Below are 1,153,433 nucleotides of genomic sequence, written 5' to 3' on the forward strand. Positions count from 1 at the left end.
ATGAAGCCTTTATTTTCTTGCTGTGTTTGGACCAGATTTTTGGAATCATGGACCTAAGATGGAATCTCCAACAATAAAACAGGATAGGTGAAACTTCTTAGGACAGAGTAGGCAGTATATTGACATGAGCTGTGTAGGAGATTGTCTGTTCCCTATCCTAAAGCTTTCTGAGCTTATAGCTAAAACTGCTGTGTTATAACTATTACAGACTCAGAGCAGACTTTCAATGTGATTGGATATATGGAAACAAATAAACAAGAGAACAGTTCTTTCAAAGCAACTAGCCAGTATATTCATACCCAGAAACTTCTTGATGGACTGATGAAGCTCTTTTTTTTCTACCCAGGCATAGAGTGCTTGCACTTACAGGGCTTTAAGTAAAATATTATGTCTTTGTTAATAACAGGCATTTTCAGCACAGTTAAGTTTGCTCCAGTTTGTACTAGACAATACTGTTTGCTTTTAACAGCCCAGCTCCTAATTTTAGAAGATTAAGATGACCATACTCTGAACCAATAGTACTAGTTTAGGAATTTATTCTAAGATAGTATACAGAATTCAGTTCATAAGTTTATGTATGAGAAAAATTATTTCAATGCAATTCATAATCACAATTTGAAAATAATCTGTATTCCCCAAAATAGGAAAATTTTAGATAATTTATGGTAAATGATATAAGATATTTTGCAGATACTGAAATGATATTTGCAAAGATATGGAAATTCTTCTGATGCACATGACCTGAAAAATACAGAATATAACAGTATTTATTTGAGAATGCAATTGTGTTCAAAAAATGTTTATGGAAACAAAAACATACACAAAATGTAATGCTGCATACCTCAGAGATGACTTGTATTTTATATTATGCTTGTTAATACTTTTATTATGAAAATTTGATACACTAATATTAGAAAAAATGATATCAATAAAAGCCTTGAGGCATATACTCAAAGAGAATGGCAGTCCACTAGCCATTGCAATTGAGAGGCCAAAAGAAATCCAGCAGATATTAAATATTTAACATGCCATTCTCATTTTCATTGACTTCTTTCTGTGACCCATGGCAAGTTTAAATGGTGGGAGTTTTTTCCTCCCACCAGAGTGCATTGTAGTAGCTCTAATTAAAACAATCAGTACTTGACTGTGAAAATCCAGCTGTGTGGTTTTCTACTCCTGTGTAACGTAATGCTGTTACCATTTCTGCGCTTGCATACTCCAACAGGATCTCTGCCTTTGTAATAGTCAAAAGGAAGTTCTGGATTCTGTGGCAGAGACCACTTTCAAGGCCTGTTTGGTGTTGCTGCTATGATCTGCGATTCTGGTGGAAACATTGAAACAGAGATAGAAGGAAGAAGCATCAATATGAAATTGATGTGGTCTTTCTTCTATACTGATGGTTTCTGTGATAGCTCGGATCCTGGAATAAAATCCAAGGAAGCAAGAAATTGAAATTTGGGGAGCAAAGACTTTATTTCCAGGCCTGGCAGCACAGTCTCTCCAGGATCGACCCAAAGACTGTGCACCCCAGAGACTGAAGAAAGGGATTTTAAAAGCAGGAGAGGGAGAAAAAAAAAACCTGCAGAGCTGTTAAGCTGTTGACTCAAGTCTGGAAACTGTAAAGCTGTTCACTTAGTTCTGATAACATGGGGAGCCTTTGGTGCCTTTCAAGTTACTCTCATTCTGCAGATAAGCATTATCTCAGAATAGCACATCTGCAATAACATTCAGAGAAGAAAGTCGAAAGTTAATTACTTTGGGACGGCTTGTTAGCAATAACATGTGGAAGGGGGGGAGGTGGTTAGTTATCTCAGGACAGCTCGTTAGCACTAACATGTGAGAAGGGGTCGAAAGTTACAAGAAGCTGAAACTTAAGTTTTTACAAGGATTTGAAACTTAACCCTTTCAGCGCATACAGAACAAGAGGAGGTGCAGTACAGAACAGAAATACGGCGAGATTCCTTTTTGGGGGGAGTGGGGGACAAGATCAGGTAAGGATTGTGCTAACAAGCAAGTCTTCCTGCATACAAGCAAGTTACCTTTCAAAACAAGTTTAAATTAGGAAAACATCCGAGTTTCCTCAGCAGAGAACAGAGAAATCTAACAGTAAATAACAACCTCTGTTAGCTTATTTTAGTACCACATCTGTTATTTGTAGAAAGCAACAATGGTTAACATATCAATTAGGTAAGATTTTTGTAATTCTTTACAGAAGAGAGCACTGATTAACATATCAGTTAGGTCACCCAGAGGGAGAAGGAAAACGTATATACGGTACGGGCCATGTTACAGGTAATTTGCTATAATACAAATATAATCAACTAGGTAAGATTTTACAATCTTTACAGAGGAGAGCATTTCTTAAAGAACAGCAAATTTTATTACAGATAGCCAGATGAGGAGTAGGGGAGGGGGTTACCAGAAACTGAAACCTAAGGCTTTTATGGCCTTTCAGGAAATTGAAACTTAACCTAGATAGATAGGAAGGGGTAAAGGGGAAGGGGGGGGGCAGTAAGACACAAACAGAACAGAAAATGAGGTGCAATGGTTAAAACTACATTACAACAGTTTCACAGTACATCGAATAGCCTGTTCAGGGCTGTTCTCTAGTCATTCATTATAAATAGCTAGAAAGAAACTTGACTTAACTGATAACTGAAATGAGCTTGATATTTTTCCTGTTACCTAAAAACTCACTATACAGACTTCTGAACTTCCATCTGTGCCCTACCTGCTTCTCTGGGAGCACTGCCTGTTCTTTCTGGGTCCTGTCACTTTCTCCTTTATTGCACTTTACCCCACTTGACCTGGTTTCATAATTCTGTTGCAGTCTTTTACAGATGTATGGAATACTTCATACTTGCAATTGTTCCATAAAAGCAATCTGTTATGGACTTACACATTCTTCAAAACAGGCCTATAAAACAAGGCTTTCTGTTGCTAAAATTAATCACTTCTACTACAATATATCCCTGGAGCAAAGGGAGAAAAATTAGTATAGCACTGGATAGCAAAGGTCTTATAGAGAATCAAAACACTATTCCACTTAAATTGGAACTTTGGCTTCAACAGTCCCCTACCTTTTGAACAAACTGTAATTAATGTTTAATTACTAGATTTTTGAAATTAACTTTCAAGTATGTATATTTCTCCACACATGTTGAAGGTTCGTTTTCTAAAAACAACCCTTGCAAGAAATCCTAATTGGGATGTAGTTGACACATTGGGGGGCACTACGAGAAACAGAATTTACAGCATCTATCCAAAGGTGACTAATCTGACAAGATGTAAGGATTCTTTGTAATATTAATTCCCCAGTTGCACACCTCTGATGAACACTGAGTCAGAGTAATTGTCTGTACTTTAAAGTACTCTAGGCTAATTCAAGGACCCCTCCCCTAAAAGTTCTTATATTATAGTAATGCCTTTAACTACAGTCACTCTATAAGGGTCCCTCTAGAATGTTTCTATTTTATGGTAATTCCCTTAACTACACTCACCTGTAAGGGAACCTCGCCTTGTTCCTCAGGGTTTCTGTATTATGATAAACAATTCCTTTGTTTCAAGGCTAGTCTGCATGTCAATATATGACTCAATGAATTTAACAAATTAGGTAACATTTTGTCACTTGCTTTGTATGTACCATTTCTAAGTTCTATATAAACTAAATTCTTCCTCAACTGAGCACTGTTGCCTTTGAGGAATTATCCCACAAAAGTCTACTGATGTGAAGATCCAACCATCCACTGGTGTAAAGATTAAATGCTACTTTCTTATCTTTTAAAAACAAATTTTGCATATATATTATATATATATATATACACACACACACACGCACACACATTGTCATATAATATTTCATTTGAGACAATTAGTACACAATGTATGCGTGATCTCTTTAGATTGCTCTGTTTACCTATATCTTTTTTGGCTTCAACAATGTTTTACTTAGTAGTATAGCTCTTGGTCTTCTCACTAGATAACAAGTTTTGAAGACCAAAACCGAGACTGTGCCACAGGGCTTAGGCTTGGACTCCACGTGTCTCTTGCATTTATGAACAGCATTTCAATGAAGGAGTGAACAGGTATATGTTCACTGAGTAATAAACACTCTATAGATAGATCTGATTTTTGTCTCCAGAAATTTTGTAATCATTTAGTTGGGCATAACCCTTTATAAACCTCTATGCCTTTCAAAATACATGGGGAAAGTGAAATTCATATAACAATCAGTGTAACAAAGTAAATGTAATTATTTTCACACCCAGATCTATTCTAGCACATGTGAAAATTTGTCTGAACTAGAAAATCAGTCCCTTATTCCAGAAAAGTGGAATCTCTCTGCAGGATATTCCCACTATGACCCAAGAGTACTCTGGATTTCACTCCCATCTACTCAGTTATTTGGCTGATCACAAGCAGAGGGCTGCCTACTTAGTCATACATGTGTCCCTTGATTATTGCTTGCCAGTTTGTAAAGTACCGATCATATCAAAGAGCCAGGACCATAATACTTCCCCCAAGTGTTGCACTATTTTTGACTGGTCATATCTAGTAAACACTGTTAAACTGTATGGGCCTAACTCTTAAACATTTAAGGCAGTTGAAAAGTCTAAATAATTCCATGTAGATAAAATTTTCAAATCACATTAGGAAAATTCTCAGCAGAATTATGTAACCTAACTGTAGGTGCTTTATTATTATTATTATTATCAAATGCCTATGTTATTGAAAATAGTAAGTATAATTCAAGGTTACTTCCTCGTCTTTCAAAGCTCAAAGACACCCTGAGGCCTTGCCATTGGTATCAATTATTATTAAAGAATCTCTCCTTTTAATTCTTCATATTTATATTCCTAACTGCAATATACAGATGATTCCAAACACATCAAGTAAGAAGTTTGCACTGAAAGCATATAACAATCAGCACCCTAATATGTTCTAGCAGAGGGATAGCTTTTTATTATTAAGATAACAAAATAATCAAAAGAAACTGATGTGTTACAAGTGTCAATAATATGGTCTTTAGATTCAGTCCAGCACCTCCACTCCAAGAATAAGACTTTAACTCTGAATGACCTTTCTTCTACACTAATATTTGGTTCATAATTTTATTGATTATAGGTCCCTAAAACACCATTGGAAAACTCTGTTGATAAAGCAAAGCTGGTTTAATTGGAATTCCTGCAATAGAGGTGAAATTGTCTTCATAGAATCTAAGAGGTATCTTCTACTACAATATATAAGAGAGGTCAGGGAAACCTATTTTTGTGGTTTTCCAGTCTTGGTTTAAGAGGTTCCAGGCAGGTCTTTCAAGAAATAGCAATAATCAGGACTGAACCATGAATGTGTCATAATAATTGGAGTTACAGAACACTATAAGGTGAAATTCTGGAATGAGTTTCAATAAGGTATACTCTGGTCTGATAATGAGCAATTTTTCCAAATACTCTATTATTCAGAGAAAGAGCTCTTAGTCTATATGGGTAAACTGTTTGCTAGGAAAATTGAATTACAATGATTTCCTGAAGTATATAGTAAAGTTTTTGTTTATTTAAAGTCTTATCTTGCAGGATAAGAATTCCATCAATCATCAGTGATATTTCTCCTTAAGGAAAAACTAGGTCAACACTATCCACTTTGTATTCTATCAAAGGGTATTTCAAGATAGTTGTTCTAGATTTGGAACATATCTCTATCATCTACATTCTTAGTTTCTCACTGTGTAAAAATGAATATACATATACTTATTAGCATTCTGTGTAACTCACGAAAATTCCAGTTTGTTACTGAATATTCATAACAGGATTAAGAGATGTGCTCAATAATTATTGACATGATCTTATTCACTCTTCACAGTAATTCTATGAAATATTCTAGTAACAATTTTAGTTGATGAAGATTCTGAAGTTCACAAAAGTTAGATATCTTGCCCAGATTTACAAAGCCAGAAACTAAGTCTTCTGATGAGAAACACAAAAAATAGACTTTAACCATTTCATTATATTTCCAAATATCTCATAGACATTTTACATGACTTTATAAATCAAGAGACAGAAACCTGAGTTTATACTAGTAAGAACTTTCTGAATACCAGGCTCAGCAACTGACTTCTCATTAAAGACTTCATATAATGGGGTATACAAGATCGTAAGTGGCAGGCCTCCATGATGACAAAGTTATAAGTTCAGAGATACTATTCTGAGGTGACACTTTCTATCTTGAAATCTCTAACTAGGGCTCTTTGACTTGTTGTTTGTATATGCACAAAATATATTTATACTCTCTCTTGTGTATCCACACATCACAATTTAAAAATCCCATGTTTAAACAACCTCCCTTCTTTCCAATTCTCATTAAAGTTACTCCATCTTTATATTTAAGTATCCCAAGTGTTTTCTATGTGCAATCACTGGATTTGAACACATTTCTGTCATTGTGGGACCTTTCTCTAGGTATGTCTTAAATTATCAAAAATATTATCTACTATTAAACTCCAAACTGGACAAAAATAACACAGATGTTTTTTGCCTGGCCTCAGATGGAAATGATAAAAAATAATTTCTAAATTATGGTTTCTGTTCATTATTCATTTATGACAAGTAATTATGCTGGAGAAGTTGGCTTAATTAGCCTAAGTTCTCAACTATGGAAAAGTTTTATTTTTCCTTTTGGAAGGTATTATCGTCTTATACTTCCCCCTCTCTCAGAGTCAATTCCTAGTCTTTGCATTAAGTATAAAACCAACTCTGATTTAAAATAGGACAGAATTTAAGAATCACGATTTTTGTACACATATATAAATTTAATCCTTGCTTTGAAACTTACCACTTTTATAAACTTGGAGAATTATTTAACCTCCTTGGGCTACCTTATGTATAAATAGGAATTCTAATCCTGTCTAAAGCCCAAAGCATAAATAGAGCAAAATAAAAGATAGATAATAGGAAATAGGAAGACAGATCTTTTGCAAATGGGAAAGGGATCAAAAGATAGCAAGGGGGAGGAGAAAGAAGAGAGGAAAGAAACATAAGAATTAAGATGTGTTACATATTTGAAGCAACTCCCCATAATGAATGTAATCATTACTGTACTATTAAAAGCAATTAAAAAGTAAGTAAAATTTAAGTAAGTAAAATTTCTGTCTCAGTGCTTGATGTGTAGTAAAAAGTAACAGAAATGATAGAGTTTTTTTGATCAAAGTAATTGAATGTTTCAACACCTTTGTATCAGTAAATGGGATTGATATTATATCTGAATATATATAGTTTATAGGGTAATTACCAGTTGCAGGGTCCCCATAAATCTTGCAATTTTACTGCTCGTAAAAATGGCTGAATAATATTTCCCTTATCCTCAAGGCGCTGATAAAGAATTACAAAACAAAGCTCCTGCTGCATCTGCATGTTTGCACTCACGTTTATAATTTGGTTATTGAGTTTTGTATTTTTCAACCTCTTTTTCCCAATTATCTTGTACATTAATCACATAAAAAGTTAATGAGAGAATAATGAAATTTCATTTGTCATTTTCTAAGTTTAGGTCACTGCTATCTCATTCTTGGGCTACAGAAATCATTTTTAAAAATTTATGTAACTGTTACTTACTCTCACTTGCCCCAATTTAGACTGAAAAATACAAAACTTTTTAAAAACTTGATTGCTTATGAGATTAACTCAAATTTTTATATGACATAGCAGATACCTAACTTGTAAGTGTTAAGAGCTTTACTTCCTTTTTCTACAATTATGGGGAACTCGGTAACAGCAATGAGTTTCACTCCTCTGTACCTGCTATAGGTACTGATAATTAGGTGGAACCTGTAAGCTGCAATTTCCCTGATTGATTCCAGAGCTGTGTAGACAATCTCTTCATTCAGGATTCTAAAGACTGATTTTGCATGAAATTAGGAGGATGAGAGCAGAAAGATAATCTTGTCTACATTCCCATCCCTCTGAGAATCAGTTGTGGTATTTGCCTCTCAAGACAGCACACCCTCTGAGTCATTCAGACAGCTTCTGTGACATGACAGAGCAAAATCAGCCAGTTGGGTTCAGTCTTTTAAAATACGTATCACAGACTCATTCATAACAAATGATTTGAACAAGATTAATGATATTCAAGTCCTCACTTAGAAATTAATCTTCACTATTATTTTACTATTAACAAGACACTTTAGTGAAATCATTTGACAGAGCATATTCACATTAAATTGAGAAGAGAGTTTCATATGTCAAAAGATATTTAGTGATGGACAAATTCTATAAAGAATTAGGAATTGAATTTTGTAATTAAACTTTGCTTTTGGAAACCTTTCTTTGAATTGCTTTATCTGGTCCTGGCCAATGTTCTTTTAGGGAGCCCCCCAAGCCCAGGTAAAACATGTTACCTACTTTGTCACTCATCTTTTAAAGAAAGAACTTCAGAATTCAGTTAGAAGCAATAATGATCATCATAAAGAATAACATTTATTGAACAATTACTATGTTACAAGAATTGTGCTTAGAGTTTGATGACACAGTTAAAGAAAATAAGATGTAGAGAGATAATTTGTTTTGAGTCAATTTACTTTGGCAATGACTGGCTTATTACTTCCATAACTAAAACTACATTCCCAGTGCTGCTTCAGCATAGTTTTCTACATTATGTTGTGTTTTATCTTCGAGAAAATCAGCCTCAACTTTCTGAAGTCAAATAAACAGTAATCCAGCAAACTTAAGGAGTGTCAAATTTTCCCCTTGAAATATTGCTTAGTTATAAGATTTTCTGGGGTTTTTTAAAAATCATTTTTCAACTTTCCCCAATTTGAGCATATTTTTCTTGGCTACAGTTAATATTAGTTTCTGTTTAGAAGGAGAGAATATTGATTTGGCTGTTCACATGTATTGTGGACAGGAAGGAAGAACCAAGCACTCATATTTTCCCATCCATGTGTTAGAATAACAAGTAATGAAACCTGCTTGCCTAGTGGACATTGCTTTAGATTTATGTACTTAGGACCAGATAGCCATTACTAATATTTCTAGATATTTGAGGTGCCCGCACAAAGAAGTGATGATATCTACATGCAACTTAAGTTGGGTGTTCCCAGTACAAGTTTCTTGGATATCTCGATGTGGTATCGTTAGCCATCAGAGTAGCTAAAATTAAAGTGGTATCTTGTTTTACTCTGAGCTACTCTTCGTCATATAGAACTATTCCTTGGAAATTCTGGTTCATAATCTGTTGTAATAAAATTCTTCAGGGAAGCCAGTGTTAATAAATTTGAATTAGCTTGGAGGTAAAGCCTATTTTCTGCACTTGCTCTCTGGCCATTCTGCCTAAAGCGTATGTGCTCACAACTTTTACATTAACTTATTGGATATGTATTTATCTCATCTGAATGTAGATTTTCTCCTTGGGCTACTTTGAAGTTACAGGGGGGCAATCCTGGAACATCATTAAACAACTGAGTGGAAAGACTTCAGAAAACTCAGACAGTAAGAAAATGGCAAGGAATCAAAGAAACAACATTCAAAGTGAAATGTACTTTAAATTTACTATCAGCTCTTTAAAAAGCTATTGGTTGTATACATGAGAATGTCTTTGAAATGGATCATATATTACTTCTTTTCTAGTAGCAGACAAGGATGTAGAAAGCATGGACTCATTTTAGAAAATAGTTGAAGACATTTATGTTCATTTAAAGCAAGTAGATCAACAAGAATAAGGCTTAATGAGAAATAAATCACTTATCTGCAGATGAGACAGTAGTGATGTTCATTGAAATTGAGGAAAATTTAACTTCTGAGGACTTAAAATCCAAATACTCTCGTACATGTGACAGCCTTAGTATCAAACATGGAGGTCTTTTATGGTAGTATGTCAGAGTTTCTTAGAATCATTTTCAATTTCTTATGACTGTGGTCTATAAATGGCTTACACATACTTTAAAGTGCTGCTTAAATTGTGAACCACAAATTAAATACACAAGGATCATTAACCAGACATTTGTTGGAAACTACTGTGAAATCTAAGATAAAGATTCAATTTGGTGACTTTGGCATCGCCTCAGGTTTCGGTGGAACACAGTGTGTCTGGGTGAGTCATGGTTCGTCCTATTGCTCTGGCACAAGGGTAAAAAGTTGCCAAAATTGACTTTGGGAAAGAAGTCCCTGTAATTCTTGCTCAAGAAAGGCCAACTAGGGGATTAGTTCCCCAGGACTCATCTCACCATGCGCAGCCATCAGACCTTCACAGGCCATTTAATCTTTGTCTAAATAGGCCTGACTACTGCCCAACCAGCAGGGTGTCATCAACATTATGCTGATTTTACTGGCATGCTGAATAGAAGAGATGTGAGGTCAGGGAGGTTTTCACCAAGATTTCAAAGGAAGGCCAGTAAATGAACCTCTGAGATATCAGTGAATAAAGGCAAAAGTCTAAATCCCAGAAAGCTGGCATGCCAGGAGTGTGGACTAGGCCATGAATTGAGGCATACAGAGGAGCAGACATGGGCTGCAACTGGCAAAACCATTTTTTCTCACCATGCCTTGCATGCCAAATATGGAGCTAAAAGTTTTAATGTTTGCCCTACTGAGTTTTGGCTCAATTCTTTTTTGTCTGACTTTCAAAGTCTCTCCTTTTGAAAAGGTAATATTTCCCACATGCCAATGTACCTTGAGATTATGCAACTTTTTAGATTTTTACAGAAGCTCACAGTGAAGAACTCTGCCTTGAGTCTCAAAAGAGGTTTGATTTTGACTTCTGAGAAACCCTGGAAAAGCTGAGGTATTGGAGAAGGGGCTACTATTGCATCTCCAATTGCATGAAGGAGAGTTGAATTATGTTAAGAAGAATTATTAACTTCCCATTTTCTTTATCTAGGGATTGCATACAATTTAAGGAGATGCATACGGGGACAATGTTGAAAAGCCTTGGGATGTTGGCAGTTAGGCTGCAGTATCAGCTTGATTAACTTTGAGATTTACCCTGGGGACTGGTAGAAAATCTTTCAAGGTATTTCTAATTGGGTGGTGGAGATATAGCTTTCTCTGTCTGGTTCTTCATCCCTACTGCTCTGGTATTCTTCCCTTGTTCATCACAGAAACCATAAATAAGCTAAGAAGCTTTCCTCTGCCAAGCCCTGTGCCATGATGTCTCTGCCACGCAGGCAGCCAAATATGTACTGAAATCATGAACCAGTTGGACTGCGGGCATTGGGTATTGTGTCTCAGCAATGAGAAAGCTGAGTAATGAGTAATACACCTCCTTACTGACCCAAGGCTCTGAATAAAAATCTTCAGATTAGTGCCATGAATGGGAATATGGCAGTTTAAACTATCATAATTGATGGTTCTAAAGGTTACCAACTTTAAGAACAGCTGTTTGGATCTATGCCAAAACTTCTTTTCAGTTTTCTTATACCATACACACTGAGAAAGTTTTGGAGTACAGGTTAATAAGTAAAGTATGAGCTAAGACTCTTGATGTTGTATACAATTGGAATCTAAAGGAAATCAATGTAAGTTTATTTCTCTTACTGTGTTCCCTTAATTCTTATTTTACTAGGTTCAATTTTTGAAAGTCTTTAAAAGCCAAAAGAATGAACTGAAGCAACACAAACATATGCATTAGAACTTAGAAGGGCAAAGAAATTGACGATTTTTATCTTTCATTGTCTAAGGTAAGTAAGTCATGCATTGTTCAAATGTAAGGTTTTGTCTCAATGTAGGATACATATCTGTGGTGTAGCATGCTTGTTTTAATATCAAGTATTATACAAATTGAAGCTTCAAGCAGGCAGAGGATGTACAACATAATCTGCAGAAAGATGAGTATTTAAAATTTGAAGCATCGTATATTCAGGTATTCGTCAATAACATTGTAGTGGTACCGTTGTTCATTGTAATGTTGTTTATTGCAAATATGTTTTAGTGAATACTGCTACAGTTTTTGAAGCTCTAGTGTGACTAATCAACAGAACAAAATGGGACATTACACCATATGATATCAATGTATTTTAATTCTGATGGTGCGTTTCTGAGTACAGCTGTCAAAGAATGAAATAAGAGCCTGGAATTTGAATTTATGATGGCCTTTGTAAATGAAATTGAAATGAGGGAGGGGTTTGGTAATTTTTGGCTAGCACAGGCAAGTGAGAGACATATATAATTTGAGTTCTCAGTAACTAACCTAAGCTTTCTATGTTGATTCAATCCATCATAATCATTACTCAATTTTACTTTTCCAGAGTAGCTGTAGTCTATCATGGGCCTTTTTCAGTGTAATTCTAGTAGATTCACAGCCAGTGATCTGAATTGGATTTTCTGGGCTTCTCATCTTGTGCAGTGACGATTTGGGAGTAGTAAACATCCATTGAACATTTTTGTGCCAATCATAGCTCTAATTACTTTACTGATCATTCATTTTTTATAACAGCTTTGTGAGGTAGATATACATTTCTGTTTTATAAATGAATCAAGACTCAGACAGCTTAAATAACTTCACAGCTAGCAATGAGCAGATTCAACACTCAGAATTGCTCGTTTAATTAAAAAGCAATGCCTTGATCAACTACACTAGGTGAGAGCTGTGAAGAAAAGATTTGATTTAAATGCAACCTTGGTATTAGTTTTGGTTTTCATGATATAGCTTGACAGTAAGTAGAATATAAGAAAAATTATTTAAATAAAACACAACCATACTGTATGTGGGATCTGACTTCTTGCCAGGCCTCAGAGGAGTCAGGTTTTGAAACATGTGAGGATGTTAACCCTGAAGTCTACTCAATGAGAAAAGAAAGGTGCAAAAGACCTGGGCAGACCTGTTCTGCTCCTTTTTCCTCTCATGGATTACCCCAATATGTTAATCTTCATAGTATATGAATCTTCTCTTAGCTCATCTGGAAATGTTGTATCCGGCAAGAAAACCAGTCTACTTAGTTTCTCACAGATCTGTGTAGTTATGCCTGTTGCACAAGCACAGCATTTTCATTTTCCTTTTTGATGTTTTCTTCTTTTTAAAAATCTCTTTTTCAGTACCCAGCTTATACTTCCCTAGTAGAATATCATTACTTTAATGGACTCTTTAGTGGAGTATCACAGATAATGCTTCTTAGAGGTCTTGGGCTAAAACAACACATAGTCAATGTATGCACACTTACATGGGTAACTAAACAAATTTCTTGTGCCAGACCCAATTCTAAATGTTTCTAATGAATAAGTTTATTTAACATTGCCAACAACCCAGTGTTATTTGGTCAAAATTAGCTGCACCAATGTTACTTTTATCATCCCCATTTTATAAATAAGGAAATTGAAGTACATAAAGTACATAAAGGCTAATTCTGCAAGATCCACCAGAAATATAACAAATATTCTGTATGTTTGTTGCTTATGAACAAATAAATGAATCAGTGAATACACTTGCTCAACAGAATAAAATAATAAGGAAATTTTCAATTTGTGAAAATTTCTGGAGGATACCACTTACATTTACATATGGTAAAAAAAACAGAAAAAGTCAACAAGCATATAGCAAAGTGCATTGTACAGAAAAGACACTCATGTATTTGTTAAAATAATGCATATGTTTTCTGATCCAAGTTGATTTTTTAAGAAGGCCTACAAAATTTTTCTTCAAATATTTATAGATGCACAAAAATATAAGAAATTGAACAGCATCATTATAGCTCAAGGAGCTCAGATTATGAAGGGAAATTATACAGGGAAGTCAATTTGGGAAAAACTGGCCACACCTTTGGTTTGCTTAACTGAAATAGAACTTAAATGCTGAAATTCAAATTTTTTACAACATACAGGTGATGCTTACAAGTAGTGTCATCAAAATCAATAAAATGTCCACAAAAGTAGCCAATAAATTAAGATGTTTTTCTGTATGCACTATGAATTTTCATCATCATAAACTGATCCTTTGTTCATGATCTTTGTCTTTTATTTGATGTGATGCTGGTGAAGTACTGGCCCCTGTTCAAGTATTGATAAGAGCTTTGAGAGACTTGATAAATATTAAAAATTTGGTGAAAATGAAACAAATAGCTGTCAAAAATGATACTGTGGTGCCAATCATTAGTTCATAACTCCAAAACTTCTCACTTGGTTGCTATCATTCTCTGAGATATTTTTCCATTTTCTATTGTTTTCAATTATTGCATATTTTTCAAGGAGAATATTGTCTTTTAAATGAATTGATTTTGTATGAAGACTAGAACAGTAGAGTTTGGAATGAAATTTCAATGAAGTCTGACTTATTTTATTATATTATAGATGGTTTCTTAAACTGTATTTACAGCCTCAGAGCAGTTTTTAAAAGTATATTTTTTATTACACAGCCATCATTTACCTATGAGTAAAGGAGAATATAGATGTCTTAATTTTTTCTTTGAGGAACTTCTCCATACATTACTGGGTGCCATTTGAATCTTACAGTAATACAGCTAGAATATGAACATTTATAGGGGGTGATCTATAGTCTTTGAAGGATAAGGATACTCGTCCTCCCTCTTTAGTCCTTTTGAGAGATGTATTTCCTATTTACTGTGCTGATATCACTTGTAACTCTAGAAAAAGGTTCCTTAAATTTTGCCAGAGAAATTGATTATCAAGAGTTTTATCTAGGCTCATGGTGGCTCATGCCTATAGTCCCAGCACTTGGGAAGCTGAGGCAGGAGGATCCTTGTGAGGTCGAGACCAGCCTGGGCTACAAAGTGAACTCAAGTCCTAACCAATTTGCATAGAAAGACCCTGTCTCAAAACGACAAAAAAGAGACTCTTATCTAAATGATTTTATTCTTTCATTGATGTAGTAATTCATCTGGAAATTGATATATGCTATGATTTGTGTCTGAATGTGCCCCCAAACCTCATACTGTTGAGTGTGCTTTCCAGAGGTGACTGAATCTAGAGTTTGTGATTGGGTAACTTTCTAGTGCTGCGATTGGTAATGTGAGTGCCACACACCCACACTAGGGCAAGTATCCTGCATTCAATATAAGGGAGAAAAAGAAGCTCCTTCCACTTTTTGTATACAATCAATGTTTGTGTGCATTTCCTTAAATATTACTTGTTATTGTTGCAAATTTTGCCTTCCATCTGGAATCATTTTCTTTCTGTCTACAGAACACTTTTCTGAATTCCACTGACTGCAACATATGATTTGTTCTGGGCAAAGCGTTAAGTTTTTAGATTTTTCCACTCTGATTCTCGCTATAAATCAGACTAAAAGCAACCAGCAGTACCCATTCTGTAGGCTCAGTTTGGGGCTGCTTGCACATTTCCTTCACCAGATTAATTAATCTCACTCTTAATCTCAGTCTTCCAAAAAGTCTTAGGATATGAGCAAAATGTAGACAAATTTCTACCAGAGTGTAATATATATGTTCTTTAGTCCAACTGCCAACATTCTTTCTTCCTAACTAAAACCACCTGAGCCAGGTCTCTTCTGTCTACATTCTTTTTAGTATTCCGGTCCTCTGAACTCTGACCAGAATCACCCATCAGGCTCTACTTGTAGTATTACAAGGCTTCTCTAGCATGCTACTCCAAAACTTTCTAAACTCCTTGTGTAAACTGGTTACAAAGTCTTCTAAACAACATGATCAGGTACAGTAATAGCCCAAAATCCTCTACTTTGGTAGCAATTTTCTGTATCAGCAGGCGTTCTTATTGCTGGGACACAATATTCTGTATCAAAAATTTAAGGGAGAAAATGTTTAATTTGCTCAAAATTTCAGTCCATGATTGGCTAGCTCCCACACAGAGACATCATGGTGGAAGGGCATGGTGGGGAGCACTGCTTCATTCATGATAGCTGAGAGACAGAACATGAGAAGGCTGCTGTAGAGAAATGTACTGGGTTACATACTGTACACAATACCATGTGTCTATGACCCACACAGACACACCCATGAATATATTTTACTAATCTGTGTATTTCCAAAACAATGATGCTGACAAAAGAGAACTAATGGTCACAGATGAGGTAAAAAATTATCAAAATACATTATATGCATTTATAAATGTGCCAAAATGAAGTCCATTATTATGTGTGGCTAATATGTAGTAATTCAAAAGATACATTTCAATGAGCATATGATTCTAACTAAAGTTAATCACTGTAATTATACTGACTATTTTAATCTTTTGGCTTTCCCAATTGGTCTTGAGTTGTAAGCTGACAATTTATCATTCATTTGAAAGTCTTTCTTCTCTCATTTATTTTTAGACATTCTCTTTGTGTTCTAACCTTTCAATATTATCTATTCAGTTTAAATTATTTTTTCTTATGTCCTCAAGTTCAAATCAGTTTCAGTCTCTCCTTTTGCTTAAGTTTTGGTCTTATTACTATAACTCAGTTTCAACTTGAACTTTTAAAATGTTCATTTAAAAATTTAAAATAAACATTTTGTGTAATACACATCACCTACAAAACTGGAAATGACTCAAATGTCAACCAACAGAGCAATATATATATGTTCACTGTAATGTAATACAACTCTCATAAAAAAACTTTGTATATGAAACAGCCAATACACACAGTAATATAGATGATAGATTAGTTTTATGTTTTTCAGGGAAAATCTAGTGACAAAAGAGTGCATAAGGCATAATTTCCCTTATATAATGTCCTAAAATAGGCACAAGCATGTTATATTTATGAAAGCTACCTTATTGAGTACTCTAAGTTGGGGAGGGAATGTTGGCTGCTGACAAGAGCAAGTATAAGGGCATTTATGGGACTGTGGGAAATTTCCTGCTCTTTTTTTCTCTGGTGATTACAGAAAAATAAAAACAGTTCTGGGTGTATACTCAGGATTAGAACACTGTATATGCTTTATTATGTCTATGTTAAACTTCAATAATGAAAATAATGTCCTCCCATTTTAGTTGGTTTGTACAGGGTACCTCATCTGTGTTACTACTGAAAATAAAAGTTCAAGTGCTCTACAAGTATAAGGCATTTATATTCATTACCTACTTTGTTACTGTGCAGTAAAAGACTAGACAGTTATTTAAAGAAAGTAATAGTAATATAAAACTATCATCTCCACATTTTTAGCAATGGGGTTTTAATTTTTATTGTAGCTTAAACTCCACATTTTGGTTTCTTTTTATAGTTAGCATCTCAGTGAGTAGAAACATTGCATAGTGAGGCTATATTAAAACAGTGTTAAGTAATGTAATTGTGAAAACAATTTATAAAGGTATAGTAAAGCTGTCATGTTTGTAACAAAAGTTTTGAGAATGAATGTACTTTTAATTCTTTAATGCTACCATGAAAACCACAGGCAGATCTGAAGGAGTGCGATTAATTTTTCTAGTGTTTCTTGTTTACAGAAAACTATCTTATTTCTACTACAGCACACTCAGAGCATTTTTTATGCATAAGTACAATTAATGTGTAAACTAATTTTGTGACCAGTAGTTTAGTAAAAGAGAATATTTATTGGCAAAAGGAAAGGAATGGCTAAATACATATGTTTATATATTTAATAGCCATTGTGTACACATTTGCTAACAGGATCATTAATTATCTTTGCAAATAAGGAACCTAAAATAAGTAATAAATTGTAAATGAGACAAAATGCTTGTCTTCAGAATAGTGGTCATTACAATTGTTTACTGGCTGAATGATTCATATAACTTTATATATTTTTTTCTTCAGCAGATTCAGTAAAATAACTAGGATATAACAGACTTTCATTAATGTTTCCCAACTCAACAAATACTAATAATTACATACCCCTTCTTTAAACCATTATTTTAGAAAATAAATTATGCCTCTAATGTTTAATAACTCTCAAGGTTCACAGTAATGTGATAAGAATATTATAACTATTATTTTCCTTGAGTCAAATGTAAGAAAAATGTTCTATTCCTATTTTTTGCTAAAATCAGAAAATGATTCTGGAGTTATAAGATAATATCAGTTCCATTTACATAAGGCAAACCAGTTGTTAACTGTTTACTCCCTAAACATCAAAAATTGTAAGCTGCCAATATTTACAAAGTATAGCATTTGTAAGACATTCAGGTGGATGTCAAGGTCCTGAAACACCTAAAATATTTCCTCAGAATATCTGAGAACTGGGATCTCAAAATTAATTGATCTCAGATAGGTGAAAAACAATGAACACTCTGACTTAACAACTTAAAGACTAAGCCCCCAAGGAACATGGAAAGGTGTTAGTGACACTAGTTACAATTTTATAGCATTTTTGATTTTATTTTGCTATTTCCTCACTTAATTACAAGTAAAAAACCTATGCATTGCGTTGGGCTACATAATTTCTTCCTATTCATTTGATTTTTTCAGAAGCCAAAAATTAATGTGATACCTGCTAGGTAAAAAGTTGAAACACTGCTTCTGCTGTGGTGCAGGGACTCCCTTTAACAAATGAGAGCACATGGAAAAAAGACTTTTCATGTGGCATGTTTTCTATATGCCTTACATTTCACTGGCACTCAGTTGAGGGTAGCAACATGGTTGACCTCACCCAATGTTCTAACTGAATGAGAATTATCTTGATATTATATATTAAGAGCATTGGACCACAAAAATTCCTCAATAATTGTTATCAATATTATTTCCTTCTTCTCCATCATTTATATTTTTAAATAGGGCTAAGTTTAGAGTTTGAAGTCAGAATTTGTGCTGGATTAGTCCCTCAAAAGGTATACAGTATTGAGAATAATTTCATATCTTTTTCCCTCATTTTTTCTATCTTCAAGGAGGGAATAAATATAGCCCTTAAGGCATCCAGTTGCTATAATAATAGAAAGAATACATGTCAACAAATCCTTTGTTATATTCCCTATTATACAGGAAGTGCCTAATTAGTATAAGTCATCATAGTTCCACATCTCGAAAGATGACAAATATCTCAAGATTAGATTATTTTCTTCTATCATGTAGTTCATCTCTGAATTCACAGACCTGGAATGGGGAAGACTTCTATACCTTAAAGCATGTTTTTTTGAAATAAACTACAAAGAAATGAGACACTCCAGAGAGGTACAATGTGAGATACTCTATATGTAGTGGAGTCAGAAGCTTTCAGATCAAGCAATCAGAGGCAGAAGAGGACAGTAACAGTTTGATTTAAGTAAAAGTCATTAGAGAGGATTATTTACTAGAACTTCTTCTAATTAAAAAATGGATGGCAAGGTCTACCCCTGAGGAGTTTCATCAAATCACCATTGTTTAGAAAACATTGGTCATGGAGGAATTTAAATGCAAAAAATTTGTTAGAAAAAATCACACCAAAAGATCAATATATCACAAGTTTATTTCAGGCTCATGACTAACGTAGCTTATATACTTCAGGACTTACCTCAATCTCATTTAAAATCTACATGTTCTCAACGAGAGTCATGTAAATTCACTGAGTGTGCATGTACTTAAAACTGCCAAAATTACTGGTACCAAAGTCTCTGTCAAAAGAGAAGAGGAGAGAGAGAGAGAGAGAGAGAGAGAGAGAGGGAGAGAGACAGAGAGAGAGACAGAGAGAGAGACAGAGGGAGAGAGAGAGAGAGAGACAGAGAGACAGAGAGACAGAGAGAGAGACAGACAGAGACAGATAGAGACAGAGAGAGGGAGAGAGAGGGAGAGAGAGGGAGAGAGAGCCAGAGAGACAGAGAAAGACAGGGAGAGACAGACAGAAAAATGAAAAAGAAAAAACGAAAAGAAATAGTGATTTAAATTTGTAGATGGGTTATCTTATTCTCATTTCCTAGATAGTCATTGTCCCAGTAAAAGCCAGGTTTCATAACTTATTAATTGTCCTTCCCACTTTCCTAGCTTGGAAATATTTTCCAATAATAAGTGCAACTGGGTTCTTGTCTTAGTACAGAAAAGCTTCTTTTTATGGCTTTTATTACCTTTCTGCAGAGTATTTCTTCAAATACTCTCTTATCTTGCCCTCACTTACATTTTTATGGCAGATGGCTTTGAGGATAACTTCAGGTGGTTCATAGGTATCACGTAAGCATCAGCATAATAACAACTATAGGCTACTGAGAAGTAAAGGCAAAAAATTTTGCTATGGGAGGACTGAATTTTCCTTCTCTTGTCAATGTCTTAACCTGACTTACAGAAAATATTCCCTCACTGTTGTCAAGTATAGTTTCTCATGTCAAATCTAAAGCAAAGATAAAAAATTATTAATAGTAAAAGCAAATCTAGAAAAACAGACACTAAATAGGACTTCTTACTGTCCCATGTAATTGATATGATGGAGGAAATGAAATCACTTGGAAAATGAGTTCATGTAAAGTAGTCATTCTGTAAATTCTGAATGTACTATCCATCCTAGGATTTGTTGTGAGACAAAATAGACTGTAAAAATTAAACAAGTAGACAGTAGTTTTCTCTCACTTTATACTTTATGAATGCCTTATAACATTGTCATTTGGATAGAGTGGTTCAACTCCTTTAGTGCCTTAGTTTATCAAACTATATAATTTTGTCTGCTAAAGCCTAGCATCTAATTTTATTTTTCATGCATGTATGCTATACATCATTACAAGAGACCTTTACTTTTCATAGCACTGTTTCTTAGCACTTTCATTTTGTATTTTTTTCTTATCAGTGTTGATCCCAATAATCACTTTAAAAAGGCATCTTCCCTTTGTGATTTGCTTTTACTTCCATAAAACTAATCAATGCAAATGCTATACTGTAAAGATTAGATGCAGAAATTTTGACTGATTTGCTTCTCTCTCTCTTTCTTTCTTTCTTTCTTTCTTTCTTTCTTTCTTTCCTTTCCTTTCCTTTCCTTTCCTTTCTTCTTGCTTTCCCCCTTTCCCACTCTCCCTTCCTGTGCAACTGTTTTACACATACTAAACTTGAGTTAGTGGCTAATATTTTTAAATTGGGGTACATCCCAGGAAGCTGAGTGGAGGTACCTTATTGAGAGTTTGGATGGAATATAATTTTGCCATTGTTTCCATCTTTTCCTAAGGCTCTATGTCACCTTTCTTGATTAAGTCACATTCTGCCAGAACTTTGATCATCTTAGGCTGTGATCGTAACTGTTCAAGAGTTAATAGTTACTATTTCTTTGATTTTGATACAGGTTGATATATACACACACATACTCAAAGGTTTAAACTTAACTGAGGGGTTCTATTTTTTCTTTAAAATCCTGTGATATCAATCCATGAGTCAAATCATTGTTTCAGTGTGCTATGATATAAATAAAGGGTGCATCACTACATAGTTGGGGAAGACAATGTAGTATTTTAGAATCCTACCCTGATGATGTCTAGTCTCTTGGTTCAACTGACATACTCCTACGTATTTAAAACATGATATGAAAAGTAGATATACATAGGAAGAAAAAATCATTTGAAATACAGTCTGTGGCAGCCAGGATTTAAAACAGCCGGGGAAGTTTTAAAATGTTAATTAGGAAGACTGTGTCAAAATATGTAAATAAGTTAGGTGCAAAAAAATGGGTAAAATATACCACTCATTATTACAATAATTAAGTCCACAGAAATACGTGAAAATATAAAGTGACGATGTTAAATATCAGGAAGTCTTGTTTTGTTTTGTGTTTGTTTTAAAGAAATTGTTTTTAATTGTATTGATTCTTTATTTTGTAAATCATCTTAGGGGAACAGATTTCATTGTAGGGAAAATGCATTGTGGAGTAATTTCTATCCTGGAGATGTTGCTTATGTAGCTTATAAGACTATTCAGAGGAAGTCAGACCGTGATCACTTTTGTAAGTCATGGTTAAAGCCTTCTTATCTAGCACACGCTGTCCTTTCCTCCTACTCAGTCTGCTATGCAATTTAGATTTTCATTTCCATTTGTATGTAGTTATCAATATGATCGTTTCCATTAATTATCAGCCTACAAATTTGTCTCCCTGAATTATTTTACTTTAGTACCTTCTGTATTAGGTTTTTAGCACTATGACAAGATACCTGATAAAACCAGTTTAAGGGAAAATGTTATTTTGGCTCATGTTTTCAGTCAACAGTTGTCTAGTTTCATTGCTTTAAACCTATGGTGAAGCAGGACACATGACAGAAGAGGTGTTGGTGCAAAATGTTCACCTCCTGGCAGGAAGAAAGCAAGAGGGCAAAGGATCCAGAACTAGTGAGATTGTTCCTTCTGCTTTTGTTGCATTTAGGACCCCACCTTATCAGATGGTGCCAACCACATTCAGAGCAGGTCATCTTCATCAGATTGATATCCCACATGCTACTCTTCTCCTGAAATACTTTCGTAGGCACACCAAGCATGGTGCCTTACTAATTTCCTGGGTATTTCTCAATTCAGTCAGGTTGATAATCAAAGTTAACCATCATGACCCCTCTGTATAGGGAAATGCAAAAACCTGTCATCCAGAAACATGTCATGAAAGCTAAGAAAAACAAGTTCTCCCATTGAGAATCAGAAATTTTAGCTCTATGAATCTTACTCATCATAGGAAAACAGGCCGATCACTAATTGGGAGCTTTTCCATCCAATAAGTCTTGATGTTCTTGAAGTTATTGTGTGGACTGATACTTCTGAACTGAGAAACATGAAGCCTTTAGACTAACAGAAGTAAAAAAAAATGTGAGGGAAGAATTTTGTTGTGTAAATAAATGCAGCAAATTCTTACTTATTTCTTCTTGTATTCCTTGTAGAGCTATGTTTAATAAATCAGATACTGAAATTCTTACAGACAGAAGTATTTACAGTTCACTTGAATGAAACAAAAACAACACGGTCATCCTCCAGAATGCACAGGGGACTTGTTCAGGACCCCACCACAAAAACACTAAATCAGTGGATTTTCTCATCGCTTATGCCACAATATTTGCATATAGTCTACTCTCTATGTACTTTAACTCACCTCTCCACTACTTATAAAAGCCAATGCAATAAAATGCTATGTTAGTAGTTGCTATATTTTATCCAGAGAATAATTATAAGACTAGTACAAATGCAGTAAAGATGCAATTTTAAAAATATTTAAGGTTGTTTGAATCTGTGCAGTCAGAATTTGTGCATATGGAGCCCTGACCAAGTTATCAATGGTCTTGTAATATTTCTGAGATATGCAAGAAAAAATTTCCACAAAAACATAACCAAGAGTTTTTTCTATTGGTTCTGTATAAAAAATCTATATCATTTTTCAAATCTTCCAGATTCACTCTCCTGAATCTTGTATTAATATTTCCACTTTTTTTGAGGAAGCCGTCATCTACCTGTTATCAATATATGTTTCCTAGTTTGACTGATATATAATAGTAACTTGGCTCATCAGAAAGTCCCAACTTTCTGGCCCCAGTTGATGTGACCACTTCTATCAAAACAAAATTCCAAAATCAATAGGATATTTTGAGGAAATAGGGAATTTCTTTCCGCTGAGACTATGTAATTTAGTGGGAATGCCATCAAATGGGAAAAAGCACACTTGAGATGGAAGAATTTATAGAAGAAAGATGAATCCAGAGATGGGGAAACAGCCTCATATTCCATGCAGGTTTAAAGCCAACCAACCATGGATATTTCAGTTCCATGTTAGGTTAGAGATGATATTTTTATTTTTCCAAATTGAAAAAATCTTGATTAATAATACATAGTGCTACTGAAGAGCACAATGTTTAAATGTTTAAAAATTTATTACAGTAAAAGATGCATTTCCCATTAATTCCCTTCAAAAATACTCTCCCTTCCTTTGAACACTTATCTCATTTGTTCCTGCCACTTTCTAAAGCAGCTCTGGAAGTCCTCTTTCCTAAAAATCTTTAGGTGTGCTGTCATGATTTCCTTGATATCCTTAATTAATATTTACCTTTCATGATCATTTTGACTTTGGGGGAAATTACCTGATCTAATGGATAAGGCAGATGAAGACATACCATAATATTTCTATTGGATAGATGTTGCTGTAAACATTGGATTAGTAAGGCAATAAAATACAATGTACATTTACATTTTTAAGACTATCATAAAAGACAAATTGCTGTGAACGCCTTTCCAAACTCCCTTTCCTTTCCACACACACCTATCATATCAATGTTGGCAATGTCTTTTACTGTAACAAGTTTTCTTAAATTCATACATTCATTGTTTTTTGATCAACTTTTATATACCATTCATAGATTATCTAACTAAAAGAGAGCTCAAAAACGAACCTGTGAATCCAACTTTCTGCTCAGAAAATTTAACTATACTGAACAAAGGGGAGAACATAATTTTCAAAGTAGAAATCGTAACAGTAGAAAAAAGTAGAAATCATAATGTTTGAATCTTCTTTTTACATATCATTTTACTTACCAAGGATGAGGTGAATAACTTGAGGATCAGTTGGCAAATAATTTTTGAGACTCTTAAATATGCCTGTAAGTTCCTTCACTTAATCTCAAAAAGATATAAATAATTTCTTTTAAAACAGTTTACATTTCTAGGTAGTATGTTGTATCTAGTACTTTTAGGGGATTGTTTTAATTATTTGATACTAAAACTAATATGACTGAGATGCTCATATAAGTATGGTAGCAAGTAGAAAGTGGTTTTAAAATTCAATTCTTTAAACATCCCATTTATTTTGATAGTTAAAATTAGTAGTACCTAATGTGAAAAGGCAAAAGGTAAAAATGAGAATGTCTCATAAATTATCTTTGCCAGCTCCTGAGTTTATTAAATTTCTGGACAAAGGAGACAATAAAACTTTATAATTTTTATCTGAGTACCTCAAAGTTATAAGAAGAACTAAATCTGCTGAGGTAAACTAAAGTAGATTCCTAAGAGAGTTGCTTAGGTAATTAAGTTCAAAAGAATTGTGGAAAAGGAAATTCACTTTTCGAATGAATTATATTATCTAAGCAAATTAATTAAATTATTGCTATAATGTTGTTAGTTATTTCTCTCCTACTTGCTAGAAAGAGCTCATTGCTCAATAATTTTCCAACACAGAACCTGATATAGAACACGCAAATTGAATATTATTATTACTGTTGGTTTATTGCTAGAATGCTAAGCAGGTTCAAATATAGATAAAACTATATATGTTTAATTCAGACTGTCCTCACATACACAGACATGTTTATTTCTTTTTTTAATTTATTTTGATTCCCAGCTAAAAGCTACTAGATCACAATTCACAGTTAGGTACAATAATGAAAACTGGAGATGGTAGTAGCGGGATTAAGGAGTATTAGCAGAGATGGAAAATTTGGACCAACTACCATGCACTGTTTTGCTGCTTCCATGTGTATGTACCAGCAAGTGTCAGCATCTTTTCTCTGATACACACAAAGTCTATGCACCGAGGTCTTCCTGCACTCAGGATTCATTACTCAGGCTGACCAATCTCCAAATAATTGGTTGCTTATTTATCATTTGTGCACTTACTTCAAATATCCTTTAAATTCCAGTAAGTCAGTGTCGGACTCTCTTATCCATTTTTATAGTGCTTCAGTAAACTTTCTCTCTGAAACTTATGTATTCAATCCACTGTCAAAGGATACTTTGTCATCTGAAAAACAGCTCATTGGGGTTTTTAGGGGTTAGCAAAAATGACTACTGATTTTCTCACTTCTGATATTTATTAGCATTTTGCTTCTAGGATATGACATTTTCTCTTTTTCTTTTTTCTTTTTCCTACCTCACTTATCTTTTGGTTCTATAATTGTTAACATTGGCGTGGTCTGAGACTGAGAGAACATGGCGGACAGACAACAGCAACTACTGAACGCTCTCTAAAGGCTCGGCTCAGAGGCCAGGAATGATGCGGACTAAGGAGATACGAACCAGTAGAGATATGCTCTGCTGACTCAGGAACGAACTGGGCTGAGAGAATCCAACTTGGAATACAGTCCTGGCGCTAAAATAGGAACAGAAAAATCTCGGTGTGGAGGCTCGACTCCGCGCCATTGGAAACCGCGGTTTGGATTTCCCGCCGCCCGGCGGCCGGCTACTTCCACAGCGGCTCGGCAAGGAGAGACGCGACTGCCGAGCTCTGGGAACGGGAGTCTCCGAACGGAGTCGGAAACGCGACGGATAGGGAGGAAGGCTGACTGGTGGCGAGGTGAGCGAGGAACTGACTCCCTACCGCAGTTTGACTCCAGCGGAGGTTTTTTCTGGGCGCGGGCAGTCCTGTAAGAGCAGGGCGCGGTGGCAACTGCAGCCGCACATTTCCCTCTCGGACGGGATTGGTGAAAGGTGCCTGGCCGGAGGGACGCTGCTCGCGGACTCCCTAGGCTGGCCTAACCCAGATCCCAGAGCCTGATGGTGGCCCGGAGGAGCGACCAACTCCCGCGTAGGCTGCCTCCTCCGCAACTCCCTGGGGCGCAGCGGTGAGCGGGAACAACTAGCCAGCGCAATTTGATCAAGCTGTGGCTGACAGGCAGGGAAGCCGGGCCTCCTGTGTAAGATTACATTTTATAAGGAACAGAAAATATGGGGAAGGGAAGCAACAAAAAAGGCTCCTCGACCCCCAATCCTGAGAATCAGGCAATAGTGGACACTGCACCAATATACATTAAGCGCCATTTAGAGAGCCTCATAGACCAATTCAGGAATGAAGTTATTAATGACCTGAAGCTAGAAGTATGCAGAATAGTTAGAGAAATGCTAAGCACCACCCAGGAAAAAGCAGATGGTGGAATGGAAGAACAGAAAAAGAGGGGAGAATTGCTTGATGGAGAAAACAGAGAAAGCATTGAGTATGTGAAGCAGGTGCAAAGGGACTATCAAGAAATTAAGAAGTCTACCCAAGACTGGCATAACAGCTTGAAAGAAACTAAGGACAGACTATCTGAATTGGAGGGCAGACTTGAAACATGGGAGAATGAAATGAAAAACTTCTTAAAAATAACAAAGAAACACACAGCAATAATACAAAGACAAGAAGATGATAAGAGGAGCCATAACTTAAGGATTAAGAACATAAAAGAAGAAGTAGGGACACAAACAAGTGAACTACAAAAGCTACTCACAGAAATAATCCAGGAGAATTTTCCTAATTTAGCAAAAGGTAAAGACACTCAGATGTATGAGGCATACAGGACCCCAGCTACCTACAACCCTAACAGAGAAACACCCAGGCATATAATAATAAAAATTCCAGAAATTCAATACAAGAACAGAATATTAAAAGCTGTAAGAGACAAGAAACAGATCACTTACAAGGGAAGACCCATCAGAATTACAGCAGATTTCTCTTCACAAACCATCAAATCACAAAGAGCATGGGGAGAAATAATTCAAGCTTTGAAAGATAATAATCTCCAGCCAAGATTGAGATATCCTGCACAACTGTCCCTGGAAATTGATGGAAAAACAAGGTGCTTCCAGGATAAAGAGGAACTGGGGGAATTTGCAACCACCAATTCAACCCTACAGAAAGTATTGCAGGATATTCTAAAAAAAGAAAAATACAAAGAACCCAGAAATAGGGGCGGGGAGGCCACAACGAATGGAGCAGAGAACAAAATGAAGAAGACAAACTGACAGCTACTGACAGAAAAAGAGCTCAACAGAAATGAGACAGAAGATTGGATGATAGGAACAGCTTTTTTTGGAGAAAATGACATCTTAATAGGTAATGCTGATTTAGTACCATCTTGTTTTGAAGTCTCATCTAGCTTTTGTTCTTCTGTCTCCAATGGTCTAAACAGGTTGTATCTTATTGGATTTTGTTATGTACGATAGTATAAGAAAAAACCTTTTAAAGACAAGGAGATTATACAGAGACCATTGTTCATTTTCTGTTAGTCGATTCTAAATACTCTATAATGCTGTCATTCTCTTAAATGGATTTACATTGTTTTGATATACTTAATGCTACAGTATAAGAAGTTGTACTCAAGGACTTCAGGGAGGGAGTCAATATGGTAACTATTTTTGGGTCAGGATTAGCTGGTGGTGAAACACTACTCTGCTTAAATGGTTATGTTTTGATCTGCCCTGTTTCGCTGTTATGCCCTCCTTTTTCTCAATCTCCACTCCATTATTTACTTTTTTAATTTTTATCCATTTAATTAAAGGGAAAAATATAGCAGGATATAATATAGTAACCCACTTTGACTTTCTATTATCTCGATTTGAAGCCCTGTATTACTCTCACCATCTTGTTTTTGACTGAGGTTCCTATATTCTGTTTTGCTGGATAGTATCAGGTTCGAAAGTTTAGGCATCAGCTGAGAAGATAATGAGATTCATTATAACGCCCATTCTCGTTGACTTTTATCTACTTTTGAAGACCTACAATATCTCCAATGTTTTGGTTTTGTCGGTTTTATTCTTTACGGTTTTGTTCAATTGTATTACAACCAATGATATAGGCAATTCTATTAGAAATAGCGGGAGGCATTATGGTAACCATTGTTGATCACCTTGTATTATGTTTTTATATTATCTATTATGTCCACCCTTTTGACTTGACCGATTCTGTTCTGTTATATCACATTTGGTTTTACTCTCTTCCAAAAAAGCAACAAGAACCGTGGGAGCAATGAAACCCAAAATGTGTAATAGTCACTGTACAAAAGAGAGGAAAAGAAAGTGCTCTAAACTATATAACTGCATGTATATTTAAATGTATAAGATAGAAAATGATAGCACAGAGTTTTATTGGATCATTGAACAGAACTGTTTGCAGTATCATTGTTGGAATGTCCACTCTACAAGCTTTAATTTTGTGACTTAAACAATTATTCCTAAGATGGCAATATGTAATCCATTAACTAGTGATTTCCTACTGCGCATTTTTTTTATTCTGTAAATCTGTATAACTTGTACCACTTCACTGTTTTTTTTTTCTTTCTTTTCTTTTCTCCTTAAATAAAAATAAAAATAAAAAAAAAACATTGGCGTGGTCTGTGACTCAGTCTTTGATTTATCCTAATTATCTTGTTGAGAGGATCAGATTTCACAGTTATAATTTTTATGTTTAATCTCAAATTTCTGTGTCTAGCCTTGACTGCTTTCCAACTTGAGATGCAGATGCTTAGTTGATATTGTCCCTTGATTAATATTACAATTATTAATTTCTGTGCCCAGACATCCTCTATCCTTCTCTTCCCTAGACTATGCTGTCTTAGAAAATAACACCACTATACTCAAGATAATATTTCAGTTTGAGTATTATAGTTCGTACATTTGCATGATTTACATCCATCCAAATATTCAGTTGATTCACTTTGCTAAGTACATCCTACTCCTGGAGATTCTCTTCAAAAATGAAGATATCATTCTAAAAGAACCATATTTTGACTAAGGAAATTACTTCCTAACTGATCTCTTTTTTTCTGACTCTTGCACTTGATATTATCCTTTTAACAGTGTTTATGAACATACTACCCGAAACTCTCCATTGGTTTCCTATTACTTTCAGGATAAAATCATGATTCCTTTCCACTTCCAGCAAGGTATACATGTTGTGATTCAATCTTCTTTCCAAATTTCCATCTGCTGTCTCTCTAAACCTCATGTTCTTTGTCTGTCTCAGTCATACCCTGAGCCTTATTTTAGGGCTTTTCCATGTGTTGTTTCTCCCCTTGGGATGATTTCACAGCAGTTCCTCTCATTATTGACCATTATGTACCAATCAGTTAAGACATTTGCTCTGTGACTTTGCCTATAATAAAACACATTGTGTTTTAATAATTTCATATCAACTGAACACCAAGAAGTTACTACTCTTAAAAAATGATTTCTTGTGATTCAAACTAGTACGTTTCAAACATTTTCAATTGTTATGAGACCTTTTGTCATATATCATATGACTCCCAAAACCATGAACAGTGCTTAATACACAATAGGTGCTAAACATTATGTTATCCATAGTGAATGGATGAATGAATGAACCAATAGAGACGGGAAGCTAATAGCAAAGGGATTTTGAATTTGGGAAGTCAGGAGGCCACCCACTGGATGTGGTATTTGAATAGTGATTTGTGGCTTTGTAGGCATAATGTAGTTTTCTATCTGAGAGTGAGTAACTGGAGAGCAGGAAGCTGGGGAAGTAAATTCTTCTGGAAAGAACGATGTCATCAGCAAAAACTCAGAGGCAAGGGGAACTATTTCTTTAATGGCTCAAACACAATGTTGACATGGCAGGAAGCAAGTGGGCAAGGTGGCATAGGAGGTAAATTGTTTCCAGATTGTTTCTCAGTAAAATATTTTTCCTTAAATAAAACTGGAATTCTAATACATTCCTGTTGGGAGCCGTGGCACTGTCAAGTCATCAGACGCGGTGATTGCGAGGCCTGTGGGAAAGTACAAAAGCCTGAGCTAGATTACCCCTCTCATCGAGCCCGCCTGTGTGGCACCTGTTTCTTATCACCCCACTAAGTTCCCGCCTCACAGGGTAGTCTGCCTAGCTATTAATCCTATATATAGCCAGTGCCTCCACCCCCGAGAGAGAGACTGAAGCACGGAAGGAGCCGCGGGGAGCGGACCGGTAGAGGCTTCGGGGGAGACTGAAGCACAAAAGGAGCCGCGGGGAGCGGACCGGTAGAGGCTTCGGGGCAGACTGAAGCACAGAAGGAGCCGCGGAGAGCGGACCGGTAGAGGCTTCGGGGCAGACTGTATAAGGAGAGAATAAAGAAAAGCCTGACCACCGCCAGACCTTGTCGTGTGTCTTTCCTGCCGGCCGGGAGCGACATCGACACATTCCCAAAGTCAGTCATACTTTGTTCCCACAGAAATCAGTATTGCGTACCATTAAAAAATTCCAATTTGGAGAGCATACTTTCCTGCTAGAGTGAAAGAGTTACATGATATGAAGAAAACCTAGACTATGTATTCCTGCTAAGGAAGACTGATTTTCTGGGATTTGTTTAGTATACTGGAGTCTCTGGCAGGCAGAGCACACTTCACATACTGTGGTAAACTCAGCCCTGCCACACCAGGAATTTGGTACGATAATGTGATATTGTTATTGGGTGCTGAGATGGAAGCAACCTGCCTGGATAATAGAATACATAGTACTATTACACCACTTTTGTATGAATTATCAGAGCCCACATCCCTTAATATTAAAATGTACTGAATTCCATAGGTCAATTCTAACTCTGTGGCTTTTTGTATCCTGTTTTTCAACTCTCCAACTTTCTTTAAAAATAAAAAAGAAAAAGAAGAAGAAAGAGGAACAGGAGAAGGAGGAAGAGGAGGAGGAGGAAGAGGAGGAAGAGGAAGGGGAGGAGGAGGAGAAGGAGAAGGAGAAGGATAAGGACAAGAACAAGGAGAAGGAGAAGGAGAAGGAGGAGAAGGAGGAGAGAAAAAAAATCAGTCTAGACCAGAAAATGGATTTCAATCTTCATTTTAATCTCCATCCTATATTACCAGTATGACCATGCATAAATTACCTCACTTGTTTGAGTTGTGATAATTAGTCATGTAAACTTAATATTTAGGCAGTGCTTCATTATAGTAATGAAGTAACAGAAATAATATTACTATTCACCATTATTGTTAGTATTGTTAATGATATCTTTCTGTAAAAATATTTTCTAAACAGAGTAAAACAATTTTGTGGTCATTAAACAACATTGTTTCATATCTATGGATGATTCTGTTCTCCCAAGGAACATTTGAGACAAATTTTCCCTTTATAAGTTGGGGAGGGTTGCAAGTGGCATCATGTAACTAGAAATCAAAAATGTTACTGACATCCAAATATCACAGGGCACCTCTTTTTACCTCCTCCTCCCAACAAAGTATTTCCCCCAGAATGTCAATGGTGCTACAGTTACTTCTGTAACTTCGGTGAGAAAATAAAACTTCAGTATTTATCTTTGCTATCTTACTTTTGCTTACCTTCCCTGACTCCCACTAACCCTAATAATTGTGCTTTTGCCTCGAATATAGTAGGCAGTATTTTGATTAATTGAACATGTGTTTAAAAATGATTTGTCTCCACCTACCTCATTCCACTTAACTTTTGCAAGGAATATTTGGTGAAGTGAGAGTACAACTGTAAGTTCGCACTCACAATGCAAATTTTCAGATTTGAATTATGTTATCCTCTCAGACTCTTTTTTCAATTTATAAATATTTAGAAGCAGGAATAAAATTTTAATAACTAAATTTTCCTAGACAAACATTTCCTCTCTAGAATATATTGTAAATTTATTTGTTGGTGGTTTTACTTTTTGTTTGATGTTCATAACCCTGCAAGAAAGACACTTTTGGGAAATAATTTCTGCTTGAGAGACTGTTACAAAAGTGTCCAATCATATTCTTGAGGAAAACAATGCTGATTTAAGAAAAAAGAAAAGTTCATGCTCTGTACTGGAGGAGGTCTAAGAAATTCATCTGAAGTCAACTGAGAAGCCTATTTTTAAGAGACAAAGGTACTAAGAAGACTATAAAGTGCCCAGAGCTGTGCTTCTCAGCGCTACTTGCATATTAGAGTTACCTGTGAAAATTTAAAATGCACAGATGCCTGAGTTCTTAGCCACACAATTCAATCAGAATCTCCAGGATGAGCCTAGGGAGCAGTATGTAATAATGCTTCTTATGAAGTTTGTATATATTGCCAGATTGAGGGTCCTGAATATAAGTGAAGAAACGGATGACCAGTAGTTGAACCCTTTCGGAAGGGCAAAGTTAGGCAACATTGCAGGGTTAGTATTTTCTAGTGTTAATAATTTCTTAGGTTAGCACTGTGCAGAGAAACAACAAATTTATTCAACATTGTTAATAATAGTACCATACATTTATGTTTTTATTGTCAATTTTCATAGGTATTTTCATATTTAATTCTCAAATCCACCCTGTAATTAGCAAATATATTCATTTTCTTTTTTTCTCTTCTTCTGAATTGTTTTTAGGCCAACAAGGAAGCTTAGGAAGCTTACTTTTCCTAAGTTCAGTTTGGTTTGTTTCTTCCTTCTTTGTTCTATGCATTGTTTTAATAATCTATAGTAAGTGCTTGCTATGTGATGGAGACATATGAGTTATTTGGTTTGGAAATAGTAGGAAAAGAACATAGACCTCTAGGCAGCAGGAGTGGTGGTGAAGTACCAAGTGCAGATTGCAATCCAAGCTCTGTGGAAGATTAAGACAGGAAACTCCCTAGTTGTAAGTCACCTTGTGCAACTTATAAGACCCTGTTTTTATATAAATAAACAGACTAAAGATGTAGCCTAAAGTTGTGGACATGTGAACTCAATACCCAATACTGCTTCTCAAAAATGATAGTGGTAGAAACACAGTTTTACTAAGCAAATGGAAAAATGGGCTTCCTATGAAAAGCTTTCTATTGTACATTGTTGTGACAGGGCTCTGCTTACATAGTTTTGAATTCACAATAGAGATGCCCTCTCCTTATACTCAGTTCCTGTCTTTATTGTCTGTGCTAAATTTCAATTGTTCAATCTCTATTTTCAACATATAAACCTCTTAGATTTCCACTGTAGAATTGGCTATTGCTATGTTTCTGTTTCTTTTATAACTCTAAGCAAAATGTTCTTGTTATGGTTTGTGTCTGGATGTCCCCTAATATCTCATGTGGTCACGAAGGATAGGCTTTCAGGAGGCAGTTGAATCCAGAGTTTGTGACTGATTTATTGTCTAGTGATGAGGTTGGCCACATGAGCACTACACCTGCCCTAGGATGAGCAGCCTGCATATGATATAACAAGGGAAAAGAGATTTTCTCCTCCCCTATTTCTTACTGTTGCTTCTTATATTTTTTGCTGCCATAAGAGTTGCACTTCAACCATGCTGCCCTGCATTGGAGTCAGGTGAGTATGGACTGAGACCTCTGCAAGACCTTCTTTAATATAGGGCATCAAGTGTTTTATATCAGCAATGAAGGAAAAGTAACTAAGAGAACTCTGTTTTTTCCCATTCATGGCAATCATCACCAAGGGCTGGTCAATCTTGGAACTTGTTTCCTCTGTTTGTGGTGTTTGGTCTAAAATGTGGTTATATTTCCAGAATTGCTAACAATGTGTGCTTTTACATGAGGATAGCAAAAGACATTGTGTCACTCTCCCTTGTAACTCAGACTTATCAAATGCCTTCTCTCTTGCCTCTTAAAGACATAGTGGAATATGTCTGAAGGCATTTTTTATTCCACAAAGAAAAGGACAAAGAAGAACTAAACAATGAGAGGGACATTGAGATGCAATCCTTTTCTCTGAATTGAACATCCCAATTCCCTGATTCAATAAATTCCTCTTAGGCATTAAGGAGGATAGATTATAGTTGTCAGTTTGGACAGAAAATAGCCAATCCTCTTAGGATATGGCCTAAAGACTTAGGGCATTTGAAAATACATTTGATTAGCCAGGTTTAGCATATAATAGGATTGGTGCATCACCATACTAATCTGAACCTAGCATTTGGCCTTGGTTACACAGCACATAACTCCAAGCAATATGGAGTAAGAAGCATGTTGTAGTGCAGTGACTCAGTTTAGGGATAAGTTTGGTAGTATCAGCATCCCTGGGGAACTTGTTAGAAATACAAGTTCCTAAACTTTCCCTCAGGCCTATGGAACTGGGGACTATAGGGTGAAACCCAACAATTGTATTTAAACAAACAATTCAGGTGACCTAGATGCATACTAATGTTAAAAAAATCATTATTTTAGAGTTCTTTCATTTTCTCCCCAGTTTTAAAAAGATTACTTGTTAGGAAATATCTTTAATATTTATAGAACATTTATCACACATACATTGTTGTAGTCAGAGGTTGTGAGGAGAACAATTAGAATCAGACCACAGAATTTATATTATTTTATGATGGTCACCAGAGTAAAACACAAGAAAGTGCAGGGAATCTGTCCATAACACTAAAGACCCAGAATATTCAGCCAAAGTTCTGAATCCCACAGCAATGTCCTGTATGAGTCCAGATGAAAACCTAGAGCCCATGACAATGCCTCCCACAAGTCCAACTAGAGGTCTAGAACCCCAAAAAAGGACTCACACAAGTCTGTTTTGCAGATCTGTGCTGAGGAGGCCCAAAGGACAGTGGTGGAAGCTAGAGCATCTATGCCAGCAGGGTGAAGGAGCTATGCTGGTAGGTTGAGGGTTCTGTGTTGGAGCCAAGAGCAGGTCAGGATAAAGGTGACCTTGTTCAAGTTGTAAAATACCCGGTTTATCTTTAGCTAATGTGAGGGATGTCCTAGTGCTGAATGAAGGCCCAGGATCCAAAACTTAAGGGTTGCATAGCACTCTAATGGTTTTGGTTTTTGATAGTGTGCTGAGAAAATAGGAGGAAAACTGTTACTTAAGGGCATTCATAGTGGTTATAATTTAAGATGTTGTTATTTCAAGCTGAATCCCTACAAATCTCCAATATTCATAATAAATGAAAATATGTCCATTATAATAAAAGAAATTTCAATGAGAAAACTTCATGCCAACGGGAAATCTGTACAAGCCAGTTTTTGGAGTAGAGATGACCAAAATGCACATTGGAACCTTAAGGAGATAGCAAATGTTTCCAACCAATCTTTCAGAGGTTCCCAGTAGCCAAACCTGAAACAATTTAAGCAACAAAATAAATTATCATTAAAAAATAAAATGAGGGGCTGGGTATTTAACTCAGCGGCATAAGCACCTGCCTTGTAAGCAGGCGGTTGTGAGTTCGATCCTCCGGTACCAATAAAAAGAGAAAAAAATAAAATAAAACAAAATAAAATAAATATCTATGAATCCATGTAGATCTTGGTCAACATTTTATTAAATATGTAAATAGCAGATCAGATAAGTCTCCCAAATAACAGAATTCCAAATAACATGTATGTATTTCACTCTTAATGAAATGGAGAATATTCCAATGCTTTTTAAGGATGAACTGTACTACAGGGATACTCTGTACTAGGATGACTTACAAGACGAATGGCATAGAGAGTGAGAACAGAATGGAAACTTCACAGAAAATAAGCCCAGCAAACACCACCTCAGGCAAGTGATCAAGGTTACTATCAAAAATGATGTTACATTGATAACATGTATCTTTCATATTGGCACTTTACCTCTGTTACAAATTTAATATACAAAAGTATTTGATTATCAATGCACACACACAGTAGGTGAGAATATACATTGTTTCAGCCAGACTGGCCAAGAACTTAGTATTATTTAATAAAGTTGAAGATAGACAAAACCTATAACAGGGAAATTCAGACCCTGAGATGATTGTAATCTTCTGTCAGGACTCATATCTAAGAGCTGTTGGTGAATGTTAAATAATGAAAATGGAACAGGTGTCCATCAAGAGTAGACTGAATAAACCCTGATTTACTGACTGACTGAGTACTTTACATTAGTAAAAATGAATGAACTATGACTATGCATAAATCTATAGCAAATAGATGACCAGAAAAAAATGAGCAAGGACAATTATACAATATAACTGTATAGGTTTCATTAAGTGAGCTTTAAACCCACAAATACAAATTAATATATTATTGAAGGATAGCAGCATGTGGTAATATTAGAATAACAGAAACTGGCAAAAAGAATAGGATATGGGAGGCACACAAAACAATTCAAAGTAAATGTTAGCATTTTTTTTGACTATACGTTGGGTAACAAATGTGGTTGAGTCAGTATCCTTTCATCCTTAAACATTTGAATAAAAAAATTTTGTGTTCAAGTGTTTTTTATATCTGCTCAGTTATTCTCATATACAATAATGATGTCTTATTCATTCCCAAACTGACATCCCAAGGACATCTCCTTGCATGTCTTTTTCTTCTGTGGGAGTGGAAAATCCATCAAGCGATTTAGCTTTGAGTATACCAAAGAGGCAACTGTAATTATCTCTGTCTGGTGATTACTTCATTTTGGTGCTTTGGAAGAGAGAAAGAGAACATGCTTTGAGTAGTTCACAGAATAGGCTTTGGATAATAATTCTTTTAAGATGATAAAACTACATCCTTTTACTTGTGTCTCAAGATTCTGCCTGTGGCATTAGATTTTCTGTTAATGGCAAGTTTAAAGTCAAATGTAAGTTAGCAGAATTTGTTCTCATAAAACCCACCCATTTGCTCCAGCCATGCATAGTATTTCTGCTTTACTTTGGCCTTCTGTGCCATCTCTGCCTCAGCATCTTGGTAACATTTAATGAGCAACCTGAGACCATTTTCCTCAACGCCTTCCAATCAGGAAGACATACCTATTAAACTCTCCATCTCCGAGCTGCTTTCAAGATATTTTTGCTTTTCTGAAAGGAATTGCCTTTCATGTTCCTGTACTATGAAGCAGAAGCTGAGCCTGACTGGCTGTCCAAGTTCTGATTCTGAAGTTATTATCTGATGCCCTGAGGCAAAGTTGTTGGCAGCCCTTGATGCCAATACTTGCCAAGAGACCCCAGACTGCTATAATTGCCTTTCTCACCTCCTGCTCAACACCTTAATGAGAACAGGCCATGTAGGGTTTCATTCACCAACCAGTTTTCAAGAGGCAGGTTCTCATTCCATATAAAGTTGATCAAACAAAAGCCTCATTACCTTAGTAGAGGAATATTGAAAAAAAATCCATTTCAGTATAGAGTAGGCTTTCCCAGTGCGAAAAGTGGCAACGGTTTGGTCAGCTAGGGGCTCATAAATGTGGGGACCAAAGAACTGTGACCTAAATGATAGATTCAGTCTTCAGATCCTATCCTTGTTATTAAGACCTGAGGTAGCAGGTGATATAATTATACAGCTGTTGCTCTACATTGCACTTAAAGTATAAACTGAGTTCTTGTCTAAAAATGTCACTTTGGTCCAGAGCCATGAAAAAATATACACCAAAATTAACACTAGTTATCTATGGGTGAGTACTGTGCAGGTGGAGCTAGAGTAAGACAGCACAGGAAGAAGTCATGATAAATCATACTGTCAGTATATTTATGCAAAATTATTTATAATTGCATGTATATATGAATAGAGATACATGAGAGTATGGTCAATGAAATGTTGATAATATTTATCATAAAATCATTGAAATTTAGGTGATTTAAATTTTTCTTTATAATGTACTTTTAGTGTTTTTTCAGTTAGAACAGAGTTATTAAAAGAAATGTCAGTTATACATGAGAAAAATGCAATGTTGTTTTAAGTATTTTCCTGTTTAATCAAGTGATGATTTAATAATAGCTTTAATAATATCTCTTTGGTCATCACATGTTCAATAATGCTTTAAAATTATCCCTCAAACACTGGTTAAAAGTTGTATTAAAGTTGAGTGCATTTCTTTACAGACTATGCATAAAATACAGGGATTTATACTGTAAATCTCTAAAAAGGGTAGAGCATATTTAATAGTTGCTAAACTTAATGGACTATAGAATAACCCATGTAAATAATATATATACATATATATGGAATACATTTTACATTTTGGGAAAGTGAGAAAACAATAGCAAAAAATGAAAGAACTACTGAGGTTCAAAGACACATACTTCGTAATCATATTCATGACATACAATGTATTTGATGTATGACTTTGGACTCATCACTTGTCTTCATCTGTCCTCCTTAAATTAAGTATAAAAGTTATACATTCTAAGGTCATTATGAAGGTCACCTGTAATAAATAAGAGACACACTATAATAAATGTGATAACTCGGACCCCGGTATAAAATCCAAGAAAGCAAGAAATTAAAGTTTGGGAAGCAAAGGCTTTATTAGGTAAAATCCAGGCCTGGTGACAAGTCTCCGGGAGCCAATTTGGAGACTGCACACCTCACAGCTAAAAGTCAGGACTTTTTATCTTGTAAATCCACAAAAAGCTGCTGGTCACACAATGTAAGGAGGGGATGGGGGTGTGACACACTACAAAGCAAAAATGGCAATTGCAAGTCTCCCTGCATACTAGCAAGTTTAGATAAGAAGAAATATTGTTTTTCTTAGCAAAGAATAGAAAAGTCTAACAGCAATTAACAACCTTAGTTACCCTACTTGAGCACCACAACTATTCTATTTGTAGAGGGCAACAATGGTTAACGTATCAATTAGGTAAGATTTTACAATTCTTTACAGAGGAGAGCATTGATTAACATATCAATCCTTTGCCCAGAGGGAAAGGAAAACACACATTTACAGTAAGGCCAAGTTACAGGTATTACTATGATACAAACGAAGCTATTTTTGTGAAGAATGTACAATCTAATACAATCTAATGCAATTAACACAATTTGTGATGGGCTACCGGGTTAGGGAAGACCCGGGTTGTCAGGAGCTATTACCTCAGGCCTAAAACTTAACCTAGTTAGATTTGAAGGGAGAAGGGGAGGGGAAGCAGCAGGTGGGGCTTATACAGAACAGACCTTAGTCTGCAATAGTTAGGGGGGGCTTAGGTTATAACAATAAACCTGCATATTTTCAGGTTATATAAATTTTCTTTTGTGATATATTTTTTCCAAAAGTTGAAAATAAGGAAAAAATTTACATGTATATGGTATTATTTTTTTACACCCTTCTTTACTGTGGTTACCAAACGCTAACCCTCCCTCATGTATTCACACTTCTTTCTTTTCTCTCTCTCTCTTGTTTTCTTTTGTGCTTCTTTGTTTTGTTTACTGTTCTGGAGATCAATGTCTGAGCCTCACACATGATAGACAAGTGCTATGTCACTGAAATACATCCTCAGCCCTTCAAAAACATTTATTTTGAGACAAGGTCTTGCTAAGCTGAGTAGGCCAGGCCTCAACTTATTCTCCTTTCTCAGTATTTCTCCTTTCTCCTCATGAATTACAGGCAAAATGTCACCACTATTCTCTTTTGTAAAAGGAGTCATTGGATTTTTTTATGTAGGAACTAAAGCAAAATTTATTCTGACTGAGATTGAGAAGCTAAGAGCTTAAAAATATAGGCATCTTCAAGAACTAGCAGGAGACAAGGAAAAGTGGCATGAACAATGAGCTTCTCTGGGTAACTTGAAATAGCAACTTGCTTAGATTGCTCTGGGGAAAAAAGAGGGGGTGAATTGTGGCAAGGAATTAAGGCTGCTCCAATAGAGCAACACAAGAGAGAGGATGGTTCCATTGTCGGTCAGGAAGAAGAAACAGGGGCTTGGGGGCAAAAGGTTGATTTCTTTCCAATTCTCTGCACCGCATCTCTATCCTGCTGTTCATCCTTCCTTCTCAGAAGTGCTTTTGTTATTTTCCTCCACTCAGGCAGCTGATGGATATCCACAGTGCCTGTTGTTGTGTTTCTTTAATTCATCTTCCCAGAAAAGATTTATAATGGCCAGCTATAATAAAGGATTTCTAGAAAGTGTCCACTCCCGATCCAGTGTCTGTTTCAGTCAGCATCTACATTTGACTCATTCAGACACAGTCAGCATCAGGAAACATAAATCCTTAAGCTTCACAGATGCCTCCACCTCTCTATATGCCAAGGGTTAACAAAAAACTCAGAAAAAGCTCAGTGTTTGTATCCTGGTGCTTTTCTCTAAAAGTAGCTTCCTAATCCTAACCTGTCTCTCACATTCACTGCTCCCTTATCCGAATGCAACTACTAGTTACTGATCTCTCTGCACCCTACTAGATCTGTGAGCGCTTGTCAGAATGGGGGCATGCTATAGCACTGAGCTGCGTCTTTGCCCTCAGGGTCAAATGTGCCTGAATATCTATTGAAATGTGGGTATTATCAATTTCCTATGGGAGTTGATGGGTACGGTTACCAGTTAATAAAATAAGGATTATTCTAGAATCCACTTTCTTTTATTTTAAATGCATTTTATGACTACCATTTTGGCAATAGTATTAATAGCTTATACCAGTGATGGTATAACCCTTTAGAGCTTATACCAGTGATGGTATAACCCTTTAGAGCTTACAATGATACAAACAGCTCACTGTAGCATGTACACCATAGGTTTGCCACCATTGCCTTACATAATTCAAGTTAATTTGTATTTGTTAATCTTTAAGTACATAATATCTCATACATTTGGAGTAAAAGAAATACAGCATTGTGATTGTACAAAATACGTCACATAAAATCTAAAGAGTTCATTGATTATGCACACTCTGAAATAAGCATAGATTTATTGGATATTAAATATGTGCCAATCATGTTGATAAATATGTTAACATGCATTGCCACATTTATTCTTCATAAAAATCTTCTGAGTCAAGTACCATTTATATTCCCACTCTATCAATAATGAAGCTTGAGGTGTTCACATGTAGTTCTTATGGCTTCAAAGCCAGATTGCTTTGAGACTAGGCCAAATCTTGAGTGCTATATTGGTTCCCAAGTGGAAAGTTCATTTTCAAATGATTGAGAAAACATTGAGATCTGACTGCTATTAGCAATATTGCCTTTAATATTGACCTCTTAAAAAATGAGAATGTATTCCACCTCAACTGAGACCATTTTTGAACTTCTTACAAATTCATTTATATCCGTAGTCACTCCTACTTCTGCTTTGGCAGAAGTTAGGCAAAGCCAAGCTTATCACCTTAGAAACCTGAACATTTATTTCCCTCATTGCTACTGAGTGGCTACCAAAACGTCGTTGTGGTTTGCATAAAGAAGCCTCAATCCAAATAAGCCTATTTCAGAATTAGGTAACAGTGTAATTTAAAAATAGAGGAACAGTGCCAAATATAATAGTTCTGAGGAGCAACACAGGAAATGTGACTTAGAGTTAAAGCTAGATTAATTGAATGAAGTTAAAATATAATGAAAGAAAGCTCTGAGATGCTATGGGAAGCATCCCTTAAAGACACATTAATGTTTATATGAGCATGTTGTTTCTTTAGTGCACTCTTAAAGCAGTCATTTCAACACAACTCACTTTAAGTCCTTTGTTCTATATAAACAATTGGTCTGTTCACAGTGAATAATATAAAATGTTAATAAACCTTTCAAGCTTCAGAACTAGAAGTATATTCAAATAACACATTTTGTAGCCTATGGTATATAGAAGACTAAATCTTATGATCATTATTTGTATTTCATTCTGACCTGCAGCATTGTAAAACTTTAAATTCTATTTAGATGGATATTCAATTATATATTTAAATAACTTTAAATTCCCACTATGTGATTCTTTTTTGATGAAATTTTTTCAGTGTTTTAAATTAAATGAATTTAACACATTTTACAACCACAAAGAAAATTAGTATTATACTTTTATTTTGCCTAAAAACTATTGTGTTTAGACTCACATACTTTAAACTTTTCTTCTTAACTGGGCATATATTAGATTTTTAAAAAGAGCTTGTATTTAATCTTCTGATGTGCTAAATAATGTATAAAATTTCCTCCTGATTTTCTATAAGTAGATTATATACTAAGTAGAAACCTTACTACTAATTTCCAGTGGAAGATGATTTTAATTCTTCATTGTTTTCCTGAGCTAAGAAAGTATAGGTAGTAGGATAAAGTAGTCATCATATTCACTTTAAGAAACAATGAGTAGAAGCATAAATTGCTTTTATATAGTGTACTATTTGAATCAGAGTACCAGAGTACTATTTGAATCAGAATTACCAATATTTATGTAATTGAATGACAATTTGCATTTTTCTCTATCATCAAAGACTATTTAGATTTTTTCCAAATATAAATTTTCTTGAATTTACCATATTAATGAATTGCCTTATTTTTGATTCCTATGGGTTGACTGGAATAGCATATTGGTTGGTCACACACACACACGCACACACACACACACACACCTTACTAGACAAAGATGTATTAACATTGAAACTCAAAATCAGTTGAATAATTCAAACCGTGATCAAAGGCTCTGGTTTATGGTTTCCAGGAAATGTCATCCAGCCCTTTCATAATTTGCTTTTGATGCAGTCATTTTGAAATGAGCAATTATAGATTAATTAGAGTCTCCTAGAAACTTGTATATAGCAGTGAGGATATATCTGAGCAGAACTTATGTCTCTGTGCACAATGGCATTATTTTGACACTGCACCCTTTGGAGAATACAGAATAATTCCTCAGTCATAAATATAAGATCCTGTTGCCCTAACAGCTGTGAAGATAGTGGGATTCATTATGACACCCATTCTGGTTGACTATAATCTACTTTTGAAGACCTATAATGTCTCCAATGTTTTGTTTTTGTTGGTTTTGCTCTTTACTGTTTTGTTCAATTTTATTATAACTGATGATATAGGCAATTCTATTAGAGATAGCAGGAGGCATTATGGTAACCATTGTTGATCACCTTGTATTATGCTTTTACATTATCTATTATGTCCACCCTTTTGATTCGACTGACTCTGTTCTGTTATGTCACATCTGGTTCTACTCTCTTCCAAAAAAGTAATAAGAACTGTGGGAGCAACAAAACCCAAAATGTGTAATTGTCATTGTACAAAAGAGAGGAAAAGAAAGTGCTCTAAATGATATAACTGCATGTATATTTAAGTGTATAGGATAGATAATGATATTACTGAGTTTTGTTGGATCATTGAACAGAACTGTTTGCACTCTCACTGTTGGAATGTCCACTTTATAAGCTTTAATTTTGTAACTTGAACAATTATTTCTAAGATGACAATACGTAATCCATTAACTAGTGATTTCCTACTGTTTATTTTTTCTGTAAATCTGTATAACTTGTACCCTTTCTCTGCTTTTTTTTCTTTTTCTCCTTAAATAAAATTTTTAAAAAATGTGAGCCCAAGGCCAGCTTGAACAGCATAGTGGGACTCTGTCTCCAAAAGACAAATAAATAAACAAATAGAATCATAAATGTACAAGAAAAAAAAAGATCTGTTGCCCAGATCGTCATGACTGGTAGACCGTTGCTATCTCTTTTCACACACACTATCCAGAAATCTAGGTGAAATACAGGGTGACTTTTTATTTTCTTTCAGAAAAGCTAAAGCAAATAACATTGCCTTCTGCCCTCCTGCTACACAGAGGTATCATGAGGCTTGTCTCAACTCAACTCAGAAATTGACAGTTTCTATGGTATTGTCAGTGGAACTTTCTGAAATAAAAGTTGCTGCTGAAAGATACTATCTAAGAAAATCTTGTGTTTCCTAACATGGTGTGTGAGAAACAAGATATGTTTAATATCTGAAAACCATGAATATCATATTTGTACACTAGCTGGTATCTGAACAGTGAATATTTCCATATTTTTTGTGGATTCAATTTAACAAATGTCCCCAGCTCAATCTGTTCCCAGGACTCTCTCTGGACCACCAACTAAAAAACACATACTTACACATACTCCTCTATTGGACTTTCTTTAATGTATATGACTTTTCTAAAAACAACTACAGAGTACCTTCAGTCTTGGTAAGAGAATCAGCACAAAAGATCAGCTAGAGAATTAGAAAATGGATCCACTGATGAAGTCTGCCATCATACTTTGCTTCAAATGCTAAGAATTTCTTTTTTAAATTTTTATTTAAAGAACGAATAAACAAAACAGAAAAAGGGTAGAAATAATACATAATTTCAAAGAAAAAATAAACAGAAAGAAATCACTAGTTGATAATCACATACTGTCCTCTTACAAATAGTTGTTCAAGTTACAAAAGTAAAGAATACAAAGTAGACATTCAAACAGCAAGACTGCAAATAATTCTATTCCACTATCCAACAAAAACTTAGTACTATGGTTAAAAATCCTGTACACTTAAACATACATGGAGTTATCCATATCTTCATGTATGTTAAGATTAAATAAATGAAAGCAAGCTAACATCACTCTGAACAAAGAATAACAGTATTGCTGGATTTTATATCATGACACTATGGGATTAGCACTGGGTACTGTAGTGTCTTTCTCTTCAAAGTATTTGTTCATATGATCATGCATTATAAGATCAGTTCTCATAAACTGTTTATAGGTTCTACGCATGCATGAGTCTCTACATGTCTTTCTATCCTTTCTCTGTAAGAGGGAGAAACAAAGCAAAAGCAAGACAAAACCAAACATATTCCTATAAACAAAGGAAATGAAAAAGTCATATAAAACCACAGTACAAGGTGTTCTACGATGGTTACTGTGTTGTCTCTTGTTATCTTCAATAGAATTATCTATTGTTGGGAGCCGCCGACACCGGTCGCCTTACTTGGCGGACGTAGGGCCTGTGGGTGGGAGCGGAGCCTGAGCTAGATTGCCCCTCCCATCGAGTGAGTCAAGTTGGCGCCTGCTTCCTGCCCCCTGATTGCGCTGGCAACTTAAACAACCCGCTCTGTAAGATAGTCTGCCTAGCAACAACTGATGTTAGCCAATCAGCCCGCATCGCGCGCTTTGAACTGATTGGCCACTGTCACCCTATAAAAGTGAATGCCTCTCCCACCACGAGACAGGAAGCACAGAGAGAGATAGAGAAAGTCCACCGGCGAGAAAGGGCTGGTGGCAGAGAGGAGGCCTCGCGGGGCCCACGCGGAGACAAATAAAGGCAAGGTTGCACACTGCCAGACTTTGTCTTGTGTCTTTCCTGCCGGCCGGGAGCGACCCCGACATTTGGTGACCCGCACGGGGACTGATCAACCCCGAGACACGGCGGTGGTGTGCAACGCTCCAGCGTGGTGCTGCCGGACAGGTGAGTTGGGGATAAGCCTGGGCTCTGGGTGGCGCACACCTACAGGGCTTTTAGACTCCCCTCAGGCTCACGCGTAGGTGACGGGTTCTTTAAGTCACACGCGGTGAGTTACAGCCATTAGAGGTTAGAGATGGGTAATTTACCGAGTGCGGAGGCGCGGCCCTTGGTAAAGGCCCTTAGGAAGCTTTTAAAAGCTAGAGACCTCAGGGTAGGTCAAAAAACACTAGAACTATTCATAGCAGAGATAGATAGGGTGGCTCCCTGGTTTTTACCCACAGGGCATTTAAACCTGCCGTCATGGGAGAAGTTAGGCGGGGACCTCGCTTCGGCGGAATTGGAAGGGGATATTTCGCCAGCTATTCGCCCCCTGTGGGAAATGATACATGCGTGCCTTGACTCCTATGCTGAGTTGCGCCGCGAATTGTGTGCGTGCGCCGCTCGAAAAAAGCAGAGAGAGGAAAAAGGGCCCCCGAGCGCTCTCTGGCGGGGAGGAGATAGAGAGCCATCCGCTCCGCCCTGGAGCTCTTCTCCAGAAGCGGCTCCCCGCCGAGAGGCCGCTACAGGGAACCCTCCCTTCTCTCAGCCGGCACAGGAAGTGACGCCCCGTTCCACTCTGTCGCGACCGCCGTCCTATGACGTTGCGCTGCGGGGCGGACGGTATTTTCATGGGCGGCTACTCTGCCGAGCAGGCTGAGAAAAACGCCGGTTGAGGAAACGGGGGCTGGGGATTTAGCTTAGCGGCATAAGCGTCTGCCTTGTAAGCAGGCAATCGCGAGTTCGATCCCTGGCACCGATAAAAAAAAAAAAAAAAAAAAACCGAAAAAGACCAAAAATAAAAAAAAAATAAAAAATAAAAAATAAAAAACAAAAAGGGGGAGTAAGCCAAGGCCTGCCTCCAAAGGCGCGGTTATCTATGGCATGACAATGGATGGGCCCGGATCCGGTGGTTAGCTGGAACCGAGGCGCGGTTTGTGTTTTTCTGCAGGAATCGGGACGAGAACCACTGTGGGTCCCAGAGAGGTTGCGACAAGTCCCTCGACTGAAGATCAGGCCTGTTCCACCAGAGGCCAACCGCAGACCCAACAACAAGATGAGCCCTAAAAGAACTGCAGGACAATCCCTTTTTGGGGAGCCTGGAATGGCTTGCTCCCCTATGTTTTACCATTGTTAGGTCCCCTGTGCTCCTTGCTTCTGCTCTTACTTGTAGGACCATTCTTGCTCCGATGGGTTACATCATTTATTAATGGGCGCCTTGCGGTGGCCTGGCGTCAAGTACGCCTGGTTGCCCATGCGGCCCTGGCAGCAGTCCGTGATGGGCACAATGACCCCCAGGCTTACGCATGGCTCGCTCGACTGGCCTACGACTGGGTCTAGGTGTGGCGGGTCTTCCGCATTCCTTCCCTAATGACACCACACAGCAGGGTAGGTGAGTCAATGACGGGTAAGAGCGTGCCTCCCCAGCATGACTCGACCTAAGCCAGGCCCTACCCCATGGCGCACGAAAGCCGCTGGATTACTAGAATCTGCCCAGATCTAGATGCCTCTCCGAGGGGATCACACGGAGGGGCATGAGTGCATGCCTATGTGCATCCAGGTTCCGTCCAGTTCACTCCTGGCCCTGGAAAAAGGACGAGGGTCTCAAGGCCTTGGCAGACCCGGGGGCGGCCGACCAGGGTCCAAGCCAAGGGCCTACGGTGGGCCTCAACACAGGGCATAAGCCTCTGCACTCGATCCAGGGCGGGCTGCGATGCATACATTCATTCAAAGTAAATAAAATAGGGGGAGATGTTGGGAGCCGCCGACACCGGTCGCCTTACTTGGCGGACGTAGGGCCTGTGGGTGGGAGCGGAGCCTGAGCTAGATTGCCCCTCCCATCGAGTGAGTCAAGTTGGCGCCTGCTTCCTGCCCCCTGATTGCGCTGGCGACTTAAACAACCCGCTCTGTAAGATAGTCTGCCTAGCAACAACTGATGTTAGCCAATCAGCCCGCATCGCGCGCTTTGAACTGATTGGCCACTGTCACCCTATAAAAGTGAATGCCTCTCCCGCCACGAGACAGGAAGCACAGAGAGAGATAGAGAAAGTCCACCGGCGAGAAAGGGCTGGTGGCAGAGAGGAGGCCTCGCGGGGCCCACGCGGAGACAAATAAAGGCAAGGTTGCACACCGCCAGACTTTGTCGTGTGTCTTTCCTGCCGGCCGGGAGCGACCCCGACAATCTATATCATGAGGCATAGTATAATTGAATATGGCAGTACATAACAATATTAATAAAAACAAAATATTTAGATAGTGTAAAACTTCAAAAGCAGGTAATAATCAAACCAGAATGGGCACTGTAGTGAATCTTGTCATCTTCAGTGGAGTTGCCTATACTCTCAGACATGATACTGTCAATCATAACTGTTTGGAATAAAATCCATTGACGCCAAACAGCAATCTAACAAACTAGATTCAACTAAGATCAGTCATGATAAAACAGTATAAGTTATACAGGGCTTCAGATTAAGTTAATAGGGAATCAAGGATGATTACTGTACTATATCCTGCTATTTTTGGGATAGCTTTCTGTGCCCTCAGATCTAGTGCAAGTAGACAATCTAGGACAGAATGTAATCTATCTAAACAGAGCAGTGTGAGTGATGTGGATTTTAAATTCTGATACACTATTAACAATATCCTCCACCTTCTTTTTTAGATTATTCCTCCCCTTTCACTTCCCCAGAGTGCACTGTGCATTTTTAGGTCCCACTAACTCTATCAGTTGTTAGGTTGAGGGGGCAACCTGCTATTTACCTAAGTGGTTCCAAACCTTCTCACTCCTGGACATGATCTCAAGTTGTAATCCTTTACCTACAAATCTGTCTTTCCAACCTATCTGCAGGTGCTTGTATATTTTCCCCTATTACTATCTGGTTCCCTGTCACATAGAACATTGTTTTCTCATATTTGATTTTTGGTCTGTAAACTCTTTTTCAGAGTCTGTAAACTCTATTTCAGGTTAATTGTATTTCCTATATAGAACATCTTGGTGGACCCTGCCTCCTGGTCTACTCTGCCTGTATTTCTTTTTTTCATTTCTTTTTTTTTTAGTATATCAAGGCCATCTATGTTAGAGATTATAGCCAGCCTTCTCTGCCTCATTTATGCTATGCTATTTTTCTGCCTTGGTTGTCTACTTTTCTCCTTCATTTCACTGTCTGCCCCATTCATTGAGGCCTCTCTGCCACTGTTCCTGATATCCTGATATTGTTTTTCTCTCTCTCTCTAGAATATCCTTTAGTATTCTCTGTAGGGTTAGATTGGTGGTCACAAATTCCCACAGTTCCTTTTTGTCATAGAAGCACCATGTTTCTTCATTAATTTCTAGAGACAGTTTTTCAGGGTACATCAGTCTGGGCTGGATGTTATTTTCTTTAGGGCTTGGAATACTTTGCTGCAAGCTCTTCTTGATTTGATGGTCTATGTTGAGATGTCTGCCACGATTTTAATGGGTTTTCCTTTATAGGTGCTCTGTTTCTTTTCTCTGACGGCTTTTAATATTCTGTTCTTATATTGAATTTCTGAGATCTTGATTATTATATGTCTAGGTGTATCTCTGTTTTGGTTATAATTGGCTGGAGTTCTATATGCCTCAGACATCTGAATATCATTTCCTTTTCCTATGCTTGGGAAGTTTTCCTTGATTGTTTCTGTGAATAGCCTTTGTATTTCCTTTGTTTTTACTCCTGCTTCTTCATTCACATTCTTTATTCTTAAGTTACAGATCTTCTTCTTGTCTTCTAGCCTTTGTATTGTTACTGCCTGTTTCCTTGTTATTTTTAAGAGATCTTTCCTTTCATGATCACATATTGCAAACCTCTCTTGATGTTTTGATAGTCTATCCTTAGTTTCTTTTAAGCAGTTTTACCAATTTTCCATGGAGATTTTTATTTCCTGGTAATCTGTTTGAACCTGCTTCATATATTCTAGGGTTTCTTTATATTCTTCATTGAATGTTTCTCTTTTTTGTGTTCCTCCATTCTTCCATCTATGTCTTCTTGAGAGGTGCTTAGCATTTCTTTTATTAATATACTTATATCTTGCTTTACTTGATTAAATATTTCACTTTTGAGCTTGTCTATGAGGTCCAAAAGATATCTCTTTATGTCCACTGATGTTGTATCTGATATTGCATGTTTGCTGCCCTCAGTTTCTTTTGTATTTACCTCTCTTGGATCAATGTTCTCAGAGCTTGAGGATGGGGACTTTTTCTTGTTTCTTTCTCTTGTTGTGTTTCTGTTTTCTCCCAAACAGGTGTATAGAGGAGGTCCCAGCTCCTTTCCTTGTTGGTCATGGTTCTTCTGAAGTGCACTGGCTAGTGCTTTCTGCCCTCTCTTGTCATTCAGGTGCAAACAGGGTTGGCATATGCAGGCCCTTCCCTCTGGGTCAGTCAACTTGCTGGGGCCTTCACTGCATTAGTGTGCACCTCACATAAGGAATTGGTGTGGGGTGACTTATTGGGTCCCAGCCAGGGGCGTGACCCAGGCCCAGCACATTCCACCAATCTGGTCTGGGAAGGGAACAACAGACTGAAGTCACTGCTGTTACGTTTTCCTGCCCACCCTGCTTGATTCCAACATGTCTTCCAGTTGGTTGCTCCTTTCCTGTGGGAGCGTCTGATTCCCAGCACTCACTGCAAGTAATGCAGGTCCCTTGCCAGCTCCATGCTCCATTGGATGTGCCAAATTCTGACTTTAGCAGGACCGCAGTTCCAGTGAGTCACAGTGGCAGAAGTTCAGTCAGCTCAGTCAAAGCAGCAGGAGTTTGGGCAGTTTGGCAAGTCACAGCCATGTGAGTTTGGGCACTGCAGCAAGAGCACCTAATCTGGCTGCTCCAATGGTAGCCCTGGGACTTCATGTTTGACCAGTTTTTTTTTCCCTTTAGTTTCTTCCTGTGTCGAGAGGATACATCTCCCTTTGTCCAGACCTCCCCACAATGTATTATTCCAGAATCTGAGTTGTCTGTCTCAGGGAGCCTCTGTATTCTGCTGCTTATCTATCTGCCATCTTTTTCAAATGCTAAGAATTTCAAATATAACTTCCAACATCAAGAATACCAGTGGTGGGGCTGGGGATTTAGCTCAGTGGCATAAGTGCCTGCCTTGCAAGTGTGTGGTCATGAGTTCGATCCCTGGTACCAAAAAAAAAAAAAAAAAAAAGAAAAAGACAAAAAAAATTTTAAAAAGAATACCAGTGTCTTACTGTGTGGGAATTTAACCATGGATGATCCACTGTCTACTCTGAGAAGACTTGGAAACTTAAAAAGTTTTAGTTTAGTTTTAAACATAAAATTTTACGATGAGTTAAATATTCTTAAAAAATTAAAAGAGGACCAGGGTACATGAAATTATCTAAATGGTGGTAGTTGAAAGCAAAAACTTCCTACATACTCAGTCAGAACACCAAACACCAAAACCACATCCCTTTGCCTTTGTTAGCATGCTTATTTACTTTTGACAACTTTTATGCACATGAAGGATGTTTGAGGAATTCAAGGAAAACTTTTGACAAAACAGATTGAACAGAAAATAGAACCATCTCATAGAAATTGTGAGATGCCCTGAGTGATAAGAGGAAAGAGCTGGAAGTCAGAGTTATGACCAGACATGTTAGGACAAAACAGATTGCTTTATAAGGACAGTTCAAAGTGCTCGGGCGAGGTGCTAACATCAGCTACCCCATGATAGGTAAATAATTTGTAGTTATTAGGAAACTAAAGCGAATACAGGTGTGCTTAATTTGATGGATTTTATCTCTTTCCTGTACTCCTAAGGGGTAGTGTGTCTCTAATAGTCATTTGTTGTGAAAAGATATGAGTGCAATGAATATAAGTAATGGACATCAAGGGACATTAATACTTTGCAAAACATTTCTTCAGATTATTTTCCATCTACATATTTGATTATTGTTTAGGAAACTGTCACAATAAGGAAATAGAGGGATATGAACTAGCATTGACATTCACTTGCCGAGTTTTTAGTACTGTGATTCAAAGGGGAAAAATCATCTGGAAAAAATGGCAAAAGGCAAGGAACAAAATAAAGGATAACAAGCCAGTTGGATTCTTAGCCCATGTATTGGATAGTAGCTGAACCAGAAAAAACACAGAATCCTCTCAATTATATCAGACAGCTTCCTGTAATAGGTGATTGAAAGAAATGTTAATTTATATAACAAAATAAAGCAAAACAAACAAACTAAAAGCAATCACAAAGCAAAAACTAATGTGACCTAACATGGGCTGAGTAGCTACATCATAGATTTGGCACACTGGACAATTACCAATTTTCTGTTTCACTAGTGAACTAGAGAGAGATCAATTCTGCTCAGTTATATCAGATAAATTGCTAATCCAAAGCAAATTACTGAGCCTGTTTGGTACTTCCACACATAGTCATCAGTGTGCAGAGTAGGGGCTGGGCGGATCTGGGGCGCCTGCATCAGCCTCCCCGTGTGTCGGGAGGACTGTGGATGTCTCAGCGGGCAGTGGAGCATCACAGGTTCCAGAAGCCCTGCAGCCTGTGGTGAGTGCTCAGCGCACTTTGCCCAAAGCCCAGACTGTTCGGGTCCCTCCAGGCTTCTGGGTGCAGTGAAATGGAGAGGGGGGTTTGAGGCATCTACATCCACCTCCACATTCAGGCTGCACTTGGAGAGCTGTGGAGCTTCCATCGGGCAGGTGGGCAGACAGTGTCCCTGAGGCCGAGCTTATCTGGAACTGCAGAGTTTTGAACACGCAGAGGAGGGTCATTGGTTCTGCAGGCCCAGTGGCTTGGGGTAACACGGTGCCAGAGTATCAGTAGCTGCAAACATAGAAGGGGATTTCCAACAGATCCTGAGGAAGCTTTAAAACAGCACTTGAAACACAGAAATATAGGAAAATGACAAAACGAAAGACTAAATTACATCCTCAAACAGCCAGCCCATCTCAAGAAACCCTAGGAGCAATGTATATAGAAGAAAATATATGCCATTCACCTCAAATATCAGACACAATAGTACTGAAATTAACAAGCAACTCCAGGAAGCTTTAAAGAAACTCAAACTCGAAATAATCTCCCAGGTAAAAGAAGAAATGATAAAAGAAATGAAAGAGATTCTGAATATCTCTAAAGAAAACACAGATAAAAAATTGGAGGAACTAAAAAAAAAGATAGAATGCCTAGACGAGCAATATAAGAAACAAACAGAATACATAATGCAGATGCACAGAGATATACAGAAAATTAAAAAAAACTCCACTAAAATTTGTAAAAACCACTTTAATGAAAGTTAAGATAGAATTTCAGACATTGAAGACAGGATTGCAGCTAGTGAACAGGAAAGGAAAGATCTTTTAAAAATAACAAGGAATAAGGAAACAACAATTCAACAACTGCAAGACGATGCAAAGAAAAATAACATAAGAATGATAGCGATTAATGAAAAAGGAGAGAACATAAAGGATGTCAACAGGATATTTAGAGAAGTAATAGCTGAAAATTTCCCAAGCATGAGATCAGAAAGCGACATCAGGATCAGTGAAGCACATAGAACTCCAAATAGTCATAACCAAAATAAAACTACACCCAGACATATAATAATCACCATCCCAGAAATCCAACACAAGAATAGATTATTAAAAGTTGTCAGAGAGAAAAGACAGATCACTTATAAAGGAAAACCTATCAGAATCACAGCAGACTTCTCAGCACAAACAATAAAGTCAAGAAGAGCATGGAGTGAAGTATTCCAGATCCTAAAGCAAAATGATTTCCAACCTAGACTGATGTATCCTGCAAACTTATCATTCAAAATTGATGGTCAAATACGATACTTCCATGAAAAAGAACAGCTAAAGAACTTCATGAACACCAAACCAACCCTGCAAAAAATATTGAAAGATAGTTTAGATACACAAAGGAAAAAAACCACTAAGCAAAGCAGATAATTAAACAGAACAGAAAGATAAAGATGCAACAGCAGAGAGATAACATGTCAACAATAAACCAGCATTTAACAGTAATAGCCATTAATGTAAATGGTCTCAATGCACCAATCAAAATAAACAGACTAGCAGAATGGATCAAGAAACAAAATCCAACCATATGCTGTTTACAGGAAACCCATACTCACAGACTGAAAGTCAAAGGATGGAAAACAATACTTCATGCAGCAGGAATCCAAAAAAAGGCAGGAGTAGCCATTCTGTTTGCAGACAACGTGAACTTTAAACCAACAATGACCATAAAGGGCAAAGAAGGTCACTACATACTCGTAAGGGGAAAACTCCAGAGGAAGAGGTAACTATCTTAAATATATATGCACCAAAATCCAGAGCACCCAGTTATATAAAACAACTATTAACAGAAATGAAAACTCAAATTATCAGTAACACAATTGTAACAGGAGACCTTAATATGCCATTGACACCAAGGGACAGATCAACCAGACAGAATATGAGCAAAGAAATAACAGAACTGAATCACACCTGCAAACAAATGGATTTGATAGACATATACAGAATGTTCCACCCAACAGCATCAGAATAAACTTTCTTCTCAGCAGTACATGGATCATTCTCTAAAATAGACCATATATTAGCTCACAGAACATATTTAAACAAGTGCAAAAGAGTTGAAATCATCCCTTGCATGTTACTGGATCAAAGCGCTTTGAAATTAGAAATTAATGATAAAAGATACTGCAAAAATCCCGCAAACACATGGAAACTGAATAACACATGCTTGAGTAATCAGTGGGTCACAGAACAAATTAAAGAATCAATTAAACAATACCTAAAAGAAAATGAAAATGCAGATGCAACTTACTGGAATTTGTGGGATGCAATGAAAGCCATCCTCAGAGGAACATTTATTGCACTGAGTTCCCACATCAGGAAAACAGAATGAATACAAATAAATAACTTGATGCTACCCCTCAAACAGCTAGAAAAAGAAGAGCAAGTCAAGCCCAAAGCCAAAAGAAGAGAGGAAATTATAAAAATCAGAGCAGAAATCAATGCAATAGAGACTAAGAAAACAATCCAAAGAATCAACGAATCAAAGAGTTGGTTCTTTGAAAGAATAAATAAAATTGATAAGCCCCTAGCCAACCTTATTTTAAAAAGGGAAGAAAAAGCTCAAATTCATCCAATAAGAAATGAAAAAGGTGAAATCACTACAGACCCAATAGAAATACCTATTTCGAAACACCTCTACTCTCAAAAGTTTGATAACACAGAAGAAATTGACAAATTCTTAGAAACATATGAAATACCAAAGCTAGATCAAGAGGATGTAAAACTGTTGAATAACCCAATCTCTGTTAATGAAATTGAAAATGTAATTAAGTCCTTACCTACAAAGAAGAGCCCAGGCCCAAATGGATTCACTGCAGAATTCTACAAGAAATACAAAGAAGACCTAATGCCGACACTCCTCAAACTATTCAATGAAATTGAAAGGGAAGCAATCCTTCCTAAGTCATTCCTGGAAGCAAATATTACTCTAGTACCAAAACCTGAGAAACACCCAACTAAAAAAGAGAACTATAGACCGATCTCCCTAATGAACACAGATGCAAAAATCCTAAATAAAATATTGGCAAATAGGATCCAGCAAATCATCAAGAAGATTATACACCATAACCAAGTGGGATTCATCCCAGGAATGCAAGGATGGTTCAACATACGTAAATCAATAAATGTAATCCACCATATCAATAAAGCCAAAAATAAGAATCACATGATCATTTCTATAGATGCAGAAAAAGCCTTCCATAAGGTCCAACATTTATTCATGATAAGAACTTTACAGAAAATTGGAATAGATGGTCTTTACCTCAATATAATAAAGGCCATTTATGACAAACCAACAGCCAGCATCATACTAAATGGCCAAAAATTGAAAGCCTTTACTTTAAAATCAGGCACAAGACAAGGATGTCCTTTATCACCACTCCTATTTAATATAGTACTGGAAGTACTAGCCAGAGCAATTAGGCAAGAGAGAGAAATAAAAGGGGTAAAGATAGGAAAAGAAGAAGTTAAATTATCATTGTTTGCAGATGACTTGATACTCTGCATAGAAGACAACCTAAACTCCATTGAAAGACTCTTAGATACAATAAATAAATTCAGTAATGTGGCTGGATACAAAATCAATACTCAGAAACCAATAGTATTCCTATACACAAACAACAAAATCACAGAGAGGGAAATAAGAGAAACTACACTCTTCATATTAGCAAGCAAAAAAATGAAATATTTAGGAATTACTGTTACTGAAAGAAGTGAAAGACTTATACAGTGAAAATTATAATACACTGAAAAAAGAAATTGAAGATGATCTCAGAAAATGGAAAGACAACCCTTGCTCATGGATAGGAAGAACAAACATTGTGAAGATGGCGATTCTTCCAAAACTGTTATACAGATTCAATGCAATCCCAATAAAAATACCATCAACATTACCTTATAGATCTAGAGAAAGCCCTCCTAAAATTCATCTGGAACCAGAAGAGACCTAGAATAGCAAAGGCAATTCTAAGCAGCAAAGACAAAGCAGGAGGCATCACAATCCCTGACTTGAAGTTATACTGCAAAGCAACAGTAGTAAAATCAACATGGTATTGGAATCAAAACAGAGCCGAAGATCAATGGAATAGATTAGAAGATACAACCACAACTATAAACACACTCAACCACCTTATCTTAGATAAAGGAGCCAAGCAGGTTCACTGGAAGAACGACAGTCTCTTTAATAAATGGTGCTGGAAAAACTGGCTCTCCATTTGCTGAAAACTAAAGCTAGATCCCTGCCTATCACCATGTACTAAATTAAGATCTAAATGGGTCAAAGATCTGAATATTAAAACAGAAACACTAAATCTATTGGAAGACAAATTGGGTAGAAACCTTCAAGACATAGGAGTAGGTAGAGAATTCATGAACAGGACTCAAACCACACAGGAAATACTTCCCGGAATCAATAACTGGGACCACTTCTTATTAAAAAGTTTCTTCATGTCAAAAGAAATCTCCAGCATAGTGAAAAGAAAACCCACAAACTGGGAAAAGATTTTAGTGAACTCTCTCTCAGACAAGGGACTCTTGTCTAAAACATAAAAAGAATTTAAAAAAACTCAGACCCCCAAAATTCAAAGATCCAATCCAAAAATGGGCATCTGAGATGAATACGCACTTCTCAGACGAAGAACAGGTCAGAGAGAGGAGAAAGCCACCATCACACATTGTTGAGAGTGTGAAGACCACCAGCGTGTGCCTGTGAGAGGGGAAAGGCCACCTGCATGTGGCAGTGAGAGGGGGAATGCTACCGGCCCAGGCTGGGGAGAGTGGAAGGCTACATGCACGTGCCGGTGAGAAGGGGAAGGTCACCGGTGTGGGCTGGTGAGAGAAGGAAGTCCACCAGCATGTGCCAGGGAGAGGGTGAAGGCCACCAGTGCACACCAGTGACAGGTGGAAGGCCACCGGTGCATGGCGGTGACATGCGGAAGGGCACCGGCATGTGACAGTGACAAGCAGGTCACTGACGCATGATGGTGACAGGCAGAAGGCCACTTGTGTGCACCGCTGAGAGGGGGAAGGTCACTGGCGCAGGCCGGTGAAAGGGGGAAGTCCACCGGCACACACCACAGAGGGATAAGTCCACCAGTGTGTGCCGGTGACCAGCAGAAGGCCACCAGCATGCACCGGTGACAGGTGGATGCCACCAGCTTGTGCCAGTGAGAGGGGGAAGGCCACCAGCACATACCAGTGACAGGCTGAAGGCCATCAGTGCATGCTGGTGACAGGCGGAAGGCCACCAGTGCATGCTGATAAGTGGGGGAAGGCCACGGCTCTTGCTGTTGAGAGGGGGAAGGCAACCAGCATGCACCGGTGACAGGCGGAAGGCCACCAGCATGAATTGGTGACAGGTGAAGGCCACAGGCTTGTGCCAGTGACAGGCGGAAGGCCACTGGAGCATGCCAGTGAGAGAAGGAAAGGCAATGGCACATGCCAGTGAGATGGGGAAAGCCACCGGCATACGCTGGTGAGAGAGGAAAGGCCACTGGTGTGCCACAGTGAGAGGGAGAAGGCCACTGGTGTGTTCTGGTGACAGGCGGATGGCCATCAGCGTGTGCCAGAGATAGGCAGAAGGGCACCAGCATGCACCATTGAGAGGGCGAAAGTCACCTGTGTGCATTCGGTAGGCCACCAGAGCACAATGATGAGAGGGGAAAGGGAACTAGCACACACCTGTGAGATGGGCATATCCACTGGTGTGCACCAGTGAGAGGGGCAAGGCCACCGGTTTGCGACAGAGACGGGGGAAGGCCCTGGTGCGCGCCACTGAGAGGAGACAGATACCAGAGCATGCCAGTGATGGGTGGAAGGCCAATGGCGCATGCTGGTGACAGGCAGAAGGCCACAGGCATGTGCCTGTGACAGGTGGAAGGGCACCAGCACACGCCAGTGATAGGTGGAAGTGTACCAGCATGTGCCAGTGAATGGCGGAAGGGCAAGGGCACATGCCAGTGACAGGCATAAGACTACTGGCACATGTCCATGAGAGGGGAAAGGCCGCCCACGTGTGCTGGTGAGTAGAGGCCGGCAACCATCGAGCCTTGGTGAGAGGAGGAATGTCATCAATGCAGGCCGTTGAGAGGGGGAAGGCAAGCAGCACATGATACTGACAGCGGGAAGGTCAATGGCACACCCTGGTGAGAGTGGGAAGGCCACCAGTGTGCTCCAGTGAGAGGGTAAAGCCACCAGCGCATGTCGGTGACAAGCAGAAGGGCACGAGCATGTGCCAATGACAGGTGGAAGGCCACCAAGGTGTGCCAGTGAGAGGGGGAAGGCCACCAGCATGCAATGGTGAGAGGGGGAATGAAACTGGCACGCACCAGTGACAGGCAAAAGACCACCGGCATGCACAGGTGACAGGCAGAAGGCCACTGGAGTGCCCCGGTGAGAGGGGAAGGCCACCAGCATGTGCCGTTGAGAGGGGGATGGCTACTGGCATGTGCCAGTGAGAAGGGAAAGGCCACCAGCACATGCAGGTGACAGATGGAAGGCCACTGGCACATGCTGGTGACAGGCAGAAGGCCACCGGTGCGTGCCAGTGACAGGCAGAAGGCCACCGGAATGCACCGGCAACAGGCAGAAAGCCATCAGCACGTGCTGGTGACAGGTGGAAGGACACAGGCACGACGTTGAGAGGGTGAAGGCCACCAGTGAGTGCCTGTGAGAGGGTGCAGGCCACCAGAATGTGCCGGTGAGAGTAGGAAGGTTGCCTGCATGCGCCGGTGACAAGGGGAAGGCCACAGGCATGTGCCAGAGACAGGGGGAAGGCCACCAGTGCATGCCCATGAGAAGGCGAAGGCCACAGGTGCAGGCTGGTGACAGGTGGAAGGAAACCAGCATGTACCGATGATGCAAGGAAGGCCACTGTCACGAGCTGGCGACAGTTGAAAGGCCACCAGTGTGCACCGGTGAGAAGGGGAAGGCCACCGACACACCTCATTGATAGGGGGTAGGCCACCTGCACACACAGTTGACAGATGGAAGGCCACTGGTATGTGCCGGTGACAGGCAGAAGGCCATTGGCATGAACCGGTGACAGGCAGAAGTCCAATGGTGCATGCCATTGACAGACAGAAGGCCACCGGCATGCACCGGGGACAAGCAGAAGGTCACCAGCATGTACCGCTGACAGGGGGAAGGGCACCGGCACACGCCAGTTACAGGCAGAAGGGCATCGCATACGCTGGTGACAGGTGTAAGGCTACTGGCATGCATCCGTGAGGGGAAGAAGGCCACTGGTGCGGGCCCATGAGAGAAAAAAGGCCACCAGCATGGCCGGTGAGAGGGGGAATGCCACCGTCACATGTTATTGAGAATGTGAAGACTACAAGAGCATGCCGTTGAAAGGGGGAAGGCCACCGGCGCACGCAGGTCAGAGGAGGAAGGCCACTGGTCCCCGCCAGTGAAAGCAGAATGCTACAGGTGCGCGCAAGTGAGGGGGAAGGTCACTGTTGCAGGCCAGTGAAAGGGGAAGGCTACTGATGCGGCCCGTTAGAGAAGAAACACCATCAGCATTGGCTGTTGAGAGGGGGAACGCCACTGTCACGGGTTGCTGAGAGTGTAAAGACCACCGGAGTACGCTGGTGAGAGGGGGAAGGCCACTGGTACATGCCAGTCACAGGTGGAAGGCCACCGGCACTCGTCGTTGACAGGCGGAAGGACACCAATGCATGCCAGTGACAGGCGGATGGACATCAGCGCATGGGGAGACAGGTGGAAGGGCACTGGCACACACTGATGAGAGGGTGAAGACAACCAGCACACACTGGTGAGAGGGGGAAGGTCACTTGCGTGCACCGGTGACATACAGTAGGCCACCAGCATGTGCCACTGAGATGAGCAAGGCCACTAGCTCGAACCGGTGAGAGGGGCATGTCCACTGGTGCATGCCGCTGAGAGGGGGAAGGCCTCTAGCATGCAACAGTGACAGCTGGAATGCCACCAGCACACTCCAGTGAGAGTGGAAGGCCACTGGAGCACGCCAGTCACAGGAGGAAGGCCAATGGCACACACCAATGACAAGTGGAAGGCCAATGGCACATGACGGTGACAAGTGGAAGGCCAGTGACACGTGCTGGTTATATGTGGAAGGGTACCAGCACATGCTGGTGACAGGTGGTAGGGCACCAGCACATGCCGGTGACAGGTGGAAGGGCACCAGTGCATGCTGTGACAGGTGTAAGGCTACTGGCACGTGCTCCTGAGCAGGAGAAGGCCACTGGCATGTGATGGTGAGTGAGGGAAAGCAACCAGAGAGCACTGGTGAGAGGAGGAATGTCACTGGCATGGGCCAGTGAAAGAGGAAAGATGATCAGCACGTACTGCTGAGAGCGGGAAGGTCACTGGCACGTGTTGGTGAGAGTTGGTAGGCCACTGGGTGCTCCAGTGAAAGAGTAAAGCCACTGGCATGTGCCAGTGACAGGAGGAAAGCCATGAGCATGTGCTGGTGACAAGCAGAAGGCCACCTGCATGCACCAGTGACAGGTAGAAGGACATTGGTATATCCTGGAACAGGCGGAAGAACACCAGTGTGCACCACTGACAGGCAGAAGGACACCGGTGTGCACTGTTTAGAAGGGGAAGTCCATCAGTGTGTGACGGTGAGAGGGTGAAGGCTAGTGGTGCATGATGTTGAGAGGGGGAAGGCCACCAGCGCACACCAGTGAGAGGAGGAAGGCCACTGGCACATGATGGTGAGAGGGGAAAGGCCACCAGTGCGTGGCAGTGAGAGGGGGAAGGCCACTGGCGCATGCTGGTGACAGGCAGAAAGCCACCGGTGTGTGCTGGTGAGAGGTGGAAGGCTACCAACACATGCCTGCGAGAGGGGGAAGGCCACCAGGGCAAGGCGGTGAGAGGAGACAACCACCATCGCACATTGTTCAGAGCGTGAAGACCACTGGCACATGCCTGTGAGAGGGGGAGGGCCACCAGCCCACTCTGGTGAGAATGGAAGGCTACAGGCACACACTGGTGAGAAGATAAAGGTCACTGGTGCAGGACAGTGAGAGGAGGATGGCCACGTGCATGCACCAGGGAGAGGGAGAAGGCCACCGGCATGCACCAGTGACAGGCAGAAGGCCACCAGGGCATGCTCGAGACAGGTGGAAGGGCACCAGTGCATCCAGGTGAGAGGGTGAAGGCCCCCTCACGTGCTGGTGAGAGGGGGAAGGCCACCTGCGTGCACTAGTGACATGTGGTAGGTAACCAGCATGTGACGGTGACAGGCGGAAGGCAACCGATGCATGATGGTGACAGGCAAAGGCCACCTGTGTGCGCCAGTGAGAGGGGGAAGGCCACCAGCACATAACAGTGACAGGCGGAAGGCCCCAGGCCAATGCTGGTGAGAAGGGAAAGGTCACTGGCACAGGCCAGTGAGAGGGGAAGGTCGCCTCTGTGCACGGGTGACATGCAGTAGGGCACCAGCGTGTGATGATGAGAGGGGGAAGGCCACTAGTGCACACCTGTGAGATGGGCATGTCCACTGGTGCGCACCAGTGAGAGGGGGAAGGCCACTGGCTCACGCCGGAGACAGAGGGAAGGCCCCTCGCGCGTGCCAGTGAGAGGGGAAGGACACTGGAGCCCACCGGTGACAGGCGGAAGGCCACAGACACATGCCGGTGACAGGCAGAAGGACACCGGCATGCGCCGGTGATAGACAGAAGGGCACCAGCATGTGCCGGTGAACGGCGGAAAGGCACCAGCACGCACTGGTGGCAGGCATAAGGCTACTGGCACGTGCCCATGAGAGGGGGAATGCCACCCACGCATGCCAGTGAGTGGGGGAAGGTGACCGGCAAGCCCCGGTGAGAGGAGAAATGTCACCGATGTGGGCCATTGAGAGGGGGAAGGCGACCGACGCATGCTGCTGAGAGCAAGAAGGTCAATGGTGCACACCGTTGAGAGTGGGAAGGCCACCAGTGTGCTGCAGTGAGAGGGTAATGCCACTGGCACGTGTCAGTGACAGGCAGAAGGCCACTGGTGCGTCTGGGTGACAGGTGGAAGACCACTGTCATGTGCCGCTGACAGGCGGAAGGACACCGGCATGCACTGGTTAGAAGGGAAAGGCTGTTGGCATGGGATGGTGAGAGGGGCCACTGGCACACACCCGTGACAGGCAGAAGGCTACCAGAGTTCGCCAGTGAGAGGGGATGGCCACCGGCATGCGATGGTGAGAGGGGGAAGGACACCAGCACATGTAGGTGACAGGGGGAAGGTCACTGGCACATGCCAGTGACAGGCAGAAGGCCACCGGAGTGTGCCAGTGAGAGGGAGAAGGCCACCGGCGCTTGCCGGTGAGAAGGGGAATGCCACCAGTGAATGCCAGTGACAGGCAGAAAGCAGCCGACATGCACAGGGGACAGGTGGAAGGCCAGCGGTATGCGCCGTTGAGACAGGGAAGGCCACCAGTGCATGCCGGTGAGAAGGGGAATGCCACCGGTGAATGCCAGTGACAGGCAGAAAGCAACTGACATGCACAGGGGACAGGAAGAAGGCTACCTGTGCATGCCATTGAGATGGGGAAGGCCACCATCATGCGCTGGTGAGAAGGGGAATGCCACCAGTGCATGCCAGTGACAGACCGAAGGCCACCGGCTTGTGCCGGTGACAGGCAGAAAGCCACCAGTGCGTGCCGTTGATACTCAGAAGGCCACTGGCATGCACTGGTGACAGGTGGAAAGCCATCGGCACATGCTGGTGACAGGTGGAAGGGCACTGGCGCGCGCCATTGAGAGGGTGAAGGCCACCTGCAAGCTCCTGTGAGAGGGCAAGGCCATCGGAACATGCCGGTAAGAGGGAGAAGGTCACCTGCGTGCACCGGTGACAGGGGGAGGGCCACAGGCATGCGCCGGAGACGGCAGGAAGGCCAACAGTGCATGCCCGTGAGAGGGGGAAGGCCATGGGCGTGGGCCGTTGACAGGCCAAAGGCAACTAGCATGTGCCAGTGACACAAGGAAGGCCACTGTTGTGCACCAGTTACAGGCTGAAGGCCTCCTGCATGTGCCAGTGACAGGCAGCATGCCACTGGCATGTGCCAGTGAGAGTGGGAAGGCCATTAGCTCATGCCGGTGACAGGCGGAAGGCCACTGGGGTGCACAGGTGAGAGGGTGAAGGCCACCTGTGCTCACAGTTCAGAGGGGGAAGGCCACAGGCATGCACCGCTGAAAGGCAGAAGGCCACTGGCTCGAGTCGGTCACAAGCGAAAGACCACAGGTGTGTTGGTGACAGGCGGAAGGCCACCAGAGTGCGCTGGTGAGAGGGGGAAGGGCACCGTTGCGCACCCGTGAGAGGGGGAAGGACACCTACACACGCTGGTCAGAGGGGAAAGGCCATTGGCACAGCGGGGAGAGGGGGAAGGCCAACAGCGCATGCTGGTGACAGGAGGAAGGCCACTGGCACATGCCAGAAGGACAGAAGGACACCAATGCATGCCAGTGACAGGCAGAAGGCCACCAGCATGCACTGGTAACAGGCGGATGGACATCAGCACACACCAGAGACAGGTGGAAGGGCACCAGCACACGCTGGTGAGAGGGGGGTCACTTGCATGCACCAGTGACATGTGGTGGGCCACCGGCATGTGCTGTTGAGACGAAAAATGCCACTAGCATGCCCTGGTGAGAGGGGCATGTCCACTGGCGCACACCGCTGAAAGGGGGAAGGCCTCCAGCATGCACCAGTAACACGCAGAAGACCACTGGCATGCTCCACTGAGAGTGGAAGGGCACCAGCACATGCTGGTGACAAGCAGAAGCTCACCAGACTGCGTCAGTGAGAGGGGGAAGGCCACTAGCGTGTGCCAGTGAAAAAGGCATGTCCACTGACGCACACTGGTTAGAGGGGGAAGGACACCGACATGTACTAGTGACAGGGGGATGCCCACCAGTGCATGCCAGTGAGAGGGGAAGGCCCCTTCAGTGTGCCGGTGACAGGCAGAAGGCTGATGGCATGCACTAGTGACAGGCAGAAGGCCAATAACACACATCAGTAACAGGCAGAAGGCCAGCGGAGTGAGCCAGTGAGAGGGGGAAGGCCACTGGCTTGCAAAACAGAGAGAGAGGGTGAAGGACACCGGAGTGTACTGGGGAGAGGGAGAAGACCACCGACGCATGCCAGTGAGAGGAGGAAGGACACTGATGCCTACCGGTGACAGGCGGAAGGCCACTTGCACACTCCATTCACAGGCGGAAGGCCATCGGCATGAGCAGGTGACAGGCGGGAGGGCACCGGTGCGCCTGTGAGAAGGTGAAGGCCACTTGCGCATGCCAGTGAGAGGGGCAGGGCCACCAGAATATGCCAGTGAGAAGGGGAATGTCACTTGTGTGTGCCAATGACATGAGGAAGGCCACAATCACACACCAGTGACAGGCGGATGGCCACCAGCACGCGCCAGTGAGAAGGGGAAGGCCACCTGCAGGTGCTGGTGACAGCCGAAAGGATACTGGCACATGCCAGTGAGAGGGGGAAGGCCACCTGTGAGCACCAGTGAGAGGAAAAGGCCACTGGTGCCCACCTGGGAGAGGCGGAAGCCATCAGAGCATGACATTCAGAATGTGAAGCCTGCACGGGTGACAGGCAGAAGGCCACTAGAGTGCACCGGTGAGAGGGGAAAGGCCACCAGTACGTGGCGGTGAGAGGGGGAAGGCCACTGGCGCATGCCGGTGACAGGTGGAAGGCCACCAGCACGCGCTGGTGACAGGCAGAACGCCATAGGCACCTGCTGGTGACAGGCGGAAGGCCACTGGCATGCGCCAATGACAGACGGCTGGCAATTGGCGCATGTTGGAGACAGGTGGAAGGGCACCGGCGCATGCTGGTGAAAGAGTGAAGGCCCCCTCGCATGCTTGTGAGAGGGGGTAGGCCACTGGCACTCACCAGCGAGAGGGGGAAGGTCACCTGTGTGCACCATTGACATGTGGTAAACCACCGGCACATGACAGTGACAGTCAGAAGGCCACCGATGCATGATGGTGACAGGTGAGAAAGCCACCAGAGTGCACCGGTGAGAGGGGGAAAAACACCAGTGTGCGATGGTGAGAGGGGGAAGAACACCAGCGTGTGAAGGTGAAAGGGAGAAGGCCACCGGTGCATGCTGGTGACATGTGAAAGGCAACCAGCATGTGCTGGTGACAGGCAGAAAGCCACCAGTGTATGCCGTTGACAGGCGGAAGACAACCAGCGTCCATCAGTGACAGGCAGAAAGCCATCAGCACGTGCTGGTGACATGTGCAACGGCACTGGTGCACGCCATTGAGAGGGTGAAGGCCACCCACAAGTGCCTGTGAGAGGAGGAAGGCCACGGGAACATGCCACCATGTTGAGAGGGAGAAGGTCGCCTGCATGCACCAGTGACAGAGGGAAGGCCACCAGTGCACAACTGTGAGAGGGGGAAGGCCACAGGTGCAGGATGCTGACAGGCGGAAGGCAACGAGCAGTGATACAAGGAAGGCCACTGTCACGAGCTGCTGCCAGGCAGAAGGCCACTGGCACGCACCAGGGACAGGTGGAAGGGCACTGGCACATGCCGGTGACAGGCAGAAGGACACTGGCGTGTGCTGGTAACAAGCATAAGGCTACTGGCACACACCCATGAGAGGGGAAAGGCCACTGGAGTGGGCCCGTGAGAGGACAAAGGCCATCGGAATGGGCCTGTGAGAGGAGGAACACCACCGTCGTGGGTTGTTGAGAGTGTGAAGACCACCGGAGTGCACCAGTGAGGTGGGGAAGGCCACCAGCACATGCAGGTCAGAGGGGGAAGGCCACCAGCCCCCGCCGGTAAAAGCAGAATGTTACAGGCACATGCCAGTGAGAAAGGGAAGGTCACCGGTGCAGGCCAGTGAGAGGGGGAAGGCCACCAGCACACGCCAGTGACAGGCAGAAGGCCACCAAAGCATGATAGAGACAGGTGGAAGGTCACCGGCACGTGGAGGTGACAGGCAGAAAGCCAGCGATGTGTGACAGTGACATGCAGAACGCAATCAGGATGCGCTGGTGAGAGGGGTAATGCCACCGACACACTCTGGTGAGAGGGGGAAAGCCACCCAAACGCATAGATAACATGCAGAAGGACACCAGCCAATGCCGGTGAGCGGGGGAGGGTCAGTGGTGTGGGACAGTGAAAGGGGGGAGACCACCAGCGCCTGGCTGTGAGAGGGGTAAGGCCAGCGGTGCATCCCGGTGACAAGCAGAAGGCCACCAGCGCACACCGGTGATAGGCGGATGACCACTGGCACACACTGGTGACAGGCGGAAGGCCATCAGGGCATGTCAGTGACAGGTGGAAGGCTACTGGGGTGCACAGGTGAGAGGGGGAAGGCCACCTGTGCTTGCCGTTCAGAGGGGGAAGGCCACCGGCATGCACCAGTGACAGACGGGAGGCCACCATTGCACACTGGTGACAGGCAGAAGGCCACCAGAGTGCGCTGGTGAGAGGGGAAAGGCCACCGGCACAGCGGAGAGAGGGGGAAGAGAGGTGGCAGGCGGAAGGTCATCGGCACATACCGGTGACAGGCAGATGGACATTGGCGCACACGGGAGACAGGCGGAAGGGCACCTGTGTGTGCCAGTGAGAAGGTGAAGGCCACCTAGTGTGCTGGTGAGAGGGGGAAGGCCACTGGCACATGCCGGTGAGAGGGGGAAGGCCACTATCATGCACCAGTGAAAAGGGCATGTCTACTGGTACACGCTGGTGAGAGGGAGATCACTGGCATGCACTGGTGACAGGGGGAAGTCCACCAGTGCACGCCAGTGAGAAGCAAAGGCCATCAGCATGCTCGGGTGACAGGCGGACAGCCACCAGCACAGGCTGGTGATAGCCAGAAGGACACTGGCACATGCCAGTGAGAGGGGGAAGGCCACCAGTTAGTGCCAATGAGAGGGGGAAGGCCACCTGAGCACGATGTTGAGAGTGGGAAGGCCACCAGGATATGTCGTTGAGAGAGGAAAGGAGACCAGTGTGGTCGGGTGAGAGGAGGCAGGACATCGGCGTGCACCAGTGACAGGTGGAAGGCCACAGGCACGCACCAGTGAGAAGGGGAAAGCCACTGGTGTGCACCGGTGAGATGGGAAAGGCCACCTGTGCACCCAGGTGAGAGGGGGAAGTCCACCAGCAATTGCCGGAGAAAGGGAGGCCACCGGCGCATGCTGGTGACAGGCAGAAGACAACCGGCATGCGCCAGTGACAGTTGGAAGGACAGCGGCATGCCCTGGAGACAGGGTGAGGGCCATGAACGTGCACTGGTGAGAGGAGACAGGCCAACGGCATGCTCTGGTGTGAGGATTAAGGACAAGGGTGCGCGCCAGTGAGAGTGGGAAGGCCGCTGGCTGCACCAGTGAGCAGGGGAAGGCGACCGGCACACTTCTGTGACAGACGGGAAGCCAGTGGCACACACCAATGACAGGCAGCAGGCCACCATGGTGCACTGGTGACAGGCAGAAAGCCACACGCATGTACCAGTGACATAAGGCAGGGCAGAGATGTGCGCCGTTGACAGGTGGAAGGGCAACGGCGCACGTTGGTAACAGATAAACAGCTACCGGCGCACAACGGTGAGAGGTGGAAGTCCACCAATGGGCCAGTGAGAGGTGGAAGGCCACCGGCCCATGCCAGTTAGAGGGGTAAGGTCACTGACGAGGGCCGGTGAGAGGGAGATAGCCACCGACACACGCCGGTGAGAGGGAGATGGGCACTGGCATGTGCAGGTAACAGGGGGAAAGTCACTGGTGCAGGCCTGTGAGAGGGGGAAGGCAGCAGGCACGGGCGGGTGACAGGCAGAAAGCCTCCAGCACGCACTGATGGCAGGTGAGAGGCCACCGGCACATGCCAGTGACAGGAGAAAGACCACAGGCATGTGCCGGTGACAGTTGGAAGGGCAGCGGGGCATGACGGTGACAGGCGCAAGGGCACCAACTCGTGCTGGTGACAGGCGGAAGTACAGCTGCACACTCTGGTGAGAGGGAGATGGACAACGGCTTGCACCGGTGATAGGCGGAAGGCCACCAGCGCACGTTGGTGAGAGGGGAAAGGTCACTGGCACCGGCTGGTGAGAGGAGGAAGGCCACTGGCATGTATTAGTGACAGGTGGCAGGCCACAGATGTGCGCTGGCGTCAGGCTAAAGCTACCAGGTGCACCGGTGACAAGTGGAAGGCCATCGGCCCCCATCGATGACAAGCGAAAGGGCACCAGCACGTGCCAGTGACTGGCAGAAGGGCAACAGTCTGTGCTGATGGCAGTCAGAAAGCCACCGGCACGCACCAGTGAGAGTGAGAAAGCCACAGCCTTGCACTGGTGAGAGGGGGAAGGCCACCAGTGCACAACGGTGAGAGAGGGAAGGTCACTGTAGTGCACCAGTGAGAGTGGGAAGACCACCGGCATGTGCCGGTGACAGGGGGAAGGGCACCGGCACATGCTGATGAGATGGGGAAGTACACTGGCATGTGCAGGTGAGAGGGAGATGGCCACTGACGCGTGCTGGTGACAGGCAAAAGGCCGCTGGTGTGCACCGGTTAGAGCCAGAATGCCAAGGGTGACAAGCAGAGGGCAAGTGTGCACTGGTGACAGGAGAAGGCCATTGGCACCTGCCAGTGACAGGCAGAAGGGTACTGGCACGTGCTGGTGACAGGCGAAATAGCACCAGGGTGCAACGTGGACATGCGTAAGGCTACCAGCCTGGGACAGTGAGAAGGGGAAGGCCAGCAACCCAGGCAGGTGAGAGGGGGAAGGCCACTAGCAAGTGCTGGTGAGAGGGGGAAGGTCAACAGCATAGGCCGGTGAGAAGGGGAAGGCCACCGCTGTGCACTGGTGAGAGGGGGAAGGCTACCAGCGCACACCAGTGACAGGCGGAAGGCTTCCATCATGCGCCGGTGACAGGCGAAAGGCCACGGGTACATGCCATTGACAAGCGAAAGGCCACAGGTGTGCACTGGTGAGAGGGGGAAGGCCACCAGCAAGCGATGGTGAGAGGGGGAAGCCCACTGGTGCACGTGGATGAAAGGGAGAAACCCACCAGTGTGGGTCAGTGACAGGTGAAAGGCCACCAGTGCGCTCCGGTGACAGGTGAAAGGCCACCAGCATATTCTGGTGACAGCTGGTAGGTCACCGGCATGCACCATGGACAGGGGAATGCCACCAGTGAGTGATGGTGAGAGGAGAAAGGACACCGGCAATCAGTGAGAGGGGGAAGGACATGCACACAAGCCGGTGAGGGTGAAGGCCACTGGCGCGTGGTTGTTAAATGGCGAATATCCCTGATGCACCACAGTGAGAGGGGGAAGGTCACTGGCGAAGGCAGGTGAGAGGGGGACGGCCACGGCACATGCTGGTGAGAGGGGGATGGCCACTGGCATGCGCTGGTGAGAGGAGGAAGGTCACTGGTGTGGGCCTGTGAGATGGGGAAGGCAAGAGGCACGTGCGGGTGACAGGTGGAAAGCCACCCGCATGCGCTGATGACAGGCGGTAGCCTACCGGCATGTGCTGGTGACAGGTGAAAGGCCACTGGCATGCCCCAGTAACAGGCAGAAGGGCAATGTGGCATAACAGTGACAGGTGGAAGGGCACGAGCTGGCTCTGGTGACAGGTGGAAGGACAGCTGCACACACCGGTGAGAGGGGGAAGGACAACGGTGTGGCCAGTAACAGGCAGAAGGCCAACAGCATGCCAGTGTGAGGGGGATGCTCATCGGCACCAGCTGGTGAGAAGGGGAAGGCCACCAGCATGCACCTTTGATAGGGGCAAGGTGACCATCGCATGCCGATGACAGGCGGAAAACCATCGGAGCCCATCGATGACAAGCTGTAGGCCACCGGGCTGTGCTGGTGACAGGCCAAAGGACACTGACATGTGCCAGTGAGAGGGGGAAGGCTACCGGCACGTACCTGTGAGAGGGGGGAGGCCACTGGTACACACCACTGACAGGTGGAAGGCCACTAGTGTGCACTGGTAACAGGTGAAAGGCCACTGGTGTGTGCTGCTGAGAGGAGAAAGGACACAGGTGCGTGCCCGTGAGAAAGCGAAGGCCACCCATATGTGGCGCTGAGAGGGGGATGGCCACTGCTGTGTGTCAGTGACAGGCAGAAGGCCACAGGCACACGCCGGTGTCAGGCTAAGGCCGCCGGGGTGCACTGGTGACAGGTGAAAGATCATCGGCGCCCACCAGTGACAGGCGGAAGGGCACCAGCACATGCTGGTGACTAGCAGAAGGGCACTGGCATGTACCAATGACAGGCAGAAGGCCACTGGCACATGCAGGTGAGAGAAAGAAAGTCACCACCTTGCGCCAGTGAGAGGGGGAAGGCCACCAGCATGCACCGGTGAGACAGGGAAGGCCACCATCATGCACCAATGAGAGGGGGAAGGCTACCGGCACATGCCGGTGACAAGTGGAAGGACAGTGCTGCACACCGGTGACAGGCGAAGGGCAACCGGCACGCGTTGATGAGATGGGGAAGTCCACCAGTGTGTGTGGGTGAAAGGGGGAAGGCCACAGGCGCACACTGGTGAGAGGGGGAAGGCCACCAGCATTAGCCAGTGAGAGCGGGAATGTAACCAACACATGCTGGTGAGAGGGGGACAGCCAGTGTCGTGCGTCGGTGAGAGGGGAAAGGCCACTGGCTCACGCAGGTGACAGGCGGAAGGCCACAGGCACGCACCAGTGACAGGCAGAAGACTACCAGCAGGCACCAGTGAGAGGGCGAAGACCACTGGCGTGTGTTGGTGAGAGGGGGAAGGTCCCTGGCACGTGATGGTGACAGGCAGAAGGCCACCGAAATGCACCAGTGACAAGCGAAAGGCCACCTGTGCTTGCTGGTGACAGGCGGAAGGCCACAAGTGTGCATCGGCGAGAAGGGGAAGGCCCCCATTGAGCAATGGTGAGAGGAGGGACACCCGCGACCATCAGTGAGAGAGCGTAAGACACCCCCGCATGCTGGTGAGAGGGGGAAGACCACTGGCATGCACTGGTGAGTGTGGCAAGGTCACTGGCATGAGCCTGTCACCCGCGCATGAAGGTCACCTCCCTCTCAAAGGCACGTGCCGGTGGCCTTCCCTCTCTCATCGACATGTGCAGCTGTCATTCCATCTGTTACCTATGTCAGCTGGTGCCCTTCCGCCTATCACCATTGAACCCCGGTGCCCTTCTGCCTGTAACCAGCGCACGCCGGTGGCCTTTCGCCTTTTCACCGGCATGTGCCGGTGGATTGCCATCTGTCATTGGCCACCGGCATGTGCTGGTGACAGCTGGAAGCCCACTGGTGTGTGCTGGTGAAAGGCAGAGTGACACGCAACAGTGAGAGAGGGAAGGCCACCGGAGTATGACAGTGACAGGCAAAAGGCCTCCGGCACACGCTGGTGACAGGCAGAAGGCCACCGGCATGTGCTGGTGACAAGCTGAAGGCCACTGGCATGCCCTGGGGACAGGCTGTAAGAGACCTGCATGGGTGGTGAGAGGAGGGAGGCCTCCAGCAAGTGCCGGTGATAGTTGGAATGCCACAGATGCATGACAGTGAGAGACAGAAGGCCACCAGTGAGCAACGGTGAGAGGAGGGAAACTGGCGCTCGCTGGTGAGAGGGGGAAGGACACCGGCACATGCTGGTGACAGGCCAACGGCCTCGGCGCATGCCATTGAGAGGGGGAAGGCCATTGGTGCATGTGGGTGAGAGGGCAAAGGCCACCGGCACCGGTGAGAGAGAGAAGGTCTCCGACGCATGCCGGTGAGAGGAAGATGGCCAACCGTGAGCGCCGGTGAGCGGGGAAAGGTGACAGGCACACTCCTGTGACAGACAGAAAGACAGTGGCGCACGCCAATGACAGGTGGTAGGCCGCCGTCACATGCTGGTGACAGGTGGAAGGCCACCCGTGTGCGCCAGTGACATAAGGCAGGGCACTGACGCGCGCTGTTGACAGGCAGAAGAGCACCTGCGCGCATTGGTAACAGGCATATGGATACCGGCACATGCCGGTGAGAGGGGGAAGGCCACCAGTGAGTGCCACTGAGAGGAGGAAGGCCACCGGCATGTGCCGGTGTCAGGCAGAAGGCCACCTGTATGCCCCCGTGACAGGCAAAAGGTGACAAACGTGTGCCAGTGACAGGTGGAAGGCCACAGGTGTGTGCTGATGAGATGGGGTAGGCCACTGGTATGCGCTAGTGAAAGATTGAAGGCCACTGGCATGAGACGGTGAGAGTGGCAAGGTCACCGGTGTGCAGCAGTGAGAGGGGTAGGCCACCATTTCACACTGGTGAGAGGGGGAGGTCACCGATGTATGCCAGTGAGAGGGGTAAGGCCAGCACAGCATGCCGGTGAGAGGGGGAAGGTCACCAATGCAGGCTGGTGAGACAGGCCAACTGTTCGCCCTGGTGAGAGGGCTAAGGCCACTGGTGCACGCCAGTGAGAGGGGGAAGGTCACTGGTGCTGGTCAGTGAGAGGGGGAAGGCCACCGGCACACACCAGTGAGTGGGGGAAGGTGACCGGCACACTCCTGTGACAGACAGAAAGCCATTGGTGTGTGCCAATGACAGGTGGTAGGCCAATGTCACATGCTGGTGACAGGCAGAAGACCACCGGAGTGCACCGGTGACATAAGGCAGGGCACCGATGTGCCATTGACAGGTGGAAGGGTAACGGCGCACAGCGGTGACAGGTGTATGGCTACCAGCACATGCTGGTGAAAGGGGAAAGGCCACCAGAGGGCCTGTGAGAGGGGGAAGGTCACTGGCGCATGCTAGTTAGAGGGGGAAGGTAACCGGTGAGTGCTGATGAGAGAGGGATGGCCACTGGCACATGCCGGTGAGAGGGGGATGGCCACTGGTGTGACAGGCACCGGAGCACAATAGTGACAGGCACAAGGGCACTGGCTCGTGCTGGTGACAGGTGGAATGACAGCTGCATGCTCTGGTGAGAGGAGGAAGGCCACTGGTACACACCGGTGACAGGCCAATGGCCCCCGTCACACACCATTGAGAGGGGGAAGGCCAATGGCGCACGCATGTGAGAGTGGTAACTCCAGGGGCATGCGCTGGTTCAAGGCGGTACCACTGGCACATGCCTGTGACAGGCAGAAGGCCACTGGCACGTGCCTGTCACAGGCTCAAGGCAACTGTCATGTGATGGTGGCAGGCCGAAGGCCACCAGCACGTGCCAGGTGAGAGGGGTAAGGCCTCTGGTGCATGCAGGTGAGAGGGCAAAAGCCACCAGCACACGCCAGTGAGAGAGGGAAGGTCACCAAAGCAAGCTGTTGAGAGAGGGAAGGCCGCTGGTAAGCACCAGTGAGAGGGGGAAGCCACCGGATGTGCCAGTTTCAGGCAGAAGGCCACCAGCATGCCCCAGTGACAGTCAAAAGGCCACCGGCGAATGCCAGTGACAGGTGGAAGGCCACAGGTGTACGCCGATGAGAGGGGGAAGGCCAGCAGTATGCACTGGTGAGATGTGGAAGGCCACTGGCACGAGCTGGTGAGAGCAGCAAGGTCACTGGCATGCACCAATGAGAGGGGGAAGGCCACCGTTTCAAGCCAGTGAGAGGGGGAAGTTCACCAATGAGTGCCAGTGAGAGGGAGAAGGCCAGTGTCACATGCCAGTGAGAGGGGGAAGGTCACCGGTGTGGGCTGGTGAGAGGAGACAGGCCAATGGCATGCCCCAGTGAGAGGGCTAAGGCCACTGGTGCACACCAGTGAGAGGGGGAGGATAACGGGCACCACCTGGTGAGAGTGGGTTTTTTTTTTTTTTTTTGTCTTTTTCCTTTTTATCAGTACCGGGGATTGAACTCTCAACGGCCTGCTTTCAAGGCAGGCGCTTATGCCGCTGAGCTAAACCCCCAACCCCAACCTGGTGAGAGTGGGAAGGCCACCAGCACACACCAGTGAGTGAGAGAAGGCGACAAGCACACTCCTGTGACAGATGTAAAGCCAGTGATGTGCGCCAATGACAGGCGGTAGGCCATGGTCGCGTGCTGGTGACAGGCAGAAGGCCACACATGTGCACTGGTGACATAAGGTACGGCACCGACATGCGCCATTGACAGGTGGAAGGCCACCAGCGTGCGTCGGTGAGAGGGGGAAGGCCACTGTCCCATGCAGGTTAGAGGGGGAAGGTCATCGATGAGGGCCAGTGAGATGGAGATGGCCACCGGCATGCACTAGTGAGAGGGGGATGGCCACTGGCATGTGCCAGTGACAGGGGGAAAGTCACTGGTGCAGGCCTGTGAGAGGGGGAAGGCAGCAGGTGCAGCGGGTGACAGGCGGAAAGCCACCGGCATGTGCCGATGATAAGCGGTAGGCCACTGGCACATGCCAGTGACAGGTGAAAGACCACCGGCATGTGCCGTTAGAGCTGGAATGCCTAGGGCGCATCCTGGTGACAAGCAGAGGGCCACCGATGTGCACGGGTGATAGGAGAAGGCCATTGGCGCCTGCCGGTGACAGGCAGAAGGGTACTGGCACGCACTGGTGACAGGCGGAATGGCACCAGGTGCAATAGGGCCATGCGTAAGGCTACCAGCCTGGGATGGTGAGAGGAAGAAGGCCAGTGGCCCAGGTTGGTGAAAGAGGGAAGGCCACTAGCAAGCGCCAGTGAGAGGGCGAAGGTCAACGGCGTGGACCGGTGAGAAGAGGAAGGCCACCGGCATGCACTGGTGAGAGGGGGAAGGCCATCGGCATACGCCAGTGACAGGCAGAAGGCCTCCATCGTGCACCGGTGACAGACAAAAGGCCACGGGCACATGCTGGTGACAGGCGGAAGGCCACAGGTGCGCTCTGGTGAGAGGGGGAAGGCCCCCAGCGAGCGATGGTGAGAGTGGGAAGGCCACCTGGGAGTGATGGTAAGAGGGGGAAGCCCATTGGTGCATGCAGGTGAGAGGGAGTAACACACCAGCATAGGTCAGTGATAGGTGGAAGGTCACCGGAGCACTCCAGTGACAGGTGAAAGGCTACCGGCACGTTCTGGTGACAGCTGAAAAGTCACCAGCATGCACCAGTGACAGGGGAATGACACCAGTGAGCATCGGTGAGAGGAGGGTCACCGGCATGCGTTGGTACAGGCGAAAGGACAGGCATGCAAGCCGGAGAGAGGGAAGGACACCACCGTGTGCTGGTGAGAGGGAGAAGGCCACCAGCCAGCGACAGTGAGAGGAGAAAGGACACCAGTCATCACCGGTGAGAAGGGGAAAGACATCCCCGCATGCCGGTGAGAGAGGGGTCACCGACGCCTGCGGGTGAGAGGAGAAAGGCCACTGTTGAGTGCCAATGAGAAGGGCAACTTTAAGGGCACGTGCCGGTGAGAGGGGCAAGTCCACCAGCATGAGCTGGTAAGAGTGGGAATGTCACCTGGTGCATGCCAGTGAGAGGGGGACAGGCATCATCGCACGTCGCTGAGATGGGGAAGGCCACTGGCTTGCGCTGGTGACAGGCAGAAGGCCACAGGCACGTGCCAGTGACAGGCGGAAGGCCACCAGCATGCACCCATGAGAAAGGGAAATCCACCAACAAATGCTGGTGACAGCTGGAAGCCCACCGGTGCATGCCAGTTTCAGGCAGAATAACACCCGCACAACAGTGAGATGGGGAAGGCCACTGGAGCACTTGGGTGAAAGTGGGAAGGCCACTGGAGTGCAACAGTGACAGGTGAAAGGCCTCCGGTGCACACTGGTGACAGGCAGAAAGCCACCGGTGTGTGCCTGTGACAAGCGGAAGGCCCCTGGCATGCACCAGTGACAGGCGGTAAGCCACTGGTCTGGGCCGATGAGAAGAGGGTGGCTTCAGTTAAGCACTGGTGAGAGGGGGAATGCCACAGGTGTGTGACAGTGAGAGGCAGAAGGCCACCAGTGAGCAACGGTGAAAGGAGGGACACCGGCACTCAGTGCTCACTGGTAAGAGGGGGAAGGACAGCCCCGCATGCCGGTGAGACGGGGAAGGACACCAACGCATGCCTGTGACAGGTGAACGGCCCCCATCGCATGCTGCTGAGAGGGGGAAGGCCACTGCCACGTGCCAGTGACAGGCAGAAGGTCAGCAGCATGCGCTGGTGAGAGGGGGAAGGCCACTGGTGCATGCCAGTGAGAGGCTCAAGGCCATGGTCATGTGATGGTGACAGGCAGAAGGCCACCAGTGCGTGCCAGTGAGAGGGGAAAGGTCACTGGTGCATTCGGGTGAGAGGGCAAAGATGAGCGGCGCACGCCGGTGAAAGAGGGAAGGTCACCTAAGCAAGCTGGTGAGAGAGGAAAGGCCACTGGTGAGCGCCAGTGAGAGGGGGAAGGCCACCGGAACACACCAGTGTCAGGAAGAAGGCCACTGGCATGCCCCCGTGACAGGCAAAGGGCGACCGGTGCATGCCATTGACAGGCAGAAGGCCACAGGTATGCACCGATGAGAGGGGGAAGGCCACTGGTCTGCGCTGGTGAGAGGTGGAAGGCCACTGGCGCAAGCCGGTATGAGCAACAAGGTCACCAGTGTGCACTGGTGAGAAGGGGAAGGCCACCATTTCGTGCTGGTGAGAGGGGGAAGTTCACCGACGCGTGACTGAGAGGGGGAAGGCCAGCGTCGCATGCCGGTGAGAAGGGGAAGGTCACCGGTGTGGGCTGGTGAGAGGAGACAGGCCAACAGCGTGCCTCGGTGAGAGTGCTAAGGCAACCGGTGTGTGACATAAGAGGGGGAAGGTCACCAGCGCTGTGCGATGAGAGGGGGAAGGCCACTGGCATGCACCGGTGAGTGGGAAGGCAACCGGCACACTCCTGTGACAGACGGAAAGCCAGTGGCATGCACCAATGACAGGCAGTAGGCCACCATCATTCACTGGTGGAAGGCTACACGCACATGACGGTGCCATAAGGCAGGGCACCAGCATGCACCATTGACAGGTGGAAGGGCAAAGGCACATGCAGGTAACACGCGAACGGCTACCGGGGCCTGCTGGTGAGAGTGGGAAGGCCACCAGCGAGCCGGTGAGAGGCAGAGGCCACCAGTGCATGCCGGTTGGAGGGGGAAGGTCACAGGCAAGGGCCAGTGAGAGAGAGACAGCCACTGGCACTTGCCAGTGAGAGGGCGATGGCCATTGGCTTGCGCTGGTGACAGGTGGAAAGTCACTAGTGCAGGCCTGTGAGAGGGGGAAGGCAGCAGGCGCATGTGGATGACAGACAGAAAGCCACCGGCACGTGCCAATCCAAGTTTAGGCCCTGGCGCATGCCAGTGACAGGCGAAAGACCACCGGTGTGCACCGGTGATAGGTGGAAGGGCACCGGGGTTCAACAGTGACAGGTGCAAGGGCACTGGCTCATGCTGGTAACAGGCGGAAGGATAGCTGCACACTCCAGTGAGAGGGGGGAAGGACAATGGTGCAACTGTTGACAGGCAGAAGGCCATCTGTGCGCTCCAGTAAGAGGAGGAAGGTCACCGGAACTGGCTGGCGAGAGAGGGAAGGCCACCGGCATGCGATGTTGAGAAGGGGAAGGCCACCATCGCCTGCTGGTTTAGAGGGGGAAGGCTAACTGTGTGTGCCACTGAGAGGGGGAAGGCCACTGGGGTGTGTCGGTGACAGGCGGAAGGCCATGGCGTGCACCAGTTACAGGCTAACGCCACTGGTGTGCACCCATGACAAGTGCAGGGACAGGCAGAAGGGCACAGGCACGCGCCAGTGACAGGTGGAAGGACACCAGCATGCGTGGATGACAGGCAGAAGGCCACCAGCATGTGCCACTGAGGGGGGTAAAGTCACCGCCTTGCGCCAGTGAGAGGGGGAAGACCACCAGCACATGACAGTGACAGGTGGAAGGCCAGCGCTGCACACTGTTGACAAGCAGAAGGCCACCGCCATGCCAGTGAGATAGGGAAGTCCACCAGCATGTGCGGGTGAGAGGGTGAAGGTCACCGGTACGCACTGGTGACGGGCAAAAGGCCACTGGTGTGTGCCGCTTACAGGCAGAATGCCAAGGGGGCATCCCAGTGACAAGCAGAAGGCCACCAATGCACACCAGTGACAAGTGGAAGGCCATTGGTGCCCACTGGTGACAGGCGGAAGGGAACTGGCATGCGCAGGTAACAGGTGGAATGGCACCGGGACACAATGCAGACACGCGTAAGGCTACTGGTCTGGGCTGGTAAGAGGGGGAAGGCCAGCAGCCCGTGCCGGTGAGAGGGGGAAGGCTACTAGGAAGCGCCAGTGAGAGGGAGAAGGTTAATGGCGCGGACTAGTGAGAAGGGGAAGGCCACTGGCACGTGCTGGTGAGAGGGAAGGCCACCAGGGCACGCAGGTGAAAGTGGGAAGGCCACCGGAGTGCAACGGTGACAGGTGAAAGGCCTCCAGCACATGCTGGTGACAGGCAGAAGGCAACCGGCATGCACTGGTGACAGGCGTTAAGCCACCTGCATGGGCCAGTGAGAGGAGGGAGGCCTCCTGTGAGCACCAATGAGAGGGGAAATGCCACAGGTGCATGACAGTGAGAGGTGGAAGGCCACCAGTGAGCGACGGTGAGAGGATGGACACCAGTGCTCGCCGGTGAGAGGGGGAAGGAAAGCCCCCCATGCCAGTGAGAGGGGGAAGGACACCGGCACACACTGGTGAGAGTGGTAACTCCACCAGCGTGCATCAGTTCAAGGCGGAAGGCCACTGACACATGCCGGTGACAGGCAGAAGGCCACTGGTATGCGCTGGTGAGAGGGGGAAGGCCACTGGTGCACGCTGGTGAGAGGCTCAAGGCCATGGTCGCGTGATGGTGACAGGCAGAAGGCCACTGGCACGCACCGGTGAGAGGAGGAAGGCCTCTGGTGCATGCGGGTGAGAGGGCGAAGGCCACCGGCTCATGCTGGTGAGAGAGGGAAGGTCAGTGACATAAGCTGGTGAGAGGAGGAAGGCCACTGGTGAGTGCCAGTGAGAGGAGTAAGGCCACTGGGACATGCCAGTGTCAGGCAGAAGGCCACAGGTGTGGGCCGATGAGAGGGGAAAGGTCACCATTTCATGCCGGTGAGAGGGGGAAGTTCACCAATGCGTGCCAGTGAGAGAGAGAAGGCCAGCATCGCATGCCGGTGAGAGGGGGAAAGGCCACCGTTTCCCGCCAGTGAGAGGGGGAAGTTCACCGACACGTGCCAGTGAAAGAGGGAAGGCCAGCATTGCATGCCAGTGAGAGGGAGAAGTTCACCGGTGTGGGCTGCTGAGAGGAAACAGGCCAATGGTGTGCCCCGGTGAGAGGGCTAAGGCCACCGGTGTGCGCCATTAAGAGGGGGAAGGTCATTAGCGCCATCCGGTGAGAGGGGGAAGACAACTGGCATACTCCGGTGAGCGGGGGGAAGGTGAATGGCACACTCTTGTGACAGCTGGAAAGCCAGTGGCGCGCACTAATGACAGGCGGAAGGCTGCCATTGTGCAGTGGTGACAGGCAAAGGCCCCCGGCGTGTGCTGGTGACAGGTGGAAGGCCACAGGTGCATACTAGTGAGAGTGGGAAGGCCACTGGTGAGGGATGGTGCGAGAAGGAAGGCCACCAGTGAGTGATGGTGAGAGGGGGAAGGACACCACCACGTGCTGGTGAGAGGGGGAAGACCACTGCTGCGCACAGGTGAGAGGGAGAAAGCCACCAGCATGGGCCAGTGACAGGCGGAAGGCCACCAGCGTGCTTCAGTGACAGGTGAAAGGCCACCAGCGCATTCCAGTGACAGCCAGAAGGTCAACGGCGTGCGCTGGTGACAGGCAGAAGAACACCAACCCACGCCAGTGACAGGGGTAATGCCACCAGCGAGTGATGGTGAGAGGAGGAAGGACACCGGTGAGCGCTGGTGAGAGGTGAAGGATACCCCTGCAAGCTGGTGAGAGGGTTAAGGCCACTGGCAAGCGCCTGTGAGAGGGGGAAGGTCACTGGCATGCACTGGTGAGAAGGGGAAGGCCATCGGCAAGCACCAGTGAAAAGGAGAAGGTCACCAGAGGGCACTGGTGAGAGGGGTAAGACCACGGGCATACACAGGTGACAGGCTGAAGGCCACCCGCATGCGCCGGTGAGAGGGGGCACAGGCAAGTGAGATGGGGAAGGCCACTGAAGCACGTTGGTGTGAGGGGAAAGGCCACTGGTGCGTGAAGGTGAGAGGGGGAAGGCTACCAGCGAGCAACAGTGAGAAGAGGAATGACACCGGCGATCGATGGTGAGAAGGGGAAGGACACCCCTGGGCACTGGTGAGAGGGGAAAGGCCACCGGCATGAGTCGTTGACAGTGGGAAGGTCACCGGCGCGTGCTGGTTAGAGGTGGATGGCCAGCGCTGCACCCCTGTGAGAGGGGGAAGACCAGCGGCACGTGACAGTGAGAGGAGGAAGGCAACCAGCATGCACCAGTGAGACGGGGAAGGCCATTGGCACATGCCTGTGACAGGCAGAGGGACACCGGCATGTGCCAGTGACAGCTGGAAAGCCAACTGCACGCGCCAGTGAAAGGGGGAAGGCCACCAGCGTGTGTTCCTGAGAGGGGAAAGGCCTCTAGTGCGTGCTGATGACAGCGGAAAGCTGACAGGTGCACACCAGTGATAGGTGGAATGCCACCCGCGTGGGCCAGTAAGAGGGGGAAAGCCACTGGTATGCAACTATGACAGGTGGAAGGCCACCAGCGCATGCTAGTGACAGGTGGAAGGCCACCAGTACGTGCCGGTGACACGCAGAAGGCCTCTAGCATGCACCGCTGAGACGGGGAAGTCCACTGGCACGCAGCAGTGACAGGCAAGGGCCACGAACGCGTGCCGGTGACAGGTGGAAGGACAACAGCACGTGGCAGTGACAGGCAGAAGGCTACTGGCACGTGTCAGTGACAGGTGGAAGCCCAACTGTGCACACAGGTGAAAGGGGAAAGGCCAAGGCGCGCACCAGTGAGAGGGGGAAGGCCACTGGCGTCTGCAGGTTATAGTCGGTAGGCCAAAGGCACACCCCGGTGACAAGTGGAAGGTCACCACTGTGTGCCGGTGACAGGTGGAAAGCCACCGGCACAAGCCGGTGAGACAGCAAAGCCACCGGCACGTGCCCATGAGAGGGGGAATTCCACAGTTGCATGCCAGGGAGAGCTGGAAGGACACCAGCACATGACGGTGACAGGCAGAAGGCCCCTGGTGCGTGCCTGTGACAGGTGGAAGGCCAACTGTGTGCACCAGTGAAAGGGGGAAGGCCACCAGTGCACACTGCTGAGAGGGGGAAGGTTACCGGATCTCACTGGTGAGAGAGGGAAGGCCACCAGTGCTCACTGGGTGAAAGAGGCCATCCCACCAGCACACATGGGTGAGAGGGAGAAGCCCACTGGGGCTCACTGGTGAGAGGGCAAAGCCCAAAGGTGCACACTGGTGAGAGAGGGAAGCCAACCAGCACACCCCGATGGGAGTGGGAAGCCCACCGGCACACACTAGTGAAAGGGGGAAGGACCGGAGCACACCGGTGAGAGGGGGAAAGCAAATGGGGCACACCAGTGAGGGGGGAAGGGAGACCGGCTGTGGGTGCACAATGGTGAGAGGGGGACAGTCACTGGATTTCACTGGTGAGAGGGAGAAGGCCACCACCGCACAACAGTGAGAGGGGGAAAGCCACCGGCACACACCACTGAGAACGGGAAGGCCACCGATGCACACTGGTGAGAATGGGAAGGCCACCGCCGCACACTGGTGAGAGTGGCACACCTGTGAGAGGGGGAAGCCCACTGGTACACACCGATGATAGGGGCAAGCCCACCAGTTCTCACCAGAGAGAGGGGCAAGCCCACAAGCACACACTGGTGAGAAGAGGAAGCCTAACAGTGCATACCTGTGAGAGGGGCCATCCCACCAGCATACACCAGTGAGAGGGGCAAGCCCACTGGTGCTCACTGTTGAGAGTGGGAAGCCCACCGGTGCACACTAGTGAGAGGGGGAAGCACACTGGCACCCACCAGTGAGAGGGGCAAGGTGACTGGCGTACACCAGTGAGAGGGGCAGGCACACCAGCGCACACTGGTGACAGGAGGAAGCCCACCAGCACACACAGGTGAGAGGCTCAAGCTCACTGGCACTCACCGGTGAGAAGGGGAAGCCCACCCGCGCACACAGGTGAGAGGTGGAAGCCCACCGGCCAACATCACTGATAGGGAGAAGCCCACTGGCCCACAACAGTGAGAGAAGGATGCCCACTGGCGCACATCTGTGAGAGGGGCAAGCCCACCGACCCACACCGGTGAAAGGGTCAAGCCCACCAGCACTCACCGGTGAGAGAGGGAAGCCCACCGGTGCACACCAATGAAAGGGCAAAGCCCACCAGCACACGTGGTTGAGAGAGGGTCGGTGCACACCAGTGAGAGGGAAAAAGACAATGGAGCACACCCTATGGCGTATATTTTTTTCTATGTACATGGCTCCTTTGCTTTCTTGAGATGGGCTGGAGGTTTGAGATTGCATTTTTGTCTTTTGTTTTGTCATTTTCCTATATTTCTCTGTTTCAAGTGTTATTCCAAGGTCTCCCCTGGATGTGCTGGAAATCATGTCCTATGCCCTAGGCTCCTGGGACTGAATGGAGGTTGCTGAGAGTGGTTCAGTCAGGCCCTCAGGCCCTCTCGTGCCACCTTCAGTGTTCCAGGTTGCTGGGCAGGCACCTAACCACTGTGGATGATGGGCTAAAGCTCTCCCTGGGCAAAGATCAGTGCCTGAAATGCACTTCACCTGCTGTTAACTTCTGTAACTGGACAAGGTCACTGGGCATAATATAATCGGTCCACAAAACCTCCCAAGGCTAGTCTTGTATGGCTGGGAGCGATTATCTTAAAGTCTCCTGGGGCTCAGGATGTTGCAGGGACTCACCCCAGCCGCCACCTGACTTTCCTGGTTTGGGAGAAGGTCACTGGGCATGGCCTAGGCAGGCCTGAAACCTGCCCAGTGCAGCCTAGTGTGGCTGGGATCTAGGCAGGTCCTTGTACTCTGGGAGTGATGATCTTAATATCTCCTGGGGCTCTGGATGGCGCGCGGACTCACCCCAGCAGCCAGCCAGCTGAGTTTCCTGGTTTGGGAGAAGGTCACTGGGCATGTCCCGGCAGGCCTGAAACCTGCAAAACACAGACTAGTGTGGTTGGGCTCTGTGCGGGTCCGTGAGCTCTAAGAGTGATGATCTTAAGTCTCCCGGGTCTCGGGATGGTGTACAGACTCACCAAGAAATACAAATTAAAACATTGAGATTCCATTTCACTCCACAATTATGGCTATCATTAAGAAATCATCAAAGATTCCTTGAAAAGAAAGTTTTGGGCTAATATTGTTTGGACAAGGTATCGTGCCTATATCTTATACTCTGAGCAACAACTAAAAAGACAATATGGACTATTGCGACCATCTAACCTGTTTGGAAACTTGGTTTATTGTTGTGTTTACCTTTTTTTCATTTCTTTGAAAAAAAGAAATCAAACAATAACAAATTCTGGTAAGGATATGGGGAAAAATGAATCCTTCTCCACTGTAATGGAGTTGCAAAGTAAACTAGTGTAACCACCATGGAAATAAGTATGTATACCCTTCAAAAGACTAAAAGTAGAAATGTCATTTCACCCACCTATTTCCTTTGTAAGTATCTTCCCTAAAGATTTAAAGACTCCTTATTTTCCATGTATACCTACGTTTATGGAAGCCCAGTTTATAGTAGCTAAATCTCCAAAGCAGCCCATATGCCCATCAAATGATGAATGCATAAAAATGTGATATTTATGGTACTACTGCACAATAAAGAAGGCTAAAATTGAGTCATTTTTTTGGCAAAACTGGATGCACCGTGAGTCCGTAACATTAGGTGAAATAAAGGAGATATATGAGCTTAAATATCACATGTCTTCTCTGATGTGAGAAACTGAAAATATAAATAATGAGTATGATGAAAGATAGACAATAGAAAATAGGGAGATACACACCTTTTTCAAAATGGAAGAGGATAAAGAAATGGAGAGAAATGGGAGACAAACAAGATGACAAAAAGAATTCATATATGTTATGTTCATGTACCAGTTGCATATAAGGAATACAGACATTATGTATGGCATACATGTGCTAATAAAATTGAAAACTTGGGGGCTGGGGATTTAGCTCAGCGGCATAAGCACCTGCCTTGCAAGCAGGCGGTTGTGAGTTCGGTCCCCGGGACCCATAAAAATGAAAAAAAGACAAAAAAAAAATTGAAAACTTGGAAAAACTTACGTTTAGGATTTCAGTGTACAAATGATACAGACATCTCATCCAGGAAGCAATTTCAAAACATGCATTTAAAAGCCACATTTGTTCCCCCCAAACACTCCATACTGGCTTAAAATTCCCATGCAAAAAATATGTAAATAAATAGCATTTTATATATCAATCAGGTATGTAGATAATTAGGAACATGTGCATCTCTTCCATACATTCTGATCCTAAAATCTGGACTCATGGGTCTATTTTCTAAAATATAAGCCATGTGATTATCCTCCAAAAGTCTCTTTCTTTGGGAGTAGTAATGATTCAATTTCTTTCTTTCTTTTTCCAATTTTTGTTTTTTTTTGCTTTTGTGTGGTAGTTGGGAAACACAAGGCCTCACAGATGCTATGCAAGTGTTCTATAACCAAGCTAAGTTTTAGTTACATTTCTTGTTGCTAAGACAAGATACCTGACACCCAAATTTAAGGGAGGAAAGATTGCCACAATAGCCAGCTCCACAACAGCGTTGCACATGGCAGAGGAGAATAGTTCAAGACAGGCTGATTGTAGCAAAGCAAGAAGAGAGACAAGACTCCTTATGTTCCTTATATTGTATGCAGACTCCTTGCCTTAGGGCAGAAGTAGCGCTGACACCTGTAACCCTAGCCAGAATCATGCCAAATCAATCAATGCATTGATTTACTAATGACACATCCTTAATTCCAGCATGACACATTCTAGATTCAGTCACTTCTGGAAAAGTCCTATGATGCATGAGACACTGGTTGGGGGTAAAGCTAGAAACAAACCATTACAAGATTTATACATACAGCAGCCCTGAATTAAAACCTATGCTTGGATTTTTAGAGTTCCTTTTTTAAAGTATTAAGAAACAAATAAATATCAGTAGAAATTTTAATAGCAAATATAAGTAGTTAGTTTCTTTTTTAAATTTCTTTTCTTTTGAGATTTGATGTTGATCTGCAGTTCAGGTTGTCCTTAAACTCACTTTGTAGCCCAGGCTGGCCTTTAACTCCTGGTTATTTTCCTGTATCTGCCCCCCAAGAACTGGGAATATAAATTTGTGCCACCATGCCTTTCAAAATTGTTTAGTTTCTTAAATACAAATTTTCAAGCCATGGAGACCCACCATACCAACATTAGGTGGTCAAATAAAGTCAATTACAATGTAACTAAAAAATCCCTAAGCCTTTCCACAAACACAAAGGCTCTGGAAAACATAAATAGAAAATGTCCAAAGAGAAAATATTTCATTTTTAGAAAAAGAAAGATGTTTAGATAAGCTAATATTGTATGCTTTTTCTGGGATAGTGCTTCTGTTCAGGTAAGAGAGACAAATGATACCTGAACACATGAAAGAGCATTCTAGATTGTCCATTCAGAAGTAAAACCTATCTCTCATTGAGTTTTTTATTCAATGATTCTGCGGTACATAATTTAAGTGCATGCTTTATCTAAATCCTACTATTTTCAACATGATCAGTAGATTGAACAGTGATGCTGTATAAGACATAATGAAAACAATTTAACATATGCACATTAAATGTAGAAGTGCTAAGGATCTTGAAATATGATATGAACTAAACATTAGTGGGTTCTTTTTCATCTAATATTCATTAGAATGTAAAATATTGCTCTCTATTTTTGTAATACTTTAAAGTTGGCATTGTTAGGGCAGTGATATGCATTGCAAAAATCAGAAACTCAGAAAAATTTAGGCCTGATATATGGACCTGTTTTTTTTCTAGGCTGTTTTTACATGGCTTATCAAGAAGAAAAGGCTGTTTTTACATGGCTTATCAAATTTCTTTGATATTTAGAATAATAATGTAAAGATGTAAAAGTAATATCTAAGTTATCACATGCTGTTATTTCCTTACATTACAGAACTGAGAGACAGCATTAGTGGCTAAATGTCACACTTAGGAATACTTTATATTGTTTAAGATTGAACATGTGCCTGAAGTGTACATTGCCCCTTTTCTTCCAAAATAGAAGTTGTAATATTTTAAATGTGACAACTAACCTACTGATTTTAAGGAAAACCTTCAAATGTAAATGTGACATTAAAGGCATAGCTAAATATTTAGAAAAAGCACCTTAACCATATGCTAAAAAAGGAACTGGATATAAACAAATGAATGGGGTGATATAGAGTAGCAAATGCTTCCTTTGACCATCTTATGACTGCATATGCTTATGTAGCTTTGCTATTTAAATTAAAATTTCCCATCTCCCCCAGTCCCAAACTACTGTACACCAGTATTTTACTGTCATCTACTAAATTACTAAGCAGTCAAAGCCCATATGATTTCATCATCTTATCCCCCCATTTTTTTCTGCCTGGAGACTGTTTCACTATGTAGATAAGGCTGACCTAAGTTCATTGTGTATCCCAGACTTGCCTCAATCTCAGAGGATCCCCGTATGTCAGTCCTGAGTTTCGAAGTTGCAGGTATGGCCCACTTTTTATTTCAAATCTATAGGCAAGTGTTACAATGTTGCTTCTGTCTCCAAAGTATACTTTCAATATACCTTGGGACATACTCTGTTAGTGTGGTTGTCACAGAAGTACATTTGATTATCAAAACTCACTGGTTTTAACACTCAGGCATGCACATTGTAGAGGATGGAAATTGAGCCTCAGTTGTTAAAATCATATGTATTTCTCAAACTATATGAAGTTGGAAGTGTTTTAAAGAGTTGACTGAATTAAAATTAAGTCTATATACATTATTGATGCGTGATAATTATCTATGTTGTTGAGGCTATTTTAGATCATTGAAAATTATAATAGAACTCCCATTACTTATGATACATTCACAGTACAAAGTTTATCTCCATTGTTCTTTGATATTACTTTGAGATTTCAAGTATTGATGATTCTGGGAGCAACCAGTGTGACATTTTTTAACTCATGTGTGTTTTAGGGTAAGATGACCTCACAGATAATCTCATGTTAATGATCAATGTTATGAGTGCATGGCTAGATCTCAATTTCTTTAACAATAAAATGGAAATAACCTCTGGCTTGCCATGCAAAAGTTCTTTCCAGGCATGGTAGTGTACCCCTGTAATCCCACCACTCAGGAGGTTGAGGTAGGAGTATTGCCACAACTTTGAGACCCACTGGGCTACAAAGTGAATTGTTTAAGGACAGCCTGAATTGCATACTGAGACCCTGCTTCAAAAACAAGCAAGCAAACAAACAAACAAACAATCGTTCAAAAATTCAAAGTTACTTAAAATATAAAATATAATTCCAGAAATCTGGGGACCTCCCTAAATCTCATCCATGAATATTAGGTTAAAGACATTCCTCACAAACTAGAGTAAGTTAAGGTGCCTGAATGAAGGTCTGTTGTGTTGACCACCACACTGTAGTCGCTCCTTCAAACTTGTTGGCTACCTCTGTCTTTCCTTTATCTTTTATCTTTTCAGCTTCTGAGAGGAAAAAAAAATGAAGAAGTAGTTATTTGTTTTCTGACATTTAGGATTGATTTATGAAGGACAGTGTTAGCAAGAGAAGAGCAAAGTTGAAACACTAAAAGCATCATCAATAGGCAGGCAGAGGTCAAGCCCGAATGCATTTATTTTTAAATTAATGAACAAAATATACCTAGTGTGTTAGAAAGAACTATTAAGCTATGAGTACCAAAAATCACAAAATTGTATTGATATACTTTTGAAATGTTCAAAATGATTATTTTCTTTGTACGTTAAGTCGTGTGTGTATGTGTGTTATTAGGAAAAAAGTAAGAGTGATTTTACTTTTTAGACATACTAATAGCTGAAATCTAGCTCCATTCCCACAGCCTCAGGAATGCATTTTGTAAGATAGGCAATAAACAAAAAGGAGAAAAAAATTTTATCTAAAATAAGTAAAGCCATTATACTAGTAAACATACCACATATACTAGTAAATATTCCAAAATGCCTATGCCCATTATCACTTATTTAGGTTTAAAGGCTACATGAAACCCAAAGTGGAAAAAAATGTAGCAATTACTTTACTTAATGAAAATCCTTTTGTACAGTATTCTTTAAATGAAGCATTACATTTTGAGGACACTATCCTCATTTAGAAGTAGGTATTTTTGCTGATTTAATAACATCTTGTCTTAAAGCCGTACCAAACTAGGGATCTTCTGTCTCCATTGATTTTATTATGTTGTAACTTGCTGGACTTTATCGTATGTGGTAGTATAAACAAAATTGCTATAGGCAAAGAGATAATATTGAAATCATTGATTTTTTTTCTGCTAACTGGTTCTAAATACTCTACAATGCTTTCATCCACTTGAATGGTGTTACACAGTCTTGATATATTTGATGCTATAGCATATGAAGTTATATTCAAATATTTCAAAGAAAAAGACTCTATGGTGCTTCCTGAGAACATGGCGGACAGACAGCAGCAGCTACTGAAGGCTCTCTAAAGGCTCAGCTCAGAGGCCAGGAATGATGCGGACTAAGGAGATACGAACCAGTAGAGATATGTTCTGCTGACTCAGGAATGAACTGGGCTGAGAGAATCTAACTTAGAATACAGTCCTGGCGCTAAAATAGGAACAGAAAAATCTCGGTGTGGAGGCTCGACCGCACGCCATTGGAAACCGCGGTTTGGATTTCCCGCCGCCCGGCGGCCGGCTACTTCCACAGCGGGTCAGCAAGGAGAGACGCGCAGAAGCTCGGGAACGGGAGTCTGCGAACGGAGTCGGAAACAGGACGGACAAGGAGGAAAACTGACTGGTGGCAAAGTGAGCGAGAAACTGACTCCCTACCACAGTTTGACTCCAGCGGAGGTTTTTCTGGGCTCGGGCAGTCCTGTAAGAGCAGGGCGCGGTGACAACTCCAGCCGCACATTCCCCTCTCGGACGGGATTGGTGAAAGGTGCCGGGCCTGAGTGACGCTGCTGGCGGACTCCCTAGGCTGGCCTAACCCAGATCCCAGAGCCTGACGGTGGCCCGGAGGAGCGACCGACTCCCGCGTAGGCTGCCTCCTCCGCAACTCCCTGGGGCGCAGCAGTGGGCGGGAACAACTAGCCAGCGCTATTTGATCAGGCTGTGGCTGACAGGCAGGGAAGCCGGGCCTCCTATGTAAGATTGCATTTTATAAGGAACAGAAAATATGGGGAAGGGAAGAAACAAAAAAGGCTCCTCAACCCCCAATCCTGAGAAACAGGCAATAGTGGACACCGCACCAATATACATTAAGCGCCATCTAGAGAGCCTCATAGACCAATTCAGGAATGAAGTTATCAATGACCTGAAGCTAGAAGTATGCAGAATAGTTAGAGAAATGCTAAGCACCACCCAGGAAAAAGCAGATGGTGGAATGGAAGAACAGAAAAAGAGGGGAGAATTGCTTGATGGAGAAAACAGAGAAAGCATTGAGTATGTGAAGCAGGTTCAAAGAGACTATCAAGAAATTAAGAAGTCTATCCAAGACTGGCATAACAGTTTGAAAGAAACTAAGGACAGACTATCTGAATTGGAGGGCAGACTTGAAACATGGGAGAATGAAATGAAAAACTTCTTAAAAATAACAAAGAAACACACAGCAATAATACAAAGACAAGAAGATGATAAGAGGAGCCATAACTTAAGGATTAAGAACATAAAAGAAGAAGTAGGGACACAAACAAGTGAACTACAAAAGCTACTCACAGAAATAATCCAGGAGAATTTTCCTAATTTAGCAAAAGGTAAAGATACTCAGATGTATGAGGCATACAGGACCCCAGCTACCTACAACCCTAACAGAGAAACACCCAGGCATATAATAATAAAAATTCCAGAAATTCAATACAAGAACAGAATATTAAAAGCTGTAAGAGACAAGAAACAGATCACTTACAAGGGAATACCCATCAGAATTACAGCAGATTTCTCTTCACAAACCATCAAATCACGAAGAGCATGGGGAGAAATAATTCAAGCTTTGAAAGATAATAATCTCCAGCCAAGATTGAGATATCCTGCACAACTGTCCCTGGAAATTGATGGAAAAACGAGGTGCTTCCAGGATAAAGAGGAACTGGGGGAATTTGCGACCACCAATTCAACCCTACAGAAAGTATTGCAGGATATTCTAAAAAAAGAAAAATACAAAGAACCCAGAAATAGTGGCGGGGAGGCCACAACGAATGGAGCAGAGAACAAAATGAAGAAGACAAACTGACAGCTACTGACAGAAAAAGAGCTCAACAGAAATGAGACAGAGAAGATTGGATGATAGGAACAGCTTTTTTTGGAGAAAATGACATCTTAATAGGTAATGCTGATTTAGTACCATCTTGTTTTGAAGTCTCATCTAGCTTTTGTTCTTCTGTCTCCAATGGTCTAAACAGGTTGTATCTTATTGGATTTTGTTATGTATGATAGTATAAGCAAAAACCTTTTAAGGACAAGGAGATTATACAGAGACCATTGTTCATTTTCTGTTAGTCGATTCTAAATACTCTATAATGCTGTCATTCTCTTAAATGGTTTTACATTGTTTTGATATACTTAATGCTACAGTATATGAAGTTGTACTCAAGGACTTCAGGGAGGGAGTCAATATGGTAACTATTTTTGGGTCAGGATTATCTGGTGGTGAAACACTACTCTGCTTAAATGGTTATGTTTTGATCTGCCCTGTTTCGCTGTTATGCCCTCTTTTTTCTCAATCTCCACTCCATTATTTACTTTTTTATTTTTATCCTTTTAATTAAAGGGAAAAATATAGCAGGATATAATATAGTAACCCACTTTGACTTTCTATTATCTCGATTTGAAGCCCTGTATTACTCTCACCATCTTGTTTTTGACTGAGGTTCCTATATTCTGTTTTGCTGGATAGTATCAGGTTCGAAAGTTTAGGCATCAGCTGAGAAGATAATGAGATTCATTATAACGCCCATTCTCGTTGACTTTTATCTACTTTTGAAGACCTACAATATCTCCAATGTTTTGGTTTTGTCGGTTTTATTCTTTACGGTTTTGTTCAATTGTATAACAACTAATGATATAGGCAATTCTATTAGAAATAGCGGGAGGCATTATGGTAACCATTGTTGATCACCTTGTATTATGTTTTTATATTATCTATTATGTCCACCCTTTTGACTTGACCGATTCTGTTCTGTTATATCACATTTGGTTTTACTCTCTTCCAAAAAAGCAATAAGAACCGTGGGAGCAATGAAACCCAAAATGTGTAATAGTCATTGTACAAAAGAGAGGAAAATAAAGTGCTCTAAACTATATAACTGCATGTATATTTAAATGTATAAGATAGAAAATGATATCACAGAGTTTTATTGGATCATTGAACAGAACTGTTTGCAGTATCATTGTTGGAATGTCCACTCTACAAGCTTTAATTTTGTGACTTGAACAATTATTTCTAAGATGGCAATATGTAATCCATTAACTAGTGATTTCCTACTGCGCATTTTTTTCTCCTGTAAATCTGTATAACTTGTACCCCTTCACTGTTTTTTTTTCTTTCTTTTCTTTTCTCCTTAAATAAAATTTAAAAAAAAAAAGACTCTATGGTAACTACTATTAAGTCGGGTCATTTGGTGGTGAAGCACTAGGTTGCTGAAAGTGTTATGCTTTAACCTGTATTGCTATGTTGTTATGCCCCCTTTTATCTCATTCTCCTTTATTCATTAAAAAATCATTTAATTTTTTAAAAAAAATATATCAACCAATAAAAAATGCTCCTGGTTCTGTAGGGAAAAAGAAACCCTTTACAACTGTTGGTTAGAGAGTAGATTAGTATAAAGACTGTGGAAATCAGTGTGGAGATTCCTCAAAAAATTAGAATTAGAGGTCCCATTCAACCCAGGTATTCCCCTTCTGATATCTTCCCAGAATGATTGAAAAACATCATACCACAGTGACATATGTGAAACCATAAGGTTCAAAATATATAATAGTCACTGTGAAATGGAAGGAAACTGTTTAATAAAAAGAAGAAACTTAATATAGGAGAAAAGAGAAAGGATAGAAGGGAAAGAAAAAAAGTGCAAGTTAGTTATACCATTAGTGTCACTTAGTTCACTGAATAGGAAAGGTTGTGCTAATATTGATTGCAGTAATTTTTATGCCCATATTTTGTACTTGAGTGACTATAATGTTGTGTAATTTATTAACAATTGTTACTTTTTCATTATTTTGTTGTGAAAATTTGTTTTACCTTTTCTTCTTAATATTAATAAAGTAATAAAAATAAATAATAAAAAAAGAAGTAGGTATTTTTCTCTTCAATTTAAGTAAGATTTACTCAGATTGCTGGCTGGAGGAATTCCATGTGGATAGAAATAAACCCTAGGTTGAATTGGATGGAGGTCTCTGCATATTCTTTGTGAACTATGGCTATTTGAACAATGCTGAAAGATATGGGTAGCCTTTCTTCTTCTTTTCATATCAACAATTTTTACAGCTTTTAAGTGTTTTCATCTTAACTAGTTGTATTTTTCATTGTTTTCTGGATCTACACAAGGGATTCTCATGTCTGGCCACCAGTAGTCAATCTGATATCAGAAATGTCCATTATTTGGGAGCATCTCGCTTTGTGATTTGGGCACAAGACCTATGTCATACAATGAGAAATCCAGAGATTCATCTTGAATCCCAGACCTTACATCCATATAAAGGACACCTTTGTGGTTTTGATACCTAAAGTGAAAATAACTGGATAATTTTGAGTATTAAGTGAAAGAATTCTTTTAAATGCCATTCCCCTTACTTTATTATCTTATGAATCAGTTGGGTGATTAGGGGAGGTGACCTTTAAAGTCCTATAGAATTTTAAGACCATGTATTCTGGGAGTGAGTCTCTCAACAACAGAGACGCAAAGCAAAATATGGAGCAGAAACAAATGGGAAGATGATAGAAGAAAGTCCTAAACTGCTAAGAAGGGAATGTAAGACAGACCAAAAGCTAAAGGTATACTTCTGCTGTTGGCCTAGAGCCTACCCTACTTAGTTAGACTATCAAGAATATCCAGTTAAAAATTTTTAACAGCAATACAAACAAAACTAACAGAAACTACAGTTATGGAGTGATCTATTTTCATTCATCTTTTCTTGCATATACACCAGAACTTATCCATATAAAACTTTTAAATGTATTGAGGATAAAATATATCTCTGAAAGAGTTTTGACTGTAAAAGTAAAATTATAAAGGCCCACTGGTAAAATAATTCATACCAAATATTTTATGTATGACTAACTAGAAAAATAAAATATTTACCAAACATGTACAGTTTTCTGAATTCCTAAGTAATCAATATAAAACCTTAAATGAGCTCTATATTTACTTATTAAATTTTTCCTTAATTTATACTTCCAGATGAATCATTTATTGTGGAAATTACAGAAGATATAACATTGAACAAAACAAATGTGGTCTCCAGTGGCATTATTACTCTAGTTGTGAAAGATTCAATAAATTTAAGATACAGAAATTCAAGTAATTGTTTAATCCTTTGCATATTTGGCTCTGAAATTGAGAAACTAGTTGGAACAGAACAGTGCTTCATAGCCTCTGACATATTCAGCCAGGTAAGTCTTTGCTCTGGTGGACTATCTGACCATTATGTATAGTAACATCCCTGATCTCTCTACTTACTACATGCCAATGCCCCCTTCCTCTGTGACAACAAAAATATCCCATTTATGGCCAAATATTCCTGGCTGAAAATTCCTGATCTTGGCGCCAGTCTTTGTAAAGAAGTGGCACATAGGAAAGTCAGTAAGTGCTAGATGTTGATATACATAAAACTTTTCAGTATGTCCCCTTCCCTTCAACAACTACAATCTAATAAAGAAAATATGTTAGTAAACAATAACATGATAACTGCTATAGAATTATAGATAAAACCCCTAGCCCACAGCATGAACTCAGATTCAGGATTTTTGTGTAAAATTCCTGACTAGAAACTTACTAGCTGAGTGAGCTTTAGCAAATTACTTAACTATTTCATGACAAAGTTTTATCATTAGTAAAATGAGACTAGAGACCCTACATTATGAGAAATGTGGCCACCCTGCTTTCTAATTTCTTTTTATTTTATTAAGTTTATTGGTATATTTTAGGTATACATAATGATTGCATTCATCATAAGGAATTTGTACTTGTACATGATTCAAATTGATTGTTTTCCCCATTCCCCTATCCTCCCTTCAACTTCACTTCTCCTTATTTAGAAAAAGTTTGTTATAATTTTTCCTTCTTTTCCTATTTTTTTTTCTTTCCTTCCTTTACGACTTCCCCCTCCCTACTATGGACATGTAATTTCTTTTATAAGATAACATGAGATTTTATAGGGGAAAACCCCTGAAAATATTGCTGTAGTAAAAAGGAAGGGGATGAGAAAATAGAGTCTAAATACTTTTTCTGCAGTGGACCAGTTTGTAAATATTTTAAAGTTCATTTTAAAGTTCATAGGCCAAAATGGTGATGTCACATATACTTGATTCTGTGGTTGTAGTGTGAGATAAGATATATATATCATGATTACATTTGTCATAGAGAATTTGTACCTGTATGCAATGATTTGATTCTCCTTTTTCCTCAATTCTCTCCCTTCATGTTAACTCCTCTTACCCTCTTTATTTATAAAAGCTTTATTTCTATTTGTCCTTCTTTCTATTTTTCTTTCTTGTTTCTCCCTTCTTATCCCCTACCTCTTCCCATGTTTCCCTTCCCATTTGAACATTTTCCTCCTATTTCCCAATATCTATTATATAGTTTTGTCCTTATTTTCACTTGCAGTTTCTCACCCTAGAGAAAAAATGTGATATTTAAGCCTGTTTGCCTGATTTATTTCACTCAGGGGTACTGTCTCAGGGTGCTTCCCTTTACCTAGATATATCTCTAGTTTATCTTTCTTCATGACTAAGTGGTACTACATTGTATATAAAAGTCACATCTGTACCCATAGTCTATTTATTTTATAAATGGTGTTTCATAAATAATTATTCACATGAGGAGCAAATGTATTGTATTCTTTTTTTAAATTTTATTTTGAAAGTATACAACAGACCAAGACAGAATAAAGCCAACTAAGATCGTACAGTGAAATTGGTATAGAACTTCACAGCAGGTTACCGGGATAACAGTAATAGGTATCACAGTATATTTTGTTATCTTTATAATAGTTGTTCTTTCAATCACGTATATCAAAATGAGATGAAATATAGAACACTATAGAACTTATTAAAACAGAATATTGAATAGAGCAGTACCATTAATCAGAAAAGAGCAAAATAGTAATAAAAATATTTGCCTTCAAAGAGATGGTAGAAGGAAGTCCCCCTTATTTGCTATGTCCACCCCTCCAGGAGACACTCAGATTTCTGGTTCCCATTTGCTAATAGGCGGCAGGAGGGAGAGGGGGATAGGGCAATGGGATATTTGGCTCTAGGCCGTGCATCAGCATCAGTAGGTTCACTATTACTTAGCAAGGAGGCAGGCTGGTTGTTTGGTTTCACAGCATCCTAAGTTCCAACATGGTGTGGACCTCAGGAGCTGTTGCTAGTTCTCCCCCTGGAAGGGCTGCAGTTTGCCAGACCACCACCACTTACACAGAGGGGAGGTGCTTGCTTGGCTTCCCAGTGTCCTAAGTTCCAACATGGCTTGGATCTCAGGAGCTGCTGCTGGTTCTCCCCCTGGAAGGGCCGCAGTTTGCCAGACCACCACCACTTACACAGAGGGGAGGTGCTTGCTTGGCTTCCCAGTGTCCTCAGTTCCAATATGGTGTGGATCTCAGGAGCTGCTGCTGGTTCTCCCCCTGGAAGGGCCACAGTTTGCCAGACCACCACCGTTTACCAGGGAGGGGAGGTGCTTGCTTGGCTTCCCAGTGTCCTAAATTCCAAAATGGCATGGATCTCAGGAACTGCTGCTGGTTCTCCCCCTGGAAGGGCTGCAGTTTGCCAGACCACTACCGCTTACCAGGGAGGGGAGCTGCTTGCTTGGCTTCCCAGTGTCCCTAAGTTCCAACATGGTAAGGATCTCAGGAGCTGCTGCTGGTTCTCCCCCTGGAAGGGCCGCAGTTTGCCAGACCACTACCGCTTACCAGGGAGGGGAGGTGCTTGCTTGGCTTCCCAGTGTCCTCAGTTCCAACATGGTGTGGATCTCAGGAGCTGCTGCTGGTTCTCCCCATGGAAGGGCCACAGTTTGCCAGACCACCACCACTTACACAGAGGGGAGGTGCTTGCTTGGCTTCCCAGTGTCCTAAGCTCCAACATGGCTTGGATCTCAGGAGCTGCTGCTGGTTCTCCCCCTGGAAGGGCTGCAGTTTGCCAGATCACCACCACTTACACAGAGGGGAGGTGCTTGCTTGGCTTCCCAGTGTCCTAAGTTCCAACATGGCTTGGATCTCAGGAGCTGCTGCTGGTTCTCCCCCTGGAAGGGCCGCAGTTTACCAGACCACCACCACTTACACAGAGGGGAGGTGCTTGCTTGGCTTCCCAGTGTCCTAAGTTCCAACATGGTGTGGATCTCAGGAGCTGCTGCTGGTTCTCCCCCTGGAAGGGCCACAGTTTGCCAGACCACCACCGCTTACCAGGGAGGGGAGGTGCTTGCTTGGCTTCCCAGTGTCCTAAGTTCCAACATGGTAAGGATCTCAGGAGCTGCTGCTGGTTCTCCCCCTGGAAGGGCCACAGTCTGCCAGACCACCACCACTTACACAGAGGGGAGATGCTTGCTTGGCTTCCCAGTGTCCTAAGTTCCAACATGGCTTGGATCTCAGGAGCTGCTGCTGGTTCTCCCCCTGGAAGGGCCACAGTTTGCCAGACCACCAACACTTACCAGGGAGGGGAGATGCTTGCTTGGCTTCCCAGTGTCCTAAGTTCCAACATGGCATGGATCTCAGGAGCAGCTGATGTTTCTTCCCCTGGAAGGGGTGCAGTCTGCCACACTCATATATTGTATTCTTAATTACCATACAAACAATAAATATGTAGCAATTTAAGGAGTTGACTTGAAATATCAGTTTATAGCAGCTATAAAAGTAAATATAGGAGATAAGAAACCTGAAAAACATGAAATGAAAAATTGGAAATCTGATTTAAATGATACTTAAAGCTTAAATACAGTAAAAGTAACCATAAACAAATTGAAACAAATTATAGAGATAATTTTCAAAATATGTGACCAATGAGAATCACTAATATTAACACACAAGAAGGATATGAGATTTCACTTTAAAGGGCAGAATAATGTCTGAGAGGTATAATAAATGATATTAATTTTTAATAGTAATAACTACACATATAAGTTTAATATACATTATGAGTTCATGATTTAGTTTTTTTTTTTTATGAAACCATTTCAGCCAAGTGACAATTTTGATTCATCACTATTAGGAGTGTGTAAGAGATGTATCTGTGAACTTCATTAGGTTGCAGTTGTCAAAAAATAATGTTAAATCAATTTAAAATCCTATATAAAATTACCAACAATTTTTACATTTGGTATTAAAGTTAGATTTAAATACTGTGTTCAAAACTCAAGTTTATTACAATTACCTGTTTCTCCCCTCCCAGAGAAACCTGACTATACTTCATTGAAAGTTGATAAGAAAAGGACAACCAGTTTGTAATTTTTCTAAAAGTACTTTGGTTAAGGGTTTTAAAATTCAATTCGCAGTAACAATAAATAAATGTTTTAAAATTTTAAATAGTGTTTTATAAACAGGCAGTTTTTATTTGTTTCTGAGAGACTTTATGGTAAATGGATTTTTAATGCTTTGACAACATACTGTGATTAAAGTTCCATATGATCAGCCTTTTTTAGAGCTGAGTAATATCCCACTGTATAAAATTACCACATATTTTTCATCACTTTTTCCCCTTCTTTTCTCTTGTTGCAATGTTTCTTACATAATGAAAAACACATTATTTAACATCACATACCACATACATGTCTGTGAATATTATGCCTGCCCACACAGGGAATCACGGTGTTCCTTATGCTATTTTACAAACTGATATTTCTGTAATTTTCTTTTGTTTTATTTATTAAAGAAATAAAAAGAAGGATATTAAGATGAAAGAGGACATAACAACACAGGTCAGTACAGAACAATTTAAGAAACATAGTGTTTCACAACAAAATAACCCAACATAACAGTAGTTACCATAGTGTCTCTCACCTTGAAATATTTGAGTATAACTTGTATACTATAGCATCAAACAAATCAAGACAGTGCAAAACCATTCAAGATAATGAAGGTATTACAGGGTATTTAGAACCAACTAACTGAAAACAAACAATGGTTTCTATAGTATATCCTTGTCTATTAAAATTTTTGTTTATACTATCACACATAATAAAATACAGTAAGATACAACATGATAAAACTGACAGAAACAGAAGAACAAAAGCTTGGTGGAACTTCAAAACAAGATGATATTAAATCATCACTAGCTATTATAATGTCTTATTTTCTTCAAAATAGCTATTCATACCATCACAGACAATAAGATCAAACAACAGAATAAAACCATTCCAATTAATGAAAGAAAACATTATAAGGCTTCAAAGCAATATAATGGGGAATCATGATTACCATATAATTTTCTGTATTCTTATCATTTTTTACACTAGGGAAACTCTTTGGTATTTATACATGTGAGTTTGATTTGTTCAGCTTATGAGTATGATCTCAACTTGCATCCATTTATTTACAAATATCTCAATGTGATCATTCTTTATAGATGAGTAGAACTCTATTGTATAAAAATGCCACAACTTTGTTATCCATTCCTCAGTTGCTGGACACTTAGGTTGTTTCCAATATATGGCTGTTACAAATTGTGCTGATATAAACATGGGTGCATAGATACCACTATGGTATGATGCTTTCAGTTCTTCTGGGAATATGCCAAGAAGTGGAATAGCTGGAACAAAAGGGACTTCCAATCCCAGCTTTTTGAGAAATCTCCAGACTGACCTCCACAATGGTGGCACCAGTCTACACTCCCACCAACAGTGTGGGAGGGTTCCCTTGGCACAGCCTCTCCAGCATTTGTTGGTGGTTTTCTTGATCCTGACTTTTCTTTCAGGAGGAAGATGAAATCTCAGTGTGTTTTTCATTTGCATTTCTCTAATGATGAGGAACATTTTTCCATGTATTTATTTGCCATTATATTTGATCTGAGAATTGTGTATTCATCTCAGATGCTCATTTTTGGATTGGATCTTTGAATTTTGGGGGTTTGAATTTTTCAATTCTTTATATGTTTTAGACAGAAGTCCTTTGTCTGAGGGACAGTTCACTAAGATATTTTCCCAGTTTGTGGGTTTTCTTTTCACTATGCTGGAGTTTTTTTGACATGCACAAACTTTTTTAAAAGACATAATTCCAGTTATTGATTCTGGGAAGTATTTCCCATGCGGTTTGATTCCTGTTCAGGAATTCTCTACCTACCTTTATGCCTTCAAGGTTTTATCCAATATGTCTTCCAATACATTTAGTGTTTCTGTTTTCATATTCAGATCTTTGATCCATTTATATTTTAATTTAGTACATGGTGATAGGCATGGGTCTAGTTTTAGTAATCAGCATATGGAGAGCCAGTTTTCCAACACCATTTATTAAAGAGACTGTCCTTCTTCCAGTGAACCTGTTTGGCCCCTTTATCAAAGATAAGGTGGTTGAGTGTGTTTGTAGTTGTGGTTGTATCTTCTAATATATTCCGTTGATTGTCAGCTCTGTTTGTATTGCAGTACCATGTTGATTTTATTACAGTTGCTTTGTAGTATAATTTCAAGTCAGGGATTGTGATGCCTCCTGCCTTGCCTTTGCTGCTTAGAACTTTGTTATTCTAGGTCTCTTCTGGTTCCAGATGAATTTTAGGAGTGAGTTCTCTAGATCTATGAGGTATGTTGATGGTATTTTTATTGGGATTTCATTGAATCCGTATAACAGTTTTGGGAGAATGGCCATTTTCACAATATTTGTTCTTCCTATCCATGAGCAAGTGATGTCTTTCCATTTTCTGAGATCGCCTTCAATTTCTTTTTTCAGTGTATAATTTTCCCTGTATAGGTCTTTCACTTCTTTCATAAAAGCAATTTCATTTTTTGGCTGCTAGTGTGAAGGGTGTGGCTTCTCTTATTTCTCTGTCAGTGATTTTGTTGTTAGTGTATCAGAATGCTATTGATTTTTGAGAATTGATTTTGTATCCAGCTACATTGCTGCATTTATTTATTATATCTAAGAGTCTTCCAATGGAGTTTTGGGGGGTTTCTATGTAGAGTATCCTGTCATCTGCAAATAATGATAATTTAACTTCTGCTTTTCCTACTTTTATACCTTTTATTTCTTTCTCTTGTCTAACTGCTAGGGGTAGTATTTACAGTACTATATTAAATAGGAGCAGTGATAAGGGATATCTTTGTCTTGTAACTGATTTTAAAGTAAAGACCTTCAATTTTTGGCCATTTAGTATGATACTGGGTGTTGGTTTGTGATAGATGGCCTTTATCATACTGAGGTATAGACTATCTATTCCAATTTTCTGTAAGGTTCTTATCATAAATGAATATTGGACCCTATCAAAAGCTTTTTCTGCATCTATAGAAATGATCATGTGATTCTTACTTTTGGCTTTATTGATATGGTGGATTACATTTATTGATTTATGTATGTATGTATGAACCATCATACATTTATGTATGAACCATCCCTGCATACCTGGGATGAATCCCACTTGTTCATGGTATATAACTTTCTTTATGATTTATCTGCAGCCTATTTGCCCATATTTTATTGAGGATTTTTGCATCTGTGTTCATTAGGGAGATTGGTCTCTAGTTCTCTCTCTCTCTCTCTTTTTTTTTTTTTTTTTTTTTTTTTTTTTTTTTGGTTGGGCCTTTCTCAGGTTTTGGTACTGGAGTATTATTTGCTTCCAGGAATTACTTAGGAAGAATTGCTTCCCCTTCGATTTCATTGAAGGTTTTGAAGAGTGTCGTCATTAAGTCTTCTTTGTATTTCTTGTAGAATTCTTCAGTGAATTGGTCTGGACCTGAGCTCTTCTTTGTGGTTAAGGACTTAATTTCATTTTCAAATTCATTAATGGAGATTGGATTATTCAGCAGTTTTACATCTTCTTGACCTAACTTTGGTACTTCATATGTTTCTAGGAATTTGTTTGTTTCTTCTGTGTTATCAAACCTATGAAAGTAGAGGTTTTGAAATAGGTGTTGATTATCTTCTGTATTTCTACAGAATCTGTAGTGATTTCAACTTTTTCAATCCTTTTTGCATGAATTTGATCTTTTTCTTCCCTTTTTAAGTAAGATTGGCTAGGCACTTATCCATTTTATTTATTCTTTCAAAGAACCAGCGCTTTGATTCTTTGAATTGTTTTCTACTCTCTTGCATTAATTTATGCTATGATTTTTATGATTTCCTCCTTTCATTAGGCTTTGGGCTAGACTTGCTCTTCTTTTTCTAGATGTTTGAGGTGTAACATCAGGTTATTTATTTGTATTCATTCTGTTTTCCTGATATGGGAACTCAGTGCAATAAATTTTCCTCTGAGGACAGCTATCATTGCATTCCACAGATTCCAGCAAGTTGTATTTGTATTTTCATTTGCTTTTAGGTATTGTTTAATTTCTTCTTTAATTTCCTCTGTGACCCACTGATTACTCAAGAGTGTGTTATTTGGTTTCCACGTGTTTGTGGGATTTTTGCAGTATCTTTTATCATTAATTTCTAATTTCATGGTAGAATGATCCAATAACAAGCAAGGGATAATTTCAACTCTTTTGCTTTTATTTAAATATGTTCTGTTAGCTAATATATGGTCTATTTTAGAGAATCACCCATGTACTGCTGAGAAGAATGTGTATTCTGATGTTGTTGGATGGAACACTCTGTATATGTCTATCAAATCCATTTGTTCACAGGTGTGATCCAGTTCTGTTATATCTCTGCTGATTTTCTGTCTGGTTTATCTGTCCCTTGGTGTCAATGTTGTGTTAAGGTCTGCTGTTATAATTGTGTTACTGCTAATTTGGTTTTCCATTTCTGTTAATACTTATTTTATATAACTGGGTGCTCTGGAATTTGATACATATATATTTAAGATTGTTATCTCTTCCTCCTGAAGTTTTCCCCTAACCAAATGTAATGACCTTCTTTATCTCTTCTGATCATTATTGTTTTGAAGTTCACATTGTCTGCAAACAGAATAACTACCCCTGCTTTTTGGGGGGGTTCCTGTTACATGAAGTATTTTTTCCATCCTTTGAATTTCAGTGTTTGAGTATCACTTTGGATTAGAGGGGTTTCTTGTAGACAGCATATGGTTGGATTTTGTTTCTTGATCCATTCTGCCAGTCTGTTTCTTTTAATTGATGCATTGAGACCATTTACATTAATGGTTACAACTGTTACATGTTGGTTTATTGTTGACATGCTATCTTTCTGCTGTTGGATCTTTATCTTTCTGTTCTGTTTAATTGTCTGCTTTGCTAGTGGTTTTTTCCTAAGTGTATCTGAGCTGTCTTTCAGTATTCTTTGCAGGGTTGGCTTGGTGATCATGAAGTTCTTCAGCTGTTCTTTGTCATGGAAGTATCTTATTTCTCCATTGATTGTGAAGGACAGTTTTGCAGGGTACATCAGTATATGTTGAAAATCATTTTCCTTTAGGATCTGAGATACTTCACTCCATTCTCTTCTTGACTTTATTGTTTGTGCTGAGAAGGCTGTAATTCTGATCATTTTTCCTCTATAAGTGATCTGTCTTTTCTTTATGACAGCTTTTCATATTCTATTCATCTGTTGGATTTCTGGGATGGTGATTATTGTATGTCTGGCTGTAGTTTCATTTTGGTTATGGCTATTTGGATTTCTATATGCTTCACTCTATATGCTCCTGGTGTCAGTTTCCAATCTCATGTTTGGGAAATTTTCAGCTAGTACTTCTCTAAATATCCTCTTGACATCCTTTATGTTGTCCCCTTCTTTTTCATTTATCCCTATCAATCTTATGTTGTTTTTCTTTGCATCATCTTGCAGCTGTTGCATTGTTATTTCCTGATTCCTTGTTATATTTAAAAGGTCTTCCCTTTCCTCTTCACTAGCTGCAATCTTGTCTTTGAGATCTGAAATTCTATCTTCACTTTCATTGAGGCGATTTTTACAACTTTCAATGGAATTTTTTATTTCCTGTATATCTATTTGCATCTTCTTTATGTATTTTGTTTGTTTCTTATATTGTTCTTCCAGGGATTCTACCTTTTGCTTTAGTTCCTCCAGTTTTCTAACTGTGCCTTCTTTAGATATGTACAGCATCTCTTTCATTTCTTTTATCATTTCTTCTTTTACCTGGGAGATTGTTTCTGGTTTGAATTCCTTTAAAGCTTCCCAGAGTTGCTTCTTTATTTCAGTTGCTGTTATGTCAGGTATTTCAGGTGTATGCCATATATTTTCTTCTATATATATACGTAGCTCCTAAGGTTTCTTGGGATGGGCTGAATATTTGAGATTGTAGTTTTGTCTTTCATTTTGTCATTTTCCTATATTTCTGTATTTCAAGTGTTATTCCAAGGCTTCCCCAGGGCCTGTTGCAAATCCTCTTCTATCCTGAGCTCCTATGACTCTGGCCTCCCAGTTTCCCAGATTGAGAGATAGTCACTGGGGGTGGGGCAGGCCGGTTCAAGCCCTGCAAGACAGGTTGAGTGTGGCAGGAAGCTGTGAAGTTCCTTGGCTGGTGGGAGCAATGATCCCAAACTCCCAGGTTTGATGCAGGGACACTCACCTCAGGCTGCCCAGTCTCCATAATTTAGGGCTCAGGCATGTCCAGAACTCTAGCATCTGCCAAGCATGGCAGGGAGGGGGGAGGCCAGTGCAGTATGACTCAAGGCCACAAAGTTCCCTGGCCGGGGCCAATCGAGGATCCCAAACTCACTGGGTGCAGGGGTGGTGTGGGGACAGTCACCCCAGGCTGCCCAGCCTCTGGAACTGATGACGCTGGCAGGCCAAGAACTCCAGAGTCCACCAAGCATGGCAGGGAGTGGGGAGGCCAGCACAGGCCAGCTCAAGACCCTCCAAACTGACTGTAATTTTCAAAGTCACATATTGTTTCCTGATAGAAGGTAATGATAGAAATAAACTCCTAAGTGTTTGCTGTGCAAGGAATCCTAATGTATTTTTAGATTTATTGCATGTGTTCCATTAAAATACTTAATGTAGAAATCAATTAAATATAAAGAGCTTTTTAAAATGAAATACTTAAAACATAAAATTGTGACCAAGATAGAATTATTTAAACATATATGGACTTTGGCCAAATTGCTTTTAACAACTTTTTAAATCCAAAATGTTAGTAAAATAATATGTTGCTATACTTTTGGAGGGAGTGGTGCTGTGGATGAATTTAGAGGCCTTCCCACCAAACTACTTCTCCAGACTTATGAAGTTTATTTTGATCAAGTTCTCACTAACTGACTTAGTTTCCCAGACTATGTCTGACTCTAGGATCCTTGTGCCTCAGTCTCCATTCCTAGTACTGTTGGTTAGTCCAGGTTTTGGAATCAAAAGACAACAGAAAGAAAAGTAAGGGTGCCTAAAACAGGGATTTATTAAGTGTGTGTACTGGAAAACTCATTTCCTATTTGATCTCATTTCATGGGATCCAGCAAGATGTCTGGGAAATACTGGCATAGTTCCAGATGAGGCAACTTTGTGAGCTGTGCAGTGTGGGTACTTTCAAACAGTGGAAATGGGTTGATTAATACACAAGACTTTTTTCCTTTTTACCTTGAAGTAACATCCTTGAGTTTATTTAGTTACTTTCCCTTGGGCTCTCTTTGGAACATTTGAGAAAACTTGGAGCATATGGGAGGCCAGAATGGCATAGACTGTGTTTTCCCATCTCCTAGCCTCTGTCTCTGACCCTTCACCTTCTCATACACCCAGTCTCATCCCTTCATTCACACCCTGTGTTGACCTGGAGCCCAGGTTCTAGGCGAGCACATGCCTGCTGCCAGCTCCCACTGTCTGGCCCCACTTCCTCACTTTCCAGTGACCTATGATGCCCCTTGGACTGTCATCTCTAATGGACGTCTAGAGAGTTCTTGGGAAAAATGCAACATTGACTTTTAAATACTCTCCATATTCCTGTCCCAGGAAAACTGGTACAACTATGTGTGTTCCCCAAAATGCTTGCTATTAGTCAGGCTTTTGATTTCAAGCCCACCAGGTTTTGACATGCTTTTTTTAAATTCACGTATACCTGATAGATTAATGGATGCTGAAAACGTTTTATTCACTCGTCAATTTAGGATAATATCTGAAGTCTCTGATACAAGTTTCCTTAGGACACCGAACTTGGTGATGTAACAGAAAATTATTCTCTTAAAACTCTGGTAATTGCAGATTTAGCTCTGTGGCTGAAGTGCTTTCTTGGTTAGTGCACAGTCATAAATTCAATCCCTGCTTAAAAAAATCTGGTGGCTGAAAATCACGAAATAAGATTGACAGAGGTTTGGATGGTTCTAGGAAAGAATCTTTCTTTTCTACTTTAACTTTCTTGTACCTCATGAGTTCCTTGACTAATGGCAACATAATTCCAATTATTTTCTTTGGGTATCTCTCTGTGTGCTCAGCTTTGTAAAGGGCACCTTTGGATCATACCCAAAAACATTCAGGTGTCTGTGAACTGTTTTACTCCATTCTTAAAGCAAATAAGAGAAAGCAGCACCAAACATCAAGAACTCCTCACATATCCATAGATTTAAAAAACAAAAACGAGTGGGATTTTCTACTATATGTGATTTAAAAAACAAAAAAGTGTGGGACTTCCACCAAGCTATAGGTTAAGTACATGTTATCTGATAATAGGCTTAGAGTGAATCCAGTAAAGGCATTTTCCAAAGTGCCGAGAATGCAGTAAGAGTAGAAGTCACACAATTAGTCTAAACACTCCATGTCATTAATAGAGAAAAAGGACGTCTGAGGTTTCTGATGAGAACAAAAGTTAAAACATTTAGAAGCTTGATGGTGTCAAGTACAGTACATGTCATATAATGATATTTCAGTTAAGAACAGAGTGCATGGTCCCTTAAGATTAGAATATAACTGAACAGAATGCCAAAAGACTTCAAGAAAGCATTCTAGAATTAATAACCAAATTCAATAGCATAGAAGGATACAAAATCAACACACAAAAATCAATAGCATCAATACACCAATAATTAACTCATCAAGAAATAAATTAGGAAAATAATTACATACACCAATAATTAACTGTACACCAATAATTAACTCATCAAGAAATAAATTAGGAAAATAATTTCATTTACCATAGCATCACAAAAAATTATATACTTAGAAACTAAGCCATGTGTAGGGTGACGGGGAGAGCCAGACACCACGCCTCTTCTGTGAGGCAGCACCATTTGATAGACTTTGGGGGAGGAGAACAAGATGTCAACAAGAAACAAAGATCTACTGTGAGTCAGTGCCATACACAGGCTGACTTAGGGAGAGCAAGATGCCAGCCCAGCTCTCCAACCTGGGGCCCATACTACCACTGCTGGGGACTGGATGGTGCACATCCAGCTGAGGGAGGCCGGCCCTGATGCCACCTCTCCTGCCCGGGACCCATACTGCCAGCGCTGGGGACCGGAAGGTACACAACTAGCTGAGCGGAGGCCAGTCCTGCTGCCGCTTATCCCGCCTGGGACCCATACTAACACCGCTGGGGACTGGAAGGTGTGCATCCAGCTGAATGGAGGTGACTCTGGTCTGGCACTGCAACTGTGCAAATTGAGGAAGCTTTAGGTCTAACTAAGAGGAGCCTGGCAAGCCTCTTTTAATCCAGGGGCTCCACTGCCCAAGGAGGGAGCTACTACAAGAGGAGTCCCAAGAGCCCAAGACATAAGAATCAATTTACAACATGACCAGGTGAAACTCTGGAACAACACTTGAAACACAGTAATATAGGAAAATAACAAAACAAAAGACCAAAATGCAATCTCAAACATCCAACCCATCCCAAGCAAGCCTAGGAGCCATGTACATAAAAGAAAATACATGCCATATAACTGAAATACCTGAAACAATAGTAACAGAAATAAAGAAGCAGATCTGGGAAGCTTTGAAGGAATTCAAACTAGAAATAGTATATCAGGTAAAAGAAGAAATAATAAAAGAAATGAAGGAGATGCTGAACATATCTAAAGAAGACACAGCTAAAAAATTGGAGGAACTAAACAAAAGGATAGAATCTCTGGATGAACAATATAGGAAACAAACAGAATATATAAAACAGATGCAAAGAGATATACAGGAAATCAAAAGCAACATTGAAAGTTGTAAAAACCGCCTGAATGAATGAAAAGATAGAATTTTGGAACTCGAAGACAAGATTGCAGCCAGTGAAAAGGAAAGGAAAGATCTTTTAAAAATAACAAGAAATCAAGAAATAACAATACAACACCTGCAAGATGATGCAAAGAAAAACAACATAAGTTTGATAGGGATAAATGAAAAAGAAGGAGACAATACAAAGGATGTCAAGAGGATATTTAGAGAATTGCTGAAAACTTCCCAAACATGAGATTGGAAACTGATATCAGGATCAATGAGGCATATAGAAATCCAAATAGCCATAACCAAAATAAAACTACACCCAGACATATAATAATCACCATTCCAGAAAGTGAACAAAACAATAGAATATTAAAAGCTGTCAGAGAGAAAAGACAGATCACCTATAAAGGAAAACCTATCACAATCACAGCAGACTTCTCAACACAAACAATAAAGGCAAGAAGAGCGTGGAGTGAAGTATTTCAGACCCTAAAGGAAAATGATTTCCAACCTAGACTGATGTACCCTGCAAAACTGTCCTTCAAAATTGATGGAGAAATAAGATACTTCCACAACAAACAACAGCTGAAAAAATTCATGATCACCAAGCCAACCCTGCAAAGAATACTGAAAGACAGTCTAGATACACTTAAGAAAAAACCACTTAACAAAGCAGACAATTAAATAGAACAGAAAGATAAAGATGCAACAGCAAAAATATAACATGACACTAATAAACCAATATATAACACTTATAACCATTAACGTAAATGGTCTCAATGCACTAATTAAAAGAAATAGACTGGCAGAATGGATCAAGAAACAAAATCCAACCATATGCTGTCTACAAGAAACCCATCTAACCCAAAAGGATACTCACAGACTGAAAGTCAAAGGATGGAAAACAATACTTCATGCAACAGGAATCCAAAAAAAGTGGGGGTAGCTATTCTGTTTGCAGACAATGTGAACTTCAAACCAATAAGGATCAGAAGAGACAAAGCAGGTCACTACATACTGGTTATGGGAAAACTTCAAGAGGAAGAGATAACTATCTTAAATATATATGCACCAAATTCCAAAGCACCCAGTTATATAAAACAAGTAATATCAGAAAGGAAATACCAAATTATCAGTAATACAATTATAACAGGAGATTTTAACACACCATTGACATCAATGGACAGATCAACAGGACAGAAAATCAGCAAAGAGATAAAAGAACTGAATCACACCTGTGAACAAATGGAATTGATAGACATATACAGAGTATGCTGCCCAACAACAGAATGCACATTTTTCTCAGCAATACATGGGTCACTTTCTAAAATAGACCATATATTAACTCATAGAACATATTTAAAGAAATGCAAAAAAGTTGAAATCATCCCCTGCATGTTATCAGATCATAGCGCTATGAAATTAGTAATTAATGATAAAAAATACTGCAAAAATCCCACAAACACATGGAAACTGAATGACACACTCTTGAGTAATCAGTGGGTCACAGAAGAAATTAAAGAAGAAATTAAACAATACTTACAAACAAATGAAACCACAAATACAACTTACCGGAATCTGTGGGATGCAATGAAAGCTGTCCTCAGAGGGAAATGTATTGCACTGAGTTCCCACATCAGGAAAACAGAACAAATACAAATAAATAACTTGATGCTACACATCAAACAGCTAGAAAAAGAAGAGCAAGTCAAGCCCAAAACCAAAAGAAGAGAGAAAATAATAAAAATCAGAGCAGAAATCAATGCAATAGAGACTAAGAAAGCAATAAAAAGAATCAATGAATCAAAGAGTTGGTTCTTTGAAAGAATAAATAAAATTGATAAGCCCCTATCCAACCTTATTTTAAAAAGGGAAGAAAAAGCTCAAATTTATGCAATAAGGAATGAAAAAGGTGAAATCACTACAGACCCAATAGAAATAAAGAAGATCATCAACACCTATATCAAAAACCTCTACTCTCAAAGGTTAGATAACACAGAAGAAATAGACAGATTTCTAGAAGCATATGAAGTACCAAAGCTAGGTCAAGAAGAAGTAAAACTGCTGAATAACCCAATTTCTATTCATGAAATCAAAAATGTAATTAAGTCATTACCTACAAAGAAGAGCCCAGGCCCAGATGGATTCACTGCAGAATTCTACAAGAAATACAAAGAGGACCTAATGCTGACACTCCTCAAACTCTTCAATGAAATTGAAAGGGAAGCAATCCTTCCTAAGTCATTCCTGGAAGAAAATATTACTCTAGTACCAAAACCTGAGAAAGACCCAACTATAAAAGAGAACTATAGACCGATCTCCCTAATGAACACAGATGCAAAGATCCTCAATAAAATATTGGCAAATAGGATGCAGCAAGTCATCAAGAAGTTTATACACCATGACCAAGTAGGATTCATTCCAGGTATGGAGGGATGGTTCAATATACGTAAATCAATAAATGTAATCCACCATATCAATAGAGTCAAAAGTAAGAATCGCATGATCATTTCTATAGATGTGGAAAAAGCTTTTGATAAGGTACAACATTCATTTATGATAAGAACCTTACAGAAAATTGGAATAGATGGTCTTTACCTCAACATAATAAAGGCCATCTATGACAAACCAACAGCCAGTACCATATTAAATGTCCAAAAATTGAAGGCCTTTACTTTAAAATCAGGCACAAGACAAGGTTGTCCCCTGTCTCCGCTCCTATTTAATATAGTACTGGAAATACTAGCCAGAGCACTTAGACATGAAAGAAAAATAAAAGGTGTAAAGATAGGAAAAGAAGAAGTTAAATTATCACTATTTGCAGATGATATGATAATCTACATAGAAGACCCCCAAAACTCCATTGAAAGACTCCTAGATATAATAAATAAATTCAGCAATGTGGCTGGATACAAAATCAATACTCAAAAATCAAAAGCATTCTTATATACTAACAACAAAATCACAGAGATAGAAATAAGAGAAGCCACACCCTTCACACTAGCAACCAAGAAAATGAAATATTTAGGAAATACTCTCACGAAAGAACTGAAAGACCTATACAGAGAAAATTATAATACATTGAAAAATGAAATTGAAGATGATCTCAGGAAATGGAAAGACATCCTTTGCTCATGGATAGGAAGAATAATATGGTGAAAATGGTCATTCTCCAAAAACTGTTATAAAGATTCAATGCAATCCCGATAAAAATACCATCAATATACCTCATAGATCTTGAGAAATCAATCCTAAAATTCATCTGGAACCAGAAGAGACCTAGAATAGCAAGGACAGTTCTAAGCAGCAAAGGCAAGGCAGGAGGCATCACAATCCCTGACTTGAAGTTATACTACAAAGCAACGTAGTAAAATCAACATGGTACTGGAATCAAAACAGAGTCGAAGACCAATGGAATAGATTAGAAGATACAACCACAACTACAAACACACTCAACCACCTCATCTTTGATAAAGGGGCCAAACAGGTTCACTGGAAGAATGACAGTCTCTTTAATAAATGGTGTTGGAAAAACTGGCTCTCCATATGCCAAAACCTAAAACTAGACCCATGCCTGTGACTATATACTAAAATAAAATCTAAATGGATCAAAGATCTAAATATTAAAACAGATACACTAAATCTATTGGAAGACAAATTGGGTAAAAACCTTGAAGACATAGGGGTAGGTAGAGAATTCATGAACAAGACTCAAACCACATGGGAAATACTTCCCAGAGTCAATAACTGGGATCACATCTTATTAAAAAGTATATGCACATTGAAAGAAATCTCTAACATAGTGAAAAGAAAACCCAAAAACTGGGAAAAAATCCTAGTGAACTGTCCCTCAGACAAAGGACTTCTGTCTAAAACATACAAACAATTAAAAAAAATCAGACCCCCAAAATTCAAAGACCCCATCCAAAAATGGGCATCAGAGATGAATAAACAATTTTCAGATGAAGCAAGTGGCAAATAAGTATATGAAAAAATGTTCAGCATCATTAGTCATTAGAGAAATGCAAATTAAAACCATACTGAGATTTCATCTCACTCCTGAAAGAATGGCCAAGATCAAGAAAACCACCAATAACAAATACTGGAGAGGCTGTGGGGAAAAATAACTCTCCTGCACTGTTGGTGAGAGTGTAGACTGGTGCAACCATTTTGGAGGTCAGTTTGGAGATTTCTCAGAAAGCTGGGACTGGAAGCACCATTTGACCCCGCTATTCCACTCCTAGGTATATTCCCAGAAGAACTAAAGCATCATACCACAGTGATATATGTGTACCCTTTTTTATAGCAGCACAATTTGTAATAGCCAGATCTTGGAAATAACCTAAGTGTCCATCAACTGAGGAATGGATAAAAAAAGTTATGGTATTTTTATACAATGGAGTACTACTCAGCTGTAAAGAATGATCACATTGAGACATTTATAAATAAATGGACACAGCTCGAGAGCATACTTATAAGTGAAATAAATCAAACTCACCTGTATAAATACCGAATACTTTCCCTAGTGTAAGAAACGATAAGAATAAATGAAAGTACGTGGTAATCATGATTCCCAGTCAGACTGGTTTGAAGCCATATAGTGTTTTCACTCATTACTTGGAATGGTTTTAATTTAGGTGGTTTTATTTTATTGTCTGTGATACTACAAATAACTATTTTGAAAAGAATAAGAGCATAATAGTTAGTGCTGATTTAATATCATCCTGTTTTGAAGCCCCATCAAGTTTTTGTTCATTTGTTTCCATTGGTTCTAACATGTGGTACCTTATTATATCTTAATATATGCGATAGTATAAGCAAGTTTTTTATAGACAAAGAGACAATATAGAAATTGATGTTTGGTTTCTGCTAGCTGGTTCTAAATACCCTGCAATAATTTCATTCTCTTGAATGGTCTCACAGTGTCTTGATAAATTTGATGCTATGGTATACGAAGTTAGACTCAAATATTTCTAGGAAAGAGTCACTATGGCAACTACTATTAATGTCAAGCTATCTGGGGGTGAAACACAATGATGGTTAAATTTTTTGATTCTGACCAGTGTTGTTATATTGATATGTTCTTTTTTTAAATCTCAGTCTCCCCCCCTTTTTCTTTCCTTTTTTTAAAAAAATTAATTTATTTCTTAGTATCTTTTAACTAAGGGAAAACTAAATTAAAAATAGTGCGATAGATTATAGTAATTTTTTTTGTTTCCCTATTAACCTGATTTGAACCCCTGTAGTGTTCTCCATATCTTGTTCTGACTGATTTTATTATATTCTGTTTCGCTTAATAGTATCAAGTTTGAGGGTATAGGCAACCATTTGGAAGGCAACCAGATATTCTATGATGACCATTATTATTTGACTATTATCTTCTTTGGAATCCTGTAAGCTCTCCATTGTGGTTTTATTGGTCTTATGTACAGTTTTGTTCAATTCTTTTATACTAGCTGATATAGGCTACTCTTTTTAGGATAACAAGAGGCATAATGGTAACCATTGCTGATCACCTAGTAATCCCCGGTTTTTGTTTTTGTTTTTGTTTTTGTTTTTCATTTTATGCTATGTCCATCCTCCTGATCTAAATGACTCTGTTTTGCTTTGTCACATTGGGTTTTTCTTTGGTCCTTCTTGTTTTGTTTTGTTTGTTTGTTTGTTTGTTTGTTTGTTTTTTGGCCTTTTTTTCAATCTTTTTTCTTTTCCTCTTCAAAGAAAAAGTTAAAAAAAAACTGTGGAAGTAATGGAAACTAAAATGCACAATTGTTAGTGTAAAAAAGAGAGGAAGGAAAGTAATCTCAAGGATATAACTGCAAGTTTATTTAAATGTGTAGGAAAGAGAACGATATTGCTGAGTTTTTCTTGGATCATTGAACAGAACTGACTGCAATCTCACTGTATTAATCTCCACTTTGTATGCTTTAATTTTGTAATCTGGACAGCTGTTTGTAAATTGATAATGTGTGATCTATTAACTGGTGAACTCTTAGTGTATGTTTTTTCTCTTGAAATTCTGTGTTGCTTCTAGCCTTTTACTGTCTTGCTTCATTTAGTTTTGCTTTTCTCTTTAAATAATAATTTTAAAAAAGATGCCAGCCCCTTCCTGCACATGGGCAGGGAAACAAAAGCCTACACTGGGCTCATGCTGCACCCCCCACAAAGCAACCTGCTGATCTGGAGAAACACAGGCTGTGATGATAATGAGGTGAAATATGTTGTACTTTCCTAAAAAGGCCCCCAAGATGACAAATGTGGCAAAACCCCCGAGATGGAAAAAAGACGGGGCAAAACAATGTCATTTTAGGAAGAAGTGCTTTTACTTTAGCTGGCCCAGCAACACAGTACAGATGGAATTTGCAAAGCGGTGCAATTGAGTTAGAATTTTGACTGATTTTTTATAGTTCATTTATGATTAGCTCATTGATCATTACGTACATAATGATGAGAAACAAAAACAAGGTGCGCCTTTGTTCCCCTTTGCTTGAGGTCAGAGGTATTTCACAGTGGGTTGTTAGTCAATTTATAGCCCTTGGTCTGCCAATTCCAGGAACATTTGTCTCTCATAAAGGGAATAATGGTTGATGCAACATCATTTGTCTCTTACAAGGGGGAACAAAGGTTGACATAGCTCACCAAGAAACACAGGTTACTAGGGGGGTGACATGTACAGAACAGAATAACGATGCAGTCATTTAATCTATAACTATGTGGTTGGTGCTTGGTTACTAGGGTAACAATCTCAGTACAAAATGACAATACTGCTAATAACTATCCTTTTAACTATTTTTGCTAATTACCTTTTAATCAATTATTTTAATTTTTCAGCATCTTAGTATAACATTCCCCATTGATTTTTGTCAGTGAACCAAATCATTGGCTCATGGAATTTTCAAGCAGAGGTATTTGTTTATACACTTGTGTCCTTAAAACCATGAGTTGTATTGTTTGAACCCAATCTTTGACAAAATTTACTAATTTGTTTATAATGCAAGTTCCAATTGTTAAACAAGTAAGTAAGATTAACAGAGGTCCGGAGGCTGCTGTGATTAACATTGTCAACCAGGGAGATAGAGAAAACCATCATTGAAATCAATTTTGTTTAGCTTGTCTGACTTGTTTTCATTTCTGTAGCCACCTTTTAAGGCTGGTCACACGTTGTCTGACAACTCCAGAATAATTAGCATACAAGCAACAATTTTTTTAGTGCCAGACAGAGGCCTCCTTTTTTTAGGAACAGGAGATCTAGACCCCATCAGTTTTGTAAAACCATCTCAGCCAGTGAACTTAAAGAATTGTCTAATTTGGAGACAGTGTCACTGAGGGCTGCTAGGTCTTGGTTAATGAGTGCACTTAAGTGTCTATAATTTTGGTCTCCAATTATTAAGCTGGATACTCCTAAACCTATTGACCCTTCCAACCCAACTCTCAGTAATATGGGTAAGAGTACAAGACTTTTTTAATTTGGACAGGACTCTTTAAGTCACAGCTAGGGAACAAATGACTCTTATTATTATCTCTAGAGTACCAATATACTTGGGGAAAGATATGGACTAGTATGCAAAGCTCAGGGCACTGGGTGAACAGGTGATGTATAGAACAAGGAGTTATACCAGAAGTACAGGCAAACCAGGTTCCATTGGGAGCAACAAGGTGCTGATTAGCAGGATGTAAAAAATTATGAATCAAAGCTGAAAAGGTAAGATTATAGAGTGCAGCATAAGGGGAAGTGTGCAAGGAGTAGTAGGCAGAGTAAACACAGGTTTTGGGGTTATCCTGTATATTGTCTAGTGTGAGCAGGGGCCTAGCACCCCACCAACAAGTGGTGTTGTCTGCAGAGGAATTTAAAAGTTGATTTGCCATAATAGTCACAGGGGTGCCCATATAGAAGGGAGGTCGAGATGGAAGGCATAGCCAGCAGTCAGTAGTGAAGTTTGGGGCACTAAGATTAAGAAACTGGTAAGCAAGGTCCAGAGGCAAGAAGGGGTCTAAGGATGGTGCAGAAATGGCAGAGGGCAAAAAGATCTTAGGAGCAGGAAGTCTGGTGGAGGAGGGCAGAAGATGAGTAATAGGAGGAGATTGAGGTGTCTGGGGAACCTGAGGGCCTATGGGCCTGATGGGGCCTGTCTGAACAGGCCCAGGAATGAACTGAATGGTAAAGACGTTTTTTGGGTCATATCTAGAGACCCACAACCTAATACTATAATGTAATTCTGCTTTTTAAACAGGGTTGATTGGGATTTTGGATCTGAAATTTATAAGATTATACTGGTTGAGGGTGCAGGAAGATGGGGTCTCCCGATTGAGGAAAAGGTAATGATCCCCTTTATTTTCCTGCCAAGGAGATATAGACTCACAACCCCAATGTCTACAAAAATATTTTGTCTTTATGGACAGTGAACACTTGCTAATGTGATCAGTGTTATCAGAGGCTTGCTGTTGCTTTTGGGGGCAAAGATATCAGCCAGTGAACTGTAATTTTTTTGACTATGTAAGTCCCGCAAGGTCCGGATAGTTTTATTAGCAACCAATCATGCAGTATGGAATGCTGACCCAATAATATTTTTTGGTCTAAGTTTTGCTGGGTTATTATCTAATAGGACACATAAATCTATCTTAATTATCCCATGGACAGTAGCATTGGCTATGAATAATTTACCAGTGAAATGGTCAGCAATTTTTTTAAGTTTTAAACAGTGGGTTATGAGGCATCTCTTTGGGGTCTTCCTTATGTATAAGGAAGAATACATAAGAACAAGATTATTGGATACATTTGGCAATTTTAAGTTTTAAAGGATCCTTGGAGAGAACAACAGTCCACTTATCTGTAGGTTGATCACTATCAGAGCCTAGAACTGGCTTGAAGTGGGAATGATGAATCTAGGCAGGCTTTTCCAGGACTTTTCAAGGGATTTATGGCGATGTCTCTTGATGAGGACTAGTGTCCCAAGTTTCACTGTAGGGCGTTTTTTAGAGTGAACTGCAGGCGGAGGATGTTGTTGCTGGAATAATCAATGGATGGAAGTCAGAGCTAGCTGAAGGGCCTGGAGGAACTTAACAAGATCTTGGTTAGCTAGATCAGCTATTTTGTCCTCAGAAATCTTAGGAATAAGAGGAGGAGGTCTCCCATATAGAGCTTTAAAAGGGAAAACACCTGTAACATAGGGGGTACATCACACATGCAAGAGGGCAAAAGGAAGGAGACTCACCCAGTTTCTGCCAGTTTTTAATGCCATCTTAGTTATTACCATTTTTAAGGTCTGGTTTATCTTTTTTTTTGTCCTGAACTTTGAGGCCGGTAAGCACAATGGAGTTTTAATTAATCTGCAAAGCTTGGGTTAGTTTTTGAGTTATCTGGGCTATAAAAGCTGGGCCATTGTCAGACCCCATGGAAAAAGGAAGGCCACATCGTGGGACAACCTCATATAAAAGCTTTTTGACTACCATCTGAGCTGATTTAGATTTAGTGGGAAAGACTTTGACCCATCCAGTGAAAGTATCAATTATTATTAGCAAATACTTATACCCTTGAAGTCCAGGCTTTTTATTTTTGTAAAATCTACTTTTTAATGTTTTCCAGGCATAGTCCCACGATAATGATCGGTTTTTATTTGTTGTGATCACTTTGGGTTTACCAACTGGCACCGAGGGCATATAAGGCTCACAGACTGAGGAAGCATTGATAACTGAGGGATAAAGAAATGATCTCATAAAAGAGCAGCTAGTTTTGATCTTCTCATATGAGTGGACTGATGAGCTTGTTGGATGAGTTTTCATCTAAAGGTCTCGGGAGGAGGACTCACTTATCAGGCAGTTGGTAACAGCCCCCGGGATTATCAGGCTGTGCTTGGAGTTGAGCTGCCAAATGTAAGTCTTTTTGAGTGGAAAAGGGCTCTGATGATGATGCCTGGCCCATAATTATTAATAACTGGTCAATGACAATAACACAACACAAGGCGCCACAGAAGACAAGAAAAACACAAAACACACACACAAAGGCTTCTCGATTCACAGTTGTCTAGCAACCTATAGGGAAACAATTTTTATTATAACCCCCAAGTCTAAGAAGCCACATGGAACCTGCAACAATAGTTTAAGAGAAATGAAACCTAAATGTTAGTACTGAGGTAAAAGATTTAAATTCAGATGAACAAATGGCCTTACAGTAAAAATATACCAAGCACAAAACCAAAAAGGCAAAAAAGTCCAAAATCATAAATGGGCTAGAAGCCCGTCCCTGGAGGGTGTACCGCTCTGGTGCAGAAAGAGCCAGCCAAGCTCGTCTGCAACTTTAAATGTGTCCACTCAAATTATAAAGAACAAAAGATCCTAATACTTCTTTTTTATAGAGAACCTTGTTTGAAGAAAAGATCCTAATACTTACAGATGATTCAAGCTGATCGATCGGTGAAAAAAATGTGGGGAGTGGGTATCCCAGACAAGTCCCCAAATGTCTTACTTCCCCCAAAAAGGCCCCCCGAGATGAAAAATGGGGCAAAACCCCCAAGATGGAAATAAGATGGGGCAAAACAACGTCATTGTAGGAAGAAGTGCTTTTATTTTAGCTGGCCCAGCAACACAGTACAGATGGAATTTGCAAAGCGGTGCAATTGAGTTAGAATTTTGACTGATTTTTATAGTTCATTTATGATTAGCTCATCGATCATTAAGTACATAATGATGAGAAACAAAAACAAGGTGCGCCTTTGTTCCCCTTTGCTTGAGGTCAGAGGCATTTCACAGTGGGTTGTTAGTCAATTTATAGCCCTTGGTCTGCCAATTCCAGGAACATTGGTCTCTCATAAAGGGAACAATGGTTGATGCAACATCATTTGTCTCTTACAAGGGGAAACAAAGGTTGACATAGCCCCCCAAGTAACCTGTGTTACTTGCGGGGGGGGGGGGGGGGCGATGCATACAGAACAGCATAATGACATGGTCAGTTAATCTATAACTAAGTGGTTGGTGCTTGGTTACTAGGGTAACGAACTCAGTACAGAATGACAATACTGCTAATAACTATCCTTTTAACTATTTTTTGTTAACTATCTTTTAATCAATTATTTTAATTTTTCAGCATCTTAGTATAACAGAATACAACTTAATATTTGTAGTGTTTAGTGTTTCACTGACTTTGCAGGCTAAAACAGGTTGGCTGATCATTTACTGCTGTAAATTTCCCTCTGAAGACTGCTTTCATTGTGTCCTATATATTCCAGTAATTTGTATTTGCATTTTCATTCAATCATAGATATTCTTTAATTTCTTCTGTAATCCATTGGTTTTTTAGGAAAATGTTAATTTCCATGTGTTTGTGGGGGATTTTTGTCATTAATTTCCAATTTTATTTTGCTATGTTCAGATAATATGCATGGGATTATTTCAATTCCTTTGCATTTAATTATGCATATTCTGTGAGCTAGTATATGATCTCTTTTAGAGAGTAACCAAGCTGAGAAGAATGTGTATTGTGATGTTGTTGGGTAGAACACTATAGACATCTACTAGGTCAATTAGTTAACAACAAAGTGAGATTCATCCCAGGAATGGAGGGATGGTTAACATATGCAAATCATTAATCATAATACACCATATCAATAGAGACAGAGATAAGGATCATGTGATCATTTCAATAAATGCATAAAAAGCTTTTGACAAAGTCCAACATTCATTCATGATAAGATCCATATGGAAAAGTGGAATTGATGGGCTTTACCTCAATCTGATAAAAAAAAAACCATCTATGACAAACAAAAAACCAGTATCATATTATATAGACAAAAACTGAAACCTTTCACCATAAAATCAGAAACAAGGCAAGGATGCTCATTACCACCATTCCTAGTCAATATTCTACTGGAAACAGCCAGAGCAATTAGACAAGAGAGAGTAATAAAAGGAATAAGGATAGCAAAGAAAGAATTTAAAAGGATCACAATGAGGCTTTTATAGGAAAATGGATGAGATTTGAGACCATACTCATAAGTCAAATGATCAAACTCACCTGTGTAAATACCATGCTGTCTCCCTAGTGTAAGAAACTGAAAGTATTAATAAGACACAAAATCTTCAATAAATATTGTGAAAGGGTAAGAAATTGCTCAAAGGGGATAAAATAACTCAAATAGAGAAAAGGATAAAAGAAGGAAGGAAAAAAGATATGAATTTGTATATAAGCACTTTAAATATCTAAGATGATTGTACAACTAATTGTATTAGTTCTTGAAACAAAAAAGTTAGCATTCATAGGATTAGATCAAATTTGTGTGTTTACTGGTAATCTGAATAACTCTTTTGAAGATAACTATGCAAAATAACTACATTAGTTATTTTCCTACCACCTTGTTTTGAAAGCCTATATTGTTATTGTTTTGGGCTCTTTTTGTTATTTATTTACCTCTATTGTTTTTTGTTTTTCTAGTATTTTGCTTTGTTTTGTTTTGGTTTTGCATCTCATGCAGAAAGGATAGATGTACATTTATAGGCATATACATGCCTAGATTGCCTAAAGAATTTATAAGTATTGATTTTATTACCAATAATAGTATGAACAACTACTTTGAAGAAAATGAAACATAATGGTAACCATTGCTGATTTTCTGTCTTGTTTTAAAGTTCAATAATGCTTTTATTCTTCATTTTGATCTGTTTTATTTTGTTTTCTATTATTTGATTTCAATATGTGAGAAGATGTACACAGCTATTTTGAGGAGGATGGGGGACATTATGTTGGCCATTGCTAATTTTCCTATTGCCTGGTTTTGAAGGTTGGCAATGCTTTCATTCTTTTGTTTTGATCAGTTTATACTGCTTTATTTTGTTTGAATTTCTTTTGTGTGAAGATATGGAAAGCTATTTTGGGGAGAACAGGAGACTTTGCGATGGCCATGGTTGATTTCTTATTGTCTTGTTTTGAAATACTGTGTTGTTTGCATTGTTTTATTCTGATCTACTTCATTCTGTTTTGTTTTATTTTACTCTCCTTAAAAGAAAAAACTGGACCTGAAGATCAACGGAATAGAGGAGATTATGCAGCCACAACTACAAATACCCTGTCCCCTTATCTTTCACAAAGGAACCAAACATGTACACTGGAAGAAAGATAGGCTCTTTAATAAGTGGTGCAGGAAAAACTGGCTTTCCATATGCCAAAAACTAAAACTAGATCCATGTCTATCACCATGCACTGAATAAAAGTTAAAATGGATCAAAGATCTAAATATTATAATAGAAACACTAAACATGCTGGAATACAAAGTAGGTAGAAATCTTGATGACATAAGAGTAGGAAGAGTTGATGAGAAAAAATTAAACTTCATGGGAAATACTTCCCAGAATCAACAATGGGGATCTCACCTTATTAAAAAGTTTTTGCATGGGGGTTGGGTTTACTTCAGGGGCATAAGTGCCTACCTGAGAAAGTGTGAAGTCATGAGTTCAATTCCTGGTACCAAAGCAAAAAGGTTTTTCAGGTCAAAAATAATCTCCAACAGAGTGAAAAGGAAACTCATGAATTGGGAAAATATCTTGGCCAAATATCACTCAGACAAAGGACTTCTATCTAGAACATTTTTTAAAAATTTAAAAATCAGGCCTGCAAAATTCAAGGACTTATCCAAAAATTGGCACCTGAGATGAATGTACACTTTGCAAATGAAGAAATACAAATGGCAAATAAATATATGAAAAAATGTTCAACATCAACAGTCATTTGGGAAATGCAAAGTAAAACAACACTGAGATTCCTGCTAACCCCAGAAAGAGAGGCCAAGTTCAAGAAATCAACCAATGACAGATGCTGGAGGGGCTATGAGAAAAAAGAAACTATTCTGCACTGTTGGTAAACATGTAGACTGGTGAAACCACTGTGCAGGTCAGTCTGGAGGTTCCTGAAAAAGCTAGGATTAGAAATTGCATTTGACCTATCTATCCCACTTCTAGGTATTTTCCCAGAAGAATTGAAAACATCATACCACAGTGATGTATGTTCTCCAATGTTTATAGTAGTATAATTTATAATAGCCAGATCTTGGAAACAACAGAAGTGCCCATCAATCAAGAAATGGATTTTAAAAAAAGATGTGGCATTTTTGTACAATGAAGTATTCCTCAGCCATTAAGAAAGACTCCATCTAGCCTTTTTAAGTAAATGTATATGATTTGAGACCATACTCATAAGTGAAATAAATCAAACTCACATGTGTAAATACCATATTGTCTCCCTAATGTCAGAAATTTAAAAAGTATATATAATCCAAAATCTACAATAAATACTGTGTAGGTATAATAAGCTGATCAAAAAGGCAAAGTAACTGGTATACAGGAAAGAAGGAAGGGAAAGGAAAAAGACATAAATTTGTGTGTGTGTGTGTGTGTGTGTGTGTGTATACACATTAGATAGCTAAAATGACGATATTACCAATTGTATTAGTTATTGGAAAAGAACAGTTAATACTCATATGATTAGATCAATTTTGCATGCCTATATCTGTTAATCTAAGCAACCCTTTTGAAGGTAACAATGTACAATATTACAACCATTGTCAAATTCCTATCAACTTGTTTTTAAAATCTATACTTTTATTGCTTTGAGTTTATTATTGCTGTTGTTTGTTCATCTCTTTTGCTTTTTGTTTTACTTGTGTCACTTTTTCTCTTAAATAAAAAAATTGAATGGTTTTTTATCTGAGAAACACAAATTATAAAGAGAGAACAAATTAAAGAAGATAATATACAAAAAAGAAAGACATAGACAGAATACAGATAGTATGGAAAGAAAAGGCAGTTGAGAGCGGAGAAAGGGAAAGGGTCATAAATGGAATTAAGACAAATTATATATATGTGCCTACTCCTAACAATGAATATAATAATTATAGCCTGAAAATATGTATTACCATAAGTTAAAAGTACCAAGTTCTGAAAATGGTATTTAATTACTTTTTTTATTTAGAGAAAAAAAGCAAAATGGAAAAATGGGTAGAAATAATACAGAATTTCAAAAATTAACACTAAGAAATCACGAGTTGATAAATTACATATCATCATCTTAGAAATAGTTGTTCAAGTTACAAAAGAAAACCATAAAAAGTGGATAATCAAAAATGACAGTACAAACCATTCTGTTTGATAAATTAACAAAAACTTAGTAGTATGGTTATCTGTCTTACACACTTGAGCATGTATCTTTAGAGCACTTCCATTCATTTTCATTATTACAGTATCTATTATACATTTTAGATCTCATTACACCTTTAGTTTTTTATTATTTTTTACAATAGAAAGACAATGTGATATTTATAAATATGAGGCTGATTTGTTTCCCTTATGAGGATACTCTCAAGCTGCCTGCATTTACCTACAAAAGCCTCAAGATCATCCTTTTTTTATAACTGAGTAATCCATTGAATAAAAATATCATATCTTTTTCATCCACTCTGTGGTTGATGAGCATTTTGGTTGTTTCCAAGATTTAGCTATTACAAATTGTGCTGCTATAAACATGGGGGCACATATATTGTTCTAACATGACATTTTCAATTTTTCTGGGAAAATACCCAGGAAGGGAATAGCTGGATTGAACGGAACTTCCAATCCTAGATTTTAGAGGAATCTCCATACTAATTTCCTTAGTGACTGCACCACTCTACACTCTGAACAAGGTTGGAGAAGTGTTTCTTTTTCCCCACAGCCTCACTAGCATTTGTTATCAGTTGATTTCTTAATAGCAGCCAGTCTTTCTAGATTGAGATGGAATCTAAGTGCTGTTTTAATTTGCATTTCTCAAGTGACTAGTGATGGTGAACATTTCTTCATGTATTTATTTGCCATTTGTATATCTTCATCTGAGAATTGTTATGTTCACCTCACATGTCCATTTTGGAGTGAATCTTTGAATTTGGAGGGCTTGATGATTTTCAACTCTTTATAGGTTCTGGACATAAGTCCTTTGTCTGAGGAATTTCTGTCTAAAATTGTTTCACATTCTGTGGGTTTTACTTTCACTTTGTTAGTGATTTCTTTTGAAATGCACAAACTTTTTAATAATATGAGATCCCAGTTGTTGATTCTTTGCAGTATTTCCTGTGTGGTTAATATTTTGTTCATGAATTCTCTACCTATCCCTATGTCTCCAATGTGTCTACCTACCTTGTTTTCCAGTAGATTTAGTGTTTTTGTTTTAATATTTAGATCTTTGATCCATTTTGACTTTAGTGCATAGTGACACACATGGGTCTTTTTCAGTTTTTGGCATGTGGAAAGCCAATTTTTCCAACATCATTTATTAAAGAGACTATCCTTCTCCTAGTGAACATGTTTAGCTCTTTGTCAAGTATAAATTGGCTGAAAATCTTTGGTAGTTGTGTTTGTATCTTCCAATCTGTTTCATTGATCCTCAGGTCTATTTATTTGCCAGTACCTTGCTGATTTTATCACTGTAGCTTTGTAGTATTGTTTCAAGTCAGGAATTGAGATGCCTCCTGCCTTAACTTTGTTGCCCAGAATCACTTTTGCTATTCAAAGTTTCTTCTGTTTCCAAATGAATTTTAGGAATGTTTTCTCTATGTCTGTAAGATATGTTAATGGTATTTTGATTGGGATTGCATTAAATCTGTATAACAGTTTTGGAAGTATCTCCATTTTCACAATGTTGGTTCTTCCTAGCCAAGAGCAAGGAGTAGCCTTCCATTTTCTAATATCCTCTTCAATCTCTTTTTTTAGACTAGTATAATTTTCAGCATATACATCTTTACATTCTTGGTTAGGTTGATTCCTAAGTATTTCATTTTTTTTTAGATGTTATTGTGAAAGGCAATATTCCCATAATTTCTTTCTCAGTGAGTTTTTGTGGACAGGAATACTATTGATTTTTGAGTATTGATGTATCTAGTTACCCTGGTGAATTTGTTTATTATCTGTAGTAGTCTTGTAATGGAGTTTTTGGGTCTTTTAAATAGAGTATCGTATCACCTGCAAATAGTGATAATTTAACTCATTCATTTCCAATATTTATTCCTTTTATTTCTCTCTCTCTCTCTTTCTTGTCTGATTGCTTTGGCTAATATTTCCAGAACTATGTTGAATAGGAATGTTGATAGTGGACATCCTTGTCTTGTTCCTGATTTTAGAGTTAAAACTTTCAGTCTTCATCCATTTAGTACAATGTTGGCTGCTGGTTTGTAACAGATGGCCTTTATGAGATTGAGATACATACCATTTATTCTGAGTTTCTGTAGGGTTTTTACCATAGAAAAGTGTTGGACTTTATCAAAAGCTTTTTGTGCATCTTTGAGATGATAATATGGTTCTTGTTTTGGGCTCTGTTGATGTGGTGTATTACTTTTATTGATTTGCATATGTTAAACCATATCTGCATTCTTGGAATAAATCACACTTGGCTGTGATTTATAATCTTCTTGATGATTTGTTGCATTCTATTTGCCAGTATTTTATTGAGAATCTTTGCATCAATGTTCATTAGAAAGACTGGCCTATAGTTCTCCTTTTGATTGGGTCTTTCTCTCATTTTGGTATCAGAGTGATTTTTGCCTCCAGGAATGAGTTAGGGAGGATTGCTTGCCTTTCAATTTCACTGAAAAGTTTAAGGAGTGTTGGTGTCAAATCTTCTCTAAATTTCTGGTAGAATTCAGCCATGAATCCTCAGGACCTGGGCTTTCCTTGTAAGTTTTTAATCACATTTTCAATTTCAATAGCTGATATTGGGTTACTTAAAATTGTTATATCTTCTTGATTGAGCTTTGGTAATTCATATGTTTCTAGAAATCTGGCCATTTCCTCTGTGTTTTCCATCACATGTGAGTAGAGATTTTCAAAGTAGGTATTCATGATCTTTTCAGTTTCCATGGGATCTGTAGTAATTTCTCTCTTTTTAGTCCTTATTGTGTTAATTTGTGTTTTTTTTCTTTCTTTTTCTTTATAAGTTTGGCTAGAGATTTAACAATTATTTTTATTCTCTAAAAAACAACTCTTTTTTTTTTTTTTTTTTTTTTTGTGCTGGGGATCGAACTCATGAACTCATCCTTGCCAAGCAGGCACTTAAGCCACTGAGCTAAATCCCCAGCCAAAACATCTCTTTGATTAATTAATTCTTTGTATTGTTTTTAATCTCATTTGTTAATTTCTGGTCTGATCTTTACAATTTCCTCTCTTCTTGGGCTTTGAGTTTGACTTGCTCTTCTTTTTCTAGAACCCTGAGATGTAGCATTAGGTTGATCATTTGTGCTCATTCCATTTTCTTTATATGAGAATTTGTTACTATATATTTCCCTCTTATGATTGCTTTCATTGCATCCCACAGGTGTCAGCATGTTATATCTGCATTTTCATTAAATTCAAGGTATTGCTTAATTTCTTCTTTAATTTCACCTACAACCCACTGATTGTTCACAAGGTTGTTATTTAATTTACACATATTTATGCAGGTTTTGCAATTTATTTTGCCAATAAATTCCAATTTCAGTGTACTGAAACATGCATGGAATGATAACATGATAACAGATACTACTACAGATAATAAACAGATAACATGCATGGAATAATTTCAATCCCTTTGCATTTACTTAAAAATATTTTATGAGCTAATATATGGTCTATTTTGGAGAATGTCCCATGTACAGCTGAGAAGAATGTATATTCTGATGTGGTTGGGTGGAACACTCTATAAACATGTACTAAGTCCACTTGCTCTTGGGTTTGATTCAGTTCTGTTATTTCTTTGCTTACTTTTTGTCTAGTTGATCTGTCTCTTTAGGTCATATTTTTTTTCTTTCTTTTATCAGTACTGGGGATTGAACTCATGACCGCCTGCTTGCAAAGCAGGTGCTTATGCTGCTGAGCTAAATCTCAAGTCCCTTTGTGACAACGGGGTATTAAGGCCCCCTGTTACAACTGTATTCTTGTATATTTGGTTTTTCATATCCATTAGTGTTTGTCTTATGTAGTTGGGTGCTCCTGTATTTGGTGCATATATATTCATAAGTGTTAGTCCTTTCTCTTGAATTTTTCCAGTAACAAGTATATAGTGATCTTGTTTATCTCTTTTAATCATTGTTGAAAGTTGTTTTCCTTCAGGGTTTGAAATGCTTCATTCCAAGCTCATCTTGAGAGTTTGTGCTTTAAAATCTGCTGTGATTCTAATGGGCTTTCTTTGATAGGTGAGATGTGTCTTTTCTCTTAACAGCTTTTAGTATTCTGTTTTTATGCTGTATGTCTGGGATCTTAATTATTATATACCTGGGTGGAGGTTTATGTTGGTTGTGACTGTTTGGCATTCTATATACCTCACTTATCTGTATACCAGATTTTTCACCATGTTTGGGAAATTTTGTGTTATTATTTATGTCAGTAGTTCACTGATGTCATTCACATTGACTCCTGCATCTTCATTGATGCCTACTGACCTTACATTTTTTTCTCTTGGTATCATCTTGAAGCTGCTGAATTGTCATTTCATGGTGCTTTGTTATTTTTAAAAGTTTTATCCTTTCATTATTTTTAGCTGCAATCCTGTTCTCAAGCTTGCCTCAGCTTCATTTAAATGGTTTTACAAGCCTTCAGTAGAATTTTTTTCTTGGTTATCTCTTTGAGTTTCATGCATTCTGCTTGTTTTCTATATTTTTCACTCAAGGTTTCAATCAGTTTCACATGCTGTTGTACTTTTTTATCTATTTTAGCTATGCTGAGCATCTCCTTTACTAAGGTTGTCATTTCTGTCTTTACCTGAGAAACTATCTCTAATTTAATTTCCATTATAGGCTCACAGATTTGTTTCTTTATTTCACTTCCTATCTTTTCAGAGATTTCTGGTGTATGACTTTTAAAATCCTCTATTTCAATGTCTCTTGTACTTTGCCCTGATGGACTAGATGTTTCAGATTGCATTTTGCTTTTTCATTTTGTGATTTCCACCTTTTGGGATAATATTTGGTCTTTCAATCCCACTAGTCTCAACTGTCTATAGTGTGTATTATTTAAATTTTTTTTGGTGCTGGAGATGGGATTTTACTCATGGAAGCCAAGTGATATACCACTGACTTACACTCCAATCTGAAGTTCTTGTTCTTTCAAAACTGTATTGTCTTGAGATACACTGTCAGTACTACTGCAAGTCAAGCAGTGCACTAATGTTCTATCTCTTGACTCAAACTTCTCTTGCATCTGTAAGATATAAAATTTCATTCATTGTTTCATTTATTGTTCAATCTAGTGTTAGACATACCCCGGTTTGAATGATGCCATAACCCTATGACTGAATTTTTCTATTCTTCTTTTCTCTGAACCACAGATTTCATACCATACCTATGAACAGGATGTGATGAAGGGTTTTGAAAGTGTTAACTAAGCTGATGCATGTAAAATATTTAGTGTGGTAAATGACACATATTACAAATTGGCTTGTAATAAATCTGAGTTATTTTCTGGGTGAGAAAATGGGCACTACTGTACAGCATCATACTTAAAAGACAAAGACTGCCTCACTCTTGTGTTCCTGGCTCTATTTGGATCATCTTTAGCCATGCGTGGATAGAAACTCTGTCAAATATTGAAAACTCTCATATCCATCAAGCCACTTTATTTCTCCAGTATCCCCTTTTTTTTTCTTGTTTAGGTTAGAGAACTCTGCCAGTCTTCTCAGGCGTGACATTGTAGGAGAAAACTAATTATAAATTATGATTATTTAAAAATGCACTCACAATTTTTGATGCTCTTCCTTTCAAAATGTGGAACTTGATTCTGTTTCCCTTTAAGATTTGCTCCTAACCAACAGAATAAAGCAAAAGTGACAGGGTGCAGGGGAGTTACAGTAAAGATGGCAGATAAATAACAGCAGGCTTCAGAGGCTCGCTGAGATAGTCAACTTGGATTCCAAAATAATATAGCGTGAGAAATCCCAGAGGGACATGGATCATCTCAACCCAGGAAGAAACTAAGGTGAGAAGAACCAATCAAACATACAATCCTGGTGCTACTATTGGAACAGCTAAAGATTCAGGACTCCTGCTGCAGTGCCCGAACTCACGCAGCTGTGACATACCAAGCCTGAGGAATTCCACCACTTCGACTCACTGGAAATGCAGTCACACTGAGGTCGGGCATCCGTGAGCCAAACGGAGAGCTCAGCTGGTGGGGAACCTGCATTAACCTGTGGTGAGTGCCAGGAATAAAACCAATCCACAGAAAAAAGGGGCTTTGAAGTGGTTGATTGATTGTGTCAACTTGAGACAGTTAGAAGCTAACTAAATGGGTTTAGCAATTCTACACCCAAGGATGTAGAAGATCCACCCTATGGTGGGTTATCACCTCAAGATATAAAAGGGGAGGAGGAAGGACGAATCCATTCCATTCTTGGGAGAAGCTCTAGTCTTTGCCTTTGGTTTGGACCTCACCTCCTGGCTTTCAGTATAGACTCTTCAGCTTTCCAGCATAGATTCTTCAGCCTTTCATTACAGAGCCTTTGGCCTTCTGTCGCAGACCGATCAGCCTGCTGGTGTGGACTTGCACAAGACACTAGGGTGAACTCCAGACCTTGGATTGGATCCTTCAGCCTCCAGTGCATAGACACCCTCTGCACGCTTCCTCATCGGACTCTGTGACTGACTATAAGCCAATCTTGTTTCTGTATATCCCGGGTTATATCTGTTCTCTCTAGTAAAACCCTGACCAATACAGGCTCCAATGAATGACATTCTGGGGCTGGGCAGACTGGCAAGAACAAGGAGCAGTGGTGACTTTAGTCAGTTGCTCTGTGCCCAGACGGGATTGGTAGGGTGTGCTTGGCCTGGGTCATGCCCCTAGCTGAGACACAATAAGCTATTCCAAACCAATTCCCTATGCCCAGTAGTGCTCACTAACACAGTGAAGGCCTCAGCGGGTTGACCAATCCTGAGGGGAGGCAGCGCAAACTAGCAGAGTGAAGGCCTCAGCAGGTTGACTGACCAAGAGGGGAGGCAACTGGCCAGCGAGGAGCCCGCATACTCCCACCCTGTTTGCATATCAATAGCACACTGCAGGTGGCAGGATCACCTAGACAGAGTGCTTCAGAAGAACTGTGACCAACAAAGAAAGCAACTGGAGCCTTCTATATATGCCTGTATAGAAGAAACAAAAAATATGAGAAGAGAAAGCAACAAGAAAAAGTCCCCAGTCCCCAACCCTGAGAACATTGTTCCAGGAAAGTTAAATACAAAGGAGATAGAGGACACTAAACATCCAGTATCAGACATGGCACCAGTGGACATAAAGAGATATCTTTGGGACCTCATAGATGAGCTCAAAAGTGAAACATTTAACCAAGTACAGCAAGATATAAATAGATTAATAAAAGAAATGCTTGCAACAGCAGAGACATAACATGTAAACAATAAACCAGCATTTAACAGTAATAACCATTAATGTAAATGGTCTCAATTCACCAATCCAAAGAAACAGACTAGCAGAATGGATCAAGAAACAAAATCCAACCATATGCTGTTTACAGGAAACCCATCTAACCCAGAAGGATACTCACAGACTGAAAGTCAAAGGATGGAAAACAATACTTCATGCAGCAGGAATCCAAAAAAAGGCAGGAGTAGCCATTCTGTTTGCAGACAATGTGAACTTTAAACCAACAATGACCATAAAGGACAAAGAAGGTCACTACATACTTGTAAGGGGGAAACTCCAAGAGGAAGAGATAACTATCTTAAATATATATGCACCAAACTCCAGAGCACCCAGTTATATAAAACAACTATTAACAGAAATGAAAACACAAATTATCAGCAACACAATTGTAACAGGGGACCTCAATACGCCATTGACACCAAGGGACAGATCAACCTGACAGAAAATGAGCAAAGAAATAACAGAACTGAATCACACCTGCGAACAAATGGATTTGATAGACATATACAGAATGTTCCACCCAACAACATCAGAATACACATTCTTCTCAGCAGTACATGGATCATTCTCTAAAACAGACCATATATTAGCTCACAGAACATATTTAAACAAATGCAAAAGAGTTGAAATCATCCCTTGCATGTTATCGGATCATAGCGCTCTGAAATTAGAAATTAATGATAAAAGATACTGCAAAAATCTCGCAAACACATGGAAACTGAATAACACACTCTTGAATAATCAGTGGGTCACAGAAGAAATTAAACAATACCTAAAATGCAGATACAACTTACTGGAATTTGTGAGATGCAATGAAAGCCGTCCTCAGAGGAAAATTTATTGCACTGAGTTCCCACATCAGGAAAACAAAATGAATACAAATAAATAACTTGATGCTACACCTCAATCAGCTAGAAAAAGAAGAGCAAGTCAAGCCCAAAGCCAAAAGAAGAGAGGAAATTATAAAAATTAGAGCAGAAATCAATGCAATAGAGACTAAGAAAATAATCCAAAGAATCAACGAATCAAAGAGTTGGTTCTTTGAAACAATAAATAAAATTGATAAGCCCCTAGTCAACCTTATTAAAAAAGGGAAGAAAAAGCTCAAATTCATGCAATAAGAAATGAAAAAGGTGAAATCACTACAGACCCAATAGAAATACAGAAGATCATCAACACCTATTTTGAAAACCTCTACTCTCAAAAGTTTGATAACACAGAAGAAATAGACAGATTCTTATAAACATATGAAGTACCAAAGCTAGATCAGGAGGATGTAAAACTGTTGAATAACCCAATCTCTGTTAATGAAATTGAAAATGTAATTAAGTCCTTACCCACCAAGAAGAGCCCAGGCCCAGATGGATTCACTGCAGAATTCTACAAGAAATATAAAGAAGACCTAATGCCAACACTCCTCAAACTATTCAATGAAATTGAAAGGGAAGCAATCCTTCCTAAGTCATTCCTGGAAGCAAACATTACTCTAGTACCAAAACCTCAGAAAGACCGAACTAAAAAAGAGAACTATAGACCGATCTCCCTAATGAACACAGATGCAAAAATCCTCAATAAAATATTGGCGAACAGGATGCAGCAAATCATCAAGAAGATTATACACCATGACCAAGTGGGATTCATCCCAGGAATGCAAGGATAGTTCAACATACATAAATCAATAAATGTAATCCACCATATCAATGAAGCCAAAAGTAAGAATCACATGATCATTTCTATAGATGCGGAAAAAGCCTTCGATAAGGTCCAACATTCATTCATGATAAGAACTTTACAGGAAATTGGAATAGATGGTCTTTACCTCAATATAATAAAGGGCATTTATGACAAACCAACCGCCAGCCTCATACTAAATGGCCAAAAATTGAAAGCCTTTACTTTAAAATCAGGCACAAAACAAGGATGTCCTTTATCACCACTCCTATTTAACATAGTACTGGAAGTGATAGCCAGAGAAATTAGGCAACAGAGAGAAATGAAAGGAGTAAAGATAGGAAAAAGAAGAAGTTAAATTATCATTGTTTGCAGATGACATGATACTCTACATAGAAGACCCCCTAAACTCCATTGAAAGACTCTTAGATACAATAAATGAATTTAGTAGTTTGGCTGGATACAAAATCAATACTCAGAAATCAATAGCCTTCCTATACACAAACAAGAAAATCACAGAGAGGGAAATAAGAGAAACTACACTCTTCACATTAGCAAGCAAAAAAATGAAATATTTAGGAATTACTCTTATGAAAGAAGTGAAAGACCTATACAGGGAAAATTATAATACACTGAAAAAAGAAATTGAAGATAATCTCAGAAAATGGAAAGACATCACTTGCTCATGGATAGGAAGAACAAACATTGTGAAAATGGCCATTCTCCCAAAACTGTTATACAGATTCAATGCAATCCCAATAAAAAATACCATCAACATACCTTATAGATCTAGAGAAATCACTCCTAAATTTCATCTGGAACCAGAAGAGACCTAGAATAGCAAAGACAATTCTAAGCAGCAAAGACAAAGCAGGAGGCATCACAATCCCTGACTTGAAGTTATACTACAAAGTAACAGTAGTAAAATCAACATGGTATTGGAATCAAAACAGAGCCGCAGATCAATGGAATAGATTAGAAGATACAACCACAACTACAAACACACTCAACCACCTTATCTTTGATAAAGGAGCCAAGCAGGTTCACTGGAAGAATGACAGTCTCTTTAATAAATGGTGCTAGAAAAACTGGCTCTCCATTTGCTGAAAACTAAAGCTAGACCCATGTCTATCACCATGCACTAAATTAAAATATAAATGGGTCAAATATCTGAATATTAAAACAGAAACACTAAATCTATTGGAAGACAAATTGGGTAGAAACCTTGAAGACATAGGAGTAGGTAGAGAATTCATGAACAGGACTCAAACCGCATGGCAAATACTTCCCAGAATCAATAGCTGGGAACACTTCTTATTAAAAAGTTTCTTCATGTCAAAATAAATCTCCAGCATGGTAAAAAGAAAACCCACAAACTGGGAAAAGATTATAGTGAACTCTCTCTCAGACAAGGGACTCTTGTCTAAAACATATAAAGAATTAAAAAAACTCACACCCCCAAAATTCAAAGATCCAATCCAAAAATGGGCATCTGAGATGAATACGCACTTCTCAGATGAAGAAATGCAAATGGCAAATAAATACATGAAAAAATGCTCATCATCATTAGTCATTAGAGAAATGCAAATTAAAACCACACTGAGATACCATCTCACTCCTGAAAGAATGGCCAGGATCAAGGAAACCAACAACAACAAATGCTGGAGAGGCTGTGGGGTAAAAGGATCTCTCCTACACTGTTGGTGGGAGTGTAGACTGGTGCAGTCTTTGTGGAGGTCAGTCTGGAGATTTCTCAAAAAGCTGGGATTGGAAGTCCCATTTATTCCAGCTATTCCACTTCTAGGCATATTCCCAGAAGAACTGAAAGCATCATACCACAGTGATATATGTGCACCTATGTTTATAGCAGCACAATTTGTAATCGCCAGATCTTGGAAACAACCCAAGTGTCCATCAACTGAGGAATGGATAAAAAAGTTGTGGTATTTCTATACAATGGAGTATTATTCAACTATAAAGAAGGATCACATTGAGATATTTATCAATAAATGGGCGCAGCTTGAGACCATACTCATAAGTGAAATAAATCAATCTCGCATGTATGAATACCGAATAGTTTCCCTAATGTAAGTAATGATTCAAATATATAAAAATATGTGGTAATCATGATTCCCCATTAGGTGGCCTTGAAGCCTTATAAAGTTTTCACTTATTAATTGCAAAGGCTTTATTCTGGGCTTCTTGATATGGAAATACTTGAAGCTATAGTATATGAAGTTTTATTCAAATATTTCAAGGAAAAAGACAGACACTATGGTAACTACTATTAAGTCGGGTTATTTGGTGGTGAAGCACTAGGTTGCTGAAACAGTCATGCTTTGACCTGTATTGTTATATTGTTATGTCCTGTTTTATCTCAATCTCTGCCTTATTCATTAAAAATTATTTAGTTATTTTTTATGTTTTTTTAATTAAGGGGAAAAATTTTAAAAAAAATAGCAGGGTATATAATAGTAACTCTTTTGATTTCCTATTAACTTGTTTTGAAGTCCTGTAATACTCACACTATCTTGTTTTGACTGATTAGACTCTGTTCCATTCTGTATGATAGTGTCAAGTTTGAGGGTATAGGCAACTACTTTGAAGGCAATAAGATTCACTAAGATGCCAATTCTGGTTTGACTATTGTCTCCTTTGGAAGTCCTGTAATGTTTACAATGCTTAAGTTTTATTGGTCTTGTTCTCTACTGTTTTGTTCAACTTTATAATATATAATGAGATAGACAATTCTTTTTAAGGAAACAAGAGACATTGTTGATAACCATTGTTGATAAGCTTGTACACTGTTTTACATCATGTGCTATGTCTATCCTTGGTTTGACTGACAGCTTTGTTTTGCCATATTTCACTTTATCTTCCCCCCCCAAAAGTAATAAGAACTAAGGATTAATAAAACCCAAAATGTGTAAATTTTGTTGTAAAAAAGAGAGGGAAAAAAAGAGTTCTAAATGATAGAACAGCAAGAGTGTTTAGGGTTGTTAAATAGCTGACCATATTAATGTTTTTGGTTGGATCATTGAACACAACTGTTTGCAGTCTCACTGTTTGAGTGTCCACTTTGTATGCTTTGATACTGTGATTTGAGCAACTATCTCTAAGATGATAATATGTAATCTATTAACCGGTGATTTCTTACTTTTTTTTTTTGTAGTTCTGTATTACTTGTACCCTTACACTGCTTTGTTTTGTTTCGTTTTGTTTTTTCTCTTTTTCCTTTTAAATAAAATTTTTAAAAAAAGAAATGCTAAGCATCTCTCAAGAAGAGACAGATGAAAGCATGGAGGAAAACAAAAAAAGGGGAGAATTGTTTGATGAAGAATATAAATAAAACATAGAATACATGAAGCAGGTTCAAGGTTACCAGGAAACTAAAAACTCTATTGAAAGCTGGCATAACAGCTTGAAAGAAACTACGGATAGATTATCCAAACTGGAGGACAGGTTTGCAATGTGGGAGCATGAAAGGAAAATTTTCTTTAAAATATTGAGGAAACAGCAGTAACAATACAAAGACAAGAAGATGATAAGAGGATCTATAACTTAGAATAAAGAATGTGAATGAAGAAGCAGGGGTACAAACAAAGAAACTACAAAGGCTATTCACAGAAATAATTAAGGAAAACTTCCTGAACATAGGAAAAGGAAATGATATTCATATCTATGAGGCATACAGAACTCCAGTCACTTACAACCAAAACAGAGCTACACCCAGGCATATAATAATCAAGATCCCAGAAATCCAATATAAAAACAGAATATTAAAAGCCATCAGAGACAAGAAACAGATTATTTATAAGGGAAAACCCATCAGAATTATGGCAGACTTCTCGTCACAACCATCAAATCAAAAAGAACTTGGAGTGAAGTATTTCAAGCCCTGTAAGAAAATAACATCCAGCCCAGATTGATGTACCCTGAAAAACTGTCTCTAGAAATTAATGGAGAAACAAGATGCTTCCAAGACAAAGAGGAAATAGGGGGATTCACAACCACCAATCCAGCTCTATTGCAGGACATCCTAAAGAGAGAAAGGTACCAGGATTCCAGGAACAGTGGCAGAGAGGCCTCAATGAATGGAGAAGAAAGGGAAATGAAGAACACAAACAGACAACTAATGGCAGACAAAGAGTACTTCAGAAATGAGGCAGAGAAGGTTGGCTATAATCTCTAATATAGATGGCCTTGAAACACTAAATTTAAAAACATAAAAGAAAATCTCAGTCAGAGTAGATCATGAGGTAGAGTCCAATGAGATGCTCTTTATAGAAAATATAATTAACATGAAAAAGGGTATATGACAAAAAATCAAATATGAGTAAACAATGCTCTATGTGACAGGGAACCAGTGAGTAATAGGGGCAACTAGACCAGTATTTGTGGATAGGTTGGAAAGACAGGCTTTAATAGGTAAAGGAATACAACCAAAGATCAAGTTCAGGATGGAGAAGGTTCAGAACCACTTAGGTAAATAGCAGGTTGCCCCCCTCAATTTAAAACAGAGGGTGTTGGTGAGACCCAAAAATGCACAGTACATCCTGGGGGAGTGAAAGGGGAGGAATAGTCTTTTTAAAAAAGCAGAATATATTTTTAATAGTGTATCAGGAATTCAACCCATATTACTCACCCCACTCTGCTTAGATAGAACTTATTCTGTCCCAGTTTGTCTACAAACACTACATCTGAGGGCACAGACAGCTATCACAAAAATATTAGGATATAACACAGTAATCATCTTTAACTTCCTATTAACTTAAACTGGAGCCTTGAGTAACTTATACTATTTTATCATGACTGATCTTAGTTAAATCTGGTTTGTTTGATTGCTATTTGTTATCGACAGATTTTATTCAAAACTACCATGATTGATAGTATCAAGTCTGAGAGTACAGACAACTAGACTGAAAATGACAAGATTCACAATGACACTCATTCTCTTTTGATTACTACCTGTTTTTGTAGTTTTACACTATCTACAAAGTTGTGTTTCTATTAATACTGTTATGTACTGATATATTCAATTATATTCTATCTGATGATATAGCCAATTCTATCGAAGATAATAAGAAACAACACAGTAAACATGATAGGACTCCTTGTACAGTGGTTTTATGTCTTTCACTTTATGTGTCTATAGGAATATGTTCTGTTCTGCCCTGCTTTGTTTTGTTTCTCTTTATAATACATAAAGGATAGAAATACATGTTAAGGCTCATGCATGTGTAGAATCTATAAACAGTTTACGAGAACTGATCTTATGATACATGATGAAATAAACAAATACTTTGAAGAAAAACAGATGCTACAGTACTCAGTGCTGACCCCAGAGTGGCATGATGTGAAATCCAGCAATACTAGTATTCTTCATTCAGAGTGATTTTAGCGGGCTTTGGTTTGTTTAATCTCAACATAAATGAAGATATAGATAACTACATGTATGTTTAAATGTGTAGGATTGATAACCATGTTGCTAAGTTTTTGTTGGATAGTTGAACAGAACTATTTGCAGTCTTGCTGTTTGAATTCCCACTTATATGTTCCGCTTATGTATCTTGAACAATTATTTGTAAGAGGACAATATGTAAGCATCAACTAGTGATTTACTACTGTTTATTTTTTTCTTTGAAAGTATGTATTATTTCTACCCGTTTTCTGTTTTGTTTAGTTTTTCTTTAAATAAAATTATCAAAAAATAAATTAAATTTTTAAAAAAGAAAGTGAAAGGGGAGCAATTGTCTAAAAAGGGAAGGCAGTGGACATTGTTTATCTTTTATCATGACTTGAAACCCATATTGTTATCATTGTTCTGTTTAGTTTGGCTTTATTCTTTTCCAGTTCGTCTTCTTGTATTATATTATATGGTATGGACAGCTACTCCAAAGATAGCAGGATACCTTATGTATCAAGTCTGAGGATATAGGCAACTACTTTGAAGACAAGAAGATTCAGAATGATACCCATTCTGCTTTAACTATTAACTTCTTTTGAAGTCCTGTAATGTTTCCAATATTTCATCTTTACTGGTTTTGTTCTGTACTGTTTTGTTCAGTTTTAAGTTACCTGATAAAATGGGCAATTTTTTTGAAGATAGCAAGAGGCATTATGGTAACCATTATTGATCACATTGTATTTTGTTTTTACATCATGTACTATGTCCATCCCTTTGTTTTGACTGACTCTGTTTTGTTTTGTCACATTTGGTTTTATTCTCCTCAAAAAAAGTAATAAGAACTGTGGGAGTAATAAAACCCAAAATGTGTAATTGTTATTGTAAAAATGAGAAGAAAATAAAGTGGTCTAAAAGATATAGCTGCATGTATGTTTAAGTGTGTAAGATAAATAACCATATTACTAAGTTTTTATTGGATTGCTGAACAGAACTCTTTGCATTTTCACTATTTGAATGTCCACTTTGTATGCTTTAATTTTGTAACTTGAATAACTATTTCTAAGATGACAATATGTAGTCTATCAACTAGTGATTTACTGTTTATTTTTTTGAATTTCTACCCTTTTTTCTCTTTTCATTTTTTTGTTTTTAAATAAAAATTTTTTTTAAAGTGACAGCACGCAGTTTGAGATTCAGTCATAAGGGGCAGTTTGGCCTTTCCTCTGCATGCCCAGTGCAGGCCGAGAGAACCAGGAGATCAGCCTCTGCCTGCTGAGAGCATCCACCAGAAGGCCCCTTATTCCATGCTCCAGTGTGGGTTGAATGAGACAGACAGATCCACCCACATCTGCCTGCTGTGTGCTGCCACCAAAAGGCCACATCCTGCAGGTGGCTAGCATAGGCAGAGAGAACTAGCAGATCTGCCTTTGCCCTCAGAGAGCTACTACCAGAAGGCTCCTTCCTGCAGGCATCCAGCAGGAGCAGGGACACACAGCCAAGTAACCCATACAGTGCATCTATAGGCCACCATTGGAGGCCCTTGGTTACCTCAGGAAGCCATCACCCACTAGCAAAATCAAACAAACACAGCCCTGTGTGCCTGTCACCATCGTGGGAGTCCCAGTATAGTCATACAGGCTGAGAGAATCAGCCCCAACTCCATGCACCCCTGATCATTAGCAACACCATAGTGTAGCTATATAGGTCTAGAGAAGTGTGCTCCACACTCAGCTACCTCCTTGTAAATCTGGAATTAGAGGAACCCACGTGACTATCTCATCCCCCTACACTGCCTAGGGGCAGACAACATGGGAAGTGCCTTGGGCCCCACAACCAGCTTGTTGGGAGGAACCCAGGAGAATGTCAAGGTGAAGAAGCAAAAGGCAAACTGAGGCCTCTAGCCCACACAGACTAAGTCTGGGAGATACAGTTATGGATGAAAATGGAAGTCACACACCTGAAATCTATAAGAGAATAGCAAATGAAGTAAGGAAACAACTTCATGAGATTGCAAAAGCAGTCAAATCAAAAATAATGTCAGGTAAAAAAGGAAATCACAAACATACTGAAAGAATTGTTCAGCAGGTCTAAAGAAGACAGAGACAATAAAGAAGAGCATAGAAAAATGATGGAAACCTTGACTGAATGTAGAAAGGAATAACAATGCATGAACCAGATTCAAAGAAGATGCAAGAAATTAAAAATTCAATCAAAAGCTGGAAAACCACTTGAAAGAGACTGAATACAGCTTTTCAAACCTTGAAGACAGGATTGCAGCTGGTGATCATGTAAGGAAAGATCTCTCAAAAATAAGGGAATCAGGAAATAACAACCCAATGGCTGCAAGATGATGCAAAGAAGCATAACTTAAGAGTGATAGGTATAGATGAAGAAGCAGGGGTCAACACAAATGAAATTAAAAGAATATTCACAGAAGTAATAGAAGAAAACTTCCCAAATATGGTAAATGGATCTGGCATGCAGATAAGTGAGGCTTTTAGGATTCTAACAAGCCAAAAGCAAAGTAAATCTATACCCAGACATATAATAATCAAGATCCAAGAAACTCAGCAAAAGAACAGGCTATTAAATCTGTTAGAGAAAAGAGACCAATCACCTATAAAGGAAAACCAATCAGAATCACAACAGACGTGCTAGCACAAACCATTAAGTCAACAAGAGTTTGGAGTGAAGTGTTTCAAACTCTGAAAGAAAACAACTTCCAACCCAGATTGATGTAGCCTGCACAACTATCTTTCAAAATTAGTGGAAAAATAAGATACTTGCATGACAAAGAACAACTGAAGGAATTTATAACTACCAAACCAACCCTACAGAGAGTGCTAAAGGATATTCTAGAGAGAGATAAAGATGACCACAGTTCCAGGAACAGGAGCCGAGAACGATCACCAAATGAGACAGGCAATTGAATGAAGGGGAAAAATGGAGGGCCAACAACAAGAAGATAGCAGGGCAGAGACAAACCAATGTATGCTGGTTGTAACCATTAATGTAGATGGCCTCAGGTCAGCAATATAAAAAAACACAGGGAGAGAAACAAGATCCATTGATACACTGTACATAAGAAACACATTTAACTGGAAAGGAAATTCATAGACTGAAAATCAAAGGAGAGAAAACAATTGTTTCATGTGACCAGAGACCAAAAAAAATCAAGAGTTACTTGTCCATCAACTGCAGAATGGATAAGAAAGATATGGTATTTTCATACAGTGGAAAGCTACCCTGCTATAAAGTAGAATAATCTCAATGCTCCTAAAGGTAAAAGGACCCAACTGGAGATCATGCTCATGGTCGAAACAGTTCAAACTCATATGTGTGAACCCTAGCACAAGAAACAGAATGAGTTAATGGGATCCAAAAGAAAAATAGCTAGGGGCTAGGGATTTAGCTCAGCAGCATAAGCGCCTGCCTTACAAGTGTGTGGTCGTGAGTTTGATCCCCGGTACCAATAAAAAGAAAAAGACAAAAAAAAAAAAAAAAGATAGTTTATGTAAGAGCAAAGAGGAGGAAATACCTGGGAGGGAAAGGTAGAAACTACTGTCCATTTCTTACTGTCTTATCTTGAACTCTTGCATTGTTTACACAATTTTGTTAGGTTTGGCTTTGTTCTGTCCTGTTAGATTCTATGCTGTCATATAGTAGGGGCAGCTATTTTGAATATAATGTGATATTTTATGGCAATCATGGTTACCTATTATAATGCTTTGAAATTTTATAATGCTTTCATTCATTTGTTTGATTGATTTTACCTGTTTTGTTTGATTTCATTATGTGTGATGGTATGAACAGCTATTTTGAAGAAAACAAGACATTATGGTAGCCATTGCTGATTTACTATCAACTTGCTTTGAAGTCCTACCATGTTTTTGTACTTCTGTTTTGATTTGTCCTATCTTGTTGTGGTTTGATTTTATTATGTGTGATGGTATAGACAAATTTTTGAGGAAAATAACATATTATAGTAGCCATTGTTCATTTTCTGTTATTTGGTTTTGAAGCCCTGTAATGCTTTCATTCTTTTGAATGGTTTTATACTATATTGTTATGTTTGATATTAATGTGTGTGAAGGTATGCTCAATGATTTTGAAGAAAAGAGACATGGTAGCTACTGTTAATGTCTTTTGTCTGATTCTAAAGTGCTGTGTTGCTTGCATTGCTCTGTTCTGATTTGCTTTTTTCTGTTCTCTTTTGTTTTATTCTCTTTAAAATGAAAAAAAAATTTCAAAGAGGCAGTGTGGCTTCTTCTGAACTTTCTCTTACAGCTGAGTCATGCTAGTGGAAATTAACTTCCATGTCATGAGGGCACTCCAACTGCCTAAAGAGGAACTATGGTGAGGAACTGAGTCCTGCCATGTGAGCGAGCCATGTGAGTGAGCCATTCTAGGAGCAGATCTTCCATTGCCATTCAAATCTTCAGATGAGAGCAGACATACTTATATCCTAAATGCAAGCAGTGATAGAGGCTGAGCCAAAATTTCCATATGAGCCACTCCCAAATTCCTGACAAACAGAAACTGTGCCAGGCCCTTAGTTCAAGTACCAGCATTACAAAACAAAACAAAACTGAAAACAAATAAGCATTTGCTGTTTTAAGCAATTTGTTGTGAATCAATAGATAAATAATATAGATCTTGGCACATGGAAGTGGGGTGATATAACAAATATCTAAAAAATAAGGAATTAGGCAACTTTGTGAAGTTGGCAGGACTTGAAAGAAAGTGCTTGTGAGAGTTTAAAATTTCTTGAACAGACTGTGAGTAGAAGTTTGAGTTTTGAGGAAGTTGCCAGTGAAGGCTGAAATATAAGGAGAGATATTTTATTGAAAAAAGGAGGAGCCGGATGTGGTGGCTCACACCTGCAATCCCAGGCACTCTGGAGGCTGAGGCAGGAGGATTGTTGTGAGTTTGAGACCTGCCTGGGCTACAAAGTGAGCTCAAGGCCAGCCTGAACTGCATAGAGAGACCCTGTCTCAAAAATTTTTTGAAAAATAAAAGAAAAAGGAAGGAATGCTATATTATGTAGTGGCACAATGTTTACCAACATTGTCACCTGAAAGTATTTGGGAAGTAAATGCATCTGGTGAACTTTGTTATGTAGCTGAAGGAACTTCCAGCTAAAGCATTGAAGGTGCTATCTGATTTCTTCTTGCTGCTTATAGTAAAATGTGAAAGGACAAAGATAAGCAAAAGGAAGCAAAGATTGTTAAAATTGAAAGCACCTGAATGTGCTGATCTCAAAGATCTCTAGATCTTCAAAAATTTTAATAAAATTAAAATGTCTTTTGATCCAAGATGAAGTCAAAGGTAATTTTTGGAAAGTATCTAAAAAATAAAGACAAGTGTTATTTGCATTGTTTTACTCTGCTCTTCTCTGTTCTGCTTTGTTTTGATTTGTTCTCTTTTTAAAAATTTAAATAAATAAAAAAAACTGAAGATATGGCTATAAAATCCTTTGTTAGGATCCAAATGCATGCACTCAAAGAGTGACTCAGTCAAGCAATGAGGTTTTTAAGAAGCTTAAGGGTGGGCTGGGGATTTAGCTCAATAGCATAAATTCTTGCAAGCATGCAGTTATGAGTTTGATCCCAGGTACCAGAAAAAAAAAAAAAAAAAAAAAAAAACTTAACGGCATTAGCCCTCCGTAGTCTCTATATAAGCCTGATGTGAGGAAGGTCTTAGCTTAATGACCTTTTTGGATGAAGCTTTGGTGTCATGGAGTAAGCCTTAATAAAATTCACAGAATATTTACAAAGCTTTAAACAAAACTATCATTCCAGGATCACTTCCTGTTTGTACTGAAAGGGAAACTACAAAATGAGGAGGTATCTTTGGGCTCTCAAAACTTTGCAGGGTGGGAGAAATCTCAAACAAACAAATACCCTTGCATGTGCAGACAAAAACCAAAAGGAGTGATGACCCAGAAGGTAGAACCAAGCACACCTGGTGTTGAGCCAGGGGCCATGAGCAGTTATTTGCAGGCAGGAGTAAGACTTCACCCTAATGAAGAAACTTCAAATATTTTCCCAGGTATATTTCAGATTTTTCATGAAATAGTGACTTCTTTTTTGTCTCCTCTTTCTCCAAATTTTGCACAGTCATATCTCTAGAAATTATTCTCCACTTTCTTACCATTTCATGTTGGACTTGGAGTAAAGACATATAGCTTATGCTAAGGTTGAGAACTGTGCTCAGGAAGTTTTAAAGAACTACTTAAAGTAACTGTTCTACTTAAATAATGGCTAGCTAGTGTGATGAAAAATGCCTATAACCCCAGCTGACTGGAGATTGGGGCAGTAAGATCACAAGTTTGAGCCCAGCCTGAGTAACTTAGTGATATAGTGAGACCCTGTCTCAAATTAATAAATAAGTGACTGGGGATGTAGCTCATTGAAAAGGTCCTGGTTCAATCCCCAGTACCAAGAAAAAAAAACTACATAGGGGAGCCTTACATGTGCCTGTACCTGATATACATGATAAGAATCTACATGTTGAGTGAACACTGTGATGGGAAGACTTGGGAGCCTTAGGAAACAGGTTGTGTTTTACATGTGTGAAGAACATCAGTAATTGATAGAGAACTGTTGTAGTTTTAATAAATGTCCACAAATTCTTGGCTATTCCTCTTCAAAAGGAAGAAAGTAATCCCCTTTCCCTTGAGGATGAGCTACTTGTAATGTCTTGGTTATAATGAGTACGTAAAAGATATTCATCAGTGATTTGATTTAATGAATAGAACAAAGCAGGTTTCAGAAGCCAGGCCATGAAAAGACAATTCACCTTGCTCTGCCTTCCCTCTGCATCACGGCTCTCACTCTAGAACAAGCAATTTGCCACAATGTAACCGCACTTTAGTAAGTCACAGAAAGGCCCACATGGTGAGGAAATGAGGCCTCTTGCCAAAAGTCTTGTTACCAAGCTACTGTTAAAGTGTATACCTGACCCATGTGGGCCTTCAGATGACTGCAGACTCTGCCAATATCCTGAACACATCTACACAAGAGTTCTGTGTCACAACCTCCCTAGTAAGCTGCTCCTCAATTTCTAACCCAGAGAAACTATTAGATAATATATAGTAATGTTATAGTTTGTGTCTAGATCTCTCCCCAAAGTCTCATATGGTCATAGGGTTGTATCAGAGGTGGCTGAATCTAGAGTGTGTAACGGATTCATAGTGTGCAACACTGGGATTAAGGATGCTGGGATTAAGAGTGGGTGGTCACAGGATCAGTTCATTGATTACATTGTCATTTCTCTAATCCAAATAGACTGGATACAATATAAGTGACAGAAAGAGATTTTATGGAGGGATGAAGAAGCTGCACCCAGTGTCCTACCCATACCCAGACATCGTTGAGGCTCATGAGGACTGGGAGTCCGCACCCAGGGACCTGCAGTCATCCAAGAACTCTCAGTGATTCTCTTGGGGACTGGGAAGCTGCATCCAGTCACCTGCCCACACCTGGACACCATCTCTGAGGCTGACAGGGACAAAGAGGCCATGTCTAGCAACTAAAAATCATATGGAAACACTCAGTGAGCACTTGGAGACTGGGAAGCTGTGCCAAGGAGTCCATTCTCACCTAGACAGCATCTCTGAGACCCACAGGGACTGGGAGTTTGTGATCAGTGACCTACAGTCATCAAGGAACCCTTAGTGAGTCTTCCAAGGGCTTCCAAGATGTACTCGGTGACCCACCCATGCCTGGAAACCATCTCCTAGGCCCAAAAGGTCTGGAAGCCTGTGCCCAGAGACCCACAGTCATCTCAGAACTCTTGGCGAGGCCTGCTAGGACTGGGAGTCTGCACCCAATGACCCATCCACACCTGGGAACCATCTCTGAGGCCCACAGGAACTCAGAATCTGTGCCAAGCAACATACAGTCATTAGGGAACCCTCAGTGAAGCCCAAAGGGACAAGGTGTCTATGCCCAGTGACCCAGAACCAACAAAAACCCTCAGTGAGCCCTGCGGCTAGAGAGCCCACCACAATGGGAAGCAACTAGGACTTGGTATCTGACTGATTTGAAGGAACACAGGAAAATGCCAAAATGAAAAAATAAAATGCAATCTCAAACTTCCAGCCCATCCAGATCAAATCCAGGAGACATAGACATGGATGAATTTGGAAATAGCACCCCTGAAATCTCTGAGATACAAGGGAAGTAAAAGAAAAACTCCAGGAATATATAAAAGAAATCAAATCAGAAATAATCACAAAGATAAAAACAGAAATCATAGACATAGCAAAAGAATTGGTGACTATATCCAAAGAAAACAGATTTTAAAAAAATAGGAGCATAGGAAAGTGATAGAAACCTTGAATGAACAATAGAGGAAACAATTAGAATGCATGAAACAGATTCAAGAAGATATTTAGTAGATCAAAAATTCATTGAAAGCTGGCAAAACAGCCTGAATGAGACTGAAAATAAATTCTCTGATCTCAAAGACATGATTACTACTAGTGATCATTAAAGGAAACAGCTCTTAAAAATAACAAAGAATTAGGAAATAACAATTTACCTGCTGCAAGAAGATGCAAAGAGAAACACTATATGACTAAGAGGAATCAATGAAAGAGATACTAATAACATAAAAAGACTATTTGCACTTACAGTAGCAGAAAACATCCCAAGCATGGGAAAAGAACTTGACTTACAGATAAGTGAGGCATAGAGGCCTCCAATTGGCTATAACCAAAATAAATCCACACATTTACATATAATAATCAAGATCCCAGAAATTCAACATAAGAACAGAATATTAAAAGCTACTAGAGAAAAGAAACAGATTACCTGCAAAGGAAAATCCACCAAAATCACCAAAAACTTCTCAACACAAACCATCAAATCAAGAAGAACTCAGAGGAATCAGCCATGCTGGAACTTGGGGGACTGACCCAGAAAGCAATGATCCATCCTTCCTGGTAAATGGCACAAGCCATGGGTGCACTAGGGAGAGAACAAGTCAGCATCTCCCAAGAATCAGCTATGCTGGAACTTGGGGGACCAGCCAAGAAGGCAATGAGCCATCCTTCCTGCTAAGTGGTATGAGCTGTGGACACACCAAAGAGACAATAAGTCAGTGTCTCCCATGAGCCTACCAGCATGCAGGCTGAGGATCAAATGTCCCATGCACTCCTCCTCCCTCCCCTCATTTAGCAACTGGTGGTTTCCAGGTCAGCCAGAGTTGATAGCAATGAAAGTATATAAAGCAACTAAATGCTTATATTGTTTGGTTGATTATGCTGACCTGGGGCCAGAGGTCTGAGCATCTCTTGGGAAGATGACATTCAATAGAGCAAATATAGGGGATTTCCTTCATCCTGTCTTTGAAGTCCAATATAGTTTCCACTGTTTTGCATTGTTTTTATTAATTGTTTTGCTTTATTCAATATTCTGTTTTGACTGGTTTGATAGTGTTCTGTTTTTGGTTTGATTTTGCTATACCTGATTGAATGGCCAACTATTGTGAAGATAACAAGATATACTACAGTACCTATTATTATTATCCCAGGATCCTGCTCTGAGGTTCTGTACCAATTTCACTACATTGTCTTGATTGGCTTTGTTCTGTTGTATTTTACTGTCTTTAAAATAAAATTTAAAAAAAGAAGAGCATGGAGTGCAGTATTTCAAGTCCTGAAAGAAAACAACTTCCAACACAGATTGATGTACCCTTCAAAACTATCTTTCAAAATCAATGGAGATTAAGGTACTTCCACAAAAAAAGCTCTGAAGAATGTCATGACAACCCAATCAACCCTACAAAGAGTATTAAAAGATATTCTAGAAAGATATAGAAATTACCACAATTTCAAGAACAACAGAAAGAACAAGCAACCACCAAACAGGACAAACAATTAAACAGAGGGTTAAAGTAGGAAACAAAAAACAGAAAGATAACAAAAATAAACCAATATATATTAGTTATCACCATTAATGTAAATGGCCTCAATTCATCAATCAAAAGAAACAGACTGACAGAGTAGATTAAGAAACAAAATCCAACAATATGCTGCATACAAGAAATGTATTAGCTCACCAGCATAAGTGCCTACCGGGCAAAGGCAAGGTTGTGAGTTTGATCGCGGTACCAAGAACAACAACAACAACAAAACCAAAACATTTAACTCAAAAGGAAATTCATAGCCTAAAAGTCAAAGGATGTAAATACAAATGGAAAATATATATGAAAAAATGTTCAGCATCATTGGTCATTAAAGAAATACAAATTAAAGCAATGCTCATTTTCCATCTCACTCCAGAAAGAATGGTCAAGATCAAGAAGTCAACCAATAACAAATGCTAGAATAGCTGTAGGGAAAAAGGATCTTCCCCCTCCTGTGGAAATCAGTGTGAAGGTTCTCAAAAAGCTAGAAATAGAGATTCCATTTGATTCAGCTTTCCCACTTCTGGGAATTTAACCAGAAGGATTGAAAATATTTTAATCAATGGAAAAGAAACCACAAATTTTATGCAAACACATGAAGTTTAGACAATAACCTTCTGACTAATCAGTGATTCACAGAAGAAATCAAGGAAGAAATTAAACAGTTTCTCACAAAGGAGACTGCATTTTCACAAAATAAAAAATTAAGTCAATAAAAATTAAAACCATTTTGTAGGTTCTAAGTGAGTATCACTGAGAAATAAAAATTGAATATAGCAAAAAAAACCTAGACCATTCCTAGAATTAATGCCAATACAAGATCAGAGAATGTATGGGACATAATAGCTATGATTGTCCACATTAGAAAAACAAAGTGAACCAAAATAAATAACCTAACGATAAACCTCATAACCCTAGAAAAATAATAATCCAAATCTGAAGCTAGTATAAGGAAGGAAATTTCAAAGATCAGAGCAGAAACTGATGAATTGAGATTCAAAAAAAAAAAAAACACAGAATCAATAAATCGAAAACCTGGTTCTTGGAAAGAATAAACAAAAGAGGCACTGGACCAGCGTGGCAGGTCCTGAGCGGGTCTGCAACAGTCTCCCCGCTCCTGGGAGGGCTTGGCGGACTCTGGAGTTCTAAGCAAGCTGGTGCTATTGGTTCCAGAGGCAGGGGGCAGCCTGGGGTGAGTGTCACCTGCACCATTCCCCAAGCCCAGCTAGTTTGGAATCCTCGCTCAGCCCGGACAGGGAATTTCCTGGCATCCTGTTGCACTGGACTAGCTCAGCGAGTCTTCAGCCAGCCTGCCCCATGCCCAGTGACTCTCTCTCAATCTGGCAAACCAGGCAGCCAGGTCCAAGGAGCTGACGGCACAGAAGAGGATTTCCAACAGACTCTGGGGAAGCCTTGGAATAACACCTGAAACACAGAAATATAGGAAAATGACCAAAAAAAAGAGACCAAATTATAATTTCAAACCTCCAGCCCATCATCCCAAAAAAACCTTAGGAGCTATGTACATAGAAGAAAATATATGACATACACCTGAAATATCAGACATAATAGCAACTGAAACAAAGAAGCAACTCCAGGAAGCTTTAAAGGAATTCAAACTAGAAATAATCTCCCAGGTAAAAGAAGAAATGATAAAAGAAATGAAGGTGATGCTGAACATAACAAAAGAAGACATAGTTAAAAAATTGGAGGAACTAAACAAAAAGATAGAATCCCTGAAAGAACAATAAAAGAAACAAACAGAATACATAAAGCAGATGCAAAGAGATATACAGGAAATCAGAAATTACACTGAAAATTGTAAAAACTGCCTCAATGAAACTGAAGATAGAATTTCAGACCTCAAAGACAAAATTTCAGCTGGGAAACAGAAGAGACCTTTTAAAAGTAGCAAGAAATCAGGAAATAATAATCCAACAACTGCAAGATGACACAAAGAAAAACAAGATAAGATTGATAGGGATAAATGAAAAAGAAGAGGACAACATAAAGGATGTCAAGAGGATATTTAGAGTAGTAATAGCTGAAAATTTTCCAAACATGAGATTGGAAACCAACATCAGGATCAGTGAATCACACAGAACTCCAAATAGTCACAACCAAAATAAAACTACACCCAGGAAAATAATAATCACCATCCCAGAAATCCAACATAAGAATAGAATATTAACAGCTGTCAGGGAAAAAAGACAGAACACCTAAAAAGGAAAACTTATCAGAATCACAGCAGGCTTCTCATCACAAACAATAAAGTCAAGAAGAGAATGGAGTGAAGTATCTCAGATCCGAAAGGAACATGATTTCCAACCTAGAATGATGTATCCTGAAAAACTGTCCTTCAAAATCAATGGAGAATTAAGATACTTCCATAATGAAGAACAGCTGAAGAACTTCATGATCACCAAGCCAACCCTGCAAAGAATACTGAAAGACAGCTCAGATACACTTAGGAAAAAACCACTAAGCAAAGCAGACAATTAAACAGAACAGAAAGATAAAGATTCAACAGCAGAAAGATAGCATGCCAATAATAAACCAACATGTAACAGTTGTATCCATTAATGTAAATGGTCTCAATGCATCAATTAAAAGAAACAGATTGGCAGAATGGATCAAGAAACAAAATCCAACCATATGCTGTCTACAAGAAACCCATCTAACCCAAAGTGATGCTCAAACACTGAAATTCAAAGGATGGAAAAAAAATACTTCATGTAACAGGAACCCAAAAAAAAGTGGGGATAGCTATTCTGTTTGCAGACCATGTGAACTTAAAACCAAACTTCAAATCAGAAGAGATAAAGAAGGTGATTACATACTGGTTAGCGGAAAACTTCAAGAGGAAGAGATAACAATCTTAAATATACATGCATCAAATTCCAGAGCACCTAGTTATATAAAATAAGTATTAACAGAAATGAAAAACCAAATAAGCAGTAACACAATTATAACAGCAGACCTTAACACAACATTGACACCAAGGGACAGATAAACCAGACAGAAAATCAGCAGAGAAATAACAGAACTGAATCACAACTGTGAACAAATGGACTTGATAGACATATACAGAGTGTTCCATCCAACAACATCAGAATATACATTCTTCTCAGCAGTACATGGGTGATTCTCTAAAACAGACCATATACTAACTCACAGAACATATTTAAATAAATGCAAAAGAGTTGAAATTATCCCTTGCATGTTCCTGGATCATAGTGCTATGAAATTAGAAATTAATGATAAAATATACTACAAAAATCCCACAAACACATGGAAACTGAATAACACACTTTTGAGTAATCAGTGGGTCACAGGGGAAATTAAAGAGGAAATTAAGCAATACCTACAAGCAAATGAAAATACAAATACAACTTACTGGAATCTGTGGGATGCAATGAAAGTTGTCCTCAGAGGAAAATTTATTGCACTGAATTCCCACATCAGGAAAAGAGAATGAATACAAATAAATAACCTGATGCTACACCTCAAACATCTAGAAAAAGAAGACCAAGTCAAGCACAAAGCCAAAAGAAGAGAGGAAATTATAAAAATCAGAGCAGAAATCAATGCTATAGAGACTAAAAAAACAGTCCAAAGAATCAATGATCAAAGAGTTGGTTCTTTGAAAGAATAAATAAAATTGATAAGCGCCTAGCCAACCCTACTTTAAAAATGAATAAAAAGATCAAATTCATGCAATAAGGAATGAAAAAGGTGAAATCACTACAGACTCTGTAGAAATACAGAAGATCATCAACACCGATTTTGAAAACCTCTACTCTAAAACGTTCGATAACACAGAAGAAATAGATTCCTAGAAACATATGAAGTACCAAGCTACGTCAAGAAAATGTAAAACTGCTGAAAACCCAATTTCTATTCATGAAATTGAAAATGTAATTAAGTCCTCACCTACAGAGAAGAGCCCAGGCTAAGACAGATTCATTGTAGAATTCTACAAAAGTACAAAGAAGAACTTAATGCCGACACACTTCAAACTCTTCAATGAAATTGTAAGGGAAGCAATCCTTCCTAAGTCATTCCTGAAAGCAAATATTACTCTAGTAACAAAACCTGAGAAGTACCCAACTAAAAAAGAGAACTACAGACCAATCTCCCTAATGAACACAGATGCAAAAATCCTCAATAAAATATTGGCAGATAGGATGCAGTATATCCTCAAGAAGATTATACACCATGAACAAGTGGGATTCATCCCAGGTATGCAGGGATGGTTCAACATATGTAAATCAATAAACATAATCCACCATATCAATAAAGCCAAAAGTGAGAATCACATGATCATTCCTATAGATGCAGCAAAAGCTTTTGATAAGGTCTAACATTTATTTATGATAAGAACCTTAGAGAATATTGGAATAGATGGTCTTTACCTCAATAAGTAAAGGCCTCAAAAGTAAAGGCCATCTATGACAAACAAACAGCTAGTATCATACTAAAGGGCCCAAAATTGAAGCATTTACTTTAATAGGCACAAGACAAGCATGTCCCTCATCACTGCTCCTATGTAATATAGTACGGGAAATACTAGCAAGAGTGATTAGACAATAGAGAGAAATAAAAGGGATAAAGATAGGAAAAGAGGAAGTAAACTTATCATTATTTGCCGATGACATGACACTCTACATAGAAGACCCCCAAAACTCCATTGAAAGACCCTAAAATATAATAAATGCAGCAATGTAGCTGGATACAAAATCAATACTCAAAAATCAATAGCATTCTGATACACTAACAACAAAATCACTGACAGAGAAATAAGAGAAGCCACACCCTTCACACTAGCAACCAAAAAATGAAATATTTAGGAATTACTCTCATGAAAGAAGTGAAATACCTATACAGGGAAAATTATAATACACTGAAAAAAGAAATTGAAGACGATCTCAGAAAATGGAAAGTCATCCCTTGCTCATGGATAGGAAGAATAAATATTGTGAAAATGGCCATTCTCCCAAAACTGTTATACAGATTCAATACAATCCCAATAAAAATACCATCAACATACCTCATAGATCTAGAGAAATCACTCTTGAAATTCATCTGGAGCGAGAAGAGACCTAGAACAGCAAAGACAGTTCTAAGCAGCAAAAGCAAAGTAGGAGGCATCACAAACCTTGACTTGAAGTTATACTACAAAGCAACTGTAGTAATATCAACATGGTACTGGAATAAAAACAGAGCTGACAATCAATTGAATAGATTAGAAGATACAACTACAACTACAAACACATTCAACCACCTTATTTTTGATAAAGGGGCTAAACAGGTTCACTGGAAGAAGGACAGTCTCTTTAATAAATGGTGTTGGAAAAAAAAGCTCTCCATATGCTGAAAACTAAAACTAGACCCATGTCTATCACCATGTACTAAATTAAAATATAAATGGATGAAAGATGTAAATATTAAAACAGGAACACTAAATCTATTGGAAGACAAATTGGGCAAAAAACTTGAAGACCTATGAGTAGATTGAGAAGTCCTGAACAGGAATCAAACTGCGTGGGAAATACTTCCCAGAATCAACAACTGGGATCACCTCTTACTAAAAAGTTTCTGCATATCAAAAGAAATCTCCTGTAGAGTGAAAAGAAACCCCACAAACGGGGGAAAAAAATCTTACTGAACTGTCCTTCAGACAAAGAACTTCTGTTTAAAAGATATAAAGAATTTTTAAAAATCAGATCCCCAAAATTTAAAGATCCAATCCAAAAATGGGCTTCTGAGATGAATACACAATTCTTAGATGAAGAAATACAAATGGAAAATAAATACATGAAAAAATGTTTATCATTATTAGTCATTATAGAAATGCAAATTAAAACCACACTCAGATTTCATCTTACTCCTGAAAGAATGGCCAGGATCAACAACAAATGCTGGAGAGGCTGTGCCAAGGGAACCCTCCCACACTGTTGGTGGGAATATAGACTGGTGCAACCATTGTGGAGGTCAGTTTGGAGATTTCTCAAAAAGTTGGGATTGGAAGTTCCATATTTTCCAGGCATTCCACTTCTAGGCATATTCCCAGAAGAACTGAAAGCATCATACCACAGTGAGATAAGTTCATCCATGTTTATAGCAGCACAATTTGTAATAGCCTGATCTTGGAAACAACCTAAGTATCCATCAACTGAGGAATGGATAAAAAAGTTATGGTTTTTTAAACAATGGAGTACTACTTAGCTATACAGAATGATCACATTTAAATATTTACAAATACATGGATGCAGCTTGAGACCATACTCATAAGTGAAATAAATCAAACTCACATCTATAAATACCGAATAGTTTCCCTAGTGTAAGAAATGGTAAGAATACAGAAAATTATGTGGTAGTCATGATTCCCCATTATATTGCTTTGAAGCCTTATAATGTTTTCACTCAATAATTGGAATGGCTTTTTTCTGGGTTGTTTGATTTTATTGTCTGTGATGGTATTAACAGCTATTTTGAAGAAAACAAGACATCATGATAGCTAGTGCTGATTTAATATCATCTTGTTTTGAAGTCCCACCAAGCTGTTGTTATTCTGTCTCCATTGGTTTTATCATGTTGTATCTCATTGGATTTTATTATATGTGATAGTATAAACAAAAACTTTTTAGGCAAGGAGATAATGTAGAAACCATTGTTCATTTTCTGTTAGTTGGTTCTAAATACCCTGTAATACTTTTATTCTCTTGCATGGTTTCACACTGTCTTGATATGTTTGATGCTATTGTATACAAATTTATACTCAAATATTTCAAGGAAAGAGACACTATGGTGACTACTATTATGTCAGGTTGTCTTGTAGTGAAACACTGTGTTGCTTAAATTGTTCTGTTCTGACTTGTGTTGTTATGTAGTTATGTCCCGTTTTATCTCAATCTCCTTTTTTTAATTTATTTTTGTAATTAAGGGAAAAATAAATAAAAAATAGCAGGATATATTATAGTAACTTTTAAAATTTCCTATTAACTTGATTTGAACCCCTGTATTGCTCTCACCATCTTGTTTTGACTTATTTTACTCTATTCTGTTTGATAGTATCAAGTTTGAGGGTATAGGCAACTACTTTGAAGGCAATAAGATTCACTATGATGCCCATTCTGGTTTGACTATTATCTTCTTTAAGTCCTGTAATGTCTCCAATGTTTCAGTTTTATTGGTTTTTTTGTGTACTGTTTTGTTCAATTTTATTATACCTGAGGATATAGGCAATTCTTTTTAAGGTAGCAAGAAGTATTATGGTAACCATTGTTGATCACCTTGTATTCTGTTTTTACATCATGTACTATGTCCATCCTTTGTTTTGACTGACTCTGTTTTGTTTTGTCACATTTGGTTTTATTCTCTTCCAAAAAAGTAATAAGAACTGTGGGAGTAATAAAATCCAAAATGTGTAATTGTTATTCTAAAAAAGAGAGGAAAAGAAAGTGCTCTAAAGGATACAACTGCAAGTATGTTTAAGTGTGTAAGATAGATAACCATATTACTAAGTTTTTGTTGGACCACTGAACACAACTGTTTTCAGTCTCACTGTTTGAATGACCACTTTGTATGCTTTAATTTTGTAACTTGAACAACTATTTCTAAGATGACAATATGTAATCTATTAACTAGTGATTTCTTACTGTTTTTTTGAAATTCTGTATTACTTGTAACCTTTTTCTGTTTTGTTTTTTTTTTTCTTTAAATAAAATTTTTAATAAAGAATAAACAAAATAGTCAAACACAACCAATTTTACCAAAAAGGAAAAAACAAATCCACTATCAAAGCAATCGCCTAAGCAATAACATCAAAGTTCAACAAATGGGATTGTATCAAATCAAAAAGTTTTTGCACAACAAAGGAAACAACCAAGTGGCTAACAGTGAACTTACAAAGTGAGAAAAAAAATTTGCTTGCTACTCCTCTAATAATTAATATTTAAAAAAAGCTAAAAAAATACAACCTCCCAAATAAGTGACTCAATCAAAAATTACCAATAAATAGGTATTTGTCAAAAGAAGAAGCACAGGTATCCAATACATACAGAGAAAAAATGTTCAATATGTCTGGCCATTAGAGAAATGCAAATTTAAAAAAACACTGGTATTTTATCATGTACCAGCAGGAATAGCTGTCATAAAGAAATCAAATATACACTCATTTAATGACTGAATTCTATTCCTATCATTAGGTTGTTAAATGAGTGGGTGCTAAATAAGGAAGTGTGTATATAGTATGTACATGACAATATTCAGAAGAAATGGTCAAAGGAAATTCCAACTTGATGACTTTGGTTTCATTTGAAAAACTCTGTACATGCTGTAGTGTAATGTACAACAAAATATAAAACTACAGTATTTTATTCTATGGTATAATCAGCAAAATTATAAGCAAGGTAAACTATATACATTCAGATCTTATAAACAAAATGCACAGAAGTATATCCAAAGAAAAAGATGATTTGTAAGTCTGAGTGACAGGTTCTAAATTCTACAGTGTGCATCACTCCCAAGTCTCAACAGTGATTAAACAGGTGGGTCATTTAACAAGGAATACCTGGGCAATGGGGAAAAGGAAGACTATATTGCTGGTGGGAATGTAATCTAGTATAATCACTATGAAAACCAATATGTAGTTTTCAGTTCTGGAACCTCTAATTCCAGCATTCCTCTAATTTCAGTTCTGTGACCTCTAATTCCAGCATTTTAAGGAACTTCCACACTGATTTCCACAGTGGTTGCACCAGTCTACACTTCCACCAACAGGGCAGAAATGTTCCTTTTCTCCCACAACCTCTCCAGCATTTGTTATTGGTGGTCTTCTTGATCCTGGCTATTCTTTAGGGAGTGAGATGGAATCTCGGTGTGCTTTTAATTTGCTTTTCTCTAATGACCAATGACGATGAACATTTTTTCATGTATTTATTTGCCATTTGTATTTCTTCATCTGAGAAGCGTGTGTTCATCTCAGATGCCCATTTTTGGATTGGATCTTTTAATTCTGGGGACCTGATTTTTTAAATTATTTATATGTTTTAAACAGAAGTCCTTGGTCTGAGGGATAATTCAGTAAGATTTTTTCCCAATTTTTAGGTTTTCTTTTAACTCTGTTGGAGATTTCTTTTGACATGTAAAAAGTTTTAATAAGACAAGATACCAGTTGTTGATTCTGGAAAGTGTTTTCCATGCAGTTTGAGTTTGTTCATGAATTCTCTGCCAACCCCTATGTCTTCAAGATTTCTACCTACTTTGTCTTCCAGCATATTTAGTGCTTCTGTTTTAACATTTAGATCCAGTTTGACTATGGTGATAGGTATGGGTCTATTTTTAGCTTTCAGCATATGGAAAGCCCATTTTTCCAGCAGCACTTGTTAAAGAGGCTATCCTTCCAGTGAGCATGTTTGGTCTCTTTGCCAAAGATAAGGTGGATGAATGTATTTGCACTTGTGGTTGTATCTTCTAGCTTATTTCCATTGAACTTCAGGTCTGTTTTTTATTCCAGTACCACAGTGATATATGTGCGCCCATGTTTATAGCAACACAATTTGTAATAGCCAGATCTTGGAAACAAGCTAAATGCCCATCAACTGAGGAATCCAAAAAAAAAAAAAAAAAAAAAAAAAAGATGTGGTATTTTTATGCAATGGAGTACTACTCAGCTATAAAGAATGATCACATTGAGATATTTATAAATAAATGGATACAACTTGAGACCATACTCACAAGTGAAATAAACATCAAACTCACATGTATAAATACCATATTGTCTCCCCAGTGTAACTAATGGTATGAGTACATAAGATACAAAATGCTCAATAAATATGGTGAAAGGGTAAGAATCTGCTCAAAGGAGAAAAAATAATATCTCAGGGAAAAGGAGATATCTCCTTTCTCCAAAAGAAAAAAATATCTAAATTTGTATAAACACACAGTATAGCTAAGATGATTGTGCTACAACTTCTAAAAGTTCTTGGAACAAAACAGTGAACATTCATAGGATTCGAACAATTTTGCATGTTCATGGCAGGTGACCTGAGGAACTCTTGAAGATCATTATGTAAAATATCAACCTTAGTCCTGTTCCTAACACTGTTTTGAAAGCCTATATCATTATTGTTTTGGGCTCTTTGCTATTGTTGTCTTTTTTGTTCATTTTTCTAGTAATCTGTTTTGTTTTGTTTTTCCCTCTAGTGCAGAAAGGATAGGTATACATGTAGAGGCTTATATGTGCCTAGAACTTCTCCTACACAGTTTTTGAGAATGGGTTATATTATGTGTGATGAAATGAACCACTATTTTGAAGAAAAACAGAAATTATGGTATCCATTGCTGATTTTATATCATCATGCTGTAAAATCCAGTAATGCTTCTATTCTTCAGTCAGAGTGGTTTTAGTCTGTTTTGTATTGTTTAATTTCAACATACATGAAGGTATGGACAGCTATTTTGAAGAGAATAAGAGACATTATGGCAGCCATTTTTAACTTTCATACTGTCTGGTTTTGAAGGCCTGCAATTCCTTAATTACTCTGTTCTGATCAGTTTTATACCATTTTGTTTTGTATGAATTTGTTTTTTGTGAAGATACAGACAACCATTTAGAAGAAAACAAGAGACATGGTTTTCACTGTAGATCTCCTGTTGTCTTGCTTTGAAATCTGTGTCACTTACATTGTTTTCTTTTGATCTGCTTTGTTCTGTTTTGTTATGTTTAGTTTTACCTCTTTTAAAATAAAAAAGCAGCCAAAAACCCCCCCAAAAGATCATCAGTAAAGGTAAACAAAAATCACATCAGACTTCTCAACACAATCCTATATACCAGAAGAGTTGGAGTGATGTATCAAGCCCTTAAGATAAGCCCCTACCAAGATTTACCAAGAGAAAACAAACTTTTCATTTTCTTCTTCCTCCTCCTTCTCTTTTTTTTTTTTTTTTTTTTTTTTTGAGATAAGATCTCACGGAGTTCAGGCTGTCCTTAAACCATGTAGCGCAGGCTGGCCTCAAAATCATAGCAATTCTTCTGCTTCAGCCTCCTGTGTACTGGAATTACATGCTTGCATCATCACACCTAGTTAAGGAAAGACTTAAGCAAATAATTTGCAACCTAGACTCACTTATCTAGCAACGCTATTCTTCAAAATAGAGAAATAAGGTATTTCCACGAAAAAGACAAGGTCAGAAAATATATGAATGCTAAACTAACTCTTCAGAAAACACTTTAAAATATTCTCAATAAAAACAATGAATCACACATAGCTAAAAACCCCTAGTAAACTAGTGAAATCAATGAATAAACAGCAACATAAAACACCAGGAAAAGAAAAACAAAGAATACCCCAAAAGATAAAGCAAGCAATGATAATAAACACCCAACACATCTCAGTAATATGTCTCAATGTTAATGGCCTCAACTAATTAAAAGACATAGATTGGCAGATTGAATAGAAAAACAAAACCCAAAAGTCTCTTGCATTCAAGAAGCACATCTAATCCAAAAATATATTCAGAGTGACAAAGGATAGAAAACATTTCATGCACCAGAATGACAAAAACAAGCAAGGGTAGCAATTTTAATATCAAACATGATAATCTTCAAGTAAAAAATGATTATATGAGACAAAGATCACTACATACTAGTTTATAGGACAATCCACCAAGGAGACAGTATTGATAAACATATGTGCACCAAATACTGGAGCATCTATCTTCTTCATAAAGCAAAAACTGCTAAAATTAAAAGATCAAACAGACACTAACACACTCATAGTAGGGAATTTGAACATCCCCCTTTTACAAATACAGAGCAAATAAACCAAAAAAAGAAGAGAAATTTGGAAGCTGAACTGCAGCCTTGAACATACAGACATAATGGATATATACAGAGCAGTATACCCCTCTACAACAGAGTATATATTCTTTTCATCAGCACATGGTACTTTTTCCAAAATAGATCACATATCAGTCCACAAAGCCTGGTTAAATAAATATAAAAGAACAGAAATTATTCCATGTGTACTGTCAGATAACTGTGCAATAAATATAGAAATTAAATATAGAAGAACATTCAGAAAATGCAATAGCTGCTAGAAAATTAATAATATATTCCTAAACAACCAGAGGGTCACAGAAGAAATCAAAGTAGAAACTTAAAAATTTCTGGTAATTAATTAATTACAGTGACAGTACAACTTGGCAAATCTTCTGGGACACTATGAAAGTAGTCCTAAGTGGAAAATTCATTACAATCAATGCTCACATCAGGAAAATAGATGAAGCTCACATAGACAAATGCATGAGAAATCTTAAGATATTTGAGAAACAACAACCCAGCCCCAAACCAAAATTACAGAGGATAATTATAAAGATGAGTAGAAATCAATAAACTGTAAAAAAAAATCAACAAATCAAAGCACTGGTTCTTTGAAAGAATAAATAACACTATTAAGTCCTTAGCCAGATTTTCCAAGAGAAAGTAAGAAAATTCATATAAATTCAACTGGAAATAGAAAAGGTGAAATCACAACAGACATTGTCAAAATCCAAAATGTAGTCACTACTTCAAAAAATTATGATTCAACAAATTAGCAAATCTCAATGAAATTGACAGATTGTTATCACATACAAACTACTAAAACTAACCCAAGATGACAGAGATATGCTTAACAGCCCAGAGTGGCAGGGGGGGGAGGGAGAGGGAGGAGAAGGGAAGGAAGAAGGGAAGGGAGGAGCGAGAAGAGGAGAAGAGAGAAAAACCAAAAAGAAAAAAGGAAGAAAAGAAAGAGGAATGGACAGAGGAAGAAAGAAAGAGGGGAAAAGAGAAAGAGGGAAGAGAGAAAGAAGAAAGAGTCTCATCCTTGGGTTTCCACTGCCTGTGTTTATATCTTCATTAAAGTGCCTTCTATACCGTAGTTAAATTTACCTCTTCACTTATTTCTTCCCATAAATTTCTGTCTTTATTCATCTCTGCCTACATTCTTTCTCTGGCTTTTACTCTAGGCAAGGGCTTGAATCCAAACTTCCTAATATGAAATGAGGGTAATTTCATTTTAGGGTTGTTAGATGAAGATAACGTGAAAATCCTTGTTTCAACTTCATTACCTCCTCTTAAACTGGTTCCTTTCCATAGTCCAGTTCTCTGGCAGCCATGGTTGTCAAGCTGTCACTGGGATACTGTGTTCTCTCAACATTAATTGCAGCTGTAAGTGCAAATGATTATTTCCAGCTCTGACTTCTACCTGCACTCACAGTTTCCTTTGTCTGTGAAATATCACCACTCCCATAGCCTAAGTCGGCACCTAGACAACTGTCCTCAGAAGCACACTACCCTTTCAGGCTTTGGGCTTACAGATCTGAACACTGCACTCTCTTCCCACTGAGTCCTCCTCTCAATCCCATTTCTCACCATGTTCTCATTTATGACCTTGCAGTCACTTTCAGTAAGACATTCCTTTGAAGGCAGCCCCCTATCTCACACTATAGTATGCCCTTAACTTCATAAATTCCTTAGTTTTCAATAATTTTGTATCGACTTTATTTCTCAATTAGTTGGTTCACTCCAACATTTCTCATTAGGAAGACTATTAATATAAAAAGCAATATTCCAACTGCATATTTGAGAATGACTTTGTAATCCAGGGCACTTCTATGAGCTCATTTCCTTAACTCTAAAATAAACTCTAGTTTTTTACTTACTTTGTGAAGTGAAATAAAGTCAGCTAGAAAAGTGTCATACAAAACATTGTGACTAGGTGCAGGGCCATGTGCTACAGGGACATCCATACACACACAGATGGCTTTACAGACCTGCTTGTTCCTTTTTGCTCTCAGGGATGCTCTACCACCTGGGATGCCCTTCCTCTCCTTCTCTTAGATCATGCAAATTATGTCAATACTTAAATTTTGTTCAGTTTTGGGGCTGGGGATTTAGCTCAGCGGCATAAGCGCCTGCCTTGCAAGCAGGCAGTCATGAGTTCAATCCCTGGTACCGGCAAAAAAAAAAAAACAAAAAAAATTTTGTTCAATTTTATTGATTGGGTTGGTATTTTACATGGTACCAAAAGTAATAACCATGACTTCTTGAACTGTTATATATGAAGGGCAGAGGAATTTTGTTTCAAATAGATTATAAAATTAAAAGCAAAAATGGGTATAGTCTCTCAAGTAGAAGGCTGAAAATTAAAGTTTCACAACAAGCTCATAAACTGCTTATTGAACTAAATTTGCTTTAATTTGTTTGTAAGTATGGTTTTAATTTGGCAAGGAACTAAGCAAAAGACATTTTATTGTTATAAAGCCCAACTGTGAATTGGGCTGGGAATATAGCTGGGAAATTTATTTAAACTCTGAGGTTCAGATTCCTCAACTTTGAGATAAGGATAATGCTACATATATCAAAATGTAAGTCAGTAGTCAGGTATAGTACTTTCAGGGACAATCACTTGCAAGAAAGAGCCATTACCCGTTTAAAGGACTGTAAATTGTCTCTGCATTTATTTTATGGAAAAAAAAGCAATTTCATAACAAAATAGCAATAGTCAATATTCTATATATTGTTACATTTAAAGTAGTTACTCAGAGTACAAGACAATGGACCAAAAAGATTCTCTTACAAAGAAATAAACATACTAGTTTGAAACTTTCTTTTCAATGAACTAAAAGAAACTAGTAGCATAAATAAGTTATCATATATATTAAATATTTCTGAAAAAACAAAATAGGAAGTGGATAAATGGATGCACTCTGAGAAATGTTAAGTGAATTAGTCAGATGCACAAGTTTGAATCACCGGTGGTACATGCATGAGTGTCCAGTCAGGTAGCTTGCACCACTGGTGGTACAAACAGATCTAATCACTTTGATTGGTCTTTTTACTAATAAAATAAAAAGCCTAAAAACGGACCAAATCTAGTTAGTTGCTTGAATTTGAATAATTATTGCCCAAATATAAGTATTATCCATATCAATCTTTTAAATTATTACAATTAACAAATGTACTTCATTAAATTTATGTCATAATTTATTCTGTAACTTTTAACAAGGAAAGCTTACAAGTGCCCATTGCTGGTGTTGTTTCTTTCATTTCTTTTTGTTTCATATCAGACCTTCCACAGAAACTTACAAGGGACCAAACAAAATTGCAGTTACCCTGCCCCATCCCTTTTAGGTGAACTAAACTTTCTCCTTCTAATACTAAATTCTCCCCCTGCCCAAGGCATGAAGCAGCAGGACTTGGAGCTAAGCATGGTCAAGAATGTGCCCACCTCCACATGTGGTCTTTCCTGTGGGAATGTTTCCTCCATAAAGGCCCCTTGCTTAGGGCAACTGCTTTGGAAATTATTTCCAGTGCTACCTGTACTTGCTCCAAGTAATAAACCTTTCAGTCTTTCAGTTGTGTTTATAGGCTTTGCATTGTGTTGAATTACAAAGAGGCTACAGTGATTACAGAAGCTAATGTATATAAAGCAATAATAAAGTGTCCAGCACACACATACAGTATTTGCTCAATAAATGTGAGTGTCCTTTCTAACTTACCCCCATAGAATCCTACAGCATTCCATATTGTCTGATGACACTAAATGTATCTACAAGTAGTATGCTGCAAATACTCAGAGCAAGGATAGGCATACACAAATTCTCCTTTTCTAGTGTTTTTTTTTATTTACACATTTAACATTCAAATTATGTATGGGTTTCCTCTTTTCACAGGTCTGTCATTTATAGAAAAGACCAGGACTTTAGTGAAGAGAACCAAGGGAATACCAGTAGTGACTGCACAGAATACAAAAGCTTCTAATGAGAGTAAACAAAAAAAACAGGATGTGGCTACTTCCTACCAGGGGACACTGATTTCAAAAAAGTGAAGCCTTTATTTTAAATGTCATTTTATCGCCGTTAGAATAGCATTCTAGTTTCTTCTCACATGAATGCTCACTGAGTCACATAAACACCACTGTCACTGTGACCAGATGCTTCCCTTCACCATTACATTTTCTAAATTGACAAGCTACAGTTTGATGCATTAACTATCCTTCTGGGAGAATTAGAACAAAAGAGAAGGGAGTTTGAGCCTTCAGATTTCAAGAAAAAGGGATGCACATGTGTGGTGGCCAGTAGGAAGGAAGGGAAAGAAATGGAGTGAGAGGAAGGGTGAGAGGAGGGATGAGAGAAGCAAACCTAACTCTTCCCATGTACAATGGCTTTTGTGTTCTTTTTATATGCCCCTGTTATGCAGTATTCCTAATATTGAGAAAAAGAAAAAACAGTTATCTATCTCCAGTCAGTTCTATGGTGCAAAGGCTAGTAACAAGGGAACATATCCTGGGGAAGGGGTGTGTTTGTTTCATATATGCAACAAATGCAATTAAAAACTTGGTCCTACTACGTTCTCATCTAATGTGCAAATTTTATCACAAATTAATTTACTAAGTGACCTTGGGCAAGTTACTTAACCTTTCTGTGCTTCAATTTCCTACTTCTAAAATGAGAACTGCAGCACTTGATGTCAAGAGGAGCACTGAAGAATAGAGCTGAGTAAATCAATAGAGAAAGCAAAAGGAGGCTGCCAGGGGCTGACGGAAATGGAAATGGAAGTGACTGCTAATGGGACCAGACTTCTTTATGGTAGAAAGATGTTCTAAAATTAGATAGCAATGATAATTGTGTCACTTGGTGAATATACTAAAAACCACTGAATTGTACACTTTAAAAGCGTGAATTTCAGGACAAAGTGTATCTCAATAAAGCTATTATTAAAATATTTTAAAACAGAATAATGCCTGGTATACAGTAAGTGCCCAATAAATGTTATTAGCTATTATTAGTATTATTATTATTAATCTGGCCATTCTATGGCCCAAGTTAATTCCCAGAAAGTCTCTATTTTTAATAAAAGCCCACAGAATCTAGAAAAGTATTTCTAATTTATACACATGGTTTAACATCCATATATTTATTTCCAACCAAATGTCTCAGAAATAAAGTCTAGTTATGAATGACAATTTCAGTGCTTCACACAAGACTAAAATACCTGCATGTCTTATTAAACCATGAGATTATTTAAATTCCAATGAATAATGTTACCCACAATTATTTTTTTACCCACAAACTTGAACTGATAGATTTTCATTTTATCTCCAGGAATAAACAGGCAGTCGAAATCCAGTAAATCGACAGAATATATAAAGTACATAATTAAACCTCCAAATACATGCTTGCTAGCTAGCCATCCCATCACATTTTGAAGGATAGTTTATATTTTTAAAAAAGTCAACAATAAAATGATTACCCGCCCCAAGCCTTGTAACTTGCCCAACAGCAGAAAAATCTCATCACAATGAAAAGATCAAATTTAACTCACTTTAAAAACCTCTTAAGAAGGCCAGGCATGGTGGCACACACCTGGAACCCCAGCATTCAGGAGGCTGAGGCAAGATGACTGCTTATTTCAAGGCCAGTCTGGGCTACAAAAAGAATTTAAGGCCAGCCTAAATGCATAGTGAAACTGTCTCAAAAAGACAATTTAAAAAAAGAAAGAAAAGAAAAAAAAAATCTCCATAAGAGAGTTTTTAATCATTAAAGACTTAATGATTCACAGTTGAATTTTAAGACCATACTGTATGTTCAAATGTTATTACCAACAGATTTTATAGTTTGAATAGAAATGAAACCAAGTTTTTACCCTTCGTATTGCTAAAGAACATAAAAACAATCTCAGTCTCAGAGGTAGAACAGCAAGAGAGCATCCATGATGGTGATGACGCCCCATGTTCTGCAGTGATACACTCACGCTGCATCTCATTTTAAGCATGAAACACTCTAATACCTGCATCAGGATTTCTGCCATCAGGAATGGCTGCCCTTTTGGTCCCATTTCTATAACCAGCTATGTGTCTGTATAGCATATTAGGTAAAGCTGTTGCTGAGGCTTATGACTTCTAGATACTCAGGTCTTCTGTTGCAGAAAGCAATGCACTTTTTTGCATTCATTGGAAAATAATATTTATTTATACCTTCTAAGTGATCATTCACTTTCAGAAAAAAAATAATTAAACCTGCAATTTATCCACCTTCTTTTTGGTGATAGGAATTAAACCCAGAGCATCACATATGCTAGGCAACTGCTATAACCCTAAACTGTCACCATTGGCCCTAAGCCTTCATTTTAATCATTTAAAATCATTTTCAAGTCACCAAAGAGCAACACATTAATACACAAAACAAGCTGCCTTAATATTCAATATGTAAAATCCACACCTCCAGGCACACATGCTCCCCAAGTTGTGGCCTCAGGAATTTCTAATAAAACGCTCCACCTGAGTAAACTTTGGTAGTCTTCATTCCCTTTTTGAAACAGTTATTTCTTTAACTTTCCATTTTAACCTTTTGGGCAGATTACAAAATAATTTTGGGAGAGAGATTTTATTGGGACATTAGAAAATTCCAGATAACAGAAATAATTTAGAAACAATTTCAAAATTAGGATTAGTTTCAAAATTTTTTTACCCACTCAAGGAAATACTGGTTTTGTCTTTACAAGGATTTATTTTACAATTTAAAAGATAAATTACAGAGCCGGGCTCACGCCTGTAATCCCAGCACTTGGGAGGCTGAGGCAGGGGGATCATTGCGAGTTTGAGGCCAGCCTAGGCTACGAAGTGAACTCAAGGCCAGCCTGAACTGCATAAAGAGACCCTGCCTCAAAAAAAAAAGGATAAAATTACAGTGACTATAAATCAATATCCAAAAATTCTGGACAAGGCTGGAACAGAGAGGACAAACTCCGTAATGTTTTTATAACTGACTGTCATTTAAGAATCCTTTTGGCTTAGTACTGTTTCTGAGGATAGAGAAACTACATTCTTAAAATTATGAATTTATATGCAGGTAGTCTTTTAAACACAAAATAATGAGTCAGAGATATAGCTCAGTGCCACAGCAGCTGCCTGGTAAGCGTTGAGGTTGCAAGTTCCAGTCCCAATACCAAAAAAAAAAAAAAAAAAAAAAAAAAAATCAATGAATATTTAGACTCTATGATGAAGAATGTAGAATAAGAAATTCTCATCTTTATAGATAACTGCATATTTACAATGAACCTTCTGCCTGACTCCTAATCTTTGTCTCCCAAAATTCCTTAAAGTATAATTTCGTATTACTTTAGGAGCCCTGTTTAGCTTAGAATCAGCCTGCCCCGGCTGGCTGGGAATTTAACTCAGAGGCAAGAATGCCTGCTTGGCAAACACAAGATCCCCAGTACCAAAAAAAAAAAAAAAAAAAAAAAAAAATCAACCTGTCCCAGACTCTTAGTTCCCTGAAAAGCCTTCACACTTTATGCATAAATATTTGAGTACAACTAGGTGCACATGTACAAAATGTATTTCTTTAAAAGAGAGCTAATTAGCTTTCTTTACTAATAAACAGCTATTCCCCAAATCAAAACACATCTGGTGAAAAAAACTGCTAAGCCCACTCTGAAAAGGTAACAGCTGTAAACTCAATTCAACTCATGTCATGCCTTACCTATTGTCTGAATCAGTCATCAAAACACTAAAATCCCTCCATGTTCACTTGGTTAAATGCCAACTCCTGATTTAGCTTGACTTTCTGGTCAAAGAAGACCAGACTACATAAAATAATGAAGAGTTCCTTCTAGGTATGCTGTATCACAACTACTGTAGCTTTCAGGAATTATAATATGCCTTAGAGACACACCAATATAAATGTCTAAGGTTGTCTCCTTGGATAAGTCTCAACATTGAACATTTGAAACTTCAGACAAAGGAGAATTACATGTCAACTACTAATATCTTAAGATTGCATATGCAGAACTAGAGAACAAAATTAAAGACTAAAAGTTGGGTGTGGTGTTGCACTCCTCAAATCTCAGAATCCAGTAGCCTGAGTGGGAGAACTGCCAGCAGTTTGAGGTCAGACTGAGCTACACAGTGAGTTCAAGGCTGGCCTAGACTACACAGCAAGATCCTATCTTAAAACAAAACACAATACAACACTAGAGAGTTGCAAGTGCTTGCTGCAAATGGTTGCTGTTAAACATGACAGAAAGGTGGCTGTCCAAAAAGACCAAAGAGGCCAACTCTTTAGATGTTCCTTGCTCTTTTTTAAAGCAACAAGTATAGAATTTCTTCTGATCAAAATCTGAGTATTGGTTAATGTGTTTTCTCCTACATCTATGAACCATGTCCCTAACCTCCGCCATGCCCTTTTTAAGCTTTAAAGAGAGAAATAAAAGATCAGGCAAGAACATGGTGGATAGATAACAGCAGCTACAGAGGCTCTGAGATAGTCAGCTTAGAATCCAGGAATGGTGTGGTGTGGGGAGTCCTAAACAGGGGGAAATATACCCTGCCGACCCAGGAACGAACTAAGCTGAGAGAAACCAACGGAAAATGGAATCCCAGTGCTATGACCGGAATGCATAAAATCTCAGCACCGAAGCTGGAACCCGTGCCTCTGGAAACCACGATTTGAATTTCCTGCCACCGCAGCTGCATCTGAATCGGCACAGCAGGGATAGAGACGCAAAAGCTCTGAGAGCGGAATCAGCGAACAAAGTTGAGAGCGGGACTGGCAGGGAGCCCTGCATTGACCTAGGGTGAATGAGAGGAATGGGGACCCCTCCACAGATAAGGAGGCTCCAACAGAGGACATTCTGGGACTGGGCAGACTAGCCAGAACAGGGCGCTACAGTGACTTCAGTCGCATATTCCCCTCTCAAGCAGGATTGGTGAGGAGTGCCTGACCTGGGTGACGCCACAGACTAAGACCCAGTAGGCTAGCCCAAACCAGGTCCCTGCGCCTGGGGGCACACCCTAGCAGTGAAGCCTTCAGTAGGTTGAACTGGAGGGACGGGCCCAGCAGAGGCTGCCCAGGTCTCTATCTTCCTAGTGCATTACAGTGGGCAGGAACACCTAGCTGTGGCGATTCAAACAAACTGTAACCCACAAAGAAAGAAACTGGGCCTCCTATATATGCCTGAATGGAAGGAACAAAAAATATGCAAAGAGGAGGCAACAAGAAAGGGTCCTCAGTCCCCAGTCCTGAGAATACTGATCCAGGAAAGGTAAACATGCAATATCAGACACAGCACCAATAGACATAAAGCAATTATCTCCGGAGCCTCATAGACAAGTTCAAAAGTCAAGTATTTAATGAAGTAAAGCAAGATATAAGTAGAATAGTTAGAGAAATGCTAAGCACCGTCCAAGAAAAAACAGATGGTGGAATAGAAGAACAGAAAAAAAGAGAATTGTTTGATGGAGAAAAGAGAAAACATAGAATACATGAAGCAGGTTCAAAGAGATTATCAGGAAACTAAAAACTCTATTGAAAGCTGGCATAACAGCTTGAAAGAAACTAAGGATAGATTATCTGAACTGGAGGACAGATTTGTAATGTGAGAGCATGAAATGAAAAACTTCTTAAAAACAACAAGGAAACAAACAATAATACAAATGTCTGGCAGAAGATGATAAAAGGATCTATAACTTAAGAATTAAGAACATAAAGGAAGAAGTAGGGACACAAACAAATGAACTACAAAGGCTATTCACAGAAATAATCCAGGAGAATTTTCCTAATTTAGTAAAAGGTAAAGATACTCAGATGTATGAGGCATACAGGACCCCAGCCACCTACAACCCAAACAGAACTACACCCAGGCATACAATAAATCCAATATAAATATCCAGAAATTCAATATAAGAATGGAATATTAAAAGCCGTCAGAGACAAGAAACAGATCACTTACAAGGGAACACCCATCAGAACTACAGCAGTCATCTCAGCACAAACCATCAAATCATGAAGAGCGTGGGGGGAAATAATTTAAGCTTTGAAAGATAATAACCTCCAGCCAAGATTGATATATCCTGCACAACTGTCCCTAGAAATTAATGGAGAAACAAGGAGCTTCCAGGATAAAGAGGAACTAGGGGAAATTGCAACCGCCAATTCAACTCTACAGAGAATACTGCAGGACATTCTACAAGAGAAAAACAAGATTCCAAAAACAGTAACAGAGAGGCCACAATGAATGGAGCAGAAAGTGAAATGAAGAAGACAAACATAACTAATGACAGAAAAAGAGCTCAACAGAAATGAGACAGAGGTTGGACATAATTCCTAATATAGATGGCCTAGATACCCTAACTTCAGGGAAAAAATAGAGAATAGCAGGCAGAGAGGAACAAGAGATAGGGTCCACCTGGGGCTGGGGATTTAGCTCAGCAGCATAAGCACCTGCCTTGCAAGCAGGCGGTCATGAGTTTGATCCCCAGTACTGATAAAAATGAAAAAGACAAAAAGAAAAAAAAAAAAAGATAGGGTCCACTGAGAGGCTCTTCATAGGAAATATAATTAGCCTGAAGAAGGTTATATGGATCAAAATCAAACATGAGAAAATGGAACTCAATGTGACAGGCAATCAGAGAGTAATAGGGGTAACTAGACCAGTATATATGGATAGGTTGAACAGACAAGCTTCAAGAAATGAAGAAATATAACTAGAAATCCAACCCAGGAGTGAGAAAGTTCAGAAACACTTAAGTAAACAGCAGGTTACGCACCCCCCCAATACAAAATCATGAGTGTTGGGGAGACCCAAAAATAGTTCATTCTGGGGGAGTAAAAGAGGAATAGTCTTCAAAAAAAAAAAAAAAACAGCAGAAGATATAGCTAATAGTGTATCAGGAATTAAAACCCCTATTACTTGCACCACTCTGCTGGGTTGGAACTCGTTCTGTCCTAGTTTGTATGCAAGCATTGGATCTGAGGGTCACAGACGGCTATCCATAGCATAGGGGACATCTTTAATTCCCTATTAACTCAATCAGTATCCATGTATGACTTATACTGTTATATCATGACTGATCTTAGTTAAATCTGACTTGTTTGATTGCTGCTTATTATTGATAGATTTTATTCAAAACCTGTAAGGTTGATGGCAACAAGTTGAGGAGTGCAAACTATACCGAAAATGATAATGATTCACTATGATATCCATACCAATTTGATTACTACCTGTATTAGTAGCTCTGTACTATCTATAAAGTTGTATTTCTGTTAATTCTGTTATGTACTGATATGCTCAATTATACTTTATCTGATGATATAGCCAATTCTGTTGATAACAAGAAACAGCACAGTGACCATGGTAGAACTCCTTATACAGCAGATTTAGATCTCTTTTTAGTTTTATATGTCTATAGGAAAAAGTTTAGTTCTGCCTTGCTTTGTTATGTTTTTCCCTCGAACACAGAAAGGATAGAAATACATGTTGAGACTCAAGCTTACGTAAAACGTATCAACAGTTTATGAGCACTGATCTGATGACATATGATGAAATGAACAAAAACTATGAAAGAAATGAGTACTGGCACTGCAGTACCCAATCCTGATTCCAGAGTGTTATGATGTGAAATCCAGCAATATTATTAATCTTTGTTCAGAAGGATTTTAATCTAATATGCTCTGTTAGGTCTCAACATAAATGAAGACATGGATAAACGCGTAGATGTCTAAGTGTATAGGGTTGATAGCCATAATACTTAGTTTTTGTTGGATAGTTAAACAGAACTGTTTGCAGTCTCCCTGGTTGAAATCTCATTTATATGTTCCATTTGTGTACCTTGAACAACTATTTATAGGGGGACAATATGTATACATCAGCTAGTGATTTATTACTATTTCTTTTCTTTGAAAGTATGTACTATTTCTGCCCATTTTCTATCTTGTTTTGTCTTTCTTTAAATAAAAAGAGAAATAAAAGAAAATGGATATAGATTATCTATTCTTATTTATGATAAGAAATATATTCTAATAGTCATAAGGCAATGCTTTTAAGAGCTGCACCTGAACTGATTTTCTCAAAGCTGAAAATAATCACCAATTCTGTTCAATTTGTAGGATGTATCCATGATCTTCCTAAGTCATTAGCTGTTATCCAAATGGAACAGTGACTTCATCATGCCTTAAGGAGGCACTGTACTGTGTGTAGTATGTACATGTACTCAAGAGAAGTAACATTAAGAGGAAAGGCCAGTCTTGCAAATGTGAGTTCCTTTACATAAATGACAATAGTGCTGCATGGTTCCCTTTTAATAACCTTCAAAAACTGACAAAAGGGCTAATGGCAGAGTTCCGTGGTGAATGGTATCTTTCCAATGAGCCTTAAGTTCACTGATTTTAAATTACTGCTTCCCAATTTACTGCGGAGTGAAGGTGAGAATCATCCAACTGATAACAAAGTAGAACAGGAAAACAGGATACACAGCAAGTGCTTTGCGGTTTGGAGGCTGGCTATCAGCAAGAAAAGCTGTAGAGGCTAAACAAAAAGAAAAGGAATACTTAATATAAAAATGTTATCATGACTACTAACATCAGTATGCATGCCATAAATCCAGAATATATAAATACACTAAAAGTTCAGTTCTATTCATGAACCTCAGAGAATCACACTAAAAGTACAATTCTGTTAGTGACCCTCCGAGAATCATCTTAATAGTTCAGTTATACAGGGCTGGAGGGTGTACCTCAATGCTAGAGCACATACTTAGCTTCTGTGAGGCCCTGGGTTTGATGCCTAACACAAAAAATACACTCAGATGTGTGATCTGCTGCAGACAGCTGAAAGCTTCTTGTTTCAGTTCTCAACAATTTCAGATACAGGGTGTTTTGTTTTGTTTTTTGTTTTCAGTACTATGAATCGAACCAAACTCAGGACTTTCGCACTCAACTACATTCCCAGCCATTTCTTTTTTATTTTGAGACAGGGCCTCAACAAGTAGCTGAATTTCTGAGGCTGGGCTTGACCTCACAATCCTTCTGCCTGTTTCCCAGAGTACTGCAGTTGTGTGGATGTCCTACTACACCCAGATGGAAAGAAACCTTTCTAAAAGAGGTTTCTTACATTTTATTGAAAATGTAAGAAAACTGAAAACTATACTTACAATGATGTATAAGGTTATTTGTTCTGATGGGAAATGGCTTCATTCTACCACATTTTTTGAGCTAATTATTCTTCATATATTATCAGTTCTGTTAAATTCCATCCCCCTGGCCACCCAAGGGAAGCCTACTCATCTTTGTACTCTTCAAGAATAACTCTCTCTAACAGCCTGGTGTGGCGGCACACACCTGTAAGTCTGAGGCAGCAGAATTTCCACAAGTTTGAGGCCAGCCTGGGCTACAAAGTAAGTTCAAAGCCAGTTTGAATCACAAAGAGACCCAGTCTCAAGAAACAAAACAAAACAAAAACCAAAGAATCCCCTCTAGGAAGTCTCTCCTCAATTTGGTAGCCTTCCACCCCAGGTAGAATTGCCTACGTCCCTCTTCAGTGTCCCCACTGTACCTTTCACATCACAGACTTCTATCTCCCACCTAGAACACTGTTGTCTTTAAGTGTTTTTGTATCTGACTATTCTGCCAGATTATGAACTCCAAGAACCATGCCTTATGCCTAGCACAGTGCCTCACACTAATCTGTTGTAAGTCAGTCACTAGGTAAGTAAGCTAGTCAGAATTACACATACAATAATCACTGGACTCTAAATGAGGGAGTGAGGGACTCTCTCATGGGGAAAGCACCCATACTTAATATTTGGTCTTTGCAATAGCAATTTTGGCCTTCCCAGACCTGTTTTTCAGGTTGGTAGTTTTCAACCATGTTCCAGATCTTACTGTACTTAAAAATAGAATCAGAAGCTAGTGAACACTTCTAGTTTAAGTTGAATTTAAAGAGAATTTTAGGAACATGAAAAAACGAGCATGTAGCATTCGCTGCCACTCTATGCATCCTTCCTAATTTTTAGCAAAATGTTCTACTCCAGCAGAAAAGTACTACAGGTATTTTTAAAAGTCCCTAATCCAAAAATATGAAATGCTTCAAAATCTAAAACTTTGCCACAAATGAAACAAATTATACACTTAACCTCATGTGACAGGTTATCATCAAAACACAGGCACACTAAAAATAGTGTATAAAATTATTTTAAGGCAGTTTTTAACCCTTTTTAGGATTCTTATGAAACATAAATGACTTGGGTTCCATCCTTAAGAGATCTCACTATAAATAGGCAAATATGCTGAAATCTTAAGAGGAAAAAATTAGAAACACTCTGGCCCTAGGCATTTGGAATAAGGGATACTCATCCTGTATATAATGATATTTATACCCTACATCAGAAGGTGGCATGGTATAGTTATTAAGGATGTATGACTTGCTTGGGTTTGAAACTTCACTCTTACCTACTAGTTATGTGTCCTAGGATAGCATGCTGACTCTGTCTGTGACTGCCCCTCATCTGTATGACGGGACTAATAACAGCAATTGTCTATTAGGGTTGCTGTGAGACTGAAGGGATAATATATACAAATTATTTACAGTGATACCTGGCCTATAGTAAGCAATCTTTACTATTATTTTTATTATGATTTAGTTTATCAGGAAAAGGTCCAAGTAATTTCACAAGTCACTTATGTCTCATACATATCAGAACTCAGCTAACTCTAGTGTAATTTACTTACCCAACTCTGTCCATTATTTAAGAAAAAAATAAGGGGCTCTCCATATCTTATATGTCCAGATACCCAACTCAGATATAAGGGACACAATCTCTGGTGATGCCTACTTAGATCAGGGGGTTCTACAGGAATCCTACCACTCACACATGACTTTGCTCCTAATCTGCTCTTCATCTTTAATTCATATTGTGGTTTGCTCTGCTATTACAGATATAAGTACATACTTACCAGCTATTGACCAGGCAAACATCACAATCACCACAAAAAGCCGAACCATGAAGTTTACTGGTCCCGGTTCTGCCAGTAGAACTAGACGGCATATCAGCATTGCCAGTGTCAAAGGAAGTATACAGTAACCAAGCACACAGAGGCTCTGGAAAAAAGATCTAGGAAACAGAATACATTCACAAAGATCATAAGTATGGCTGAATGGTATTATGGGATTTTTTTTTTTTATCAGTACCGGGGATTGAACTCACCACTCACCTGCTTACAAGGCGGGTGCTTATGCGGCTGAGCTAAATCCCCAGCCCCAAGGCTGAATAGTATTATGACACAGTTGATTACACAGATTCCTATACATCATTGATTGTCATCTTATGATGCATTCACATACGTGAACATCAGTTTATGACGTTAGTCCCCTGTTTTGGGCACATGCTTTCAACTTTCCTCTCTATATTTTTTCTCCTCTTTCTTAAACCAGATGATCCATCTCTTTTTTTTTTTTTTTTTTTTTTTTTTTTTTTGAGACAGGGTCTCTCTATGCAGTTCAGGCTGGCCTTGAGCTCACTTTGTAGCCCAGGCTGATCTCGAACTCGCAATGATCCTCCTGCCTCAGCCTCCCCAAGTGATGGGATTACAGGCATGAGCCACCATGCCCAGCTGATCTATCTCTTAAGAGACATCCTTCTTCCACTGAATCTCTAAGATGGTGGTCCTTAATCAATTTTAGTTATAGAACTATTTGAGAATTTCTTTAAAAGTAGGGACCAGCAGTTTCCCCAAAATGTAAAAACCTGCCTGTGATGTTAGGGACTGGAAAGAATATTTGAAGCTTATAAAAGGACCCCTAAATAAAGTAATTTAATCCAACTAGTTTATCTCTATTCAGTCATTTAAATGAACTTTTTCTTGCCTTCATTTACTTCAAGTTTTCTTTTAAAAAATCTAAATAAGGCAACCCACTTGGGACCTCTTCCGTCTCTCAGATAGAAACTTTCTTTTTCCAATTCTCTGCTTTTAAACTCCATTGTTCCTAAATTCATTCTTTAATTTTAGAGAACACAAACTTGTAATGGACATCTAGTAGGTTGGGAGTTTCATTCCCATATATCATTTGGAGGGTTCCACTGATCATTGGACAGATGTTAAGAGTTTGCTTTTGTTTCATAGACTCCAGACTTGAGTTCTTTAGCTAACAAATTTTTATGCTTCAAATTCTGTTATGTCTTTTCCCATTGCTTATAACTGCTTATGCTTTGTTGGTCACAGTTTTGTTAAAATGATGATACATCTAAACACGGGGTGTTTATAAGGTTTTATTCCTGAATATATTGCATTTAAACTAGTTACTAAATTTATTGGTACTCCTTGCTCAACTCTCTTTAGACAATAGGGATACAGAGAGTAACAGTATGCCCCTGGTAAACTTCAATATAAACTTATATAAAATGGATCTTCTTAAATAAAATCTAGCTCAGATGTAAAAAATACACCAGCCTACAATAAAACCTGGGACTCCTTTCACCATTTAAACAGCATTAGACTGGTGGCTGGTCTTAAGACTTAAAGGACAGAGCTAGCCTCCTGAGTCCCAAAGGTTCTGGCCACCCAGCTAGGCTTACGGCCCCAGCCCCACACTCCGGGTGTGAGTCCTCTCAAGCTATAAGGAGGATACAATCTCTGCCCAGCCCAGAGCCCCAGCCCAATCCAGCAGGGGAATGCCTGGCCACCCTCACAGATAAAAAAGGTAACAAGCCTAACCTAGCCCAGAGCCCCAGAGGCGCCCATCAGGAAGCAACCAGCCTAGCTGATGAGTCTTGCAGAATCTGAGTTCTGCCCCATCAGAGCACAATGCCCAAGTTCCATAGTTAAGGGGTGAGGCCCTGCTAGCCACGCAAGGGTCCCAGAGGTTCTAAACTTTGCCCAGCCAGGAGCAAGGCCACCTCACCACACACTGGGGGCACACTCCAGCTACCAGCACAATCCAGAGGTTTTGAACTCCTCCCACCCAGACACAAGGCCCCAGTGGCACCATAGTCTAGGGGCACACTCCGCCTAGCCATCTGGGTCCCTGAAGTTCTGAACTCCCCCCAGCCAGGCGCAAGGCTCCAGCACCACAATCTGGGGGCATGTCCCTGCTAGCCACCTGGGTCCCAGAGGTTCTGAACTTCACTCAGTTAAGTTCTAGGTCCCAGCGACACACTCCAAGAGTATAACCCTGCTAGGTGCATGGAGCTCTGCCCAGCGCAGCATCCCAGAACAACCCAGCACAGTGCATCGGGGGAGCACCTGGCCAGCCTCACAGGCCACAGAGCACAAGTCTCCAGTACAATACGTCAGAAGTGCACCATGGTGAGCAATGGGGATATGGAAGGATTGAAGCTCTGCCCTGCACAGCTTCCATAGTGCAATCCACCAGGAGGGTGCCTGGCCAGTCACATGAAAGAGCACAATGCAGTCTCAGTCCTCCAGCCCACTGAGAACAAGAGACACTTAAGTGGAAGACACTGGAAATCCCACAACTGAACTTTCTGAAATGATAGTAACTAAAGAATGCCATGAAGTTAAAAGGAAATCATATCAGAAATAATTTTCCAGGTAAAAAATGAAACGACAAACATGAAAGAAATGTTCTGTGTATCTAAAGAGCATTTATCTACATAAAAAAAAAGAAACATAAGAAAATTATGGGAACCTTGAATGAACAATATAAAATAGAAATAGAAGGGCTGGGGATTTAGCTCAGCGGCATAAGCGCCTGCCTTGCAAGCAGGCAGTTGTGAGTTTGATCCGTGGTACCGATAAAAACGAAAAAGACAAAAAAAAAAAAAAAGACAGAAATAGAATGCATGAAACAGATTTAAAGAGATATTTAGGAAATTAAATACTCCACTGAAAACTGGCAAAACCACTTGAATGAAGCCAAAGATAAAGACTCTCAGACCTTGAAGACAGGATGGAAGCTTATAATCATGAAAGAAAAGATCTATTAAAAACAACAAGGAACCAGGAAACAAAAATTCAACAGCTGAAAGATGATGCAAAGGGAAACAATGTAAGACTGAGAGGTGGGCCAGGGATTTAGCTCAGCAGCACAAGCACCTGCCTGGCAAGAGTGAAGTTGTGAGTTCAATACCCAGTACCAAAAAAAAAAAAAAAAAAAGACTGCAGTGTCCAGCACTGAACTCCCACATGAGTAAAATGGACCAAAAACAAATAAATAACCTAATGCTGCACTTCAGACTTCCACAAAAATAAGAACAAGTCAAGCCCAAAGCCCAAAGAAAGGCGGAAACTGTAAAGACCAGAGCAGAAATTGATACTGTTGAAACCAAGAAAACAATACAAAGAAACAATGAGTCAAAGAGTTGGTTTTTTCAATGAATAAATAAAATTAATAAACCCTTAGCCAATCTTATCAAAAAGAGAAAACAAGACTCAGATCCATGCCATAAGAAATAAAAAGGGTGAAATAACTACAGACTCCGGAAAAAAACAGAAAATCATTAATACCTACTTTGAAAACCTTCACTCTCATAGGTTTGAAAACACTGAAGAAATGGACACCTTGGTGGAATATATGATCCCACCAAAGGTGGATCAAGAAAATGTGAAACTGTTTAATAACTCAATTTCAATTAATGAAACTAAAAATGTAATTAGAACCTTACCAACAAAGGAAAGCCCAGGTCCTGATGGACTCACTGCTGAATTCTACAAAACTTCAGGGAAGATTTAATGCTAATACTTCACAAACTCTTCAATGAAACTGAAATGGAAGCAAGTCTCCCAACTCATTCCTGGAAGCAAGTACTACACTAATACTAAAACCAGAGAAAGACTCAACTGAAAGAGAATTACGGGCCAATCTCCCTAATGAATACAGATGAAAAATCCTCAATAAAATGCTGGCAAAAAGAATGCAACAAGTCATCAAGAAGATTATACATCATGATCAAGTAGGATTCATTGCAGGAATGCAAGGGTAGTTCAACATATGCAAATCAATAAATGTAAAGCACCATATCAATACAGCCAAAAATATGAATCACATGATTATTTCTATAGATGCAGAAAAAGCTATTGACAAGGTTCAACATTCATTCATGATAAAAGCCCTACAGAAAATCAGAGTCAATGGTATCTACCTCAATATGATAAAAGCTATATATGATAAACCAACAACCAACATTTTATTAAATGGACAAAAATTGAAAACTTTCAAGCTAAAATCAGGAACAAGACAAGGATATCCATTATTACCATTTTTATTCAATATAGTTCTGGAAACATTAGCCAGCACAATTAGACAAGAGAGAGAAAAGGAATAAGGATAGGAAAGAAAAAGGTCAAATTATCATTATTTGCAGATATGATATTCTACATAGAAGACCACAAAACTCAACTGAAAGACTTGCAGATGTACTAATGAAATTCAGTAATGTAGCTGGATATAAGGTCAATACTCAACAATCAACAGCATTCTTGTACACAAACAACAAACTCAGAGAAATACAGGAAACCACATCCTTCACTATAGCATCCAAAAAAATGAAATATTTACAAACCAATCTAACAAAAGAAGTAAAACATCTATATAATGAAAATTACATTACTCTGAAAAAGGAAATCGAAGATTTCAGAAAATGGAAGGACATTCCTTGTTCACAGATAGGAAAAACAAGCATTGTGAAAATAGCCATTCTCCCAAAATTTTCATGTAATCTATAGATTTAATGCAATTCCAATCAAAATACCATTAGCATACTTCACAAATCTAGAGAAATTGTACCTAAAATCATCTGGAACCAGAAGAAACCTAGAATGGCAAAGGCAATTCTGGGCCACAAAGGCAAGGCAGAAGGTATCACAATCCCTGACTTGAAATTATTATCACAAAGCTACTGTGATAAAATGCTCAGCATGGTGCTGAAATAAAAATACACCTGAAGATCAATGGAATACATGAGAAGATACAGCAACAACTATAAACACACTCAGCCACCTCTTCAGCAACAAAGGTGTCAAACATGTACACTGGAAGAAAGATAACTTTTTAATACGTGGTGCAGGAAAAACTGGCATTCTATATGCCAAAAACTAAACCTAGATCCATGTCTATCACCATGCACAAAACTAAAGTAAAAATGGATCAAAGATCTAAATATTACAACAGAAACACTAAATCTACTGGAAGACAAAGTAGGTAGAAATCTTGATGACATAAGAGTAGTGAGAGTTACTATTTATATATCCTAATTTTTTGAATTTTTTCTTTAGTGAGAGAGTTGATGAACAAAAATCAAACTTCAAGGGAAATACTTTCCAGAACCAACAACTGGGATCTTACCTTATTAAAGTTTTTGCATGGGACTGGGGTTTAGGTCAGTGGTACAAGCGCCTGCCTGGCAAAGTATGAGGTCATGACTTCGATCACTGGTCCAAAAACAAAGGTTATGCATATCAAAAGAAATCTCGGTTCCTGAGGGAGCTGTTCCAGAAGGGAGGGAAATGACAGTTATCCAGCTCTGAACGGTCCAAGGCTCACCTTAATCTCACACAGTAGCCCAGGCTGGCCTAGACTCATGGAGATCTTCCTGCCTCAGCCCTCTCAGTGCATGAACATCCACACCCAGCCAAAAGGTTACAGCAGCTGTGGCTTCTCTTGTCAGCCTGGTTTGCTGTCTTGCCCAGCCACTGGACTTACCATGTGTCGGTGGAGACTGTCCCCCACACCTCCCTGAGATCCAAGGTCAGAAGAGAATATCATGAGCATGAATCCAAATTTCTTCCACTCCAAACACTTGATGCTCCTGTAATGCCTACTTCATGCCTCTCAACATGTTGGTGAAGATAAACTGCTCATCACAAGATCACTCGTACTGAACTGAAGACCCTCAACATTTCCACACTGGTTACAACCCACCATGGACTCAGCTTCTTCACCTGATGTGTAAAGGATGGCCGATGTGTCACTTCATGGAAGTATAGCTTCTGATAATCCTCTGGTAGTGCTAAGATCCATGAACACATGATGTGCTTTAACTTCCTTTGGTATGGGAGGACTGACTTTGTTTGGCCTGTCAGTCATGGAATTGTATCCATTTTTACCCAGATTCTTAATGCAAGGCTGTGTGGCCCCTTAGCCTATTGTGGCCGCAACCAAGGACTTGGAGGACTTGGGAGAAATCCAACCCAGCAAAGACATGAGCAAGTAATGATGATGTGCCTATCTTCAAGTGCAGGGCGGTGTGGAACTTGTCAGGGTGTTGCCTGTGTTCATGTCATGCCTAACATTTTGCAGCCCTCTGACAATAGGTTCAGGCTGTAGGAAAATGAAGTAGGTACTCAAGAGTGCGATCTTCACAGAAGAAAGATGTGACAGGATGAGACGCCCCGCTCTAGCTTCCTTAGAGTGCACAAGGGCACTTTGGCCATTGGTTTCTGTTTCAAGTTACACCAGGCATCTCCTAAGTAGTTCTTTTGTGGTTCTGGTACCTTCAGGAAGTCTTTGCCAGGAGAACTCACAGTGCCTAATGACATTGTTCTTAGGAACAATGTTAAACAGTCCATCCAGAAATTTGAGTGGCAAGTAAAGTGCTATGTTTTGAATGCATTGAGCCCATTTTATTCTCTGTATAGGCGTCATTGTCCATCACACTCTGGGCTGCTTGTCCAAAAATAGGTGTGCTAGCCTCCTTAACTTGCAGTTCTGGGGAGGACATCCTCTTCAAGTTGTGCTTTTGGTCTTTGAAGTTGATGTCTGAATGGAAACTCATTACTATTTGTGGTTCTATAGGCTGCTCCTACTTTTAGAGTTGCAGCCTGAACTCCAATAAATGTCGGCACATGGAGTTTTGCTCATCACCACACTGGGTGAGCTCATCCCAAAATGTACCCTAGGCATTGCTCATTTTTGCATTGCAATGTGGAATCCCAGGCCTGGAACCCTGATTCCTTTCCCCTAGTCTAAATAGTACATTGTCTGTCAACTCCTGAATAGGCCTTTGTGGCTTCTCTGATGTTAACACACTCGTCTACCCGGTCATATACTGCCTGCAAGAAAGAGACTGGGGATATAGTGAAAAGGCAGGCAGTATGGGCCACAAACATGCATCTTTACTGACTCCCTTTGGTATGTGCTGTGCCTGCCATATTTGGGATCCATTTTGCTTTGTCCTTCACTTGTGGTCATCCTATATTCTTGGTTTCACTTCTTGTTGCCAGCAGGACCCCTAAAACCAGGTAGTTGCCCTGCCCTTACTCCTATCACTTCCTTCCTTGATACTCAGTGGGGTGCACTCTACTGGTGAGCAACAGGTGTCCCAGCACCTTCCCTGAAGTGGGGATACACCCAGCAAGAGAGCTGGATGGAAGTCGTGGGCAGGTGCCCTTGTGGCAAGCAAAGGCACTGCCTTCCAAGCACCCCACTTTGAATATCTGTCTACTGAACACGACCCTATGTGGAAGTCCTCCCCTTTTTTTGCACATCATTTGGTATCCTGTTGGCATTTGTCTCTGACCCCTTTTCTCCTGGATGGACCCTGCAGCTATCTTGCAGACTGGGCTTGGCACTCAGAAGAAAACTGCCATATTTGGGATAGGCAGAGCCTTGGTCGAGGGCTCACTCTGCCTTAGCTGGGTATTATGTCAGTGCCTGGTCTTTTCCTGTGACCCCTGCATGTAGAGGTGTTTACAATTCCAGGAACTGGTCGCTGGTAGTCCTAATTGGCAGACTAGAAAGAGATAACAGGTTTCCCAGGACCTTGGCCACTAGATTGCTGAAGCTTGCACTCTGGCTTGCTTTGCAGTGCCATTGTGTTGATGAAGCACTTCTGCTTTACCGTGTGGACTTCCCCTTCGAGGGGAGCTTTTCATTCCTAGAGGTCCTTCTGCTCATTGGATTTGCTAACCACCATCTCCTACTGCAGGATAATGCATCCAGAGGGCTATCTGAATGGGAGTTGTGTAAGGTGCTATGGATTGCATCGGTTTTCCCATTCTATAAGGTTCATCTGTGTGTTAGACCACAGTCAGCCAGTAACATATGGTCTCCTTTGTGAGTCCTCTGGGGTATAAGGAGGCAGATACCTACTTGGGCTCTACTGACTGTCAAGGGTGGACTCATGCGATGTGCTGAGGGCCAGAGAAAGAGACTCCGTCCTTGAGGCTGTCTGGCTTTTGTTCCTAAAGCTGCTTGATGTATCACATACAGGTCATTACTGCAAAGGAAGACTGTACCTTGGTCAAGAATTCATGCCTTGCATCTTACTGGAAGTGTTCAGTAATTGTCACTCTTAAAGCCTAGCAGCATTCAGCCTGCCTTCACAATAGAGACTTGAGACCTAGGATGCCTCCCCCAGTTCCTCCAGTTGTGAAAGTGATTTCCTTTTCTTTCTCTCCTCACCCATGCATGGAACAGCATGTTGCCTTCTTGGAGCTCAAAACTGTGACTTGCCTTGGCAGAACTACCATCCAGGCCATCTTGCTAATTGTGTGGACTCACTTTAGGGAAGGTGTGGGACAAAACTCTTGTTTCCCAGGCACAGAGCACATCGTTCAGTATAAAGGAATTCAGGGATGGGGGTGATGTCAAGGCCAACATGTGGAGTTAAGACCCTGTTGGCAACAAGAAGCCAAACCCAGAAGCCAGCAGGACTATGACTGAAGGACAAAAGAAGATGGCTAAGCTGAGGTTTTCTAGCCTGATGCTTTTAACAGTGATATAATTGAATATTTTTCATAGAACTGGGTTAAAACCCACAGAAGTAGATCAAAAATCAAGAAAAAATAAATATGAGAGGTGAAAGATGTGAAAATATCCTATCTCCTATGAAAGCATTCATTGACTTTTTAAAATAAGAAATACAATTCAAAGAAATGAAATGCGTTTTGTCAACATTATAAAGTATGAGTCAAAACCATAAATGTACTAGAAAAAACTTAAATGATAACAAAAATAAGTGAAAAATACAGGAAATGACAAGAAAAAAATTAACATGAAAGATTATTTATAATCAAATGTATGTTTTATCATCAAATATACCAGAATAAAATTCTCTACTAAAAATTAAATTTCACACCGGCCATATTGGCTAATGAGTTTAGTACTAGCAGTGAGGGAGGCCTAGGCATAAGGATCTCATATTGAAGCAAGCCTAGCAAGAACAACATAACAATTTTGCAAGACATTGTCTCAAAATAAAAAATAAAAAAGGTTGGGAATATAGCTCAGTGGAAAGATCCTGTGTTCAGTCCCTAACACAGCATGCATGCATGCATAAATATAGAAATAAATAGTAATAATAATGTTCCAAGCTATGCATTTAAAAAAATAATATGTTCTGTACTGGAAAAGTAAGTACAGTGAATATGAAAAAGCAAAGAATCTAACAAAAAATACAGAAAGAATCAAAAGGATTAAAAGACGGTAGGAAAAACAGATTTCAGCCTGCGAAATAAAAACTGAAGGAAATTGTAAATGGGACACAAAAAAAAATCATAAAATACACTTAGAAAATGAATTTAGTATAGCATTTTGTATTTGTACAACTAAAAATATGAGCTTAACAATACATAAGAAAACAGTTCCAAAAAAATGAAATTTCCAACAGAGTGAAAAGAAGACTTATGAATTGGGAGAGATATCTTAGCCAACTATCCCTCACACAAAAAACTTCTACCTAGAACATATAAAGTATTAAAAAATAATCAGGCCCCCAAAATTCAAAGACTCTATCCAAAAATGGGCATCTGAGATGAATACACAGAAAAAATACAAATGGAAAATAAATTTATGAAAAAAAGTTCAGCATCAATAGTCATTTAGAAAATACAAATTAAAGCAACCTTGAGATTCCATCTAATCCCAGAAAGTATGGCCAAGATCAAGAAATCAACCAACAGGGGCTGGGGATTTAGCTCAGCGGCATAAGTGCCTGCCTTGCAAGCGCATGGTCCAGATTCCATCTAATCCCAGAAAGTATGGCCAAGATCAAGAAATCAACCAATAGGGGCTGGGGATTTAGCTCAGCAGCAAAAGTGTCTGCCTTGCAAGCGCATGGTCGTGAGTTCGATCCCTGGTGCCGATTTAAAAAAAAAAAATCAACCAATAACAAATGCTGGAGGGACTGCAGGGAAAAAGGAACTATTTCTTCTGCACTGTGGAAATCAGTGGAGAGAGTCCTTAAAAAGCTAGGATCAGAGATTCCATTTTACCCAGCTATTTCACTTCTGAGCATTTTCCCAGAAGAATTGAAAACATCATGCCACAGTGATATATGTGCACCCATGTTTATAGCAGTACAATTTGTAATGGTCATATCTTGGAAACAACCCAAATGCCCATCAATCAAGGAATGGATAAAAAAGATATGGTATTTTTATACAATGGAGTACTACTCAGCTATAAAGAAAGACTGCATTGAGGCTTTTATAAGTAAATGGATGTGACTTGAGACCATACTCATAAATGAAATAAATCAAACTCACATGTGTAAATACCATATTGTGTCTGTAGTGTAAAATACTGAAGAAGTATGTACAATCCAAAATCTACAATAAATACTGTGTAAGGGTAAGAAACTGCTCAAAGAGGCAAAATAATTAAGATAGAGGAAAGGAGGAAAGACAGGAAAAGGAAAAAGACATAAATTTGTGCATATATATATATATATATATATATACACATAAGGTAGCTAAAATGACTGTACTACTAATTGTATTCTTGGAAAGAAATAGTTAATACTCATATGATTAGATCAATTTTACATGTCTATATCTGTTAATCTAAGCAATTCTTTTGAAGGTAACAATATGCAATATTACAACCATTGTCAAATTCCTATCATCCTGTTTTGTAAGCCCATACTGTTATTGCATTGTGTTTGTTGTTGTCTCTGTTGCCTTTTTTTTTTTAATAAAAAAAGAAAGAAAAATCTTGGAGGACAAGTTTCACTGGGACAGACTGGCTCTGATCCTCCTCTATACTCTAGAGGAAATGTCAGGTCTGTTCTGCTTCAGTTTCCTTTCTTTGGCTTTACTTTCAATCATTTGTACTTTCCTTATGAGATTCGTGTAAAATCAGAAAGAACTCTACAGTCTGTTCCAACCTTTTCCTCCTAAGTTAAGTCCGTAGAAAATGAGCATTTGTTAATGCTGAAGACAGGGAAATCATCTTAGATGAGGGACACATACCCAATCTCTGGTTCAGATGTGACACAGAAATTTTGCCCATTCAAGAGAACACACATAGAAGCCATGTCTTGACTTAGTGTTCTGGGAAAGTCTCCTTTTAGAGACTGAACCTGAGACACAGTGGAAAGAAACAACTTCTGGGTGAAACCAGAAGGAGCTATTTCCAAAAGTAGCACACTTATAGGACCAAAATACATTTAGACTAACACAGCTCTCTAACCTTTCAAGTTGTGGACTTTAAAACCTTTAGTATCAACTTACAAAGCGCGAGGTATAATCTTGTTCAGGCTTTTAACTATCCCTTATAGAACTCTGGCAGACTGTGATTACTCTGCCAGCTAATTAAATGCTCCTATAGCAACTGCCACTCTGAGTTAAAGTGGAGGACAGGTTTGCCCAGTATCTCTTTGCTGAATCCACATTGAGCCAATGGCCAATGTAATGTTGACCAGAAAGACAGCTGGATTCCTTTCTGGAGCCTGACCTCTGGTTACCTGGGCCAATGGAAACTCAGAACAACTGAGGGTTCATGGCCAGGATGACTCTCTGGCAGATACCCAAAAGTTTCTCAGTGGAAACTGGCTCACGACCTCAGAAAATCTCCACTTATCTATCTACTTATATCTCTCTGCTAGTAAAGTAAAGATGTTCACCCAAACTCTTCAGGCAATTAGACTACCTCTCAGAAATTAGGTGGAGGTATCATGAAATGTTAAAAACCAGCCTATTGCTGGTTTGGCACATGTCTTTTTGTCCTTCTCAACTCTGGTCTTCCTTCAAGTATTATACCTCAATAAACAGCCATGAAAATATACCTTGCTTAAGCTGTAACTAAACTAAAATAACTTTCTCTTCACCCATTTTTTTTAGTTATGTCTAAAAGCCCAACTCCAATCCTGGAGAGATTTTATCCACTCTAAAAACTGTAATATATATAATATATTATATTCCATCTAATCCCAGAAAGTATGGCCAAGATCAAGAAATCAACCAATAATATATATTATTATTATATTAATATTATATAATATTAATTTAATACATAAATATATAATATAATATTAATACATATTTATTATATATAAATATATATGATATAATATATTAATATTATATAATATATATAATATATGGGTTGCCAACTAATCAAAATAAGGCTGAGATTGATTTTTACAAACACAGTACATATGTTGTTCATGTACAAAAACTTAAAAGAAACTTTTTCATTGGTCAAAATAATGTATTAATGTGGTTCTCATATGTTATCAAAAATTTAGATAATTACATGACAAAATGTCAAGCATCATCAATAAAGGAACCTAAGAGTCAATGGGTACTATTGCTAGCCCTTAGAAATACTTTCTAAACTTACCTGTCAGCTCTAATGCTCATACTTTGATTATACATGCCTTTGTATACATACTTTGATTATACCATGCCTTGATTAAAATTTGTTTTTTGCCTAAAAGGTGCCAAATGTCAAGTAATCATACAGATGAAACCAATAACAAATATGCTAGACTCCTTTTACTGGGATACACCAGATTTTGTCCAGAAAAGTTTCTGTTACACATATCAAGCCCTTAATTAACTATATTCAGTGGGCTTACAGTGACATCACAGTGACATCACAGCTGGTCTCTGTCTCCTAAATAAAAAAAGTAAAATTAATGAGACAGGTCATCCTCCAAAATGGCATGATATTAGACACTCTAACAACAATATTGGGAGGGGGATATTTGTGCAATTATAAAACCCAAATGTGTGCGCATTCCTGATCTACCTGCTAACATCTCAAGATATTAAGATGTTCAAAGATATTAGATGACAAATCAGTATCATGTCAGACTCAAAAATTTCTTGGACATTATCCTTATCCTCTTTATAGAAAGCCTTTACTAGCTCCTTTTGGTGAAAATCTTTGTTAACTGTACTTATAATTATCCAGCTGATTCTATTATTTGGCCCATGCACACTTAATTGTCTCCTTGCCTTTTTCTCTTCCAGACTTAAAGCTGTATGCCTACCCAAAATAAAAACACTTGGTGTCTACGGAGGACATTTAGATAGAGTCTCTGCAGAGTATTCCAGATTGGCAATCAATAACTACAACCCTTTTCAACCTGAAGAAGCCAGATTAGTCATTGCCCATTACTCCCTCGTGGCAGTTTGGGTTACTTCTTCAGAGGAGGAATTGTTATATAGACAGTTAAGATACAAATGTCATAGGCAGTCAGACAGGGCCGATTCCTTGAAGAAGCCAGTGCAGAAGGCCAGACATTTGGCAACTGTGGGGGAGACAGAACCTCCACTGTGGGCCAGATCTCAAGACAAAAAGGTAAGTCAATACACCCACAAACTTCCTAAGGGTAAGCACCACGAATTGATATTCTAAATAGGTCTCTATAACCCCGAGGAAGCCAGAAGTCGCCATCCCAACTCCCTACTGAAAGTCACTGTTCTGTATTCATGCCCGCTTGCTTCATGACTCACTTCCCTATTTGTCCCTCGTTTAATTTTACCTATACAATTAATTTTATTAGTTGAACAGCTATTTTGAAGAAAACAAGATATTATAATAGCCAATGCTGATTTAATATCATCTTGCTCTGAAGTCCTACCATGCTTTTGTTCGTTTCCATTGGTTCTATCATATTGTATCTTATTGGATTTTATTATGTTTGATATTATAAACAGATTTTCTATGGAAAATGAGATAATATAGTAGTCATTGTTCATTCTCCATTATTTGGTTCTGAATGTCCTGTAATATTTTCATTCTCTTGAATGGTTTTATACAATTTTGTTATGTTTGATACTATTGTATATGAAGTTATGCTCAACTATTTCAAAAAGAGAGACATTACGGTAATTACTGTCAATTACGGGTTGTCTTGTGGTGAAATACTGTGTTGCTTACATTGTTCTGTCCTGATTTGCTTTGTTATGCCCTCTTTTGTCTTAATCTCTTTAAAATAAAAAATAAATAAAATTTTTTTTAAAATCTTATTAGTTGACCATAGTTTTGTCCCACCTCATGCCCACCTTGTGAGTTTCCATGTTTTCCCCACCTGCCTCATTTTGTGGTTATACTCTAAAAAAGTCTATAGAAAAGACAAGAGTCTTTGGCAACCCACTCAGGACTTCTTCTGTGTCTCTCTCAAAGAAAAGCTTTCTTTCTCTCAATATATTTATTCTGCTCTAAAAATAAATACATATCTAAATAGCCTGGATTCCTTAAAATATAAGATATGCCACCTGACAAAGGAAAAGAAAAGATATACTTTAATGATACTCACATATTTCCTCCAAGAAGTTTTGAGTTGAGGGTGATGGTGACTGCACCAAACCAGACAATGACAAAAACTTCGGCAAATTGGGGCCCTCCATCTTTTTCACCATCCATAGAGCCTCTCTGCAACATTCTGAAATAAACAAACAGTATGATAATTGTCTAATATTTTACTTACAGCAAAGTGAAGGTATGGAATCTCGACCTCTGATGCAAAGTGCTGTGCTGTACCTCTGAACATCTATGATATATAGGTCACACTGAAAGGAAAATGCTGAAAATATTTGGTAAGACTTTCTTACTTCAAACTCCAAATACATTCCAAATTCAGGAGTGCAACAGGTGCTCCATTTGACTTTTCTGAAATGTTTAATGGATTACTGAAGACCTTTTAGTTTGAGCAGAGATATAACCTGAAAGGTAGGGAGAGGGGGCCAAATGTGGTTTGCAGACAAAGCTCTTGGTTCATACAATAATTCAAATAGTTTTTACTTTAATATGACATTAGTTTAAAATTGGGAGGTTTCACATATGTAATTCCTGGGCTGTGATTGTTACCTCAGTGGTAAAGTACTTGCCCAACATGCATGAGGCCATGGGTTTGATAATACTACAAAGGCAGGGAGATAGGGGAATACATATTTATTGATTTTCTTGAAAATCTAGATGACTTTCTCATGTTGAACCTGCATTCTAATATGGCAACAGTCAGATGCAACTGATCCAGAAGCAAGGGCATTCAGGTTACTTCTCTATTAGACAAATCTGATTTGTAATTCTTGAAGGTAAAAGTTTTAGGTCAGATACTTAAAAATGGAAATAGTGTGTAAACTTACTTAGTTGCCTTTTGTGTTTGGGTGGGTACTAGGTATTGAACCCAATGTCTTCTCACTGAACTATATCTCCAGTTCTTTTTGTATTCTTTTTTTTTTTTTTTTTTTTTTTTGTCTTTTTCCTTTTTATCAGTGCCGGGGTTTGAACTCACGACTGCCTGCTTGCAAGGCAGGCGCTTATGCCGCTGAGCTAAATCCCCAGCCCCTCTTTTTGTATTCTTTTCAAAATTTTAAGACAGGGTCTTGCTAAGTTTCTAAGTTGCTCAGGTTGGGCTTGAACTTGCAATCTTCTTGCCTTACCCTCCCAGAATGTTGTAATTACAAGTATGTATCACTGTACCTAGCCAGTTGCTAATTTAACATACAAATAATTAGTGACTTTGCTTTGAAATTGAGTAGTTGAATAGCCACTTAAATATTCTTTGTCTAATAATTTTACAGACATAAAAAGCTTTCAATACTGGATTTAAAATACTTGGACTTGGGTTTTCTCCAGAAAAATGATAAATAATAAAGAAGTTCAGAATCTTGTCTTATTACATCATATGGAAAAGTCACACAGTAAGTCTTGGCCAGCTATGCTGCTTGCCAGTATGTATAGAATTTTATATTCTACAGCTGTGCATATTCCAAGTCTTGACAATCAGATACAAAAGATTATATCTCATTTGTTGTCTGGAATTCCACTGCTTTAGCATGGTATGATGTAAGGAATATTAAAATAGTCTGAAAGGCAGGAGACCCAGACACTGATCCTAGTTCTGACAACAGATGTCTTAGGACTCTGGTTTTCTCTACAAATAATTAAGCTTTAAGAGTTTCTAATATAAACCCTTCCATCAATGCACTGATCTGATTCCTTGATATGGTTACTAAAGGAATAAGAAAGGACTATTATCTAAATTAGCATATGCTCAATTTAAACTGAAAAATCAGGGCTGGAGATTTAGTTCAGTTGGTGGAGCACTTGCCAAACATGTGCAGGCACTAGGTTTGATGGCCAGCATGGTAGAAAAAAATTAGAAGGAGCTGAGGATGCTGGGGATGTAATGCACTGGTAGAATGCTTTCCTAGCATAAAGGCAGCCCTACTTTGTTCCCAAGCATCACACATACACACAAACAAATACAAAAACAACAACAACAAAAAAAAAAACTTAAAGAACCAACTTGTTGCAATTACAACTGTAAAGAATTAGGCCTGTCAACCACTTCCTTTTACAGATATGGAAAAAGAGACTCAGAGTGTTAGGTGCACAGAAGAGTAATGACAGAGGTAGAGAAGGCAGTCAAAAACCTGAGGTTGAATTTTAGGTCTAGCACTGATTATATTATGTCTTGCTTAAGTCCATGACCTCTCTGAATCTGAGCTTATTTGTCAAAAAGGGAAAATAACACTGTATTATTGTAAAGTAAAAGACAGTATTTTAAAATTTTCTGTAAAGAGGAAATAATAATCACTTTACAAACTTCAGTTATTAGTAACGCAAACACACAGCTGATAGAGCCTGGATAACCAGGAATCCTAGTATTTTTTCCACTCCATCAGTGGTGATATGCTCCTATCCAATGGAATCTTGCTCCCGTCCCTCCTCCTTTGTATACACCATGTATGGGAAAGTGTAATAGTCTGAGACACGTTTTAGCTTTAACTCTGCCACTTATATTCTAATTTATTCTCGTTCATATTTTAATAAGACTTAAAGAGAATTAATTACGTTTGTAAATAAACAATGTTTAAACACCTAACGATTGCATTCACTTGATTTAATGATGGGAAGATATAGGAGAATAAATAAATATTTGTTGAATAGACATGGCTAAACTCGACTAAGAAGTCATTGTAAACAAAAGTGGCTATACTTTTCACATCTTTAATTTCATCATTTTTAACTGATTCTTGACTTTTGCCATTAAATATAGAAGGAGTACACAAAAAGCTAAGATCTCCAGTGAGTCAGCACTGTGTGAGGACTGACTAGAAGAGAGCCAAACGCCAGCCCTCTCCACTCTCCTTTGAGTCCGTGCCTGCAGGAAAGGAAAACAAGAAATCAACAAGAAGCTAAGCCCACCTGTCAGTTGGTGAGATGCGCAGGTTGACTGGGGGTCAGCCAGATGCCAACCCCTTCTGGTACATGCGCAGGGAAGACAAGAACCACCAACTTTCCCTCTCCCTATAAGCAACTGATCCAGAGAAACACAGCCTGTGATCATAGCTAATGTGGTAAAATACAACTTAATGCTTGTAGTGTTTAGTTTTTCATTGACTTTGCAGGCCTAAAGCCAGTAGACTGATCATCTATTAAGAGGATAATAATGTGCAGTATAGCATACATGGGCTATCGCCTTCTGCAGGTGGTAGCTATTATTAATTCCCTATTATCTTGTTTCAAAATCCTGTGTCATTCTCATTGTTTTGTTTGGTTGGGTTTTATCTTGTTTGATTTTATGATATCTGATGGCATGGGCAGCTATTTCGAAGATAAGAAGACACAGCATGGTAGCCATTTTGGATTTACCATTATATTGTTTTGAAGTCCTGTATTGCATTCATTGTTTTATTTTTATTGATTCTATTTTGTTCTGTTTTGTTTGATTTTTACTGTCTGAAGGAACGGGTAGCTATTTTGAAGACAAGAGGCATTATGGTAACCAGGGCTGATTGCCTATTATCTTGTTTTGAAATCCAGTGTCACTTATACTGTCTTGCTTTGATTGGCTTTATCTGTTTTATTTTGCTTGGTTTTATTCTCTTTAAAATAAAATTTAAAAAAATACACACACACACACACACACACACACACACACACATATATATATGGAGTACATAAGCCACAGAAGACCTAACTGAAATATTTAGTCAAAATTCCCAACTTTAAAACTCCACAAAAGTCTAGTCTAGCTCAAATGACAAAGGAAATATAAATACTCACAATGCAAGTGTCACACAAAGGATCAGGGGGCCCCATAAATCCCCTACAAGGCAAGGAAAGACAAAACTCTACTAAGAAACATATAGGTAAGCATTTCTATCCTTATTCCAATATCTACCTCCCATTCTTTGAATCCAAACACCCAGGCTCTCTGTCGGCCCAAGTCTTTTCATCTCTCCTGTTTCCCAGTTACCCCTTGTTCTCTAATTCAGAATACAGTTTTTCATATATTCCTGAAGTTTTGCTCACTTCATATCCCACAAATCACCCCTCTCTCTACTTACTAGGCCACATTCCAACATGCTGGAATTAAAGACCAACAGGCCAGCAGTTAGAAGAACTAGGTGTCCCAACCCACATCCTCAGAAAAAAGTTCACACCAAAATCATTTCATCAACATGAGGCTGTATTAAATAGACAAGACAAAAATTTGTGTTCATTTCACAAATACAAAACATGGAATTGAGCAGGAAGCAACTTGCCCAAGTATATAGGTACAGATGGACTCAGAACTTAGGTCTGTTGGTTCTTAGTTCAAAATTTTTGCCACTCTCCCAGACTGCTTCCCTTTTATAATTATTATATGGAGCTAAAAGAATTGGTAATCTTCAAGGGCTGGGGATTTAGCTCAGCAGCATAAGCGCCTGCCTTGCAAGCATACAGTTGTGAGTTCGATCCCCAGTACCGATAAAAAAAAAAAAAAAAAAGAATTGGTATTCTTCTTTAAAAAATAGCCCAATATTGGTAATTTTACAAGGTTAAACTTTAACAAATAACATGGGCGAGCTTTCTGAAACTATAAAATGCTCTGCCAACATCAGAACTAGCAAACAGTGACCCTCAGTCAATAGCTGCTGAGTGGTTAGTATGCTAACAGTTCAGCAACACACAGCTTTAAAGCAAAATTATGTTCTTGAACTAAGCCAAAAAAAGTGTATACATCCAACATCTAACTTGAATCTCATATGTACCTATCTTTACCTGAGGCAAGCTTAACTTTCTTTTTAGTTATATAAGTAATTTTGACACCAACATGGAAATTTTGGAAAAGAGATAAAAAATCATAATCCTACTACTCTAATAATTATTGACCTTATTAAATTCTAACAGTAATTGAAGTGAATTCAAGTACAATGATATTAATCCAACTTTTAATGCCCTGAAGATTTAATTTATAAAAATCTCTAACTATTTTGGCTCTTTTTTGTTAATTTATCTCTTTAACCATTTGTTATAAAATATATAACACAAAATTTTATCACTTTAACCATTTCTAAGTATAGAGTTAAGTAGCATTAAGTGCACTCACACTGTTGTACAACCATCATCTCCATCCCTCTTCAGAACTTTGTCATCTTTCCAAATTAAATTCTAACTCCCCATTCTTACCCTTACAAAAGCCTCTGGCTACCATAATTTTATTTTCAATCTCTATGAATCTTAGTCTAGGTACCTAACAGTATCATATGTGTCCTCTTATGCCTGGCTTATTATCACTTAGCAAATTCTGATTAACATTCAATACACATATGGTATATACCATGGAATACTATATTTTATCAGTGGATGCTTCGGTTGTTTCCACCTTTTAGCCGCTGTGAATAATGCTGCTACCAACAGAGGTATATAACTATCTGATCAAGTCTCCACTTTCAACTGTTTTGGGTATGTATCTAGAAATGGAATTACTGGCTCATCTGGTGATTCTATGTTTAATTTTTTTGAGGAAATGCTGTACTGTTTTTCACAGCAACTGTACTATTTCACCTTTTCGCCAGCAATACAAAGGGTTCCAATTTCTCCACTTCCTTCTCCACACTTGTTACTTACTGTTTTCTTCATAATAACTATCCTAATGGGTATAAAGTGATCCCTCATTGTGGCTTTTTTAAAAAAAGAAACTATTTTTAAGTCATGAATTTCCCCTCTGCCACTTAGCCATGGGCTGTGATAACAAAGTAGGGCAAAAACACGAAAGTGCAAATGTCTAGTTATGACTCACCCTTTATGCCAGCCTATCTTTCTTTTCCCACAAGGTTTAGGAGTAGACATTCATATATTAAATGTCTAATATACAACATTAATTAGTTAATGCACATCGCTAATTAGTACATTGGTTCTGAACTGTGACTAAAGCCACCATGCTCTGAACTGAGCCACAGTAGCAATTGAAAGGATAGCTTCACATCTGGGACAGCAGTAGTAAAGTAGAAAGGGTACTGAACTTGAAAACTGTATTCTAATCCTGCCTATGAGATCTTGACACGTCACTGAGTTTCTCTAAAACTTATTTTCTTATATATAAAACAGGAATAATAACTTTCACCTCACAAGGTGGTAGTAAGGATTAAATAAGATAAAATGCGTGTAGTGAGGGGGAGGCACTACAATAATAGCTACCATTTATGGAGTACCTAGTGAATACCAGATGCCATACTAAGTGATATACACATGTTGTCATCTCTAATTCACACCTTCAAGATACAGGTTATTAGTTCCACACTTTAACAGGTGAAGAACATTGTGCTCCCAAAGAGTTAACTGTCTTACTCAGATCACAGACCTAGTCATGGAACTACTATTCAAATCGATTTGCCCATGCTTTTTCCACTGCATCAATGATAGTATCATGGTCTTTATCTAGATGTCCCCCCAAAACCCCATGTAATCATAGGTGGAGCTTTTTCAGAGATGGCTGGACCTAAGTGTGTGACACTGGAGTTGATTCATGTTACAATGCTAGGCTGAAGAGGGCAATAAGACTGAGTATGACACCTATCTGCCCAAAGTAGCCAGGACAAGATAAAAGGGGCAGAAAGAGCTGTGGTCATGCCTTGCTTACTGCTTTTGCTGCCTTCTGCCTACTATGAACTGTCTCTCCTCTGTGATCTCCCTCTGCCATGCCATCCTGCCCTGGAGCCAACCAACTATGAACTGAAACCTCTACAAATTGTGAGCTAAATAAACCTCTATACCTTTAACTTTGAGTGTAGGGTATTTTGTCCCAGCAATGAGAAAACTAACAAAGAAAACCACCCTTAAGTCATGTGTCAGCTCCAATTTAAATTTTGAATGCTGCCTTCTGTCTACAGAGAATAAAGGCACACTTGCCACTTACTTGATATCCCTGTATCACAGCTGACATGTTGCTGAAATAGACAGTACACTCATGCATGACACCACTGTTACTATTCTCAAGCAAATGATTTTTCTGATAAAGAATAAAAACTGACTGCATGAAAAGAAAGATGAGAAACCTAATGATTTTAAGAAAAAATTCTAAGAATGATTTACTGTAGTTTTGATAGAACTCTAGAAATTAATCAGACTAAATGATAGTTTTGAAACAGAAATATCAATAAAGGTACCATTAATTTATTAACCATTAAAAGGTATTTGGTAGTATACTAATTTAGCATTTGTTTTTCCCTTGCAAATCATTAGTTCTTTGGTTGAACAAAGCATATTCTAGAGCAGTTGAGGGTAAACAGTCTTTTATTTGTTGATAAAGATAATATAATAAGCAAAATATTCTAACCTCTAAATTTCAATCTAAATTTCTTCCAAAGTTTTCATTCACATATATGTATTTTCATTTTGCAAAATGACACCAGTTTTATTATATTAGAGCCTTTGCCTTATAAAGTACTAATGGCAATGTACAATGAGATGAGGCAAACTCTCAGAAGTTTCATATACTTACAATCTCTCAAAAGAGTGTTACTTTTTCTAGGATATAAAACATACATGAATTTTTTTCCAACAGCTTTTAGATCACGCATCTGAAAGACACAAACAACTTGTTATACTGCAGTGACCAAGGTTACCAGATAATCACTTCACTTAATTTACTAAAAATTCCTTTTTTTCAATCTCCTAGAAGTTGGCTTTCATTGAACTTTGGTGTTTATGCCAGTTCAACTCTTTCACTATACAAATAAACCAGAGTTGAGAGTATGATTTTTCTATTAACTCAAGTCATTAGATAACATTTTTTCACAACTAACAGCTCTATTTTGACTTTGAAAACTCTGTAAAGAAAGAATCCTCCCAATATGATATTTAGAATAATATCATTATGAAAAGCTGCTATGCAAAATGCAGAATGTAACATTCAGCTCAAACATGATTAGGTACCAAAGGCCAATTAGTCTGCTCCCTAGCTACCATATTCTTTGTAACACATAAGTTCCAACATTCACAATTTAATTGATAAATGAATCAGTCAAGACATTTGAGGAAGGATTCAGTAGTGCAAATGTAACTTCTCAAAATACAATGGAAACGATTCAATCCTAGATTTTAATTTTTAATAGTTATTTGACCCTTGCAAGCAGGCAGTCGTGAGTTCGATCCCTGGTACCGATAAAAACAAAAAAGACCAAAAAAAAAAATAGTTATTTGACATTCTATCGGATGTACATAATACATTTAACCAATATAAGTTGTTTCCAACTTTCTTCTATATAGAGTTCATTACACTATAATGAACACCTTTGCATTGTATTTTTCTGTTAAAATTATACTTAACTTTTTAATTTTTTATTATGCAATAGAGAAGTAAAATCATTTTAAAATTTTGAACATTTTAAGATTCTTAATATCCACTGTAGCCAAACTGCTCTTCAAAGACTGATTATTTTCTAAGAGAGAATCTTAAACTTCAACAAATAAAATATAACAAACTCAGTGAACAAACAAAATATTGCAGTTATTTAGTACTGTGACATTAAAGAGAAGCTCTCTTAACTAGTCTAACTTACGATAGTATTCCGAACAGATTCATTTAATGTGGAGCTGTCAAATTCTCGACTGCGAGATCTCATAGGAATGGTGATTTCTCCTTCTATTGGGATATCTTGTGAGATAGATATATCTGAAAGGCCTGCAAACTGAGAAGTAATAGAGGGAAAAAATTAAATCTATGCACTTGAACATTCCTCAAAGACATCATTTCCTAGAAAAGTGAACACGTAGGGTTTTACACAGTAGTTACCATAACAGATATTGAACAATTCAGTTGAAAAAATAATGAAAATAAATGCCATAAATATTTTCTTGCCCCCAAATATTTAGTTTCTTTCAAGCATGAGATCCCTAACTGATATAACCTAGTAATAAAAACATAATAACTGCAGAGCTATTGAAAAATTATCATGCTAGAAATGCTGATTTCTATTGCACTTAGGTTCCTTAGTGGCTTTAGTGGCCTCTGCTGGATAAAGAAGAGTATTACATGAAATGTAAATGAAAACAGAAATATAAATACCTTGATTTACATTCTTTTTACCAGGCTCCCTGGCAACCACAGGTGATCTGGTAAATAAATTTAAAGGTGAATAAAGAATGTAAATTGTTAAACTCTTATGATCATCTGCTAAGTGTGATTATCATGACCAAACTCTAGACATTACAAATTAAAAAAAAAAAAAAAAAAAAAAAAAAAAAACAGAAGTAATCCTTTCTCATACAGTTTTGGGCCCAGTGGGGACAATCTTTATTGGGCAACTGGTGCTGATAAATAAAACACAAAAAAGTACAATAAAATCTTAGAAAAAAATGAGGTTGCTCAAAAAAGCAAGGTTGTATCAAAAATAACTTCTCAACCATGTTCATATTTTTTAAAACACACTGAACAATGGGGGCTGGGGATTCAGCTCAGTGGCATAAGCGCCTGCCTTGCAAGCAGGCAGTCATGAGTTCGATCCCTGGTACCAATAAAAAAATAAAAAACGCATTGAACAAGCTCTACATTTTTTAAAGGTTTCCTATGGAAAAAAGGAATGAAGTGGTAGAGCATAAGACAGGCTTCTTTGAATATACATTGTTCTCTGTATATGACTTAAAATAGTTCACATGATTATGAAATAAAATTGAAATTTAAATGAAGCCATCCCTGAAACAGAAATCTTAAACAAGTAAGTCTATTGTATAGTAAATTAAACACACAACCACTCAAAGAACTACTTCAAATGATTTCTAACGCTATAATTTGACTTCCAACCACATAGAGCAAGGTGAAAAGCACATTTCCTTACCAGAGCAATGAGAAAAGACTAGATAAACTACAAAATCATAATTTTCGTGGAAGCTATCAGAGATCTGAGAGGGTAGGGCAACCAACCAGCCTGCATGTGAACTACAAGGAAAGACACGTGCCTCCAAGAAGAGACAGGACATCTGTATTGTACCGACAAGTCAACTGTACTTTCCATGAGAAGATGAAACTAGGCACTACACAGATGGAGAAGAATTCGGCTAAAATTTTAATAAATTGCTAAAGGTCAGTACAAAAGTAAGGAACTCTTGAAAGGAACAGACTCAAGGAGGGCTCACAGTCACTTAGAGGAGAGGTGGTGGTGGTGAAATATGGCACATGTGCCACACTAGGCTGTTTGTATCATTGAAAGCTCTAAATAAGGTTCACCATCACTTAGCTGGGAGCTTCAGAAGAACAATTATGAGACCTAAGGCCAAAAGCAGGCAACAAATAACATTTAGAAAAACACTGTAAACAACCAAGCACCCACCCTAAATTTAAGGTAACAGTAGAGGAATTTCAAACTAATGATGCCTTGAAAGTACTCTTAGCAAAAACAAGAGACAAGTGTTAATTCATTTAATCCACTAATAATCCAATAAACTAAGTATTGTTGTATCTGGGATAACAGGCACAGCAAGTTTACTAATTTTCCCCAATATTCCAATTTCCTCAAGTGACAGAGATTCAAATCAAACCTTAGAATACACTTTCCTAACCATAGTTTCTTACTGCTCCCCTGGTTCAGTAAGCCTACATTTTAAGGGTTGTCTCCTAACAATTCCCCAGGCTTTTGCCAAAGTGATGCATGTGTTGTTCTATAAACACATTAGCACTTTCCAATCTCTATGCCATTGTCTTTGAGAAGCTAAGTAGCATAAGTGGAAATAGTGAAGATTTCAGTTAGACCTAGGTTCAAATTTTTCCCCTTGCCATTAACTGGATGCAGCAGATTCTAGGCAAGCTAAATTCCTTTGTATCTCATTGCTTCATCTGTAAGTAAAACACAGTTACATGTCAACTAACTCAAATAGTCTCTGTGAAATCTAGAAATTATGCAGAGGATGTTTAGCTCAATGTGTGGCAAACAGCAAGTATTCAATCATTGGTAACTCTTATGGTCACTTGGAATTTCAAATCATACTAATCATTTGAGGCCCTTTCAATATAACTTCTGCCATGAAGCTTGATTGCCTCTACCGGATATAATGCATTTTCTTTTTAAATTTCCCTAATATTTCATGAGTAATTTTCTCTTATGTACAGTCTTACTTTAGCAGTGTATATTTGTATCATCCCCACAAATCAGATCATAAGACACAGGAGCAAGACCTTTGTATTCCCTATTTGTATTCCCTATAGCAATAAGCACAGTGCATTATACATTATGGAAGTTCAAGAAACATTTGTTGAATAGAATATTGAGTAATGAGTGATCAGAACCACTGAATGAATTCACGAAAGCTTCATGGAAAGTGATGGGGGGGGTACAAAAAAAAAGAGCTAACTGTTAAACAGCCAGGCATCTCTAACTACATCACGTTATGCACTTTTTGTATATTAGCTCAGTCAGTCCCCTCATAAATCCTGTGATGAGTTTCTATCACTATTTTCCAAATAAGGACCTAGGTTTCATTCTGTATGTTAAGCTAGGTCTACACCCTTATCCCCCACCTCATTTTTTCATTGTTATGTTCCCAGTGGACAAAAAAGTGCCTGGGGCAAAATGGGTGCTTCATAAATATTTGCTGAATGAAAGAAGTGGTGAACAAATAGAGCTGGGAAACATCAATTTTAGAATGAAATTCTCCTGACCCATAGTTCAGTTCTCGACTATTTAAAATAGAGGAAACGGAAATACATTTATTGAGCAAGTACTACATAACTATACACCATTTGGGAGTAGAGACATTGGGGCAGAACACTGACTTAGACTTCTCAGTTCATGACACTGACTGTACTAGACACTTCACATAAATTAGGTCAACTGATTTTCCTAAAAACTCTTTGAGATTAGGATTCTCATCTCCAACAAACTATGAAGAATCACCTTCCATGAAATGATCTGCCCAATACCATACAAGTGATAGAATGGGTAGATTCGGCCTAGTTAAGTTTAACTGTAAAACCTGTGTTCTCTAATAGTATGAGCCTTGGACTTTGTACGGGTAATAGAAATTCTGTCCCCTTCAATAGAGTATTCTGATGAGGATGGCAAGGAGCTAGGATGAAACCGCCTATTGGGGCCATTTAACAAGTAAAGACTCAAGGTATAAGCAATGAAATGTCAACGTTCAAAGAGAAACAATCCCGCCTTACTTCTGGAATGCTGCTGCTCCAACAAGGGCTGGTGAGCAGCTGTGATAGTATCAGGGGAGAGTGAAAGAAAAGATATCATTTAAAGCTCTGCGTTTAACACAATGTAGGAGACGAAGACAAGCCCTGCGAGTATGGGACAGCAAAGAGGTGAGACGTTTCACCAGAAGACTAGGCACGAAGTGCGGAGGGGAAAAAGCTATTACCCACAGAACAGGTGCTGTGTTAGGACCGGTTCTAGCACTCGGTACAGCAAAGGCCTTTCAGGAGAAGAGGCTCCAGCTCTTTTGGGCTACAAGCCCGTCCCCCGACTTCCTTAGAGGGCACTCTGCGTCACCCTCGATCCCATCTGTCGCAGTTCCCAAGCTCACCAGGGGCCTGGGCGATACTGTCTCCCGATCCCCGGGAGACTCCGCCGCTTCCGCCATCTTGGCCCTCCTCTCCTGTGGTTCCCACAGGCCTTTGCGGAACCTGAAACGTGGAGGCCGCGTAGGCGGCCCGGCATTGCGTCATCGCGCTAGTTCCGCGTCACGGAAAGGCGCCAGGCAAGGGCTAGTAACCCCGGATGGGTCTCTGTGTCTTCTGCAGTCCCTGGGTCTCGGGCGTGGAGGGGAGACTTCTGCTCAGCCCCCCTAGACACGCTCTGCCCTCAGAGCTCAACGCAGATTTTCCGATCTCTATGTCGGTCCCCGGATTGCGACTCCCTTCCCTGCCGACCCTACACCCATTTCCCGTCCTCCAGAGTTGGCTCCTAGCTCCTGGCTCCTTAGCACTTCCCAGAAAAATCGTGTTCCCTCTCTCACCTGGCTGCCTACAACAGACTTGCTTCTAACAAAAGGACAGCCCTTCGCTGACCAACCTTCGCTGTCGCCCCCGCCTCACTTTTTCCCTTCGCTTCCCATCCTGCTACCTAGCCGCCTCTACCACCGTGACTTTTAAAAACCTCCATACTGTCTGCATCAACTCATTAAAAGGAAGGAAGGGAAAGAAAAGAAAAGGAAAACCTGGTAAGCCCCAACCTCATCCTAGGGCTTTCACGGCCGTCTCTGGCTCCCACTTCAGTTCATGGCCTCATGTTAGGTGAGGTCAGACAATCCAACCATTGTTGATGCTGTCAGTATTCGGGATACCCAAGTGCCTTTTGGGGATGTGAGTACTGGACTAGCTTAAGCGTTTAACCAACATGATAGGAAATGGGTTTGAAATAAAGTCCTTTATATTTTTACATAGTCAATCGAGGAAAGCACCCAAGTACTGTGGTAAACATGAGGAAAAGTATGGAGGAACAAAATTTCAAAACTTTATGGAGCTTTAAGTGTTGTTACAATATTTCTGACCTGAATCGTTTCCTATGCTTGCACAAGTACTTGTGGACCTGCCATTAAAATTTAGGCCAGTATATTGGAAACCTTTTTAAAAAAAAGTGACTGTTGTGTTCCAAGCCCAGCCTAGGCCTTCCTCCCCATTCTCCCCCTACTTTCTCCTTTATTGTCCATCACTAAGTTCCCTCCCACTTCCCTGAAGCCCTTGATTAAAATAACCTCTTCTATTCCTTGCCAACTTCTAAAATTAGTTATCTCTCTCTAACCACAGAACCTCAACTTCGCTGCCCCTAATTTCATCTCTTGACCTCTTAACCACTTATTTTAAGATAACCTTTTAGAGGAGAATGCACCATAAAACAGCCGTCAAACCAGTGTTCAGGTTATAGACTGTCAATACTCATTTCCTTCATGTAACCAAAAGGATACTGGTTGGTTGTCATGCACTAAAAAAGAAACACAGGTAAGAGGCTGAATAGGAACAAACTGCAAAAATAGAAAATATTCCGCTTTTAGTTGCAAATACATCTCATAAAATTACCAAAATAATTCAGTATTCTTTAATATAGTTGCTCATTACCTTCTATCAGAACATAGACATCTCCAGTGCAGGAAGACTTAGCCAAAGTTGCTTGTAAACTTTGTAGTACAAGTGGGATAAATATTTAAACCAACAGGCATAGAGAATTTTATTGATTGTTCTAAATTTCAAGTCATAATGTAAAACTTTGAAAATAACAAAAATATTGAGGAAATAGTTTCCTAAAAATAGTCAAAATTGACTCAAGAAAGGAATTTTAGTCGGACAAAATTTTTGAATGAAAAATATAAAAATATATAAAAATCAAGATACTGAACAAGTTTTATAGTTTGGGTTAAAAAGTACGGGATCTGGAAGTAATGAATTGTTCCAGAAAGAATGCATCTCAAAAAACTGGTAACTGGTTTTCTCTGGAGAGAGAAAATGAGGGTCTCTGGCAAAATGGGGATGAATAGACTTTCAAAGTAGGACTGGCCCTTTCTATGACTGGGAGAACTATACATTGTGGATCATTCATGCAGATTGAAATGTGTACCATGCATATGTGTGTTACTTTTTTAAATTGCCATAGATCTACCCTCCCCACCTCCACCAAAGTGCTACACAAAGATGGTTTCACGGGCCATTTATTCACACCTTCAAAGAATAAATAATTCCTTCACTATATAAATGTTACCAGAGGAGAATTTGCAAAGCTAGAAACCTAATGCAAACCTAATACATAGTATTAAATGCGACAAAGTACTAAAAAGAAAACTTTTTTGTTGTGATTTTAGGTACCTGGGATCAAACTCATGACCTTGCACTTGCCAGACGGGCATTGTGCCACTGAGCTAAATCCTCACCCATCGGTCTCATTAACATAAGCAAATAAAATTTTATTAGCGAATAAAATCTGCAGAATAAAAAAATAATAATGCCCAGGATCAAATAGAGTTTTTCTTACAAATATAAAGTTAGTTCAAAAGCAGGTAACACAATGATGATAATGATCATTTTAATGAGTCAAAAACATTCATCATTTTGATGCTGAAAAATTCCACTTTCTTATCTGGAAACAAAAACATAAGTGAAATAGGCCTACAAAGCTACTTATTTAACATGACAAAGAATATCTGTCTCCAAACCAAAACTAACATGATATAGCTGGCATTTCCATTAATGCCAAGCACAAGGCAAGAATGCCAGTATGTATAAGTATGTGTATGTGCGTGTGTGTTACTGGAGATTGAAGGTAGGGCCTTTGCACTGAACTACATACCCTACCCTTCCTTAAATTGCTAAATTGCCCAGCACAGGCTCAAACCTGAGCTCCTCCTGCCTCACTTCAGGAATGTACCACCACACCCCTGGAGATCACAGCTATTATTCAGCACTGTTCTGAAAATGATAAATAATGCTGTCTCCTCTTCTGGGGTCAGAGCCACCCTTGTCCATGCTTTCTAAGGTCCCAAGGCCAGTGGTCCCGCTTGATACTTCCTTCCATGCCCACTGGCTTAATCTCTCTCGAACACACAAACCACACTCCATCCCTATAAACTACTCATTTCCCACTTTCAGTATAGATACTTCCTTTTCTTGCCACTAGTTGCTTCCAAACTATACAACTTCTCTACATAAATACTCCATTCTTCCTGGTGTAAATATACATAGTTTCTCTGCCCTCCAGTCTCACCTAGTGACAAACCCTTCCCTACTTTCTCTATTTACCTCCACTTCTTTCCTTTCCCTATTCCTGCCCTGGCCCAGCTGACTCCTTACCCTATTCCTTACTCTTTTCACATTTTCCTGGTTTTATAATCATTTCTACACCAATCTCCAAGCTAATTTATCTCCCTCATGCATCCACCATATACCTCACCCCTGGATGTCCTCAGTGTTTCAGGCTCAAGATTGCTTCATCACTGGGCTAGGAAGTCAGGTTGCAAAGCAACTGTTGATGCAATCAGTATTCAGGTTATCTGTGTCCTTTTGTTACAGGCAACTGAGTTAGATAGAAATATTATAGGCGGTCAGACAGGGCCAAGTCCTCAAGGGAGCCAGTGCACCACATACCTTACAACCTTGGAGGAGACAGATACCTCTGCTGTGAGCCGGACCTCAAGACAAAAGACAAAACAAATGCAGCCATACCCTAAGTATAAACATCAAGGATTAATATTCTAAATAGGTATGGATCACCTTGAGTAAGCCAGGTGTCACCATCCCAATCCCCTACAGAAAGAGTCAATGCTTTTAAAGTATGCCTACTTGCAATGTGACTTGCTTCCCTGTTTGTCCCTGATTTGGTCAATTTTATCTGAACAATTAATCTTATTGGTTAACCATAGTGCTGTCCCATCTCATGCCAGCTTTGTGAGTTCCCATTTTTTCCCACTGTGGACCTGCCTTACCTCATGGTTTTGCTCTATAAAAGTCACTAGAAAAGACAGTCTTTGGCAAACCACTCTGGACCCTGTCTGTCTCTCTTCCCAGACAGAAGCCTTCTTTTTCTCAATAAATATATTTAGCTCTTAACCGCCATTCTTCCTAAAATTCATTCTTCAATTTTAGAGAACACAAACTCATACCAGATATCTAGTAGGTTGGGAGTTTCATTCCCCTATATCACTTTCAGATTAACATACACGTTCCCTGTTTATTTATTTTCTTTTATCAGTACCGGGGATTGAACTCACAACCGTGCACTTGCAAGGCAGGCGCTTATGCCGCTAAGCTAAATTCCCAGCCCCATATGTTCCCTGTTTAACCAACAAGGTAGGAAATAAGTAAAAGTTGAACTTGAATGCTCTGTATTTTTGCACAGGCATTCCGTTAAAATTCCCAAGTACATCAAGAGACAAAATTATGTGAAAGACATGAAAAAACAAGGTAAATATTGCCACAATATTGTTTTCAATTATAAATATATTCAAGAACACATAATATTGTATGCTCATATTGATCTCTTCAAATCATGGATATTCTCCATAGAACAATAATATTTGCTTTTTAATTTATAAAATTATATTGAAAAACTAAACGTCCTAAAAAATCAAAGCTTAATAGCAAAATGGATCATTTTCTATTTATTTTCATATACTTATACATTTATATGTATGAATATTCAGTTTTATTAATACTGTACCAAAATTTTATTATAAAAATATTCCAATACAGTATATGAAAAGTTGAAAGAATAGTAAGATAAAATGTGAAAATATATTATAATGAAGACGTATACACGGTACCTAGATCCCACAATTCGCCTACGACTATTTCTGCTTTGTCACATCTTTTTGTTTGTTTGTTTGTTTTGTTGGTTTTTTTGAGACAGTCTCTTTATGCAGTTCAGACTGGTCTCAAGCTCACTTTGTAGGCCAGGCTGGTCTCAAACTTGTAATGATATTCCTGCCTCAAGAACCCTGAGTGCTGTAATTAGAAGTGTGCACCACTATGCACAGCTCAGTCACTTTTAACTACCTATGAAGCCATTGATCCACTGATCTCACCCTAACTTGTTTTTCATACCTTTCAAAGGAAGTTTCAGGCATTAGCACAGGCCTAAGTGATTCAGCATATGTTGTTTTGAAAGGCTGGGGATTTAGCTCAGCTGCATAAGCACCTGCCTTGCAAGCAGGCAGTCCTGAGTTTGATCCCTGGTACTGATTTAAAAAAAAAGGAGAAGGTAGAACTGAGGGTGGTGGTACACACCTGGAACCTCAGCACTCTCAAAGACTGAGACAGGAGGACTGTATATTTGAACTCAGGCTGTGTAATTTAACAACTTTGTGACACTTCATCTCAAAATTTAAAAATACAACAATTTCTGGAATGTAGCTCAGTGCAAAGGCTCTAGGTTCAATCCCCAATACAACAATAAATAAATAAATTGTTGCGCTCACATATAGTGATAACCATGATATACTGAATGAAATAAAATCAGTTTATATCAGGGATAGTGGTGCACACCTATAATCCCAGCACTTGGAAGGTAGAGGGAGAAGGATCACAGCAAATTCTAGACTGCATAGTTAGTTCAAGGCCAGCCTGAACTACACAGCAAGGCTTTGTCTTAAAAAATAAAATAAAATAAAAATAGACAACAAAAATCAGCTTATAAAAATATTATGTAAATATAAGGATTAAGGGACACATAAGAATTTAATTTCCTACACAACATGCAAATTTCCCCCCTCATTGTTCCTAACAGAACTCCGTGTTTGTTCAGTGTGGCAACATGCCTAGGCCCAGGGAATGAATCATGATTGATTCAGGTCAATTATGGCAGTCATGTTTACTAATTTCCCAGGACATATGTTAAGTTTGTGAATATTATGGACTAACAAATGTCAACTGCTGTACTGGGAATGTCCACGATTTTTTTTTACCAGGGATTGAACTCATGACATTGTGCTCACCAGGAAGGCACTTGTCCCACTAAGCTAAATCCTCAGCCAATGTCTGTGATTTGAAAAAAAATTAATATGGGCAAATGCAGTTATAAACAAGATAGCCATGTAATTCATTTTCAGCTAATGAGAACAAAGCAGGATTTAGTAGGGAGCTTCTGGGAAACCTTTTTTAAAAAGATGAGGCAGGTGCAGTTTGCATGGCCTATCCCTTTCTTCTTGTCTTGAATCTCAGACAGGATGTCTGGAGTGCAACATTGTAGCAATCATCTTACAACCTAAAGTAGAAAAAGATCAGTACAAAAGCCCATGTGCTAAAAATAGCCTTTGTAATTTTTAAAATACAATAATCTCATACATTCTTATAAACAACTATAAGAATGTCTTCATTAAAAAATTGTGAAGCGAGTATAGCTTTGGGGTAGAGTACTAGTCTAGCATGTAACAAGGCTCTGGATTTTCTGAACTATAAGTAAACAAATTATTAAAACTTTTCAGTGAAGACAGTGTGTTAATATGACTGTAATTCAAAGGACTCTTTGGAGACAAATAATAGAGAAAATAGTAAACTGTGCTTAAAAAAGTTAAATATATTTTATTGCGGTAGTATTCTGTCTATTCCTGGATTTCTTCCACAAAGCACAGCCTCAAAATCCTTCAATGAATGTACTGATGTTGGAAAGTGATTCCACTAAATAGTAGTGGAGGAGGGAAGCAAAAAAGAAGGAAAGTTATCACAAGAGTATGTTTTCTAAATGAGTCATCCAGCATGTGTTGAAACATGTAGACTATACTTCTAAACTATTCACTCCAGGTCTTTTTTATGGTATTTGGGATCAAACACAGTGCCTTGCACATGTAGGCAAGTACTCTAACAGTGAGTTACATCACTAAGCCCTTGAGGGTTTTTTTTTTTTTTTGTACCAGGAATCAAACTCACAAACTTTCAGTTGCCAAGCTGGCGATTACACCACTGAGCTAAACCCCGAGCCTCCCTTGTTATTTTTTTATCTTTCTTTTGAGGCAGAATTTGCTCAAATTGTCCACTCTGGCCTTAAGAATTTGTGATCCTTCTTCCTCAGCCTCCCAAACAGCTGGGATTACAAATGTGTATCACTGGGCACTGAAGGACTTTCTACAGCTGCCATATTCCTTTGGTCAGTTACATGGAGGATTAATTTCCGTGTACCTCCAGAGTTGTGCACATTTGATAATTGCAGAACAGGTTCCCACCTTTGGGAAGCCCTACAACAGAAAGTGAGAAGCAAGGCAGAGTTAGACACATACTCTCAGGTCAACCTGCTTACTGAGTGGTGGGCTGAGTGAATGTGAGACATGACATGAATGGTGGTTTTGTCTCATTTAAACACAAGATGATAGTCATCTGAAAAATATTTATGGTTGTAGGAATGTCAAGGAAGATGGAAAGAATTTTGGAAGAAATTTTGCTTTGTTGTTTTTTCCTTATCTGTGGCCCCCAGGCCTCATGAGTTTGCATTGTGCTTATATGATGGTTCATTGTCTAGTGCTTGGATTGATGGTGTCAGTGCTACACCTACATAGGGGTGGAGCCAGGATGTAATTAATGGCAGGAAGAAGGTGTGTCTTGCTCTTTTGCTGGTTCCTGTTTGCTGTTTGCAGCCACCATGAACTGTGGCCCAGCCATGCCAGCCTGCCTTGGAGCCAACTGAGTGTGGACTGAAACCTCCAAAAACTGTAAGAAATAAACCTTTCCTTTCCCAACTTGGGCTTCAGGTATTTTGTCTCAGCAACAAGTAAAAAGCAACTAAGACAACATGTAATAATTGTATATACAATGGTGTCTTGACTCACAAACTTAATTCTTCCCATGACTGTGGCCCAGATTCTGCAAAATAGAATTGCTGGATTCTGGATTTTTTTATTTTGCGTGTCTTGAGACAGGATCTCACTATGCAGTTTGGGCTGGCCTTTGTTGTACTCTAAGAAAAATAGCTTCATTATATGTGTATTATAGCAAAGCCTGTAACATGGCCTTACTGTATATGTGTTTTCCTTCTCCCTCTGGGTGACCTAATTGATATGTTAATCAATGCTCTTCTCTGTAAAGAATTGCAAAACCTTACCTAATTGATATGTTAACCATTGTTGCCCTCTACAAATAACAGATGCCATTCTAAGATAAGCTAACAGGAGTTGTTAATTACTCCTAGGCTTCCCCATTCTCTGCTGAGGAAAACAGGATTTCTTCTTATCTAAACTTGCTTGTATGCAGGGAGACTTGCTTATTAGCACAACCCTTACCTGACCTTGCTCTCCCTAAGAAATGTAATCTTGCCGTATTTTCTGTTTTGTGATGCACCGTACTGCCTTCCCCCTTTCCCTACCCGGTGGTAGTCTGTCAAAAAATGTGCTAATTGTGCTGTTCTTAAGAAATGCTTAACTTCAAATAAATTACAAAAATGTTATGGCTTAACCCTAATGCACCAAAAGGGTTAGGTTCCAAATCCTTGTAAAAACTTAAGTTTCAGCTTCTTGTAACTTTCGACCCCTTCCCACATGTTAGTGTTAACGAGCTGTCCCAAGATAATTAACCACCTCCCTGCCTTCCACATGTTATTGCTAGCAAGCTGTCCAATAATTAACCTTACCAAATGTTATTGCAGATGTGCTATTCCAAGATAATCCTTATCTGCAGGATGGGAGTAACGTGAAAGGCACCAAAGGCTCCCGATGTTGTCAGAACTAAGTGGACAGCCTTACAGTTTCCAGATTTGGGTCAACAGCTTAACAGCTCTGTGGGTTTCTTTTGTGCCCCCCACCCCTTCTCCAGCTTTTAAAATCCCCTTCTCCAGGCTCAGGGTGCGCAGTCTCCAAATTGGCTCCCGGAGACTCATTGCCAGGTCTGGCCTAAATAAATCCTTTGCTCCCCAAATTTTAATTTTTTGCTTCCTTGGGCTTTATTCCAGGGTCCGAACTATCACACCTTGAGCTCACTTTGTAACCCATGCTGTTTTTTTTTTTTTTTTTTTTTTTTGTCTTTTTCCTTTTTTATTGGTACCGGGGATCGAACTCCTGACTGCTTGCTTTAAAGGCAGGCGCTTATGCCGCTGAGCTAAATCCCCAGCCCCTACCCACGCTGGTTTTAAACTTGCAAAGATCTTCCTACCACAGCCTCCTGAGTGTTGGGAATACAGGTGTGAGCTACTATGCCTGGCCTCGATTTTTGGCATTCTTGAGCAAAGCACTGAGGAAGCCTAGGGATGAGGTACATGGTAGAGAGGTAAGAGAGAGATAAACTAGCTTAGATATTGATGCAGAAATAATTATAAAACTTCAGGGAAATGTAAAAGGACTAGGGAATAGGGTAAGGAGCCAGCTGGACAAGGGCAGGAATGGAGAAAGGAAGGAGGTGGAGGTAAATACAGAAAATAGGAACGGGTTTGTCACTAATTGTTTGAGACTAGAGGGTAAAGAAACTACAGAATCTGGGCCAAAATTATGGAAAGAATTAAGTTCATTGTTATGGTTTGTGTCTAGATGTCCCTCCAAATCTTGATGCTATCTCAGGTTTTCTTGGAGGCAGCTGAATCTACAGTTTCTGATTGATTCATAGTGCAATGATGGGATTAAGGGTACTAGCATTAAGAGTGAGTGATCACTGGATCACTCCATTGATTAGATTTACACCGCCTTAATCCCAATAGTCTGGATAAAATAAAATGGGCAGAAAGAGACTTGTTTCCCCTTTTGCTTCTGTTGCTTTTGCTGTTTTCTGCTGCGCTAAACTGCCACCCTCTGCCATGGGACAGTCTGCCTTACAGCCAGCAGATTAGGGACTGAAACCTCTACAAACTATGAGCTAAATAAATACTTCCTCCTTTAACCTTGGGTTTTGGATATTTGTCTCAACAACAAGAAAACTAACTAAGACATTCATGAACTGAGGCACCACTGTATTAAGTGGTACAGTGCAATACTTAAACAAACTTGTACAATGTGGTCTGAACAAATCAGGGTAATTATCATTTGTATCTCATTTCTTTCTGTTTGGAGCCTTTGAGCATCCATTCTCAAATTTGTTATAATTTATATTTTGAATGTTCCCAGAAGGCCCATGCGTTTTAAAGTTTGGTCCCCAACCTGTGGTGGGAGGTGGTGAAACCTTTGAGAGATGGGAGCTATATGAAAGACAGTTAGGTCATTGTAAGCATGGTCTTGAAGGGTATATCAGAACTCTGCTCTCCTGCTTACTTTCTCTTTTTCTTTCTGACTGCCATGAGGTAGGAATCCTGCTCTGCCATGTACTCCTGCAATGATGAACTTCTGCCTTGCCACATGCCCAAAAGTAATAGGCCAACTGATCATGGACTAAAACTTAATAAATAAACTGAAAACCAAAATAAATCTTTCCTCTTTTAAAGTTGATCATCTTAGATATTTTGTTATACTAATAGAAAGCTGACTATATAAAATATTCTTGGGCTCTACAATTATCCTATTCAGCTGCAGAAACACCAGAGTTTATTTCAGCTCAGTCATTTTCTCTTCTTTTTTTTCCAATTTTGGGATTTTTTATTTGTTTATGTTTTTAATTTTTATTACCACATGTTTGCAGTGCATAATGGTCACATTTATCCTAGGGAATAGATATATGCATTTAACATATCACAAACATTTTTATTACACTTCCCCTCTCGTCTGTCTCCAGATTCACTTTCCATTTGCAAAGGATCTATCTCCTTGTTTCCTATTTCCTACTTTTTATTTTGTTTTAAAATTATACTTTGGGTTTCTCATAGAAGAAAAGTTATTCTATATTTAAGCGCACATGTCTGACTTATTTCATTTCATATTATGGTCTGAAGGTGCATCCATTTTCCTACAAATGACTCAAATTTATCCAACTTTATGGAAGAGTAGTACTGCACTATGTATACATACCACATTATCTTTACCCATTCATCTCTTCATGGATATGTAGGCCACCTCAAAGATTTAGTTATTATGTGTTATGATGCTGGGTATATCATAAGGATAGAAGGCTTTTGAATTTTGCGAGGAAAATACCTACAGAGGAATACCTGGGTGAAAGATTCCCATAATCCAGATATCTTAACAAAAGCTGAGTCTTTGAGATTATGGGGCTTTGGGAGACATCCAGATATACAGCATCACCAGGATTATGTCATATACAAGTAATGATAATTTGAATTCTTCCTTTTAGATATGCATCCCTTTTATTTCTTTCTTTTGCTTTATTGCTCTTGGTAATATTTTATGTGCCATATTGAACAAAATGGTAATAATGGACATCTTTGCATTGTTCCTGATTTTAAAGGAAAAGTTTTCAGCTTTTGTCATGTTTAATATGATGTTGACAGTAGATTTATTACAAATAGCCTTTATCAGATTCAAAGAAAGTCCTTCTATACTTATTTTTTCAGGGTTTTTATCAGGAATCAATGTTAGATTTTTGTCAAAAACTTTTCTACATTTATTGAAGTAATCATATGACTTTTTGTCTTTGCTTCTATTTATGTATTATCTTCATGGATTTATGTATGTTGAGCCATCCTTGAATTCCTGAGATGAAGCCTACTTGGTCATGATGTACAATATTTTTGATGATTTGTTGCATTCTGTTTGCCAGTGTCTTTTGAGGATTTTTGATCTATGGTCATTAAAGATATTGGCCTGTAGTTTACTTTTTACTTGGATCCTTTTCTGTTTTTAGGAATCAGTGTAATTCTAGTTTTCAGGAATGAATTTGAACATGCTCCGTTTCTTTCCATTTTGTTAAAGACTTTGAGGAGTAGTGGCATTATATCTTCCTTGAAATTTTTGGAGTTCAGCAGTGAGTTTACTGGCTTATGGGCCAATGGTAAGTGTGTTATTACTGCCTCAATATCATTTACAGTTATTGCACTGCTCCAAGATTTTGTCTTCTTGATTCAATTCTGGTAATTCATATGTGTCTAGGAATCTGTCCCATTTCTTCTAGATTTCCAGTTTGTTAGAGGAAAAAATTTTATAGTAGTAACTAATGATTATAGCAGTGTCTATTATAATTTTTCTTTTTTCATTTTTTTTTGTCTTTTTCATTTTTATTGGTACCGGGGATTGAACTCATGACTGCCTGCTTGCAAGGCAGGTGCTTATGCTGCTGAGCTAAACCCCAGCCCCTTTCTTTTTTCATTTATAATTGCATTGATATTGGTCTTTTTAAAAGTTTTTTGGGAAGTTTGGCTGCATTTATCTATTTTGTTTATTCTTTCAAAGAATCAGCTCATTCCTTGATTCTTAGTATTATTTACTCAGTCTCAATATCATTAATTTTTATTCTGATTTTTTTTATTCCTTTCCTTGTACTAGGTTTGGGTTTGGGCTATTCTTGATTTTCCAGAACCTTGAAGTGAATCAGGTCATTTTATTTGAGCTCACTCTGCTTTTCTAATGTGAATACTCACAGAAATAAACTTCATTCTTAAGACTGCTTTCATTATGCCCCATAGATTCTGGAATGTTGTACTGATGATATCATTTGAATCTAGGAATTGCTAAATTTCTTTTATGACTCATTGAATTTTCTGGAGTGTGTTATTTGTGTCCAGATGTTGTAAAATTTCTATGTTTTCTTTTGCAATTGATTTAGACTTTTAGGCAACTATGATCTGATAGTATCCTGGAATAATTTTGTTTTTTTTGTAATTATTTCAGCAACTTTTGAATTAGTATTTACTCTTATTTGGAGACAGTACTGTGTGCTATTGAGAAGAATGTGTTTTTTTTGTTATAGGAGGATAGAACATGGTAGATATCTATTATATCTTTTGTTCTGTTTGAGGTTTATCTCTTGTATTTCTTTGTTCATATTTTTTCTAATGGGTCTATTTGTGAAAGTGGGGTGTTAAGGTATCCCATGATGATTGTGTTGGTGATTATTAGATCTTCTATACCCAGTAATGCGTTTTTAGGAAGTTGGGTGGATCAGATTTCAGTGCATACCTACTTATAATTGTTATCTCTTTCTGTTGAATTGTTCCCTCAACTAATATGTAGTGACTTTTTTGCTTCTTCTGATCATTTTTAGCTTGAAGTCCACTTAGAGAATAAGTTTGTTCTCAGGGTCCTGGTACATGCAGTGTTGTTTTCCACTCTGCAAAATTTAGTTTGTGAATTTTTGGATTAGATGTATCTCTTGAAGTAGCAAACCGTTCCATTTTGTTTTTTAATCCAGTCTTCCAATCTGTGTCTTTTAACTAGGGAGTTGACACCATTTATGCTGAGAATTATTGTAGAAAGATATTGAGCTATTCCTGTGGTGTTATTTTTCTGTTTCTAATTCCTTTTCTCCCTTTTTTGTTTAACTGCTAACCTGTTTGATGTATTCATTCAGACTTTTTGCCTACATAAGCTTCACTGTCTCTGTCTAGGATATCCTTGAGAAATTTTTGGAGTGCTTGTTTGGTGGTCACGAATTTCTTAAAACATTTTTTTGTCATGGAATGTACTTGTTTCTTCATAGATTTTTGGAATCTAGTTGTCTTGGTTACTTTTCCCTTACTGAGATAAAATACCCACACCCAAAATTAAGGAAAGAAAGGTTTATTTAGCTTACAGTTTGTGGAGGTTTCAGTCCATAATCAGCTGACTCCAAGTAAGGGTGGTATGACACAAGTAAGAAGAGTTCAAGGTAGTAGAAGACAGCAAAAAAAAAAAAAAAAAAAAAAAAAAAAGGACTTCCAGGAGAACATGGTGGATGGATAGCAGCAGCTATGGAGGCTCTCTGAGATACCCCATTGAGAATCCAGGAATGGTGCAGTACGAGGAGTCCTAACAATGGGGAGATACACCCTGCCAACCCAGGAACAAACTAAGCTAAGAGAAACCAACTGGAAATGCAATCCTGGTGCTATAACAGGAACAGATAAAATCTCAGCACCAAAGTTGAAACCCATGCCACTGGAAGCCATGATTTGAATTTCCTGCTGCTACTTCTGTGTTCAAATTGGCAAGGCAGAGAAAGACACACGCGAAAGCTCTAAGAGTGGGAATCAGCGAACGGAGTTGAGAGCAGGACTGGCCAGGAGCCCTGCATCGACCTGTGGTGAGTGAGCAGAATGGGGACCCTTCCATAGAGTAGGAGAATCCAGCAAAGGACACACTGGAACCGGGCAGACTTGCCAGAACAGGAAGCTGCAGTAACTTTACTTGCATATTCCCCTCTCAAGTGGGATTGGTTGCGGAGTGCCTGGCCTGGGTGACGCCACTGACTAAGACCCAGTAGGCTACCCCAAACCAGGTCCCAGTGCCTGGAGGTGCACCCTAGTGGTGAAGCCTTCGGCAGGTTGACCTGAAGGGGTGGGCCCAGCAGAGGCTGCCCAGGTCTAGGTATCCCTAGTACACTGCACTGGGTGGGAACACCTAGCCTGGAACAATTCAAACAAACTGTAACAGACAAACAGAAGAAAAACTGGGCCTCCTATATTTGCTTGTATGGATGGAATAAAAAGCATGGGAAGAGGAAGCAACAAGAAAGGTTCCTCAGTCCGCAATCCTAAGAACACTGATCCAGGAAAGAGAAATGCAAAGGAGGACAGAAAACATGCAATATCAGACACGGCACCAATAGACATAAAGCGATATCTCCAGAGGCTCATAGACGAGTTTAAAAATGAAGTATTTAATGAAATAAAGTAAGATATAAGTAGAATAGTTAGAGACATGCTGTGCACTGCCCAGGAAAAAACAGATGGTAAAATGGAAGAACAGAAAAAAAGGAGAGAATTGTTTGATGGAGAAAATAGAGAAAACATAGAATACATGAAGCAGGTTCAAAGAGATTACCAGGAAACTAAAAACTCTATTGAAAGCTGGCATAACAGCTTGAAAGAAACTAAGGATAGATTATCTGATCTGGAGGACAGATTTGTAATGTGGGAGCATGAAATGAAAAACTTCTTAAAAATAACAAGAAAACAAACAGCAATAATACAAAGGCTAGAAGATGATAAGAAGATCTATAACTTAAGAATTAAGAACATAAAAGAAGAAGTAGGGACATAAACAAATGCACTACAAAAGCTATTCACAGAAATAATCCAAAAGAATTCCACTAATTTAGCAAAAGGTAAAGATACTCAGATATATGAGGCATACAGGACCCCAGCCACCTACAACCCAAACAGAGCTACACCCAGGCATATAATAATAAAAATTCCAGAAATCCAATATAAGAACACAATATTAAAAGCCGTCAGAGACAAAAAACAGATCACTTACAAGGGAACACCCACCAGAATTACAGCAGACTTCCCAGCACAAACCATCAAATCACGAAGAATGTGGGGGAAAATAATTCAAGCTTTGAAAGATAACAACCTCCAGCCAAGATTGATATATCCTGCACAACTGTCCCTAGAAATTGATGGAAAAACAAGGTGCTTCCAGGATAAAGAGGAACTAGGGGAATTTGCAACCGCCAATTCAACTCTACAGAGAATACTGCAGGATATTCTAAAAAAGGAAAATACCAAGATTCCAGAAACAGTGGCAGAGAGGCCACAATGAATGGAGCAGAAAGTGAAATGAAGAAGACAAACTGACAACAAATGACAGAAAAAGAGCTCAACAGAAATGAGGCAGAGAAGATTGGATGGTAGGAATAGCTATTTTGGAGAAAATAAGACATCATAATAGCTAGTGCTGATTTAGTATCATTTTGTTTTGAAGTCCCATCAAGCTTTTATTCTTCTGTCTCCATCAGTCTTAACAGATTGTATCTTACTGGATTTTATTATATGTGATAATATAAGCAAAAAATTTTATAGACAAGGAAATTATACAGAAACCATTGTTCATTCTCTGATAGTTGGCTCTAAATACTCTGTAATACTGTCATTCTCTTGAATGGTTTTACATTGTCTTGATATGTTTGGTGCTACAGTATACGAAGTTATACTCAAAGATTTCAAGGAAAGAGACACTATGGTAACTACTTTTATGTCAGAATATCTAATAGTTATGCTTTGACCTGCGCTGTTTTGTTGTTATGCCCTCTTTTATCTCAATCTCCTTTTTTTTAATTATTTACTTTCTTATTTTTATCTTTTTAATTAAGGGAAAAATAAAAATAGCAGGATACATTATAGTAACCCACTTTCATTTCCTATTAACTTGATTTGAAACCCTGTATTGCTCTCACCATCTTGTTGTAACTGATTTTCCTCTATTCTGCTTTGCTTGATAGTACCAAATTCGAAAGTATAGGCAACAACTGTGAAGACAATAAGATTTATTTTGACACCCATTCTGGTTGACTATTATCTTCTTTTAAAGCCCTGTAATATCTCCAATGTTTTGGTTTTATTCTTTACTGTTTTGTTCAATTTTATTATAATCGATGATACAGGCTATCTTTTTAAGATAGCAAGAGGCAGTATGGTAACTATAGTTGTTCACTTTGTATTTTGTTTTTACATTATCTATTATGTCCATCCTTTTGATTTGACTGACTCTGTCCTGTTATGTCACATTTGGTTTTACTTTCTTAAAAAAAAAGTAATAAGAACTGTGGGAATAATAAAACCCAAAATGTGTAATTGTCATTGTACAAAAGAGAGGAAAAGAAAGTGCCCTAAAGAATATAACTGCATATATATTTAATTGTATAAAATAGATAACCATATTACTGAGTTTTGTTGGATCATTGAACTAAACTGTTTGCAGTCTCACTGTTTGAAAGTCCACTTTATATGCTTTAATTTTGTAACTTGAACAACTATTTCTAAGATAACAATATGTAATCTATTAACTAGTGATTTCCTACTGTTTATTTTTTTCTGAAATTCTGTATAACTTGTATTCTTTTTCTGTTTTTTTTCTCCTTAAATAAAATAAAAAAAAAAAAAAACAGGAGAAGAGTCCAGTGAGGAGAGCAAGACTATTTTCCTCCCTTATATTTTAAGCAGGATCGGTCCCTGGGGCAGGTATAGCACTCACATCATCTCCTTCCCCTCTTTTTGCACAGATTTAAGATGTTTACCAAGTGAGGACCCTGCCCTGCTAGCTGAATCACTTAGTTAAACTTCTAAACTCCTCAATTCTCAAATTGACACAATGTATCAAACCATTGCAATAGTTTTTCAAGATATATTATTCTAGGTTGGAAGTTGTTTTGTTTAGGGTTTGAAACACTTTACTCCAATGTCTCCTATTTTGAAAAGTATGCTGTAGTCTTAATGGGTTTATCTTTATAAGTGATTTTCTTTTGCTTTTCTCTGACAGATTTTAACATTCTGTCTTTATGTTGGAATCCCGAAATTTTTTCTATGATATTTATATTCTTCTTCTTCTTCTATTATTATTATTATTATTATTACTATTATTATTATTTGGGGTTCTGTAACTCTTGCTTTCTTCTCTGTTGAGTTTTTTCCCCATACTTAGAAATATTTCGGCAGTGATTTCTGTAAAGAGATTTTTATTCAATGCATGCTGTCCTCTAATTTTTCTCTAACTTCACTTAGACTTAGGTTAGTTTTCTCTGCATTATCTTGGATTAATTTTTCTTTTGCTCATATTGTTTTTAAAGTTTCCCTGAGTATATACTCTTGTGCTGCCAATTTGTCCTTGAAGTCTGATATTGTCGCTTCACATTAGTCACTTTTGCTGTTTATATATTCAATAGAATTTTCTACATTATCGTTGGAATTTCTGTTTGGAAACATTTCATGTATTTCTTTAGTAAATTTTTTATTCATGTTTTGAGTGGTTTTTGTTTGCTCTTGTAATTTTTTTGACTCTTGTTTAACTACATTGGTCAATTTTTAAATTCCCTTCTGTTTTGTTATATCATTTTTGAGCTCACTGAATTTCTTTCCTTTATCTATTTTTTCATTTAGTTTTGAGACAGGATCTTTCTATGCAATTCAGGCTGAGCTTCAGCTCACTTTGTAGTCCAGGCTGGCCTCAAACTTGATAAGATCCTCCTGCCTCAGCATCCTGAGTGCTGGGTTTACAGACATGCACCACCATAGCTGGCCTTCTTTCCTTCTTAATGATGTCATACAGCTTTGTGTCCCTTGGATTTGCTTTGGGAGTGTTGAGAGTCTTTGGAGGCATTTTGTTGCCTTTTTTTGGTATTTTTTATGTGTGTGGGCTGAGGGTTGAGGTCAAATAGAGTTGACACTCTATTTTTGATTTGATGATCTCATACTTAACATGTTTTCCAAGATGTGATCACGGGTTTATTTGTTAAGAAACATCACCCACCACTTCAACCTATTGAGTTAAATTGGACTGGACTCAATCACTGTGTTTTAAGGAGAGAACTGCTACTGATTATAACAGCATCCAGATATCCAACCATACATCAAAAATAAACATTAAAAGTTGTTTTGACATTCCTCCTCATAAATCAATGTGCTCTACAAACTATACTGTATTTTCATTAGTTGCTTGTCAGAAATTTAGAAGTAGAAAGGAAGGAAAAAATAAGGTGAAAGTTAGTGTATAAGTAGGTAAAAAGAAATGAAGATAATAGAAATGTCAGTGAGTAAAAAATAAATAGCAGATGGACTGTATTGGCAGTATTTTATAGTTGGTGCAAAGTGTGAATGTTAAGGGATTTCAGACAATGTTTGTGGAGGCGGGTTGGGGGAGGGATGCAAAGGGAAAGAAGTGTAATCAGATATTGAGAAAAGCTGTGAAATTGTCAGAACCTGTTAATATATTTGTAGGTAGTTTACTTTGGCTCTTCTAAGCACAAATCTGTTAAGAATTACCCTGACATGGTCATCAGTGTTACTGTTTAAGTTAAAGCATTGGTATGTTCTTAATTGTCTTTTGTACATATACAGGTACTTGTGCTCTCTCTCTCTCTATTTTCTCCCCCCCCCTTTCTCTCTCTCTCTCTCTCTCTCTCTCTCTCTCTCTCTCTCTCTCTCTGTGTGTGTGTGTGTGTGTGTGTGTGTGTGTGTGTTATGTGAAAGGTGAAGAAGAAAAGAGGAAATACAGGTGGATAGGGAAAATGAGTACGATTGAAGAACAAAGAACAGAGAAAAAAAAGAAAGTTTAAAAAATAGCAAAATAAAGGAACAAATTAACAATAAAAATAATATTGATAAAAAAGTAAGAACTAAAGAAAAGGAAAGCAAAATTCAAAGAAAACCCAGAATAGACAAGCAAATAAACAAAAAATCCTTACTTTGCTGCTATACCACATGGTCAAGAGTGTCCTTGAAGTTCCCTTTATGCTGTGGTCATTGTCTGGTTGCAGGCAGCCAAGCGGTTTCATCCCTATAGACTGCTTGACTGCCTGCTTGGAAGGAGTGAGGGCTGTCAATCTCTCTTGACCCACATACTGGGTGCAAGCCGAAATTTGGTTATAGCCCAATGCAACCCTGTGTACCTGTCCCAAGATCCAACCACTTTAATCAATTTGACAAGAGGATATGATGCATTTTGCCTAACACCCAGTTTTCTGTCACTTCTGTCAGTGACCTGTCATCGCCCTTCCTTCTCCAGAGCAAAACCAATAGTTGTCTCCATGCTCTCCCTCAAGAGGCCTTCTGCCAGGAATATCACCAAAAGGCCTCTACCCAAAACAATTCTTTCTGTTCTCTACTTTCCAACCCATAGAACTTGTCACAAGTCTCAAATTCTGCAAAGGGATTCAAGGGATTCCTTTGCTCACAGAGGGTGGTGGGTGGAGGAGAAGATTTCAGGCAATCTCAGATCTTTCTGGTGTTTGGGAAAATAGGGAAATGCCCACTCTGGTCAAGCTCCACTGACTCTTTTCCCCTGCTCCATGTTTCCAGGGATGTGAACCATGGGTCCCTGCCTGCAAGTTTAAGTTTGCAATGTTTAGACTCTGTCTGCCTAAAGTAGGGGTTATCTCTTGTCAATGATGTGTAGTTGACAGTAGGTAAGATGCCACAGAGACACAATGTTCCCTGGTACTTGGAAGGATAGGGGAAAGCGTTGCCTATTTTTGTGTTGCTGATTGTCTCTTTTTCTAGTTACAGTACACAGATTCCCTGGATCCCCAACTGCAGTTGACTTCCATCCTGAGATTTCTCTTCCAGGTGAGAGTGAGAGTCCTAGGGAGCCTATCCCAGGAGTCTGGCCTATGTAGCATTGTCTCCTTTCCTTATGTTGTTCAAACTGCTCCCAAGATGGCCTATTGGCTAGCTAAAGTATGCCAGGAGAGTTGTAGACCAACTGTGGCCCACTTCCCTTTTTCAGCAGTTTTTGAGTACTTGGTTTCTAAAGTATGGTGGTATTGACCAGAGGTATGTATGAGACAGATACACAGACATAAGGACTTCTGGAGCCATGCACCAAAATCTTCCAGAATGCATGGTTAGAGATTAAAAGATAGGCTATAGGGCCACAAGTCCAAGTAGGATCAAAATGCATTGTGTTAAGGAATAAATGCTCTAGCCCTCTCTTCCCCATACTCTTATTTATCACTTAGATTGGCCCTAAGATCAATCATGTAACAGACCACCCTGACCTTCTGTCCTTTTCTTGTCCCCTACATAAATTCCTGCACAGATGTCCTTCTTTTGTCCTTTATCCTTACTTCATGGTTCTATCAATAAAAAACCACAGAAGCTTCAGTTTGGGGCTATCTTTATGAGACTGTTATGCTAAGAGATCTTGCTTATGGGCTGTCCTTCCTGGAATTTGAATTGGACACTGACTCCAAGCAATCTCTTCCTTTGCACAATGCTACCATCATGAACTGTGACAATTTAATACAGTTAGAAGCAAAAAAATTAGGGAGTCACTCCCTTTGTTTCATTCAACTATAAGCACAACAGCACCCTAATGAACACCACATGTTTAAACTTTAAGAGGTCATGATGTCCAAGGTGGCAGATCACGGACACTAGTGAGAAACAGAATGGGAGGCATTGGAGTCAGAGGTGTCTGATCCTTTAAACACTGGGAGCCTGAATTGTCAGAGGTTACTGTTTTTTTTCCTCCTCCTGTTTTCTTTTGCCTTTCTGCTTGTTCCTGCTGCTACCATTCCATAATCTTCAATAAATGTAGCTACTTACCATGAGGTATATGCTTGACAATTATTTTCTCATGCACAAGAACCCAGACTATTTTTGGCCCATTCAACTATAACAAAGCAGTGCCCATGTGAGTCATAAACTGGTACAAGGCAATGCAGAGGTCCTAACCTCCCAAAGCCTGGAGAAAGATCAAGGATGCCCAATTTCACATCTTGCTAAGGGGACAGAAGTGGCTGTGGAATAGCCTAGAATGCTTTCGGCTTATATTTATCAGCCCAGAGGTCTTTAAACTGTCCAGTAGCTGAGTGAGCAGGGGAAGTTTATTTATTCTTCTTTTTGTTCTTTTATTTTATTTTCTTAAATTTTAAGCTAATTTTATTTATTTATTTTAAAGAGAATAAAACTAAAGAAAATAAAACAGAATAAAACCAACCAAAATAAACCATTATAAGACATACAGGACTTCAAAACCTTATGAAATAGGCTGGGGGTTTAGCTTAGCACTTTAAGTGTCTGCTTAGCAAATGTGAGGTCATGAGTTCAATCCCCAGTACCAAAAAAAAAAAAAAAAACCTTATGAAATCAACAATAGTTACCATAATACCTTTTGTTATCTTCAAATAGCTGCAGATATCGTCAGACATAGTAAAAATTGACCAGAACACAGTAGAATAGAAATAATAAAAACAAAACAATTACTGCAACAAAGAACTTCAAAACAAGCCAATAGTAAATCTAAAATGGCTACCATAATATGTCTTGCTATTTTTCAAATAGCTGCTCACGCCATCAGATTTAACATAATCAAGCAAAACAAAAGAGAATAAAGCCCAACTCAACAATACAATGAAAATGATATGGTTTCCAGGCAGGGATCGCTTCCTGGTGAGGCCTTGTTCTCTTCCCAACCCCTGCAGTCCATGAATGGTGTTGAGTCACTGAGAGAGGCTTGGGTCTGGCTGTCCCTATTCTGGCATCAGCCAGCACATGATGCTGGTTTTCAGGTGGGGATCACCTCGTGGTGAGGCCTGATTCTCTCCCTCCACAGTCCACAAATGATGTTGACTCATAAAGAGAGAGTTGGGTCTGACTGTCCCCACTCTAGCAGCAGCCTGCACATGGCTCTGATTTCCAGGTTTTTTTTTTTTATTTTAAAGAGTGAAAAATGAAACAAAAAACAGACAAGAAAAAAATAAGAAACAAAAGAGACAAACAACAACAAAAACCCAAAATAATAACAATATAGACTTTCAAAACAAGATGATAGGAACTTAACAATGGTTGTTATTTTGCAGTTATCTTCAGAAGAGTTACTCCATATAGAGTAGAGACTACTAGATATAGATATGCAAAATTGATCTCATTGTATGAGTGTTAGTTGTTCTGTTCCAAGAGCTAATAGGACTGGTAGCACAAACATCTTATCTATCTTATGTATATATATATATACAAATTTATATCTTTTCCCTTCCTTCTTTTCTCCTTTTCCCTATCTGAGTTATATTTCCCTTTTGTTCATTTACTTTCATTCATACAGTAAAGATCAAACTTTATACAAAAAGGAAAAGCAATTTAAGCAACAGTTCCAATGTATCTTAAAAATACTGAACCTCAACTTATTAAATTATTGATAGTTATTTAACCACAATGCCCATGGTTTCCTGTGGAGGACTGCCTGAAGGAGGAGGACTGGGAACATGTTAGCCCAAAATGGAGACAGTCATTAAGTCCTGATAAACTTGCAAATCTTGCTATCACGCATCTTTGCAGGGTCATTATTTAATCTACTTGAACAAAGAAAGTTCTCCTGAAAAAGCTCCTTTCTCTTCCCTCTGAAAACACCCTGCCAACTCTGATTCCCTAAGGGACCAAGAAAGAAACAATGTGTGTGTGCAGACATGGGGATCTCCAATTGTACCACGTGTCGACTGAACTTATTTTACAAAAAAAAAAAAAAAAAAGACAAATAAAATAATATAAAAATAAAACAATATAGAAAAAGGAAACTAAAAAATAGTTTTAAGGGAGAGAAAGCTAAAGATAACAAAAGTTAAGCCAGCAAATTATGCTAAATTGGGACAAATTTATTAGGAAAAGGGAACCCCTATCAGTATCTTTTACAAAACCTCAAAGACACATATATATGAGGATAAAAGTATAAAACTTATATGAACATTTCCAAAATGTCCTATGATTTTCTTTCCCTCTCGTTCTTATTCTCTTTCAGAAAAGTCAAAAGGCAGTCATTCAGTTTCTTTGATTTTATTTTTCTGCTTGACAATGTGATTGAAATCAATCACATATTTTGTCTTTGGATGCATGTATTGTCAAGCACTGGTGATCCACCCTGAAGAATCTTTTCGGTTTGGATTGTATTTCTGCAAACGAAATGGTTGCAATTTGGTTCTCGGGTTCCAGAATGATTTTCTTTTCTGTAGCTGCTGCATTCCAGTACTGGTTTTCTGGGGTAGTGAGTGTCCCCTCCCTATGACACTTCCAGAGTAAAGCAGACCTTCATTTGTTTCTGTGTTATATTCTTAAAAACTGATCTGGCCCCCGGTACTGATAAAAAAAAAAAAAGGATCTGGCTGGAAATGGTGGTACATGCCTGTAATCCCAGCACAGAGAAGGCTGAAGCAGGAGAACTGACTTAAATCTGAGGCCCATCTGGCCTATATAGTAATCTTAGGGCCAGCCTGAACTGCACATCAAGATCCTGTCCTCCCCCACCCCCCAAACAAAGAAAGAAAAGAAAACTGGTTTGAATTTGACCCTTGGACTCTTGAAGAATACATGTAGTTTAGTCTAAACTTATCAGCCTTTCTTGTCTTTGCAGAATTGGAAATTTAACTCCTTTCACTTCCCTCTCCCTTCTAGAATGCTGCTCAACCGGGCAAACTAGCTGGCTTTTATAGTACAAATAAGTTCATTGGTAAAATAAAAAATATTTGTTGGACTTTTATGAGCTTATTAGCAGTTTTTAACAGAGACAAAGCTATATAATAAGATAAACCATCAGCCTAGATACCTTCTTAATAACTTTTCACTTTCATAGCTATAAAAGGAATTCTTCCTTCTGACTTCTATTACAAGCAATTTCTAATAGTTGCTCACATATAGGAAAAATTTAGACTGGTCTTCTTATAGGTACAAACCTAAAAACTAAAATGTGTATTGTAGCTCAACTTGGTCAATATATCTAAAAGTGCATGCTGGTTTAAAAATAAATTCTTTTTGTGTGTTTTGTATGTTTAATGCATGTTAATAACAGTTTAAATCATCTTCAACTGCCTTATTTATGAAAAATTTTGAACTCGACAGTATTTTTATTTCTACATTTTTGGAGGGTTTTTTTTTTTGAGATTCTTGTGGGAGGACCATTTATATAGGTTTTAGAGTAACCAAATTTATTTAAAACATTACCAAATAAAGACTGAAAGCTTTCAGGATTACACAGGAAGAAAAGCCTTCTTTGACAACCTAAAGGCTACAGTTTGATAACATAAAGTTTACATGTGATTTAAGATAATATATGGATACATTTCTGTGTGTTAACTTTCAGGTATATATTATATTACCCTCCAAAAGTTGAACTTAAATTGCCTTATAGATAAACATTCAAGACATTATCTCAAATACTTGTAGTTCATACAGCTTGAAAAAGGCTAATTTAAATTGTTGAGAGTAAAAATGCCTTTAAAGTTGTTAAGATTTCCATCCAGGTTCTTAGGTAATCAAGATAATATCAAGACAGTTTTATGAATGCAATTACTTATTATTGCCTATGTACCATAATTTAAGAGTTTTTCATGGTAAAAGATAATACATATAGTATTTAAGTAAGTGTTATCTGTTATTATCATAGTTTATGTCAGTGGCCCCCGGGCCTCATGCAACTATACGTTTGTGATTGGCTCATTGTCTAGCGCTGAGATTGGTGGTGTGTTATACCCGCCTAGGGGTGGAGCCAGGATATAATGTAACAGTAGGAAGAAGGTGTTTTTCTCGTGATAGATCATGACTTGTGGTTTGCAGCTGCCGTAAAGGGATGCCCTACCATGTCACACTGCCTTGGAGCCAACTGAGCATGGGCTGAAATTTCCAACCTGTAAGAAACAGACCTTCCCTTGCCTGACTTTGGGCTTCAGGTGTTTTGTCTCAGCAACCAGAGAAAAGTAACCAAGATATTCAGTATGCTTTAGTTACAATTTTCATGAATGCTTAAATTATACCAGTTTTAGCCAATAGGAGAGTTTTAGAGTTGGGTCAGAGTCAATGTGACATGACTCCAGTGATCTTTGGGTCATTCCTTGTTTTCCAGGATGTTGATGGCTTTTCTTACACATTTCCTAGATCAGATGCTGAATCACCATTTGCCCAATGATTGTATTTCTTCTACACTGCTATTGAGTGGATCAGAGTGTTAGGAAATTTATTTTATTTTTTTAAATTTTTCATTATTTTGAAGGTAGTAAAATACAACAGAACAAGACAGAACAAAGCCAATTGAGACCACGCAGTGAAATTGGTACAGAATATCACAATAGGTTACCAGGATAAATAATAGGTACCATAATATATCTTGTTATCTTCACAATAGTTGTTCTTTCAATCAAGTATAGCAAAATCAAACCAAATACAGAACATTATAGAAATTATCAAAACAGAATACTGAATAGAGCAATACCATTAATCAGAACAAAGCAAAACAGTGATAACAATATTTGCCTTCAAAGAGATGGTAGAAGGAAATTCCCCTATTTGCTATATTGCATATGGTCAACTTCCCAAGAGGTGCTCAGAACTCTGGCTCCCATTTGCTAATGGAAGGAGTGGATATTAGATTCTCAGCCCATGCACTGGTATGCTCATGGCTGCTTAACAGGGAGGTGAGCAGATTGCTTGGTTTCCCAGCACTCTAAGTACCAACATGGCATGGGTCTCGGGAGACGCTGGCTGGTTCTCACCCTGGGCTGGCCACTACTTGCTCATGCCATGGCTGCTTATCAGGGAGGTGAGCAGGTTGCTTGGTTTCCCAGTGCCCTATGTTCCAACATAGAGCAGATCACTGGAGGTGCTAGCTGGTTCTTTCGCTGGTTCTTTTCCCTGGCCGCAGCTTCCCCAAGCCAGGGAAGCAAGCCAGGAAATTTAGACATTAAAGAGCTGAGGAATGATGTTGGGGGGCATCCAAAATAGCCGATTTAGTACATTTATATCCATTTGCTTGGTCTCAGTCCTAAAGTGGTCCCACAGAGCATAATGACATTTTAAGGTTATTATTCACTGTGCACATTCCTTCTGATACCTAACCATGTGCCTATCTGTAGAACAAGACGTATAGCATTCTTGGCTGCCATAACCCACGTCTTAATGATATGAGAAAAGGAAATAGTGTTCAAAGACTCTCCTGCCTTAAGGTGGGAACTAATTTAATTTAAAAACTTATCTTTCAGAAACTTATCTTGGGCTGGGAAACCAAGAAATCAGCTCGCCTCCTTGGTAAGCGGCTGTGGCTTGGGCAAGCTATGGCAGCACCAGGGTAAGAACCAGCCGGCGTCTCCTGAGCTCTATGCCATGTTGGAACTTAGGGCACTGGGAAACCAAGCAACCAGCTTGCCTTCCTGGTAAGTGGCTGAGCCTACCGGTGCACGGGTAGAGAATCAAACACCACCACCACCCGTTAGCAAATGGGAGCCAGAGATCTAAACATCTCTTGGGAGGTTGACCATATGCAAAATAGGAAATAAGGAGGATTTCCTTCTACCATCTCTTTGAAGGCAAATATTGTTATCACTGTTTTGCTTTGTTCTGATTAATGGTATTTCTCTATTCAATATTCTGTTTTGATAATTTCTATAATGTTTTGTATTTGGTTTGATTTTGCTATACTTGATTGAAAGAACAACTATTGTGAAGATAACAAGATATACTGTAGTACCTATTACTCGTCCTGGTAACCTGTTGTGACATTCTGTACCAATTTCACTGCACAGTCTCAATTGGCTTTGTTCTGTCTTGTTCTGTTGTATTTTACTACCTTCAAAATAATGAAATTTTTTTTTAAAAAGGAAACATTTTGTAAGTGTCTTACATGATTAAAGCCACTGGGGAAATACTGACTATCTAAAAAGGATAAGAAAAAAAAAAAGAAAGAAAAAAGGATAGGAATACAGCTTGTAATTCCGATGTGACTTCTAAGAAAATATTGATAAGCATTATAATTACCCCAATTCCATGAACCCCAGGATTAACTCTTGTGTGCATAAAAATATCCACACATTCAGTGCAGGTGCCTTCGTGGTACAAACTACTTTGCCGCTTGAAAGCATAACTCTCTATATATCTACTTTACAATATATTCTACCTATACTACTGCACAAAAGCCTATGTTTTGACTGAATTGTTTTATCAAGGACACAAAGAACCAAGGACCATGGAGGTGAAAGATTAATTCTTCACAGTGTCAGGATCCTGCTTTCCAGAGACAATAAATTCTATGCCATTCCAGGGACCAGTGTTTGGAAATATATATGTACATGTGTATATAGGTAGGTAAATATGTATATATCTAGGTAGAAAGACCAACAGTTAGTCTTTTGTGTCCAGTGATTCCCATCCATTTAACCATTCAACCAATTATGGATAGAAAATATTTGAAAATGTTGTATTTGGTTCTCACTTCAGCAGTTCATATACTAAGATCAGAATGATACAGAGATTAGCATGCCCTCTGCACAAGGATGACATGTAATTTCATGAAGCATTCCATATTTTGGAAAATGGATGCACCTTGAGACCATAATGTTAAGTGAAATAAATCAGACCCACAAGATTAAATATCTCATGGTTTCCCTTAAATGAGAAGCCCAAACTATAAATAAAAAGCAAAATAAAAGATAGATAAATAGGAAGTAAGAAGATCTTCAAATAGGAAGGGGATCAAGAAATGGAAGAAGCAGGGTGGTAGGGAGGGAGAGAGAAAGTGAATGAAAAACATTGAGATGTATTATGTACATTTATCAATTCCATGCAAGGAATGCAATCATCATGTAATGTAAATATGTACTAATAAAAAATTGAGACTGAAAAAAATTGCATCAGTACTGAACATATATAGAATTCTTTTTTTGTCATTATTCCCTAAACAGTACAGTATAACAACTATTTACATAATGTCTGCATTTTATTAAGTATTGTAAATAGAGAAAATTTAAAGTATGTAAGAGGATATGTACATATAATGTATAAAAACTATATCACTACAGGGTATTGAACATCTGCAGATTTTGATGTTTAGGGAAGTTCCTGAAATTGATCCCCAACAGACACCAAGTGGCTACTATACCTATACTTATATATACACATGGATATAGATATGACTCAAAATACATAGATAGCATATATAAACTTTTTTTTTCAGTATTGGGGTTGAACCCAGGAGTTTTTTTTTTTTTATGAGCTATATCTCCAGACCTTTTTATTTTTATTTTGAGGCAGATTTTTGCTAAGGTGCCCATAAAACAACTGGGATCAAATTTATGATCTGCCTACCTCAACCTCCTGAACAAGTGAAATGATAGATGTGCACCACACCTGGCTGACTTCAAATTTTTTATTGCATGATTGTGACAGATTCTCATAGTTGTAATTCTTAAGGCAAGGGCTTAAATATATATACAATTTTGCTAAATGTTGCCAAATTCCTCCCCATGAGAGCTGTGTCATCTGTTATTCTGATGAACAATATTTGAGCCATGCTATTGCACTATTGCTTCACCAACAAGCTATGTTCTGCAATTTTTGGAATTTTGCCAATACAATAGATAAGAAATTATGTCTGTCATAGGCAACTACTTTGAAGACAATAAGATTCACTAAGATACCCATTCTGGTTTGACTATTGTCTTCTTTGGAAGTCCTGTAATGTTTACAACGCCTAAGTTTTATTGGTCTTGTTCTCTACTGTTTTGTCCAACTTTATAATATCTAATAAGATAGACAATTCTTTTTAAGGAAACAAGGGACAACGTTGATAACCATTGTTGATAAACTTGTACTCTGTTCTACACCATGTGCTACGTCTATCCTTGGTATTGACTGACAGCTTTGTTTTGCCATATTTGACTGTATTCTCCCCCCCCCCCCAAAGAAAGTAATAAGCACTAAGGAGTAATAAAATCCAAGATGTGTAAATTTTGTTGTAAAAAAGAGAGGGAAAAAAAAAAAAAGAAAAGGAGCTCTAACGGATATAACAGCAAGTGTGTTTGGGGGTGTTAAATAGCTGACTTTATCAATGTTTTTGGAACATTGAACACAGCTGTTTGCAGTCTCCTTGTTTGAATGTCCACCTTGTGTTCTTTGATACTGTGATTTGAGGAACTATTTTCAAGAAAATAGTGTGTAATCTACTAGCAGGTAATTTCTTACTGTTATGGTTTTTTGTTTTGTTTTGTTTTGTTTTGTTTTGTTTTGTAGTTCTGTATTGCGTGTACCCTTACGCCGCTTTGGTTTGTTTTGTGTTTTTCTCTTTTTCCTCTTAAATAAAAAAATAAAAAAATAAAAAAAAAGAAATTATGTCTGTGGAGTTTTGACTTGAATTCTTTTATTTTGCAAGAAGTAGAGTATCTTTTTATATATTTAAGGACAATTCATTTCATTTTGTCTTAATTTTTCATTATTCTTACATATTTTCTATAATTGTTATCTTTTTCTTCCATATTTTAGCGGCTTTTCCCCATTTATTATGAAAATATTTTCAGATGTTGTAAAGTTGAACATATACAGTGAACCTTTATTTGCTCACATACCACTGAGATCATACCATAAACATTTTGCTATATGGTATCATATCTTTCTAAAGTGGTCATATTTTTTCTTTATGAATCAATTCTTGGGTTTTTTATGCATTGCAAAGTGAGTTACTATTCTCAGTACACTTCTTCTAATTCTTTAGTAGCTCTTTTATAGGTTTCCCATTTCATCTTTTGTTGCGTTTTTCTTTTTAGTTTAATTTTTTCATTTTTTCCAGGATAATTCTTTATTTTTATTCTCAAAATTATCAGAATTTCCCCTAGTTGCTGTTATATTTTGAGGTACGGTTAGGTTTTTTGCACTCCCAGTTAACAGAAGAATTCATATAAGTTTTCTTTTAATTTCTATGCCACCTTTTACTTGCCAGTTCTCTGATAATAATTTCAAGCTTGGATTTTATTTTGTTGAACATTAAAAGTACAGTTTACAGTCTGTGTTTGATACATAATACCTAATTTCCTGCTGTGTAGATCTGTTTTTATGGGCTATTGTTTTTATATATACTTTTCTTATTTTGTTACATACATGATTATTGGTGATTGCATGGTATAGTGTATTTGTAGAAATAAGTTGAGGCTTATGAAAATAAAATTTCTTCCAAAGATATATTTTATTTGCTTCTGTCTGGTGCATGGCATCACTGCCAGTCTGGGGTAACTTAAATTGAATTTCAAGATTTATGTTTGCAGGGCCAACCAGATGGCATGAAGATGCTGCAAACAGACTGTAAGACCAGCTAAACTTCGTCTCACATTTTCCTTGTGAAAGACATTACTTGAGAGTCCATTAGACTGACGTGGCTTCAGCATACTGGGTTTCTTTATAAGCAAACTTAAACTCAGCTCAGTGTAAATAGTCACACTATAGGAAAATAAAATTTAAGCTTAATTAACCAGAAATTACCAACTATCCTTTTATATATTCTCCACTAGAATAATCCTAGTAAGGTTACTACTTCACCTTGACCAATCAAATATTTTCTTTGACTTGCTTCCTTGTTTACTTTTTTTTTTTTTTGCAGGGGAGCTGGAGATCAAACCCAGAATTCAACATGGTAGCCAAATGCATAATACCACTAAGCTATATCCTAGCCAGGTGTTATCATCTTAAAAACAATTTGTTAAAGATCACATTTTGGGGATTCCTAGGTGTCATGGTTTATGTCTGTGTCCCCCAGGCCTCATGAGTTTGCATTTTGCATTTGTGATTGGTTCATTGTCTAGTGCTTGGATTGATGGTGTCAGTGCTACACCCACATAGGAGTGGAGCCAGAATGTGATGTAATGACAGGAAGAAAGTATATCTTGCTCTTTTTGCCAGTTTCTGCCTTGCTGTTTTGCAGCCACCATGAACTGTGGCCCTGCCACGCCAGCCTGCCTTGAAGCCAACTGAGTATGGACTGAAACCTCCAAAAACTGTAAGAAATAAACCTTTCCTTTCCCAACTTTGGGCTTGAGATATTTTGTCTCAGCAACGAGTAAAAAGTAACTAAGAATCTAGGCCTTTTGACTTTGGTCTTTTAGCCAAACAAAACTAACAAACATAAAGTTCAGGTTTGTAGTTGTTTACTTGGATTTTTAAATAAAGGGTAAAGGAGTTTTTCAGTAATAAGCTTAACTTGAGTTTTCACTTTCTGCTACATTTTGACCTGGAGATAATTTCTTACTGTCTTGTAAACTCATTATGATTTTAAGAAAGTAGATTTTTAAAATTTAGCCAGGCAAGCTGATGTATGCCTGTGATCCTAGAACTCTGGGAGGCTGAAGCAAGACAATTTCAATTTTGAACAGTCTGGCAATTTAATGAGACCTTGTCTCAAAAAAAAAAAATTTAAAAGGGCTTGGAATGTAGCTTTGTGGAAAGCTTCTGGGTTCAATTCCCCAGTTCCAACAAAATGATTTGTTTACTGTTTAGCTTGGATTTGAACGCTGGATCTCTAGTATGCTAGGCTAGCATCATAGTAATGAGCTACAGCCCTAGCCCTTTATTTTTTTTATTTTGAGACAGACTCTTTCTAAATTGCCCAGTCTGCTCTTCAACTTTGTTATTCTTTTTCATTAGTCTATTGAATAGTTGGGATTACATACACACACACACACACGTACTCCAGGTGTATTAGTTAGCTTTTAATTGCTAGATCAAATCATGACATATACAACTTTAAGGAGTAAATGGTTTATTTAGCTCACAATTTCAGAGAGTTCAGTTCATGGTTAGCTGGGACCAAAACAGAAATGGCATGGCAGAAAGCTTGTGGCACAGGGAAAGCTTCTCAACTCACGGCAGTCAGGAAACAGAGAGGAAGAGACAGAGATGCACTCTACAAAGACACACCTCCAGTGAGATAACTTCCCCACCCAGTCCCCATTTCTTAACAGTACAATCAGCTATGAATTCATTAATTCATTAAGCAATGAGTATAGCATTCCCATAACCTAAACACCTTCTGAAAGTTCCACCTCTGAACTCATGTGACTTTGGGAGCACAGTTTAGATCTAAACCATAATACCTGAATTTTATTCAACTTGTTTTCTTTCTGCAGTTGGAGATGGTCTCCAGGGACTTTTGCATCCTAGGCAGGCAATCCGTCATTGAGCTACACTCCTGGCCCCATACTTTCAGAGTGATGACTAGATTATCCATTTTGCCTAACCAGAGGTAGAAATTCTTCTCATTGTTACTTCAATTTCTGTTTCTTTGATTAATAAATTTAAGCATGTCCTTAAATGATTTTCAGTCTTTTGAACTTTCTCTTATATAAGCTGCCTGATTGTATCCTTTACTGATTTTTTCATTCTATCCTTTATTCATTTTATGTTTACTATGTTTTTCATGTTGATTTGCAATTCTTGTCATAGGCCAGAATTAGTCCCTTGTTGGTTTTAGAGACTGGAAATGTCATGTACCAATTTGTCATTGGCCCATTAGCTATATGTGTGGTTTCTTATATAAACAGAAATTATTGATTTTATGTAAAGAAATCCTTCATAGCTTTACCTTTCATATTATGTTTTGGTATAACTGGAAGTCATAGTTATGTGACAAGAGAAGCAGATAGGAGAAGCAGTTTTGATAGTGAGCCAATTTTCCCCAAACTTTCTCCTAATGAATCTTTTTTTCTATTTTTTAGGGATTTTTATTTTTTATTTTTATTTTAAGGATAAGTAAAATAAAATAGAATAAATCCAATAAAGAAACCAGTGTAAGTGACGCAGACTTCAAAACAAGACAATAGGAAATCAACATTGGTTACCCTAAGGCTTCTTGTTGTCTTCAAAATAGCTGCCCATACCTTCAGACAAAGTCGAACAAAAACAGAACAGAATAGAACCAATAAAGCCAAAACAATGGATGCAATAAAGGACTTCAAGATAAGAGTAAATCCAAAATGGCTACTATAATATATCTTGTTATCTTTGAAACAATTGCCTGTAGTGGTTGATTGATTGTGTCAACTTGAGACAGTTAGAAGCTAACTAAATGAGTTTAGCAATTCTACAACCAAGGATGTAGAAGAAGATCCACCCTAGGATGGGTTATCACCTCAAGATATAAGGGAGGAGGAAGGATGAATCCATTCCATTCTTGGGAGAAGCTCTAGTCTTCGCCTTTGGTTTGGACCTCACCTCCTGGATTTCAGTATAGACTCTTCAGCTTTCCAGCATAGACTTTTCAGCCTTTCATCACAGAGCCTTTGGCCTTCTGTTGCAGACCCATCAGCCTGCTGGTGTGGGCTTGCACAAGACACTAGGGTAAACTCCAGACCTTGGATTGAATCCTTCGGCCTCCAGTGCATAGACACCCTCTGCACACTTCCTCTTGGGACTCTGTGACTGACTATTGTAAGCCAATCTTGTTGTTTCTGTATATTCCAGGTTATACTCTGTTCTCTCTAGTAAAACCCTGACCAATACATTGTCCGTGTTATCGAATATAATAAAATCAAACAAGACAAAAGAGAATGAAACCCAATCCAACAAAACAATGAAAATGATACATGACTTCAAAACAAGATGATAGGGAATTAACAATGGCTACCACCTTTAGAAGAAGAGCTGCCGTAGATGCTACATTGTGTATTGTTATCCTCTGAATAGATGATCAGTCTACCAGCTTTAGACCTGCAAAGTCAGTGAAACACTAAACACTACAATCATTAAATTGGATTTTACCTCAATAGCTATCATTGCAGCCTGTGTATCTCCATATAAGCCAGTCACTTGTGGCAAGGGATGGGGGGCAGGTTTGCGCTTCTTGTTTCTCAGCCTGTATGCTGAAAGGGGTGGGGTCTGGCTGTTCCTCTGGTGATCTGCACATGGTACCAACTCACAGGGAGGGCTTGCTTCTTGATAACTTCGTGTTCTCTTACCCCACAGTCTACAAATGGTGCTGACTCAGGGGAAAAGGCTGACATTTGGCTCTCCACCCAGCAGCCCACATATGGTACTAATTTGCAGGGAAGGCTTGCTTCTTAGTGACTTTTTCTTCTCTTCCCCTGCAGTCCACAAACTACTTTTTTCTATTGATTAGTGACATTGTCTTTGTTATGTATGAAACTGTCATGCACATAATTAAATTTTCTAAACTATGTATTTTGTTCCATATATGTGTGTGTATATATATATATATATATATATATATATATATATATATGCTGCCACTACTACATGAGTATTTATCTCTCTTTTTATGGTATCTTAGTATCTGGTAAGTCGAGCTTCTGTTTCAAGATAAACTTATCTAGTGTTGACATTTATTCTTCTATATTAAGTTTATAAAAATGTATCAGTTTCTTTAAAAATTTGGATTTATTTTTTAAATTGTACTGACTTCATATAATTTTAGATCACCCGCTACAAATGCATTGAATGCCTCTCCATTTCGATGGAGCATATTATATGATATTTATTAATTCCTTAAAATACTTATAGAGGTTGTATTTACTTTAGGAATTTAGTCCTATATACTTTAAGTTTGGCATTTAGTCCTATATACTTTAATTTCAGAAATAGTATCCTTTATATTTTATTTAAAATATTTTACCTTTATGTATTTCAGGTACATAGAATGGTATTAATCATAATCTTTGGTTCATAACTCCTGCTCATAAATGGTCTATGCATAAAATTACTATTTGTGTTAATCACTTACAGTTCTCTCGTTATTATACTTTTTTTTTTATTTAAGAGGAAAAAGAGAAAAACACAAAACAAAACAAAGCAGTGTAAGGTTATACATAATACAGAATTACAAAAAAAAACATAACAGTAAGAAATCACCTGTTAATAGATTACATATTATCATCTTGGAAATAGTTGCTCAAATCACAGTATCAAAGAATACAAAGTAGACATTCAAACAGAGAGACTGCAAACAGCTGTGTTCAATGATCCAAAAACATTAATATAGTCAGCTATTTAACATCCCTAAACACACTTGCTGTTATATCCGTTAGAGCTCTTTTTTTTTCCCTCCCTCTCTTTTTTACAACAAAATTTACACATTTTGGATTTTATTGCTCCTTAGTTCTTATTACTTTTTTTGGGGGGGGGGAGAATAAAGTCAAATATGGCAAAACAAAGCTGTAAGTCAAAACCAAGGATAGACATAGCACATGATGTAGAACAGAGTACAAGGTTATTAACAATGGTTATCAACATTGTCTCTTGTTTCCTTAAAAGGAATTGTCTATCTCATTAGATATTATAAAGTTGGACAAAACAGTGGAGAACAAGACCAATAAAACTTAGGCATTGTGAACATTACAGGACTTCCAAAGGAGACAATAGTCAAACCAGAATGGGCATCTTTGTGAATCTTATTGCCTTCAAATTAGTTGCCTATACCCTCAGACTTGCTACTATCGCACAGAATGGAACAGAGTCTAATCAGTCAAAACAAGATCTTGGGAGTATTACAGGACTTCAAAAAAAGTTAATAGGAGATCAAAAAGAGTTACTACTATATATCCTAATTTTTTTAATTTTTCCCTTAATTAAAATAAACATAAGAAATAGCTAAATAATCGTTATTATACTTTAATAAAATCATGAATTTATGCTCTCCTCTCAACTATCACATTAATGATTTATATCTACATAAGAGCTTCCTCTGTCTCCTCCCTTTCTTTACCTGTGTCTCTCTTTTTGCAGTTCAGAGCCTTTTTAATGCTATGTACATGCTCCATCATACAGCACCTCCCTACCCCCTGGATTTGGTATTTTGTTCTGGCTTTGTTTTTTTGTATACTAGACAAGCACTATATCATTAAGGTACAGCTCCAGTTCTTGGGCTTGTTTTGTTTTATTTTGTTTTGTTGAGTCTTCCTGCATATATGCCACCTTAACCAGCTCAGGCTTTTTGATTCAATATTATAAGATTCTTTCTCATTCATATGTAGAACTGTAACACTTTGATTTGACATATACATAATATTTTTACAATTTATTCTGGGGGCTGGGGATTTAGCTCAGCGGCATAAGTACCTGCCTTGCAAGCAGGTGGTTGTGAGTTCGAGCCCCAGTACCAATAAAAAAATTTTTTTTAATTAAAAAACTAAGAAAAATTGTGCAGTTTATTAATTCTGTTAAATTTTAGTCTAGGTTTTTGCTATCGTAAACAGTGCTGCTGAGAACATTATTGTATATGTTTGCTTATACACATTTGCTAACGTTTACACTAATATCTAATAACTAGAAGTGATATGCAAAGCTAAGCATTGCATACTGTTTTACAAAGTTGATACATCAATTCTCAATCCTGGAAGTCATATTAAAGAGGTCATATTGGTCCATACCATTCCCAAATTTGGTATTCTCGAGTTCTCAACTTTTGGAAATCGGTATGATATCTCAGTATGTCCTGGATTTGTATACTTTTTATTTGCTTTTAAAATGGGAGTCATTGTTAAACTGCCTTGGTTAGTCTCAAACTCTTGGGTTTAAGTGAACCTCCTGCCTCAGCTTTCTACATTGCTGAGACAATAGGTTCAAACTACTGTGCTCAGTTATTCCTTGATTTACATTAACTCTAGTTAGTTTGAGTATTTATTCATATGTCCATTAGACGTGTATTTTTTTCTATGTAATGACTGTTTAGGAATTTTTTCATTTTTTCTACTGGGTTGTGTCTTTCTCTTAGTGATGTATAAGAATATGTTGTAGGCCTGGAAATGTAACTCAGTGGTAGAAAATTTGCCTAGTCATATAGAGGAGATCCTGATTTTGTAGTCCAGCACTGCTAAAAAATCATTACATATTCTTGATATAAACTCTTTTACAAAATGGTATCCATATCTGTCTATCTATAGTCTATATCTATCTATAGTTTCCCTCTGAATTATTACAAGTAGTAATTTTTCTTTAAAGTATATGTAAAGGATAAAGCTTCTGGGCTGAGGATGTAGCTCAGTGGACAAGTCTTTGCCTATCTTTTGTCAAGGATCTGCTTTTCATTCCACAGCACTGAAATAAATAAATAAATAAATAAAAATTAATAAATAAAATAAAAATCCTTGTTTTAAAATGTATATTAATTTGCCTATATTTCCTAATCATTATCCTTTTTAAACGTTGTTTAAGAAACCTTTCCTTAGCCCACTATCAGAAAGATATTGACTTGTATCTAAAAAATTTCAAGTTCTGGAGTTGTCTTTTGGTGTGGTATAAGGGAGACATCCATTTTCATTTTCTTCAATTTCAATAAATAGTTTTTTCCTTACTAATTGAATATTCTCTCTTCTGTTTGCCAGTGGTCAGCATAACTCCTGCTATCAAAGTTCACTCTATATAGTAAAACCTTGATTTGCAAGCATAATTTTTTCTGGAAACATGCTTGTAATCCAAAGACTTGCATATGAAAGATAATTTCCCCACAAGAAATAATGGAAACTTAGATAATTGGTTCCACAATCCAAAAATATTCATATAAAGATGATTACAAAGTTGTAATGAAATACAAAATAATAAATAAAATATTTGTTCCTATGTTCATAGTAAAAATAGTTCAAAATTTACTAAATTATATAACATTCCTTGAGTTTTCTTTCTTTTGTACTGGCATTGAATCCAGGGCCTTTACAATGAGCTACATACCCGCTTTTTATTTTTATTTTTACTTTTATTACTTTGAAATAGGATCTCACTAAGTCACTATGTTTTCCAGGCTGGGCTAAACTGATAATCTTCTGCCTCAGCCTTCCAGAGTCCTGGGATTATAGGCATGAACTACCATGCCTAACTACCTTCTTTTATTTATTTGTTTGTTTTTTGCTGTTTACTGAGAGCAGGTCTTGCTAAATTAAATTGTCCAGGTTAGCCCTAACTTGAGATCAAGTGATCAAGAGTCTCAGCCTCTGGTGTAATTGGTATCGTAGGCCTGAGCTACTACACCCATACTGATTCATGTTCAATCTTAATATAAAATTAAGACATGCTTACAATAAAAATTAAAGTTTTTTTGGGAGACTGTTAAGTAAAAATTTCTCTGTCCCATTTCTATTTCCCTAAGTCAGGGCCATTATAATTATTTGTGAGTAAATACATATGCACATATAGATATATTCCACTGTATCAAAGTACTATATATATATATATATATATATATATATATACAGACACACACATATATATATATATACCATGCCATAAAAACACAGAAAATATTATTATAAACCAGATACTAATGTGCAGCTATTTTCAACTAGTTTTATTCACTTACATGTTTTAGATGTATTTTAACATGAAATCATTCTCGTTCATGTGTGCATGATTTCCCATTGCCTAGATATACATCATTTATATAAACATTCCCTTAAGAGTGGTCACTTCAGAAGTTTCCAGTTTTTGCCATAAAAAAACCACATTGCTATAGTCAATGTGTTTGTCTCTTTGCATGCTTCTATAGTGAAATCTATAGTACAAATTCTTGAAAGTAGAACTGATGGATTAAGATGTATATGCATGTAAAAATTCATCAGATATTGACAAACTGCTTTCCAAAATGTTTGTACCAGTACACACCTCCACAATCTCTGTGAGAACTGTTTTTCTGTATCAGCTAGCTAGCTTGCTTGCTTTTTCTCTCTTTCCTTTCCTCTTTTCTTTTTTTTTCTCTCTCTCTCTCTTTCTTTCTTTCTTTTCTGGCACTAGGGGTTGAATCCAGGGTCTTTGCTGTGAGCTAAATTCCCAAAGTTACTGTTTTAAAATTTTGAGATGTTAGGCTTGAATTAATAATCTTCTCTGTCTCAGCCTCTCAGAGTGCTGGGGTTATAGATGTATGCCACCACATCTGGCTTCAGCATCAGCTTTTAGCTAACTTATTTTTACTGGTACCAGGAATTAAACTCCAGATCTTGCATTTGCCAGTCAGGTGCAGTGTCACTAAACTCTATCCCCCGCCCAAGCCAACTTTTAAATCTTGTTCAGTGTAATGAAAATCATATTGCCAAACAGTCTAGCATGACTAGTAAAGTGTAAGGTTCTCAACTTCAGCCAGTAAGCTTGATTCCCAATGCAATCACATCTAGACTGTGTGACTCTGGACAGGTAATTTACCTTTCTAAGCCTCAGTTTCCTTATTTGGAGAATGAGAATGACATAGTAATATCTACCCTAAAGGATAGTGGTAGTTATCGAGGTTAATTTGGTATAGGTGTGTCAGACATAGTAAATGTTGATGTTACTATTTTGTTTATCTTTTTTGTATTTAGCATTATTAATCTAAAATAAAAAACTGTTTTTAATAAAAAAAATTAAGTAGAGTAACTTAGTGATCTAATCAAGCCTTCTGATGGTTGAAATGTGAATTTGCCCACAACTCATTCTTAGTAAGGTTGTGAAACCATTTACTTTCTGTGGTAATGTTGGCTTAAGGATATGATAGAAAAAGCATGACTGGCATGTACTGGGTCTGTGCCACAGAACTGCTACCATATGGTGCCTGTGTGTGTGTGTGTGTGTGTGTGTGTGTGTGTGTGTGTGGTATGCTGGAGCCAGGGCCTCCAAAATGCTCTACCACCGCCCCACCTCCTATCTCATATTGCTGCCTTCTTAAGACAACCATCTCAGTGTCCATTGCCTTCTGCTGTATCCATTTATAAAATTATTAGCATTACAAATTTCACATTTGTGTAAAAGACCAATTTATATTGCCCTAGACTTCTTTGTTAAAAATGCTTTATTTTGTATGTTAGTATTTTACTCTAAGTAAAAATGCACATTCATTTGTAGCCAGCAACATACTATTTTTTTTAGTGATGTACTATTCTGAGTCTTTGTGTATCACTTATCTTTCTGCTGAAAAGGAAGGAGAATTAGAAATTAGGCAGAACTGGGTATCTTATCTTTGTGGTTTTACTTTATGAAAAATGAAAACTTTTCTAGGCTCAATTGTCTGAAGGCTTTTTTGTCTTCCCACTATCAGGTCCAGAAACCTGTTGGAAAATACTTCAACTCCTCCTTATTTTTATGGCATTATCATTCTAGTAATTCTGTTAGAAAGTACATATATAATATATTATGTGATACCAGTGAAAGTAGCCACAATGTTAGGCAAGTCTATATTTATTTAGTCACATATATTTAATTATTAGCTTAGACTCAGATAAACTAGAATAGAAACCAGAAAGCCTAACTGTTTCTAAAATGAGGAATGGAAACCATCACTCATGGTTATTAACCAGAACTGTTATTGTATGAAGTCTGTCATGTCTCAACCAGTTTTTAGTGGTACACCAATGCATATAAGCCTAGAGGCTTAGATTGTGTACTTCATCAGAATCATCTTCGGTACTTGGTTAATTTTCTTGTTGCTGAAACCAAATACCTCATGCCCAAAGTTAAAGGAGGAAAAGTTTTTTTAGCTCATGGTTAGCTGAGGTTTCAGTAGTAAGTGGCTGGCTGCAAGGCAGGGTAGCACAACAGAGGGGTATCACAGAAGAGAAACAATTCATGGTGGGCAGAAAGTAGAAAAGTAAGCAAGCAAGCAAGCATGACCACGGCTCTTTCCTTACATTTTATCCAGGCTACTTAGAGCAGTTAGCACTTAACTTCTTAATACTAGTGCCCCTAAGCCTAGGATTGCCCCATGAATCAATCCCAGTGTCCCATACTCTAGATCCAGCCACCTCTGAAAAAGTCCCACTTCACTAGGGTCTTGGTTACTTTTCTCTCACTGCTGGAATAAAATACCTGACACCCAAAATGAAGGAAGGAAAGGTTTATTTAGCTCACAGTTCATGGAGATTTTAGTCCATAATCAACTGACTCTAAGGGAGGGTGGCATGGCTCCAGGGCAACACTTCAGGGCAGCATCCATCAAAGCAGCCATAACAGAAGGGAGGAGAACAAGCCTCTTTTTCTTTACACTGTAAGCAGACTACTCACCGACCTTGGGTGGGAATAACATTCACACCATCTTTTATGCCCTCTTCTTGCACAGGCTGAGGCTGTTACAAAGTAAGGATCCTGGCCCCTTGCCCAATCTCTTAATTAAATTTCTAAGCTTCTCAAGTTGATACACTGTATAAATCAAAACAATAAGCCATAACAATATTAGTTAAAAATTTAGATTTCCTGAGACCTTGTCTATATCCCCTAACCCATATTTTTTGATTGCTTGTGATTTTCAAGCTTTAGCCCATGTCTCAACCTATATCATACCATCAGACTTTCTGGAAGAAGGGTCCAAGGGAATCTGTGGTTCAATGAGCACCCTAGGTAATCCCTAGGCAAACTGTAGTTTAAGAACTATTAGTAAAATTTTATAATTTAGATTCCACTGTTCAGCAGGAGCCTCTAGGATTTGTTAGAAGCTTTTGACCTTTTAATAGATCACACTACCTTATAAGATGCTATAAAACAGGGGTAGCACAGTGTGCTATGCTGGAACGGTGAGTATTGATATTTTCCTAAAAATTGGAAAGTAATACAGCTGTGCTTCCATATTCTTTACAAAGTCTCTTAGAATCCAAGTAAATGCTTTTGGAATTTTTTTGAACTATGGCTAACTGGGAATCAAAATGGATGTAGAAAATGGTCCCAAGAGCAGACCAGCACTTTGGGAAGCTAAGGCAGGATGATTCCATGTTTGAGCCAAAGCCCACAATTTAGTGACTTAATGAGATTGTCTCTAAATAAATGTAATAAAAAGGGGTCTAATGATATGTCATCACCAAGGCTCTGGGTTCAATCCTCAGTACCCAAAAAAGAGAAAAAGAAGGAAAGAAAGAATGAGAAAAAGAAAGAGAAAGAAAGATTAGAAGAAAAATTCTCCAGGTATTTACCAATAGATAGTATTTATATATCCCTGCTGATGTGAAAATGAGATAGGAGGTAGGGCATGACAGAGCTGGCTGGAAAAATAAGTAAGTTCTGATGCCAGTGACAAGATCTCAGGCCAATGCCAAATAATTCTCAGAGTCCCATATAAAAAACTTCTTGCAGGCTTCCACGAGATGTAGAAGACATAAAAGAGATGAATGCCACGAGCCTGCGACAGTGACTCTCAGACCTGGGTATTCCTGTATTTTTGCTCTTTTTCTCTTTTCTTCCTTTGTTTAGCACAAGTTTGCTTTGCAGAGCTGGTTTCTCCTTTATTCTTTTGCCCTTCACTTTTCAAAAACCATGTGGGACTATTTTTGACTTGTCTCATTCAATTCTTTGTTTGAGGTGAAAAGGACCTGAAATATGTTTAATTGGTAAGTCATTTCTAAAGAAAACTACTCGATAACAAAAGTGTGAGGAAAATTGTGTTTTTTTTATTTTAAAAACAAATAAAAAAGGATAGAAATGATACAGAATTTCAAAAAAAAGAAATAGAAAATTAACACAAATATATTGCATATTGTTATCTTGAAAGTAGTTGTTCAGATTATAAGATTTAGGCATAAAAAATGATCAAAAAATCAGACAATGAAAACACAATCTGTTTTATTTTTATACTGGAGATTGAACTCACAACCTCACACTTGCCAGGCAGGCACTTATGTTACTGAGCTAAATTCCCAGCATAATCTTTTTTTTGATAATCAGATTATAGTATAGTTATCTATCTTGTATGTATACATATGTATATATATATATAAAATCTTTTCCCTTCTTTCTTTTCTCCTTTCCCCTGTTTCAGTTGTTCTTTCCTTTTGAATATTTTCTTACCCTTTCATTTCTACAAAATCTATTGTACATTTTGGAGCTTCTTAATTTTTTTATTATGTTGACTAAGGAGTCAATATAATATTTACACATGTGAGTTTGATTTACTAATGAGTAAAGTCTCTAGCTCTATCCATTTACCTATAAAAGACTTAAGATTATCCTTCTTTATAGCTAAGTAATACTATAGTGTATAAAAATGTCACTTTTTGGGGGGCTGGGGAGTTAGCCCAGCGGCGTAAGCGCCTGCCTTGCAAACAGACAGTCATGAGTTCGATCCCTGGTACCGATAAAAATGAAAAAAAGTTACTTTTTTATCCATTCTGTGGTTGATGGGCATTTGGATAATTTCCAAGATTTAGGTATTATAAATTTTACTGAGATAGAGCCAGGCATGGTGGCTCACGCCTGTAATCCCAGCACTCAGGAGGCTAAGGTGGGAGGATCGTTGCGAGTTTGAGACCAGCCTGGGCTACAAAGTGAGCTCAAGGCCAGCCTGAACTGCATAGTGAGACCCAGTCTCAAAAAAGACAAAAAAAAATTTTTACTGCTATAAACGTGGGTGCACATGTATCACTGTGGGATGGCTTCAGTTCTTTTTGAAAAATACCCAGAAGGGAAATAGCTGGATTGAATGGGACCTCCAGTGCTGGTATTTTGTTTGTTTGTTTGTTTGTTTGTTTTTTGGTACTGGGGATCAAACTCAGGATCTTGTGCTTGCCAGGCAGGCGCTTATACTGCTGAGCTAAATCCCCAGACCTTTCAATGCTAGTTTTTGAGAAATCTCTACACTGATTTCCACAATGATTGTACCAGTCTACACTCCCACCACAGTGGAAAAGGGTTCCTTTTTCCTGTAGCCCTGCCAGCATTTGTTATTGGTTGATTTCTTGGTGACAGCCATTCTTTCTGGAGTGAGATAGAATCTCAGTGTTGTTTTAATTTTCACTGCTTGAATGACCAGTGTCATTTCTTCATGTGTTTATTTGTCATTTGTATTTCTTCATCTGAGAAGTGTGTGTTCATCTCAGATGCCTACTTTTGGATTGGGTCTTTGAATTTGGGAGGCCTGATGTTTTTCAATTCTTTATATGTTCTGGATACAAGTCCTTTGTCTGAAGGGCAGTTGACTAAAATTTTTCTCATTCTGAGATTTTCTTTTCACTTTGTTGGTGATTTCTTTTGATGTGTAAAATCTTTTTAATAAGATGAAATTCCAGTTTCTGATTCCCTGAAGTACTTCCTGTACAGTTTGTGTTTTGTCCACAAACTCTTTGCCTACCAGTCTTCAAGATTTCTGCCTACCTTGTCTTCCAGTAGATTTAATGTTTGTTTTAATATTTAGACCTTCACTCTATTTTGATTTTAGTTTAGTGCACAGTGATAAATACAAGTTTAGTTTTAGTCTTTGGCATGTGGAAAGCCAATTTTTCCAGCACAGAAAATGGTGATTTCTATGAGAAAGGGTTTTGAGGGGCTGGGGATTTAGCTCAGTGGCATAAGCACCTGACTTGCAAGCAGGTGGTCGTGAGTTCGATCCCTAGTACTGATAAAAAGAAAAAAAGAAAAAAAAGTATAAAAAAATAAATAAAAAAGGATTTTGGTGTTGAGCTAGGGATGTGGCCAAGGGATACAGTGTTTTCTTGCCATGTGAAAAGCTCTAGCTGCTATCCCTCAGGACACACACAAAAAATGTTTTGGTAGATATTTAATCACATAGGTTAATCACTTTTTTGTGAGATGAGGTCTATGTTTCCTAGGTTTATCTTGTGTTATCCTAGGTTTATTCCTGTGTTGGAGATCCTCTTGTCTTACTCTCCCAATAAAAACAGATACGTTTTGGAAGTGCATGCCTATAATACCAGCACTCAGGAGGCTGAGGCAGGAGGATTGCTACAAGTTCAAGGCTAGCCTGGGCCACCCAGTGAGTTCAAGACTAGTGTGAACTATGTAGTGAGATCCTGACTTAAGAAATAAAATAGAAGGCAACCCACTCGGGACCCCTTCTATCTCTCAGACAGAAGCTTTCTTTCTTTCAATAAGTATATTCTGCTCTTAACTTCTGTTGTTCCTAAAATTCATTCTTCAATTTTAGAGAACACAAACGTGTAGGGTACATATAGTAGGTGTGATTTCTATAGCACTTTAAAAATGTTCTTTTGATTTTGTTTGCAACCCCATTAAGCATTTTGAGAAATGAAAGTAAGAAAGTATCATATACTATTTCTTAAGCAATTTATTCAATAAAACGCTACTAGATGTCTGCCAAGTGAGAAAAACCTCCAGCTAGCTATATTCTAATGTGAACAACAAAGTTTGATAGGTAGCACTGTACCGATTTAGTAAATTTCTGTGGAAAAAAAATTTTATTCAATGAGTAAAATGAGTTGAGGAAAGGGCCTTCTCTGAGATACCTAGATTTGAGGCTCAGAGTATTGGAGATATAGTCTTAATTCTGGGCAATAGTTTCTAAAACAACACACAAAATCAGAACAAAGAAAATATGATTTAAAAAGTGATAAACATTGCAACTAGGTAGCTAGGACACAGCAATGAATTTTGTCCCCATGCACTCTCTGTAGTGTTTTCGTTATTCCCGTGTTTGTGCAGCTGCAGCTGGTTGTGCCATCAGGTGTTTTGCAGTTAGCAGGAATACTTGTCTTGGCTTCCCAGCGCCCAAAGGGCGTGCACAGGACTTTTAAGTGTTATATCTCTGGAACTTGAACTTCCATCAGTTTCTGGGTGGATAAATACCCTTTGGGACGACTAGTCTATCACAAGGAGCAGGCAGCGCATCTTTGTAACCTGGTACAGTGTGGTGACTTTCCTCACCTGTTAGTGGATGGATCATCCGGTGCTGGAAAAAAGACAAGAATTATGTGTATTCTACATGAACTTGATAGTATTGGAGTTGAAAAAGTGAGAATTGGACATCAAACCATCACAGCTCCATCTTTAAAAAAAAACCAGCACTACTGCAAGTAATTACCACCTGGAAGTTAATCACTGAGATGCTAGAAATAGTGACCTAGTCATATTTTGGGAGATGCTGAAAACTGTGGCACAGTCACAGCAACTTGAAACAAACTCTCAAAGAAATTTTAAAGTAGTATTACTGACAAGTTGACAGACTCACTAGATGTTCAACAAGCTTTGTGCAGAACCATGGAAAAGTGTATTTCCACTTGCAGATTGATTTTGTGCTGCAATTCTACATCTGAAGTGATATCTCCTATTCATAGTAGGTGCCTAGCAGTTCATGTGCCTGTTCACATCATTCAAGATATTTGCCGTATGTTATCTACTGTATACAAAAAGCAAGGTCTGAGTTTCCCTTCACAGTTGGCTCAGAGAATTGCAGAAAAATCCTGCATAAATCTCAGAAAAAAACTGCTTAAGTGCAAAGCTTGCAGAGTGCAAAAGTATCCTTTTACTGTAGATGAAGAAATCCCTGAGACAGATTGGGGGGTTTATCTGGGCGAGATGGCAAATACTATTTTCAGTCAACAGATGCCACAGTGACTTCTTGATGTTTATGGAATGCTGTATGAGCTTTTTACTCATTATATTCCTCTGGAGATAATAATGAAGGGCCTGTTCTGAGAACTTTTACACAATTATGATGGAAAACTGAAAAGGGAAGTTACCTAGCGGATGGTTTATTATGAACATTGTCTACAGCTGGGTAACAAAGCCATATATCACTTGGAAGCATTTGTGGCCAAATTTATGTCACTTTATAAGAAATTCATGAAGGACGAAGTGGAAAGCATGATGTTCTGACTTCAATCAGTGGTTCTTCCAAATATTTTTCAGAATCAGAATCTACATACAATTAATATTGGGAGAGCCATGGGTACAATAAACTAACTACTTAGTTATGTGAAAATGTGCTATATTGGGAATTAAATCCAGGGCCCCATGTTTGCTAGTGTCATGGTTTATGTCTGTGTCCCCCAGGCCTCATGAGTTTGCATTGTACATTTGTGATTGGTTCATTGTCTAGGGCTTGGATTGATGATGTCAGTGCTACATCCTCATAGGGTGGAGCCAGGATGCGATGTAGTGGCAGGACGAAGGTGTGTCTTGCTCTTTGCTGGTTCCAGCTTGCTGTTTGCAGCTGCCATGATGCGGCCCAGCCATGCCCACCTGCCTTGGAGCCAACTGAGTGTGGACTGAAACCTCCAAAAACTGTAAGAAATAAACCTTTCCTTTCCCAACTTGGGCATCAGGTATTTTGTCTCAGCAATGAATAAAAAGTAACTAAGACAGGTAGGAAAATGCTTTAGCTGCTTCCCTACCCCATTTTTATTTTTTATTTTGAGACAGGGTCTCACTGAATTGCTGCTTGGCCTCAAATTTGAGATTCTCCTGCCATGGCCCTCCAGATTGATCGGATTTAGTCAGTTAAATATATTTTAAAAGCTATAAAAGTGCTGGGCATAGTGGTATACTCTTGTAATCCCAGCATTCTGGGAAGCTGAAGCAGGAGGAACTCAATTTTGAGCTCAGTCTTACCTATATGACTTAATGACTTAATGACTTAATGACTTAAAGACTTAGCAAGACTTTGTCTCAAAATAAAAAGGGCTGGGGATATATAGCTTAGTTTGAAGCCCTTGGGTTCAACTGTTAATGCTAAAAAAAAGCTACAAATGAGTGGCTTTTTTAAAAACCAAGAAACACCATAAGGAGAAAATCTGAAGGGAAGTCTAAGTGGAGAGTTGAATGTACAGAGAACATTTGCCATTTCAGCTCCTAAAAAATTTAAAATCTTAACTAAAGCTAAAAAACTAAACCAGGTCAACCTCAGCCCAAGTAGAAAACAGGCTAGGACTGCAGATAGTGCCAACAGTAGTAAAAGGCTGGGACTGCAGATAGTGCCAACAGTAGTAAAAGATTTGCGCCCGACTGGAGTCAGGGACAAGGCTAGCAGCATAGTGAGGATGAAGGGCAGGTATCCATTTGATTTATGACCCATAAAGTGAAAGATTAGAAATTCCAGAAAGTTAAACATATATAGAATGAGAGTCAGTCCTGTCAGCCAGCTCTTCAGTGAAGTTCCATATAAATCTTAATACTCAGCCTGAGATTATTTCAAATCATTTGCTGTAGTTACCAAGAAGTATCCCTGAACTATTTTTTTCCACATGAACGTTCCAAGTACATCCAGTCACAAAAGCAGGAGGGAATGGAAATTAGATGTTGGTGTGTTACACTGGAAGGCATTGTACTGCAATGGCAAAAACATGGCTTTGGATACAGTCCTGGATTTAAATCTCTGGCACATCATTTATTCTCTGCTCACCTCAGCAGATAAATCTAATTGCTCTGAGTTTCAGCTGCTTTACAGGTAAAAGGAAGATTGAAAGAAGCTTTTTTACAGAATTGTGCAAGTACGGTTAATCACTTATGGATGGTTACTGGTACAACAGATGTCATTGGTTTTTGCTACTTCTCTTCCTACATTCTCACTTCTAGTTCCCCTCAAGAAGCTTTAACCAGAAAAACTTGATATAGGTGAGTTAACTTCCACAACTTTTAATTTCTCTTTATGGAAGGTTTGTAACATTTCAGGACAAAGACACTTAGTATCTTTTAAATGAAGCATAGAGATGAGAAAATACCATTTTCTATCTTTAGGGTAAAATTTTTCCCCTCAGTTTTTGTTTCTGTTAATATGTTTGCAGTACATGATTACATTCCTTGTGTGGAGATGGCACATATACATAACATCTCAGTTCTTTTTTATCCTGTCCCTCTCCTTTCCCCATCCCTTCATTTCTTGGTCCCCATCTCATTTGAGAAAGATCTACCTCCCTTTTTTTATTATCTATCTTTTGTGTTGCTTTTTATTTATATTTTGGATTTTTTTTTCTTTTGTATTGAGGATTGAACTCACAACCTGGTGCTTGCCAGACAGGCACTTACGCCACTGAGCTAAATCCCCAGACCATATTTTGGGTTTCTTATTGAAAAGAAATAATGCAATACTTAAGGTTGTGTGTTTGATTTATTCTTACCATTATGATCTCAAGGTGCATCCATTTTCCTTTAAATGCCTCAAATTTATCTTTCTCCACTGTGTATAAATACCACATTTTCTTTTTCCATTTATCTATTGATGGACATCAAGGCTGCTTCTAAAATTTAGCTATTATGAATTGTGCTGCTATAAACATGAGTATGTATATGTCACTGAAATATGATGTCTAACTAACAAAAAGTCTTTTTGATACAGGGTTTCACTATGCAGTTCAGGCTTGCCTTGAACTCACTTTGTAGCCCAGTCTGGCCTCAAACTCACAGTGATCCTCCTACCTCAGCCTCTTGAGTGCTGGGATTGCAGGCATGCACCAAAGCCAGCAATTTTATTTACTTATTTATTTATTTGTACCCAAAATCAAGCTCAGGACCTTGTGCCTGCCAGGCAAGCATTTGTGCCACTGAACTATATCCCTGGCCCTTTTTCTCTGTTTTTTTAAAAAAATTATTTATTTATTTTGAGACAGGGTCTTGTTATGCAGTTCAGATTGGCCTATGTAGTACAGGCTGGCCTCTAACTCAGGCAATCTTTCTTCCTCAGCCTCTCTAATGCTGGGATTATAGGAGTGTATCACCATGTCTAGTTACTTTAACTCTTTTAAGGTATCTAAAAGGGAAATACCTGGTTCAAATGGAATTTCTAATTTTACTGTTTTGAGAAATCTCCATATTGATTCCCATAACTGTTGTACTCATTTAAATTTCCATCAACAAAGTAGGAGCGTTTCTTTCACCACAGCCTCGCCAACATTTATTTGAATAGCCATTCTTTCTGGATTAAGGTAGAATCTCAGTATGTTTTAATCTGCATTTCTTTAATGGCCAGAGATATTGAACAGTTTTTCATTTATTTACTGGCCATTTAGACTTTTTCTGAGAAGTATCTTTATTTCACTTGTAAGGTAAAAGTCTTTTAAATGAATAATTCATTAGTGGAGCATAAAAAATGTCATTTGGAGCATGGTGTAGTAGTACATGCCTGTAATTCCAAGACTCAAAGAGGCTGAAGCAGAAGGATTAAAAGTTTGAGTATCACTTGGATAATTTAGCAAGACCCTCTCTCAAATAAAAAATAAAAAGGGTTAGAGATGTAGGCCAATGTGAAGGTCCTGGGTTTGACTCCCAGTACTGGGGGAATAAAAATGTTACTTTCTTTTCTTTCCAGCCTTCCATGCTGGTTATTTAAAAAGCACCTTCCATTTTCTTTATACATAAAGAGCAAATGATTAACAAACACTATAAAAATATTTTAATGGGACTAACTATTGTCCCAGATGAAAAGATGAAGTAGAAACTGGCATAGTAAGTTAATATTGGTTAGCTTTCTTAGGCAGTATTGCCTTTCCTTAAACCCCATTGGTTTTTCTTTCTTCAAATTGTGAAAGTGATCTGTGATTTATAGGAGCTTGATCCTGACTCTACTGACTCTGTTTCATTAGGTCCAAAGGTTATTGTGTGGATCCCTTCCAGCAAAGAATGACTAATACTGCAAACTGAGAGGCATCAAGAGCAGAGATGGGTACCTAAAGCTGAAGGAAAACCATCAGTAACTGTAACTGAGGGTGGAGTTTAGGTGCAGACCACTGGCCTAGCATGCATGAGGCTTTGTGTTTGATCCATGGCTGTGTGGGTAAGTGGGGAAGGTGAGCCCAGGAGCCATCCTGCAACTCTTGTTTTAGAATAAATAGTATTTGGAAATAATTGACTCTAGGACTTCAGTTTCTATTTCTTAGTTTCTTGGGAATGATACTGACTACAGGCAATGCTGTAGGACCAGGGATGTGCTGAAAACTCAAATAGCATATTAACTAGATCACAAACCAGCCTAGACAGTTTTGCCATGCTAGGTATTGAATCCATGACCTTGTATATGCCAGGCAGGCTTTGAATCCCTGAGCTATACCCTCCAGGCTAGGGTAGTGTTATTGGAGATAGAATTTGGCAAAACTGGCTGGGGAAATAGCTGTCAATTACAAGATCCCATGATAATTATACCAATAAACTTAAATTTAAAAATTCCTAGAGCAATGAGAACCTCCATATATAGGACATCTTGTAAGTTCACATGAAGTCCTGGACAGCATAAAAGAGCAGCCATCACAGTAAGGCACTATAACGTTTGGGTTTGCACAGCAGCCTGAGCCACATTTCTGATACCATGTGTACTTTTTATTTTGCTTTTACCCTCTTTTTCTTTGTATGGTCCATGTTCACTCTGGAGAGCTGGTTTTTCCCTTATCCATTTATCTTCCATTTTTCAAATAAACTTTTTGGCACCATTATTGGCTTGTCTTATCCAACTCTTTGTTTGAGTCAAGAAGGACCTGGAACACTTTTGATTGGCCAACCATTTCTAAGGGAACTACTCTGTAACAGTAGTATTGAGCCAAAGTAATTTCCTTGAACAGAATCATAGCCATTAATTTTTTTATTATGAATTTTTATTTTTCCATAAAATAAAAAAGAACAAGAGAGAAATAAAAAGTAGCACAATGCCAAGCCCATAATTCATTTTTAATACTGTTTGTGAATGGATATTTAGTAGACAAATAACACGTGCTCAATAAGGGAAATAACTTGGAAATTTCATGAGGAACAAGTCACACCTAGACCTACCATCCAAACATAGATGCCATGACAATCTGTAAAATTACATGTGGATTGTACTAAGTCCTGATCTAAGACTAAGGAAGGAAGATTGCTGTGAATTCGAGGCCAGCCTGGGCTACAAAGTGAATTCAAGTTCAGCCTAAATTTCAGAGCAAGACCCTCTCTCAAAAACAAACAACAAAAAAATTCTGATCTTGTAATGGTATTTGAAGGGCAAGTTCTTTTTTTATGTTAGTATTATGTTTTCAATAAAAATCACATTTGTGGGGCTGGGGATTTAGCTCAGCGGCATAAGTGCCTGCCTTGGAAGCAGGCAGTCGTGAGTTTGATCCTGGTACCGATAAAAACGAAAAAGAAAAAAAAATCACATTTGCCTTGGAGAATTGCTACATTTATATTTGCATCTCAATCATTTTTATTCCTACTCCTTTCTCTGTCTTTCCCTATATCGCTTTCCCATTTCCACAGAATCTGCACCTCTGTTTCCTACCATCTGTCTTTTACTTAGGAGCAAATTCTTGTATTTAAATAATACAGCACTTCTGATAAATGAAGGAAATAAATCATAATGAATTAAATTGCTGCTTTGAATTGCCCAAATAGCATTTTAGAATCCTCAACTCTGTCAAATGCTTTCTCCCATGCTTAAAAGAGTAACCATGTTAGATAGATTTGGTTTGGCAAAGTAAAAACCCTTGCTGGGGGTTTAGCTCAGCGCCATAAGTTCCTATTTAGCAAATGTGAGGTCATGAGTTCAATCCCTGACACACACACACACACACACACACACACACACACACACACACGAAACTCTCTCTTTTTCCCTATTCCAGACATTCAGTTGAAGATGTGAGGGTTCTAATTGTTAATGTTTCTATGATGATAACAAACAGGGATCACCTTGTGTTGTATCAATAGGAAAGTTTTTCTCAGAATATTACTGTGAGCAATCTGACTTCTTTCTACCTCCTGTGATAAGCATCAGAACAAAAACCATAAAAAAACACTAGATTAAATGGACTACCTTGACATACAATAAACATACAGGAAGTGGGATTTTTCTCCAACATTTTATTATGAAAAAATTTTCATATATAGCAAAATTGAAATAATCTACTTTGCATATCTCTCCATCTTTTTGTTGACCTATCAATTCATGTTATCTTTACTCATTTTAAAGTAAACTGAAAACATTTGTACACTTTCCTTTAAATATTTCAGCACATATATCATTAATGGAGCTCCATAGACATTTAGATTTTTCTTTTGAGATTAAAATTTACATTGAATAAAATTCAAGCATCTTAATTTTTTGTTTGGTTTTACTATGTAGTTTCTGGAATTCTCTATGATCTTCTTGCCTCATCCTCTTGAGTGCTGGGATAACAGGACTATACCACCACACCTAGTTTAATATCCTTAAATTTTGACAGATGCTTACATCTGTATGATCCAAGAACCTATCAAGATGTAGAACATTATCAGTGCCTCAGAATGTTCAACATGTGATTCTTTTTGTTTCCTTTTCTAATGGCTGTAAACCCTGTGTGCATATACACGTGCATTCTTTTGATTGCCACTCATGCTGCCTCTGACCAGTAGAGCTTGTTAAACTTTTACCGGCTGCCTAAGGTGGGGTAATTATTCAAGCCTACTGTTCCTTGTGTATAGTGAGGATAATGGCACTCTGTTAGCTACCTTTACATGGGGGTATGCCTACCCCTGGAGCAATCTCTTAGTCCACTGGGATGGCTATAATAAAATCATAGTCTACTGGGTGGTTTATAAACACACAACAAATTTATTTCTCATAATTCTGGAGACTAAGTCCAAAGTTAGTGCACTGGTAGATTCAGTGTTTAATTATGGCCATCTTCATGGTTCACAGACCACTATTTCTTTGGTTCCTTAAATGGTAAAAGGTTTAGGGATAGATAGGATCCCCTGATTAGATAAGATAAAGGACATGGATCCTTTAGAATTTAACAGAATAACCTCTGCAATGTCTGAAGAATGTAAGGTACAGGCAATCAGCTCTTTTATAACATTGTTTATCATAATTGTTGCAATATTGGACCCAAACTAAACCCAAAACTTTAGCAACAGGACAGATCAACCAATTGAGTGGGGATGCCCCCCCCCCCAGGAAGGATCACCACCTCACTCTCACAAATACAGGCCATCCTCAGTGGTTACCCAATTATGGGACACCCTATTACTCACAGTAGTTTTGTACCTCCTCTTCTCTTCCTGTTGTAAATAAAATTTAGACCTGGGAAAATGCAGTAGTGGACTTGTGACCCCACCAGGGACACAACAAAGAGACAAGAGGCATTTTCTCAGGCCTGTTTTTATAAAGATACTCACTAATCTCATTTATGAAGATACTGTTCCCATGACTTAATCATGTCCCACAGGCTCTGCACCTAACATTACCTTGAGGGTAAAAATTTCAACGTACTCTATCAATGAAATGAGTTCATTTCTCTGTCTCTCTCTCTCTCTGTCTCTCTCTCTCTCTCTCTCTCTCTCTCTCTCTCTCTCTCTCTCTTTGTGTTTTCGAGACAGGGTCTTGCCATCTAGTTCAGGCTGGCCTTGGGTTCACTTTGTAGCCCAGCTGGTCTCAAACTTGCAAATGACTCTCCTGCCTCAGCCTCTCAAGTACTGGGATTACAGAAGTGTGCCACCATGCCTGGCTGAGTTCATCTCTTATTGAGTGCAAAGCTGATAAGCAAAACTAGGGGTTAAAAGAGATGTTCATTACTAGCAGCAAGTAAGTAGCACTGGGAATAATTAGCAAAGCACTGTCTCCCTGTTCTTATGTTGATGATACAAATATATTTGCTGTATGCTAATTTCAGATATGGGAGAGACAGAGAAAGAGACACACACACAGAGAGATAATGAGAATGAATTTAATACTACATATAATTCCACAAGGAGTAAGTTAGAAAGGAAAATTACATTTATTAAAAAATATATATGCCAGGCACCATACTAGTGCTTTTTGATTTTCTTTTTCTGTATTAATGGAGATGGAATCCAGAACTTTCATGCTGAGCTACATCCCCAGCTGTTTTTTATTTTGAGATTAAAAGCAGGTCTCATTAAGTTTCCCAGTCTTTGCTTGAACTTGTGATCCTCCTGTATGCTTCAGCCATCTAGAGTACTGAGATTACAGAAGAGGACCATGTTGCCTGGCTCTTTACTAGTGATGCTGTATGGTATATATGCTGTCAAAGCAAACACTTCTTTTTTTTTTTTTGTATGGGGGGATCGAACTCACAACCTTGCACTTTCCAGGCAAGTGCTTAAGTCACTGAGCTAAATCCCTGGCCCTAACACTTCTGCTGATATATAAAGGGTATGTATTTTAATTACAGCAACCTCTTTGTAAACTAACAGTGCAAAATTGATAAATATGAGGAAATAAATGGGTAAAGAAGGGGATGCTTCTACAGCCAGGTACAGTAGTGCACACATATAATCTCAGCACTTGGGAAGCTGAGATGAGAGGATATCCATGAAATCAAGGCCGGTTTATGCTCCATAGTGAATTTAAGAGCAGCCTGAACTATGTCGTGAGATCTTGTCTCAAAAACAACAAAAAAGCCAATTAAGCTGGAAATTGGCAGGTAAGGTGGTATAAGTCCAGCTACCTGGGAGACTGAGAAGGAGGATGGCAAGTTCCAGGGCAGCCTGGGCAACTTAGTGAGATCCTGTCACAAAATAAAAAATGAAAATGTAACCCAGTTTGAGAACCCCTGGTATTAATCTTCAATACTGCACCAAAAAGAAAGAAAAGAGAAGAAGTAGGGTTTATTATTTGGAGCAAGTAGACAGCACTGCACTGGCAATAATTTTCCTCAAGCAAGGGGCTTTTAGTAGGGAAACACTACAGGAAAGACTCACTATATGTGGAGGTGGGCATACTCTTGAGCATGCTCAGTTCCAAGTCCTGCTGCTCCAACCTGCGATCAAACAGTGACCAGTGGAGAATGCCTCTGGGGGAAGAATTCAGTATTAGAATGAGTGAAGGTTACTGTAATTCACCTAAATGGAGAGAAGGAGGGCAGGGTGATTGCAGTTTTGGATGGCTCCTTGTAAGTTTCTCTGGAAGGTCTCATTTGACACAAAAGTAACCATAGAGGTACCTTACAGTCCATGAAAGGGGCAACAGCTCTTTATTGCAATTGTATGTGATGGTCCTTGAAAATATCAGCCTAAATGGTATCAGTAGTCTATGGTCAGTCAGACCACCCTATATATGTGCTCATTTAAAGTCCACCAGTAGCAATATGAGTTTTGGGGGTGATACGAATATTCATTCCACAGCAAGGTGCAAAGATTTTCAAGGGCTAAGAGGTCAATATAGCTGAACAAGAACCAATTTCCAAATCCTCAATCTCCTTTAGTAGAATTTCCTAAAACATGATTTGCCTGAGAACTCACCTTCACTTTTCTTTTTTCTTTTTTGTTTTTTGAGTTTTTGAGACAGGGTCTTGCTATGTAGTTCAGGCTGGCCTCCAACTAGTGGCAATCCTCTTGCCTCAGCCTTCTGGAGTACTGGGATTACATGTGTTCACCACCACCTCTGGCTCTCATCTTCAGTTTTCTTTTCCTACTTGCCCTCCTGAATCTCTCAGATAGAAAGTGTACCTTTCAAAGGTCAGAAGACTTGCTACGGTTCTTTGGCCCAAGGTGTAAAACAAAGTGACAGTTTCAGATACAGATGTCCAGAAATATTAACTCAACACCCTGTAACCTAATCCTTCCTCATCCTACAAGGAGATGCATTTCCAATACATTTCTATGTTTAATAATAATCATCATCATCATCATCATCATCACAATATATGCTATTTTTATGTTATTTTTATTTTGTATGCATATTGCAATTATAATTCAGTTCAGAAGACCTTTTTTTTTGTCTTTTTCGTTTTTATCGGTACCAGGGATCAAACTCATGACTGCCTGCTTGCAAGGCAGGCGCTTATACCGCTGAGCTAAATCCCCAGCCCCCAGAAGACCTTTTTATACTTGGAACCTTATGGCCACAAGGAAGTAAAATTAACTTACTTTACGCTTGTGGGCATATTTTTGTTGCAGAGAAATTCAATATGATAATCAACAGCATAATTTTGAGCATAAAATACAGTAGCATGAAATTCTGGTGTGAGAATGTAAAGGGTGTCTGATTTCAAGGAGAAAAAAGGAACAACATAAAGTTTTTGAGGGTGTAGAGTTTACATTTTATTGTACTTTGAGTGTTTGATGATGGGCATCAAATTTAATATCTTTAAAAGGATGATAAGAAGTTTTATTTTAAAATATCAATGTTAACAGTATGCTACAAATTAAACTTTTTGCATCTATTTCACCATGTTGAAAAATTTAGAGGTCTATGTCAAAATGTGTGAAGGAGTATATGGCTTCTCAAAATTCTTTTAAAGGTTATGTGAATAAAAATTTGAAGACTCTGCCGGGTGTGATTGCACACAGCTGTAATCGCAGCATTCTGGTAGGCTAGGATAGGAGGATCACAAGTCCAAACCTAGCCTGGGTAACTTAGTGAGACACTGTCTGAAAATAAACAAAAAATGAAAAAGGCTGTGGATGTAGCTCCGGAAAAAGGCCCTGAGCTCAATCTTTAGAGTGGAAAAAAAAAGCCTCTTGGATTATCATAAGTTATTAGAAAAGTTAGGGATAAAGTACACAAAGAATCTGGGATAGTGGTCAATTATGGCTACTGTTGTTTGAGCAACTGAGTCCTAATTCTAACCCTCTTTTTCCTTTGGTATTTAGTCTTGAGCGTTTGTGGTTCTCTGTGCTTTAGTTTCATTGTCTAGATCAAGAATAACATAAAGTTATTTGGTACAGGAAATTAGATGAGTATGATTATACCTCACATAATTAATGTCAATAGTGATTTTCACAGTGATTAAAATTTGATAAGCTCTGTAAGTCAAAGCATATAGTAGCTAGTCAAACATGCTTATAAAGCATTATAAGCCTTTAGCATTATAATGCTAAAAGAAAATTTGCTTGAATGAATGGCTATACCATGCAGTGTGTGCTTCACGTTAGTACTTGCATTTCTCTGCTCCATGATGCATTTAAAGCACATTTTGGGTATTTTCCCATAAGTGAACCTTTAAAAAAAAAAAGTAGAAAATAGAGCTCAGTGGCAGACCTCTTGCTTGGAATCCAGGACGCCTTGGGTTCCATCCTTGACCGGTGTGAGGAAAGTAGGAAAATCCTCCCTGGGATATGGCTAATTATTAAATTAGAGGATGTTTCTTTACTGGATTCTTCATTTTGCCATATCGTATAGTGACTGAGAACAGTGCCTTTAAAATCAGACTCGGTTCTACAGCGGACAATGACCGGTCGGTAAACCACAAGACCCCCTCCCTTGATTTTCCTATTACATGTGGAAAAACATATGCTTTAATCATCACCCTATGTAATGATTTGCGTCCCCATAACCCTGCTCTGAGGATCTATTCAGGTAAAAAGTGAATTCCTCATTAAGGCCTCCGCCTTTTTTTCCCGCAGGGTGTTCTGAGCTGACAGCGAGATCCTACTCTAAGATCTGAGTATAAGAATCCTAGAGTAGGCCCTTGAGAATTAGCGTCTTGAACCAGAAGAAACAAGAAAGAGGCGACTAAGTTCATAAATCAAAAAAAAGTTAGAAAGCGGAGACAAAAAGAATATACAAGCCAGCCAAATAATGGAGAAGTGAGAGATAGCTTCCCGTCAAGGTCACCTATTTCTCCTGGGCTCTTGTTTCAACGGCAGAAACTTGCCTGACACCCTCTGGGGCCGCCACACTCCTCCCCCACCCCGCCCCCGGGATCCTGGGCAGGCTGGGAATATCGACCTGGGAGTGCAGCTGCGCTGATGGGGTGGCGGGTGAACACGGGGAGGAGTCATGGGGCCTGTGGACAGAAAGACTACATCTCCCAGGCCGCCACGCTTTCCAGCTGGAGTCCTAAAGCGCTGACTGCTCCCCAGTTTCCGTAGGGAAGCACTGGGTTACCTCAGCTATTGTGCGTCGCCCCATCGCCCTCCTCTTCTCACTTCGGGTCCATGGAGGAAGGCTACATTTCTTCACCTCCCGGACTTAACCCTTCCAGCACCTACCCCGTCAGTAGGCCGGCTCCCTAGCACTAGGCGCCAAGTTGGCAGGCTCTGGTAAGGAAACCCTGGCGTAGAAGAAAGTTGAGGAAAGAACCTGAGGGCACAGGCTAGTTTTCGAACTCCATTGCGGCGGGGTGGAGGCGGTGGCTTTAAGAAGGGGGAGGGGACAGAGCAATCCGGGTGGCCCGTGGAGTTCGGCAGAGGAAACGTTCAGCTAGTTCCAGAGCTGGGAGCGCTGAGAGGCGGCTCCCAACCCCAGCCTTCACCCTCGCCTACACCCTGGGCGGGCCCAAGTGTCACGTTTACCAGAGCCCAGAAAGAATCCTGCTGGTCTCCAGAGGCAAGCCGGGCTGGGCTGTGGTTTCTGCTGCTTATGGGAAGAGGCGATGCCTAGTGGGCATGCTGCTTCTTAGGCAGTATCCCCCCGGGGTCGGACTGTATTACTGAGCCATCCCTGCCACCTGAAGCCACCACCAGGCCGCGCGTTCCTCGCTCGCACCAGCCAGCGCTGCCCAGGAATCTCACTGGAACAGGTACCTGTCCTCCAGAGAGGAGAGGCAAAGAGCAAATTTAAGCGGGTCCCGCGGTCAGTCAACCTCCTTTATTTCCGCTGTTGTGCCACTGATGCTCTCGGCCTTTGTGTCTTTCCTGTCTCTCCCAACCCCCCGCCATCAGAAACATGGGGCATCCCCCACTTGAGTTCAGCGACTGCTACCTGGACAGCCCCGATTTCCGCGAGAGGCTCAAGTGTTATGAGCAGGAGCTTGAGAGGACCAATAAATTCATCAAAGACGTGATCAAAGACGGCAACGCGCTTATCAGCGCAATGAGAAGTAAGTGGAAGGCTTTCATGAACTGTTTTTCTGGAGCCAGTGGCTCTTGCCTTTCAATCTTTCCACACTAGAGAGGGAAGGGACGATTGGGAATAACTCCCAGCCCAGATCTCCAAGGCAAATGGGTTTCTGACACTTCAGGGGTTAGTAGAAATGGAAAGTGGTGGATACAAACAGAACTTTGAGCCTTTCCCTTTAATGGCTTTCATCTTAAAAGACTTGATCTGCAGCTGTGCCGGTGACCCTCTTGCTCTGCAATTAACCCTTACTTATTAGGTGCTTGTTCTAAAGGACAGTCTGCCTGTACTATCAAACATATTTCGGGACCTGTAGCTGGGACAAGATGAAATTTAAATGGACCAATGTAATACCCCCCCCCCACTTCCTAAATAATTGGGACTTACATCTAGAAACTTGAGTAATGATTTTGTGCCAACCTCTGGTTATTAAAGATAAATGTGGGGATAGTAAAAAAAAATTCCCCATGTCCAGTCATTTTCCAAGGAAAGTCCCTTTGTTCCAGTGATTTTTTATTTTAACATATTGAACTATGACTTCAGTCTAGGTCAATCGAAGCTCCGAATTATGGATTGGCTTCACTTGCCACTGAATTCTGCTTGAGGGCGGAACAAAGGCTTGCCTAACCCTTGGCATGAAGACCCTGTCCTCGGGGAGTTAAGATTCAGGGCCAGGGTTGATGGCTATTGCATTGAAAAAAACCTGACCCAGCATAGTTTTTCCAGTGGTTACTTCAGATGCAGCTGTGGGACTGTCCTTCCTTTTTCCTCTCTGTGTGAAAGTTTTTATTTCTGCTGGTTGGTGGGAGGCTTGGAGTGAAAAAAAGGAATAATACCCTTTTGAGTGTGCGGGCAAACCAAGCCTTTGTGCCAAAGTATATGCCCTGAAGAATGGAGGCTAATGATTGAATGGAGTGATAGTTTTTTCTCTTTTTGTCTGAAAAATAATTATGGAAAATAAAGTCACTGGTGAATATGTCCCTTTATGCTTATAACTTTGTTTCGAGTGGATTCATGTCTAAAACACTGTCTAGATTCAGTGTGGGGATTTGATTTAAGACAGATGCAATCAAGTCAGAGCAGGGAGAAAGCCTTAGGAGCTGCAGCACAATGGTAACTGCTACTAGTTTGTGTTTGTTGTGCAGCTCTACCATTTGCCCTCTGGAATTTGTGCTTCAGTTGCACACACTGTCTGTGCATTTTTGGTCAGAATCTGTAAACTATTCAAGTTTCTGCAGGTCATGTGACTGAGTTAGATCGTTAATAGTTGATCTTGTTGTGATCTGATTAAGAGTAAACTCTCAGTAGCACTTTAAGGATATGAGGTATTTGAAATGCTGACACTTAGAGACATATGTAGGCTAGGATTTAGGGTGTGTCTCCATTTTGAGACATTAAGGATATGCAGATTATGTCACAGAAATAGAAAAGACTTCAGTGGAGGGAGAAGGGAAATGTTTGGGCTGTGCAGTTTTCTATTTCAAACATCTTGGTACTATATTCTCTGTCAAATGAAGCTCATTATATGCACTAGAAAGAAGGTGGCTTGGTGAAATGGACCGTAAGCAAGGGTGTTTAAAACAGGACCAGCTATGGCACATCAGAGAGATTAAATTTGTAAGAAAAAAACACAGTTCAGTAAAACATTTGGTGGAAGGGCAAATGTTTTGTAAGCTAGAAGCAAGTACTGTAGTAGTTTTTATTTCTTTTCTAAGACTAAAAGGGACAAGGAGTCAGCAATCATGCAGGCCCAAACCTTTGCATATAGGCAAAAGATCCAAAGATATTCTAGGCCCAGAGGCTCTTAGATATTTGTGGTGGTTTTCCTGTTAGGTGTATACATAGAAAGCTAAAAAAAGAATGGGTAGGAAATGAAATCCAGCAGCAACCCCTGCTCTATTTCTTTTGTTTAAATTGTGTAGCTGTTAAATACTTAAGTAGTCAATGGGTAAGGTAGGCTGTTTCCCACTGTCTGGACCACAGTAATGTTTATACAGTACTCCCACACTTTCCTCGCCTCTTGCCAGCTGGGCACTTTCTGAGAAGAGGTAGGGTGAATGCAAAACAAAGGTGTGCTCTTTCTTTGTGTGGAAGAAAAAGTGAAGGAGAACATTGGGATTGCAGTTAGAAGATTTGCATTACAGTCTTAGCTTCTCCATCTTGGGATCTGACATAAACCACTTGTTTCATTTGTAAAATAGAAGTAATTAAAGCATTTACAATTTTTTTAAGGAGAAGGAAATGTTAGTTATCCCAATTTAATTACTATACACTGTATGCATTTGTCAAATTAAGGTACTATGGCTTATAAAATTTGTACAATTAAAAATGGTGGTAATTATATCTATTCCACAGGCTCAAAGGGATTAATTGATTCTGAAGGTTCTTTGTGGAAAAAGCTAAAAAATATACATTGCCGATAATACATCTTTGGGTCATTAATATATCTGTTGGTGAATGTACAGTTTTCAATAGATTTCAGAAGGTAAATAAATAAACAGAAGTAGTTGGAAGCAAAGTCTCTTTTTTGGGGCTGTTGATCTTGTTGGAAAATATCTTTCCCTACATTGGCATGGCTCAATGAGTTTTGTAGTCATGTGCATGGATCCATCTTGGAATCTTGAGTCTGGCCTTAAAAGCCAAGAGAATAGTTGAGACTTTTATTTAACAAATTAATTTGACCATTAAATAGCTGTTGTTTCTAGGAACCAGTGAGATGTGGCATGCTGTGCTGCAGAAATCAGCTACAGTTTTTCTTAAAGTTATACAGGTAGAACTTGATTTCTACATTTTATCCTGCTTGTATGGTTTTATACAGAACTCTAATAAAACTTGTTACAGTTGTATGTGATGATTAATTCATTAAATGTAGATCCTATTTGAGGATTTAGATTTACTCAGCTCTGTGCAGAATTAATTGATATTATAAATGATATTCACCCAGTCTTCCTTGAGGAAGTGGTTGATTATCACATCCCCATTAAATGTGATCTATTTGTAATTTTTGGAACATAAGATGATTGTAATTTAAAACTAATGGAGCCAGGTTTGCTGTTGCATACCTGTAATACCAGTGCTCAGGGAGGTTGAGGTAGGAGGATCACAATTTCAAGCCCAGGTTGAAGAATTTAATGACTTATTGAGATACTGTCTCAAAAATTAAAGGGCTGGGGCACATGTAGCTCAGTGCAAAAGCCATAGGTTCAGTGCCCAATACTAGAAAAAAAAAGACCCAAAACTAATAGAAAATAAAAAGACCACTCTTAAAGGTGACCTAAATTGCCCATTTTATGTCCTTTATTTTTATGATGACAGTTTCAGTTTTGATGTTTCTTGAATATTTGCTAAGCACTGAGGCAAGGCATTGTTCAGAATAAGCAAGGTGGCCCTACATGTATATGCCCGGGCATTAATGGAACACATAGTAGATATTATATATAGTGCACCAACCACATGCCATTGATTGAGTAAATACTTGTGCACATTGCTGTGCTCAAGTCATTGTTCAGAGGGCTGTTGAGACAGCTACAGTGAGTCATAGACACTGACCTCCAGAAGGTCCTAGGCTAGTAAGGAGAGATAAGACATGGCTAGAAATCGATGTTTTGTAACATAGTAGATAGAGATTAGAGGCTAAGAGCTGGTAGGGCAGTAGCATGTGATGGTATGTGACATTACGGGATGTGCTCATTTCCCAGTGGGAGGATGGATAGAGGGAAACAAAAGAGATAATACCATTGAAGCTGGCAAAATTAATAGCACTTGTCCTTTGTTTAGCTGTTTTCATGTGACAGATATTACATCTTGTAATATTTTATGAGATAAGGTTTATTAATATTTTGTGGTTTGGAGAGTCAATCCTAGGGTCTTATACAAAATGGGGCAAGCTCCCTACCACTGAGCTACATCACCAACCTGAGATAAGCATTATTATTTCCATTCTATATATGAGAAAGTTATAATTTGGAGTTAAGAAACTTTTAAATTAATAAGGCCAACAGTCAATCAAAACCTGGATTTGACTCTGAAAGCTCTGCTTATTTTACAACAACATGACACTGGGTTCTGGACAGGACATTTTGTTGTAGGAACGGAGCAGAGAGTGTAAGGGGACAACAAATAATTCAGGCTATCTGAGGTATAAACTATACAAAGGGAGGTTTGGAAAATGAGTTTGGAATTGAAGGTTGAAACCTGACTGTACTGGACCTATTAAGAATGTCAGATTTAATAGGGTGTGCTGAAAGGTTTTTGGGTAGACAGGAGCATTGTTAGAGCTGTACTTTAGGATGATTCATTTGAGAATGATGTGTAAGCTATTAGAAGTGTGAGTTTTTTGACAGTATAGAGTTTGAATACTTTTAAAATATAGCTTGTAGTCAGCAAATCTTTTCTAGAAAAGGCCATGTGGTACCCACTTTAGAACTAGAGGGTCATGCAGTTAAGTCTCTGACAGCTATTCAACTTTGCCATTCTTGAGAGATCATCCAAAGAGAATAAGAGAATAAAATGAGAGTATTTCAGTAAATCTGGCACTGAAATGTGAATTTTACATATTTTTACATATCATGAAATATTCTTCCTTTGAATTTTTTCAACTATTTAAAAATATAAGGACTAGGGGTATAGCTCAGTGATAAAAGCACCTGCTTAGCACATTTGGGGCCCTGATTTTGATCTTTTCTTTCTTCTTTATATCTCTTTACCATTCTCAGGTAGACTGGGGAGTGAAATGTATAGAAATAGGTAGAAGGTTGAATTTGCTTTGCCAGCTATAGTTCACTGACCTGTGGTATAGCTGGTTAACCTAAAAGACCTAAATGAATTTTTATTAGAATGTAACTGTTTCAAGAACACAATGCTATATATCACATTTTTCATGAGCTAGTTTTACTTCGATGTGCTGTTAATTATGCCAACTCTAGATTCAAGGATTCCAAACTCACATACTGTCAGAGGTTAATAGGAATGGAATTATTACAGTAAAATATAGAAGGCTTACCTTGTTTAAAAGGCCTTTAGATTAGAAGGATCATGAGTTTGATGCCAGTCTGGAATACTTTGTCTCAAAAAAAAAATACTTTTACATTCTTAGTTTTTAAAAAAATTGTTTTAACTACTTTCATAGGCTAGATTTAACCATGCTGAAACCCCTAAGGTAGGTGATCTAGCTTTACCATTCTATAAATTCTGGACTCTGATGGGCTAGGAAAATAGAGTGTGACAATCTTCAGAGAGATTTCTCTGAGAATGGTATACCATTTAAAAATTAGAAGAGGTGGCAAGATGATATAGTGGCAAAAACCCCGGATGTAGTGTCTAGATAGTTGAGTATGGTGCTGGTTCTGCTGTGAAAGTGACCTACGGCTTTGCTGAATTATTTCGCTGGGACTCCAGGTTCTGTGGTTTTACCAAGATGTGAAAGGGGCAGACATTCTATGTAGCTTACTTTCAACCCTAACATTCCATGATTTACTATTGTCGTATTGCATATTGTGGCTTGATGATTTCAGAAAGGAACAATTAGCCCAATTACAGAATCTTATTTTTATGTTAATGACTTTTATATCATTTTAGTGTGAATGGTAGTATTTAAACAAAAATCCAAACAATTTAAAAAGAACCTTTAAGAATCAAAGATAACATACCTTCTGTGTATGTATCAAAAACAGATATCACAAAAAATTACATTGTTAAACCCATATATATACATACATACCTGTACTTACATAGGCTGTCTTAAACTAATGTAAACTTGGTTTGTAAAGAATCTCAAGCTGGTATGGTGGTGCTTACCTGGAATCCCAGCACTTGGGAGGCTGAGGCAGGACGATTGTCCCAAGTATGAGGCTAACCTGGGCTCCATAGTGAGACCTTGTCTCAAAAAGAAAAAAATCCCCGAAGTATGTTTTGTACTAGACAGGTACATAAAATTGATAAAGTGGAAATAATATAATTTGCATAGTTTTTATAATACAGTCTTACATTCTATACTTTTAAAGATAAGAGTTTTAGATGTTTATGTTAAGGTCACCTTTTAAGGTGACTTTTCAGGTCTGGCTCTTGCAAATGAGTCTCTCTCTGGGGAGTGATTGCTTTCTGGTAAGGATGGATTGGTTCCAACTCTGCCACTAGCTAACTCCTTGGTTTTGAGTAAGTCTAATTAGTTTTGTGTCCCATTTATAAAATTAGAGAGTTTGGTCAATGATCTTGAGGGTTTTTCTATTTTTTGGTTGCCACCACCTAACTCAAATAGTTAAAATAGCCTGAACATCAGTTCAGGTCATAAACTTCAGAGACCATTTATCTTTATTCTAGGGGAGTAGGCAAAGAGAAAACCTAACTGACATATCCAGCATGTGCAGATGACTTAAATCATGCTGACCTGTTTGACTATTCATTTCTTTAATGTTTCTTGGGAGATGTCAACCTGTTGTCCAACACTCCAGTTCTGTCCAGAATAACTATGGTGAGAGAATCCAAAGCTTTTATTCCCTTTTGGGTGAGTGTAGTGCCACAGTGTACAATGAGGAGTTGGTGATACATTGTAAATTCTTACTTGTCATTGTCCTATTTAATGAGTGCATTTGAGTACATGGAGTTATTTTAGACTTCCAGATCAATACAATGGATATGTTGTTTGAGACTGTTGTGAATATGAAACAGTGTCCAAGTGGAATTTGATAAAGCTGATATTACCATATTCATTAGAGGTCTTCAAAAGACTTAAATTCCAAAATAACTGCATCCAGGGTATTATGGGAACTAGGGAGAAAAAGTGAACCAAATCAGCCTTTCAGTGTGACCATTTATAAGAAATCTGTTATTATTCGGGGAGGGCATGGTAGACTATAGCTTGACTTGTCTATTTAGAAAAGTTTCAGAGTAAGAGAGATGAAAGAAAATTACTTTTCAGCTTTACTTTTATAGCCTTATTTAAAAAAACATAGTCAAAAAACTTTTGTTTCATCTGGCATCTGATTCTCTAAGCATGGAGATGTAGCTGTCTATTGCAAAGAAGAATAATGTAAAAAGAAAGAGTTCCTACATCAAAGGCCTGTTCTACTGCATTGACAGTGACCTTCATAATGAATAAGACTGTAAAATTCTACAGAAATTTCCTAAAAGGTCACAAGGGTCTAGATACATACATATTTTTCTGGAGGAGTACTCATGAAATCTAAGCTGATTTTATTTTCTTATGGGGTTAAGGGCCCTGATGGAAGTTTATCAGGCTTGTATCAAGTGCTAAATCTTTCACCACTGCCTAAATCTTGGGCATTGTAAAGGCAATTCAGTTTAATTCAACTATATTGTCAGGTAAAATGCCAGAAATTGGAGATACAGTGATGAATATGCTGCCATAGGTTCTGTTATCTTGGAACACACATTAAATGTCTAATTATCTGCTTAAATAATTTCTACTATGCTGACAGTGGCCTTCATAATAAGCAACACTCTTCAAATGATGGAGAAGAGGTTTTCAGAAGTAGATAGAATGTAATATATCTTATGGAATCTTTTTTATTTTTGGTACTAGGAATTGAACTCAGGATCTTGCGCTTGCCAGGTAGGTGCTGGGCTGATAGACTATATCCCCAGCCCTCTATCTCATGGAATCTTAAGGGAAACTCTAGAGTATCTACTGCTTTATTCCTTTATCAGTATATTAAAATATTTTTGGAGAGTAACTCATGAATATGGTACAAAATTCAAAAAGTACAAAAAGTCATTGTCTTCCATCAGTGTTACAATTGTGTAGTTCTCTATCCTAGAGTGACAACTCAGCAGTTGATCTTTTCTTCAACAAAGACTAACTCAGTATTTCTTTCACCTCTGCTCCCTTATGAATAGATTCTGTTGTAGGTAAAGTCTTGCCTTCTTTGAGACAAGATTTTATTTAAGATTTTACTTAAAATAGAATAAGGAACTCTAAAAAAAGGAAAAGGAAAAGGACACTGGTGAAAATTGTCAAAGTAAACTTTTTCACAGCTCTGGAAATTTACCAGAGACTTGCAACAATCTGGAGAATGTTTATTGAAAAAAATTGCTGAATCTCTAGCAGTAGTGTGGAAGTTCTACTGCTCCTGCCTCTCATTCCCTTCTCCCTGCATTTAGGACAGCCTTGAAAACCAGCAGTTTCAAACCACGATAGCTAAGAAAATTAACATCCTTGCAGCACTTGAGAAGAAAGAGTAGATTTGTAGCGGATCAGAAAAGTACCATACACAAATTAAATTGTCATAGTTTAATGGATATTGAAGTAACTAAAAAATTTGTTTTTACAGGGTTTCTCATTATTTGACACAGGGTTAGTTTGGTAGAAAAACTATTTCTTGGGAGCTTAATATCACAGTTACATCAAACTTTGACACTAGTTGGAACAAATAAGAGCCTTGGTGGAAACATAAATGATCTGGGAAGTGAGATGGCTTTGGAAAGCTGTGATATTCCTGAGGCTATAGAAGGCCAAACACACATTGTGGACTATGCATGTGCTTTGAATGAATGTTTAAGGTTTTCCCCAACATGCACATAAACCCCCATCAGCAAAAAATAGAAGGCTTTGTGTTTCTAGACATTTAAAGAACTCTCTGAATTATTACTCTGCACCACCAAACCAATCAAGCAGAGACTTCATTGACTGCATGCTACAATGAAAACAGAAATTACAGAGTTGGTCCAAAAGAGACACTAAAGAAAGGGCAGCAACAATAAAAATAATACTTGCAACAAAACCTCGGAGGCAGGATTTGATTTCCAGCAGTCTCAGATTATGTTTTCTGAAATGTCCAATTTTCAACAACAACAATAAAACAGACATGTAATGAAACAGGAAAGTATAGTCTCTGCAAAGAAAAAAATGTCACTTAATAGAAACTTTTGCTAGAGCCTAAGGGTTGGGCATTTAGACAAAAATTTTAGCCAGACAGTGTGGTGCATGACTATAATCCTCATAGTTCAAGAGTTTGAGGCAAGAAGATTTAAGTTGAATTTTGCCTGGGCAACTTAGTGAGATCCCCATTTCAAAACAGAAAAATAATGAGTGAAAATGTAGCTCAGTACAAAGGTTCAATCCCAAGTACCACACACAAACACACAAAATCTGGCAACATAAGTATTTTCAAATAGACAATATGAATAAAGACATAAAATTATAAAAGAGAATCAAATTCTGGACCTGAAGAAGAAAATAACTTAAATGAAAACTTCTCAAAGGAGGATCAACAGTATATTTAAGTTAACAAAAGAAAGACTCATAGAACTTGAAAGTAGGGCTAGTGAGAAATAAAAAAAGGAAAAAATGAAATGAAATGAATAGAGCTCCAGTGAATAGTATTGGGTACTATCAAGGCTATTTATGCATCAAGAGTTATAAAAAGAGAAGAGAAAAATGGGCAGAGAGACTGTTTGAAGAACTAATGGCCCCAAATTTCCTAAATGTGATATATAATATTAATGTATAAATCTAAGAAAATAAAACCATGTGGCAAAAGAAACAAGGGGCTGGGAATGTGGCTTAGTAATAGAGTACATGCTTAGCATGTACAAAGTCTTGGGCACTATCCTCCCCTGCAAGGAAAGAAATAAGGGAATTAATATAACATATTAGAGAATATAATATAGTAACAGAAAAAAAGACATAACACATATACTATAAAGCAAATGGAAAGCAGAAATCCTATCTTATTAATAAGTACATTAAATATAAATGGATTATGCACTGTAACAAAAAGGCAGATTGGCAAAATGGATAAATTGATCAAAAATGGATAAATTGATTGAATATATATTCTATTGAGCTAATTAATAAGTATATTAAATGTGAATGGATTATGCACTATAACAAAAAGACAGATTGACAAAATGGATAATTTGATTGAATATATATTCCTTTGGGTTAGGGGATTAGTTTAGTGGCACAAGCCCCTGTTTAGCAAGCTCAAGGTCATGAGTTTGATCCCCAGTACCAAAAAAAAAAAAAAAAAAAAAAAAAAGGGAATATATTCTGTCTTTAAGCAATGTACTTTAGATTCAGATATGCAAATAGCTTTAGTGTAAAGAAATGGAAAATATACTTAGCAAACAATAACCAAAGAGAGTTGGAATGACCATACAAATACCACACAAAGTACACTTCAGGACAGAGTTTTGTGAAATATCAGGAAATAAATTTCATAATGCTAAGGTAATCAAGGAAGATATAATAAATACACATGTACCTAATAACAGAGTACCAAAATACATGAAGTAAAACAGAACTGAAGGGAGGAATAGTTTGATAATAGTTAGGATGCTCACTACCACAGTTTTAATAGTAGATAAGACAAATAGAGATCAGCAAAGAAATAGAAAACTTGAACAACATTATAAAACAGACTTAACAGACATCTGTTGCCAGAGACTCCAACAATAGCAGAGTACATATTCTTACTGAGTGCACATGGAACATTTTCAAGGGCATATAGACCATTCCCAAGAATACATAGGACATTTTTCTTCATGTTTTTCTTCTTTTCTCAGACTGAATAATCTCAATTGACCTATCTTAATTCAGACATATTTTGCTGGGCCACAAAGCATACTTGAATGAACTTATCCAATGAATGTTTTCTTACAATAATGGAATTAGGGGGGAGGAGCAAAGGTGGCGGACAGATAACAGCTGGCTACAGAGGCTCCCTGAGATAGTCAACTTAGAATTCAACATAATACAGAGTGGGGAGCCCCAAACAGAGGGAGATGAATTCTCTCGTCCCAAGAAAAAATTAAGGTGAGAAGAACCAACCAAACATACAGTCCTGGTGTTATTATTGGAACAGCTAAAGGTTCAGTGTTCCCGCCACAGCGGGCAACTTGCTGAGCTGTCCGAGGTCCTGCCACAACTTGCCAAGCCATCTGAGATCCCGCCACTTTGACTCATTGGAGGCGTAGTTACACTGAGATGGGGGGGGGGAGGGGGTCTGTGAGCCGAATGGAGAGCTGAGTTGCTGGGGTGCCTGCATCGACCTGTGGTGAGTGATGGTAGTAGAGCCATTCCACAGAAAGGGGAGCTTTGGTGGATGACATTCTGGGACTGGGCAGGGCTGCCAAGTACAAGGGGCAGCAGTGACTTTAGTCAGTTGTTCCCTTCCCGAATGGGAATGGTGGAGTGGCTAGGCCTGGGTCACGTGACCTGGCTGAGACCCTATAGGTTATCTGAAACCAGGGCCCTATGGTGGTGGCACACACTAACCCAGTGAAGCTTCAGAAGTTTGAATGACCTGGAGGGGAGGCAATACAAAGTAATACAGTGCAGCCACAGCAGCTTGACTGATCCGGAGGGGAGAGGCCAGCATACACTGTCCCTATCTCCAACTCACTAGCACAAGGCGGGAAGGGTCATTACCCAGCATGCGTCAGAAGAATTATAACCAACAAAGAAAGAAACTGGGGCCTCCTGGAAGAAGCAAAAAAGATGGGAAGAGGAAGCAACAACAAAAAATCCCCAGGTCCCAACCCTGAGAACATTGGCCTAGGACAGATAATTACAAAGGAGAGTGAGAACAGCAAACATGCAATATCAGACACGACACCAGTGGACATAAAGAGATATCTTCAGGACCTCATAGATGAGTTCAAAAGTGAAATATTTAGCCAAGTAAAGCAAGATATAAAAAGATTAATAAAAGAGATACTAAGCACCCCTCAAGCAGACCCAGATGGAAGAAGGGAGGTACTCAAAGGAGAGAACCATTTGATGAAGAATATAAAAAAAGTATAGAATACATGAAGCAGATTTAAAGAGATCACCAGGAAATTAAAAACTGTATGGAAAGATGGCAAATCAGCTTGAAAGAAAATAAAGATCGATTATCCAAACCGGAGGACAATTTTGCAATGTGGGATTATGAAAGGGAAAACATTTTAAAATTAACAAGGAAACAAGCAGTAACAATACAAAGGCTAGAGACAACAAGAGGGTCTATAACTTGAGAATAAAGAATATGAATGAAGAAGCAGGGGTACAAACAAAGGAACTACAAAGGCTATTCCCAGAAATAGTTAAGGAAAACTTCCCAAACATAGGAAAAGGAAATGATATTCTGATATATGAGGCATACAGAACTCCAGCCACCTACAACCAAAACAGCTACATCCAGGCATATAATAATCAAGATCCCAGAAATTCAATATAAGAACAGAATATTAAAAGCTGTTAGAGACAAGAAACAGATAACCTATAAAGGAAGGCCCATCAGAATAATGGCAGACTTCTCAACAAAAACCATCAAGTCAAGAAGAGTCTGGAGCAAACTATTCCAAGCTTTTAAAGAAAATAACCTCAATCCCAGATTGATATACCCTGATAAACTGTCTCTAAAAATTAATGTACAAACAAGATGCTTCCAAGACAAAGAGGAACTTGGGAAATTTGCAACCACCAATCCAACTCTACAGAGAATACTGCAGGGCATTCTAGAGAGAGAGAAAAGTACTAGGATTCCAGGAACAGTGGCAGAGAGGCCTCAATGAATGAAGCAGAAAACAGAATGAAGAAGATAAGCAGACAACTGATGGCAAAAAAAGAGCATAACAGAAAGGAGGCAGAGAAGGTTGGTTATAATCTCTAATACAGATGGCTTTGATACACTAAATATAAAAAAAAACAACCACACGTAGAGTAGATCAGGAGGCAGGGTCCACTGAGATGCTATTTATAGGAAATATAATTAACACGGACTGCAAATCAAATGTGAGAAAGCAATGCTGTATGTGACAGAGAACCAGAGAGTAATAGGGGCAGCTAGACCAGTATTTGTGGATAGGTTGGAAAGACAGGCTTTAATAGGTAAAGGAATACAATTAGAGATCAAGTCCAGGAGAGAGAAGGTTCGGAAACACTTAGGTAAATAGCAGGTTGTCCCCCTGCCCCCAATTTAAAACCGAGGGTCTTGGTCAGACCCAAAAATGTGTGGTGTACCATGGTGTACCATGCATTTTTGGGGAAGTGAAACATGAGGGAAAGTCTTAAAAAAGATGGCAGAAGATATTGTTAATAGACATAGGAACCATGGTAAAACTCTTTGTGCAACAGTCTTATATGTTTTTTGCATTTCATGTGTTTATAGGAATATGTTTTGTTTTGTCTTGCTTTGTTTTGTTTCTCCCTCTAATATAGAAAGAATAGAAATACATGTTAAGACTCATGCATGTGTAGAATCTAGAAACAGTTTATGAGAACTGATCTTATGACACATGATGAAATGAACAGATACTTTGAAGAAAAAGAGACACTAAAATACCCAGTGCTGTTCCTGGAGTGTCATAATGTGATACCCAGCAATAGTATTATTTTTTGTTCAGTGTGATATTAGCCTGCTTAGGTTTGTTCCATCTCAACATAATTGAAGATATGGATAACTGCATGTATGTTTAAGTGTATAGGATTGATAACCATGTTTCTAAGTTTTTGTTGGATAGTTGAACAGAACTGGTTGCAATCTCACTGTTTGAATCCCCACTTTATATGCTCCACTTTAGTATCTTGAATAACTATTTGTAAGAAGACAATCTGTAATCATCAACTGGTGATGTCTTTCTGCTTATTTTTTCTTTGAAATAATGTATTATTTCTATCTGTTTTCTGTTTTGTTTAGTCTTCCTTTAAATTAAATTAAAAAAAGACACTACAGTACCCAGTGCTGATCATGGAGTGTCATGATGTAAAATCCAGCATTACTATTATTCTTTGTTCAGAATGATTTTAACCTGCTTTAGTTTGTTTAATCAACATAAATGAAGATATGGATAAGTGCATGTATGTTTAAGTGTATAGAATTGACAGCCATTTTACTAAATTTTTGTTGAATAGTTGGACAGAACTGTTTGCAGTCTTGCTGTTTGAATTCCCACTTTATATATTCCACTTTTCTATCTTGAAAAACAATTGTATAATGACAGTATGTAAACATCAACTAGTGATTTCTTACTGTTTATTTTTTCTCTGAACATATGTATTATTTCTACCTATTTTCTGTTTCATTTAGTCTTCAATTAAAATTAAAAAATAATGGAATGAAATTGCAAATCAATAAGAAGGATATTTAAGAAATGTGCAAATACGTGAAAATTAAGTATCACTTCTATATAAACAATGGATCAGAAAAGAATCACAAGTGAGATTTAGTAAATAACTTGAAATTAATAAAAATGACATAGCATGCCAAAATTTATGGGTTAGAGCAAAAGGAGTGCTGAGGGAGAAAGTTATAGCTTTAAATACCTATATTAGAACAATAGAAAGGTCACAATGAAATAAAAACATGATTGAATGAGGGGTCACTACTATCATCAACAACAAAAGTATGAGAGAACCTGTTTAATAAATTGTATAATTTACATGAACTGTGTATTTTTTGGGGAATTGAATTCTGGGCCTCCTGCAGCTAGGCAGACACTCTACCACTGAGCTATATGCCAGACTTTTTTTTTTAAATTTTGAGATAGGCTCTTGCTAAGTTGCCTGATCTAGCCTCAAATCTGTGATCTTTTTGCCTCAGCTTCTTGAATGTGGCATCGTGTCCAGCTGAGGAAAACACAAATTCTTGAAATTGACTTCAAAATAATAAAGCCGTTGAATTAGTAATCAAAACTATCTATAAATAAAAGCCCATGCAACTTCACTGATGAATTTGTTCAACAATTTAAAGACAAATTAATACCAGTCCTTCATAAACTGTTTCCAAAAATTAGAATAGGACAGAACAGTTCTTTTTTTTTTTTTTTTTTTTTTTTTTTTTTTGGTGCCAGGGATTGAACTCATGACCCCATGCTTGCCAGGCAGGTGTTTAAGCCACTGAGCTAAATCCCCAGCAACAGAACAGTTCTTAACATATTCTCTGTGGCTTTAATTTCCCTGACACCAAAACCAAACACATCATAAGAAGACTATATAAACTCATTCCTTTCAGAATATATATATATATATATATATAAAGACCCTCAAGAATATATAAGCAAACTAAATCTAGTAACATGTATAAATAATTATATGACATCATGTGGTATAAGTTATTTCAGGAATGTAAAAGTAGTTTAATGTTTGAATTATATACCATATAATTAGAATGAGGTAGGAAAGCCATGTTATCACCTCAGTAGATATTCGTAAAATTTAAAAAAGTCCACCATCTTACTGTGTTTAAAATTCTCAACAAATTATTTAGAGGGAAGCTTTCTCAAACTGATAAAGATTTGTCTATGCAAAGTCCAGAACTAACATTGGACTGAAAATGGGAGATAGACTGAATGCTTTTCCTCTAAGGTCAAGAACAAGGCAAGAATGGATGTCTGCTCTTGCCATTTCTGTTCATTATTATACTGAATATTCTACACAGGGCAATTAGACAAGAAAAAGAAAAGACATTCAGAGGCAGGTGTAGTGGTGCACATCTATTGTGACTTAATTTTGTTATGATGGCAATGCTCCCCAAGTTGATTTACAGGTTCAATAGCATTCCAATCAAGGTTTCAGCTAGCTTTATTGAAGAAATTGTAAGCAAATCTTTTCAAAATTTTTTTTTACTTTTGTTAGTACATGTTTGTAGTATGTAATGATTACATTCATTGTAAGGAGTGGGTACATGTACATAACACATCTTAATTCTTTTTACTTGCCCTTCCCCTCTAAATAAGCAAATCTTAACATTTGTTGAGAAATGAAGGGACCCTGATGAGCTGTAACAGTCTTGAAAAAGATTACATGTGTAGCTGGAAGACCTGTCCTTGGGAATTTCAAAGCATATCACTAAGCCACACTAATGAAGACATTGTGGTCTTGGCATAAAGATATGTATAGCAATCAATGAAATAGGATGCAGAATCCAGAAATAAACCCTCATATTTATGTCAATTGATTTTCCTTAGTGCTGCCAAAGTAATTCAGTAGGAGAGAAATAGTTTTTTTAACAAATGGTGCTGGTTCAACTGGACATACACATGTAAAATATCCCTTAACTGAACCCTTACCCTAAACCATACTAAATTTAATCAGATATCTAAGTATAAGAGCTTCTGTTATGGAGCTCTTGAAATAAAATAACGATGTAAAACTTACTGACTTTTGTTTTGGCATGTGTTTCTTATATGGGATACCAAGTAAGTAACAAAAGGTAAAATGGGTAAATTGGAATTTTACAAACTAAAACTTTATGTGATAGAAATGAAAACATTCAGTTCCCCTGTCTAGATGCTCTAGTGTATTCCCACAGAATGGGGAAAATATTTTAAAAACATGAGATTTACATTCAGAGAATATATATGCTATACATATATTTATATATAATATATATATATACACACATATATATAGAATGCTTATAACTCAATGGAAATAATCCATTTAAAACTGGGAAAATTTAAATAGCTTTTTATAAAGAAATACAAATGACCAATAATGATATAAAAAGATTCTCAACATCATCAGTCCTTAGGATAATTCAGAAGAGAAGCGTGATGGTGACACATGCCTGTGCTAACAGCACTTAGGAGGCTGAGGCAGGATTGTAAATTTGAGGACAGTCAGGACTACAGTGTGAAACCCTGTGACACAAAGGAAAATGCAAATCAAAACCACATCTCACCCAATAGGATCGAGAGAGTGAGGAATTTATTTTTTCTTTTGATTCGTTTTTTTCTTTTTGAGACAGGGTCTCAATATATAGTTTAGTTCAGGCTGGATTTGAGTTCACTTTGCAGCCCAAGCTGGTTCGAACTTGCAATAGTCTTATGCCTTAGCCTCCCAAGTGCTGGGATTACAGGTGTGTGCCACTGCACCTAGTTTAAGAGAGTGAGGAATTTGGGACCCATATATTTTGCTCGAGCAAATGTGGTATGATCCAGCCACTTTAGAAATTTTTATCAGTTTTTCAAAATAGTTAAAGGTTTAATTCTACTCCTGGCTATATACAACCAAGAGAAATAAATATATATGTGCACACATAAATTTGCTCATGGATTTTCATAGCAGGATTATTTATAATGGCCAAAGTGTGGAAATAACATAACTGTCCCTTAACTGGAAAAAAGGCTAAGCAGTGGTATATCCATATAGTGGAATAGTATTTGGCAATAAAACGCAATGAAGTACTGATGCATGGTGTACATGGATAAGCTTTGAAAATCTTGATGAATGAAAAAAGTCATATGAAATGTCCAGAGAAGTGGATCTGTTAGACTACTAGGTCAGTAGTTGCTTATGGTAGGCTGATCAGAATGGATTGTGACTGCTGATGGGTAAAGAGTTTTGCTTTGGGGGTCATGAATCTTTTATAAGGTTAGATTATGATGATGATGGCACAACTCTGAGTATAATAAAACACCTAATTTCATACTTTGAATTTTATGCTATATAAGTAATATCTCAGCCATATGTAAAAAAAATATGCTTGGAGAGATAGAGGTGTTTGTCTTAATATTTTTTTTCAGTACTAGAGGTTGTACTCAGAGCCTTCACACAGAGCTACATCCACAGCCCTGTTTTGTTTTTTATTTTGAGATAAGGTCTCACTAAATTGCTAAGGTGCCAGGCGAGGCTCAAATTTGCCATCCTGTCACGGTCCTGGGGTTATAGCCACCACACCCAGCTATAGATACTGTCATAATACACTAAGATCTGCCTTGTCTCTGCCTTACAGAACATCAGACCTGGTAGGTTGTTTAGAAGACTTCACATCCCTTCCACTGGGTGTATACCCAGTAAAAAGGAAGCCAAGATACAGAATTGCTCCTCTAGGGATCTAGACCTAGAGTAGGATTTCCTGGCATCCCATTTCAGAACTGTCTGGATGCTCTTAACTGGGGCTAGAGATGCTTTTGTTTGACATGACTCAACTGGCAGAGAAACACTACTTTAGTGGAAGGTTATCTTTCAGTCTTTGCCCCTGTCATGCATGGTTAGGATCAGGTGGTTTCCCTGTTGAGCAATTAAGACCCAATTTAATTAAGGGGTTGTGTTTTCTTGCTTTGTCATACAAAGATGACACACATCTTGGTGATGTGACAGTTGCCCTGTTTCCTGCCCTGAGTGTAGACTAGCTGATTAGGTAGTTTCAGGCATCTTCTCTGCTCATCTGTCAACTTCTAAAGGGAAAACAATTGCTTTTCATGTAGTGAGCAGTATACATTGGTGAATGTGTGGCATTACTAAAGGGTGACAAATCCCAGCCCCCATATTATTTGTATTCTCTAAGGCAGCATGAAATTTCTTACAAATAGCAGCCAGTAGACCTGAACCCCGGGGCTTCAGTGATCCTTCTGTCTCAGTCTCAGTAGCATCTGAATATGCTACCATACCCTGCTTCATTTTGACTAATGGGCTGTGTCTTGCCAGAAATGGAATCATATATTTCAAAGGGCCTTTTAGAGAAAATACGTCGTTCAACTCTTTGGTATTTCAGATGGTGTCTTAGTTACTTTTTACTTGTCTCTGAGACAAAATAGCTGATGCCCAAAGTTGGGAAAGGAAAGGTTTATTTCTTACAGTTTTTGGAGGTTTTAGTCCATACTCAGTTGGCTCCAAGGCAGGGTGGCATGGTAGAGACACAGTTCATGGCAGCTGCAAATGGCAAGTCAGAAACACAAGAGAGAGACATACCTTCTTCCTGCCATTATGCTGGCTGCACCCCTAGATGGGTGTAGCACTGACACCATCAATCCAAGCTAGACAATGAACCAATCACAAATGCACAATGCAAATGCATGAGGCCTGGGGGCCACTGACATAAACCATGACAGATGGGGAACCTGAGACCCAAGAAATATTCCTTTCCTAAGGTCACAGAGACAATTAATTACATATCCAGTATCAACTCAGTAATCTGTCACACTCCTGCCTCCTGTGTGATGTCACTGTACCTAACACAGTCTCTACTCTTCACAAAGCTCTCTTTGCTGAATGTGCAGTTATTTTTTTCAGAATCATTTTTACCTCATGAAAGAAGAGAACTGTTTTCTCTTCAATGCCTCATGCCAAAAATGCACTTCAAGTATTGGCCTGAGTGCAGCCAAACATTTTTACACATTTGTGAGAATGAAGTAGGGGAATGTTCAGGGAGTCTGAAGTTACCATGCTAGTTGTTTTGCTGGTCTTTGCTGCATAGGAGATTGATGAGGTACAAGACCTGGAGATGGATCTTTTATAATTCACCATCCAATCTGTGGAACTTAGATAATCCATTTGTGAGTGAGGCAGAGACTACTAATGTGAATTGAATTAGGTTTGGGCTGTGGGCTGTGGGATATTTGACTGAGAAGCAGCAAGGCTGGGATGTGTATATGTGATACCACTCAGGCTGACTGATTTCTTGCATGTGATGTGGATAAAAACTATCATTTGTGAATCACTTTATAGGACACAGGCACTTTAACATACATTCTGTAATTTAATCTGAGGGGCGAAATGTTACTGCCTCCAATTAACAGATGAAGAAATTAAGTCTTAGAGAACTTTTGTACATCTCTAAAATTGCACCACTTGTTAGTAGTAGAAGTAAGACTTAGATTTCCTGTATAGTCTTTCTACTGCCTGTGAATGTTAATTTTGGAGGCTAATATACTGCTTGAAACCAGTTTTGTCCTTAGATAGAATTGTATATTTGTATCAATACCACAAATAATAATACATCTTTTTATTGGGAGGAGGTTTGGGGATTGAACCCAGAACCTTTGCACTGAACTACATACATATTTAGTCCTATTTCTTATTTATATTTGTATAAATTATTTCTTATTTATATTTTGAGTTAGGGTCTTGAGAAATTGCCCAGGCTGACCTTAAGCTTGTGATTCTTCTGCATCAGTCTTCCAATTCTTTCTTTCTCCAGGACCTGAGACAGTGCTTTCAGAGGCTTTGCCTACTGTGCCTTGTGTTGTTTACATTTTTCGTTTGTTTGTATGGAGGACTGAACCTGGGACCTTTGTGCTATCTGTGTTCACAGTCCTTTCATGGTGTTTTACTTTGAGACTAGGTCTTGCTAAGTCACTAAATTTTCTAGGCTGGGCTTGACCTTGAAATCCTCTTGTGGCAGATTTTCAGAATACTGGGATTACAAGCATGTGTCAGTAGCCCAACTACTCTGCTTTGTTTGTAATCTTGCCTTCCTAACCAGCGTTCCTTCTTTGATAATTAATCTACCATACTTCACATTGAGATTTCAAGTCTTAGAGGAGGGGCTGGGCGGATCTGGGGCACCTGCATCGGCCTCCCTGGGTGTCTGGAGGACTGTGGATATCTCAGAAAGCATGGAGGGATCCCAGGTTCCTGAGGCACCGCAGCCTGTGGTGAGTGCTCAGCACACTCTGCCCAAATCTCAGACTGTTCTGGACCCTCCAGGCTTCCGGGTGCAGTGAAGTGGAGAAGTGGGTTTGAGGCCTCTACATCCATCTCCCCATCCCGGCTGCACTTGGAGAACTGCTGAGCTTCCGACGGGTGTGCGGGCTCACACTATCCCCGGAGCCCAGCCTGTTTCTGACTGCCGCACCTAGCCATCGGTGTGCAGATGAGGGGCTGGGCAGATCTGGGGTGCCTGCATCGGCCTCCCTGTGTGTGTGGAGGACTGTGGATATCTCAGCAAGCAGGGAGGGACTGCAGGTTCCTGAGGCACCGCAGCCTGTGGTGAGTGCTCAGCACACTCTGCCCAAATCTCAGACTGTTCCGGCCCCTCAAGGCTCCTGGGTGCAGTGAAGTGGAGAAGTGGGTTTGAGGCCTCTACATCCGCCTCCCCATCCCGGCTGCACTTGGAGAACTGCTGAGCTTCCAACAGGTGGGCGGGCCCACACTATCCCCGGAGCCCAGCCTGTTTTGGACTGCCGTGCCTAGCCATCCGTGTGCAGAGGAGGGACTGGGCGGATCTGGGGCGCCAGCATCGGCCTCCTCGTGTGTCTGGAGAACTGTAGATATCTCAGCAAGCAGGGAGGGATGCCAGGTTCCTGAGGCACTGCGGCCTGTGGTGAGTGATCAGCACACTCTACCCAGAGCCCAGACTGTTTGGGTCCCTCCAGGCTTCCAGGTGCAGTGAAGTGGAGAGGTGGGTTTGAGGCATCTACATCTGCCTCCACATCCCGGCTGCAATTGGAGAGCTGTAGAGCTTCCAAGGGGGAGGTGGGCGCACAATGTCCCTGAGGCCCAGCTTGTCTGGAACTGTGAGTTCTGAGCAGAAAGAGGAGGGCCATTGGTTCTGCAGGCCTAGTGGCTTGGGGTAGCAAGGTGCCAGAATCTCAGTAGCTGCAAACATAGAAGGGGATTTTCAACAGATCCTGAGGAAGCTTTCAAATAACAATTGAAACACAGAAATATAGGAAAATGACAAAACGAAAGACCAAATTACAACCTCAAACCTCCAGCCCATCTCAAGAAAACCTAGGAGCAATGTATATAGAAGAAAATATATGCCATTCACCTCAAATATCGGACATATAGCTACTGAAATTGACCAGCAACTCCAGGAAGCTTTAAAGGAATTCAAACTTGAAATAATCTGCCAGATAAAAGAAGAAATGATAAAATAAATGAAAGAGATTCTGAATATATCCAAGGAAAACACAGATAAAAAATTGGAGGAGCTAAACAAAAAGATAGAATCCCTAGACGAGCAATATAAGAAACAAACAATACATAATGCAGATGCACAGAGATATACAGGAAATAAAAAACTCCACTGAAAGTTGTAAAAACCGCCTTAATGAAAGTGAAGATAGAATTTCAGACCTTGAAGACAGGATTGCAGCTAGTGAACAGGAAAGGAAAGATGTTTTAAAAATAGCAAGGAATCAGGAAACAACAATTCAACAACTACAAGATGATGCAAAGAAGAATAACATAAGAATGATAGGGATTAATGAAAAAGAAGGAGACAACATAAAGGATGTCAAGAGGATATTTAGAGAAGTAATAGCTAAAAATTTCCCAAGCATGAGATCAGAAACCGACATCAGGATCAGTGAAGCATATAGAACTCCAAGTAGTCATAACCAAAATAAAACTACACCCAGACATATAATAATCACCATCCCAGAAATCCAACACAAGAATAGATTATTAAAAGCTGTCAGAGGGAAAAGACAGATCACTTATAAAGGAAAACCTATCAGAATTACAGCAGACTTCTCAGAACAAACAATAAAGTCAAGAAGAGCATGGAGTGAAGTATTCCAGATCCTAAAGCAAAATGATTTCCAACCTAGACTGATGTATTCTGCAAAACTATCATTCAAAATTGATGGTGAAATACGATACTTCCATGACAAAGAACAGCTGAAGAACTTCATGAACACCAAACCAACCCTGCAAAAAATATTGAAAGACAGTTTAGATACACAAAGGAATAAACCACTAAGCAAAGCAAATAATTAAACAGAATAGAAAGATAAAGTGCAACAGCAGAGAGATAATATTCCAACCATAAACCAGCATTTAACAGTAAAAACCATTAATGTAAATAGTCTCAATGCACCAATCAAAATAAACAGACTAGCAGAATGGATCAAGAAACAAAATCCAACCATATGCTGTTTACAGGAAACCCATCTAACCCAGAAGGATAGTCACAGACTAAAAGTCAAAGGATGGAAAACAATACTTCATGCAGCAGGAATCCAAAAAAAGGCAGGAGTGGCCATTCTGTTTGCAGACAACATGAACTTTAAACCAACAATGACCATAAAGGACAAAGAAGGTCACTACATACTCGTAAGGGGGAAACTCCAAGAGGAAGAGATAACTATCTTAAATATATATGCACCAAACTCCAGAGCACCCAGTTATATAAAACAACTATTAACAGAAATGAAAACTCAAATTATCAGTAACACAATTGTAACAGGGGACCTCAACACGCCATTGACAGCAAGGGACAGATCAACCAGACAGAAAATGAGCAAAGAAATAACAGAACTGAATCACACCTGCGAACAAATGGGTTTTTTTTTTTTTTTTTTTTGTCTTTTTCCTTTTTATCGGTACCGGGGATCGAACTCACGACTGCCTGCTTGCAAGGCAGGCACTTATGCCACTGAGCTAAACCTCCAGCCCCTAAACAAATGGGTTTGATAGACATATACAGAATGTTCCACCCAACAACATCAGAATACACATTCTTCTCAGCAGTACATGGATCATTCTCTACAATAGACCATGTATTAGCTCACAGAACATATTTAAACAAATGCAAAAGAGTTGAAATCATCCCTTGCATGTTATCAGATCATAGCGCTCTGAAATTAGAAACTAATGATAAAAGATATTGCAAAAATCCCGCAAACACATGGGAACCAAATAACACACTCTTGAGTAATCAGTGGGTCACAGAAGAAATTAAAGAAGAAATTAAGCAATACCTAAAAGAAAATGAAAATGCAGATACAACTTACCGGAATTTGTGGGATGCAATGAAAGCCGTCCTGAGAGGAAAATTTATTGCACTGAGTTCCTACATCAGGAAAACAGAACGAATACAAATAAATAACTTGATGCTACACCTCAAACAGCTAGAAAAAGAAGAGCAAGTCAAGCCCAAAGCCAAAAGAAGAGAGGAAATTATAAAAATCAGAGCAGAAATCAATGCAATGAGACTAAGAGAACAATCCAAAGACTCAACGAATCAAAGAGTTGGTTCTTTGAAAGAATAAATAAAATCGATAAGCCCCTAGCCAACCTTATTAAAAAAAGGGAAGAAAAAGCTCAAATTCATGCAATAAGAAATGAAAAAGGTGAAATCACTACAGACCCAATAAAAATACAGAAGATCATCAACACCTATTTCGAAGACCTTTACTCTCAAAAGTTTGATAACACAGAAGAAATAAACAGATTCTTAGAAACATATGCAGTACCAAAGCTAGATCAAGAGGATGTAAAACTGTTGAATAACCCAATCTCTGTTAATGAAATTGAAAATGTAATTAATTCCTTACCCACCAAGAAGAGCCCAGGCCCAGATGGATTCACTGCAGAATTCTACAAGAAATACAAAGAGGACATAATGCCGACACTCCTCAAACTCTTCAATGAAATTGAAAGGGAAGCAATCCTTCCTAAGTCATTCCTGGAAGCAAATATTACTCTAGTACCAAAACCTGAGAAAGACCAAACTAAAAAAGAGAACTATAGACCGATCTCCCTAATGAACACAGATGCAAAAATCCTCAATAAAATATCGGCAAATAGGATGCAGCAAATCATCAAAAAGATTATACACCATGACCAAGTGGGATTCATCCCAGGAATGCAAGGATGGTTCAACATACGCAAATCAATAAATATAATCCACCATATCAATAAAGCCAAAAATAAGAATCACATGATCATTTCTATAGATGCAGAAAAAGCCTTCGATAAGGTCCAACATTTATTCATGATAAGAACTTTACAAAAAATTGGAATAGATGGTCTTTACCTCAATATAATAAAGGCCATTTATGACAAACCAACAGCCAGCATCATACTAAATGGCCAAACATTGAAAGCCTTTACTTTAAAATCAAGCACAAGACAAGGATGTCCTTTATCACCACTCCTATTTAATATAGTACTGGAAGTACTAGCCAGAGCAATTAGGCAAGAAACAGAAATAAAAGGGGTAAAGATAGGAAAAGAAGAAGTTAAATTATCATTGTTTGCAGATGACATGATACTCTACATAGAAGACTCCCTAAACTCCATTGAAAGACTCTTAGATACAATAAATAAATTCAGTAATGTGGCTGGATACAAAATCGATACTCAGAAATCAATAGCATTCCTATACACGAACAACAAAATCACAGAGAGGGAAATAAGAAAAACTGCACTCTTCACATTAGGAAGCAAAAAGATGAAATATTTAGGAATTACTCTTGCGAAAGAAGTGAAAGACTTATACTGTGAAAATCATAATACACTGAAAAAGGAAATTGAGGATGATCTCAGAAAGTGGAAAGACATCCTTTGCTCATGGATAGGAAGAACAAACATTGTGAAGATGGCCATTCTCCCAAAACTGTTGTACAGATTCAATGCAATCCCAATAAAAATACCGTCAACATACCTAACAGATCTAGAGAAATCACTCCTAAATTTCATCTGGAACCAGAAGAGACCTAGAATCGCAAAGGCAATTCTAAGCAGCAAAGAGAAAGTGGAAGGCATCACAATACCTGACTTGAAGTTATAGTACAAAGCAACAGTAGTAAAATCAACATGGTATTGGAATCAAAACAGAGCCGAAGATCAATGGAATAGATTGGAAGATACAACCACAACTACAAACACACTCAACCACCTTATCTTTGATAAAGGAGCCAAGCAGGTTCACTGGAAGAATGACAGTCTCTTTAATAAATGGTGCTGGAAAAACTGGCTCTCCATTTGCTGAAAACTAAAGCTAGACCCATGTCTATCACCATGTAATAAATTAAAATCTAAATGTGTCAAAGATCTGAATATTAAAACAGAAACACTAAATCTATTGGAAGACAAATTCGGTAGAAATCTTGAAGACATAGGAGTAGGTAGAGAATTCATGAACAGGCCTCAAACTGCACAGGAAATACTTCCCAGAATCAATAACTGGGACCACTTCTTATTAAAAAGTTTCTTCATGTCAAAAGAAATCTCCAGCATAGTGAAAAGAAAACCCACAAACTGGGAAAAGATTTTAGTGAACTCTCTCTCAGACAGGGGACTCTTGTCTAAAACATATAACGAATTAAAAAAACTCAGACCCCCAAAATTCAAAGATCCAATCCAAAAATGGGCATCTGAGATGAATACGCAATTCTCAGATGAAGAAATGCAAATGGCAAATAAATACATGAAAAAATGTTCATCATCATTGGTCATTAGAGAAATGCAAATTAAAACCACACTGAGATACCATCTCACTCCTGAAAGAATGGCCAGGATCAAGAAAACCAACAACAACAAATGCTGGAGAGGCTGTGGGGAAAAAGGAACTCTCCTGCACTGTTGGTGGGAGTGTAGACTGGTACAGCGTTTGTGGAGGTCTGTCTTGAGATTTCTCAAAAAGTTGGGATTGGAAATCCCATTTATTCCAGCATATTCCCAGAAGAACTGAAAGCATCATACCACAGTGATATATGTGCACCTGTATTTATAGCAGCACAATTTGTAATCGCCAGATCTTGGAAACAACCCAAGTGTCCATCAAGTGAGGAATGAATAAAAAAGTTGTGGTATTTCTATACAATCGAGTATTATTCAGCTACAAAGAAGGATCACATTGAGATATTTATCAATAAATGGGCGCAGCTTGAGACCATACTCATAAGTGAAATAAATCAATCTCGCATGTGTGAATACCGAATAGTTTCCCTAATGTAAGTAATGATTCAAATGTATAAAAATATGTGGTAATCATGAGTCCCCATTAGGTGGCCCTGAAGCCTTATAAAGTTTTCACTTATTAATTGGAAAGGCTTTATTCTGGGCTTCTTGATATGGAAATATTTGAAGCTATAGTATATGAAGTTTTATTCAAATATTTCAAGGAAAAAGACAGACACTATGGTAACTACTATTAAGTCGGGTTATTTGGTGATGAAGCACTAGGTTGCTGAAACAGTCATGCTTTGACCTGTATTGTTATATTGTTATGTCCTGTTTTATCTCAATCTCTTCCTTATTCTTTAAAAAATTATTTATTTGTTTCTTATGTTTGTTTTAATTAAGGAGAAAAATTAAAAAAAAATTAGCAGGATATATAATAGTAACTTTTTTTGATTTCCTATTAACATGTATTGAAGTCCTGTAATTCTCCCACGATCTTGTTTTGACTGATTAGACTCTGTTCCATTCTGTATGATAGTATCAAGTTTGAGGGTATAGGCAACTACTTTGAAGGCAATAAGATTCACTAAGATGCCCATTCTGGTTTGACTATTGTCTCCTTTGGAAGTCCTGTAATGTTTACAATACCTAAGTTTTATTGGTCTTGTTCTCTACTGTTATGTTCAACTTTATAATATCTAATGAGATAGACAATTCTTTTTAAGGAAACAAGAGACATCGTTGATAACCATTGTTGATAACCTTGTACTCTGTTTTACATCATGTGCTATGTCTATCCTTGGTTTTGACTGACAGCTTTGTTTTGCCATATTTGACTTTATTCTCTCTCCTCCAAAAAAGTAATAAGAATTAAGGAGTAATAAAACCCAAAATGTGTAAATTTTGTTGTAAAAAAGAGAGGGAAAATAAAATAGCTCTAAAGGATACAACAGCAAGTGTGTTTAGGGGTGTTAAATGGCTGACCATATTAATGTTTTTAGTTGGATCATTGCACACAGCTGTTTGCAGTCTCAGTGTTTGAATGTCCACTTTGTATTCTTTGATACTGTGATTTGAGCAACTATTTCTAAGATTATAATATGTAATCTATTAACTGGTGATTTCTTACTGTGTTTTTTTTTTTGTAGTTCTGTATTACGTGTACCCTTACACCGCTTTGTTTTGTTTTGTGTTTTTCTCTTTTTCCTTTTAAATAAAATTAAAAAAAAGAGATTTCAAGTCTTTGGGATCCCCTTATATTACATGGGTCTGTCCCCCACTCAGTGAAGTAAGCCATAGTGATATATAGGAGCAGTCCTTAAGCCATGTGCTGTTAATCAAATTTGCCACCCCGGCAATAGAGGGATAATTGGCATGGGTTTTGAGCAGAGCCAATATGAGATTTCCACTGTGGCAGGCAGCTTTGTACTAGCCTGTGTCTGGCATCACGTGAATGCTATTGTTGCTGTTGGATCAGGTCTAAAAAGTCTAGTGAGATCTGAATGAGTGAAGCATTGATTTTTAACTATGCAAGGTAGCAGTTGCTTCACAGCTCCTCGCTCTAGAAAATTTATCATGGTAAAGGGCACATTGCTATTAGTCTCTGTCATAATATTCCCACTTCCTTCTGCCACATTTTTTTTTTCTTACCACTTTCAGAAGCAGTTCTGAAAGCCCACTTTCATGTCTTTAGTTGCACAATCATGGCTGCCTCTGTGTCCTGGATCAATTAAAACATTTACCTTTCTTTTTTCATTGAACTCTTTTTCTTTTTGAGACAGAGTCTCACTATGCAGTTTAGCACACTGTGTAGCCCACGCTGGCTTCAAACTTGTGGCAGTTGTCCTACCTCAGCCTCCTGAATGCCGGGATTATAGGCATGTACCACCACTCCTGGCCATTTACCGTTCATGGTAACTTCGATTTTGAGAAAGAGCTAGAAATTACATTGTGCCAGATCCAGTGAATAAAGTGGATGAAGACATATAATAGTGTTTTTTGAGCCTTCCTTTCTGTCTTAGCTACTTTTCTCATTATTAGACAAAATACCTGACAACCAAGTTTAAAGGGGACAAAGTTTATTTTAGCTCACAGTTTGTAGAGGTTTCAGTCCATATTTGGCTGACTCAAGGGCAGGTTCAGCATAGCAGAGGGCATATTAGGAGAAACAGTTCATGACAGGCAGGAGGCAGTGAGCAGCGAGCCTCCCATTCCTTTTTATTCCATTCAGGCTCCAAGCCTATTGTTTGGTGCCACCCAGACCCAGAGTGGGACTTCACATTATGCATACCCAGAATTATGCTTAATCAGTCAGTGTACTCATTTAGTAATCATGCATTTTTAATTGATGTTCACACATCCTATTGTTGTAACCCCCCAAAAAAACCAAGGCCCTTAAGATGAAAAATAGGGCAACACCCCCCCGAGATGAAAAAAAAATAGGGCAAAAGGACGTTTTAAGAAGAAGCACTTTTAGCTGGCCCAGTGACACAGTGCAGATGGAATTTGCAAAGCTGTGCAACTGAGTTAGAATTTTGACTGATTTTTATAGTTCATTTATGATTAGCTCATTTATCATTAAGTACATAGTGATGAGAAACAGAAACAAGGTGGGCCTTTGTTCCCCTTTGCTTGAGGTCAGACGCATTTCACAGTGGGTGGTTAGCCAATTCATAGTCTTTGGTCTGCCAATTCTAGGAACATTTGTCTCCATAAAGGAAACAGTGGTTGACACAGCATCATTTGTCTCTTACACGGGGAACAAAAGTTGATACAGCAAACAGGTTACTAAGGTGGGGGGGGATGATGATGCATACAGAATAGCATGATGACATGGTCAGTTAATTTATAACAAATTTGAAACAATGTGGTCGGTGCTCCGGGAACATGGTTACTAGGGTGGTAAGCATAGAGCATAGCACCTATATCCAGCCATCTCTAAAATGCCCCACCTATCAGTGCATGAGGCCTGTGGGACATTTAGATACAAGCTATAATACTTCATGTTGTATGGCACTTGGCAACAGCATTCTCTGTATGTTTCATCACACCTTGTAAAGGCACTCACAAAAGAGGGCTTTCAGAACTTTTAGAAGGTGGCAAGAAAAATGGGATACGTATGTTTGAAGTGAGAGGGAATGTTTTGAAGGAGTTTTTGGCAATGTGGCTTTTACTGTAATAATTTTTTGATTAAAATATTTATTGTGTATTTTGATCATCTCTAATTTTTTTTTTGAGGCAAGGTCTTGCTATGTAGTTTGAAGCTGGCCTTGAACTTACTATGTAGTCCAAGCTGGTCTCAAACTTGTGATGATCCTTGTGCATCAGACTCCAAAGGACTAGGATTACTAGCATGTACCATCACACCTGGGCTATAGTCAGTTTCTCCATGTACTTAGCTAGTTTTCCCATCATTGTTAAAGAGCTGGAGCTGGAGCTCAGTGGCAAAGTACCTGTCTGGCAAATGCTAGTTCCTGAGTTTGGTTCCTGGTCCAAAAAATCAGATGACTCAATGTATCTGCAATTTTTGATCCACATGTGTGTTTTTCTGCCAGGATGTGTTGGGTTTTTTTTTAAGACACCGTCTTACTATGTAACTCAGGCTGGCTTTGAATTCATTATATAGTCCAGGCTGACCTTGAACTTGTGGCAATTCTCCTGCCTCAGCCTCTCAAGTGCTGGGACTACAGGCATGTGCAACCACACCTGGGCTTACCATGCTGTTTTTTCTCACTGGACCTTTGTAATATAACTTGAAATCTGGAATTTTGATGCAAAACAGAAGGTTTTTTGTTGCCCAACATTGCTTTTGCTATTCTAGGTCAATTCTGGTTCCATATGAAGTTTTAGTGTTTTTTCTAGTCCTGTGAGGAATACTATTATTATTTTAATTGGCATTGAATTAAATTTACATATCATGTTCAGTAGTATGTCCATTTTGACAATATTTTTTGGTCTATCCAGGAACAAAGGATGTCTTTCTATTTCCTGATGTCGTCTTTAATCTCTTTTTTCAGAGTACTATAGTTTTTTTTAATAGACTTCTTTTACTTCAATGATTAGGTTAATTCTTAAGTATGTAATTTTTTGAAGCTATTGTGAAGGGGATTGTTTTCCCAATTTCTTTCTTGGTGCAACCTGTAAAAGTTTTTCTCATAGTGACAAGGAGACATAGAATGGATTCCCATCTTTAACTTGAGGTTTTGGTAGCTTCTGTCTTGCAGAGTAACTTACTGAGGGAAACTCCCTTGCCTTAAACCATTGCTTTTTGATTGTTTCCTAAAGTTCTGTCAGAAGGGACAAGGAATGAGAATACTATCTTGATGTCTCAAATAGGTTGCTTTACTATGTTGGCACTGAAGTAGAGTCAACATGCTATATGGCCTGTGGCCAAATCCTGTGCAATACTTGTTTTTAGTAAATAATGTCTGTTCTTATAAATGATATTTTGTTCACACCTAATCGTACCCATCTGTTTATATAATGTATATGGCTGATTTTGCAATAAAATGACAGTATTGAGTCATTGCAGCAGAGATAGGTTAACACCCAAAGATTAAATAGATTGTACAACATTAATTGGCTGTTATTAGATAGGCTAGGCATCAAGTTACTTGACTGTTTCTCGGACTTTCTCCTTGTGTCCAACATCATCTGGGTTTGTGCAGAGAGGTACACAAAGATGTGGTGTTTGAAATGGCCTATTTCCTTCTACAATAGGAACACTTAGTATTGTCTTTGAGTATTTGCTCATGAACCTTTCTTTCCTTGAAATCTCTTACAAAGCCCGTGAATGTTTTGTGTGTTCTTGTTGATTTTGAACTTTGAACTGGTATAGCAGACCCTAGGGTGTATTGTATAAATAGGAAATATATAAGCACTCTATAGCTCTGCTTCAGAGAAACCTATGTTTCTGCTGTGTTATTTTTCATAGACATCAGTTTCCTTTATAGTTAACAATGATGTAATATTCCAAGAAGTGAAGGTGACAAGACAGGAACCACAGAATTCATCACGGAGCATCTTGTCCAGTCAGGCTTTTTGTAAGTGGCCAGATAATATTTCTTTGAGTTCTAAAGAAAAGAAACATGAACAGGAGTACCTTTCAGCTTCACTGGTCCTTATTTGTTTCTGGTGATTAATTGGCACACCTTTGTTATTTCAGTATGATTATTTTGGTATGATTTAGTAGAGATTTTAGAAGTGTAGCAGTTATAAGATGCAATATTTTCTTTCTAGTACCTTTACTAAAATGGAGCCATCTGGTCTCCAAAACCTAATTTAAGAGAATAATCAAAGCTTCACCTGTGTAAGAAGGGTAACAGGAAAGAGAATTAACAGTGTTAGGAGAGATTCTAGGAAGTTATATAGAGTTAGCCTCTCTATTTTTTAGTTGCCTATATCAGTCAAGACAGATGAGAGCTAGAAAAGAATTGGAATTGGGTTGTTGTCTTATAGATGTTTTCCATTATTAACTTCTGTCTTTTGAGGAGTAATAGAAACAAGTTTATTTACATAAATGATGACTTTTGAACCATAGGCCTTTATTTAAATATTTTATTTTATTTCTTTTTGGTCCTGGGGATTGAACTTGTGACCTCATGCTTGCCAGGCAGCTGCTTATGCTGCTGAGCTAAATCCCCAGCCATATTTAAATATTTTTAAAAAATTTTTTTGGTACTGGAGATTGAACTTATGACCTCACACTTGCCAGGCAGACACTTATGCCACTGAGCTAAATCCCCAGCCCTATTTAAATATTTTAAAAAATTGTATGCACCCAAAGAATATTTGGGACTAACACGCGTAGAGATATAATTTTTATTTTTGTTGAAGTAAGGCTTCCAAGCTTAAGTTTCAGCATATTCTCTATCTAGAAAATTGAAAGCAGCCAGGAATGGTATGATCAGGCTTATAACAATGGCTCTATATTGCAGGGATGAGCATTGTCTTTGAAGGCACACAGAACTGGGTTCAAATTTCCTATCAGCTATTGACTAGCCTGATGATCTTTGGAAAACTGTGAGCTTTTTAAAATCTCAGTTTCCTCAACTTTAAATGCTGAAAGTCATAGCAACCTTGATTACTGGATTTATTTTATTTTGTTTCTTTTTTTGATATGGGAATCGAACTCAGGACTTTGAGCTTGATAGGCAGGTGCTATGCCTCTGAGCTATATCCCTAGCCCCTGATTACTGAATGTATAAATGAAATAAAATATTTGATGTCATATACTGTTAAGAAATATTGCCTACTGTTAATATATTAAAATATATTTATAACAATTCTTGTGACTGATAACTTAGTTGGAGGTGAGTATGTATCATTCTTGGAGAATTCAGGAATGTGTTTTAGGATGAGAGAAGCAAAGTAATGTGAGTGTATATTTCATCCAGCTCAGCAGCACTGAGGATACCCTAGTGACCATAAAGTAGGGACTAATTAGAGAACCTTTCAGGAAAGCATGTAAAAGCAGCCTCACTCTCGAAGAAGGAATTGGGAGCTAGTCTTGTGTTCTTTTTCTCTAATGATCATTTGAGAAAGATTCACATTGGTTTTTTTTTTTTTTTTTTTTTTGTAGTGCCTGTGAGTATGATTTTTTTCTTTTTATTTTTTTCTTTTGTGAGTACTAGGACTTGAACTCAAGACCTTGCGCTTGCCAGGGAGGTGCTATCCTGCTGAGCTATATCCCTCGCCCTGTGAATGTGACTTTACTGGCACTAAGAAAGAGAAAAAAAATCTTTAGGTCTGGTCAAAGTGCGTCTGGTCTTCAGGCAACTCTAGGTATTTTTTTTTTGAATGAATAAGAAGATCCATTTCACAGGAGGTAAATCAAAACACAGTATAGTCAAGTGGCTCATCTAAGGATTAACAGACAATGGTCTTGTTAATGGCACTGGGTTGCCTGCTTTGGTTCTTTACAAGTCCTTCACTTTTTAGGCTGTGTTTCCTCCCACCCCATGATATTGAGCAGTGTAATCTAAGGAAGTCTTCTTTTCCCTTAGCTTCTATGTATTTGTTTTTGCCTAAATTGAGAAAGTGGGTTAAGAATGCATGAGAGTGCCATATGACAACTCCAAATACGGTGTGCTGTGTTATATATCTTAGTTGTTAGAATCGTAACCAGTAGGGAGAAGCCCTTTTTTGTCTATTTCATCAGAGCTGAGGTTGAACAAAAGGGCTTGGGTATGAGGGTGTGGGGAAAGATAGGTAGTCATGAATTTTATGGACAGATGGTGTTGGCTTGGTAGAAAAGAACAGTGATGTTAATATGTGAGTGTGGGTGTAGAGGGTATGTGTCCTACAGTGTGGAATCCTGCAATCTGCTTACATTCCCCACGGCTTTGACATTAATTAACTCACAGTTGGTTTTTCTGATAAGGCCACAGAGCTGGGCTGATGTACATTAATCGGGATGTGTGTAGAATTTCTGTCACAGAATAGGCAGATATCTCTGTCTCTAGAAAGCTGGCTTCTTTCTAAACTTCCCACTATGCCTAGTTGTTACAGAAGTGATTTAGAAACCCCAGAAGAAACACATAAACAGGCTATATTGTACACTAGACCTACACAACTTGGAGAGTAATAATTTCACATTTGATGGCAGACTGCATGATTTGTTTGTCTTTCCTCTCCCTGTGCTTCCTGTGTGGCTTTGAGTCAGTGAAGCAGCTCTTTGTGATGTTAGAAAGTCTCATTCAAGGTGACCCTGGGACCCCCATCTGACATCTGGACTACCTAAAGAATGCTTTTGAATTGCATATAAACAGAAATGCTCCAGAAGTTTAGTACTGGAGAATAAAACAAACATTTCCACCTGAAAAGCCATGCTTAGTTACATTGTTCCCTTTGCAGGTCCCAAACGTATAGCTGAGATAGGGTTTATAAGATATTTAATAGAATCCACTTTATGGGGGCAGGAAAAAGAGAGAGAGTATGGTTAGTAGAATCTGATAACTAGTTTTTAGTAAAACATAATGCAAAAGCGACCATCTTGAGTCTCAGTGTGTGTGTGTGTGTGTGTGTGTGTGTGTGTGTGTGATGCTAGGGCTAACAGGCAAATGCTCTACCATTGAGTTACATCTGCTGTCTCACTGTAACCATTTTTAAGTGCATAGTTCAGTACACTGAGGTTGTACCTGTCCTTGAAACACTTTTAGTCTTGTAAAATTAGAACTATACTTATTAAACAATTACTCCTTATTTCTCTGTCCTCTGTCCTATTTTACTTTGTATCTATGACTTTGGCAATAGGCATCACATATAAATGGAAGTACACAATATTTGTCCTTTTGTGGCCATTTTATTTCACCAAGCATAATGTTCTCAAGGTTCACCCATGCTGTAGTACATCAGACTTTCATGCCTTTTTTTTTAAATCGATACCAGGGATCTGTACTCACAACCATTCACTTGCAGGGCAGGTGCTTACACTGCTGAGCTAAGTCCCCAGCCCCTTCATGCCTTTTTAAACCTGAATAGTATTCCATTGTATGCACATATTACATTTTATTGTCTGCTCATTCGCTCATGGACAATTAGGTAGCTTTCACCTTTTGGCTACTGTGAAAAGTGCTGTTTTTACCATGAGTATACAAATGTCTTTGCAATTGTGCTTTCAGTTAGTTTAGGTATATATTCTCCTGTTGTCTGAATGTGTCTCCCAAATCTATCTATTAGAAACTTAATGTCCTATGTGACAGTATAGGGAGGTAGGGACTTTGGAAGGTATTTGGGTCATGAGAACTCAACCCTCCTGAACACATTAATGCTGTTATGTAAGAGTTTACTGGGGGGAGGTTTATACGTTTGTATTCTCACTTTCCTCCATGTGAGGACACAGTATTCAGCCCCTCTGGAGGAGGTAGGATTTAAGGTGCCAGCTTGGAAGCAGAGACCAGACTCACATTAAACACCTAACATATTGGTGCCTTTATTGTTGACTTCACAGGATCCAGATTTGTGAGGAATAAATTTCTGTTCTTTATAAATAATCCAGTCTGTGATATTTTGGTAGAGCAGTATAAATGAACAAAGACATACTCAGAAGTAAAATTACTGTGCTAAATTGTAATTCTACTTTTTTGTGAGGAACTTGGTAATTTTAAACTTTTCTTCAGGAACCACAGTATATTCATGACTTAACCCATAAAGATAATAGATATGCTGCTTTTTTTTTCTTTGTCTTTTTGTTGAGACAGGGTCTTGCTGTGTAGTCAAACTGGCCTTGAACTCACTTTGTATTCCAGGCTGGCCTCCAACTCATGATGATCCTCCTGCCTCAGGCCCTCGAGTGCTGGGATTACAGGCATGCATCCCCAAACTGGCAGATATGCTGCTTTGATTCAGGCTCATGATACATTCAGTCATAGGATTTTTTTTTCCTTTGGACAATGGCATTAAGAGGAGCTTTATGATGGGAAACATGTTACCTCAATAGAGTAATTAGCTTTCTCTGTATCTTGATCTCATGTCAATTTTTCTAAGTCCTTCTCAAATCTGTTTATAATTCTAACTTGAATAACATGGAGGACAACAGTTCCCTATACTTACTTCATTCTTTAATTTGTCTAAAACTGATAGCGCCTCAAGTTAGTGATACCAGAAAGGTCCTCATGCATGCTAGGCATGCACTGTACCACTGAGATACATCCCCAGTCCCTTCTTTTCTGTTCCATCCTGTTCTGTGACATTCTGTGATGTTCTGTGACAGGGTCTTGCTCTGTTGCACAGGCTGGCTCTGAACTTAACCATTCTGTAGCCTCAATCTCCTGAGTGGCTGGGAGTGCACGTACACACTCGCCCTTGCAAGTTGTTTATAAAAGTGTGTTCACATCTCCTTATGTTGTGTAATTTAAAAGATTTCAACTTTTAACCCTTAGCCGTCATGTTTTTAGACTAAAATATCAAAATTTTCTATTAGCACTTTATTTTTAATTTATTAAATATATTTTAAAGAAAGCTAATAGATATTTTACTTGTAGGAGACTTAAAAGTAAGCTGCAAAATGTAGACTTCCACCCTTCTCCATTGTTGGTTAGAGTTTAGACTGGTATAACCAGTATGGAAATCAGTGTGGAGGTTCCTAAAAAAACTAGAATTGGAGGTCCCACTCAACCCAGCTATCCCACTTCTGGTCATTTTCCCAGAAGAATTGAAAATGTCGTACCACCATGATATACATGCATCCATGTTTATAGCAGCACAATTTATAATAGCCAAATCTTGGAAACTACCCAAATGCCTGTGAACTGAGTAATGGATAAACAAGATGTGATATTTTTATATAATGGAGTACTACTCAGCTAGAAAGAAAGATTGCGTCAAGGCTTTTATAGGTAAATGGACACGACTTGAGACCATACTTACAAGTGAAATAAATCAGACTCACATGTGCAAATTGTACTGTCTCCCTAGTGTAAGAAACTGAATAAGTAAATAAGATCCAAAATCTACAATAGATATTGTGAAAGGGTAAGAAACTGCTCAAAGGGGAAAAATAATTTGGATAGGGAAACAGACAAAACAAGGAAGGGAAAAGGAAAAGATAAATTTGTATGTGTGTATATATATGTGTGTGTGTGTGTATGTGTGTATATATATATATATATACATATATATAATATAGCTAAGATGACTATACTAATTAGTTCTTGGAAAAGAACAGTTAATATTCATAAAATTTGATCATTTTTGCATGTCTGTATCTGGTAATCTAAGCAACTCTTTTGAAGATAACAATATGTTATATAACAACCATTGTTAAATTCCTATCATCTTGTTTTGAAAGCCTATATTATTATTGTTTTGAGTTTTTTGTTATTCTTGTAGTTAGGGGTGGTTTGTTTCTTTTGCTTTTTTGTTTTTGCTTTCTGTGTTTTTTTCCCTTTTAAAAAAAATAGTGCTCCAATTTGGAAGCATTGTAACTATTCCTACAGTGTCTTGTTGATGCCTGATCAAGATAACCACATCTGGCAATGTTAAGGACACACATACTCATGCATACACACATATGTGCTTTGCCAGGACTCCTCTGTCAGGCTATGTCCAGAACAAGGCAATGCTGGGAATGTAGCCCCTACATAGAGGCTACACAAACAGCTTCACACAGTCTTCACACAGACTCACAGTGATTATGAAGAGAGAAAGAAACTAGAAAGTGACAGTGATGTCACCTGAACTAGAACACAGTCCTCAGTGTCCAGGGTGAGGTCTCAGGGAGGTACTATTAAAAGTATCATAGAACTCAAAGTACAGGTACTCTGGACATATTACTGAAGGGAATAGAAAGCTGTCTTACAGATAAAACAGTCGCAAAGAACCTTAGAGGTCAGTATATGTGCTGTGACATGTAACAGAGACAAAAGCTGTGACATAGATAACATAGGGTTGTTGCAAAGCATGTGCCTGAAAAACTCAATGTGCAAAATAGTTCTCCATAAACATAGTGAGGTGAAAGGATCATTAAGAACAAGGAGCAGTAACATCCCCACACAGTACAAATGACAACACCTAAAGCCTGGAAATGGCCTGACAATACAATACTAAACATGGCAGGTGACAGGCTCAGTTTAAAGGTCCTCTATATTTAATGTGTGTGTGTGTGTGTGTGTGTGTGTGTATGGTTATGTACATATATATATATATATATATATTTATTTATTTATTTTTGGTATTTTAAAAAGTATATATCTTTTAAAAATGAGAACATAAATGTGTTATTGCAATCTTTGCTAGAAAAGCTTATATGGAATTAGAAAGAATAAACTATTTACTAGTAGTTAACATCTGTTAAAATGGTTTAATGTTTTAAGAAAATATAAAAGAATATTAATACTGTCACACTTTCATACTGGAGAATATGAATTTTTCTCAGATGTTTTCCAAGATGAAATATAAAAATTTAATTAAGTTTTATATAAATAACTTATTGTAACTAATTTACACATGGAATATGTCTATTCTATGTAGATATTTATTATTGTTATTTCTTAATTTAAACAAAATTAAATTCTTCTAGATTAAGATTGGCTAGAAAATATCCCTAAATCCACAGTATGATACCTACTTAATGGCACATATCAACTGACAACAAGGTAGATTTTTTTAAAGAAAAGACTTTAAATTAATTCCTCTCTGCATCTTAGTTGTTTGCTTCTGAGTCAACTCACAAATGTTACTGCAGTTTTAAGTGCTGGTGTCTCTGTGCAGCCCCATTCTCCACCCTAAGGACTGTGTAGTGCCTGGTCATGTGGAAGCTGCAATAGTTGCAGCTTTACTCTGTCTCAAGAGTGAATCGTAGAGACAGAGTGCCCAATCTTCATGCACCATGAGGAACAGAACTAGAAACCAATTCTAAAATCCTGCTTTGGAAAATCTGGTAAAGGCTACATCCCCTGGTTTCTTCTGAGGTGGAAAATGCTGCCCACCCTCAGAATACCCAGGTGATTGCTTTGGATCACAGATACTCTCTATGCCATCTAGTTTGTATAAGTTTAAATATAGGTGTTGAACAAACCTCCAGCCAGTATGTCTATCGTCATAAAATACATAAAATAAAAAATACATAAAATACTCAACAGAGGCAGATGTTTGAACTAAAAACTACATGAAAAATAGCTATAAAATCAGTTATCAGTGTGATCACTACTTGGTGTATTACAGAGAAGAAAAAAGCTGGGAGTGGTGGTGCATACCTGTTATCCCAGCACTCTGGAGGCTGAGGCGAGAGGATCATTGTAAACTTACAATGAAGCCAGCCTGGGCTACAAAGTGAGCTCAAGACTAGCTTGAAATGCATAGTGAGATCCTGTCTTAAAAAGATGAGAGAGAATGAGAAAGAGAGAGAGAGAGAGAGAGAGAGAGAGAGAGAGAGAGAGAGAGAGAGAGAGAAATGGAGACAGAGACAGAGAGAAACAAAGAAAGAAAGAGAAAGGGAAAGGGAAAGAGAAAGAGAAAGAGAGAAAGAGAAATAGAGGGAAAGAGTTTCAGAAGAATGGTCAGTTTTGTTCTTAGCCTTTGGGCCTGATGCCTTCTCAATGCAAAGCAGGATTAGCAACATTAGAACTGTGTTTCTCAAAGTGTATTGAAGGAGAATTCTAAGTTTGAGGTCAAGAACTATAAGGTCAGTAGCCAGAGCTTGACTAAAGAGATAGGTACTATCCCTGAAACTTTTGGGGAGCACTGTCCAGTTAATTTGTTGAGACCTGAGAGAGTCTGGGTCAGTCTACGTAAATGCAAAAAATCCTGACAATTGGGGTGTAGGGGGATGGTAAAAATGGCATCTCTAAAGTCTAGGACTGTGAAGTAAGTGGTGGAGGGAGGAATATGAGAGATCATAGTGTACAGGTTTGGCACCACTGGGTGAATTGGGGTAACAGCGTCATTGATTACCCTAAGGTCTTGTACCAGATGACAGGACCCATTAGGCTTGAGTACCAGGGGAATGGGAATATTGTAGAGTGAATGAGTAGTTTTGAAAAAAGCCATTGTCTAAAAGATGATTGATTATAGATTTGATCCCGCATAGATGTTTGGGAGCTATAGGATATTGGGGAACACAAGGAACGATTGAAGGATCTCTAAGACAAATTAAAATAAGTATAGCATGGGTAGTCCATATTCCATGATAGTTTGGCTTTCTCCTCCACCAGATACAGAGGGAGCAGAGGATTATATGACCTCTGATTGGAAGTGGCACATGGGGCGGGCGTTGATGATGTGCAAAGAACTGATTGGAATTTTCTTCACATGCAAACTGGAGAGACAGTAACAATTTGGGCTGAAGGGGAAGAAGGAGGGAGTGGCCATCAAGGTGAATGTTTCCACTTTGGCCTTCTGCCATGTTAGATCATTGCCATAATTGTTTAATAATTTATACTAGAGCAAGAATCTTTCAGTTTTAACTGGGAATTCTACTTGTCTTGGGTCTGTCTGTTGGCTATTTGCTTAAACTTTAATGTGGTTTCTACTCCTAGGAAATTTAGAAAAAAAACACTAAAGGTATACAATTGAAGTAGGAGTCTAGAAACAAAGATTTGATGATAAAAAGTGATAATTGAATTAAACTGATGTTGAGGAGGAGCCTGAAAAATCTGAAAAACAAAAGGTATCACATCTATAAAGCATTGTACTTTGGGCCCATTTTATGTAGGGGTCAGTAGTCCTATAGACTGGAGGGTTCCATAAGTATATGATAGCCTCCTACTGATTGATGTCACAGTAGTAAAACTGAGTCATCCAAAATCATTTAAGATGGCAGGGAATTATTAAATGTTAACAGTCCATTTCAATAGTTAAATTACAAAAGTTGTCAGTACTTAAATTTGTTTAAATTGAAAACTAACTTTAAGTTTCTTTTATGACTTACCTGATAATGCTGAATAAATAGGACATATTGCATTATTATTTACTGATCAGTATATTACAAAAGTATTTTGGTTATCTTTAAAGCTTAGATATACCTTTTGTTATTTTTCAAACTTGGATACATAAGAATATGCATTCTTGTACTTAATTTCTAATAGAGGACATTGGCAAAGTACTATAGTGTCAAATTTGTGGCATCATTTGGAGAGCAACACATAGTTCCTTTCAGTACTGCAGATCAAACCCAGGGCCTTGCACATGCTAGGCAAGTGCTCTATTACTGGGCTATATCCCAAACCTCCAAGTGCTATAAATTGGTGTTTTTTTTTTCCTTTTGGTCTCTTTTGAGACAGTCTTGCTATGCAGTTGAGGCTGGCCTTGAGTTTACATTGTAACCCAGGCTGATATCAAACTCACAGTGATCCTCTTCTTCTACCTCCCAAGTGCTGGAAATACAGGCATGTGCTGCCATGCCCAGATTAAGTGCTATAAATTGTAATGAGCTTTACTATGGGCATTATTTCACTTTTACTTCCATAGTGGTCCTCTGAGGTAGCATTATTGTTCCCATTTTACAGGTGGGAATAGTGAAAATAAAGATAGGATCAATTGTTGGGAGCCGACAGAACAAAACTTAAATTTGGAATTTTGACTGTAAAGCTTTTGTTTTTTGCAGGTCTTCTAGGTGAGTATCATCATTATCCTTTCTAATTTTGAACAGTTCTCAAAAAGAAATAGGACATATAGATATCATTATCCTTACCCCTCTTTGTTTTATTTTTTCATTAATGTCTTTTATTTTTAAATTATAAAATTTTTAAAATTTTAAAAACAAAAGAAAAAAGATAAAAGTGATACAGAATTAAAAATTGGTAGAAATTAACACTAAATATATTACATATTGCTAAAAGTAGTTGTTCAGATTACAATATCTAGTAATAAAAATGATAAAACAAACAATGAAAACACAAACTTCTTTTTAATGAACTTACAGAGATTTGTAGTATAGTTATCTATATACACACATATATGTATACCTATATACATATAATATTTCCAATCTTTTTCTATCCCCTATCCCAGTTGTTCTTTAGTTTTAAGCAGTTTCTTTTCCTTTCATTTTCACAATAGCTATTGTACACTTTGGAGCTCATTACTCTTTCAGTTTTTTTTTACACTAGGGAGACAATACAATATTTACATATGTGAGTTTGATTTATTTCACTTATGAATATGGTCTCAAGTTGCATCCATTTACCTATAAAAAGCCTCAAGTTTATCCTTCTTTATAACTAATACTCCACTATATAAAAACACCACATCTTTTTTATCCATTGCTCAGTTGTTGGGCATTTGGGTTGTTTCCAAGATTTAGCTATTACAAATTGTGCAGCCATAAACATGGGCACACATATGTCACTGTGGCATGATGTCTTCAATTCCAGAAGGGAAATGGCTGGATTGGTTGGGATTTTCAGTGCTAGTTTTTTTGAGGAATCTCCTTACTGATTTCCACAGTGGTTGTACCAGTCTACACGCCCACAAACAGTGGGGAAGGGTTCTTTTTTCCCCACAGCTACACCAACTTTTATTATTGGTTGATTTCTTGACGGCCATTGTTATCCCATTTTATTACATGAGTAAATTTAACTGAAAGGTGTCAGATAATTGGCCCAAAGGCTATATAATTTCTAGGGCCAAGATCTGTTAATTTCTGGACCATTAACTTTTAAGGAAAAACTCTTTTACTTTGAAATAATTTCAAACTTATACAGAAGTTACAAAAATAGTACAAAGAACTTTAATATGTCCTTCACTTAGATTCATTGGTTGCTAACATTTTAGTATATATCACTTGTTCTATGTAAGAATATTTAGACAGCATTTTCTTCTGGATCATTTCAGAGAGCAAGTTGCAAATATCGTGTCCCTTTTCCATAAATTCTTTAGCATTTATTTCTCAAGAACAAGAAAAATTATTAAATACTCAGAGCACAGCTATGAAAATCTGGAAGTCTAGCATGGACAAAGTACTGTTGTCTAAAGTTCATTTTCAGATTTCACTAATTGCCACAGTAATGTCCTTTATACTTATTTTGCTTTCTGGTCAGCACGATGAATTGTCTTTAGTTATAATTGGACCATTTCTTTTTTTTTTCTTTAAAGTTTATTTTTTTATTTTAAAGAGAATAAGACAAAAGAGGACACAACAAAGCAGATCAGAACAGAAAAATGTAAGCCACACAGCATTTCGCCACAAGAAAACTGGATATTAATAGTAGCTACCAAAATGTCTCTATCTTTGAAATAGTTGAGCATACCTCCACATACAATAGTATCAAACATAAAAAAGTATAAAACTATTCAAGAGAATAAAAGTATTACAGAGCATTCAGAATCAAAAAAACAGAAAATGAGCCATGGCTACTATATTATCTCATTTTCCAAAGGAAATTTGTTTAAACTATCACACATGTTAATATTCAATAAGACACAACATGATACAACCAACAGAAATAGAAGAACAAAAGCATGGTAGGACTTCAAAGCAAGATGATATTAAAACAACAATGGCTGTCATAATGTCTTGTTTTATTCAAAATAGCTGTTCGTACCATTACAGATAATAAATTAAACAAAACAGAATAAAACCATTCCAACTAATGAATGAAAACATTAGAAGGCTTCAAAGCAATGTAATGGGGAATCATGATTACCATAAAATCTTATGTACTGTTACCATTTCTTACACTAGGGAGACTATATGGTATTTATACATGTTAGTCTGATTTATTTCACTTATCGGTATGATCTCAAGTTGCTTCCATTTATTAATAAATATCTCAATGTGATCATTTTTAATAGCTGAGTAGTACTCCACTGTATAAAAATACCACATCTTTTTTATCCATTCCTCAGTTGATGGATACTTGGGTTGTTTCCAAGATCTGGCTATTACAAATTATGCTGCTATAAACGTGGGTGTATATATATCACTGTGGTATGATGTTTTCAGTTCTTCTGGGAATATGCCTAGAAGTGGAATTGTTGGGTCAAATGGAATTTCCAATCCCAGGTTTTTGAGGAACCTCCAGATTGACCTCCACAGTGGTTGTACCAGTCTACACTCCAACAAACAGTGCAGGAGAGTTCCTTTTTCCCCACAGCCTCTCCAGCATTTGTTGTTGGTAGCTTTCTTGATCCTGGCCATTCTGTCAGGAGTAAGATGGAATCTCAGTGTGGTTTTAATTTGCATTTCTCTAATGACCAATAATGCTGAACATTTTTTCATGTATTTACCTGCCATTTGGTTTCTTCATCTGAGAACTGTGTATTTATTTCAGATGCCCATTTTTGGATTGGATCTTTGAATTTTGGGGGTCTGATTTTTTAAAAAAATTCTTTATATGATTTAAACAGAACTCTTTTGTCTGAGGGAGAGTTCACTAAGATTTTTTTTCCATATTTGTGGGTTTTCTTTTCACTATGCTGGAGATTTCTTTTGACATGCAGAAACTCTTTCATAAGATGTGATCCCAGTTATTGGAAAAGTATTTCCTGTGCGGTTTTATTCCTGTTCATGAATTCTCTACCTACCCCTATGTCTTTAACATTTTTATGTAATTTGTCTTCTAACAGATTCAATGTTTCTGTTTTAACATTTAGATCTTTAATCCATTTAGATATTAGTTTAGGACGTGATGATAGGCATGGGTCTAGTTTTAGTTTTTGGCATATGGAGAAACAGTTTTCCCAGCACCATTTATTCAAGAGTGTCTCATTCTCCCAGTGAACCTATTTGGCCCCTTTATCAAAGATACAGTAGTTGAATGCGTTTGTAGTTGTGGTTGTATCTTCTAGCCTATTCCACTGATCTTCATATCTGTTTTTATTCCAGTACCATGCTGATTTTATTATAGAATACTTGTTGTATAACTTCAAGTCAAGCACTGTGATGCCTCCTGCATGCCCTGTGTTGTCCAGAATTGCTTTTGCTATTTTAGGTCTTTTCTGGTTCCAGATGAATTTTAGGAATGCTTTGTCTAGATCTGTGTGAGTGCTAGTGGTATATTGATTGGTATTACATTGAATCTATATAACAGTTTTGGGAGAATGGCCATTTTCACAGTATTTATTCTTCCTATCCATGAACAAGGGATGTCTTTGCATTTTCTAAGGTCCTCTTTGATTTCTTTTTTCAGAGTATTATAATTTTCCCTGTATAGATATTTTACTTTTTTGTGAGATTAATTCCTAAATATTTCATCTTTTGGATGCTAGTGTGAAGGGTGTGGCTTCTTTTATTTCTCTCTCAGTGATTAGTCTATAAGAGTTGTTAGTCTATAAGAGTGCTATTGATTTTTGAGTACTGACTTTTTATCCAGCTACACTGCTGGATTTATTTATGATCTAGGAGTCTTTCAATGGAGTTTTGGGGGTCTTCTATGTAGAGTATCATATTGTCTGCAATTAATGATAATTTAACTTCCTCTTTTCCTATCCTTACTCCTTTTATTTCTCTCTCTTGTCTAATTTCTCTGGCTGGTATTTCCAGTACTATATTGAATAGGAGCAGTAATGAGGGACATCCTTGTCTTGTTCCTGATTTTATGGTAAAGGCTTTCTGATTTTGGCCATTTAATATCATGCTGGCTGTTGTTTTGTCATAGATGGCCTTCATCATATTAAGGAAAAGACCATCTATTCCAATTTTCTGTAAGGTTCTTATTATGAATTAGTGTTGTACCTTATCAAAAGCTCTTTCTGTATCTATAAAAATGATCATGTGATTCTTACTTTTGGCTCTATTGCTATGGTGCTTTACATTTATTGATTTTTGTATGTTGAACCATCCCTGCATGCCTGGGATTGAATCCCACTTGGTCGTGGTGTATAATCTTCTTGATGATTTGCTGCATCCTGTTTGCCAGTATTTTATTGAGAATTTTTGCATCTGTGTTCATTAGGGAGATTCGCCTGTAGTTCTCCTTTTTAGTTATGTCTTTCTCAGGTTTTGTTACTAGAGTAATATTTGCTTCCAGGAATGACTTAGGGAGAATTGCTTCCCTTTTGATTTCATTGAAGAGTTTGAGGAGTGTTGGCATTATGTCTTCCTTGTATTTCTTGTAGAATTCTGCAGTGAATCTGTCTGGGCCTGGGCTCTTCTTTGTAGGTAAGGACTTAACTACATTTTCAATTTCATTGTTAGAAATTGGGTTATTCAGCAGTTTTACATCTTCTTGACCCAGCTTTAGTAGTTCATATATTTCTAGGAATGTTTATTTCTTCTGTGTTATCAAATGTATGAGAGTAGAGGTTTTTGAAATAGGTGTTGATGATCTTCTGTAATTCCACAGAGACTGTAGTTATTTCAACTTTTTCATTCCTTATTGCATGAATGTGACTTTTTTTCTTTCCTTTTTAAAATAAGGTTGTATAGGGGCTTATCAATTTTATTTATTCTTTCAAAGAACCAACTCTGATTCATTGATTGTTTGGATTGTTTTCTTAGTCTCTATTGCATTAATTTCTGCTCTGATTTTTATAATTTTCTCCCTTCTTTTGGCTTTGGGCTTGACTTGCTCTTCTTTTTTTAGATGTTTGAGGTGTAACATCAGGTTGTTTATTTGTGCTTGTTCCATTTTGCTGATGTGGGCACTTTGCAATAAATTTTCCTCTGAGGATTGCTTTTATTGCATCTCACAGATTCTGGTAAGTTGTATATGTATTTTTGTTTGCTTGTGGGTATTGTTTAATTTTTTCTTTAATTTTCTCTGTGACCCACTGTTTGCTCAAGAGTATATTTCCATGTGTTTGTGGCATTTTTGCAGTTTCTTTTGCCATTAATTTCTAGTTTCATGGTGCTGTTTTCTGATAACATGAATGGGAAAATTTCAATTATTTTGCATTTACTTAAATATGTTCTGTGGGCTAGCACATAGTCTATTTTAGAGAATGCCCTGTTTACTGCTAAGAATAATATATATTCTGATGTTGTTGGATGGAACACTCTGTATATATCTGTCAAGTCCATTTGTTCACAGGTGTGATTCAGTTTTGTTATTTGTTTTCTGATTTTCTGTCTGGTTGATCTGTCCCTTTTTTTCAATGGTTTGTTAAGGTCTCCTGTTATAATTGTGTTATTATTTATTTAAATTTTTCATTTCTGTTAATACATACTTTGTATAGCTTGGTGCTCTGGAATTTGGCGCATATAGATTTAAGATTGTTATCTCTTTCTCTTGAAGTTTTCCCCTAACTAGTATGTTGTGTCCTTCTTTTTTTATTTAAAGAAAAAAAAAACAGATAAAAGGGTATAAACAATACAGAATTTCAGAAAAATAAACAGTAAGAAATCACCAGTCAATAAGTTACATACCATCATCTTAAAAGTAGTTGCTCGAGTTACAAAATTAAAGCATACAGAGTGATAGCAAACAATGACACTGCAAACAGTTCTGCTCCATGATCCAACAAGAACTTAGTAATATGGTTATCAGTCCTACACACTTGTTTTTTATCTTAAAGAGGGTAAGATTAAACATAGCAAAACAGAACAAAACTGTTTATAGAAAAATAATTTAAAGAAACATAGGTTTCAAAACAAGTCCACTGGACATCTTCGCTGTCTGTCTTATCGTCTCTAGTTTTCTTCCAAATAGTTGTCCCCATCTTCACACACGTTGCGTATATACTAGACATTATAAAACTAATCAGATCATTACAGAATGGTGAAGGCTTTTTAGGTTTTCAAGACCTGATTTTGGGGAAAACAATAATATCTACCATAACATTTCTCAGTCTCTTCATAGTAGCTGTCTTTTTCTTTACGTATGCTGAAATTGAACATAAGAGACTAGACTAATATCACTCTGAACAGTGAATGATAGTATTGCTAGTTTTCATATCATAACACTATGAATTAGCATTGGGTTTCTTAGTGTCTCTTCTTCAGAACATCCATTCATTACATCATGTATTATATAATCTGTTCCTGTAAATAGTTTAGAAATTTTTACCTTGTGTGACTCTCTACATGTATATGTATCTTTTCTGTATTATAGGGAAAAACAGATCAAAACAAGACAGCAAAATAAATTCCTAGAAAAACATGAAATGAAAAAGACATAGGACCACAATATTAGGTGATCTACTGTAGTTACTATGTTTTTTCTTGTTATTTTCAATAGAATTGTCCACATCTTCAGGCATAATATAATTGAACATAACGTTACATAGCTATTTTATTAAAGACACAACTTTGAAGATATTGTAGGACTTGAAAGCAGTTAATAATCAAAACTAGAATGGACATGTTTTACATCTTGTCATCTTTAGAGTAGTTGTCTCCACTCCCAGACTTAATACTATCAAGGATACCATATTTGAATGAAATCAATCAAGGCTAAACAGCGGTCTAATGAACCAGCTTCAAATAAGATCAGTCTTACTAAGACAGTGTAAGTAATAAAGTGTTTCAGTTTAAGTTCATAGAACATTAAGGATAGTTATACCATGGTATAACTTGCTATTTTTGGATTAGCTGTCTGTGCCCTCAAATCTAATATGGGTAGACAGACCAGAACAAAATATAATGAATCTAAACAATGTGATAAGACTACTATGACTTATAAATCCTGATACAATATTAACAATATCCTCTGTCTTCCTTTTTTAGACAACTCTTCCCTTTCCCCTTTCTCAGGGTGCTTTGTATATTTTGAGTCCCACTAGCTCTTTCAGTTTTTAGATTAGGGGTCCAACCTGTTATCTATCTAAGTGTTGCTAAACCTTTTTACCCATGAGCTTGATGTTGAGCTGTACTCCTTTACTTACTAAAGTCACAAGGTTGTCCTTCCTTCCAGCTGTGTAGTTCTACACTGCCCAAAAGTGTCATAGCTTTCCAGTCTATCTGCGGCTGCTAAACGAGTTATCCCTATTTCTCTCTGGTTTCCTGTCACATATAGCATTGTTTTCTTGTATTTGACTCTCAGTTTATTAACCCTCTTTCAGAGTGAGTGTATCTCCTATTTAGAGCATCTCGATGGATCCTGCCTCCTAGTCTCCTCTGCTTGTGTTTCTTTTTTTGTTAGTGTATCAGGGCTATCTATACTAAAGATTATAGCTTACTGTCTCTACCTCATTTCTGCTATTTTATTCTTCTTTCATTATTTGTCCATTTTACACCTTCATTCCACTGTCTGCCCCGTTCACTGAGGCCTCTCTGTCACTGTTACTGGAATCCTGCTATTTTTTCCTCTCTCTCTTTCTGGAATGTCCTTCAGTATTTTTTGGTAGGGTTGGGTTGGTGGCCATGAACTCCGATAGTTCCGTCTTGTTTTGGAAATATCTTATTTCTCCATTAATTTTATAAGAGAGTTTTTCTGAGTATATCAGTCTTGGTTGCAAATTATTTTCTTTCAGGGCTTGGACTATTTCCCCCCAGGCTCTTCTTGATTTGAGAGTTTGTGTTGATAAGTTTGTTGTTATTTTGATAATTTTTCCATTGTAGGTAATTTGCTTCTTTTCTCTGGCTGCTTTTAATATTCTGTTCTTGTGGATTTCTGGAACCTTGATTATTATATGTCTGGGTGTAGATTTGTTTTGGTTGTAGGTGGCTGGAGTTCTGTATGCCTCTTTTATCTGGATATCATTTCTTTTTCCTATGCTTGGAAAGTTTTCCTTAATTATATCTGTTAATATTCTTTGTAGTTCATTTGTAGTTACTCCTGCTTATTCATTCAAATTTTTTACTCTTAGGTTATAAATCGTCTTGCCATCTTCTACCCTTTGTATTGTTTCTTCCTGGTTCCTTGTTATTTTTAAGAGATCTTTTCTTTTTGCAATCATACACCATAAATCTCTCTTTAAATTTGAAAAGGCTAACTTTAGTTTTTGTCAAGGTATTTTGCCAGCTTGCAATGGAGTTTTTAGTTTCCTGCTTGTCTCTTTGGATTTATTTCATATATTCTAGATTTTGTTTACATTCTTCATGAAAGGTTTCTCTTCCTTTTCTGAGTTCCTCTGTTCTTCCACCTGTGTTCTCTAGGGAGGAGCTTATCATTTCTTTAATTGATCTTTTTATATGTTGCCTCACTTGGATCAGAAGTACAGTTTTGAATTCATCTATGAGGTAATGAAGGTATTTCTTTATATCTGCTGAAGCTGTATCTAATATTGCATGATTACTGCACTATTTCTCTTCTGTATTTATCTCTCCTGGGCTTATTATTCCAGGGTCAGTGGCTGGAGTTTTTTTTTTTATTTCTATATCTTGTCATGTTTCTGGTTTCTTTCAGACACTTGTGTTTGAGGGGTCTCTGGCCCTCTCCGTATTGCTTAGGGTCTTTGTGAAGTGTACGGACTGGGATTTTGCTACCCTCCCCAAATTGCTATTACCTGAGATACCTTAAACTCCTTCCTAGGAGCTTAGGATGATGCGGGGACAGTCACCTGAGGCCACCCAGTCCAGAGTTCAGGGCACAGGCCAGCAGGCTCAATTCCCCACAGCTGGTCGATCATGGCAGGAAACTGCAAAGGTCTGGTTCTGTATTTTTGATTATTGTATGAAGAGGTGTTTTCAAAAGCAGCTTCTCTGGTCTTTGTTCATGGCAGCGGCTCTGTGGTGCTCTGGTTGCATGGCCTGATGTCAGCAAAGACACACTCACATGACAAGGGACCTTGGGGGCACTTTGGCAGCATGGGCTTGCTGAGTGCCAGTGCTGTGGGCTCGGGTCCTTGCGTGAGCGGTGAATGTGAAGGTGAGGATGCATTACAGCAGGTCCGGTCCCTTGCCCGTGGTGCTGTAACATTCCCTTATCTTGCACCATTTGGTACGCAGCCCAGGTCCGAGAAGGCAGTGGAAGGGGCGGTGGCAGCTTTGTGGAGCTCCAGTTGCACAGGCCTGGCAGTGACAAAGAATTCTTTGACACTTGCCTGCCTGGGGACTTTGGGGGCACTCTGGTGGTGTGGGCCTGCTCAGTGCTGACGCTGCAGGCTTGGGTCCTTGTGCAAGCGATGTGTGCAAAGATGGTGGTGCGTCTCAGCAATGGGGTCCCAAGCCTGTGGGGCCACAACCCACCGTCTTCCTCATGTCCTCTTGGACTTGGCCCGGATCCAAGGAGGTGGCAGTGGTGGCTGGGGTGGGGCCAGCCGGTGGGCACCGAGTCCTTTCATTCCTCCAGCCTCTGTTGGGTCCCTGGTGCCAGAGTCGGAGGTGGTGGCTGGAGGCAGTGCCACGGGGATGGCCTGTCTCAACAGCATCCCAGAAGCGCTCAGGCCTGCACGGTGTCACAGACAGCCAGGTGTGTATGTTTGATTCATTTTTCTCACCTTAGTTTCTTCTTGGGATGAGAGAATTCTCCCTCTGTTCAGGGCTTCCCATGTTGTATAATTTGAGTTCTAAGTTGACTCTGTAGTGTCCTTTCTTATCTCTTTGGATTATTCTTGGTTTGAAGTTCACATTATCTGCAAACAAAATAGCTACCCCTACTTTTTTTTTGGTTCCTGTTATGTGAAGTATTATTTTCCATCCTTTGACTTTCAGTCTATGAGTTTCCTTTTGGGTTAGATGGGTTTCTTGTAGCTAGCATATGGTTGGATGTTTTTTCTTGATTCATTCTGCCAGTCTGTTTCTTTTAATTGGTGAATTGAGACCATTTACATTAATGGTTATAACTGTGATATATTGGTTTATTGTTGACATGTTATCTTTCTGCTGTTGTATGTTTACCTTTCCCCGCTGATTAACTGTGTTCCTTGCTTAGTGGTTTTTCCTTTGTGTACCTAGAATGTCCTTTAGTATTCTTTGCAGTGTTGGTTTGGTGATCATGAAGTTCTTCACCTTTTCTTCATCATGCAAGTATCTTATTTTTCCTTCCATTATGAAGGATAGTTTTTCAGGGTATATCAGTCTAGATTGGAAATTGTTTTCCTTTAGGATCTGAAATACTTTGCTCCATGCTCTTCTTGACTTTATTGTTTGTGTTGAGAAGTGTGCTGTGATTCTGATCAGTTTTCCTTTATAGGTGATCTGTCTTTTCTAACAGCTTTTAATTTTCTATTCTTATGTTAGATTTCTGGGATAGTGATTATTATATGCCTGGATGTAGTTTTATTTTGTTTATGGCTATTTAGAGTTCTATATGCTTCACTAATCCATATTGGTTTCCATTCTCATTTTGGGAAATTTTCATCTATTACTTCTGTAAATAGCCTCTTGATATCATTTGTGGTATCCCCTTATTTTTCATTTATCCCTATCAATCTTATGTTGTTTTTCTTTGCATCATCTTGCAGCTGTTATATTGTTATTTCCTGATTCCTTGTTATTTTTAAAAGATCTCTCCTTTCCTGTTCAGAAGCTGCAATCTTGTCTTCAAGGTCTGAAATGGTATCTTCATTTTTATTGATTTGGTTTTGAGAACTTTCAATGGAATTTCTGTGTTCCTGTATATTTCTTTGAATCTGCTTCATGTATTCTGTTTGTTTCTTATATTGTTCATCCAGGGATTCTATGTTTTTGCAATGTTCCTCTAATTTTTTAACTTCTTTTTAAAAAATTTTTATTTAAAGAAAGACTAAACAAAATGGAAAATAGATAGAAATAATACATATGTTCAGATAAAAAAATAAACAGTAAGAAATCACTAGTTGATGTTTACATAATGTCATTGTACAAGGTACAAAAATGCAACATGTAAAGTGGGAATTCAAACAGTGAGACTGCAAAAAGTTCTGTTCAATTGTCCAACAAAAACTTAATAACTTGGTTGTCAATCCTATACACTTAAACATACATGCACTTATCCATATCTTCATTTATGTTTAGATTAATCAAATTAAAGTAGGTTAAAATAATTCTGAAGAAAGAATAATAATATTGCTGGATTTCACATCATGACACTCCATGATCAGGACTGGGTACTGTAGTGTCTTTTTTTTAAATTTAATTTAAAGAATGACTAAGCAAAACAGAAAACGGGTAGAAAAATATATAATGTCAAAGAAAAAATAAACTAAGAAATCACTAGTTGATGATTACAGATTGTCTTCTTACAAATAGTTATTCAAGATACTAAAGTGGAGCATATAAAGTGGGGATTCAAACAGTGAGATTGCAACCAGTTCTGTTCAACTATCCAACAAAAACTGAGAAATATGGTTATCAATCCTATACACTTAAACATACATGCAGTTATCCATATCTTCAATTATGTTGACATTGAACAAACCCAAGCAGGCTAATATCACACTGAACAAAGAATAATTGCTATTGCTGGGTTTCACATTATGACACTCCAGGATCAGCACTGGGTATTAGTGTCCCTTTTCCTTCAAAGTATCTGTTCATTTCATCATGTGTCATAAGAACAGTTTTCATAAAGTGTTTATAGATTCTACACAGTATGAGTCTTAACATGTATTTATATCCTTTCTATATTAGAGGGAGAAACAAAACAAAGCAAGGCAAAACAAAATATATCCCTATAAACACATGAAATGAAATAAATATATAAGACCATTGTACAAAGTGTTGTACCAGAGAAGACAGAAAAGATGGTGGATAGATAACAGCAGCTATAGTGGCTCTCTGAGATAGCCAGCCTTGATTCCAGGAATGGCACAGTGTTGGCAGTGCTAAGCTGAGGGAGATATACCTTGCCAACCCAAGAATGCACTAAGATGAGAGAAACTAACTTGAAATGCAATCCTGGTGCTATGATTGGAACACCTGAAAAACTTGCAGCTTGAAAACCCTGTGACTGCTGTGCCTGAATTGGCACAGCTGGGATTGCCTGCTATTTCCAACTCACCAGAGACACGAATGCTTTGAGAGTGGGAATCAGCAATCCGAATTGGGAGTGGAACTGGCGGGGAGCCCTACATCGACCCTCAGTGGGTGAGAGGAACCTGTGGTTGGTGAGAGAGAGGGGGACCCTCCCATAGTCAAAGAGGCTCTAACAGAGGACATTTTGAGACTGGGCAGCCTGGCCATTACAGGGTGCTGCAGTGACTTCAGTTTCATATTCCCCTCTCAAGGGGGTTTGGTGGGGTTTGCTTGACCTGGTGATGCCACGGACAGAGGCCAAATAGGCTAGCCCAAACCACGGTCCAGGCTTGGCAGTACAACCTAATGCAGTGAAGCCTTCAGTAGGTTGACCTGGAGGGGTGGAACCATCATAGGCTGGGGTCTGTACGTCCTAGTAAACTGCAGTGTGTGGGGCCACCTAGTCAGCGTATTTCAGACAAACTGAAACCGACAAAGAAAGAAACTGGGCTTCTTATATATGCCTGTATGGAAGGAACAAAAAATATCAGAAGAGGAAGCAACAAGAAAGGATCCTCGGTCCCCAATCCTGAGAACACTAATCCAGGAAAGGTAAATGTAAAGGAGAATGAGGAAACAAGCAATATCAGGCATGGCACCAATAGACATAAATCGATATCTTAGGGACCTTATAGACGAGTTCAGAAGCGAAGTATTTAACCAAGTAAAGCAAGATATAAGTAGAATAGTTAAAGAAATGCTAAGCACCTCCCAAGAAAAAACAGATGGTAGAATGGAAGAACAAAAAAAAAAAAAGGGTGAGAATTTCTTGATGCAGAAAATAGAGAAAACATAGAATACATGAAGCATGTTCAAAGAGATTACCAAGAAACAAAAAACTCTATTGAAAACTGGCATAACAGCTTGAAAGAAACTGAGGATAAATTATCTAAACTGGAGGAAAGGTTTGCAATGTGGGAGCATGAAAGGAAAAACTTCTTAAAGATAACAAGGAAATAAGCAGTAACAGTACAAAGACTAGAAGATGATAAGAGGATCTATAACTTAAGAATTAAGAATGTAAAGAAACAAGCAGGGATACAAACAAATGAACTGCAAAGGCTATTCACAGAAATAATCAAGAAGAACTTCCCAAACATAGGGAAAGGTAAAGATACTCAGATATATGAGACATACAGAATTCCAGCCACCTACAATCCAAACAGAACTACACCTAGGGATATAATAATCAAAATTCCAGAAATCCCGTATAAGAACACAATATTAAAAGCTGTCAGAGACAATAAACAGATCACTTACAAGTGAAAGTCCATCAGAATTAGAGCAGACTTCTTGGCACAAATCATCATATCACGAAGAGCATGGGGCAAAATAATTGAAGCTTTGAAAGACAATAACCTCCAGCCAAGATTGATATATCCTGCACAACTGTCCCTAGAAATTAATGGAGAAACAAGGTGCTTCCAGGATAAGAGGAACTGGGGGAATTTGAAACTGCCAATTCAACTCTACAGAGAATACTGCAGGACATTCTAAAGGAGGAAAGTGCCAGGATTCCAGAAACAGTGGCAGTGATGCCACAATGAGTGGAGCAGAAAACGAAATGAAAAAGACAAACTGACAACTAATGACAGAAAAAGAGCTCAACAGAAATGAGGCAGCAAAGATTGTATATAATTTGTAATATAGATGGCCTAGATACACTAACTTATGGAAAAAATAGTGAATTGCTGGCAGAGTGGATCAAGAGATAGGGTCCACTGAGAGGCTTCTTATAGGAAATATAATTAGCCTGAAGAAAGTTACATGGAACAGAATCAAACATGAGAAAATGGAACTTGATGTGATAGGGAACCAGAGAGTAATAGGGGTAACTAAACTAGTATTTATTGATAGGTTGAACAGACAGGCTTTAATAAATGAAGAAATATAACTAGAAATCCAGCCCAGGAGTGAGAAAGTTCAGAAACACTTAGATAAATAGCAGGTTGCCCCCCAATACAAAACTATGAGTGTTGGGGAGACCCCAAAGTACACAGTTCATTCTGGGGGAATAAAAGGGAGGAATAGTCTTAAAAAAAAAACAGCAGAAGATATAGCTAATAGTGTATCAGGAATTAAAACCCCTATTATTCACTCCACTCTACTTTGTTGGAACTTGTTCCATCACAGTTTGTATACAAGCACTGGATCTGAGGGGCACAGACAGCTGTCCTGAAGATATCAGGACTTAGCACATTGGACATCTTTAATTTCCTAGTAACTCAGTCAGGATCCATGTATGACTTATACTATTGTATCATGATTGATCTTAGTTAAATCTGACTTGCTTGATTGCTTCTTATTATTGACAGATTTTATTCAAAACTGTAAGGTTAATGGTATCAATTTCAGGAGCATAGAAAACTATACTGAAAATTACAGTGATTCTCTACGATATCCATTCTGATTTAATTAGTACCTGTTTTTTTAGCTTTAAGCTATCTACAAAGTTGTATTTCTATTAATCCTGTTATGTTCTGATGTGTTCAATTATTCTTTATCTGATGATATAGCCAGTTCTGTTGATGATAACAAGAAATAGCACATTGACCATGGTAGAACTCCTTATACAGCAGATTTATATGTCTTTTTAGATTTATATGTCTATATGAAAAAGTTTAGTTCTGTCCTACTGTGTTATGTTTGTCCCCCAATATAGAAAGGATAGAAATACATGTTAAGATTCATGCTTATGTAAAACATATAAACATTTTATGACACATGATAAAATAAACAAAAACTTTGAAGAAAAGAAAGGGGTACTGCAGTACTCAATCCTGATTCCAGAGTGTTATGATCTAGCAATATTATTAATCTTTGTTCAGAAGGATTTTAATCTAATAAGTTGTGTTATTTCTCAACATAAATGAAGATATCTATAAACATGTACATGTTTAAATGTATAGGATTGATAGTCAGAATTCTTTGTTTTTGTTGGATAGTTGAGCAGAACTGTTTGCAGTCTCCCTGGCTGAAATCCCATTTATGTGTTCCACTTGTGTACCTTCAACAACTATTTATAGGGAGACAATATGTATACATGAGCTAGTGATTTATTACTGTTTATTCCTTTTCTTTGAAAATATGTACTATTTCTGCTCGTTTTCTATTTTGTTTTGTCGTTCTTTAAATAAAGCAACAACAACAACAACAACAAACCCATAAGAGTTCTACCATGGTTTCTGTGTTCTCTCTTATTATCTCTGATAGAATTGACTATATTATCAGACATAATATAATTGAATATATCAGTGCATAACAGTATTAATAAAAACACAAGTTTGTGTATAGTATAGAACTTCAAAAACCAGCAGTTATCAAACCAGAATGTGTATCGAAGAGTCTTGTCATCTTCAGTGCAGTTGCCTGTACTCTCAGACTTGGTACTATCAATCGTATCAGTTTTGAATAAAATCTTCTCTGCCTCAATTCTGTTATGCTCTTTTTTTGCCATCAGTTATCTGCTTATCTTCTTCATTCTGTTTTCTGCTCCATGCATTGAGGCCTCTCTGCCACTGTTCCTGGAATCCTAGTACTTTTCTCTCTCTCTAGAATGCCCTGCAGTATTCTCTGTCAAGTTTGATTGGTGGTTGCAAATTTCCCAAGTTCCTCTTTGTCTTGGAAGCATCTTGTTTCTACATTAATTTCTAGAGACAGTTTATCAGAGTATATCAATCCGGGATGGAGGTGATTTGGTTTCAGGGCTTGAAGTATTTCACTCCAGGCGCTTCTTGACTTGATGGTTTGTGTCGAGAAATCTGCCAATATTCTGATGGGTCTTCCTCTGTAGGTTATCTGTTTCTTGTCTCTAACAGCTTTTAATATTCTGTTCTTATATTGAATTTCTGGGATCTTGATTATTATATGCCTGGATGTAGCTGTTTTGGTTGTAGGTGGCTGGATATGCCTCATATATCAGAATATCATTTCCTTTTCCTACGTTTGGGAAGTTTTCCTTAATTATTTCTGTGAAAAATCTTTGTAGTTCCTTTGTTTGTACCCCAGCTTCTTCATTCATATGTTTTATTCCCAAGTTATAGATCCTCTTGTCTTGTAGCCTTTGTATTGTTACTGCTTGTTTCCTTGTTATTTTAAAAAAGTTTTCCCTTTTATAATCCCACATTGCAAAATTGTCCTCCAGTTTGGATAATCTATTCTTAGTTTCTTTCAAGTTCATTTGCCATCTTTCCATGGAGTTTTTAATTTCCTGGTGATCTCTTTGCATCTGCTTCTTGTATTCTATACTTTTTTTTAATATTCTTCATCAAATGGTTCTCTCTGTGAGTTCCTCCCTTCTTCCATCTGTGGCACAGTTTGTGGGCATTGAGTTGCTCCACTCCTCCACCCTCTGGTTGGCCCATCACGACAGGTCTGACTGGTGGCCTGGAGGCGCTGATCGCGGCAGCATGAGGGTCAGCCAAGCTGCAGTGGTATGCACTGTATTTCTTTGTGCTGCCTCCCCTCCCGGTCAGTCAAGCTTCGTGGCCTACATTGTCAGTCAAACTTCTCTTTTTTAACTTCTTTAGATGTGTTCAGTATTTCTTTCAATACTTTTGTCATTGCTTCTCTTACCTGGGAAATTATTTCCAGTTTGAATTTCTTTATATCTTCCCAGAGTTTCTTCATTTCAGTTGCCATTATTTCAGGTATTTCAGGTGTATGACTTATATTTTCTTCTATGTACATGGCTCCTAGGCTTTCTTGGCATGGGCTGGAGGTTTGAGATTGCATTTTGGTCTTTTGTATTTTCATTTTCCTTTATTTCTGTGCCCCATGTGATGTTCCAAAGCTTCTCCTAGGCGTTTTGGAAATCACCTCATTACCTTAGGCTCTTAGGCCTGAATAAAGGTTGCCTAGTATGGTCCAGTGAGGCCCACAGGACCTGCTGTGCCACCTCTGCTATTCCTCGAAGCTGGCTGAGCACCTAACCACTGTGGACGATGGTCCAAAGCTCTCCCATGGCTAGTGCAGATGCGTTGGAACTCACCTTGCATGCACTCAACTCCCCAGATATAATGAATGCCACTGGGCATGGTCTCGCAGGGTGCTGAAACCTCCCAAGCTTAGTCCAGTGTGTCTGGAGCTGTGCGGGCACTTAACTGCTTGGAGAAAGTATCTTAAACCCTCCCCAGGCCCATGCCAGTGCACTGGACTCACCTTTTGGGGCCTCAGTTCCCCAGAATGTCAGAAGGTCACCTAGCGTGGCCCAGTTAGGCCCACAAAACCTGTAAAGCCTGGTATTGTGTGGCTGGCAGCTGGGCAGGCACTTAACTGTTGGGAGTGATGATCTTAGACTCTCCCTGGGCCCATGCCAGTGTGCTGGAACTCACTTTGTGTGGCCTCAGCTCCCTGGATTAAAAGTCGACCATTGCTTTTTATACAATATTAGATTGCTTCCCTTAGTCCACTATGTCCCAAAGGCTTAAAAACATCTTTTAGATTAAAGACATGTGTAAAGTGAATTAAGGTTTAAAAATGGGATGTGGATACTACATCCTTTTCACTTGACTCAGATTGCCTGCATTCTATGGAAACTCGCTTGGTATCCAGACCTGATGAAGATAAGGTTCATTTATTCTGCAGCAATTGTTGGGACTGAGGCCACTTCCAGGTTTTCTACTGACATCTAGGAAATCTGAGGTGTGTACAGATCAGACCTCAGCTATAATGTGGGTGTATGGCTGTACTAAGATAGAGAGAGCAAAGACCATTTCAGAGACTGGGAAGTGGAATAGGGAGGTAATGGGCAAGCAAGTGTTCAACATGTATGTAGGACTTTTATTATTTCAAACTACAGATATACATGACTTTTTTGGACCACATTTGTATCTCAGACCATTTCATATTAAAGACTGTGGTAAAGTTTGGGATATAGCTCAGTGGTGTAGCACCTTTCTGGAAAGTGTGAGTTCCTGAGTTTGATTCCCAGTACTCCTTCTACACCCCCAAAGAAGATGATGGTGAAATATACATAATACAAATTTATCATCTGAGCAATTTTTAAGTACAGTTCAGTAGTATTAAGTATATTCTCCTCCTTGCAGTGTTATACAACAGAGTATTAAGAATGTATCTATATTATATAAACTCTCCTTGAGACAAGTCTTATTGTGTAGTCCTGGCTAGCCTCAACTCTGTGTTCCAAACCACTTTCATCTTGCAACAGTAAAACTCTATACCCACTGAACACTTATTTTTCCCTTTTCCCACTTTGATGACTACCTTTATACTTTCTCTTTACATGATTTTTCACCATTTTAGTTACTTTATATGAATAAAATTATGCAGTATTTGTCCTTTTGTGACTCACATATTTCACTTAGCATAATGGCCTCAAGGATTGTCTGTTACAGTATGTGTCTGAATTTCATTTGTTTAGTATTCAGTATCTCAAGTTTTCATTTTCTCCTCTCTTACTGCTCTGCTTGTGTATCCTCCAAACCACTTCTCTATTAGAATTTTCCTTGCAGCTAGGTGGTATAGTTGTCCCCGTAGCTGAAGAAATTGCCCACCTATCATGCAGCTTGTCTCATGCAGTCCCTGTCTTTCTAGAATTCAGAATGGGATCCCTTTTGCAACTCTTCTTTGCCCCTTTCCCTTGCTCCGTTCGGTTTTGGGTTGCACATAAGATGCATATGAGGAAGTAGCCAGTTGGCACTACTCCCTGAGTTTGTACAGCAGTAGATTTGTGACAGAGAAGTTTGACTTTTAAAATTGAAAGGCACAGATGTTCTCTGAATCCGAAGATCTTGTCCATAGATTTCTTCAGATGGGAATTAGATTATTATTTTAACATCAACACTTTGAAAAGAAAACATGCCTATACATGTGCAGAAAATCCCTGTGGCAATTAAAGAAATGTGTATGACTTGTATTTCAGTAGCCACAAACACTATATTTTCTAAGAATGCTTTTTACTAGTTCTTTCCCTAGTTTAAGTTTCGTTTGGATTTGGTTTTTCAGTTTATTTCATGCCTTCTTCCTTCCCTAAGGGCTGTCTCAGTGTTCTGCTCTGCTCCAGTTAAAGGCATTGGGCACTGATTTTGTATCTGGGCTCTGAGTCTAGCAGTATGACAGTTTCCAAGACAAACTCCTGAATGCATGGATTCCTGAATAAAAAGTGGCCTGCTGGAGGTCATAGAGTTCAAACATTTGGCAGCTGCTCCTCTTCCTACTTAGCAAACAAGGAGTTTTGGTAGCTGGGACTGTATCTTAATATCATCTTCCCACCTCTCTGCCTATGCTTTCATGTTGGCTTGTTTTAATCCCAATATTTTTGGACACTGGCATTCTCTCTAGGCAGGATGTCATGGTGTTCAGTTTTCACATGCTTTTGCACCATTGTGGTTCTCCCTTAGGATAGAATTTCCTCAACCCCCTCCCCCAGTTCTATGTTTTAATTTGGATAATGTTTTTTTTTTTGTTGTTTTGTTTTGTTTTGTTTTGTTTTGTTTTGTTTTCTGAAAGGAGAGTGAGAGAGAGAGAGAGAGAGAGAGAGAGAGAGAGACAGACAGACAGACACATACATACTATTAAAAACTACTGGTCTTATGGGGAACCTGTTTTGACTCTGTTATTAAAATGTATGGAGTCATTTGCAAACCCAGCCTTATAAATACTCCTCAATATCTTACCAGGACCTGTTTCTTTGGTTTCTAGTTCTTTTACTCCTTTTCTTTTGGAATAACACATTAATCACACATATTACTGGGGTTCATTGTGATATGTGGTGTTTATAGCTTTATAGTTCTTACCAGGCTGTTGAAAAGAAAACACCATGAGAACTTTCAACATAACATATGTAACAGGGTTTGTTTACACCTGGGTTTAATGATTAGATTCCTACTGACATTTAGTCATTTCCTTTGTTTTTGCTTTGCAAACCAAGCTCAGCATTTTACCATATCTCACTGACATCCTTATTTTCATTTATGGTATTGCTAGCATGCCAGTCAGCTAGACCTCAAAGCCAGCCCTTCTGCTCATTTCCCTTATCTCCCTTCCTCCCTCCATGTATACCTCTTTCCCTCCTTCCCTTTCTTCTCATTCCCTGACATCTAATAAACGGCCAAATCTGGTAGGTGTACTTTAGTAGCATCTGTTTTATTCTTTTCAGTACTGAGGGTTTGAAAAAACATACTGGGGGTTGAAGACCTTGGATCAAAACTTTATACTGAGCTACGTTCCCAACCCCTTGTCCAAGTTGGGTTTAAACTTGTGATCCTTTTGCCTCAGCTTCCCAAAATGCTAGACGTACAGGCATGTGTCACTACTCCTGGCTTCTAGCAGTATCCTTTGCATTTATTTCCTCCTTTCTCTCATCCCTTTCCCTGCATTTCAAAGTCTTGTTACTTTTCATTTGAGAAAACACTAAACCCCAACTATCTCCTCTCCCTTTACTTGTTTCTATACTGATCACAGAGGAACTGTCCCAAGACAAAACACCACTGATGATGCCACTTCTTATTTAGAAACATTCAGTGGCTTCCCACACTGCCAGCTTCAGGAAAAGAGTGTTCGGCTTGACGGGCCAGTCTTTTGTGACCTGTGCTCCTAATATCTCCAACTTTATCCTTTGCTTTTAAACTTACTTGGATTTCATAAACTTATGCTTCTTTTCATTCCTCTTTGTTCTGGCCATTCTTTTCTCTTAGAATGCTCTTGCTTTTATTGTCTCTGTTGAAGTCCTCTGCTCTCATAGGCCCGCCTCAGATCTTACCTTTTCCTTGCATTCCTCCCAAATTTCCTCATTTGCATGTCATTTCTTCCTTATTTGAATTCCTTTGGGGTAGTCTACATGTCATGCTCTTTGTAGGACTTTTTTTTATTGGAAATTGAACTCAGCACCTTGCACTTGCCAGGCAGGTACTTTGCCACTGAGCTGTATCCCCAGCCCCTTGTAGGACATTTGATATTGTAGATATTTGTATATTCATCTTCACAACTACATTGGGCGTTCTTGGAAGACAAGAGCTGTGTTTTAAAAGCTTTTATAGCACTGCATAATTTGAAGCCTAGAGCCTGGTTTATATCAGGCTTGCAGAGCATATTTATGGAATTGGTTTTCTTATTCTACAATTTATTTGGAATCTTTCCAAGTCAGACCCCAGTGTCACTATCTTTAGCAGGATTTCTCAATTTAAATTAGCCCTTTGGCAGTTAGTGGTCAGTTGTGTTGTTTATATCACACTTACAGCCATCTATTTTGTTAGCTGTATTTGTGAATATTTCTCCCTTTTCCCTGGTAGAGAATTAGTTTTGATTTATCATTGTATATCCCTTGCCATTTGGCATAGTACATCACTGATAAGTATTCAGTGACAGTTGACATGTGCTACTCTTCCAGCATAATTATGTTACATTTTACATTGCTTCTTGCCTTTCACGATACACTTGTGACCAATCACATACATTTATAGGGTGATTAGTATATAAGACTTTTCTCCCAAAAGTCTAGTAAGAAGACTTTGTAAGAATTGTAAGAATCCTGACTTTGTTAAAGTCATGAATGGTGAAGTTTCAATATTCACTCAGAATTAAGAGCTGTGTATACTGGGGTGGACATAGTATGCATGGGTAAAAGGCTTTGGCACAGCCAAGCACAATGGTATGTGTTGTAATTCCATATTCTGGGAGTCTGAAGTAGAAAGGTTGCAAGTTGGAGCCTGGCCTGGTCAACTTAGTGACTTAACAAGACCTCTTTTCACAGTGAAAAATAAAAGCAAAAGGGCTGGAGATATAGTGAGAATGCCCTGAATTCAATCCCACTATTGGGATTGAAGGGAAAAACAGTTTATGGCACTTAAAAGTATGTTTTTTTATTTTATATATTTTAAAATTAGTTTTATTAATACTCTTTTGTATACATAATGATCCCATTTATCATGGAAATTTGTACCTGTACATGATAAATTTGGATTCTTTTCCCTCTATTGCCCTATCCTCCCTTCAGTCTTTCTCTTCTTCTGTTTCTGCTTTTTCTTTTCTACTGTTACTTATTTATTTCTTTTTAGTAGTACCGGAGATCGAACTCACAACCCCACGCTTGCAAGGCAGGCACTTATGCCGCTGAGCTAAATCCCCAGCCCTCTACTGACATTTTTATTGTTTTCCCTTCCTTTCCCCCTCCACCCTCCATTTTTCCTCTTCCCATTTGAATATTTTCTTCCTATTTCTCAATATTTATCAATTGTCTTGCTCCTTATTTATGCATACAGATTCTCATACCAGAGAAACTATGAGATATTTGAGCATATGTGTCCTATTTATTTCACTTTTAAAATTATGGTCTCAAGGTGCATCCATTTACCTAAACATGTCTCAAGTTGATCCTTCTTTGTAGCAAAGTACTCCATTGTATATAAAAACCACATTCTTTATCCATTTATCCATTAATGGGTATTTGGACTGTTTCAATGATTTAACTGTGGTAAGTTATGCTCCTATAAGCATGGATGTGCTATATCACTGTGGTATTATACTTTTAATTATTTTAGGAAGACATTAAGAAGAAAACCTGGGTCAAATTGAACTTCTAGTTTTAGTGGCTTTTTTATTGTTTCAAGTCTTTGTTTTTCAAAATTTTATTTTATTTTATTAGTACATATATGTAGTATATAATATGTACGTTCTTTGTGGGAAGTTGGTACATGTATATAACATATATTAATTTTTTTTACATATCTTAATTTTTTTGTTTCAAGTCTTTAGAATTGTTATTACTTTACAGGAAAAATGAGGGTCAGAAAAATGATTTAAATAATAAGGATATAGTCAGTTAAATCCAAAATATAGTACATTCTCTAGGAATAATGACCCACTTTCTCTAAGAAATATCCATTATTCTTCAGCCAAATTGATAGTAGAGAGAGAAAGGAAGGGCCAATTATTATAAGATAGATTAATAAGAAGTCACAACGAAGTGCAGTATGAGGTTCTTGTTGGATCCTGGTTCAGTAAATCAGAAATAGACAAATGATTTGGCATTAGATAACATTAAGGAGCTAAAGGTGTTTTTGTTAAACATGAGTGCCTGGTAATTATGTTTAAAAATGTTTTCATTGCTAAGATAGAGTGTATTGTGATGAAATAACTTTTGAATGGTCCTTTACTGCACCTTTCAAAGCCTCTTGGTGAAACTCATAAGATAATCCACTCAAGGGGCTACATAATATGAATGCCCAAGTTGATCCCGCTTGATACTCTAGTTAGATAGTATAATATAGTTGACTCTTATATCTCCAGGTTTCATGCCTACAAATTCCACTAACAATGGATTGGCTTTTTTTCTTTGTTTATGTTTTGAGGTGGAGTCTTGCTGTGTAGTTCAGACTAGCCTTGAACTCACTATGTAACTCAGGCTGTTTTCAAACTCTTGGGAATTCTCCTGCCTCAGCCTCCTGAGTGTTGGGATTATAGGGATGCACCACCATGCCTGGCATTGAAAGTATTTTTTTTAAAAAAAATGTCTGTATTGAACATGAATAGACTTTTTTTCCTGTTACTGTCTCTAAACACTAGCCCCTTACATAACTTTTACATAGTATTGGATGTTTTAAATCATCCAGAAATGTTTTAAAGTATGCAGAGGGATATGAATAGGTTACATGTAAGTTCTATGCTACTTTATTAGAAGGGCCTTGAGCTTTGGTGAATTTTGGTATCTGTTGTGGAGGCTTTGGAGCCAGGCCCCCATGGGTATCAAGACTGGGCGGGGTGGGGGGGGACAGATATCAGTGAGGAAGTGCTGGAGTGGAGCACTACAACTGCATACCTCATGTGTTTGTGGAGCTCAGAGTGGGACCTAGGATGGGGGCTACAGCCAGAAAAAAGCACACCCCTATCAGATGTCTAGGAGCTCCGGGGGTCAGTAAGGCAGGTTATGAGGGAAGCTCCTGCTGGTGAAGGCCGAGCTTTCTGACTACTTTGTCAGTAGCTTACTGATACTGAGGTAGCTTTAGGACTTTGGCCACGTCCTACTGTCAATTGGTATTTTAAAGATAAGCACAACAGTCCTAATCCTGGAGAGTACCCTTATGGTACAGATAGGGAGACCAAAGCACAAAGCCATTAAGGTTGGGTGAGAACCATCTCCCAATTCTTTTTTAAAAATTGATTAATTTTATTGGTACATTTTAGTTATACATAATCACATTTCTCATAGGGAATTAGTGTCTGGACGTGATATATCTTGATTCTTTTTTTGTCATATTCTCCTCCCTTCCTCTTCTCCCTTTTTACCAAAGCTTTATTTCAATTTTTGCCTTTTTTTTGTCCTTTTTCTTTTCCTTTCCTTTCCGCCTCCCCACTTCCTCATTCCATTGTCATTTGAACATTTTCTTCCTCTTTTACAGTATCTTCTTATAATTTTGATCCTCATTTACACTTTCAGTTTCTCACACCAGAGAAAGAATGTGTGTCTGACTTTTTCACTTATGTGTATTGTCTCTGGTTTCATCATTTACCTACAAAAGCCTCAAATTTATTTTTCTTTATGGCTGAATAGTACTGCATTGTATAAAAAAGCATATGTTTATTGATTCATCACTTGATTGGCATTTGGTCTGTTTCCAAGATTTAGCTATTACAAACTGTGCCACTAGGGACTGGGGATTTAGCTCAGCTGCAAAAGCACCTGCCTTGCAAGTGCGCAGCCATGAGTTCCATCCCCAGCACCAAAAAAAAAAAAAAAAAAAAAAAAAAAAAGAAAAGAAAAGAAAAAGAGATACACAAACTGTGCCACTATAAACATAGGAGTGCATATATCACTGTGGTATGATGCTTTTAATTCTTTTTGGAAGATATCCAGGGGGGGAATGGTTGGGTCAAAAGGGACCTCTAATCTTAGATTTTGATGGAATTTCCATACTCATTTCCACAGTGGTTGCACTAGTCTATATTCCTACCAACAATGGAGAAGGTTCCTTATCCCCTACAGCCCCACCAGCATTTGTTATTGATAAGAGCCATTCTTTCTGGGAGGAGAATATGACAAAAAATGAATCAAGAATCAATGAGATGGAATCTCAGTGTTGTTTTAATTTACATCTCTTCAATGCTCAGTGATATTGAGCTTTTTAATATATTTGTTTGCTGTTTGTACTTCTTTATCTGAGAAGTGCCTATTCATTTCAGGTGGCCATTTTTGAATTCAGTCTCTAAATTGGGGAGTCTGATTATTTTGAGTTCTCTATATAGATTAGATAGCAGTTCTTTTGTTTCTTATACTTCATCTGGAAAGTGTTGATTCATTTCAGATGCCCATTTTTGGATTGAGTCTAAAATTTTAAGGATCTGATTTCTTTATATATATTAGGATATTAGTCTTAGCTTGAGGAATAGTTGGTGAAAAATATTTTATGCTGAATTGGTTATCTTTTCACTCTTTTGGTGATTTCTTTTGCTGTGCAAAAGCTTTTTAATATGATGAGATCCCAATTGTTCATTCTTTGTAATATTCCTTGTGTATTAGGGTTTTGATGATAAAATCTTTATACCTCCATCTGCAAAAGTTTTACCTATTTTATCTTTTAGTACTGCTTTTCCTATTGTAGGTCTTGTCTGGTTCAAATTAATTTTAAGATTGTTTTCTCTAGTTGTGTGAGGTATGCTATTGATCTTTTGATTGGGATTGCACTGGATCTGTATGAGTTTTAGAAGTGTGGCCATTTTCACTATGTTGATTCTGCCTATCCAAGAATGGGGATTTCATTCCATGTTTTAGTATCCCCTTTGATTTCCATTTTTAGAGTACTGTAGTTTTCAGTGATTACATCTTTCAGTTTCTTTGTTAGATTGATTATTTCATTTTTATTAATGCTCTTGTGAAAGATACTGTTTCCTTGATTTCTCTTTCATTGAATTGTTATTTATATATAGGCATGCTTTTGATTTTTGAATGTTGACTTTGTGTTCTTCCATAGTACTCAATTTGGGTATTCTCGGAGTCTTTTGATTGAGTTTTTGTGGACTGCTATGTAAAATATCATGTTATCCACAAGTAATGATAATTTAGCTTCTTTTCCTATCCTCATTCCTTTTATTACTTTCTCTTATGTAATTGCTCTAATGTTTTCAGAACTGTATTAGATAGAATTCATGATTGTGGACATCCTTGTCTTGTACCTGATTTTAGAGTAAATGCTTTCAAATTTTGACCATTTAGTATGATGTTGGCTGTTGCTTTGTCATAGATAGCTTTTATTAGATTGAGATGAAGAGCTTCTATTCCAATTTTCTGTATGTTTTTAAACATTTTTATTTGATTTGCTTTTATTTTATTTTTGGGGTACTGGGAATCAAACTCAGGACCTTGCGCTTACCAGCCATGTACTGTGCTGTTGAGCTATGCCCCTTTTTATTTAAAAGAAAAAAAGCAATAAAAACAATAATACAAAATTTCAAAACAAGGTAATAGAGTAACAATGGTTAATTCATTGTGTATTTTATCTTCTGTGAGCTTTTTATAATGATTGATGTAAATGGACCTAGTAGATATCTACAGAGCGCTCCACCCCACAACAACAGAATACACATTTTTCTGTGCTGCCCATGAACTTTCTCCAGAATAGACCACATAGTAGCTCACAGAACATGCTGTGATAAATGCAAAGAAATTGAAATTATCCCTTGCACATTGTCACAGTATAACAAAATTGGAAATAAATGGCAGAAGAAATCACAACAACTGCATAAACACGTGGAAAAAAAATAACACCCTCCTGAACAACCAGTGGGTTATAGATGAAATTAAAGAAGAAATTAGGCAGTTTTTGTGATTAAATGATAATGCCAGTACCACATACTGGAACTTGTGAGACCCAGTGGAAGCAGTTCTACGAGGGAACCTTATAGCAGTGAATTCCTACATCAGAAAAATAGAGTGAGGCCAAATAAATAACAATGTTGGATCTTTACCTTTTAGAAAAAGAAAAAGTTAAACCCAAAATGTGTAAAAGGGAGAAAATTAGAAAGATCAGAGTAGAAATTAGTACAATTGAGACTAAGAAAGCAATACAAGGATCAATGAATTGAAGAGTTGGTTCTTTGAAAGATTAAATAAAATAGACAAACCCTTAGCTAATCTTAGCCCCCAGCAAAAAAAAAAAAAAGAAAGAAAGAAAGAAAAAAGCAGGAAAGAAAAGACTCAAATCCATGCAATTAGGAAAGAAAAGGGCAACATCACAATAGATCTTACAGAAATTTTTTGTACCTCAGATCATTAGTGCCTTCTTTAAGAACCTGTACTGTAATAAGATGGAAAATGCAGAAAAACTAGACACATTCTTTGATACACAAAATTTTGAAAGCTGAGTCAAGGAAATACAAAAAATCCTGAGCAACCCAATATCAGTCAATGAAATTGAGGAAGTAATTAAAAACTACTTACCAAGGAAAGCCCAGCTTCTGATGGATTCACTGCTAAATTCTATAAGAAATTTAGAGAAGATCTAATCTAAACAACAGTCTTCAAACTCTTTAATGAAATTTAAAGGAAAGTAGTATTCCCAAACTGATTTATGGAAGCAAGCAGTGACCTGATACCAAAAAAGAAAAGGATCCAATTAAAAAAGAGAACTATAGGCCAGTCTCCTTAATGAACATACATATAAAAATCCTCATTGACACAGTGGCACACAGAATGCAGCAAGTCCTCAAGAAGATTATACAACCTAATGAAGTAGGATTCATCCAAGTTCATCACGTTCAACATGCAGAAATATATAAATGTAATATTCTACATTAATAGAACCAAACACAAAAACCACATGATCATCTTAGATGCAGAAAAACATTTGATAAAAATCAAATGCTACCAATCAGTGATAAATTGGATGGGTGAGGGTGGTCTACATTATTGTGTGCTATCAAGTAACCATCAAAATATCCATAGTTTGTAACAAGAGTTTATTTCATGGACATAATATATGCTCCTGAAGGACTGGCTCTGTTGTCTGGTCACCATAGATCTTAGGGACTGAAGATGATGGAAACTCCGTTTCCACTCAGGTTTTCTTGATCACTGGGGCAGGTAGTGTTTTCTCAATGGCTTGTCAAACTTCTACTGGAAATAGTACACATCATTTCTCTTTTAAAGATGTTTTTAGTTCATTGTTGCAGGACATAATAAGTTCATTGTGGTGAACTGGTACATGTGTATGACACATCTTAATTGTTTTATTTTTCTTTTCTCTCTCCTGCCCCATTCTCTCCATCTTTTGGTTCCCTTTGTATTTGCAAAAGACATGTCTTCTATTATCCTATTATGTATTATTTATCTTTTGTTTTACTCTTTCAATTGTTTATACTTTGGGCTTCCCATATAAGAAAAGCCATATGATATATAAGCTTGTGTGGTCTGATTTATTTCACTATACATGGTCTCAAGATGCATCCATTTTCTTACAAATGACTCAAATTTATCTTCCTTTGTTGCATAATAATACTCCATTAACTCACATTATTTCTCATTTTACATTGGCAAAAGCAAAGCTCCTGGCCATGTATGTCTTTAGAGGAGGTTGGGAAGTGCAGTTATCAATGCTACCAGGTTAAAAACACAAATACCTGCCACACATAGTAAGAACTTTATAAAAAGGCTGTATCAAAAACCTTAGCCAGGTTACCGGGGCAGTTCAAGGGAAAGGGATAATGTGTTATGCTCAATCAGAACTCAAGTCCTTGGTGCTAGGTACCAGGTGCTGACATAGTGTACTAAATACGATTCACATGATCTTTGCTTCAGAATATTTGTATTCCAGAGGCAGGCAAGAAAGCAAGTAAGCAGACAAGGTAATAGTAAGTTTTGATTAAAAATTGTTAGAGAAATAAACAAGGATGGATAAAGAGAATAACAGAAGACCTTTTGATAGAGTGGTTGAGGAAACTTTCTTAGAAGAGATAATATTTAATTTCAGAACTGAATGATAATAAGTACTGACTACTCACAGATGTGTGGGAACAGGGAAGAACATACTACATAGAGGACACAGTGTGTGTGAAAAGTTAGAGGTTGCAGAGCAAAGAACTAAAAAGTGCACCACTGTGATTGCAAGGTGTTGTGTTGTTGTTTGAGAGCTCAGAGCCTGTGGACCATGCTAGAGATGGGGTATATACTCATTAAGGGTTAAAGATAGCAAGATTCAGGGGATGTGCTTTATTTTGTACTTATTGTGGCTGGACAGTGGAGGACAAAGTTGAGAGGGACAAGAATGAATGAAGGGAGACCAGATAGTTGCAGTACTTCATGTGAGAGGTGATGATGGCCTTGTTGAGGGTAGAGATGGGAAAAATTGTAGTAAAGGAATTGTTAGGAGTTTATGTCAGTGTGATTTGCTGATGAATTGGATATCTGATGTGAGAGAGACTCATATCAAGGAGAGCTCTGATTTCTAAATGGATGGTGGGGCCCTTCTCTGAAATGGGAAATTCTGGAGACAAGCAGTTTTGTGGGGGAAGGTTGGAATTAACTTTTTTTTTTTTTGTCTTTTTCCTTTTTATCGGTACCAGGGATCGAACTCACGACTGCCTGCTTACAAGGCAGGTGCTTATGCCACTGAGCTAAATCCCCAGCCCCGGAATTAACTTTTGTGTAGATCGAGGAACCTTCGTGACTCACAGTATGAGGCAACCCATTGCCTCTACATTAGGGCTTAAGCATTCTGAGGTTCTTAATGTGATCCTCATGAAAGGCAGGAGGACCAGATCAAGTGACTTTTTAGCTCTGTGCTTTTGATAGCTCTGTGTTCCTAAATGGTTTCTTCTCCACCATAAAGCATCATCATCACAGTGGTGGAACACATAGAAGAGTTAGAGAACATTTTGTGGCTTGAACATTTCAAGTAAAAAAGATGTTGGCTTCAAGTTTTTGGAAGCCATTCCCCAGGGTCATTGTAGTTGCAGCCAAATTCTGTTAATGGAGCAGTAGATAAAAAACTGAAATATTCAAGTACAGGAGACTGTGGAAAAGGATGATCTATAGGTGAATCTTTCTTGCATTGGATAGAGCGTAATTTGAGGAAAGTATGCACACATTAAATCTCAGCAAGTATATAAATATCTCCTACAATTTTAACAAATAAAGAGCTAGTGAATGAAGGTAGACAAAAAAGTCAAGAGCCAAGATGACGCCAAAGACAACTGCAGTTTCTTTGCAGTACTTTGTGTTCATGCTGCTGATTTTCTTACAGATGCTCAGGTCTAGAAATAGCTGGCTCCAGCACTGGCTTTCAGTCTCTTTTGGCAACTTTTCTGACCCACGTAAGTTGATTAAATCACCTTTTTTGTTTCTCTTGGAGGTTGGAAAATGCCTGATTAGAGAAGAAAAAGCAGTAGTGAGATAGACCAGTATTAGACCTACTAGTGATGAAAGTGAAGTAGTAGCAATAAACAAAGTAATCCTGGGTAATTAAAAGAGGATTAGTTAACCTAAAGAGCAAAAAAATTTTTTGAAGGAAATAGACTCAGGATTGGTAAGCATATGATAAATGAACTCTTGGATATGGTAAGTCCATTGTGTGCACCCTTCAGTAGCTCAGCTGGTAGAATGAAGGACTGTAAACACAACAGACATTTGTGGATAAGTCCATTCTCAAAATGGATTCAGCTACCTGGGTTGCCTATGACAACCCAATATGCCTCAGTAATAAGTAGCCTATGGCACTGATGATGTCTGTTTTTGTAAACTGTCAGAATCTTTTAGCAAGTTCTTGTTGTTTATAGCCAAGTTAGAAACAAAGCAAAACAAAACAAAACAAATAACTAAAGACAAGGCCTTAGTAGTTATAATTTTATCTAAATACAGCTAAGTATAGGCTGAGCGAAATAAAAACCTAGGAGAACTTGCTGGAAGGTGTTCCAGGCCTTCATTTGCTAAGCAATCCTGGTATTGCTCCCAAGGCAAGAGCTGCCTACAGTGAGAAGGTGGTTTTTAGTAGACACCTGGAGAAGATTAACCATAGGAGCAGTTTCTTGCAGATATTTCATGGGAAAGCTGTCCTGTGATAGGGGATGAATAATGGGTAATTATCTAGCCAGTTACCACTTGCCCAGGCTCATCCTGTGAGAGAAGGGTAAAGTCAAAACTCAAATGAGTTGCATTTTTGCATTGCCATAGTAGAAAGAAGCATAGCCATAATTGAAGGAGTTTGATGCTGTGAGTCAAAATAAAAAATGAACATACATTTGACCCCTGAAATCTATATATTTAGCTCAATGGTGTAAATGCCTGTCTGGCAAGCATGAGGTCATGAGTTTGATCCCTGGTTTAAAAAAAAAGATGTGTGTACAAGGATGATCTATGTAATATTATTGGTAAGAAAAAAATGACTGGGTACAATCTAAGGTTTCATCACTGTGAAATGATTAAATAATTATTTTATTGTTTAAGATAGAATACTATGTACTAATATGGAAAATTTCCCCAGACAGGGGAAGAAAAAGAATGTGCAGAAGAGTACTCTATCATATCACCGTGTGTGTGTGTGTTTGTGATAATATGCATATCTTACATGTTTTCAAGTTACCATGACAAATTATAGCAAATTTAGTGGATTAAGACAATACAGGCTCATACCCTTTCAGCTCTGGAGGTTACAAATCTGAAAATTACTTTCTCTGTGCTAAACTTAAGGTGTCTTCACAACTGCTTTTTTCTGGAAACTCAGCAGGGGAGATTCTCTTTACCTGTCCTTTTCCCACAAATATGTATGGCTACTCTAAAGCATCCTTGTGGTTTTCTAAAAAACTGGTTTTCTAAAGCTTGGGTTTTCTAAAAAACTAATTCAGATCAGACATCCTGAAAATACTTGTTGAATGGATGAATCTCTTTCACTATTAGTTTGAAAATGCAGTTGTTCCACTATTTTTACTAAGAATTAATACCAAATTTTAAAAATTTACATTATTTTTGAAGGATGATACTGAGGATCAATCTCAAGGCCTCAGCATAAGTGCTGTACTACTGAGCCACAGGCCCAGCCCCTAATACACATTTATTTTTCCTTCCTTTTTTGCTTTTTGTGGTACTAGGGATTAAATGTAGGACCCTCACACTGAGCTACACCTCTAGTCCTTTTTAAAATTTTTGTTTTGAGACAGGCTCTTGCTAAGTTGCAAATTTGCCTGGGCTAGGCTTGAATTTGCCACCCTCTTGTCTCAGGCTGCCAGAGTACTGAGATTACAAGTGTATCACCACCATGCCCAGCTCCTAATGCCAGATTTTTTGTGCATATAATATTTATGTTCTGACCACAGTCCACTTCTTAAGGCTTTTCTCCTTCCCATGTATATCCTCCCTTCCTGCTTACTGAATTACTGTTTGCTGAAATAGTCCTCATTCTTGTACCTCTTCTTTGATTAAAACTCCATTCTTTTCCTGTGCTATTCCCTTTGCCTGCCAGGCCCTTCATACTTTTTCTGTTTGAAAAATTTATGCATCCTTCAAGCTCCAGTTCAAATTTCTTCTGTATGGGCAGTTTTCTGCATGGCACCCACACAGTCAGATGACTATTCTTCTATACTTCCAGTACCTTTGATTAAATTCACCATATTGTATTATAATTATTCAAAGTCTCTGTTCTTCCTATGATTCTTTCCAGGGTAGGGATCATGTTTTATTTGTCTTTGTTACTCCTTGCACCTAACACAGTTTGCCAGATAATCGCTCCCTAAAATAATTGATCATTTGTTGCACAAGTATTTATTGAACATTTCCTGTATGTCTAGCACCATAGTAGGTATTGCGGTTGGTGTAGTGAAGAGTAGAAGCATAGAAATCAGTTAGGAGATTGTTGAAATAATCCCAGCAAGAGCTAATGGTGGTTTGAACTAAAGTGGTGGAAGAGATAGTAAAAATGTGTAGGGATTTAGTATAGTATTTTGTAGAGCCATCTTTACGTGCCAGTGGATAAAAGACAGAAGACAGAGAACAGAGAATATAGTTTGTGCATAAATTCGAGATGCCTGTTTGAAATGAATAAAATAGGGATAGCTTTGGTGTTCTGGCTTTGTTACCCCTTGTTTACTGTTCTGATATTTGAGAATAGAGGTGAGAGAAGGAGGCATATTCTGCCAATTAAAAATCAGTTCACTCTGGCATTAAAGTTGTGTTTTCATTTAAGATTTTTTTATATTCTACCCTTTGCAAATGTTAGATGGAGACAAGATATTGTCACCCGCCCCTTCCTTACTCAATTTAGAAAATAAACTGACCCACACAACTGGCTATGTGGGTTGGTGATGGTTAATAACAGTTGCAGACAAATTGGCCCAGAAACATCAGCTGATGAGTGGGAAGGTAAGTGTCTGCTTCATCAGAACCAAATGTGGATGTGAGCTTTCCCAGTATATATGAGAATTTTCTGGTAACAAAAGATTCTTAGAAGCAAGACAATGCTACACAATAAAGATGATTGTTCAGCATTGGATTTGGCCTTATTTTGAAACATTGTACCCTAAAATTTGGATACTAGCCAAGGGTGGCCTTTGGCAAAAACTAATGCAGAGTCAGTTTTGAATTTCTGGAACTGCACACTATATTCCAGGAGGTTGCTGCCACGGTGGGCTAAACACAGGGGTCTGCCTTTTCTGCCAGAGAATAACTGTTCTTGTAAATAAGCCTTTAAAAGGAAATGATTCATTCATTCATTATAATCTATTATCTAGTTTCAGAAAGGAGTTAAATTCAGCTTTAATTAACAATGGATTTAGATAGCATCACAATTTATATCTAGAAAAGGTATTTTTTCTCAAAGCCATCTTCTCAAAAAAGTCTTTTTAAATGTTGGCCTTTTTCTTAGGCTTTGATATTCTTTTATCCCTGATGCTTGCTGTTACATCAGTCAGTAAGTTAATTACTGGTTCACAGTAGTTTGTGGTTAAGTCCTTGGAAATAGAATTTTTATTCAAACTGATTTACCTTGGAGTTGACAAATCATAGAAACAAAGAATTCATTGTTTTTAGTCTGCAAGGCAGAGTACATAATGCAGATTTGTGGAAAAGATTTCAGCAGTAAATTAAATTTATAAGAAAGTCTTCTCCAACTCCACCCTCTTGACTCTTGGGATGAAACTGATAAACAACCACTCATATTCTTTTCTTGGCCCCAGACACATGGAACCAGCAGAGTGAACACCTCACTGTTTTGTGAATAATTTCCCAACTTTTTAGTACTTATCCCTAACTCAGACTTACTTGGTTTTCCAATGTGAACAACAGAGTCTAATGGAACTTAGTGTTTGGGATTTTTTTAAACATCTGCTTGTTGGTTAATGGAACATCTGGTTGAAGTTAATAAAGTTCTTCCAGAGAGAGACAGAGAGAGAGAGACAGAGAGAGAGAGAGAGAGAGAGAGAGAGAGAGAGAGACAGACAGACAGACAGAGACGGAGAGAGACAGAGAGACAGAGACAGAGAGAGAAAGAGAGAGAGAGGGACAGAGAGAGACAGAGACAGAGACGAGAGAGACACAAAGAAAGAGAGAGACAGAGAGAGAGAAAGAGAGAGAGAGAGAGAGAGAGAGAGAGAGAGAGAGAGACTTAAGTTGTAAGGTTCACTGCCAGATTCATATCTCATGCTGAGTTCTCTAAGAGGTTTTACTAATCAGACATTGTAGGAAATGAAGTGGAACATAATTCCTTTCTTTCCCTTTTTCTTTGTTCTGCATTTCTTATGCAAAAGATGGCTATATATCACTGTTTGGAATTTCTAGAACAATCACAATGTTGTATTTTGTTGTTATTGTTGTTACATTGGCCTATGGAAAAGAATTCTAGGAATTGATGACATTTTTTTTGGTACTAGAATTGAACCCAGAGCTCGCTACATATTAGACAAGTGTACTACAATTGAACTATACCCCAAATCTCTGTAAAATTTATTTTGATAATAGAGTCTTGCTGTGTTTCCCAATCTGCCTTGATCTGGTGATCCATCCTATCTCCTGAGGAGCTATAATGACAGGCATGTGCCGCCATGCTGGGTGAGATCTTAATTATTTTGTCCAGTTTCTTTCTTTTCTGAGAGGAGGGCAAGTTATATGCTCTGGTAGTCAGACAAGATTGTCCTTTGTTGTGTTCATTCTGGATACTGTGTATGTTATCCATTTCTATTCATATGTTCTCTGCGATAAGTGGTGCTGAGGATTGAATCCAGAACCTTCCATGTGCTAGGCAAGCATTCTACCACTGAGCCACACCTCCAGCCCCACAATCAGTTTTAGAATATATTCAGCACTCTAAAAGGAACCATGTAGTTATTTTTACAGAGGCCTATTTTTTAAACCTAGGTCAATATTCATAATAGCTAATATTTGGCAAGAGTTTATTCTGTGTAGTAGGATGAATACTTGCGTGTGTGTCTTATTTAGTATTTGTAATGAGCCCCTGAGGTAACTGAGGCATGGAGTTTAAAACTTAATTACAATCAAAGAGTTCATACATGATGAATCCTGGATTCTAACCTATACTACCCAACTCTATAGTTTTTAACATATCATACCACTGTCATGTTTTGGTTCTCAGAATGATTCAAGTACAGTTCTTCATTTATGTGAACTGTGATTTGACATTTTCTATCATAAAGAAGTCAGTGAATCAAATCAGTACTTGTTGATGATTTGCTATATACCACACACTGGGACAGAAGCATTGTGAGATAAATAGAAAACAGGAGAGCAGAGGGAGGGAGGGAGCAAGGGAGAGAGGGAAGGAGATGACGAGAAAGAGAGAAAGAGAAAGACAAAGAGAAAGAGAGACAAGGTAGGGCTACACTTGAGAATGTCATACATGTGCACAGAGGGTTGATACTGTTAAACTTAGTGTAAGGAGAGGATAATGGGGGCTGAAGTGATCAGTGAAGACTTCTGAAAGAAGTGTGTTCTAGTTCAATCTAGATGAGAGTAAGAACAAATGGATAGGGGTGGCAATCCAAGGAAGTATGTTGCAAGGACCTTGAGATAAGATGAAAATGAGAGACTGTTATTCACATTGTGGAGGGCCTCACTTTTCATTCATTTTATTGATATATATGGAACTCTTTCAGATATTTAGGGAAGAGAAATGAGCAAAAGACAAAAATCTTTGTTCCCAAAGACCTTGAATTCTCTTTGGAGAAGTAGTTGAAAAACAAATTTGTTACATGATTTGAAAGTAGGATTTAAGAAAAGAAGTGAGTATAGGCAGTGTCACATGTAGTAGATGTGGCTGCAGGTTTAGATTTCAAATTTTTCTTTCAGATATCAGACTTCTCATACTGCATTTTTAGCTAGCATTATTTTTGGGTTTACCTAAGAAGTGAGAAGTGTGTTGGGAGAGAGGCCCATGAAGGAAGGTCAAAGGCAAGTGAGACCTTGACCTAGACTCTCTGGATCTTCAAATTGTGGCATCGTAGAAAAATCAGTTTTTGGATCCATAAGGTTTGGACTCAACTAGTAACCTTAGGTTACTTTAGTTCTCTAAGCATAGTACCTTACCAACAAATGAATTATGAGTATTTATTTGACCTCTTGGGGCAAGGTCTCCTTGAACTTACTATGTAGCTCATGCTAGTCTCAAAATTACAGCAAATCTCTTGCCTCAGCCTCCAAAGTGCTGTAATTTAAGAGTGTACCATCATGCCTGGCCAGAATTTCTTTACATAACGTGAATGAAAATTTGCTAGTTGTACAGTGCTTGCAAAAACAAAAAGATACTCTTAGGAATAGTGTCAGTGAAAATTACATTTCTGTTCTTTTCAGTTATTCCAGAATTCTGAGAGTAGCATTTTAATGTTTCATGTCAGCAAAGTCATGAATTAGAATTATAAATCACAAAGTATACTAGGTTCAAGGACTGTCTAAGAGACAATGTGCTAGATACTAGGAGTGTAGTTGTGACCACAACTGCTTTTACTCTGAGAGCTTCCTTTCTGCCATGTTCAAGGCTGCTGAAGTGATGGACGATGTGATTACATATTACGTGCAGTGCGGAGCTGGCCATGCTTACCCCTTATCCTTATTATGATGGGCCCTCCCACTGCACTGACTTTGCAGCTAGTTCCTTCTGCCTGAAGCACTCTTTCTTGACCTACTTTCCTAGTAAAGTCTTAATTGCATCCAGTCCTCCCTACTCTAGGAAGGCTTTTGCTGACATCTTTCCCAGTGTCAGAATTAGTTTACTCAGCCATGCTGGTATTGATGTCCTTTTTATCTGAGTCATAGCCTTTTCATAATGAGTATTGATGCCAAACATATTTTCATGTACTTATTTTCCATCTTTATATCGATGCCTTCTTTGGTTAAATACAACTGAGTTTATTTTCTTTTTAGTTTTGTGAGTCTATTATGTTTTTCTTTTTTTTTTTTTGGTACTAGAAATTGAGCTCAGGACCTTGCACTTGCCAGGCAGGTGCTTATGACACTGAACTATATTCCTGGCCCTCATTATGTACTCTTGATATAGTTTTTTTGGTCTAACATGTAATTTGCAAGTATTTTCTTCTAGTCTGTTGCTTCTCTTTTTAAAAATCCTTTTATCAGGGTCTTTCACAGAGCAAAAATTTTGTAGTTTTAATGAAATAAAATTTACCTTTTGTTTTATGGATTTTGCTTATGGAGTAATGTCTAAGAACATCCCACCTAACTCTAGTTAATGAAAACTTTATCTTCTGTGTTCTTCTAGCTTTAGATTTAATTACTATGTTCAATTAATTTTTGTATAAGTTGTAAAGCTTAGGTGGCAGTTTTTTCCCTAGTTGCTCCAGCACTGTTGAAAAGCCTCTAACACTTCTTAATTCTGACATATTTTCACTTAGTTTTTCATGGCGCCACTTTTATTTTCTCTAAAAAGTGGGTAAGCCAGGTGGGATGGCACATTTTATAGACCCAGCTATTTAGGAGGCTGAGGTAGGAGATGTACTGCGGACCAGGAGTGCAGGATTAGCCTGAGCAACATAATAAGACCCAATCTCAAAACAAAACAAGAAAAAAAAAACATAAAATAGGGACAGTAATCGAATTTAATTCATAGGTTGAGGTGAAGATTCAACACTATATATGTTAATGCCTAGCACGTAGTAAATAATAGCTATTAAATATTTATTTTATGGAGTTTCAAATTTTGAGGTTTGATTTTATAATTCACAAAGTTTGGTAACAGAATACATTGTCCATTTCATTATGTCCAAGGATATTGGGGTATATGGGCCACTGCTGAAATAAAGTTCTGTTAGTTTCTGGGGATGGTGACTGAAAACACCTGTAGTCAGGAAGCTTCTAATTGGAAGAGGAACTGAGGCCAGCACCAGGTCAGTATTGGACAAGAAGACTGTATTGCCAAAACCATGAAATAAATAATGAACTCAGAGGTTATGGACCAAAGAAGTAAAGGCAAAAGAATTCTGGATTATGACTGTGAAGAAAGCAGTGTTTTGAGGCTTTGTTTTATGGAGTACTGGACCTTTACCCTTGTTTAGGCTTGACCTTCAGAATGCCCTTTGCTATTTGCATTTGTAGCTAATAGAATCCAGTGTAAGATTGTGTTTTGCTGTGAGTACCTCTGCTTTGAGGTCAGCAGCCTGGGGTGTGCCAGGTCCTCTTTGAGCAGAGGAAGCTTACTAAAACATACTGCTCAGCAGAGCTGAAAAGGCTGAAGGACCCTCACTGGAAGCTGATTGTGTTTGTGGAAGGTCTTTCTTTGTCTGGGAGCCATTTCTAGAGTTGAATACTATAGCTACTTTGTCTATCCTCACAGTGCTTCCTGGCACCCTGTGCCATGTAGCAACTTTCTTTAGTCCCCCTGCTAAAGAGCTGGCAGTCACAATACTTTTGTCCTTTCTTTTTGAGCATCATAATTTAGAGATCATGATTGAATAAATCTTTGTAATATACATGTTTAAGATATGCTGAAAGAAAGTATGTTATTAAGTGAAGAAATTGTAGCCAAAAACAGTCTGAGGAGAGCCTTGTCAGTCAGGTCAAGTGTAGTGTTTTACAAACTGCATGGAGTAGTGTCACTGAAAGTTGATAGTACAATTGAAGTTTATCTCTGAAATACTAGATATGAGAAAACAAACATTTTATTGCATAGCACTAAAGACCAATTTAATAAGGGGTTTTTGTTTAAATCTCTAATATTATAATGATATCTCACTTCAGCCCTTTGCAGTTTGGAAGATCTTATCACATTTCCTATTTAATTTGATTCTGACAACAAGATGAGAGAAGTAGGGCTGTTATTATTATTTATGTTTTACATACGTGGAAGCTGTTGCAAAGGTTGAGCTGGAGAGTGCTATGATATACATAGTAGGCATGGACTCTGGGGTAAACTGGGAAAATATTATTAGAGGAAAATCTTATCTAAGGAAGATATATATAACATAAGTTGTGTGACTTTGACCATATGTAATTAGAGCAGTGACATAAATTAAATTCAAAGTATTGTAAAAACTATCATTAATGTTTTTAAAATTTGTTCACCATCCCAAACAGAAACTCTTTGATCAAACAACTTCCCAATTCTTTTCCCACTCAGACCTTAGTAACCTCTATTCTATTTATCTGACTGCTTTGACTTTCTTACTTCAGATTTTTCGTAGTAGAATATTACAAGATTCAGCCATGTTGTAGCACATATTAGTATATTGTTTCTTTTTATTGCTAAATAATAAATATTCCATATATAAAATATGTATCCCATATGTCTTCATTCATCTATAAGTATGCATTTGCATTATTCCCACATATTGGCTATTGTGAATAGCACTGCTGTGAACATTTATTTATAGGTTTTAGTTTGAGTCCTATTTTTCTTTTTGTGCCGGAGATTGAACTCATGACTTCTTGTTTGCCAGGCAGGCACTTATGCCACTAAGCTAAATCCCCAGTGGCTTTTTTGCAGTGAACTATTTGAAGTTTCTTCTTACTTCTTTTTGTGTGTTTTCATTTTTATTTTTATTTTTTTATACTGGGGATTGAATTTATGACATTGCACTTGCCAGGCAAGCGCTTGTGCCACTGATGAATGCCCCAGCCCATTCATTTGATTTTTTTTAAACCTAAAGCCTAGAATTTTTTTCTTTGAGTCAGGGTTTTGCTATTTATTCTAGTCTAGCCTGAATTTGTTATATAACTATGTAGCTATGTAGCCCCCTCTAGCCTCAAACTGTTGGTCTTCCTACCTCAACCTCCTGGTTCTGGGATTACAAATGTGCATCATCATGCCTGGCTCCTGTGTATTTTTGAAACATATTTATGATTGTCATGGAGATGACACATTTAGCATCCTACATTTATAATAAACAATTTTGAATCGATGCTAATTTCACTCCAATAGGAGTATTGCAATCACCAGTTATCATCTGGTTCAGGCTTTATATTTTGCTTTTGGGTCAACAGAGGCCCAGAAAATCACAAATGACTTGGTTATGGATATGTAGGAAGTTATATCATAACCAAGCCTAGAATCCAGGTCACTGATTCTTATTCTGGCTACCTTGCTGTCAGGGGTCCAGTTGTCTCCCAGTTAGTACTTTGCCTTGCAACTACTTTCTTGCTAATCTGTTAGTGTTGCAGATGTGTTAGCAGTGTGTTCAAAGTGGAAAGAAGAGGAGGAAGTAGGATATCTGGGAGTTTTACTTTTCATTATTTTTATTTTTTATTTTTTGTTTTTTTGGACAGTGTTGGAACTTAAACCCAGGGCCTCACACGTGCTAAGCAATGAGAAAAATTTGCTGAAGTTTAGCAGTCTACACTGAGTGATTTTTAAAAGCATGAGTGTAGGATTCAAAGCGGACTTGTTTTCTCACCATGAGACTCTGAAAAGCTATTTAAGCTGTGAGCTGAACAGTCTTAGAATTCTTGAAAATGGTGATGTTATTCCACAGTGGTTTTACAGTGTGAAATGTGGCATTACTTCTAAGGCTAGTGACAGGCACATGGTAGATGTATACTAACCTCTACTTTTCTCTGTTACCTCTTGGAGAGAAGTAACTCTGTTGATGTTTTCTCTTTTCAGCTCAAACTTTGTTTATGTTTGTGCATAGAATTATACTCACATGGTCCTGTGGCTGATGTAAAGGTATCAGCTAGAAACTGTCATTCTCTAGAGAGACATTTTTAATGTTGAATGAGGAGAGCACAGCTGTTTTGGGAAAGGAATAAAATACGAATATACTTCATATCTGTTGGTACATCCTGAAAGTTTTGCTTACTATTGAACTTTTTCTTCTGAGACTGCTTTTTTTTTCTTGATTCTAGGAATTGAACTTGTGACCTTATGTTCGCCTGGCAGGCATTTATGCCGCTGAGCTAAACCCCCAGCCCCTAGACTGCTTTTTATTAAACAAATCCCTACCTAGTTGTTGTACTGCATTTGTCCCAGCTTCTCCACATTAAATGGAGAACTGGGCTATTTAGTTCTGTTACATCATTGCTCACTCACTGGCTTGCTTGCTGTTTTCTTTCTTTCTTTCTTTCTTTCTTTCTTTCTTTCTTTCTCTCTCTCTCTCTCTCTCTCTCTCTCTCTCTCTCTCTTCCTTCTTTCCTTCCTTCCTTCCTTCCTTCCTTCCTTCCTTCCTTCCTTTCTTCCTTCCTTCTTTCCTCTTCCCTTCCCTTCTCTTCCCTGTTTTCTCTCTCTCTTTCTTTCCTTCCTTCTTTCTAAATTTTACCTTAAAGAGAAAGAAGAAAGATAAATGAACAATGAAACCAAGTTACAGAACATGTTAGTAGCACAGTTACAATACTTGGTAAATTGCATATTGTTGTCTTCCTAGTAGTTATTCAGGGTACAGGATATAGACATGATATGTTGTCTAAACAATACTAGCACAAAACATTCTTTTCAAGGAACAGAGAAAAGCTAGCTGTATAGCTATCCTAACTATCTTGTGTACACATGTATTTTTTCTTCCCTTTGTTCCTTTGCCCTATTGCACTTTGTCTTTTATTTTGAACAGTTTCTTCTCAAGTCACAATATCTATTGTACATTTTAGAACCCACTTGTTCAGTTTCTTGCACTAGTGAGACTGCAAGTTTTATACATATGGCTCTGATTTACTGGAGACCATACTCATAAGTGAAATAAAACATTGTTTCTTTCTGTGTGGAATATTTTCTCAGATTTGGGGCCTGGTCAAATCCTACATATGATTTCAGTCTCTGTATAATTATCTCCTCTTGTAAAGAGATATCTGAAATAGCCTATTATTATATTAGACTGGTTTTAATACCTTTTCCTCCATTAGAGTATATGTTTACTTGAAAGCAGTGGTTATATTTATTGTTTTATTGTAATTTGGAAGTCATGTGCATGGATCAGTAATAATAGCTGAAGTTTTGTATTGTAAATATCATTTCCTTAATCTTCTGCCTTACTCTGTGAAGTATATACTGTTGGCAGCCACATTTCAGAGATGAGAGAGTGATTATTAGAGAGAAGCTAGGTAAATTATCCATAATCACAAGGATTAGATAATTCAGGCATGTTTAGTAGAAATTTATTCTGACTCCAAGGCTCTTAAGCACAGTGTTCTAGCTCACTGGAATTCAATAGAACTTTCCAAGATTATTTTATTACTTTATTTATTAATATTAAGAAGAAAAGGTAAAACAAATTTTCACAACAAAATAATGAAAAAGTAACAATTGTTAATAAATTATAGAACATTATCTTTAGTCACTCAAGTACAAAATATGGGCATAAAACTTACTTCAATCAGTATTAGCACAACCTTTCCTATTCAGTGAACTAAGTGACAGAACTTTCCAAGATTATGGAAATGGTGTCTGTGTGTTCTTTTCAATACAACCCTTAGCATTTGGAATGTAGCTAATGTGATTGAGGAAATTAAATTTTAATTTAATTTAAATAAATTTAAATATAAATAAACATATTTAGAAATCTAAACTCTGATCCCTTAACAAATGTCTAGATTTTTCTCTTAACTTTAATTTAGTGATTCTCTCAACTGTTCATACCACCTGCTTTTGTTAAATGAAAATCCTTAGACAAATTAAATTTAGCAGTGTTTTTTGAGCAAGGCATGCTTCAGTGAATTAGGCCATCAATTAGAACCAGAAAAGGTTCAGAAAGTGTCACCCAACAATGCAGATAGACAGTATTTATAGGCACAAAACAGAAATGACATACAGAAACAGTTTAGTTGGTTACAGGTATGAAGAGCCTTGTATGGACAGGGACTATTCATTTGACAGCAAATGCTTGGTTGCTGTGATTGGCTGAAACTTGACTACTTATAACAAAAATATAATTTAAGGTTAAGGTTACAGTTCTATATAGTAGTGAGGTTGTAATTCACTATGTATTGAGGCAGGTTTAGCCCACATTTCTTTCCTTTTCTTTTTTCTTTTTATTTTTTTTGATACCAGGAATTGAACTCAGGACCTTGTGCCTGCCAGGCAGGCGCTTATGCATGAGCCATATCCCTGGCCCTAGCCCACATTTAATCTAAATTAACACTCTGATAGAGAATCTTAATTCCATTCTGATGGAAGCACAAAGATAACCTTTGGTAAAGACAGATATATTTGAAGGAGTCTGTCATTATTTAGACTTGTTAAGGCTCTAGAATTTGGAAGTTTTGGGAACCAATGTTTTATGTTACTGCTTTAGAAACCAATTTCACACTATAGTAACTATAAAGTACAAAAATTGTTATGGATTGGGTTTGATGTCTCCCAAAGCCTCCTGCAGTCATGGGGGGTGGGCCCTTTGAAGGTGGCTGAATTTGTGACTGGTTCACTATCTAGTGCTGGGATTGACCATGTAAGTGGTGTACCCACCAATTGTAGCTGGCATATAGTGTAAAGGAGGGAAGGAGGTGTGCTTTTCCTTTTTGCTCTTTTGCTCTGGTTGCTTTTGGTATCTGCCACAGACTCCATGAACGGTTGCCCCTCAGCTATGCCACACTGCCTTGCAGCGAGCTGATTATGGCCTGAAACCTCCACAAACTAAGCTATATAAGGCTTTTCTTCCTTCATTTGAGTGTCAAGTATTTTGTCTCAGCAACGATATAAAAGTAACCAAGACAAAAATGAAACAGATTGCAATAGATTATAGTAGGAAAATGTTGTTGCTGTGGCTAAGACATCAATATGTTAAAGTAATCATTTGAAAGAAAGTTTAAACTCATAGTGCCACTACAGTTTGCACATATCCCATCAAAGATACTGTCTGTTGAACTAAAGGAATGGGAGACTATGAAAACATCCAGTGTCCAAAGCCAGTGCTGATTTATCAAGAGGTCTAAGACAAAATTCCACAGTAGTCTGTTCCTGTGGGTGAATAGTAGAGATTGATGAAGAATATGTTTTTTTTTAAATTGTTGAGTTTTTAGTCCTTAATTGGCTGCCTCTAAGGCATGGTGGCACATAGCAGAGGGGCAACAGTTCATGGCAATGAAAGACAGCAAAAGCATCCAAAGCAAAGGGGGAAGACAAATCTCTTTTTGTTCCTTTTATTTTATTCAGACTGCTGTCACTAGGGAGGTTTCAATCCAATCAGTGGACTGATCAAGAAATCACCCATCCTTAATCCCAGCACCCTTAATCCTAGCATTAAACCATAGATCAGTCATACACTCTAGATTCAGCTACCTCTAAACAGCCCCATCTAAAAGTACATGAGGCTTTGTGGTACACGTAGACACAAACTGCAACACCATGGCTTCAAAGAAAGTCAGTGATACCAATAGAAGAAAATTGTGACAACCATGACAGAGTTTAAAAAAAAGAAATCATTGTGAAATTTTTTGAAATTCTGGAAAGAAGAGTTTATAAAGTGGAGTTTGTAGGCTTCACAACCAATTATTTGGTTTTTCATTATTTTTTATGGTAAAAGTATGTTCAGTTCGCAAACTTTCCAGTGTTCAAAAACAAATTTGAAATGAATTCCATTCAACAACCAAGGTATTACTATAGTTCTTTTCCGTGTTTTTTCCTAAGCATTATTTCATATTTTGTATGGTTGTGATTATTGTATAACTAAATTGCTCCATTTATTGTTTCTTCTCACTTCTGTATTCTATGATTTCACTAATGGGCTCCTTGTTCTGGCCATGTTTATATATTGTTCTTCTTCCTACCTTCCTCTTTCACACTTGCCAGTTCCCTCTTCAAATGTTAGTTAAATGCTTTTCTTTCTGACAATTGTGTCCTCTGTCTTCACTAATTTTATTTCTCTTTTAGACTTGTTATAAAACTAATATTCATAATAAGTTTTGTGCAGCTCAGTCTGCCTGCTTCTCTACCTTGATTCCCAAACACTGATGGAGATTACATTTGGATTTTAAACTGGAAGAGATCCTGGAAAAACTGGTCCTCCCCTGATTTTTCCAGATAACTCATGTGCTTGACACATAGTAAGTATTCAGGGAATGTTAGAGTCCTCTTTGCTTCTGGGCTCTTGTTCTCACCAATGGCACACAGGTGGTTATTGGTGCCATTGGGACTAGACTCCATGTCTACTAATTGCCAGGCTAGCATGTATTCTTTTACAGGTTCCTCTGTTAAACTGTCATTTGGTTGTTGATAACTTTGTGACCAACTCCAAGATGTCCTCCAGCCAGTGACAGCAGCCGCGGGACCCAATCCTCAGCACTGACCGGGAATCAATGCAGCTTCTCCTCTTGACTCCACTCTATGCCATGCTACATCCTCCTGCCAAGGGCTCGGGACTCAACAATTCCATTATTGGTGACCTTGGCTTCAGCTCATCCTTGAATCACCTGACTACAAGGTGCTCCCAGTACAGCGCCGAACGGTCTCAGTGAGTGCGCAGGGCTCCAGCCCTACACTTGCGTTTTTCCATCCTTTCGCAGAGGTAGATTCTAGCTTGATATGGTTTTTCCACGTCTAGATCAGCATCCTGCCTCTTCAGAGAACTGCTCGGCATGATGCCCAGCTTTGGCGCTCGGAGCCATGGTCCTCTCTGTGTCCTCCTCTGGCGCAGGGCACTGGGACCCAATTTCCAGTACTCACTGAGGGCCAATAAAGCTCTCCCTCTTGGCTCTACTTTAGACTGCACCACATCTTCCGGTCAAGGGCCCAGAACTCAACTCCAGTTATCGGCAGCTGTGGCTTCAGCGAGATTTGGTTTGTTGGACTCCAGGGTGTGCCAAGCATACTTGTGCTTTTCCTTCCTCTTCCTACTTTTATTTTTCCCTTCGATTTAGTCCTGGCTTAATAAAAATCATCCTCCAATTGTCTGTCCCTCTCCATGCTGTCAAATTCTAGCATCTAGCTGCCTTCCCCAGAGAGGCTCTTGATCCAGCCCCCTATCAAGGCGCCATTTTCTCCTATACATGTGAGTTTGATTTATTTCACTTATGAGTATGGTCTCGAGTTACATCCATTTACTTATAAATATCTCAATGTGATCAGTCTTTTAGCTGAGTAGTATTCCATTGTGTAAAAATATCACATCTTTTTTATCCATTCCAGTTGATGGGCATTTAGTTTGTTTTCAAGATCTGTCAATTACAAATTGTGTTACTATAAACATGGGTGCACGTATATCACTGTGGTATGATGCTTTCAGTTCTTCTGGGAATATGCCCAGATGTGGAATTGTTGGGTCAAATGGGACTTTCAATCCCAGCTTTTGAGGAACTTCCAGACTGTAGTGCACCAGTCTGCACTCCCACCAACAGTGCAAGAGAATTCCTTTTTCCCCACAGCCTCTCCAGCATTTGTTGTTGATAGTTTTCTTGATCCTGGCCATTCTTTCTGGAGTGAGATGGAATCTCAGTGTGGTTTTAATTTGCATTTCTCTAATGACCAATGATGATGAACATTTTTTCATGTATTTGTTTGCCATTTGTATTTCTTCATCTGAGAAGTATGTTTTCATCTCAGATGCCCGTTTTTGGATTTGGTCTTTGAATTTCGGGAATCTGATTTTTTAAAATATTCTTTGTATATTTAGACAGATGTCCTTTGTCTGAGGGACAGTTCACCAAGACTTTTTTCCCCATTTGTGGGTTTTCTTTTCACTATGCTGGAAATATCTTTCAACATGCAAAAACTCTTCAATAGGATGTGATTCCAGTTATTGATTCTGTAAAGTACTTTGTGTGTGTTTTGATTCTTGTTCATGAATTCTTTACCTACCCCTATGTCTTCAAGCTTTCTACCTACTTTGTCTTCCAACAGATTTACTGTTGCTGTTTTAAAGTTTGAAGTTCTGTTTACATCTTGGATCTATTTTCACTTTGGTTTAGTACATGGTGATTGGCGTGGGTCTAGTTTTAGCTTTTGGAATATGGAGAGCAAATTTTTCCAATAGCATTTATTAAAGAGACTGTCTTTCTTCCAGTTAACTTGTTTGGCCCTTTATCAAAGATAAGATGCCTGAGTGTGTTTGTAGTTGTATCTTTTAATCTATTCCATTGATCTTCAGGTCTGTTTTTATTATAGTACCATGTTGATTTTCTTTTTTTTTTTTTTTTTTTTTGGCTTTTTCGTTTTTATCGGTACCGGGGATCGAACTCATGACTGCCTGCTTCCAAGGCAGGTGCTTATGCCGCTGAGCTAAACCTCCAGCCCCCACCATGTTGATTTTCTTACAATGGCTTTGTAGTATAACTTCAAGTCAGGGGTTGTGATGCCTCCTGCCTTGCATTTGTTGCTTAGAATTGTCTTTGTTATGCTAGGTCTTTTCTGGTTCCAGATGAGTTTTAGGAGTGATTTCTCTAGATCTGTGAGGTATGCTATTGGTATTTTGATTGGGATTGCATTAAATCTGTATAACTACTTTGGGAGAATGGTCATTTTCATAATGTTTGGTTTTCGTATTCGTGAACAAGGGATGTCTTTTCATTTTCTGAGGCCTTCTTTGATTTCTTTTTTTCAGGGTAGTATTATTTTCCCTCAATAGATCTTTTACTTATTTTGTTTGATTCCTAAGTATTTTATTTTTTTGGTTGCTATTGTGAGGAGTGTGGCTTCTATTATTTCTCTCACAGTTATTTTGTTGTTAGTGTATAGGAATACTATTTAGTTTTGAGTGCTGACTTTGTATCCAGGTATATTACTAAATTTATTTATTATGCTTAGGAGCCTTTCAAAGGAGTTTTGCGGGTCTTTTATGTAGAGTATCATGTGTTCTGAAAATAATGATAATTTACTTCTTCTTTTCCTATCCTTACTCCTTTTATTTCTCTTTCTTTTCTAATTGCTCTGGCTAGTATTTTCAGCACTATATTCAATAGGAGTGGAGATAATGGGCATCCTTGTTTTGTTCTTGATTTTAGGATAAAGCCTTTCACTTTTTGGTCATTTAATATGGTGCTGGCTGTTGGTTTGTCATAGATTGCTTTTATCATATTGAGATAAAGACAATCTATTCCAATTTTATGTAAGGTTCTTATCATGAATTAGTGTTGGACCTTAACAAAAGCTTTTTCTGCATCTATAGAAATGATCATGTGGTTCTTATTTTTGGTTCTATTGATATGGTAGATTACATTTATTGATTTGTATATGCTGAACCATCCCTGCATTCCTGGGATGAATCCCAGTTGGTCATGGTGTATAATCTTCTTGATGATTTTCTGCATCCTGTTTACCAATATTTTATTGAGAATTTTTGCATCTACTTTTATTAGGGAGATTGTCCTGTGGTTCTCTTTTTTTGCTGGGTCTTTCTCTGGTTTTGATATTAGAGTAATACTTGCTTCAAGGAATGAGCTAGGGAGAATTACTTCCCTTTCAATTACGTTGAAGAGTTTGTGGAGTGTGGGCATTTAATCGTCTTAGAATTTCTTGTAGAATTCCACAGTGAATCCGTCTGGACCTGGGCTTTTCTTTGTTGGTAAGGATTTAACTACATTTTCAGTGTCATTAATAGAAATTGGGTTATTCAGCAGTTTTACATCTTCATGACCCAGCTTTGGTAATTCTTGTTTCTAGATTCACTATGTTTTTAAATAATTTTTTTCTCTTTATTTTTCTGAAATGCTTATGATATCATTTTGAGATATGCTTTTTATATATAAATATTTTGCTTTCTGAAAGTAATGACATTGTATAATGTTAAGTGAAAATCAAAGAATGAACATTGATACAATACTGTAATCTGCAGGCTTTATTCAAATTTTGTCAATATTGAGGATTAAACATAGTTAATCTCATTTCACAAAGCTCTTCTTTATTGAAATTTTCCATTAATTTCCTGTATTTAGATAGTTTTTTTGTGGTACTATGTGATCCAGAAATGTCTTTTCTGAGTCCCCTTTTCTTTATTTGCATGTGAGAATAATTATAACCCACAGAGTGGTTTGATGTTTAAATAAAAATAATACAGGTAGTGCCTGTAGTGTTTCATAACAATAGAAAAAGTATTATTGATATAGGGGAATGAAACTCCCAACCTACTATATGTCCAGAACATGTTCCTGATCTCTAAAACTGAAGAATGAATGTTAGGAACAGTGGAGGTTAAGAGCAGAAATATTTATTGAGAGAAAGAAGGCTTCTGTCTGAGAGAGAGATAGAAGAGACAGAAGAGAGACAGGAGAGAGAGAGAGAGAGAGAGAGAGAGAGAGAGAGAGAGAGAGAGAGAGAGAGAAGAGATGCCCAGGATTCTGTATTTTCTCCAGATTTTTATAGAGTAAAACCATGCGATGAGGTGGGTCTAAATTGTGAAAAATGGGAAACTCACTATCTTTAGCCAATAAGATTAATAGTTAAGGTAAAAATGATTGAATTGGGAACAAATGGGGAGGCAAGCCAAGTAGAAAGTGGGCATTCTTAGAGTTCAGTGACTCCTATAGGGTACTGGGATGGTGACTCTTGGCTTCTCAAGGTGATCCAATTTTATTCTCTAAGGATTATACTTTATGGTGTGGTTGCATTTGTTTTGCCTTCTGTCCTGAGATCTGGCCCACAGTAAGATGTGTGTCTCCTCCAAGGTCATCAAGACATCTGGTCCTCTGTGCTGGCTTCTTCCAGGGTCCAGCCCTGTCTGACTGCCTATAATTTTGTAACTAACTCAGTTGCTTATAACATTATTTTCCTCTCATTGGATTGTACATTCCAGAAGGGCAGGAATGGTGTATGTTTTGATCCATATATAATATCTGGCACCTAACATAGTACTTACTTCAAAGTAATTCCTAAGTAAGTATTGTTGAATGGATAATGTCAGAGATTTTAATAAACTGTAGCACTAGTTATAATGACAGAAATATGTATTTTCTTGAAGTGTTACATTTCGTCTTTTAAAAACTCTAGTATTTTAATATTCTTATGTAATTAACATTATGTAATTAACACCAAAGAAGATGACTAGAGTGCTAAAAAAAATTTAGCCAAGCATGGATAACAGTGGAGAATTTATTCAGGCCAGAGTACATTCAGGCAGCAGATGAATTTCTAAGACCAGAAGAAGTGTCATGATCAGAGTGAGAGATTGGGGTCTTTATGGTAGGTTGATGATGTTGAAAATGCAGCAAGTGATGATGATTTTTTCCCCAGACCATTTTGATATAGGGGAATGAAATTCCTGACCTACTATATGTCTGGTATGAGTTCATATTCTCTAAAACCAAAGAATGTATTTTAGGAACAATGGAGGTTAAGAGCAGAAATATATATTGAGAGAAAGAAAGATTCTGTCTGAGAGAGAGAGACAGAAGTGGTCCCAAGTGGTTTGCTAGAGATCCTGTCTTTTCCAGATATTTTTTATAGAATAAAATCATGAGGTGAGGCAGGTCTAAAGTGGGGGAAAACTGGGAACTCTCTAGGTAGATGGGCATGAAGTGGGACAGAACTATGGTCAACCAATCCGTTTAGTTGTTCAGGTAAAATTGACCAGATCTGGGACCATTAGGGAAGTGAGTCATGTATCAAGCAAACATTCTTTAAGGATCAGTGACTCTTTCTGTAGGGGTTTGACTCCTGGCTTCTCAAGGGAATCCATACGTAATCCTTAAAATTTGTACTTAAAGGTATTGTTGCATTTGTTTTGCCTTCTGTTTTGAGATCTGGCCTACAGCAAGAGGTGTAACTCTTCCAAGATCATAGACATCTGGTCCTCTGTGCTGCTTCTTGAGGGCCTAGCCCTGTCTGACTGCTAACTAGCTCAGCTTCCTGTCACAGTGGTACCCCAATGTATATAAAAACTACATTTTCTTTATCCATTCATCTGTTAATGGCTTTGGGAGCATTTCCAAGACCTAACTATTATAAACAGAGCTGCAATAAACGTGGATACGCATGCATTACTGTGGTATTATGAGGCTTTTAACATTTTAGGGAAGATACCAAGAAGAGGAATAATTGGGTCAAATGGAACCTCTTTGCTTTATATTTTAGAGGAATCTCCATTCTGACTTCCATATTGGTTGTGCCAACTTATACTCCACTTTAACAGTGGAAAAGGTGTCCTTTTTTGCCCACAGCCCCACCAGCATTTGTTTTGGTTGATTTCTTGGTGATAGCCATAGTTTCTGAAGTGAGGTGTTAAATTTTCATGTTAAATTTGTACATTTTTTCATGTATTTATTGGTCATTTGTACTTCCTTATATGAGAAGGTTCAATTTCAGCTGCCTATTTTTGGACTGAGTCTTTAAATTTGGAGAGGTGTCTGTGGTATGCTCTATGCTTATTGCCCTAGTAACCATGTACCTGGAGCACCTACCACATTGTTATAAATTTGTTATAAATTAACTTAGCTGTTACCATACTGTTCTGTATGCATCATTACCTTAGTAACCTGTTTGCTGTGTCAACCATTGTTCCCCTTGTGAGAGACAAATGATCCTGTGTCAACCTTTGTTCGCTTTATGAGAAACAAATGTTCCTGGAATTAGCAGACCAAGGACTGCAACTTAAGAAAAAAAAAAAGGGTCAACCACCAACTCCAAAACGTCTCTGACCTCAAGGAAAACAAAGGCCTTCCTAATTCCTGCTATGTCATGTCACTCGGTTAATGTGCTATAAAAATCTGTCAAAATTCTGACTCAGTTGCACAGCTTTGCAAATTCCATCTGCACTGTGTCGCTAGTGCCAGCTAATACAAAAGTGCTTCCTTTTTAAAAAAGACATTGCCTTGCCCCATTTTTCATCTTGGGGTCTTTTTGGGGTACAACAGTGTGATTTTTTGAGTTCTTTACGTATTCTAAATTTTAGTCCTATATCTGAGAAATAGTTGGTAAATCTTTTTCCCATTTTGTGAGTTGTCTTTTCACTCTGTTGATAGTTCCTTTGCTGTGCAAAGCTTTTAATATGATATGATCCCAGTTATTTAGTCTATGTAATGTTTCATGTACAATTGTTTTTTTGCTCATAAACTCTTTGCCTACATTTATGTTTTCAAGAGTTTTACTTACTTTATTTTCCAGTAGATTAAAGGTTTCTGTTTTAATGTTTATATCTTCAATGAATTTAGTGCATGGTGAGAGCCACAGGTCTCAAGTTTTGTCTTTGGCACGTAGAAAGTCAGTTTTCCCAGCACCATTTTTAAAGAGGCTATCTTTCTTCCCGTTAAGGTGTTTGGCACCTATGTCAAATATAAGGTAGATGAGTGCGTTTGGAGTTGTTTCTGCATCTTCTAATCTGTTCCATTGAATCTCTGGTAAGTTTTACTTTTTTCCTGCTAGTGCCATCCTGTTTTTATCACAGTAGTTTTGTAGTATGATTTTAAGTTGAGAATTATGGTGCTCCCTGCCTTGCCATTGCTGCCAACAATTGCTTCTGCTGTTCTAGGTCTCTTTTTGTTACAAATTAATTTTAAGATTCTTTTTTCTGTTTCTGTGAAGTATCCTCTTGGTAATTTGATTGTGATTACATTAAATCTGTACAACAGTTTTGGAACTATTGCCATTTTCACTATATTGGTTTTGCCTATCCAATAACAAGGGGTATCTTTCTGTTTTCCGATATCCTCTTTGATCTCTTTTTCAGAGTACTATAATTTTCAATGTTAAGGTCTTTCATTTCCTTCATTGCACTGATTCCTCAGTATTCCATTTTTCTTGATGCTCTTGTGAAAGGTGTTGCTTCCTTAATTTGTCTTTCAGTGAGTGTGCAATATATATAGAAATTCTGTTTATTTTTAGCTTTTGAGTTTTTATCCTACTTTACTACTGAATTTGCTTATTAATTCTAGGATTTTTTTGGTGGAGGTTTGGGATGTCCTATGTAGAGTATCATGTCATCCACAAACCTGATAATTTAACCTTTTGCTTTCTTGTTCTTATTCCTTTCTCTTGTTCTGATGTGGGTATTTACTGCTATAACTTTCCCACTTAGATCTGCTTTCATTGTGTTCCATATGTTCTGGTATGTTGTATTGACATTATCATTTAATGGTTAAAAACTGTAATTTCTTAATTTCATCTGTGACCCTTTGGTTATTTAAGAGGATATTGTTTAATTTCCATGTGTTTATGCAGTTTTTGTGGTTTCTTTTGCCATTGATTTCAAATTTTATTACACTACCACCTGAGAATAAGCATGGACTAATTTCAGTTCCTTTGCATTCACTTAAGCATATTCTATGGGCTAGTATGTGGTCTATGTTGGACAGAGTCCCATGTGCAGCTGAGAAGTATGTGTATTCTGTTTCTATGGGGTGGAGCACTGTAGATATCTACTAAGTCTATTTGTTCAAAGGTTTGATTTAATTTTGTTTTTTGTTGATTTTTTTGTCTAGTTGATCTGTCCATTTGTGATAGTGGGTATTGAAGTCCCCCATTACTATTGTATTAGTGCTTATTTGATTTTTCATTTCCATTAATGTTGTATGTAGTTAGGTACACTGACTGGTATTTGGTGCATATATATTTATGATTGTTATTTCTTCCTTTGGGATTATTTCTTTTACCTATATATGGTGACTTTCTTTGACCTCTCTTATTATGGTTTACTTGAAATCTACCTTGTCTGAAAACAGAATAGCTACTCCTCCTTTCTTCCAGATTCCTGTGACATGGAGTATTGTTTTCCTTTTTTGACTTTTAGCCTCGGAACTTCTTGAGTTAAATGTGTTCCTTGTATATAGCTGTGATCTCTCGGATCCCAGAATAAAATCCAAGGAAGCAAGAAATTAAAATTTACGGAGCAAAGGCTTTATTTTAGGCCAGGCCTGGTGATGCAGTCACCAATGTGACTGAGCCAATGTGGAGACTGCACACCTTACAGCTAAAAGGGTTGGGTTTTAAAGCCAAAAACCAAAGGAATGTTGCGAACTTTGACCCACTTTGATAACCTCTGGGCTTCTTGGTATCTCCTGTAACTTGTAGTTAAACGTTTCTTAAGGACAGCACATTTTATTACAGAAAGGCTGAAGGGGGTGGGGGGATTGCAATAAACTCAGACTTAAAGCTTTTATGGGAAATGGAGACTTAACCTAAAAAGAATGGTGAGGGGAGGGGAATTTACATCCCAAGTCTTTACTGGAAATGGAATTTTAATCTCTTTTGAAATGGCACATACAGAACAGGAAGGAGGTGCATTGGTTAGAACTAGGTTACAATAATAGTGTATTGTTGGATCTTCTTTCTTGATTCTTTCTGCCAGTCTGTGTCTGTTATTTTTTTTGGTGCTGGGGATCAAACTCATGACCTTGCACTTGCCAGGCAGGCACTTAGGCCACTGAGCTAAATTCTCAGCCCTCTGTTTCTTTTGATTGGTGAATTGAGACCAAGCGTATTTATAGTTATAATTGGCTGGTATTGACTTATCCTTGTTATATTATTTTCTGGTTGCTTTTTCTTTCCCCTGTATTTAATTTCTTTCCTTGCCTTGTAGACTCATTGTTTTGGCATTCGTGGAATTGTCTTCATTGACTTATTTTAGAATATTATTGGGAACTTTTTGGAGTACTGTTTTTATTGTCATGAATTTCTTCAGATTTTTTTTTATCATGGACATATTTTATTTCTCCATCATTTTTGAAAGAAAATTTTTCAGGGTACATTAATGTTAGTTGAAGATCATTTGCTTTTAGTGCTTAAAATACTTCATTCCAAGCTCTCCTTGACATAGGGGTTTGATCTGAAAATCTGCTATAATTCTGATGGGTTTCCTTTATAGGTTATACATTTCTTTTCTCTAATAGCTTTTAATAATCTGTTATTGCAGTGAATTTCTGTCATCTTGACTAATATGTGTCTTGGTATAGTTTTTTACTGATCATGGTTAATTTGAATTCTGTTTGCTGCAAGTTTTTGTATGTCAAAGTCTTTTTCCATGTTTTTTTTTTTTTTTTTTATCAGTACCGGGGATCGAACTCATGACTGCCTGCTTGCAAGGCAGGTGCTTATGCCGCTGAGCTAAATCCCCAGCCCCCATTTTTCATGCTTTTCCTTTTTGCCATTATTCTGTGAATGGAATTTTTATATCCTTTGTGGTATCTTGTTTTTTTTTTTATTCTGATCAATTTTATATATTTTTTGTGTATTGTCTAATAGGTTTTGCATTGATTCTTCGTAGTCCCTTGCTATTTTCAAAAAGGTTTTCATTTGATAATTGCTTACTGCAAATGTGTCTTCTAGATCTGATATTCTGTCTTCACATTGGTTAATTGTGCTGCATATATTTTCAGTAGAATTTGTGATCTACTGGTTAGCTGTTTGAATGTGTTTAATGTAATCTAGTTTTTTCCTATGTTGGAAATTCATGGTTTCAATTACTTTCCTAAGTTTGTCTATTTTCTTAATCTGTATCACTCTAAATTCACTTACCATGTCCTTTATTATAGTTCCATCTCTTTAGTAAACTGTACAATTATTTGTGATTTTTTTGCACCTCATTTATTAGCTTTGCTATTTCCATGGCTACCGTTTCTGAAAGTTCAGGTTGGTGTCTTAGATTTTCCCCCCCTTTATGTAGTCTGGGTTTATTTTGATTGACCTGAGGTCTGGGGTTGCACCTTGCTTTTATGTCTTCTCTTTTGTGTTTTTTAAACATTTGTTTTCTGTACTCATGCTTGTAAATTGCTTATGGTAGGTACCTTTATTACCAGTATTGAGACCTCCTTTAGAAAGAGATTTCTCTGTGGTGTTAAGCCTCTGGTTATATTCTAGGGACTACAGTTTTACAGTAGTATGTAATTCATGGTATGTATCTGCTGTCACTGGTAGACAAAGGAGGCATATAGAGCCCAGATCCACACTGGATGACTCTAGCAAGCCTGCAGTAGGAATAGGGGAAGGTGCCCATTTTGGTGCCCTAAGTGCCATAGAAGTTTAGGCTGATCCTGGTTTGTGGTTGTGGGATTGGGGCCTGAGTTGTTCAGCCTACAGCACTCTGGGTCTGTCTTCTCAGCTTGAACCTGGATGTCTCCTGCAATTGTCCCTCACCTGGTGACTAGAAACTCTGTTTATAAATCCAACTCATGTATGCTCCAAGCCCTGAGATCACTTGGCCCCTCCCCAAAATAGTGTCTGACCACCTATCCTCTACTGGGGACATAGCAGATACTTCAACTGTAGTCATTTACCAGCTGTTGCACTCCACACCATTTCTCCATTCCTCTGGCGTGTGTCTACCTGGATGCTTTTGGAGTCATCTGACCTCACTGTGTAGGTAGATCTGATTCTCTCTCAATGCCATGAGCCAGGAGTCAGGCAGAAAATATTGTTTGCCACCCCTTTCTTCTGCACTGTGGTCTATCTTTCCACTCTCCCTGAGCTGTACAATTATCCTTTTGGATCATTCCCAGGGATCCACTTGGATGATTCCCAGGGATCTGCTTCCTTTCTTCTTTTCTATTTCTAGTTGTTATATCTAGTGGCTGTGTTCCAAGTTTTGGAGAGGCTGTTTGCTGCTGCCTGCTGCTCTGCCATCTTACCTGAAGTTTTGAGGTTTTTAAACTATAACAACTTGAATAAGAAATGATTCACATCCCATACAAATTGCCTGTTTAACAAATACAGTATGTTTTCTGATATATTTGTGCAGTTGTGCAACTGCCACCGTAACTCTTTTTAGAACCCTGTATCACCCCCAGAGAGAAACTCTATATCATTAGGAATCCTTTTCTGTTTTCCTTCAATTCCAGAGCCTTATGCAATCACTAGACTATTTTCTGTGTTTATAGATTTGTCTGTTTGTATATTTCATGTAAATGTCATAAAGTAATACATGATGTTTTTTTTTAGTTTAACTTTAATTTTATGGTGTATGTTTCCATTTGTTTTTGTTTTAATATATTATTGTGGAGAAGTTCAAACATAACAATAGTAGAGATAATAGATGAACCTGAGGTGGCCACTATTTTTCTTTAAGAATCATCAACTTATAGTCATTTTTGTTTTATCTGTATAGTTACATAGTTTCCCTTTTTACATTGGAGTATCCTGGAGCAAGTTTCAAACAACATACTATATTTTTATTACTTAACTCCAAAACAACAAAAATATTTATCTATCATATATATATATATCCCTAATCCTTCGTGAAATATTATACATAAAAATTAAGTACTTTGTTAAGTGGGCATGGTGCACACTCCTATAGTCCAGTATACTCAGAAGGCTGAGGGGATAGGACTGTTTGAACTCATGAGGACAAGACCTGACTGGGCAATACAGTAAGACTGAGTGTTCCTAAATATAATCAAATAAGAGTAGCATTCTAATATCTTGCTTTGCTATTGAGATCCATGTAAAGTCTATATATTGCAGTAACTTGATAGTTGTTTAAAATTACAATTTTTTCCTCCCATTCAATTTCCTTGTGAAGAAATTGTTTATTGTACAGTTTCCCATGTCATACATTTTTCTGATCCTATCACCATGCTGTCTTTTCATGCATTCCTATCTCCTATATTTCCTGTAGGATAGTAATTACATTTATATGCTCAATCAGATTAAGGTTTAATTTTCTGTTTTCATTTTTGGGGACACAGAGTACCTTGTGTTTTTAATTGTCATACAAAAGGAGGCACATAATGTCCGGTGAGCATTTTCTTTTTATGTTTTTAATATTCATCTATGTGTGTTGGAGTTTTCAGCTTGATTATGGAACTTCCTGTCAAACTTTTTTTACCTAATGTTTTGTTTTATCAAACTGGCCAATTCTGTTTAGATCTATTATTTAATTATGGGTTGCAAATGGTTATATTTTAAGTTTTGTATTTATACCTTTTAATAACATTTTTTGTTATTGGGGCTCTGGGTATTGAATCAAAAATCATTTTCTGTTCCAAGGTCATAAAAATTTAAGTATAAATTTTAAGAGTTTTATATCTTGTAAATGTTTAATTCTGGTTTATTGTGGCTTAATTGTTGTGTGTAGTATGAAGTAGGGTTCTAAGTATTCTTTTGCAGGTCATATCCATCTTAGCTGAAGAAGCTACCTTGACCACTGAAATGTTATGAAATCTTTGTTGAAAGTCAGTTCTGACAAATGTGAAGGATATTTTGGACTTGATTCTATTTTAGTGATCTATGTGTCTATCTGTATGCCAGGAACACATAGTCTCGATTACTGTACCTTCGTAGTAAGGTTGTTAATTAGAAAGTATGAGTCTTTTATTTTTGTTCTTCTCCAAGATTGTTTTGATTATTTTTGGTTCCTTTAACTTCCACATAAATTTTGAAATCATGTTGTCAACTATTACAAGAATGGCATCTGGGGTTTTGAATTTTGATAGAGATTGTAATGAAGCTGTAGAATAATTTGGGAAGTGTTTGTATCTTAATATTAAGTTTTATGATACATGAACATAAGATGTCTTTAACTTCAGTCTAATTTCTGTGAGGTTTTTTTTTTTTTTTGGTATTGGGGATTGAACTCATGACCTCATGCTTGCCAGACAGGCATTTAGGCCACTGAGCTAAACCTCTGGCCCCAGTATTTATAATTTTGAGGGTATAAGTTTTGTGTTGATTTGTGAAATTTACTTCTAACTATTATTTTTTAGGCCATTGTGATACTGTTAATTTTATTTTAAATTCTTTAGTACTGAAGTATAGAAATAAAATTTGTGTCTCTTTAATTTTGGATTGTTGTATATCTCAACCTTTCTGAACTTGTTTATTATTTTCATATATTTTTTTAAAAACTGGCTTCTATTAGATTTTCTCTATAGAGGAACATAACATTTATAAGTATAAGTAGTTATGTATTTCCCATACAATCTGGATGCCTTTTATTTTTCTTTACCTAAATACTAGGCTAAAATCTCTAGTACACTGATGAATACAACTGATAAGGGCAGACACACTTGTATCTTTGAAATTAAAACAAGCATTCCAACTTTCACGGTTGTGTGACATTAGCTGTGTGATTTTTTTGGGTAGATTCTTTTTATGTGGTTATATTTATTAGATTAGATTAATAATGCTTCTTTCACTTAAAAATTTTGATAATTGAGCCTCTCTTTTTTTCTAGATCAGTATAGTTAAGATTGGTCAACTTAGTCAATTTCTTAAAAAAAGACTTTTTCTGTATTTTTAAAATTCTTTATTTCATCATTTTCTGTGGTAATCATTATTTCGTCACTTATGCTAGTTTAAGGATTATTTTGCTCTTTTGCAAAGGTTTTTTTTAAGGAGGAAGGGTAAGTTAATAATTTGAGATCTTTTTTAAAATAGGAATTTATAGTCACAAATTTCACTTAAGGTGCTATCTCAGCTGCATGCCTTCATTGTTTTTAATGTTGTCTTCATTTTAATATATATCAAAATATTTTCTAATTTCCTTTGTAACTTGTTTTATACATTTACTACTCAGTTGTGTACTGTGTATTTTTCACATATTTATAAATTGCTAAAACTTTCTATTACATATATATAATTTCTACCCATGTGATCATAGAATATACATTCTATGACTTCAGTTCTTTCAAATTTATTGAGAATTATTTAATGAACTGGTGTATAGTCTATCCTGAAGAATTTAGTATGTACACTTGAGAAGAATGTGTATTGTTTTGTTGTTGGGGTGTGTGTTGTATAGATATATGTTAGTTGTAATTATAATAGCATTCCAGTCTTATGTTTCCTTGTTGATTTGTTGTCTAGTTAGAACTGAAAGTGAGTTATTGAATTCCCCACCTATTATTGTTGGCATGCTTCTTTCTCCCTTAAGTTCTGTCATTACAGTGATACCTAAATTGTCAAACTCAATTTGTTTTCAAACTCTGAAAAATTCAAACAGAGAAAGTACTTTTCTCATTAGAAATAATGGAAAGCCAAATAGTTGGTGCTCAGGCCCAAAAGTTAAAATTATAAAATTAAAATTGTAAACTCATTTTTCAAGGCCTTTAATAAAGTTTGAAATGATTTTTTTTTACTATTTTTTATTTTAAAGAGAATAAAACAAAAGACAACAGAACAGAATAAATCAGAACAGAACAATGCAAGCAGCACAGCACTTCACAACACAACAACCAGTCATCAACAGTAGCTACCATAATGTCTCTTTTCTTCAAAATAGTTGAGCATACCTTCACACAAATTAATATCAAACATAACAATATAGTATAAAACCATTCAAGAGAATGAAAGCATTACAGAACTTCAAAAACAAATAACAGGAAATGGACAATGGCTAATATAATCTCATTTTCCAGGAAAAAGTTGTCTGTACCATCACAAATAATAAAATCCAATAAAACACAACAGGATAAAACCAATCACAACAGAAGAACAAAAGCATGGTAGGACTTCAACATAAGGTGATAGTAAATCAGAAATGGCTACCATAGTGCCTTGTTTTCTTCAAAATAACTGTTCCTATCTTCTCACATAATAAAATCAAACAAAACAGAATAAAACCAATTAAATGAATGAAAACATAAGACTTCAAAACAAGATAATAAGGAACCAATCACAATTACTGTAATACGTCCCATTATGTTAAAAATATTTGCCCAAAGCGTCAGAGTAAATTGTAACAAACAAGACAGAACAAAGCCAAACCTAACAAAATTGTGAAAACATTGCAAGAGTTCAAGACAAGACAATAAGAAATTAACAGTAGTTTCCACTTTTCCCTTCCAGGTGCTTCCTCCTCTTCACTCTTACATTAACTATTTTGCTTTTGGATTCCATTAACCCCTTCTGTTTCTTATGTTAGGGTTCATGCATATGAGTTTGAATAGTTTTGCCCATGAACACGACCTCCGGTTGTGTCTATTTACCTACAGGATTCTTGAAATTATTTTAATTCTACTGGGTTGCTTTCCACTGCATCAAAATACCGAATCTTTCTGTGGTTGATGAGAAAGTCACTCTTGATTTTTTTTTTTGGTCTCCTGTCACAGGAAAGAATTGTTTTCTCTCCTTTGATTTTCAATCAATGAATTTCCTTTCCAGTTAGATGTGTTTCTTGTATACAGTACAAGATGGATCTTGTTTCTTGATCCACTCTCTTTGTGATTCTTTTTATTGCTGACCTAAGGCCATCTACATTAATGGTTACAACCAGCATACATTGGTTTGTCTGTGCCCTGCTTTCCTCTTGTTGTTGGCCCTGTTCTTTTCCCCTTCATTCAATTGCCTGTCTTGTTTGGCGATCATCCTCTGCTGCTGTTCCTGGAACCATGGTCAGCTTTATCTCTCTCTAGAATATCCTTTATCACTCTCTGTAGGGTTGGCTTGGTATTCATGAATTTCTTCAGTAGTTCTTTATCGTGCAAGTATCTTATTTTTCCATCAGTTTTGAAAGATAGTTTTTCTGGGTAGATCAATCTGGCTTGGAAGTTGTTTTCTTTCAGGGTTTGAAACACTTCACTCAAATTTTTCTTGACTTGATGGTCTGTGTTGATAAGTCTGCTGTGATTCTGACTGGTTTTCCTTTATAGGTGATCTGTCTCTTTTCTCTAACAGCTTTTAGTATTCTGTTCTTGTGGTGAATTTCTGGGATCTTGATAATTATATGTCTGGGTGTAGATTTACTTTACTTATGGCTAGTTGGAGCCTTATATGCCTCACTTATCTGTATGTCAGATCCATTTCCCATGTTTGGGAAGTTTACTTGTATTACTTCTGTGAAAATCCTTTTAATTGCATTTGTGTTGACCCCTGCTTCTTCACCCACCTCTATCACTGTTTAATTATGCTTCTTTGCATCATTTTACAGCTGTTGAGTTGTTATTTCCAGTTTCCTTGTTATTTTTAAGAGATCTTTCCTTTCATGATCATTAGCTGCAATCCTGTCTTCAAGGTTTGAAAGTCTATCTTCAGTCTCTTTTAAGTGGTTTTGCCAGCTTTCAACTGAATTTTTAATTTCCTGCATCTCTGTTTCATGCATTGTAATTCCTTTCTACATTCATTCAAGGTTTCCATCATTTTTCTATGCTCTTTTTTGTCTATGTCTTCTTTAGACCTGCTGAACAATTCTTTCACTGTTTGTAATTTCTTTTTTTACCTTATTTCTGATTTGACTGCTTTTATAATATCATGAATTTGTTTCCTTACTTCATTTGCTATCCTCTCATAGATTTCAGGTGTGTGACTTCTGTTTTCTTCCATGACCATATCTCCCAGACTTGTTCTGTGTGGGCTAGAGGTCTGAGATTGCCTTTTGCTCTTTGTCTTGGCATTCTTCTAGGTTCCTCCCAACAAACTGGTTGTATGGCCCCAGGCACTTCCCATGTTGGCTGCCCCTAGGCAGTGTAGGAGGATGGGACAGGCACCTGGGTTCTCCTAATTCCAGAATTACAGGGAGGTAGCAGGTTGTGGAGTGGGCTTCTCCAGACCTGTGCAGCTGTACTGTGGCTTTACTGATGATCAGGGATGCATGGAGATGGAGCTGCTTCTTTCAGCCTGTATGTCTACACTGGGACCCCCATGATGGTGGTAGACACACAGGGGTATGTTTGTCTGATTCTGCTAGTGAGTGATAGCTGCCCGAGGGACCCAAGGGCCTCCAGTGGTTTGCTTACAGATGCACTGGGCTTATCTGACTGTGTATCCTTGCTCCTGCTGGCTGCCTGCAGGAAGGAGCCTTCTGGTGGCAACCCTCTGAATGTGAAGGTGGATCTGCTGGTTCTCTCTGCCCACACTGGCTGCCTGCAGGAAGTGGCTTTTTGGTGGTGGTGCACAGGAGGCAGAGGTGTATCTGTCTGTCTCTCTGGACCCAAGCTGGGTGCGCAGAAGAAAGGGCCTTCTGGTGGTGGTGCCTGGCAAGCAAAGGTGTATCTTATGGTCTCTCTGCCCATACTTGCCATGTGGAGAAAAGAGTTTTCTCATGGCAGCGCCCTGCAGGCAGAGAGGGATCTTCTGGCTGTCTCTCCCAGCACAGCGCCCAGCAGACAAAGGCAGATCTTCTGGCTTTCTTTGCCTGTGCTGTGTGTGCTGAGAAAAGAGCCTTCAGGTGGTGGCACTTGGCAGGCAGAGGTGGATCTTTTGGTTCAAAATGATTTTTAAAAAATTATTGCAGTTACCAATATTCCTCTTAGGTTATTGCTGGTATTGCTAACTTTTTTTGGAGCCATGGTTATGGTATTTTATGCAAATAAAGAGCAAAAACAACCACTAATCCACAAAGATGAATGTTTTAACAAACAAACATAAGCTCCATATGCTGTTTGGGCATATACTGAAGCATCTCCCTTTGTGTCCCAGGGAGAGTCATGGTATGTGACTCACTCTAGACCCATATGAGTTTTTTTCAAACCAAATATTTGGTTCAACTATTCAAGCACTGAACAGATTTTTTTTTGAAGTTTTTCTATTCTAGTAGTAGAAAGTTCAAGCTTGGAGACTTACCACTGCATTTGCTTCATGTATTTTGTGTCTCTGTTGTTATGTATGTATATGTTTATGTACATTTTAGGTTCCTGTATTCATATATGTTTATTACTATATATTCCCAATGGATCAACTTGTTCATTATTATAAAATGAGTGTTTTGCTTTCCATTATCATTTTTATTTTGAGATCTGTGATTTTTGATGCTAATATAGCCATTTCTTTTTTTTTTTTTTTTTGGTCTTTTTCATTTTTATCGGTACCAGGGTTCGAACTCACGACTGCCTTGCAAGGCAGGCGCTTATGCCGCTGAGCTAAATCACCAGCCCCAATATAGCCATTTTAACTTTCTTATATCTTCAATTTTTACGTTTGACTTATTTATGTCTTTGAATGTAATATGTGTCTCTATAATAGCATTCTGTTTTTTTTTCTTTTTTTTTTTTTTTTTTTTGGTGTGTGTGTCTGTATGTGTTTTGTATCAGGGAATTCACAACCATGGGCCTGCAAGCATGTTCTTATGCCGCAGAGCCAAATACCTGGCCTAGCATTCTGGTTTTAAAAATCTAGTTTTTTATTCATTGTCTTGCCTTTACTTGTTATTCTATCAAAATTAATTTATTATTGTTATAGTGGGATATACACCTAGCATGTTACTTCATTTATATGTCTCATGCATGTTTTACTCCTTTATTACTCCTTTTGCATTGCATGCTGTTAGTGTTCTGAATATGTCTATTTAGAAATCTGCCACTACATTGTAATTATAAGAATTACCTTTGTTTTTTTATGACTTTTAAAGAAATTGAAAAAAAGGAGACGGCATCATTTCTGATTTTCTTCATTTCTTTTTGTTTTTTCTTTTGTGGATTTGATTTAACATTTTGTTTTTCCTTATTTCTAGCCCATTACCTTAACCACTTGGCCATGATAACATGTGTTCCCTTCATCATTTTAGTTATATCTTCACTCTTGTGTCAACTTGAGAAATTTAGAAATTTAACTAAAACTCAGTGGGGAATCAGGGTTCTTACTTTGTAAACATTCCCATTCTGTACAAGAGGAGGCGAAGGATGTTTTGTGAGTGGTACACTGGCCCTGAAGTGGGGGTGGCCTGTGTACAGTATAAAGGAGGAAAAGAGCCTAGGTTTTTCCCACTGTTGCTCTGGCTGCTTTTGCTCCATGCTGCCTTAAAGTGTTGTCCTGGGGCCATGTCATCCTGCCTTAGAGCCAGCTGATTATATACTGAAATCACAAACAGTGAGCTAAGGAAACCTTTGCTTCCTTCATTTTGAGTGTTGAGTATCCCAGCAATGAGAGAAAAGTAACCAAGACACCTCCTTTATGATTTTATTATAAAATATATATATATTGACATTTTTATTTTATCTCTCTGTGGGACCTCTCTGTGGGACACGTTGCGTGGGGGCATACATGTAGCTTAGGTTTGGGGTGGAGCCTGAGGAGCATTAGGGATGTACTGGTAGCCCATTGGTGTTCATTTCCTGCCTAGGTAAATTCCTAGGGGTGGGGAAGATAGAGCCACAGGTAAATTCCTAGGGGTGGGGGAGGCAGAGCTCCTTGGTTCTGCCTAGGTTTTACTGGCTACAGTGTCCTGTCTGGGCAAAAACCCTTTCATATAGTACCTGTGCAATTAAAATCAGCATCTTGTGCTTGCTTCAGCAGCACATATACTAAAACCAGCATCTTTGAGTTTGAAGCGTAGATGGACTGAATTGGCTGGTACTGGACAAGTGTAGAAAATTCCATGTAAATTAGTAAAAACTTCCCTGTCAGTATTGGTCCTTAGGTGTGTATTAGGGACTCTCAGAAATCAGAAGGGTTTATTCTGAATTTAATAACCCTCTTTGTTTCCTGGTAGAGTAGGACTTGTGAATGTGAACATTTTGTTTTGTTTTGTTCCAGCTATTTCATATGTGGAATGGTGTGTGAATGTATTTGTTCATACACATACAATCTTACTGGTTATATATTACTACACTACATAATTCTTGCATGTGTTTCTTGGCCAGTATTGGGTGTACTGTAACTGTGGTTTACGGGGGGCTAGAACATACATTTGATGTTGTGTTTGATCTGCTTCTCTTTAAGTTTTTGAATGGATGCAGAAGCTGGTCAGCGATGGAGTATTCTGTCTCCAAAGAATGTTGTTTTCCTTTGGCTAAAGAAATAAATTTTCTCCTTCCCCAGGGAGAGAGGGTTGTTGTTGTTCCTGCATCTCAACAGCAGAATCTGTTTGCTTCCTTTCCTGAAGATCTGTATACTGGCACAGCATGGCCTGTGTTCCTAACATCTTAAGGTTGTAAACTCTCTGTTTTTTGTTTGTATTATTAGATTTTAGTAAATGACAGCTTAGAGGTAAGAGAAGTAAGGGGAAAGTTGTTAAATTTTCCTTCTGTCCTTTTTTGCCCAGAAGTCCCCTGCTTTGTTCTCTCAAAGGCTGAGTTTTTGCAGAGGTTCTGACAAGGAGAACTAGAATTTTCCCTTGGGAATCATAGAAAGGCCCTTTATTCGGTAAATCTAAAAAAGACAACCTTTTCAGATGTTAATAAGTCTACTCAGGAGCCAGGAAGCCTTTTAGTCTGGGGTGGGGTTGGGGCAGAGTAAAAATCTAAGCAGTATAACCTTTTCCTGAGTTGTTGCCAGATTCTTACTGTCCATGATAACTCTGAGAAAGGATCACAAAGGTGGAATTCTCCCAGTGGTCAATTGTTTAAACTTAGAATTCAAGGCAAGCTATAAAAGTCACAGCAAGCCAGAAGCACTGGCAACACCAGGTGCCTGTTTGGGTGCCAGATATTCACATTTTCTTTGGATTTCTCTCTGTGTCCTTTATCCTGGCTGCTAGTGAATACTTAATAGCCAATTGCTGCTGAGAATATCATGTAGTATACTTAAAAAAATGTTCTCTGCTTTGAGACAAACAAAGAAGCCATAAGAAAAACCAATTACTTATTTTCTTAATTACCACCAGTATTGTCATGCAAATTTAAGTTACAGAAAATTGCATAATAATCATTGTTATATCTGTGTCCCGAAGTGAACATTTGTCATTTGTTATATATTGTTCTCTTTCTCTAAACAAAACATTATAAAACATGTTAAAGTCTGCTTTTTGTCCTTTTCTTAGTGCTATTTCTATTCTTTCACAAGAGGCAAGCACAATTCTGAATTAGTACATATCCTTCTTGGTCATGTTTTCTGATAGAATTGGATTCCTGGTCAGGGAAAAATATGATTTAATTGTGGCATGGCTGAAAAGATAAGAAGTATGAAATATAAGTGACCTTTTATTTTAAGAATGTGGGGAGAGATCCCCTGGCCCTCTGGGGTCTGGCATTGTCTCCAGGGGCTGGGATTCTTTCTGGGGTCTGGCAATCTCTCCAACAGACTTGTGGAGTGGGGGCATACATGTAGCTTAGGTTTGGGGTGGAGCCTAAGGAGCATTACTGATGCACAGGTAGCCCATTGGTATTCATTTCACACCACAGGTAAATTCCTAGGGTGGGGGGAGATGGAGCCCCTTGGTTCTGCCTCCAAGGCTTTACTGCTACAGTGTCCAGTCTGGGCCAAAATCCTTTCATTTTCTAGTGTATATATAAAAATATGTATAATACAATAAAATAATAAATTTTCTTAATACAGCTATACTAGATAATATATAGTAGATCATATTTATATTTATATTTATATTTATATTTATATTTAGAAAACATGGCCAAGAAGGATGCATGTCAAATATGTAAATATATATACATTTTTTAACATTGTTTTCATCAGTGGACTCATACCACTATTACTATTACACTTGCTTTATTTCACTGAGGATTGTTCTTTTTCTTTTTTTATTTTGTTTTCCTTTTCCTTGGTACCAGGATCAAACTCACAATCGCATGCTTGCAGGCAGGTGCTTTTACCACTGATCTAAATCCCTGGCCTCACCATTGTTCTTAATAGATGATTAGATATTTTCATGTTGCTATATAGATGTAATATAATTTATCTTTTTAATTTTTATTTTGTAGTGCTGGCAATTGAGCCCAGAGCATGTCACATCCTAAGCAGGCACTGACTGAGATACAATCCTAGCCTTCATTTTTGATTCTCAGTAGTAGCTATCTGTTTTGAATATTCTTGGGGAAAATTAAAAATAAAATATCTTAATAATCCAGAATATCCTTTTTTATTGTGATAGCTCGGACCCCGGAATAAAACCCAAGGAAGCAAGAAACTAAAATTTGGGAGAGGAGGTGCTGGGCGGATCTAAGGTGCCTGCATAGGCCTCCCTGTGTGTCTGGAGGACTGTGGATAGCTCGGCCCGGACTGTTTGGGTCCCTCCAGGCTTCCAGGTGCAGTGAAGTGGAGAGGTGGGTTTGAGGCCTCTACATCTGCCTCCCCATCCCGGTTGCACTTGGAGAACTGCTGAGCTTCCGACAGGTGGGCTGGCCCACACTATCCCCAGAGCCCAGCCTTTTCCGGACTGCCGCGCCTAGCCATCAGTGTGCAGAGGAGGGGCAGGGCGGATCTGTGGTGCCTGCATTGGCCTCCCTGTGTGTCTGGAGGACTGTGGATATCTCGGCCCGGACTGTTTGGGTCCCTCCAGGCTTCCAGGTGCAGTGAAGTGGAGAGGTGGGCTTGAGGCATCTGCATCCGCCTCCACATCCCGGCTGCAATTGGAGAGCTGTGGAGCTTCCAAGGGGCAGGTGGGTGCACAGTGTCCCTGAGGTCCAGCTTGTCTGGAACTGTGGAGTTCTGAGCAGGCAGAGGAGGACCATTGGTTCTGCAGGCCCAGTGGCTTGGGGTAGCTTGGTGCCAGAGGCTCAGTAGCTGCAAACATAGAAGGGGATTTTCAACAGATCCTGAGGAAGCTTTCAAATAACACTTGAAACACAGAAATATAGGAAAATGACAAAACGAAAGACCAAATTACAACCTCAAACCTCCAGCCCATCTCAATAAACTCAAGGAGCAATGTATATAGAAGAAAATATATGCCATTCACCTCAAATATCGGACACAATAGCTACTGAAATTGACAAGCAACTCCAGGAAGCTTTAAAGAAATTCAAACTCGAAATAATCTCCCAGATAAAAGAAGAAATGATAAAAGAAATGAAAGAGATTCTGAATATATCTAAAGAAAACACAGATAAAAAATGGGAGGAACTAAACAAAAAGATAGAATCCCTAGATGAGCAATATAAGAAACAAACAGAATACATAATGCAGATGCACAGAGATGTACAGGAAATAAAAAACTCCACTGAAAGTTGTAAAAACCGCCTTAATGAAAGTGAAGATAGAATTTCAGACCTTGAAGACAGGATTGCAGCTAGTGAACAGGAAAGGAAAGATCTTTTAAAAATAAGAAGGAATCAGGAAACAACAATTCAACAACTGCAAGACGATGCAAAGAAGAATAACATAAGAATGATAGGGATTAATGAAAAAGAAGGAGACAACATAAAGGATGTCAAGAGGATATTTAGAGAAGTAATAGCTGAAAATTTCCCAAGCATGAGATCAGAAACTGACATCAGGATCAGTGAAGCATATAGAACTCCAAATAGTCATAACCAAAATAAAACTACACCCAGACATATAATAATCACCATCCCAGAAATCCAACACAATAATAGATTATTAAAAGCTGTCAGAGAGAAAAGACAGATCACTTATAAAGGAAAACCTATCAGAATTGTAGCGGACTTCTCAGCACAAACAATAAAGTCAAGAAGAGCATGGAGTGAAGTATTCCAGATCCTAAAGCAAAATGATTTCCAACCTAGACTGATGTATCCTGCAAAACTATCATTCAAAATTGATGGTGAAATATGATACTTCCATGACAAAGAACAGCTGAAGAACTTCATGAACACCAAACCACCCTGCAACAAATATTGAAACATAGTTTAGATACCCAAAGGAAAAAACCACTAAACAAAGGAAATAATTAAACAGAACAGAAAAATAAAGATGCAACAGCAGAGAGATAACATTCCAACAATAAACCACCATTTAACAGTAATAACCATTAATGTAAATGGTCTTAATACACCAATAAAAAGAAACAGACTAGCAGAATGGATCAAGAAACAAAATCCAACCATATGCTGTTTACAGGAAACCCATCTAACCCAGAAGGATAGTCACAGACTGAAAGTCAAAGGATGGAAAACAATACTTCATGCAGCAGGAATCCAAAAAAAGGCAGGAGTAGCCATTCTGTTTGCAGACAAGGTGAACTTTAAACCAACAATGACCATAAAGGACAAAGAAGGTCACTACATACTCGTAAGGGGAAAACTCCAAGAGGAAGAGATAACTATCTTAAATATATACGCAACAAACTCCAGAGCACCCAGTGATATAAAACAACTATTAACAGAAATGAACAGTCAAATTATCAGTAACACAATTGTAACAGGAGAACTTAATACGCCATTGACAGCAAGGGACAGATCAACCGGACAGAAAATGAGCAAAGAAATAACAGAACCAAATCACACCTGCTTACAAATGGATTTGATAGACATATACAGAATGTTTCACTGAACAACATCAGAATACACATTCTTCTCAGCAGTACATGGATCATTCTCTACAATAGACCATATATTAGCTCACAGAACATATTTAAACAAATGCAAAAGAGTTGAAATCATCCCTTGCATGTTATCGGATCATAGCGCTCTGAAATTAGAAATTAATGATAAAAGATACTGCAAAAATCCCGCAAACACATGGAAACTGAATAACACACTCTTGAGTAATCAGTGGGTCACAGAAGAAATTAAAGAAGAAATTAAACAATACCTAAAAGAAAATGAAAATGCAGATACAACTTACCGGAATCTGTGGGATGCAATGAAAGCTATCCTGAGAGAAAAATTTATTGCACTGAGTTCCCACATCAGGAAAACAGAATGAATACAAATAAATAACTTGATGCTACACCTCAAACAGCTAGAAAAAGAAGAGCAAGTCAAGCCCAAAGCCAAAAGAAGAGAGGAAATTATAAAAATCAGAGCAGAAATCAATGCAATAGAGACTAAGAAAACCATCCAAAGAATCAATGAATCAAAGATTTGGTTCTTTGAAAGAATAAATAAAATCGATAAGCCCCTCCCAACCTTATTAAAAAAAGGGAAGAAAAAGCTCAAATTCATGCAATAAAAATGAAAAAGGTGAAATCACTACAGACCCAATAGAAATACAGAAGATCATCAACACCTATTTCGAAAACTTCTACTCTCAAAAGTTTGATAACACAGAAGAAATAGACAGATTCTTAGAAACATATGAAGTACCAAAGCTAGATCAAGAGGATGTAAAACTGTTGAATAACCCAATCTCTGTTAATGAAATTGAAAATGTAATTAATTCCTTACCCACCAAGAAGAGCCCAGGCCCAGATGGATTTACTGCAGAATTCTACAAGAAATACAAAGAAGACCTAATGCCGAATCTCCTCCATCTATTCAATGAAATTGAAAGGGAAGCAATCCTTCCTAAGTCATTTTTGGAAGCAAATATTACTCTAGTACCAAAACCTGAGAAAGACCGAACTAAAAAAGAGAACTATAGACCGATCTCCCTAATGAACACAGATGCAAAAATCCTAAATAAAATATTGGCAAATAGGATGCAGCAAATCATCAAGAAGATTATACACTATGACCAAGTGGGATTCATCCCAGGAATGCAAGGATGGTTCAACATACGCAAATCAATAAATATAATCCACCATATCAATAAAGCCAAAAATAAGAATCACATGATCATTTCTATAGATGCAGAAAAAGCCTTCGATAAGGTCCAACATTTATTCATGATAAGAACTTTACAGGAAATTGGAATAGATGGTCTTTACCTCAATATAATAAAGATCATTTATGACAAACCAACAGCCAGCATCATACTAAATGGCCAAACATTGAAAGCCTTTACTTTAAAATCAGGCACAAGACAAGGATGTCCTTTATCACCACTCCTATTTAATATAGTACTGGAAGTACTAGCCAGAGCAGTTAGGCAAGAAAGAGAAATGAAATGGGTAAAGATAGGAAAAGAACAAGTTAAATTATCATTGTTTGCAGATGACAAGGTACTCTACATAGAAGACTCCCTAAACTCCATTGAAAGACTCTTAGATACAATAAATAAATTCAATAATGTGGCTGGATACAAAATCAATACTCAGAAATCAATAGCATTCCTATACACGAGCAACAAAATCACAGAGAGGGAAATAAGAGAAACTGCACTCTTCACATTAGTAAGCAAAAAGATGAAATATTTAGGAATTACTCTTGCGAAAGAAGTGAAAGACTTATACAGTGAAAATTACAATACACTGAAAAAGGAAATTGAGGATGATATCAGAAAATGGAAAGACATCCCTTGCTCATGGATAGGAAGAACAACCATTGTAAAGATGGCCATTCTCCCAAAACTGTTGTACAGATTCAATGCAATCCCAATAGAAATACCGTCAACATACCTTATAGATCTAGAGAAATCACTCCTAAATTTCATCTGGAACCAGAAGAGACCTAGAATAGCAAAGGCAATTCAAAGCAGCAAAGACAAAGCAGGAGGCATCACAATACCTGACTTGAAGTTATACTACAAAGCAACAGTAGTAAAATCAACATGGTATTGGAATCAAAACAGAGCCAAAGATCAATGGAATAGATTAGAAGATACAAACACACTGAACCACCTTATCTTTGATAAAGGAGCCAAGCAGGTTCACTGGAAGAACGACAGTCTCTTTAATAAATGGTGCTGGAAAAACTGGCTCTCCATTTGCAGAAAACTAAAGCTAGACCCATGTCTATCACCATGTACTAAATTAAAATCTAAATGTGTTGAAGATCTGAATATTAAAATAGAAACACTAAATCTATTGGAAGACAAATTGGGTAGAAAACTTGAAGACATAGGAGTAGGTAGAGAATTCATGAACAGGACTCAAACCGCACGGGAAATACTTCCCAAATTCAATAACTGGGACCACTTCTTATTAAAAAGTTTCTGCATGTCAAAAGAAATCTCCAGCATAGTGAAAAGAAACCCCACAAACTGAGAAATGATTTTAGTGAACTCTCTCTCAGACAAGGGACTCTTGTCTAAAACATATAAAGAATTAAAAAAACTCAGACCCCCAATATTCAAAGACCCAATCCAAAAATGGGCATCTGAGGTGAATACGCACTTCTCAGATGAAGAAATACAAATGGCAAATAAATACATGAAAAAATGTTCATCATCATTGGTCATTAGAGAAATGCAAATTAAAACCACACTGAGATACCATCTCACTCCTGAAAGAATGGCCAGGATCAAGAAAACCAACAACAACAAATGCTGGAGAGGCTGTGGGGAAAAAGGAACTCTCCTGCACTGTTGGTGGGAGTGTAGACTGGTACAGCATTTGTGGAGGTCTGTCTGGAGATTTCCCAAAAAGTTGGGATTGGAAATCCCGTTTATTCCAGCTATTGCACTTCTAGGCATATTCCCAGAAGAAGTGAAAGCATCATACCACAGTGATATATGTGCACCTATGTTTATAGCAGCACAATTTGTAATCGCAAGATCTTGGAAACATCCCAAGTGTCCATTACCTGAGGAATGGATAAAAAAGTTGTGGTATTTCTATACAATGGAGTATTATTCAGCTATAAAGAAGTATCACATTGAGATATTTATCAATAAATGGGCGCAGCTTGAGACCATACTCATAAGTGAAATAAATCAATCTCGCATGTGTGAATACCGAATAGTTTCCCTAATGTAAGTAATGATTCAGATATATAACAATATGTGGTAATCATGATTCCCCATTATGTGGCCTTGAAGCCTTATAATGTTTTCACTTATTAATTGCAAAGGCTTTATTCTGGGCTTCTTGATATTGAAATATTTGAAGCCATAGTATATGAGGTTTTATTCAAGTATTTCAAGGAAAAAAGACAGACACTATGGTAACTACTATTAAGTCGGGTTATTTGGTGGTGAAGCACTAGGTTGCTGAAACAGTCGTGCTTTGACCTGTATTGTTATATTGTTATGTCCTGTTTTATCTCAATCTCTCCCTTATTCTTTAAAAAAAATTATTTAGTTATTTCTTATGTTAGTTTTAATTAAGGGGAAAAATTTAAAAAATTAGCAGGAGGTATAATATTAACTTTTTTTGATTTCCTATTAACTTGGTTTGAAGTCCTGTAATACTCCCACGATCTGGTTTTGACTGATTAGACTTTGTTCCATTCTGTATGATAGTATCAAGTTTGAGGGTATAGGCAACTACTTTGAAGGCAATAAGATTCACTAAGATGCCCATGCTGGTTTGACTATTGTCTCCTTTGGAAGTCCTGTAATGTTTACAATGCCTAAGTTTTATTGGTCTTGTTCTCTACTGTTTTGTCCAACTTTATAATATCTAATGAGATAGACAAATCTTTTTAAGGAAACAAGAGACAACGTTGATAACCATTGTTGATAACCTTGTACTCTGTTTTACATCATGTGCTATGTCTATCCTTGGTTTTGACTGACAGCTTTGTTTTGCCATATTTGACTTTATTCTCTCCCCCCCAAAAAGTAATAAGAACTAAGTAGTAATAAAACCCAAAATGTGTAAATTTTGTTGTAAAAAAGAGAGGGAAAAAATAGCTCTAAAGGATACAACAGCAAGTGTGTTTAGGGGTGTTAAATAGCTGACCATATTAATGTTTTTGGTTGGACCATTGAACATAACTGTTTTCAGTCTCACTGTTTGAATATCCACTTTGTATTCTTTGATACTGTGATTTGAGCAACTAATTCTAAGATGAGAATATGTAATCTATTAACTGGTGATTTTTTACTGTCTTTTTTTTTTTTTTTTAGTTCTGTATTACGTGTACCCTTATACCGTTTTGTTTTGTTCTGTGTTTTTCTCTTTTTCCTTTTAAATAAAATTTAAAAAAAAGAAATTAAAATTTGGGGAGCAGAGGCTTTATTTTAGGCCAGGCCTGGCATCACAATCTCCAGGAGCCAATTTGGGGACTGCACACCTTACAGCTAGAAAGGTTGGGTTTTAAAGCTGAAAACCATAGGAATGTTGTGAACTTTGACTTAGTTAGATAGCATTTGGGCCTTACAGATCTTCCTGTAATTTCCTTGAAGTTAAGCATTTCTTAAAGAACAGCACATTTTATTACAGATAGCTGGATGAGGGGTAGGGAAGGAGGTTACAGGAAACTGACACCTAAGGGTAAACACCTAAGGTAAAACAACCTTTTCAGGAAGTTGAAACTTAACCTAGAAAGATAGGAAGGGAAGGGGAGGGGGAGGCAGTAAGAGGCATACAGAACAGAAAATGAGGCGCAGTGGTTAAATCTAGGTTACAACATTTATAATTGTAGAAAAGAAAACCTACTCTTTTGTCCTTGAGTAAGCATTAAACCAAATTGGGATATGAGTGATGAGCTGTCCATTGATGAAATGGCAGATAGAAAGAACAATAAAAATCTCACCCTTTTATGTAGCCAAGCACATACAATCCATTACATACATATTCACAAGATAAAACATAACATCCTTGAGTTAAAGGATTTGGCTGAACTATTTGTTATATATATGTAGTTTATCCAAAATTTACCTGGTAATTTCGGTCGCTGTGTGTTTGTTAATTGCCTTTATGTAAAGGGAAAAAAATGAAATATCCTTTCAACAAACAGGCAATTAAGACTGAAAACAGTCCTCTGGGCAAAACTCCCAAGGTAACAGGGAGTTAGGGTACTAGTTTGATGTTAATATTTCAAATAAGTTGCTCCCAAGAACTTAAGAAAATAATTCCTTTGTGGTTCTGTATACCAAGGACCTTAACAAAGGTCTGCATACTTAAAACAAGCAGAAAGCAATTTTAGTTTAGTTAGTTTAGTTTCACTTTTTCAAATAGATGGTCTAAGAAAACAAAGAGGAGTAAAGCTCTTTTTCTCTTTTGACAATCAGGAACATTCAATCATATAATATACTACATATTTATTTTATTCATTTGCTTATTTGTAGTTATACAGGGTATATCTAATTTTTTGTTATTGCCAATAATATGGCAACAACATATTTGACTTTTCTCTGGAGTAATGTGCAGTAGTTTGTTAGCTTATGAGTATTTTTATGTTACCATATCCATTTACACTTACAAGAAGCATAAAATTATCCACATCATTCATTTATCCAAACTATTATTAACACTTGAATTTTTCAGTTCTTAAAAAGTTTATCAATCTCATGAGGATAAAGTGATATCTTATGTTTGCTTAATTTTTGCTTTCATGTTAATGTAACCAGTTTTTTTTTCTGGTCTCTTGTTCTGAGAATAGTGGGGAACAAAGTGAGTATAGTTTATTAGAACACAGAAAAGCTCTTGCTAGCTGAGACTGGCTCAAAGGGAGGGCACCAAGGAGGCACCCAAGTTCAGGGGTTTATATGAACTTTGTTGGGCTGTTTTGGTGTTCAAGTGAAAATGAGACAGTGAAACAATGTGGTTGCCACTTTTAGCTAGGCTTGTAGTGTCAGGAGATGTGCATTTCCTTTGCATCCTTGTTTCTCAGGGCTTATCTTGATTTACCCAGGACCTTGCCCTATGAAATAATGGATTGTTGTTTTTAGCTAGACCTCTGACATTTTGAGAACAGACTTCCTCTGCTTGCCTGCCTTCTAGCTTCTGGATCTCAATTGTCCTTCCCCCATGGTACCCCTACATACTGTAAGGGGAAGGGGCCATTAGTTAATATTGCTGCTTCCAGTTGGGAGGGATTGTTAGCAAAGCACTATTCAGGGATCACCACCATGAGATTTATCTAAAGGCCTTGAGTAAACACCAAGAAGAGTATTTAAGAATAGCTCTCTCTGTACCACCATAAAGGAAACTTATATTGTAACAGTATATTAAGAACAGGGAAGGCAGACATAGCACATTTAGACTCAGCTATCTTTAAGATCCCCCACACCAGTTACAACTTGTTAGACATAACTCACCTATAAAGTACATCTTGGGCTAACTTCCTTCAGGTACAGACTGACTTAAAGACAATGATTGATTCTACTCACCAAAGCACCTGATTTTCCTGCTGTATTATAAGAAACCGCCTTCAGCCCAGACTGTGTAAGCAATTATAAAATAACCTACTATCAGCTGTTTGTACTTCTTGCCTAAAATATGTATAAATTTCTGTTTAACCCCAAAGCTGGACTGCTGAGTTGAAATTACATTTCCCTCAGCCTGCTAGCGTAAGAGAGTTGCCTTCCAACTCCTCGGGGCCTGCATGTCTTCCATCTGATTTGATCCTACTTTTTTCTACAGCACCACCATTTTTAGTTTTAAGGATATGAAATGGGAAGAAAAACATTTGAGTAAGAGATTGAGATATGCACAATCTAAACAATAAGGCTCTACGAGGCATTGGCCCCACCAAGGGAAGTAACCAGGATACCCAATTTCAGATTTCTGACCAGGATCCCCATGGCCCAGGTAATTCTTCACAGATCTTAGAGGCACAGTCAGTTAGTTTTACAGTGTTGCATTTCTTACTGATTTCGACTAGTTGTCATAAAAGCAACAATTTTCCCCCTAGGAACAGATATACTCTCCTTTTTTTGGTTAGTTAGGTAGTTATTTACAAGTCTGATATTTTCTTATTTTAAGATCTTTTTCCACCTGATGTGAATTATTTATCCAAAGACAATAAGCTTTATCTATCAGTGTGTGTATTCCTCTGGTTTCAGTTATACAAGAATCAAAGTCTGTGGTTTTGAAGGACAAATTTAAGTTAAGGAATTTAAAAGATTTTTGTTGGACTTTTATAGCTGCCACTGTGGCTTTCTAGCCTCATTGAACCATAATATTGATAAGCCAAAGGATAGCTGGATATTGTCAGCAGGGCCAGTGTAGTAGTAATTGGAGCCCCATTTGTATATGTAGTGTACATTACTATTTTTAATACATCTTTTTTGGTTATATTTTTCTGCTGAATTTTTAGGGCTCCAAGTAAGTTAGCCCCTAAATGATGCTACCAGAACAGCCAGTATTTTGTACTTGGCCCTCCAAGGTAAACAAGGACCTAGGCCTACGACATGAGGGAAGCTCTGAAAAATACTGTGTTAATCAAAATTAAGTCTGGTTAAAGGTTCTTAGTTGTTACTTTTGGGACTATGTATGGAGCTTCTTGGCTCCTCTATCATTATTATCTGTCAGGATGTGTCATGGTCTCGCTTAACCATGTGTTTTTCTTTGGAAGCATGAGAGAAGTTTCTGTCTTTGGTGATTGATCTTCCTTTTAAGACAATGAATGTTAATTGACTCCTCCTCTGCAATCCAATAGTCTCCCTGTTCAGGAGGTTGGGTGACTTGCCAGAGCAGTAAGATCTTTTCAGAGAGGTCCTCTCATGTCTTAGGACTAAGTCCTTGTTGAGGTCAGAGGGCTGGGATGAACTATTGGCTATTGTGGTAGCACCATTTAGAGGCTATCTTTTCTCTGGTGAAATGATTTAGCCACTTCATCAAAGATAATGTAGCTGAATGTGTCTGCAGTTGTTTTTGCATTTTTTTGTTCTGTTCTATTGATCCATGAATCTACTTTTTGCAAATATTGAGCCTTTTTTTTTTAATCACTGTAGCTTTGTAATATAAGTTGAAAGTCTGGGATTGTGATGGTCCATGCCTTGCCCTTATTGGCCAGATTTGTTTTTGCTATTCTAGGTGTTTTCTGGTTCCATATGAATTTTAGTATTGCTTTTTCTAGTGCTCCAGTGAAAGCAATTGGTATTTTGATTGCGATTGTGTTAAATATTCATAACAGTTTTGGAAGTAAGGCCATTTTGAATGTGCTGGTTTTGCCTATCTAAGAACAGGGAATTGCTTTCCATTTCCTGATACCCTATTGAATCTCCTTTTTTTCATAATACTATAATTTTCACCATAGAAAATGTTTCACTTTTTTCGTTAGAGTAGTTCTTTACTATTTCATTTTTCTTGGAGATATTCTGAAAGGTATTGTTTTCCTAATTTTTCTCTTGGTGAGTTTGTTTCTAGTATACAGATACTGTTGAATTTTGAACACTGACTTTTATATCCTACTATGCTACTGAATTTGGTTATTACTTTTAGGAGAATTTTGGTAGTTTTGGGGGTCTTCTATGTAGAGACTCATGTCATCTATAAACAGTGATGATTTATTCTTCCTTCCCTATCTTTATTTTGTTTCATTCTCTTGTCTAATTGTTCTGGCTAATTTTTTAAAAAAATCTATTTTGAAAGTATACAACAGAACAAGTCAGAGTAAAGTCACCTAGGATCGTACAGTGCAATTGGTACAGAACTTCACAGCAGGTTACCAGGATAACAGTAATAGGTATCACAGTATATTTTGTTATCTTTATAATAGTTGTTCTTTCAATCCCATATATCAAAATGAGATGAAATATAGAACACTATAGAACGTATTAAAACAGAATATTGAATAGAGCAGTACCATTAATCAGAATAGAGCAAAACAGTAATAAAAATATTTGCCTTCAAAGAAATGGTAGAAGGAAGTCCCCTTTATTTGCTATGGTCAACCTCCCAGGAGATGCTCAGATTTCTGGTTCCCATTTGCTAATGGGCTGAGGGTGGGGGAGAAGGGGAAGGAGAGTAGGGGAAGTGGGATATTTGACTCTAGGCCATGTAGCAGTAGGTTCACTATTGCTAAGCAGAGAGGCAGAATGGTCATTTGTTTTCACAGTGTCCTCAGTTCCAACATGGCGTGGATCTCAGGAGACACTGCTGGTTCTCCCCCTGGAGGGGCTGCAGTCTGCCACCCTGCCTCCGCTTACCAGGGAGGGGAGATGCTGGCTTGGCTTCCCAGAGTCCTAAGTTCCAGCATGGCATGGATCTCATGAGACACTGCTAGTTCTCCCCCTGGAAGGCCTGGCTAATGTTTTGAGAACTATATTGAACAGGGTGGTGATAGCAAATATCCTTGTTCCTGATTTTAGAGGGAAAGTTTTCAAGTTCTCTCCATTTAGTATGATGTTACTTTGTCATAATGCCTTTAATCAAACTGAGATAAAGACATTTAATACATATTTTCAATGAGGTTTCTTTTTTTAAATCATGAATGGATTTTGGATTTTTCAAATACTTATTTGTGTCTATTACTGTGAATTTTTCCTTTCTGTTTATGTGGTGTATTACATTTATTGATTTGCATATTTTGAGCCATCTCTGCATACTTGGAATGAATCCAGCTTTTTCATTATGTGTGATATTTTTGAGAGTTTGCTGCATTCTGGTTGCCAGTGTGGTACATTGATTATGCTGAACTTGAGTGAGAATGCCCAGCTGAATCAGTCAATGTGATTCTGTGTGGGAAAGTTGCCCCTGAGGATTGTTCTTAAAACATATGTAGGAGGAGAACAGGAAGAGAATTTTGTTGCTGATTTTTCTGGGAGAGAGTTTGTTGAGGTTGGTTTTCCTGGAAGGAACTCAGCGGCCTTTGCTGGAGGAAACTCAGGTCTTCATCACTGGGGATGGCTGTAGTGTGCTTCAGAACAGCTTCACTCTTCACTTCTGTCTTGACTGTCATATTCTGGCTCCAATATAGATCCCTCCACCTTTTTTCAAAGATCCTTCAGTCTTTTGGCACAGACACAGACTTGCACGGACTTTGCTGTGAATTCTAAATCGTTGATTGGATCTATCAGATGTCTAGCATGTGTACAGATGTTTTGCACTCTTCAAAGTTTACTTTATGGGTGAATATTGTGGAACAATTTTGTCAGTGTATGTTTCCTGCATTAAATCGGCTTTCTTGCAACCACTGCAAAATAATTAGTAAGCATTGACTAATTCATCCAGTATCTTATTGATGATTTTTGCATCCATATTTATTAAAGAGATTGGCCTTTAGTTCTCTTTTTTGGGTTGAATATCTTTCTCATTTTATTTTAAAATTAAGTTATTGGTATATTTTAGACATATATAATGATCACATTTATTATAGGAAGTTTGTACCTATACATGATATATATTGATTGTTCTGTTCCTCTCAATACTCTCACCTCCTTTCAGCCTTTCTTCCTTTCCTTATTTACAAAAGCTTTGTTTCCATTTTATCCTATTCTTTTTATATTTTCTGTTTTTTCCTTGCCCCCCCCGCACTTCCCTTTTGAAGATTTTATTCCTATTTCCCAATATCTGTTATACATTTTGGTCCTTATTTACCCTGTTAGTTTCTCACATCAGAGAAACAGTATGATTGGACTTGTTTGCCCAGTTTATCTAATTTAAGACTATGGTCTCAAGGTACATCCATTTACTTTGAAATGTCTTATTTACCTTTTTATATGTAAGAGTAGTACTCCATTTTTATTAATTCATCCATTGATAGGCATTTGGGCTGGTTCCAAGATTTAGCTATTACAAATAGTGCTCTATAAACATAGATATATTGTTGTGATATGACACTTTTAATTCTTTTGGGCAGATCCCAAACAGGGAAATAGTTGGGTCAAATGAAACCTCTACTTTTAGTTTTTTCATTTCATTTCAGATTAATGCTTGCTTGTAGTAGTGACTTTGAGATTAATGCTTCCTTTTGGATTTGATTAAAGATTTTAAGGAGTGTTGGTATTAGATTATCTCTAATGTTATGGCCTTTGCCAGTAAATCCTTTGGCGCTAGACTTTCCTTAGTTGGTATTTTTTAAATTATTTTTTCAGTTTCATTAAGTGATACTGGATTATTCAGGATTTTTATATTTCTTTGTTCAGATTTGGTAGTTTATACGATCTGGGAATTAATGTATTTCTTCTAAATGTTCCTTTTTATTAGAGTACAGGTTCTCAACTTCCTACAGACTTCTCTCATCATGTCCCCTAAGTTCTGTTATGTTGGATAGGCATTATTATTTGATTGTAAAAACTGTGAGATTTATTCTTTAATTTCATATGTAACTCATTGAATATTTGAGATGATATTATTTCTATATGTGTTCATAGTATTATTTTTTTTGCAGTTGATTTCTAGTTTCATTGCATTGCCCTCTGATAATATACATTGAATAAATTCAATTCTTTTGCATTTAATTAAGCATCCTTCATACTAAGTGATCCATTTTGGAAAAAGTCCAATGTGCTGCTGAAAAGAATATGTATTCCATTGTTGTTGAATGAAACTCTGTGTAGTTCTCACTGTTTATTTGAAGGTTTGATTCAACTCTGACATTTGTTTGTTTATTTATTTATTTTATATAATTCATGAAAAATACATCATAGTCGTTAATACTTTATAAAGCTTTATTATGTTAGTCAAGGAAAAACTCAAGTTATTTTACAAGCCAGCCTGTATTTATAAAAGCAATTTTTGGTATCATTTTGGTTGGCTAACAACTTGGGTAGAAACATGTCACCAGGTTAAAGACATCTTTACTCTTATCAACTTTTTTAAATGGGCCAATTTTTAAGATAATGTGAACCAAAAAGCATTTGGGGCAATATCATAATTGTATTCTTATGTATAAGACAATTTAAGTACAAATTTTGGAGGATAATATACACTTGAAAATTATCATACAGAATTATATATATTAAGCTAAATCATACCCAAACTGTTATTAAAGTTTCAGGCTTTTATTTGCAAGTTGCATGCAAGCCTCGAGCCTATAAGCTTTCATCCTGTCATGTCTTTAAGTGAACTTGATTATCTTCAAAATCTATATAATGCTTTTTTATGGAAAGTCCAAAGGAAGCTAGAATTTTGCAAGTGCAAAAATAAAAGTCTAAATGAAATTGATATGACCCCAAAAATTCTTTAAGCAACCGCAGGTCCTTTAACCAGTTTATTTGGACAAAGAAGAAACATAGATCCCACAAAAAATTACTTTTAAATCAGAGTGTAAACTTAAATGTGTTGGCCATGCTGAGCCATAATAATATGTTATACTTTTAGTGTTATAAATAGAAATAGAAATAGAGAGTAGTTGAAAATTTTCTAAGGGGCCATCAATTTGCTCCTGTTAGGTGAATCATAACAGAGATCTATTGTTATAAATTAACAACAATAAGATACAGAAGGGAAAAAAAAGAAAAGGTCTTACACTTTGAAAGCAACAGCTATTTAAGGAAGGGTTAGGTTGATGGTTTCTCTTAGTTTTGGAATGTCTGTCACTACAGTGCAAATTTGTTGGGCCTTCTATGTTAGAGCTACTATGGTAAATTACTCCCTTGACAGTGGTCTTTCCATATTGGAGATGTTATGGTACATTTTTTAAAATCTTATTTAAAGAAAGACTAAACAAAACAGAAATTTGGTAGAAATAATACATACGTTCAGAGAAAAAAATAAACAGTAAGAAATCACTAGTTGATGATTACAGATTGTCTTCTTACAAATAGTTATTCAAGATACTAAAGTAGAGCTTGTAAAGTGGGGATTCAAGCAGTGAGATTGCAACCAGTTCTATTCAACCATCCAACAAAAACATAGAAATATGGTTATCAATCCTATGCACTTAAACATACATGCAGTTATCCATCTCTTCAATTATGTTGAGATTGAATAAACACAAGCAGGCTAATATCACTCTGAACAAAGAATAATACTATTGCTGGGTTTCACATTATGACACTCCAGGAACAGCACTGGGTATTTTAGTGTCTCTTTTTCTTCAAATTATCTGTTCATTTCATCATGTGTCATATGATCAATTCTCATAAACTGTAGATTCTACACATGCATGAGTCTTAACATGTATTTTTATCCTTTCTATATTAGAGGGAGAAACAAAACATATTCCTATAAACACATGAAATGAAATAAACATATAAGACCATTGTACAAATCACTCTACCATAGTTCCTGTGTCGTTTCTTCTTATCTCCAATAGAATTGGCTATATAATCAGACATAGTATAATTGAATATGTCAATATGTAACAGTATTAACTAAAACAAAACTTTGTATATAGTATAGAACTTCAAAACCTGGCAGTTAATCAACCAGAATGTGTATCATTGAGTCTTGTCATCTTCAGTGTAGTTGCCTATACTCTCAGACTTGATACTATCAATCATATCAGTTTTGACTGCCTGCTTGCAAGGCAGGCGCTTATGCTGCTGAGCTAAATCCCCAGCCCCTCTCTGCTGCATATTAATTTAGGCTGTCAAGACCCATTTTCTACTGAAGGACACTTGAACATTCACTGGGTAGCAATGCCTATCTGAGTATTGTAATTGTCATATTGTTCTTAACCACTTCCATGCATTCAGATATCTGTCTCAGAAAGGTTCAGGTCCATGTCTGCTTAACATTCCCAGTATTCCTTGGTGGGAGAGAGGTGGGTGGTGGTGCCAGCAAGTGATTATCTAGAAGGTTGCAGGGAATCTGTTCCATGTTTTAGGAGTGACACCACTTTAGTAGTTCTAAATTGGCAACAGGATACCCATTGTTGCTTAGAACATAAAAATAGAGAAAGAAAGTGAGTTATGGTTGTATAATGTTTCATGAGGGTAAATTTTTACTTAGGGTTCATAAAAAGCCTTCATTCATAGAAGAATTAGAGATGTAAGTTCAGAAGGGAAAACAGAATCACTTTGTTGGGTAGGGAACAGAAAGGGGAGCCTAGCTTTGGCACTGTGGTCTTTGTTCTAAGCTCTTTTATTACATGAGAACAAAAGGACTCTCCCCTTTGAGAGCTGTTACAAATTTATTGGCTATTTTTGACTCTGAGATCCCTGATTTGGCCATTGCTCCTCCCATTGCCTACATGTAGTTTATTGGATAAGCACTTCTTTAGTCTCTGTGCTATCAAAGTGCTTGTTTTATGAGTTTTGCAGCAGAGTTATATTCAAGACTTTTAGTAAAAAGGATACATGTACATTTTATTGTATTAATATGGTAGCAATAATAAATCTATATGTACATATATATGGGTGTGTTGTGTCTAGGTATTAGTGTATATGTTATATAATAAGTGAGATTTTCTTTTTGGGTTTAACTGGAAGTGAAGGGAGGAGGGAATTGAGCCTTGCCATGAAGTGAGCCAGGCCTTCTTTTTAAATTTTTTTTTTATTTTAAAGAGGGTAAGATTAAATATAACAAAACAGAACAAACTAGATCATAAGGAAACAATTTTAAGAAACACGGATTTCAAAGTAAGCCCACTGGAGATCTTCACTATCTATCTTACTGTCACTAGTTTTCTTCCAAACAGTTGTCCTCATCTTCACAAACATTAAATACATACTGAACATTTTAGAACTAATCTAATCATAACAGGATGCTGAAGGCTTTTTAGGTCTTCAAGACCTAACATTGAGGAAGTCAATAATGCCTGCCATAATGTCTCTCATTCTCTTCGAAGTAGGTGTCCTTATCTTTATGCATGCTGAAATTGAACATAAGGTACTAGATATTAGTCTAGTCTAGTCTGAACAGTGAATAATAATATTGCTAGATTTCATATCGTAATGCTGCAGAATTAGCACTGCGTATCTTACTGTCTCCTTTTTCTTTAGAGTATCTGTTCCTTATATTGTGCATTATATAATCTGTTCCCATAAACTGCTTAGAAATTCATGTGTGAATCTCTCATGTGTGAATCTCTACATGTATATCTATCCTTTCTGTATTATAGGGAAAAACAGATCAAAACAAGACAACAAAACAAATTCCTAGAAAACCAGGAAATGAAAAAGACATATAAAATCACAGTATTAGGTGATCTCCAGTAGTTTTTATGCTTTCTCTTGTTGTTTTCAATAGAATTGCCCACATCATCAGACATAATATATTTGAACATAGCATTACATAGCTATTTTAATAAAAACACAACTTGAGAGACATTGAATTCAAAAGCAGTTAATAATCAAACTCTAATGGGTATCTCATTACATCTTTTTTTATTTAAAAGGAAAAAGAGAAAAAAAAAACAGAACAAAACAAAACAGTGTAAGGGTACAAGTAGTACAGAACTACAAAAAAAAAAAAAAAACAGTAAGATATCACCAGTTAATAGATTACACACTATCATCTTAGATTCAGGTCACAGGATCAAAGCACACAAAGTGAACATTCAAACAGTGAGACTGCAAATAGTTGTGTTCAATGATCCAATCAAAAATATTAATATGGTCATCTATTTAACACACCTAAACACACTTGCTGTTGTATCCTTTAGGGCACTTTTTTCCCCTCTCTTTATTACAACAAAATTTACACATTTTGGGTTTTATTGCTCCCATAGATCTTACTACTTTTTTTGTAAGAGAATAAAATCAAATATGATAAAACAAAGCTGTCAGTCAAAACCAAGGATAGACATAACACATGATGTAAAAACAGAGTACAAGGTTATCAACAGTGGTTATCATAATGCCTCTTGCTTCCTTAAGAAGAATTCTCTATCTCATTAGGTATTATAAAGTTGAACAAAACAGTAGAGAACAAGACCAATAAAACCTAAACATTGTAAACCTTACAAAATTTCAAAAGAGGATAATAGTCAAACCAGAATGGGCATCATAGTGAATCTTATTGCCTTCAAAGTAGTTGCCTATACTCTGATACTTGATACTAGCATAAAAAGCGGAACAGAGTCCAATCAGTCAAAACAAGATAGTGGGAGTATTACAGGGCTTCAAATCAAGTTAATAAGAAATCAAAAAAAAATACTATAATATATCCTGCTAGTTTTTTATTTATTCCCCTTAGTTTAAAAAAGAAATAAAAAATTAAATAATTTTTTAATGAATAAGGGAGAGGTTGAGATAAAAGAGGGCATAATAACATTACAATACAGGTTAAAGCATGACACTTTCCGCAACCTAGTGCTTCACCAAATAACCCAACTTAATAGTAGTTACCATAGTGTCTTTTTCCTTGAAATATTTGAATATAACTTCATATGCTATAGCATCAAACATATCAAGACAGTGTAACACCATTCAAGTGGATGAAAGCATTGCAGAGTATTTGGAACCAGCTAACAGAAAAATGAACAATGGCTTCTATATTGTCTCTTTGCCTATAACAATTTTTGTTTATATTATCACATATGATAAAATCCAGCAAGATACAACATGATAAAACCAATGCAGACAGAAGAGCCATAGTTTGGTGAGGCTTTAAAACAAGATGGTATTAAATCAGCACTAGCTATTATGATGTCTTGTTTTCTTCAAAATAGCTGTTCATTTCATCACAGGCCATAACATCAAACAGCCCAGAGTAAAGCCATTCCAATTAATGAGTGAAAACTTCATAACGCTTCAAGGCCAGATAATGGGGAATCATGGTTACCACGTAATTTTATATATTTGAGTCATTTCCTACACTAGGGAAACTATTCGGTGTTCACAGATGTGAGTTTGATTTATTTCACTTATTAGTATGGTTTCAAGCTGCACACATTTATTGATAAATATCTCAATGTGATCCTTCCTTAAAGCTGAGTAGTACTCCATTGTATAGAAATACCATAATTTTTTATCCATTCCTCAGTTGATGGACACTTCGGTTGTTTCCAAGATCTAGCGATTACAAATTGTGCTGCTATAAACATAGGTGCGCATATATCACTGTGGTATGATGCTTTCAGTTCTTCTGGGAAGATGCCTAGAAGTGGAATAGCTGGAACAAATGGGACTTCCAATCCGAGTATTTTGAGAAATCTCCAGACTGACCTCTACAAAGATTGTACCAGTCTACACTCCCACCAACAGTGCAGGAGAGTTCCTTTTTCCCCACAGCCTCTCCAGAACTTGTTGTTGTTGGATTTCTTGATCCTAGCCATTCTTTCAGGGGTGAGATGGAATCTCAGTGTGGTTTTAATTTACATTTCTCTAATGACCAGTGATGACGAACATTTTTTCATGTATTTATTTGCCATTTGTATTTCTTCATCTGTGAAGTGTGTATTCATCTCAGATGTCCATTTTTGGATTGGGTCTTTGAATTTTGGGGGTCTGAGTTTTTTTTAATTCTTTATATGTTTTAGACAAAAGTCCCTTGTCTGAGGGGGAGTTCACTAAGATCTTTTCCCAGTTTGTGGGGTTTCTTTTCACTATGCTGGAGATTTTTTTTTGACTTGCAGAAACGTTTTAATAAGAGGTGGTTCCAGTTATTGATTCTGGGAAGTATTTCCCGTGCAGTTTGAGTCCTGTTCATGAATTCTCTACCTACCCCGATGTCTTCAAGGTTTCTACCTAATTTGTCTTCCAATAGATTTAGTGTTTCTGTTTTAATATTCAGATCTTTGATCCATTTAGATTTTAATTTAGTACATGGTGGTAGGCCTGGGTCTAGTTTTAGTTTTCGGCAAATGGAGAGCCAGTTTTTCCAGCACCATTTATTAAAGAGACTGTCGTTCTTCCAGTGAACCTGCTTGGCGCCTTTATCAAAGATAATGTGGATCAGTGCATTTGTAGTTGTGGTTGTATCTTCTAATCTATTCCATTGATCTTTGGCTCTGTTTTTATTCCAGTACTATGTTGATTTTACTACTGTTGCTTTGTAGTATAACTTCAAGTCAGGGATTGTGATGCCTCCTGCTTTGTCTTTGCTGCTTAGAATTGTCTTTGATATTCTACGTGTCTTCTGGTTCCAGATGAATTTTAAGAGTGATTTCTCTAGATCTATAAGGTATGTTGATGATATTTTTATTGGGATTGCACTGAATCTGTATAACAGTTTTGGGAGAATGGTCATTTTCATAATATTTATTCTTCCTATCCATGAGCAAGGGATGACTTTCCATTTTCTGAGATTGTCTTCAATTTCTTCTTTCAGTGTATTATAATTATCATGAATAAGAGAGAAAAGAGGGAAGAAACAAAAGAAGAAAAGTAAAGAGAGGAAAGAAAAATATTTATACACACTTAATCCATAGACATACAGAATGAAAAACAAAACAGAATAGAGAGAGAAAGAGAAAATAAAATAAAAGAAAGACACTAACACAGCTGAATACCATAAGGAAAAGCAAGCAGAGAAAAATAAATTGTAGTGAAATTCCTGTAGTATTTACAGTTCTGTGGTAGGTCCAACTTGGATCCCAGAAATGTGTATTCTATCTAAGCTTGCAGCTGGATTTATGCTGCATTTGGGGCTCACCTTTGTCTCTGGATTTAGGAGTTGGGATTAGTTTTCTGTGGCTAGATTTCTTTACCAGCCATTTAGTTAAAAATAAAGAAAAAATGATGTGTGTGTGTGTGTGTGTGTGTGTGTGTGTGTGTGGCACACCTACCCTCCTGCTTTTTATCTCTCTTGTATTCTGAGTGTCTTTGTTCATAACCATTATGCTGATTAACTGACCATCTTCTAGCTCATATTGTTGTTGTTGTCATAGCAGTTGATCATGTGCACTTAGCCAGGGTCCTGCTGCAATCCTGGCATTCCTGCAGGTATTTCCAGTCCTGAATCTGGCCAGCAGAGGGAGGGAGCAGTTGATTGTAGATTCATTTCACCAGTGGCCAGTGGTCCAAGTCAATATAGGGAGGGAGGAGCCAGTTTCAGACCATAAGTACTTCTTTTATTGAGCAAGTATAATTTGCATTTTTTCCAGTTTTAACATAACCATAACATTGGTGTTATATTGAGATGCAATTGAGTTTTATATTTTGATCTGATGTCAAACAGTTTGGTGAATTCTTATCAGTTCTGGAAGTTTTGTGTTTTTTTTTTTTTTTTTTTTTTTCTGATGCCCTCAGTCATTTGCAATGAGAGACAGTTTTGATTTGTTGTAATTTCATTTCCAGTTTTTTGAATAACTTTTTCAGTTTTTCTTGACTATTTCACTTTGATCCTGAGTTTATGTCAGAGGGTGTTGTTTAATTTTCAAGCATTTGAAAAATTTCATGGTCAGTTCCTGTTTCTGATTTCTACTTTCGAATTGTTATTGTTGAGTATACCCTCTATAGTACTGCAATTTGTTTGCATTTTCTAATATTGGTTTTCTGGCCCAGAACATGTTAGTGGCTGGCAGAGTAACAACTCTGTAAATATGTCAATACTGAAACTTGTGAATGTTGGACTGGCATGGTGGTGCATGCCTGTAATCTCAGCACTCAGGAGACTGGGTCAGGATGATTGCTGTGAGTTACAGACCAGCCTGTGCTACAAAGTGAGACTACTTTAATGAAATCAAAAAATGAAAGAGAAAAAAGAAAGTTGTGAATGTTATATTGCATTGAAAAGTGGAATTAATATTAGAAATAAAATTAACATTGGCAATTTCCTAATTTTGAAATGCTTAGAATACCTAGGTTATCCAGGTGTGCTTAATGATTTCACAAGTGTCTGTATAAACTGAAGAAAGAAGGAGTGAGGAGAGACCTTAAGACATGTGGGGTCAACCCAAGAAGATACAGTATGCAAACATTAATTTTAGAAAAACAGAAATGGTTGTGTTACTATAAACCGAGAAAATAAATTTCTGTGAATAGAGAGGGATAGCATATAATAATAAGAGACAATGAATCAGGAAGCAAGAGCATTCCTAAATGTGTATTCCCAAAACAACAGATGTTCAAAGCATATGAAACAAAAACTGATAGATCCATTTGAAAAAAGAGAAAAGCCCACCAAGAGACTTCATCTCTCCTCTCTCTACCATTGATAGGAGTGGGGAGAAAATTAGCAGTGTTATAGAACTCAACAATATTTTTAACTTACTGGAGCTAATTAACACTTGTGTAACACTCTACCTAAAGCCAGAAGAATACATAGTTCAATATCAACAGTATCTTACTTATAAAGACCATAATAAGCTAGAGATATAGCTCAGTGGCACAGTGCCTATCTAGGAAGTACAATGTCCTGAGTTTGATTCCTGATACCAAAAATTAATAGAAAGACCATTATATGAGGATTGTATTTGCTGCCATAATAAATTATCAGAAGTGGTGTATTTCAGCCAAGTTTCTGGTATGTAAAATACAGTTGGCTTTTATTTTTTATCTCATTCTCACAAACATGATCTTTGCACTACTGCCTAATTTTTCTTGATGCTATTGTGAATAGTGTTGTTTTCTTATTTTTTTTCTTGTTGAGTTCATTATTGGTCTACAGGAACACTATTGGTTTTTGTGTGTTGATTTTGTATCTTGCTAGGTCTCTGGATTTGGTTTTTCTAGGAATGTTTTTGTGAATTTCTTGGGGTCTTCAATGTAGAGGATCATATCATCTTCAAATAATGATAATATGATTTGGCTTTTCAATTTCCTTCTTTTTTTGAGACAGGGTCTCACTATGCATTTCAGGCTGACCCTGAGTTCACTTTGTAGCCCAGGCTGGTCTCGAACTCTCAATGATCCTCCTGCTTCAGCCTCCAGAATGCTGGGGTTACAACTACAGTAGAATTTTTTTTTGGGGGGGGGTACCAGGGAATGAACTCATGACCACCTGCTTTCAAGGCAGGCACTTATGTTGCTGAGCTAAATCCCCAGCCTCCTTAATTTCTTTCTTGCAGATACTCTTTGTCTCATTTTCTTTCCTGATTCTCTGTCTAACATTTTGAGTACTGCTTTGAATAGGACTGGTGACAGTGAACATCTTTGTCTTGTTACTCATTTTAGAGGGAAAGCCTTTAGCTTTTCCACATTTTATACTATTATGGTGGCAAATTTGTCATAAATAACTTTTATCAAATTCATGTAAGTTTCTTATATATCTAGAGAGTTTTTTCATGAATAGATGTTGGCCTTTGTCAAAGTTTTTGTTTGCAAAATATTAAAATACAAAGGCAAAACAATCCCAAAATGTGAAAAAACAATGGGGGAAAAAAGAAATGAATCTAAACAAATTCCTCTATGCTTTTGAGTGAGTCTTTTCTTTCCAAAGTCTTCAGTCTTGGAATTTAGCAGATAAGGGTGAGGGATAGTAAGTCACTACTAGGATCTGTTTTAACACTTATGATTTTATATGTGAATGTTGGATCATATCCCATATTCCTTACTAGGTGTGGGTAGAGAATGATGTTTGTTCCAAGGCTGTGGCCACTCTGGTGGCTCCCAATTTTGATGTTCTTCTTTACACTTCACATTATGGTTTTATCTGTCTAGTTTTATGGCCTATGTGTTAGTGAAGGGGCTCTTTAGGCCAAGAGGCCCCTCTTTTCTGATACCTCAGGCCATGGCAATGTTTCAGAGTAAACCAAGCTCTTATTCATGTTGGTAGCTGGGAAAAACAGACCACTGAATTCTGTGTTGGATATAGGCAGGAGGAAAGGAGTGTCTAGCTGTCTGCTGAACTTAATGCCAGCATATTCAGACCAACTTCCTCTGGAAGTCATATAGGCACAGCCTGGCTTCTCACTACAAGATGGGGCCTCTGTGTCCTTCCTCACCCAGGTTAAATTTGCCACCTTCTATGTTTAGACTATGTACTCTCTGGAAGTATCTTCTTTGGCTACTTTCCACCCACTCATTGTGGCAAGGTAACACCAGGAATCCTAAAGTACATCTACTCTGCATTTGTTCTGTGGCTTTGTATCAATTAACTCTTTCTCAAAATGGCCTGATTAAACCCTCTCAAATATGGTAGGCTCCTCACTTTACTTCTTTCTTAACCTCAGCTTGCCTTTGGAAAGAATCAGTTTCAGAGTAAAACACCATATTGTGTTTGCAGTTTATAGCCGTGTTCTTGGGCCAGTGCTGTTGACCTTATTTGCTGTCATTCCCTGAAGCCTCCATTTCTCTCTGGGCTTAACTTCTATCAATAGGGGTAAACTCCCCTTCTAGGGAGCTGATATGAGTCTTCCAGACTGCCTCTTTTCTTTCTCTGCAGCTCTATTTTTCCAGCTTCTGCACAGTTTCCAATCTTCTTGTCAGTTCTGTCTAATTCCCAGTGATTTATCTCTTTCCTTTTCTTCACTAAATTGTTGTCTTCTAAGAGTCTTGATTCCATGTCGTGTAGAGGTTATAATTTGCTGTAAGTCTGTTCTCTCTGTCTTTCATTTTGCATATTATTATATTTCCTGAGGCCCTCATAGGAGGTCTAATAAATGAGACCATCTTATCATGGACATTTGGCCTCCAAACTGTGAACTAATTAATCTTCTTTTCTCATATATTTCTAGCCTCAAGTATTGTGTGATAGCTAAAGAAAATGGACTAATGCAGTGTGGTGACAAAAACATTATGGTTCACCTCTATCAGTAGACTATCTATATTCCTGGCATATCAAAATTTCTGGGGTCTCCACTGTACATTTAGCTTTATTCTCACAATTTGATGTACTACTATTTCATGGGCATGATGCCTAGTCTCCCAGATCTTCTTTTGAAACCCGGGTGGAAGCCTGCATGACCCTATAACTCTTGCATTCTGCAAGTTGGTAAAAGCAGTGCCACATAGAAAACATCAGTGTCTCCCAATCATAGTTAAACCCTTTGAATCATGGCTTCAGAGGCCACTGAATGCCTGAATACTGAAAGAAATTCTGGGGAACTGGTTACCTAGATAGCCTTTCTGGAACAAGGAGCTCTGAGCTTCTTTTCCTAAATGAAAGTTTTACAGTTTTGCACCATTAAACCTAGAAAGAGCGTGGGGTTTTGTGATTCTTGTATGCCTTCAAGCTGTCTTTCTCACTGTCCTAATGAAAAGTACTGGCTTTTTAAAAAAAAAAAAATGGTATTCTTGCCAGTGACCTTGCTTTCCATGTGTCCAACTTTGCAAACTCTTCCTTTCTGATGAAACTGCAAACTTTTTACAGTTGTTTTTTGTTCCTGATAGTTATTGTAGATTTGGCTAAAAGCAGCCAGCAGTACCCATACCACAGCCCAAAGCTTGGACTTCTTTGAAATTTTATCCATCAGATTAAAATTGGTCCACTATCTTTAACCTCTAACTCTAAGGTCTCAAGACATGGGGAAAATGAAGACATGTTTTTGCTGATAGTATAACATGCATGGCCTCTAGTCCAACTGCCAGTGAAGTCCTGGTGTAATAAGTATGCATAATACTGTGGTATTTCATTGCATGTATAATCTGCTTTTTTGTCATTGTATTGAGGATATACAACTATTGTTGTAATTCAAAAATCTGCTTTTATCACCTCCTTCCTCTGTTTATAAAATTTTAAAATGATAGGTTTATTGAAATAATTTCATAGCATAGACTTTTCTTTTTAAAATGTATAATTTATTGGTTCAATATATTTAGAACTATGTATCCATCACCACTATCCTATTGATATACCATTTAATCTCCTCATACGCTCGTATCCATTTTCAGTTATGCCCTTTTTCACCCTCCTTTAGTTCCTAGAAACCACTGATATGTCTCTGTATACATGTGTATTTTGGATATTTCACTTATTACACAATGTGTGATTTTGTGTATGTGTGCCTGGCTTCTTTCTCTTGGTATTGTATTTCAAAAAATCTTTTAATTTACTAAAACTATACAGGTAATCTTATAACATCATGTTGTTTCAAAATATGAATTTAATATACTATTTTAAGTTTCAACTCTGTTGTATATTTCAGTACTTTGTTCCTTTTTATGAACTGACCATTCTTATTGTTATTGTTATTCTTATTTTGGTACCAGGAATTGAACTCAGGAGCTAGCACTTACCAGGAAGGCACTGTGCCACTGAGCTAGATACCCAGCCCTTGTTGTTTGGATATACCATCTTTATTTATACATTGGTTGATTTGAATTTCCTTAATGACTAATGAGGTTGAACATCATTTTATTTGTTTAGTAGCCATTTGTGCATCATCTTTGGATAAATGATTTTTCAGATTTTTGTACCTGTTACTCCTAGGCTTTTTATTAATAAGACATTTTTAAAGAACAACTTTAGGTTCATGACAAAATTGAATGGAAACTACAGAAAATTCCATATAGACTCCCAGTGCCAACATGTGCACAGCCTACCCTACAGTCATTATTCTGCATCAAAGTAGTATATCTGTTAGAACTGATGAATCTGTGTTAACACATTATTACCACGTAAAGTTCATAGTTTACATCAGAGTATTCTGTTGGTATTTGTTGTAGTTAGGGATTGTAAACAGAGAACAATTAGAACCAGAAAATGGAATTTATAATATTGTTTTATGATGGTCACTCAGAGTTAACACAAGAAACTACAGGAAATCTATCGACAACACCAAAGACATAGAATATTTAGTCAAGGGCCAAAATCCCACAGCAATGTCCCACATGAGTCCAGATGAAAACCCAGAACTCATGGCAATGCCTCCCACGAGTCCAACTGGAGGTCCAGAGCCCACAAGAGACAGAGCCAGTTCCTTTATGGATCCGTGCCAGGAAGGCCCAAAGGTGGAAGCCAGAAAGTCCATGCCAGTGGGGTGAAGGAGCTGTGCTGATGGGATGAGGGTTCTACGCTGGAGCTGAGAAGTCACACTTACAAAGACCAGGGCTGTCCTGAAAAGCACCAGAGCCACCCTCAGCGACAGAGACCCTGAGATCCTCCAATGATAAGCACTGTCGAGTATATGCCAGGACACCAGTGTGGCGAGTTCATCCTGGAGACCAAGTGGCATACGTCTTCCCCTCCAGAGCCAGGAAGCAATGCTTGATGTGAGGACCAGAGCTTCTCCAGGAGAACCAAAAAGCTCAAACAGCAACACATAAGAGAACCCACAATGCCTCAACACCTCAACATAATAGCTTCTCTTTCTACACTTCTCTATTTATGCTGGCAGCTTTGCTCAGGTGGGATATCTATGCTCAGCACCATGGTGATGTAATCCAGCTGGCCTTAAGTTGACCACCAGTTTTTAATATATAACAGTATTATACATTCTATAACAGTCATGATGAACTTTTTAAAGGTTTGATGATATAAACATCCTGTTGTGGCATGTATGCCATAGATTTGTCACCATTGTTATATAAGTTTAGACATCTGTGTAATGACATGTCCACCATTGTAGTATCCTATAGAATTCTTTTACTTTCCTATAAATCATCTGTGCTGTTTCTGTTTCCTTCTCTAACTCTTAACATCTAACAACTGCTAATCTTTTAAAATGTTTTTTTTTTATTTTACCTTTGCCAGAATGTCATATAGTTGGAATATGGTACCATGCATTAAGTCTCTTCCATATCTTTTCATGATTTCATGAAACTTTGTGGCTTTTTAACACTGAGTAGTATTTCCTTTTCTGTATATTTCAGATTCATATATAATATGTGTGTTATCAAAGGACAGTTTGATTTCTCTCAAGTTTTGTCAGTTATAAATAAAGTGATTATAAACATCTTTGTACAAATTTTTTTGTGTGGGCCTAAGTATTTTGTCCATTTCAGTAAATATTCAATAGTGTGATTACTACATCATATAGTAAGACTGTGTTTTATAACGAATGGTCAAATTATCTTGAAACATGACTGTATCTATTTCCTTACCAACATGTGATGCTGAATATTTTTTCACATGTTTATTTGCTATCTGTAGATCTTCTTTGGAGAAGTATGTACTCAGATCTTTCCCCTACTTTTTAATTAGATTATTTGTTTTCTTATTGTTAAGTTTGAAGAGTTTGATATATCTATTGTAAGGTAGTCTTATCAGATCTGTCTTTTGCAAATATTTTCTCCCAGCCTGTTGCTACTCTTTCCATTGTATTAATGTTATCTTACACAAAGCATAAGTGTTTTGTTTTAAGACAGACTTTCACTTTATCTTGTTAAGTTGCCCAGGCTGATCCTTGAACTCTTGGGTTCAAATTATCTTCCTGCCTCAGCTTGGAGTACAGGCATGTGCTACTATACCTGGCTAAAAGAAGAATTTTTATGTTATTTTAGTTTTTTGAGACAGGGTCTCACCATGTAATTCAGGCTGGCTTTGAACTCACTATGTAGACCAGGTTGACCTTGAACTCACAGTGATCCTCTTCCCTTAGACTCCTACATGCTGGGATTACTGGTGTGCATCATCATGTCTGGCTTGAAGGGAGAAATTTTGAAGAAACTGTAATTAAGTCCACTCTATCAGTTGTTTGATTTTCACTGGTGCTGTGAGCTTGAAAGACAGTGATTTGATGAATATAACTTATTACTTTACAAAAGTCACTGTTCTTACAGAGACTCAGTTGTTTTTCTTGAATAAAGAGTACTTATACTGTTAAGTGTTTAATTGAAATAGAAGATATTATTCCCAAAGTCCTGTTGATACATAAGATAGTCATTACTGTTAGTCATCAGTAAAATGCAAATTAAAGCTATAGCAAGATACTGTATATTTGAATAACTTAAAAATAAATATGTAAATAAAGACATTACTAAGATTTGGCAAGTATGTGGGTCAACTAAAACTCTCATAAGGCGTTAATAGAAATGCAAAATGGTACAATCACTTTGAAAGACATTTTGACCTTTTCTTGTATGGTTAAATGTAATTCCCAACTTTCTCTATAACTCATTGATTGGGCTCTTACGTATTTACACATAAGAAGTTTAAACGTGTTCTCACAAAGCTTATGCATGAATATTTTCAGCAGCTTTATTTGCAGTTATGACAAATGACAAAATACACAAATGTCCTAGATAGGTAAAAGACAGTTAAATATGCTGTGGTTTACGTACACAAAGACATACTACTTAGAAACAGAAACAATGTATTACTGGTACATGTGACAATATGCATGAATTTTTAAAATGCTGCAGACTGAGTAAACCACCAATGAGTATATTCTGTATGACTCCATTTTTATAAAACCCTAGAAAAGTATAGTGAATAGATCATTCTATTTTATCTTGCTAAAAATATAGACTTGCTAAACACAATAGACTCAGACTTATATAGAAAAGTTCATTTTGCCTCATGTTTCTGGAGGTGCAAGTTTAAGAGGTAAAGTCAGGTGGTATTCATGCTGGCAGAATACTGAAGTGGTATAGAGTACCACATAGCAAGAGAGAAAGTAAGTGTGTGTGTGTATGTCAATGTGTCTCTGTGTGGTTTATCTTTCTTTTCTTACAAAGTCACCAAGATTCAACCATGCAGGCTCTACCTTAATGACTGCATCTCATCCTAATCGCTTTCCAAAGCATCCACCATTAAACACCATAAGTTGGATTAAGTTTCTACTCATAATATCTCACTATGTGGGTGCAAAATACCTCACAGTGGAGAACACATGAACGCTTAGGGCTGTGTGGCAAACCTACAGTACTTGTGCTGCAGCAGGCTGTTTGTATCATTGAAAGCTCTAAAAGGTTCACAATCACTGCCTTAGGAAACACACCCTATACATATCTTTAGTAGAGATTAAAAGCAGATTGGTGTGTTCACAAATCAATTAATCTTTGGTCTACCTCAATGCCAGAAAACTTTAATGTGCCTAGAAAACACTATCTACCTGTATTTATAGAAGGCTTAAAGGAAAGGTGTTGAAAAGAAACCAAGGAAGACACCTGTATCAATAATCAGGTGGTGCAGAGGGAACCCTCAAAGGTGCCCTGAAAATTTTAAGATCTGTCATGGTGCACAAAAATGACAAAGGTTTTGATTGGATCATAGAATGAGTTCGCATGGTTTGGAGTGATGTAATAGATTTTAGGTTGGTATGGAAATGCACGTCCCACATACCATGTCTCGGTTATCTGTCTTGGGTCCAGATGTCACTTAATTTATCTAAAATATATATATGAGTCTTTCTTGGCACTTTTCTCAGTATAGAGGCGAAGTATGCGAAGTAACTATGAAATGTTATTGATCAATACCGTTTCTTTTGTTGCTGCTGTTTTGTGATATGTGTATAATAATACCTATGTTTGGGGAGTTAGAAGGAGTAAATCTAAGTGTCTTGTGAAAAATCCTTCCCATCCTTTCAAAGTGGGTGCAGATTTAAGGTTGTGTTGTGAAGCCTAGACTCCTGGAGAGAGGAAAGGTGGGTGCAAGTGATGAAAAGGGGAATTAGTGCAACACTTTTGTTGTTCTACCTTTACTTCTAAAATACTGTAAATGTTGACAGTTGTAGTATTTGTGGCTTCAAAAACATTCAGAAAATTTCAGAAGAGGAGTACTTAATAACTGTATCTTATATGAGATTTAATAAATCCTAGTATGTGTAAAAGAGCAATGTAATAAATATTATTTAATTTTGCTGAGTGAAACATTAAGGGAATGAGGAATTCTAGCTCTGTATTTTTCTTCTGCTGCCTGAGAAGGTCAGAGAAAAATGATTGTTTTCTTGACATGGAGTCAGTTTTGTGATGTCTTTGTTGATGAAATGTAAGATTTGTATAGTCCCCTCACATTTACATGGTCTAGATTTTTTTTTTATTTAAGAGGAAAAAGAGAAAAACACAAAACAAACCAAAGCGGCGTAAGGGTACACGCAATACAGAACTACAAAACAAAACAAAACAAAAAACCATAACAGTAAGAAATTACCTGCTAGTAGATTACACACTATTTTCTTGAAAACAGTTCCTCAAATCACAGTATCAAAGAACACAAGGTGGACATTCAAACAGGGAGACTGCAAACAGCTGTGTTCAATGTTCCAAAAACATTGATAAAGTCAGCTATTTAACACCCCCAAACACACTTGCTGTTATATCCGTTAGAGCTCTTTTTCTTTTTTTTTTTCCCTCTCTTTTTTACAACAAAATTTACACATCTTGGATTTTATTACTCCTTAGTGCTTATTACTTTCTTTGGGGGGGGGGGGAAGAATACAGTCAAATATGGCAAAACAAAGCTGTCAGTCAATACCAAGGATAGACATAGTGCAGCTTGAGACCATACTCATAAGTGAAATAAATCAATCTCGCATGTGTGAATACCGAATAGTTTCCCTAATGTAAGTAATGATTCAAATATATAAAAATATGTGGTAATCATGATTCCCCATTAGGTGGCCTTGAAGCCTTATAAAGTTTTCACTCATTAATTAGAAAGGCTTTATTCTGGGCTTCTTGATATGAAAATATTTGAAGCTAGAGTATATGAAGTTTTACCCAAATATTTCAAGGAAAAAGACACTATGGTAACTACTATTAAGTCAGGTTATAAGGTGGTGAAGTACTAGGTTATTGAAACAGTCATGCTGTGACCTCTATTGTTATATTGTTATGTCCTGTATTACATGGTCTAGATTTAGAGTGTCAAAATTGTGAGAACCCTCAGTAAGTTGGTTGCCAGGCTCCAAACTCTGTAAAATCTATGTTATTATTGTGTTTGTTATTATTTTCAATGTTGTATTCTGAATAAAGATGCTAAATTTTGGGAAAAAACTTTATAAAATGGAAAATATACAAAAGTGGTTGTAAAATTCTTGGCATGTAATTTATTCCAACCAAGTGCTTGCATATTTTTCTTGTGTTTTGTTGTGGAAGACACTTGTATCAATAATCAGGTGGTGCAGAGATAACACTCATTGGTGGCCTGAAAATTGTGCTGGCTTTTCACTGAAAGGAACAGGGGCTGTTGCTAGCTTTGTCAGAAGCTCAAATGTTGTGACTTCATAAGCTCAAATGCTGTGACTTCATAAGTTCAAATGCTGTGACTTCATAAGATCACATGTCTTACATACAAAGACGGGAAATCTGTCTGGAATCTATCTGTTTTCCAGATATCTCACCTCTTCCTTGATTCCGTTCAGAAAAGTGAGCATCCTTGTCCATAGCCTTTGACCCTGAGACACTTCAGATTGTAGTCCCCAGTTACAATAGTCACTGCTAGCTATTTTTAGCCTTCTATCATTTGTTATAAACTTTCTTATTTAGTTACAATTTTCAATTAACATACTGAATTTGTGTCTTTTCAAGCTTTAATGAACATATGAATTGTATTAAAATTGCCATTTTTGATTCTGTAAGTCTGGGATGGGCCTGGCTATGTGCATTTCATTTCAGGTGCTAGGTGTCAATGTTCTTGCTAATCTTAGAACCATTCTTGAAATAGCAAGGGTCATGATTCTGTCTAGATTTCTTGCTGAGGGTCATCTTTTTTCCCAATTTTTATTTTCTGTTAGTACGTGGTTGTAACACATGATTATACTACTTGTGGGGAACTGGCGCATGTATAGAACAAATCTCAATTCTATTTTCAATCTTTTCCTCTTCCATCCCTCTCCCTTCCCCATCTCTTGATTTCCTTCCCTTTTAGAAAATGTCTGACTCCTTAATTCTTATTACCTTTTATTTTGCTCTTTATTTATATCTTGCATTTATCATGTAAGAGAAATAATAAAATATTTCAGCTTGTATATCTGATTTATTTCATTTAACATTATGCTGTCAAGGTTCATCCATTTTTCTACAAATGACTGAAATTTACCCTTCTTATGGCAGAGTAGTACTCCATTCAGTATAAATGCATTTTCTTTTTTTGTAATTTTTATTTTAGAGAGAATAAAACCAAGCAAAATAAAACAGAATAAAACCAATCAAAACAAAACAGTGTAAGCGATATAGGACTTCAAAGGAAGACAATAGTAAATAATTAGTGGCCATAATGCCTCCCGTTGTCTTCAAAATAGCTGCCCATACCTTCAGACATAGTAAAAATCTAACAAAACAGAACAGAATAGAACCAATAAAAAACAGTGAATGTAATAAAGGACTTCAAAACAAGATGATTAAACACAAAATAGCTACCATAATATATCATGTTATCTTTGAAATAGCTGCCCATGCCATTAGATATAATAAAATCGAACAAGACAAAACAGAGTAAAACCAAACCAAACAAAACAATGAAAATGATACAAGACTTCAAAACAAGATAATAAGGAATTAACAATGGCTACCATCTTCAGAAGAAGATCCTCATAGATGCTGCATTGCATTTGTTATCCTCTAAATAGATGTCTGCAATGTCAGTGAAACACTATAACCACTACACGTGTTAAGATGTATTTTACTTCAATAGCTGTCATTGCAGACTGTTTTTCTCTGGATCAGCTGGTTGCTTACTGTAAGTGGCAGGTGGGGGTGGGGAACCTTGACTCTTCTTGTGTCCCAGCCTGTGTGCCATAATGAGCTAGCATCTGGTTCACTCCACAACACCCTGTTCATGGCGCTAGCTTGCAGGGAGGGCTTGGCTTCTTGTTCTTCTCCCCCACAGTCTGTGAATGATGCCAACTCATGGGAAAAGGCTGGCATCTGGGTTCTTCCCCCAGTGGCCTGTGCATGGTGCTGACTTGCACGAGGGTCGGGGGGAGGGAGAGAGGGAGGAAGGGGGCGAGCGCTTGGCTTCTTGCTCTCCTCCCCTATAGTTCGTGAATGGCCAGTGCCACATTTTCTTTATCCGTTCATCTGTTTATGGGATACAGGGGAGAACATCTGTTATAGGCCATTTGTAAGATACAGCTACTATGAATCGTGCTGCTATCAATATGGACATGCATTATCACTATAATGTAATGTCTTTAATTCTTTTGGTGAGGTGCTTAGAGAACAGTTGGATCAAACAGAATTTCTAGTTTTATTTTTTTCAGGAATCTATATTGAATGTCATGTTTTAAAATTTCAATAGATAGTTTCTCAAAAGTATAGCTAAATGTGCTTTATTAAACTTTTACATACTAAAATTCAAAGGGCTAGGGATTTAGCTCAGTGGCATAAGCACCTTCCTGGCAAAAGCAAGGTCTTGAGCTTGATCCTTGGTACCAAAAAAAAAAATTGGATTTACATACTAAAATTCAAAATCATCAATCAAAAATAAACCAATTTTCTGGCCACAACACCCTGATTTGTTTCATTCATTACTTCTTCAGGGAAGGTCTAATTGTAAATACTCTTGTGAGCAAGTGAAATCTGTTCTATTACTAGACAATATCCTAACTAAGACTGCCATTTGATTAACTTGTAAAATGTCTAGGTTCAGACTTGTGTTGTCTTAGACAGGGACCAGGTGTTAGGCAGACTACTTGGCTTATATATGATTCCAGCCTTTTAGATATCTCTAGGGCTTTGAATTCATATACATAAAATGGGAATAATTCTTTATTTGTCAAGTGATTATGGATATTTGTTTTATGAAAGGTGAAAAAATATGTAGTCATTACACAAAATGAAGACTAACAAATACTCAAGAAGATACTACATTTTAAGAATATAACTAAGTGGTTTCAGGTCTTTCAGGTTTTTGGTAAAAGGGATGAGATAGCAGATGAATTGAAGATGAAAACAGGTTTCCTAGCTTTTCAAAGGAGTTCATGAAGTTATCTGCTCTCTTCCTTCTTTAACTTGCAAGTTTTAGTTCAAAATTTTTACTAGAGCATGGATCTTTTTGTTTCTTCTTTTTCTAATTTACTGTAACATATGAGAAAATTTGTCAAAATATAATGATGTTGACCATTTCTCCTGTTTACTTTTTACAGATTACTCCTCTGCTGTTCAGAAGTTTTCCCAGACACTGCAGTCATTTCAGTTTAATTTCATTGGAGATACCCTGACTGATGATGAGGTTAACATTGGTAAGTCTCAACTCCATTTTTCTTGGGCCTCTTGTCTTGGACTGAAGCTGTGGAGGCTCCTTACTTTGTGGATGCAGAGCACTGAATGTCTTAATCCCCTGTGGGATATAGCTAAACCCTTTAGGAAGGCTAAGGAAACCTTCCTTGCCAGTGCCATCTCTGCTTCACCCAAAGCCAGTCAGGATATCTTGTACACCTTCACAGAGGGCTTTTGATTCTGTCTGCAGGGAGAACTTTTCTTTAAACCATGTAATACATGGATATTTTTGTAAAGGACAAAGAGTAATTTATTTATTTTCCAAAGTGATTAAACATAGGATTCCTCTAAGACACAAATTTCCTTGGATAGTTTAAAAATTAGAATTTTTCTTAGTGTAACTCTTTAGCCAACATGAGTTTGAGAATCTCCATTGAGATCTGTATTTAGCAAAATTCTTTATTAGCTGAGTGACATTTGGACAATATACTTATCCTCTTTAAGTCTCCATCTTGTCTTCTATTAAATGGGGCTAATGCCTTTATCTCTCTCACAAGGATATTACAAACAGAAGATTGAATAGTAGTAGAAAAGAAAGAAACTCTGTGTTTGCTTTATTTGTTATGAAGTTAATTAAAAGTCAGAAAACTATGACCATTTAGTCAAATATAGCTTACTATCTACTTTTGTAAATAAAGTTTTATTGGAATACAGTGACACTTATTCCTATCTATATCATCTATGGATATTTCCCACAGTACAATAGCAACGTTATCTAGCAGTGACAGTGACTAGTTGGCTCTCAAAGCTTAAAATATTTACTTTCTGATTTGTTAAGAAAAAGTTACTGACCCTTGAGTGAGTTAATTTACAGCCTTCTGCCACATGAGAACATTGAATCACAGAACTATTATGAATGACCTAATCTGGTTGGAAAAAGTTGGTGATATAATCATATTTATGACTGTTAGAAGGTAAAATATAAAAATGTATTAATAAATGCTCACTGTAATAAATTGGAATAATATATAAAAGTATAAAATAACATGATAAAGGGCTATTCCTGCAGAAGCAGCGTTTAGGATGTACTGGTATATTAAGTATTTTACTAAACATGTATCTGTTTTCTTTGTATGTATTTAGTTTATATTAAATACGTAATATTATATTTTTACCTAACATTTTATCATAAACATTTTCTCATATCACTTAAAAAATTTTTTAAGTTCAAAGGTGGACAAGAAGGTGATTGTTTTGTTTACTATTGTCTCCCTAGTGCGTAGGGTGCCTGACATAGATGCTCAGTACATCTTTGCTAAGTGAATGAATAATATATTCATTATTATACTAGCTATACTTATTTAATATTTATTTCTGGAAATTTATCTTAGTTCTAATTGTTTACTATTATACATAGTATTACAATAACTTTTTTAATGAAAGTACAGTTGTCAGGTAGATATTTGTATTCAGATTGAGTTCTCTTTATTCTACTTCTGGAAATCTACTCTAGTCCAAGAGTATGACTTACTTAAACATTAGGGGAAAAAGTGGTACAAGTTACTAGGATTCAATTCTGGGTTGTGGTTTTAGATTTGTGCTTTTAGATTTGATATTAGATGCTCAGAAGGCCTTTCCATAATGGAATTTTCAATATGGCTCCAAGAGATACCTCAGTAGCACACATCAGTAATCTCTGAGATAGCAGTATATGATTCTAGAGGATGTAGGGGAAAGCCTGAGGATTTTCTGGATTTCCTTCCCTTGGTGATTAGCTCTAGGAGTCATTTGAAATGATCTGTATATGAGATGAGGGAGGAATTTCTTATTGTCCAGATCTTAACATTTGTCACAGCTCTGAAGCAAAATATCCATGCTTTCATTTGGTATTGCTTGGCCTTTTCTCTACCAATGTTGCTCAGTTGCCAATGGTAATGCCTGAAGTTTATATAGTACTGTATCTGCTTTAAATTTGAATTTAGTTTTTTAACAATAGGATATTCTAGTGTTTCCTTTTTGCCAATTTATAATTTTTTTATTTTAAAGAGAATAAAACCCAACAAAACAAATCAGAATAAAGCCAATCAAAACAAAGCAGTGAAAGTGGTACAGAACTTCAAAACAGGATAAGAGGAAATCATCAATGGCTACCTTAATATATCTTGTTATCTTCATACTAGTTGTCCTTTCCATCAGATACAGCAAAGGCAAACAAAACAAACCAGAATAAAACCAATCAAAAGGGAACACTGAGTAAAATAAAACAATAAATTGGAACAAAACAAAACAAGGAAATCCCAGTTACTGGCTGTATTGTGTATTGTTATCCTTCTAATAGATGCTCAGACTACCAACCTTAAATCTGAACAGTTAATCAAATACAAACATTTATTTGTTTTTGTACCTCCATGATGAGCTGGCTGGTTACCGGGGTATGGAGGGGCCTTCTTGATCCTCAGTCTATGCACCAGTTGGCTCACAGAAAGTGCGAACTGGCTTATTTCTTCCTGGGCCCTGCGTGGTTTGTGTGGCTTACCAGAAGGGCAAACTGCCTTCTTGTGCTCCTCCTTGAACCAGCATGGCTTCTCCTACTTTTAATATTTTAATTCACATGTAGGACTTGATTTCCCTGCCCCCTTCTTTTTCTCTCTCTCTCTCTCTCTTTTTTTGTCTTTTTCGTTCTTATCGATACCAGGGATCAAACTCATGACCGCACACTTGCAAGGCAGGCGCTTATGCCGCTGAGCTAAATCTCCAGCCTTGTACTCTATCTTTTTATGTCTGTCTGTCTCTTTCCATGTGAAATACTATCGATAGCCCTTTTATTTTCAAAGGGCTATATATGCATAAGGCATTAAATCCCAAAAAGCATAAAAACATTGGTGACAAGGGTGACTCGCTCACCCTTTCCAGTCACCAAGGGTTCCTTCAGAGAGACAATCACTATTACCAGTTTCTGTCCCACCAGCACTACATTCTACAGGATGTTTCAAAATTTGAGTTGGCTATTGTAACTTACAGTGAATTTGAAAGTGTCAAAAAAACCCCAGGAAGTGATGACCACAGTCATTTAATCAAAACTGGCTTTTCTGATGTAGAAAGATTTTCAGGAGTGCCAATAGTATTCTGTTTGTTGACTAGGATGATAGTTATACTTTTGATAGACTTAATGCAGTTCTGTGTATATGTTTCATGTAATACATGTGCACATATAATATTTAAAAAACAACTGAAAAACTGATGATCTTAATGACCAGAAAGAAAAGATGGAAAACAAAATTGATTCACAGCAGTGTTCTCAGTGGTTTTGATGTGAGTCAAGAAAATAATATCTTCAAAGTGCTGATTTAAAAAAATCTGGAACTTCATATTTTTCAAGAATGAAAAAGTATTGAATGCAATTTTTAATAGATTGAAGGAGTTTATAGTAAAATATACCAAAATAAACTAACTTGTTGAGTCTCTGTTTCCCTCTTCTGTAAACTAGGAAATATTATCTACCTTATAAGGTTATGTGGAGTAAATCAAGTAATTAGAGAGTATATGTCAAGGTACATCATTTAGCTCAGTATCTGGCTTATAGTTAGTCCTTAATAACTCATTCATTATTGACCCTATCAAGAAGCTGGTTGACACTACTTTGTGGGAAAAGGTATTGATTTGCAATTTTATTTCCTAAATCAACTACAAAATGAAAAATGTAGAATCATAAAATGACAGCATTTGCAGAGCAATTAGAGAATATATAGTTTAGTTGTTTCTAATATGTCTTCATATCAGAATTATTTGGCAGTCTTACTGACCCTAAGTCCCAGAACCATTTTTAGACCAAAAGAATCAAAATCTCAATAGTGGAATTTAGGGCCCTGGTTTCTATTATCATCATAATTTCAATGAGCATTTTGGAACCTCAGGGAACATCCCAGCTCTTTCAAACTGTTCATGGATCAGCGTCACCCATCTATTGAAGTACGCATGAAGCAGCAGTGTATTTGTATTGGGTTTCCATGTAAGAATTTGCTTAAACAATGGAATTTTCAGATAAAAAAAAGAAGCTAATAAGATTTAGCATTTATAAACAGAGAGTGATAGAGAAGAGGGGACAAGGGGGAGGGGGGAGAGAATGAGGAAAGGGGAGGAAAGAAAGCTATTTCATCCCTATTCAGGTGGGGAAACTGGGCGCACAATTAGGAAAGTGATTGTTAAAGATCACACACAGTTAGATCGTGTCAGGATTACTACTAGATCAGCAACAAATTTTTATTGAGCATCTGTGCTATAAACTCATTTTTTATGGTGCGTCCATTTAGGTTAGTTTGGAAAGTATCTTTAGGAAGATGATTCTATATCCTCATACTACTGAAGCTAGAAAGTAGATTGTTTCTGACATTATCATAAGGGAATCTGATTGTTCTTTTTGGTGAGGATTCCTGGTTGCTATTTTCTCATCAGTAAATAAATAGTATCCATTAAGAATCATAGAATAGGAATTCATAGACATATAACACATTGCCTGCCTTCTTTCTGTTAAAGGAAGCAGATGAGTAAATAGTCTCTTGGAATGCAGTATGATAAGTACTGTGGTAGAGGTAAGCATACAGTAGCTACTAATCCAGATTGAGATGTGTGTGTTGGGGAGAATAAATAAGGAAAACTCAGCGGAATGATACCTGATTCTTTTTTATGGCAAGGGTGGGGTGTGGGAGGGCATCACATGGATGGGGCTCAGACTGAAGGAGGCACTTACTCTAGGTTTGTGCATACTGGAAAGAAAAATATGCCTTCATAAGTTTTGCAGTTTAGGTGCCCTACTTGACTCACTTATGTCCTGATCCTTTCTGTGTTGAATTTCTTTTATGGTTCATACCTAAAATGTGCACCCCAAAACTTATGTTTGGAGGAGACCTGTGAGTCAAGTAGCTTTTGAAAATACTAGCATTAAAAAGAAGCTGAGTATTTTGCATTAAAGTCATAGGAAAAATGGCTTGAAGGTATCTCCAGAATCAACAAGATCCTACTCATTACAGGCTCAACAGTGCAGAAATATGAACCTTTCATTTGAGAGGAAAAACCTCATCCTCTTGCTATGCAGAAAGTCTGTCTGGAAATTGGTTTCCCAAGATTCACCAGATGGTGAAGGACATAAAATACTTCATGGAATAATTTGAGTTGTATTATGAAGCTTATGGGTAGCAGTATATAGAACAAGAGAGAACAAGAAGCAGAACCCTGGAAGATTCCCTTAACATTAAAAGCCATGGGGGATTACTTGGTCGTTTCATTGGAGAACCTTATATTTTAATCCTGAATTTCAGTGTTATTATCAGAGCAGAATGTTTATCCAATGTTTATACAGTTGAACTCCAATAACAGCTGTCTTCTGTGCACATGTTTGTTGTAACTTCTCCAGAAGTTAACATCATTGGATTTTAGTAGGTTGCATATTTAAAAACATTATTTGTACTCTTAAACTATAAATCATGTTTCTACTGTTGTCATATTAACATGTTTGATGAAGGACCTTTGTGACCACGCTGACTGATGTCAAACTTGGAGACAGATAGTTCTACCAGCCAGCCATTACTGCTGTGTGGGAGTGGAGGGCTCAGGTAAAGTTTGACATTGTCGATCTTGTTCCATGTGAATATTTCATTGTGCCCACTGCAGATTACAAACATCTTGTTTCGGGTGGAGCAGGGTCTAAGAAATAGCCTCTCAAGGACTTCCATTAGTGTCTTTCTTATAAAACCAATTGAAACATCTGTTGAACAATGGTGGCTAAGTTTAGTTGTTTTAGGGTCCTGGAATCCAAAAAGAGGGATAATTAAAATAAACAAGATAAATATTAATATAAAAGGTTGTGCTGAAGTGAAAAGCCATGAGTAGAATCCTGAAAGTCCAGTGATTTTCATGAAGGTCATTGGAGAAAATCTTTTGGTTCTGTAGCACCACTCATGGAGTTTCTTGAAACACTAGACAAGGGATGTCAGTGCTCTTGGTGGCATTGTAAACACATTCTTGGCTGTTTTTCATATGCATCTATTCATGAACTGAGCATTCTGCCATGCTCATTTCTTAGTCTGAGCAGTGACTTTTCTGTAGAGAATTCTAGCACAATACACAATCTGCTGTTTGGTAGGATCTGGGAGATTGATACCAAGTTGTTGGGCTTCATGTCTCAGGAATTCTTCAGATCTAAAGGAAAAGAGCCCAGTCAGATACTCTGCATACCCTACAGGTATCTAGGCAGTCAAATTTTAATTCTATATGACTCCAAATGAGGTAGAAATGACAACATTAGGAATAGTAATTTGGAGGATTCCAATTAGAAATTGAAAGAAATAGAAAGAATTCAAAATTTAGTAAGTATATACTATTTGGGCAAGGTAAAAGAATTTAGTCTAATTTATAGGTAGGTATTATTCAAACTTCTTTTTTTGACAGGAAAGAAGAAATCAAGTTTTAATCAGATAAAATAGTTTACATGTTCATCAGTTATCCTCAGTTAACCAAAGGTAGAAAACAGCTCAAAGACAAGCGTAGGGGAGAATTTTGGTAACCCAAAAGAGGGTATGCTATAGATGACTATTTTCCAATAAAAAAATATAATTACTTCAACTCAGATATAAATCCAAAAGCATTGATAATTAAAGAAGTGATTGCATTTAGGAGAACTTTCATTACTGAGGAACATTTCAAAAGCAAGGAAGGAAACTTGCTGTGTTACACAATTGGTAAACAAAGGGAGTCTTAGGGGAGTCATGAGAAAGGATGTAGATGATCATATATATGAAGGAAGAGGAAGATGGTCCTTTATTACAGTTTAGCTATTTTTTTCCTGATGACAAAATGGGTAAGGATTTCTTTTTCTTTTATTTTTTTAATTTTAAAGATAATAAAACCCAACAAAACAAAATAAATCAAATCAAAACAAAGCAGTGAAATTGGTACAGAACTTCAAAGTAGGATAATAGGAAAACAACAGTGATTACCACAGTATATTTTGTTATCTTTACAATAGTGTTGTCCATTCCATCAGATATAGTACAATCAAACCACAACAAAACAGAATAAAACCAATCAAAAAAGAATATTAAATAAAGCGAAGCAATCAGAACAAAATAAAACAATGAGAGCATTAGATTTCAAAAACAAAATGAAAAGAATTCCCCCATAATTGCTATATTACAAAATGTAATCCTTCCTATAGATGCTAGACTGCTGGCTCCAGAACTGCAAAGTCATAGAAAGTCATAAAACCTTCAGTTGCTTTTTGTACCTCAGTTGCTATCAACTTAGCCTGTCCTCTGAATCCGCCAATGGCTTATGTGGAAATGGAGGGGAATGGTTAGTGATTCTCAGCCTGTCTGTGGGTAGGTTCACAGGAGATGTTGACTTTCCTCTTCTTGGTCCCTGTATGGCCTGTGTGGCTTACCAGAAAGACTGGCTAATTCCTCTGTTGGTTGGCTCTTCACAATCCCAGTCTGGCGGATTCCTGGAAGGTGCTATCTGACTTTATTTTTCTGGGCCTCTCACGGTCTCAGTAAAGGATTTCTTAAGGGATCAGCTAGAAAAGTGATTTTCCTTAAAATCACTGTTTCCCTGGAGCTCACAGCTTTATTCAACATTGTCAGTAGTCTTAAGATTCACAAAGCAGAGCATAACCCAGAGTGTTTCCAATGGAAATGCCAGCTCATGGGCTCTTTGAGGTCACATAAAAGCATTTGACTGAAGAGGATGGCAAAGTGAGGAGACTACTAGTCTTGCCTTCTAATCTCACAGATTTCTTATGCCCTCTTGATGTATTTTCTATCTGACTAATCTGGAGACTTGTAGTTTGGTGCCAGCCAGAGTCAAATAAGTGATATGAAATAATCCTAGTAGATTCCTGGGGTATTGAATGCAAGATTGGGTGAAATAATTTTCAGTTTTTTAGTGGCTTCTTTAATAAGGCTCAGATCTCAGGCCTGTCTGCCATTTATTCCTTCCCTACCAAAGGTCTCCTTGATTCTAGTAATTTTTCCCTCTAAACTCTCCTCTCTTATGCCTGTCACCATCTTATATTTATCATAATACACCTTGGTCCACTTTTCCTCATGGAAAGATGATAGGAGTTAGATATGTAGCATAGATCTTGGGTGAACCTAGGTTCAGATAGTCACTTGTCTGTTTATTGACATATGATTGGAAATTTTCTTTTAAAAAGTAAAAATTGAGTTTTCAGTTATCTTTGAAGTAACTGTACAATTGCTTTCAAAGCTACTTTAGCACGGGAAAAAAAGCAGTGAGAACATAGTAGGATAAAACCTCACTGTTTTCCTAGTTATTCAGCCATTTTCAATGACTTGTATTGTTATATTTTGGTTATTTCTAGGGCTATGAAAAGTTGATTTAAAAATTTTTCACAGATAAGTAAGGGGATTAGAGGGAGAGTGATCTTAGGAGAGTGGAGAGTGAAAGGATCAAAATAATTATATTGTATATGCATGTACCAATTCCTCAAAAGGACCATCACTATTATGTGTTACAAATATACATATTTTTTGATTAAAATTATTTATACACATTTGTTTTTCCAAGCTTCCCATATGTGTTCTGTAATTCAGATATCATTTGAGAACATACTTCATGCTTCTGGCAGAAAGTTGGGGTATTTGAAGGAATACTAAAGCTTAATCTCTCTCTGTGTGTGTGTGTGTGTGTGTGTGTGTTTAGAAATTGAAGTCCAGGGAGGAAAAGTGATTTTACTAGTCACCCTGCTATTAAGTGGTAGAATTGCCTGTCAAAGGATAGAAGGTTGGGAAGTAGGAGAAAGGGTAATGTTTATTATCTGCAGTTATTGACACACTGGATTTACCCTCTAAGTTAGTTCTTATTGTAATACTCTAGGTGGTGATAATCATGGCTATTTAATAGGTAAAATGATTGAAACTCAAAGGGTTCTATCATTTATCTAGAGTCACATAGAAAGTAATAACTGTGGTTGTCAATCTAGGTCTGTTTCTCTCTAAAATGTATATCCTCTCTCTTTATGTTGTCTCCTAAACTAGAATCCTCATCATCTAATACCCATATACTGTTCCTTCTCATGTATTGTGTGCCTTTATCTATGGTCCTTAAGAATCTTTCATCAGGTACTTAAGTAAATGAATACAGAGAGATAGGTTTAGGCTTAATATTATAGCAAAAGTTTTAAACAAAGACATCTTGGAAGTATGCATTTCTTTCATCTTGTGGCTCCAGAATTGTATCTTTTATAATGTAAACCTTTACTAGTAGGTAAAGTATTTTGTCAAATTCTGTGTTTACAGAATGGTTTCCTTCTAGGAAATTATCAAGGATGAGAAGGGGTTTATAAAAACCTGTAATTTGGTTGTTAAGCATGGGTCAAATCCAGGACTTAGTGACATCAGAAGTTGTGGTTAATTTTGTGGCACTGAGCCCTGTACCTGTGGAGCCTGTACTAATTCTAGGCTGTTAGTATCAGAATTGAATTTTCAAACAAGCTGGTTTCTGAAAGAGTTGGAAAGTTGCTTAATTTTAGAGAAATCCCTGCATGCTTGATATAAGAAGTTTTGCATGAGTACAGAAAAGCAGTTCAGTGTTTTTTTTATAGGTGAATTTGAGTTTAGTTAATCTGGGGAAGGGTGTGGGATTGATATTTTTTAAGCTCCACAAGTTATAGTGATTCTTATGTGCCAGGATTGAGAACACCTGCTTTAGACTCAACAAGGTTAAAAAAAAAAAAAAAAAAAAAAACTAATATATATTGAAATTATCTTGTATATTGGGAGGTGTGTCTGTATTATCTTATTTAACCACCAAAGCAAACCTATGAGATAGGAATTATATCTAAGGAAGGAAACAGTATCTCAGAGTCATTGAGTAACTTGCCTAAAGTCTCATAGCTAGTAATTCAGAAGTGTTTTTTACTTCAACACAGTGCTTCTAAAATCAAGAAAAATGATAGAATATAAAACTCTGTTCACAATGTATATTTCATTCCATTTTTATAACTACTCCAAAATAATAGTTAATTTCATTTTATAGATGATGAAATTAAAGCATGAAAAGTTTAAACAGAGATATTTGTCTATTTGGTGACTAGTGGAGCAGGAGCTCAAACTCAAGTTTTGAGATTCTACAGCTGTCATTCTATACCCAGCAAACCCATTGCCCCTCCCTTATTCATTTAATTTGTCTAAGAAGTAAGAGAAATTCTAGGTATTCCTAGTGGTGTGTAAGAATTACATAAAATATTTTTCATGGAAAAGCTCTTGAATAGAGATTGGCAAAAAAGCAAAAGAGCAAAAACATTCAACAGGCCCTGAACACATTCTGCTTGCTAGCTTTGCCTTAATGTTTTCTTTTAGGACCTATGTGAGTTTGAGGCATTGGCTTGTATTTAGCATTGGGCAGATCCCTGCCTACTTGTCTATCAAGCTCCATGATTAATCTTCTTTATCTGTTATTGTTTCCTGCCAGCTGAATCCTTCAAGGAGTTTGCTGAGTTGCTCAATGAAGTAGAAAATGAGAGGATGATGATGGTAAGTCACTTACACTGGGTCTGGAGCTGAGATCATAGCTCATATTGAAGATTTTGTTTTTGTCTTCATGTGTTCATTTGATCTTCTGCTGTTTTCAGGTTCTGTATCATGGCCTCATGGTGCTGTAAAAATAGTTAATTAAACCAGAGATGGTCTTGCATGCCTGTGTAATCACAGCACTTTGGGAGACTAACGCAGAATGATCCCAGGTTTGAGACCAGCCTGGCAAATTTAGCAATTTAGTGAGATTCAGTCTCAAGGTTGAAAATAAGAATGGGCAAGTGCCCTGGGTTCTACACCCAGAACTGCAAAAACAACAAAAAAGCAAGAACAAAGTTAACTAGTAGATCTGATTATTCTATTTCAAATCTTAACTGAAAATTTGGCATTAGGTAGAGGGAAATTACTGTGGAAATCCCATCCCTATTCATTTTGATGGGAAAGAATTTCAGAGGACCTTAAACAATGTTTGATCATGTTCATAAAACTGTGGCTTTTAACATCTTTTTTTCTAAATTTTTTTCTTATATTAGTATATGTTTGAAGTTTAAAATCATCATGGCAAATGATTAAGTGTGTATATCACAGCTTGTTTCTTTTTAAAAATCCTCTTTCCCTACTCTCTCTCTCCATTCTCCTTCTCAGGTTCCCCCTCTCCTCTTTTTTATTCTTCTTGATATTATTAATCTTAGCTCATATTATAGCATATAATGTTCATATTAATTGAGGTTATTATGTTACCATATGTGGTATATTCTTTATTCTACTTATTTCCCCTTTTTTTCCTCTTTATTCTGCTTATTTCCCCTTTCCTTCCTCATTCCTCACACTTTTTCCCTTGGACCGCTTTTCTATTATAAGAGATCCATCTCCCTCTACCCAACCTTTATTAGTACCCTTGTTTGTACTTTGCCTCACTCAAATGAGAGATACCATGTGGTATTGAAGCTTGTGTGTCCAGTTTGTTTCACTCAGCATTATATTATCTGGGTGCATCCATTTGCCTACAGATGTCTCTAATCTGTCATTCTTTATAGCAGAGTAGTATTCTATTATGTATAGATACATTTTCTTTATGTAATCATCTCTTGACAAGTATACAATCTGTTTCCAGCAATTAGCTATTACAACTTGTGTTGCTATAAATATTGGTATGCATGTATCATTGTAGTAAGATGTCTTATACTCTTTGAGGAAGATACCTAGCAGGGATATAACTGGATCACGTGGAATTTGTAATTTAAGGTTTTTGAGAAATCTCTATACTGATTTACAACAATGAAGGAGTGTTCCTTTTTTACCAGTGATACCAGCATTTGTTATTGTTTGATTTCCTAATGTACAGCTTAGTGCACTTACGATTATGGTTTCAAGGTTTGTCCATTTACTTGTAAATATCTCAACTGTATTGTTGTTTATGAGTAATATTCTATTATTAAAGATAAAAAAACATTTTTTATCAATTTATTGGTTGATGGACAGTTGGGTTGCTTCTAAGATTTTGCTATTATAGACTTTGCTGCTATAAATAGGGATGTGCATATATTGCTGTGGCATGATGCTTTTAATTTTTCCTGGATGATATCCAGACGGGGAAGAGCTGAGTTATGTGACTTATAATTTCAGTGTTTTGAATTTCTACACTGATTTCCATTTTGGATGCCCCAGGTTACACTCCCAGCAACAGTGGAGAAGTGTTCCTTTTTCCCCCACAGCCCTACCAGTATTTGTTATTAGTCGTTTTCTTGATACTAACCATTCTTTCTGGAGTGAAATGGAATCTCAGTTATGTTTTAATTTGCAGTTATTGAATTTCCAGTGATGTTGAATATTTCTTCATACATGCATGTGCCATTTGTACTTCGTAAAATAAGAAGTGTCTATTAATCTCAAATGTTCATTTTTTGATTGTCTTTGAATTTGGAGAGTTTGATTTTTTAAGTTCTTTATATGTTCTAGGAATTAGTGCTTTGTGTGATGAACAGCTGGCATAAATTTTTTCCTACTCTGGGTTGTCTTTTGACTCTTGATAATTTCTTTTCCTGTGCAAAAACTTTTTAGCAAGATGAAATGCCAGCTGTTGATTCTTTGTGATAATTCCTTTCTGATTAGGATTTTGTTTTTAAAGTCTTGGCCTACACCTATGTCTTTTAGGGTCTACCTATTCTATCTTCCAGCAAATTTAAATTTTCTGTTATAATATTTAGATCTTTGATCCACTTCAATTTTAGTTTCGTACATGGTGATAGGTATGGGTCTACTTTTAGTCTTTGGCATATGGAAAGCTAGTTTTTCCAGCATCATTTATTAAGGAGGCTATGCTTCCAGTGAACATATTTGGCCCTTTTCTCAAAGATATGTTAGCTCAGTGCATCTAGAATTGATTTTGCATCTTGTAGTCTGTTCCATTAATCCACAGGTCTGTATTATTTTTGGTCAGTACCATGCTGTTTTTATCAGAGTGGCTCTGTAGTATAAAATTTCAAGTCCAGGGTTGTGATGCTCCATGACTAGCCCTTTTTGCTCAGAATTGCTTTGCTATTCTAGGTCTTTTTTGATTCCAAATGAATTTTAGGAATATTTTCTCTAGTTCTATGAGGTTTGCTAGTAGTATTTTGATTGGGATTGCTTTAAATCAGTATAGCAATTTGGGGAGTGTGGCCATTTTCACTATGTTGGTTCTTTTTAGCCATTAGCACGGGATAGCTTTCCATTTTCTTATATCCTCTTTGATCTCCTTTTTCAGAATACTGGAGTTTTCAATAAAGAGATCTTTTACTTCTTTCATTAGATTGATTCCTAAGTATTTCATTTTTTGGTGCTCTTGTGAAGGTTGTTGTTTTCCTAATTTCTCTCTCCATGAGTTGGTTATTTGTGTACAGAAATTCTATTACTTTTTGAGTGTTGACTTTGTGTTTGAGTACTCTGTTGAATCTGGTAATAAAATCTTGGAGTTTTGGGTATCTTCTATGTGGAGTATAATGTCATCTGCAAATAATGTTACTTTCACTTCCTCCTTTAGTATGTTTATTCCTTTTCTTTCTCATATTTAATTGCTGTAGCCCATGTTTCCCGAACTATATTGAATAGGAGTGGTGATAGTGGACATCCTTGTGTTATTCCTGATTTTAGAGTGAAAGCTTTCAGTTTTTGACCATTTAGTAAGATGTTGGCTATTGTTTTATCATAGATGGTTTTTTTTTAAAAATTGAGATAAAGACTCTTTCATATTTCTTTATGGTTTTAATCATGAATGAGTATTGGATTTTGTCAAATGTTTTTCTGCACCTATTGAGATGTCCATGTGATTTTTGTCCACCTCTGTTGGTATGATGTATTACATTTATTGCTTTGCACATGTTGAACTGTCTCTGCATACCTGGGATGAATCCTACTGTCTTGGTTACTCTTTTCTTGTTGCTGGGATAAAATCACTGACACCTAAAATGAAGGAAAGAAAGGTTTATTTAGCTCACAGTTTGTGGAATTTTCAGTCCTTAATCAGCTGGCACCAAAGCAGCGTGGCATGTCACTGGGGCAACACTTCAATGCTGCAGAAAACAGCAAAGCAACAAAAGTAAAAGATGGGGTAGCAAGCCTCTTCTTCTCTTATACTGTAAGCATGCTGTGCCCCTGGGATGGGTGTAGCACTCACACTATCTCCAAGTCCTCCTCTTACATAGGCAGACGATGTTACAAAGTAAGGACCTTGACCCTCTACTGAATCACTTATTTAAACTTGTGACCTCAAATTGACTCAATGAACAATATCCTAGAGCTGTAACTACTTGTCTTCTATACCCCCGGATGTAGAGAGGGTGAGCTTATTCAAGCTTTTAGACTTCTCAAGTTGACACAGTGTATCAACTATAATGCCTAACTAGTTCCTTTTAGTTGATAAGATTCTATATTACTGTGCTTATTGTATTCTTTTACTTCTATTAGTACTGTGCTTATTGTATTTTATTATTTCTATTATTCTATCTTATTCTCTTACTGTGCTTAATGTATTCTATATTACATTGTTTGTCTAACATATTTCTATCTTTTTGGGTTAGTACTGAAAGTTTGTGTCAGTCTAGGAATGTGTCTATTCAAAATTTGCTAATATGCTGGAATAAAAGTTTTGAAAGTCTTTACTATCTTTTGGTTTTTTATAGTGCTATCATTTCACCTTTTTCACTTCTAATTGAATTGATGTCTTTTCTCTCTTTTGATAAGGGTGGCTAGGCTCTTATATATTTTAATTATGCTTTCAAAGAACTAGTTTTTTACCTTGTTGATTTTTAAATCTGCTTTTAAGTTTCAATTTCATTGCTTTTCACTCTCATCTTTATAACTTCCCTTCTTAGTTCTGGGTTTTAAAAAATTATTTAAAGAAAGACTAAACAAAACAGAAAATGGATAGAAATAATACATACTTTCAAAGAAAAAATAAGCAGTAAGAAATCACTAGTTGATGATTACAGATTGTCCTCTTACAAATAGTTATTCAAGATACTAAAGTGGAGCATATAAAGTGGGGATTCAAATAGTGAGGTTGCAACCAGTTCTGTTCAACTATCCAACAAAAACTTAGAAACATGGTTATCAATCCTATACACTTAAACATACATGCAGTTATCTGTATCTTCAATTATGTTGAGATTGAACAAACCCAAGCAGGCTAGTATCACTCTGAACAAAGAATAATACTATTGCTGGGTATCATATTATGACACTCCAGGATCAGCACTGGGTACTTTAGGATCTCTTTTTCTTCAAAGTATCTGCTCATTTCATAATGTGTCATAAGATCAGTTCTCATAAACTGTTTATAGATTCTACACATGCATAAGTCTTAACATGTATTTCTATCCTTTCTATATTAGAGGGAGAAACAAAACAAAGCAAGACAAAACAAAACATATTCCTATAAACACATGAAACAAAAAATACATATAAGACTGTTGTACAAGGAGTTCTACCATAGTTCTTGTGTTGTCTCTTGTTATCTTCAATAGAAATGGCTATATCATCAGACATAGTTTAATTGAATATATCAGTACATAACAGTATTAATAAAAACACAATTTTGTATATGGTATAGAACTTCAAAAACAGGCAGTTATCAAACCAGAATACGTATCATAGAGTCTTTTTATCTTCTTATATCTTGCTTTACTTGGCTATTTCACTTTTGAACTCGTCTATGAGGTCCCAAAGATAACTCTTTATGTCCACTGGTGCGATGTCTGATATAGCATGTTTGCTGTCCTCATTCTCCTTTGTATTTACTTGTCCTGGGTCAATGTTCTCAGGGTTGGAACCTGGGGACTTTTTCTTATTGCTTCCTCTTCCTATCTTTTTTGTTTCTTCCAAGAGGCACCAGTTTTTTTCTTTGTTGGTTACAATTCTTCTGAAGCACACTGGCTAGGTAACCCTTTCCACTGCAGTGTGTTAGTGAGTTGCAAACAGGGGCAGCATATGCTGGCCCCTCCCCTTGGGATCAGTCAAGCTGCTGAAGTCTGCACTGTATTACTGTGCGCTGCCTCCCCTCTGGGTCAGTCAAACTCTGAGGCCTTCACTGAGTTAGTGTGCGCTGCTGCCATAAGGAATTGATTTTGGAAAACCTATTTGGTCTCAGCCAGGTTACGTGATCCAGGCGTAGCTCACTTCACCAATCCTGTTCGGGAAGGGAGCAACTAATGCAATTCACTGCTGCCCCTTGTACATGCCTATCCTGGCAGGTCCCAGAATGTCATCTGCTAAGCCCCCCTTTTTGTGGAATGGTTCCACTTCTGTCCCTCACCACAGGTCGATGCAGGCTCCCTGCCAGCTCAGCTCTTAGTTTATCTGGCCAACCCCGACCTCAGTGTCACTGCACCTTCAGTGAGTTGAAGCTGCGGGACCTCAGATGGCTTGGTAAGTGACCCACTGTGGTGGGAGCACTGAACCTTTCGCTGTTCTAATAATAGCATTGGGACTATATGTTTGATTGGTTCTTCTTACCTTAGTTTCTTCTTGGGACGAGAGAATTCATTTCCCTCTGTTGGGGCGCCCCACGCTGTATTATGTTGAATTCTAAGTTGACTATCTCAGGGAACCTCTGTAGCCAGCTGTTATCTATCTGTCATCTTTGCTCAGCCCCCTAGTTTTGGTTTTTGGTTGGTTTGTTTTTGTTTTTTTAAATACCTTAATATTTCTCATATTGCTGTCTATTTGAGCTTCTTGTAGTGTCTTTATGTGAGCGTCAGTTGTGATGAATTTTGCTCTGAGAACTGCTTTGTCATTTACTTCCTGAAATTCTTTAAATTCTTCTTCCAGTTCTTCTGTGACTCATTGGTTCTTTAGGAATGTGTTATTACTTTTCCAGGAGCTTTTGCCTCTTCTGAAATTTTTTGTCTTATTGATTTCTAGTTTCATTGCTTAGTGGTTTGATTGTATGGATGACATCACTTTTATTCTTTTCTATTTACTTAAGCGGGCTTTGTGGACTAGGATGTGATCTATTTTAGAAAAAGTACCATGTGCTGCTGAAAAGAATGCATACTCTTTTAAAGAGGAATATAATTCTGTGCATATATTCATTAGGTCCATATGTTTAAGTGTGTGGTTCAGCTGAGATTTCTTTGTTTTTTGTCTAGTTGACCTGTTTCTTTACAAAGCTGCATAGTTAAAATTCCCTACTATGGTTGTGTTAGTGTTTTATTTGATCTATTAATGTCAACAGTTTTGCTTTTTGAAGATATATGCTCCAATATTCAGTGAATGTATGTTCATCAATGTTATCTGTTCTTGTTGAACTCTTCACTTAACAGTTATGTAGTGACCTTTTATGGACTCTTCTAATCAGTTTAAGCTTAAAGTTTACTATGTCTGATATTCAAATTGCTATGCTTGCTTGTTTTTTGAGTCCTAGTGCACAAAATATTATTTTCCATCCTTTAGGTTTTTTTGTATTAGATGAGTTTCTTGAATGCAACAGATTGAAGTATTCTTTTTTTTTTTTTTTTTGATCTGTTCTGCCAATGTGAATCTTAATTGGAGAGTTGAGACTGTTAACATTGAGTTATTACTGAGATGCGTTGATTCTTTACTATCATTGACTTCTTTATCTGGTGGATATATATATATATATATATATATATATATATATATATATATACATTTTGTGGTACCAGGGATCAAACTCAGTACTATGCGCTTGCCAGGCAGACACTTACACGGCTGAGCTAAATCCCCAGCCCCATTATTTTTTTCGTGATATTTTTTGTTAATTTTTATCCATTGTCCTCACCAGTTCACTGTTTTTAGCTGTTTCTGATTCATTGTTGCTGAGGCATACATTCTTAAGTATTTTTTAAGAGCTGGTTTAGCACTCCTTTATCTTTTGACTAGTCTTTTTATGAAAATAATTTATTTTCCCATCTATTTTGGAGGGTAGCTTTGATGGATAAGTTAATCTAGGTTGGAAGTTATTTGCTCTTAGGGCTTGAAATATTTCATTACAAGCTCTTCTGGCATTTAGGATTTGTATTGAAAAGTGTGCTATGATTCTAATTTGTTTACCTTTACATATGATTTTTTGTGTTTCTCTGGCTACTTTTAAAATTCTGTTCATTTTCTGAATAGGTGGTAATTTAATAAGAATATGCATTGGTGAGCTTTTAAAAAAAGTATAGTTGTTTAGTGTTGTATTAGCATTGCATAATGTTTTTAAACTCTCTTCATACATTTGAGAATTTTCTTTCATGGTTTCTATAAGCATGTTGCTGAATCTGTCTGTGCTGTCTTTTAGTTTTTCTCTAAGTTAGCCTTAGATTCATCTTCTTATTTTCATGTAGCACATGGTGGATAGTCTTTTTTCTTACTTTCTTCTTGGTTTCTTTGAATTCTTTATTGTAATTCACTATTCTGTGCTCAAAATTAGACAGTTAGCCTTCACATTGTTCATTTCTGCAGTGTATGAATTTTATGCAGGTTTTTTATTTCAGGTGTTTATATCTGACATCTTTTCAGGGCTATCATATCTCTGTTGAATCTATCATTGAAAATTTGAACTGTTAGGTCATCTATTTTTTTTTAACGTATTTTCTTAAGATTCATCATGGGCATATTAAATGAAATTGCTGTGAAGTTTTAGTTTATTTCCAAATATTTGTTTGATCTTCTCTATTTTCTTTATGCTTTCTATGTACTTTTCATAGATTTCTGCTGACTTGTATTTGTGTTTTTCTCCTTTCATTACCCTTTGGTTTGCTTTAGGAGAGTTCTGTGTACTTGCTTCTTAATTCTCCTATGTGTTTTTCTGTTTATTTTTATGTGTGTCTCTTTTTTCTCTTGCTTTTAGGTGGGGTTACTACTGGTGAGGACTGGCAAAGTGGGGAGAGTTTATGGTTTACAGGGACATTTTTAGTAGGATGTTGCTTTCCCATCAACAATTTTCAGTTTTGTATGTCCAGTGCTAACATTTACTCCTTTTGTTATGCATGTCACATGCTTTCAACTCTCCCTATAAACAAAAAAAAGATACTTCGATGTGCTATTCCTTGGAGTTACACTTCCTTCCTTTGTCTATCTCCATGAACAGTATGACTGTTTATTATTTGTGGTTGATCTGCCACTATCTAGGTAAGGTGGGGTGAGGAAAATGGGAAGTGCTTGGATGAGGAGTGTTAGGTAGTAAGGGAGAGGTTTGAAGTGAGGAATAGGGTAGATGAGAAGAAAAGGTTGATATGGGACCTGATTTTGTCAGAGTTCTTTTAGTAGAGTTAAAATAGTGATTATTTAGAATTTTCAAAGGATATTTTGCGTGTGGGCAAGCGTAAGATATGGGAGAAAGGGTGCTTATTTAGTGATGGAGAAAAGCTATTTGGTTGTCAGAACTTGCTGATAGGAAGGATAATAAGGTAGGTAAGATGTAAAAGAGTGAATGGCTTAGGTTAGGAGAATTGAGTAATAATACTAGAGAAGATAGGAGTGACTATGAGGGAGGCAAATTGGGAAATTGAAGAACTTGGAGATTATGTGTTTGGTAAAAAGTAAAGAAATACATTACTAGTATTGCCTCAGGGGTTTGAGATGAAGGGAGTTAAAGAGAGAGAATCTAGACACCTATTAAATCAGAGTCATTGAAAAAACAAATACACAAAAGTAACAACCTAATAAACACAAGAAATCATAAAAATATAACATAACCATACATCATGTAATAAATGAAGAAATATAGAAAAACCTAAACCTATAAGATCTATGATGAGAACACATACTAAATATTCCAATGAGACACTGCATAACTATTTTCCAAGTAGCTTCTTTGCCAGAGAGTCTGAGTGCTTACACCGTAGTAACTCCTCTATACTTCTATTGCAATATCTAGGTTAAGTCAGACCCAGGACTTCTTTTTGCCACGTTGCGGAGTCTGATATAGTCCTCATTCTTGTGTTAAGAACTCTTGTTGTCCCTCTCTTTGGCTGTGATGGTGGATTCCACAGAAAGGTTCACTAGTACAAAGTTGTCCCCATGAGTCAGGACTATTGTCATGTGGTCTTAATTAGCTACAGTAGTAACAAGGTAATCCATCACAGTGGTATTTGTCAGGGTAGTTGAGAAATAGCATATTATGAGACTCTGTTTTGAGTCTCCTTATAGCCTTAGAGAAAAAATACTTGGTTATAGTGTAACTATCACAATAACGTAAGTCTTAACCCACAGTTAATGTGCACCAGAGGTGATATGTGTGTTGTCTCTGCTGGTAAAGAACACTATTCAGTAGTAATTTTGTAGAATCAGATATCTATACTCCAGGAGGTTGGGACCAGATAATGTCAGAGTGAGAAAGAGTAAAAATTAAGTTTTATTTTTAAGTCTTTACTCTGCAGCATGTGTAGGAGGAAGTAGGAGGGGAGCAATAGAACCTTATGATATAAAGGTATGATATGTTTTTAGAAGGGGATAATACTTGGTACAAAATTGGTAATAGGAAATGAAGATGGGAAAAGATTTTATGACTGATACAAATATTAGAGAAAAAGTTAAAGGGAGACAATGAAATTGGGGAAAGGAAAGAAAAGAAAAATTGAGAATAATACACAGGAAAAAGAAATCAGGTTAAGAGATATAGATAAATGTAGGAGGGATATAGATGGACAAGGGAGAATTTCCTCACCCTCCATAAACTATATTGGGAGAAAAAGGCAAGAGAAAGAGAAAAACATATATACAGACATGATTATAAGAGAATAAAGGGTAAAACAATGGAATAAGTATGTAGGACAAATGGAATAGAAGGAGGAAAAGAGCGAAAAGGAAAACATCAAAATGCAAAATAAAAAATGAAAAGTAATATAAACATGCAGCAATAAAAGAAAATTTTATATTATTTTGAATAAGCTTATCTAAAGTCTATGGTTAAGGAGTAGAACAAAAGATAGTACCTGTCTCTGTTCACACTGGAAATCTAAGGTGGCAGGGCACCAGTGTAAGCTTTGAGTTTTGTGTAACTCAGGCTGAACCTGACCTCTTACCACAGGAGCCTGGCCTGTGTTCACAGCCTGTGCCTCTCAGTGCGATTGCCTCTGTCTCCTCTCCACCAGCTGACCATCTCCCATGTCTTCCCTAGTTCATTCTGGGAGCTTGGTAGTGCTCTGAGACCCAAGTTCCAACACTCAGTTGTTCCCTTCAGTAGTGTTCCCACCAGTTTGTTTAGTGACTGTGTCAGTGGGCACTTGTGCTGAAGTCACTAACCAACTTTGAATGTGGAAGGCCTCTCTGGAAACAGTGTCCTGCATTTACCTTGATGGTTCTAACTGCAGATGATTCTTTTTGTCTAGATGGAGTTCTCCAGTTCTCCTTGAGCAAAAGTGTTATTAGTTTGACTTTGCCTCCCAGTTGGCAGCTAGCCAGCCACTGGTCAACCATGCTGGATATTTTCTTCTCTTTTGTGTGATCTCTTTGTTTTATGTTACTTAATCCTAAATTCTTATTCTCTGTCTGTTCCTCCATGGTTCCAAGGTATCCTCCCCTCCCCTTGATGTGTCTCCAAGCTATTGTTTTCCAGATTCTAGACACTTTGTCCTGGAGAAGCTGAGTTGCTGGCACTTGGTGCTCTGCCAAATTTGGCCTTCAGTACTGTTAGTCCAATTATGTATTTATTAAACTTTTTCTCTGCTACTAGAAGAATTAATATAGACTTTGTGTATTTCACAAATGACTTTTAATTAAAATTTATGCATTAATTTTCTCCTTACATGTAATGTCCTGTTTTTTATAAAAAATAGTAATGTGTGTGTGCATATGTGTTCCTTTGTTTTCTTTATTTCCCTTTTCTTTCTTTTTTTTAATACCAGGATTGAACTCATGACGTTGTGCTTTCCAGGTAGGTGCTTTGCTGCTGAGCTATATCCCAAACCTGTGTGTGTGTTCTAGGGACCTAGTCTTGCAATAGAGTTTAAGCCAGTCTTGAACTTTCTATGTAGCCTATGCTGGCCTCAAACTATTATGATCTTCTTGGCTTAGCCTCCTAAATGCTGGGACTAAAGGTATGCACCACCATACCTCTGCTACAGAGTTTGTTTTACAGAAAAAAATGAGTGAAATGTACACAGAAATCTCATATACCTTTCCATCCCTATACTCCACTTGTTTCCTGTGTTACCTTCTTGCAAGTCAGGTATATTTGTTAATACCTGATGAACCAATTTCACTACAGGATTATTAACCAAGTATCATAGTTTATACTGGAGTTTCCACTTTTTGTTACACATTCTATGAGTTTGACAAGTGTTTAATGATATATGCATATCAATTATTATACAGTTATAGTACAGAAGAGTTTCATGGCCCTAAATATCCTTTGTTCTCAACTTATTCATCCTTCCCTTCTTCCTCCACAAATGAAATCATGAAAATCAAAATTTAAATCCTATACTGACCTTATTTTTTACTGTGTTTTGACATTTCTTGCTTGTCATGTAGTAGGAATCATGCAGTATGTAGCATTATCAGTTTGGACTGTAACTTAACAATATACATTTCAGTTTCCTCTATGTTTTTTCATGGTTAATAGTTTTATTCTTTATTATGTTGTATGACACACCACAGAAGGACATATTCATTGCTTTCATATAAAGTTGTTATAAATATTAATAAGTAGGTTTTTGTATGGAAATAAACTTGTAAGTTATCTGGTTTAATACTAAGGACTATGATTGGCAGATTATATGGTAAGAATATGTTTAGCTTTGTAAGAAATTGTCAAACTGCCTCGCAAAGTGGCTGTGCCATTTTTCATTTCCTCTTGCCATGAATAAGAGTTCTAGTTCATCCATATCCTTGTTAGCTTTTAGTGATGTCAGTATTCTGAATTGTAGTCATTTTAAAAGATATTTTGTGGTATTGTTGCTTTAATTTGTAGTTACCCCAATGACACTATGATATACAGCATGTTTTCATATGCTTATTTGCCACTTTTATATCTTAAGCAATGAGTTGTCTGTTCAGGTAGTTTGCCAATTTTTTTTTTTTTTTTGATACCAGGGATCGAATTCATGACCTTGCACTTACCAGGCTAGTTCTTATGCCATTGAGCTAAATCCCCAGCCCAGTTTACCAATTTTTAAAATTGACTTTTTTCTTGATGTAAGAGTTCTTTGTATATTTCTTAACCCATTTCTTTATTGGATGTTGCTTTGCAAAGATTTTTTCCTACTCTGTGCTTTGTTGTTTCATTTTGACAACACTGTCTTTTGTAAAGTACAACTTTTAATTTTAATGTTCAACTTAGTCATTTTTATCTTTCACAGATCGTGTATATAATGTTTGATCTAAAATGTCATTGCTAACCCAAGTCCAAATAGATGTTTTTCTGTGTTATCTTGTCAGAGTTTTGTATATTTAAGTCTGATCCATTTGTGTTAAGTTTTGTGAGGAATTTAAGATCTGTACATATTCCATTGTTCCAGTACCATTTGTTTAAGAAGGTTATACTTTTTTAAAATTGAATTTCCCTTTATCTTTTATTAAAAATCAATTGACTTTATTTGCATGGATGTGTATCAGGCCTATTTCTGTTACATGGGTACATTTGTCTATTCTTTCTCCAATACTATCTTGTTTCTATTACTATAATTTTGTAGGAAGATTTAAATTATATACTTTATAATTAATGTTTCAATATTTATAAAATAAATATCTGGCATTTTAATTACAATTTCAGTGAATGTATTGATGAAGTCAGGAAAAATTGAAATCTTTTTAAAAAATTTTATTTAAAGAGAAAAAAAAACAAAACAAAAAGGGTACAACTAATACAGAATTTCAAAAAAAATAAATAATAAGAAATCACTAGTTAACAGACCTCATCTTGTCATCCCAGAAATAGCTGTTCAAGCTACAAAACCAAAGCACACAAAGTGGATATTCAAACAGTGAGACTGCAAACAGTTCTGTTCAATGATCCAACAAAAACCCAATAATATGGTCATCCATCCTATGCACTTAAATATACATGCAGTTACATCCTTTAGAGCAATTTCTTTTCCTCTATTTTTTACAATAACAATTACACATTTTGGGTTTTATTACTCCCACAATTCTTACTACTTTTTTTGAAGAAAAGAAAACCAAATCTGACAAAACAAAAATGGAGTCATTCAAAATGAAAGGATGGACATAGTACACGATGTAAAATAAGAATACAAGGTGATCAACAATGGTTACCATAATACTTCTTGCTACCTTAGCAAGAATTGCTTATATTATCAGGTATAATAAAATTGAACAAAACAGTACAGAACAAAAACAATAAAACCAAAACATTGGAGACATTACAGGACTTCAAAAGAAGATAATAGTCAGACCAGAATGGGCATCATTCTGAATCTTATTGCCTTCAAAGTAGTTGGCTATACCCTCAATCTTGATACTAAATAGAATATAGAATAATCAGACAGAACAAGATGGGGAGAGCAATACTGGGGTTCAAATCAGGTTAATAGGAAAACAAAAAAGTTACTACAATATATCCTATTTTTTATTTTTCCCTTAATTAAAAAATAAATTAAAAAGGAGATTGAGATAAAACAGGACATAACTACATAAGAACACAAGTCAGAACAGAACAATTTAAGCAACACAGTGTTTTACCACAAGATAACCCGACATAAAAGTAGTCACCATAGTGTCTCTTTCCTTGAAATATTTGAGTATAACTTCGTATACTGTAGCATCAAACATATCAAGACAGTGTGAAACCATTCAAGAGAATAAAAGTATTACAGGGTATTTAGAACCAACTAACAGAAAATGAACAATGGTTTTTATACTACGTCCTTGCCTATAAAAATTTTTGTTTATACTGTCACATATAATAAAATCCAATAAGACAGAACATGATAAAACCAATGGAGACAGAATACCAACAGCTTGGTGGGACTTCAAAACAAGATGATAGTAAACCAGCACTAGCTATTATGATGTCTTTTTTCTTCAAAATAGCTGTTCATACTATAACAGAAAATAAAATTAAACAACCCAGAATAAAACCATTCCAATTAATGAGTGAACACATTATAAGTCTTCAAAACAATATAATTGGAAATCATGATTACCACATAATTTTCTGTATTCTTACTATTTCTTGCACTAGGGAAACTATTCAGTATTTATAGATGTGAGTTTGATTTATTTCGCTTATGGAGAATGGTCTCATACTGTGTGCCTTTGTTTGCAAATATCTCAATGTGATCCTTCTTTATAGCTGAGTTAGTACACCATTGTATAAAAATACCATACCCTTTTTATCCATTCCTTAGTTGATGGACACGTAGGTTGTTTCCAAGATCTGGCTATTACAAACTGTGCTGCTATAAACATGGGTGCATATATATCACTATGGTATGATGTTTTCAGTTCTTCTGGGAATATGCATAGGAGTGAAATAACTGGAACAAATGGGACTTCCAATCCCAGTTTTTGAGAAATCCCGGACTGACTTCCACAATGGTTGCATCAGTCTACACTCCCACCAAAAGTGCAGGAGGGTTCCTCTTTCCTCACAGCCTCTCCAACATTTGTTGTTGGTGGTTTTCTTGATCTTGGCCATCCTTTTTGGAGTGAGATGAAATCTCAGTGTGGATTTAATTTGCATTTCTCTAATGAGTAATAATGATGAACATTTTTTCATGTATTTATTTCCCATTTGTATATCTTCATCTGAGACTTGTGTATTCATCTCAGATGCCCATTTTGGGATTGGATCTTCGAATTTTGGGGGTCTGATTTTTTTTTTTAAACTCTTTATATGTTTTAAACAGAAGTCCTTTGTCTGAGGGACAGTTCACTAAGATTTTTTCCCAGTTTGTGGGTTTTCTTTTCACTATGCAGGAGATTTCTTTTGACATGCAGAAACTTTTTAATAAGATGTGATTCCAGTTATTGATTCCGGCAAGTATTTCCCATGCAGTTTGATTCCTGTTCAGGAATTCTCAACCTACTCCTAGGTCTTCAAGTTTTTACCCAATTTGTCTTCCAATAGATTTAGTGTTTCTGTTTTAATATTCAGATCTTTGATCCATTCAGATTTTAATTTAATCATGGTGATAGGCATCGGTCTCATTTTAGTTTTCGGCATATGTAGAGCCTTTTTTTCCAACACCATTTATTAAAGAGATTGTCCTTCTTCCAGTGAAACTGTTCGGCTCTTTTATCAAAGATAAGGTGGTTGAGTGTATTTGTAGTTGTGGTTATATCTTCTAATCTATTCCATTGATCTTTGGCTCTGTTTTTATTCCAGTACCATGTTGATTTTACTACAGTTGCTTTGTAGTATAACTTCAAGTCAAGGTTTGTGATGCCTCCTGCCTTGCCTTTGCTGCTTAGAACTTTATTTGCTATTCTCAGTCCCTTTCGGTTCCCAATGAATTTTAGGAGTGATTTCGCTAGATCTATGAGGTATGTTGATGGTATTTTTATTGGGATTGCATTGAATCTGTATAACAGTTTTGGAAGAATGGCCATTTTTACAATATTTATTCTTCCTATTCATGAGCAAGCGATGTCTTTCCATTTTCTGTCCTCTTCTTCAATATCTTTTTTCAGTGTATTATACTTTTCCCTGTATAGGTCTTTCACTTATTTCATGAGAGCAATTCCTAAATATTTTATGTTTTGGTTGCTAGTGTGAAGGGTGTGGCTTCTGTTATTTCTCTGTCAGTGATTTTTTTGTTAGTGTATTGGAATGCTATTGATTTATGAGTATTGATTTTGTATCCAGCTGCATTGCTGCATTTATTTATTATATCTAGGAGTCTTTCAATGGAGTTTTGGGGGTCTTCTATGTAGAGTATCATGTCATATGGCAATAATGATAATTTAACTTCTTCTTTTCCTATCTTTACCCTTTTTATTTCTCTCTCTTGTCTAATTTCTCTGGCTAGTATTTTCAGAAATATGTTGAATAGGAGTGGTGATAAGGGAAATCCTTGTCTTGTCCTTCATTTTAAAGAGAAGGCCTTCAATTTTTGGCCATTTATTATGATACTGGCTGTTGGTTTGTCATAGACGGCCTTTATTATATTGAGGTAAAGACCATCTATTGCAATTTTCTGTAAAGTTCTTATCATAAATGAATGTTGGACCTTATCAAAAGCTTTTTCTGCATCTATAGAAATGATTATGTGATTCTTACTTTTGGTTTCATCGATATGGTGGGTTACATTTCTTGATTTACATATGTTGAACCATCCCTGCATGCCTGGGATGAATCACACTTGATTGCAGTGTATAAACTTCTTGATGATTTGCTGCATGCTATTTGCCAGTATTTTACTGAGGACTTTTGCATCTGTGTTCATTAGGGATATTGGTCTGTAGTTCCCTTTTTTAGTTGGGTCTATCTCTGGTTTTGGTACTAGAGTAATGTTTGCTTCCAGGAATGACTTAGGAAAGATTGCTTCACTTTCAATTTCATGGAAGATTTTGCGAAGTGTCAGCATTAAGTCTTCTTTGTACTTCTTGTAGAATTCTGCAGTGAATCCGTCTGGGCTTGGCCTCTTCTTAGTAGGTAAGGACTTAATTACTTTTTCAATTTCACTAATAGAAATTGGGTTATTCAGTGGTTCTACATCTTCTTGACCTATCTTTGGTACTTCATATGCTTCTAGAAATCTGTCTACTTCTTCTCTTATCTTTGAGAGTCGAGGTTTTCCAAATGGGTGTTGAAGATCTTCTGTATTTCTACAGAGTATGTAGTGATTTTGCCTTTTTCATTCCTTATTGCATGAATTTGAGCTTTTTCGTCACTTTTTAAAATAAGGTTGCCTGGGCACTTATCAATTTTATTGATTCTTTTTAAAGTACCAGCTATTTGATTCATTGGATTGTTTTCTTAGTCTCCCTTGCATTGATTTCTGCTTTGATTTTTATAATTTCCTCTCTTCTTTTGGCTTTGTACTTGACTTGCTCTTCTTTTTCTAGATGTTTGAGGTGTAACATCAGGTTATTTATTTGTATTCGTTCTGTTTTCCTGATGTGGGAACTCAGTGCAATAAAATTTCCTCTGAGGACAGCTTTCATTGCATCCCACAGATTCCGGTATGTTGTATATGCATTTTTGTTTGCTTGTCGGTATTGTTTAATTTCTTCTTTAATTTCCCCTGTGAGACACTGATTACTCAAGATTGTGTTATTCAGTTTCCATTTGTTTGTGGGATTTTTGCAGTGCCTTTTATCATTAATTTCTAATTTCATAGCACTATGTCCAATAACATGCAAGGGATAATTTCAACTCTTTTGCATTTATTTAAAAATGTTCTTTGAACTTAATATATGGTTTATTTTAGAGAATATCTCATGTGCTGCTGAGAAGAATGTGTATTCTGATCTTGTTGGATGGAACACTCTGTATATGTCTATCAAGTCCATTTGTTCACAGTTGTGATTCAATTCCTTTATTTCTTTGCTGATTTTCTGTTTGGCTGATCTGTCCCTTGGTGTCAATGGTGTGTTAAGGTCTCCTGTTATAATTGTGTTATTGCTAATTTGATTTTTCTTTTCTGTTAAGACTTGCTTTATATAACTGGATGCCCTGAAATTTTTGCCATATATATTTAAGACGGTTATCTTTTCCTCTTGAAGTTTTCCCCTAACTAGTATGTAATCACCTTCTTTATCTCTTCTGATAGTTCTTGGATTGAAGTCACATTGTCTGCAAACAGAATAGCTACCCCCACTTTTTGGGGGTTCTTGATGCATGAATTATTGTTTTCAATCCTTTGATTTTGAGTCTGTGAGTATCTTTTGGGTTAGATGGGTTTCTTGTAGCCAGCATATGGTTGAATTTTGTTTCTTGATCTATTCTGCCAGTCTGTTTCTTTTAATTGATGCACTGAGACCATTTACATTAATAGATACAACTGTTACATGTTGGTTTATTGTTGACATGTTATCTTTCTGCTGCTGCATCTTTATCTTTCTGCTCCGTTTGATTGTCTGCTTTGCTTAGTGTTTTTTCCCTAAGCGTATCTAAATTGTCTTTCAATATTTTTTGCAGAGTTGGTTCAGTGATCATGAAGTTCTTCAGCTGTTCTTTGTCATGGAGTGTCTTATTTCTCCATCCATTTAAAGGACACTTTTTCTGGGTACATCAGTCTAGGTTGGAAATCATTTTCCTTTAGGATCTGAAATATTTCACTCCATGCTCTTCTTGACTTTATTGTTTGTGCTGAGAAGTCTGCTGTGATTCTGATAGGTTTTTCTTTATAGGCAATCTGTCTTTTCTCTCTTTCAGCTTTTTATATTGTATTCTTTTTTGGATTTCTGGGATGGATGGTGATTATTAAATGTCCTTGTATAAGTTTATTTTGGTTATGACTATTTGGAGTTCTATATGCTTCACTGATCCAGTTTCCAATCTCATGTTAGGGAAATTTTCAGCCATTGCTTCTTTAAATATCCTCTTGACATAAATGTTGTCCCCTTCCTTTTAATTTTCCCTATCAATTGTATGTTGTTTTTTCTTGCTTCATCTTACAGCTGTTGAATTGTTATTTCCTGATTTCTTGTTGTTTTTAAAAGATCTTTCCTTTCCTGTTCCCTACCTGCAGTCTTTTTTGCAAGATCTGAATTTCTATGTTCACTTTCATTGAGATGGTTTTTACAGCTTTCAGTGGAATTTTTGATTTCCTGTGTGTATCTCTTTGTATTTGCTTTAGGTATTCTGTTTGTTTCTTATATTGTTTACCAAGGTATTCCACCTTTTTGATTAGTTCTTCCAATTTTTTAACTGTGTCTTTTTTTAGATATGTTCAGAATTGCTTTCATTTCTTTTATCATTTCTTCTTTTACATGGGAGATTATTTCTTGTTTGAATTCCTTTAAAGCTTCCTAGAGTTGCTTCTTTATTTCAGTTGCTACTATGTCAGGTATTTCAGTTGTATGGCATATATTTTTTTTTCTATGTACATAGCTCCTAAGGTTTCTTGGGATGTGCTGGATGTTTGTGATTGTAATTTGGTCTTTCATTTTGTTATTTTCCTAATACCTGTGTTTTAAGTGTTATTCCAAGGTGTTCCCATGTCCTGTTGGAAATCCTCTTCTATGCCCTCAGCTCATGGGACTCTGGCTGTCTAGTTCCCTGGATTGAGAGACGGTCACTGTGGGTGGGGTAGGCCACTTGAAGCCCTGCTGAGCTTGTCCAGTGCAACAGGAACCCGCAAAGTTCCCTGTCTGGGGCCTAGCAAGATCTCAAACTAGCTGGGCTCAGGGGATGGTGCAGGGACACTCACCCTCGGCTGCCCAGCCTCTGTAACCAATGGCACTGGGAGGCCCAGAACTCCAGAATCCCAAAGAATTGAAATCTTAAAACTATTGAAGCTATATCTAGGGACTTATATATAATATAATTTATAATAATAAATGGATTATCTCTCCATTTATTATTTATATTATTTGATTTTTATAATAATTTTGTATTTTCTTCATGTATATCTTTTATACATATTGCTAGATTAGTGTATAAGGATTGTATATTTTTGAATAGTCTATTTTAATAGTTTCAAAATAATCTTACTATTGTGACCCCTAGACCAGCAGTACCAGCATCATCTGGGATATTGCTTTGAAATTCAGGTCTTTAGCCCCCTCCTGTTGGGCCTTTAGTCTGTAAATACTTACATTAATCAACATTCATTTCATTAGTGCCAAAAACCATAAGATAAGATGATAGCAAAGTAGTCTACTTTCCCTTTCTTTTGTAGACTTACTTTTTATTCACATGCAAGGTTTATAAAATTCTTTTATATCAGTTAGAACTTATATTAAATCCACAATCCTCCTTCATTTTCATGAAGGTGGTGCTGGCTTTTCAAAATACTATTTCTACTTAATCTAGGCTCCTAGATGTATATGGTTGGAGGCAAAACAATAATGAAGGGGAATTAGAGGCTTAGGCTGTAATTTTGGCTCTGCCATTATGTCATTTGTTGACTTCAACCTAATTAGTTTATTTTTCTGGGCCTCCCTTTTCTTATTTGCAATGTGAAGAAATACATCCCTACCTCTTATGCTTATCATAAAGGACTACAATTATATTAAATACAGACTTGTTTCATAAAGTGGATAAAGACTGATTATTTACGTTTATTTAGTTATCTTTGGTTACTCATAGATTCTGTCTGGGGAGATGTGATTTGAGAATTTTTTTAGGTTAAGACATTTACTCTTAAATGTGAGAAGAAGAGACCTACATAGGTGATTTCTCCTAATCCTAGTATACAGTCTACTAGCTTACCCATACCCTACTAATAGTATCCTGTGCTCAAAAAGAGTTTGTGCATTGCTGCCCTTTTTGGTTTCAGAACGATATGTCCCATGTTATTCACATTCCATTAGAAAGTTTAGGTGTACTTCTTTTTAGTTCTAGTTATTTCTTGATCAGTTTTACCTAGTAACAAAGCTGTAACCTTTTAGGTGGCTCTTTGTCACATGACTGAATCATTTGTTCTATCTTTATAATTATGTTGTACACTTTTCTTCTCTACAACTTTTCAGTCGTGTATTGCATATTTTCCACTTGCCTGTAATTCCAGGAATGCTGTAAAGGTTAATGGGAGCCTTTTACACCTTGCCAGGAAATCATTGCTTGCTTATACCTGATTCATTTTTTGGGTCTGTGGCAAAAGGGCTCCTCTATCTCAATCTGGGTAACCTGGGAAGTATTTGGCAGCTTTGCATCCTTTCTTAAAGCAGAGTTCAAAATTAGATTTGGAATAACCACAGTAAGGAAGTTCCCGGCCCTAGAAAGTGGATATGACCTGTGTTTCATTGATTTTGCAAATGAAAAACTATGAACTACCATTTCAGTGAGTCATGTATTAGTTTCCTAGACTGAGCGTGGGCCAAATACAGCAAAGACTTACTGACTTTGATAAAGTTGCTTCCACACATGCTTGTCCAGGACAGTCCTATTTTTAAAGGTAAATTCAACAAATGTGCCATCCTGGTGGTGTGTGAATATACAAGGGCCCAGCTGAGCAAGCATACAGAGACTTGGTATGTGTACTCTCTTTATAAGTGCCATGTTTACTTCCTGTTGAAAAGTATACTTCCTTAGTGTTTCATAGATGACCACTTTTCTATGTATTACCTTTCTGAAATTGGAAAAGGTTTTTCAAATTATCCGTTGCTCTATAAACTTAGCAGAGAACATTGACACTAGTTATATTTCATACATTTGTGTGTCAGGAGTTCAGGCAAAGGTCAGCTGGGTGTTTCTTTTGTTCCACATGTTGGTATTCATTTTACAGATAAATTGATATGACGAGTCCAGAAAAACTTCCTACATGTCTGTCTCTGTGATGGGGATTATTGGAAGGCTGCATTTGGCTGGTTATAAGATATTGACAGAATGTCTATATTTGACCTCTCTAGCTTTTGGTCTCAGGGTAGTCCAACTTCAAATATAATCTCTCAGGGCCCCCACAGAGAGTATTCCAAGAGAACTAGGTAGATACTGTTGGCCTTCTATGATCTAGCTTCAGAAGATACATAGTATCACTTCTGTAGTGCTCTGTTCAAAACAGTAACAATGTCACTCATCTTCAGGATGGAGGGGACTTACCTGCCATTTCTCAATGAGGTGTGTGTCAAAGTATTTATGGTCATGTTTTATAGCTTTCACAATAGTAAGGAAGAAAAATGATTCCTGTGTAGGGTCTGTGATACCAATCTCTTAATTTGTTTATAGGTAGGTGCACAAAATTAATGGTGTGTAATCTGCAGTCCAAGGAAGTGTAAAATGTGTTGAAGAGGTCTGGACTAGTGCTTTTAGTGGAACTATTTCTGTTTCCAATCAAAATGAGTCACTGATGTCTTTATTTTTGGTACCAGAAATGATAGTATAGTTTTGATTAGATGAGAGACCATGTGGATTGCAGTAAGAATCAGAGAACTCTATAGAAATATCTATCCAGGGGGGTCATAGACTCAAGGACTTTTCTGCCTTTGGCTAATGAATATATAGGGGATGTTACGTGTCATACTGGTAGGTAAGTTATAGTATGATTAGGACCAAGTGGTATCTGGTAAATGGTGTCAAAGATCCAATGAATGAGAAGTAATGTGATAAGAGTAAGATGGGGACTGACTGTCCTTGTAGACAAGAGATTTATTTTATAAGTCAGGAAGGGTAGGGAAAAGTTACATGATCATAAAAATTTAGACTTACAGTACACAGGGTTTAGGAAGGCATCTATGGAAACAGATAGAGAATTACTCTTTCACTGAAGCAAAAATTATTTGTTCTTGCCTAATTTTATATTTTTTTCGAGGTGTTTTCATTCCTGGGAGTTAGTTTTAGCAGAATGTCAGGATTCATCAGGATGTAATCATATAAACACTAGCGTTGCCTTGTTAGTTGTTTGCCTATTTAGTTGAAACTAGAATGATACCTAGACATGAAATGGAAGGCTCAATGTGCCTAAAGCAAGTGGATAAAATATGTACTAATATTTTAACTTTTCATGCTTTTTTTGGTAGGTTGCAAGGTGCTTATTATGCTGGAAAAATAGGAACTAATCAAGAGTGACTTCCTACTCTGTCTTTGTGTGTGTGTGTGTGTGTGTGTGTGTCAGAGAGAGAGAGAGAGAGAGAGAGAGAGAGAGAGAGAGAGAGAGAAAGCAACACAGAGAGCAACAGAGAGAGAGAGAGAGAAACAAAGAGAGGGAGAGAGAGAGAGAAACAAAGAGAGAGGGAGAGAGAGAGAGAGAGAGAAAGCAACACAGAGAGAGAGCAACAGAGAGAGAGAGAGAAACAAAGAGAGGGAGAGAGAGAGAGAAACAAAGAGAGAGGGAGAGAGAGAGAGAGAGAGAGAGAGAGAGAGAGAGAGAGAGAGAGAGGCTGGAGCTCCAACCTAGACCCTTGCCCATCCAAGGCAGTCACTACAACTGAGCTATACCTCTAAATTCTGCCTTCTGTTTTTGTTATCAAAATGCAACTGTTTCAAAGATAACAAGATATATTATGGTAGCCATTGTTGATATCCTATTATCTTGTTTTGAAGTCCTGTATCATATTCACTGTTTTGTTTTGATTGGCTCTATTCTCTTTTATTTTGTGTGGTTTTATTGTCTTTAAAATTAAAGAAATGCAACTTTTTTACTGTAATTTTATGTCCAATATAACAATATTTGGGAAACTCGTCCCTTATTTCTCCTTTCTTGTAACATAGAAATTAATGAAGTGGGTCATATGAGCCAGCCCTGCACATGCCTTCTCTGAAGTGCTCTATGATAGTGAGGTTGATCCTGAACACTGAGCAAATAAACCTCATATATTGCCTTGGACAGATGTAATTTCCCCATGAGATTTATATAAAGACATTACTGTAGTGTGTATCTTTACCTGTGCACTGAACAAATATGACACTTTGGATTGGATGTTTTTATATTTTGAAAACTTGTCACTGTATGTTTGTAGTACTGGAACAGGCATTTCCCATCAGCTTCTAAGCATGTATAGTGATATAAGATGAAGTCCTAATCCAGTGTTGTCTGGATGCTGTAATACTATGATTTGTGATCTGAAGGGATGCTCTGGTTTTATGCCACTAGATTTGGACTGGAAATGATTTATGCTAATGCTGTTACTGATAACTCACTTGCTCTCTGTAAAATGGCTTGCACTTTTTGGAGTTGCCCTTCTTATACATATTGCCAGTCTCTTTGTTTACCTTGTCTGTTGCTGGACATTGCTTTACGTATTTATTGATTAAAAATACAGGTCAGACTGTTACAGTTGCAGAGAAATGCCTCTAAAATTCGTATTCTCATTTTCTCTCAAAGCATTTAATTTTTAGAGACAAGGTAGAAAAAAAGTAAAAACAAAAACAGGCTAACAATAAGTCGAAAAAACATTTTGGTTTTTGGTATTAGAAATTGAACCTGAGGCTAAGCATATACTGTACTGCTAAACTATAGTGCCAGCCCTAGGTAATATTTTACACCAAGAAAATATTCTAGTAACAAGGAAACTTCTGAACTGGTAACTGAATCTTGTCAACCTAAACGTTGTTTTGTATATATTTTTCTTTTATTCCAGGTCCAAAATGCTAGTGATTTGCTGATTAAACCCTTGGAAAATTTCCGGAAGGAGCAAATAGGTTTCACAAAGGTACATTTTCATTTATATGTATACACACACACACACACACACACACACACGCACGCGCACACACACATATATATGTATATATAATTTTTTAGTAACTATTGGGCTACTGCTCTTCACCTTATAAGGGTATAATGTTTAATATAATGGTTAATTTTATTTTTCATTTTATGGGGCCGCAAGATGTTTAGATAGCTAGTTAAATGTTTCTGGTTGTGTCTGTGAGGTTGTGTTCAGAAGAGGTTAGCATTTGAATTGCTGTACTGAGCGAAGACCTACCCTAACCAATGTTGAGTGTGCATCATCCAAACCATTGAGGGCCTGAATATAACAAAACACATAACCTGAGATATCAGTCTTCTGTTGTCCTTAGTATGCCTTGTTTTTAGGCCTTTATACAGGGATTGGAATACATAACAATGGCTCTTGGGCTTTCAAATTATATCACCAGCATCCATTCTGGGTCTCTAGCTTCTAGATCACAGATCACATGACTCTTGAGCTTCCATTATCATATGAGTCAATGTCTTACAGAAGTTGGTACAAAGAATTAGGAATCTTCTGTAATACATAGGGTCATGTATCACTTAACAAATGGATACATTTTGATTAATTTATCTTTAGGTGATTTTTTCATTGTGTGAGCATTACAGAGACTACTTACACTAGTCTAGATGGTGTAGGCCCGTCACTCAACATGACCCTTGATTCAATAAAGAAATGCAATAAACATGAGACCTAAAAGGCTTCCAGCAGTGTAGCATAGCATACAGTAAACTTTTTTATTAGTAGGAGTACACGGTAAAATAATAGTAAAAAGTAAGTAGATATTTGTTTTTTTTTCTGTTTTTTCTCTTTAAAATAAAGATAAAACAGGACTGTAACCATTAATTATTGTTGTAGTTTACATTGTTTAGTACTAGATACTGTACCTAATTGTATATGCTATACTTTTTCAGTATAACTGGTGGGATAGTAGGTTTGCTTATACTAGCATCAGCACAAAACATGTGTAATGTCTCATGCTATCACATTACTGTGGCTACAGTGTTATGAGGAATTTTTCTGCTCTATTGTAGTTGTCTAAATTATCATTAATGTGGCACATGACTATATCTAAAAATATGAAATCACTGATAAAGCTAGGTAACTGGTAGAGGTTGGAAGAGGTTCTAGAAAAAGCTCACATTGCTGTGAAGAAACTTGTAAATCTGGTGAGGGATCGGAAAGAGAACAGCAGAGCTATAGAGAAAGTTTGCATTTTCATAGAGAATACACAGATAACCATGTTCAGAATTGTGGCAGAAGTATAGGCATTAAAGATGATTTGGATGAGATCTTGAATGGAAATGAGGACAATTGAAAAGAGAATTCATATTATAAAATGATAATGACCTTGGCTGAATTATGTTGGTTTTCTAGCTTATGGAAGGTGAAATTTTTATGCAGTGAAATTTGTTACTTAGCACAGAACATTTCTAAAAAAATATTTAAGGAAGAGTATGGTACCTCTTTTCTGTTTATAAAATAATTCAAGGAGAAAGAAATAATTCTTAAGCAAAAATGAACCAAAATTTAAATAGTTGTAAGGTTCTCAGCCTTCATATTTTAAAGACTGAAAAAGCAGGTTTCTGAAAAGAGCTTATTCAGGTGTGGCTGATGGACCATATGATAAGATTAGTATGGGCACAAATCAAGGCCCTCGTCAGCCATTTTAAAAATCTTTTTAAGACTGTCTTGCTAGGCAGTTCAGGCCAGCCTTGGCCTCACTTTGTAGCCCAGGCTGGTCTTAAATTTACAAGGATCCTCCTGCTTTAGCCTTCCAAGTGCTGAGATTACAGGTATGTGCCCCCATGCCTGGCTATCATCAGCCATCTTAATAGAAGCCTATTTAGTGGTTGATTTATAGTAGCAGAAACATTGCCATTTGAGACTAAAGGAAACAGAAAAATAGATGGATGAGGTCTCTGATCCTATACTATTCTTCAAGAAAAAGAAAGCTTTTCAAATTTGATTCATATCATCATGCATGCCCCTCTTATCACAGACCATGGGAGAGGGCAATTTCAGAGGGTAGGCCAGTGTCATAGGGTAAGGATGCCCCGCACAGTGCTTCAAAGGATGGGCCTTGAAGAGAAACAGTGTGAATAACAAGTTCCTTTTCACCTACATAAAAAAAAGCATCATGAGTGGTGGGGAGGATCAACCTGTGAAGATGGGAAAGTTATTGTGCTTGCTAGGTATCACAGCTTCACAGTTAGAGAGGCAGTTTGCTTCAAGATGAATGTGTCTCAGGCTCAAGCATCAACTACATACAATTTGTATAATATTTAGTTGGCATTTTGGACTCAACTTTTGAATTGATGCTGAAATGAATTAAGACTTTTGGGGTTGTTCGGATGGGATAATTGTATTTTACATGTGAGAAGAGCATAAATTTTGACAGTAAGTGGAATATATGGATTGATTGATTGTGTCTGTCTAAATTCATATTTTCAAAACTTAACCCCCAATGTGATGCTTATTAGGAGGTTAAAAACTCTGGGAGGTGATTGGGTCATGATAATGGAGTCCTTATGAATCACCTTAGTGTTATAAGAAGACTCATGACAGTGAATTTATCCATAAGCCATGCAAGAACATCATGAGCACATGTCCGCCTGGAAAACAGGAATGCCTTCACTAAACGCTAATCTTGTGTGTTGATCTTGGACTGCCAGCCTTCAAAACTGTGAGAAGTAATTTTCTATTGATTAATCCCTAGTCTGTGATATTCTGTTATGGTAGCCCAAACTGAATAAGACAAAAGCAGTTGGTTAGTCTCCATAAAGAAAGACAATTATCAAAAAACATGAGAAAATCTGGAATTGGCTTCTAGGTCTGTAAACAGTTCTGTAACTGTGGATCACATGTGCCTCCTTTCAGCATTGAAGTTGCTTTGTCTGGAAAGTGAGGAGCTAGGTAGTAATACCTATCATTTAGCAAGTACTTGTTATGTGCTAAGTACTTGGCTAGGTGTTCCACATTTATTTCTTCATCCAGCAACTCTAGAAGTTTCTATTGTTTCTATATTTCCCAAACAAGGTGATTGAAGCTGGCACATGAGCAAACATATATAGATAAATAACATGACCAAATATATGTAGCTAGTGACAGTCACCCCAGATTTAGTTTTTGTGTTTTTAAGCTTTAGTTGCCAGATTCTTCTATTAAGCTATGCTCTCTAGATTGGTGCTGTTCATTATGGAAGTCACTACCTATTTAAATAAAGTTAACAGTTCAGTTGCTTAGTCTTGGCAGCCACATTTCAAGTTCTCAGTAGTAACATATGTCTAGTAGCTATTATGTTATACAGCTCAGACGGAGAACGTTTCTGTCATTGTAGAGAGTTCTGCTGCACAGTGCTGTGCCAGATAATATTGAAATTATTTGTCTGATTCTTTAGCGTCTTATAAATGAGTATGAATAATTTTCAGTTTTAGTCTTTTTAGCTGGGTTTAGGCCTATTTTCAGTGTGTTTCAAACATGTAGTGTTACTAGGCCTACATCTAGCCTCTTGATCAAACATCTAGCCATTTTAGGACTAAGAACCTATTATCCTGTTTGTATTATTTGAAATATCATTATAATCAGTTTGGATAAAGAATAAGAAAGTAACAAGTTCTGAAATAAAAGGACAAACTAATGCAGGTACTCCCATTCCCTAATGTGAATCAGCTTGACAGGAGCATTGTTAACAATGACCAGCATTTAAATAATGTGGGCTCTCTAGATAGCCCAGCACTACTGCATTCTATTAGTTTCATATGGAGTCTTATTAGCAATAACAGTTAATTGGCAAAGGATATAATCAAAGGCCAGATCTTAAAAATTACACGTATGATATGCAAATAATTAAACACTTTCTAAATAACATGGGAATTGTTATATAACACTAAATAAAGAGGACAGAAAGTTTGTATATTGAGAAAACCCTCACACCTGACTTGACCCTATTTCTAAAGGAGAGTAGCAGAAGGTAAATAAGGGTGTGTTGTGGTGATTGACTTTTTGTCCTCTGAATGGATTATAATTAATTTGATTATGTATTTCTTAAGGTTCAGGCCTGAGCTGAGGCTTTAAACATTCTCTCTCCTTAATTTTCATGGCAGAACTGTGTGGTAAGATTTTAAATATCTATTGGCCTAATGTAGGAAATGTTACTCAGAAAGGTTACATATTGTATTAGTCTTCTTTCCTAGTTCTTTACGAGTGAGCCTACTGGCATTCCTACAAAGACTGGCTCACTGTGCAACTCATGTCTCCAATAGAATATGTAGAACTATCCGAGTGGTGAAATCTACGGTAGAAGAATGTACACTTAACTAATGACTGGAAAGTACAGTTTCTAGTCTACCTGTATGTGTTACTCATTTATTGAATCTAAGTTCCAAATTCACCCTTCCATACCTGTTCTGTGATAATGAAATGAATTTTGGAGGTGCTGTATCTCCTTTATAATGAGCACAATGTTAAGTTCTCTCAGTTGAGGGTACGCCATAGGAGGAAGAGGCTTTTCTGAACATTTTAGCTGCAGCCTGGTGGTGAGGTGGTAGAGTTCTGACCCAGCCACTCACAGTGCCTTATTTACCTCAAAACTTCTATCTGATCTGCCAGTGTGCTTCTGTAGGCTTGTTAACATGGAAACAATCTCCTTGATGGTCTCCTCCATCCATCCTGTTTCTCAGTATCCCTCTAAACATGACGTGCCTGCTGAATGAAAGGTAAATATAGTCTGCTGCTCCATCTTCTGGACCCTCTACATACTCTGCTTCTACTTTAGGATGTTTGCACTGAGGCAGGCTGACACTTTGAGGATTACCTGCAACCTAGAGTGTTCCTACCCTCTCTGCATATGGATTCCATGGCTGCAGGGTTATTTTCCCCCTACTTGCACTTTGGGAAATTTCCTCTTGCATGAAATTGTAGACCACTAAGCCAAATCAGGAGACTTCACTGCTTCTCAGTAGGTTAAAATTTATCTTTCTCAATGAGATCTGACCTCTGTCCAAATTTTTCTTTTTTGGCTATGTACCCTTAGCCTTAGGGGAACATACAGAATTTCATTCTGTCTTACAGTTACTCTGTTATTATAATTTACACAATTTTTAGTGCTTTCTATATTTGATTGCATTGAGATGGGAACATTCAGCATGAATTCTAGCTTAGCTCCTGGTTTCACTGGCAGTGGTGGATGCTGTGTAAAGTCCTTATATAAACCCCAGAACAACTCTATAAAATAGATGTTATTCTCCACTGGGAGATAAAAATATTAACAGTCAATGAAATATAATACTTAAGGTCACTCATCCAGGCAATAGCAGAGCTTGGATTTGAACTGAGAAAAGAAAGATGGAAGAAAGGAGCAAAATGTCACAGAAAATGCTGGAAACTAATAGGAACATGTTTTGAATAAGCATGTTCTGTTGTTCAAGCAGGATTAACCTCTTTAAGTGGCACAGATGCTACCACCACTGGTTGAAAAAAAATGGGTCCTCAGAAATCTGTGAAAGGGAAACAAACCAAGCATGGAGAACAGGCAAATGAAAGTCAAAGAATATTCTCGAATGTATTCTGTTGTTCAGGGATGGTTTTGCTGGTGAATGCAGGTCACTCAGTTTGCAGGCCAGCAAAATCTGGTGTTTGTTCAACTTGAGCAGTGAGTCTCAGATTCTCTGAATAACCATCATGTCAAAGGGCTGTTTTATAACTTAAGTCATATCATAATGACAACATTTCTCATGAACTGAGTCATTCTATGATGCTTTGGGCATTGGCTTCTGTTATAAAGTAGCTTCTAAGTGACTTTTAGATATTTGGCTTCCCAACAATGGACATATGGCACACATATTCTCATGGATACCATTTGTATGAGAGGTTTTCTCCTTAAGAGGAAACTGTTTGGATGTGCTGCTTCAGTCAGGTTACTTTCCCTTGAAACTTGTATATACTGGATTTTGAAAATAATATTTCTTTCAACATAGAACTCATTTGTTAAAATTATTTATGGACTACTCTTTGTGCTATGGCTTGGTAGAACTCTTTCTTTCTTTTTGGTCTTTTTAAGACAGGTTTTAGCTATGGAGATCTGGCAGTCATCCTGCCTCAGCCTCTCCAGTGCTGAAATTACAGGAATGTGCCACCACACCCAGCCAGAGCTTCCATTTCTAAGTAAATAGGACCTGTCTTTCAACTTCTTTAGGGCAGTTTGGAGATTCATGCAATGAGATGGACATTTAATATTTATATATTTTAGTGTATCTACAGTTTATCTGCCTAATCTCATTTTATCTTCCTTCTCTCTCTTCTCTCCCCTCTCCTATCTCCCCTTTCCCTTCCCTTTCCTTCTCTTCCCTTCCTTTCCCTTCCCTTCCCTACCCTTCCCTTCCCTTCACTTCCCTTCCCTGCCCTGCCCTGCCCTGCCCTGCCCTGCCCTGCCCTGCCCTGCGCTGCCCTGCCCTTCCTTTCCTTTCTCTATCTTTCTTTTTCCCACTTGACTAGGATTGAACCCAGGGTATTCTCACCTGAATTACATCACTGAACCATTTTATTTTTTTGACACAAGAGTAAGTTGCCTATACTATTCTTTTTTAAAAATTTAAAGAAAAAAAGAAAAAAAATCAGAAAAAAGGATAGGAGTAATACAGAATTTTAAAGAAAAATACTAACACTAAAAATTAGTAATTGATAAGTTACATATTGTCCTCTTAGAAATAGTTGTTCAAGTTACAAAATCAAAGCATAAACAGAAGACAAAAAGCTCAAACACTGACAGTAAAAACCATTCTGATGAATGATCTAATGGAAACTTAGGAATATGGTCATGTCTTACACACTTATACGTACAGTTATATCCTTTAGAGCACTATCCTTCCCTTTCATTTTTATAATATCTTATGTATTTTGGATCTTATTAGTCTTTCACTTTTTATTATTTTTTTACACTAGAGATACAATGTGATATTTGCAAATGTGAATCTTATTTATTTTAATTGTGAGGATAGTCTCAAGTTGCCTCTATTTACCTACAAAATCCTTAAAATCATACTTTTTATAGCTGAGTAATATTCCATTATATAAAAATACCGTATCTTTTTCATCCATTCTGCAGTTGATGGACATTTTGTTTGTTTCAAGACTTAGCTATTACAAGTTGTGCTGCTATAAAAATGGGTGCACTTATATCACTGTTGCATGATCTTTTCAATTTTGGGGGAAAAATACCCAGGAGGGAAATAGCTGTAATGAATGGAACTTCTAATCCTAGTTTATTGAGGAATCTCTATATTTTCAAAGTGGCTGCACCAGTCTACACTCCTACCAACAGTGGAGAAGCATTCATTTTTTTCCCCATAGCTTTGTCAAAATTTGCTATCAGTTGATTTCTTGATAGCAGCTGTTCTTTCTGGAGTGAGATGTAATCTCAGTGCTGTTTTAATTTGCATTTCTCAAATGACTGGTGATGGTGAGCATTTCTTCATGTATTTATTTGCCACTTAAATATCATCATCTGTGAAATGTGTGTTCTTCTCAGATGCCCATTTTTGAAAAGGTTTTTGAATTTGAGGGGCATGATGTTTTTTAATTGTTTTTATATTCTGGATAAGTCCTTTGAGGGATTGTTGGCTACAATTTCTTCCTATTCTGAGGATTTTCTTTTTACTTTGTTGGTGTTTTCTTTTGAAGTGCAAAAACTATTTAAGATGAGAGTCCAGTTGTTGATTCTTTGAAATATTTCTTGTGCAGTTTGCATTTTGTTCATAAATTCTCTGCCTACTTCTATGCCTCTAAGTTTTCTACCTATCTGGTCTTCCAATAGATTCAGTGTTTCTTTTTTTTCCTTTTTAAATTTTTTTATTTAAAGACAAAAAAAAGAGATAAAAGAGTAAAAACAAGACAGAATTTCAGAAAAATAAGCAGTAAGAAAATACCAGGTGATAAGTTACATACGTTCATCTTAGAAACAGTTGCTTGAGTTACAAAATTAAAGCATACAAAGTGATAGTCAAACAATGACAATGTAAAAAGTTCTGTTCAGTGATCCAACAAGAACTGAATAATATGGTTATCAGTCCTACACACTTGTTTTTTATCTTAAAGAGGGTAAGATTAAACATAACAAAACAGAATAAAACACTTTATAAGGAAACAATTTAAAGAAACATAGATTTCAAAGCAAATCCACTGGAGATCTTCACTGTCTATCTTATTTTCTCTAGTTTTCTTCCAAATAGTTGTCCCCATCTTCACACACATTGAATATATACTGAACATTATAGAACTAATCAGATCATTACAGGATGATGAAGGCTTTTTGGGTCTTCAAGATCTAATTTTGGGGTAGTCAATGTCTACCATAATGTTTCTCAGTCTCTTCCTAGTAGCTATCTTTATCTTTACATATCCTGAAATTGAACATAAGAGACTAGACTAATATCACTCTGAACAGTGAATAATAGTATTGCTAGATTTCATATCACAATGCTACAGAATTAGCATTGGGTTTCTTAGTGTCTCTTCTTCTTCAGAGCATCTGTTCATTACATCGTGTATTATATAATCTGTTCTCTTAAATAGTTTAGAAATTCTTCCCATGTGTGAATGTCTACATGTATATCTATCCTTTCTATATTATAGGGAAAAACAGATCAAAATAAGATAACAAAATAAATTCCTTGAAAAACATGAAATCACAAAGACATATAGGACTGAAATATTAGGTGATCTACAGTAGTTACTATGCTTTCTCTTGTTATTTTCAATAGAATTGTCCACATCATCAGGCATAATATAATTAAACATAACATTACATAGCTATTTTATTTAAAAACACAACTTTGAAGATACTATAGGACTAGAAAGCAGTTAATAATCAAAACCAGAATGGATATCTTTTACATCTTGTCATCTTCAGAGTAGTTGTCTCCACTCCCAGACTTGATACTATCAAAGATACCAAATTCGAATGAAATCAGTCAAGTATAAACAGCGGTCTAACAAACCAGCTTCAAATAAGATCAGTCATAGTAAGACAATGTAAATAATAAAGGATTTCAGTTTAAGTTAATAGGAAATTAAGGATAGTTACTATGGTATAACTTGCTATTTTTGGATTAGCTGTCTGTGCCCTCAAATCTAATATGGGTAGACAGACCAGAGCAAAATATAATCAAACTAAACAGAGTGATAAGACCACTGTGACTTTTAAATCCTGATACACTATTAACAATGTCCTCTGCCTTCCTTTTTTAGACAATTCTTCCCTTTTCCCTTTCTCAGGGAGCTTTGTATATTGGGGTTCCACTAGCTCTTTTAGTTTTTAGATTAGGGGGCAAAGCTGTTATCTATCTCAGTGTTGCTAAACCTTTGTACCCCTGAGTTTGATCTTGATCTGTACTCTTTTACTTACTAAAGTCACAAGGTTTTCCTTCCTTCCAGCTGTATAGTTCTACACTGTCCAAAAGTGTCATAGCTTTCTAGTCTGTCTGCGGCTGCTGAATGCATTGTCCCTATTTCTCTCTGGTTTTCTGTCACATATAGTATTTTTTTTCTCATCTTTGACTCTCAGTTTATTAACCCTCTTTCAAGGTAAGTGTATCTTGTATTCAGACCATCTCGATGGATCCTGCCTCCTAACCTACTCTGCCTGTATTTCTTTTTTTTTTTTTAGTATATCAGGGCTCTCTATATTAAAGACTATAGCTTACCGTCTCTGCCTCATTTTTGCTATTTTATTCTTCTGTCATTATTTGTCCACTTTATTTCTTCATTCCATTGTCTGCCCCATTTACTGAGGTATCTCTGTCACTGTTGCTGGAATCCTGGTTTTTTTTCCTCTCTCTATCTGGAATCTCCTTCAGTATTTTTTGTAAGGTTGGTTGGTGGCCATGAACTCTCCCATTTCCTCCTTGTCTTGGAAATATCTTCTTTCTCCATTAATTTTGAGGGAGAGTTTTGCCAGATAGATCAGTCTTGGAGGTTATTTTCTTTCAGGGCTTGGACTATTTCCCCCCAGCCGCTTCTCGATTTGAGAGTTTGTGTTGTTAAGTCTGTTGTTATTTTTCTAATTTTTCCATTGTAGGTAATCTGCTTCTTTCTCTGGCTGCTTTTAATATTCTATTCTTGTGGTGGATTTCTGGAATCTTGATTATTATATGTCTGGGTGTAGATATATTTTGGTTGTAGGTGGCTGGGTTCCCGTATGCCTCTTTTATCTGGATATCATTTTTTTTCCTATGCTTTGGAAAATTTTCCTTAATTATATCTGTTAATATTCTTTGTAGTTCATTTGTAGTTACTCCTGCTTCTTCGCTCACGTTTTTTTTATTCTTAAATTATAAATCCTTTTGTCATCTTCTAGCCTTTGTACTGTTTCTTTCTGGTTCCTTGTTATTTTTAGGAGATCTTTTCTTTCATGATCACACACCATAAATTTCTCTTCAAGATATCTTGTCTCACTTGGATCAGAAGTACAGTTTTAATTTCATCTATGAAGTCATGAAGGTATTTCTTTATGTCCGCTGAAGCTGTATCTAATATTACATGCTTACTGCACTGTTTCTCTTCTTTAATCTCTCCTGGGCTTATTTTTTCCAGGGTTCATGGCTAGAGGTTTTTTTCTATTTCTATCTCTTGTCATGTTTCTGGTTTCTTTCAGAGAGGTGTGTCTGGGGGATCTCTCTCCCTCTCTGTTTTGCTTAGGGTCATTTCAAAGCATGATGACTGGGGTTTTGCTGCCCTCTCCAATTTCCTGTTACCTGAGGTATCTTAAACTCCATCCCAGGGGGTTGGGATGGTGCAGAGACACTCATCCCCGGCCACCCAGTCCATAGTTCAGGGTGCAGGCAGGCAGGCCTAATTCCCCGTAGCCTGTCAATCATGGTAGGAAACTGGAAATTTCTATTTCTGTATTTTTGATTATTGTCTGAAGAGGTGTTTTCAGAAGCAGCTTCTCTGGGCTCCCTTCACGGTGGGGCCCTGTGGGGCTCTGGTCATGCAGGCCTGGTGGTGGCGAAGACACACTTACCTTCCCGGGGATCTCAGGGGCCAGTCCGGCAGCGGGGACTTGCTCATCCTGGGCAGTGTGCTTGGGTCTTCGTGCTAGTCGTGAGTGCATAGGTGGCGATTCATCCCAGTAGGTCTTGTTCCATGTCTGTGACACTGCAACGTGCTCTTCTCCTTGTGCCCTCCAGAACAGGGCCTGGATCCTGGGAGGTGGAAGAGGCAGTAGAAGCAGCAGTGGTGACTCCGTGGGTTCCGGTCATGCAGGCCTGGTGGTGACGAAGACACACTCGCCTGCCTGGGGAACTCATGGGTGCTCCAGTTGAGGGGGCCTGCACAACGCTGGTTCCATGGGCTCAGGGCCTTGCGCCAGAGGCAAGTGCGAAGGTAGTAATGTATTCCAGCAGGTCCGGTCCGCACCCGCGGTGCTGCAGCACGTCCTGTTTCTCAGGCTTTCCTGGACATGGCCCGGGTCTGGGGAGGCAGTGGAGGTGGTGGTGGGGGTGGCAGTGGCGGTGGCAGTGGTGGTGGCTGGGACAGGGGCAGCCGGTGGGCACTAAGTTGTTTTATTCCCCCAACCTCTGGTGGGCTCCTGGCGAGAGAGTTGGATATGCGGCTGGAGGCGGTGGCGTGGGGATGGCCTGTCTCGCCGGAGGCCCTGAGGTGCTCAGGGTTGCATGGTAGTGCATCCGGCCAGGAGTGTATGTTTGATTCGTTTTTCTCACCTTAGTTTCTTCTTGGGATGAGAGAATTCCTCTCCCTCTGTTTGGGACTCTCCATGTTGTATTATGGTGAGTTCTAAGTTGACTATCTCATGGAGCCTCTGTAGCCAGCTTTTATCTATCTGACATTTTAGCTCCGCCCAGATTTAGTGTTTCTGCTTTAATCTTTATATCTTTGATCCATTTTGACTTTAGTGCATGGTGATAGGCATGGGTCTAGTTTCAGTATTCAGCATGTGGAAAGCCAATTGTTTCAATATCATTTATTAAAGAGGCTATCCTTTTTTTAGTGAACAAGTTCAGGCCCATTGTCAAACATAAGGTGGCTGAGTGTCTTTGTAGTTCTGTTTGCACCTTCTAATCTGTTTCATTGATCCTCAGGTCTATTTATTTGGCAATACTATGCTGATTTTATAACTGTGGCTTTGTAGTGTAATTTCAAGTGAGGAATTGCAATGCCTCCTGTCTTGCTTTTCTTGCCCATAATTGTCTTTGCTATTCTAGGTTTCTTCTTTTTCCAAATGAATTTTAGGTGTGTTTTCTCTAGATCTGTAAGGTATGTTAATGGTATTTTGATTAGGACTGCATTGAATCTGTATAAGAGTTTTGAAAGTGTGGCCATTTTCACAATGTTGTTTCTTGCTAAGCAGGAACAAGGAATATCCTTCCATTTTCCAATTTTCTCTTCAATTTCCTTTTTTAGTGTAGTATAATTTTCAGCATATAGGTATTTTATATTCTCAGTTAGGTTGATTTCTAAGTATTTTATTTATTTAGATACTGTTTTAAAAGGTGATATTTCTATAATTTCTCTCTCAGTGAGTTTTATGTTTGTGTACAAGAATGTTATTGATTTTTAATTGTTGACTTTGTATCTGGTTATGCTGCAGAATCTGTTTATTACCTCTGGTAGTCTTTTAATGGAGGTTTTTTAGTCTTCCATACAAAATATCATGTCATCTGTAAATAGTGATAATTTAACGTCTTCCTTTCCTATCCTTATTGCTTTTATTTCTCTATCTTGTCTCATTGCTCTGTATAATATTTCAAGAACTATATTGAGTAGGAGTGGTGATAGTGTGTATCCTTGTCTTGTTTCTGATTTTAGAGTGAAGGCTTTCAGTTTTTGTATATTTAGTATCATATTGGCTGTTGGTTTGTCATCGATGGTCTTTATGAGACTGAGCTACATACCGTCTTATTCCATGTTTCTGTAGTACAATTCTATTCTGAGTAGAGTGTTTATCGTGAACAAATGTTAGGCTTTATAAAAATCCTTTTCTGCATGTAATGAGATGATCATGTGATCTTTGTTTTTGTCTGTGTTGATGTGGTGTATTACATTTATTGATTTGTGTATGTTAACCCATCCCTGCATTCCTGGAATAAATCTCAGTTGGTCGTGGTGTATAGTCTTCTTGATGATTTGCTGCATTCTATTTGCCAATATTTTATTTAGAATCTTTGGGTGAATATTATTTAGTGAGATTGGCCTATAGTTTTCCTTTTTGCCTGGGTCTTTCTCTTGTTTTGGTATTAGAGTGACACTTGCCTCCAGGAATGAATTAGGGAGGATTGCTTCTTTTTTCATTTCATTGAAGAGTATAAGGTGTATGAGCATCAAATCTTGTCTAAATTTCTTACAGAATTTGGCTGTGAGTCCATCAGAACCTGGGATTTTCACTATCATTAGTTTTTAATCACGTTTTGAATTTCAGTAGGTAATATTTGTTTATTCAAAATTGTTATATCTTCTTGGTTGAGCTTTGGTAGTTCATATGTTTATTTAAATCTATCCATTTCAGTGTGTTTTCCACTCTGTGTGAGTAGAGATTTTCACAGTAGGTGTTCATGATCTTTTGAATTTCCATGGAATCCATACTAATTTACTTCTTTTCCATCATTGCATGGATTTGAGTTTGTTCTTTCTTTTTCTTGATAAGGTTGGCTTGAGGTTTATCAATTTTGTTTATTCTCTCAAAAAACTAGCTCTTTGCTTAATTCTTTGTATTTTTTTTTAGTTTCAATTACATTAATTTCTGCTCTGATCTATATAATTTCCTCTCTTCTATGAGGCTTGGGCTTGACTTGCTCTTCCTTTTCTAGAAGATTGAGATGCAGCATTAGGTCGGTTTTTTTGTGCTTGTTCTTCTTAATTTTTTATTTTGAAGTGAATAAAACAAAAGAGAACAAAACAAAGAAAATCAGAACAGAACAATGCAAGCAACACAGCATTTCACAATAAGACAACTGGAAATCAACAGTAGCTATCATAATGTTTCTTGTCTTTGAAATAGTTGAGCATACCTTCAAAGACAATAATATCAAGGGACCTAGTATAGCAAAGGCAATTCTAAGCATCAAAGGCAAGTCAGGAAGCATCACAGTCCCTGACTTGAAGTTATACTACAAAGCAACTATAATAAAATCAACATGGTACTGGAATAAAACATATCTGAAGAATGGAATGGATTAAAAGATACAACCACAACTACCAATGTATTCAACCATCTTATCTTTGATAAATGGCCCAAACATGTTCACTAGAAAAATGACAGTCTCTTTAATAAATAGTCCTGGAAAAACTGGCTCTCCTCATGCTGAAAACTGAAACTAGACCCATGCCTATCACCACATACTAAACCAAAATCTAATTGGATCAAAGATATGAATATTAAAACAGAAACACTAAATTTAGAGGACAAATTAGGTAAAAATCTTGAAGACATAGGGGTAGGTAGAGAATTCATGAACAGGAATCAAACTGCACAGGAAATACATTCCAGAATCAATAGCTGGGATCATGTCTCATTTAAAAGTTTCTGCATGTCAAGGATATCTTCAGTATAGTGAAAAGAAAACCCACAAACTGGGAAAAAAATCTTAGTGAACTCTCCCTCAGACAAAAGACTTCTTTCTAAAACATATAAAGAATTAAAAAATAATCAGACCCTCAAAATTCAAAGACCCAATCCAAAAATGGGCATCTGAGATGAATACGCAGTTCTGAGGTGAAGAAATACAAATGACAAATAAATACATGAAAAAATCTTCATCATCATTGGTCATTAGAGAAATCCAAAGTAATACAATACTGAGATTCCATCTCACTCCAGAAAGAATGGACAGGATCAAGAAAACTACCAACAACAAATGCTGGAGAGGCTATGGGGAAAAACAACACTCCTGCACTGTTGGTGGAAGTGTAAGGCTGGTGCAACCACTGTGAAGATCAGTCTGGACACTCCTCAAAAAGCTGGGATTGGAAGTCCCATTCGATCCAGCTATTCCACTTTTAGGCATATTCCCAGAAGAACTGAAAACATCATACCACAGTGATATATGTGCACCCACGTTTATTGCAGCACAATTTGTAATAGTCAGATCTTGGAAACAACCTAAGTGACGAGCATCTCTGGAATGGATAAAAAAGTTTTGGTATTTTTATACAATGGAGTAGTACTCAGCTATAAAGAGTGATCAAATGGAAATATTTATAAATAAATGGACACAACTTGAGAACATACTCATAAGTGTAGTAAATCAAACTCACTATTCGGTATGAATACCAAATAGTTTCCCTAGTATAAGAAATGGTAAGTATACGTAATAGTTTATGATAATCATGATTCCCCATTACATTGCTTTGAAGCCTTACAATGTTTGCATTCATTACTGGAATGGTTTTACCCTGGTTTGTTTGATTTTATTATCTTTGATAATATGAGCAGGTATTTTGAAGAAAATAAGACATTAGTTTAGCCAGTGCTGATTTAATTTCATCTTACTCTGAAGTCCTATTATGCTTTTGTTCTTCTGTTTCCTTTGGTTCTATCATGTTATATCTTATTATGTGTGATAGTATAATCAATTTTTTCTATGAAAAATAACATAATACAGTAGCCATTGTTCATTCTCTATTGTTTGCTTCTGAAAGCCCTGTAATGCTTTCCTTCTCTTCGATGGTTTTATACTGTTTTGTAATGTTTGAAATTATCGTATATGAAGTTATGCTGAACTATTTCAAAGAAAGAGACATTATGGTAGTTACTGGTAATTATGGTTGTCTTGTAAAATTCTGTGTTGCTTGCATTTTTCTGATCTGATCTGCTTTATTATGTCCTCTTTGGTGTTAATCTCTTTAAAATAAAAAAAAGCATTGTAAAAAATAATAATCATAATAATATAGTATAAAACCATTCAAAAGAATCAAATCATTACAGGCCTTCAAAAGCAAATAACAGGAAATGAACAATGGCTAGTAAGATACCTCATTTTCCTCAAAAAATTTGTCTATACCATCACACATAATAAAATCAAATAAAACACAAGAGGATACAACCAATCAAAACAGGAGAACAAAAGCCTGGTACGACTTCAAAACAAGTTGATAGTACATCCACAGTGGTTACCATAATGTCTTGTTTTCTTCAAAATAACTGCTCATACCATCATAAACAATAAAATCAAACAAAAAACCAATTAAACAAATGAATGAAAGCATTATAAGACTTCAAATCAATATAACAGGAAACCATGATTACCATAATATATCCCATTATATTCAAAATAGCTGCCCCTACCATCTGACAGCATAAAATCTGAGAAAACAAGACAGAACAGAGGCAAACCTAACAAAATTGTGTTAATAATGCAGGAGTTCAGGACAAGACATTAACAAATTGACAGTAGTTTTTACCTTTCCCTCCTAGTTGTTTTTTCCCTTTCACTCTTACATTAACTATTTTGCTTTTCGATTCCATTAGCAGGATGTGGCCCAGTAGTTGCGGTGCACAGCAGGCAGAGGTGGATCTGTCTGTCTCCCTCAACCCACACTGGGAGCATGGTAGAAAGGACCTTCCTGTGGTGACGCCTGGCAGGCAGAGGCAGATCTTCTGGCTCTCTCTGCCTGCACTGGGCTCACAGAGGAAAGGGCTTTCTGCTGGAGGAACCCAGCAGGCTGAGGTGGATCTTCTAATTCTCTCTGCCCGTGCTTTGTGTGCTGAAGAAAGGGCCTTCTGCTGGTTGTGCCTGGCAGGCTGAGGCAGATCTTCTGGTTTTATTAGGCCCGTGCTGAGCGCACAGAGAAAAGGGCTTTCTGGTGGTGGTGTCTGCCATGCAGAGGCGGATCTTCTGGTCTCTTTGCCTGCGCTGGGCACACAGAGGAAAGGGCCTTCCGGTGGTGACCCCCAGCAGCCCAAGGTAGATCTTCTGGTTCTCTCTGTCAGTGCTGGGCGTGCAGAGGAAAGAGTCTTCCAGCAGTGGCACCCAGGTTCTCTGTGCCCACACTGGGCACATGGAAGAAAGGAGTTGTTCTGTCTTCTTGATGTGAAAATTTATTGCTATATATTTCTCTCTTAGGACCACTTTCACTATGTCCCACAGGTTACAGTATGCTATATCTGCATTTTCACTGAATTTTAGGTATTACTCTATTTTTTGTTTAATTTCACCTAGAGCTCACTGGTTTTTAGAAGGTTGTTACTTAATTTCCATGTATTTATGCAGGTCTTGCCATTTTTATTGCCATTGATTTCCAATTTCAGTGCATTACTATCAAATATTATGCATGGGATAATTTCAATCCCTTTACATTTACTTAAGAATGTTTTATAGGCTAACTTATGGTCTATTTTGGAGAATGTGCAGTTGGGAAGAATGTATATTCTGATGTGGTTGGGTGGAACACTCTGTAAACATCAACTACGTCCATTTGTTCACAGATATGATTCAGTTCAATTATTTCTTTGTTGACTTTTTGTCTAGTTGATCTATCTCTTTGTGACAATGGAGTATTAAGGTCACCTATTACAACTGTGTATTTGGTTTTTCCTGTCGATTACTATTTGTCTTATATAATTGGATTTTCCTGCTTTTGGTGCATATATATTTATAATTGTTAGTTCTTCTTCTTGAAGTTTTCCACTAACAAGTATGTAGTGACCTTCTTTATCTCTTTTAATCATTTTAGGTTTGATGCTCGCATTGTTTGCAAACAGAATAGCTACCCATGCTTTTTTCATGGTTCCTATTTCATGGAATACTGTTTCCCATCCTTTGACTTTTAATCTATGAGTTTCCTTTTGAGTCAGATGTGTTTCTTGTATACAGCATATTGTAGGATCCTGTTTCGTGATCCATTCTGTCAACCTATTTCTTTTGATAGGTGAATTGAAGCTATTTATATTGATGGAGATAACTGATATGCAACTGGATCAACTTTGTCATGTTACATTACTTTTGTGTATTTTCTGCTTTTTCCCCCTTGTTTAATTGCCTGCCTGCATAGGTGGTGTCTTTCTGTTGTTGTTCTGCAGATTGTGCATATTTTTATCTCTTTCTAGTATGTCTTTCAATACTCTTTCTGGGGTTTGCTTGATGAACATGAATTTCTTCAGTTGTTCTTTGTCATGGAAGTATCTTGTTTCTCCATTAAATTTGAAAGACAGTTTTTTCTGGGTACCTCAGTGTGGGTTGAAAGTTGTTTTCCTTCAGGGCCACTCCAAGCTCATCTTAACTTGAGAATTTGTGCTGAAAAGTCTACCTTGATTCTGATGGGTGTTCCTTGATAGGTAAATTGTGTCTTTTCTCTAACAGCTTTTAGTATTCTGTTTTTATGTTGTATGTCTGGGATTCTAATTATAATATGTCTGTGTGTAGATTTATGTTGGGTGTGACTGTTTTACATTCTATCTGCTTCACTTATCTGTATATCAGAATTTTCCCCATGTTTGGGAAATTTTCTGCTATTACTTCTATGAATAGTATACATATGTCATTTGTGTTGACTCCTGCATCTTCATTGATGCCTGTAAGTCTTATAGTGTTTCTCTTGGCATCATCCTGAAGCTGCTGTATTGTCCTTTCATGCTGCTTTGTTGTTTTTAAAAGTTCTACTCCTTCATGATCACTGTGATCCTGTCCTAAAAACCTGAAGTTCTATCCTCAGCTTCATTTAAGTGCTTTTTCCAGCTTTCAATAGAATTTTTTGTTTCTTGGATATCTCTTTGAATTTGTTTCATAGATTCTGTTTCTTTTCTATATTGTTCATTCAATGTTTCAATCAATTACCCATGGTCCTGGTTTTTTTTTAAACATATTCTCTGCCTGTACTGAGTAACTCCTTTACTAAGGTTGTTATTTGTTCTTTATGTGGGAAACTATTTCGAATTTGATTTCCTCTATAGCCTCATGGATTTGTTTCTTTATTTCATTTGCTATATTTTTAAAACATTCCTGGAGTATGACTTTTAAGGTCCTCTATTTCAATGTTGCCTATTCTTGCTACTGATGGACTAGATGTTTGAGATTTCATTTTGCATTTTTTTTTTTTTTTTTGGTCATTTTCACCCTTTGAGAAATTTTTGGTCTTTCACTAGTGTCATTTGTTGGTAGTGTGAATATTAGGGTCCTACTGTGTTTCTCTGATTGGTGAGTACCACAATGAAGAGGAGGGTCAGTCATATGAATTCCTCCTGCAGGGCCTGTGGGTGAGTCCTATATTCTTGGGCTAACTAGGCTCGAAGTATTGATGTAAGTCAACTGTTAGTTCCTGCTCTTACTATGTCTTCAGGTTACTGCAGGTCACCAGATCTCCCTGTCTATAGTGTTTCTGTTGGCTGAGTCCCTGCTGTTTCACTGTGTGTCTTATAAGCCCTTTAATTTTCTCCAATTTTATGGGCCCTTATTGGCACATTCCTCAACCTGCCTGATGTTCTCTGTTTAGAGGAAATCACCCACCTTCTTGCTAAGCTTTGCCAAGTTCTTTCAACTGGAGGGAGCTTCACTACTGCTTCACTTTACCCACTGTAGACCTCTATTTTAAGGACAAATTTATCATACTGATTGTAGCCTTCTGAGATCCTCTGTTTTGGTGAGGGATTATTGAGTCTCCTATCAACACAGCATGGTTAATCTGCTGTAGTCCAAGGTTCTGGGAGAAGGGGTTGGAGCTGAAGATCAACAGCAGTATTAGGTCCAGGAGGTGGTGGGGGTCCCTGAGGGGCAGAACAGTAGTGGTGGTCCATTCCTTGATGGTCTTGGCCATGGGGCAGGCTGATGCAGCAGTCTGTGTGTTGGCAGGTTACACAGAAAGTGCACTGTGTGGTGTAGGTGGTCTGGGCCTAGGCTGCAGGCCAGTGGTGCTGGTCTGTGCATCAATATGGTGCATGGGAAGCTGCCAACCATGCTATTCTTGAGCTTGTGGTCTTTCTACTTCTCACAGTGCTAGAACTGCAGCAATATACATCCATGCCCAGCTCATGATGCTTAAGTATTTGAAAAAAATAATTAATGGATAGTTTTTCCATTCTGAAAACTGAAATTATGTAACTCCCACATGCATGCACCTATGGATAAAATAAAATAGCTCTTCAGGTTATATTAAAAATCAACAGTCTTTCACTGGTTTTACACTCCCCAGAAGGATCACTGTTAACTATTTTTATTTTATGCTCCTTTTAGTTATTTATATGTTCAAAAAAGGTGTTTCTATTACTCTTTGTAACTTTAGAAATTATTTCTTCATGATCACACTCCCCTTTATTTTTCTTCTCCTTCTTTATTTTTTCATAATTACATCATTTTACTTCTTTTGTTAGATCCCTTCCTGTTATTTTAAATAATATACTTAAACCTTTATTTCTTACTCTATCCACTTTTGACTTTAGTTTTGTAAGATGAAGAAATTAGCACCTCTTTTTTTTCTTTTCTCCCTTTCAGCCATCAAGTTTTGTTCACCATACCTTCTCTTTTCAGCATTAGAATTGGTAACATTACTATTCTCAGCAAGAATCTTAGTCAAATCTTCTTGGAAGTTTTCACGAGGATCATTTCACTGCTAAAAGGCAATGGCAAATCCAGGAATTGAACCAAAATTTTTGGTTACAAGTCCATGAACTTTGACATGTATTATATTGGATTATTATATGTGTTATTTTCTGGTGGCTAGTGGAGATCAAGAATGAGCTCCTTCTTTCCCTTTCTAGCCTAATTTCCTGTTTTATTTTTAGGGTTTTACCACTGTCTCCCTTCCCCTGCCATGTAACTTTTTCTCCCCCTGACCCCAGATCAAGGAAGGACAAAAAGACTTACACTAGCTATGTTAATGATGTGTCTTTCATCCTGTAATATAGAATGCTGAACTGTCCACTAAAGATTTAAGAATAAAGACTCACTCATACCCTCTAGACACATGACAGAAAAGAGTGTTTCCACTCTTTGATTCATGGTTTTTTAGTATTGTTAGAATTACCCACAGTATGATACTTTCAGTTTTTTCAAGCATGCCCTTGCCAGGGCAGAACAGTCACTGATTTAGGCCTTTGTTTGACTTTTAGTATGCATTCAGTAGAAATCATACTTAGAATTTTGAATTATGATCTTTTCCTAGATTAGCAGTATATCTTGGACAAGGTGGTGAGTCAGAGCTCCCAGGCAACTATGTGATTGCAAGTGGAAATGACCCTTACTATATGGTGCTCCAGTGCTAAATTTTCATGGTCAATAGGCTAGGTGTAGGAAAAGCATTTTCAATTTAAGATATTTTCAATTTATGAAGATTTTATCAGTATATAACGTCTTTATGAATCATTCATCATCTATTTGTCAATCTATCTGGAGATTTGAGGAATTGGCTCATGATTTTAGGGTCTGGCAAATGCAGAATTTGTAGAGTAAGCCAGTAGATTGGAGACCCAGAGAAGATTTGATGCTGCAGCTCATGTTTGAATACATTCTTTTTTAATGTGGTGTCAGCCTTTTTCTGCCACAACAGAAGCATACACCTGTCTTGTAGGGTAATCTGCTTTATTCAAAGTCTACTGATTTAAATGTCAATTTAAAATTTACTTTCTCTGCAACTTCTGGAGTAATATTTGATGATATATATGGATACTGTGGCCTACCCAAATTGACACATAAAATTAATCATCACCAAGAGAACATTTGTTGTTGATTAAGACCTCTGGTCATTATACAGCTCCAAAGCTTAGTCACTGGTATCCAGATTTTTTCTGCGAAATTTTCTTATCCTTTAGCTCAGCAGCATAAGTTTGTCACAGGTCACAGGTCAACATATGCTATTGTCATATATTATAATACCAAGCAGGAAGGAAAGAAAAGGGCCCTTTGACATTGCAGTTTTTGTCTTTGCAAAGTCAACAGCAGACAACTTCCATATGCCTTACTGGCAGCACGTAAAGTGTGGGCTAGCTCTTAGGTCAATATTGGCAAAGAGGATGGGAGTACTAACTAAGACTTTGTGTTGCCCAATAGAAATGCTTGCCTTTTTGAGAACATTGCTTGCCAACTTGATATACAAAGAGCCAGGAAGAAGAAAGATGCCTAGTAAGTTGGCAAAGAATCCTGACTGCCATCGTGGCCTTTTGAAAATAGGGATATTGGAGCCTAACCATTGTTTTTCTGGAATATACACTAAGGACTGGAAAGATAAAACTTATAGTCATCTGCTTATATTACTGAAACATAATAATCATACAGCAACTTTCACTGGTGTTGTCTTCCAAAGAGAGATTATACTGAAAGACCAGTGAGAAAATTGACCACCTCCATGGAAGTTTTGCTTCAAAGAAAGCTAGTGGCAGAATCAGGGATAGATCTCATTCTTCTAATTCCTAACTTTATGCTCTTTGGATCACTTTTGATGTTATAATGAGTCTTTAGCATTTTAAGAACTTACACAAAACATATGGAAATGATTCTTGCTTATATAATTTCACTTATTTTAATTACACTTATTACTCTTTGTTTTGAAGTTATGAAATAACTGCAGTAAGCACAGCCTGATGAATGATTCTGGTTGGAACTCAGGGGGGCAGAATGCTTATGTAAATGTGGACAGTAATAGCTAAACTCAGGAAGTTTCAGTTGAAAACAAGGACCATGTTGCTATTTGGAATTAAGCCTATGTGCATTACTGTTCAGAGAAAAATTCATGTACATTTTCCCTTGAAGTCCTGAGACTTTTCAGGATGCCAAAATTAAGGTGAATGTACTAAATAATGTGGTAGGGAAATTTTTAAGAAAGCTGTACATTGTGTGGGTACTGGTGGTTGTTTTATCCAAATTTATAATGAAAATTCAAGACAAAAGGTAAAGCAGAATTATTTGTGAAAGTTAAATTTAGGCTCAGAGAGAACTGTGTGTATAGTTGGGGCCAAAGGAAGTGTGTCTAATAAAGAGACTAATACTGTTGAAAAGAAAGCAAATAGTTTGAAACAGGGATAAGAAGAAAGATGGCTTGCAGGCATTTCAGGAATAAGCAAGACCCTACTTACCACACACTCAAGGGTGTAAAAATGTAAACCTTTCATTTGAGAAGACAGTTTCTGAAATGCTTACTCTGGAAAGACAGCCAGGGAATTTGTTCCCTGGTGTCATGGTTTATGTCTGTGTCCCACAGGCCTCATGAGTTTGAATTGTGCATTAAATTCGTTCATTGTCTAGTGCTTGGATTGATAGTGTCAGTGCTCCACCCACATAGGGGTGGAGCCAGGATGTGATGTAATGGCAGGAAGAAGGTGTGTCTTGCTCTTTGCCAGTTCCTTTTTGCTGTTTGCAGCCGCCATGAAAGGCAGCCCAGCCATGCCCACCTGTCTTGGAGCCAACTGAGTGTGAACTGAAACCTCCAAACACTGTGAGAAATAAACCTTTCCCTTCCCAACTTTGGGTTTCAGGTATTTTGTCTCAGCGATGAGTAAAAAGTAACTAAGACACCTGGGATTCATTTTTTTCTGCTCAGCATTCCACACACTCATAGTCTGCCACCATCATGGTTCACATGGGCCTGGGTACTGCTTGAATTGGCAGCTAACCATGGCATTGTCCCCCATGATGCTGGTTTTTCCAACGTGCAGAATGTGGGATCAGGGGTGACTCAATACAGATTTCAAATACAGACCTGGAAGGCCAGGCAAGGAGCCCCTGAGACGGCAGAAACCATGAGAATAAAATTTACATTGCAGTGGAGACCCAGGGAGTTAGAGATACCAGAAACATGGACTGTATGCTGAGTAAAGCTGCAGTCTGAGATTATAGAGCCAGCCCAAGAGAGAAGGTGTGTGAGCTACAGTCAGCAAGGCTGTATCCGCTCTGTCTTCCCTTTTGGAATAGGAATGTTTTTTACTGTGGTGATGTACTTTGGGATTATGTAACTTTTTTTCTGGTTTCTTACAGGTTTTTTTCCTTTTAAAATAGACACACAAAAAAAGGCACAGAATCACAAACAAACAAAAAAGAAATAGGAAAGTAACACTAGTTAATACATTGCATATTGTTATCTTAAAGGTAGTTGTTCAGATTACAAGATTTAGTCAGAAAAAAAATGGTGAAACAAGAAGACAATGAAAATACAAACTTCTTTTTTATGAACAGAGATTAGTAGTATAGTTGTCTATCTTGTGTATATTTATATATTATAAATGTATATAATCTTCTCCCTTCTTTCTTTTCTCCTTCCCCCATTCCAGCTGTTATTTGCTTTTGAGCACTTTCTTTCTCTTTTGTTCTCACCATATCTCTTGGACATTTTGGATCTTACTTACTTTTTTGCACTAGGAAAACAATATGATAAGTACACATGTGAGTTGGATTTATTTCACTTATGGCCTCTAGCAGCATCCATTTACCTATAAAGGTCAAATTTATCCTTCTTTATAGCTGAGTAATACTCTATGTATAAAAATGCTACATCTTTTTTTATCCATTCCATGATTGATGGGCATTTGGATAGTTTCCATTATTTAGCTATTACAAATTATCCTGCTATAAACTTGGTTGTACATATATCACTGTGGCATAATGTCTTCAATTCTTCTGGGAAAATACTCAGAAGCAGAATAGCTGGATTGAATGGGACCTCCAAGATTAATTTCTTGAGGAGTCTCCATACTGATTTCCATAGTGGTTTTATACGTCCACATTTCTACCAACAGTAGGAAATAGTTCCTTTTCCTCACAGCCTTGGCAACATTTGTTGTTGGCTTATTTCTTGATGATACCCATTATTTCTGGGGTGAGATGGAATCTCAGTATTGTTTTAATTTACATTTCTTTTTTTAAAAATTTTTATCGGTACCAGGGATTGAACTCACGACCGCCTGCTTGCAAGGCAGAATTTACATTTCTTAAATGACCAGTGAATTTGAACATTTTTTCATCTATTTATTTTCCATTTGCATTTCTTCATCTGAGAATGCATGTTTATCTCAAGATGCTCATTTTTGGATTGGGTCTTTCAATTTGGGGGGGGGCTGATGTTTTTTAATTCTTTATATATACTGGATATAAGTCATTTGACTAAGGGACAGTTGACTAGATTTTTTTTTCCCATTCTGTGGGATTTCTTTTTACGCTGTTCGTGATTTCATTTTTTTAAATTTTTTATTTTTATCTTGAAAGTGGGAAAATACAACAGAACAAGACAGAATAAAGCCAACTAAGATTGTACAGTGAAATTGGTACAGAACTTCACAGCACGTTATGTGGGTAACAGTAATAGGCATCATAGTATATTTCGTTATCTTTATAATAGTTGTTCTTCCAATCACATATATCAAAATGAGATAAAATACAGAACATTATAGAACTTATCAAAATAGAATATTGAATAGAGCAGTACCATTAATCAGAATAGAGCAAAACAGTAATAAAAATATTTGCCTTCAAAGAGATGGTAGAAGGATGTCCCCCTTATTTGCTATGGTCAACCTCCCAGGAGATGCTCAGATTTCTGGTTCCCACTTGCTAATGGGAGGACAGGAGAAGGGGTAGGGGAAGTGGGATATTTGACTCTAGGCTTTGCATCAGTAGGTTCACTATTGCTTACCAGGGAGGCAGTCTGGTTGTTTGGTTTCCCAGTGTCCTAAGTTCCAACATGGCATGGATCTCAAGTGCTGCTTGTGGGTCTCCCCCTGGAAGGGTCACAGTCTGCCACACCACCACCACTTACCACGGAGGGGAGGTGCTTGCTTGGCTTCCCAGTGTCCTAATTTCCAACATTGTGCGGATCTCAGGAGCTGCTGGTGGTTCTCCCCCTGGAAGGGCCGCAGTCTGCCACACCACTAGTTCCTACCAGGCAGGGGAGGTGCTTGCTTGGCTCTTGTGATTTCTTTTGATGTGCAAGATTGTTTTACTAAGATGATATCCCACTTATTGATTCTTTGAAGTACTTCCATGCAGTTTGTGTTTTATCTATGAACTCTTTGCCTAGCCCTTTGTCTTCAAGATTCTTACCTATCTTATCTTCCAGTAAATTTAGTGTTTCTGTTTTAGTGTATAGATTTTTTTTTTATTTAAAGAGAAAAAAGAATGGAAAAAAAAACAAAGCAGTAAGAAGGTACAAGTACTACAGAACTTCAAGAAAAAAAGATACAGCAAGAAATCACCAGCTAGTAGACCACACACCGTCATCTTAGAAACAGTTGTCCAAATTGCAAAATTAAAGCATACAAAGTGCACATTCATACAGTGAGATTGCAGATAGTTCTGTTCAATGATTCCATAAAAACTCAGTAATATGGTTTTCTGTCCTACACACTTAAATATACATGCATTTATATCCTTTAGACCATTTTCTTTTCTTCCCTTTTTTACAACAATTAGTGTATAGATCTTTGATACATTTGGACTTTAGTACATAGTGATAAACATGGGCCTAGTTTTAATCTTCAGGATTGGAAAGCCAATTTTACCAACATCATATATTAAAGAAGCTATCTTCCTTCCAGTTAACATGTTTGGCTTCTTTGTCAAAGATAAAGTCGCTGAATGTCAATAGTTCTGTCTGCATTTCTCATCTGTTCGACTGATTCTGAGGTCTGTGTTTTTCCCCAATACCATGCTAATTCTATTACAGTAGCTTTGTATTGTAATTTCAAGGCAGGGATTGTGATGCCTCTTGCTTTGCTTTTATTGTCCAGGACTACCTTTGTTCTTTTAGGTCTCTTCTGTTTGCAAATGAATTTTAGGAATATTTTCTGCAGATCTGTGAGGTATACTAATGATATTTTGATCAAGATTACATTAAGTCTGTATAATAGTTTTGGGAGTATGGCCACTTTCACAATGATGATTCTTCCTAAGAGCAAGGGATATCTTTCCATTTTCTGATATCCTCTTCAATCTCTTTATTCAAAGTACTATAGTTATATATATATATAGATCTCTTACTTTCTTCATTACATTGATTCCTAAGTATTTATTTTAGGATGCTATTAAAATTGTTTACTTAATTTCTCTCTCAGTAAGTCTGTGGTTCTTGTACAGCAATGCTGTTGATTTTTGAGTATTGACTTTATACACAGCTATGCTATTGAATTTGCTTATTAAATAGAGAAGTCTTTTAGTGGAGTTTTGGGGATCTTGTATGTAGAGTACGTGTATTCCTAAAGGAAATGACAAAATCACCATATATAAACATTTGTGGGGCACATATCATTATGTAGAAATGATGTTTATTGCTTTGAAAATATTGATGAAGAAATAGTATATTAAGAAATAGTATATTAAGTATTTTAACATTAATAAGAAAACTTAAAAACAAGTGTGTGTATAAAAAACAATGTAGCTTATACAAAGTAGTAAAGCATATAAGACTTAAGGGCAGAAATCAAAGAAATAGCAATGATAACCATTATAGTCAGAGGAGTCATTATTAACCAAATTAAAAAAATATTAAATGACTAAATGAATAACCAGATAGATCACTGAGAGGACTGATCAGGGAAAGAGAATATACAAATAAACATAGTGCAGGATAGAGAATACAAAAAGTAAAATATTACATACAAAATATATTTTTAAAAAGACAAAAGATTATAAAGAGCTGTATGCTAAAATATTTGAAAAAAGAGAAGTGTCTAGAAAATTACAAATGGCCCAAATTTGGCACAAGGAAAAAGAGAGACTTTGAGAAGACTGTTAAGTTGAAATGAAGGGTGAAAAATTTAATCTTCTGTTTATGCTCCAACAAGAATTGGTGCCGGTTGGCTTTACTGGTGAATTCTATCACAATTTTAAGTGAACAAATAAAATTTCCAGGAAATAGGAAAACAGTAAAAGCTTAGTAGTTATCTAAAATGAAATATAGAAAATATAATAAAAACAGAATATCCATTTTACTTATGAACATAGATGTAAAAATCTTAAAATGTTAGACTGAACTCAGTGGTAAAAAATATACATCATAATCAGTTAGGGTTTATCTCAAGAATCTCTCTCACTAAAATTAGTCTTGAAGGTCAGTTAATGCAAGTTTTTTCATTATTACCATAAAGAATAAAAATTATGTGTTTATCTCAGAAATTATAGGCCTGAAGGGAAAGGAAGAAGGGGACCAAGCGAGGGATGAAGTGGGTTACAGATAAGTGTGATAAAAATATGTTATGTTCAAGTATGAAATATCATAGTGAAATCCATTATTTTGATTGCAGTATGGAGGTGCAAGCCTGTAATCCTAGCACTCTAGGAGGCTATGGCAGGAAGATCTCAAGTTCCCTGGCAACTTAGCAACTTAGTGAGACCTTTCTTCAAAAAATATTAACAAAGGGTTATAGATGTAGCTTACTGCAAAAATATCAACACAACATCCTAATTATTCTATAAATATATAATTATTCTATATATATATTTATAATTATATTTATAATTATATATATTCTCTCTATATAATTATTCTATATATATATTCTATATATATTCTATAATTTACATGTGCTAAGAAAAAACAATAGAATTAGAGGAAAATTCCTTAACTCATAATGGTTATATGAAAAAAACCCATAGCAAACTTACTTATTGGAGAACCTTAAATACATTTTTCTTAAATTGAGAAAAAGGACAAGATGCAATTTATTTAGTAATGTTTAATCCAATTCTGAAAGATCTTTCCAGTCCTATTGGAAAGTTACATGTATAAAGAAATTATAAAATTGACCTTATTTACAGATGTAGTAGCCACTTAAGTGAAACAATCAGTATGACCATTAAATATACCAAGTATAAAAAAGTTAGGCAAAATGGCAGTTATGAGTCATCTATAAAAATTAATATTATTTTCAACACTTGCCATAATTAATGAGTAAAAATGATAAATAGTAATACCATTTATATTAGCAATAAAAATTATGAAATATGCAAACTTATTTTTAGTGAAAGTACTTAAGACTTAAATGGAAAAAATTAATGTGTTAAAGGAAATGGAAGAAAATTTAAATAAGTTTAAATCAGCTCTCAAAGATTTTGTTTTCTTTTTAAACTTTTTTTTAAAGAGACTAAAACAAAACAGAACAGTGCAAACAACATAGGACTTCACAACAAGATAGTAGTATATCAACAGTGGCTATTGTAATGTCTCTTGTTTTCCTTGAAATAGTTGACCATAACTTCACATACAATAATATCAAAAATAACAAAACAGCATAAAACTAGTTAAAAGAATGAAAGCATTACAGGACTTCAAAACCAGCTAACAGGAAATGAAAAATGGTTACTGTAATATCTATTTTCTTCAAAAAAGTTGTTCATTCTATGACACATATTAAAATTAAATAAAACACAACAGAACAGTACCAATCAAAACAGAAGGTTAAAACCATGATAGAACTTCAAAACAGCCAAACCTAACAAAATTGTGAAAACAATACAAGAGTATAAGACAAGACAAGACAAGACAAGACAAGACAAGACAAGACAAGACGTGAAATTAAGAGTAGTTTCCCTCCCAGATATTTCCTCCCCTTTCCCTCTTATAATAACTATTTTGCTTTTTGGATCCCATTAACTCCATCTGTTATTTATTTATTTGTTTATCTTTTTCGTTTTTATTGGTACCAGGGATCAAACTCACAACTGCCTGCTTGCAAGGCAGGCGCTTATGCCGCTGAGCTAAATCCCCAACCCCCGATGTGTTTTTTATGTTAGGGTCCACCCATATGAGTTCAAACTGTTTTGCCAGTGAACATGATCTCCAGTTGCATCCATTTACCTTCAAGAGCCTTGAGATTATTCTACTTTACAGCTGGGTAGCTTTCCATTGTATGAAAGTACCATATCTTTCTTATTCATTCTGTGGTTGTTGGGTTAGTTACCCATGATTTTTTTTTTTGATCTCCTGTCACATGAAACAATTGTTTTCTCTCCTTTGATTTTCAATCTGTGAATTTCCTTTCCAGTCAAATCTTTTTCTTGTATACAGTATATTGATGACTCTTATTTTTTGATCCACTGTCCTTGTGTTTCTTTTTATTGCTGAATTGAGGCCATCTACATTAATGGTTACAACCAGCATATATTAGTTTGTTCTGCCATTCTATCCTCTGACTATGCTTCTTGTTTTTATGTATGTCTTCTTTATATATGCTGAGCATTTCTTTATGTTTTTATTTCTTTTTTTACCTAAGACATTTCTGATTCGATTGCTTTTACAATTTCATGAAGTTGCTTCTTTATTTTAGTTGCTATCCTCTCAGAGATTTCAGGTGTGTGACTTCCATTTTCTTCCATGACTTGTATCTCCCAGACTTGTTCTGTGTGGGCCAGAGGTCTGAGAATACCTTTTACTCTTTCCTCTTGACATTCTCCTGGGTTCCCTCAACAAGTTGGTCATGGGAGCCCATCCACTTTCCACTTTGACTGCCCCTCCATGGTATAGGGGAATAGGATAGGTACTTGTGCTCTTCTGACCCCAGATTTACATGGAGGTAGCAGGGTGTGGGGCAGACTTCTCAGACCTGTGCAGCTATCTTGGGGCTTCCACAGGGACCAGAGGTGCATGGATGTGGGGCTGCTCTTCTGCAGGAAGAAGTCTTCCAGTGGTGGAGGCCAGCAGGTGTCAGCTGATCTGTCTAGTTCTATCTGCCCTTGCTGGCTGCCTGCCTCAGCTTTCATCTCTTTTCTTTATTTTCCTGTCCTCTTGCTGTCAATATCCCCAGAAACTGGACAAATTTTGGAATATTTTAGTCTATACTCAGCTGGCTCCAAAGCAGGGTGGCATGGCTGAAGGGGAGCCATTCATGGTGGCCACAACCACCAAGAGCAAAAGGGGCAAAAAAAGTCAAATGTTTTACTTTCATATTGTGCAGATGTTAAGTTTTCTTAAATTAATCTATAAATTAATATTCAGTTGCATTTTTATTCTAATGTTCATTTGCACCTCTTAAAGTTCATAGACAGTTGAACCAGCCTCTTAAAAGGAAAACTATACAAAGGAGATTTTTCCTGCTAGATACTGAAGCATCCTCGTAACTCAAGGAATGAAACCTTTTTGTAGGGGCCCCAACCAAAAGACCAGTGAAAAAGAATGAGAGGAACAAACCAATGTATATACTAATTTAATATATAATAAAAATACTGCAAATTAGTGGATGTTAAGAAAAATTAGTAAGTAGTTCTGGGAAAACTGAATCACCATACACGGAAATATAAAACTTGATTCCTATGAAACACTCCAAAACAGGGGTGGACTTTAGATGGTGGAAAAGGCTAGATGAAAAAGGGAAAACACAGACTTGCTTTGTGTTATCTCTTCTATAAGTGATTATCGGAGTGGAAATTCAAGGTCTGCAGGATTTTTAAGAAATTGTTAGCAATAGTGCCTTTCTGTATCTCTTTTACTTTATTTTGGAGGCTCTGCATAGATCTTGCTTTTTTGCCATATAGTATTGCATTTTAAAAGAATAAGAATATTTTATAAAATATTGAAGACCTTTAGTAAAGAGTCAGTTGTATCTTATCTACAGCTACCATACTTCCAGAGATGGAAATCTCATTTTATTTCAATATTTAGTAGTACATATATGTAGCACATAATAATCACAATTCTCATGGGGACTTGTTCTATGCATGTGGCACATCTTAATCATTTTTTGTCCTTTCCCCTCTCCTCCTTCTTTACTCCTTTTATCCCTTGGTCCCCTACCCATTTGCAAATGATATATCTCCCTACTTCCTATTATGTTCCTTTTGTTTTGCTCTTTATATTTTGAGTTTCCAATATAAGTGAAGCCATGTGATATTTAAACTTGTGTGTCTGATTTATTTCAGTTAACATTGTAGTCTCAGATTGCATCCATTTTCCCACAAAAGACTCAAAGTTATCCTCCACTATGCAAAGTAGTACTCCATTTTGTATAAATGCTACATTTCTTTGTCCATTCATCTGTCATAGATATATATGCTGCTTCCAGGATTTAGTTTTTGTGAACTATGCTGCTATAAGCACAGGTATGCATGTTATCACTGTAATATGATGTCTTTAACTCTTTTAGGAAGTGGTGGGCCAGATAGAATTACTAGTTTTAGTTTTTAGAGGAATACTTACTTGTATAGTGATTGTGCTTATTTTTTGTTGGATCTTTGATTTTGGGTGGGCTAACTCTTTTGTGTTCTTTGTATCTTATTGATATTAGTCATCTGTCCACAGAATAACTGACATTTTCTTCCCATTGTATAGATTGTATCTTCACTTTATGATTTTCTTTGCTATGCAGTTTTTAAAAAATGTACTGTAATTTATTTCCTGATTTTTGGTTCTAGTTGTCATGCAGTTCTGTTCAGGAAGTCCTACCTATTCCTAGGTTTCAGGAGTTTTCCTATTTTATCTTTCAATGGATTGTTTGTTTCCATTTTAATGTTTAAATCTTTGATGCATTTTGTGCTTTAGTTTAGTACATGGTGAGAGATATGGGTGTAGATTCAATCTACTCCATGTGGCTACCCCGCTGTCCAAGTATTACTTGTTAAAGAAGCCATCTTTCCTCCAATATACAGTTTTGATTCCTTTGTCAAAGGTCAGGTAGCTGAGTGTGCCTGAAGTTGTTTATATATGCTTTTTCTGTTCCATTGATCCATATTTAATTTTTATGCCAAAACCATTCTCTTTTTGTTTGCTTATTGCTGTAGCTTTGCAGTATTTCTCAAAGAACCAAACTTTTATGCTTCTTGCTTAGCTCTTGTTACCCAGAATTTTTTTTTGTTGTTATTATTTTAGTGATCTTCTGGATTTTAGGATTGTTTTCTCTATTTCTGTGAGAAGTGCTTTTGTTATTTTGAGTGGAAGTACATTAAATCAAGATATCAGGTTTGGGAATATGACCATTTTGCCTATACTGATTCTTTTTGTCCAGGAACAGGTGATGTCTTTCCATTTTCTGATCTTCTCTTTAACTGACTTACAGAGTGCTCTAGTTTTTGTTCTTTCTAATTTCTTTCTTGGTGAGTTTATTGTTTATGTAATTGTATGCTATTGACTTTTTGTGTTGATGTTGTACTATATTATTGAATTTGGTTTTTCGCTTTAGAAGTCTTTTGGTGGATTCTTGGGTTCTTCTATGTAGAGGATCAAGTCATTGACAAATAAGCATGATATTACTTTTTCCTTTCATATATATATATAACTTTTATTTCTTTCTCTTGCCAGATAACTCTGGTTTATGTTTTGAGAAATATATTGAACAGGAATGGTGATAGCAGACATCTTGTTTTTATTTCAGAAGTCACACTTACTGCTGCTCCCTATTTAATATGACATTGGCCATTGCTTTGTCAAGAATAACTCTGATCATTTTGACATAGGGTTATTCTATTTTCTTCAGGATTATTAATTTTTTCTTCAGTGTTATTATTATGAATAGATTTTGGATTGTGTCAAAGGCCTTTTATGTACCAATTGAAATGATCATGCAATTTTCATCTTGGCTTGTGTTTAGATGTTGTATTGAGTTGCTTGTGTTGAACCATGCCTGCATCCCTAGGATGAAGCCTACTTGGTCATGATGTATGATCTTTTTGATTATTTGTTTTATACTATTTGACAGTATATTGTTGAGGATTTTTTCATCTATGTTCATGAAAGAGATTGGCTTGTAGTTTCTGCTTTGATTGGGTCTTTGTCTCATTTTGGCAGCAGAATAATGGGAGCTTCCAGCAGTGACTTTAGGACTTATAGTTTCATTAAAGAGTTTAAACACTATTGGCATTAGATCTTCATTGATGTTCTTACATATTTCAGCAGTGAATCTATTAGATCTTGTGTCTTCTTAGCTGATAAGAGTTTTAAATTACTTCTTTAATTTTATTGCCTGTTACAGGATTGTTGAAAGTTTTTATATCTTTTTGGTTCAGTTTTGGTAATACATATATATCTAGGATTCTATGAATTTCCTGTGAATTCTCCAATCTATTAAAGTTTTTCAAGATAGTTAATAATATTCTAGATTTCATATATATATATATCAATTTCATTTTTTCAATTCAAATTGAAGATTTTTGTCTTTCTCTTTTGGTGGATCATATTTTCTAGAGATTAGGTACATCATCCCATTATTTTTTGGCCTTGGTTTGATTTTCCAATGTGGGAATTCATAGCTATAAACTTTTCTCTAAGGACAGCTTTCATTGTGTCCACTGGTTTCTATTCTAGTAACAGTCCAATTTTTTCCTAGATTTCTCTGTGACTCTTGGATTACTCAAGATAGTGTTGTTTACTTTCAATAAATTTTTTTAATTTCTGTGGTTTCCTTTGCCATTTATTTCTAGTTTCATTGTATTATGATCAGATGATATGTTTGGAATAATTTTGTTTTGCATTTACCTAAGAATGCTGTATGGGCTCGCATGTGGTCTGTTTTGCAGAAAGTCCTATCTGCTACTGAGAAAAATGTCTTGTTGGATAGAACACGCTCAACATATCTTTTAAGCCCATCTGTTCCACAGTTTGCTAAAAATCTGATGTTTTTTTATGTCTTTTTGTCTAGTTGATCTATTTGTGACAGTGAGTATTGAACTCCCCCATTACAATTAGTGTTTATCTGATTTATGTCTAGTACTGTTTGATGTTCATATATGTTTATATGTCAGTGTTTGGTTCATATATGTTTATAATTATTATCTATTGAATATTCCCTTAACTAATATGTAATGACCTTCTTTACCTCTTCTGGTCAATTTTGTGTTGAAGTACACTTTGTCTTAAGATAGCTACTACTGTTTTTTTTTTCTGGGTTGTCATTGCATGCAATATTATTTTCTATCCTTTGATTTTTAATCTGTATATTTCTCTGGGGATTAAATGTGGTTCTTGTACATAGTACATTATTCGGAAGTGTTTCATCCAAGACAAACTGAACATTGATGTACTATAAAAACAAATAATGTACCACCAGAAATATCTGTAATTACAGTATAAACACTAAAAGCAACCAAATATTGATAAAGAGCAAATATATACTAAATGGGCAACTATATTTGTACTAACTGTGGAAAAGTATTCAACAGTAGTAATATTTAGTTAATAGTCTTAAAATTAATGAAGCTTAATATTTTTAGTATTGAGAAGTAAGGGCTTGGGAACTAGAGAGTGTATGAAAAAGTTTGAAAATTTCACCAATGTGAGATGAAAAGGAAGAATGAAAAGTGAGACATAGGATCCTATTAAGGAATAGAAGAATTTTTGGAGAATTTAATAAAAGTAATAGGAAAAATAAACAGGAAAAAGCAGATAAAAGAAAAAATAGCGGAAAAGGAAAAATATGAAAAATAAAAGCAAAACAACAAAAAGTGAACAGGAAAATGTGAATTGAAAAAAGAAAAAGAAAAATTGGGAGAGGAAAACCACCAGTAAAGAAGAAAGGGGACAGAAAAGGAAAAATTTTTGTATTTTTAAATGCAATCCAATAAAAGTGCCATAAATATTTAGCACAGTAGAAAAATCAGCCCTAAAATTTATATGGATACAAAAGTAACTTTGACCAGCCAAACCAGTCTTGAGCAATAAGAGAAGCGTAGGAGACATTATAGTTGTGAAAGTCAAGTTATACTATAAAGGTATAGTAATAAAATTAGCACAGTACTGGCACAAAATCAGGCATATTGAGCAATGGAATAATACATATGTTACAAAACAAATGCTGTGCATCTTTGGTGTTCTGATTGTTGAGCCAGGGGTCAATAATATATGTTGGAGAATAGATAGACTAATGATTGGCAGTGGCAAAAATGATTATTTGTAGAAGAATTACTCTAAATCCATATCTCACACCCTATACTAAAATCAAAATGGACCAAAACTCAGACATAAAAACGAAAACAATCTTCTGGAAGATAAAGCTGGTAAAACTGTTGAAGACATAGGTTTAGGTAACTACTTCCTAAATACAAACCCAGTTTTACAAGGTATACCAAGAACCAACAAATTAGATTTTATCAAATTAAAAATCTTCTATATAGCAAAGGCATCAAAAAACATAATAAAAAGACAACAGATTGAATGTTACATTTTTTTCAAATTACTCCTCAGAGGACTAACATCTAGAATAGTATATAAAATGCCCAAAAACTAGACTCCTCTCCAAAGTAACAGCCTGAGTGAAAAAATGGGCGATTGAAATATTTCTCAAAAGATGAAATACAAAAGGTCAGTAAGTAAATGAAAAAAAAATGTTCAGCATCTTTGGCCGTAGAGAAATAAAATCAAGACAAGACTGAATTTTCATCTTACTCCAATAAGAATAGGTATCATCAAGGACTTAAGCAACAGCAAATGCTAGTGACATTGTAGGTAAAAAGAAACACTTCTACATGGTTGGTACAAATGTCAACCACTGGAGAATCAGTATGCTGATTCTTCAAACTAGTATTAAAAATTTCATTCTACTCAGGTTTATTTCATCTGCATGTCTTTCCAAAAGAGATAGTCTTCATATTACAAATGCATGCTCATTTTTGTAACAGCAGTATTTACATTAGGCAAATTATGTATATATGAAGTATATTAGGCAAATTATGTATATATGAATATATATATATCCCTCACCAGAAAGAACAATAAATTTGAGTCATTTGTAGGAAAATGGATAGCTCTTCAGATCATAATGCCAGAGGAAATAAATATGACAGATAAGGTTCATTACCACATGAGTTCTATAACATGAAAGACCAATAATATAGGTAATTTAAATAAAAGAGAGAAGATAGGAAATAGGGGGTTATGGAATTTGTGGAGATTGTAAGAACAGGAAAGAAGGTAGAGTGGAGGAAATCTGGAGTAAAAAGTATCACAAAATGATATGTATATATACCCATTCCCCAATATGAATGTTGTTATATAGCATAAATATACACTACTAATAAAGAAAAGAGAATGCTAAGACAGTCTAAACAATGGGAGAAAATACTTGGAAATGTAATATTCAGAACATACATAATGAATTTCTAATTTCAGAGTAAATTTAATGTTAGTGGTTAGCTGGAGAAAAGCTAAATCATTAGCCACACCACGAACCTATTTTGAATAGAATATTAATTTACTTTTTAAATATGAAGTATGACATTTTAAATGGGAAATAAAGGACACATCTATGGTCTTCAAAATGAAAAAGATTTCTTAAATTGAACAAATGACATTTAATACATTTGGGGCAAATAAGAAATGAGTTATATTAAAATTAAGAAAGTCTCATCAGAAGCTGCAGAAAGATGGAGAAACAGACAGAGAGACAGACTGATTGTGCGATAGAAAACACACAAAGACAGACAAGAGATAGTGTATATATCATCTAAAGAAGATGAAATCAATGTCTCAGAATTTTGTACTCTCAAGTAAATTTGCAGCATCATTTTTTTTTAACACAAGCATGCACACACACTCCTTTTTATAGATCCTACAGTGCTTTTTCCATGGAAGATTGGCTTATGGGTAAAACCAATGCTTACATGAAATTTCAAAGCTAGCACAAAAATAAAATGCTTTTACTTTTTTGTCAGTGTGTATTAGTAATACAGAAAAATTAGATTTCTTGCTTTTGTATAGTGTTAGATGTGTATAACATAGTCTGATAATTTTCTTCCACATTATTCCTCTTTCCTGATTATATATGTATTCCCTTCATGTATAATGAATTCTTATAACTCAGTCAGAAAAAGATAGATCACCTCTTTCAAAAATGAATAAAATAGGATAGTAAACATTTGCCAAAAATATTCACAAAAGTCTGATAATTGCATAAAGAGTTACATAATGGAGGGGATAGTTTAGTGGTATATTGCTTTCCTAGCATACACAAGGTCCTGAGTTTCATTCTTAGTATTATAAAAGTGAAATAAATAAAGAAGAAAATATTCAAATTCATATTCAAATTGAATTGAATTTTAAAATGCAATCAAACATTAGCAAGTAGTTCATTTCCAGTGGCTTGTTACAGTTGATAATAATAGTTAGTATTTGTGAGGGTATAGAGAACTTGGAGCTTCCATTTATTACTTTTGGGAATGTGCAGCCATTTTCAGAACATTGTTTAGCAGTTGCTCAGCGAGATAAACAGAGACTTAATATTACCTGGCAATTACTTTTCCAGGTATATGCCAAAAAAGCATACCCACAACAATTTTAGCATATGAGTATTCATACCAGCATTATTCATAAAATCCAAAAAGAATAACCCAAATCAACTGAAATCATAAAGAAAATTTGATTGTATTGTATGCAATCAGATACTGAGTCACAGAAGGACTATTAAACTGATACATGTTAGTGTGCATAAGCCATCAACATATGCTAAGTGTAAGAAGGCAGTCACAAAACACTACAATGCATAATTCTGATTATATGAAAATGCTACAATAAGAAAATCCATGGAAATAGGGAGTAGAGTGGCTTCTTGAAAGTGTTAGTATGAAAGAACAGGGAATTCCTACTAGTTGTATATAGATTTTCTTGTTGGAGTGACGGATATTGTAAACCCAAATATCAGGTTCAGTCATCCAGGTATTGTAATCCTTTTTCTAAATTTCCTCACAATCCAAAAGGTCATATTTGTAATCCCATTGAGACATCACTGGAATCCTAGCAAGATAATTCCAATCTACCACCACCAATGCAACCCACAGTGAAAGTAAAAACACCAAGACATATTCCAAGTTAAGGGCAACCAAGGGGTCCTAAGTCCAATCCTTGTGAGGACATGTGGACAAAAGCCTTGGTCCTAGACCTCTCCCAGAATTTATTATCTTGTGAAGAAGGGGGATGGCTCAGGGATGAGTGACAGTGAGGACTGTGAGGAATTATGTGAGTAACTTGACGTGGCTGGCCAGGTACAAGATCAAGGCATCTCTAAATTGTAGAGATAAAGATATAAAGAAGAATCAATTTATGTAATCCAATTAGGGTAGCAGTGGAATTGTTTTGGGGCCTATTGCTTCAGTTTCTGATATGCAGACTCTTGTGTGCTGGGGAGTCATAGCCTCTTATCTTGAGGTTCATACCCAATTAACGTTCCCAGAGCTGTTTGCTCAATCCTGTATTGTGGAGAACACTATGCAAGGAAAGAAGACTGTCTGATGGCTATAGATTTTGCATATTAGCACCTTGGCTAGCCTTATTTGCAATGCTCAGAGCCAATTGAAGAGAGAAGGAAATACCCTAGTCAGCCTTTTACATATCAGTATAAGGAAGTGAGTCTCCAAGTAAATCAAAGTCACAGTAATTGTTTTGGATTCAAAGGGAGTCACTGGAGTTGTCTCCCACAATGGAACATTTTTTTAATTTGATAGAAGTGATGTTTGTACAACTTTATGGATGTAGAAAAACCATTGTATTTATAAAAGGATGAATTTTATGATGTAAATTATATCTTAGTTTTTCCTTAAAAATAAGTGTAAGAAAAATCGTCTCATAACACTTTAACAGTTTCTGCCAAAGTCACAAAGGTTTTCTGACTCCCATGCTTTCCTCAGATAATTGACACTTTAATTTGACTTAGTAGTTGGGCAAACAGTTAGTTTGTGCCACTGAAGTTTTGTTTGAAAATGTCCATCTATTGTGGTTTGGTATCTTAATCAGTGATAGGGCAATGAGCATATTTCAGCTTTATTAACAGTGTACCACAGTTATTTAATTATAGGTACTCTTGTGTGTTATTCCTCTTATCGTCTGGGACACATTTGACTATGTGAAAAGAGTTAGTGCTACAGATTATGCAACCTTCAATAAGTTGGTTCACCTCATTGGAATCTTAATTTTCTTCACATTTTCTGCTTCTAAGGGTTATAAAGACTAATGGAAATAAAACATTTTAAGTATTCAAGGGATGGGAGAGGGAAGAGAGTGGAAGTAAGAAGACATGTCATGTATATGTATCAAGCTCTCATGAAAAGTGTAATTATTATGTACAGCTAACATAAACTAAGACAAATAAAAGGTTTGTATCACAGTGCTTGTCCTGATATGTCAATTAATTTTTCTTCCCTTTTGTTCTTCCATTAAAATACTCTAGTTCCTGTACTTTAATTTTTATTTTTGAGACAGAGTCTCACTAAATTGCCCAGGATTATCTTGAACATGAGATCCTCCTCCTTTGTTGGTGTCCCACAGTGACAGGATTACAGATGCATATGACCATGTCTGGCAATAGTATATTTTTCTATATTTAGAGGTCACTTGGCTCTGACTTAGCTTCCAGTTCAACAATGAATTAAATGTAGCAATAAACTATAGGTAGAGGTTTCTTTTCTTTTCATTTGTGTGTTCCCTTGTACGTTTTATTGTACCTGGTATTGCTGCTCAGTGAGTTTGGATTTCTTTTTTTTTTGAGTTTGGATTTCTTATCAGATCACACAAGACATTTTCATGGATTACACAGACTGGTACTGAGAGGACTGTAGAATGTCAGAAATCATCTGTGACAAATGAACATTGTTAATGTTACTTTGGAGACTGTGGATTTCACTTGTGCTGAGCAGCAGAGAACTTAATTAAATTTTTACCTAAGGGGAGATGAATGCTAATTCTTTTATCCCCATAAATGTTTTCAGTTCTTGCTTTCCAGTTAAATGTTCCAGGATTGTTCTCTCCCATTTTTAAGTCACAGCCTTTTTTTTTTTTTTTTTTGTCTTTTTGAGATACGGTCTCGCTGTGCAGTTCAGGCTCATCTTGCGCTCACTTTGCCTCAGCCTCACAAGTACCGGGATTATAGGCCTGAGCCACTACGCCTGGCTAAGTCACAGTTTTTATTATGCACTAGTGAAATCCTTAAGTGATACCAAAGAGTTCAATTAAAGAGATAGTCCCAGGTTCCTGTTATTGTGGAAATGTTTGATTTATTATTAGGCAGTTGGAATGCATTGCAGATTAATTTTTCCATGTTGTATTTAGTTCACTCTTCTATTCTCTTGTCAAAAAATTGAATAAATTTGGCTTGGTGATGCATACTTGTAATTCTACCTCTCAAGAGGCTGAGGTGGAAGAATTACAGGTTTGAAGCCAGCCTCATCTCCATAGAGATTTCAAGGCCAGCCTGAAGTTAATAGCAAGACCCTTCCTTAAACAAATAAACAAACAATGAATGACAAATATTGAATGAATGATTAATGCATGTAGAAAATAGTGGAGGTACAAAAAAAGTGTCTACCACAGAACACCCTTCAACTGCTAGTGTGGAGGATCAACTGTGTCAGCAGAAACTGGCTATTCTATATGCAGAATGGTTTGGTGTTATATTTGAAGAGGTCAAAACTGCTGAGACCAATGTAAAGGAAAATTATCATTTAATTTTTTTCCTAGGAGCTAGAGGAATTAATCACATGAAACAAGATTCTGTTGCCTTTATTCTCATTTCCAAGCACATAGAATTAAAACGACAGGCGATAATCTGTGCTTTGTCTTCCACATCTAGGAGCGGAAAAAGAAATTTGAAAAAGATGGTGAGAAGTTTTATTCTTTATTGGATCGACACTTACATTTGTCATCTAAAAAGAAAGAATCTCAGTTACAAGAGGTATGTTCACAAAGCCTGCCCTTACCTCCTGTTGCCAGCTTGGCCTCAGAAACTGTGATGCTTTCCGATTACAAGTCTTTCTCCATCCAACCTTAGCAGAGAACCATATGTTGTCAGTACCTGCATGAAAACTGTGGCCTAGGAATCAGTCCCTCTAAGTTCTTGAACCAGCTACTCCACTCTCTCCCTGTGTAATCTTGGATAAGGTACTTCATTTTATGGCTTCAGTTCTTCTTTGTGAAAGAGGAAAACTGGCACTCCGTGACTTCCAGAGTGATTTTTAATTTCATGTCTCTGAGGCTGTAATTCTGCATGCCACGGGAGGATAGAATTTAACTAGTGTTTTATTTGTAGACTAGGAATAGATCTTTTACATTTCTCCCCTGAAATAAATCCATAGTTTGTTGGTGGGCAGGGGAGTGGTAGGAAAGTTGCTTATATGTATGTATTGGACATACAGTGGCTATGGCTGAAATAAAGTATTATTGAGTGCTTACTCAGCACTTGTGAATCACTGTGCTAGCTGCAGAAGAAGAAGTAAGACAAATTTTCTGCTCCTTTGCAGCTTGCAGTTTGGATGTTCAGATAAGAATACACATTGCTATTGAGCAGAATGTGAGATAGATAGATAGATAGATAGATAGATAGATAGATAGATAGGCCTTGTTTCACAAACTCAATTTCCTGCATTATACTGGTTGCAAACTGAACTGGACAAGAACCATATCAAATTTCCCCATAAGGTAACCATTGACCCTAATCATTCAATTTGATTCCATTATCATCCAACTCAGTTTGCAACCAGAATTGTAAGAAGAGTCAAGTTTGTGAACTGCAGTGTGTGTGTGTGGTATGTGTGTATGTATATAGTAGTGTTTTCAGGATGAGGAAGTAGAAAATTGAAGATGTATTTGGATATGGGGAATTTGCTTTGTGGAAGAATGTTGTCTTTTGAATTTGATGTTCATTTGGAAATATGTAAATAGTTTGACAGAAATGGAGAAATTGATCTTTAAGATAGAGGTCACTGGCCCCTAGAATGAAAAGCATATAGATCCTTGGAGAATGATTTGGTCTGATATTACATTACTACTAGAGGTTAGAGAAAGACAAGACTGGCTCAGCCAAGTGAGTACATACTGTGGTGTCTCAGGCTAAAGTGTTTTGTTTAATTATGTTCACATCATGAATGTTGAGAGCTTTTCGTCATGCAAACTACATGAGTAGAATTCTGTTTTAGGAATCTTAAACTGGCAGTGAGAGACTAGAAAGTAGGAAAATCAGTAGGGTTTGCAGTGATCTACAGTAGGGAATCTGAGCCGGAGAATGGTGTTGAGCATGAGAAGCAAGGAGTTAACTAAGTAAGACTTTTTATGGTAGAAGGTATTTATATGCTAGATAGAGAGCCAATAAAAGATGAAAACACTGAAGATTCAAGTATGAAATTAGATACCTGCTAGAATAAGATCATGAACAGAAGGTATAAATATTTGCTTTAATTTGCATATGGTTTTACTGTGTCTCCTCAAAGGTCATATGCTAGAATTTTGGTCCCCAATCGGGTGTTATGAAGAACCTTTAAGGAAGTGGAGCCTAGTGGAAGGTGTTTAGGTCATTGTGGACATTATTCTTAGAAGGAATTACGAATCCATAGATTTCCTAGTTAAATTCCATGAAAGTAAGTGCTTATAAAAAATGTGAGCTTGGGAATTGAATTGGTATTGCTTCCTATCTCAGCAAGTGAACTCTCCCTCCTTAATGAAGCCAATTTCCTGTCCATTTCTTAGCCATGTGGTCACTTATTTACTCACTAGAAACAAGAAAGATTCATCTATTTCATCTTGAGTTGTAACCTGCAATATTGTGAGCTACATAAACCTCTTCTGTTTGTAAAGTACTTCACATGAGGTATTTTGTTATAGCAACAGAAAATGGACTAATATAAGGTCTTGTGCAATGTCACACAGATTGGGCTCATCTCCTGGTACCTGGGTTAGTGAGTCTCCATTACATGTAAGGAGCTTAAAGGTGATATGTCACAAGCCTCAGGATAGATAGAGTTAGTATTGTATAGCAAAAAAGGTCTACTTCTTTTGCACAAATTGGAATTAAGTGTAGAGGCTTCTACCATCTTTCTTTTGCCTACTTTTGTTTTCTTCCATTTTTGTTCATTCTATACTAGGGTTCTTGTGCAGAAAAGAGTTAGCATCACAGAACCTAGACTGCTATCTATCTGTGTCCCTTGGTTGGCATCTGGGAACTTGATTGTTAAACAGTCCCCTACACTGATATAAAAGTTTTCCTACATAATAAGAGTTGCTTGCTGAGTATGAATTGCCTGTACAAACAATATGACTTACACAGAAGTATGCAGGTTATTTGCTTATATTTCTGCAGAGAACCTACAATTTTGGTACATGCTAGACCCCAAGAACAACTTATGACACTGAGTCTCTAATGAGCTTGCCTGGCAGAGAGCATTTTTACCTGTGTTGTTATAGAGCTCATCAAAGGAGTAATTAGGTCTGTCCTGTGTGACATCATTAAGAGATCACTTGAAATTTATACCTAATTTCCTCAGAACTTCCCCCATGCACCTTTTCTGTTTGTTTCTCTGTGGATCTTTTCCCTGAGGTAAATTTTAACTGTGACTATGGAGATGTGCTGAATTCTGTGAATCCTAGTGAATTTCCAAACATAGAGTTGGTCTTGAGGACCCTAGACACAGTGCAAACTTTTGGGAGCTTTTGTAATGAAGATTTCTGGAGGTTTTAACAGTCTAGTGTTGTCCTTGTTGACTTTCCTGATCATGTATCATGCCACCTTTACACTGTACATTAAAGAGTGTCATTGTGGATTTAGGATCAGATACCTTTTCTGATTAAGAAATTCCATTTTGAGAACAGTATTATATTTACAGAAAAACTTAATGGAACTTGCCTCCCTGGTAAGCGGCTGTGGTGTGGCAGGTTGCAGCTGCCCCAGGGCAAGACCCACCAGCATCTCCTAAGATCTGCACCATGTTGGAACTTAGGACACTGAGAAACCAAGCAACCGGCTCACCTCCCTGGTAAGCAGCTGTGGTGTGGCAGGCTGTGGCCCTCCAGGGGGAGAACCACAACAACTCCTGAGATCCATGCCATGTTGGAACTTAGGGTGCTGGGAAACCAAGCAACCAGCTCGCCCCCCTGGTAAGCAGCTGTGGTGTGGCAGGCTGCAGCCAACCAAGGGGGAGAATCACCAGTGACTCCTGAGATCCATGCCATGTTAGAACTTAGGGTACTGGGAATCCATGCAACCAGCTCTCCCCCTTGGTAAGTGGCTGTGGCTTGGAAGGCTGAGGTCACCCCAGGGCTTGAACCACCAGCGACTCCTGAGATCTGCACCATGTTGGATCTTAGGATGCTGGGAAACCAAGCAACCAGCTGTCCTCCCTGCTAAGCAGTAGTGAGCCTACCAGTGCCTGGGTTGAAAAGCAAACATCCCACCCCCAACCCCTATTATCAAATGGGAGCCAGAGATCTGAGCATCTCTTGGGAGGCTGACCATAGAAAATAAAGAGGATTTTCTTCTCTCATCTCTTTGAAGGCAAATATTTTTAGTACTGTTTTGCTTTATTCTGATTAATGGCACTGCTCTGATTAATGTTCTGTTTTGATAAGTTCTATGATGGTCTGTATTTCATTTCATTTTGCTATACCTGATTGAAAGAACAACTATTGTGAAAGTAATGAGATATACTGTGATACCTATTACTGTTATCCTGGTAACCTGCTATGAAGTTCTGTACAAATTTCACTGCACTGTGTAAATTGGATTAGTTCCATCTTGTTCTGTTGTATTTTACTAACTTCAAAATAATAAAAAAATTAATAGAGGACATAAAGTCCTGGTTCCCCATATGCATTTCACACTATTGACATCTTATATAGTGCGGCACATTTGTTACAACTGATGAGCCACTGTATTGTACAGTCTGTGGGTTTTGTCAAATGTGTAATGATATGTAACCTGCATTACAGTATCATACAGTCTACTTGAAGTGCCATAAATAGCCCTGTGCTGCACTTATTCATCTCTCTATTCCTCTTCTCTAATCCTAGGCAAACCTAGATCTTTTCATAACTTAGTTTTAGACTTTCATACAGTTGGAATTACATAGTAGCTTTTGAGACTGGCTTTTTTCATTTAGCAATATGTACATTATGCCTCCATGTCTTTTCCTGACTTGATAGCTCATTTCTTTTTTGGGCTCAATTGAATTCTGTTGTCCAAATGTATTACTGTTTCCTTACCCATTCACCTACTGAAGACATTTTGATTTCTTCTCAATTTTGGCAATGATTAATTAAACTGATAGATATTTGTGAGCACATATTTGTAGATATAGTTCTTACAGTTGTCTGGGTAAATACCAAAGATTACAATTGCTCTGTTTATGATAAGACTATGATTAATTTTGTAAGGATATATTCTCCTTCTTTGGGGGATGATATGACTGGCCAGTCTCATTATCTTCTGCATGAATGTATGGTAAAGGATAAAAGACAATAGCCAAAGTAATACAGTGTACAGGGTTCTGGGAATGATAAAGGACTTGTGGTTAAGATTCTGACTTCTTCAAACTAACCACTGTTTATTGGAAATATCAAAGCAGGGCTCATGCAGTAAAGTGCAGGAAACAGCTGCATCAAAAGCTGTAAAAGTGAGGAAGGCTGTATGAAAATGGAACAAAGATATTCCAAGCAGGAAATCTTTCCTTAATGAGAAATCTGTTTTAACTCTAAGGTTGGGAGTTATTGCCCTGGATTTATGAGTGAGATTTAGTGTCCTCAGGTGTGGTGTTACCTTGTCTTCAGAGATGTCACAGTGTCATAGGACATTGCAGGCCTCTACTGTGACCATTGGCATAGAGAGTTCTGTTTCTGCATGCCAGTGGTTGATACATCAGACAAGTCATTTAGGCCTGGGACTGACTGATAAGTTAACATAGGAATCCAGCTTATTAATTCCAAAGCCTGCTCAGCAATGTGTTGTGTGTCACTTCAAAAGTGGTGTATTATTTTTCATTCCTATCAGCAAAGCATGAGACTTTCTGTTGTACCTCATTCGTTTCAGCATTTTTGGATTTTAGTCATTTAATAGATACAAAATTATATATGATTGCTGTTGTAACTTGTAGTCCCTTTATCATTTATAATATTTCATATCTTTCCTTGGGCTTAGTTGCCATCAGTGTTATGTTTTATTGTGTGGTATATGTTAAGCTATTGTGCCTACTTTTAAATTAAGTGTCTTATTTTCATGTTGTCATTTTATTTTTCATTTTTATATATTTTAGATTTTATTTTCAAATATAGGGTAAAACTAAGCATTACAAAATAGAACAAAACCGATCAGAAGACAACAATGTAAGTGATGCAGATTTCAAAATAGGACCTACAGTGGCTACCATAATGTCTCTGTTTTCTTCTAAATGGTTGTATCTTCACACAAAAGGAATTCAAACAGAACAAAATAGTATAAAACTGATCAGAATAAGGTAATGAAGGTATTACCGGCCTTCAACACCAGACAATATGAAAATTATGCCATAATGTCTCTTGTTCTCTTCAAAATAGCTGTCCATGGCTTCATGTATGTTGCAATTAAACAATATAAAACAGACTAAAACCACTCTGAACAAAGAATAGAAGCATTATTGAATTTCACAGCATGGTGATACAAAGTCAGCAGTGGATACCATAATGTCTTTTTTTTTCAAAATAGCTGTTCATTTCATCACACTTGATATTGATTGTCATAAATTGTTTAGGACACTTTTTTTAGGCATGTAAAAGCCTCTACATGTATACTTATCCTTTCTGTATTAGAGTGAAAAACAAAGCAAAATAAAACAGATTACTAGAAAAATAAGAAACAAAAAAGAAAAATAAATAACAATAGCAAAGAGCTCAAAACAGTAATGATACTGGCCTTCAAAACATGGTGGTAGGAACACAGGTAAGATTGATATTTTACATAGTGATCTTAAAGTGTTCCTCAGGTTACCTGATGCAAAATGCAAAAATTTTCCAATCCTATGAATATTAACTGCTTTTTTATACAAACTTATAGAATTTTTAGCACAATCATCTGAGTTATCCTAAGTATGTTTATACAAATTTAGGTATTTTTTCTTTTCCCTTCCTTTTTCATTTTCCTGCTTTTCCCTGAGATATTACTTTTTCCCCCTTTGAGAAGATTGTTACCCTTTCACTCTATTTATTGGGAATTTTGTATCTTATGTACTCTTAACATTTCTTAAACTAGGGAGACAATACAGTATTTTTTCAAAGATAATAAAACAAAACAAAACCAAATAAGACAGATCAGAAAAAAATAATGCGGTCTACACAGGACTTCAAAACAAGACAACAGGAAATCAACAGTGGTTGCCATAATGTTTTTTGTTTGCTTTGAAATAGTTGTCTATATCTTCTCACACAATGATTTCATACAAGACAAAATAGTATAAAACCATTCAAGACAAAAGAATGAAAGCACTACAAGCCTTAAAAACCATACAGTAGGAAAATCAACAGTGACTACCACCAGTGTCTCTTGTTGTCTTCAAAATAGCTGTCCATACCTTCACACATATTGAAATTAAATAATGTAAAACAGACTAAAACCAATTAAAAACAGAGAATAAAAGCATTACTGAACTTCTGAAAAAGATGATAGGGAATCAGCAATGGCTACCATTATGTCTCATTTTCTTCAATGCATTTTATATTGTATCACAAATAATAAAATCTATTTGTATAAACTTTTTAGGAAAAATTCTGGGCATGTATAATAAGTCTATACATGTACATCTATCATTTCTGTGTGAGAGGGAGAAACAAAAATATTAAGCATATTATGATAACCAAACAATAGAGACAAATAAATAACAATAAAAAGAGCACATAACAATGATGATATAGGCTTTCAAAACAATTGGTGGGAGCATAACTAAGGGTGTTTTGCATAATGATCTTCAAAATAGTTACTCAGATTACCAGATATAAACATGCAAATTGATCCAATCCTATGCATGTTAACTGTTTTGTTTCAAGAATTAATAAAATGAGTAACACAATCATCTTAACTATCTTAAGTGTGTATATACAAATTCATTTCATTTTTCTTTTCTCTTTCTTCTTTTCTCCTTTTCCCTGAGTTATTCATTCCCCTTTGAACATTTACTTACCCTTTCACAATATTTATTGAAAATTTTGTATCTTATTTACACTTTCAGTTTTTTATACTAGGAACACAATACAGTATTTACACATTGGAGTTTGATTTATTTCATTTATGAAATAAATGCATGCATTTATTTATAAATATCTCAATGTGATCATTCTTTCTAGCTGAGTAGTGCTCCATTGTATAAAAATACAACAACTTTTTTATCCATTCCTCAGTTGCTGGAGACTCCAGACTGACCTCCACAATGGTTGCAATCTACACTCCAACAAACATTGCACAAAAGTTCCTTTTTCCCCATAGCCTCTCCAGCATTTGTTGTTGGTAGTTTTCTTGATCCTGGCAATTCTTTCAGGAAGGAGATGGAATCTCAGTGTGGTTTTAATTTACATTTCTCTAATGAGTAATGATGATGAATATTTTTTCATATATTTATTTGCCATTTGTATTTTTTCTCTGAGAACTGTATATTTATCTCAGATGCCTATTTTTGGATTGAATCTTTGAATTATAGTGGTCTGATTTTTTTAATTCTTTATATGTTTTAGACAGAAGACCTTTGTCTGAGGGACAATTCACTAAGATTTTTTCCCAATTTGTGAATTTTATTTTCACTGTGCTGCAGATTACTTTTGATGTGCAGAAACTTTTTAAAAAGACGTGATCCCAGTTATTGATTCTGGGAAGTATTTCCCATGCAGTTTGATTCCATTTCATGAATTCTCTCCCTACCGCTAAGTCTTCAAGGTTTTTAGCCAATTTTTCTTCCAATAGATTTAGTGTTTCTGTTTTAATATTTGGATCTTTGATCTGTGTACATTTTAGTTTAGTACGAGTTGAGAGGCATGGGTCTAGTTTTAGTTTTTGGCATAAGGAGAGCCAGTTTTTCCAGCGCTATTTATTAAAGAGAATGTTGTTCTTCCAGTGAACATGTTTGGCCCTTTTATCAAAGATAAGGTGGTTGAGCATTTTTGTAGTTGTGGTTGTGTCTTTTAATCTATTCCATTGATCTTTGGCTCTGTTTTTATTCTAGTACCATGCTGATTTTACTACAGTTGCTTTGTAGTATAACTTCAAGTTAGGGATTGTGATGCCACCTGCCTTACCTTTGCTGCTTAGAACTATCATTGCTACACTAGGTCTCTTCTGGTTCCAAATGAATTTTAGGAATGATTTCTCTAGATCTGTGATGTATGTTGATGGTATTTTTATTGGGATTGCATTTAATCTGTATAAAAATTTTTGGAGAATGGCCATTTTAACAATATTTATTCTTCCTATCCATGAGCAAGGGATGTCTTTCCACTTTCTGACATCCTCTTCAAATTCTTTTTTCAATGTATTATAATTTTTCCTATATAGGTCTTTCACGAGAATAATTCCTAAGTATTTCATTTTTTGGATCCTAGTGTGAAGTGTGTGGCTACCTTTATTTCGCTATCTGTAATTTTGTTGTTAATATGTAGGAATGTTATTGATTTTTGTGTATTGATTTTGTATCCAGCTACATTGCTACATTTATTTATTATATCTAGGAGTCTTTCAGTGGAGTTTTGAGGTTCTTCTATGTAGAGTATCATGTCATCTGCAAATAATGATAATTTACCTTCCTCTTTTCTTTTCTTATCTTTACTGCTTTTCTTTCAATCTCTTGTCTAATTGCTCTGGCTAGTATTTCCAGTACTGTATTAAATACGAACGATGCTAAGGGACATCCTTGTCTTGTGACTGATTTTAAGATAAAAGCTTTCAGTTTTTGGCCATTTAATATGATGCTGACTATTGATTTGTCACAGATGGCCTTTATCATATTGAGGTAAAGACCACCTATTCCAATTTTCTGTAAGGTTCTTAACATGAATGAATGTTGGACCTTATTGAAAGCTTTTTCTGCATCTATAGAAATGATCATGTGATTATTACTTTTTGCTTTATTTATATCATGGTTACATTTATTGATTTATGTGTGTTGAGCCATTCCTGCATGCCTGGGATGAATCCCACTTGGTTGTGATGTATAATTTTCTTGATGATTTTCTGCATCCTGTCTGCCAATATTTTATTGAGGATTTATGCATCTGTGTTCATTAGGGAGACTGACCTGTACTTCTGTCTTTTCATTGGGTATTTCTCATTTTTTGGTGCTAGCCTAATATTTGCTTACAGGAATGACTTCCTGAGGAAGGCTTGCTTCCCTTTCAATTTCGTTGAAGAGTTTGAAGAGTGTCAGCATTGAGTCTTCTTTGTGTTTCTTATAAAATTCCGCAGTGAATCTATATGCGTGTAGGTTCTTCTTTGTAGGTAAGGACTTAATTACATTTTCAATTTCATTAATAGAAATTAGGTAATTCAGCAGTTTTACATCCTCTTGACCTGGCTTTGGTACTTCATATGTTTCTACGAATCTGTCTATGTCTTATGTGTTATCAATCCTATGAGAGTAAAGGTTTTTGAAATAGGTGTTGATGACATGTATTTCTACAGAGTCTGTAGTGATTTCACATTTTTCATTCCTTATTGCATGAATTTGAGGTTTTTCTTCCCTTTTTTAAATAAGGTTGGCTAGGGGCTTATCAATTTTATTCTTTCAAACAATCAACTTTTCAATTCATTGATTCTTTGGATTGTTTTCTTAGTCTCTATTGCATTAATTTCTGCTCTGATGTTTGTAATTTCCTCCCTTATTATGGCTTTCGGCTTGACTTGCTTTTCTTTTTCTACATGTTTGAATATTTGTATTCGTTCTGTTTTCCTGATGTGGGAACTCAATGCAATAAATTTTCCTCTGAGGACAGCTTTTATTGCATCCCACAGATTCCGGTATGTTATGTTTGTATTTCATTTGCTTGTAGGTATTGTTCAATTTCTTCTTTAATTTTTCCTGTGACCCCCTCATTGCTCAAGAGTGTGTTATTCAGTTTCCATTTGTTTGTGGAATTTTTGCAGTTTCTTTTATCATGAATTTCTAGGTTCATGGTGCTATGCTCAAATAATATGCTTGTTTTAATTTCAACTCTTTTTCATTTATTTAAATGTGCTCTGTGTCTGTTTTAGAGAATATCCCATGTACTGCTGAGAGGAATGTGTTTTCTGATGTTTTTGAACGGAACATTCTGTATATGTCTGTCAAGTCCATTTGTTCACAGGTGTGATTCAGTTCTGTTATTTCTTTTCTGATATTTTTGTCTGGTTGATCTGTCCCTTGGTGTGAATGGTGTGTTAAGGTCTCCTGTTATAATTGTTTTATTGCTAATTTGATTTTTAATTTCTATTAATACTTGCTTTGTACAACTGGGTGCTCTGGAATTTGGTGCGTATATATTTAAGATAGTTATCTCTTCTTCTTGAAGTTTTCCCCTAACCAGTATGTAATGACTTTCTTTATCTCTTCTGATCATTCTTGGTTTGAAGTTCCCACTCTCTACAAACTGAATAGCTACCCCTGCTTTTTTTTGGGTTCCTATTTCATGAAGTATTGTTTCCCATGCTTTGACTTTCAGTTTATAATATCTTTTTGGGTTAGATGAGATTCTTGAAGTCAGCATATGGTTGGATGTTGTTTCTTTATCCAGTCTGCCAGTCTGTTTCTATTAATTGTTGAATTGAAATCTTTTACATTAATGGTTATAACTTTTAGATATTGATTTATTGTTGATGTGTTATCTTTCTGCTGCTGCATCTTTATTTTTTCATTCTGTTTAATTGTCTGCTTTGCTTAGTGGTTTTTCCTACACCTTTCTCAGCTGTCCTCCAGTATTCTTTGCAGGGTTGGCTTGGTGATCATGAAGTTCTTCAGCTGTTCTTTGTCATGGAAGTGTTTTATTTCTCCATCCATTTTGAAGGACAGTTTTGCAGGGTACATCAGTGCAGGTTGGAAATAATTTTCCTTTAGGATCTGAAATACTTCACTCCATGCTCTTCTTGACTTCATTGTTTGTGCTTAGAAGTCTGCTGTAATTGTCATAGGTTTTCCTTTATAGGTGATCTTCCTTTTCTCTCTGACAGCTTTTAATACTCTATTCTTTTGTTCGATTTCTGGTAGGGTGATTATTACGTTTTGTTTTGTGTGTGTGTGTGTGTACACACATATATGCACATGCTCTCATATTTGGCAAGAGAGTATAATGGAAAAATTTTGGTGCTTGTGCAGAGATCTCATTAGTGTCTGCCTTCCATTGATGCACTCTGGGCACAACTAGTTATAGGCCTTTGTCTCTGTCTGGAAATCTTACTGCCTTGCTTAGTTTGAGGAGAGGGTGCAATAGAATTGGCCAAACAAATGGTTATTAGGAAAATGAACCACAGCATACTTGATGACACTAACCAACCAGATAATGGTATATAGTAAAAACCAATGCATAGATAGCCACAACTATGCCGTCTTAGCAATAGCAGCCAAGTCAGCAACAATAACAGAATCATATATAAAGTGGATTTTGGAATAAGATAAAATCCAATGAAAACTGCCACTTTGCTAAACTTCACAATAAGAAAAAGATGTATAATTATAATATAGAAAGAAATATAAACCAAAAATTAGCATGCAGTTAATATCTATTAAATGCAACCATACTATCTTTTATAAAAGAGAAGATTTCAATGATATTAGCATAAAATCATTGCTGTAGTGTATAAAGCCAGAAATTAATGAAGCTTAATGGTAGCACTGGTAAAATTGTAGGAAGAGGAGAATGAATTCTTTCCCAAGGCCTGGTTTGTCAACTGAGTTTGGAATACCAGTATCCTTCTTGTCCTAAAATTAAAATTCTCAATGTGTTTCTGTATAACCAGCACCCTTTCTCTTACTGTTGTTTATAGCTGTCTCTCAGTCCCTGTGGTAGGATGACGGCAAACCCTGAGGTGAAATTGTTCTGTGAATCTATCTTAAACAATTAATCTCTTCCCAAAATGGCTCCTGATTAAACTCAAATATGGGGAGCACTTCACTGGATTTCTTTTCTTTTTGAATTTTTTTATTATTTTGAAAGTAGTAAAATATAACAGAACAAGACAGAACTAATCCAATTTAGACAGTATAGTGAAATTGCTATAGAACTTCACAGCAGGTTACTGGGATTACAGTAATAGGTACCACAGTATATCTTGTTATCTTCACAATAATTTTTCTTTCAATGAGTATAGCAAAATAAAACAAAATACAAAATATTATAGAACTTATCAAAACAGATTTTTGAATAGACCAATACCATTAGTCAAAATAAAGCAAAATAGTACTAAAAATATTTGCCTTCAAAGAGATGGTAGAAGGAAATTCTGCTTATTTGCTATATTGCATGTGGTCAACCTCCCAAGAGATGCTCAGATCTCTGGCTCTCATTTGCTAAGGGGGCGGAGTACAGGTGGGATGTTTGCTTCTCAGCCTGTGCACCAATAGGCTCACTACTGCTTAGCAAGGAGGCCAGCTGGTTGCATGGTTTCCCAATGTCCTAAGGTCCAACATGGTGCAGATCTCAGGAGTTGCTGGTGGTTTAAGCCCTGGGGTGACCACAGCCTGCCAAGCCACAGCCACTTACCAAGGGGGAGAGCTGGTTGCTTGGTTTCCCAGCACCCTAAGTTCTAACATGGCGTGGATCTTAGGAGTCACTGGTAGTTCTCCCCCTTGGTTGGCTGCAGCCTGCCACACCACAGTTGCTTACCAAGGAGGCGAGCTGGTTGCTTGGTTTCCCAGTGCCCTAAGTTCCAACATGGCATGTATCTCAGGAGTTGGTGGTGGTTTGCTCCCTCAGGTGGCTGCAGCCTGGATTTCTTATCTAACTCTAGGCTTCTGTGTGGTGTGTATCACTTTCAGTATAAAACATCATGATGCTTTGCATTTACAGTAACCAGGGGATTTTTTGGGGTTGGGGAGTAACTAAACTTGCTCAGTCTGTCATTTTTTTTCTAGGTTTATCTTTTTAAACAAAAACATGTACCCCTTCCTGAGAGTGGGATGAGTTTTCCAGAGTGCTTCATGTTTTTTCAATTCATCATGCTCTAATTCTCCAGATTCTCTGAAGTTTTTACATTTTCTGTCAGTTCTCTCCTGATTCCTGGGGATTTACTTGTCTCTTTTTCCTCCTCACATAGTTCTTTTTTTTCCTAGGTGACTTGATTCCTAGTACCAGAGAAGGTGTATTTTGCTATCAGTCTTTAGTGTGCCATTTTTAAGCTTCTTAGATTATTATTAATTGGTCTTTCTTTGTTTTTAATTTATGAACCTAGTGATGTAAATTTTCTTCTACTGCTTTTGCTGCATCCCACAAATCCTGAGTTGTCTTCCATTTTCATTTAACTCAAAATATGTAAGAATTTATTTTGACTTCCTTTTTGATGCACATTGGATCATATAATTTACTTTTTAACTGCTTGAAGAAATTTCTAGATTTTTGTGTTATTGATTTCTAGTATAATACTGCTATAATTTGCGAGCACAATTTTTGTTACTTCACTTCCTTTAAATTTGTTTAGGTGTATTAAATATCCCAAAATATGATTTCTTGCAATGATTATCCACTGTGATCTTAAAAACAATGTCTATTCTGCCATTTTGTGAAGTAGTCTGTGCAGTTTTTTGGTTTCCAATAGATCGATGGCCCTTATCTGATCATTATTCATTTTATGCCATGTTAATTAGTACTAGGATTAAAATCTCCATCTGTCATAGTGGATGTATTTTTCTCCTTGCAGTTCTATCAGTTTTTTATCTTACATATTTTCTTGCTCTGTTCACATTATTGATTTTGTGGGCTTCTTAGAAAATTGAACTAGTCTGTAACACTGTGTTGTATCTTCCATTTCTTTGTGCCTTAGTGTAGTTTTCCTGAAACTAATGCTATTCTAGTGTTCTTTTGATTAATAATACCATGATATTCCTTTGTCTATAGCTTCACTTTTAGTCTACATTTGTTTTTACATTTAAAATGTTTTTTTTAGATAACAATATGATTGGCTTTTTTCCTGCGCTTTGTTAATATCTATCAAAAATATACTTAGACAATTGGTATTTAAAATGATGATTCATAATGTTGGAATTATGTCTACTTTGATACTAGTACTTGGTTTTCTGCCAATTTCTTCAATTGAAAAATTTATATGACCTTCTTTTCTGTCCTCTTAACAGATCAAGTGTACTTGTTTTTTTTCTGTGTTACATTTTTAGGGGCTCCTTTAAAGCTTTCAGAATGCCTTTGTTATTGCATGTATACTTCTAACTAACTATGCTGCTATTTGTGTAGTAAAATAACTTTTTAACAGTATTTTCAGTTTTTTTCTTCTGTTCCTAATAATATCTGTTCTACTTTGCACTTATCTATAAGCAATAGTCACCAAATATATTTTTGCAGCACTATTTTAGAAAATCTCCTATCTGTAAGATCAATTAAAAATAGAATAAAGTTAATATTAACAAAAAGGAGATGATAAGATTTTATTTTATATTTATTTATTACCTCTCTAGTGCTCTTCTTTTCTTTATATAGATTCAAATTTCTGACTTTCTTGATTTCTTTTTGTCTAGAGAATGGCTTCTAGCCTTTCTTAAAAGAAAAGTGTACTGCCAACACATTTCTTCAATTTTTGCTTGTTTGAGAAATTCTCTTTTCCATCACTTTTATAGTAAAATTGTATTGTATATAGAATTCTAAGTTGATGTTTATTCTTTTAAAGCCTTAAACATTTCTAAGAAAAAGTCCTATGTAGTTATCATTGGACTTTTAATGCAAAAGTTTCTTTATCCTTACTCTGATTTCTGTCAAGATTTTCTTTTATTTTATGCTGTTTGAATATGATATGCTTGTATATAGATTTTAAATGTTTTCCTTGGTTAGTGGTCTCTAGCTTCTTGTATTTATGATTAGTATCTGTCTTTTATTTTTGAAAATTCTCAGTTTTACTTCAGATATTCTTTTGTTTCTTTTATTCATCTTTTGTTTATTTATGTTTAAGTGAATAAAACAAAACAAAACAAAAAGAATATAACCAATCAAAACAAAACAGTGACAGTTACACCTATTATTCTTAAATTATTTTTCTTTGCATCATCTTGTAGCCATTGAGTTTTTATTTCTTGGTTACTTTTTATTTTTAAGAAATCTTTCCTTTCACTATCTATTGCTGGCATCCTGTCTTCAAGGTCTGAAAGTTTATCTTCAGTTTCTTTCAAGTAGTTTTGCCAACTGTTAATGGAGTTTTTAATTTCCTGGATACCTCTTTTGAGTCTGTTTTATTTATTCCAAATTCTTCTTTATATTATTCATTCAAGGTTTCCCTCATTCTCCTATGGAGTGTGTGTGTGAGTGTCTTCTTTAGATATGCTCAGCAACCCTTTTATTACATTTGTCATTTTTTTTACAAGAGATATTATTTCTGATCTGATTTCTTTTATAGCCTCATAAAGTAGTTTCTTTACTTAACATTGTCCCAGAAATTTCAGGTATGAGACTTCCAGTTTCTTCTATGACCATGTCCTTGAACTTGTTCTGTTTGGGCTGGAAGCTAGAGAGTCCCTTTTGGTTCTTCATCTTGGCATTTTTTTTGGTTCTTTCAGGTGAACAGGTTTTGGCATCATATTGGCTACCTATACATGATATAGGGAAATGTTTCAGGGCACCTGGTTTTCTCTGAACTCAGGTTCCCAGGAAGATGGTATGGGATGGACTTCTCCAGACACTAGCAGCTTCTCTAAGGTGCGGCTGGCTGGTTCTCTCAGCTGGCTACAGGTCCTTCAAGGCAATATTGGCCAGCATAATTGTAGGGGTATGCCTGGCTGCTGCTTCTACCCACTTGTGCTGGCTACCTGTAGGAGAGTCCCTATGGTGACCACTGTGTATGCAAGGGCTAGGCTGGCCATTCTCTGTATTCTCTTTGTTTTATGTGAATATTGTTTCATGTGAATATTACCAAAGGTAATATATTACATATATATAAAATAGTATATATATATATATATATATATATATATATATCCTTTGGCAATTGCCCTGTAGTTCTTGGATCTTTACTCCTTGTTTATTTTTATTTTTTCTTTGTGAATTTCAGTTATTCAACTTTAAATATAAAGTTGACACACCTTTAAGCTTATGATGTTTTGTTAGTGATCCACACCCCAGGGAACTGATTCTTTCTTCAACCTTGTGCAGTCTACTGATAACCCCATGAAACGTTTGCTGTTTCTGCTACAATTTTTAATGTTGCTGGCATTTTCTTTGAATTTTTTCTTCAAGTATTTATCTGTATGCTCATGTTATCTATCTGTTATTGAATATTGTCCTCTATTTTCATCAGAGCCCTTGTATTTATCATAATTATTTTAAATTCATTCTCTTATAATTCCACAATTTTTGCATTATTTGAGTTTGTTTCTGATGCTTGTTCATTTTTTTCAGAATATTTTTTCTTTACAACATTTTTAAAAATTTTATCTGGCCAGGACTTAGGCTGTGCTTTATTTGCTGTTGCTGTACTGAGAGGCTAAGATTTTCTCTCATATCCTTGTTTTGTATTTGAATTTTTTTAGCAATTTCTTTTTCAATACATCCAAAGATGGCATTTCTCATAGTTGTAATGTCCTTTCATGTTTGCTGCAGCAGCAGGTTTTAACTCCTGGGCTTATGCTGTGATAAGCTCTAGTTTTCTGTGTTCACTGCCATCTGCTCTTTGAAGCATCATGTTTCTCTCTGACTTCAGTTCTCTGTTGGCTCTAAATAGAATCTATCTCTCTATCTCTTTATCGATCCATCTATCTATTGTGAGGGTGAGTATGACAACTTTCAAGCTTCTTACATGTGGGACTAGAACCCAGAAGATTTGGTCAGTAACTTGTAATTCCATATTCTGTTTAAAATAGTGAGATGGTGTACTACTTGTGGCTACATGCTTGTTTGATTCTAGAATCTTGTTGAGTCTATAATCACTGACTTTCAGAAATGATGGAGCCGGCGGTTTAGCTCAGTGGCCTAAGTGCCTGCAAGGCAAATGTGAGATCATGAATTTTATCTCCAGCACCAAAAAAACTCCACCCAAAACCAACCAATCAAACAAACAAAAAAACAAACAACCAGAAATGATTATTCACATGTGTGTTATATATTGCTGTTCTTCTACAGGCAGACCTCCAGGTGGACAAAGAGAGACATAATTTCTTCGAGTCTTCTCTTGATTATGTTTATCAAATCCAGGAAGTTCAGGAATCCAAGAAGTTCAATATTGTGGAGCCAGTAAGTTCTTTCTGATGATGAATGGTGTAAAAATATTTCCCAAATGCTAGGTGATTGTGAAGAGCATTGTTTATAAAATTGTAATCTCAATGAATACAATGGACAGTCAGTGCTCAGTCTTGAATGTCAACAACATAGGCAATACTGCATGTTTTTCTTTTTTACTAATATGTCTTTGCTGCCTCTCTTTCTTTTTATTTTCTCTCTTCCCCCTTTTTTTGTCCTTCTATCCTTCAGTTTCTCTGCCACTCCTCCTATTACCTGAATCTTTTCCCTTCCTTTCTCTCATTCTTTCAGAAAGCTTCTGAAAGCACCTACACTCCCATGCTAAGAACCATGTCCCTCATACTCAAAAGACTTTAGAGTGTATTGTGTTAATTTGTATCACGTGTAACTTTTTCATTTTTCTTATTTTATTACAAAAGATAATATACTTTTGTTTGTTGGTTATGCCAAATCTTCATATTTTATTTCTTATTATAAAAGCTGCACAAATTATGGAAATGTTAGAAAAAATGCATAGATTAGACAATACAGAAACAATAGATCCCTTAGAAATAATCACTGGTAACATTATGGCACTTTCACTTTCAAAGTTTCTATATGTATCATATCTCTTTGTGTGCATGTGTACTCATAGGTGTGGCTATATGTACATATGTGTGCATTTATATATAGTACATAAGTATGTGTATCTGTGCATATATATCAATACTTATATTTGCATAAATATATATGTATATGTGCTGACAATTATTTATTCATTACTCAACATTTAGTAAGCTTTTGTTATATTCTAGGCACTGTGCTAGGCAGTGATTATATTACAGTGAACAAGAAAGACTTTATTTATCATGACTGTACTTTCATGGGTTAGGCAGAAAGAAAAGGATTGGCAAATTAATATAATTGCAGGGTACGCAATGAAAGAGACCAAAAAGCTCTAAAATCTACTCTAAATGAAGTTGTCTAGGAAGACCTCTGGAAATACCACTTTAGTTGAGATCCAAAGACAGCTGGAGATGTAGCTCAGTGCCTCCTATGTCAAGTACAATGCCTTAAGTTTGATTCCTGGTACCAAAAAGCAAAGAGAAAAAAAAAGTGCTTTTCTCCAAAAGCTCCTTTAAAAAAAGTTTATTGGAGGGCATTGTGGTGCGTGACAGTTCAAAGCCAGCTTGCGCTACACAGTGATTTTTAGGCCAACCTGAACTACTTAGTGAGGCCCAAAATCCCAACTGATCCTGTTTGGAAAGCAGGATTACTTTATGGTATTAGGTTATGGGTCTCTGGATATGACCCTGGAAGGGCCTTTACTATTCAGTTCATTCCTGGGCCTGTTCAGACAGCCCCCACCAGGCCCATAGGCCCTCCTCAGGCACCTCGATCTCTTCCTGTCACTCATCTTCAGCCCTCCTTCACTAGACTTCCTGCTCCTGAGACCTTTTTGCCCTCTGCTATTTTTGCACCATCTCTTAGATCCCTTTTGCCTATGGACATTGCTTACCAGTTTCTCAATCTTAGTGCCCCAAACCTCACTGCTGACTGCTGGCTATGCCTTCCACAGGCACCCCAGTGACTGCTATGGCAAATCAACTTTTAAATTCCTCTGCAGATGACACCACTTGTTGGTGGTGCTAGGCCCCTGTTCACATTGGATAATGTACAGAGTGCTCCAGGAACCTGTGTTTACTCTGCCTCCTACTCCTTGTGCACCTCCCCTTATGTTGCACTCTGTAATCTTACCTCTTCAGTTTTAATTCATAATTTTTCCTACCTGCTAATCAGCATCTTGTTGTTCCCAATGGAACCTCATTTGCCTGTACTTCTGGTATAATTCCTTGTTCCATGCATCACCTGTTCACCCAGCACCCTGAGCTTTGCATATTAGTTCATATCTTTCTCCAAGTGTACTAGTACTCTGGAGATAATGGTAGGAGTCATTTGTTTCCTAGCTGTGACTTAAAGAGTCTGGTCCGAATGAAGAGAAATTCCCTACTCTTACCTGTATTACTGGGAATTGGGATGGCAGGGTCAATAAGATTTAGGAATTTCCAGCCTAATAGTTGGAGACCAAAATTAGAGTGCACGTAAGTGCACTCATTGAGCAAGATTTAGCAGCCCTTAGTGACTCTGTTTACAAATTAGATGATTCTTTAAGTTCCACTGGCTGAGATGGTTTTACAAAAGCGGTGGGGTCTAGATCTCCTGTTCCTAAAGGAAGGAGACTTCTGTCTGGCATTAGGAGAAAATTGTTGCTTGTGTGACAATCATTCTGAGGTTATCTGATGAAGTATGGCCAAAATTAAAAGGGAGCTACAGGAATGAGAACAAGCCAGACAAGCTGAACAGAACAATGGTTTTCTCTATCTCCCTGATTGATAACATTAATCACAGCAACCTCTGGACCTCTGTTAGTTTTACTTACTTGTTTAACAGTTGGACCCTGCATTATAAATAAATTCGTAAATTATTTCAAAGATCAGGTTCAAACTACAAAACTCATGATTTTAAGGACACAAGTTTATGAACAGATACCTCTGTTTGAAAACTCCATGAGCCATGATTTGGATCACTGACAAAAATCATTAGGGAATGTGGTACTAAAATGCTTAAAAAACAAATGAAAAATTAAAAAGATTGACTGGAGCACCAACCACACAGTTATAGATTATCTGATGTGTCATCAAACTGTTCTGTATGTGTCATCACCCTAGTAACCTATTTGCTGCATCAACCTTTGTTCCCTTGTGAGAAACAAATGATGCTGTGTCAACCTTTGTTCCCTTTGTGAGAAACAGATGTTCCTGGAATTAGCAAACCAAGGGGTGTGAATTAAGAAAAGAAAGGGCTAACCACCAACTGTGAAACATCTCTGACCCCAAGCAAAGGGGAACAAAGGCCTTCCACATTCTTACTCACTTCACATCACTACTTACTTTGCAGTTTAATTGCTATAAAAATCTGTCAAAATTCTAACCCAGTTGTACAGCTTTGCAACCTCCACCTGCACTGTGCTGTTGGTGCCAGCTTAAATAAAAGCGCTTCTTTTTAAAAGACATCTTGCTGTCCCATTTTTTTTTTTCTATTTCTTGTTGAATAACATCTTGGGGCCTCTTTTTTGGGGGGTACAACAATATCCAAGTCATTTTTTGGGTTTTATTTATGTATGGTTTGTTGTTAATGGGGTTGAACATTTAAAAATTCATTACTGATCATTTGTATGTCTTATTCCAAAATCCCCTAAAACATTTGTAACTTGAAAATTGGCTGCGACTCCTTTTGTCTTCTATGTTATTATTATTTTTTTCCACAAATATTTTTTGAACACCTACTATGTAACAGAACTGAGGATGTAGGAGTTCATTATACCTTATCTGAATTGCTTGCATGAAAGTGTTTTGAATTTTTTATTTTAGAATATTTGCACATATGTAATAAAATATCTTGAGGATAAGGCAAAAGTCTAAATAAAAGTTTTATTTTTGTTGCCTATGTATTCTAGGCCCTAGGTAACTTATATAATATTTTTACTGTGTCTGTGTTTAAATGAGACCTATCATATGAGGTCAGGCATGGAAATTTCCATTTGTGGCATCATGTCAGTGCTCAAAAAAGTTTCATATTTTGCAGCACTTTGGATTTCAGATTTTTGAATTACAGGTGCTCATCCTGTACAGAGTGAAGATAATCCATTCCCACACCAAATTATTAATGGCTATGTATGCAATCTGAAGCTCTAGATGAAAATTTGTTACTTATTTCTCAAATTGAGTCCAATGTTAAAGTTTAAACTAATATGAGCATAGTTGTTTGTAGACCTGTATTTACTTGTCTGCTTTTAACATTATTCTGGATAAGCACCATAGAGAGTCTCCTCCAAGTTCCTTTTTCCTTTTTTGAATACTTAGAAGATCTTGGTGATAAAATTACTTTTGCATGCTTTCTTTAGGTCTTGGCCTTTCTTCATAGCCTCTTCATTTCCAACAATTTGACTGTGGAACTCACACAAGATTTCCTCCCCTACAAACAGCAGCTCCAGCTCAGTTTGCAGAATGTGAGTCACATGTGGATTTTTTTTTTGTTTTGTTTAGCTTTGGTAGTGTGTATCAAACTAAGGGCTTCATGCTTGCCAGGCAGCTACTGAGTTACATCTCGGCCCCGCATGTGGATTTAGTCACCTGTGTGTCAAATTGAATTTTAGGCACTGTGGTCTTAACCTTGGAATTTTGGGTTATTCCAGTTTATGCTCTTCAACTTTTAACACTTTTCTCCTTTAGTGTGACCAGTATTTCAATTTAGCCAGTATTTATTAAGTGTTGCTAATGTGCTACATCTCTCATATCAGAATGCAATCCTAGGCTTGTTTAGGTCTTAAGTTACTTTCATGGTCATCAAAATATTCTCACAATGGGTTTTATTACCATGAATGACAATTTTGTTTTCTCTTTGTTATTTTTAGCACTTATTACTAGTGCTAAATAACTTATTTTTAAAGGCTTTCTCTGTCCTCTTCCCCTTCTGGTTCTTACAGAAAGGCAATGGGTAGAGCCTTTCTGTATATTGGAACAACTATGGTTTCACTACATTCTTTTGTTCATTCATTTATGTGACCCACACTTAATGAATGTTTATGGATACAGGGAGCATATGTTCTATGCTAAGCATTGTGAAATAACCAGTCATATTGTAATGAGACATGCAAGGTTTATGTTTTAAAGGAGCATATGATTTATTGGAGGAGACACATAAATCATGATCCTTTTGATAGTTGCTACAGTAGAATCAAGATAAAAACTTTTAATAATGCACAGAGATTTCAACTCTTGCCTGAGTCAGAGAGAAGGCATCACTGACGTTAGGTGACATCATACTAGATATTCCATTGTCTATAATTTATAGATGTATTTCTAGTTGAAAATGCTAAAAAATCATAGCCGAAATCAATCTCTCCTTGTTAAGGAGAATTATGATTTGAAGTTTTTGTTGTTTTTTTTTCTTTATATGTATTTGCCTTCTTTTGCTAAGTAGTGTTATTCACCAAAATCAAGACCCAATCTTCTGCCAATTTACAGAATTGTACTTACAACCAAAATAATCACTTGAGTCCTTTTCTATAGATTACTTGAAAAAAATGCATGGCAGCAACTTTTTACATATTTACATACAACTGTCTGATTTTCAGGATAATAGAAAACAGTGTTTACCGTTTAAAAAATCTGATATGTTATGGTCTCGACACTAAGCTCTGTTAGCATATTTACAAAAAGTGGCACTTACATATCTTATCCTCATGGCCAGAACTTTATTCAAGATGAGATAAGGAGTAATTGAATTTGAAGAACTTAGACACAGCCATGATAATACTATCTTTAGGAACCTACTCTGCAATCTCACTGTTGTACAAGATTCAATCTGGTACTCAGAATTGTAAACTTCTTTATTTATTGGAGCCTTACATGATTCTTATTGGAAAAAAGTCTTCTGTTTGTGGTTTTATGAGTATATTGCTAATTATGCTTTTGTTTTCCTTCTAATTAGTACGATTAAACTCTATAAAATTATTTTCTGTCACTACACTATTCAGCACACACACATTTATTTATCTATTAATCTATTTTTATGTTGTATTACATAATAGAAAAAGAGAAAATTTTGTACCTGATTTAAATAAATACTTCTTCATGGTGATTTAATAATGATATTCATTATGATACTGATGTTTTAACAGACAAGAAATCATTTCTCCAGTACCCGGGAAGAGATGGAAGAACTTAAGAAAAGGATGAAAGAAGCTCCCCAGACGTGCAAGCTTCCAGGACAGCCAACCATTGAAGGCTATCTTTATACCCAAGAGAAATGTGTGTGGGAACTCAGGGTGTACATTGGGTTACAGTAGGCTGAGTACCCATATCATTCATAGAGTCTTAAAGCTCCAGCTACATGGAAGTCAGGGTAACAATAATAAATACAAAGAAGGAAAACTGAGGTGAAATTAAGAGTCTTTTAAATGATAAAATGATAAGACCTATGGTTTTCTATGAGATTTAAAATGAGGATTTTAATTTTGCTTAATCCTTGTGATGACTATTTGGGACAAAATGGAGTCAGAAAAATGTTTATCACACCTGTTGTGTTCCTGGCATGGAGTTGAGTGCTTAAGACCCTTGTCTTGATTAATCTTTGAGTCTATGGCCATTCTACCCTGAACACGCTGATCTCATGAAGTAATCTTTGATTCCACCACACACCCATTTTACACATGACATCATGAAATCTCGGAGTAACCACCATGTGAAAGTCATCCAATTAACAAATGGCAAACTATGATTAAATTTAGATGTGTGAAATGCCAACAGGATAACACTTTAGCAGTGATGTTATCATGATTTTCCCCCTTAGAGTAATTGAATTTTGATACATTTGAAAGATGTATTCTCTTACTTTTGAGGTTTTTATCTTTAACTTTTCTTTGCACTTTTTCAGTCTTACCATTACTGAAATTTTAGCCTGGATAATTTTTTTTTGATGGGATAGTGTGTTTAGCAGTATAAAGGCCTGTCTTCACTTTATTTTAATAGCACTCCTAGGCATAACAACATACAATGTCTCCATGTATTGTCAAATGTCTAACAGAAAGAAAATTTCCTGTAATTCAGCACCACTGCTTTATGCTGTATGATGTGCTGTGCTGCAGTTTTTCAATGTATCAAATACATATGACTTTGCCACTCAGCTGAATGTGGGCACACAATATTTTGAACATCATTTCTACCAGACACTATGGAGTACATGAGAGGTACAAAAAAGATGAATTAATTGAGGTTTTTGTTCTTAAGAAGTTCCTTGTCAGGGCCAGGGGTTTAGCTCAGTGGCACAAGTGCCTGCTTGGCAAGTGCAAGGTCGTGAACTCATTCTCCAATCCAAAAATAAAAAAATAAAAATTCATGATCAGATGTAGAAGATAGGCAAGCATGTCTGTAAAATATTCAAGGCACTCTGACTGGGATATATATTTAAAGGAAGAAGCAATATTTGAACTAGAACTTTAGCACTGAATGAACATTTGATAGATAAAGTAAAGAAGTAGGAGAATATCAGGTAGACCACTATATAAATTTAAGGCCTACAGTTGTGGAAAACATAGTTTATTTGTAGGGTCCTGGTTTGCCAAGAAGAGATTAAGATGAGATCTATTATCTTGATGTCATTATTCATACTACTCTATTTATCTTAAGTGTGTACTAGTATGGAGCTATAAGTTGAATTGCCACTTATTTATTTGGGAACTGAAAGTAATTCAGAAAGACCAGAGCATAGAGATAAGCATACCAAAAGACAAAGCCAGAAAAACAAGCTCTGATCACATTGTAAAGGGCCCTGAAGGCAGGCTAAGGAGTTTGGGGCAATGGGAAGGCTATAGGTAGTTTATACTAAGATGAGTGATATAGAGATATCTTTTTTTTCTGTTAAATTTTAATGTCTATCAGTATATGTTAGCAATATATATGACCAGGACTGGGAATTTAGCTCAGTGGCACAGCACCTGACTGGTAAGCATAAGGTTTTGAGTTTGATTCCTGGTAGGAACAACAACAACAACAACAAAAAAAAAAAAAAAAGAATTTAAGTGTCAGGTAATTTGTATCAGCAAGAAGAAAAGAAATTAAAACCGGCATTGTTTTCCTAATTTCTTTACTAGTCATTTCATTATTGGTGTATAAGAACACTTGATTTTTGCATATCAATGTGATATTCCTCTATATTACTGAATTTGGTTATTAATTATAGGGGTCTTCTTATGAATTCTTTTTGGATTGTCTATAGAGAGGTCAGACTGTCTGGAAATAATAATAATTTGACTTGTTTCCCCTACAAGCTTTTTTATTTCTTTTCTTTTCTTTGACTGCTCTGCCTAATATTTTGAGTACTATATTGAATAAGAGTGTTGATAGTGGATGTCCTTGTCTTGTTCCTGATTTTAGAGGAAAAGCTTTCAGGATTTCCCCATTTGATATGATGTTGGCTGTTGGCTGGTCATGAATGGCTTTGATTAAATTGAGATAAGCCTACATTGTTATTGTTTTGGGATTTTTGTTATCATTATTTGTCTCTTTTGTTTCTTGTTTTTCTTATATTTCATTTTTCTTCCTCTAATACAGAAAGGATAGATGTACATGTATAGGCTTATATGTGCCTAGGGCTTCTCCTAAAGAGTTTACAAGAATTGATTTTATTATGTGTGATAATATGAACAACTATATTGAAGAAAATGAGACATCATGTTAGCCATGATTGATTTGCTATCATCTTGTTTTGAAGTCCAATAATGCTTTTATTCTTTGTTTTGATTGGTTTTAGTCTGTTTTCTATTATTTGATTTCAATATGTATGAAAGTATGGACAGCTATTTTGAAGAGAACAAGAGATATTTGGTGCCATTATTGATTGCTTATTGGTTGGTTTTGAAGGCCCATAAGACTCTCATTCTTTTGTTTTAATACTATTTTATTTTGTAGTAATTTATTGTGAGTGAAGGTATGGATGGCTATTTTGAAGAATTCAAGAGACACTGCGGTAGCTACTGTTGATTTCCTGTTGTCTTGTTTTGAAATCCTGTGTTACTTGCATTGGTTTGTTCTGATCTACTTTATTTTGTTTTATTCTCTTTACAACAAAAAATCAATTGACATAAGAACCTTCTGTACCTATTTTATTTAGGATTTTTTTTTTTTTTTTTTTTTTTTTTTTTTTTGTGCCTGGGATTGAACTCACAACCTAGCACTCGTCAGGCAGGTGCTTATGCTGTTGAGCTAAATCCCTGGCTCCTTACCTTTCATTACATACTTTGAGGAATATTGGCATTATTTCTTCCTTGAAGTTATTCTAGAATTCAGTGGTAAACCCATTAAATCTAGGCTTTCTTAGTGGATGCAGTTTTTATTACTGCCTCAATTTCATTGTCTGTTATTGGATTAATCAGGGTTTTTATGAATTCATGGTTCACTTTTATTATTTATATGTATCTAGGAAGTTAGGATTCTGTCCATTTCTTCTGGATTATCCAATTCATTGGTGTATAGGTTTCAAAATAGTTACTAATAATCTTCTGAATTTAAGTAGTTTTCTTTGTGATTTAACCTTTTGTATTTTAATTGCCTTGATTTGGATCCTTCTTTTTCTTTTGTTTTTTTTTGGGGGGAGCGAAGACTAATTAAGATCTTACCAAAAGTATTTTGTTCATTCTTTTGAAGAACCGGCTCTTTGATTCATTGATTTTTTTTGTTATTTTAGTCTCAGTTTCATTAATTTCTACTCAGATCTTTATAAATTCCTTCATTGTATTAACTTATAAATTGGACTTTTCTTAGTTTTTAGGGGCTGGAGGTGCATCATTAGGTTATTGTGTTCCCTTTTCTTTTCTGATGTGAACATTCACAACAATAAATGTACCTCTTAGTACTGCTTTCATTAAATTCTTAAAATCTGGTGTGTTGTAGTGGCAATATTATTTGATTCTAGGAACTGTCTTTATTCCTTGATTTCCACTGTGACACACAGGTTAATTAAGATTGCATTTTAAGGTTTTGGGTTTTAGTTCAGTGTCACAAGTGCCTGACTGGCAAGTACAGGTCATGAGTTTGATCCCTGGTACAATAACAAAACAAAACAAAACAAAACTCCTGCATTTTGAAAGTTATTTGTTTACAAACTCTGTGGTTTCTTTTACCCCTGATTTCTATGTTCATTTCATTATAGTCTATAGTATGCAGTGTATTATTTTGATTCATTTGAATTTATGTAAACATTCTTTCTTGGCTAATGTACAGTCTGTTTTGAAGGTAGTTCCATGTGCTGTTGAGAAGGATATGTATAATGTTGGGTAGAACACTCTATGTATCTGTTTAAATTTATTTGTTCAAATGTTTGGTTCAACTCTTTATATTATTATTGATTTTTTTGGTCTAGTTCAGCAGTCTGTTACAGTAGAGTATTGAGGTACCCCACTATAATTTTGATGATGTTCATCTGATCTTTTATATTGTTTGACTTATGAAGTTGGTTATTCCTGACTTTGGGTTGAATACGCTTATAATCATTATCTTTTTTCTATTGAATTGTTTCCTTAACCATTATATAGTGACCATCTTGGCTTCTTCTTATCAGTTTTGGTTTGAAGTTCACTTTGTCTGAAAATAGGATAGCTACTCCTGAATGTTTTAAGTTTTTCTTACATGGAATATTGTTTTCCATCCTTTGTTTTTCAATCTATGAATTTGCTTTGGACTTATGTGTTTCACTTATTCAACATTTTGCTGGGTTTTATTTCTTTTTTCATTTTACCAATCAGTATCTTTTAATAGATCATTTATAAGAGAATTGAGAACATTCATAAGGAGTTTTGGAGAGGTATTGACTTATTCCTGTCACTGCAGCATTTTATGTTGCTGGTGTCTTTTCCCCTTTCTGTCATCTTAACTGTCTCCTTCTGCGTCTTTTTTGGTGTTCATGAATTTTTAAGGTGCTGTTTGTCATGATAAGCCTTGATTTCTTCATCAATTTTGAGTTTTGCAAGATACATCAATTTAATTTTAAAGTTTTCTTTTGGGCTTGAAATATTTCACTCAAATCTCTGATGTGCTTTATACTTTGTTTAGCAGTCTGCTGTACTTTGGAAGGGTTTACCTTCATAAGTGATTTATTGCTTTTCTCTAAGCTTGTAAGAGTCTGTCCTTATTTTGGATTTCTGGAATTCTGATTACAATTTGTTGTGGAGAATTTCTTTTCTGATCATGGCTATTTGGTATTTTATATGCCTTATTTGTATGTCAAATTCTTTTACCATATTTGGAAATTTTTCTGGTATTTTGTACACATGTGTTTTATTCCATTTGTGTTGTCTTCTGATTTTTCACTAGTTCTAACTAATCTTAGATTAGTCTTCTTTGTGTCATCTAGTGATTGTTGGATCTATTTTTCATTTATCCTGTGGGGAATGAGAAAATAATGAGATGAAGGCTCTAGTTAGGAGGAAAGTGAAATTAATAGAATTAGATAAATGTATAGTAACAGGAAGGAACAAATAAGAAAAATAAGATTAAAGAAAAAAGAGAAAAATAAGAAAAAAGAAAAAAAGAAAAGATGACTAAAAAAAAGCAACCTGAAACCATGAAAAGAGAAGAAGACAAAGAAAAAGATAAAGACAGAGATGAAGAAGGAGGAGGAGGAAGAGGAGAAGGAGAAGAAAAAAAAACAAGAAGAAGGAGAAGGGAGGGAAGAAAAGAAGGAAGGAAGGAAGGAAGGAAAGAAAGAAAGAAAGAAAGAAAGAAAGAAAGAAAGAAAGAAAAAACTATTTGTGTTTTTGAATGAGTGGTTTCTTTCTAGCATCAGCAGTCTCTCAATCCATCAGACAAGGGGGAAGGATAATGAGTATCTCCTAAGACTTATTTTGTTTTCACATTCATGTTTTTGTATGTGAATGCTGAATCTTGCCTTACCTTTTCTACTGGTCATTCTTAATCAGCATTAACAGCTGTGAAGCTATAGTCACTCCAGCAACTCCTACTTTCTGTGCCATTCTGTGCACCCCCAGTCACCGTTTTCTCAGTTGGCTTTATGGCTTGTGGATGTGTGATGTGCTCTCGCCCAGTGCCAGAAAGGCTCCTGTGTTTGTTCACACCAGGCTGCAATAACTGTTCAACCTGAAGGATGTCCTGCTTATCTTGGTAGATGGAGAAAGTAATTAGACCACTGATCTCTTTTCTGGATATTGGCAATAGGGTCAGGGCTTCAAGTTTAATTTGTTTTATACCCAGCAATCTCTGAAAACCACACATACCACACCTGGCTTCTCAACTGTGGCAATGTCCCCCACCCCCACTACCACCATGCCCTCCTGGCCTGAGCTTAAACATCTCAGGAGATATATATCTAGCCTACTTACTCTCTGTGTCTGTCTGTTGTGACCATTTCCCACTAAGTCTATGTGATAGGATTACATTATAAGCTCTGAAGTGAAGCTGTTTAGTAATTATTCTGTGGCTCAGTCTTAAATGATTAAGCTCTTCCCAAAATGGCTCCTCATTATATGGTGGATTCTTAACTTGATTTCTTCAATTCTAGCCTACTGTGTTGAAAGAGTCACTTTCAAAGTAAAACTAGACTTTTTTATAGTTTACAATAATCTTAGGATTTTCTTAGGGTGAATAATGGCCAGCCAGTTCCAGTTTTTCTCCCTGGAGCTCCTGAACTTGGGGACTTACCTTGTATTGGAAGAGACCATTTCCCCTCCCTGGAAACAGTGTGAGCTTTCCATATTTCTGTGTTGTTTTCTCTGCATTGTGTTTCATTTCTCCAACTTCTCTGTAGTTTCTAATTTTCCTTTGTCTCCTTCCCAATTCTTAGGTATCAATTTCTTTTCTTTTTCTCATTGTTCAATTTAGTATTTTCCAGGTATCTTGATTCTGGGTCCTGGAGAGGCTGTATATTGCTGCTGATCATTAGTTTGCCATTAGCATTGAAGTAGTGTTTATCTTTAAACTAGTATTACTCTAACAAAAGTGATTAATAGACTGCAAAAGAGTGATCAGATATAGAGAAAACATCCACTAAAACAATTAAGTGGAGAAATAATGAATTTTTGTTTGAAATAGCTCATAAAACATTTTTTGAAAGACAGCAATAATGTTTTTAATTCCCTGCTGAAAGTGATAGAGGAGAAACCAGTTGGAAAGATTTGTAGGTAGGTAATAAAAGAGGTCCAACCCAGTGGACCTCTATAACTAAATAGATTAGTTATAGTGAAAAAGGGGCAGGTAATGGAATTTTCAGCTGTTAGGATATATGGTGCTTCCATTCATTGGAAACATGGCAAGGAGAATGGGTTTGGGGCAAGTAAAGAGTAGATTTGGAAAGCAGCTGGTAATGGTTAATACCTGCGTATGCTCTGTGGACAAGTGGTTAGATAAGATGAATTTAGGGGAAAGGTAGGGCTGGATCTAGAGCTTAACCATAAAGAACAGGCTGTAAGCAGCCTCTGCCTTAGTGTGCTGAAACTTTTATTGTCTTCCTTTGTTTGTAGGGGCTTTGGGAATATCCTGGGTGAAGTACTATTGCCAGTATGAGAAGGAAACTAAAACACTCACCATGACACCTATGGAACAGAAGCCAGGTGCTAAGCAGGTCAGTGCATGTTTATATCAAGATTTTTTGAGATGCATTTTTGACTACAGCTCAGAGAAGAACTTCTGTTGAAATCCTGTTAAATAATTAACCCCAACTCTATTATGTGAAGCCGTGACAATGTATGTTCTTCTTGGCCTTAGTCTGCACTGGGTCAGAAACCACTCAGTTGGGGACATAATTGCTCAGTGAATTCCATGAGACATTTTGAAAATGCCTGTACTCTTTCAGATCATTTAGTGTTATAGTTTGTCACGCTTTAAAAGAAAAAAAGGGAAAATATGGATGCATTGATTTTAGGAAGACTCTACTGTGGAATTGTTTTAAATAAAAAGTTTACAAACAACATGAATCAGTTTTCAGAATTACCTTTTTAAAAGTGTATGTCTATTTCCTAAAATTAGCATAACTGATACTCAGAAGCTGTGCAGCACTGAAATACTTTTTAGCAAATAATATCTCTTCTATTCCTCTTCAAACTTCAATCCATTCCCCATAATGGAAAGAAAAGTTTAACAAACTGAAAAAGTAGTTTACTCCCTCAGAAAAACTTGATCTTTTATGTAACACCCCCCATATATCTAAGATTAAAAGTTGATCATCAGGTAGATTGTTAATATTATACTTGTTCAGTGCATTTTTTCCCCTTTAACTTGCTCTCATACAAGCTCTTGGTGCATGGTTTTAAGTTTTTATAAGCTGTTAGCAGCACTTTTAGATTCACTTGTTAGTACTGAAAGTAACACATGAAGACCCAATTTAGGTAGGTTGGAATATGGAGAAAAAATTTGGACAGATTTCCCTTCATTGCTGGTGCTTTCCATGGAAGATCTCATTCATATGAATGAGGTGACTCATTCATATAAATTTACAGGTGACTAAGATCTTGTTGCATGCTATTGAAGATTACTTCTTTGGTTTTTAACTGCAAGGTTGGTCAATGTGTTGAATGTGGATGGATATGAGATGAACTTCTAGTAAAATGTACCAAAACAGGGTTTTCTGGACTCTTCACCTATGCCTTTGTCTTGGGAATTTACTCATACACTAGTTCAAAGCAGTCTTTACTTTCCAGCCTTCCAGTTGCCACAGAGCCTCTCAGCAGACTTCCAGTGAATTCACCTTGTGCTGCAGCTCAAAATGTGTCTCAAGTCAGTTTGAATTTAGCTGATTTATTTCACTGGCAAGTGTTTCTGAGCACCACTATCCTACTGTCTTTTCCTTTCATTTTTCTACACATGCTACATTCTAACTCTTGGGTATTATAATGGTCTTATAGTCAGTAATGTCATTGAGGCCCTTTTTTTCCTCAGAAGTACATATTGCTGAGCCCAAAATAAAGTATGCAGGCACTACTTTTACTTCCTCCTGGCAAATGAGAGTAAAAATTTCATTTCAGTTGTCTTTTCTTTTTTCATTTGCAGTGAGTTACTGCTTGCAAAATTGCAGTAGTGTCAGTGTAAGCAGTTTTCATGTGGGGTTCTTTATGGAAGGGAAAGAGGAACTTGTTTCCCCATTTAGTAGCAGGATCAGAGGGCAGAAAGAGAGAAGCACTTATTTGAATTTCCCTGAAATTGGAGTTGGAAATGATTTCTTGTCAGTTCTCTGACTCAGTTGTAGTACTACTTTTATTCTTTACTGAAATGTAAATAATGTAACAATGATTGCTTCTTTCTTTCTTTCTTTCTTTCTTTCTTTCTTTCTTTCTTTCTTTCTTGTCTTTTTGAGCAGAGTCTTATTACGCAGTTCACACTGGCCTTGAGCTCACTTTGTAGGCTAGGCTGGTCTCAAACTGAGAAGGATCCTGCTGCCTTAGCCTCCTGAGTGCTGGGATTAGAGGCATGTGCCACCACACCCAGCAACAACGCTTTTGTTGTATTATAAAAATCTCTGTTTCTTGAATGCCAGCTGGGTGTCAAGCACTGAGCCAGATATATTCTGTCCTATGCCTCCTTGTTTATTCCTTTAGCAGCACATTGCATTATCATGCACCTAATTTAAAAATGGAAGAACTGACCATTGTTCTGACTCTCCCTTTTCAGTGTCCTATTATCTCAGCCTATCATTTCTCATTTGTGTTATACTGCTCATTTTACTTATGACTTCTCAAAAAGTATTTTTGTATTTCCTCATCCCATGTTAGAAATTGTAGTAAGAAAAAAGAACACTGCATTTTTGATTCTTTTTTTTATTAAAAAATTTTTTTAAAAGGAGTTTAAGAAAAAAGAGGACATAACAACATAAAAACAGAGGTCAGAACAGAATAATTTAAGCAACATAGTATTTCACCGCAAGATAATCTGACATAATAGTAGTTACCATAGTGTCTCTTTCCTTGAGATATTTGAGTATAACTTTGTGTATTATAGCATCAAACTCAACATGACAGTGTAAAACCATTCAAGAGAATGAAAGTATTACAGGGTATTTAGAACCAACTAACAAAATGAATAATGGTTTCTATATTATCTTCTTATCTATAAAAAATTTTGTTTATACTATCACATATAATAAAGGTGAGTTTCACATCCTAGCTGTAGGGTCTACTTTTTTACCTTGGTTAAATTATTTCATATTGCTCAGTCTCAGTTTCCTCATCAGAAAAGTGACAAGGATGATGATTTAGTTCATAAACATTTATCGAGTACTACCTATTTGGTATGTGCCAAAGATTCAGGACATTGTCCATGTCGTTGAGGAGGTTTGTTTTGTTATAATCCTCAAGAGTTTGGAGTGGGGAACAGAAATGTGTCTTCCCCATTCCATCTGCCACTTTAATGGCTGCTTTATTCTTCAACTTGCCTCTGACTTTTTACGGATATTATCAGAAAGCCTTTTGCATCCTCCCTACAAGACCTCATGAAATTTGTGTTCTGTATACTTAATGCTGTTCAGGTAATCCATTTCTCCTACTCTGCCCTTGTGTGATATGAATAGAGTTTTCTGATTAATCTGTCATGCTAAGGGAGAAATGCTAGCCTACTCTGAGTATTTCTCACTGTGCCAGCCCTTGATTCTTGGAGAATAGAGAAATCATCTGCCATCTTGTCTCAAGTACTCTTTGGTTGCACAGGGTTCTCAGTGAGTCTACATGTTGCTCTTGCTGCCTTGGTTTATGCCTTCCAAGTGTCACTGAGGCCACTGGGAGGCAGAAGAAGCTTCTCTGCATTTTTTCAAATTGCATCTTAATCCTTCTCTCATATCAGGTACCCTTGGACTTAACCCTGAAGTACTGTGTGAGAAGGAAGACAGAGTCTATTGACAAGAGGTTCTGTTTTGATATAGAAACTAATGAAAGGTAAGCTGCACTGCTATGAATTGCCTATGTCCACACATGCCAGATGCTGAGCCTGGATAGGTCTTTTATTTTCCTAGGTAGGTCTTTTATCATCCCCTGTTGTTGAAAATGAGCAAATCTATGCAAGACAGCATTGTCTTGTCTCTTCTGCCAGCTCTTCACAGCGTCCTTGCCAGGCCTGACACAGAACTGATTTCCCCTGCCCCTCCAAGTTTGCCTCAACTGTGCTAGGTATTTTTGATATCACATATACAAAATGTGATTCCATAAAAAGGACAGACTAACAAAATTAGTTCTTTTAAAATATCTTTATTATAATATGAAACAGCAAGTTTATTGGCCTGTGTTATTGATGGAAGGCAGATGGGGTGGAGGGTGGAGGTGCTTTCTCTAGATTTGTTTTTCCTTTATGGTGAAAAATGAGACAGATTCCCTACTTGCCAGATACATATGTGAAGTGGAAGTTTCTCCACACAGATACTAAAGGTACAACTTGTAAATTTTGAACTTTGTTACATTGTTTATATATGGACTACAGTGTCTGGAGCCAATTCTTAATTTTTAGTCAATTTTATCTTTCTTTTAAAAATGGGAATCGTTAGCATTATTTTAGAGAAAGGGATTCTTTGTGGTTGGGAAGTTGATCCAAAATTTAGTGAGTGCATGTGTGTCTTGATTTTATTTTAATCTGTTATTTCTCTATATTAGACATTGAGTATAGAATACAATTTATTAACATGACCAGATTGCTAGAAAAGAGCTCAGTGGGTGAACTGTAATGTTACATGAGCAAAGCCTTAAGTGACTGAGATTACAAAGAATAGACTAACAGACAGAGGTCATTTTCTTATCTGGAAATAAGAAGTAGTATGGTCAAACCCTAATTTCCAGTTTGGTTGTCAAGGTCTAAGTGACCATAAGGGATATACCTAATTTGGTTTTGTTAGGGTATAAATAGAGTCTTAGTTCATTTGTGCTGCTATAACAAAATTTCCGAGACTAGGCAATACATATAGAAGCAACAGAATTTGTTTTCATACTTCTAAATGTGAAAAATCCAAGATCAAGTGCTGGTGAGCTCAGTATCTGGGGAGGGCACAGTCTCTACTTCTAACATTGTTCCTTGGTGCTATGCCCTAAACATTTTTCACTTGGCAGAAGGATTGCAAGAGAACAAATGCACACTTTCAATCCTTTTTATAAGGTCTTTTATGTCTTCCTCGGAGGCTCCACTCTCATAACTTCTTAAATATCCTAGCTCTTTATGTTGTCACATGGTGATTCTTTCAATTCATGAATTAAATTTAGGAGTTAGGCCATGGCAGATAACCTATGAGCAAATAGAACACAATTTGGTTTGAAGCTATCTGTCATTCAGTAGATGCATTTTTATGTAGTGGCTAAGATTATGACTGCTGGAGTTCACTTTCCAGATTTAAATCTTTTGTCTGCCACTTACCTGCTGTATTACCTTGGGTGAGTTCTCCGTGCTTCAGTTTCCCTTTCTTTGAAATGGAGACAACTTACAGTAGTAAACTGGTTCATAGACTTGTTGGATAGATTAAATGAACTGATATATGTAAAAACACTGAGAACAGAACCTGGCAGCTAGTGAGCATTTGATAAGCATTAGCTGTTGTTATTAATTGTTTAGATTGCTTGTCAGCCAAAAGACCTCCTCACTGTGGCTTAGCCAGTCTGCAAGTTGCTGAATTATTTCCAACTGGAAATGTTTACTGGACATCCTGTGGTGGGATGGTAGGAACTGAGCAATTTTTTTGACAGGTGAATGTGTTTGTGATGTACATACTTACCTCTAGAGCTTGGACCAAGTGGCTGGCTTCAAAAGAGAGGAGATAGGGAGATCCTGAGTTTGGCTTAAGCACAATGGAGTCAAATTTATGTGTGTATTATGATGTGGTGCTTTGAGATCCACCTTCCTCTTTCCTAGCCTGAACTTGACTTCTGAACGCCAAAATACTATCTCCCCTAGGGCCTGCAAAGTTCTTATTTACAAATTTCCCATTACTGTCTGGTTCAAAGAAAGTCTTCAAAACTTAGAATTTCATAGGGCAGTGACTGTTCAGTGGGTCACCTTCCAGGGAAATAAGGACTCTAGACCATAAGACTCCATTCTCGTTAATGAATTTTCTGTTTTTAATTTGTCATTTTTCTCTTTAGGCCAGGAACTATCACTCTGCAGGCTCTTTCAGAAGCTAATAGAAGGCTATGGATGGAAGCCATGGATGGGAAAGAACCTGTAAGTTACCACAGACACAGAGGAAATCTCAGTAGCATAGGTCAGTGTATGATTGCCCTCTACTGGTATTATTGGACCTAACAATTAAATGGTCAGATTCTTACAATTCAAAATGTTAGAGCTGGAAGGAATTATGGTTCCCATATCACTTTTTAAACACATTCCTGCCAGCTTGAACCACCCATTGGAGGGGAGGGGGTATACCACCAGCAGCACAAATGAATCTAATCACTTTTATTGTTTTTTCTAATAAAATTAGTAAAAATCTGCCTGATGGGAGAGTTATCCATGTACCACTGGTGATTCAAGCTGCTTGGCAAGTGAGACATAAGAATTACAACCCTGTTGTGAATATTTTGAAACTAATTTCCTGATTGCTCTGAGAATACTTGCTGGTAGTACTTGTGGCTGCAGTATTTACCCTAAGATAACTCATGGATTATATTCTTAACCTTACCTCCACAGCTTGCCACAAGATATTTCATTTTTATTATTTTTGTATTGCTCTAATATAGCAACAGTCATCAGAAACAAAAGATTTCATTTTGTATATAGCATTCTATTTTTAGCAGTGGTATTTCCATTTATAAAATACAGTAATTTTGTATTGCTGAAAATTAAATGAATGTGGGCTGCAACCTGCAATTTTTTTTCTAAATAAGAAATACAGTGAGTGTTTAGTAGGTAAGGCAATTTGAGTTTAAGAGAGGGCAAGGGATTTTTCCTATGATCACCTTTCTTACTCCAGAGTTTTACTTTTAGTGTAGCATTTTCTCAGATTATAAAATTAATCCTATAGAAGGATGGAAAATAATTACCATGGCTGTAAATATGCATTTTTAAAGATTTTATTCAAAATAATCCTTTTTTGTTCTTCTACCCCTACTCAGTTTATTCTCTTTCCGGGTTGAGCTACTGGAGGAAATGGAGTTGTCATCCTGTGTCCTAGGATACTCCACATAGAAAACTTTAGGCAGGTGGATAAGTGATCCCTTAAAGGGCTTAGTGACTATTCTAGAGAGATTGACATGAACAGTCAGAATTTATTAAAGTAGTCTCTCTTCAGTATGTTTCTATTATATTTCTTATAGTGGCATATGAAATAATATTAGCTGCTTTGCATTAGAATCACAAAAGTTTGGCTTTGTGTCCTGGTTCTGACATTATTAAGCCTGGCTTTGACATTAAACTTCAGAGAAACCTAATACTTAGCTCTTGTATGCTGGTGATGTTTCTCTAGGAGGATGCAAAGAGGCATAGCAAGGCATTTAGCTCTTGCTTCCCTGTCCTGAAAGTGCTCTCTCCATAGGTTTTAATACATCCAAGGATACAGGTAACTATTTGTAGAGAGTGATGGTAGAATATGGGCTCAATGAATATGGAACTTCACCAGCCTGATCATGACAGACTTCAAAAGATTTGAAGTTTATAAAAGTGGCAGCAAAGGCTAGTTAGTGCAGAAACTCTCACTGAAGTACCCAGGGCATACACACATATATGTAAAGTGTTCTTTTAAAAGGAGAGATTGTTAAAGCAGATTCTAACAGATAGCTTTTCTTCATGTAGCCTCAAATTTCTGATATTGTTGTTGCTTTACCCTGCACTCTAACACACTGTCTTACATATCACATGCATCCTTTTGCTTAGAGGGTCAAAGAAGATCAGAGCTTTAAGAAACATCTGTTCCTACCCTACTGATCATTTTATCAGCAGAAAATTTGACATGTAGAAAATAAAGGCATGCCTAGTGAAAGAAGGTCAGAGCCAAGACTGCATTTGAGGAATCTCCTTTCTGGTCTCATATACAGCTATCACAATGCTTATTTGAAGATAGCATAGAGAATTCTTGGTCAATACAAGGGCCTCTTTCAGGTGGACTCTTGCCTTTCAAAGAGAAGCATCCTTTAACTAGTATTTAGGAGAGAGATTTTTATTGTAAACATTTAAATTTTAACTTTCGTGCCTGTTACTCCAGTGTCCATGAGAAAGCTACTTATCATTCATTCATGTTCTCTTGTTCCATCTTAAAAATGATCCAAATATTACATAAGTAAATGTCTAAGATGGACTGGGCACATTTTCCACTGCAATGAACTCCAGTGTAGTTTTTGTGGATCATGAAACTTTTATAGGGGTATAAGTAAAGATGATTCTGTTTAGACCAATTTTCCTTTTTATGATCCTAGAGTAGTGATGGCAAATTTATGGTACATATGTTATTTGTTTTTCTTTTAAGACAAAAGATATTAATGTATCAGTTGTTTTTCTCTAGACTAAAACCTCAGTGTTCAGGTTTAATTGCAGTGTTGGCACTTTGTGATTAAATAAGTGAGTTTTGGGTTTCATTTTAGACACTCCATCTCTAAAAGGTTCGCCATCACTGTCCTAGAGTATCTAATGATTTTGGTGGGCTAGGTTGGGAAAGAGATTTAATACTTTTTCCCCTCCATACCTATAGTAATTCACAATAGCCATGGCACATTCTCTCTCTCTCTCTCTCTCTCTCTCTCTCTCTGTCTCTTCTCTCTCTCTGTCTCTCTCTTTTTTTTGCAGATATACCACAGCCCCATAACAAAACAGGAAGAAAGTAAGTTATTCAAATTTTTGCTTTACTGACATTATTATCTATGGATTGTCATAGTTATGGTTAGTGCTATCACTAGTGATATGTACTAGTGATGTATGACTCTATTATGGATACCTCTGTAAGAAATAAAATTCAACCCTAGTTTTTAAATTGTCCATTGATTAAACTGAAAGTCACATTATTTTAGCTTGTGCACATAAATGCAAAGGGCTAAACAAACATATATTTTGTGCTATAAAAGTTAAAACCTTGAACCTCTTGTGAATAAAATGATCTTTGCATGTAAGGATGATTGACAGTAAGCAGCTAAACCCTCATTCCCTCACAGTAGTCCCTTAATATGGCCATTAAATATGTGGTATGTTACATTTGTTGCAGGATCTAACTGTTCTTTCCTTTGCTTGAAACAGTGGAGCTGAATGAAGTGGGGTTTATGTTTGTTAGGAAGTGCATCAATATCATAGAGACCAAAGGTAAGATCTGAACCATAGCCTTGTCACTATTTGAATCTGGTCACTCTGATTTGGTTTGGGGCAATTTCCCTAAAAGAGAAATGATATGTATTGGTCAGAACTCATATTTATAGTGGTGATTCTATTTTTAATTTTTTTTTATTTTTAAAGAGACTAAGACAAAAGAGGACATAACAAAGCAGATCATAACAGAGCAATGTAAGCAACACAGTATTTCATATAGTGGTGATTCTTTATAAACGTACAGTGAACATAATTTGTAAAATTTTAGTGAATTCCAAACCGGTAGTATCTAAACATGCTTGGATAATATATGTTTTCTTACTTTTAAGGATACAGAATGTTAAGTGGCTTATAAATTGGTCTGAAATGATATGTGATACTCCTCTAGCAGTGTCAAGATGGTTCTACCCTAATCAGAGTTCAATTTATTTCACAATGTATATTGGTTCAAATACTCATGGGTACAAAGGTAAACTTAGGCATGTGTGGAATCAGCATACTTCCCCAGTGCAAGATACTCTAAGGGTATTTGGAATATGGGTGGGCTTAATGTATAATACGGCTCAGCCTCTTTTTGCTTTGACATGTTGTTTAAGCCTTTCTTAGCTCAGGAAATGACCTTTTTTGTTTTTACATCTGCTAAATTCTGGCCTTCTCCTCCTCTGTTGTTGTTTGGAAGCAATTTAAGGGTTGGTATTTCTTCTTTTTTAAATTAAACCCTAATTCCTTTTCAACATGGTACTATCATTCTCAGCTATGTACTGCCATCCACCTAATCACATCCTTCTATCTACCTTAGAACATGTTCTCTTCTCAGGTTGATGTGGCTTGGGAGCAGTCCAAATAAAAACATAGTTGATTATGGAGAAGTGTTTTAGGAGTGTTCCTCTGTCACAAAGGAGGGCTGGGGAGCTTGAAGACATAAGGATTTCCCTTCCTGACTTAACTGACTCTTTTGTACAAGTACTTCCTCTGGAGTTGAAAACTCTAGCTATGTAAACAAAGTTGACTTTGGTTTTCTTTCCTTAGGGATCAAGACAGAAGGGTTATACCGCACCGTTGGTAGCAATATTCAAGTTCAGAAGCTACTGAATGCCTTCTTTGGTAACGATTTTAATTCTTATTGGAAGTAGTTCATGTGTTAGAAACTAATGTGATTGGAAGATAAAACAGATATTGATAAGGAAAGTTGTAGAATGTTTTTCTTTTTTTGAACCAAGATCTAAGTCTGCTGCCCTCGTGCTTGTTTCTGCAGCATATATACTAAAATACATCTGTTTCCTAGGCTGATCTTGAACTCCTGAGCTCAAGTTATCCTCTTGCCTCAGTCTCTCATGTAGCTGGGACCTAGAAGCATGTGCTGTCATACCTATGGTGTATTTAAAAATATTTCTGAAGGTTGAATGTACATATCTTTTTGCCACCCTGAATAAGAAACAATGTTTCCTTGAAAACATGGTTGTCATCTCTCATGAATTTCACTTCTCAATGCCTTTTGATGTCTGGCTTCTATCTCTATGTCTTCATCTAGACTTTTGGCCATGCTTAGTAGGTCCACTCAAATGGTGAGTCTTCTTCATTCTCTCACTTTATCTCCATGTTGATCACTTCCTCTTTTTTGGGAACTTTCTCCTCACTTGGCTTCCATGGCGCGATTGAATCCTCATTCTATTCCTTGTTATTACCTCTTTCTGGATCCTTTTCTTCCTCTTATTTTTTAAATCATATCTGGATGTTTCCCAGAGTCCTGTCTTGGTTCCCTTTTGTTTCTTTTTCTCCATATTTTTCTGTCAATTGATTTTATTGTGCTGCTTATGGGTCACATTTTCCTTGTGATATATATCTAGTTATTTTTATTGGATGCTGGATACTATGATTTATTGAGTGTCTTGATTTGTTGACTTCTTCAAACAAGCCTTGAATATTGCTTGGTATGCAGTTATCTGTGGATCAGCTCAATCTATTCAAAACTTCTTTGTAAATTTTGTGAGGCCAAACATAACGTATTCAGTGGCTAGTTTAGACCTCCTAGTAAGGCCTGCCTTCTCTTGTTTTCTCTTTCTTACTGTTTAGAACAAAGATGTCTCCAAGTTCTGTGTGAATTTTGAGAATATTTGCCTGAAAGTTTCCTGGTGGTTTTGGGCCAGCCTATGGAGTTTCATCCTAGGGCTTATTATACACATAAGGCTTTGTGTTTAGTGACTGATTCAAGGGGACCCATAGGTAGGTTTTTGTGAATTCTTTATCAAAAGAGCTCCTTCTCTGGTACTGTGCCCTGGAAATTCTATCTATATCAGCCTCTTAGAATTCTGAACTTTTTTTCTTCAGTTGAGTAATACTGGCATGTTGAGTTTTAGGTAGCAAGTTGTAGCCACTATAGGGATTGTTTCTCTTTTCTTAAAATAATAGTCCCATGTTGTACATTGTTCAACAATTGTGGAGAGTGGTTTCATATATAACTATATATATATATTTTTTTCAATTTTATTTTAAAGAGCATAAAAGCAAAATAAAACAGAATAAAGCCAATCCAAGCAAGACAGTGTGAGTGACACAGGATTTCCAAACAAGATAGGACATCAATAATAGTTACCATAATACTTCTTATTGTCTTCAAAATAGCTTCCCTTAACTTCACACATAGTAAAATGAAACACAATGGAACAGAATAGCACCAACAAAAACAAAACAGTGAATGAAATACAGGACTTCAAAACAAGATAATGGTAAATCCAAAATGACTTCCATCATGTATCTTGTTATCTTGGCAATAGCTGCCCATGCCATCAGATAACACAAAATCAAACAAGATAAAACAAAATAAAACCCAAACATACAAAACAATGTGAATGATATATGATTTTGAAACAAGATAATAGGGAATTAACAATGGCTACCACCTTCAGAAGGAGATCCCCCATATATGCCACATTGTATATTTTTGTCCTCTGAATAGATGTTCAGACTACCAACTTTCAGCCTGAAAATCAGTGAAACACTAAACACTACAAACAGTAAGTTGTAGTAAGTCATTAGCTAGAATCACAGTCTGGGTTTCTCTCCATCAACCAGTGGCTTATAGGAGGTGGGGGGAGGGGCCAGGTGTTTTCTCTTTTTGTCTCACTGCCCACCTGCCAGAAGGGGCTGGTGTCTGATTCTTTCCCAGTCAGCTTTTGCACATGGTACCAACTCACAGTAGGTCTTATGTTTTTGTTGACTGCTTGTTCTCCTCTCCCACAGTCTGCAAATGGCACTGACTCACAGGAGAGGTGCTTGTGCTTGATGCTGTCATACAGGAAGTCTTAGCTTCTTGTTGACTGCTTGTTCTCTTCCCTGACAATCTGCCAATGGCATTGACTCACAGGAAAGGGCTGGCATCTGGTTCTCTCTCAGACAGGCTGTGCATGGCACTAACTCTTGGGAGCTGGTTTCATGTATATTACCTGATGTTCTAATTGTTACAGCAGGAGGAAAAGTCTGGTACCAGTTAGTCCACCATGGCTGGGAGAGCAGGTTCCTCTGTGTGGTTTCTACAAGCACCATGTATGCTGACAGCTCCCTAAAATCTCTATTGTAGGCATCATCTCATTAGCTCAAAACTAATGTGTACAGTTTCCAATTGTACCTATGTTTCTTAATTACTCTTGCATGTGGCATATATCAATGATCATATCTATAACATACATTAAAGAGACATGACATAGGGCATCATTATTGAAATCTCTGCACAAGCCTCCTCTACACAGCTATTCCACAGGTACCTACATTTGACATGAGAGTAGCTAAAATTCATTTTTCTCTCTCTGTAAGCCTGTTTTTCTTCCTTTTGAGGGGGGTGGTGAAGTATCTGGTAAGCTCAGTTTTTCCAAAGTGTTAGAGGACAAGTTGAGTGTAAAAAGATGCAGTTTGAATAAAGCATATATAATTTGATTTTTTTGTGATGCATGGCTTATCGTTGTCAACTGTATTAGCATTTCAAGATGCTACAGTGTCCAGAAAATAGGTGTGCAAATTTTGTGTTGTGGATTGCATTACTAGTAATTCAGTATTTGCTTTCTTTAATCATTTAGCATTTTTGACTTTTAAAAATTCAAGTTGCAAAAAAAAAATTCAAGTTGCTAAAAAAAAATTCAAGCTGCCTTTCTTCGGCAATTTACAGCCCATCTCATTAGGTAAAAGGACTTTTTTGAAACATGTAAAGTAAGTGACAGCTTCTGTTTCTACTATAGCTACTTTCTTTTACTTCTATTGTAAGCTAAAAATGCCACATAATGCATCCTATTGATTCTCTTTTGGGATTTAATAGGACTGAAATTGTTACTTCAGATTACATATGGAAGTGCAATTTGATTCAGATATCAAGGAAAATAGAAGACTTGTCTTATGCCATCTATTTAATGCTTTCCTCTAAATATCAGTACTAATAGGAATATTTGAAATACATTCTAGGAAAATCTGGTTACAAATATTTATAGATATAACACAAACAATATTGATTTCCTTATTTGTGTATAAATCTGGTAAGCGCAGATCCCTGCCTCAAATGTAGGAAATCCCAAAACTGGTGATGATGATTATTCATTTTATTTTTCTTCAGCAAATATTTGAGTTCCTACTAATGAACAGTCATTATGCTTGGGGCTATGGATTTAGCAGTGATTGTACCACTATTTCCTAACTTCATGGGGCTTATGTTACTGGGAAGGCTGTCTCAGCTAGTTTACAATATCTAATTATGGTCCCTTCTAATTTTCTTTCCTTTCATGTCATCTGGTAACTGTCCCTGGGTTCCTTAAAGTGGTCTTGCTTATTTTTACCTTTTTGTAATTTATTCCTTTCTCACCTAGAGGCTTGCTACTTTGGTTATATGTAGCTCTGCCATGATGTATTCAGGATTAAGAATATTTACTTTCTTTTACATGTGGACTTTCTTGTCCTCTTTCCTTATGTCTCATGTTATATACTAGTCAAAAAGACAATTACAGCTACTTTTTAATACTAAATAACACACCCTTCTGTTCCTATTGACCTCTCTTCTGATATATAACTGTTGACTTTGTTGTTTAGTAAAGCCTTCCCTTCTCTGTCTACCAAAAAATTGTGTTTGTGGCAAATAAAATATGGACTACAATGTCAAAGGGGACATATGTACAATTGACAACTGTTTTAGAGCAATTTGTTTGTGATGCCTCCTGCCTTGTCTTTGCTGCTTAGAACTGCCTTTGCTATTCTAGGTCTCATCTGGTCCCAGATGAATTTTAGGAGTAATTTCTCTAGATCTATGAGGTGTGTTAGTGGTACTTTCATTGGGATTGCATTGAATCTGTATAACAGTTTTGGGCGAATGGCCATTTTCACAATATTTATTCTTCCTATCCTTGAACAAGGGATGTCTTTCCACTTTCTGAGGTCCTCTTCAATTTCTTTTTCCAGGGTATTATAATTTTCCCTATATAGACCTTTTACTTCTTTTGTGAGACTAATTCCTAAGTATTTCACTTCTTTGTTTGCTAGTATGAAGGGTGTGGCTTCTCTTACTTCTTTCTCAGTGATTTTGTTGTTAGAGTATAGGAATTCTATTGATTTTTGTGTGTTAACTTTGTATCCAGCTACATTGCTGAATTTATTTATTATATCTAGAAGTCTTTCAATGGAGTTTTGGGGGTCTTCTATGTAGAGTATCATGTCATTTGCAACTAATGATAATTTAACTTCCTCTTTTCCTATCTTTACTCCTTTTATTTCTCTCTCTTATCTAATTGGTCTGGCTAGAATTTCCAGTACTATCTTGAATAGGATCAGTGATAAGGGACATCCTATTTTTTAAGTCATTTTTAAAAATTTTATCAAAGGAAAGACTAAACAAAACAGAAAATAGGTAGAAATAATACATATATTCCGAGAACAAAATAAACAGCAAGAAATCGCTAGTTGATATTTACATATTTTTATTTTACAAATAGTTGTTCAAGATACAAAAATGGAACATGTAAAGTGGGAATTCAGACAGTTGAGACTGCAAACAGTTCTGTTCAACTGTCTAACAAAAAGTTAGTAACATGGTTGTCAATCCTATACACTTAAACATACATGCAGTTATCCATATCTTCATTTTTGTTGAGATTAAATAAACTAAAGCAGTTTAAAATCATTCTGAACAAAGAATAATAGTATTGCTGGATTTCACATCATGAAATTCCATGATCAGCACTGGGAACTGTAGAGTCTTTTTTTTTAATTTAATTTAAACAAAGACTAAACAAAACAGAAAATGGGTAGAAATCATACATAATTTCAAAGAAAATAATAAACAGTAGGAAATCACTAGTTGATGATTACAGATTGTCTTCTTATAAATAGTTATTCAAGATACTAAAGTGGAGCTTATAAAGTGGGGATTCAAACAGTGATTTTGCACTGGGTTCTGTTCAACTGTCCAGCAAAAACTTAGAAATATGGTTATCAATTCTATACACTGAAACATACATGCAGTTATCCATATCTTCAATTATGTTGAGATTGAATAAACCCAAGTAGGCTAATATCACTCTGAACAAAGAATGATACTATTGCTGGCTTTCACATTATGATACTCCAGGATCAGCACTGGGTATTTTAGTGTCTCTTTTTCTTCAAAGTATCTGTTCATTTCATCAGGTGTCGTATGATCAGTTCTCGTAAACTTTTTATAGATTCTACACATGCATGAGTCTTAACATGTATTTCTATATTTGAGGGAGAAACAAACCAAGGCAAAACAAAACATTCCTATAAATACATGTAACAAAATAAACATATAAGACCATTGTACAAATCGTTCTACCATAGTTCCTGTGTTGTCTCTTGTTATCTCCAATAGAATTGGCTATATCATCAGACATAGTATAATTCAATGTATCGGTATATAACATTAATAAAAACACAACTTTGTATTTAATATAGAACTTCAAAAACTGGCAGTTATCAAACCAGAATGTATCATTGAGTCTTGTCATCCCTGTGTAGTTGCCTATACTTTCAGATTTGATACTGTCAATCGTATCAGTTTTGAATAAAATTTTCTCTGCTTCATTTCTGTTATGCTATTTTTTTGCCATCAGTTGTCTGCTTATCTTCTTCATTCTGTTTTCTGCTCCATTCATTTATACCTCTCTGCCTCTGTTCCTGGAATCCTAGTACTTTTCTCTCTCTAGAATGCCCTGTAATATTCTCTGTAGAGTTGCATTGATGGTTGCAAATTTCCCAAGTTCCTCTTTGTCTTGGAAGCATCTTGTTTCTACACTAATTTCTAGAGACAGTTTAGCAGGGTATATCAGTCTGAGGTTGAGGTTATTTTCTTTCAGGGTTTGGAATATTTTGCTTCAAGCTCTTCTTGACTTGATGGTTTGTGTTGCGAAGTTTACTGTTATTCCGATGGGCCTTCCTTTGTAGGTTATCTGTTTTTTTGTCTCTAACATCTTTTAATATTCTGTTCTTATATTGAATTTCTGGGATCCTGATTGTTATATGCCTCGGTGCAGCTCTGTTTTGGTTGTAGGTGGCTGGAGTTCTGTATGCGTCATATATCAGAATATTATTTCCTTTTCCTATGTTTGGGAAATTTTCCTTATCTATTTCTGTGAAGAGCCTTTGTAGTTCCTTTGTTCATACCCCTGCTTCTTCATTCACATTCTATATTCTCAAGTTGTACATCCTCTTGTCGTCTTCTATCCTTTGTATTGTTACTGCTTGTTTCCTTGTTATTTTTAAAAAGTTTTCCCTTTCATACTCCCACATTGCAAAATTGTCCTCCAGTTTGAATAATCAATCCTTAGTTTCTTTCAAGCAGATTTTCCATCTTTCCATAGAGTTTTTAATTTCCTGGTGGTCTCTTTGAATCTTCTTCATGTATTCTATATTTTTTTTTATATTCTAAACCAAATGGTTCTCTCCTGTGTTCTTCTTCCGTCTGTGTCTGCTTGAGGGGTGCTTAGTATCTCTTTTATTGATCTTCTTATATCTTACTTTATTTGGCCAAATATTTCACTTCTGAAATCATCTATGAGGTCCTGATTATATCTCTTGATGTCCACTGGCTCTCTGTCTGATATTGCATGTTTGCTGTTCTCATTCTTCTTTGTATTTAACTGTCCAGGGTCCATGTTCTCAGGGTTGGAACCTGGGGACTTTTTCTTATTGCTTCCTCTTCCCATCTTTTTTGTTTCTTCCAGGAGGCCCCAGTTTGTTTCTTTGCTGGTTACAATTCTTCTGAATCATACTGGCTAGATGACCCTTCACACTGCAGTGTGCTAGTGAGTTGCAGACAGGGACAGTGTATGCCATCTCCTCCCCTCTAGATCAGTCAAGCTGCTGTGGCCTGCATTACTGTATTACTTTACGCTACCTCCCCTACAGACCAGCCAAACCTCTGAGGCCCCACTGGGCCAGTGTGGTTAGTGTGCACCACCGCTGCAGGGACTTGACCTCGGATAACCTATTGGGTCTCAGCCGGGTTACATGACCCAGGCCTAGCTCACTCTTCCAATCCCTTTTGGGAAGAGAACAATTGACTGAAGTCACTGCTGCCCCTTGTACTTGCAAGTCTTTCCCAGGTCCAAAATGTCATCCACCTAAGCCCCTCTATTTATGGAATGGCTCCACTCCCATCACTCACCACAGTTTGATGTAGGCTCCCTACCAACTCAGCTCTCCATTTGGCTTGCTGACCCCCAAACTCAATGTAACTGCGCCTCCAGTGAGTCGAAGTGGCGGGACCTCGGACAGCTCAGCAAGTCATGGCGGGACCCTGGCCAGTCGCAAGGGACACTGGCAAGTCACGGCAGGACCTCGCCAGTTGTGGCGGGACCTCAGCGAGTCACGGCGGGACCCTGGCAAGTCACGGCGTCGGCCAGTTGCAGCGGGACCTCGGATGGTCGGCAAGTCACCTTAATTTCTTTTTGCGATGAGAGAATTCATCTACCTCTGTTTGGGGTTCCCTACTCTGTATTATGTTGAATTCTAAGTTGACTATCTCAGGGAGCCTCTGTAGCCAGCTGTTATCTATCTGCCATCTTTACTCCTCCCCTGGGACATCCTTGTCTTATGACTGATTTTAAGATAAAAGCTTTCAGTTTTTGGCCATTTAATATGATTCTGACTGTTGATTTTTCATAGATAGCCTTTATCATATTGAGGTAAAGACCATCTATTCCAATTTTCTGTAAGGTTCTTATCATAAATGAATGTTGGACCTTATCAAAAGCTTTTTCTGCATCTATAGTAATGATCATGTGATTCTTACTTTTGGCTCCATTGATATGTAGATTACATTTTTTGATTTGCGTATGTTGAACCATCCCTGCCTGCCTGGGATGAATCCTACTTGGTTGTGTTGTATAATTTTCTTGATGATTTGCTACATCCTGTTTGCCAATATTTTACTGAGAATTTTTGCGTCTATGTTCATTAGGGAGATTGGCCTATAGTTCTCCTTTTTAGTTGGGTTTTTCTCAGATTTTGGTACTAGAGTAATATTTACTTCCAGAAATGACTTACTGAGAAAGGATTGCTTCCCTTTCAATTTCATTGAAGAGTTTCAGGAGTGTTGGCATTATGTCTTCCTTGTATTTCTTGTAGAATTCCACAGTGAATCTGTCTGGGTCTGGGCTCCTCTTTGTAGGTACGAACTTAATTACATTCTCAATTTCATTAATAAAAACTGGGTTATTCAGCAGTTTTATATGTTCTTGATCCAGCTTTGGTTGTTCATACGTTTCTAGAAATCTCTCTATTTCTTCTGTGTTATGGAACGTATGTGGGTAGAAGTTTTTGAAATAGGTGTTGATGATCTTTTGTATTTCTGTAGAGTCTGTAGTGATTTCACATTTTTCATTTGTCATTCCATGAATGTGAGCTTTTTATTTCCTTTTTAAAATAAGGATGGCTAAGTGCTTATCAATTTGATTTATTCTTTCAGAGAACCAACTCTTCCATTCATTGATTCTTTGGATTCTTTCCTTACTCTCTATTGCATTCATGTCTGTTCTGGTTTTTATAATTTCCTCCCTTCTTTTGGCTTTAGGCTTTATACAGGATACTCGGGTTATATTTCTTGATTCATTCTGCTCTGTATCTTATGAACAGAGATTTGAGATCATTCACTTCAACAGTTATTACTAAATATTGTTGACTTGTTCCTGTCTTGTTGCTGATCCCTTTTTCCTCTTTTGCTTAAATGTACACCCTGCCTGGTGTATTCATTGTGTTTACTTTTTAGCATTGCTCTAGTATATCCTTGAGCATTTTGTGGAGTGCTCCTTTTGTGTCCATGAACCTATTAAGATCTTTGCTGTTTGTCATGGCAATACTTCGTTTCTGCATCAGTTTTGAAAGATAGGAAGTTGTTTTCTTTTATTTTTTATTCTCTTTTTTATTTTAAAGAGAATAAAACCAATCAAAATAAAGTTACCATAATGACTTTTTGTCTTCAAAATAGCTGCAGATACCTTCAGACATAGTAAAAATTGAACAGAACAGAATAGAATAGAAACAATAAAAACAATGACTGCAAGAAATGACTTCAAAACAAGCCAATAGTAAATTCAAAATGGCTACCATAATGTCTTGCTATCTTTTAAATAGCTTCTCATGCCATCAGGTTTAACATAATCAAACAAAAGAAAATAAAACTCAACCCAACAAAACAATGAAAATGATATGGTTTCTAGGTGGGGGTCACCTCTTGGTGAGGCCTAGTTTCTCCTGTCATAGTCCCCAAATGGCACTGACTCATGGAGGGAGGCTTGGCTTGGGCTGTCCCCACTGGGGCAGCAGGCTGCTGATGGCACTGGTTTCCAGGTGGGGATCACTTCCTGGTGAAACTTGGTTCTCTCCTGCTGAAGTTTACAAATGGCCTGTTTTCTTTCAGACTTTAAAATATTTCACTTCAAGTCTTTGCTTTTAAGGTTTGTGTTGAGTAGTCTGCTGTCATTCCAGTGGGTTTATACTAGAATTAACTTCTTGGATTTCTGTTTGGTACCTTTTTTCCTGGATTGAATTTTCTGCTAAACTCTCATTTGTTTTGTATCATTTTGTTTACTTGATTTAGTTTTTTATTAGTGTCTCATCTAAACTTGTTGATTGTTTTGTTTATTAAGTCCATTATCTATTTATATTTGCTTTGTGCTTTCTACAAACCTTATTGATCAACCACATGGGAAATTTTCCCAGAATCAATAACTGGGATCGCCTCTTATTAAAAAATTTCTGCATATCAAAAGAAATCTCCAGCATAGTGAAAAGAAAACCACAAACTGGGAAAAAATCTTAGTGAACTGTCCCTCAGACAAAGGACTTTTGTCTAAAACATAAAGAATTAAAAAAAATCAGACCCCCAAAATCCAAAGATCCAATCCAAGAGTGGGCATCTGAGATGAATACACAAGTCTCAGATGAAGAAATACAAATGGCAAATAAATACATGAAAAAATGTTTATCATCATTGTTCATTAGAGAAGTGCAAATTAAAACCACACTGAGATTCCATCTCACTCCTGAAAGATTGGCCAGGATCAAGAAAACTACCAGCAACAAATACTGGAGAGGGTGTGGGGAAAAATGAACTCTCCTGCCCTGTTGGTGGGAGTGTAGACTGGTGCAACCATCGTGGAGGGCAGTCTGGAGATTCCTATAAAAGCTGAGATTGGAAGTCCCATTTGTTCCAGCTATTCCACTTCTAGGCATATTTCCAGAAGAACTGAAAACATCAAAGCACAGTGAAATATGGGCACCCATGTTTATAGAAGCACAATTTGTAATAGGTAGATCTTGGAAACAACCTAAGTGTCCATCAACTGAGGAATGGATAAAAAAGTTGTGGTATTTTTATACAATGGAGTACTACTCAGCTATAAAGAAGGATCACATTGAGATATTTATAAATAAATGGATACAGCTTAAGACCATATTCATAAGTGAAATAAATCAAACTCAATATGTATAAATAACAAGTAGTTTCCCTAGTGTAAGAAATGGTAAGAATACATAGAAGTATGTGGTAATCATGATCCCCCATTATATTGCTTTGAAGCCTTATAATGGTTTCATTCATTAAGTGGATTGGTTTTATACTAGGTTGTTTGATTTTATTGTCTGTGATTATATGAACAGCTATTTTGAAGAAAACAAGACATTATAATAGCTAGTGCTGATTTAACATCATCTTGTTTTGAAGTCCCTTCAAGCTTTTGTTCTTCTGTCTCCATTGGTCTTATCATATTGTATCTTATTGGATTTTATTATATATGATAGTATAAACAAAAATTTTTATAGACAAGGAAATAATATAGAAACCATTGTTCATTTTCTATTAGTTGATTCTAAATACCCTGTTATATTTTCATTCTCTTGAATAGTTTTACACTATCTTTTTATGTTTGATACTATAGTATATGAAGGTATACTCAAATATTTCAAGGAAAGAGACACTGTGGTACCTACTGTTATGTCAGGTTATCTTGTGGTAAAACACTGTGTTGCTTAAATTGTTCTGTTCTGACCTGTGTTGTTATGTCCTCTTTTATCTTAATCTCATTTTTTTAAAATAAAAAAGGATCTCTGCAAAAAAATACCCTTTATTGATCTGTTTTAAATGACGTTTTTATCCTTTCAAATAATTTATTTGCATATACTCTTAGTGCATTGGGGATTGGTTTTGGGAGAGTTCTGATCTTTTGGAGGCATTTTGTAGCCTTGTATTTGTATATATATGTTATTTTTGTGCTAAGGTTTGCAGGCACTTATAATGTAAAGACTTTGTTTCTATTATGGAAATCAGTAATTAGCATCTGCTTTTTAGTGATGCCCTCTGAGCATGGCTACTAAAGGCCTTTGTGTCCCACAGTCCAGCCCGCTATGATAATTCAACTGTAAGGATAGGTCCTGCTAGAGATAGTAAGAGAGATAAGTATGTTTCTAGGGACATTCTGCTGCTGTGAAACTACTCTTCGTGAGAAATTAAGAAGAGGTTGAGCTGGCATAGGTTGTGGCTCAAATATAAAAGAATTTTTAGTTTTTTGTTTTATAAAAAGTAAAACAAATTATGATAAATAATAGAAGGACAGTAATATTACACTATATATCATTTTCCATGTAGTTACATAGTACAAGACATAGACCTAAAAGATTCTTACAGAAAAGAAATAAACTGATAGTAAAGCAAACTTTTTTCAATAAACTAAGATAAACTATTAATAGAAATGGAACAAATCAGCATATATATTGAAATATTTTTAAAACAACACACTATGTAATTTGGGGAAGTATTTGAACTCCTCCCTGCTTCCTCTTTACCTCTCTTCTATTTTGTTCTTAGTTGTATATATAGTATTTATTGCTATTTTGAGATTTCATAGATTTCACTAGAAATGTTTTTTCATTCATGGGATATAATTAAGATAGTTTCTTGAGATGCTAAATAATTGATTTTTAAAATTTTCTCTAGTCATGTTTTTTTTGGTGCGAAGATTTGTGGAGCTCCTTGTTGCTTCCATTTCAGATATATCTCTTTTAATTTGGAGAATCATTTCACATAATAAAATGTACTAGAATAACAATAACCTAATCAAAATTTCTAGGAAATGATAAAATTTGCCCTAAAATCCATGCTTCCTATCTAATCGCTTCTATTTTGGTTTTACTTATTAATGTGCTGCGGTGAGACATGATTTCTTATTACTGTGATACTGTTTTTTTGAAGCATGTCCGGCCTATTCCAGCCACAGACCTTTATATAGCTATTTTCTCTTTCTGGTGTGATTTTTTACCTCATATATATATACACACACAAGATCGATTCCCTCTTTTCTTTAAATTTTGTACAAGGCTCATTTTATCACAAAGACTTTCTGGACTATTTTGTCAAGAGAGTGCTACCTCATCTTTCTTCACTCCTTTGGATTTTTCTATTTTATCACCACTTATATATGTAATTTATTTTGCTTTGTCTACCTTCTCTTTCCTGTCTCTAGAACTTAGGCTCCACCAGGTAAATAATTTTGTCTCTTTTGTATATGGTAGCATTCCTAGAACCTAACAGTATTATGCGTGTGTGTGTGTGTGTGTGTGTGTGTGTGTGTGGTGTTGGTGATTGAACCCAGGCCTTCAAACATGCTAAGCATGCATTCTGTCACAGAGGACTATGCCCCATGACTCCACTGTAAATTTTTAATAAGTATTTTAGAATGAGTAAATGGGCTATGGTACAACAATTTTATCTGTATCTAAGGGTACATTGTCTAGTGGAATTTTCTGTGATGATGAAAATGTTCTTGTGTACATTGTCCAATATGTAGATGCTAGCTTCATGCATTAGATGAGGGTAAACAAGTCACTTGTGCAACTACATTGCTAATTTTAATTAATTTAAACTAAGAGTAAATTAAGTAAAGCCCGGATGTAAATACAGCTACTTGATAGTACAGCTCCCAGAGAACCACTTGCTTTATCATAGGGTCTTTTCAAGGCTTAATTTTCTTTTATATTTATATTTCTTAATTGACATTTCTGGCATTGTTATCAATTTTTCTACATATTGAGCCTCTTGGGAAGCTATGCTTCTTGAAATTTCATAGAAACTCCTTTTGGTTATAACTACTGGTAATATGAAGGATAGGTTCTGGGGAATTGTTTACATATGAGATCACAAACTGATTTCTGCTTAATTGTAAAATTGAACATCTAATTCTCCTTTCATTGCTTCTTTCATATCAGGTACTTATTTAAAATACAAACTTTTATTGATCTATTCAATTTAATATTTTTCTGCAATAAAATTCTATGAAGTCCTGATACATGTAACAACTTGGATGAACCTTGAAAATATTGTAGTGATTGAAAGGAGTGGTAAAAGATTAGATATTCCAGGAGTGTTACTGAGTAGCTTCTAAATGTGGCTATCCAAATAAATGTTACCAGGTTTTGCTGTGCTTGGGCCTCCTTCTGGAGTTGAATTCCAGGTTTTTCTCATCTTGAACAAAGAATTGAACAAAACAAGCAAATATATATATATAGTTTATTGAAAATGTAAAAGTACAGACTGATGGAGAAATTGGCTCTGAAATGTGACCTTGAGCAGAGTATAACAGGAAAAAGCAAGATAAAAAATACACACTGGAGGACTCAGGGTGGGTTATCATGAGCAAAGCCATGGTAACCTCTTCATGGCCTCTATGTCCTTTTACGCCATCCAAATCTTAAGGAAATACACAAATATTTCTCCATAAAGATCCTGAGAAGAGGTGGTGCTAGAATCCCACATCTCAGACTGAAGTCAAATCTAGACAATCCTATTGAAAGCCTACTTGAGTACTCTTAAGAAGTCTATGTGGAGGGCTTTAGGAGCTGTTTTGCATGTGTGACTGGGATCTTTTAATCAACAGGTCTTGGCTACTTCCAAAACCAACATTGTCACAGCCTAATCTCCTGTCTCAAAATTTCATTACTTAGCAAATCTTCAGAAAAAGCATATAGATTAGTGGTTGCCTAGAATAATGAGAAAAAGAGAGGCAATGGCAAGTGATTGCTAATATGGGATATTCTTTGGGAATGGTGAGCATGTTGTATATATAGTTAACTATGGTTCTGGATGGAACACCTTGTAAAATATACTAAAAGTCTCTGAATTGTAATGGTACTTGTGTTTTTATATGCGTGCAAGCATGTGTGTGCTTGAAAACAAGTTTTTCTTGATATTTTCCCCTCAGAAATTCTGAGTCAATAAAACTAAGATGGAAATCTGTATTTTAAACCAATAACCTAACTCATTCTTATCCAAACAGCTAAAAGATTATTTGAGTTATCAGTACCTGTGGCAAACATAACGTATTCCTTTTCTTTTACTTGCTTTAGCAAATTTGTGATAATTTCAGGGAATGCATAAAATTTGCATAACAATGTCATTACGCTTATTTTCTTTACACTATGGTTATATTTTCAACTAACCCTTCAGATCTTTTTGTTAATTGTATTTTTTTATTTAAAAAGAAAAACAGAAAAAGTGTAGAAGTAACACATAATTTCAAAAAAAATGAATAGTAAGAAATCACTAGTTGATAATTACATATTGTCCTCTTACAAAGTTATTCAAGTTACAAAAGTGAAGCATAAAATGTGGACATTCAAACAGTGAGACTGCAAGCACTTCTGTTCAACTATCCAACAAAAACTTAGTAATATGGTTATCAATGCTATACACTTAAACATACATGCAGTTATATTCATGAGAGCAGTTTCTTTTTCCCTCTTTTTTATAATACCAATAACACATATTGGGTTTTATTACTTCTACATTTTTTACTACTTTTTACCCTAGAGACACAATGTGATATTTATAAATATGATTCTTATTTATTTCACTAGTGAGAATAGCCTTAATTTGTCTCCATTTGCCTATGAAGGCCTCAAGATCATCCTTTTTTATAGCTGAGTAATATTCCATTGTATAAAAATACCACAACATTTTCACTCTGCAGTTGATGGGCATCTTGGTTGTTTCCAAGATTTGGCTATTACAAATTGTGCTGCTATGAACATGTGTGCACATATATCACTGTGATATTACCTTTTCAGTTTTTCTGGGAAAATACCCAAGCGGGGAATAGCTGGATTGAATGGAACTTCTAATCCTAGTTTATTGAGGAATCTCCATATTTCCATAGTGGATGAACCAGTCTATACTCCCACCAACACAGGAGAAGCATTCATTTTTCCCCACAGCCTCACCAAAATTTATTATCAGTTGATTTCTTGATGGCGGCCATTCTTTCCAGAGTGAGATGAAATCTCAATGCTGTTTTAATTTGCATTTCTCGAATGGCCAGTGATGGTAAACATTTCTTTATGTATTTATTTGCCATCTTCATCTGAGAAAGGTATGTTCATGTTAGATGCCCACCTTTGGAGAGGGTCTTTGAATTTGGGGGGCTTGATGTTTTTCAATTCTTTATAGGTTCTAGATATAAGTCCTTTGAGGGGTTGCTGGCTAAAATTCTTTCCCATTCTGTGGGTTTTCTTTTCACTCTGTTGGTAATTCCTTTTGAAGTGCAGAAACTTTTCAGATAGAGATCCTAGTTGTTGATTCTTTGAAGTGTTTCACTGGCAGTTTGTGTTTTGTTCATGAATTCTCTGCCTACCCATATGTCTCCAAGACTTCTACCTACCTTGTTTTCCAGTAGACTTAGTGTTTCTGTTTTAATATTTAGGTCTTTGATCCACTTAGATTTTAGTTTTGTGCATGGTGATAGGCATGGATCTAGTTTCAGTCTTCAGCATGTGGGGAAGCAAATTTTTCCAATAACATTTATTAAAGAGGCTGTCCTTTCCATTAACATGTTTAGCCCCTTTTTCAAATATCAGGTGGCTGAGTGTCTTTGCAGTAGTGTTTGCATCTTCTCATCTGTTACATTGATCCTTAGGTCTATTTCTTTGCCTGTACCATGCTGCTTTTATCACTGTGGCTTTGTAGTACAGTTTCAAGTCAGGAATTGAGATGCCTCCTGCCTTGCCTTTGTTGCCCAGAATTGCCTTTCTTATTCTAGATTTCTTCTGTTTCCAAATGAATTTTAAGAGCGTTTTCTCCAGAGCTGTGAGGTATGTTAATTGTATATTGATTGGGATTGCATTAAATCTGTATAACAGTTTGGGGAGTATGGCCTTTTTCACAATGTTGGTTCTTCCTAGCCAAGAGCAAGGAATATTCTTCCATTTCCTAATATCATCTTCAATCTCCTTTTTTAGTGTAGCATAATTTTCAGCATAGGTCTTTCATATTCTTAGTTAGCTTGACTTCTAAGTATTTCATTTTCTTAGATGCTATTTTGAAGGGAGATATGTCCATAATTTCTCTCTCAGTGAGTTTTATGTTTGGATACAGGAGTGCTATTGATTTTTGAGCACTGACTTTGTAACCAGCTATACTGCTGAATTCCTTTATTACCTCCAGTAGTCTTTTAATTGAGTTTTTTGGTCTTCTGTATAGAGTGTCATGTCATCTGCAAATAGTGATGATTTAACTTCTTCTTTTCCTATCTTTATTCCTTTTATTTCTCTCTCTTGTCTGATTTCTCTGGCTAGTGTTTACAGAACTATATTGTAAAGGAGTGGTGATACTGGACATCCTTGTTCCTGATTTTAAAGTGAAAGCTTTCAGTTTTTGTCCACTTAGTATAATGTTGGCTGTTGGTTTGTCACAGATAGCCTTTATAAGATTTATGTAGACACCATGTATTGCGAGTTTCTGAAAGGTTTTCATCATGAACATGTGTTGGACTTTATCAGAAGCTTTTTCTGCATCTGTTGAGATGACTGTGTGGCTTTTGTTTTTGGCTCTGTTGATGTGGTGTATTACATGTATTGATTTGCATATGTTAAACCATCCCTGCATTCCTGGGATGAACCCCACTTGATCATGATGTATAATCTTCCTGAGAATTTGCTGCATTGTATTTGCCATATTTTATTGAGAATCTTTGCATCAATGTTCATTAGTGAGATTGGCCTATAGTTCTCCTTGGTTGGGTCTTTTTCCGGTTTTGGTATGAGAGTAATACTTGGCTCCAAGAATGAATTAGAGAGGATTGTTTCCTTTTCAATTGAAGAGTTTAAGGAGTACTGGCATCAAATCTTCTCTAAGTTTCTTGTAGAATTCAGGCTTGAGTCCATCAGGAACTGGGCTTTTCTTTGTTGGTAAGTTTTTAATTACATTTTTAATTTCAATAGCTGCTATTGGGTTATTCAAAATTGCTATATCCAGATCTTGAAAACAACCTAAGTGTCCATTAACTGAGGAAGGCATAAAAAAGCTGTGGTATTTTTATACAATGGAGTACTGCTCAGCTATAAAAAATGATCACATTGAAATATTTATAAGTAAATGGGCACAGGTTGAGACCATACTCATAAGGGAAATAAATCAAACTCACATGTATAAATACCATAGAGTCTTCCTAGTGTAAGAAGTGGTCAGAGTACATAAGAGTTTATAGTAATCAAGATTCCCATTACATTGCTCTGAAGCCTTATAATGCCTGCATTCATTAGTTGGAATGGTTTTATCATACTTTGTTTGATTTTATTATCTGTGATAGTATAAAAAGCTATTTTAAAAAAAAGACATTAGAGTAACCAGAGCTGATTTAGTATCATCTTACTCTGAAGTCCTACTATGCTTTTGTTCTTCTGTTGCCTTTGGTTCTATCCTGTTCTATCTTATTGGATATTATTATGTGTGATAGTATAAACAAATTTTCTATGGAAAATGACATAATATAATAGCCATTTTTTATTCTCTGATGTTTGGTTTTGAAAGCCCTGTAATGCTTTCATTCTCTTGAATGGTTTTATACTGTTTTGTTATGCTTGATACTATCATGTATGAAGCTGTGCTCAACTATTTCAAAGAAAGTGACATTATGGTTGTTACTGCTAATTATGGGTTGTCTTGTGGTAAAATGCTGTGTTACTTGCATTTTTCTGATCTGATCCTCTTTTGTCTTAATCTCTTTAAAATAAAAAGTAAAGCCAGTGAGCGTTGTGAAAGTCTGGCAAGAAGCCCATTGACTGAAGTGAAAAAAAAATTACTATATCTTCTTGGTTGAGCTTTGGTAGTTCATAAGTTTCTAGAAATCTGTCCATTTCCTCTGTGAGTAGAGATTTTCAAAGTAGGTATAGTTGATCTTTTCAATTTCCATGAGATTTGTCATAATTTCCCCCTTTTCAGTCTTTATTGCATGAATTTGAGTTTTTTCTTTCTTTTTCTTGATAAGGTTATCTAGAGATTTGTCAATTTTGTTTATTCTCTCAAAAAACCAGCTTTTTGATTCATTAATTCTTTGTATTTTTTGTAGATTCAGTTGCATTGATTTCTGCTCTAATCTTTACAATTTCCTCTCTTTTATGAGCTTTGGGTTTAACTTCTTTTTCTAGAAGCTTGAGATGAAACATTAGGTTGTTTGTGCTCATTCTGTTTTCTTGATATGACAATTTATTGATACATATTTCCCTCTTAAGACTGCTTTCATTGCATTCCACAGATTGCAGTATGTTATTTCTGCATTTTCACTGAATTGTAGGTATTGTTTTATTTTTTCTTTAATTTTATCTGTAGCCCATGGGTTGTTCAAAAAGTTGTTATTTAATTTCCATGTATTTATGCAGGTTTTGCACTTTGTTTTGCCATTAATTTCCTATTTCAATGTGCTGTGGTCAGATATTGTGCATGGGATAATTTCAATTACTTAAGAATATTTTCTGGGAAAATATATGATCTATTTTGGAGAATGTCCCATGTGCAGCTGAGAAGAATGTGTGTTGTGATGTGGTTGGGCGGAACACTCTGTAAACATGTACTAAGTCCAATTCCTCACAGGTATGATTCAGTTCTATGATTTCTTTGCTGACATTTTGTCTTATTGATCTATCTCTGTTTTATTGCTTTATTGATCTATTTCTTTGCAGAAATAGAAATAGCAGTTTTATTGATCTCTTTCTTTGTTTTATTGATGTATTTCTTAGCAGAGTCAATCTGCTGTATTCCAATTTTCTGGGAAAAAGAGTGGGAGCTGATGATCCACAGTATTAAGTCGAGGAGGTAGGGAGTATCCCCGAGAGGCCAGCAGATGTCCTGGGTCTGGGCATCTGCTGGGTTTGGACCAAGGTCCCAGGGCAGCGTGGAGTTCTCAGTGTTGATTGCAGTCTTGCAGGAAGTGGGCAGCTGTGCGGGCCAAGATCTGAGGGTAGCACAATTCCCCAGGGCTGGCAGGAGTCCCTCAGGAAGCTTAAGGTTCCCGGGCCAAGGTCCCAGGTGATGTGGCGTTCCTCAATGCTGCTGGAGTCGTGCCTATTTCCAATTTTTGAGGGATGTTTCAAAGCTTCCTGGGTGCACTCCGAATTGCCTGGCCCACTTTCGGCTCCTGGGGCAGATGGCTAGCAACTGCTTGCCACTTGAAGTTAGCTGGATGTGGTCCAGTTGGGCCTGCAGGGACTCCCTGTGTCCTTTGGTGATTTCAGACACAGGGCGTGGTATTACTGCCTGGGAGCGAAGTTCTAAGGCTTCTGCACGCACTGGAATTAAAACCCCTGAGCAGTCAGGGTCTGGGACTGGATTCTGGGCCCTGCTTGCTGCTTGGAGGTGGCTGAGTGTGGCTTGGTTCTCTTCAGATCTTGATGTTGGTAACACATTTTCTTTCTATGACATTCCACTGGTACTTTAGGCAGATAGTGCCAGTTACTATATGGGACTTATCTCTTTTTCTTGGTTGTTTTCAAATCTCTTATGCTTTATTTGCTATACTGTATTGAGTTTCAAAGGAATAATAAATTTCAAAGGAATCGTAAATTCTTTCTCTTTGTGATCACAATCTTCCTATTTTGTGATGTGTTTTTTAGGCTGTGATTTCTAGTGAGATAAAAGAAACATAGCCTGTGCATGGGAGTGTCCACCACATGTGGTGGATGGTGAACTGTGTGTGAGTCATCTGGAGTATTTTTTGATTCTGGGACACAATAATCAAAATCTTTCAAGGCAGGCCTGAGAATCTCGGTGATTCCTATGTACATGGAAGGCTGACAACCACCTACTTGGATAGTGATTTTTGCCTTTGAATTTTCTAATGCATAACTTCAGAACACTTTATAAATTCACCCATTTAAAGAGTAAATTCAAGTTACTTTGGGATTGTTTCATTACCAAGTTATGCAAGCACCACCACAATCAATTTTAAAACATTATCATTACTTAAAAGAGAAACTCCCTAGCCATTTGCTCTTCACATCTGCTACCTCTCTTTTTCTCCCTACCCCTTTCCCCTGCAAAATTGTTCTATTTTCCATCTCTATGTATTTTCCTATTCTGGACATTCTTTAAAAATATTCTCATCAAACTTTAATTAAGTTTAATTAATTTGACCAAAATCTCCCTATCAACCTCCTCTCTTCACAACAGTTTTCCTGTTCCTTCTAATGTTTTCTTAGTTCATTATGCTAGCTTTTACTGCACAAGGGTAGAATTTTGCTACTTTACATTAAAACTCTGTGTTTCATTTTATGATCTTGCTGTTCTAATAAGGACTCTATTTTCATGCCCTCTAGCAATGCTTTTGTTCTCATTTCCCCGTGGTTTGTCTTGATCAACAAGAAATTTGTCTTGTTTTAAAGATAACAGTATCTCGGGGCTGGACATTTAGCTCAGCGGCATAAGTGCCTGCCTTGCAAGCAGGCAGTTGTGAGTTCGATTCCCGGTACCTATAAAAAGGAAAAAGACAAAAAAAAAAAAAAAAAGATAACAGTACCTCTTGTTTCTGATGAGATTCTATCCAGCTTTGCATTTCACTGGAAATCTGTAAAGCTACAGAGAAGCCATAGAATTCTAAAGATCTGTAATCTCTGGCATTTCATAGGAAATATGAAAGGTATAGAAATAATAACCTAACCATACATAAATTGCAGTAACTTTTTGTCTTTCTCAGCAATCAGAAAAGTTTTAACACCTTATATTACATTTACCAAGGAATGACAAAGAACTGTTATTTCAAAATAAGTCTGATAGTAGACCAATTACAAAATATAATCTCAAATGCTTCATGTTTATAATCCCTCTATTTATATTCTATATTAAACTTAAAATATGAGAAATTTACTCCAAGAGAGAGAAGGAATTGATACATTTTATTTGGCAGTTTGTAAATACTTTGTTTATTGACCCTAAAAAATGATGTACTGTCCTTTATTTGATATATTTCCTTGGATGCTGCCATTTTTTTAATAAGAACCCTATGTATGCACAGATGAATGGGGTTTGGGAGATCATTCCTTGTGAAGAGAGTCCCTGCCTTTTGCTAATTTAGTTATCTAACCAGTTTGAGCCTCTATTTACTTGTAGGTCAAAAGTAAAAAATAGCAGTTCCCACCTTACAGAGTTATAGTGAAGAAGATATGAGCTAGTATGTAGAAAGCACCTAGTATAGTGCCTAGCATATAATAATAAATATTAACTGTGTTTGTTACTATCATTATTATCAAAATTGCTCTCAGTGTTGTTACATATGTTTATAGCTGCATTTGTCAGCACTTTCAGACCTAAAATCCTCCTTTGGTATAAAATATTGGCTGCCTTATCTTTCTACATTATGAGATGAAATTCATACATGAACTATTTTAAAATTGAGGTAACTTTTAAATTTAAGGGACACTTAGTATCCTTATAGTGTTTTGCAACCACCATCTTCATTTACATTCAAAACTTTTTGTTTACTCTGAAAGGAAACTCCATACCTGTTGAGCATTCATTCCCATTTCCTCTTTCTCCTCCCCAGTAACCATCAGTCTTACTTCTATCTCTGTGGATTTGCATATTCTGAACATGTTATGTCCTGATGATCTTGTGTGGATTAAATTCTGCAACAGATTAATCTTTTATGTTGAGCTTCTTTCACTTAGAATACTGTTTCAGGCTATTTTATGGCTAATGTTATTCTCCTGTATGGATATCTCACATTTTCTTCATTCACTGTTGAATATTTGGGCTATTTCTACTTTTTTCACTTCTTGTGAATAGTTTGGCTATGAACATGCCTATGCATGTACTTTTTTGCTTCCCTGTTATTTATTCTTTGAGTATATATCTAGGAGTCAAATTAAAAGATTATATGATCGTTTTATCTTCAATTTATCAAGTATCTACTAACTTTTTCATGCAAACTATATTTTCTACTTACTGTTTCATAGCCATTGAACCATTTTATATTTTAACCAACAATATAGAGATTACCTCCCCATTTTCCTACATTTTCTCCAATATTTGTAGTGTTCTGCCTTTTTGTTTATTTTGCAGTACTGGGGATTGAATCTAGAGATGTTCTACTCTGCACTATGTCCTTAGGTCTTTTTGTTTTTTATTTTGAGGCAAAGAGTTATTGAGTTTCCCAGGCTGGGCTCAAAGTTATGATCCACCTACCTCAGTGTTTTGAGTAGCTGGAATTAAAGTCATGTGCCACCATACCCAGGTAACTTTCTGGTTTTTTTTTGTTTGTTTGTTTTGTTTTGTTTAGTTTTGTTTTTATTTATAGGTATCCTTGTGAATGTAAAGTGGCATCGCTTTGTAGTTTTGAGTCTCATTTTACTTAACAGTATTGAATGTCTTATTTGCTTGGTGACCAGTCATATGATTGTTTTGGTACTGTGATCTTATCTACATTTCTACTTTTCCATCATACTTTTAATAAACAGGCTATACATAAATAACAATTATTTTAAGAAAAAATACTGGCAGAAAATTGTGAATCTGGGCATTTAATACTTGGGTGCGGACTTAATTTACATTGGTTAAACCTTTGGTAAATGACTCATAAATTGGTTTATACTATATTAATTAGCACTTGCCAGTCAAAGATATAATAGTTATTTTCCCTGTTTGCTAAGGGTTCAGAAAATTCAGTATGTGTGGTGATTTTTCATTTGACTGAATTAATTATTTTTTTGTTTGTTTTTTCTTTTTTATCAGTCCTGGGGATCGAACTCAGGACCACACACTTGCAAGGCAGGTGCTTATGTCGCTGAGCTAAATCCCCAGCCCTGAATTAATTATTTAAATTGTTTGAATTTCAAGGTTGAAACTGGTGGGGGAAGGAGCCATTTAGTGGAGTCTGGTAGTTACAAGCATATGAATGTCAACTGTGACTTTGTTATTTTTTATAATGGCATTCCTAAACTTGGGAATTCTGAAAGAGTATCTGCAGGGCTTTCATGGGTCTTAAAACACTTTTGCTTTTATGCACCATTAAAATATTCTTCCATAAAATTTTAAAAATGTCTTCCAAAAGTATTAATAATTCTGTTTGATGACTGCTTAGAGAGGAAGATTGCATGGGGTGCATTGTATTCACATTGTATTCTGACTGTAAAAGTCATTAAAACATTGAATGAGTCTCTAAAAGTATGAGATGTTCTAGGCATTTTGCCTGCTCTGTGCAGTGGATGTCAGCCCTGCTTATTTGGACACATGTCTTATGATATTGGGTTGACCTTTGTGATTTATATTATTGAAATGTGAATTCTAGATAGTCCAATGATTACTTTCTGAGAACAATATGCTCTTTAAAACTACTTTGAAATGTCCATTTTATATAAAACAGATCATCATATATTTGTCCCTTCCTTTTGTTTCATAGGGGCTTATGACTCTTATTTTCTGGCTTATTTCGTTTCATTTTTGTTTTTACTCTTTATGTCCCGCTTGTTATCATTTAAGCTGTCAGCTATTGGGAAGCCTGTCTCAAACTTGACCTCTGACCTTGCCTACCAGTTTGAGGCTAGATGTAGTTAGAAGGTTGAGTTTCTGCTAGCAGCATGGAAGGCATTTAACAGTACCAGCAAGCTGGAAAAGAAAAACCCCACATCCTTTCTGTTCAGAACTGCAAGGGACCTAGTAGTTTAAAGTAACCAGAGTTAGTATTATTATTAGTGGCAAATTCTTATATAGTACTTAGTGTGTCTAGATTCTAAATTTTTGCATATATTAGTTAATTTAATTCTCATAACTCTTTATATTTCCATTTTTGTCCACATTTCCATGTATTCCTCTCCACCCCTCCCACACAATAAAAAAAAATCCCGTTACAAAACCCAACATTTTACCATGGATTCTTTATTTCTAGAAACTTTATACTTTTTGGTAGGACAGATCCTTCTATGCTCTTTCCTGATTCTTGTGCTTCTGACTATTGCAGGATTATTGTCCTCAGTGGTTGACAGTGGCCAAGATTGGGAAGCTAGCTGGGAAAAAGAAAGAGGACCTCGCGTAAATCTTGGTTTTGTTATTATTTGCTTTATGTCTTTCAATTCAATTTTGTCATCTGTAAATTGATTACATTAATACCTAATTAGGAGTGATGTTCTGAGATACAAATAAAATAAGGGATTTTACCTTAGATACCCTTATTTTCAATATTGGAAACGTAGTTATTTTCATTTCTTAGAACTGCTATAACAAATTCTTATAAACTTGATAATTTAAAATGCAACATCATTCAATTCCTATTGATTATCAACTGTATAATAGTACTTCTTATAAAAAAGGTATTATTTTACTATCATTTCATTGAAGTCAAATAACTTTTCCAAGGTCATGTAGAAAGTGAGAATTAAGATTGTCATTTTTCCTGTTTTATTTTTCTAAATTCTATTCTCACAGACTTACGTCATTTCAATTTTCTTCTTTGAAAGCTTGTTCATATACTAGCATACCCCGGAAAAGTCATCACAAATTAATATTCAGCAGGGACGTTAAAAACCAAAATGCCTTCTTCAAATCAAGTGTGATCAGGACAAATATACTAGAAATTACTTTTCTGTTCTTATGATTCTGCAGATGAAACCCAAGGCATCACACAGGCTAAGCAAGTACTCTACCACTGAGCTACATTTTCAGCCCAGGTATTGCTTATATAATGCCCAGTGATATTGCATTCTACATTTCTATATCCCATTTCTTTAACAAAGGCTATATCTGGGTTGATAATTGTGCTTTGAAATATATTTAATTCCTGCCAAACTGGGCATCTTTTTGAGCAACAACCTCTTAAATTCTCACTATGAGTTAGAATAGATCTGATCTGGGTAAGGAGGACACTCACCAAGAAGTAATTCTCCCAGAACATCCTTGAAACAAGTGTAGCCACTTACTATGAGGGGATGTATCTGAGCTTAGGGAATGAATTTCTATCATAGTTTAAATGTGTTATTTATGCCTTTTGGTCTTCTTTTTCTGCCCCTCTAATCTCTCCTCCCCTCTCCATACTGTTCCCTTCTTCTTGTTCTTCTTCTTGCTTCTCCTCTTCCTCCTCTTCTTTTCTCCTCACCTCCCTCTCCTCTCTCTGCCCTCCTCCACTCCCTCCTCCTCTCTCTCCTCCTCCCCCTTCTTTCTCCTTTCTCCTTCTTTTCTTCTTGCTTTGCAATACTGTGGATGGATCTTGTGCATGCTAGGCAAGTGCTCTGAGCTATGTCCTAGTCTCTCAGTCATCTTAAATGTAACTGTACAAATAAGAGCTGTTATGGAGGATTTAGTGCAAATATTAACATGGAATTTCTGGTTTTAAAAATTCATATTCATTACAAAGATTTGGTTATATATGCAGACAGACTTTATGCATGAGTATCTGTGTGTAAATACACATGTCTCTGGGTATACACATACCTGTACACATCTACATGGATTATGGATGGTCACCATAATCCTTTTATTGTAAGCAGCTGAAGTCTTTGAGGAGCTTGATTTCCATTTATGTTACTGCAACTATATTAATTCCCAGAAACATCTGTCTGAAGGACCCTTCACACAGAGTTTCAATAAACTTTCCTAGGCCTTTCTGTTGACCTAATTGTCTTTCCATGAGTACTGTAATCTGTTTTGTCATGTGATGCCAGGATGTTTTTAAGCTTAGGATGAGGGCCAGATTTTTCAACCTATATCTTATGGCTCAGAGTATGTTAGATAGATACAGTGGAAGTTTAGTTCTTTAACTCTTTGGCTAAGCTTATACAAAATAAAGAATAAAGTCAGGTTATCAGTGTTGATCATTGTTTAATATTTCTTTTCATTCTATTCTCTGATAAAGATTCGGATTTTAGAATCTGCTAATCTCTTGAATAATCTTTGAATTTTTGACACAACAAAGAGACAGACTGTTGTGGAATACAAATTCATATGATAGGCAGGTGAACAGGTTACTTAGATTGGGTTCTCAAAAATGACTTCTTCTCAGTCACCACAAACTATAAACTGGCTAGGCCTAGTGCTCCCACAGATTCTGATTTTTCAAAGAAGCAAGAGGTCCAGGTAGTAGTTTGAAATATTAGTTTTTAAATATTGGCATTTAAAAATTGTTTAATATAGTGGCCTAAATTTTAAAATATTATGTTATTGAGAATGTTCATATAAGTGAGATTTTTAGTGAAAAATTGAAGAAATATAGCTTTCTATGGACAGGTTGTGAATCAATTTAATGGATTACTATTCAGTAATTAAAGTGAATGAACTGTTGTAGAATTTGGCAAACTTTTTTATAAAAGGCCATAAAGTAAATAGTTTAGGATTTAATACCATGTGCTCTGTGTCTCAGCTACTCAATGCTGTCATTGTAGTTTGTTTTCCAAGTAGTATGTAAACTACTAAGTATGACTATGTTCTAATAAAATTACAAAAGCCTGGGCTAGCCAGGCATAGTGGTGCATGCCTCTAATCACAAAACTTGAGATGCCGAGGCAGCATTATTGCTTTGAGTTCCAGGCCAGCCTGGGCTATATGAGAGACCCTGTCTCAAAAAATAAGAAAAAAACAAACAAAAGACTGGGCTTTGTAGTGCATGCATGTAATTCTAGATTTCTGGAAGGTTAAGACTGGAGCACTGCAAATTTAAGCCCGACTTGGGAAACTTAATGACTTAGTAAAATTCTGTCCCAAAACTAAAAACAAGGGTAGGGAATATATGTCACAGCAAAGGCTGTGAGTTCAAATCTCTAGGATCCCCCTAACTTTATTTTAAAAAGTAAGTAAACCATTAGTAGCAGTGGTAATTTGTTAACCCTGAGCTTAGATAGGGTGTATCAAAATCTGTATAAATCTCAGAAACATAACTTGACAAAACAAAGTAGGTTGTAGAAGAATTTATGTATTTTATTACTCTTTGGATAAAATTTAAAGAACTGAAAAATAATATTTATGCATGTATGAATAGATACATAATTTGGAAATGTTAATTCCCGCAATCATTGATACATGGTTGTTTCTAGGGAGGGAACAGTTGATGCCAGGACAGCATCAATTTAATTACAATATTCACTTTTTAATAAAATTATTAAATTAAATAACAATATGATATGCTTAGCACATGAGTTTGCTGTATTTTGCTATTTTTCTGTTTTTGTGTGAAATATTTTAGAAATTTAAAAACTAACATTACACAAGCCAATCAAAACATGTCTGTATGCTGATTTTGACTAAGCTGCCATCACTGTATATCCTCTGCTATGTATGGTGGCAAATTTCTGTGAATATCAGTGTGGTAGAAAAAGATGAATCTTTATGTCAGCAGGTTGAAATCTACATGTATCTAGAAGCTTTTAATGCAATAGCAGTTCATGATTGGTGATTTGGACTTTAAGGTATCTTCAACCTATATTTCTTTATTTTTAAAATCATTTTAAAACTTCTTAACAGTATATACACATTACAATCACTTTTTATGACCTACTTTTGTAACATAATTCATGCTACATTTCTGTTACCTCTGTTGTTTCTTTATCTCATATACAGACTCAGGTTGTGCTGGTTAGATCTAATTATTTTATAGTCTAATTGTTTATTTCTTTTGTCATAGAAGTCTTTTCTCAGACTTGCCTCTGACCATCCCAACACTATCTTAGAACTTATCTTCCTTCTAATATTAGATACCATAATCATATTTTTTGTGTAAGGATCAGTGCTAGCATGTGTTCCTGTTGATGTTGAACTCATTTAATTAAGACTCGTGAAGTGATCCAGACAGTGTACTACGTGAAAGTAGAAATGTTGTTTTATTTACTGTATATTGTTAGCACTTTGAAACAGTGCTGGGCATAAAATAGCTGCACAGTGTGTATTGAAAAAATAAATGAACGATTTTTTTTAGAGGACATCGTTTTGCATAATTTCTGGTAAGAAATTGTAAAGAAAGCTTTAGATACCAAGGTGGCAGGGGAAAATTTTCAGAATTCTCAGTTTGTGATGATTTTCCTTTTTTTCTTAAACTTTAACTTTAAATGCTAACTTATAGTTCCTTTTTAAACTGAAAGTTATTCATGTGACTGTGCAAAATTTCTTTGTACTTAATTGTTACATTTGTACTATGGCCTTTTAAGTGTCATTTTTAGAACATGATTCTCCATCATTGCTCCCCTTTATAGTACAATCTCCGTAATCAGTTGAGTTACCAGAATATTAATATTTATCTCTTTCTGAGCAAAGCCTAAAAATGAGTTACTTGTAGAAATTGACCTCCAAAGCTACCTTCATTTGGTAATTCATTATTAGGACTCATAGGACTTAGCATATATTTACAGTTATGACTATGATTTATTATGGTCAAAGTTTGTGGGGTAAAATCAGCAAAGAGAAAGGACATATAGGGCAAAGTTTAGAAAAACTCAGCACGAGCTTTCAGAAGTCTTCTCCCAATGGAGGCTCACAGGAAACACTTCCTCCAGGGTTGACTGTGATATGTGTGAAATATTCTCTAACAGGGGTGATAATCAGAGCCTGCCCAAAATTTTTACTGGGGCTGATCATAAACGCAATCTTTTCCCAGCATGTATGACAATTCTTAACTCCCAAACAAAAGCAGGTATTCTGCATAACCACATTGTTTGCATAAGCAATCTGGGTACAGTGTGCGGCTTCATCAGTTCCAGAAATATGAGGGACCCTCCCACCCAAAATCTAAATTCCCATATTCTAATTAAGGGCCACCTTGCCAGCAGGCATTTTAAGAATAGTAGCTCAGACCTGCATTTCTGCATATCACATGACTGTTTCAGTTACTGTCTTATATCTGGAGCACAATACCTGATACCTGCAGATTTAAAAAGAAGAGGTTTATTTTGAATCACAAATTATAAAGCTTTCAGTTCATCCTTAGCTGGTTCTAAGGCAAGGTGACTTAGAAGAGAGCATGGCAAAGAAGAGATGGCTCTTGGCATAGCAGCAGGAAACAGAAAAACAAATTAGGGCAGGAGCTGAGGATATCCTCAGGCCATACACCCAGTGACCCACCTCTTCCCACCAGATCCTGCCTCCTAACAACAAGTCATTTATAAGCCCTCATAATCCAATCATCACAGAAAAGTCACATCTATGATTGTATATGCCTTGGGGGACCATCTATATATAAAGCATAACAGCTTTCCTAGACATCAGTCACATAAAATAAAGGTATATTGTCGTGGCACTCTTTGGACCATCAGTAGAAAAGAAAAATTCATAAACTAAATTTTCATAAGGTAAATATGAAGCAATATTAATTTATTATCTTATGATACTCTCCAGGACTATTTTTCTGTATCAAAAAACTTTACATCTATTGATTAGCTTGCAGTGACTGAAGTCACATGTGATATTTTCATTTGGTCTACTTTGATTTTCTCTTTGAGATACTATCTACTCACGTAGCCCCACTGTATCAGCTGAGAGATATGGGTTTCTTACCACTATGTTATTAGTTTTTCACAATATGAAGAAATCTGATTTCATTGATTGTCACTTAGTATTTTTCTGGGGTTTTTTTGGACATTTTCAGCTGTATGCCTTTACCATTAAATATGGCTTTAAATGTTTCTCAAAAGTGTTTTTGTCTTTTAAATAGTGTGAAGATTCCTTTTCCTACCTCCTAGCCTACTGTGGAGGTTGTGGTAAATCATTAACATATACAAATTGTTGTTTTTTTTTTTTTTTTTAAAAAAAACAGTTCTACAAAAGAGCCAGTATTGGACAGTTCTCCTTGCAATCACGTTATATATTAGAGAAAGGGCATGATCGAAAGAATGATACCATGTCTTTCTGTCTTTTGAGAGACCGTGAGATTTCCAGAATTCTCATAAAGAACCCAGATTTTCTTAGGGGAAGAGGTATTCCAAATGTGAATCCAAGATAAAGGAACTAACCTATATAAATGACCCATGTAAATTTAGAAAGCTTATGCCGTAGCTGTCTTAACATAGAAGATAAGAGACCACAATGCAAATTTGAGAAACTAAGCATTTAAATTATATATAATAAAAGATCCTTGAACTAGACTAGATACCAAGATGCTCACTTACATCGAGACTTTTTAAGCTATGAAGTTTTTCATTTGACTACTTACTCTATACTGAGTGAAATAGATCATAGGTTTTCATTAAAGAAAATAAAGAATAGTCACAATTCAAGTGTTGACTGTAACCTATCATTGCAATATTCACACACATATTATATCACAGGTGTCCTAAATATTGTCACAGGGAATCTCTTAATTTTTTTTTAAAGTTTTTATTATGGTAGTACATGTTGGCAGTAAGTAATCATTACATTCATTGTGGAGAATTGGTAAAAGTATATAACACATCTCAATTTCTTCTCCCCTTTTAACTCCCCCTCACCTCCTCTAAATTTTTTTAGTATAAGATTCATTTCTATATCTTATAAGGCATTATAAACTTCATTATCTTACATACAGATTAACAGCCAGAATAACAAACCAAAAATATATGAAGCACATAAGACAGTTAGTTACACTAAATCAATTTTATATACATCAACTAAATCACTTTTAGATACATTGTCCATACTAGTTTACAGTATCTTTCTATCTCTTTTTTACTATTGTTGATCTTTTATTTTGAACCTTACTTATAAATTGGGTTTCTCATATACAAAATGTGATATTTAAAGTTGTGTGTCTGTTTTACTTCACTTAATGTTGTGGTCCCAAGGTGCATCCGTTTTCCTCCAAGTGACTCAAATTTATCGTTTTTTATGTCAGTATGTCTTTGGTTTATAAATGCCACATTTTCTTTACCCATTCATCTGTTGATGAACATATAGACCACTTACAAGATTTAGCTATTATGAACTGTGCTGCTATAAACCTGAGTATGTATACATCTCTGTAGTATGTGTTTAATTCATTTGAGCAGATACCTAAAAGAAAATACCTATGTCAAATGGCACCTCTAGTTTCAAGTGCTTTGAGTACTCTCCATATTGATTTCTATGGTGGTTGTATCTATACTCCTACCAAAAACAAAGAAAGGTTCTTTTTTCCCTACAGATACTCTGCCATTTGGTATTGGTTGATTTCTTGAAGATAAGATTTCTTTCTAGAGTAAGACAGAATTTTAGTGTTGTTTTTATTTTCATTTCTTGCATTGTCAGTAATGTTGAACATTTTTCATGTATTTATTGACCATTTGTGCTTCTTCATCTGAAAAGTGTCTATTCATTTCATTTCACAAGTTTTTGATTGGCTTCCTAAATTTAGGGAAATCTACTTTTTTGAGTTCACTATTGTCTTGGTTACTTTTCTCCAAAATGGGACAAAATACCTGACACTCACAAGTTAAAGAAGGAAATGTTTTTTTTTTTTTTTTTTTTTTTTGGCTTACAATTGGTAGAGGTCACAGTCCATAGTCAGCTGGCTGCAAGCCACTGTGGCATGGCAGAATGGCATCAGAGAGGAGAAGGACTGTATTAAGGCAGGCAGAAAAAAGGAGCATGCAGCAGAAATAAGTCTCCCTTTCCCTTTTATCCCATCTAGGCTATAAACCTTTTTGGCAGTACCAGCCACCTCCAGGATTTCCTTCACATTATCCACACACAGAATTAAGACAAAGCAATTAGTGGACAAATCCAGCATCATGCCCCCCAATCCCAGTATTACATACCTTAGATCTAGCCATCTCTGAAAAGCTCCACCTGTGAGCCATGAGACTAAGCCTAGACCTACCATGTACTAAACTAAAATTAAAATACAGCAAAGATATAAATATTAAAACAAACAATTTGGAGGAAGACAAAGAAGGAAAATCACTTGAACACACAGGTGTAGGAAAACTTTCTGAACATAAATCCAGTTGCACAAGAAATAATACCAAGAATCAACAAATGATATCACATCAAATTAAAAAGCTTCTTCACCGTAAAGAAAACCACCTCCAGAGTCTACAGATAATCTACAGAATGGGAAAAAATTTGCTGATTACTCCTCAGACAAAAGACTAACATCTAGAATACACAGTGTATTTCCTTACTTGCTTATGCTGATTTCTTAATATTTCAGTTTTCTTGATGCTTTCTTGGAAGGTATTATTTCCCTAATACATCTCTCAGTGAATTAGTTATTGACATACAGGAATGCTATTGATTTTGAGTGCTGAATTTGTATCCTGCAATACCACTGAATTTGGTTAATTCTAGAGTCTTTTGGTGGAGTTTTTGGAGTCTTCTATGTAGAGAATCATGTCAACTACAAATAATAATTTAACTTATTTTCCAATCTACATTTCTTTATTTCTTTTGTCAATTTACTCTGGCCAATGTTTCAAGAACTATATTCAATAAGAGTACTGATAGTGGACATACTTGTCTTGTTTCTGATTTTAAAAGGACAGCTTTCAGTTTCTCTTCATTTAATATGATGTTGTCCATGGGTTTGTCACAGATAACTTTTATCAGATTGAGAAAAAAAACCTATCATTTTTCTTCAGAATTTTTATCATGAAAAGACATTGAATTTTGTCAAATGAGTTTTCTATATGTGTTGAGATGTTCGTGTGAATTTTGTTCTTGCTTCTATTTTTATGATCTATTCATTGATTTGCATATGTTGAACCATCTTATGTCCCTGGATTGAATTCTAATTAGTTATGTTGTATGGTATTTTTGATAATTCACTGCAGGCTGTTTGCCAGCATCTTATTGAGGATATTTGCATCTGTGTTCTTAAAAAGATTGGCCTGAAAATTATCTTTTTGATTGAGTCTTTCTTTGCTTTTAGAATCAGGGTTTCATTCACTTCCAAGAATGAATTTGGTAGTACTGCCTCTTTTTCCATTTCATTAAGTTTGTGGAGTATTGTTATCATGTCTCTAAAGTTCTCATTGCTTTTGGCAGCAAATCAATCAGTCCCTGGGATTTTGTTAGTTGGTAGTTTTATTTTTATCATTCTTCCATTTCTTTGAATGATACTGGTTTATTTAGGATTTGTATATCTTCTTTGTTCAAATTTGGTATTTCATTTATATCTAAGAATTTATCCATTTTTTCTTTAATTTCCATTTTATTACAATGTATGTTCTTAAAGTAGTTACCTATAATATCAATTTCACCAGAATCCATTATGATTTTGCCTTTTTATTTCCAATTGCATGGATTTGACTCTTTTTTCCCCCTTATTTTGGTAAAACTAGCTAACAGTTTGTCTATTTTTGTTTATTCTTTCAAAAAAATCAACTCTTTAATCTATTGATTCTTTTCTATTGATTTTTTTAGAGTGTATTTAATTCATTTCTGGGTTTTTTTTTTTTTTTTTTTTTTTTTTTTGGTACCAGGGATTGAACTCAAAACTGCGCACTTACAAGGCAGGCGCTTATGCCACTGAGCTAAATCCTTAGCCCCACATTTCTGTTTTTTATAATTTCCTTTTTGATATTAGTCTTGTATTTGTAGTTCTTATTTTTCTAAGATGATGACGTGCATCTTTAGCTCATTTATTTGATCTCACTCTGTTTTTCTGATGTGGGAATTCAGCACTATAAACTTCCCTCTTAGGACTATTTTTATTGTGTGTCATATGTTGTACTGGCATTTTTCTTTTCTTGTATGAACTATTCAGGTTCTTCTTTAATTTCACCTGTAATGTATTAATTATTTAGGAAGGTATGATTTAATTTCTATGTGCTTAGTTACTTTTTACTCGTCACTGAGACAAAATACCTGATGCCCAAAGTTGGGAAAGGAAAGGTTTATTTCTTACAGATTTTGGAGTTTCAGTCCATACTCAGTTGGCTCCAAGGCAGGGTGGCATGGCGGGCTGCAGTTCATGGTGGCTGCAAACAGGAAGGCAGGAACCTACAAGAGAGTGAGACACACCTTCCTGCCATTACATTGTCTGCTGGCTCTACCCCAATGTGGGTGTATTACTGACAGCATCAATCCAAGCTCTAGACAATGAACCAACCACAAATGCATAATGCAAATGCATGAGGCTTGGAAGCCAGCAAAATAAACCATGACACCATGTATTTACTTTGGGCATTAATTTCTAGTTTCATTGTACTACGATCTGATAATATGCATGGGATAATTTTGATTATTTTCCATTCATTTAAGAATGCTTTATGAGCTAGAGTGTGGTATATTTTGGAGAAATTCCCATGCGCTATTAAGAAGAATGCTATTCTGTTGCTTTTCAGTAGATCACTCTGTAGGTATCTATTAAGTCCATGCATTTGAAGGTTTGGTTCAACTCTTACTTTCCTTCAGTTTTTGTCTAGTCGATCTATCTATCTGTGAGAGAAGGGTATTGAGGTCACACATACACTTGTATAGGTGGTTATCTGATTTTTCATGTCAATTAGGGTTTGTTTTATGAAATTGGGTGTTCTGGTATTTGATACGTATATGATTATTATGTCTTCCTATTGAATTGTCCCCTTAACATGTACCCACTGCCTTGAATCACTGATAGCAAAATTTTGATTATCCCATCAAGTGGATTGAACATACTGATGGTTAGCTATTGAACATCACATGATGGAAGTCAAATCAGAGCTGCTTTGAAATAAGACATATTAATTAGGACCCAGTTGTGAATGTGTTAAGCAATGTGTAGTAAAATTCCTTGTTTCTTCTAATTGGTTCTGGATTGAAATCCATGTTGTGTGAAATTAGGATAATTATTCATGCTTTTTCTTCCAGATTTTTGTAGAATGCAATATTGTTTTACATCATTTGATTTGTGATCTGCGAGTTTCTTTTTGAAATAAGTGTGTTCCTTGTACGCTGAATATTTTTGGGTCTGCTGCAGATTCTGCCAATCCATGTCTTTCACTTGGGATATTGTGACCATTCACACTGAGAATTATTCATGAGAAGTATTTACTTAATTCTTACCATTGCATTACTTTCCTAGTACTTATTTTTTTTATTGTTTCTCTTTTAATTAGATGCTTGTCCTGCCAGATGCGTTCATTCTTTTTGGCTTATTGGCATTTATGGTTTCAATGGGTCTTTTTAGAATACCTTGAATTTTTTGTAATGTTCTTGTGGAGGTAATGAATTTTTGAGGTGCTACTTATCTTGAAAAATACCTTATTTTTCCATCAATTTTGAAGGAAATTTTGCAGAATACATAAGTTAGAGTGATAAGTTGTTATCTTTTATGGCATGAGAAATTGATTCAAGCCCTCTTGGCCTTAAAGTTTTTGTGGAGAAGTTTGCTATAATTCTAATAGGTTTATATTTATATCTGATTTATTACCTTCTTGTACAGCTTTTAAGAGTTTGTCCCTCTGATAAACTTTCAGTAATTTTAAGTAAAATGTGGCCTACAAAGGTTATCTTTTGGGCTTGGTATTTGTGTTTCTATATGCCTCACTTACCTGTATGCTCATTTCCTCCCATATTTGAGAAGTTTTCTGCCATTATTTTTTTACTATTATTGTTGTTGTTGTTCTTTTGTTGTTGTTATTTTAAAGACAATAATACCAAACAAAGTAAAACAGAATATGTCCAATAATAAAAGTGAAAGTGGTATAGGTCTTCAAAACAAGAATAATAAGAAATCAACAATTGCTACCATAATGCCTCATTATCTTCAAATTAGTTGCTCATACTATCAGACATAATAAAGTCCAGCAAAATAAAATAGAATAAAACCAAACCAAGCAAAACAATGAAAGTGACATAGGATTTTAAAACAAGATAATAGGGAATTACCACCTTCAGAAGGCAATCCCTCATATTTGCTGTACTGCATATTATTATCTTCCAAGTAGATGCTCATACCAGCTTTAGGCCTACAAAGTCAATCATACATCGCAAGCCATAATTTTTTTTTTTCTTCAGTAGCTATCATTTCGGCCTGTGTTTTTCCAAATCTGCCAGTTGCTTATGGGAAGGCGGGGTGGGGTGGATTGTCTCTGCACTTCTTGTTTCTCAGCCTGTGTACCAGCCAGCTAAGAGGAAGGGGTTAGCTGCTTCTTGGTTCTCTTCCCAGCCCACATGGCTGCTGCTGGCTCACAGGCAGAGGTTGTCCTGCCACTGGCTCACAAAAAGGACTTGGCTTCTTCTTAGTTCTATTCCTGGCCTGCATGGCTACTGCTGGTTCAGAGGAACATATTCTTCTGACATTATTTCCGTGAACAGGTTTTCATGCTATTTGTGTTGTCTTCTGATTTTGTACTTATTCCAAGTATTCTCAGGTTAGTTGTCTTTGTGTCATCTAGCAGTTGTGGAATCAATTTTTCATACTTTATTGTTTTTAAGGTGTCTTTGAATAGTTTGCCTTTGAGGGCATTACTGATATCTAGTTCTGAAATTCTGTCCTCACGTTGCTTGTTTCTGCTGCCCATACTTTCAAAATTGTCTTTTATCTCCTGAATTTCTGATTAAAACTTTTTCATTGACTCTAATTCTTTGGTTAACTTGTCATTCATGTTTTGCTGTGTTTTGTTTTATTTTGTTTGGTGGTAGTGAATTTCTTCAGATGTGTCTTTTCTTGGAAACACTTTACTTCTCTGTCAGTTTTGAAGGAAATTTTGCGGCATACATGCATAAGCATCTACCTTTTTATTACTATTATCTGAAATTTCTTCGATCATTTTGGTTATGACTTCCATTATCTATTTAGTTATATCTGTTGTGGTTCCACTGAGTGCCTTTTTTATCTGCTTTCTCACCTGTTATTCTTTTGAGTAATTCAGGTGTCTGGCTTATGCCGTTCTTCCCCTTGTTGCCATCTAGATTGACTTCAGGGGCTTTGGGAGGTTTGGGAGGCATTTTTTTTTACCTTTTCTTGTCATATTCCTATTGTTTTGTTTGTTGTTGTTTTTTTCTTTGTGGTAAAGTTTGTGGATGCTTATAGTGAAAGACTTTTTGCTAGTATAGAAATCTCTTTAGTTGCTTTTCAGTAATTTACCTCATGGCACTAAGATCTGACCAGCATGGGCAGTTTGGGAGGAGAGTATATAATTTAAGCAGCCCAACAACCAAATTCACTGGGAATGTATTCTAGTATTGTTAGTGTCATGACAATTATCTGAATGTTGGCTTACAGAAAAGTAGTGCCAATTATGTAAACATATTAATATCAAATGAATCAGATGTGTTGTCCAAGACAAATTGAATTTTAACATATTATAAGAGCCAATTATGTGCCACGCTTAGTATGAAGGAATACATGCAGAATTATATTGTAAATATTAGGACAATTCAGGTATTGACTTTCAGCTAATATAGCTAAATACAACAGTTACATATGTACTGATGGTAGGGAACAATTTCTGGTAATTTTAGAGTTAAATACTTATCAAAAGATTAACAATGCTTAGTTGTTATACTGTGAAAGATACAGGGTTTTGTAATAGGGAAGGCAGGAGGAGGACTTTGAAACTGTAAACTGTATGATTACAAAGAAAGTATTGGTACAGAGGTCTAATTGGGAATAGAAAGATGTTTATAGTAGTAAGTAAAAGTAAAAGAAAAAGCTGATGTTAAATAGAAACTCAAAGCAAAGAGCAAGATAAAAGGAAATTATATAGAGGGTAATAAGAGAGAAAAAGGGAAGAAACTTAAAAGGGATAATTGGAAAATGAGAAAAGAAAAGAAGCAAGCAAGAAAAAAATAAAATAAAAAGAAACAAGGAAGTAGGGTAGGACATAGTACAATTCTCCAAGATCCAGTAAAATGATAAAGAAAAAGGAGGAAAGGAAAGAAGAGAAATTAAAAAAAACTCAATTGAAAAACTCCAAAAACATTATGCATGTTCAAAAAATAAAACAAAACAATAAAACCAAACAAAAGTTCTCTGTGATTTTGAATGTGTGGTTTTTTTCCAAGATCTGTAATTTTGGTATTGTGTCCAAGTGAATATGTAGCCCTGCTCACACTGGTAGATTAAAAAGTTAGTCAGACCCCAAATTTATGCTGGATGCAGTCACCATCAGGCAGTAGGACACTCATTCTGCAAGTTTCAAATCTAGAGCAATTCAGGCTGAGTCTAGGCTCTGGCCATGGCACTGCCCCTGTGTCCTTCAGCTTAAATTTCTCAGAGTGCTTTTTGCCAGCCTGACCTAGATTCTCTGACTGTACATGTGTCCTATGTTTATCTCTCACCTAGTGACTATGGAAATATAATACTTGGAACCCGAAATTGAAGCTGACACATGGCTGCTGTGAGACTCAAGTTCAAACTAATAGCCCTTCCCCATAATGGTATCCAACCAAGCACTCTCTCCAGGGATTATCACAGTTGCTTAGATTGGAGACACTCACTAGCTATTGCAGATCACAGCACTTTCCTATCTATTCCATTGCTGCATTTGTTCCTGAATCCCTCTGGAGTCCTTCACTTTGAATTTTTCTCTATAGATTCAATTCCCTTTATCATGATCCACAGGTTGGGAGCCAGGGAGAGAGTGCTAGGTTGTCCTTTTTCTTTTCCATATTATGTTCTGTTGCTTCAAAATTTTTGTAGATTTTAATTTTTCTTTCAGATCCTTCATATGTACCAGAAATCTACCTCCTTCTTTTTTTAATTTCTCTTTTTTAAGTTGTTATTTTCTAGTGCCTGAATTCCAAATCTTGGAGAAAGTGAGTTGTTTTTGCTTACTGCTCTGCCATTTTCTTGAAATCCCTCATCACTTTTGTAAACATAATAGAAGGTAGGTGTTATGGGTTAAAAACTGGTGGTCAACTTAACACCAGCTGAATTAAATCACCATGATGCTGCGTGTGGATGTTCTACCTGAGGAAAGTTGCCAGCATAAATAGAGATATGGAGAAGGAGAAGGGAGGTATTGAGGCATTGAAGCATTGTAGGTTCTCCTGTTTTGGTGTTGGTGCTGTTGGTTCTCCTGGAGAAGCTCTGTGCCTCACATCGAGCATTGCTTCCTGGCTCTGGAGAGGAAGACGTGTGCTACTTAATCTCCAAAATGAACTCGTCATGCTGGCTTCCTGGCATGTACTCAACTGTGCTTATTGTCAGAGGAGCTCAGGGCCTCTGTGTCACTGAGGATGGCTGTGGTGCTTTTCAGGACAGCCCTGATCCTTGTTTCAAGTGTGACTTCTCAGCTCCAGCATAGAACCATCAACCTATCAGCACAGCTCTTTCACCCTGCTGGCATAGACTTTCTAGCTTCCACCACTGACCTTTTGGCCTTCCCAACACAGGTCTGTAAAAGAGACTGGCGTGAGTCCTTCTTGCGGGCTCTAGACCTCCAGTGGGACTTGTGGGAGGCATTGTCTTGAGCCCTGGGTCTTCATCTGGACTCATGCAGGACATTGTTGTGGGATTCAGACCCTTAATTGAATATTCTATGTCTTTGGTGTTGTGCACAGATTTCCTGCAGTTTCTTGTGGTAACTCTGGGTGACCATCATAAAATAATATTATAAATTCCATGTCCTGATTTTAATTGTCCTCCTCAAAATCCCTGACTACAACAGTAGGTCAAACAAATCAAGGGATAGGGGATTTATAAAACTTTATTTCATGAATCCTACTGAGAGTTGTTTAGCAGATGCACATTTTTCACATAATTTTATTACCCATAGTTCTCTAGTTTTAGCTTTGTTACCACAAATCATTGAGTAAATAATGATTAATTTACCTTATGATTTTTATTTCATAAATCTATGCCAATACTGATGCTATTCACCACTAAAATATCATTCCTCATATTAAAGTGATCTGGGGGACAAGTTGCATTACTTTTGACAACTAATTGTGTATGTGTGCCTGTCCACCTATATTAAAAAAGTTAATTTCATGTTTGTCTTCTACATTATACTGTATGTTCTTTAAGAGTTACTATAACCTTACCATTTACATTTGTAAAACACCTATGTGAGCTTACAGAATTTCCTGTTTATTAGTGACCTGTAGTATTTTCTTAGTTGTTTTATGTCATGTTTCAGTATTATCCAAAACATGGCTGAACAGATGCTTATTTAATATTTGAGAAACTATGTAGAAGTATTAGAGTCAGGACTTGAGGGTGGAACTCAAGGGCTCTTTGCTATAGTTTTCTGTTATGGGCATTATTTCCAGGACTTTCCAGTCCATGGACAACTTTTTGCTATTTATGATTTTTCCATCTTTCTTGTTGCAGTCAGAGCTTAAAAGGGAATGGATTTAATACAAGGATACATAATTTATAGGATTATTTGGAAATATTCACCCAAATAGTCCAATGCAAAAAGGGAGCAGAAAATTTGTCCACTCACTATAGACCCAACTAATCCACCTGAGGTGCTGGATGCCACAGCAGTGTCCTGCACAAATCCAGCTGAAGACCTAGAGCCCATGGCAATGTCTTGCATGAGTCCAGCTGGAGACCTAGACCCCACAACAATATCTCATGCAGATCTGTATCAAGAATCTGGACTGGGAAGGCCTAAAGGTCGGTGGGAAAGCTAGAAAGTCTGTACCAGTGAGATGAAGGATCTGTGCCAGCAGGCTAAGGGATCTGCCCTGGAGCCAGGAAGTGCCACTCAAGGTAAGGACTAGTGTTCCCCAAAGAGAACCACAGCCATCCTCAGCATAGTAAGGACCCAAGCTCCTCTGACAATGAGGAGAGCTGAGTTCATATCAGGAAAGGCAGTGTGACAAGTGTTGGCAAAAATCCTCAGATGGCCCTTCCACACTCGAAACCATGCTGATTCAGTTGACCTGCATGTTACAAGTTGACCATTATTTAATGTGCCATAGGTCCTTACTTCCTTAATTCCTCAACAGTGCAAACTTTCCTAGAATTGAATTATTTCTGCCTTCATCTTTTTTCCTTCCTTTGGCTTTTCATAGTATCTGATTCAAAAAGACTAGGACTATATCCTAAATGTCTAGTGATTTATGAAATGTTCTAAAACAGTTTAAAATGGAATTTAGTACATCTAATAGTCAACATATTATAAACCTAGTAGAACAAAATCTGCCCAAATAAATATAAACATATATTGTTGATTCTAAGATTCACACATTTCCACATTTTTATAGTATCAATTTCATGATTTGCTTCTTCAATTTTTATTTTATATTACTATAGTATATAATAATAATTATTAGTATAGTATAAAATAATAATTATAAAATAATAATTATTAGTATAGTATAAAATAATAATTATTTTATATTACTGATTATATTTCTCTGGGGTAGTTATTACATGTTAATAACAAATCTAAATCCTTTTTTCATCCCCTTTCTCTTCCCTTACTCCCACTTTCCTCCATATCTTGATTCTTTTCCCATTTGAAAATAGTCATTATCCCTGTTTCTTGTTATCTTTTTTATTTTGCTATTTATATTTAGGAAGTCTCACATAAGAGAAATCATGAAGTATTTAAGTTTCTATGTCTAATTGTGACTTTTTGGGGTTGTATATCTCTCTTTTATCTGATGTTAAAAATTTCTTGCACATGTGAAATGTTTTCTGCTATTACTTCAGCAAGTACTTTTTAAATACCATTTGTGCTATGTTGTGATATTTTCAATAAATCCAATTAATCTTAGGTTATTCTTTGTAGGGTTGGTTTGGTGGTCATGAATTCCTTCAGTTGTTTTTGTCATGGAAGTATTTTATTTCTTTATTAATTTTGAAGGATAGTTTTGCAGGGTGCATCAATCTGAGTTGGAAGTTGTTTTCTTTCAGGACTTGAATACTTCACTGCAACCTCTGGTTGACTTGATGTTTTGTGTTGAGAAATCTGTCATGATTCTGATGGGATTTCCTTTATAGATGATCTGTTTCTTTTCTCTAACAGCTCTTAATATTCTGTTCTTTTGCTGAATATCTGGGATCATGGTTATTATATATTTGGGTATATATTTAATTTGCTTATGGCTAGCTGGAGTCCTGTAGGCCTCACTTATCTGCATGTGTCACGTCCGTTTCCTATGCTTGAGAAGTTTTCTGCTATTACTTGTGTAAATAGACTTTTTATGTCATTTGTGTTGTCCTCTGCTTTTTCACTGACACTTATTATTCTTAAATTGTTTTCCTTTGAATTATCTTGCAGCCATTGAATTGTTATTTGCTGGTTCCTTTTTATATTTAAGAAATCTTTCCTCTTGCAATCACTGGCTATGAACCTGTTTCAAGGTCTGAAAGTCTATCTTGAATTTCTTTCAAGCAGTTTTGCCAGCTATCAATGGATTTTTTTTTTATTTTCTGGATATCTATTTGAATTTGTTTCATGCATCCCGAATCCTTCTTATATTGTTCATTCAAGGTTTCCCTCATTGTCCTCTGCTCTTATTTTTTTTTAATCTCTGTCTTCTTTATGGGTGCTTAGCAATTCCTTTATTATGGTTTTCATTTTTTCTTTTACCTGAGATACTATTTCTATTCTAATTTCTTTTATATCCTTATGAAGTTGTTTTTTTACTACTATTGCTATCACTTGAGAAACTGCAGTTGTGTGACTCCCAATGTCTTTCTTGTTCACATCTACTGGCCTAGCTCTGCATAGATTGGAAGCCAGACAGTGTCTTTTTAAAAAAAATTTTAAAGAGGAAAAAAAAAGCAAAACAGAAAATGGGATAGAAGTAATGTAGCCTTTCAAAACAATAAATAGTAAGAAATCACTAATTGATAGATTACATATTGTCATCTTAGAAATAGCTGTTCATGTTACAAAATTAAAGCATACAAAGTGAACATTCAAACAGTGCGATTACAAACAGTTCTGTTCAACAATCCAACAAAAACTTAGTAATATGGTTATCTGTCTTACACGCTTAAATATACATGCAGTTATATCCTTTAGAGCACTTTCTTCTCCTCTCTTATTTATAATAATAATTACATATTTGGGGTTTTATTACTCATACAGTTCTTACTAATTTTTTTTATTTTGAAGAGAATAAAACAAAATGTAACAAAACAAAATAGACTCAGTCAAAACAAAAAGATGGATATAGTACATGACTTAAAAACAAAATACAAGGAGATCAACAATGGCTACCATAATGCCTCTTGTTATCATCAAGAGAATTGCCCATATCATCAGGTATAACAAAATTGAACAAACCAGTACAGAACAAAACCAATAAAAACAAAATACTGGAGACATTACAGGACTTCAAAAGAAGATAATAGTCAAACTAGAATGGGTATCATAGTGAATCTTACTGTCTTCAAAGTAGTTGCCTATACTCTCAGACTTGGTACTATCAAATAAAACAGAATAGAGTAAAATCAGTCAAAACAAGACAGTGAAAGCAATACATGGCTTCAAATAAAGTTAATAGGATGTCAAAAATGGTTACGATAATATATCCTGCTATCTTTGGAATACCTGTCCATGCCATCAAATCTAATACAAGAAGACAAACTGGAGCAGAATAAAACCAAAATAGAGAGAACAATGAAAACAATATGGGTTTCAAATCATGTTACAAGATTAACAATGGCCATTGCCTTCCCTTTTTAGACAGTTCCTCCCCTTTTACTTTCAAGGGTGCATTGTACAATTTGCATCCCACTAACTCACTTAGTTTTAGATTAGGGAGGCAGCCCGATATTCACCTAAGAGATTCTGACCCTTTTTACCCCTGAGCATGATCTCAAGGTGTATCCATTTACCTGCATGAGCCTCAAGGTTTTCTTTATAGCTGAGTAGTTTTCTATTGTATAAAAGTGTTATGGCTTTCTAGCCAACCTGCAGCTGATGGCAAGCTACTCCCACTTTTATCTGGTTCCCTGTCATACAGAGCATTGTTTTCTCATCTTTGACTTTCAGTCTATAGACTCTCTTTTGGGTTACATAGACCCTATCTCCCGATCCACTCTGCCTGTGTTTCTTTTTATTGGTGAATCGAGGCCATCCATTGTATTGATTATAGCTAACCTTCTCTGCCTCATCTTTGTCATGTTATTTTTCTACCATTGGTTGTTTACTTTTTCCCTTCATTCCACTGTAGGCCCTGTTTAGTGAGCCCCCTCTGCCACTGTTCCTGAAACCATGGTCTTTTCTCTCTCTCTCTCTCTCTCTATATATATATATATATATATATATATATATATATATATATGTATGCCTTCAGTATTTTTTGTAGGGTTGGTTTGGTGGTCATGAACTCCCCCAGCTGCTCTTTGTCATGGGAGTATCTTGTTTCTCCATTAAGTTTGAGAGATAGTTTTCCAGGATACATCATTCTGGGTTGGAGGTTATTTTCTTTCAGGACTTTGAATACTTTACTCCAAGCTCTTCTTGATTTGATGGTTTGTGTCAAAAAGTCTGCTGTGATTATGATGGGTTTTCTGTTAAAGATGATCTGTTTCTCTTCTCTGACAACTTTTAATATTCTATTCTTGTGTTGAATTTCTGGGATCTTGATTATTATATGTCTGGGTATAGATCTATTTTGGTTATAGCTGACTGGAGTTTTGTATGCCTCATATATCTGAATATCATTTCCTTTTCCTATGCTTGGAAAGTTCTCTTTAATTATTTCTGTGAATAGCCTTCATATTTCATTTGTGTTTACTCCTGCTTCTTCACTCATGTTTTCTATTCTTAAGTTATAGATCCTCTTGTCATCTTCAAGCCTTTGCATTGTTACTTCCTGGTTCCCTGTTATTTTTAAGAGATCTTTCCTTTCATGATCGCAAGCTGCAAACCTGTCTTCAAGGTTTGATAGTCTATCTTTAGTTTCTTTTAAGCAGTTTTGCCAGCTCTCAATGGAATTTTTAATTTCCTGGTAATTTCTTTGAATCTCTTTCATGTTTTCTAATTTTTTTTATATTCTTCATTAAAGGTTTACCTCCTTTTTTTATGCTCCTCTATTCTTTCATCTGTGTCTTCTTTAGAGGTTCTTAGCAATTCTTTTATTATGTTTCTCCTATGTTCTTTTACATGTAATAGTATTTCTAAGTTCTTTTATAGCTTCATGGGGTTGTTTCTTAGTTCAGTTGCTGTTGCTTCAAAAACTACAGGTGTGCAACTCCCAATGTCTTCTCTGTTTACATCTCCTGGACCAGTACTGCTTGGGTTGGAGGCCAGAGACTGCCTTTTACTTCTTCTTGTCATGTTTCTGGTTTCTTCCTGACAAGTGGGTAGTGGGGTCCTTGGCACTTCCTATATTGGTTATAATTACTCTGAAGTGTGTTGGCTAGGTATTTCTGCTGTTTGCTGCTTTCCCCAGTCTGCTGGTGACTACTGGAGTGTAAGCAGGGGGGGCAGGCTGGCCCCTCCTTTCTGCGCTTGTCAAACAGAAAAGGTATTAGTGGGTTCCAGAAGCATGGGGTGCTGCTTTCCCCAGTCTGCTGGTGACTACTGGAGTATAAGCAGGGCGGGGCATGCTGGCCCCTCCTTTCTGAGCTGGTCAAACACAGGAAGTTTTAGTGGGTGCCAGAAGCATGGGGTTAGTTACAGATAGCTTTCAGGAAACCTTGGCAGTGTGTATTGGACTTTGCAAAGGGGTGGGACTCAGTCCAAGCATTTTGTTACCAATTAGCTCCAAGCTTTCCATTTTCTGAGATACTCTTCAATTTCTTTCTTCAGAGTACTGCAATTTTCAATAAATAGATCTTTTACTTCTTTTGGTAGACTGATATCTAAATATTTCCCTTTTTTGGATGCTATTGTTAAGGAAGTGGCTTCTATTATTTCTCTCTCAATGAGTTTGTTGTTTGCCTTGAGAAATGCTATTGATTTTTGAGTGTTGACTTTGTATCCAGCTACATTACTGAATTTGGTTATTGCATATAGACTTCTTTCAATGGAATTTTGGGTTCTTCTGTGTAGATTATCTTGTCATCTGCAGATTATAATTTAATTTCTTCATTTCCTATCCTTATTCCTTTTATTCTCTCTCGTGTGTAATTATTCTGGCTAATTTTTATAGCACTATATTGAACAGGAATGATGATAATGGACATCCTTGTATTGCTCCCAATTTTAGAGTGAAAGCTTTCAGCTTTTTACCATTTAATGTGATGCTCCCTGTGGTTTCTCATTGATTGCTTTTATCAGATTTAGATAAGGCCATTTATTTCAATTTCCTGTAGGCTTTTTATCATGAATGAGTGTTGGACTTTATCGAAAGCATTTTCTGCATGTTTTGAAATGATCATGTGATTCTCATCTTTGCCTCTATTGATATGTGCATTACATTTGTTGATTTGCACAACTTCAATCATCCCTGCATTCCTGGGATGAATTCCACTTGGTGGTGTTGTATAATCTTTGATAACTTGCTTCTTTGTGACTGCTAGTATTTTATTGGGGATTTTTGCATCTATGTTCATTAGGGAGATTGGCCTAAAGTTCTCTTTTTTGGTTGGGTTTGGTGTTAGGGTAATACTTGCTTCTAGGAATGAATTAGGGAGACTTGCTTCTCTTTTACTTTCATTGAGTTTGAGGAGTGTTGGAATTAAATCTTTGTTGAAATTTTTTGTAGAATTCAGCAGTGAATCCATCAGGACCTGGGCTTTTCTTTGTTGCTAAGGTTCTAATTACATTTTCAATTTCATTAATTAAAATTGGATTTTTCAGCAACATTATATCTTCTTGATCCTGCTTTGATAATTCATACATTTCTAGGAATCAGACCATTTCTTCTGCATTATTGAATCTATGAGAGTAAAGGTTTTTGAAGTAGGTATTGATCTTCTGTACTTAAAAGGATCTGAGTGTTTTTCCCCTTTTCATTCTTTGTTGTGTGAATTTGGGTTTTTTCTTTTTTATATGAGGTTGGCTAGTGGCTTATCAATTTAATTTGTTCTTTCAAAGAATCAACTCTTTGATTCCTTAATTCTTTGTATTGTTTTCTTAGCCTCTATTGCATTGATTTGGGCTATGATCTTTACAATTTTCTCCATTGCTGTGGCCTTGGGCTTGATTTGCTCTTCTTTTTCTAGATGTTTGACGTGTAGCATCAGGTTGCTTCTTTGTGTTCATTTTTTTTTTCCTAACATGGATGTTCACCGCAATGAATTTCCCTCTGAAGTCTGCTTTCATTGCATCCCAGAAGTTCCAGTAAGTTTTATTACACATTTTGATTTGCTTGTAGATATCGTTTTATTTCTTCCTTAATTTCTTCTGTGATCCATTGAGTGTTCAGAAGTGTATTATTGAATTTCCATGTTTTGCTGGGGTTTTGCAGTTTCTTTTCTCATTAATTTCTAATTTCATGGCATTATCATCAGATAATAGGCATGGGAGAATTTGGATTCTTTCACAATTTCTTAAGCATGTTCTCTGGGCTAGAATCTGGTCTACTTTAGAGCATGTCTCCTGTGAAGCTGAGAAGAATGTATATTCTGATGTTGTTGAGTGGAACACTCTGTATACATGTACTAAATCCATTTGTTTACAAGTTTGATTCAGTTCTGTTTCTTCTTTGCTGATTTTCTGCCTATTTGATCTGTCTCTTTATATCAGTGGGGTGTTATGGTCTCCCAGTGTAATTGTGTTATTGTTTATTTGAGTTTTCATTTCTATTAATATTTGTTTTACATAGTTTGGTTCTCTATATTTTGTGCATATATATTTAAGTTTGTTATCTCTTCCTCTTGAAGTTTTCCCCTTATGTACTGACCTTCTTTATCTCTTCTGATCATTCTTGGTTTGAAATTCATGTTGTCTACAAACAGAATAGCAACACTTAGTTTTGGGGGGGCTCCTGTTGCATGAAATATTATTTGACTTTGACTTTCATCCTTTGACTTTCAGTCTCTGAATTTCCTTTTGGGTTAGATGGGTTTCTTGTATATAGCATAAGGATGGATGTTGTTTCTTGATCCATTCTGACAGTCTCTTCCTTATAATTGATGAATTGAGGCCATTTCCATTAATGGTTATAACTAATATATATGCTCAGCTCTTGGTTCTTTGCCTTTACCTTCTGTGAAACTGTTTGCCTTGCTCAGGTGGTTTTTTTGGTTCATGTTCTTGTAGTCATAATTATTTTTATGTCTATCTAGAATATTTTTCAGTATTCTTTGCAGAATTGATTTGTTGGTCATGAAGTTCTTCAGCTGTTTTTTTTTTTTTTTAATAATGGAAGTATCTTACTTCTCCATCAATTGTGAATGATAATTTTGCAGCATACCTCAATCTAGGTTGGAAGTCATTTTCCTTTAGGATTTGAAATACTTTATTTACTTCATGGCCTTCTTGATTTCATTGTTTGTGTTGAGAAGTCTGCTGTGATTCTTAATGGGCTTTCCTTTATAGGTGATCTCTCTCTTCTCTTTAATGGCTTTTAATATTCTGTTCTTATATTGAATTTCTGAGATGTGTATGATTATATGTCTGGATGTAGATTTATTTTTGTTATGGCTAATTGCAGTCCTATATGCTTCATTCATCTGTATGTCCTTTGTTTCCCATGTTTGGGAGTTTTTTGGCTTTTGTTCTGTAAATAGTCTTTAGAAACTGTGTCATCATTATTTTTTCATTACCACCTTTCCATATTGTTTTTCTTTACATCATCTTGCAACTGTTCAATTGTTATTTTTTGATTTCTTGTTATTTTTAAAAGATATTTTCTTTCTTTTTCACTAGCTACAATCTTGTGTTGGAGGTCTGAGAGTCTATCTTCACATGCATGGAGGTGGTTTTGCCAGCTGTCTGTGGAGTTTTTGATTTCCTGGATATCTCTTTGAATCTGTTTCATACATTGTGTTGCTTTCTTATATTATTCATTCAAGGTTTCCATCTTTTTGCATTGCTGCTCAATTTTTTAACATTGTTTTCAGCATTTCTTTTATTACATTTATCGTTTCTTTTTTTTCCTGGGACATTATTTCTCATCTAAGTTCCTTTACAGCTTCATAGAGTTGTCTCTTTACTTCACTTGCTATAATTTCCGAATTCTCAAGTGTATGGCTTGCAATTTCTCCTATGTCCACATCTCCTAGGTTTGTTTAAGGTTGGGCTAGAGGTTTGAGATTACATTTTACTCTTTCTTTTTTTTATTTTCCTTATTCCCTTTGGGAAGCCGAATACAAAGTATCAGTTGCTTCCTGGGTTGATAATGGCTGTTCATTCTGCAGGGACTTTTTTAGTTGAGTGGGAGTCTTTAAGCAGGCCTTATCATGTACCTAGAGGAACTCCAATGCTCCTCAAGTAGGGGGAGTGTATTGGGCAGACCTTCAGCAAACCCCATGTGGCCCGCTGAAGCTCCTCAGCTGCTTGAGGTTACTGGATGGGACTCTACCATGTTCTGAGTGGTTTACCAAGTCTGAACAGCTAAACATTCTCCTAATGCCATGCAGGTCTTCAGTTCATTCCACATGATGCCTCAAAGCTCACTAGCTGTTTGAAGGTCCTGGGTGTGGCCCCACCAGGTTCTGAACCAGATCCAGTCTTTAGTACTAGGTGGAGTTTATTTGCAGGTCTTCGGCTCATACCGCTCAGTGCAGGATTTTCCCCTGCCAATTAGGGTTGCTGGGCAGGGCTCATTCAGGACCTGAGAATTGGACTATAGGCCCCTGGCTATAGGGGTACTGCACGGGGCCCTATAAGTGTCCAAGCAAGGTCCTTAGCTTGCAAGGTTACATGGAGTTCACTGTGCAGGCCTTTGGCTTGCACCACTCAGCACAGACAAGTCTCCTGCCACTCAGGGTAGCTGGGCATGGCCTAGCCAAGACTTGAGTGACCTACCACAGGCCTCCAGCTGTTTAAGGGCTCTGGGCAGGACCCTATGAGGTTCTGAGTGACATGCCGAGCTTACATGGCTAGGTGGAGTTCACTGTGCAGGCCTTTGTCTTCCACTACTCAGTTCAAAAGGTTCCCCTCAACAAGTACTATCTTTATCAGGTTTTGTTATCATTACTTTATAGAAAGAAGCACAAACTTTTTTCTTTTGTTTTCAATATCTCCTAAAAATTTATTGAACTTTGGCACTCTGTTCTTTGAATGATTTGTAGAATTTGTTCAGGGGGTGTTTTATATGTGTTATGAATGTTGTAGTTTTATAATAACTTTTCTTTGTTTCTACTATGGAAAATAATATCTGCTGAAGCATTTGAACTTTAATGAGGTCAATTTTGATAAAATGTCTTCTAGACCTTGAAATTTATCACTCTTGAAGTTTACAAACTACTTTATAACTTTTTAAATTATATTTCAATAGTTTTATTCTTTTCTATATTTGTGCTTATTGTCTATTTTTAATGATGTTACCTTGTAGCCTATGTATTTTTTAATTTTTCAAAAAGTAAGAATTTGTTGTATTAATATGAAAAGCTTTTTAATGTTTTCCTCATTAATTTGTTCTCTTATTGTTACTCGTTCTTTTCTTTACCTTTATTTGCTTTGTTGTATTTTCTTTAGCTTTTTTGTGTGTTTTTTTGACAGGTTTCACTATGTAGTTCAGGTTGGCTTGAACTCACTTTGTAGCCCACACTGGCCTTGAATTTACAGTGATCCTCCTGCCTCAGCCTCCCAAATACTGGGATTACAGGACTGTGACACCATGTCAAGTTCTTCTTTAGCTTTTTGACTCAAAATTTATTATATAGATAGATAGATAGATAGATAGATAGATAGATAAATAGATATAGATATAGATAGGTAGATAGATAGATAGATAATTTTTTTAATACTGGGAATTGAACTCAGGTTATTCTTCCCAGCAAAGTGCTGTGTCACTGAGTTACATTCCTTGCCTAGAGTCAAGATTTACTTCTGTTTTTATTTTGATGAGCATGTTTAAAGCATGACTATTTCAGCCTCCTCATTAAATTTATTTCACATATTTTGATATATAATTTTTATTTTCATGATTTGTAAAGACTTTTTTTTTTCTTTTGTTTTTGAGATGCTAGAAATGGAACCCAGCCAGGGCCTGACACATGATAGGAAAGTGTTTTACCATTGAGATATGGTGGTACCTTGTTTTATGATCTTGATTAGTTCCACAATTCTTGGAGAGATGGTTATAGTTGTGTTTGTCACTCAGTGTAGAGTTTCTAAACAGAAGAAAATTTTGACAAATGTTTCTGTTCATGAACCAATTTGTTCTTGAACAGAAGCATTCTTGAACCATACTATTACTGTGTCTCCACAGCCCTAGATGTTCTTTGGTTTTTACTTCTATTCTTGTATTTACTAGAAACTGATTTAATATAAATAGTTTTTAAATTTCCATGTGAAATAGAATTAAAAATTCTTTTTAGTTTTACTCAATTGTTACAGAATCTTTATAATATTTTAACTTTATACAAATTACCAATATTTTCTTTGTGATGTTACATATTGTTTTTGCATCTTTTCCATGTCCAACTGAAAATGTGTTCCAGTTCTTTCTTTTGCGGAAGCCAGGAACCAAAATTTTTCTCCTGCTCATTCTTTTCTACAGCAGAAAGAGGATATGAGGCAAATGCCTATACTTCTACTCAAATTGCTAACTTTGTAAAGATATTATAAGTTTAAAACGCATGTTTTTTGGTCTTCTTTCTTATAATACTTTAAATATTTTGTTCTATTCTCTTCTTGCTTGGATGGTTTCTCTAAAGCAGTGATGGTATACCTTTCAGGACTTTTATTTTATTTTTATTTTTTTGTCTTTTTCCTTTTTATTGGTACCGGGGATCGAACTCACAGCTGCCTGCTTGCAAGGCAGGCGCTTATGCTGCTGAGCTAAATCCCCAGCCCCCCTTTCAGGACTTTTGATGATATCAGCCAGCTGGCTGCAGCATGTGTCCCATAGCTTCACCACTACTGCTCTCGAGAAATGTAATGTAATTCTTATATTTGTTCTTCTATAGGTAAAGAATTTTTTCTCAGTCTTCTTTGAAGAATTTTTCCTTTTTCATTAATCTTTTTAAAAACTTGAATATTGTGTGCTTCACTCTAGATTTTTCAGGTATATATCCTGCTTAAAGAATCTGAGCTATCTAGATTTGTGATTTGGCATATATCACTAGTTTTGGGAAATTCTTAGCTATTATTACTTTGCATACTTTTTTATCCTTTTATCTTTCATCTCCTTCTGACATTCCATCATATCTTTCATAATTGTCCGACAGAATTTATATGTGTTATGGCTTCATTCTTTTTCTGTTTGCATTCCAGTTTTGGGAGTGTTTCTCAACATTTCTTCAAGCTCAGTGAGTCTTTGATTCTCTATATCCAGTCTGCTCATGAGCCCTTAAAGGGCTTTCTTTTCTATGGTTATGATGTTTTTGATTTTTAGCATTTTCTTTTGATTCTGTTCTTAGGATTTCCATCCCTCTCCTACAGTATTAATTTCCTCTTTTATTTTACCTTGTTACAGCCCTTGGCATGTTAACATAGTTGTTTTAAAAATTCTAATGTGTCTGATAAGGTTCTGATGTTTGCTGAACCTCTTCAAACTATGTTTTCTGCTTTGTAATTTTTTTTTTGTTGCAAGTCATACCTGTTGTATGGGGTAAAGGAAACTGAAGCATACAGGTTTTTACTGTTGAGCTTTCATGTTTATCAAGACAAGTTTTAGCGTTTTGTCTATTCTGTTGTAGCTGTAGATGATAGAGGCTAAATATTCCTATGGTGTTTTTATTTCTGTCTCTTCTATTATCTTTGATTTCCCATATAGATTTTTTATATACTAGTTGAGAAGTATAAGTTTTAGTTATATTTTTCTGTTACACAGGAGGTCTAGTTATACATTATTAAGATGTCACCGGGGGGAAATGTTCTATAGGCCTATGATTATGTCTCTCTTAGTAAGCTGTGCCTTGCTTGCCCTGTGCTCTTCCCAAGTGCCTTTCAGTTTGTTATGTTTTGCTTTTTTCCTCTTTAGGAGAAACATAAAGGCAGGTGGTATCTGAATTATGTGTTTCCCTTCACCCAAGTTAGGTTCCAGTAAAACTACAATAGGTTAGGGTCTGATAAAAATAGTTCCTTGAGGGACTCTTAAGAAAAGAAGGCTCTGAGCATATGAAGAAAAAATGGCTGCTTTCCTTCTGTCCCTGACAGAATCATAAAAGCATAAGAGGATTTTTCTCAGATCTTTGCTATATGATTCTGATAGGGTTCTTTGAGGTAAAATGGAGGGGTGACTCCTAGGATTGTGCCCCTCAGGAGTTTTTAAGTAATCACATTTTTACATAGTAAGCCTCCAGTTGTTTGTCAATTGCAAATTAGGCTTTCCTATTCTAATATTTGTTTTCAAGGAGAAGAGTCTTCTTTCTGGGCTGCTTCCACTCCAATAAGTTTTGATTCTCTGTGTTTGCCTGTGTTTGTCCCTTCAGGTTTTTTTTTTTTTATCAGTACTGGGGCACTTATGCCACTGAGCTAAATCCCCAGCCCCCCCCCCTTCAGTTTTTGAGGGCAGCAATTTGCCACATGACCTCAGTTCTCTGATGAATCTAAGAGTTAATTCTCAGTTCGTTGAGCCATTTTCTTATTGTTTCAATGAAACAATAAATTCCAAGCTTCTTAAATGCTGAAAGGGACTTTACTGATTGCAAGGTTTTTATCTTTAGAAAGCTTGAGTAACTATGTTTTAATTAGTCAATTTTAAAGGTGTAAAATGTAAGACCTGTTGCAAGATTAAATTTTGTTTATTTTTCTCAAATAGATCCCAAATGCCCAGGAGATGTTGATTTTCATAATAGTGACTGGGACATTAAGACAATCACCAGCTCCTTGAAATTCTACCTGAGGTATGCTTGGTTTGAATTGAGACCTTTATTTTCATAGTTGATGAAATTTATCTGCATAGAGATTGAAGTTAAATATGGTTGCAGTTTTAGTAAGTTGGATAAGACTCTGAAATTTTTTTAAAAATTGATAAGGATTCTTATCAAACAGGAGGATGCATTAAAAGGCTTTTAAAATATGTGAGAATGTAAGCAAGGCAAATATACAATGGAAAATTATTATTGAAAAGAGGCTTTTGAAAAATCATGTTATTCAAAAAATGCCCTTGAAATTATTGAAGTTTTGTCATTTGTTCATAAAATTGATGGAATGATAGATCATTAGTAAAATGATGAGTTGTGGCAATCCATGATGTAAGTAAAAACCAGTGCTCTTTCTAGAAGTATTTTTCTGCATTTGCCAAAGAAGAAAAGAACTGTTGCTATTGTAGAATTCATTGTGTGCTAGGCAATGTGCTACTTGCTTGCATTGACAGTTTCATTGTTTTTTTTCCTAATAACTGTGCACCATAGTTGATACAATACTCATTTATAGATGAGGAAACTGAGTTTATCCTTTGTCCCACTGAGTATCATCCATAAGTGCAGCTAGTGTTTTAAACCTAAGTGTCTCTCGATTACACAGCCACTATTCTGGGGCCTCTTCTTCCCCTCTCTCTATTCCCAGGAGTCTGTGATAACTTTTAAGTTTTTTGAGAAGATACCAGTAAGTAAAATTGCTCAGTAGAATGGAATTCATAGATTTTTTAGAAATCTTCATACTGACTTCTATAATGTTTGCTGTCCCAGCCTGCAGGTAAATCCACGGAGACCCTAGAGGGGGAGTGGGGATGAAGAGGGGACAAGAGACACAAAGGATGGAGACAAGATGAAGCCCAATCAAGTCTCCTTTATTCACGGAAGGAGTAACAAATATATAGAGTATTAAGGAGGAGGGATTTGGGTTCTGAGATGTCAGCAGGTAACTTAGCAACAGTGGCAAGATCCAGGGTTATAGGTCAATTCAAATTTCCCGGGCACGGGATCATAAGGCGGACTGATTAACATAATTCTTGAATAGGCCAAACAAGCTAGGTAGGCAAGGTGCTACTTAACTACCAAACTTAACTCTTAGAGGGAGTTAAGGTGGTGTGGCCTGCAGATGTTAAGGTGGTACAGCCTGCAGATATAAGGTGGCAGCCAATTACAGGGTTTCCCACAGGTTGCACTATTTTACATTCCTACTAACAATGCATGCAAGCTCCTTTTCCCCTGCATCCTCATAAGCATTTGTTATTGTTTGATTTCCTATTGATTGCCACTCTTTTTTGAGTAAGACGAAATCTTAGTGTTGTTTTAATTTGTATTTCTCCATTGACCAGAAATGTTGATCATTTTTTCATTTGTACTTCTACTGAGAGGTGTTTATTATTTCAGTTGCCCATTTTTGACTGGATCTTTACTGGGACTGTCTAATTTTTTAAAAAAATTATTCTAGATATTAATTCTCTGAGTGTTAGCTGGCAAATGTTTTTCCTGTTCATTAAGTTTTTGAGTTATTCCTTTGTTTTGTTTTTCTGTACAGAAGCTTTTTACTTTGATAGGAGCCTATTTGATTCTTGATGTTTTTTTTTGTACAATTTCAGTTCTGTTCAGAAAGTTTTTGCCTATGATTTATGTTTTCAAGTGTTTTATCTGTCTTATCTTCCAGAAGATTAGGTATTTTCCTTTTAACATTTGGATCTTTTCCCTGTTTTTATTTTAGTTTACTGTATGGTGAGAGAATGGGTCTAGATTCAATCTACTGCATGTGGATAGCCAGATATCCCAGCAGCACTATTTATCTTTCCTCCAGCATATGTTTTTGCCCCTTTTCTCAGATGACTGAATGACTAGATCTTTTCCTTTATCCTCTATTCTTTTTCATTGATCCACATGTCTGTTCTTATACCCATATCATGCTATTTTTATCATTGTCACTTTGTAACATAACTTGAAATCCAAGATTGCAATGCCTTCTATTTTGCTCTTGTTGCCTAGGATTGCTGTTGCTATTCTGGGCACCTTCTATTTTCGCATGAATTTTAGGGTTGTTTTCTCTAGATCTGTAAATGTTGGTATTTTCATGGGGATTGCATTAAATGTGTCAGTTTTGGAAGTATGGTCATTTTAACAATATTAGGTCTGCCTATCCACAGGTGGTGTCTTTCCATTTTCCAATATCCTCTTTGATGTCCTTCACAGAATACTATAATTTCCATTATAGTGGTCTTTCATTTCCTTGTTTAGGTTAATTTTTAAGTACTAACTTTTATTTGGTGCTATTTTGAATGGCATTATTTTCCTAATTTCTTTTATTGGTGACTTTATTACTGATGTACAAAAATGTTATTGATTTTTGTGCATTAATTTTTTATCTTATTACATTGCTGAATTTATTAATTATAGGAATCTCATGGTAGAATTTTTGTGTCTCCTATGAATTAGTGTCTGAACATAATGCTAATTTGAGTCCTTCCTTTTGTGTTTTCTGTCTTTCTTTTGCTTGATTAGTCTAGTTTATATTTTGATCACTACAGTATATTATACAGGAGTGGTGATAATGAACATTCTTATCTTGTTCCTGATTCAGAAAAAAGCTTTTCAACTTTATCATTTAACATTATGTGGCAATAGGCTTGCCATAAATGGCTTTTATTAGAGTGAGATAAAGTTCTTCTATATCTGTTTTTTTCAGGGACTTTTGTTATGAATGAATGTTATGTCAAGGACTTTTTTCTGTGTTTATTGAGATGATCTATGTGTTACATGTATTGATTTCTTTATGTTGAACCACATTTACATCCCAGAGATGAAGTCTGTTGGTAAAAATATATGATCTTTCTGAGGATTTTTTTGTGTTCTTTTTGTCAGTATCTTGTTGAAGATTTGTGTTTTGTAATATAATTTGAAATTCAAGATTGCAATAATACTTTGCACTTGTTGGCTAGGATTGCTTTTGCTATTTCGGGTGCCATCTATATTCATTAAAGAGATTGGACTATAGTCTCTGTTTTGGGTTGGGTCCATGTCTGATTTTAGAATCAGAGTAATGCTAGCTGCCAGAAATGATTTAGGGACACTCCTTTCCTTTTAAATTCATTAAAGAGTTTGAGGAATATCGGCATTATATTTTTCCTAAACTTTTTGAAGAATTCCATGGTAAATTCATTGGATCCTAGGCTTTTCTTATTTGGTAGGTGTTTTATTGCTGCTTTAATTTCATTATCTGTTACTGGATTATTCATCATTTTTATATATTCATGGTTCAGTGTTGGTGATTCATGTGCATCTTGGAATCTATCCATTTCTTCTGGATTCAGTTATTAATAGAGTACAAATTTTCAGCATAGACACTTACAATCTTCTGGATTTTGCCAGTTTTCTGTCATAATTTCATCCAGTTAATTTGCAATTGAATTGATTTGGGTCTGTTTCTTTCTGGTAAGATTGGCTAAAAGTTTGTCTATTTTGTTTATTCTTTCGAAGAACCAGTTCTTTGATGTATTGTGGGTTTTTTTTTTTTTGTATTTTAGTCACAAATTCATTAATTTCTGCTCTGCTCTTTATAATTTCCTTCCTTGTACTAGCTTTGTATTTGAATTATTTTTCTAGGACCTTTAAGTGGATCATTAGGTTATTTATTTGGGCCAGCTTTGTTTTTCTAATGTAGGCATTCACAGCTATAAACTTTCATTTCAGGGCTGCTTTCCTTGTGTCCCATATCTTCTGATACGTTGCATTGGCATTATTGTTTGATTCTAGTACTTCCAAAATTTTTTCTTTGATTTCTATCATGACCGACTGATCATTCTAGAGCGTATTATTTAATTTCAATGTATTTGCATAATTTCTGTGGTTTCTTTGGCCATTGAGTTTTAGTTTCATTGCTCTGTGTTGTGATTATATGGGTGAGACTATTTCAGTTTTATACTTTCAAGCATGATTTATTGGCCTGCATGCTGTGAATTTTGGAGAATGTTCCAAGTGCTACTGAGAATAATATGTATTTTGTTGTTGGGTGAAACATTTGGTTAGTATCTATTACACTGATTTTTTCAAAGGTTTTGTTCAACTGTGGTACTTTGCTGATATTTTGTCTAGTTTGTCTATTTGTGAAAGTAGAGTATTGAGGTCCACCAGTATAACTGTGTCAATATTTATCTGATCATTCATGTTCAGTAGTGTTTATTTGATGAAGTTTGGTGCACTTGGTTCAGTGCATATATGCTTATAATTGTTACTTCTTGCTATTAAATTGTTTTTAAATAAATTCTTAGTTATCCCCCTTTGTCTCTCCTGACCTGTTTTGTGATGAAGTAGTGTAGCACATATCATAATAGCTAACTCTTGAAAATGGCTTATACATCCATAAATAAATAAATGGATAAAGAAAATGTGGCACTTATGCATAATAGCATACTGTTCTTCCTTAAAGAAGGAGGAACTTGAGTCATTTGCAGGAAAATGGATGCAGCTCGTGACGAGAATATTAAGTGAAATAAATCACACACAGAAGCTTAAATATCTCATGATTTTTCTTATAGGAAAAACTCAAAATACACATGAATTATAAGACAAGTAAAACATAATAGGAAACAGGAAGATAGATCTTTTAGAGAAAAGAGGATCAAGAGATGGAGGAAATGAAAGGCAGAAAAAGGAAAGGGAATGAAAAGAAAGAATTAAGATGTATTATGTATGTGTACCTACTCTCTACAATGAATGTAATCGTTATGTGTTGAAAACATGTACTAATAAAAATAAAATAAAAAGAATTAAACCCTAGACTTACCTTAAAAGGAATAGGAATATACTGAAATATTTTAAGCAGGGAGTTACATGCTGACATTTATATTTTTGTAAAATATAATATGGAGATTAGGTTAGAAGGAGACAAATGGTGGCAATCAGTTAGCAGGCTATTGCTGTAGTCCAGACAAGAGATAGTGCTGCTTTAACCAGAGGATCGGATTGGAGATTGACAGACTTAAGCATATTCAAGAAACTTAGTGAATAATGGTGTTGAATGATATATGATGATTAGGTAGATGCAGGTAAAATGATGACATCCACATTTATAGGCCATACAGCCAAATAATGACCTTATATTTGCTGATTAGAAAAATACAAGAAGACAATATTTGAGGGAAATAACAAGTTGGATTTTGAGTATCTTTGAAGAAAATGAGGGAAGTATGTTACACAAACAATTGAATATAATGGTCCGAATCACAGTGATGAGTTCTGGGATTAATCTAAAACCTTAGGAATCATTGTTTAATAGATGATATTTCAAGCCCAGAGCTTAGGCAAAATTATCTAATGAGATCCTCCACCCTTTTCCATTTAAGCTTCTATATCAAGTAATATAGCCTATCTCCATTTCATAATCCTCTAGTATACTTTTCAACCCACTGTAATCTGACTCTCTGTCTCACTGTGCCACTGACTATGCTCTTGTCAAAATTGGCAGTGACTCCCTCAATGTTGCACACAAAACACAATTGTCTTTGCCTTATTTCACATGCTTGTAGTATTTGTAGCTATTAAACTATCCTCAGTGTTTTGGATTTTGCTGCGTTGCTTATGGTTTGCTGTAACTTCTTTTGCTATTCTTGGCAATCCCCTTTATAGTATCTATTCCTTATATTTCCCAGGGCTTCCTTCTCTTTCTCTATGTTGGAGTATTAAAAATTTCAAATATCTACAGGGACCAGAAAATGAAAATGAGGAAAGCAAACTAAATAAACACATTGCTTTTTTCATTCTTTTCCTTCCATTCTCTTTTGTTCCTTTTCCCATCCTTCCTTTTCCCCTCCCCTACCCTATTTTGCCTTCTTTTTTGAACATTTTCTTTCTATTTCACAATATCTAGAATATATTTTGATTGTTACTTACACTTCTAATTTTTCATGACAGAGAAAGCAGGTGATATTTGAACATGTATATCTGATTTATTTCACTTGAGAGTATGATCTCAATGTACATTCATTTACCTAGAAATAATTCTCCTTTTTGGCAGAGTAGTACTTCATTATATTTAAAAAACCATCTTTATCCATCCTCAATTAATGACATTTGGTCTGTTTCCAGCCTTTAACTATTACAAAGTATGTTATAAATGTAGGTATGCATATATCACTGTGGTGTGATGCTTTTAATTCTTTTGGGATGATACCAAGAAGAGGAATAGCTGGGTGAAATGGAACCTCTAGTTTTAGTTTTTTGAGGAATCCCCACACTGATTTCCATGGTAGTTGCACTAGTCTACACTCCCATCAGTGTTGGAGAAGTGTTTCTTTTTCTCCACAGCCCTGCTAGTATTTGTTATTGGTTGCTTTTGTCATAATACCTATTTTTTCTACAGTGAGATGAAATCTGAAGTACTATTCTAATTTGCATTTCTCCATTGATCAGTGATGTTGAACATTTTTCATATATTTACCATTTCTACTTCATCTGAGAAGTGTCTTTGCATTTCATATAGCCATTTATGGATTAGGTCTTTATATTTGTGTGTGAGGGGATCTGATATGTTTGAGTTCTTTATATACTCTACTAATCTTTTGATGAGCAGCTAGCAAAAGAATTTTACCACTATGTGTGTTGTCTCTTCAATCTGTTGGTAGTGTCTTTTACTGTGCAAAAGCTTTTTAGTAAAATGAGATCCCAGTTGTTAATTATTTGTGATATTTCCTTTTCCTTTGGGGTTTTGTTCATAACATCTTTGCTTATACCTGTGTCTTCAAGAGTTTTACTTATTCTATCTTCCAGAAGATTTTGTGTTTCTCTTTTAATATTTAGCCTTCTGATCCATTTCAATTTTAGTGTAGTGCATGATGAGAGACATGGGTCTACTTTTAGTCTTTGGCATGTGGAAAGCAGTTTTTCCAGCACTATTTATTAAAAGAAGCTATCTTTTATCCAGTGAATGTGGTTGGTCCCTTTGTCAAGCATAAGGTAACTGAGTGTTCTTGAAGTTGTTTCTGCATCTTCCGGTCTCTTGCATTGATTCTCAGGTCTTTTTTAAAAATCAGAACCATGCTGTTTTTATTGCAGTAGCTTTCTTGCATAATTTCAAATCTGAAGTGTGATGCCCCCTGTCTTGCCCTTGTTGCCCAGAATTGCTTTTGTTATTCTAGGTGTCTTGTAGTTTCAAATTAATTTAAGGATTGTTTTTCTATTTCTGTAAGGTGCACTATTAGTATTTTGATTGAGATTACATTAAATATGTGTAACAATTTTGGGAGCATGGCCATTTTCACTATGTTCGTTCTCCCTACCCAAAAAGAAGGGATACTTTTCCATTTTCAAACATCCTCTTCAATCTTCTTTTTCAGAGTACTGTAGTTTCAAGTGTTTAGGTCTTTCACTTGTATTGTTAGATTGATTCCTAAGTATTTCATTTTTATTGATGCTATTTTGAAACGTGTAGTTTTTCTAATTTCTCTCTCCATGAGTTTGTTATTTGTGTATAGGATTGCTACTTATTTTTGTGCATGAACTTTGTACCCAGCTACAGTACAGAATTTGGTTATTAAATCTAGAAGTTTTTTTGGGGGGGATTTTTGAGGTCCCCTATATAGGGTATTATGCCATTTGCAGATAATGATAATTTAACTTTTTTCTTTCCTATCCTTTTTATTTCTTTTTCTTGTCTTATTGTTCTAGCTAATGTTTGCAGAACTATGTTGAATAAGTGTTTGTAGTGGACATCCTTGTGTTGTTCCTGATTTTAGAGTGAAAACTTTCAGTTTTTGACCATTCAGCATGTTGTTGGCTTTTGGTTTGTCATAGATGACTTTTATCAAATTGAGATAAATACCACCTGTTATGGATTAAAAACTGGTGGTAAACTTAACACCAGCTGAATTAAATCAGCATGGTGCTGTGTATAGATGGCCCACGTGAAGAAAGTTGACAGCATAAAAGGAGACGTGGAGAGAAAGACTGTGGCATTGTGCATTCTCCTGTGTTGTTGTTTGGAGCTGTTGGTTCTCCTGGAGGAGCTTGTCATGGCTAGCTTCCCTGATATGAACTCAGCCATTATCACTGGTGGAGCTTGGGACCTTGTTGCTGTGGTTCACCTTGGGAGACCTCTGGTCCTTACGTTGAGCATCACTTCCTGGCTCTGGAGGGGAAGATGTATACTGTTTAATCTCTAGGAGAAACTTGTCACACTGGCTTCCTGACACATACTCCACTGTCCTCATTGTCAGAGGAGCTCAGGACTCATTGTCTTTAAGGATGGCTGTGGTACTTTTTAGGGGGAGCCCTCATCCTTATTTTGAGCATCGCTTCTCTGCTCCAATGTAGAATCCTCAAACTACTGGCACAGAGTAGCTTCCACTCCTGACCTTTTGGGCCTTCCTAATGCAGATCCATAAAACAGACTTACATAAGTCATTGTTGTGGGCTCTAGATCTCCAGTTGAAATTATGGGAAGCACTGTCATGGGCTCTAAGTCTTTAGCTAGACTCATGCGGGACATTGCTGTGGAATGCAGGCACTTGCTTGGATTTTCTAGATCTTTAGTTTTATGTAGAGATTTCCTGCACTTTCTTGTATTTAACTCTGGGTGACCATCATAAAATAATATTATAAATTCTGTGTCCTGTATGTAATTGTCCTTGCAACCCCTGACTACACCACCATCTATTCCAGTTTTCTTTAGGGTTTTTATCATGAATATGTGTTGGACATTGTCAAATGCTTTTTCTAGATCTTTTGTGATGAGCATGTTTTCTCTCCTTCACTCTGTTGATATTACATTTATTGATTTGTATATATTGAACCATCCCTGCACCCTCACCCTGCACCTGAATCCTACTTGGTCCTAATGTATAATCTTGTTCAATTTTTCTGCATTCTGTTTGCCAGTATCTTATTGAGGACTTTTACATCTGTGTTCATTAGGGAGACTGGCCAGTAGCTCTCTTTTTTGGTTGAATCCTTCTCTGGTTTTGCTATCAGGGTAATGCTTGTTTCCTGGAGTGAGTTTGACTGTATTGCTTGCCTTTCAGTTTCATTAGAGTTTGAGGAGTACTGGATTTAGATCCTCTCTAAATTCTTAAAGAATTAAGCAACAAATTCATTCATCAGGACCTGGTCTTTTCTTCGTTGATATTTTTTTTCACTTATATCCTCAATTTCATTGACATAGATTTATTTAGAACTTTTATATTTTCTTTTTTTCAGATTTGGTAATTCATATGTATCTAGGAATCTGTCCATTTCTTTAGAGTTTTCCATCTTATTAGATTGTAAGTAGATATTGATAATCTGAATTTCTGCAGAATCCATTATGGTTTCACTTTTTTCATTCCTACTTACATAGATTTGATTTTTTTCTTTCTTTTCTTTGATAAGGTTGGCTGTAGTCTTGCCTATTTTATTTAATCTTTCACAGAACCAACTCTTAGATTCATTGATTCTTTGTACTGTTTCCATAGTCTCAGTTGTATTAACTTCTGATTTAATTTTAACAATTTCCTCCCACACATGAGCTTTGAATTTTATTTGCTCTTCTTTTTCTTGAAGCTTGGGTTTCAACATTAGATTATTTACTTGAGCTTGTTCTGTTTTTCTGATGTGGGAATTTATTATAAAGTTTCCTCATAGAGCTGCTTTCGCTGTATCCCATAAGTTCTGGTATGTTTATTGGCATTGTCATTTAATTGTAGAAACTGTCAGATTTGTTTTTTTCAATTTCATCTGTGACTCATTGGTTATTCAGGGTGGTGTTACTTAAATTCCATGTGTTTATGCAGTTTTTGTGGTTCCTTTTGCCATTGATTTCTCATTTCATTGCACTATTGTCTGATAATATGCATGGGATAATTTCAGTTACTTTGTAACTGAATGTTTGCTTATTCATGTTCTATGTGATCTCTTTTGGAGTTGTCCCATGCATGGTTGAGAAGAATGTGTATTGTGATGTCATGAGCTGGAACACTCTATAGACATCTACAAAGTTCATTTGTTCAAAAATTCGGTTCAGTGGTGATAATTCTTTGTTGATTTTCTGTGTATTTGATCTATTTGTGATAGTGAGGTATTGAGGTCTCCCATTACATTGTATTAGTGCTTACTTGATTTTTCAAGTCTATTAATGTTTATTTTATATAGTTGGTTGTGCTGATATTTGATGCATATATATTTATGATTGTTATCGCTTCCTCTTGGATTGTTTCCTTAACAAGTATGTAGTCACCTTCTTTGTCTCTTTGGGGCTTGAATTTTTCAGACTGCAACAGTCTGAGTGCCTCCCACTGGCCTGAGCTCAGCTTCCTGACCATCCTGCTTGAGCTCAGTTGTGCCAGAGCCACTAGGTGGAGCTAACCTAGTATCTTCTCTGAGTTCTGACTTCTGTTGGCCTAGGATATGTTAAAGATAGCTGTTGGGCAGTTGCCCTCTCTTAGGGGGATCCTAACCCGAAATAACTCACCAGCTATTGCAGTCTGCTGTGTCCACTGCTCTGTTCCATTGGTTAATTTCTCCATGGAGATATCTCAGATCACCAGTAATCTACATGCCTTTACAAGTTAAAGTCGCCCTCCCACGCCTTGAGCCTGGGCTCCAGATGCAAGTACCTCTTGCCCTCTGCCTCTTCTGCTATATGGTCCCTCTCTTTTCTCTCCCTGTGGGCTCTAATTTGCACTTTAGATTCTTGCTAGATCCCTGAGACCCACTTCCTACCTTCCTTTCTCACATTGCTATATTCTAGTGGCTGGATTCCAAATATCAAAGAAGCAGTTTCTCTCTTGAGTGTGTTCTTTAACATATCCTAGGCCTTAGTTTCCTTATCTATAAGTGGAGATAATAATAGCACCTACTTCCCCAGTTTTCCATGAGATTTAAATGAGTTAAAACATATAAATCACTTAAAACAATAGAACGTATGCTATTTTTAATTACCGGTTTTACTTCTTTCCTCTGAGCCATTGTATCACTTACCTTTGGTTTATGCACTTGTCCCACTACATTGAAAATTTTGTATATGGTACTGCCCTTAATAAGATTCCTAATTTCTTAGAAGTTTAAATTATTTTGTATTCATCTCTGGATCCCTAATATGTGGCACAATGCCAGACACAAGTTTTTTTCACCAGCCAATATATTTTCACCAAATGAAGAAACTAATTTGAGCATGAAATTGGGACTTGAATAATGTAATTGTTTCATCATACTGGATCATTGTAAGGAGCAAATGTGCAAGGATAGGTACAAAATCACTTCAGAAATTCCATGGATCTATCAAATTGTAAGGTATGCACGGTAACCCTCAAAATAAGTCTGTTTCAGAAATTTGAAGGACTGGTTTGCTCTTCCTTTCATTTTGGAGGGCTAATTGGAGACCTTGCTAAATGCCTCAGCTTGTACTTTTGTATGTCTTCTATTGAATTATTAGCAACTTGTATTCCCTTTGTAAAGCTTCAGGTTAAGAAAAAATGCATATAATCACACTAAAGTATGGGGCTCCAAATTTTTTGCCATGCTGCCAATGGAACTGTGACTCAAGACCTATTTCTTTTCAAAAGGAATTTATAGTCTTCCTTCCATAATTTCAGAAATCTCTCTGAACCCGTCATGACCTACAGGCTTCATAAAGAGCTGGTCTCAGCTGCCAGTAAGTATTTATGTAACTATTTAATTGTGCTGTCCTGATTTCTTCATAAGGTATATATCAGTAAACCAAGAAAACTGCATGAGGCCTGAAAACCAAAAACATACATTCCCATATGAGAGTATCCCTGCATGCTAACTCAAGAGTTGTTTAATTTTTGACAAATCAATGTTTGTAGCATAGGTTGGAAAAAATTGCCTAACTTGTGGAGTGTGCCAGATGTAGTCTTTTATTTGTTTAACACCTCTTCTAGGGAATAAGAAAACCAGCTCACATCACCAAGGGACAGAAAAACGGTTACATTATAGATTCTCTTTCAGCTTGTTTCAACACTTTGGTTGTTCAAGTTATTTTTAGTTGCATTGTAAAGCACCATAGCTAATCTTTTTGCATTAGCTTCCTGTTTTCTAGAAGAGACGTAGGGCAAGGACCGAAGGGTACATGGGAAGTAGGACATACAGAATCACTTCCAGAGTTGGTAGTTGATCCATTAAGAGTTTTGGCTGAGTCCACTATACATGACTTTCTCCCACCTGGACTCCCTCTTATATTGTGCTCTGTATGGGGGGCAGGATAAGTTTTCAGGGATCTTGACCTCTTAGTGGGTCTTTATTGAGGCAAGGGAGGATTGCTATGCACTTCTAGATTCTCCTGGTAATTTTCTTAGGCATCCAGGGGCAGCAGCATCCCATGGGGTACCCCAAGAAAAGGTAGATAGGAAAGGGTTTCCAACTGGAAGTTTATGTGTGGGACTTTAGGAGTAACATGCTATGACTAAAATTCTGTCTTCCTCTGAGATAGTCTGGTGTTCTCTCCTAGCTTCTATCTTGCCCTCCTCTAACTTTCTTTCTGTCTTTCTCCATAGCTTTTTTTCTATTCCTCTCTCTGTCCTTACCTATCTGTCTGTCTGTCTTTGTCTTTGACTCTCTCTCTGGTTGTCCTTTTCTGCATCTTTGCCTCTGTTCTGTTTATGTGGGTGTGCATGCATAGGAAAGTTTTCTCAGTACATTTGTCCAGAAAGCCAAACCATTTCTCACACTATTTCCTTTGACAGAATCAGACAACCTGGATTATCGGCTTGGAGCCATTCATTCCCTTGTATATAAGCTACCAGAAAAGAACCGTGAGATGCTGGAACTTTTGATAAGACACTTGGTCAAGTAAGTAACTATTGAGTTTTCAGAAAGAGTTCCTATCAATATAGTGGTCCACATGACTGGGCTGCAGAGAAACTGCTCATAAGTCCCAGTTTGTGTAGTGCTTACTCCCAGCTGCTGCCTGGACAGGCTAACTACTCAGTAGAAAGTGAATTTGCCCTGACCGTTGTATGTATTCTCTCAGTCATCACACAGCTGACTTGTCTATCAGAGGGTAACACTAGAGTACACGGTACAGACTTTGCTATTTGACAAAACTGGATTTGAGTGTAACTCTACAGCTCCTTTAGCTATATAATCATAGGCAATTCATTCTGAACCTATTTGGTCATCTTTGCAATGAGAACAGTAAATCTAAAATTGCAGGATTGTTAATGGGGATTATAAAGAACCTGAAAGCAGTGTATAGCACAAGAAAATCTCAAGAAGTTGGAATTGTTGGGATTCCTGTCATTGTCTTACTCTTTTGTGGCAGGTAGTAATAGCAACTTTGCAGAGAGTAGGTAATGGGCTCTCAGATAGATGTGTAGAAGGGGCACATATGCTCCACAGGGCTGTTTCCTAGCCAGAGGATTCAGTGTTATAAATAAAGATAAATTTACCTGGCTCAAAAACAGGCAGAAAGCACTCTTGCTGGGAGCTAGCAAACCTTTGTATAGCAGTCCCACTTTTAGGTGTCAAGTGTAAAGATATACCTGTACAAATACGCATAAGGTTTGTAATTGCAGCATACTTTTAATAAGAAAAGATTGGAAATAATATCAATTCCAACTGTGTAGAATTATGAAGTAAAGATTTATTCAGCTATGTGTTATGTAACCATAACAAAACTGTATCAGAAAGATATCCTTGAATTTATTTTTGGAGCAGTTTCTAGAGTGCATTACAAATTTCAGGATAAAAAACAAAAATCAATAAAAAAAACCCATGGTTTAAATCAGGATATGTAATGCTCACTTTTTTGTGAGGAAATGAAGAATATTCACATTATTATTCTCCTCAAATGAAATTCAGTATTATTCTCCTCAAATGAAATTCAGTCAGGTAAATTTTTTAAAGCCTTATGATTTATTGTATTGTATTTTTCAAATGAGGTCCAGCAAGGTAAATTTTAAAAATACTTGTGACACCAAAGCTTAAATGCAGATATCACATTACCCAGAAATTGTATTACTAAGTATATACTCAAAATAAATAAAAACAAATGCCCATATAAAGACTTGGATACAAATGTTCATGACAGCATTATTCATAGTTATCCAAAAGTAGAAATAAATGTGCATCAGTAGATGAATGGAAAAACAAAACAATACAGAGGCATATTATTTGGCCATTAAAAGGAATGAAGTCTTGTTACATGCTATCCTATAGATGAACCTGGAAGACATGCTGAGTAAAAGAAATCAGATGTAGAACTCCATATATGATTCTGTTTCTATGAAATGCTAAATCTGATGGGTCAGAAAGTAAATTAGTTGTTGACAAGGACCAGAAAGTAGTGGTATGAAAAGGAATAGAGTGTGACTGATAATAGATGTGGAATGATTTTTTGGAGTAATGATAACTTCTTGACTGCATCATTATGTGAATGTATAAAAATGTTAATTACCCTTTTAAAAACTGAGTTTATAACATGTGAAATATATCACAATAAAGTTATAAAAATGAACTATTGAGAATGTCTACAGAGGGATAAGTGTTAAATAATGTGGTGAAGATAAGGATAAGAGCTAGGATCCACTAATATTTCCTACTAAATAATTTTAACTTTTAGATGAAATTAATAATGTAATTTCCAAAAATTATAATCTTAAAATTGAATACTAAAAGAGCAAATGAATCTACATCTTTATAAATTTGATATAATAATGACACAAAAAAGCAATTATTTCAGCTAATTTGTCAACCATATTCTCTAACTCATGCTTAATATGATATACTTTTTTTGGGGGGGGGTATGGGGGGTCAAACTCATGATCTCATGCTTGCCAGGCAGGAGCTTATGCTGCTGAGCTAAATTCCTGGCCCCATATGATATACTTTAGAAACAAGAAGAGTTGCAAAAACTTATAAGTGTAATTCAGTATGTTTATTAGTAGTGATATAATTATCATTTAAAATGCATGCAGATGCACATCTCACAAGGACAGAACAAAAAAGTAAATACATTAATGTTATCAGAACCAAGAATTGTGATACAAAAAAATATATGGGTGCAAAATTAAAGATGCAAAGAAATTTTATATAACATGAAAGTTAAATTGAGAATGTTAATATTCATGATTTTAAAATAAAACAAGAAACAAAATCTTCTATTCACTAAACCTGTGTTGAAATGACTTTACCCAAACAGCAATGAATATATCTAGTGCCCAGTACTTGTTTCTAAATAGCACTCCCTATTCAAAGGGATGCTTTAAGAAATGGCTTGTGTCAGGTGTGACAACAAAATATATAAGGCGACTCTTGAATAAATACGGTCGCATAACAGGGAAGAGCAGAAATACTAAATAGGATTATATTTAAAAGGATACCAGAACCAACTGCTTGATGCATTGAATAAAGAAAACTACATGGGGTTTTGTAAAGGAAGGAAAACTCTTTATTACAGAAAACAACAGTTAATCAATGTATGAACAATGATAGAATTATCTCTAGTCTGAAATGTCACACCTCCCCCATTTTAGGCAGTCATCGAAATCATTAGGTAAAAGAGTATTGATAAACAGGGTATTCACATAATTTCATTGTGTTGCAGATTTCTTACTAATTAAAATGAAATGAAATAGTTCTTTTGCAATAAAGCAATGCAAGAGATAGACACTACCTTAAATAATTGATGAAGTGACTTTATATTGCATCCAATTTAATACAGTAAGAAGTGCACAGCATAACCTCGAATGCTTTTGCCAAAAATGTTGGATCTGATTCAAATTAAGCTCATCAAGTATACAAAAGATAAAAGGTATAGAAAAATAGAGAATATTTGGTATTCTATAAGACAACTAGCTTCAACTTATCAAAAACATGTAAGGCTTCTGTTTTATTTTAAGATGAAAGAAACAAACAAATGCACTGTATGAACTTTGATTGTATCCAGATTTGAATGACTCATCTATGAAAGACTTTCAGTGACATTTGAGAAAATTTGTGTGTAGGCTCGATGATATAAAATTACACTGAGCTTTGTAAAGATGTAAACATGTTCCTATGGTTTTATAGTAATACTTGCTTGTTCATTGAAAATGCATGCTGAAATATTTTAATGTTAAAAGAATCTACTTTCAAAAGTTCAGTAAGGATATACAGAGAGAAAAAGAAAATGTGGCCAACTTTTAAGTCTTAAATCTAGATATAGGCTGAGTGTTTATAACATCAATATTCTAGCATTTTTATATGTTTGAAAAATCTTTACAACCAAAAGTTGTATTGGAAATGGAAACTTAAATACAGGTTTAGTTTTGTTTAGGAAATTTATGCAGAAGAAATTCCTGTGCTTTAAAAATGCACATAATTGCTCTTCCGGTGTCATGGCATCAATTGCAGCTGAGTGTGTTAGAAATACGAGCAACTGACTTCCGGAAAAACATGGTGGACAGATAGCAGCAGCTACCGAGGCTCTTTGAGAGATCCAGCTTAGAATCCAGGAATGGTGCGGAGTGAGGGATCCCAAGCAAGAGGAGATATACCCTGCTGAGCCAAGAACGAACTGGGCTGAGAGAAACCAACTGGGAATGCAATCCTGGTGCTATAACAGGAACATATGAAGCCTTAGTGTGGAAGCTGGAGCCCACACCATTGGAAGACGCAATTTGGGTTTCCTGCCACCGCTGCTGCATCTGAATCAGCTTGGCAGGGAGAGAGACGCGCAAAAGCTCTGAGAACGGGAAACGGTGAACGGAGTTGAGAGTGGGACGGGCAGGGAGCTATGAATCGACCTGCGGTGAGTGAGGGAAACTGGGACACTTTCATGGTCTAGGAGGCTCCAACAGAGGACATTCTGGGACCAGGCAGACTTGCCGGAACAGGGCACTGTAGTGACCTCAGTCACATATCCCCCTCTCAAGCGGGATTGGTGAGCAGTGCCTAGCCTACGTGATGCTGCAGGCTGAGACCCAGTAGGCTAGCACAACCCAGGTCCCAGTGCCTGGAGGTGCACCCTAGCAGTGAAGCCTTCAGTAGGTTGACTTGGAGGGGTGGGCCCTGCATAGGCTGTCCAGTCCGTAACTCCCTGGTGCGCTGCCGTGGGCGGAAACTCCTATCCGGCGCAATTCAAACAGACTGTGGCTGACAGGGAAGGAAGCTGGGCCTCCTATATATGCTTGTATATAAGGAACAAAGAATATGGGAAGAGGGAGCAATAAGAAAGGCTCCTTGGCCCCCAATCCTGAGAAACAGGCAATAGCAGACACAGCACCAATAGACATAAAGCGCTATCTCCAGAGCCTCATAGATGAGTTCAGGAATGAAGTTATTAATGACCTGAAGCAATACATAAGCAGAATAATTAGAGAAATGCTAAGCACTACCCAAGAAAAAACAGATGGTGGAATGGGTGAACAGAAAAAAAGGGCAGAATTGTTTGATGGAGAAAATAGAGAAAACATAGAATACGTGAGGCAGGTTCAAAGAGATTACCAGGAAATTAAAAACTCTATCAAAAACTGGCTTAACAGCTTGAAAGAAACTAAGGATAGATTATCTGAACTGGAGGGCAGATTTATAATATGGGAGCATGAAATCAAACACTTCTTAAAAATAACAAAGAAACAGCAATAATATAAAGACTAGAAGATGATGAGAGGATCTATAACTTAAGAATAAAGAACATAAAAGAAGAGGTAGGGATACAAACAAATGAACTACAAAAGCTACTTGCAGAAATAATCCAGGCGAATTTTCCTAATTTAGTAAAAGGTAAAAATATTCAGATGTATGAAGCATACAGGACCCCAGCCACCTACAACCCAAACAGAGCTACACCCAGGCATATAATAATCAAAATTCCAGAAATCCAGTATAAGAACAGAATATTAAAAGCTGTCAGAGACAAGAAACAGATCACTTACAAGGGAACACCCATCAGAATTACAGCAGACTTCTCTGCACAAACCATCAAATCACGAAGAGCATGGGGGGAAATAATTCAAGCTTTGAAAGATAATAACCTCCATCCAAGATTGATATATCCTGCCCAACTATCCCTGGAAGTTGATGGAAAAACAAGGTGCTTCCAGGATAAAGAGGAACTAGGGGAATATGGAACCACCAATTCAACCCTACAGAGAATACTGCAGGATATTCTAAAAAAGAAAAAATACGAAGAATCCAGAAATAGTGGCAGAGAGGCCACAATGAATAGAGCAGAAAGCAAAATGAAGAAGACAAACTGACAACTAATGACAGAAAAAGAGCTCAAGAGAAATGAGGCAGAGAAGTTTGGATGATATGAACAGCTATTTTGGAGAAAACGACGGCATAATAGGTAATGCTGATTTAATATCATCTTGTTTTGAAGTCCCATCAAGCTTTTGTTCTTCTGTATCCATAGGTCTTAACATGTTGTATCTTATTGGATTTTATTATATGTGGTAATATAAACAAAAACTTTTATAGACAAGGAGATTATACAGAAACCATTGTTCATTTTCTGTTAGTTGATTCTAAATACCCTGTAATACTGTCATTCTCTTGAATGGTTTTACATTGTTTTGATATAATTGATACTACAGTATACGAAGTTATACTCAAAGATTTCAAGGAAAGAGACAATATGGTAACTACTTTTATGTCGGGATTATCTTGTGGTGAAACACTGTTTTGCTTAAATGGTTATGTTTTGATCTGCGCTGTTTTGTTGTTATGCCCTCTTTTATCTCAACCTCCATTTTATTATTTACTTTTTTATTTTTATCCTTTTAATTAAGGGAAAAATAAATAAAAAAGCAGGATATATTATAGTAACCCGCTTTGATTTTCTATTAACTTGATTGGAAGCCCTGTATTGCTCTCACCATCTTGTTTTGACTGATGTTCCTCTACTCTGTTTTGCTTGATAGTACCAGGTTCGAAAGTTTAGGCAACAGCTGTGAAGATAGTGGGTTTCATTATGACGCCCATTCTGGTTGACTATTATCTAATTTTAAAGACCTGTAATTTCTCCAAAGTTTTGGTTCTGTTGGTTTCGTTCTTTACTGTTTTGTTCAATTTTATTATAACTGGTGATATAGGCAATTCTATTTGAGATAGCGGGAGGCATTATGGTAACCACTGTTGATCACCTTGTATTATGTTTTTACATTATCTATTATGTCCACCCTTTTGATTTGACTGACTCTGTTCTGTTATGTCACGTTTGGTTTTACTTTCTTCCAAAAAAGTAATAAGAACTGTGGGAGTAATAAAACTCAAAAAGTGTAATAGTCATTGTACAAAAGAGAGGAAAAGAAAGTGCTCTAAATGATATAACTGCATGTATATTTAAGTGTATAAGATAGACAATGATATTACTGAGTTTTGTTGGATCATTGAACAGAACTGTTTGCAGTCTCACTGTTTCAATGTCCACTCTATATGCTTTAATTTTGTATCTTGAACAAATATTTCTAAGATGACAGTACGTAATCCATTATTTTTTTCTGAAATTCTGTATAACTTGTACCCTTTTTCTGCTTTTTTTTCTTTTTCTCCTTAAATAAAATTTTTTAAAAATGCACATAATTTTATCCTGCCTGTCGAATGCTATTCTCATAATCTAATGATTCTATCTATGCCTTTGTAATATGTCCCCACTTTTTTTTTGGTTAAGAGCAGCCAAAAACAAATTAACCTCAGCCATTTTGAGGTTCTCAATTATCCACTTCCTTTTGGGACCTGAAGTTTCCATGACTCAGAGAGAGGAGGCCACTATGATTCCCCTCCCCAGTTATCTCATTACCAGTGGAATATTACAATGGAAACACGTCTGTGGTTTAATTCTGCATTTCATACATGTGTTTATCAATAAGCAGATGCAAAAAAGTTGTGTAATATATTTATAAATTCAATGAAATCTCATTCCTCTGTTCTCTCATATGCTCTGACAGCATCTGTTATAAAAGTTTTACTTGAGGTAGATGAGACACAATATAGTGACAAAATTGGAACCAAACAATACAACCCTATGATCCCCTAGTGTGTGAACGCAAGATTGTGCAGTCTCAGGCCTGGATTACCATTGTAAAAGTCACAGGTTTTAGGATTAGTGGAGCTGTCTTATTTTTGTAATAATATTTGTTCTTATTTTGAAGGCAGTACAGTACATTGTAAATTTGAAAATACTTGGAGAAAAAGTAAAAGTTTTCCATTCCAAGCATTAAATTATCACCACTGAAAATATAATACATATTCTTCTGAAATTGTCTCTCTACCTTCTCTCTCTTTTTCTGTGTTTATCTATTAGTACATATTTGTATTTTTTTTACCAAGATAAAATTATATTGTTTAGCTTACCTATTTTCAGATCAACACCTTCTATCTTTCTGGACAATATTAGCATTTTCCTAATTAATTAAAAACTATCTTTTACTTATATTTGTTTATATAAACTAATGTTCATTATAGGGTGATACATTGTATGTACTTATATTCTTTTCATAACTTAAGAGTAGTCCTCCACTTTTTATGACATTTATTTATTGAAAAGGCCAATTGTCCTACACATTGTAACTTACTATTCTGTCTGCATTCTTCATTGAATTATTTTTTAACTTTTCCCCCTTTTGCCTGTATTTCTTGTAAAGCAGAGGTTATGTCTAAAGGTTATAAATAGATTCTTCATATATTTCTTGAGTAGAACAAATCATAGTTGATATATATATCTATATATATAGTTATATTACATCTGAAGATGCATATTAGTTTATCTACCTTACTGATGTTAAAATTGACCATTCTTATAGTCTTCTACCACATTTATGTTGCATTGCTTATACAAGATTTGTATCAGACATGGATAGCTTGAACACATTCAGGCAATGAAAAACCATTTTTACCACTAGTCATGTAATTAACAAAGCCTTCAGTGTTAATTAGAGATGAAATTAGCTAAAGGTTATAGCAGTCCTCCTTGATTCTACTTAGTCTTTAAAATACTAATTCATGCTTAGAGTATATATGTATTCATAATTAGAATGTTACAGTAACAACTAAGCTGCCCTGCAGCACACATGTAAACTAACAAAAATATGTACCAAATTTTATCAGTTCTACGGACACTTTTCTTTCTTGAATTGTCATCTGAATTCTAGATTCAGCTTAGAATCAATCTCTTCTTAACACTGTTGTCAGGTAACCATTATGAGGTAACTATAGTCTTTGCCTGTCTGAACTAATTAATAGCTGTTGATAGTATAGTCATTTCAGTTATGTTTATTTTCAGTTAATTTTCTATTAAAATGTCTCCAAAAATATTATATGATGATTTGATGGTGAAATTATTCTTTCTTAGTGGTAATAAAGTCTGATTGCTATTGAATGCATTTATGAAATGCAGGCTATGGTGCTGTGCTTAAGTATTTAAACTAATTTACAGATGATATAGTACCCATGGAGGACAACAAAGCTATCTGTCCTTTACCAAGGGCACTATTCTTGGGTAGACTGCTGCTTCTTTAGAACACTAACTCAGTCTTCTCTCCCTTATTACTTTTTCTTTTTAAAGAACTTTCTATTGTGTAAATCTTTAAATATGTGTATGGGAAAATAGAGGAACCAATATGAGGAACTCTTGTGTATCTATCACTGAGCTTTAACTCTTATCAACGTGTGACCATTTTTTATCATCCATATCCTCCATTTTCCCCTCTCCTCCCATGTTATTTTGAAAGAAATAGAAGACATTGTATTTATTTCACCCATAAAAATTTCAGTTTATATCTTAAAAATAAGAAAACTATTTGTGAACTTAACTACAATTAAATCATCACATCTAAAAAATTAATAATAATTACTTAATATAAAATATCTCCTGTGTTCAAATGCCTAGTGGTTTCAAATATATCACTTTCCCCTTTGAATAGTATCCTAAATGCTCATATACCTAACAATATGATGAAATGAATTTAAGCCTGTTTTAAACTCTGGCTAAAATTGACAGATGTTTCCATGAAATTTCAGATAGTCCATATTTTAGGCCTTGTGAAGTAATATCGACACTGTCACAATTTTCCAGTTTTATCATTGTAGTATGAAAACAGCCATGGATTATATTTAAACAAACAGCAAAATTGTGTTTTTATAAAAATACAAATGATATACTGAATTTTGTCTGAATTGTTATAGTTTGGGGATGTCTAATCTATAATCATAGTTCTCCAACTTTGATAAGCACGAGAAACACTAGGAGAGCTAATAAAGAACACAGAGGCCCAGGCTTGATATACAATAAGGACTCTGTATTTTTACCATGTTATCAGTGTATAGGTTTCCCTATTACCTTTCTTTTTTCTTATAAATTATTGTTAAAGATTTTATTAAATATAATTAAAAGGATTTTCCTTGGTTCAGTGGAGAAGCAAGAGCAGAAAGTGGGGGGAAAAAAAGCCTCTGTTGCAGGCACAGGAAGGCTGCAGAAGAGTGCAAGATCCCTCTGAGGTGGACAAAAAAGTAGCAGACTTTTATTTGGTTTGACAAGGGGTGGAGTTTGCAGGGGCAGGCAGAATGACATTGACAGCTGATCCGGAGAATGTTGGCACGTGCAAAAAGTGGGAAGTTCAATTTTGGCTTGAAAGGAGAACAGAGAAGTCAGTATTGAAGGGAGATTCTGTTGTCTTTAGAATTCAGTGCCATGTTGGACAGATGCCATGTTGAGCCTGGCAGAGCTTCACACAAGCAGAACCCATCATTCCCATCTTTTGGTCATTAGAGGATCAACAACTCTTAAACTGATTCCTGCTGAACGAGGGCGTAGTAATGGTGACTGGTGTTGCCCATCTGGAAGCTGCTACATGGAGTCTTGGCCAGGACAAGGGATTGTCTTATAGTGAAACCCTGCAAACTGGGATAGAAGAAATCTTTTAAAAAGTTCAAATAGATAAGGAGCTATAAGCAAAAAAATAAGAAGTAGAGATCCCACAAGAGGGAGAAGATAAGGGACCCTGTGTCCTAGGGAAGACCAGATGGAAAAATCATGGTGAGAGGCCTCTTTGGTTTTAGAGGCAATATATTTGTAGATTTTTTACCTTATTCATCATGATACCTGATTGATTAACAAAGTAACATTTTTGGGGGCTGGGGATTTAGTTCAGCGGCATAAGTGCCTGCCTTGCAAGCAGGCAGTCATGAGTTTGATCCCTGGTACCGATAAAAATGAAAAAGACAAAAAAAAAGTAACATTTTTTCTAGCATGCCACAGGTGCCCCCTTTTATATCTAATATATATATATATATTGATTATACTTTTCAGCTGGATGTTTAAGACCAAGTTAAATTGAGTCCTGTACTAATTAAAATTAACCTCTTGCTGTCTATCAAGATCAGTTAAGTCTCCTCAGGATTTGTCTTGGAACCCTGTATAGAGTCCCTCAGTTTTGACAGTGCTAGCTCATCCTTTACTTGACCAAGCAAAGCCATTGCTTGACCAAGTTGTGTTTTGTGAAAGTTTGGGAGATTTTTTTTTCTCCTGGTGACTCTCCTTAGGTGTACAACATATGGTAGATCACTTTCCTCTGTGGTCTCACAGTCACCTTGATCAGAAGACCAGGGACTCATAGAGTCATGGAATATCACTGCAGAGGTTTTCTTATATTCAGCGTCTTCACCTGACCTCAGAGGGAAGGATCCAAACTATTGGTTGCCCTCCTAGCCTACCTAGGCATGATAACCTCAGTTGTTGAACACTCAAAAGAGAGAATTGATAACATTATAGTGTAATAAGTCAGTAAGTTAACATTATTATCTGGATATTAAGCATTTTAGAATATAAAGTATAGCCAGAGATTTGTTATTTCTTATTAACCACTCATGTCTAGTTGAATCCCTGTAGTGTCAGCAGACAATAGTTATATAGTTTTACAGAGAAAAATTGAGATCAAAAAGCATACATAATATTTTAGTGTAACAGTCATGATGATATTTTTGTAATCATCTCTAAAAAGAATTTTTCACCCAATTTGTTGTCCTTTAATAGGATGTCATTGTAGAAATTCATGATATTGTTTGGACTGTTTAATATCTAAGCATCTCTAAGTATAGTGGCACATCTATAACGTATACATTACATAAATTTTTGTTTAAAAGTTACTATTTGACTGGTGACCACATGTTGGTTTGACTTGAACCTTCTATCACAAGTAGCTGGAGCACAAGAGAAAGGCAGATGTGTGGATCTGAAAGATGTCTGTCACAATAAACAATTCCAATTTTACATTTTAGAAGACTTGCACATTTGAAGGAATGAATACATTAAATGTAGCATCAGGTTAATAAAATCTGTCATAGCCATATGAAACCTTTGTATCAGAGCAACTTTAAATCAAAAACTTTATTTTTTTCTTTTGATGATGACCAATGTGAACATATTACAATAATACATTTTTATAACTTTAGTTGGGGTGTCTCTCATAAGGCTATAGAGATCATTGGGGCCTCAAATCAGTGAGCAAGAAAAGGTTAAATGTTACCAGGTGGCCACTTTCTTATTCATGAATTGAAGTACTATCCAACAATTTCCCTATCCCAAGGGATTTTGTTTAATTATCTTAATAATTTAATGACTTATGAAAAACCTAGTATTAACATAGTATTTTTGAATGAGAAACTTTTAAGCCATGATACAGAAACAACAGTATACATTAAATTTATACAACCAATTATAGCATCATTTTGACCAGCTGGCAACTCAGGTGGAAACATGCATTTAGATCTATAACCCATATTAAATTTTGAACAAATGATCCAACAATGGAAAAGGAAAAAATATTGAATTCAAGTAAAAAATAGCTGTTTGTAAGACAAATGAAACATATATAGATGATCTGTACATGTTGAATACAGAAATGTGCACAGCTTAACAGACAAACACATTATAAAATTAGAGTGCACTCAAATATATTTGACCATTTGAATTATAATAACTCTTATACTTTTTACATTTTTAAGTATAGACTAGTTAGAACCTTTTTGTAGGTCAATTAGCGGATATCTATTACAGTAAAATCAAAAGGAATAAAACCTTTAATACCTGTGAAAGCAAAGACAATTATTAAAGCAAAGATAACTATTAGGAAGTCATAGGAATTAATCACAAAATGGAGCTCTTTCATATAGTTGTAGGAATCTGTGGAGAAGGAGCTTAGTCTATGAGAAATTTGGAATAGGTCCGAAAGAGAAAAAGGGACATGACAAGACCTGGCACCTCATGGACTGGAAAGAGGTGGCAAGCAGGAGGGGCCAGGGGATGGTGGAGTCTGAGAGGGGTCAGAATGTGGCAAAGGTTGAGAGGATCAACATCAGGCAGGAGGGGAATATAGCGATGGCCAGCTGGAGGAGGAGCGGGAGAAGGGGTGATGGAGAAGGGAGGAAAGATGGCAACAAAGAACAGGATGTTTCTTGGAGATATGGAAGAGGGGTGAAGGTGGAAGGGACATCATCTATAGGGGCAGTGGGATTGTTAGGTGAGGGAATTGGTGGTGGGGAGTGGGCTAAAAGAGCTTGGGCTGCCCTACATGCTTCAGTGATGGAGGGACATACTCTGAAAGCAAAAACGGCCCGCACATAAGGAATCTCTACCCATTTGTTGTTACAATAGCAAAAATTATCTGGATCACAGAGATTGGCATAATAGAAGCTACTCCTCTCTAGTCACTGGTGGGCACTATCAAGCTTGTGCTGTGGCTAAGATATCTGGCAGTCAAAAGGCAGCTTTTTTTGTTTAATAGCTTTTTCGGGGCAGGAAGAAGTATTTTCCAATGCAGCTGAATTAGATGGAGGCTAAAAAAGCCAACAATAATCCCTTGAAGAGTTGTCACCCTTCAGATTGTGTATGAGAGAAAAGGGACCCATTCATTGTTGGGAGTGTGAAGTAGTACAGCCATATGGAAATTACTATGGAGATTACTAAAAAAAAAAACTAAAGCTAGGAATTCCATTTGATCCAGGTATTCCCCTCTGAAATACCTTCCATAAAGAGAATGCTATTACATGTATTATGTGTGCTATTATAGTGATACTTGCATACCCATGTTTATAGCAGCAAAATATATAATAGTTAAATCTTTTTTTTTTGTATTGGGAATTGAATTCAAGACCAGGCAAGGCCAGACAAGCACAAGGTGAAGTCTTGGAAACAGCTTATATTCCCATCAACAGATGAGTTGTAAAGAAATTGTGATATTTATATATGACAAAATACCAGTCTGCTTTAAAGAAGCCATTTGTAAGTAAATGAATGGACTGTAAGACCATAATACTAAGTGAAATAAATCAGACACAAAATCTTAATATCATATGGCTTCTCTTATATAAGAAACTCAAAGTACAAATAAATAGTAAAATAGAAGATACATAATAAGAAGTAGGGAGATCTTTTTCTGACCATTTGTCAACCAGGAGCCTCTTCTTTTTCTTTCCAAGAAGACTGAGTTCTACATTGATGTGGTTGAAGTCCTGCTGCAGGGTTCCTCTGGGGCCCTTCACAATAACTGTGCATCCCTTCAGAGTGATAGTGACATTTTCTGGAATGTCGACAGTCTGATTGCTGAGAATGGTCTTCATTCTTGCGGAAAACATTGCAAAAAGCAGGAGATCTTTTTCAAATTGGAAGGAGAGCAAAAGATGGAGAAAACGACTAGGGAAGAAAGATAAAAGTGATTGAAAAAGAGAATTGAAGAAAAAAGTAGAAGAAGAACTTTTACAAATGGAAAGTGGAAGAGTAGGTGCAAATAGTGTAGGATGAGAAAGGAAGAAGACAGGAAAAGGGAATTAAACTGTGTTATATACATAAACAAACTCCCCACAAAAATATAATTATCATATATTGCAAATATGCATTAACAAAAGAAAGGTTAAAAACAAAACCTGTGACTATCATAAGTATGGTATATGCTTGAGATCCAGACATATACTTACTGTTTCACTGAAAAAAAATAAAGTATTTGTTTCCTTTTTAATGTCATTAATTTCTTGAAACCACTCCTTTTGCCACAACTTTACACATATTCTTTTTGGGCCAAATTTAAGTTTTTCAAATATTTTTCTGTTGCTTTTTGTTTCTAACTCCCACTATAAATCTCACTCATAGCCAGTCATCCTCATGCTACGACATGAATGCTGGGCTGGCTTGGAGTTTCCTTTACAAAATCAGTTAGGCGGTTGTCTTTAAGTCAGCCTCAGCTATAGTTTTAGGACATAAAATGTAGAAAAATTCTTTGCCAGAAAGAAACATGTATGACCTGTAGTCCAATTCTAAATAGAGTTCTAGTTCCCAACTGAAACTTTCTCAGCCTGGTCTTTACTGTATGCATTTCTTTAATTGTTCTGGTATTCTGAGTTCTGACCAGAATCTCCTGTTAAGCTCTGCATATGGCATTCTAGATCTTCTCTATCCCACATCCCTAAACGTTCCCATAAACTAGATTGTAAGGTTTCTGAAGTACATGGTCAGTTATATTCCCAAAAGCTACCCCATTTCTGTGGTACTATTTTTTCTGTATTAGCTTTCCTATCATTAAACAAACTTCCTGACACCTGTGATTTAAAGGGGGAGAGATTTAATTTTGGCTCATGGTTTCAGTCCATGGTCAGCTGTTACTAAGGCAGTTGCATCATTGCAGTCTTACTGTTTGAATGTCCACATTGTATGCTTTGATACTGTGACTTGAGCAACTATCTCTAAGATGATAATATGTAATCTATTAACTGGTGATTTCTTACTGGTTTTTTTTTGTAGTTCTGTATTACTTGTACCCTTACACCACTTTGTTTTGTTTTTTTCTCTTTTTTCTTTTAAATAAAATTTTTAAAAAAAGAACTAAATGGTGAGCAAAGCTGCTCACTTCATTGCAGCTGGGAAGTAGGGCACAGGGGTAGAGGGTCAGCAAGAGACACACCCTCCAAAGGCACACCCTCACAGACCCATCTCTAACCTAGCTCTATTTCCTCCTCCTCATAGCATGTTTGTCTGTGGACATCATTTTGATTAATCCATTGATGATTTTAGGTCCCCCATGATCCATTCACTTCTTTATGGGTCTCAGTCTAATCAAATTGATAATCAAGATTAACTGACATCACTCCTAGTTACATACTAGGTTGTGTTGCTGGCTAGGTATTACCATTTTAATCTTTTCTTCCCATATGTACTTTGTGCTCTTCCTTTAACATTTTTGCTTCTTTTACATATATACCTATTAGTTTCAGTTACAAGTGGTTGAACAAATCTTGTTAATCAATTTCTTTCTTTTCTGGCAGTGTTTGTGAACATAGCAAAGAGAATCTTATGACCCCTTCCAACATGGGAGTGATTTTTGGGCCCACCCTGATGCGTGCTCAAGAAGATACTGTGGCTGCCATGATGAACATCAAATTCCAGAACATCGTGGTAGAAATCCTAATTGAGCACTTTGATAAGGTATGCATTTCCTGTCCTTATGGGGACTCCTCCAAGCACAAACACTTGCCCCCAGGTGCCTTTTTGGATTTTGTCTTCCTTGGCTCAAATTGACAATTGAAGGAAGTCCCATTATGGCATGATGACAACTGATGATAATCTGACCCTAGGAATTTTATGTATTTAGTCATTGTTGGCTAAACATGTAACTATTTTATTATCAGGTACCATGATAAATGGTGGGGATGTAAAGAAAAGTCATTATTTGCCTTTAAGGAGTTAACAGAGTAGTATGGCAGCAAACCTGAAAACACAAGAAAATTATAGATACAAAATTGGTATAAATGTACAATGAAACTGTAGGGGAGAAGAGATATATCTGCTTACCTATCACAAGGTTCATGATTGAAGTCCCTATAACGAGACAAATTAATAACAGAAAGATAGACACATTTATTTAATTAATAAGTTCTATGTAACATGGAAGCCTTCCAAAGTAAAGACCCAAAGAACAGGTAAACTTATAACTTTTTCTAATAGTTTGATGAAAAAATGGATAGTCTGGAGAAATATGATTAGTGATAAAAGGTATTAACTAACTCTATTAAACAGAGGAATTCAAGAAGACCTGTTTGTTCCGATTCTTTGTGATGATTTCAATTTATTTGAGTATAAGGATGGTTATTTCCTGCATGAATAAGGAGGTTACCTCTGGAATAAAAATTTTATGATCTACTTTAGAACAAAGTCAAGGAATTCTTTTATGGCCTATTTGAGGGAAGAAGGGTAGAGGAGGCCTAAAAGAACTGCTTGCTTTTGCTGTTTACTCAAACACCAAGATACCCTATTTTAAACTCCATGAAAACCATGTATAAATCAGTTGTACACTTGCTTAAACACCTCTTATTTCAAAATAATTAAGGTAAGTACACTACATGTGATCTAAAAGTACAGTGAATATTTATATTTTTAAAAAATACAGTGAAAGACACATTATCATTAATCCACCTCAAAATACTCCCCTTTAATTTGAACACACTTAAACCATCATTCTTGTGACTTTCTGGAGCAGTTCTGGCAGTCATCTTTCATGAATGCCTTTAGTTTTGCTCTTGTAACTCCCTTAAGATATCCTGAATCAATTCAGAATATTACCTTTTCAAGGTCATTTTAACTTTGGGGAAGAATTAAAATTTCAAAGTACCAGATCTGGTGAATACAGTAGATGAGGACATATGCCATAATGGTTTTACAAATTTCCCTTTCCATTAACTGACACATGATAGTAGCAGTCACTGTATTTTTATCATATCTCATAAATATACTCACAAAAGAGGATTTCTGTTACTGTTTTAGAAACTGGAAAGAATGATGTGTGTTCACAGTGAAGAGGAGTATTTTCAAGGGATTAATTTCAATGTGACTTTTATTGTAATAAATTTCTTTATGGAAGCATTTATCATGTATTTCAGTTGTCTCTTGATTTGATACAATACATAAGATATAAGCAAACATACATTATAATCAGGTAAAACAATGAAAAATGTAAAATAATGGGAGAAACAGATAGTAAATGCAGGAATGACATTAGAACAAGAAGGTATTGGAGCAAGATATCTTTGCCACAAATAGCGCAATACTTGGTTTTAAGCTTTGTAGCAGCCAGTGCCACCCTTGAGAACATAATTTATTAAAAATTTTTCTTAGGACAAAGAGGCTGGAACTGTCCACAATTCAAGCCACTGTTAGCTACATTAGCGAAGACACAAGCTGGAGTGCTAAGGCCCCCCACCCCCCGTGGATCTAGCACAATAGACGTTTATTTCTTGATTGTAAGATAGTCCAACAAGATGTTACAAGATTAGTAAGATGATTTGACAGCATCAAGATCCTTGGTTCTTTCTTGTTGCTCTACTCTTCCTAGGGAATTGTCTTTGTCTTCATGATTGAATCTACATTCTATTGATTGAGAAGGATGAAAGAAAGGAAGTGGGTTAAAGCTTTTTTTTTTTTTTTTTGCGATGACCTGGAAGATACAGATACAATTTTCATTTACATCCCATTTGTCAGAATTTAATCTCATGATCTCAGATGCTGTGACAGGGAAGTACAGTTTTTATTTGGTATAGAACATGCCCAACTAAGACTCAAATAAAGAAGAGAATGTATACTAGAGAACAATCACCATTCACTGTCATGTTATCTGTTACCTCAAACAACTTACTTTATCTTTCTGATAATCATTTATATTTAGCTAAAATGTAAGGTTGATAATAGTGTGTGATAATCACATGCCTGAGGTTATTTGTTAGTAAATGGTATAGGTGAATAACAGATCAAAGTACAGTTAGGGTGGAATAAGTTCTAGTGTTCTGCAGCACAATATTGTAATAGGGTTCACAATACATTATTGCATATTTTATAAACAAGTAAAAGAGAGGAATTTACATGCTCCTACCACAAAGAAATGGTAAATGCTTAAGGAGATGAAAATGCTAATTTTCTTGACTTGACCATTACACTTTATATTACATGTATTGAATTACTGCATTGTAGCCCATGAATGTATATATAAATTTTTAATGAGAACTGAAATTTTAATCAAATTAGCCTGGTAATAATCACAGTACTTAATCACTGTGCACTGCAGCATCACCAATCATTTTGGTACTGTGACATTATTAAGTATGTACATGACACCTTTGGATTTTTAAGAAGGGATATTTGCAGAGAAGTACAACTTACATTTGTGTATTATTTAGGGTTCTCTAGACAAGTAAAACCATTAGGATTTATGTGTAGCTATGACAGAGGGTTTATTAGGGGAATTGTCTCATTCAATTATGGTAACTAAAAAGTCCCATGACAGGCTATCTATAGGCTGGAGAATCTGGATACCAGCAGCATGGCTTCATCCAAGGCTGAAGGTCTCAAAATCAAAAGGCCAACTGTGTAAGTTGCCTAAGGCAGAATGCAGATGGATGGAGGAGGGGGAGTAGGCTCCCTGGTGTGAGTCCTGGTTTTCAAAGGTCAGAGATCTGAGAGTTCTGTTATCCTGGCTCTCAGTGAAAAATGTCTTCATTTTTGTTGTAACTGAGTTCCCAACCAAATGGATGGTGCCTGCCCACACTGAAGGCAACTTTTCCCATTTAGTCCAAGCAGTCTTGCTACTTTCTTCTGGAAACACTCTCAGACACAACCAAAAGAATACTTTTTAGATATTCCAAAATTCAGCCAAGTCGAGACATAAAATTAACCATCATAGTTATTGAAGGTGGAGAAACAAAAAAAAGAAGTCAGGAAAAGAAATTTCAGTGAGATTTCCCAGTGTAAACAAAGGCCCTGGGCTAAAAAAAAAAACCCACAAAAAAACCAGTATTGTTGAAACAAGAACTAAAATAGAAATGGCCAGAAATGTGGTTGGAGATAGACAGAGACCACTTGATTTCTTGATTGAAGAGTTTAGAATGTTTGGAACTGAGAAAGCAGTGCTTGAAAATAGAATTGTATTATGGTCAGACTTATGTTCTGGAGACATTTTTACAACTGTAGTATACAGGACAGAAACAGAAAAAGAGAAAGTTATGCCATAGTCTGAGCCAAGAATTAATTATAATCTGAGATAGGTCAGTGAGAAGAAAGAGAAGCAAAAGCAGCAGAACTTGGTGATTGGAAGTGGAAAATGTGGGAGAGGCATATTTCTGAATCCTGGATCTCTCTGACTTGGCTGACTGAATGAATGAGGTGGTTCTTCAGATATGTTGGAAATATAGAATAGAAAAGTAATGAGGAGATAAGGGAAAGCAGTCATTGGAGCAAGTTAGATTAAGATTTTTGAAAATTCTTCAAAAGGCAGCAGCTAAGAAGTAGCTCATTATGTGAATCTAAAGCAAATATCAATGAGCTTTTTTGTAAAGTACGTATAATAAAAATAATTTATTTTTTTAGACCAGTGATCCCTATCAAGCTAGTCAACTCTCTCTTTGTAGTGGGAAAGCAGCCACAGACAATATTTTAACAAATGGGTGTAACATTACTGTAATAAAACTTTATAAAATAGGCAATAGGCCTATGGACTGTACTTTAATAAACCCCAGTCTAAATCCAGCTGTCATTTATTGATAGATTGATTGTTTCATTTAGCAAATACATATATTGAGTATGCGTTGTGTGCCAAGTACTGTTCTTGGACCTTAGAAAGACAGCCTACATAGAGTTTATATTGTAGAAGTACAAAACCAGTATTCAACCTAAGTAAAATACCAATATCTAAGTAAAATATTTAACTACATGACAATGAGGATTAAAGAGAAAAAGCATAGAAAGGAATAGGAGGATTTAGAAAGTGGTTTGGCCATTTGAAACATAGTAAGGAAATGTGAAATTTGTAGTAAGCCATAGGAGATGTTGAGCTTTGAGCAGAGACCCACAGAAAGCAGAGAAGTAACTCATTCTGCTGCTTAGAGAAAAATATTCTAGGTGGAGGAAATGGTAAGTGCAAAATCATGGAGGTAGAACTGTGTCTGTTATGTTCACAGTATAATAAGGAGGTCAGTTTGGCTAGAGTAGATTAAGAAAAACATCAAGGAGAAGAAAAATAGAAAGCAAAATAGATCTTAGAATAGAGCCTTAGAATATATTGCAATGATTTTGGGTTTTTCTAAAATAGGAGGATTTTGAGCATGGGAGTAACATGATTTGACTTATTTTTCACAGGACTACTATGCTGATATGTGAAAAATGACTATAAGGGACAAGAGTGAAAGCAAAGAGATTTTTTATATATAATAGTGCAGTCAAACTTTTCCCTGTTCATCTACTGAGTACAGCCAAAACCTCTGGACATTACAGTATTTATTAAAAAAAAAAAACCACAAGATGACTCTTAAATATGGAGAAAGGTGATAGATGGCAAGGGACATTGGAACCTGAGGAATGATATTGCCATGAGCCATCTAGCTTTCATTTTATCTTCATATGTCTCAGACTGGTTATTGTAGGCAATAACAACCTAAAACTACCAGTAATTGCAGACAAAAATTACCCCCACAAAAGCCTGCTGACTTTAACAATTAGAGACAGTTTAATAACACAAACACAAAACTTTAGATAACCTCTGTACACTAGTCAAACACTACATAAAAAAATTATAGCCCTTCCCTCATCCCTGCTAGCAAAGGCCAAATGCAAAGGTTAGACTCCTACCTTTGCCACTTTTTACCAAGGCAGCAAAACCCCTGTCTGGGGTTGTATCAGAGAAGGCCAACTGGAGAACTGCACTTTGCTCTCCACCTGATAGTAGTGAGATAATCTCCACTACTCCTATGGTGTCAGTAGAGGCCAAATAAAGTGCCTGGATTCACATACTCGTTTAACACGCGAGTAGTATCAGAAGAGGCTTGAACTTTCTTCACTACTCAGTAATAACAGAGCTACTATAGTGGAGTGATAATGGAAGTCACATTGGAACAGTAATGAGACATATCTTTCCCTCCAGTCAACAGTATTGACATTCCTTCTCCTCCAGTCAGGCCCTTGGTGTCAGCAAGGGCCTAGTAAAGAGCCTGAACTCCTCTTGCCTAGGTGTAAATGGATATCCTTTCTTTCTCTGTAGATGTCAGTGGTGGCCAAAGGCGAAACCTGAACTTCTAACCATACTGGCAGTACATGAGGCAGTGTTCTCCATCCCTTGTGGTGGCAGTGTCAGAGGAAATTAGCTACAATGGAAGATTTACTAAAGATTACATTCTTATAATGCCCAAAATGTGTAGACTTCAGTAGAATATCAGTCAGATCTCAATATGAATATGAAAAGACCACCAAGAAACAACACCATGATGACACAGATGGGTAATTATCTAACAGAAATTTTAAAGTATGTCATAAAAATATTTTACTGCTAAACATGTTTGAGATAAATGAAAATATTTTTAAAAATCTCAGCAAAGTAATAAAAGACACAAAGGAAAACCAAATGAAAATTAGATAATGGAATGATGCAATCAGTGAGAGTTTTAAAAATTCATTGTATAAGCTCAGCAGCAGAATGGAGAAGACAAAATAAATAATAAGTGAACTTGAAGATAGAACAGAAATTCTGCAACCCAAATAACGGAAAGGTAAGAGAGTTTGTTAGCAGCAGCTATACCTTAAAGGAGTGGGGAGAGGGAGTTCCTTGAACAGAAATGGCACAATAAAAGCAGGAATTTTGAAATACTAGAAAAAAATAACTAGCAGTGCAGCAAAATCATGAGTTATTTGAAATACATTCCTTGTTGAGTTTTATCTATAATATTTACTGGTTAAATAAAATTATAGCACGTATTTTCTTAGGTATATAGAGTAGATATTTTAATACAAATGTATTTTAAAAGTAGGAAGAGTAAAGAACATTAAAGGAAGTAAGGTTTGTGTAGTTTACCCAGATAGATAAAATGTTAATGCTAGTAGCCTATGAAAAACTTTGTAATTTCTCAAGCAACCGCTAAAGATGTATATAAAGATATTTACCTAAAGCACTATAGATAAATTAAAATGGAATTCCAAAAAAATGCTGAAAATACAGCAGTCTTAAATTTTACACACCAAATTATAAAATTTCAAAATACATAATGTAAAAATTGGCAAGTTGGAAAGAGAAATAGAAATACAGTTATACTTGGAGGCTTAAACATTTATCTCTAAATAAGTAAAAAAAAAATTAGATAGAAAATAATAAAGGATTTAGAGAAGTTCAAGAGTACCAAAACAGTAGGATCTGATAGAAATTTATAGTATATCTAACAACAGTAGAACATATTTTTAATTGCCAGCACAACATATATTATATAGATCCATAAAACAAATCTCAAAAAATTTAAAATAATTGAAATCACACAGTGTTTTCTCTGATCACAAGGAAATCGTGAAGAAATGTTGGATTCTATCAAATTCTTTTCCTAAATGTACTGAAATCACCATGTAAGTTTTGTCCTAGATTCTATTGATGTGTTATATGCCATTTATAGAGTTGCAAATACCAGTAACAGAAGGGCAATATGAAAATCCTCCAATAGTTGAATATTAAAAGTACATTTCTCAATTATTTGTGAGTAAAGATGTAAGTTATTGAAAAAATAAATTATATTGAATTGAGTGAAAATGAATAGAATCAGAATTTATAGGATACAGCTAAGACATTGCTGAGAGGGAAGTTTATAAGATTGAATGTTTGCTTTCGAAAAATGGGTAAGTTTGAAGTCAATAATCTGTAATCTCACTTCCAGAAATTAGTAAAAAGGTGTGAAATAAACACAAAGCATGCAGAAAGAAAGAAAGAAAGAAAGAAAGAAAGAAAGAAAGAAAGAAAGAATAATAAAAGATAAAGTCGGAAATTGCTAGCATCAAAAGCAAAAAAAAAAAAATTTAAGTCAATCAAAAAACTAGTTCCAAAGAACCACTCTTCAAAGATCAATAAAGTTGACAAAGCTTCTAGTAAGACTGAAAAATTAAAAAGCAGGCCATGAATTATGAACAAAAGAGTATAACAAGGTATCACTGCTAATCCTATTTACATCAAAAATATAATAAACAAGTAATGTAAACAAGTCGGTATAAGCAAACTTGGCAATTTAGATTCAATAGCTTTTTAAAAAAATTTCGAGCTATTGAAACTCACCCAATATAAAATAGACCATTTAATTAGCCCTATAACTTAAGGCTATTGAATTCATAATTACCATATGAAAAATAAATCTTCAGAATTGAATAGTTATGCTGCAGAATCCTACCACATATTTAAAGAAAAGTTAATACCGATTCTATGCAATTTCTTCCCCAAACCAATAGGAGGAAGTACTTCTTAACTCATTTTATGACAGTAGCATTTCTCTGGTATCAAAACCAGAAAAAGACAGCACAACAAAAGTATATAGGGAAGGGGAGAGGGGTTGAAAATATAGGAGGGGATTGTGAAAAAACAAGAACCAAAAAATATCATATACAGGTACAAATTCCATATGATGAATATGAACATTATGTATATATAAATTGTACCAATAAACAATTAAAAAATAAAAAAATATAAGTGGAAAAGTTCTTAACCAAATAATACCAAACAAAATTCAGCAATTAAATATATTTATATATTATATTTTTTCATAACATTAATTTTTATTGCTTTATATGTATACTTTATTGAAAGCCCAAGCATTCAATTTACACATAAAAATTATATAATTATATACTGCTTCACAAAAGTAGTGAACATATTACATTCTACAAAATCTACTTTACATATCAAAGGGTACAGCTGAAAAAACAGGTATAAATTTGGCAGCCAGTAATTTTGACAGGAAATTTGTGGCTTGCATGACTTTAAATATGTGGATTTGAAAATATTGAATTTAGACTAATTTTCCTTTGTGTTGATCTGACAAATATAACACTGGGTGTCAAAGAAGCATTTCCAAAAATATTTTATTCACTTCAAAATGTCATATAAACTATGGCGGTTTCTATGTACCCCTAATGCCTCAGTCATTTTAGCATTACTGAAGTAATATATTTACTCTCCCAGGACAGTGGTGTTTCATACCATGACATTTTCATTCTCTAGGATAATTTAGAAAGAAATGTGTGTTATTCACAATGCTTAGAAAAGCAAACCAAAGATTAAAGAACTTGCTGAGTTCTTCTGAGATGGTCTCAAATCAGCTTCATAAGCATTCACTCTATGAAATAGTCACCTAAGATTTGAACACAATTTCCAAGATATAGCACATTTTCTCATAAATAATGAAGTCTTTATTTTTTTCCTCAGGCACCTCAGAAATATATAAAAGAACTTTAGTTTGAGCAGATTTCATGGAATGTGTTTAACCTGGTATTTCAACAGATGTAAGATGTTCAGGGTTCTACAAGGGCTAGATTTTATTTAAATTACTCAGAAGGGAAATAAAATGTCTTCTGAAAGAAGTGAACTCAATCATTACCTTATAGAAACAGAAAAATACAACTTTCCCCCTTAGAATTACATATATATATATATATATATATATATATATATATATATATTCCATTGTACATAGTCAAACAATAAAAATCTGGAAACCAGCATGACTCACATGTTACATCTTCAGACAAGACAAACTATTTTTGCATATATGTAAACCTAATGTGACAATCTTGAAAATATTTTCAAAATTATAATTATTTTCCAGTTTAAAAACTGTAATTCTAAATTTTTAAAAAATCTATACACAAACCACTAATTGACCAGGCCACCCTACCCCCTCAGAATAAAGTTGGCAGTAAGCAGGACCCAGAAGATCACAGTTCTTACATAAACAACTCTTAGAGGATTTATCCTTAAAGTACTTTATTTTTCAACCTGTTTCTCTTGTAAAATTAAAGGTCCACTTTATTACATAAAAGTTTTTTTTTAAATTTTTTTAAGGAGAATAAGAAAAAAAAACAGAAAAATGGTACAAGTTTTACAGAATTTCAGAAAAAATAAACAGTAGGAAATTACTAGTTAATAGATTACATATTGTCATCATAGAAATAGTTGTTCAAGTTACAAAATTAAAGCATACAAAGTGGACATTCAAACAGTGAGACTGCAAACAGTTCTGTTCAGTGATCCAACAAAACTCAGTAATCTATCCTATACACTTATCTATCCTATATACTTAAATATACATGCAGTTATATCCTTTAGAGCACTTTCTTTTCCTCTCTTTTGTACAATGACAATTACACATTTTGGATTTTATTACTCCCACAGTTTTTTACTACTTTTTTTTGAAGAGAATAAAACCAAATGTGACATAACAAAACAGAGTCAGTCAAATCAAAAGGATGGACATAATATATAATGTAAAAACAAAATACAAGGTGATCAACAATGGTTACCATAATGCCTCTTGCTATCTTAAAAAGAATTGCCTATATCATCAGTTATAATAAAATTGAACAAAACAGTAAAGAACAAATCCAAAACAGTGGAGACATTACAGGACTTTAAAAGAAGATAATAGTCAAACCAGAATGGGCATCATAATGAACCTTATTGACATAAAAGTTTTTTTATACAGTGTAAAACCGGAACCATTTGTAAAATACTTTATCTAAATGTTTCTAAGTAGTCTTGTTCCATTGGTTCATCTGTGACTTCTGAGGTTTCCTCATCATTTTCCATGGATGATTCTGAGAGACCATCTCCAGTTTTACTGCAATTAGAGCCTGCTAATTCTTCTGTTTCATGGCAGTCTGAACTACTGACAGGGCCTGTATTTTCACTACTTTCAGAATGTAAATATTTCTCAGCTTGAGACAGATCTAATTCTTTCATCTGATTATTTTCCTCAGAAGTCTCTTTATTCACAGTTAAGTCATCATCAGATTCTTTTTCTTGATTTTTTCTTTCTGGGATCATGTCTCTTGATGTCATACAAGATTCTTCTTCACCATCATCATCTTTTTCATCTTTTTCTGTACAGTGCTGCCTGGTACAGCTACTTTCTTTGTGTTTATCCTGAGTTAACAATGATGCTTCTTTTTCTTTTTCCATAACTGAAGAAATCTCACTGGAGGCTAACTGGCTGTCTCTCTGACTTCACCTTCTTTGTCAAATCTGAGGCTTTTTACTTCATGCCCCTCAGATTCCACAGTGTCTTCACCTAGATATTTATTTTTTATAGGGCTCATGGAGGAAAATTCTGATTCAGATTCTGAAGGATCACTAGGATTTTTCTCTTCATTTTGCTGTAAGATTGACTCTTTGCTCTCTGTGTTCTCATGCAAGCCATTTGTTTTCAAGGGGGCTGACAAAGAAATCTTTGGGCAATTAAGTGCCCTGGGTGTTCCAGGCTCATTTGTGTTAGAACTCTCAGTATATGGAATTATTTTTCTCTGAAGAAGGATACACACAGCTAATAACCATCACATTCTTTTCTGCTCCTCTGAGAAACTTGTCTATTTCTGTATAGTTTCTCCTTGGATCTGTTCTCAATTCACTAAGTTGCTGAATAGTAAAAGGGATACTATTAAATCCAGTGAAAATTTTCAGTATTCTTTCCTTCATTTCATCAAAGGGAATATATTCTACATTAGGATTTGAAGGACCTGTCGGTTTGGGAGTTAAAGTTCTGAAATCATCTATCACTTTCTCCAGTTTGATTATAAAACAGCCTTTCAATTGGGACCACTGAATCATTGTTTCTTCAGTCTTGGCTACATGACAAAACACTGATCCAGGACAGGCCAAACTTTCTTTCCCCCCACTTTTCTCAAAATCTTTCAGTACCTTCTGCAGCCTCTGGATGTCCATGGCTTCCCAGAGTCCCTCCCAGCCTCTGCCTTCCCTCGTGTAGGGTTTCCTGGGGACTGTAGTGCCCCCCCCACCTTCCCCTTCCCTTGCCCATACTCCACACAGGTGAGAGGGGGCACTGAAGGGAGCCAGGGGAAGCAAGAGACACAGTGAGACATTATATATTGTATGTTTTATATATATATATATATATATATATATATATATATATATATGAAGAAGCAAAACCACATGATAATAATAATTTATGAAGAAAAAATGTTTGAAAAAATCAACATCCAAAGAAGGAATTGGGAAAAAATATCTTAACTTGATAAAAATTTATGTAAAAAATACCATAGCCTTCTGTGTGTCCAGTGTGGGCAGAGAGAGCCAGTAGGTCTACTCTGCCTGCCAGGCACTGCCACCGGAAGGCCCTTTCCTCTGGGTGCCCAGTGCAGGCAGAGAGAGCCAGAAGATCCGCCTCTGCCTTCTGTTTGCCACCACCAGAAGGGCCTTTCCACTGTGTGACCAGCGTGGGCAGAGAGAGCTAGCAGATCTGCCTCTGCCTGCTGAGGGTCACCAGCAGAAGGCCCTTTCCTCCACACACCCAGTATAGGCAGACAGACCCAGAAGATCTGCCTCTGCCTGCCTGCAGGGTGCTGCCCCCAGAAGGCCATTTCTTCTGCACACCCAGTAAACAAGCTAAGAGACACAGACAGATCCACATCTGCCTGCCATGTACCACCACCAAAAGACCACACCCTGCATGCAGCCAGTGTGGGCAGAGATAATCAGATCTAACTTCACCTTCAGGAAGCTTCCACTGGAAGGCTTCTTCCTGCAGGCAGCAAACAAAGAGCAGGGACACACAGTGAGGTAAGCCTTGTGCATCTGTAGGCCACCAATGGAAGCCCTTGATTCCCTCGGGCAGCCATCAACTACTAACAAGATCAGACAAACACACCCCTGTGTGTCTGCCACCATCATGGGAGTACACTGTAGGTACGCAGGCTGAGAGAAGCAGTCCCACTTGCATACACCCCTGATCATCAGGGAAGCCCCAGTGTAGCTACACATGTCTGGAGAAGCCCACCCCATTCTCTGCTACCTCCCTGTAAATCTAGATTTAGAGGAATGTAGTTGGCTATCCCATTCCTCTACACTGCCTAGGGGCAGCCAATGTGGGAAGTGCCTGGAACCCCACAACCAGCTTGTTGGGAGGAACCCAGAAGAATGTCAAGATGAAGGAGCAAAAGGCAAAGTAAGACCTCTAGACCACACAGAATGTCTGGGGGATACAGTCGTGGAAGAAAATGGAAGTCACATACCTGAAATCTCTGAGGGGATAGCAAATGAAGTAAGGAAACAACTTCATGAGATTGTAAAAGCAGTTAAATCAGAAATCATGTCTCAGGTAAAAGAAATCGCAAATGTAATGAAAGAATTGTTCAGCAGGTCTAAAGAAGACATAGACAAAAAAGAGAAGCATAGGAAAATGATGGAAACTTAAATGAATATAAAAATGAATTATAATGCATGAAACAGATTTAAAGAGAGATCCAGGAAATTAAAAATTCAATTGAATGCTGGCAAAACCACTTGAAAGAGACTGAAGATAGACTTTCAAACCTTGAAGATAGGATTGTAGCTAATTATCATGAAAGGAAAGATCCCTTAAAACAGCATGGTATCAGGAAATAACTCAGTGGCTGCAAGATGATACAAAGAAGCATAATTTAACAGTGATAGGTGTTGGTGAAGAAGCAAGGGTCAACACAAATGAAATTAAAAGGATATTCACAGAAGTAATGGAAGAAAACTTCCCAAACATGGGAAGTGGATCTGGCATGCAGATAAGTGAGGCATATAGGACTCCAACTAGCCATAACCAAAGTAAATCTACACCCAGACATATAGTAATCAAGATCCCAGAAATTCAGCACAAGGACAGAATATTAAAAGCTATTAGAGAAAAGAGACAGATCACCTATAAAGGAAAACCAATCAAAATCACAGCAGACTTATCAACACAGACCATCAAGTCAAAAAGAGTTTGGAATGAAGTGCTTCAAACCCTGAAAGAAAACAACTTCCAACCTAGACTGATCTCCCTTGCAAAAAATGTCTTTCAAAATTGATAGAAAAATAAGATACTTGCATGATAAAGAACAATTTCCCTTTTTGCTAATGATGTAGTTGTCTACATTAAAAATTGCAGGAAATCTATAAAACACTCCCCTAAATCTCATCAATATGTAAGATTATCAGCATTACAAGAAACAAGATAAATATGCACAAATCAATTGTATCTCTACATAATTTTTAAGGAATGTATGTAAATGGAATTATAAAATGCAGTGCTATTTTAACAATCACCCAAAATAAAAAAATACATAAATGTAAGCCTAACAAAACATCTGTAGAATTTATGTGCTAAAAACTACAGAATACTGATGAGAGATGTAAAAAAAAATCTAGGTAAATTGTGTTCATTGAAATACTCAACAGAGTAAAGATGATGATTCCTGCCAAATTAATGTACAAATTTACAGTGATCCATAACAATATATAACCAAAGATATTTTTCGTAGGTAGAGACAACATTATAATAATGGTATATGGAAATAAAAAGTAACTATAGGGGATATCAAGATGGAGGGAGGAGAATGAGGAAAGGAAGGGGAATAAAAGCAATCAAGGTATGTTAAGTATATGTTCCTATACCCTATGATGAATGTAAATATCATGTACTCAAAATGTATACTACAAAAAAACAGAACTATAAAAGCCAACATAATTTTGACAAAGCAAACTAGAAGATATTATTTAATAGTAAAGATTAATATATTATGTCTGTAATCAAGACACAGGTATAGATGCCTAGAACAGTACTATAGAATACACTACAAATAACCTCATACATAAAACCAAATAAATTTTAACAAAGTTACAAAGGCAGTCTAAAGAAAAAAGAATAGTCTCCTCAGCAAATGGTGCTGGAGCAAAAGCATATCAATATGCAGTGAAACTGAAGCTCAAACTAAGCCTCCTATCTTACAGAAAAATTAACACAAAATTGACTATATCTTTACATATAAAGAAGACATTCCTAGCCCACAGCATACTTCTGCATGCAGCCCTGGACAGCTAGTGATTAGCCACACATGATCATAAAATTTTAACATTTTATGATAGGGATATTTTTATTGTATTACCTTGTTTTCCTTTTTTCAGATTATTTTCCTTGTTAGTACATGTTTTTAGGTACATAATGTTTACATCCTTTGAGGAGAGTTGGTACATGTACATAACACATCTTAATTCTTTTTTTCATCTTTTCACTCCCCTCTCTCTCCTTTTCTGCATCTTTTGATTCCTTTCCCCTTTGAGAAAGATCTATCACCTTACATCCTATTATTTATCTTTTATTTTGTTCTTTATGTATACTTTGAATTTCTCATATAAAAGAAACCATGCAATATCTAAGGTTGCATATCTGGATTATTTCAGTTTACATTAACAATTTGGCCACAAGGTACATGAATGTCCCCCCAAATCAAGTTTATTGTTCTTTATGGCACAGTGGTATTCCATTGTATGTAAATACAACATTTTCTTTATCCACTCATCTGTTGACGGGCATATAGGCCACTTCCAAGATTTAGCTATTATACTTGTGTCGCTATAATGGCATGACTTTAACACTTTATAAAAGATACATAGAAGAGAAATGGCTAGGTCAAGTGGATGATTTCTGTCATGGTTTATGTCTGTGTCCCCCAGGCCTCATGAGTTTTCATTGTGTATTTGTGATTGGTTCATTGCCTAGTGCTTGGATTGATGGTGTCAATGCTCCATCCACATAAGGGTGGAGCCAGGATATGATGTAATGGCAGGAAGAAGGTATGTCTTTCTCTTTGCTGGTTCGAGTTTGCTGTTTGCAGCCACCATGAACGGTGGTCCAGCCATGCCGGCCTGCCTGGGAGCCAACTGAGTGTGGACTGAAACCTCCAAAAACTGTAAGAAATAAACCTTTGCTTTCCCAACTTAGGGCTTCAGGTATTTTGTCTCAGCGATGAGTAAAAAGTAACTAAGACAATTTCTATAATGGTTGGACTGTTTGACATTCCCACCAACAATGTAGAAGGTTTCCTTTTTTACCACAGCCTCACAAGCATTTGTTATTATTTGATTTTTTTATCTTTATTTTAAAAAGAATAAAGCCAAGCAAAATAAAACAGAACAAAGCGAATCAAAATAAACTAGTGTGACGCAGGACTTCAAAACAATAGGAAATAACAAAGGTTACCATAATGCCTCTGGTGTATTCAAAATAGCTACAGGTACTTTCAGACATAGTAAAAATCAAACAAATCAGAAAAGAATAGAACCCATTAAAACAAAACAATGAATAAAATAAAAGACTTCAAAACAAGATAATAGTAAAAGAAAAATGGCTACCATAATACATCTTGTTATCTTTGAAATAGCTGCCATGCCATCAGATACAGTGAAATCAAACAAAACAGAGCAAAACACAACCCAACAAAACAGTGAAGATGATATAGAACTTCAAAACAAGACAATAGAGAATCAACAATGGCCACAATCCTCAAAAGGAGATCCTCCATAGATGCTACACTATGTATTGCCATCCTCTGAATAGATGATCAGATCACTGGCTTTAGACCTGCAAAGTCAGTGAAACACTAAACACTACAAGCAATAATTGTATTTTACCTCAATAGCCATCATCTCAACCTGTGTTTCTCTGGATCAGCCGGTCACTTACAGCAAGGTGAGGGTAGAGGGGGGTGGTTGGCTCTTCTTGTTTCCCAACCCATGTGCCTGAAGGGACTGACATCTGCCTCTCCCTGCAGTGGCCAGCAAATGGCGCCAATTTGCAGGGAGAGCTTGCTTCTTGGTGACTTCTTCTCTTCCTCTACAGTCTTCCATTGTTTGATTTCTTGATGATAGCTATTTTTTCTCAGATAAGGTAGAACCTCACTCAGTGTTGTGATAATTTGCATTTTCTAATGCCAGCTATGGTGAGCATTTCTTCATATAGTTATTGGCTATTTGGATTTTGTCTTCTATGTAGTTTTTATTCATTTCAGTTGCCTAATTTTGTTTAGGTCTTTTGGGGGGAGGTCTAATTTTTCTGATTTCTTTATATATTTTAGATATTTGTCTTCTCTCTGAGAAAATTGGTAGAAGTGTTCCCATGCTGTAGCTTTTCCCACTCTTTTCACTCTGTTGATTGCTTTCTTTTGATGTGCAGAAACTTTTTATTTTGATATAATTGCATTTATTCTCAGTATTTTTTCCTACTCAACCTAGGTTCTGTTCTTTGACTAATCCAATGAATTCAAAAGTTTTACCTATTTTGTCTTCCAATGGGTTAAGTATTTCTTTTATAATATTTACTTCTTTGATGGATTTTGATTTTAATTCAGTTCATGGTGAGAGATATGGGTCCAGAATCAATGTTCTGCATATGTGTGACAGTTAATTTTCCCAATACCATTTATCAAAGATTTTTCCTCCAGTGTATGTTTAGGATCCCTTTTCCAAAGATCAAGTTGTTTAATGCGCTAGAGGCTATTTTTGTATCCTCTATTCTATTTCATTGATCCCCATGTCTATTTTTATTTTACCAGTACTGTGCTATTTTTATTACTATAGCTTTGCAATATAACTTCAAGTCCAAGAATACATTGCCTTCACTTTGCTCTTGTTACCAGGGGTTATTTTTGGTATTCTGGGTCTCCTCTGCTTCCATATAAATTTTAGAGTTGTTTTCTCCATTTCTGTGAATAATTTTGATTGGATTATTGCATTAGATCTGTATAACAGTTTTGCAAGTCTGATCATTTTGAAAATACTGGTTCTGCCTTTCCAGAAACAAGGAATATCTTTTCATTTTCTGATGTCCTCTTCAATTTCCTTTTTCATAGTATAGTTTTCATTATGGAAGTATTTCACTGACTTGATTAGGTTATTTCCTAGATGTTTAATTTTTCTTCGTACTATTATAAATGTTACTGTTTCCCTAGTTTTCTTTCTCAGTGAGTTCATTGTTGGTGTACAAGAACAGTTAAATTTTGTGTGTTGGTTTTGTTTCTTACTGTAATTATTTATAAATTTTAGGAGTCTTTTGGTAGAATTTTGGGTCTTCTATGTAGAGGATCATGTCATCTCTAAATAATACTTTCACTAGTTCCTTTCTTATACATATTCTCTTTATTCTTGTCTGATTACTATAGTTTATATTTCAAGTACTATATTAAACAAGAATGGCTTAGTGTAAATCCTTATTTGTTCAGTTTTGGTAGTTCATTTGTATCTAGAAATGTGTCTGGTTCTTCTGGATTCTCCAATTTATTGTAGTACAATGTTTTGGAAGTAAGTACAATTATATTCTGGATTTTGGAAGTATGCATTATGATTTCACATTTCTCATTTCTAATTATATTGGTCTGGGTGTTTTCTTTTTCTTTTGATAAGACTGACTAAAGGTTTTTCTATCTTTTTATTCTTTTAAAGAACTATTTTTTCAACTCATTTATTCTTTGTATGTTTTTACTCTGAATTTCATTAATTTTTGCTACACTTTTTGTAATTTCCATCTTTGTATTCCTTTAGATTTAGGTTGTCCCTGCTTTTCTTGGCCTTTGAGGTACATGACTAATGTACTTGGGCTTCTTTGGTTTACTGATTTTGGTTACTGATTTCTTTGGTTTACTGATTTGCATGTTCACAGCTATAGACTTTTCTCTTAGCCCTGCTCTAAGTTGGTCTAATAAATTGTGCTTTGTTATATTGTCATTATGTTTTTGATTCTAGAAAGAGGCTAATTTCTTCCTTGATTTTTTATGACTCACTGATTATTTATGCATGTGTATTTTAATTTCCACGTTTGCCTATTTTCTGTAGCTTCTTTTGCCAGTGATTCAAGTTTTCTAGTTTGATTGTTCATTGTAGCTTTATGCATGAGATAATTTTGATTCTTTTACATGTATTCAAGTGTGGTTTATTATATTATATATATATGGTGCATTTGGAGAAAGATCCACATGGTGCTGAGAAGAGTATGTATTCTGTAGTTTCTGAGTAGAACACTGCATAGATACCTAGGAAGTCTTTTTTTTTTTTTTTTTTTTGGGTAGGTATGATTCACCTCTAGTATTATGTTGTTGTTTTGTCTAAATTGGTCTATTTTCAACAGTAGTGTATTAAGATACACTACTATAATTTTGTAGGTTTTTTTTACCTGTTTTATATTCCATAGCATTTCTTTTATGAAGTTAGGTGTGCAAATGGTGCATATATATTTATAAGTTTTATCTCTTCCTGTTGTATTGGCTTAACCACTGTGTAGTAACCTTCACCTCTTGTGATTAGCTTTGGCTTGATGTCCACTTTTATGAAAGTAGGATAGCTACTCTTGCTTGTTTTGGGGTTCTAGTTCCTTTAAGTATTGTTTTCCAACTTTAATATTTTTAGCCTATGAACTTCTGTTTGGATAAAATACGTTTTTAATATACAGCATATTGTTTTGTTTTGTTTCTTGTTCATTCTGCTAGTCTATACCTGTCAATTGGTAAATCAAGACCATTCACACTGAAAGTTAATTACTGAAAGTTGACTTATTCCTGTCATTGCTTTATTTTCTTGTTTCCAGTTACTTTTTCTTTTTGTTGCCAATACTTGTCATTGTACCTGGTGTATTCATTACAGTAGAGTTCTTGACATTATTTGCTTTATTATCTTTTTTTAGAATATGCTTGAAAAATTTTGAGATTGCTGGTTTCATGGTCATGAATTTCTTAAGATGCTCTTTGTCATGGAGAGACCTTATTTGTCCATCAACTTCCAAAGACAGTTTCACAGGATATGTTAGTTTGGTTTGGATTCCCTTTTTTTCTAGGGCTTCATGGTCAGTTCTCCTGTTTGTTAAGGTTTATATTGCAAAGTCTACTATAACTATAAAGGAATTATTATATCCTTATAAATAATTTGTTGCTTTTCTCTAACAGTTTTTAAAATTCTGTCCTTGTGTTGGACTTCTGAAATTTTGACTGTGATATGTCTTAAAGAAGTACAGTTCTGATTGTGACTTCTTGGAGTTCTAAATGCCTACTTATCTTAAATTCTCTCCACATATTTGGAAAGTTTTCTTCTGTTATTTCAGTAGAGATGGTTTTTATGGCATTTGTGCTGTTTTCCAATTTTTCACAAATTCCTTTTGATCTCAGATTAGGCTTCTTGATTTCATATAGCAGCTTTGGATCCATTTTTCATGTTTTCTTTTCATTTTTAGCATTATATGGTCATCTGCTTTATACCTGTCTTCTAGTTCTGATCTCATTTGTCACTTCTGTTCCTCATATGTTCAATAGTATTTTGGTTTTCTCTTTAGTATATTTTTATGGACTCTCAGTCTTTGCAAAAAGGTCTTTCCGTTTTTTTACTGTTCTGCTTAACTGAGCTAGCATTTTATTAGTGGCTTCTGTAAACTCGCAGATTTTTTTAAGTCCATTATCGGTTTATTTGCAGCTTCTTTCAGTTTACCAAGTATCTTATTTATCTGCTTTTTGTCTCCTCTTTTGTCATTTTGTATAATTTAGCTCTATGCCTTTTGATTTCCCCCCATCTATTCACCATATGACAGCTTTGGGGAAGTTGAAAAGTTTTGTAGGCATTTTTGGGCCTGTGTTTTCATGTTTCTCTCTCTCTCTCTCTCTCTCTCTCTCTCTCTCTCTCTCTCTCTCTCGTTCACCCTCACTCACTGTTACTCTCACTCTCTGATGTGTGTGTGTGTTAAGATTTTGTCTCAATTATAGTGTTAAAATTTTGTTGCTAGTACAGAGATCTATTTAGTTAGTGTCTGTTTTTTTCCTTTGTGCACTCTAGGTATAATTGACTATAGGCTTTTCGCCTGGCCCAAGATGCAATGACTTCCATTAAATTGGGAGGGGAGAATGCAGTATAGTTGGCCCAGAGCCCAGTTCACTGGAAATGGACTGCAATCTTATTTTTAACACAAGAACAAACTAGATCTTGCCCTACAGGAAAAAAAAATGTAACAACTATTTAACCCCCAGGGATAGCAAAAAAATCAGCAACAATAATGGCATCAAAGACAAAGTGGAAGTTGACATATTCTAATCTATAAAAGGTAGCACTCTTAACATAGAAAAGAGATCTATCATTATCATACAGACACTAAGACAAACCAAATGTTGAAATATAGTAAATATCTAATAAATTTAATAACTACATTTTTAACAATAGACCAGAATTCAACATAGTAGTAACATAGAATTAACTAAATGTCTAAAGATTGTTAAAGTTTAATGTTACACTAGTAAAAATGGGACTGGGTGGGGAATAGTAAGATGAAAGAAGTAAACTTTGAAAAGTAAAAAAAGAAAGTGAGAATGAGGAGAAAAAAGAATGATAAAGAATTCTATTAAGGAGTAAAATAAAGTTAATAGAATTAGATAAAAATACCAGAAAAAAACAAGAAAGAAGAAGAAATAGAACAACATAAAAAATATAAGCAACAGGAATAAAAAAAAGCCCTCTCAATTCCTCAAAAGCCAATGAAGACAAAAAACAATTCTCCTTTGTTTTGAATGAATGGTTTCTTTTCAGGGTCTACAGTCTTAGAATCCTCCAGACACATAAGAGGGATAATGAGTCACTGTTTCTATAACAGTGACTCTGGTGTAGAACACTGTTAACTGTTTTGTGTGAATCTTGAATCCTGCTGTGCCTTTCCTACTAGGTATGGTCAGTCAGTTGTATCCATCAGAAGGCTACAGTCACTCCAGCAGCTTCCTCTTTCTGTGTCCCCCTGTACATCAGAAATCAATTTTCTCTGCTTTATGGCCTGCAGATTTGTGAGATGCTTCACTGCTACAGAGGCCTCTTTGTACATCCTGGACTATGAAAAACCATTTGTCTTAGTCACTTTTATTGTTGCTGAGACAAAATACCCAGCACCCAAAGTTAAAGAAAAAGAGATTTTGGCTTATAGTTTGTAGAGGTTTTAGTCCATAGTTGGTTGGCTACAAGACTCTAAGACAGGCCTCCAAGACAGGGCTCCAAGACAGGGTAGCATGGCAGACAGGCTTTGCAGAGGATAAATACTCATGACAACCAAGCAGATAAAACCACATTAGCTCTCTTTCTATTCTTTATATTTTATGCAGGCTACCCACCCTGTAACAGGTATAGCACTCACAGCCTTAATCCTAGCCAGAACTATGCCAAACCAATCAGTGATTACCATTTAGTAATCACACACCCCTGATCTTAGTACTGTACATTCTAAATCCAGCCACCTTTACAAAGGTAAAGCACCCCTTGTAGCTGCATGAGGCTTTGAAGGGACATTTAGACAAAAGCCATAGCACCATTAAACTTATATTTATTTTTTCTCACACTGGCAGATGGGAAAAGCAGACCACTGAATTCTATTCTAGATATAGGCAGTGGGATAGGATTCAACCAGACCACTGGACTTAATATCAACACTTTCAGACCAACCCCCTCTGAAAGCCAAACATGACCAGCCTTGCATGTAGGACAGAACTCCCACATCTTTCTTGGTCTGAGAAAAAAACTTCTCGCTATGTGTATATCTAATTTTCTCCCTCTCCACAAATGTCTCTTATGGCCATTTCTTACCCAGTGTCTGTAGTGGGGCAACATTGGAAACCCTGACATATAGTTGTTTTGTGGTTCCATCTTAAATGATTAATCCCTTTTCAGAATGGCCTTGATTAAATCTTCTCAAATATGGCAGGCACTACCCTGGATTTCTTCAACTCTAACTTACCATGCTACCGAGTAAAAAGTATCTACTTTTAGAGTAAAATCTCACATTGGTTTTATAGGATATGATAGCTGTTGGCTTTTCCTTGAACTAGCAGTGAAGACTTGGTGCATTATTTCTCCTAGAACCTGCCAACCCTTTCTAGACTTACCTGTTATGAGAGGAGACATGCTTCCCTTCCCAGGAGCCAAGTTTAGTTTTCCTGACTGTTGCATTACTTTCTCCGTATTGTGTTTTGTTTCTCTAGTGTCTCTGTACTTTCTGCTTTTTTCTCAGCTCTCTCCTGATTTGTAGATATTTATGTATATGTTTCTCTCCATCAAGTTATTTTTTTTCAGGTGTTTGAATTTCAGATCCTGGAGAGGCTGTATTTTGCTGCTGTTCCCTTCTGCACTATTTTATTACCTCATTTTCTAGCAATATTTTTAATGACTAGTTCATGATGCTCAATCACGAACTGCATAGGCTATAATAGAATGCTGTATAGGGGAGGCACACTACCATGATAACTCTGCCTCCTGTGCCCCACATGTAGTCAGTTGACTCAAAACCAGTGTCTTATCAGATGTTACATGCTTTGGTGTAATTTAGCAAATAAAACTCAGTGTTTACTCATACTAGTATTTCAACCTACATATATGTATGTGTGCCAATGAAGATAGACATTTATTGTTATTAATCAAACATGTAAGTTTTTTATCTGATTATTAAACTTAGGGTTGTTCTGTTATTCCATTCAATGCTATAATAAAAACCAGTAAAATTAAGTTTTGTTACTTACATATATTATCTCTAGCTTATATTTTATAAGCAGCTCAAAACAATTATTTTTTACCTCATGAAACCTGGGCAAGCCAAAAGATTGCACACCCATGCTATGAAACATTTAGAAGATAGGAGAAAATCTTTATATCCTGGGACTTATTGAACACTTCTCAGGCATGACATCAAAGTACATAATCAAGAATAAATTGGACCTAATAAAAATTTGTTCACAAATGACCCTATTAATAAAGTGAAAAGATAAGCAACTTTCCAACAATGTATCTGACAAAGCTAGCTATATATTCATAGCTAGAATTTTAAAAAACTCTCAAAACTCAGCAGCAAAAAATCAAATCATTTAATTAAAAATGGGCAAAAGACATGAGCAGAATATATGAATGGCAAATAAGTGCATGACAAAATGTCCAAGATTATTAATAGGAAAATACTAATTAAGAACATAATGAGATATTATTACATACCTAGTTGAACAACTGAAGTAAAAAGTAGTGAAAATACCAGTGCTGACAAAGGTGCATAGAAATTGGATTTCTGATACACATCTAATAGAAATTTAAAACAGGACAGCCTTTCTGGAAAACAGTTTTATAGTTCAAAACAAAATGTGCTTCTTCTAGGACCCATCTTTTACTTTCCTAGGCATTTGTCCCAAATAAAACTTCTGCCCAGATGTTCATTTATTCATAAAACCCTTATTGTTTGCTAAATGTTGTTTTAAGTATTTTACATGTATTAGTATATTTACTATATTTAATTTTTTATGTGAGGAAATCAAGACACAGATAGTTAAATGTCCATGGTCATAGGGTAAGCAACTATTGGAGCTCAGACTTGAAACTAGGTAGTTCAAATCCTGGATTGCCTCAGGTTCTTTGCTGTGTTCTTGAAAATGGGTGTCACAAATAAGTGAAGAGCAAGTCATTAGAAATTAAGAGGCCAGGGAACTTTGGAACAAGAGTTGCCAAAAGGCCGTCTACATATTTAAAATTTGTATTAGAATATTAGATCCTAATGTTTGGTGAACAAATCAAGGATCCCAGATGCTTGGCTAAGTTTGGTCATTACCATGAAGGCAATAAGGAGCCGCAGAAACTCTTCAGTACATTATACTTCGTTGCATTTTAAATTTTCGTCTTCATTTTTATGTGGATAGAAGAGTGGCACTCACATATTTATTCTGTTATTATTAGTGTAACAAATGTGCTATTTTTTATTCTATAAAAATTTTTATTAAAAATACTCACTTTAGTTTTTACAAAAATATGTTTTTAAGTGAATGACCTCAGTCCTAACTGGGTCCTAGCAAAATTTATTTTACTGTGCTTTTAGTCAGGATCCAAAAGCATATTCTGTGGCATGATTTTCAGGGCATCTAAAGTGCTACTTATTTGTTACAGTCAGGATCTAATATGAGATCATTTTCAACAACCAGGGGCCAGCTTTTGAGTAAAGTTGTCATGGCCTTGTAATCTCTAAATATGTGTTAAATAATTGAAGATCTGGCCTTTGTGTGAAACTAGATATGTACTTTGGTCATGTTTTTTAAACAGTGACATGGTAATCAAGAATCTCTTCCAAGTTATGAATTTATTTCATGTGAAGCATCTTACATGGGGAGATGAAATAACCCGTTTATCATCCATTTATCAAATGGCCTTTTTTGAAAATTAGCAAAATGATGTGTGGGTGAGATTGTTCCAGAAATTCTGAACCTTCTGTAGGTGTGACCTCATAGAATGGTTTTGAGGATTAAGAGATAATTATGTGCGAGCTGAGGCTGCTCCACAAGTATCAGGGATTATGTGTTCCTGCCCTGTTGTTCAGTTAATGGCATATGATTTTTCAGTTGACATATATTATGATTTCAGTGATGTGTTTTTTTCCATTTCCATTTGCTCTTTAATAGAAAAGGGATTAACCACATTAGTTTTATGTTTCTTTGTCATTCCCTTCCTTTAGTCTCTGTTTTAAGAGTATCTACAATCTATAAATACAATTTAAAGGTATCAGGAGAACTGATACTTAAAGGAATCTGACCTGTCTGTTTTAAATCATTTGAATCGTGTTCCATAAATTGCTTTACTAAATTGTAGAGTAGTTAAGTGATGGGGGGAAATGATTTATCTCTACACTAATAGCCTAGAACAATATTGTCAATTATTGTGAAGTTCTCTGTCTTCCCAGATCACTAAATGGTATGTATCAGGATGCCTGAACCTGATGCTGCTAGATTGAAACACAGAAGTAATTTGGACCAATAGTGGAAGGTTGTTTTCTGTTTTGTGAACATTTTGTTTTGGGAAATTGCTGGGAATTACAGAGAGAAAGGTCAGTTGTGAAAGTAGTTCATAGTGATTTAGTTTTAGGGACAGAATGTTATTTCACTTAAGGGGACAAAATACAGAAGATATCCGATTGAGTATTACAAGTGGAAAAGGATCTTAAAGACCTTGTCAGGCTCTTCAGTTTACATAATGCCTCTCTTCTCATGTTGCAGGAACAGTAACAAGTTTGCATTTCTCTAGCTAGTTTATGAAAGAATTCAGATACCAGCCCTAGACATGTACCAGCTGTCTCATTTGTGCTTTGGGAGCTCATTTTGTCAACTATACAACCTGGCATTGACCACTTCCCTCCTTTATTGTTTTTGAGACCACAATTTGGAAGCTTGAAACCATTCAGTCTGCCTCCTCAGACTGAGATCTGTGTTCAAGGAACATAGAATCAGGCTCTGTGCTCCCTGTGGTATAGGGTTCTCTTAATTTAATCCTTATTCTAAGTCTCTGAGTGATACATATTATCATTTTTAGATTAGAAAACAAATTATTGATTGGAGTAAGTGGCAAAACTGAAACTTAAATGTAGATTTGTCAGGTTAAGACTGTGCCTTAGGGAATAGGGACATGTTTCATATGAGATGCTAAAAGCAGTAGTGAGTTGTGCTTGTCTGTGTATCGGTATTGTTGGCTGAGCTGTTCTTGTCTTCCTCATGTTTCCTCTTCTTTGCCAAAGTCTTTCTCCCTCTCTCCTTGCCTCTCTCCAGCCCTCCCTCCCTCTCCTTCTAGTCCCTCTTCCTCCCTTCCCCCCTTCCTCCCTCCCCTATTCCCTTCCTTTTTATATTTTAAAATGAAAAAGAATAAACACAATGACACAGAATTTCAAAACAAAATAATAGGAGATTAACAATGGTTTGCAGTTCTGAGGATCAAACCCAGGGCCTCTCACATGCCAGGCAAACACTCTTTTTTTTTTAAATTTTATTTAAGGAGAAAAAAAAAACAGAAAAAGGGTACAAGTTATACAGAATTTCGGAAAAATTAAACAGTAGGAAATCACTAGTTAATTACATATTGTCATCTTAGAAATAGTTGTTCAAGTTACAAAATTAAAGCATATAGAGGGGACTTTCAAACAGTGAGACTGCAAACAGTTTTGTTCAATGATCCAACAGTAATATGGTTATCTATCTTATGCACACAAATATATATGCAATTATATCTTTTAGAGAACTTTCTTTTCCTTTCTTTTGTACAATGACAATTATACATTTTGGGTTTTATTACTCCCACAGTTCTTACTACTTTTTTTTTTGAAGAAAGTAAAACCAAATGTGACATACCAGGACAGAGTCAGTCAAATCAAAAGGATGGACATAATACATAATGTAAAAACAAAATACAAGGTGCTCAACAATGGTTACCATAATGCTTCTTGTTGTCTTAAAAAGAATTGCCTATATCATCAGTTATAATAAAATTGAACAAAACAGTAAAGAATAAGACCAATAAACCAAAACATTGGAGACATTAGAGGACTTCAAAAGAAGATAATAGTCAACCAGAATGGGCGTCACAATGATTCTTATTGTCCTCATAGTTGTTGCCTATACTTTTAAACTTGGTACTATCAAGCATAACAGAATAGAGGAAAATCAGTCAAAACAAGATGGTGAGAGCAATACAGAGTTTCAAATCAAGTTAATAGGAAATCAAAGTGGGTTACTATAATATATCCTGCTATTTTTTATTTATTTTTCCCTTAATTAAAAGGATAAAAATGAAAAAGTAGATAATAAAAAGGAAATTGAGATAAAAAAGGGGGCATAACAACAAAACAGCCAAAACATAGGTCAAAACATAGCTATTTAAGCAAAATAGTGTTTCACCACAAGATAATCTCAACATAAAAGTAGTTACCATAGTGTCTCTTCCCTTAAAATCTTTGGGTATAACTTCGTATACTGTAGCATCAAACGTATCAAGACAATGTAAAACCCTTCAAGAGAATGACAGTATTACAGGCTATTTAGAATCAACTAACAGAAAATGAACAATGGTTTCTGTATAATCTCCCTGTCTACAAAAGTTTTTGTTTATATTATCATATATAATAAAATTCAACAAGATACAACATGTTAAAACCAATGGAGACAGAAGAACAAAAGCTTGATGGGACTTCAAAACAAGAGGATATTAAATCAGCACTACCTATTATGATGTCTTGTTTTCTCCAAAATGGCTGTTCCTACCATCCAACCTTCTCTGCCTCATTTCTGTTGAGCTCTTTTTCTGTCATTAGTTGTCAGTTTGTCCTCTTCATTTCGCTTTCTGCTCCATTGATTGTGGCCGCTCTGCCACTGTTTCTGGAATCTTGGTATTTTTCATTTTTAGAATATCCTGCAGTAATCTCTGTAGAGTTGAATTGGTGGTTGCAAATTCCCCTAGTTCCTCTTTATCCTGGAAGCACCTTGTTTTTCCATCAATTTCTAGGGACAGTTGTGCAGGATATATCAATCTTGGCTGGAGGTTATTATCTTTCAAAGCTTGAATTATTTCCCCCCACGCTCTTCGTGATTTGATGGTTTGTGCCGAGAAGTCTGCTGTAATTCTGATGGGTGTTTCCTTGTAAGTGATCTGTTTCTTGTCTTTGACGGCTTTTAATATTCTGTTCTTATATTGGATTTCTGGAATTTTGATTATTATATGCCTAGGTGTAGCTCTGTTTGGATTGTAGGTGGCTGGGGTCCTGTATGCCTCATATATCTGAGTATCTTTACCTTTTCCCATATTAGGGAAATTCTTGATTATTTCTGTGAATAGCTTTTGTAGTTCATTTGTTTGAGTCCCTACTTCTTCTTTTATGTTCTTAATTCTTAAGTTATAGATCCTCTTATCATCTTCTAGGCTTTGTATTATTGCTGTTTGTTTTCTTGTTATTTTTAAGAAGTTTTTCAATTCATGCTCCCACCTTACAAATCTGTCCTCCAGTTCTGATAATCTATCCTTAGTTTCTTTCAAGCTGTTATGCCAGCTTTCAATAGAGTTTTTGTTTCTTGGCAATCTCTTTGAACCTGCTTCATGTATTCTATGTTTTCTCTATTTTCTCAATCAAACAATTCTCCCCTTTTTTTCTGTTCTTCCATTCCGCCATCTGTTTTTTTTCTTGGGTGGTGCTTAGCATTTCTCTAACTATTCTACATATTTCTCACTTTATTTCATTAAATACTTCATTTTTGAACTCGTCTATGAGGCTCCGCAGATTCCGCTTTATGTCTATAGGTGCCGTGTCAGATATTGCATGTTTTCTGTCTTCATTCTCTTTTGCATTTACCTTTCCTGGATCAGTGATCTCAGGATTGGGGAATGAGGACCCTTTCTTGTTGCTCCCTTTTCCCATACTTTTTGTTCCTTCCATACAAGTGTATGTAGGAGGCCTAGTTTTTTTTTTTTTTTTTTTTTCTCTTTGTCTGTTATAGTTTGTTTGAATCTGCCGGCTAGGTGTTCCACCCACTTCAGTGTACTAGGGAGACACAGACCTGGGCAGCCTCTGCTGGGCCCGCCCTTCAAGGTCAACCTACTGAATGCTTCACTGCTAGGGTGCACTGCCAGGTGCAGGGACCTGATTTGGGCTAGCCTACTGGATCTTAGTCCACGGCACCACCAGGCGAAGCGCTCCCCACCACTCCTGCTTGAGAGGGGAATATGCAACCAAAAGTCACTGCAGGGCCCTGTTCTGGCTAGTCTGTTCGTTCCCAGAATGTCCTCTGTTGGAGCCTCCTAGTCTATGAAAAGATCCCCATTTCTCTTACCGCAGGCCAGTGCAGGGCTCTCTGCCAGTCCCACTCTCAATGCCATTTGGTTCACTGATTGCAGCTCTCAGAACTTTTGTGTGTCTCTCTCCCTGCTATGTGGATTGGGACGCAGTAGCGGCAGCAGGAAATTCAAATCACGGCTTCCAATTGCGCAGGATCCCGCTTCCACACTGAGATTTTATCTGTTCCTGTTACAGCATCAGGATTGCATTTCCAGTTGGTTTATCTCAGCTTAGTTCGTTCCTGGGTTGGCAGGGTACATCTCCCCTCGCGTAGGACTCCTCACATGGCACCGCTCCTGGATTCTAAACTGGTAATCTCAGAGAGCCTCCATGGCTGCTGTTATTTGTCCCAGGCAAACAATCTTAAACTGAGCTGTATTCTCAAATCTATCATTCCATGTTACTGTGTAGATAACTGCTTTTTAATCGTACAGGATATTGCTTTACTATCTTAATTTTCTGGGAAAAATTGATTGTTTTCATGATAATTAGAAAATCAATTATCAGTGTATGCCAAATTGAACTTTATCCCTAGTCTAAAAATAGAAGCCATTGGTTGAGGGCACTAGAAACCCAAATGATACAATACTTACTGCAGATATAGGTAGTTGAGGGTAATTCTTTCTGTAAACTTGCTTGAGAAAGCAAAATTTTCTCAATACAGTTTGTGGATTTTCAAATGCTGCTTGTGTTCCTAAAAAGCTGAATGGGACTTGGGTCAGCGAAAGACCAGTGTCTTAGCAAAAAAAAATGGATTTAGAGGCAAACAGGAGCCTCTTTTAAGAAATCACTCTGATTTATGTATGCTTTTAGGTACCCAGTCTCACAACCCAAAGGAAATAGACTCTTCTCTTTTCCTGTTTTCTCTCTGAAATGTGGCTTCTATGAATTTGAAGCAGCCACTAGATGGCAGCAAGAGCACATAAGAATATGTTCAGTTACCTTGGCTCTCTAGGCTGATAGATGGATGGATTGATTGATAGGTAGACAGATAAACATATGTAGATATTTTAAAATCTAAGCAAATATAACTATTCTAGTTTACAGATTTTACTGTAAATATTTATATTTTAAAACATCTCAATACCTGATTATTTATATATATATATATATATATATATATATGTATAATACATAGATACACAGAGATATTTCTATGTATATGTAAAAAAAAAAGAATGAGAGTGAGAGAATCTGTTCAAGCCAGGTCTTCTCTCCACTGCTTTTAATTTCTGAAATGATCAGGTTTAGCTAAAAGTTATTTAAAATATTGTTATTAGGCTGTACATGGTAGAACATTTTCAGTGTGCTCTGTGGTTAGATGGAAATTTGACAAACATTTTCAAATGAATCTTCAGAAAAATATCTTTGAGCAGAGAATTATTAAAATTGAGAAATTTCAAATGAATTCATTAGTCATAGTGAATCATTAAGAACATAGCTTCAATTTGCCATCCTAACTAAATTGAAATTTTCACCTCTTAGGCTTTGAACAAGGTCAGTACCTAAGCATAGCCAAGCCTGATGTGATAGGATGGTTAGATATGTGGTAAAGCTATAAATCAGATTTACCGCACAATGTTCAGTCAGAGTCATGGAATGTTTCCCTTTGGATCCCCCTTTTAATTCTGGTCACTCTTAACAATTTTCTTCAGCAAAGGATGAGAATATTCTCAGCTTCCCTTTTCCTCTCTGGCTGGCAATGCAATAACAATAATGACAGCAACATTAAAAATAATAATACCTTGCTATCATTATAAGATATTCCCACTTTACTTACATGTCAACTGAGACCTAAAGAGATTCCATTGTATGGATGATCAAAATTTAAATATCTGATTTTTAATTTTCTTTTTGTAGATTTGGGGATATGGGGGATGGGGAGAAGAGAGACAGACACAAATACAGAATAACGAATCAGATTTTTGAGACTTTCAAAGACTTCCAAAGCCATAGTCTACTTACCTGAATGGGCAGTGATTTTTTTCACTTGCATATTTCTACTTTTGCCATTGTATTTTGTTGACTTTGAGGTCTTGGTTTGGAATACAGGGGATGAGATGAGATTATATAAGACTGGAGTCGGTATTCTAGAGGCTTGATGAGTGTCCTGTGGAAGCCAGATTTGAAGCAGATTGAGTTTCCATAGTCAGTTAATAGAGTGAATAAGAATTTGAAAGACCAGGAGTCAGTGAAGCATTGAGAAACTGGGGGGACTGTTCCTTTCTCTGGAATTTTTTACCTGATGAATGGGTTGACACAAAGAAACCTATAAATGTCCAGGCATCCTCCACACACTTTCCAAATACTCCTAGAGGTAAAAGTATAATGGAAAGAATGGAGAGATAATTTTCGACCCACACAACACTGAAGTTGAATCCCAATCCCATCATTTACTAATTGGATGGTTTTGAGAAAGCCCTATTACCTCCCAGAGCCTTGTTTTCCTTATTTTAAAAAGAAGCTTATGATTACACCTGCCTCCCTGGGCTGTTGGAATTAAATGAGATAAATGTGTCAAGTACTCTGTACATAGTATATTGCCCAGCAAGTTTTAGTATCTCTTCATTCCCTATACCACCACCCTTTTCTATATTGACAGGTAATGAACTTTTTCTTAGCCTGACATTTTCCTATAATCCTTTTACTTTGGTATCTTTTAAGTCTTTATACTTGAAAGAGGCTTTTCTTAGAAGTCCTTAGATAATTATTTCTTTAGATTGCTAAGAGACAGAGAAACTCTTTTCTTCCCCAACCGAAAAAGTATCCCAGCTTGGTCTAAAAGGAAAACCACACTTAAAATATACTGTACCATCTCATTCTCAGTAGAAAACACAGAATTGTCCATGCTGAGTATATAGAGATATTCTTTTTTTTTTAACATGGTACATGACTTTAAAACAAAATACAAGGAAATCAATAATGGCTACTATAATGCCTCTTGTTATATTTGAAAGATTCTTAACAGGATCTTACTTCATTCTCTCTCCATTGGTATGGTATTCTCTTTCTAAAGTAAACTGCCTCAGGGAATGGGAAATCAGAGCATGCATTGCAGATCTATTATATATGGTCAATATGAGTCTGTAACTGTTTCTTATAGTGAGTGCTATGTTTTAAGAGGAAAGAGAACCAGACACCATTACAACTCTTGGGTTCTAGTTTTTTCCATCATCTACTAGCTTTGGGGCCTTAGGCAAGTCATTTTCTCCCTTTAGACATTAACTTTTGTGTAAGTATAATATATGAGTATGTATGTATGTATATACATATACATATCAGTATATGTATAATATATGAGTATAATAATATGAGTAGGACTAGATAGGATTCTTCAATATAACATCTGAGAAAGCCTTAAATACTGTGCTGCTTATGTTGTTAAGTCCAAAGACAGCCTTAGTGACATCCCACTTTAGAAAGTTGGCTCTTGGTAACAACAGACGTGACATTTTTAAAGTTCTATACATACTCTAAGCAAACTTAGTGACATATTTGATGTTTAAAGTCCTTTGTGCCAAATGCTAAGAGCTCATTATTTTTGACCCACTCACCACCTTTGTTTCTAATGTAGTAAAAAATATAGCTTTTCCTAACGTAATCAGACCCCAGAAAGCTCAGCATAGCATCAGCCAAAGTGTAAATGGAAACTCATTGGAAAGCTGGGACTCATCAGGGCCAAATATTGTGGCTTCGAATTATAGAGAGTAAAGATTTTAGAGGTATAATCTGATATTTGCAACTCTGAAGCAGCATCTGGGGTGAATCTGGATATTTGCTCAGTTCTGCTGTATTTTCCAAGAATTGAGTCTGGATCTCTTGACCTTTCACAATTGTAAATGAGCGTATTATGTTAAATTTCTTCTTTCTTTGGCACCTAAAGCCATGGCAGGGAAGAATCCAACAGGAGATTAATTTGTGACTAAACCTAGACAAGTGGTACCTGAACCTCTTTCTCAGTAGAGGTGATCCTTTTTCCTGGTTGTGCCTCAAAGCCCACAAATGGCATCATACAGACTTAGTCCTCAAAAGAGAAATTCTCAGAAGTTGGGCTCTTAAACACAATCCCAGGCAAAAACCAAGCCCCATCTGAATGGAATAATATTCCTTGGATATTTAATTCTCTTAGATCAGGCCTTTAAAATTCACAATCCTTCACTCACTGCGGTTGTATGCCCAGAAAACAATAAGCACTGGTGTGCCCCTAGATTCCACTCTACCTACTCCCTGGAATTTTCTTTCCTAAAGTCACTATCAAAGATCATGAAGCACCTCCCACCCTGTGTGTTCTTAACTAGTATGTGGAAGATAAATTAGTCTGCTGCTGTTTCTGGAGTTTTAGTGGGTGGGAAAATAAATTCTGCCTGATACTGTTGCCACCCAGGGAATTATTTTTTAAACTTCAAATGTTTCCTTCCTTATATAGTGAAAACTGTTAGCCTTGAAGTCAGACACATCTGAGTTCATATCATACCCTTGACACTTACTATCAGGTGACCTTGGACAGTGCACATGCTTTATTCTAGCAAAGCTGTTGGCCTCAAATTCCCTCTGTTCGTCTCTCCAGTATTGATGTAATCTATCTGTGAGTTAAGGATGTCTATTTAATTTTTGAAATATATAAAAAAAACAGTATAGTGTCCAAGGGAAGAAAAATGAAGACTAATATCTTGCCAAATTCTTGTGATGATTTCTTCAACTTTCTATTTATATCTCCAATTATCCTTTCATTTTTGGATAGAGAATGAAAGAGTAGTTCTCTCCTCTGTGGAAAGGAGAGTACAGAAGTATTCTTTCTGTGTTTTTCCTAATGTGCTAGTTGACTAACCATGTACTTCAAGCCCAAGTTCTTTTGGGGAGAAAAGAATTTTTGAACAGTCAATAAATGAGTCTATATACATAAAACACAATTGTGCCTGACATGAAATAGGAGTTGACCACTAAAACCAACTCCAAACTATGGCTTCAACTTGGGAAAAGTTTGTACCACCAAAGCTATCTTTTAGGCATTTTGGATCAGTGGCTGTAAACACCTTCTCCTCCCATTGCTGTTACCTCCCATTTGCAATGAGGCATGAGGTGCAGGAAGCTTAGCTTCACATCCCGAGCTGCCTAGTATTTGGCCTTAAGGAAAATCCCTGTGCACTGAGAATTTGGATTTGTTTCTTCTGTTTTCAAAAGGTAGATTGTTATTTCTTAACAGGACCTGTTTGTAGTAAGTTCATGGATACTCAAGAAGTAAGTTGGGGATTAAATAGAGCAGGCAGAATTTATTTTTCTTGTGCTTCTAATTCCCTTCAGATCTAATAAGTTTTATTATTAAACTTTAGTATGCCAATAGTATGTCAGGAGTATGTAGTATGTCTTCTCTTCCTTTCCCCTTGCTTAATAGAAATAGTGTGTTTTTCCTGTACTTTTCCCAAGCCTCAAGTTATATCTCCAGTTGATGGTCCTAATGGACAGTAGTGGTATACATTCATTTAGTAAATACTTTCTAAATTCTTATTACATGTCAGGCAAACTTCCAAGCACTGTGAATATGCCTGTAAACAAAACAAAGGGCCCTTTTATGTGAGTCTTATTATATGCTATGGAGAGAAATAGATTATAAGCAATTTGATATATTAGATGGTCATAAGAACTCTGAAGAAAAATAAAACATTATTATTTTATTTAAGGTGGTTAGGGAAGGCCTCTGTTAATGTGATATTTAGGCAGATAACTAAATAGAGTAAGGATACAAGCTATAGTGGATATCTTAAGGAAGAATAATCAATGAATAGTGAGAAACAAGTGGAAAGGCCCTAAGGCAAAGTATGCTTGTCATGTTGAGCAGCAAAAGCACCAGCATAACTGGAGTGTGAATGAGCGAGAAGGGTAATTTTTTTTTTCCCAAAGCAAATAGTGCCATATAGGTTGAAGCTCATCATTAAAAAAGAAGTGAGGTCTCAGGAGGGCCCACAGCACAGAAAAGAATGCTACATAGATTTCTACTAACTCAGTAATTGCCAATATTTCCACATTAAATCTTGGCTCCATGGTTTACATCTGTAGGCCAGCTTTGGAAAGGATGTTGCAATCCATCTTGACTGTAGCATTATGCAGTCCACATTTTCATTTCAGAGGGCACACAATAGGAATTGTCCCCTCTGCTTTTCTAGATTTTTCTCATTTAAACAGAATATGATTTTAAGCCTACCAATCACTTTCTTTCAGTCCTACCTACTGGTACATTGATAGGCTGGGTTTCAAAAGGGACCCGATGGATATCTTAGTCTACTTGGAGGACACAGAGCTTATATACACACACTGTTCATGTACCATTGGCAATTTTCAATACAAACCTAGATATCTATGAACCGCTATCCATCCTAAGGACTGAGTGGCTCTCTGAAGAATGGGGTGGGGGCTTGTCAATGAAAAGTGGGCAATTTGTATAACTAGAACAGGCAAATAAGATTACTTAATTTGGCAGAGACCTTGAAGAATCATATGATTTGTACAGCACAGAAACATTTCAAATCCTATCCCCCAATCTCAATCTTTCTCTTTCTATTCTTCCTTTTCTTTCCTGTCTCTACCTCTGAGTGTATGTGTTTCTGTCTCTGTCTAAGGAAACATGGGTTTAAATTACTTTTAGGCTTGATAAGAACAATAGTAACTATTTAGTGCTTAATATGTTCTAAACTATGTTCTTTACATCTGTTTTTGAATTATTATAATACTGTGAGATAAATGGTATTGTTATCTTCATTTTGCAAATGAAGCTTTAAAATGCAAACAGAGCCTTGTGACTCATAGTTAACAGACTTTGCCTAAGGTCATATAACTGGTAAGTGGCAAAACCTTAACACAACTGCATCTGATTCCAGCTTGACTTTTTATGTTATACTACCTTCCCAATTTCAGTTGGAGAAGGAATAAATGGAGGAATGAAGAACCTGGCAGCCAAGATTCATCCATGTCATTCTAAAAACTACCACTGAGCTGCTTGGTACCTCCATAAAAACTACCACTGAGCTGCTGGCATCCTTAGAGACCCAAGTTTCTAGAGATGAAATAGACAGAAATCTGTGCTGTCAGAAAAATCATGGGACTGGTAGGGGATTCTGACCAATATTCACAATGTATTGTGACAACTACTGTAATGAAAATGTGCATCAAATCCTATGAGACCATGTGGCAATAAAGCCTGTCATCACTGTCTTAGGAATCAGAGAAGGCTTCTTACAGTTGGTAATGCATGAGGTAAGTCCTAAAAGCAATTGGAGGAACTAAGTTTCAGGTGAACTATAGGTTCAGAGGCTTATGTAAGATAGAAGTTCATTTTCATCTCATGTTAATGTCTCAAGCCTGATGGATAGTTTTGCCATACTTACAACTTGGCTTCTATATCTAGGCCTCACTGGTGTTTCATGAATCTCCATTTGCCACTCAGAGAAACGGAAAAGAGAAGAATGCAATATAGACAGTTTTTTAAAAGTTTAAAACGTTATTCAGAAGTTTGGATACATCAATTCTACTTGTTCTCTATTGCTGAAAACCTAATTAACTTTCAACAAGGGAAACTAAGAAATGTAGGTGTGGGTACTGAGCTAAAATTCAGTGATTTCTATTAGTAAAAGGAAGAAGAGAAGGAAAGCAATTAGCAATTCCTGTCATGGTGGGGGGAGTGTTCTAGGGATAGGGAACTCTGGATACATACAGGAATGACAGATCAAATAAATGAAGAACTATAAGAAACCAAAACACTAAGCATAAAATGAACTTTAATAATTCAGTGTGGCTGTCATATAAAGTAATGAAGGAGATATGGGGAAATGTGAACTTTATTTTAGGCAGTTGACAGATTTTGAAGCACTTTACACGAACTAAAGAATTCAGACTTTATCCTGCAGACAGTGAGGAGCCACTGAAATGTTTTAAGCAAGAGAGTAACATAATTAGATTTCAGTTTAGAAAGATCTCTCTTTGTGCACTTAGCAAAAAGAACAGTTAGGAAATGATTATAGTAATCAGAAAGAGACACAAGATTCTGAACTAGAACAGTGACAGTGAAGAAAGTGGGTAGATTGAAGAGATAAAAAGAATAAATAAGTGATAAAACTTGGTGGTTAAGTGGATGTGAGATGTGCAAGAGAGGATGTTAGTACAATAATTATGAGGATTTCTGGCTTGAGCATTAGTATTGTTTTAGGAAATAAACATTTATAAGAAAAGAATTAAATCTGTTTAATTCTAGAAATGTTGAGTTTGAGAGACTTCTGTGTTGTCCAGATGATAACATTGAGCAGGCATTTAGATATCTTGGAAATAATGGAATGGAGAAATCCGGTAGCTCTGAAAGTGGATAAAATTGCTGAGCAAGCGATTAAGTCTAGGTTAGCAGATCATTAGTGGGCTGAGCAGACAATACTGGAGAATATAAACATTTAGAGAAAGCCAGTGAAACAGATTGGGCAGGATTCAGAGAAGTAGGAATGTGGCCATTGAGAAAGAGAAAAGCATTTTTAGAGAGGTAATGGATAATTTGCAGCTGCTTAAAAAAGTTAAAAGTAATTGCAAAATGTGAAAGATTTGGCATTTTAGGAGAGAATAGTGGTGATTATTGGTAAAATAGTTACAAAACAGTGGGTGTGGGTAGGGACAACTGGAAAAGCAAATGGGGGATGTAGAAGTAGGGGCTGGATGAGCTGGGAAGTGAAGAAGAGAAAGGTGATGGCATGTGGGGAAAAGCTGTTCAGATAGAGACTTAGGTTAGTTTGAATGCTTTGGGAAAACAGTAGTGTAATAGAGGAGGCAAATGATAGAGGAACATCCCTGAGGAACCAGGAAATAATTAGATGGGATCTAGAGTACGGGTAGAGTTGCTCTTAAATGGAAAGTGAGAAGGAGGTAAAGTAAGTACATGAATGTGGATGCCAATGATTTTGTCAGTGTAGTGGGAGCAAGTTGAAGTTTACTTCAGTGAATTCTCTTTTCTCTGTGAGGTGAGGTAATCTGAGGAGGGGCTACCTGTGGTCTAGAATCACAAATTCCCGGCAAGGATAACATCGATCTATGCAAGAGGAAATGATAGATGATGAATTTATCTCCATTAATAACATTTGCTTTTGTGGATCTAAAGTGATGAACATATTAATAAACATACTATGTATATATTCTGCCTCCCACCCACTGAGCTTTTCCAAAGTTTCAGAAATTCAGTCCAAGATAAAGATTTTCTTGAATCTCATTGCCGTTAGTAATTATATTCTTCTTTGCCATTTCTGTTAATTTTTTTAGAATAGGCTGTCTCAACCTTGGCACTCTTTTGACATTTTTGCAAATAATTCTTTGTTGTGGAGATTATCTTGTGCATTGTAAGATGTTTAAGAGCATGTCTGACCTTTTACTGCTAGATACCAAGCCCTTCCCACAGTTGTAACAATAAAATATTTTCACAGATGTCAGGGAATGTGTCTTAGTAAACAAAATGAGCTTCAACTGAGTAGCTCTATTCTAGACAAATGGAAAGAGCTCAAGAGAGAAAACAAGAATTTATACTACATAAGTACATATATTTATCAGTTGATTATGACAATTTTAATTAAATGTAGGTATGCTCCCCTTTGACCAATTATAAAATTAAGACTCAGAGAAGTTAAATGACTTATCTAAGATGGCTTAGGCAATAAATGATTGTGGTGGGATTTTAAATCAAGTGAGTTAGATTCCTAAAATATAGATCCTCAGTGGCCCTGTGTGGTCTTTGGAGGAGTACCCTCAATGGAGCATGGACCTGTAAACTGCCATAAATTTAAATATATATATATATATATATATATATATATATATATATCTTTTTCTTAAACAACAATAACAAATAAAAAAGACATACATGTACACACACAAAGTGATATTTGAATTACAGTATCATACTATACATGCTGTTTTATAAGCTGCTTGAGAATATTTAATCTCTTCATGTCAGTTCATATAAATCTATAGTACTTCTTAATAGTTGCATAGTATTAATCATTCTTTACATGGACCACAATTTATGAAGCTTTCCCCATGTTATTAGATATTTATGTGTTTTTAAAAGAACGATGCATGGGAGAGATCAGTGTGTATATGTGTGAGCATTTCTGCTCAATTAAGAGGCCTAGAAGTAGTGAGAATTAAAAAGACATTTAAAGACATGCTTGCTACTTCTAGATTGATCATCTCCGCCAATACGGCTACAACAATCACATTGCAAACACAAGCTTAATAAGCCATTTCACCCATTCCTTTGCTACTTGAGGACAATAGAGATTTTTCTCAAATTACCGATTGGATGGACAAAATGTGATATCATTCTTTTTACTTGCACTTGTGACAGTTAAGGGGAGCTTCACAACTTGGATGGCTTTTAAATCCATCTCAGAGAATGAGTAGAGCACGTTTCTAGGTGTGTCGGTAGGTGTGTTGGGTATGGCCTTGGCATTTTATGTCTGGTACCTTACCCCTCTGGCACTCTTCACGTGCTCTGTTTCCCAGTCCACTCTGACTAAGCAACTTTGCTGCACCATACACTGCACTATAATGTCTTTGCATTGGAGCTAGCTGACCATGGAATGAATTCTCTGAAACTGTGAACCAAATTAAACCTCTCTTCCTGGGTGCTGGATATTGTGTCTCAGTGATAAGAAAGCTATTACAGCAGGGTTTTTTTTGTTTATTATTATTTTTTGTTTTTGTTTTTCTCTTTTGGGGCAGAGCCTTACTATGTAACACAAGCTGACCATGAACTCATTATGTACCCTAAACTGGGCTTGAACTTGGGGCAGTCCTATTGCTTAGCGTCCCAAGTGCTCGTATTACAGGTACACGCCACCACATCTGGCTAACAGCATTTTTATGATGACTGGTGGAGTTTACTTTATGTTTATGAGTTATTCACTTTCTTCTTGCATGTACCTTTTAATACTTTTGTTCATTTCTTTGTTTTAGCAATCTATTTCTTATTGGCTTGATGTTAACTTATTATCTACTATGTATGTTTAATATACTTCTCCATAATTTATTGATTACCTTAATGATTTTTAAAGATGTCTTTTGCCTTAAAGAAATTATAATGTTTATAAGTCACAGGTGCCATTATTTTCCATGATAACTGCTATTTCCGTTTTGTATTAAAAAGCCTATTTGGGAGATAGTTTTAAGATTTATACTAGAATTCTGGGGCTGGGGATTTAGCTCAGCGGCATAACCACCTGCCTTGCAAGCAGGTGGTCGTGAGTTCAATCCCCGGTACCAATAAAAAAAAAAGATTTATATTAGAATTCTAATATGGAAAGTTATCCATTTGGTTAAAAACACAATTGTCTCTGTGGGTATTTCATATAACATTCAGAAAATAAATTCCAATTTCTAGAATGTAGGCCTAACCATGAAAATACTAAAATAGTACTTAAGGTATATATGAAAATACATCTATGACCTAAATAAAGAAATATACTTACCAAACACATTTAAGAAAAAGACAGTCTTAAGATTATTGATAGAAGTATAAATTGTTATGATTGATTCTCAACAGCTTTGTAGAGGCACAGAAGAGTAATTTACATAAAATAAACTACACATATTTAAAACAATTAGTTTTATAACTTCTAAAATGTATATACCTGTGAAACCATTACCACAATCAAGGGAATGATTATCTCCCCTAAGAGTTTTTCCTTGTCCCTTTGAAGTCTCATCCACACCACCCCCATCTCAGGCAACTGTTGATTAGGCCTCTGTCAATATATGTTAATTTGCATTTTTAAGAGTTTAGTGTAAGTATAATCACATCAGATGTACTTTTTGGGGACTCTAATTTATTCAGCATAATTTTTTCTGAAATTAATGCAAATTGTTCCATAAATTATTTCTGTCTTAATTTAATACTAAATCTTCCTATATGCTGCAGTTTGGTTATCTATGCACTAGCCAGTGAGTGTGTGAATTGTTTACAGTTTGAGATTATAAACAATTCTATAGTGACCATTTATATACAAATCTGTAGCTGTATGTTTTCTTTAGATCACATAGTAACTGTATGTTTTACTTTTTAAGAAAGTGCCAACATTTTCTTAACCATCAGGTCCTTGGGTATTCCTTCATTGGGAGTTTTTAAACTATCAATTCAAAATTCTAGTGATTATAGGATGATTCAAATTATCTATTTAACTGGGTCATGTTTTTTTTAATCCACTATGCCACTGTAACATGATATTCCCACGAATAATGCAAGTTTTAATTTCTCCATCTCTCTAATGTGGTACTCTTAAGTCTTTTAAAGAAATTTTAACCATTCTAATAAGTGTGCAATGGTAGGTCATTGTGATTTTAATTTGCATTTCCCTAATGACCTAATATTATCAAACATCTTTTTATGTTACCTATGTGTATGACTTCTTTGGTGAAGTATCAGTTGAAATCAATTTTATTTTTCCATTACAGCATTTTTTACCCTAGCAAGGCATGGGTAAAACTTGAAAATGTAGCAGCAGAAGAAGCACTAAGTGAATTCTGTTCAGTAAGAATATGTAACCAATAAGAAGAAAGAATGCATGGTTTACCTATTTTAGTGTTCATTTTTTATTTATAAATTGATTTAAATATTGATTTGTAAAACATGAACAAATTTAGTAGATAATTTGAATCATCCTATAGCAATTAAAATTTAATTTATAAACTCCCAGTGAAGAAATACCTATGACCACAATGGTCAAGAAAATGTTGGCACTTTCTTAATGGCCCTGCATCAAGGATGGCAGTTTTCTGAAGCTGTTGGTTTCAAGCAGAAGCCTAAAGTGGTATCTTTCTATGATCTGTTAGCCATTTCATAACTTTAGAAATATAATGGTTAATTAGTTAGAAAGAAACAAAACCCCCAACCCTGTGAGCAGTCTGTTGTCTGCCAGAGGAGAGGGAACCATGCTCCCTGGTGAGCCCAATACTGGGTGGGTGGAAGAGAGATAGCCAAGCCTCTAGGGGTCTGCTGTCATCAGAGGAACATCAATGAGCAGCCACCTCTCACCTCTGCCATCTCAGCCACTTCAGATCAGAGGAACCCAAGTACCTACTGCAATCCCCTGCACCACCAGATGCACTGCCAATGCAGAAAATACTTGGGACTTAGCAACCAGCTGATTATATCAAGATAAAGGAGCAGGGTGCAATTTCAGACCTCCAGCCCACCCAGAACAAGTCCAAGAGACATAGACATAGAGGAAATTAAAAGCCACATACCTGAAGTTTCTGAGATGATGGCAACTGAATTAAAGAAGCACCTTAGTGCTTGTATTGTTTGATTGACCTTGTATGCCTGTGTCTGGCTGTCTGAGCATAGAGTATTAACAATGTGCATTACAGTAACTATGGTTGATTTCCTACTGTCTTGATTTTGAAATACAATATCATTTCCATTGTTTTGTTTTATCGTTTTGTTTTGTTTTAGTCTCTTTAAAAATTTAAAATTTTTAAAAAAGAATAAAAAGAAATGGAGATAGTAAATGTTGTATAGACTGAAGTATGTCAAAGCTTACACACATTAACTTGAAAGGTCTTCCAGAGAAAAGTATATTTGATTGAAATCCTAGGAAATGGATAGAGCAATCTGCATTTATATCTGGAGAGGGAAGAGAGAGTACTCCAGGTACAAGAAAAAGTCAGTGTAAAGACCTTGTTGTATTTCAGGAACAGAAAGAAATATTTGTAACTACTGTTACAGTCCTAGAGCATCTGCTCATAAAAATGGTAACCAATTAGAATATTATTCCTGATGACACAATAAGAAATATGATCTAGAATTTTCTGGCCTCAGTGCTCATCTGCTTGCTGCTATGTCATATTCTTTCTTAATACCCACAAGATACTATATATTACTGGTTTTTAATTATTCACACATTGTTACATTTTCATTGACCAACTTCTACACAGGCTCTCTGTATGTTTCCAATCATGTGATTTCCATGGTGACGCTTCCCTGACAGGATGCTGGGCCTGATATTTCATTTCTGACTAATCACTAAGGTCAACATTTTTATTCTTACTGGATGAACCATAGTCCTCTTCCTCTCTTAACACATATGTTTATCATTTCAAAGTATGTGCACTCAGGGCAAAAGGCCAGTCTCCCCAGAGAGACAAAAATCCTTATGTTTACATGAAATACTATAAAAATCCTAATCACAGTTCTTCCTGAAGCACTATGGATATTATCTAAAGCTGTTATTTGTTTTTTTCATTTCAATTTTATTTTACTTTTATTTTTAGAATAGGTAATGCACCCTTATATGAAATTTTAAAAGAACAAAATTATGTAAGAGAGCAAAATAAGTTTTCTCATCTCTTTTCTGCCTAGAGATAAACAATGAAACTGGATCCTTTGGTACTTGAGAAATATTAAGTATATATGTGTATATGTGGATGTAGGTACATTCGGTCTGTCTTTGAATCTGACCTTCATCCATACAATGCACCTTGATAATTTTATTATTATATGTTTGTGGTACATAATATTACATTCATTTTAGGATATTGGCACATGTACATTATCACAGCTAGATCAGTTTTAGTCTCCTCTTCCCCCATACTCCCTCTTCCTTTTCTCAGATTGTTCTCCTATCTCCACAAAGTCTACCTCCCTGTTTCCTGATCTCTCTTTTATTTTGTTCTTTAAATTATGTATATTTTGGGTTTCTCATATAGGAAAATCTATGTGACATTTAACCTGCATTTGATTTACGGTACTTAGAATTATAGTCTTAAGAGCCATCAGTTTTCATACAAATGACTCACGGTATCAATCTTTATAGCTAGTGGTTTTATATATATATATATATATATACACATAACCACATTTTATGTATATAGACATATGTTGATGGACATATAGGCCACCTCTAAGATTTGACTATTGTAAATTGTGTTGCCATTGAACATGGCTGTACATATATCAATGTAATATTGTATCTTTAATTATTTCAGGGAGATATCTAGATGGAGAATAGCTGAGTTGAATGGAATTTGCATTTTTAGTATTTTGAGGAATCTCCATAATGATTTCCATAATGATTGTTTTAGTTTATATTTCCACCAACAATGTAGAAGGTCTCTTTCCTTAACCTCACTACCCTTTGTTGTTGAGTTATTGATGATAGCCATTCTTTCTGGAATAAGATGGAATCTCAGTGTTGCTTTATGTTTCCCTAATGGCCAAAGATACTGATAATTTTTTGTACTTGTTAGCCATTTGTACTTATTTTGAGAGGTGTCTTCATTTCAATTGCCTGTTTTTAATTGGGTCTTTTATTTTTTGTAGGTGTGGATTCTAATTTTTTTGAGTTCTTGACACATTCTAGATATTAGTCTTCTGTCTGAGAAATAGCTGTGAATTTTTTTCCCATTCTGTAAGTTGCCTCTTCATACTATTGTTTTTTTTTTGCTGTGCCGAAGCTTTCAAATTTTACATAAGCCCATTTGTTGATTTTTGGCATTATTTTTTGTTCATTTGGAATTCTGTTCAGAAAGTTCTTGCCTGTGCCTGTTTTCAAGAGTTTTACTTATTTTATCTTCTGGAAGATTCAGTGTTTGTGTTTTTATATCTGGGTCTGTGATCAATTTTGATTTGATTTGATTTTAATACAGAGTGAGCTATGTGGGTTTAGAGTTATTCTTTTGCCAGTGAATAACTACTTTTCTCCTAGCACCATTTGTTAAAGATACTGTCTTTTCTGAAGCATAAATTTTGACCATTTTTTAAAGAAAATCAGGTGGCTGAAAATGCATAAAGTTGTTTCTGCATCTTCAGTATTATTTTGGTGAACATGGCTATTTTTATGCCAGTATCATGCTGATTTCACTAGTGTCACTTTATAATATAACTTGAAATCCAGGATTGCTTCCTGCTTTCCTCTTTTTGTTCAGGATTACTTAGGTGATTTTTATTCACTTCTAGTTTCATGTAAACTTTAGTATTTTGTTTCTAATTCTGTGATAATACTCTTGGTATTTTGATTGGAACTGCATTAAATTCATATATCATTTTTGGTACTATTGTCATTTTGACAATATTGGCTCTACCTATCCAGGAAAAGGTGATAAGTTTCCATTTTCTAATGTCCTTGCTAGTCTTTTTTTCTAGAATACTACTGCAGTTTTCTTTATAGAGGTATTTTATTGCCTTGATTAGTTTAATTCTTAACTGTTTTAATTTTTTGATACTATTATGAATGAAATTGTACTACTGAATTTTTTTCAGTGGGTTTGCTGTTGTTGCCCAGGAATGCCACTGAGCTTTGTATGTTGAACCACTTTGCTCAATTTGTTTGTTAATTAAGAGTCTTCTGATGGAGTTTTTTTGTCCTCTGTATACTCATGTCATCTGCAAATAAAAATAATTTGAGTTCTTCCTTACCTATTTATGCCCTTTTTCTTTGTTTCTCTTTCCTGATTGCTGTGGCCAAAGTTTTGAATACAATATTGAAAAGGAGTGGTTAGAGGGGACATCCTTTTGTTGCTGCTGATTTTAGAGGAAATGTTCAATGTTTTCCCATTTAATGTAATGTTGCAGTAAGTTTGTCATAAAACAACTTTTGTGAGGTTAAGATAAGGGCCTTCCATACCTATTTTCATCAGGGTTTTTTTTTTTTTAAATCATGAGTGAATATTGGATTTTTGTTAGTAGCTTTCTATGCATCTATTGAAACGATCTTGTGATTTTATCCTTGTGCATATTTATGTAGTGTATTATATTTATTGATTTATGTGTATAGAACCTTCCTTACATCTCTGCATTTAAGCTGTCTTGGTCATGATTTATGTTCTATTTAATGATTTTTTGCATTGTATTGTATCTTGTTGAGGATTTTTGCATCTATGCTAATTTGGCACATTGGCCTCTAGTATTCTTTTTCTGTTGTTATTGAGTCTTCGTCTGGTTGTGGTATCAAAGTAATGCTAGCATTGGCCTCCCTGGTAAGCGGCTGCAGTGTGGCAGACTGTGGCCCATCCAGGGGAAGAACCACCAGTGTCTCCTGAGATCTGCGCCATGTTGGAACTTAGGACCCTAGGAAACCAAGCAAGCAGCTCACCTCCCTGGTAAGGGGCGGCAGTGTGGCAGACTGTGGCCCTTCCAGGGGGAGAACCACCATTGTCTCCTGAGATCCACGTCATGTTGGAACTTAGGACCCTAGGAAACCAAGCAAACAGCTCGCCTCCCTGGTAAGCGGCTGCTGTGTGGCAGGCGGTGGTGGTGTGGCAGACTGCAGCTCTTCCATCGGGAGAACCACCAATGTCTCCTGAGATCCATGTCATGTTGGAACTTAGGACCCTGGGAAACCAAGCAAGCAGCCCTTTTCCCTGGTAAGTCACTGCATTGTGGCATACTGCGGCCCTTCCAGGGGGAGAACCACCAGTGTCTCCTGAGATCCACGCCATGTTGGAACTTAGGACGCTGGGAAACTAAGAAAGCAGCTAGTCTCCCTGGTAAGTGGCTGTGGTGTGGCGGACTGGAGCCCCTCCATGGGGAGAACCACCAGTGTCTTCTGAGATCCATACCATGTTGGAAATTAGGACACTGGGAAACCAAGCATCCAGCCTGCCTCCCTGCTAAGCAATAGTGAACCTACTGGTGCACGACCTAGAGTCATACATCCCACTTCTCCTGCACCCCCCACACCCTGTTAGCAGATGGGAACCAGAAATCTGAGCATCTTTTGTGAGTTTGACCATAGCAAATAAGGAGGATTACCTTCTACCATCTCTTTGAAGGCAAATATTTTTATTACTGTTTTGCTTTATTCTGATTAATGGTACTGCTCTATTCAATATTCTGTTCTATAATATTCTGTATTTCATTTTATTTTGATATACGTTATTGAAAGAACAACTATTGTAAAGATAACAAATTATACTGTGATACTTATTACTGTTATCCCTGTAAGCTGCTGTGAAGTTCTGTACCAATCTCATTTCATGCTCTCAGTTGGCTTTATTCTGTCTTATTCTGTTGTATTTTGTTCAAAATAAAATTAAAAAATAAAAATAAAAAAATAAAGTAATGCTAGCATCAAGAAAAAAATTTGCAAGTTTTCCTTTTAATTTCATAGAAGATTTTAAAGAGTTTTGGCATTAGTTTTTCCTGAACTTCTGATAAAATTCAGTGACTAATTCATTGGATCCTGGGATTTTCTTTGTTGATAAGATTTTTGTTACTGCCTCAATTTCATTGTCTACCATTGGTCAGTTCAGAGTTTTTATGTCATCTTAGTATAAAGATTGATAATTAATATGTGTCTAGGAATTTACTTCTTCTAAACTCTTCTGTTTTTTGAAATATAAGTTTTCAAAGTAGTTCCCTGTAATCATCTGCATTTTGGCAGTATCTGCCAAAATTGGCACATTTAGCCTTTTTCATTTTTAATTGTATTGTTATGAATCTTTTCTTTTGATAAGTTTTGTTAAGATTTGTTGCTCTTATTTGTGCTTTAAATGGACTTTTGATTCATTGATCTTTCCTATTATTTTTAGTCTCAGTTTCATTAATTTTGCTCTGATCTTTATAAATTATTTCCTTCTACAAGTTTTGGATTTGGATTGCTCTGGTTTTTATAGGACCAAGATATGTACTATTAGAGTTTTGGGGGAGTTTGGGGTAAAATCACTCTAATTTTTTTCCTGTTTTTCTAATGTGGCCATTCATAGCTATCAACTTCCCTCTTAGAGCTGTTTTCATTGCCTCCCATAGGTTTAGAAATGTTGCCTTGCCATTGTTTGATTCCAAATCTTTTGAATTTCTCCTTTAACTGCTTTTATGATGCACTGTTTTTTCAAGGGTGTACTAATCTCCATGTTTGCCTATAGTTTCTGTTACTGTTGATTTCTAGTTTCATTCTTCCATGATCAGATGGTATGCAGGAGATTATTTCAGTTCTTTTGTATTTATGTAAGTATGCTATATGACATAAGATATGGTCTGTTTTGGAAAAAAGTCCATTACTGCTGAGGAAAACATGTGTTTTCTGTTAGCACGGGGTAAAAATCTCTATAGATATCATTTGTTTGATGGTGTGGTTCAACTCTAATATGTGGTTGATCTATTTGTTAGAATGAGTTGATGAAGTCCCCTTTGTGTCTATCTCTTATTTTACATCCAGTAATTATTGTTTTATGAAATGTGATGTTCCAGTATTTGGCACATACATATTTACAATTATCCCTTCATATTGAATTTTCCCTTTATCATTATATACCTTCTTTCTCCCCTATCAGTTTTGAGTTGAAGTTTCTTTTTCTGAAATTAGATTAGCTACTTCTTGCTTTTGGGTTCCTTTTGCAAGGGATATCATTTCTATCTGTTCAGTTTAAAGTTGTGTGTTCTTTTGTGGATGAGGTATGTCTCTTGAAGGCAATATACAGGGTTTTGGTTTTTTATCCACTCTGCTGATCTGTGTCTTTCAATTACAGACTGACAATCATTTATATTGAGAGTTACTAATGAAAAGTATTTACCGTATCCTGTCATTAAATTAACTTTTCAGTACTGATTCCTGTTTTTTTTTCCTTTTGTTTAACTAATCTTCCACTTAAATGTATTCTTTCCTTTGGTCCTTGCTTTCTTCTGTCTCAGATTCCCTTGAGAGCTTTTTGTAGTACTGGTTTTATGATCATTAGTTTTTTTCAGTTTTGTTGTGAAAGTCTTTTTTTTTTTTTTTGTACCAGGGATAGAACTCATGACCTTTCACTTGCCAGGCAGGTACTTACACCGCTGAGCTAAATCCTTGGGCTGAAAAGTCTATTTTGTCATAAGTTTTGAAGGAAAATTTTGCAGAATATAGTAATCTGGGTTGGCAATAATTTATATATTTATTTGTTTTTAGGGCTTGGAAAACTTCATACTACACTCTTTTGGTCTTTATGGTTTGTTTTTATAAATCTGCTATTATGCTAGAAACTTGGCTTTATATGTTACTTGATTTTTTTCTAACAGCTTTTAGTATTCTCTTTGAGTTGAATTCCTTTGAGTTTTACTATGATATGTTATGATAAAGTTCTTTCGGGTTGTGGATATTTGGATTTATATATGCCTCATTTACCTGCATAAATGTCAAATCATTTGTACTGTGATCTTGGTAAATAAATTTTTTATACTTTTAGTGTCATCTTCTTCTCTTAACTTTTATAATTTTTAGTACTTGTTTAGTCATGTAATGTAGCAGCTGTTAGATCGAGGTTTTCTTGCATCTGGATTTTAGGGTATCACTGAGTACATAATTTACTACATGAACCTTTTCTTCAGGTCCTGGCAGTCTTTCCTCAGATCAGTCACAACTGCTTCCCATATTATTTTCAATTGAGTTTTTGTATTCAGGATTTGTGCTTTATTTCTTTTTGTAATCTCTAATTCTTTACTAAAGTGGTTATGTGGATTTACATTGTTTCCTCTAATTCAGTAAACTTATTTTTGTTTGTATATTCTTAAAGCTGTTTGAACATCTTTAATTTACATCTTCTTTGAGCTCAGTGAACATGTTTGATATTGCTAACTTTTTTCACTTGATTCCTACCACTCTGCAAGTGGTAAATGATGCTAGCCTCATGTTATAGTGAGGATGTTAAAACTCAGATGGTGCTGTCCTCAAGTTACAGTAAGTATACTATGGCTCAGAGAACAGGGTACTGTGCCTGAGGTCTCCCAGGCAGTAAATAGAGCATCTAGGGCTGATGTTGCTGTCTTTTTAAAATATTCTTTCAGCCACACTAAGGAGTTCCAGGTCTTGTGCCTAGAAAATGGGAGGTTATATCTAAAAACTTGCTGATAATTGGAATGATTGAGAAAATTCCAATTCCTTTAACCATTCTAGTATTCACATGAGAGATATTACTTGTAATCCTGGTAGGCATCAGTTGGTGGGCCGTATGAGGAGATATATAACTTACTCTGTCACTTGGTTGTCTTTCTTATTCCTCTACAGATCTATTTAGGTCCACCTGAGGAAAGTGCTACAGCCCCAGTGCCTCCACCTCGAGTGACAGCAAGAAGACACAAACCAATCACGATTTCAAAACGTTTGCTGCGAGAAAGGACAATTTTCTATACTTCTTCCATGGATGAAAGTGAAGGTTTGTATTGAAATTCAACCTTAGCTTTTAAATCAAGATTAAACTTAAATAGGGGTGAAATAAGGTGTAGTCATTTTTCTCCACACAAATATAGACTTTTCTTAGTCCTGACTTAATACCAGCCAAGAGAAGCAAGGCTTATAGTTTGTACCCAGAGAAGGTATTAGTTCTTTGGCCATGGGTAGAAGATGAATGCATTTGTAGAAGTTAACATGATCCCTAATAGGACCAATAGAGGATCCAAGATGTTCTTAGATCAATGCCCCCAGTACACTGAAATATGTGAACAATAGGTTTTTCAAATGTTCTGAGATTTTAAATTCAAATTCAACTAATATAGGTTAAATAACTGCTATGTTCCAGGTATAGGTGAAATTATGACATATTCCCTGGTCTCAAGGAGCTTCCAGGATAAAGGATACATACATATATGAACAAATATGTGCCACCCAATGGAATAATTGCTAGTATGAAAATTATATCCATTCTTCATGAGTCTCCCCCAACTACTCCACTGAAACTACTTTTGTGAAGGTTTCCAATCTCCATGTGACCAAAACTAAAAATCATACCAGAATTTTCATCATATCCAGCTTGTGAGCTGCATTTGACATATTATTTTTTCTTGAAACATTGAACTTGGTTTTTAGAATAATAAATTCCTTTTTTATCTCACTAAACGTCCCATCTTAGTTTTCTCTACTGGTTTCTCTCTTTGCCCAACTACTACTGTTGGAAGATACCAGAGATTTTTCTTATCCCTCTTCCCTTTGTTGTTTTCCTGTGTGATCTCAATAAATCTCTGGTTTAAATATCATTTGAGTGCTGAAGGTGATTTTCAAATGTCTATATGTAGGAACTAGTAGCACCAGTCACCTGATTGCTAAGGATAAGAATGTTAGAATCATCCTTGATTAGTCTTTCTTTTGCCCTTATATCTGATCAATCAATACTCTCTATCAGCTCTAACTGCACATTATTTTTGCTAAATAAATCTTTCCATTTCCATTGCTACCCTTCTGACTGAACCTTTTTTATCTCTCACCTGGTATCTTTGCTTGCCTTCTTACCTACCTCCAATCTGTTCTCCATAGCAGCATGTGAAATGTACATGCTTCTGAAAATATTAAGATGTGTTATATACATGTACCAAGTCCCAAGAGAAATGTGATCATTATGTGCTACAAACATGTACTAGTAAAAAATAAAAATTAAAAAAAAATTGTCACATCCCATCATTCCCTCTGCTCTAAACTTCTAGTGACTGCCCTTCATGTTGAGAATATAATTTTCATTTTATACTGTATTATATAAAACTTCATTATCTCTCTGATCTTAGTTGATGCACTTCACAGTTTTATCATCCCTTTTGATTTCTCTGCTATAATCTCATTGTTTGTGATGTTACCGGTAGGTGTCGAGCTTGCCAAACCGCCTTTGCATTTGCTATTCTCTTGCTCCTCTAGAACTTCACAAGGCTTATGCCTTCATTTAGATCTTGGCCAAGTGCTATTTCCTCATAAACAGCTTCTCAGAGCACTCTAGTTAAATAATTTTTTCTCCTCCTCCAATCACTGCCTTTCTCTATATACTGTTTTATTTTATTCATATCACCTGCTATAATCAATATTATCTGTCTTTGACATAGAATATAAAATTTATTTTATCAACATTTCCTAGAAAATTACTGCTATGCATTTATAGAGTAATTGAAAGAATGTATATAAAGAATGATGAAGAGAAAGGGATTACCTAGCTTAAGGATCAATTTTCTCATAGAGGTTGCAACTTGTTATTCAAGACAAAATGGAAGGGAACGCTATGTGCTGTGTTTTTTTCATAAACTCTCTTGCTTGCTGTTTAGTTTTGTTTTCTGTACTCCTAGAGATTGGACCCTGAGCCTTCATACTGAGGTATAAATCAGTATGCTTTTTTATTTTGAGACAGGGCCTAGCTAAGTTGGCCAGGTAAGCTTGAACTTGTGATCCTCCTGCCTCAATATCCCTGAGTGCTAGAATTATATATGTGCATCACCATGCTAGCATTTTTATAGAATAACTTTATTTGTTTAAAGTCTTCCCAAATATAAACTCTATATCTGCAGAAATATTTTTTCTCATTGTATTCTCAGCACTAGAATAGTACCTGGTACATAGTACATTTTCAGAAAATGAACATAATAAATGAATGAACCAGGTGTCAATAGACCTAAGGTCTAATTTCATTGAGGCCAGTAGTCTGTTGAGTAACTTAAGTTAGCCACTTTTCCTTTCTGGGTTTCAGTGTCTGCTCTGAATGATATCTACCAGAAGATCTCCAGTGAGTTCACCCAGTGTTGACATTTATTTTTTAACTTTATTTTAGACTGAAATATAACTCACATACCATGGGATTCACCCTTTTAAACTGAACAACCCAGTAGTTTTAGTATATTTTGTACAAACATATTTTTCCAGAACATTTGCATTACTCCAAACAGAAACTCATAACTTCCGATTACCTGCACTCTCATTAGTTGATAATTACTAATCTACTGTTTTTTTTTTACAAATTTGACTAAACTACCTATTTCATATAAATGATGCTATTGTTGTGTTTTTCTTTTTGCAGTACTGTAGACTAAACTTGAGGCCTTCACACTGATCTATATCCCCCAACCCTTTTTTTAATTTTTTTTTTTTTTTTTGCAACATGGTCTCCTTAAATTACTAACTTTCCCAGGCTGGTCTCAAATCTGAAAATTTCTTGCCTCAGCCTCTCGTAGTTCTGAGATTATTGGATTGTGTCAATATGCCTAACTCACTATATAGTTGTTCCTGGATGGCAAATTATCTCACTTCTAATGTATTCAAGTTTTGTCCATGTTGTACCAAATAATAGCCATGTATATGGTACACCATATTTTGTTTATTCATTCATCATTTGATGGAAATTTAAGGTGTATTCACCTTTGGGCTGCTATGAATAATGCTGCAGATTTTTGTGTGAATGTCTGTTTGTCTTGACTATGTACTAGAACCTTGGTTCTATGATTACCCTATAGGATTTTTTGTTTTTGTTTTTCGGCTTTTTCAGACATGGTCTCACTATGTCATTCAGGCTGGTCTTGAATTCACTATGTAGCCTAGACTGGCCTCAGATTTGTGGTAATCTTAGAGTTCTGGGATTACAGGTGTGTCCAGCCACATCAGGAAAATCATTCTATATTTAAATTTATAAAATGACCAGACTCTTTTCAAAAGGAGGTATATCACTGTGCTTTACCACCAGCAGTGGATGACAGTTCTTGTTGCTCCATGTCCTTGTTAACACTTGTTATAATCTTAATTTTTTATTCTTGCCATCCTAAGTGGGTATGAATTCGTAATGTCATTTAATCCTCAGCATTCCTGAGTGAGATAGGCATATGAGGCTACATTTTACAGTGAAAATATTGGAATCCCCGATAGAATGAGTATTTTGCCTAATTAGTATCTCTGCTAGATGACACAACAACAATTTGTACCAAATTATCTTATCCCAAAGCTCATTTTCCTATTACAATATAGTATTTCCCATAATCTGTCTGAACACTGTGCCAAGAACAAAAACAACCCTTCTACTCACCAATGTTCTTTACCTGCAGTAACTCATTATCTTACTCCAGACTTATTATTCTGTTTTAAAATAGTATGTCAGTGAATCGTTCCACCACTCTCTTGGATGCCTTCACACACCCATATCTAAGCTCTTGCCATTCTGTCTCTTCAGCATCTCTTAAATCTGTGTCTGCTGATGCTGTTCCAGTTTAGATCTTTCTCATTATCATTCACATAGTTGATCTTGCTACTTACAGTCTCTCTGGCCCAGTCTACTTTTCATAATGAACCAGTGGGCTATTCTAAAAACATGTATTTGACAAAGCCATTTCTCTGTCCAAAGATAGCTTATATTACTGTCTAGCATTCACAGCCTTAATGATAACAGCACCAATGTCTTAACAACCTTATCTCTAGCTACTCACACCTTTTCTCTCAAATGTTCAAGCCAAATAAGACTGTTTATTTTTAAAAGTTTTTGACAAACCTTTGCTTTCACTCATCTAAGTTGTTCTTTGTCTATTCTTCTTTCATTTATATCCACTACCTATTCCTCAAGCAGATATCATGTTCTTTCATCTGTAAATGTAAATATTTCAGTATGTATCACTAAAAGATAAAGATTCTTTTTTAAAGTACAACTATCATACTCATCCTACCAAACACAAACAATACAACTCTTGAGGATCAATTATTTAGTTGACATCCAGATTTTTCTATCATCTGATTAAAGAGAAAACAGGATCCAGATACAATCCAGGTATTATAGTCTTTTGATTTAGCTCTCAGATCTTATTTTGCTGACCAATACCTATGGTCTTAATCACTAAACTCTAATCTAAGTTTTCTATTACCAAAGAAGGTGACAGTTTCCTTAGAGCAGGTGTTATTGATCTGGGGCAGGGGGCATGACAGATTCAGGGGACTCTGAATCAGATTAAAATTAGTCTTCCAAACTTTAACTGTATTTGTATAAGCTAATTTTTTAAGATAAAGGCTCCTGTTTCACATTAGAGTCTGAGAGTTCTTAAGTTAGACTCAGACTCACTGATAAGCATATATTAATATCAGCGGAAATTGTAGATTGTAAAGGCCAGGAGAGAACATAGAGTGTCCATTTGAGGGTCTCTTTGGGCCCTCAGAAGGGTCTAAAGGCAGCAAAAGAAGTTAAATTGTATTATGTTTATGAGCCTGAAATTTGAGAGACCTTAACATATTAGATTTGAAAGAAATAGTTAAGAATTATCTGATGCCTTTATTTAGAAACAATAAAATAGGTAATTCACTAGAGATTCTAAGTCCCTTTAGAATTACATATCCCTTTGAATAAAACATCCTGGTTTATTGTGATTCATTGAATTGTGATGGTGAAAATAATACTTGGATCTTGGTTTGAATTCCTTATTTGGATGGAACCTGTGACATTATATGAATTGGAGAGGGTAACGACTAATCTTGTGAAATTTTTGCCACAGGGTATAGTGTTGTGAAAATGTTTACAAATTTTCAAAATTATATATGTATGCATATATTAAAATGGAAAAGTTTTAAAGGCTATCATTAATCTTCCCTTTTGTACCAACTTTCCCCAGATGACATCCAACATCAAACACCCAACGGTTCTTTCATTAGCAGCCTAGAACCACCTAAACTGCTACAGCATCTCAAACCGCCCATACAGAGGAATGCAGAAGCTGATCCTGGGAGGAAGTCTCCAAGCAGACTTGCTCCAGATAGCAAATTAGAGCCTTGCCCTGAGGTGGATGTGGGGAAATTGGTGTCTAAACTGCAGGATGGAGGGACCAAGGCCACCCCCAAAAGCACCAATGGACTTATGCCAGCCTCTGGGCCCATGAAGACCCCCTCTTTGCACATAAAGAGACAAGCTCCCCGGCCTCTGGCTCACCAGAAGGAGGGTAAGTGTTTGAGAATCCCTTGTGCTCTAGAACTGAACTCACCTATTTCTTACCTTGTGATCCTTTTGGCTTTGGAGATATCTTTAAGTGGAAATCAATTCTACTGTACTAGTACTCATTCTGGAATGGTGTGTGAAACTATAAAAGCCATTCACAATAATCACTAGAATGTTAGCTTTATTAGGGGAAGTATTTGGGGTCCTGTTTTATTTTCCTCTATCACCCCAGTGCCTAGAACAATACCTGGGTGACACATAGTAGGCACTTTTTATTTGTAGAATTAAATAATGAATTACACCAAGAATACTCTGGCTTCTATTGCTTATGAAATATTTTATGTGTACCTGGCACTGTTCTGGCTTTTGTCATACTGTTTCTTATTCCCATGACCATACTATATAAAATGTATTGGGGTTTTCTGTTTGTTTTTTTTTTCCTTGTTAGAAAGAAAATTTATTTATATGTGATAATTAGCAGAGTGGGGATCTAAATCTTACCACATCTGGCAGGGAACAAAGTTTGTGTTCTTTCCACAAAGGCCTACCACTTTACCTTCTGATAAGAATCTTTGAATTTATAAATTATTATTTTCTTAGTCTGTTTCCAATTTGGGAATAAGGACAAAAGGGTCCATCTCCTCCAAAACTCCAGACTTTTGAAATTATTACAGATTCAGGATGTTGAATTTCATTGGCTGTGTACATGAAGACTCATCAAGGGGTTGTGGTTGATCCAGAAGGAAGTTTTGAAGGATATAATTCTGTAAAGATAATATAGTATAATGGGAAGAATATGAACTTGGGTCTTGGACAGGCTTCAATCCAAATTCTGACTTTTCTACTTTGTAGCTATATGATATTCTAAACATATGCATTATTTTTTTATTTTAAAGACAATAAAATCCAACAAAACAAGACAGACCAAAGCCAATCAAAACAAATGCAGTGAAATTGGTACATAACTTCAAAGCAGGATACTGGGAAAACAATAATAGCTACCATAGTATATCTTGTTACCTTCTCAATAGTTATCCATTTCATCAGGTACAGCAAAATCAAACTGAAAACAAAACACTATAAAACCAATCAAAACAGAATATTGAATAATGCAAAACAGCTAATCAGAACAAAGCAAAATAGTGAAAACAATATTGGACTTCAAAGACAAGGTAGAAAAGAATCCCCCATATTTGCTCTATTGCATGCTGTCATCCTCCCAAGAGATGCTCAGACCACTGTTCCCAGGCCTGCATAATCAACCAAACAATGCAAGCATTTAGTTGTTTTATGTGTCTTAGTTGCTATCAACTCAGGCTGACTTTGGAACTTTCCACCTGTTTGTGGTGGTGATGGGGTATATAGATGGTGTTTGATTCTCAGCCTGCAAACCAGTAGGGCTCACAGGGGGAACTATCTGACTTTTATCTCCCTGGAACGTGAGCGACTTGCACAGATTACCAGGAAGGCTGGCTAGTTGATTTCTTGGTTGGTCCACCAAGTCCTAGCATGGCCGATTCTCAGGAGACACTGACTTTTCTTTCCCTGGAGGGCAGGTGGCTTGCCACATTACATGTTTATATGCTGTCCTGTTCTAAAATGATTAAGGCATTTCACAGTATAACCAAATGTAAAAACATTTAAAATAGTAAACATAGCGTATTTTACAACTGTTTATTAAGTACTGAGTGTGTGCCTGACCCCATTCGACATGCTGAGGACACAGGAATGAAAAAGACATGCAATGTGACTTGTGATTAGAACAAAGCTATGCAATATGGGCTATACTGGGTCCATTGACTCTTTTTATATTTTAAATGTTTGAGAAAATAAAACAAAGTGATATTTCATGATACATGAAAATTATAAAAGTTCAAATTTGTGTTATTAACCTAAGCATACCATTTCTTTAACATACCATATAAGGCTGTTTTCACTTTACAGCAACATAATGGAATTGGAGCAACATAAACCGTATGGCTTGCAACGCTTTAAATATTAATGATATGACACAATACAAAAAATGTTTGCCAACCATTGCCTAAGATTCTAGAATGTAAGTAGAAAATACAAATCCTAGAGTGGGTAGGAAAGGGGAAGATAGTAGGAAAATGGCACAAATGAAGCTAGAATGCAAAATGTCTGCCATGAAGTCTTATATACTTGCTGGGATACCACCACAGAGTTGGTTCCAAACGTTTTAGAGAAAACAAAATTCTAAGTTCTCAGAAGAAAAGCACTCACATTGTTCAGGTAAAGCACAGCTCTTCTAATTTTGAGGCTAGGGGAAATTTTCAACCATGGATTTTGACACATAATTTAGTAAGAATTCTATTCTGTGTCAGATCCAGTAAAATTTCCATGAAATAACTGACACTGAATGCTCTGGCTTGATCCCCTGATATATTTATGTGATTAGAGTTAATTAACCTCTTTGTACATTTGTTTCCATATCTATAACATGAGAGAAACAACTCTTACAGAGTTATTACTGGGATTAAAAGGAATAACAATATCTGGTATTTAAGCAATATTCAAAATATAATATTAATTCTTTCCCCCTTTCTCTAAAATTTGCCTTTTCTGAGAAGCAGCCAAGAAAGGCCAGGTTTCCATGTACATATCTGCTTCACTTTAAAAGTCATATACTGACCTTCACATAAGGCTAGTGGAAAGTTGTGTCACTCCACTTATATTTATCACGGTAAATTTGTCTTGCCTATCACCAAACTTTGAGATCAGTCAAATCCTGTCAGCTCAGCACACATAGTAACTGCCCACCCTGTCAGTTCTGCCTTCACCATTTTCTGCTGCAAAGTTCAATCCCAGCAGCATTTTTTCCCTGTTCTACACAGTCCTGTCCCCTGTGCTGCTGGCAGCAGTTGCTGTGATCCAGTGGTGTTAGTTAATGTTCAGTACCTGTCTGTCTTATCTAGTATCTGCCAGACTATCTAAATCTGAGAGCATTATCAATCTTTGCTTTCTGTCTTACATCAGTTAATAGCAGGCTGGCATGATGCAGCTTTTTTCAAAGGTCCTGGCCTCCAGCCTTCGCTACAGAAATCAGAACTGAGTTGGTTTTGGCCTTTGTGTAGGATAAGCCAAAACTCTGTTATAGTTGTTTTCTTTCAACTATGCTCACTCCTCTTCCTAGTTTCTTCTTCCCTCTCTTCCTCCTCATTTTGGCTACTGCTCTGTAGGATATTCCTGGACATCAAAAAAGGTTATCAATTAAATAAAAGCTGCAAATAGCTCTGACTTTGTGCCATAGATGACAGTTGTTTGCCCAAGTGTCAGCCAACAGCCTGAATGACAGTATTAGAAGGAGGAGGCAGTCACTGCTGATCCACTCTGCATCTCACATTTATCACTCTACTTTAGCATATTGTTCAGGATACTTCACAGCCTTAATGATCCAAATGTGCTACTATTTTGTGCCCTCATCTTTACCCCTTGCAGTGATCCAACATTCGAAGGAACTTGATAGTTTCAGCATTTTTTTCTCATCAATTAAAAATAGCAAAGACATGGTGCATTTTAAATTACTTTCAATGACAGTGGATTTAACAATAGAATTAATAGTGTTTGCTGATACAGTTTTATCAAGATATTTTTTCTGTTCTAGACATGGATTTGGATACTTTTTCTTCTTCCTTTGCATCTAATCCTTGTGACAGGCCTGTAAGATAGTCTTTCTTCCCATTTCATGAGTGAAAAAACTGAGGCTCAGAGACATGAAACAACTTGCTCAGAATCACTCAAGTTGTGAGGTAAAATGAGATCAGGCTTGTATCAGTGCTTCTTTGGTCCAAGATTAGGATTGTACTTAATACCATATTGGGTTTTTTGTTTGTTTGTTTAGCTGCATTCTCTTTCTATTCTTTCTAAGAGATACAGTACTCACTTTTGAGGGGTTTGTCTTGGATACGTTTCTCTCAATGTTGGGACAAAATACCTGACACTCAAAATGAGGGGAAAAGAGAGGTTTATTTAGCTCACTGTTTGTGGAGGTTTCAGTCCATAGTCAACTGGCTCGAGGGCATGGTGGCATGGCACCAGGGCAACTCTTCAAGACAGCAGCCAGCAAAAGCAACAAGAGAAAAGAGGTAAAAAACAAGCCTCTTCTCCCTTACATTGTAAGCAGGTTGCCCCCACCCAGGGCCAGTGCAGTGTCCAGACCACCTCTGTACCCTGCTCTTGCACAAGCTGAGGATATTTACAAAGTAAGAGCCCTGGATCCCTGCTGAGTCTCTTAGGTAAATTTCTAAACTTCTCAAGTTGACACAGTATATCAACAATAGCAGTCCACCCCTTGTCAACTTGGCAAGCAGATCCATTTCTCTAAACAGGTCTCAAGATAACAATGGCATGCTTATTCTTACCATTTTACAATTTGAACATTATAAAATAAGCTTAACAATCCTTAAGAACCAGTATTAAGTCTATCAACATTATATTACATTAGAGCCATAACATTCACCCTTGCCCTCCTCCAGGACTAATACACATTCCTTATGCAAAAGATATTTAGTCCATCTGCAAAAATTGCCAAAGTCTTAACAGTTCCCACAGTGCTTAAAAGTTCAGTTCCCAAGTCTCCTCTGAGATGTAAGGTAAACCTTAGCTACAAGTCCCTGTGTAAATAAAAACAGAGTTAAACACTTCCAACATGCAATGGAAAAAGGTAAGCATTCCCATTCAAAAACTTAAAAACAGAAATACAAACGATTGGGACCAAAGTAAGTCCACAATCCTGCAGGGCAAATGTTAAGGCCTGTAGTTGCCCATCCAGCATCTGCAGCAATCTGTGGCAACTTGAGAGCTCTAAAGGGCTTGTGTGGTTCTACCCCTATGGCACTTCTGATGGTTGTAGCTCCTACAGGTTTTCTCTTAGGTCCACTTTGCGCTTTCCTTGCAGCTTTCCTTAGATGACCAATGTTCCTGGTTTTTCCAAACTTCTGAAGTCTCCAGTATACCTTTGGCTTCACACTCATATCTTCACACATTGCCCTCACAGGGACGTACTGCTTGGCCTCTCAGGCATTTTAGAATTTAGATAGAAGCCTTCTTAACCTCAGAACTTTTGCATTCTATATGCACATAAAATCAGTACCACATGGATGATGCCTAGGTCTGCTGCCAGTTGGATCCATAGCCAGGGATTCCCCTCTCTTAGTTGTAGGGTTGAGTGCCTGGATCACTGGGATTCTGAACCTGATTGCAAGGAACAAATTCTCCATGCTGCTGTCGTTCTGGAACCTGGTACAGCTGCTGCTACCATTCTGGAACATGGTGCTCTGTGGCTTTCTCCTCCAAGCAAAGTCTTTTGCAGCTTTGAGGGTGCAAAGGGTGCAGACCCACTGCCTCCTCCCGTGATGCCTCCAGGCCATCTTTTCTATTCTCCTGTTCTTTTTCAACAATGGAGATTTTTCTCAACTCTATTTTTGCACTCCAGCTGTTTTGGAGCTTCCTTTCTGGTCAAACTCACAACACTTTAAATCATCCCGTTGGGGTTTTTTCTCTTGATTCTCAACATAAATCTGGTGAAAAGCCCCCAACAGTAGCCATGCCACAGGTTCAACTTTTGACTGCCTTGAAATTTTTTCTGCCTTATTAGTTAGTCTGCTGCCCTTAATCTTACTTAGTCTCAGGCAAATTCTCTTGACACATGCAAATGCAGACAAACTTTCTGCCAACCATAATACATATCATCTGGAGTCCAATAACCAATGCAGTCCTTCTTCCAAGCAGAAACCTCCCAAGCCTGGTCTTTACCAGTAGGATTTCTATTAGCCTTCTAATCTTCTAAGCTCTGACCAGAATTTTCCATACAGAACAGCATTAGGCATTCCAGTACTACTCTATCAGGCAACATCACTGAATCTTTAGTCTAAACTTTCTAAACAACAAGCCATTCCCAAAGGCTCTTGAACCACATGGTCAGGTATAGTTACAACAATGACCCCACTTCTCTGGTACCAAATTCTGTGTCAGTTACTTTTCTCTCATTGCTGAAACAAAATACCCAGCACTCAAAATGAAGTAAGGAAACGTTTATTTAGCTCACTATTTGTGGAGGGTGCCTCCAAGGCAGGGTGGCATGGCACCAGGGCAACTCTTCAAGGCAGCATCAAGCAAAAGCAACCAGAGCAAAAAGGGGAAAAAACCTATGCTACTCCTTTATATTGTAAGTAGTCTACCCCAACCAGGGACAGTGTAGTACTCACACCACCTCTGTGCCCTCCTCTTGCACAGGTGGAGGATATTTACAAAGTAAGAGCCCTGGCTTCCTGCTGAGTCTCTTAGTTAAATTTCTAAACTTCTCAAGTTGACACAAGCCCCCTTGTTCCTTTATTTGATGTTATTGCCTCTCACCTGTCCGGGCTTTGCAGAAGACAAGTATATAGTTATGATAGAGGGGTCTAGGACTTTCCTTTGGAGAATGAATTGTGGGAGGACTGCAACTCACCGACTTAAATGCAGTTGCTCATTTATTCAGACAGAAATATGTGATAGGAAGGATGTAACTCAAAGACCAAGGTCTTACCTTCTAAAAGTTTATGCAGGCAACTAGGTCCACCCAGTGTAATCCATATTGCAGTAGAGTAAGAATAAATCCAGTAGGAGTATGTGGTAAAGAACCTTATAGTTTGCCTGAGGCAGTGAAATTAAAGTGGAGAGCATAGTACACAATGAATCCTGTGAACTGTGACTTAGAGCCCTCCTTCAGTCTTTTCCTTGGTCTTGGTTAGAGAGAGATGACTGTATCTGGTGGAGTGCTCCTGGATTTGAAGAAAGGATACTTGAAAGATCTTGCTTATTCATAGGGCCATCAATTTTTCACTGGGATGACTAATGCTGAGTGACATTAACATCTACTTTAAAAGTATAAGGAACAGACAAGCTCTTGCAATAATGGGCGTTGCTGGCCATTATCCACACTTTCTTGTTTGGACTGATTATGCTTTCATAATCTACTCCTTGGCTATTCATTCTCTGCCTTTCTTGGAGTCCAACTCCAGATTGTTACACAAGGGTAATTAATGGATAAGATGAGTATAGAGGACTGTCATAGAATCAAATATATCATTGTACAAGACTGGAGAAATCTACAAGTGGAAACAACATCCCCTTACTCTGTGCCACAATATTGAGTGTAAGGATGGGTGTAAGGGTGGGTAAAGAAAGTTGCTTAAGGATAAAGACTTGTGACTACTGGGTCCCAAGAAATCTTCAAATTCTTAGGATTCTTTGGTTACTGTCATTTGACAGAGAATAGGGAAAAGAGGTTACAGACTAGACTGAAAAAAGAGATCAAATTTGTAGTATAAACCAGGTTATTAATGAAGATTAAGAAGAAGTTGAAAGGAAACACTATTTCCTTTCAACAGATAGAAAGGCCATAGGCTAAAGAAACTTAATGTCTAAATCCTAAGGCTCTGAAGTCTCCCAGATAAGAGTTTGAATCCTGACTCTTCTTATTCCTAACTTTGGAACATCAGGCAAGTCAAAACCTCTCTGAGACTTAATTTTTTTCAATTGTAGAAGGATAAGTGTGCCCATTTAATTGCCATTACAATGATAGGAGACATCTGTATGCCTGGCACACTGTGAGTGCTTAGTGAATGGTATTTGTTCTATTTTTAAAGAGACTGTTAATACCTACACAACTTCCTTTAGGGCAGTTTTACTTCTTTATTCCTGATTTCCTTACTGTAAATAGGGATTTCAAGCAAAAGCCCTTTGAGAATTAAGTTAAATGAGGTATACAAAGCATCTACTGATATAAAAGAAGTTTGAGAAGTAGGAGAGTTCCTAGTAATAGCCCTTTAGAAAATGACAGGCATGAGAGATGGGGTGTCTACTTGCCTGTATACTAGAACCAATGAAAAGCTTCAAACCTAAAATGCCAATGATAGAAAAGAGGCCAATACTATATTTAGCCTGTTCTGGACTATGCTGGATACCCAGAAAGAAGCAAGCCATTGTTGAAGAAAGGGGCAAGGAATGACTCTTAACCTTTCTCCTGGGTCATGCTCAAGGCTTAATTCTTCCTCAAAGCTTTCTCACAATCTGGCCCAGGGAGCTTTTTCTTACCTAACGTATTTGTGTACCCAAGTTTGGCTCTCTTATATGGATGTTGAATTATAGTGTTTACACTTGTTTCCCATGAATACAAATTCCCTCCCCTAATTAGTTTTAAGACCTTTCAAGGACTTGTTCAGATCATTTTTGTACATTCCTTTTCAAAGCATAAGATTGGGCATGAAAACTCTCATAAAACTCCCAGTATATTAAATATCTTTCTATTTAGAATTCAGAATAGCCCTCAAGCTTGGGGATATCATATTTGTGTGTGTATGTCACATGTAGTCCAGCTGGAAACCTAAAATGGGAAAGCTTTCTCCACTGGCCTTCTAATAAACTGAACTACATTTTTCTTTACTCAGTAAATATTTGTTGAATATCTGCCAGTTACATGCAAAGCCACTTATTTGGGTCCCTTGCAAATATGAGATGAATCCCACTTGAACCTTGCTCTTGAGTTGCTCCCATTCTAATAGAGATACGGCCATGAAAAAAGAGCCACAATACAGGATTCAAAGTACATAATGATCATTGCCTTAGGAGTGAAAGGGTCTTGGAGCATCTTAGCCTTCCAAAGAGACATGGCATTTAAGATGATGCAAATTTGGGCATGTGGGAATAGAATAAAGAGTATCTTGAAAGGATGATTAATTGTAACATATGTACATAAAGTAATAAGTAATACTGTTTGTCTGGACTGTAGGATTGTGAAGAATGATGGAAAGTTAGATCAGAAAGAGAAGTTGATGCCAAAAGGAAAAGACTAGTGAATGCCAGGTTAAACATTTTTGGGTGTATTCTTCAGGTAACATGAATCCATGATTTCTAAATCTACTTCAGGGAGAGAGACAGACAGACAGAGAGTGACAGGTAGAAAAATAGAGAGTTTGAGAGTGATATGAAGAGATTGTTTTGTGTGGTTTCCGGGGTACTTTAAAAGCAGCATATAAAAGTCAGCTCAGAGAGATACAGATTATAGACTGACTTATCTTGGAAACAGTCCAACCCCCATGTTGTACAGGTAGGGAAGTGATCTAGTGAAGATCACACAAATTAGTTTTAGTACAAAGACTGGAATCCATGTTTCTTGACTCATACTTCTAATACTCTTCCATCCCCATCTTGCTATTTTGACATTGTAACATAACTTGGACTGAGACAAATTAGAGGCAAGAAAGAATAACACTGGGGTCTTACAGCCAAGAAAACTTTTTGAGTTATTTCTAAACTTGACTTGTAATGAATCATCAAGTTGGAGCTACAAATAAATGGCATCCTAGGAATATAGGGTTAATGATTTTTGTTGTCTAAGGCCCTAGATTAATAGCCATTAGTATGTGGCTGTAAGTTGGGTATGAATGGTGTTCATCTTTGATACATGTCACCTGGTTCACTCATTGAAGAAACGATAGCCCTGGAATGGTCATGGTTTCAGGTAGAATTGTTTTCTGGCCCTAACAGTATAATGTATCCTTTCTGACTGACTCTTAGTTCAGTAACCAGCAGAAATGAGGCAGTACTGTCAGCTCAGATAATCTATGAGCTGCACCGAGGAAGCTGTCTGCTATAGCTTAGCGGTTCTCAGTCTTGGGTATACATAACATCACTTAGGGAGCATTGACTCTACCCATGTACTGATGCCACCCAGTTAGGAGCTCTGTAGTTGGATTCCAGGTGTTACATAATTTTAAAGCTTTTTGCATATTCCCAATGTGAAGCCAGGGTTAAAAACCACTGGTAGTTTGGATTGCATGGACTTCAGCAATCAGATGGGCCTGGTTCTGTTGCTAATGAACTATGAACCACAACTTCTTATCTTGGAGTAGAAAAAGCATAGTAGGATTCTTCAGAATTATGGACAATATTAATTAACAAACATGTATACAAAGTCCTAATTATGATACTACAGTATGTGAAACAGAACAGATATTCAATAAAAATGTATTTGCTGTTACTGCTTTTTACCAGTATTATTGACAATTTTATACTATCAGTAATAACAAGAAAACAGCAGACCCTGGGGAAGGTGGTGGATATGGAAACCAGAGATTTGAATTTCATTCCTCACTCTATTACTTATCTAGCCACATGTTTGTGAGTGAATTGCTTTACCTTTCTGAACCTTAGTTTCCTAAGATTATATGAAGTTTACTAGAAAAATAGATTATTAAATTTTTAGTGTAATTCTGTATTTCCACCCAAGCGCTAAAGGAGCATGACATGTCCAGAAATGTAAGATACAGACTAGGTAGGGAGAGAGAATTTATATGTATAAGAATGAGTAATGTTTTCTTTGTTTCTTCTCTAGATAACCAGTCACACTGTATTACTATTATCTCTCTTTATACCTGTCTCACCAGAATGGCTAGGTGGATGAATTAAAAAGCATACATGCAGACCAATATGTAAGCACTTCATGAACATTTGCATGTTTGGAAGTTATGTATGCCTGCCAGAATATTCAGGGAGTAAGGTTTGAGCTGAATCTTGAGTGATGGTTACAATGGAAGTGACATGAGATCAGGAGCATGTGTAAGGAAAAAGAAAGAACACAATGTTACACTTACCTATGTGCTAGGTATGGTCTATAATGCATCTCATTTAGCTCTTACATTCATCTGTGGGGGTCACATTATGCTCATTTCCAAGATGAGGTAATGATAATCAAAAAGGTGAAGTAACTGTCCAGAGTGTCATAGTTTGTAAATAGAATGAGAAGCTAGATCTATACAGTGCCAGACTCTGTACTTTCTCTAGCATATTAAAAAGTAAGGGTCAAAACTGTTGTTCTTCTGTCTCCTTGGTTTTATCATGTTGTCTTACTGGATTTTATTATATGTGATAGTATAAACAAATATTTTTATAGGCAAAAAGATAATATAAAAACTATTGTTCGTTTTCCGTTAGCTGGTTCTAAATACCCTGTAATACTTTCATCCTATTGAATGGTTTCACACTGCCTTGATATGTTTGAAGCCATAGTATATGAAGTTATACTCAAATATTTCAAGGAAAGAAACACTATGGTAACTACTATTAAGTCGGGTTATCTTGTGGTGAAGCACTAGGTTGCTGAAATTGTTATGCTTTGACCTGTATTGTTATGTTGGTATGTCCTCTTTTATCTCAGTCTCCCCCTTTTTTTAAAAACAATTGTTAATTTATTTTTATTATTATTTTTTAATTAAGGGAAAATATTTTAAAAATTAGCAGGATATATTATGGTAACTTTTTTGATTTTCTATTAACTTGATTTGAAGCCCTGTATTGTTCCCACCATCTTGTTTTGACTGATTTTACTCTGTTCCGTTCTGTTTGATAGTATCAAGTTTGAAGGTATAGGCAACTACTTTGAAGGCAATAAAATTCACTATGATGCCCATTCTGGTTTGACTATTATCTTCTTTTGAAGTCCTATAATGTCTCCAATGTTTAGGTTTTATTGGTTTTGTTCTGGACTGTTTTGTTCAATTCTATTATACCTAATGAAATAGGCAATTCTTTTTAAGGTACCAAGAGGCATTATGGTAACCACTGTTGATTACCTTGTATTCTGTTTTTACATCATGTACTATGTCCATCCTTTGTTTTGACTGACTGCTCTGCTTTGTCATATTTGGTTTTATTCTCTTCCAAAAAAAAGTAATAAGAACTATGGGAGTAATAAATCCCAAAATGTGTAAATGTTGTTGTAAAAAAGAGAGAAAAAAAAAGTGCTCTAAAGGATACAACTGCAAGTGTGTTTAGGTGTGTTAAGATAGATGACCATATTACTAAGCTTTTGTTGGATCATTGAACACAACTGTTTGTAGTCTCACTGTTTGAATGTCCACTTTGTATGCTTTAATCTTGTAAATTGAACAAGTATTTCTAAGCTGACAATATGTAATCTATTAACTAGTGATTTCTTGCTTTTTTAAAAAAATTCTGTATTACTTGTACCCTTATACTGTTTTAGGTTTTTTTCTCCTTTAAATAAAAAAAAAAAAGTAAGAATCAGTGGCTCGCCTTGATCAGAGAGTGAGAAAAACAGTTTGATAGAGTATATCTGGTAGATAAGGTCCAGAGATGGTGAATTGTGGCCACCTCATGGACTGTCTTGAATTAATGTTAAGGAGCTTGATCTTTGTGCCATGAATTTTGGTCTTGAAGTTGAGGAAAAAGCATACGAATGATTAAGGAAAATTATACAGCAGAATCATGCAAGTTCTGTTAATATGTTTTGTGTTTTCTTTAAACATTTTTATGGAAAAACTAGAATGAACATCAAGATCTGATGAAACAGTTAAACAGATATCAGGATCTACTAATACGTAGTTGCACATACCTAAACTTCAATATTCATTAAGCTATGAGCCCTTTTTGTGCACTTCTTTTGCTTCCTATTTATATGTATATTTTTGTTCTGACCTTGTCCAAATCCTTGTCAGTATATGTATAGTATAATATGTGTTGGTTAAATGCTTGTAAGAATTAAACTGTTTGGTTAGTCTTTGTGATTATATCACTTTTTGCTGTCAAGATGCACAGGTTTGTGCCAGCTGGTTTTTATTTCTTTTTTGTGAATTAAGTCCTTTGAGTCTGTCTTTCACAACAGAATTACAGGACCAGCAAGTATACACTGTCTCATATATGTGATTTTGTATTTCATTCACGTTGTTCTGGAATGCTTGATGAATAACTAGATAGAGTGAACCCAGTTTTTAGTGCCATTGGAAATATATATCTGTTTCACCAGAATTCTGCCAGAATCATTTTTTTAAAAAATATTTATATTTTTTTTGTACCAAATGACTCAGAAATGAGAGATGTAGAAGCAGTAATGTAAGTTAGATGAGTTAGGCCTAAGTGAAGACTGGTATTTCAGTGACGTTACATATATCAAATTCAAATGCATCATCCATTATAGCAGCTGCTATATGACTGGCTTGTACTAAACATGTTATTACCTACTTTAATTCCCTCAATATCTCAGTCAAATAATGGAATATTAATCTTGGTTATATAACTGAGGAAACTGAGATTTAGGAAATTTATATGATAACCTAAGGCATATGAAGTTCCAGAGCTGGGGCTCAAACAGACTTTCTAAAGGGACAACTGCTAGAATGACCAAAAAAAGGACATTTGTTAATGACCAAGGAGAAGTGGCGGCCAACACAGGTAGCCCAGGTAACTCCAATATTGGCTCATGAGTAGTGTTCCTTTTGGCTAACTATTTAAGTCCCTGGTGGTGTATTCTCTTCCAGGGGATGCTGACAATTTCAGCAAAGTGCGGCCTCCAGGAGAAAAACCAACCATCATCCGCCCCCCAGTAAGGCCCCCAGACCCTCCTTGTCGGGCAACAACTCCCCAAAAGCCTGAATCAAAGCCAGAGATTGTGGTTGGCAATGCAGGGGAAATCCCATCATCTGTGTAAGTAGCATTGTTCTTAAACTTGACCTCAGGTCTATCATAGGCCACCAGGAATGCCTTCAAAATCACTATCTGAATCTGCTAAGTGCACAACCCTGGGGCATTATTCACCTCAGCATCTGGATACAATGCATAGCCAGGCCTGTTGGGAGTATTCCACTTGATACTAAAGGTCGAAAGATCCTCTCAAAAGATTTTGAACCTTAGTACCTCCTAGGGGCCCCATTCTTTTTAGTTTCCTTGTAAAGTGATAAACTTACTTTCTGTTTTTAGCCTACTTGGTTCTGGAAATTTCTTTTTTATTTCCTTGTTATTGATACTGGTTTTAAAATAATTTAATGAGTACATTTTTTTTCATCGTACTTGTGCTTGAGGTTTTTCTTTTTTTTAGCAAAGAGTACAATTTTTTAAAATCTTCCAGAATGACTCAAGTTCTCCAGAGAGCTTGTCACAGGGTAGAAGCTGAGCTGACATCTGGCAGGCCTCCCTAAGGCTGAGCTGCAAACCAAGAAATCAGGGAAGAAACACTAGCATGGGACTACAGCAGCGCTCAGGGACCAGCCTTGATGTTTACAGCTAGTCTGGTTGACTTCTCATCAGTCAGTGACTGGGACCCTTTCTTTGCATACTGCCTCCTGATCTTTCTTTTTCATGCATCTCTTGTTTTCCATAATTCTAACACTGGAAAAGGGACAAAGCCCCTACAGCTTTAACTAATTAGCTAATATATTTATAAAATGCCAAAACTTACACTTTGAAACAAGCAAACAAATTTGAACTGTTTTCACTTATTTCTCCTGAAGAAAATCCTGAATGGGCAACAAGTTTTGAGACCATTCTGGACCAACTGGGAGGGAAGGATGTTATCTGTAGCTTTGCCTATGGACTCTGGGGCATTTCCTATTCTGATACTGCATTGCTCCTGAGACCCATACCCTCTGCCAACAAAGTCAGGACCTAGCATTGGTAACCCATATGGTTCAGAGACACCTGTCTGTTTTATTTGCCCTTCGTTCTCCCTTGTATTCCAGAACAGTTTATGAGACTGAACTGGCTTCTCTTTGCAGGGTGGCTTCTAGGACCAGGTTCTTTGAAACAGCTTCCCGGAAAACAGGAAGGTAAGGACACAAGCAACAGCACAGCATTTTTAAATAATGTATCATAAGCTTCCCACTGGGTTTCATTATTACCTTCAATTTGTCTATTTCTCTATTGTTACCATATTCTCTCCCACCTCCAACTTTATCTGTCTATGTCTTTTGCTGTCTTGCTGTTTTATTCTTTCTATTTCTATCATTCACTTTCACTTTGTGTCTTTCTTACTGTCTTTTATTCTTTTTGCTTTTATATCTGTGTTTCTGATTGTGTCACTATTCCTGCTTTTTTTCTCTTAGATCTGTCTCTATATCTGTTATATTGTTTCTTGCCTCTTAACTTCTTCATCTGTTTCTCTCTGTTCCTCTTTCTCTGTCTCACAGACACGCACATTTGCACATGCTCATACACATGTATACACACCACGCTGTATTATAAAAAATTTATACCCAATGTAGGTTTTAAATGTGTTGATTTAGACCCCATTACATTTGAAAGATAGTTTTAGTGGATACATCAGACCACATTATATTTGAAAGATGATAGTTTTACTGGGTACATGAGTCTGGGTTGGAGGTTGTTGTTTTTAGGGCTTGAAATACTTCACTCCATACTCTCCTTGAGAATTTGTGTTGGCAAGTCGGCTATGATTCTGATGGGCTTTCATTCATGGTTGATATGTTTCTCTTCTCTAAAAGGTTTTAATATTCCTTTCTTGTGTTGAATTTCTGGAATCTTCTTGCTGTAGATTTTTTTTTTTTTTTTCGATCATGGCTAAATGGTCAAATTCTTTTTCCCTGCCAGGGAAGTTTTCTTCCATGACATCTGTGAACAAGTTTTTATATATATATATATATATATATATATATATATATATATATATATTATTTGTGCTATTTCCTACTTTTTCATTGACTCCAATCGATTTTATGTTATTCTTTGTATCATCTAGCAGCTGCTGGATTCATTTCTCATGGCCCCTTGCTATTTTTAAAAAACCTTTCTTTTCATGATCTCTAATTGTAAGCTTTGTCTTCTGTGTCTGAGTGTTTGTCCTCACATTGTTTTATTCTTCTGTGGGTACTTTCAATGGAATTTTTAGTTTTCTGTATATCTGATTGAGTCTGTTTTATGAATTCTGTTTCATTCCTATGTTGACCATTCATGGTTTCCATCATTTTCCTAAGCCCCTCTATTTTTTTACCTGTATCTACTCTAGAGTCACTAAGCATGTTTTTTGTTGTGGTCACTATATCTGTAGTTATTTGAGAAATTACTTTTAATTTGATTTTTTCCTAAACCGCCATTCGTTTTGTTGTTACCACTGAAGAGAGGTCAAGTGAGTGACTTTTGGAACATCCTACCTCATTGCCCTCTAAGTTGGCCTTTGGTGAACTGGATGTCTGGCATTACATCTTATTTAAATATCTTCTCATTTTCTTTTCTTTTTTTTTAGTTTAATTCCTGGGTTTATGCTTATAAATTACCTATTGCAAATAGCTTTTTGCTAGTATTTAGAACCCTATTTCTCAGAATTGTCTTATAGGTATAGGTTTTGGGGTTTTGAGTCTTTTGCAAGATCCTACCTCTTTAATTTGTTGGGATAAGAAGTTGCTGCTTGTTTGGCCCAGCCCCTGGTTTGTTGGCACTGACACACTATTTTCTGTGACCCTTCGGTAATCTCAGTTTTGTTGTACCAGAAAGAACAGATAGTTAGAATAATTATGTAACTTTGGCTAAAGTGGTACAGTCAGCAATAACAGTAGTATCAAACAGCCTAGAAGATGACAAAATTAGGTAACCATTAATTTTCTGTCTTTAACTATATGAACTAGATTTGTGGTTATATAACAAAATCTAAAACAAACCAGAAATTTTTATGCAGTAAATAATCCCTCAATGCACCAATTTTACCCTCAGGGAAAAAATATAAAAGGGGTAGGGGGAAAATACAGAAATAGAAAGGCAGAAGAAATTAGAAACAAGGCTGGAGGACAAGTGAGGTTCATGCAGACTTTGGGAACCTGATTCAGAAGACAGGTTTAAAAGAGAAAAGGAAGAAATAAAAAAAAAGAGCAGAAAAAGAACAATAAAACTAGAAACCACATTCACACTCTTATAAAAACAAGATCTAACAATGAAGGGGAAAAACACCAGAAGGTAAACACAGAGACAGACAGACAGACAGACAGGCAGACAGAGACAGAAAGAAAGTCCACTTCCAGGTTTGTTTTTACTGTCATTGGTAGACAATGTGTGCAAACAGAGTTCATATCCATGATTTAAGCCAGCAGTAGTTTCATGGTGGGTATTGGATAATCTCAGCAAGCATGCACCTTTATTTTCCCTGAATTTCAGGTTGATTTGTGGCCATGAGGCTGGGACTATCCCGTTCATCCTGCAGCAGTCAGTGCACCTTCTGCATACTTGAACTAAGCTGGGAACCACTAGATGGATCTAATAGTTGTTCACATTTCCAAGCTCAGTTGGCCCCTCTCCAAGATGACTCCTGGCTAATCACCCTCTCTCATAAGATGTTCAATTCCACACCATTTACCAACAGGCAATGAGAGTTTCATGTCCACTGTTTCTTTTCACTGCTGTGTCTCTCCATGGTGGCCTCTGGGGTTGCCAGATATCACTGCGTTTCCACAAGTTTGAACCACTCCTCCCATGCAGTGAGTCCTGACTCAAGGAAAAGACTCTACTAGCTATCTCCTTCATCATTTAACTTTCTTCACTTCACATGGGCTTCCATTCTCACTTCAGATTCCTTCTGGGCCCAGGAAATCTGCTTCCCTCCTTTTCTCTTCCTCAAGTCACTATATTCTAGTGTCTGTACTCCAGTTCTCTGCTGCTCACGACTGTACCATATTTCAGGAAGTGTCTAACCTCCATTATATTTGAAAATTACAGCTTACAGGGACATGTAGAATATATAATTCTACCATAAACACCCTTAGAATAAACATGGCTTCCAATTCAAAGGTAAATAGTAGACACAGGCAATGATTCTCACACTGGCTTCATGTCTTAATCACTTAGAAAACTTAGAGGAAAAAAATAAAGCTTACTGGCTTCCACTCTAGACCTGCTGAAACAATCCCTAGGAAGAAAACCTTGGAATAATTTTTATGCTTGTTTCATGCTTTCTTTTCCCTCTCTTCCTGTTCCTTACCTCTCTTCCTCCCTATGTTTCTTCCTTTTTAACATCTGTTCTTAAAACTTCTCAAGTGCTGGTACAGACTGTCCAAGGCCAGGACATTTGGGACCCTTCAAAGTAGAACATGTGGAAAAATGATTACTTGCTTAGCCTTCAGGGTTTCTGTGATTTTGTGCCATTACTAATAAGAGAGTTTGAAACTGTGCTTTCTAACAAGTAATAGGAATATAACTCTTCTAGGTAGTAAGTTGAAAGCAGAACAGAACTTTTCCAACAGTGGAGTTGGGAGAAGTTTGGCAACCTCTCATCAAAACTGAAGGATGTAATTTACCCAGGTTTGCTTAGGCACAGCAGGTCACCTTAGTACTACTTTGCAGTGAGCTATGGGGAGCGCTAGACTGGAGTAGATTTTCCTTAGACAATAATTAGACAATAAACAGTTGTTAGTAGCATAAATGCTGAGATTTCTCTTAACAATAACATGGAAATAAAAATTTTCACCTAGGAGGTTTTAAAAGCAGGCTTAATGTCCACTAGATGAGAGTGGGAGAAAAAGCAAGCATGAGTCACTGAATATTGTTAATGAGGCATGCAGCTAGAAGCAGGACTGCTTGGTGGTCTTCCCTTCTTCCCTGGGATAAGTCATTGGAGAAATACATAACAATCAAATTGAGTGAAACTAACTAGAATGAACTGGACATGCCTAAAGAAAAAAATTTAAAGGAGGTGATATTTGAGCTAGAGTTTGAAAGGTAAGTAGAAATACACAGAAACTATGGGGAACCAATGTGTACCCTTGAACAAGGAACCAAGGTATGGAGAATACAATATGGAAGAGGCATGAACTAGTCCAGTATCTTTAAGGCAGACAAACTACTAGTAAGGAAGCTATTGCCAACCTGGTATTACAAATGTGGCAAGACTGGGCACATTGCCAATGGAGTGGACTTTATTAACCAATGCATAGGGAATCCTTAGACCAACCACAACAAAACACTTAAACCTAAAGTACCTATCTTATATCCTAGCTTCTAGTACAGTGGTGGCAAACCTATGGCATGCATGTTGCAGTGGGCTGTTTATATCCTTGAAAGATCTAAAAGGTACCCCTATCACTGTTCTAGAACCTACAATTAATCGTATTCTTTATCCTATTGCAGCTTGGAAAGAGCATAGGTAAGACTCATGCTGCTAAACTGTCATGAGCCTCCAACCCATATCCTCATGGACCACTGCTGCTCAGTATCCACTTAGAGAAAGCATTTCTTCTATGTAGGCCCCCACTATGTAATCATCACTTCCATCAGTATACCCACATGCAGGTCACTGGGCAAGGTTCTCAAGCTAGACAATGGTCAATTGTATCCAGTCATGGTTGTCAATCTTTTTTTTTTCATCTATGATGAAAATGAGTATCTGTTTAACCAATGGCTTTGTTCCTTTGGCTTGCCATTTATACCACTCCATTCTAGTCCATTATACAACTTTTAAAAATTAACTTTTAAAATGAGTAGATAAATACCACTCTACCATTTTAAAATGTCATGTACATGTACCAGCTCCACATGATGAATGTAACCATAATGTACTACAGATAAGTATCAATAATTTTTTAAAAAATAGAATCTAAAAATAATATTGGGTAAAACAAAAAATGAGTAGAAGTTATCAAGAAGAAAAGGGTTGGAGATCCAGAGAACTTGGCGGACAGATAGCAGCAGCTACGCAGGTTCTCTCCGAGACCCAGGTTAGAATCCAGGAATGGTGCAGAGGGAGGAATCCTAAGCAAGAGGAGATATACCCTGCTGACCCAAGAACGAACTGGGCTGAGAGATACCAACTGGGAATGCAATCCTGGTGCTATAATAGGAACAGATAAAGCCTGAGTGTGGAAGCTGGAGCCCGTGCCATTGAAAGCCGTGATTTGGGTTTCCTGCTGCCGCGGCTACATCTGAATCAGCTCAGCAGGGAGAGAGATGCACGAAAGCGCTAAGAACAGGAATTGGTGAACGGAGTTAAGAGCTGGGTGGGCGGGGAGCCGTACATCGACCTCTGGTGAGTGAGAAAAACTGGGATTCTCCCACGGTCTAGGAGGCGCCAACAGAGGACATTCTGGGACCAGGCAGACTTGCTGGAACAGGGAGCTGTAGTGACTTCAGTCACATATCCCCCTTTCAAGTGGGATTGGTGAGCAGTGCCTAGCCTATGTGACTCTGCTGTGTGAGACACAGTAGGCTAGCACAACCCAGATCCCAGCGCCTGAAGGTGCACCCTAGCAATGAGGCCTTTCCTTAGGTTGGCCTGGAGGGGCGGCCCCGCATAGACTACTTGGTGTGCTGCGGTGGGCGGGAACACCTAGCCAGCGCAAGTCAGTCAGACTGTGGCCAAAAGGGAAGGAAGCTGGGCCTCCCATATATGCTTGCATATATAACGAACAAAGAATATGGGAAGAGGGAGCAACAAGAAAGGTTCCTCAGCCCCAATCCTGAGAAACAGGTAATAGCAGACACGCCACCAATAGACATAAAAGGCTATCTCCAGAGCCTCATAGACAAGTTCAGGAATGAAGTTATTAATGACCTGAAGCAAGACATAAACAGAATAGTCAGAGAAATGCTAAGCACCACCCAAGGAAAAGCAGATGGTGGAATGGAAGAACAGAAAAAGAGGGGAGAATTATTTGATGGAGAAAATAGAGAACATGTAGAATACATGAAGCAGGTTCAAAGGGATTACCAGGAAACTAAAACCTCTATCAAAAACTGGCATAACAGCTTGAAAGAAACTAAGGACACATTATCTGAACTGGAGCGCAGATTTGTAATATGGGAGCATGAAATGAAAAACTTCTTAAAAATAACAAAAAAAAACAAACAGCAACTATACAAAGGCTGGAAGATGATAAGAGGATCTAACTTAAGAATTAAGAACATAAGAGAAGAAGTGGGGACACAAACAAATGGACTACAAAAGCTATTCACAGAAATAATCCAAGAGAATTTCCCTAATTTAGCAAATGGTAGAGATACTCAGATATGTGAGGCATACAGGACTCCAGCTACCTACAACCCAAATAGAGCTACACCCAGGCATATAATAATCAAAATTCCCAAAATCCAATATAAGAACAGAATATTAAAAGCTGTCAGAGACAATAAACAGATCACTTACAAGGGAACACCCATCAGAATTACAGCAGAGTTCTCGGCACAAACCATCAAATCATGAAGAGCGTGGGGGGAAATAATTCAAGCTTTGAAAGATAATAACCTCCAGCCAAGATTGAGATATCCTGCACAACTATCCCTGGAAATTGATGGAAAAACAAGGTGCTTTCAGGATAAAGAGGAACTAGGGGAATATGCAACCACCAATTCAACTCTACAGAGAATACTGCAGGATATTCTAAAAAACAAAAATATGAAGAATCCAGAAATAGTGGCAGAGAGGCCACAATGAATGGAGCAGAAAAAATGAAGAACAAAAACTGACAGCTAATGACAGAAAAAGAGCTCAAGAGACATGAGGCAGAGAAGATTGGATGATAGGAACAGCTATCTTGGAGAAAACGACATCATAATAGGTAGTGCTGATTTGGTATCATCTTATTTTGAAGTCCCATCAAGCTTTTGTTCTTCTGTCTCCATAGGTCTTAACATGTTGTTATCTTATTGGATTTTATTATATGTGATAGTATAAACAAAAACTTTTATAGACGAGATTATACAGAAACCATAGTTCATTGTCTGTTAGTTGATTCTAAATACCCTGTAATACTGTCATTCTCTTGAATGGTTATACATTGTGTTGATATATTTGATGCTACACTATACCAAGTTATACTCAAAGATCTCAAGCAAAGAGACAATATGGTAACTACTTTTATGTTGGGATTATCTTGTGGTGAAACACTATTTTGCTTAAATGGTTATGTATGGATCTGCACTGTTTAGTTGTTATGCCCTCTTTTATCTCAATCTCCATTTTATTATTTACTTTTTTATTTTTATCCTTTTAATTAAAGGGAAAATAAATTTTAAAAAAGCAGGGTATATTATAGTAACCACTTTGATATTCTGTTAACTTGATTTGAAGCCCTGTATTGCTCTCACCATCTTGTTTTGACTGCTGTTCCTCTATTCTGCTTTGCTTGATAGTACCAGGTTCGAAAGTTTAGGCAACAGCTGTGAAGATAGTGGGATTCATTATGATGCTCATACTGGTTGACTATTATCTACTTTTAAAGACCTGTAATGTCTCCAATGTTTTGGTTTTGTTGGTTTCATTCTTTACTGTTTTGTTCAATTTTATTATAACTGATGATATAGGCAATTTTATTTGAGATAGCAGGAGGCATTATGGTAACCATTGTTGATCACCTTGTATTATGTTTTTACATTATCTATTATGTCCACCCTTTTGATTTAACCAATTCTGTTCTGTTAAGTCACATTTGGTTTTACTGTCTTCCAAAAAAAAACAATAAGAACTGTGGGAGCAATAAAACCCAAAATGTATAATAGTCACTGTACAAAAGAGAGGAAAAGAAAGTGCTCTAAATGGTATAACTGCATGTAAATTTAAGTGTATAAGATAGACAATGATATTAGTGAGTTTTGTTGGATCACTGAACAGAACTGTTTGCAGTCTCGCTGTTTGAATGTCCACTTTATATGATTTAATCTTGTAACTTGAACAAATATTTCTAAGATGACAATATGTAATTCATTAACTAATGATTTCCTACTGTTTATTTTTTTCTGAAATTCTGTATAACTTGTACCCTTTTTCTGTTTTTTTCCTTTTTCTCCTTAAATAAAAAAAATTTCATAATAAGCTAGAGAAAAACAAAAAAAAAAGGGTACAAGGGACATTTAACAGTAACAGGACAGCTTATACAACACAGGTTCAGAAGTAATTAGTGTTCCACTTTGGCTAGAACATTTGAGCAAGTAGAGGGAAAGTAGGCTGAAGGTGAGACCAGCAAAATGGATTGGGATCAGATTATGAAGTTCTTGTACAACATATTAAGGTATTTGGGCTTTATACTATTATTCTTGGAGAGAATATCACAAATGATGCTTAAATATGACAGTCAATTTTCTGAAATGACTGCAATGTGTAAAGATCTCTTTGTTTGTAAAATGGAGAAGACACATGGGACAATAAAGACTGGAGGCAAGGAGATCAGTAAGGAAACTCATCATCCTAGCAAGAGTTAATAAAGTCTTGCTTGTGGCATTGGCAGTGGGAATGCAGTTGAAAAGACAAGTTTAGCATAGGGTCAGTATTGCCCTGATGACTTTTCAAATGTGAGATATTGTAGAAGGAATAAGAAAGAGAAAAGAGTATCTCGGTATCTCGGGCAGTTAAATAGATGGTACAATAAACACAGATGAGCAGATATCATGAGAAATCATTTTAATACGTTGTACAGTCTTTATAATCTGACTCCAATCCATTTTCCTGGTCTCACCTTCAGCCTATCTTCCCTCTACTTTTTCAAAATTTTAGCCAAAGTGGAATACTAATCATTTTTGAACCAGTTTCGCATAAGCAGTCCTGTGACTGTGAAATGTCCTTTACACCCTTACATGAGAAATCTGTTGTGCCAGATTTTGGATAGTGATTTTAAAGACATTATGGAATATCCAAGGAGTGGTATCAAGTGTGTCAGTGTACTTTAGACTAGTAGTTGGGGCAGGACCTACACAAATGTATGGGATACAACTGTTGAGGACAGCAACTATGTAACTCAAGTGTGGAGCATCCAAATATACTACACTAAGAGCATGAATAGTAGCACTTGGGGAACCCTAATGTTTGGTGATAATTGAAATAATGGGTGAGAATAAGATCATTCATGTGATAGATATAAACAATTTCAAGAGAGAACAGAAAAAACAGAAGGCTGAGGACATGGCTATAGGGACTAGCTGTTGTGTGGGATGCTCTGTTCACAGTATAGGGGAATGTATTCTCCAGGATTGTCTCTTTCTCCAAATTGTCCCCAGAAAAGTGTAATTTAGGATTAATCTAAACACATCATGTGATTGGGTAAGGCAGTTTGGTCTTTAAGACAAAGAAAGATCGATCTTTTACATGGTACTTGTTCTGCCCTTTTGCCCTTCTCACTGTTAGAGATGATCACAGAATGCAGTTTGTAATCTTTGGCAGATTTTCATGGCTCAGCCAGGCCACAAAACCTGCAGAGCCTAGGTTAGTGTGGCTGGAAGCTGGGCAAGTCCTTGACCAGTGGGAGCCATGATCTTATACTCTCCCTTGGCCAAGCTGGTGTGCTGGAACTCAACTCTGGCAGCCCAGGTCCATAGTCTGGTTCTTAAAGGATTCTTCTGCCACTTGAAAGGTGTCTTTGTGTGTGGAACACTGGGCTCTCTAAATCTATTAGAGAAGTTGGCCAACTATAAATATGCTCTAAAATATCTGGACAGAATCACTTTCCCATTTTTCAAGTGAATTGTTTAACATTGGTCTGGAGCGTTTCCCCATCTCCTTAGTTTGTCTTTCCTATCCTGTTCTAGAGGCTTATTGAGATATCTTTCTTCTTTTGCCCACAGTTCTCAAGACAGACTTCCTAGAGATGAGAGTTGAGGCCATAGGTATGTAGTTTCTACCCTTGATTATAGAATCTTGTTCCATTAAGCCTTCTTTTTGGAATGTGAATTTTCGAGGACTGGGTTAACATGTAAATCCAGAGAGTAGGAACCTACCTCCATGCCTCAGTTCATTAGTCTAAAATTGCATGGCACTTAAAATTAGTTCCTTTCAATTCTGAGGTTTTATATGATTTAAGTCACCTTCTCCTAGCCTTTTTTTTCTTTTTCAGCTGAACTATAGTGTAGTTTTATGGTTTGCCTTTGAATTGAATGCATTAGAAATCCTAGTCTGTGATATTTTGGGCAAGTACACTTGCCTTTCTAAATTTCAATTTCTTGGTCTATAAAATGAGTAGTTGGAACCTTGTAACTCTGAAAGCTGTTAGATCCATAAGGAAAGCAGTAACTTCCTTTTTGGTATTGTAACAGGTATCAGGAAGCTACCTCAGTGTCAATAGTGGGACCTCATCCCTTCAGACCCTATAACTATTTGAGTAATACCCACCTGAACCTTCATCCTTAGACCTTTATATTTGCCTAAAACAGAGTACTTTCATATCCATTATCCAGTTTCAGACAAATCACGCCTGGAACAAGGAAGATAATGTATGTTCTAACTCAAATAAATGAACTGAAATTCAGAGGATAAGTCATTTGTCAGGGTCATAGCATTGAAGGCCAAGGAAATGCCTTTCTCTACCTTGAAGTTAAGATTGCTTATCAGATTTCTGATATGATATGGACTAATGCACACATAAATGAGGCCCAAGTATCTGGAGATTGTCTTGTCATGTGACTTTTAGTCTTTTGTTTCTTCCTATCTCTGCCAGTCCTCAGAGCTCCATTTTTATTGGCCCCTATAAAGATGAAGTCCCAGTAAAAAGAATATTGGAGATACTGTAGGGCCATTGAAAAAGTGGTCATGATATAGATGAGAGTAACCTCAGAAGTCCCAATATCAAACTTGTACTTTCCTTGGTAAGCATTTTGGAAATCAGAGTTGCAATCAAAGGCATAAAATCTCCAGGTCTGATTATAGCACCATTTTAGAACTGTTTTATGGGATCTGAGCTGTAAGCTAGCCTCTGTTGCTCAGAAGTTTAGCTACCAATCCTCGGCTCAGCTACATTCAAGAAAGGTCCCAAAGTTCATTGGCTACTAAGTTTTTAGCCAATCGTGCTAATTGCATACTCTTTTCTTTTCCTTTCAGATTTTAAAAGCCTTGACCTCGAGGGACCCTTTCCAGGTTCTGAAAGGGTCTACTTCAAACCCTGGTGTACTGAATCATTCTATGCTGAAGAGCAGCTCCTTCCTGGCTCTTCAACTTCAGGCTCTGGGAATTCATAAAATAAGGGGCACATGTCTTAGAAACATGCTTATTTCTCTTTTGTATTCTGTCTTCATCTTCTCAGAGGTTCTATCTTGAGCTCCTGTAACACTGTGAAATGGCTGAACTCCCTCTGCAAAAACCAAGCTCTCCACTGATGAATTGAAGAGGGGAGCCTAGTTTTCAACTTCTTCTGAACTGCCTGCTTCCTCAAAAGGCCACTGAACTTGGAAACATTCAGGGCTAAAGCTCCATCTCAGGAGCTTTCACTTAACTAAAGGCCACTTGAGTTGGGGCCATTGCTTACTTGGGTTGGAGGGAAGTAGAAACATTTCCTGAACAATGGAGAATCTTAACATGTCTCTTACTTAGAATGTGGACACTGATGCCAGGCTTATGTTCTGGTGCTGCAGCATGTTGCCAAGAACCTGTCTTCTCCTGAGGGGTTAGATGGCATGGATGATGCCTCAATAGGATCCTCCTCCCATATGAACCCACTCTTGCATACAACCACTTAGAACAAATCTGCAAAACATATTTTGCATATGGAAGTCTATATCTGTTTGGATTATCATTCCTTCCATCTTCATCCTCATCTGACAGCTTCCTTTCTAAGCAATCAAGAAAAATAGAAAATGAAAAAACAAAATTGGAAAACATATATTTGAAGAAAGCAGACTTTGTCTTGTCGCAGTTCCATTCTTCGGTCATATGCTAGAAAAAATTGTTAAAATGGGTTGAGATGAAGCAGCTATTGCTGTTGGTTCATTTTTGTCTTCTGCTGATAAGCTCTTTTTGTCTTCTAAAAAAACCAGTTCTTAACCCAGTGCCCGTGGATTCAAGAATTCCATAATGCCCTTAAGATGATATACATAATTGCATGACAGTATGCCTTTTCTGGGCAGACAAATATCCAGTGAGCCTGTGACCCAATAAATGTTCAAAAGCGTAATCCCTGAGATAAAAGACTCTTCAGTACCCATAAAGTTCTTTATTAGAAGGGTTTTACAAAAGCATTTAGTCCACTAGTCTAGTTACTGGCAGAGGAATGTGGCCACAGCAAAACAAGATCTCAGGTCCCCAGGCTCCTAAGCAAGGTTATTTCTATTATACCACACTTACATAGCAAAGATCCTCATGTTTAGTGACTTTGATGGTCATTATTTTGTGGATTTGGCTTTACCATCTTTGAGCCCAATATATTTGCATCCAATTTGCCATCTCAATCACTGGAGGGGAACTAATAAAATTCAGTGCAGTGGATCAAAGATCTGAGGAATAGACCTTTCTGGATCCTGTTTGTTAAAGAGAAGCTGCTAGAAAGAGTGTCCCACTTGTGTTCTCTTTAGATGCACAGGCCAGAGCCTGTATTTAGGGTTTATATAATTATTATAGGGTCCAATATAAGAGAAAGGACTCTCCAACTTGCAAGACCCTGGTAGTTCACTTGATGAGGGGAAGGAAGAAGCACATATGTCCAAACCTACATGCCTTTTGTACAATGCTACTGAAAAGTGATAGTTTTAAGACTGGGTTCCAGAAATATTTTATTTCTGGATTAGGAACACTTCCAAACACAGTGAAAGCCTTTGTGAGTATAATTAAGTAGAAACTTGATACCATTTTAAATCAAAACATGCCCACCTGGCCACAATGACCTTTTCCACCCAATCTCAAAGGCTATGTCACTAAGAAATCAGGAGCAAGAGAGCCAAATGACCATCATTCCATCTGCTGCTCACCCTCAAAAGTAGTCTCTCTGAGGCTTTCGGGCTTTGTTGAGCTAACTAAAGTAGTTAGGTGTGCAGAAGTTGGCCACAGAAGCAGTAGATAGTGAAACCTTAATACTTTGGAAGATGGTAGAGACATGGTTTGACTTTGGTTTTTCTTGGATGAAAATGCCACAATCACCAGTACAAATACTGGAGTATCAGGCCTAGAAAAGTTCTGCAGTCCAAGTGGAAAAGGTATTCAGAAACTTGGGAAGAACATTGCTGTGTTCCTTAGAACACAGCTATCCTGAAGAGATTGGGCCACTAGTCTCACTGAAAGCCAGAGAACAGTGGTTAGCTATCTCTGCACCTGCACTGGGTTATCCCTAAAGAATATACTACAGTGTCTCCCATTGGCACTCTGACTTAAAGAGCAAAAGCTTCTAAGGAGAGGCAGGCTATTTGGGTATGAGATTGGCATGGCCTAGGCTTGACGGATGGTCATTCAGAACAGATTATAGCAAGAGGATGATAATCAGATAGTGGCTGCTATAGGAAATTATCAGCAACCTTGGCCAGTAGATTAGAGAAATTGCCAATGGGTAGACTGTAGCTCTTGAACTAAAGAAGCTAACAATTATGAAATACATATGAAGTGCTAGATAATTCATATAGATTATCTCATTTCATCCTTTTAACAATCACTGAAGTACTCATCTCATTTTACAGATAAAGGAATTATGACCCAGTGGGCTTAAATAACATGTACTAGAGTACAGAGATAGTAAATAATAGAACTATTATTTTGGGTCCAGGAATCTCTGACTCTATACCTCATGCTATCTTCCCTTTGTTACAGTAAGGTAGGTGTTTGAATAAAGGCCATATTACTGGATTTTGCATGACTCTTGACTCTTTCCTGCTTAATGTAATATTAAAAGGTAAGCATTTGAGAGAGGGAGAAGATGCAGGTCCTTTACAGGGGAATGAAAACTGGCTAAAAAATGTGCCCAAGTTGGGCTTTCTCTTCATCTTCAGTTTGCCCATTTGGTAATAATTTTCTAAAAGCCATACCCAGTTTTCAACGGGAAAAGATCCTTATGTTTGTATCTGTACTTCTTGAATCTTGCCAGGGATATAGCATGTACAACTTTAGTCCAGGAGATTGGTGACCCACCCCCGGAATGCAGTTTGAGAAGCAGAAAAAGTTTCTATGCTATGCCTCTGTAGTATTTGATGACTTGGAGTCATAGCCCTACAAATTTTTTCGGTGGTGATAACAAATGTCATGAGATTTTAAAAAAAAAATATTACTGAATTTTTATTTTTGAGGTTTTGTAAAAGGTGTTTGGGGATGTCACACCACTGAGAGGCAAAACCAGGCATCCAATTTTCATATTAAAATACTGTCGTGTAAATTATTTTTAAAATACTATCATGGGGAGATAGCCTTCCATTTTCAAGAAGTTCCTTGATTCTGTGATAACTAGAACAAATAAAGTAATACACTAGTAGTTCTGTGACTAAAAAAAATTGTCTTTTGAGAGAATGTAGATTAATCATGCTACTATTAAAGTAGTTATAGACAAGTGGCCTTAATACATTAGAAGCCCACAAAAAGCTTCGGGAAAAAAAGTTGCAGAGAGAAACAAGGTAACTTGAGATATTTTTAATGAAGTGGTCTTCATTTTCACCCAAAAATGAGGCAGTTGATGCCAAGGACATTAATAAGAATTCAAAAGACTACCTATATGGAATGTATGTGTGAAATTAGGGGAAAAAAGATATACTGGGACCCATTCATTTGACTTCAATAAAGTATACAGACTGTCTAAATGGTCTTCATATGCAGTTCTATCATGGACACAGTCTTTGAGCATATCAGACACCATGATACAGCTACTACTTACTACTCAGATTATCTTTTACAAATCTAAATATATGTAGGCACAGAATTCTTTTTGGACCTCAGAAGCTCAATCCACTATATGTAGTTTGAATCATGGCCTTTCATTCCCTCAGGCCTCACACCATCCCTGTGTGATAACTGACAGTCCTATGTTATAGATAAGGAAGGTGGGGGTTCAGGAAGATGAGAGATGATTTGTCCAAGATTATACACTAGGAATTGATAAAAATTCAGGACTGGACTCTACAAAGAACTTTCTGCTACTCTCCAGCAGTAGAAAAAAAAAGAGTCCTAGAGATAAGGAGAATATACTGAGAAATAGGATTGATTAAAACATCTGCAAGTCTTGCTACTCAAAATGTTATCTTGTTATCAATATTACCTAGGAGCTTCTTAGAAATGCATTCTCAGGACCTACCCTAGACATCTAGAATTAGAGTCTATATTTTAAGATCTCTAAGAGATTCTTTTTTTTATCTTAAAGAGATTAAGATAAAACAGGACATAACAGCAGATCAGAACAATGTAAGTAAAACAGTATTTCACCAGGAGACAATCCATAATTAACAGTAACCACCATGATGTCTCTTTCTTTGAAATAGAGTATGACTTCATGTACAATAGTATCAAACATAACAAAATTGTATAAAAACACTCAAGAGAATGAGAGTATTACAGGGTTTTCAGAACCAAATAACAGAAAACAAACAATTTTCCATAGGAAATTTGTTCATACTTTTACACGTTATACTATCCAATAAGGTAAAAATGATAAAGCCAATGGAAACAGAAGAGCAAGAGCATGGTAGGACTTCAGAGTAAGATGATATTGTATAAATACTGGCTATTATAATGACTTGTTTCCCTCAAATTAGCTGTTCATCCCATCACAGATAATAAAATAAAAAAACTAGGACAAACACATTACAACTGTGATCATTATAAGTCCTCAAAACAATGTAATGATACTCATTTCTGAGAAGAACTGGGTAAGGCTGGTCTTATAAGTAGAGAATGATTACAAACACTGAACACAAAGTTGCGTGCTTCCTGCATTGCTCTGCACATGTTCTTGTGTTTTGGTGAAAGTGAATGAAGTTTCTTTACCTCACTAATGAGACCAACCTAGAGAATAAGACTGAAAGTTACTTAGCTTTCAAATTCTGTGCAGTAGAATGGCAACAGGGAGAGCGATTGGAAAGAACTCCTTTCAAGAGCTTCAAGGGTCCTGATTAAACTTTGTCACTGGCTTCCTGCAATGCTGAGCAAGTTCCTCTCTTTCTAAGCTTCAAATTCTTTAAGTCAGGCAGTTCAAAAATGGTTTTTACACCTTTGACATTCTGTTTTCCTCAGATGTGAATTTTGCCAAAGTCTTTATTGTAATGAAAATGGAAAATTTTGCTGGTCTTTGACCATAGTTAACAATATTTAGTTCAAATAAGAAGGGTTATTCTGGGAAGAAATTTAACAGTAATGGCAAAGAAACATGAATGGAAACTTCAAGGTACTAGAAAGGACATGACTAGTTCAACAACTTGGAATTAGCCAGTTCTTATAAAGTGTAACAGAACATCCATACTGTTTTGAAATGCAGTGACCTCAAACCATACTTGAGAAATCAACTCATATACCATGATCTAATACCATCTTTGCATGATCTAATAAGATTAACTGTGCCTTTTAGGAGATAGTGTTATGGGGTAGAAGGGATATATAAAAGAGGTAAACTTGTTCTCCCACTATCTCTTTAACATGAGTCTGATACCTGTTATCTGAATGCCACTAGCTGTAAATTAACCTCTTAGAGATGGAGAAATAACCTCAAAATATGGAAATGTACTTGCTTAAGGGCACACACCAGAGCCAAAGACAGAAAACAGGTACTCATTGCCAGTACAAAGGTATTTCAACCCCACTTTTTTGGGGTGATCAGTATACCAGAGTCTAGATACCTATCTCCAGCAACAGGCCACACACTGGGGAGGAACGATATGGTTTCCATCTAGAAGCTTTGTCTCCATCTCATGTTCATACTTATTAACTCATTTGAACCTCTTGAAGCTATGTCATCCCCATATTATTGAGACTCAGAGAAGTGATATACCATACCCAAAATCACATAGTCAGGAAATTAAGTTACCTGGTTTCTCTTTTGCTCTACTACTTCTTTAGGGGAGATGCAGCACTTCAAATGCTGGGTCCTCATGGGAAATATAATGGGCTTTAAGTTAGTAATTCTTCAATTCAGTTGCTTCAATTTTTTTTTTCTCTTGGAGTCTCTAATCTTTGTTTGACTTAATATTTTTCAGGACACTCTTAGGTTCCATAAATCATTTTGTCCTTAGAATAGCTCCATAATTTAGGAAGGAAAAATATTTTGCCCCATATGACAGACACACAAGTTGAATCCCAGCAGCAAAGCATAAATCTATTGCTACTGTAACAAATCACAAATTTAGCAGCTTAAAACAACATGTATATGCTATCTCACAGTGTTTATAGGTAAGAAGTTTAGGCTATCATGGCTAGATCCTCTGCTATGGTTCTCAGTGAGCTAAAGCAAAGTCAGATGGCCTATGGCTGCTGTCTGAGTCTTCTTACCTCAGTGGGTGTTGGAAAAATTCACTTCCTTATGTTGTGGCACTGAGGTTCTCACTTTATGAACATAGGTCTATTTGCATCATCAAGTGAACAACAATGTGTCAATTTTTTAGCTTTCCCTTCATTTCTCTTGATTTCCTTTTCTGACTCTGATATTTATACTCCACAACTGGAGTGATTTCATTGCTCCCAGTCAAATAATCCTGGATTGTCTTTTTGGTCTCTATCTTGAAGTCAACAGTAACTTTAATAACATGCTTAACTTCCCTTTTGCCATGTAACCACAGTTGTGGACATCAGAGTATGGAATTTCCTCGAGTCATAATGGGTGCTTATAATAGGCATGAAGAAGTTGCTACTAAAGCTCACTTTTCAGCATAAAGGCATGTGATTATCACAGATTAATTCTGGAGAGGAATAAAATAACACATTAGATGCTACCTCATTGGTAGCACCCTCATTCCAGGGTTAAAACTCTCCTATATGCCAAACTCACATAGCGCAGTTGAGCAGCACACTAGAGGAAGTAGTAGCAAGAGTGCAATGGGATTCTGGAAGCAGATGGTTTTCCCAGATGGTACCTTTGTGCTGATGACTAATCCATTAACCAATTTCAGTCCAGCCCTAGGAAGAGAGGCAAAAGTATTTTCCACAAAAGTCCAAGATGAGAAGTGTACTTCCCATGGTCATATCACTTGACCATTAGAGTTAACACTTACACAATGTCTCCTACATGAAAAATGTGTTTCTAACTGTTTTTATGCACTTATTGAATTTGTCCTAAGTCCTGATATTATCTCTACTTGGTAGATGAGAAAACAGAATTTTTTTCAATTTCTCACAGCCAAGAAATAGTGAATGCAGTATTCAAATCCATACTATTTCCTTACTTAATTCCTGGGAAAATCCTAACCCACTATCTTGGGAAAACTCCGCTAGAAGAGAGATTAAGGCCAGTTTGGTTTGAAAGTTCCTTATATTTTGATCCTCTAAGCTTTTTCTCAGTGACCTGGTGTTCTGACATCACAATTTAGGACAGATAAGTTTTCTGAAGGATTTTGTTAACTTTAGAACCATGCTAGGTTTTATAGAATCAATGACCTGCAAAATGAAGATGCCATATCTATTTTTTATGGAGGGTAGGAGAGACTGTCATGTCAGATAGTTGGGGTCAAAATGGAGTGGCTCCCAGGAATGTGCTATACAGAGTAGTACTTCCACTGGGGGCCTCCTATGAAATACAGGATCTCCCCATTTTGGTATGTGTGTTAGCTTTCTGTTATTACAACAAATACCTGAGAGAGAAAAATGTCTTCTGGTGCACAGTTTCAGAGGTTTAACTCCAGGATTGGTTGTCCTTGTTGCTTTGGATGAGGCAGTACATCATGGTAAAGGAATATGGCAGAGCAAAAGCATCCACGTTCAGAAAGCAAAAGAAACAGGAAGAGGAAGTGGTAGAGGTCCCACTATCCCCTTCAAACTTACATGCCCAAGGACCTGAAGGCCTCCACTAGGTCCCACCTATTAAAGGTTCCATTATTTTCTAATAGTACCATACTGGGGACCAATCTCTTACCCTTTTGGCACTTTGAGGGACAGTCCAGATGAAAGCTACAGGCATTCAAATTTTCTCTGAACTTCAGTGAAGTCTGAATACCTTGGCACCTGAAAGTAAGATTAAAAATGAAGGTTTTTATGTTTCTGGAGAGCAAAGCTATAATGTGTCCTTCTCTATGCCTACCCTTTCTCAGTTATTGGCATGCCTGTGGGAAATGACTTGCCTAGCATATCAGCAGCCTTGGATTTATCACTCTAGTTTATGCTTCCTCTACTATTCCACCCAAGTCCCATAATGCTGACAGGCTCCATCCCAATAGTTTCCAGAACCACCATAATATGAGATAGGTGGGACATAGATAACCTGAGTCCTGACATTTCCTCACCTTTTCCTTATCCCTACTACCATTATGTGAAGTTCAGAATTATTTCTCCTTTCTAAGCCTGAAGGCTAGAGCTTAAAAAACTTATTTCCTCTGTTGCTCCCTTGGTCTTCTTTGCTAGGAACTGCCAAACAGACCCTAGTCTCTAACCTCTAACTCCTAAAGGATTATAAGCACCATTATGATATGCATTTATGTTTTAACCCATACATCATAACTTTCCTCCCTATTCCTCAAGTTCCTCTGTATTTCCATGGATAAGAAAAAAGGAGCCTAGAGACAGATTATAGAATTTATTCTCACTTTGCACTTGGAAGCTATACCAATATGGATGAGTTATGTAACCCAAATATCCATGGTTAGCCATTAATAAGTGCTCAGTTAATATTAAATAATTGTCGAAGTAGCAGCAGTAGTGGTCAATCAACAACCTGAACGTTTTTCCAACTATGAAGATAAAACTGATTTCCTTTCAAGAAGATACTTCTTAAACTTTCTTCCTTTCCTTTCCTCTGTAAATCTGAGGAAGAAATATATTTGAAGGGGTAAAAATGACCCCACATCAGTTTAACAAATACATGGTACTCTGTGTCATGTTTTTTTAATGCCAAAAACTCAAATATCCCTCTCAAACATATCCATGTCTTCTGAGCTCCACATTTACTAACCTAACCACCTATTTGACATCTTAGTTTCTCTGATTTCTTTTTTTTTAATTTTATTTTAAAGAGCATAAAATGAAACCAATTAAAACAAATCAGTGTAAGAGATACAAGACTTCAAAACATTACAAAATCAATAATAGCTACCATAATGCCTCTTGATGTCTTCAAAATAGCTGCAGAAATCTTCGGACATAGTAAAAATCAAACAGAACAAAATAGAATAGAAACAATAAAAATAAAACAATGAATGCCATAAAGAACTTCAACATGATCCAATGGTAAATCCAAAATTGTTACCATAATATTTCTTGCTATCATTGAAATAGCTGCTCCTGCCATTGGATTTTCTATAATCAAAACAAAAGAAAACCCAACCCGGCAAAACAATGGAAACAATATAGGACTTCCAAAACAAGACCATAGGGACTCAACAATGGCTACAATCCTCAGGAGATCCCCACCCCCCAGATGCCACACTGCATACCTCTATCTTCTGAATCTATGGTCAGACCACTGGCCCTAGACCTGCAATTATAGTGGAATACCAAACATCACAGGCATCCAATTGCACTTCACCTCTATAGCTATCATCACAGCCTGTGTTTCTCTGGATAAGCTGGGCACTTATGGTGGGGGGACAGGGATTGATAATTCTTGTTTGCCAGCCTGCACACTGCAAAAGGCTGCAATCTGTCTGTTCCAGTCTGTCACCAGCCAGCATATGCCACTAGTTCCCAAACTGGCCTTGCTTCCTGGTATGGCCTTCTTTTCTCTCTCCCAAGTCCATGAATAGCACTGACTCACAGGGAGAGATTGGGGTCTGTCTGTTCCATTCTGGTGGTGGACTGCACATGGCACTGGTTCCCAGATGGAGCTTGCCTCTTGGTGTGGCCTTCTTTTCTCTATCCCTGGTCTGCAAGTGGTGCTGACTCACAGGGAGTGGCTGGGGTCTGTTCCAGTCTAGCAGTGGCCCACACATGATACTGGTTCCCAGACTGGGCTTGCTTCCTAGTATGGACTTCTCTCTATTACTGGTCCATGAATGGCACTGACTCAGGAAGAGGCTGGGGTCTCTCATCTATTTTTTGTTGATCAGCCTAGATAGATTTCAACTTTACTGATCTTCATAAAGAGCTAGCTCTATGTTTCATTGATTTTTTTTCTGTTTCTTTGTCTTTTACTTTGATCTTCAGTACTTCCTTTATTTTGCTTGCTTTAGGATTTGTTTGTCTATCTTTTGCTGAATTTCTTTGTTTGGTGGTCCTGCAGATTATACTCAGATTCTCTGCACTGTGGTATACCCTCAGACCTTTTAAAAAACTAAAAAACATTTTTTTGACCCAGGGTCTTGGCTAAATTATCAAGCTATGCAAGCTGGACTCAAATTTGAGATCCTCCTAGCTTGGTCTCCCAGAGTGGTATGGTTATGGGTGTGTGCCATCGTGCCCTTCACTGTCCTTTTTTCTTTCTCCATTCTCCCTCCCATTTTCCTCATCTTCCTCTTCTATCTCTTGTTCCTCCTCCCAGTTTTTCTTATTTCTTAAACACCAAAACGGAGCTCTTGATTTTTCCTTTCTTGTCCAGTTGAAATGTTCTCTCTGATAAGATTTTAGCATGATAAGAGAGAAAAATAAAGGACAAAAGAGGCCTTTATTGCAGGTCTGGGAGAGCTGGAGAAGAGACGCAGGCACTCTCAGTGAGAACAAAAAAGTGGAAGTACTTTTATCAGCTCTGCCTGGAGGAGGAGTTTGGGAGGTGGGCAAAATGACATATCAACCAGTGATTTGAAACAGCATCTGCGTGCACAACACAGGAAACTGAAAGTTTTACTGGGGGTTGGGGGTGGAGCGCTTGGGTGGTTGTGCAGTCTTGGGATTGGAGAGGGCTCAGCACACATGCAAAAAGGGAGCAGGAGGTTATTTCTGGAACTAAAATGAGAACATAGAAGTTACTCTTAGAGAGATAAGTTGCTTCTCTGGGCCCAGTACCAAGTTGGACAGCTGTCATGCTAGAGATAGTTAAGCCCCAGACTAGCAGAGTCTATCGTTTCCCATCTTACTGATTTATGGGTGAACAGGGACAATGGCCATTCCTGACTGCTTCCTGCTAGAAAGGGGCTCCATGATGTGGGTTATTGCAGTTGTCAGATGATGGGTTAGACCCATGTAGAAGCTGATGCCAGGGGTCTCAGCCAGGGCAAGGAGATCTCTGGTAGAAAAGGTATGTATTCTGGATTGACGCGATCTGGAAAAAATTTTTAAAAGACAGGGAGCTATAAATAAAAATATGACAAGTAGTATGAGAGGTTCTGTCAAGAGAAGATAGGGAGCCTTGCCCCTCAGAGACCAGATGGAAAAACCTTGTCAGTGATATTAATATTGCTGGATGGAGCATTGAATTTTTGCTTAAGGAGAGAAGTACTGGAGAGTTGTGGTGTGGGGATTCCAGGCATGGTGGAGGAAGAGACAACATCAGCAAGGGTACTTTGGAGTAGGGCTCTAATGGGTGTTTAGTATACAATGAGGCCTGAGGAGAGACCCAGTACATAATAAAATGTATAAATCTATGCTTTGTCTGAAGAGCACTGGTGAAAGGAGGTGTGTTGGATGATTATGTCTCAAGTGATTTTTTGTTAGTTTTTATAGTTATGTCTCATGTTTATGTGGAAGGGTAAAGCTAACAGTATAGGAAATGAAGGTGACAGATGTATTGATGGCTATGTAGTTAATTGTTGCAAGGGTTTTGTTTTCATTTTTGGAGATGGTAGAGACAAAGGTGGGGGCATTGTGAGAGCTCATGTAAAGGTCTTGGTTTGAGTTGGGGTTATTTGTTGTGTTGTAATGTTGGAGAATTTTGGTTTGAACTTGGGGTTTTAGGTTGGGTTGTATGTGGGAGAGAGGAATAGTGAGGTTGAAAATTGTAGAGTAGGCTGTCAGTAAAGTTGTGTATCCTAGAAGGAGAATGAGAAGGAATAGTGGAAGAGAGAGTAAGATTAAGGACTTTGTTTTAGGCAGTATAAGGTGTTTGAACCTAAAATTGTGGTGAAGAATAGGAGAGTTTTGGTGTAGGGAGAGATTATCCAAAGTATGACAGTGAAAATGAGAACCAGTAGTAAAAAGTGACAAAGAAGTAAAGGGAATAGCAGAACATTGGGCTATGAATGGGCGAGGCAGAGGTGTGTAGGTCTTATGATGAGGCATGTGTGTCAAATCTATTAGTTTTATCTGGAGTGTGTCCATGAACTTGGTGAGTTGGGAAAGAAGCAGGTAACTGTCTCTGAGGAGAGGTTTTAGCACAAAGATGACACTGTAAGTGACATGATGAATATTTTCTAGAGAGGGGTGAGTAGTAACTGGAGTTAGAAGTTGATACAAGGCTTGAGTGTCTATATCAAAGCAGTTACATATGTTAGAGATGATGTCTAAGACTTGTTGATTTGGGAGGAGGAGGTTTGATTTTTGGAAAAACTATCTCTGAGTGTTTTGGTTATAAGTGGGGTTGTGAATTAATTGTGGTTGTGTAGGTGAATACTGAGGTGAGGGCAAGGTGTTTAGGATAATGGGGAAAAGATGAGAGAGATGGCTGTTGTGTAGTTAATTCGGCCTGTTTGTTCACAAATGTATTTTCCTGAGAAATAGAGTTTGATGATGTTTGGTGTTCTTTATAGTGAATGATTGTTATCTGTTTTGGAAGTTGTATTGTCTCTAGTAGTTTGAGAATGAGAGGTGCATTAGTGATGGGTGTCCCTTGAGTACTAATTAGATCTCTTTTTTGTCAATGGTATGAGAGTAAAGGATGTTAAATGTATTTTTGGAGTCAGTATAGATGTTTATGATTTTGTCCTTAGTGTCAGGGCCCTTGTGAGGACAATTAATTTTATTTTTTTGTTAAGATGTTTTGGGTGGCAGTGGGTTTGCTTCTTTTACCTTAGAACAATTGATTATAGCATATTTTGTCTTCTTTTGAGTGTGTTGGTTGTGTTGTCATCCATGAATAGTGTATCAGAAGCTGTAGGAAGGGGAATACTCTTAATGTGAGGGAAGGAAGTAGGAATCATCTGTAAGATCTCAATATAATTATGGACAGGGGTCTCAGTAGAGGTGGGAACTAAGATGACTGGGTTGAGGGAGCTGCTGGCAGAGATAGTGACTGTAGGATCTTATGCGAGTATTAAGTGAACTTGTTGGAGGCAAGAAGCTGTCACTGAGGCAGGAAGTGTCTTGTGTGAAATAGGACCATTGGGGCAATGGGGAGAGTGGACTGTAATTGATTGCTTTAAAGTGAACTCTTTTGGCCTCTTGTATTTGTGTGGCTGCTGAATCAAGTGCTCAAAGGCAGGGAGACCAGCTCAGTATTGTGTTGTCTAATTGTTTTGAGAGGTAGGCTACTGCTTAAAAAGAGGTTTTATTTTTTAATGTGTGCCCTAAAACTCCTACAGCATTATGATCTTGAGAATTAGAAAGCTTGGGTTGGGTTAGGGAGAGTGAGGGCTGGGGCCTCTTTTAGTTTTCAAAATGAGAAGTGTGTAGGAGTAGCGAGGTTGAGAGGCTCTGATAAAGAACCTTTAAATGCCTTAAAAAGAGGTTGAGCTAGTGCAGCAAAGTTAGGATTCCAGAGATGACAGAAGTTTATTAAACCTAGAAAAGATAAAACTTGTTTTGTAGTTGGTACCTGGAGATCATGGAGATGGGCTTTGTGGTCTAAGGTTATAGAGCAAGTGGTGGGGGTGAGGGTGAGACCCAGGTATTTAACATTTGATTAAGCTATTTGGGTTTAGTAAGGGATAGCCTGTGCTTATGACTTGAGAGAAAGTTGAGAAGGGTAGCCATATGTTGTATAGTTAGAGCACAGGATGGAGAACAGAGAAGAAGATAATCTACATATTAGAGAAGAGTGTTAGTTTAAGATTGAGAGCTGCAAGGTCAGCAGCAAGGGCTTGGCTGAAGAAGTGTGGAGTGTCCTAGAAGCCTTAGGGTAGGACTGTTGAGGTAAGCTGTATAGATTGCAGAGTGTCTGGATCTGTCTATGTTAAGACAAAGAAATCTAGGCAATTTGGTGTAAGGGGATAGTGAAAAATGCATCTGTAGGGTCTAATACAGAAAAGTGACTGGTACACAGAGGAATATGAGACCCACCCCACTGGGTGAATTGTTGTTATTGTATTGTTAATAGTGCTGGGATCTGTAGAAGTCATTAGATTTAAGGAAAGGGAGAATATGGGTGTTGTAAGGTGAATGAGTGACTTTTAAAAACCCATTAGTTAACAAATAGTGAATTATAAGCTTGAGCCCCTGTTGATGTTTTAGGGCTATTGGATATTGTGGAACATAAGGGAAAACTGAAGTGTGTTTGAGGCAAATTAGCACTGGAGTAAGGTGGGTGGCAAGAGTGAGATTGGCTGGGGAGATCATGTAGGTTGACCATCAACTCCCACAACAGAGACTGTAGACTGGTAACATGAGCCTGAATACTCAGGAAGAACACTATAGGTGGCTTCCATGTCAACAAGAAAAGAGAGGGTTTTACCTGAGATGTCTATGAGACTTGCGGCTCTGAGAGAAATACCTGGGGGAGGGGGACATGGGCCCCAAGCACCATCCATTCTTTTCAGTGGTGATGTCAAGCAGATCAGCCAGTGATGAGTCTAGAGGCAGGATTGTTGCATCCTGTGAAGGCAGGGGAGTTGATGACTTTACTGGCTTTGCAGTGAACAGGACAATCACCTTCCAGTGGACCTCTTGGTTACAGATGGGACAAGTTCCCAGTCATGGCTGAGAGTCAGGGCAGGCTCATGTCCAGTGCCCTTTTTCTGCTGCCCTTGAAGCATGGGGTGGGGCTTGGGTTTTTAGAATTTTTCTCTCAGCTTCTGTTTTATTTTGAGCCCCAAGTACCAATGCAGCTGCAGCCAGAAATTGGCCTTGGAGTTTAGCCTGGAATGCAACCTTTTTAAGGTCATCCTGGATAACCTGTCAGGATAACCTTTTAAAGGTTATCCTGTTTTTGTTGTTCTTATCTATTGTTGAAGACATGGAAAGCCATATCCAAAGGTCTCCCTGGGGAGACTGAGGACCAAGGTCTGCCTTTTTAAATTTAGTCTGAATGTCTGGTGCTTCTTGGGAAATAAAATGGGATTTTAATCTTTGTTAAGGGGACAGAGTGAAAACAAGAATAACATAAAGATCTTTATAGATAAGATTAAATGATAAATTTAATATTTTTGATACAATTGTATGGGTCAGCAGCAAAATGTGTTAAATACTGGAAGATATGTGAAAAACTGGAGAGGAAACAAGGCACATGAATGTGCATTATGCCTTTGGTACCTGTCACCTCACAAAGGGAAAGGAGAGTTTGGAGTGAACATCATGTCAAAGGCAATTGGTGTAGGGATAATGAAGACAACATGTAGGAAGTGTTTCTAGATGGTGGCAAGTGTGAGGGACCACAAGATGTCAGTGAAAGGGAGGAGTAAGATCTGGTGTGGTATGGTGGTAGACAAAATGGCAAAGGTGAAGCAGAGGGGGAGCAGGAAAATAAGGAGGGGGTGAGGTGAGGAGGAGAAGATGGCAAAAGAGGAGTAGTAGGAGAGGTAGGAAGTGGAGGAGAAGATGGTGGCAGAGGAGAACAAGGAGAGCTTTGTGGGTGTGGTGGGGGTGTGAGAGCAGAAGGGACATTGTCCGTAAGGTCAGCATGATTGTCAGGTAAGGGTTTTGGCAGTGTGCATCAAGCCAAAAGTATTTGGGCTGCCCCACATGCCTGAATGAGAGAGTGGCATGCCCTGAGAGCAAGAAAGGCCTGAAGATATGGAATTTGACCATTTACCATTAAGGTAGCAAAATTGTTTAAGTCACAGAAGGTGGTGGCTGTTATCAAGCTTGTAATGAGGACAAGAAATCTGGCAATAAAATATGATTTTTTAGGCTATAAGGTGCCTCTAAGACCAAGAGAGAATATTTATGGAGTGAGTAGTTGCCTCAATAGGCACCCAAATGGAGTCTGATTTGTTGGGCAAGAAGTAACCTTGCCCATTGCAATCAATTGGAAGTGAGCCAAAGGGCTAAAAGTGAGTCACACTGCCATAAGGAGTCATCACCTTTCCAGGAAGAGTGAATGTGAGAGAGATCCACAACACCTATGCTAGCAGTTATCACTAGTGGAATGAGAAGGGAAGCCCTGAAGAGTGATGTCCAATAGGATGTAGAGGTTTCTGACACAGGCCTCTGGTTTACAAGATAGAGACCCTGAAGTGAGAGTTGGCTCACATTTGGACCTTCAAGGATTGAAGAGGCTGGTAGTGGATGGAAGCCAGTAACAGCAATGGAAAAGGCAGAGGAAAAAAGGATAAAAAAGGCTTGTAAGGGAGAGGAACTCAAACTGGTGGTGATTCCCAGGAGTTTTACTTTCCTTGCTATCTGAGTCAAGGCACCATCTTGATAAGATTTTCATTCAGACAGAGAAAGGACAAAAGAGGCCTTTATTGCAGATATGGGAGTGCTGCAGAAGAGAGGCAGGCACCCTTAGTGAGAACAAAGAAGTAGAAGTATTTTATCAGCTCTGCCTGGGGGAGGAGTTTGGGAGGTGGGCAAAATGACATATCAACCAGTGATTTGAAACAGCATCTGCGTGCACAACACAGGAAACTGAAAGTTTTACTGGGGGTTGGGGGTGGAGTGCTTGGGTGGTTGTGCAGTCTTGGAATTGGAGAGGGCTCAGCACACATGCAAAAAGGGTGCAGGAGGTTATTTCTGGAAATAAAATGAGAACATAGAAGTTACTCTTAGAGAGATAGGTTGCTTCTGTGAGCCCAGTTACCACATTGGGCAGATGCCATGCTAGAGACAGCTAACCCCAGACTGGCAGAATCTACCACTCTCATTTTATTTTCTTATCTCAGCAACTGGTAGTTCTATGCACCTAATGGCCCATGTCAATATCTGTGGGCATCATTTGGAATTCTCTTTATATCATTTAACACTCTTCAATATCAGTAAGCCCTTCCAATTCTATATGTAAAATGTGTTTCTGTACACTCATTTCATCTTTATGACCATCAATTACGACTAAAACATCAGAATCCCTTGCCTGGTATACTGGTTTGATTCCAGTTGCTGGCACAAAATATCTGACACTTGCAACTTAAGGAATATTGACTTAGGCTCATAGTTTTAGAGGTTTTAGTCCATTGATGGCCAGATCCAAGGCAGAAATGCCATGGCAGAAGGGCACAGTTGAGAAAAGCTCCACAACTCATGGTACTTGGGAAGCAGAGATCAGGGGAATAGCACCAGAAAGAAAGTGGCCAAGGACCAGATCTGCAGTCTGCAAAGTCACACTTCCATGATGCAATAAGACACAATCAAAAGTGTATTTTACTAATTTTATGTTAGTTAAATTTTTGTTACTGAGACAAGATACACAACTTAAAGGAGAAAAGGTTTATTTTGATTCATGGTTTAAAATGGTTTAGTCCATGGACACATGGCTCTACAGCAGAAATAGCATGGCAGAAGGGCCCAATAAAGGGAACCTGTTCAACCTATGGCGTCCAGCAAGCAGAAACAACAGGAAAAAAAGATGTAGCAAGAGCTATATACTCCAAAGGCACACTTTGTTATATACCTCCTATAACAGATCCTCACCTCCTAACATTCAGCTATGAACTCACCAATGTGTTGAGCTAGCGATAAGTATGGACATGCCTTGTTAAAAAACCAAGTTTATTTATAGATTAGATTATTAAATGAAATAGTCACTAAATGAGGAAGTACATATAATATGTACATTACAATATGCAGAACAAAGAATTGGTAAAAGGAAACCCCAAATGGAAAATTTTGCTTTTATTTGTTTGCATACCTCTTACATGCAGTACTATAATGTATAATAGAATATAAAACTATAATACTGTACTATATGGTACAATAAGCAAAAATGATAGTACTGTATAAATAAGGTTAGCTATGTAAAAAGACATTGAAGTTATATAAACAAGACATATAAAATGGTACCAAAAAATGGGTCATAGGTCCAAGTGATAGGTCATAAGTCCTAACAGTACACTTCATTCATATTTGAAAACTCATTAAACATGTAAGTCATTAAATGAGGTATATCTGTTTAGCTCTTTTACATTTCAGTCACCTTATAAAAGCCCCACTCTACACACATGAAACATTTGGAGAACATTTGAGATCTAAACCACCATATTCTGACTCTGAAATGCCAAATGTTTATATCCATCTCATTGTGCAAGATGGAATTAAGTTCATCTCCCAGAATTCTTAAAATTATAACAGTTTCACCATCAATAAACATCTAAGTTCAAATTCTTTTTTAAGACTCAAGACAAACTTAGCTGTGAGATCCTATAAATATCAAAGAATTAAATACTTAAAACATACAATGACAGAGTAAATATTCCCAATCCAAAAGAGTCAAATGTAGGAATAGAAAGGAATTGAACCAAAACAAGACCAAACCCAGCAGGGGAAAATATTAAATCCAAAGCTTCATGTCCAACACCTGTGGCAAGTTGGGCTTGGATGTGATCTCCAAAGGTCTTGGAAAGTCCCACCCCTATAGCCTTGTTGCTTGCAGCCCACGTGGTCATTTTCTTAGGTCTTGTACCTCTCCGTTTACTGCCTACAGGGTTGCCCAACAGATATTCCATATTCCTTGCAGCTTCAACTTCCTGGGGTCACTGTCATAGTTTTAGTTTCACTATTACAGATTTATGAATCTGCGTTTCAGAGATAGCTGGAAGGAACTACAACCCTGTTATGCCACATTGCTCGGCCTACCAGGCTTTCCTCTGAAATAAGGATTGATGCCTATATGACCCCATAACTTGCATTCTGAATGTCTGCACAAACAGCAGTGCATGGTAACACCAAGATTTGTTGACACCTAAAGCAGTATCCAGAATCCCTCAAAATGTGGCTATAGTGGCCTCTGAGTGTCTGGATGACCGAACCCTAAGATATATTTCCTGAATGGCCATTAGTTGGGCTACAGAATTCAATGTTTTTGTCTTGCTTTGGGTCTGGTTCCCTTCTAACCTCACTTGCCCCATTTTCGGAGTGGAAATATTTTCCCTGTGCTATTGTATATTAGAAGCATTTAACTTTTAAAATGCTTTATAGAGACTCACATTTAAGAACTTACTTTGAGTCTCAGAGGAAACTTTGGGCTTGAACTTTTCAACAATGCTAGAGCTGTCAAGACCTTGTCAATTATTGGAGATGGAATAAACACATTTCACATAATTAAATGGACATGAAGCTTTTGAGGACCAAAGAAAGTATACTATGGTTTAGATCTAAATTATTTTCCAAACATCTCATGTATTTAGAAGTTAATTGGATTGTGGGGGCACTATATTCATCAGTAAATACATTTATTGATGTGTTCAGTAGGTGAATGTGCTCTTAGGATGTGAGGCTTGGTTGGAACTGGGTCATTGGGTGTGTGTCTTGGTATGATCTATTCTTGTCCCCAGATCCTCTCTTCCTTCTCTACATTCTGTCTAACATGGAGTGAGAAGATGTCTTTTAAATCCTTGCAACATGCCATTTCTGTTTTGGAGCAAGGCAACTATTGACAGAACCCATTGGAAACTGTGAGGTAAAAACCTTTCTTCCCTTAAATTTTGGATATTGGATACTTTTGTCCAGCAGTGTGAATGCTAATACAAATTTTTTACTGCTTTTTGTCACTGTGACCAAATACTTGATATTTACAACTGAAAAAAGAAAGAGTTTAATTTGTTTCATAGTTTCAGAGGTTTTAGTCTCTGTATGACTGGCTAAAATCCAGAAATGTCATGTCAGATAGGCCTGACAAATTTTTTTTTATTTTAAAGATATTAAGACAAAAGAGGACAGAACAAAGCAGATCAGAACAGAACAATGTAAGCAGTACAGTATTTCACTGGAAGACAACTCATAATTAACAGTAATTACCACAATGTCTCTTTCAAAAAGTTGAGCATAAATTCATATACAATACTATCAATCCTAACCAAATAGTATAAAAACATTCAAGAGAATTAGAGTATTACAGGGCATTATGAACCAAATAACAGAAAACAAACAATAGCTACTATGTTATCTCATTTTCCATAGAAAATTTGTCTATACTATCACATGTAATAATCCAATAAGATACAACATGATGGGGCCAATGGAAACAGAAGAGCAAAAGCATGGTAGGAATTCAGAGTAAGATGATATTATATCAGTACTGGCTATTATAATGACTTGTTTTCTTCAAAATAGCTGTTCATACCATCACAGATAAAAAAATCAAACATACCAGGATAAACCCATGCCAACTAATGAATGTGATCATTATAAGGCCTCAAAGCAATGTAATGGGGAATCATGATTACCATAAACTCTTATGTACTCTTACTATTTCTTACACAAGGGAGACTATATGGTATTTGTACATGTGAGCTTGATTTATTTTGCTTATGAGTATGGTCTCAAGTTGCATCCATTTATTAGTAAATATCTCAATATGATCATTCTTTCTAGCTGAGTAGTACTCCATTGTATAAAAATACCACAACTTTTTATCCATTCCTCAGTTGATGGACACTTAGTTTTTTCCAAGATCTGACTATTACAAATTGTGCTGCTATAAACATGGGTGCACATATATCACTCTGGTATGATGTTTTCAGTTCTTCTGGGGATATGCCTAGAAGTGGAATAGCTGGAAAAAAATGGGACTTCCAATCCTAGCTGAAAGAGTTTTGGCCCAGACAGCACACTGTAGCCGGTAAAGCCTCAGGTGGAACCAAGGAGTTCCATCTCTCCCACCCCTAGGAATTTATCTCTGGCGCCAAAAGAATACCAGTGGGCTACCTGTGCATCCCTAATGCCTGCTCAGGCTCCACCCCAAACCTAAGCTGCATATATGCCTCCACTCCACATGTTCCATGGAGAGATCACCGACTCCACGGGGAGATGCCACTCTCCAGGGATGTCTCTCCCCACATTCTCAAAATAAAGGTCATTTATAATTCATACTTCTTATCTTTTCAGCTGCCTCTAGTCCCCTACAGTTCTATCATATGGTTCCCTGACTGGGAATGGCAGATGAGAGACTCTTGGGTCCTCCCAGTTTGAGTCCCCTGCCGTTCAGGACCAGGACCAGACTGCATTCTCCATTAATTCCTCACTTCTACACTCAGGAGCTGTAAACTTGTTGCTGCTTGCTCACAAACAACACTGACCCAATTTATCACAGGTGAGCAACCCTCTGGGCCAGGCCCCAGGCAGGTTTTCTCCCCCTTTCCGTGGGTTCGTGTAAAGCTCTCACATCTTTAGATAGCCCAAAGCAGAGTCTTTCTGGGCCAACCTGTATCCACACTGGGAGACTCTCACGTCCTTTGGGTTCGGATAGTCCAAGGCAGAGTTTTCCTGGGCCAGCCTGTGTCCACACTGAGAGATTCTCACATCCTTCAGAGCTTTTTAAGTTCTCACGGGCAGAGCTGTTACTAAACCCACGTGAAATCCACTCATATATACTGGTGACGGCCAATTATTATGAGTTTTGGAACCATATAATACCAATTGGTCTAGAGTAAAAAGTGACGACTTACACTTAGTAGACCGCGGTCCATTGCTTCACCTGGCTATACCTCCATGGGCCAGATCCCACGCCAGATTTTATCTTGGGGACCACTTCCTGTCCCCCCCCCAAAAAACATACCTGTCTATGGTTTATCACACTGACGACAAGTTTGCAAAACTCTCTATCTTTAAGCCTTTGTTTTGGGAATGTGTGTCCTTTCCTGCCAGCATCCCTTTGTTTCCTTGCTGCTTTCCTTCCCCTCACTGCACCCCGACCCATTCCCCACCAAGATGGTAAAAATGAGCCCAAACAGTGTTGAGAGATACACGTGGGGCTGCTTTAAGCTTTAAGCTGCTTTAGGCTTTCATGGTGGACCCCAACTCTGCACGGTATCTCAGCTCTCATGTGGCACTCCAGGTCCATGTGGGCCAGCTCTAACACCATGCCCTGGTCTGCGAGTCCCATGAGCGGTTTCTCCACATGGCGGCTCGGCTCCCATGGTGGTCCAGCTGTCCGCCACAGCTCTGCAAGCAGCCCCAGGGGTCCCAGCGTGCAGGATCCCGGCACACCGTGTTCCAGCTCTGCCTCCCAGTGTGTACTACCACTGCTGCCACTGCCCTGCCGCCACACCACTGCCCCCCCATGCACCATCCCAGCCCCGCCCCCCCATGCACCGTGTGCCCGCCACCACCGCCACCCTGCGTGCATTTCTGGGGACAGTCCCAGCCCGCCCCACGCACTACATCCCGGCGCTCACCCTGCCTTCACTCTGCATGCCCCACCCCCACACTGGGCATGTTCTGCCTGCGTGCTGGACCACAAACACAGATAAACAGCAGCTCAGTGGCTCGGCTCAGAGATGCCATTTTTTACATTCTCAAGCCATTTAATCAAGGTTAAATAAATCGGCAATAGACAAGATTTTGGCTGATAAACAGGAAAGTGGTCACCTGGTAATTTTACCAGCCTTGTTTATCAATAAAGCCTTCAGTAATCTCCTGTTTAACAACTAAAATTAAGAGGTATTTATGAATTCCTTTTGCTAGAAACCACCAGTGGTGTTCTGTGTTAAGCTTAATGCCTATTTTATACTGCATTGTCACTGATCTCCTGGTCAACAACTAAAATTAAAAAAACATTATAAATTCCTTTTGCTGGAAACCACTAGCTCTTTTCCAAGACAATGGTTGTATGATATATGCAAAACAGCAAAACCAACACTGAGGCAGAAGCCAAACTTAAACCTTTCCTAGCCTATCTGCCTTCCCTGGCTCAGCCCTCCACCGAGCCATAATTAACTATATTCAACTGATATTAAATAACACCATAGCTGTTTTCTCTCCTAAATAAAAAGGTAAAAATTAATAAACAGGGTATCCTCTAAAAATCAGGTGGCATTAGACATTTTAATAACATAAAGAGATACTTATATATATGACATAAATAACATGTCAGTTCCTAAAATTCTCTGGACCTGTCCTCCTTATGGGAAGTCATGACTAAAATTATAAATACCCTGTTGATTATCTTTGACTCCTGCATACTTACTTAATTCTATAGATATCTTCTACTGTAGTCCAAATCCCAAACAAAAAGGCAAAACTTGACCTTCAAACCTCATAGAGACCTTAATATGGCTTTTTGTGTTTTCAACAACAGAGATAACAATAACAGTGACACTTGGAGTTCTGAGACAGGTAAACCAACACAAAGTGGAGCTGCCTGCTCCCCCCCCCATGGACCATGCCTCAAATGCAGCAGAAGACATTGGGCAAGAGAGTGTCCCATCCTGGCATTCCTTTGAGACCTTACCCCAGGACTACTGGACTGTCTTAGCCACCAGAGAGTGGGTAAGCTATCCTAACTTCTAGCCCTCACAGGAAATGCCAACACTGCCAGATTCATCGCTGACAGATCTGCTTAAACTTGCTGCTAAAGACTGACGGGGTTCAGGGCCAACAACAGCCCACTTTAAGGTGTCTGTCTCAGAGTCCAAGTCTCACTAAAAGTCTCAGGTAAGACATTCTCTATACTTGTGGACATAGAGGCCATATGTACAGAGTTCTTCCTGAGTTTTCAGGCTGCTATATTAAATTCTCAGCCTCTAGGGGTATTAAATATCAACCTATGCCATTTATAAACAGGGCCTATTTCATGCAGGTCCCAGACTGCTTCTCCCCAGTCCACCCAGTGGTGCCAAATCTTCCCTCCACCATTCACTCTACAGTCCTAAATCTTAAAATGCTTTTTATTCCTTTGTATTTATATATAGGCTGATCCAGACACTGAAGCCTCAACAGCTTGCACCTGTTGTCGCTAAACCACCCCCTTCCTTTCTTATTCACTAAGACAACCCTGATCAAGACTGGCAGATACATTTTGTCTTCTCACTTTGTTTATACTTTTTAAGGATACATAAAAGCCTTTCACACAACCTGGGAGCTGCTGATATACTTACTAAAATCATGTTACAGCAAATCATTCCAAGGACTACAACCAGGTTACAGTGACCCATACCTGATATTCTTGGCAACCTCAACAGTGATCAAAGTTGCTAGACTGCCATCCTGGTTTCACATCACTCAGGCTAAGTGGTGCCCTTCCAGCCCTAGATCTCACCATCCTTTTGCCTACTCATCTCTGCCTTACCAAGGCCCCAAAGCTACAACTCTCAGGCTGTCATGTTTTTTTTTTTTTTTTATCCAATTTGGTTTCTAATTTCTTATTCTCTTTACAGCAGGACTCTTAACAGTATTTCCTAAAGACTCCAACGTCATGCCTACCAGAGACAAGCCTTACTTACCTACCATCTTAACCTTTACCCTTTCAGATGGGGATTAATCACCACTCATAACTTCACTCCTCCTGACCTCTCACTTATTTTTCAGAATTCTACCTCATCGTGACAATGATCCTACCTCAACATGGTCCTGATATAATGACATGTCTAAATCAAAGGCACCTTTCCTTCTACCTCACCTGGGTCCTTAAACATGACAGTGCCATGCCTCCTCATAACATCTTGTCTCTTTGTTTTTCCAGTCTAACATACATGCATTCACCAGTGAAGTTGTCCTGGCTAAAACACCTGGCACCAGCTTCTACCTGGGCATCAACTATCATCCCGTCAACTCCCCTAGACCCCAGTACAGTGCCCCCATGCCAGCAGGAAACAGTAAAGAGAGAAATCTTCACCCCTTTTCATAATAATAGTCATAAGACAGGATATGAAAGAGTTTTGGCCCAGACAGGACACTGTAGCCAGTAAAGCCTCAGGCAGAACCAAGGAGTTCCATCTCCCCCACCCCTAGGAATTTACCTCTGGCGCCAAAAGAATATCAACGGGCTACCTGTGCATCCCTAATGCCCCTCAGGCTCTACCCCAAACCTAAGCTACATATATGCCTCCACTCCACATGTTCCACGGAGAGATTGCAGACCCCAGGGGGAGATACCACGCCCCAGGAGGTTGGGGGTGTCTCTCCCCACATTCTCAAAATAAAGGTCATTTACATTTCATAATTGTTATCTTTTAAGCCACTGCTGGTCCCCCACAGTTCTATCACTAGCTTTTTGAAGAATCTCCAGACTGACCTCCACAGTGTTGTACCAGTCTACACTCCCACCAACAGTGCAGTAGAGTTCCTTTTTCCCCAAACCTCTCCAGCATTTGTTGTTGGTGGTTTTGTTAATACTGGCCATTCCTTCTCGAATGAGATGGAATCTCTGTATAGGCCTGACAAATTTATTAAACTGTTCATTGCATGGTAGCCAGTATATTAGCCAGGGTTTTACTAGAGAAAACAGATATAACACACGATACACAAATATATTAGAAATAACAAGATTGGTTTACAATGGTCAGCCATAGAGTTGAATGCAGAAGTATGCAGAGGTTTTCTACATGCTGGAGGCCGAAGGAGTTCGTCCAAGTCTGCAGTTCACCCTAGTGTCTCAGGCAAGCCAACAGCAGTAAGCTGATGGGTCTTCAACAGAAGACTGAAGGCTCTAATAATGAAAGGCTGAAGAGTCTTTGCCGGAAAGCTGAAGGGTCTACACTGGAAGTCAGGAAACAAGGTCCAAACTAAAGGTGAAGACTGGAGCTTCTACAAAGAATGGAATGCATTCATCCTTCCTCCTTCCCTTTTATAACTCCAGGTGATTAGCCATCCTAGGGTGGGTCTTCTACACCCTTGGGTGTAGAGTTGCTAAACTCATTTAGTTGAGCTTCTAAATGTTTCAAGTTGACACAATCAATCAACCACTACAGACAAAATCATAGAGAACAGGAAGAGAGCCACAGAAAAAGATATATCCTCCAAAGACATGCTGCCATTTACCCACCTCCTCCAACATGATCCTACCATCTAATAGCACATTCAGGTATAAACTCATTCGCTGAGACTATAGCATGCCTATGATCCTATTGCTTTCTATAAGTTCCACCTCTGAATATGGGGTACTATGCAAATGGGGAGGGGGTTCAGATCTAAACTACCAAAAACCAGGCATCTATCAAGCCAATCCAGGTAACATTATAGATTTGTTTTCATGCTTAAACTACTTTAATAGCATCATAAGTGCTCTCCTCATTTCCTCTCATTTTACCATATTCATCATATAGTAACTTGAGTGCTCTTTTAAAAATGTAAACTGCATCAAGCCTCATTTGTGTTCATATCTTTCCCACTGCAGTTGATGTCTAAAATCTTTAATAAATTACAAATTTCTATAGTACATCCAGAGATTACTTCTCGAGTCTCTTCTCACAGTATTCTTCCTCAGGTGTTCATATTCTTCCAGATAACTTACCTTCTTTCTTTTCCTCAAATATACAATTCTCTCTGTCTCCAGCAGCACACATTCTTTTGATTTGAACATTTTTCCTGCTGTGAGCCACTTCTTTATATTTATGCTCTTGTGTTAAAAGCTAACAGTTCAGACCATCTTGCCTTGAGGCACCAGTTTGTACAAAGTGATTTACTCATAGTGATATATTATCCCATTCTTTAATAGCACTTTTCAAAAGGTATAATTATGTTTTCATTTTAGTGACTATTTAGCACCTGTTTCCTCAGTGCTATCAGAAGACCTCACCACCAATCAGCAGAGATAAAATACAGGGAAATTTTGCTAGACCTGTGGTGGTGAATCTATATCATGAATGCCACAGGGACACATAGAGCCCTCTCAGTCACCACATGAGCCAGATTGCCCCAGAATCACCCCAGTAACTGAGATTGGATAACAACACACAAAAGGGCCCCAGGCATACTCAGAAAGGAGTAGCAGCAACAGATAATGATGTCACAAACTACAGCTCATTAACTACAACTCATCTGAACTTTCACATGACCAATCAGTGTAAAAATATATATATATATAAATTAATATATTAAATATATAAATTTGTATATTTATGTCATACATAAATATATATTTAATGTATAATTTTATATAGTAAATGTATACATTCATATATTTAATATAAATATATATTAAATTATATAATTATTATATATTAATATAGGAGCAAGGCCCTGGAAGCATACAAGGAAGTGTTTCCAGGCTATGCCCAGAGTCCAGAGGCTCTGAACTCCTCCCAGCTAGGTGCAAGGCCCTGGGTGCAATACTCCAGGGTTCTGTACAACCTGGATTGTGGAGGTTCTGAACTCCAACCAACACTAGGCCCTAGCAACACTTTTAAGGGGTACATCCCTTCTAGCTGCATGGAGGATCCAAACCATGCCTGGCACAGTGGCCCAGTGCAACATAGTACACTCCATCAGGGGAGTGCCTGGTCAGCCTCACAGTGCACAGAACTATGGCTCTGATGCCATAGTTTGGGGATGTGGCCTGGCAAGTGCAGCAATATCACAGGATTGAAGCTCTGCCCAGTGCCATATTTGAATGCAATCCATTGGGAGAGTGTCTGGCCAGCCACAGATCCAAAGGAAAATGGCAAGATGAAAGAGCAAGATGCAGTCTCAGTACTCCAGTGAACTAAAAACAAACCCAGGAGACATAGAAATGGAAGACACTGGAAGGTACTGGAATTCACATTGAAACCTGGCAAAACTTTATGAAATTTTAGCAATTGAAGTAAAGGAACAACTCCATGAAGCTGTAGAGGAAATCAGAACAGAAGTAACCTCTCAGGTAAAAAAAAGGGTTTGGGGGGAACATTATGAAAGAAATGTTGTGTGTATTTAAAGAAGATCCAGATAAAAATAAAGGAAGATAAGAAGATGACTGAAACCATGAATGAACAATATAAGACAGAAATAAAATGCATGAAGCAAATTACAGGGATATTCAGGAAATGAAAAATTCCATTGAAACCTGCAAAACCACTTGAATGAAGCTGAGGATAGACTTTCAGACACTGAACACAGGATGAAAGCTTATGATCATAAAAGAAAAATCTCTTAAAGATAACAAGGAACCAGGAAATAATAATTCAACAGCTTCAAGGTGATGCAAAGACAAACAATGCAAGACTGATATGTGTCAACACAAATGACAACAGAACACTATATACAGAAATAATAGCAGAACCTTTTCCAAACAAGGGAAGATAATCTGATCCACAGATAAGTGAAGAATATAGCACCCCAATTAGCCATAACCAAAATAAATCCTCACCAAGACATATAATAATTAGGATATCAGAAATTCAGCACAAGACCAGAATACTAAAAGCTGTCAGAGAAAAGAAACAGATCACCTATGAAGGAAAGCCTATCAGAATCATGATATACTTCTCAACACAAACCTTCACATCAAGAAGAATTTGGAGTGAAGTATTTCATATCCTGAAAGAAAACAGCTTCCAACCCAGACTGATGTACCCTGAAAAATTACCTTTAAAAATTGATGGAGAAATAAGAAACTTTCAAGACAAAGAATAACTGAAGAAATTCGTGACCACCAAACCAACACTACAGAGTACTGAAATTTACTCTAGAAAGACCTAAAGTTTACTACAACTCCAAAAACAACAGCACAAGGAAACCATTGAACAAGATAAACAAATAAACAGAAAAAATAGAGAATCAACAACAGAAAGATGAGAGTGTTAAGTCAGTACATGTCAGTTATATCCATCAATGCAAATAGTCTCAACTCACCAATAAAATGAAACAGACTGGCAGGGTGGCTTAAGAAACAAAATTCAACAATATGTGGGGGCTAGACCTGGGCCCCTCTTGTGACTCCCACTGTCTCTGCAGACCATCTCATGGGACGCAGGAACTCAAGCCAGAGACGCGCACAGGGCCGGGCTAGACCCGGGCCCCTCCTGCAACTCCTACGATCTCTGCAGGCCACCTCCCAGAAACTGGAAACTCTAGCCAGAGGCTAGTACAGGGCTGGGCTAGACCCAGGCCCCACCTGCAACTCCTGCTGTCTCCACAGACCACCTTGCTTGCACCAGGAACTCCAGCTGAGGTATGCATGGGGCTGGGCCAGAACGGGCCTCTACCATGTCCCACAGCCCTGGCCACTCACCTTAGGGTCTAGGAACTCCAACACATGATGTACACCCCCACAATCCCACTGCAGCCATCAGGGACCCCTCCACCTCTGGACCTAGCATTGCTGTTGATCTTTGGCTCCCACATCTCCCCCCCAAACCTTGGACTGCAGTGAATTAACCATGCAGTATAGAGGGGGAAACTCAGTAAAAATAACTTATCAGGCTTCCATTAGTGAGGTGTTTGCCCCTAAAATAGGAATAGAGTTTGCCACCTTCAGTAGGTAAACAGGAGCAACAGAGAAGCCCCCTCCAGAAGTAGGCCATAGATGAGCTTGGTAAGTGGGTAGGTGAGTCCTTCTTCCACACAGAGAATATCAGGTATGTTGAGGAAGGTGCCAACAAGGCCTCCTCAACCTGGAGAAAATAAAGGGGGCCTGTGGGACACCCAGAGACACAGTAGTGTCCCACATGAGACAAATACTATAAGCAGGGAGATGGTGACACTGAAAACCTGAATAACAGCAGGAACTAGAGGTTGATTTCCATCAGTACTCCTAGGCTTGTAAACCTAGGAAGAACATAGGACTCACCCAACAGGCCCTGCAGGGGGAATTCAGATGACTGAGCCACCTCTTTATTGTGAGGCCCAACATTTGGCAAACATCAACCTTACAGTAGGACCCCAAGATACACAATACCAACAGCTGATGCTACTGGGATTGAAGAACCAAATATTAACCCAAAAGGGGAAAATGGCAAAATGAAAGAGTAAAATGCAATCTCAAACATCTAGTCCACAAGGAGCAAGTACAAGAGACATTGCAATAGAAAAAAACAAAAGTAACACACCAGAAATCTCTGAAAAGATAGCAAGTGAAATAAAAACCAAATCCATAAGACTATAGTCTTATACAGGCTATAGAAGTAATCTCTCATGTAAAAACAGAAATAACAGTAAAGGAATTGCTCAGTGCAGCTAGAGAAGAAATAGATTTAAAAAAAAAAAGTATGGGACCATGGGAAACTTATTGAAACCTTGAATAAACAATATAGAAAACAACCAGAATTCATGAAACAAACTCAAAGAGACATCCAAGAAACAAAAATTCTATTCAAAGCTGGAAAAACCATTTAAATGAAGCTGAGGATAGAAATTTGGACCTTGAGGACAGGATCACGATTAGCGATCATGAAAGGATAGAACTTTTACAAATAACAAAGCAGCATGAAATGACAATCCAGCAGCTCCAATATGATGCTGAGAGAAACAATATAAGACTAACAGGCATTAGTGAAGATGCAGGAATAAATGCAAATGACATAACTAACCTATTCACAGAAGTAATAGCAGAAAATTTCTGAAACATGGGGGAAAATCTGATATGCAGATAAGTGAGGCATATAGAACACCAAATACTTGCAACCAACATAAACCTACACCCAGACATATAATAATTAAAATCCCAGACATGCAGCATACAACGGAATGCTAAAAGCTGTTAGAGAAAACATACAACTCACCTATCAAGGAAAGCTCATTAGAATCACAGCAGATTTTTCAGCAAAATCCATCAAGTCAGGTAGAGCTTGGAGTGAGGTATTTCAAGTTCTGAAAGAAAACAAACTTCAACCCAGACTGATGTACTCAGCAAAATTTTCATTGAAATTTAAAGGAGAAACAAGGTACTTCCATGACAAAGAACAACTAAAGAAATTCATGTCCACCAAACCAACCCTAGAAAGAGTGTTGAAGGACATACTAGATAGAGATAAAAATGATCACAATCCCCAGAACAACAACAGAAAGAAACCAGCAGGTAGGACAAGCAATTAAACAAAGGGGAAAAGCAGAAAGCAAATAACTGGAACATAACATGGCAAAGTTGAGCCAGTATATATCAGTTATATCCATAAATATAAATGGCCTCAATTCACCTATCAAAAGAAATAGGTTGAGAGAATGGATCAAGAAATGTGATCCCAGAGACCAGGCATGACAGGTGAGTGTAACAACAGCGCTGGGAGCTCTGCCCAGCCTGCGGGAACTTTCTCCCTGACCTGGGGACTGAGGCCAGTTCCCCACCGGACCAGGGACCAGGCCAGATCAGAGACTGTGGCAGCAGCAGCTGGGAGCTCTGCCCAGCCTGAGGAGACACTCTTCCTGGCCTGAGGATCAGGCCGTAGTTCCCTGCTTGGTCCAGTGAGTGGGGCCATTGCAGGGAACCTCATCCCAGGCTGGTGGACCTCTCTCCCACACCTGGAACAACACTTGAAGCTCCAAAATACAGGAAAATGACAAAATGAAAGTCCAAAATGCAATCTCAAACATCCAGCCCATCCCAAGAAAGCCCAGTAGCCATGTGCATAGAAGAAAACACATGCCACATGACTGAAATACCTGAAATAATGGTAAGTGAAATAAAGAAGCAGGTATGGGATGCCTTAAAGGAATTCAAACTAGAAATAAACTCTCAGATGAAAGAAGAATTGATAAAAGAAATGAAGCAGATGTTAAACATAGCTAAAGAAGATGCAGTTAAAAAATTGGAGGAACTAAACAAAAAGATAGAATCCCTGGATGAACAATATAAGAAACAAACAGAATACATAAAACAGATGCAAAGAGATATATAGGAAATCAAAAACTCCATTGAAAGTTGTAAAAACTGCCTCAATGAATGTGAAGATAGAATTTCAGACCTCGAAGACAAGATTGCAACCAGTGAACAGGAAAGAAAAGATCTTTTAAAAATACCAAGAAATCAGGAAATAACAATTCAACACCTACGGGATGACGCAAGAGAAACAACATAAGGTTGATAGGGATAAATGAAAAAGAAGGGGGCAACATAAAGGATGTCAAGAGGACATTTAGAGAATTAATAGCTGAAAATTTCCCAAACATGAGATTGGAAACTGATATCAAGACCAGTGAAGCATATAGAACTTCAAATAGTCACAACCAACATAAATCTACACCCAGACATATAATAATGACCATCCCAAAAACTGAACAAAAGAATAGAATATTAAAGTCTGTCAGAGAGAAAAGACAGGTCACCTATAAAGGAAAACCTATCAGAATTACAGCAGACTTCTCAGCACAAACAATAAAGTCAAGAAAACAATGAGTGATGTATTTCAGATCCTAAAGGAAAATGATTTCCAACCTAGGCTGATGTACCCTGCAAAACTGTCCTTCAAATTCAATGGAGAAATAAGATACTTCCATGACAAAGATCAGCTGAAAACTTCATGATCACCAAGCCAACCCTGCAAAGAATACTGAAAGACAGACTAGATGCATTTAGGAAAAAACCACCAAACAAATCAGACAGTTGAAGAGAGCAGAAAGATAAACATGCAACAGCAGAAAGATAATATGTCAACAATAAAACAATTTATAACAGTTCTTACTATTAATGTAAATGGTCTCATTACACCAATTAAAAGAAACAGACTGGCAGAATGGATCAAGAAACAAAATCCAACCATATGCTGTCTACAAGAAACCCACCTAACTCAAAAGGATACTCACAGACTGAAAGTCAAAGGATGGAAAACAACACTCCATGCAACAGGAACCCCCCAAAAAGTGGAGGTAGCTATTCTGTTTGCAGACAAAGTCAACTTCAAGCCAATAATGATCAGAAAGGATAAAGAAGGTCACTACATACTGGTTACGGGAAAACTCCAAGAGGAAGAGATAACTATGTTAAATATATATGCACCAAACTCCAGAGCACCCAGTTATATAAAACAAGTACTAACAGAAATGAAAAATCAAATCAGCAGTAACACAATTCTGACAGGAGATCTTAATACACCATTGACACCAATGGACAGATCAACCAAACAGAAAATCAACAAAGAAATAAAAGAACTGAATTGCACCTGTGAACAAATGGACTTAATAGACATATACAGAGTATTCCACCCAACAACAACAAAATACACATTCTTCTCAGCAGTACATGGGTGATTCTCTAAAATAGACCACATATTAACTCACACAACATATTTAAATAAATGCAAAAGAGCTGAAATTATCCCATGCATGCTATAGGACCATAGCGCTATGAAATTAGTAATTAACGATAAAAGATATTGCAAAAATCCCACAAACACATGGAAACTGAATAACACACTCTTGAGGAATCAGTGGGTCACAGAGAAAATTAAAAAAGAAATTAAGCAATACCTACAAACAAATGAAAATACAGATACAACTTACCGGAATCCATGGGATGCAATGAAAGCCATCCTCAGAGGAAAATGTATTGCACTGAGTTCCCACATCAGGAAATCAGAATGAAAACAAATAAACAACATGATGCTACACATCAAACAGCTAGAAAAAGCAGAGCAAGTTAAGCCCAAAGCCAAAAGAAGAGAGGAAATTATAAAAATCAGAGCAGAAATCAACGCAATAGAGACTAAGAAAACAATCCAAAGAATCAATGAATCAAAAAGTTGGTTCTTTGAAAGAATAAATAAAATTGATAAGCCCCTAGCCAACCTTATTTTAAAAAGGGAAGAAAGAGCTCAAATCCACGCAATAAGAAATGAAAAAGGTGAAGTTACTACAGACTCAATAGAAATACAGAAGATCATCAACACCTATTTCGAAAACCTCTACTCTCAAAGGTTTGATAACACAGAAGAAATAGACAGATTCTTAGAAACATATGAAGTACCAAAGCTAGATCAAGAGGATGTAAAACTGCTGAATAACCCAATCTCTATCAATGAAATTGAACATGTAATTAATTCCTTACCTACAAAGAAGAGCCCAGGCCGAGACGGATTCACTGAAGAATTCTACAAGAAACACAAAGAAGGCTTAATACCGACACTCCTCAAACTTTTCAATGAAATTGAAAGGGAAGCTATCCTTCCCAAGTCATTCCTGGAAGCAAATATTACTCTAGTACCAAAACCTGAGAAAGACCCAACTGAAAAAGAGAACTACAGTCCAATCTCCCTAATGAACACAGATGCAAATATCCTCAATAAAATATTGGCAAATAGGATGCGGCAAATCATCAAGAAGATTATACACCATGACCAAGTGGGATTCGTCCAAGGCATGCCGAGAGGGTTCAACATACATAAATCAATAAATGTAATCCACCATATCAATAAAGCCAAAAATAAGAATCACATGATCATTTCCATAGATGCAGAAAAAGCCTTTGATAAGGTCCAACATTTGTTCATGATAAGAACTTTACATAAAATTGGAATAGATAGTCTTTACCTCAATATAATAAAGGCCGTCTAGTAAAATCAACATGGTACTGGAATCAAAACAGAGCAGAGGATCAATGGAATAGATTAGAAGCTACAACCACAACTACAAACACACTCAACCACCTGATCTTTGATAAAGGAGCCAAGCAGGTTCACTGGAAAAATGACAGTCTTTTTAATAAATGGTGTTGGAAAAACTGGCTCTCCACTTGCCGAAAACTAAAACTCGATCCAAGCCTATCACCATGTACTAAATTAAAATCTACATGGATCAAAGATCTGAATATTAAAACAGAAACACTAAATCTATTGGAAGACAAATTAGGTAGAAACCCTGAAAACATAGGGGTAGGTAGAGAATTCATGAACAGGACTCAAACTGCATGGGAAATACTTCCCAGAATCAATAACTGGGACTACCTCTTATTAAAAAGTTTCTGTAAGTAAAAAAAAATCTCCAACATAGTGAAAAGAAAGCCCACAAATTGGGAAAAGATCTTAGTGAACTCCCCCTCAGACAAGGGACTTTTGTCTAAAACATATAAAGAATTAAAAAAACCTCAGACCCCCAAAATTCAAATACCCAGTTCAAAAATGGGCATCTGAGATGAATACACACTTCTCAGAAGAAGAAATACAAATGGCAAATAAATACATGAAAAAATGTTCATCATCATTGGTTATTAGGGAAATGCAAATTAAAACCACACTGAGATTCCATCTCACTCCTGAAAGAATGGCTAGGATCAAGAAAACCAACAACAAGAAGTGCTGGAGAGGCTGTGGGGAAAAAGGAACTCTCCTACACTGGTGGTGAGAGTGTAGACTGGTACAACCTTTGTGGAGGTCAGTCTGGAGATTTCTCAAAATGCTGGGATTGGAAGTCCCATTTGTTCCAGCTATTCCACTTCTAGGCATCTTCCCAGAAGAACTGAAAACATCATACCACAGTGATATATGCGCACCTATGTTTATAGCAGCACAATTTGTAATTGCCAGATTTTGGAAACAACCCAAATGTCCATCAACTGAGGAATGGATAAAAAAGCTGTGGTATTTCTATACAATGGAGTACTACTCAGCTATAAAGAAGGATCACATTGAGGTATTTATCAATAAATGGGCGCAGCTTGAAACCATACTCATAAGTGAACTAAATCAAACTCACATCTGTGAACACCAAATAGTTTCCCTAGTGTAGGAAATGATTCAAATATATAAAAGTATGTGGTAACCATGATTCCCCATTATGTGGCCTTGAAGCCTTATAAAGTTTTCACTCATTAATTGGAATGGCTTTATTCTGGGCTGTTTGATATTATGGCCTGTGACGCAATGAACAGCTATTTTGAAGAAAATAAGGCATCATAATAGCTAGTGCTTATTTAATACCATTTTGTCTTAAAGCCACACCAAACTATGGCTCTTCTGTCTCCATTGATTTTATCATGTTGTAGCTTGCTGGATTTTATCGTATGTGGTAGTATAAACAAATATTGCTATAGGCAAAGAGACAATATAGAAACCATTGATCATTTTTCTGTTAGCTGGTTCTAATTACTCTACAATGCTTTCATCCACTTGAATGGTGTTACACAGTCTTGATATGTTTGATGCTATAGCATATGAAATTATATTCAAATATTTCAAAGAAAAAGACACTATGGCAACTACTATTAAGTCGGGTTATTTGGTGGTGAAGCACTAGGTTGCTGAATGTGTCATGCTTTAACCTGTATTGTTATGTTGTTATGCCCTCTTTTATCTCAACCTCTCCCTTATTCATTAAAAAATTATTTAATTTTTTAAATTTCTTTTTTAAACTAAGGGGAAAAAAGTCAAAAATCTAGCAGGATATATTATAGTAACTTTTTTGTTTCCTTTCAACTTGAAGTCCTGTAATACCCCCGTTATCTTGTTTTGACTGATTAGACCCTATTCTGCTCTGTATGAAAGTATCAAGTATCAGAGTATAGGCAACTACTTTGAAGGCAATAATATTCACTATGATGCCCATTCTGGTTTGATTATTATCCTCTTTTGAGGTTCTGTAAGATTTACAAAGTTTAGGTTTTATTGGTCTTGTTCTCTACTGTTTTGTTTAACTTTATAATGCCTAAAGAGATAGACAATTCTTCTTAAGGATGCAAGAGGCATTATGGTAACCATTGTTAATAACCTTGTACTCTGTTTTTACATCATGTGCTATGTCTATCCTTGGTTTTGAATGACAGCTTTGTTTTATCATGCTTGATTTTATTCTCTTACAAAAAAAAGTAATAAGATCTAAGGGAGCAATAAAACCCAAAATGTGTAAATTTTGTTGTAATAAAGAGGGGGAAAGAAAAGTGCCCTGAAGGACACAACAGCAAGCGTGTTTAGGTGTGTTACATAGAAGACCATATTAATATTTTTGATTGGATTACTGAACACAATTGTTTGCAGTCTCGCTGTTTGAATGTTCGCTTTGTGTGCTTTGATCCTGTGACCTGAAACACCATTTCTAAGATGATAGCGAGTAATCTGTTAACTGGTGATAGCTTACTGTTTTTTTTTTGTTGTTGTTGTTTTTTGTAGTTCTGGATTATTTGTACCCATACACTGTTTTGTTTTGTTCTGCTTTTTTTCCTTTTAAATAAAATAAAATAAAATAAAGAAATGTGATCCCACAATATGCTATATACAACAAACACATCTGAACCAAAAGGAAACTCATAGATTAAAAGTCAAAGTATGGAAAATAGTATTTCATGCAACAGGAACCCAGAAAAAGCAGGGATAACTATTCTATTTGCAGACAATGTGAACTGCGGGAGGCATTATGGAAACCATTGTTGATCACCTTGTATTATGTTTTTATATTATCTATTATGTCCACCCTTTTGACTTGACCGATTCTGTTCTGTTATGTCACATTTGGTTTTACTCTCTTCTAAAAAAGCAATAAGAACCGTGGAAGCAATGAAACCCAAAATGTGTAATAGTCATTGTACAAAAGAGAGGAAAAGAAAGTGCTCTAAACTATATAACTGCATGTATATTTAAGTGTATAAGATAGAAAATGATATCCCAGAGTTTTATTGGATCATTGAACAGAACTGTTTGCAGTATCATTGTTGGAATGTCCACTCTACAAGCTTTAATTTTGTGACTTGAACAATTATTTCTAAGATGGCAATATGTAATCCATTAACTAGTGATTTCCTACTGCGCATTTTTTTCTTCTGTAAATCTGTATAACTTGTACCCTTCACTGTTTTTTTTCTTTTCTCCTTAAATAAAAAAACATTAATATTAACACACTAATTAATATTAACCACTAATTCTGTCATTATTTTGATTGTAATATTTTGACAAGCCCAGTTACTTGAAAAGAATATATTCTTGTGATTAAAATAAACTTTAACTTTAAAAAAAATAAAATAAAATGTTTAAAAGAGATAAAGATGGTCACTACATGCTCCTTTGTGGAAATATTCAAGAGGAAGAACAAACAATTATAAATGTCCATGTACCTAATACAGGAGCACCAAATATAAAACACAAATGGACGTGAAAAATGAAATGCATAAGAACACAATTATAACAGGGCACTTTAATACCAAACTGTCAAAAAAAGATCAACTAGACAAAAAGTCAGCAAAGAAATAATAGAACTGAAGCATACCTATGAGCAATTGAACTTTGTAGATGTTTATAGAGTGTTCCACCCAACCACATCAGAATACGTATTGTTCTTAGCTACATATGGGACATTCTCCAAAATAGACCATATATTATCCCATAAAATATTGTTTTTTGCTTCCTTTGCTTATTGGTACCGGGCATTGAACTCATGACTGCCTGCTTGCAAGGCAGGTACTTATGCCTCTGAGCTAAATCCCCAGCCCCACATAAAATATTCTTAAGTAACTGCAAAGGTTTTGAAATTACCCCATGTGTAATATCTGACCATAGCTCACTAAAATTGGAAATTAATGGCAAAAAATTAGCAAACCTGAATTAAATACATGGAAATTAAATAACCTTCTGAACAACCAATGAGCTACATGTGAAATTAAAAGATAAATAAAGCAATACCTACAATTCAATAAAAATGCAGAAACAACATACTGCAATCTGTGAGATGCAATGAAAGCAGTCTTAAGAGGGATTTTCTATAGCAATAAATTCTTATATCAAGGAAACAGAATGAGCACAAACAACCTAATGCTTCATCTCAAGCTTCTAGAAAATGAAAAGCAAGTTAAACCCAAATCTCACAGAAGAGAGGAAATTGTAAATATTAGAGCAGAAATCAATACCATTGAAACTAAAAAAAATACAAAGAATTAATGAATCTAAAAGCTGTTTTTTTTGATAGAATAAGCAAAGTTGACTAATGTGTAGCTAATCTTACCAAGAAAAAGAAAGTAAAAACTCAAATTCATTCAATAAGGATTGAAAAGAGGGCAATTACTACAGATCCCATGAAAATTCAAAAGCTCATGAATATCTACTTTGAAAATCTCTACTCATATAGGATCAAACACTCAGAGGAAATGGACAAATTTCTAGAAACATATGAACTACCAAACCTCAATCAACAAGGTATAGAAATTTTGATAACCCAATATCAGCTAATGAAATTGAAAATGTAATTTAGAAATTACCAACAAAGAAAAGCACAGGTCCTGATGGATTCATGGCTGAATTCTGCAAGAAATTTAGAGAAGATTTGATGCCAATACTCCCTAAGCTCTTCAGTGAAAGTGAAAAGGAAGCAATCCTCCCTAAATCATTCCTGGAGGCAAGTATTACTCTCGTACCAAAACCAGAGAAAAACCCAACCCAAAAGGGTAACTATAGGCAAATCTCACTAATGAACATTGATGCAAAGATTCTCAATAAAATACTAGCAAATAAATTGCAGCAAATCATCAAGAAGATTATACATCATGGCCAAGTGGGATTCATTCCAGGAATTCAGGGATGGTTTAGCATATGCAAATCAATAAATGTACTACACCATATCAACAGAGCCCAAAACAAAAACCACATGGTCATCTCAATAGATGTAGAAAAAGCTTCTGATAAAGTTCAACAAATGTTCATGATAAAAACCCTTCAGAAACTTGGAATACATGGTGTCTACCTCAATCTTATAAAGGCCATCTATGACAAACCATTAGCCAACATTATACTAAATGGACAAAAACTGACAACTTTCACACTAAAATCAGGAACAAGACAAGGATACCCACTATCACCACTCCTATTCAATATAGTTCTGGAAATGCTAGCCAGGGAAATCAGAAAAGAGAGTGAAATAAATGGAATGAAGATAGGAAAGCAGGAAGTTAAACTATCACTATTTTCAGTTGACATCATCCTCTATATAAAAGACCCCAAAACTTCATTAAAAGACTACTAGTGGTAATAAACAAAAACTTGTTTTTTGCAGTGCAGCTGGATACAAAGTCAGTGCTCAAAAATCAATAACATCCTGTCCACAAATGAAAAACTCACCGAGAGAGAAATTGTGGAAATATTGCCTTTCAAAAAGCATCTAAAAATGAAATACTTAGGAATCAACCTAACCAAGACTGTAAAAGACCTATGTGCTGAAAATTATGCTACACTAAAAAAGGAAGTTGAAAAGGGTATTAGAAAATGGAAGGATATTCCTTGGTTTTAGCTAGGAAGAATCAACATTGTGAAAGTGACCATACTCCCAGAACTGTTATGCAGATTTAATGCAGTCCCAATCAAAATACCTTAGACATACCTCACATATCTATAGAAATCACTCTTAAAGTTCATTTGGAAACAGAGATCTAGAATAGCAAAGGCAATTCTGGGCAACAAAGCCAAGGCAAGAGAATTTCAATTCCTGACTTGAAACTATACTACAAAGCCACACCAATAAAATCAGTATGATACTGGCAAAGAAATAGACCTGAGAATCAGTGGAACAGATTAGAAGATGCAAGCACAACTGCAAAGACACTCAGCCACCTGATATTTGACAAAAGGGCTAAACATATTCATTGGAAGAAGGAAAGCAGCTTTAATAAATGGTGTTGGAAAAATTGGCTTTCCACATGCTGAAGACTGAAACTAGACCCATGCCTATCACCATGCACAAAACTAAAGTCTAAATGGATCAAAGATCTAAATATTAAAACAGAGATACTAAATCTACTAGAAGACAAGCTAAGTAGAAGATGTGGTGACATAGTGGTAGGCAGAGAATTCATGAACCCAACAGAAACTGCCCAAGAAATACTTCAAAGAATTACCAACTGGGATCTCATGTTATTGAAAATTTTCTGCACTTCAAAAGATATCACCAACAGAGTGAAAAGAAAACCAACAGAATGGGAAAGGGTTATAGCCAGCAACTTCTCAGACAAAGGGCTTATAACTAGAACATATAAAGAATTGAAAAACATCAAGGCCCACAAATTCAAAGACCCTCTCCAAAAATGTGCATCGGAAATGAACACACATTTCTCAAGTGAAGATATAAAAATCAATACATGAAGAAATGTTCACTAGTCATTCAAGAAATGCAAATTGAAGCACCCTTGAGATTTCATCTCACTCTGGAAAGAATAGCTGCCATCAAGAAAACAACCAATATCAAATGTTGGCAAGGCTGTGGGGGAAAATTAACACTGCTTCATTGTTGGTGGGAGTGTATACTTGCACAGCAATTATGGAAAACACTAAGAAGATTTCTCAGAAGACTAGGTTTGGAAGTTCCATTCAATTTAGCTATTCTCCTCCTAGGAATTTTCCCAGAAAAACTGAAAAGGTCATGCCACTGTGATATATGTACACCCATGTTCATAGTAGTACAATTTGTAATAGCTAAACTTGGAAACAACTAAAATGCGCATCAACTGCAGAGAGGGTCAAAAAAACGTGGTACTGAGTTCGGTGGGTCCTGAGAGGGCCTGCAACGGCCTCCCCTCTCCCGACCATGCTTGGCAGACTCTGGAGTTCTAAGCAAGCAAGCGGGTGCCATCGGTTCCAGAGGCTGGGAGACCTGGTGTAAGTCCCCCACGCACTTTCCACCAAGTCCAGCTGGTTTGAGACCCTTGTTTGGCCTGACAGGGAATTTTGTGGCTTCTGGGTGCATTGGAGCAGCCTGGTGGGTCCTGAGTGGGCCTGCAATGGCCTCCCCACTCCCGGCCATGCTTGGCAGACTCTGGAGTTCTAAGAAAGCAAGCAGGCACCATTGGTTCCAGAGGCTGGGCTTGAGCCAGCCTGCCCCACACCCAGTGACACTCTCTCAATCCGGAGAACTGGGTGGCCAGAGTCCCAGGAGCTGAGGACATAGAAGAAGATTTCCAACAGACCCTGGGGAAGACTTGGAATAACACTTGAAACCCAGAAATATAGGAAAATGACAAAAGGAAAGACCAAATTATAATCTCAAACCTCCAGCCCATCCAAAGAAACCTTAGAAGTGATGTACATAGAAGAAAATATATACTGTATACCTGAAATATTGGACATAATAGCAACTGAAATAAAGAGGCAACTCTGGGAAGCTTTAAAGGAATTCAAACTAGAAATAATCTCCCAGGTAAAAGAAGAGATGATACAATAAATGAAGGAGATGCTGAACATATCTAAAGAAGACACAGTTAAAAAATTGGAGGAACTAAATAAAAAGATAGAATCCCTGGATGAGAAATATAAGAAACAAACAGAATACATAAAGCAGATGCAATGAGATATACAGGAAAATCAAAAATTCCACTGAAAGCTGTAAAAACTGCCTCAATGAAAGTAAAGATAGAATTCCAGACCTTGAAGACAAGATTGCAGCTAGTGAACAGGAAAGGAAAAATATTTTAAAAATAAAAAGAAATTGGGAAATAATTTAACAGCTTCAAGATGACACAAAGAAAAAGAACATAAGATTGACAGGGATTAATGAAAAAGAAGGGGACAACATAAGGATGTCAAGAGGATATTTAGAGAAGTAATAGCTGAAAATTTCCCAAACATGAGATTGGAAACCAACATCAGGATCAGTGAAACATATAGAACTCCAAATAGTCATAACCCAAATAGAACTACAACCAGACATATAATAATCAACATCCCAGAAATCCAACATAAGAATAGAATATTAAAAGCTGTCAGAGGGAAAAGACATATCACTTATAGGGGAAAACCTATCAGAATCACAGCAGACTTTTCAGCACAAACAATAAATTCAAGAAGAGCATGGAGTGAAGTATTCCAGATCCTAAAGGAAAATGATTTCCAACCTAGACTGATGTACCCTGAAAAATTATGCTTCAAAATCAATAGAGAAATAAGATACTTCTATGGCAAAGAACAGCTGAAGAACTTCATGATCACCAAGCCAACCCTGCAAAGAATATTGAAAGACAGTTTAGATACACTGAAGAAAAAACCACTAAGCAAAGCAGACAATTAAACAGAATGGAAAGATAAAGATGCAACAGCAGAAAGATAACATGTGAACAATAAACCAACATATAATAATTATAACCATTAATGTAAATGGTCTCAGTACACCAGTTAAAAGAAACAGACTGGCAGAAAGGATCCAGTAACAAAATCCAAGATATGCTATCTACAAGATACCCATCTAACCCAAAAGGATACTCACAAACCGAAAGTCAAATGATGGAAAACAATACTTCACACAACAAGAACCCCCCCCCCAAAAGTGGGAGTAGCCATTCTGTTTGCAGACAATGTGACCTTTAAACCAATAATGATCAGAAGAGATAAAGAAGGTCACTACATACTGGTTAGGGGAAAACTTCAAGAGGAAGAGATAACCATATTAAATATATATGCACCAAATTCCAGAGCACCCAGTTATATAAAACAAGTATTAACAGAAACGAAAAACCAAATTTTCAGTAACACAATTATAACAGGAGACCTTAACAAACCATTGACACGAAGGGACTGATCAACCAGACAGAAAATCAGCAAAGAAATAACAGAACTGAATCACACCTGTGAACCAATGGACTTGATAGACATATACAGAGTGTTCCATCCAACAACATCAGAATACACATTCTTCTCAGCAGTACATGGGTGATTCTCTAATATAGACCATATATTAGCTCACAGAATATATTTAAATAATTCCAAAGTGTTGAAATTATCCCTTGCATGTTAATGGATCATAGAACTATGAAATTTGAAATTAATGACAAGAGATACTGCAAAAATCCCTCAAACACATGGAAACTGAATAACACACTCTTGAGGAATCAGTGGATCACAGGGGAAATTAAAGAAGAAATTAAACAATACCTACAGGCAAACAAAAATACAAATACAGCTTACTGGAAATTGTGGGATGCAATGAAAGACATCCTCAGAAGAAAATTTATTGCACTGAGTTCCCACATCCGGAAAACAGAATGAATATAAATAAATAACCTGATGTTACACCTTAAACATCTAGAAAAAGAAGAGCAAGTCAAACCCAAAGCCAAAAGAAGAGAATAAATTACAAAAATCAGTGCAGAAATCAATGCAATAAATACTAAGAAAAAATCCAAAGAATCAATGAATCACAGAGTTGGTTCTTTGAAAGAATAAATAAAATTTGTAAGACCCTAGCCAACCTTATTTTAAAAAGGGTAGAAAATGCTCAAATTCTATCAATAAGGAATGAAAAATGTGAAATCAGTACAGACTCTGTAGAAATACATCTGTAGAAGATCATCAACACATATTTTGGAAACCTCTACTCTCATAGGTTTGATAACATAGAAGAAATAGACAGATTCCTAGAAACATATGAAGTACCAAAGCTAGGTCAAGAAGATGTAAAACTGTTGAATAACCTAATTTCTATTAATGAAATTGAAAATGTAATTAAGTTCTTACCTAAAGAAAAGAGCTTGGGCCCAAACGGATTCACTGCAGAATTCTACAAGAAATACAGAGAAGATTTAATGTGGACACACCTCAAACTCTTCAATGAAATTGAAAGAGAAGCAATCCTTCTTAAGTCATTCCTGAAATCAAATATTACTCTAGTTCCAAATCCTGGGAAAGACCCAACTAAAAAATAGAAATACAAACCAATCTCCCTAAGAAACAAAGATGCAAAAATCCTCAATAAAATATTGGCAAATAGGATGCAGCAAATCATCAAGAAGTTTATACACCATAACCAAGTGGGATTCATCCCAGGCATGCAGGGATAGTTCAATATACGTAAATCATTAAATGTAATCCACCATATCAATAAAGCCAAAAGGAAGAAACACATGATCATTTCTATAGATTCAGAAAAAAGCTTTTGATAAGATGCAACATTCATTTATGATAAGAACATTACAGAAAATTGGAAAAGGTGGTCTTTACCTCAATATAAAAAAGGCAATCTATGACAAACCAACATCCAGTACTGTACTAAATCCCAAAAATTGAATGCTGTTACTTTAAAATCAGGCACAAGACAAGGATGCCCTTATCATGCTCCTATTTAATATGGTACTGGAAAAACTAGCTAGAGCAATTAGACAAGAGAGAGAAATAAAAGAGGTAAAAAAAATGAAAAAAGGAAGTTAAATTATCATAGTTTGCAGATGACAAGGTACTCTGCATAGAAGACCCCCAAAACTCCATTGAAAGACACTTAGATATAATAAATAAATTCAGTAATGTAGCTGGATACAAAATCAGTACTCAAAATCAATAGCATTCCTACACACTAACAACAAAATCACTGGCAGAGAAATAAGAGAAGCCACATCCTTCACACTAGCAACCAAAAAAATGAACTATGTGGGAATTACTCTCATGAAAGAAGCAAAAGACCTATACAGGGAAAATTATAATACACTGAAAAAAGAAATTGAAGACAATTTTCTTAGTATTTATTGCATTGATTTCTGCACTGATTTTTGTAATTTGTTCTCTTCTTTTGGCTTTGGGCTTGACTTGCTCTTCTTTTTCTAGATGTTTAAGGTGTAACATCAGCTTATTTATTTGTATTCATTCTGTTTTCCGGATGTGGGAACTCAGAAAATGGAAAGATATCTCTTGCTCATGGATAGGAAGAATAAATATTGTGAAAATGGCCATTCTCCCAAATTGATATACAGACTCAATACAACCCCAATAAAAATGTGATCCACATACCTCCGAGATCTAGAGAAATCACTCCTAAAATTCATCTGGAGTGAGAAGAGACCTGGAAGGGCAAAGACAGTTCTAAGCAGCAAAGGCAAGGCAGGAGGCATCAAATCCCTGACTTGAAGTTATGCTACAAAGCAACTGTAGTAAAATCAGCATGCTACTGGAATCAAAACAGAGCCAAAGATCAATGGAATAGATTAGAACATACAACCACAACTACAAACACACTCAACCACCTTATCTTTGATAAACAAACCAAACAGTTTCACTGGAAGAACTACAGTCTCTTTAATAAAAGGTGTTGGAAAAATTGACTCTCCATTTGCCTGAAACTAGACCCATGCCTATCACCATGTACTAAATTAAAATCTAGTTGGGTCAAAGATATGAATATTAAAACAGAAACACTAAATCTATTGGAAGACAAATTGGGTAGAAACATTGAAGACATAGGGGTAGGTAGGGAATTCATGAACAGGACTTAAACCACACGGAAAATACTTCCCAGAATCAATAACTGTGACCACCTCTTATTAAAAAGTTTCTTCATGTCAAAAAAACTCCAGCATAGTGAAAAGAAAAGCCACACACTGGGAAAAAATCTTAGTGAACTCTCCCTCAGACAAGGGACTTCTGTCTAAAACATATAAAGAATTTAAAAAATCAGGTCCCCAAAATTCAAAGATCCAATCCAAAAAGGGGCATCTGAGATGCATACACAGTTCTGAGGATGAAGAAATACAAATGGCAAATTAGTACATGAAAAAAATGTTCATCATCATTAGTCATTAGAGAAATGCAAATTAAAAACACACCGAGATTCCATCTCACTCCTGAAAGAATGGCCAGGGTCAAGAAACTAGCGATAACAAATGCTGCAGAGGCTGTGGGGAAAAAGGAACTCTTCTGTACCATTGGAGGGAGTGTAGACTTGTGCAACCATTGTGGATGTAAGTCTGGAGATTTCTCAAAAAGCTGGGATTGGAAGTCCCCTTTGTTCCAGCTATTCCACTTCTAGGCATATTCCCAGAAGGACTGAAAACATCAGACCACAGTGATATATGCGCACCCATGTTTATAGCAGAACAATTTGTAATCGCCAGATCCTGGAAACAACCTAAATATCCATCAACTGAGGAATGGATAAAAAAGTTGAGGTATTTTTATACAATGGAGTACTACTCAGGTATAAAGAAGTGATCTGGCCTGCAGATCAACAAGTTCAGAACTCCTGGAAGGGAAACGGGGATTAAACAAAAGACATGGGGGAGACAAAAAGAGACGAAAGCAAGACGAAATAATCCGATCAAGCTTCCGGTTTATTCAGAAAATAATCACACCTTTTATAGGCTAAGGGCGGGAGCTGGGACAGGAAGAGGTTAAACAGATGAATACAACAGGGTTACCATCACATCCGGATACGTGACGTAAGCAGAAGGGGATTATGGTTAATGTAGGCAGACGCAGTGCCCATAGGAGAGAGAGAGACATCGAGGCAGCAATGCCTGTCACTCGGCTCCCTACAAAGAAGGATCACTTTGAGATATTTATAAATACATGGGTGCAGCTTGAGACCATACTCATAGGTGATATAAATCAAACTCACATGTATAAATACTGAATAGTTTCCCTAGTGTAAGAAATGATACAAATACATAAAAGTATATGGTAACCATGATTCCCCATTATATGGCTTTGAAGCCTTATACAGTTTTCATCAATTAATTGAAATGGTTTTATTCTTGGCTGTTTGATATTATTATCTGTGATGATATGAACAGATATTTTGAAGAAAACAAGACATAATAATAGCTAGTGCTGAATTAATGTCATCTTGTTTTTAATTCCCATCAAACTGTTGTTCTTCTGTCTCCATTGCTTTTATCATGTTGTATCTTACTGGATTTTATTATATGTGAAAGTATAAATAAAAATTTTTACAGGCAAACAGATAATATAGAAACTATTGTTAGTATTCTGTAAGCTGGTTCTAAATACCCTGTAATACTTTCATCCACTTGAATGGTTTCACACTGTCTTGATATGTTTGATGTTATAGTACATGAAGTTATACTCAAATATTTCAAGGACAGAGGTACTATTGTAACTACTATTAAGTTGGGCTGTCTTGTGGTGAAACACTATGTTGTTTAAATTGCTCTGTTCTGGCCTGTATTGTTATGTTTTTATGTCCTCTTTTTTGTGAGTTTCCCCCTTTTAAAAAAAATTTATTTATCTTTTTAATTAAGGGAAAACAGTCAAAAATTAGCAGGATATATTATAGTAACTTTTTAAATTTCCTATTAACTTGATTTGAAGTCCTGTACTGTTCTCACCATCTTATTTTGACTGATTTTACTCTATTCTGTTCTGTTTGATAGTATCAATTTTAAGGGCAAAAGCAACTACTTTCTAGGCAATAAGATTCACTATGATGCCCATTCTGGTTTGACTATTATCTTCTTTTGAAGTCCAGTAATGTCTCCAGTGTTTAGGTTTTATTGGTTTTGTTCTGGACTGTTTTGTTCAATTTTATTATTCCTGATGATATAGGCAATTCTTTTTAAGGTAGCAAAATGCATTATAGTAAGCATTGGTGATTACCTTGTATTCTGTTTTTACATCATGTAATATGTCCATTCTTTGTTTTGACTCACTGCTTTGTTTTGTCACATTTGGTTTTATTCTCTCCCAAAAAATATAATAAGAACTGTGGGAGTAATAAAACCCAAAATGTGTAAATGTTATTGTAACAAAGAGAGGAAAAGCAAGTGCTCTAAAGGATACAACTGCAAGTGTGTTTAGGTGTGTAACATAGATGACCATATTACTAAGTTTTTGTTGGATCATTGAACACAACTGTTTGCAGTCTCACTGTTTGAGTGTCCCCTTTGTATGCTTTAATTTTGTAACTTGAACAACTATTTCTAAGATGACATCATGTAATCTATTAACTAGTGATTTCTTATTGTTTGTTTTTTGAAATTCTGTATTACTTGTACCATTTACTGTTTTATTTTTTTTCTTTAAATACAATTTTAAAAAATAAATAAAAATATGGTGCTTTTATACACTGGAATATTACTCACATGTAAAAAGCATGATTTTGAGGCCTTTGTATTGAAATGTAGGCAACTTGAGACATCCTCACAAATGAAATAAATAAAATCATATTTATAAATATCACATTGTGTCTCTAGTGTTAAAAGTAATAAGAACTTTAGGAATATTTAAACCCACAATGTGTAATTGCTATTGTAAAAGAGAGAAAAATAGTGCTCTAAAGGATAAAACTGCATGTATGTTTAAGTGTGTAAGATAGATAACCATATTACTAAAATTTGTTGAATCATTGAACAGAACTGTTTGCAGTCTCACTGTTTGAATGTCCACTTTGTGTGCTTTAATTTAAGATGACAGTCTGTAATTTATCAACTAGTGATTTCTTAGTGTATATTGCTTTTGGAATTCTGTATTGTTGCTACCCTTTTTTCTGTATTGATTTTTTCCACTTGTAATAAAATTTTTTAAAAGTAGGAGATAATATACATCATGCAAGAGGGACATTTAAGTCAAAAGGACATTCATAGACTAAAAGTCAAAGGATGGAAAACAATACTCCATGAGACAGGAACCTAGAAAATATCAGGGATAGCTATTCTGTTTGCAGACAATTTGAACTTCACATGAAGAATCATCAAATGAGATAAAGAATGTCACTATATACTTGTTACTATTTAAGGGGAAAATATAAAAATCATAAATATATGTGCACCAAATATAGGAACACCCAATTATGTAAGATAAATCTTAACAGATTTGAAAAATCAAATAAGCAATAATACAGTTATAGTAGGAGACCTTAGCTCTCCACTGTCACAAAGAAACAGATGAACCAAATAAAAAATTCAATGAATAACAGAACTGAATCAAATTTGTGAAAAAATGAACCTCATAGATGTGTACAATGATTTCCTCCCAGCAACATCAGAATAGAAGTTCTTCTCAGCTCATGGGTCATTCTCTAAAATAGATCATATACTAGCCCATAGAACATGCTTAAGTAAATGCAAAGAAATTGAAATAATCTTATGCATATTATATGACCATAGGACAATATGTTGGAAATTAATGACAAAAAAATCCACAGGAACTCCATAAAAATATGGAAATTGTATAACAGTCTCCTAAACAAATGAAATCAATCAAATCTACATGTGTAAATACCATATTGTCTCCCTAACTTAAAAAACTAAAGATGAAAATAAGATGCAAAATCTACAATAAATATTGTGTAATGCTAAGAAACTTCTCAAAGGGGAAAGGTAACTGGGATAGGGGAAAGGAGGAAAAAAGGAAGAGAAAAAGAAAAGGACAATTTTTTTATCAGTACTGGGGATCAAACTCATGGACTATCTGCTTGCAAGGCAGGTGCTTATGCCACTGAGCTAAGTCCCCAGCCCCTTAAGTTTTTGTATATACAAATAATATGGCTAATATGATTATCTTACTAATTCTGTTAGTTCCTGGAAAAGAAAAGTTAACACTCCTATGATTAGATCAATTTTGAATGTCTACATCTGGTAACCTTAGCAACTCTTTTGAAGATGTCAGTAGGCAATGTAACAACCATTGTTATTCACATCATCTTGTTTTAAAAGCTTATATTTTTATTGTTTTGGGTTTGTTGTTGTACTTGTTCATTTCTTTTGCTTTTTGTTTTTCTTTTTCTGTGTCTTTTTCTATTAAATGAAAAAATATATTTAAAATATTTAAACAAGGAAGGCAAAACCCAGCTGGTGCACCTCCATGTCCACGTAGGGGCTGGTAAAGCCTTCCTCCATGACCCCAACAAAATTGGGACCTTCATAGCACCACACCACAGAGTCTGCTCGGGACCCACCCCATGATCCAACCAGCCAGGGAGTGTCCGACAATCATGCTGGACTTCATAGAGATCTGCCCAGCCAACCACACCCAGCTGGTGAGCCTTGGTGTCTGCACAGGGCCTGGTGAAACTCTGTCCTATGATCCTAACCATATGAGAGCTTCTGAGAAACATATGAATCTGGTTTGTACCTTCCCTGTGACCCCAGTCAGTCAGGGTGGCTTGGAGTGCTGCACCAGGCCAGGTACATATCTGCCCAGCAAGGCCTGGGAAAGACAGAAATGAGTACTCCCACTCAACCAGAGAGACCCCCTCTACTATGGACAGTGAATGTAACTCAGAAAGAAACTGGGACTTGGCATTCAGCTGCCCCAGAGGAATGCAGGAAAATGAAAAATAAAGGAATAAAATGCAATTGGAAAACTCCAACCCATCCAAGACAAATACAGATGTGGACATTGAAAAAAGTATAAGTCACACAACTGAAATTTCTGAAATGGTAGCAACTAAAGTAAAGAAACATCTTCATGAAGCTGTAAAGCAAGTCAGGTCTGAAATAATCTCCCAGGTTAAATGAGAAATGAAAAGCATAATAAAAGAAATATTGAACACATCTAAAGAAAATGTACTTAAAAAGTAGATGAGCATTGGAAAAAGAAGAAAACCCTGAATGAACAATATAGGAAATTATTTGAATGCATGAACATATTCAAAGAAATACCCAGGATGCCAAAAATAGCATCAAAATCTGGCAAAACTGCTTGAATGAATGTGAAGAAAGACCTTCAGACTTTGAAGATAAGATTACAGCTAGCAATCAGGAAAGGAAATATCTTTAAAAAAACAAGGAATCAGGAAATAACAATTCAACAATTGCAAGACAATGCAAATGTAAACAATATAAGTGATAGGTGTAAATTAAAAAGGAGTAAGGACAAATGATGTAAACGGATTCTTTTTATAGAATTAATAGCAAAAAGTCTCCCAAGTATGGGAAAAGAAATTGACATACAGATAAGTGAAGCATATAGAACCCCAACTAACCATAAACAAAATAAATCTATACCCAGACATATAATAACATCCCAGAAATTTAGCATAAGAACAGAATGTTAAAATTTGCTGGAGAAAAGAAACAAATCATGTATAAAGGTAAACCAATCAGAAGCACAGCAGACTTCTCAACACAAACATTCAAGTCAAGAAGAGCATGGAGTAGAGTATTTCAAATCATAAAAGAAAACAACTTCCAACCTAGATTGATGCACCCTGGAAACCTATCCTTCAAAATTAATGGAGGAAGAAGATACTTCCTTGAAAAAGAACTAAAGAGTTTAATAACTGCCAAATCAACCCTACAAAGAGTGCTGAAAGATATTCCAGGTAGCCTGAAAAATGACTACAGTTTCAAGAATATCAAAAGAAAAATCACCAAACAGGGGAAAGAGTTAAGCAGCAAGTGAAAGTAAAGAACCAACAACAGAAAGATAACATGACAAAGAAAAGCCAATAAATATCAGTTATAACCATTAATGTAAATGGTTTCTATTCACCAATTAAAATATGCAGACTGGCAGGATAGATAAGAATCACATCCAAATATTTCCTGTATACACAAAACCCATCTAAATCAAAAGGAAATTCATAGACTAAAAGTCAAATGGTGGAAAACAATAATTCATGGAATGGGAACCCAGAAAAAAGCAGAGGTAGCTGTATTGTTTTTACACAACATGAACTTCATACCAAGAATGATCAAAAGAGATAAAAAATATCACTATATACTTGTTAGGGGAAAACCTCAGAAGGAAGATATAACAATCTTAAATATATATGCACTTAATATGGAAACAGCCAGCTATATAAGACAAATATTAACTGACTAAATCCAATAAGCTGTAACACCACACTGACAGAAAGAGGCAGATCAATGAATCAAACTTGTGAACAAATGGACTTAGAAGATGCGTACAGAGTATTCCACCAAACAACATCAGACTATGCATTCTTCTCAGCTGCAAATGTGAGATTTTCTGAAATAGACCATATAATATCCCAAAGAACGTATATAATCTAATGCAAAGTAATCACATATTATCTGACCATAGTGCCAGGAAATTGGAAATTAATGAAAAAAAATTCACAAAAACTCCATAAACACATGGAAACAAAAATAATACCCTCCTGAACAACCAGTGGTTCACAGAGGAAATTTAAAATGAAATTAAGCAATATCTACAAGGAAACAAAAATGCAAATAGAACTTCTCATAACCTATGGGATGCAATGAAATAGTTCTGAGAGGGAAATTTACTGTGATGAATTCCCACATCAGGAAAACAGAAGGAACACAAATAAAAAACCTAATGCTACGCTTCAAACATCTATGAAAAGAAGAGCAAGTCAAGTCCAAAGCCCAAATAAGGGAGGAAATTATAAAGCTGAGTGGAAATTAATGCAATTGAGACTAAGAAAACAATACCAATGAATGAACTAATAGAAGAGTTAGTTCCTTCAAAGAATAAATAAAATTGATAAGCTCCTAATCAACCTTGTCAAAAAAAGTAAAGAAAAAGCTCAAACTCGTGCAATAAAGAATGAAAATGGTGAAATCATTACAGACCTTAGGGAAACACAGAGGGTCATCAGTATCTGCTTTGGAAACGATCACTCTCATAGATTCAATAACACAGAAGAAATAGGAAGATTCCTAGGAAAGTATGAATTAGCAAAGCTGGATCAAAAAAATATGTCAGCTGAATAACCGAATTTCAGTTAATGAAATTAAAACGTAATTAAAAGCTTACCAACATAGTGAAAATGGCAATTCTTCCAAAATTGCTATACAGATTCAATGCAATCCCAATGAAAATACCATCAACATATCTCATAGACCTAGAGAAATCACTCCTAAAATTCATCTGGAACCAGCAGAGACCTAGAATAGCAAAGGCAATTCTAAGCAGCAAAGGCAAGGCAGGAGGCATCACAATCCCTGACTTGAAATGGTACTACAAAGCTACTGTAATAAAATCAACATGGTACTGGAATAAAAATAGATCTGAAGATCAATGAAATAGACTAGAAGATACAACCACAACTACCAATATACTCAACCACCTTATCTTTGATAAAGGGGCCAAACATGTTCACTGGAAGAATGACAGTCTCTTTAATAAATGGTGCTGGAAAAACTGGCTCTCCATATGCCAAAAATTAAAACTAGACCCATGCCTATCACCATATACTAAACTAAAATCTAAATGAATCAAAGATCTGAATATTAAAACAGAAACACTAAATGTGTTGGAAGATAAAGTAGGTAAAAATCTTGAAGACATAGGGGTAGGTAGAGAATTCAGGAATAGGAATCAAACAATACAGGAACTATTTCCCAGAATCAACAACTGGGATCCCATCTTATTAAAAAAGTTTCTGCATGTCAAAAGAAATCTCCAGCATAGTGAAAAGAAAACCCACAAACTGGGAAAAAATCTTAATGAACTGTCCCTCAAAGGATTTCTGTCTAAAACATACAAAGTGTTAAAAAGAATCAGTTCCCAAAACTCAAGGACCCAATCCAAGAGTGGGCATCTGAGATGAATACACAGTTCTCAGATGAAGAAATACAAATGGCAAATAAATACATGAAAAAATGTTCATCATCATTAGTCATTAGAGAAATGCAAATTAAAACAACACTGAGATTTCATCTCACTCCAGAAAGAATGGCCAGGATCAAGTAAACCACAATGCTGGAGAGGCTGTGGAGAAAAAGGAACTCTTCTGTACCATTGGAGGGAGAGTAGACTTGTGCAACCATCGTGGAGGTCCGTCTGGACATTCCTCAAAAAGCTGAGGTTGGAGGTCCCATTTGACCCAGCTATTCCGCTTCTGGGCATATTCCCAGAAGAACTGAAAATATCATACCACAGTGATATACGTGCACCCATGTTTATAGCAGCACAATTTGTAATCACCAGATCTTGGAAACAATCTAAGTGGCCATCAACTGAAGAATGGATAAAAAAGTTGTGGTATTTTTATACAATGGAGTACTACTCAGCTATAAAGAATGATCACATTGAGATATTTACTAATAAATGGGTGCATCTTGAGACCATACTCATAAGTGAAATCAATCAAACTCACATGTATAAACACCGCATAGTCTCCCTAGTGTAAGAAATAGTTAGAGTACATAAGAGTTTAGAGTAATCATGATTCCCCATTACATTGCTTTGAAGCCTTACAATGATCGCAGTTGTAATGTGTTTGTGCTGTTTTTTTTTTTAATTTTATTATCTGTGATGGTATGCACAGCTAATTTGAAGGAAACAAGTCATTATAATAGCCAGTATTTATACAATATCATCTTACTCTGAAGTCCTACATGCTCTTGCTCTTCTGTTTCCATTGGCTCTATCATTTTTACCTTATTGGATAGTCTAACATGTAAAAATATGAACAAATTTCCTATGGAAAATTGTTTGTTTTCTGTTATTTGTTTCTGAAAACCCTGTAATATTCTAATTCTCTTGAGTGTTTTAATAGTATTTTCTTATGTTTGATACTATTGTATATGAAGTTATACTCAACTATTTCAAAGAAAGAGACATCATAGTAGTTACTGTTAATTATGGATTGTCTTCTGGTGAAATACTGTTTTGCTTACATTGTTTCTTTTCTTATCTGCTGTGTTATGTCTTGTTTTGTCTTAATCTGTGTAAATTTTTTTTAAAAAAAAACCTTACCAACAAAGAAAAGCTCAGGTCCTGATGGATTCATGTTGAATTGTGAATGAAATTTAGGGAAGATTTAATGCTGACACTCATACTTTTCAATGAAATTGAAAGGAAAAGAAGTCTCCCTAACTCATTCCTGGAAGCAAGTATTACCCTAACACCAAAACCAGAGAAAGACCCAAGCAAGAATCAGAACTAAAGGCCAGTCTCCCTAGTAAACATAGATGCAAAAATCCTCAATTAAATACTGTTAAACAGAGTGCAGTGAATCATAAAAAAGGTGATACGTCAGGACCAAGTGGGATTCATCCCAGGAATGCTGAGATGGTTCAATACACTATATCAACAGAGCTGCATGAGAAATACTTCCCTGAATAAACAACTGGGATCTTGCCTTGTTAAAAAGCAATGTCAAAAAAAGTACGTCAAAATATCTCCAAAAGAGTGAAAAGAAAACCCATGAATTGGGAAAAATCTTACCCAACTGTCCTTCAGATAAAGGACTCCTTCAGATCTAGAACTTACAAAGAATTTTTAAAAATCTGGCCTCCAAAATTTAAAGGCCCAACCACAAAATGGACATCTGAGATGAATATAGAGGATGAAGAAGTAGAAATGGCAAGTAAATATATGAAAAGTTTTTCAATGTCACTGGTCATTTGGGAAATGCAAATTAAAATAATCATCAAGAAATCAACCAGTAACACATGCTCACTGGACTGTGAGAAAAATGCACCCTTCTCTATTATTGTTGGAACTGTAGCCTGGTACAAACACTGTAGAAATCAGTATGACAATTCCTAAAAAACTAAGATTAGTGGTTTCATTCAACTTAGCTAGTCCCTTTTTGAGCATTTTCCCAGAAGAATTGAAAACATACCACAGTGCCATATGTGTACCCATGTTTATAGCAGAACAATTCATAATATTTAAATCTTGGAAAAAATGCAAATGACTATGAACTTAACAATGTATAACAAAGCTGTGATATTTTGCCTGAAACACTACTACTCAGCTTAAATGCTGAAATACTACTGAGCTACAAAGAAGGATAAACTCAAGGTTTCCATAGGTAAATAGATGCAACCAAAGACCATACACATAAGTGAAATAAACTAGACTCACAAGTCTAAATATTGAATTGTCTCCCTTGTGTGAGAAGCTGAACAAGTAAATAAGATCCAAAATGTATAATAGAAACTGAAATGAAAAGAAACTGTTCAAAAGGGAAAAGAAACTGGGATGTGGAAAATGAGAAAAAAAAAACAAAAGAAAAAATACATGTATATATAAATATATGTATATACATACATGAAACAGTTAATATAATCATACTATTGATCCTTTTAGTTCAAGGAAGGAAGCTGTGACTGCTTGTACTATTTTGGACGCCTCTATCTTGTGGTCTGAGCAACTATTTTGAAGATAAAAATATGCAATATAATGACTATTGTTAATTTCCTATCAGTTTGTTTCAAAATCCTATATTGGTACTGCTGTTTTCTTTTGGTTTTTATTGTTTTGTTCTCTTTTAATCTTTTTAAAATAAAAACATTTGGAAAAAGGAAGGTAGGATTAAAGAGATGTGGGGAAGAGATCAAGAGATAAAATCTAAGTGAACAGCAAAGTAGTAAATAAAATTTGATAAAAGTAAAACAAACCAAAAAGAATTTAAAAAAGGAAAAGCAAAATAAATAAAAAACACTCCTCTATGTGATTGTTGTAGTTAGGGGTTTTACACTGAGAACAATTAGAATCAGGACATAGAGTTTATAATATTATTTTTATAATGGTCACCGGGAATTAACACAAGAAAATGCAGGAAATCTATCCGCAACACCAAAGACATAGATTATTTAGTCTAGAGCCTAAATCCCACAGCAATGTCCCACATGAGTCCAGATAAAAACCCAGAGCTCATAACAATGCCTCCCACGAGTCCAACTGGAGGTCCAGAGCCCACAAGAAGGACTCACGCCAGTCTCTTACGGATCCGTGCCAAGAAGACCCAAAGGTCAGTGGGGTGAAGCTAGAAAGTCCATCAGTGGGGTGAAGAAGCTGTGCTAGTGGGATGATGGTGCCGCGAAGTCACACTCACAACAAGACCAGGGCTGCCCTGAAAGGCACCACAGCCACCCTCAGCGACACGGAGGACACGAGCTCCTCCGATGACAAGCACAGTCAAGTACATGCCAGGAAGCAGCATGACGAGTTCATCCTAGAGTGCAAGTGGCACACATCTTCCCCTCCGAAGCCAGGAAGCAATGCTCAGTGTGAGGACCAGAGCATCTCTAGGAGAACCAATGGCTCAAACAGCAACTCGTGGGAGAGCCCACAATGCCTCAATGCAACAATGCATTATCGGCTCAACACCTCAACCTATTTATGATGGCAATTTTTCTCAGGTGGAGCATCTTCACTCAATGCCATGCTGATGTAATCCAGCTGGCATTAAGTTGACTACCAGTTTCTAATCCATAGCAGTGATGTATTTGTATTGTTTATGTCTTTTTCCAGAACTTGTGGTATTGGAATCAACTGGGATTGGCAGGGATTAGAGAATTTCACGTGGAGTTTGCTTTTTTTCTATCTTATAAGATGGTGTTAAATGAATTTTGAGCCATGCCTTGCCTTGCCTTTCCCATGGAGTGGATATCAGTGAATGGTATATTCCCTGCCTGAGAGTTGTATTCATATTTTTTCTATTGTTTGTTTATTTCTTTGCACACAAATCCACTGCTACCCACAACTACTTTTGCTGCATGTGACCTGGTTAGCTGCTCCTCTAACTCCAAAGATCAACCCACCCCATCTGTGTACCTGATGGCATGGTAAATATCAAAGCACCGGCATATTGTCAAACATGTTGGCAGGTGAGAAAATGAATAGATCATTAAGTTCTGTCTGGGTGAAGTACAGCAAGGCAAGTCAAGCAATCTTGTAGGCTAGATTCCAGCAATTTCAGATCTACTTCCTTCATAAAAAAACCCCACATGTAATTGGCGCCTGTCTCCTCAACACAGAAGGCTATACAGCCACTCACTGTGTCCTCCAGATACTGAGCTCCCCTCTGATTAAAGGCCTGAAGCTAATACACTGTCTTTTGTGTCTAGCTATCATTCAATAACAGGGAGTTGGTGTCCCCAGGGATTTAAAAGTGTAGTTGTTCTGTCACTTCTGATAAATAAATTAATTTAGTCTCAGTAAGCCCTGTTTCAAAATGGCTCTTGGTTTTGCCATTATGAGATATTGTTGCCCTGCCATGGATTTTCCCCCAAAGATAGCATGCCATGTGAGAGAAGTGAATTTCAGAGTACTCCACAGTGGATTTACAGCATATATCTGTAAATAACTGCAATTTTCTTGTTGTTAGTTCTTCAGTCTGATGTTTTATCACTGGAGCTGCAACCCTTTTTGGCATTATGTCATATTTGCAGCTTGGATCTCACTCCTCCTTGGGAGCCAAAGTCAGCATTGCAGACTGCTTTATAATTTCCTTTACTTTCTGTTTCTCCATGCTGTTTAGCTTTTCTGTTTCCTCTTTACGGATTCCACAAGCATGTTGTCTATTTCATTCCCCAAAATGTGGTTTCTCTTTTCTTACTCAACTCTTCTCACCTGCAGTCATACAAAAAATATTTTTATCCACTATCTTACCCAGAGACCATGCACTATTTTAAGTACTATTGAAATATTTATTACATAGTTTATAGTAGTACAGTTTATAAATCTATAGCTTTATGTCAGAGAACACTTCACTCTTCAATTTGAAGTGCCTTTCCTTATTGAAATTGGATTAAAAGTAAATATAACTGGATGATTTTGATCAAACTAGAATTTAATGATTGACTTCAATGAAAGTGTTAATATATTTACACAATGAGCATTGGAGCTTTTATCACTTTTATTCTGAATCAGTTTTCTCTGACAATTAATATCTGCCTTGACCCTCTCTATCATCTTTCACTCTGTGATTTACAGGACTAATTATCTTTCTTAATGCTGTTTATTTAGCATAGTGGTCTGCTGAAGCATTACTATAAGATTCTGGATCTTCATACTGAGGCCATTTTTTTTTTATTTTTAAAGGGATGGAAACACAGAATTGAAAAACAAAACAACAAAAAAACAAGAGACACAAACAAATACAACAACAACAACAACAACAACAACAACAACAAAAACCCCAAAACTATAACAATATAGATTTTCAACACAAGATGATAGGAATTTAACAATGGCTGTAATAGTGCATGTTACCTTCAAGATTTGCTTAGATTAGCAGATATAGACATGCAACATTGATCTAATCACATGAGTATTAACTGTTCTTTCCAAGAACTAATATAATTAGTAATTTAATTAGCTATTTTATTTATATATAAATGAAATTATTCTTTTTCCTTTTCCCTTCCTTCTTTTCCCCTTTCCCTTATCCCAGTTATTTTTCCCCTTTGAGAAGTTTCTTACGCTTTCACAATATCTATTGTTGATTTTTTATTGTATTTATTCTTTCATTTTCTTTACACTAGGGAGACAGTATGTTATTTACAAATGTGAGTCTGATTAATTTCACTTATGAAAATGGTCTCGTTTCATCCTTTTACTTATAAGAGCCTAGATGTGATCCTTTTTATAGTAGTATTCCAGTGTACAAAATAGTATATTCTTTAAAATTATTTTTTATTTAAAAGGAAAAAAACAAAACAAAACAAAACAGTATAAGGGTACAAGTATACAGAATTACAAAAAAACGGTAAGAAATCACTAGTTAATAGATTACATATTGTCATCTTAGAAATAGTTGTTCAAGTTACAGGATTAAAGCATACAAAGTGGACATTCAAACAGTGAGACTGCAAACAGTTGTGTTTAGTGATCCAACAAAAACTCAGGAGTATGGTCATCTATCTTAAGACATCTAAACACACTTGCAGTTGTATCCTTTAAAGCACTTCTTTCCTCTCTTTTTTTCCAACAAAATTTACACATTTTGGATTTTATTACTCTCATAGGTCTTATTACTTTTTTGGGAAGAGAATAAAACCAAATATGACAAAACAAAGCAGTCAGTCAAAACAAACGATAGACATAGCACATGATGTAAAAACAGAGTACAAGGTTGTCAATAATGGTTACCATAACGCCTCTTGCTTCCTTAAAAATAATTGCCTATATCTTTAGGTATAATAAAGTTGAACAAAACAGTACAGAACAAGACCAATAAAACCTGAACATTGAAAACATTACAGGACTTCAAAAGAAGATAATATTCAAGCTAGAATTGGCATCATAATGAATATTATTGCCTTCAAAGTAGTTGCCTATACCCTCAAACTTGATACTGTCAAACAGAACAAACAGAGTCTAATCAGTCAAAACAAGATAGTGGGAGTAATACAGGGCTTCAAATCAAGTTAATAGGAAATAAAAAAATTACTTTAATATATCCTGCTAATTTTTTTTATTTTTCCCTTAATTAAAAATAAATAAATAAATAAATTTTTTAATGAATAAGGGGGAGATTGAGATAAAAGAGGACATAACAACATATCAGTACAGGTCAAAGCATGACAATTTCAGCAACCTAGTGCTTCACCACCAAATAGCCTGACTTAATAGTAGTTAGCATAGTGTCTCTTTCCTTGGAATATTTCAATATAACTTCATATACTATAGCATCAAACAAATCAAGACAGTGTGAAACCATTCAAGTGGATGAAAGTATTACAGGGTATTTAGAACCAGCTTACAGAAAATGAACAATAGTTTCTATATTATCCGTTTGCCTGTAAAATTTTTTATTTATACTTTCACATATAATAAAATCCAGTAAGATACAACATGATAAAACCAATGGAGACAGAAGAGCAACAGTTTGGTGGGACTTTAAAACAAGATGATATTAAATCAACACTAGCTATTATGATGTCTTGTTTTCTTCAAAATAGCTGTTCATTTCATCACAGGCAATAATATCAAGCAGCCCAGAATAAAGCCATTCCAATTAATGAGTAAAAACTTTATAAGGCTTCAAGGCCACATAATGGTGAATCATGATTAATACATACTTTTATATATTTGAATCATTTCTTGCACTAGGGAAACTATTCAGTATTCACATATGTGAGTTTGATTTATTTCACTTATGAGTATGGTCTCAAGCTACGCCCATTTATTTATAAATATCTCAATATGACCCTTATTTATAGCTGAATAATACTACATTGCATAAAAATACCACAACTTTTTTATCCATTCCTCAGTTGATGGCCACTTAGGTTGTTTCCAAGATCTGGTGATTACAAATTGTGCTGCTACATGGGTGCACATGGGTGCACATGTATCATTGTGGTATGATGCTTTTAGTTCTTCTGGGAATATGCCTAGAAGTGGGATAGCTGGAACAAATGGGATGTCCAATCCCAGCTTTTTGAGAAATTTCCAGACTGACCTGCACAATGGTTGTACCAGTCTACACTCCCACCAACAGTTCAGGAGAGTTCCTTTTTTCCTACAGCCTCTCCAGCATTTGTTGGTGGTGGTTTTCTTTGTCCTGGCCATTCTTTCAGGAGTGAGATGGAATCTCAATGTGGTTTTAATTTGCATTTCTCTAATGACTAATGATGATGAACATTTTTTCATGTATTTATTTGCCATTTGTATTTCTTCATCCTCAGAACTGTGTATTCTTTTCAGATGCCCATTTTTGGATTGGATCTTTGAATTTTGGGATTCTGATTTTTTTAAATTCTTTATATGTTTTAGACAGAAGTCCCTTGTCTGAGGGAGAGTTCACTAAAAATTTTTCCCAAGTTTGTGGTTTTTCTTTTCACTATGCTGAAGATTTTTTTGACATGAAGAAACTTTTTAATAAGAGGTGGTCACAGTTATTGATTCTGGAAAGTATTTCTCGTGTGGTTTAAGTCCTGTTTATAAATTATCTACCTACCCCTATGTCTTCAAGGTTTCTACCCAATTTGTCTTCCATAGATTTAGTGTGTCTGTTTTAATATTCATATCTTTGATCCAATTAGATTTTAATTTAGTACATGGTGATAGGCGTGGGTCTAGTTTTAGGCAAATGGAGAGCCAATTTTTCCAACACCATTTATTAAAGAGACTGTTGTTCTTCCAGTGGACCTGTTTGGTTCCTTTTTCAAAGATAAGGTGGTTGAGTGTGTTTGTAGTTGTGGTTGTATGTTCTAACCTATTCCATTGATCTTCAGCTCTGTTTTGATTCCAGTAGCATGCTGATTTTATTACAGTTGCTTTGTAGTATAACTTCAAGTCAGGGATTGTGATGCCTCCTCCATTGCCTTTGCTGCTTAGAACTGTCTTTGCCCTTCTAGGTCTCTTCTCACTCCAGATGAATTTTAGGAGTGATTTCTCTAGATCTATGAGGTATGTTGATGGTATTTTTATTGGGATTGCATTGAATCTTTATAAGAGTTTTGGGAGATTGGCCATTTTCACAATATTTATTCTTCCTGTCCATGAGCAAGGGATGTCTTTCTGTTTTCTGAGATCATCTTCAATTTCTTTTTTCAGTTTATTATAATTTTCCCTGTATAGATCTTTCACTTCTTTTGTAAGAATAATTTCTAAATATTTCATTTTTTTTGGTTGTTAGTGTGAAGAGTGTGGCTTCTCTTGTTTCTCTCCCTGTGATTTTGTTGTTAGTGTATAGAAATGCTATTGATTTTTGAGTATTGATTTTGTATCCAGCTACATTACTGAATTTATTTATTATATCTAAGATTCTTTCAATAGAGTTTAGAGGGTCTTCTATGTAGACTATCATGTCATCTGCAAACAATGGTAATTTAACTTCTTCTTTTCCTATCTTTTTCCCTTTTATTTCTCTCCCATGTCTAATTGTTCTGGCTAGTATTTCCAGTACTATATTAAATAGAAGTGTCAATAGTGGACATCTTTGTCTTGTGGTGATTTTAAAGTAAAGGCGTTCGATTTTTGACCATTTAGTATGATGCTGACTGTTGGTTTGTTGTAGATGGCCTTTATTATATTGAGGTAAAGACCATCTATTCCAATTTTCTGTAAAGTTCTTATCATTAATGAATGTTGGACCTTAACGAAAGCTTTTTCTGCATCTATAGAAATGATCATGTGATTCTTAAATACCATATATTTTTTATTCTTTCCTTGGTTGATGGGCATTTCCATTGTTTCCAAGATCTGGCTATTACAATTTGTGCTGCTATAAACATGGTTGCACATATATCATTGTAGTATGATGCTTTCAATTCTTCCTTGAAAATGCCCAGAAGCAAGATAACTGAGTCAAATTGAACCCCTAATCCTAGTTTTATGAGGAACCTCCACACTGATTTCCACAATGATTGCACCTGCCTGCACTACCACCAAGAGTGGAGAAAGGCACCTTTTTCCACAAAGCCTCTCTAACATTTTTTGTTGGTTGATTAGAAATGGTTAATCTTGGCCATGTTTTGGGGGTGAGATGCAATCACAGCATTGTGTTTATTTACAGTTATCTAATGATCCATAATGCTGTACATTTTTTAATATTTATTTTCCATTTGTATTTCTTCATCCAATAAGTATGTATTCATCTCAGATGCCTATTTGTGGATTAGGTCTTTCAATTCTGGGAGCCTGATCTTTAATTCTTTATATGTTCTAGATAGGAGTACTTTTTCTGAAGCTAAGCCTTTTTCATAATTCATGAATTTTCTTTTCAATCTGATAAAAGATGTTTTTGACAGGTAAAAACTTTTTAATAATATGTGATTCCAATTGATGATTCTGGGAAATACATCATGTGCAGTTTTATTTTTGTTCATGAACTCTCTACATACTCCTATGTCTTCAAGATTTCTACCTGTTTTGTCTGCCAGCAGACTTAGTATTTGTCTTTTAATATTCAGATCTTTTTCTCCATTTTGACTTTAGTTCAGTGCATGGTGGTAGATGTGGATCTGGTTTTAGTTTTTGGCATATGGAAAGCCAGTTTTTCCAGCAACACTTATTAGAGGCTTTCTTCCAGTGAAATGGATTTGCCCCTTTGTCAAAGATAAGATAACTGAAAAGTAATAAGAACTGTGTGAGTAATAAAACCCAAAATGTGTAATTGTCATTGTAAAAAAGACAGGAAAAGAAAGTGCTCTAAAGAATATAACTACATGTATATTTAAGTGTATAAGATAGATGACCATACTCCTGAGTTTTTGTTGGATCACTAAACACAACTGTTTGCAGTCTCACTGTTTGAATGTCCACTTTGTATGCTTTAATTTAGTAACTTGAACAACTATTTCTAAGATGACAATATGTAATCTATTAACTAGTGATTTCCTACCACTTATTTATTTGAAATTCTGTATTACTTGTACCCTTTTTGTTTTTTTCTTTTTCTCCTTAAATAAAATTAAGAAAAATAAGATAACTGAGTGTGTTTTTAGTTGTGGATATATCCTCTAATAGATTCCAGTGGTGCACAGGTCTGTTTTTTTTCCCAGTACTATGCTGATTTCATCACAGTAGCTTTATATAATAATTTCAAGTCAGATTTTGTGATGCTTCCTGTGTTGCCTTTGTTGCTCAGAATTGCCTTTGCTGTGCTAAGTTTCTTCTGGCTCCATATGAATTTTGGAAATGGCATCTCTATATCTGTGAGTTATGCTAATGGTATTTTGATTGCATTGTGTTAAACCTGTGTAACAATTTTGGGCAAATGAGCATTTTCACAATGTTGGTTCCTCCTATCAATGAACAGGGAATATCTTTCCAATTTCTGAGATCCTCTTTGATTTCTTTCTTTTTTCAGAGCACTGTAGTTTTCATTGTATATATATTTCATTTCCTTTGTTAGATTGACTCCTAAGTATTTCATTTTTTGGATGCTATAGTGAAGGATGTGGCTTCCCTTATGTCTCTCTCAGTGAGTTCGTTGTTTGTGTACAAGAATGCTATTGATTTTTGACTATTGACCTTATATTCAGCTACATTCCTGAATTTGGTTTTTATATCTATAAGTCTTTCAGCAGAGTTTTGGGGTATTCTATGTACAGTATTATGTCATCTGCAAATAATGATAATTTAACTTCTTCCTTTCCTGTTCTAGTTTCTTTTTATTTGTCTCTCTTGTCTTGTTGGTTTGGAAAAATCTTCCATAACTATAGTGAATAGGAGTGTTGATAGTGGGCATCCTTGTCTTGCTCCTGATTTTAGGTTGAAAGCTTTCAGTTTTGTCTATCCAGTGAAATGTTGGTTGTTGATTTATAATATATGTCTTTTATCAGATTAAGATAAACACTATCTATTCCAGTTTTCTATAGGTTTTTTTTATCATGAATGAGTGTTGAACTTTATCAAAAACTTATTCCACATCTATTCAGATGATCGTATTATTCTGGTCTTTAGCCCTATTTGACTTATTGATTTCAATATGTTGAACCATCCCTGAACTCCTGGGATGAATCCCACTTGGTTGTGGGAATTTTTCCATCCATGTTCACTAGGGACTTGGCCTCTAGTTCTGTTGTTTGGTTGAGTTATTCTCTGGTTTTAATATCAAGGTAATACTTGCTTCCACGAATGAGTTAGGGAGAATTTCTTCCCTTTGAATTTCAATGAAGAGTTTTAGAAGTGTTGGCATTAAGTCTTCCTTGAATTTCTGGTACAATTCAGCTGTTAATTCATTAGGACATAAGCTTTGCTTTGTTGCTAAGATTTTAATTATATTTTCAATTTAATTATCAGAAATTGACTTATTCAGCAGTTTTATATATTCTTGATCCAGTTTTGGTAATCCATATATTTTTTGGAATCTGTCTATTTAGTTTTGATGTGTTTATGCATTTTTGTGACTTTTTTCCAATAGTTTCCACTTTTATTGCATTATGTTCAGATAATATTCATGAGAAAATTTTGATTTTTTTCTAAATGACACATAAAAGAAAAAACAAAAAGTAGTACAGATAGACAAACAAAAAGAAGAAACCAAATAAAATAGCAGCATAGGTTTACAAAACATGATAGGAATTTGACAATGGTTGTAATATTGTGTATCGTTACCTTCAAGAAGGTTGTTTAGATTAACAGATTTAGACATGTAAAATTTATTTAAACACATGAGTATTAACCGTTCTGTTCCAATAACTAGTACAATTAGTAATATCATCATTTTAGCTATCATATATATACACAAATTTATGTCTTTTTCATTTTTCTTCCTTCTTTCCTCCTTTCCCTTTTTCCAAATTCTTTTGTTCCTTGTGCAGTTATTTACCTTTAAACAGTATCTTTGTAGATTTTAGAATATATAATATTTTTTGGTTTCTTCTTCTAGGGAGACAATATAGTATTTACACATGTGAGTTTGATTCATTTCACTTTTGAGTATGGCCTCAAGTAGTAACCATTTATTTATAAAAGTCTAGATGCAGTGTTTCTTTATAGCTGAGTAATACTCTATTGTTTGAAAATACTACATCTTTTTTTATCTATTCCTTGATTGACAGGCCCTTGAGCTTTTCCAAGATTTGGCTATTACAAATTGTGTTGTCATAAAAACAGCTGCACATATATTACTGTTTTATGATGTTTTCATTTCTTCTGAGAAAATGCCCAGGAATGGGATAGCCAAGTGAAATGGAATTTCTAATCATAGCTTTTTGAGGATTCTCCACACTGATTTCCATAGTTATTTCACCAATCTACACTTGCACCAACAGTGGAGAAGAGTTCCTTTCTCCCCACAGCCCCTCCAGCATTTGTTGTTGGTTGATTTCCTGATCTTGGCCACGCTTTTTGAAGTGAGATGCAATCTCTGTTGTTTTAATTGGCATTTACCAAATGACCATTGATGTTGAACATTTTTTCATATATTTATTTTCCATTTTTATTTCTTCAGTTAAGTATGGTCTATTGAATTTATTGATTTGCATTTCTCAGATGCCCGTTTTTGGATTGAGTCCTTGAATTTTGGGGGCCTGATTTTTTAAAAAAATTCTTTATAAGTTCTAGATAGAAGTCATTTGTCTGAGGGACAGTTGGCTTAGATATTTTCCCAATTTCTGAGGATTTTTTCGCTGCTGGAGATTTCTTTTGACATGCAAAAACTTTTTAATAAGACCAGATCCCAGTCATTGATTCTGGGAAATGTTTTCCATGCAGTTTGATTTTTGTTCAAGAGTTCTCTGCCTACTCTTATGTTGTCAAATTTCTACATATTTGCCTTCTAGTAGGTTTAGTGTTTCTGTTTTAATATTTAGATCTTTGATCCACTTTGACTTTAGTTTACTACATGGTGATAGATATGGCTCTAGTTTTAGTTTTTGGCATATGTAAACAGTGTTTCCAGCACCATTTATTAAAGAGGCTGTCTTTCTTTTAGTGAACATATTTGGCACCTTTGTCAAGGATGAGGTGGCTCAGTGTGTTTGTAGCTGTGGCTATATCTTCTAATTTAATCCATTGATTTTTAGGTCTTTTTTTATTCCAATACAATGCTGATTTTATCACAGTAGTTTTGTAATATAATTTCAAGTTTGGGATTGTGTTGCCTCCTGGCTTAACTTTGTTGTGCAAAATTGCCTTCATTATTTTAGGCCTATTCTCATTCCAGATGAATTTTAGGGATGATTTCTCTAGATCTGTGAGGTGTGCAAATGGTATTTTGATTAGAATTACATTGACTCTGTATCACAATTTGGGGATAATGAACAGTTTCAAAATGTTTGTCCTTCCTATCTGTGAACAGGGAATATCTTTCCATTTTCTGAAATCCTGTTTTACTTCCTTTTTCCATGTAATGTAACTTTCACTGTATAGGTTTTTGACTCCCTTTGTTAAACTAATTCCTAAGTATTTCTTTTTTTTTTTTTTTTTTTTTTTGGGTGCTATAGTAAAGGGTGTGGTTTGCCTTATTTGTCTCTCGGTGAGTTTGTTGTTTGTGTATAGGAATGTTATTGATTTTTGCAAGTTGACCTTATGTCCAGCCACATTACTGAAACTGGTTATTATGTGTAGGAATCTTTCAATTGAATTTTGGGAGTCTTGTATGTAAAGTATCATCTGCAAATAAGGATAATGTAACCTCTTCCTTTCCTGTGATTATTAGTTTTATTTCTCTTTCTAATTGTTCTGTCCAATGTTTCCAGAAGTTTATTGAATAGGAGTGGTGATTATATGCATACTTATCTTTTTCCTGATTTTAGACTGAATTTTTCAATTTTTGTCCATTTAGTGACAGTTTTTGTCCATTTGTTTTTTCATAGATGGCATTTATCATATTGAGTTAGAGATCATCTATCCCCATTTTCTCTAGGGTTTTTTTTTTTAATCATGAATGAATGTTGTATTTTGTCAAAAACTTTTTCTGCATCAATTGAGATGACCATTAGGTTCTTGTCCTTGGCTCTGTAGTTATGGTGTATTATTTTTATTGATTTGCATATGTTGAACATTCTCTGCATTCTGGGGAGGAATGCCACTTAATTATGGCATATGATCTTCCTGCTGACTTGTTGCATTGTATTTGCCAGTATTTTTTGAGAATTTTTGCATCTATGCTCATTAAAGAGATTGGACTCTAATTTTGTTTCTTGCTTGTGCCTTTCTCTGGCTTTGGTATTAGGGTACTAGTTGCTTCCAGCAATGAGTTAGGGATAATTTCTTCTCTTTCAATTTCATTGGAGAGTTTGAAGACTGTTGGCATTATGTCCTCCTTGAATTTTTTGTAGAATTCTGTGGTAAATCCATCAAGATCTGGACTTGGTAGGGTTTTAATTACATTTTCAATTTCATTAACTGAAATTGGGTTATTCAACAGTTTTACATCTTCTTGATTCACCTTTGGTTACTCATATGTTTCTAGGAAACTTTCCATTTCTTCTGTGTTATCAAACCTAAGGGAGTAAAGGTTTTCAAAGTAGGTATTGATGGTCTTCTCTATTACCACAGGGTCTGTAGTGATTTTATACTTTTCATTTCTTATTGCATGGATTCGAGCTGTTTCCTGTTTTTGATAAGGTTGGCTAGTGGTTTATGAATTTTATTCATCTTTGTATTGTTCTTTTACTTTCAATTGCATTAATTTCTGCTCTGATATTTATAATTTCCTGCTTTGGGGGGCTTTAGATTGACTTGCTCTTCTTTTTTCTAGAAGTTTGAGGTACAGCATTATGTTATTTATGTGTGCTCTTTCCATTTATCAAATGTGGAATTTTAGTGCTATAAATTTCCCTCTGAGGACTGTTTTCATTGTGTCCCATTGATTCTGGTAATTTGTATTGGCATGATTGTTGAATGATAGATATTGTTTAATTTCTTTGTGAATTTCTTCTGTTACCCACTGGTTATTCAAGAGATTGTGATTTATTTTCTATGTGTTTAAGAGTATCTTTTGGGGATTTTTGTCATTAATTTCCAATTTTATTGCACTATGGTCAGATAATATGCATGGAATTATTTCAATTCCTTTGCATTTACTTAAGCACATTCTGAGATTTAATGTTTGATCTATTTTAGAGAATGACCTGTGTGCAGCTGAGAAGAATGTGTATTCTGAAGTGGTTGGATGGAATACTCAGTACACATCTACTAGGTCCATTTTTGCAAATGTTTGCTTTAGTTCTTTTATTACTTTGTTGATTTTTTATTTGGTTGATCTGTCTCTTTGTGACAATGGGGTGTTAATGTCCCTTGTTATAACTTTATTATTGTTTGGTTTTTAGGTCTATTAAAGTTTGTCTTACATAGTTTGATACTGTCATGGTTTATGTCTGTGGCCCCAAGGCCTCATGAGTTTGCATTATGCATTTGTGATTGGTTCATTGTCTAGTGCTTGGATTGATGGTGTCAGTGCTATACTCACCTAGGTGTAGGGCCAGGATGTAATGTAATGGCAGGAAGAAGGAGTGTCTTGCTCTTTGCTGGTTCCTGCTTGCTGTTTGCAGCCACCATGAACTGCGGTCCAGCCATGCCCGCCTGCCTTGGAGCCAACTTAGTGTGGACTGAAACCTCCAAAAACTGTAAGAAATAAACTTTTCCTTTCCTAACTTGGGCTTCAGGTATTTTGTTTCAGCAATGAGTAAAAAGGTAACTAAGACAAGTACTCACATATTTGGTGCATATATATTTATTATTGTTATCTGTTCCTATTGAATTTTTCCCCTAACAAGTATGTAGTGATCTTCTTTATCTCTTTTGATCATTCTTGGTCTGAAGTTCACAGTCTGCAAACAGAAGAGCTACCACTGCTTTTTTTGGGTTCCTGTCACATGGAGTATTATTTTCCATCCTTTGATTTTTAGTCTATTAATTTTCTTTTGAGTTAAATGTGTTTATTGTACAAAGCATATTGGTGGATTTGTTTCTTAAGCCACTCTGCAGTCTATTTCTTTTATTTGTGAGTTGAGACTATTTACATTGATGTATATAACTGAGAAGTACTGACTTATCACGGTCATGTTATCTTCTTTTGTTTGTTTTCTACTGTTTCTGTTTAATTGCTTTCCTTGCTTAGTAGTTTCCTTTTGCTCTTGTTCTTGGGATTGTAGTTATCTTTGTCTCTTTATAGAGTGTCTTTCAGTGCTCTTTGTAATGTTGATGTGTTGTCAGTTGGTCTTTGTCATGGGACCATTGCATTTTTCCATGTTCAAAGAGAGTTGTACAGCTTACACTAGGATAGGTTGAAAGTTGTTTTCTTTCAGAACCTGAAATTTTTCACTCCAACATTCTCTTGGTTTTGAAAGTTTGTGCTGAGAAGTCTGCCATGATTCTAATAGGCTCTCCTTCATAGGTGATCTGTTTCTTTTCTCGGACAGCTTTTAGTATTCTGTTCTTGTGCTGAATTTCTGATATCCTAATTATTGTATGTTTGGGTGAAAATTTATTTTGGTTATAACCATATGGACCCCTATGGTTATTGGGGTTCTGTATGCCTCATTGGGCATACAGGTTATTGGGGTGCCTTATGGTTATTGGGGTTCTGTATGCCTCATTGGGGCCTGTGTGGCTGGTGAGGCACTTTCCTGATGGATTGCACTGGAGTGCTGCACTGGGCAGAGTTTCAGTTCTCTGATATTTCCCATGGCTTGCTGGGGCACACCCCCAACCTATGGCACTGGACTCTTGTGTTCTTGGCCTGTGAGGTTGGCTGAGTGTTCCCCTGATATACTATGCTGATTTTTTCTGGATCAGATTTTCTTCCCATGTTTGGAAAATTATCTGTTATTTCTGCACATAATCTTTGCATGTCATTTGTGTTTATCCCTGATTTTTCATTGACACCTATAACCTTATGTTGTTTCTCTTTGCATCATCTTGTAGCTGTTGAATTGTTTCCCGGCTTCTTGTTAGTTTTAAGAAATCTTTTCTTCCATGTTTGTAATCTTCCATCCTTTTCAAGTTCTGAGAGTCTATTTTAAGCTTCACTCAAGCAGTTTTGCCAGATTTCAATGGAATCTTTAATTTCTTGAATATCCCTTTGAATCTGTTTTATGTACTCTATTTCTGTTTCATATTGTTCATTTAAGGTTTCCATCATTTTCTCATGTTCTTGTATATGTTTATTTAGATACTCTTTAATTTCACACAGCATTTCTTTCATAATGTTTGTCATTTCATTTTTTATTTGAGAGATTGTTTCTGACTTTATTTGCTCTATAACTTCTTGGAGTTGTTTCTTTACTTCATTTGCTATCATTTCAGAAAGTTCAGTTGTACAATTTCCAGTGTCTTCATTTCACTGTCTCTTGGGTTTATTATCAGTGGGCTAGAGGACTGAGAATGCCTCTTGCTCTTTTATTTTGTTATTTTCTTCTGGGGCCTGTGTGGCTGGTGAGGCACTTTCCTGATGGATTGCACTGGAGTGCTGCACTGGGCAGAGTTTCAGTTCTCTGATATTTCCCATGGCTTGCTGGGGCACACCCCCAACCTATGGCACTGGACTCTTGTGTTCTTGGCCTGTGAGGTTGGCTGAGTGTTCCCCTGATATACTATGCTGATTTTTTCTGGACAGCTTGGCTTTGCAGAGGTTGAATCCTCTTCCTACTAGCAGGGCCAGACTCCAGGAGTGTGTTGCTGGGTCCTAGAACATGTTTGAATGGAGTTGATAACCTCTGGGATGTAAGTGGCTAGTAGGGATGCAACCTCAGTGTGTAACCAGGGGTAGTGCGTGGCTGGGTGAAGTTCAAAACCTCTGTGACCCAAGCAGCTAGGCAGAGCACTACTCCAACTATGACACTGCCTAGATCTTTCCTCTGATTGGGAGGAGATCAGAGCCTCTGGAGCCCACAGCTAGCCAGAGTGCGTCCCTGGGACATTGGTCCTGGCTGGGTAGAGTTTGGTACATCCAAAATCTGCCATGTGACTAGTTAGGCTGCATAGTTGAACTATGGAGTAGGGGCCTTGTGCTCTGATGGGCAGAGCTCAAATTCTCGAAGACCTGTCATAACTCCCTAATGGGTGACTCTGGGGCTCTGCCCTGGGATGGGCTAGGCTAGGTAGTTCTGTGACCAGTGAGACTGGTGAGGCAGTCCCCTGGTGGATTCTACCGGGTTTCTGGGCTTGGCAGAGTTCAGATCTTCTGTGCAGCTAATGAGAACACACCTCTAGAGTGCAGTACCAGGGCCTTATGCCTGGCTGGGAGGAGTTCAGATCCTCCAGGACCCAGGTGACTAGGAGGGGCATCACCCCAAGTGTGGCACTGCCTGGACCTTGCCTTTCATAGGGAGGAGTTCAGAGCCTCTGGAGCATGCACCTAGCCAGAGCATGTAGCTAGCCAGACCATGTCCCTGTCATATGGTGCACAGACTTGCTCTTGGATGGGTAGGGTTCAGAACCTCCAAGTCCTCCAAGTCCTCCAAGTCCTGCCATACTGGGCTGCACTGCTGAACTGTGGTGCTCAAAGTTTTGATTCTTTTACATTTACTTAAGGATGTTTTATGTGCTAGTATATGGTTCATTTTAGAGAATGTCCTGTGTCCAGCTAAGAAAGATGTATATTCTGCTGTTGCGTGAAATACTCTATACATGTCTACTCAATCCATTTTTCATAAGTTCGATTCAGTTCTGTTAATTTTTGTTGGTTTTTTGTCTACCTGGTCTGTCTGTTTGTGACAATGGAGTGTTAATATCCCCTGTTATTTATTTTTTTATTTAAAGAGAAAAAAGAAAGAACATAAAAAACAAAGCAGTAAAAGGGTACAAGTAATACAGAATTTCAAGAAAAAAATATACAGTAAGAAATCACTAGTTAATAGGTTACATATTGTCTTCTTAGAAACAGTTGTCCAAATTATAAAATTAAAGCATAGAAAGTGGTCATTCATACAGTGATATTGGAGACAGTTCCATTCAATGATCCAACAAAAGCTCAGTTATACGGTTTTCCATCCTACACACTCAAACATACCTTAGTCCACCTTCCTTTCCTCTCTCTTTTATAATAACAATTACACTTTTTGGGTTTTATTACTCAGTTCTTATTACTTTTTTTGAAGAGAATAAAACTAAACGTGACTAAACAAAACAGAGTCAGTTAGAACAGAAGGATGGGCATAGTACATGATGCAAAAAATAGAATACCAGGTGATCAAAAGTGGTTACCGTTGTGCCTCTTGCTATTTTTAAATTGAGTTGCCTATATCATCAGGTATAATAGAATTGATCAAAACAGTGCAGAACAAGACCAATAAAACCTACACTGGAGACCTTACAGGACTTCAAAAAAAGATAATAGTCAAACCATAATGGGCATCAGAGTACATGTTATTGCCTTCAAAGTGGTTGCCTATACCCTCAAACTTGATACTATCAAACAAAATAGAATATTGTATAATCAGACAGAACAAGATGGGGAGAGCATACTGGGGTTCAAATCAGGTTAAAAGGAAAACAAAAAAGTTACTATAATATGTCCCATTATTTTTTAATTTAGTTTTCCCCTAATTAAAAAATGAGAAAAAATAGATTAATTTAAAAAGGGGGGAGATTGAGATAAAAGAGGACATTTTAACAGAACAACATAGGTCAGTTCTATGACCAAACAATTTAAGCATCATTGTGTTTCACCACCAGATAATCTAACATAATAGTAGTCACCATAGTGCCTCTTTATTGTTTTACTGCTTTTTTGATTTTTCGTGTCTATTATATTTGTCTTACGTAGCTGAGTGTTCTCATATTTGGTGCATATATATTTATGATTTTTATGTGTTCCTCTTGAAATCTTCACCCAGCAAGTATGTAGTGACTTTATCTATTTTAACCATTCTTAATTTGAAGTTCACATTGTCTGCAAACAGAATAGTTACCCTTGCTTTTTTCTGGGTTCCTGTCACATGGAGTATTGTTTTCCATCCTTTGACTTTCAGTCTATGAATTTCCTTTAGAGTTAGGTATGTTTCTTGTATATAGCATATTGTTGGATTTTGTTTCTTAATCCACTCTGCCATTCTGGTTCTTTTGATTGGTAATTGAAGCCATTTACCTTAAGGATCATAACATATCTATTGGCTCATCTTTGCCATGTTATTTTTCTGTTATTGGCTCCCTACCCTTACCACTCTGTTTAATAGCTTGTCCTGCTTTTTTTTTTTTCATTCTTGGAACTGTGGTCAATTCTATCTCTTTCTAGAAAATCTTTCAGTTATCTTTGTAAGATTAGTTGGGTCATCGTGATAATCCTCAGTTGCTGTTTGTCGTGTAAGTATCTTATATCTCCATTGATTTTAAATGACAATTTTTTCAGTGTAGATCAATCTGGTTTGGAAGTTGTTTTCTTTCAAGACTTAAAATACTGTACTCCAAGTGCTTCTCAACTTGATAGTTTTTGTTGAGAAGTCTGTCATGATTCTGATAGGCTTTCCTTTGTAGGTAATCTGTTTCTTTTCTCTAGCAGCTTTTAAAATTCTGTTCTTATGCTGAATTTCTGGGATCCTAATTATTATATGTCAATATGCAGATTTTTTTATGGCTAACGGTCATCCTATATGACTTGATTATCTGTATGTCAGGTCCTTTTCCCATGTTTAGGAAATTTTCTGCTATTACATCTGCACATACTTTTACTATGTCATTTGTGTTGTCATCTCTTTCATGGATATCTATCAGTCTTATGTTGTTTCTCTGCATAATCTTGCAGCTATTGAATTGTTATTTCCTTATTCCCTTTTAAATTTAAAAGCTGTTTTCTTTCATGATCACTAATCCCAATCACAGTCTTTCTTTGGATTGATGCATGCAGTTTTGCAAGATTTCAATGGAATTTTTGATTTCTTGAATATTTCCTTGAATCCGTTTCATGTATCCTAATTGTTTCTGTATTGTTCATTAAAGGTTTCTATTACTTTCCTATGGTTCTCTATTTTCTGTCTGTATCTTCTTTGGATATAGTCACCAATTGTTTCATTATGTTTATAATTTCTGTTTTTACTTCAGTGATTATTTCTGATCTGATTCCCTTTCCAGCTTCCTAGATTTTTTTCTTACTACTTTTGCTATTATTTCAGAGATTTCATGTTTGTGATTTCCAAATTAATCTACATCTATGTCTCCTCAAGTTGATATGGATGGGTTAGAAGTTTGAGACTGCATTTTGTTTTTTCATTGTGGCATTTTCCTATGTTTTTCCAAATTAACAAAATGCCAAGGCCTACTTGCTTCCTGTTTTGGTGGGCTGTCCTACAACAGGCCTCAATAAATGTTGCTGGATCATTGGGAACAGACAGGAGGTCACAGTGGGCTTCACTGAGAGTTCCTGAATGATTGCAGGTTGCTGGGCACAGGTTCCCAGTCCCTGCAGGCCTCAGAGATGATTCCTGGATGTGAGTGAGTCACTGAATTCAGCTTCTCAGTCCCTGTGAACACCACTGAGGGTTCCTGTATGTGGGCAGATCACTGGTTGCAGCATCCTACTCCTTGCAGGAGTCACTGAGTGTTTCTGGTTGACTGCAGCTCCCTGGACTCAGACTCTCAGTCTCCACAGTCCTCACAGAGGATATCTGGGTGTCAGTTGGCTGTTGGGCACAGCTTTCGAGGCCCCAAGAGCCTCAGTGAGGCTTCCTATGTAACTGCAGGTCCCTGGTCACAGTTCATAGTCCTCACAGGCCTCAGAGATGGTTTCTGGGTGTTGTCAGGATGCTGGGTACAGCTTCTCAGTCCTCAAGAGCCTCACTGAGGGTTCTTGAATGACTGCTGGTTACTGGGTGCATGCTCCCGGTCCCCATGGGCCTCAGAGATGGTGTTTGCGTCTTTGGCCATGATTTTTAAAAAAATTTTATTTAAGGAGAAAAAGACAAAAAAAAGCAGAAAAAGGGTACAAGTTATACAGAATTTCAGAAAAAAGTAAACAGTAGGAAATCACTAGTTAATAGTTTACATATTGTCATCTTAGAAATATTTGTTCAAGTTACAAAATTAAAGCATATAAAGTGGACATTCAAACAGTGAGACTGCAAACAGTTCTGTTCAATGATCCAACAAAACTCAGTTATATCATTATCTATCTTATACACTTAAATATACATGCAGTTATATCATTTATTTCTAAAGTGTCTAAAAATTATTCACTTTGTCACTTTTTTCCTTTGCTTATTATTAAGATAGGAAAACCTTGATTTTTTGTTTGTTTCTAAAAGCATCCTAAACTTCTAAATTGATGAGTTACCACAAAACACATGAACTATCAACATAAATATTTTGTTCTGCAATTCTCCACCTGGCAGTGTAACAGCAGTTATTCTGGTCATCTGAGATGATTTAATTTCTGAGAGTGATTTATGTTTTAAGAGGAAATTTAGGTCTATGGTAACATTGCTTTAATGAACAAATAAAATTAGGTCAGTGCTATCTAAAGAATTGCCTAATAAAATGATTTAAGATTATGCTAAAAGCACTGAGAATGAACAGAACAATTTGGAGACAAAAAGGAACCTCTCTTGATTTGAGCCAAAGATAACTTCTCTTTTTTATAGGAAAAACTCAGATTCTAACTTTTTTCATGTAGTACATTATTTAAGAAATCCTAATTTCTTAATACACTTTGTTTAAATATATACAAATATAAAATATATATACAGATAATGTAAAACTTTAATTATAGTTTTAAAATATAATTATCTTTATTATATTAAAAACAATCTCATTAATTTTATTATTTAAAGAAAATACTGTAACACTTAAAAACTTTCTAAATAAAGGATAAAATCCCATGTTTTATTCTGCTCACATACCTATAGTTATCAGACATAATAACCAGTATATTTAGTAGTATATATTCATTACTACCCTTAATTCAAGTAACCAATTCGTTCTTTCTCCACTCATAAAAGAAATTCAGAGAACAGATAGTTGAAAACTATCCAGCTACTATTTCACCTTTATTTATAGAAGCACAATTTATAATAACTAAATTTTGGAAACAATCCAAATGTCCATCAACTGAAGAATGGATAAAAAAGATATGATATTTTATATAACGGAGTATTACTCATCTATAAAGAAGGATTGCATCAAGGTTTTTATAGATATATGGTTGTGACTTGAGATCATACTCACAAGAGAAATAAACCAGACTTGCAAGTATAAATATCATATTGTCTCCCTATTGTAAAAAAACTGAAATAGTAAATAAGATCCAAAATGCACAGTAGATATTGTGAAGATGGAAAGGAAACAAACTGCTCAAATGTAAAGAAAAATAGGGAAAGGAGAAAGGAAAAAAAGAAAGAAAGGAAAGACTATATCTACCTATGATTTCCACAGTGGTTTCCCATGATTTCCACCAGCTACACTCTTATCCCCAGCAGGGTTCCTTTCCCCCCACACTTCCTGCAACATTTCTTATTGGTTGATTTCTTGAATGTGGCCATTCCTTCTGGGGTCAGATGGTATCTCAGCATTGTTTTAATTTGTATTTCTGAAATGACCATTGATGTTTAACATTTTTTTTCATATGTTTATTTTCCATTTATAGTTCATCATCTGAGTGTGTTCATCTCAGATATCCATTTTTGGATTAGGTCTTTGAATTTGTGGAGCATGATATTTTTCAATTCTTTATATGTTCTATATATAAGTCTGAGGGACAGTTGGCTAAAGACTTTGTCATTTTGTGAGTTTTCTTTTCACTCTGTTGGTGACTTCTTTTGATCTTCAAAAATTTTTTAATGTAAGATTCTAGTTGATTCTTTGAAGTACTTCCCATTCAGTTTGTGTTTAGCTCACAAATTCTTTGCCTATCCATGTCTTCAAGATTTCAACCTACCTTGTCTTCCAGTACATTTAGTGTTTCTGTTTTAATATTGAGTTTTTTAATCCACATTGACTTTATTTTTGTGCCTGGTGATAGACATGTGTCTGGTTTTAGTCTTTTGCATGTGGGAAGCAAATTTTAACAGCACCATTTATTCAAGAGTGTATCTTTCTTCCAAGGAACATATTTGGTCCCCTTTTCAAAGATAAGGTAGCTGAGCTTCTTTGTAGTTGTGGTTGCATCTACTAATCTGTTCCACTGATCTTCAGGTCTGTTTTCTCCAGTACTGTGCTAATTTTATCACAGTAGTCTTGTAGTATAATACCAAGTCTAGGATTGTGATGTCTCCTACCTTTATTTTTGTTGCCCAGGATTGCTTTTGCTATTCTAGGTCTCTTCTATTTGCCAATGAAATTTAAGAATGTTTTCTCTAGGTCTGTGAGATATTCTAATGGTATTTTGTTGGGAGTGAATTAAATTTGTATAACAATTTTGGGAGTATGTCCATTTTCACATTGTTGAATCCTCTATCCAAGAGCAAGGGATATCTTCACATTTTCTGATATCCTCTTCAATTTACTTCTTCAGAATACTGTAATTTTCTTTTTTTAAATTTTATTTAAAAGGAATACAACAGGGTCATTGTCACATCCGGGTATGTGACATAAGCAGGAGAGGATTATGGTTAATGTAGGCAGACGCATTGTGCCCATAGGAGAGAGAGAGAGGCAGGGAGGCAGCAATGGGGCTGTCGCATGGCTCCCTACATCTCCTCCCTTTCTATATTATTTAATCAGGAGTATGGCAGGCCCCGTGAGGACAGCGTCTGTCTTAGGTCAAGGGCCTCATTACATGAATCCAACCAGGCCTTACCCGTCATGGGCTCACAGAACAGCAGTTGGTCCTGTGCCTGTCTTAGGTGGCCGATGTAATTAACATGCATGTCCTAGTTGCCCTTCTCTGACTGCCTGTCCATTGCCCCAGGGCAGTTAGGCCGCATCATCATATGGGCCATTTGTGGGAATTCCTTCCTGGTAGGTTTGTTGATCTGCCATCTCCAGTTGATGATAGTGTACCTGAATGGGCTTTGCCATAAACGTGTCTATCCAGTTATTAATGAGCATCATAATCCTCTGAAAAATACAAGGACTCAGAGAAAGGAGAAGCAATAGGGCAGCTAGTGGATCCAAAAGGGGCACTAGGTAAGAGAAAAGCTCCCCCTTACACACACATCGAGGAGAAGGGGTTGGCAGCCATTTGTTGTTGTTGTTGAAGTCGTTCTTCTATTTCTTGGAGCTTGTCTCGCATAACACTGGACACAGTCTATTTGGCTGGTTTATGTTCCTCCAGACTGAGAAGAGCCTTCTTCGCAGTCACAGGGGGTTCTGTGCATGGCTGTCAGCAGTTGTAGTCTGTTTGGCAGGGGTCTAAATCCAGCATGGGTGTGGTACAGCTCAAGGAGAAAGCTGAGTAGGCAGCATAGGGCTCCGGGGAGTTGTGTCACCTGTAAGAGAACACAGGAGATTGTGCTTTAGGAAATCACATTATTCCTGGGTGTTGCATGGGGTCTTTGAAGAACTGTCTACTTGTTTCATGAGGCACTCAGGTAACCATCTATCCTCTCTATCTTGTTGAGAGTAAACACATACTGAACCACATCCCCATATGAGAACGAGGTCAGGGCCATGCCATGAATTAGTCAGGGGGTCTCTCCATAGTACAGAAGCAAATTGCTTTTGTGTTTCAGAATGTCAAAAATGCATGGCTGATGACTGTCCAGAAGCATCCAAATTTAAAAAATTAAGGATGAATAATTCATGAGATAGAATATTTTTAGGTGTCTTCCTTGTGGAGTACCATTTCCTCCTTTTTTATTTTATCAACAGTGAGTTTTAGGGAGAGATGCGCCCTTTTAACTATGCCTTGACCTTGAGAGTTATAAGGTATGTCTTTTTTATGATCAATATTAAGATGTTGACAGAAACAAGCAAAGGCAGAACTAGCATAGCCTGGACCATTATCAGTCTTTAATTGTTGTGGGCATCTCAGAAATCATAAGGTAGTTAACATATGGCTAATAATGTTTAGTAGCTTTGCCATTCTGGGGAGACATATAAATGAAACCACTAAAGATATCTATAGTTAAATGAACATATTTAAGATTGCCAAACTCAGGAATGTGGGTGACATCCATTTGCCATAATGCATTGAGGATAAGTCCTCTAGGATTAACCCCAAAGTGTGGAACTGGGAGATGTATGGCACAAGAAAGGCAATTTTTTACTATCTGTATGGCTTGTTTTCTAGTGATCTTAATACAGAAAAATAAACAGTAAGAAATCAACAGTTAATAAGTTATATATTGTCATCCTAGAAATAGCTGTTTAGGTTACAAAATCAAAGCATGTAAAGTGACATTCAAACATTGACACTGCCAACAGTTCTGCTCAATGATCCAGCAAAAACCCAGTAACATGTTTATCAGTCCCACACACTTGCCTTCCATCTCAAAGAGGGCAAGACCAAACATATCGAAACAGAACAAAACAGTTTTTTAAAAAAAATATTTAAAGAAATACAGATTTCAAAGCAAGTCCACTGGAGATCTTTACTGTTCATCTAATTGTCTCTAGTTTCCTCCAAACAGTTGTGCCCATCTTTATGCACATTAAATACACACTGCATATTATAGAACTAATCAAATCACTACAGGATGATGAAGGCTTCTCAGGTTTTTAAGATCTGACATTGGGGAAGACAATAATAACTACCAGAGTGCCTCTCATTATCCTTTCAGCAGCTGTCCTCTCCTTACATATGCTGAAATTAAACTTAAGAGACCAGACCAATATCACTCCAGTCAGTTAAATGAGTCAAAGTAATTGACATTGGAATCTCTATCTCTAGAGTCTTTTTGTAAAATGACCAGTCTCTCTACAGGTAAGACAGTCCTGTTTATGCTTTTGAGACAAGAACTGTCTAACTGTAAACCCCTGCAAGGCAGCAGCCATAACAAAGGTGTGTATATCCTGTTAGGCCTGTCCTATTTTTATGAGGTCTGATAGCATCCCAGCAGACGGTGCCGGGACCTTTAAAGCCAGCTGTTCAACAAAATCAGTGCCTGCATCAGCACAACCAAAGACTCCGCTATCAGCAGCTATCAAACAATCAACAAACTCTGAAAAGGGTTTATCGGGGCCTTGCTTAATGCTAGTGAGAAAGGAGATCATATTATCTTTTGCAGGCAGCTTTCTCCATGCTCGAGTAGCTGCTGTTTGAATTTGAGTGAAAAGTGTTGTATTAAACTCTTTTTGAGCCTTTCTGCATGCATAGGCATCTTCCACTATTAACATAATAAGGTCTCTTTGCAATATTTTTGTATATTCTGATTTTTACAAAAGATTATCCCCACCTGATAAAGTCACTCAGGCCAGTCTTTGCCGATCTGTAGGTGTGAGCCAGCCGTCAGCCAGAGAATTTAAAACAGCAACAATGAAAGCAGTTGTAAGCCCATTTTGGGCAACCACTGTCTTTAATTCTTTTAAAGCTGCCACTGTGAATGGTGTATGTGTCCTAATGACTTGTGGAGCTAGCGGTGCAGCGCCTGCACCGTCTTGCAGCTGTGTGGTGCCATCTTGGGGAGGTACGTTTGTTTCCATCACTGGAAATGCCATTTCGGGGAGGGGAGGGGAAGGGAGGGGAGGGGAGGGGAGGGGAGGGGAGGTACCCACCCTGATGTGGAAATCAGGCAAGCACCATTTTAAAAGCGCCATGAGGCCTGCAGGAGGCAGGTGCCATCTTAGGGGCACTATAAGGCAATGTAGCTCAGAGGGCCTTGTGCAACCCTCTCCTCAATCTGAGGATCTGCATGCCACTGGGCAAGCAGCTCAGAGATTAAATTCCAATATGCAAAGGTGGTCACAGGAACCTTTTCTGGACCAAAAACCCTATAATAATCTTTTAAAGTATCTCTTACTCCTTTCCACCTCTTGGTATCTATAGAATCCTCTAGGGCAAACCTTATGGATAAATTGAAAATACTGCAATAATTCTTTTGTTCTAACCCTTAACCCTCTTGTCTTGAATGCCTTTATAAGGCTTCCCATGAACAATTTGTGTTCATTCAATGCTTGACCCATGTCCGGGAAAGGGGATGGGGTCACCGTTCACTCACCGTGACTTGGGCGGGACATCAGGTAGTCATCCGCGCAGGCCTCGGTCCTTGATTTAATATCCTTTTGCTTTTAGCTTTGATCCTTGATTTAGTTTGTTTTTCCTTTAACCGCTGTCTTTGGTTCAATTTGCTTTCACTTTCAGCTGGTTTTCTCAAACGGCTCCCATGTTGACTCCCCCGTGCCAGGAGCCCCCACGCTGGGCGCCACTTGATCCAGCCCGCGAATCAATCTGTGGGGTGTACCTGGAGGAGGAACGGGGATTAAAATAAAAACATGGAGCAGACAGAGGGAGACTGAGGCAAGTTGAGAGAGTCCAATCAGGCCCCATTTATTCTGGAAGTGATTACATCTTTTATAGGAAAAGGGCAGGCCGGTGGGACAGGAAGAGGCAATGGGGATGAATACAACAGGGTCTTCATCACATCTGGGTATGTGACATAAGCAGGAGAAGATTACGGTTAATGTAGGCAGACACATTGTGCCCATAGGAGAGAGAGAGGCAGGGAGGCAGCAATGGGGCTGTCGCGTGGCTCCCTACACATCATTTTCTTCTGCTCCTGTAATTTTTTATCTATGTCTTGTCTAGGTACACTGAGCAATTTCTTCATTAAGGTTGTCATTTCTTTTTTAACCTGAGAAGTTATTTCTTGTGGGAAGACCTGTAATTGGCTGCCACCTTATATCTGCAGGCAGCACCACCTTAACCCCCTCTAGGATTAAGTTTGGTAGTTAAGAAGCTCCTTGCCTAGCCTGTTTGGCCCATTCAGGAATTATGTTAATCAGCCTGCCTTATGAGCCCGTGCACAGAAAATTTGAATTAACCTATAACCCTCGGTCTTGCCACTGTTGCTAAGTTACCTGCTGACATCTCAGAACCCAACTCCCTCCTCCCCCAATACCCTATATATTTGTTACTCTTTCTTTGAATAAACAAGACTTGATTGGATTTCTGTCTTGTCTCCTTTCTTCATGTCTCTTGTCCCTTTTCATCCCCACTCCCCCTCTAGCATCTACGTTGACTCACAGTGGGCTGGGACAATTTTTCATCTGATTTCCCCTATAGTCTCATAGGTTCATTTCTTTACTTCACTTGATATCTTTTCAGTAATTTCATTTTTTTGTCCTCCAGTGTCTTGTATGTTAATATTTTCTGTACTTGTGTTGGGAATCTGAAATTGCAGTTTGCTTATTCATATTATCATTTTAACCTCTTGGTTCATTTTTCAGTCTTTTAAGTCTCACTATTCTTGTCTATCCATCATGTGTATCTTAGGGTCCTATTGTGTGGTCAACATTCACAGTTTCTGGATTCCACAGTGTAAGGGACAGGCCTTCTGGCCTGCTGAAGTACTTTAGGTGGGTGGAGGGCAAACTATAAGTATTTAAAGAGTAATTAGTAATTAACTGTCATGTTAATTTTTAAAGTTACGTAAGAATTTATATCTATAATTTACTTCATACATTAAATCTTTATGCATTGCTGCGTCTTGAGAACTTTATAAATTACGTTTATAATTGCATGTTATATTTACTTAATTGTGTGAAATACACATTTACAAACATTATTTTTAATTTTGAATAATGTATAGAAATAATAAGAGCTTATGTTTCTCCTAATACTTTGTGAAGTTTATTTCAAAATTTTTAATCCTAGTAAATTTAAACTTGGTCCTGAACAAACCAAAATATTATGCTAATTCTTTTGGCAAAATACTGAAAGAAGCATGTAAAAACTTTTAATTTGAAATTAACACCTTTTATTTCATAACTACAGTTATAAAGATTATCATAAAAATAATGTTTTATTGTCAGTAAAAGATGCATAGTTTAATAACTTTTATTTCTTTTAAAAGTTTTCACAATTTATCTAAACTAAATCTCTCTACTATATATATATATGCAATAACCAAATGAACTTTAAGTCAATCAATCTTTAATTTGTTATGAAAAGGGGCAAAAAGAGAAAATAATACAGAAAAATGAGAGGGAGTCAGCTTCAGACAAATATCTAATTATGCCCTATCTATAAGGAGAGAGAGAGTAGATGTTTTCTTTTTATATTTTATTTTAAAATAAAAAAGAATAAGATGATAATACATAATTTCAAAACAATAATAATGAATTAAAATGATTAATATACTGCATATTGATATCTTCCAAGTAGTTTCTCAAATTATAAGATATAGGCATGAAAAAATTCTGTGTTAATGAAATGATCTCCCTTTCAGATCACATTTTTATGAGGATTTTTCCATCTAAATTATCTTTAAAATGTTTAACTTATGTAATGGAGTGACTTGATAGGCATTTTCTATTTATGTACTATATCTGTAAGTTCAGACTTTAATCAATGACATAATGGATAAGAAGAAGGCATAATAATGGAGATGTGGTTACTATGCTAGGTATTATAGTTAGGATAGGTCTATATAATAAGGTGACCTTTGAGTGTAGATGTGAAAATGTGAATGAATGAGACATGGATATTGAAAACAATTTCAGGTAAAAGGAACTTGGAAGGATCCAAAACAGGAGAGCAAATTCTTGGTGAGAAACAGAAAGCTGGATAGTGAGAGTAAGACAGAATGAGTGGGGTTGGGTAGTTAGTGATGAGGTCAGAGAATTTCTGTTGACATTGTAATGTCTGACATTTCTCAGTGAGTTGAAAAGTCATTAATGATTTTGAGCAGAGAAATGAAATAACTTATGTATTAAAAGAATAAAAGGTAATTAACTTTGATTATAGGCTGACAGAGAAGAAATAGTAAAAAAAATAGGAATAAAAACTGAGAATACAAGAGGAGAGAGAGGGAAGGATAGGAAGAATGAGAAGAAGAGAAAGGGATAGAGATAGATGATAGATAGATAGATAGATAGAATGAGAAGAAGAAAAAGGAATAGAGATGATAGATAGATAGATAGATAGATAGATAGATAGATAGATAGAGAATAGAGGAATAAGAGGAGGAGGAGAAAAGGGTGAAGGTCAAAATTTTCATGAATATACAATTTTCTTGGATGTCTTTTTTATCAAGAAAGTTCTTTTGCCATCTTAGTTTACTGAGTGTTTCAAATTTTGAAAATATGATAATAGATTTTCTCAAGTGTTTTTATGCAGGTATCAAGATGAGTTTATTGTGTGAGTATACTTTTATTATCAGTAATAATGCCTTATAATAACCAATTTTCAGATATTGAACCAACTTTGCTTACCTGGAAAAAGTGCATTTGGTCATATTGTATTGCTTTTTATTATTTTGCTAGATTTTGTTTGTTGACATTTACCTGAGATTTTGAGTGTGTTTGAGTGTATAAGAAATACTGAACCTATGATTTGCTTCTGGTTATAGTGTCTTTGATTTTGATATTCAAATATTACTTGCCTCATAGAATGAGCTAGGAAGTGTACCCTCCTTATCTATATTTTGGATATTTTCATGAAAATTTGTAATTAATTATTCATTAAACATTTGGTAGAATTGAGAATTGAGCAGTGAAACCATATTAGCCTGGGATTATTCTGTAAGCTTTTCTTAATTGCTAATCTAACCTAGTCACTTATTATGAATGTATTCAGATTTTCTTTTGCTTTTGTAGTTAATGTTACTAGTTTGTGTCTTCCTGGAATTTGTTCATTTTATGTAGGGTATTAAATTTATTGACATAAAATTGTTTATAGTACTGGCTTTTTTGTTCTTGTTCACATTATTATAATTATTATTATTACTATTATTATTATTTTACTGAGGATCAAACTCATGACCTCATGTTTGCCAGGCAGGCACTGCGCTACTGAGCTATACTCCCAGCCTTATAGTACTGTTTTGTAATCCTTTTAATTCCTGTAAGGCCAGTAATACTGTCCTTTTATTTATTCTTTTTACTTGTTTCTTTTTTTTTCTTGGTCATTTTAACATTTTCTTAATTTTGTCAGTCATTTCAAAGAATCTTTCAATGGCTTTCTTTTTTTATTTTAAAGAGAATAAAACAATTCAGAACAAAATAGAACAAAATCAATCAGAATAAAACAATGCAAGCAACAAGGATTTCAAAACAAGACAACAGGAAATGAACAGGGGCTACCATAATGTCTCTTATTTTCTTTGAAATGTTTGTCCATATCTTCACATACAATATCAATGGATTTCTTCATTGATTTCTTATGTTCTATTTTAATAGTTTATTGGGCAGTCTTCATTACTGGTTAGTTTCCTTGTCTTGGATTTAGTTTTTCACTTTTTTCCATCATCTTTTGTGAAAGATTAGGTCATTGATTTAAAATAATTGTTTCTTAATACAAACATATAAACTATAGAGTTCCCTTTAAACTGCTTCAGCTATTCCTTATAAACATAAATATGTTGACTCTTAATTTTCATTTATCTGAAAATATTTTTCAGTTTTGTTTTTGATTTCTTTTTTTGACTCATTGGTCATTTAGATGGATGTCATTTAATTTTTACTATTTGGGATTCTCACACATGTCTTTTTTATTATTTCTAATTTTCCTCGTAGTGCATAGAGTACATGCTTTTATTATTTCTGTTATTTTATATTAATTGAAGTATGCTTTATAATCTAGTATATGGTCTATTAAGGAGAATATTCTGTGTGTATTTGAGAAAAATGATGTATTCTACTACTGTTGGGGGGAGGATTCTATAAATCTCTGTTAAGCTCAATTAGTTCATAGTGTTCTAATGTTATTTTTCTTGTTGGGCTTGTTTAATGGTTCTGTCCATTATTAAAAGTTAGATATTGAAATGTATAACTAATACTCTGGGTTTTCTATTTTGTTTTTACTTTCTCCTGTCATCTTTTGCTTCATGAATTTTGATATCATGTTGCTAGATGAGTATGCATTTATAATTGTTTAACTTCTAGATAAACTATCATTATAAAATGTTTCTCTGTATATCTAGTAACATTTCTGTTGTTTTCCATTTTGTTTCATATTCATGTAGTCATTAAAATTTTCTCTTAGTAGCTATTTATATATCACTCTTCATTCTTTAATCTTCAATTTGCATTTTCAAATCTGTTAAGGTATCTCCTGTAGACAGCTGTAATATATTGTATCTAAAATGTCCCCCAAAAGGCTCATGTACACAGAGGTGGATCTTTTGTAAGTGACAGTGCTATTCTCATTAATAGAGTAAAAAATTAGTACATTAATTGAGTGTTAGGAAGTGTGGCCTAGATACAAGAAGTAGGTTGTGACCTGGGAGAGTATGTCTTGTTCTTGACAATTTTCTTCATACTGTTTTTATCCTTCCCCATTTCCTAGGTGCAACAAAATGGACACAGTTCCTCTGGCATCTCACAACAGACCTAAAACAGTGGAGCTGGCTTACGATGAACTGAAACCTCTGAAATAGTAAGTCAAAATAAATCTTTCCTCTTTAAGGTTGATTTACCTGAGATATTTTGTCAGCTGAGTAACATAACAACACCTAGTTGGATCGCCTTTTAAAAGTACATCATGACAATTTCTGCCTTTTGATTGGATTATTTAATTCATTCACATTTAATGCAATTTTGATATAGATTTGCGTCTACCATTTTACTTTCTGTCTCTACATTGTTATCTTTTTATCTATTTCCCATTCTCTGATTTCTTTTATAATTAAATGAATATTTTCTACTGTAGAATTTTGCTGTCTTTAAGACTTATTTCACAATGTGTTAAAATTATTTGCTTAGTAGTTACTTCAAATTTTCAAATATATATCTATATTTATCAGAATCAACTTCACATTCATAATAATTTCTAAAGAGTTTGGGAGAGCTATATTTATGGTTCTCTATTCCCCTTTTTGTGGTATTATTTTTATATGTACTGTACCAAGAACATCATTAATTCAATAATACATAATATTATAATTATGTATGATTATGTTACTTCATTTAATTTTCTATTTTAAATAAGTTGAATAAATACATATATATTGAGTTTTTGTTATACTAATCTTTTCATTTTTCATTTTAACTCTACTTATTTGTTGCTTCATATTTGAGTCACATCTAGATGCATTTAATTAGCCTAGTACAATATTTTCCTTAGACATCTTATTTGTATTACAGTTGGTAAATATGTTTCATTTGTATATGTTGTAATTCAACAAAGCATTATGTAAAAAGGAGTAAAACCTTGAATTTCAAGTTACTTGTTCTGCAAATGTCCTGCAACTTGAGCAAATATTTCTAATAAATTTTAACTTGATAAAAGAGTGACGTGTTGTAATGAGTAATATGTGATACCAAATATCATGCTCATAACTGAGTCAGTGCTTAATTCTCTCTCTCTCTCTCTCTCTCTCTCTCTCTCTCTCTCTCTCTTTCTCCCTCTCTGTCTGAATATGGGTGATCATCGCCCAACATCAGCAGGTTATGTAGGAAATCTCATCTCCAGAGGAGGAGAAAAAAGTGGCATAATTTCTCACTTGAAATGAGATTATGTAAAATGTGGGAAACAGTGCAACATTTTGTAGGAATGTGCTACCCAAAAAAGACTGTAGCAGTGCAAACAATGAGTATGTTTAACAACAATGCAATATAAAATTTCCACAAATTCTTCTAAAGGAGGCAAAAGCAAGAGTCATTGGATAGTTTCCTTGTTAAAGTTGCATGACAAGAAAAAGATTTCATTGAGTCAATAGACAGCAGTGATTCCATTAGTGATAGTGAAAATTGTCCTACTAACCTTCCTCTGTCTTATTTCCCTTACACTAGCCATGAAGATTTTCAAAGGTTAATTTGTATCTTTTTCTTTATAGTTTGTATATTCTTTATTACTTTGAATATAACAGCGCTGTAATCATTTTTATATGAATTTTTGGTGTTATGGAACAAAACATCTGAGTTTTTATTATTTCCAATGGGGAAATTCATTTTGATCTGAAAGTGCTTTGTATTACAAACATGTTTCTGGAGCAAATTGTGCTCTAAAACCAAGGTTTTGTACAATGATTTCTTAAATTAGTCAAGAGTATAAAATTAATGTACATTCTTACTATCTTTATTAAGGTAACTTTTTAAACAGTACCCTTCATGTGTGTTTGTGTGTGTGTGTTCAGAATGATAATCTGGGGTTACTTGTTCTCAGCCTGAGTAATTTGATTCATTACTGTTCCTTGTAATAACAAGTTATCTTTTTCTTTATCTTGGAATATCATTATTTTGGCTCTTTTTAAAATGTAGCTTTACTCAATGTTATCTTCCTCTTTTTTGCATGTTAAATATGCTATACTAGACCTCTGATTTATATTATTTCTGCCAAGTAAGCTGGTAAGTTTCCTGAGCTTTTCTACATATCCAGAAAACTCAACAAAATATAAGTAGAAAAAGGTCAAAGACTCCCACAAACAAAAGCACCACAGCAGAAATGCCAAAAGATAAAGACAAGGAGAAAATTTTGAGTGCAGCAATAAAGAAGTGTATGTTTTTATCTGCATCAATAATATAGAAGGGTTTCTTTTCCCTCAGAGCCTCACCAGCATTTGTTATTAGTAAATTTCTTGATGACAGTCATTCATTCTGCAGTAAGATGGCGTATAAGTGTTATCTTATTTTGCATTTCTCTAATGGGCAGTGATGTTGAATATTTTTTCACATATTTACTAACTACTTGTGTTCTTTTCTGTGAATAATATATTCACTTTGGTTGCCTATTAATTTCAGTTGCCCATTTTTAGTTGAGTCTTTTACTCTGGGAAGTCTAACTTTTGAATTCTTTATTCTATATTTAATCTTCTGTCTATAGGATAGCTGTCAAAATATTTTCCTATTCTATAGGTTGTCTCTTCACCATATTGGCTGCTTCTTTTGCTCTGCAGAAGCTTTTAAAATTTGGTTTGATGTCATTTGTTAATACTTGTCATTATTTCTTATGTTATTGAGTTTCTGCTCAGAAAGTCCTTGACTGCCTTTATATTCTCAAGAATTTTACTTACTGTATTTTCCAGCATATTGTGTTTATATTTTATTTTATTTTTGGATTTAAAGACAGGGTATCTCATAAGTAGTTCAGGCTGGTCTTGCACTCATTATGTAGCCTAGGCTGGCCTTGAACTCATGGCAAATTCTCTTGCCTCAGCCTCTTGACTCCTGGGCTTACAGGCATTCACTATGACACCTGGTTTAGTGTTTCTGTTTTGAAATTTGGAGTTTTGGCCCATTTTGATTTTAATTAGTACACAGTAAGATATGTGGGTCTAGATTCAGTACTCAACATGTAGAGATACAATGTAATTAGTGTGAATTATTAACGAGGCTATCTTTTTGTCCAGTGTGACACCAGAATACCTGAATATGATTGGAATTGTTTCTGCTTTCACTGGTGTGCTCCATTGTACCACATGTATATTTTTGTGCCAGTACTGTGCTTTAATGACTATAGAAATCATTATGAGATTCCTCAAAACATTGAAACTATAAATTCCATTTGACCAAGTTATTCCCCTTCTAGATATCTTTCCAAAGAAGTTAGTTATCATATTACAGTGATACATGCAGAGCAACACAATGAGACCTTAATTTTGAGTGAAGTAAGTCAAACACACAAGATTAAATATAGTTGAATGCTATGTTGTTTGAGGATCGCACTCCTGGATTATATTTGGTTTGATGTAGGACTTCAAGGGCTCTCAAATCATTTCCTCATACATTTCATATGACCACTTTCCTGAACTGTAATTTTTCACTTATTATACTATCATTAAATTCTGCTGTATTTTTAATTATCTTTCCACATACAATTTTCACTTCCTAACCTAGATATCCTTATTAGCTACCAAAAATATAAAGAAACATATGCCATGTGCTTGTGATCTCTCCAGACCCCACCAAATGCTCTTTTGGTTACCCTGTCTTGTAGCAGCAGTTCTCCACTAGTGGAAATCTTGAATATTCATTTTTCTGCCAAGCCAAAAGGAAGCAAAACCACTTAAAATAAAAGTGGAAAAATAATTCTATTCACTTCACCAAGATGCTTTTCTCTGTGAACTATTAGTCCCTCTAGGTTTTGTTGCCTTAGCAGTTCTCTATTGCCTTCATGCTGCTCATTTTGTTTTATCCAGGTTTTCTAGTTATTCTAGACAGTGGAGCTAGACATTATATCTGCTGTATGCTATTATGAATGTGGCCCAGCATCTGCTTCATTACTCTTTTGTCTCTACATTTTATTTACTTCTAGCTTATGTTTCTTCATATGCTCTACCCTCTCCTAACTGGTTTACACTTGAGACTTCTCAATTCAAATTCCTGCAAGAGAACTGATTTTCTTAGTTTGTATATTAATGCTGGACTAAACCCTTAATGCTTTGTAACTGGCTACCTATATATGGGTTATTTTCCCCTTAGTTAAGTGGTAATTTGGGTGCAATTACTTGTAGTTGGGGTAGCAAAGGCCCATTATGGAGTTTAAGGCATTATTGTAATCCCAAATATCAAGTAAAGTCATGCAAGTATTGTAATCTCTTTTCCAGTCTTCCTCACATCCCAATAGGTTATATTTTTAATCCCATTGAGTCATTATTGGAATTCCAACAAGTTAAATCCAATCTATCACTTCCAGTGCAACCCATGGTGAGAGTAAAGACACCAAGACAATTTCCAAGTTAAGGGCATCCAAGGGATACTAAATCCAATCCCCATGAGGATGTGTGGACAGAGGCCCTGATCTAAAGCCTCTCCCAGAATTTATTATCTTGTGAAGAAGGGGATGGCTTGAGGATGAGTGACAGTGAGGATGGAAGGAACTATGTGAGTAACTTGAGCGGGCTAGCCAGGTAGTGAGAAAAAACATCTTTACAAAATGCAGGGATAATGATATGCAGAAGGATCAATCTGCATAATTAAAGTAGCAACTGAACTGGTTTTGGAGGCTGTTGCTTCAGTTTCTGATATGTAAACTTTTGTGCCTCTACCTTGAAGCTCATACCTGTTGACATTCTTGGAGATGATTGGCTCTACCATCCCACTATGACCATATCTTTTATAGAGAGCACTATGCAAGGAAATGGGAGGCTGTCTGATGGCTTTAGAGATTACACACCAGTATTTTGGCTAGCCTTATTTGTAATACTTAATTGGAGGTGATAGAGAAGGAAATACCATAGTCAACTCTGTACATATCAGTATAAGGAAATAAGTCTCGATATAATCAAAGTTGCAGAAATTGTTCTGCATTCAAGAGGAGTCACTCAAATTGTCTCCTACAGCAATGGATGCCTAAAGATGCCCCTCAGTAGCACTTCAAGCAAGGAATTTTTGCCTTTGAAAAGCTGCAAACATGGGAGATAATGCAATTGACATATTGGAAATAAAGTCTCAGCCTTTAATATTCAGCAGTGTTTTTGAAATTTCTTGATATCAAGATTAAAAGTACTTACTTTGTCAGCAAGAGAACCTGGTGTGGAGATATTGAAAAGTGTGTATAGGAGAAGGAGAGGTGTTAAGGATTGAAACATATGCCTTCTGTTACCCTAAAATGTAATACCACTAATCTGTGTCAAATACTGAAGCCTAGTCAACAGATTTGTGGAGCAAAAGAGAGCAGGTGAGTCTGAGCATTTAATTCACTCAACAAATATATTCTAAGCCATTACTATTTTTAAGGCACTGTTCAGGTTCTGGGAAACAGTGGTGAATAAATCTGACCAAAATTCCCATTCTTATGGAGTTTACATTATAGCAGAAAAATGAATACAATAAAAATTACTGAACATTTAGTACATGCTTGATATCATTCTAAGCATCTCTATATACTAGTAGTAGAAGGGAAAGGATTCAAACAAAATCATAAGATCTACAAATACTCTGCCTTAATTACAAGGTTTGACTGATTGAATCTCACATTATGATAGCCTATGCCTGAAGTACCTCAACTCTTATGAAGAAGTAAAACAATATGTACATTTAGTGAGTCATCTTTTGCCAAATTCTTTATAAGTCTCATTTTATATGGCCCTCACAATAACTCCATGAATAATGTACAATAACTCCAATGTTATGACTCCAGAATAAAGGCTTAGAGAGATGAAGGCTCTGACCCTAGTAAGTGATTGTTTACTTTTGCTGAATTCCTATCATTCAAGCCAATCATTCTATTTTCACTAAATGGTGCTACCTTCTCTAGCTGAGGAAAGAGACATTGCTTGTGAAAGGCTGGAAAGTAAAGGTTTCTTTCTGGATTGAAGTGTTATAGGGATACAATAGGAATTTGGTAAGCCTACAGCAGGAAAGATGTTAAAGGAACTGACATGTGCTTACTTCTTCAACAAGAATAAGATTACAATATGTAGTGGAGTGATTTGCAATTAAGAGTCTAGGTCATGTGTAGATAGAACAATTAATCACAGCCTGCTAATTGAAGAGGTTTTTTTTTTTTTTTTTTTTTTTTTTGGTACTGGGAATTGAACTCAGGACTCCAGGCTTCCCAGGCAGGTGCTTATGTCACTGAACTGTATCCATGACTAAAGAGACTTGTTAACCATTGATGCAGAGAAGCAGCTTTTTAGTCCGATGAGACTAAACTGAGCCCTGCACCCATTACCAATCTTCTGACATGAGAACACACAGAACCTGGCACCTGATATAAATCTTCTGACATGCAACCAAGCCAAGAATAGCACCTGATGTCAGTCTCCTAGCATGTAATCAAGTGGGATCACCTGGAGCAACTCTCAAAGAAGCTATAAAAAGACAGCAGTAATTCACTTTGCCACCACAGCACTTTTGTTCTTGAAATGGTCCATTCTACTTTCAGGAAGTATCTTCTGTTTTTCCTTCAAAAAACTTTCCCTTTGTGTACTTCTTTTATGATTCTTTTCCTTTCCTTTTTAGTTCTGCCCTAAAATAAACAGTAATCTTTCACATTCACCAACTGTCCTAACCAATTCATTGAACAAGATAATAAGAACTTGGTAAACAATACTTGTCCCTACTCCACCCAATAATATTTGATGAGCTACACAGGAGGTAACAAGGAGGTGCCAGGAGTGCCAGGAGCTAAGACTATTTGTTGATTATGGTTATGTTTCACTTCCTTTCTCAAATCTGTGAATTCAAATAAAAAATACTGACTTAAGGACTGGTTTCATCGCTCTCTCTCTCTCTCCCTCCCTCCCTCCCTTCCTCCCTCCCTCCCTCTCTCCCTCCCTCCCTCCTAGAAAGGCCCAATCAGTTTTCAAGCCCCTTCTCATCCTTTCTTTCCCAAGGATAGGAAAGAAGAGGCAGAGAACTGGAAACTGGTAAAAAGTGGAAGGGGGAGGGGCTTGGTCCTGCCAGCAGCCACAAATGCAGAGCTGATAGTGTGTGGAGCAGGAAACCTGTGCAACTGCCAGCTCAGCTCTAGTCTCAGCATCTCAGAACTGGGTTGGGTGCATCCCCTTTAAGGCTGGGCCACCTTGGAGAGCCCATCCCCCAAAGTGGAGTGGATATTGAGAGCCTCCAAGTAACCTGAGAGCAGAATCCAGTGCCCTGTGTGTGGGAAAGACCTTTGTAGTCAGGATGGGAGCTATGGTCAATGCTCCTGCTTTCCTTGGAGAATGAACAGGGATGATGTGCAGGAGACATGGCTACCGATGAACCTTAGTTTCTGTGGCTGGGCTTCAAGCAGAAACTCAAGTGGAGAGCCACTTTCCCCCATCCTATTGTGGGTGCTCCTCAAGTATTTTAATTGCCAAAACAGCTTCCAATTTAAAAGAGGGTTCCATCTGCATAGTGCATGAATGACAGAATTTCCATTTTCACATCAGAGCTATATACATGCTGTAATTCTTAGTCATAAGTGACTATGATTTGAATTACTCACTAAAAGTGCATTTAAAATTATTTTTAATTGTGTTTTTATTTGGCAGATGTTATGCTTACTATGGTAATCTGGTGGTAATGGTATTCTTAAGAACTTTGAAATCCTCCAGATTTTCAAAACTGAGTGAGAAAAATTGTATAATCATCCTGCTGTGCTTTATTAGGCAAGGTAATTAAAATCTATAAATATGTCTGTGAATATTATATTCCCAGAATGTCCTGAGTTAGTTGTTCTATTCTTTACTAGCAGAAAATAGTCAAACTATTTTATAGCCAGGAGGTTGAAAGACCTTGTAATTAATAGTATGGAGAACAATTAGGGTACTGATTTCTCCTAATGCCTTATCATTCAGTTCCAATCCATCTAATTGTATCAATAGTCACACTGTCTGCTTTCCTTTCCTCTTTACAAGCACTTATTCTCCTGAATTTAATTTATTGTTTGTTGATTCCTGTATTTATTTATTGCTTTCAATTTTAAAAGTGGGTATTTTATTTTTTAAGACTTGTGAATGAACATGGACTGTAGTTTGTACACTGTTATAGATAAGAAATAAGCCTCTGTATCATGGAACATATGGGACTTGGGTTGTGTTTCCTTGTTTCAAAATTCAGGTAATTAATTAGAATTCCATGCTTACTACCTCAGATAAAAAAGATGTTGTTTCTTAGGTAGTCATGAAAGACCTTGCAGAGCTCTGCCCTGATCTATTTCTCAGGTGGATAAGGGTGTCCCTGATAACTCATCTCTTCATACTTAGCAGTTGGTAGGACACAGTATGGAGAATTTTAAGATGAAAGACTTCTGAGAAGCTAAGACACCTGCATCACTACTAGAGTTAAGAGCAGAGATGTCTGGTTCTAAAAAAATACTACTTGAGTATCACGAGGGGTACTTTGTGAACTCATGAATCCCCTCCCCCTTTATTCAGGGATTACCCTCTGAAGAAAAGGCTGACTTAGTTTTCTCTCTCCACCACCTTCAGGATGTTCCATGGGAAACATCCTGAGCAACTGCAGATCCCAGCAACCTTCCTATTTGTATCTTTCAATAGCAAGAACAATTTGACCCTATCTGAAAAAGGAACAACTTAATCTACTAATGTAATATGGTTTGGGTACAGTATGAACTAGGAAAGGACAAGAGATGGGTAGAAGATGGTGGTTTAAATTACAATTCTATTCTGCAGTTAGTTTCTGCAAAAAGCACGGAAAATAGAATGAAATCCTCTATGTTCAGGCTTTTATAACTTTTTATTACCAAAAAAATCCCACAGCCTCTGATAATTAGAGTGATCCCTGAGGAAGAGGAAGTTGATATCACTGATGATCCTGTTCTCAGATCTCCACCTATCACTTAGGGAATATGGATCTCTCCCACCTGTTTGATCAAAGTAACCATATTGGAAGATTTCCTTAATCTCCACATAATCCTCAGGACAATGAAACAGCCCCCTTCCATTCAAGTGACTCAAGAACTCCACTTATTCCCCACCCACATCATCATTCTCCTCAGACTACTTTAAGTCCTATAGGATATACTCAGAGTGGAACTTCTACTCCTATAACTCATGATTCATCCTGCCTGAGAGAAGTTCTGGGAACAGAAGAAATTACTCAAGTCTAAGTCACTTTTTCAGTGATAGATATTCAACAATTCAAAGAATACCTAGGCTGACTTTCAGAAGACTCTAGTAGGTTTGCAGATGGGTTACCTTTGTGAGAGGACCAATTCATCTTACCACTTGCTGTACTCAAGATGAAAAGTAGAGAGTCGCTCTGCAAGGCTAGAACTATTCAGATGAACTATGTTTACAAGAAGAGAAGAAAATCACCACAGAGAAGTTATTATTTGTCTGGCAGAATCAAACAAGGACTATAATACTAGCAATTGACTAAGAATGATGTATACCATAGTAGCAACTTTTATGGGAATGAAAAGATGCATTAAGAAATCTGTTTATGATAGGGAAAAGAGGTCAGACAAGTTAAAGAGGAAAAACCAGATGTCTTCCATGGCTGATTGGTAGAAGCTTTTAAAATATACAAAATTAATTCCACCTTCCAGGGAGGGACAGGAACTGATGGGACTTAATTTAATTTGTCAATCAGCCCAAATTACAAAAAAATTTCACAAGGGCCCCCTATGATTGCCATAGATGATCTTTACTCTGTTTAACAATCAAATGCATGTGAGAGTGAGAAAAGACAAAATTATGGCTGTCACAATTGACAATACTTTAAGTAGCCCTGAGTGGTCTAAAGGAAAACCTTTGGACAATCAAGGAAAGAGTTTCTGGTTTAAGTGCACAACGGTGGACACTGGGCACAGAACTATATCAGAACCCCACCAGTACCTGTTATGTGTGTCAGATGGCCAATGTGCTGCAATGTGCTGACTGTCCCCACTACCAGAGATGGGTTAAGCCAGGCAAAACTCTCATTTCTGCTTTGATAAAAACTGAAGAGCCTGGGAGTAACTTATTTTGTCTATAAACATTACTGTCTTCTGTGAGGAATCTTGCAAGCCCCTGAACGTCATGGATGAGTTAGTTAAATTACTGGTAGATATAGATGTGGCTCATTCTATTGTAATGTCCTACTCTGGGAAAATCTTGTAGATATGTAGCTACAATAAGCATTGAGGAGTATCTCCTAGTCAGAACTTCTTTACTCCTGCATTGTCATGCCAATTGGGAGGTCAAATATTTACCCATGAGTATTTAAAAAAATGTTATTAGTACATATTTGTCATACATAGTGCACCCTTTTTTTTTAATAGGGAATTTGCCTTACAAAATATATCTTAATTCTCCATTTCTTCCAACTCCCTTCAACCCATTTTCCATTCCTCATTTACAGAATCTTCATTTCCATCTTTCCTTTTTTAATCCTTCTTTTCCTCCTCCCCCACCCTTGTTCCCCTTCCCATGTGAACATATTTATCAAGGAATATTCTATATAATTATTGGGGAAAATCCTTTCATAATTAAATTGTGATTAGAGTTTGTCCAAGGTCTAGTGCTTTGCCATGTGGGCCAGTTATGGAATGCAGGAATGTAACCGTGTGCCTCTGGTCACAGCCGAGGCCTCAATGGTCCAGTGATGCTGTGATGCCCCAGGGCAAGATTACATCAGCCAAGGACATCCTGGCTCCTTCAGAACCCAGTATTAATTAAAGTTTCACTTTGGGGAAAGAACAAAGTCTATAAACTGCCATCTTGTCCCACCTCCTCATTAACTATCAGCATAAAGTCACTGCCCCATCTATGCCATCCACTGCCTGTTTAGTCATCAATCTCTGAGTTATCTGCTCATCTCTGAGTCACCTGAGTCTTCCAATAATTGCCCACATCATTGTATAAACCCCCAAGATATTGGCTAGGTGGGAGTGCCTTTGCCTTTGCTCTTCTTGAGGCATTGATCTCCTGTCTCCCTGTCATACATCACCAAATTTGTCTCTGTTTCTTATTTCATTCTTTTCCATACTCCTCATGCAGGCAGTTGGGAACCTTGGCGAGGTCCCTGGTATGTTTTCTTTCTACTTCCCAGTATCTATCCTTGATTATATCCCTTATTCCCCCTTAGGGTTTCTTGCACAAGGAAAACAATACGATACTTGAAAAAATGTGTCTTATTTATTTCATTTAAAATTATGCTCTCGAGGTGCATCCATTTATGTACAAAAGACTCAAGTTTATCCTTTATGTCAGAGTAGTACTCCATTGTCTATAAACACCACATTTTCTTTGTCTCTTTAATTGACAAAGGGATTATGGACTGATTCCAAGATTCAGCTATTATAAGTTGTGATGCTATTAATGTGGGTATGCACATAGCACTGTGGTGTGATGCTTTTAACACTTTCAGAAAGTTGCCTAGAATTAGAATAGCTGGGTCAAGTGAAAACTTTGTTTTATTTTTTGAGGCATCATTGTATTTATTTTCATACTAGTTTTACCAGTTTACACTCCTACTTTCCCCACAGACTTGCCAACATTTGTTATCGGTTGAGATTTGGTAGCTATTCTTTTGGAAGTGAGATGGAATCTTAGTGTTGTTTCCGTTTTTCAAATGAACAGTAATGTTCAATATTTTCTTATATATTTATTTTCTCTTTCTACTTCTGGGAAGTGTATGTTCATTTCAGATGACTATTTTTGGATTCCACTTTTGAATTTGGGTAGGTCAGACTTTTTTGAGTTCTTCGCATATTGTAGATATTGGTCATTTGAGGAATAGATGATAAAATCTTTTTCCATTATGTGTGTTGTCTGCTTACTCTGTTGGTGGTTTATTTTACTGTAGAAAAGCCTTTTAATTTGATGTGATCCCAGTTATTGATTCTTTGTAATATTTTCTGTGTGATCAGGGTTTTGTTCATGAAGTCTTGGGCTTCAACTAAATTTTTAATAATTTTGTCTATTTTATTTTCCAGATTAAGTTTTTATAGTTAGATACTTGATTCATTTTGGTTTTAGCTTAATTGGTGGTGAGAGATATGTCGCTAGGTTCAATCTTCAGCTTTTGGAAAGCCAATTTTCTCAGCACCATTCATTAAAAATGCTGTTTCTTCTGGTGAAGGTCTTTGGCACCCCTATCAAAGATAAGGTAGCTTAGGATTTTTGAAGTCGTTTTTAAACATTCTATTCTGTTCCAACAATTGTCAGGTTTACTCTGCTTTTTGTCAATATCATGTTCATTTTTTTTATCTCAGTAGATTCACAGTATAATTTCAGTGTTTGTGATCCCCTGGGCTTTGCCCTTGTGGCCCAGAATTGCTTTTGCTTTCTGGGACTCTTTTGGTTCCAAATGAATTTTAAAATTGTTTTTTATAAGTGTACTATTGATATTTTAATTGAAATTGCTTTAAAACTGTTTAACAGTTCTAGAAATATGACCATTTTCACTATAATGGTTCTGTCTATCAAGTAAAGGATATCTTTCCATTTTATGATATCCTCTAAGATCTTTTTCAGAGTACTGTAGTTGTCAATATAAAATTCTTTTATTTCCTTCATTAGATTGATTTCTAAGTGTTTTATTTTTCTTGAAGTTTCCCTAATTCTCTCTTTTAGTTTGTTATACATGTATATGAATGCTATTGACATTTGAGCATTTATTTTGTACAATTCTATGCTTCTGAATGGGGTTATTAATTTTAGAATTTTGATTTTGTGTTAGAATCTTCCATGTAGAGTATCATATCATCAGCTAATAATGACAACTTTAACTTCTTCCATTTTCTAACATCATTCCTTTTATTTTTTCTCTTGTCTAATTGTTCTGGCTAATGTTTCTAACATTAAATTGAACAGGAGCAGTGATAGTGGGGATTCTTGTCTTGTTCCTGATTTTAGAGTGAAAGTTTTCAGTTTCTAACTAATTAATATGAAGTTGGCTGTTAATTTGTCATAGATAGGTTTTACTAGAGTAATATAAAGACTTTGTATTACAATTTTGTTTGGTATTTACCATGAATATGTATTGGACTTTGTCAAATGCTTTTTCTGTTTCTATTGAATGATCAGATGGTTTTGTCCTTGGTTATGTTTATGTGATATATTGCATTTATCTATTTGCATATTTTGAACCATCCCTCATTTCTGGGAAGAATGCTAACTGGTCATGGTGTATAATCTTTTGGATGATTTGCTGCATCTTGTTTGCCAGTACCTTATGGAGGTACTTATGGAGGATTTTTGCATCTATGTTCATTAAGGAGATTGGCCTGTACTTCTCTTTCTTGGTTTGATTCTTCTCCGGTTTTGATAACAGGGTAATGCTTGTGTAGAAACAACTTTGATAGTATTGCTTGCTTTTCAATTTTATTTTAAAGAGTTTGAGGAGTAGTGGCATTAGAGCTTCTTTAAATTTCTTATAGAATTCAGTAGTGAATTCAGGAACACAACTGTGGACATCTTTCTTGTGCAAACAAAACATGTCCATCTTTTCTAAAATTGTGGAATGAATGAAGTTTGTGAATTGAGGTCCACTGTAATATATTTCTTCATACAAGCTTTGGGTTTAGCAGCTCTTATTTTCCAGAACCTTGAGAAACATCATTAAATTACTCATTTGCACTCACTCTGTTTTTCTGATGTGGAAATTCACCACTATAAATTTCTCTCATAGAAATGCTTTCATTGCATCCCATAATTTTCCCATCTGTCATATTGGCATTATCATTTAATTGTAGAAACTATCTAAAATTTCATTTAATTTCATCTGTGATGCACTGGTTGTTAAGAAAGTTATTCAATTTTGACATGCTTTTTAATTTTTTTCTTTCTTTGATCATAGATTTCCAATTTCATTGCAGTATTATCTGACAATGTTCATGGGACAATTTCAATTTCTTTTAAGCATGTTCTATGAGGTGGTATGTGGTCTAATTTGGGAAAAAGTCCTGTGAGCTACTGAGAATGTTTTTTGTTGTTGGGTGGAACACTCTATGGATATCTACTAAGTCTTTTTGTTCAAAGTTTTGGTTCAGTTCTCCTGTTTCTTTACTGATGTTTTGGTCTAATTTATCTGTTTGTGACAGTTGAGTATTGAGGCTCCCCATTGTAATTGTATTGGTGCTTACCTGAGTTTTCATATACATTATTGTTCTTTTTTTAATGTGTTGGTTGCACCAGTATTTGGTGCATTTATATTTATGATTGTTATCTCTTCCCTCTTAAATTATTCCCCCAACAAGTATGTAGTGATCTTTGTCTCTTTGTTTTGGCTTAAAATCTACTTTTACTGCAAATAGACATTCTTTCTTTTTTCCCCCTGAGTTCCTATTCCATGGAGTTTACTTTTCTATCCTTTTTCTTTCAGTCTATTAATTTCTTTTTGTGTTAAATATATGCCCTTTATGTAGCATATTGTTGGATCTTATTTCTTGATCCATTTTGCCAGTCCATTTCTTTTGATTGATAAACTGAGACCATTCATAGTGATGGTTATAACTGATGTCATCATATTATTTTCCTGTAATTGTTTCACTTTCTCCCCCTTCTATTCAGTTGCTTGCTTTAGCTGGTAGATTAATTCCCTTGAAAATTGTGGAATCGTTGTCAATATTTTCTTTTTTTTAGCATATACTTCAACACTTTTTGGAGTACTACCTTTGTAATCATTAATTTTTCAGATGTTCTTTTTCATACAATTATTTTATTTCTCCATCATTTTTGAAAGCCAATTTTGTGGGCTACTTTAATCCAGGTCGGAGGTTGTTTTCTTTTAGGTCTTGAAATATTTCACTCCAAGCTTTCACTGACTTAAGTGTTTAGCTTGAAGTTGGCTGTCATCCTAAAGATTCTTTTTAATATATAATATTTTTTCTCTAACAGATATTAATATTCTGTTTTTGGGCTGAAGTTTTACAGCCTTAACTATTATTTTCCTTGGTGTAATTTTTCCTGATCATCTGATAACTCGGATGCCAGAATAAAATCCAAGGAAGCAAGAAATTAAAATTTGGGGAGCAAAGGCTTTATTTCCAGGCCTGGTGACACAGTCTTCTCAGGATCTACCCAAAGACTGCACACCTCACAGCTAGGGGAAGTGGCTTTTAAAGTGAAAAAACCACAGGAATGTTGTAATCGTTGACACAGTTAGATAGCAACTGGGCCTTATAGAACTTCCTGTAATTTCTTTGAAGTTAAGCATTTCTTAAAGAACAGCACAATTAGCACATTTTATTATGGACCACCAGGTAGGGAAGGGGGTTACCAGAAACTGAAACCTAAGGCTTTTATGGCCTTTCAGGAAATTGAAACTTAACCTAGATAGATAGGAAGGGGAAAGGGGAGGGGGAGGCAGTAAGACGCATACAGAACAGAAAATGAGGTGCAGTGGTTAGAGTTTAGGCTTATAACATTCCCCGCTGATGTTGTGACTTTAGGCCAAATCCTTGGCCTTATTACTTAAGGGCCTCTGGGGACAAGCTCATATGTTTGTTGCCTAAGCATTATTAATTTTATATTTTGCATCTGATGTCTGATATACACAGTCAGCTTACTGATTATGCAGGGGCCTAAAGTAACTAATACTAGAATCATAACAAGAGGACCAGCTATGGTTGCTATTATACTAGTCATCCATGGCGGGAGGGAGAACATTTGTTCCATCCACCCTGGAGTTCCTTGCCTTAGTTTTTTTCTCTTTTGCAGAATTTTTTGGAGCTTGGCCAAATTTTGTTTTACTATCCCAGATTTATTAGCATACAGGCAGCATTGCTGTCCCAATGCCAAACATAGTCCTCCTTTTTTGGCTAATAGGAGGTCTAGCCCTCTGCAATTTTGGAGAGCCACTTCAGCTAATGAGTCAACCAAGCTTTCTAAAGCTTCGATGGCATTGTGAATTTGTTTCATTCCCTCACCTACTTGTTTGGATAACATGTTGCCTGGTGTGTACTAACTTCCATGGAGGCAGCTCCTAGCCCGAGGGCTGAGAATATACTGATTCCAGCCATAATAGGAAGATTCGGACTTCTCTTATCTATTTGGTGGCTGGTAGAGATGAGGGTCCTAATTCCCTCTTCTTTGGAATGCCAGTAAATTCTAGGCAGGATCTGGGTTAGTATACAAACTTCATCCTGGTCAATAACAAACTTATTTGAAGCAATACAGGGGAACCATCCTGAAGTACAAGCCCACCAATGGCTGGCTGGGGCCACTATGGGAGTATTGTCACCAGCCTCTGTAATGCGATAGGAATGAGAGAGGCCACAATATTCAGGAGCTGTGTGGCTGGAGTGATATATGCAGGTACCATTTATACCCTCTAGACTGGTACTTTTCCACAGAGATTGAGGGAGAAATATGTCACATCTGGAGGGATTAAAGGCCAGCTTACTGGTGACTGTGATGTAACCCTCGTAGAAGGGAGGTTCAGGGGACAGACATAGCCAACACAAGATTGTCAAACCACTGTTGATAGAGCCATTAATTAGCTCAGTTACTATTTCTAAGGGTTGGAATATCTCCATCTCTGTCATTGAAGGTGGCATGGGAGTTTCGGGTTCGGTAAATGCCTGCCTAGACTTTCCTGAACCAGTTTCTTGTGGCCTCTAAGTGGTTGCAGGTTGGACTGAGGTTTGATCTGGACCAGGCACCTCAAATTCCATCCAATATTCGAGGTCCCCTTTTTCTTTCCACATGCACAATTTTACATGGGGTTGGTTTGTATGGTATAGAGTTCCATTACAAAGGGCTTCAGCTATCAGGGACATCAGAGTATGCCTGTGGAGCCGGCTTGGGAAGGACTTAGCCACTTTTATTGACATAGGGACCACCACTGGGTGACACCCCCCCCCCCTGTATTGAACTACAGGAGCTTTTCTAGGTGTTTTATACAGGATGTTAATATTAACTCCAGGGTCATGCCCAGCATGATACATCTTCATAGTATAGGTAAGTCCCTGTTTTTGCCACCGAGGGTCTGTCAGATTTAGGAAGGTTAACTGGACTGGGTTACAAGTATACTCAGTTTTACAGTTTTTGTTTCCTATGTACTTGACAGCTAGGTATTTTTCTGAGTTGTAATACCCATTTAGGCCTCCTGTAACTCATGACCATGCATAACAGTATTGTTGGTCTAGATTTGAGGCACAATAAGTGTCATAGCTGGGGTCAGGTTGGTTTTTGGGACACACATATAAGGCTATGCTATCAATACCTTTTTCAAACATAATGTGTAGACCCTTGGGTCCACGGCCAGCACAAAGGTTTCTTTGGACCGTGTCACCCAGTCTACTAACCATATTACCATCATTAACTATATTACCATCAAAGAGCATACATAGGTCAAAAGTGATTTGATTGGTTGTACCCTTAGTCCTGCCTAACTCTGTTTTAGTCTTTTCATCTGAAATAACCCAATCCCCATTTCTGGGGCTTACAGTTACAATTGAGTACCAAATCAGATACCACAATACAGACATGATTTTATAGCTAAGGGTCTTTAACAAATTTTAACTTTAATGGGTTACCAGTCCATTGTATAGTCCACCGAGGAATTTTTTTGTTGTCTGTTGCTTCCAGCAGCTTGACGTGGGTGTGGTGAATCCATGCACTCTTTCCTACTACCTTGATGGTGGTGGGAGTGCTGAGCACCACGGTGAAAGGTCCTTCCCAGTGGGGTTCAAGAGAGTCTCGGTGGTGACATCGCACCAGGACTGAAGTCTCTGGTTCAATTGGCACTTTGAGTGGCATCTCTGAGGGCAGGTTTGGATGTTTTTGTCTAAACAGCTGGTGGATTGAGTTCAGCATGGGCTGGACATTCTGCAGGGCCTTAATGAGATCTTGATTAGTTATTTCAGCTGTTTGTCTTCTGACAGCCTAGGGACTAATGGTGGAGGCCTTCCAAACATAGCTTCAAAGGGGGAAATTCCAGAAATATATGGGGTACACCTGGCCCTCAACAGTGCAAAGGGAAGAAGGCCCACCCAGTTATTGCCAGTTTCCAAAGACAACTTAGTTAAAATGTCCTTGATGGTCCGGTTCATGTGCTCTACTTGTCCTGAACTTTGTGGTCGATAGGCACAGTGAAGTTTCCAATCAATTTTTAATACCTGAGCTAGCTTTTGGGTAACTTGGGCTATGAAAGCTGGGCCATTGTTGGACCCCATTGACAGTGGGAGGCCAAATCAAGGTATAATCTCATGTAACGACTTTTTGACTACTACTAAGGCCGACTCAGACTTAGTAGGGAAAGCCTCTACCCAGCCAGTGAAGGTGTCTACCATTACCAAGAGATAGTGGTGCCCCTGTAAACCAGGCTTTACCATGTCCATGAAGTCTACTTCCCAGTGTTCTCCTGGGGAGATCCCTCAGTGTCAGGTGGTTTCCAGTGGAGAGTTCTTAGTTGGGTTGACCAACAAGCAATGTGGGCATCTGGAGCTCAAAGAGGCAGTCAATTTGGAGAGTTTTGGAGTAAAAAGCCTAGTCCTGAACAATTCAGCCAGTTTAGTTCCCCCTAAATGGGTAGTCTGATGAGCTTGGTGTAGCAGCTCTCACCCTAGTGCCTCTGGTAATAGCACCCGCTTATCAGGCAACTGGTACCAGCCATCCAGGGTGGGGGACTTTGCTCCAAATTGAGGTGCTAACTGTAAATCTTCCTTTGTGTAGACTGGTTTTGACAGGGCTGGAGGAACTAGCATCAGAGCAGTTACTTCCTCTATAGGCCCCTCTGATGTGGTTGCTATTTTTCAGGTGGCTTGATCTGCCAAATTGTTTCCTATGGTGATGGGGTTGTCTCCTGTTTGGTGTGCTTTGCAATGAATAATAGCAACCTGCTGAGGTAGCCAGACAGCTGCCAGCAAGTCTAGGATCTGTGGAGCATTTTTAATCTTAGTCCCAGCTGAGGTCAAAAGGCCTCGCTCATGATAGATGGCCCCATGTACATGCACAGTAGCAAAAGCATATCTACTGTCAGTATAGATGTTTACCCTTTTTCCCTCAGCTAGCTTTAATGCCTCAGTCAGAGTAATGAGCTCCACATTTTGAACAGAAGTGCCAGGCTCTAACCGTTTAACCCAGAGTACCTCTTTTTCAGTGGTCACTGCTGCGCCAGCCACTCTCTTGCCATCCTGGATGAAGCTGCTTCCATCAGTGAAATAATTGTCAGCATCTCCCAAAGGCTGGTCAGTAAGATCAGCCCGTAGGTTCTGCTGTAGCTCAAGGATGTCAGCACACTCATGGAGGGGTATCTTTTGACTCTCTGGGTCATCGTCGGGCATAAGGGTGGCTGGGTTTAAAGCTGAGGAAGTCTTGAAAATTACTGACTCTGGGTCTAGGAACAGAGCCTGATAGAGTACAATTCTGGCATTTGAGAGCCACTTTTCGGGAGGGGTTTTAATAAGAGTCTCTAAACTGTGGGAAGTCACCACAGAAATCTTTTGCCTAAAAGTAAGTTTCTTAGCCTCTTTGAGTAGCATTGCCATAGTGGCCAGAATTATTAGGCATGGGGGCCACCCTCCTGTTACTGGAATGAGTCTTTTTGAAAGGTAGACTATAGGCCTCTTTCAAGGGCCAATGTCTTGAGTTAAAACTCCTTTTGCAATGCCTCTGAGTTCATCTATGAACAAGGTGAATGGCTTGGTAACATCAGGGAACCCTAGAGCTGGAGCCTCGGTCAGAGCCTGCTTGAGTTGTTGGAAAGCCTGCTCACATTTGTCTGTCCAATCTAGTGGTTTTTGGGTCACTCCCTTAAGAGAGTCATACAGTGGGTGAGTGATTTCAGTAATTTTAGAATCCACAGTCTGCAGTATCTGACAGCTCCTAGAAATTCACGCACTTGTTTCTTAGTTTCTGGGGATGGGATCTGCAATATGGCCTGGACTCTTTCCTTAGAAAAAGTCCTCTTTCCTTCCTGCAATTTATAGCCCAGATAAGTCACAGCCTGACGGCACAATTGGGCCTTTTTAGCTGAGACTTTATAGCCCAATCACCCCAAAGTCTTTAACAGTTCCTCGGTTGCCTCTTGACAAATTTCTAGGGATGTCGAGGCTATGAACAAGTCATCTACATACTGGAGGAGCACTATCTCGGGGTGCTCTTCCCTAAATCCCAAAAGATCTCTTGCTAGTGCTTCATCAAAAAGAGTGGGAGAGTTCTTGCAGCCCTGAGGTAAACGTGTCCAGGCCAGCTGTTCTTTTACCCCTGACTCTGGGTCAGTCCATTCTAAGGCAAAAAGGGATTGACTCACTGGAGCGAGAGGCAGAGTGAAGAAGGCATCCTTGAGGTCCAGAACAGAGTACCAGGTGTTCTCCAGGTTGAGAAGGCTGAGCAGAGTATAAGGATTAGGCACTGTTGGGTGTAGAGTCAAAACTCACCTATTAACTTCTCGGAGATCCTGTACAGGGTGATGGTCATTTGTCCCTGGCTTCTGGACTGGAAGCAGGGGTGTGTTCCATGGAAAGACACAAGGAATGAGGATACCATTGTCTCTTAGTCTCTGAATATGGACTTTGATCCCTTGTTGGGCCTGCAGGCTTATTGGGTATTGCTGCAAGCAAATGGGGCATGCCTGGGGTAGGAGCTGCACCACAAGGGGCACTTGGTTAATTGCTAGCCCTGGGGGGTTGGCTTCTGCCCAGACTTCTTGGATTTCCTGTTTCCATTTGCTTAACAGTTTTATTTCTGAGTCAGTTTGTGATGGCTCAGGTACACCAGACAAATTTCCCAGTAGACGGTAATTTTCTCCCTCTGGGACAAGAGTTAACACTCTAATACTTTCCAAGTCTGGATTTGTATCTGCCCCCAGCTTCAGTCTCGGCTCATTTGTGATGTCAATTTGCACTTGCAATTTGTGGAGGAGGTCTCATCCCAAGAGAGAGTCTGGACACTCAGGATCCCATAGAAAATCATTCTGGACCAGTTTATGTCCAGGCCGAGCCAAACTAGCTGTCTTCTTTGGGTACAATTTTAATTCCCCTGTGGCTCCTATTACACAGACAGAACTCTTCGTTAGTTTTCCTAAAGGTCGGGTCAGCACAGAATAGGTGGCTCCCATATCGACCAGGAAGTCCACTGGTTGCCCACCCACTTGAAGAGTTATCCGGGGATTGGGGGTGGCAGTGAGCCCTGACCTCCTCATTGTTGAGAAAACAAGGCCTTTGCCTCCTTTTCTAGCTTGGCCTTTAACTTTAGGTAATCTTTACACCAATATACCATCTCTTTGCAATATGCACTTTGATCCTTATCTAAAGAAGGCCGCTGACCTTGAACCTCCTTTTTTCCAGTATTAGCTGACCTCTTAACTTCTTTCTCACAGAGCAATTCCAATACTTCAGTCATCTTTTTATTTGTGGCTTCTTGTAGGGTCTCCCTGTTTTCAAAAACCTTCTGTGCTATCTCTATCAGCTGGGTAAGGGGCATCCCTTCAAATCCCTCAAGTTTCTGTAACTTTTTTGTTACATCAGGGACTGACTGAGACATGAAAGCAATGTTAATCACTCGTGCATTCTCAGATACCATCGGATTAATTGGAGTATATAATCTATAGGCCTTTAGGTGATGGTCTAAGAACATAGCAGGAGACTCATCTGCTGTCTTACCTCACTCGAGACAGATTGGTAGGCTTCTTAGCAGCCCCATGAAGTGCATCTAGGAGCCTCAGGTGATAATCATCAAGAGCCTTCTTACCTGCATCAGTGTTGGGGTCCCATTTGGGTCAGGAGGAAGAGAACAGATGTTTCATTCTCTGCCGATCAGCAGACAGAGATCCGTCCAGATCCCAGACTCCCTTTTGTACTAAAGTGCAGATATGCATCCTTTCTTCACCCATGAAAAGAATGTGCAAGATCTGCTGATAGTAGTCCCAAGTGGGGCAATGAGTAGAGAAAACAGATTCTGTAAGATTAATCAGGGTTTCTGGGTCCTTTAAGAAAAGGGGGTTGTGAGCTTTCCAGTTATAGAGGTCAGAGAAATAGAAGGGGATGTACACAAACATGGAGCCCCCACTCGGGGCAGGGACTTCCTGCAAAGGGCACAGTGGTGCTGCCTCAGGGCCCTGTTTCAGAGGTCACTCCGGTCAGGGGTGGCAGTGGGTTTGGATGAGATGTGGTGGGGAGGGAGCAGTGGAGTCAGGTTGAGGTTCAGGGGCAGGGTATGTGGGAGGGGGCAAGGAAAGAATGTCCAGTGGGTCAGAAGAGTCTTACTCGGAGGCAGGACTGGAGGCATGTTGGGTCTAGGAGCCGCCTCTTTGGCCTTCATCTTCAGTTTGAGGGCTGCTAGAACTCCATCCTGAGGGGGCTTAATCCATGAGGGGGCATCATAGATTATGTCTATCCAAATCTGAATATAGACAATTTGGTCAGGATTAGCAGGGGGCCCAAATACATACTGGCAAACAGCTTGTGTGGTCCCCTGGTCAAAAGACCTGGAAGGGGGCCAGACTCCTTGGGTCCACAGTAGCCATTCCTGTGTGACAAAAGTTGTTAGTCTAGCTTTATAAACCTTTTCCCCATATGCCTTAGCTCGTCACTTAAATTCTTTGAAATGTTCAAGCACAAGGCTAAGGGGAGTGCTAGGAACAGACTCGTTCTGGCCCATAGTTTGTGAGATCACTGTCTTGCTTGTTCTGCTAGGAGATTTAAGAGACAAAGACAAGGTTAGAAAGAAGAGACTAATTATTAAAGAGGCTAAGAAAATGGTTAAAATTGCCCTTGCTTAGTTTGGACTCGTGGAAGGGGTTCCTAGGAGAAAATGTTCTGTTAGAGTTGGGTGACCAAAAGAGGAACAATTAGACCACATAGACAGAAAGATAGACAAGACAAGACACACTGCAGCAAAATGGCCTTTGCTCAAAAATCAACCAATTTTAGGATTTCTAGAGGGATTTAACAAACTAACCAAGGGAATGGTTCACTACCCCGGGGCAGAATCACGAGTGGATGGAATCTGTCCCAAAAACCAACTGACTCTGACCTCAGGAGGTCCACGCTCCCAAATTGAAGGCATCCTCTCCAAGAGTACAGACTGACCATGGCCCAAATAAACCCTCCAGAGTACTTACTTCCAAATGTTCAGAAATGAGTCTAGGGTCTTGCTCCCATTCCGGACAAGCCCCCAAATGTGATGGCTCAGACCCCAGAATAAAATCCAAGGAAGCAAGAAATTAAAATTTGGGGAGCAAAGGCTTTATTTCCAGGCCTGGTGACACAGTCTTCTCAGGATCCACCCAAAGACTGCACACCTCACAGCTAGGGGAAGTGGCTTTTAAAGTGAAAAAACCACAGGAATGTTGTAATCGTTGACACAGTTAGATAGCAACTGAGCCTTACAGAACTTCCTGTAATTTCTTTGAAGTTAAGCATTTCTTAAAGAACAGCACAATTAGCACATTTTATTATGGACCACCAAAGGTAGGAAAGTAGGTCCAAAGGTAGGGAAGGGGGTTACCAGAAACTGAAACCTAAGGCTTTTATGGCCTTTCAGGAAATTGAAACTTAACCTAGTTAGATAGGAAGGGGAAAGGGGAGGGGGAGGCAGCAAGACGCATACAGAACAGAAAATGAGGTGCAATGGTTAGAGCTTAGGCTATAACAATCATGGTTAATTGAATTTCTACATGCCACAGTAGTCTGCATGTGAAATTCTTTTTTCATGCTTGGAATGTTTTCTGTTATTACTACTGTGTATAGGTTTTTTAATGCCCTTTGCATTATGTTCTGATTTTTTCACTAATTCTAATTAATATGGTTTTTGATAGAACTGTGGGGGGCCAGCAGTGGCTGAAAAGATAAGAAGTATGAAATATAAATGACCTTTATTTTGAGAATGCAGGGAGAGACACCCCCGATCCCCTGGGGTGCAGCATCTCCCACCGAGGTCGGTGATTTCTCTGTGGAACACATGGAGTGGAGGCATATAAGTAGCCTAGGTTTGGTGTGGAACCTAAGGGGTGTTAGTGATGCACAGGTAGCTCATTGGTATTTTTTTGGTGCCATAGGTAAATTCCTAGGGGTAGGGGAGATGGAATTCCTTGGTTCTGCCTGAGGTTTTATAGGCTACAGTGTCCTGTCTGGGCCAAAACTCAGTTTTCTTCTCTCATTGTCTAGCTGACATTAATTGATGTTTTTCATGGTCCCCTGATTTTTTAAAGAAATTTCATTTGATGACTCCTAACTGCAACCTTGTCTTCTAGATCTGATCTTTTATCTTCACCTTGGTTGATTCTGTGGTATGTACTTTCAACAGAGTTTTTAAACTCCTGGATATCTGTTTGAACCTCTTTCATGGAATCCAGTTCTTTCCTATGTTGGCCATTCATGGTTTTCATTACATTCTTTCCCAACTCCTCTTTAAAAAAAAAAAAAAAAAACTATACCTTCTTTAGATTCACTATCAATTTGTTACATTATGGTCCTCATCTCTTTACCTATCTAATTCTGTTTTTCTTTTCTTCTGCAGTCTCATTCGTCAGCTTTGTTAGCTCTGGTGTTATCATTTCAAAAAGTGAAGCTTGGTAGTTTTTGATTTCTTCCATCTCAGTGCCTCCTGGATTTTACTTAGATGAACTAGAGTTATAAGGTTGCATCTTGCTTCTGTGTTTTCTTATGTTTTACTTTTTATTTGTTTTATGCATTGATGTCTGCAAATCGCTAATGGTAAATTGCTTTATTTCTAGTATTGAGAACTTTTTTGGAAATGACTACTTTCAGTGATATCTTCCAGGTATAGCTGGCTCTTGGCCTTTGAATTTGTCCTTGGATCTTGCTTCCTCTGCTTATTAGGGGTGAGACATTATAGTCTGTTTGGCCTAGCACCCAGTTCATTAATCATGGACTGTAGTATTGATAATGTTCCTCAGAAAATCTAGTTATTGGCATACAAGGAAGATCAATTCATCACAGCAACTATGTCACCTTGCCTAAAATAATACAACCAGAAATAGCATCAAACACAGACTGAAAAATGGTCCATTGTGGTAACTAATAATTTGCCACCTTTATCCATAAGTACAAGATTTGTATCTATAGAACAAAGTCTAAGAGAAATCAGAAAACTATTTATAGAAAATATCCACTCAGTAGACAAATTTAAACTCGAGGGGGGGGGATTAAAAGAGAGAAGGGGGAAGATAGGGAAACAAAAGTACAAAAAGAGATTGGAATTAAGGCCGAAGGAAAAACAAATTTTACCCAAGCCTCAGGGGTATGATAAAGAAGACAGAAGAGAAGGAAAGAATGAAAAAAACTAGGAAAACATGAAAACAAAACAAAACAACTCTAAACAATGTCCACCCTCAAAAAAAGAAAAGAAAAGAAAAGAAAAGAAAAAGAAAGAAAGAAAGAAAGAAAGAAAGAAAGAAAGAAAGAAAGAAAGAAAGAAAGAAAACCAGAGGGGGAAAAACTCAAATGAACAAAATCATTTTTAGAACAGAATATATTTATTGAGATAAAAAAAAATTTGAGAGACAGTATGGATCCCAACTGGGTTGTGAAAGTCTCTTTTTAGGGACTTTTATAGAGCAAAACCACATGGTGAGATGGGTCCAAAATGGGAACTTGCAAGGTAGGCATAAGGTGGAGCAGAATTATGGTTAATCAAAAAGATTATTTGCTAAGGTAAAATTGGTGAAATCAGGGACAAATGGGGAAGCAAGTCACATAGCAAGCAGGAATACATATAGAGCAGTGACTCTTTCTGTAGGAGGATGGGATGGTGACTCCTGGCTTCCTCAGGAAGATAGAGAGCTATTTAGAATATCAATCCTTAGGATGTGAGTATATTGCTTGATCTTTTGTTTTGAGGCCTGACCCACAGCAAGAGGTGTCTGTCTTCCCCACAGTTGCAAGGATCTGGGCTCATTCACTGATTCCTTTGAGAGCCTAGCCCTCTATGACTGCCTATAAATATTTTCACCTAACTCAGTTGCCTATAACAATCCCTACTCTGAAGAAGCAACCCAAACTACCATGAGGGAGTAATAGGCAAGGACTGATCTCACCTATTATTGAGATGGAAGGGGGTCATAGTTGTTGATAGACAGTCAGGATACTCTGCAGATGTTCTATCTAATGACCCTCCATAGATTACAGGCATTTTTATCTTGGGTAAGCATATAGTTTTAAGTCTTCAGGAAACAAAGAAAAATAAACAATTAAGTATGCATGGGCCAAATAATAGAATTAATAGGATAATTACGAGTGCAACTAACAAAGATTTCCACTATGTGGAGCTAGTTAATAATGGCTTTCCACAGGACAAGGATAAAGTCTAGGCAATTTTAGAGTCTGACATGTCATTTATTTATCACCAATACCTTAAAGAGCTATTGAGATATTAGCCAAATGATCAGGAAATTACAGGTTTAGTTTTTACAATTGAATAAGTACTTCCTGTGCTGTTAGAATGTCCAAGGTCATCTGAGCTTGGAAGATTGCCTGTTTTATTAGTTTTATTTTTTTTATGTAGGAAAGACCAGCTGCAGTATCATGTTGAGTATAGCTAGTTAAGGTCTCAATATGTGTCATGTAACTTTTTTTTTTTTCTTTTTCACAAGATCCGGTGCATCTCAGTAAAGGGAATCTAAAAGGAATCTAGCATACATTAATGATTTTATCTGCATGATTACTTGGGGTTTGACAGCTTCTTGGCAAGTACAAACTTTAATCAAAGCATGTATAATGAAAGTATATATACAAAGGTATATATAATCAAAGCATAAGTATTAGAGCTGACAGGTAATTTTAGAAACTTTCTAAGGGGTAACAATTGTAACCCATTAACACTTAGGTCCCATTATTGATGGAGTCTGGTAATTTATTACAAATCCCTCTAGTTTAATTATAATTATCTCTAAATTTTTGATAATGTAGTAGAATCAGTTTAATACATTTCTTTGAGAAACGAAAAACTCTCAAGTTTTTATACATGAACAACAATATGTATTTTATTTGTAAAAACCAGTCTCAGCATCATTTTGATTAGTTCGCAACTTGGAAATACATGATAGCATTTAGACAAGATAAAAACTCTCTAGGATCAGAGCTAGGCTTTTAGGCTAAAGGAATGAGTGAAGAAAAAGTTATCCCAGTTACAGTTTAAGTAACATATATTTCGGTGACTGTTTATTGAGGTACGATGCCTAAAAGGAAGACCAGTGTTAAGAAGTATGAAGTGACATGCACCAATGTCCACCAATGGGCTGTTTTTTACCTCTTGTCATGGTTACACATGGCTCCCCTGCAAAGATGACAGGTAGAGATAACAGTCTGGCCAGAGGAAGGAGAGAGTGCCTGAGGCACTGTAGTCCTGCTGGACCACCTAGAGAGACAAATTTGAGTTTGGAGGTCTGTGCCTCAGACTGCAGTTTTGTTTCCAGTGACAGCCTTTATAGTCAAGGCCTGCACTGAGGGGACTCTTAAGGCAATCCCTCTTAAGGTGGCCTGGATTTCCTCACTAGTAGCAGCTGAATCTATGCCTTGAGTTCCTTTTGGAGCCCCAAGAATCATACTTAATGTCTATTTCTTTTAAGAGCAGCTAATTTTTGGTTTCTTTGCTTTTTTCCTCTTTGTGTTTCTCTCAGTCCAATTCATAGAATATGAAGGGAACAGTTTTTACTACAGGATCAAGTAAACTTTCTGGAGCAAAAGCCATCTTTTGTGGCCTTTTTCTAGTATCTGAAATGGACTTGGTAATAAACTTATATTTAAGAATAATTTGTTCCTCTATTGAATCAAGATTCTAGGAAGCATGTGTTGTTACTGCGTCTTATAAACAATGTAAAAAGGCAGAGTGGTTGTTAATTTCTCCAGAAAAACAGCCGACAATTTAAAATAACTAAAAGGCATAGTTTTTGTTCTTCTTAGACCTAAAAGGATACACACTTGAAAATGTCTCTTGTTCCAATCTTCTGTTTTGTTGTCAAACCAGTTGGGGTCTTGGATGGGAACTTCATGTGAGCCAGTGGGAATTGGTAGTTTCCTTGGTTGTCCATCCTCTGGCTGTCTAAAATTAAGAATATGATATTCATCTCCAAATGCAATAGTAGCTTATAATACTGCCTGTCTCTCACTAGAAGTCAGTGTTTGATTTAAGAGCAACATATCTTTTCAGCTTAGCTTGTAAGTCTGAGTAAATTCTCTAAAGACATCAATGTACTTATCAGGGTCATCTGAAAATTTTCCCAGTTTTAGTTTAATTTGCTTTAAGGCACTGAGAGAAAGAAACCTATGAATTGGGGTAGTCTAATAAGGATTATAATTATACCTGAAGCATAAATAAGAATTATCTCTTAATGTAAAGAAAGGTTTAACATAAAGCGATTCTGACCATTTTTCTTACACTATGATTTTAGTTGTAAAGCAACATCCCAATGAATACTTTCCTCTGTATTTTATTTTCAGTCTAGGGGATAAGTAGGCCAAGCACACATGCAGAGAAATATCAAATGGATATTTTTCAACATGCAAGGGTTGAACATATTCCAGTGCTTATGAATACATTCCAAAGGAGTAAGGGGCTTTGGCATTGAGTTCTCATATCTGTAATGTAAAAAGCAAGGCATGAAGATATGATATCTTGACACTGAGATACCTAGCTATACAAAAAATGAAATAATTAGGCATCTCTTTTTATTTCTATTTGATAAATATCCTAAAGGCATTCCTCAGATTGATTCCACTCCAGGGCAGGTAGATGCCCTATGGAAAGAGTAGAAGAACAATTCAGTCAGCCTATCCACCCTCAAACTAGTTCACAGTTTTTTTTTTTAATTTTAAAGATAGTAAAATACAACAAAACAGGAAATATCAAAGCCAATAAAAACAATGCAGTAAAATTGGTAGAGAACTTCAGTGCATAATACCAGGATAACAATAATAGGCTCCATAGTATATCTTATCATTGCAATACTTGTCCATTCAATCAGATATAGCAAAAGCAAACCAAAAACACATTATAAAAATCTATCAATGAGTGGCCTGCAGCTGCCTGCATTTCACCTCATGAGCTGAATGTGCATGCAGTGATTTCCAGCACAGGAGGAAGCTTTGGCATGTCTCTCCAAAACTGGTAAGATCCCTCCCAGTGAGCCCAAATGGCTGGGAGCCACCTGGTAAGGTCTGTCTAAGGATCTCCACTGAACTGGGGAAAAATCTCTGCAATAAGGATAGATATTCTCCACCCAAGAAACAATGGAGACCTTGCCTTCAGATTCCCTAAGGGAATATAGGAAAATGGCAAAATGAAAGAGCAAAATGCAATCCCAAACCTCAAGCCCATCCCAGGCAAGCCTAGAAGACATGGACATAGAAGAAAATGTAAGCCATACACCTGAAACTCCAGAAATGACAGCAACTGAATTAAAGAAACAACTCTGGAATGCTATAAAAGAACTCAGAGCAGAAATAATCTTTCAGGTAAAAGAAGAAATAATAAATTTAATGAAAGAAATGCTGAATACATGTAAAAAACATAGTTAAAAGATTAGAAGAACAATGCAAAAAGATAGAAACCTTGAATGAACAATATAAGAAACAAAGAGAAAGCATGAAGCAGACTCAAAGAGATATACAGGAAATCAAAAATTCCATCAAAAGTTGGTGAAACTGCCTCAGTGAAAGTGAAGATAGACTTTCAGACCTCGAAGTCAGGATTGCAGTGAACAGGAAATAACAAGAAATCAAGAAATAACAATTCAAAAGCTACAAGATAATGCAAAAAATACCCCCACAAGATTGATAGGTATAAATGAAAAAGAAGGTAAAACACAAATGATATCAAGAGACTATTTACAGAATTAGGAGCTGAAAATTTCCCAAACATGAGAATGGAAACTGACATACAGATAAGTGAAGCATACAACACTCCAAATAGCTGTAACCCAAATAAAACTACAACCAGACATATAATTATCAATATCCCAGAAATCCAACATAAGAACAGAATACTAAAAGCTGGTAGAGAGACAGATCACCTATAAAGAAAATCCTATCAGAATCACAGAAGACTTCTCACACAAACCATGAAGTCAAGAAAATCATGCAGTAAAGTATTTCAGATCTTAAAGGAAAATGACTTCCAACCCAGATTGATATACCCTGCCAAACTATCCTTCAAAATTGATGGAGAAATTTGTTTCTTTGAAATGTAAAATTAGTTCCATTTAGGCTGGCTCAGCCTAGTTTCTGAGAAAGGTAGTCTAACTTCCTGAAAAGTTTAGGGAACATCTTTAGTTTACCAGCAGAGAGATATAAATAGACAGGTAAGTGGAAATTTTCTTTGATCATGAGCCAGTTTCCACTGAGGATTGTTCGAGTATTCACTGGAGAGTTGCTCTGCCTAGGAACTCTCAGTTGTTCTCAGTTTCTATTGGCCTATATAACCAGAAAGGAATCCAGCTGTCTGTTTGGTCTATACTCCATTGATTCCATTGGTCACTGGATTCAATGGAGATTCACCAAATAGTTGCTGGGGAAACCTGTCCTCTTTTTAAGAGTGGTAGCTCTGTAGGAACAATTAATTAGCTGACAGAGTGACCACTGTTTGTAGAAGTTCTATAAGTGAAAGTTAAAAGCCTGGTCAAGATCCTTACCTAGTACTTTGTAAATTTAAAATAAAGGTTTTAAAGTCCACATCTTGAAAGTTTATAGAGCCTCCTTAGTCTAAATGTGTTTTGGTACTGTAACTGTGCTTATTTTGGAAATAGCACCTTCTGGTTTCACCCAAAAGTCAGTTCTTTCCGCTGTGTCTCAGTTTTAGTCGCTCATGGAAGACAGTTGTCCAGAACCCAAAGCTGGGGCATGGCTTTTATTTGTGTTCTCCTGGATGGGCAAAATTTCAGTGTCTCATCTGATCTGATCCAGAGATGGGGTATGTGTTCCTCATCTCAGATGACTTCCATGTCTTTGGCATTACTAAATGTTCATTTTCTATGGACTTAGTAGGAGAAAATTTTGGAACTGTTTGGAGTTCTTTCTAATTTACTTGTCTCTAAAAAGGAAAGTACAAAGTGGGGAAAGCATTAGAAGTAAAGTTAGGGAAAGAAAACTTAATCAGAACAGGTTTGACATTTCCTCTAGAGTATGGAGGAGGATCAACACCAGTCTGTCTCAGTGAAACATGTCCTCTAAGTCTTGAGGTCAGCCACCAGTCTAGTGCTTTTTAAATGGTGGAAGGAGTTCTGGTTTCATTGTAGGCATGTATATTTTCTAAGTCTGAGCTAGATTTTATTTAAAATCCATTTTACAGAAGTTTATATTAAAAGTCTACCAGAGGTATTCTAACATTATTCTCTCTAGCATTATTGTCTCAATAAAGTCAAGGAAGGAGTACCAGTGGTTAGTAACTAATTTCAATGCAACATATACAAGAGCAAAATGTTATAAACAACCCATGTTTTAACTTAGATTTATCATTATTTTAACAAAACTATATGAGAGACGAAGCAATTATAAGCAGTAGAAGGCAAGGCACAAGTAATTCTTTGCCAATAGGCAAAGAAAAAACAAAATTTGAATCATAAATATTTGTTACCTAAATGAGTCTCAGTCCAGAGTCTATGAAGTGAAAGCAATCTCTTACTTCCATCCAATGATCTTGGTGGAGGACCCACCAATGATATAGGGGAATGAAACTCACAACAATCATATTGATGTCCAATATGATTTTGTGTTCTCTAAAATCAAATAAATTTTAGCAGAGATTAAGGTTAGAATATGTTTATTGAGAGGAAGAAAGCTTCTGTCAGCGAGACAGAAGGGGTCCTGATTGGGTTGCCCTCAAGCAAATAAAATCTTAAAAACAAACAAATACAAAGAAAAAATAAAACAGGAAATTTGTTTGTGATTTAAAGTCTGGTCTACATTTTTCTTGGAGTGTACAATTCAAGAACCTAGATCCATGGTTGATAATCTTAGTGATCTGATAGTAGGACTAGGGCATGGTGTTGGATGTGGGACTTTCAAATTCACAGAAGTTCAGGCTGAACCTGGCTTCTGGTCATAGAGTTGAAAATTATGTTGTTTAATTCATAATATTCTGGGTGTCTCTTGTCAGTCTTCCCATGGCTCCTGGACTATGGATATCTCCAGTGGTTGTTCCTCATCATGTCACTGTGGAAGTTTAATACTGAGAATCTTGAGATGAAGCCAACTCATGGCTGCTCTGAGTTTCTGGTTCATCTAGCCCTTGTCTATAATGGCACCCAAACAAGAAATTTTTGTGGCAGTTTATTAGACCAGACTCACTCACCAGCTATTGTAGTGCATTGCACACACTTCTCTTTTCTATTGGTAAATTTCTTTTTGAAGGCTTCTATAGTTATCTGTTTTCACTTAGCATTAGTTATTTTTATAGACTATATTGAAGCATTCCATACTCTTTTAGAAAGGGATACAGGAGTAATCAAGGTGCTCCTTAAAGAGATCTTCCCAAGTTTGGACTATCCCAGTCACTTCATAGTAACAATGGGCCTTCTTTACCTCACAAGTAACTTGAGGAGTGGCAAAGACCTTGGAATTAAAGTAGCATGTCTTTTAGAATGTTTGAAAGAGCTAATTAGACCCTAAAAGTGAGCTCTAGTAAAATTTTGGCAAGTCTGAATTTTGGCTCTGGTTATTGCCAATGGCACTCCAGAGGATTTGGGAAACTTCCAAATTGGACTAAATGAGTCCATTAAAGATGTTCCAATAGGAGAGGATTTTATTCTCTGATATGATAATAGACCAAGAGAACACAGGACTCTTCAAGACTTTATCAGTCTAGGCCAAGTACAACAGGCCATTCAACTATATGGGATTAAAGTCTTGCCAGCTCCTGGGTCAGAGGAATAATCTATTGTCTCCAGAATATCAGAAACTCACTAAAACTTGGAAAGAAGAGAATCCTGTAGACCAATGAAAAGTGAAATGGAAGGGCCCCTTTTCAGTGATCTTCACCACACCCTTTGGAGTGAAAGTGGCAGAAATACTTTCAGATTCACCTCTCTTTAACAAAACCAGCCCCATTTGAAGTAGCTGAAGACTAACGAAAGAAACTAAAGGAAGCCTATGAACTTCTGGTAAAACTGAGGCTCCTCTTTAGAAAGTAGAAGCCCAATTTTTCCTTAAAGATAAGTTCCTAACAATATTATGCTCCCTTCCATTAAATAGGCACTTAACAGTTCTCCATGTATTGTTACTAACTCATTGGGTTTTTTTTTTTTTGACAGGTTCTCCTCAGCCCAGCTGGTGAGCCACTCCACTCTAATGTAGTTGGAGACAAAATAATCCACAGTATGTAAGGGCTAGTGTCCCTTTCAGCAGAAAACAATTATGTAGAGACAGTGATCTCCAGTCCCTCAGTACACTATAAAGAATTATGAGGACTTATGTCTTTCAGGGAGAAATAAAGCAGCAGACTAAGTAACAGCAATGTGGCTAGAGCAATTGGGCACTAATTGAAGAAACTTGGTAACCACAGTTAAGAGCAGCAGTTTCTGAACCTGATACAAGATCCTTCTGAGCCCTGTAGCTGGTATCATGAGAATAGGTCAAACTTGGCACCTGATATCAAATTTCTGACTTGAGAAAAGTTCAAGTCCAGCAACTGATGCCAATCTTCTAGCCCATGAACTACTGGGACTACCTGATGAACTATAAATGATATAAAAAGACAATAGCAATTAACTTTGTGTCCCTGCACTCTCATTCTTACAGTGGTCCATTCTGCTTGCATGACATATTTTCTCTTTTTCCTGTGAAACACACTTTTCTCCTTTAGCACTTCTTTTTCTTTTTTTTATTCTTATTTGTGTTCTAAGATAATAATAATCTTTCATATTTATCAATTGTCCTGACCAGTTCATTGAATGGAACAATAAAAACCTAGAAAACACTACTGGTCTCTACCTAACAATTATTTTGCCACATAAATATGCACGTATATGCTTACTCTGTAGTTTCTGGACAAAGAGAGGAGTTTATTTTCATCTGTTGTTTGGTATCCTACATGTATTCATGGAGGACAGAATGTATTCTGAACCTGCTTGTCTTTCTTTGGCCCCTATCTACTTTTTCAAGTTACTTTACTTTTCCCTGACACAGGTCCTAGGATATTGACTTGCTTTTGTCTCCTCTAATTGTCTCTTCTAATCTGGCTATCAGTAAGACAACATCCTTACAGTTGGCAGTGTCACAACTATTCTTCTTCTTTGCCTCTCTCTTCCAGAAAAAAAACCTTTGTGATTGTAAGTCTTTATAGTTATCTATTGTAAGCATGTTTGGGAAAATGTGGGAGAAAATATAACGTTGAGAAAGAAAGAACAGTAGAAGAAAACCAGAAGGAAACTGCACAGATAAGGCCATAGCTTAAGGAATTTAATTATCTTCTTTAAACCTAGTGCCTTTCTTTGCTGTCCCTGACTTCATTTGTAATGCTCCCTACAGGCTCTTTGTATTCTAGATGCTCTCTGTACTATTTTCCCATATGACAAAGGGCCTGTGATAGGCTGAGGTTACAGCATCTTCATCTACAAATACATACAACCCAGAAGATTAATTGTTAAATAGAAGTAGAAATGGTTATCTTGGAGTATTTCCTCAAATATTTATAAGATGAAAACAACCTTGGCTGCTTTTATTGGGAGAGTAAGTGTACAACCTTCTGGTTTCTAGATGTAACCCCATTAATATGTATATTTTTATATTACAGTCAAAAAATAAATATGTTTTAAAACAGTAACTAAAAGAAAATTATACCACAGATATGGAAGGTAAGATTCAGAGATGTTAAGTCATTCAAGTAATGACATAGATCTAGAAAATGATAGTCAATTCTCTTCATTTGTTACTCTATCAATTGTCCACTCCTCATTGATGTAAACTTTAGCTTGGTACTAATTTTAGTCACAGAGAAAAGGGGTATGTTACTGTGCTGGGAAATCTATTTTTAGGATTTTGAGAAGGATATGACAGCTTTGGTACTGAGGAGGAAAGAAGAAATAGAATCTATTTTAATACTTGGGGATGATTTCAGGAAGGAGCCAGGAATCTTTATTAGAGATAGGGCTATGTTAACATGGCCCTGTTGTAATGAGTGAGGGTGAGGGTAGGAGAGAAAGAATAAATGAGAAGAGAATAAGAGACAGGAAGTAAAATCCTAGAATTGTGATCACAATCATCTTGTCAGGCCCCCGAAATAAATGCGTGTAGAGTGAACTGTGTGAGAAAAAGAGAGATTTGAGGATCAAACCTCACTATGCCTGGTAAGGTAGATTTGGCTAAACCTTATAAAGTCACAGAGATTGTAATTTTCACTACACTAGAAAGATCTAAATGGTCTTCTTTCTCATGAATCCTCTACTATTTCCTACTCTGTTTTTTTTAACAGAGAAGCAGAGTAATTGGTTCCCTGAGTAGATAAATATGTGCTTCCTTAAGGAGTAAGTTGTAAAGCTTGAAAGACACATCGTGTTGTTTATAACTATTGATCTGAAAGTTCTCCTTAAAATGGTGCAGTGATTCTAATTCTGCACTCCTTTTGGATCCATGGCAGGCAATACAGTGTTCCCTAGTTGAATAAGTAACCTAACACCTTGGATAACATAATATTAGGAGAAAAACCACTTTCACACTAGGGTAAAAAGTGACACAAATTGAGTTATTTACAACTCATGTAAAAAGGCTTTGAAAGGAATTACAAGGCTTGGAGTTTCCCAGAAGTGAAATGCCAGGAAGAAAAACGCATAGAAACTACAGCAAAAGATCGCTTGAATTAACAAAGCCTAGGATTTCATAAACATGTGATATGGTTTAAATGTCTTCCCCCAAATCTATGTGTTAGAAACTTAATCCCCAGTGCACCCTCATTGGAGGGTGGGGATTAAAGAGAGGTAAGTAGGTCATGAGGACTCTGCTGTCATAACTGAATTAATGTTATTACAAGAGTGGGTTAGTTTAAAAGAATGAGTTCAATTCTCTCCTGTTTCTCTTCCTCTCTTGCCCCACTTCCTTGCACTCTTATCTTTTCTTTTCTGTTCCTTTCACTTTACTCTTCACTGTTTTTGTTCCTCTACTTTTGAAATGATGCAGCAAGTGGGCTCTTGCCAGATGCTGGCCCATTGATCTTAGGCTTGCCAATGAGTCAATAAATTTCTGTTCATTATAAATTATGCTGTCTATGGTATTCTGCTGTTGCATTCCAGAACAGATGGAAGCAACATGTTTCCAGTACGGTTTTTAGCATTGTACTTGGGAGAGGAGGCACTAAACTTAATGGGTAGGAAAACCTGATGGGTGGATAAGCCTGATGGGTAGGAAAGACAGTATTTTCCATTTTGTTTGTTTAATAGAAAATCCTGGGAAGACCTTTTAAGACTCCTTTAGAACTCCCTCCCTGGAGATCCTGATAAAATAAATTTGTATTGGTGTTTAGTAATCTGGATTATAATAGACATCTTGAGTATTAGCACTATTATAGGGAAAAGAAATTTAGAATGGAAATAAGAAACATATGTCCCAGTTCTGTTTCCATTGCTAAATAGCTACACATATCTGATTAAATAACTTCTCTCATCTTCATCTACTTAGTGGGGTAATTATACTTTTCTTACCTCAAAACATTATTTTCTTACCTCAAAATACTATTAGGAGAATAGTATGCCATTATGTAAGGAAATGTCACTTTACAGGTATTGATGATGATGTTATTACAAGAGTGGGTGACAGATGCAATAGAACCTATAGTATAATTTGTGCAAATTAAATTGATGAAGGAATTGTTGCTAGTAGTGACAGCCCATATTTCAGTCAGGTCACATCAAACTCTACCTAGCTAAGGTAAGGTAAAGAACACTGAAAAGTACCTCTGGATGATATACATAGAGATAATAGGGATCTATCAGAACAAAATCTCAGATTCAACATCCAATGGTAAAAAAAACTCCACCAGAACAAAATAATACTAATCTCACATCTCAACTTGGTACTGAATTGGAAATTTTCTCAAGAGTTTCAAAATTGGGAGAGTCTGGCTGTTATAGCTTGTGTCTAGGTTACCCTCCAAAAACCTCATGTTCTCATAAGTGGGCATTTTCAGAGGTGGATGGATCTAGGGTGTGTAAAGATGGATTACGAGTATATGATAACTAAATTAATCTGCTGATTGGTCTAGCATAGTTCTGGGTATGGATAGTGGAAAGGCCTACTCTGGGGTGTGGGTGCACCATGCTTTTAGCTTACATGGAACATAAAAGGACAGATGAAAGGCAAGCTCACTGCTTGCTATTTTCTGCCTACCGTGCCCTGGACTGTTTTTCCTCTCTGATGCTCCTCTGCCATGCCACACTGCTTTGGAGCCAGCCAAATATGGGTTGAAACCACTATAAAATGTGAGCTAAAATAAACCCTTACTCTTTTAATTTGTGTCAGATATTTTGTCCCATTAACAAGAAAAGAAACCAAGAGTGGAACATAGCATTCATAATGTCACCTAGCAGTGGCTGATGAGGGTAGACTATAACAGCTGTTAAAATTTGAGCAACATTTTTCTTCAAAGAATTTTCTTTCTTTCCCATGACTGTATCCACTCAGGGTATTTTGATCTTGGTTTGCATTCCCAAGTGTGTTTCCTTCTTGAGAGGAGAATAAACTGACATGTTCTCAACCCTCTCAAGAGTGATGTCTCTCCTTGAAATTTAATAAATAGATTCTGGCTTATTAATTTGCCTCTGGTAACTCAGTGGGTGTAAATCAGATTTTCAGAATGACTCATCCCCAGGAAATCTGGTGTAACTGTACCAGGAATCTACAAAGCAATATTTCAGAATGGAATTGATTGTCTAATGGTACTCAGTGGTAGCCATTGCTCAGAATCACTTGAGAAGACATTTAAATTCTTTCCACATAGAAATATGAAAATGTACTGTGAAGTTCATTTACATAGCAACGTTGTATACACTACTTTATGAGTATTGTTTGAAAATCATTGTTCTTTTTAAAATGTTTATTGAAAAGCAACTGTGTTTCCTCTTCATGGTGACAAACAAAAACAAAACATTGTTTACAAGGGTATTAAAATATAAAATAGTGTTAAATCTAACCACAAAATTTACAAGATCTCTGTATAGAAAACATTTACAGAGAAATTGAAGATTTCAAGAAACATTTTAAGATATGAAGATAACATATCTTTTTTTGTCTTTTTCCTTTTTATTGGTACCAGGGATCAAACTCATGACGCTTTGCAAGGCAGGCACTTATGCCACTGAGCTAAATCCCCAGCCCTGAAGATAACATATCTTAAAGATAACAATTTTCAAAAACTGATCTGGTAATCTAATTTTAATGGAAATTCCACTGTTTTTAATTGGCAGGCTTTTCTAAAATTGATATGAAAATCCAAAAGACTTGAAATCATTAAAACAATTTTGAAAGGGAAGAAAAAACTTTTGGAAGGCCAAGATGACATTATCTCCAGAATAAATACACATTTATAATATCTTATATGCCATTTCAGCTTCTCACACTGAAAATTTTTCTGCAGTGGAAAAATGAACTGATTTTGAGGGCAAACGTAAGTATGTAATAATTGTGTGACCCAGATATATAATTTGTTTATTAAAAATATTCATTTTCAACTTACTATACTACTTCCTGTATGGAGATAGATCTTTCAGTTTACTGCTTTACTCTGTGGGAAGACACACTTGTGGCACACATGAGATAGAGAAAATTGATTGAAATACTGATGGCTTTTTGGCTCGAAGGACTGAAAAAAAGGAGCTCATGGTAACTAACCAGAGTGTTTTTGCCAGAGACAGAAGGGAAATCCAAAATGAAAAAATTCACAATAAGGGCAATCCTACATTGATGTAAAACTCTAAGTCACTGGCTGAATCATGTGTAGAGAAGTTTGAACTGAGCAGCTAAATCTGACTGCAGGCATGGTAGATCTTAAAATTAGAGTTCAACCAAGTTAATTGGCTGCCAAAACAAAAGTATCAACACATAAGAAAAATATAAGAGAATTCAGCATCTCTACACAGAGCATTTACCATGTCCAAACAATAATTCAACATTATTTCACAAATAAAGAGTCAGGAAAATGTAAGCCACTCTCAAAACTTAAGATGGCAATTCTAACATGACTCAGATGTTGGAATTATTAGACAAGAACTTTAGAACAGCTGTTAAATCTTTGAGCATCATTTCTTATATTTATTGGCCAATTAGGTTTCCTATTTTGTGAATTACATATCTCATTTTTCCATTTCCCAATTGGATTATCTTTCTTTTTCTCTTTGGCTTGTGTTTCTATCCAAATACTAATATTTTAAAAGCATTTTCTCCAAATCTGTCTGTTGTTTTATTTCGCTTATGTAGATTTTGCTTTAAAAGCTTTCCATTTTAATGTCTGGTTCATAAATTTCTTCCTTCACACTTTTACATTCTGTGATTTATACATAAGACATGCTACAAATACACAAATATTGGCTTGTAAAACATTTTGTAATTAAATTTTTACAATATGCTTTTTAAACAATGTAGAATTTATTTTTTGTTAAGAGTTTCAGATAGGGATCTATCTTTTTCAAAAAGCATAATCAATTGTTCCTAATCTTATATATTAAATTTGACCATATTTCCACATTACTATGAAGTATCATCTTTCTCATATATAAGCTAACATTTATATCTATATTTATATCTACAGATTTACTGTCCATGCCTGGTCTCCTCTCTATTCTGTCACTGATTTATAAATGTGCCAATTATGTAATTTAAATAATTACAGCTTTGTGTTTTGATATCTTATACGACAAATCTTTATTATTATTATTTCCAAAAATATCTTGGCTATATTTTGGATTTTGTCTTCCAAATAAATTAAAAATGAGCTTGTTAATTTCTGTTTAAATGAAACATTAGATTTACTGAAGTCTCTTAGACTTTATAGAGCAATTAGAACAGAATGCTCATCACGTTAATACTGAGTCATCCTGTCCATGTCAATGGCATATCTTCCAATTTTAGAGTTTTAAGATGTCCTTGCTAACGTTTTATAAGTTTTTATTGCTTAGTAGTCTTACACATATATCGTTAGGTTTGTTCCTAAATAGTATTTAGTATTGGCCCTATCTTACTTTTTACTATAGTATTTTCTAATCAGAAACTGCTAATGTCTGTTGATTTGTATCAGAGCTCTTTTATTTGCATGGTGGATGACTAGGCTTTTGTTGTTATCTTCTTAAATCCTCACCTACTCGGTCAAACTGTGGGGCAAGTAAGGTTGTATCAATCACCTGGTGGCAGAAATTTTGGCTTGTCTCTTTTTTAGCCCTCTTTTTAGGAAGGTATATCCAATTTTTTTTCCTGTAGAAATAAAACTGGATTCTGAGAATGATCAGTGTTTAATAGCATTCTCTTACCTTTCCCAGTCATGCAATGCTTAAGCATTGTCAATGCTTAAGTCAACTGACTCCTTTTAGATCTGATGACTGTTGTGCTTACATTGAAACTGATTGCTGTAGGTTTTCTCTGTTAGCCATTTTTCTGGGAGGTAGGAAATGCCTACTGCTGCTATAGTTTTATGTATTTTTGTCTGGAAAATTCTCAGCTCATTCCCAGAATGTTGTGTTTCTGAAATTTTTGGAGCAGGTTGGAATGCTCTGAAAATATTAATTCTTTATTTTTACTTTTCATGTGATTGTATTAAAAATAAGTCTAAAACAGCACTTAAATACCAAAGTAAAATAGGCTCCAAATTCCTTGTCCTGTAGGCATTCCACATTGTATAAAGAGTTAGTAGTATCATTCTCTATCCCCTAGGAGGAGGCTGATTTTTTTTTCCTATTGTCTCCTTTTACATCACAGAGATGAAAGTTCTAGGTGGAGGCATCAAAGACGTGAAACTGGAATTCAGGAACTTGAGGGTACATGGTTTGAACACAGTATTTTTTTTCAAATACTCAGTCTTCAGGAACCTTACTTGAAATTGGAGCAATAAACAACACAGGTCCACAATCTGTAAGATTCTGAGGATGCCCTGTGAAAGCAGGCCATAGGGCAAGGTGCTTAGTCCTGTGGCTTGTCCCTGACATGCCAGACTGACCAAGTGTGATTCCGGAGGTGAGAAACAACACAGGATTTGAATCTAGATCTCTGACATAGAATAAAAAGTGTGCATTGGCCTGGAGTGTTTGTCTATCCTCTAAGCAGTATGTTCTTTGAGGACTTAGCATGATAGTCTGCAGCTGGTGAAGGAATTAACGTTTTAGAGTCCCAGCCAACATCTTTTCTCATCAGAGGCAAAACTAGAGTCAGGGCCAATGTCTCTTCTAACTGTTGGCAGACGTGAGAAGACATCCATTTTATTTTTAGTAACTAATTTGAAGTCTCTGATATGTGAAATGTGTTCAGTGTATAGATCAGAAAGGGTCATGAATACTGAAAACCTACCTCCTAGACTCCCTGATCTCCACACCCACTCTGTAACTCTCTATTATCTGTGGAAAAACTTCTATGATACAGCCTGGATTTCTGAGTAAATTCTTTTTCTATTCTCTTCATCACTGTATTGCATAGCTCTGATAGCTCCCCCATAACTAACTGTTGGAACTTTTCAAATAAATAATGCACTTAAAGTACATTTTTCAAGTAAAGTTGCAGTTGCCTTTTATCTGTACCTTCATTCTCATTTTATTGCTTTTCTATCTTGAAGCAGCTATAATAATGAATTTATCTTTTCCTACTTTTAGTTTTCCTTTCCTATGTATTCCCATTCATGTAGCTATATACGTTTTCCCATTTAAAATCAGACTCTGTATGTGTGCATTATTGAGTTGGATTACTTATATATTTTGAGTGTTAACTTCTTGTCAGAGGTCTAGTTCAGGATTTTTTTTCTACCATTCTTTTCATACTGTTGATTGCTTCCTTTGCTGTGCAAAGTATTATACTTTGATTAATCACATCTGTTAAGTTTTACTTTTTCTTGTGTTTTGGGTGTCTTATCCAGATAATCATTTCCTGTACCAGTGGTGGGAAACCTATGCCATGTGTGCCACAGCAGGGTGCTTGTATCATTGAAAAATCTAAAAGGCTTGACATCACTGCCCTATAACAATGTCTTGAAATGTTGTATTCTAGTACTTTCCTAGATTCAAGCCATACATTCTTTTAGCACTATGATCTATTTTGAGTTCATTGTTGTTCAGGTTGAAAGATAGGGGTCATGTTTCAGTCTTCTGTATATAGATAGCCAAGTTTTCAGAGCAATAAAATTTCTATTTATTTAAAGCATTGACTATGTCCATCTGTCAATTTTTATAAAATTTTTCCTTAAAAATGATGCACATTTCTTAGGTTTATGTCTAAACACTTTATTTTATTGTGTTTATAATCTGTTATTTTTATCTTTTTCTTAATTGTTCAAATTTATGTGGCATAGTGTCATAATTAGATATATATACTGTATAATAATCAACTAATAGTAGCTATAATTTCTCTGTCCTGAAACTTTACAAAATTTAAAATTAAATGGTTAATTGTACCAATTATGCAGTAAAGTGTAATACTGAAACCTAAATACATAGATACAATATACATTGATCAAATAAACATAATTAAAATTACTATCTGTTTCTTACTTTGCTTTTTAACCATCAAGATCCTTTGTTATAGAGTCCATAAAATATATAATAGGATATTATGAACAGTAGCCTTGACAGGATTAGCTTTTTAAATTGATGATGAGTGTTTGTCAGAGCTACTAAAATCTGTATTTTGTGACTATCTTTTTAGAAATTTAAGATAGTTGTTATGCTTAGAACATATCTTTTCTAATATTTGTGTTTCTAATTTTGCTTTCTTTTCTTATTTCATTGCCTAGTACCTGAACAATAATATCATGTAAGAATGGTGATAATAGTTAGGGTGGTATTCTTCGTAATGTTAGTGTGCATGATTCCAATCTTTCACTATTAATATTTATCTGCGCTGTAAATTTATTGGTTTTTTCCTGGCTTTAATGGAAATTAATATTTCAAAATTATGTTTCATATGTCCTGTAAATTTCTCAAGGAGCACTTTTCAACCTAAACATGTTATTTTTCCAGTCTAGTTTTCCAGGTTTTTTTTTCTATAACACAATGAATGTATTGTTCTTACCAACCACTTCTCTAAATCATGTGAGAGAATTATTTGATATTTCATTTAATCTAGTAAAACTACTTTTTCTTCAGTTCCATCCTTGCACTGCTGAGATAAAAGAGTATTATGTTATGTTTCTTGCGATACACTGCTTGGCTTGCATTTTATTAGATTTTTTTTGCATTTTTAAGTAGCATTATAGCATAAGCAGCAAGCAGAATTGAATTACTGTGCTTTAACTTATGGCTAAATCATTTATTAGTGTGTGATATTGGAAAATTAATTAATTTTTTTCTCATTTCCAAAGTAAAGAAAATAATAGTAGTTATTCCAGATGATTTTTTCAGTTATTTGTTGACACTACATATTTGTATTATACAATGATTATGTTTGTTGTGGGGAGCTGTACATGTACATAACACAACAGTCCATGTATATAACAGATTTCAATTCTTTTTTATGCCTTTTTCTCCTTCTTTTTCCATTCTTCCTCCTCTCTCCATCTCTTGATCACCTTCTCATTTGTAAAAGATCTTCATAAATTCCATTACTCATCTTTTATTTTTCTCTTTAAATTACATTTTGTGTTTTGCATATAAAAGAAAGTCTTCATTTCTCCTCCCTCCATCTCTTGATCACCTTCTCATTTGCAAAGAATCTCCATAATTCCTATTACTTATATTTTATTCTGCTCTTTAACTAAATTTTGAGTTTCTCATATGAAAGAACCAATTTAATGTTTAAATCAGTGTGACTGATTTATTTAACATTAGGATCTCAAGTCGTATCCTTTTTCTACAAATGACTCACATTTATCCTTCTTTATGTTTCAGTAGTAGACCATCATATATAAATCCACATTTTCTATATACATTATCTCTTGATGGGCATTATCTCTTGATGGGCATATAGGCCATTTCCAAGATCTAGCAGTTAGAAGTTGTGCTACTATCAGTATGGGTGTGCATATAACAATGTCATGCTATATCTTTAATGCTTTCTAAAGATACATAGAAGATGAATATCTGGATCAAATAGAATTTCTAGTTGTAGTTTTTTGAGGAGTCTTCATACTGATTTTCATAGTGGTTTCACTAGTTTACACTCCCACCAACAATGTAAAAAGTCTCCCTTTTCCTTGCCAGGATTTGATATTATTTGATACTTTCATGATAGGCATTGTTTCTGGAGTGAGAGGGATTCTCAATTTTGTTTTAATTTGCTTAACTATAATGGCCAGGAAGTTCATGTATATTTCTTTTTCTTGTATTTATTGGTCATTTGTACTTCTTCTCCTGAGAAGTGTCTCATTTTGATGATAGCACGCTCCTTTTTTGGTTGTGTCATTTATTTTTGAAGGGTCTAATTTTTAGACTTATTTATATATTCTGTTTTGTCTGAAGAACTGCTGTGAAAATTATTTCCCATTTTGTAGGTATCTCTACTCTGTTGGTTGTTTCCTTTACTGTGCAGAACCTTTTAAATTTGATATAATTGCATAAATTCATTCTTGATACTATTTATTGTGCAATTGAGGTTCTATTTAGAAAGTCCTTGCCTAGGTCTATGTCTTGAATAATTTTACCTGTTTTATCTTCCAGAAAATTGTTTATGTTTTAATATTAGGCTTTTAATTCACTTTGGTTTTGGTTTAGTACATAGTGAAAATATATGTCTAGATTCTATCTTCCACATGTTGATAGCAAATTTTCTCACCAACATTTCTTGAAGAGAATATCCTTCCTCTAGCATTTAATGGCCCTTTTGTCAAAAATCAAATGTGCTTGAAGTTGTTTCTTCTTCTGTTCCATTAATCCAGATGTCTTTTTGAAACAATACTACCTTAAAAAATCACTTTTTATTGTAATATGAAGCCCGGAATTCTGATTCCTCCTGATTTAGTCTCATTTTTTTTTTATTTTAAAAAGAGAAAAGTCAGAAAAGGAAAACAAAAAGCAAAAGACATAAATAACAACAGCAAATTCAAAATAATAACATTTTATATTTTCAAAACAGAATGAAAGAAATTTAACCATGGTTGTTATATTGCATATTATTCTCATTTTTTCAAAGAAAGAAGAGAATATTAAAGAAAATAGAAAAACAGAAAAGAAGGTAGAACAATAGTGTATTAAAACAAATTATCATAATAGAATTGTTGGTTGATACATTACTCACTGTCGTCTTAAAAAATAGTTGCCAAAGTCCCAAAATAAAACGATAAACAGTGACTAGACACTCAGACATTGACAATGCAAATCCTTCTGTTCAGTGTTCCAACAGAAATTCAGTAATATTGTCATCTATTTTACACACTATATATACTGTTATGCTCTTTAGAGAATTTTCATTTTCATTTTCATTTTCACAATATCTAGTATACTTTTGGATCCCACTATTCTGTCAGTTTTTATTATTTTTTACACTAGAGATACAATGTAATATTTACTAATGTGAGTGTTTTTTATTTCACTAATGAAGATATTTTCAAATTGCCTCCATTTTCCTTTATAGGCCTCACGATCATCCTTTTTGTAGCCCAGTAGTATTTCATTGTATAAAAATACCACATGTTTTCATCCATTCTGCAGTTGATGGGCATTTTTGTTGTTTCCAAGATTTAGCTATCACAAACTGTGCTGCTATGAACATGGGTACATATATATCTCAATGACATGACCTTTTCAATATTTCTGGGAATTACCCAGGAGGGAATAGCTGGATTGAATGGAACTTCCAATCCTAGCTGGCCCTCTGAGGATTCTTCATATTGATTTCCACAGTGGTTGCACTGGTCTGCACTCCCATCACCAGTGGAAAAGTGTTCCTTTTTCCCCACATCCTCACCAACATTTGTAATTAGTTGATTTTGTTGATGGCAGCATTCTTTCTGGGGTGAGATGAAATCTCAATGCTGTTTTAATTTGCATTTCTCAAATGGCCAGTGATGGTGAACATTTCTTCATGTATTTATTTTCATTTGTGTATCTACATCTGAGAACTGCATGTTCATCTCAGATGCCCATTTTTGGAAAGATTCTTTGTATTTGGGGGTTTGATGTTTTTCAGTTCTTTATATGTTCTGGATATAAGTCCTTTGTCTGAGGGGTTGCTGGCTAAAATTCATTCCCATTCTGTAAGTTTTCTTTTCACTTTGTTGGTGATTTCTTTTGAAGTGCAAAAACTTTTTAGTATATGAGATCCCAGTTGTTAATTGTTTGAAGTATTTCCTGTGTGGTTTGCATTTCATTCATGAATTCTCTCCCTACTCCTGTGTCTCCAAGATTTTTATCTACCTTGTCCTCCAGTAGATTTAGTGTTACTGTTTTAATATTTAGATCCTTGATCCACCTTGATTTCAGTGTAGTGTATAGTGATAGACATGGGTCTATTTTTAGTCTTCAGCATGTGGAAAGCCAATTTTTCCAACACCATTTATTAAAGAAGCTATCTTTCTTCCAGTGAACATGTTTAGACCCTTTATCAAACATAAGGTGGCTGCATGTCTTTGTAGTATTGTTAGAATCTTCTAATCTGTTCCATTGATCATCAGGTCTATTTTTTGCCAAAATGATGCTGATTTTATTACTGTGGGTTTATAGTATAGTTTCAGGTCAGGAATTGAGATGCCTCCTGTTTTGCCTTTGTTGTCCAGAATTGCTTTTGCTATTCTAGGTTTCTTCTGTTTCCAAATGAATTTTAGGAATATTTTCTCTAGATCTTTAAGGTATATGGATGATATTTTGATTGGAATTACATTGATTCTGCATAACAGTTTTGGGAGTATGGTCATTTTCACAATGTTGGTTCTTCCTAACTAAGAGCAAAGTATATCCTTCAGATTTCAAATATCGTCTTCAATCTCCTTTTTCAGATTATTATAATTTTAGCATATAGGTCTTTTATTTTCTTCATTAGGTTGATTGCTAAGTATCTGATTTTTAAAGATATTATTGTGAAATGTGATATTTCTTTTTTTTTAAATTTTATTTAAGGAGAAAAGAAAAAAAAGCAGGGAAAGGGTACAAGTTATACAGATTTACAGAAAAAAAATGAACAGTAGGAAATCACTAGTTAATGGATTACATATTGTCATCTTAGAAATAATTGTTCAAGTCACAAAATTAAAGCTTGTAAAGTGGACATTCCATCAATGATACTGCAAACAGTTCTGTTCATTGATCCAATAAAACTCTGTGATATCATTTTCTATCTTATACACTTAAATAAACATGCAGTTATATAGTTTGGAGCACTTTCTTTTCCTCTCTTTTGTACCATGACTATTACACATTTTGGGTTTCATTGCTCCCACAGTTCTTATTACTTTTTTGGAAGAGAGTAAAACCAAATGTGACATAACAGAACAGAATCGGTCAAGTCAAAAGGGTGGACATAATAGATAATGTAAAAACATAATACAAGGTGATCAACAATGGTTACCATAATGCCTCCCGCTATCTCTAATAGAATTGCCTATATCGTTAGTTATAATACAATTGAACAAAACAGTAAAGAATAAAACCGACAAAACCAAAACATTAGAGACATTGTAGGTCTTCAAAAGTAGATAAAAGTCAACAAGAATGGGCGTCATAATGAATCTCATTATCTTCACAGCTGATGCCTAAACTTTCGAACCTGATACTATCCAGCAAAACAGAATAGGGGAACATCAGTTAAAAACCAGATGGTGAGAGTAATACAGGGCTTTAAATCAAGGTAATTAAAAGTCAAAGTGGGTTACTATAATATATCCTGCTATTTTTTTCCTTTAATTAAAAGGATAAAGATAATAAAGTAAATAATGGAGTGGAGATTGAGATAAAAGAGGGCATAACAACGAAACAGCGCAGATCAAAACATAACTGAAATGTGATATTTCTATAATTACTCTCTCAGTGAATTTTTATTTGTGTACAGGAGTGCTATTGATTTTTGAGCATTGACTACATATCCAGCTATACTGCTGAATTTGTTTTTTATCTCTAGTAGTCTTTTAATGGACTTTTCAGGGTCTTCTATGTAAAGTCTCATGTCATCTGTGAATAGTGATAATTTAACTTGTCTTCCAGTTTGGATAATCTATCCTTAGTTTCTTTCAAGCAGTTTTGCCAGCTTTCCATGGATTTTTTAATTTCCTGGTAATCTCTTTGAATCTGCTTCATGTATTCTATATTTTCTTTATATACTTCATCAAACAGTTCTCTCCTTTGTTTGTGTTCCTCCATTCTTCCATCTGTGTCTTCTTCAGAGGTGCTTATTATTTCTTTTATCAATCTATTTATATCTTGCTTTCTTGTTAAACATTTCATTTTGAACTTGTATATGAGGTCCCGAAGATATCTCTTGATGTCCACTGGTGCTGTGTCTTATAGTGCATGTTTGCTGTCCTCAATATCCTTTTTATTTAACTGTCCTGGGTCAGTGTTCTCAGGGTTGGGACCTGGGGACTTTTTCTTGTTGCTTCCTCTTCCCATCTTTTTTGTTTCTTCAGGAGGCCCCAGTTTCTTTCTTTATCGGTTACAATTGTTCTCAAGCTTGCTGTCTAGGTGGTCCTGCCCACTGCAGGGTGCTATTGAGGTGCAAACAGGGGCATTGTATGCTAGACCCTCCCCTCCAGGTCAGTCAGCTTGCTGAGGCTTTCACAGCATTAGTGTGAACTGCTGGGCATAGCGAATTGGTTTGGGACAGCTTATTGGGTCTCAGCCTGGGGCTTGACTCAGGCCAAGCTCACCCCACCAATTCCGTTTGGGAAGGGAGCAACTGACTGAAGTCATTGCTTCTCCTTTTTTTTTTGCCAGTCCTGCCTGGTCCCAGAATGTCTTCCACTGGAGTGCCTTTTTCTGTGAAATGGTTTTGTTCCCATCACTCACCACAAGTTAATGCAGGTTCCCATCAGCTCAGCTCTCCGTTTGGCTCACTGACCCCCAACCTCAGTGTGACTGCATTTCTAGTAAGTGGAAGTGGCAGGATTTTGGGTGGCTCAGTAAATCACCACAGCATGAGTTCGGGCTCTGCAGCAGGAGCATCGAATCTTTAGCTGTTCTAGTCCACCAGGACTGTATGTTTGGTTGGTTCTTCTCACCTTAGTTTCTTCTTGGGTTGAGAGGATTCATTTCCTTCTGTTTGGGACTCCCCATGCAATATTATTTTGGATTCTAAGTTGGCTATCTCAGGGAGCCTCTGTAGCCTGTTGTTATCTATCTGCCATCTTTACTTGAAACTCCTTTTCTTGTAGTCTTAAATTGCTTCCCTTGGAGTAATCTTGAAGCTGCTTGATTGTCATTTCATGCTGCTTTTTTTTTATAAGTTCTATCTTTTCATGGTTGTTGTCTGTGATCCTGTCCTCAAGATCTGAAATTCTTTCCTCACCTTCATTTAAACAGTTTTGCCAATTTTCAATAAAAGTTGTTTTTTCTTGGATATCTCTTTGAATTTGTTTCATAGATTCTGCTTTTTTTCTACATTGTTCATTCAAAGTTTCAATCAATTTCCCATGATCCTGTATTTCTGTATCTATTTCTTCTCTAGGTATTGAGCAAATCCTTTACTAAGGTTGTTATTTCTGTCTTTATGTATGACATTACTTCTAATTTGATTTCCCCTGTGGCCTCATGGTTTTGTTTCTTTACTTCACTTGATATCTTTTCAGAAATTTCTGGTGCATGTCTTTAAAGTCCTCCATTTCACTGTTGCCTGTTCTTGCACCTGATGGAGTAGGTGTTTAAGATTGCATTTTGATTTTTTGTTTTGTCATTTTCACCTTCTGGGTCAATATTTGGTTATTTAACCACAGTAGTCAACTGTTGGCAGTGTATGCTCCCAGCTCCTACTGTATGGTTGATGTCCACCCAATTGTTGGGTACATAGTGACCATAACCTGTTGGGGTTGGTCCTTTGTTTAGGTCAGGGGCCACAAAGTCTCCCATCAAACCAGCACTGCCAGTTCACTGAAGTTCAAGGTTCTGGGAGGGAGAGTGGGAGCTAGATGTTCACAGCAGTGTTGGTGTAAAAGGGGAGGATAGCCGAGGGCAGCAGGTCAAGCTAGGGTGGGTGCAGTGGGAGCACTGGTCCTCTGGGTCAGCACATGGGTGGAGCATGCTGGGTTGCATGAAAGGCTCAGTGGCCTGAACTGGGAAGGAACACAGTGGTCATCCTCTGTGCGGTGGCAGTGGGAGGGTCCCAATGTGGGCAGGCGTGGCTCAGCTGCCTGAGCCAGAGTGGAGCTTGGTGGCTTCCTCTGAGAGAGGACGGTGGCAGTGGGGATGCCGAGGCATGCAGGCAGACACAGCACAGCTGGGCCAGAGCTCAGTGTTCTTCCTCCACTCGGGGATGGTGGTGGTGGGAGCGTGGAGGCATGCAGGCATGCCCAGTGGCCAAGCCGGGGTGAAGTTCAGTAGGTTCCTCCATTCAGGGGCGGTGTGTGTGTGTGTGTGTGTGTGTGTGTGTGTGTGTGTGTGTGTGTGTGTTTGTGTGCTGAGATGTGCAGGCACACCCAGCGGCCTGAGCCAGGGCATAGCTTAGTGTTTTTCCTCCACTCGGGGCTGTGGGAGCGGCGGGTTGGTGCTGAGGCATGGAGGCTTCGTTGTTCTTCCTCCACTGGGGATTGGCAGGGAAGGGCACTGAGATGCACAGGTACTCACAGCATCCTGAGCCAGGGCAGAGTTCTTCCTCCACTCATGGGTGGGGATGGTGTTGGTGAGGCACACAGGCACGCGCTGTTGCCTAAGCAAGGATGCAGCTGGGCGGCTTCCTCTATGTTGTGCTGTGGTGGTGGTGGTGGTGGTGGTGAGGCGCCTCAGCCAGAGTGGAGCTTGGTCACTTAGCTTATTTCCAAGATTTCTTTTGCTATCCTAGATCATTTCTATTTGCATAAAAATTTTAGGATATTTTCATTAGCTCTGTGAGAAATGCCATTCATATTTTGATTGGGACTGCATTAAATCTGTATGTCAATTTTGAAAATTTGACCATTTTGACTGTATTGTTTCTGCCTATTCAGGAACAGGAAATATCTTTCCATTTTCTTTTTTTTTTTCAGTTTTTTACAAAATAGATAATTTATTTGTTTATTATTTTAAGGAGAATAAAAGCAAGCAAAATAAAGCAGTATAAAATCAATCAAAACAAAACAGTAAAAGTAATGCAGGACAACAAAGCAAGGAAAAAGAAAATCAACAATGGATGTCATATTGCCTCTTGCTCTCTGCAAAATAGCTGCCCATATCGTAAGACACAATAAAATTAAACAAAACAGAATAAACCAAATCAAAATAAAACAATGAAAGCAATACAGAAACTTCCAAACAAGACAATAGGAAATCAACAATGACAGCCATAATATATCTTTATTATCTTTGAAATAGCTGCCTGTGCCATGAGATATAATAAAATCAAACAAAACAAAATAGAATAAAACCAAACCAAACCAAACAAATTATACAGGACTTTAAAACAAGATAATAGGGAATTAACAAAAGTTGCCATGTTCATAATAAATTCCCCATCATTGCTATATTACATATTGTTATCTTCTAAATAGATGCTCAGATTACCAGCTTTAGGCCTGTAAAGTTAGTCAAACAATACAGGCACCAATTTTTTTTTTTTAAATTTAGTGCCTATCATCTCAGCCTGTGCTTCTATGAATTATCAGTTGCTTGTGGGGAGTGGGGGTCTTGGTATATCTTGTCTCCCAGCCTGTGAACCAGTTGGCTCACAGAAAAGAGTTGACTTCTTTTTGGTTCTCTTCTCAAGACACATGGCCGTGGCTGGCTCACAAAAAGTGGTTGGCCCAGTACATGACTGTTACTGGCTCACAGGAAGAGATTGACGTCCTCTTGGTTCACTTCCTGAGATCATGGCAACTACTAGCTCATAGGATTGGGTTGACATGACCCACAACCTCCACTGGCTCCTATTTTAAAGATATGAAAACAAAACAAAAATATAGAATTTCAAAACAGGTTGGTACTAAAGAACAGTGTTCACTGTAATACATATTTTATTTTTGAGATAGTTGTTAAGGTTACAAGATACAGGCATGCAAAACATATCAAACATTATAAGCACTCATAAGCACTTCTTTCCATGAATGAATAGACTTGGCAATAAATTAGCTTAGCTATCTTAAATACGTAACACTTCTTTCCATGAATGAACAGACTTGGCAATAAATTAGCTTAGCTATCTTTAAATATCTTAAACAGTTGTCTGTTTGTTTGTTTTCCTCTTCTTTCTTTTCTCTTTTTCTGCATTTCAGTTCTTTTGATCACTTTCTTTCCCTTCATAATATCTATTGTAATTTTTGGATCTTATTTAGTCTTTCAGTTTCTTACATGAGGGAGACAATACAATGTTTACACATGTGACTCTAATTTATTTCCCTTATGTTTCTGGTTTCTAGTTGCATCCATTTACTATTAGCAGCCTCAAATTTATCTTTCTTCATAATTGAGTAGTATCTTGTATAGAATTTTTTTTATCCATTCCTCAATTGATGGACATTTGTGTTATTTCCAAGATTTAGCCATTGCAAATTGTGTTGCTATAAACATAATTGCACACGTTTCTCTGTGGTATGATATTTTTAATTCTTCTGGGAAAATACACAGAAGAGGAATAACTGGGTTGAATGGGACATCTAATCCTAGTACTTTGAAGAATCTCCACACTGATTTCCACAGTGCTTGTACCAGTCTAAAATCCTACTAACAATTGAGAAGTGTTCCTTTTCCCCCACAGTCCCTCAAGTGTTTGTTATTGGTTGACTTCTTGATGATAGACATTCTTTATGGAGTGAAAGAGAATCTCAGGGTTATTTTAGCTTGCATTTCTCAAATGACCAATGATATTGAATATTTCTTCATATATTTCTTTTCCATTTGTATTTCTTCATCTCATGAAAGTATCTTCATTTCAAATACCCATTTTTGGATTGGGCATTTCAATTTTGGTGTCCTGATATTTTAAATTCTTTATATGTTTTAGATAGAGGTCCTTCATCTGATGGACATTTGATTAAGATGTTTTTCCCAATTCATGGGTTTCCTTTTCACTATGTTGGATATTTCTTTCAAAATTCATTTTAATAAGATGAGATCCTAAGTGTTGATTCTTCGAAGCATTTCCCATGCAGTTTGTTTTTTTTTTTTTATGAACTCTGCATACACCTATGTCTTCAAAATTTCTACCTAATTTGTCTTCCAGTAGATTTAGTGTTTCTATTTTAATATTTAGTTCATCAATCTATTTTGACTTTAGTTTAGTTCATAGTGATAGACATGGCTATAGTTTTAATTTTTGGCATGTGGAAAGTCAATTTTTAAAACAACATTTATTAAAAAGGATATCTTTCTTCCAGTGAATATATTTGACCCCGTTGTCAATGATAAGTTAGCTGAGTGTATTTGTAGTTGTGTCTACATCTTTTATTCTATTCCACTGATCCTCAGGTCTGTTTTTTTTTTCAGATGCATTCTGATTTTATGACACTAACTTTGTAGTATAATTTAAAGTCTGAAATTGTGACGTCTCCTGCCTTGCCTTTGTTTCCCAGAATTGCCTTTGATATTCTAGGTCTCTTCTGGTTCCAGATGAATTTTAGGAATGTTTCTTCTAGATCTATGATGTATTCTAATGGTATTTTGATTGGAATTGTATCAATTCTGTATAACAATTTTGGGAGTATGACTGTTTTTACGATGTTTATTATTACTATCCATGAAAAAGGAATATCTTTAATTTTCTGAGATTCTCTTTGATTTCTTTTTTGTAGAGTACTGTAATTTTCAATGTGTAAATATTTTACTTCTTTTGTTACATTGATTCCTATGTATTTCACTTTTTTTGGATCCTGTTGTGAAGGGTGTGACTACTCTATTTTTCTCTGTGAGGTTGTTGTCTGTGTAAAAAATGCTATTGATTTTTGAATGTTGACTTTGAATCAAGCTACATTATTGGGTTTGGTTATTAAAGCTAGAAAAAATTTGGTGGAGTTTTGGGGGTCTTCTATGTAGAGTAACATGTCATCTGCAAATAATGATCATTTAACTTCTTTTTCTACACTTACATCTTTTATTTTTCTTTCTTTTCTAATAGCTCAAGCTAATGCTTTCAGAACTATAGTCATAGTAGGCATCCTTGTGTTGTACCTGACTTTAGGTTGAAAACTTTTAGTTTTGGTTCATTTAGTATGATATTGGCCATTGTTTTATCATATATGGCTTTTATCAGATGGTGGTAAATATCATCTATTATGATTTTCTGTGAGGTTTTTATTATAAATGATGGCTGGATTTTATCAAAACTTTTTCTTTTATCTCTTGAAATGTTCATGTATTTTTGTCTTTGACTTTGTCAATATGGTGTATTACATTTATTCATTTGCACATGTTGAAGCTGCATTCCTGGGATGAATCTTACTTCATCATAGAGTATAATCTTCTTCATGATTTGCTGAATTCTGCTTGCTAGTATTTTATTGAAGATTTTTGTGTCTTTGCTTATTAGTAAGATTGGCCTGTAGTTCTTTTTTTCCTTTTCTTTTCATGAGGGGGGCGTCTATCTTTGGTTTTGGTATCAGGGTAGTATTTGCCTCCAAGATTAATTTTGGGAGAATTGGTTCCCTTTCAATGTCATTAAGGAGTTTGAGGAGTATTGACATGAAATCTTTTCTAAGTTTCTTGTAGAATTCAGCTGTGAATTAATCACGATCTGGGCTTTTCTTTGTTGCTAAGTTTTTAATTACATTTTAATTTCATTGACCAAAGTTGGTTTATGTCTTCTTGACCTAGCTTTGTTAATTCATACATTTCTGGGAATCTGTCCATTTCACTTCTGTGTTACTGAATCTATGACAGTGAAAGTTTTCAAAGTAGCTATTGATGACCTTCTATATTTCCCCCAAGTCTGTAATGATTTCACTTTTTTCACTCCTTGTTGCATGAAAAAAGTTGCATTTGAATTTTTGCTTCCTTTCTATGATAAGGCTGGATAGGCATTTTTCAATTTTTCTATTGTTTCATGAAACCAACTCTGATTCATTAATGTTTTGTATTATTTTCTTAATCTCAATTGTGTGAATTTCTGTTCTGATCTTTATACCTTCTCCCTTTCTTTGGGATTTTGGTTTGACTTGCTGTTTTTTTCTACAAGTTTGAGGTGCAGTATTATGCCATGTGTTTGTGCCTGTTTAGTTTCCTGGTGTGAGAATTCACTGATGTAAATTTTCCTCTGAGGACTTCTTTCATTGCATCTCATAAGTTCTCATAAATTGTATTTGCATTTTGATTTGATTGTATATGTTGTTTAATTTGTTCTTTTTTTGTCTTTTTAAGACAGGGTCTTACTATGCAGTTCAGGCTGGCCTTGGGCTCACTTTGTAGCCCAGGTTGGTATCAAACTTGCAATGATCCACCTGCCTCTACCATCCAAGTGCTGAGATTACAGGAGTGTGCCACCACATCAGGCTGTTTAATTTGTTCTTTAATTTCACTTGTAACCCTTTGGTTGATAATATATCTCTATCTATCTATCTATCTATCTATCTATCTATCTATCTATCTATATATGTTGGTGCCATTCAATTTCCATATATTTATGGATATTTTACAATTTCTTTTGTCACTAATTTCCAATTTAATGGGGCCAGGATTTTGCTCAGCAGAGTTAGCAGCTGCTTGGCAAGCACTAGGTCATGAATTAGATCCCTGGGGAAAAAAAGTTTTCAATTTCTTTGGACAATGATCAGATAATGTATATGGGATAATTTTAATTCTTTTGCATTTATATAAGCTTGTTCTTTGGGATTGTATATGGTCTATTTGAGAGAATGTCACACATGTCCAGCTGAAGAATATGAATTTTTGTTGCTGAGTAGAACACTGCACAATCTACTAAGTCCATTTGTTCAAATGTTTGATTTAGTTCTGTTATTTCTTTGATGATTTTTTTATCTAGTTGATCTGTCTCTTTGTGTCAAAAGAGTGTTAAAATCTTCCACTCTAATCATGTTATTGTTTATTTAATTTTTAATTTCTATTAATATTTATCTTATAGTGTTGGTTGTTCCCATATTTGGTACATGTATATTTAGGATTCTTAATAGTCTTGAACTTTCCCTTAATAAGTATATAGTGATCTTCTTTATCTCTTTTGATCATTTTTGGTTTGAAGTTCACATTGTCTGAAATAGAGTTGCTACCCCTGCTTTTTTTTGGGGGGGGGGTTCTTGTTAGATGGAGTATCATTTTCCATCATTTGACTTTCAGTCTATGAATTTCATTTTGAGTTACATGCATTTTCATGTATATAGTATAATGTTGGATTTTCTTTTGTTGATATGCTCTGCCAGTCTGCTTCTTTTGATTATTGAATTAAGGTCATTTACATTAATGGTTATAACTGATATGTATCTTTGTACTCTTATCTTTGTGTTTTTAGTTCCCTACTTTTCTCCTCTATTTAAGTGCTTGTCCTACTTCTTGTTGACTTTCTGTTGTTGTTCTTGGAATTGGGGTCATTTTTCTCTTTCTAGAATATCTTTCAGTACTCTTTGTAGGGCTGGTGGCTGGTCATGAAATTCTTTAGTTGTTCTTTGCTGTGGAAGTATTTATTTATTTGGTTATTTTGAGTCAAGGACTCACTACGTAGTTCAGGCTGGCCCTGAGCTTACTTTGTAGCCCAGGATGGTGTCAAACTTCCAACAATCCTTCTGCTTCAGCCTTCAGAGTGCTGGTATTACAGGCATTCACTACCACAGCCAACTTTCATCTTGTCCTTGAAGTAGTTTTAGTTCCTGTTTTCTCTCTTATTTCTGTTTTTTAATTAGTTCCATCAGAGTGCACAAATCATTTTCTAATTATAGGATACTTGTTTCTCTTCCTTCCTGAAATGGCTCAATGTGGTGTAACTCCCTGTGCAAGGTGTACAGCTCTTTTTGGCATGTGGCTGTGCTTTGGATAAGCCTTTCCTTTAGGCTCTGCTCTTCTGCAGTCATCATATCTGTGAGATCCTTGATGTGATTCTTTACAACCTCAGTCCTCAGGGATCCTGTGATTTAGAATTTTCTAGGAACATACTCTGGACTCCTCTGCCATCACTCACTTCTCCTCAGAGAAGATGCCCCAGTTAGCCAGGAGTCAAGACTCCTGAACTCCTTCATGTGGGTCCACAAATGCGACAAACCTGCTCCACTGGAAGTATTTTATTTATCTAGTAATTTTAAATGATAGTTTTCCAGGACACAAAAATCTTTGTCAGAAGTTGTTTATTCAGGACTGGAAATACTTCACTCCATGCTCTTCTTGACTTTATGGTTTGCATTAAGACATCTGCTGTGAGTCTGATAGGCTTTTCTTTATAGATGATCTATTTTATTTTCTCTAATGGATTTTAATATTCTGTTCTTATGCTGAATTTCTGGGATCTTGATTATTATATGCATAGATTTATTTTATTCGTGGGCTAGTTGGATTTCTATATGCTTCCCTTATCTGTATATCAGTTTCTTTTTCCATGCTTGGGAAATTTTCTGCTATTACTACTGCCAATAACCTTTTTATGCAATTTGTGTTGACTCCTTTTTTGTTTACACCTGTTGTTTTTCTTTGCATCATCTTGCATCTGTTGAATTCTTATTTCCTGATTTAATTTTTTAGAAATGTTTTCTGTCATGATCAATAACTGGAATCCTGTCTTCAAGGTTTTCTTCATGAAGATTTTCAGGTTTTAATGGAATTTTGGTTTTTCTGGATATCTCTTTGGATATGCTTAATGCATTCTAATTATTTCCTATACAATTCGTTCAAGGTTTCTTTCATTTTCCTATATGCTTCTATTTTTAAAAAATCTATATTGTCTTTGGATATGCTCAATAATTCTTTTATTATGTAAATCATTTCTTTTATCTAAGAGATTTTTTCTCATCTGATTTCCTCTACAGCCTCATGGAGTTGGTTTTTTACTTCCATTGCTGTCTTTTCAGAAATTTCAAGTATGTGATTTCCAAATTCTTCCTTTTCTAGGTCTCCTGGACTCATTCTGGATGGATTGGAATTGGAGATTGCATTCTTACTTTCATTTTGGCATTTTTCTGAGATTGCATTTTGTACCTTCATTTTGGCATTTTCCTGTGTTCCCCCTGTTTAGCTGGATGCCATGTCCTAATTGCTTCCCATTCTGGTGGCCCATCTTACAACTGACCTCGTTGAGGATTGCTGGTGACAGTGGTGAGTCTCTGGACATGACTTCCCAGTCCCCACAGGCCTCACCAAGTGTACCCAGATGGTTGTTGGTTTCTAATCACAGCTTCCCGGGTTCCAGAGGCTTTAGTGGGGAGTTCCAGTTGTGAGTGGGTTTCTGGGTGCAGCTTAATGGTCCCCATGTGCCTCACTGAGGGCTTGAAAATGCCTATAGTTCTCTGGGTACTGCTTCCCAGTCCCTGAAGTCCTCACCAAGGCTTCCCAGGTGTGAGTAGGTGTCTGGGAGCAGCTTCCTGGTTCCTGTGGGCCTCACCAAGTGTCCTTACATGACTGTAGGTCTCTGAGTGCAGCATCCTGGTCCCTGCAGCCCTCAATGATGGTTCCCAGATCTCTCTTTCCATTTTCTAATGTCCTATTTGATCTCCTTTTAAGAGTACTATAGATTTTGTTTGTAAGGTAGACACTGTTGCTGAGCTATATATCCTCAATAGCTTTTGATATAGAGGTTTTTCACGTCTTTGGTTAGGCTAATTCCTAAGGATTTAATTTATCTTGAAGCTGTTGTGAAAGATATTGTTTCCCTAATTTCTTTTTCTGTGAGTTTACTATTGGCATACTGGAACCCTACTCATTTTTCTGTGTTGACTTTGTGCCCTGATACTTATATTACTGAATTTGGTTATTCATTCTTGGAGTATTTTGGTGTTATCTTTTGTGTTTTCTATGTAAAACATATCTTCTGCAAAAAATGATGATTTTATTTTGTCATTTCCTATACCCCTTGTTTCTCTTTCCTGATTGTTCTCATGAATGTTTTGAGAATTATATTTAAGAGTAGTAATGATAACAGACATTCTTGTATTCCTGATTTTAGAGGGTCAGCTTTCAGCTTTTTCTGTTTCATATGATATCAGCAGTTGTTTTTATCATAAATTGCTTTTATCCTATTGTGACAATGCCTTCTATAACTATTTTCTTCAGGAAATATTATCATGAAAGGATGCTGGATTTTGTCAAAGATTTTTGCTATGTCTATTGCAATGATCATCTGATTTTTGTTCTTGCATCTCTTTATGTGGTATATTACATTTATTGATTTGCCTATGCTGAACCATTCTTGCATTTCTGGGATGAATCTTACTTGGTCATGATGCATGAACTTTTTGATGACTTATTGCACCCAGTTTGTCAGTACCTTTTCTGAGAATTTTTGTGTCAATGTTCACTGAACAAATTGGCCTATAGTTCTCTTTTAGGATAGATTCTTTTCTTTTTTTTTTAATTTTATTTAAGAGGAAAAAGAAAAAAAAACACAAAACAAAGCGGTGTAAGGGTACACGTAATACAGAACTACAAAAAAAAAAAACATAACAGTAAGAAATCACCTGTTAATAGATTACATATTATCATCTTGGAAATAGTTGCTCAAATCACAGTATCAAAGAATACAAAGTGGACATTCAAACAGAGAGACTGCAAACAGCTGTGTTCAATGATCCAAAAACATTAATATAGTCAGCTATTTAACACCCCTAAACACACTTGCTGTTATATCCGTTAGAGCTCTTTTTTTCCCCTCTCTTTTTTACAACAAAATTTACACATTTTGGATTTTATTACTCCTTAGTTCTTATTACTTCTTTTGGGGGGGGAGAGAATAAAGTCAAATATGGCAAAACAAAGCTGTCAGTCAAAACCAAGGATAGACATAGCACATGATGTAGAACAGAGTACAAGGTTATCAACAATGGTTATCAACATTGTCTCTTGTTTCCTTAAAAAGAATTGTCTATCTCATTAGAATTATAAAGTTGGACAAAACAGTAGAGAACAAGACCAATAAAACTCAGGCATTGTAAACATTACAGGACTTCCAAAGGAGACAATAGTCAAACCAGAATGGGCATCTTAGTGAACCTTATTGCCTTCAAAGTAGTTGCCTATACCCTCAAACTTGATGATTCTTTTCTCAACTTGGAATCAGGGTAATGCTAGTCTCAAGGATATTGGTGATGCATTTTCCCTAATGTTCTTATAGAATTTGGTAGAAAATCCATCACGAACTGGACTTCTCTAAGTTGGTAGTTTTTTATTTTGATAATTACTTCTTTAATTTCATCTTGTAGTATTGGATTATTCAGGGCTTTTATATCTTCATGATTCAACTTTGTAGTTGTTTATATGTATCTCCGAGTCTATCCACTTTTTTGAATTCTCCATTTTATTAGAGAACAGTTTGCCAAGATAATTACTAATAATTGTCTATATTTTAGCAGATTCCAATATGATGATAGCTTTTTCTTTTCTAATGCATTTATGTAGGGTTTTTCTTTTTGGGGATGAGTTTGGCTAAAGACTTGCTAATTTTTATTTTTTTGAAGAACCAGTTCTTTGATTCCTGGATGCTTTTTATTAGTTTTTCTAGTCTCAATATATGCTTTTTATAATTTTTTCTTTGTACTAGTTTTGAGTTTGGATTGTTGTTTTTTTTCTAGGATCTTGAGGTGCATTATTAAGATCTTTCTTTGGAATAGCTCTGTATTTGAGACATGGACATTCACAACTATAAGTGCTCCTCCTAACACTTCTTTTATTGTCTTCCATAAACTTTGTTATACTGTACTGGCATTATCACTTGATTTTTAGAATTGTCTAACTTCTTTGTTAATTTTTTCCATGACCCATTGATTTCTCAAGAGGTTGTTGTTTAATTTCTGTGTGTTTGGGGCAGAGCAAAGATGGCAGATAGATAACAGCTGGCTACAGAGGCTCCCTGAGATGGTCAAATTAGAATTCACCATAACACAGCATGGGGAGTCCGAAACAGAGGGAGATGAATTCTCTCATCCCAAGAAGAAACCAAGGTGAGAAGAACCAATCAAACGTACAGTCCCAGTGCTATCATTGGAACAGCTAAAGGATCAGTGCTTCTGCCACAGCAGGTGCCTTGCTAAGATGCCACTGCTTTGACTCACTAGAGGTGCAGTCACAGTGAGGTCAGGGGTCAGCCAGCTGAACAGAGAGCTGAGCTGGCAGGGATCCTGCATTGACCTGTGGTGAGTGATGGGAGTCAAGCCATTCCACAGAAAGGGGGACACCGGCAGATGACATTCTGGGACTGGGCAGGACTGGCAAGTACAAGGGGCAACAGTGACTTCAGTCAGTTTTTCCCTTCCTGAATGGGATTGGTGGAGTAAGCTAGGCCTAGGTCACGTGATCTGGCTGAGACCCAGTAGGTTATCCAAAATCAATTCCCTATGGCAGTGGTGCACACTAATGCAGTGAAGGCCTCAGAAGTGTGACTCACCCTGAGTGGAGGCAGTGCACAGTAATAAAATGAAGGCCTCAGCAGCTTGACTGATCCAGAGGGGAGGGGCCGGCATATGCTTTCCCTGTCTGCATCTCACTAGCACATTGCAGTGGGAAGGGTCACCTAGCCAGCATGCTTCAGAAGAATTGTAACCAACAAAGAAAGAAACTGGGCCCTCCTAGAAGAAACAAAAAAGATGGGAAGAGGAAGAAACAAGAAAAAGTCCCCAGGTCCCAACCCTGAGAACACTGACCCAGGACAGGTAAACACAGAGCAGAATGAGAACAGCAAACATGCAATATCAGACATGGCACCAGTGAATATAAAGAGATATCTTTAGGACCTCATAGACGAGTTCAAAACTGAAATATTTAGCCAAGTAAAGCAAGATATAAGAAGATTAATAAAAGAGATGCTAAGCACCCCTCAAGTAGACACAAATGGAAGAAGGGAGGAACTCAAAGGAGAGAATCATTTGATGAAGTATATAAAGAAAATATAGAATACATGAAGCAGATTCAAAGAGATTACCAGGAAATTAAAAACTATGGAAAGATGGCAAATCTGCTTGAAAGAAACTAGGGATAGATTATCCAAACTGGAGGACAGGTTTGCAATGTGGTATTATGAAAGGAAAAACTTTTTAAAAATAACAAGGAAACAGCAGTAACAATACAAAGGCTAGAAGATAACAAGAGGATCTACAACTTGAGAATATAGGATGTGAATGAAGCAGGGATAAAAACAAAGGAACTACAAAGGCTATTCACAGGAATAATTAAGGAATACTTCCCAAACATAGGAAAATGAAATGATATTCTGATATATGAGGCACAGAGAACTCCAGCCACCTACAACCAAAACAGAGCTACACTAGGCATATAATCATGATCACAGAAATTTAATACAAGAACAGAATATTGAAAGCTGTTAGAGACAAGAAACAGATCACCTATAAAGGAAGGCCCATCAGAATAATGGCAGATTTCTTGACACAAACCATCAAGTCAAAAAGAGCCTGGAGTGAAATATTCCAAGCCCTGAAAGAAAATAACCTCCAACCCAGATTGATATACCCTGACAAGCTGTCTCTAGAAATTAATAGCGAAGCAAGATGCACCAAGACAAGGTGCAACTTGGGAAATTCACGATCACCAATCCAACTCTACAGAGAATACTGCAAGGCATTCTAGAAAGAGAGAAAAGTACTAGGATTCCAGGAACAGTGGCGGAGAGGCCTCAATGAATGGAGCAGAAAACAGAATGAAGAAGATAAGCAGACAACTGATGGCAAAAAAGGGCATAACAGAAATGAGGCAGAGAATATTGGTTATAATCTCTAATATAGATGGGCTTGTTATACTAAATTAATTTCTAAGTGTTTGTTCTAGTTTTATTACACTATGATATGATAATATGCATGTGCTGTGGAGAAAATGTTTTCTGTTTTGTTGGGTAGAAAATCCTGTACATACCTACTAAGATCATTTGGTTTGGTTCGGTTCATGTTTAATCTTTGGCTGCTACTTCTTTTCTATTTGGCCTATTGGTTATATCAGGGTATTAAGACCCCCATTATAACTGCATTGGTATTTATCTAATTTTTTATGTACTATAGTATTTGATTTATGAATTTGGATGCAGCAGTGCTTGATGTATGTATGTTTATAATTGTTTTTGCCTCCTGTTAAGTTATTCCCTTAACAATATGTTATGATCCTTTCTGCCTCTTCTGATTGGCTTAAAATCCAATTTATCTGAAGTTAGCACAGCTACTTCCTGTTTTTTTCTGATTCTCATTGTGTAGACTATAGTTTTCCATTTTTAAAATTTTTAAAAATCTGTGTATTTCTTTTTAGATTAAATGTTTTTCTTTCATCCTACATGACACTGGGGCTTTTGATCCATTTTACCAAACTGTATCTTTTAATTGGGAAATCATGACTAAGCACATTAAGAGTTATTACAGAATGGTATTGATTTATTACCATAATTATATTATTTTCATGTTGCTTATTTTCTTTTATGCTTCTATTTTCTGCTCAACTACTCACCTGCTTGATATGTTTATTCTATTAGAAATTTTTTGGCATTGCTGTCTTCATTATTTTTTTTCTAGGATAGCCTTGATAATATTTAGTAATGCTGGAGTTTTGGTCCTAAATTTTTTGAGGTTCTCTTTGCCATAGAAATACCATTTTTCTCCATCAATCATTTCTCTCCATAAATTTTGAAATAACATATGTAAGTCAGCATTAAATTTTGTTATAGTTTAGTGTTTGAAACTCCACGTAAATCTATCTTAACCTTTAAGGTTTGTGTTGAGAAGTCTGCTATAGTCCTAATGGGTTTATCTTTACAAGAGATTTTTTTTCTCTTACAGCTTTTATGATCCTGTCCCTGTGTAACTTCTGGTATTTTGACCATGGTGTGACATGGAGAGGTTTTCTCTTGATAATGACTAATTCATCATCTATTTACCTCATTTAACTATGTGTTTACTTGGAAAGATTGCTGCTCTTATGTTTTAAACACAACTTTATGCCCTTTGTGCTGTCTTATAATGTTTTTCTGATTAATCTTGTATTAGCCTTCTTTGCATTATCTAGCAGCTGTGGAATCCATTTTTCATGATTTTTGTTGTTTTTAAAGTATCTCTGAGTATATTGTGTTTAAAGATATTATTATATTTTAATTCTGATATTCTGTCCTCACATCGTTCACTCATGGTACACTTACTTTCAATATAATATTTAATATCCTGGATATTAAATATTTGCATGAACACTATTCAATCAACTGTTGATACATGTTGATACATGTTTGTATCAGTTTGTTTTAGCACTTATAGCTTTTAATTAACATATTTATTATCTATTTTATAACCTCCACTATCTGATTAAGTGAGTCTACTGAGCATCTCATTGATCTATTGTTTTAATCTCTTGTATTATCCTTTCAAATAATTTGCTGAGGTGTTTTTACTTTCTTCCTTATTACACTCCATAGATCAGCTTTGTGGAATTTGGGAGTTTTTCAATGCATTTTGTTGCCTTGTATTCTCATGTTTCTATTGCTTATTGTTTGTTTTGTTTCATGTTTAAGTATGTGGTTACTTATATAGACATTACTTATTTAATGACCAAGTTCTATTCCTGTGACTAGGTCATTAAATGAATTTTTCACTAAAAGAGAAATTGTACACAGTATGCACATTATAATATTTAGAATAAAGGAATGGCCAGAGGAAACTTCAACTTGAAGACTTCACTTTTGTTTACATAACTCTTACATGCAGTAAGTAAAAATTCATAAAACTTAAACACTGTACCATACAGTGAAATCAACAAAAATACAGTACCGTATAAAGTATATTGTACAAAACATATTGAGATGCTATAAATAAGGTGGGCAGAACTTTACAAAAATAAACCAAGATGAGTTACATGTCTGAACAACGATTAAACATATAATTAATTCAATGAATAATATCTGTGATCGAATGATTTTACTGCTTGTATGGAATTTTTTAATTAGTCTGTTTTCCAATGATGCACTCAGAGTGTGGCTAACTGTGCTCCTTTATCTCTTTTCCAAGATCTGATCATCTTTGTTGACATATGTTGGATGTAGTGTAATTGGCTCAGCACCCAGTTCTCTCCAGGAATGGACAGCAATATTGTTTATTTGACAATATTATTGTTAATGTTACAAAGTTAATCCAGGTATTGGAATATAGAGGAAAACTTATTAATACAACAAATAGGGAACCCTAGAAATATCTAATGAATCAGCAACAGTAATATCATCCAAAGCAAACTGATATTGACATAAGAACCAGTAATGTACCATCCTTAATATTAGAAATCTACAATTATACTATTAACTATTAACCATACTATACTATTATACCATTAACTGTAATATAAATCAAATATTTACATACAGCAGTAGTCTATTAAATGTGGCAACTATACAATTGATAGAAAAGAATTCAACAGCAGTAACATAAAGTAAACTGCCTAAAAGTTAAAAAACTTAATGGGTATTCCACTAAAGATTTATGGATTTGGGAATGAGATAATGACAAGGAGCAATGTGAGACATAGGATCTTGTTATGAAATAGAAAAATATTTATAGAATTAGATAAAGGTAACAAAAATTGAGAAATAGTGTATAAAGAAAATTAGGTAGAATAATATGGAGAATAAGCAATGAAAAGTTTAAAGGAATAATGGGAAAAAAGTGAGTAAGAAAAAAGAATAGAAAAAAGAACAAAAAAAAAAAGAAGAAGAAAATCATCTAAAAACACAGAAAAATTTCTCAGTGTTTTTAAATAAGTATTTTCATTCCAGAATTTGAAGTTTTGGAAGCAAATCATGGTTTTCTCTGCCTAGCCTTAGGTTCTGTAGGTTTTTAAGGTACTTCATCACACCAGAGGTCTGATTACATCAGTATATGGCAATGCTCACCAAAAGAAGTGTCCTTGTTCAAACTGATAGCTAGTGAGGGCACTTAGACCTCAGATCTTTTCTGCATATAGGCAGCAAGGCAAGGTTTCAGGTACTTAATGCTGCCAACATATTATTACCCAAATTTTACTGAAAATATGCATGTGCAGAGAGAGAGAGAGAGAGAGAGAGAGACAGAGAGACAGAGAGACAGAGAGACAGAGAGACAGAGAAAAACAGAGACAGAGATGGAGAGACAGAGACAAAGAGACAGCGAGACAGAGAGAGAAACTCCCAGGTGTGTTGCCAAGGATACCTGCCTTTTCCAGGAATTTTTACACAGCAAAACCATGAGGTGAGATGGGTCCAAGATGGAGAAATCATGGGAAGTGGCAAGGCAGGTGGACGTGAGGTGGGACAGAACTATGATCAACCAATAAGCTTAACTGTTTGGGTAAAATTGACCCAATCAGGAACAAATGGAGAAGGAAGTAAATAAGGAAGGGAAAAGGGATTGAAGGGAGGGGAGAGAGGATTGGGAAAAAAAAGAGGAATCAAGATATATCATATGCAAGTACAAACTCCCTATGATGAATACAATCATTATGTATATCTAAATTGTACCAATAAACTTAATAAAAAGTACACATTAGTAAAAATTAAGCATAAAAGATAAAAAGAGCTATAAAGTCCATCATTTAAGTTCTCAATACTATTGATACTATCCTTTGAACTACATGCCTGAATTTTATGGGAAAAATGAGCTTTTTTCTTTTGAATCATTGCATTTTGAGTTTCTCAATTACATTAGTCACATAATATATTCTAATCAATACTGAATTTGATGCAAGACTTGAGGAAATTGCTATAGAATTTAGTGTGTGAATTTTGTACAGAAAGAATACAAACAGCTCAGATTAGAAATGGGACAATCCAGCTACAATACAGCAAAACATTTATTAAGTATATTGCTAGTAATATTTGGAAGGCAGGCCATGAAATAATATAGGTCCTAATTCTAGTGGTAGTTGTTGAAAAAATTATATTGATATGTATTAGATGACCATAAATTATAGCTTTAAAGAGTCAGAATCATCAGGGGTTCATAAGACCTCCAAGCATTTTTCAAGTTTGTCCTCTTAAGAACTTTGAGTAAATCCATGACAGCCAGCATAGTTTAGCTGTAAATCAGATGTACATATAATATTTTATGGTGTATCACTAACATTGTGATGATTTGATATAGATATAACATTGTGAAATAATCACTCAATCAAGTATGCAGTGAATGTAGTTAAGATATACTTTCTTAGATTATTTCAGGTATTTAATATATTATTACTAATTATAGAAACTATGCTGCACATCAGGGATCCAAAAGTTACTTATTTTAATAACTGAAAATTTGTAATATTTGACTAACATCTTCCCATTTTCCATATTCTAGGCCTCTGTTAATGATAACTCAATTCTAGCTCTATGTAATCAAATAAATATTTTTATTCTACATATAAATGAGCGTTCTATATCTGTGAATTCAAACAATCATGAATTGAAAATATTTGGAAAAATTGCACTTTAACTAAATGTGTACCTATTTTTTTGGACCTTATTCCCTAAACAATATAGTATAACAACTTTTTAAAGTACATTATGTCTTCAAGTAATATACAGATGATTCAGATTTCATAGAAGATGTGCACAGTTTGTACGCAAATGCTATACTATTTTGAGCATCTTTAGATTTTACTTATGAGGGTTCTGGAATCGATTCCCCATGGATACTGAATAAAACCTATGTATTTTTCTTTGACCATCTTATTTGACATAGAAAGTTTCAAGTTTCATCTGTGTTGTGGAAGTGACAGGACGACCTTCTTTTTGGATTGAATATTATTCCATTGGAATATCTTTATATAAATGCTCACTGACAAGCATTTGAATTGTCCATTTCTTGGCTATTATGAATAATGCTGCAGTGAACATGGAATTGCAGATATCGCTATGAAATACTGATTCTACTTTCCTTAGATATATACCCAGAAGTGTAATTGCTGGACTGGGGGGTAGATGCATTTTTAATTGTTTGAGAAATCTCCATACTGTTCATCAGAGACTGTCACATTTTATATTTGTATCACAAGTGCATAATGGATCCCTTTTATCTGTCTCTCTGCAATGCATTTATCACTTATCTTTTTGATAATAGTAATCCTAATGGATATAGCATGATACTGTATCATGTGATTTACCTAATTATTGAAGTTCATCATCAATTTATGTACCTAGTGTCCATTTGTATGTCTTCCTTGGAGAAATATGTGTTTAGGTCCTTTCCCCATTTCTTAGGTTATTGTTTTTAATCACTATTTTGGTGTATGCATTTCCTTCTTCATTTTACATATTAACTCTTCAGCAGATAATTGATTTGAAAAAATTCCATACATAGAATTTTTGTTTTATTGCTTCCTTGGATGTGCAGAGTTTTAAATTGAGATAATTCCATACATTTACTTTTAAATTGAGGTAATCCCTTATATTTTTTTATTAGTTCTTGCATTTTTTGATGTCATATTAAAAAATCACCACCAAAACCAGTAGCAAAGAGTTTTCTGCCAGGTTTTTGTCTAATAATTTTATGATTTTGTGACTTATGCTTACATTTTTAATTCAACCATATTTTTTTCTTAATAGTGTAAGATAAATTCTATTTTCATTCTTTAGCTTGTGGACATTCAGTTTTTCTAACACTGCTTATTGAACAGACTCCACTTGTCATTGTGCTTTATTGGCATTAAATATAAAATTAAACATAAATTGATATATAAAATGTAAGTTAATATATAATTAAATATAAATTGACTGTAAATATATAGGTTTATTTTTAATGTCTTGATTATGTTCTACTGGTGTACTCGGAACAACATATAGTTTAGAATAACATATATTCTGCTACTGGTGCATATAATATTCTGGATATATCTTTTAAGCCCATTTTGTGCATATAGGTCAATTCTAATATGTTCTAGTGAATTTTTCCATCAGAGTGATCTGTGCATTATTAATAAAAGGGTTTTGCTATTTCATACTATTATTCTATTGCTGGGTATTTTCCTTTTTAACACTATTAACATTTTATTTACATAATTAAGTGCTTTGATAGTGTGTGAGCATATACTTAATGATTATTATGTCCTCTTTGTGCATGGTTTGTCATAAAACAATGCTCTTTACTTTCTTGTGAGAAGCTTTTTTTACTTAAAGTCTATTTTGTCTTCACTTTGAATTTTTACTGCTATTTACATGAATCATATGTTTTGCATCTTCATTTGGAGTCTATGTGTATTCTTTTTTGTTATTTTTTATTTAAAGAAAAAAAGCAAAACAGAAAAAGGATGGAAATAATATAGGATTTCAAAAAAATTAACACTAGGAAATCACTAGTTGATAAATTACATATTGTCATCTTAGAAATAGTTGTTCAAGCCACAAAATTAAAGCATAGAAAGTGTACAATCAAACAATGAGAGTGTAAACTGTTCTGTTCAATGATCCAACAAAAACTTAGTAATATGGTTATAAATGTTACACACTTCAACATACATATAGTTATATACTTTTTAGAACACTTATCCTCTCTTTTTTTATAATAGCAATTACACATTTTGGATTTTATTACTCCTACAGTTCTTATTATTTTTATGCTAGTGATACAATGTGATATTTATAAATGTGATCCTTATTTATTTCACTTATGAGGATAGTCTCAAGTTGCCTGCATTTATCTATGAAAGCCTCAAGATCATCCTTTTTATAGCTGAGTAATATTATGTTGTATAGAAATACTACATCTTTTTCATCCACTCTGCACTTGATAGGCATTTTGGTTGTTTCCAAGATTTAGCTATTACAAATTGTGCTGCTATGAAGATGGATGCACATATATCACTGTGACCTTTCTAGTTTTTCTGGGAAAATACCCCGGAGGGCAATAGCTGAATTTAATGGAACTTCCAATGCTAGCCTTTGAGGATTCTTCATAATGATTTCCATAGTGGCTGCATCAGTTTACACTCCCACCAACAGTGGAGAAGTGTTCCTTTCTCCCCACAGCCTTGCCAACATTTGTTATCAGTTGATTTCCTGATGGCAGCCATTTTTTTCTGGAGTGAGATGAAATCTGAATGCTGTTTTGATTTGAATTTCTTGAATGACCGTGATGATGAACATTTCCTCATATATTTGTTTGCCATTTGTATGTCTTCATCTGAGAAATGTGTATTCATCTCAGATGCCCATTTTTGGAGAGGGTCTTTGAATTTGCAGGGCCTGGTGTTTTTAATTCTTTATATGTTTTGGATATAAGTCCTTTGAGGGATTGTTGACTAAATTTGTTTCCCTTTCTGTAGTTTTTCTTTTCACTCTATTGGTGATTTCTTTTGAAGTGCAAAAACTTTTTTAATAATATGAGGCCCCAGTTGTCAATTCTTTAAAGTATTTCTGTGCAGTTTGTGTTTTGTTTATGAATTCTTTGCCTATCTCTATGTCTCCAAGACTTCTACTTACCAGGTCTTCCAGTAGATTTGATGTTTCTGTTTTAATATTTAGATCTTTGATCCATTTTGATTTTAGTTTAGTGCATGGTGATAGTCATGGGTCTAGTTTCAGTCTTTGGCGTGTGAATAGCCAATTTTTCCAACACCATTTATTAAAGAGGATATCAATGTGAGTCTCTTGTAGACAACATGTATATTCTTTTTAGAATCTATCCAGTCAATTTTTATCTTTTATTGGAGAATTCATTCCATTTGTATTCAAAGTAATTATGGATGAATAAAGAGTTACTTTTCTCATTGTATTCATTTTTCCTGGAATTTTAGAAAAAAATGTTTTATTCTTTTTTTTCTTCTTGCTGTCTTCTAATGTGAGGTTGATTTTTTTTCTTTATTGGTATCCATTTTTCTCTATCTTTTGAGCATTTCTAAATAAATATTGCTTTGTGGTTATATACAACTTACATAAAACACCTTAAGTATTAACTGCCTAACATCTTCACTTCAATTTTATTCTAATTTAAACTTTGTCTCCAGTTTAAATTTTTCTGTCATAATCTGCAACTTTTTATATTATGCATATATTAATAGATTATTATAACTATAATTATTTTACAATACTTTTTCTTTTAGCATTGGTGTTCAAGTTGTAACTGATTCACCATTACAATATTATAGAGCATGCTAAATTTGATTATATATGTACTTTTCCCATGAGTTTTATACTTTCATATGTTTTACCATTATAGTTAATATCCCTTCAACTCAAATTGAAGAACTACCTTGAATATTTCTTATATCACTAAGTGGTAATTATTTATCTTAGCTTTGCTTGTCTTTCACTTTTATATTAGTCATTTTCTCATCACTGGTACAAAATACCAAATATTCATCAATTACAATAGAACAGGTTTACTTGGGTTACAGTTTCCAGTGAGTTGAGTTCACTTTGTGAGTTCTGAGAAAGAAAGAACATTGTAGAAGAGCATGGCAGAGAATAGCTACTGTCCCATGGCATCCACGAAGAAAGAGGGAAGAGAATAATGGAAAGGGGAAAAGAGAAAGGTGAGAGAAGAGTGCAGGTTGGGACAAGCTTGCAGATCATGTCCCCAGTGACCATCTCCATCCAGGCCACATTCAGCTACTTAAACACATAAGAACACATTCAGCTACTTAAACCAGTGAATGAATTCACTGATAAGTATAATGCCCATATGGTGCAGTCATAATGAGACTTTTGAAGGACATTTTAAACCAAAATCTTTACATTCTGACCCTGGCCTCCAAAAGATTGTTCACTTTATTTTTACTTGTTTGTTTGTTTGTTTTGGTACCAGGGATCAAACTCACAACCTTGTGTTTGCCAAGAAGGTACTTATGCCACTTGGGTAAATCCCTGGTCCTCTGCGCACTTTATTATGCAAAGTACATTTAGTTCATCTCTAAGAGTCAGTAATGTATTAAGAGTTCCAACACTGTAGAAAAGTTTAAGTCCAGTGTTTTCTCTGAGATGCAAAGAAAATTCTTAGCTGTAAGCCCCTGAAAAAAACTAAAAGGCAAGTTAAATGTTCTCAGCATACAGTGGCATAGGATAAACACTCCCATTCCAAAAGAGTAAAATAATGAAATAGAAAGGAATTGGTCCAAAGCAAGACTGAAACACAGCATGATTAACTGTTTTGCTTTGTTTTTGGATTTCAAAAGTGTTTTGTTAATTTTAGAAAAACTTAAAATTACACAAATCTTGTAACCAATTTTAAGATAGAAATTGATTGCTTTCATATTTTTAAAGTTCACATTATCATTTCTCAGAATTTTTATGTAACTAGATTTTTACTGTTTAATTCTTAACAATTTGCTTGACTTCTTAAGTGAAGGATATATAATAAATTCTTTTAGCAATCCTAGTTGAAGTCAAATTTCAAATTTAACCAAAAAATGTCATACCATAATCTTCACTGCTTACTACTTTTACTTCTCATAGGAGTAAATATGATAGAGCTATGAAAAATGAAGTTTTGTTGCTTCTAAGCCAGACAGAGGCTCATGCTGCTTTTTTTACTCAGGCTGCAAGCAAGTTGTACATGTACAACCACTTTCTAAATGAACTTTCACCTGCCTGCATTCTTCTCTGTTATCTTCCTTCTCCTGGTGAGGCAAGGAACTGAAAATTTGCCCAGCTGTTCTCTGCTGAATTGTGTGAAATATTACAGCATGGTCAGGTAAGTTGGGTAGTTCCACCATTATGCTTAATTCCAGTAGGGGTAGCACTAAACCTCATATTCTGTGTCCAATACTCAGGGTAAGTTGTGGTCAATTTTGAACTTCAAGTTGTTCTGGTGGCCCAATAATGTTGACAGTTGCAGCCCACACTTTCTCTTGACCTGGTTTTCTTCACTGTGTGCAGTAGTCCTCAGAAGATAATACATGGTTAGATGCCTCCAGTTTCCTGGAGTCTTCATTGAACTTTGGCTTCATTCTCATAGTTTCAGGGGCATATTTTCTGGCTTCCTAAACAGTTCTCTGAAAGCCATGTAGAAGTATCCATGGTCATACAACTCTTGTGAACTGTATGGCTGAAGAAAAAGTAGTATTGTGAGGACAATGCCAATTCTTCTGCCAATTTAAGAAATAACCTAGCTCCCCTGGAATATAGCTATAGTGGTCAGTTAGTGCCTGAATGGCTGAATATAGTAAAATGAATTCACAGGAACCAGTTCCCTAGGAGGTCCTTCTCCAGCAGGGAGCCTACAGGTTCTCTTCTCAAATAAAACAGTTATGGTTTTGCAACCTTGAACCTATGAAGGATGGGGTATTGCTGATTCGTGGGATGCTTTCAAGCCCACTTTCCTATTGTACCTGTGCAAAGTACTTCTTTCTTTTTAATGTTAATCTTTTCAGCAGCCATAGTCTACATGATCTTAATTTTGCAGGTGCTTACTTTTTTTCTTATGAATGTGCAAATTTTTTGACGCCTGCTTTTTTTGCTACTGATATTTCATGGGTTTGGCTAAAAGCAACTAGCAGTACTGATCCCACAGCCTGAATGTTGTGTTCTTTGAAATTTCCTCTAGTTCACAACACTTAACTTTAGTCTTCTGCAAAGTCTCAAGACATGGACATAAGTGAAGACAAATTGTCTGCTAGTGTGTAACATACATGATTTCTATCCTGTCAGTGCAGTCCTTGTTCCAAATGAAACCTCCTGAACCTGCTCTTGCTGTTTACATTCCTATCATTCTGGTCTTCTGAGCTCTGACCAAAATTTCCCACTAATCTACTTACTCTGATTTCAGTGTTGTAAAACCCTGTAACCTTCACCTCTAAACTTTTCCAAACTCCTTCTACAAGCCAGCTCCAAAAGCTTCTGAACCACATGATCCATTATAGCCAGCAATGAGTCCACTCCAGGCACCAATTTCTGTATTACTCACATTCTTGTCTCTGGAGACAAAACACCTGACATCCACAATTTAAAGGAAGAAAGCTTTATTTGGTCCACAGCTTTAGAGGAGTCAATCCATAGATGATTGGCTCCAAGGCAGAAAAAGCATGGTGGAAGGGCTTAACAGAGGACAGCTGCTCCTACTACAGTAGCCAGGAAGCAGAAAGTAAAGGGGTGAGATGGGAGTCAAGAATAAACCCTTCCAAGTCATTGCCCCAGTGGTCCCCACCAACAAGGCCCCACCTCCTAAAATTATATTTAAATGCAGAACTCAGTGGATTAATCCACTGATGCGTACTGTAAATTGGCCTCATTATTCAATTACTTTCTAATAACATTATACTTTTGAGAAACACTTTAGATGTAAATCGTAACAATTTTTCAGGATATATTGCTATGCACAGTAATCACTTGTTGGCAACTTTTCCCCTCGGTACTTAGAAAATATCATCTCACTCTCTTTGGGCATACAAAATATTTTCTGATAAGTCCAGTTTATGAAGAATACTGAGCCATTTTCTTGTGCTTTTTTTAAGACTATGATTCTGTTTCTTATTTTTGATAGATTGATTACAATATTTCTTGTAATATTCTTGGGTTGGTAGAAGACTTTTGAATTTCATGTACTTGGATATTTATATACTTGAATTACACGTACTTCAATGTTTGAGAAGCATCAGTTATTATTGCCTCACCTAAACCTTTTGTCTTTTATCTTTCTCTCTTCTCCTTCTGTAACTTATATAGTGCTAAAGTTCATGTTTTCTTGATGGTTACCCATAAATATCAGTTTCTTCATTTCTATCATTTTGTTGTTCCCTCTCTGACTGAATATTTTCCAATGACCTGTATTTAAGTTTATATAATCTTTCTTCTACCTAGTCAGTTCTGTTGTTGATGCTCTTTTGTTGCAATTTTTATTTTTATTTATTGCTGCCTTCTCCCACCCCTTGCCCCCTGTTAGCAACTGGATGGTGTCAAGGAGAGCTCAAGTTAATAGCAACTAAGGCACATAAAGCAACTAAATGCTTGCATTGTGAGGTTGATTATGCTGACCTAGAGCCAGAAGTCTGAGCATCTCTTGGGAGATGTGTCTCAGACCTTAGTCCAACAAGCTAATAAAAGTATTACCCAAAACACATAATAGTGATTACAATCAAGCATAAGCACAACACTAAAAAAATCACTATTTTCCTAATATAAGGAGTTACCTTTCTCTAATGCAAAATAGGTTAACAATGGTCTGTCAGCTTTATAATATTATCAGGACAAAGACATCTTCCAACTTTTCACATTGATTCTTTAAAATGACTCCCATACTTGTATATCATGAAGATTATTTCCAAACTTCTAGGCACAAAGCTTGTGTTCTCAGAGGGAAAAGGACAGATTTGTACATATTTTAAAGAGACTTCAGAGATAACTCATTTAAATGTTTCTGCTGAACAGGACCAAAACACATGGCTGCACCTATCTAAAAGAAAGCTTGAAAAGTGTAGTGTTATTTTCTGTTAAATAGCTAGATTGTGACCCAAACAATTTTAGTAATGAAAATTAAAAATATCTCTTGAATAGAACATTAACAGTCTATGTTATTTGCTATTAAGACTTTTGTGAGAAGATTTTAGAAAATTCATTTGTCTCCAAATTGTTATATGTATATTACCATGCTTGGTCCTCATAAAAACCTGTAAGGAAATGAAAGCTCAAACCTATAAATATCAGCCAACTCACAGGAAAATTAAGTTTACCAAAATTCATAGATCGTATATTATATATACCTATCCTCTTTTTTTTTTCTTTTTTTTTAAATTTTATTTAAGGAGAAAAGAAAAAAAAAGCAGAGAAAGGGTACAAGTTATACAGATTTACAGAAAAAAATAAACAGTAGGAAATCACTAGTTAATGGATTACATATTGTCATCTTAGAAATAATTGTTCAAGTCACAAAATTAAAGCTTGTAAAGTGGACATTCCAACAATGATACTGCAAACAGTTCTGTTCAATGATCCAATAAAATTCTGTGATATCATTTTCTATCTTATACACTTAAATATAGATGCAGTTATATAGTTTAGAGCACTTTCCTTTCCTCTCTTTTGTACAATGACTATTATACATTTTGGGTTTCATTGCTCCCACGGTTCTTATTACTTTTTTGGAAGAGAGTAAAACCAAATGTGACATAACAGAACAAAATCGGTCAAGTCAAAAGGGTGGACATAATAGATAATGTAAAAACATAATACAAGGTGATCAACAATGGTTACCATAATGCCTCCCGCTATCTCTAATAGAATTGCCTATATCATTAGTTATAATACAATTGAACAAAACAGTAAAGAATAAAACCGACAAAACCAAAACATTGGAGACATTGTAGGTCTTCAAAAATAGATAAAAGTCAACAAGAATGGGCGTTATAATGAATCTCATTATCTTCACAGCTGATGCCTAAACTTTCGAACCTGATACTATCCAGCAAAACAGAATAGGGGAACATCAGTCAAAAACAAGATGGTGAGAGTAATACAGGGCTTTAAATCGAGATAATGGAAAGTCAAAGTGGGTTACTATAATATATCCTGCTATTTTTTTCCTTAAATTAAAAGGATAAAAATAAAAAAGTAAATAATGGAGTGGAGATTGAGATAAAAGAGGGCATAACAGTGAAACAGTGCAGATCAAAACATAACCATTTAAGCAGAATAGTGTTTCACCACCAGATAATCCTGACCTAAAAGTAGTTACCATATTGTCTCTTTCCTTGAAATCCTTGAGTACAACTTCGTATACTGTAGCATTAAGTATATCAAAACAATGTAAAACCATTTAAGAGACTGACAGCATTACAGAGCATTTAGAATCGACTAACAGAAAATGAACAATGGTTTCTGTATAATCTCCTTGTCTTTAAAAGGATTTTGCTTATACTTCGTACATAATCCAATAAGATACAACCTATTTAGACCATTGGAGACAGAAGAACAAAAGCTAGATGAGACTTCAAAACAAGATGATACTAAATCAGTATTACCTATTAAGGTGTCATTTTCTCCAAAATAGCTGTTCCTATCATCCAATCTTCTCTGCCTCATTTCTGTTGAGCTCTTTTTCTGTCAGTAGCTGTCAGTTTGTCTTCTTCATTTTGTTCTCTGCTCCATTCATTGTGGCCTCCCCACCACTATTTCTGGATTCTTTGTATTTTTCTTTTTTTAGAATATCCTGCAATACTCTCTGTAGAGTTGAATCGGTGGTTGCAAATTCCCCCGGTTCCTCTTTATCCTGGAAGCACCTTGTTTTTCCATCAATTTCCAGGGACAGTTGTGCAGGATATCTCAATCTTGGCTGGATATTATTATCTTTCAAAGCTTGAATTATTTCCCCCACGCTCTTTGTGATTTGATGGTTTGTGCAGAGAAATCTGCTGTAATTCTAATGGGTGTTCCCTTGTAAGTGGTCTGTTTCTTGTCTCTGACAGCTTTTAATATTCTATTCTTGTATTGAATTTCTGGAATTTTTATTATTATATGCCTGGATGTTGCTCTGTTTGGGTTGTAGGTAGCTGGGGTCCTGTATGCCTCATACATCTGAGCATCTTTACCTTTTGCTAAATTAGGAAAATTCTCCTGGATTATTTCTGTGAGTAGCTTTTGTAGTTCACTTGTTTGTGCCCCTACTTCTTCTTTTATGTTCTTAATCCTTAAGTTATGGATCCTCTTATCATCTTCTTGTCTTTGTATTATTGCTGTTTGTTTCTTTGTTATTTTTAAGAAGTTTTTCTTTTCATTCTCCCATATTACAAGTCTGCCCTCCAGTTCAGATAGTCTGTCCTTAGTTTCTTTCAAGCTGTTATGCCAGTCTTCAATAGACTTCTTAGTTTCTTGGTAGTCCCTTTGAACCTGCTTCACATATTCTATGCTTTCTCTGTTTTCTCCATCAAACAATTCTCCCCTCTTTTTCTGTTCTTCCATTCCACCATCTGTTTTTTCTTGGGTGGTGCTTAGCATTTCTCTAACTATTCTGCATACTTCTAGTTTCAGGTCACTAATAACTTCATTCCTGAATTGATCTATGAGGCTCTCTATATGGTGCTTTATGTCTATTGGTGCGGTGTCCGCTATTGCCTGTTTCTCAGAATTGGGGGCCGAGGAGCCTTTCTTGTTGCTGCCTTTTCCCATATTTTCTGTTCCTTATATATATGCAAGCTTACATAGGAGGCCCAGCTTCTCACTGTCAGCCACAGCCTGATCGAATTGCGCCAGTTAGGTGTTTCCGCCCACCGCAGCGCACCAGGGAGTTATGGACCAGGCAGCCTACGCGGAGCCCGCCCCTCCCGGCCACCATCAGGCTCTGGGATCTGGGTTGGGCCAGCCTACCAGGTCCACCAGCAGCGTCACACAGGCCAGGCACTTTTCACCAATCCCTCCCGAGAGGGGGATATGTGGTTGGAATCGCCACTGTGCCCTGCTCCCGCAGGACTGCCCGGGCCCAGAAAGTCCTCCGCTGGAGTCAAACTGTGGTAGAGTGTCAGTTTCTCTCACTCACCTCACCACAAGCCAGTGCACACCTCTCTGCCCGTCCCGTTTTCGACTCCATTCACAGACCCCTGTTCTCAGAGCTTCCGCGCGTCTCTCTCCTTGCCGAGCCGCTGTAGAGGCAGGAAACCCACATCGCGGCTTCCAGTGGCGAGGGGTCCAGCCTCCACACTGAGGCTTTTCTGTTCCTGTTTTAGCACCAGGACTGCATTCCAAGTTGGTTTCTCTCAGCCCAGTTCGTTCCTGAGTCAGCAGAGCATATCTCCACCTGCTTATGTCTCCTTACTCCGCACCCTTCCTGACTTCTGAACCAAGCCTTTCAGAGAGCCTCCGTAGTATCTGTTATCTGTCCACCATGTTCTCCCCCCAATGAGTTCTGAATCTTTGAGTTTATCTTCCTTTTGGAATGACTCTTCATTCTCAATCCTGATTTTATCACCTCGATGACATCACACGCTCCTGGAAGTCGCCTTACTGGCCAACGCCGAAGGTAGTTCCTCTTTTCTCTTGGTCTCTGCTGAGCCACTGGGATCAGATGGCTCAAGGGTGCTCTATCCTGAAGGGACCACAAAAAGGCCTGGATGTTTGGAGGGGGACTCAGGCCCGGTCTTATATATACCTATCCTCTTAACTAATTGGAAATGGAGAGACAAAGGCATAATCTATCCAAACATTATCATGTTAATAATGAGAATATTGGAACCAATAGAGATAAAGGGAGATGACCAAGGTCACATGAATTGGTTGCAGAACCATAATTCTTTCTAATATACTATATTAGTTTTGAAAGGAAGAGTTGAAAAGGTAAGAAAATTCTCATAGGTAGAGAGTTGATTACAGGCAAGCTATCACTTTGTATTTCTAAACTCTTTATTCCAGTAATGCATTCCTTTCCCCACATAATTAAGTAAAAATAGGTCAGTAACACAAAAGCTAGAAAATTAAATCCGCCTACACCACCAATTCACTGATTTGCTACTTTCAGTTTTTCCACCTGAAAAATGACTGACTGATTGGTCTGACTTTCTGTGATCTTGAAATGCAAAAACTCTAGCTCCAATTCAGAATGCAAGATATAGTTTTATAATTTGGAAAGTATAGGTTGACAATGAGAAGTAAAATAGAGTAAGAAAGGTGATATAAATTGGCAACAGACTGAGAAAATGATAAATCACATAGAGAAGCAAATGAAACTGCTTCAGAGAAAGTAGAGCCAACATATTTTTGGAATTCCTAAGAAACCCCCACTACCAAAAATCCAGTCCAATGTTCTTTTCAAGACTGAATCCAGTAGCCTTAGATTATTTTTCCTTTCCTTTCTTATGGATAGAATATTTTAAATTGTTCTTTGTGATCCAGGAAAAAATGTAAGTGTCATTATAAAGCTTAAATGGAAGCATCTGTGATTTATGTGCCAAAGAGTATTGAAAGTGCTCAGCCTGTTCATGTAATTATCCACAGCCCTTGAATCTTAGTCACTTCCCCATCTTTGGGTTGAAATACTTTACAACCACAACTTAGAAGTTTATTTTGGTTCACGGTTTTGTCCATGGTTGGCTGGCTTCAATGCAGAAATATCATAGTAGAATGCCCTGGGTAGAGGACAGCTGCTTATCACCTGGTAGCAAGGAAGCAAAGAGTAAAGGGAGGAGCTATAGAAGAAAATATGCCCTTCCAGGTCATGCCCTTCTGAATACCCACTCCCTAACAACACATACACCTCTGAAATTATCAATGAATTAATCCACTTTTAAGTATAATCCCACCATGACCAAATCACCTCCAAAAGCCCCACATCTGAACACATGGAACCTATGAGGGACATCATAAGTTTAAAGATAGCATCCTCCTGCTGTCCCCAAAACACATGTGTACCTCATGCAAAATGCATTTAGTCCATGTCTAAGAGTCGGTAAAATCTTAACAGTCACAGTACTGTCAAAATTTCATGTCCAAAAACTAAAAGCAAACTCTTAGTGTGAGCCCCTGAAAAAATAAAAAAAAAGAAAGTTAAATGCTTTCAAACCACAGTGATACAGGGGAAACATTCCTATTTTAATGAGTAGAGATAGAAGGATAGAGCAAATGATACCAAATCAAGACTGAAATCCAGTCAGACAAACATTAATTCTGGTATTTCCAAGTCTAGCATCCAGATAAGCTATGGTGAGATGTGAACTCAAAAGGGTTTTGTCCCAAAGGCAGCCTTGTCCCTATGGCATTTCTATTTATAGCCACACATGACCTTTCTATTGGGTTGGTTCCATTCACTGTTTCTGGCTTTCCTTAGGAGACATTCCACGCTTCCTGGCATCTCTATGTTCCTGGGATCTCCACTGCACTTACAAATTTTATTCTCAGCTTCACACACTGCCCCTCAAGGACACATTGCCTGGCCTCCCAGGCCTCCCTTTGAAATTAGGGAGGAAGCCAACGGGGCCCTATAACTCTTGCATACTGCATGACTGAAGAAAATTCAACACCACACGAATAATACCAAAGTCTTCTGTCTGCTTAAGCATGTGCCCTTCAATCATGACTTCAGAGGTCTCTGAGTGCCTGCATGGCTAAGCACTGAGAAATGAATCTCAGGAAACAGAAATAACCTGGGTGACCCTTATCAAGCAGGGGCCTTCATATTCTCTTTTCAAATGAAAGTTTTACAATTTTGCACCCTTGAGCTTGGAAAGGGTGGGGTGTTACTGATTACTGAGATGTCTTCAAGCCATCTCTTCTATGTACTAGTACAAAGAACCTGCCTTCTTCTTAATGTTAATCTTTTCAGCAGTTATTATCTCTGCTCTACCTTTGCAAGCACTTCTTTTCCATAAAAACGGGAAACTTTTAAAATCACTTGGTTTTGACATTTGCCACGGTTTCTTTACCATGTGTCTGGCTAAAAGAAGCCAGCAGTATTCATGACACAAACTGAACGTTGAGATGACTTGAAATATTCTCTGGCCTTGCCTCCACTGGCATGCAAGAGCAGGATGCTTCTGCCATGCTGCACCTGGCCCATCATCTTCAGACCTCCCTGAACTGGCTCACCTCTCCTCCACCAGCATGCAAGGGCAGGATGCGTCTTCCACGCCCCACTGGCCTACTGCCCTTGGCTCTGTTCCCCCACCCCAGCTCCTGGATCTAGAATTGCTGTTGATCTTGAGGAGGAGCTCCCACTCCTCCTCCAAGTACCTTGGAGTGCAGTGGATTAATTGTTCTGGGTTGGTGGGAGATTCAGTAACCCCTTACCCAAACAGAAGACATCAGCAGGCTCCCATCAGTGGGGTAAGTTTGTCCCTAAAATAGAGGTTTTCAGTGGCTAAATAGGAGCAGTAGCAAAGCTTTCTCTAGCTATAGGACCTTGGCAAGCTTGGCAAGGTTGTGGGTGACTCCTTCCTTCACACAGAGAACATAAAGCATTTTGAAGATGAAGTGGGTTTGTTAACAATATAAGAATCCAAGTAGCCAAATTGATAAATTTGGAATTTAATTAGCTAAACCCAGTGACCACCAACATGGACTCCTATTTCAGAGTCTCACTGAGTGGCCCTAAACTGGAAAGTTACAGAGTTTTTAAAAAAGAACAGCAAAAAGACATCCTGTTGGAAACAATTTAGCTAGAATCTTCTGTTAATTTGTGGTTGATACATGTACCCTGCTTCTTTATTGAGCATGTTAATTTTCTCCTGTGGGTACAGCTCATTTGGCTTTTCTCATGGGACTTATTCCTTGAGTAATTTTCCATTTTCTAGGTCAAATGCAGGGTACTAGTTAAATGAGGGGCTCAAGATGATGTTAGTTATGCCAAGTTACAAGAGAGGAGTGTGCCAATAAGACCTCCCCCAACCTGGAAAAATTAAAAGAGCTTATGAGACACAGTAGGGTCTCAACCAAGACAAACACTACAGGCAGGGAGATCTGGTGACCTGGAACAACCTGAAGACATAGTAACAGCATGAGCTAAAGATAGACTTCTATCAGTAGTCCTAGGCTAGGCAGCCCAGGAAGAATATAGGACTCACTCAACAAGCCCTGCAAGAGGAACTCAGGTGACTGGCCCTCATCTTCATTGTGGTGCTCAGCAATTGGACAAATATTAACCACACAGTGGGAACCTAAGATACACACTACCTATAGTTGAAACTGGTGGGATTGAAAGACCAAATATTAGCCCGAAAGGTGAAAATGACAAAACAAAAAAGCAAAATATAACCTCAAACATCTAGTCCATCAGGAGAAAGTACAGGAGACACTGAGATAGAGAATTTTAATAGTCACACACTGGAAATCTCGGAAAAGTTAACAAGTGAAATAAACAAATCCATGAGGCTATAGAGGAAATCAAATTAACAACCTTAGTAAAGTAGTTGCTCAGTGTAGCTGGGGAAGAACTAGATTTAAAAAGTACAGGAGGATGGGAAACTGACTGTAACCATGAATTAACAATGTAGAAAACCAGCAGAATCCATGAAACAAATTCAAAGAGCTATGCAAGAAAAAAAAATTCTATTGAAAGCTGGTAAAATCATTCAAATGAAGCTGAATATAGAATTTTGGACCTTGAGGACAGGGTCATAGTTAATGATAATGAAAAGATAGAACTTTAAAAAATAATGAAATTACAATTCAGAAACTTCAAGATGATGCCTAGGGAAACAATATGACTGTAAGAATAATTGGCATCAATGAAGATGCAGGAGTCTAAGCAAATGAGTTCAGTAAACTATTCACAGAAATATTAGCAGAAAATTTCCCAAACATGGGGAAAAATCTGATATGCAGATAAGTGAGGTGTATGAATGCCAAATATTTACAACCAACATAAATCTACACCCAGACATAGTATTTAAGATCCCAGACATGCAGCATAAAAACAGAATATTAAAAGCTGTTAGAGAAAAGACACAATTCACCCATCAAGGAAAGCCCATTACAATCATGTCAAAATTTTCATCACAAAACATCAAGTTAAGATGAGCATGGATTGAGTAATTTCAAGCCCTCAAAAAAAAAAAAAAAACTACTTTCAATCCATGTTGATGTAGTAAGCAAAACTGTGTTTCAGGTTTAATGGAGAAACAAGATACTTCCATGACAAAGAACAGCAGAAGAAATTCATGTCCACAAAATGAATCCTAGAAAGACTACTGAAAGACATAATAATGGATGTAAAAATGACCACAATATCCAGAACAACAAACATAAGGGACCACCAGACAGGGCAAGCAATTAATCAAGGTGGAAAAGCAGAAAACCAACAACAGAAATATAACATGACAACGTTGATCATATATATATCAGTTATATCCATATATCAGTTATATCCATAAATTTAAATGGCGTCAATTCAGAGAGAATGCATCAAGAAACAGGATCCCACAATATGTTGTATGCAAGAAACACATCTGACTCAAGATGAAATTCACAGATTAAAAGTCAAAGGATTAACAACAGTATTTTATGCAACAGTAACTCAGGAAAAAGCAGGAGTAGCTATTATGTTTGCAGACAAGGTGAACTTCAAACCTGAAATGATTAAAAGAAATAAAGAAAGTCACTATGTACTTGTTAGTGGAAAACTTCAAGCAGGATAACTAACAATTATAAATATATATGCACCAACTACAGGAGCACCCAACTATATAAGACAAATAATAATGCACAAGTGAAACCAAATACACAAGAGCACAATTATAATAGGGGACCTTAATACTCCACTGTCACAAAGAGAGATAGATCAATTAGACAAAAGTCAACAAAGAAATAATAGGACTGAATCATATCTGTGAACAAATTAACCTAGTAGATGTTTATAGAGTGTTCCACTGAACCACATCAGAATATACATTCTTCTCAGTTGCACATCGAACATTCTCCAAAATGGACCACATATATTGTCTCATAAAACACTCTTAAGTAAATGTAAAGAGATTGAAATTATTCCATGCATATTATCACAATGCACTGAAATTGGAAATTAATCACAAAAGAACTTGCAAAACCTGCATAAATACATGGAAATTAAATAACAACCTTCTCAACAACCAGTGAAATTAAAGAAGAAATAAAGAATACCTACAATTCAATAAAAATGTGGATACAATATACCTTAAGTTGTGGGATGCAAAGAAAGCGATCCTAAAAGTGAAATATATAGCAATAAACTGTCATATCAAGAAAAGAGAACGAGCACAAATAAACAGCCTGGTGCTACATATTAAGCTTCTAGAAAAAGAAGGACAAGTCAAACCCAAACCTCATAGATGAGAGGAAATAGTAGAGAACGGAACAGAAATTAATGCAATTGAAACTAAAAGAACAATACAAAAAATTAATGAATCAAAGAGCTATTTTTTGAGACAGTAATCAAAATTGATAAACCTCTAGAAAATCATATCAAGAAAAAGAAAGAAAAAATTCAAATTCACATAATAAGGACTTAAAAGAGAGGAAATCACTACAGATCACATGGAAATTCTAAAGATCATGAATGTCTACTTTGAAAATTTCTATTCACATAGGATGGAAAACACAGAGGAAATGGACAGATTTTTAGAAACGTATGAACTACCAAAGCTCAATCAAGAAGATATAACAATTTTGTATAACCCATTATCAGCTAATGGCATTGAAAATGTAATTAAAATCTTACCCACAAAAAAAGCCCAGGTCCTGATGGATTCATGGCTGAATTCTACAAGAAATTTAGAGAAGATTTGATGCCAATATTCCTCAAACTCTTCAATGAAATTGAAAGGGTAGCAATCCTCCCTAACTCATTCTTGGAGGCAAGTAGTACTCTGATAGCAAAACTGTGAAAGACCCAACCAAGAAGGAAAACTATAGGCCAATCTCACTGATGAACATTGATGCAAAGATTCTCAATAAAATACTGGGAAATACAAGGCAGCAAATCATCAAGGAGATTATATATCTTGGCCAAGTGGAGTTTATTCAATTAATGCATGGGTGGTTTAACATATGCAAATCAGCAAATGTAATACACCACATCAACAGAGCCAAAAAACCCCCACATGATCATCTTAACAGATGCAGAAAAAGCTTTTGATAAAATCTGACACTTGTTCATGATAAAAATTCTACAGAAGCTCAGAATAGATGGTATCTACCTAAATCTCATAAAGCCCATCTATGACAAATCAACAGCCAAGAAAGGAAGACAACCGAAAGCTTTCACTCTAAAATCAGGAATAAGACAAGGATGTCCACTATCACCACTTGTATTCAATATAGTTCAGGAAATATTAGCCAGAGCAATCAAACAAGAGAGAGAAATAGAAGGAATAAATATAGGAAAGAAATAAGTTAAATTATCACTAATCACAGATGACATGATACTTTATACAGAGGACTCCAAAGAACTCCATTAAAATACTACTATAGATGATGAACAAATTCAGCAGCATAGCTGGATACAAAGTGAACATTCAAAAATCAACAGCATTTCTGTACACAAACAAAAAACTCACTGAGAGAGAAATAATGGAAATATTGCCTTTCACAATAGCATCTAAAAAATGAAATACTTAGGAATCAATCTACCCAAGAGTGTAAAAGACCTGTATGCTGAAAATTATACTTAGTCTACAAAAGGGATTGAAGAGGATATTAGAAAATGGAAGGATATTCCTTGCTCTTGGTTAGGAAGAATCAACATTGTGAAAATGGTCATACTCCCAAAACTGGTATAGACATTTAATGAAATCCCAACCAAAATACCATTAACATAACATCTACAGATCTAGAGAAAACATGCCTAAAATTCATTTGGAAACAGAAGAAACCTAGAATAGCAAAAGCAATTCTGGACAACAAAGGAAAAAATAGGAGACATCTCAATTCTTGACTTGAAACTATACTGCAAAGCTACAGTTATAAAATAAACATGGTACTGGCAAAGAAATAGATCTGATGATTGATGGACCATATTAGAAGATGCAAACACAAGTAAAAAGACACTCAGCCACCTGATATCTGACAAAGGATTAAACATGTTCACTGGTAGAAAGATAGCCTGTTTAATAAATGGTGCTGGAAAAATTGGCTTTCCATATGCTGAAGACTAAAACTAGAGCCATGCCTATCACCATGCACTAAAATAAACTCAAAATTGATCAAAGATCTAAATATCAAAACAGAAACACTAAATCTACTGGAAGATAAGTTAAGTGCAATCTTGGAGACATAAGGGTAGGCAAAGAATTCATGAAGAGAACACAATCTGCATGAGAAATATTTCAAAGAATCAACAACTGGAGTCTCATATTATTAAAAAATTTTTGTACTTAAAAAAATCACCAACAAAGTGAAATGAAAACCCATAGAATGGGAAAAAAAATTAACCAGCAATCCCTCAAAGGACTTATATCCAGAATATATAGAGAATTGAAAAATATAATGCGTCCCAAATTCAAAGAATTTCTCCAAAAATGGGCATCTGAGATGGAGACATATTTCTCAGGTGAAGATATACAAATGACAAATAAATACAAGTAGGAATTTTCACCATCACTGATTATTTGAGAAATGCAAATTAAAACATCATTGAGATTTCATTTTACTCCAGAAAAAAATGCTGTCATCAAGAAATCAACTGATAACAAATATTGGTGAGGCTAGGGAAAAAAGGAACACTTATGGAAATGTAGACTGGTGTATCCACTATGGAAATCAGTATGATTCCTCAAATATATAGGATTTGAAGTTCCAGTCAATCCTGCTATTCCCCTCCTGGGTATTTTCCCAGAAAAATTGAAAAGGTCATGTCACAGTAATATATGTGTACCCATATTTATATCAGCATAATAAATCTTGGAAACAACCAAAATTACCATCAACCACAGAGAGGATGAAAAAGATGTGGTATCTTGTACAATGGAATATTACTCAGCTATAAAAAAGCATGGTATTTAGGCCTTTATAGGTAACTGGAAGCAACTAGAGACTATCCTCATAAGTGAAATGAATAAGACTCATATTTGTAAGTATCATGTTGTCTCTCATGTAAAAATAATAAAAATTTTAGGAGTAATAAGATCCAGAATGTGTAATAGATACTGTAAAAATAAAAGGGAAGAAAAGTGCTCTAAAGGATACAATTGTATGTATGTTTAGGTGTGTAAGATAAGTAAACATATTACTCTGTTTTTATTGGATCATTGAATATAATGGTTTGCACTGTCCCTTTTTGATTGTCCACGTTTTATCCTTTGACTCTATAATATGAACAACTATTTCTAAGATGACATTACATAATTTATCAACTATTGATTTCTTAGTGTTAGCATTCTTTTTTTTCTTGAAATTCTGTATTATTTCTACCTTTTTTTCTGTTTTACTTTTTTCTCTGAGTAAAAAAAGAAATATTCTCTGCCAGATTAGTGTGCCACTGTTAATCTCAGCAGACTTCAAATTCTCAGAACGTAAGTGTAATAACGTTTTCTGCCAGAGCATAATATATATATAGTTCTAGTTCAACTACCAATAGAATCCTTCTTCCCAAGTTAAACTTCCTAAACCTAGCTAAGCTTTTACTGTCTGTATTTCTATTCACAGTATGGTCTTCTAGGTTTTGATTAGAATTTCCCATCTTTGTGGAACTTCTCTAGCTGGCCCCTCCAAGAATTTTGAAACTTCTATGAACCACTTTCAAAGGTTTCTGGATCACATGGTCAGGTAGATCATAGCAATTTCTCTTACCAGTGTCAGTCTTAGTCACTTTTCTATCACTGAGATATAATACTGGACATCTACATCTAAAAGAGGACTTTATTTTGGTTCATGGTTTCCATCCATGGTTGTCTGGGTCCAAGGCTGAAACAGGAAGAAAGTAGAGCAAAGTGGAAGGAAATATTTTCAGTTCATGGCAACCAAGAAGCAGAAAGACAACAGAGGAGCCATGACAAGAATATACTTTTCCACATCATGCTCCTGGTGATCCACCACCGACACATCACATCCTACCAGCACATTTAGCTACTAAATGTTTCAGTGAATAAATACACTGATGAATATAGCACCTTTATGACCCAATCACTCCTCCAAAAAGAAGAATTTGAAGGGTAATTTATATGTAAATCATTACACCTTGAGAAGCACAGAGGATGCTCCATTGCTGTCTATCTGTTTTTCCATTGGTATGTTGATTCCATTTTATCATTTCTCAGCAAGTGGGCCTTTAATAAGCAGCATTTTTCTACTGTTGCCAATATAAAATCCAGTGGCTCCAGTGACAATGATGACACATTCTAGCTCTGAAAATTCTTGGATTGTGGGAAGAGATAGAGTATATGGATCAAAGCTGAGAAAGAATAAAGTGGTCAAAAGGATTAGACCCTATTCCTGACTGTCAATGAATCTCAGAGAAACCCTGGAAGATCATGTCCACTTGTATTTCTAGCTATTTACCAATAAAAGAGGAATGGTAGCTTAGATCACTGGGTTGGACAATGTACTCCAAGGAGTTCTATGGAGTATCTGTGAAGTACTTTGTGTGTATATATGTCTCTCTCTCCCTCTCTGTCTCTCTGTCTCTCTGTCTCTGTCTCTGTCTGTCTCTCTCTCTCTCTCTCTCTCTCTCTATATATATATATATATATATATATATATATATACATATATTATATTCTTTCTGAGGTTTTCTTTTTTTACAAAACAGTTTTAGGTCCCTTGGTCTAAGAGGACAGAGCAAAACACCTAATGACCCTTCTACCAACAATAGTTTCCAAACAATGGATAAATAGCTATATTCTAACTAGTGTCTCTAGGCACACACTGGAGTGTAGCACAAAAACTTAGAGACTTACCAGTGTATGCGGATTCAATACTCTGCATAAAGAAAGGAATATAATCCACTCTTCACACAATTCTGTCTCCTCAGTCAGGAAAACCTGACTGAATAAACCAAGAAAGATTTATCCCAGAGGGATAAATATTGTCATCTTGAGATTAAAGTCTGAAATAAAGTAAAATGAGATTTACTCTGGGGCTGCTAGGTGCTGCATAATCCCATTACTGAGGTTCCATTATCATTGCATTGCTCTCACATGAGTGGCTGCCTGGGGTGTAGGCACAGTGGAATAGCCATTATATTTACACCAAAGTACACAGTGTCCTGACCTCCAAGAAATGTGTAGTCATGCCCATCTTGGAGGAAGACAGCGAAGCCTAAAAGAAGAAAACCATTCCTATCAGGATCTTACTCCTAATGTGGATGGGACTGTGTGCTATCTGATAAGTACTAGTCATTTACCTCATGCTCAGGAGACCACAGTGACAGAGCCGCCCAGAAGAGAGAAGTCAGCTTATGCATGTCTGTGAGACTGCAGCAATAGATTCCTCATTGTGAAAGGAGGCCACACACTATACAGAAAAGACCAACCAGTCTTCAACCATGAAGAAATTGGGAAGATTAACATTTCTGAATTTAAAAACTTCTTAGAAATCTACAGTCATCAAAACTGTAATAGGCATAAGAATGTAATATATATATATAGATAAATAGAAGAGAATGAGGGGCCATATATAAACCTATAGATCTATCATTAGTTTATTTTTCTAGAGACTTCTATTCTTCAGTATAAAAAGACTTCTCAAAAAATGAAGCTAAGGTAATTGAATTTTCAAATGCCAAATGAATGAAGTTAAGCCTCTACCTGACACTCTGTAAAAGTTAATTAAAATAGATCAAATACTTAAACATAAGGACTACAACTATAAAACTGTTAGACTAAATCATAGTACAAAACTTTCCTGACTTTGGAATTTGTAATAATCTCTAAGATACGAGACCAAAAGTATAAGCATGTATAAATGTAAGCATCCTTCATGTAAACTTTGTGTCTCAGAAGACACTATCAACACAGTGGAAAGGGAACCCAGTGAAAGGAAGAGAATATTTGCAAATCATATATATGATTCAGGCCAAGTATCCAAAATATTTTAAAATAAAATAACAAAGAAAAGTGAACAATTTTAAAGTAGCCAAAGTTTTGAGTAAACATTTCTTCTAAGAAGGTACTGAAATTACCAACAAGCATAAGCAAAGATGTTTGTCATCATTAAGTATTATATAAATTAAAATAAAATCACTTTCTATCCATTAGAGTGGGCATAATGAAAAAGAGGAAATAAGCAGTAACGGCAATGATGTGGATGAATTATGATGTTCATTCAGTGCCTCCTGAAGTTGTAAAGTCATGCAGCCACTTTGGAAAAAATATTTGTGTTACCTCAAACAATGGAAGACTTTATATGTGAAATAGAAATTCTGTCCCTAAGAATATAGCCCAAGCAATTGAAAAGAGGCATTTAAACAAAAAGTTGTACACAAATAGTGTATACAATACTATTGATAATACTAAAAGCAAATAACCATGAACTTATGAATGGGTATTTTAAAATGGGGAAATCGCCTTCCAGTAGACTATTATTCACCTATGGAAAACAATAAACTACTATAAAGGAATGAAATCCAGATACATATGATACAGACAGAAGGACCTTGAGGCTATTATGCTAACAGAAAACAGCCAGATATAAAAATCAATACATAGTATGACTATATTTATATGAAATGTCACAAACAGGCAAATCATGGAGACAGAAATCACGTTAGTGGTATTAAGGAGGTGGAACAAGGAACAAAAGGGAAGTAACTTTTCAAAGTGTACAGATTTTTTTCTTACTTGATGACGTAAAAAGAACTAGGATATAAATGGGGAAAAAAGAAGAATCAAGAAATATCACGTTCAGATACAAATTCCCTACAATTAATTTGGCCCTAAATTGTAATAATAAATTTAAATTAAACGTAAAATAACCTCCCAAAACAAAAATATTTTTAAAAAGGAACTAGAGGCCATGTTGGAACTTAGGGCACTGGGAAATCAAGCAACCAGCTCACCCCCTTAGTAAGTGACTGTGGCTTGGCAAGCTGCGGTGGCCCCAGCACAAGAACCACCAGCCATTCCTGAGATCTGTGCCATGTTGGAACTTAGGGTGCTGGTAAACCAAACAACCACCTTGCCTCCCTGGTAAGTGGTAGTGGAACTACCGGCACACAGGGTAAGAATCAAACACCCCCCCCCCCCGTTAGCAAATGAGAGCCAGAGATCTGAGCTCTCTTGGGAGGTTGACCATATGCAATATAGCAAATAAGGGAGATTTTCTCCTACCATCTCTTTGAAGGCAAATATTTTTTATCATTGTTTGCTTTGTTCTAATTAATAGTATTGCTCTAATCAATATTGTTTTGATAAGTTCTATAATGTTCTGTGTTTCATTTGATTTTGATATATCTGACTGAAAGAACTATTGTGAAGATAAAAAAATATACTATAGTACCTATTACTGTTATCCCGGTAACCTGCTGTGAAGTTCTGAACTAATTTCACTACACTGTCTCAGTTGGATATGTGCCATCTTGTTCTGTTGTATTTTACTACCTTCAAAATAAAAAAAAGTTAAAATAAAAAATAAAGAGGGTAAAACTAAACATAATAAAACAGAACAAAGTCAATCAGAAGAAAACAATGTAGATGACACAGATTTCAAAGCAAGACAACAGGAGATTATCACTGGCTATCATGATGTCTTTTGTTTTCTTCTAAATAGCTGTCCATATCTTCACACACAATGAATTAATAAAAAATAAAATAGCATTAAACTGATCAGAACAGAGTGATGAAGGCATTACAAGCCTTCAAAATCAGATGATAGGGAATTCATCAATGGCTGCCATAGTTTCATTCTCTTCAAAATAGCTGTATACTTTCATGTATGTTAAAATTCAACAATACAAAACAGACTAAAATCAGTCTGAACAAAGAATAATTGTATTACTGGATTTCACCGCATGACAATACAGAATCAGCAATGGAAAACACTATGTCTCTTTTTGCATCAAAGTAGTCAAGGACCACTTATTAAAAGGGTATCTTTTTTGAGTAAGCCTGTTTGGCCCCTTTGTCAAAGATAAGGTGGTTGAGTGTGTTTATAGTTGTGACTGTATCTCGTAATGTATTCCATTGATCTTCAGGTGTGTTTTTATTCCACTATCATGCTGATTTTATCACAGTAGCTTTGTAACATAACATAAAGTTGGATTGTGATGCCTCCTGTCCTGCCTTTGTTGCCCAGAATTGCCTTTGCAATTCTAAATCTCTTCAGGTTTCAGATAAATTTAAGGAATGATTTCTTTAGATTTGTGATGTATGCTAATGGGATTTTGATTGGAATTACATTGAAACTGTATAACAATTTTATGAGAATGGCCATTTTCACAATTTTTTCTTCCAATCCATGAACAAGAATGTCTTTCCATTTTCTGAGATCCTCTTCAATTTCTTTTTAAGAGTACTGTAATTTTCATTGAATAGATTTTTTACTACCTTTGTTAGATTGATTCCTAAGTATTTGATTTTTTGGATGCTATTGTGAAGGGTGTGGTTTCACTTATTTCACTCTTAGTTTGTTGTTTGTGTACAGGAATGCTAATGATTTTTGAGTGTTGACCTTGTGTCCAGCTAAATTACTGAACTTGTTTATTATGTCTGGGAGACTTTGAATGGAGTTTTGGGTATCTTCTATGTAGAGTATCATATCATCCACAAATAATGGTAATTTAACTTTTTTTCTCCTATCCTTATTGCTTTTATTTCTTTTTCTTTTCTAGTTGCTCTGGCTAATATTTCCAGAGGTATATTGATAATGGGCACCCTTATCTTGTTCCTGATTTTAGATAGTTTTCATTTTTTCCATTTAGCAAGATATTAACTGCTTATCATATATGGTTTTTTAAAAATCAGATTGAAGTAGAGACTATTTACTCCAATTTTCTGTAGGGTTTTTATCATGGTTGAGTTTTGCATTTTTTCAAAAGCTTTTTCAGCATCTATTGAGATGACCATGTGGTTCTTGTCCTTGGTTGTGTTGATATGGTATATTATGTTTATTAATTTGTGTATGTTAAAATATCCCTACATTGCTAGGATGAGTCCTACTTGGTCATGGTGTATAATCTTCCAGATAACTTGTTCCTTTTCATTTGCTAGTATTTTATTGAGTAATTTTCTAAGTTCATTAGAAGAATTGGCCTGCAATTTTCTTTTTTGGTTGGACCTTTGTCTGGTTTTGGGCAATACTTGCTTTCTGGAATGACTTAGGAAGATTTGCTTCACTTTCAGTTTCATTGAAGAGTCTGAAGAGTGTTGGCATTAAGCCTTCCTTGAATTTCTTGTAGAATTCTGCAGTGAATCTATCAGGACCTGAGATTTTCTTTGTTGGTATAATTCTCATTACATTTTTAATTGCATTAAATGAAATTGAGTTACTCAGAAGGTTTACATCTTTGTGATTCACCTTAGATAATTGATATGTTTCTAGGAATGTGTCCACTTCTCTGTTTTATCAAACCTATGAGAGTAGTTTTTTTGAAGTAGATATTGAAAATCTTCTGAATTTCTGCAGGGTTTGTAATTATTTTACTCTTTTAATTTCTAATGGCATGAATTTTAGTTTTTTCTTTCCTCCTTTTGAGAAGGTTGGCTTGGGGTTTACCATTTTTATTTAGTAGTTAAAAAAACAGCTCTTCATTAAATCTTTGTATTGTATTCTGTGTTTCAACTGCATTAATTTCTGCTCTGAATTTTATAATTTCCTGCCTTTTTGGGTTGTGAAACTGACTTTCTGTTCTTTTTCTAGAAGTTTGAGGTGCAGCATTAGGCTGTTTATTTGTTTTCATTTCATTTTCCTTATGTGAGACTTTAGTGCTATAATTTTCCCTCTGACGACTAGTTTTATTGTGTGCTATAGGTCTCAGTAGGTTGAATTTCCATTTTCATTTAATTGTAGATATCGTGTAATTTCTTTTTTAATTTCTTCTGTGACCCATTGTTTGTTTTATTTAATTTTCATATGTTTATGGAGTTTTTGTAGGTTTTTCCTCATTAATTGTAATGTTGTAATGTAACATTGTATTTTATTGTGCTATAGTCAAATAATAAGCATGGAATTATTTCAATTCCTTTGCATTTATTTAAGCATGTTCTGTGGGCTAGTATGTGATCTATTTTAGAGTATGACCCGTGTGCAGCTGAGAAGAATGTGTATTGTGATGTTGCTGGATGGAACACTCTGTATACATCTACTACATCCAGTTTTTTGCCAGTTTGATTTAGTTCTTCTATTTCTTTGCTGATCATTTGTTTGGTAGATCTCTGTCTTTGACAACAGGGTGTTAAGTTCCACTGTTACAACTTTATTATTGTTTATTTGGTTTTTCATGTCTATTAAAATGTTTCTTACATTTGGTTACATATGGTTGCTCCCATATTTGGTGCATATATTTATGATTATAATCACTTCCTCTTGAATTTTTCCCTAACAAGTATATAGTGATGTTCTTTATGTCTTTTCATCATTTTTGGTTTGAATTTCACATTGTGTATAAACACAATAGATGCCCGTGCTTTTTTCTGGATTCCAGTCATATCAAATATTGTTTTCCATCCTTTGGCTTTTAGTCTATGAATTTCCTTTTGAGTTACATGTCTCTCTTGTACAAGTGTATTTTTGGATTTTGTTTCTTAAGCCACTGTGCCAGTCTGTTTCATTTTATTGGTGAGTCGAGACCATTTACATTGATGGGTATAACTGACATGTACTGACATCACTGTCATGTTATCTTTCTATTGTTGGTTCTTTAATTTTTCTGTTTACTTGGTTGTCTTGTTTAGCGGTTTTCTTCTGCTGTTGTTCTTGGAGTTGTAGTCATCGTTATCTCTTTCTAGAGTAAATTTCAGTACTCTATGCAGTGTTGGTTTGGTGGTCATGGATTTCTTCAGTTGTTTTTTGTCTTGAAACTTTCTTAGTTCTCCATCAACTTTCAAAGGTAGTTGTGCAAGGTACATCAACCTTAGTTAAAAACAGTTTTCTTTCAGGACATGAAAAATTTCACCCCAAGCTCCTTTTGACTTGAAGGTTTGTTTTGAGAAGTCAGCCATGATCCTGATAGGTTTTTGTTCATAGGTGATCTCCTTATTTTCTCTGACAGCTTTTAGTATTCTGTTCTTGTGCTGAATTTCTGATAGCCTAATTAATATATGTCTAAGTGAGGGTTTATTTTGGTTATGGCAAATTTGGATACTATATTCCTCAATTATCTGTGGATCAGATTCTCTTCCCATGTTTGAAAAATTCCATTTTTTTCTGCAAATATTCTTTGCAGGTCATTTGTGTTGACTTGCTTTTTTCATTGACACCTATCAATCTTATAGTGTTTCTCTTTGCATCATCTTGGAGCTATTGAATTGTTATTTCTTGGTTCCTTGATATTTTTAAGAGATCTTTTCTTTCATGGTCATAGTCTTCTATCCTTTCTTCAAAGTCTGAGAATTTATCTTTGGCTTCATTCAAGTGGATGCCAGCTTTCAATGGAATTTTTAATTTCTTGAAAATCCCTTTGTATTTGTTTCATGCATTCTAATTCCATCTTATATTGTTCATTCAAGTTTTCCATCATTTTTATATTCTATTTTTTATTTTAGATAGTCTTTAGATATTCTTTAGCATTTCTTTCATAATGTTTGTCATTTCATTTTTTACCTGAGAGATTTTTTTGTGACTTGTTTTCCTCTCTATAACTTCATGGAGTTGTTTTTTTACTTCATTTGCTATCATTTCAGAAAGTTCAGTAGTAGAATTTGTAGTGTCTTCCATTTCAGTGTCTCTTGGTACTGTTCTCAGTGGGATGCAGGACTGATATCACCTCTTGCTCTTTCATTTTCTCATTTTCCTCCAGGACCTGTGTGACGGTCAGGTACCCTCCTGATGAATTGTACTGGCATGGTGCACTGGGCAGAGTTTCAATTCTCCAATAACACTGGCTATCTGGGGTGCACCCCCCAATCTATTGTGCTAGTCCTTGTTGTCTGTGGCCAGTGAAGCTGGCCAGATTTTCCCCTTATGTTACTGTGCTGGGTTGTTCTGGCATGCTGGGCTGGGCAGAGGTTAGATCCTCTTGTTTCTAGAAGGGATTGACTCCAGTAGTATTTTGCTGGGGCTGAGAGCCTGTTTGAGTGTATTTGAGAACCTCTGCACCCAGGTGACTATAGGGGTGCAATTGCAGTGTGTGACCTTTCCTCTGGCAGGGAGTTCAGAGCCTCTGGAGTGGTCAGCCAGCCAGAGCATGTCACTGGTGTATGGTGTGAGGCCCTTGTTCCTGACACAGTGGAGTTCAAACCTCCAGGACCAGCATGACTAGCTGAGCCACACATCTCAACTATGAATCTGGGGTCTTATGCTCTCATGGGAGAAGCTCAAGTTCTCAAAGACCCATAAAAGCTCCCTGATGGGCAGCTCTGGCCTCTGGACTGGGCTGGGTTCACTACCTGTGTGACCAGTGAGGCTGGTCAGGCATTTCCCTGATGGATTGAACTGTATGGCTGGGTTGGGCAGAGTTCAGATCCTCTGTGCAACTATTGACAACACACCTCTGGAGTGTGGTGCTGGAGTCTTTCACCTGGCTGGGTGTAGTTCAGAGCCTCTGGGATCCAGCCAGCTAGGCAGAGTATGACGCTGAGTGTGGCACCCCCTGAATCTTGCCTCTGGCTGGGAGGAGTTCAGAGCCTCTGGAGTGTGCCTGTGCGATTATTTCTCTAAATAGTCTTTTGATATAATTTCTGTTGTCACCTTTTTCATTTATACCTATAATATTATATTATTTTTACTTGCATCATCTTGCAACTGTTGAATTGTTATTTCCTGATTCCTTGTTATTTTTAAAAGATTTTTCACTAGCTGTAATCTTATCTTCTAGGTCTGAAAATCAATCTTCACATTCATTTAGTTTGTTTTGCCAGCTTTTGGTGGAATTTTTGAGTTCCTGCATATCTCTTTAAATTTTTTTTTCATGCATTCTGTTGCTTTCTTATATTGTTCATGCAAGGTTTCCATCTTTTTGCAGTGCTCCTGAATTGTTTTAAACTATGTCTTCTTTAGATGTGTTCAGCATTTCTTTCATTATATTTATAATTTCTTCTTCTACCTGGGAGAGTATTTCTGATCTGAGTTCCTTTATGGCTTCATGGAGTTGCATTTTTACTTTAGTTGCTAACATTTCAGAAGTTTCAGGTGTATGGCTTACAGTTTCTTCTATATCCATGTCTCCTACTCTTGTTTGGGATGGGCTGGAGGTTTGAGATTGCATTTGGATCTTTTGTTTTGTCATTTTCCTGTTTTCCTTGGGTTCCTAGTGCCACTTAAAGGCTCCCCAGATAGGAGAGTGTGCAATGGATGAACTGTCAGCACTCCCCATGGGGCTCACTGAATGTTGCTGGCTGCTTGAGGTCACTCAGCAGGGCTCTACAAGATTCTGAGTGGTGTACTAAGGCTGAATGTTATTTAGAGTGCACTAGGCAGGCTTTCATCTCATGCCACATGGAGCACCAAAGCTCCCCCATCTTCTTGGGCTCTCTGGGTGGACTTCCAGCAGGTTTTGAACAAAGTCCTGTGGCTGCACAACTATATAGGGATTAATGCGGCAGGCTTAAGTTCATATGCAGCAGCTCCTGGCTACCTGGAAGTCACTGGGCAGGGCCCAGCCAGGACTCAAGTGAGGATTGCTTGGGAATGCTGGGTAGGGGACTACCAGGTTCCAAGCAAAGTCCTGTGGCTGCACAGCTAGGCAGGGATCATGGTGGCAGGCTTCAGCTGCCAGGTTCTGAGCAAAGCCCTGCAGCTATACAGCTAGGTAGTGATCACTGTGGTGAGATTCAACTCACGTGCTGTAGTTCTTGGCTACCTGGAGGTCACTGGGTGGGGCCTTGTTGAAAACTTTGGCAACATACACTTAATGTGCCATTTTCTCAGATGGGAACTATGTAGCTGTTAAGAAGCTATACTCTAGAAGGCTAAGTTTTTGTTTAATTGCCTTAATAATTTTTGATGACTTATGAATACCCAATTACAACATTTACCACAGTGTTTTTGAACAACAAGAGACACTCAATTTATGATGCATTAAGCAACAATATACATTACATTTATGAAATCAATGTTAATTTCATTTTTAACAGCTGGCCAGTTCAGTAAAAGCATGATTCTAATTTAATGACATTTATCTATAATCAAATTTAAACAAATATATAAAAAACCTAAAATTGCAAAAAAATTTAGAGTTCAAATATATAACAGCTTTTTATAGATTAGATAGGCAGACAAAAGCAAATATATACAAGACAGTTTATAAAATAAGAGTGCACTCAAATATACTTGGCCAATTTGAATTACAATAATTCATTTATTGTTTTTACATTTGTAAGTGTAAGTAGACTAGTCAGAACATTTTGTGAGTTAATTAACAGAGATATCTTGTAGTAAGAATTAGAAGGATGGAGCCTTTCATACCTGTGAAAACAAGGACAGTTATTAAAGTAAGGACAGTTATTAAAACAAAGAGTTAAATTTATGTTTCTTTAGGAAAATTTTCTTATATCAATGAATCTATCTGTGTTATAAAAATAAGTATTATAAAGCCCAGTCAGCATCATTCTTGAGGGAAGAAGAAGGAGGAGTTAATTTTCAGTTCTGTCTAAGTATTAAGAGACAGGTAAATTTAGACTAAAACTGGTACTTGAGCCTTACGAGATTACATCTAGACTTGTTTTTTAAAATATAACCCAGAGATAAGTGAAAATCCACTTCACTTTGGGAGGATCCAAAAGAGAGGGAAGTGGGCCAGGGGTTTAGCTCAGTGTCATAAGCACCTGCCTGGCAAGTGCGAGGCTATGGGTTCAATTACCTGTACCAAAAAAACAAAAAACAACAACAAAAAAGGAGTGGGAACTTGCCATTCTTGTAACCTGCCCTTAAATTCAGCAGCCAGGAGGTGAGAAAGGCCGAGGATTGAACATTGGTGCATACTGTTATTTCTCAGGGGCAAAGCAGTGGAGGAGTGGCAGAAGAATGACTTCAAGCTGGCACAAGAACTAAATATGAACCGTCTCAAGTGCAGAAAGATAAATAAGATCAAGAGCTTTCCCAGGTTGAATCTGTAATCCTTAGCAAAACATGCCTCTTGAAACAGAAGTTATGACTGACTCCAGCTGCATTGTCAAACAGAACATTAAATCAACAAAGAATTTGCAAGAGTGAGAGAAAATGAAAGTATTTTAATTATATCCTTTAGGGTTTAATTTCTTATAAATGACTTTGAATCAAAAGTTCTAAAATATCAACCTGTAATGAGATCTATCATCTTCTGGGAGAGACAAAGACAGGCAGTAGTCCAGGAAAAATCTCAGTCCTAGGGCAAAGAGATCCTTGAGATATTTTGGTTTCTGTATGTAGTCACCTCTATAGCAGTGCTAGTTAGGTTCTTTTTAAATTCACTCTGAAAATATGTATTCCCAAGTATGTGCAATACACTTAAGAGAATCGCAGATTAAAGTTTGTACCCATTGTCTCTCATTAGAAGTCAATGTTTAAGAGTGACATTATAATTCTTTACCCTATTTATAGGTCTGAGTAAATTTTTAAAAACCTTAATATACTTATTAGGAACAGCTGGAATCTTTTCTCGATTTTGCTTGATTTGTTTTAGGTCACAGAGAGAAAAAGACACATAAACATAAATAATTCTAAATTCCCCATTTACATTATATTAGGAATACTGTCCTTGGGAAGCCTGAACAAAGTCAGCTATAGATGGCTGCAGTCTTGGGAAAGTGAAGGTTTCAATTATAGCTGACTTAAAAACTCCATACTTGAAATACTAATTTTGATTATTAAGATCATGTCTAACTACCATCAAGAAACAATATTTCATTGGTATTTAGACACAAGGTTTAGAATGTTTTAGTTTTAAATAGTTTGAATGAACAGGCTGAAAAATATCAAAATCTCCATATGACTCTGTGTCTGAGTCAGGACACTATGGATGGCTATTTATTTACTTCTTTATTTTCTATATTCCCATTCTAAAACAGAAACTTTTGGGTTACTAGTATTTAACAGACCTATTAAAGATTTTGCCAAGGTCAAAACAGGAAAGGTCTCAGGAGAAATGATTTCTCCTTTACCATTAAGCTCTTCTTTTAATATTCTACCAATTTATCCCAATTTTAGATATTTAAGATTTCCACCTTTAGAAACCATGAATTATTTCTCTAGTCGTGAGAAATAAAGGGTCCAGGCAGGCTGGGAGGAATCCAATGTTCATAATGGTGAAGGCAGCAATGATAGATTTAATCAAGAACTGAAATTTGAGTGTATGGGGCACACAAAGACAATACAGACCAGATATAGGCATACATAAAACCTGGGTGATTGAACTTAGCCCAATCAATGTAACTTTAACCAAATGGGACCACAAAAAGAACTGTGGCTCCCCAAATGGGACTTTAGGAAAGAACTAAGGTACCCAAATGGGATCAAAGGGCCCCAAATGGGATCAAAGCTCTCAAATGGGCTTGAGCCCCCCAAATGGAATCACAGAAAGAATCACGGCTCTCTAACTTCAGTCTCTGACTGAAACAAATGATTCCCATATCCAGGAATCGGGGCCCATTTGTAAAAGGGTTTTGGTTTTAGGGGTCTGGAAAACAGAATTCACTGGATAAGAACTAAAACAAAACCAAAATTTACATCTTACCCAGGTCAGTCAGGCCAATCTGACTTTCCTTATAACAACTAGCCTTCTTCTCGTCATGATCATGGGAACTCGTTGAACTCAGTCAACATGTGTAAGTTTCCTGAATTGCAGGTTTTGGGCTCAAGCCATCATTTACCTTAACAGGGAGCCATCCATGGACATCTTTCTGGGGCCTCCAAATTTTGTGGCAAGATTAAAAAAATAATCCATGGAGGTCAAGAATGAGCAACCAAGCTTTATTAACCAGGGGACAACATTTGACGTGGAGTCTGGAGTGTTGACTACTTGGATTGGGTGTCTGGACACAATATAGGGTGTGATTTTCATGTTTGAGGTTTGTTCCTTATTTGGTACAATTTTTGGTGCTAAGAGTGGAGACTAGAAGTGGCTTTAGTGGAAAAAGGAGTTTTCTGAGATGAAGTCATTCAGGACAAAGGTCTGTTTCTTTGCTGCTTAGTCTGCATGATTCAGCAAAGTGGAAATTGGGAGGAGTAGGCAGGAGGACTAAGGACGGCTAACATGGAGTCTGTTTAAAATGGTGTTATAGCTGCCACTTCAATAAAACTGTAGAATCTATGCATTTCTGACTTCAAAGCCATGCCTTTTAACTACTAAACCATAAATAATATCTACAACATGTCTATAGATATCATTTATGTGTATGGGTATCACATTAAAATGAGACAATGAAAATAATGATAGGTCATTAAAGTCCAAAAAAAGACCCACTCAAGATAAATTACTACTCACTTCTAATTCCCAGTGCTATTGCCAGATAAAGGGTGCTCCTTTTCACTTTTCTTGGAAAATACACTACCACATTGAAATTCTTAATATGTATATGCTATTCATGTATCAAATCTCTCTCCAGGAATACACACACACACACACACACACACAGAGAGAGAGAGAGAGAGAGAGAGAGAGAGAGAGAGAGAGAGAGAGAGAGAGAGAGAAACATGCACTATATGTGTACAGGGAGCTTAAAACCAGGGCCATCACATTAAACTATACACTTCTCACTCTTCAAAATTTATTTTAAGATAGAGTCTAATTTTCCAAATTGTCCAGATGGGGATCCAACTTGTGATTCTCCTGCCTCAAATTTTGAGAGTGCTGGGATTATATGCATGCACAACCATGCTTGGTTTACACTTGCTTCCAGGAATATTTTTATGGGAGTGTTAAGGACTACCACAAATACTTGTCTATAGTGGCACCTCTACTTGGCGAGGCTGTGGTGACAAAGGAACACTGCTCCACTGTTGGTGGGAGGGTAAACTGGTGCAGCCACTATGGAAATCAGTATGGAGATTTCTCAGAAATCTAGGATTGGAAGTTCCAGCTATTCTCCTCCAGGGCATTTTCCCAGAAAAATTGAAAAGGTCCTGTCATGGTGATATATGAGCACTCATGTTCATAGCAGCACAATTTGTAATAGCTAGAACTTGGAAACAACCAAAATGCCCCTCAACTGCAGAGTGAATGAAAAGGATATATTTCTATACAATGGAATATTACTCAGATATAAAAAGGATGATTTTGAGGCCTTCATAGATAGATGGAGACAACTTGAAACTATCCTCAATAGTGAAATAAGTAAGAATTGTATTTATTTCTGTTATTTGGTTCTGAATTCCCTGTAACTGTTTCATTCTCTTTAATGGTTTTATACTATTTTGTTATGTTTGATACTATTGTGTATGAAGGTATGCTCAACTATTTAAAGGAAAGAGACATTATGGTAGCTACTGTTATACTGGGTTGTCTTGTGGTGAAGTATCATATGCTTAAATTGTTCTGTTTTGATCTGCTTTGTTATGTCCCTTTTATCTTAACCTCTTTAAAATAAAATACAAAAAAATTAAAAATGAATTGTATTTATAAATATCATAATGTGTCTCTAGCATAAAAAGAAATAAGAACTGTAGGAGTAATAAAACCCCAAATTTGTAATTGCTATTCTAAAAAAAGAGAGGGAAAAGGTTGCTCTAAAGTATATAATTGCATGTAAGTTTAAGTGTGTAAGATAGATAAGCATATTACTAATTTTCTTTTGGATGTTGAAGAGAACTGTTTACATTCTCATTGTTTGAATGTCCACTTTGTGTGCTTTAATTTTGTAACTTGAACAACTATTTCTGAGGACTGTGTAATTTAGCAACGAGTGATTTCTTACTGTTCATTTTTTGAAATTCTGTATTATTTCTACTCTTTTTTCTGTTTTGCTTTTTTCCTCTTTAAATAAAATTAAATTATATATAAGTTTCAAATTAGATGAAAAATAAAAAGTTTGCAAAATCACAGGTATGCATTCTTATTTACTTGTATACTTAATATTTCTACTTTATTGAATTATATTTGACATACAAAAACTATTATTTTGATTTGCATTTCCCTAATGTTCTATTGTTTAGCAGATTTATCTATACCTGTTGATTATTTGTCTGTCTTCTTTGGAGAAATATCTACTGAGATCCATTGTTCATTTACAAAATTAGATTATTTGTACTTTTTCTATTGAATTATTCCTTACATGTTTTGGATATTTATCCTTTGTCAAATATATGGATTGCAAATATATTCTCTCATTCTGCACTTTCCCATTCTGTGGGTTTTCTTTTCACATTGTTGGTGAATGTTTTTGAAGTGCAAAAACTTTTCAATAATATGAGATACTAGCTGATGATTCTTTGAAGTGTTTCCCCTTTGAAGTGTTTGTATTTTGTTCGTGAATTCTCTGCCTACACCTATGTCTACAATATTCCTACCTATCTTGTATTCCAGTAGATTTAGTGTTTCTGTTTTAATATGTAGATCTTTGATACATTTAGATTTTAGTTTAGTGCAGGGTGATAGTCATGGTTCTAGTTTCAGTCTTTGGCATGTGGAGAGCTAATTGTTCCAATATCATTTATTTTACAATATCTTTCTTCCAGTGAACATGTTAAACACCTTTGCCAAATATCAGTTGGCTGAGTGTCTTTGTAGTTGTGTTTGCATCTTCAAATCTGTTGCATTGATCCTCAGGTCTGTCTCTTTGCCAGTACCATGCTGATTTAATCACTGTGGCTTTGTAGTGTAGTTTCAAGTAAGGAATTGAGATGCCTCATGCCTTGCCTTTGTTGCCCAGTATTTCCTTGCTATTCTAGGTTTCCTCTGTTTCCAAATGAATTTTAGAAGTGTTTTCTCTAGATCTATGAGGTGTGTTAATGGTATTTTGATTGGGATTGTACTAAATCTGTATAAAAGTTTTGGGAGTATGGTCATTTTCACAATGTTGGTTCTTTCTACCCAAGAACAAGGAATATACATTCATTTTTTAATATCCTCTTCAATCTCCTTTTTTAGCATAGCATAATTTTCAGCATATAGGTATTTTACATTCTTGGTTAGGTTGACTCCTAAGTACTTCTTTTTTTTTTTTAGATGCTATTGTAAAAGGAGATATTTCCATAATTTCTCTCTCAGTGAGTTTTTTGTTTGTGTACAGGAATGCTATTGTTTTTGAGTGTTGACTTTGTATCCACCTACACTACTGAATTTATTACCTCCAGCAGTCTTTTAGTAGAATTTTTGTCTTGATATAATCATGTCATCTTCAAATAGTGATAATTTAACTTCTTCCTTTCCTAGCTTTAATTTCTCTTACTTGTCTGATTGCCCTGGCTAGTATTTCCATAACTATTTTGAATATTAGTGTTAATAGTGGACATAATTGTCTTGTCCCTGATTTTAGAGTGAAAGCTTTCAGTTTTTGTCCATTTTGTATAATGTTGCCCGTTGGTTTGTTATAGATGGCCTTTATGAGATGGAGGTAGACACCATGTATTCTGAGGTTCTGAAGGGTTTTTATCATGAACATGTGTTGCATTTTATCAAAAGATTTTTCTAAATCTCTTGAGATGACCTTGTGGTTTTTATTTTTGGCTCTGTCAATGTGGTGGATTACATTTATTGATTTGCATATGTTAAAGCATCCCTGCATTACTGGATTGAATCCCACTTGATCGTGATGTATAATCTTCTCGATTTGTTGCTTTGTATTTGCCCGTATTTTATTGAGAATCTATGCATCAACATTCATTAGTGATATTGGTCTATAGTTCTCCTTTTCATTGGGCGTTTCTATGGTTTTGGTACAAGAGTAATACTTGCCTCCAGGAATGATTTAGGGAGGATTGCTTCTTTATTAATTTCACTGAAGAGTTTAGGGAGTATTGGCATCAAATCTTCTCTAAATTTCTTGTAGAATTCAGCTTTGAATCCATCAGGACCTGGGCTTTTCTTTGTTGGTACGTTTTAAATTACATATTCAATTTCAATAGCTGATATTGGGTTATTCAAAATTACTGTATCCTCTTGGTTGAGCTTTGGTAGTTCATATGTTTCTAGAAATCTATCCATTTCCTCTGTGTTTTCCACTCTACGCGAGTAGAGATTTTCAAAGTAGGTATACAAGATCTTTTGAATTTCCTGGAATCTCAAGCAGTTTGACTCTTTTCAGGCCTTGCTGTGTGAATTTGGGATTTTTCTGTCTTTTTCTTTATAAGATTAGCTAGAGGTTTGTTGATTTTGTTTATTCAATAAAAAACAGCTTTTTGATTCATTAATTCTTTGTATTTTGGGTTTCAATTGCATTGACTTCTGCTGTAATATTTACTATTTCCTCTATTCTGTGAGCTTTGGGTTTAACTTGCTTTTCTTTTTCTAGAAGCTTGAGATGAAGCATTTAGGTTGTTTATTTTTGCTCATTCTGTTTTCATGATATAGCAATATATTACTATGTATTTCCCTCTTAAGACCAGTTTCTTTTCATCCCACAGATTATGGTGTGTTATTTCCACATTTTCATTGAATTGTAGATATTGCATTATTTCCTAATTTCATCTATAGCCCACTGGTTGTTCAAAAGGTTGTTATTTAAGTTCCATGATATTATGCAGGTTTTGAAATTTCTTTTGCCATTAATTTCCAATTTTAATGCACTATGGTCAGATAGTATGCATGGGATAATTTCAATACCTTTGCAGTTATTTAAGAATGTTTGATTGGATAATATTATGTCTATTTTGGAGAATGTCCCATGTACAGCTGAGAAGAATGTATATTCTGATGTGGTTGGGTGGAACACTCTGTAAACCTCTACTAAGTCCATTTGCTCACAGTTATGACTCCGTTCTATTATTTCTTTGCTGATTTTTTGTCTAATTGACCTATTTCTTAGTGAGAGTAGGGTATTAAGTTCCGTTGTTATAATTGTGCTCTTGTGTATTTTGTTTTTCATGTCCATTAGTATTTATGTTATATAGGTGGATGCTCCTGTAGTTGGTGCGTACATATTTATAATTTTTAGCTCTTCCTCATTAATTTCTCCACTAATGAGTATGTAGTGACCTTCTTTATCTCTTTTAATCATTTTAGGTTTGAAGTTCACATTGTCTCCAAACAGAATTTTTATGCCTGCTTTTTCTGGGTTCCTGTTGCATGGGATACTGTTTTCCATCCTTTGACCTTAATCTATGAGTTTCCTTTTGAGTCAGCTGTGTTTCTTGTATACAGCATATTGTGGGATCCAGTTTCTTTCTTTCTTTTTCTTGTCTTTTTCATTTTTATCGGTACCAGTGATCAAACTCACGACTGCCTGCCTGCAAGGCAGGCGATTATGCCGCTGAGCTAAACCCCCAGCCCCTGAGATCCAGTTTCTTGATCAGTTCTGTCAACGTATTTCTTTTGATAGGTGAATTAAGGCCATTTACATTTATGGATATAATGGATATGTACTGGCTCAACTTTGACATTTTGTGTTCAAGTTATTTGCTTTCTGCTTTTCCTCCTTGTGTAATTGATTGTCCTATGTGGTGGTTTCTTTCTGTTTCTGTTCTGGGGATTGTGGTCATTTTTTTTTTATCTCTATCTAGTATGTCTTTCCTTTTTATTTTAAAAAGAGTGGGATAAAAGAAGACATAACTAAACAGGTCAGAACAGACAATTTAAGCAACATAGTGTTTCACCACAAGACAACCTGACCTAACAGTAGCCACCATAGTGTCTCTTTCCTTGAAATATTTGAGTATACCTTCACACACTATATAATCAAATGTAACAAAATAGTATAAAATCATTCAAGAGAATGAAAGTATTACAGGGTATTCAGAACTAATTAACAGAAAATGAACATATAAAATTAACAGTGGTTACTGTATTATCTTCTTGTCCATAAAAATTTTTATTTATACTATCAGGTGCAATAAAATGCAATACAATACATCATGCTAAAACTGAAGGAGACAGAAGAACAAAAAATTGGTAGGCTTTAAAACAAATGATACTAAATCAGCAATAGATATTTTAACATCTTGTTTCTTTTAAAATAGCTGTTCATACCATCACAGACAATAAAATTTAACAAACTGGAATAAAACCATTCCAACTAATGAATGAAACATTATAAGTCTTTAAAGCCATATAATGGGGAATCGTGATTACCACATATTTTATGTATTCTTACCATTTTTTACACTAGGGAGACTATATGGTATTTATACATGTGAGTTGATTTATTTTGCTTATGAATATGGTCTCAACCTGTGCCCATTTACGTATAAATATCTCAAAGTGATCCTTCTTTATATCTGAGTAGTACTCCATTGTATAAAAATGCCACAACTTTTTAATCCATTCCTCAGCTGATGGACACTTAGGTTGTTTACAACATCAGACTATTACAAATTGTGCTGCTATAAACATGAATGTACATATATCACTGTGGTATGATGTTTTCTTTTCTGAGAATATGTCTAGAAGTAGAATAGCTATAACAAATGGGACTTCCCATCCCAGGTTTTTGAGAAATCTCCAGATGGACCTCCACAATGGGTGCACCAGTCTACACTCCCACCAACAGTGCAGGAGAGTTCCTTTTTCCCCACAGCCTCTCCAGCATTTGTTAGTGGTACTTTTCCTGTTCCTGGCCATTCTTTCAGCAGTGAGGTGGAATCTCAATATGATTTTAATTTGCATTTCTCTAATGAGGAATGATGATGAACATTTTTTCATGTATTTATTTGTCATTTGTATTTCTTCATCTGAGAACTGTGTATTCATTTCAGATGCCTATTTTTGGATTGGAACCTTGAATTTTAGGGGTCTGATTTTTTAAAAAAAAATTTACATGTATTACACAAAAGTACTTTGTCTGAGGGACAGTTCACTAAGATTTTTTTTCCCAGTGTGTGGGCTTCCTTTTCGCTATGCTGGAGATTTCTTTTTAATAAGACATGATCCCAGTTATTGATTCTGGGGAGTATTTCCTGTGTGGTTTGATTCCTGTTCAAAAATTCTCTACCTACCCCTATGTCTTCAAGATTTTTACCCAATTTTCTTCCAATAGATTTAGTTGTTTCTATTTTAGTATTCAGATCTTTGATCCAATTAGATTTTAATTTAGCACATGGTGATAGACATGGGTTTAGTTTTAATTTTCGGCTTATGAAGAGCCAGCTTTTCCAACACCATTTATTTAAGAGACTGTCATTCTTCCAGTGAACCTGTTTGGTCCCTTTATCAAAGATAAGGTGGTTGGCTGTGTTTGTAGTTGTGGTTGTATCTTCCAATCTATTCCATTGATCTTCAGCTCTGTTTTTATTCCAGTACCATGTTGATTTTACTACAGTAGCTTTGTAGTATAACTTCAAGTCAGGGATTGTGATGCCTCTTGCCTTGCCTTTGCTGCTTAGAACTGTTTTTGCTATTCTAGGTCTCTTCTGGTTCCAGATGAATTTTAGAAGTTATTTCTCTAGACCTGAGAGACATGTTGATGGTATTTTTATTGGGATTGTATTGAATCTATTTAACAGTTTTTGGAGAATGGCCATTTCCACAATATTTATTCTTCCCATCCATGAGCAAGGGATGTCTTTCCATTTTCTGAGATCCTCTTCAATTTCTTTTTTCAGTGTATTATAATTTTCCTATATAGATCTTTCACTTCTTTTGTGGGATTAATTCATAAATATATCATTTTTTCATATGCTAGTGTAAAGGTTCTGGCTTCCCTTATTTCTCTCTTTGTGTTTTTTTTGTTAGTGTATAGGAATGCTATTGATTTTTGAATACTGATTTTGTATCTAGCTATATTGCTGAATTTACTTATTATATCTAGGAATCTTTCATTGTAGTTTTGTTGGCCTTCTATGTAGAATATCATGTCATCTGCAAATAATGATAATTTAACTTCCTCTTTTCCTGTCTTTACACATTTTACTTCTCTCTCTGGTCTAATTGCTTGGGCTAGTATTTCCAGTACTATATTGAATAGAAGTGGTGATAAGGGACATTCTTGTATTGTGCCTGATTTTAAGGTACAGGCCTTCAGTTTTTCGCCATTTAGTATGATACTGGCTATTGGTTTGTCATAGATGGCCTTTATGGTATTGAGATAAAGACCATGTATTCCAATTTTCTGTAAGATTCTTATCATAAATGAATGTTGTACCTTATTAAAAGCTTTTTATGCATCTATAGGAATGATCATGTACTTCTTACTTTTGGCATTATTGATATGATGGATTACATTTATTGATTTACATATGTTAATCCATCCCTGCATGCCTGGGATGAATCCCACATGGTCGTGGTGTATAATCTTCTTGATGATTTGCTACATCCTTTTTTCCAATTTTTTATTGAGGATTTGTGCATCTGTGTTTATTAGGGAGATTGTCCTATAGTTCTCTTTTTTAATTGGGCCTTTCTCAGGTTTTGGTGCTAGAGTAATATTTGCTTCCAGGAATGCCTTAGGAAGGGTTTCTTCCCTTTCAATTTCATTGAAGATTTTGAGGAGTATCGGCATTACGTCTGTTTGTATTTCTTGTATAATTCCACAGTGACTCTCTCTGGGCTTGGGCTCTTCTTTGTATGTAAGGACTTAATTACATTTTCAATTTCATTAATAGGAATTGGGTTACTCAGCATTTTTACATCTTTACCTAGCTTTGGTACTTCGTAGGGTTCTAGGATTCTGTCTATTTCTTCTGTGTTATCAAACCTTTGAGAGTAGAGGTTTTCAAAATATGTGTTGATGATCTTCTGTATTTCTACAATGTCTGTAGTGATTTCACCCTTTTCATTACTTATTGCAAGAATTTGAGCTGTTTCTTCCCTTTTTTAGATAAGGTTAGCTAAGGGCTTATCAATTTTATTTATTCTTTCAAAGAACCAACTCTTTGGTTCATTGATTCTTTGGATTGTTTTCTTAATCTCTATTGCATTAATTTCTGCTCTCATTTTTATAATTTCCTCCCTTCTTTTGGCATTGGGCCTGACTTGCTCTTCATTTTCTAGAGTTTTGAGGTGTAGCATCAGGCTATTTATTTATATTCTTTCTACTTTCCTAATGTGTGAACTCAGTGCAATAAATTTTCCTCTGAGGACCTCTTTCATTACATCCCACAGATTCCAGTAAGTTGTATTTGTATTTTCATTAGCTTGTAGGTTCTGTTTAATTTCTTCTTTAATTTGCCCTGTGACACACTGATTGCTCAATAGTGTGTTATTCAATTTCTATGTGTTTGTGGGGTTTTTGCAGTTTTTTAATCATTAATTTTTAGTTTCATGGTGCTATGATCTCATAACATGCATGGGATAATTTCAACTCTTTTGCATTTATTTAAATATGTTCTGTGGTCTAGTATATGGTCTTTTTTAGTGAATGTCCCATGTACTGCTGAGAAGAATGTGTATTCTGATGTTGTTGAATAGAACACTCTGTATATGTCTATCAAGTCCATTTGTTCACAGGTGTGATTCAGTTCTGTTTTTTCTTTGCTGATTTTCTGTCTGGTTGATCTGTCCCTTGGTGTCAGTGTTGTGTTACAGTCTCCTGTTATAATTGTGTTATTGCCAATTTGATTTTTCTTTTCTATTAATACTTGCTTTGTATAACTGGGTGCTCTGGAATTTGCTGCAGCTATACTTACGATTGTTATCTCTTCCTCTTGAAGTTTACCACTAACCAGTATGTAGTGACTTCATTTTATCTCTTCTGGTCATTCTTGGTTTGAGGTTCACATTACCTGCAATCAGAATAGCTACCTCCACTTTTGTTGGGTTCCTGTTGCATGAAGTATTATTTTACATCCTTTGACTTTCAGTCTGTGACTATCTTTTTGGGCTAGATAGGTTTCTCATAGAAAGCGTGTGGTTGGATGTTGTTTCTTGTTCCATTCTGCCAATCTGTTTCTTTTAATTGTTGAATTTAGACCATTTACATTAATGGTTATCTTTCTGCTGTTGCATCTTTATCTTTGCATTCTGTTTAATTGTTTTCTTTGCTTAGTGCTTTTTTCTTAAGTGTGTCTAAACAGTCTTTCAGTATTCTTTGCAGGGTTGGCTTGGTGATCATGAAATTTTTCAGCTATTCTTTGTCATGGAAATATCTTATTTCTCCATTCATTTTGAAGGACAGTTTTGTAGGGTACATCAGTCTAGATTGGAAAACATTTTCCTTTAGGATCTGAAATTCTTCACTCCATGTTCTTCTTGACTTCATTGTTTGTGTTGAGAAGTCTGCTGTAATTCTGATAGGTTTTCCTTTGTAAGTGATCTGTCTTTTTTCTCTAACAGCTTTTAATATTCTATCCTTATGTTGTATTTCTGAGATGGTGATTATTATATGTCTGGTTATAGTTTATTTTGGTTATGGCTATTTGGAGTTCTACATGACTCATTGATCCTGATGTCAGTTTCCATTCTCATGTTTAGGAAATTTTCAGCTTTTACTCTCTAAATATCCTCTTGATATCCTTGGTGTTTTCCCCTTCTTTTTCATTTATTCCTATGAATCTTATGTTGTTTTTCTTTGCATCATCTTGCAGTTATTGAATTATTTCTTGATTCTTTGTTATTTTTAAAAGATCTTTCCTTTCCTATTCATTATCTGCAATCTTGTCTTCAAGGTCTGAAATTGTCTCTTCACTTTTGTTGAGGTACTTTTGACAACTTTCAATGGAATTTTGGATTTCCTGTTTAGCTCTTTGAGTCTGCTTCATGTATTCCATATTGTTGATCCAGGGATTCTATCTTTTTGTTTTGTTCCTCTAATATTTTAACTGTGTCTTCTTTAAATATGTTCAGCATCTCTTTCATTACTTTTTTTCATTTCTTCTTTTACCTGAGTGATTATTTCTTATTGGAATCCCTTTAAAGCTTCCTGGAGTTGCTTCTTTATTTCAGGTATTTCAAGTGTGTGGGATATATTTTGATCTATGTGCATAGCTCCTAAGGTTTCTTGGGATGAGCTGGCAGTTTGAGATTGTACTTTGGTCTTTTGTTTCATCATTTTACTATACCTCCCTGTTTCAAGTGTTCTAAGGCTTCCCCGGGGCCTGTTGGAAATAGTATTCTATGCCTTCAGCTCCTAGGAATCTGGTTTCCCAGTTCCCTGGATTGAGAGAGGTTCACTGGGGATGGTGCAGGCAGCTGCAAGTGTTGCAGAGCCGGTCAAGTGTGGCAGGAAGCTGGGAAGTTCCTTGACATCCCGGAGTGATGATCCCAAACTCCCGGGGCCCAGGATGTTTCGCAGACACTCACCTCCATCAGCCCTGTTCCCAGGATTGAGGGCGCAGGCAGGCCCAAGTCCTGTGGAGCCAGCTGAGTGTGGAAGGAAGCTGGAAAGTTCCCTGACCAGTGAGAGTGATGTTCTTAAACTCCCAAGGCTTAGCATGGTGTGGGGACACTCAACTTGGGCCGGCAAATTTCCAGGATTGAGGGCTCAGGCAGGTCCAAGTGTAGCATGTCTTTCATACTCTTTCTAGGGTTGGTTTGGTGGACATGAATTTCTTCATTTGTTCTTTGTCATGGAAGTATCTTGTTTCTGCATTAAATTTGAATGAATGTTTTTCTGGGTACATCAATCTGGGTTGAAAGTTGTTTTCTTTCAGGGCTTGAAATACCTCACTCCAAACGAATTTTGACTTGGGGGTTTGTGCTGGAAAGTCTGCCATGATTCTAGTAGGGTTTCCTTGATAGATAAGTTTTGTCTTTTCTGCAACAGTTTTTATCATTCTGTTTTTATGCTGCAGCATCTGGGATCATAATTATTATATGTCTGGGTGTAGATTTATGTTGGTTATGAGTTTTTGGTGTTCTATTCATCTCACCTATTTGCATATCAGATTTTTTCCATGTTTGGGAAATTTTCTGCTATTACTTCTGTGAATGTTTTAGTTTTGTCATTTGCATTGATTGCTATATCTTCACTAATTCCTATTAGTTTTATATCATTTATCTTCACATCATCTTGGAGCTGCTGGATTGTCATTTCGTGCTGCTTTGTTACTTTTAAAAGTTCTATCCTTTCATGATCACTAATTGCTATCTTGTCCTCAAGCTCTAAAATCCTATCCTCAGCTTCATCCAAATGGTTTTTCCACCTTTAATAGAATTTTTTATTCTTGGATGTCTCTTTGAATACTTTTTATGTATTCTGTTTGTTTTCCATATTGTTCATTGAAGGTTTCTATCAGTTTTCTATGCTCCTCTACTTTTTAAAAATCTATTTCTTCTCTAGCTGCACTGAGGAACTCCTTCACTAAGGTTGTTATTTCTTTCTTTACATGAGAGGTTTCTTCTAATTTGATTTCCCTTATAGCCTCATAGAGTTCTTTTTTATTTCAATTGCAATCTTTTCAGAGATTTCCAGTGTGTTACTCTTGAAGTCCTCTATTTTAATGTTTCTTTTCCTTGCTCCTGATGGACTAGATGTTTGAGATTGCATTTTGCTTTTTTGTTTTGCTATTTTCCACTTTCAAGTTACCATTTGGTCCTTCAGTCCCACTAGTGTCAATGGTTGGTAGTGTGTTTCTTTGGGTCCTACTGATATCTGTCCAATTGCTGGGTGCCACAGTGAAGAGGTGGACCAGTCACCTGAATTCCCCCTGTAGGCCTGCTCGAACAGTCCTGTATTCTTCCTAGACTTACAAGCCTAGGAGTACTGATGGGAATCAATCCCTAGTTCCTGCTGTTATTTATCTTCACATTGTTTAGAGTCATTAGATCTCCCTGTTTGTAATGTTTGTCTCAGCTGAGATATTACTGTGTCTCTGGGTGTCCCACAGACCCAGTTAATTTTTTCCATGTTGGAAGAGGCTTTATTGGCACTCTCCTCAACCTACCTGACATTCTCTGTGTGTAGGAAAGACTCACCTACCCACTTGCCAAGCTCGTCTATGGCCTACTTCTGGAGGGGGCTTTGCTATTGCTCTTGTTTACCCACTAAAGGTGGCAAACTCTATTCCTATTTAGGGGAAAACTCACCTCACTATAAGAAGCCTGCTGAGGTTTTCTGTTTGCATTAGAGGTTACCAAGTCTCCCCTCAATACTGCATGGTTAATCCACTGCAACCCAACATTATGGGGGGAGATGTAGGAGCCAAAGATCAACAGCAATACTAGGTCCAGTAGCTGGGGGGGGTCCTCAATGGCAGCAGTGGGACTATGGGGATTCATGTCACAGGCTAGAGTTCCTGGGTCCTGAGTTGGGTTGCCAGGACTGTGAGGACTTGGGAGGAGCCCAGTTCTGGCCCAGCCCATTTGCACCACTGGCTGGAGTTCCTGGTTCCCACAAGGTGCTCTGCTGGGATGACAGGGGTCACAGTAGAGGCTTGGATCTAGCCTGGCCCCATGCGTACTGATGGCTGGAGTTCCCTGGTCCCACGAGGTGGTGTTCTGGGTGGTGGGGGTCACAGTAGCCGCCCGGGCCTAACAAGGCCCTCTGAGTGCCACTGGCTCTGAAATTTATTTAGACATAATTTATTCAACTGTTCTTTTTACGCAATAACTTTTGCCCTTCAGGGATTTTGATGACATGAATATTATAGCATTTCATATTCTATAAGCTGCTGATCAGTTCATTTTTAAAAATTGTTTCTCATTGTTTGGTAGATTGCGTAGAATAGCTTCTGTTGCCATTTTGCTCTGGTATCTCTACTTTTGATGTCCTCCAATAGTTTTTAAAATCACGTATTTCATTTGCATTCTAAAATTTTCACTTGGTTTATTTTTATATTTATCTGCTAAGAATATCTCTATTAATTTCAAAATGGTTGCTTCTACAGATGTAATAGTTACCTTGATATCTGTTTTCTTGTTCCTACATCTGAGTCACATTGTAGTTGACATTTGCTGTATTTCCATGGAAAATTTGCCACATTTTCCTAGAGTCATTTTTTACAGAAATGGAGATAATTGCATGTTCCCATGCAGCTGTAAGAATTAATACAGCAAACAGACATCTCTCCATAGAGGTCAAATAGCCAACAAATACATAAAAATATATTCAAAATTACCTATTATCAGAGAAATTCAAATGAGAATCATGGTGAGGTATCACCTCATATCAATTAAGATGGCCATTATCAAGACAACATCAATAGAAATTGTTGACAAGGAGATAGAGAAATTGGACCCCTCATATACTGCAGGGGGAATGTAAAATTGTGCACTTCCTAAGGAAAAATACACAGGCAACTCAGAAAATTAAAAGAAGAATTAGTATATGATGCCACCACCTCACATCTGTATATTTGTACAAATATTTTGAAATCAGCATTAAAAGAGGTATATGCCCTTTCATATTCATTTCAGCATTGTTCACAATATACAAAAAATATAAATAATCCAAATATTCATTGATACATGGATGGATGGGTAAAGAAAATGTATTATAATGATACAATGAAATAATCATTCAGTATTTAAAAGATATTTTCCATTACATGTTTGCAGCACATAATGTTTATGCTCCTTGTGTGGAGTTGATGCCTGCAAATAACACAACCTAGTTCCTTTTTTATCTGCTTCCTCTCCCTTCCCCCACCCTCTCTTCATTTCTCATTTGCAACAACATAGAGAAATCTTGAGGATATTATTCCAAATGAAATAAACCATACACAGAAAGACAAATATTAAATGAGTATTCTATAAGATATGAAAAATTACCAAACATAGTGGAGGGGAAGGCGGAGATGACTTGCTCTCCAAGTAGTTCACTTTTAGAAGATGAAAATATTCTAGAAATCTATTATGTGATACTATGCCCCTAGCCAGTGATATTATAAGATAGACTTCAAATTTTTGAGTGCAGATGTGATGCTGACATTTGGCAAAATTGTGATACACTAATTCAGTAAAGATACTGCCATTTACACTGTACTGACATTGACAATATGTGTATTTACTGATCTCATTGAAACTGTACTGACAGTGACAGTATGTATACAGTGGTCTTACTCAAATTTGTCCCAGATTTTTATTCATATGTATGTGTCTTTGTGTCTTTAAGTTCTATGTCATTTTATTTTCCTGCAAATTTATATATCTGCCTTATAGTCAAATAACTGATACAGTCTCAAGTATCCATCACATTGTCTTTCTACAATCACACCATTATCTCTTTGCCCTTTCTTCCTTATTTAGTGCCTGGGAAACATTAAGCTGTCTTTCAGGTCTAAATTTTATCATTTCAAAAATGATATATAAATGTATGAAATGACAATCCAATAGCTCCAAGATGATGCCAGGAGAGACAATATAAGACTAATAGGCATCAATGAAGATGCAGGAGTCAATGCAAATGACATAACTAAACTATTCAGAGAAGCAATAGCAGAAAATTTCCCACTCATAGGGAAAAAATCTGATATACAAATAAGTGAGGCATACAGAGTGCCAAACAGTCACAACCACTCTAATCTACATCCAGACATATAATAATCAAGATCCAAGACATAGAGCATAAAAACAGAATACTAAAAGCTGTTAGAAAAAAGACACAACTAACCTATCAAGGAAAGCCTGTTAGAATCACAGCAGACTTTTCTGCACAAACCTTAAGTTAATATGAGCTTGGAGTGAAGTATTTCAAGCCCTAAAACAAACAAACAAAAAAAACTTTCAACCCAGACTGATGTATCCAATAAAAGTGTCTTTCAAATTTAATGGAGAAGCAAGATACTTCCATGACAAAGAACAACTCTAGGAATTCATGTCCACCAAACCAACCTTAGAAAGAGTACTGAAAGACATGCCTGATAGAGATAAAAATGACCACACTCTCCAGAACAACAACAGAAAGAAACCACCAAACTGGACAAGAAATTAAACAAGGAAGAAAAGCAGGAATCCAACACCACCAACACAGCACAGCAAAGTCAAGCCAGTACATATCACTGATACCCATAAATGTAAATGGGCTCAATTCACCTATCAAAATAAACAGCTTGACAGAATGGATCAAGAAACAGGATCCCACAATATGCTGTATATAAGAAACACAGCTGACTCAAAAAGAAACTGATAGATTAAAAGTCAAAGGGTGGAAAACAGTATTCCATGTAACAGGGATGCAGAGGACAGTAGGGGTAGGTGTTCTGTTTGCAGACAAAGTGAACTTAAAACCTAAAATGATTAAAAGAGATAAAGAAGGCCACTACATACTTGTAAGTGGAAACTACAAGAGGAAGAACTCACAATTATAAATATATATGCACCAACTACAGGAGTACCCAACTATTTAAGACAAATACTAATGGACAATAAAAACGAAACACACAAGAACACAATTGTAATAGCAGACCTTAACACCCCAATGTCACAAAGAGATAGGTCAACTAGACAACAAGTCAGCAAAGAAATAATAGAACTAAATCATACCTATGAGCAAATGGACTTAGTGGAGTGTTCCACCCAGTGACATCAGAATATATATTCTTCTCAGCTTCACATGGGACATTTTCCAAAATAGACCATATATTAACCCATAAAACATTCTTAACAAAATGCAAAGGGAGCGGAGCTGGGGATTTAGCTCAGTGGCATAAGTGCCTGCCTTGCAAGCAGGCAGTCGTGAGTTCGATCCCTGGTACTGATAAAAACGAAAAAGACAAAAAAAAAATGCAAAGGAGCAAAATTATCCCATGAATAATATCTGATCCTAGTGCACTAAAATTGGAAATCAAGGGCAAAACCCCTGCAAACCTTGCATAAATGCATAGAAATGAAATAACAATCTTCCGAGTAACCAGTGGGTTACAGATGAAATTAAAGAAGAAATAAAACAATGCTTACAATACAATGAAAATGCAGATACAACATACCATAACCAATGGGATGCAATAAAAGCAGTCCTAAGAGGGAAATATATAGCAGTAAATAGTCACATCAAGAAAATGGAATGAACACAAACAATAACCTAATGCTACATCTCAAGCTTCTAGAAAAGGGAGAGCAAGTCAAAGCCAAAGCTCATAAAAGGGAGGAAATTGTAAAGATTAGAGCAGAAGTCAACGCAATTGAAACTAAAAAAGTAGAAAGAATTAATGCACCAAAAAGATAGTTTTTGAGAGAATAAACAAAATTGACAAACCTCTAGCTAACCTTATAATGAAAAAGAAACAAAAAACTCAAATCCACACAATGTGGACTGAAAAGAAGGAAATTACTACAGATCCCAAGGAAATTCAAAAGATCATGAACACCTACTTTGAAAATCTCTACTCACGTAGGCTGGAAAACATGGAGACAATGGACAGACTTATAGGAACATATGAACTATCAAAGCTCAGTCAAGAAGATATAGCAATTTTGAATAATCCAATATTGGCTACTGAAATAAAAAATGTGATTAAAATCTTACCAACAAAGAAGAACCCAAATCCTGATGGATTCATGGCTGAATTCTATATGAAATTTAGAGAAGACTTAATGCCAATATTACTTAAACTCTTCAATGAAATTGAAAGAGAAGCAAGTCCTCCCAAATCATTCTTGGAGGCAAGTATCACTCTTATACCAAAACCAGAGAAAGACCCAATCAAAAAGGAGAACTATAGACCAATGTCACTAATGAACATTGATGCAAAGATTCACAATAAAATATTAGCAAATAGCATGCAGCAAATCATCAAGAAGATTATAAAACACAAATAAGTGGGATTTATTCCAGGAATACAGGGATGGTTCAACAAACACAAATCAATAAATGTACAGCACATCAACAGAGCCAAAAATAAAAATCACACGATCATCTCAATAGACCAAGAAAAAGCTTTCGATGAAGTCCAACACCTTTTCATGACAAAGCCCTACAGAAACTCATAACAGATGGTATGTATCTCAATTTCATAAAGGCCATCTATGACAAACCAACAGACAACATTATACTAAATGGACAAAAACTGAAAGCCTTCACTCTAAAATCAGGAACAAGACAAAGATGTCCACTATCAGCAATCCTATTCAATATAGTTCTGGAAACACTAGCCAGGGAAATCAGACAAGAGAGAGAAACAAAAGGAATAAAGATAGGAAAGGAAGAAGTTAAACTATCACTTTTTGCAGATGAGATGATACTCTATATAGAAGACCCAAAAACGCCATTAAAAAACTACTAAAGGTAATAAAGAAATTCAGTAGTATAGCTGGATACAAAGTCAACCCTCAAACACAATAGCATTCCTGTACAAAAACAAAAAACTCATTAAGAGAAAAATTATGGAAATATCACCTTTCACAATAGCATCAAAAAATGAAATACTTAGGAATCAATCTAACTAAGAATGTAAAATATCTATATGCTGAAAATTATGTTATGCTAAAAAAGGAGATTGAAGAGGATATTAGAAAGTTGAAGGATATTCCTTGCTCTTGACTAGGAAGAACCAACTTTGTGAAAATGGCCATATTCCCAAAACTGTTACAAGGAATGAACTTTTTAAACTAAGCAAAATTCTTCATGAATTCAGACAAGTTTTGCATAATCTAATTACTTGTCTCATCTCATTGCTGAGTCGTATTCCAAAGTATGTATTTAACATGAATTGTAATCTGGACTATTTCCATTTTTAGACTATTAAAAATAAATTTATTCTAATCTTTCATTTGCAAACTTTTGTGGAAATGTAAAGTGGTCTTTTCTGGCTAATTGCTGAATTAAGGTGTGATTGCCTGTTTATATTAAATGAAACCAATTTTTACAGGAGCTGTGCCTCTTTACATTCCTATTATCAATATTCCTTTATAATTGATAACTGATAATGGTATGTTTTAAGCCTCAGTATTAAATTTTGATTAGTATGCATTTGCAGTGCATAGCAATTACATTCCTTTGGGAAATTTGTACCTATACCTAACACATATGAATTCTGTTTTCATTTCTTTTACTTCTCTGCTTTCTCTCCTCCCTTTATCACTTGATCACCTTCCTATTTGAAGTGGTCTATCTCCCTACCTTCTATTACCTTGCTTTTATTTTGTTCTTTATTTATATTGTGAATTTCTCATCTAAAAGAACTTATTCAATTTTTAAGCTTGTATATCTCATTTATTTCTCTTAATATTATGATCTAAGATACAACCATTTTCCTACAAATGATTTAACATTATCCTTGATGACAAGAGAGTTTTCTATGGCATATAAATACATTTTCTTTATCCATTCATTGTTGAACATACAGACTTCCTGCCAGATTTAGTTACTGTGAGTTGTGCTGCTATAAACATTCTTACACACAAATAACTGCAACATAATATCTTTAAGTCTTTTCTGAAAATGTCTAGAAAGAGAAGATTGTTTTAGTGTTTTGAGAAAACACCATAGTGGTTTCCATAGTGGTTGTGCTAGTTTACATTCTCAACGACAATGAGGAAGGGTTCTTTTCCCACACAGCCTTGCTAGTATCTGTCATTTTAAAATTTTTCTTGTTTTTAAAGATTTGACTTTATTTTTATTAGTAAATACTTGTCATACATACTGATCACATTCATCATACAGAATTTATACATTACATATGTTAATTCTTTTTTCATCATTCCTCTCCCTATCCTTCAACACCTCCTTCCCTTCTCATTTACAAAGCTTTGTTTCTCCCATGCTCTTTTCTTTTTCCTTCCTCTCCCCCCTCCCCTCCCCCCTCCCTCCTCCCTCCCCCCTCCTCCTTCCTTGTTCCCTTCACATTTGAATATTTTTCTAATTCTTAATATTTTCATCCATTTTGTTTCTTATTTATGCTTTTGGTTTTTCATACAAGAGAAATAACTCTTTTATATTTACATTTCTGATATATTTCACTTGAAAGTGTGATCTTAAAAGGAATTCATTTATCTGGAAATGATTCAAGTTTATCCTTCTTTTTGACTGAGTAGTACAACATTGAATATAAATGCCACATTTTCTTTACCCATTCATTCATTGATGGCTATCAAATCTGTTTCCAAGATTTGCCTATTGCAAATTGTTATATTATAAACATGGATGTAAATATATTGCTATGGTATGATGTTTTAACTCTTTTGGTAAGATACCTAGAAGGAGAGAATTGGGTAATCAAGTTTTAAGTTTTTGAAGAATTACCATACTTATTTCTATATTTATTGTACCAATGCACCTTCCCACTAACAATGAAGAAGGGATTGTTTCTCCCCGGAGTCTCACCAGCATTTGTTATTGGTGGATTTCTTGATGATATCTGATAGAATTATAGGGTGGCTGAAAAGATAAGAAGTATGAAATATAAATGACCTTTATTTTAAGAATGCAGGAAGAGACCCCCCCCCAATCTCCTGAGGTCGGCATCTCCCCCGGGGGTTGGCAATCTCTCCATGGGACATGTGGAGTGGAAGCATACATGTAGCTTAGGTTGAGGGTGGTGCCTGAGGGGCATTAGGGATGTGCAGGTAGCCCATTGGCACTTGTTTGGCACCAGGGGCAAATTCCTAGGGGTGGGTAAGATAGAGCTCCTTGGTTTTGCCTCTAAGGCTTTACTAGCTATAGTGTCCTGCCTGGGCCAAAACTCTTTCATATCCCATCTTATGATTATTATTAGGAAAAGGGGTAGAGATTTCTTTTTTTACTGCTTCCTGCTGGAAGGGGGTGCCATACTGTGGTCTAGGGGAATCGATGGGATGACGGTTGATGCCCATGTAGAAGCTGGTGCCAGATGTTTTAGCCAGGACATCTTTATCATTGGTGAATGCACGTATGTTAGACTGGAAAAACAAAGAGACAAGATGTTATGAGGAGGCATGGCACTAGCATATTTAAGAACCCAGGTGAGGTAAAAGGAAAGGTGCTTTTGATTTTGATATGTCATTACATCAGGACCATGTTGAGGTAGAAACATTTCCATGGTAAGGCAGAATTCTGAAAAATAAATGTGGCATTAGGAGGAGTGAAGTTGTGAGAGTTGATTACTCCCCCATCTGAAAGGGTAAAAGTTAAGAGGGTAAGGCTTGTCTCTGGTATGCATGACGTGGGAGTCTTTAGGAAATACTGTTAAGAGTCCTGATGTAAAAAGAATAAGAAATTAGAAACTAAATTGGATAACAAAACATGATAGCCTGAGAGTTGTGGTTGTGAGGCCTTGGTGAAATGGAGATGAGTAGGCAAAAGGATGGTTAGATCTAGGGCTGGAAGGGCACCACTTAGCCTGAGGGATGTGAAACCAGTATGGCAGTCTAGCAACTTTGATCACTGTTGAGGTTGCCAAGAATATCAGGTATGGGTCACTCTAACCTGGTTGTAGTCTTTGGAATGATTTGCTGTAACAGGAATTTAGTAAGTATATCAGCAGTCTCCCTGGTTGTGGGAAAGGCTTTTATGTATCCTGAAAAAGTATAAACAAAATGAGAAGACAAAATTCATCTGTCAGTCTTGACTAGGATTGTCTGAGAAATTGGTGAGTAAGAAAGGAAGGTGGTGGTCTATATCACTGAGGAGAGGTTTACTAGCGATAACAGGTGTAAGCTATTGAGGCCTCAGAGTGTCTGGGTCAGCCTGTATAAACACAAGGGAATAAAAAGCATTTTTAAGATTTAGGACTGTAGAGTGAGTGAGTGGTGGAGGGAAGATTTGGCACCACTGGGTGGATTGGGAAGAAGTAGTCTGGGACCTGCACAAAATAGGCCCTGTTTGTAAATGGCATAGGTTGACCATCAATACCTCCCAGAGATTGAGGACTTACTATAGCAGCCTGAAAACTCAGGAAGAACTCTGTATATATGGCCTCTATGTCCACAAATATAGAGAATGTCTTACCTGAGATTTTTAGTGGGACTTGGACTCTGAGATGGACACTTAAAGGGGGCTGTTGTTGGCCCTGAGGCCCGTCAGTCTTCAGCAGTAAGTTTACGCAGATCTGTCAGTGATGAATCTGGCAGTGTTGGCACTTCCTGTGAGGGCTAGAAGTTAGGATGGCTTACCCACTCTCTGGTGGCCAGGACAGTCCAGTAGCCCTGGGGTAAGATCCCAAAGGAATACCAGGATGGGGCACTCTCTTGCCCAATGTCTTTCTGCTGCATTTGAGGCATGGGGGGGGGGGAGCAGGCAGCTCCACCTTGTGTTGGTTTACCTGTCTCAGAGCTCCAAGTGTCACAAGTGTTATTGTTATCTCTGTTGTTGAAAACAGGAAAAGCCATATTAATAAGGTCTCTGTGGAGTTTGAAGGTCAAGTTTTGCCTTTTTGTTTGGGATTTGGTGTACAGTAGAAGGTATCTATAGAATTAAGTAAGTGTGCAGGAGTCAAATATAATCAACAGGGTATTTATGACTTTAATAATGGCTTTTCATAAGGAGGACAAGGTCTAGGGAACTTTAGGAACTGACATGTCATTTATGTCATATATAAGTATCTCTTTATGTTGTTAAAATGTCTAATGCCATCTGATTTTTGGAGGATGGCCTGTTTAATTAATTTTTACCTTTTTATTCAGGAGGGAGGTCAGGTATGGTGTCATTTAATATCAGTTGAATATAGTTATGGCTCAGTGGAGGGCTGAGCCAGAGCAGGCAGACAGGCTGGGAAAGGTTTAAGTTTGGCTTTTGCCGCAATGTTGGCTTTGTTGTTTTGCATGTATCATATAACCTTTGTTTTGCAAAAGAGCTAGTGGGTCCCAGCAAAAGGAATTTATAATTATCTCTTAATTTTAGTTGTTAAACAGGATATTGGTAACAGAAAAGTATAATATGTACAGTATAATATAAGCAGTAATCTTAACATGGAACATTATTAGTGGTTTACAGTGAAAGGAATTTATAATTACCTCTTAATTTTGGTTGTTAAACATCTAGATTGGTAACAGTACAGTATAGAACATTAAATGGTAATCAATTGTGAGCATTTTTAACATTTGAATGCCGAAGAAAGTTGTGAAACATTTTTAAGCATATATCTGAATCTGAAAGAAAATATTTATCATGGCTGGAACACACACACACACAAAAGACAGCAGAAACAATCTGAATTTTATATATGAAAGCATGAATACACCATCAGATCAGGAATGATGAATTGTCTTAGTCATATGAACTTAAGTTGAGGTATATGATATAAGGCTATGGCAATTACTGAAGGCTTTAATTGATAAACAAGGCTGGTAAAATTACTGGGTGGCCACTTCCCCGTTTATCAGCTAAAGTCTTGTCTATTACTGGCTTATTTAAGCTAAATCTTGATTAAATGGTTTGAGAATCAAAAGAAGCATAGTGTGGACCAAGAAATAGGATCTCTGAGCTGAGCCACCAAGCTGCTGTTTATCTGTGTTGTGGTTAGGGCAGTGCTTGCACTTGGGGAGTGGAGACTGGTCTGGCTGGAGGGCAGAGCTCGCCCAGTGTGGGGGTGGCACACACAGAGTGAAGGAGGAGTGTGCACTGGGACGCAGTGCATGGGGTGGGGCCAGAACTTCTCCGAAAGTGTGCACAAGACAGAGGCAGTGTAAGCAGAGTGGGCTGGGTGGCAGGCACGTGGTGCATGGAGGGGTGGAGCTGGGAGGCAGAGCTGGGATGTGGCATGAAGCTGGGACCCTGCACGCTGGGACCCTGCACAGAGCTGGGGCACCACGTGAAGCTGGGACTGCTCACAGGGCATGTGGAGTAGGGCATGGCATTAGAGCCAGACTCCACGTGGAGCTGTAGCGTGTCATGAGAACCAAGACACCGTGTGGAGTTGGGCAAGGTATGAAAGCCTAAAGCAGCCCACGTGTATCTCTCAACACGGTTTGGGCATACCTCTCCCATCTCGCCAGGGAATGGGTTGGCACATACCAGGGAAAGGGGAAGCAGCAAGGAAACAAAGGGACACTGGCAGGAAAGGACACACATTCTCTAAACAAAGGCTTAAAGATAGAGAGTTTTGTGAACTTGTCATCAGTGTGATAAGCCATAGATAGGTATGGATTTTTGGGGAGGGGACAGGAAGTGGTCCCCAAGATAAAATCTGGTGTGGGGGTCTGACCCTCGGAGTTATAGACAGATAAGGCAATGGACCATGGTCTACTAAGTTTAAGTCATCACTTTTACTTGTTTTTAGACCGATTGGTATTTTGGTTCCAAAGCTCATAATAATTGGCTGTCACCAGTATATGTATGAGTGGATTATTTCTGTGGATTTTAGTAACAGCTCTGCCCATGAGAACTTGAAAAGCTCTGAAGGACATGAGAGTTCCTCAGTGTAGACCCAGGTTGGCCCAGAAAACTCTGCCTTGGGCTGTCTAAGGACGTGAGAGCCTCACATGAATCCACAGAAAGGGGGAGAAAACCCACATGGGGCCTAGCTTAGCGCCAAAGAATTCTCCAGAGTTTGCTCACCTGTGATAAATTGGGCCGGTGTTGTTTGCGAATGATTGGCAACAAATTTACGGCTCCTGAGTGTAGAAGTGAGTGCAGTCCCGTCTGCGAATGGCAGGGGACTCAGATTGGGAGGGCCCCAGTTGTCTCTTGTCTGTCGTTCCCCATCAGGGAACCATATGATAGAATTGTGGGGCAGCTGAAAAGATAAGAAGTATGAAATATAAATGACCTGTATTTTAAGAATGTGGGGAGACACCCCCAATCTCCTAGGGTCCAGCATCTCCTCCCGGGGTCTGCAATCTCTCCATGGGACATGTGGAGTGGAGGCATACATGTAGCTTTGGTTGGGGGTGGTGCCTGAGGGGCATTAGGGATGCACAGGTAGCCCACTGACACTTGTTTGGCACCAGGGGCAAATTCCTAGGGGTGGGTAAGATAGAGCTCCTTGGTTTTACGTCTAAGACTTTACCAGCTACAGTGTCCTGTCTGGGCCGAAACTCTTTCAATATCCCTTTCTGCAGTGATTTGAAATCTCAGTGTTGTTTTAATTTGTATTTCTTAAATGACTAGTTACATTGAATATTTTTTCATATGTTTATTTTCTATTTATACTTTTTCATCTTAGAAGTATCTATTCATTTCATGGCCCATTTTTATACTGGGATTTTAAATGTGGTCGAGTTTGATTTTTTTCTAGTTCTTTATATATTCCAGATATCAGGAATATGTAGTAAAAAAAATTTCCCACTCTATGGATTGTGTCCTTATTGACAATTTTTACTTTGCAGAACTATTTTAATATGATGAGATTTTTAAAAATATTTCTTGTGCATTAGGGGTTGCTCATAAAGTCTTTGTCTACACCTATGTCTTTGACAGTTTACCTATTTTATCCTATAGCAGATTCAGTGTTTACATTTTATTTTATTTATTTTTTTAAAATTTTATTTAAGGCAGTGTTTACATTTTAACATTTAGGTCTTTGATCAATTTCAATTTTAGTTTAGTGCATGGTGAAAGTGCGAGTCTGTTTTATTCTTCAGTATGTGCAAAGGCAGTTTTCCCAGCATCATTTATGTAAGAAGCTATCTTACTTTCAATGACAATGTTTGGCTTCTTTGCCAAAGATAAGACAGCTGATTATGCTTAGAGCTGTTTCTGAATCTTCTATTCAGTTGCACTGATATTCAGACTTTTATTTTACCAGTGTCACACTGTTTTCATCATAGTAGCTTTGTAATAAGACTTCAAACTGAGATTTTGATGCCCCCTGTCTTGCCTTTGTTGTCCAGAATTGATTTGCTAATCTAGGTCTTTTCTGTCCCATTTGAATTTTAGGATTAATTTCTATAGTTTTGCAATGTATGCTGTTGGTATTTTGATTGAGTTTACCTTACATCTGTATAACATTTTTGAAATTATAGCCATTTTCACTACATTGTTTTTGTCTATCCAAGAACAAAGGATATCTTTTCATTTTCTGATATACTCTTAACCCTCCATTTTTTTTAGAGTACTGTAGTTTTGTTTAGGGCTTTCATTTCCTGTATTAGATTGATTCCTAAATATTTAATTTTTCTTGATACTACTGAGAAAGTTTTGGTTTCCCTAATGTCTCACTCAGTGAATTTGTTATTAGAGAACAGGAATGCTATTGATTTTTGAGTGCTGAATTTACATTCTGCTCTGTTGCTAAATGTTTTTATGCTGCTGGATTTGATTAGTAATTCTAGGAATCTTTTGGAATTCTGGGGTCTCATACATATCAGCAAATAAATGCAATTTAACATCTTGCTTTCCTATCCATATTTCTTTTATTTGTTCTGCTTTCTAGTTGCTTTGGCTAATATTTCCAGAACTATATGAACAGCGTTGATGATCATGGACATCCTTTTCTTGTTCCTGATTTTAGAGGGAAGTGTGTTATTTTTCACCATATAACATGATGATGGCAGTTTGTTGATCATAGATGTTATTTATCAGATTGAGATAAAGGATTTCTATTCCAGCTCTTTGTAAGACATTGTCAAATACATTTTTGTGCTATTGAAATGACCATGTGGTTTTTGTTCTTGGTTCTGTTGAGGTGATATTTACATTTATTGATTTGAATATGTTGAAAAATCCTGCGTCTCTGGGCTGAATCCTACTTGGTCATGGTACATAGTCTTCTACATGATTTGCTGCATTCTGTTTGCCAGTAATCTATTGAGGATTTTTGTATCTACTTTAATTAAGGAGGGTAGTCCATAGTTTTCTGTTTTGTTAAAGCCTTCTCCTGTGTTGATATCATGGTAATACTTGCTTTCAGGAATGAATTTAGGAGTATGGCTTCTCTTTAAATATTATTAAAGAGTTTGAGGAGTAGTGCTATTAGAGCTTCTTCAAAGTTCTTGTAGAATTCATCAGTGAATCTATCAGGACCTGGTTTTCTTTGTCGGTAATATTCAATTACTTCAATTTCATTGACTGATACTGAGTTATTTAGAACTGTTATTTTTTGATTCAGCTTTATTAATTCATATGTATTTAGGAATCTATACAATTCTTTTGAGAATTCTTTCCCATCTTTTTAGAGTGTACTTTATCAAACTAGATTCTGATGCCCTTTTGGACTTCTGCAAGGTCTATTGTAATTTTGCCTTTTTCCTTCCAGATTGAATGGTTCTTTACTTTCTGTTTTGGATAAAGTTGTTAAGGGTAATCCTTCAAAAAGCAAACTCTGATTCATTGCTTCTTTGTATCATTTTCTTAGTCTCAGTTGTATTAATTTCTGCTCTTATCTTTATAATTCCTCATTGTATGTGCTTTGGGTTTAACTTGCTCTTGTTTATCTACCAGCTTGTGGTTCAACATGAAGCTGGTTAATTGAGCTCACTCTGTTTTCCTGATGTGGGAATTCACCACTATAAAATCTTTCATAGTATTTTTCATTGTGTCCCATAAGTTCATATGTCTCATTAGTATTCATTTTTAGAAATTGTTTGATTTCTTTAATTTCATCTGTGACCCATTGCTTGTTCTGAAACACGTTATTTAATTTCCATATGTTTATGTAGTTTTTCTGATTTCTTTTGCCTTTGATTTCCAATTTCATTGCACTATGAGCTGATAACACACATGGATAATTTCAATTCCTTTGGATTTACTTCAGCATGACTTATGAGCTAGTATGTGGTTATTTTGGAGAAAGTGTCATGTGCTGCCAAAAGGATGTGTATTTTGTTGTTTAATGGTGGAAAACTATACTAAAGCCTTCGGTTCAAAGGTTTCTTTGAGTTCTGATATTTCTTTATTTATTTTGTTTTGCTAGCTGATATGACCATTTTTGACAGTGGGATGTTAAGGTTCCCTATGACGGCATTAGTGCTTATATGATTTTTCATATTCATTAGTTTGTTATGGTTTATACATTGTCAACTTAGATATCTAGAAGCTGATTCAGCAGTTCTACATCCTGGGATGTAGAGAACAAGCAGTTAGTTTCCTAGGATATTGTTCATTGTGCCAATCTGAGAAAGTCAGAACTTTAAGTGATTCAGCAGGGGGCCAGAATCCCTAGTTTGTAACAATCTCATTCTGTGCAAGAGGAGGGCAGGCAGATGGTGTAAGTGTTACTCCCATCTCAGGGGGGCAGCCTGCATACATTTAAAAGGCAAATGAGGAGGGACTGATTGCTGCTTCTTCTTTGGAGCTCCAGTCTTTGCTTTCAGCTAGGACATCATCTCCTGAATTCTGGCACAGACTGTTTGGCTTTTGCCTGGAACTCTTCAGCCTTCATCATAGACTCTTCAGCCTTCCATCATAGATCATTCAGTGTTCCTTTGCAGAGTCACCAGCCTCTTGATACAGACTTGCTTGGGATGCTGCAGTAAGCTCCAGCCTCTGGGCTGAACCCTTCAACCTTCAACCTCTAGTGTGCAGACATACTCTGCATGCTCCCTTATTCAACTTTGTGGCTGACCATTGGAAGCCAATCTGTAATTTCTTATACAGTTGTATATCTTTTGTTATATATGTTTCTGTAGTAAACACTCATAGTTGGGTGCACTGCTATTTATTGCATTTATATTTATGATTACTATTGATTTATCTTGATTTAGTCCCTTACCAAGCGTGAAGTAGGCTTCACTGTCTCTTTTGATTAGTTTTTGCTTGTAGTCCATTTTGTCTACAAATAGAATAGCTATCACTGATTTTGTCTAGCTTCCTGTTGCATGGAGTATAGTTTTCTATTCTTTGACTTTTAGTCTACAAATTTCTTTTTGAGTTAAACATGCTTCTTGTATACAACATGTTGGATCAATGGGTGTGGTGGTACATGCTGGTAATCTCAGAACTTGGAAGGCTGAGACAGAAGGGTCACCACAAGTATCAAGCAAACTTGGGATACAGAGTGAACTCAAGGCCAGAATAAACTACACGGCAAGAACCTGCCTCAAAAATAAAAACAAACAAATCTCACATACTGTTGAATGTTGTATTTTGTTCCCATTTTTCCAATCTGTATCTTTTTTAAAGTTTTAAAGAGAATAAAACCAAACAAAACACAGCCAAATAAATCCAATCAAAACAAAATCACTGAAAGGGATACAAGACTTCAAAACAAGGTAATAGGAAATCAACAATGGCTATCATATTGCCTCTTGTTATCTTCAAAATAGGTACCCATACCATAAAAATAATAAAATCAAACAAAACAGAACAGAATAAAAACCAATCAAGGAAAAATAATGAAAGAGATACAAGACTTCAAAACAAGATAATCAATAAAGACTAATTATATAAAACAAAACAGAATAAAATCAAACCAAACAAAACAATGAAAATGATACAGGACTTTAAAACAAGATAACAGGAAATTAACAATGGCTACCAACTTCAGAAGGAAATAGACCATAGTTGCTATATTGCATATTATTATATTATAAATGGATGCTCAGACTACTGACTTTAGGTCTGCAAAGTTAATCAAATAATACTAGTATCAAATATTTTTTTTTCACTTCCGTGGATATCATCTCAACCTGTGTTTCTCTGAATCAGATGGTTATTGTGGGGTAAGATACTTCACACTTTTATGTGCCAACCCATGAGCCAGCTGGATCACAGGAAGTGTTGGCCTAGCACATGACAGTTGTTGGCTCACAAGAAGGGGTTAACTTCTTGATTCTTTCTCTGAATGAGTGGCTACCACTGCTCACAGAAAGGGGTTGACTTAGCCTATGAATGCCACTGGCTCAGAGGAAAGGGGTTGGCTTCTTCTTAGTTCTTCTCCTGGGACTCATGGCTGGCTGATATCAACCAGTTTATTTTCATTGGTGAATTGAGACTGTTCACACTGATGGGTTTTAACTGATATGTATAGACTAAACTTTATTTTGGTACTGGAAATTGAACTGAAGATTTTTTGCTTGCCAGGAACTTTTATTTATCTTTGTTATATTATTTTCATGTAGCTGATTCCATTTTTTCCTTTTTTTTTAATCTCTTGCCTTGCCTGGTGGATTACTCCTATTTGAAATTGGATTATTGTTTTTGTCTGATACATCCTTCAGTACTTTTTGGAATATAATTTGATGGTCATGAATTTCTTCAAGTTTTCTTTCTTGTTGTTTTCTTTATTTCACTATGAGTGAAATAGTCACTGTAAGCTCTCTTGACTTAATGGTTTGTTTTGAGATGTCTGCTTTGATTCTGATGTGTTTTCTTTTACAGGTGATTTATTTCATTTCTCTTAGAGAGTTTAGTGTTCTGTTATGGTATTGAATTTCTGGAATCTTGATATTATGTGCCTTAGTGTTTTTTTTTTTTTCCTACTGATGATGACTAGTTGGTGTTCTGTATGTATCCTTTCTCTGTTAAATTATTTTCTCATGTTTGGAAAGCTTTTGTTATTACTTCTGTTAACAGGTCTTTGGTTATTTTTCTGATTTTTGTTTGATTTCAATTAATATTATTTTTCTTTGTATCATCTATGAGCTGTTGGATTGATTTTCTTTAACTTACGTTTTTTTGGTACTGGTGATGAAACCCATGACCTTATGCTTGCAGGCAGGCACTTGTGCCTCTGAGCTAAAACCCAGGCCCCTTGACTTGTTATTTTTAAGAAGTCTTTCATTTGATGATCACCAACCATAACCCTGTCTTCTAGATCTGATATTCTGCATTCACATTGGTTGATTATTCTGCCTTTTCAGAAATACAAGTTTTAATCACTAGGATATCTGTTAATATCTGTTTTATGGCATCCAGGTCTTTCCTATGTTTGCCATTCATGGTTGCTTGAAACTCCTCTATTTTTTTCTGTATCTAATCAAGATTCATTGACCATTTCCTTCACTATATTTATCATCTCTTAGCTGTGTGATTACTTCTGACATGATTTCATCCAGATATTTATTCATCTACTTTGTTACTTCTGCTTTTCCCATTTAACAAAATTCAGGTGAGAGGCTTTTGATTTCTTCCATGTCAATTCCCTCTGGAATTGCTTATGTGCATTTGTGCATTTTAGAATGCATCTTGCTTCTGTAGTTTCTCATTTTATATTTTTATTTTTGTTTAAGTTTTTTCAAGTTGAGGCCTGTAAGTTGCTTAATGTATGTAGTTTTGTTCCTAGTATGAAGACCTCTTTAGGTAATGACTTTTCAGAGCTGTATCCTATGTTTACCTATGTTTTGGTATTTTAGTCTCTCCCACATTTCTATCAATTCTGTTTTTTAGGGGTGAGATGTTGCATCCTGTCTGACCTAGCATCCAGTTTTTTGGTACTCAGCTGTAGTATTGTTTATTGCCTCCAAATAATCTAGGTATTGGCATACCAAGAGGATCAACTGAACACAACAGCTATATCTCCTTGGCTAACTTAGTACAATCAGGAATAAAAATGCTATCAAACATAAACTGAAAAATAACAAACTACAATAACTAATACTTAGTCACATTTAACTCTCGTTACAAGATTTATACTTATATACCCAAATCTAAAACAAACCAGAAAATTACATATAGGAAATATTTCCTTGATAGATTAATTTACTCCTTTTCACTTTAAAGTTGTATTCAGCAGTAGTAAGATATAATAAACTACCTATTGATTCCCAAGGGTTAGCGTGTGAAAGTATGAGGAAAATAGAACAAAGAAATGGCTTATGAATAAAAAAGAAATGGAAGATGGGGAAATGTATAAAATTGATATAGGAGGTCAAGTTAAGGAGTAAAGGGAAATTGGTGGTATTACATAACAGTAAGAGTCAATCAGTTAGGAGATGGTTAAATAACAGAGAATGGAGGTAAAACTAGAAGAACAGAAAATGAGAAAAAATACAAAGTGAACTCGTGGAAGACAGAAAGTGATTAAAGAAGGGAGAAGAGACAGAGAGAGAGAGAGAGAAAGAGAGAGAGAGACAGACAGAGAGAGATAGAGACAGAGACAGAGACAGAGAGAGGCTTATTCAATCATAAATCAAAGTAGTATTAAAATGGGAGTAAGAATGTGGGTCATTGAACTCCAACCTCTACCAAAAGCAAGAATTTTTAAAAAGTGAAAAATTACCAAAAAAGTAACAACAATGGAGGAAAAAGTAAAAGGAAAGAGAGAAAGAAGTTCCTATGTATTTCTGGATGAGTCCCTCCTTACCTGGTCAATGGTGTTTAATCTTGCAAGTTATATTCTTCTTTGTCCCTCCTTACAGTCTTGAGCTTTTATGGAATTTACTCAATTCAAGAGAGCTTTCCTCTCAAATCCTTTTTGTATAAGCTGTTCAAGTGAAGTAACTGGAACAGGGAAGGTATAAGGACTTGTTTCTTGGGCTCCTATTGTGGATTCCTTCTTGTTGAGGATTAACAGGCATTACACAATGTATTTTGCAGTATCTGTTGGATAGGTTTTTGATATATAGAGGTTCCTGTGGGATCTTAGACTTGATTCACAGTCTCGTGAATGCTTAGAGGAGAAACAAATCTTCCTGAGACTAATTTGGACAGATATCTACTAGCTCAGTGAGGATGTAGAGTACTGGGTGGTGTCTCACAGGAGTTTGGAGTAGAATAGACAAATATTATTTCTTGATGCTTAACCAGGCAAAAGATTTACCTACTGTGTTAGGCTGAAACTGGTTTCTGTGGTTCTGGGTGAATGCACAGTGGACTCTGATGTGCCCAGTGTGCTTAGAACACCCCATATAAGCCCTTGTCATGTCATATCTTGTGTGAAGTATCAGAGACTTGGGTGCGTTACAATTGTCACAGGGCACTGAGAGCACAGTGGAGGTTCAAGGGAGCCCTGGGTACTGGGTGTGGACTCAAACTAGCCCAGTGTTAAATCTGTGTGCCAAAAGAATATCCCAGTTTGCTTGGGATAAATGTCAGACTCACAGCGTTAACTTAGGTGTGCTAGGGGTTCAATATTGAAGATTCCCAGTGTAGCCAGTGGTTTTCTGTTTATTCACTCAGAGTCTAAGAACAAACAGATGAGTCAGAGGAAAAGTAGTTTGCTGGTTGTTTGGTCTTGGTGTGTCCTGGTGAAAAATGCTGCAAGGTTGCAATATCCTCTCATTGGGGAGGAAGGGATAATGAGGTGGTGATATATGCCCCAAGTCTATCTTGTGTGGCTTGACTCTGCCATTATACTTGGACACCCACCAATTATCTCGGAGCTTCTCAAAATGAAAGGTCCTTTTTTAGGCATGGTCTTATTGTAGGGAGGCTTTTATATAAATAGTTGGCCAATTCAAAGAATTCTAGGTTCTTCTTGCCTCAAATAATTGGATGAGCCAAGCCAATAATGGTGTCAAAAGTGTATTTGAAAAGTGAAAGGTAAATGGACATGGGGGAAACCAGCTCTTGAGCATGAACTTGTGCCAAACAAAGAGAAAAAGAGGGTAGCAACAAAAATAAAAGTACATGCTACATGCAGATGTGGGACAGGTTACCTTGTAAATCTATGCACTACAGCAGGTTTCTGTGCTGGCTGTTCTTTCTTTGCCATTCACATTTCATGGGAGCTTGTAATGAGTTCTACAATGGGGTTCTCTTATTGTCCTGGGATCTTGTGATTGACAAGTCCTGCTCATTTTTCTAGTCAGCTTTGCTACTACATATCTTCTGTCTCATTTCTCCTTGAAAGACAAATCCCATAAATCTTTATGGGGTGCTGAAAGAGTAGAAGTTTCTATCTTCTATAGATTCTTTAATATGAAAGGTGCTGGAAACCTTATCTACTAGGGATCATATACTTTCTCATTCTGTTGGGGTGTTGTGGCTCATGGCTGGGTTAAGAGAAGAAAAACCTGTAAGAAAATAATAAGAAGAGTTAGTGATCCTTAAGCAGCCTGTTTTATGAGAGAAAGAAACTTTACCACTAGCCCAAATGTGAGGAGCACATCAGATTTCCATGCATTATGTAGAGAAGAATGTATGCTAGAGAGCATTTTCAGACAAATTCTTAACAGTCTAAGAATCTTAGACTCAGCAAAATTTTGTTTACTTATCTGTAGCAGTGCTGGAGCTTTGCTTTTTGAAGAGAAATTTCAAATCTTACAGCAGTTCACAGGAATAATGTTTTTTTTGGGGGGGTGACCTTGTTCTTTAGTTCATGTGGTATTAACTTTATTCTGGAAATAAGAATAAAAATATCTATCTCTGCCACCTTACTGCAGTGAGAGTTATAAGGATTACTGAAAGGGACCTTTCCATTTTGGCTTTAACTGATCTGCTAATGTTGTCTCTCTTTACGTTTTTACAAATATTTGGTCTCCAGGGAATGTACTAAATGATCCCCCTGGGCTAGGAGCTGTCAGGACTCTGTTCCCAAACATTCAGATAGCGTATTTTACTTGGCCCAGATTGATGAGATATTGTAAAGGTATCATAGTTTCTAGGTCTACTATCACATCAGAGGACATGAAATGGCCTTCTGTGTAACATCTCAAATGGTCTCAAACTTATCTTAGTTTGGGGAACCCTTTTGAGTGCTACTGGAAACACTTGGAGCCAAGACTCAGTTACCAGATCTCACTTTAGGGTCTTGTTGGTTTTCTCTACCTTTCCAGATGATTGAATATGCCAAGTAGAATGAAGGTGATACTCTATGCATAAAGACTTTGCCCCTCCCTGTGTTATTTGGGAGATAAAATAAGGTTCACTGTCATTCAAGAGAGACTAGGGTAGTTAAAATCTAGTGATTTCTTTAAGAAGTACCTTTATTACATCTGTAGCCTTTTCTGAATGGGTATAAAAGGCTCAATCCACCCTGTAAGGGTGTCAATTAGGATAAACATCTGTTTAAGTCTTCCACATGGTGTCATTGCCAATATTCTCTAAGTTATGTCCCTCTCCTGTGCACAAATTCTATTAAAGGAGGTGGTTTGATTTTGCCCAGGTTCTTGTAGGCACAGAGTGGGCAAGATTTAGACTTGTTTGTTGGTTCTTACTAGTCTTGATCCTGTGAAAACCCAAGTGTCTTTCCAATTTAGAATCTCTTCTCAATTTGAAAGAATCATGAAGTGTTTCTATAGCCTTCCATTGTAGCCCTTGGGGAAAGATCAGACTGTTTTCTAAATGCCACTGGAAACCCTTTTTAATTACTCTTTGTTTTAAGGCCAATTTATCCTCCTAGGGGTATAGACCAGTTTTAATTGATCCGCAGGAGCTAGGAATAAGGCTAGAATCTTATGGAGCTATAGGGCTTCCCTCTTTGCTCCTCTATCAGCCTTTTGATTTCCTAAGGAAATTTCTGACATATCTCTCTTGTGTCCTATACAGTGCATGACTGTGGCCTATTTGGGAAGATGTACTACCTCAAGGAGTTTTAGAATTTTATGCTTGTGTTTTATAGGTGATTGTTTATTTGTCATTAAACTCTTTCTTTCCAGATTGCTGCATGAGCATGTAGCACCAGAAAGGCATATCTAGAATCGGTATAGATGTTTAACCTTTTGTCTTTCTCTAATATCAATGTTGAGTAAGAACTGCCTTCTAAATAGAGGTTCCTGGAGGGAGAAGTCTAGCTTCAATAACATGTGAGCTGACAACTCATAAATTGCCTTTTGATGTCCTTCCTGAACAAAGCTACCTCCTCCTGAGGGTCTTAGAGGGGCAGGTCACTGATATCCTACCTGTTTGAACAGGTCTGGGTGATTACTTCTTCACAAGTGTGGCTAACCTTCGGGACTATAGTCATCAAAGAAGCAGGATTAATAGTAGTGCAGGTTTTGATAATAACCTCAGGGAGGTGCAGCCACATCTAAAGTATAAATATCAGAGACTGATATTCAAAATATTGTGGATCACCCTGAGGAATCCAGGAATGATTCCGACACCCTACAGAAAGAGTCTGCTCTTTAAGCATGTCCACTTTGTACATGACTGCCTTCCCCATTTGTCCTTGATTTGGTCAATTTTACCTGAACAATAAATCTTATTGGTTGACCATAATTCTGTCCCACCTCAGGCCCACCAACCTTGGTAGTTCTCATGTTTTGTCCATTTTGGACCCATTTCAGCTCATGTTTATCCTCTATAAAAGTCCTTAGAAAAGACAGTCTTTGGCAACCTACTTAGGACACCTTCTGTCTCTCTCTCCCAAGAGAAGCTTTTTGTCTCTCCATAAATATATTCTGCTCTTAACCTCTGTGGTTCCTAAACTTCAGCCTTCAATTTCAGAGAATGCCAAATCTTAAAAGACATCTTAAAAGACATCTCCAAGGAAAGGATTCAGATATCCCTCCAAAAAGTTCATTATTCTTATTCTTGGAAAACAGCAGCCATCTAGGGACTGGATTCAAGCTGTCTGTGATCTTGGACATCCTACCACAAAACAACAACATTGTTCCTTCATAGGAATGGCAGGCTTTTATAGGATCTGGTTGCCTCATTCTGGACTAATGGCAAAGCCTTTATATGAGCTAATAAAAATCCCAGAATCTGCATCCCTAGAATGGACAAAAGTGAGCAACTGTGCCTTTAGGGAAATAATAATGTCCTTACTCAGGCTCCCACACTGGAAATAACTGACTTAACTTTTCTTCTTTTTCTGTGTATCAAAAAAATAAGGAATTGTTTTGGGAGGGAGTCTTAAGCCAAAGGCTGGGACAAGAACTCTGCCCAGTGACATATTTTTCAAAGAAATTAGATGAGGTGTCTCTTGAATGGCCACCCTGCCTAAGAGCCATTACAGCTACAGCTGTGCTAACAGAAGAAGCTACAAAGTTAACTTTTGGATAGAGACTAGAATTTCTGACTCCCTATTAGGTCAAAGCTATTCTGCATATAAAAGATTACTTTTGGTTAACAAGAGAATGGCTTACTAAGTATCAGTGCTATGTGGATGTTGCCAAGGTTTGCTGCTAGCTGGAGCAGTAGCCAGGCTTTTTTCTCTCTTGGCTGTAGGGTTTGATTGCCTGGAATGCTGGGCTCTGTGAACCTGATTGTGAAGAAACGTTTTTCTGTGTTGCTGCCATTTTGGAACCCCACGTGGCTGCTGTCATTTGGAATCTCATGTGGCCTCTGTATCCATTCTGGAGCATGATGTTTTGTAGCTTTTTCTTCTGAGCAAATTCTTTCACTTTTGCAGTTTTGAGGCTGCAAAGTGTGGAGACCCACTGCTTTGGCGATGCCCCATGACCATCTTTTTTACCTCTCTGTTTCTTTTCAACAATCAAAGTCTCAGTTCTATCTTTGCAATCCACAGCTTTGCTGGAGTTTTCTTTCTGGTCAAACTCTTAGCATTTTAAATTATCTTGCTGGGCTCTGTGCTCTTGATTTGCAACTTAAGACTCACTAAAAGCTCTCAACAATAGCCATGCCACAGCCTCAACACTTGACTGCCTTGAAATTTCCTTTACCAGATTAATCAATCCATTGCACTTAAGTCTCAGTCTCAGGCAAGTCTCTGGGCATGAGCAAAATGCAGACAAACTTTCTGCCAAGCCATAACACACAACATGAGGGGTCCAACAACTAATGTAATACTTCTTCCCAGCAGAAACCTCCCAAGCCTGGTCTTTACCATGAGACTTTTTTTTATCAGCCTTCTGATCTTCTGACCTCTGACCAGAACCTCCTTTACAGAACAGCCTAAGCTGCTCCAGCTCTCTGCATCCAGGCAACATGTCTGAACCTTTCCAAACTCTGCTCACAAGCCATTTCCAAAACCTCTCAAAAACATGGTCAGCTACGGTCACAGCAAATGACCTCACTCTCAGTACCAAATTCTGTCTTAGTTACTTTTTACTCATCATTGAGACAAAATACCTGATGCCCAAATTTGGGAAAGGAAAGATTTATTTCTTAAAGGTTTTGGAAGTTTTAGTCCATACTTATTTGGCTCCAAGGCAGGGTGGCATGGTGGGGTTGCAGTTTTGGCAGGTCACATGGTGAACAGTCACCATCTTGTTCACACTTGTATATTTATTATAGTTCAAATTGGCCAAATATATTTCAGCACACTCTGATTTTGTAAGATTTTTGTCAGTCTGTATATCTGTTGTCTGTCCAGTCTGTTTATACTGTGCAGATCATCTGTCTTTGTTAGTCAACTTGTCTGCTCTGCAAACAGCTGTTCCTTTTATTTGAGCTCAACAATCTTTTCTCATCTTTTTTTTTTTTTTTTTTTTGCATTTTCAGATCATTTAGTCAAGGTTTATTTGGTTTACCGAGGTTTTCAGCTGGTCAAAATGATGTTAAAATTGGTTATGCAAAATCCCTTGGGGTGAGGGGAGAGTGGACAAGACCTCAACTGAGAGATAAGAAAACAACCACCTGCTAACTTCACCTCATCCTTATTCATTGATTGGAGGCCCCATTCATTAATCTCCATACTCTTATGGGAGATACTCCAACTAAAGTTCATATGGTTAAGACAATTCATTGTTGCTGATCTTATGGTATATTCATGCCTTCAAATATAAAATTTGGATTGTATATGATGGTAAATATTTTCTTTCATTTCCAGACATCTGTCTTTTTCTTGTGCTCCAACCAAGAGATTCAAGTCAAACCAATATGAGGTCATCAGTCAAATGATATTTTTTAAACAAAAATTTATGTGATGTATATGTTATATATGTGCCACTATACTTAGAGATGCTTAAATATTGAGCAGTCCAAACAATGTAAAATTTCTTCAATTATGTCCTATTAAAGGACATGTATTACAAAATGTCATCTCAAATGTTACAACATCCTTAGTTAATAGAAAATAGCAGTCAATTTTCCATTTAATGTTCTATGTTAACCTTACTGCCTCTATTATATTGTTCTGTTATCAAACTTTTCTTCTGGATTTTCAACAACTAAAATTTAGAGATAAATTCCTTTTAGATTCTTTTTACTAAGATCCACCAGATCTTTTCCAGAAAAAAGGTTATATGATGCATATTGAGGCCATAATTAACTATATTCAACTGGCCTTAAGTGATAGTGCAGCTCATCTCTTACCTAAATAAAAAAGGTAAAATTAAAAAACACACCGTCCTCCCAAAACAGATAGCATTAGACATTCTAATAGCACAGGAGGTCCTTATGCAATTGTAAAACCTAAGTGTGTCTATGAAAAATCAATGACATATCAGTTTCTAAAATTCCCTGGACCTTATCCTTATCCTCCATATGAGAAACCACTCCCAGAACTATACTCATAATTATCCTGTTGATTTTGTTATTTGACCCATGGACACTTAATTGATTCTTTGTCATTGTCTCCTCTAGATTTAAAACTGTATGCCTATCTAAGATAAAAATGCTTGCTATCTACTGAGGGCCACTAGTTAAAAGCTCTGCAGAGTATCCTGACTAATGTTTGACAATTTCAGTACCCTTCAGCCTGAAGAAACCAGATCTTCCATCGCCCATTACCCCTCACAGCACTTTGGGTTACATCTTCAGAGGAAAAATGATACAGGAAGCTGAGTTAGTTAAAAATATTATAGGTGGGGCTGGGGATTTAGCTCAGCGGCATAAGCAGGCAGTCATGAGTTCGATCCCTGGTACCGATAAAAACCAAAAAAGACAAAAAATATATTATAGGCAGTCAGACAGGGCTAGGGCCTCAAATGAGCCAGCACAAAGGATCAGACACCTTGTGACCTTGGAGGAGACAAATACCTCCCACTGTGGGCCAGATTCCAAGACAAAAGGCTAAACTTGGCTCTCAAGCCCTATGGGGAGACCTACTTAATATGATTTTTCATGTTTTCAACAACAGAGATAAAACTCAAAAGAAGGAAAATGACAACCTGATCTTTTAAGAATGACAATTGGAGCTCTAAGACAGGTAAAGCAAAACAAGGTGGAGCTGCCTGAGCCACTCATAGACCATGATTCAAGTGTGACAAAAAAGGATGCTGGGCAAGATAATGCTCCTTCTGTGGTCCCAGGGCCCATTGGAAGAGCAACTGTCCTAGGTGCCAGAGAGTGGGTAAGACATCCTGTAACTCGCTGCCCTCACAAGAGATCTCATCACCACTGGATTCCTCACTGACTGATCTACTTGGACTTGCTGCTGAAGATTGATGGGGCTTGGGGCCAACAGCCCATATTAAGGTATCTTTCTCAGAGCTCTAAGTTTCACTAGAAGTCTTAGGTAAGACACTCTCTGTATTTGTATACACAGAGGCCATGTATAGTGTTCTTCCTGAGTTTTCAGGGAATTATATTAAATCCTCAGTTTCTGTAGTGAATGTTGACAGCCAACCTACACAACCTCTTCAAACAGGGCCCATTGCATGAAGATTCCAAACTCTCTTCTTCAACCATAGCTTTCTGGTAATCTGAATATGTCCCATACCCCTTTTAGGTCGGGATCTCCATCAAAAGCTTACATTTTCCCTAACCTCCCTCCCCATAGTTCTCATCTTCCAAACACCATCACAGTATGCTGTAAAACCATCCCCTCCTCTTCCTTCTTCTCTTGTAGATTCCATTGTTTTGGACACCTCCAACCCCACCCATACTACCCATGCTATGCCTGTTTTAATTTCTCAGGAATCACTCAATTTTTCCTGTGTCCTCCAATACCCTATAGCTTCAAACATTTATGAGGACTTAAAACTATAATCAAGAGTCTTTTAGACAATGGTTTTCTTAAACCCACTCATTCACCCTACAATATTCCTATTTTCCTGATACGCAGGCCTAGTGTGTCCTATCGGCTGGTACAAGACTTTAGGGTAATCAATGACACTGTTTCCCAATTCACCTCTGTCACTCACTTTACAGTGATCAATCTTAAAAATGCCTTTCATGTTTTAAACAGAAATGCTGTAACTGGATGATAGTCACATAAAGTATCATCCTGTACCTATGTTTTGCCACTTTCCAGTTTGTATTGAACCCAGACAGTACTGCAGTAGTAGATAATTTGTTCTTATTTTACATTGTCAAGATCAAACATGTCCCATTAATCAAAGATATGGCCTAGCGGCAAAGTTGGTGAAATCTGCACCATGAACAGATACAATAGATTTCCCATGTGCTCATCCTGGGACTGGAAGAGAGAAGGGAAACAATTAGGCCTCTTCTCCTTAAGGTGGTATCTCATGCATAAAGAGAAAACCTAAATCCACAATGTGTCTCTCATGTGAGATTACAAAATCTGGATAGGCATCTCTTTCAGAGTGGTGTTAGCATCATTTTATCACAGCCCACAGAAGAAGTCCCCCAGGGGGCTTTTGTCTCCATATTTGAACTCATTAACTCATTAGAAAGAAGGGGGCTGGGCCATCTGTTGGTCTGGTCCATTTCAATTTCAAATTCCCAAGCAAAGTTCTTTTAACTACTTAAGGAAACCTCTTGCTAGTCAACTTAGAAACCATGTGGGAAAATAATTGTATTTACAGTGACAGAAGAACTAAAAGATGCATTTTTTTTTACATTCAGTTACCTTAATTACATGTTTCATTCAGGCATCAGGCATAGATCTTCAATTTAACTGCATTTGAACAGGGAAGCACAAAAAGCAGGTGACTATGACTTCAGGCAAGCTCTTGTACCAGAGGAGAGAGTGTTGTTGGCCCTGAGTTCAGCTTTTAATAATGGACAAATTATTTTTTATTTTTACTTTTTTAAATTTTTTGAGCTCTCATCTGCCCCCCAGGTATGTAAACCAGTCATGCCTACTGGGATGGAAGCAGGCCTCCAGTTTTGACTGTGGGAATCTACCAAATCACATCTATCTGCATTTTTCCAGGGCCTCAGGCTCAATCATCTGACGCTGCATGAGTTCTTAAAGGGTCAGTGTACTCTTTTCCTCTTTATAAGGGAAGAAAGAAAAGATTTTTTTTTTGCTTTCAAAGATCCATACATGTTTGAAACTCAGAAGTTTAGTGCAGAAGGTCAGGTATTTTTGCTCTTTTTTAAAACTTTTTATCAGTACCAGGGATCAAACTCATGACCGCCTGCTTGCAAGGCAGGTGCTTATGCCACTGAGCTAAATCCCCAGCCTAAGGTCAGGTATTTTTTTAAAAATAGAATGAAAGATGTGAGAGAGAAAAAAAGATGGAGGAGGCTGGTGATGCATGTTCACATAAAAGTCATGCGTAGTCTCACAAGAAGACAAGTTGATAATTAGTCATGTGGCAAGGCAACAGGGCTGCTGGCCATGCAACGAGGTTACATGACAGCACCCCTGACCAAACATAAACCAAAAAAAGCCATTTACACACTAAGATATTTGGATACCAGGCCAATTTAGCAAAATACAAAATAAATAAATGCATAGATGATGAGGCATACATGGTTGAAAAAGAAAAACAAAAGCCTATGTTTCCTTTCCCATACTCCATGGCCAGGAATGTAACAAATATCTCCCCTGAGAACAGTACTCTGCATTTCCAGCCTGAGGAAAGAGTGAGAGAAAGCAAAAGAGAGAAGAAAAATTGCAACATTTTATAAAAAAGCAAAATGTGCCCACATTGGCCTTGCCTTGGTCTCTGGTACTTGAGCATATTCTTTCCATGCCAAAATATGCTTTCCTGACCATCTCTGCCAACAACTATAGGGTAATTTTCTTAGAAATTGCCACTGTAAAAATCTATAGTGGACAGCTCAGTGTTGGCTGCTCTTTATGTATCACTCACTCTTCAGGCTGATGTTGAGTCTGTGCTATCTTATCAAAAACTGCTGAGTTCTTACAAGAAGTCCCCATGCAGGGCTTTGGGAACTGTGCTGTGCCTGTGCCTGGGATTTTGTAATTCGTAGGTCACACTTTCTTCACCTATTCTTTCACAGCCTATTTCTCTGTCTTATTTCCCTCCAACAGACATAAATCTCTATAATTCTTTATGAAGTGCTCAGGAAGTGCTCCGGAGGTCTCCATCTTATAGCTACCTACTGTTGCAAATGGCTGTAGGCCATACCTACAAGGGACTATGTGCTGTCCAACTATTTTGGGTTGTTGTACTTCATCAGCTGTGTTGAAGTAAAAATTTGTCAGAGCACAATGAGAAGAGTTAGTGAGTGTTCAGTTGTCTACTCAGTAGGTGAAAGAACTTTATTATTAGTTTGGGGATATAGAGCCCAAATTTGATAAGCAGATTAAGTTTCCTTGCTTCCTGTAAAGGAGAAATATAGCAACAGAGTATGGTAGATAAATTATTTAGAGCTCAAGAGCCATAGGCTTGGTTTAGTCCCATGCCCACTGTCTAATCTTCTTGCATTTGAAGCAGGAACTCTTTCCACTATTATCCTTGGATTTTTTCTTACATGTTTGAGTGTGTTGCTAATTGCAACAGTTATAATTCTGGCCCTTCTCTTTTTACTCTCAGCTAAATCCTATTTTTGAACACATAAAAGGCTAGGTTCAGAAATTGTATCACAGGTATTTGGGGACACATATGAAGGTTATATAATTTATACTTAATATCTGTAGCTGATTGGCAGATGAAATGATATCCTACTAGTACTTATCCTTAGAGTTTGTATATTTACAAGAGGCTTCTACCAATTGGCTACTGAAGACAGCTGGACTCTAACTGTATAATCTTTCTCAGCTTACCATAATAGATTTCTTACTGCATATTTTCATTCTCACGATAAGAGCAGCTATCATGGCAAACATCATTTTTAACCCATCATTGCTTTTACAATTCCAATTTGGTTCTGTTGAAGGGACACAATCTCTCTAGGGTGGTTTCCTTTCCTTCATAAAGCATATTATTCATTTGCATAGTTCTTAGCCTCTTCTAGGACTATTTGTCTTTTATCTGGAATAATGCAAGTGGCCAAGATGAATCAGACAGCTTACCATGATAGATTAAAAGCAAAGGCCAAAGTTTGAAACCCATTGACCAACCCAATGGGATTCTCTGAATGTCAGCCAAGTCCTTATTTGCATAGTTGGATATTTGTAACTTAAAAGGGGATCTGGACTCAAGTAGTCCCATCTTCTCCTGGGACCTCTCTCAGGGGCAGGACAAATTGTGAGACGGAAGAATAAGAAGCACTGTTCCAAATGTGACCCATGGGGTTTAAAACTGTACAAGAAGCATGATGAGAGGGGTGAGGAATGCTGAATTCTTTTGGACATTGGATTCTGGTGGAGTATTGAAAGTGGCGGGACAGATTTATTGGCCTGTGGAGTATAAAGAGGTGGTCAAGGAAACCTTACTGTGTGGTTGTCTTCTTTAATCAAATGACAAGACCCAAATACCCCTGAGAGACAGATAGGGATCTAAGAACTAGGTCATAAATGATATAATTCTGTTCTTTCTCATGGGAATTCTAAATACTACAGTTTGAGGGCTTTTCTAGAGACAAAAAACCATAAATCTTTAAGGATTTCACTCCACCTTGTATGCTTTATGCAGAAATGATTTAACTGAAAAACAATATCATAATTTAAATTTCTCTCACCATTCTCTAGTTCATACTGGACTGAACCAGTATAGACAAGACTGGAGCTACTGAGGCTCTAGCTATCTGAAGGTCCAATTTTTAAGGATGCAGCCTGCTGTTTAGGTGACTAGGACCTGCAGAGTGTTTCCTATTATGCATTGCTCTATCAATTCTCTCTCTTTTTTTTATTGGTACCAGGGATCGAACTCATGACTGCCTGCTTGCAAGGCAGGTGCTTGTGCCACTGAGCTAAATCCACAGCCCCGCTCCATCAATTCTTTAGTAAAAAGGATGAAGCCCACCCAGAATCTCTCTTACAAAGTCTAAAGAGATCAAGCTAGAGTCTTAACCCACCCAAGCACTCCCTCAGCCACTTGAGAAACAGTCAACCAAAGTATCTGAGTAAAACCCCTCAAAGTGGCTCCCTTAACTATTTGAGCCCAGGAGATCAGGGTGGATCCCTTCCTGTAGCTCTCTTAGAAATAGTAATCTCTTAAGAGATCAGGGTGGAGTCCTCTGGAGGGCTCCCTTAGGTCAAGGTGGGGCCAAATTCTGGGCTCCATTCATGGTGAAGACCCCTCCACTCAGGTACTCCCTTAGCCACTTGAGAAAGTACATTCTTGTTTTTAATTTTTTTTTTTTTTGTCTTTTTCCTTTTTATCGGTACCAGGGATCGAACTCACGACTGCCTGCTTCCAAGGCAGGCGCTTATGCCGCTGAGCTAAATCCCCAGCCCCTGTTTTTAATTTTGAAGGTAGTAAAAATACAACAGAACAATACAGAACAAAGCCAATTGAGACAATGCAGTGAAATTGGTACAGAACTTCACAACAGGATACTGGGATAACTGTAAGAGGTATCATAGTATAACTTATTATCTTCACAATTCTTGTTCAGTCAATTAGGTATAATGAAATCAAACCAAAACCAGAACATTATAAAATCAATCAAAAGAGAATATTGAATAGAGTAAGACAATTAATCATAATGAAACAAAACAACATTTGCCTTCAAACAGAAGACAGAATGAAATCCCCCATATTTGCTATTTTGCATATGGTCATCCTCCCAAGAGATGCTCAGATCTCTGTCCCCAGTTGCTAATGTGGGGGGTAGGGATGTTTGATACCCAGACATGTACCAGTAGGCTGACTGGAGCTGCTGACTGGGTTTCATCCTGGCTCATGCCAGAGGGAGGCACTTACCAAGAGGGGAAGCAAATTGCCTTCTTGTGCAATTGGGTCCACCATGGCCGGATCTTGGGAGCTGCTGATTTGGTCTCCTCCTGGCTCACATTGGAGGGAGGCACTTACCAAGGGGGTGGGTGAATTGCTTTCTTGTGCAGCCACGTGGGTCCACCATGGCTGGATCTTGGGAGCCACTGACTGGGTCTCTTCCTGGCTAGCACCAGAGAGAGGCACTTACCAAGAGGGTGGGTGAATTGCTTTCTTGTGCAGCCACGTGGGTCCACCATGGCTGGATCTTGGGAGCCACTGACTGGGTCTCTTCATGGCTAGCACCAGAGAGAGGCACTTACCAAGAGGGTGGGTGAATTGCTTTCTTGTGCAGCTGCCTGGGTCCATCATGCCCAGATCTCGAGGGCTACTGACTGGGTCTCCTCCTGGCTTGCACCAGAGGGAGGCCAAGAAAGAACATTCCTAAGGTGAGTGCTCCCTTGGGTTCCCTTAGACCATTGTCCAATGACCCTCTAGAATGAAAATGGGATGTCTCCCAGGGATTGTTAGCCATCCAAGAAACAGTGACCTTTGCATTTACCCTGATAATAAAAATTTGGTACTTTGTCTAAGGCAGTAGAGATAGAAATCTCTTTTTATTTTAAAATAAAAATCTGAAAAATTTCTAAGAACAAGGGTGGCTCTACTTTTGCATACTCATAAGCCTTTGAGTGGAGCTTTACTGGCCATTCCCTTATTGTTTAGATTGTTAAGCAAATGTTTGTAAATTATTTGAATTTTGTTTGAAGAAACAAGGAGGGGATCAAACCTGATTCAAAAGAGAAGAGGGATGGAGGTCAATATGTGCCCTAAAATCAGACAATTAATTACTATCTACAAAGGTGAGAGTAGAAAAAAGAAAATAAAGTGGCAAACAAGCATGGGAGAATTATGTGAACAATTCAAGTGACAAATTAAAATCACTGACACATGTGAGAAAATCCATGTGGCTGACCCAAAAGATGAACCAAAATTGCTGATCCTTGTGAATAGATCACATGATGAACCAAAATGACCGTCAGTCACTGTAGAAGAGTGGGCTGGGATCAAAAAAAAAAAAAAAAAAAAAAACGCTGAGAAAGCAACCTACTGATGATACCCAGAAATAAAAGGTCATGTAGTGGAAAAGTACAGACAAGATTTTGAGGAAAAAAGGAGTAAACTGAGGTACACAGCTACTCATGCAAGAGACCAAGTTATCAATAAATGTTTTCCCCCAAAGAGCAAGAAAGCTGAGTAAAATATCATGAAGAATAAAAACATGAGGACAAAAGGCACAAGCTGAACAATCTGTACAGAGCCTGAGTTAATAACAGATTCTCTGGCTGCTCTTTACTGCAATGAACAACTAAGAACAGGAAAAAGAAGGAAGGAAAAGGAATCAATGTGAGTTGTCCCACAGGGGCTCTTACTGAATGAAAAAAAAACAAAGGCCATGCACTTTTCCTTCCCTCCACACTAGGTAGGATAAACTAGGGAACTATGTGTGCCATGAGAAAACTACTTGACTTCCTTGCTATATGTTAATTTTTACACTTTGACTATTTCAGATAACTAATCAGGACTTGAACCATCCAAAAGATGAAAACCCATCCTAAGTGAGAAGAAATGAGAAGATAATTGAAGCTTTCATAAGGGAGAGAGAGGAAAAGAAAAGCATTGTCTCAACAATAGATTTTAGAGTGAAACAAATAATGTCCACAAAAGGATGTTACTGGATCCTGGCTAGCTATGCCAAACATGTTATTTGGTTTTGGGGTGCTGGAGTCCCATTCTAGAGGTGGTTTGTAAGTTCTTTCTGTCAGGAACAAAGAATTGATCAAAGAAAGGACAATCAATAGCAAAGTTTTATATTTATTAAAGTTAGGGAAAAATGGGCTTTGTACTAGAAGTTTGAGCTAAGTAGAAGTAGGATGAGAGGATGAGAACAGGCTAATATGAAAGAACATAGCAGCAGAGAGCTAACTATCAAATACCTTTTTTTTATCACCTATTCTTGAAGTTGATGTCAGGTCTAGGCCAACCTATCCAAAACTGCTTGAGCTCTTGTGAGAAGTCAAGAAGCAGGACTTTGGGAGCTGTTCTCAGCATGTGTCTGGGATTTTATAAATAATAAATCATATCTATTTCTCCAATTAGTCTGCCATGTCCAATTCTCCTGCCTCATTTAGTCTTCTACTTCAGTCTTCATTCAAATACCCTATACTCCTGCAGTTCCTGAAAAATGTTCAGTTTTTGGATAAATGATATTTCATTTGCAGTTAATCCATACAATCATTTATAAAATCTTAAATAGCATTTTTTTCACCAGTTTCACTGGGGAGTGGAGAAAGTGGAGTATTAGCAACATGTTAAAAGTTACTTTTTAATGTTGAGTTTTTTAACTTTAACAAAATACAGTAGGCCTTGCACAGTGATCACAAGCAGCTGGGGAGATTTGGTCCAACACTCAGGTACTGGTAGGGCCCCACTCAAGTAAGCCAAGTAGCCAGGGAGCATCAGTGTGTGTCATGCTGCCAACAGAAAGCCTGAAGAGCATAATCTACCTATCTACGCAGGCTTGGGGTACTATTCAGAACCTGGTAAGACCCTGTCCATCAAGCCCAAGCAGCCAGGAAACTTAGGGGTACTGCATGGTGCAAGTTTATGGTCTCTAAAGTGTACTCCACCTAAAAGTGGTGTGCAGCTCAGGTCCAGGTACAGCAGCACCCAGTGAATCAAAGCAGTCAGAAAGCCTTGATGTGCTGTTGGAGTACTGGTAGGGCCCCACCCAGTGACCTCAAGCAGCCAGGGAACATCAGTGTGTCACATGGCACAAACACAAGTCCTGCACAGCATACTCCACCTAGCCAAGCAGGCTTGGTAGCCAATCAGAACCTCATAGGGCCCCATCCAGTGACCCTAAACAGCTTGGGAGTCTCAGTGCACTGTGTGGGCCATAGTGAAAGTCCAGTTAGCATACTCCACCCATTTTGGGAGCCTCTGAGTGCCACTCTGGACTTAGGTCAGCATAGCAACCACCACTCAGCAGAGGAATCCTCTTCTAATGCGGACAGCCATCATCAACCCAGGAAAAAACTGAGGCTTTGCATTCAGCTGTCCCAGAGGAATACAGTAAATGACAAAATTCCAGAGCAATATGCAATCTCAAATATACAGCCAATCCCAAATGAGGCTAGGAGACATGGACATACAAGAATGTGTAAGTCAAATACCTGAAACTACTGAAATGACAGCAACTGAAGTAAAAAAAAAAAAAAAAAAACTCTACGAAGCTGTAAGAAATAAACTCATAGATAAAACACGAATGTTAAACATAATGAAAGAAATGTTAAACACATCGAAAGGAGACAATTAAAAAGAATCTGATTGGCATATTTGATGCAGAAACAACATCCAATCATGCGCTGTATACAAGAAACCCATCTAACTCATATGGAAATTCATGGACTGAAAGTTGAAGGATGGAAAACAAAACTTCATGCAACAAACTCCCCATAAAAGCAAAGATATGTATTGTTTGCAAAAAATGTGAACTTCAAATGAAGAAGGATCAAAAAGATAAGGAGGGTCACTACATACTGGTTATGGTAAAATTTTAGAGGAAGCAATAACAAACTTAAAGATATATGCACCAAATATGGGAGCACAGTTATATAAAATAAATATTAGTAGAAATAAAAACTCAAACAACAGGACAATTATAATAGTAGACTTTAACACCTTATTGACACAAAGAGACAGATTAACTAGACATAAATTCAGCAAAGAAATAACAAGTTTGAATCACACTTGTGAACAAATGGACTTAGCAGACATTTACAGAGTGTTTGACCAAACATCATCAGAATATACCTTCTTTTAAGCTGCACATGATACATTCTCTAAAATAGACCAAACACTCACCCATAGAACATACTTAAGTGCATGCAAAAGAATCAAAATTGTCCAGTGTGTATTACCTGATCATAGAGCCATGGGATTGAGAATTAATGAGAAAAAAAAAAACTGCCAAAGCTCCATAAACATATGGAAACTAAATAATACTATGTTGATCAATCAATGGGTCACAGTGGAAATTAAAGAAGAAATTAAGCAATCTCTACAAGCAAATACAAATACAAATTCAACTTATGGAGCCTGTGGGGTGCAGTGAAAGCAGTCCTCAGTGAGAAATATATTGCACTGAATTCCAACATCAGGAAAACAGAAGGAACACAAGATCCTGATGCTACACTTAAAACATCTAGGAAAAGAACAGCAAGTGAAGCCCAAAGCCAAAAGAAGGGAGGACTTCATAAAGATCAGAGCAGAAATTAATGCAATACAGACTAAGAAAACAGTAGAAATACTAGCAAATCAGAGCTGGTTCTTTGAAAGAATAAATAAAATTAATAAGGGCCTAGACAACTTCATTATAAAAAGGAAAGAAAAAACTCAAATACATGCAATAAGGAAGAAAAGGCCAAAATCACTATAGACCCTGTGGAAATACAGATCATCAGTACCTGCTTCAAAAACTTTTACTGTCATAGGTTTGGTAATGCAGAAGAAATGGACAGATTCTTAGAAACATATGAATTGCAAAGCAGGATCAAGAAGATGTAAAATTGCTAAATAACCCTATTTTAGTTAATGAAATGGAAAAGGTAAAGAAAAGCCCAGGTCATGAGGGATTCATTGCAGAATTCTACAAGAAATTCAAGGAAGACTTAATGCCAGCAGTCTTCAAACTCTTCAAGTGAAATTGAAAGGGATGCAATTCTCCCTTATTCTTGGAAGCAATATTGCCCTAATACAAAAACCAGAGGAAGAATCAACAGAGAGAGAAAGAGAGTGAGAACAAGCAAGTGAGAGAGAGAGAGAGAGAAAGAGAAAGAGAGAGAGAGAGAGAGAGAGAGAGAGAGAGAGAGAGAGATTAGATGGCAATCTCCTTAATGAACACATATGCAAAAATCTTTAATAAAATTATGGCAAAAAGAATGCAGCAAGTCATCAGGAAGATTATATACCATGGCCAAATGGGATTCATCCAAGGAATGCAGGGATGGTTCAACATATGATAATCAATAAACATAATAACCTGTATCATTAGAGACAAAGATAAGAATTACATGATCATTTCAGTAGATGCTGAAAAAGCTTTTGATAAAATCCAACACTCATAAATTATAAGGGTCCTATGGAAAATCAGAGCAGATGGTCTTACCTCATTATGATAAAAACCATCTATGACATACCAGAGCAGGGATCATACTAAATGGTCAAAATCTGAAAGTGTTCATTCTACAATCAGAAACAAGAAAATGATATCCATTATTACCACTCCTATTTAATATATTGCAGAAAACATTAGCCAGTACCATTAGACAAGAGAGAGAAATAAAAGGAATAAGGACAGGAAAGAAAGAAGTTAAATTATTATCTGAAGATGATATACTATGCTACATAGAAGGCCCCTAAAACTCCATTGAAAGAGTTCTAAGTACAAAAACCAAATTCAGTATTGTAGCAGGATGCAAAGTCAACACTCAAGAATCAATAGCATTTCTCTACGCAAACAATAAAATCACTGAGAGGAAAATAAGGGAAACCACACCCTTCACAGTAGCATCCCCCAAAAAATTAAGTACATAGTAATAAATGTAGCAAAGGAAGTAAAAGATCTATTCAGTGAAAATTGTGGTACTCTGAAAAAAGAAATCAGAAAAGATCTCTGAAAGCAGAAATACATTCCTTCTTCATGGACAGGAAGAGCAAACACTGTGAAAATGGCCAATCTTTGAAAATTGTTATACAGATTTAATGCAATTCCAATCAAGGTATAACTAGCATACCTACCAGATCTAGAAATATCATTCCTAAAATTCATCTGGAACCAGAAGAGACCTAGAAGAGCAAAGACAATTCTGGGCAACAATGGCAAGACAAGAGGCATCACATTCCCTGACTTGAAATTATACTACAAAGCTACTGTGATGAAATCAGCATAGCCCTGGAATAAAGATACACCTAAAGATCAGTGACATAGATTACAAGATACAACCACAACTACAAATACATTCAGCTGCATTATCTTTGACAAAGGGACCAAAAATGTTCACTGGAGGAAATACAGCCTCTTTAATAAGTGGTGGTAGAGAAACTGGCTTTACATATGCTGAAACCTAAAATTAGACACAGGTCTATCACCATGAGCTAAACTAAAGTCAACATGGATGAAAGATCTAAATAGTGAAACAGAAACACTAAATCTGTTCAAAGATAAAGTAGATAGAATCCTTGAAAACATATGGCTAGGCATAAAATTTATGAACAAAAATCTAAATGCATGAGAAATACTTCCCAGAATCAAGAACTCTGATCTTGTCTTATTAAAATGTTTTTGCGTGTCAAAAGAAATCTCCAACAGAGTAAACAAAAACACGAATTGAGAAAGAAATCTTTGTCAAGATCCCCTGAGACAAAGAACATTTATCTAGAATATATAAAGAATTAAGCAAAATCAGGTCCTGAAATTGAAAGAACCTATCCAAAAATAGGCATCTGAGATGAGTACACACTTCTTAGCTGAAGAAATACAAATGACGAATAAATACATGAAAAAATTGTTCAGCATCATTGTGCAGTAGAGAAAATCAAATTAAAACAACTCTGAGATTCTATCTCACTCCAGAAAAGAGAGCCAGGATGAAGAAACAAAACAGTTAACATTCATATGGTAAGATCAATTTTACATGTGGTGATTCAAGAAAGAAGATAAAATTTGAAGATAAACATGCCAAACCACAAAATTCGTTATGTTCCTACCACTTTGTTTTGAAAGTCTGTATTATTATTCTTTTGGGCACTTTGTTTTTATTTATTTGTCTCTGTTGTTTCTTGGTTTTCTTATACTTTCTTTTGTTTTTCCCTCTGATACAGAAAGGATAGACATATAGGGACAGGTTTATATGTGCCTAGAGCTTCTCCTGAGTGTTTACAAAAATTGATTTTATTATGTGTGATGATATGATTAACTACATGGAAGAAAACAAAACATCATGGAAGCCATTATTGATTTCCTATCATTTTGTTTTGAAGTCCAGTAACGCTTTCGTTCTTTGTTCTGAATGGCTTTAGCCTGTTTTCTATTATTTGATTTAATTTGTATGAATGTATGGACAGCCTTTTTGAAGAGATCGAGAAACATTATTATAGCCATTGCTGATTTCCTATTGTCTGGTTTTGAAGGCCCATAAGGCAATCATTCTTTTGTTTTGATTGATTTTATAGTACTTTGTTTTATATTAATTTATTGTCTGTGAAGACGTGGACAACTTATTTCAAAGAAAGTAAGAGACACTGTTGATTTTCTGTAGTTTTGTTTTGAAATCTTACTTGCATTGTTTTGTTCTGATCTGCTTTGTTCTGTTTTGTTTTGTTTTATTCTCTTTAAAATAAAAATTTATTTAAGAAAAAAGATTAAGATTTATTTTTCTCTCATATAGATGTGAGGACATACTATCTCATGTAAGTGTTGCAGTTCACCAGTGTAAGGAGTCACATGTCATGGATTTCAATTATCTGCCTTTCTCCAAAAACATGATTCAGGTTGCATGGTATAATTTGTAGTAAACAGCTTCCTCTATCAAATTGAAAATATATTAAGGAGTAAAGAAGGAAAATTGAAGGATAGTCTCATCATTTATTTTGTGTTAAAGAATATCTTAGAATAATTGACATATAAGTCTCCTGGAGCTGCAAATTCTAAGGTCACATCACTGGCATGTGGTGTCTACTGAGAGTCTCCTTGTTGTGTCTGCACATGGAGAGATTCAAGCTCCTCCACAGAGCCCCTTTATAAAGTAAGCTAATCCCATGCAGGAGAGAAAAGCTCTCTTGGACTACTTGGGCTAAGCAATTGAGCATGACCTGTTAATCAATGAGATCTGGGACAGATACATAGAAAACAGTTTTCAAGCCCTTCACCTGGGAGCAAACATAACGTGGTATTTCAGTTCTTCTGGCAGGAAGTCAAGCAGATTTTTGATAGGTTGGCCTAGATTTGTTGTCAGTCTGAAGAAGGTGGAATACAAAAGACATTTTCCATTAACTTCATGGCCACTATGAGCTCTTTCAGTGGCTCAAGTTCACTCTGGAAAGCATATATTTTTGCTACCTTTATCTGGCCCTCTCTCACTTAATAGGGCTTATTTCCCTTCTTATCTTTAATAAATGTAGAATATTTTTATGTGTCTTGTCCAACTCTTTGTTCAGAACACCAAGAATCTAAAAAGAATCATTAAAAAGATTCTATAGACCACAGAACCCAGAAACATGTTTTGGTTAGCCAAATAGGATATAGGAACAGTTTTGTCTATTTTTATATAGTTTTCTTTCTTTTTCTGAGGTCTATGAACTGAAAGTGAGAACTTTTTTTATTTTTCTGCCTCTGAAGATGGCCCACCACTGCTCTACCCTGAGTTGACTGGTGCTGAGCTGAGCCACACTGCACTGTTTGACACTGTGCCACTCCATGTTCCTCTAGGCCACACTGAGCCAAGCCACACTATGCTGCACTATGCTCCATAACTCTGTGCCATGCCTCCTGGGATATGGTTCAGGACCTCTCTGTTCCCCTGAAGTAGGGTTGCACCAGGATGGGGTTTTCACCAAGGTGGTATCATGCCAGAAACCACAGTGTGTGTGTCTGTATTCAAGGGATGTGTGCTTACAGTGATCCATGAGATTCCATAGCATCCATGGTTGCATGGGTTGGGGGTTTCCATAAATTCTGTTATTATCCTACTGGCAGAATAGACATTCAGACTTCACCTATGTTACCTAAAGTCTAATACGCCTTTTTGTCTGTATATTTTGGTTCTTCCTGATGCTTTGTTCAGTTTTATCACTCTTTTGGTACAAAAGTCTGTTGTAAACTTGGTCTCCTGCTTGAGTAGCTGCCCACCACAGCCTGCCCCACTTTGTGTTCAAAATGTCATCTGAACTTTTCTCCTAGCTAGTATTTTATCTCTACCCATTTTTTTTTGTCTTTTTCCTTTTTTATCAGTACTGGGGATTGAACTCACAACTGCCTGCTTGCAAGGCAGGCGCTTATGGCACTGAGCTAAATTCCCAGCCCCCTCTCCCCCTGTTTCTTATGAAACCATCTCATTCCACCATTCGCCCCTTGGCCATTTGGTTGATCATGTGGTGATCCACATTTATTTGCCTTTTTCTTTTTCAACTGATGTCATGAACACAAGGAAATTTCACCTATATAAGGAATAACTAAAGCTCCTTTCTCAGGGAGCATATTTGCCTCCTCTCCATCTCTTTTCTACTTTGGGGATCTTTATGAACTTAAACCTCTACAAACTGTGAGCTAAACAAACTTTTCCTCCTGTAACTTTGAATGCAGTATAATTTTGTCTCAGCATGTTGGAGGGAGCACATTCAAAGAATAGCACTCTGTCAATTGCTGCCCAAATGCTTATCCTTACATACACAGTGCATTCATTTCATTCCTATAGCCCTCAAAGACTTAACTCTTTCCAGTATCAATTCAAAGGTCCAAATTTCAGTGTCTCCTCCACAACAGATATGGGTGAGATTCAAATTTAGATTTATCCTGGGGTAAATTTACCTTTAGTTGCAAGTCTATGGCCTCAAGTTACACGCATCCCAGGCATAGGGTAGACATTTCAAATCCAGTAAGAAATAAAAATGGATAACAAACCCAAATAAGTGAAAATTATACTGTGTTAATTCTTGAGAATAACCTTTTTAACTCTGTGTCTCACCTTCTGGGCACACTGGAGTGGAAGTTGTGTGCTCAAAGATTCAGGTAGCTTTTCCCCTATGACCTTGCTCAGGGTATCCCATAATTTATTTCTCATGTGTTGAAGTTGCATGCTTATGACTCTCTCTGACTGTTACTACAGACTGGTGGTTCTATAGTTTGGGGATCTTGAGAATGGTCTTTTTCTCTCATAACTTCACTAGATACTGCTCAGGTCAGTATTCTGTGCATCAGATCCAACCCAGAAGTTCAACATGGAATTGATTTAGACAGAGCTCTCTGCAGCAGCTTCACCTCTGCAGCAGGTCTATGACTGGGTCTGGGGACCCTTTAAGGTTTTCTCTGAAATTGATATGTAGACAGCTGTCTTTCCATAGTCTATGCTGTCTACATGCCTAAAGAATTAGCACAGTGTGGGTGCTGTTAATATGCATCATATGCACTTTTTATGTCAGTGAATTGCATCTCAACTAACTTAAGCCATAGATGAGGTAGCCAAGGATTAGCTCATACCAAACTGGAGGATCAATAAGTCTCAAGGTTCTATGAATGCTCAAGTACTTCCCTTAGACTTTTATCAGCTACACTGTTGAATTTTATTGCCTCTAGTGGTCCTTTAATGGAGTTTTTGGATCTTCCATGTAAAGTATCATATCATCTGTAAATAAGGATAATTTAACTTCTTCTTTTCCTATTTTTATTCCTTTTATTTCTCTCTCTTGTCTGATTCCTCTGGCTAATATTCCCAGAACTATATTGAATAGGAGTGGTGATACTAGTCATTCTTGTCTTGTACCTGATTTTAGAGTGAAAGCTTTCAGTTTTTGTCCATTTAGTATAATGTTGGCTGTTGGTTTGTAACAGATATTCTTTATGCGATTAAAGTAGATACTATGTATTCTGAGTTTCTGAAGGGTTTTTATCATGAAAAGTGTTGGACTTTATTGAAAGCTTTTTCTGTATCTATTGAGATGATCATGTGATTTTTGTTTTTGGTTCTGTTGATGTAGTGTAGTACATTTATGGATTTTCATATTTTAAACCATCCCTGAATCCCTGGAATGAATACTACTTGGTTGTGATATATAATCTTCTTGATGATTTGTTCCATTCTATTTGGCAGTGTTTTATTGAGAATCTTTGTATCAATGTTTACTAGTGAGATTGGCCTATAGTTCTCCTTTTTGGTTGGGTCTTTCTCTGGTTTTGGTATCAGAGTAATATTTGACTCCAGGAATAATTTAGGGAGGATTGCGTCCCTTTCAATTATATTGAAGAGTTTAAGGATTATTGGCATCAAATCTTCTCTAAATTTCTTGTAGAATTCAGCTATGAATCCATCAGCACCTGAACTTTTCTTTGTTGGTAATTTTTAAATCACATTTTCATTTTCAATAACTGATATTGGGTTATTCAAAATTGCTGTATATTCTTGATTGAGGTTTGCTAACTCATATGTTTACATAAATTTGTCCATTTTCTCTGAGTTTTTGATCCTATGTGAGCAGAGGTTTTCAAAGTAGGTACTCATGATCTTTTGAATTTCCATGGGATCTTTAGTAATTTCCTTCTCTTCAGTCCTTATTGCATGAATGTGGGTTTTTTCCTTTCTTTTTCTTGATAAGGTTAGCCAAAGGTTTATCAGTTTTATTTATTATCTCAAAAAATCAGCTTTCCATTCATTAATTCTATGTGCTTTTTTAGTTTCAATTGCATGGATTTCTGCTCTAATCTTTACAATTTATTGTCCTCTACAAATTTTGGATTTAACTTGCTCTTCTTTTCCTAGAAGCTCGAGATGTAGCATTAGGTTGTTTATTTGTGCTTGTTCTGTTTTTTTTTTTTTGATATGACAATTTATTGCTAGATATTTCCCTCTTAAGTCCACTTTCATTGCTTTCTTTCAATCTGGGGAACTGGGGCTGCTGGAGTCAAAGTTCCAGCACAGCAGCTCAGGTCCAGTGAGAGTTTAAGATCATCACTCCCAGCAGTTAAGTGCTGGTCCAGGTTCCAACCACACTAGACGAGGCTTCAGAGTTTTTGTGGGCCTGACTAGGCCATGCCCAGTGACGTTTTTCAACCAGGAGAGCTGAAAGCATGTGAAGTGAGTTCCAGTGCATCAGTGCTAGCCTGGGGAGAGCTTTGGATCATCATGCAAACAGGTTAGTGGTTAGGAACCTGTCCAACTTTCTGGAACAACTTAGGTGGCACTAGACATCCTATGAGCCTGACAGGACCATGCTCAGCAACCTCTATTCAGTCCAGAGCCGAGGACATAGGAAGCAACTCACAACACACCCAGGGGAAGCTTTGGAACATCACTTGAAACATGGAAATATAGGAAAATGGCAACACAAAAGAACAAAATGCAATCTCAAACATACAGCCCATCCCAGGAAAGACTAGGAGCCACGTACATAGAAGAAAATATATACCATACACCTGAAACACGTGATATAACAGCAGCTAAAATAAAGAAGCAACTTCAGGAAGCTTTAAAGGAATTCAAATAGAAATAATCTCCCAAGTAAAACAAGAAATGATAAAAGTAATGAAAGAGATGCTGAACACATCTAAAGAAGACAGTTAAAAATATAGAGGTACAAAGCAAAAAGACAGAATCCCTGGATGAACAATATAAGAAACAAACAGGATACATGAAGCAGATTCAAAGAGATATGAAAGAAATCAAAAATTCCATTGAAAGTTGTCAAAACCACCTCAATGAAATTGAAGATAGAATTTCAGACCTCAAAGACAAGATTGCAGCTAGTGAACAGGAAAAGAAAGATCTTTTTAAAATAACAAAGAATCAGGAAATAACAGTTCAACAGCTGCAAGATTATTCAAAGAAATATAACATAAGATTGACAGGGATAAATGAAAAAGAAAGGGACAACACAAATGATATCAATAAGGTATTTGCAGATGTAATAGCTGAATTGAAATTTCCTAAACATGGAATTCCTAAACACGAAAATGGAAACTGACATTTGGATCAGTGAAGCATATAGAACTCCAAATAGCCATAACCAAAATAAAGGTAACCAGTATTATAATAGTCACCATCCCAGAAATCCAAAATAAAAATAGAATATTAAAAGCTGTTAGAGAGAAAAGACAGATCATTTATAAAGGAAAACCTATCAGAATCACAGCAGACTTCTCAACACAAACAATGAAGTCAAGAAAAGGATGGAGCAAAGTATTTCAGATCTAAAGGAAAATGATTTCCAACATAAGCTGACATCAGTACATACCCTGCAAAACTGTCCTTCAAAATGGAGGAGAAATAAGCTAGTTGTGACAAAGAATGCTGAAGAACTTCATGATAACCAAACCAACCCTGCAAAGAATACTGAAAGACAGTCTAGATGCACATAGGAAAAAACAACTAAGCAAGACAGACAATCAAACAGAATGGAAAGATAAAGATACAACAGCAGAAAGATAATATGTCAATGGTAAACCAATATATTATAGTTATAATCATTAATGTAAATGGTCTCAATTCAACAATTAAAAGAAAAAGACTGGCAGAATGGATCAAGAAACAACATCCAACCATGTGCTGCCTGTAAGAAACCCATCTACCCCAAAAGGAAACTCATAGACTGAAAGTCAAAGGATGGAAAACAATACTTCATGCAACAGACCCCCCCCCCAAAAGCAGGGGGAGCTATTCCATTTGCAGACAATGTGAACTTCAAACCAAGAATGATCTGAAGAGATAAAGAAGGTCACTACACACTAGTTGGGGAAATACTTCAAGAAGAAGAGCTAACAAACATATATATATATATATATGCAACAAATTCCAGAGCACCCAGCTATACAAAGCAAGTATTAACAGAAATGAAATATTAAATAAACGATAACACAATTATAACAGGAGACCTTAACATACCATTGACACCAAAGGACATATCAACCAGACAGAAAATCAGCATAGAAATAACAGAACTGAATCACACCTAGGAACAAACATACTTGATAGATTTATACAGAGTGTTTCATTCAACAACATTAGCATATACATTCTTCTCAGCAGTACATGGGACACTCTCTAAAATAGACCATAAACTAGCACAGGACATATTGAAGAAAATGCAACAAAGTTGAGATTATCCCATGCATGTTATCAGATCATAGCTCCATAAAACTAGAAATTAATAATAGAAACTGCAAAACCCCCACAAACACACGGAAATAATACACTCGAGCAATCAGTGGGTCACAGGGGAAATTAAAGAAGAAATTAAACAATACCTACAAGCAAACAAAAATACAAATATAACTTACTGGAATCTGTGCGATGCAACAAAAGTGGTCCTCCGAGGAAAATCTATTGTACTGAGTTCCCACATCAAGAAAACAGTATGGACATAAAGAAACAACCTGATGCTACACCTTAAACATTTAGAAAAAAAAGGGCAAGTCAAGCCCAATGCCAAAAAAAGGAGGAAATTATAAAAACCAGAGCAGAAATTAACGCAATAGAGACTAAGAAAACAGTGCAAAGAATCAATGAATCAAAGAGTTGGTTCTTTGAAAGAATAAATAAAATAAATAAGACCCTAGGCAGCCTTATAAAAAGGAAATAAAAAGCTTAAATTCATGCAATAAGGAATGAAAAAGGTGAAATCACTACAGACTCTGTGGAAATACAAGTCATCAACACCGATTTAAAAATCCTCTGCTCTGATGATAGGTTTGATAACACAGAAGAAATGGACAGATTCCTATAAACATATGAAGTACCAAAGCTGAGTCAAGAAGATGTAAAACTGCTGAATAACCCAATTCCTATTAATGAAATTGAAAATGTAATTAAGTCATTACCTACAAAGAACAGCCTAGGCCCAGACAGATTCACTGGGGACTCCTACAAGAAATACAAAGAAGACTTAATACCTACACTCCTCAAACACTTCAATGAAATCAAAAGGGAAGCAATTCTTCCTAAGTCATTCCTGGAAGCAAATATTACTCTAGTACCAAAACCAGAGAAAGACTCAACTAAAAAAGAGATCTACAGGCCAATCTCCCTAATAAATACAGATGCAAAAATCCTCAATAAAATATTGGCAAACAGGATACAGCAAATCATCCAGAAGGTTACACACCATGACCAAGTGGGATTCATTCCAGACATGCAGAATGTTTCAACATACACGAATCAATAAATGTAACCCACATATCAATAGAGCCAAAAGTAAGAATCACATGATCATTTCTATAGATGCAGAAAAAGCTTTTGATAAGGTACAACACTCATTCATGATAAGAACCTACAGAAAATTGGAATAGATGCTCTTTACCTCAATATGATAAAGGTCTGCACATAGGAAAAAACTAAGACAACTCAGAAGTCAGCATCATATTAAATGGTCAATAACTGAAGGTCTTTAACTTATAAAATGAGGCACAAGACAAGGTTGTCCCTTATCACCACTCATATTCAACATAATACTGGAAATACTAGTCAGAGCAATTAGACAAGAGAGAAAAATAACAGGGATAAAGATAGGAAAAAAATTATCATTATTTGCAGATGACATGATACTCTACATAGAAGACCCTAAAACTCCATTGAATGACTCCTAGATATAATAAATAAATTCAGCAGTGTAGCTGGATACAAAGTCAATACTCAAAAATCAATAGCATTCCTATATGTTAACAACAACATCATTGAGAGAGAAATAAGAGAAGCCACACCATTTACACAAGCATCCCAAAAAATGCAGTACTTAAGAATTTATCCTACAAAAGAAGTAAAAGATCTATACAGGGAAAATTAAAATACCCTGAAAAAGGAATCAAAGAAGATCTCAGAAAATGGAAAGACATCTCTTGTGCCTGGATAGAAACAATAAATATCAAAATGATCATTCTCCCAAAACTGTTATACACATTCAGTGCAATCCCAATGAAAATATCATCGACATACTTCATAGATCTAGAGAAATCACTCCTAAAATTCATCTGGAACCCTAACAGACCTAGAATAGCAAAGACAATTCTAAGCAGCAAAGACAAAGCAGGAGGCATCACAATTCCCGACTTGAAGTTTTACTACAAAGCTACTGTAATACAATCAACATGGTACTGGCATAAAAACAGGCCTGAAGATCAATGGAATGGATTAGAAGATTCAACCACAAATACCAACACACTCAATCACCTTATCTTTGATAAAGGGGTCAAACTTGTTCACTAGAAGAATGACAGTCTCTATAATAAATGGTGCTGGAAAAACTGGCTCTCTATATGCTGAAAACTAAAACTAGACCCATCTCTATCAACATGTGCTAATATAAAATCAAAATGTATCAAAGATCTGGATATTAAAACAGAAACACTAAATCTGTTGGAAGAAAAATTAGGTAAAAATCATGAAGGCATATGGGTAGGTAGAGTATTCTTGAACAGGAATCAACCCGCATTGGAAATACTTCCCAGAATCAATAACTGGGGTCATGTCTTATTAAAGAGTTTCTGCAATCAAAAGAAATCTCCAGCATAGTGAAAAGAAAATCCACAAACTGGGAAAAAATCTTAGTGACCTGTCCTTCAGGCAAAGGACTTCTGTCTTAAATATATAAAGAATTTTAAAAAATCAGAACCCTGAAATTCAAAGACATTATCCAAAAATAGACATAGGAGATTAATACACAGTTCTCAGATGAAGTAATACAAATGGCAAATAAATACATGAAAAAATGTTCATCATCATTAATCATTAGATAAATGCAAATTAAAACCACACTGAGATTCCATCTCATTCCAGAAAAATGGCCAGGATCAACAAAACTACTACCAACAAATGCTGGAGAGGCTGTGGGGGAAAAAGCAACTCTTCCACACTGTTGGTGGGAGTGTAGACTGGTGCAACCACTGTGGAAGTCAGTCTGGAGATTCCCCAAAACCAGGGATTGGAAGTCCTATTTAACCCAGCCATTCCACTTCTGGCATATTCCCAGAAGAACTGAAAACATCATACCACAGTGATATATGGGTACCCATGTTTATAGCAGCACAATTTGTAATAGCCAAATCTTGGAAACAACCTAAGTGTCCATCAACTGAGAAATGGATAACAAAGTTTTGGTATTTTTATACAATGGACTACTACTTAGCTATAAGGAATGATCATATTTAGATATTTATAAAGAGATGCAACTTGAGACCATACTCATAAGTGAAATAAATCAAACTCACATGTATAAATACCATATAGTCTCCCTAATGTAAGAATTAGTAAGAATACATAAGCTTTTATGGTAATCATGATTCCCCATTATATTGCTTTGAAGCCTTGTAATGTTTTCATTCATTAGTTGGAATGGTTTTACTCTGTTTTGTTTGATTTTATTATGTGTGATGGTATGAACAGCTATTTTGAAGGAAACAAGACATTATGATAGCAATTGCTGATTTAATATCATCTTGGTTTGAAGTCCTACCATGCTTTTGTTCTTCTGTTTCCATTGGTTCTATCATATTTTATCTTATTGGATTTTCATATGTGTGACAGTATAAACAAATTTTTATGGAAAATGAGATGATACAGTAGCCATTGTTCATTTTCTGTTATTTGATTCTGAATGCCCTGTAATACTTTCATTCTCTTGAATAGTTTTGTACTAGTTTTTATATTTGATACTATTGTATGTGAATGTATGTCCAACTATTTCAAAGAAAGAGACATTATGGTACCTACTGTTAATATCGGGTTGTCTTGTGTTGAAGTACTGTGTTGCTTATAGTGTTCTGTTCTTATTTGCTTTGTTCGGTCCTCTTTTGTCTTAATCTCTTTAAAATAAACATAAGATGTTCACCAGTAATCATGTATTCAAATGGTGTGTAAATTCCTTGATTTTTACCAACAAATCTCTCAGTCCATAAGCGGGTAGAAGCCAGATTATCCCTTCTTTCTTTCTTGGTAGGTGATTTCATCATTAAACCTCAGGCAATTTTGATGGAAATCAAATCTTCTCAGTGTTGTTTTTATTCTACATACCTCAAGCCCACAGCTGTCAGTTTTCTGTAAGTTTTTACACTCCTGCAATTATCAATGGAGAGCCCTGATAAGTACAGCATAGCTATGAATGCTTTTAGTTCAGCTGGAGCGGTAACTACCCTGTGCCTGTATCAGTCAATTCTTGCTCCATTTCACTATTATGGGAAGTTTGGCTCACACAGCTTATGTTAAAGTCATGATCATCTTCATCATTCATGTATGAGTGAACTGATGATTAACTTTTAACCTCCAAAACTTGCAAACCTGGTTTTTTATGTGCCATTATACATAAATTCATTTTTGAGTATGGCTATTTGTGCATACAGAATATATTACTTGTATTCAGTATTTGTGTATTTCAAAATATCTTGTAGCATTTCGTCTGTTACAGTTTCCAAAAGTGAATGGCAGTGCTGGATTTCAATTCAATATCTTTCAGTCCTGCCAAGATCCTCACTATATTTTCAGACATAATTCTAACTTTGGATCATTAAATTTGGTTTCATGACAATTTTAGACCATTTCTATGAGTTAAACATGCTTTTTTCCTTATCATTTGAATCAAGGAGATCTGCATCTCTTGTGCCTGTATCAGTCAATTCTTGCTCCATTTCACTCTCACAGGAACTTTGGTTCATATGACCTATGTTGTCATTTTCATCATTTGTTCATGAATGAGCTGATGATTCACTTTTGACCTCCGCCAAAACTTGCAAATCTGATTTTTTAAATATGCCATTATACTGAATTGGGCTACCAGAATTTTTCTACCAGAAAAATCAAAATATATTTTTTTCAAATTGATTCCTTAATGCATAGAAATTTAGCAATGAGATTTTCATGGGTAAAATTCATCTGCTGGTGCTTTGAATCTCCTGTACACATCTTGCTGCTCATCTGCCAAGTGGGTGAATGCACAGATTGGTTTTTGCTTTCCCAGATGCAGCTACTGTAAGTCACATGCACATTGTATTTTTGTTAAAATATGTTTTTACAAAACAGAAGAATGGTTGGGTGTATTTTACCCTCTGTGGTGCCCAGTTAAACACATGCAAATCCTGTTAGTTGGATATTATGTTGGTAAAAACCCCACTTTTACACACATGCACACACTTTACCATTAATTCTATCAAGTGAATAAATATGACGATTGCTTTCTGTGCCCCCTAGTGAAGCTAGTGAGACTCATGGCAAGCTAATATTGTGCTAAACTACAAATTTCCAGTAAAAAATAATGGTATGACTTGTTGTAACCCATTATTATGTCCCATGGGAATTTTTTTATTTATGAAAATGTAATCTTTAATTTTGAAACAGTTGCAAATAACAAAATCACAAAAGATAACATAATTCTGTAATTAGAACAACAGACTCCTGTCACAAATAATATAATTTTAATATTTAAAAATGCATATTTTAATAAATAAGTAACTCTTTTATAGTCTCAGAATTTAGGAAAAAGGAAAATGATGCACTCTTAATACCAATGAGGAACAGAAAATATGCGTAGATAAACACAGAAGTAAAAAACATATGAAAACACTATAAAATGTTATGAAGGACATAAAGAAAAAAGAGTAAAGAATCGTAGTATGTTCCTGGATAAAAGCTAATGAGAGAGGATTTTCTTATAAGATATTTAAATATACTGGAATCTGTCACTATTAGATGTTGTACTCCTACATTCTCAAATAGAAGAAAAAGTTTAGAGAAGATTCAAAACCACTGCAGTTTGGTGTGGAATTACAGAGATTTCTAAAATCACTAATTTAAGGTTAGATTACTGAATAAATGGCACTAGGACAATTTATTCATTGTTTTCTGAAATACTTGAAGACTGTAATTTGTTGAGCATCTGCTATGTCTTAGGCACTTTGTATATGTAGCATCTCTCATATCTAATCACAGAAGTTAGGTAGCTCCATTGCTTTTTTATTGGTAAGGGATGTGAGGTTCATAAATTCAGGTGACTAACCTAAAGTAGTGAACATACCTGTCTTGTTCATGGCTGTGTAATAAGCATATGATAAGTTTATTCATAATATTTTTATTTGACTCATTGTGAATGACTAACTCTTACTAAAATTGTGGAAAATGCATTTCATCAATTATTTCTTCTCTAGTAAATCCCCCAAACTTAAATTATCTGTGCTGCTGTGCTTTACTGCATACTGTGTGTCTGTGTACAATGTTTTTACTTTCTTGTTATCCTACCACCACTTTTATGTTCATGCCATATGTGTGTCCCCTAGTTGCAGCTAGTCTTGCACTGAGAACAATTTTCCATAACCTTCAATAAATATAGCTGTTTGTCACCTGCCATTTGGATGGAGTGCTTTAAATTCTTTGCTTGTCATACAAAAGAGCCCAGAATGTATCCACTGAATTTATCATGTATCAACACAACTATGGTCAGTGGTTTTTTTGGTGGGGTTGAGGGAGGAGAAAGGACATTATTACCAAGGTAAGAACCCTGTATTATTTTCTCAATTAGGAAGAATGATTTTCCCAAAGAATGTAAAGTGCCTGTTTTAAAACTGTAAGGGAATTTGTCAGAAATAATAAAACAAGATCTTCAATTCTGATACGTCTATATCCCTCTAGAGTGTGAGTAAGAAAAATGTATTGCTGGAGTAATGAACTCTGATGGTTGCCCAATAGAGATACTTGAGACAAAGCATGTAGACTGAAAGTTTATATAAATTTATGTTCCTCTCAACTGTTTCCTGATACTGGGCAGGTATACAAAATCAGAGAAAAAACAGAATGTAGTCATCTATGCTTTGCACCCTGCACCTTCTGTCTAATCTTCCAACATCTACTTCCTACACAGAAACTCCAGGGTCTGGGTACTGATTTTATCATAGAATTGTGAGAGCTTATTCAGTATTCAAGAACAGTGTCCTAAGGCTGTTCCAAAGGAGTAGAATAAGTGAGAAATGGCATTTACCCAAAAATTAATATTTAAAATAAAGTTTGGGAATGTAGCTCAGTGGCCCAGCAGTTGCCTGGCAAACGCAAGGTCCTGAATTCAATTCTTGGTAATAAAAAGGATTTAAAATAAGCAAAAATCAAAGCTAAGAATACTTACAAAACACTTATCAAAAGGGATTGGTCCAATTTAACAAATATAAAAACCATATAATGTCATTTTAACACTCCCAACCCAATTTCCAAGGATATGCAATCATCCAATCATGGCATACTCTTCCAATAAACCTACGTGGTACCATATAATTTTTTCCAATCTGGTGCACCAGATGTCACAGGTAATTAATTTGTCAGTGCATAAAATGTTGCCAATGTATAACTTTGATAACTGAGTAGAAATGAAGAATCTGAACATGAATTAGAGTGATGAAAGAGGAGAACAAGACAAAAGCATGAGAACTCATGGTGGTGGCCTCAATGTGGGAATAGAGACTATCTCAGAAATGCTTAGGGCAAAGAATTGCTAAGATTTAACAACTGATGAGAAATTCAGGAAAATAAAGACAGTAAGAGAAACACCAAGTGAAAAATTCTGCCCAGGTTTCTTGGTTGGGAAATTGAGTAGAAGTATGTTTAACATAAAAATTAATGGCAATTTATTGGGTATTAACTTTTTATACGTGACTTGTTTAATTGCCTGAACATGTAGTAATTTGTAAAAACACAGATAAAACTACTAGAAGTAAGAAGATGAGGTGAAGAGATCCAGGAATGTGACTCACGGAACAATCGTTGCTTCCCAGCTCTGCCACTCCATCTAATTTTACTTGGACTAAGTTCTGTCTCCTTCAAGGTGATTATTCTTCCCCACCCTTTAAACAAAATGGTGTCCTGGGGAATAATGACAAAGACAAAAATATTAAAAATGGAGTACAGATGCCAAGCTTATAGTTATTGACTAAACCAGAGAAGGTAGATATAGAAGCTTTGTGGAGGCCAGCTGGTGCCTAAACAAGAGCAAAATTAAGATATTAGTGTTATTGGCTCAGCATAGATAGAAGTAACTCAACACTGCTGTTTTACAGGAACCTTGTGGAGATAAGGATCCTGGTTAATGCAGAGCTTTGGTCAGGAAGCTGTGATATTTGGACAATGAAGATGAGAAAGGAAATGAGAAGAGTAAACTATCAGCTTTTAACCTTATGTGGTCCAATACCTAGGAGTTCTACCCTATCTTTGTCTCTGGTCTTTCTTACATAATTTTCTCTGGTTTCCTCAAATATCTATGAACTGAGTCCTACACTTTCAGTCTCTTGGTATAAGGCTGTTATATTTCATCTTCTTTGGAACCTGCCTATTGATGTTGATATTTCATTCTGTTTTCAAAGTCTGAGACTTTGAAACAGATTACTCAGCTGCTACTCAATCTGGAAAAGGATATCTTCCCAAAGTGACTTCAATTCTCAAAGCTGACCTTGGAATCCCCTCTTTATGAGATAACAGTTATTTTCAGGCCCCCTCAAATCATCCAAGTTTAGTTGGTGTCAAAGAGACTCCTTAGAGAGAAACATTATCCTTTTTTATGCCTCAAAACATCTTCCTCAGATGAGTAATTCATGGTTCTAATATTAGGTACACGTATTTTTTCAACTTCCTTAAGATGAGCACAATATGATCCTAGAGCAACTGCTGTCCTCTTGATTAAATTGACTCATTTGTTGTCTGTTTTTTGTTGCAGAGTGAGTTTTGTCATCAGTTACAAAGATTCTTTCACTATTCTCCCCACAATGTCTTAGATCCTGGTTTAACAAATTGTCTCAGTCTTAGGTTCTAGCAACACAAAAATTCAGAGGTTGGTATGTATATTAATTTTTCTATAATAATAACAACAACAAGACTTCTGGGAGAACATGGCAGATAGATAGCAGCAGCTTCGGAGGCTCTCTGAGAAACTGCACTTGAAATCCAGGAATGATGTGGGCAGGAAGTCCTAGGCAAGGGGGGATATTCTTTGCTGACCCAGGAACGGACTAAATTAAGAGAAACTAACTGGAAACGCAATCCTGGTGATACAGCAGGAACAGATAAGGTCTCAGCGCAGAAGGTGGACCCCCTGTGACTGGAAGATGCAATTTGAATTTCCTGCAGCCCCTGCTGTGTCCCAGTTGGCACAGCAGGGAAAGAGATGCGAAGGCTCTGAGAGTGGGAAGCGTTGAATGGAGTTGGGAGCAGGACTGGCTGGGTGCCCTGAATCAACCTACGGTGAGTGAGCAGATCGGGGACCCTTCCATAGAGAAGGAGGCTTCAGCAGAGGACATACTCAGACTGGGCAGACTACCCGGAATGAGATGCTGCAGTGATTTCAGTCACATATCCCCCCTTTCAAGCGGGATTGGTGGAGAGTGCCTGGCCTGCGTGCCGACACTGGCTGAGACCCAGTAGGCCAGCCCAGCCCAGGTCTCAGCACCTGGAGGTGCACTCTAGAGGTGAAGCCTTCAGTAGGTTGACCTGGAGGGGCAGGGCCGGCATAGACTGCCTGGTCCGTATCTCCCTGGTATGCTATGGTGGGTGGGAAGAACTAGCTGGCGCAATTCAAACAGACTGTAGCCAACAGGGAAGGAAGCTGGGCCTCATATATATGCTTATATATAAGGAAGAAAGAATATGGGAAGAGGGAGAGACAAGAAAGGGTCCTCAGCCCCCAATCCTGAGAAACATGCAATAACAGACACGGCACCAATAGACATAAAGTACTATCTCCAGAGCCTCATAGACGAGTTCAGGAATGAAGTTATTAATGACCTGAAGCAAGACATAAGGAGAATAGTTAGAGCAATGCTAAGCACTGCCCAAGAAAAAACAGATGGTAGAATGGAAGAACAGAAAAAAAGGGGCAGAATTGTTTGATGGAGAAAATAGAGAAAACATAGAATACGTGAAGCAGGTTCAAAGAGATTGCCAGGAAACTAAAAACTCTATCGAAAACTGGCATAACAGCTTGAAAGAAACTAAGGATAGATTATCTGAACTGGAGGGAAGATTTGTAATATGGAAGCATGAAATGAAAAACTTCTTAAAAATAACAACAACAACAACAACAAAAAACACCAAACAGTAACAATACAAAAGCTAGAAGATGATAAGAGGATCTATAACTTAAGAATTAAGAATGTAAAAGAAGATGTGGGGACACAAATGGACTACAAAAGCTATTCACAGAAATCATCCAAGAGAATTTCCCTAATTTAGCAAATGGTAAGGATACTCAGAAATATGAGGCATACAGGACTCCAGCCACCTACAACCCAAACAGAGCCACACCCAGTCATATAATAATCAAAATCCCAGAAATCCAATATAAGAACAAAATATTAAAAGCCGTCAGAGACAAGAAACAGATCACTTACAAGGGAACACCCATCAGAATTACAGCAGACTTCTCGGCACAGACCATCAAATCACAAAGAGCATGGGGGGAAATAATTCAAGCTTTGAAAGATAGTAACCTCCAGCCAAGATTGATATATCCTGCACAACTGTCCCTAGAAACTGATGGAAAAACAAGGTGCTTCCAGGATAAAAAGGAACTAGGGGAATTTGCAACCACCAATTCAACTCTACAGCGAATACTGCAGGATAGTCTAAAAAAGGAAAATACCAAGATTCCAGAAATAGTGGCAGAGAGGCCACAATGAATGGAGCAGAAAACGAAATGAAGAAGACAAACTGACAACAAAAGACAGAAAAAGAACTCAACAGAAATGAGGCAGAGAAGATCGGATGGTAGGAACAGCTATTTTGGAGAAAACAAGACATCATACTAGCTAGTGCTGATTTAGTATCATCTTGTTTTTGAAGTCCCATCAAGATTTTGTTCTTCTGTCTCCATCGATCTTAAAAGGTTGTATCATATTGGATTTTATTATATATGATAATATAAGCAAAACTTTTATAGACAAGGAGTTTATACAGAAACCATTGTTCATTTTCTGTTAGTTGATTCTAAATACTCTGTGGTAATGTCATTCTCTTGAATGGTTTTATAGTGTCTTGATATGTTTGGTGCTACAGTATATGAAGTTATACTCAAAGATTTCAAGGGAAAGAGACACTATGGTAACTATTTTTATGTCAGTATATCTTGTGGTAAAACACTATTTTGCTTAAATGGCTATGTTTTGACCTGTGCTTTTTTGTTGTTATGCCCTCTTTTATCTCAATCCCCACCTTTTTAATTATTTACTTTTATCTTTTTATTTTTTTAATTAAGGGAAAAATAAAAAATAGCAGGATACATTATAGTAACCTACTTTGACTTCCTATTAACTTGATTTGAAATCCTGTATTGCCCTCACCATCTTGTTTTGACTGATTTTCCTCTATTCTGCTTTGCTTGATAGTACCAAGTTCAAAAGTATAGACATAACTGTGAAGACAATAAGAATCATTATGACACCCATTCTGATTGACTATTATCTTCTTTTGAAGTCCTGTAATGTCTCCAATGCTTTGGTTTTATTCTTTACTGTTTAGTTCAATTTTATTATAACTGTCAATTCTTCTTAAAATAGCAAGAGGCAGTATGGTAACCATTGTTGATCACCTTATATTTTGTTTTTACATTATCTATTATGTCCATCCTTTTGATTTGACTGACTCTGTCCTGATATGTCACATTTGGTTTTACTTTCTTCAAAAAAAAAAGTAATAAGAACTGTGGGAGTAATAAAACTCAAAATGTGTAATTGTCATTGTCCAAAAGAAAAGAAAAGAAAGTGCTCTAAAGGTTATAACTGCATATATGTATAAGATAGATTACCATATTACTGAGTGTTTTTTGGATCATTGAACAAAACTGTTTGCACTCTCACTGTTTGAAAGTCCACATTATGTGCTTCAATTTTGTAACTTGAACAACTATTTCTAAGATGAGAATATGTAATCTATTAATTAGTGATGTCTTACTCTTTATTTTTAAATTTTGTATTACTTGTACCCTTTTTCTGTTTTTTTTCTTTTTCTCCTTAAATAAAAAAAATAATAACAACAGCAATATATGTGTACAGAGAAGTAAAACTCATCAGGCACACACTCTGGTGGTTTATTTTAATCCTACCCTGGAAAATAGGTCAACCAGAGATCATTATGCCCATTTTTAAAAGGAAAAAATAATTGTGTTCCAGAAAGTTGTGACTTGTGCAAGTCCCATTTCACAACTACATAATTTCTAGTCTAATGCACTTTCTGCTCTCCCATGGGCCTCTTGAATATCATAGCTTACATCCACAGTGAAACCAGCCTTCTCCTAGCAGGCCCCTTTTCTGGGACCAAGGATCTGGTGACCTTAGTCCCCATCTGGTCTCCAGTAGATGAAGCTTTCAGTGACTGGCAGCAAGCCTCACCCTCCAGTCCACTCCATTAAGAGTATTCTGTCTGAACTGCTGGAGGCACGCAAAACACTATAAATATAGAAATATGCAGCTGAAATCTGCTTTGTGTTTGCAGTTTGTAGTCTGCAAACCACAAAGAACTGGTTTGGGGATCAAGAGGACTGTGAATATTTAAGTCTTTAGTCCAAGACAATGGCAGCGTGTTCAGAGGGAGATTTTTTTGAAGAACACAGGGAAGACCTATTTAAAACAAAAACTAAAGAGATGGATGTAAATTATAAAATGGTTCATTGAAACCCATTTTATATCATTTTCCAGAGGAAGAAGCATTGCGTATGAAGTATGAGTAGCTACTTGAGGTTCTACTATCAATACTTGACAACAGAAGAATTCAAATGCATGTGGTCATGCTCCCACTCTGATACACTACCATGCTACGTGTCATCAAAGGAAAGTTTTCTGTTCTGGTTAACTGCCTTCCTTCCCTTTAGGCAAATTCAATGTTATTCAACTTCCATATCCTCAAAGAGACTTATTGAGGGGGAAGCAGTGGGAAGTGGCAAAATGACATCATTTTTCCTTCATGTAGCTGGAAGAAGATGAGGTCTCTTGGCATGCCCAGAAGGGAAGCAGTTCCTGCTGGCTTTTAGCCTAGTTTATTTTATATCACTTTTAAGTCATGTAAAAATTCATAACAGGTGATTGATAATGTGCCTGACTTAGACTCCCAGAGGAGATTTCCAATAACATAGCTTTGTAAGTGAAATAAAGAACAATCTAGTTTTTTTTTTTTTATTTAAGAGGAAAAAGAGAAAAACACAAAACAAACCAAAGCGGCGTAAGGGTACACGCAATACAGAACTACAAAACAAAACAAAACAAAACAAAACAAAAAACCATAACAGTAAGAAATTACCTGCTAGTAGATTACACACTATTTTCTTGAAAATAGTTCCTCAAATCACAGTATCAAAGAACACAAGGTGGACATTCAAACAGGGAGACTGCAAACAGCTGTGTTCAATGTTCCAAAAACATTGATAAAGTCAGCTATTTAACACCCCCAAACACACTTGCTGTTATATCCGTTAGAGCTCCTTTTCTTTTTTTTTTTCCCCCTCTCTTTTTTACAACAAAATTTACACATCTTGGATTTTATTACTCCTTAGTGCTTATTACTTTCTTGGGGGGGGGGAAGAATACAGTCAAATATGGCAAAACAAAGCTGTCAGTCAATACCAAAGATAGACGTAGCACATGGTGTAGAACAGAGTACAAGTTTATCAACAATGGTTATCAACGTTGTCCCTTGTTTCCTTAAAAAGAATTGTCTATCTTATTAGATATTATAAAGTTGGACAAAACAGTAGAGAACAAGACCAATAAAACTTAGGCGTTGTAAACATTACAGGACTTCCAAAGAAGACAATAGTCAAACCAGAATGGGTATCTTAGTGAATCTTATTGTCTTCAAAGTAGTTGCCTATGTCTTCAAACTTGATACTATCATATAGAATGGAACAGAGTCTAATCAGTCAAAACAAGATCGTGGGAGTACTACAGGACTTCAAAACAAGTTAATAGGAAATCGAAAAGAGTTACTATTTATATATCCTAATTTTTTTGAATTTTTTCTTTAATTAAGACAAACATAAGAAATGACTAAATAATTTTTTTTGAAACAATAAGGGGGAGATTGAGATAAAACAGGACATAACAATATAACAATAGAGGTCACAGCATGACTGTTTCAATAACCTAGTACTTCACCACCTTATAACCTGACTTAATAGTAGTTACCATAGTGTCTTTTTCCTTGAAATATTTGGGTAAAACTTCATATACTCTAGCTTCAAATATTTTCATATCAAGAAGCCCAGAATAAAGCCTTTCTAATTAATGAGTGAAAACTTTATAAGGCTTCAAGGCCACCTAATGGGGAATCATGATTACCACATATTTTTATATATTTGAATCATTACTTACATTAGGGAAACTATTCGGTATTCACACATGCGAGATTGATTTATTTCACTTATGAGTATGGTCTCAAGCTGTGCCCATTTATTGATAAATATCTCAATGTGATCCTTCTTTATAGCTGAATAATACTCCATTGTATAGAAATACCACAACTTTTTTATCCATTCCTCAGTTGATGGGCACTTGGGTTGTTTCCAAGATCTGGCGATTACAAATTGTGCTGCTATAAACATAGGTGCACATATATCACTGTGGTATGATGCTTTCAGTTCTTCTGGGAATATGCCTAGAAGTGGAATAGCTGGAATAAATGGGATTTCCAGTCCCAACTTTTTGAGAAATCTCCAGACAGATCTCCACAAAGGCTGTACCAGTCTACACTCCCACCAGCAGTGCAGGAGAGTTCCTTTTTCCCCACAGCCTCTCCAGCATTTGTTGTCGGTTTTCTTGATCCTGGCCATTCTTTCAGGAGTGAGATGGTATCTCAGTGTGGTTTTAATTTGCATTTCTCTAATGACCAATGATGATGAGCATTTTTTCATGTATTTATTTGCCATTTGCATTTCTTCATCTGAGAATTGCATATTCATCTCAGATGCCCATTTTTGGATTGGATCTTTGAATTTCGGAGGTCTGAGTTTCTTTAATTCTTTATGTTTTAGACAAGAGGCCCTTGTCTGAGAGAGAGTTCACTAAAATCTTTTCCCAGTTTGTGGGTTTTCTTTTCACTATGCTGGAGATTTCTTTTGACATGCAGAAACTTTTTAATAAGAAGTGGTCCCAGTTATTGATTCTGGGAAGTATTTCCCGTGCGGTTTGAGTCCTGTTCATGAATTCTTTACCTACTCCTATGTCTCCAAGGTTTCTACCTATTTTGTCTTCCAATAGATTTAGTGTTTCTGTTTTAATATTCAGATCTTTGACCCATTTACATTTTAATTTAGTACATGGTGATAGACATGGGTCTAGCTTTAGTTTTCGGCAAATGGAGAGCCAGTTTTTCCAGCACCATTTATTAAAGAGACTGTAGTTCTTCCAGTGAACCTGCTTGGCTCCTTTATCAAAGATAAGGTGGTTGAGTGTGTTCGTAGTTGTGGTTGTATCTTCTAATCTATTCCACTGATCTTCAGCTCTGTTTTGATTCCAATACCATGTTGATTTTACTACTGTTGCTTTGTAGTATAACTTCAAGTCAGGGATTGTGATGCCTCCTGCTTTGTCTTTGCTGCTTAGAATTGCCTTTGCGATTCTAGGTCTCTTCTGGTTCCAGATGAAATTTAGGAGTGATTTCTCTAGATCTATAAGGTATGTTGATGGTATTTCTATTGGTATTGCATTGAATCTGTATAACAGTTTTGGGAGAATGGCCATTTTCACAATGTTTGTTCTTCCTATCCATGAGCAAGGGATGTCTTTCCATTTTCTGAGATCATCTTCAATTTCCTTTTTCAGTGTATTATAATTTTCACTGTATAAGTCTTTCACTTCTTTCGTAAGAGTAATTCCTAAATATTTCATTTTTTTGCTTGCTAATGTGAATAGTCCAGTTTCTCTTATTTCCCTCTCTGTAATTTTGTTGAAGAACAATCTAGTTTTAGCAAGTTCATTATGTGAGGCACAAGCTGGAGATTCTTATTATTGTTTGCAACTAAGCTCTTTGAGGAGAGTGTTCTAGTTGGGTGAAGACATGAATGGCCCTCTCATTTGCTTTGTGAACACTGGGCAGTCACTGAAGTCTCTGTATCATATGAGATGGAAGAGGAGATCCTTTCCACTTTTCCAGAGCAAGAATATGGAGACTACCTCCTAATGAATTTTGTCATATAACGTAAGAGTGTATCCAGCTCCTTAAAATTAGTAAATATAGACATACTATGTGACTGTTATCCCTTTCTGACTAGGCTTGCTTTTGATCGAATAAGGCAGCAAGAAAGAATAGTGAACTAGATGTCAGCATGAAAAGTATAATGTAAACCAAGCTTTTTTCCTCTATTGGGTGTGGTTTCCACATTAATGCATGAGGGAGTATGTAAACATTGTTAATTGCTTTTCTATTTCTAACAGATTACTTTGGGCCATGCTTGCATTTTCATACAGATTTAAATAATGTAGCAAAGTTTTATTTAATTTAAAAATTTCTCAAATATTACAAGTTCACTATACAACACTAAGAAAATAGAAAAATTGAAAACAGAAATTAATTTCACATCTCTGGGGTAGGTATTATTAAAAATGGACTGTCTCCCACTGAATGATTTTGCATATTTATTATTATTTTGTATTCCATTTGAGAAATTTTTACAAATAGAATCAAATGATGAATATTATTTCATAGCATTTTTCCTTGCAATGCATCAAGAATTTTGTGCAGCGATAAAACACCTCATGTTGAAGACTTGACCAAAAACCTACTTCTCAAATTTCTTAACAATTTTATGAACTGTATATTTCATTTTCTTCATGAGAACAGCTGTTGATTTAGGCAAATTAGAGTGGGGAGCTTATATGCAGCCTCACTGACTTGACTTTAAAAGCACCTTCTCTTTGACTTTAATTTCATAATGTTTTGTACACACTTTCGGCTCTCTCTAAAAAATCCTCTATATTTACATGTATAATTCTATATACTTTAATTTTATTTTAAAGAGATAAAAACAAAATGAAACAGGAAATACAAGAAAAACAAGAAACAAAAGAGACAAATAAACAACAATAACAGAGGCCAATACAATAACTATATAGGCTATCAAAACAAGATTATTATTTTTGCATAGCTACCTTCAAAAGAGCTACTCACATTAGCAGATACATACAAGCAGAATTGATCTAATCGTATAAATGTTAGCTGTTTTGTTTCAAGAACTAATAGAATTAGCATCCTCAGTGTATATGTACAAGTTTATATCTTAGCTATCTTCAGTGTATATGTACAAGTTTATATCTTTTTTTCTTTTCTGTTTCTTGTTCTCTTCATTCCCCTATCCAAAGTATTTTTCCTATTTGAGCAGTTTCTTACCAATTCACAATATTTATTGAAGATTTTGGATCTTACTTACTTTTTCAGTTTTTTACACCAGAGAGACAATAACATATTTAGACATTTGAGCTTGATTTATATCACTTATGAGTATGGCCTCTAGTCACATCCATCTACCTATAAAAGCCTCAATATGATCCTTCTTTATAGCTGAGAAGTCTTCCATTGTATAAAACTATCACATTTTAAATTTTATTCCTCAGTTGATGGGCATTTAGGTTATTCCTAAGATTTAGTTATTACAAATTTTGCTGCTATAAACATGGGTGAATATATATTGCTGTGGTGTCATGTTTTCAAAAATTCTGGGAATATACCCAGAAGTAGAAAAGCTGGATCAAATGGGTGTTCCAATCTCAGGTACTTGAGGAACCTCCAAACTGATTTTCACAGTGGTTGCACCAATCTATACTTCAACCAACAGTGCAGAAGAGTACCCTTTTACCAACAGCCTCTCCAGTATTTGTTATTGGTAGTTTTCTTCATCCTGGCTCTCTTTTCTGGAGTGAGATAGAATCTCAGAGTTGTTTTAATTTGCATTTCTCTACTGACCAGTGATACTAAACATTTTTTCATATGTTTATTTGTCATTTGTATTTCTTCAGCTGAGTAGTGTGTATTCCTCTCAGATGTCAATTTTGGGACAGGTCCTTTCAATTTCAGGGCCTAAGTTTTCTTCCTTCTTTATATATTATAGATAAAAATCCTTTGTCTGAGGGGACATTGACAAAGATTTCTTTCTCAATTCGTGGTTTTTTTTTACTCTGTTGGAGATTTCTTTTGACATGCAAAAACATTTTAATAAGACAAGATCAGAGTTCTTGATTCTGGGAAGTATTTCCCATGCATTTAGATTTTTGTTCATGACTTCTCTGTCTAGCCTTATGTCCACAAGGCTTCTACCTACATTATCATTCAGTAGATTTAGTGTTTCTATTTCACTATTTTAATCTTTCATCCATGTTGACTTTAGTTTAGCTCATGGTGATAGACCTGTGTCTAATTTTAGGTTTCAGCATATGTAAAGCCAGTTTTTCTAGCACCACTTATTGAAGAAGCTGTCTTTCTTCCAGTGAACATTTTTGGCCCCTTTGTCAAAGATAATGCAGCTGAATGTATTTGTAGTTGTGGTTGTATCTTGTAATCTATGTCATTGATCTCTAGGCGTGTCTTTATTCCAGGGCTATACTGATTTCATCACAGTAGCTTTGTAGTATAATTTCAAGTCAGGGAATGTGATGTCTCTTGCCTTGAATTGTTGCCCAGAATTGTCTTTGCTCTTCTGGTCTCTTCTGGTTCCAGATGAATTTTAGGAATGATATTTCTAGATCTGGTAGGTATGCTAATTATACTTTGATTGGAATTGCATTAAATCTGTATAACATTTTTCAAAGATTGGCCATTTTCACAATGTTTGCTCTTCCTGTCTATGAAGAAAAACATCTTTCCATTTTCAGAGATATTTGATTTCTTTTTTCAGAGTACCACAATTTTCACTGAATAGATCTTTTGCTTCCTTTGTTACATTGATTCCTATGTACTTCAGTTTTTTGGGGGGATACTACTGTGAAGGGTGTGGTGTCCATTATTTCCCTCTCAGTGATTTTATTGCTTGTGAAAAGAAATGCTATTGCTTCTTGAGTGTTGACTTTGCATCCAGCTACAATACTGAATTTGGTTTTTATACTTAGAAGTTTTTAAATGGAGTTTTAGGGGGCTTCTATGTCGCATAGTATATCATCTTCAGGTCATTATCTGAATGAAAGGAAAAATTTAACTTCTTCCTTTCCTATCCTTATTCCTTTTTATTTCTCTCTCTTGTCTAATGGTACTGGCTAATGTTTTCAGCAATATATTAAATAGGAGTGATGATAATGGACATCCTTTTATTGTTTCTGATTGTAGAAGGAACACTTTCAGATTTTGACCATTTAGTATGATCCCTGCTCTGGTTTGTCATAGATGGCTTTTATCAGAATGAGGTACAGATCATCTACTCTAATTTTCCATTCAGTTCTTATGATTTATGAGTGTTAGACTTTATCAAAAACTTTTTCTGCATTTACTGAGATGATCATGTGATTCTTATCTCTGGCTTTATTGAAATGGTGTATTACTTTTATTGATTAGCATATGTTGAACTGTCACTGCATTCCTGGGATGAATTTAACTTGATAGTTGTGTATAATCTTTTTGATGACTTGCTGCATTCTGTTGCCAGTATTTTATTGAGTATATTTGCAACTATCACCATGACAGTGATTGCTCTGTCATAGTTTCTCTCTCTCTCTCTCTCTCTCTCTCTCTCTCTCTCTCTCTCTCTCTCTCTCTCTGTCTCCTTGTCTCTCTTTTCATTGGGAGTTCTCTGGTTTGTATTATGATAATATTCCTTCTGGAATGAGTTAGAGAGTATTGCTTCTCTTTCAGTTTCATTGAAGTATTTGAGGAGTGTTGGCATTGAGTCTTCCTTGAATTTCTTGTAGAATTCAGCTGTGAATCCATCAAAACCTGTTTTTTTTTCTTTGTTAGTAAGATTCTAATTACATTTTCAGTTTCATTAGCTGAAACTGAGTTATTCAGCAGTTTTTCATCTTCTTGATTTGGCTTTCATAATTCATATGTTTCTAGAAATCTGTCCATTTGTCTGTGTTATCATTTAAGCCTAAGAGAATAAACGTTTTTGAAGTAGGTATTGGTGGTGTTCTGTATTTCCACATTGTCTGTAGTGATTTTGCCCTTTTCCTCCTTATTTCATGTATTTGAGTTTTTTATTTCCTTTTTTAACAAGACTGTCTAGGGTCTCATTAATTTTATTAATTCTTTCAAAAAACCAACTCTGATTTTTAAATTTTTTCTATTGTTTTCTTAGTCTCTATTGCATTAATTTCTGCTTTGATTTTTATAATTTCTGTCCTTCTTTTGGCTTTGGTCTTGACTTGGTCTTCTTTTCCTAGATATTTGAGGTGTAGCATCAGGTTTTTTATTTGTGTTCATTCTGTTTTCTTCATGTGAGAATTCAGTGCAATAAATTTCCTTCTGAGGACTGCTTTCATTGCATCCCACAGGTTCTGGTGAGTTGTATTTGTATTTTTGTTTGCTTGTAGAGATTGTTCAATTTCTTCTTTAATTCCCTCTGTGACACATTGATCATTCAAGATAGTACTATTTAATTTATAACTGTTTATGGAGCTTTTGCAGCTTCTTTTGTCATTAATTTCCAGTTTCATGTCCATATGATCAGAGAATATGCATGGGATAATTTCAGCTCTTTTGCATACACTTAAAAGTGTTCTATTGGCTAGTGTATGTATCTCTCCATTGATTTTGAAGGATTGGTACAGGGTACATCAATCTGTGTTGGAAGCAGTTTTACTTTAGGATTTCAAATACTTCACTCTATGCTTTTCTTGACTTGTTTGTGTTGAAAAGTCTGACATTATTCTGATGAGCTTTCCTTTATAGGTGATTTGTTTCTTTTCTCCAGCAACTTTTAATATTATATTTTTATGTTGAATTTCTGGGATGTTGATTATTATTTGTCTGGATATAGACTTACTTTGGTTATGCTAATTGGAGCCCTACATGCTTTCCTATCTGCATGTCAGTTTCTTTTCCCATGTTTGGGGAATTATTTGCTTTTATTTCTATAAATTGTCATTTTATATCATTTGTGTTGTCATTTTATTTTTTGTTTATGCCTCTCAAATGTATATTTTTTGCATCACCTTGCAACTGTTTGATTGTTATTACCTTATTCCTTGTTATTTTTAAAAGATGTCTCCTTTCCTGTTCACTAGCTGCAATTTTGTCTTTGAGTTCTGGAAGTGTATCTTGACTTTCATTGAAGTGGTTTTGCCAGCTTTTGATGGAATTTTTGCTTTCTGGAGATCTCTTTCAATCTGTTTCATGCAGTCTAATTCTTTCTTATATTATTCATTGTAGGTTTCCATCATTTTTCAGTGCTCTATATTTTTAACTGTCTCCTTTGTGTGTGCTCAGCATTTCTTTCATTACGTTTATCATTTTTTGTTTTACCTAGGAGATCATTTCTGATACGAGTTTCTTTACATCTTCATGGTGTTGTTTCTTTACTTCAGTTGCAAACACTTCAGAAGTTTCAGTGCTGTGACTGCACTTTCTTATATGTCCATGTCTTCTAGGCTTGTTTGGGCTGGGCTAGAAGTTTGAGATTGTATTTTGCTCTTGCATTTTGCCATTTTAGTGTATTCTTTGGGGACAGCTGAATGTAAAGCCTCAATTATTCCCTAGGTTGAGGATGGTTTTCCATATTGGAGAGGTTTTCCCTGGCTGAGTGGTTGTTATTAGGCAGGACTTACCAGGCCCTGTGCGGCACTTGGAGGCTTCCTGAATGTGTAGAATATTCTGGGTGGACCTTCGGTATATCCCACACTGTGCACTGAGCCTCTCTAGCTATTTTGGGGTCACTGGGCAAGGCCCTATCAGATTCTGAGTGTCCACCAAGCCTGCATGGCTAGTTGGAGTATGCTGTGCAGGCCTTGTTTTTGTGCCATGTGGCACACCAAAGCTCGCTGGCTACGTGAGGTCACTGGGTGGGGCCCTAACAGATTCCAAGTGAGGTACTGAGGCAGCACACAGCTAGGTTCAGTTTACTATATAGGCCTCAGCTTGCACTAAGCAGCTGCTTGGTGTCACTAGTCAGAATCCAACCTGGACCTCAGTGACCAACCAAAGTTCCTCAGCTGTTTAGGGGTGTTGGGTGAGGTGGTACCATGTTCTGAGGAAAGTGCTGAGACCACACTGCTAGTAGAGTTTGATATGCAGATCTTCCATTTGTGCCACTCAGTGCAGGAGATTCACATGCTCCTTGGATTCACTGGGTGTGGCCCAACCAGTACCCAAGTGATGAATCTTAATCTTTTTAGACCACTTTTTTGCATGTTCTGCTTGTTATAGAAACCTTGTCTTTTCCTTAACACAGAGAAAATACAGAATCCTAGAAGACAGTGAAATACTATATTTAAATTGACAAAAGAAAAGAACCAAAGATGATACAAGAAACTATGATTTATGAGACAAAGAAAAGTTTTAAAAGCTTTATGCTAACTGGCTTCATTTATATTGCTTGATTCTTTTAGTTCATTGAAAGAAAAGTTTCTGTTATTATCAGTTTCTTTTCAGTAAGAATTTTTTTTGGTTTATGTCATACTCTGAGTAACCAGTTTCCAGATAATGATATTGTAATAACTATTGTTATTCTTACTTCATGAAGAAATTTTGTTTCATTTCTTTATAAAATTAAAAAACTGCGTATATACACTGTGTGAGAATGTCATTTATATATCTATTTATGGAAACATTGTAAGAATTTGTCTTAAATAAGTGAAAATAAAGTTAGAATAGTATTCTTATGGTACAGTTTGATGAAACAAGAAAAAAGTAGTGAGCAATGCGTTTCATAATACATAGGAAGTATTTAAAAGTTAATTATATAGGAAGCATTTAAGAGTTAATTAAAAAGTATTGAAGTAGAAGATTCATAATATGGGCAAAATAATTATTATCTGTAATCAAAATGTATAAAGAATTGTGCAAAACATTACACTATCAGTTGCTTTCATTATTTTCTTAGAGATAAGACAGATAACTGATGAGAATATGTGATAGAGTGCATAGGCTAATAGGGGTTTTTAAGTGTTCAGTGTATCACTTTAGCATAGAAATGAGCAAAAGTTTTGGTCAAGTAATGTATATTGGTAAGTAATATCATTGGTGAAATTTATAGCTGTGAAAGGTGAAAATAAAGCCATTCACAATGGAAAAGCATGGTATATCTTTCAAAATATCAATGAAGAAAATGAGAATAAAAGAAAAACTGACCAAAGGAGGAAGAGTAAGACAAGAGGGGAAGTGTTAAGTCATTCAGAGAAAGTTGGAAAAGTGGGCTATAAGAAGTGTTAAATAAACTATAAGGAATAAAATCAAGTTTTGGGTATCAAAGTAAATATAATCAAGCTAAATTCCTCAAATAAAATGTAAAGCACATTACACTGGATTGAAGATAAACTCTAATACTTATTAAAGAAACCCTTATTTTTAGAAGAGATGAAGATTAGTCTCTGATCTACATGGTATAAATCATGAAACCCAGAAATGGACTTTCTTCAAGAGATTCTTCACTTAAATTTGTGATTGGATAGTGTTCCTTGATCTTTCATTCTATTCATTTTGCATCTCATCCTTAAGAACCTTCCCAGGATCTTGGACTTCTTACAGTTTAATAGTCTCATGTTAGTATCATTTCTTACATGGCAGCTGGCTTCTAATAGTCATACAAAGGAACTTGCCAATTTTTGTAAAGGCCAGATGTGATAAATTGACTACTATTTAGTTAAAGCAAGAGAGAAAATTTATTATTTTTTACAGATGAAATGTATGTAACTACACAGCCATCATTTATAAGGAATATGTAGTGATAAAAACATGATTTAAGAATCATAAAATTTATATTTTAAATTAACACAGTAGTTGCGAACATATAGAATCAATATTTAGATTTTTCAAGTGGAGCCATAAAAACACATTTGTTGTACAGCATATGTTCATATATAAGAATTTGACTCACTGAGTAAAAATGAACAAGAATATAGAATATAATTAGCTACATGATTAAATGTATATCTGTATTTGCTTATGTAAAAATCTTTGTATACTGTGGGGTTCTTTTATTTTCTCTCCCTGGAAAGAGGAATATTTACAAAGACATTTATGTGCTAGACCAAAATGACAAAATAAATAAAATGACAAAATAAATGACATTAATAAATATCCAAAATTAAACATTTATGATCTATCCTTAAAAATAATTAATAAATCTAGAAATCAACATCTTAAAAATAACACAATAGTCATTATTCAGAAATCAAGAAACATTTTAATATAGTTGTAATTTGAAAGAAAATCAAAACATACTATACAAATTATCTTGAATGTAACAAAAAAAATCTTACATCTAAACCTAAGAAACATGATGCAACTGTAATAAAAGTAAAATGCATAGTTTTTAAGTTTGTATTACTATTTCAAGGTAAACAATGAACCATATAAATTACAAAATGTTTTGTTTGCATAATTTAATTTTTATTAGTACAAATTCATAATATATGATGATTCCATTTCTCATGGAGAGTTGGTACATGTACATATCACACCTTGATTCCAATTTTATCTTAATCATCTCTTCTCCCTCTTCCTTGTCTCTTAACTCTTCATCTACTTCTAATATGTTGAAAGTTATCTTGATATTTCATACTATCTAACTTTTGTTTTGTTCTTTGTGTGTATTTTGGGAATCTTATGTAAGACAAACCATGTGATATTTAAGTTTGCAATTTAGTATATAAAACTCACAGTGTCAAGGTGCATCCATTTTTCTGCAAGAGACTTAAATGTGTCCTTCATTATGACAAAGTATTATTTTATCATGTATAAATATCACATTTTCTTTATCCATTTATTTGTTAGTGAATACATGGGTCACTTGGAAGATTTGGATATTGTGATTTGTGCTGCTTAGAACATGAGTGTTCATGCATTGCTGTAATAGAAAACATACCTGGGTGTAGAGTAACTGTGTCCAGTGGAATTGCTTGTTTTTAGGAATCTCCATATTGATCTCCATATTGATTTACTGTTTACATTATTGCTAACAATTGAGAAGTGTTTTTTCCTAACAGCCTCACCAGCATTTGCTGTTACCTGATTTCTTGATGATTGCTATTCTTTCTAATGTAAGATGAACTTTTAGTGTTATTTTCATTTGCATTTATTTAATGGCCATAGATGTTTAATACTTTTTCATGTGTTTTAGTCATTTGTACTTCTGAGAAGTGTTATTCATTTCACTTGAACATTTTTGACTGAGTATTTTGTTTTATGTGGTCTAACATTTTTAGCTCTTTATTCTAGATATTAATAATCTGAGGAATATGTAGGACAATTTTTCCCATTCTTTAGGTAGCCTCTTTAACCTGTTGGTTTTTTTCTTTCCTTTGCAGGAATTTTCAAATTTGGATGATCCTATCTGTTGATTTATGGTGTTACTACTTCTGCTATTGGGGCACACAGTCCTTGACCAACCCATTTCATCAAATTTTATTTTCCATCAGAAAATTATTTCTATTTTAATATTTGATGCATTTCAATTTTAGTTTAGTATGTGATGAGAGATATTGGTCTTGGTTTAATCTGTATGTAGCTAGCTAGTTTTCCTAAAGCCATTTGTAAGAGGATATCTTTCCTACAGCATAAGTTTTGATCTCTTTGTCAAGGATCAGGTGGCCTGGAGCTGTTTCTGCATCTTCTATTTCTTCCATTGATTTTCATAATTTTATTTTTGGCAGTTACATATGTTTTTTTTTTATTTAAGAGGAAAAAGAGAAAAACACAAAACAAACCAAAGCGGTGTAAGGGTACACGTAATACAGAACTACAAAAAAACAAAACAAAACAAAAAAACAAAACAAACAAACAAAAAAAAACATAACAGTAAGAAATCACCTGTTAGTATATTACATATTATCATCTTGAAAATAGTTCCTCAAATCACAGTATCAAAGAATACAAGGTGGACATTCAAACAGGTAGACTGCAAACAGCTGTGTTCAATGATCCAAAAACATTGATACAGTCAGCTATTTAACACCCCTAAACACACTTGCTGTTATATCCGTTAGAGCTCTTTTTCTTTTTTTTTTTTCCCTCTCTTTTTTACAACAAAATTCACGCACTTTGGATTTCATTACTCCTTAGTGCTTATTACTTTTTTTTTGGGGGGGGGGAAGAATACAGTCAAATATGGCAAAACAAAGCTGTCAGTCAATACCAAGGATAGACATAGCACATGATGTAGAACAGAGTACAAGTTTATCAACAATGGTTATCAACGTTGTCCCTCGATTCCTTAAAAAGAATTGTCTATGTCATTAGATATTATAAAGTTGGACAAAACAGTAGAGAATAAGACCAATAAAACTTAGGCATTGTAAACATTACAGGACTTCCAAAGAAGACAATAGTCAAACCAGAATGGGCATCTTAGTGAATCTTATTGCCTTCAAAGTAGTTGCCTATGTCTTCAAACTTGATACTACCATATAGAATGGAACAGAGTCTAATCAGTCAAAACAAGATCGTGGGAGTACTACAGGACTTCAAAACAAGTTAATAGGAAATCAAAAAGAGTTACTATTTATATATCCTAATTTTTTGAATTTTTTCTTTAATTAAGACAAACATAAGAAATGACTAAATAATTTTTTAAAACAATAAGGAGGAGATTGAGATAAAACAGGACACAACAATATAACAATAGAGGTCACAGCATGACTGTTTCAACAACCTAGTACTTCACCACCATATAACCTGACTTAATAGTAGTTACCATAGTGTCTTTTTCCTTGAAATATTTGGATAAAACTTCATATACTCTAGCTTCAAATATTTTCATATCAAGAAGCCCAGAATAAAGCCTTTCTAATTAATGAGTGAAAACTTTATAAGGCTCCAAGGCCACCTAATGGGGAATCATGATTACCACATATTTTTATATATTTGACTCATTACTTACATTAGGGAAACTATTCGGTATTCACACATGCGAGATTGATTTATTTCACTTATGAGTATGGTCTCAAGCTGTGCCCATTTATTGATAAATATCTCAATGTGATCCTCCTTTATAGCTGAATAATACTCCATTGTATAGAAATACCACAACTTTCTTATCCATTCCTCAGTTGATGGAAACTTGGGTTGTTTCCAAGATCTGGCGATTACAAATTGTGCTGCTATAAACATAGGTGCACATATATCACTGTGGTATGATGCTTTCAGTTCTTCTGGGAATATGCCTAGAAGTGGAATAGCTGGAATAAATGGGATTTCCAGTCCCAACTTTTTGAGAAATCTCCAGACAGATCTCCACAAAGGCTGTACCAGTCTACACTCCCACCAGCAGTGCAGGAGAGTTCCTTTTTCCCCACAGCCTCTCCAGCATTTGTTGTCGGTTTTCTTGATCCTGGCCATTCTTTCAGGAGTGAGATGGTATCTCAGTGTGGTTTTAATTTGCATTTCTCTAATGACCAATGATGATTTTTTCATGTATTTATTTGCCATTTGCATTTCTTCATCTGAGAATTGCGTATTCATCTCAGATGCCCATTTTTGGATTGGATCTTTGAATTTTGGAGGTCTGAGTTTCTTTAATTCTTTATATGTTTTAGACAAGAGGCCCTTGTCTGAGAGAGAGTTCACTAAAATCTTTTCCCAGTTTGTGGGTTTTCTTTTCACTATGCTGGAGATTTCTTTTGACATGCAGAAACTTTTTAATAAGAAGTGGTCCCAGTTATTGATTCTGGGAAGTATTTCCTGTGCGGTTTGAGTCCTGTTCATGAATTCTTTACCTACTCCTATGTCTCCAAGGTTTCTACCTAATTTGTCTTCCAATAGATTTAGTGTTTCTGTTTTAATATTCAGATCTTTGACCCATTTAGATTTTAATTTAGTACATGGTGATAGACATGGGTCTAGCTTTAGTTTTCGGCAAATGGAGAGCCAGTTTTTCCAGCACCATTTATTAAAGAGACTGTAGTTCTTCCAGTGAACCTGCTTGGCTCCTTTATCAAAGATAAGGTGGTTGAGTGTGTTCGTAGTTGTGGTTGTATCTTCTAATCTATTCCACTGATCTTCGGCTCTGTTTTGATTCCAATACCATGTTGATTTTACTACTGTTGCTTTGTAGTATAACTTCAAGTCAGGGATTGTGATGCCTCCTGCTTTGTCTTTGCTGCTTAGAATTGCCTTTGCGATTCTAGGTCTCTTCTGGTTCCAGATGAAATTTAGGAGTGATTTCTCTAGATCTATAAGGTATGTTGATTGTATTTCTATTGGTATTGCATTGAATCTGTATAACAGTTTTGGGAGAATGGCCATTTTCACAATGTTTGTTCTTCCTATCCATGAGCAAGGGATGTCTTTCCATTTTCTGAGATCATCTTCAATTTCCTTTTTCAGTGTATTATAATTTTCACTGTATAAGTCTTTCACTTCTTTTGTAAGAGTAATTCCTAAATATTTCATTTTTTTGCTTGCTAATGTGAATAGTCCAGTTTCTCTTATTTCCCTCTCTGTAATTTTGTTGTTCGTGTATAGGAATGCTATTGATTTCTGAGTATTGATTTTGCATCCAGCCACATTACTGAATTTATTTATTGTATCTAAGAGTATTTCAATGGAGTTTAGGGGGTCTTCTATGTAGAGTATCATGTCATCTGCAAACAATGATAATTTAACTTCTTTTCCTATCTTTACCCCTTTTATTTCTCTTTCTTGCCTAATTGCTCTGGCTAGTACTTCCAGTACTATATTAAATAGGAGTGGTGATAAAGGACATCCTTGTCTTGAGCCCGATTTTAAAGTAAAGGCTTTCAATTTTTGGCCATTTAGTATGATGCTGGCTGTTGGTTTGTCATAAATGGCCTTTATTATATTGAGGTAAAGACCATTTATTCCAATTTTCTGTAAAGTTCTTATCATGAATAAGTGTTGGACCTTATCAAAGGCTTTTTCTGCATCTATAGAAATGATCATGTGATTCTTATTTTTGGCTTCATTGATATGGTGGATTACATTTATTGATTTGCATATGTTGAACCATCCTTGCATTCCTGGGATGAATCCCACTTGGTCATGGTGTATAATCTTCTTGAGGATTTGTTGCACCCTATTTGCCAATATTTTATTGAGGATTTTTGCATCTGTGTTCATTAGGGAGATCGGTCTATAGTTCTCTTTTATAGTTGGGTCTTTCTCAGGTTTTGGTACTAGAGTAATATTTGCTTCCAGGAATGACTTAGGAACGATTGCTTCCCTTTCAATTTCATTGAATAGTTTGAGGAGTGTCGGCATTAGGTCTTCTTTATATTTCTTGTAGAATTCTGCAGTGAATCCATCTGGGCCTGGGCTCTTCTTGGTGGGTAAGGCCTTAATTACATTTTCAAGTTCATTAGCAGAGATTGGGTTATTCAACAGTTTTATATCCTCTTGATCTAGCTTTGGTACTTCATATGCTTCTAAGAATCTGTCTATTTCTTCTGTGTTATCAAACTTTTGAGAGTAGAGGTTTTCGAAATAGGTGTTGATGATCCTCTGTATTTCTATTGGGTCTGTAGTGATTTCTCCTTTTTCATTTCTTATTGCATGAATTTGAGCTTTTTCTTCCCTTTTTTTAAATAAGGTTGGCTAGGGGCTTATCGATTTTATTTATTCTTTCAAAGAACCAACTCTTTGATTCGTTGATTCTTTGGATTGTTTTCTTAGTCTCTATTGCATTGATTTCTGCTCTGATTTTTATAATTTCCTCTCTTCTTTTGGCTTTGGGCTTGACTTGCTCTTCTTTTTCTAGCTGTTTGAGGTGTAGCATCAAGTTATTTATTTGTATTCGTTCTGTTTTCCTGATTTGGGAACTCAGTGCAATAAATTTTCCTCTCAGAACGGCTTTCATTGCATCCCACAGATTCCGGTAAGTTGTATCTGCATTTTCATTTTCTTTTAGGTATTGTTTAATTTCTTCTTTAATTTCTTCTGTGACCCACTGATTACTCAAGAGTGTGTTATTTAGTTTCCATGTGTTTGTGGAATTTTTGCAGTATCTTTTGTCATTAATTTCTAATTTCAGAGCGCTATGATCCGATAATATGCAAGGGATGATTTCAACTTTTTTGCATTTGCTTAAATATGTTCTGTGAGCTAATATATGGTCTATTTTAGAAAATGATCCATGTACTGCTGAGAAGAATGTGTATTCTGATGTTGTTGGGTGGAACATTCTGTATATATCTATCAAACCCATTTGTTCACAGGTGTGATTCAGTTCTGTTATTTCTTTGCTCATTTTCTGTCTGGTTGATCTGTCCATTGGTGTCAGTGGTGTATTAAGGTCTCCTGTTACAATTGTGTTACTGATAATTTGAGTTTTCATTTCTGTTAATAATTGTTTTATATAACTGGGTGCTCTGGAGTTTGCATATATATTTAAGATAGTTATCTCTTCCTCTTGGAGTTTTCCCCTTATGAGTATGTAGTGACCTTCTTTGTCCTTTATGGTCATTGTTGGTTTAAAGTTCACGTTGTCTGCAAACAGAATGGCTACTCCTGCCTTTTTTTGGATTCCTGCTGCATGGAGAATTGTTTTCCATCCTTTGACTTTCAGTCTGTGAGTATCTTTCTGGGTTAGATGGGTTTCCTGTAAACAGCATATGGTTGGATTTTGTTTCTTGATCCATTCTGCTAGTCTGTTTCTTTTGATTGGTGCATTGAGACCATTTACATTAATGGTTATTACTGTTAAATGCTGGTTAATTGTAGGAATGTTATCTCTCTGCTGTTGCATCTTTATCTTTCTGTTCTGTTTAATTATTTGCTTTGCTTAGTGGTTTTTTCCTTTGTGTATCTAAACTGTCTTTCAATATTTTTTGCAGGGTTGGTTTGGTGTTCATGAAGTTCTTCAGCTGTTCTTTGTCATGGAAGTATCGTATTGCACCATCTATTTTGAATGATAGTTTTGCAGGATATATCAGTCTCGGTTGGAAATCATTTTGCTTTAGGATCTGGAATATTTCACTCCATGTTCTTCTTGACTTTATCGTTTGTGCTGAGAAGTCTGCTGTGATTCTGATAGGTTTTCCTTTATAAGTGATCTGTCTTTTCTCTCTGACAGCTTTTAATAATCTATTCTTGTGTTGGATTTCTGGGATGGTGATTATTATATGTCTGGGTGTAGTTTTATTTTGGTTATGACTGTTTGGAGTTCTATATGCTTCCCTGATCCTGATGTCAGTTTCTGATCTCATGCTTGGGAAATTTTCAGCTATTACTTCTCTAAATATCCTCCTGACATCCTTCATGTTGTCTCCCTCTCTTTCATTAATCCCTATCATTCTTATGTTATTCTTCTTTGCATCGTCTTGCAGTTGTTGAATTGTTGTTTCCTGATTCCTTGTTATTTTCAAAAGAACTTTCCTTTCTTGTTCACTAGCTGCAATCCTGTCTTCAAGGTCTGAAATTCTATCTTCACTTTCATTAAGGCGGTTTTTACAACTTGCAGTGGAGTTTTTTATTTCCTGTATATCTCTGTGCATCTGCATTATGTATTCTGTTTGTTTCTTATATTGCTCGTCTAGGGATTCTATCTTTTTGTTTAGTTCCTCCAATTTTTTATCTGTGTTTTCTTTAGATATATTTAGAATCTCTTTCATTTCTTTTATCATTTCTTCTTTTATCTGGGAGATTATTTCGAGTTTGAATTTCTTTAAAGCTTCCTGGAGTTGCTTGTCAATTTCAGTGGCTATTGTGTCCGATATATGAGGTGGATGGGATATATTTTCTTCTATATACATCGCTCCTAGGGTTTCTTGAGATGGGCTGGAGGTTTGAGGTTGTAATTTGGTCTTTCGTTTTGTCATTTTCCTATATTTCTATGTTTCAAGTGTTATTTGAAAGCTTCCTTAGGATCTGTTGAAAATCCCTTTCTATGTTTGGAGCTACTGAGACTCTGGCACCGCGCTACCCCAAGCCATTGGGCCTACAGAACCAGTGGCCCTCCTCTGCCTGCTCAGAACTCCACAGTTCCAGACAAGCTGGGCCTCAGGGACACTGTGCGCCCACCTGCCCCTTGGAAGCTCCACAGTTCTTCAATCACAGCCGGATTAGGGTACTCACCACAGGCCGCAGTGGTTCAGGAACCTGTGGACCCTCCCTGGTTGCAGAGATATCCAGAGTCCTCCAGACACGCAGAGAGGCCGGTGAGGGCACCCCAGATCTGCCCAGCTCCTCCTCTGCAGACCTATGGCCAGGCGCAGCAGCTAAACAGGCTGGGCTAGGCTGGTAGTGTGGGCCAGCCCACCTATCGGGAGCTCAGCAGGTCTCCAAGTGAAGCCGGAAGGGGAGGCTGATATGGAAGCCTCAAACCCACCTCTCTCCTTCACTGCACCTGGAAGCCTGGGGGAACTCCAGCAGTCTGGGCGGAGATATCCAGAGTCCTCCAGACACGCAGAGAGGACGGTGAGGGCACCCCAGATCTGCCCAGCTCCTCCTCTGCAGACCTATGGCCAGCCGCGGCAGCTAAACCTACATATGTTTTTATCACTGTAGCTTTATAGGTTAACTTGAAGTCTGGATTTTTGATTCTCCTTCTTTGCTGTTATTGTCTAGGCTTGTTTTTACTATTGTAAAGTTTTCTGGCTCCATATGACTTTTAGGATTTTTTTTCTAATTGTGAGAAATGGTATTTTTTCATTGGGATTGAATTAACTATATAAATCTGTTTTGGAAGTATGGGCAGTTTGACTATAGTTGTTTTGTCTTTTCAGGAACTGTGGATATATTTTCATTTTCTGATATCCTCTTTGATTTAACTTGACTTAATTTGTTTTGATCTTTTGCAGAGTACTTTAGTTTTTATTGTAGAGCTCTTTGACTTTCTTGGTTAGGTTAGTTCTTAGGAACTTAATTTTTCTTGATGTTTTTGCTTCCTTAATTTTGTTCTCAGTAAGTTATTTAATGGTGGACAAAAGTGTTTTTGACTTTGGTTGTTGACTTTTTACTGTTCTATGGTAGTGAATTCAGTTATTAATTGTAAGGTTCTTCTGGTGTAATTTTTTAAAATTCACTATGAAAGCATTATTTCATTTGCAAATAATAATTTGACTTCTTTCTTTCCTATATGTATACATTTTATATTGTTTTATTGCCAAATTTCTCAGGCAAATTTTTCCAGAACTATACACACAATAGTTGCAAAAGTAGTAGGACATCCTTGGCTTTTTTCCTGATTTTAGAGGGACATCTTTCAGCTTCTCCCCACTTATTTTTTTGAAACGAAGTTAAATTTTATTTATTTTTTAATTCTACCTAAAAGTAAGCTTTTATACTTTTTTTAGTCAAGAAAATAAAGGCTACCATATTTGCCTTATGAGTAGCACCAGTAAGAACCAATTAGTGCTTGCTGCAGTCTTGCCTCTTTCTTTTTTAGATTAAGCAAGGCAAAATCTTTTTTTCTGATGATTTCACAGGGCTTTAAGGTGTCACTTGAGGTTCAGTATGGGGCTCACAGCAAAACCTTTCACACTTTGTTATTTGTGTGAAAACAGACAAGAGAAACATCTTTTTTAAAAAATAGGACACAATCAAGGAAAATAAAACAGAATAAAACCAATCAAAATAAACTAGTATAAGTGATACAGGAGTTCAAAACTTTACAAAATCAGCAGTAGTTACCATAATGCCTTTTATTGTCTTCAAAATAACTGCAGAAACCTTCTGACATAGTAAAAATTGAACAAGTAATAGAGTAGAAACAATAAAAACAAAACAATGAATGAAATAAAGGACTTCAAAATAAGCTAATAGTAAGTCTAAAATGGCTACCATAATATGTCTTGCTATCTTTTAAATAGCTGCTCATGCTATCAGATTTAACATAAACAAAACAAAAGAGAATAAAACCCGACCCAAGAAAATAATGGAAATGATATAGTTTCCAGGCAGGGATCACCTGTTGGTGAGGCCTGGTTTCTCCCCCACAACCCACTGTCTGCAAATGACACTGACTGATGGAGAAACACTTGGATGTGGCTGTTTCCACTCCTGCTGTGGCTGGTGCATGGCTCTGATTTCCAGGTGAGGATTACCTCCTTGTGTGACCTGGTTCTCTCCCTCTGCAGTCTGAAAGTGGGTCTGACTCACAGAAAGAGGGTTGGGTGTGGTTGTCCCCACTCTGGCAGCAACCCACACATGGTGCTAGTTTTCAGGTGGGGATCACCTCTTTGTGAGGCCTGGGTCTCTCCTCTGCAGTCTGCTCTCCCTATTTAATATGATTTTTGTCATTGGTCTGTCAAGATCAACATTTATCAGGTTGAGATAAGGTCCTTCTCTACTATTTTCATCAGGATTTTTTTAATGGATGAATGTTATATTTTGGCAAAAGCTTTTTCTACATCAACTGAGATGCTAATGTGATTTTTCTTCTTGTTTCTATTTATATATCATATTGATTTATGTATGTTAAACTATCACTGAATCCCTGGGATGAATTCTCTTAATCATGATATATGTATACACACTTTGATAATGTCTTCCATGATGTTTTCCAATATCTTGTTTAGGATTTTTGCATCTATGTTCTTTACACAGATTGACAGATCTTGAATGGGTCTTTTTGCTGTTTTGGAACCAGAGTAATAGTAGCTTCCTGGAGGGACACCAGGAGTATTACTTACCTTTTAATTTCATGAAAGATTTTAAAGAGTTTTGGCATTAGATTTTACCTAAAGTTCTTAAAGAATTTGGTATTGAATCCATCAGATACTTGGGTTTTCTTGGTAGTTTTTTTTTATTACTCCTTCAATCTCATAGTCCTATATTGGATTAGTAAGGTTTCTATGTCTTTTCAGCTTAACTTTAGTAGATGATATATATCTAGGAATTTAACTTTTCTTTTCAATTCTCCACCATACTTGATTACAGGTTCTCAAAGTAGTTGTTTACATTCTTGTGAATTTTGACAGAGTCCATTGTGATTTTGACTTTTTAAAAAAAATTTAAGGAGAAAAGAAAAAAAAACAGAAAAAGGGGACAAGTTATACAGAATTTCAGAAAAATAAACAGTAGGAAATCACTAGTTAATAGATTACATATTGTCATCTTAGAAATACTTGTTCAGGTTACAAAATTAAAGCATATAAAGGGAACATTCAAACAGTGAGACTGCAAACAGTTCACTGCTCAATGATCTAACCAAACTCAGTAATATGTTTATCTATCTTATATACTTAAATATACATGCGGTTATATCCTTTACAGCACTTTCTTTTCCTCTCTTTCGTACAATGACAATTACACATTTTGGGTTTTATTACTCCCACAGTTCTTATTACTTTTTTGAAGAGAATAAAACCAAATGTGCCCTAACAAAACAGAGTCAGTCAAATCAAAAGGATGGACACAATACATAAAGTAAAAACAAAATACAAGGTGATCAACAATGCTTACTATAATGCCTTACTATAATTACCCATAATCCCCTCCTGCTTACGTCATATATCCAGATGTGATGATGACCTATCAGATAACACTCTGTGCCCTCTTCCTGCCCTTGGCCCACCCCCCACCCTATATAAGTTGTAGCCATTTTAAAAATAAACAAGACTCGATTGGAATCGCATCCTGTCTCCAACTCTCTTTTCTCTTTCCCTGCCCCCATCCCCGATCCCCTCTCCAGGTGAGACCCATAGATTGGTCAGCAGGCCGGATCAAGTGGCGCCCAACGTGGGGCAGATCAAGTGACAACCATGAAGGGACCCCATCTGGCACGAGGGATAACGACGCGGGACCGTTCACAGGAGTAAAGCACTGGCCAGCGTGACTGATTCAAGGACTTCGTTCCTGTGATCCATGCAGACAGCCACCTTACGTCTCGCCTGAATCACGGTAGGTGAACGGCATTAGCATGGGACAAGCACTCAGTGAGCATGAATTGTTCGTGACTGGCCTCAGGGAGGCACTCAAGACTAGAGGGATTAAGGTTAAGACTAAGGAACTTATAAAGTACTTTCAGTTTATACATTCAGTGTGTCCATGGTTCCCCCTAGAGGGTACCATTAATTTAAACAGGTGGAATAGAGTAGGAGATGCTCTTAAAGACTATTATGAAGTTTTTGGTCCAAAAAAGGTTCCTGTAACTGCTTTTTCATATTGGATTTTAATCTCTGAGCTGCTGATACAACCTCAGGCAGATCCCAGGTCGCAGAGATGCTCGCCCAGGGTGAGGCTGCATTATCTGCCTTCTGCAATTGTACTCCACCCAGCTTATGTAAGGCACCCAGCCCTCCTGGCTCTGTGGTCCTTGATATCCTGGAGCCTTTTCAAGATGGCAACATGCCGCCACTCCCTTTGTCTGGAGGCCACGAGGGTACTCAAAATGGCGTGCACCGCCCCAGTACTCAAAATGGTGCCGCCTCCATACTGACTCTGGTGGAAAAAAAAAAAAGTACAGGGGCTGAGGATTTAGCTCAGTGGCATAAGTGCCAGCCTAGCAAGTGCAAGATCCTGAGTTCAATCCCTAGTACTGCAAAAAAAAAAAAAAAAAAAAAAAAACAAAAAAAAAACGGCGATTAGATGATGCAGAAGAAATTCATTCTAAAACCAAGTCAAGAAAACAACTGGGTCAGATCATGCTGAAAGGAGATAATATTACTCTGCTGCAAAGTGTCTCCAACTAGAAATGATCAATGAATTAAGACAGCAGTGAGAAGCAATGGCAGGCAATTAAGGTAAATGTCAATTACAGTGTGTACCCATATAAAAAAGGCAGCTGATTAAGTGGTTTGCCTTGGGAGTATTTGTAAAATGTTTGTTCATATTGTTTGTCTACCCTTACATTTTTACTGGGAGCAATAAATGTAGGGTTGTTTTTATTTAAAAAGACAAAAGAAAAAAAATGGCATTTTACACTCCCTTCTCCGTACTGCCCTATCTACCCTGGAAATGGGAGCTTATCCATTCTTACAAGTCGAGGTTAAAAAAAAAAAAGAAAGAAATGGGAGCTTAGTCACTGGAAAGACCAAGAGGTGGTTTGGACTTGGATAGGATCAGGAAGTCCATGGTTTGCGCCCACACCCTGTTGGTTCTTTCCAGGGCTCCAATGTCCCAAACAAAGTCATTTTTACCTTTGTCCTGCAGCAACCGGGGGCAGATCATATTGTAATTCCCCGGGAGAATATTTTTGTGCTTATTGGAGCTGTGAAACAGCTGCAACAGGGTGGCAACCTGCCTTCCCCAAAAAACACCTTATACTGACATGGGGGCCGCTGGGGTGCAGCCTGGGTGACTACCCACCGGCCAATCAAAGATCCTGTCATGTCCTAAATGTCACTGTCACCACTCCTGAGGACCCAGGTTGGCTGACAGGATGCACCTGGGGACTTCGAGTTTATGAGTCAGGTAAAGACAGGGGAAGTCTTATTCTCATAAAAAAGGTTCCCCTACAGACTTCATTTGTGCCCATAGGCCCAAACTTTGCTCTAAAGCCAAAATATTATCCAAATCCAAAATACAATCAGCCCACTACAGATCCTGTTACTACTGTTCAAATAACCACAGTAAGTCCCTCAGCCATAACGGTTTCTCAAGCTCCGCTACACCAGACAGATCATGTACCTGCCCCTCAATATTCACATTCTAACCTATTCAGTTTGATTAAAGGAGCATACATGGCTTTAAATCATACCCGACCTGATCTCACCCAATCATGATGGTTATGCTTGGCTGCTCCTCCCCCATATTATGAAGGAAAGGCCCTCAATTTAACCTTTATCACTTCTTCTAGCTCATCTGCCTGTGACTGGGACAATCACCACAAGCTGACTCTCCCTGATGTCTCAGGTAGAGGAACTTGTCTTGGGGACTCCAGCTGTCCACCAGCACTGGCAGCACAACTCTGTGCCCAGCTTCATTCCAAATTCAAGCCAAATAATTACCTCATTCCACTCCCAGGAACGTCTTGGGCCTGCAATTTTGGCCTCTCACCCTGTATAGCAACTGCTGTTTTTAACAAGTCTGCAGATTTTTGTGTTCTTGTACAGGTTCTTCCTCGCATAACCTTCCACCCAGGAGACTACTACCTCCAGGCATTGCAGATCAGCTATATATCTAAGAGAGAACCTGCGATGCTCACCTTAGCTGTGTTACTAGGATTAGGAGTAGCAACGGGAATAGGGACAGGGACCACAGCTCTAGTGTTGGGAAATAAGCATCTAGCTCAATTACAGGCAGCAGTGGATCAGGATTTAAAAGAAATAGAAGCATCTGTGACAGCTCTACAGGCGTCCCTGACGTGTTTATCTGAGGTAGTCCTGCAAAGTAGAAGAGGACTAGACCTCCTATTTATGAAGGAGGGTGGATTATGTGCAGCCCTCAAGGAAGAGTGTTGTTTTTATGCTGACCACTCGGGAGTAGTCAAAGAGTCCATGAGTATACTGAGAGAGCGCCTCAAAGAGAGAGAAAAGGAGTGCATCGGAGCAACCACCTTCTTCCTCCATGTGGGGGGGGTCTCTTCCCTTACATTGCCCCCCTCTCGGGACCCCTAGCTGCCTTGCTGTTACTGCTTACTGTAGGACCTTGTATTTTTCAGAGGATTGTGACACTCATTAATAACGTTAATAACAAGGTTGACACATTTATGGCAAAGCCCATTCAGGTATATTACCATTGGTTGGAAATGGCAGAACAACAAACTTATTGGGAAAAAACACCCACCGACAGCCCACATGATGCTGTGGCCCAGACACCCTGAGGCACTGGACAGGCAGTCAGAGACAGGCAACTAGGACACATATGTAATGCCAATTGGCCACCTAAGACAGGTCCAGGACCAACAGCTGTCCTGCAGTCCCATGACGGGTAAGGCTTGATTGGGTTCATATGAGGAGTCCTTGACCCAAGACAGGTGCTGTCCTCCCAGGGCCTGCCATGTTCCAAAAAATATATATAATAATAAAGGAGGAGATGTAGGGAGCGACTTCAAATAGCTGCTGCTGCCCTGCCCCTCCCACCTGAGGGCATTTTGTGTGTCAGCCTACATTTCCCATGATCCTCATGTCTGCCTACATTACCCAAATCCCCTCCTGTTTACATCATACATCCAGATGTGATGATGACCTATCAGATAACACTCTGTGCCCTCTTCCTGCCCTTGGCCCACCCCCCACCCTATATAAGTTGTAGCCATTTTAAAAATAAATGAGACTCGATTGGAATCGCATCCTGTCTCCATCTCTCTTTTCTCTTGCCCTGCCCCTATTCCTGATCCCCTCTCCAGGTGAGACCCACAAACTGGTCCGTGGGCCGGGTCAAGAATGGGCATCATAATGAATCTTATTGTCTTCACAGTTGTTGCCTATACTTTCGAACTTGGTACTATCAAAGCAAAACACAATAGAAGAAAAGCAGTCAAAACAAGACGGTGAGAGCAATACAGGATTTCAAGTCAAGTTAGTAGGAAATCAAAATGGGTTACTGTCATATGTCCTGCTATTTTTTATTTATTTTTCCCTTAATTAAAAAGATAAAAATAAAAAAGTAAATAATAAAAAAGGAGATTAAGATAAAAGAGGACATAACAACAAAACAGCACAGGTCAAAACATAACCATTTATGCAAAATAGTGTTTCACCACAAGATATCCCGACATAAAAGTAGTTACCATAGTGTCTCTTTCTTTGAAATCTTTGAGTATAACTTTATATACTGTAGCATCAAACATATGAAGACAATGTAAAACCATTCAAGAGAATGACAGTATTACAGGGTATTCAGAATCAACTAACAGACAATGAACAATGGTTTCTGTATAATCTCCTTGTCTATAAAAGTTTTTCTTTATATTATCACATATAATAAAATCCAATAAGATACAGCATGTTAAGATCGAAGGAGACGGAAGAACAAAAGCTTGATGGGACTTCAAAGCAAGATGATATTAAATCAGCACTACCTATTATGATGTCTTGTTTTCTCCAAAATAGCTGTTCCTACCATCCAACCTTCTCTGCCTCATTTCTGTTGAGCTCTTTTTCTGTTGTTATTTGTCAGTTTGTCTTTTTCATTTTGCTTTCTGTTCCATTCATTATGGCCTCTCTGCCACTGTTTCTGGAATCTTGGTATTATCCTTTTTGAGAATATCCTGCAGCATTCTCTGTAGAGTTGAATTGGTGATTTGCAAATTCCCCTAATACCTCTTTATCCTGGAAGCACCTTGTTTTTCCATCAGTTTCTAGGGACAGTTGTGTAGGATATATCAATCTTGGCTGGAGGTTATTATCTTTCAAAGCTTGAATTATTTTCCCTCATGCTGTTCGTGATTTGATGGTTTGTGCCGAGAAGTCTGCTGTAATTCTGATGGGTGTTCCCTTGTAAGTGATCTGTTTCTTGTCTCTGACGGCTTTTAATATTTTGTTCTTATATTGGATTTCTGGAATTTTGATTATTATATGCCTGGGTGTGGCTCTGTTTGGATTGTAAGTAGTTGGGGTACTGCATGCCTCATACATCTGAGTATCTTTACCTTTTGCTGAATTAGGGAAATTTTCCTGGATTATTTCTGTGAATAGCCTTTGTAGTTCATTTGTTTGTGTCCCTACTTCTTTTACGTTCTTAATTCTTAAGTTATCATCTCTTATCATCTTCTAGGCTTTGTATTATTGCTGTTTCTTTCCTTGTTATTTTTAAGAAGTTTTTCATTTCATGCTCCCACATTACCAATCTGTCCTCCAGTTCAGATAATCTATCCTTAGCTTCTTCCAAGCTGTTATGCCAGCTTTCAATAGAGTTTTTAGTTTCTGATTATCTCTTTGAACCTGCTTCACATATTCTACATTTTCACTATTTTCTCCATCAAACAATTCTCCCCTTTTTTTCTGTTCTTCCATCCCACCATCTCTCTTTTCTTGGGCAGTGCTTATATCTTGCTTTACTTCATTAAATACTTCACTTTTGAACTCGTCTATGAAGCTCTGAAGTTATCACTTTATGTCTATTGGTACTGTGTCTGATATTGCATGTTTTCTGTCCTCATTCTCCTTTGCATTTATCTTTCCTGGATCAGTGTACTCAAGATTGGGGACTGAGGACCCTTTCCTGTTGCTTCCTCTTCCCATACTTTTTGTTCCTTCCATACAAGTGTATATATGAGGCCCAGTTTCTTTCTTTGTTGGTTATAGTCTGTTTGAATCTGCCTGCTAGGTGTTCCAACCCACTGCAGTGTACTAGGGAGACACAGACCTGGGCAGCCTCTGCTGGGCCCACCCTTCCAAGTCAACCTACTGAAGGCTTCACTGCTAGGGTGCTCCCAAGGTGCTGGGACCTGGTTTGGGCCAGCTTACTGGGTATTAGTCTGTGGTGTCACCCAGGCCAAGTGCTCCCCAAGAATTCCACTTGAGAGGGGAATATGTGACTAAAGTCACTGCAGTGTCCTGTTCTGGCTAGTCTGCCCAGTCCCAGAATGTCCTCTGTTGGAGCCTCCTAGTCTATGGAAGGGTCCCTGTTCCTCTCACTCACTGCAGGTCAATGCAGGGCTCCCTGCCAGTTCTGCTCTCAACTCCATTCACCAATTCCCATTCTCAGAGCTTTCATGTTTCTGTCCCTGCTGTGCCAATTCTGACACAGCAGGGGCGGCAGGAAATTCCAGAGGCACAGGTTCCAGTTTCAGCACTGAGATTTTATCTGTTTCAGTTATAGCACCAGGATTGCATTTCCAGTTGGTTTCTCTCAGCTTAGTTCATTTCTGGGTCGGCAGGGTATATCTCCCCTTGCTTAGGACTCTTCACACCACACCACTCCTGGATTCTAACCAGGCTATCTCAGAGAGCCTCCATAGCTGCTGTTATCTATCTGGCATGTTCTCCCAGAACTCGTGATTTTGAATTTTTAATTTCTGGTTGCCTTCATTTGGGCCTTTCCTTCATTTGGAGTGATAGGGTAAAGGTTTGTCTACTTTGTTTATTATGTCAAAAACCCAACTCTTTGATTCCATGATACTTTGTAATTTTTATCTCAGTTTCTCTAATTTGTACACTGATCTTCATAATTTCCTTTCTTGTACTGGCTTTGGATTTGGATCATCCCTGTTTGCTAAGATATTGAAGTTTATCCGTATATTATTTCTTTGGACTCACTGTTTTCTGATGCAGGTATTCACAGTTAGAAATAACTCTTAGGACTGCTTTCATGGCGTCCCCTAAGTTATGGTATGTTGGTGGCATTATTATTTGATTCTAGGAGCTGTTCAATTTCTTTCTTGATTTCATCTGTGACCCATCTATTATTAAAGAAGATATTGCTTAACTTCTTTTATTTGCATAATTTCTATGATTTGTTTTGCTAATGATTGTTAATTTCATTGTGCTGTGAGCTGATTATAAGCATGGGATAATTTTGAATCTTTTACAATTGTTTAATAATGCTTTTTGGGCTAGCCTGTGATCTATTTTGGAGAAAGTTCCATATGTTACTGAGAAAATATGCATTCCTTTGTTGCTGGAAGGAATGTTCTATAGATAGATATTATGTCCATTTGGTTTGGTTTAATTCATTTTTTCATATTGACTTTTTTCTAGTTGATCTATTTGTGACATTATAATTCTATTAATGGTTATCTGATTTTTATGTCCAGTATTTTTTGTTTAATGAATTTGAATATGTCATAGTTTGATGCATATATATTTAAAATTGTTCTCTCCTCCCATTGGATTGTTCCCTTTGCATCTTTACATCAGTTTTGACTTGAAATTCACTTTGTCTGAAATTAGAATATCTACTCCTGATTTCTTCTCGGTTCCTATTGCATGGAATCTTGTTTTCTATCCTTTGACTTTTAATCTATGTATATTTTCATATTAAATGTACTTCTTGTACAGTGCATAAAGATGGGTTTTATTTCTTGACCTATTCTGTCTTTTGATTGGAGAATTGAGACTCGTATTTATAGTTACTAATGAAAGTGATTGAATTACTGCTTTATTTTGTCATTGTTGATTTTTTTTGTACCTTGTATCAACTCAAGACCCGGTAGACACTGGTATGCTGAGCTATAATCCCAGCCCTGATTTTATTTTTATTTCTATTTCCTTTTTCCTGGTATGCTCATTTCATTAGATTTTGGGGGGAATTATTGACTTTGTTGTTTTTTTTTTTTCTAAGATATCCTTGAGAATGTTTTTTCAATAGTAGTTTGGAGTCCTAAATTTCTTGAAGTGCTTTTGTCATGGAAAGATATTTTTCCATCAATTTTGAAAGACAGTTTTACTGAAAGTTTAAGTCTGGGTTGAAAAGTGTTATATTTTAAGGTTTGAAGCACTTCATGATTTCTTAACCTTTAAGGTTTGTATTGAGATGTCTCAATGTTGGGATTCTGAAATTTTGGCTAAGGTGTGAAATGTAGAAGTGCCCTTTGTTGGTGTCTATTTTGGGTTCTATATATTTCATTGAATGTTTCATTTTTTCCTATATTGGAGAATTTTCTGCTGTTATTTCTGTAAATGGTTTCCCAGTGTTATTAGTATTATTTTCTGATATTTTACTAATCCAAATTAATCTTATATTAGTCTTCTTTGCATCACCTGTTGGGAACTGTTGGAGAGCATTTTTCATATTTTCTTGTGTTTAAAATACTTCTAAATAACCATCTTTGTAAAACATTTCTAAATGCTAATTTTTTTTATTTAAAGGAAAAAACCCCAAAAGAATATAAGGGTACAAGTAATACAGAATTTCAAAAAAAAAAAAAAAAAAAAAAACGAGTAAGAAATCACTCGTTAATAGATTACATATTGTAATCTTAGAAATAGTTGTGCAAGTTACAGGATTAAAGCATTCAAACAGTGAGACTGCAAACAGTTGAGTTCAATGATCCAACAAAGACTTAGCAATATGATCATCTATCTTAACACACCTAAACACACTTGCAGTTGTATTCTTTAGAGCACTTTTTTCCCTCTCTTTTTACAACAAAATTTACATATTTTGGGTTTATTAATCCTATAGTTCTTATTACTTTTTTTGGAAGATAATAAAAAGAAATATGACAAAACAAAGCAGTCAGTCAAAACAAATGATAGACATAGCACATGATGCAAAAAACAGAATACAAAGTGATCAACAATGGTGACTCTAATGCCTCTTGCTACCTTAAAAAGAATTGCCTATATCATTAGGTATAATAAAATTGAACAAAACAGTACAGGACAAAATCAATAAAGCCTAAACATTGGAAACATTATAGGACTTCAAAAGAGATAATAGTCAAACTGGAATGGGCATCATAGTGAATCTTGTTGCCTTCAAAGTAGTTGCCTATACTCTCAAACTTGATACTACCAAGCAGAACGGAACAGAGTAATATCAGTCAAAACAAGATGGTGAGAGTAATACAGGAGTTCAAATTAAGTTAATAGGAGGTCAAAAATGTTAATATAACCTGCTCATTTTTTAATTTTTCCCTTAATTAAGAAGACGAAAATAAAAAAATAAGTAAATTTTTTTTAAGAAAAAGGGGGAGATTGAGAGAAAAGAGGACATAACAACATAACAATACATGTCAAAACATAACAATTTCAGAAACCTAGTGCTTCACCACAGGATAATCTGACTTAATAATAGTTCCACAGTGTCTCTTTCCTTGAAATACTTGAATATAACTTCGTATACTATGGCTTCAAGCATACCAAGACAGTGTGAAACCATTCAAGAGGATGAAAGTATTACAGGGTATTTAGAACCAGCTAACAGACAATGAACAATGGTTTCTATATAATCCCTTTGCCTATAAAATTTTTGTTTATACTATCACATATAGTAAAATCTAGTAAGATACAACATAATAAAATCAGTGGAGACAGAAGAACAACAGTTTGGGGGGACTTCAAAACAAGATGATATTAAATCAGCACTAGCTATTATGATGTCTTGTTTTCTTCAAAATAGCTATTCATATCACAGGCAACAATACTTCATGCAACAGACCCCGCCCCCAAAGGAGTAGCTATTCTGGTTGCAAAATATGAACTTCAAGAATCATCAAAAGAGACAAAGAAAGTCACTATATTCTAGTTAGGGGAAATTTTTAAGGGAGAGATATAACAATTTTAAATATATAGGTACCAAATATGAGAGCATCCACCTATAAAAATATTAATAGAAATGAAAAATCAAATAGCAACAACAGAATTATAATGTGAAACTTCAACACCTCATTGATATAAAGAGACACATCAAGGAGACAGAAAATCAGCAAAGGAATTACAGAACTCAATCGAATGTGTGAACAAATGGACTTAGTAAACATGGACAAAGTGTTCCACCCAACAACATCAGAATAGACATTCTTCTCAGGTGTACATTGACATTCTCTAAAAGAGACCATATAGTAGCCTGCAGAGCATTTTTAAATAAATGCAGAAGAATTGAAATTATCCAATGCATATTATCTGATTATAAAGCCATGCAACTAGAAATTAATGACAAAATGAGCTGCACAAACACCTTCAGCACATAGAAATTAAGTAATGCACTCCTGAGCAGTCAATAAATCAGAGAGAAATTGAAGAAGAAATTAAACAATATTGACAAACTAATGAAAATACAAATACAACTTAACAGAACCTGTAGGATGTAATGAGAGCAGTCCTCAGAGCGAAATTTATTCATTGCACTGAATTCCCACATCAGGAAAATAGCAAGATGACAAATAAATAACCTGATGCTACACCTTAAACATTTAGAAGAAAACAACATTAAGTGAAGCCCAAAGCTAACAAAATGTGGGAAGGTCATGCATATCAGAGCAGAAATTAATGCAATAGGGACCAAAAAACTACAAAAAATTAACAAATCAAAGAATTGCTTCTTTGAAGAATAAATAAAATTGATAAGCCCCTAGACAACCGTATTTAAAAAAGGAATGAAAACTTAAATTCAAGAACTAAGTAATGCAAAGGGAAAAGTCACTGTGGACCCTGTGGAAATACAGAAGATCATTAATATCTACTTTGAAAACCTTTACTCTTATAAGATTGATAGCACAGAAGAAATGAGCAGATTCCTAGAAACTATGAATAGCCAAAGCTGAATCAAGAACATGTCAAATTGCTGAATAATGCAATTTCAGTTACTGAAATTGAAAATATGATTAGAACCCTACCTACATATCAAAGCTCAGGTCTGGGTGGATTCACTGCAGAAATCTACATGAAATTTAGGCAAGACTTAATTCAAATACTCCTCAAACTCTTCAGTGAAATTGAAAGGAAAGCAATTCTCCCCAACTCATTCCTGGAAGCAAGTACTACCTTAATACCAAACAAGAGAAAGACCAAGCCAAAAAGTAGAATTATGGGCCAATCTCCCTACTGAATATAGGCGCAAAAATTTTCAATAAAATACTGTCAGAATGTAGGAAATCGTCAAGAAGATTATACACCATGACCAAGTGGGATTCATGCAAGGAATGCAGAAATGATTGAACTTACACAAATCAATAAATATAATACACTGGATCAATAGAGACAAAGATAAGAACCACATAATCATTTCAATACATGCAGAAAAAGCTTTTGATAAGGTCCAACACTCATTCACGATAAAGAAAATTGGTATAATCTTTACTTCGTTCTGATAATAGCCATCTATGACAAACCAACAGCTAGCATTATATTAAGTGATCAAAAACTGAAAGCTTTTACTCCAAATTCAGGAACAAAAAAGACATCCATTATCACCATTCCTATTCAATATAGTGCTGGAAATATTAGACAGAAAAATTAGACAAGAGAGAGAAATAAAATGAACAAGGATAGGAAAAGAAGAAATTAAATTATCAATATTTACTAATGATATGATACTCTACATTGAAGACTCCCAAATTCTATTGAAAGACTTTAGGTATAGTAACCAAATTCAGTAACGTAGCGGGATACAAAGTCAGCACTCAAAAATCATTAACATTTGGCTACACAAAAAACAAATTCACTGGGAGAGAAATAAGTGAAGTCCCACTCTCACAATAGCATCCAAAAAATGAAAAATTTAAGGATCAATCTAATAAAGGAAGTAAAAGACCTATTTTGTGAAATTTACAATACTCTGAAAAATAAAATAGAAGAGGATCACAGAAAAAGGAAAAACATTCTTTGCTCATGGATAGGAAGAATAAATATTGTGAAAATGGCCACTACTACAAAATTGTTATACACATTTAATGCAATTCCAACAATAGTAGCACTAACATACTTCACAGATCCAGGGGAATCATTTGTAAAGTTCATCTGGCACAAGAAGAGACCTCGAACAGCAAACGCAATTGTGGACAACAAAGGCAAGGCAGAAGGCATCACATTCCCTGAATTGAAGTTACTGTAATAGAATCATCATGGTACTGGAATAAAAACACATGTGAAGATAGATATAATAGATTAGAAGATGCAACCATGATTACACACTCAGCCACCTTGTCTTTGACAAAGATCTTTGACAAGCTTTTTACTTTGACAAACGTGCTCCCTGGAAGAAATATAACCTTTTTAATAAGTGGTGCTGAAAAAAAACCCCTGCCTTTTCATATGCTGAAAACTTAAAACTAGACCTATGCCTATCAATATGAACTCAAAGTCAAAATGGCTCAAAGATATAAATATTAAAACAGCAACAATTTACTGGAAGGCAAAGTAGATAGAATTGTTGAAGATATAGGGATAGGCAGAGAACTCATGAACAAAAATCAAGCTACACGGACACACCATATCAATAAATGGAATCTCATCTTATTAAAAAATTTTGTGTGTCAAAAGAAATCTCCAACAGAGTGAAAAGAAAACCCACAAACTGGGAAAAATATCCTAGTCAACTGTCCCACAGATAAAGGACTTCTGTCTAGAACATGTAAAGAATTCAGCTCAGACCCCAAAAATTCAAATGCCCAGTTCATAAATGAGCATCTTAAATGAATAAAAACTTCTCAGCTAAATAAATACAAAGTGCTAATAATTATATGAAAAAGTGTTCCACTTCATTGATCATTAGAGAAATGCAAATTAAAACCACACTGAGATTCCTTCTCACTCCAGAAAGAATAGCTAGGATGAAGAAAACCACCAGTAACAAATTTTGGAGAAGCTGTAGGGGAAAAGGTACTCTTCTGCACTGTTGGTCGGTGTGTAGATTGGTGCAACCACCTTGGAGGTCAATGTAGAGTTTCCTCAAAAAAGCTGGGACTGGAAGTCCCATTTGATCCAACTATTCTGCTTCTTAGCACAGTCCAAGAAGACTTGAAAACATCATAACATATTGATAGATGTGCACTCATGTTTATAGCAGCATTCTTTATAATAGTCAAATATTTGAAACAACCTAAATGCACACCAATTGAGCAATGGATAAAAAGTTTGTGGTATTTTTATACAAAGGAGAACTATTCAGCTATGCAGAAGGATTACACTGAAGCTTTTATAGATAAATGAATGTGACTTGCGACCACACTCAGAAGTGAAATAGATCAAACTCACATGTGTAAATGCTGTATTGTCTCCCTAGTGTAAGAAACTGAAAAAGTAAATAAGATACAAAATCTTCAATAAATATTGTTGAAGGGAAAGAAACTTCTCAAAGGGGGAAAATAATTCAGGGAAAAGAAGAAAAGAAATAAAGGAAAAGAAAAAAATATATAAATTTGTATATACACACTTAAGATGGCTAAGGTGATTTTACTACTAATTCTATTAGTTCTTGGAACTAAACAGCTAACACTCATAGGATTACATCAATTTTGTATGTTTATATGTGATAATCTGAGTAACTCTTTTGAAGATAACTATGCAACACAATAACCTTTCTTATGTTCTTGTACCACCTGCTTTGAAAGCCTGTATTGTTATTGTTTTTGGCTCTTTGTTATTGTTATCTCTTATGTTTCTTGCTTTTCTCATAATTTGTTTTGTTTTTCCTCTAATATAGAAATAATAGATATAAATTTATAGACTTATAAATGCATAGAACTTCTAAAGAGCTTACAAGAACTGATTTTATTACATGTGGTGGTATGAACAAATACTTTGAGTAAAATGAGACATCATGTTAACAATCACTCATTTCTTATCATTTTGTTGTGAGGTCCAATAATGCTTTTATTCTTTGTTTGGATTGCTTTTAGTCTGTTTTATATTATTTAATTTCATTATATTTGAAGGTATGAACAGCTTTTATAAAAACAGCAAGGGATTATGGTAGCCAATGTTGATTTTTTTATTGTCTGGTTTTGAAGGCCTGCAATGCTTTCATTTTATTGTTTTGAATGTTTTTATTTTTGTCTTTTTCTAAATTCATTGTGTGTGAACATATGTACAGCTATTGTAGAAGAAAAAAAGAGACATTATGGTAACTACTGTTGATTTCCTGTTGTCTTGTTTTGAAATCCTGTTCTGATTGCATTGTTTTTTTCTGATTTTCTTTGTTCTGCTTTGTTTTGTTGTATTCTCTTTAAAACAAATTTAAAAAGAGCATTTTTTTTTGCAGATGACATGATCCTTTATTTACAAGACCAAAGGAAAAAAATCCACTATAAGACACTTAGATGACAGAGCCCAGTGCCTCTCATTGCAGCTACCAGAATGCAGGTGAAAAGCAGTGCAGGCAGACAGAGAACCCAGTCCCTACCATCACATTTACTGGGATCCAAGTGAAAGGCACCATGTGAAGAAACACAGATCATTTGCACATAAACCACACAGAAGGGCCTCTAGCCAGTTTATACAGAATGGGCTTTTGGAACTAGTGGTGTAAATTGTTGGAAGAGACAGTAGCACCATGAGCCAACAGGTGGGAAAAATCTACCAATACAGGAAGAGCTAGAATGCTGTAACCAGCCCTTTTGGTCAATTTTATACTTCTTTTTTTTTTTTTTTTTTTTTGCTCTTCTTTGTTTTTCTTTTTCTATTTTGTTATTTTTCCATTTTTTCTTTTTTCTCTCTTTTGTAAATGATGGGGAGAACTCCAGCGACAGAAAACTAATCCCATCATCTAAACCAAGAGACCAAGTTCAAATAATCCCTTGAAAATTTCTTCATTCTTTCTTTTCTGTCCTCTTCTCTAATTTCCAAAATCTTGCATAACTGACCCTGTGTCCTCCAGACTTGCTTCTTCATCCTTCCCAGTTATTTTTGTTTCATACCCTATCCTTCCTAAATTTCTACACCACAGGGTGAAATCACTCTATCAAGCAAAACACTTTGCATATAAACTCCCAATTTATGATTGGTTCTGTTCGACAACTGTAGAGTTTTCTCCTATGATCTAATGTAAATAATCAATAGTTATCATAGTTTTTCAGTTTCTAAATTGTGCTTAATGGTATTGCTATTGCCAATTTTACTACTTTAGCTAGCATGTCATACCTATTGTAATCAGATGTTTTCCCTTCTGTAGTAATAATGGGAGCTCTGGAGTAATAACCTCACCACAGTACTACACCAAAGGATTGGGGACTGAGCCAAAAAATAACAACATTCCATTCCTAATTAATTGGGAAGGTATGGACTTGGGACAGATACAAAATAAAAATTTTCTACACACAGAAGACATCCCTAAATAACAGACTTTTCCTTGAGAAAACTTGATACTAGTGATATGGCTACCTGCTTATAAAGACTCACAAGTATATCACAGAAAACAAAATAAAAAGGTTTTCGGAACAGAAAATAACAAGACAAAGAAGCAACATGCAATCACAGACCTCCAGTCCCCACAAAAAATTCCAGGAGACATACATATAGAAAAAAGTTGGGAGACACACACCTGAAATTTCTTAAATGATACCAAATAAAGTAAAGAAACATATCCAAGCGACTTTACAGGAGATCATATCAGAAATAATCTCTCAGGTAAAAATAGAAATGTCAACATTTATAAAGAAATTTCTCAGAAAAATCTAGAGTACACATAGAGGGAAAAATGAGTGATGATAGGAAAAGGATAGAAACCATGAATGATGAATGTAAGAATGAAATAGAATGCATGAAATGCATTCAGACAGCTGGTACATAAAATTTCCATGGCAACCTGGAAAAGTTGCTTAAATGAAATTAAAAATAATCTGTCAGTCTTTGAAGATAGGTTAAAAGCTAGTGATAATGAAAGGAAAGATACCTTGAAAATAACAAAAATCAGGAAATAACAATTCAACAGATATGAGAGGATGCAAATAAAAATAACATAATTGGTGTCAATTCAAAAATCAAGACAACACAAATGATATAACAATTATTTGCAGAAATAATAGAAAGTTTCTCAAGCATGGAAAAAGAATATGACATTCAGATAAGTGAGGCATATCCAACTCCAATTAACCATAACCAAAATAAATTTACATCCAGACATATGCTAATCAAGATCTCAGAAATTCAGCACAATGATATTTAAACCTATAAGAGAAAAGAAACAAATAATCTATAAAGGAAAGCCCATCAGAATCATGGCAAACTTTTCAACACACACCTTCAAGTCAAGAAGAGATTGGAGTGAAATATTTCAAGCCCTACAGAAAACAACTTTGAACCCAGATTGATGTACCTGGTAAAGCTGTCTATAAATATTAATGGAGAAATAAGATATTTCCATGACAAAGTACAACTGAAGAAATTCATGATCATCAAATAAATGCTACAAAGGGTACTGAAAGATATTCTAGAGAGATAAAAATGACCGCTATTCCAACAGCAACAACAGAATAAAACTAGCAAACAGGATAAACAGTCAAAAAGAGAGGAAAAATATGGAAACAGAAGCAGGAAAATAACATGATAAAGTTAAGCCAATACATAACAGTTATAACCATTAATGTGAATGCCCAAAATTCACCAATCAAAAGAAACAGGCAGAAAAAAATAGATCAAGAAACAAAATCCAACAATATTTTGTGTACAAGAAATGCATTTAACTCAAACAGAATCTCATAGACCAAAAGTCAAAGAATGAGAAACAATACTCAATTGTTTCTAGGAACCTAGAAAAAAGCAGGGGTATCTATTCTGCTTGCTAACAATCTGAACTTCAAACCAAGAGTGATCAAAAGAGATAAAGAAGGCCAGTACACACTTGTTAGGGGAAAAATTCAAGAGGAAGATAAAACAGTCATACACCAAGTAGGAGAGCACCCAGCTAAATAAGACAAATAGTAACAGATAAAAAAAAATACCAAATGTGCAACAACACAATTGTAATGAGAGACTTTAATATCCCATTGTCACAGATAGATCAATTAGACAAAATCAGCAAATAAATAACAGAACTGAACAAAATCTGTGAAAAAATAAACTTAGTAGATGTTTACCTAGTATTCAACCCAACAACATCAAAATACATACTTCTCAGCTGCACACAGGATACTCTCTAAAAGACCATATACTAACCCAGAGTGTGCTTAAGTAAATGCAGCTGCCTCTAAAAAACCTCATGAGGCTTTAGTTGGTTATCTAGACACAAGCCACAACCAGATACTATTCCATAATTCTGCCTCGTTCTGTGCAGAGTTTCCATGTACATCTGGGCACAGTCTTCTGTGGACATCTCCTAAGTCACACGTATATCTGGGCATAGTTTTCTATGTACATCTAAGTCACAAGTTGTCAGTCTGTGTCACACCCTGAGCTCACATCCCACCAAAACCACAACAATACTGATTTAGAAATAAGGTCTTCACTTTCATCATCTGCCTATTGCTGAGGTGGACTCTCGGTCACAAATCACTGAAACAATACACAGGTGATGCGGCCAAGAATAGAATTTGACAGATTGGGGCCATGTGTCTTCTCTTTGCATTGGAGCTGTTCCAGAGGCTCCATTTAGAGGCAAGGTGGAGAAGGGAGCCAATATTTAGTGTTAGGTTGCACTTAGCTACACTAAGGTTCAGGACAATATATTATGCTTAATATTCCATCTTACCTCAAATCAATGAGGTTTTGTAGCATGATACATGGCTTGAGTATTATGGTTTGTGTCTAGATGGCCCCCCAAAGCCTTATGAAATTATAGAGAGTAGGCTGAATCTAGAGTTTGTGATTGATTCATTGTCCAGTGTTACAATTAAGAGTGTGAGAGCCACACCTGTCCTAGAACAATTAGCCTGCATGCAATAGAAAGGAAAGAAAGAGGCTTGTCCCTCTTTCTCTCCCTTAACATTTTGCTATACTCTGCCCACCATGAACTGTTCTCCTCTGTGATGGCCTTATGCCAAGCCATCTGGCCTTGGAGTTAGCCTGTTATGAACTGAAACCTCTACAAACTGTGAGCCAAATAAACATTTTCTCCTTTAATTTGGGGTTTCAGCTATTTTGATTCAGAAATGAGAAAAGTAACTAAGATACTAAGGTTGGTTTAGTGTTGGTGAAGGCATCTCTATAGCCTTCTAAACTGATCCTAAGCTGTGCCTTGCCTATGAAAACCTGCATAGACTCTAGGGTACACTGAAACACCCACTGCAACCAACAATAATTCAGGGTGAAACATGAGTCTGTCCCAATAGTATGCATGTCTCTGCTTGGTACAAGGAAGGCCCCAGAAACCCTTCTGTGAGTACTTGTCTTGCAACAATTGTGCTATCCAAGGCTGGGGGATTGTTTATAGAGACAAGCACGTGACTGGTTTTTCCCGAGTCACATAGCAGGAAGAGCCTATATCTGAAGAGGAGGAAAGATGCTCCTGAAGGTCATTTCAATGCTTGCACTAAGGTGACCACAATGTGTAGGTCTGTACTGCAGGTGTGTGCCTCTATATAAGGCAAAAGACCATCCAAGAGATTTCATCTGTGATTTCTGCCCTGCAAATGGAAATATCAGGTTCTGCTAGGTATTTGATCTCACCATAGTGGGCCTGGTTTTGGGTTCTAAGATAAAACCTTGTGCCAGATTTTATGTCTTGGTTACTAGAGGTTGGTGTCCTAGTCCTATGTTATATGAAGCTGGGGAAGAGCAATGGATACAATCATTTTTTGTCTAGTCTAACACAGTTTCAGCACTTCAGACCATAGGTATTAGACTGGTGATAGAATTATTGTGTTTTTCCCCAGCACTGAGTTGCACTATGGCACAAATTTTACTGGGTTTTGAGTCTCTCCTTTCTCCAAGTGGGATCACTTCTCCCTGCACTGGGCTGCTTGGACTTGGAGCAGGTGGGAAATACAGTTATTTTCTTCTTTCCTGCATTCTCATATATCTTTTTAGTTTGTTATACTAAAAGCAGGGAAGTGTGATTTCTCACCTGAATTTCTTAGTTCTTCTGCTATTAATTTGGTGCATAAAAACTCTACATCTTGTTGAATCTTTGAAGAAGATCAACAAAGGCTCTTATTCAGCTACCATCTTGCCCCCCCACCCTTCAAGGTCCCCAGTTGCTTGCATGAGGGTTATGGCAAAAGGATGAAATAAGAAATAGACAAATTTAGTAATGTATGACAATGGGGCCAGGAGGTCAATGCCTCAGGATACACCCAGCTAGCCAATATTTATTGGGTTCATAAGATGATCTGAATGATTGGAAGACTCAGGGTTGCAGGATGACTTGAGAGGCTCAAAGGTGACTCAGAGGTCCATGACTTAGCAGGCTGTGGTGACCTTATGCTGATGAGGATCTTTATGTTGATGAGGATGTGGAGCAAACTGCAGGTTATGGAGTTTCCTTAAACTGAAGGTTATAGAGTTCCTTTCCCCAGGGTGAAACTCCATTTTTATTACTACGGGATTCTCAGGGAACCAGGGAGTGATTGGTGAATGTAATATTGCCCTGAAGTGTCACAACATTACACAATCCTTGAGGCCTCAACTGTGAATGGAGGCATAGACCCTACACATGTGAATCTTTCAGGGGTCAGGGGAGAATGTATTGTCTTAGATCACAAATGTTTTCCAAATGCCTGTTTTTCTCATAGACAGGGCTTTTCAAAGGTGATTGAACTATGGGAGCATTACAACTGACTTGATGTTATGAAGTGTGCAGTGGTTGGAAGAGATGTGTTACTGAGAGTGTGACCTGCAGAGGTATATTTCCTTTCCTGTCTCCTTTCTTCTACTACTTGGCCATCATAATGTGATCAGTTTTTTTCACCTAATACTTCACTGTCATGCCTTGGAGTCAGACAATCATGGACTTGAGCCAAAACAAACCTCTGCTTTGTGGCAGATATTGTATTCTGGTGAGGAGAAAGTGAAAAAGACATCCCTGTTTTTAGTAGTGCTCTCTGTTTCTTTATTGATGTGTTTAGTTGTTCTATATATAACTGAAAATAGTATGTTGAACTATCTCTACTAATATATATTTGTCATCAATTTTGTCAATATTAGCTTCTCACCTTTTAGAGTTCTGATGTTGGTTTATATAAATTTATAATTTTTATGTATTTTTGCTGAATTTGCCCTTATGTAACATCTTTCTTTGCCTTATAAAAGTTTTTGCTTCAGTATCAAGTTTGTCTTTTATTAATTATAACCACCTTTATTCTTTTTTGTTTGCTATTTGCATAAAGGATCTATTTTAGTTGTTTCTTTTGCAGCTAAAGTAAGTCTTTTGAAAAAATAGATCTACATAAACACTATATATTTCAATCCTATTCTGAAATCTATCTTGTCAATCTATACTGATTGAATGAGGAGCTTACCTATTTAAGGTTACAGTAATTACTGAAAGGGAGAACTTATTTTTTCACTTCAGTATTTTTTTCTGTGCATTCTAAGTGTAGTGGTGAGCTTGGATCTCTTCTTTTTGTGTATAATTTATAGGTACATATATTTGAGTTTTATAGATTTGTGTTGTCCTAAGGGATGGGAATATAGCTCAGTGGTACAAGCTCCTGCCTCACAAGAGTAAGGTCCTGAGTTCAACTTCCAACACAAAAATTAAGAAGGTAAAAAAAATAGAAGAAAAAAAATTTGTGTTGTCATGTTATAAAGTTAATATGTTTTAAATTGCTGACTTCACTCACACACAAATCTGCTCATTTTCTGCTTTGACCATTCCCATTTTGTTTTTTGGTGTTAGAAATTATATCCCTGTGTATCAAATAGCCATTTGCATGCTATTACAATTATAGTTATTTGTTTTAAATTACACAAAAATAAAATTCTAAATATAAATGAAATGTAAAGTAATATTGATTCGTATTTGTCCATGTATTTACTTTTGCTAATAAAATTTATAGGATAATTTATTTTAAGCTTGAAAGAGTTAATTTAGCACTCTCTGTTAGCCATGTGTGGCAATGATTGCTCTTAGTTTTTATTTTCTGGGAATATCTTGATTTCTTTCTCATCTTTGAATGAAGGTTTTTGTCAGATGTATGATTTTTTTGTTGACAAGTTTTTAGGCTTTGTTCTTTCAGCACTCTATATCAACATTTAGGCTACAAGATATCTGTTAAGAAATCTGATAACACATATGAGGACTCCTCTTTCATGATATTACTTTATGCTTTCAAGATTTCCTTCTTGTCTTTGAACAGTTAAATTGTGGTATGTGTCTAGGTGGGTGTCTTTAGTTTTACCAACTTGGGGTTCATTGAGCATCTTGCACTTTAGATGTATATCTTTCTTCAAATTTGTGACATTTTCTCAAAATATTTTTCTTCTCCTTTGTCATGTTCTTCACTGTTTTGGATTCCTATAGTGCACGTGTTGTTTGCCTTGATGATGTTCCACAAAGTCCATACTCTCTATTTGTTCATATTATTTTTCCTTCTGCTCCCCAGACTTAACCATTTCAATTACTCCATCATTAAACTTACTAATTCTTGCTACATGTTCAAATCTGTAGTTGATTTTTTCTAGTGAATTTATTATTTCAATTATTTCACATTACATTCCCTTCAATCTCTTTATATAGAATGAGGCCTACCCTATGAAACCTGTCTCAGTCTCAGTTTCAAATCGGGGGAAAAAAAGAAAGAAAATAAAAAAAGAAACTAGACTCACTAGTGCATAAACATGCTAGAACAGAATGAATAAATTCTAGCCTACTACTTCCCAGTCTGAGAGGAGAACAAGTGGCTACTTTCTCTTGCACATGCTATGTTTGAGAGAAAGTGAAGGAAGTACAAATAAAAATGCAATGAAGTGTCCCTCCATTTGCCATAAATGTGGTGTTTACTTGATTGGATGTTTGCTTTGTTTAGATTTTGACTGGTATCTCCACTGCATATAAGGTTGCTCTATGTGGTCTCTGGTTATTATCCTAGTGTTTTAAAAGGGAACAATAGCCTGGAGCTTCTGAGTCCACCATTCTGATGTTGTTAACCACACTGACCATTATTTATCTCTTAAACAGTATATTTAGATACTTTTTGTTTGATGTAATTATTGATGTTTTAGGATTTATGTCTGCTTTTTACTTTTTTCCTGATGGCTTTTATTTTATTTTTTCTCTGTATATTACTAGGATATTTCTTAGAATTCTATTTTTATTTATCTCTTATTTTTGAATACATTACTCTATATTGCTTCTTAAATGGCTGGTACTGGCAATGTCAGTTTTTCATTGTCAGTCTTCCTAGGGTCTCTATTTTTCTCTATATATATGTGTAAATATATTGATTACTGTCTATGGTACTGAAGCATATAAGCATTATATTTCTTTATCCCTCTACATTTATAATAGAAATTGTATAAAATATTTCTTCAACATACATTTGAACTGCATTGGTAGTTTTATTTTTATGTCAATTATCACATATTATCTAGAAAACTTAAAGAAAAAAAATTTGTATTTACTTAACCTACATTTCTTTTACTATGTTTGCTATTCTTTTCTAATAGCTAAGTGTAATTATTTTAAATTTTCTTCATATTAGAAAAATTATGTTAGAACTTTTGAGATATGCTGGTGAGAAATTTTTTGTTTTCCTCCATCTGAGAATGTTACTTCTTTCATCCTTTGAAAAATAATTTCATTGGATATTGATTTCTAAATAGTATTCTTTTAATACTTAAAAATTATCATACCTCTTATTCCTAGCTGCAACATTTTTTGATGCTATCTTCTATTGCTAATATGTTGTTTCTTGGTGCTACTTTGGTTTTACTTTTTAGAAGGTTATATCTGATGTGTAATGATGTGAATTTCTTTTGGTTTACCTTGACTGCAGTTTATTCAGCTTCTTAAGTCCATTGGTTTATATATCTTTTACAAAATTTTTTAAATACAAAGAGTAGTTAAACCCTAACATTGCCAATCCTGATATTCCTTTAGATATTTTATCTTTTTTTCTTTTTCTTTTAAAGATATTAAGACAAAACAGGACATAAGAAAGCAGACAAGAACAGAACAATGTAAGCAACACAGTATTTCACCAGAAAACAACCCATAATTAACAGTAACTACCAAAATGTCTCTTGCTTTGAAATATCTGAGTACAACTTCATTTGTGATAGTACCAAACATAACAAAATAGTATAAAAACATTCAAGAGAATGAGAGTATTACAGGGCATTCAGAAGCAAACAACAGAAAACAAACAATTGATACTGTATTCTTTCATTTTCCATAGAAAATTTGTCTATACTTTCACATGTAATACAATCCAACAAGATACAACATGATAGACTCAATGGAAACAGAAGAGCAAAAGCATGATAGGACTTCAGAGAAAGATGATATTATATCAGTACTGGCTATTATAATGAATTATTTCCCTCAAGTTAGCTGTTCATACCATCACAGATAATAAAATCAAACAAACCAAGACAATCCCATTCCAATTAATGAATGCAATCATTACAAAGCTTCAAAAATAATATAATGGGGAATCATGATTACCATAAACTCTTATGTACTGTTCTATGTGTTACTCTAGGGAGACTTTATGGTATTTATACATGTGAGTTTGATTTATTTCACTTATGAGTATGGTCTCAGGTTGCGCCAATTTATTAGTAAATATCTCAATGTGATAATTTTTTATAGCTGAGTAGTACTCCATTGTATAAAAATAACACAAATTTTTTATCCATTCCTCAGTTGATGGACACTTAGCTGTTTCCATGATTTGGTGATTACAAATTGTGCTGCTGGCCTGTGGGTTGTGTAACTCCAGCAGAGGCATGAAACTCTCCTCTTTGCCTGCAGGCCAGGCTCCTCGGGCTCCCTGTTGGTCCGGTAAGACCAGCGAAGGCAGGGAACCTGCCCTAGGCCGGTGAACTGTTTTCTTCACCTTGGGCCCAGGATCAGGCTGCCTGTGGGTTGTGTAACTCCAGCAGAGGCATGGAACTCTCCTCTTCACCTGCACGCCAGGCTCCTCCGGCTCCCTGTTGGTCTGATAAGACCAGCGGAGGCAGGGAACCTGCCCTAGGCCCTGTGAACTGTTTTCTTTGCCTGGGGCCCAGGATTCCACTTCCTGTTGAAATCAATGAGTAAGGAGGTAGCAGGGATGTCTGTCCCAGCCTGGCTGACCTCTCTACCTCACTTGGAACAAAACTTGAAGCACAAAAATATAGGAAAATGACAAAACAAAAGACCAAAATGCAGTCTCAAACATCCAGCCCATCCCAAGAGAGCCTAGGAGCCATGTGTGTAGAAGAAAATATATGCCACATACCTGAAATACCAGAAATAATAGTAACTGAAATAAAGAAGAAATTCTGGGAAGCCTTAAAGGAAATCAAACTAGAAATAATCTCTCAGGTAAAAGAAGAAATGGTAAAAGAAATGAAGGAGATGCTGAACATATCTAAAGAAGACACAGTTAAAAAATTTGAGGAGATAAACAAAAAAATAGAATCCCTGGATGAACAATATAAGAAACAAACAGAATATATAAAGCAGATGCAAAGAGATATACAGGAAATCAAAAACTCCATCGAAAGTTGTAAAAGCCGCCTCAATGAATGTGAAGATAGAATTTCAGACCTTGAAGACAAGATTGCAGCCAGTGAACAGGAAAGAAAAGATCTTTTAAAAACAACAAGGAATCAGGAAATAACAATTCAACACTTGCAAGATAACAAAAAAAAGGAACAACATAAGGTTAATAGGGATAATTGAAAAAGAAGGGAACAACATAAAGGATGTCAAGAGGATACTTAGAGAAGCAATAGCTGAAAATTACCCAAACATGAGACTGGAAAACGATATGAAGATCAGTGAAGCATATAGAACTCCAAATAGCCATAACCAAAATAAAACTACACCCAGACACGTAGTAATGGCCATCCCAGAAATCAAACAAAAGAATAGAATATTAAAAGCTGTAAGAGAGAAAAGACAGATAACCTATAAAGGAAAAGCTATCAGAATCACAGCAGACTTCTCAGCACAAACAATAAAGTCAAGAAGAGCATAGAGTGAAGAATTTCAGATCCTAAAGGAAAATGATTTCCAACTTGGGCTGATGTATCCTGCAAAACTGTCCTTCAAAATTGATGGAGAAATAAGATACTTCCATGACAAAGAACAGCTGAAAAACTACATGATCACCAAGCCAACCCTGCAAAGAATACTGAAAGACAGCCTAGATGCATCTAGGAAAAAACCACTAAACAAAGCAGACAAACAGAACCAAAAGACAAAGATGAAACAGCAGAAAGATAACATGTCAACAATAAACCAATACATAACAGTTATAACCATTAATGTAAATGGTCTCAATGCACCAATTAAAAGAAACAGACTGGCAGAATGGATCAAGAAGCAAAATCCAACCATATGCTGTCTACAAGAAACCCATCTAACACAAAAGGATACCAACAGACAGAAAGTCAAAGAGTGGAAAACAATACTTCATGCAACAGGAACCCAAAAAAAAGCTATTCTGCTTGCAGACAATGTGAACTTCAAGCCAATAATGATCAGAAGGGATAAAGAAGGTCACTACATACTGGTCAGGGGAAAACTCCAAGAGGAAGAGATAACTTATCTTAAATAGATATGCACCAAATTACGGAGCACCCAGTTATATAAAACAAGTACTAACAGAAATGAAAAACCAAGTTAACAGTGACACAATTCTAACAGGAGATCTTAACACACCATTGACACCAATGGACGGATCAACCAGACAGAAAATCAGCAAAGAAATAAAAGAACTGAATCGCACCTGTGAACAAATGGACTTAATAGACATATACAGAGTATTCCACCCAACAACAACAGAATACACATTCTTCTCAGGAGTACATGGGTCATTTTCTAAAATAGATCATATATTAATTCACAAAACATATCTAAATAAATGCAAAAGGGTTGAAATCATCCCTTGCATGCTATCAGACCATAGTGCTATGAAATTAGAAATTAATGATAAAAGATACTACAAAATTCCCACAAACACATGGAAATGGAATAACACACTCTTGAGTAATCAGTGGGTCACAGAGGAAATCAAAGAAGAAATTAAACACTACCTACAAGAACATGAAAACACAAATACAACTTACTAGTATCTGTGGGATGCAATGCAAGTTGTCCTCAGAGGAAAATTTATAGCACTGAGTTCACACATCAGGAAAACAGAAAGAATACAAACAAATAACCTGATGTTACACCTCAGACATCTAGAAAAAGAAGAACAAGTCAAGCCCAAAGCAAAAGAAGAGAAGAAATTATAAAAATCAGAGCAGAAATCAATGCAATAGAGACTAAAAAAATAATCCAAAAATCAATGAATCAAAGAGTTGGTTCTTTGAAAGAATAAAAAAAAATTTATACGCCCCTAGTCAACCTTATTTTAAAAAGGGAAGAAAAAGCTCAAATTCATACAATAAGGAATGAAAGAGGAGAAATCACGACAGACTCTATAGAAATACAGAAAATCGTCAACACCTATTTTGAAAACCTCTACTCTCAAAGGTTTGATAACACAGAGGAAATGGACAGACTCCTAGAAACATAGAAAGTACCAAAGCTAGGTCACGAAGATGTAAAACTACTGAATAACCCAATTTCTATTAATGAAATCGAAAAGGTAATTAAATCCTTACCTACAAAGAAGAGTCCAGGCCCCGATGGATTCACTGCAGAATTCTACAAGAAGTACAAAGAAGACCTAATGCCAACACTCCTCAAACTCTTCAATGAAATTGAAAGGGAAGCAATACTTCCTAAGTCATTGCTGGAAGCATATATTACTCTAGTACCAAAACCTGAGAAAGACCCAACTCAAAAAGAGAACTACAGACCAATCTCCCTAATGAACACAGATGCAAAAATCCTCAATAAAATACTGGCAAATAGAATGCAGCAAATCATCAAGATGATCATACACCATGACTAAGCAGGATTCATCCCAGGCATGCAGGGATGGTTCAATATACATAAATCAATAAATGTAATACACCATATAAATAGAGTCAAAAGTATGAACCCCATGATCATTTCTATAGACATAGAAAAACCTTTTGATAAGGTCCAACATTCATTCATGATAAGAACCCTGCAGAAAATCAGAATAGATGGTCTTTACCTCAATATAATAAAGGCCATCTATGATAAACCAACAGCCAATATCATACTAAATGGCCAAAAATTTAAGGCCTTTACTTTAAAATCAGGCCCAAGACAAGAATGTCCCTTATCACTGCTCCTATTTAATATAGTACTGGAAATACTAGCCAGAGCATTTAGACAAGAGAGAGAAATAAAAGGCATAAAGATAGGAAAAGAAGAAGTTAAACTATCATTATTTGCAGATGACATGATACTCTATATAGAAGATCCCCAAAACTCCATTGAAAGATGCCTAGACATAATAAATAAGTTCAGTAATGTAGCTGGCTATAAAATCAATACTCAAAAATCAATAGCATTCCTATACACTAACAACAAAGTCACAGAGAGAGAAATAAGAGAAGCCACACCCTTTACACTAGCAACTAAAAAAATGAAATATCTAGGAATTACTCTCACAAAAGAAGTGAAAGAACTGTACAGGGAAAACTATATTGCACTGAAAAATGAAATTGAAGATGATCTCAGAAAATGGAAAAACATCCCTTGCTCATGGATAGGGAGAATAAATATTGTGAAAATGGCCATTCTCCCAAAACTGTTATACAGATTCAATGCAATCCCGATAAAAATACCATCAACATACCTCATAGAACTCGAGAAATCACTCCTAAAATTCATCTGGAGTGAGAAGAGACCTAGAATAGCAAGGACAGTTTTAAGCAGCAAAGGCAAGGCAGGAGGTATCACAATCCCTGACTTGAAACTATACTACAAAGCAACTGTAGTAAAATCAACATGGTACTGGAACCAAAACAGAGCTGAATATCAGTGGAATAGATTAGAAGATACAACCACATTTGCAAACACACTCAACCACCTTGTCTTCGATAAAGGGGCCAAACAGGTTCACTGGGTGTACGACAGTCTCTTTAGTAAATGGTGGTGGAAAAACTGGCTCTCCATATGTCAAAAGCTAAAACTAGACCCATGCCTATCACCATGTACTAAAATAAAATCTAAATGATCAAAGATCTGAATATTAAAAGAGAAACACTAAATCTATTGGAAGACAAATTGGGTAAAAACCTTGAAGATATAGGAGTAGGTAGAGAATTTATGAACAGGACTCAAACCACACAGGAAATACTTCCCAGAATCAGTAACTGGGATCCCCTTTTATTAAAAAGTTTCTGCACATCATGAGAAGTGTTGTGAGAAGAAAACCCACAAACTGGGAAAAAATCTTAGTGACTGCCCCTCAGACAAAGGACTTCTGTCTAAAACATATAAAGATTTTTAAAAAATCAGATCCCCAAAATTTAAAGACCCCTTCCAAAAATGGGCATCTGAGATGAATAAACAATTCTCAGATGAAGAAATACAAATGGCAAATAAATATATGAAAAAATGTTCATCGTCATTGGTCATTAGAGAAATGCAAATCAAAATCACACTGAGATTTCATCTCACTCCTGAAAGAATGGCCAAGATCAAGAAAACCAACAACAACAAATGCTGGAGAGGCTGTGGAGAAAAAGGAACTCTCCTGCACTGTTGGTGGGAGTGTGGACTAGTGCAAACATTGTGGAGGTCAGTCTGGAGATTTCTCAGAAAACTAGGACTGGAAGCCCCATGTGAACCAGCTATGCCACTTCTAGGCATATTCCCAGAAGAACTGAAAGCATCATACCACACTGATATATGTGCACCCATGTTTATAGCAGCACAATTTATAATAGCCAGATCTTGGAAACAACCTAAATGTCCATCAACTGAAGAATGGATAAAAGTTTTGGTATTTTTATACAATGGAATACTATTCAGCTATAAAGAATGGCCGCACTGAGCCATTCATAAATAAATGGACACAACTTGAGACCATACTCATAAGTGAAATAAATTAAACTCACATGTATATATACCGAATAGTTTCCCTAGTGTAAGAAATGATTAGAATACATAGAAGTATGCAGTAATCATGTTTCCCAATCATATTGTTTTAAAGCCATATAATGTTTTCACTCATTAACCACAATGGTTTTAACCTGGGTTGTTCAATTTTAGTATCTATGATAGCATGAATAGCTATTTTGAAGAAAGCAACACAACATAAAAGCTAGTGCCGATTTAATATCGTCTTGTTTTAAAGTCCTATCAAGCTGTAGTACATCTGTTTCCACTGGTTTTAACATGTTGCATCTTATTATGTTTTACTGTATGCTATAGTATAAACAAAAATATTTATAGGCAAAGAGATAATATAGAAACCATTGTTTGTTTTCTATTAGCAGGTTCTAAATACCCTGTAATTCTTGCATTCTCTTGAAAGGCTTCACACTGTCTAGATACGCTTGCTATTACAGCACGCAAAGTTACACTCAAATACTTTAAGGAAAGAGGCACTATGGTGACTACTATTATGTTAGATTATCTGGTGGTGAAACACAGTGAAGCTTGAATTGCCCCGTTCTGCCCTGCATTGTTCTATTACAATATCCTCTCTTGTCTCAATCTTCCCATTTTTAAATTAAATCTATTTTCTCTCATTTTTTTTAATTAAGGGAAAACTAAATTAAAGAATAATGGGACATATTATAGTAACATTTTTGTTGTCCTATTAACCTGACTTGAACCCAAGTATTGCTCTCCCCATCTTGTTCTGTCTGATTATTTTATATTCTATTTTGTTTGATAGTATCAAGTTTGAGGGTATAGGCAATCACTATGAAGGCAATAAGATATACTATGATGCCCAACATGGATTGACTATCATCTTTTTTTTTTCTTTTTGAAGTCTTATAAGGTCCTCAGTGTAGATTTTATTGGTTTTGTTCTGTATTGTTTTGATCAATTCTATTATACGTGATGATATAGACAACTCAATTTGAAAATATCAAGAGGCACAATGGTAACCTGGTATTCTATTTTGATCACCTGGTATTCTATTTTTGCATCTTGTTCTATGCCCACCCTTCTGTTCTAACTGACTCTGTTTTGCTTAGTCACATTTGTTTTTATTCTCTTCAAAAAAGTAATAAGAACCGTGAGAATAATAAAACCCTAAAAGTCTAATTGTTACTGTAAAAAAAGAAAGGAAAGGAAGGTGGACTAAGGGATATAACCACAGGTATGTTCGAAGGTATAGGATGGAAAACCATATAACTGAGTTTTTGTTGGATCATTGAACGTAATTGTCTCCAATTCCACTGTATGAATGTTCACTTTATATGCTTTAATTTAGTGATATGGACAACTGTTTCTGGGAAGATACTGTGTAGCCTGTTAACTGGTGATTTCATACTGTATATATTTTTTTCTAGAAATACTGTATTATTTGTACCCTTTTACTGCATTGTTTTTTATGTCCTTTTTTCTTCTCTCTTTAAATAAAAAAAACAAATTGCATTGCTATAAACATGGGTGCACATATATCACTGTGGTATGATATTTTCAGTTATTCTGGGAATAAGCCTAAAAGTGGAATAGCTGGAACAAAAGGGACTTGCAATCCCAGGTTTTTGAGGAATCTACAGTGGTTGCGCCAATCTACACTCCCACCAACTGTGCAGGAGAGTTCCTTTTTCCCCATAGCCTCTCCAATATTTGTTGTTGGTGGTTTTCTTTCTTTTTTTTATTTAAAGAAAAGGAAACAAAAGAATACATGGAGATTAAAAAAAGGGTAGAAATAATACAAACTTACAGAAAAACAAACGGTAAGAGATTGCTGGTTGATAAGTTACACATTGTCATCTTAGAAATAGCTGTTCATGTTATAGAATTAAAGTATTTAGAATGACATTCATAAAGTGACACTATAAACCCTTCTGCTCTATGATCTAACAAGAGCTCAGTAATATGGTTATCAGTCCTACACATATGTTTTACATCTCAAAGAGGGTAAGATTAAACATATCAAAACAGAACATAGCAGTTGAAAAAACAATTTAAAGAAATACAGATTTTTGTAGCAAGCCCACTGGAGATCTTCATTGTCTATCTAACTGTCTCTAGTTTCTTACAAATAGTTGTCCCCATCTTCACCCACCTTATATACTTATTATATATTATAGAACTAATCAAATCATTGGAGACTTTTTAGGTCCTCAAGTACCAAATTAGGGAAGACAATAGTAGCTACCATCGCATCTCTCATTCTCTTTGTGATAGCTGTCACCATCTCTACATATGCTGAAATTGAACTCAAGAAACCAGTCCAATGTCATTCTAATCAGCGAACATTAGTATTGCTAGAATTTCTATCATAATGCTACAAAATTAGCCTCAGGTTTCTTAGCGTCTCTTCCTCAGAGGATCTGTTCATTACCTCTTGCATTATATAATCTGTTCCCGTAAATAATTAAAAAGAAAAAAAAAAACCATGTGTGAATTTCTACATATATATCTATCCTCTCTGTGTTATAGGGAATACCAAGTCATAGCAAGACAGCAAAACAATTTCCTGGAAAAACATGCAATGGATAAGACATATAAGACCACAATATAGATGATCTTCCGTAGTTACTATGTTTCCTCTTGTTATTTTCAATAGATTTGACCACCACACTGGCTTATTATAGCTAAATATAGTATCATCTATTTTTGTAAAAACTTAACTTTGACAGCATTGTAGGATTTGAGAGCTGTTACTAATTAATACCATTATGGATATCCTTTACATCTTGTCATCCTCAGAGTAGTTGCCTCTACTTTTAGGGTTGATACTAACAAGCATACCAATTTCAAATAAAATCAGCCATGGCCAACCCATAGTATTATGATTCAGATTCAATTAAGATCAGTCATAGTAAGACAATGTAAGTATTGTAGGATTTCAGTTTAAGTTAATAGGAAAGTAAGGATAGTTACCATGGTATAACCTGCTATTTTTAGGTCAAGATGTCTGTGCACTCAAATCTGTCATGAGTGGGCAGACCAATATATATTAAATTCAAATTAAATATGTCCATAAGACTACTATGTCTTTTAAATCCTTATACACCATTAACAATGATCTCTGCCTTTTTCTTTTTTTTTATAGAGTTTCAGCGCTGTCTATACTAAAGACTATAGCTTACCATCTCTGCCTCATGTCTGCTACTCCACTTTTCTACTATATTTTGTCCACCTTATTCCCTCGTTCCACTGTCTGCCCCATTCACCAAGGCCTCTCTGTCACTGTTGCTGGAATCCTGGTATCTCTTCCTCTCTTTGTCTTTAATGTCCTTCAGCACTCTCTGTAGGGTTGGATTGGTGGTCATGAATTCCCACAGTTCCTCCTTGTCTTGAAAATATCTTATTTCTCCATTAATTTTGAGAGAGAGTCTTGATGGGTATATGAGCTTCGGTTGCACATCATTTTCTTTCAGGACTTGGAATATTTCTCCCCACTCCCTTCTTGACTTAAGAGTTTGTGTTGATAAGTCTGCTGTTATTTTGATAGTTTTCCTGTTGTAGGTAATCTGCATCTTTTCTTTGGCTGCTTTTAATATTCTGTTCTTTTGGGGGATTTCTGGAATCTTTATTATTATATGTCTAGGCATAGATCTGTTTTGGTTGTAGGTAGCTGGTGTTCTGTATGCCTCTTTTATCTGGATATCATTTCTTTTTGCTATATATGGGAAATTTTGCTTTAATATATCTGTGAATATTCTTTGTATTTCATTTTTGGTTGCTCCTGCTTCCTCACTCACATTCTTTATTCTTAAGTTATATATCTTTTTGTCATCTTCTAGTTTTTGAATTGCTTCATTGTGGTTCCTTATTATTTTTAAGAGGCTTTTTCTTTCATGATCATATGCCATAAATCTCTCTTCAAGTTTCAGAAGGCTGTCTTTAGTTTCTGTCAAGGCATTTTGCCAGTGTTCAATGGAGTTTTTAGTTTCCTGGTATTCTCTTTGGATCGATTTCATGCATTCTAAGTTATGTTTAAATTCTTCTTCAGAAGTTTCTCTTTCCTTTCTGATTTCCTCAGTTCTTCCATCTGTGTTCTCTTGGGCGGGGCTTGTCATTTCTTTAATTAATCTCTTTATATCTTGTCTCACTTGAATCAGGAGTACAGCTTTAAATTCTTCTATGAGATCATGAAGGTACTTTTTAATTTTGGCTGATGCTGTGTCGAGCAATGGATGGTTACTGTGCTTGTTCTCTTCGGTGTTTACTTCTCCTGGGCTTATTTTCTCATGTTGGGCAGCTGGAGATTTTTTTTTTAATTTTTATCTCTTGTCATGTTTCTGGTTTCTTTCAGACTGTCCTGAGGTTCTCTGGCCCTCTCAGAATTGCTTAGGGCCTTTCAGAAGCGTGCTGACTTGAGTTTTTGCTGTCCTCCCCAATTTGCTGTTATCTGGGGTAGGCTGGGATGCAGGGGCGGTACAGGCTAGTCTCCAGCCTCTGCGCCAGTCAGTCCGTAAATTAGGCTGTACTTTCTGGATGTCACTGAGTTGTGACTATTTTGTATCTGCTTGTTGGGCCCCAAGCAGAGGCTTGGTTTAGCCCCAGTAGCTCCTGCCGGTTCTCTTTGTACCAGAAGCAGTTGACTAATGTCACTATGGCACAGGGTCCTGCCCAAATTCCAGCTGTTCTCTTCCAGACCTCTCTGTGACAGGAGCACCAGGGCAGCAGAACTGCCCAAATTCAAGATGTCTTCCACTAGTTCTCTGTATGATGCTGAAGCCAGCACAGCATCAGGCTTTGCCCAATTTCAAGATGTCCCCCACCAGACCTCCCTACAGGGTGACTCGGTGATATCACTGATCTGTAGGTTCTGCCCAACTCTAAGATGTCTGCCACCAGACTCTTTGTTATTGATGTCCCCGTGGTGGTGGGCACTGCCCAGTTCCAAGATGTTCTCTGGCCAACCCCAGCAGCCGCGGGGTCCCCAGTACTCACCAGGGTTCAGTGCAGGTCCTCCTCTTGGGTCTACTGCACACCACGCCGCTCACCCTCCCTGCGCTCTTGGCACAGCGTGGAATGGTCAGAAAACTGCACAGCATTTCTCTTCAGAGCTCCAGAGCCTTTCACAATCTCCTCTGGTGCAGCAGGGCAGTCCTGGCTGCTTCTCGGGGTCCCAGGTCTCAGTTTCCAACAGTCACCAAAAGCCAACACAGCTTTTCCTGTTGGGTCCACGGGTCAGTTTGCTGATTTACAGGTGCGGGATTTGCAGCCTCCTGTTATCAGCCTTCACAGTCTCAGCACGACTTTAAATCCTCCAGCCGCGATGTCTTGGTTAATAAGAATCGTTATCCATTTGTCTGGCCCTCTCCATGTTGTCATATTCTGGCTTCTAATATGATTTCTCTGGAGAGACTCTCCACCCAATCCCCTAGCAAGCCGCCATTTTTCCCCCCCAATTTGAGCTTTTTCTTTCCTTTTTTAACTTAGGTTGGCTAGGTGCTTATCAATTTTATTTATTCATTCAAAGAACCACCTCTTTGATTCATTTATTCTTTGGATTATTTACTTAGTCTCTCTTTCACTAATTTCTGCTCTGACTTTTATAATTTCCTCCCTTCTGTTAGCTCTGGGCTTGACTTGCCCTTCTTTTTCTAGATGTTTGAGTTGTAGCATCAGGTTATTTACTTGTATTCATTCTGTTTTTCTGATATAGGAACTCAGTGCAATAAATTTTCCTCTGAGGAGGAAACTGCTTTCATTGCATCCCACAGATTTTGGTAAGTTGTATTTTTGTAAGTTTGTATTTTTGTTTACCTGTAGGTATTGTTGAATTTCTTCTTTAATTTCCCCTGTGATCCACTGACTGTTCAAGAGTGTCTTATTCAATTTGCATGTGTTTGTCGGGTTTTTGCAGTTACTTTTATCATTAATTGCTAGTTTCATGGTGCTATGATCTGATACCATTCATGGGACAATTTCAACTTTTTTGCATTTATTTATATATGTTCTGTGGGTTAGTATATGGCCTATTTTAGAGAATGTCCTATGTACCGCTGAGAGGAATGTATATTCTGAGGTTGTTGAATGGAACACTCTGTATATAACTATCAAGCCCATTTGTTCACAAGTGTGATTCAATTCTGTTTTTTCTTTGCTCATTTTTTTTCGTTGTTCTGTCCATTGGTGTCAATGGTGTGTTAAGGTCTCCTGTTACAATTGTGTTATTGCATATTTGATTTTTTATTTATGTTAATACTTGCTTTGTATAACTGGGTGCTCTGGAATTTGATGCATATATAATTAAGATTGTTATCTCTTCCACTTGAAAGTTTTACCTAACCAGTATGTAATGACCTTCTTTGACTCTTCTGATCATTTTTTTAAAGTTAACATTGTCTGAAAACAGAATAGCTAATAAACTATTAACTGTAAACTATTGGGGGGTTCCTGTTTCGTGTAGTATTGTTTTCATGTTGTATTAACTTTTAGTCTGTGAGTTTCTTTTGGGTTAGATGGGTTTCTGGTAGACAGCATATGATTGGATTTTGTTTCTGAATCCATTCTGCCAGTCTGTTTCTTTTAATTGGTGAATTGACACAATTTAGATGAATGCTTGAAACTGCTATATATTGGTTTATTTTTGATATATTATCTTTTTGCTGTTGCATCTTTACCTTTCCATTCTGTTTAATTTTCTGCCTCATTTAGTAGTATTTTGCTAAGTGTATCTAACTCTCTTTCAGTATTCTTTGCAGAGTTGGCTTGGTGATCATGAAGTTCTTTAGTTGTTCTTTGTCATGGAAGTATCTTATTTCACCATCCATTTTGAAGGACAGTTTTTCAAGGTACATCAGTCAAGGTTGGAAATCATTTTCCTTTAGGATCTGAAATACTTCACTCCATGGTCTTCTCGACTTCATTGTTTGTGTTGAGACGTCTGCTGTGATTCTGATAGGCTTTCCTTTATAGATGGTCTGTCTTTTCTCTCTGACAGCTTTTAATATTCTATTCTTATGTTGGATTTCTGTCTGTGTGTAGTTTTATATGTCTGGGTGTAGTTTTGTTTTGGTTATGGCTATTTGGAGTTCTATATGCTCCACTAATTCTAATGTCCATTTCCATTCTCATGTTTGGGAAATTTTCAGCTATTACTTCTGTAAATAGTCTTTTGATATCCTTTGTCCTGTCCTCTTCTTTTGCATTACCCCTATCAATCTTATGTTGTTTTTCTTTGAATCATCTTGCAGCTGTTGAATTGTTATTTCTTGATTCTTTATTATTTTTAAAAGATCTTTCCTTTCCTGTTCACTAGCTGAAATCTTGTATTTGGGGTCTGAAATTCTATCTTCAGTTTTTCTTAGTTGGTTTTGACAACTTTCAATTGAATTTTTGGTTTCCTGTATATCTGTTTGCATCTACTTTATGTATTCTGTTTGTTTCTTATATTGTTCATCCAGGTATTCTTTTTATTTTGTTCCTCTAATTTTTTAATTGTGTCTTTTTCTAGTGTGTTCAGCATCTCTTTCATTATTTTTATAGTATCTTCTTTTACCTGGGAGATTATTTCTAATTTGAATTCCTTTAAAGCTTCCTGGAATTGCTTCTTTATTTCAGTTACTATTATTTCAGGCATATGGCATATATTTTCTTCTATGTACATAGCTCCTAGGCTTTCTTGGAATGGGTGGATGTTTGAGATTACATTTTGGTCTTTCATTTTGCCATTTTCTTATATTTTCATGTTTCAAATGTTATTCCAAAGCTTCCCCTGGGCCTGTTGAAATTGTCTCCTATGTCCTGGGCTCCTGGCACTCCTCTGCTAGCGTAGCTCCCTCCTTTGAGCAGCAAGCCTCCCAGATTAAAAGAAGGTTACCAGGCATGGCTGAGGCAGGCCTAAAGCCTCCTCAAACCGCACAGCTCTCCCCTATGGCAGCAAAACTCCCAGGACCAAAAAAAGGCCACCAGGTGTGGTCCACATAGACCTGAATCTTGCCAAGCCCTATCTAGTGTGGCTGCAAGCTGGGCTGTTCCTCTACCACCCCGAGCAAGGATCTCAAACTCTTCTTGGGATCGGATATTGTGCAGGCATCCACCTCTTCAGGTGGCAAAGCTCCCTCCACTGAATGAAGGTCACCTGTATGACCCAGGCAGGCCTCAAATCTCCTCCACCATGGAGGTCCCTCCTCTATGGCTGTGGCAGAGTGGGCAATGCTTAAGTAGCCCCCTGCAGTTCAGCTCCCTCCTCCAGGCAGTGGCAGCAGTGGTGATGCTCTCCGGATGGAGAGAAGGTGGCGGGCAAGGCCTAAGTAAGCCTCTGCCACACAGCTCCCTTCTTCAGGCCTAGATACTTTTTCTTCATCATATTCTTTCTTGACTTGAGCTTCTGATGATACAGTTTTTGTACCTAGCATAGTCTGATATGTCCCATCATCTTGGGTCACTATTTATTTTTGCTCCTTTGGATAATTTTGAATGTTCTATCAGTTCACTTATTTATTCCTTTCTGCTCTCTTTCTGCTATTGAACTCATCCTAGTGATGTTTTAAATTTCAATCGCTGTGTATATCAGTTCTAATTTTTCAGTGTGCCTGTGTTATGTTTTTATTTTATTAGTACATGTTTGAGATACATAGTAATTACATTCTTTTTTGGGAAAAAGTACATACACATGTCACATTTTGATCCTTTTAATTATCTTTTCTTTCCCTAACCTGCCCTATTTTTTCTTTCTCTATCTCACTCTCTATTTTCTATGTTCTCTCCTTTATTATATGTTTTAAACTACATGCATTTGAGTTTCTTATATAAAAATTCAATATTTTACCTTCTTTATCTAATTTACTTCATATAACATGTGAAAGCCATCCATTTTCCTAAAAATGACTCAGATTTATCCTGTTTTATGGTTAGCACTTCATTGTGCATATATGCAAAATTTTATCCATAGATTCATTTATTATTTGACATCTGTTCTATTTCCATAATTTAGTTTGTGTGAACTGCATATCTACAAATATGCGTATGCATATATCACTGTAACATGATGGCTTTAGTTCGTTAGAGAAGATATCCAAGAGAGGTATAGTTGAGTCAACTGGAATTTCTTTCTTTTTTAATTTATATTTTTAAAAAGAAAAAAAATAAAACAAAATTTCAAAGCATGATATTATAGGATAACAATGGCTAAAGCAATGGCATTGTTTTCTATAAATTAGTTACTAAAGTACAAGATATAGGTATTTCATTGTCTGAACAATATTAGTCCAAACCTTTTTTCTTTCAGTGAAATAAAAGAAATTAATAGTAACTGTCTTAAGTGTCATATATACATTTTTTCATTGTTTGTTTTGTTTTTCACTTCCTTCTTTTCTCCTTCCCCCATCCCAGCTTCTCTTTCCCTTTGAACAGTTTCTTCAACTTTTATAATATTTGTTGTATATTTTGGCTCTTATTTAGTCTTTTAGATTCTTACATGAAGGAGACAATTTGATGTCTGCACATGCACATCTGGTTTATTTCACTTATGAATGTGGTCTCAAGTTACATCCATTTACCTATAAAAATCTCTAATTTATCCTTCTTTAAAGCTAAGTAGTACTCCATTATTTAAAAAAACCTCATTTTTATTCATTTCCAGATTTATGAACATTTGGGTTGTTTCCAAGACCTAGCTATTAAAAAGTGTGCTGCCATAAACATGGGTGCACATATATCACTGTGGTATGATGTTTTTATTTCTTCTGTGAAGATATCCAGAAGTGCAATAGTTGGGTCAAATGGGACTTCAAATCCTAGTTTTTTGAGAGGTGTCTACATTGATTTCCACAGTGGTTGAACCAGTCTACACTTTCACCAACAGTGTGGCAGCATTTCTTTTACCCGAAGCCCTGCCAGGATTTGTTATTGGTTAATTTCTTCTTGATAGCCATTCTGTCCAGGGTGAGATGTAGTTTCAGTGTTTTACAGTTTGTATGTCTTAAATGACCTACATTGAATATTTTTTTATTTTTTTAATTAAAAAAAGATTAAAATAAAAGAGGACATAACAAATCAGGTCAGATCAGAACAATTTAAGCAGCATAGTGTTTCACCACAAGACAACATGACATAGTAGTAGCTACCATAGTGTCTCTTTCCTTGTAATAATTGAGTATACCTTCATACACTATAGTATCAAACATAACAAGACAGTGTAAAACCAACATTGAATATTTTTCATATAGTTATTTACAGTTTGTATTTCTTCACCTAAGAATTGTGTATTAATCTCAATGTCCACTTTTGCATTGGTAGGTCTGATACTTTTGACTTCTTTATATGCTGTCACTAGTAATCTTTTGTCTAAGAAACAGCTGGCAATCATTTTTTTCCTACAATGTGGGTTTTCTCTTCACTCTATTGGTCGTTTCTATTGCTGTATAAAATGTTTTAAGTAAAATAAAATCCAAATTGTTGATTATTTGTGATAGTTTCTGTGTGATTGAGGTTTTATTCATAAAGTCTTTGCCTACACCAACGTGTTCAAGAGTTTTACCTATTCTATCTTCCAATAGATTTAATGTTTCTGTGGTAATATTTAGAAAATTGATATATTTCAAATTTAGTTTAGTGAACTGTGAAAAACATGGGTCCAATTTTAGTCTTTGGCATGCACAGATCCAGTTTTTCCAGCACCACTGATTAAAGAGACTTTCTTAGCAGGCAGCCAGCCAGCATGGGCAGAGAGATGCAGCCAGACTCATCCCTGTGTGCCTCTGCTGCCATAGCCATCAGAAGGCTTACTTCCTGGGGACAGCCAGTGTAGGCAGATAGATGCTGACAGATCTATCCCTTCTTGCCAGCCACTGCCATTGGAAGACTTGCTTTCTGTGGGCAGCCAGTGTGGGCAGGGACATGCAGCTGGATCTATGCCTGCACACTGCTGCCACCATTGGAAGGCTTACATCCTGCAGGCAGCCAGCACCTATCAGTAGAATCAGACAAGCACACCCCTGTGTGCCTGTCACTATTGCAGGAGTCCTGATGTAGACATGCAAGCTGAGAGAAGAAGCAGCCCCTCTACCACACAACCTTGGCAACTGGCGAAGCCACAATGTAGCTGCACAGGTCTAGAGAAGTCCACCCCATGCACTACTGCCTCCTTGGAAGCCTTGGTTCAGAGAAACCCAAGTACCTCTCCTACTTCCCTACATTGTGGAGGGGGAGCCAATATGGGAAGTGGCTGGAACACCACAACAGTTTGGTGTATGGAACCCAGGAGAATGTCAAGACAAAGACAAAAGGCAATCTCAGACCTCTAGCCCACTGAACAAATCCAGGAACTATAGTAGTAGGAGAATATGGAAGTCACACACCTGAAATTTCCAAGAAGATAGAAACTAAAGTAAACAAACAACTCCACGAGATTGTAAAGTAATCATATCATAAATGATGTCTCAGGTGAAAGAAGAAACCACAAGCATAATAAAAGAATTGTACAGCATATCTAAAGAAGGCATAGATAAAAAACTGGAGCATAGGAAAATGATGGAAACCTTGTATGAAAAATATAGGAAGAAATTACATTGCATGAAATAGACTCAAAGAGATATCCATAAAATTAAAAAGTTAACCAAAAGCTAGCAAAACCACTTGAAAGAGACTGGAGATCAACTTTCAGATCTTTAAGACAGGATTGCAGCTAGTGATCATGAAAGGAAAGATCTCTTAAAAATAACAAGTATCCAGGAAATAGCAATTCAATGGCTGCATGATGATGCAAAGAAAAATAATTTAGAGTGATATCATTGAAGAAGCAGAGGTCAACACAAATGAAATAAGCAGACTCTTTACAGAAGTAATAGCAGAAAACTTTCTAAACATGGGGAAAGGATCTGGCATACAGGTAAGTGATGCATATAGAACTCCAACTAGCCATAACCAAAATAAATATACACCCAGATATATAATAATTAAGATCCCAGAAATTCAGCAGAAGAACAATATTAAAAGCTATTAGAGAAAAGAAACAAATCACCTATAAAGGAAAACCCACTGGAGTCCTGGCAGGCTTTTCAATACAAACACAAAGTCAAGAAATTGGAAGTAAATTATTTCAAATCCTGAAAAAAAAATTTCCAACCCAAATTGATGTACCCTGTAAAACTGTCTTTCAAAATTGATGGAAAAATAAGATACTTTCATGATAACAAACAACTGAATGAATTCGGGAGCACCAAACCAACCTTACAGAGAGTGCTCAATGATATTGTAGAGAGATAAAAATGACGATGGTTCCAGGAACAGCAGGAGAGGAGGATCCCCAAGTAGGGTAACCAACTGAATGAAGGGGAAATGTGGAGGCTCAACAGCAGGAGGATAGCATGACAGAGATGAAGCAGTGCATGCCTCTTGTAACCATTAATTCAGATGACTTCAGTTTACCAATAGAAGAAACACAGGAAGAGTGGATCAAGAAGCAAGATCCATCAATATACTGTACAAAAGAAACACATTTAACTAAAAAAGAAATCAGTAGAATGAAAATCCAAGGATAAAAAATGTTCCACATTACAAGAGACCAGAAAAATGCAAGGTAACTTGCCTCTGAACCACAGAAAGTATAAGAAAGATATGGTATTTTCATACAATGGAAGCTACCCAGCTATAAAGTAGGATAACCTCAAGGTAGGTAAATGGATGCAACTGGAGATCATGCTCATGGGTGAAATGGTTTGGACTCATATGGGTGAACATCAAGTTACTTCCCTAGTATAAAATGCTGAAGGTGTTACTAGGATCCAAAAAGCACAATGGATATTATGAAAGAGATAGAGGAGGAAATGTCTAAAAAGGAAAAGTGGTAACCACTGTTAATTTCCTATTATCTTGTGATGAATTCTTGCATCATTTTTTATATTTTTGTTATGTTTCTACATATTTTGTTATGTATTCTATCTTGTTTAGTTAGATTTTACTGTGTCTAATGGTATGGGCAGACTGTTTGAAGATAACATGATGTATTATGATAACCATTGTTGATTTCCTACTATCTTGTTTTAAAGTCTGATAATGCTTTCATTCTTTTGATTGGTTTTATTCTTTTTTGTATTATTTGATTTTATTATGTGTGATGGTATGGACAGCAATTTTGAAGAAAATGAAACATTATGGTAACCATTGTTGATTTCATATCATTTTGTTTTGAAGTTGTATAATGTTTCCATTCTTGTGTCTTGATTAGTTTTAGTCTGCTTTGTATTGTTTTTATTTTACTATGTGTGACAGTATAGGCAGCTATTTTGAAGAAAAGAGACATTATGGTAGCCATTGATTTCCTGTTGTTTTGAAGACCTCTATTGTTTGTATTGTTCTCTTTTGATTTGCTTTATTCTGCTTTGTTTTGTTTTATTCTCTTTAAGATAAAAAAGATGCTATCTTTTTTTTTCAGTGAAAGTTTTTGATATTGTTTGTCAAAGATAAGGTGACTAAGTATGTCTGAGTTTTGTTTCTGCATCTTGTAATCCATCCCATTGATCTTTGGGTCTGTTTTTTTTCCCCCCAGTATCCTACTTTTATTAAAAAAGCAGCTTCATAACATAACATTAAGTCACACATTGTGATGTCCCCTGTCTTATCTTTGTTGCCCAGGATTGCTGTTTGCCATTTTAGCTCTCTTCTGGTTCCAAATGAATTTTAGAATTGTTTTTTCTAATTCTATGAGATATGCTGTTGAAATTTTTATTAGAATTTCATTAAATCTGTTTATTCGTTTTGAAAATATGGCCACTTTCACTATATCAATTCGTTTTACACAAGAACAATGAATATCTTTCCACTTTCTGATATTTTTTACAATCTCCATTTTCAGCGTAATTTTCAATTTAGAGGTCTTTTACTTACATGTTAGACTGATTCCTAGGTATTTCATTTTTTTTTGGATGCTATTGTAAAAGGTGTTGTTTCCCTAATTTCTCTCTGAGTGAGTTTATTATTCATGTACAGGAATGTTATTATTTTTGAGTGCTGACTTTGTATCTAGCTATGCTACTAAATTTGCTTATTAAGTCTAGCTGTTTATATAATGACACTTTTGGGGTCTTCTATGAAGAGTATCATGTCATCTTCAAATAATGAAAATTTAAGTTTCCATTTCCTATTGTTACTCCTTTTGTTAATTTTTCTTGTCTCACTGATCTGGGTTAAATTTCTAGGACTATATTGACATATAGAGTGGACAGAGTGAACATTTTTATTTTCTTCCTGATTTTAGAGTGAAAACCTTCAGCTTTGTCCACTTAGTATGATGTTGGCTGTTGGTTTGTTATAGATGACTTTTATCAGATTGAGATAAAGAGCACTTATTTCAATTTTTGGTTTGGTTTTTATCATAAATCTATGCTGGGCCTTGTTAAAAGCTTTATCCACATCTATTAACATGATCACATGTCTGGAATATCGCTCAGTGGCACAAGCACCTGACTGGAAAGTGTGAAGTTGTGAGTTTGATCCCTGGTGCCAATGAATAAATACATAAATAAATAGATAGATACCATATGTTTTTTGTCCTTGGCTCTGGTAATATGGTGTATTACATTTACTGACTTATGTATGAACTATCCCTGTGTCACTTGGATGTATCCCACTTGTTCACAGTATTTACTCTTGATGATTTGCTGCATTCTATTTACCAGTATCTTATTGAGAATTTTTCATCTCTGTTCATCAGGGAGATTAACATTTATTTCTCTTTCTTATTTGGATCCTTCTCCGGTTTTGTTATCTTGATAATGTTTGCTTCCAGGACTTTAATTGGGAGTATGTCTTACCTTTCAATTTCATTAAAGAATCTAAAAAGACGTGGTGTTAGGTCTTCTCTAAATTTGAGTAGAATTCAGCAGTGACTCTGCCAGGGCCTGGGCTTTCCTTTGTTGGTAGATTTTTAATCTTATTGATTTATATGATTTATTTAGGATTTTTGTTTTTTCTTGATTCAGTTTTGGTAATTCATGTGTATCCAGGAATCTGCCCATTTATTCTGCATTTTCTATCTTATTAGAGTTCAAATTTTCAAAGTAGGAAAAGACGATCTTAGGGATTTCTTCAGTGTCTTTTGTGAATTCACTCTTTTCATTCCTAATTGCTTAGATTTGAGTATTCCCCCCTTTTTTGTTAACATTGGGTAAGGATGTGCTGATTTTATTTAACCTTGGAAAGAACCACTTTTTTGAGTCATTGATTCTTTGTATTTTTTTAGTTTCAAATATGTTAATTACTGCTTTAATCTTTATAATATCCTCCCTCATATGAGATGTTGGCTTAGCCTTCTCTTCTTTTTCTAGAGGTTTGAGATTCATCACTAAGTTGTTTATTAGTTCTTGTGTTGTTTACCTAAAAAGGATATTTGCTGATATAAATTTCTTCTTTAAGTCTACATTCACTGTGTCCCATAATTTTCAGTGTGTCATATTTTCATTATCATTTCATTGTAAAAAAAATGTCTAATTCCTTCTTTAATGTCATCTGTGACCTATTGATTATTAAAGTGGGTGATATTTGATTTCCAAAGGTGTATGAATCTCTTGGGGTTTCTTTTGCAAGAGATTTTCAATTTCATTGCACCATGGTCTGATAATATGAATGGTATAGGTTCAATTCTTTTTCATTTACTAAGGCTTGTTCTACAAGTTATTATGTGGCCTATTTTGGAGGTTGCTCTATACATTCTGTAAAGAATGTGTATTCTGAGGTGGAGTGGAACACTCTTTAAACATCTACTCTGTATAATTGTTAAAACATTTGGGTCAGTTATAGCATTTCAGTTTTGAATTTTGTCTAGTTGATCTGTCTTTTTGTGACAATGGGTTAGTGACATCCCCCTCAGTACAATTGTGTTAGTGCTTATTTGAGTTTTCATGTCTGTTAATATTTGTTTTGGTTTGTTAATATTTGTTTTAAAAGAATCACTTTGTGATTTTTGCATTTGCTGGGAATGGAATTTATATTTTTATAATTTATATTTTATAATTTATATTTTTATATTTGAGAAATCTCCATAGTGATTGTACTAGTCTACATTTTCACCAACAACATAGAACATTTGTATTTTCTGAGTTCATGATAGCCATTCTTAAGAGAGTAGATGGAATATTAGTGTTATTTTGATTTGCATTTTAAGAAATTGAGAGGTTGTCTAATTTAGCAACATTTCCATGACTTTAGTGTTATGGAGCATGTTGAAACATCCCTTCTGGGGATAAGATGTTACATTTTGCTTCTCTTACTATCACAATAGTGGCACAATGTCTAGTGGGATTGTTGAATTTTGGAGACAATATCTTTTTTTATTTGTCTTGATCTCTTTCTTTGCTTGGGAAAAATGCCTGACATCTACAATTTGAAGGTGGGTCAAACTTTAGCTCAAAGTTTTAAAAGTTTCAAAAGTTTTCATTCATCTTTGGCATTCTCAAACAGACAAATAGTATAGTAGAAGGACCTGGCATGGAGAAAATTTGCTCAAGTCATGGCAACCAGGAAGCAGAATGAAAAGAGAAGGCAGAATGGGACACATATCCTCCAAAGTCCTATCTCTAGTGACATGTCTTTAGCCGGGATCCATCTCCTAACAACACATTTAGCTCCTGAAATCATTAGTGGATGAATTTCCTAATAAGTATAGTGTCTTTAAGATTCAATCACTTTCCTAAAGTCCCATGTCTGAACACATGAGGCTTTTGGGGGACATCTTACTATGAACATAACAGTCACAGACCTAAGGTTTTTATGGAGTGGAGCTCAAAACAAAAGAAGCTGTACAAAAAATCCAAGCTTCTATAAATCTGCTCTGCCTATTGGCTGATATTCAAGACAGCAAATACAGTAGTGCTTGACATGCCAGCAGATGATAGTGATACATCTACAGACTTCTTTAGACGCTTCTTGGTGATTTGTGGCTCAGATTTCTGGTGTACAGAAGCAAACCCTGTGTATGTCACTACTCTCATTTTGAGAAACAGTTTTAAACTTGTTACTGGGCCTCAATAAAAGTTGAATGAATAACTATGGGTTAATTTACTATGAGACTAGAACTTCCTATTATGAACTGTGTTTTGTCTGACCCACCAAACCATAACACATGCACAGAAGTATTCTATCATCAAATGCCAGGAATATAAATGAGATCACTATCAAGTAGAATCTGAAGGCACAAATGAGTTACATCATACATTACCTTTTTTACCACAGCCTACACTGAAATATAAAGAGTTCTGTATGTAAGGCTGCTAAAGCATTGAAAACTAGGGATGGATTTATAGATGATTCTCTGAAATATGGAAGCACTACATAAAAATAGAGATTGATTGCCCTTTTTAGAACACATATAAAGGTCAATAACAGGATAATATACTTATTGACAAAATTTCTAAGAGTACCAAAGTTCATTTATTTTGAGGGCGAGGAAAATAACTGACCAGACGTGTGATTATATACTGGCTTATGGAATATGGCTAAAGCTTAGGGTAGATTTTCAGGGAGTTGGAAAAAATGATTGAAAAATTGGTACAATGAGAACAGGGCTGAAGGATGGAAAAGAAATTTCCAAAATGGTAAACGATTGTGAAAGTACTTATGTCTCATGTGAGCATTTGAAAGGGAAAACACAGTAAAGGATATTTATTTTTGTCTATGAATCATAGACTTTATTTTTTACTGAACATAACAGACAAATAAAATCATACAAATACACATATATATTTTTAATGTACATCATGTTTTGAGATACATTTATGTGTAAAAATGATTAGTGTAATAAAGCTAATTAAAATATAAATTACCTCACATACTTGTACCAATTCTTATTATTTTCCACTTAGAGACATTTTTAAGAGTAAAAGTAAAATAAATACTCTTTAATATAAAAAATTGTACTCAGAATATCATTCCCAGAGACAAGTTAAAAAAATTAAGTGAATACAATACAAGATAATCCCTTAGTATCTCTATACATCACTGGATTTTAGAAAGTAAAATATTGAGTGTCATGTGCTATTTTGCAACCTGATGCTTCAGTGATAATTTTAATAAGTAGATAGTAATGTTAACTCATTCTATGGATATTACTCAGCTTTTTTCCCTGCAGGAACCTTTGTGATTGTCTAAAGTTATTTTTTTAAAGAGAATAAAACCAAGCAAAATAAAACAGAGTAATGCCAGTCAAAATAAACCAGTGTAACACACGACTTCAAAACAATATGAAATCAACATTATCATAATGCCTCTTGTTGTCTTCAAAAGCTGCATATACATTCAAACAGAGTAAAAATCAAACAAAACAGAACAGAATAAAACCAATATAAACAAAACAACGAATGAAACGAGGGGCTTCCAAACAAGATGATATTAAATCCAAAATGTCTACCATAAAATATCTTGCTTCTTTGAAATAGCTGTCCATGCCATCAGATATAGCAAAATCAAGCAAAACAAAACATAACAAAGTAAAGCCCAACCCAATAAAACAATGAAAATGATACAAGACTTCAGCATAATAGAGAATTAACAATGGCTGCCACCTTCAGAAGGAGATCCCCAATAGATGCCACACTGTGTAGCATTAGTCTCTGAAAAGATGATCAGACCACTGGCCTTAGACCTGCAAAATATTTGCAACACCTAACACCACAAGCATCAAATTTTGTTTCACCTCAATAGCTATCATCTCAATCTGATTTTTTGTAGGTCAGTTGGCCACTTATGGGGGGTTAGGAGGGTTGGCTTCTTGTTTCCCAGACCATGCGCTGGAAGAGGCTGTAGTCTGGCTGAGTGGTAGCCCATTCGTGGTGCTGGTTCACAGGAAGGACTTACTTCTTGGTGAATTCTTGTTCTTTTCCCCCACAGTCTGAGAATGGCAATGACTCATGGGAAAAGGCTCAAGTCTGGCTGTGCCCCTGGCAGCAGTGGTCTATGCACAGTGCTGGTTGACTGGGAGGTCTTGCTTCTTGCTGAATTCTTGTTCTTCTTCTCCACAGTCTGCAAATGACCTGTCTAAAGTTCTTATTCATAAAGTGACCTTGGAAACACAGATGAAATGAGTGTAAAAGATTTGCAACACTTATTTCCCAAACCTAGCTCAGCTACAGCTACTGTTGTAGAGTATTGAATCTGTCAATATCTCCGACCAACACTGTGTTCCTAATACAGCATGATTCCCTGGGTTGATCAGCCTGGCTGATCAAATAACACCTCTTTCATCATGGAAGGGGTAGCATTTTGTTCTTACTTGAATAAACACTTACCCTAGATATGGATTTGTTTTCCTTGCATACAATGCTTATACTAAAATTATCATCCAGTACCTTCACCACTGTTATGATACTTATATCAGTCATTTCTTGCTGTAATAGCAACAACAGCAACAATTATCTATCTCTATCATCTATATATCATTTGTATTTATATCTATCTGTCTATATCTATCATCTATCTATATTTTATAGTTTGTTTTAACAGAAATAAATTTTTCACAGCTCTGGAAATTAGATATCTTGTATTACGTTCTGGCAGGTTCAGTTTCTGGTTAGCTTTCTCTGAGTTTGTAGATGGCCATCATCTTATTGTACCTTGTTCTTTGTGTGTACACAGAGGAGAAAGAGAAAGAGATTTATCTGGTGTGTTAAAAGGACATTAACCCTATCATGCCAAGGCCCCACCTTTACGAATTCATTTAACTTTAAGGGCTTCAATATATGGATTTGGATGGGGGTACAATTTACTCCATAGCAGTATTCCATATAGCTTGGCTTATAACAGGAACTTCACTTCATAACAAATGAAATGTGACAATAGGTCTATGCTCATAAAATTGATGATTTTATCCTCTCCCTATTATCTAGAAGCAATTGGTTTTATGGATTATTTGAATAGTATTTTAAGGACTAATTTACAGTGTCCTTGAGGTGGCAATGCTTCTTAGGCTGAGTCAACATTCTCCAGGATGCTGAGTTCTCCAACTCACCATCCTATGTATGCTGCTATTTCTTCCAGATCTAGTCTTTGTGAGTCCAGGAATAAAGAGGGTAGAAATGGAATGACATTTCATGCTATTACACTAAGGGACCCACCCCAATATACAATTGATCCTTTAAGTGATCTCTTAGTATTAACATGCCCTGTCATTAAATACAGTGAAAACCTATACCAATCTAATTTATGTATGATTATAAAGGCTCATATCTTTCAGAAATAAACATTTGTATCACACTACTGGGTAAAGAAATACTTCTAGCTGAAAATATGTCTAGGTAATTGTTTAGGGAAAAGAGAATATAGAATAAATAATGGAAAAATGTAGAAATACTAGTCATAAAAACAGAACCAATTACAGAAATCAGAATTATAATTATTATGAGTATATCTTCTTTATTTTATCCCAAATATGCACATGGATATTCATTATATATATATATATATATATATATATATATATATATATATGATATAATGATTTTGCTTTTTATATCTAGAAGCTTTCCAGGGCAGTTTTGGGGGACTTCTATGTAGAGGATCATGTGATCTGCAAATAATGATAATTTAGTAATGCAGACAAAAAGTCAACACTCAAAAATCAATAGCATTCCTGTACAGGAAAGAACAACTCATGGTAAGAAAAATAAGAGAAAAGTCATCCTTAGAGTAGCATTAGAAAATGAGATACTTAGGGATCAAACTAACAAAGGAAGTAAAAGAGCTATTCAGTAAATATTACAGTGCTCTGAAAAAAGAAATTGAAGACCTCACAAAATGGAAAGACATTCCTTGTTTATGGATAAGAAGAACAAAAATTGTGAAAACAGCCATTCTCCCTAATTATACAAATTTAATGCAATTTCAATCAAAATACCATTAGCATAGCTTACAGGTCTAGAGAAATCTTTCCTGAAATTTATCTGGAACCAGAAGAGACCTAAAATAACAAAAACAATTCTGAGCAACAAAGGCAAGGCAAGAGGCATCACAATCCTTGACTTGAAGATATACTACAAAGCTACTGGAATACAGCATGGTACTGGATTAAAATCAGCATGATACTGTAAAACAAACAGACCTGAAGCTTAATGGAATAGATTAGAAGATATAGCCACAACTGAAAACACACTCAACCAACTTATCTTTGACAAAGAGGACAAACACATTCACTGGAAGAATGATAGCCTCTCATTTGTACATAATTTGTATAATTTGTATATATACATTTAATGATTACTAAGATGATTGTACTACTAATTATATTAGTTTTTGAAACAGTTAACATTCAATAGGATATGATCAATTTTACATGTGATGATTCAAGAAATAAGATACATTTTGAAGATAAACATGCAAAACCACAAAATTCATTATGTTCCTTCCACCTTGTTTTGAAAACCTATATTGTTATTCTTTTGGGTGCTTTGTTGTTATTTATTTGTCTGTGTTGTTTGTTGTTTTTCTTATAATTTGTTTTGCTTTTCCCTCTGACACAGAAAGGATAGACATATGTGGACAGGCTTATATATGCCTAGAACTCCCACTAAAGTGTTTACAAAAATTGATTTTATTATGTGTGATGATGTCATTAACTACATTGAAAAAAACAAGACATCATGGTAGCCATTACTGATTTGCTATCATCTTGTTTTGAAGTCCAGTAATGCTTTTATTCTTTGTTTTGATTGGTTTTAGCCTGTTTTATATTATTTGACTTTAATTTGTGTGAAAGTACGAACAGCTAATTTAAAGAGAACAAGAGACACTGTAGTAGCCATTATTGATTTCCTATTGTCTGGTTTTGAAGACCCGTAATGTTATTATTCTTTTGTTTTGATTGGTTTTACATTACTTTGTTTTGTATTAATTTTTGTGCGTGAAGATATGGACAACTATTTCAAAAAAAGCAGGAGACACTTTGGTAGCCACTGTTGGTTTCCTGTTGTCTTGTTTTGAAATCCTGTGTTACTTGCACTCTTTTACTCGATCTTCTATGTTTTGTTTTGTTTTGTTCTCTTTAAAATAAAAAAATAGAATAATTTTTCACCACAGTGCTTAAGTTACATGGTTTTAAAGAGAAGCATGACTATCAAACAGACACTTTGTGTGCAGGGCAATTGTACCATGTTAGATAGAAGTATGGGCTTGCATCCTTTATGTATTGAAAATAATTTAAGGAGATGTTTATGAGTGTTGAGTTGACAAGAGTTGGACTGTGATGGTATTTTTGTAGGTCAACTTGGCTAGAAAGCAGTCCTAAATGTTGGTCATATGCAAATCTAGATGTTTTTATGAAGATTTTTTAGGTGTATTTAAATCAGTAGACTTTGAGTAAAGTAGGTTATTCTCCATAATGTGGATAGGCTTCAACTAATTAGTTGAGGGCATTAAAAGCGAATACTGAGGGCCCCTGAAGCAGGAAAAATTCTGAATTCAGTCTGCCTTCAAATTCATGACTGCAAAATCAAGTCTCAATGGAATTTCCAATTTCCAACATACCAGTCTGTCTGCAGATTTTGGACTTGTCAGTTGCCATGAACACATGAGCTACTTGAGCCAATTCTTCTCTCTCTGTCTCTGTCTCTGTCTCTATTTCTCTGTCTCTTTGTCTCTCTCCATCTCTCTCTCTCTCTCTCTCTCTCTCTCTCTATATATATATATATATATATATATATATATATATATATGTGTGTGTGTGTGTGTGTGTGTGTGTACCTACCATCTATTATCATCTATCTATGTCTATATCTATAATTTATCTATCTTTGTCACCCAAATCACTCAGGGCTTTTAGTTGTGCTTAACATGTAGAATAGGAAAAATTGTATCTCATTCATCTTTCTAGAAGCAAAAATCTACATACATTTTAAAATATTTTCTTTATTTGGCAGAATATTGATTTATTGTCCCCTGAGTTAGGCACATCTTTTTGTGAGAACTCTGGACTAATGAGTGACTTTTTACCCAATAGAGAAAATGAAGAGAAAAACCAGGACTTGATAGAAGTAAGGAAAGTTGAGCTTTCATACTAGCTTCTTTACTGTGACTTTGGACTCACTATTTCTTTTTTTTTATTTTAAAGGGTGTAAAACAAAACAGAAGAGAACAAAGCAAATCAGAAGCAAACAATGCAAGTGACATAGGATTTCAAGGCAAGGCAATAGGAGATCAACAGAGGCTACCATAATGTCTATTGCTTTTTACCAAATAATTGTCTGTATCTTCACACACAGTGATTTAGCTCAGTAGTGTAAGTGCCTGCCTGCAAAGTGCAATGTCTTGAGTTCAATTCCAGGTACAAAAAAAAAAAAAAATCCCGCTATTTCTTTTCATGAGTCTCTGTTACTATATCTCAAAATTTGTGATAAACAACAGCTATTTTCTTCACTTTTCCTGATTATTGGGTAAATATTTTTAAAAGAATGTGAAAAATGGTGTGCATGTTAATAATTACTAGATCCCAGGTTTGGGCAACAGAATTAGATATATTAGCAAATTGGACCACATTTGATATTTTGTTTAGAAGCATTTGGGAATGAAGAAGGAGTTGGAAAGAGAGAACACTTTGACTAAAAGATTATGTTCTAAACAAACGAAGATGAGAAGAGGAAGGAATTAGCAGTTTTTATCTTCAGACTACAGAAAACTCAGTTCTTTCTTCAAGTATGGAAGATCTTTGTTAAATATTTGTGACTCAAAGCCCTGGAAAAACAAACAGCTGAAATCCAGCCAAAAAATGAGACATACAATGTGTAAAATAAGTTATAGAAACTTTAACCAACTGAGTTTATGTGACATTATTCTAATAGTCTCCTGTATTAGAAGGGAACTCAGCCTCTGCTCATTTATTTACTCACCTTTGAATTGTGGTCAGTTTTATGAGTCTTTTCTGTGCTTTCTGCCTTTTGGACATTTGTTCTATTTCCTCACTGTATAGGCTTAAAATAATGTTTGGCCTCATCTCTCTCTACCTAGTAACCATTCAAATGTTGGTCTTATTCCTAATTGCCTCTTTTTTTCTCAGTTCCCAAGAGTGACAGAGTTGCTCCAACACATCTTTTTGTAGCAGACAATGTCATAGCTCATTTTTGACTCTATGGGTAGGCTAAAATCTCATTAAGATTTCAACCCTTGTTTAGTAGCTGTGGCCATGCAGAAAGAAAGGCTATTTGTTGATTTTGTAGAATCTGAAGCTATGACCAGGTGTCTATAAGAAATCATGAGTGAGAAGACATCAAGATTGTGATCTAGTATATAATGAATAATGTGTACATGACAGTATGTAAATTAGCAAATGCTGTTTCTTAGTATAAAGTTAAAAATGGGAAATGGAAACTTTGACAATTCAGAAGTTAGGTTAATCAGGAAAAAGAGAATAATACACATTATTATTTCTCTTATAAAATAAGTACAGCCCTCAAGTTTTCTTTCTGGGCTTCTGTGTGACTAAGTGTTGGGACTTACATCTCTTGGATTTGTGCCTTCTCCATCTCTGCTGGCTCAATAAGCGACTTCTTTATGGCCAGTTATGATATTTCACTTCTTCTTTATTATCATAGTGTCATCTGTTATTTTTCTTGTTAACAATCAATCCCTGAGTAGTGAGATTTGTTCTCAAGCAGTTTAGCACTAACATTAATTTCAAGTCTTATTGTTAATGAGCTGTTTAGAGAAAACTGTTAACTTCTGCATAAAATGTTCTTTCCTTCTGCTTGTCATCTATTTGCCTCGTTCATCTACCTAGGGTAGATCTTGAACTGTATCTATTATAACATTTGTGAAGAAATCACATGGTTAGCAAGACTTTCAAATATAAGAGATAGACTGCCATTTTCACACCTAGTCCATTAGTCTATCAGTCAGTCTTTCATCCTGGAGACTCATTAGTCATAAAGAAAGCTAAACAGTTTGTCAGCTAGAGGTGAATCAGAAAGACAGAGGACCATCAAGAATGTATATCAGTAAACCAAGTCCACCAGGTGGGTTATGAATAATTTATAGGATAGAAAACATTGAGCAATCAGCCTTCTATATCAGATAGATAGGCAGAAAGTGTATCCAATAATATGACAGCCAGCCAATCATTCTGTTAGATAGACAGAATTGAAGCATCCTGCTAAGTCAGTTTGTCATTTTCTCCTTCAGTTAGTAAGTCACTCAATAAAATCTTAGTATACAGCTGGCCAATCAATCCATCAGTCAATCACTTTTGACAGCCAAGCCTTTTATTAATCAGATAGCCCACCATGCTCATGTATGAATTGTCTCTTTAACTTTAAGATGCTTACAAAAGGAAAGATGAGACAGGCACATCAAATCATGCTCACATAACATTCCTCATTTGATTATCACCTTCTAAGAGAGCAGGGCATTGCCAGAACATATAGTGTCTTTGTGTAAATTACAAAATGTACTTTCCCACCCAACATTAACTATAAAAGGAACAACATCATGGATTGAATAAGAAAGGACATGTAGACCCTTTGTTCCTCAGACACATGTCCTTGTGTAATACACATTATACAACTATTTGTGAAGGTCTTGTCAGAAATATTTTTTTGTATAAAACAACCTAAAGTAGTTCCTAGTATTCTGGATTGTCGCCATCAACAGAGTAGTGCTGAATTTAGAACTATATTTGTAATAATCCCTTTCTATATATGGTTTAAGGTTACAGTCTGACAACAAGGAATACTTGCATGATATTTGCAAGAAGATGTTATTCTCTGGAAGCAGTTGGAGTCAAACATGTAGGCCAATGTGAGATTTACAGTACTTTATTCATGAGCTCTTCAAGATCTACTTGACTCTCCTCTTCTTCCTTCTCTTCCTTCTTCTTTGTCTAGCACTGAGAACTGAATGCAGGGCTTTTGCACTGAGCTTTATTTCCAAGTCTTTTTTATTTTTGTGACAGATTCTTACTATGGTGTGGAGATACACAGGTTGGGCTCAAACTAGTTATTCTCCTGGCTCTGTCTCCCAAAATGCTAGAATTATATGTGATACCACATCTGACTAGAAAATAGTTTCTTGTATTTTTACAAAACATTAGGACTTAAATTAAAACTTCCTTCAGTTACTTAACTTGATCCACAAAATAGTCCTGTGAACTAGTCAGAAAGTCCTTTCTTCAAGTTATAGTGGGGCAAGTAAATTTTTAAAAATATTTTTGATTAAAAAATTAAAAGAGAAGGAGATTAAGATAACAGAGAACATAACAACATAATAACACAGGTCAGAACAGAAAAATTTAAGCAAGATAGTGTTTCACCACAGATAACCCTACATAACAGTAGCTACCATAGTGTTCCTTCCTTGAAATATTTGAGTATAACTTCGTATATTATAGCATCAAATGAAACATGAGTATTACAGGGTATTTAGAACCAACTAACAGAAAATGAACAATGGTTTCTATATTATCTCCTTGTCTATAAAAATTTTTGTTTATTCTATCACATATAATAAAATCCAATAAGATACAACACGATATACCGATGGAGACAGAAGAACAAAAGCTTCATGGGACTTCAAAATAAGATGATATTATATCAGCACTAGCTATTATATTGTCTTGTTTTCTTCAAAATAACTGTTCATACCATCACAGACAGTAAAATCCAACAACTCAGAATTCCAATTAATGAAAACATGATAAGGCTTTAAAGCAATATAATAGGGAATTGTGTTTACCACATACTTTCATGTATTCTTACCATTTCTTACAGTAGGGGAAATATTCAGTACATGTGAGTTTGATTTATTTCGCTTATGAGTATAGTCTTGAGCTGCACCCATTTATTTATAAATATCTCAATATGATCATTCTTTATAACTGAGTCGTACTCCATTGTATAAAAATACCACAACTTTTTTATCCATTCCTCAGTTGATGGACACTTAGGTTGTTTCCAAAATCTGGCGATTACAAATTGTGCTTCTATAAACATGGCTGTACATATATCACTGGGCTATGATGTTTTCAGTTCTTCTGGGAATATGCCTAGAAGTGGAATAGCTGTAACAAATGGGACTTCCCATCCCAACTTTTTGAGAAGTCTCCACACTGACCTCCACAATGGTTGCACCAGTCTTCCCTCCCACCAGGAGTGCAGGAGAGTTCCTTTTCCCCACAGCGTCTCCAGGATTTGTTGTTGGTAGTTTTCTTGATCCTGGCCATTCTTTCAGGAGTGAGATGGAATCTCAATGTGGTTTTAATTTGCATTTATCTAATGAGTAATGATGATGAAAATTTTTTCATGTATTTATTTGCTATTTGTATTTCTTCATCTGAGTAGTGTGTATTCATCTCGGATTGGGCAAGTAAATTTTTGCAATGCATACACAAAACATTTTCTCGTATTACCTAGTGAGTTCCTGAGTGGAAATGGCCACAGAGTCTCCTTCAACTAGAACAAAATTCCAATAATTATAATCGGAAGAAAACTGCTAACAATATTTGTCAATGAGTTGAAGCCTAGGGTAAGACACTATAGTCTGGCAAATACAGTGTCTCTCTGTCTCAAAATTGGCTTAAACCTCTAGTGCCTTATTGAGCAACAGACACCCATACCATAATTTTCTAATGAAAATATTTACTTTATCATAATGGCAGCTGGATTTATATTTCATTATCTGTGCTGAGGGAATACAGGAAGCAATATTTGTATTTGCCCATTTGCTAGACAAATATGAGGGATGTGCCCTTGTGTCAAAGTAGCAACAGGTGAGTTTTTACTCACTTTATGACCCATGCAACACTTTTTTGAATGTATAATTTGTTTTCTCAAATGTTCTTTTTTGATTTTTTTCTTTTAGAATTAGCCAAATTCAGTACAATGTAGCATCAATATCTACTTTTACAACTTTGGAAGGAGGTTGAAAGTGAGTCATCAGGTGATTCTCAAAGTAACTTCTAATTAAACCCTCTCAAATATGGTATGTGATGCACTGGATTTCTTCCTCAACTCTATCCTGCCATGTAGAAGGAGTTACTTTTGGAGTAAAACTTCACTCTATTTTTGCAATTTGCAATAGCCATTGGCTTTTCTTGGAGCTAGCTTTGTTGTTCCAACCCATTGTGTTTCCCTAGGGCTGCCAATGCTCTCCCAGCTTACCTTCCTAGGGCATTTGCCTCATCCATGATCTGGGCTGTTGATTAGTGCCTCTGATACACTGTTCTGAAGGGGAAAAATGACAAGTAGGCTTGGAGTTGGACTGTTCCCATATTTAGGGTAGGAAATCCACTGTAATAAAGTTGGTTAGAGGTGAATGTGGCTCTGGTGAGTTTCAGTCTCTGACTCTCCAGAGAATGATGAGGTGGCCTCCACAGTTAAGGTTCCTTGCAGGTGTCAGCAGTCTACTCTCTTCATACCACCATGTTAAATATTCCCTTAGTAATCTAGAGTGGCTTTGTCTATCACCTAAACTTCTCTGGCTTATGCTGTTCATTTATATTTGTGGAATTCTAATTATATATCAAATTGGCTATATATCTAAAAACTGTTGTATACACCACTGTAACAGTTTGACAGTCATCTGATGTTTATGTACTCTTTTCCTTGTTAGCAAAGAATGTGAGTCATCTGGCTAACATACCTATCACCTTATTGATTGTTAGTGCTACTTTGGCTGATCTTGCTGGCTAGAAGGATGTGTCCTTTATCCTGCACCACTCCATATGTGGATTACCTTCCCTAAGAGAGGTGGATTATTTCCTTTGTCAAAAGTATATAAGTAAGTACACTCCTCTGCTAAAACACACACAAAAGCTCTTCTGAGTCTATTAGTAATTTTCTTTGGAGAAATAATATACTGACCTAAAACATTATTTTCTCTAGAATCTCTATGTAGAATTGAACATGTGATCCATTTGGGCCAATAAAATATAATTGAAAGTCACCTGAGTGGCTTCCAGGGAAAATTTCTTTTCCTTGATGAAAAGGGGTAGACTCAACTGGCACTCATTATTTGTTTTTTATTTGATTTTTTGAGTCAGGGTTTCACTAGATAGCTCAGACTGACCTTGAGCTAACTATGAGGCTCACCTTTGAGGCTGGACTCAAACTATGGGTAATCCTCCTGCCTCAACCCCTTGAATTCTACTATTACTGGTGTATACCACCACACTTGGCTCATTCTTTGCCTTTTAATTCTTCCCTTCATGTCTGATATGTGGTGACATATTGAGGGTATAAGGAAGGCATATACACACTAAGGACAGTAGAACCTCAAATCACAAAAACTTGATTCTTTGTGATTTTGTGCAATCACAGTCCTCAAGTATCATTGATATCTAGTTTTTATTAATATACATAAAATATTTAAGCCACTTTATCACAAATTTCTGTCACAGAAAATCAACACACTCTTAACTGACAAAATTATTTTATTTACTGCTCCACACAGTAGGTTTTATTGTTTCCACTGGAAAGATGAAGAAGCAGAGGCTAACAGAGGATAAGAGATTTATTTAAGTTATAAAGCTTGTAAGCAGCAAAGCATAGATCCAAATGTAGACCTATCTGACTTTAGTTTCTTGCTCTTTCTTCCTCAACATTGTGTGCTATCTTTCTTATATTTTGTTTCTTCCAGAAAGAAGATGAGAAAGAGACAAAAACAGAGACAGAGAAGGCAGAGAGATAGAGAGAGAGACAGAGACAGAGAGAGAGAGAGAGAGAGAGAGAGAGAAGCAATATTTTTAGAAAAGAATCAATCACTGTTCATCAGGCATTATCTGGGTTTCCAGTAGTGTTGACCCTAATAAATTATATACAAATGAATATAGGAAATAAACTTTAAAGGAAATCTTTAATTTGCTGCTAAGAACTTCTTGTCTCATATCAATATCCCTTCTCTACACTGTTCTGTCCTTTCCCACAACATTGTCAGAACAACATGCTGCCTTCATTTAGGTGTAACATTAATCTAATTACTAGTTCATTTAATGAACATTTATCAGGCGTATTTTTAAGCATAGTACACCACAAAAAGTGCTAGGGTGAAACTAATGAATTGAATCCTAGTATTGGTGCCATTGAAAATTTACTATGTATGTTCTAGGTTTTGATTTCTTCATCTGTATAAGAAACACATTAGACTAGATCACCTATAAGGCAAGTTATTGCCCCAATAGACTAATTTCCTTTGAACTGAGTTGGCAAGAAGGATATTTTAGGGTCAGACTATAATAACTTAAATATCAGGGCTTTTCTGGTAGATGATAAGAAGCTATGAAAATTTTTTAAGCCTACACTGGAATAATGTTTCTGAAGTAAAACTACAGGTTTCAGTTTCCAAATTGTGTGATTTGATGAAAATCTCTTAATCTGTATCTGCCAGTTTCTATTCAATGGCAATAATTTTACCTATGTTATATAATTCTTAGTTAGATTAATGAGGAAGGAACATAAAAAGACTTCAGCATAGTGCCTTGGAAATAGAAAATGACTACCATGATTACTATTGCTGGTACTTTTATTTTATTTTACTTTCTTGTAGTGCTGAGGACTAAACCCAGGGCCTTGTGCATGCAAAATAAGAACTGTACCACTGAGCCATATCCCCAGTATTTGTTGGTACTTTTCTGTCTCCTAAACATTCCATCTATTTCTAACTAGATGATTGGGCCGTACTTGATCCTTTTCCTACAGATAATAAGAAAACAGCTTCCTTTTACAAAAGAGAACTGGTGGAGTGGGGGCAAAAGATATGTTAACCAATGGTAGCACGTGACCGGAGCCGTGAGTGATAGGCGAGACGATAATGGGGTCGGTTCTCAAAGTTTTATTGCGTACAGCTCAGCCGGACCTAACAAGGTCCGCCGCCCTCAAGCCTTCTTCTTCCTCTCCCTCTGGGAGGAGATACATCAGTTTATATGGCGAGAAGCAGCCAATCACAGCATAGCAGGAACTTGGATAGCAATTGGTCACAACCGACTGTTGCTAGGCAGATGATCACTCTTGGTGGGTTAATTACGCGGCAACACGGGCCAACAAGAACCAGGAAGCAGGAAGTGGGCGCCATCTTTGGGGAGCGGCTTATGGCCCCTAACATCTCCCCCTTTTTTATTAATTTGAAAGATAAATCACGAGGGTCCTCTTCTACTCCTGACCGAGCATCGGGAGGGGAGTCAGGCGGGCCCATTACTGGGGTGCCAGCCAAACAGGGCAGTAAGGCAAGGGAGAATGTAGAGGACTATACCCTGCTGTGCATCATTTCGTTATATGCATATCCTTGCGCCAGGACCATGCTGAAATGAGTTGTTCCTTTTTCGCAGGGCCAGGCATACATCGGAACGGAACCTGGATGCATATAGACATACATTCCTGTCATCCCCGATGGCCTTGCCTAGGCGGATGACACTGCAGTACCCTTGGTCTCGCATCCCATCGCCACATCATCCCTTTCCTGATCTCCCAGGGCATAAAGGATATTGAGGACCCTCGGAAATATCCGGCCAAACTATATCTGGTGTTCTGCAATGCGCAGCAGATAGGCCGCCACCTGTCCTCCTGTTAGACCTGGCTCAGTCATCTGCATAGCAGCCAGTGCTGTAAGCCTAACCTGTTGCTGCGTCTGAAGCAAACGGTCAAATAAGCACTTAATGACCACCAGGCCCACCAGAACCAACACAGCAATAATGGCCCAGGTGGTGAGATTGAGCCAGGAAAACCAGGAAGTTACATAATCCCATGCATCTTTCAGAACTGACAGATCAAAGTGATGGGTGTGAGTTTAGATAAGTCTGTTTTAACCAGTCAGAAACCTGTTTTGTTTGGGCTGTGATATTAGCACGAGCCGGAGTCACACAAACGTGATGCAGGATCCATCGTTGATCGCAGAGCTGGCCCGCGACGTTCCAGAGGGTGTCTATCTCATGTCCAATTTCCTCGATATCTCTTTGCATCTGTTGAATTGCCTGTGAATTTAGTTCAATGAGGGACTGCTGATGTCTCAACGTAGTGGCGGTCTGGTTGGCGAGGTTGTTGACGGTATCCATGGTTAGGGCAATTTGGTTAGTGGTCCAAGCCTGTAAAACCGCGTGTCCTGACCTCAAAAGACACAAGAAACAGAAAAAAGGGAGGGGGGGTCTAGACAAACATAGTTGTGAAGAGACATGGAGGAATTAGTTTCCAAGCTAGAGGTGGAGGTGTTAGAGAGCGAACCATTAAGTGTAAGAAACGGTCTAAGATCAAGACAAGCCTTTAGCGGGTTGCAAATTTGGTGTCCAGTAAACAGTCGGGCTCCCCCGAACACCTGACTGTCACAATAGCCAGTATTGAAGATCTATGGAGGGCCATGGTAAAGGGTGCACTAGGCCCATAGGCCGAGACTGCATCTTTAATGGCTTTCAGCTGTTTGATCTCCAGGGGTTCGTAGTACCCTCCTCCCCCTCTGCCTCCTATTTGTAACGGAAAGGCATGGAGGCCAGAACACTCGAAGGGGAGCCGCGACCACACCCTCTGATGGAAGGGACGTCCCCCCCCCCATGTAGACATGGGAGGTAACCCAGGAAGTAACTCCCCTTCTGGTCAGGGCAGCACCGAGGGTTGTGGATGCCCTGTAGCGGCCACGGGTGGAAGTGGCAGCCCGGGGAGTAACTCCTCCTCCGGCCAAGGTGGTGCAACAGAGTGCGGTGCCCGGAAGGGGGCAACCGCAGGCTGCAAGGTTGTACAAGGCCGGAAGGACCTGAGTTCCCTCCGCAAGTCGGAGTATCCTGGGCAGGGAGGTGTCCATTTCCCCTTTTTGTCTTCCTGGGCCCTTAGATTCTCCCCTGTCTGAGCCGGTGGGTCACATTCGAAAACCACTTCTTCCTCAGAACTATCAGACTCTAAGTCGGTATCTCTAGGGCCCTCTTGAGACCCAAAGTCGGCCGTAACTCCGGGCTCTTCAGAGCATTCAGAGCGGGCTTTATCAAAAACTTGTCGGGCTGAATGGAGCCCAGGAGCATCTTCATCAGTCAGGCATGCCCTGATCATTTCCCATAAGGGTATAACCATCGGATCTAATGGGCCCCTTTCACGAGCACCCCGGAGATCTCCGCCCAATTTTTCCCATGAAGGGAGGGTCAGGGAGCCTGTGGGCCAGAACCAGGGGGCTTGTTCGTTAACGAGATCCAGAAACCGGGCAAGGGTGACCCGATTCATAAATTCCCCGAGAGCGAAGCAGAACTCCCAAAGAGTCAGCGAGAGGTTTGCGTGCAGCGTTACCCATATCAGCGAAGCAAAAGTAAAGCAAAGAAACGTAAAAGGGAAGAGAGCGGCGCCAGCGAATGTGGCGCTCGGGAGTGTGTTAGGTGCGTCCACCCAACCCAGGTGACCCAGTACTCACCTGTCCTAGGAAACCTCAGCTGTACCGTTCGTAACCGACCTGGGGCGTCGAGAGGAGGCTCTGCTGGTCTTCGGATGTCGTTGGACCGAGGTCTCGCCGTCACTCATGTTCGCTGCACACCTTGGCCAGAGGATATGCAGGGTCCTCGTACGGGCCACCAGTTGACCAGAGCCGTGAGTGATAGAGGCGAGACGATAATGGGGTCGGTTCTCAAAGTTTTATTGCGTACAGCTCAGCCGGACCTAACAAGGTCCGCTGCCCTCAAGCCTTCTTCTTCCTCTCCCTCTGGGAGGAGATACATCAGTTTATATGGCAAGAAGCAGCCAATCACAGCATAGCAGGAACTCGGATAGCAATTGGTCACAACCGACTGTTGCTAGGCAGATGATCACTCTTGGCGGGTTAATTACGCGGCAACACGGGCCAACAAGAACCAGGAAGCAGGAAGTGGGCGCCATCTTTGGGGAGCGGCTCATGGCCCCTAACAAGCACGGACTTCTATTTTCTGCCTATTGTTAGTGACACTGGCACGTCAATTAAAGATGGACACTTGGCCTACATTCATTTTATGCTCAATGACTTTTAACTTTCATTGTCTTTTTCACTTATCTTGATAATCTATTACCAGTTTGTTTTCTGGGATCTTACTCATTCTAAAATGCACTGATTAGCTAAAATCAAAATCATTAAGCTACACTACATTAATGTATATGTTTTGTAAAGAATACTTTTCTGTTGATATCAGTATCTTAATAGAATGACTGCATTCCCTCTGTAAAACAGGTACTGTGTGTAACTTGTGTACTATGTGTAACTGTGTGTACTGTGTGTAACTTGGCAAGTATTATCCTACTTTTGACACTCAAATTCACAAAATCACACTGTGTCTGAATATAAGGTCGGATAAAAATCTTCAGTATATTGTATACAAACTTCAAGGTATTTTAAAAGATGAGATGAGAAGAGATTATTACACACAACCTCCTTTGGCTCTGGATCCCAGTCACTTTAATGAATGAAAACAAGTAAGTTGCAAATGAAGATAAGATGACTGCAAGTGAAGATAAGACAAAAAGACTATCCATTGAATTTTTAAATCAGAGCAATTCAGATAGGAATATAAACTAATAGAAACCTAAGGAGGATGATAAGATATATTTAAGATTTTCAGTAGCAATGACTCTGATGCAGCTAAGAAAGTTTCTCAAAAGTAAAATTAGCACAATTATTACTTCCAAGGTTTGTACCATATGTAAAGAACAAAGGCATAATTGATCTTTGACTTACAATAAACTTACATCCTGATAAATCTGTCCTATACTATACTACAAATATAAGTTGGAGCTTCCAGATTGATGAACATGTGAAAGCTTCTGAAGGGTGGGTTGCCTAAAGAAGGCATGGAATCACTGAGCTTCTTTCCATATACCTGGCCCTATGTATTGCTTTCATTTTACTATTCTTGAGTTACTGGAGTGGGCAATATGGTTGAATAGAGGCACTCATTTCTCACTTGCTCCTCCACAAGAAGCACCAAATCAACAGTTGTATAGCTGCATATTGAGGTTAATGGCCAGAAGAGAATGCTGAACTTCAACAGTAGAAAAAAAAACCTAAATCTTTTAAACATCAGAGACCTGAGATAGCGCAGCAAGAAAAACAAAATGTTCCTTCATGTTCTGCCCTAGCTCCACAGATGAAGGGGGGAGATGGCCCTTTTTACATGTAAAGGTGAGAAACAGATCTAGCGATCTATATGAGTGGAAAATAATGAATCCTAGCTACTTATCCTTTGAAGTTTTAAAGCCTAAGTGAATAACAAGCTTAAGTTCTTCATAATAGTTTGACTTTGGTAAGAGAATTAACTTCCCCTTCCAGTAAAGTCCTAAAGGGATATAACAAGGAACCATCTTGTGAGACCAGTTCTCTAAATTTAGACTGCTTTAGCGTTAAAACTATTCTGATTATTTTCATCTCTGGGGACCTATAAACATTCTGTACTGGCTTACCAGGAGGCTGTCTCATGAGACATTTGCCTTGGTGAAGTGACTGACAAACCCACTGACAGTGCTACAACGTAGGGAACAGTGGTTACCATCTGGAAAAGCAATGTCTTTTGTAAGAACTGGAAATCAGAGATCCTCAGTTCAACTGTGATGTGGTTAAGTATGAGGAATTGCATGAGAACGTAGACCATCAGTTGTTGCCCATGTGGTTGTGGGTGTAACTCTCCTATCAGTGTACATGATCCCATGTCATTTGGAGGGTAGAGAAGATAGCCTAAGATGCTACTGCACCTTAGCCTACAAAGGCATGCTGGCATAGATTCAAACATTTTCAGAGCCTCAGTCGTAGTTCCATACCTGAAAAGTTCCAGAAGTTCCAGAAAGAAAATTTCCCCAGTGGCATCAACTGCATTCTGCTATCACTCTCTCCAGTGAGCATCTCACCTGAAAGAAAATTTACCCAGGAGCTGGCAGCTGGAGTGAGTCCGCATGCCATCCCAAGACCCCAAAGTACTATAAGATCATCACTTCCAGAGCTCAAGGACACTTTATGCCAAAGACCTTGGCATAAAACCTGCCAAGGATATGCCCAGTGACCTTCTCCCAACCTAGAAACTTAGCTGGTGGCTGGGGTAACTCTGTGTGCCATCCTGAGCTCCGGGGAGACTTTAAGATCATTTCTTCTGGAGCTCAAGGACCCATCCAAGATACACTGGGCTGTGCTTGGTAGGTTTCAGGCCTGCCCAGGACATGGCCAGTGATCTCTCAAACTGGGAAATTCAGCCAGCAGCTGGGGTGAATTTGCACACCACCCTGTGCCCCAGGAGACTTTAAGATCATCTCTTCCAGAGCTCAGGGACCTGTCCAGAGCCCATGCACACAAGACTAGTCTTGGTAGATTTTGTGGACCAACTATATTATGTCCAGTGACTTTCTTAAATTACATGATCTGAGAGTAGGTGAAGTGAGTTCCAGGGCTCTGGTCTTTGCCCAAGGAGAGATTTAACCCATCATCCACAGTGGTTAGATGCCTGCCTAGCTATCTGGAACACTGAAGGTGGCACGGGAGGGCCTGAGGACCTAACTTTTCAATCCCAGGAGCTTAGGGCACAAAAGACAATTTCCAACACATACAGAGAAGCTTTGGAATAACACTTGAAGCACAGAAATATAGGAAAATGACAAAGCAAAAGAGCAAAATGCAATTTCAAACTCCAGCCCATCCCAAGAAACCTTAGGAGCTATGTATATAGAAGAAAATGTATGCCATACACCTGAAATACCTGAATAATAGCAATCAAAATAAAGAAGCAACTCTGGGAAGCTTTAAAGGAATTCAAACAAGAAATACTCTTCCAGGTAAAAGAAGAAATGATAAAATAAATGAAAGAGATGCTGAACATATCTAAAGAAGACACAGTTAAAAATTGAGGGAACTACACAAAAAGATAGAATCCCTAGATGAACAATATAAGAAACAGAATACATAAAGCAGATGCAAAGAGATATACAGGAAATCAAAATTCCATTGAAAGTTATAAAAACTGCCACCATGAAAGTGAAGACAGAATTTCAGACCTTGAAGACAGGATTTCAACTAGTGAAGAGTAAAGGCAAGATCTTTTAAAGATAACAAAGAATCAGGAAATAAGAATTCAACAGCTGCAAGATGATGCAAAGAAAAACAACATAAGATTGATAGGGATAAATGAAAAAGAAGGGGACAACATAAAGGATGTCAAGAGGATACTTAGAGAAGCAATAGCTGAAAATTTCCCAAACATGAGATTGGAAGCTGATATCAAGATCAGTGAAGCATATGGAACTCCAAATAGCCATAACCAAAATAAAACTACACCCAGACACATAATAATGGCCATCCCAGAAATGGAACAAAATAGTAGAATATTAAAAGCTGTCAGAGAGAAAAAGACAGATCACCTATAAAGGAGAACCTATCAGAATTACAGCAGACGTCTCAGCACAAACAATAAAGTCAAGAAGAGCATGGAATGAACTATTTCAGATCCTAAAGGAAAAGATATCCAACCTAGACTGATGTACCCTGAAAAACTGTCCTTCAAAATCGATGGATAAATAAGATACTTCCATGACAAAGAACAGCTGAAGAACTTTATGATCACCAAGCCAACCCTGCAAAGAAAACTGGAAGACAGTTTAGATACACTTAGGAAAAAACCACTAAGCAAAGCAGACAATTAAACAGAATGGAAAGATAAAGACACAACAACAAAAAGATAACATGTCAACAATAAACCAATGTATAACAGTTACAATCATTAATGTAAATGGTCTCAATTTACTAATTAAAAGAAACAGACTGGCAGAATGGATCAAGAACCAACATTCAAACATATGCTGTCTACAAGAAACCCATCTAACCCAAAATGATACTCATAGACTGAAACTCAAAGGATGGAAAAAATACTTCATGCAACAGAAAACCCAAATAAATGGGGGGTAGCTATTCTGCTTGAAAACAATGTGAACTTCAAACCAATAATGATCAGAAGAGATAAAGAAGGTCGTTACATACTGGTAAGGGGAAAGCTTCAAGAGGAAGAGATGACAGTCTTAAACACATATGCAGCAAATTCCAGAGCACCCAGTTATATAAAGCAAGTATTAACAGAAGTGAAAAACCAAATTAGCAGTAATACAATTATAACAGGATACCTTAACACACCATTGACACTAAGGGACAGATCAACCAAACAGAAAATCAGAAAAGAAATAACAGAACTGAATCACACATGTGAACAAATTGACTTGAGAGATATATACCAAGTATTCCACCAAAAGCACCATCTTCTCAGCAGTACATGGGACATTCTCTAAAATAGATCATATATTAGGCCACAGAACTTATTTAAATAAATGCAAAAGAGTTGAAATTATCCTATGCATGTTATCGGATTATAGCGCCATGAAATTAGAAATTAATAATAAAAGATACTGCAAAAATCCCACAAACACATGGAAACTGAATAACATATCGTTGAGTAATCAGTGAGTCACAGGGAAAATTAAAGAAGAAATTAAACAATACCTATAAGCAAACAAAAATACAAATACAACTTACTAGAATCTGTGGGATGCAATGAAAGCAGTCCTCAGAGGAAAATTTATTGCACTGAGTTTACACATAAGGAAAACAGAATGAATACAAGTAAATAACCTGATGTTACACCTCAAACATCTAGAAAAAGAAGAGCAAGTCAAGCCCAAAGCCAAAAGAAAGGAAGAAATTACAAAAAGTAGAGCAGAAATTAAGGCAATAGAGACTAAGAAAACCATCCAAAGAATCAATGAATCCAAGAGTTCATTCTTTTAAAGAATAAATAAAATTGATAAGCCCCGGTCAACCTTAGAAAAAAAAAGGAAAAAAAAAAAGCTCAAATTGATGCAATAAGGAATGAAAAAGGCTAAATCACTACAGACTCTGTAGAAACACAGAAGGTCATCAACAACTATTTTGAAAACATCTACTCTCATAGGTTTGATAACACAGAAGTAATAGATAGATTCCTAGAAACATATGAAGTACCAAAGCTACGTCAAGAAGATGTAAAACTGCTGAATAACCCAATTTCTATTAATGAAATTGATAATGTAATTAAGTCATTACCTACAAAGATGGATTCACTGCCGAATTCTACAAGAAATACAAAGAAGACTTAATGCCGACACTCCTCAAACTCTTCAATGAAATTGAAAGGGAAGCAATCCTTCCTAAGTCATTTCTGGAGTCAAATATCACTCTAATAACAAAACCTGAGAAAGACCCAACTAAAAAAGAAAACTACAGACCAATCTCCCTAATGAACACACATGCAAAAATCCTCAATAACATATTAGCAAATAGGATGCAGCAAATCATCAAGAAGATTATACACCATGACTATGTGGAATTCATCCCAGGCATGCAGGGATGTTTCAACATATGTAAATCAATAAATGTAGTCCACCATATCAATAAAGCAAAAAGTAAGATTCACATGAACATTTCTATAGATGCAGAAAAAGCTTTTGATAAGGTCCAACATTCATTTATGATAAGAACCTTACAGAAAATTGGAATAGATGTTCTTTACTTCAGTACAATAAAGGCCATCTATGACAAATGAACAGCCAGTATCATACTAAATGGCCAAAAACTGAAGGCCTTTACCTTAAAATCAGGCATGAGACAAGGATGTCCCTTATCACTGCTCCTATTTAATACAGTACTGGAAATACAAGCCAGAGCAATTAGACAAGAGAGAAAAATAAAATGGGTAAAGATAGGAAACGAAGAAGTTAAATTATCATTATTTGCAGATGACATGATACTCTATATGGCAGACACCAAAACTCCAATGAAAGATTCTGAGATATAATATATAAATTCAGCAGTGTAGCCAGATACAAAATCAATATTCAAAAAATCAATAGGATTCCTATACACTAACAACAAAATAAGAGAGAATTAAGAGAAGCCACACCCTCCACACTAGCAACCAAAAAAAAAAAAAAAAAAAAAAGAAATATTTAGGAATTATTCTCATGAAAGAAGTGAAAGACCTATATGGAGAAAATTATCATACACTGAAAAAAGAAATTGAAGATGATCTCAGAAAGTGGAAAGCATCCCTGCTCACGAATAGGAAGAATAAATATTGTGAAAATGGCCATTATCCCAATACTGCTATACAGATTCAATGCAATCCCAACAAAAATACCATCAACATACCTCAAGGATCTAGAGAAATCACTCCTAAAATTCATCTGGAACCAGAAGAGACCTAGAATAGCCAAGACAGTTCTAAGCAGCAAAGGTAAAGCAGGAGGCATCATAATCCCTGACTTAAAGTTATACTACAAAGCAACTATAGTAAAATCAAAGTTTTACTGGAATAAAAACAGATCTGTAGATCAGTGGAATAGATTAGAAGATACAACCACAACTACAAACACACTCAACCACCTTATCTTCGATAAAGGGGCCAAACATGTTCACTGGAAGAACGGCAGTCTCTTTAATAAATGGTGTTGGAAAAACTGGCTCTCCATATGCTGAAAACTAAAACTAGACCCATGCTTATCATGATGCACTAAATTAACATCTAAATGCATCAAAGATCTGGATATTAAAATGGAAACACTAAATCTATTGGAAGACAAATTGGGTAAAAACTTTTAGACATAGAGGTAGGTAGAAAATTCATGAACAGTAATCAAACCACATGGGAAATACTTCCAGAATCAATAACTGAAATCATCCCTTATTAAAGTGTTTCTGCACATCAAAAGAAATCTCCAGCATAGAGAAAAGAAAACCTACAACTGGGAAAAAATCTTAGTGGACTGTCCCTCGGAAAAAGGAATTCTGTCTGTAACATATAAACAACTTTAAAAAATAAGACCACTGAAATTCAAAGACCCAATCAAAAAATGGGTATCTGAGATGAATAGATAGTTCTCAGAAAAAAAAATATAAATGGAAAATAACTACATGAAAAAAATATTCATCATCATTACTCATTAGATAAATGCCAATTAAAACCACATTGAGATTCCATCTCACTCCTGAAAGAATGGCCAGGATCAAGAAAACTACCACCAGCAAATGCTGGAGAGGCTGTGGCGAAAAAGGAACTATCCTGCACTGTTGGTGGGAGTGAAGACTGATGCAACCATTGTGGAGGTCATTCTGGAGATTTCTCAAAAATCTGGGATTGGAGGTCCCATTCAATCCAGCTATTGGACTTCTGGGCATATTCCGAGAAGAACTGAAAACATCATACCACAGTGATATGTGCACCCATGTTTATAGCAGCACAATTTGTAATAGCCAGGTTTTAGAAACAACCTAAGTGTCCATCAACTGAGGAATGGATAAAAAGTTGTGGTATTTTTATACAATGGAATACAACTCAACTATAAAGAATGATCACATTGAGATATTTATAAATAAATGGGTGCAGCTTGAGAACATACACATAAGCAAAATAAATCATTGAGAACATACACATAAGCAAAATAAATCAAACTCACATGTATAAATACCAAATAGTTTCCCTAGTGTAAGAAATAGTAAGGATACTAAAAGTATGTGGTAAACATGATTCCCCATTATTTTGCTTGGAAACCTTATAATGTTTTCATTCATTAATTTGAATGTTATTATTCTGGGTTGTTTGATTGCATTGCCTGTGATAGTATGAACAGTTATTTTGAAGAAAACAAGACAATATAATAGCTAGTGCTGATTTAATATTATCTTGTTTTGAAGTCCCATGAAGCTTTTTTCCTTCGGTCTGCATCGGTTTATCATGTTGTACCTTATTTGATTTTATTATATGTGATAGCATAAACAAAGTTTTTTATAGACACGGAGGTAATATAGAAACCATTGTTCATTTTCTATTAATTGGTTCTAAATACCCTGTAATACTGCATTCTCCTGAAAGGCTGTATACTGTCACGTTTTGTTTGATGCTATAATATACGAAGTTATATGCAAATATTTCAGGAAAAAAGACTCTTATGATAGCTACTGTTATGTTGTGTTATCTTGTGGTGAAAGACTATGTTGCTTAAATTGTTCTGTTCTGACCTGTGTTATTACGTTCTTATGTCCTATTTTATCTTAATCTCCTTTTTTCTTTTAATTTTTTAATAAAAAAAAGAAAAAAAAGAAAATTTACCCAGCCTCAGCCACAACCCACACCACTTGATCTTTTCTAAGTATCAGACATGAAAGAAATTAAGGTGAGGAGAAAAGTCCTTGGCTATCATCCCATTTGTGGTGGTGCCCAGTGGGGAAGGAGTTTCCTGAGGTCCCACACTTGTGTGAACATATCTACAATAACAGTAGAGAAGAAAATCACAAATTTTCCTGCCTCTACATCCATGTGTAAGAGGGGAGTAAATACTAGCAGAAAATGTTCCTCTGCAACCTGCAATTAAGATGCCTGGAAAAAAAAAACAATTTAGTGGGGAAAAAGTAGATTTCTCGGAATTAAGAAAGAGGCAACAGGAAATCTAGAAAAGAGAGAAACTCAACATAAGGCAGAGAAAAGCATGAACAAGTCAAAGGGCTAATCGTAGCTCTGAGGAGTGTAAGCTTCCTCTGCAAATGCAATGTAATTGTAAAAGGTTGGTAGCTCCAGGAAGAAATAATTGTTTTGGTCAGCAGCAAGAGCCAAAATAGAGCCCATGGTCATTGTAACCAGCAAAAACAGGATGGAGTTTTTACTCAGCATTGCTCCTTCTACATAATGTTAGATTTGGAGAAGAAATTCAGTGTACCACTACCACATTTGAGAGTGTTCTATCTGAAATCATTTTGAGAAGTTTTAATTGTTGACACTGAACAGAACAGTCACTGAACTACAGAACAGTGGAATTACTGAATTCCACTATACTGTACTTTAGGGTTCCTAGTGCCACTATACCACTGTGACTGGACAGAACTTGGCCATGAGAGAGTCTCAGACAGGCTTAAAGCTAATGTAAACTCCCTAAGAAGTATCATCAGGAAAGAAACAAGGGTTTTCACTGCCTGTGATGAGAAGTCAGGCCAGTTGTATGAAATTCTAAAAGGGGACTTTCCCACGCTGTTGCCTACACTCAGCACAGAACTCAGTGGTCTGTTTGACTTCTCCACATGTTAACATGATCAAAAATACATTTTGGCATGATCAGGTGCTACATCTTGGAACATATGAGAAGAGAAGCCTCTGGAGCAGAGCTAGGAGAAGAAAACAATTACATAGGATGCACAGAGGGGCACAGAAACTGGGATTGGTGAGAATGAATACAGCCAAAATATGGACAACATTGACCAACCACACCCTGTAGGAAAGGCAAGGCAGAACTGAGCATTCACAAATAAGTGAGTGTGAAAACAAAATAGCACTTACTAACTGATCACTATTCCTCTCCCTTATCTGGGGCTGGGGATTTAGCTCAGCGTCATAAGTGCCTGGCTTGCAAGCAGGCAGTCGTTAGTTTGATCCCCAGTACTGGTAAAAAAGAAAAAGACAAAAAAAAAAAAAAAAAGAAATCAATCATTCACAAACACACAGAATGGAATCTCAGTGTGGTTTTAATTTGCATTTATCTAATGACTAATGATGTTGAATATTTTTTCCTGTATTTATTTGTCATTTGTATTTCTTCATCTGAGAACTGTGTACTCACCTCAGATGCTCATTTTTGGATTAGACCTAAGAATGGCCAGGATTTAAAAAAAAAAAAAACTACCAACAACAAGTAGTGGAGAGGTTAAAGGGAAAAAGGAATTCTTCTACAGTGTTGTTGGGAGTGTAGACTGGTGCAACCACTGTGAAGGTCAGTCTGAAGATTCTTCAAAAAGCTGAGATTGGAAGTCCCATTTGACCCAGCTATTTCACTTCTGGGCATATTCACAGAAGAAGTCAAAATATCATATCACAGTGATATATGTGTACCCATGTTTACAGCAGCACAATTTGTAATAACCAGATCTTGGAAACAACCTACATGCTCATCAACTGAGGAATGGATAAAAAAGATGTGGTAAATACACTGGGTAAATACACATGTGTAAACACTAGTCTCCCTAGTGTAAGAATTGGTAAGCTACAAAAACTTCAATAAGTACAGCGAAAGGATATGTATCTGCTCAAAGTGAAAAATAATATCTCAGAGAAAAGGTGTAAAAACAAACAGGAAGGGAATAGAAAAATATCTAAAACCATACAAACACAATTAAGATAGCTAAAGTGTTTGTGCTACAACTTCTAAAAGTCCTGGGGCCAAACAGTTAACATTCATTTGATTATTGTGCTACAAAATCTGTAAGGTCTTAGAACAGAACAGTTAACATGCATAGGACTGGAACAATTATGCATGTTAGTGTATCTGAGGAATTCTTGAAGATCATTATGTAAAATAACAACCCTAGTTATGCTCCTAGCCCCTTGTTTTGAAGGCCTATATTGTCAGTGTTTTGGGTTCTTTGCTACAGTTATTTGTCTTTTTTGTTCAGTGTTTTTCTAGTAATTTGTTTTGTTTTGTTTTGTTTTGTTTTACTCTAATACAGAAAGGATAGGTACACATGTAAAGACTTATACTTATGTATAGAACTTCTAAACTGTTTTTGAGAATCAGTTATACAATGCATGATGAAATGAACAGCTATTCTGAAGAAAAAGAGACATTATGTTATCCATTGCTGATTCCGTATTGTCATGCTGTGGAATCCAGTAGTGCCATTATTCTTTGTTCAGAGTGATTTCAGTCTGCTTTTGTATTGTTTAATTTCAACATACATGAAGGTATAGACAGCTATCTTTAAGAGAATGAGAGACATTATGGCAGCCATTGTTGATTTCCCTATTGTCTGGTTTTGAAGGCCTATAATGCCTTCATCACTCTTCTGATCAATTTAATACTATTTTGTTTTGTATGAATTCATTGTGTGTGAAAATATGGACAACTATTTAGAAAAAAAAACAAGTGACATTATGATAGTCAATGATGATCTCCTGTTGTCTTGCTTTGAAATCTGTGTCATTTACATTGTTTTCTTCTGATCGGCTTTATTCTGCTTTGTTATGTTTAGTTTTACCCTGTTTAAAATTTAAAAAAAAAACCCAAAAACATATAGGGAATTTTGAGTTCATTTCTCTTTTTATTCATTGGTTTATTTAAATTTATTTTCCCCTTCAATGTTTTTTCTTTTAATTTCTTTTTCTTGATTGTTCTTTTTCTGTTACTTTAATTCTATTAATTTTCTTTTACTCTCTGACAGAATTTGTTGTCTCATTTTTGCCTGTCTCATATATTTCTTTATTTTGCTAAAAGTTTACTTCTCTTTTCCCTCCCCCACCATCCATTTTTATTAGCATTAGTATTAAGATTTTTTAATCACTACATATATAGTTGAGTCTAAGCTATTTTTGTGGAATTATTTTCTATTGTTAATGATGGTATAATTGTTGCATTTAGTGTTTACTCTGTGTCAATATTTGGTTGTCTTTGCATCCATAATATTTTTGTATGTCTCTTTTCGATTGGGAAGTGCAGCATAGTGACAACTTTTATTAGTTCAATGTCATTGCATTAGTATTTCCAGTAGCAGTATAGTTGTTGATATTAATTGGCTTATACTTTATGATAATACCTGCTTGGTATTTGTGTCTTAAAAAATGCTGTGATTCTTCTGAAGAACAAGATGCTTGGCCAATTACATGGCACACTCTTGTCCTCAAATTATGGAGAGATGCAATTTGGTGAGAGAGGTAAAAGCATATAGTTAGCCAAGCATAGATTGCATAAGTGGAAAGTAGGTATTAATTGAAGAAATTTCCATACTATCTGCAAAATCTCTCTACTTTAATTGATGATCAATCTTCAGTGTGCCCACAGAGATAGAGGAAGGGAGGGAAGGAGAGAGAGAGAAAGAGAGAGAGAGAGAGAGAGAGAGAGAGAGAGAGAGAGAGAGAGAGAGGAGATGGAGAGAGATTTTTAATTTTAAAAACAAAATAAAGTAAAAAGAATATAAATTATACAGAATTTCAAAAATAGGAAATTAACAGTTAATATATTGCATACTGTCATTTTGAAAGTAGTTGTTCAGATTACAAAATTTAGGCATGAAAAATGATCAACAAACAATGAAAGCACAAACTGTTCTTTTTTATGAACTTACAAAGAATAGTAGTATAGTTGCCTATATGCATACAGATATACATGTATGCATGCCTATATACATATAATCTTTTTGTTCTTCCTTTTCACCTTTCTCCTATCCCCGTTGTTCTTTCCTTTTTGAGCACTTTCTTTCCTTTTCACATTCACAATATCTAGTGTATATTTTGGATCTTAATACTCTCTGGTTTTTTTTACACTAAGGAGACCATATGATATTTACACCTATGAGTTTGATTTATTTAATTAATGAGTATGGTCACAAGTTGCATCTGTTTACCTCTGAAAGCCTCAAGTTTGTCCTTCTTTATAACTGAGCAAGGCCAATAAAATGCCTCCAAAAGATTCCAAGTCCCCCAAAGCTAAACCATAGAACATTAGTAGAAAGGAATACAAATAATTAAAGTATACAAAGTAATTTTAAAAACAGAAAAGAATAGACCAATGAGGTACTCTGTGAGCTTAAAATGATAAAACATAAACAATAGACTTATTTTTAAAAAACCAGTAAAGTTAAAGAAGACACCAATAAAAACCAGCTAGTTAAACAAAATGATTATAAAACCAGTTGGAAAGGAATTAGAGTATATAAAAATGTAACAAACAGAAATCCAGGAGATAAATATTTCTATTGAAAGTATTGACAGCCAATGTTAAGAATGTGAGGAGTGTCAAAAACTGAAGATAGGGCTAACTAATGCAAGTGATCATATACTCAGAGGTATCCTAAAATCAACAAGAGATGTAAGATGATGCAAAGAAGTCTAATCTAAGAATAACTGAAAAATCAGAAGACAGTACAAATGGCATAAAAAACTGTTTGTGGAAACAATAGCAAAAAGCTTTATAAATATGGGAAAAGAACTTATCAAAAGAACTTCAGATACAGGTAAGTGAGAAACATAGAAACTCACATAGCCATGATCAGAAAAGAACATATACATGACAGAACACCAGCAAAGTCTCATAAATTCATTAAAGGATACAATCTTAAAAAGTATTTCAGAAAAACAACAAATCATTTATACATACAAAATCATTAAAATTATAGTATACTTATCAACACAAAACGTAAAGGGCATGAGAGCTTGTAATGAAGGATTTCAAGCCCTAAAAGAAAACAAAGCCAGACTGCTATATCTTGCAAAAGTATCTTTCAAAATTGATTTTGAAATAAAGTATTTCCATGACAATGAGCAGTTTAAAAATTTCATGGCCATAAAACCAGCACTCAATTTTTTTCAAGGATATACTATAAAGAAAGAAAAGAACCAAATAATGCCAAAAATTGAGTATGATAAATATATCTAGTTAAGTGGATGAGGAATAAAATAATTAGAAAAGGAAAAAAATGCAAGGATAAGAATATGTCAATATTTTTTCTGTAATAACTCTCAAGATGGTTGCTGTCAGTTCTTCAATCAAAATAACACATTGGTAGATTGGATAAAAAACAAAATCCATAAGTATGCTTCATATAAGAAATACATTTACTCTAAAAAGAAATTTGTAGACTAAAAATAAAAACATCAAAAACTAGATTCCCATAAACAAACCAGGATAGTTATCTTATTTTCAGATAAAGGGAATTTCAAGTCATAACTGACCAGAAGAAAAAATATGGTCTCTATGTATTGGTTAAAAGAACAGTTCAATAGGAGGAGGTAACAAATATAAATGTATATACATCAAACACTGGCACAACCAACTTCATAAAGTAAATACTACTAAACAAACAATGTCCAGTAAACATGATTACAATTATATTAAGAAACTTCAATATTCTCACTACCCCTAATAAGACAGAAAACTATGACAAAAAATCAACAAAGAAATAACTGCACTTTTGAAAAAATGGACTTAATAGATATCCACAGAATGTCTCATCTAACAACATAAAATATATTGTCAGAAACACATGGAACTTTCTCCAAAATAGACCATATACTACTCCATAAACCTTGCTTAAATAATTACAAAAGAATAAAGTAATTCTCAAGCATATTATCAGGTCAGTGCAATGAAACTAGAAATGTATGAGAAACCCCACCACAGAAATTATGCACATGCATGGATATTATATACTACATTCTTGACTAACCAGAGGATCACAGAAGAAATCAAGGAAGAAATTAGCTCCTACAATCAAATGATAATGCCAGTGCAATGTACCTGAACATAGGGGACACAATGAAAGCAGTCATAAGAGGGAAGTTTATAGGTATGAGTGCTTGTATCAGGAAAACAGAGCAAACTCAAATAAACAACCTAGATATGTACTTCAAAAACTATTAAGAGAAGAACTACTCAGAAAAAAACATGAACAATCCAATCCAAAGCTAGTACAAGGAAAGAAATTGTATAGAATACAGTATAAACTAATAAAATTGAAACTAAAGGAACAAAACAAAGAATTAATGAATCTGACACCTGATTCTTTGAGTGAAGAAACAAAACAAACACATCCTTAGCAAATCTTACCCAAGAAAGGAAGAAATGACTCAGATGAATACAGTTAAAACACAAAAGGTAAAATCACAGTTGGCACCAATGAAATACAAAACTTATTAGCAAGTACTTGCAAAATTTGTACCCCAATAACTTGGAAGATGTACTGAAAATAAGAAGATTCCTGGATATGTAAGAATTACCACAAATAAATGAAGAAGATATGAAAACCCAGAATAATCTAATTACAGGCAATAAAATTGAGACTAGAATAAAAAGTCCTACAAAATAAGAAAAGCCCAGGATCCAATGGATTCTGCTATTGGATTCCATAAGAACTTCAGAGTTCTAATCCCAGTAGTCCTGAAATTCTTTAATGAAATTCAAAGGAAAGGGGTACTGCAAATTCATTCCACAAAACTAGATTCGCAAACTAGGCAAGGTTTCAAGTAAAAAAAAATCTTTAAATCTAATCTCTTTATTGAACACAGATGCAAAAGCCTAGAACAATAAAAATAATTCACAGCAAGAAAAATAATCTCTTTATTGAACACAGATGCAAAAATCCTCAACAAAGAAAATAATCCCTAACAGCAAACAAATTAAAACAAATCATTAAAAATGTCATATATTATGAACAAATAGCCTTCGCTAGTATTGCAAGGAAGGTTCCTTATACATACAAAAAACAATAAATGTAAGGCATCACATAGAAAGAAGCAAAGACAAACATTACTTGTTCACCTAAATAGATGCAGAAAAGGCCTTTGACAAAATTTATCATTCACTCATGATAAATTCTGAAGAAAATGGTTATATCACAAACTTAAAAAGCCTTCTTTACAGTCATCCTGCCAACAGTATATCAAATGGGGAAAAATTGAAAGTTTTCTTCTAAAATTGGAAACAAAACAAAAAAAATCTCCACTATCATCAATGCTACTCAGTATAGCATTCACAACATTAGCCAAAGTAATCAGGTAAGAGAAAGAGATAAATGGGATATGTGTAGAAAAGTAAGACATCAATATTCACAAATAAAAGATCCTTTATTTGTGAATATTATACAGAAGACCCAAAATTTCTCCCAGTTACTCTTAAGTGTAATTCTCTAATTGAGAAATGTGGTAGAATAAAAATCTGGAAACAAACATCAGTGACATTCTTGTACATCAACAATGAACCCATCAAGAAAAAAATTATAAAAATTTCATTCACAATAGCATCAACAAAAATTACATGTTTAGGTATTAACATAATAAAGAAAGTGAAAGACCTCTATAACAAAAACTAGAGTATTCTGAAAAGAGAACATCAGAAACAAACAAACCAAAAAAACCTATTTTCTAGTCCTACACTGATGAAAAATATTGTCAAAAGTGTTACATTACAAAAACTGATGAGATTTAACAAAATCCTACTGAAAATATCAATATCATTTCTCAGAAATCTGGGGGGGGGGAATTCCCTAATATGGATGCAAAAGAGACCCAGAATGGCAAAAGCTATAATGAGCAACAGGAACAAAAAGGCATAATCTCAGAATTAAAGTCATATTACAAAATTACTTTGATAAAAACAACATGATGCTGGCACAAACACAAACATGAAGATCAGTGGAAAAGAGTAGAGTATGCAGAAAAAATTCACAGTTACTTTCAGCAATCTGATCTTTGACAAAGACTACACACACACATGCCATAGAGGAAAGATAGCCCCTTTAATAAATTGTTCTGGGAAGACTAGCTATATAGTACAGAGATTGGACCTAGCTCCATATCTCTCACCATGTACTAAAGTAAAATCAACATGAATCAGAGATCTAAATATTAAAACAAAAATAATTTGATGGAAGATAAAATAGTTAAAATTCTTGAAGGCATAGGCCAGGAATTTCTGGTAATTTCACAAGATATAATATCAAGAATAGAGTGAAGAAAAACAAAACTGTTTATATCAAGCTGAATACTTCTGTACAACGAAGAAAATTACCAACAGAAGGAAAGAGACCACATGCAGCATAAATAAAATATTTTCATCAGTGACTCTTCAAGGAAAGGAGTAATATCTATAACATATAAAGAATTTTAAAGAGTTAGGCCTCCCAAATTATACATCTCATCAAAAACTGTGCAACTGATATGAATAGACATTTGTCAGAAGACATACAAAGTGACTGATAAATTCATGAAAAAATATCCAAGATCTCTGGCATTAGAAAAATGCAAGTTAAAATACCACTAAGATACCATCTTACTCAAGAAATAATAAATATTATGAAGAAATAAACTAATAACCAAGGTTTTAAAGGCTGTGGTGAAAAACATTTGTACATTGTTGGTGGGAGTATTATCTATCACAACCACTATAGAAATCACTGTGGAGATTCTTTAAACAAATGAAAACATAAATTTCAAGAATATAGCATTGTGATGAAGAAAAGGAGGAGGAAAGTGGGTCCCCTGGACCCAGGAAGAATCCGAAGTGTGAGTTTAAGCCCACACAGAAGGTAAAAGAGAAAACTTCAATGAAGAAGAAGGTGGCAGCTAGCAGTGCCTTCTCCCATAGCTGGATTCATTCTGTGCTAGAGGAGCTATTGCAACCAGGGGATGAATACTCATGGTCATGGTGGTGACTAGCAACCCCAGAGGCTTCTGCAGAGAGATGCAGCAGTGGAAGGAAATAGTGGACTTGGAGCAATGCACTGACTGCTGGTGAGTGCAGAGGACTCAGTCCTCTCATGAGAGGGAGTGATTGGCTGGGAGCCATTTTAGAGTTGGGCTGGATAAGCCCAGAACCAAAACTGCTGTCAGCGCCCTCCAGCAGCTCCTAGGTAGGCAAAGACCCATAGAAATCACTTGAATTGTAGTAAGCCCAAAGAATCTGGTCTTGGGGCAGGCTTTTTAGGGTTATCTATTACTCTGCCATAAAGCAGTGGCTGGCTTGCTGGGATACAGTGGCGTAATTCAAGACTCTGCATCCCCAGACTGTCTAGTAGTGAACCCAGAGAGAATCCTGGAAGTGAACCCTTTGTTTGTTTTCTTCTTTCTTGTTTGTTTTATTCACTTTGTTTCCTATTTCTCTTTCTTTTTCACTGTTTTATTTTTATGAGTATGAGAGTGGTTTCTAAACTCTTTGTGGGTGTGATTCTGTTTTGTTCTACCTTTTATCTCTTCCACATCTCTTTTTCTTCAGGCTTCTGCAACAGTTTCACAAAGTTGGCAGGATCCATCTTTGTTCTCCATCTTCACTTGTATTCTCTTTCTCTTTTTAAGCTTCTCCATTTTCTCTTTAGCCTACTTTAAATTATAACCCTGAGGACAATGCTGATACACTATGGACTTAAATATTGCATATAATTAACTGGCTTGTTTTACATTTTGTTATATAATCACAAATCTAGTTCATACAGTGAAAAGTTGGAAGTTAAGGGTTAGGTTAATTTGTTGTTTATAAGCTGTATTTCATGTTATTTGTATCACTATAGCTGCACTGACATAATTGTTCTAAACAGCTACTGGCCCTGATAATCCACGACTGGGATTAACTAGAGGTCACAGAAAATACTGTGGTACAGTGCCAAAGCTCCAGGGTCTGGGCTGAATTTGCAAAAACCTATCATCTCCAAAAAATTAAGAGGTAAGATCTTCCAACAGACTCAAAGCCCAAAAAACAGCTATACCTGTAAGACACCACAGAGAAGGAACTATCACTTAAGTGTCCTAAATACCACCAGTAAAGCAACTTACCATTGCCAACTTACAAGCATCATCCCAGGAATTAAACTAAAAAATGAGAAAACACTTAAACGAGATGCAATCCCAGACATCAAGTTCACCAAAAGAAAAGGAGGGGCCAATGAGGTGGGACAATCTTAAAGACCCCCATCAGCTCTCTCTGAAGTGAAAACAGCAAAACAATTTAATGGGTCTCTGGAAAAAAATGAATTCAGAAATAATTCTAAAGTAACTACAGATTACTAAAATATACATCATGTTTAGTGGTATTAGAGCAGACACAGACAAAAAAATGAGCTTAAGCAAATTGTGAAAGTGCAGCATAGGAAAGAAATGGAATCCATAAAGCAGATTCAACCAGATATCCTGGAAAATAAAAATTCCATTGAATGTATTTTACCCAGATCAGACCAATGTAAGGACAGGATCTCAGATATTAAAGACAGGATTGCAGTTAATGACCAGAAAAAGAGATTTCTCAAAACCAGCAAGGGATCATGAGAAATCAATCCAGCAGCCAATAGATGAGACAAATAAGAATAACTTAAGGTTAATGGAGTCAATGAACAAACAAGAGATACCATAAATGACATTAAAAACATGTTCACAGACATCATGAGAGAAAACTTTCTTGGTAGAGAAAAAGAATGTGACATACAAATAAGTGAGGCATATAGAATTCCATTTAACAGTGATCAGAACACATCCTCATCCAGGCATGCCATAGCCATGATTCCAGAAATTCAGCACAAGAATAAATTCTTCAAAGTTGTTAAAGAAAAGAAACAAATCACATATAAGGGAAAGCCCATCAGAATGACAGCTGACTTCTCAGCACAACTCTCAAGTCAAGGAGAGCTGGGGTGAAGTACTCCAAAATCTAAAGGAAAACAACTTTCAACCCAGATTGATGTATCCTGAAAAACTGTCTTTCAAAATTGATGGATAAAAAAGACACTTCTATGACAAAGAACATCTGAGGAAATTTATGACCAAAAATGTCAGCACTTCAAGGTGTTCTGAAGGACATTCTAGAAGGAGATAATAAGGACTACAGTTCCATGAACTTTAACTAAAAGAATCCACCAGGGAAGGCAAACAATTACAGGGAAGGGTAAAAAAGGGAGAGCCAACAACAGGAAAATAACATGACCACGACAAGTCAATACATGTCAGTTATAACCATCAATGTAAATGGCTTCAATTCACCAGTCAAAAGTCATAGACTGGCAGAATGGCAAAAAGCAACATCCAACAGTATTACACATGCAAGAAACACATTTAGTTCAAATTCAAAATAAATTCATATATCAAAATTCAAAGGATGGAAAACAATACTTCACATAACAAGAATCCGGATAAAAGCAGAGGTAGTTAATCTATTTGCAGAGAAAGTGAATTTCAAGCCAAGTCTATTAAGAGAGATAAAAGTTTCACTATACCCTCGTAGATGGAACAATCCAAGATAAAGAGATAATCATAAATATATATGCAACAAATACCAGTGCACCCAATATAACACGATTACCAATGGATATGAAAAATCAAATAAGCCCTAATACAATTGTATTAAGAGACCTCAATATCCCACTTTCACACATAGACAGATCAACTAGACAAGAAATCAATAGTGAAATATTAGAACTAAATCAAACTTTTTAGCAAATGGACTTAGTCTATAGAATGTTCCAACCCACAACATCAGAATACACTTTCTTCTCAGCTGTGCACGGGACATTCTCGAAAATAGACCATATACTGGCTCACAGAACATTTTTAAGTAAATGCAAAGCAACTGAAATTATCCCATACATACTATCAGACCAGGGTGCAATAAAATTGGAAATCCATGCCAAATAAAATGACAAAAACTTCATAAACATATGGAAATTAAATAGCACCCTACTGAATAATCAATGGGTCACAAATGAAATTATAGAATACATTATAGAGTTTGTACTATATGATAATGACAATATAACATACAGGAGCCTGTGGGACACAATGAAAGTAGTCTTAAGGAGGAAATTTATAGCAATCAGAAAACATCAGGAAAACAGAGTGAGCATATATAAACAACTTAATATTGAATGTCAAACTTTCAGAAAAAGAAAAATAGGATAAACCAAAAGCTCTTACAATGGAGGAAAGTATAAAGATCAGAGCAGAAATTAATACACTGGAGACTAAAAAATATAAAGAATCAGTGAATCAAAAGGTTGGTTCTTTGAAAGTTTAAATAAAATTGACAAACTTTTAGCTAACCTTATCAAAAAAAGGAAAGAAAAGACTCAAATCCACACACTTGGGGATGAAGGGTGAAATCACCACAGAGCCTTTAGAAATTCAGAAAATCATCTATACCTACTTTGAAAATGTGTTCTCTAATAACATAGAAAATACAGAAGAAATGGATAGATTCCTAGATACATAGGAATTAAGATGATATAAAAATCCTAAATAAGCAGTATCAAATGAAATGTAAGATGTAATAAAAACATATCAGCAAATAAAAGCCCAAGGCTCTGATGGATTCACTTTTGAATTCTACAAGAAATTTAGAGAAAATCTAATACCACTACTTTTCATACTCTTTAATGAAATTGAAAGGAATGCAATACTCTCAAATTCATTCCTGGAAGAAAGCATTACTTTAATTCTAAAACCAGAAAAGGATACAACTAAGAAAGAGAATTACAGGCCAATCTTCTTAATAAACATCAATGAAAATATCCTCAATAAGATACTGGCAAATGGAATGCAGCAAATCATCAAAAGATTGTGCACAATGATCAAGTGGGATTCATCCCAGGGATGCAGAGATGTTTCAAAATACATAAATCCATAAATGTAATGCACCATATTAACAGAGTCAAGGACAAAAATTTTATGATAATCTCAATAGATACAGAAGAAGTTTCTGACAAAATCCAGCACCCATTCAGGATAAAAATGCTACATAAAGTTGAAATAGATGGTCTTTGTCTTAATCTGATAAAGGCCATCTATGAAAAACCAACAGCCAACATTTACTAAATGGACAAATAAGGAAGGCTTTTTCTCTAAAATTACGAACAAGACAAGGATGTCCACTGTCTCCACTCTTTTTTAACATAGTCATGGAAATGTTAGCTGGAGCAATTAGACAAGATAAAGTCATAAAAGGAATAAAGACAGGAAAGGAAGAATATCAAATATAGTAATGTGCAGATGACATGCTACTCTACTTAGAAGACCACAGAAACTCTACCAAAAGGCTTTTAAATTTGGTAAACAAGTTCAGTAACATAGCTGGTTCCAAAGTCAACACTCAAAAATCAATAATCTTTTTGTGCAGGAATAGCGATCTCACTGAGAGAAAAATCAAGGAAACAATATCTTTTGCAATAGAATCAAAAAAAGTGAAATACTTAGGAATCAATTTAACAAATGATGTAAAAGACTTCTACATTGAAAACTAAAGTACTCTGAAAAAGGAGATTGAAGAAGATATTAGAAAATGGAGATATATCTCTTGCACTTAGGTGGGAAAAACCAATATATTCAAAATGGTCATACTCCCAAAATTATTGTACAGATTCATACAAGCTCAATGAAAATTTCAACAGAACATCTCAAAGAATTAGAGAAAACAATCCTAAAATTTATCTGGAAACAGAAGAGAGCTAGAATAGCAAAGAAGTTCTTAGAAAACAAAAACAAGACAGGGAACACCACAATTCTTGACTTAGAATTATACTGTAAAGATACTGTGATTAAAAAAAAAATATTGTGATACAGAAAAAAAGACCCAAAGATCAATGGAATAGATTAGAAGGTGCAGAAAGAAATGTAGACACACTGAGCCTGCTTATCTTTGACAAAGGTTCACGAAACATTTACTGGAAGAAAGGTAGTATGTTTAATAAATGGTGCTGGAAAAACTGGCTCTACACATGCCAAAGATTAAACTCAACCCATATCTTCCAATATGTACTAAGCTAAAATTGGTATGGATGAAATATCTAAATATTAAAGCAGAAACATTAAATCTACTGGAAGATAGAGTAGGTAAAACTCTTGAAGACATTCATATAGTCAAAACTTAATTAACAAAACCCAGATTTCACAGGAACTATCATAAAGAATCAACACCTGGGATCTCATCCTATGAAAAGCTTCTGCACAGCAAGAGGAACCATCAACAGAGTGAATAGACACATCACAATGTGGGAGAAAATGTTTACCACTTGGTCCTCAGACAAAGAATTTATATATATATATATATATATATATATATATATATATATATATTACAAAAATGGGCGTCAGAGATGAATACACACTTCTCAGATGAAAAAACACAAACAATAAATAAATTTGTGAAACAATGTTCAGCATTGCTGATCATTCAAGAGATCCAAATTAAAACAATGCTGAGATAGGGGCTGGGGATTTAGCTTAGCGGCATAAGTAACTGCCTTGCAAGCAGGCAGTTGTGAGTTTGATCCCTAGTACCGATAAAAACAACAACAACAACAAAACAATGCTGAGATTCTCTCCTTGCCAGAAAAAGTGACTAGTATCAAGAAATCAACCAATAACAAATGCTGGAGGGGCTTTGGGGAAAAAGAAACCCTTGTCCACTGTTGGTGGGAATGCAGACTGGTGCACCCACTGTAGAAATCATTGTAGAGATTTCTGAAAAACTAGGATTGGATGTCTCGTTCAATCCAGATATCCTCTTTCTGGGTATCTTCCTAAAGAATTAAAAACATACCACAGTGATATATGTGCACCCATGTTTATAGTAGCCCATGTTTATAAAAGCTAGATCTTGAAAACAACCTAAATGCCCATGGACTGAGGAATGGATAAAAAGCATGTGATATTTTTTACAATGGAGTACTACTCAACCATAAAGAATGATAAACTGAACACTTTTATAGGTAAATGGATCCACCTTGAGAACTTACTCATTAGTGAAATAAGACATGCATATGTAAAACATCATATTGTTTTCATTAGTGTGACAAGCTGAAAGAATATATATATATATGTATGTAAAATTAGTTAAGATAGTTATACTACTGATTTCTGTGAGTTTACTGAAGAGAAAGATTTGTACTAGTATTGTTCAGACAATTGAATGCAGATGTCTTGTGCTCCGAGTGAATGATTTAGGGATGACAATGTGAAAAATATGTACCATTGTTGACCCCTGTTTGACAGACTTTGAAAGTTTCTCATAGATTTTTATTCTTGTTTTTCTTTACTTCTATCTTTGAATGAAATAGTAATAAAAAAAAGAAATTTCACTCTACTCACTATTTCTCTTTAAATTTTCTTCCCAAAGTAATTAAAGGCATCATTTTATAGTGACATATGCATACTGTATTTATACCAGCATGACTCATGTTAGCTAAATGTTGAAAGTGTCCTAGATATCCCTCAATAGATAAATAAATAAGAAAATGTAGTATTTACACATAATAGAGTACTATTCCCCCTTAAAGAAGGATACATTTGAATCATTTATAGGAAAATTGTTGTACTTTGTGATATTAATGTTAAATGAAATAGATGAGACACACAAACTTCATTTCACATTATCTCCTTTATATGAGAAACCAACATATATACATAATTTAGAAAGCAAAATAAAAGATAATAGTTAACAGAGAGATAAATCTTCTACATATGGGAATGAGACCAAGAGATGGAGAGAAGAGGAAAGGACAGGTGGAGGTGTAATAAAAAGAACTAAAATGTATTGTGTACAAATACCAACTCCTCATGATAAGTGTAAATTATATGCTGTAAATATATATTTATAAAAATGCAAATGATTTTAAAAATACTTATATTCATCTCTGCATTGTTTACCCTGAACCTTTTCTGATCATTCACTGATGAAAAGATCTGATATGAGTGCCACAAAGGGAATGATTTGATTTCTTCTACCATCTGTCCCATGAGGCACCTGGCTCTGTACTAGTCTAATGAGTGTCACATTCGTAAGGTCCCTTATCCTTACTGAACCACCCAAAACCAGAGACACATTGAAGTACTAAGAATCAATATTAGCAGTATGTGGAGAGATTTCCAATCATCTGATATTGGACAGCAGTCACACAGTGGGAGTATAGAGTACAACTCTACTATCTATAACTATCTATACTACTCTTTTGGAGTTGATAAACTGTGCATAATTTTGCATGACAGTGGGTAATTCCATGTGTAATATGCAATGTGCTATGAACACACTCATTAATTGTAGCCAAAGAAGCTACAGATTAATATAGGTATAAATAAAATCAACATTACACAACAAACATATCGGGACACATCTTTAGGAGAAAACTAAGTCCTATGAAGGTGTCCAATAAATGTGATAGAGATATCCACCAGATATACAAACCATAATGGAGGGCACAAAAAATATTAAAGGACAAGTTAATATGACACACTCCAAAGTTCATAAGCTCTAGTAACAGAGTCTATAGATGTCAAAGTCAATGAAATATTTGATAAATATCTCAACCTGATTTTTAAAAGCTCGAGATACAAGAAAATATACATAATTAAATGAAATTAGGATACAAATACAAAAGGAAAAATGAACAGTTCTGTAAGGACATAGAGACTTTGCAAAATAACCAATCAGAAAACACGAAAGTGAGAAACTCTCTAAGTCAGACAAAAACTTTAATTGAAAGCTTCAGAAACAGAGTAGATCGATAGAGGAAAGAAGATCAGAGATTGAATACAGGTCTTTCACAGTATCACAACTAGACAGAATTTAAGAAAAACAAAAAAAGAATAAAGACAGTATTCAAAGTCTTTGGGAAACCATTAATAGAACAAGCATTTACCATGTTGGAAGAGCTGATGGAGGATAAATAAATGTTAAGGGCATGGAAACCAATGAAATAAAAAAAGAAATTTCCTTATCTAGGGAAATATCTAGACATTCATATACAGAAGGCCCATAAAACACCAAATATACATCATCAGTAAAGATCTTTGCCATGGCACATAATATTGAAACTATCAAAAGTCAAACACAAAGAAAACATTCTAAAATTTAGAAGGGAAAGACACCAAGTTACATGTAAGGGCACCCACAATGGACTGAGAAATTTCTCAGTGTAAGTTTTTTAGATCAAAAATCATAAAATGATATATTTGAATTTGGGAAAAAATAACTGCCAACTAAGACTATCCATCAGAACTGGAGAAAAAATAAATTTCTTTCAAGATAAGCAAAAACAAAAAGAGGGCTGGAGATGCAGCTCAGTGGCACAAACACCTGCCTGGCAAGCAAAAAGTCCTAAGTTTGATTCCTGATCTTAAAAACAAAAACAAAAACAAAAACAAAGCAACAACAAAAAAGGAAATCACTACCACCAGCTGAGTCTTACAAAATACATTATGGATGTCTTACACACAGAAATAAAAGAAGTATAAATTTTAGGATATCATGTGTAAGTACAAATCCCACTAGAACTGTAGATACACAAATGAGAAATATAAAATAACAAAACATCAATATAGTAAACTATCAAGTCACAGAGATGAATAAGAATAGAGAAATGATCAAAGAATAATCAAAACAGCTAGAAAAAAGCAAGAAAAAGACCAGCAAAATCATATAACTCTTGTTGATAGCTCTGAATGCAAATTACCTTACTTTTCCAATGCAATGATACAGATACACTGAAAAGATTAAGATTCCAAAAGTGTTCCCTCCAAGACACTCACTTCACCAGTAAAAAGGCACACAGACAGGAAGATAAGAGACATAAAATGATATTCCAAGCATGTGCAATTCAAAACCAAGAAGAAGTATCAATATCTATGTTTGACAAAATAGACTTTAAGGATAAAAATAGTAAGAGATAAAGAAGCACTATATATTCATCAAAAAGTCAATTTACAAAGAAGTTATAAGAATTATAAATCTTTATGCAAAGAATGTCAGAGCACCCAATTTTATAAAGCAAAAACTACTAAACTTAAATGGAAATTCAAGCTCTGATACAACAATAGCAAGGGTCATCAATACCATATATCCATCTGAAGAAAGATCAATTAGTTAAAAACTCAACAAAGAAACATCAGAATTAAATTATAATACAGATTGAATGGCTTTAAGTGACATTTAAAAAATATGGCATCCAAAAAACAAATACATACTCTTTTCATCAGCACATAGAACCTTTTCTAGAATAGACTATATATTAAGACAAAAATAAATCTTAAAGTGTTAAAAATAAAAAGGTAGAAATATTATTGGAACTTCTCTGATCACAATGGAATTAAATTAGAAATCAAAAGAAATTTTAAAATTATACAAAAATGTCTTAACAGTACACTATTAAATAAATAGGAGCCAGTGAAAATAATCAGAGAGGAAATTAAAGAATTACGTGATTGAAAGGAAAATAGAAACACAACACCTTTAAACTTGTGGGACACTATACAAAACAGCATTATGAAAGAAGTTTAGAGTAATGAATGCCAACAAGAATCATAGCACAAAATGAAGTAGAGACTAAAAGAACAATGAAAATGATCAATGATCAGAGTCAGGTATTGGAAAAAATATAAACAGAGTTGACAAAACCTTATCTGTACTAATCAATGTTTTAAAAAAGAGAAATAGAAGACTCAAATAAATTTAGAGATTAAAAGAAAGTTATTATAACTAATTTCAGAGAAATTAAAATGATTATTGAATTATTTAGAAGAGCTATACACTAACAAGTTGGAAATCCAGAAAAATGGGAGAAATTTTCAGACCCACATAATCTAACACAATTGAACCAAATGGATATAAAACGAGCCTAAATAAGCCAGGAAGAGTGTGAGAGGAGAGGGCAAGGGATTTAAAAAAGAATTAAGATTTGTTATATACATGTACTGATTCACGATAAAAAAATTCATTATGTACTGCAAACATGTGCTAATAAGAACTAAAATTGAGAAAAATTTAAATAGACCAATAGCAATTAATAAGATTGAATCTGTAATGAAAAGCTTCCCTATGAAGAAAAGTCAATGACTGGATAAATTCCTTGCTGAATTTTACCAAATTAAAGAAAAACTAATGCCATTTTTCTCCAAATTATTTATAGAATTGAAACAGAGGAGATGCTTCTAAATTCATTCTTTTGAAGCCAGCATTATCCTGCTAACAAAAACCTCACGACATAGGAAAAACTGTATATCAATATCCTCGATGAACATAGAAGTAAAAATCGTCTATAAAATACTTGCAAGTTGAATTCAACAGCATAATCAAAAGATAAAATAACATGATCACTCCAGGGAGGCAAGAATGTCTCAATGTACGCAAATCAAAAAAGTGATACATTACATAACTAAAATCAAGATAAAAATTACATGAACATCCCATAAATATATCAAACGAATTTGATAAATCTCATTATTTCTTCACAATAAAAATCGCGGACAAATTAGATGGAGGAACAAATCTCATTGTACTAAAGGCTGTATAAGACAAAACTGTAACCAGTCATACTGAAAGGAAAAACCTGAAAGCATTTCCTCTAATATCAGGAAGGAGACAAGAGTGTACACTCTCACAATTCTTAATATAATACAAGAAATTTTAGCTGGGGCAATCAAGAATTACAAAGAAACAAAAGGCACATGAATAAGAGTGAAAAAAGTCAAATTAACTTTCCCAGGTAATGTTACTCTGTACATAAAGAATAAATCTAAAGATCACCAAAAAGACTATGATAACTTACAAGTTAATTCAGCAAAGTAGAAGGATGCAAAAATCAATGTAACTATCAATAAATTTTCTAAATGTCAGTAATAAATTTCCGGAGAAACAAGTCATAAAAACAATTTCATTCACAATGTGCATACTCACACATAAACTTAACTTAGGAAGTGAAAGCCTTCTACAATGAAAATTACAAAACACTAATGGAAGAAATCAAAGATACTGAAAGATAGAAAGGCCCCCTGTGACCATAGGTTGAGAGAATAAAGTTTGTTATAATACCGATGATACTCAACGTGATCAAAGATTAAATACAGCCCTCATTAAGATACTGGTGACAGACAATTAAAGAGAGGGGAAAGGTAAAAAACTAACAGCAGAAAGATGCCATGAAAAAATCAGCCAAAATATATCAGTTATAATCATTAATGTAAATGGCCTCAATTCATCAATTAAAAGAATGGATCAAGAATCAACATCTAGCCATATTCTGTATATAAGAAACTCATCTAACACAAAAAGAAATTCATAGACTGAAAGTCAAAGGATGTAAAATAATACTTCATGCAACAGGACCCCTCCCAAAAAAGCAGGGATAACTGTACTATTTGTAAACAATGTGAACTTCAAAGCAAGAATGATCAAAAGAGATAAAGTCATTATATACTAGTAAGGGGAAAACGTAAAGAGAAAGAGAAAATATATATATATATATATATACATATACATATACATATACATATACATATACATATACATATATATATATGAGCACTTAGCTATGTAAAACAAATAAATAGAAATGAAAAATCAAATAAGCAATGATACAATTACAATTGGGGAGCTTAACATCCTTTTGACACAAAGAGACAGATAAAATAGAAAGTCAGCAAGGAAGAACAGAAATGAATCAAATTTGTGAACAAATGTACTTAGTATATGTGTACAGCATGTTCTACACAACATCAGAATATACGTTTTTGTCAGCTACATATGAGACATTCTCTAAAATAGACCATATACTAATCCATAGAATATGTGTAAGTAAATGCAAAAGAATTGAACTTGCCTCATGCATATTGTCTGAACACAGTGTTTTAAAACTGGAAATTAATGACAAAAGAAACTAGAAACACTCCATAAACATGAGGAAATTAAACAGTATGCTCCTGGCCAATCAATGGGTCATAGAAGAAATTAAAAATTATCTACAAGTAAATGAAAATACAAATACATCTTACTGGAATCTGTGGGATGCAATGAAAATAGCCTTCAGAGGGAAATTTATTGTGGTGAACTTGCACATCAGGAAAACAGAATGAACACAAATAAACAGCATGATGCTACACCTCAAACATCTAGAAAAAGAAGAGCAAGGCAAGTCAATCCCAAAGCTAAAAGGAGAGAAGAAATTGTAAAGATCACAACAGAAATCAATGCAATAGAGACTAACAGTACAAAATATGAAGTAATCAGAGTTGGTTCTTTGAAAGAATACATGAATTTGATAAGCCCCTAGCCAACCTTATTTTTAAAAAGGGAAGAAAAAACTTAAATTCAAGCAATAAGGAATAAAGGGAGGAATCACTACAGACCCTGCAGAAATACAGAAAATCAATACCTACTTCATAAATCTTTACTCTCATAGTTTTGATAACGCAGACTAAAAGGACAGATTCCTAGAAACATATGAATTTACAAAACTGAGTCAAGAAGATATAAAACTGTTGAATAATCCAATTTCAGTTAAGTAAATAGAAAATATAATTAGAACCTTACCAACAAAGAGAAGCCCAGGTCCTGATGATTTCACAGCTGAATTCTACAAGAAATTCAAGGAAGACAACGCAAACACTCTTCAAACTCTTCAGTTAAATTGAAAGGGAAGCACTTCTCCCTAACTCATTTCTGGAAGCAAGTATACTCTAATACCAAAACCAGAGAAAGACCCCACCCCCCCCCAAAAAAAAACAGAGCTATAGGACAATCTACCTAATTAACATAGATTTTAAAAAATCCTCAACAAAATACTGGCAAACAGAACCCAGCAAGTCATCAAGGGTATGTTTATACCGTGACCAAGTGGGATTCATCCCAGGAATTCAGGGGTTGTTCAACATATGCAAATCAATAAACATAATATATTATATCAATACTGTCAAAAAAAAGAATCACATGATCTCAATAGATGCTGAAAAAGGTTTTGATATATTACAATATTCAATCACAATAAGAACCTTGTGAAAAATTGGAATAGATGGTCCCTACCTCAACCTCATAAAAGCTATCTATGACAAACAAGCAGCCAACATCGTATTAAATGGTCAACAACTGAAACCTACCAGTCTAAAAGCAGGAACAAGTCAAGGCTTCCCACTAACACTACACATATTCAGTATAGCTCTGGAAATATTAGCTCGAGCAATTATAAAAGAGAGAGAAATGAAAGGGATAAAGTTAGGAAAGGAAGAGATTAAACTATCATTATTTGAGGATGACAGGATACTCTAAGACTTCTAGATGTACTAACCAAATTCAGCAATGTAGCAGGATAGAAAGTTAACAACTGAGACAGCAAGGTCTGCAGAGGAAAGGGGAGAGATGAGAGCGAAGCCCTCATGGAACTGGCAGGCCACCGCAGAAGCCTGGTGCCCCAGGCCCTGCTCCTGCCCACTCTGAGGTCTCTTTCAACTGGATTCCTACACCCCAACAGACCACCAGCTGGGTTAAAGACAAAACTCTGTGGCCTTCCCTTCAGTCTGCCTCTGTCCTGAATTCTGCTTCACCTTGGAAAGGGCTCATAGAAAGCTTATGCTGGAGGAGAAAAAAAAAATGGTGGCTTACTAGGGGACTGGAAGCAGAGTTTCTGTGGAGAAATCAAATCAGATGCTAGAATATGACAACATGGAGAGGGCCAGACAAATGGATAACAATTCTTATTAACCAAGGCATAAATTGAAGGGAAAAATAAAACTAGGAAGAAGAAGGAAAAGTGCAGGTGGAGAGCTGAAGCCTGAAGTGCTCACTAAGACCCGTTCTATGCTGTACTAGGTGTGCCCAGAGGATCCAAGGTTGCACTGAGACCATGGCTGCCAATAACGGAGTCAGCAAATCCTGGGCCCTTAATGGGATTAGTGGTGCAGTGAGCAGTGGATCCAAGGGGAAGAGCTATATTGGCTCTTGACAACTGCTGGAAATTGGGACTTGGGGCCCTGAGAAGCAGCCAGAGACACCTGGCCACTCTAAAGGAGACTGCAAGAAGCTCCTGGGCTCTGAAGCCAGACACTGTGCAGTTTTCTGACCAATCTGCACTGTGCTGGGAACTCAGTGAAGACATGTGATTCAGTGTGCAGTGGACCCAAGAGCAAGATCTGCATTGATTCCCGGTGCATGCTAGGGATTGGGTCCCATGCCTGCTGTTGCTGGCTGGAGGGCATCTTGGAAATGGGCAGAGCCCGGCACTGTGGTGGCATCAGTGACACAGAGAGAACTGGTGGAGGACATCTTGGAGTTGGGCAGAGCCTGGCACCACAGTGACATCAGATAGTCACCTCTGGTGTAGAGAGGTCTGGTGGAGAACAGATTGGAGTTGGGCAGAGCCTGGTACTGTGGTGACATCAGTCAGCCACCTCTGGCACAGAGAGAACTTACAGGGTCTGCTGGGTCTGAGCTACAATTCTGGTTGGGACCCAATAAGCAGGTACAAAATTGCTGGGACTCTGTGACATCCACCAGGTAGAGCCTAACTTGCAGAATGACTGGCTCAGAGGCTCGAGGCTAGCCTGCACCATCCCTGCATCCCTGCATGTACCTCAGATAATAGCAAATTGGAGAGGGCAGCAAAATTCCAGTCAGCATGCTTCGGAAAGACCCTAAGCAATACAGAGAGGGCCAGAGACTCACAGGACACACCAGTCTGAAAGAAAGCAGAAACATGACAGGAGGTAAAAAAAAAAAAAAAAAAAAAAAAAAAAACGCCAGCAGCTGAACCTAGGAAAATAAGCCCAGGAGAAGTAAATACAAAAGAGAACCAGTGTAGTAACCATCCAATACTAGACACAGATTCAGTGGACATAAAGAAATACCTTCATGACCTCATAGACAAATTAAAAACTGTACTTCTGGTCCAAGTGAGGCAAGACATAAAAAGATTAAATAAAGAAATGATAAGCCCCTCCCAAGAAAACACAGATGGAAGAGTGGAGGAACCCAGAAAAGGAAGAGAAACCTCTGATGAAGAATTTAAACATAACCTAGAATACATGAAACAGATCCAAAGAGATTACCAGGAAACTAAAAACTCCACTGAAAACTGGCAAAATGCCTTGACAGAAACTAAAGTTAGCCTTTTAAAACTTCAAGAGAGATTTATGATACATGATTGCAAAAGAAAAGACCTCTTAAATATAATGAGGAACCAGAAAGAAACAATTCAAAGGCTAGAAGAAGACAAAAGGATGCATAACTTAAGAATAAAGAATGTGAGTGAGGAAGCAGGAGCAAGCAAAAATGAAATACAAAGAATATTCACAGATATATTAAAGGGAAACTTCCCAAGCATAAGAAAAAGAAATGATATCCAGATAAATGAGGCACACAATACTCCAGCCACCTACAACCAAAACAGGTCTACATCCAGACATATAATAATCAAGATTCCAGAAATCCATCAAAAGAACAGAATACTAAAAGCAGCCAGAGAAAAGAAGCAGATCACCTACAAAGGACAAATCATCAAAGTAATGACAGACCTATCAACACAAACTCTCAAATTGAGAAGAGCCTGGGGGGAAACAGTCAAAGCCCTGAAAGAAAATAATTTGCAACCAAGACTGACGTACCCAGAAAAACTCTCTTTCAAAATGAATGGAGAAATAAGATGTTTCCAAGACAAGGAGGAACTGTGGGAATTCATGGCCACCAACCCAACCCTCCAAAGAATGCTGAAGGACATTCCAGAGAGAGAGAGGAAGGGATACCAGGATTCCAGCAACAGTGGCAGAGAGGCCTCAATGAATGGGATAGACAGTGGAATGAGGGATTAAGATGGACAAATTACAGGAGTAAAGTGGAGTAGCAGACACGAGGCAGAGACAGTAAGCTATAATCTTTATTATAGATAGCCTTGATACACTAAAATAAAAAAAAACAGGCAGAGTAAATTAGGAGGCAGGCTCCATTGAGATGCTCTGAATGGGAAATATACTCAACCCAAAGGAGGGTTAATAAACTGAAAGTCAAAGATGAGACAGCAAAGCTATATATGACAGGAAACCAGAGAGAAATAGGGACAACTCATCCAGCAGCTGCAGATAAATTGGAAAGCTAAGACACTTTTGGGCAGTTTAGAACTACACAGCTGGAAGAAAGGAAAACCCTATGACTTTAGTGAGTAAAGGAGTACAGCTCAAGACCAAGCTCAGGGGTAGAAAGGTTCTGCAACACTCAGACAATGGACTGACCCCCTAATCTAAAAACTGGAGGGACTAATGAGACACAAAACGTACAAAGCATCCTGAGAAGAGGAAAGGTGAAAAATAGCCTAAGAAAGGAAGGCAGAGGTCATTGTTAATAGTGTATGAGGATTTAAAACTCACAGTAGTCTTATTGCTCTGTTTAGTTTGATTTTATTTTGTTCCAGTCTGTCGACTCATATCAGATTTAAGGGCACAGACATCTAACCTAAAAATAACAGGTTATACCATGGTAACTATCCTTAATTTCCTATTAACTTAAACTGAAACCCTGTATTACTTACATTGTCTTACTATGACTTATCTTATTTGAATCTGGTTTGTTAGACCACAGTTTTGCCTTGGCTGCTTTTATTCAAATTTGGTATGCTTGACAGTATCAAGTCTAAAAGTAGAGGCAACTGCTCTGAAGATCTGAAGATGACAAGATGTAAAAGATATCCATACCAGTTTTGATTATTAACTGTTCTCAAGTCCTATGATGTTTTCAAAGTTGTGTTTTTATAAAAATAGCTTTGTTATACTAATCTTAACTATATTAAGCCTGATGATGTGGACAAGTCTATTGAAAATAACAAGAGAAAGCATAATAACTACAGTAGTGTCTTTTTCATTGCATGTTTTTCTAGGAATTTGTTTTATCTTGTTATGATCTGTTTTTCCATATAATACAGAGAGGACAGATACATATGTAGAAATTCACACATGGGAAGAATTTTTTAAACTGTTTATGGGAACAGATTATATAATGTACAATGTAATGAACAGATACTCTGAAAAAGAAGAGACACTAAGAAACCCAATGCTAATTCTGTAACATTATGATCTAAAATCTAGCAATATTATTATTCACTGTTCAGAGTGATATTAGTTTAATCTCTTAAGTTCAATTTCAGCATATGTAAGGATAAGAACAGCTACTATGAAGAGAATGAGAGACATTATGGTGGTCATTATTGACTTCCCCAATGTCAGATCTTGAAGACCTAAAAAGCCTCCATAATCTTTAATGATTTGATTAGTTCTATAATATGCTGTATGTATTTAATGTGTGCGAAGATGGGGGAAACTATTTGGAAGAAAACTAGACGCAATAAGATAGACAGTAAAGATCACCAGTGGAATAGCTTTGAAATCTGTATTTCATTAAATTGTTTCTTTATGAACTATTTTGCTCTACTTTGATATTTTAATCTTGCCCTCTTTAAGATAAAAAACAAGTTGTAGGACTGATAACTATATTACTAATTTTTGTTGGATCATTGAGCAGAACTGATGGCAGTGTCACTATTTGAATGTTACTTTGTATGCTTTAATTTTGTAACCTGAACAACTATTTCTAAGATGACAGTATGCAACTTATCAACTAGTGATTTCTTAATGTTTATTTTTCTGTAATTCTGTATTATTTATACACTTTTTTCTCCATTTTTTTGTTTCTTTCTCTTTAAGTAATAAAAAATAAGTTAACAATCAAAAATCAATAGCATATCTCTACGAAAACAACAAACTCACTGAAAGGAAAATAACCAAAACCACACCCTTCACAGTAGCATCCAAAAAATGAAATACTTAGAAACCAATCTAGAAAAGGAAGAAAAAGATCTATTCAGTGAAAATTAAAGTGCTCTGCAAAAAGAAATTGAAGATCTCAGAAAGTGGAAAGACATTCCTTGTTCATAGATAGGAAGAAAAAACATTGTGAAAGTGACCATTCTCCCAAAATTGTTATATAAATTCAATGCAATTTGAATCAAAATACCATTAACATACCTCAGAGATCTAGAGAAATCGTTCTTAAAATTCATCTGTGTCTTAGTTACTTTTAACTGTTGAGGCAAAATACTTGATGCCCAAAATTAAGGAAGGGAAGGTTTATTTTTTACAGTTCTTTGGAGGTTTCAGTCCACACTTAGTTGGCTCCAATGCAGCATGAATGGCAGCCATTCATGGCCACTTAAAACATCAAAAAGAAAAAGAAAAAGAAAAACAGCCAGATACTCCTTCTTCCCGCTTTTACATCATATGCTGTCTCTACTCTTAAACAGTTATAGCAATCACACTACCAACCTGAGCACTAGACAATAAACCAGTCACAAATGCTAGATTTTGTCCAGTCCATTTATTGCACGAGGTTTGGGGGCCACTAATATAAAGCATGAAATTCTGGAACCAGAAGAGACCTAGAAGAGCAGAGGCAATTCTGGGCAATAAAGGCAAGGCAGGAGGCATCACAATCCCTGACTTGAAGTTATACTACAAACCTACTGTGATAAAATCAGCATGGTACTGGACTAAAAACAGAGCTGAAGATCAAGGAAAAAGGTTGTAAAGTATAATCACAACTACAAACACACTCAGCCACCTTATCTTTGACAAAAGACAAACATGTTCACTGGAAGAATGATAGCTTCTTTAATAAGTGGTGCTGGAAAAACAGCTTTCATATGCTGAAAACTAAAACTAGACCCATGTCTATCAACATGAACTAAACTACAGTCAAAATGGATGAAAGATTTAGATACTGAAACAAACATTAAATCTAATGGAAGACAAAATAGGTAGAAAATTTGAAGCCATAAGGGTCATCAGAGAACTCAAGAACAAAAATCAAACTATCAAATTGCATGGGAAATACTTCCAAGAATGAACTACTGGATCTCATCTTAATAAAAAGTTTTTTAATGTCAAAAAAATCCACAACAGAGTGAAAATAAAACTCAAAAACTGGGAAAAATTTTTAGTAAACTGTTCCTCAGAAAAATGACTTCTATTAAAACATGTGAAGAATTTTAAAAAATCAAGCCCCTAAAATTCAAAGACCCAATTAAAAAATGGACATCTGAGAAGAATACACAGTTCTCAGTTGAAGAAATACAAATGACAAATAAATATATGATAAACCTATTCAACATCATTGGTCATTAGAGAAATGCAAATTAAAACAACACTGAGATTCCATCTCACCCCAGACAGAATAGCCAGGATCAAGAAAACCACCAATAACAAGTGCTGGAGAGGCTGTGATGAAAAAGGAACACTTCTGAACTGTTGATGGGAGTATAGCCTGGTGCAACCACTGTGGAATTCCGTCTGGAGGTTCCTAAAGAAGATGAGATTGGATGACCCATTTGATCCAGCACTTCCTGGCATGCCACTTCTGGGCATACTCCCAGAAAAAGCTAGCAATATCATACCATACTGATATATGTGCACCCATGTTTACAGAAGCACAGTTTGTAATAGTTAAATCTTGGAAATAATTCAAATGTGTATCACTTGAAGAATGGATTAGAAAAAGATGGGGTATTTTTACACAATAGATACTACCCAGCTATACATAAAGACCACACTGAGGCATATATAAATAAATGGATGCAACTTGAGACCATACTCAGAAGTGAAATAAATCAAACTCACACATGTAAATACCATGTCTCCCTAGTGTAAGAAACTGAATGAGCAAATAAGATAGAAATCTTCAATAACTATTGTGAAGTGGTAAGAAACAGCTCAAAGAGCAAAAAATAACTCAAAACAGGCGAAAGTAGAAAAGAAAGGATAGAAAAAATAAGGTTCAAATTTATATATATATATATATATATATATACACTTAAGATTACTAAAATGATTATACTACTAATTCTATTTGTTCTTGGAACAAAACAGGTAACATTGGTAGGATTAGATCAATTTTGTGTGAGTATTTCCAGTAATTTGAGTAAGACTTCTGAAGATAACTGCAAAACAACAAGAATTGTTATGTTCCTATCACCTTTCTTTGGAAGCTTATATTGTTATTATTTTGAGTTCTTAGTTATAGTTATTTATCTGTTGTTTTATTTATCCCTCTAATACAGAAAAGATACATGTTCATATATGGGCTTATGTATACCTAGAACTTCACCTAAAGAGTTTACAAACATCTATTTTTATAATGTGTGATAGTATTAACAACTACACTGAAGAAAATGAGACATCCTAGTAGCCACTGATGATTTCCTATCATTTTGATTTGAAAGCCAATAATGCTTTTATTCTTGGTTTTTATTGGTTTTAGTCTATTTTTAATTTTTTTTTATTTCAAAATATATGAAGATATGGGCAGTTATTTTGAAAAAGACAACAAACATTAAGGTAGCCATTATTGATTTCCCAGTGTCTGGTCTTGTAAACTCTTAAGGCTCTCGTAATTTTGTTTTGATTGTTTTTGTACTATTTTGATTTATATTAACTTATTGTGTGTAAAGATACGGACAACTACTTTAAAGAAAACAAGAGATGTTTTGGTACTCACTATTGATTTACTGCTGTCTTTTTCTGAAATCTTGTGTTATTTGCATTGTTTTACTCTGCTCTGCTTTGTTCTGTTTTATTCTCTTTAAATAAAAGTAAAAAATAATATAAAAATAAAATACCAGTTACATTTTTCACAGAATGAGAAAAATGCTAAAATTTATGTAAAACAAAAAAAACCTTGGAATAGCCAAAGCAATCACGAGAAAAATGACTGAAGCTGGAGATATTGTAATACCCTCTTTCAAGATTCAACAGAATCATAATAAGCAAAACAGCATGATAAGGAAAGACAAAAAAACCGATAGAACAGAATACAATGAAACCCAAACTTCTACAGATTCTTACCACCTAATACCAAAAGTATGTTGAAGAGATGTCACCTCTTTCATAAATACTGCTGGGAAACTGGATATCCAACACATAGAAGATTAAGCTTGCCCTATGTTTTTTAACATTTATAAAAGTCACCAAAAATGAATAGAAGACCATGGCTTAAGCTCTGAAATTCTGAAACTATTGTTATTAAAACATAGGGGAAATGCTTTAAAATATTCATTCAGACAACATTTTTCTTGATAGGCCCTTAAAACACAGGAAACAAAAGCAAATATAGACAAATGAGATTATATGAAATTCAAATGGAAAAATAAAAAAAAAGTGAAGAGACAATCTATAGAATGGAAGCAAGTACTTGCTATCTGTTCATCTGATGGGAGATTAATTTTCAGAATATATGCATAAACCAAAAAATACTTAACAAAAATGAATGCAATTTAAAATTATCAAATGATTAGAATAAACATATTAAAAGAAAAAATAGAGCAAGGGAAAAAAAGGGTGGCTTGCTAGGAAGCTGGATAGAGAATCTCTCTGGAGAAAAGAGACCAGATGCTAGAATCTGACAACATGGAGAGGGCCAGATGATTGGAGAATGATTCTCACTAACCCAGGAGGAAACCAAAAGAAAAATAAAATTAAGAAGAGAAAGGAAAAGCGTGGATGGAACACTGAAGCCTGACACACTCATTGAGACTCATTTCATGCTGTGCTGGGTGTGCCAGGGAGTCAGATGATTCAAGGTTGTGTGAAAGCTGTGGCTGCTGATAATAGGAGTTTGTGAGTCCCAGGCCCTTGGCAGGAGGACACGGTGCAGTGTGGAGTGGAGCCAAGGTAGAGAGCTTTATTGGCTCTTGGTGAGTGCTAGAAATTGGGTCCTGCAGCATGGGAGGCTGACTGGAAGACATTTTGGAGTAGGACAGAGCCCGGCACAGCAGTAGCATCAGTCAACTGCCCCTGGTCAACAGAGTACTGGTGGGAGCAGCTTGGGCTGAACCATGCCACTGGTCGGGAACCAATAGCCAGGGACGAAATTGTTCTGATCCTGTGATGACCACCACAGCAAAGTGTGAAGTTCTGAAGGCATTTGCAGGTTGACTGCCTTAGAGGAGAGGGGCTAACATGCAGCATCCATGCATGCCACCTCAGATATTAGCAAACTGGAGAGAGCAGCAAGCCCCCAGCCAGCACACTTTAGAAAAACTGTAAGCAATACAGAGACAGCCTGAGACCTCCTCCACACACCTGTCTGAAAGAAACCAGAAACATGACAAGAGCAAAAGATATGACAAAGCCTCTAGCTGCTGACCCTGGGAAAATAAGCCCAGGAGAGGTAAATACAGAAGAGAATCAGTCCAGCAATCATGAAATGTTAGCAAAAACATCAGCAGAGATAAAGAAATACATTCGTGACTTCCTAGATGAACTTAGAACTGAAATTCTAACCCAAGTAAGACAAGAAATAAAAAGGTTAATTAGATAAATGCTAATCCCCTCTCAAGAAAACACAGAGGGAAAAGGGAGGAACCCAGAAAAGGAAGAGAAACCTTTGGTGAAGAATATAAAAAAAATCTAGAAAGTGTGAAATAGATTGAAAGAGACTACCAGGAAACTAAAAACTCCATTTAAAGCTAGAAAAATATCTTGACGGAAACAAAAGTTAGCCTTTTGAAACTTGAAGAGATATTTACCAGGTGTGATTGTGAAAGAAAAAAAAACTATTAAAAATAGCAAGGAACCAAGAAATAGCAATTCAAAAGCGAGAACACTACAAGAGTATCTACAATTTAAGAATAAAAAGCGTAAGTGAAGAAGCAGGAGTAACCACAAATGAGTTACAAAGACTATTCCGAGAAATAATTAAGGAAAACTTCCCACGCATGGGAAAAAGAAATGATATCCAGATAAATGAGGCATACAGAACTCCAGCAAACTACAACCAAAAGAGATTTACACCCAGACATATAATAATCAAGATTCCAGAAATCCACCACAAGAACAGAATATTAAAAGCGGTCAGAGAAAAGAATCAGGTCACCTACAAAGGACAAAAAATCAAAATAATGACAGTCTTATCAATGCAAACTATTAAATCGAGTAGAACCTAGGGGAAAATAGTCCAAACCCTGAAAGAAAATAAACTCCAACCAAGATTAATGTACCCTGAAAATCTCTCTCTCAAAATTAATGGAGAAACATAGGGGAAATGCTTTAAAATATTCATTCAGACAACATTTTGGAAACACTGCATCAAAGTGTCATCACTGTTTCCAAGACAAAGAGGAACTGTGGGAGTTCATGGACATCAACCCAGCCCTACAGAAAATACTGAAGGATATTCGAGAGAGAGAGAGAGAGAGAGAGAATACCAGGATTCCATCAACAGTGACAGAGAGACCTCCATGAACAAGTAAGACAGTTGAATGAAGGAGAAAAATGGAGAAATAATAGCAGAACAATAGAATAGTAGAGTTGGGGCAGAAAATGTGGGCTATAGTTTTTAACATAGCTTAGATACACTAACAAAAGGAAACAGGCAGAGTAGATTAGGAGGCAGAATTCATTGAGAAGCTCTGAATAGTAAATATACTCAACCTGAAAGAAGTTTAATAAACTGAAAGTCAAAGATGAGAAAACAAAGCTCTAAGTGACAGGGAACCAGAGAAAAATAGGGACAACTCGTCCAGCAGCTGCCAGATAGGTTGGAACATTATGACACTTTGATGCAGTGTAGAACTACAAAGCTAGAAGGAAGGAAAACCTTGTGGCTTGAGTAAGCAAAAGAGTACAGCTCAAGATCAAGCTCAGGGGTAAAAAGTTCAGTACCACTCAGACAGACAACAGGTTTCCCTATAATCTAAAAACTAAAGGAGTTAGTGAGACCCAAAATATACAAAGCATCCTGAGAAAGGGAAAGGTGAGGAACTGCCTAAAAAAGGAAGGCAGAGGACATTGTTAATAGTGTATCAGGATTTAAAAACCACAGTAATCGTATTACTCTGCTTAGTTTGATTTTATTTTGTTTAGGTCAGTCTACACACTAAATTCGAGGGCACAGACAGCTATCCCCAAAATAGCAAGCTATACGAAGGTAACTAAGCTTAATTTCCTATTAACTTAAACTCAAGCCCTGTATTACTTACATTCTCTTACTATGACTGATCTTATCTGAAGCTGGTTTCTTAAACTGCTGTTTTGCCTTGACTGATTTTATTTGAATTTGGTATGCTTGATAATATCGAGTCCACGAGTAGAGGCAACCACTCTGAAGATGTCAAGATGCAGTAACATACCCATTCCGGTTTGATTATTAACTGCTTTTGAAGTCCTACAATATCTCCAAAGTTGTCTTTTTATTAAAATAGCTATGTAATGCTATGTTCAATTATTATATGTCTGATGATGTGGACAAGTCTTTTGAAAATAATAAGAGAAAGCATAGTAACTACTGTAGGTCGCCTAATAATGGGGTTTCATATGTCTTTTTCATTTCACGTTTTTCTAAGAATTTGTTTTTTGTCTTACTATGATCTGTTTTCCCTATAATATATAAAGGATAGATATACATGTAGATATTCACACATTAGGTAAATTTCTAAACAGTTTACGGAAACGGATTACATAATGCATGATGCAATGAGCAGATACTCTGAAGAAGAAGAGACACTAAGAAACCCAGTGATAATTCTGTAACATTATGATATAAAGTCTCACAAAACTATTATTCACTGTTCAGAGTGATATTCATCTAGTCTCTTACATTCAATTTCAGCATACGTAAAGATAAGGACAGCTAATATGAAGAGAATGAAGGACATTATGATAGTCACTATTGACTTCCCCAATGTCAGGTCTTGAAGACCTAAAAAGCCTTCATCATACTTTTATGATCAGATTAGTTCTATAATGTTCAGTATGTATTCACTGGGTGTGAAGATGGGGACACCTATTTGGAAAAAAATAGAGACAATAAGATAGCTCTCCAGTGGACTTGCTTTGAAATAATTTCTTAAAATTATTTCACTTGCTTTGAAATAATTTCTTAAAATTGTTTCCTTATGATCTGTTTTGTTCTGTTTTGGTATGTTTAATCTTACCCTCTTTAAGATATGGGCAATTATTTTGAAGGTATCAAGAGGCATTATAGTAGCCATTAATGATCACCTTGTATTTTGTTTTTACATTGTATACTATGTCTATTCTTGTTTTAACTGACTCCATTTTGCTTTGTCACATTTGGTTTTATTCTCTTCAAACAATGTAGTAAGAACTGTAGGAGTAATAAATCCTAAAATGTATAATTGTTATTATAAAAAAGAGAGGAAAAGAAAGTGCTCTAAAGGATATAACTGCATGTATGTTTAAGTGTATAAAACAGATAATGATATTACTAAGCTTTTCTTGAATCATTGAATAGAACTGTTTGCAGTCTCACTGTTTAAATGCCCTCTTGGTATACTTTAATTTTGTAACTTGAACAGTGACTTCTAAGATGATAATATGTAATCTATCAACTAGTTAACTCTTACTGTTTTTTTGAAATCCTGTATTACTTCTACCCTTTTTTTGTTTTGCTTTTTTTCTCTTTAAATAAAATCCTTTATAAAAAAGGAAAGAAAAATAAAAATCGCCAGAAAATAGATGGGAAAATGCTCAAGCCTGTTATTTTGACTCATGCTTATAATCCCAGCACTCTCAGAGGTTGCAACAAGGGGATCCAAAGTTTTAACCCTTCCCTGGCAATTTTGTGACTTTGGGAATATTCTTCCTTAAATATTAAACAAAACAAAACAGGATAACAATAATAACAATTGAAATTGCCTGGGGGTATAGCCCAGTAAAAAAAGTGAAACCAACAGTATTAAAAAAAAAACCCTCAATGTCTTTAGCCATCAGGGAAACACAAATAAAAGCTACAGATTACAGTGAGCTACTCTCTCACCAAAGTTAGTATTTACATTATTTTTTCCACTGCCTAATAAACTGAAGTCTATTTCCCCACTTCAAAAAACACAATGATTGATAAAAGAAATGGAGATGCCAAACATATCTAAAGAAGACACAGTTAAAATATTGGAGGAACTAAACAAAAAAGATAGAATCCCTGGGTGAACAATATAAGAAACAAACAGAATATATAAAGCAGATGCAAGGAGATATACAGGAAATCAAAAACTCCATTGAAAGTTGTAAAAACCACCTCAATGAATGTGAAGATAGAATCTCAGACCTAGAAGACAGGATTGCAGCCAGTGAGCAGGAAAGGAAAGATCTTTTAAAAATAACAAGAAATCAGGAAATAACAATTCAACACCTGCAAGATGACACAAAGAGGAAAAAACATAAGGTTGATAGGGATAAATGAAAAAGAAGAGGACAACGCAAAGGATGTCAAGAGGATACTTAGAGAAGTAGTAGCTGAAAATTTCCCAAACATGAGACTGGAAAATGATATGAAGATCAGTGAAGCATACAGAAATCCAAATACCCATAACCAAAATAAAACTACACCCAGACACATAGTAATGGCCATCCCAGAAATTGAACAAAAGAATAGAATATTAAAAGCTGTAAGAGAGAAAAGACAGGTAACCTATAAAGGAAAACCTATCAGAATCATAGCAGACTTCTCAGCACAAATAATAAAGTCAAGAAGAGCATAGAGTGAAGTATTTCAGATCCTAAAGGAAAATGATTTCCAACCTAGACTGATGTATACTGCAAAACTATCCTTCAAAATGGATGCAGAAATAAGACACTTCCATGAAAAAGAACAGCTGAAAAACTACATGATCACCAAGCCAACCCTGCAAAGAATACTGAAAGACAGCCTAGATACATTTAGGAAAAAACCACTAAACAAAGCAGACAGTTAAACAGAACAGAAAGATAAAGATGCAACAGCAGAAAGATAACATGTCAACAACAAACCAACATGTAACAGTTATAACCATTAATATAAATGGTCTCAATGCACCAATAAGAAGAAACAGACTGGTAGAACGGATCAAGAAACAAAATCCAACCATATGTTGTCTACAAGAAACCCATCTAACCCAAAAGGATACCCACAGACTGAAAGTCAAAGGATGGAAAACAATACTTCATGCAACAGGAACCTAAAAGAAAGTGGGGGTGGCTATTCTGTTTGCAGACAATGTGAACTTCAAACCAATAATGATCAGAAGGGATAAAGATGTTCACTACATACCGGTTAGGGGAAAACTCCAAGAGGAAGAGATAACTATCTTAAATATATATGTACCAAATACCAGAGCACCCAGTTATATAAAACAAGTACTAACAGAAATGAAAAACCAAATTAACAGTAACACAATTCTTTTTTTTCACTTAAAGAGAAGAAAAAAAAAGAAAGGACATAAAAACAATGCAGTAAAAGGGTACAAATAATACAGTATTTCAAGAAAAAAGTATAAACAGTATGATATCACCAGTTAATAGATTACATATTATCTTCCAAGAAACAGTTGTCCATATCACCAAATTAAAGAATATAAAGTGGACATTCATACAGTGAAATTGGAGACAGTTCCGTTTAGTGATCCAACAAAAGCTCAGTTATATGGTTTTCCATCCTACACACTCGAACATACCTGCGGTTATATCCTTTAGTCCACTATACTATCCTCTATTTTTTACAGTAACTATTAAACTTTTAGGGTTTATTACTCTCACTGTTCTTATTACCTTTTTGAAGAGAATAAAATCAAATGTGACTAAGCAAAACAGAGTCAGTTGGAACAGAAGGGTGGGCATAGCACATGATGCAAAAATAGAATACCAGTTGATCAAAAGTGGTTTCCATTGTGCCTCTTGCTATTGTCAAATGGAGTTGTCTATATCATCAGGTATAATAGAATTGATCAAAACAGTACAGAACAAAACGAATAAAATGTACACTGACGACCTTACAGGACTCCAAAAAAGAAAGGATAATAGTCAATCCATATTGGGCATCATAGTATATCTTATTGCCTTCAAAGTGATTGCCTATACCCTCAAACTTGATACTATCAAACAAAATAGAATAGATAATAATCAGATAGAACAAGATGGGGAGAGCAATACTGGGGTTCAAGTCAGGTTAATAGGACAACAGAAAAGTTAACAGTAACACAATTCTAACAGGAGATCTTAACACACCATCAACATCAATGGGCAGATCAACTAGACAGGACATCAGCAAATAAATAAAAGAACTGAATCGCACCTGTGAACAAATGAACTTAATGGGCATATACAGAGTATTCCACCCAACAAAAACAGAATACACATTCTTCTCAGTGCATGGATCATTCTCTAAAATAGACCATATATTAATTGACAGAACATATTTAAATAAATGCAAAAGTGTTGAAATTACTCCTTGCATGCTATCAGACCATAGCACTATGAAATTAGAAGTTAATGATAAAAGATACTGCAAAATTCCCACAAACACATGGAAACTGAATAGCACACTCTTGAGTAATCAGTGGGTCACAAAGGAAATTAAAGAAGAAATTAAACAATACCTACAAGAAAATGAAAACACAAATACAACTAACTGGAATCTGTGGGATGCAATGACAGTTGGCCTCAGAGGAAAATTTATTGCACTGAGTTCATACATCAGGAAAACAGAACAAATACAAATAAATAACCTGATGTTACACCTCAAGCATTTAGAAAAAAAGAGCAAGTCAACCCCAAAGCCAAAAGAAGAGAAGAAATTATAAAAATCAGAGCAGAAATCAATGCAATAGAGACTAAAAAAATCCAAAAAATCAATGAATCAAAGAGTTGGTTCTTTGAAAGAATAATTAAAATTGATAAGCCACTAACCAACCTTATTTAAAAAAGGGAAGAAAAGCTCAAATTCATGGAATAATGAATGAAAGAGGAGAAATCAATATAGACCCTATAGAAATACATAAAATCAACACCTATTTCAAAAACCTCTACTCTCAAAGCTTTGATAACACAGAGAAAATAGACAGATTCCTAGAAGCTTACAAAGTACCAAAGCTAGATCATGAAGACGTAAAACTGCTGAATTACCCAATTTCTATTAATGAAATAGAAAATGTAATTAAATCTTTAACTACAAAGAAGAGCCCAGGCCCAGACGGATTAACTGCAGAATTCTACAAGAAATACAACGAAGACCTAATGCCAACACTCCTCAAACTCTTCAGTGAAATTGAAAGGGAAGCAATCTTTCCCAAATTGTTCCTGGAAGCAAATATTAGTCTAGTACCAAAACCTGAGAAGGACCCAACTGAAAAAAAGAGAACTACAGACCAATCTCCCTAATGAACACAGATGCAAAAATACTCAATAAAATATTGGCAAATAGGATGCAGCAAATCATCAAGAAGATAATACACCATGACCAAGTTGGATTCATCCCAGGCATGCAGGGATGGTTCAATATATGTAAATCTATAAATGTAAAACAACATATCAATAGAAGCAAAAGTAAGAATCACATGATCATTTCTATAGATGCAGAAAAAGCTTTCAATAAGGTCCAACATTCATTCATGATAAGAACCTTGGAGAAAATTGGAATAGATGGTCTTTACCTCAATATAATAAAGGCCGTCTATGACAAACCAACAGCCAATATCATATTAAATGGCCAAAAATTGAAGGCCTTTACTTTAAAATCAGGCACAAGACAAAGATGTCCCTTATCACCTCTCCTATTTAATATAGTACTGGAAATACTAGCCAGAGCAATTAGACAAGAGAGAAATGAAAGGCATAAAGATAGGAAAAGAAGAGGTTAAGCTATCATTATTTGCAGATGACATGATACTCTATATAGAAGATCCCCAAAACTCCATTGAAAGATGCCCAGACATAATACATAAATTCAGTAATGTACTTGGATATAAAATCAATACTCAAAAATCAATAGCATTCCTATACACTGACAACAAAGTCACAGAGAGAGAAATAAGAGAAGCCACACCCTTCACACTAGCAACCAAAAAAAAAAATGAAATATCTAGGAATTACTCTCATGAAAGAAGTGAAAGACCTATACAGGAAAAATTATAATACACGGAAAAATGATATGGAAAATGACCTCAGAAAATTGAAAAACATCCCTTGCTCACAGATAGGAAGAATAAATATTGGGAAAATGGTCATTCTCCCAAAACTTTTATACAGATTCAATGCAATCCTGATAAAAAATACCATCAATATACCTCATAGAACTCGAGAAATCACTCCTAAAATTAATCTGGGGTGAGAAGAGACCTAGAATAGCAAGGACAGTTCTAAGCAGCAAAGGCAAGGCAAGAGGTATCACAATCCCTGACTTGAAGTTATATTACAAAGCAACCATAGTAAAATCAACATGGTACTGGAACCAAAACAGAGCTGAAGATCAGTGGAATAGATTAGAAGATACAACCACAACTACAAACACACTCAACCACCTTATCTTCGATAAAGGGGCCAAACATGTTCACTGGAAGAACGACAGTCTCCTTAATAAATGGTGTTGGAAAAACTGGCTCTCCATATGCTGAAAACTAAAACTAGACCCATGCCTATCTCCATGTACTAAGATAAAATCTAAATGAATCAAAGATCTCAATAATAAAACAGAAACACTAAATCTGCTGGAAGACAAATTGGGTAAAACCTTGAAGACACAGGAGTAGGTAGAGAATTCATGAACAGGACTCAAACCACATGGGAAATACTTCCCAGAGTCAATAACCGGGATCACCTCTTATTAAAAAGTTTCTTCACATCAAAAGAAATCTCCAGCATAGTGAAAAGAATACCCACAATCTGGGAACTGTCCCTCAGACAAAGGACTTCTGTCTAAAACATATAATGAATTAAAACAAATGAGAACCCCAAAATTGAAAGACCCAATCCAAAAGTGAGCATCTGAGATGAATAAACAATTCTCAGATGAAGAAATACAAATGCCAAATAAATATATGAAAAAATGTTCATCATCATTAGTCATTAGAGAAATGCAAATTAAATCCACACAAAGATTTTATCTCACTGCTGAAAGAAAGGCCAGTATTAAGAAAACCACCAACAACAAATCCTGGAGAGACTGTGGGGAAAAAGGAATGTTCCTGCACTGTTGGTGGAGTGTATACTAGTGCAACCATTGTGGAGGTCAGTCTGGAGATTTCTCAGAAAACTGGGACTGGATGCCCCGTTTGACCCAGCTATACCACTTCTAGGCCTATTCCCAGAAGAACTGAAAGCATCATACCACAGTGATATGCACCCATGTTTATAGCAGCACAATTTGTAATAGTCAGATCTTGGAAACAACCTAAGTGTCCATCACTGAAGAATGGATAAAAAGTTGTGGTATTTTAACTGCAAGTGTGTTTAGGGGTGTTACATAGCTGACCATATTAATGTTTTTGGTTGGATCATTGAACACAACTGTTTGCAGTCTCTCTGTTTGAATGTTCATTTTGTATGCTTTGATACTGTGACTTGAGCAACTATCTCTAAGATGATAATGTGTAATCTATTAACTGGTGATTTCTTACTGGTTTTTTTTTTTTGGTAGTTCTGTATTACTTGTACCCTTACACAGCTTTGTTTTGTTTTGTTTTTTCTTTTTCCTTTTAAATAAAATTTTTTAAAGAGTTGTGGTGTTTTTATACAATGGAGTACTACTCCGCTATAAAGAATGATCACTTTGAGACATTTATAAATAAAGGGAGACATCTTGAGACCATACTCATAAGTGAAATAAATCAAAATCACATTTATAAATACCAAATAGTTTCCCTAGTGTAAGAAATGATAAGAAAATACATACAAGTATGTAGTACCCATGATTACCAATCATATTGGTTTGAAGCCATATGATGTTTTCATTCATTAATTGCAATGGTTACAATCTGGGTTGTTTGATTTTAGTATCTGTGATAGTACGAATAGCTATTTGGAAGAAAACAACACAACATAAAAGCTAGTGCTGATTCAATATCATCTTGTTTTGAAATCCCATCAAGCTGTGGTACATCTGTTTCCACTGGCTTTAACATATTGTATCTTACTATATTCCACTGTATGTGATAGTATAAACAAAAATTTTTATAGGCAAAGAGATAATATAGAAACCGTTGTTCATTTTTTATTAGCTGGTTCTAAATACCCGGTGATTCTTTCATTCTCTTGAATGGCTTCACACTGTCTTGATATGCTTGATGCTATAGCATATGCTCAAATAATTCAAGGAAAGAGGCACAGTGGCGACTATTATTATGTTAGATTATCTGGTGGTGAAAAACAATGATGCTTAAATTGTTCGGTTCTAACCTGCGTTGTTCTGTTATAATGTCCTCTTTTATCTCAATCTCCCCCCCTTTTAAAAAAATTAATCTATTTTCTTTCATTTTTTTAATTAAGGGAAAACTAATTTAAAAATAGCGAGACATATTATAGTAACATTTTGTTTTCCTATTAACCTGATTTGAACCCCAGTATTGCTCTCCCCATCTTGCTCTGTCTGATTATTCTATATTCTATTTTGTTTGATAGTATCAAGTTTGAGGGTATAGGCAACCACTTTGAAGGCAACAAGATATACTATGATGCCCATTATGGTTTTACTATTATCTTTTTTTTTTGAAGTCCTTTAAGGTCTCCAGTGTAGGTTTTATTGGTCTTGTTCTGCACTGTTTTGATCAATTTTATTATACCTGATGATCTAGACAACTCAATTTAAAAGTAGCAAGAGGCACAATGGTAACCACTTTTGATCACGTGGTATTCTATTTTTGCATCATGTACTATGCCCACCCTTCTGTTCTAACTGACTCTGTTTTGCTTAGTCACGTTTTATTCTCTTCAAAAAAAGTAGTAAGAACTGTGGGAGTAATAAAACCCAAAAAGTCTAATTGTTATTGTAGAAAAAAGAGGAAAGGAAGGTGGACTAAGAGATATAACCGCAGGTATGTTTGAGTGTGTAGAATGGAAAACCATGTAATTGAGCTTTTGTTGGATCATTGAATGGAATTGTATTCCAATGTCACTGTATGAATCTCCACTTTATATGCTTTATTTTTATAATTTGGACAACTGTTTCTAGGAAGACAATATGTAACCTATTAACTAGTGATTTCTTAGTGTATATTTTTTTCCTTGAAATTCTGTATTACTTGTACCCTTTTACTGCTTTGTTTTTTTGTCCTTTATTTTTTCTCTTTAAAAAAAACCACTATAATTATTTCCAGAATATCATAAGTTAAATGTGAGATGACTGATTATTCTCTCTTTACAGATTTTGGATATTTATAGCTACATCAAAATTGTTTGGTAGCATTTCCTAGAACCACTTTCCATTTGTATGACAGAGCGAGAGAGAGAGGCAGAGACAGAGACAGAGAGAGAGAGCTACAACAATTTGTTTATTGACACTGGTGCACATCATCTAGTGTTCAAAAATATTGACATATTATCTGGCTTAAGGAAAATCCTTATATAAATAACATATTAAAAGAGCAGGGTACTAAATAGTATTCTTCAATATGATCCCATCTATGTCAGCCAAACTCGGAGGCATATATATGTTAGATTAGATTTTTGTTTAAATATCATAAAGAATACAATTCTATACTGTTTTCCATAGTGGTTCTAATAATTTGCACTTAAACTGACAGTACATAATGTTGTATTTTCCTAATCCTTGTCAGCATTTGCTTTTTAAAAATAATGTAAACCCCAGAAGATGAAACCCTAAAAGATGAAACCCTAGAAGATGAAAATTTAAAAGCTGTTAAAAAGAAACCAAGTAAAACCTTCAAAATTTAAGGAAAAGTTCAAAGAAAATATCATGATACCAGGAGATGTGAAATACTATTTAAATATCAGATTCTAGAAAGCACATATATAAGTAGTCACTGATTTGGAAACCAAAGCCCTAAGAAATGAAAAAGAATGCCCCCACACTCCCCCCAAAAATCTCAGAAATTGGTAAGATTAATTTTCTTTATGGCAGAGGTGCAGAACTGCTTTAGAAGGGAATGACAAAAAAATACGTTATTCTCCAAGGTTTTCCTTATCTGTCACATAAATCTAATAACATCTTCCCTAAAGGAATGATTGAAATAACATATTTAAGTCACCTTTGGCCATGTCTCATTTAACAGTAATCACATAGCAGACATTTTTTTCTTCCCTCATGATGCTTTTGTAATTTTATTTTTCTTTTGTGCCTGGGATCAAACTCATGACTTTGCACAGGCTAGGCAGATGATTGTGCCACTGAGCTAGATTCCTAGCCCTACTTTTGTATTTTTGAAAGCATGGAAGCTGTTCTTTGCATGTGATAGGAAGTGAGTACACACCTTTGTTATAAAAATTTCATGGGTTTGAAGTTGGTTATTAATCTGACAGCATTCTTTTCAGGCTAAGAAAGCTTAAGTGTTTATAAAAGATTTTGTAAAGAATTCAGTATTCTGGTATATGTTCATCTCCAGATTCCCTACAAGTTCTCCACTGCTGGAGCTACTCATGCTTCCCTAACCCACAGCCAAGTGCTTGTGATGTTTCCTAGTGATATAGCAGAATATTACAGAAAACCTGTTAATTTGTGCAATTATATATTTTAGTAATTGCAATTATAAAGAAGATAGAGAAGAAATAAAACAAATTAGAAATACAAATTTTAACAAGCATAATCTATTATTATTTTGTCATAAAAGTCTGTATCATTGTTTTCATTTAAAAATTTTAAAAAATGGCCATAAATATACATTGAAGTAAATTAAATTTAAATAGTGGGATAACATTTTCATCTTCCATGTTAGCATAATAGACAAATATTCCTAAGGCTTAAAATTGGAACAATATATACATACAAAGTCAAACTCACAGGGTGGAGCAGCCTTATTCCTAACATCACACCATGAATCAAACCCAGCATCACATCCTTGATTCCAGCATTATGTACCCTAGATCCAGCCACTTCCAAAACACCACATCTATGATGGCATGAAGCTTTGGGTGAGCACTAGGTACAAGCTATAATAATAATCTCTTTAACTAAACCTTCTCTGAGGTGTCTAATTATAGAAACAACCTATTGTGATTCATAATAATTAATTTTTAAACATACAAATCATGTTGAATTTGAAAAATAAATAACTCCAACAGTTTCCAATTTGTTTTGTTTTTCTAACTTGTGTGTATATTTATCACCTATTGAGTTATATCTAAATGTCCTTTCTATATAAATATTATTTCTAGTTTATATGAGAAAATTATAGTTAAAATCTTCATTATCCCTAGCATAAAAAAATCATAGTTCTACCACTTTGTCTTGTTTATCATCATTAAATCATTACATTTGCATTTTAAAAAAACAGAAGGAACATCCTAGATTTTGCCAGAGGAGAGTTGTAAAAGACAAGGTTGTAACAAAAAGGTACAGTTTGTATTCAATGTTCATATTTTATCTCCTGGATTTCAATTTCCCTTGAAGCCTCTGGTTCTCACTACTATGCCTTGTAAGGGAACAGTCTCCCTGATTTAATCAGCATGCAGAAATTCCCAGGTTTGGACACAGAGGAGGGTAGGAAGAAAGGCCTGCAAGAGGGTAAAGAGGCTGCTTATAGCTCAGAAACTGTGATTACCTCTCAGTGGATCCCATTGCTCCAATCTTCAAACTCCAGCTTCAAGAATGTATGCAAGCTATACAAATTTTGAATTACAACTGGCCACAAACAACAAAAAGCTAATAGCCAAACAAAGAGATCCATAAGTTTAAACAAATGAGGGATTTGTTTTACTCATAAGACAAGAAATCAAAGGTTAGACTCTTAGATTTCCAACTGGAAATCTAAGTCTCTGTGCCTTTGTGTTCTACACTTCACATTCCTACTGGTGCTGTTATCTTTAAGATATAAGTATCTGTCTACAAGACAGAGAGCTCTTTTAGCTCCATTAATGATGTCTGCATTGCAAGAAGGAAGGAGGGGAAAAAAAGCAAAAGTTTTGTGTTCACTGAGTCACTCCCCTTTTGAATTTTTTCTAAATCCTCAAATGGTGATTTTTATTTCCATTTAATTAGTTAGAACTAGGTAATCCAGCCATTCTCTACAAGGCAAAGGAGCCTGGGAAGTATAGTTTTTGTTGTTGTTGTTTGGTTTTATTTATTTATTTATTTATTCAATTAGGTGCTCTTCTCCAGAGAAAAGTGGAGTGCTGTTTGGGAAAAGAGGTGAATGGATATTGAACAAGGACAGTCACCTTTTCCTGCATAATTTCAGTACAGCTGAAAGTCACCACCATTTTACAACTAATCTGATTACTATTAGAACAAGGGAGAAAAGGATGACAGCAAAAGAAAATCTTACTGACGTGGTCAAATTTACAAAGTGGGGCTTTATGATCAGAAGAGAAGTATACAGTCATCGTTATTATTTCAGTGATGTTTCATTAACATCTAAAAAAACTATTATCTTTGCTCTCTCAACTTCCTTCCAACTCATAAATACCACCTCGTTTGGATTTCATAACTCTTTCCAAAATAAATCCAAAGGCAAGAATTGTTTTGGGCTCAACCTCCTCAGCTACAGTTTTCAGCCTGCCTCACTCATAGTCTATTGAGTGAGATTGAATAACAAGGAAGTCTGTGGTGGTGTTGGAAATTAGAGTATTTTCTTTCATTACTTTGGGCACCATATAACCCTCCTGGATTTTTATGCGAGCCTGAGAGGTGAGAGTAATGACATAAGGAGTTGAGAAAATGGAATATTCTGTGAAATTTTGAATTTTTGCTTAGGAATTGGACCTAAGAGAAATGTCTTTCCCATTCTAATGGCTTCTCATTTTTCCTCCAAGTGACCCTTTGGTTCTGACCTCTCCAGCTCACTTCTTCCAATGCTAATCTATTCTGTCATTACATTTTCCAACCCTACATAATATTCAAGATGTTTCTCATTGGCATCTGAAAGAATCAATACTAATGAGGTTAAGAGTTCTAGCTCTGAGTTCTGACTATCTGGATACAAATTCAGTCTCCCTTACTTTCAGGTTTATAAATCTGTAGATAAGTCATTTGATTTTTGTCTCTCAGCTGTCCACCTGTAAATGGGATAATAATGAAATTACTGTCATATTTAATGCATAATAATTTCTTAATGCATGTTAGCTATTATAATTTAGCTATAGGTTTCTGACATGGTAGTCTCTCTACTTGGAGCACCCTCCCTCACGTCTTCTATTGACTAAATCTCATTTATCCTCCCCAAGATCTCCCAACTTACCTTTTGTGAATTGTTGATTGAGTGTCCTAAAAACAAAGAATTCACTTATAACTGTTCACACCATGCACACTTGTAATCATGGTACATTTTAGTGTTCCTATAATTTGTAGCTCCCACTAATCTAAGAACTCTTCAAGGAAAAAAGATTTACATATTATTTCCTTATCCAAAGCACTTGAACATGGATTCAGTTAAAGCAGCCACTTGGTGACTGAAAATGAATGACTAAATGATGATTGAATAAATACAGAATACAACTAGGGGGATAATCATATTTTCCCTTCCTTAGGCTCCTCAGTGACAGAATTCATAGGTTTTTTTCCACATACATTGATTTTTGTAGAATTTAATATAACATCTTATTTCATTGTGCCTTAAAATGTGTCTTCAGAACTCCTATTTCACTTGTGTCAACCTATGGGGAATTCTGCCACCCCCAGAAAACTCTAAATCAGAGAGGATATTGGGGAAGACAGGAATTAGCAGTGAAAAATGCTATTACCAGGATTTCTAGGGATGACACATTCCATTGTATTCTTTTCCCATGTGTTATGATCTGAAAGATGTTTTGAGGGGAAGAAGTGGGAACTTCAGAAGCTACAGAAGTTTCTATCTGTGGAAATGATGGAGCATCTGAACTGATTACAGAAAAGAAGCTGGGAACTAAGCCAGAGAAACCAGAGGCTTGTTAAAATAAATACTGTCAGATAACCCTAAGATAACCCAGTATTCCTGAACAGAATCTGGCATGGTTGGCAAGTGATTTTGAACCAGATTGAGGAGGAAGTATGTAGTTCACATGATTCCGATATCCAAAACTTGGCTCTCACATGAGTCAAAATTCATACAAGGATGACTTAGAGTACTGAGAGATAAAGATTAAGGTATGTCATATGGACAGTTTGAAAAATTAAGCTACAATGGCATTGCTACTCTTTCAGAATCTAGGAAGGACGATTCTTGAATTTACTGCTGACTGACCATGTCACTTTGTGTAAGTCCTTTTTTCCCCTATACCTCAATTTCCCCATCTCTACAACAAAGCAGCTATACCTGATTATCCCTAAAAAACTTAATAGTTCTGTATATTCTGGCCTAAAAGTGTGATGTGATGGCCAAAGATGTTTATAACCAGGGAGTTGTAAAGGATAATTTCTTCAGGGGTCAATGATTCTTGAATATCTGTGTTCCCTCAGGAGAGTTGGAGCTATTATGAGCTTACTCCATTCTCTCAATCTTTGTATTTCTCTAACTGCCACCTCAGTATGAGACATTGTGGTTGAAATATCTGGGAGAGTTCCTTGCTAATTAAGGCATTTCTTCCTTAGAGAGACTGGAGCGATTTTTCCACCTGAGAAACTGATAATTTTCTCACTTAAATCACAGTTATTATAAACTTAAGAGTAATTTATTCACAGAATAAATTTTTCAAACAACTGAAAAAAAGTCTATTAACAAATATATACTGTCCAAGCAGCTGGCATTTTTATAGCATTTTGTAGCTGAGAATGATGCACCTGGGGGGAACATGGCTTCATAACTCTGGAGCAGAGATTATGAATCTTCATGTTTATTTCTGAGAGTTAGAAAAGGGAAAGTATCCTTGAAAATGGATAAGAGGATACCAAAAATACAGAAATGATACTTGGAGGCCCCCTAGCATATGCATAAGAGAGAAAGATTTAGCATCATCTGCACTTCAGGTTTCTGGCATTTAAGTACTGGAAGAGTCTGAAGAGATCAAATATTCTTATTTTTTAAATGAATAAATTGAAGCTTGAGGACCAAAGACATGTCCAAAGTCATACATTTTCACTTACAAACACACCTCAGAGTTATGGAATGATATACACAGTGTCTTGGGGCTGAGTTCTCAAAATGCAGTGTATCCAGCCCTTCTCATATTATAAAGTGAGACTCATAGATTCAGAAAAGAAGAAAGGGTCAATCCAAAGTCATGAAATTTCAGTGGTGACTAGGAACTTGAGACACAGACCAAGTGGAATTTGGGAACTCCCTAAATAAAAAATGTTGAGCATTGAAGCAGAGACTGAAGAGATTTGGCACCTGGGGCTTAACAGGCAGACCAAGCACAAAGTGTGTGTTTACAGTCCCTCTAAGATACTTCTTTCCTGGATCATTTTTATCAGTTCCTAATGTTTCTATAGAATGCAATCTCATACACTGAAGGTTTGTGGAAAAATTTAGTCCTCTAGTCCATGGATTTCATTTTTTCTGCTTTATTCTCATATTTCATTTTTATTCTTTATAGATCTCTTCAGTAGTTTCTGATTGCTCATTCTCTCTCTTTCTGTGTCTGTCTGTCTGTCTGTATGTTTCTCTCTCTTTTGTCTGGAATTTTAATGTCACTGTTCCTATACCCCATCATTGTTGTATGGTTCTTATCTATAACTGACCAAACTGAGTTGCATCCCAAAGAGTTGCAGTGTGTATCCTTTGTAACTATACAGCATCACCACCTCACCCTTATCTACAACAAAATGCTTAATTCTTTAACTCAGGTAGACACTTGAGAGAAACATAGGAAGAAATGCCCTCTCACAATTACCTCTGTTGGTGAGTTTGTAGCTGAATATGATTCAAGAGATGAGGCCTGACCCTAGAAGATGTGTGCTTGGGAGCATGGCCTGGAAGGGTATCTTTCTCATCTTCTTCCCTTGATCTCTCTCTCTCTCTCTCTCTCCTTCTCTCTCTCTCTCTCTCTCTCTCTCTCTCTCTGCTTCTAACTGCCATGCCATGAGCTGTTTCTCCCCTGCCATGGTATTCTGCCATTCTTCCCTGTCTTAGGACCAGTGTGTTATGGTCTGAAAACCTTTAGAAACTGTGAGCAAAAAAGAAACCTTTTCTCCTTTAAGTTGTGGGCATCAGATATTGTGTATCAGTGACAAGGAAAATAACATACCCAGTCTCAGGTATATTGTTATAACAATAGAAGATGGATTTAAATAATGCTGAGTTTTCACCAATGAGATTTAAGGGGACATGTTGTATGAAATTTGTGAGAATTCTTGTTTTTTGTTTTTTGAGACCAGTTTCATTATGCATTTCAGGCTGGCCATGAACTCACATTGTAGCCCAAACTGGTCCCAAACTCATAGAGTTCTTCCTGCTTCAGCTTTCCAAGTGCTGGGATTACCAGTTTCCATCACTTATGTTTAAGATCAAGTAAAACAGAACCATTGGCCAATGTTTTGTGTTTCAAGTGACATCATGGTTGCAACATAACTCGTCAATAATATCTACTCCGCCTTTGGTTTTCTTGAAGAAAATTTCCAACTTAGGTCACATTTTGTTGAGGTTTCTCTATCAATTTTTCCATCATAGTGAAATGTTGACATCAGCAGTACCAGTATTTTTTCTTTATCATATGTGAAGCCAATGTTATATCTTTCTGAAACTCAAAAATTGTACTATACAATTCTCTGTTTTGAAACTGCAACATTTTATTTGAGATTTATGATTTGTCCCTGTGTACGGTTCCTACACTGGTCAACTTGTGCTCTGTTAGCAAATGTAACATCAATTGGAAACCAGGAAACAAATTGTTGAATGTCACATTCTCTTTCATTTAGGAGATTGGAGCAACAAGTCTGTTCACAGCATCATTTGATTTATTCCTACATAAATAAGGATATTATGGCTGAGTTCTCAGATAAATTTCTAAATTCAAAGTATAAGTCTTCATATCCACAAGACATAAACTTAATCCATTAGTCTTTAATGTATTTTTCATTCCTGCGATCACCGTGAGAAATCCCTGCTAAGTATAGTAGATCTATGAATTCTTTTAGTTCAGCTAGTGAGGGTCATAATAAAGACATATCTGAATATGGCTATTGAGCATAGAGAACATTTTTCTTGCATTCAGCCTTTGTGTATTTCACAGCATCTTGTAGCTTATCCATCTGCTACAATTCCCAATATTGAATAGCAGTACTGGCATTATGTCCAACACCTTTCATACCTACCAAGACCCTCAATACAATTTTGGACCAGGTTTTAACATTGATTCATTCAATTTGGTTGTGTGGCCATTTTGCAGCATTTCAACTACTCAAGTATGTACTCATAATACTGTTTTATTTGTCATCTGAATCAAGAAGGTCTGCATTCCTGGTGTCTATATCTGTCAATTCTTGCCCCATTTCACTGTAACAGGAACTTTGGATCACATGACCAATGTCAAACTCATCACTGTCATCATCATCATCATATGTACATAGACACCATTCTTCTGTTTTGAAAACCTGTTTTACCAAAATGGAGCATCATCATGCATTCATGAATAATATGATGATTCACTTTTTACCTCCTCCAAAATTTGCAAATCTGGTTTTTCATTAACCATTGTACTAAATTAGGCTCCTTCTACTAGGAAAGTCAAAAGAAAACATTTTTTAACAACCCTCAGAGTCATGTCCATCTATTGGACCCTCTGGGATGCTTGGATAGACATATGGAAAACCAGTTAGAAGGAGCATAGGGTAGGTAAAAACCCCATTTGCCACTTTTGCACATGCACACACACCTTGTCATTCATCATACCAAGTGAGTTAGCACACATATTGCTTCCTGTATTCTTCAAGGAAAGGTAATAAGATGCATAGCATGCTACTATTATGTTAAAGTAAAAATTTACAGTAGAAAATTGAGGAATGAATCTGCTGGACCCAGTATTATATCCCTTAAAACAGCCTGCGTTCTTTTGTCTACTCCATACATTTCTTCTCATCTACCTCATATTATGATTTTTTTTTCCTTGTGTCTTAGACTATCTCACATATCTCCTCTCAATTCGACCTTTTGGTTGACGTGATCATACTATTTGTCTGTCTTTTTATCTCTGATTCTTAGTTCTCATCCTAAGGGGTAGGCTCTAAAATATTTTCTCTATAGTTAGGAATGATAAGGTAGCTTTATTGGCAAATTATCAGCACATAAGCTTTTTGACTCTCATTGTTTGTGGAGCACCCCAAAGAATTGTCTGAGGCAGAAGCTTGTGTCCATTATCTCAATGATCTGTAGACTATCATTCTGGGGAAATTCTCAGAACAGAGAACAGAAAACTAGACAAATTTAGAAACCTAAGAGGCTCCCCAGACTACCCTATAACCCTCAGATGATATATACAAATGGTAATCAAATATAAGATGAATGCTTAAAGTTTTAAAAAGTTACTGCAGTAAAAGGCGTGATTTTATTAACCCCAACAAAGAACTCATGTCTTCTTTCTTGCCACTTTCTGAAGCAGTTCTGGAAGTCCTCTTTTGTGAACATCTGTATAAGCTGGGATCAAAAATTTGATGAAAGATGCTGTTACATACTATCTAAAGTAGAAGTGTTGGGGCACAGTTATAATGTAGAAACACATTCATGAGATGATAAACTTATAGATATTTCATGATCAATTAGAGGCCTCTGATAAGTTGATGTTCTGCTGTTTCTGCTAAATTCAATTGGCCCTGACAATGTCTACAGCACAGCTAAGTCAGAGTAATGTCTATACCTTAAAGCACTCTGGGCTGATTCACACACATTCAATCAAGGGTCTCTCTCCAGAACATTTCTATATTATGATAATGCCCTTAACTGTGTTCATTCAGTAAAGGCCCTCTCTCCAGAACACTTCTATGTTATGGTAATACTCTTAAATGTGCTCATTCTGTAAGAGCCCCCTTCACTGATTCCTGGAGTGTTTCTGTTGTTTCAAGACTAGCCTGTCAATATATGATTCAATGTATGAACCGATCATGTAACATTTGGTCACTTGCTTTGTACCTCTCACTTCTAATTCTATATAAACTAAATTCCTTCCTGATTCAGGGCAGTTGTTTTAGAGGAATTATCCCCGCAACAGTCTACTGGCATGAAAATCCAACAGTCTGCTGTTGTAAAGGATAAATGCTGCCTTCTTATTTCTTCAGTGCAAAGAGTCTTCCTTTTGTTTTGGTTCAATAGGGCTTGGCTTGGCTTGGGAAATTTCCTGCAACAGAAGCAGGCTCTTAAAACCTTACAGTGTATCTTTATCACCCTGTTATCTAGATTTGACATTGTGTGTCTTTTGGCTCCTCTCTTAGTCAAAATAACCATAAAAGGTAAAAATTTCGATTCACTTCAGGATATTAAGGCAGCCATTACAATACATCAAAAAACAAGCAAACAAAAAGGTTCATGAAACTGTTTCAGAAAGTGGCAAAAGCTAGGTAGAGTGTTGCATACTTGTTTTACCAGCAGTCAGGAGGCCGAGGCAGGAGGATTGCTATGAGTTTGGACAACAAAGGGAGTTCATCGCCAACCTGAACTGCATAATGAAATTCTGTCTCAAAAAGACAAAAAAATATTAGTGGCAAGAATAACAGATATGCATGTCAAAAGTGAGGGGAAGTATTTTGAAGGAGTATCAAAGGCAATGTGTCTTTTATTATAATACTGTTACAGAAATGAGTTAGAAATATAGGCAGTCAGACAGGGCTAGGCCCTTGAAGGAGCCAGTGCAGTTGACCAGATATCTTGTAATCTTGAAGGAGACAGACAACTCTGCTGTGGGCCAGATCTCAAGACAAAATATCAAACAAATACACTACATCCTGAGGATTGATATTCTAAATAGGTCACTGTCACCATGAGGAAGCCAAGAGCCATTAACCCAACCCCTACAGCCAAAGGCCCTGTTCTGTATTCATTCCCACTTGCTCCATGACTCTCTTCCCCACTTGATCCCATTTTAATCAATGTACCTAAATAATTACACTCATAATCCTCATAGGTGGACTATAGTTCTGTTGCAACTTATGACAGCCTGTCTTTCAAGTTCCGACTTTTCCCCACTTAGACCTGCTAAACCTCATGATTTTGTTCTATAGGAATCCCTAGAAAAGAAAAGGTTCTCAGCAACCCACTTGGGACACTTTCTGTCTCTCTCTTGGACAGAAGCTTTCTTTCTCTCAATAAATATATTCTGCTCTTAACTGTGGTTGTTCCTAAAATCCATTCTTCAATTTTAGCAAACATAAACTCATACCAGGCATCTAGTAGGTTAGAATTTTCATTCCCCTATGTCAATATACTTTTTAAATTAAATTTTTACTGTATATTTCAATCACATGTTGTTGTTCTCCACTTCAAAATTCTATAGAAACAAAGAAACACTTATCTAGGCTTTTTTTACACATATCCCAAGATAATGATATAGGAGAATGGAACTCCTGACTGGATTTTGGTACAAGTTTGTGTTTTCTAAAATTGAAGAATGAATTATAGGAACAATGGAGATTAAGAGAAGAATATATTTATTTAGAGAAAGAAATCTGCTGAGGGACACAAGGGGTCCTGAGCAGGTTGTCAAAGACTAGAACATTTCTAGGGACTTTTATAGAGGAAATTCCTGAGGCTAGATGGGTCCAAGTTGGGAAAAAATGGGAACTCACAAGATGGGAATAAGGTGGGACAGAACTGTCGCAAACCAATAAGATTAATTGATCAGGCAAAATTGATTAAATCAAGAACAAATGGGGAAGGCCAGTCACATAGTAAGTGGGCATGCTTAACAGCAGTGACTCTTTTTATAGGGGATTTGAATGATGACTCCTGACTTCCTTAAGGTGATAGAGAACTGTATAGACTGTGAATCCTTAGATGTAGTTGTATTTGCTTCATCTTTTGTCTTGTGATCTGTCCCACAGAATGAGGTGCCTGTCTCCTCAGAAGTCATAAGGTATCTGAACTTCTGTACTGGCTCCACGGGAGGGCCCAGCCTTTTCTGACTGGCTATATTTCTAACCAAATCAGCTGCCTGTAACAATAAGAAGTTTACTTTGACTAAAAACCATCTCTTTTTATTTAGAAAAAAAAACAAAACAGATAAAAGGGTAGAAATTACACAGAATTAAAAAACTAATAAATCACTAGTTGATAAATTACATATTGTTATCTTAGAAATAGCACAAACTAACAGTCAGTGTTATATTAAATGGACAAAAACTGAAAGATTTCACTCTAAAATCAGGAACAAGACAAGGATGTCCACTATCACCATTCCTATTCAATATAGTTCAGGAAATATTAGCCAGAGCAATCAGACAAGAGAGAGAAGTAAAAGGAATAAAAATAGGAAAGGAAGAAATTAAATTATCACTATTTTCAGATGACATGATATTCAGACTCCAAATACTCCATTAAAAAACTACTAGAGTTTATAAACACATTCAGCAGTGTAGATGGATAATTACAACCTCTTGTATCTTTAGCTTACTCAGAAAATCCTTCTTTGTGATGAATTAAAATCTGTCTCCTTGTGGTTTCCACTCATAGAACATAGTTCTTCCTAAAGACTCATAGTCCCCATCTGCTGTCTCTGCCTGTTAGCTCCTCAGATGTCTAAAGGTAGAGATCTCCTTCCTAAGTCTCTACTGCAGCATATGCAACAACAGCTTCAATTTTTTCAGGACCCTCCTTGGACTTTTCACTTCCTTTTAGACACATCCCTATATTATTACATTAAAGTATTATACTCAGAGTCGGATATGATCTCTCAGTAAGTGTCTATCCCAGGGCACCTACCTGAACACTATACATATGTTAATGCAGCCCAAGTTCCCACTAGATCTTTTTGATTTTAACATCCTAAGGATGGTGCCTTTAGACAAAGCCTCCACTCTATTTCTTAGGAATTGTGTGCAGGATAGACTCCCATCCTATAAATAAATAGTTGTTTTTCTGCACCCAAGTGCAGCTTTCTTTAATTGAATTGTCAATCACCTGATCATGTCCAGCTACTTATTTCAGCCTGTGCAACCACTTATTTCAGTTTATTGACACCTTTTGGAGTCTAACTCTATAATCTCCTCTTCTTTAATTTTTAAAATTTGAGCAACAGTCTTTTCGTCTCTCTGTACATGAGCCTGTTTTGTTATTTTGTTGAAACATCCTCATTCATTCCTCAAGACAGTGGGAGCCTCCTTCTGAAAATGCTCTCAGGGCTGTTCTTAAGGCCTGTAGTATGGAACAATCTTGATCAGAGAACACCAGCACAGACTTAGCTGATAAAGGAGTTCCAAAAGCAACCTCTCCCCAACACTAGCTGGGTCTCTCTCAGAGAGAACCCCAGGCACTGAGTGGATTATACAAGTAGTGAATGGAGTAAAACTTACAGTTGCCTGCCAAACATTACTCCCTGAGTGTTAGGGCAAGCAAGGGTAAATCAGAACACTGGCAGAATTCCCCTCAAGTCTCAGGAGTTGTAAGGTTCAGTGGGCCTCCAATAAAAAGTCAGGACACATTACGTATATCAGGCAGGCTAATTTGACTCCAGTATTGGTCATAAGCACTCATTTCATTTCCTCCCATTTAGAAACCACTCCATCCTGTATGCCCTTAGAGAAAAGACTTATGACAGAAAGACCTGTGGTACCCCAAGAACTTTCTTATCAGCCTTCAAATAATTTTTATTAAAAAGCATATGTATTATAAACATTTAAAAAGGGAAGTTTAATACTCAGATAATCCCACTGCATCAGCCCATGTTCACTGGAAAAACAGCTTTAATGGAAGATATGCAGAAACATAAGAATTTACAAAATTGGCTTATAATTGCTGTCCATAGAGTTAGGAGTAGAAGACTGAAAAATGTCTGTCTGCATTCGAGAGATCTGAAGAATCCAATTGAAACCTGGAGCTCTGTGTAGTGTCCTGAGTAAGCTAATATCAGGAAGCCAAAGGATCTATGATGGAAGGTTGAACAGTCTGTGCTGGAGCCTGGATTCAGCACTGGAAGACAGGAAATGATGTCCAATGTGAAGATGAAGACTAGCACTCTTTCAAAAAACAGTAATGCACCATTCCTCTTTGTTTGATTTTCATACCATTCAGGTGACAAGTTACCCAAGGGTGAACCTTCTGTCTTCAGCAAATCCCCTCAGCCACACTCAGCTGATTCAATTTGGTTGGCATTTCTTACTCAAGTTGACACAATTAACTATCACAATTCATTCACCCCTTGTCAACTTGACACCTAGACACATTTCTTTAAACTATCGTCTCCAGACACAAAGGTAAGTTCTTAATTACACTTAACATTATAATTATCCTCAATACTAATGGAAATGCACTGATTTCCTCTGAAGAATAGAGGGCAAATTTTATTTGGGTGATGTTCAATACTAACGTTTCATAATTTGCATATTATAACATAAGTTTAACAATACTTAAGAACCAATATTGTCTCTCAATATTATATTGCATAAGAACCATATTAGTTGAGAACTATTATGACAATTCTTGTTTCTGTAGGTGATCAGAGACTCATAGCTGGTTTTACAACAAGGAGATGAATCTCTCGCAATAGGGAAATGGTACAAGGGCAAAATATGAAAAGTGAGGGGAAGAGGAAGGGAAATAAGTAGAATAAAGCTATGACATATACAGTAACCTAGCAACTTTAGTTAATGTAAACATTATATGCCATGTCATGAGTTAAGATTAATAATATCAGCAAGAAGTGATAATGGCGTGGGGGAATCGGAAGAAGAGGGAAGATGGAGAGAAACAGAAGGGGAAGGGGATTTAGGGAGAAAAATAAACAATTGTGCTATACCCATGTAACCACTGCTCAATATGATTGTAATTTGCATGAACTGCAAATATGTAACAATAAAACAAAACAATTAAAGTTATTTTCTTCTACTATCCATTAGGTATTTCCTTAGCTTTCATCAAGCACCTCAGCAGGTCTTGGGTCTTTCCCTCCTTTCTGATCCATGCCTTCATTATTGAAGGTTCTGGACCATTTGCCATGCTGCCTGGATTGGGTTGTAGATTCTCATTAACTTTAATAACTGAGCATGGTAATACTAGGAGATACCCTAAGGGATCTCCTGCACTCCAATTATATTTTTCTTTCCTCTGTCGTGAAGTAATAGTACAATTTTCTTTTCATAGATTGGATCAATCATCCCTGCCAATCTTTTTTTTTTATTTAAGAGGAAAAAGAGAAAAACACAAAACAAACCAAAGCAGTGTAAGGGTACACGTAATACAGAACTACAAAAAAACAAAACAAAACAAAAACAAAACAAAACAAACAAAAAAAAACATAACAGTAAGAAATCACCTGTTAGTAGATTACATATTATCATCTTGAAAATAGTTCCTCAAATCACAGTATCAAAGAATACAAGGTGGACATTCAAACAGGGAGACTACAAACAGCTGTGTTCAATGATCCAAAAACATTGATATAGTCAGCTATTTAACACCCCTAAACACACTTGCTGTTATATCCATTAGAGCTCTTTTTCTTTTTTTTTTCCCTCTCTTTTTTACAACAAAATTTACACATTTTGGATTTTATTACTCCTTAGTGCTTATTACTTTTTTTGGGGGGGGGAAGAATACAGTCAAATATGGCAAAACAAAGCTGTCAGTCAATACCAAGGATAGACATAGCACATGGTGTAGAACAGAGTACAAGTTTATCAACAATGGTTATCAACGTTGTCCCTTGTTTCCTTAAAAAAATTGTCTATCTCATTAGATATTATAAAGTTGGACAAAACAGTAGAGAACAAGACCAATAAAACTTAGGCATTGTAAATATTACAGGATTTCCAAAGAAGACAATAGTCAAACCAGAATGGGTATCTTAGTGAATCTTATTGTCTTCAAAGTAGTTGCCTATGTCTTCAAACTTGATACTATCATATAGAATGGAACAGAGTCTAATCAGTCAAAACAAGATCGTGGGAGTACTACAGGACTTCAAAACAAGTTAATAGGAAATCAAAAAGAGTTACTATTTATATATCCTAATTTTTTGAATTTTTTCTTTAATTAAGACAAACATAAGAAATGACTAAATAATTTTTTAAAACAATAAGGGGGAGATTGAGATAAAACAGGACATAACAATATAACAATAGAGGTCACAGCATGACTGTTTCAACAACCTAGTACTTCACCACCATATAACCTGACTTAATAGTAGTTACCATAGTGTCTTTTTCCTTGAAATATTTGGATAAAACTTCATATACTCTAGCTTCAAATATTTTCATATCAAGAAGCCCAGAATAAAGCCTTTCTAATTAGTGAATGAAAACTTTATAAGGCTCCAAGGCCACCTAATGGGGAATCATGATTACCACATATTTTTATATATTTGACTCATTACTTACATTAGGGAAACTATTCGGTATTCACACATGCGAGATTGATTTATTTCACTTATGAGTATGGTCTCAAGCTGCGCCCATTTATTGATAAATATCTCAATGTGATCCTCCTTTATAGCTGAATAATACTCCATTGTATAGAAATACCACAACTTTCTTATCCATTCCTCAGTTGACGGACACTTGGGTTGTTTCCAAGATCTGGCGATTACAAATTGTGCTGCTATAAACATAGGTGCACATATATCACTGTGGTATGATGCTTTCAGTTCTTCTGGGAATATGCCTAGAAGTGGAATAGCTGGAATAAATGGGATTTCCAGTCCCAACTTTTTGAGAAATCTCCAGACAGATCTCCACAAAGGCTGTACCAGTCTACACTCCCACCAGCAGTGCAGGAGAGTTCCTTTTTCCCCACAGCCTCTCCAGCATTTGTTGTCGGTTTTCTTGATCCTGGCCATTCTTTCAGGAGTGAGATGGTATCTCAGTGTGGTTTTAATTTGCATTTCTCTAATGACCAATGATGACTTTTTCATGTATTTATTTGCCATTTGCATTTCTTCATCTGAGAATTGCGTATTCATCTCAGATGCCCATTTTTGGATTGGATCTTTGAATTTTGGAGGTCTGAGTTTCTTTAATTCTTTATATGTTTTAGACAAGAGGCCCTTGTCTGAGAGAGAGTTCACTAAAATCTTTTCCCAGTTTGTGGGTTTTCTTTTCACTATGCTGGAGATTTCTTTTGACATGCAGAAACTTTTTAATAAGAAGTGGTCCCAGTAATTGATTCTGGGAAGTATTTCCCGTGCGGTTTGAGTCCTGTTCATGAATTCTTTACCTACTCCTATGTCTCCAAGGTTTCTACCTAATTTGTCTTCCAATAGATTTAGTGTTTCTGTTTTAATATTCAGATCTTTGACCCATTTAGATTTTAATTTAGTACATGGTGATAGACATGGGTCTAGCTTTAGTTTTCGGCAAATGGAGAGCCAGTTTTTCCAGCACCATTTATTAAAGAGACTGTCGTTCTTCCAGTGAACCTGCTTGGCTCCTTTATCAAAGATAAGGTGGTTGAGTGTGTTCGTAGTTGTGGTTGTATCTTCTAATCTATTCCACTGATCTTCGGCTCTGTTTTGATTCCAATACCATGTTGATTTTACTACTGTTGCTTTGTAGTATAACTTCAAGTCAGGGATTGTGATGCCTCCTGCTTTGTCTTTGCTGCTTAGAATTGCCTTTGTGATTCTAGGTCTCTTCTGGTTCCAGATGAAATTTAGGAGTGATTTCTCTAGATCTATAAGGTATGTTGATGGTATTTCTATTGGTATTGCATTGAATCTGTATAACAGTTTTGGGAGAATGGCCATTTTCACAATGTTTGTTCTTCCTATCCATGAGCAAGGGATGTCTTTCCATTTTCTGAGATCATCTTCAATTTCCTTTTTCAGTGTATTATAATTTTCACTGTATAAGTCTTTCAATTCTTTTGTAAGAGTAATTCCTAAATATTTCATTTTTTTGCTTGCTAATGTGAATAGTCCAGTTTCTCTTATTTCCCTCTCTGTAATTTTGTTGTTCGTGTATAGGAATGCTATTGATTTCTGAGTATTGATTTTGTATCCAGCCACATTACTGAATTTATTTATTGTATCTAAGAGTATTTCAATGGAGTTTAGGGGGTCTTCTATGTAGAGTATCATGTCATCTGCAAACAATGATAATTTAACTTTTTCTTTTCCTATCTTTACCCCTTTTATTTCTCTTTCTTGCCTAATTGCTCTGGCTAGTACTTCCAGTACTATATTAAATAGGAGTGGTGATAAAGGACATCCTTGTCTTGTGCCCGATTTTCAAGTAAAGGCTTTCAATTTTTGGCCATTTAGTATGATGCTGGCTGTTGGTTTGTCATAAATGGCCTTTATTATATTGAGGTAAAGACCATTTATTCCAATTTTCTGTAAAGTTCTTATCATGAATAAGTGTTGGACCTTATCAAAGGCTTTTTCTGCATCTATAGAAATGATCATGTGATTCTTATTTTTGGCTTCATTGATATGGTGGATTACATTTATTGATTTGCATATGTTGAACCATCCTTGCATTCCTGGGATGAATCCCACTTGGTCATGGTGTATAATCTTCTTGATGATTTGCTGGATCCTATTTGCCAATATTTTATTGAGGATTTTTGCATCTGTGTTCATTAGGGAGATCGGTCTATAGTTCTCTTTTATAGTTGGGTCTTTCTCAGGTTTTGGTACTAGAGTAATATTTGCTTCCAGGAATGACTTACGAAGGATTGCTTCCCTTTCAATTTCATTGAATAGTTTGAGGAGTGTCAGCATTAGGTCTTCTTTATATTTCTTGTAGAATTCTGCAATGAATCCATCTGGGCCTGGGCTCTTCTTGGTGGGTAAGGCCTTAATTACATTTTCAAGTTCATTAGCAGAGATTGGGTTATTCAACAGTTTTATATCCTCTTGATCTAGCTTTGGTACTTCATATGCTTCTAAGAATCTGTCTATTTCTTCTGTGTTATCAAACTTTTGAGAGTAGAGGTTTTCAAAATAGGTCTTGATGATCCTCTGTATTTCTATTGGGTCGGTAGTGATTTCTCCTTTTTCATTTCTTATTGCATGAATTTGAGCTTTTTCTTTCCTTTTTTAAATAAGGTTGGCTAGGGGCTTATCGATTTTATTTATTCTTTCAAAGAACCAACTCTTTGATTCGTTGATTCTTTGGATTGTTTTCTTAGTCTCTATTGCATTGATTTCTGCTCTGATTTTTATAATTTCCTCTCTTCTTTTGGCTTTGGGCTTGACTTGCTCTTCTTTTTCTAGCTGTTTGAGGTGTAGCATCAAGTTATTTATTTGTATTCATTCTGTTTTCCTGATGTGGGAACTCAGTGCAATAAATTTTCCTCTCAGAACGGCTTTCATTGCATCCCACAGATTCCGGTAAGTTGTATCTGCATTTTCATTTTCTTTTAGGTATTGTTTAATTTCTTCTTTAATTTCTTCTGTGACCCACTGATTACTCAAGAGTGTGTTATTTAGTTTCCATGTGTTTGCGGAATTTTTGCAGTATCTTTTGTCATTAATTTCTAATTTCAGAGTGCTATGATCCGATAATATGCAAGGGATGATTTCAATTCTTTTGCATTTGCTTAAATATGTTCTGTGAGCTAATATATGGTCTGTTTTAGAAAATGATCCATGTACTGCTGAGAAGAATGTGTATTCTGATGTTGTTTTGTGGAACATTCTGTATATATCTATCAAACCCATTTGTTCACAGGTGTCATTCAGTTCTGTTATTTCTTTGCTCATTTTCTGTCTGGTTGATCTGTCCCTTGGTGTCAGTGGTGTATTAAGGTCTCCTGTTACAATTGTGTTACTGATAATTTGAGTTTTCATTTCTGTTAATAATTGTTTTATATAACTGGGTGCTCTGGAGTTTGGTGCGTATATATTTAAGATAGTTATCTCTTCCTCTTGGAGTTTTCCCCTTATGAGTATGTAGTGACCTTCTTTGTCCTTTATGGTCATTGTTGGTTTAAAGTTCACGTTGTCTGCAAACAGAATGGCTACTCCTGCCTTTTTTTGGATTCCTGCTGCATGAAGAATTGTTTTCCATCCTTTGACTTTCAGTCTGTGAGTATCCTTCTGGGTTAGATGGGTTTCCTGTAAACAGCATATGGTTGGATTTTGTTTCTTGATCCATTCTGCTAGTCTGTTTCTTTTGATTGGTGCATTGAGACCATTTACATTAATGGTTATTACTGTTAAATGCTGGTTAATTGTAGGAATGTTATCTCTCTGCTGTTGCATCTTTATCTTTCTGTTCTGTTTAATTATTTGCTTTGTGTAGTGGTTTTTTCCTTTGTGTATCTAAACTGTCTTTCAATATTTTTTGCAGGGTTGGTTTGGTGTTCATGAAGTTCTTTAGCTGTTCTTTGTCATGGAAGTATTGTATTGCACCATCTATTTTGAATGATAGTTTTGCAGGATATATCAGTCTTGGTTGGAAATCATTTTGCTTTAGGATCTGGAATACTTCACTCCATGCTCTTCTTGACTTTATCGTTTGTGCTGAGAAGTCTGCTGTGATTCTGATAGGTTTTCCTTTATAAGTGATCTGTCTTTTCTCTCTGACAGCTTTTAATAATCTATTCTTGTGTTGGATTTCTGGGATGGTGATTATTATATGTCTGGGTGTAGTTTTATTTTGGTTATGACTGTTTGGAGTTCTATATGCTTCCCTGATCCTGATGTCAGTTTCTGATCTCATGCTTGGGAAATTTTCAGCTATTACTTCTCTAAATATCCTCCTGACATCCTTCATGTTGTCTCCCTCTCTTTCATTAATCCCTATCATTCTTATGTTATTCTTCTTTGCATCGTCTTGCAGTTGTTGAATTGTTGTTTCCTGATTCCTTGTTATTTTCAAAAGATCTTTCCTTTCCTGCTCACTAGCTGCAATCCTGTCTTCAAGGTCTGAAATTCTATCTTCACTTTCATTAAGGTGGTTTTTACAACTTTCAGTGGAGTTTTTTATTTCCTGTATATCTCTGTGCATCTGCATTATGTATTCTGTTTGTTTCTTATATTGCTCATCTAGGGATTCTATCTTTTTGTTTAGTTCCTCCAATTTTTTATCTGTGTTTTCTTTAGATATATTTAGAATCTCTTTCATTTCTTTTATCATTTCTTCTTTTATCTGGGAGATTATTTCGAGTTTGAATTTCTTTAAAGCTTCCTGGAGTTGCTTGTCAATTTCAGTGGCTATTGTGTCCGATATATGAGGTGGATGGGATATATTTTCTTCTATATACATCGCTCCTAGGGTTTCTTGAGATGGGCTGGAGGTTTGAGGTTGTAATTTGGTCTTTCGTTTTGTCATTTTCCTATATTTCTGTGTTTTAAGTGTTATTTGAAAGCTTCCTCAGGATCTGTTGAAAATCCCCTTCTATGTTTGGAGCTACTGAGACTCTGGCACCGCGCTACCCCAAGCCATTGGGCCTACAGAACCAGTGGCCCTCCTCTGCCTGCTCAGAACTCCGCAGTTCCAGACAAGCTGGGCCTCAGGGACACTGTGCGCCCACCTGCCCCTTGGAAGCTCCACAGTTCTTCAATCACAGCCGGGTTAGGGTACTCACCACAGGCCGCAGTGCTTCAGGAACCTGTGGACCCTCCCTGGTTGCAGTGATATCCACAGTCCTCCAGACACATGGAGAGGCCGATGCAGGCACCCCAAATCTGCCCAGCTCCTCCTCTGCAGACCAATGGCCAGGCACGGCAACTAAACAGGCTGGGCTAGGCTGATAGTGTGGGCCCGCCCACCCATTGGTAGCTCAGTAATTCTCCAAGTGTAACCGGAATGGGGAGGCTGATGTGGAAGCCTCAAACCCACCTCTCCCCTTCACTGCACCTGGAAGCCTGGGGGAACTCCAGCAGTCTGGGCGGAGATATCCAGAGTCCTCCAGACATGCAGAGAGGCCGGTGAGGGCACCCCAGATCTGCCCAGCTCCTCCTCTGCATACCTATGGCCAGGCGCGGCAGCTAAACAGGCTGGGCTAGGCTGGTGGTGTGGGCCAGCCCACCTATCGGGAGCTCAGCAGGTCTCCAAGTGAAGCCAGAATGGGGAGGCTGATGTGGAAGCCTCAAACCCACCTCTCCCCTTCACTGCACCTGGAAGCCTGGGGGAACTCCAGCAGTCTGGGCAGAGATATCCAGAGTCCTCCAGACACGCAGATAGGCCGGTGAGGGCACCCCAGATCTGCCCCGCTCCTCCTCTGCAGACCTATCATCCCTGCCAATCTTGTAGTAACTCCCTTTTTAGTTTCCTCAGTGAAATGAGACCAAAATGATAAGGGTAGAGGTGCTATCTACTAGTTTAATGGTGTCATTGTTGTGTTTCCTAGTTCAAACTTTCCCCATTGTAGAACTAAGACCTTTAAACCAGCAAAGAATAAGGTCATAGCAATAAGAAGTAAAAATTTTGCTAGTGAATTACTAGGGGTAATGGTGATGGCACCAAGGCCTTCTGTCTTCAGCAAATCCTCTCAATCACACTCAACCACACTATGATGGTTCAACTTAGTTGGGTGTTTCTTAATCAAACTGGCACAGTCAGTTAACTATCACCTTCTAGCCATAATTCACTACTTAACATTTTTTCAAAAATATCTTCAGACACAAACAGACATAAATGTACACAAATACATACACAAAAAGACAATTTATATAATGGGAATCATGTTATAATTGCCTTTCTTACTCTTTTAAAGCAATATCAAGAACTTTCAGGATACTCCTTATAGGGAGTGGGACAGAGTAGGCTCTGATATTTGAAGGTAGAGCTCCTGAGAGCTCTGAACATCTGATGTAATTGGGAATTGGTTGCTATATTGCAGAGAGTCTATATGCAGGATGTTTAAACATATTTTCTGCTATAAAAGTCCAGGTAACACCACATATTAAGGTATATAATAGGTATAATTTTTGAAGTGATTGAATGAATGTACCCATGGAAGATTTAAGAAGAAAGTAGCCCTTAAAAATGACATATTCTGTGGCTTTGCATAAGGCAATTATTCCCTAACCCTGCCTCAGATTGGCCCTCAATAATTTTGTCAATTCATTTATTGAGGACTTTAAAACTGTTCATCAAAATCATAAATACCAAGAAGCAGAGACTGGATGGGATCAGATAACAAGAATCCAGGAGGATAGTCAGTTTAAGAAGGTTGGTGAGACTGGAGCCTTGGGAGCAACTGACAAGATGCATTAAACTTATTGAAGTGCAAAATTCTGTATCTTCGTTATGAAATCTATTTTTAAAAATCAATTAGACAATAGATATTGGCTATATGAAAACCCTGAGGGAGCTTCAGAACTAGCAAGGAGGAATAGAAAAGAAGATATTGATAATTGCTAAAGTAGGAGTAAATATATGGCACAATGGGAGCACTGGATTGAGATGGAAAAAAAAATCTTCATTCAGTTGAGGTGAAAGAAGTGTCATGAATATGATTAGTGAAAAGCAGAGAAAAATCCTTGTTTCTGTATGTTTGCACTCTAGTAGAGGAAAGCAGGTGATGCATTTTTTTTTGATACTAGAGATCAAATATATGACCTCATGCTTGCCAGACAGGTGCTCATGCTACAGAGCTAAATCCCTGGAAGTAATATATTTTTAAAACAATATACTTAAAATGATATGGTGAAAAATCAGGAGGAAGAATGATATGTCATGGAGCTCTAATATTAAATTAATAGGGTGCAATAATCAAGAATATAACATTTGAATAAAGACATGAAAAAAGTTAACAAATCACATAAATATGTAGAAGTAGAGATTTCCAGACAGAGGTAGTGACACATGTAAGAATTCCAAAGTGGGAAGATACTCATTATGTTCAAGGAATAGATATGTAGACTTAAGTGTTTGAGGAAGAGTGAGAAAGTTCTAGCAGTAGAACGTGAGATTGGAGAAGTAGGGTCATGGTATAAGATTGCTGGCAGAACATATAGTATCTTAAAAGCCACCAAAATCTTTTACTCTAGATGAGATGGAAAAATGCTTGACCGCTGTCTTGACTTTGGAAAGACTGAAATTCTGTGCTCAGAATTTGGACTTTATATTATAGGCCAAACATAGGCTCTGAAAAGCTTTGAGAATATTTGTATAAAAATGTTACTGGAGGAGTATAAGTGGCTGGAGGAGGATAAATTCAAGGGGGAACATCTGAAAATAGGAAAACTGGTTAGGAGATCCTATCCACTTCCCTAATAAAATTCCTATGATTAATAATTCATCATTTCTTACCTCAGTCATTCCATTATTATTTCTGCCTGCTCCCGATTGTAAAGGAATATACAGAAAACTTCTGTCAGAGTCTGGAAACCTCAAAATTAGCAGAATACAGGTGGACTAGAATGCTGGAAATGAAACATGTTAAGACACAATTGCAATTATTCCATTATGCAACAGTGAGCACTGGAGCAAAGATGGATTGATTGCTAGAGAATAATTGTACTCTCTAGAAAGCAAATGTACAAGCACAATCACAAGATACAAAGGCAGGTTCAATAGCAGCAATCATGAAAATGACACTGGCATTTCATTGACAATGAATTACTTGACTCAATAATAGAATGGAACTACAACAAAAGCTGAAATAGTAATAATAACACTTATAAAATCATAATACCTAAAATAATGAAGGTTATTATCATGCTAGTCTACATTGGCATTCATTAATCTTCTTATTAAGAAGTGTCAGGCGCTGTGCTCAGAACAATCACAACACTGAGTGGTAACTAGCTTATCTCTATTTCAAACATCATGAAACTGAGGCTTCAGACTAACAAGACTAGCTAAGATTGCTACACTATCTTCATCTTCCATCCTGCTTACCAGAGACTTCCATGTAGTAGTGAGAAATGAGTGAGTAAGAATGCAAGAAGACACTGATGGTAACACTGAACACAAAGGTTATGTTTAAGATGCAATTCTTTTGTGTTAGGAAAATGTCATGAGATACTTAAGGATTTGCTTAAAATTATATCAGGGAAAAATTGCAAGGAGATGCAGTGGCATGTGGAAAATGCAAGTAGATGAGCAAAAGACTAATGGAAATTTATTTTTTATCGTCTCTTTGGTCTATTTAAATAAGTTAGACATTTACCATATTAAGCTAATAATTTTAAATTTTTATCTAAAAACTTCCCAGCACTGTGATGCAATTATTGCTGAGGTATTTTTAGGGAAAAAGAGAAAGAAATTTTTTTAAAATCCAAAAGACAAAATTCTGAAAATAGGCTTTCTAGCATCAGTTACCTTCATTCTGTATTGTCCAATGATATAGGGACTAGCCACTGACTTGAGATGCAGGTTTTGCAAACTGAGGTATGTTGCAAGCATAAAATAGTGGAATTCAAAGACTCAGAATGAATAAAAATATCACACTATTTTACCATTAAACTTTATCTTTTTTAAAAGAAAAAATAAAAACAATGAAAGTTTCAAGACAACATAATAGGAGAGTAACAATGGTTAATACACTACAGATTGTTATCTTCAAGCTAGTTGTCCATAGAGCAAAATATATGCATGAAAAATTGACCAAACAAAATTAGCACAGACCTTTATTTTCAATGAACTAAGAGAAATTAGTGGCATGATTATCTAAGCATATATATATAATTTTTCCTTTCTTTCCCTTTTTTCCCTTTTACTGATTCCAATTTCTCTTTTCTTTTAAACAGTTTCTTATCATTTCACAATGTCTATTGTACTCTTTGTGTCTAATTTACTCTTTCAGATTCTTACACTATGGAGACCACATGATTTTTACACATGCAATTCTGATTTATTTCACTTATCAGTATGGTTTTAAGTTGCATCCATTTACCTATAAGGTCTAAAGTTTGGTTTTTTATGGTTGAGTAGTACTTCATTGTATAAAATACCACTTCTTTTTTATTCATTCCTTAGTTGACAGGCATTTGGATTGTTTCCAAATCTAGCTATTACAAACTGCTTTGCTATAACCATAAGTGCACATATATCACTGTGGTATGATGTTTTTAAATCTGGGACAATACCCAGAAAATGAATACCTAGGTTGAAAGGGACCTCTAATCCTACTTTTTGAGGGGTCCCCACATTGATTCCCACAGTGGTTGTACCAGTCTACATTCCCACCAACAGTGGAGAGGTTTTCCTTCTTCCTCACAGCTCCTCCAAAATTTGTTATTGGTTGATTTCTTGATGATAGTCATCCTTTCTGGGGTGAGATGCAATCTCATTGTTTTAGTTTGCATTTCTCAAATGGCCAGTGATGATGAACACTTTTTCATGTATTTTTTTGTCATTCATATTTCTTTATCTCAAATGCATATACACCTCACAGGCTCATTTTTCAATTGGATCTTTGAATGTGGGGGATGAGTTTTTTCAGTTCTTTATATATTCTAGATATAAATCCTTTGTCTGAGGGACAGCTGGCTACACTTTCCCATTCTGTCAGTTTTATTTTCATGCTTAGTGATTTCTTTTGCTGTGCAAAGACTTTTTAATAAGATGAGATCCCATTATTTTATTCTCTGTAGTGTGTCCTGTGCTGTATCTGTCTTTGTTTTGTTCATTAATTGTCTGTCTATACCTATTTCTTCAAGATTCTTACTTATTTTCTCTTTCAATAAATTTAATGTTTCATATTTAATATTTATATCTTTGATCCATTTTTACTTTAGTGCATGGTGATAGATATGGGTCTGATTTTAGTCTTTGACATATGGAAAATAGTTTTTCCAGCACCATTTATTAAAGAAGCTATCTTTCCTCCAGTGTACATGTGGCCATAGTGCCAAAATTGTTACATAGATTTAATGCAATTCCAATCAAAATACCATTAGCATACCTCAGACAGTTAGACAAAACATTCCTAAAATCCATCTGGAATCAGAAGCAAAAACAATTCTGGGCAACAAAGTCAAGTCAGGGGACATCACAATCCCTGACTTGAATTTGTACTGCAAAGCAACTATGATAGAATCAACATGGTGTTTATAAACAAAACAAAACAACAACAAAAACCAAGATCTGATGATAAGTGGAACAGAATAGAAAATGCAGACAAAACCCCAAACACACTCAGCCACAGCACCTTTGACAAAGAAGCCAAACAAGTACACCATTAAACTTTAAACTTGATTACATATTAAAATGAAAGCATTTGAGATATACTAGATTAACTGAATATATTATTAAAATTAATATCATTGTTTGAATTCTTAAAAATGTGGTCATTTGATAGTTTTAAACTATAGAATCTCATATTGCATCACGTTTCAGGCTATATCTCATCACATATAAATGGTGTTTCATAATAGAGTGGAGCTGAAAAATTCCTATGACCTAGTGACTTTATAATGGAAGCTGCCATAATGTTATAGCACAAAACATTAAAAATGTGTTTTGGTGATATTGGTATAAGCCATCCTATTTTAATATCAGTTATATAAAATTATAACAATACAACTATGTGCAGTACATAATACTTGAAATGATAATAAATGACTATGTTATTGGATTTGTATTTAATATACCTTTTAATTATTATTTTAGAGTATACCTCTATCTGTAAACAATGGTTTACCGTTATACAGTATGCCATGTTGTGACTGCAGCACCTTATACATCTCATATTTAATGAGTGTGATAATCAACTATCACTGTGACAAAATACCTGAGATAACTAGTAAGGAGGAAAGATATATTTTGCACACAGTTTAGGAGGTGTCCATGGCAGGTTGATTTCATAGCTTTTGGGCCTATGATGGTAGAACAGTATTGTAGGGGCATAGGAAGAGATAATTGCCCATCTCATAATAAGTGGGAGGCAAAGCTAAAGAGAGGAGCAGACTGGAGTTCCCTTATTCCTCTGAACATATACTTCCAGTAAGCTAGCTTTCTCCTACTAGGCATCACCTTGAAATGTTCCACCAGCTCCTGAAGTGCTGTAGGTCAACATTCAGGTTTTTAACATGCAGGCCTTTGATTGATCCTTTATCTGAACCATAGATCTAATCTCTTGTATCAAGAGGACATATTGAATCATTGATCTATACTCTCCAGATCTGCATAACTGCACACTTTGATATTTGTATGATGATTTCAGTGAAAGCAAAAGCATGAGTTTTTGAGTTATGAAAGCCTGTTACATACCAAATATATGATCCAGAAAAAAATTATATAACTTCTCTAAACTTTGGTTTTCTCTCAATAAAATCTATGATTCAAGGTTTTTAAAGGATTTGTATGTAACTTATTGCCATATGTATTAGTCAGCTTTCCATCACTATACTGAAATAGCTGAGATAATTAACTTACAAAAAGAGAAAATTTATTTTGGCTCAGTTTAAAAGTTCCACTTCATGATTAGTAGGCATCATTTTCTTTTGGACCTATAGTAAATTAGCACATCATGGTGGGAATGTTTAATGAAGAAATATTTCTCACTTCATTGCTAGGAACAAAAGAGAGTAAAAAAGGGACCAAAGTTCCATCATCCCATTGAGGGTATGCTCTCTAGGACCTAAGGCCCACTCACTGGATCCTATCCCTCCACAGATCTAATACCTCCAAATAGCACCACCCTGGGGAGATAAGCCTTTAATTTAGAGACATTAGGGAGATATTTGTGACCTAAACTATAGCACACTATTTCATGAAATCTAGTGCGCCATTTATTGAAATCATGCCATCATTTTATGTAACACTAAAGAAACACATATTAGTCATACACATTGCTATAATACCACTAGACTTAAGAATCTCTCAATTTTAAAAGTGTCAAAATGTAGAAAAAAGCAATACTATGATTTTTTGGTCTTGTTCTTGATTTACAGATAAATATTTGTTGAAAGACTGAAAATCTATCTTCTTTGTTTGACTGTGAGCTACTCAAGGAGAGAATTCAATTTTAAATCATCTTTATTTCCTCCTTATAGAACCTGGCACAATATACGCAATTAACTTATTTCACGCAAATTTGTTTGACTTTTTCTATTCTGTTCTCAGTTTTGACAGGTTCTACGGAGGCAGAGATGGAGCACAATAGATATTAACACTCTAGAATCTCTAAGTCAGATGGGAACAATAAAAATCCTATTGAACTCTTACTCTGAAAGGAATACATAATTATATTTGCAACTGTCTTTGTCAAATCCTAATTCGATTCTAATATAAATTTTAAATGAATCCCTTTACTTTAACTTATGTAACCCTTTATTCAGATTTAAGGTTGGTATCCTGTAAACAAAATCCTTATAATTGGGCATTTTCTAGTCCATTCTGCTTAACTGTGTCCTTCAATTGTTGTGTTAGGTCATTCACACTTAAGGAGACTATTGATATTGTTAAATTAATATATTATAATATTTCTATGTGTTATACTTGCTTTCTTTCCTTCCCACTTTCCCTGACTTCTCTGATTCTAATTAAATATTTTGTATTATTCCATTTTCTTTTCTCTCATAGTATATCAATTGTACTTTTTAAAATTTTTTTGATTGTGACAAGATTTGCCATATAATCAAAATCTAATTTACCTAAGTCCATTTTCAGATAACACTATACAGTAAGTCCCCAATTTATGAATTAGTTCCATTCTAGGAGAATGTTCATAAGTCAGATTCACTTATAAGTCCAACAAAGTGAGTTTCACCCTACATTTTCACTTTTGTTTCCATGGATGTTACTTTGCACTTCATAGCAATCACCTTTACATCACCACTGCTTTTCCTCTTGCTTCCAGACATTCTGGTCTCTGATTGAGCACCGCTCTACTGTACACTAATGCAATGTATGGAAAGCACACAACAACATAGTTGTGATAATGTCCAGCAGACGTATGAGCTACTTCTGTGATTTGTTTGCATTTACAAATGCTCATAATGTGTAGTTTATTTATATCTATAAAAGTTTTCAACCCGTAACTAGGGGACTTACCTGCCCTTAACTTAGGGCAAGTACCTTAGAATATTCCAAGTTCCTCTCTCTTATCCCTTGTAATATTACTCTTTCATTGAACTTGTCGATAGGTTCTAATAAAAGAATATTTATGAATATTATCTTCAATACAGTTTAAGATAACTAAGTATAAAAATTTTTTTTTACAGTTTTTGATATTGAACTCAATGCATCACACATGTGAAGCATGTACTTCACCACTGAGGAATATCCTTATTGCCTCTTCATGTGATTAGGAAATGGATCATAAAGCTTACTATATGAATCAGAAAAAGATAAGAATCATTAGGAGCTGAAAACAGTGTCATGGCAGTACAAGGATAAAGAAGTCAATTCAGGATGTGAAATGAAAATTTTATTAGAAGAGGTAGAAATTAGGTGGGTATTTAAAGATTTAAACCAAAGGATATTAGGCAAGAATGATCAGTCCCTGGAAGTAGGGGGCGAAAATACTCATACACAAGAATTTACTTGTATAAATGTTCTATGATTCTTAGTGCAGTCATTGCTTACGCTTTTCTACTTGTAGCTCTCTGATGAAAAACAAGTAATGGCATTTAGTGCCTGCTATAAGGAGTGACAGATTATTGTCAATTTTCTTTCATTAAATCAATGTTACAAGTCAGGCATCTGAGTTTTGGTAAGTTTTATTGTGCTCAGGGGTTTTATCTTAAGAATTACTGGGGAGGACTTCCTGAGAAGATGGTGGATTGATAAGTAGCAAGGTAAAGAGGTTTCTGAGAGAAACAGCTCAGATGCTAGAATTTAACACCATGGAGAAGACCAGGTGAAAGGAAAGGGAATCTCATGACTCAGGAAGAAACTAAGGACAAAGAAAAAGAATAAGAAAAAAAGACAAATGTGGATGAAGGGCTAAAGCTAGACACACTTTCACTGGAGCTGGTCCAACACTGTGCTAGGGTCCCTGGAGTCAGACAATTCGTGGTTGCACTGAAGTAGGGGGTTGGTGAGCGAGCCCTAGGCCCTTGGCAAAAGGATGTGTTGCAATGGGGAATGGAGCCAGCATGAAGATTTGCACTAGCCTGTAGTGAGTGCTTGGAATTTGGTATTCTGGTGGGAGGAGGTAATGGACTGGACAACATATTGGAATTGCACACAATGGGCCTGAACCTCGAACAGTAATGCCTTCTGTTGGCTGTTCCTGGCACAGGGTAGATTGGTGGGAACTGCTTGGGTTAGGTCATGTCCCTGGGTGGGACCCAATAACCAGGGATGAAGTTGCCCTCGAAATTGTCCCGGACCAGTTCTGTCTGTGGGGCACACACTAATATGGTGAGAACCCAGGGTGATTTACTGGCTCAGAGGGGAGGGGCCAGCCTGCACCAGCCCTGCTTGTACCCCAGTGATCAACAGCAAACTGGAGAGGGCAGCAATCCTTAGCCAGCATCCTTCAAAGTAACCATAACCAATACAGAAAAGGCCTGGGACCTCAACTACAACACCTATCTGGAAAAAACCAGAAACATGACAAGAGAGAGAAACAAGAAAAAGTCTCCAGCTACCAACCCAGGAAAATGTTTCTAGCAGAGGTAAACACAGAAGAGATCAAGGGCAGCAAACATGCAATGTCGGAAAAGGCATCAGCTAGCATAAAGAAATATCTTCATGACATTATAGAATAACTCAAAACAGAAATACTAATATAAGTAAAGCAAGATATAAGAAGATTAATAAAACAAATGCTAAGCACCTCTCAAGAAGACACAGATGGAAGAATGGAGGAACACAGAAAAAGAGGGAAATCTTTGATGAAGAATATAAAAAAACTAGAATACATGAAACAGATCCAAAGAGATTACCAGGAAATATGAAAACTCCATTGAAAGCTGGCAAAAAGGCTTGAAAGAAATTAAAGACAGACTATCAAAACTTGAAGATAGGTTTGCAGTGTGTGGTCATGAAAGAAAAGATCTCTTAAAAATAACAAGGAACTGGGAGGTAACTATACAAAGGGTAGAAGATGGCAAGAGGATCTATAACTTAATAAAAAAATGTGAGTGAATAAACAGGGGTAAACACAAATGAAATACAAAGGCTATTAAGAGAAATATTTAAGAAAAAGTTCTCAAGCATAGGAAAAGGAGATGATATTCAGATGTATGAGGCATACAGAACTCCATCCAGTTATAACCCAGACAGATCTACACCCACACATATAATAATCAAGATCCCAGAAATTCATAACAAGAACAAAATATCAAAAGTGGTCAGAGAAAAGAAACAGATTACCTATGAAGGAAAACCCATCAAAATCACAACAGACTTCTTTACACAAACCATCAACTCAAGAAGAACTTGGAGTGGAGTAGCCAAGCCCTGAAAGAAAATAACCTCCAACTCAGATTAATATACCCTGAAGAACCATCTCTCAAAATTAATGGAGGAACAAGATGCTTCCATAACAAAGAGGAACTGGGCGAGTTCATGTCCACCAATCCAACTCTACAAAAAATACTGAAGGTATTCTAGAGAAAGTGAAAAAACACCAGGGTTTCAGGAATAGTTGCAGAGATGCCTCAATGAATGGGACAGACAGTGGAATGAAGGAGAAAATTAGACAATAAATGGCAGAAAAATAACATAGCAGAGATGAGGCAGAGAAGGTTGACTATAATCTCTTACATAAATGGCCTTGATACACTAACAAAAAGAAACGCAGGCAGAATAGATCAGGAGTTAGGGTCCATCGAAATGCTCTGTATAGCAAATATAACCAACCTGAAAGAGGTTTATGGACTGGTAGTCAAAAATGAGAAAACAATGCTCTATGTGACGGGGAACCAGAGAAAAATACAGACAGCTCATCCAGCAGCTGCAGATAGGATAGAAAGACATGACAATTTTGTGCACTGGAGAACTACCCAGCTATAAGGAAGGAAAATCTTGAGGCTTTTGTAGGTAAGGAATACAACTTAAGATCAAGCTCAGGGTTAAAAAGTTTCAGAATCACTTAGGTAAATAGCAGGTAGTCCCCCTTATCTAAACTCTAAAGGAGTTAGTGAGACCCAAAATGTACAATGCACTCTGAGAAAGGGAAAGGGGAAGAATTGTCTAAAAAAGGAAGGCAGAAGACATTGTTAATAGTGTATCAGGATTTAAAACTCACATTATTCTCATTGCTCTGTTTAGTTTGATTATATTTTGTTCTAGATTTGAGGGCACAGACAGCTATTCCAAAAATAGCAGGATATACTATAGTAACCTGAATCTGAAGCCCTGTATTACTTTTTAAAACTTTTTTTTATTTTGAAAGTAGTAAAATACAACAGAACAAGACAGAACAAAGTCAACTGAGACTGTGTAGTGAAATTGAACTTACCAGCAGGTTACCAGGATAACAGTAATAGGTATCACAGTATATTTCATTATCTTTACAATAGCTGTTCTTTCAATCATGTATATCAAAATAAAATGAAACAAAGAACATTATAGAACACTATAGAACTTATGAAAATAGAATATTGGATATAGCAGTACCCTTAATCAGAATAAAGCAAAACAGTAATAGAAACATTTGACTTCAAAGAGATGGTAGAAGGAAATCCGCCTTACTTGCTATGGTCAAACTCCCGAGATGCTCAGATTTCTGGTTCCAATTTGCTAATGGGGAGACAGAGGAAGAAGTGTAGGGGAAGGATAGGAACAAAGGTCATGTTCACATCTGTAAGCCTCAGTGCCTCTCAGAGTTTCTACCTCATAGTAAAACTCAAACAATACAGAAATGAAGTTGATTTCTTAAATTACTTTTGTTTTCCTTCCTCCCTCTTTTCTTCTTTCCTTCATTCCTTCCTTCCTGACTTTTTGCCTTTATATATCTCCCAGTGGCCCTCAGAAGAAAGAGAGAATGAATGTTCTGCCAGACAAGGCAAGTAATTAAACACAGGGAAAAGAAAAAGAATCAACAACAGGAAAATTATATGACAAGGATATGTCAATATAAATCAGTTATAACCTTCAATGTAAATGGTCTCAACTTACAAATGTAGAAGACAAATTGACAGAATGGAAAAAGAAACAAGATTCACAATAGGCTGTATACAAAAAACATTTATCTCCAAAAGAAATTCATAGACTAAAAATCAAGTGAAGTATAAATATACTTTGTATGAGAAGAAACTGGAAAAATAGGGATACTATTTGCATACACAGTGAAGATCAAACCAAGACTGATCAAAAAAGACAAAGAAAGTCACTACATGCTTGTTAAGGAAACACTACAAGAGGAAGAGATAACAATAATACACATATATGTACCAATTACCTACACATGAACTATATAAAGCAAATATTAGTGGACATGAAAAATCAAATAAGCATTAACAATTGTATTAGGGGATTTCAATGCTTCACTGTCATAAAAAGACAGATCAACTAGATGAAAAAAATCAACAAAGAAATATCAGTCTGAACCAAACTTTTCAACAAATGGAGTTGGTAATTATCTAGAGAGTGTTCCACCCTACAGTAGCAGAATGTATATTCTTCTCCGCTGTATATGGGATGTACTTGAAGATAGACCACATATGATTTCATAGAACATGCTTAACTAAACGCAAAGGTGTTGAAATTATCCCATGCATACTATCATAACATAGTGCAATGAAACTGGAAATCAATATCCCACAAAAACTGCATAAACAAATGGAAATTAAGCAACACCATCCTGGACAACCAAAGTGTCACAGATGAAATGAAAGAAGAAATCAAACAGTTTCTACAACTAAATGGTAATGCCAGTACAATAAATCAGAACTTATGGAACACAATGAAAACAGTCCTACAGGGGAAATTTACAGCCATGAATTTCCATATCAAAAACAGAATGAGCTCAAGTAAACAATTTAACATTGAACATCAAGTTTCTAGAAAAAGAAGAGCAAGTAAAACACAGAGGTCTCAGTATCAAAAAACTATAAATATCACAGCAGAAATTAATGCAATTGAGAGTAAGTAAATAATATTAAGGATCAATGAATGAGAGAGCTGTTTCTCTGAAAGGAAATAAACCTGACAAATGCTTAGCCAAATTCTTATCAAAGGAAGGAAAGGAAAGACTCAAATGCATGGAAATAGGAATGCAAAGGGTAAAATCACAATAGAACATTCAGAAACCCAAATCATTAATACCTACTTCAACAACCTGAAACCTAATAAGATGGAAAACACAGAAGAAATGAGCAGGTTCCTAGATGCATAAGAATTTACAAAGTAGCCCCACCCAACTTCCAGCCACACTAGATTGGGATCTCCAGGATTGGGGCCTGCCTAGGCCATGCCCAGAGACCTTGTTTCAAGCCAGGGAACTGGATTTCCAGAGATGAGTTCTTGCAAACCAGCTCTGGCCTGGGAGAGTTTAAGATCATCTCTTCCAGTGGTCAAGGACCTGCCCAGCTTCCAGTCACACTAGACTGGGTACTGCAGGTTTGTTGGCCTGGCTGGGCCATGCCCAGTGTGGGGAACTGGGGTGTCAAAGGTGAGTCCAGCACACCAGAGCCAGCCCAAGAGTTTAAGATCATTGCTCACAGTGGTTAAGGACTTGCCCAGCTTCCAGTCACACTAAACAGGGCTCTGCAGGTTTCCAGCCTGCCTGGGCCATGCCCAGCGACCTTCTTTCAATCCAGGGAACTGGGCTGCCATAGGTGAGTACCTACACATCAGCCCAGACCCTAGGAGAGTTTAAGAGAGAGTTAAAGATCATCATTTCCAGTGGTTAAGAACCCGCCAAGCTTCCTGGACACTAGACAAGGCTTTGGAGGTTTGCAGCACAACTAGACCATGCTGAATAAAATTTACAAAAAAGGGAGATGAGGGCACATCGAAGTGAGTTCCAGTGCAATGGTGCTTGCCTGGGGAGAGCTATGGACTATCTATCATTCACAGTGGTTGGGTACTAGCCCAGCTTCCTGGAACACTGGAGGTGGCATGGGAAGTCCTGTGGGCCTGACTGGATCACAGTCAGCAACCTTCATTCAGTCCCAGGAGCCAAGGGCATAGGAGAATATTTCCAACATGCCAAGGGCAAGCTTTGGAACATCAATTGAAACATGAAAATACAGGAAAATGACAAAACAAAAGACAAACATGTAAGCTCAAACCTCCAGCCTATTACAAGAAAGCCTAGGAGCCATGTACATAGAAGAAAATATATATCATATACCTGAAATAATGACAAATGAAATAAAGAAGCAACTCTGGGAAGCTTTAAAGGGATTCAACTAGAAATAATCTCCCAAGTAAAAGAAGAAATGATGAAAGTAATGAAGAGATGCTGAACGCATCTAAAGAAGACACAGTTAAAAAATTAGAGGAACAAAACAAAAAGACAGAATCCCTGGATGAACAATTTAAGAAACAAACAGAATACATGAAGCAGATTCAAAGGTATACACAGGAAATCAATAATTCAAATGAAAGTTGTCAAAATCAACTCAGCAAAAGTGAAGATACAAATTCAGACCTCGAAGACAAGATTGCAGCTAGTGAACAGGAAAGATCTTTTAAAAATAACAAATAATCAGGAAATGACAATTCAACAGCTGCAAGATAATGCAAAGAAAAGAACATAAGATTGATAGGGATAAATGAAAAAGAAGGGGACAACACAAATGATATCAAGAGGCTATTTTTAGAAATAATAGCTGAAAATTTCCCAAACACGAGAAGGGAAACTGACATTAGGATTAGTAAAGCATATATAACTCCAAATAGCCATAACAAAAATAAAACTACACTCATGACACATGATAATCAGACACATGATAATCACCATCCCAGAAATCCAACATAAGAATAGAATACTAAAAGCTGTCAGAGAGAAAGACAGATCACCTATAAAGGAAAGCCTATCAGAATCACACCAGACTTCTCAATACAAACTATGAAGTCAAGAAGAGCACTAGTGAAGTATTTCAGATCATAAAGGAAAAGTGATTTTCAACCTAGACTGATGTACCCGGAAAAACTGTCCTTCAAATTTGATGGTGAAATAAGATATTTCCATGACAAAGAACAGCTTAAGAACTTCAGGATCACCAAAAAAGTCCTACAAAGAACCTGACAGACAGTCTAGATACACATAAGAAAAAGCCAGTAAGCAAGGCAGACAATTACACAGAATGGAAATTCAACAGGAGAAAGATAACATGTCAACAATAAACCAATATATAATAGTTATAACAATGTAAATGGTCTTGATTCAGCAACTACAAGAAACAGACTGGCAGGATGGACCAAGAAACAACATCCAACCATATGCTATCTGTAAGAAACCCATATAATCCCTCCCAAACACTCACAGACTGAATGTCAAAGGATGGAAAACAATACTGCATGCAACAGGATTCCCCCAAAAAGCAGTAGTAGATACTCTGTTTGCAGACAATGTGAACTTCAAACAAAGAATGATCAAAAGTGATGAAGAAGGTCACTACACACTAGTTAGGGGAAAACTTCAGCAGGAAAAGATAACAGTCTTAAATATATATGCACCAAATTCCAGAGCACCCAGTTATACAAAGCAAGTATTAACATAAGTGAAAATTCAAATAAGCAATAACACAATTGTAACAGGAGACCTTAAAACACCATTGAAACCAAGGAACAGATCAATGAGTCAGAAAATCAGCAAATAAATAAGACAACTGAATTACACCTGTGAACAAATGGATTTGTTAGGTGTATACATAGTGTTCCATCCAACAACATCAGCATATACATTCTTCACAGCAGTACATAGGACATTCTCCAAAATAGACCATATGCTAGCTCACATAACATACTTAAGTAAATGCAAAAGAGTTGAAAATATCCAATGCACGTTATCAGATAATAGTGCCATGAAGCTAGAAATTAATGATAAAAGAAACTGCAAAAATCCACAAACACACGGAAATTGAATAATACACTATTGAGCAATCAGTGGGTCACAGGGGAAATTAAAGAAGTTATTAAACAATACCTACAAAAAATGAAAATACAAATACAACATACTGGAATCTGTAGGGTGCAATAAAAGCAGTCCTCAGAGGAAAATTTATTGCATTGAGTGGCCACATCAGGAAAACAGAACAAACACAAATAAACAACCTGATGCTATACCACAGACATCTAGAAAAAGAGCAAGAGAAGCCCAGAGCCAAGAGAAGGGATGAAATTATGAAAATCAGAGCAGAAAGTAATGCAATAGAGACTAAGAAAACAATCCAAAGAATCAATGAATCAGAGTTGATGCTTTGAAAGAATAAATTAAAATTGATAATCCTCTAGCCACCATTATTTTAAAAAGGGAAGAAAAAGCTCAAATTCATGCAATAAGGAATGAAAAGGGTGAAATCACTACATACTGTGGAAATACGAAAGATCATCAATACCTATTTCAGAAACCTCTACTCTCATAGGTTCGATAACACAAAAGAAATGGACAGATTCCTAGAAACATATGAAGTACCAAAGCTGGGTCAAGAAGATGTAAAACTGCTGAATAATCCAATTTCTATGAGTGAAATTGAAAATATAATTAACTCCTTACCTACAAAGAAGAGACCAGGCCCAGACAGACTCACTGTTGAATTCTACAAAAAATACAAAGAAGACTTTAAACCAGGACTCCTCAAACTCTTCAATGCAATCCAAAGGGAAGCACTTCTTCCTAAGTCATTCCTGGAAGCAAATATTACTCTATTACCAAAACCTGAGGAAGACCCAACTAAAAAAGAAAACCTCAGGCCAATCTCCCTAATGAACATAGGTGCAAAAATCCTCAATAAAATATTGGCAAACAGGATGCAGCAAATCACCAAGAAGATTATACACATGACCAAGTGAGATTCATCCCAGGCATGCAGGGATGGTTCAACATTTGTAAATCAATAAATGTAATTCACCATATCAATAAAGCCAAAAGTAAGAATTCATGTGATCATTTTTCTATAGATGCAGAAAATGCTTTTGATAAGGTTCAATACTGATTCATGATAAGAACCTTACAGAACATTAGTCTCTTTAGTGAAATATGATAAAGGCCACCTGTGACAAACCAATAGCCAGCATCATATTAAATGGCCCAACCTGAAGGCCTTTACTTAAAAATCAGGAACAAGACAAGGATGTCCCTTAGCATTGCTCCTATTCAGCATAGTACTGGAAATACAAGCCATAAAAATTAAAGCAGAGAAAGAAAAAAAAGGGGTAAAGATAGGAAAAGAGGAAGTTAAATTATCATTATTTGCAAGTGACATGATACACTACATAGAAGACAAAAAAAACTCAATTGAAAGACACCCAGATATAATAAATAAATTCAACAATGTAGCTGGAAACAAAATCAATATGCAAAAATCAATAGCATTCCTATACACTAACAACAAAATCATAGAGAGAGAAAGAGAAGCCACACCCTTTACTAAAAATGAAATATTTAGGAATTAACCTCACAAAAGAAGTAAAAGATCTATACAGGGAAAATTACAATACCCTGAAAAAGGAATAAATGAGGATCTCAGAAAATGGAAAGACATCCTTTGTTCATGGATAGGAAGAATAAATATTGTGAAAATGGCCATTCTCCCAAAACTGTTATAGAGATTCAATGCAACCCCAATGAAAATACCATCACCATGTCTCATAGAACTAGAGAAATCACTCCTAAAATTCATCTGGAACCAGAACAGACCTAGAATAGCAAGGCAATTCTAAGCAGCAAAGGCAAGGCAGGAGGCATCGCAATTCCTGACTTGAAGTTTTACTACAAAGCTACTGTAGTAAAATCAACATGGTACTGGAATAAAAACAGATCTGAAGATCAAGCGAATTGATTAGAAAATACAACCACAACTACCAACACACTCAACCACTTTATCTTTGATAATGGGCCAAACATGTTCACTGGAAGAATGACAGTATCTTTAATAAAATGGTGTTGGAAAAACTGGCTGTCTATATGCCAAAAGGTAAATCATGCCTCTCACCATGTACTAAACCAAAATCTAAATGGATCATAGATCTGAATATTAAAACAGAAACACTAAATGTGTTGGAAGGCAAAGTAGGTAAAAATCTTGAAGATGTAAGTGTAGGCAGAGAATTCAGGAACAGAAATCAAACCACATGGGAACTACTTCCTAGAATCAATAGCTGGGATCACATCTGATTAAAAAGTTTCTGCATGTCAAAGAAATCTCCAGCATAGTGAAAACCCACAATCTGGGAAAAAATCTCAGTGAACTCTCCCTTAGACAAAGGACTTCTGTCAAAAACATATAAAGAATAAAAAAAAATCAGACCCCTGAAATTTAAAGACCCAAACCAAAATTGGGCATGTGAGATTCCCACAGTTCTCAGATGAAGAAATACAAATGGCAAATAAATACATGAAAATATGTTCATCATTGTTGGTCATTAGAGAAATGCAAATTAAAACCACACTTGAGATTCCATCTCACTCCTGAAAGAGTGGCCAGGATCAAGAAAACTTCCAAGAACAAATGCTAGAAAGGCTGTAGGAAAAAAAGGAACTCTCCTGCATTTTTAATGGGAGTGTAGACTGATTTAACCACTGTGGAGGTCATTCTGGTGATTCCTCCAAAACCTGGGTTTGAAAATCCTATTTGTCCCAACTATTTCACTTCTAGACATATTTCTAGAAGAACTGAAAGCATCATACCACAGTGATATATGTGCACCCATGTTTATAGCAGCACAATTTGTAATAGCCAGATCTTGGAAACAACCTAATCATCTATCAACTGAGGAATGGATAAAAAAAGCTGTGGTATTTTTATACAATGGAGTACTACTCAGTTGCAATGAATGATCACATTGAGATATTTATAAATAAATGGACGCAACTTGAGACTATACTCATAAGAGAAATAAATCAAACTCACATGTTTATACACCATATTTATATACCGTATAGTCTCCCTAGTGTAAGAAATGGTAAGAGTACATAAGAATTTATGGTAATCGTGATTCCCCATTACATTGCTTTGAAACCTTATAATGTTTTCATTCATTAGTTGGAATGTTTTTATCCTCGTTTGTTTGATTTTATTATCTGTGATGATATGAACAGCTATTTTGAAGAAAATAAGACATTATGATAGCCGTTGCTGATTTAATAACATCTTGCTTTGAAGTCCTACTATGCTTTTGTTTTTCTGTTTCCTTTGGTTTATCATGTTGTATCTTGTTGGATTTTATGATATGTGATAGTATAAAAATTTTTTATGGACAGTGAGATAATATAGTAGCCATTGTTCATTTTGTGTTATTTGATTCTGAATGCCCTGTAATACTTTCATTCTCTTGAATGGTTTTATGTTATTTTGTTATGCCTGATACTATTGTATATGAAGGTATGCTCAACTATTTCAAAGAAAGACATTATGGTAGCTATTGTTATATTGTTATATTGTTATATTATAGTGGAATAGTTGGGACAAATAGGATTTTCAAACCCAGGTTTTGGAGGAATCACCAGAATGACCTCCACAGTGGTTAAATCAGTCTACACTCCCATCAAAAATTCAGGAGAGTTCCTTTTTTTCCTACAGCCTTTCTAGCATTTGTTCTTGGAAGTTTTCTTGATCCTGGCCACTCTTTCAGGAGTGAGATGGAATCTCAAATGTGGTTTTAATTTGCATTTCTCTAATGACCAACAATGATGAACATATTTTCATGTATTTATTTGCCATTTGTATTTCTTCATCTGAGAACTGTGGGAATCTCACGTGCCCAATTTTGGTTTGGGTCTTTAAATTTCAGGGGTCTGATTTTTTTTTATTCTTTATATGTTTTTGACAGAAGTCCTTTGTCTAAGGGAGAGTTCACTGAGATTTTTTCCCAGATTGTGGGTTTTCACTATGCTGGAGATTTCTTTGACATGCAGAAACTTTTTAATCAGATGTGATCCCAGCTATTGATTCTAGGAAGTAGTTCCCATGTGGTTTGATTTCTGTTCCTGAATTCTCTGCCTACACTTACATCTTCAAGATATATATGTAACAATATATATTGTTACATATATATTGTGGTGAAATACTGTGTTGCTTAAAGTGTTGTGTTCTGAGCTGCTTTGTTATATTCTCTTTTGTCTTAATCTCTTTAAAATAAAAAAAAGTTTAAAAAATTCAAAAAGAACACCCAAAAAAATAAGAATTGCCAAAGGTAAATTAAGATGATATAAAAATTCTAAATAAGCCAATGTTACTCCATGTAACTGAAGATATCATTTGAAAACTACAAAGAGACTGCCATTTGTGGGCTGTAGGGGAAGAGAACAAGAAGTCACCAAGAAGCAAGCCCTCCCTGTGAATCAGTGCAATGCATAGGCTGTCCGGGGAACAGCCAGACCCTATCCTTTTCAGTGAGTCAGTGCCATTCATAGACTCCAAGGGAAGAGAACAAGTCACCAAGAAACAAGCCCTCCCTGTGAATCAGAACCATGCACAAGCATCTAGGGGAACAGCCAGACCTGAACCTCTTCCAGCATGTGGTCTGGGAAACAAGAAGAGTCAACCACCCCTCCATCTGTAAGTGACCAGCTGATCCAGAAAAACACAGGCTGCAATGATAGCTATTGAGGGGAAATGCAATTTGAAGCTTGTGTTGTTTGATATTTCACTTACTTTGCAGGTCTAGGGACAGTGATCTGATCATCAATTCAGATGATAATGGTACATATTATGGCATCTATTAGGAATCTCCTTCTGTTAGCCATTTTAGATTTACTATTGTCTTGATTTGGAGTCATTTCTTGTGTTCATTGTCTTGTTTTTATTGGTTCTAGTCTGTTCTGGTTTTGATTTTTACTCTGATTGTATCTGCAGCTGTTTTGAAGACAACAAGAGGCATTATGGTAACCAGTATTGATTCTCTATTTTCTTGGTCTTGTGTCATTTATACGGTTTTGTTTAATTGACTTTACTGTGTTTTATTTTGCTTGGTTTTATTCTGTTCAAAATAAAAGTTAAAAATAAACTTCAAAGAAAAGTTTGCATCTTGATGGATTTACTGTTGAATTATATGAGAAATTAGGGGAAGATCTAGTATCACAACTTTGAACTCTTTAATGAAATGGAAAGAGAAGAAATACTCCTAGTCATTCAGAAACAAGCAATGTTTTGATTCCAAAACCTGAGGAATCCAACCAAAAAGAGAGCTACCGGCCAATTGCCCCAGTGAACATAGAGACAAAAATCATCAATAAAATACTGGCAAGCAGAATACAACAAATCATCAAGAAGATTATATATCATGACCAAATAAGATTTATCCCAGGGATTCAGGGAAGGTTCAACAAATGCAAATCGATATATGTAATACACTATATTAATAGAATCAAGGAGAAAAAACATGTGATCATCTCCATAGATAAACAAAAAGCATTTGACAATGTCCAACACCCATTCACGATAAAAAACTTACAGAAAATTGGAATAGACTTTGACTCTCTCAATATGATAAAAAACCATCTAAAACAAACCTACAGTTAGCACCATATTTAATGGGAAAACCTTCATTCTAAAATCAGGAACAAGACAGAGTTGCCCACTGTCACCACTCTTTTTCAATATAGTTTGAGAAACTTTAGCCAAAGCACTTTGATAAGAGAAAGAAATAAAAAGAATAATGATAGGGAAGGAAGAAGTTAAATTATCATTGTTTGTTAATGACATAATACTCTACTTAGAAGACACCAGAACCCACAAAACTTCATGATTTATAAACCAGATTCAGTTTCATAGCTGGATACAAAGTCAGTGCTCAAAATTCAATAGCATTTATGTGCATAAATAACAAACTCACTGAGAGAGAAATTAGGGAAAGTAAAATTTTAACAATAGTATCATAAAAATGAGATAATTAGGAATCACACTAACAAAGGAAGAAAAAGATCTTTACATTGATAACTAAAGTACTCTGATAAAGGTGATTGATGAGGATATGAGAAAATGGAAAGATATTCTTGATTCTTCTGTAAAAAGAACCAATATAGTAAAAGTGGCTATACTTCTAAAATGTTTATACAGATGCAGTGCAATTCCAATCAAAACACCAATAGCATACCTCAAAGAATTAGAGAAAACAATCCTAAGATTCACTTGGAACTAGAAAAGACCAAGAATAGCAAAATCAATTGAGGGAAACAAAGGCAAGGTAAGGAGCATCTCTTCCTGGACTTGAAATTATGCTACAAAGCTACTGTGATATAAACAGTATAATTAATAAGCAAAAACTAAATGCAAGGATCAATGCAAATGATTCTTAGTTTCAGATAGAACTCCAAACACACTCAGTCACTTTATCTTTCTCAAAAGGCCCAAAGATAGCTTCTTTCATAAATGGTGCTAGGAAAACTGACATTACTCTTGCTGAAGTTTAAAACTAGATCCATATCTCTCAAGATGCAGCAAAATAAAATTGAAATGAATCAGAATCTAAATATAAAAATGCAAACACTAAGCCTGATGGAAGCTAGAATAGGTATAACTCTTGTTGACAGAGTTGCAAGCAAAGACTGTGAACAAAACCCTGGTACCACAGGAACTATTAGAAAGAATCAAGAAGTGTGATCTCATTTTATTTAAAAGCTTCCTCAAATCTGAAATAAATATACACTTCTCAGATGAAGAAGTGAAAATAGCAAGGAAATATATGAAAAATGTTCAATATCACTGTCATACAAATTAAGACAACATAGAGATTATGCCTCACTCTAGAAACAATGGCTATTATGAAGAAATAGACAATTAACAAATGCCAGCAGACATGTGGTTTGGGGCAGTGTGGACTGGTGCAACCACTCTGAAAGTTAGTGTGAAGATTCTCCATAAAACTAAAACTAGAGATTTTATTTGACCCAGATATTATCCTTGGTATCTTCCCCCCAAAAATAAAAAGTGTCTTACCTCAGTGATGTATGTAAACCTATGCTTATAGTTGCACAATATGTAATCATTAAATCTTGGAAATACCCCAAATGCTCATCACCCAATGAATGGATAAAGAAAATGTGAGTTATTTTTAAAGAAAATTGAGTACTACACTGCCATAAAGAAGGACAAACAAGATATTTCTAAGTAAATGGATATATATTAACATGATTCTCTTAATTAAAATAAATCATACACCCATATTTAAATATTGCATTGTTTCTCTAGTGTGAGAAACTGAAACAGTGAATAAGGACTAAAGTGTGTATTGGTTATTGAGAAACAGGAAGAATACATTCAAATGGAAAAGGGGAGCAAGGTTTGTAGGGGAAAGGAAGAAAGGAAAAGGGAAAAAAGAGAATTGAAGGAAAAGAGAAATTAAATCATGTAAATAAGGAGAAGAAAAGAGGTTGAAGAGAGAGGAGAATATTGGTAAAAAGGAAGAATCAAGATATATCATGTCCAGGTACAAATTCTCTATGATTAATGTGAGCACTATGTATATCCAAATTGTACCAATAAAATTAATTAGAAAAAAAGGTACCTAGAAGGGGTATCTGGGTAAAATGGGATTTCTAGTATCATTTTATGAAGAATCTCCGTACTGTGTTGCAAAATAGTTGTTTACATTCCTACAAACACTGTAGAAGAGTTTCTCCTACTACTTCAGCATCTCCAGCAACTGTCATTATCTGATTTTCTGATAAAGGTCATGCTTTCTGGGGTAAGGTGAAATCTCAATGCTATTTTAATTTGCATTTTTCTAATTGCCAGTGATATTATGTATTTCTTCATGTATTCACTGACCATTCATACTTTTTCTTCTATTAAGTGTCTCTTCATTTGGATACCACTTTCTCATATAAAATTTAACTATTGCCTTGAAACCATTATCTAGCAGTAAATAAGCAATGGAATAAAGATTTATATCTTTCTGCAACACCAAGTATGTTGATATATTGTAATAAGTAGATAATTATGTGCTCCATTTGTGCAAAATGCTAATGATTAAAAGTGGCATTTAGTCTTTAAGGTCTCATTCATTACATGCTCTTTTCTATTTCCTGAGAATTTCTTAGGAAGAAAACAAAATAGATTCTAAAATGTCTTTGCATACTATATTCCCCCAAATAATTAAAAGCACCCTACCAGAATGATATATTCATACCCATGTTTATTGCAGAACAGTTTATAACAGTTAAATATTGGAAATAGCTCAAATGTCCATCAATGGACAAATGGACAAAAAAAAAGTGTGGGTTTTTAATTCAGTGGAATACTGCTAAGCTATAAAGGATAAGTTTGAGGAATTCATAGTCTGGATCTTGAAGCCATACACTTAAGTGAAGTAAATTGGACAAATATATGTAAATATTGCATTTTGTGGCTGCGTCAAACTTGTTTTGAAGTCCTGCAATGCTTTCATTAATTTGTTTTAATTTGTCTAGTCTCTTTTGTATTGTTTGATTTTATTATGTGTGAAGGTATATACAGCTATTTTGAAGGAACCAAGAAATATTATGGTAGCCATTGTTGATTTCCTATTATCTTGTTTTGAAGTACTGTAATACTTTCGTTCTTTTGTTTTGATTGGTTTTGTTCTGCTTCGTTTTGTTTGATTTTATTGTGTGTGATGGTATGCATAGCTATTTTGAAAAAAAAGACATGGTAGCCATCGTTGATTTCCTGTTGTCTTCTTTTGATGTCCCATATCATTTGCCTTGTTTTGTTCTGATTTGCTTTATTCTGCTTTGTTTTGTTTTAGTTTCTTTAAAGTAAAACACTAAAAATGAAAAAAATATCATATTTTGTCTCTGGTGTGAGAAACTGAAAGTGCAAATAAGAAGCAAAATGTATCATAGATATAATAAAACAGGAAACAATTGTTCACAGGGAAAGGGGAATTGGGCTAGTGGAAGGGAAAAGAAAAAAATGAGAAAGAAAAGATATTATAGAACTAATAGAACTAAAATTTTATAAATAAAAGTGGAAAGGGAACTTAAAAGAGGGAAGAAGAATGGAGAAAAAAAGAAGAATAAACATATAGCATACAAGTATAAATTCCCTATAATGAATGTGAACATTATGCATATATAAATTTTACCAAGAAATTTAATTCAAAAAGATAAAGAATATCACAAGCATCCTTCCTATTGCTCTTTTGTAGCCATAATGACCTATTTTTCCTTGCTCGCCATATAAACCGTTTCTGTACCTTGGTAAGCACTGATTTTTTTCTGTATTTTCAATTTTTATAACTTTTGCATCTTTATAATTTTGCATTTCCATAATGTTGCATAAACGGTTGCACATACATAGCATGTGACCTTTTTGGGATGACTGTTTCATGCATGATAATTCGCAGATGTTTCTTTCAAATTGTTATGTGTATGAAGAGTTTATTTTTTACTTTACTTTTTATTTTGGGTGGAGTGTAGTGGGAGGTAAACCAGGAAACATTCAGCTACATCCTCATTTCCATAGTCCTTTTGAATTTTGATAATAGTCTCATGAAGTTTCCCAGATCGCCCGTAAAATTTTCATCCTCCTGCCTCAGCTTTCAGAGCAGGTGAGATTACAGATGTTTGCCAACAAGCAAGATATAATTTTTTAATTTGTTAAGTAGTATCACATATAATGCATATAGTAAAGTTTACTTAATTTTTCACCTTTATACTGTATAAATATTTAGTCCAAATTTTTTCCTATTTTACACTAACAGGGTTACTGTATGTATTATCATAAAAAAATTTTTCTGTACAGAAGTTTAATTTCTTTAGTATAAAGGCACCAGCAGTGCAATTGCTGGGTAATGTATTATATACATGTTTAAAATGTCTAAGATACGGACAAGTTGTTTTCCGAGGTAGCTGCATCAATTTAGTTTCTCACCAGAAATGTGCAAGTTATTCAATTTGTCTGTGTCCTCACCAATATTTAGTGTTGCCACCATTTTCAGTTTTAGCCACTGCACTAAGTGTATAGTGATGTTTCATTTTGTTTTAATTTGGATTTCATTAATGTTTAAGTTGAACATCTTTCTATGAGCTGATTTGTCATCTGTATATCATTGAAATGTCTTGTTTTTGCCTATTTTTGAATTGTATTATTGGTTAATTTACTGCTGATTTTTAAAATTCTTTATAGATACTAATTTAGTTGTATGTACACAGCAAATCTTCTGGTTTGTCTGTTATTCAGTTCTATATAATTGTTTGCTGATATTAGGATAATACTCAATTACAATAGTAGATGTGTCTATTTCTTCTTTCAGATCTTCTATTTTTTAATTTGTTTTTTAAAAAATTTTGTTTTAAAGAGGGAAAAACAAAACAAAACAAAAATACAAGAAAAAATAAGAAACAAGAGACAAACAGTAATAACAAAAAAACTCAAAATAATAATAAAGGCTTTCAGAAGATGGTAGGAATTTAACAAAGGAAGTTACTTTGCATAGTTATCTTCAAAAGACTTACTCAGATTACCAGATATACACATTCAAAATTTATCTAATCCTAAGAATGCTGTTTTGTTTTAAGAACTAATAAAATTAGTAGTACAATCATCTTAGCTATGTTAAGTGTATATATACAAATTTATGTGGGTTTTTTCCTTTCCTTTTTTTTCTCCTTTTTCTTGTCCCAGTTATTTTTCCCCTTTGAGAAGTTTCTTACCCTCTCATAATATTTTTTTGAAGATTTTGGATCTTATTCACTCGTTTAGTTTCTTTCACCAAGGAAACAATATGATAATTACACATGTGAGTTTCATTTACTTCACTTATGAGTATGGTCTCAAGTCGCATCCATTTTCTTAAAACTTTGTATTCTGAGGTCCTGTTGTGTAATGCAAGCACATTAGAATTGCATTTCTTTCCAGTGGACTAATTTTTTAACATTCTATAAATCCAATTCATATCTGTTAATTGTTTTACTTGATGTACAATTTATCATATATTAGTTGAATGTCTCCACTTTTTAAATCAATGTTTTCATGGTATGCATTTTTCACATCATTCTACTATCAACTTATGAAATATTTATGCTATTGTATTTGAATTGAGTTTCTTGTAGAGAGAAAATTGGTGGTTAATTATTTTTCATGCTGGAAATATATCTTTTAACTATAATTAGACCATTTACATTTAAAATAAATACGTTTTTCTGCCAATTTTCCCATTTGATTTCTCTGCTTCTTCTTTTTATCTTCTCTTTTCTTATATTCTTCTGAGTTACCTGGCAAATTTTAAGGATTCAAGTTTATTGGTAGTGTTTTTTTAGTGTGTTGCTTGGAGTTGTTTTCTTAATGGTTGCTCTAAGTACTAAAATAGGCATACATAACTTATCATAGCCTAAACTAATGTCAATGTTTTATTACTTCAAGTGACATGTAGAAATTATAAAAGTATTTCTTTACAAAATGGAAATCATATTAGATAATTGTTTAATTTTTTGTTTCAATCATCAAGTATTAATGGAGATACTGATGAGAAGTAAAATAAGCTATTATATTATCCTTATTTTTACCCATACTAATGTTCTTATTTCCTTTCTTGATCCTGGCCATCCTATCTGGAGTGAGATGGAATCTCGGCGTTGTATTAATTTGCATTTCTCTAATGACCAATGATGATGAACATTCATGTATTATTCATGTATTTACTTTCCATTTTTATTTTTTCATCTGAGAACTGTGTATTCATTTCAGATGCCTATATTTTGGATTAGGTCATTGAATATGGGGGTCTGATTTTTTAAAATTCTTTATATGTTTTAGACAGAAGTCATTTGTCTGAAGGAGGACAGTTCACTAAGATTTTTCCCAGTTTGAGGGTTTTCTTTTCACTATGCTGGAGATGTATTTTGACATGCAGAAACTTTTTAATAAGACCTGAACCCAACTATTGATTCTGGAAATTATTTCCTGTGCAGTTTGATTCCTGTTCATGAATTCTCTACCTATACCTATGTCCTCAAGATTTTTACCCAATTTGTCTTCCAGAAGATTTACTGTTTCTTTTTTAATATTCATATATTTGATCCATTTAGGTTTTAGTTTAGTATAAGGTGATAGCTGTGAGTCTAGTTTTAGTTTTCAGCATGTGGAGAGACAGTTTTTCCAGCACCATTTATGAAAGAGACTGTTGAACTTCCAGTGAACATGTTTCGCCCCTTTATCAAAGATAAGGTGGATGAATGTGTTGGTAGTTGTGGTAATATCTTCTAATCTATTTCATTGGTCTTCAGATCTGTTCTTATTCCATTACTATGTTGCTTTTATTACAGTTGCTTTGTAGTAAAACTTCAAATGAGGGATTGTGATGCCTCCTGCCTTGCCTTTGCTGCTTAGAACCGCCTTTGCTATTCTAGGTCTCTGCTGGTTCCAGATGAATTTTAGGAGTGATTTCTCTAGATCTGTTAGGTATGTTGACGGTATTTTTATTGGGATTGCATTGAATCTGTATAACAGTTTTGGGAGAATGGCCATTTTCACAATGTTTGTTCTTCCTATCCATGAGCAAGGGATGTCTTTCCATGTTCTGAGATCATCTTCAATTTCTTTTTTCAGTGTATTATAATTTTCACTGTATAAGTCTTTCACTTCTTTCGTAAGAGTAATTTCTAAATATTTCATTTTTTGCTTGCTAATGTGGAGAGTGCAGTTTCTCTTATTTCCCTCTCTGTGATTTTGTTGTTCGTGTATAGGAATGCTATTGATTTCTGAGTGTTGATTTTGTACCCAGCCACATTACTGAATTTATTTATTGTATCTAAGAGTCTTTCAGTGTAGTTTAGGGGGTCTTCTATGTAGAGTATCATGTCATCTGCAAACAATGATAATTTAACTTCTTTTTTTGCTATCTTTACCCCTTTTATTTCTCTCTCTTGCCTAATTGCTCTGGCTAGTACTTCCAGTACTATATTAAATAGGAGTGGTGATAAAGGACATCCTTGTCTTGTGCCTGATTTTCAAGTAAAGGCTTTCAATTTTTGGCCATTTAGTATGATGCTGGCTGTTGGTTTGTCATCAATGGCCTTTATTATATTGAGGTAAAGACCATCTATTCCAATTTTCTGTAAAGTTCTTATCATGAATAACGTTGGACCTTATCGAAGGCTTTTTCTGCATCTATAGAAATGATCATGTGATTCTTATTTTTGGCTTTATTGATATGGTGGATTACATTTATTGATTTATGTATGTTGAACCATCCTTGGATTCCTGGGATGAATCCCACTTGGTCATGGTGTATAATCTTCTTGATGATTTGTTGCACCCTATTTGCCAATATTTTATTGAGGATTTTTGCATCTGTGTTCATTAGGGAGATCGGTCTATAGTTCTCTTTTATAGTTGGGTCTTTCTCAGGTTTTGGTACTAGAGTAATATTTGCTTCCAGGAATGACTTACGAAGGATTGCTTCCCTTTCAATTTCATTGAATAGTTTGAGGAGTGTCGGCATTAGGTCTTCTTTGTATTTCTTGTAGAATTCTGCAGTGAATCCATCTAGGCCTGGGCTCTTCTTGGTGGGTAAGGACTTAATTACATTTTCAATTTCATTAACAGAGATTGGGTTATTCAACAGTTTTACATCCTCTTGATCTAGCTTTGGTAGTGCATATGTTTCTAAGAATCTGTTTATTTCTTCTGTGTTATCAAACTTTTGAGAGTAAAGGTTTTCGAAATAGGTGCTGATGATCTTCTGTATTTCTATTGGGTCTGTAGTGATTTCACCTTTTTCATTTCTTATTGCATGAATTTGAGCTTTTTCTTCCCTTTTTAAAATAAGGTTGGCTAGGGGCTTATCAATTTTATTTATTCTTTCAAAGAACCAACTCTTTGATTCGTTGATTCTTTGGATTGTTTTTTTAGTCTCCATTGCATTGATTTCTGCTCTGATTTTTATAATTTCCTCTCTTTTTTTGGCTTTGGGCTTGACTTGCTCTTCTTTTTCTAGCTGTTTGAGGTGTAGCATCAAGTTATTTATTTGTATTCGTTCTGTTTTCCTGATGTGGGTACTCAATGCAATAAATTTTCCTCTCAGGAAGGCTTTCATTACATTCCACAAATTCCGGTAAGTTGTATCTGCATTTTCATTTTCTTTTAGGTATTGTTTAATTTCTTCTGTGACCCACTGATTACTCAAGAGTGTGTTATTCAGTTTCCATGTGTTTGCGGGATTTTTGCAGTATCTTTTATCATCAATTTCTAATTTCAGAGCGCTATGATCCGATAACATGCAAGGGATGATTTCAACTCTTTTGCATTTGTTTAAATATGTTCTGTGAGCTAATATATGGTCTATTTTAGAGAATTATCTATGTACTGCTGAGAAGAATGTCCTGTATTGTTATATTGTTATGTCCTGTTTTATCTAAATCTCTCCCTTATTCTTTAAAAAAATTATTTAGTTATTTCTTACGTTTGTTTTAATTAAGGGGAAAATTTAAAAAATTAGCAGGATATATAATAGTAACTTTTTTTGATTTCCTATTAACTTGTTTTGAAGTCCTGTAATACTCCCACGATCTTGTTTTGACTGATTAGACTCTGTTCCATTCTGTATGATAGCATCAAGTTTGAGGATATAGGCAACTACTTTGAAGGCAATAAGATTCACTAAGATGCCCATGCTGGTTTGACTATTGTCTCCTTTGGACATCCTGTAATGTTTACAATGCCTAACTTTTACTGGTCTTGTTGTCTACTGTTTTGTTCAACTTTATAATATCTAATGAGATAGACAATTCTTTTTAAGGAAACAAGAGACATCGTTGATAACCATTGTTGATAACCTTGTACTCTGTTTTACATCATGTGCTATGTCTATCCTTGGTTTTGACTGACAGCTTTGTTTTGCCATATTTGACTTTATTCTCTCCCCCCCCAAAAAAGTAATAAGAACTAAGAAGTAATAAAACTCAAAATGTGTAAATTTTTTTTGTAAAATAGAGAGGGAAAAAAAGAGCTCTAAAGGATACAACAGCAAGTGTGTTTAGGGGTGTTATATAGCTGACCATATTAATGTTTTTGGTTGGATCATTGAACACAACTGTTTGCAGTCTCACTGTTTGAATGTCCACTTTGTATTCTTTGATACTGTGATTTGAGCAACTATTTCTAAGATGGTAATATGTAATCTATTAACTGGTGATTTCTTACTGTTTTTTTTTTGTAGTTCTGTATTACTTGTACCCTTACACCACTTTGTTTTCTGTTGTGTTTTTCTCTTTTTCCTTTTAAATAAAATTTAAAAATATGATCATGCGATTCTTACTTTTGGTTTTATTGATATGGTGGATTATATTTATTGATTTACAAATGTTGAACCATCTCTGCTGCCTTGACAGCTTTTAATATTTTATTCTTTTGTTCAATTTCTGTTTGGCAATATCTTAGTGAGGATTTTTGCGTCTGTGTTCATTAGGGAGATTAGCCTGTATTCTCTTTTTTAGTTGGGTCTTTCTTAGGTTTTGGTAATAGAGTAATATTTGCATCCAGGAATGACTTAGGAAGAATTGCTTTCCTTTCTGTTTCATTGAACAGTTTGAGGAGTGTCTGCATTAAATCTTCTTTGTATTTCTTGTAGAATTCCACAGTGAATCCATCTGGGCCTGGCTTCTTGTATGTAGATAGAGACCTCATTACATTTTCAATTTCATTAATAGACATTGGGCTATTCAGCAGTTTTACATCTTCTTGACCCAGGTTTTGTACACTTCATATGTTTTTAAGAATCTGTCAATTTCTTTTGTGTTATTAAACTTATGAGAGTAGAGGTTTTTGAAATAGGTGATGATGATCTCCTGTATTTCCATAGAGTTTGTATTGATGTTGGCTTTTTCATTCCTTACTGCATGAATTTTAGCTTTTTCTTTCCTTTTTAAAATAATGTTGGCTAGGGGCTTCTCAATTTTTTTTTTATTCTTTCAAAGACCAACTGTTTGATTCATTGATTTTTTGGATTGTTTTTGTAGTCTCCATCGTATTAATTTCTGATCTGATTTTTATAATTTCCTCCATTCTTTTGTATTTGGGCTTTACTTGCTCTTCTTTTCCTAGACGTTTGAGGTATAGAATTAGGTTGTTTATTTGTATTCGTTCTGTTTTCCTGATGTGGGAACTCAGTGCAATAAAATTTCCTTTGAGGATTACTTTTGTGCATCCTACAGATTCTGGTAAATTGTATTTGTATTTTAGTTTGCTTTTAGGTATTGTTTCACTTCTCCTTTAATTTCCTCTGTGACCCACTGATTTCTCAATAGTTTATTATTCAATTTCCTTGTGTTTGTGGGTTTTATTGCAGTTTCTTTTTAATTAATGTCTAGTTTCATGGCACTATGATATGGTAACATGCATGGGATAATTTCAGTTGTTTTGCACTTATTGAAATATGTTCTGTGAGCTAGTATATGGTCTATTTTAGAGAATGTCCCTTGTGCTGCTGAGAGGAATGTATATTCTGATGTCGTTGGATGGAACACTCTGTATATGTCTATCAAGTCCATTTGTTCACAGGAGTGATTCAGTTCTGTTATTTCTATTCTGATTTTCTGTCTAGTTCATCTGTCCCTTGGTGTCAATGGTGTTTTATGATCTCCTGTTACCATTTTGTTATTGCTAATTTGATTTTTCATTTCTATTAATACTTGCTTTTTATAACTGGGTGCTCTGAAATTTGGTGCATGTATATTTAAGATAATTATCCCTTCCTGATGAAGTTTTCCCCTAACCAGTATGTAGTGACCTTCTTTATCTCTTAGGATCATTCTTGGTTTGAAGTTCACATTATGTGTGAACAGAGTAGTTACCCCCATTTTTTTTTTCTGTTCCTGTTGCATGAAGTACTGTTTTCCATGCTTTGACTTTCAGTCTGTGAGTTTTCTTTTGGGTTATATGGGTTTCTTGTAGACAGCATATGGTTGGATGCTGTTTCTTGATCCATTCTGCCAGTCTGTTTCATTTAGTTGGTGAACTGTGACCATTTACATTAATGGTTATAACTGTTATATACCAGTTTATTGTTGATGTTATATTTTTGCTGTCACATTTTTATCTTTCCATTGTGTTTGTCTACTTTGCTTAGTGGCTTTTTCCTATGTGTCTCTAGGCTGTCTTTTAGTATTCTTTGCAGGATTTTTTTAGTGATCATGAAGTTCTTTAGCTGTTCTTTGTCATGGAAGTATCTTATTTCTCCATCAATTTTGAAGGACAGTTTTGCAGGGCACATCAGTTTAGGTTGGAAATCATTATCCTTTATGATCTGAAATACTTCCCTCCATGATCTTCTTGACTTCATTGTTTGTGTTGAGAAGTCTGCTGTAAGTCTGATAGGCTTTCCTTTATAGGTTATCTGTTTTTTTTCTCTCTGACAGTTCTTAGTATTCTATTCTTATGTTGGATTTCTGGGATAGTGTTATGGATTAAGAACTGGTGGTCAACTTAACACCAGCTGGATTACATCAGCATCACACTGAGTGAAGGTGCTCCACCTGAGAAAAGTTGCCAGGACAAACAGGTGGTGAAGAAGGGAGGTGTTGAAAGGTTGAGGCATTAAGGAGGCATTGTGGGTTCTCCTACAAGTTGCTGTCTGACTGTTGGTTCTCCTTGAGAAACTTTGGTTCTCACATCGAGCATTGCTTCCTGGCTCTGGAGGGGAATACATGTGCTGCTTGGTCTCCAGGATGAACTTGTCATGCTGCTTCCTGGCATGTACCCGACTGTGCTTGTCAACAGAGGAGCTCGGGGCCTCCATGTCACTGAGGATGGCTGTGATGCCTTTCAGGATAGCCCTGGTCTTTGTTGTGAGTGTGACTTCTCCGCTCCAGCATAGAACCCTCATCCCACTAGCACAGCTCCTTCATCCTGCTGGCATAGACTTTCTGGCTTCCACTGCTGACCCTTGGGTCTTCCCGGCACAGATCCATAAAAGCAATTGGTGTGAGTCCTTGTGGGCTCTGGGCCTCCAGTTGGACTCGTGGGAGGCATTGTCCTAAGTTCTGGGTTTTTATCTGGACTCATGTGGGCGATGTGCTGTGTGGTTTAGGCTCTGGACTAAATAATCTATGTCTTTGGTGTTATGGATAGATTTCCTGCATTTTCCTGTGTTAACTCCTGGTGAGCATTATAAAAATATTAAATTCCATGTCCTGAACCTAATTGTTCTCTGTGTGCAACCCCTGATTACAACAGATGGTGATTATCATATGTCTGGGTGTAGTTTTATTTTGGTTATGGCTATTTGGAGTTCTATATGCTTCACTAATTCTAATGTCGGTTTCCGTTCTCATGTTTGGGAAATTTTCAGCTATTACTTCTGTAAATAGTCTCGATGTCATTTGTGTTGTTCCCTTCTTTTTCATTTATCCCTATCAATCTTATGTTGGTTTTTTTTGCATCATCTTGCAGCTGTTGAATTCTTATTTCCTGATTTCTTGTTATTTTTAAAAGATCTGTCCTTTCCTTTTCACTAGCTGCAATATTATCTTTGAGGTCTGAAGTTCTATCTTCAGTTTTGTTGAGTTGGTTTTGACAACTTTCATTTGAATTTTTGATTTCCTCTATATATCATTGAATCTGGTTCATGCATTCTGTTTGTTTCTTAAATTGTTCATCCAGGGATTCTATGTTTTTGTTTTGTTCCTGTAAATTTTTAACTGTGTCTTCTTTAGATGTGTTCAGCATCTCTTTCATTACTTTTATCATTTCTTCTTTTACCTGGGAGATTATTTCTAGTTTGAATTCCTTTAAAGCTTTCTAGAGTTGCTTCTTTATTTGAGTTGCTATTATTTCAGGTATTCCAGGTGTATGGTATACATTTTTTTTTATGTACATGGCTCCTAGACTTTCTTGGGATCTGTTGGAATTTTGAGATTGCATTTTGGTCTTTCATTTTGTCATTTTCCTATATTTCTGTGTTTCGAGTGTTGTGTCAAGGCTTTCCCTGAGTGTGTTGAAAATCATCTCCTATGCTTGTGGTTCCTGGGACTGAATGGAGTTTGTTGAGCATGTTCCAGTCAGACCCCCAGGCCCTCCCGTGCCACCTTCAGTGTTTCAGGTAGTTGGGCATGCACCTAACCAATGTGGATGATGGACTAAATCTCTCCTGTGGTGAAGACCAATGCCCTGGAACTCACTTCACCTGCTTTCAATGCCCCTGATTGAAGAGGGTTGCTGGGCATAATGTAGTGGGTCTGCAAAACCTCCCATGGCTAGTCTAATGTGGGAGCTGGTTGGGTCCTTGAGCACTGGGAGCGATGATCTTAAAGTCTCCTGGGGCTCAGGGTGGCGCACAGGATTCACCCCAGCTGACAGTTGAGTTTCCAGATTTGAAAGAAGGTTGCTGGGCATGGCCTGGGCAAGCCTGAACCCTGTAGAGCACAGCCTAGCATGACTGGGATCTGGGAAGGTCTTTGAGCACTGGAAGTGATGATATTAAAATCTCCTGGTGTTCAGGATGGTGCACAGGATTCACCCCAGCCATGAGCTGAGTTTCCTAGTTTGAAAGAAGGTCCCTAGGCATGGCCTGGGAAGTGCTGGAACCTGCTGAGCACAGCTTAGTGTGGCTGGGATCTGGTTGGGTCCTTGAGCACTGGAAGTGATTATCTTAAAGTCTCCTGGGGCTCAGGATGGTGCACAGCACTCACCCCATCCACCAGCTGAGTTTCCAGGTTTGAAAGAAGGTCACTGGGCATGACCTGGGTAGATAATATACCTTTTTTAAAATATAGAATTCTAGACCTACAGTTCTATTCTTTTACTACTTAAATATATATTGTATTATACCCTACTGTACTCCATTTCTTGAACCACAATAATACAAATATTGAATCTTTTTTTATTGTTCTCTAGGATCTCAGTGCTCTGCTCATTTTTCAAGCTATTTTCTATTATTCATATCCTTCAAATTGTATTGTATTGTCTTGCTTCTCATTTTATCCTCTACCATCTCTACTATTGAGCTCAACTTGTGAAAACTTTGGTTTCTTCTACTGTATGTTTTTTTATTATACAATTTTAAATTAGTCTTTTTTTTAACTTATTTTTCTTTCTAAATTTTTCCAAGATTTTTGTTTGGTTAAAGTGAATTTGAAATTGCTTGTAGAAATGTTTTCTGGAGAGTTTAAAATCCTGGAATAATTCCAACATCTGAATTATCTTATTGTGTCAATTGACTTTCTTTTCTCATATAAGTTGTGATTTTCCTATTTGTTCTGGTATGTGATTTTTTATTGCAGTCTTATATTTTGCATGTTTTATTATTCTAATTTGAGCCTCATTAAATATTTTATCTGTTTTTAAAGACATAGCTCCCCTTTATTGAGATGCAGTGCATGAATTATGTAGTTATGGACCTTCAGCTTCTCAATTGAGTCCTATTGATGACACCTCCGTAAAACTGGTTCACTAACATTGCCACATTGTAGATGGAAAAAGTAAGAAATCCAATTACCCCTTCTATATTTACATCTTCTTAGTGAAAACAGGACATTTTCTTTCTCCCTCTGAGAAGGGTATCAGACCCGTCCCTTACTGGTTCTATTTCCCACATTGAAAAGCTAATTCAAATTTATTTATTGCTGCTATATTGGGGTGAAATAACCACTTCTACTAGGCCCTGTTGACATAAAAGTAACTGGGGATATCAAGAAGAAATATCAACCACTTATGCTCTGCACTGTTACTTTTGGGTTCATTGAAGCCAAGTATATCTGGTGGTTCAACCTCAGCCACACTGAATCAACCTTTTTTGGGGAGACTCAGAAATGTATCTTTTGAAAAGTGTTATACTCTCCTCCATATATATTTGCAAATATATACTTATATTTATGTTTTTACAGAATTTCTGTAAATTGAGTCATAGAATGTCTATTCTTTTTCTCAAAATTCTGCTTACCAGATAAATATCAGTGTTTTCATATAACTAAATTCCTTTATTTCCATTGTCATACAGTATTCTATTATGGAAAAATGTTTATTTACTCTACTCTACCTACACATTTAGGTTGCTCAAAATGGGTGCAATTATAAACAATACAGTTTTTCCTTTAAATGCAATGTATTTGAATCCTAATAAACCTATTGTAAGTTGAAAATACCGTAAGTTGAAAATGGATTTAATATACTTACCTTGCTGAACATAATAGCTTAGCAACACAGAATCATATAGAATATCATTTGCTTGTTCTCGTGATCACATGTCTGATTGGGAGTTGCAGATTCTTATGATTTTTCAATACTATAAAATGATATTGTAATAATTAGCTATAGTTCCCCTGAAACACAAAAATTAAAGCATAATTTCTGCTAAATAAGTATTGCTTTTCCCCACAATAAAGTAAAAGTAAATTATAAATTCAACTATGTTAAGTCAGAGAATGTCTGTACTATCCTGACCTTTCTGGTACATGAACAGATATTATGGTGCATAGGTATGCTAGTTTTCAGATTATATAATTTGTTGTGGAAGAGGTACATTACAGAGCATGTGTACATGCAATTTTAATAGATAGTGATTGTCATCTTCACTAAGTGGTAGGGTCACTTCACATGTCCACTAATGATGTACATGAGTTCCCATTACTCTACATTCTCACCTCTACTTGCTGTTGTCAGTATTCTTCATATATCAGTATTTTTCATATGATACATGTGCACTGTAAAAAAATATTTCCCTAGCTACTATGGGAAGCATATAATGGGAATAGGAGAACATATTTTCAATGGCAATTTTATGAATAATGGAGTCATACTCTTCTTATCTCAGATTAATATTACAGCAAAGAATCCATTGTGGAAATAGAGCTAAGGAAACCCATTTCACCCAATGAAGGCGGATGGGAGGAATTTGTGTCTATGAAAGTCCAAAAATCCATTAATCTATTACTTGAGTTCCCATATTATGAGCTTCATTTCTTTAGGGCACCACAGTAAACTCACAAGGACATTGTAGGGTAGTTTAAATTTTAAAGGGAAGCATTGTGATACTTGACATCTGTCAAACATTCCATAAGCTGTTAGCCTGAGGTAGTTCCCTATTCCATCACTGTATTATACTACATTTATTTTGAGGGCTGCTGTGATAAAAATCAGAAAGTATATGAAAATTCATGTGTAACAGGAAATGAGGGTGATGGAGGCCATCTATCAAATTCCAATATCTTAAAAATTGTACACTTCCTTAAGAATTACTAGGTAAGATGAAATATAAATATTTTTTACAATACATATATATGACAAGTTTTTTCTCTATATGTGTACTATTTTAAGTGACTGCTAAGTTATGTAATGAGTTATGTAACCACAGCTACTTATGAAATAGAGCTACTAGGTATTTCTTTTGGCCTACAGGTATTTTGAAAAAGATGAGATCATAAAGGCACAATCAAAAACCTTTGGCAAGGTCTTAGCCTGATCAAGCAAAAGAAATGGATGATGAAGGACTGCTTTTCTCATCTGCCTGTTTGGTAATATAGGCCATTAGACTGCCTGAAGCTCCCATCTAGTTTTTCCTTCCTGGTCTCCAATTCCTCACTGCTTGGGAGATGGATGGTTGGAGAGGGAAAGTTTGTAAATGCACTTTGACACCTGAAATGTCTGTTGAAGAAAAACAGGCTTTGACTGGATACTTTAAATACCTATTGTGATTTCTGATTTAGGGTCGATTTTTTTCATGGACCATAGCAAGATAGCTTCATCACTCTATATTAGGAATAGCTCCTCATTTGAAAAAAGAAGAGATGTTATTTGTCTGCTTTTGTTACCAGTGAATGAAATGAACTTATTAATTTAAATTTGGACTCATTTTATATGAAAAGAGACCCATAAGAATGAGATTAGAATCAGAAGAGAAATTTTCAACTAGTTAATTGATCTTATTTTCCACTGGCATAAGAAAATCTAATTCTTTAAATGTTAGGTAGGTAAGTAGGTAGGTAGTAGATAAGCATATAGCAATATTAAAGAGATGAGTAAATAGAGGTATATATTCACATAGAGAAACAGAACCAGTATTTTGCATTGAGAAAAAACATACAACTCTTAAGTATTCTCACCAAGATGGACAGGAAAGAAATTCAGTGGCACAATAATAAACACTCTGGAAAGTTACAGAAGTAGAGTATGTAGAGACTCTCTGGCTACCACTCTGTAGATCCCAGAGACATGACAAGATTTCAAAAAGGGAAATAAGATTTAAGAGGTTAAGAATCTTAGAAATACCTAACCCCTTGTTTGTTGAAGGAAAAATACATGAAAAATATTGAAGAATTATCTGCCCTTTTTCAAGTGGTCTTGCTTTCACAGTGCTACCACTAAGATCTCTCAGAATATTTTAGCAACCAAGTGTCAACATATTACCTATTTTTAAAAATTAGATATATTCCACATTAAGAGAGTATGTTGGAAGACTTGTTTCTGTTTCAGAATGATTCAGAAACCAAGAGAGGAAATAGTACTTTCAAGAGTACAAAATCAAGACTGTAATCCATTGCTCCTGATTGAGAGGCTGAGGCTCTATCCAGTCAGTTCTGGAGTCCTGCCTCTCTATACCTCCCAACACTGTGAGTCAGGAAAGCTATAATCCAAACTGTCCTTTTTAAAAACTTTCTCTAGACTAGGGAACTCCTTCAGTTCAGGCAGCCTGACTTCTTCATCTGGTTTCAGGACCAATGCCAAGCTTGAAGTGCTGGGAAACTTCTCAGATCTTTCTGAGGTTCTTGGCTTCCTACCTAAGAGCTCAAGGGAAGGGGCCGATGAATCACTTGGGGTGGCTAGGATTTGCAGCTCATTGGGGAGGCCTGCAGGAATGCTTGTTCTTAGTTGGCCCGGGAAGGAAGTAAAGAAAAAAAAAGGAAGAAGAAAAGGGGGGAGGGAAAGCAAACAGGCACAAAGGCAGGGAGTTGATTCCTCCAAGGGTCCCACCCACCAGGCATTGGTAAGGATTGTTAAGACTCAGCTTTTATGGCTTAAGAGAGGCAGAGATCTGCAGATTGTTTGCTGGATGCCCCCCCCCCCTTTTACTGCTCCTTAGGTTATGGTGACCTGAAACATCTCTAACAGTGAGTACTGAGGAAGTAGTGTCTCAGAATAGCTTGCAGAGTGTCAGCATTCTTGCCCAGTCTCTGAAAAGACAAGCAAGGAGAAAATGGTGATACACTGTTTGCCTCTCCTACCTTGAAATGAATTGGTGAGCTGAACTCTGGTGTGTGTGGGGGTCATGACCTTAGGTTCTTTGGTCATGACCTTGTGTTCTTGATGCTATATGATGTCAGTTTTTGCTTTCATTCAGGGAGTTAAAAATGCATAAAAATGAAATTAATGAAACTTCAGGCTTAGAGAATGGGGTACACACAGACTATGGACTCCCAGAGCAGCTGTGATTGAGCTTTTGGTCCTGAATCATAAACTGCCTTTCTAAGATGCAAATTTTACCCACATCATGGTCAAGAGGCAGAAATTACTAGTTTGGTTACCTATCTGATTGTAAACCTTGATTAACTTTGTACAGGTAAGAAAATGACAGTCATAGAGAAAGACTCTTCAGCTTTATTTTTATCATCTGTGAATTTACAATTAAGGTTTCTTTTCTTTTAGGCAGCATTCCAACCAGGAAGAAAAGATTAGATTTGTTTTGTCAGTCTTCTCACCAGAAAAATTCTAGGCTAAGAATAAATGTGAGAGGTGGCCTTAAAAAGGGCAGTGGTATTAGGATAAAAATGAAGAAAAAAATGGTCTGTATCAGAAAATTTTTCCAAAGTACTAATTATCAGGGACACCTGCAGTGTGTCTCTCATCACTTTCCCAGAGTTATGGCACACAGAGCAAGCAAAAAGAGGGACAAAACTCACAAAATAATAGGGCTATCAATGTTCTCTGGGAATAAAAACCAAGAATCTCAAGCTAGCCACCATTTTATTGGATAAGTGGAAGAGGCAATGTAAGGTACTTTTCCTGGAACAGCACAGAAGCAGTGGTTGAATGGGACAGTTTGACATCATAAAAGAAACAACTTGAGATTCATTCCCATGTCTGGGTATTGGCTTTCCTTGTATTGCCTTCACCAGACTTAATCACAGCCTCATGACTGAGAGGAAGCAAGATCTACATATTCCAAAACCAGCCCACAAGACAGGGCAAGGAAGGCCTCAAACAAAGTCTATGTCAATTTATAATTTGCAGTCCTGAACAGAGCTTGTCTTTGGCATCTAGTCTAGGCCACAGAAAACATTTTAGTCAAATGCAGGGATTACTGAGAAATCTGTAGGGTGGCAACTATAAATAGAATCACCAGGACCTATTTTCTGACTATGATTGCAACGTAAATCAAAACAATGCTCCATGTAAATGCAAAAAACAATTACTTTAAACATCTCCTTAGCACCACAACAATATATGTGCACTCATGTTTATAGCAGCACAATTTGTAGTAACCCAATCTTGGAAGCAATCCAAATGTTCATCAACCAAGGAATGGTTAAAAAGAGGTGGGATTTTCCTGTACATTCCAGAATCAGCCCACAAGACAGGGAAAGGAGGGCCTCAGACAGATTCTATGTCAATTTGTAATATGTGTTCTCCAACATTTCCCTCTTTTTGTTTATGTGATTGCAGCAGTTAAAACAGCATCAAGACTCTCTTCATCATCATAGTAACAGGAGGAGGTTGCATATTTTCAGGAGGTTGTGGGAGGCCCTGTTGTATCATCTATGTGTGAACCTCCTGTGCTGTTTTATTTAGTTATCCACATGTCATGGATTCTATAGCTTGCATAAACCTCAGAATTTGAAGTGTTGGACTTTCCTCTAGGGTCATCCTCAAGGATGCTTACACTGGAGGGCCAGACAAGAACATGTTCCACCACAGGGCTGAGATGTTCTTCTCTGTATGATCATGAATTCTTGGATAGAAACCATAATGCTAGTCCACTGTCTGTTAACATATAAATATACCTCCAACCCCATATTACTGTGGATGCTGGACCACCCCACTGTCCTGCTTGAATGTCCTGTAGAACTTGAGCCCTAGGTGTGCTTGTCAGATTTGCCCTTTTGCCAATGAAGTTCTCATGGAGAGTATTTACTTTCTGTAACTAGTTTTAAAGTTTTTAAGGTAAAGATAGCAGTGTCAAATTGTGCACATTAAGGTAACCATATTTCCCCATTTTTGTTTTTTTAATTGTGTTTTTAAAGAAAAGTGACTACGTGGATCTAAATAATTTAGCTATCTGTAACATTCCCCTCATGAAGAAATCCATAACTGTGATTAGAAGAGAATGGATGTAGATTCCATGTTAACCACTTCAAGTTGAAAAGGATGGATGTAAGGGAAAACTGCAGTCAGGAGTTCTCTCTAGAGAGATAATATAATGGACCTCAGATATAAGTCATGTTATAGTTTAGCAGTTATGAACTTTTATAATTTTATTGTAATTTGTTCTTAGTACTCCATAATAGTTATTAATTGCTGATATAGCTAGAAACTGCCAGAAGGGGATAGTGATTGGAGCCCCCTTCCTCTATATATCTTATCATGACATTGTTTTATACATCTTTTGGTTGTACTTTTCTGCTGAATATTCAAGACCAAGTTAAATTGAGACCTGTATTAATTAAAATTGCTCTTGCTGCCTATCAAGATCTCTTAAGTCTCCTCAGGATTTACTTTGGAACCATGTATAGAGCCTCTCAGTTCTTCTGCCAGCATCAGCTTTTAGAGTGAGTCACAGCCTCTGTTGGACCAGTTGCTCCCGATGAAAGTGAGGGAAACTCTCCTCTATGGATCCTCCTTTGGTACACTGCTTTCTGTGATCCCATCTCCTGAGGCTCAGCAATCCCCTTGTTCAGGAGGTTGTGTAACTTGCAATAGCTGTAAAATGTTACAGAACAGGCTCCCTCATGCCTGGGGTCCTCATTGACATTGGAAAACTGGGGTCAAAATAGTGGCTGACCTCTTTTCCCAGTTACCTTTGTAGCTTTGGTCTCCAAACTTTGGTTATTGAACATCCATAGGAGAATATCAGTGACATTAGCATTATAGTAGAAGCAGTGTCCTTAATTATCATAATTTTATCTGGATATAAAGCATTTTGAAATATACAGTATATCCAGAAGTCTGTTATTCCTCACCATCCATTGTTGTTCTGTAGCATGTTAAGAGACAATAATGAAATTTTTAAGAGAACTTAAATTCAAAAGTCATATATATTTTATGGCAATTTATTTATATATAATTTATATAATTTATTTAATCATATATATTTATATGGCAATTATTATGACACTATTTTTGTAACAATCTGAAATCTTTATTTTAGTATAGAATAACCTTTATAGTCAATCATCTCTATGTAGTACACAAGAAACTCTCATCTGATTTGCTGCCTTTTAATAGAATGTCACTGAAGAAATTTGTGGCATTGTATGGATTGTTTAATACCTAAGCATCGCTAAGTGTAACAACACATGTATAACAAAGACATCATAGAAGTCTCCTTTTTATTTAAAAAAAATATTTTTTACAGGTGGTCTTGTGCTGGTTTGACATATACTTACTGCAACAGGCTAGAGCACAAGAGAAAGGTATTTTACATGTTAGAAGACATGTACTTCTGAACGTCACAAATATATTTAATACACCACGAGATTAGCAATTTTAATTGTCATAGTCAATGAAAATTTCTTTCTTAATTTAGTTGTACCAAGAGAATCTTTAATTGAGAAAACTTAATTGTTTTATTTATAGAAAATTTAACCTTTGACAATGACCAATATAAACATCACAATAGTATATTTAGCAAAACTTATAGGGGTGTCTCCCATAAGGCTATAGGAACTTTTGGGGCCCCTTAAAGAACAATGCCTGCAATAAAATTTTTTCAAGCAGCTTTTCCTTAATTCATGAAGGGGAGTCCTATCCAATGCTCCCAACCTAAGAGTTCTCCATTTAAATAACTTAATTTTTGGATGACCTATGAAAACCAGATCATAACCATGAACATATTATTTTTATCAGTGAAAGATCTCCAGTCATTGTACACAGGCAACAATATGCATTACGTACATAAAACCCATTTTAACATCATTTTGACCAATTGACATCTTGATTGGAAGCATGTCTTCAATTTTGATGACATTTATCTATAAGCTGAGTTAAATTACAGTCGAATGTTTCAAAAATCAAAAATGCAAAAGAAGAAAAAAATTTGAGGTCAAATAAAATAACTGTTTAAAGATTAGACAGACAAATAAGACAACTTGCTTATAAAATCAGAGTGCACTCAAATATTTTTGCCAATTTGAATTATATAACTCTTAAAGTTTTTAAGTTTCTAACTATAAAATACTAGTCAGAACTCTTTGTAGATTAATTAACAAGATCTCTTATAATAAGACTCAGAATGAATAATACCTTTTACACCCAGGCCCCAGGCTGATTTATCTGACTGGAATTTTCAACTGTAAAGACAGGTTTTTCATTGTTGCTTTGAGAGCCATAATAGTTGGATAGTCACAACTGATGCCCAAATCTACTGCTTTGATAGCCACATGTAACAGTTTCTTCTAATGGGACATGGTAAAGTTAATTTTAACTATTTCTAGAAAGAGGGACACTCACCATTCTGGAAGTTTGGTTCTGAAATTCAGTAGCCTCAAAGGAGAGAATTGCCTTGTTGTAAGTTGTGTTTTTCTCAAGGATAGGGCAGTGGAGAAGGGACAGAAGAGTGACTCCAAGTACATACTAAATCCTGACCATGTCAGATGCAGAAAGACAAGACTGAGAGCTTTCCAAAGATGGATCTTGAATCCTTTACAGAACATACTTCTAGAGAGAAAAGTTATGATAGATTCCAACTGCATTGCCAAATGAAAAATGAAACCAATAATCAAAGAACCAGAATGACTGCTTTCTAACATTTTGAAAGAGAATGGGAGAGAAAATAAGTGTTCCAATCATATTGTTAAAGTTTTACTTTCTTATACAGGACTCACAATCAAAAGTTTTAAAATTCCAGCTTCCAAAAGAGATCTATCACCACTGGGGACAGACAAACTAAGGTAATAGAGCATAACAAATCTCAGCTCAAGGACAAAGGATCTTCAAGATGTTTTTGGAGCTATATCCAGTCACCATTACAATGATGCTGCCTAGTCTGTATTTAAACCCGTTCTGAAAATACACATCCCCAGGTATCTGTAATACAATTAAGAAACTCACAGATTAAAGTCTGTACATTTTGTCTCTCATTAGAAGTCAGTATTTGATTTAAGTATAACATTGCATCTCTCTAAACTAGCTCATAGGTCTGAGTTAGTCATCTAAAGACCTCAGTGTATTTATCAGGATTATCTGAAAACTATCCTAGATCTTGCCTGATCTGTTTTAGATAACAGAGACAAACACAGGTAAATGAAGGTAGTTCTAAATTTCTCATTTGCTTCCTGTAATGGATTAGAAACTTGAGGAGCTTGAACAAAATCAGCCAATGCTGAATGACTGAAAGGAGGCTTTAATTATGACTAGCCTAGAAGCTCCATTCTGAGAACCTTGAAGGGCAAGTAGGGGAAGCCTCAAACTCAGTAACAGTGGGAATGGCTTTAATTAAGGTTGTCTTGGAAACCAGATCTTCAACCTCCAAAGGTGAGGAAAGTAGCCTTGGGCTCAATGGTAGTGGATGCCTTAAGGGCCAGAGGTGTTTGGTTTGGTTTTTCTGTGACTTTACATGTGAACACAAGGATTATTTTTGTAGCACAAGAAAATCTGAACAGAAGGTAATTTTGATAATTTTTTCCTCTTTCTTACAGTACAATTCTAGTTGTGAAATAGCATCATGATCAATATTTCTCGTCACATTGACAATAACTTTTTCTTCTTCAGGGGTCAGAGATTAACCCATACTGACTCAGCTGCTTTCCATTTGGGTTTAATACAGTTTGAGTTAACACTGAGTAGCCCTTGTACTTTTTTCTCCCACTTCAGCCTCTCCTTTAACTGGAACCACAGGCATGTGGCATCATGCCTAGCCTGACCAAGGGAAGCAGAGAGGGAAAAGTCACTTTTCTTCTGCAAAGCTCTAGGGCTGTCCCACTATACCAACCTCCTTCCTGCAATAAGGTCTTATGCTGCCTCCACTTCTGTTGCCATCAACCCAAGAGATCACAACATTGCCATCTTGGGTACATTACATAAGCTTTTAAAAATTTTGAAGAAGAGGCCCAAGAGATTCTCCAGGAGTCTCATTAGTGTAATGTATTTGCTGTTCTAAATTGTAAAGGCCCCCATACCCAAAAGTACATCCACATTGAGAGTTAGATGACATCTTTCACTGAATCTAATTCTATCACTGAATCTAAAATTACAAAGGTAGATGGCCCCTGAACTCCAATGTTTAAGACATTCTGTTTTAATATTTTAAGCAGTGTAAAATCAAACACCTGATGTCCAGGGACAAGCTGATTTAATTATTAGGATCATTTTTAACCACCATCAGGAAATAACAAGGTCCAAGAATAGCTCTTTTGAATAACCACCCTTTAACAACTTGCTGTTAAAACTATTAGAAGTTTGACATATAAAGTTTAGAATGTGTTTCTTTCTCCAATCATATTTTATTGGTACATTTTACATATGCCTAATGACTGCATTCATCATAAAGAATTTGCACCTTTACATTGCTGTACACTAGCAAAAAGAGCTTCGTGATCCTGTGCTGTTTGCCAATGCCCAAGTTATTTGACCAAATTATCTGTTAATTTCCTTTGCAAACATAACTATTTTTTACAACTGGACATCCTGGGACACCAACCACATTGTTATAAAATAACTGTAGCACCATCATACTGTTCTGTATTCCCCATCTTCCTGGGTGACCTGATTGATATGTTAACCATTGTTACCCTCTGCAAAGGACAGATGTTATCTAAAATTAATGCTAAAGTTAGCTGACAAAGGACTGTAAACTCCTGGAAATCTTCTCTACCCTCAAGCAAAGGAAAACAAAGATCTTCTTAATTTACTTTGTGGTTGTTCTTTCTATAAAAGTCTGTCAAAATTTTAAGTCAGTTACACAGCTTTACAAACTCTAACTGCACTGTGTCGCTGGTGTCAGGATAAGTAAAAGTGCTCCTTTTTCTCTTAAAAAAGATGTCCTATTTTTAGGACAGCATTCTGGGGGCTCGTTTTTGGGGTACAACAACATGACAGGGCTTGTTTATTTTTTTTCTCTCTTATCCTTCCTTCATCCCTTCTCACCTCCCCATTTACAAAAGCTTCACATTTTCCCTTCATTTCCCACACTTTTTTATTTTCCCTTCTTTCCTTTTCCCATCCTCCTATTGTTTCCCTCCCTATCTGAATATTTGCTTTTTATCTCACAGTACCTATTACACATTTTTGTACTTACTTTCAATTTCACTTTCTCACACCAGAGAAACAGTACACTACACATATGTGTCTTCTTTATTTCACCTGAAAGAATAGTCTCAAGGTGAATCAGTTTACCTAGAAATGTGTTGAGCTTATCCTCCTTTATGGTAGAGTAGTACTCCATTGAAGAAAAGAAATACTTCTTTACCCATTCATCAGTTGATGAGCATTTGGGTTGTTTCCAAGATTTGACTATTACAACTGTACGACTATAAACACGGGTATGCATATATTACTTTGATATGATGTTTTTAATTCTTTTGGTGTGATACCAAGACGGGGTATAGCTGAATCAAATGGAACATTTAGATCTAAATTTTGTAAGAATCTTCACAGTGATTTCTTTAGAGCTTGAACCAGTCTAATTTGAACCACCAATAATGAAAAGAGTTCCCTTATCCTGACAGCCACATCACCATTGGTTATTGGTTCATTGCTTATAATAGCCATTCTTCCTGAAGTGAGTAGGAATCTCAGCATTGTTTTCAATTGCATCTCTCAAATGACCAGTGATGTTGAATGTTTTTCTTTTTTCTTTATTTAAGGAGAAAAAAGAAAGGACATTAAAAAAACAAAGCAGTAAAAGGGTACAAGTAATATAGAATTTCAAGAAAAAAAATATAGTAAGAAATCACCATTTCAATAGGTTACATATTATCTTCACAGAAACAGTTGTCCAAATTACAAAATTAAAGCATACAAAGTAGACATTCATACAGTGATATTGGAGACAGTTCCATTCAATGATCCAACAAAAGCTCAGTAATATGATTTTCCATCCTACACACTCGAACATACCTGCGGTTATATCCCATAGTCCACCTCCCTTTCCTCTCTTTTTTACAATAACAATTAGACTTTTTGGGTTTTATTATTCCCACAGTTCTTATTAATTTTTGAAGAGAATAAAATCAAATGTGACTAAGCAAAACAGAGTCAGTTGGAACAGAAGGGTGGGCATAGTACATGATGCAAAAATAGAATACCAGGTAATTAAAAGTGGCTACCATTGTGCCTCTTGCTATTTTTAAATTGAGTTGCCTATGTCATCAGGTATAATAGAACTGATCAAAAGAGTACAGAACAAGACCAATAAAACCTTCCCTGGAGACCTTACAGGACTTCAAAAAGGATAATAGTCAAACCATAATGGGCATCATAGTATATATTATTGCCTTCAAAGTGGTTGCCTATACCCTCAAACTTGATACTATCAAACAAAATAGAATATAGAATAATCAGACAGAGCAAGATGGGGAGAGCAATACTGGGGTTCAAATCAGGTTAATAGGAAAACAAAAAAGTTACTGTAATATGTCCCCCTATTTTTCAATTTAGTTTTCCTTAATTAAAAAAATGAGAGAA

General features: G+C 36.7%; 3 protein-coding genes, 2 long non-coding RNA genes, 2 other non-coding genes and 1 pseudogene across 21 annotated transcripts; 6 read left to right on the forward strand and 2 right to left on the reverse strand.

Moving 5' to 3' along the window:
• The first annotated feature begins 44,947 nt into the window (after window positions 1–44,947).
• LOC134475444 (uncharacterized) lies at window positions 44,948–47,618 on the forward strand. The gene is made up of 2 exons (XR_010046570.1): window positions 44,948–45,449; window positions 46,435–47,618. It is a non-coding gene; the product is annotated as an uncharacterized LOC134475444 (long non-coding RNA).
• Window positions 47,619–162,563: 114,945 nt separating this feature from the next.
• On the reverse strand, window positions 162,564–200,751 carry Yipf6 (Yip1 domain family member 6). 2 transcript variants are annotated; one of them, XM_003462293.5, is made up of 7 exons: window positions 200,673–200,751; window positions 196,709–196,837; window positions 195,649–195,727; window positions 191,946–191,988; window positions 188,188–188,313; window positions 173,696–173,853; window positions 162,564–171,269 (listed from the first exon to the last, which is right to left on the reverse strand). In XM_003462293.5, the coding sequence occupies exons 1-7, from the start codon at window positions 200,727–200,729 to the stop codon at window positions 171,151–171,153; spliced, it is 711 nt and encodes a 236-aa protein (XP_003462341.1). In that variant the 5' UTR covers window positions 200,730–200,751; the 3' UTR covers window positions 162,564–171,150. The 2 variants fall into 2 exon arrangements, with proteins under 2 accessions (XP_003462341.1, XP_063102060.1); XM_063245990.1 differs by lacking the exon at window positions 162,564–171,269 and adding an exon at window positions 172,024–172,130.
• An 87-nt stretch (window positions 200,752–200,838) lies between these two features.
• LOC134475445 (uncharacterized) lies at window positions 200,839–234,557 on the forward strand. 2 transcript variants are annotated; one of them, XR_010046572.1, is made up of 6 exons: window positions 200,839–201,308; window positions 220,559–220,624; window positions 227,020–227,190; window positions 231,720–231,794; window positions 232,921–233,036; window positions 233,509–234,557. It is a non-coding gene; the product is annotated as an uncharacterized LOC134475445 (long non-coding RNA). The 2 variants fall into 2 exon arrangements; XR_010046571.1 differs by lacking the exon at window positions 227,020–227,190.
• Window positions 228,238–228,341, forward strand: LOC111754163 (U6 spliceosomal RNA). The gene has a single exon (XR_002788876.1). It is a non-coding gene; the product is annotated as a U6 spliceosomal RNA (small nuclear RNA).
• An 11,834-nt stretch (window positions 234,558–246,391) lies between the features above and the next one.
• On the forward strand, window positions 246,392–247,312 carry LOC100728377 (replication factor C subunit 3-like; annotated as a pseudogene).
• An 11,849-nt stretch (window positions 247,313–259,161) lies between these two features.
• On the forward strand, window positions 259,162–773,672 carry Ophn1 (oligophrenin 1). Of its 13 annotated transcripts, XM_063245537.1 has the most exons (26): window positions 259,176–259,381; window positions 260,003–260,160; window positions 404,691–404,786; window positions 415,249–415,310; window positions 439,887–439,958; window positions 481,402–481,503; window positions 498,843–498,953; window positions 502,903–503,007; window positions 504,682–504,811; window positions 512,032–512,132; window positions 515,339–515,430; window positions 517,612–517,690; window positions 520,244–520,277; window positions 520,688–520,750; window positions 521,783–521,857; window positions 529,489–529,668; window positions 576,087–576,171; window positions 587,760–587,818; window positions 588,870–588,975; window positions 604,420–604,579; window positions 654,567–654,714; window positions 659,885–660,208; window positions 673,542–673,707; window positions 674,775–674,825; window positions 684,544–684,585; window positions 685,793–688,516. In XM_063245537.1, the coding sequence occupies exons 2-25, from the start codon at window positions 260,007–260,009 to the stop codon at window positions 684,575–684,577; spliced, it is 2,589 nt and encodes an 862-aa protein (XP_063101607.1). In that variant the 5' UTR covers window positions 259,176–259,381; window positions 260,003–260,006; the 3' UTR covers window positions 684,578–684,585; window positions 685,793–688,516.
• On the reverse strand, window positions 614,664–615,940 carry LOC111754156 (serine/threonine-protein phosphatase 4 regulatory subunit 2-like). The gene is given in 3 exon segments (XM_063246616.1): window positions 614,664–615,136; window positions 615,139–615,437; window positions 615,439–615,940. Coding segments are annotated over 3 exon segments (1,203 nt in total). The 5' UTR covers window positions 615,870–615,940.
• LOC111754167 (small nucleolar RNA SNORA2/SNORA34 family) lies at window positions 646,341–646,477 on the forward strand. The gene has a single exon (XR_002788882.1). It is a non-coding gene; the product is annotated as a small nucleolar RNA SNORA2/SNORA34 family (small nucleolar RNA).
• Window positions 773,673–1,153,433: the final 379,761 nt, after the last annotated feature.

This window comes from Cavia porcellus, unplaced genomic scaffold, assembly GCF_034190915.1.
Source record: "Cavia porcellus strain 051 isolate PalLab524CR breed Dunkin Hartley unplaced genomic scaffold, mCavPor4.1 scaffold_3, whole genome shotgun sequence".
Classification (NCBI taxonomy): domain Eukaryota; kingdom Metazoa; phylum Chordata; class Mammalia; order Rodentia; family Caviidae; genus Cavia; species Cavia porcellus.

Excerpts from the sequence above, each read along its gene's own strand:
- Yipf6 (XM_003462293.5), bottom strand. The coding sequence starts at position 200,729 with ATGGCGGAAGCGGCGGAGTCTCCCGGGGATCGGGAGACAGTATCGCCC. Across the intron at positions 196,838-200,672 it reads CAGTATCGCCCAGGCCCCTG|TTTGCAGGCCTTTCAGATAT; the intron begins GTGAGCTTGGGA and ends ATTACTTCTCAG. Across the intron at positions 195,728-196,708 it reads AATCTGTTCGGAATACTATC|ATGCGTGATCTAAAAGCTGT; the intron begins GTAAGTTAGACT and ends TGTGTCTTTCAG.
- Ophn1 (XM_063245535.1), top strand. The coding sequence starts at position 260,007 with ATGGGGCATCCCCCACTTGAGTTCAGCGACTGCTACCTGGACAGCCCC. Across the intron at positions 521,858-529,488 it reads GCTACTGAATGCCTTCTTTG|TGAGTCGAAGTGGCGGGACC; the intron begins GTAACGATTTTA and ends CTGCGCCTCCAG. Across the intron at positions 674,826-773,533 it reads GCTTCCCGGAAAACAGGAAG|GTGCAACAAAATGGACACAG; the intron begins GTAAGGACACAA and ends CCCATTTCCTAG.